This window comes from Trichoderma atroviride, chromosome 2, assembly GCF_020647795.1.
Source record: "Trichoderma atroviride chromosome 2, complete sequence".
NCBI lineage: Eukaryota > Fungi > Ascomycota > Sordariomycetes > Hypocreales > Hypocreaceae > Trichoderma > Trichoderma atroviride.
Window position 1 is genome coordinate 2325018 of NC_089401.1, and position 1037850 is coordinate 3362867.

Genomic DNA, 1037850 nt, shown 5'->3' on the forward strand with positions numbered 1-1037850 from the left:
CCCGCGCAGTGTGATTTCGACTGCACGTACGGGATTCAGACCTGTGCTGGCCTGCAAGGGCATCCGATCTTCCGCCAGCAAACAGGTCTGATCCGAGTTCTTCGGTCGCCCAAATCAGTTCAGACTTGCATTGGCGCTATCTGGGGTCGAGAGGTCTCGCCTCTCAGGCGGTGAGAGCACTGGCCAGGCAGAAAAGCATATCCAGGACTGCTCTTTTCCCTCTTGCCATCACAGCCGGCAAGCTCGGGAGCAAACAACTCCAAAACGTACGTGGAGCCAGAAGCAATTTGATATTGAACAAGTGCATTTCTAGCAGCTTTCACACAGCTGCATTGATTCCAGCGAGTCTCTCATGCGCCTTGACTCGCCTGCAGCTCAAGCCGGCTGCGGGCAACGAAGAGAGCACGGATCAGATGGAGATTATGCCATGTAAGCTGTGCGATGCGCTACTGCTGGTCACATTCTCGTGCAAGCGGTGCAAGAGACGCAGCAGGACTTTGCTATCAATGGGACTTGACAAGTCAACTGTACAGCACTGATGCGTCTGAGGCCATTGCTCCTCCGGCCTCCCTCGTCAGATAAGGAACCATGGAACCATTGGAATACGACTGCTCCTGGACGACTCCCTAGTGCCTGTACAGTCCCTGGCTCTGTACAGACTGGAAAATGCTCAAGTCTCTCTCCATCTCGGCCGTGCTCATTTCCACCATGTACACCCCTGGCATGAGAAGTAAAGCTGTTATACGACCACCTACTGCGGTTACTACCATCACTACCATCTGGTGAAAGCTGATTTGAGTGCAAACTTTGTTGCTCATGTGCTACTTTTAGACCGAATGACTTGCGTTTACAGAGTACCCATACCTCAGCCGCATCTCGCTCGCTTGCTCGCCTATTCCTCTCCTTGCATCGGGGCTCCTCCATGGCGCCGTCAGACCCCATGGGAACGTCCCCACCAGGCAAAAAGAACTTTGTTCTTCATTCAAAAAAAAAGAAACGGCGGAGAAGAAAAAAAGACACCGAGAAGACCGAGGGCTGAACACCTAAACGATGGCCTTTGCGTCTCGCCGTCGTCTTGGCGATCCGTGCTAAGCACTCATTCCTCGTGCCTAGATCGATAGCCACGCTCCGCCACCTCTTCTGCTTCGGCGCAATAGCTCTAGCTTCCATATTCGCAGATCCAGCCTTTCCTTTCAAAGCAGTAGAGAGCAGCCGGTTCGTCTGCTGTCGTATCCATTCAAAAAGTCCTCCCCAGCAATTTGAGAACAACACAAAAGCCACAGCATCAATGGCGGCCATCACCGCAACCACCGTTCAGGGCTAAGCTGCTCCCGGGTCCTGGCGCGTCTGTATCCGTTATCCAAGTGCTAGTGAGCTGGCAATTCATTACAAACTACTCCGCACAAGCGCAATCCTACTGCTTGTACTCCGTAATGGTGGTGTTATAGCCACTGCTGCTAGTAGGTATTATTAGCAGCTATCCCCAATATTTGTGAGCGCTATAGCTGATATTCCCGGCGATCGGTTCAAGATACCCTCCAGAGAAAACTATTCATCAGGGCAGGGAGCACTAGCTGATACTAACTCTGCTCTTACCTACTGAGGCTACCACACAGCTGCGATGGAAAGGCTCGGCGCGCTCAAAACCCATCTCTAGTGCTGGACTAGAGTGCCTCGTCTCTCGTATACAGGTGTATGAGTAAGTTCCAACAAGCATTCATCTCCGAGTGTGATTACATCGGTCGAAATGCCAACTTATGCTCGCCACGTCCAGTCCAAGATTGGGAAATCGACCGCCTGCCTGGGCACGTTTTCGACGGGCTCAACAGAGCATTTAGACACAGTCCTCTCTTGCTGTAAAAGTAGATGACTGCCACTGGACACCCGGCTTGCTTCGGGCTTCCTTGATACATATCTGCTCTGTATTACTTAGTCTTATACAGCAGCCGATATGTGTGTCTTGCAGGCGATGATCATCGTGTCCAGGAGGCGAGATGCTGCGCTTGCAGAGAGATAAGGGATAGTATCCGGCTCATCTGGCTGCGACTCTGGCCTCCCATTCCGCGTGGAGCTGGCTCATCACGGGAGAGGCCGTCCATCGCCAAGTGGCTTGAGCGATCGAAACTAGGCGAGACTTTGCTGAACAAGGGGAGACTCCGCTTCTCCACTGGACCATGGCCAGGAACCCTCTTTTAGCGTCTTCGTCGACCCCTGCTCCTTGGGATCATGTGCCACGCTTGCCGCGACTGGCACTGTTTCGTTTCACCTTCTGTCGACCCTCTTTGTGTCTTCTTTTCTGTCCAGGGGCCTACATCATTGTGTGGAGAAGCGTTGACACTGACGGGGACAGTGAATAATTCGCAAACGAGAGAGATGACAAAAAGAAAAAAGTGAAAAGGGGGGGCGCGATAAAACGCATGAATGGAAGAGTCAAAAGCAATCTTGCGTCGCTCACCGCTCATTCTAGCGAGATTCCATCTTGTTTCTTTTCATTTACTCTCCCTTGCTTTGATTTGCAACGCTTCCCGATGTCGTCACGATGGTGAAGATTAGTGCAAGGACAAGTAGGGCTCGCACGCAGCACCTTACGCACACTCCTCAACATTTTCGCGCGCCATGGTCTGCAAGGGACGCCTAGTTGATCCTTGCTTCAACACGCAACCTATCGAAGAACTAATTCCATCAGGCGAAGGGATGGGTCAAGCCACAGCTAGCTCGTGCCATTGCCTCCTCCCGCTTCTTAGGCTTGCAGAGCTGAAAGAGAGTTTTGGACAAGAGATGATATGCATGAGTACGTAGCACTCGGCGCTGCTACCCACCTCAACTTGACATTCTGTGGCTAAATGGTCAGTTGATCCATCTCTTTGAATCGGCAGCCACAGTGCAGCCTGATAAGCCAAGACTCGGCTTTGCGTGTGTGCTGGGAGTTTAATTAAACTGCTTCCTCCTGTCCCGCACCATCCACACCTGCTACGCCGTGTTGCTCTTACACGTCCAATCAGATCTGCGGGGAGGCGGGAAAAACAGAATAGCAATGCCACTAAATCAGCGGATGGAGCGGTTAAACAGAGAGAAGAGAGATCTGCCGAGTGGCATTCCGTTTATTAGTAACAATGCTCGCAGCAGCTCCGATGTTTTGAAACCAAGATTACGGGGCATACATACAGTTCTTGCTGCTACTGCTACTATGCTGATACTGTAGCAAGTACATGTGTGTCCATGAGTATGGACAGCCCAGCAAGACATTGATGGATTAAGCTGGATCAGATTCGACTTTACCAATAAGAGGTATTTGCCGCTCGTGAGCTAAAGACGCTCCATCAGCACTACGACCGAGTCTGTACAGTGCAGGCATTGAATCTATTTTTATTCTCCGTTGTTCCTTGAGCACGTAGAAAAAAAAAACACTAGGGAGGGCATACAAGTACAGTCTCATGTTGATAGACTCACTCGCTACTAACGCCCGCATAATGCCTGCCCCCACGGCTGCGTCGGGAGACTTGCTAAAAGAGCTCAAGGTGAAACTCTCTGTCTCGTCATCGATTTCGCTCCCTCTTGACCTTGGCTGGTGACCCGAAGTGCCGTGTATAGACGGCATAAGAAGCAATATTACTGATTACTGCTACGTACCTACGGATGATACTGGAGTAGTCCTCCATCTGCAAGTACTGTACGAATGAGCAGTCCTGCTGTGAAAATGAAAAGTCAGAGCTGCGCGGATTATTATATCTGCGGGGCATGATTATTGTATCTGTTGCGCCCGTCAACTTGACGTATGGGACGGTGCGACGCGGCCGTTTCCATCGGGCTTGGCTCACGCTGATGACGATGTGTACATTATGTACATACATGTACACACCGCGATGAGCATATTGTCTCATGAGCACAGCACATGCTACAGCTCAAGAGGTATGCCAGGACCGGCTATTCTCTTCTAATCTACTTGCTGCTGTTGTGTGACGCTCCTCCATGGGCTCCAGTCAGGGTTGTGTGCCTTGGACTCAGAATGATGACTGGCAGATGAATTTGTGCTATATAACGGCCGACAAGGCTAGCTGTAAGAATGCAGACGCCAAGAAGAAGACTCGGCCGACATGAAGCACGCCTTCTCCGCCAGCTAATGATCCTTCGGGGCTCCGAAAGGACAAGAGGGGGACTGTGCTGATGCAGTAATGCTATTCGACGCCCAAACACTTGCTTGGCTTTGAATCCAAGCGTACATGGGCCAGAACCCAATCAGAGCGCTCTTATGCATCGTCGGCAACGCGGGAAGATGAAGCAGCCCCAGTGCAGCTCTGCAAAGTGTGTGCGTGCAACAGCCGTGTTGACGGAACCTGGGAGGCTGCAATTGATCTTGCCATTGGCTGGCGATGGCGAGGGACCATGCACGTACAAGTAGATAATACTGTAAGCACTGAGCTCCAGCAGGTTTGTTTCATACCTGGAAGGAATCTGACGCTTGTGAAGGAATTGCCACGTTGGCACCACTAACATGCTGGTCCGTATGCACGATCGCGGGCTAGTGTTTTGGAGGACGTGGAAGAGGGCGGTTTACTTGTGTGATTGATCGCCTTGCGCTTCCTTGTAAGGCTAGGCTGTCGAAGCGAAACGAAGATGCTGACAGGAATTGCTAGACGGTATATACTACAAGTACAAGTATGCACGAGAGGCATGCTTTGTCAACTTGCGTGGGGATCCAATGCCGACAAACGGACGCACGTATAGCCCGTTCAGGCTGGAGTCACATCACGGCATTTAGCACGGAACGGCAATAGGCTACGCTCTAATCGACCTCTGCCCGGCGGGATTCAAAGCTCCGAGCCTCTCTCTCTCTCTCTCTCTCTTATTCTGCTCACGCTAATACCTATTACCAATCCCATTGATGTCTGTGTACAGTATGGCGAACGGCCTTGACAGCGGTGCCAACAGTCGACTAACACGACCTGGTCTGGGCAATCTGCATTTCAGCTCGCGCACCAGCCACAGCTGATCGGACTCGGGCCTGCGTATGCCCCTCCGTTGGACTCGGATGATCACTTGAAGAAGCGCAAAATAAAGCAGCTATTGAGTAGTCATCGCCGACCAAGCAAGGCGCACCAGCTCTTCAGCGGTCCTTGTGTAAGCCATCTCCGAAGCCAAGGCGTGTTAGTGTCTGGAGATGGTCCGGCAGCCAGAGGTGTATGCATTATGCGCATCTCTACAGCGCGAATGAGCAGAGCGTCCCCGGACCAGGCTGCAGGCTACCTAAGCTAGAGAAGAACAAGGAAGATGGGGGGGCGCTTGTGTAAAGGTGCATTTCTCTTTGTCTTGGGACGTAATGCAGATAATGGGTGGTGGGCACTTTGTCCATGCCTTTCTGGAGAGGAGAGAAGCTGTGAGAGGCTCTGAGTGAGATGCTTTGCGTCATTGATCAAGAATTCAAGCCCAAATGATGATGCTCGCCGTTAAATAGCCTGAACCCAGGAGGGCAAAGATCCTTTCGTTGCTTCATACTTACTGATTGTTCGATCCCTCCGTGGTCTTGGTGAGTCTGCTTGCCGTCGTCATCGTCAACAGAATAAGAATCTGAATACCTCCAGTCTTCGTCAACAAACGCGATTGGTTCCGTGGTCTAGTTGGTTATGACATTTCGTTAACATATGCTTAACGCCACCGAAAAGGTCCCCGGTTCGAGCCCGGGCGGAATCACCACTTTCTTTTTTTGCGCCATCTTACCATAAGCACGTTAGTGCTTCCCTCCCTCTCTTCCTTTTTGTTTCGGGTTCTATCGACAAGTATAGAGTTTGGCAGGGTTTGTTTACTGTGAGGAGCATGCGTCAATGAAGCGGGCGCCTCAGCCGTGCCCGAGTTGCAAATGTGGAACTGGTGTCGTGGCTGTGATACTGCCGGACGGGAGAGGTTTAATAATAGCAGCTTCTTCTCCGACGCACGATGACGAGGGCGCTTGACAAGAGATGAAGATTGGATGCAATTGCAAGGCCTAGTGTGTTTGACACGGTCAGATGATGTTCAAAACTGCAAAATTGACTTTCTGGTTATCAACCCCCTTGCGTGCCTTGTCCCGGCAGAAGAATTACGATCCCGAGGGAACACTTGGTATAGACGTGCTTCATAGGCTTTAGAAGGACAGGAAAGAAAAAAAAGTATAATTAATTAAATTGTATCATTGGGTAGCATCCCACCTCCTGAGCCAGACCAGCTCACCTCATGCTTTCGATTTCAAGGTCATAAGATCACGCGCTCCTTGCAAGGAAATTACAGCCAATCATCCCCCCTAATCTCATCCCACGAAGAATTATAGCAGCACGCCTTTTCATGCGTACAGTGTTTATTTCCAATTGGTGTTTTCAAGGCGAATTCTGGTTGAGCTTGCAAGCAATCGACCGAGCGCGTGTATCCGGGAGTTGGGAATTGTTGAATAATGCCGTGGCGTAATAGATGACGGAGGCTGCTGGGTCTTGGCAGTAGTCGTTTCTTTTGCGATGATGAGAAAGTCAGAAGGCGTCAATCATGGTTATCAGCAGGAGGCTTAACTCACGAGTAAAGAGCGCAGGCTACGTAGAAGGGCTGGGGGAATTGCTGCAGCCTCACTGAGCCCACATGGCCGACGCTGCGAACTCCATTAGCTTTCTATTGTTTAAAAAATGTGTTTGGGCTTCTTGGTTGATGGAGGGAGGGGTGAGAGCATACATGTCGTTAGGAAGCTGTACACATTGGCCGACTGTGCCTACGCTGAAATGGCGTCCCTCGAAGTTTGCGTGCGCATAGACTGTTGCCTTGTTGTTTCGTACTTTGTTAGCAAGTATTCACTACTGAAATCCACGTCTTCATTGGAAGGCAGAGAGAACTCACAATTGGCCCAACGGGAATCAGTTCGGCAACTGCAGCAGTGGCAGAGACCAGGATGTAAGGGAGGATTTGATTGAAGTGCATATTTGCGGCTGCAAGGTATCAAGACGTGAAATATGTATTTGCTTGAATAAAAAAGTATACGCAAAGTTCCAGAGTAGAGCAGGTGTCCTCAAAAATGGCAGTGGGTGAGATATATATATGTACATGTACTCTGTCTGTGATTTTCCATCTGTTGCATGAGACGTTGCACGGAGACGCAATCAGGAAAGGCTACATCGAGATTCAAATTGGTCTCAGAGACATGTCATTTGACTGCCCGTGCCATGGGTATCTTTCAGGAATGCGTCGTATATACACTTGGCGCTTCGCCATTTTGTGAATTGGCTTGCATCTTTCTCGATTGAACCGTTTTTTCCATCTCGCCAGTTCCTTCAAGTGACGTCTCTTCGCGGTCAATCACGAACTCAGCAACGATGCCGAGAATATTTTCTTGAATTGGAACGGAGGGCTTCAAACGCCAAACCATGAGATTTATGCAAAGCTGTTTGATAGATGCGACTACAGACATATGACATGAATGTCTAACATACTGTATCATGTTACCGGTATTTGACTCGGATGACTTCACCTGACAGACTTTCCCCATGCCTACCAAGGGGTGTGAGAAAAAAGAGGGACTGCAAAATAAAAATACACACAAAGGTTTGAGACATTAACACTATTTTATTAAAGAAAAATCGATTCAGTATCCTAAAATTGTTATTCAATACTGGATCTTGGATACAGCTTGGTACTATATAATATATGTAGTAAAAGTAGCAGCAACAGCAAGTATTAAATTGTAGTGTGTAAAATTAAGAAATATGTGCTAATTGTTTAAGAATTCCCTCTTCTTCTTCACACCCCTTACCTACTAACCACACCCAGTTTTATCAGTGCGACCTTGTGAACAGCTTCTCTAAACGAGAGCTACGTGATGATATTAATAGTTGTGATATTTTCTTTAGGTAGGAATGAGTACGGGTTCCCTTAAAAAGGGCATGGCATCGCTACTCGCTTAGGAGTAGATCGGCTTGTTGGCAGAAAAAAAAAATCAGTGGCTCTAATTTCATGGAGGGAAAAATAAACAGATTTCCTCATTTTTTTAAAGTAAAACTCCGTTTTGCTACAAGGAAGCAGATCGTGATGCGGACTGGGAGGATGACTAACACCAGTACGCATACATGTACATACTGGCAAAGGTACTATGAGTCCGTCTTTGAGTCAAACATGTATTCCATCCTGAGTTATCAACCACTCAGTATCGTAAATCTCGGGTGGATTCTTGCTTTTTTTACAACTCTTGGTAAGAATTCAACGTCTATCAAGCAACTACCTGTAAATCCCCGATCCTAGCTCCAGGCACGGCCCGTTCCCCTTTTTTAAAAAACATCGTGTGGGAACGGCGCTGGGACTATAAAGAAACCGGTAAACATGGCATTGATGATGCTAGCTAGAAAACAATATTCCAGCCTAGGAAAAATGAAGATAAACATAACGGGTGGCTGTGAGAAAGGTATGGAAGGCGCAAGAGACAATGTCTGTTGAACAGGAATGCGAGCTTTGCATACCTTGGCTACTATATATCTTGGCGGTCAATGGTGGTATTGTATCCCGCACAGAGTAATCGAGATCAACAGTTCTATACAGAGTAATTCTTGTTATTCAAGTTGCCACACCACTCTGTTTGATCGGGGGGGCATTCACTCAGGGCGCCCGTGAGTGTTGGGGATTGACAGGTACTTGAGACAAAACAGGCGAGAGCCAGTATAGCCAATTCCAAAGGTCATCGCTATCCTAATGTAGTCTTATTTTCAGTTTTTAAACATTCATTCGAGTGCAGGCTACATGTAATACGCGATGAAGCTCCTTGTAACGCTTACAGCACTACTCTATTCGATGGGCTACCATAGACCATTTTACATCAAGAGTCAAAACTTTGGGCCATATCAAGTCTAGCATGTATTTCTTTGTATATAATCAAGCAGTACGCCAATTATCCAACCGTCATTCATAATCATGTCTTCATTTCTCATAAACACGAAGCCCCAAGTGCATGGTCATAACGCTCTTGGTGAAATATCGCAGTTTCTTCTCTTCTTCTTCAAAAGCGTACATATGTCCGTTGTGCTCCTGCAGTGTAAAACAGTTTAGCTCTCTGAAACATTCATAAACGGCATGTCGAGCACTTCTTACCTAAACAATACACTGATCGAACATTATCGTTGTGTCGGATGTTGACCTTGCTGTTCCCAGCCTTGATGAAAATTACTTCTGTACCAGGTCTGCAGTCATCAGATCTGGAAGCATGCAATGTTAGCTTTTAAATGGACAAAACTCATCATTTTTTCGAGAGGACAACTTACTCAAAGAGAGCGCAAAGCCTAGATGGAGGAGAATTCGGCCATAATTTTGCGGATTTCACGTGTCCATGCCTTGGTTCTCTCCGTCAGTATAAAATACTCTCAAGATATTGGTAAGGAGACGGTATAGATTAAGAAAAAACATACAGCGGGCCAACGACTTTCACACAAGTCTTCAAGCTGCGTACATCAAACTGCTGTCCAGTCCAATCGGAGTCGTGATATAAAGTGACCTTTTGATTCCAGTGTCTTAGCAAGATGCAGCCCAATGAATGCCAAGCTTATTGTTCATAGATGGAAAAAAAAAACTCACAAGCGGAGCTACAGGAATCGTCTCGGCTGGTGCAGCAGCCGCAAATGGAATCAGAACGCAGGGGAGAAGTTTGGAGAAATGCATGGTTACGAATGAAGGTCTAATTCAATTGAGTGTGAGAGTATATCAAGTCCAGAGGGAGCCTCCTTAAGCTGGGGGGAGAAGAAGAAGAAGGAACCCGTCTACACATGTTCCGGAAGAGATATACGTCGTACTGCAGTCATCTATTATAATGTGGCAATGGAGAGGACAAGATCAGCATCTGCCAAGTCTGTGCACGTGTACAAGCATGTACGGCACCGCTCTAGAACCTTTTCATTCGCTGCCTAGCATTGCTGCTACTATTTACTAAATGCGTTTTCCAGGTGCGGAGTATGCACGATGCATTCGTCAAAGGCCAATGGGGTTGGACGCAAACTGTAGCTTCTCCGCAAATGTGTTTCACATGAAGCCGAATCCTCTCGGACATATCGACCAAAGGACCGGTGGCGGATGCTACACCGCGCGAGTCCCGAGACATTCTTTGGTACGAATTCGTCTCCCTGCTTTTAAAAAAACGTAACGGCTGCCTTATTTCCCTTTCATACCAGACACGAGGTAGCGGTCAAGCTGGAATAAAACCTGCATTCCTCATTGGCGTTATGTTGCTAGTATAGGTGCCTTGGCAAGCGTGTATTGAACGCGGAGCTATATAGTATATCTCTCTCATCAAAGGTTTTGAAAGCTGGACGCGTTGTTTTGTGTCATTATTTCTCTCTTGTCCATGTAGCAGCTCTCACAGGATTTAGGTATGCATAGCAACAAGCGTACCTAGGCAGATTAGTGAGTGTATTAAGCATCCGGTTTGTTATTCGTGCTGCTGTCATACTAAACGGACTATGCGGTGGGGTTTCAAAGCTAGTGATCATAAATTCGATGTTGTCACATATTCATCAATCTGTTTCCTCGGCACTGAATCAGTAGATAATAGAAGAAGAAAAAATAGAGAAGCAAAAAAGCCCTATAATCCATCCTGCCGCCTGTAACGCCAATAGTATGCAGAATCAAGGCTATATCTACTAAATATAGTATTGCCTGGCGTGATATATATATTACTCAGTCATTGAATCGTCAGTCAAAAATTGTATCTGGTTGGATGGATCATCTGCCGTCATGAGATTTTGCGTATACTCGCTTGCCAGGCTATTTCCTTCTGTGTGCTCATTGCGCCGCCTGTGAATCTCATTCATCCCTTGGCACGCCATCTCCGCAATGTGATGCAGTTCGTCCAGGGTGCTCGGGTTGCAGTTTGTAAAGACGCCATCAAGGCTTTTTTGCCATACTGACGTGGTGTTTTCCACAGCAGTCTGGTACGCATTGGTATCATAATCTGTGACGCCTATATAGCCAGGTCGTTCTCCGAGCCGTTGGAGGAGGTAGTCTTCTCGGGAGTCTTGCGGCAGGTACTCGACGAGCTCGCCCGATGGCGTACAAGGCTGGCGAATACCCATGACGACTTCGACGAAGCGCTGAGATAAGCTGCGAGCAAGGCCACATGGGTCGATGAGGTCGAATTCCGGGCTAGTATTAAGATCTTCTCTGAGGTAGAGATCATAACCCAGGAACGACGCTCGGCAAATTCGCAGATTAGGCATGGTGCAGCGCAGCATCATGGCTATCCAACAATCGTCTTCCTCGGGACGCTGGTTAGCGATGCCAACCCACAGAACCTTTTTAGAGTCCTCGTTCCAGTCGCGTGACCGCTCCGTCTTCAGATACACTTCATTGAGATATAGCTCTTCGAGCAGAGCTCCAAACTCTTCTGTAAACCGCTTGAACACTTCTGGGGAAATCTCTACTCGCTTCAGTTCAAGGCATGTCAAGTTGTCGAGCATTATCCGGGGAGGAGGTATCACACGTGCTCTCCACTCGTCGACGGGTGTATGATAGAACTTGGTCTGCTTCAGTCCTCGGGGTGGTCTATCGTCATGCTCCATGCCTACTATGCACAATGTTTCGAGGAGCTGTGCGTGCTCGACGATGTTCCAAAAGCACGACCCAAAGAGGCTCACTCGGGGCGGATCTGTCTCGTGGCGGCGGAGGGTAATCACCAGGTGCTTGAGTACGGCTACGGTGGTCATGATATTCATCACATCGCTAGGGTTCATCCACAAGTGGCATATGGCGACATCCGTGACGTTTTCCAGCACGAGAACTTCCATTGATGCTGAATCTTCTTCCGGGCGTGAGGCCAGTGCTTTGAAAGTGTTGGCGAGGATAATGGTAGCAGCGTTGCAGTTACGGCCTACCAATTGGAAAGGCAGACTTAGTCTCATTCGGTCAACGTCTCGGCAGTTGAAAAAGAGGGCCTCGACAGTCTGGTAGTATTCTTGCTCGGTAAAGGAGGACTCGCTCATGCAGTAGAGGTTTTGGAGGGACTGGCAGAACTCGGCCATCCAAGGCACGCGAGCAAAGACTGTGTTTAAGAAATCGACTTCCACTATCGGCGCTGAGTTAGTCCACTTGGGTTCTCTCTTTTAGGCTATGGTAGGAGAGAAAGTCTGGAGAGAAAGTCTCACTTTCGTCCCGAACAACCATCAGGTCGATATAGAGGCTCTTGCAGTGGTAGCCAATGGTCTGTAGAGCATCGATCTGTGGCCGGGTTTGGCGGCTGGTCCTGCTAAGGCGAGAGAACTCGAGCCCTAGAGTACGGCAGACGAAGGGTTTGAGGATCCGGTTGAAGGCTCGACACACGAGGCGGAGGCCAAGAATGGCGTTCTTGGGACCGGATGCGACGCATTGCAGCAGGATGGCATCAATGAGCTCTGGCGGAAGCCGATTCATCGCGTCGTCTGGTAAGCTGGCGGCGGGGCGTGGTGCAAGGCAAAGCCGCCGGGATGCATCTGGGTGGGATCGAGTCTGGATGAGAGAAGAAGGCTGAGCTTCTGGGCGTGTGGACGAGGCGAGGTGGATGGCGATTGGACTTGCAAAGGGAGAAGCGAGGTGCTAATTAAACAGCGTGCGAGAGCGTGCTGGTTGCGATGACATGACCTGCTGTAGCTCGGGAGCTTTAGCGGCGATGGCGTTAGTGGTAGGCACTCTACGGTATCTTATCAGCGCCGTTTCATGGCATGAGCACCCGATGGCTACCCTGTAGCAAAGCGTGCATTCGGCATTCGGGGGCTCTTTGACGATGGAAGGGGGAAATGTCAGAAGCTTGGTGGAAAGAAAGATGTGCATGTGAAGTATAAGTGTGTTGCAGCTGATAGCTGTAGTGCGGATACAGATGAGGATTAATCAGAGATCGTCTCATGGGCTGGCGATGCTGACCTGACGATCATTCTGACAGCGTACCAAGAAGCGACTTGAAGAAAAGACAACAAATAAGGCACCTAACCAAGTATCACTCATTGTGTGATCTTGATTGAACATGAAACTCCTACCAGAAACGGAACACGGAAAGCATCCTGTACATTGCATACAATACCGACCTTACTCCTACCAGACGCCGAACCAACACCACGAACGAAGCCCCAAGCCAAGCTGCAGCTCGGGTGTGGCCGTCGTTTGTACACAGTGGGTCTGTGGCGGCTGGCGCCCGAGGCTAGTGGCATCTTGCAGCACGATGGAAGTTTGGAAGAGATTTGGAGACTTGAAGTCTTGTCCAGATCAGAGGCAATATGGAGTGCCAGCTAGTTTCCGAGTAGGTGGTCAATTTCTGGGGATTTGGAGTAATATGCACGGAAATTCACCATTTGTACGTAGCAAGCGGCTATAGCTACCAAAATGTAGGGCTGCGAGTCAAAACACGCAATTTCTGTACATGCCACGCATCTGCCTGACGTGCCTGGATATGGTATCATCCAGCAGTATAAGAAAGTACCTTACCCAGTATACATGGCAAAGTCGGAAATTAGCAGATGACAAATGTTCTAGAATTTCAGAGTAAGCTTTCGAGAGGTATGATAGGAAAGGGTCGGCGTCGACTATTGACCCCGTGACCGTCAGTCGGAAAAGGGAGAGCGGAGGCCAGCAGCAGTTCGACGATAAAAGCCCAAGGAAAAGGAGCTCTTTAATGAGATTTCGGTTCCAAGACTGTAAAAACGAGATTTCAATGTCCCCTCCCGTACCTGAGACCTCGTACTGGTGAACAGAGCCCGCCAAGTCGGGTCGTGGAAAGGCAGGCCCGTTTATCGGCTTTGACGTGCCGGGATGAGCGACGCTTGCATGGCACGAAACCGCAGTCATGGCAGCAAATTTGCGACTGTTGAGTAGGGTCCGGCACGAGAAGCCGAAACCACCGCTGGCTGCTCACGGGTAGATATATAGCTGTGAGGTGGGGGCAAGTAGGGATGGAAAAGAAGGAGACGAAGAAAAGGGCAAGCTGTGATGGTCTGCAGTTGGTGTTGAGGCGCACGGCCACAGCCAACGCTCTAGCAACCGTCCCAGCCACACAAGATGCAGAACTGACATCCGATGCGACTGGCCGCGTGCATGCAGCAGGCTAGGGGGGAGATCTCACCGCGCTGTTTGATGGTGTCTGGAGCTATGATGGTGGCCATGGAGCATGGGCCGTGGGTGGCCTCGCCGCCTTGTCTGAATCGAGGAGGTCTCATCGGCTGGCCTGCGAGAAGTGGCCCATCAATCCATATTTTGAAAAAATGTCTAGGTACTGCGCGCCGACAGAATGTATCTTGTTGGCTGTCCGGAAGTATCTTTTGCCCCTGTCACGTACCGCCAAGTCTCTGCAAGCGTGGTCCAGGGGAAGTCGGCACGAGTTGCGGGGCGCAATTGGCGTTTCTGATTGGCGAGCTCGTCGGAGCTTCACAGGCTGTGGCGGGAGCTTCCACTTTCTTCTGCCAAGGAGGGAAGTCTTTTTCCCTTCTTTTTCTTTGGCGCGGCAACTCGGCCTCCACGAAATAAAGCTATCACGGGAAAATGATGCAAATTGAATGAATGTCAGCAGCTCATATTAAAGAAATTGTACTTGCTACGCTCTCAATTACGCGGCACAAAGACGGATAGAGGGCATCATGTGTAACTGGTACCTAGTATACAACCACGGTACCGATGTAGCAGAGGAAGGGTCGCGCTGAAACGCCCCCTTTGGTATTAAAATGGTGACATGTTGTCGCAAGTCATCATGTTCCCTCTCTGCGATGACACACTGGTGGTGTTGAGAAGAGAAATAACTAGGTACAGTATGACGACAGCGAGAGAGAAACAAAATAATAAGCAGCCGTGACTCCGTCGAGAGCAGGGAGGGCGAGACAGAATGCGCTGAGCTCTCTGGCCAAGGGAGCCGAGCAACAGATTTAAGGTCTCAGTGCTCACCCAATGGTTACATGTGCCGCAGCTGGTATGCCCGCAACAGAGTACGAGGTGGTTAACCTTCTTTTTCGCCGTGTTGCAGCGCCGCATGTACGCACATACGGCAGCATCATGTGTTGCTGTAGCCGAGGCGGTGGCTGACGGCGGCTTCTGCATCGCCAAAGCATCGCGGACACTGACGCTGCTGTACGAGCCGGGCTACGCCATACTGGGCATGGTCAGCATGAGACGGTACTTTGGTGCCAATAATCGTCCCCGTTTGCCTCTTCCCTTCCAGATCCTTCATTCTTATCATGCCATGCGTCCCCTGACCCAAGAAGCGCAATTCTCTCGCACCAAGAGCATAGGCTAAAAGGTGCGCCGTACTCCTTTAGGCCGCGGGACTTCTCCGTACAGACTCCCGGCACCTTGGCGCGCGGTCTGGATGTGGCATAGGCTGTCGCGACGACCAGCTCCATTACGACATCGTGCTTTGGGCCAAGAGGAGCGGGGTGGGTTCACGATCATCTTCCATTGTTGCCCAAGTCCAAGACACCGGGCAGGTCGCTCTGCCGTTGCCGCCATGGCAACGCCGGACGCGTCTCTCCCAGAAAAGGGCAGCATGGCAGAGCACAGAGGGACCGCCTGACCAGAGCCCAGAATTCGCCGTGAAACCGCGCAGATGTTGGCGTGCAAGTCCAAATAAGCACCACCGGCCCAGAGCCTACTGGCATCGCCATGACATCAAGATGCGCGCAGCCACTGCCTATTTGCTGCGCGGAGCAGGAGCTTCAGCCACGCGAGGCCGTTAGTGCCAGCTTCGTGTAGGATATCCAAATGCCACTTTCGTATAAGCGGCCATCGCAGCGCAGAAGCCAGCGGTCTCGCCCTCTGCGCGCTGCCTGTACGAAAAAGAAGCCCACACCACCATCGCAAAACCCCCCCGCCCTCTGCAGGTCCTTCAGTAGCCCACCCCTGGCCTCAATCTTTAGTCGATACGGACAACTCGGCGCTGGTGGTGCCGTCGCCGCCTGTGATTGGCCTGGCCCTGGACATTTCTGCCCTGGCCTATCTCGCGGCCTATCAGACGCCGCGCTGGCATCGCAGGTACTTGCGGTACTTGCGGTACCTGCGTGCTAGCGGTGGTACTTTGGACGCGGCAGACGCAAACAAAGGAATAGAAGAGAAAAAAAAAGTCCACGTTCACCCCATGTCCTTGGCGGTAATGAAAAACCGTCGCCGCTTTCCCATGGGCTGTCGTCGGCCTCGCCCTTGCTTCTTTCTTATTTAGGTGACGGCCCTGACAGCTGGCACGCCTTAGGCCCTTCTTTCTCTTTCCCTCCCGCCCTTGACCCGAAGAGAAAAAAAAACATCCTTGACCGGACCTCCCAATTCCTCTTCTCGCAACTCCATCACCGCATTTGCATCAGCATCAGCATAATAGCCCGTCTTCTTTCTGAAGCCATCGCCAGCCCCCGTTCTTGGAGTTTGCTCAGCCGTGGTCTTTGTGCCCTTTTTCATCTCTTAATCATTTTTCGTGATACCCTTGTGAATTTGTTTGTCAGCCAAAACAACTTCGAAAATGCGATCCTCCGCCATCTTCGTCGCCATCGCCGCCACTGCGGTCTCGGCCCAGGGAACTGTTCCGACCTACAAGAGCTCTCTGAACATGACCATTGACCCCAACACTGTTGCCCAGCAGCAGCGAGGTAAGGCATTCTGCTTTTTGTTTTTTCCTACTTTTTTTTTCCTGCCGTTTTTTTTGGCGGTGGAATGCTTCCCATTGCAGGCTTGTGCGAGGCGCTGTTTGCCCTCTCAGTTTGCTCGCTGCGATTTTGACGATAATTTCGGTGGCTAATTTTGCTCTTGTTTCTAGCTGTTTGGTGCCAGGGCCAGACCAACACTTGCCAGGTCCTTTGCGACAATAACACTGACCAAAATGACTGCAACCAGGTGGGTTCATCCGCAATCGCTGATCGATCGTTGTCTGGGGAATAAGCGCTGATCAATACTCGTCTTGTCACAGGCTCAACTGACCTTTGACTGCACATGCGCTTCCAACAACTCGGCCCCTGGTCTCCAGTACTACACCCAGACCCTGCCCACCTTCATCTGCCAGCAGCTCTTCTCCAGCTGCATCCAGTCCAACGCTGGCAACGCGGATGGCCAGGACGAGTGCAAGAGCAAGATCCAGAAGCTTTGCGCCACCCAAAACCCTCCCACCATCGCTGAGATCAGCAAACAGGCCGAGGCTTCCACTGCTGCTGCCACGACCGCTTCCACCTCTTCTGCTGGCCACGCCTCCACCACCTCTGCCGAGCAGTCTGCTAGCAGCTCTGCCTCGTCGACGTCCTCAAAGGGCGCCGCTGCCGCCACCATGGCCCCTGCAGGAGCTGGTGTTTTTGCCATGGCCGCCGCTGGTCTGGCCGCTTACGCCCTCTAGATGAGCTGAGCGATTCAGTCTGAGCTGCTGGTAATGTCTGGCGACCCAGCCCGTGGTAATGGTGCGTGCTCTAGGAAGGGAAGAAAAGGGGCACTGGGTCAATGCTTGGACGAGGGGCCTCGCTTCTCCATAAACCACTTTGTTATCTAGTACACTTTGTTTGTTTGATATCACCACCCCCCCTTTAACGAAACCCAAGACGACGAATATGATCGAGGGCATAATGATGGTTGCGTGTTTTTTTTTCACCCCTTCGAGTTCTACTTTTCGCGTTTACCAAGGTCATATGTCGTGGTTATGCCTGCCACTCGGCCGACTTTACATTTAATCTGTTGAAGGCGCAGTTAGGGTAGTAGCCGCGCCGACTCGGAGGGGAGGAGTCTTTTTTGAGCTTTATTCACATGGCAGAGGCGAAGGGGAGTAGGACAGTTGTTTTAAGGCATACAAAATGCAAAAAGTCGTTTGACAAAAGATGAAATGTGCACACTTAATGATTATCTCGTCATATCGTATGGTTCAACGCCATTGAAAGCTGATTGTCTAGGTCCATCGAATCTTTCAAGTAGCTGATAGGACACTACCCAGTCGAGTTTTTGAGGTGCTTGCAGGCTCGACTGCTGCACAAGTTCTGCTTTAGACAGCATTCTGACCAGAGTAAAATACATGCTGAGGCAGACTCCCAATGAGTACTGGGAAATCAGCTGCATCGCTCATGGGTTGCGCACTTCTTCCCTTGGTCCATTTTCTTTATGTCATAGAACTGACGAGGGACCAAATCGAGCCCTGGTAGTGAAGCAACCCGATTTAAGACTTTGCATTCTGGATGCGAGTACCTACTAGTACGCAGTTCACCTCAACAAGTCTGGACTTTTATCAGCCTGGTCAAGCAGTACGAGGAAGAGATCCAACGTAGATGGATATCTATGCGGATTCATCTATAAACTCATAGCACATTTGAGGGAGAAAAGGCACATTCAAGTATGGCAGACATTCGGATTATTATTCAATCATTGCTCTTCAGCTGAATTGTGTATACACACCTCCAGTGCCTAGACAGCAGGTAAAGTAAACAAAAACCCTCAAGTTTCCAATAAGAAAAAGAGATTAGCCCGGTAAATTGTTGGGAAAATCACAATTCACACGCCGTTTCATGCCACAGCCTGATATTACCTTGACCTCCCTAGAATGAATAGGTCGGCTCAGAGGACTGTTTCCTCCTCCTCTCCTCCTTCCCTCGTAACAGTTTGCTTTTGTTCAGATTCGTAAATCTGTTCCACGCTTCCTATCATTGTCTATAATCGTTGTAAAAAATCAAATGCTCATGACACATATCTAAAAGATATAAAGAAAAAAAAAACTGAATGCAGGAGAAATCACAAGATGACGGATTTAGACGCCGTTGGTGCCGTTGGCGCCCTTGGTGAAGGAGACGGCAGCCTCCAACGCCTGGAGAACATCGTTCTTCAGGTCCTCAGCATCCTCAACACCGCAGCTCAGTCTGACCAGGTCGTCAAAAACACCGACAGCCTCACGCTGATCACGGGGAATACCGGCGTGGGTCATGCTGCTAGGGACCTCGCACAAACTCTCAACTCCTCCCAGAGACTCGGCGAGGGTGAAGATCTTGGTGACCTGGCAGAATCGCTCGGCGGCAGCGTGGCCACCGCGGATGCGGAAAGACAGCATACCACCGCCCATGCCGTCGCGGTGCTGCTTGAGGGCAATTGCGCGGTGAGGGTGGGAGTCAAGGCCGGGGTAGTTGACGGCAATGACGTGAGGAGAAGCCTCGAGGGCGTGGGCAACGGTGGTGGCGTTGGTAGTGGCCTCACGAGCACGGAGGTGGAGCGTCTTGAGACCACGGTGAGCCAGCCATGAGTCAAAGGCCGAGGGCACGGCGCCAATGGCGTTCTGGAGGAAGCTCAGGCGGGTCTTGAGGTTGTCGCTGTTGAAGGCGGCAACGCCCATGACGACATCGCTGTGGCCGTTGATGTACTTTGTGACGGAGTGCACGACAATGTCGGCGCCCAGCTCCAGGGGGTTCTGGACGTAGGGGGACATGAAGGTGTTGTCCACGACAACGAGGACGCCGTGCTTGTGGGCAGCGGTGACGACGGCGCGGATGTCGACCAGGCGGAGGGTCGGGTTGCTGGGCGTCTCGATCCAGATCAACCGCGTGTCGGGGGTGATGTGCTCGGCAATGTCGACCTCGATCTCGGGCGTGAAGGTGACCTTGACGCCGTGGGCCTTGGCGACCTGCGTGAAGTAGCGGTGGGTGCCGCCGTAGACGTCCGAGACGGAGATGACATGGCTGCCGGCGGCCAAGCTCTGCAGAATGATGGCCGTGGTGGCGCTGCCGGAGGAGAAGGCCAGGGCGTAGCGGGCGTGCTCGAGGGCCGCAACGGCAGTCTCGAAGTTGTCGCGGTTGGGGTTGGAAGAGCGCGAGTACTCGTAGATGCCCACGGGCTTGCCGACGGCCGACTGGGCAAAGGTTGTGGACAGAGAGATGGCCTCAATGACGGCGCCGGTGGCAGGGTCGATGGGAGAGCCGGCGTGGACGGCCAGAGTGCCAAAGGCGTGGACCGGGGTCGGGGGCCGCACAGGCGTGGTGACGGGGTCAGAAGTCACGGGAGGAGACATTGTGGAAGTTTTGATTGTGATTTTTGAAAAAAGAGGTGGAATGTAGAAGAGAAGTTGGGTCGTGGTGTCGAGGCAGATTCGATCTGGACTCAACCGCTCTCTTTGTGCTGAAGCTTTTTGGAGGGGCAACTTTTTTTATGCAGGGTCTGCTTTATCTTATCGGACGCTGAGGAAAAAGAACCCTGATGTCGTCTTCGGTAGAGGAAATGTCGGAGCGATTGCGTCGATCAACACACAAATCAATGATTTTCGTTTTCACGATTAAGGAAAAAGAAGAAGATTAGGAGGTGGAGGCGAGAAGACCCTTAGAAATAGAAAATTCTGGCTTCACGCGAAGAAAAAAAATTGTAAAAAAAAAAAGGGAAACTCCACTTCAGGGACGAGAGCAGAACAACTCTAAAAATGGTGTCATCCAGCCGAGCTGTGGGTAATGGGTGTAGTAGCGGCGATAGCACGTCACCGGCTCGTTTTGGGCAGTTTCTACTGCAGGAATGGGGGGGATGGATTATGGATTATGGATTACAGGTACCAATTTCTTTTTTCCGCAGGTGGGAAGCTCGACGCCCTTTTTATGCCAAAAGGCGGCTACAAAAGGACTGCCTGAAACTGTTTCGTGGCACGCAACGCAATTGCAAATCACATCATTTGCGTCCAAACAGAAGCCCTTTCTTTGTAATACGACCGCGCTGCCCTGCAGTATGTAAGCCACCTGCTCTGCCGTATTGCTAATGTTGGCGCGGTCCTTCGAGATACTTCTGTGTCATGGCGGCATGCAGAGGCGCATCACCCCAAAAGCCCGACCGACAGCCGCACCTCCATTACGACGAGTATCGGCGGGTAATTCTACCTGTTGCTTTTGTGCTTTTGGGGGGTAGCAGTGCGTCTTATCGCGGCAGGTGGGAAGCGATGCCGTGCGGAGGGCTGGAGTACTGCGACCTGGCGATACTTGGGCCATCGGATACGCTGCTGTTTTGCGTTCTCGATCTGTCACCAGCTGAATCTCACCGCCCCTTCCTAGCAGTTATCAATTACTGTAGATCATCGATGGCCTCGGGGCCAGAGCCCGTCCATAGCTTCAACGGGCGATCTACGCAGTGCTGGATAACTATCCGCTATCCGATGAACCCACTCCTAGTGCCATGCGACACGGCGTTTTTCCCACACGGCGGTTTCGCAGCGCATGGCAGAAAAGCCATCTACGAGGCATTACGGACTTTATGATGCGGATATTCTGGTGTTTTGGAGGGACGATGGAAAACTCCTTCGGTGGTGAACGAGGCCGAGCAATGCTTATCCATCTTCCTCTTTCGGCAATGGCCTTGGGTCGCATTAAAAGGACAATCTCGGACCAAGCTACATTAGCTACATGGACTATGGAGAGCATTAGTCGGAGCAGATGGATTCCAGCACCGGCCAGCACCGGCTCAGACTACACACGTAGTGGAATCTCTTATAAATCATTTCTCGACCAAAGAGAAGAAAAACAGCTTGTCAAACAACCATGCCATGCGGATGTCCACCGGGACTGGGATCCCCGTCGATGGTTCTACAGTAGTGTTACAAGCACTTTCGTTAGCTGTAGGAGGTATTCACGTGGCCTCTTTTGTGGCGGTTTCTTACTAACATGCATTGTGTGAGACAACGCCTTTTTGATGGCGTTAGTGTACATGGACTTTTTGTTGGTTGGTAGGTTTTGTGTAAGAGATGCAGCAGGGTATCATAAGACCGGGTGCACATAATGATGGCAATTTTCTTTGATACCCATCTAAAGCTTTTTATGTCTTTTATTTTACTCTTCATTAACCAATTCATGTTCTATTTAAAGCAAGGAGACGTCGGGTAAGGTACCCCGCAAAAAAAATGCCATACGTCACCTCGCTCTGAGAGCTAAATACCATATTCATCTTGTTGAGAATGCCTTCTTACCTTCCAACTGACTGCCAATGCTACCTATCATCGTTTATCAGGTACCAATGATACACAATGGCAGCAACAACAGAAACAGTTACAGTGCCTCTTGATGCACTCCCCAGACTTGAATATGGCAATGCCGTTGCCGCGCCTTCAATCAGACTGGAATCAGTCTCATCGCGAGCAAGGTCCAGCCAGAGTCACACAGGCTCCGAGACCGCAGAACACACTGCCAATGCTGTATTGACGGCAGAAACTACAGCCCCCGAGCAAGAGGAATACCCTGTAGGCGCAAAGTTCTGGTTTACGGTGCTGAGCCTCGTCATTTTGCTCATTCTCGGCGGCCTGGATGGCAATATCGTCGCCACGGCAGTCCCGAACATCACCGACTACTTTCACACCGTCGCTGACGTTGGCTGGTACTTGTCTGCGTACAAGCTCTGCGTCTGCTCTTTTCAGTTTCTGTTCGGCAAGCTGTATAACATCTTTCCCATCAAAGTGGTGCTGCTGACTGCCATTGCCACCTTTCTTGTTGGCTCTGTGCTCAGCTCTACAGCAAGGAGCTCCTCCATGTTCATTGTTGGTCGAGCTGTGACGGGGCTCGGCGCGGCTGGCATATTCGCTGGAGCTTTCACGGCTGCCGTCCATATCATGCCTTTGCGATGGCGTCCTGTGTTCAACGCTACTCTGGCAGGTATTGAGAGCGTGGCCGTCATTTCCGCGCCTCTGCTTGGTGGTGTCTTGGTACAAACCCTTTCATGGCGCTGGTGTTTCTATGTCAATTTGCCAATTGGTGGCCTTGCACTCGTCGTCACGCTGTTATTTTTTCCGGATCTAAAGGCTCACGGCGGCGACTCGGCGGCATCATGGCGGACCAAACTTGGCCAACTGGATCTCTTGAGCACCGTGGTCTTTGTACCTGCTCTGACTTGTCTCTTTATTGCATTATCTTGGGCTGGTCTGAGGTACCCTTGGAGTGATGCTAGGGTCATAGTCTTATTTGCTCTCTTTGGTCTGCTCTTTACCGCCTTTGGTTATATGCAGTATCGGAAAGGCGACGATGCTCTGCTGCCTCTTCGCATCATGAAACAGCGAAGCATCATGGCCGGGTTGATTTTCAGTTTGTGTACGAATGGGGCGTTGAATGTGCTAGAGTTCTATCTGCCTACATACTACCAGGCCGTTCGCGAATACCCGCCTGCCAAGAGCGGTTATATGATGGCGCCTATCCTGGCTGGCTTCATGATTGCCATGATCTTGAACGGCGCAGGGACCACGATATGGGGATATTACGTGCCTTCTATGGTACTTGCGTCTACGCTCATGCCGTTGGCGGCGGGACTCATGACAACTTGGCAGGTTAGCACCAGCTTTGCTCAGCTCATCGTCTACTCGGCTCTCACTGGGTTCGCAGGCGGCATTGGTTTCCAGGCTCCCCAAAGTGCCGTGCAGACTGTCTTACCCGCGTCTGATGTGCCACTGGGCTTGTCCGTGATCCTTTTTGCACAAAACTTTGGGCCAGCCCTCTTCGTAGCCGTTGCACAGACAATCTTCACTAATCAGCTGTCTACGAATCTGAAAGGGCTGGGTATTGCATTGAGTCCTGGAGAGATTGAAAAGCTGGGCTTGACAGACTTGAAAAAGGTGACATCTCCAGCGCTGTGGAAGGATACATTGGACAGCATTGACAAGAGCCTCGTGCAGACTTGGTATCTCGTCATTGGACTGACCTGCGTCACCATGATAGGGAGTCTGTCCATGGAGTGGCGATCTGTCAAGGAGAAGAGGCAATGATTCTAATGTACTTCTACCTTTATGTTGCCATGCTTGGGTACCGCGCTTTTGCTCTAATCTTGTTACCTAATACGCTGCCAAAGTTGTAAATGCTGGCTGATAGCACATGCTTGTGCGTCATTTGACAAGATGCTCATTTGCCTGTGGCCGTGAGTTGTGATCCTGCAAGTCATTATCTCTGAGCTGGCAACCTGAACTGCCCATCTTGTTGGACCGGATGTCGGTGCAGCTCCGCACAAATGTTCGGTTGGCTTGATCCTGCATCTGGTGCCGCACCTATTCCATAAATAGGCAGATAGACACAGTAAGATGGCCCAAACTAGAAGCTCACATTGGAGTTTCTGATACTACTGCTTTGCTAGCATGCTACCCGCATACATGTACATGAAGCTTACGAAGAGAGACTTGTCACGTTCAAAGATAAGGTAAATCATCTTGCACTTTTGCGTCAAGATGGCCCCACCGACCAACAGCGAGATGGATGAAAAACGGGAAAAGCATTGTAGAATTGGTATCTCACCCGAGAGAAAGAACTTCCGGGTCGGCAGCACCTTTGTTAAGCGAAGCCTTCGGCTTTGCGAATGGCAAAAGCAAAATGGTTACATCATGTTCCTTTATTCAATACGGAGCGTGTCCTTAATGAGGGTGCATGTCTTTTATTTCTTGCTAACACTGGTATCCCGCTCCCAAAATTACTTGGTTGCTTCAAGGACGACGGCGCAGTATACCTGGTTACTGGATATATGGATGGAGTTGGAATAAATGATGTTAATGCTAAGAGCCAAGTCGTAGTTGCTGAAGAGCTACAACGCCATGCACTCACGTTCAAGAAACTTACCTGACACCTGGGGGCGACCATGGAGAATGCGTCGGCGGAAGCAGCAAGATCTTGTGTTTTGTCACAATAATCTCTCCATGAACAATGTCATTGTTGATCTAGGCACGCTCAAGATCAAGGCCATCGTTGATTGGGAATATGCAGGTTTCTATCCACCTGAATTCGAGTTTCCGTTCTACCAGAGACCAGGGTCATCTGTCGCGCTGGATGGCGAGGTGGACGATTTTGATTTATTAACGCGGATGATTTCTGATGATGAGGACTGCGGAACGCGCAGTCTTTAGATACTTCTGATGTCGTCACGTTAAGGATAAGATAGATGATCTTACAATGAGCACCAACTTATTATGCAATACGCAGAGTGGTGCTCTAGCGGCCGATCCTTGCAAGAGGCTTTCGCAGGCCTATCGTAGCGACTACTAAGAAGGATGCGAATGCAAACTGATCTGTTAGACAGCCGTCCAAGTATGGCCTTTGATGTTCCAAAGGCATTACATTGACGCAAATAGTATACCCCGGATATAAATCAATAAGACGTTTTGACTTTCTCATGTGAGAGTATCTGGGTCACATCAATTTGACCGGGATACTCCGTACTACTCCATCTGCTCTTGACTCCTTATACGGGGTTCGCCAACGGACCCTTCGCCTGGCACTGCTATTCCGAACGATAAAGCTGCACAAACTCAAAAGGCAATCTCGCTAATCGCTCACCATCATCGTTGCCGGGAACAACTGTAAAGCTTTCCATCGATGCGTCATCCATCTGATGCCGTCCTCAGACGCAATGATCTCTGAGCCAGCTGAGGCTTGGACGGATGACGCGGGCGTGTTGGCCCAGCGCCTTCGGAGAAACGAGCATCCGAGCTCTTTTGGGGCGTGGCTGCGCCTCTGCAAGCTGGCTTATTAACCAAAAAGAGGCTTCATCAAGGCACCGCTCGTACTCGTAAACATCAAATCGCCAATCCAGCCGGCCTTTGATCGCCCCTCCAGACGGCTCTTTGTTAGTATCGAACCCATACTAGAAGTTTTGCCTGTCCGCCGTCAATTCCTGGCCACGGCACTCCAGCTCTAGCCGTTCAACATCGCTGGACGCTGCGCAGTTGCATCGTTCGACAGACTCGGAGCCGACCGTCGGATTTCGCGACTTGCCCCTGCAAAGCGCCTGCAGCATCACCAAAAGGCGCCTTTCCCACGGCCCGCGTGGCGATGCCACCAGTGCGTGGCGCATCTAGAATCGTCGCTGCACGCACTCTGCAATCTCACCAGCGAATCCGGGACTCTCCTTATGCCTCCTAGACGGTCGCACAAAAAGTCGCGCGCGGGGTGCCGGCGGTGCAAAAATCGCAAGATCAAGGTGAGAAAAAAAAAGATTTATAAAAAAACTTGAAGCGGAAAGGAAATGGACAAAGCACCCATGTCTTTTCGTCCGGGAACTCCTAGCCAACATCTTGTATGCCCTGAGATACATGAAGCTGATGCGATCCATCGTCTTGTTGTATAGTGCGATGAAGTCCATCCGCGTTGCGGAAATTGCTCCAAACATGGTGTCATGTGCGACTTCGAGAGCCGCCAAGTGCTCGACGAACTGCATACACTTCCCACCCCGGTCACCAGGAGCCCTCAAGCCCCAGTATCCGCGCCGACATCATCAGGCTCGATAACGATGACATCGACGACGGCGCCATCCACAGCAGGGATCCCTGCGTACGACGACCATCGAATATCTCCTTCACGGCTCTCGCCCCCTTCCACGTCCTCAACGCCCTCACTCACGCTACCCTCCGTCCCCATCATCACATCCATGACGAGACAAGGAGACAGACTTCTGGAATTTCAGCTATGGCACCAGTACATTAGCAGCACGTCCAAAACTCTGGTTATGAACTCTCCTGCTAGTACGGACATTTGGCAAAAGGACGTCCCACGCTTCGCTCTGGAGGGGAGAACGTATTTGATCGACGCGGTTCTCTCTGTGGCTGCATTACACTTGCGCTTCAAGAATCCCGAAGACAGGGTCATGATTGAGGCATCCCATGCCTACTCTGCCTCTACCTTGGCGGAATATTGCCGCTCACTCAACAAGGGTATAACCGCAGAAAATGCCGACGCCTTGTTCCTCACTTCATGCCTTATTGCGTTCCAGGCCACAGCCTCTCGTCTGTTCATCAAGGAGGATAGCGATCTGACGGATCCAAGCGAATCGCACCGCCGATATGCATTGCCTCTTTCTTGGTTTCATGCTTTCCAAGGCGTCAAAACCATCGTCGCCACATCTTGGCAATGGATCCGAAACAGCGCCACACTGAAGGTGGTTATCGACTCTCAGCCTGGCTCCATGTTGGATCTGAATCCGCTCGGGCCAGAATCCTTTTTTGGCCACCTTCTCGATGATCTAGACGAAGAGCTGGAGCAGGAAGATGAGAGTAACAGAGCCGCAACCAACCAGGGCTACTTCCATGCTGTCTGTGTTTTAAATTGGGCCCATAAGAATCAGTACGCTCCTTCTGCATTGGCACTTCCCTCAACTGTATCACGTCGTTATGTTGAGCTTGTTGAGGCTAAGAGACCTCGTGCGCTCGCCATTCTCGCCTGCTTCTTTGCATTGCTCAAGCGTATGGATAACGTATGGTGGCTAGACGATGTGGCTCGTCGAGAGGTTATGGGCCTTGTGAGTCTATTCGAGACTGGCTCGAAATGGTGGAGGCATCTTGAATGGCCGATCCGGATCGCCCTATGGGACGGAGAAGCTGATGCTATCCCGGCCGATATATGGGGTGTGGAGCGGAAGGAGAACCCTCCCGCAGACGGAGGCGTGCTATCCGCAGAGACGATATTGAACCATATCGATCTTATGGCCAAGATGATGGACAGTACCCAAGGGCCGCAGTCAATAGAGTCCATCCCCGTGGTGGGAGACTTGGATGGCTTGGTTCCACCGCCACTCGACTAGAAATCTTGAGTGACCATTCTTGGGACATGCGCCAACGCCTGGCACAGCCTCTCAGAAGTGTATTATTTGCTGTTGATGTTGCAGCTGCTCAACATCATTCGGATAATTCGGCCTTGTTCAGAAGAGGAGACACTGATGTATAGATAACCACGGAAAGATGTACGAGCGTGGGAGTTTTTTTTTTATTCCTTTTTTTTCTGCCCCTTCTTACCTTCTTATTGGGAGATGGGTTGTCTCTTATTTTTATTCCCCCCTTTTTATCGAAGCTGCAATGCAGTTATCACTCTTGCATGTTTTATTTTCTAATTTCTTTCACGAGCGATTCGTAACTGGGCGTTTGGAACGGGGTCTATGGTCAAAGACGATCTGATGATAGCAGGGCTCGTGGATTCTAGCACTTCGGAGTCACTTTGTTTCATACTGATATGGAGGACGACATGACACATAATTCTACGGGGTTCACAAGGAGTCAAGATGATATTGGGTATGGTACAATTGCATCTAGGAGTTGTGCTGCTAGAGTTGTGCCGTGAATGCGAATACAATGGTTAAAACGTTACTTGATCGTGCGAGACAACGGATGTGAACTGAAATATGTGAATGCTTATGAATCTAGATCCATCAATTCATCTCATTATGATGTCTTGATAGTAGAAAACAAAATCTCAGGACACTATATAGCAGTGATCGATAGAAGCCGACTATAAAGCCGCCCAAGACGCCAAACTCCAATTCCCAGAATTTAAGCACGCCAGACATCTTTTTCCCCTCCTCCTTCCCTCCATTCTATTAGATTCTTGTTACTTTTGCTCCTTTATTTCTTTGCTCGCTTTGAATCGTCAACTTCGACAATGTCGTCCGCTTCAGCGGCATCGTCGCGAGATCTCTTCAATCCCTTCATCTTTCTTGTCTGCATCTGGCTCAGGTCCTGCTTGCCCAAGTGGACACGACCAAGCTTGTCACCCATTGAGTCCATGGAGACGTTCTTCTTCGTCTTCTCCTCCGTGCCGCGGGCCTTCCTCATCGCCTCCTTGAGCATCGCCTCGTCTGCCTCCCTCATGCGTCCGACCCGCAGGTCCATGCGGGGACCAATCTCTTCAACTTCTACGCGGGGCAGCTTCTGGCCGCTGCGCTTGGTGCTGATGAGGTACACCCGCAGGTGGATGGCGGGCTTGGCGTCGCCTTCGCCGGCGGTGTCCTCGGCGGCGATGGAGACGATGTACTGCAGGCCCTCGACGTCGATCTTGTCCGCGGTATCTCCCCGGAAGAAGTCCATGAAGAAGCTCTTTGCGAGCGTGTATTCGTTCGGCACGGGGCTCTCAAAGGCGCTGCCCGCGAAGAGCACCATGGGTCGCATGCCAATGGCAAACTTCTTGGTCTTGAACTGCGTAATGGAGCGGTAGCTCTCCTGGTCGAGGTACAGCTCCAACATGTCCAGCACCTTGTGGCCAAACGTGCGGATAAATGTCAGCGCATGGGGGCGCTTCTTTTGTGTGCTGCCAAAGACGAAAAGGCTGGCGTCGTTCTTCTCCGAGAAGAACTCGATGGATGCGGCGTCCTCAAAGGGGTGGATGGGGTTCTTCTTGGTGAATTTCTTGGAGAGGGGCTGGCGCATGGAGAAGAAGTCGTTCATGGCATCTTGGACAACCTGGGAGCAGTTGTTGCCGCGGAGGAAGAGGCATGTTTTGGGGTTCTCGATGGCTTTGGGCTCGCGCTTCTCGAGGGCTCTCTTGGAGCGAGCGTTACGAGGTTTTCTGGAAGCAAGTTTTGCGTTGGGTTTTAACTCGAGGCCTGGAAATTTTCCTAATGAAGCACTGGGGGGGACGTTGGAGACTTACACTTGGCGAAGCATGGTGATAATTGGCAATGGGATTTTGTTAATCACTGTTTCATGCAGTTATGCCAATCGCCGTGATGCCTTCTTGACGGGTCAGCCAAAAACTCAGAAAAAAAAAAAAAGTCTTATCGATAGCATCAACGGCAACGAGCAGCTACAAGGCACCGCCACAGGCCAAGCGCGGAGTAAAGCCACAGCGCTTCTATTTCCGACCCCACAGTCACGTGTAGCCCCTGATGAGCGACGACATCTAGTATTCTAAAGCTTACCAACCCGGACGGACCGGCGACAGCCTCGGTAGGCCGATTTCCCCACACAGCATCAAAACAAACCCGTCCTTTGGCCTGCAGGTGACGTGCCTGGAAGTCGCCCTCTTTGCATCTTATTGCCTAAGCCGGAGCCGCTCTACCGTCCTAGCCCTTGCTTCTTCCCGTCTAAGCGCGTGCCGTTTCGTATCCGCTAGCCAACGCTCGAGCAACCCAGCCGCGGCTGAGTCCATCTTCGACTTGTTTTCATCTTTCTGGCTGCCTCTCTGTTCAGCTTCTTCTATACCTTGTGTCCTTTTTCTTTCTTTCTCGTTACTAGAGCAGCAACAGACGCGATCGATATACCCCGTGCGCATTTCATTACAAACCATACAGCCAAGATGTCGTTTATGGGAGGCGCAGAGTGCTCCACGGCTGGCAACCCCTTAAGCCAGTTCCAGAAGCACGTTCAAGATGATAAAACACTCCAGCGAGACCGCCTCGTTGGCAGAGGGCCAGGCGGTCAACTGGGCGGCTTCCGTAGCTCGGCTGCCAACGCTCCCCAGGATGAGGTACGTTGTTTTTGATCGATATATGCGTGTTTGTTTATTCCGCCTCGAGGACGCGCATTACTAATACGCGATATGTATATGGTTTTGTAGATGATGAACGGTTTCCTCAATGCTGGCCCTGGCCTTCAACAAGAGTTTCCCACTTTACCAGGCGGGCCTGCTGGCCAGCTTGCCCCTGCGCCGCCGCGAGCGCAGTCAGTGTCGCCATCATGGGCCCAAGACTTCAACGCCCAGCAGCCCAGCATGGATCAATTCGCACCACTCAGGCCTCTGTTCAGCCCCGAAGAATTTGCTCGCTTTCAACAGTCAAACCCGGCTGCCGCCGCCGCAATGGCGCCTCAGATGATTGGTGACTTGTCTTCCGCGATGGCTCAACCCACGATGGCTCAGCGACCGATGATGGGCATGGGCATGGGCATGAACATGGGTATGGGATATGGCCAGCCCATGATGCAGCCGATGTACCAGCAACAGCAACCTATGCAGCAGCAACAACAGGACCTGAAAGGCAAGGGTAAGATGGTTGAACTGGATGACAGCAAGTGGGAAGAGCACTTTGCCCAGCTCGAACTCCAAGACAAGGAAGAGGCCAAGGAAGCCGAGAAGCAGGCAAAGGCTGCCGAGGGAGAGTTGGAGCAGATGGACAACCATCTCCAATCGGAAACTAATGAGTTTGGTGACTTCGAATCTATTTGGAAAGGAATTCAGGCTGAAACTGCTGATGCTAGATCGATGGTCAACGACCAACAGTACTTTGACCAATTTGATACCGAATGGGGCCAGGATCTCATGCCTGACTTCAATGGCCCGAATGATTGGGGACGATTCGCCGACCCGATTGTCGAGAAATACATGTTTGAGCAAGAGAACATCTTCCGCGAGCAGAAGAATGCCTTTGCCGAAGGTGTTCGTGTCATGAAGGAGGGAGGTAACCTGTCCCTGGCAGCCCTGGCGTTTGAGGCTGCTGTTCAGCAAAACCCAGACCATGTCGAGGCTTGGGTATACTTGGGCTCTGCTCAGGCCCAGAACGAAAAGGAGACGGCGGCTATTCGTGCCTTGGAGCAAGCCTTGAAGCTCGATCCCAACAACCTCGATGCCATGATGGGTCTGGCTGTTTCATATACCAACGAGGGCTACGACAGCACAGCATACCGCACACTCGAGAGGTGGCTGTCTGTTAAATATCCCAACGTTCTCAGTCCTGTAGATCTCCACCCTGCCGCTGATATGGGATTCACCGATCGACAGCAGCTGCATGATAAAGTGACCAGCCACTTTATCAAGGCCGCCCAGCTTAGCCCTGATGGCGAGCACATGGATCCCGATGTCCAAGTCGGACTTGGTGTACTGTTTTACGGAGCTGAAGAATACGAAAAGGCAGTGGACTGCTTCCAATCAGCCCTTCACTCTTCGGAGTTGGGCACCACAAACCAACAAGAGCAACTTCACTTGCTTTGGAACAGGCTTGGTGCTACCCTCGCCAACAGTGGAAAGTCAGAAGAGGCCATTGCTGCTTATGAACAAGCTCTGTCTCTGGCGCCCAACTTTGTCCGCGCTCGTTACAACTTGGGTGTGAGCTGTATTAACATCAACTGCCACCAGGAAGCAGCATCTCACTTCCTTGCCGCTCTTGACATGCACAAGACGATTGAGAAGTCTGGCCGCAGCAAGGCATACGAGATCCTGGGTGACGGTGCCTCTGGCCAAATCGACCAGGCTCTCGACAGAATGTCTGCTCAGAACCGCAGCAGCACTTTGTACGATACCCTGAGGAGGGTGTTTACGCAGATGGGCAGGAAGGACCTTGCAGACAAGACGATTCCTGGCGTTGACCCTGACATTTTCCGACCCGAGTTTGACTTTTAGAGACTCTTTGTTGAGCAGTCCGTTGAGCATTAAGATATTTTAGCGCATCAATGAGTCGAAACGGCCTCATTGCACTCGAGTTACGTTTTTGGTCCATCTCATGAAATTGGATCTACGATGAACATTTATTTATTTTTTCCTCGTTGGAAAGAAAGAAGAAGAAGGAAACAAAGGGGGGAGGTCTTATGAGAAACATTTTTTTGTCTTTGCCCCTTGGGAGTATAATAATTTGCTGGGATGCAGCGTGGGTATTGGGCTTGGATTTATCAAGAATATATATGCAAAAAACAGAAGGAAATACAATTGATGCTTGGATTAGATGAATATATTACGAGTCATATATGGTAGATTCAATTGATGTTGTCTTCTACATTGTGTAAAAGCTTTGTATTTCATGCTGGATCCCAACGTGGTGACTATGTTTTCTTCTGTTGTATATCATTATGTATGAGTTGACATCTACATTTCTGTAATTGGTGATGTATTTCAACCCCAAAGTACATAGTTCTGCCGTCTTAGGGCCTACTACGTGCTGCTGAAGCTCGCTTCGACTTGGTGCTCAATCTCGCTTACAAGTGCTATATCTGTCCTTTTCATTCTTCCTATCGCAAACATGTCCTATGACCACATCTCAGTCTCACTCCAAGGATTTGTCCTGGTTCTCCTAGTAATGTGTGACGCGTTCATCTGTCTTTGTTCTCTTTTTCTTTGTTTTTTCCCTACTCCATTTCTCTTAAAAGGTACATTTAGTGACTTGTTGCTCTTCGTATTTGCCCCATAAATTAAATATGAAATTAGTATCGTGTCTCTGTACCTAGGTGATCTGAAAAGACATATCTACCAAGTGTCACGATGTCCCAACGATTTGGGCATTTTCAGCTAGCCGCATTCTTCTCGGATGCAGTAAAGTCGATTTATTCAGCTCCACAAAGACAGCAAATACGAGAGGCTGATTAAAAATGTAGCTAGTGTAGATCATTATACAAATCTTATTAGCCTTTGGGGGTTTGTACAACCTCACTAGACAAGCCTCACCGTGGAAAATAAAAGAAAGGGCGTCTCAGTTCAGGGCTCTCTCTTCCGCTTGCGTCTTTTTCATTATGCAATTTCGTCCCCATTGTCGTACAGAATAGCCTTTACACCTTCCGCAGGATCGGCAAGCCTTGTCAGTTCAGTCCCCAGTTCTCGGGACTTTGGGGGGTAGCATCCGCCATCTGGCGAGGCAAATACACACACGCCCCTTTGGCCCCTCCAAGCTTACTTTTTCCCTCCAAGTTGTTTGATACGGCGGTGGCACGAGTGTTCAGCTCGTTGCTTCAATATCCACTGTCTCATGTCGCTTCCGGTTCAAATATACCTCTTATAAGGGCGTGTAGTGGCTAGTTACATGGCACAGCTGTAGCCGTCAAGGTACTAATTAAAGTTTTGAATTTGATTAAACATTAAACGTTATTCTGAAAGTTGGTTGTTGAAATTGCTGTCCTTGTATCTGGAGCGTTGTGGCTGGCGATCCAAAACTGAAGACGGCGACTTGGTCATGTGGTTCTATTTTTTCGAAGCATGAGGGTGAGGACGTCAGGATGAAGCAAGAACGGACTCTAGCATGCACAGTTTATTTGATTTTCAGGTACCAGGAGGCCACTGCGGACCGTATGTCATGATTATTGCCTACTTGTGACGTCTTTGCTTTGGCCTGCGTGTCAAGAGTGTGGAAAGGCCACGTTGTCGTTTCTTTGTATATTTACCTACCCACAAAACTGTTTATGCATATCATCATGTATATGAAAACGTAGGGCATATAAAAGTATCTCCGCATTTACAGGGAAAACCTCATGGAGGACCCGCATTAAGATAATGATATCATACAAGCTGTACTTTGGCTACCAAATTTAATCGCTAATTTCGTCGTAAATTACTGCTAATAAGCAAGGCCTACTAGCCAATTTCTGATATTAATCCAATAGAACGAACATATCTGTACTTTGTAAATACCGTAACATAAAAATGCAGAAAGTGTATCTACTTAAACATATCCTGAAAGACATGTCCACAATAGACTCGGCCGAGATGGCAGGCGATTCCGAGTACCGTAGAGGCCATTGCACAAATAACAAGCAAAGTCAATCCAGATGACATTGAAGGGTGTGTGATAGCGTCAAGTAAACATGTCAAGTTTGAATCGAAAGAAAGGCTATATGGACACACTCAGCTTCTATCGTCGCAACGCGAGCCCTTTTTATAATTCAACATTGCGATTTCTGCTCTACTAAGCGTAGTAAATCATTATTTCCCGTCCAAATATGTCGTTAATCAAGACACACACGTACCGCAATTGACATTCGCTTCCAACCGACTTATTGCCCTTCCATCAACTGGATCGAGCAAGCGCCGGTATAGAGGAGACAAGAACAGATCGAGATGCTCGCTTTTGGAGGAATATTTACCCATATCTTAAATAGCAGACACATCAGAGCTTGAGTTCAAAAGTCCTCGCTTCTAACGGAAGACCTTGTGGAGTTGAAATGCTAAACGTGATTTTGAAAGACCAAGTAACGAGATTGTGGCTCCTGAAAACTGATAATACAGAGTGACAAAAACAGTCGCACGGCGAGATTTGTAGCAACGGTTCACTAAAACTAACACACACACACTAATTTCTTGACACTGCTCATAGACAACCTCCTCGCAATTGCTACTTCTGATTAGGACTAAGAAGATGGCATTGTAGGTAGTATACAACATGAACCTGGTGACTCTCGCCTGCTGAGCCCCCAACTCCAATTCGACGCATCTCACATTTACCAAATATACACGCTCTAGTATAAAAGAAGGAAATCCAGATGCTGTGGGCGGCCGGGACGAACCATTCTATTGACCTTCCAGATTCTGCCAACGGACATCTCCACCAAAGACGCTCATCAAACGGCCATCTTCTGCAATACGAGCCAGTGTTCTAATCGCGTTTACCCATGCCATCAAACTTATTCTGAATGGAGCGGCAGGCACACTTGAAAACGAATGCAGTGCGCCGTATGATCTAACCCTTGTTCCTGGCCAGCGTACGCCCCCCATCCCAACAGATGTAGACATTTACGCTTTGGATATGCCGTCTGGGGCGTTCATCTCTGGCCAGAAAGTACTCGATACCTACATGAAAGGTTTTTTTTTTCTCCCGTTAATCACCGTTTAGGGGAAAAAAACATAAAAAAGGTTAGATTGAAGAGCTTCTGCGTTCAGATGCAAAGAGTGCTTTCTTTAATCCGGATGGAACAACCGTATATGTGTAGGCATGGTGGAGAGAACTTTTTCGCAAATAAACTTAACTTTCTGGTCAAAGGCGAGAAGGAGCCAGTGGATTTACAAGGCGAGATATATCGCGCACGGTAATTTAAGATGAGATAGATATTGGGATTGGCTGAGAAAAGCTTCAGTTACGTTTATTGTTCTTTATAGCCTCCACGGTCATCAAGATTCTACATTTGCATATTCTTCCATTCTTATGGCCAATGCTTCATCTACAGATGCCTCTCACTTTCAGGAGAAAAAAGCCAAGATAAAGTATGCTATATAGAGACAGACGAGCCGGCGGCTGCTTCTCTCCACCGCATGACACACATAATGTGTTACTGCAGCCACAATAAAACTTGATTAGGGGAAGAGACATTTGTTAGATCCGTCATATGAACAGGACCTGCGATCATGACTGATCCCGCACTGTCTCAGCCACAAGTCTCACTTTGTAGGCCGTCAAGGTTCCATATCAAGTGATCAAATGTAGAGAGACATTTGCCAACACTCCCACGAGACCTTTTTTACACGGGAAGACGGGAACCTACTGGTTGTTTTAGCGATGGGGGTCACATGGAGAGCCAAGAATCAAGGTTGGCGGCGTTCCCATTTACGGCGTAGTAGTAGTAATTTAAGAAACTTCGATTGCTCCTTTAAACTTCCGCCACCAGCAATCTGGATCGAAGAGGGCGATCTGACAGCCAACACCAAAGACCCATACGCGGGCCAACAGCACGGGATCTGTTCTAGATGGAATTACTTCTGAGACTTCACGGCTGGTACCGCTATTAGCAGGAGTAATTGCATCAAGCGTTCTTGCTCCCCCTGGGCTCTATGCAGGGTCTCCTCGGATTGTTCACATCCTTTGCCAGTTAAGACATGCAAAAGAGGCTGCCGTTAACTGGACCCCCCTAAAACGACGAAAAATGTATGGCATGAATTGGGACATTCCCTCTCTCTGGGGGCAAAGAATATGTGGTAACAAGTGTACTTGCGTACGATAATCAAACATCTTTCATAATGACAAATACCTACTTTGAGCCGTGTGCTTGTACAGCAGGAGATTCACTTTGTTCATTTCAGGCGCCAGATGAAAGATGCCATCTCCTTGGACTGCCAACTATTCCACAAAGCAAAACGCCTTATTACAGCACGCAGATCGCTCATTTCCATCCACGTACTAACAAATCCGAATATTCTTGTGTTCCATGAGGCGCGGTGAGGCGGCGCCACCGAGAGAAGCAAAGGGCGCCTCGAGGCTTGTGGGCCATGGCGTACCAGGATCTCCGGCTCTTTCCTTTTCCTCGGACCGGGGAGCTGTTTATGTTTGATATCGTCACACTCTCCGAGGTATGTGTGTGTGCGCCACGCCACGTCGCACCAACGTGCAATATTGTCCAAATTTCGGTTCCATAGTCTGTGCCTGCATGGCAGGGGCACTTGCGATGATGATAGGACACCGTCAACCACAGGGAGCACTCGCTAGAGCAAGTGGCTGGCTGGGTGGCAAAGGGGGAGGGGAAAAAAAAAAAGCAACCCTTGTTCTGCGTGTAACGCACAACGCAGCTGAGAGGGGTGGAAATGACGTCCCTGCTTTTGGGGATAGCAAACACTTGCCAGCAAGTGTCCCAAGCTCTTGGCTCATCCAAGTGGCACGAACCCTTCAAACTAGCTCTTTAGATTTATCGGAGCCGGTCGATCGTTCATCTGACGGTGGCCTAGGCCTGGGGCATGAGCCAACGTGGCTGGTTTAAGTTTTCTCTGCCTTATACATCGAGGCGCTTGGTGCAGAGTTGAAAAAAGGATCCGCATCGTGGGTCCTCCTCCCTTGGCCAACGGGCTTCATTTGGAGAACTATCATGCTTGTTCATTGTAGCGGTTTTTTGAACAAACCACCACTAAATCAATATGTCAGCAAGCTCGTTGCTGGAAAGCCCTTTATTTCATGACAAGTATACAAGGCAGACCTAGGCAGTCTCTTGCCACACCGTTGTTCCATGTGTTTTTGCGTGGGAATGCCACATGTAAGACGTTGCCTGCCGTTTGAGAAGTCAAATGCATTACAGACGGTGGGTATCGGCTAAACGTGCGATCATGCACTCCCTTGAGACACCCAACCAGTTCCGACCATGCTGCTGATTCCTATCGCGGAATACCAGAGAATTGGCACCCAACATGGCCCGCCCTCAAATGTCTCGAGCTGTGCTCATGCATACGGCGTGTTGCACGAAAGCTTACCGCGGCCAATGAGAACAGAGCTGAGCGTGTTGATTCAGCCGCAAACCAGGTAGCGCTGGCTCTTTTGTCAAGCGGCTCATGTTTTGTAATTACCAGTACCATGCCGTGATATCTGGACAAGTAGCTGGTTTGTCGCTATGCCTGTATGTTGTATGGCTGCTAAATATCCGCGGAGTTATTTAGGGCTGCCTTGGTCGGAAGTATAGCGTTACATAGTATCGAGAGATGCACGCATGGGTCCCTGTATATCTTGCTATACTCAGTATCATTGCCAAGTTTCGGGACCACATGTATAGTAGCAGCGAAACCGCTCTGGACTTTGCAGCACGAGGCAACGATGCAATGTCACCTTGGACTCCCTGGAAGAAGGAGAAAAATTGAGCCAGACAACGTGGCGCTGCAGGATGTGATGTTGATAAGCTACAGGGCCTGTTGCGTCCCGTTCTGCCCGGATAGTGGCATGAGGATGGTGCGGGAGCAGTTGACGACTCTTACTTGCATCTGCATTAGCATCTACTTGTAGGATGCAAGCTAAGCCGATGCTGACGACGTTTTGAAACTTCGATTCGGTCTCTACATCCTCTTTAGCCTTATTGCCAAGCGTGAACTCTGTGGCAAAACTCGCGGCGACGTTTGAAGTGCGTTTGGTTGAGGTGGTTTAGAGCTCCCCTGCCCTCATAACCCTGTGCATCAAGATATCAGGCTCCATAGTAGCAGTGCTAGCAGCGGTATAAAAACACAGCTCTCCACAATTGCGTTTTCCTATCGTCGAAACACAGACAAGCGGGCACGAGGCAAAACATGGGATGAACACAATGGCAAGGTCTTGGATCTGCTGGGAGCCACTTTGGCCAGTGGGCTTCCGTGCTCGGCAAATGGCCGAGGGTTAGGCACGATCAGAGAATGGCACCCGCAGCTCAGAGCTAATACGAGTGTTACCCATACTGGGCACTTGTAGAGTCGAGAGGCAAGGTAGAGAGAGAGGCATGCTATGTACAAGCAGCCATATAACAGCGCATGGATGGACGGGCCACCCCTTTGTTAGTGCGCAGGAGCATCGGGGTTGCTTTTGCGGTCAGAGTGCAGCGCTCCCGCATGCCAACCATCGATCTTCTAGTTTCCCAATCTGGCCGAGAAATTCATGCAACAAGAGCACCAATATGCTCCATAAATCTCGCATTCGTCAAGTACTGCTACGTACTTGTCCGGAGATCTGAGTACATGAGATCGTTATGGGAGGTACTTTGCATGCAGGTCTTTCAAGAGGCGACTTTTGCGAAAAAGTTCCAGATTGCGGAGCTTATGGGTTGGAGGGTAGCCCATTGCGCAGTGGACATCAAGTCGTTAGCTCTGATCGAGCCAATCGATATTCAACAGAATGTCTGCCCCAGGGAGTTGACAGGTAAACCAAGTTTGCAACAAGGAAGCCGTCTCGCTGCTCTGTTATTCTCCATGATAACGTTAGCCTTGCCAGGACATATACAGATTCCTCGCAACGAGTACTCGGCCACATCTCGTTTCAGATGCCTCCTGCATAAGATCCCACGTGGAATTCAATCGCTGCTGCCGGCATTTTGGACGACGGCAAGGCGCACAGAGGCTCGTCAAAGTGAAGGGTGCTCACCGATTTTTCAAATCGGTTGGTAATACAGGTAATCCATGAAACGTAATTATACAAGTATGCATACTCTTCTCATCCTCAACAAGTTAGTGTTTGTGCCCCTCACCTTTGCCAACAGCAAGAGCCATTGGGTGACCAGCTGCGATGCATGCCCATTGAGTGTAGACATCGGGTTAGGTCGTGTACAGTACATGTAGTACTAGGTAGTATTGGCGAGTTTGATTTGCAATTGGAACAAAAGAAGAAGACGACATACATGTATTCTGTTGGCAGTAAAGAGCTCGTGCCAACCCGGTAGTTGTGGCTATCATCAACTCTGGTCCAACATTAGCCTTCGACAGGCTACTAGACCACTGCCTGCCCAGATTTGTTAGCCATGTCCAAGTCACTTATTTCTCAGGATGGTTGTTGGAGACCACGCAGGTATGGGCCACAGCTGCCGCTCATCAATAGCCAGTCGGTTTGGAGGGACTGCTTTTGCCCGCGCACATCGTATCCAAGTGCGATCCTTGTCTCAGTAAGGGGTGGTGGGCTGTGGATGAATACCACGTGGGGAGCTTCCAATAACTTCTGCATCTGGGTTGAAGAGGCAGATGCCATCTCCATACGGGCATCGGTATGTTCGCCACATTGCCGTTGTACAAGCCATCCGAAAACCATACGGTGAAATCTTGTCAGACCAGGTTTAAGCTGTTTGTGTGTGATTGCGTCCTCTGCACGGGCAAAAAGTCTGTGGGTTAGGCGTATTCGCCGACACGTAAACCACCTCAACTCAATGGCTCGTTGGAATGACCTGCAGGGAGTAGCACCTGGTCCAGTAAAGCAGATGTTTGATAATAAGCCGTCCTTTTCTCTTAATTGGAGAGGCGTCGGATATGCCCTCCTGCCCTCATAGCCGTGTCGATAGAGAATCGCCATTGTTGCAGGCTGTGAGGCACGATACTGGTAATAGGTACTACAAGTACGGAGTACCTATCTAATAGGCGGTAGAGGTGTAGGATGAATCGGCAGAAACGCCAACAACTCGCAAGGATACCCTTCTAACATACTTTACACTCTCTACTAGGTGGGACTGTGCTTGATGAGCTATCGAGTGGACCTTGGGAGTTGAGCAAAAAGTAACTGTATCGCACGGACCATGAACAGGTGGAAGACTCAACGCAAAAGGAGAATGAGACGGCAGGGCATATGTGGCCTTGCTTAACCTCAAGCTATACACTCCTCTTGAACCACGCAGGCCCTGTTTTCAATAAGAGGGTGCTCGGGACAAGCTTTTGCTCTGCCTTTGGTCCATTTCGGCCATCTTGTTCATCACGACGGTCGAGGTGCTCAGTATGCTTCTTTCCGGATTTTTCCCACTCCTTGCGAGTCCGCTTCTGATGGTAAGGCAGGGCTGGGTTGTGTTGAAAGCCACGGTTCGACCGATGCTTAAACGACACTGACACCGGCTGAGCCGAACGACGATAGTGCGGTGCCTGAGTAAGTCGTGCAGGGCCTGCTAGACTGCCGAGCCACGAGGTTTTTGACTCTTGTTGGCATGGTGTGGCACACAGCTCCATAGACATTAAGCTTCTGCCACCCCATAAGCGCCGCTATGCGGTACTGTGGACGAATGGCCGAGAGGCGCGCCGTTTCATCACTTGAAGACCGCATGCATTCCCCTTCCGTTTTTCTGGTACGGAGCGTTGTTACTAGCACCACCCAGAGGGGGCGACGTAAGCGTCTAAGAACATTCCAGCGAGCCTCTGGTTCTTCTGGCGCACCATGGCACTGTAAGCCATTGAAACGAACCCATCACGCTACATCCCTTATTGTGCTGCCTTGTTTCCTCCATCTTGATGACTTGCATCGTCTGGGCTTATGTTTCAATGCGTAAATACGAACTTGTGCTAGTTGCAAGTATGCGCGATGCACCAGTATGCAGATACCACTTGTGGCCAATGTGTCAGCAATGAAGCGGCTTGTGCTGATATTTGACGATCCTGTGGCACGTTGAAGCTGGCGTCGATAAACCACCGAGATTCCCCATTTTGCCTGTTGGTCAGCGTAACTATCCCCCAAAGTTTGCTATCTCCGGCCCCGACGTAATATGGCCGATATCCTTCACGCCCAATGAGAGCGGCGGCCGAACGAGTCTCACGTGGCGGCGGAAGATCGCGCATATGCACCCTGCGGTGGACCTGTGGGCACACCAAGTCAATCCCATCCACAGCGGCACGAGGAGCCCTGGCTCGGTTGCCCCAAGGGCTGTCATCCAGGCAATCTACTAGTCAATCAACCCGGCGGGTTTTCCACCCCTTCTCGTCCAAGTCTGGTTGGGTCGCTGAGAGCGCAACCAAACTATGGGCTGTCAAAGATGGCGTTTGAATGGTTGAATCGACCGTCACAACGGACATTGCAGGGTACCTTGTGGTCTTGCATAGCATGTAGGTACTTGTGTGAAGTCTGCGTAATCGCAAAGTACAGTACGGAGTAATACCAAGTAACTCCAGGCTGTATTGGGCAATCTGTGCCGTCATCAGGGTATCTGTAGGCACGTTCGTTGCAACTTTACCCAAAGATAGAACAGTTTTGTTTCTGGCCTCGGTGTCCATTCCGATTCTGCATTGTAGGGCTCACTCTGGCATACAAATTGGGTTTGCCACTGGGATTGGAATCACGTTCTCGCAGCTTGACGGACGGGTGAGGAACGTGTTTGCGCCCGCACAACGGTCTGGACGCCCAAGGGGCGTGTCGATAGTTGGTTTGGTATGCTCGGTAGCAGGCGACGAATTGCTATATTACGTCTTCTGTCGTTCGCTTCCTATACTTGTACCCCTATCCGGCTTGTACATGAAGGAAATCAATAGCAGATCCTTGGAAGATAGGTACCTAGTTAGACTATTAGTAAATGTGCTCCCGCTAGCTGTTTTCCATGTGATGAAGCTAGAATAGCAAGGCTTGATTGGTACCAAATGCCGGTGGCATACATACTTGCTATCCTCTCTCTGTTTCCATGGGCTCGAGATATGGAGGGAGCGGTGCTGTGCAGCGAAAAATCGAAAAGCGGATGGCAATCTCTCTACAGTATGCCCATTGTGCCTAGCTGATGGGGCCTTTGGAGCTGCCCTGCGATTTCTCTTCTCCCCGTACAGTAAGCATGGAGACGGAGGGAGATGGCCAGGAACTGAACGGAAGCAGCCTTGCCTCCTCTCCAAGCAGAAGTGTGCCCAAATACCCGCAGTGCTCAATGGGATGAGACAAGATGAAGTCGACCAAGTGGAAGAAAAAGAATAAAGACGCAGCTCAAAGGTGACTTGCCGTGCTGCACCTGCCAAATGGAAGACGCTGCAATTACAGGCATTGTGGGGAGCAGCTACCAGATTTTGCAAGGGTCAAATAGAGTACAGGGCGAAGTTGCTGTATCCACGCCTCAGGCAAACGCTGACACCACGCCATGTCTATCAGACTCCAAGACCCGTTGGCGTTGGCGAGCAAATGCGTATCTGGACACTGACACTTGCAAAGAACAATTGGCGCCTCTCCCGTGCGTGGCATCAAAGAGACTCTCGCCTGCTTCCAGCCTCTCTGGCATGCTGATATGTACCGTTACTGTCTGATGTGCTCACTTCCACTCAGGCTTCGTCTCGATGATTCTGGCTTGGCTTGGCTCGGCTGCTAGCACGATTTAGCACGGAGGAGGGCAATTTTTTCTTTTTTTGGAGTGGAGCTGGCCCTTTTTGCCTTGCTCCAAGCGCAAGTGCCGTCCAGGGCGAAACGTGTCGCAGATGTAACTTGCGGTTGCTACCTCCATCGGCGATTATAGCCAGACCCCCGTCCTCCCGATCCACGTCCCGTATTTGATCCTCGACGGAACTCGAGGCACTGGCATTAAACACGTGTTTTGCAGTTGGCGGTGGCAATCGAGGACGGAGCAGTTCCAGTTCCCCATACATGCCGCTCAGTTCTGGCTAGCCGCGAACAGGAGGCTCTGCCTTTGGCAAGAGACCACAAGACGTAAGAAACTGGGCGTTGCGTCGTCTTTGGGCAGCGACCTGGGCGGCAGTCAGTGCGACGCCGCCTGCAGAAGAACATCTCCAGCATCTCCTCGCACATGGCACACAGGCAGGTTCGTCCGCAGCCCGGGCCAATCGTCTTCACATGCACGGATTGCCTGTGCCTGTGCGAAACCCTCGTGCGCCGGAGATGCATCGAGCCTAGCGCTGCCATCCATCGACACGGACGGAGGAGCACATTCTACAGGTATCGGGGAACTTAGCCCTACGGCCTGACATGGGACGGATGTCGAATCTGGAGTGTGGTAGAGCCTGCGGGTGGAACTCGAGGATCATGTCGAAGCCACTGACCGCCATGCTGCCGTTTCGATGCCCGTCTAGCCAGTACAGAGACGCCGTGGCGGTGACAGAGGGCTGCCAGGGAGATGCGAGGCTTTCAGCTCGTGGCTCAATAGGGTCTAATAGCATTGTGGGCGCCATCTTGCGCGCCGCCACTTGCATTATGGTTCATGCCACAGTCTGGCCACAAACTGCCCCTTTGCTAGACGTACGGGTATTGGATTGCTAAAAGGCACAGCGATCTTGGCCTGGACCCCTCGCCACAACGAGGCGCCTTGCAGCGACCCATCATGGTCCTCCAGTCCAGCCACGGGCAGGCTCTGCTTGAAAGGCGAATCCTCCCGCAAGCAGCCTTCCCGGAAGTACCGCGAGCTGGCAAAGGGCCTCGAGGGCTTGCCGTTGCAACAGAAGACGCCCCCTCCTGTGCTCACAATCAGCTGCTGTGCCTGCTGCCGGGTCTGCTTTGGTGGCACTGAGCGCAACGGCAAGCTCCCAGTGGTGCTCCAAAGAGTATACACATCCGTGTCAGCCTCCAGGGAGAACAAGGAAGGCCCTTCGAGCATGTCTACCTACTTGTAAGCACAGGCACAAGCACAGGCACGAATCTCTACCACACGTACCTAGGGTGGTAGGCAAGTAGGGTACCACTCTGGGGGGCAGGGATGCAGTACCTAGAGGGCGTGTGTATAAAATCGCTGCCGCTACTCGAGCTAAGGTAGAACGACTACACTCGAACTTGTACTCTTCAGGTATGGATGGCTTCCGTGCGCACGAGTTGCTGCTTGTAGTTGCAGCTGCTAGTCCCTGGTTGCCTGCATTTGTTTGCATTGACTTCCACTCTCAGTCTGGAGTAGCATGAGCGAGCGAGTCGAGTGGCCGACTCCATACTTGCCTGCGGTACCTACATGGTAATTCCACGGCGCGCCATGCCTTTGATTTTGGCCTCCCCAAGAACCAGCTGGCGCATCCCATCTGCGGCCTGTGGTCTGTGTGTCTTTGTGGCTCCCCCTCCTCCCAATATTTTTCGGTGGTATTAGCCTCAAGCCTGTTTTCTGTGGTGGTGGCAGCAGCCGCGGCCACCTCTCTCGACTTGTGTAACGGCACAGTGGACGCCAAGGTAGCAGCCCCAGTGCTGTGGGCAGAGCATCAGTGCTGGATGGGCCTTGATCTCTGTGAGATGCAGACCATGGCTGCCGCTGGTACTTGTAGTTGAAGTTGTATGTAGTTTTGTAGCACCACGAATATCATTGGATCATTGGATATCATCCTGGCAGGCGGTACAGGCAGGCCAAGTACTGCTACCCCGGGCAGACTTGGGGCCAAGACACGCGTGTACGCTGCACCTCCTGCTACTGGCAGTAGCACCGCAAGTAGCTGCAGGCCTGTCCTGTCCTGGTCTGCTTGCTCCGTTGTTGCACGCTCTCGTACAAGGTACCCGCTGTGGATGTCCCCTGGATCCCAGCCAAGGTCTTGCTGGACCCAGTCTCCAATTCCCTCCCCCGTTCCCCCCCCCGTGCTGCGACTGTGTGGATGCAAAAGTATCTCGTTGCTGATTGCAATGCGCTCGTGGCTGTTCTACCAACATACTTGTATATCCTGCAAGTGGCTCTGAGGAACAAAAGGTACCTTCGAGGCTGGCTCCTCTCCTGTCAGTGGCACTCTTGCAGGTACAGGTACTTTCCACGCCCTGAGCCCTGCGAGTTGGTACCAGAGCTCCTCTAGCCTTGCCCCTACACTGGCTGAGCGCCTCGCCTACACTATCCGCCTTTCGTTCGATCCCCAAAATTCTAGTTCCAAATCTCACATCCCAACTTTATCCTCTCTTCACTTTTCTCCTCGTCTTCCTCTCTCCCACCAGCATTCAAGCCGAGCTTTTTTACTTTATACCCTTTAGAACGTCTACTGCACCGCTCTATTCCTTTTCTTGCTATTCAGTACACTTCTTTATGATTAGCGACGGCTGCTTCTAGCCCCCTTCGAGTTCGGATTTGCTGAGTGTGCTGCTCGCGCCTCTTCCTGAGCGAGAGGTTCGCTTCGCGCTCGCTTGCCCAAAGAACCCGCACTTCGCCAATTCTCTACCCGTGTTTGTCTATCACCGTGAGGAACCAAACATTGGTCTTCTCATCGACTCGATCGTACGCCACAGCATCAGCTGTGACCACATCGCGGAGTCACCCACTCAAACCGGCGCAGCCACTCTGCCTTTTGCCCTGGACCTCGTTCCCGAGTTGCTGGCGATATTCACGCTTCCTCCCTTGCACTCCCGACTTCGCGATAGTCTCCATCGCATTGTATGGCTAGGATGGAAGCGCAGGCACCGCAGCGAACGCTGCCCTCCAAGTCGGCTGGCCTCACCAACATTCTTAACAGAGACGATCGAGCACCTGCCCATACCGCGGCCGCTCCTCAGCTTCGCGATTCTGGATTTTACTCGACCCACGACAACTCTAGCAAGCGTAAGTCTGCTTGTTTGAAATTTCAAAATGCTTCCCTCCTTTGTTTTGCTCACAATTTGCTGAATAGATACCTCAGCAGCATCCTTCACGGTTCCTGGACTCAGCCCTGCCGGATCTGGCTATTCTTCAGTTGACAAGACGCCTTCCCCTGTAGCCACCAATATGCTGCCCCAATCGGTTGTTTCCCCCTCTGCTAGTAACATGAGCGTGGCCTCGATGGTGTCTCCTAGCAATGTTCCCATTATTCACAACGGCACCGACCAGCGAAGATTCGACCGACCAACCTCGCTAGACACAGTCAATGTTTCAGGCCCAATGCTGGGAGAGGGACTCTCTAATAATATGGCAAGCCGACGTGAAAGCGTGGACAGCAGAATCAACCAGGGTATTAGTGATATGCGCCTGGGAGGTTCTCCGTACACTAGCAACAATCAATCTTCGTCGTCGATCCAAAACACACTCCATGCGCAGCGGAACCCCAGGCCCGGTCTGGAGGCTCTTGCCCACCATCGAATTTCAAATGGCTACCAGCCTAGTGCTGAGCGAAACCCAGAGACAAAGGTGATTAGGACTGCCCCTACAATTACTGGACCAACGACTGGCCATATCGCCCGTGCTGCCGAGCCGACTAAGGGTCAGGCGTGGGCTTTCCCGGAGGACGATGTTAGAGCCAATAACCAATCTTCATACGATGTATCGCGCCGCAGTAGCATTACGGAGTCCATTGCGAGCAGCCAGTTCACCACTGAGTCTAGGCTGCCGCCGGGCCAGCGCAGACTTGAAGATGGGGCTGAGTTTTCCCGCATGAACTCATCCGAGTTCCCGCCTGTGCACCACCATAGCATGCAGCACAAGCAGCTTGCCGATCTTCAAGCTGAGGAGAGTAACGGAGCCACGGGATCACAGCCCTATAGCCGAACCCCTGAGCTCAGAGTAAGCCACAAACTGGCTGAACGCAAGCGAAGAACTGAGATGAAGGAGCTGTTTGATCAGCTACGCGATTTGATGCCGCAGGAGCGTGGCTCAAAGGCTTCGAAGTGGGAAATTCTCACAAAAGGTGAACATTTATCCTCCCCTGCCACCCCCTTCTTTTTGTGTAGACCCTTCTCTCTTATGAATATTGCCCAAACTAACAGGCTACTAGCCATTGCGGAGCATCAAAGACATATTGATCACGTTCGGGTACTTCAATCTCACTACAACACGGCCATGACCGAGAACGATATGCTCCGGCGAGAGATATCAGGACTGCGAATGGAGAACTCCCAGCTTGTTGGAGAGCTGAATCGCCAGTCAGCGCCGCCTCCTGCGTCCATTAGCCAGCCTAGTTACTCGTCCGATCACTATGCAAGTGCTCCCCGGACTGAGCTGCCACCTCTCCGGTCTCTTAACAACGGCATCCAGAATGGCCCTGACTCCATGACGGGAGTGCAGTATGAGGCGCCACGATCTAATGGTTACGGACCAGCTCGTTACTAGCAAAGACGTTATTGACCGACCCTGCGGATTGCGTCATTGTCACGAGGATCTATGCTTTCTATGCCTTTCACCGTGCTCGCATGATTGAATGAACATGTGCAGACAAGACACGCGATATGAACCGTATAGCCACTCTGCGACTAGACGAATGCCCGGATGCCAGACGAAGAAAAACAAAAAAAAGACAAAAAAAAACACCAAAAAAATTACATCCTCTGCCGATCGGCGTTCGAAGCCTTGGCTTTAATCTGTGTTATTAGAACTTTGATTTTCTTTTCGATTCTTTCTCTGGTTGTTTATGCCTTCTAGATTATGATCTTGGAGGCGGTTGTATAATTGCGACAGAGACCGGCAGCTTTTTTCAAAAGCAGCCATACTGGCCGCTTTATCTTTGGCCTGACACTTTGTTTATCTCCTTTCTTATTTTCTCCCGTCTCTTTCTTTTTCTTTTCTTTCCTTTTCTTTTCTTCTCTTTTCTTCTCTTCTCTTCTCTTTTCGGTTATTTTCGGTTATTTTTTCTGTCTTCTTTCTCCTTCTCTTTTCTTTCTTCTCTCTTTCTTTTCAACTTTTTGTCATAAGAACCACTGGAAATTGTGTGGTTTTCGTACCAGATTCGAACTGGTCAGGGAGGCGTTTAATTTGTCTTTCGAGTTTCGCCACAATTTATGGCAGTGGATAATCAAAAGCTAATCTCAGCCGGGCTGCCAAGAACTGGTGGAAGGGGAGGAAAGGGGAAACTGGAGAGGCATGCTCAGGGATTTTCTATAAAAGGGAGAGATAGGCTTTGATTCTTAAAGACGCGAGGGCCATGATAGTGGTATATACCCATTTGCTAAGAAAGCTTGGGAGGGAATTGGGAGGCATGCCATTCGATGGCAACCTGGTATTTTGCGTTTCCGGTGGCATATACGAGAGCAACACCTTTGCGTGTTGCTGGTTAGGTCACTGTATGTCGGTTTTCTGTATGAGATGATTCTAAACCTGTTTATTCGTTCGATATTTGACGTGATGTAATGTAATGGGCCATGGTGACTGATGCTGACTGATGGTGAGATTTGGCAAAGTGCGGGCGTGGTTTTCGCTAATGGCTGTATGGTGATTCATCAGTTGCAGATATACCAGACCCTTTGACTCGTAAATGGAAAGAACTGTGTCCTAGCAAAATTAGCCTCTCTCCAATTTGTCAAAATCCGCAAGACGCGTCACTCGATAAATAATAGGATGATGCAGATGCTAAAGAGAGATTGCATAGAGCAAAAGTGTGGGGTGAGTTGGTCATTGTTGCATTGCAGCTAAAAAACGTCGACGCTAATACTGACTCTGTACCTGTAGGCTGTGAGACACGCAGCACATGGCTTCCACGACTTTGCAAAGGAAACTAATGGTTCTTGGCTCCTTTCTTTCTTTCTTCCTTTCTAGCCGTCCTTGGTAAAATGCCGTCAGCAAAGGGAAGAAAGAAAGAAAGAGTTTCGGATTGCGGCCCGTCTCCTGCCACGCCCTTCTAAGCCTCCTCCGGAATCAAATATACAAATTGAGGCTTGGATTGTAAGAAAAGGCGGCGGACTTGCGGAGCTGGCTTTTGGCGGACTTGCGGACTTGGGCGTTGTATCTCGGGTGCGGATTCAGCTTCAGTTACCGGGGAATTTGCGTTTTGACACACGCCGGACCCTGGTTTCCTCTTTTAGTTTTGCTTTTTTGTCTTTGTAAGTAGCATGATGGCATAGAGTTTCTCTCTTTGGGAGTTCAATTGGATTGGAAGGTTTTCTCTTTCACTTTCCTCTTCTTTTTTTCTTGTTACTCTAGGATCTACCAAGTTTTTTTGGGATTATTTTTCTCTCTATTTTCCTCCATCTTGCAGCTAATACCAACTAAAAGGCTACCGCTGCCGAATGAGCGCGCCGCAGTATTAGAGTTTCCGCGACTACGGCGTCCTCTTAGATCTTATCGTCCCGCCGGCGATAATCCGTTCCCTAACTCCTTCCCATCATTCTGTTTCTTGAACCAGCTACCTACTCACTCACCCAAACTTTCTTTCATTATTCTCATCCATCTCTCATATTCTTCATTCACATCTTTTTCATCATCCAGTGCTTTTTATTCTGCACAATTGGTCTCTTTGTCGCTTGCTGGCGTAGCGCGGAGATTTGGTAGTGCCGTCCATGGTCTCGCTTGATAGGCCTCAGCAGCAACAGCAACAGCAACAGCATATCCGCAGCTCCTCCTTCACCTCCTCCCCTCCTTGGCCAATGGATTCTTTCACTGGCGGCACGGACAGCAACTCGCTGAGCAGCATCGGCTCGGGGCTGCGCAAGATGGACCGCATCAACGCCGACGGCGGCTCTGCGGCCTCGCGCCAGAAGAGCTGCAATGCCTGCGTCCGCGGCAAGAGACGCTGCGATAAGCGCACGCCGCGATGCACTCGATGCGCAGCCAAGGGACTCGATTGCGTCTATCAGCGCCAGCCACAGCAGCAACCACAGCAATCACAGCAACAGCATCCGCAGCAACTCCAGCATCAGCATCAGCAACAGTCTCCAGCCGGGGCCTCCGCCGCCACAACGATCCCCTCATGTGCCTCAGTATCAACCGTCGAGGGCAGCTGCGCCACGCCAGAGATGCCTCCCGAATTCGACATGAGCTTTGATATCGAGAGCCTCAGCACCACAACCGGCACCAACACCAGCCCGGAGAGCCTCCAGCAGGACGCCGGGATGGGTCTCGGCTGCGATCCTCATTCACATCACCCTCACGCAGACCTGGGCTTCTCCATTGTCGACCTGATGAACGGGACCGGCACAGGCGACGGCGGCTTGTGGGATCTGAGCGGCTTTGGAGACAGTGATAAGATGGACCTCCCCCCCCGTTCCCATCGCGCCGTCACTACAGACAGAACAGCCGCAATCGTCACAGTCGCAACACTTGCAACCACCACAGCCTATTCGTGATCTTTCTATCCTCCAGAACGAGGACCAGTGCATTACAGCCGACGTCTGCCAGGTTCACGACCCCCGCAGCAAGATTGGCTTCATCGTCAAGGCCATTTCCGACATGTACAGAGACTTTGCTCAGCGTCGTGAGGCGCCCTTCTTGCACCCTCGCCTCTGGTCCTCACAGCTGCCCAAGACAATCTTGACGGCATTTTCCGCTGCCACGGCATACTCTTCTCAGACCCCACAGACCAAGGGGTGGACGCTAAAGGTGTTGCTGGATGCCGTGCGCGAAGTCCATCGTGACGGCGAGAGAGCGACGACGCACGCGGATCGGTTGGCGAGAGTGCAGGCGCTCTTGGTGCTGAACTCGATGCGCATCTTTGATGGTGATTTGGGCATGAGGGCGGCGGCGGAGAGAGAGATGAGCGTATTTTTGTCGTGGGTGAAGGACTTGATAGCAGTCAAGAATGAGCTGGAAGAAGGCTTGCCAGCATCAGCGCATATGTTGAGAGACAAGCCGCCAAAGAGCTGGGATGTGAGTTTAGCATCACTGAAAACCGACCATGTCGTTCTCTTGGCCCATATACTGACTTTTCTTGTCTCATCTCTAGAGCTGGATCATGGTAGAATGCACAAGGCGGACCATCATGATTTCCTTTGCCATAATGTGTCTTGTCTTCGTCCTCAAGTCAGAAGAAGGTTCGTATTCCCATTATATTTTGCGTGTAAGCCAGGAAGTTGACGAGTATGGTTTAATAACAGCCCCTCCAGAGTTCTGGGAAGACGGCCACAGCTTCACGGCCTCACGGCATCTCTGGGAGGCCACCTCCTCGGTGGATTTTTTCCGCGCGTGGCGCGAGAAGCCGCAGTACTGCGTTACGGACATGAGCTTCAAGGAGTTTTGGATGTATGCTCGGCCGGATGACATGGATGAGTTTACGAGGCTGATGCTGACGACGTGAGTTGCCCTGAAACTTGATCTGCTAAATGCTCCTCTCCGTTTCTTTCTTGATTGAAATTTGGCATCGGCTTTTAAAAGGTTTCTAGAGGCTAACAATTTCTTGCAGGCAAGTTGGCATTGATGCCGTCGAGCACTTCATGGCAGGCGAAACAAATATACCGGTACCGCCATGAACAGGAACACGGTGACATTGCATGAGAATCTCAACTGAGAAGCAAAGTGCTCATCATATAATGATCATCTCCCATCTATTAAGAATTCAACACATACGGAAAGAAACAAGGAGAACGCTCCGAGAGCCTAATCGGACAGCAGACAGCAAATACACAGAGTTGTAGTGAGGGTTATATTTTTTTTGGAGACTTTAATGGCACCTGGCGTTGGGAAACAAGCTTGACTTGATCAACTGTACTTTTTCTCTTTTTACATTATTTTATCAGGCGGGATTGACGGCGGTGCGTTGAACTGGGCACCAGGCAATATATCTGGGAAGGCTCTTTATTTGGGTATATTCAAGGATTCATAAAATCGCGGCGCTGGACTACGCTGGGGTTTTTCTATTCACAGGGAGGATGGGAATGGACTATTTACGGTTGTGGGATTCGGGCAAGCATTCGGGCATTCTATCTTGGTTACATTACAGATACAGCTACTACGTTTATGGGCACTTGAGATCATGACAGATGCTCAGAAGGATGGATTGGATAGCCAGGTATATTTACATGCGGCATTTCCTACCAATTCCAAGGTTATTGCATGTGAAACCAAGCAGGTCAAGCGCCTCACGTTCATTCACACTGCTTTTCTCATTTCAAAGAGAGAATCAAGTAAGAAGAGAATAAACAATAGCCATGGCGCTCACCAACTAAAACTTTCAAAGACATACATAAAGAGTAAAATAATAACATAAACCCAAGCGATCCATCAGAGACAAGAACAAAACGCCGAGACCCTTTTTTCAGATTTCATTTCCATCATGATAATTTTCTTTGTCCAGATACAGCGCTGCAATGCAATGCAACGGTATTTGCCCCATCGAGCCAATGGACAGACAGGCAGATATTACCAGCCAGCCACAAGACGCACAAGTATCCATCTAAATCTTGCCTGGCCTCATCATGGGTTCGCCTATCATGCCGCCCAATGGAGCATGGTTAAGCGTCTCTTTGCCGTCCTTGGCATCTTGTCGCGCAGTGGGTGGGTTGCCCATGTCGTGCACCATGTCGCGAGCCTTTTGGCGCAGGCCCCTCTTGGCTTTTCTCTCGTGGATGTCGAGGAGCGGCTGGCCTTCCTTGGTATAAGAGTAAGTGGTGTAGGCGGTGGAGGCGGTTGAGGCCGAGGAGAGGGAGGACGTCTCGGAGCTGGTGGAGGGACGCCGTAAGGCAGAGGTAGTATTGGCGGGAGCGTCAGACATGTTGTATATGAGGGGAGTGTCTGTCTATGCGTATGAGCGAGAGGAAGGGCAATATATCCCAGCGCTGGGATGCGTAGTATTTCTTCAAGGATTCAAAGAGGCTGTAGCGAAAGCCCAATTGACGCAAGGTTGCAGCTTGATGATGCGACTCGGAACGAGAGCGCCGGTCGGTGAGCCACCGTCTCTTGACCGAACAGGCACAGCGGACGGAATAGTGCCGCGGAGTGTGTCAATATCGAGAAAAGGATAAGAGGCAGCTGCTGTATGGCCACTTGTGCGGCGCTAGACGGGGGACCTTTTGTAAATAATATTCCCCAGACAACTAAGCAAAATGGAAAAAGCCCAGGAAGCGCCGGGAAAAAAAAGAATGAATGTTTTTCAAGCCCGGCTGTGGCAGTTGGATTGAAACTGGCAATTGGAGAGAAGAGAAGGAGAGGGAAACGTGAGGGGGTGGCGCGCCCAGGCTCTTCTTATTGCGCTGAGATGCCCAACTGGCCTGCTAACGACTAATAGCAGGCTAGAGGGCGAGAGATACAGATAATACTCGGAGCACTTTGTACTGTAGGCTCAGCTCGCGGTTGATGGTGTGGTCACTGTGGTCACTGTGGTCGCCAATCCTAGTCTGGGCCGGGGCTGTTTTGGGCATGGCCTCAGCTGTTCCAAGCAGCCCGCAGGCGGCTTACCGGCCATCCCCACGCTTTTTCGCTTTTTCCCCTTCGTCTTCTCCATTCTCCGGTGCTTGCTTGTATGGGGTGCACACACGAGACACACTGCCGCTTCCTGCCATTGCCCTGCTGACCGTCCATCTGTCTGTGTTGGCTCTCTCTTGCACAGCAGCCGTATCTCGCCCGTGACGACTGGCGTATTCGCAACCTCGTTCAGGGCATTGGCTCTTCCGTCATCGTACAAGTACTAGTAGGTAGCACCCTGATCCTGATCTCGCCCGCCAGATGCGCCGCTGCACCTGCTGCCACCGCTGCCACCTGGAGGATCCGGCAGCTAAACAACATGAACCTGGCCTAACCCCCAGCCGTTGATAAACGCAACGGCGCCGTCCATTCAGGCGCCTCGAACATGAAGTGCTGCAGCGGATCCCTGCAGCTGGTGGGGGACCATTTCTCGTGCTGGCTGATAACAGATAGCGCCGGCGGGGCTGGGGACGAGACCGCGCTGTAGCGGACTTGGTGGCGTTTTGGCGGACAGGCGCCAGCGACTGGGCTTGTCTGGGTAAATAGGTAAGAGAATGGTCAGCGGTGCTCGCCTTGGCCTGAAGCCCAGGGACTGAGACGGGAGCGATGCCGTGCTGCTGCCGCTGCCATTGCTGTTGCTGTTGCTGGAGAGAAACGGACGATGGGAAAATGAATCAAGAAGAGAAAGGAGAAGAGAAAAGGGAAAAGGAGAGAAAAAGAACGAGTTTGGTGCGCGATTTAGAGGGCTGGGCTCGTCGAGAAGACAAGGCACGCTGATGCTTTGCCCTTTGCTATATTAACCGCCATGATGCTTCACTAGTAGATGCAAGAGATGACGCTATCTGGGACGAGACCGCATCCTCGCCCACGGCTTATCTCGACATGTTTTCTTTGCCGAATGCAAGTACATACGCATGGCTGATTTAGAGGCTACGCTGTTGAATACATTACAGAATTTCAATTACACCAGCTGAAACACTCAGCCAACAATCTTGACCCAGCTTTCCTCCCCGGTTTCCCATCTTTTCCCTCTTTAAACGCAAGCAAGCAAATGAATAAACACGTTGAATTTAAAATCCCCATTCCCTGCCGTTGAATAGTAGTGTACTGTCATGACAGATTATGACTCGTACTTGTACGCGGCTGTGAAACGCCAGAAACTCCAGTTATGCGCGCTTGACAATCTGCATTGATGCCCCTGCCCTGCTGGCTTGCCCAATGCATACATGTATTATCAAACCCCGATATTAGTTGTAGCTGCAGACTTTCAGCTTTGATCCAAACAAGACAAAAAAAAAAAAGAATCGCCTTCTTTTGTTACTACCAGTCTGCACATCTTACTGATGCGCGCCAGTAGTAAAGCGTTCGGAAATCTCTACGCGTGCCTGGCCCAGGTCGCGGAACTTGGCCACAAGCTTGTCCTCGTTGTCGAGCGCAACAATGTCGTCGGAGCCGCCAATGCTGACGCCATTGATCAAGATGTTTGGCACCGTTCTGCGGCCCGTCTTCTTCTGGAGGTAGTCTTGAAGATGGGGGCCGAGCGGGTGCTCGTCAATCTCGACGACAAACGGCTCGGGAGTGATGGCGTACTTTTCGAGGAGGATGCCCTTGGCACGCTTCGAGTACGGACAGTAGGTCTTTGAGAAGATGATGACTGAAACGGGCGCACGCATGCAAAGGTTAGCATAAGAGGTGGTTTATGCACAGAACGGCATTAGGATAGCTGCTTACCCGGTGATTTCTTCAGGATGCTGTTGATCTCGACTTCGGCTTCGTGCTCTTCCTTTGTCTCCTCCCTTGTCGTCTCGGGCTTGACTCTCTCCCCAATGTCACCGCCACCACCGCCACTACCGCTGCCAACCTTGACCTGGCCCTTCTTCGCCTGCCCCTCGGCCGAGCTTCCCACGCCGATAATCTTGCTGGGAAAGTCGGGCTTGGGGCTCTTCTCGTTGGCCTTGTCCTTTGCCTCTTGCGCAACGGCCTGCAGCCGCTCCTGGAGCTCTTGCGCCGCCACCTTGTCGTCGTTGTCAATGTCGCCGTCGCCGTCCTTGTCGGCAGGTATGTGGCCCGCCTTCTCTCCCGTCTTGGAGTTGATCACTGCCTGCCCTCGCGCCGCCCCTCGCTCCATGGCGTCTTTTGTTTTCTCGTAGAAGCCCTTGAGGCTGGCGTCGGCTTCGGGCTGCATGCCGGAGCTGTAGAAGAGGACGAAGACGACGGTGATGACCACCGCCACCATGAGGAGGCGCATCCGTCGTGGGGATGGCATCTTGTCGCAGTTTTTTGTTGTAAGTGATGGTGTGTGTGTGCGCGCGTCGGTAGTTGGAGAAGAAAGGACTGCGCTGCACAACAAGTTGGAGATTGCGAGCTTCTAGAGCAGCATTCAGAGATGTCGTCTGGTCGCAAGCGAGCTCGATAATCGGGGGAGGGTAGCTCGAAATAAGCTTCCTCGTATTAGGTACTGGCGAAGGCGAAAAAGAGAAGAAAGAGGAGGGAGGAAGATTGAGCCTAAATTGACACTCCAATGACCCTGAGATTCTCTTTTTTTTTTTTTCTTCTTTGCTACGTCAGAAGCTGTATCGTGACACAAAGCTTGGACTTTTGAGCAGTTGCAGAAGCTTCAAGGAAAGGAGAAACGCGTGACCTCAATCGAATTCTATTAAAACAGGACCCCGACCCATTCAATAGATTGGAGCGCAGCGCTGTGCCAAGTGCGATTGGGAGTAGGCGCCAGGCCGTGCGATGTTTTTGAATCGGCAACTGTCTCACGACTGCTGCGAGGAGGATTTCTAATGGGCTCGGGGGCTACGCATTGCCCGCGTTTCTTGGCTCTGGCGAAAATGTTTCCGGCGAAATTAGGTAACAAAGCACAGTATGAATAGCAAACTGCTTTAGGGAGGCTTGCACATGCGATTGATCAGATTGCAAACCAAGGAGCTCAAATAGTTCGTATTGAGGTTGATGTCTGTCCTTTTTTTTTTTCTTGTAAGAGAGAAAAAATATTAATTGCATGCCATGCCTGGGGAATTACAAAAAGAGTGATATGGTTTTCAAACCTGAACCAATAAATAATGAAGATTACACAAAACATTCAATAGGTATTCCCCAAGTCTTAGACACCTGAGCATCTAGAATGAGTCCGAGATTTCGTCATACAACGTATATAATCCCATATCGTCTTCCAGAAAGTTTTCTTCAGCAACATACGCATTTGTGTATGTTAAGCCTTCTTCTAGTCGACTGTTTGCCCAGCTGTTTGGGCTCTGCGCGTCGTTCGTCTTGGACCATCGGGGTAGGCGTAGGCTGGGAACTGGAATTCGAGAGTAGAGATAGCCGTGTCTCCGCAGGTAATGGCCTTCCATTGGCATAGCTTGTACGCCGAATATTGAGCAAGCCAAGAGGTAAAAGAATACCAAGATTAAAGACATCATTTTGGAAAGAAATTCTTTAACCGAGTTTTTTCTCTAACTAGGGGGGAAAAAGAATGACTTTGTAATGCAGGGAGGGAGAGATATTGCAGTAAAGTGTAAGACGAGATATTCCGAAGATTCCCGAGTGAGGAGACTTGATTTATATCATCAACTGTAGCCACAAACCAGCCATCGCTGTGAATTTACGACGGAAACGACGAGACCACCAGCATCACAGCTTTCTCTGAATTCAGACTTTGGCAATGGTACACCGCAGGTGGTTGGAAAATGTGAGACACGAGGCCATTCCCAACCCCTTTGGACTATGTATGGGACAAGGCCTTGTTTCCGAAAACGTGACAGCATCCAAATGGACAATAAGCACACCGTGCTTCAATCATCGCATTTTTATTTTCCCCCAAGACTACACAATGAATAAAAGTTCATAGATGGCAATAACACGTAGAGAACCTACAAACTAAGTGAGTGGCAATAAGCCATTTTCTTCGAGTTTCTAGAGTAGGCTGCTGAGTCATGCGTTCATCCAATTGGATGCCGCCAAGATTCAGAAGCCAGATTTCGCCTCTGCGCAGTGACAGTTTTTGCTCGTTTCTTACAACTTTTGAGGTCCACCTAACCCAATCTTCTGAAGTGTCCTTTTCCAAGCGTTGACTCATTTATAGACTGCTTGTTCGTTTGTTTAATGAAATAGATTTGTAAACTGTTTTTTTCTCTTCTTCTTTTTTTCAAAACCACACTTTTTTTCTGCATACTTTTCGAGGCGTCTGGCGTCAACACAGCTACCAGTGTATAAGGGACAGGCTGCCATTGCAACTCATCATCAGCTTACCACGGCTTCATACACGACAAAGTGGAAAAGCTTTCCAGCAAATTTTCTCAGAGCTAGGTAACACTGCATATTCACACTTTCACAATATTGCCGGACATGCCTTCTATTCGGTCTAAACGCAAGTCATTACCAATCATCTTTGCATTGGTTCTGGGCATCTTGCTTCTCATAGCGGCTCCAGTTGCGGCATCATCATCACAGCCTTCGCCCCAGGCAGGGTCAGGAAATTCGGATCTAATCTGCCACACTTCCAATCCCGAAGAGTGTTATCCTCGAGTCTTTCAACCGACAGATGAATTCCAAACAGTCCGTGATGACCAAGAACTACCGAGTGGACTCCATGTTCGCTTGAACATCTGGACAGGAGTCAAAGAGGCCAAGATCAACGTACCCGACGAAACGAATCCTGATCTGGAAGGCCTACCCATTGATCAGGCCGTGGTGCTTGTCGACCAGGAGCAGCCCGAGACAGTCCAAGTGCCCAAGGGAGCACCAAAATACGATGCTGTTGGCAAGGTGAAGGAGCCGGCTCAAGGAGAAGGGGCACAGGTGGAGGCTATTGCCTTTGCAGAGACGTTCAAAATGCTCAAAAGTGGCATTATTCCAAGTGACGAAGAGTTTGACCATGGTCTTGAAGGGCTAGAAGAACTATCCCACGACATCTACTACGGACTCAAAATCACCGAAGATGCAGACGTGGTAAAGGCACTGTTTTGCTTGATGGGATCTCGTGACGGCGAGACTCCCAAACAAGTCACTCCGCGAAGCCAACAAGCGGCTGCTATTCTCGCCGGTGCCCTTTCCAACAATCCTTCGGCGCTGAAAGAAGTGGCCAACATCTGGGAACCGCTCATGGAACAATCGTGCCCTCGCGATGGCACCCGCACCCACGACCTCTTCTACTACCCCATTGCCTCGGTTGGCGATTCCCCCGGAAAAGTCAAGGCTGTAGTTTCAGCCATCAACGGCCTCATCAAAGACGACAAGATCAGGAAGGATTTCCTCGCAAATGACGGCATGACGCAACTCCTGGGTGTCCTCGTTCCAGAAGGCGAGGAATGGGCAGGGGCACAGAGAAAAGTCGGGCAGCTGGTGCTGGATACCTTCTTGGACGAGGATATGGGCGCTCAGCTTGGCCAGTGGCCAAAGGGCCAGGCGTCGAGCAACGCAGTGTGTGAAACAGCAAAGACAGCCCTAGATGACGGGTGCTGGGATTACAACGTCGAGAGGATGGTCAAGTTAAACAGGGGACCTTGGAGCAAAGAGCTGCGAACGAGGCTGTCCACAGCGCGCAAATCGGCGGGCAAGGCGCCAAACCATGGCGAACTGTAGATTTCCACCTTGGTGTTGCATATATTAGACTTGTTAGTACATGTAGTTGTAAATAGAGATACCCTTGAATTTTCAATCATACGTGAAATGTCTTTTCCCCCTTCTGATATCAGATAAATAGAGAAACCTGGTTTTCTTTGAATTTCTTTGCATGTGAAAATGCGGTCCTATTGTTCGTTCTGACCTATTGCTATGCTGCGACCTCAAGCCATTTGCCCCTCCAAGTTCCAACCTCTGCAAACCCACCCAAAAATTACTAGGCTCGCCAGTCTACATCGAAAATCTATTCTCTTGCCAAACATCTCAAGATTCCTGTAACTGCCATAAAAAATCAAAGAGAAGAATTCAGAAACAAAATGTCTTCTTCTCCCTCTCCATCTTCGCCTCTCCAAATACGGCCACATCCCACCAAAGGCCGCGGCCTCTACGCAACCCAATCCTTCTCTCCCGGCCAAGTCATACTTCCCTTCACTCCTCTTCTCCTCCTCCCCACCGTCTCGTATCTCAACATTGTCTGCTCATACTGTCTCCGTCCGGGAAACCCTCGTGCCTGTTCGCGCTGCCACGCGGCCTCGTACTGCGACGCGACATGCCAAGCGGCGGCCTGGAAAGCAGTCCATTCGCGGGAGTGCAAGGTGTTGCGGCAGGGCATCAAAGATGAAGATCGGAGGAGGCGGCTGCCGACGCCGACAAGGGCGCTGATCCAGGCTGTGCTGCGGAAAGAGATTGGAGATGGATTGGAAGGCCTAGAGGGCCATGTCTTGGAGAAGAAGGCGGCAGAAGGCGATGAGTGGAAGGATATCGAAATCATGGCCATGGCGGCTTGTGCGTTTTCTGGCAAGGGCACAGCAGAGGAGGACATTCGGAAAGCAGCTGAGATGCTGTGCAAGGTAAAGTGATGAATGGCAAATGATTAAAAGGGAGAAGAATATCTGCTGACTTTTCATTTTCCATTTATTGCTAGATTCAAAACAATTCGTTTCAGAGATTTGACTCCGATTTGGGTGTTATTGGCTTGTTTCTCGAGCCCACGCTGGCCATGGCAAACCACTCCTGCATTCCCAATGCTGCAGTCCAGTTTATCGGACGGAACGCTCTCCTCATTGCCGAGAATCCCATTCGCGCCGGGGATGAGATGGAGTTGGCATATACCTGTACGGAAGATGCTCTACCCATGTCAATGTCTCTTCTTTCTCTTTCAACTACTAGGTATAAGCTAACCATTATGTGAATGCGCATTGCACAGTTTATACGGATCCTTTACCCAAACGAAAAGAAGCACTGGCTCACTACAAGTTTGTTTGCCAATGCCTTCGTTGTCGAGATAATCTCAATGTCTACCAAGTCGCAGCCGTCTCCCCCACCGTCAATCTCAACAGCCAGAGTCTCGTACCAGATGTCTCAAGATTCCGCCACCATCCTGCAACCAGCAACTACAGCAAACAGTCCATGATCAATCAATATGGCGAGTCAGCTGACTCCATTGTTAATGCTTTAGGAGACATCGAGTCGCCATCAGAGCGTCGTAAACTCCTCAAGAGCGAGTATAGAAAGCACAAGGGTCTGGTTGATGAGCAGCTCTGGGCCGTCATGCCACTACCAGACATCCTTTTTAGGATATCCATGCTATACGGCGAGGAAGAAAGTTTTGCTCTCGCTCTGCCGGTAGCGTGCCTCATTGCCACGGCTTGCGATCCGTACCAGTATACCTCGCCTTTCCATCCAATTCGACTGTCTGGCCTTTTCACCATGGCAAATTTCCTCACGCATACCGCTGCAACAACGGCTTTCTTGGAGAAGTCAAATACACCAGTCTCAAGAACAGCAGTGCTGGAGCAGAAAATCGAGCAAACCCTGCGAGAAATCGATCAAGTCTCGCTATGCCAAATGCTGCTCATCACGATCCTAAAAGGTTTGCCAGACAAGTATGGCGCTAAGATGGATCTTGCCGTCAAAGCGCGGGCGCTTTTGGATGATATTGAGAAATTAGCCGGCAGGGAGCAGGAAGCGTCTCTAATTAATGAATGGCGGCGAGATCCCAACAGCGAAAAGTCCCAGGCTTTCTTTGAGTTTGCTGTTGTGAAGCCAGTAGATGCCTTGGCTAGCCTTGGAAAAGAGGTCTTGGAGCGAGACTTTGGGGCTGCCGCTGCTTAAATCGAGTTTTAGCCTAGCCTTGCCCCAAGCTGTAAATCCAAAGAGAGTCAAGGGGCTGACAACGATATCAACACAAATATCTCTCTCACATGAGAGAGAACAAGTCTAATAGATAATCCACAACAATATACTCCTTTTCATGTCTTGGCGCCCCATCTTCCTCGTCTTACAGTACTTTTGTTTGCTGTGGCTGTAGTTCGCCGCTGGACAGGAGTTTCTACCAATGCCATAGCCCCAGGCGAGGATTGCTGCTGTTCTCCATTGCTAATATAGCTAGCATTGGCAAGGCTTGGGTAATCAGACGAGAGTGCCACTCTCTTCGCAGACGTAGTGTTCATAATGTGGCTATCATCTCTACTCATCGTTGATCGCTTCTGTCGCGAGGCCGTTCCATAATGAGGCTGGCTGCCCTGCTCAGTTACGGAGCCGTATTCCCGAACATCCTTTCTGCCAGGGTTAGGCGTACCGTTTGCCATTCGAGTTTCTAGCCGCTGTATCCGAGTTCTAAAGAGGTCAAACTCCATCTGCAGGGATTCTACTTGGCTTGCTCGATTTCCAATCTTGGATATGTTGCTAGCGAGGATGTCCAGCTGATGGGATGAGATTGAGGGATCTTCACCCGCCGACGAGTGATGATGGTCGCTCTCTTGTGCAAAATCAGACTGCAGTTGTGCAATCTCTCTCCTTAAAGATGCTACTTCAGACGCATATAGCTTGGACGTAGCTATGCCTTCCTGTGCTACCTCTTTCGCCTCGTCGACTTCTTGCTTGAGACGGGCGTTTGCCTTTTTCACGTCTGTTATTTCCTTTTGTGCGGCTTTCAGCTCACCACGGAGGCCAGTGGTCTCTGATTTGGATTTTTGGATCATTTGCCGAAGTTCTGTCACCACTCTGTCCGTAGTCTGAAGCTGCTGGTCCAAGCGAGCAACAACGCCGTCATCATTCTGGCCACTCCTTTTGGCGTCGCTCATCTGGGTCTTGAGAGACTTAATGTCTGCCTGCTGCCCTTCTCCTTCTCTGCGAACGCTTGCAATGGACTCGCTGAGTTGCCGCATCTGTTTTTCAAGGCGCGCAACAGTATTGTCAAAATTGGACATGACTTGAAATCCAGCAACGCCAATCCGCTGAATCTCATCCTGCTGAACTTCCAAGTCTGCTTGAATCTGCATGATGTCGAATCTGTCTCGACTGGGAGTTGCTTCATTTTGAGGAGCTGCCTTGCCGCTCGCAGTGGAGAGCTTCGCTTGAGCCGCAGCTGACTGGCCTCTAAGCTGGAGAGTGCGTTGTATCTTGGGTTCAGCCTTACGCCTGAGGTCTTTGGCTATTTTAAGATTTATGGATGTGATACGATATATGATTTGCCCACTATTCTACGTTTAGCATCATATTGAATGAAAAAAAAATTATGGCCAGATGACACTCACTTGGCAAAGATATGATTCGGAGGGCTTGTTATGCACTTTTGTCCAATGTTTGTATGGCATGTTGAACATTCAGCATCTCGGAGCTCACTATGCCGGACAATCGTTGATTAGCAATCGTAGCCTACAAGAGGGTTTTATGTTATACGAATATAGTGAATAATGTTCATACCAGCCCTCAACTAGAGTGTCTGCATCGCCAATCCGAACAGCGCCCGTTGCCGAGATCTTGTCCGCATCGGCCTTTTCCTCAGCGTGTGCCACTGGTGTTATGTATTTTTTGCCTATCTGTGTCCATAAATTGGTGAGATTGCCCAATTTGGAATCGCATTTGGCACATCTAACGGCAACCAGGTCCATAATTATCTGGCCTTGTGAGATCTCGGATGAGATGAAAAACTGTAGGAGACGGCGAGGTTTTTACGAGACGCGGCGCATTGGTTCTGAGTCTATTTATACAGAGAATGGAGGTAGCTCAATACGAAAACTAGGAAAATAAAACGGTTGGTTTAAGAATGATAATTGTCGCGCCTCAATTGCAAGATGAGACAGATTGGGCACTTGCTGATGAGTCGCGTTAAGGAGCCGCGAGGCTACAGTGAGAATGTTGATCTTTAGCACCATTGGTCGCTTGTGATTGGCCTAAAACAAGAGTCCTGTCCACTAATAAGTTGCGATAAGATAAGGACTGGAAGGCTGCATTTTGAAACCCCTGCCAAAAGTTCAGCCGCTAAGGTTGGTTACGCAGACTTCAAAAAGCATCATCATCATTGATTTGGTATTTTTGCTGCTGCTTTCTCGTTCTTCTGACGTTGAGCGGTCACTACATCTCTTACGCCTTGAATTTCAGTTCTACGAATAAATTGGTATATTCTTCTGGACTTGTATCTCTGTCGACCTCTCCATCCTAGTATGAGCTGAGGACCCTTCTCAACTATTTCTTCTTCTTCGTCCTCTCAACTGCCGGAAAAAGCCAGTTCAGATTACTATCTGGCCTTTCTTGGGTATTTCACTAGTTGAGGAAATCGATTATCAACCTATATACAGGCCCCCAACATGGCCGACGCCGTCAATAACGATGACACTGCCGCCGAAACGGCCTCTCTGAACCACAGTGAAAGCAGCAGTCTTAAGAGGTCCAGCCCCCACGATGCAGAGGAGCAGGCGGATGACAAAGGCGAGTGGCAAACCGTCACAAGGCCGAATAAGAAGGCGAAGAAGGTGCCTCGCCCCGGCAAGGGAGGATACCCAGCTCTGACGTTCTCACCCAAGGCTCGTCTGCAGTCCATGCTTAATCTTAGCAGTCTGCGCGATCTCGTCACCTACATCTTTGCAGACGGCGCTGGCCCCCAATGGATTGGCGTCACTCATAGACCCCAGTTCAGGAAGATTGTTGCCATCATGATACCCGGCTTGGAGGAGGCGCTCTTCAAGGAGGGCGTCAACTACGCCACATTCAACAGCCTTAGAGATGCGGGTGTGGAAGCGGCCAGAGATGGAGATGCAAACGACTATATTGCCACTTCCCCTGATGATTATTATCCCCGAAGCCTCGACAAGGATAAGCTGCCGGAGCCTCTGAAAGCATTTGCGGACATGTTCCCCCATCTCTGGCCTGTCAAGACGCCTGGCGATGACAAGCACGGAAAGATGCACTCTCCAATGGCCGCTTTCCTCACGGCACCAGCCCCAAAGGAGAAGACATCACAGAAAGGTGGTGTGAAGCCTGCTAAAGAGCCAAATGGGTGGAAGAATGAGCGGACACGCATCACAGAGTTTCTAGCCACTACTGAAGAAATGGCAGACAATGGCTTCGTCATCCACCCAGCTCTTCTCCCAGAAGGAGAGCAGCGAGACAATTTCGTTGCCCCAGAAGGATACGTTGTCACAAAGGTAGACAAACTCGAGGACGGCGATGTCCCCGAGGCAGAAATCGAACAAGGCAGCATTACCGCCGGCAGGGATATCCTGGCGCTGGATTGTGAAATGTGCATGACGGGCGAGAGCGAGTTCTCCTTGACCCGCATCAGTCTTGTCAACTGGGATGGCGACGTTGTGCTGGACGAGCTTGTCAAACCTGACAAGCCCATCACCGACTATGTTACGCGGTTTTCTGGCATCACAGAGGAGATGTTGGCACCTGTTACAACTACCCTTCGGGACATACAGGAGAAACTGCTTGACATCTTGCATCCCCGCACCATTCTCCTAGGCCACTCGTTGGAATCAGACACCAAGGCCCTTCGAATTGCTCATCCCTTCATCGTCGATACTTCCATCATATACCCCCACCCGCGCGGCCCTCCATTAAAGTCCTCGCTCAAGTGGCTCGCCCAGAAATACCTCTCCAAAGAAATCCAAAAGAGCGATGTCCTGGGCCATAACAGCATTGAAGACGCCAAGACCTGCCTTGATCTCGCCAAGCAGAAATGCGAAAAGGGCAAGCTTTGGGGCGCATCGGATGCCCAAGGAGAGAACCTCTTCCGCAGGCTGGCACGCGCTGGTACAGCTTATAAAGCTCAGGGTGGTGACGCCGCCATTGGTGGTATTGAAGTTGGCAAGACGAGCGCCGCTGTCGATTGGGGTAACCCAAGCAAAGGTCCCGGGGCAGGAGCCACATATCAGCTCGGTTGCAAGTCCGACGAAGAAGTAACGACAAACATTATCCGAGCAGTCCTCGGCGATGAAGACGGAGCCGTGATCAGGGGTGGCGGGGTTGACTTTGTCTGGGGCCGGATGCGAGAGTTGGAAGCTCTGCAAGGGTGGTGGAATAAAAACCGCGTTGATAACTCCAGCAGCGATGGCGGACCCCCCTGGAGCAGACGCAGACGTCGAGATGGACACGGACACTGACGCCATCGGCACCACGGCCGCATCTGGCGCGTCCTCTCCTTTGGGACATGCCCTCACCCAGCTTACTGAACGCCTTGTCCGCATCCACGCTGCCCTCCCACCATGCACAGGCTTCATCATCTACAGCGGCTCCGGCGACCCGCGGAAGATGGCCCAGCTGCAGCAGATGCATGCCAAGTGGCGCAAAGAGTACAACACGCCCGGCAAGAAATGGGACGAGCTGAGCGTCAAGTGGACTGATGTGGAAGAACAAGCATTGAAGCGGGCTGTTCGGAAGGCCAGAACGGGACTTGGTTTTGTGAGCGTCAAATAAGGGGGGAGGTGGGTGGCTTTGTAAACTGTGTGCTATTACTGCAAGAAATGTTCTGAATGTCGTTGAATAGAGTAAAAGAAATAGAGAGTTGGGTGATAAATAAACCACCATAGTGGTTCCCTCCTGCCCTTCTGTATACCTAAACCAGTGCTTTTGGAGATTACCAGCAGATTGGTGGAATACTACCACATGTATTTATTCATTTATTCCTGCCAATTCATTATTTATATTTAATCTTCTCTCGTCAATGATACGTCTACGTCCATTCACGTCACAAGTAGATCAAAAACACATAGATTATGGCTATTGCATCCATTGCATCAGGGCTTACTATTAATTACATGCCCAATATTCATCCCATCCTCTCCTCAGGCCATTGGAAGAAAACGGCCTCTCAACAAGAAAAAAAAAACACAACTCATAATCTTTCTTATACACACATAGGGCATGTCCGCTCTAGAAGCTTAGTATGCTTCATTGTCCTAGCCTTGGACAAAAGACAAAAGAAAACCTCCCGCTCGAAATGTACCGAGTTATAAAAACAAAGAAGGAAAAAAAAAAAAAAAAAAACGCCTGCTACCGCAAAACCCCCCATGATCAGAATCCTGAAATTTTTTCTGTATCAACCTTTTGACCGATGACCAAAGAACAAAAAAAAGGAAATAACCAACCTCCCATGACGCTTCGTGTATCTCGCTGGGGGGGCACAACGTCTGTACGACTCTATACAGAAAAAGGAGAGTAAACAAGGAAAAATTAAATAATCAAAGAGAGTAAAGATAAACAGAAAGCAGAAGCCACCATATGCGCCGAAGCTTGCTAAAAAAGGAACATATCGCTGCTCGTTGTCGTTGATGGCTTTGCAAGCGAGTTAGATCAATCTTTTATCTTCTTCTTCTTTTTCTTTTGGTTTATGGCGTCAGTTGTAGTGTGGGTAAACATCGATCGGTTGCAATCTAAGCATCCTTTCCGGAATGCGCGTCTTCTACAAGAGACGCAGCAGTGCTCAGATGCCCATCATCTTCATGCCGAGGATCGATCCTGTTAATGCTGTGTTGCGAAACAGTTCCAAAGCCGGCAGGATCATCCTCCTGAGTTGCAAAGTCTATGCTTCTCATATCTGGAAAGTCGAGCGACGATTTTGAGGATGGCCGCTGGTGGTCTGACCGTCGATCGGAACCTCTCCGCTCAAATGGGAGACGCGGCAGCAACGATACGCCACCATTGCCACCATTGTGTATACTAGGCACGGTTTGCTGGGTGCGATCAGATCCCCGGCTTCCAGGTGGACTGACTTCGGACTCTACCATGACAACAGGCGTAATCTGAATGGTTTCGTCCAGTAAGGCCGACTGTCTCTTGGAACTCTTTCGTGGGATATCAGGCACGCCGAGCTCAACGTCAGATAGGTCTTCTGAGCTGACACCGTTGCTATCGCCATCGTCGTCAGAAACTTCAGCTCTTTTTGATTGCAAAGCTGTGGCTGATTGAGATATTCGTCCCCTAGGAAGTCTATCTGTGATGATGCTGTCTGGCTCATCATCGTCCGCGTCGGAGTCTGACTGCGGATCACCATTATCAGTTAGCAGCTCGCCTTCGCGACGCTTGGGCCGATGAACTCGAGGCTCATCATCATCATCGGAGTCGATGGGTCCATTTCGAATGACACCCATGGCGACAGGAATACCTTCAGGCGGCGTCTCATCGCCGAAGCCTCCATTCCGAACCATGTTTGGCGGCATTCTGGCACTTCTGACGACCTCGAATCCTTTGCCCTTCTCCTTGGTCTTGCCGCCAAATATCAGCCTGCGAACCCATCCGGACGCTGTCGCAACGGGCCCAGTAGGATCTGCCGGACCAGTTGTAAGCTTCCTGCCTGGTCCTTCAGAGTTAAGCGCAGGGCCGCGGACACCGTAATAAAAGTCAACCTCACGGGTCGCGTAGTCAGGTCTGTTTGCCGGGAAGCTTATAGCCAGATTGCTAGGTCCTGGAGTGCCTCCTCGCAAGATTTCCGCGGACGCGTCAGGGGGTTCAATTGTTCCTCCAGGCAGAGGGACAGGTTCAATGATGAGCGAGTCGCGCTGGTCTTCGGTTTGTCCAGAATCACCAGTCATCTCACGGCGCCTCCGTGGGGGGCGGTAATAGGGATCAGTAGATTCCAAGGCAATGCCTGGCGGCCCCTGGCGGGCAGCAGAAGGTGATGCAAGAAATGAAAAGGTGCTGGCCTCACCCGGCGTTGTTGGTACGTACGAACTGGCAGTATCGATGTTGCGGGGCAGTGCCGAGTACATACTATCGAGAGCAGAGCTGCTCCGATGTCTATGGTGCGTAATGACTCCGCTAAGGCTGGCCACGGAGCCGCTTCGGACTCTACCACTTGGCATTGCATAGCCAGATTTGCCGCTGTCATCAGCATCCAGCATGGCCGCCGTAGACAGCTGACTAGCTCGGGATGGTCCGTGACGATGGTTCACTCTCCTGGAGAGCTGCCTCATGCCAAAGATCTTGGAGAGGCCGCCGCGAGTCAATCCAGACAAATCATCTCCGCCGGCACCGAGCATTCTTGCGGCGACTTCGATGATGGTCTGTATAGCTCCGAGGAAGAAGCCAAGCGCAAGCACGCAAGCATGGAGGAACAAGATTACGTAGCCAATCCAGCCCCTTGGCCCTTCCGTTACACCCAAGCTGGGTACAAAAGTAACCATGAGCATGATGATGATCAATCGCAGGAGCGCAAAAAGGCTGTGGTAGATATTCATCGAGGTGGCTCTCTGATAGGGCCGAAATGCATAGATCATGAGGATCTGAATGACCTCGCAAATAGCCAGGAGCACAACCTGGGCAACACCACTGGGCTGAACAGCGCCAATAGCAACGCCCCTGATGATGTTGATCAGAATGGGGATAAGGGCAAATGCAGCAACCTCGTCTGCATATGTATTGTACAAGGGTCCATATCGCAGGACGGTGGGTAAATCATCAAACAGGACCGACTTCGGGCGCGTAATGATGACCAGATAGAGAAGATAGGATGCAAAGCCAATCACCAGTGCCAGGGTCAGCGCAGCCAAGCCAACGGTGTAGCCCGGCGACTGGCCGGAGACGACAAACTGGAAGCATGACAATGCCACAATAGGAGTCAGCATGTAATTGAAGACAATGCGCACCACGTTGCCAATGACAAAGGGGAGGTTTTTTGCCTGCAGATCTTCTTCTGTGGTCTTCTTCACTTTTCGGAAGACCCATTGGATAGCAAAGCCAACCTGGATGAGCACAATAACGGCAGCGATGATGACGAGGAGCCATACCATCATGCCAGGCCATATATCCTCCGCCTCAGACATGCCGATGAGCTGTGCCGTCTTCTGTAGCCCGTATGTTGTGCCTGGTTTAGTCACGTATACTCCATCCACCACATTCTGCCATTGCTTGGTATTGCCAAAAAAGCTCTCATTGAACATGAGGGTAGACCATCCAACTTGGCTCACGACAGGCTGGAAGAAGCCAGGGTAAGAAAGAGTGAGCGAGCCAGTAAGAATGATGAATTGAATATACTGCAGACAGTCGCCGAATCCAGGGGTCACGAGCCTTAGTAAATCAGCGTCCCGTCCATAGTTGGATGTCCAGTGGAAGATGTTGGTGGTGCCCCAAGGGCTCCATATTCCAGCGAATGGGACTGCGAGGCCAGCAAATATCAACACTATAAGTGGCATGAATTTGAGCACCCAGGAGATGCTGCCCAAGTCAGGGGTAATGGTGGCGGAAACACAGCCGATATTGGTGGCTGCCTTGTCGCCATTGATGAGGAGAAAGGTGAGAGAGAAGGAGCTGAAAGCGTAAGAAGAGAGGAAGTCATGGCTCAGATTGACCGAGGGAAGCACGTATGGAAGAGAGCTGGACAGCAAGATTTACGTTAGCTCGTTGGCACAGTATAATAACATGGTGAAAACACACGTCATTCATAGAGCGTCAGATTATGGAGAAGAGAAGAGACATAAGGATGCGAATAAAAACATTTGGGTAACAGATGACTTACCTATTAGTATAGTCAAACACAGGCGCCAAAGGACATGTTCCGTTGACAAGACTATCTGCGCAAAAGTTGGAGCGGTCATTATAAGGCTCGTACGTCAAGACATTGACTCTCTTGACCAGCGTCGTCGCAAGTGTATCCTCGTAGGGCGTCTCGTCGATTTTGCCATTCGTCTCATTGGCGTCCTTCCAATACGGATCGCCCGGGGGAGGAAGCGCGCCAACATTCTGCGAGCCCGTCACGTTTCCCCAGGCAATGACCCGAAGGTTGTTGTTTGGCGACTTTGTGTCGAAGACGGCATCGAGGTAGAGCGGCACCCACTGCAGCAGAGGCGGCTTGTTCAAAACGTACGAGTCGGGGAGGCAGTTGTCGAACTCGAGCAGAACGGCAGCGGCGGGCGTTGCGACGGCGAGGACGAGCAGAACCAGGGCGAGCAACGATGATCTCGCGGTCAATGCGAGGATGCGGCTGGGGTGGCACCATCTCGTTCGCGCTCGGATGACGCATCCCTCTTGGGCGCTGTTGCTGGTGCACCCCTCCATCGACGCATAAGCCTGGGAAGAGTCCAGCTCTGAGGCTGAATGGGAGTCCATCACGGCCTGTGGCGGCGAGGCTGGGCGAGGCTGGCCCTCGGTCGAGGCCATGGGAGATATTCGAGGATCATGCCGGTGGTGGCTGCTGTGGTTGTTGTCGCAACTACAGCGACTGGGTCGACGCATCGTGGGCATCGACAGCCAGGGGGGCCAACTCTGCAGGCTTGCATTCAGAGGTCGCGCATCTTTAGCGGATCAGCCAAAAGTGTGTCAACGAGCGTACAGAGGGCGGGCGCAAAAGATTTAAAGAGAAAACGAGGGACTGTAGGTTAGAAACGAAGAGCTGGTGAAGGGTTCAATGTGACAAAAAGTGCAAGAGGAAAGAAAAAAAAGTCTGGAAGATGTTGGCTGGCGCAGACGATGGCCTGGGAGCTGGGCCAGAAGCTAGGGTGGAGTGGGAAGAGTGGCAGTGTTGGCGCCGTATTGAGCAGCGGCGGGAGCTTTTAGGTGAAGTAGCGCCTACAGGAGCTGCTCCAGAGCGGTTGCGGCGCGGGATGGCCTCGCCAAATCACTGCTGAGGCCCGGTACGAGGTACAAGAGTCAAGGTGTTCGGGTAGAGTAGCCAGCCCGCCATTCAGCAGCGCACGCTGTAACATTCGAGTGGAACTGAAACCTGTTTCTTCTTAATGTAAGTGTCCCCCTCCTGTTTTTTTTTTTCTTCTCTTTCCTTCTTCTATATTTCCTCTGCTCTGTTTCATCTCCTCAGGAATAACTCCTCCAACTCTGGAATATTTCCAACAGGCCGCAATGGACAGACAACAGACACGGCGCACGTAATCCTCCCAACCATTACAGCTCCCAGTCCCCATTAGTAACCCCGATAACCTGCTGGCTGTCAACATGGGTTTCCGTCCAAAAAGAGGCGCGCCGGCCGGAGCAAAGCTGTGGCAGTGCAGCCGCCGCAATCCACTAAGACAGGCCGGCCGTTAGCGCCAAAAGCACCCCATGGCGCCCTCTTTTTCGAGGCCTGAAACACAAACAAACTCGTTCCATCATCGATACGCCCGCGTTACACACGAATGGCTTCATCCGATTTACACGTACATATTCAGCGGTAGCTGTGCAGCATGTTACTCATCAGACTCCTCTATCTCGATCTCTTTGATTCTCCGCTAATTGTTCAAAGGCATCAGAGTGTACGGAGTACTACATAACGCTCCTAGATGGGAGTATAATAAGATAAAACGTTCCCCAGCACCCCAACTGCCTATAGTTCTACAAGACAGAGAGTCTACATGCATGCATAAAAGAAGCCATTTGAACCAATCAATGTCATATACACCAGACTTGGAAGTATTAGCAGCGGTAGCAGCAGTAAAAACTGTAGCACTGCCATCACCCACTCCTCTACTCTCGCTCTTCGTATCTCTGTACGTATCCCTTGTATGCCCACGCCGCACTCCCCAGAAATACTTTATGCAAAGAAACATTGCATACAAGCTTATTACCATACAGAAGTGCTAATTCTAGAAGCTTACGTTATTACCAGCTCAGCACGCACATGCACTTTGACTCCCGTGCATTAGCACCCGCTGGCTGATATCAGTAGATACCCAGTAAGAATGTGACTCCCTCATCATCACAATACCCTCCTCTACCTCTCTCTCATGGTCTCACTCATCCAATAGGCCGTCCCGTCCTCAGATCTACTTATAGCAGCAGATAATGCCAAAACACGAGCTTCAATGCATGTATGTGATATTTGCTAGACAGGCAGGAAAACATGTTCCAAGCTGTTTACAAACTAACACCATGTGGATCTCCCAACGTTGACGTACTTCAAATGGGCCGTGAGCTCCATATCAGGGTAGGCAGAAAAGAACAGAAGCAAAAGCTCGTTTTGTCTCGCATTACCACCACAGTAAGCAGCCATGGAACCATTACGATCCAAACAGAAAGAAAGAAAGAAAAAAAGCAAGAGGCTTCTATCGTGGCGTCGATCCTCACGCCCATCAATCAGCAGATACGAAGTGCCCTTGGCCAACTCTGGCTCCATCTACCAGGGGTTGCGCCTAGTCAACATCCATCCTAGCCCTTTTGTGCCTATTTTTAAACCCGATGCCAGGCCACAGGGCCGGGGTCCCTGTCGTGGGACCCCCTTTTGGCGCTGGCGATTGGACATTGCAGCGTGGTATTCTGCATCAAGCAGCGCATATTGTGGCTTTTATATGCACCCATCACTCGTATGAGGTGCCTTTACATCACCTGTAATGCCATCTTTTGTGGTACTGCTTCTTCGTACCCATCAAATACAGGTATCAATTGAAGACACTAATCCCATTTGCTATACACGACATTGGGCTTCCAGCGCACAAAACAGTCACGATGGTTTCTCCCCTTCCTCTGATAGCACCACGTCACAAGCGTCCGTTCATCTAACCCACCATTTACGCAACCGCGTATACGAGCTGCGTGTACAGAAACGCCTCGCCTACCAGCCGACCCAGTACGTTAGTGCCCGGGGCCACTACCTGGCGAGAGATCTCCATCAAGATTTGAACCCCCAATTCTCGTACCTGTCTTAATACGAAGTTTTCAAGGCCAAAGAATCCTCCTTCCAGCTCGTCTCTATCCGCAGGTTATGCCCCAATCAAGCCAGTTCCCTCCGCAAAATAACTAAAAGTGTTTCAGAAAAGAAGTAAACGTCGTCTTTCTGCTGTGAACAGCTCTTGCTGGGCATGGATTAAGTTGCTTGATCATATTCCTGCAGGCCACTTTTCCAGGCTCAACTGGCCCCCCCTGGCCCTGCTGCTTAAAAACGCAGGACATTTCGGAAGTCCAGACGTCCAGCCCCAGCGACCTACTGCTTGCATTACCGGTCCGGCATCACCGCCTTGTATATCCACTTTTTACCACCAGATGCCAAATCTTCCATGACGTTTACCTGCTACCTTGCGTGTAGTGCTCCGTAATCCGCTCTGTTCAAACATCATCCGGATCTCTCGGCCACATCGCCTTCAAAGCCTCGGATATAAAGTGAACTCGGCAGATGAGTTGTAGTTACTATTGAGTGAGAAGCCGTTGCTGCATGGTGAGCATGCCCAGTTGCGTGCTCGCTTTTTTCCTGTCTCTTCAGATACGCAGTAAAAGGACTTTCACAATAAACCTCACCACCCAACATATCTTCGAGGAAGTAGTTATTGGTCAGTAAGTGCGGTCTTCTTACCTTTGACGACCGATCGTGGCTTGTGTTCCACTTCAGTCGCCTGATTCTGTGTCTGCTTCCACGAGTCAACTGCATCCTGAAGACGGGATGCTATCTTGCCAGCTTCCTCCATGTTTTCAAAAGCTCTTACGTTACCCCTGTCGTCTGATATAATATCGTAGCCCTGGAAACAAGTTTGTTTTGCCAAAGTTTTGACCTTTTTCAGAGAGATCTTACGAGAGATTGAGGTATTATACATAGCCAGGTAATTTGGTGTCACTGAGAGGGGAAGTCGGCGAGATGACAGTCGCCTCGCAATGCCATGGCTTGCTTGTGAACGCCGCCTCTTGATAAGATAGAATCTCGGATCTTCAAGCTCGTCATCAGTATCTCTAAGAGGTGCTCTTTTTGGGGCATTATCGCAAACAGGAGCCTTGATTGGTGGGCGAATATCTCGCTGAGGAGTTGCTGGGAGACTATCGCGCCCATTTGACTCATCTCGGGCCGCCTTGGGCCGTGATATGGTTCCAAGAGATCGACTATCCGGCAAAGGCGCTTGCATAACATGAGAGCGATGACTTGGTCCATGTGAGAGGAAATTCGGCTGTGAAGCATTTTGCCGGCTGGTATCCGGTTGCGATGCTAGTTCAAAAGCATTAGTCGTGCTGTCTTCCCGACGATTCAGCCCTTGAACTCCTTGGAAGTATGTCTGAGGTCGGTTATCTCTCAGGTTGGCTCTCGACATGTCTAGTTCTCGGTCCGTCGCCTGGTTATGTGTCGCTCGCCGCCGGTTGCGATTCTCTCCTGGCAGTGTAAAAGCTATTACTCTGCTGGTTGGCGGAGCTCTGGGCCGAGGTCGCACTGCGGTATTTCCTGTAGGGCTTTCTCTCTCAGAAGGTCTCCCCGGAGGTCTGAACGGAGGGTTGGAGGATCTCTCGTTTCGTAAAAAGCTAGACGGAGGGGTTGGCCATTCCGCAATATTTCCTGGCTGGCGTGGAGAGTGAAACGCCGAGGTTTCTTGATCCAGCAAAGGCAGAGTAGGAACGAGTGAGATTTGCTGGGCTCTCTCTTCTCTGGTATTGACGTTGTTTGTCCTCTCTATATCATCATCCAATGTTGCTGTCTCGAGCTCTGTACTAGACACATCTGATTCCGACTCTGGTTGACCATTCATCGCATTTAACATGGATCTAGTCAAAGGCTGCAAAGGCATACGGTCAGCTGTACCGGGAGGTGATTCTGGGAGATTTCTCTGCAAGGGGTTTCCCTCGGTCGCCGTCTCATCAGTTGCAATCCGAAAATCGTCATTCTTCCGCGGGAGTAGATATCGTTCAATGTTCTCTGACGCAGAAATTTTGGGGACTTGTGGCTTCTGTCTAGGTGGGATTTGAGCTGCAGTGATGAGTGAACAAGGCACTTGTATATTAACGCTGTTGATTGTGCTGTCTTCGTCGGTAGAATTGCTGCTGGTACGAGACATATTGACAATCTTTGATGTCCTCATCCTAGTTAGTAATGCTTCACTTTGTGACTCCGGCTCACGAGGTAAAGGCAGTGATGTAGTGGTTTGAGCGGCTGCATGGTCTCCTTGTGATGTACTCTGAAATGAGTCCAAATCTTCCACAGCGTATATATCCTCACTATCCTCAAAATGCCCTACTGAGTTCCGCATCCCCTCTTCGGGCTTCGAACGCTTTGGGGCTGAAAAAGGGTGTTCCACGTATCGCTCGGCATATACTCGCTGGCATAATCCCGTAAAACTAGCAATGATTTTATTTTCGTCTCCAAATAAAACTTCGTCTTTCAGCGGCGCAACGTTCGCATCGTAACTATAGGCTGGACAGCGAATATTGAGCCGTAAAAAAGGGTTGGGTATGCTGATACCAGATTTTGTGCCATCTGTGGCTCTGTTTAAATGGTTTTTGAAAATGGCTGTGATTGTCTTGGCTATGCCACAAGTAGCTGAGAGTGGCCTTGAGTCGACTGATAAGTAGAGGCCTTTGCCTTTGACGGCATGGACGTCAAAACCGGGCTTTGGCATGAAAGCTTCCAGTATAAAATCTTCGGCTACCTGTTGGCTGGCCTGGGGGAGTTCGGCTTGATCGCATGCGGAATTACGAGACACATGGATACAGCTGCTGGCCAAAGGCTTTCCGAATATCTGTAGAGCGGCCTCGTTGATATCTGCCGCACAAGCTGGAGCATATGACCAGCTGCCTGTAGCCTCGCCGAGTACTTTAAATGATAACCTGAGAACAGGCCGAGCTAACACATATGCTTTCAAGAGATCCCTGGTAGATTTGATGTACTTGGCGCTGTTCTTCAAAGAATATTGCTTTCTAGGGGGCAACGTATCAAAGAGCTTCGTAACTTGGACGGTTGTACCAACGGGAGCTGATGCAGGGGATCTATTCTCCGCTCCTCCAACAGCGCGCTTGAGCTGTAAACGAGTCGCCACCACATCATTTGGTGTCCGAGTGGTGATGGAGACGGCAGCGAAAGTGTTCATTGCTGCAAGTGCTTCGCCGCGAAAGCCGAATGTTTCCCTAGCTCTTGATCCAAGCTCATCAAATGCTCTCAACTTGCTAGTATGAGCTCGCCGGCCCAGGGCATCAAAGTCGTCGATGTCGATTCCATGGCCATCGTCTCGGACTCGGATCGTATCAAGATGGTTGGAAGAGACTGCAACTTCAATATAGCTGGCTCCAGCGTCAATGGCATTGTCAATGAGCTCCTTGACCACGCCGCAAGGAGTGGTGATGGTAATTGAGGAGCCTAGAGTTCGAACAGTGGACTGGGGAAGAGCTGATATGGGCATACTGGTAGAGGTTGAGATATGTGACACTTTGGAAAAGTTACAATGAAAATATGTGACACTTGGGGAAAAGTAACAGCATCGCAACAAAGATCAAGGCTATCGAAACGAGAGGAATCATTGAAGATGTTTGAACGTCAAGCCTACCATTATTTCTACCTACGTCTAATTATTTGCCTAGGCGGTGACTCTTGACCCATCTCTCCTTCCCAAGTTGACTCGACGAAAACTGAGCAAAGGAAGCTGCAGTCCACTATCATGTCAGCCAGGTACCTTGGCACAGCAAAATCAAGCCAAGAGATACTACTAGTAGGTACCTGAGACAAATCCACGGAAGGCACGCCCTGTAGCTGCCTCGTAATCACGCAGCCCACGAATGACCTGCTCCCCGAGTCACCTGCCATCCAGTTCCTGCACCAGCAAAATGACGTTTCCGCTCCAAATAGCTCAGAAAGGTACTTTCGTACCGCCCGCCTCTACCCCGCCGTCTCAGGCTTCTGCCCCGCCGGAAATCATCAGTCAGCGTCAGCTAACCAAAGCTCTAAGCTTCATGAAGGATCGCCATTGCAATAGCTTTTGGTCCAACTAATTTACTCAGCTGCATATTCCTTCTTTTATTTCCTCTTTTTTTTTTTTTTTTGGACCATTCAAACTCGAGCTTAACAACACTCACTTCAGCATCTTCACCACCAGCCAAAGTCACCATGTCTTCCATCAAGGGCCCCGCTCCTCAGCACCACGACGGCTCCAGCCTGCGCATCGGCATCGTCCACGCGCGCTGGAACATCGCCATCATCGAGCCCCTCGTCGCCGGCGCAAAGGCCAAGCTCCTGGAAGCCGGTGTCAAGGAGTCCAACATTGTCGTCCAGTCTTGCCCCGGCGCATGGGAGCTTCCCATTGCTGTCCAGCGGTAAAATTGCCTTTCCTCTGCCTCCTCTCCCACCCGAGGACCCCTCCGTTGCGATTATTCCTCGAAAATAACTGACATCTTTTCCTCAGGCTATACTCTGCTTCTCAGATCCAGTCCAATGCTTCCGGCGCCCCCTCCGCGACCGATCTCCTCGGCGCTTCCACCCACGACCTAACCGCCCTCTCCGGCAGCGACTCCAGCAGCGGGCCCTTTGACGCAATCATTGCCATTGGCGTGCTCATCAAGGGCGAGACCATGCACTTTGAGTACATTGCCGACTCTGCCTCGCAGGGCCTCATGCGCGTCCAGCTCGACATTGGCATCCCCGTCATTTTCGGCATCTTGACCGTGCTCAACGACGAGCAGGCAAAGTCCCGCGCGGGTATTAGCACAAGCGCCGAAGGCAAGGGCCACAATCACGGAGAAGACTGGGGCTTGGCGGCTGTCGAGATGGGCGTCAAGAAGAACGAGCTGGCTGCGGGCAAGATTCTTGGCTAGGATTGTAAAATAGTCCGAAATAGAAAAGAGTTGTAAAAAAAAAAAAAGAAAAAGAAAAAGAATGAAACAAGAGCAAAAAAATATCACAAAAACTCATTACCAAGAAATAGGCACGCTGGCAGAACACTGGCAAAGTATCTATAGAGTCAGATACCGACTCCATGGGTTCAGCTAGGTATTACGAAACATCTCACGAGTAGGACAATATCCAATAGTAGCAGTGAACTATAAAGTTTGACAGAATATAAAAAATAATAAAGACGCGCTTTGGATACATTTGCTTTGATTCCCGTATATCAATCCTATGCTTTTTATCTTTTCTCTCTTCATTCTCCAGCGCTTGTAGTGTACTAGTAGTCATGACCATCCCTCTTGCCAGACAAAGGAAATAGGAGAACAACTCGTTGCAGACAAATTATTCAATTACGGCGTAGAGCCATTTCTATCATGCGTGACGCGACCCCGTCCCAGATAAATGTTCCCACCAAAAATTTGACGCCCGAGGGGACGTCCAAAAAAAAAAAAAACATCTAGCTTGCCAATTAATATTTTTTTTCTCTTTTTATCGAGTCGCACCGCATAACATGACGGACCATGGTATCCAAGCATAGCATTAGAGGAGGTCTCAGTTAAATATCCCAAAAAAAATTATCAACCTTGTGTTCGCCCATATCCAAAACAAGGCACAACACACTCACACGTACTCACAAATTCACACATTGTTCCACAGAGAGAGAGAGAGAGAGAGAGTGCACACCCATGTTATCCATACACATCTGTTTGTTTGTTTGTTTTTTCGCCCAGAAGATGAGACAAAGGAGACGGGGAAAACAGACACGAACAGGATCGATACGACACTCGCTCAGATCACTGAGCTCAGATTCTTCTTGCTTCTCCACAGAGATCTCTTCTTGTCTCTCTTGTCCTTCATCGCCTCCCAGCCTTCCTCGTCGTCCTCGTCATCAGAAGCTGACTTGTTCACAATCCTCATCGAGGTCTTGTTCTTGCTGTCATAAGCGGACAGAGCGCCTGAGAACGATTGAGACTGCATATGACCAAGTCCGGCCGGGTTCACGGCCTGGGAGACAGGTCTATAACGGTTGGGAAGACCAATGGTGCTTCGCTCTGATGGCGCAATCGAAGGAGCATATCCTTGATGAGATGACCGGATGGAGCCGGCGTATCCGGGGTGAGGCATAGGTGAAGCCATAGGTGCCGAGTTTGGCTGCACCATACTCATTGTTCGCATGCTACCATAGTCACCACGACGAGGCTCAAGAGTCTGCTCGCCCATCATGGAGTGTTGTGAAGAAATGTCCACCATGGAATGATTACCCATGAGGCCACCATAGGGCTGTTGATACGGTGACTGCAGCTGCGGTGGTGCCTGCTGTGGCCCGCCGGTTTGGTTTGAAGCCATCATCTGCATGAATTGCATCTGCATCTGCATAAACTGCGACATTTGCTGCGTCATCTGGAGCTGAGCCTGGTCGCCCACAGTAAGCATCGGTGGCGGTGTCATCATGTGAGGAGCCATCATGCCCGGCATTCCACCTCCCATCTGCTGCTGGGCATACATCATATGCGCGGGGATACCAGCAATAGGATCAATTGCAGTGCCTCCGGGTGTGTTGTAGCCGCTGCCCATGAGTCTTGAGGGGTCGACACTTGGGCTTCCGCGCCGCATCGCTCGCTGGCGTTCCTCACTAGCAATTACACCAACAAGGCCTCCAGGAGGAAGCGGTGACGGGGGCTTGGGGCCCATACCCATTTCATTGAAGGATAGAGATTCTCTGATAGCAGGTTGGGCAATGCTTGCTCCGACAAAGGGATCCTGAGGCAAATTGCGTGCAAATGCTGGAAGGGTTGAGTGGCGTCGGGCAGCAGCAGATTCTCCCATTGATGACGTCGGACGCCCCGGCATGAGCATAGCTGAGGCTCGAATGTTGGGGTTTGATCCCACGGTGCTGAGCCTAGTGGGAGGTCGGTTCTTGTTGGGGAATCCATGCGCCTGCAAGATGGCAAGAGGAACCTCCTCGTCATCGTCGGCCTCATCCTCCGCTCCAGGCACGCCGGACATGGCAGACGCTGCCGCCGGGTCAAGGGAAGGATGCTTTACATGGCTGAGCTGCGGTGCGCTCATTGAAGCCGGGATGCCAAGCCCGTTTGTTGGATTCGTTTCACCAGTTACCTTCATCATCTGCTGGCGATACACAGCCATGTGAGCTTCCTGCTTTCTTCTCTGCTTCACCTGTTGCTTAGACTTTTCAGCCTCGTCTTCGTCATCGTCGTAGTTGATGTCGTCTTCGTCATCATCCTTGGCAGTGCTGTTTGTCCTATCATGACGGATTTTATCTTCTCGATATTTTTCGAATTCCGCAGGGGTCATGACTTTGTTTCGAGGTGCGCCATCAGGAGGAGGGATGTATCGGGTGTAGGAGGGGACAGGGGGGCCGGGCTCCGTCTCCCCCGTTGTTAGAATTGGGTGCGGGCTTGGCTCGCGGAACTACGGTAAAATTATCCTCCTCTCGCCGGTATCGCCCCTGCTGGGGGTTTTCATCAAATTCGTCATCTTCAGCCGACAGGAGCTGGATGGCAGTGTAAGTTTCCTGGAGGAGCTTTGCATCCTCATCGTCTTGTGCTTCTTCGGGCTGCGCATGCTCTTGAATTGGCGACTGCCTCTGCGGTGGTGGCGGAGGCTGGTGAGTGGGCGCCTGGCGAGCTGGGGGTTGCTCAGGTGGTGATACTTTCCTGACAGGCGCTTGTCGAGCGGGAGACTGGTACCGAGAAGCTGAATGGTTCGGAACAGGCGGGGGGTCTTCATCGTCTGATGGATAATCATCGCCAATGTCGTCGTCTTTGGGCGAGTTCCATGCGCCGAGCAGCGGTTGGGCCGGCGTCGCGGTGTCCGGGCTGTATGGCACCTGGTGGTGGGTTTGCGGGTTGCCAGTGAGGAACCGGGGAGAAGCCAAGTCGTCGTTCTTTACCGTAGCCATGCTGGCCCTCTTATCGAAACCTGATCCTGAAAACATTGATCCAAAGTCACCACCCATGTCTATAATAACGCTGGTATCGCGGGGAGCTGGCTTGCGGGGAATGATTGGGGCCTGCGTGTATGTAGTCGTACCTCTAGATCCAGTGCGTCCTGGTTCAGCCATGATGGGCATGGGCGGCGGCAAATCCGGCATGGGGGGGGTCTTCCAGCGGCGGAGGAATGCTGTACTTTTTCTGTCCACCAAACGAAAAGGTCCGGCCAGCTCGGTCTAAGAACTTGGATCCGATGGATTTGTTTCCGCGGCCGTGTATATCCGACGATGAGCTCTTGGGTGGCCCATTTCGATGGTCGTCGTGGAACAGGTTGCCTGCGCTAAAGTCCGCCGAGGAGGGTGCCGTCGAGGCATTGCTATGGCGCGAAGAGGTATCAGTGGACGTGGTATGCGTGGTATTGGACAAGCCGCTCCCACTTTGCAATAGAGTCAGCATATATATAATACGCCAAACATCATCAATGAGTTACATGGCTGAGTGTCTCGGGTATCGCTATAAACTCCTCCCCCCTTTTCTTCTCTCCACCTCCAGGAAAATAAAAAATGAAAAGATTCAGAAATGCAACAAAGGAAGCAACTCACCGGTTCGCCTTCATATCAGAAAACATGTTGTCGTCTGCCTGGAAATCAGGCTTGGCAAGCATAGCTCCGCTGGCTCTGGCCATCTTGACGCCACCGTCAAACGATTTGACGCCAGAGTAGTCGTGGCGTTCCAAGACCCTGAATGTTCCTTGTCCTGGGGGCGTCACCTCAGCATTTTCGAGTTCGTCTGCGTTGCTTTTCCGCCTAGCAAAGGCAACCGAAAATCTAGGCATGAAGGCCGCGAGATTGGGAACCTTGGGTCGAGATTTTGACTATACCTCCCTATTCGCAGCTCGGCGGCGATCTTTTTTTTTTTTTTTCCGACGCTGCCTAACAATTTTCCGTCTGCCGAAAGGCGGGAACCGGTCAGCAGGCTTAGGACCCTAGCGATACGAGGTCCGGTGATGGACAAAGGCGACGTCTGAGTCGAAGTGGCTGTCACCAGTGATTCGCGTCAGGCTCGTTGGGCGACACAAAATCCAGTTGGGTGGCTGCATAAAGCAATAATCAATATTAGCAAATGGTCAGCTGATGCATCTCTTTGTTTTGTTTTCTTGGGTTTGATGGTTTCCTCCGTCGGCCAGTGTCGAAACAGATGAAGGTTGAAAACACAGCACGGATACAGCAGAGATTGATTGCGCCGGTTGACTTGCAAAGGAGAAATCAATAATGCTCCTTGTTGGTAAGCTGGCAGTGGGCAGGTATTTCTGGCTGAGACACGACCAGGTGGTTGGCCGGGAGCGTCCGGCATGCGCGAAGCTAAGCAAAGAAAGGTGTAGGACTCACATTAATCTCGGAAGTACAACGCGCGCAAGAGCACAGGCTCTTGGTACTTGGTTCCAAAAGGACCCGATGAAGAGGGGGAAAGGATGCAAAAGGATGCAAAAAGGTGATGAGTAAACGAGGGTGGAAAAATTAAATAGATGGATGGGCACGATGCAAGAAATGTTATAGTACTCGGTAGTGAAAGGGGGAGAGTCAAAGAATACAATAGAATAAAATGCCCAAAAAGTTACAAGTAGCGATAGATGATGCCAGAAGAAGCGCAAGCAAAAGCCAAGAGACGGCGCGGAGAGCGAAAGGTATGTCGATGAAGAAAAGCCCAGAGAGAAGGTCAAGAAGATTCAAGTCGAACGAGTGAGCAGCCGAGGCAGCTATCAAAGAGAGGGGGAAATGAGCCAAACGGATCAAGTCGTGGGCTATACGAGGCAGTACAATAAAACGCAACTTGTCGCTGAGAAAGACACACCCCGATCCTCGATTTCGACGTCGACGGGCGATGAAAAGAGAGCGGCGGGAACAAGACAGCGTACAGAGTACGGCAAGAAGGGGTTGAAAGAAGAACAAGAAAAAAAAAAAGGGATGTCAACTTCAGGAGAGCGACGGGAGGAGGCCAGGCGTTAAGATGCGTGCCGGCTATTGACTGGCTAGCTCGTCCATCCATCCCATCCCATCAACCATCCATCAGAATTGGTCCCCTGTCGGCCGGTCTGCGTTCTGCTAGGCCGATCTCGTAAGCCATGGGTAGAGGCCGGAGTTCACTTCTCAGGTAGCCCGCCAACCCGCCCCTATCCCTGCTTTGCGCTGCCGTCCCCTTCTGGCGTCCCTGGCCGCACACGGAGAATCCAGCGCCTCTTGTCGCTAGCCATTGCGGTGGAGGGCAGGGAAGACTGGATGCGAATCAGGTGGTGTGGTTGGCTTTCCGGCTGCGACAGGCGTGCTGGGAAATTGCCCGGGCCTCTGACGGCGGTGGAACGGGTTCTGGCCACTGGGCGGGCACAAGCACAGCGCAGCAACAGCAACGACAGCAACGACAGCAACGGCACGGGACAGCAGCAATCGGCGACGCTCGCTCCAGCACAGCACCAAGAATGCTTGTGCCGCGCCGTAGCTGCTGCTGCTCGCTGCCCTCAACGCTCCTCAGATACGAGTGCCTGGAGCATCAGCCCGGGCGGCAACCGTGTGGAGGCTGGGGCTTAGTCCAGTTAGCGGGCGGTTATCACGGGTGGAGCTGGTGGGCTGGCTTTCAGTTGATGCACCGTGAGGTACGAGCCCGTCAAGTACATGAGCAGCACGAGTGGGATCCATTCCACTGGAACCCATCGCCGGAGCTGGTGGTTTATTTTGGTCCGGCATACTGTAAGCCTGCGTGCCTTGCCAAGAGCAGCAGGGCCACGGGCTCGTGCTACGGCGAGCAGCGTGGAGAGCATCTCGTGCTCACGCAGACATCAGACAAGTTGCCTCTAGAGACTGGCCTGCATCGACACAGCCCTTGCCGGACAAGGCCGCCAGCGACACGTTCATGATCTCGCGGATTACGACCTGATCAGCGAGGTGCGTGCATACTGTAGGCAGCTTGGAGCGTATGCACATGCATCGCAAGCATGTACCGTCGCACGGGGTAGCATTTAACTGGAGCCTTCGTACATGCATGCATAGGCGCAAGAGATTTGACTTTGGGTGCTGGCGTTAGGGGTGCACCGTCCTGTTGCTTGGCATGCTTCCGAAAAGCTTCAAGGGCTGATTGCAGTCAGCGAGCATGGTGCGCTTGAGTACAGGCACGCCTGCTTATACGGAGTATTCCGGAGAGCTTCTGCTCGTACAGCAGCAATTCAGCTTGGGCGGGCGAAAGCTGCGCTGTTGGCACCTTGTCCGAGCTGGAATGTTGGCACCATGGGTATGGTCCCTAGTAAGTATGGGAAAAAATAGAAAGACCCAATCTGGAGAGCCCTGTCCATATCATTTGGCTTCGTTTCTTCGCCTCTCTTTTTTGAAATTTTCCCCCCCGAGAGGGGACATCGTGTTCTCGGCCTCTGCCAGGATAGCCATGGCAGCGAATAACTGGGGCGCCAAAGCCGCGCAGCCAACGGCGAGTAAACGTGCGGCTGCTGCCCAAGCCGACCTGTCGATGAGCTTTGCTCGATGCGTGGTATGGCGTGTCAAAGTCTCAGCTGTCTGGCTCCAGGGGTAAATGGTCGCCACTGGCTAGCGCGGCTCTTGGCTGAGGTGAAAGCAAAATCCTCGGGTTTTTAGATGGAGCAGCAGCCAGTTCTTCAGCTGTGCAGGCGTCGAGCACAACATGTCCCAGACGCCTAATCATCGAGCCCGCCACTTCCGAATTGGCGCGACGGAACACCACAGACTCGGAATAGTCGAATACTTTTCTCTCCTTGTCTCATTGCCTCTCTGCCGAGTGCTACGCCAGGTACTCGCACAGGTCTGGTATCTCGCGCTGTAACTCTCCACTGCAGTAGTCGCCTTTTATTTTTCCTCTGTGTGACGGGCGCTGCCAGAAACCTTTTTCCAGGACAATCAGACGTGTGATGCAATACGGAAGCACAAGGCTCTATTCCAGCTTGGAAAAGGCCCATTGTCGATCCTAGAGCTTTGGCCGGCTGCGTCAACTCCAGGTTGATGGCAGGCGTAGCAAAGGAATCCATGGCCCTCGGCGTCACGGCTGTAGGGCCTGGCAATCGGCACTGTTGATCTTCAGGGTGAGCAGAGATCACCGCGCTTCTGGAGAGCGATCGGCGCCAACAAGCTTTTCTCGAGCAATCGAGACTGCGTAGATACGTGCAAGAGTGTTGTGGAATGTGGACGGGGTTCCACCTCCACAGTCGCCGTCGAACAAGAGCCATGGGCTGATTGCGGGCGATGACATGCGCTGTCTGGGCCAGTCTCTCGCCGTCTGGACGTCTGGACAGGCCCACTGGAGACGCCGGCGATGCAATTTTTTCTTCCAAGACTCGCACAATGGCTCCATCCAAAGTCCACCCTGCTGCTCTGCCTTGCCTGCCATCGCAACGTAACCCCGTGAGCCAGCAGTCGCTTCCTCGTACACGCCGGACGGCTATTCGTTCATGCTGGATGGCATCAGACAAGCACATGCTAGTGCACGCTTCGTCCTGGAGCGCATAAAGCTGGATGAGGCATAGTCGGCCGTAGATTTCGGTGGGCCTCTCGATCCTTGATGGACGAATGCATGCGGGGGGGAGAACCAAGGCAAGGCGCCCTAAACTTTTTCCCATGGGCTGTATCAGGCAGGTACATGGCAGCAGCGCAGGAACGGTGCCTGCGATCGGTACTCGGGCTCTTGCCAGGAACAGGCTACCCGGGATCTAGGAACAAAAGTCTACAGCATCAAGATTTTTGAGAAAGCTTAACGGCAGGAAGAAGAAATGTCCAGTGGTTGTCTATATTATCTGTCTCTTTATGATATGCAATTAGATACCTGTCTAGGTTGGTAAAAGGTGATGAACGTGAATGAACTGGTAGGGATTATCAATGCTATGGCGCTACTCTTCCCTACCTTTGACGCAAGACAGCATGCATATAAAGATTCCAGCTGCTCCTGCCCAGCCCTGTAAAGGAGTGCTTGCAGATTTCATCTAGTAAACCGTGCCATCGGAGATTTGAAAAAGAAAAGAAATTGACTTTTTTTTCTCTCATTTTTTTTTTTTTTTCATAAAAGACATGAAGCCAATTCCCAGGCGCCTCTGCCACCAAGCTTCACAGGCATAAAGCAACTCCAGCACGGAGACTGAGTTGCTCTGCTATTCGCCAATTCCCATACGACGAGATTACAAGTTTACTTTTCTTCTCCAGCTGCCAAAGTCTCTATTCTCCCTCGACCACGCACCGCGCCAATCAAGCAGCACGGCTCGACATTTCACCCAGGCATCTTCAGTGGATCGCCTTCAAGTTCAGACTTTTGTCGCAGCTTACGGCACCTGCTACGCCGTTCTGCGACATTTATGCATTCTTGGCGGAGCTGAGTAGAATTTGCCTCTGTTCATCAAGCCATCCAAAGCCAGTGGCAACGTACTTGTATACGAGCGCATTGCCAGTGCCGCCCACAGGGCCTCGTATCAGCCGGATCGGGGCCGAATCCTACTCGCCGGATCGGTGGAAGCGGGCACTTGGAATCGAAGACCAAGCATGGGTGTTTATGCCTGCGCTAAGCTGGCGTCCGGCTGGTACATGCTTGTAATAGTACGCCTCATCGCTGGAGCTGCTGCGGCACCGCACGCTTATGCGCAGGTATTCCCCGACGAGCCGCCTCTTTCCAGCAGAGCCTCGGCGCCGTTCTAGACCGGCCATATCGATCAGAGTTTGTCCACAGCTCGTGGAGATGCAGCCCTTGCCCTGAGCCACTACCGGTAGTATAGGCATAGCAGTCGATTCGTGCCGTCAACTGGACGCATGGGCCAATGACGTTGAGCCATCAGGTCCAGAAACGGGAGGCTTACTTTGGCGGCCTCAAGCTTATAGCCTAACGGCTGGCTAGTACCTCGTATGAATGGGCAATCTAAAACGCTGGGTCGGCGGCCTATCGCCTAGGACAAACAAAGGCAAGGCGCTATTATCCTTTGTCTACGCTTTGCTTGCAGGATTTTCGCGCCTGCCTACGTCATCAAAAGCATTGTGCTACTCCGGCCTCAGCTTCTCGTTATCAACCGCTTCTTCACTTGTGCTCAATTGGCCCTGAAGATCCCGTTGTAGCGCTGGTCCTCGCACAAGTCCCGGAACATGAGCTCACCAACCCGGCCTTGGCTTAGCCACGACGATGGTTTCCACTCTTCTCCTCTGCATACGCGAACAAGCACCCTGACAACATTGATCCGGTCCCGTTCCCAGCAGAGCCTATCGAGCCCTCGGCAGTCGTCTCCGGTGCCGCGCCATCTCGTGGAGGATGAAGAGACGGGGCCTATACGGGCCTCGAGGATGCGCCTTGAAGATGAGGCCATGATTGAGAGGCTCTTGCGGGACGAGCGGCGGCTGTCGCAGATTCTGCACGGTCCGCAGGCGCGGAGCTTGAGGCTCATCGGGAGAAGCAACCCGCGGTATCGCTGGGAGCAGTACTGGAAGACGGAAGAAGAACTCGGCACGATGAGGAAACCGATGTAAGGCCAGCCTCAACAAACCCTTTAAGCATCTGTAGATAGCTGTCCCATCTGCGGCGAGCAAAGTGCATACTCGGAGAGCTGACTTGTTGTTCGCCTTGAAAGACGCGACTTCTACCAGAGGACAAACTCGCTTATTCAACAGTACATGTATATCGACTGTCTTCTTGATTCTTCCATTCCCCATGAGCTCCTGAACGAATATGCGGATGAGCTCGAGGCCTCGGCCTTTAGATCCGTTGACGTTCCAGATACCATTGCCGAAGAAACCCCCCAGGCCTCGTACAAGTCCCAGTCACATCTAGATCAGGCCAATGGAACATATGGCTCCATCAGTAACACCGCCACCGTGCACAATAGCAGCTCATCGTCAACTCTCAAGGGGTCACAGCCCCAGAGACGAACTCCAAAGGACATTTTCCGCTCTTCTGAGAACCTGCCTCTGTTACAGCACCAAGACGACGAGGGCGTCGACAGCGAGCCGCCCTCGCGACCGCAGTCCCCTCAGCCGGCTACACCCAAAGAAGCTGGCCCTCGCCCAAATCTTCCGTGGCTGGAGGATGCTGACTTGGATCACGACGACCCCATTGTGACTTTTGCGATTTGGATCAACCTCATTGCAAATATCATTCTCCTGGCAGGTAAAATTGCCGTCATCATCTCGGTGCCTTCCATGTCTGTCCTTGCAGCCCTGGTCGACGCTGTCCTTGATTTGCTGAGTACTGCCATCGTCTGGACGACAACACGGCTGATCTCCTCAAGCCAGCGGGACCAGCACAATTATCCTGTTGGACGGTCGCGGTAAGTCTTCTACGGCGTTGTAAATTTTGGGGCCTGTTGTTTTGTCCTCTTGTCATTCTAACTTGACTGCCGTAGATTGGAGCCTCTCGGCGTGCTGGTTTTCTCGGTCATCATGGTGACCTCCTTTTTCCAAGTCAGCCTTGAATGTGTTCAGCGACTTGCTGGCCCTGATCACCAGGTCCTCCAGCTGGGAATGCCGGCCATCATCATCATGATAACGACTATTGTAATCAAAGGTGGCTGCTGGCTATGGTGCCGTCTTGTTAAAAATTCAAGTGTCCGAGCCTTGTAAGTTATTTTTTGCGTGTTCGTTGTGGATTCTATCAAACTGACCCGTGCCCTTTGACAGAGCGGACGATGCCATCACTGATGTCGTGTTTAATATCGGCTCCATTCTGTTTCCACTGGGTATGTTCTATTAATCTTCACCCCCTCCACAGATGGCTTCTAGATTTTCTGACTCCTCTCTAGTTGGCTTCTATGGCCGAATCTGGTGGCTTGACGCTTCCGGCGGTCTCCTCCTCTCCCTCGTTGTGATTCTCATCTGGAGCCGCACCTCCGCCCAGCATATCCGCAATCTGACTGGATTCTCTGCCCAGCCTGATGAGCGAAACCTGCTGCTCTACCTCACCATGCGCTTTGCCACCGCCATCCGCCAGATCCAGAACCTGCGTGCCTATCACGCGGGCGACAAGCTTTTTGTGGAGGTGGACATTGTGCTCTCTGCTATTACGCCACTCAAAGACAGCCACGACCTGAGTGAAGTGCTCACCTATTTCCTCGAATCCGTTCCCATTGTGGACAGGGCGTTTGTTCACGTAGATTACTTGAGTTACAACGCGCCGACACACATGCTCAAGCAACCTGCTACATGATGGGGTCAGGTTGATTTAAATTAATTTTACTACAAGAAAGGCAGCTTTGTACGATATTTCCTATTACGGATACCTCGAGATGGCTACGAGGTCCTTGTTTTGGTATTTTTAGATTGGAGAGTTGCTTAATTAGCTGCGCTGGCCGCTGTTTAGATATAGATGATGTTTTGATGTTCCAGGATTATAAGCGACAAAATCAAGACAAGCGAAATAACACTCGTATTTTAATATTGGTTATTAAGAATAGAAACTATCTAGGCGCATATTGTATGCGAAAATATTAACGTCTTTTCCTCTAATGCCTTTTCTCTCATGTTTGAAGCCATAAAGAATAAAAATGTAAACCACAAACAGGCAGGCAGGCTGAATGAAAAGTAGAAAAAAGAAGAAGAAGAAGAATAGCTAGCTTAATAAGGAATGCCGTTGGTAAGCAGCTGGAACTGGTCGTAAATACCAGTACTGTAGCTCGAATAACTCTTCTTGATAAGGTCCCTCATAAAGTCCGCCGCCTCCCGCTCCGTCTTATCCATGACGAAGCGATCCTTGAAGTTCTGCACACTCTCGGGCTTGAAGCACGGCAGCCCACTGTCCATCATGAGCTGGACAATCTGGCTGAGCTTCTCGCAGTACTGGCGACTGGCGAGGAAGGCCTTTATGCAGAGCTGCTCAAAGGCCTTGAAGCTCTGGTGGTCGGTCGAGCCGCCCATGACGGCCATCATCTCGCTGGTGAGCTTGAACGGCGCGCGCTCAAACTTGATGCCGCCGGGGGCGATGTCGAAGCAGAAGCCAAAGTCGATGTGGAGGATGTGGCCGGCGTCGTCAATCATGATGTTGCCGTTGTGACGGTCTTTGAATTGCAGCAGGAAGGAGATGATGGAGTAGGCGGCCATGGACTTGACAAAGTTGCTGCGGGCCTGCTGGAAGCGGAGGGAGTCTTCGTTGCCGTATTTGGAGACGAAGTAGTCGTAGAGCCCGTTGACGGCTTCGCGGCCGAGCATGTCGCGGGAGATTGAGTTTGGCAACACTTCAATGACACCGCAGCCCGGGGCCGTCGCAGTGACGTGGTAGGGGAAGACGAATACGTCGAGGCCGACATTGTGGAAGATGCCGCGGAAAGCAGCAATCATCTGCAATGCTAGCACGTCCTGTCTGCAGTCGTCTCCAACCTTGAAGATGCAGGATTGCCAAATCTCGACCGTGTTGTCTTCGGGTTCTTTGCCTTCTTCTTCTACTCTAGTCCCTTCTAGCAGCTGGTTCTCTTGCTCGAACCCACTCTTGTGCTTCTTGATACGGAAAGTGGCCATGTACGGAGCTTTGGCGTGACTCTGCAGGGGCTTTCCAGACTTGCGATCGATACCGATGACGATGCCGTCTGAATCAATGGGAAGATAGACGCCGACGTCGACCTGAATCTTTCGAAGCTCTTCTTCAATCTTTTGCTTCTTCTCCGGCTTGGGCCGTTTAATGTATGGCTTTAGCTTTCCTGAAATACTGGTGACTTCGTCAAAGAAGGCAAACTCTCTTTGGTAAAATTCTCGGTCTTCAGGAGCAAAGCCGTCAATCATCTTGGTCATGACAGAGTCGAGGGTGGGTTTGATGGCATCGGGAATTTGGGCGTCGTCATCCTTGTACGCATTGGCCTTCATGTTCCAAATGATTTGGTGAGCAAAGTGTTGAGAGAACTGTGCCGTCTCGAGAATGTATCGCTCTACATATCCGAGATTGTCATAACGCATCGACTGGACAATTTGAGGTACGTAGAAGAAAGTAATGTCTACAGGGTGGCTTTCTAGAGCTCGCATGGCGTATTGGATGAGGAAGGGGTGGTCTCTATATGCGGGCAGGAAGAAAGTCACTGCTGTGAGAGGATTAACCGGTTCCCAGAACAGGAGATACTAAGATACATGGGTTAGAGTCTTTCGGGAAAAAAGGGTTAAAGGCGGGAATAAATTGAATTACCTTGAGCTGCGAGCTGACGTCGTCAGGCAAATGTCCACCAAGAATGAGGGGAAGAGCCTCAGGTTCAGATATAGCCCTTTCAGGCATCGCAAGGAGAAGCAGTCTAATCTCGCGAATCAGCCGGGGGTAATGGAATCTCGTTCCTAGCTCAATGGCAATGGCAGGATCCTGTCCCCAGGCAGTTCGAACAAGAGGCAATAGGGCGGCCTCTGTTGCAGCCTTTGACGAGCTGTGGAGAAGCGGCAAATGAGCATGGTGCTGGCCGAGAGGGCTGATCCAAACTGTCAACCGCGACTGCTCATTCTCCAGAAGCAGCTGCAGCAGCTGTTCCTTTGAATGGAGCGAGTTAATACCAGTTGTATTGGCGCCAATAAAGGAGACGACCTTCATAGCAGAAAGGACGTCGGAAATGAGGCGGAACTCAGTCTTTAGCTGTACAAGATTGCTACCAAACGACCACTTTGGCGAGTTTCTAAACCACGAAAGACCTGCTGATAGAATCTTCTCCTTGAGACGGTGCTGGGCAGTTGAGCCGATTATGGTGCTCCAGCGTAGAACTTGGAGACCAAAGAGGACAATCTGAAAGCGCAATTCTCTTGCCAGCGGATGAGACGTACAATCCCTAACAGCGTCAAGAGTCAAGTCTAGCATACGAATAAAAATCCTCTGGATGTCGGGGCAGCCGAGCCTGGTGGCGTTGAAGTGGCTGCTGAAGAATTGCAGCAAACGAGCATGAGGAGACAGGATGTCGTGCACCAACTGCCGTCTCTTTGCCAGCATTTCTAGCTCACTTGGTGCAAACTCTTCCTTGAGGAAGAAGGGATCGGGGTGGCTGAGAGCGGGATGGAACAGCCCAACTTTGCGAGAGATGGACAACTCCCACTGCTGAGCAATAGAATTCAGCAGCTTGGGCTCCAGTCGCGGATTCTCGTTCATCACGCCAAGCCATAGCGAGACGCCCAGCTTGATTGATTGTTTTGTGAACAAAGCGAAAGGGATATTCACCAAGTAGCGAGCAACCGATGATTCATCCTTTCCGCCACGGCACAAGAGGGCAGCAGCTCGCCTCAGGATCTCTCGAACCTCATTCAAGGAGGTGGACTTTTTGCTCAGAATTCGAGCTTCGATGTGAGCCAGAGCAGTAGCGGCATTAGCGCTCTCTATAACAGTGGACTGCACAAACGACGACCGGCGGTTCAAATTCATAAACGATATCAATTCGGATCCACGGTCTGGCAGTATTTCGCCGTAGCGGTACTCTTGCCGAGTAGTGTACTGGGCAATGAGATCAGACGCCGTATTGAGGGCAGTGTCACCAACCCGGTCAAGGGATTGCAGTCTGTTGTCCGTTGATGGAATGATTGATCCAACTTCCAAGGCGAAAGACCGGCCGAGTGAAACATGGCCGTATGCGCCATCGTCCTCGAATTCTGACAGATACGTCTGGAGGAGGCCCTTTACGTCCAACGGCGCCAAATTGATAGCTGCGGTGACCCAGGCTTTTGCCTTGCGGTTAAGGACATCAAGAGTCCATCGTCGGAAATCGTAGTCGTCAGACAGCTCTAGGACCACATTGCCAAGCTTTGAACTGAATATCGACCTTGGGGTGTAGATGTCAGTCTCTGCCTCGAGACAACTCGTCCACAAGAGTGAAAGAAGCTCCAACAAGGCAAAGAGAGACGTCCTATGACATAACGCTGAAGGAACGTCCTTGATAATGCGGTCTGCACAAGCAAATGCAGCCTGCTGGACTCGTTCGATGCGATGACAGCAATTGCAGAAAATGGAAACAAGCTGAGTTGCGGCATACTGGGAAGAGAAACTCGGGTCAAGGCCGATAAGTGTCTTTCTCAAGTATTTGTCGACAACACTCGCGGCAATTCCCTCCATGGTGCTGCTCACATCGCCCTTTCGCATGGCCGGCTCCAAAAAGTACGTCAACGCTTTGGTACAATCGCCAGCGTCGGCACGAAGACTCTCAACCATGTATGCGGCTTGGAGGAAGATGACCTTTCGGTAGCTTAGGCTCTTAATGTCGGCTGCCTTTGTTGGGACAAGCTCGCTGAGGAACTTCTTCTGCATCGCCTCTCGCTCGTTGCTATGTCCCCGTCTGAGAACAGTATTGAGCTCGATGTCACTCTCAACTTGTTCACTGCGCTGGCTGGCCACCAGAGCAGGCGAGTGCACGGCAATCAGGCGAAGCTCCTTGATGTACTTTTTACCACGATCAGTGGTTGTCATGAAGCCATGTACCACAATGTTGAACCACGCATCTCTGAGAAGAGCGTACGAATCGTCGTTTGCTAGTGGCTCCGAGGCGAGATCGTTGCTGGCCATGAACACAGCTAGAGGGTGGAGCAGTTCAGCAATCTCTAGAGCAGCGAGCTGTACGTCTGACTCTTTGGTGGTTTGCCCAGACGCGTGGGCATCTCCCAGAGCAATGATGCTATCCAACAGATGCTCCCAATAGATGTCGAACAAGGGAGAATCGCGACGCAAGCGAGCAGAGATGTGCGCACGGGCTCTTCTGACAGAGCCCAAAAGGAAGTCCTTTTTCTCTACAACGCCGATATGGCAGATCCTCGAGTACAGCCTGAGGAGAGAGCGGAACTCTAGTTGGCCGCCACTCAGAGCCAATGTAGCTGCGCCAGCGATGACTTGGGTATCCACGCTGACGTTGACCTTGTCAAGTTTCTGCAGAAGCATGGACTGGGCAAGAGCAGTAATCTTCTCATCATCGCACGCTGCTGCAATACCGCATATCGCCTGAACAACATTTCCATAGATGATGGCTGTTTCTTCCTCGCCGTTCATCTGGAGAGAAATGGCACTTCCTGTAGAATGTCTATTAACATAAACAGGGGCCAAGCCTGCGTCGCCAGCGGTGCCATTTGCTTGTGGGCCCGTAATCGTTGCGTCGGAGCCTGGGCTCAGCACATTGCCGAGGGTGTAAAGAGTGCTGATGACTGCATCTTTGGAGAGCAGCTTCAGAACATAGGCCAAGCTCTTTGATGCCACTCCCACAGTATTGCCTTGTGGTGCAGTTTGGACCAGGAATCGCGGAAGCACGCGGCTGACAGTCGAAGAAAACGACGGCGCAATGCGGCAGCTGAGAGCTAGGCATTGAAGAACTGTGGACGCCAGAGTTTCATCAGTCATCTGAAGAGGGTCTTCCAGTGCCTCCTGAAGCCAAGTGGTGAGAACATCTGCATCTGCAACCTCTTCATTCAGAAGAGAACAGTTCAAATATGTGATCATGGCAGCAGATTTGACTGCATAGGCAAGCTGTTGCTGAGAGTGCGCCCCAAGACGTACAAAGTCGGCACCAGCTTCAATATAGTTCATCTGCTCCACTGCAAGATTGGCATAGGCCTCAATGGAGCTAACATCAGGTTCTGAGCCTGGCTTTGATACGCCGTTCAGGCTTCCGTCCTTGGACATGAGAATATCCAAGATGTGGGTTGTCCGAAGGCGTGGCCCGTCCGCAACCATCAGAGAACTGCTCGCCAAGACTAGCCACATGAAGCTGCGTTGCAGCAGCATTGCCCCAAGGGGCCTCCCCGAGGCGGCATAATGGCGTAGGTGTCTCTTCCATTCCTTGACCTCTCGGTCTTGGCTGAGAGAGTTGCGGATGGTGGAGAATGCCGTCTCGACCGCAACTAAGAACGGCTCGGAGAGAAGCTGGCGGAATTTTTGTATGAGAAATAGTCGGCCATCAATTCCCCAGAAGTCGACTTGGGCGGATACGGCATCGAGGAAGCCAACAAGAGCAAGGGCAATGGTAGCAGTACGAATTGCATCGTCTAGATGGGGGTTTTCCGGATCTCCAACGTGCGGCGACAGCACATTTTCGGCAACCTTATTACAGTCGTTGGTGAAGTGCCAGATTCCATTGGAAATCTCTTCGTGCAGCTCGTGATAGTTGTTGCCAAGTGACAGCAGCGCGGCCGTAACGTGGAAGGCCAGCGACTCGGTTGGCGAGGGCTCGATCTTGCGGAAGAAGGGCGAAGAAACAAAGACTTGGGTATGGATATCGAGGATGTAGGGGATCAGTCGGTACGAGAGCTTCTGAGCGCTCTGGCTGGACTGGATATTCGGCGCGGTCTTGCACAAAGCGAGTAGGACTTCGAATTCGCGAATAGACTAACAAAGTTGATTGGTTAGCTCCTGGGGACCCTTTCACATGTAAGCTAAAGATGCGAGAAAGTTTGAGCTGACCATGGGGACTCGTCCAATGGAGCCGATTGGCTTCGAATTATGGTTTGCCTGCGCATATTCGGCTGCTTTCCCTCCAGAATTGCACGCTCTGCTGAGGCGTTCGAGATCTGATTTCTCAAACGAGGTCGCGGGTCCGATAGCTGATAGCGAAGCTATCTTCTCCAGCGCTTTGGCGCGGATGTCGCGCATGGTGTCTCCGATCGATGTTTACTGCTTTGATTAAATATAGTTGGAAAAGCAAAAAAAACAAAAAGTAAGCTCCCGTAGAGCTGCGCAGACGACTTTCTGCGACAAAGAATGCAAAAGCCGTCGAGCAGCGCGAAAACACGGAGTTAATTCCAACACCTTGAAAGGGGTGGTCACTGTTAATTGCGACAACCAACACCGAGGCTTAGTCATCCAAGCTACCCCCCAATCCCAGCCTAGCAAGGCTCCCACTTGACGCGTGCATGCTGTAGCGATATAGCATCAGAGCTGACGACAGGGCATAGCTTGCCATCATCAACCACCTCTACTGCCGCCGAAGCTGTCAACCGCCACCAAGCAAACGCCGCAGACATGGCCGCAATGTTCAGCCAGAACCCGCTCATGAACGGGCCCAACTATTCTTTCTCAGACGCTCCCAAGACCCGGGGCGAGCCTCGAGAGCATGCCTTCAACCCGTAGGTGCCCCAGCTCTGAAGATTCATCAACCGCAGCTTATTAACTGTTTGCAATAGCTACACCGACAATGGCGGCTCTACTCTGGCCATCTCGGGCGCCGATTTCACCATCATGGCCGGTGACACTCGCCACACCAGCGGCTACAGCATCAACTCCCGGATGTCCCCGAAAGTCTTCAAGATCGGAGGCACCACTGCCAGCCAGGACGACGCTACCATAGTTTTATCTGTCTGCGGATTTGCCGCCGATGGCGAGGCTCTGCGCGATCGTCTGGATACCATCTGCAAGATCTACCGCTACCGACACGGCAAGCCAATGTCCCTCAACGCATGTGCCAAGCGCCTCTCCACCATTCTCTACCAGAAGCGATTCTTCCCATACTACACGCACGCCATGCTTGGTGGCCTTGACGAGGAGGGCACGGGTGCTGTGTACTCCTACGACCCGGTTGGAAGCTACGAGAGGGAGCAATGCCGAGCTGGAGGAGCTGCGGGCAGCTTGATTATGCCCTTCCTGGACAACCAGGTCAACTTCAAGAACCAGTACATTCCCGGCAGCGGAGAGGGCCACGACCTGAAGGAGAGGGAGCGTCGTCCATTGTCGCGGCCGCAGGTCGAGACTATTGTTAAAGATGCTTTTGATGGTGCTGTGGAGCGTCACATCGAGGTCGGTGACACTCTGCAGATGTTGATCATCACAAAGGACGGTATCGAAGAGGCGTTTTTGCCTCTAAAGAAGGACTAGACTTGTGACTTTTTGTTGTTTATTGAAATGCATAACGATGAAATAATACTTAGCCGTTCAGAATGAACGCCCGAAGAAGGCTTGATTTTGGACGCACCTCCGGACTCTTCTCCCGCGTGATCATAAATTCTCTTATCAATCTCCGCTTCAGAACATATTGACATGCAGCCCGCGATGACACCACCCACGCAGCTAGATCCAAAGCCGAAGGCGGTGTACAGAGCAAAAAAAATCGTTTGTAGGATTTCGGCAGTACTACTACCGACCTACCAATGTGTAGTCTATTCCGTACACACGTACTTTGTAACAAATTGCAAATTGCCTCCACACCCACCACCAAATTCTGCACTGGTTGCGAGCTCTGAGTGGCGGCGAATTGCTCGCAGCTCCACCGGGACAAGTCTGATCAGCAAGAGGAGGCGGAGACAAAGGGCAGCGTTTTACTGGTAGGCAGCTCGAACGGTTTATTTCATCTCGGTCTGAAAAAAAAAAAAGCTCCTGAGAACTCTGGTTGGACGACGAACCCTGCCGGCAGAGCCAATCCCCATGGAGCTCTGCCGCAGCTGAGCTGATTTCAGCGTCCCTCAACCGGCGTCTACTCGCTAGCCACACCCAAAAGGGACTGATGGGATTTACAAATTCAATTGTCGGGCAGATGGGCTTGATTACAGATGGAAGAGTCTTTTTGTAATGACCAGAAGGAATCAAAATGGCGCCTTTATGGCCTGTTGTGTCTTAAAATCCGTAGGAAAAGAATATACACTTTATTGAATTATAGGGGAACGTAGCAAGTATTCGATACAACGTAGTGGCCAGTCATTCAAGATAATGAAGTGCTTGTTGGTTATCTACGATACTTGGAAAGATACCGACTGTCTTGAGTTTTGACGTGGCATTACCTGTAGATCTATAGCGCTTAGAAGGCCGTTCAGTCCGAGATTGGTAGATCAATAGACCTTCCATGTTCATAGTCGGATATCAAAAGGCTTCCTTTTCTGGGCAGTCGTCATTGTCGTCATTGTGGTGCCTGTTCTGCAGTAGATGCAATTGGTGCGGCTGCGTACTATCCGATATTGATTGAATTCCAAAGTACCTAGTGGTGGTGGTGATGTGTACATGTACCTATTCCGGTAACATCGGGACTAATGACTGGACACACACACAACATCTCGCTCCTCGTAGCCAACAGCCTAAGAGAAGCATACTTGCAGACAGAGTTACTGTCCTACATTCACCCTTTGTTGTTCACGATGCTGGAAGTGTAGTATCGGCACTCTATTGCCTAATCTCGAAGCGCAGTATAATGGTGTGGAGGCAATCTTACTATTATGCGAATGGGGATAAAGGTGTTGCTTGGTCCCCCGCGCGCATATGACGACTTCCCTGCTACGTACTCCTCATCAGTATCATCACTCAGATTCAAACAAGTTAGCATCGTGGTAAAACATAAACACATATAGCGCACGCCAGTGGAGCTCCGCATGATTGCCCGCAGCAGCTTTCAGGGGTTCGAAGCGTTTCGCCGTGCTAAAACAGACTCGCCGCAATTCGTAACGACTGCCAATAGGGGACAGCATCATGTCTAAAGTCCGTTTCGCTGCCTGGCTCTCTTGCATTAGGGCCTGCTGGCCAAGCGCAAGGATCCAAACCTTACAGCGCATACGTGGCAAGCAGTACAGGTTGGCCCTCGTCCACGTGGTGAGGCCTCTCTCGTTTTACGAGTGCCCGTCGTATAACGGCCGATCAATGCCCCGCGCGCACGGCGGCCGATCCAATTCCATATGATTCTGAGTGCTGGTAGGACGGATTGTTAAAATCATGAGGGCAGGGGTGCCCTCCTCTTTGAATGCAAACGGTACCATTGACCCTCTTTTGGTGCAAGGCACTCAAGAGACCGATGCTCCCCCAAAGTACTAGAGGTATTCACCCTCGTATTCTGTATGTATCTTGTTATAGAATTGCGGCTTATGCGTCAAGCTGTCTCGGTGAAATAGCCGCATAATGCTTGTCCAATAAGGGAGAGTCGTGTGAGTCGTCCGAACTAATCCATCACTTGGATTGGCACTGGGGTCCTGGAAGTAGGGATGAACAGTCGGGAAAGCAGCGACGAATGATTTTGCCGTCTTTGGCTTTGATCGGGGCGGATGTACACTGAGAGTCCCGACAAGCTGAGGTGGCAATGCGGCCATCGTGGCGAGAGAGACGGTTATCGCTTCTCACGTCTCCTTCTGGCGATCCATATGGTGCGCTCATTCGGGACGTTCCTGGAAAATCGTCGCTTGGCCGTTGATGATTTGGCAGGACGATCCACCGTTCATGCTGTGCTGCCAATAGCATATCTCGGGCCGCGTGTTTGCCTGTTGATCGGAGCCGCGACGGGGCGTGAACTGCAGACGCTTTCGCCACCGAGACGACGAACTGGGATGCGAGCTGGAGGGCGGTGACATGGGCCGAGGCTGAAGTCGACAGACGTCGTCGGGCACGGGGTCAATGACGGATCTGCATGTAATCGATAGACGCAAAACAGACAGTATGAAGGAATTATGAACAGAATGAGGAGTTAGCACCGCTTCAATGGCCCAGTTCGCGGTGACAGACGCCTACATGTACGTTCGAGCACGCTGTCCCACTCCGGCCGAGACGTAGTGTCTTGGAGACCCCAGCGATGCGGAGTAATAGAGATGTGCCTTGGAATCGGACTTGGATCTCGCAAATGGCGTCATTTGGAGCGCTTCAGCCCTCTGCAGCACGATCCTGATCTCGCGGCATTGACGCAGATTGTGTACAGTTGGATGAAGACGCAGGGAGCAGAGGCGGCGAGAGATGCAGAAACAACAACGCTGCGTCTGCACCCGGCTACGTCACAGCGCGAAGAATGCGGGGAATCATGTGTAAATGCAATGGGCAATCTGTTCATCAGCATCTGATATGTATCGCAAAAACCCTTGATCGCAAGCAGGTTTGCCATGGCCATGTCGTCATGACAAGGAGCCCGAGCCCAACGTCGACGCGCCGTTATGCCCAAGCCAGGCAAGATCGGCACCCGTGCAGCTCGAAGCCCTGAACAGGCGTCGACGATGGCCGTTGGCACGTCTCCAGCCTCAGCCCAGCCACTCGCAATTCGTTGCGTCTCCAGCTGGACATGCAACTCTGGAGCTGCCTGCTGTAACCTACTGTACTTGTACATGACATGACATGCTGAGATGCCGCCGCAACTCATCCGCTAATGCAGACGGGCTGGCAATTTGGCACATGTGCTGCGTAACTTTGCACCCAATGCCCTCCCTGCCTATGGCAGTCCGCGCCATGCAACATGGCATACGATTGTGGCATCTGTAGCCCTTTTTTGCTTTCTTCTCTGCGATAACTGCCGAGCACCTTCTCCCCGGAGCATACGGTCCGGATTTCGTCCATAGAATTCGAAGAATGGATATTGTTTATTGCCTAGTTCGTAACAAGATGAGGGTGAAATACCGTTTAGGGAGCTAGCGTTTGCGAGCCATTGCGCAGGTACGCCGCGGTGCTCGAGCAAGCAGGTACCGTCTCGTACTAACGCGGCGTGCGAATTACCGCGCGATGGCGCTGCCCCAAGTACCAGCTCTATCCGCACGTTCCTGATTATGGACGTGTAAGTGCATGTGTGGCTGTACCGCCTACGTCGATGGGCGTGGGTGCATGTGCGTGTGGCGCTCGCGGGCTCGAGTCGACACGAGGGGTCAAGGTTTGGCCAGAACCTGCTTTCTGGCCTCAGTCCACTTTTGTGCCTCTGACTTCATCGTTCCCACCAGGGTCCAAGTCAAGGGTCCAGGCCAGGGTGGTGGCGGTGTTCGCGGGGAAGCGCCTCATGGGAACCTTCTGGATGGCCGGGCTGGCCTCGGAGTCGCAGCCGATGAGCATGTCCTCGATTCGAGGCCTAGGCGACGGAGATCATGGCATGATTGGAGCAGCGAGATAGGGCTGCCTGCAATGGATCGGCCTGCAGTGGTTTTTGGACCGACTACGCGTTACGAAGGACAAGGCCGTGGGCGGGCATCGTGAGACAGACCCAATTGCCCGTATATGGGGAATTGGGCGGAATCCGATGGCTGCATTATCGGGAAAGTGGCATTCCCCATGCCGGCCTGCCATCAATTGAAGCATAGGCCATGGGCAAATGCCATGGTGTGTGTGCGACAGTAGTCGATTAAAGCATTTTTAGGTCGCGGGATGGGCTTCGAACCCTTGCGTTGAGGAGGCTTGGCTACTAAGGATGTGGTGGGTGGGCCGGCATGGCAGAGATGGGAAGTGATCGACACGATGCCATGGGCCGTCGCTCAACGACGTGATATCTGGCAGCTGCACACATGCCTTGACCGAGTCTCGATATCCCAAGCTCCGTCGCCAGCTGTGCGCTTCTGGGCAGCAGAGCTTCCGGCGCCGATCATGCTGGGCTCGAGCTAGGAACTCGGTGCCCTCCCGGTGGACTTGGCGGATGCACGACGCCGCCGCTACGAGTGTCGAAGCAACATTGACGGGCTTTGATTAGAGCCCAGCGGGCGGTCCGCAGCTCGGCCTCGCGCTTGCATACATGTACATGCATCTGTCTGTGGCCCGTGATCAGTGAGGCAGATGGTCCCTGTGTGCGGCGTTGCATTCTGCAGTCGTGAAATCTCTGTATCTGGGCCCTCGACTAATAAGCGACCGACGTGCGAGACTCCGTCCAGGAGGCATGGCCTTGCCGATCAGAGCCACAATCACCTTATGGGCACAGCTGGAAATCCGAGCAGTGGATGCCGCCAAGGCCGTCGTTTCAAGCCGTGGACGCCGTGTCCATCTCGCTGGGTTCTGTGGCTTGACGGCTGGTATAAGCCATGGCCTAAGTGGCGCGCCATCTGGAAAAGCAAATCGAAGCAAACCGAAACAAAGAACAAAGAGGCCACATGGAGCCTCGGGTCCCACGCATCAGCCTCTGCTTGTGACAAGTCCACGATTTTGGAAATTAGGCTCGCGGAAGCCATCTCTTAGTCTCGGTGAAGCCGCGGCCGCAAGCCAGGCGCCCGCGTGAAGCTGCCTCCCCCCATGGGTGGCTTTTGCTTGATTCTGCTGGCTTCGAGAGACAAAATGCTCAGCACGTAGCTGTTCGTTGCGGGTGGTGTGAAGATGCTGACGACGGCTGAACCGGTGGCATTGCGTTGGCAGGTCCCATTGTGGATTGGGAGCAAGCTGCGGCCCAGTGTTGTCGGTGATGAGGCTGGCCGAGCTGTGATGCTTTTCGTCCTGAGCTGTTACTATGGCTAGCAGCGGATCGTGGCATTTTCGGCGTGGTGGCGAACCGGCAACAGCCACATACGAGTTCCCGGATTCCGGTTTTGTTTAAACTCGTGTGACTGATGCAACTTGGCTCCGCGATGGCTGCCCATCCACCCGCCACATTTGCAGATGTTAGTTCCAGGGCTCAGCTAGCAGCTGACTTGTCAACTCGCATGCCACTCTGATTCGTCCCTTTTTTTCCCTGGCTGCTGCCCTATAATTCTTTTGGTTATCCTTTGTGGCGACTTGTCTTGCTTGTGGTAGTACTATTTTTTGCTCCCCTGCTTGTCTCTTTCGGAGGGGGGGGGGGGGGGGGGGGGCTCCATCATCCCTGGCCAGCCCCCAAACCCTTGTCCACACGCCCCCAGGGCGCCCTCCATAATAGTCCCATCACAGCTATGACATTTCACCTGCTGCCCTGCTTGGGAACACGGTGGACTACATCAGTTATCAGTTGTCAAGACAGTATAGCTCGAGGAGCAGCAAAAAGCTTAGTACCCAGTCTTTTGCCAAGTATACACCCGTGATGGCGCTCGTCAAGCCCGGCGCCACCTCACCTCTCCTCTGAGACTCCACCCCCATCACAAGGAAATTCATGCACAACAAGCCACCTGGGGCTGCTCATCCGTGGCCCTGTTGATGGAACCGCAAAGATTTGCACCTGTAATGTTGGCAGCCATGCGGCCTTGGCTATGTTTAGTACAAGTATGACCAGGGGCTAAGCAAGTCTCCGCTTCTACTCTCGTTCCGGCCCAGAACAAAAGGGTAGGGATTTCCAAGCCGGTACCTTGGGTGCGTCTGAAAGCCCAGAAATATCCTGCTCTTGGTTCGTGCTCAGCTTGTACTTGCTGCTCGGCCACACTGTGCCCGGACCCTGAGATACTGACAAGCTAACCATAGCGGCATTGCCCTTTTAGCTGTAAAGCTTCATTCAGGTTTTGGGCATTTGGATCAGACAAACAAGTATTTTCCGATCCAGCCACAGTGTAATCATTAAACGTCCTTGCCCGGAGAGACATTTCCTCCAGGTACTCTTTGGACTAGTTTGATCTTCCTCGAGGAGATAAATGGGGTAGGACAGCTGTAGCTCCCGAGACCCAAAACGCGATTTCTCCTTCCTCGATTCGCCAGTCCCAGGCATAATCGGGAGCAGCGTCATCGACTATTCGATTCAGCTCTGCAGCGATTGTCCAAGATCTTTGCCATCTTTGGCAACTTGCAGAATTTACCCAAGAGCCACCACACGCCCCCTTCTCTCAAAAGAAAGTCGACGGTGAACTTGCAAGCAAGGCTGCAGATCTAGAACGGCCTCGCCTGCTTACCTACTTACCGAGTGGCCCATAGTTTCCTCTCTACTCAAGCTTTGACACTTGTGAGTATGGCACCTATTGGATCGTGGAGTTTCGGCCGTGGCTTACCGACAAGGTTAACACGATTGATTAACTTGTTTACTGATTTATTATGAAACGTTTTTTTGGCAGGTGTGGGAAACAAAGGGCGTGAAACCAGTAGCTCAGCCATCTTTTTTTTTCCAACTTAATAATTATTACCTCCTACTACCTGCCCTGGGTAGCTGAGCCGCCTGAGAAAATCTTTTGTACCAGGTATGTCGATACGACCCAATCCTCTGCCTCGGTCTGATGTGGCTAGTGGCCGTTGATATCCTTTGGGTCTCGGCCGTCATAGACTCTCTCTTCTTCTCATCAAGCCTGTTCATCCTTTGGAAAGAACCTGTTATACAGGCGTTCCAGAAGGCTCGCTCCCCCCCCGTCTAGTGTGTAGGAGAACTGCTGCCAGTCATCACCAGATTTCCACCAGAGAAGTGGGCTCTCTGGCGAGGAACTGCCGGCCTTGTAGCTCTCCCGGCCTTGGGGCCTGTCCAGCTTGTGCATTGCCTCGCCAAAAAACTCCTCTCCCCCCCCCCATAGGGTATTATCACCCCTGCTACGGGCACACTTCTCTATTCCAGCAGCATAGCGCGCCATTATCCGAACACTGTTTTCCCCAGAAAGGGATTGGCTGTTCCTTGTCGCTCCGCTCTGGAGGCAAATAGTAGTGTCTGCTGCACCCCTGAGGGCAAGTACCTTTTTGGCTCACGTCACCTGAATGGTTACCAAGTCCTATTATCATCAAACGGAATACTCTCACTCTGCTATTCGACGAAAATTTGGCATTGCCACCGTCTCGAGGCTCAGAGTAGAGTAAAGTTATAGCAACGTTCCCTAGTGGACGCGTTGCTTCGTGGGCATTTTTGATTTGTGGCAAGCGCCAGGGCGTATCATCCCCAGAGTATGCAAGGATACACTTCGCTGGACGTGGGCGACTCTCAGGCTTTATCAACACTTGCAATCTAACTAGATAATCAGAGGCCAATATCCATTATTCAGCTTTCTCTCTTTTACTTACTACACGATCTTTTCCTTCCAAAAGCCCCCTTGTAGTCGGCTACACATAAGATTCAGTCTGCTCCGGCGGATCAAGGATCTAGCGCATCGACCAGTTTTTATCTATTTCCGCCCTTTTCAATGGGCGACCGGCCTGCCCCTCCCGATTCTGGGACGGAGAGTGTTGGCCTGATCATGCCTGAACCAACTACCAAAGATTCTGTAGTGTCTCAAAAGCAAGATCACGATCAGACGACCTCGGGGCACGATAATCACCACCAAGTTGTTCCAAGTATCCTCGCAACTTCACAGCAAACGCCATCTGTTCAGCCAGCATTGGCTCCCGCTTCCAACTTTGTCAATCGCCATGGCCCCTACAACATGACGACCATGGCCAACGCCCTGCCTCTGGACAACAACTATCATCGCGGTCCGTTCCAGAGAGGGGTTCAACAGAGATATCACAACGGACCGCCACCGCCACCGCCCATGGGCCCTCCCATGCCACAGATGCCTCAGTATACTGGTCCTTCGCCGATGAACATGGTTCCCCAGGGCTACTATGTTCCTCAGACCCATCAGATGGCGCCATATTATGGCGGTAACCACTTGCCCATCAACCAGATCAACACGACGATGCTGCAGAGCCAAAACATGGCATACTACCCGAACCCGATGGACATGGGGCGCGCTCATACGCAGTATTACTACCCCCAGGCGGCTCAGTATCCTGTCCAGAACCCGAATATCCAACACGCTGTCGCTCAAAACCAGCCTCCTCGCGCGGGAATCCTTCAGCCCGCAGCGACAGAGGCCCTGGCTCGTAGTCAGCCCCTGGGTGGGCTGCAAGTACCATTTGTTACCCGGAAACCTATCCATGGTGATTCTTTCTACAACCCTTTTCGAATGCTCCCATAATAACCAAAATCTTGACAATTACCTTAGATGAACAAAGAGGTTCCGCTCGAGGTTCTTCACGCAAACCACGACAAACTGGTATGTTTCCTGTACCCCCTTGCCTGTTCCATCATCTCTTTCCTGTATGTTTTTTCCTTTGGAAAAATTTTGTCGTTAACCGCGCTATTGCTCCAGGTAACGCCGTTTGGATCGGAAATCTTCCACCTCAAACCGATTTGATGAGTCTCGTACACCACGTTTCGAAGGAGACAGGAGGACTCGAATCTCTGTTTTTGATTGCCAAAAGCAACTGCGCCTTTGCTAATTTCAAAGATGAGGATTCCTGTATCACTGCTCAACTCAAACTGCATGAATCGAGATTCCAGTCGGTTCGACTCGTCAGTAGACTACGAAAGAACGAAGTAGACGGACCAATCCCAAGTACGACCAACGCTTCTAAACCGATCAGCCAAGCAAGGAGTAAATCCTCGGCAAAACTTGATAACTCGAGCCCACCCAGTGCTCTTGGTAGTGGAGAGTACCCGACAGTTGTTTCGTCAGGGGGCCCGGCAACGAAACATGATAGGTTCTTTATATTAAAAAGTTTAACAGTTGATGACCTTGAACTTAGTTTTCGAACGGGAATTTGGGCAACACAATCTCATAACGAAGAAACGCTGACAAATGCGTTCAAGGTAAGCAAAGCAAACACGTTCAATAATCTGAAGAGGAATTTTGTTTCGTTGGCTAACAGCATCACAGCAATGTAATAATGTGTATCTGATCTTTTCAGCTAATAAATCTGGAGAGTACTTTGGGTATGCACGGATGGCTTCCGAGTTTAGCCCATCTCTAGACTCGACAAAGAAAACTACGCCCGTACCTCGAACGACGACCGAAGTAGATTTACCGAAAACAATCATCACGGAGGCGACTGAATACGTTCCCAAAGGCAGCATCATCGATGATCCAACGAGAGGGACCGTATTCTGGGAAAAATATCAAGAAGAGACTGAAAAGGGTGTCGATGCGGAAAACAATGGCCTGGATGGCAACGATGTTATTTCGAACGAAGAGGAGGACGAAAAGTCATGGGGAAAGCCATTCAGAGTCGAGTGGTTGTCTACATCTCGTCTCCCCTTTCATCGGATTCGTGGGTTACGAAACCCTTGGAATTCGAATCGAGAGGTCAAGATTGCCCGAGATGGAACCGAGATCGAGCCTTCTATCGGCCAGAGACTTATTGGCCTTTTCAACACTGCACAAGGTGCTGGGTCATCGGCAGCCGCAAGGCAATCTATTGGCGCGGGGACCAGGTATCAACAAATAGGGCCTTACAACCAATAGGCCCGGCTTTGTCAACTACATCACATTTGTTGGTCATCTGTTACGACAATCTTCTTCTTTTGATCCTTTTCAGCGACTTTGTGTCTCCCAGGGAGATCCCATGGGAGCCATACTTTGTTCTGTAGATACATATATAAGATTCCTGGACTGGTGATTATATGATCATGGAGGCGATGCTACAAACATCACGGTACAAAATTGGACGGGTAGCTATGATCACATATAGGTGTTTCTCGCACTGCAGTATAGTTGGTTCGACGCTGCGCTTCTAATGGCATTCTATTTTTTTTTATATCTGATGGGCGGTGAATTATACATTTTTGATAACGAGATTGACCAAACTAGTACGAGCGCGAGAGTCGGCAACAAGCCTGCAGATGCCTCGGATAGAAACACCGGGTCTCGCTCATCACTACGAGGGTGCCAACGATGATCGCTGCCACTTACGGGGGATGATGTTTGATTTACAGACTCCAATGTCAGTTGAATATTTCCATCAAAGCTAAAAATCGAGTGGATATTTGTAAGGGTAGAGCGGGCATGATAACTTTAGCACATGTGGCTGTTTTGCGGGAAATAATTTGCTAACTGCAAGCAAAGTGCAGTAGTTGTAGGCGATACACAATCTCGTACGATTCAATGGCTAGAGGTCCGTTGACGACAAAACAAATTACGACAGAGGCTGCATACGAAAAGAGCTTAATCAGCTGACGAATTACTATAAATAGCAAACTCTACAAATCAAGATATGTTATTGGCAACATCTTATAGAAAAGAGCAACAATGAATTCATTTCTTGCCACTTCAGTGCCTAACCTGTAAAGAGCTGTTATTCGATGTGGCTGGTTTCGGTTTGTGGCGTTTGCGCCACTTACGGCCTGCTCAGCAACTTGACCTAAGCTTCACAATTGAGCCACAGTGAGGCTTGAAGAAGTTCGTCATAGATTGGATTACAGTAGCAAGCAATTAGGACTGTGTAATTGGGCTTCATGTGACAGTTGCAATTGTTGACACATTTCCAAACCAAATCATGCTGAAGATTGTGCCTTTTCTTGCTGCCAACGGAAGTTGCGTGATGTGCAGCTCTCAGAGTGATTACGTAGGCTGCTTGGTGGAATCTTCTAGTGCCTGCCAGAAGAACCTCGCAGCCGCCACCAATAGCCTGAAACAGTGACAGGTGCAGCTTGTTCAGCAGCATTAACAAGCAAACGCATTGCGCAACAGAAACAAATGGTAGATGCCAGTAGATTCGCGTGTTCACTTGGAAATAGCTTTCGTCAGCTGCCTGCCTGACCATGTAGTCAATTGAAGGGATGCTATTCACTATAAAGTGCGCTGTGAAGTCATGCAGAAGTGAATTTTGTTTGTCCTCATCAGAACATCACTCAGATACTCAGCAAACGCAAACACTCAAACAACTACCAAACAAAGCAGAGCTCTCCAACAAATCTCCACGCTATCTAGCAATCTCAGTTCATCAACCTGACTATTCTTCAAATTCAACAACAAACCAATTAAACACAATGGCCTTCTTCCCTCGCGCTTTCTGCCAGCCCTCTGAGGCCTCTCTCACTCCTCTCTTCCGCCTCCTCGATGACTTCGACAGCTACAACAGACAGACTGGCAGAAGCAGCAATGTGCGCCGAACTGCTCCCCAGTGGCAGCCCAAGTTTGACATCCGCGAGACTACACACGCCTACGAGCTCTATGGCGAGCTCCCTGGCATAAGCAAGGAGAATGTGTTGATCGAGTTCGCTGATCCTCAGACCCTGGTTGTCCGCGGCAAGACTGAGCGATCATACGCTGCCAGCACATCTCCATCAGCTTCTGTTGTAAACACTCCATCCACCGAGACTGCCACTGAGAAGGAGGAACCTGTGCGCCGAAACTCCAACAGCTCTCACCAGGCCACCGTCGAAGATGAGGACGAGGCCAGCGAGCGCGAATCGGGCTTTGAAGTCGTCACCTCTGAGGAAGAGAAGAAGATTGAGGAGAAGAAGACGACTCCACAGAAGCCCGTCGACAAGGCTAGATACTGGCTCACTGAGCGCAGCATTGGAGAGTTCTCTCGCAGCTTCCACTTCCCGACATTTGTCGATCACGAGGCTGTGAGTGCCGGTTTCCAGGACGGCATTCTGAACATTAGTGTTCCCAAGGCGAAGAAGCTTGAGACTCGCCGCATCACTGTTTTCTAAACCAACAACTTTACAAACAAGGAAAGATAACTATCATCATCCCATAGCTGATAATGTCTGCCTCTCTGCGATTGCATTAGATGGAGTTGGAAAGGGTAATTGGGATTAACGGATCACTTTTTTATTTTTTTTTCGTTTTCGTCTGGACTTTCATTTGGAACTGGCTTGGCCTTTTTTTTGGTAGCATATTAGAGCAATACATGCAAATGCGAATAATACACTCTTGTTTTCATGAATACGAAACTCTGTTTTCGCTGTATTACCAATGTGAAATGTGTGATAGATGCCTGTTTCTATGGTGAACGATCCCAGCTTCAATTAGAAATCAAGTAGAGCATCACGTGATCTGGCGTCAAATTATCCTTTGCTAACCTGACTCGACGCGTTGGGTCGCGCCTTGTTCGTCAACATACCAAGCTCGTATCGCCCCGATTCTGCCTAATTTTGGCCACTGAGTCGTTGAAATTCTTCGTGCAGAGTGCATTTTCTTCGTTTTCTTCTTTACATATACAGATTTTTTCGTTTGCGGTGACCTAAAATGGCTGATGAATATGATGGGAGCCAGATGGGCGACGAGAGTGCCACTGGCCCTGGTGCGCCCACACCACTCTCAGCTTTGGAGGTATGTTGGCGATGCTCTTGGTTGAATATTTTTTGCTGATGGATTGATGCTTAGGGAGTAGCTGGAATAACCAAGCGTGAAATCCAAAGCATTGTTGAAGGTGGTTTCAACACCGTCGAGTCTGTGGCTTATACCCCGCGCAGGGTTCTTGAGCAGATCAAGGGCATCTCAGAGCAGAAGGCGACCAAAATTCTTGCTGAAGGTGTGTGAAGTTACCAAAATCTTTGAAGCTGAGACCCTGACCTTTTTTTTCAAGCGTCAAAACTTGTACCTATGGGTTTTACGACGGCCACTGAAATGCACCAGCGGCGCAGTGAACTTATTTCTATCACGACTGGATCTAAGAACTTGGATACGCTTCTGGCTGGAGGCATCGAGACTGGATCCGTTACTGAGTTATTTGGAGAATTCAGAACAGGAAAGAGTCAAATTTGTCACACTCTAGCTGTGACGTGTCAGCTGCCTTTCGACATGGGTGGTGGTGAAGGCAAATGTCTGTATATTGATACAGAGGGCACTTTCCGACCCGTTCGATTATTGGCGGTTGCCAATCGATTTGGCCTTTCTGGAGAAGAAGTGTTGGACAATGTTGCATATGCGAGAGCATACAACTCAGATCACCAGCTTCAGCTTCTGAACCAGGCTGCGGCAATGATGTGCGAGACAAGATTCTCTCTTCTCATTGTCGACAGCGCCACATCACTCTATCGTACAGACTTTACTGGCCGAGGCGAGCTCTCAAATCGTCAGACACATTTGGCCAGATTCATGAGAACGTTGCAACGGCTTGCGGACGAGTTCGGCATTGCAGTAGTCATCACAAACCAGGTGGTCGCGCAAGTCGATGGTGGACCCAGCGCCATGTTCAACCCCGATCCGAAGAAGCCTATTGGCGGCAATATCATTGCCCATGCCAGTACGACGCGGATCAGCTTGAAGAAGGGCCGCGCTGAGACTCGAATTGCCAAGATCTACGACAGCCCTTGCTTGCCAGAGAGCGATACGCTGTTCGCTATTGCTGAGGATGGCATCACTGATCCTGCACCAAAGGACACGGACAAGGACAAGGATTAATAGTTGGTAAAAAGAAACAAAAATATTGCATTGAAAGAGGCATGAAAAATATTCGGAGTCATATGGGGGAGGTGTTTCGATTTTTGGCGTTTTATGGTTGCTTGTTTATCTCTTCATGTCTACTTTGCGGAGAGGAGCCAATGGATGAATAGATGCATGAATCATGGGTGCATGGATATACATGATGGATTGAAGCATTAATACTTGAATCTAGACTTAATAAATCTTGTTAAATGTAGATTTTTACATCATATAATTGATTGCTTGAAGAGACAAATGATGCTGTAATTGACTGAATTCGTAGCAAGCAATTGCCCACCAAGCTCGTTTCCAAATCGGGCTAGCGCAGCGCGACGCTCAAGGCGAAACAGAAATTCTGCCCTGCAACGCGACCGACCTTGAGCATCACTAAAACGACCGACTTTGCGCCAACTTCTTCGCCGCCACCGTTTCAATTCCCAAAGAGCAAGACGTATGCGCTTCGGGGAGGCGCGATGGATTCGGGTGAGATTCAGTATCTCTTCAAAGAGACCCGCTTGAACCTCGAACCTCCCTCCCAATCGTCCTTTGTCACCATTCGAGTGCCGTCTGGGTCTGGCAGCCGAGGCCGCTCCAAGCCGTCCCACGATGTCGAGGACGAGACGACGTTTCGATTGAAGAACTTGGCGACTGCGGCTTCAATATACCGACGGAGATGGCACGACTCGCCGCGGAGCTTCCTCTGGAGGGTGCTGGAGGACGGTACGCTGCTGAGCATTCGGGCGGTGGATGTTGGCAAAAAGGACAAGGCTGCGGATGCGTCTCTGATTATCAACTTTCATTTCACCGTGCCTATTCAGCAGGGATGCGTGGTGTTCTCGGACCCGGAAGAGCACGATGCACTGTGTGTACATGTGTTGGACCAGTCATGCTATCTCTACACGTTTACTCTCCGACCGGATCTATTCAAGAGGAAGGGCGCGGTGGATGCTGGGCTGCCCGAGATTTGCAAAGTGCAGGCTCCAGCGGGTCTAAGCTTCAAATACCCTCACCGGATGGTGGCTATATCGGCGAATACCCTTATTGTTACGGTCAATGATGGTGGCATGATACGCTTCGACAAGCAAAAGGGAGATGACGGTAAGTTAGAGAGCGCCTGGAAGGAAGGGCTAAAAGCTCCTTTCTCAATCTTTCTTTGCCTAGGTATCTAATCAATGTCTATCTAGCATCTGCTGCGCTATGGAAAGAAACCTTTTTCAATGTTCAAGGATGGACACAGAGTCTACGAGGTCTCCTTCCATTCCAGGGCAAGAACCTCATCAAATACGGAAACGCCAACATGGAGTATAGCGCCGCAACATCCATTGAGATTTCTGATTTCGGACTCGAGAAGTGTCTATTTGCGGTTACCGTCTGCCTTGACCACCGAATCCGTATCTGGAATGCGAATGATGGGCAGATTCTGCAGTCACTGGACATGTTGAATGTCGAGAGGCCGCCGCAGGAGATGGGCAAGTGGTCGATTGATCCAGCCCAGTCAAATCTTACCCGGATCGTTGGCCGAACCCAAGGACAGAGAATCTGTGCAACTTACTCGCCAATTGGCCCTGGAGAATTCAAGTTTTGGAAGATTGTTGCCAAAGGTAGCCACAATGTTGTTATCGAGGATCTGTTTCCGAAATGCACATTGATTCCCGCTACTCCATCCTCTTCGGACATTTGGACACTGGCGGACTTTGTGCTAGGATCAACCGAGGAAGGACAGATTAACCTATGGACTTTGTGGAAGAACAACATGACATACCGAGTGCAGCGTCTGGAGCTTGACCGAAAAAATATGGCTCAATCATGGGAGGATGGCTGGGACGGCGTATTTTCCGAACCACGAAGTCTCGCAGTACAGACGTCCGGTCCTTGCGATCCTTCCGATGTGACGGAGAAGTGGCTACAGATGATTTTGCAGCCTGGGAAATTTACCAAGACGACGTTGGAAGCGGCGCTTGCTATATATGAGCGCGGGCTTGGCTCTTCAAAAGAGAACAACAAGGGGCGCGGATTAGCCGAGTCTATTTGCTCAGTCCTTGGCTCCACTGCTTCTCTGGATCGTGGATCATCAGGAGAAATGGATTATGAGCAGTTTAGGGCATCAAGCGAGACACAATGGAGGAGATTCTACCGACTGTTGAATGAGCTTGACAAGCAGCGAGGAGAGGCCATTGGCATCACTCTTGATGCTGATGCTGACATGGTCTGGGTTGTCTGTGCAGATCTTGTCTCTGTCGTTCGAGAATGCAGCCACTTGGAACGGCTCTACCATAATCTAGCCGCACCAGATCAAGGATCGTCGCGGCAGGCAGATTTAATCGGCGCCGGACTGACTCTTGTAGAAGGTTTCCCAGACAACTTGGTGCAGCTTTGCAATGCTACATTGAGGCCTGAGTTATTTGGAGAATCTTCCAAGACGGATCTCGAACGAATACAGTACTTCTCAGACAAGGCTGGTTTCTGGCGAGGCATCACAGACGACGATGCCCAGCAAGTTGTGGACACACTAGACACCAACTTCTCAGTTGTGACAAATGAACTCTACCGAAAGGTGCTGGGTCTCATGGTTACGCCGCTAGACGACAAAGTTCGAAGCCCTAGCCATCCTCTGACAGAGTTTGGCAGAAAACTCGTCATGACAGCGGCGCAGGAGCACATGGCTTTACAGTGGAAAATATGCTTCAGTCAGCTCATCCTTCTAGTCCATATGGAGTTTGAGTTTGACAACGAAGAGGATGCTCTACACAACAGAGTAGATGTTGGTACCGTATTCCGGCAACTCATCGCAACGTTGAAGAGACTGGAGCTTCTAAAGTGGCTGTCAACGACCGAACTGGCAATCCCGCTACCAGAACACAGCCTATCCCCCGTATCAAAAAGGGGAGAAGACGTTCAGATTGTGACTGCTTTGGAAGCCAATGTTGGCCATCTGCTGGGCTTTTCGGGGCTTGCGGAAGAGCCGCTTGCCGTTAGCATCACCGACCTTGTTACCAATCTTTGCTCTCCCAATGGAGATATCGAGGTATCACCGTCACTTATCCAGTGCTCCCTTATCAAGCGTGACAGAGCAGACCTAGCACTCGAGCTTGAGCCATTCTGTGACCAAAATCCCTTTTCGATTTATATCCATGGTAGAGTCTTCTTAGCGCTCAAAGATTTCGAATCTGCTTCTCTGAATTTCAGAAAGGCGGCTATTGGAATGGGTAAGATTTGTGAATAGTAGTCTTCGAAAACGAATATGCGCTAACCCCAGTTGCAGGCAGCGAATCAGTTGAGCTCGAACGTCATAGCAGCGGCCTCCTTGACGATACAGAATGGAATCTGTTAAACAGCGGACTAGCTCAGTACTATTCACACCTTGTAGCCTTGTTCGAGAAACAGAAGGCCTACTCATACGTGGTTGAATTTGCTCGGTTATCAATTCAGTTCACCGGCAGCACAGCAGAGAATGTCAATATCAAGACAGATATGCTCAGCCGTCTTTTCAACGCCGCTCTGGCTACATCTCAGTTTGAGCTGGCTCACACCACATTGCTGTCGATGAAGGACCAGGCTTTGAGGCAGTACAACTTGCGAAAGCTCGTGGATAAGATGTGCGAGACGTACCACAACTCTGAGTTAGTGACCTTGACCTTTCCTGGAATGCAGCAAGAGGTCGATGATATTCTGTCGCTAAGATGCAAGTCTATCATGGACGTTATGCACGCATTCCCCTACCACCAGGTTCTTTACTCCTGGAGAATCAAGCACAACAATTTCCGGGGCGCCGCGTCCGTCATTCTCGACAAGATTCAGAAGCTGAGGCTGGCTGGAGAAGGAGACCAGATTTCGGGCGAAGACGTGCTTGATACTCCAGTCACAAAGCAGTACCTGCTGCTCATCAACGCGCTCAGCTGCGTGGATGCCAAGCAGGCGTGGATTTTCGACGAGGGCATTCCAACAGGAGATAAAGATGCGCCTGCGAAGCGTAAAGTCGTTTCGCTGGCCGACATTAGGAAGCAGTACCAGGATGAACTGGACCGGATTGCGGCGATTCAGAATAATCAGTTTGGATTCGAGGCGGGAGATGTAATGGATATTGCATGAGGTGTATACGGCAAATAGCACTGTTTGTTTTAGGTCAAGGAAAGAGAGGAGAAAGGAAGAGGGACTGTGATGGATGGTGAATGAATTTTGGACGAAAACAAACTGCAGCCAGGAAAAAAAATCTTTTTGTATGTAGATTTTAATGCCTGTATCCTCCCCAGGATTGAAAGGAAAGGGATGAAATGGGTTTAGATACCTTTTGGGGAAAATAAGCACGGAATAACTTTTTGGTTTTTTTTTTTCTAATATCGGAACTCGAGTCAAATTTATGTGTTTTGCCCCTTTTCTCTCTTCATCTTTTGTGTTTCGATTCATCTTTTGATCGTTGTTATATACATGTACATATATATATCATCTACGAACAGCACACTTCCGTGAAACAATAACATTACTACTTATCTTCCCGTAACGCCGCTAGTTTTAACAAACCCTTCCCCTATGCTAGAAAATGACACAAGACAAAAAAAACGAATTATAGAATTGAAGCATGTGCTGCCGCTGCGTTGTGAAAAGGCTCAAAGAGAGGAGAAGAGAGGCTCGTATATATCTGCTTTTAGGAGAGTATAAAGCAATGAGCACCTTTGTTTTCTTTTAATTTTCATCTTCATGCCTGAACCGCAGCAGGGGCAACTCTGTTTTCAGGGGCAGGGGGTAGGCTTTGGAGGGCTGCGCCTTGGACGGCGGGGGCGTCGGGGGCTTGACGGTAGAGGATGATTTCCGACTGCTTGAAATACCGTCGGGCGTCTAATGTAGGGGGGGAATCCTAGTTAGCATAGGGTTACTTGCAGAGGTGGTTGAAAACTTGCCTTCGTCAATGAGGACGAGACTGAGGTAGTATCGTGTGGAAAACTTCTTGTTCACGTCGCGAAAGGTGGGTGTCAGGTCAAAGCCTCCGAGGAACAGTCTGATGGGAATCGTTTCTCCTCTTGAGGGAGAGCCATCCATAATCTCAAACCGCACCAGGGTCTCGCTCTCATTATATTGGTTCGGAGCCGCACCGGTTGTTTCTCTCCTGATGATGGATAGTTCCATGTGCTTAATCTTGAGCCGGACCAGCAAAAAGTAAATGCGCCCAACAATGACGTCCTTGAGGTGGTACTTGCTCTTGCTGTACTCAAACTCAATGTGCAGGCAGTCCTCGATGCCAACGTCCATCTTGATGCTGCTGTTCATCTCCGGGGGGATGCGGTAGCTGTAGACCCAAATGTCCTTTTCGCGGATCACGTCGGCCATGCGGCGCGAGACGGTGACGCGGACAAAGTAGCGCAGCTTGACGTTGATGCCGTTGTACGACTCGTACTGCTTCTCGACGTTTTTGAAGTTGAAGTCGAACGTCTGCGGGTGCTGCAGCTCCCCCGGCGCGGCGAGCTCCTGGTTCAGCGAGAGGAACTCGTAGTGGTTGCCGCGGTCAAAGAACATTTCTACCAGCCCGTCAGTAACCTGTCGTTGGCGCTGCTGCAGGCCGAGGCGGATGGAGGGCAGGGTCCATTGGGGCGTCAGGAGGCTGAGGGCGCCCGAGACAAGGGAGGAGGAGGAGGATGAGGAGGAGTAGTAGTAGTAGGGAGAAGAAGGTGATGATGTAGATGAGCGGCGGCGGCGGCGGAAGATGCTGCTCTGCTGCTGGTCATAGTGGTCTAGCTGCGTACCTATCGTGCCGATGAACTGGACCTTGATGCCCGTGTGCTCGAGGCGTTTGCCGTCCTTGGGCCGCACGGTGACGGCGCCCTTGACCGACTCGCCGTCCATGTACAGGGGCGCCTTTTCGCGGCGGTTCTTGTCGAGCTTGACATCGACCATGGTGCGGTCGTCGGGCTCGTCGAGGACGATGTCGATGTCGACGGGGGTTGAGAAGAAGTACGACATGGTGGAGGGAGATGGCAGCGGCTATTCCTCTGTGTATCGGATGTATTTGTATTCGAGAGGTTCGGCGGTATTTGAAGAGTCTCTCTCCTCTCTGATTTACTTTTCCTTCTTCGTTTTCGTCTCAAGTCTTGGACTTCTATCTCTCACACCCTATCCTTGTTGTTGTCGATAGACGCCGTATATGTCTCGCAGTTCGGATCCGGGTTCGGGGGGACGGGGCAACAGAATCGCAAGTCGAAGGCCAAGTACCTCGTTTCGGCTCTTGATACGCAATTGGACTCGGGAACAGGCAAAGCCGCAAAAGAACAAAATGCGCCGCTGCGGCAAAGGTTGTCGCGTTGAGGTTACGAGGCGGCGCTGACGTACGTTTATGGCTAGTGGGGGACCATGCTGGCTGGACTCTCGCACGAGGACAGAGCTTTGGTGGAGAGCTCGCTGGGGAAGTCGTTCAGGCGGGGAGGTACAGAGTACGGCGGTGGTCATAGCGTGGTGGGAGGCCGGCGGGTAGCCTGTACCAGCAGAGCGCAGGGGGGCTTGGTCAGAGGTGAAGATGTGAATCAAGCATATTCAAGGATGAAGCACTGATTTGGTTTGTTTCTTTTTCATCTTCAAATTCAAGGCGACTTGCTCTCATTTTGGTTCTGAATGATTGATTACTTTGGGCTGGGAAGAAACTTGTTTTATCAGGTTTGCTGCCTCATTTATGCCGTCCATCTAAAGTACGTCCACCGTATGCCGTGTTATTGGCTGTGGCTGAGACCCGTCAACTTGCCAGCTGGACCGTTGATAAGTCAGCAAATTTCTCAAATTCAACATCACGTGCCGTATCACGCCTCGTCGAATCTTTCGCCAGACCCCACCTCTAGCACCCACTCCGGCTCAAGCTCGGCTGCACAAGAACTTTGCACTCACGTGGAGCGAGCCCTAGAACTTTTCCTGCCCACACGATTTCGACAAACAATTCGTGACCGCGGACGGACGACTCCAGATACCCTCAACGCCCCGACAACCCCCAAGTCACCGCAGCCATGAGGTACATTCACTCCCAGGAGATTCTGGAAATCCCAGAGGGCGGTAAGTTTTTCTTTTTTCCCCGACTTCATTTGAATTGCAGATCCGATCGATTACGCCGGAGGAATTGTGTCTTTGCTGGGCTGGGAAAAAGAAAGAGGTGGGATATCTTCACGATGTCTTGGAGATGTGCATACGGCAATGGGGAATCAAGCGGCCAGAATGGGAATGGAAGGGAAACTCGGATGAATCGATCGGAAGCGCTGCACTTGGATTCCAAGTATTATGAGGCTGACATGGAATTTTTTTCTGCGAATAGTCAAGGTCAGCATCAAGACCCGTATCGTCACTGTCGAGGGTCCCCGAGGTACGAAACACCATCCATCCGCCAATCGCTCTTCAAGACGAACTCTTGAACGGCAGATTCGACGACAACTCCATCAAGAAAGCTAGTTTCTAACATGGGAGGCTTATAGGCAAGCTCACCAAGAACCTCGGTCACTTGGCTGTCAACTTCGGTCACCCCAAGAAGAACACCATCTCCATCGAGATCCACCACGGCAACCGTAAAAATGTTGCCACCCTCCGCACCGTCCGCTCCATCATCGAGAACCTGATCACCGGTGTCACCAAGGGCTTCAAGTACAAGATGCGATACGTCTATGCCCATTTCCCCATCAACGTCAACCTGGACAAGAACAAGGAGTCTGGCCTGTTCGAGGTCGAGATCCGAAACTTCATTGGCGAGAAGATTGTCCGACGAGTTACCATGCACGAGGGTGTCGATGTCGAGATCTCCAAGGCCCAGAAGGATGAGCTCATCCTGAGCGGCAACTCACTCGAGAACGTCTCCCAGAGCGCCGCAGATATCCAGCAGATCTGCCGGGTGCGCAACAAGGATATCAGAAAGGTACGGATTTCTACTCACCACGATTCTGGTGCACTCGACAACGAGGAGCTGTTATGGTTGAATGGACAATATTCTCCATTCTCTATTCGCCCTGAATACTGCACTCTCATTTCAAATCACAATTATGAATCAATAATGCTAACTTTTACTCAACTCCAGTTCTTGGACGGTCTGTACGTCTCCGAGAAGGGCAACGTCGTGGAGGAGAACTAAGTGTACCAAACAAGGATCTTTGTTTCTTTTGCGTTTCTGGGTCTCCGGAGTGGCGAAGGTTCATCATTGCATGTCACGTAGCAACGGGGCTACTTTTTAAAACAAAAAAATTAAAAGTAAAGTGAAAGCGATGTGACCACTTCTTTTTTTGTTCAATCTCTCTTCACACTAGTGTTTCTACTATAACATGCATAATGCGCCCTATTGCCGCGCGTATGGACTGGGAATGAGATATTGTCGTGGCTGGAGCAGAGGGATACAGTCGTTGAGAAAAGTGATTTTAGCAGATGAACCATGGCACCGGTGTTTCACACTGATGAAGCCTCGAGTTAGCCCTAATGATAGAAATGAAGTCGTATATTTCTGGATCTTACTTGAATGGAGTCACGATAACTTCTGCATCTCGCTTGAAAGAAGCCACAATCAAACCCTGTATAGCTGAGTTTTCATTCCATTCCATTTCATCTTGTATCATTTCATTCCGATTCATTTTATCTATACTGATATTCCTGTGGGCTTCATACATAATCATTACATGCACATCAAAATCAAGCACGCAGCAAGTTTGAGTGTCAGAGTCATCTTATATTCATTTCGTCTTGGTCTTTCATAGTATGTACTTTTCATGCTTCATCATCATCACCACCATTTGCACCAATTCCTTGTTTTTTCTTGTCTCCTTATTTCTCTCATGCCTTCTTCTCAAAGCATACCTATATTCCACGCAGAATAAAAAAGCAAAAACTCGTAAATTAGCAAAAGAAAACGGACAAATATATATGAGCAAAAGGATGCTCATAACATGTCGCCTTCCTGCGCCGCAAACGCCATATATATGACCATTGTAGATAAGGAAATGAGGGAAGAATCAATTAGGGGAGGCCATCAAAAAGGAGCAAGGCCTGATTCCAGACGGTATAGTCGTTTGCCTGATTAATATGTTCACGTCGAACAAGCAACAAGATGAATACAAACAGGCGTCGTAAGGCTCATGTACAAAACGTCGCAGCCAGAAGAGCGGCAAGACTATGGCCGCTTGGCGTATCGCTGTGATTGTGATCGTCCGCCCCGACTAGATCTGCTGCGGCGGCTGCGCGATCTTTGCTGACCGGTGCTGGAGCTGGCAGCTAAGTTAAAATCAATCAGTAAAATGTTCCGTTTTCACAAAAAAAGGGAGGCAATTAACGTACTGTTGCTCTGGGTATAGTCGGAATAGCTGTAGTAAGAATTGCTGTACCGCGAGGGCGACTTGCGAGAGTTTGGCCGCTTATCCTTCTTGAGGTTAAGCAGCGTAAAGAGAGTCGCAGCCACGGCTCCAATTCCAAGCCACTTCCAGCAACCTCCGCTGCTGCTCTTCCGCTTCTCACGACGATCCGTGACGACGGTCGACGTGGCCGGACGGCTGCTGCCGCCAAACCAGCCGCCGTGGCGATCGCGGCGAGAGTAGGCCGAGGCAGAGGCTGCACGGCTGCCGCCCTTGGAGTAGCGCTCCTCGATGATTTCCTCCTCGCGGACGCTGCTGTCGTTGGAGCGTCGCTTGCCGAAGATGGCAGCCCAGAGGCCGCGCGCGATGCAGCAGAAGCAGAGAAGCAGCAGCAGGGCCACGCCGACCAGCGTTCCAATCACAATGCCGGCAATGGCACCGGGGCTGAGGCCGTTGCCGTTGGTGGTCTTGCTGCCGGCGCCAATGGCCTCTCCGTCGCCGGTGGCCGTGGCAGAGGCCCCCGTGTTAGTGCCCGTCTGAACACTAGTAATGGTCGTGGTTCCGGTGACTCGGTAGGGAGCAGAGAACTGCGTCGTGGTGTGGCCGTCGGTGACGATGACGACGGGCGTCGGCTCGGCGTAGCCAGGCTTGGCCGAGCACTGGCCCTGGAAGGCGCACGTCTGCCATCCGGCGCAGCAAATGGGCCCGCAGGCCGCCTGCTGGGAGTCCTGCGGCACGCAATTGACGCCGGCGGTGGGCGTGGGCACGGGCGCCCAGTGAGTGAAGTAGGTGGTGGTGAAGGTCCTCGTCTCGGTCCAGGTGCTCGTGTATGCGCCGTAGCCGCCCAGGCATGTGGCGACGTTTCCGCTCAGCGTGGTGCAGAGCTCGGTGCTGTCGCAGCAGTACTGGCTGTCGGAGCCGCAGGGCGTGCCGTCGCAGCCATCGCGCTGGAAGAGAAAGGCGTAGCCCAGGTCGCTCTGGTCGTCTCTGGGGAATGGGCCGGCAGACACGAGGGCCGCCGCGGCCAGCAGCGCAATGAGGGAGCGCATGGTGAGGCGCGGAGTCGCTCCCCAGAAGCGATTCGAGTGTCTCAGAAAAGGAAAAGAGAAGCAGCTGGAATGTGAAAAAAGGTCGGGACACTCAAAAAGCAGTGTGTAAGATCGGCCCAATGAATTAGCGGTGTTGAGTTCGCTGAGATAGAGGCGTTGATTGATCTGCGCAGCGATGAAGAAGATAGAAAAAAAAGGCACCGTTACACTGACGATGGCGTTTTTTTTTTCTATCGACCTTGCATGAGATCAAAGTCAAAAAAAGGGAGACCCGAGAGAAGGAAGAATGGGAGCTGCAGCTGGCGGTCTCGGCGCTGCACGATGACTTTTATCGGCTGTAAAAGTTGTCAATCCCCAACCTCCCACTTACACCCACACACCACGCAGCAAATCCCAGCCCCTCTATTTTGACCGACTCGACAAAGGCCCTCGACTTGGGCCATATCATGGATCCGTCATGCAGACTGGATGAGGTACTTGTCGCACATACCCACCACACCTTCTGCTAGCTATCATCTCTAGTTGCTGTCATGAGCTGGGGACACACGAGTTTTGGCTGCCTTTACAAGCTACGGGCATGTCACTCTCTCACACACATTTTCTGCTTCTGACAGGCACCGTTTGGACGGGCTGCAAGCCGCGGTGAAGCAGAAAGCAAGTGCGGGCAGATTGAGCATTACGTGCTAGCAGTGCTACCTTGAGGTGGGAAGGGTACCTGACACGAGAAAAAGTGCAGGCAAAATGTGTGTTGTGTTGGATTGCGGGAGCGAGGCTAATGCGCTCTACTGGGTACTAAGTTGGTGGCACTTGTGTGTGGGAGGCAAGACAAGTTCCACCCCCAAAAGAAAGAACAAAGGGAAAAGAAGATTTTTGAGCCCCTGACTAGAGCTGGGAAAAGATGCAAGATGCAGCAAGGGCCGCTCGGACCGAAATCTGACTTTTGAGTCTCTGCTGCTGCTAGTGTTGGTGGTGTCTGACTGTCTGCTGCCTCGAGAGCTGATAAGGCGGTCACTAAGAAAATGAAAGAAAAGCCAAGACAAAATCTTAACGAGGTGCCGGGAGTAGCCAAGCCGGACACTCAAATGGCCAAGTTGATACGAGCGAGTCAACATCTCTGTGCCTAGGTAGACAAGGTAATACGCCAATACGCTTAGCTCACAGACAGGTTACACGGAGTGGCAGATGCCCGCCCCGAGGCGATGGATGAGCTGGCAGTCTGTCGGTTTCCATCAAACTGCCTCATTGGGTCGCCGCACGATTTGGCAGCCTCTGATGGGCTGGAGCAGGCGAAGCGAGGAATCTGGGACCAGGGCTGGGCTGACCTTGTTCCGCCTGAGCCGTTGCTGTGACTGAGATGATGGATCGATCACCGTTGGTTTCCCACAATTTGTTTCCATCTTTGATCCATGGCAGCTGCTGCATGTCGACCGCCTCGTCTGCTGGTGCGGTTCTACAGTAGACTGCATAATTACATGACGCATGCGTGTGTGAGAATGTGCGTATGCAGCCTCGATAGAAATACCAGATATACCCTAGTATGCAGATATTTAGTGCTACAATGAGAAGAAGAGCAAACCTGTGTTACAAGATTTTCATGTGAGGTGACCGGAAAAGCTTCTTTCTTGCGCTTCCAAAGAGTGTAGGGTGGCCATTTCCAAAGAGCATCTCGGAGCCTACAAAGTGCTCCGGAGAAGCATATTGGAAAGATGGCAGTCCATCGGGCTCAACTTGCCGTAAGTGGGCTTTTCCAATTAACTGCTATTCATAAATTTTCATTCATCAATTCTTGATGCTTGCCATCAATTGATGAGCAAGTAACTGTACGCGCAGGATAATATCATGGACGGGATCAAGGAAGGCAGTCATCAACAAGACTCTAAATTGTGCCCCTCAGCTGGGAAGACGAAGAGAAAAGTGGCTGGTGGGGTGGCTTGTTTAGCTGAGAAGCTGCGGCTTGGAGCTCTGCGGTCCCTGATCTATGGCCGAACGCCGGATAAACTATGCCCAAGAAAGGTGGGGTGCAAACATCATGGGAGCTTCCACTGCAGAGCAGAGCTGCGCCGTACAGTGACACTCTCCATCTCCAGCTTCACCTAATTCTGCATCTTCAGCCTCGCTCAGCCTGCTGGATGCTGGTGGGCTGCTATCGCCTCTTCAATTGACTTCGCCTTTCTCTCTTCCACCTCTCTTAGCTTCTCTATATCGTTTCATTCATTGTTTAATATTCTCCCTTTGTCGCCCATCCCATATTCCGCGCGTTGCAGCCTTGCTCCATCGTCATCTCGCATCCATACTACCCCCCGAGCATACATCGCCGCCATGTCTCTCGATCCACCAACCTACCTGGCCTCGCTGCAGAGCAACATTCGCCAGCGGCCGATTCCCTGGGACGGCGCCGTCCGAGCGGGCAGCCTTACGGAAGACCAGTTATCCAAGATCCGCGCCGTCGACAAGGCGAAGAAGCCCGAGCAGAGGAAGGAGATTGTCACGGCAGACCTCGACGGATATCGACTGCTGTTTGTTGGCGGCAATGGCAGCCCCAGCGTGTTGGAAAAGGCAGGAAAGAATGCCAACCTTGTCCAGTATATATTGGTTCTGCTAGCCGACCTGCTCGATGGTAAGTCAAACTCTCGACTCCACGCGGCATCAAACAGTGTTCGATGGTCGATAAGTAGCATCATCACAGTCGCATGCACCAAACAGAAGTTTTTAATTTTTGATGCACTTCTTATCTTTCATCATTTCTTTTCTTTCCATCTTTAGAGTTTTCGCTGACGGCCTCCGTTGTCGCAAATAGCCGTACCGTCGCTCGCCAAGGCACTCTTAAAATCTCCTGAGCCATACCAGCATTTCTTACCACTGTTCCGCGCCCACTCCAACGAAGACCCAATCCCGCTGCTTACTGCACACGCCTTGTCGAATCTCATGGCTCTCGCGCAGGATGATTCTAGAGCCACCGTCCTCTCGCTTCCCCTGATCTTTACCTACCTGTCCGGCCTGGCTCAGAGCTCCGATGCTGGCTTGCAGGATTTTGCTGTGCAAGAGTATTCGTCCTTGCTGTTCGGTCACGTTCCCCGGGAACACTTTTGGAAGCAGCACACCGAGACCGTTGCGCCACTCGTCAGCATCCTCCGAGCTGCTGCCGGCGTTGGCAATGGAGGCGACTCATCAGCTAGTCTCTGGAGCGGCACTACTAGCATGCGCGGCTTTGAGGGCTCATTGAGTGGAGGCGTTGGTCTGCAGCTTCTATACCACGTTCTCATGGTCTTATGGCAGCTGAGTTTTGAATCCGAGGAGATTGGAGATGAGCTGAATGAGTAAGTATTTGGCGATTTATAAGCCTGAATCTGAGGTGTTCATGTTTTGTCACTTTTTACTGACCATGATGATAGCGAATACGATATTATTCTTTTGTACACTCACCTTCTCCGACTATCGCCCAAGGAAAAGACAACTCGGTTGATTCTGTCCACTCTATACCATCTGCTCGAGAAGAACCAGAAGACCCTTCTCCCCACTGCCGTTCTCGCCCGCCTGCCTGCACTGCTGGAGAATCTCAGTGGCCGTCATCTCACTGACCCTGACTTGCTTGAGGACCTTCAGAGCCTGAAAGAGCTGCTCGATGAATACACCAAGACAAAGACTACCTTTGACGAGTACGTGGCTGAAGTCCAGTCTGGCCACCTCCGCTGGTCACCACCTCACCGCAGCACCGTCTTCTGGGCTGAAAACGCAAGAAAAATTCTCGAGTATCAGAACGGCGAGGTTCCTCGCAAGCTAGCCGAAATCATGCAAAAGCCCTGGGATAACGATAAGCAAGTTCTGGCTATTGCATGCAACGATATCGGCTGCCTTGTGAAGGAGGTCCCCGAGAAGCGATCACAGCTAGAAAAGGTCGGCCTGAAGAGACGGATCATGGAGCTCATGGCATCCGACGATGAGAATATTCGATGGGAAAGTCTGCGTGCGTTGGGAGGATGGCTAAAGTACAGCTTTGAATCGAACTAATGGATGGGCCATCATTATTGACCGGACCCTGCTAATTTTTTATTGAGTCCGTCTTGGCGGCAGAAGCGACTGTATTCACCTAGAACTGGGGAGGAGCTCGACTTGTTCTTTATTCTTGTTATTTGTTATTTTATTTGGATGCCTCTGTAGATGCAGTATCACTTGGGGCATCGCTTGCGTTTGGCATAACTCTGTACCTACCGCCGAGCTTGGGGATTAGTTAGACCCTGGCTCTGACTGTGTATGATGACAATAAAGACGCAAAATTCTTGAATACATCTTGTCCCGGCTACTTTTAATGAGAGCAAGCAATATTGTCACGAAGCGGTGGTCGTTTGCAATCGGTTAAACGTTATAGCGACTATAGAACCCCGGATGGAAGGTTTTTGCTTCGATATCGGAGAGCGGATCTGCATTGGCGCTGCAATCCGCCACTACCCGAATCAGCCCCACCATCACAATCAAAGTTGTTACCCAATTGATCAATACTTATCGACGCTCAACGCTCCGGCTGTTTTAGCATTTGGTTTCTTTTCTCTTCTCCCATCTCCAGTCGTCATTCCAATTTACTATTTCCCTCAATCTCCACTCTTGCTTTCCTTTCTTTCATCTCTTCTTCTACTCATATTCAGTTTTCAGCGGCCAATTGATTCATCATGAAGAGCTTCACCAGACTTGCCCAGGCCACGCCCCGCGTCAAGACCTCACTCTCTGCTGGCCGACTTACGGCTGCTGGAAGCATCCGATGCGCCTCTAATGCTTCCAGCGGAGAGGAGCTCAAGAAGACGCCTCTTTACGACTTCCACGTTGCCAATGGCGCCAAGATGGTGCCTTTTGCGGGATACTCTATGCCTGTGCAGTACTCATCCCTGTCTCTGGCGGACTCTCACCACTTTACACGGAACCACGCCTCCATCTTCGATGTCAGCCACATGGTTCAGCACATCTTCAAGGGCCCTGATGCTGTGGCCTTTTTGGAGAAGGTTACTCCCTCGGCGTGGGGAAATGTTGCCCCCATGAGCGGCAAGCTGACTACTTTCCTGTGGCCTGGCACAGGAGGCATTGTGGATGACACGATTGTGACCAGAATCGGCGAGGATGAGTTTTACGTGGTGACCAATGGAGCATGTCTCGAAAAGGACACCAAGTATATTGATGAGCAGCTGGGCAAGTTTGGCGGCAACGTTCAGTGGACGAGGCTGGATGGATCAGGGCTGATTGCCCTGCAGGGTCCTCAGGCTGCTGAAATTCTGAGCGAGGTTCTTGCTACTGATGTCAACCTGAAGGAGTTTTACTTTGGAAACACTGTCAAGGCGGAGCTCAAGCTTGCGGATGGCAGCAAGACTCACCCTGTCCTGATTAGCCGTGGTGGCTATACCGGAGAGGACGGTTTCGAGATTTCTTTCAACGGCAAGCTGTACCCTGCTTTGGAGAGCACTGTCAAGGCCGTTGAGTCTCTCATGAAGACTGGTGGCCCTGAGCGTCTGCAGATGGCTGGTCTGGGAGCCCGTGATTCGCTTCGTCTCGAGGCGGGCATGTGCCTTTACGGCCACGATCTGGATGACACTACTACCCCCGTTGAAGCTGGTCTCAGCTGGATCATCTCTCCGGAGCGCCGCAAGGCAGGCGGATTCCATGGCGCGGAAGTTATTCTCCCTCAGCTTACACCAAAGTCCAAGGGCGGCTCTGGTGTTAACAGACGACGAGTTGGCTTTGTCGTCCAGGGAGCGCCTGCTCGAGAGGGCGCGGAGATTCAGAAGGATGGAGAGACTATTGGTACGATTACCAGTGGTGTGCCTTCCCCGACGCTCGGAAAGAATATTGCCATGGGATACATCAAGGATGGCCAGCACAAGTCTGGCACAGAGGTGGATATTGTTGTGCGAGGCCGTAAGAGGGCTGGTGTTGTGACCAAGATGCCGTTTACTCCTGCCAAGTACTGGAAGGCTCCTGCTTAAGCTAGTGGTTTCTTTTGTTGTGTGTGGTTTCGTTTTGTTCTATGGGTATGGTGTATTTTCGGAGCGGTTCATTTCGGGCTGGATTACTTAACGTTTGTGCATTGGGAGAAGGGATATGGAAACTTCAACGTGTTTCATGGTCGGATCTATAAAAAAGAAAGTAAAGACATCATTTTAGGGAGAGAAAAAAAATACCAGACACTGAACTTTTCATATCTGATACTGGATTTTTGTTAAATCTGGTGGGTAATATTGTAAGATTATGAAGAACACATTTCCTTTTTATTTTCTTGAAGAAAGAAAAACCGCTGTTTCCATGCAATTGAGATTTTAGGTTGAGAACCTCTTACTCAATACGTACGTCTTACCTGGTTATGTAACTTCGTTCCGAGGAAGCGTGTAGAATTGTTGCTGGAATCGGCCTCGGCTGGATGGTATGATTCACATTACATGTAGTGCTTTATTGGAAGCTTTGGCGTCGGCAGGGGCTAGTTACACGCCTTTTGTCTGAAGTTATAGCAGCGGATGAAGAAGGCCGTGATGGAAGTACCGCGGACAAAAGCAAACAAGGTCTTGACGCCCAAATAAACAACCTTGGAATATTGAGTCTATGTAGATTAGTGCTTAGATGAGTGGCGTTTTTGTTGGCCTATTATCCAAGGGGGACTATACTTACCTAACTCTTCCCCTTCTTTCTTCCTTTCATTTTTTTCTTTCAATTTTATTTTATTTTTTTTTTTAAAAAAAAAAAGGAGGCCTTACGAAAGGAATAAAAGCTAGCTTTACTGGTTATCTATCGACCTGGATGTCATGTGGTTGACAGATAATACCGGTCTGCTACTATAATTCGTATGTATTATGCGGTGGTGATGCATCGTATCATGTAGAGGGGAGGGGCAGGTTGTGAAAGGGGAAAAAAAAGGTGACACGCTCAATAGGTAGTAGGTAAGGTAGGTACTAATCTACTCTACATACAAAAGTTGGGCCGCCTGCATAGGTACATACATCAGCGCATCATTTTTGTCGCTGTGATCGCTTCAAGGAGGTGCCATCTAATTTGACAATGTGTGCAAAAAAGCAGGTGGGGAGGGAACTGGGTCTTCATTCCTACATACCTAGGTACCTAGGTAGGTAATTTATCTGCCCTGGGAGAGCCTAAGAACTGTCAGGTACAAAGCGAAAGTACCAAGGTGGATAGAATCAGGAAAAAGCTGGTGAGACGCATTCTGTATGATGAAATATGCCTTAGATATAGGGGGGGCAGCAGCAAAAAAAAAAAAAAAAAAAACCTCCCCCGCGCTGATTGGAGGCGATGGCTGCAGCTGCACAGCCCGGTTTCGATCATGGTGGGTGGTACTCCGTACATCTCTGGGATCCGATCCAACCAAGGCACCGCCGCCTCCACCTACTAGTACTTGCTAACTCACAAGAAATCCATATCTTTTGAGCACCACTCAGCAACCATCTATCAGCGCGCAACCAAAATCGTTCGAATATCTTTGTAAGGTACTAATATAAAGAAGGCGTCTTTGCCGCATCATACCCCTATTGAAACGTCATTTTATTCCAAAAGGACTCTATAAATCCAGATACTTTTTATTTGCTGTGCACTGGATTCATTGTTTTATCTGGTACCTACCTATCTACCTAGGTACCTACGTAGGTAGGTACTAGTAGTTAGGTATGGATGCTGCAGGCACTACAGCTACCAGCATACTTTACGCCACATACCTTTTTCTTGTCCGCGCAAAAAAGTCCAGAGAGTTCGAAGATGAATTCGAACGACATCAACTGAAGCTCGACACTCTCGAAATGCGCCTCGATGCCGTAAGAGCGATCCTCGAAGAAAGGCCTGAAGGACAGACGATATCATTGGCACCGATTTTCGACAGTGCACAGCGCACCCTGCTCAGAGCTCAGCAGGACACTGCAGAAATTGGTGCTCATACAGCCACACCACTCAGCAGAATGCAGTGGGTCATCTACCGGAGAGATCGCTGTGACAGAAGCATCGCAGATATTAGTGCAGTTGTCACTGGTCTGGAAGGTCTAGTCAGCAATAGTCGACGTTGGCAAGGGCTATGAGGTTTCAATTGTTTTAAGAAGCTTATTCTGCTGCATCTATCAACGTCATTATGGATTGGGCATGGGCCAACAGCGAGGCGTTTATAAATGAAGGATTAGGTCTAGGGCATTTTGGGTACAATTAGGATCAAGGGCATGCATAGCGATAAGATGGTTTCTTTTTTATAGAGTTCGAGCTTTTGTTTTCAATGATTTTCTAATGCATCTTAGCATGCCTTATATGTAGAAGCAAAAGCATTCTAGGTACTACTCTATATGATAAATTGCCCTTAACAGTCATTGATATAGTAACTTTATTATTACAAAATGAAAAGCGCTATTGCTTTGCGTGTATGTAGGTCCCTTGATTTCAACTTGCTCTGTTTAAACGCCTTGCTGCTGGTACTGAAAAAAATTTCTAGTTTGCCTTAAGTAAAAAGCCCGGCATAGCTGCCTTTAACTTCGACGACGAGCAGCTCTTGTGAGATTGGTCGAGTTTCTAGTTGACAAATAACCATCCGAGACACTGAAGGAGGCGCGGTAAATGATTCGTCCGCTCCTGGTGCTGGTCCGGGTTCCAGGACGAGTAGACTTCAACGTGTTTTAAGGTCAGATTTATAAAACAAAGAAGGCAAAGACGTCATTTTTGGGAAAGGCAAAGCAAACGGATGCTAAAGTCTTGATACTTAGTATTGACATTTGCTGAGTCTTATGTAGAACTGTGAGAGAAACAAGGGTAAAAGTTATCCAGCGCCTTAGTTCTGTTATTCAGCACTCCAGCTATAGTGGAGTAGACTACTGCTGCTACTGCTGCTACTACATGTCAACTGGTATGTTGGATAAGGTACCTATGGAATCCACTGATACATGTACCACATACCTACCTAAGTACTTACTACTAGTATATACTACAGGTACCTACTGGTAGGTATAGACCAACTGCTTTGTTAAGCTGTAGCTAGAGCGCCGTAATGCACCGGAGGTGCTAGATAATAGAATTGGGATGCTGGATAATATTTTTTTTTAAAAATTGCTATGCAAACATAATTATAACAGAAGCCCCTATTGCTTAAGAAAGAAAAGAAAGAAAAAAATTGCAATAGATACCAGTTCCATCTAGTGTACTTTGTTTCCAATTATGTAACGCCTCGCTACCCTTAATCCGAAATTTCTAGTATGTTGCTGAATGCGGCAGACCAAATCCTTTCAACCACACAGTATCGCTTGTAGCCTTAGCTACTGGCTAACCTCTCCAACTCAACAATCAGCGCAGTAATAGCTGCAAGATTCCTTTCACAGCGTTCTCTCCTGTAAACAGCCCATTGAATTCTGCCAATTGCCCTCGCCTTTTGGGCCCTGCACTTATCAAGGAAAGCTTGGAGGCTGCCATCAACACTAGCTCCCCCAGCGACATTGGCTCTAAGCCTTTCAGCGTCTTGCTGAGCATAGGAAAGGATATGCTGAACATCAGCGAGAATTTCCGCCAGCTGTCTTTGTTGTTCTTGAGATGTCTGCGAATTGTGTTGTATAGCTTCTGTATTGTTGATTGTGCTGAAAGCTTCGACTTGGCGAGAGAGGCGGATTTGGAGAATGTCGAGCTCTAGCCGATGTAATTCGACTTCAAACGTTCCGGCTTTTATGGTGCGGATTAGAGAACGGATTATGGCCGTAGTAGCTGCACTAACTACAGGCTCCATGGATGGATGCGATCAATAAAGTGTCGGAAATATAGAGCTCAGCTTGAGAACAAGAAGACTTGAGAGGACAAAAAGGTATAAGTGTGAGTTTACGTTTTGAAACGCTTTCTTCACTAAGCTGAGGGATTCGCAGTACCGGACCTCATCAATTCAATGATGTTAACGTTTGCATGTAATGTAAATAGATGGTTAGTATTTGTTTTATAGATCGCACCCCGCTAACAGAGAAATTTGGCAGTCAAGAACGAGGCGCCGCCGCCTTGGAGGCGCCGCCGCCCGCTGTAAGCCGCCAAGCCCACGCCAAGCCAGACCACCTCATTCTGGCAGCCAAATTTCTCTGTTAGCTCCAATTTCCCAAACGGTCTGTGACCTTTCTCCTTTTGGAATCTTCACACCATTTTTAACACCACTCTAACGTCTTAAGCACTCACTATGCCCTTAGTTATATGGAAGCGAAAGCATTTTACTTCTTTTCTATAAAGAATCCGCGCTTATCGATTAAGCACAGCAGCTCTATTTGTTACAATTAAAAAACGCCGTTGCTATGCGTGCATGCATATACCTCAATCCAAATCCTATCGCTAAATGCCTTGGTACCCAATTCCTTGTGATACTGATGAACGCCTAAATAAAAGCCCATAGCCCTTCTTACGCTTGCTTTTTGGCTAATTTCTCCAGATCAGCAACTAGCGCAGCGATATCTGCAATGCTTCTATCAAAGCGCTCTCTCTTGTAGATGGCCCATTGCATTCTGCCAATTGCTTTCGCTGTCTGAAGTCTGCGCTTGTCGAGGAATGCCAGGCCTCGGAGCCGCGCCGGTTGTTCGTCTAGTGGGGGGCCGGCGACGAGATCGGTTTTCATCTTGGTAGTGTCTCGCTGAGCTTTAGAGAGGGTATGCTGAACAGCGGCAACAATCTCTGCCAACGACTCTTCTTTTTCTGCGATTTCCAGTGGGCTGGATGGGTTTTCGTCGGCCTTTATGGTTAAAAAGCTGCTGCCGCTTTTCACATTGTCGATATTTCTCAAAGACTCAATCTGACGGGAGAGGCGTACTTGGAGAATGTTGAGTCTCAGCTGGTGTCTTTCGAATTCATCCTCAAACTCTCTGGCTTTTTGTGCATGGACCAGGAATTGGAATATGGCGTGAGATATGTTGGCAGTATTGCTTACCGCCTCCATTATAGAATGTGAACAATGAAGCCCTGAAAATACAGAGCTCAGCTAACGACAAACCGCTCTACTATGCGAATGAACGTAAGTATGAATATACAATTTTATGGGTGCCTTGTGATTTATAGAAGGCTTCAATGTCTTTGGTCACAACATGAACCATTGGCGGCCCTACCCACGCAATTGCCTCCTAGCAGTACATGTACCTGGTAGGTAACTAGATACCGGGTAGGTTGAACAGGATACATGCAGATACGCACCTTTGGTAAATGGCATACTATGACAGCTCTATCACCAACAGCTTCTATGACCGGATGCAAGGAATAAATGAATCTATTACGCAGAAGTCGACCAACGAACGTTGCTCTATTGTAAAATAAGCACAAGTCCATCATGTGGGAGGGGGTGCATTAGAATGTGACAAACACCATGTAACTTACTTTTCACCCTCAAGGGTCGGTGGTGGGGCAGCTTCAGTATTCGCCCCGTAGGTAGCTATTATGTATAGGAATACAGAGCGAGAAGCCAATCAAAATGAAGACGTAGAAAATCGCCCCGTGCTCTATAGGTAGGTAGCGGCTAGTATTAAAGGTAGGCAAGGGCTGGGTCGTGATTTGGACAAGGTCGAATGGGCCACGAGAAGCAATTGCAGTACAAAGGCAAGAGGCGTCAGCAGCACCGGCGAGGAGAGACTGGGGGACCCTTTTACAGGCTCAGACTCAATCTCAAGCAAGAAGCCAGTATGCGGAAACTGTGATTCGAATCTGAACGGCCAAAGACGCAGAACTGATTGCCAAGCAGGGCAAGTTGATCATGTCTACACTCTGTGGTCTGCCATGTGGACAAACGCTTTGCTTTATATCATCAAGGGGACCAGCGCGAAGTTGCCAGAGGGGCGTGTATCGTAGTAGCAGAACTGTTAGTGCCTACAGATCCCTGCTAGTAGTCAACCTGCTCCAGTAGGCACCTACTTGTAGGGGCACGTATATATCCTGGCCAATTGTCTGCTCCTCCCGTTTCGTCATGCAATCTGGGTCTGCCACGCTGCGCAATTGCTAGGGACGGTTCTATACCTATAAGATATCTCGCCATTGGCCATTGGCGATTTCGGCTCCACACCTGTTGCTACCTTGCATGATACTGTACGGCCAGCTGCATCCCCCAGCGCGCGGCCTGGCGTCCTCTTCCTCTATGCCCTTGCACTGCTTCCGAGTGCTGGGGTGTAGCTGGATGCATGTCAGTATTTCTCGAGGCTGTACAACTACTGTGAAGAGTGCAACAGCTAGACAGCCATAGTACCAACCTTGGTCGCTCCGGCGTAACCAATAGAAGGATGATGGTTGTGAGGACATTTCTATGCCAAGAGCAAAGGCGTTGAGCGTCAACGCTAAGAAATAATCAACGAGATTGTAGAAGACCGCTCATGTCAGATAAAATCTTTGAATGAGCATTAAAAACTGTAATTGTTCAACGCAGGAGATGGCTGCTTACAGCGCTGCGAGCGCGTCTTATATGATTGCGCAGCCTGTAAGTTGTTTATCATGAAGCACTTCTCCAAATCGGTCCCTTTTCAGCACACCTTGATAGTGTTCGGCCTCAATTATGCGGTGCAGCTACATGTACATACCTACATGTAGGCAAAGTTAGTAGTTTCCCAGCGTTGCCCTATGGTCTAGAATGCGTCACATACAATTGATGCCTTCAATTGTAACGCATTATGCCGAACGATTGGCTAGCAACATTGCATCGTCAACGTTTCAAATCCAGGGGCTTGAACTACATGCAGTATACCAATGATAAGTCTAGCACTCGTCGCCTAATCCAGCTGCAAAGTAGTCGGATTTTTCCTCTGGTCTCTTGCGTTTATCATGGCATCTTGGAATTGTGGTACATGAGGGGCTGAGTTACCTATCGTTTCCCTTTGGGTCTGGGCATGCGAGCCTCTACATGTAGGTGCACGTCGGATTCCGGGTTACTTCTAGTTAGCCATAAATTCTGACGCCGCCTCCTTGTTGATACAGCGACTGCCTTCCAACAAAGCGTCCGTGTATGCATACCTGGTAGCCAAGTATAGGTGCTCAAATCGAAATTGCACCAGCAGTTACTACTAGCGGCAAAGGCAGTGGTAGCCGGAGGGCTTGTGCCATGGATCGTGAGCAAGGGGCAACTTGTGCTTTGATGGCGGTGGGCTATCTGGATATGAATCCCCGTACTGCAGCAAGAGCAGCGGCGCCGGACGAAAAGAAGGTCAGCGGGACTGGCACATGAAGAGAGACTAGCCAGGCCGGGATTACATCTCCACAGGGTTCGAAAGGGGGGGGTGGGTGCAGGAACGACCACCCTGGCTCAGGCGCTCAGGCAAGTGCCAAAGAGGATGGACCCCCCCCTCTTTGCTTCCCAAAATGACGTGCCCCTCTTTAACATTCTTCAGAACATCACAGCCCCGGGCATCAATTTTGGCTGTTACCAATGCCATTGATCATACTGCATGCCAGCTGGATCCTCTTATACTGTAGTAGCAGGATTTCCTCTCTGCGGACCGTCGGGCCATCAGCCCGGCCCCTACTCGGTGAGGAGGGATTTAAGATTTATTGCGCCAAAGACTATGATATGTGATGGTATAATCCCCAAAACCATATTGTTATTCTTTTTGAGGCATGGTCAAAGTATCTACTACGAACTTAATCATGCAGTATGGCTCAAGATGCTGGCCATTGCTCGACAACTCCCCAGCCACTGACCTCTTCTCCCTTCCAAGCAAACCCAGCCCCAAAAGCAGCCTCTCCAAAGTGGCGAGTGGTAACGTCTGGCGATGCAGCCTTGATCACACTATTGTACTCGTCTAGAAATGAGACTTCAAAAGACCCAAACCAGGTGCGGTTCGTGTTGGAAGAAACCCACGGATCGCTGGGCTTTATATCTGGGTTCACGCTAACCACTTCTTGCCGGCCATTTGGATACAAAGCTGTGGCAAATGCTCTGATGGGTGAACCTTTATCGGTTGGAAGAACCCATGCGGAGATGCGAATTCCGTTGTCGAGCTGGATTGGGAACCAGTGCCAGCCTTGCGTTGGAGTTGCATCACCCCATTGGCGATCATACCATGTTGTCGAACGTCTTGAATCAATTTTATGGGTTGTTCCGTTGATAGTGAATGTTCCGGTGGTATAGGCTGCAAGACTAGCCCATCCTTGATTGAAGTCTGAGCCCCAGAAGAAGCTTCCGCTACCACCATTGAACAAGAGAGAGCCCCGAGGTTGAAATGTTGTGTTGAGGTGTTGAGGCTAAAGTTGCTCTCGGTATAATTTGCGACGACGTTGATGGCAGATATGTTATCATCTGTCAAGCCCTACAGCTCGTACTGCTCGCCAAATTGGATTTTGAGGCGCTCCTGGCCAATTGTAGTTGGCGTGTCCGATATATATGACGAGCTGGAACCACCCGTTTCCAACGAGTAAATGAGACAACCATTGGCACCACGACCGCCCACGACATCAGTGAATGTAATCAAAATGAAATGAAGATGCTCAGTAGTGGTAATCCAGTGTCCGACCCAATGTGAGTTGAGGCCTGTAGCCGACTCTAGGCGGACTACTTGGTTTGAGGAAACATCATATGTAGGTCCCGATGCCTGAAAATCGTCAAACACTGTATCTACGAAGAGGGAAAACGGGAACATGGAGAACATCTTCAATACTTACAACGAAAGGGTTGTTTATGGCTGGCTCTGTGGATGGTGTTGAGAGCCAGAGGTCGCCATGTAAAGCAGTTAAAGTGCTCGACAGAGATGCAGCTTGTGCATAAGAACATAGGAACCAGAGGGCCCCCAAGATCTTTGCACTGTACTCAGGCATTGTTAAACGAAGCGGTAAGATATTAATAGGGAGATGTTGCCAGCACCCTAATTTGATTATCCAACATCCCAACTATAGCACAATAGGGCAGCCAGTTTATATATTACATACACAGCTGCCAAATACTTATTACAATAGCAGCAGTAGCAGCAGTAGCAGCAGTAGCAGCAACTGCTCTCTTTATTTGTGGGGTGTTAGATAACAGAACTGAGGTGCTGGATAATAGCTCCCTATTAATATTGGTAAGCCTAAATACTCCCAACACTTGAATCCTATTTTCAATGCCGTCCAGAGGTGATAGCCTTCTCATAGTTTTGGCAATCCCTTTCCAGGGTGTCGATATAACTTGGAAAGGGAATGACACTAACAAAAGAGAGTCCTAATATGGCAATACATGGCTTGATGCTTATGGAGATCCAAAGTGGATCTCCCGTTTTAGGGGCAATCGAGGGCGCGCTCGGCAGCTGCCGGTGAGGGTGAGTTGAGATTCAACTCGGGGATTTCGAAACCGGAACTAAAAGACTTTAGAATAGCCAACATGATGATAGCTAAAAGAGCTCTTCAATCCAACTAAGCGATCCATCTGGAGCTTGAGTAGGAACCTGAGCATGGGTTTGAATGAAAGCGTTCTTCGGCGAAGGAAGGAGTCGGTATCATATCTTCAGACAGAGCTTAGTTTGCCTTCTCTGTTGACATGCACTTCTCGATATGGGCTCGTATCATCAATGCCGCCTCTCTTGGTGCCAAGTTTGTTGTATCGATATGAAACTCTTCATATGGATCCCCAAATTGAAAAAGCTTGCATTTCGTCCTCAAGTCTTTTATTGTGTCCGGGCATGTCAATTTTGTTGTAGTTCCCTGAGCGCGTTCGGCACTAGTGGCTCTCATGATGTTGGCCTCAATCTCGCACGATAAATATACAGGAATAAAAGGCCGACCGGCTTTCTGCGCAGCGTCACGGTATTCTTGTGCTGTATCTGTGCCAAGCTCATTGTCTGACTGGAAATCTATGTAATAGATCAGTCACATGTATACATGGACGAATGAGTTTGAGAGTATACCTGTGAATATAACTGCTGATAATCGAGTAGGTTCCCAGACAAAGTTCTCAAACGCCCATTCTCGCCGGCGTTTTCGCTCTATTTGGTATTGAGGATGGTCTCGAGAGTACCTTGCTGCGACTGGGTCTATCAGTTGATGGTTGTCGATTAGAATGCTCGGTATGTAGATACGAGCCAATTCTCTGGCTATCGTTAGTTTCCCAGTTCCAGGGAATCCGTTGATCCATAGAACAGGGCTGGGACCAGGCTTGGCCATGCTGATGAGTATAGGTGTTATTTTTGTTGATTTGGAGAAAGGCTGGTGCCTTTGCTGCTGCTGGCTACACCTTATAAATGGGAGCGAAAATGACATATGAGTCACAAGCTGGGTAGTTTGACTCATAAAAAGGATTTCAAGAAGGAACATTTAATTTTGGTAGAAAAAAGCTCTCAAGAAGAGAATTGATACCGAATCATCTCTACCCGTATTTGCCTTCACTTTTTTTTTTTAATTCGTTTGCATGAAAAGCCTCATGAAATACTAAGCTTTTCAACACCGTGACAAACGTTAATCTTAGAACATTATTTTAGCCGCCATTTTTGCTCCACGATGAATTACGGATACTTGGTCTTATCTTCTACAAATATTATTAGTTATTTTGCATTTTATAATGTGAGGTATAATGGACATGATAGCTGTCGGCCGTCTTTAACAATGAAATTTAGTGCATGCACCCGGGCGAACTCTAGTGAACCATACTTTTCTCTCCTGAAACTCAGGCATCTACGTAGCGAAGTTCGCTGTCACCCGCAAGAGATTTTCGACATTGTGTTTTACACGCTTTAAAATCATTCGGCTGCTTTTGATGTTGAAGATGGTAAGCTTCCTATCAATCGAACGCATGGACGCTAGTGCAGCGAAGGGCCTTGAGGTGTTCGTACTTTTGCTGACGTTGGCTGTGATGAGAATGCCAGAGTCAATGTAACTGAGTGCTGAGTTGATTTTGCGATCAACTTCATTGCATGAAAAGAACCGCTGCTTCTTAGGTTCGCAAGGTTGCCTTGTGAGATTATAAAGTCTACGATGATATAGTAGACGCTGTAATCGAGAACATGGATTATTAACAGGAATTCCCTGTACAAGACTAGTGCGCGCGTATAGAATAAGCACAGGACTAGCGCGCGCGCAAGATAAAGATAATAATAATAATAGAAGGAGGGTTAGTTTTCCAAAGGTTATAAAGCCGGTTATACTTGGGTTTATATTTAGCGGGCGATCAGGTCGGTTGAAAGGCAATAGGATAACTATCTTATTTGCCTATTATGGAGAGTATTGTAATAAAGTATAGCTAATCGGTAAGATATTAAGTGAAAATACTTAGCGAGGTCAACAAGATTAGCGAAAGATTCCATAGCATGCTTATATGGTCGCCCTTAATCCGCGAATTTAAGTTGATAAAGTTTCTGCAGGAGGAAAGAGGCTATTCCTATTTTAGCCCTGAGACCTCTGAATTTAACAGAACCCAAGGGCATCTGTTTGGCAAGCAACGCTCCTAGGATTTGACCAATTCTATCGTGCACAAGAAATAGGCTACAGAGTTATGCATATTCCAAAAGATGATACATTTTATCTCCCATGATCATTTAGGGCTGAAATACTGCTATATTAATATTTACATTACGCAACCTAGAATCTTACATTAGACTAGTGAATACAAATATAACAAGCATACTAACATGAATCTGCGCTATAGTCCTTTGTAATATATACTCCGCTCAAGTGGTAGTTTTAGCCCATGCTGATTACCCTCTCTGCGTTGTTATGGAAGAGTCGAAATGTGTGTCTACGCTTATTCTGTGTTAGCTTCCCGTATTTACGTTAAGGCTCGGGTATAGGTCCTCATCAGTATCGTATTAGCAGTTACTTGCTCTATACCGAAAGGTGAGACTTCTCATGATTCCATTCACATGAGGGCCAAGGCTAATTTCACAAAATCTCATTCCCTAATCTAGGAATTATAAATATCGTCGAGTGCCGGCCTTTCTCCAAGTCAAGCTGACCGCGTTTACGCATCAATCTCAATCAATCCCAAGCCACTATCAATCTATAACAATCTCTTAAACCATCCACGATGAAGACCACAACTTTCTTCTCCGCCACAGTCGCTGCCCTCTCAGTGCTCATCGCTCCCGCTGTTGCTGATTCGCACGCTGACTTTGTCCTCTTTCGCGGCGAAGGCTGCACCGGAAGCACCCTCACGCTCGATGAATATCTCGGCGATAATAGTGTCTCGTCCCCCTTGGGCGAAGGTTTCTCCTCGGCTAGACTCCAGAATCCGGACAGCGGCCATGCGTTCGGAGTCTGCGGTCAGGGCTTTTCATGCGGCGGAGCTCACGTCATCCTCGACACTACCAACTGCTTCCAGATCGAGCAGTCGAATGGAAACTTAATCCACCTCGACAAGACTTGCGTTGACGCTGGTTGCTTCTCCTAAGCGCATATTGTTAGAATGGCGCTGAGACTTATAGCGCACCGGCACGAGGGGGTCATCTCTTAACCACAAGTTATGGGGAAGATATGAGGGTTTCGCAAAAGTAGATAGAAATCAATGCAATGATCTCTTTGTATGAAGTCACTGGCTCGTCATGTTGAAAAGGTACCTCTGCACGCACACATATGCATAGCATAGGACTGCACTTAGAATCCTGATGCAGCCTTATTCGTTTGACTCTCTAGACTGGTATGCAGCGTGTTGTAATCTTTCGAATTCCGTGATGTAACCGAGACTTGGTAGGGTAGTTTGTAAAAAATACCTTGACTTGCCATTAGAATAGTCGTCGAATTGACGGTGTTCATAACGAGGTCAGCCGTTGCGGTGTCCTGTTCACACTTACCTTTTCTCTTCCTTGCTTAATCACAGACATCGGAAATTGTATTACAGATTCAAATCATTAAATGAATACAGTAGTAACTTTCCACCTAGCGTCAGCATTTCAACTATCATAATGCACAGAAGGGTTAGCCGTTGTGAATAATTTGTAGTAGTATTCTTAAGTCTTGTAATAAATGCCTGCGTCTGTTGCGAAACCGGAAAGCAGAAACCAGTGCTATAATCGATCAAACTTATCGATCTGAGGGTCAGGATCATTAAGATTTGATCAATAAGCTTATTGATCGATATTATGTGAATGTATGTAGGTATAGTGTACCTTATAGCTAAGTCTCTACCTAGCTGCTAAAGCCGTTTCAAACAGCGGCACGCGCCAGCCAAATTAAAAAGAGAGCAGGCAATGTAGTAAATTTAAGGAAAAGTTATTCAGCACTCGATTTCATTATCTAACACTTTAGGTGTAGCTTAAAAAAGCACCTGGTCCACGTATTAGTAGCATCAGTAGCATCAGTAGCACACGCTATAGCTGGAGAGTGCTGGATAATAGAATTGGGGTGTTGGATAATTTTCTTTAAATTTAAAGTAATTTTAATGCAGAACTAGACGGTAAAGTAATGTTATGACCTCCGTCTTTTGCCTGCAGAGATATTGATGTGGAGCATAGCTTTCTAGAACATGGATTAGCTGGATTCATGTGCTCTGATTCTCCGACGCTGGCAGTAATCTAATCGAAAGCTGAAGCGCATAGTCTCTCTGATTCAGAATGAATTTCCAAAGGTGGACTGACTCGAAATATCTAAATCTTATACAGACGCAGTAGCAGAATAGTATATAGCACCGCCGAACCGCCAAGCTGAGTCTATTCAAGGATTGGCGCCACAAGTGCGATTACGGCTTCGGAGTAATATTTAGGTAAGGCTTAGCAGAAGTGAGGGTGCGAAAAAAACGAAAGAAAGCTTATTTCAGCCTGAAGAGGATATGCTGGCCTACGCCACATGGCTGTACTCCCTTCTTTAGAACAGAGATGGTCGAAGTAGGTTGTCCAACTTCTCTTTGGTGCCTGTGAATGAAGGTTTAACAGACTTAGGCCTCTCGAGTCCTTGAGGATCACATATAAATCGACTGTAGCATATGTTGCCGGTGAAATGAACTATTGCAATGGGCGCACGACATGGCATTATGATTCCATCTATATCGCCGAATATTCGGCCATGTCATTATTCATGCTAGATCTCCGGTATGGACTGGCCGACACCGACAACCGAATGTTCTATTCACACGAATGATGTCATGTGAAATGATATCTTCAGCTCTATTAAGAACCCACACCTAACCGCTTGTTCCCAAAGAAATGAGAGTCAAGATGTTCGGACTTCGGCATCTATAAGTATTCCCCGCCCCGCAGTAGAATACGTGTACTCGTCTACATCAATGTTCGCGACTCTTTTCACATGTAGCTCGCAAGGCTTTGTTCTAGTGCATCGAAAGCTAAATTTATTTTCGCGCCATGATTATAATTCATGAAATGCAAAATAAACATTGTCTATGTGTGGCCTTATGAGAATGGCTCGGATTGCGACTAGACAATCTCGCAACTTATCCACAATCCAAGCATTACAATCAATTTCTCTAGATGATCAGATGTTCAAGTTGTGACAGCAAGAGCATTATCTTTCATTTTTTATTTCAAGTATTATACATCCGCCTAAGCTATTCATTAATTCATGAGCAACAATAGGTACATTAATATTTCGTTGTGGTTTAGAAGCGAGCAAAGTCGAGCCTAGAATACGTTAGCAGAGTCGCTAAACCGCGCGAATCTTCAACTCACCATTTGCCTCTCAGCGTGATGACAGCCCACTTGGCACCGGTCTCATCAACCTCTGCCTCAACCTTGGTAGTGAAGTTGACTCCGCTCATGATGCCGTCGCCAAACTTCTCATTGAGGACTGCCTTGAAGGCGTAGCCGTAGTTTTGGATGATTTCATAGAGGCGGTAAATGAGGGGTTCTGTGGGCGGCATGGGTCCCGCCTGGCCACGGTTGGGGAAGCCCAATAGCTGCTGCGCCAGGACTTCGCGGGGAATATCGAGAGCAGCGCTAAGCTTGTCAACGTCCTCGGGCGTGGCCGTTGTCTGTCCGTAGAAGAGCGCAGCAATGGCAACCTCGGTGCGGCCGGTCAGCTGGGCGAGCTTCTCAAAGGTCACGGCCTTGGCTGTCTTGGCCTCGAACAGAAGCTTGCCGTAGGAGGGCAGACGGCCCTCGTTGGCAGTCTTGAGAGCATGTTAGTTTGAGAGCGCTCATAAAGAGGGGTCATGATACTTGCGTCATATGTAGCCAGACGACCAGACATTGTTTCTTTGAGGCTTGGAGTTGGGATGGAAAAAAGGAGGATTTTGATATGATGTTAATATTGGGGAAGAGAGTATAGTTTAGAATGCAGAAGTAATAATTTCACTGGCGATAGGCGAGACTTGATGCTTCTTATATAGAGATGCGATGCCGACTTACCACCAGCGATGCCGATTTACGACCAGTCACATATCTTAGCCTAAGTCATTGTAGAGTATGCATCTAATTGCAATTTGAAATCTTTTGCGGGGTGCGGAATTTTCTATTGATCACTATACCCTCGAGCCTCAGCTTGGAATAGGCAATACTACATTGGACACAGCAGTTCGAGTTCTGCTCATAAGCACTATACGAACACGGCATGGACAATGCACCTCGCAGGAAGCATGAGGGATAATTTGTAAACCAGACTTGAGACACACGATGAGCCGCTGGTTAGTGCCGAGAGCCTATATAAAGCGGAATTATGCATGGTCAAGTTGCAGCACCGAAACCCGTACAAAGTCTGCGGCAATATTGTGATTGGAGTCATCATGGCAGACAGCTCATGCTGTACTGCTCCACTCCTGTGCCCTACGAGTATGAGGTAATTCCGCGTCAGAGGGCCTTTGCCACTAGTTGCGTAGAGACTATACGTTTATAAGCCGTTCTCTATGCAGCACAGAACTTCTATAGCTGAAAGTAAAGTAATGGACTCTAGCGTTCTAAGCGGCTGCGTAGCGGGAAAAGGATCATTACATTTGGAAGTTGTATGCTCGGCCTTTGATTGGTTTAACTAACCAGAGTCGCCCTATAAGGCTTCAAGGCAGTCAAGGGTCCAATTGAGTTTCTCCACGTACAAGCTCTGCACTCTCTCAGCCTCTGCAGCCACAGGATGGCAATTGGCTTGATTGACGCCAAGGCATATCGGGCGTCAAGTTTAGTTTCAAAGTCAGAACTCTTCATGTGAATCAGCTCATTTCCTACACAAGTACGCTTTTGGATAGCGTAGAATGTTTCTGAAAGCGATTGAAGCCCAAGTCTATACCTACCCAATTACGTGTATCGTGCCACAGTATTAAGCATATATACATCGCGCCGCATAGACGCAGATCTTGATGTTTGACAACAACGAATGAAATGGCGTTTTAATTGAAGATTACTCTTCCCTATGTTGCTTTTCATATTGTGTGCTTAACATGCACAGGCGTCTAATTTACCTGACGTCTCAGCGCGCACCCTCTTGACCAAAACTCATTTTAATAATGTGCAGAATGTGGCTTTCAACGACCGATACACCGGTTGGGGCTGATTCTTGGCTGGCTGCGCCATGGCACGCATCAATAGTATGAACGTTAGAATGTAATGTGAAAAGGTGGAAAATTAACTTCATGGCAGCGAGGCAGCGGATATACCGGCAAGGTTTAATCGAAGCATTCCTCCGAACATTACAAGCAATTTGATCCATCCGTGCTGAAAATCTAGAATTTTATTGTAGGTATAAATTAGTTGAAAAGGGATCAAGAGAACAATTACGTGATTGCAACTCCTTTTTTTCCACCTACTCGTTGAGTATTCAACTATCGACCAAGATACCAACATGATTCGGTTCATCAAATTCCTCCTACTTGGCCTCCCAGCCTTTTCATCTGTCGTACAGGCAGCTGACTGCAAGAGTAATGCGATCCAGCACAAGGATGTGCTCGGCTGCACTTGCCAAGATCACAAAGATTTCTGCTCAACCGCCAGCCCCTTGTGTAAAACCTGCAAGTTGGAAATAAAAGAGAGAAAGACTACAAGTCCGTACCCGGCTTGCGTCCCTGGATGTACGGACAATGACGCACCGTGTAAGAGTTGTGGCATCTGGTTTTCTACTCTTTGCATCCATATAAAAGACTGCCTCAATGGGAAAGCATGCGATGCCTCCGGCCCAGTCAAACAAAATGGCCCCATGGTATGGGTATATCTGCCAGGGGGCGATGAGCCACTCATTACGACTACGGACCCCCTTCCTGGAATCTTGGAAATGGCCGAGCATCCGACAATTTACAAGGATGCGTTCAACTTTGCTCAAGACCCAAAGCATTTTGATCCCAACAGCAGAGCTTTGGTGCTGAATTCAGTTCGGTCGAGGACCATGGAGCAGTTTCACATCCACAAGTGTTACAGGCCTACTACTGGAAGCCCCCGAGCTTTGGCGAGACTCGACCATGCAAAACTTGTTACGGGCAACAAACTGCAGGAAATCCTGCCCAGAAAGCCAAGTGAGCCCAGAATTTGGTGCATGGGCGTCGCAAAAAACCAGGGCCCAGTCACAGACTTTGTGCAAGCTATAGAAGAATTATTGCACCGGGGTGGGAAGGATTACATTTGCCCAGGACTTGCTGGCGCAGCTGTCATACAAGACAATAATGGAAGGAGGTGGGGATGTGTTACCAACAACCAGCAGGGGCCATTGCCGTATTTCTGTGCTGGACATAACCACTGAAGATGGAACGAGTTCAGAAGATGAGGTTGATCCAAAGAGGCAGGGGAGAAAGTACAGCAAGTTCTTGGGATTGGCCCGTGGATGCGAACTCTGTCCTTGAACAATGCAGCAATCAATGTCACTTATTTCCCCAAAGGCTTTATAAAAAGGTTGAAATGTCAATCAACTGAGCTATCTAATCAATTATTGAATAAACAAGTCTTGTTCTGGAAAGCGGTTCGCTGAGTCCTTATAGGAGAGTCGTAGACCCAACGTTGCAAAAACACTAATCTTTCGCAACTCTATGGAAATGTTAATGAAGAAAATTTCCATGATAGAGAGCCATAGTTCATCTGCTTAATCTGTTTGTCCAAATTTTCTGCTCCTCAAAAATTGAAGACTACCTCATCATGACAAGGCTCTCAGGGGAGCATTCCAATTGCTTAGGGATCCACCCTACCGGCTTCAAGTTACAAACCAATTGGAAAAGTATACAAGCTTCAAGCTACAAGACCGTAAGGCTGCGAGGCCACTAGAGCGACTGCGAATCTACATTCCAATCTAGAGAACTCCAAGGGATCTATTCATCTGTATCTCTCGCTGCTTTACACGCCATTCCTTTGTGGGGTTGAGACGCCAACAGGGCCCCGCTTCGGAATGGTCGCCCGGAACTCGTCTCCGGGATCGATGGAGTCGCCTAATATCTCCCCGGGCTTGGCATATTGGGGTATTGCACTACTGATGAAGCTAGCATTGGCAGCCGTAGCACATGTATTATCTAGTAATAGGCCCTCGGTCGAATTCAGCATTCTCTTGGACAAGATGTGGCTGTCGTCACTCCGTTTCTTACTTCCCGAGTACGTCTTTGACTACCTAAGAAAGCATCTAGAACTGTCTTGCCCATAAAGGTGCTTCTTGCTTATTTACTGCTGCGTTTGGTAACTACACCTAGCTGAGCCTGTGGATTATACGACGAGACAGTTTGTGTAATAGCGTGCCATCTGCAAATATGGCAGTGGACAACGGTTCAAGAGCCATTGGCTTACCTGACGATGAACTCATACGGAAATATGTCCACGGATGCCACATCTTGCACTACTACAACATCGTGGATGCCTACGGCCACATTTCAGTTCGTCTCAGCGAGTCCGTCTTCATGATGTCGCGGTACATGGCCCCGGCGCTTGTGTCATCTGCGCAAGACATGGTGTTGTACGACGTTGAGAGCGGCGAAGCTCTGAAGAAAGATGCGCCAAAAGGTTTGCCCCCTTGTACCATCGAATTTCTTCGTCTGCGCAATTTTCAGCTGACTAGAAGCCATCTTTAGGCTTCTCAGAACGCTATATCCATTCAGAAGTATACAAGGCATATCCAAACGTCCAAGCGGTCGTGCACTCGCATTCACTCGAAGTGATCCCCTTCTCCATATCGTCGACGCCTTTACGAGCTTGTTTCCACATCGCCGGGTTCCTAGGCACCGGAGTCCCCGTATGGGACGCGGCAACGGTATATAAAGAGAATCCTCAAGCGAGCAACGATATGTTGGTCCGCAGCACGGAGATGGGAGCATCACTGGCCAAAGCACTGGGCCCGGCCGACGATGAAGGACTGCCCAAATATCCAGTGGCGCTGATGCGTGGCCATGGCTTTGTTGCCACTGCAAACAGCTTGGAGATGGTCATCGCCAAGAGCATCTACACCATCCATAATGCACGTGTTCAGAGATCTGCAATGGCGATTTCGGGAGGCATGGAGGGGGTGCATTTCTTCAGCGAGCGAGAGGCCCACGACACGGCGTTGACGGCCATGGCGGGGGCAGCCAAGCCGTGGCCGCTGTGGGTGGCCGAGGTTGAGTGTCACCCGCTGTATAAGAACAATGTGTAGCGAATATTGGATAGATAATCAAGCACGTCCGCGTTTGTGATCTCAAGCGGTACAAGTGAAAAAGACGACCTCGTCTTGGCGTAATACGCAGTGACAGCTCAGCTCGTGTTGGAATTGCTCCGTCGAGGCCAGGGCTTAGCGCTAACCACCGCTGAAGATGCAACTATTACGCCGCTAGCGAGGCACATGTAGCGCATTTCCCCGCATCGGCAGTGGAGCGTGGGGGATCCGTCCAGCGGGTGGCCACTTCTGAACTTCTGATGATTTATAACCGCCGCGATCCCGTAGTCCGAGTTCCCCATCCAGTGTCCGGATCGCTTGTCCGCTCACCATCCGCAGTTGTGTGATACAGCGCAGAGTGGAGAGATTCTCATCAGCTCATTGCCCAATGGCCGCATCACTTGCTGCTGCCTCGTTTCCCACGCCATCCATGTCCGCCAGCTCTGGGGACACTGGACGGGGGTCTCACGTATACACGCAGCCACAGCCATATCAGCCACAGCCGTCCTCGCGCCACGCAGAGCCCCTTTCTTCTTCTACTCACGAGCCTCAACAGAAGCACAAGCAACAACAGTCACAGCAACAGTCTCAGCAACAGTCTCAACAACAGCAACGGCCCGCCAAACGTCGTCGAATTGGCTATGCTTGTAATCTCTGCCGGACCAAGAAGAACCGGTGCGATGGCGAGAGACCGTCTTGCGGGCCGTGCAAGGAGCGGCGTCAGGAGTGCGTCTACAGCCCCCAACGCACAAAGATTTCGGTGACACAAGAGTAAGTCTTCTCTAATAGAGCGAGGATGACAGCATTCTCTTACATGTATGGTGCCAATCACTATTGTTTCATGGCACGCCTTCTTCAGCTCTTCGATATCACCGCAACCCTCTAGTGTGGTCTTACTCACTTTTTTGCTTCTAGATATATTGAGAATCTGAGAGCACGGAATCGTATGCTTGAAGATCACATAGCTGCCAGTCAGCATGGTCAAAACCCCCAGTCACCGTAAGTTGTTTAATCGCCTAGCGTTCCTATTGAAGCACACCATGAAGCTAAGCTACGCTTTACTAGTGGTCATGAAAGCACATACTCCAAGGAATCGCCTCTTGGGACAACCAGACCAGCTTCATATCAGACTTCCAGAGATAGTTTACCATCTCAACAACACGAAAATCCTCCTTCACCTACATTAACAGTGGAAGAACGACCAGAACGGCAGCGTCAGCACCACCAAACCGGCAGCCAACACCGTCCTGATCGGCCGAGGAGCAGCCACTCTGCTTTGCCGGGAGAGTACTTTGGAGAGTCCTCGGCTTTTGATTTTATTACCAAAGTGACATCACCAAATAATAATGACCATACATCGGGCAACTCTAGAGCGACTGCCACAACTCCTACAGCAGGCGTAGGCGGTGGCACTGCAACCGGAAAAGCTTCAGCATCGACAGGAAGAATACCAAAAGCTCTGGCTGCGAGAAGAAGCATCGTAGAGGCATCCGGGGTTGGTGGCGAGTCACTAGCCGAGTCGTCGCCTTCAACAGTCGTATTTGAGGAGCTCCTTGGTATTGGAGCAGGAATAGGGGACGGCAGCGGAAGCAGTGACTTATTCGAACTGCCCCAGCGCTCATTAGCCGACCGTTTGGTAACATCGTACTTTAAGCACCGACATCCACTGAATCCATATCTACACGAGGGGACATTTCGCCAGCGGTATGCACGACTATGGCTTAGCAAGGATGTGGGCGGCGAAGAGGCAGCACCCAACAACTTAGCCTGGCTGGGCCTGGTGAATATGGTGTTTGCATTTGGCAGTGAGCATGCACAGACTCGTCATCCACATCACGGAAGCCCAAGCAATTCAGCATCAGCGAAACCAGACCGCGCCCGCTTCTTCAAACGGGCAAAGATGTTGGCATTCTCGAGCATCCTACAAGCCAAGATTGAGCTCGTACAGGCGTTATTGCTGATGAGCCATTACCTGCATGGTTCTTTGGAGCTCAACCACTGCTGGACCGTCATTGGGTTAGCTATTCGCACAGCTCAAGAGCTGGGCCTTTACCTCGATTCCACTGACTTCACAAACGATATCGTCGAGCAGGAGATCCGTAAGCGCGTGTGGTGGGGTTGCTTCGTCATCGACCGTCTCGTTAGCATCAAAGTTGGCCGTCCGCCTACCATCCACGACATACCTGCCATCCGTGTCGGTCTTCCACTTGCAGTCGACGATGAGTTTCTCGATGAGGCGTCTAATTACACTCAACCTAGCAATATTCCATCCAAAATTGTCTTCTTTAACCATATTGTGACTCAGTGTCGCCTATTGGCCAAGGTGCTGGATACTCTATACGACAACACGCCAAGTAGCAGCGGTAGTGGTGCTGGTAGCAGCAGCTCGTCGTCAGCAGGCCGCGAGGCCAGAGTTCGCATCAAGGTCGACTTACCAGATCTTCTGGCCATGTCGATTCAACTAGATGGTGAGCTGGTTGCATGGCAAAATTTGCTGCCTCCGCACCTCCGCACTGATTCGGACGTGCCGGGCTGGCATTTTGAGCGGCAACGAAGCGTCTTGCTTATGCGGTATGAATATTTCACACAACTGTTTCGGGACCAATTCATAACTTACACTTGCTTTAGATTGCTCCACATCAGGCTCCTTATACATCGACAAACGCTGCTCTACTATATTCTACGCCGCATCCCTGATCCTTTCCAGGCTGATCTGGCCCATTTGTGCATTAGAAGATGTGTCATGGCAGCATATGATGCTATTGCTGAAGTGCATCTCCTCACCCAAAAGAACTTACTTTCTTCGTCTTGGCATAACTCACACTGTAAGCCTCTCTCCATTCAATGCAGCTACTCTGAGCTAATGCGTGATAGATGTTTTCACTGCTCTGAGCGTTTTGTTAGTCTACCAACACCTCGACCCTCATTCTCGCTCAAAAGTCGACATACCACAATCGTCAGATATTGACAACATTATCGGCCACGGGCTGGAACACCTTCAACGAGTTGGTGGCGATATCCATCCCCTGGCCTCTCGCTATGTCCGCTCCTTTCAGCAGCTGCAGACGCGGTTACAAGCGATTGGCACATTATCCGCCAATGCGCCGCTTTTGGCAGTGCGTGGGAAGCAGCAGCTGTCGATGAGGGAGGACGGCGTAGCGAACTTGCGCCAAGCCCACATAACAAACTCTACTACTGACTCGGACCAGAGTAGCAGTGCAGGACACCAAGCGGGCTCAGCAACTAGCGGAAGCTCAGGCAAAGACCCGGTGAATATGCCGGACCAGAGCCAGGAAAACAATGAAGTAAGCTACTACGGAGATGCTTACCAGGAACAATACAATGACCGTAATGTCGAATATGGAGATGATGGTTTCATGTGGGCTGGATTTGATGACGAGTTTGCGGTCATACAGAGCGCTTTGTTGGATAGCAGCGGGTGGGGGTCTGGATTCTTGGATCCTTGGGCACAGTGATGAATGTATTCTTATAGCGCTTTTTGCTTTTTGGTGTCATCTTGGGAGTTTGGATGCATGGTGAATGCGGAATATTGGGTTTGTAGTGTGTAACTGAGCTGAGAGGAGGTTTTCATATAGTCTCAACGCCTCTTCATCTACTTGAACTGGAGTTGTTGAAATAATAATGATAATCAATAATATTGAGTTGTGTAGCATCAGCCTATTGGCTTCAAAAGAGTAGCATGTATTTTGATCTATTTATTATGATGTTATATAACGATGCGTAACAACAGTACACTGAAATGATATCGTATGCATTCGTACAAGACAGTAAAAGAATTCAGCCCAAACCTGCCACTCATCTCTATAGACCAAGGCGAGTCCTCGTAGCATTAAAGTCCGCCTCCAGATCATGCCCCCAAACCCAAGTCATGCGGTCCTTGAACTTGTCATGAATGACCTGCAAACGCTGCTCAAAGACCAGGCCGGCGAACTCGGGGCCCTGCATCTCGTAGACGTCGCCTGCTTGACGGGACGTCAGCTGAGCCCTCTGGGCCCTCGGCAGTCTTGTTTCCTGGTAGAGCTTCATGTATGTTTCTAGGCCGACGGAAGGGTTCTCGAAAAAGGCCTTAATGGCTTGGCCCATGACGAATGAGTCTTCGATTGCGTGGCCGGCGCCCGAGCCTGTAAAGCAAATGTCAGTAAGAACTGCATGTTGTATGAGATTGAGACTGGTTGTGTGTTTGTTATTCACCTTGATGAGGAAGCATGGCGTGAGCAGCATCGCCGCCAAGCACTACCTTTCCTCCTAGATACACCCATTGGTCGAGCAGCTCGCGGTCATTCAGCTTCCACTTGCCAGGCCGGGGCTCCATGGCACGAACCACCTTCTGGACCGTCTCATCCCAGCCGGAAAACTCAGCCTCGACTTCAGAACGGGGCGCGGTACTTGACCAGCTCTCTTTCAAATCACCGAGCTCGGCCTCGGTTTTTGACACAAACGCGACGACATTGAGTGTCTTGTTTTGAGAGATGGGGAAGACGAGAAAGTGTCTGCTGGGGCCGAGCCACGAAACCGCAAAGGAGTCGTATGGCCAGTCTTGTTCGACAGCCGACATGGGAAGAAGACCGCGGTAGCAGACACGGCCTGAATAGCGCGGCATCAAATCGCTGCCTTTGGAAAACTGTCGTCGCACGTTGGAGTGGATGCCATCGCAGGCAATGACGAGATCAGCTGCGACGTGAGTGTCGTCTGCGAAATGAATCACCGCCTTGCCGCCCTTTTGGTCCTCGACGATCTCGACGGCTCTCTTGTCCGTCTCCAACTTGGCGCAGGCAGTGTCTCTGATATGCTCATACAGCACTTGAAGGAACTCGGCGCGATGAACGCTCAGCTGGCGCACGCCGCCGTTGCCCGCCTCCTCGTCCATGGCGCCGACAGACACAATCTCGTCGCCATTGTCCCATCGCCTCAAGCTGCGGTGGATGCCGTTGCGGTCGCCCGAGATGGCATTGGCTGCTTCGTAGACGCCGTAGCGCTTGAGGATGCGGCTCGCGTTGACGCCAATGCCGATGCCTGCTCCGATTTCCTTGTATGCCGGTGCTTGTTCGTAGACGGTGATGTTCTTGAGAGAAGGGACTTGCGTGGCTAGGGATAGGGCCATGGCCAGACCACCGATTCCGCCGCCGAGAATGGCGACTGAAAAAGTGTCTGGCGATGCTGCTGGTCTGCTCCCAATGGCCATGTTGTGTTTTTGTCTTGATCTTTCTGTCTAAGTGGTGAAAGAAGGATAGTGTATGCCAAGAAAGGATGGAAGTAGGAAAGCGCGAGACCTTCCTAGTCTATATAATATTGAAAAAAGAGCTCTAAATTGCTGTAGAAAGAGAGAAAGCAAGAGTGAGAAAGAGATTGGGTGATCCGACGAGGGGAGAAAATGGGAAAGGAGATGAGTTCCGAGAATAGAGGGTCAGACTCTAAGCAAGTCCATCTTCCCGGATCTCGTTATCATCGTTCGATACGACCCAGAATTTCGGCATTAGCGGCAAACGGGTAGTCAGAGATAAGTTTTGGAGTCTTTGAATGTGACTGCATCTTCGATTTACGCCGCCCTCTGTCTCCATGGCGTTTGCTCAGATCGCTGAGGCGTGACATGGGCTGCGGTTCCGGAGATGGTGGGGCGTCTCGGCTTAGACGGGGAACCGCGCCGGAGAAGCTTTCCGGTGCGGGGGAAAAGATGGCGGCGTGTTATTGGCTCGGGAATTATGCCATGCAGGCTCGAGATGAAGTGCCTCGGGGAGATAAAAGTTCAGATTTCGCGCTAGCTGCGGTGACATTCCACTTGTTGCTGCTAGAGAGCTCTTGAGCCTTGTCTGACCACCTGGTCGATTTGGACATGTCGCGGGTTTAATGGCTAGTCCAATGGCTAGCAGAGGCAGACGTCTTTCTTCATAGAAGAGAGAAGGTAGCAAGAGCAGTGGTACGATGGATGGTCTGATTTATTCATCTGTGGCCTGATACATGATATGATCTAAAAAGGCTTTATAGAATATAACACAGCGTGCACCATTATATTAAGCTTGCCCGCAAGGCACATACCTACGTGATAGTATATGTAGAATCATCTGTATACCCAATCCCATCTCAGACAAGAACAACTACAGATCCTGGTGCATCTTGGGCACGCCCTGAGCCTCGCGAATCGCCTGCCCCTTCCAGATTAACAAAAGCAGCGGACACCATGCGCAAAAGTTGATGATGGCAAATACGCCCCACGCAACGCCAAAACCGGCGCTCTGCCCAAACGGCAAAGCGTAGAATCCAATTGTAAAGGCAAACGTTTGCCGGAACAAGTTGATAATCGTCGATACCTCTGCGGCTTGCGGCTTATAACAATCGGCAATGTACGAATAAGTGAGAGTGGTGCCGGCCTGGACGCCGATGGACGCCACGGTCATGCCGACGGCGAGAGCAATCCACGGGGCATGATTGGAGACGGACACGCCGTGGATAATGAGACCCGCAGGCAGGAATAAACAGAGAGGAGCCAGGTGTAGACGCGCCTCGGGCTTGCGGTAACCATCGTGACGACGGGCATATCGGTTGATCAGCCAATCAGAGATCCAACCCGTGCAAGACTCGCCAATCAAACAGCCAAGAGTCAATGGAATACCAAGCAGCAGGCCGTTTTGCTCAGTGTCGAAATGGTACAGCCTCTCCGTGATGCTCGAAGCCGTCAACACAAAGACGATGGAGCCGTACGTGTTGGCCGTCATGTAATACACGCACGGCACCACCACGGCGACGTACCGGAGCATCTTGAAGTTGTGCAGGAAATCGGATGGGCGAAGCTTGCGGTCGATGACCTTGCCGTGGAAGGCGAAGCGTTGCCAGTAGCTGCGGTTCTCGAGCGTGCTGAACTGAGTACGCGAGAAGAGCGTCTCGGGGAAGAAGACTATGAAGCAGCCCAGGACGATGCCCAGCATGATGGCGTTCCACTTGAAGATCCAGCGGAATCCTTGGTTCTGGGCGATGAAGCCGCCGGCAATGGGACCAAAGTGCGGCTGTTGAGCTCTCGAGTCAGCAAGTGCGCGCTTATAATGGATTGTCTGGTGGAGTCTACGAGTTTGGGATTGACAAGACTTACACCGTTAGTAAGGGCGAGTGCGTAGAATCCAATATACTTTCCACGCTCTCCCTGGAAGAACATGTCGGTAATCTAGTACGCACACAAAACTATTAGTTTTCATCTGCACTGACATCTTTCGAACAGAAAGAAAGAAGCGAGACTTACCGTGGCACCACCAATAGCGAGAGCAACACTGGCACCGATACCGACAATGCATCGAGTGAGGATCTGGGTCCCGTACGATGGCGCGTATGCCGAACCAATGTTGGCACCTATGGCAATGGCCGTGAAGATGAGGTACGCCGGGCGTCTACCGTACAAGTTGACAAATGGGGTAACCACCAATGGCGTGACGCCCCCGAAAAGCGTGTACGTCGTCGTGAGATAGCTGGCGGCTTGATGCGAAACTCCATAGGCCAGAGCAATGGGGCCAAATGCAGCGGGAACCATGCCGGCGCCGACTAGAGTTGAAATCAGTTTCGAGTTTCGAGTTGGAGCTGAGTGGGATATACTTACACTGCACGATAAACGCGAGCAGGCAGAGCAAGGCAAGGACAAAGCACTTGTACCAGTACGGCCAATTCTACAAAAGCAGAGAAGAAGCTGTATCAGCACATCGTTGTTCAAGTTCATGAGTAACACAATAACATGGACACAACATACCAACGGATCATCCTTGTGGTCGCTGGGCTGCGGCACCAGAGGCAAACCATGGGAATCGAGCTTGAGATCCGAGACGGGCTCCTTGCTATCCTTGCTGCTTGTCTCAAAGGGAGACGCGCTCTCCACATGCGCTGCATTGGGCACCGCGGGCTTTATCGAGCCACTGGCCTTGGCTTCAGGGTCTTTGTCCATGGAGAGAGACGATACAATATCGTGGAAGTTGTAGTGTATATCTTTTGGAAGATGAGACCCGAAGAGTAGGCGTCGAGATGAGGAAAGAAGACGGGGGGGAAAAGGAGAGATGGTTGAAAATTGAGGTTATAAAGAAATGTTATACATCAACAATCGGTGAAGCTGCTTCGCGCCCATCGCGTTTACTCGGGAGCGGGATGGGCTGCCATACAGGGGAGAGGCGTTTATTATAAGTCCCGGGCTTTATTGCCCCGCGAGCGGCGGGGACTTTGGGATTCCGGGGTAGCAGCAGATTCTATCTTGAGCATCTACTGCTGGGATGGGCATATCTGGAAAATAGCCTAAGAGGAAAAAAGCTGGGGCTTGGTGCAGGAAATGCGATAAGGACGTGCCATCCGAGAGCGTTTCTGGCAATGGAAGAGGGAGGGGAGCCACGTGCGATCTCATGGTTTGTTTCTTCCGCTGGGCTGTGACAGATGACCCCGAGTCTATTGATTGCCTTTTCCTGGGGTAAGAAGTAAGACTAGATTTTGGAATTAATTGAGTCTGGCGGCAAGTTTAGTTGCTAGTCGAGCCCGGATAGAGTCTCCGAGGGGCACTAATTCGAACGATGTCGAAGGGTTCCGGGAATACGGTTTTGGAGGTACGGGAGTACACGTATTTGCCTTTTCAGGCCATGTCTGTTCTGGACTCTGGACCCCCGCAGTTTTTGGAGTCGAAGATTGCGGGGTGCAGTTGTCTAGCTTGAAGGGCGAAGATGGAGTTTGTTGTCCGGAATGAAGATCCGGAGTGAGCAAAGTTGGGGGCTGATGCTGGAACAGAGCTTTTATGGGTTGAGAAGTTTGGATATTTTGGAGTACAAGATTTCACTTTGAACGAGATTTACCGTTTATGAGACGTCGTAAAATAGTTTGTGTTGGATATTATATAGCTTAGTCTACATGTACTTCATAACAGCAGCATCGCAACTCATGTTGAAATTCTCGCTGAACCCATCACAAACAAACAAATTCATCAACATCATCACCTCATTCCCATTATCCAATGCGAAAGTTGATGCGTCTCACAGGAGCAAACAGCTCCTCAATCGGTACCGTCCGCTCAATCATGTTCTGCTCATACAAAAACTGCACCACCGCCTCCAACGTCTTGCGGTTCTCTTCCAAGCCATACGGCCAGCAGTCTCCCCCAAAAGTCTCCTGAATCTCGTCCAAGTCCCGACCCAGCCAAGGCAGCATGTATCTGAGCGCGCCGAGCGACTCCATCCGCTTGCGCGCAATCTCCTTGCTGTCCTCGAGAGCGTTGAACAGCGCCGAGGCGACAAACTTGTTTGCCTCGTAGAACTCGCGGCGAAAAGCAACCAAGTGCATGATGGGGAAGATGCCCGTCCGCTTGTAGTAATCACTCTCGACGTCCTTGAAGTTGGGGAACAATCTCTGTACATGCGGGACCTTGTTGAGGCACGCAGGAATATCAGCGCCAATCGTAGCAGCGACTTCGCCAGACTCCAACATATCCGAAAGCGACTTGTTCGGATCCGTGTTGTTCGTGATCTTCACCGGCTTCAGCAGCGGCAGCACCGACGGCTGGCCATGCGACCCCGGCGTCTCCATCTTGCCCTGCACCCACTCAATCGTCGACAAGTCCACGCCGTACTCGTGCTGCAGGATGCCGCGGATGTACACCGCCGCCGTCATGTGGTACAGCTGCACGCCAATGCGCTTGCCGTTGAGGTCCTCGGGCTTCTTGACGATGTTTGTGTTGACGCAGATGAAGGAGTGGCGGAACACGCGCGACGCAAAGACGGGGATGGCGACGAAGCTGCGGTCGCCGGCGACGTGGCGCGTGATGTACTCGGAGGCGGACAGTTCGGAGACGTCGAATTCCTTGTTGGCGACCATGCGGTCGAAGATGTCGCGCGGGTGCTGCACCTCGACGAAGTTGACGTTGAGGCCGGGCGTGGGCACTTCGCCGGTGGAGAGGGGCACCATGCGGTCGTAGAGGGCGCAGGCGAAGTTGACGTTGAGGGGGGGCATGTTGAAGATTTAGCAAGCTTGCTGTAACTGTCAAATATGTTGCGTATGAAGCTGCAGCTGGAGCTGGAGCCGAGTCTATCTTCAATCTTCTTTACTCTATATAGCTCCGTGGATTGATGTATAAGCAGAGTCGAGCCCATCTACGGTGCAAGATGTCCAAAGCTACAAGACACAAGCTCAGCTACGAGCTGCATCATTCCCGGCATTGGACTCCGGCCATCACAATCTCATTTCAAGCAATCCCATCTGTGAAAATGAAATTCCATCGAAGAGTGCTCCGGATGTCGACTCCGGAGCTAGCTGAAGGCGGGGCCGCCAAAGAGTCCTAAAAGCGGCAGCACTTTGTACAGGAACAGCTAAAGAGTGCATTAGCAGCAAGTCGTTGGTATTAGACAGCAGCAGTTGTGAATAGGGCATTTACAAAGTGTTTGTAGAAAAGTCTAGATGTTGGTAGAAAGAGAAGGAGTCTGATGGAGCGAACATTGACCCGAACATCGACCCGAATACCCCATTTCGCTGTTCTAGACCGCTGAGCGCCCCTCGACAGCGGCTAAATAGGTACCCACACCCTGTATCTTCCACTCACCCAACGATATACCCTCATTCTATGTGATCCAGCGAATGATAATGGACATTGGCCTCGCTCGACGATGGAATGATGCAGTTCGAGGCGAGATGAGATCATGTGATGCCGCACCCTCGGATCAAAACACCAAAGCAGCAACTCGCTGACTTGTATGATGCGCCTGCTTGCCTCTCTGGGCGTCTGAATCCCTGATTTGCTTACTTTACCAACTGCCAGACCCAAGCTGTCATTCGCCTACAAATAACAAGGAGCATCAAGAGGCGAATAGATTGACCATCTGCAAAGTCTGCCAATGTCTTGGTATTTAGCAAAATCTGGCGGTAAACACACCACAAGCGCTGATGTCCTCATTCCATCATTTCTTTCATGCCTCTCCAATCGCACGCAGCCAACCTTCACATTTCATCCCATTTTACCCATCCCAATCTATTTGCATAACACTGCTCCTTTGATAAGGGTTTAGGCCCATGCAGCTCCAAAAAGGAGGGTCGTACCATGCAATCTTGGCCATGACGTCACGAGATTTACAGTAGCTGCTTCAATTGTTTTTTTTTTTTTTTTGATTTCTTTTTTCCCATTTTTTTTTCTCTTGCAGAAAGAGATCTTCGATCGCATCGAAGCGTACCGTGCGAAAAGGGAAAAAGAAGTCTCCACGTTTGTTTTTTTGCGTAATGCCAAATGCCAGAATGTCGATCAACTGTGTTTTTCGGTCGCAGCCAAGGACCCGACGATTGTTTTGTTCATCCGATCGCATGGGTTCCCGCATCCGTTTTGATTAATTTTTTTTCTTCTCTTTTCCAATGTTTCTTTTCATTCTCCGTTTCAATTTTGAGACATGGGGTGACACAATGTGATTCATGTGCAGCGCCGGGAAGAGATAAGATGCCATCATATGTCTCGCCTTTCCATCTCAATTACTAGCATGTGCTAATCTTCTCATCTCACCCAGCCTGTTTCAGCTCCGTCATCCCCTTCCAGCGATCTCTGATCCCCAAAAGCCCAGACCACGTTCCCCTCCACCGCCCAATAACCAATCCCCGAATCCTTGCCCGGTGAAGTCACCATTTTTCTTGCTTCCCATCCTTTCTGCCGTTCAATTCTTTTCCCTCTCCGGCAAATGTGCCGTGAGCTGCCTTGCCTAGACCCAATCCAATCCATTTTTTTTGCCTTGTACGTCACGCCACACTTTACTTGGCGAAGCTCCCTAACCCGCTTCAACCGCTTAAGCCACAATTTCTCTTCCAATGGATTGACTTTTTCAGCCCGGGCAGATCCTCATGAAACCACCCTATGCCATTAATTGTGGGGTTGCTCTTTTTATTTTCTGAGGGGAAAGAAGGGAAAGGATGATGGATTGGGCATGTAACAAGAGATGGGCCTCGATCAACTCGGGCCTCCTCTCGGATAGAATTTTTTTCTTTTTCTGCTTAGTGCTCGGGATAGATTAGATTTAAACAGAAAAAGGCACCCGTTTTCCTGCCCTTGCATTTAATCATTTTTTTCTCGTTTTAATTGCTGTCTTACCGCCCCTTATCCAACTTCCTGCTTGCTCTTTATCTATTAAGCAATTCCGCTCTTGTTCCGTCTTGCACAAGCTGAACATGCTGTAACACCAACCCATGCTGCAGCTCGTATCCATATAGAAGCCCTGAGATCCTACATGACCAGCAGCCATCCATCCATATTACTCCCATCTCTTCAAACAACATCAAGGCCTCCACAATGAACGCCGCCGTCACTCCAGCCACAACCACAACCTCCACCACCATGCTCTCCGTGCCATCGGCAACCGGCACCGCCTCACATCCAGCCCGTCCCACCTTCAACTCCCAGCGAACCCAAGACCGCCTCCGCGAAGGCGAGGGTCTCTACTCCATGATCTTTCGCACCGACAGCAACCTGCAGCGAGGCCGGAAATCCATCTTCAAAGAGACGGGCTTGGACGACGACAGTGCCAGCGACTTTACCGACGCCTCAATCTCAATCCGGTCGCCGTCCATCACGTCTCCTTCGTCACAGGAGCTGTCGCCCTTTCTATCGCATGAAGGTCATCCTCAGGTTTGACCTCTAACATCATGGTATGTTTAGACTATTTTCTCATGCTTTGGTCCGTGCGATAACTGACAATTTCTAAAGACAATATCACGATTATTTCGATCAACTACACATGACCCTCCACAGTCGCTTTCAAGCCTAAATTGTCTGGCTATGATGCCACGGCGTTCACATGTCTTTCACTAAATACCCAATATATTTACTTCATAATTTCATAATTTATTATACATCTGCTCCACTGAATAAAATTGAATTCAGCTGCAACACCATCGTTTACGTGGCATCTGCGTTTCACGGGTACTCCATCTACAAGGGAAATGAAACAAAAGTGATCGTCAAGACTACGAGGATGAAGATGACGTCACAATATATCGCAAACATTTGAATATGTCTCAAATCATGAATAAATCAATATTGTACATATAATTCTTTCGATAAGAAATGCCATATCCAGAATACATTTCCGTGATACTAGTACACAAACAGGGGTATAAATAATTGTATAGCCTCGTAGGCCCGACGAAAAGAAAGGTACTCCAGTACGATACCACAAAGCTAATGGCGTGATATGTGTGTAAAAACAAGAAGCCGCTTCAAAGCCGTTTCCTAATCCACCACAAAGCCTGTCTGGCAGGCAATGCTAAACTCGTCCACCCGATGATAAAATCCACGTAAATGTCAAACGCCGATGCCGTGCAACTCATCTGCTCTAAATGTCATCGACGATGACGATTAGAGGGAAAGAGTATGTAAAAAGAAAAAAGACAAAGGAAACAGAGCGGTATGTAGAGCTTTCATATCACATCTTCTGCAGCTCCTCTTTTGGAACCGTACCAACAAAAGCACGGCTCAAAAACGTCAGCCAAGTCTTGTTCTTTTCCTTCTTTTCCTTCTTGTTCTTCCCCTTCTCCTTCTTGCCCATCGATTCCAGAGCACCATCTGCAACTTCGTCTGTGCCCGACTCCTCGTCCTCGTCCTCATCATATGCGTCCAATGCTTCGCTTTTGCCGCCGACATCTTTCTGGCCCATCTTATAGGCCAACCTTAGGAAGCTCTTTACTGTCAAATCAGGCAGCTTATAGGCCTTGTCGGTAAACGTGCTGTACTCGACTTCGTACTCAAAGTCGCGAGGGTTCGGCTTTCCATGCTTGGGCTCCTTGTGGTCATGCTTGCCCTTGCGCCACTTGCTGATGCCCAAAAAGCCACCAACATCGTCATCAGGGATGTCGTCGTTGATGTGGGTGAGATTGGCATAGTACTGAGTATATCCAGTCAGGGTAAGCACTTGAGGAGCATAGGCAGGTCCAGGAAGCGAGCTCTTAGGCGGGTCAAGAGGAACTATCAGATCGTGGTCCTTGGGTGGCCTACGAGGGCCCTTGGAATTCTTGCCCTTCTTCTTCTTAACAATCTCGACCAGTATCTCTTCCAAGTCTCCGTAATCGGGTGTGTCTTCTTCTGGCAGACCCAGTGGTGAAGAGGAATTGGCCAAGTCATATGCATCTCGCCACACAGGCGTGTCTTCGATTCCGGTAATATTGTACTCGACAATGCGAAGCGTGGGGAAATAATTCGGCACAACGCTTGGGCTAATCAAAGAAAGCTGAAACCGCTCGGCGTATTTACCGCCAATCTTGCGGAGCTGCTTCTTCTTCCTGTGCTTTTTGCCCTTCTTTTTTCTGTTCTTCTTATCCGACTCTGCTCCTTCATCATCACCAACGCTTGTCTCTTCGTCTAGTTCTCGAGCAACAGACTTGGGCAAGCCTGCCCACACATCTCGCAGTTCCTGGAGATAATCTTCCTTGGACGAGATTGATAGACCCTCATCTGGAGATCCGCGTGGGTTCAACTTGTCCAGACCCAATTCAGGGGTCAACTCCTTGACATCCTGAAGTAGGAAATGGTCGATATTCATGTGCCCGTATAGAGAGCCAACAACCACGTCACGATACTGTTTCAGCCACAGCGTATACTTTTGCCAGCAAGTTTCGTCCCAGTTTTGCTTGCTCTCCGTCCGCGCAGGCGGTACATGGCCCATGAGAATGGCCTTGACGCCCCGCTCTCTCAGGATTTGCAACTGCACGCGCAGCCACTCGAGATGCTTGTATCCAGGCTCCGAGGGATGGGCACAGCCATCAACACCAGCGTTTCGGTCGAAAAAGTACATTGTATTCAAGCTGAAAACAGCCAGGCGATTGGGAATGACCTCGACATAGAACCAGCCGCCAAAGGTAAATGAATGGCGCTGCTCTTCGGGAATGAATCGGGTCCAAATATCACTGTAAGCCGCAAACCACTTGTTGGGTCCTGGCAGCATGATATTGTGGGGGAGGAAGTCATTATTGCCAAATGTGGGCACGATGGGAATGCTCAGCCCATGCTGAGGTGTTGAGAAAGTTTCGATAAACTTGTCGGCAATGATTCGGTTTGTCCGCAGAATCTCAGGCTCGTGGCGCGGGTTCTGCTCGTCGCTGTCGTGCCTGGCCGAGTCGCCGGTCCAGATGACAAAGTCGATGTCGTCCTTGAGGTTCTCTTTGATCCAGGCAAAAGTCGCATTGACGAGCGAAAAGGGTGAGTCGCAGTCGGTTTTTTCGGCGCCGTACGATCCAGCCAGTCCCTTGCCGCGGTGGCAGGCGACGCTCTCCTCGGTGGAGGTGTGCACTCGATAGAGCTCGTCGGGATGGAAATCTGCATCAGGTATCAAAGTCAGCCCAGGATACCGCCAATCATGGCAGACCGATGCGATGTTGCATCTGGTGGATTGCAGAGATAAGGTCGATTGGTGGGCGGCAGAGCTGCAAAGTGCCTGATACAGCAGCGCCGCATAGATAACGCAGACAGAAGCAAAAGAAGCTTTTTGTGTGCCGTGTGTGTGCCAATGACATGCGCAAAAATCCTAGTTAGACGCACCTGAAATATGCAGGAACCGGCCGTTCAATTTCCGTGACGCAGCCTCAGTCCCGATCGGGCTCAAGACTTTTTGGTCGTCCAGGCCAGATGCTGCAGGCAAGGCAAGGACACCCGCATTCCACGATGCGAGGGCCAGCAGCATCAGCCGGCATTTCGTTTGATGGCGAAGGCCGCCGCCGCCGTATTGGCGAGGCATCGTAGGAAAGAAATAGTAGTGCGAAGCCAAAGGAGGATTTTTTTTTCTTGGCGCAGAATCTAGGTAGGTAGAAATAGGGTATCGTAGGGATGCGGTTTGTGGTTTGTTGAGTGCGCACAGGGTATTGCGAAGCGGAGACGGTAATAATGAAGAATGGGTGGTGGTAAAAAAGTGAAGAAATATACCAGAAAGCAAATAAACAAGGAAAAATAAAACAAGAACTGAGAAACGCCGAGCTTAAAGATGCATGACTCTGGAGAGGCTGCCCAGCCAAATTTTTAAGGGTCCAGGGGCTGAGGAGAGTTTTTGACAGGCGGGAGGCAAGTTGGTGTACAGGCTCAGCCTATGAGGTCATCGGGCAACGCCAGCTGGATGGCCCAAACTTTTTTCTTCGCCTTGGCCGCGTCTGCCCGCTGAGACAGTCCAGGCTCAGATGATTAAATAGTAGGCAGTAACGAGCACAAATTGGAAACAGAGAAAGATGATGAATGAACAGCCGTAACTAGACGTTCACCAGGGAAAGAAGAGGAGGGATAAGAGAGCAGACAAGAGCGAGACTGCGTTCAAGATCGTGTGCGCAACTCTATTAATACCACGAATATCGTATGCCCCTCATCGGCAGTCGTCTATTACACCCCATGTTACCTCTCCAGTTCTTCATTTAAATCGCTCTCGTCTGTGATCCATTCTTCCCGTCTTCTGCAGGAAAAGGGCCTTGATGGCCCAGCCCAGGGTCCTGCTGATCCAATATATTTGTCCGAGATGCGATCCATCCGTCTCCACCGACAGACAGCCTAGCGGTTCAACGCTCGCGGCCATGGACCAACCAGAGAGACGCATCTGCAAAACCTCGTCGCCATCGGCTGGCTGCAAGGGAGGGCAGACGCTCTGGACTGGCGCAGATGAACCGCTCTGGCTGACTGCTTGACTCTTCGTCTCAATCTCACGCTCTCCCCACCAACCGCCATGGCTTGCTGTCTGTGTCTAGCTCCCGCCTAGCATTCCGAACAACCGGACCCGTCGTCGTCGCCCAGAGCCAATGTCGACGCCGGTGCGCCTCCACGTGCGGCGACGAGACGCCCTCAGGCAAAGCCCAGCGTGCCACCAGGCGCAGCGAACAAGCTGCTAGAGCGTGAGCACGCGACTCTGCCTCTGCGTGTGAGGGGATGGAGAAGTGGAAAAAAGCCACCTATATCTCTCCTCATGCAAATGATTTCTGGCTGCCTTTTCTCCACTCTATTCTTGCCGTGTTGCTCGATCTATTTCTCTATTCGAGCTGGGGCTGGTGTGTGTCACTCACCCCATGCTGTGATACAGAAAAAAAAGAGGACTGGACATCGTGGCTGCGCATCCATCTGGGCTCACCTGAGCACTTTTAGAGCAGTGGGCGGATGACGCGCGACATGCGGCGGTTGGATGTACCTCAAGTCTGCGGTCGCGTGCACCAATGGATTTGCATCCAGACCTGCGGAAATGGCATCCAGAGCCATGGGGGTTGCGATGCTGGACGTTGGCTACTGCAGAGCTGATGTCACTTTGCGGGAGCGTGCATGTGCTCTTACCACATAGAAATATCCTGCGGCTCTGATACTGCGTCTACTGAACTGATGCTTGGATCAACAGTCAAAATCCCCAATATCTGCTGGCTTATTTGACCACTTTGCAGATCACAACACCGCCAGATGGTATGACGCTTTTAGTCTCAACCTCCATGCATGTATAAGACTTTTTGGCGTTGATGTCTCACCACTCAGCAGCCACCGCTGCTTTGGTTGGAGTCGTGCAACAAGCACCAGCATGTGTCCTATCATGAGCACGCATCTATATATCTGCTGTCACCCCCACCACCAACCACTCCATTGTCGATCCCCCGGCTCACGGGTTTTGCCACTGTATCACCTCTCAGCTTTCAGCTGTCTCGTACCGACTGCAGTCGGTCCAGTCATAGAGCTTGGCGAGACCCCCAGACGTCCGATAATCCCCAAGACAACTATGGCTGCAGGGCCAAGGTAAATCCCTCTTGGCTGGCGCACAGTGATATCATCTTGCCTAGTGGATGAAGACCGCCATTTTCTATCCAAAACAACATGACGATGCCAGAATAAACCGCCTCTCATGAATTCCCCGGCAATTTGGCTCTGTGCCCCGCTGCAAATACGGCACAATTGCCATCTCAAGATCACCGCCTACGCTAGTCCCAAATTGGATCCCATTCTCAACCCTCCACTTTTCATCAGTTTTTTTTTTCGCTTCCCTTTTCTTTCCTTTCTCATCATCACGCAACACACTCAACATGAGCACCTGATTCAGGTGTGAGGCCTTCTCGTCATAACAGATACGTCGCAGTTTGGGTTTATCGTTGCTAGACGAAATATTTGCCGCTCGTTTGAGGGGAGCCATAGCTTTATTTTCCGTGATGGCTCCCCATGGTTTTTCGTGGCTACATGATTTGTGTTTCCGAGATAGTTTTGCAGCGACTGCGCGTAGCCAAGTGTGCCTAGTGTAAACTTCCCATGCGATTATATTTCTACCATATAATCCTCACTACTCCCCATGCGCTCTTCGTAGCTAAGTTGCACTCTAAAAGGCCCGAGTCTCAAAAGGAACCCGAGCCTCGACAGGAGCCTGAACCTCAGCAGCGATCTATACCCCAGCAAGGACTTGGATCTGGGCAACGACCCGAGTCTCAACAGTAACCAGGATCTGAGCAACGGTTTATATTTCAGCAGCGATCTATATCTCAGCAGTAAATGGGCCCGCAATCTGCAGATGGCCTCCAACCCAACGAGTCCTCTGTATATGAGCCGGCCTTTTTGGGGCTTGAGGTCAGAATGTTTACCCTTTTCATGTATATCCATGTCAATATCAGGCTGCCTAATTATGCACTGTACAGTAGACCAAGGGAAATTCTTGTCGAAAATCCACCCACAGGGTGTCGTTTCTCGCAGCATGTCTTTCTGCAACAAAGGCATCTTGAGCTTCTTTGACCAGCCCTGTAGTCACTCCCTTAGTGCAAAAATTGAAAAGTTTCCGGAAATCCAGGGCGCGGCACCAAGTGTTCTTCAGTATGTAAGCATCTTTGCTTGAACAACTGCTTATACAAGACCGAGCTGGGGATTTCTGCAGGGAAACTGCCAACGCTCATGCTCGCGTTCTAAGGGGCATCCCTCTTCGCCATCTTCTTTCATGAAAGATCTTTTGAGAATATCCCTTGAATCTCCAATATTAGACTTGGATTTGGAAGACTTTCCTATCTGTATACAATCCCACGCTATCCGACACTCTGGCCTCCAGAGACCAACAGTAAAACCTTAAATAGTCTCTATTAACTCATAGGCGTCCAAATATTCATGTTGGCACACATCTTCTGATGAGTTTCCCAAGATTTCATTGATTGATACCTCAGTTTTATGAAGAATATCGGCTCCTAGCCTTAGTAGGCATACGAGTATCGCGAAAGCACCAAATAGCGTCTCTCCATCAATACCTGACGCTCCCAAATGGTATGACAAGACTATTGTTAAATGAATGGCCCCAAGTGCCAGTTTGGTGCCACACTTGCCGCAATGCTGGATAAATAATCCACTGGGCTGGTGAATGTGTGGATTATAACTGCCAGGAAGAAAAATGGCCATAAGATTATGACAAACAGCTTGAACAGAGCTATGGCAAAATAGATGCTTTCAACCCATCGGGATACGACAGTTGCCGCTTTGAAAGAGCTGACGAATTATTGGAGAATCTGCATCCCATCGACCACATATGTCTTTTTCTTCTCCGGGAAATTTCTCATATTGACAAAGCCAGAACTGACAATCCTAGGCATGACATTGGTATGAGAGCGCAAGACAGATATTATCAGACAATCGAAGATAGTATGGCCCATGCTATCTTCGTTATTGCTAGAGACGGGGTATTGACCGCCTAGGCGGTTCATGAATGTAGCGAGTATTAGGCAGCATGTATTGCCGCCATCCAAATAGGTAGCCGCAAGATGATAGGAATTAATCTCAGTAAACTGTTCATGAACGCCTCGACCCTCTTTTAGAATTGATTCTACAAGTTCCAAGTTGCCGGCGATTATCGCAAACTTCAAAGGTTCCAGCCGTAGCGATCTTGAGTCTTTGATCAACGATTCGCTGATATATGAGCAGGAAACTAGCAAGCTGTCAAGAGGTAAAGATGTAAAAGTGCTCTCAGCCAGCGACTCTTGCATCAATTTCGTAAAAAGGTGGTCTGCCTGGTGTTCTGGTGGCCACACAGCTGGCAGCAATGGATCCTCACTAAGATGAAGCGGTGATCGAAGACCATCTTGTGGAGAGTTAAATTCCGCCTCCTCATTGCTAATATGGACGACCCATCGACAATATTGTGCGGGCCTGAGAGGTGGCTCATCATGAGAAGCTGAAGCTGAAGGAGTGGGATGTTCTGCAAAGGATTTAAAGATTGAAGTAGGTGCCATCAACGATGTAATTGCCCCCCGTGGATATCATGTCTTTCGTCCATAGCCGAGAATTTTGCGTTGTCCAGTGCTTGGCTGTTACAACCGTATGGATCCAAAATTCGTATAAATAATTGACTAACGCTCTACTACGAGTTAGCGCTATCCTAGAGGCAGAAAGAGCACCCAAAGGCCTACATCCGATGATCTCTCTCGCAATTGAGAAAAAGTTCCCCGAAGCGACCTTGTAAAAACAAATTCAATTGATCTTGTATCTATTTTTGCCGAATTAGCTGCATGGACTGTGAGTGTACAGCGGTAGGATCCTCTAAGCTGTTGCCTGTTATGTAGTTTGGTGCAACAGGTCTGTCTTCAAAGGCGAGGGTTCATTTGGCAATCTGGCTATCGATCTAATAAGTGCGGTATAAGGATGACTCCAAGCACTTAGCCTACTGGGTAGAAAACACGTTTAGCGACTGATAACTTTTTGGACCCATTCTGATCTTACACTCCCGGCGCCATCGGTTCCACGATGTGACGACGAATTTTATCTCGCACATGTCTCTTGAGCTGTTTCGCGTCCACAGGTTTACCTTCTTAAAGTGTTACGTCTAAAATGCTTGCTCCCGTGCGGGCTCTTTTACCAAGGGCATTAATAACAGCGTCTTTCTCGCTACTTAGTACGCGCCTACGAACATTCCATTTACGGAGTTTATGCTCGAGTTCGTTCCCACTAAGAACATAGAATTATCGCAGTAGCAAAAAATACGACGCGCCAAGGCTATTGCAGGATAAATGCATAACTAACGCCATATGAAAAGCATATTTATCTTTCATGAACTCGGTAATTTGGCGTAGTGTCATACGCTTACCACCAGAGCCGTAGTTTCCCATGTATAGCTGGATAATGATTGGCTTGAGCTTTTCTAGTCTCTCTAGATTTCTCAAGCCGAGAAATTTCTCGTCGTTTGAGTGAGGAAGCAAATGTATGAGGTCCATGCTGAGTGAAATATCTTTATAATTGTGAGCTAAGAAAATACCCCTTGCGGAAATGATGCTTGGAGAGAAATTGTTCGAATGCCTAGGAATGAAGAGTTCAAAGTGTGCGAGAGTGTAGTCATACATGTTTCATTCACTTCACTTCTAGGAAAAACTGGGCTGATCCAATCCTTTCGAGTCGGGCTCGAGTCGGGCTCGAGTAGTACTAGAAATGAGCGGGCAACCAAGCCTCCAGCCTGATTGCGACACCCATATACAAAACCTCGCGGGTAAATCAACTTGGGCCGTTTTAAAGCAGTACGGCTAGAAATAGATTAATCCGACTAGGTCAACTAGCAGTAGGATACGTTTAGGTGTGTCCGGTAATCGTTCGGTGAGGTGGTGGAGAACCTTCACTTCCTCTTTCGGATATAGTCCCGGGATCTGATAGTATGCGACAAATCTAGGCTCCAGACTTTTGGGTTGATCCTGCGGCAGTTATCAAATACAGAACCTCGTTGAATAACAAGACCTCGTCGAATAACAAACCTCGTTGACCAACCTTAGTCTATCAAATTTTGTATCAAGGTGGATTTGGCAATGCTACAAAACCTCGCCAGCCAATCGGACTAGATTTATAGACAGCGGTGGAGCCTCTGCTCTATGTCCAGCGCATCTCTGAATCGCTCCGACACGTTATTGTCAAGTTTCCCACCCATGGCTCTGATGTGGCAGGTTCGACATTCATTCCAAAGGATGCAAAACGGGGCTGTCTTCTATTCATTTGTCCGCGGTGATTTCTAACTTGCCTTGATTTACCGTTGCCAGCTTAGTCACATTGCCAACCGAACTAGAACAAGAACAGCTTTGTTGCCTTTTCCAACAGACCATGTGCTGCTCTTTATATACTGCCTCTCCTTCTCTATGTATAAATTCCTTGAGCCATCTTCTCATCCAACACTCCATGTTCAATTCCTTTTAAGTTCGACTAAAAGGATTACATTATCTTGAAGAACGTTGGCTTTCTACTACATCTATTCCATTCATCTTATTCCGAATGGAACATCTGAGCCACCATTCTCTGACATCACATTGTAGAATGGCTGACCAGAATTCTGCGACCAAGCCATCTATGTAAGTTATAGAAAACGTTCTGGTGTTTAAATTGCATTCAGTCTCTTTTTCATTCTATACGTCTATATAAATTCTATTGAGAGTTTTTCTCTCAATCAATTTTTTTTTTACATCCACCTCCACTATCTTCTTCAAGCTACTAGCTGCAGTCTTTCAGCTGAGATATATTAGCCTTACATATATGGCTTTTCATATCTAACTCCAATTCTGTCTTTTTTCAGTACCGCGTCGGACACATGGAGCATCGCAGCAAGGAGCGGTTCTCCTCCCCCCGTTCCCCAAACGAATCACCACATAGCTGCGCAGCGAAATAGTGCCAGAGTTCCACATACATCACAGAATGGCAATAAAGATAAATCTCAGGATCATCTTCTATATGGCGTTGGCTCGCAGTTCTCTATTGCTGGTTTGTCATGCCATCTATGGATCGTTTTCTTATATTCATAATAGGAGCTAATAAACAATTTCTCTCTCAGAAGACAGGCCTAGTATTTCAATTTAGCCTTTGAGACTGCTACGCTCTCCGTCCTGTAAAGTCAGGCATTACATACGGGCGCCTAAGAAGACAAGGTGTCATTATAGCCAATGCTATACCATTAGGAGATTGATGCGTTGTTGTCGTTGTTGATTGAGCGTCACCAGGGTATACACACGTTTTAGGTGGCATCTCGGTACCCCATCCATCAATGATGTATACGATGAGGTTAAACTGTCGGATACCCAAGAGAACATTGTTCAGAGAACAATTATATATTTGATGGCAGTTTGTATTTCTTCTGTTAGTCACCTGAATGAATGAACTCTCTTAAGGAAAGAAATATCCCGCATCCCAATTCTGTTATCTAGGAGCCCAGCTGTAGTAGTGGCAGTAGTAGCAGTACCTAGCAGCAGTAGTAGCCTACCTTATGTTATCCATCACTCCAGCTGGTTAAGAGAACTGGGATGCTGGATAAATTTCCACTTTATTTACACCAATTCTTTTGTGTATAATATTATGTGTAAAGCCGCTTCAAACTTTCAAACACCTGGAGTTAGAATAAGATTAGTACTAGCACACAAGGGCCGCTCTTAGTGAACTTTTTATCAGCTAACAGGGTGGATGTTCTAGCTGAGTGGGGACAGCAGCAGTCGAGGGAGCCCACGAAAGAAACGTAAAGAGAGTGCATGCAATCGATTCAATAAATCATTTACCAAAAATGTCATATATAGCAAGGAGCCATGATAGATAGCACTTAAAATCGCATCAGCACGCAATTAGAATAAAGGAAGTAAACATGAGAACTGTAAACGAGGCACAAGGTTGTCTTGATAAATGGCGACAGGACGTGACCACTTGGAACCTAGTTCGAGGTACGACTCTCCTTACGATTAAGAGACTGAAATGAAATTGAACATATAATTTTTACCATTAATTCAACCCTAGAATGCCCAAGTAGTTTTTGTTCGTGTTCAGAAATGTGAAATAATTTACACTGTGCAGCCCTGTACGGGTACCCCTCGCTCTCTAATTGGCCCATGCAACTTCACTAGCACCGTCATGCATTCAGCGGACTCCATTAAATCCAACGGCGTGAAGATTCATGCAGAAATCTCATCCAGCCAGCCAGAAGCTTCCCGTTCAAATGCACAGAGCGTAGTCACATATCGGTACAGATCTCCAAGATCAAATCACGATGGTTATTATAGCGATGGATAGAGATATCTTCTCCTTTTCATCTACTTATCGATAAAATCGTCATCCATCACCATCTGCGATGCAGAGGCCGTTAACCGGAGCAGTGCGATGGCTGCTTCTCAGCGACCTCCACTTCAAGCATCACGACCTCGACCGGATCTGGCAGACGGCGCAATGGATTGTTTCCGAAGCGAAGCAAAATCAGGTCAAGCGGGTGGTGATTTGCGGCGACCTGCTCACCAGCCGCACGATGCAGTCAACGCATGTGCTGTCTGCGTGCTACCGCTTCATCAGCCTCCTCAGCGATATCGTGCCGCGGGTGCACGTCTTGCTGGGCAATCATGACCTCGCCTATCGCCGCGATTACCAGACTACAGCTCTTGATGCTCTCAACATCAACCGATTAGCCCCCTTTATATCGCTGCATAGCAGCATTGACCGCCATGAATGGGACGGCCGGAGCGTCTTGCTGCTGCCGTTTCGCGAAGAGCAGGATGAGCTGACTGAGGCTGTGGCCTCTCTTCGCCCCAGTGAGGCGAGCAGTACGGTTGCTTTCGCTCATCTCGCCATCAATAGGGCTATCACGCAGCGACATGTAGTAAATATCGACATCAACAAGCCCCACGCAGCAAGCTCCATCACACATCGCGGCTTGACAGGCCCAGATCGGTTTGCCTCTCTGGCTCGAACATTCACGGGGCATTTTCATAGTCATCAGACCATTGTCCAGAAACAGCCCCGCCACAACAGCCCGGCCGATATGAGAGGAAGCATCACGTATCTCGGCTCACCCTTGCAACTGAGTTGGGCCGATCTCAACGACGAGCAGCGAGGTGTCGTCTTGTTCAATCCAGAAACGCTCGAGCACGAATTGCTCATCAATCCGCATGCGGTCAACTACATAACAGCCGACATACGCCAAATTCTCGATGGCCAGGTCGATAAAGGTGCTGTTGAGGGCAAACATGTCATGCTCCTTGGCGAGCTTACCCATCTCAACTACGTCACGGCTCGCGAAAAGCTTCTTTCCCTAGGAGTAAGAAGCGTACGGGACTGGTCTCCCGTGGCTTTTGCTTTGCGGGCTGGCTTTGGTGCATCGGTGCCAGCGAGTGATGCCGCCGTCCAGCTCTCGGAGGAGCCTGCCAAGGATGAGACGGACCCAGACCTCACAAGTTACGCAGTTTCAGATTCTGGCCTTGAGTCTGAGCCAGGAGCCGAAAAACTCGACTTCTCTAAGGAAATTCGCAAATATATCGACTCATTGAGCCTAGACATGTCTCTCCTCCCGCGGAAAGATGAGTTGGTGCGGGTTGGCCAGCGAATAATCCACGCCTCCCGTGGGATCGATCAAGATAGCAAGGCTGTGGTTAATTACCGTGACTTCCTCGACGGGTCAACTCGAACTACCAATACAAGGACCGCCACTGAGCCATCGACCGACGTCTTTGTAGCCGAGCCGCGTAGGCTCACAATCACCAACTTCCTTGGCGTGCAGACAACCACCACCATCGACTTTGAACAGGATCTTCCACGAGGATTGACCTTCTTGGTCGGAACAAACGGGTCCGGCAAGAGCACACTCGTCGACGCGATAGCATGGTGTCAGTTTGGCTTGTGCGTTCGCAGTGGATTGAAAGTCGACGAGGTCGTCAATGACCGTGTGGGCAAGAACTGCTCTGTTGTGCTCGAGTTCGCCAATGGATACACCATCGCGCGATATCGCAAGCACAAGACTTTTGGCAACCGCATCGTCGTTTCGTTGCACGGTGAACCGCAGCCACAATTCGAGCATCCACTCAACCGTACGACGCAAGAGGCTATCAATGACCTGCTTGGCACCGACTACAAGACATATGTCAAGACGGTTGTTTTGAGCCAGGAGAGCGCAACAAGTTTTCTGAACTCGGGGCCAAAGGATCGGGGCATCTTCATCGAGGCGTCACTCGGACTATCAATATTGGATCAGTGCTTTGAGGTATCCAAGCTGCCCCTTGAGGACATCAACAGCGATGTGAACAAGTTAGAGATGAAGCTAGACGGCTTGATCGAAAAGAAAGGATATATCGAAGAACGGATCAAAAAACTGGGTCAGACACAACAGCATCTCGAAAAAGAGGTCGAGAAGGTAACCACATCTCTAAACACAGCAATCCAAAAACATACAGATGCCATATCAAAATTCAATGAATTAAAGCCCTCTGATGAAGAATGCGTACGGTTTAAACATGAACAATCCGTAGCCGCCACAGACCTCGGAGATCGCAGGCTGCACATGGCGGCCGCCGACAGGAGCGCTCAGAGTTTTCCGAGACTAAGCCAGCCCGCTGAGCTTAACATGAAGTTTGACGGTGAAATTCCACTGTTACAAGATCAAATATATGGTGAACGGGAAATTTTAAATCGAATGGAGAGATCGCTTGCCCGGATACGGGAACAAAACATCGCCAGACCGGCGTCATGGCTTGAACAGCTAAAAGAGCAAACAGTTCATAGACTCAAGACTATGACAGCAACTCACCCCGTAGGTGTGCACAAGATCTTACACGCCGCGAAGATTTACATACTCTACTTTCGATTGATAGCCATTGGGGGACTCTCACGCATAACCCGGATCTCAAGCGCCTCTCAAGTAACCAGCGCCCAACACTACAGCCAAACGGCAGCCATCAACAATCTCCTTGGAGATGTCAAAGACAGCTCATCACGACTGCAAAGCCTGATGCGCAAAACAGACCAAATTATTGCTTTGGAAACCGGCGCCATTAAGTATGCTCTCATGATCAAGGAACAACTCGCGCAAATCATCAAGGATCAAAAGGCATGCGAAGCACTGGAGCAACAAGTGACGCTTAAAAAGAGCGAGATGGACACCTTCAACGGCTTGTTACAAAAAGACCAGTCGGAATTGCACTCACTATGCGCACACTGTGACGCGCTGGGTACCAAACTTGACAAGCTCAAAGCTGATCGCGAGATTTTTGTTTTTTGGTCATCTGCCCTGGCGAAGCGCGCCCGCCGCGCCTCTTCCTCTTCATCTCCATCAACCAATTTCCGCGAATTTATCCTCGCAAAGTCGCTGTCGGAGCTCAACGCGCGTCTTGTACAGGTCCTCACAGTGCTGTATGAGGATACCCAGCGCGGGCGCGTCATGGCAGCGGGAATGCTGCGTTTGCTGTTCGACGCTGATTCTGTCGACACAATGATGGATACATTCGCCTCGTCCCCAAAAGGCGCCCAAGATTCGGTCGCCTACGGCAAACAGTCCGGTGGCGAGCGCAAACGAGTCGACCTGGCGCTCTATTTCGCAGTGTTGCAGCTTACATGGTCCAGGAGCGCGCACCGCGCACACTATGTGTTTATTGACGAGGTATTCGATAACCTGGACGAGGCGGGTCAAGCGGCTGTGGTGAAGTGGTGCGGGCTCATATCGCAGACGGTGGCCGACTGGGTCGTGATGATTACGCACAGCAGGTTCTTGTCGGAGCAAGATCCAGGGGAGTATGCGGGCAAAGTTTCGGTTGTAAAGGCGCAGAAAGGACAGAGGGGGGCGGAACTGTATACTGATGGGCGGAGAATTGGTATTGAAGATGGCGTTTCATAAGTTCAGGGAAGATTGACCTATCGTTGGTTTGAGCCGGGAGGCCCGCATACTCTTCTCAAGTACCTGGATCTGTGCCCCAAGTTAAAGGTGTGGTGCTATCGCTCCTGGTCAGTGCGTTATGTAATGCACACACCATCCATTAAATTCCCAGCCGCATCCACTTCACGGCCTTCTGCTACAAGGGAGAGGAGGAGAGTGAGATAGGAAAGAGCGATAAAGGAGGAGAGCGGAAGAAGACCCCTCGATCTGCTATATTAAAAATAGGTGGATATACTCGAAAACATCTGCAACAATTCAATGAAACAAGCTTCAAGCAAAAGAAGCAATTTCTTACGAGCGTTCTTGTTTAAAAAACTGGTATTGTTTAGTTTTCCTGGTTATTGATCTGGTGGAAGAGGCGTTGCTTAGGAGTGATGCTGGCGCTTTCATGGGCTGAGCCGCTTCGTGATGTTGCTGTCTCTCATCGCAGCATTTTATCAGCTTCTCTCGCATCCGCAGGCAACGCGGTCTGAAGGCATCTGCGGATTGCCCGGGACCTTTGAGGTAAAGGCGCCAAGGGCGTGCCTTTGCCTTCTTTTTCCATTTGTGCACCACCTAATCGTCTACCCCTTCTCCACCCACCTCAACGCTCAATCAGGACATGCATGGACCATTGGACCGTGTGTTCGCTGCGAACAGACTGACTCCCTATCGGCTATCGGGTCGCCCCGTCTCCGACTATGTCGAGAGCCTCATAGCTTGCACGCGTCTCTTGCCACCACGAGGGAAACAAAAAAAAAAAGAGCTTGAAACACAAACAGTGCTCTATACCAGTTGTTAAGCTAAAGTAAGGTAAAGGTATTGAGAACAGCGCATACCTACTACACATGATAGTATACAAAAGCACAAGTACTCGCTACTTGGCAAAACCAGAAGTAGGGTGGTGAGCAAGGGAAAGGCAAATCACAGAATGAAGCTTTGGAGCATTACCATCATGGACGTGTCTGCTGAAGGTTGCCTGTGTACACAACTGCGCATTAAGGGGACTCGAAGCCTGGCCTACCTACATGACGCTTCTGCCTGCTAGCTACCTACTGTAGCAAGGACCTCGCTCGTAAGAGCTGTGCCGAATAGGCACGAGCCGGTAAGGCCCACGGAGCTATGTACCGTTATGGTGCAAGCTACTCCCAATCTCGTCCAGTCTAGAAGTTTATCACAACCTGTTTCGCAATGGTCTTGTCGCAGCTAGCCTTACCAGCATCAGCTCCTGAAGAACAATCCCTTTTCCGGCTACAGGCAGTGAAAGCAAATGATTTCTTTGCAAATCAGCGATGGACAGGCTCTTGAAAAGATTAACCATGGCTTAAAAAAACTGACTGTGGGAATAAGGTTTCTTCTTCTTCTTCAAGACTCTTCGCTGCGAAACGCTCATCTGCAGATCTGCGCATCCCCCCCCCGGCAGAGAGAGGGTGTACAAGCAAGGCCCGCTACGAGCCCGCCATAGCAGACCCTTATAGCAGACCCCCACCCCTCCCGGCACCGGCATCCCCAGTCCAGCTGGCGTTAAGGCGTTTAACACGAGGCGAATCAATTTTCTAGGTGACCATTCAGAAATCAAAACGACCAACAGGAAAGTGGGCTCCCTGCCAGGCCATCTGATGTTTTGATAGCTCGATGGAACTGGCTCCCCCCCGGTAATTTCTTAGCGATTCTCCATCTCTAGCGTAACCCGCCTCGATTTTGACCGGAACTTTGGCCTCTCTTTTTTTTTTACAAGGTACTTGTAATGCCTTTTTTAAGATCAATCGTCGAAGGAGCGCCGAGCAAGAGGCTCGCATCGTGCAAATATCCGCTATAATGGGATGGCGCAACTGAGCACCAGCCACGAGAGGAAGAAGAAAGGAGAGGGCGTATGTCAGGGCGCGATGGATAAACAGTCCTCGGAATCAACTGAGGTGCAGCCAATTGAGCTAATCTGAATGATGCCCTCGCCTTCAGGGGCTTGGCTTTATCCAGGAACCCGCAGACGTCAGTGTGCGGCTCGAGCTCCCGGCCATGGCTGCTGGATGCTACATGTCCTGCAGAAGACGTGGTTCATTTGCCGGCAGGCATACAACGCCTATGCATGCAGCATCGCGGCCTCGCGCCTAATGGGCCAAACGGCTCCTTTCTTCTTCACGATGTGGTTGTTTCAGACGCAAGTCCCCACAAGTACCGTTTTATTTTTGGGTTTTTGTTTCCCATCCATGTTGTCAAAGCCCGGCAATCTCTTTTATGATCCTGGCACTCGAGATACCCAGACAACGATACCACGTTGACGTATACAAAGTACATGGACTCCCTTATAAATAGCCCATACAAACCTCCTCTTCGCCCAGTCAATCTTTAGAGGATCAGACTCGGTTGTCAAGACTCCTAAACATCGATTTCGCCCTTTGCTCTTCCAGAAGTCTCTGCTGCTTCCATCTCAAACTCGTCTGATCTACCACAAACCACATTCCGTCGATATGGAGGACTCGACCATGACCGCTACGACTTCTACGTAAGCTATGCCCTTTTTCTTTGTTCGCCGTTATTGTCAACTACTCAGCATCCGAGGTTTCGGTTTTCTTCTCTACTGAAAGCCCCGTTTGCGAAAGCTCCATCCCTATTCCACATTCACTACCCAGCCTTGTCTTCATTGTTCATTGAGCCAGGTTTCAAGAGCAAGAGGCGGTTCATCCTCTCTTTACCTTCATTTCACTGCAACTCATCTGACTGAATTCTCTTCTCTTCAATCTAGAGATGTATCGGATACATGGAGCCATAAAGCAACGCGTAGCTCCCCTCCTCCAACACTTCAACCGGAGCAAGGTGAAGCCATCCATAGTGGCAGTCCTCTTCCGACCAAAGAATCACCAAAGAAAAACGATAAAAATGCCCAAGGCAATGCTCTTCGTGGAGTAGGCTCTCAGTTTCCTCCGATTGGTATGAATCTCTGGTACTGCGCTCATACATTCATCAGCCGTAGCAAGTTGGCTAACACTCATTGGCATGTTTCAGATGACCAAGTTATGAACAAGGAACTCGATCCAGACCTTTAATTTTGTTTCCATACTTTTGTTTTAATTTTTTCCCCATCATTTTGTCTATACCATGTGCGTGGAAACTCTTGGATATATACGCAAGAATAAGAAGAAAAAAAGCGAGGGCCATGTAATGAGGAGGATACTTTGGCCGCACAGGGAGGTGATGGGCGTCGACGGATGTATGCAGTATTCCTTTGTAGCGCAGCGATGTATAGCGTAGGGGAGCCGATGCGCGAATGCAAAGCCCCTTTTCTTTTGCAAAAACTCTTCCAATGTGCCCGAAAGGTTTGAAATGCCATCATAGAGAGCCCCAAATGCCACTTGCATGGAGTTGCGGAGTTGCAGTGGAGTTGCGGCTCCGTTGCAGCTGCGCACCCAGTAGTACCTGTAGCAAATTTTTCGTCCCTTGTACGGCGCGACTTTTTGCGTCCCCGTACCTTGCAGGCCTAAGGCGCTGGGCAAGCTAGCGGTGGGTGGGCCAAGGCGGCACGGCCAGGGGACAGGGTTCAGCTCCAAGATCTGCTGTAGCGGCCTTCAACGGATCGGTGACTACTAGGTCGGTAGTAGTATACATGTATACTTAGACGAATTTGAAGCGTGAGAAAACGCCCATCGAAACTCTGCGCAGCCCCTGCATGAGATTGCACTTTAAATGACAGGCACATACAGGCGGCGGAGTCTTTTGTGCTCATGGATATACTGCGGATCAAGAGGCCAACAAGAAGATGACAGGTGAAGCAGCAAGGCATTCCATAGATGACTGTGCTGAGATGGTGAGCCACTCGGAACGACTTACTGTAAAAGACTTTTTATTTCGCTCAGTAGATGTCGCTTTTAGAGAGTCAGTCGTCTACACAGCGTTCACACGACACTTGATTGATCATGGGAGACGTTATCCAGCACCCCAATTTCACTATCCAAACCCCCCCAGCTATAGCGCAACAAGGCGGCCAGTTCACGTGGCAAGATACACAACTGCCGAATACGTGCCCCGTATACAGACACAATAGTAGCAGTAGCACTATCTTAGTAGTGCTTGGTACCTACTTTACACGTACTCGGGTTCAAACGACGCAATCTGCCGGTTACGTTACCCGCCGGGTAGAGGCCTGCAGGCGTGGCGCTATTTTAAGTCAGGCACATCGGTACCTAGGTAGGTAGTTAGTTACCTACAGTATACGAGCATGGAAACCAGTATTTTCTTGCAAGTGCAGGCCACAGTAGAGCGGCTTTCCCGCCTTTTTCTCTTTTGACAGCTCATTTCTAGACCCTGCCTGGTGGCCAAAGAAGATAACCGAGCGCCACAAGAACAACGCCGCACACGCAAGTGCCCGTCCGCGCACCGATGCCGCTACAACCAGCCAATGGAAACTTGAGTTGGTGGCCTGCGGCTCCTAGTTTTTGGCTCTTGGGGAAACGTGTTTGGGGCCGTTGATGCTGTTCACTGTCGACACTCAACGGCTACAAGATTGTAATTCACCCAAAGATCTTGCTTGTCCGACATACACAGATCGTCCCTGGAGCGGCTTCTCGCATATGCTGTGAGAAAGTGTTGCAGCAATCGGTGGGGCGGAATGTTGCGCGGCTGAGCAAGAGGGGCGTGCTGGATATAGGGTAGGTAGGTATGCAAGACAAGGGCTTGATACCGATGGACGGAGACAAAGGTGGCCTGTAAGTAAGAAGGCAAATTATCGGCATGTTGGTGAAAAAAAAAACAGCATCTATTATTATAGCAGATTCTCCAAGTCATAGCTCAGCTACCATCTCATCTGGCCTGACATCTACCTCACACTGACTACCTACATGTATATATAAGCTAAGCAATTCTCACTAGATTGAGATATAAAGCAAAATTAAGACTCTACATATCCAGTCCCTTTTAAACACAGCGATCCTCAGAGCAAATAAGCATCAAATCCAGACATCCGTAGCAATTTTGTACTTCATATAGCTTGAAATGTACCCTCACTCCATCCATACGTCCTCGTCAGACGTCGCGCGAATATGGGGATTAGATAACCCTCAATGCGACATCTATGAGGTCTGTGAATCGTGAAACATTTCTTCACATTCATGCTCTCGGGCGGCGAAAACGTGTAAGCAGAGCCATACTTTGGCGTGACGGAAAATCCCAGCTCGGCCATGGCACCTTCGAACGCGGCCCAGTTGATCGAGCCTCGGGCCTCAGACTTGTTGAAGAGCGTCGAGAATACTTGGCTCACCGGCTGGCTGACCTTGAATACCTGCGTTGACTAGATGGGTTCTTCTTCGGCCGCCTCGGGAGGTTGTAACATGTCAAGTATTGTTGACTGACAAGGACGAGTCTTTTCCTTGACTTTTCGTTGCTCCATTCTTTCATCCGCAGACTGAGGAGCTGCTGCTGGAAGTGGCACGTAGTCGACGTTTTTCAGCTTTGCCTTTGTCGCCTGGTACTGATGTTCAAGATCCGCCAAACAATCTTCCATGAGATCTTGGTACAAGAACCTCATCTTGGAGCCAGTCTTGCCAATCACAAACTGATCAAGCTCGGCCAAAATTTCGCTCGCCATTTCGGGGCCTAGGAGGTCTTGCTTCGGTTTCCATATTACGTTTAAATTGACTTCGTTCCGGAGCTTGTTTAATTCGACGTCTAGCTCCTGAAACCTCAAAACAAACGTCTGTGCTTTTTTCCGAGAGAAAGCTGGCATCGATATGACGGGCGCCAAATCTTGGATAAATGTTGAGACTGCAGTCAAGTACTCGAGCGAATCAACCTCTCTTCCTGCCAATGCTTCCCGTTCAATAGGATGAGACTGATACAGGTTGCTCAGCCTCTTGATCCATTCCACCGCTTTGCTCGCGTTCGTCTGCGACTGACACAATCGTAGAATGTAGTGCAAGTGAGGGTCAGCCCTGGTCAGCTCTTGGGGCTGAATCTTCATCTTGGTCTTTGCATTACCCGCACTGTCATACGAGTTGGCAATTCGCTTAAAGTATTTCGCGCCCACGCCTGTCTGTACGTGCCTGGTGAATTGAGCTTGGGCACGGCTGTACTCTAGATGGCAAAGATTCGAAGTCTCTTGAAGAATAAACGATCGGTACATCTTATCAGTAGTCGAATCTTTCAAGAGGTGAAGGAGACGACACATGTAGTTCCAAACAGTAGCGCCTTTGATCGTGTGGTGAACTGAATCGAATATTGCACCATTTATATTGTTGTTTGAAAAGGCTGGCAGATGACCACATGTATCATCCATGATGGTTTCCGGTCTGCTGACAAACCAGATACTCATAGCGTGAGCGAGCATATCTTGATCAGCAGAAAGGAGCCTCAAAAACTCTTCAAAAGTATCTTTCTGATCTTGAGCACTCGAGACCAAATCCGAGAGTGCAAGTTTCTTCGGTCGCTCTTGGATACTCAGCTTCGAGAGCGCGGCTGATGGTGCTTGTTCGTATCTCTTGGGTCGCTCTATTTCCTGTCTCAATTGCGAACTTGAGTATAAAATATTGTAAAGTAAGATGTTTAGTTTCTGAATGATCAGGAGCTGTCTTTTCAAGATCATTTCTCCAATCGACCGAGGAACACAGAAGCCTGCCAGCATTACAGGTTTGAAAACAGCCAGCTGCTCATTGAAGTTGGATGTAGGTTCAAAATCAATAAAGTGGCCGTACGGCATGTCGCCAAACAGAGCAAGGCTAAGTTTGAGCGGATCGACGTGGCGATCCTGGCTATCGCGTGCCATCTCTATAATCACATTCCGATCTCCAAGTTGCCCATGAGCACCATGGCGATACTGGTGAAAGAGCGATGTTGTGCCACGGTGCTTGAGGTGACCTAATAGAAACTCCGGCTTGTTTGAGATATCCTGCAACTTGAACTCTGGGACAATGTTGTACACAATGCCCAGGGACGCGTCCAAAAACTGCTTGGACGCTTCATCGTCCGTAGCGCCATTCTGAAAGAATGCCACGCGTTGGTCTTTGCTTAAAGATTTCCAAATAGCCTCAATTTCCGACACATGGGTTGTGTACTTGGAGGCGAGGTCGCTATGGAGCGCTTTCAGAGTTGTGACGCTTTGACTAGGATTCATGACGCTGGCCGTGAGGTTTCTGGATATATATCAGTATCTTGCTGACACACAAGCTTTGTGAAGAATGAGAATGGATCCATATTGATGATGGGAAACGCGAAATCGTGGCTAGTGGATTTATAGCAGAATTATCAAGATGGAAGTGTTTTTGTTTGTCGCCAGCTGGTGCCTATTGAGCGCGTTGTGCGCTGATCACGTGGAAGAGTTGTGTGTTATGGCGCCACCAGGGAGATGAACAGATGATGGAAACCCCATGGCCCCGTATATCTAAAGCAGGCTCGATAACTTGCAGTGGTAAAATATCTGCTCATTGCATTTCAGGTGAACTCAAACCTAGAATGATATGCCATCTACATGGAGACCTGATGTTCCAGTCGTGTGGAGACCCCTGTCACTTGCAAACTATGAAACACACACTTCATGGCCAATAGAGCTGTAATGTCATAATTCATCATACCAAATCCATATAACAATCTCATAAACCCAAAAGACATGTCAAATATACATGTAATTGTAATTCTCCCCCCATGCTCATAGAAGGAAGACCACCAAAGAACATGGCAATCGTCGACGGATCCATATAAGCAGGCTCCCGCGGTATGTTCTCCCTCTCAGTCTTCAACCTCAACGCCTTCCGCATATCCATATCACTCAAGCTAGGCCCTTCAAGGTGCGCCATGCTAAAAAGCGTCATCCATTCGGGCCCCAGCAAGGCCCCCAGATGCTTCTGCTCAAAGGTGCCCAGCTGCTTGGTTGCTTCGTCCCGCCGTTCTTTCCACGCCGTACGAGCCCGCGCAAGCATCTTTTTTCGGGACTTTGTCAAAACCAACTTCTCTTTCTGAGGCTTTCCCTCAACCTTCTTGTGTTCGGTGTATATATCGGTGTCCTCTTTGGAAGTGATCTTGACTATATGACTGCACCGCTTCTTACTCGCAGTAAAGTGCCCGGTTTTCAGTGAAGCATCGGCCAGGAAAACATTGAGCCCCTTGCAGTCGGCACAATCGCACCCAACCCCTTTCTGCGCGAGACGAGGTCGCCGAGGCCACTTGCCCACATAATTGTCGAGATAGGCTTTGATCAGCGTATAAATGTTTTTGCGCCAAAGCAGCGTGTTGGGATCCTTGGCCCTCTCAAGACTGAGACGCCCCATCTTGGGAGCTATCGCCCTCAAGACAGGGAACCACAAAGTGTGATAATCAGCGCTGGGTATCTGTGGCGCCACCTCGCCCATCTTGAAAAGAGCCAATGAAAATATGTCGTCGTATTTTGAGCTCGTGTTCATGACTTGCTGTAGCCAAAGGCCGAGAGTCGCCGACTGGATTTGACTTTCCACAATCTCAGTCTCCGGTTTGCCGCCGTTCAGTTCGAATTCTTGATATGCTTTGTATGCTTTGTAGTCGCGGTGGTTATGGTTATGGCTATGCGCCTCGTATCCAAACGGATCCAAGTCAGGCTCATCCAGGTCCATGTCAGAGTCTCCATCTGGCATATAATTTCGGGCACCTGGCATGTAATCATCCAACAAGACATTGTCGGAATCCATCATCAACTCATTCACGATTTCATCATCAGAACCACTTTCATCGTGTTCCATTGGGTTATTGGGCCCATTTCCGCCAAAAACAAAGTCGCCAAACCGACTGAAGAAGTCCGCTTCATTACTCTCTTCTTTTCCTTTACCATGCATCTGTGTAAAGGCTGTTGACGTTATAAAGGCTCTTGAAGCCTTCCGGTAGAGCTCCCGTGACTTTTCGTACGAGATGTAGTCGTAGCGGCCGAAAAGGTCTATTTCGTTGATGAACCCAAGGAACGCGTCGGGCTTACTCCCGGGATCGATTTCATCTCCTCTAGATGATCATTCAAGTCAGCTCAAAGCGCGCCAAAGAAGGTAGAAATGGACTAATCAGTAGTCTCACGTACACTTGTGATATAACAGCAATCGGATCGTCAAAGTACAAAGAAAGCTTGACTAATGCTTCCCCATCTTTTCTATCGAGCTTTTTAGATGCGCAAGATTTGATACACTCTTGTAGAACTTGGCGAGCCCAGCGAATGAGGCATTCGGGGGGGGCAGGGGACCAGTCGGCCCGTGTCTGCCATGATGATGGGGAAAAGAGTCTCTACCGCCCTGACCTGCTGTTTGGCTCGAGGATATGAGAGAACTGCGGCGGATAACCCCTTCTCAAGAGGCCCAAACCATTTGTCAATTTTGATAGTGCTTTTGTGAAAATACTCTGGCACCCAGCCGAAGAATGATGTTGATAAGGATCCTTGGTGGGCAGCAGCTATCTTCTCAAACCAGGAGTACCATTTCAAGTGAATCGTGGCCTTGAGCACGTCAATGAGGTCATTGTTCTGGAATTCTGGCTTCTGCTTTGCAAAAAGGCTTTGCGTGCCTCCTTCAGATGGATTCCGTGGGGGGGTCCCACATAAGCTCGCATAGTTCTTGGAACACGGGGAGCGTATTCTTCGGGCATGGACTCTTTACGGACATTCTGGCATACTCGCCAAGTACTTTTGGGATTCCCTCCATCGCCGAAAGATCATTGTCGCTGCCGCCACGCTGGACGAAAAATGGTACAATCGCATCGCAAGGGACAACGACAAAAAACTAACCAAATTTGTAAACTTATCCATTGGACACGCGGAGAGGAGAGAACCTACTTTCATATGGCCTTTTCGTGTCAACGACGGAGGCTGGAAGGAGAGTTAGCAAACATAGTCTGGTCAAGGATCATTTGACATTGGAGTTTAGGTCTGCAATATGAACATACCCGGCGCCAGTGAGATTCCCAATTAATGCAATTGAAGAAGCCTTCAGGGACGTGAGCCTCATCAAGGCGGAGATTTTCAGTCACCAAGCGCCCATCCAAGTCTAGCAGTTTTGTGATGCGAGTGCTTCCTTTTATGTCTTCATAACCGCCATCACCTTCAAGCTTCTTCTGGTCACGTTCAATATGCCCGAGGTACAATTTGAATCCGAAATTGTCGGATATTCTTTTAAGCATCTGAACTCGGCCAACATCCGCCATCATGAGCTCTTTTAAACAGAGCCTGCGGCTTGTCATATAGTTGCCTTGAATCGGGTGATAGAGTGCAATCCTCTCGCGGGATTTGACATCTTTGGAAAGCCATCGCTTGAGGGTATGGCGGATTGCTCGCGTCTCATTCCGCCAGAAGAGGGCAGATCCATTGATGGTACCCTTTATCGGAAAGAAGGTGAAGAGTACCGCCAGAGCGTAACCTGATTTGACGCGCTGTGGCTTATAATTCGGATACCAAGAAGCCAAATGCTCTTCCGTCTTGTTGGGATTGAAAACAGTCTTTTCTTTGCGGCCAAACCTGTTTACAATCTCGCCGCCCTGGAGGTCTGCGGTGGGCAGGTATACCATGATGTATCCCGTCCCGTCCTGTTGATCACCGCTGATATATCGTCAAGCTTTGGTTACATCAAAATACATTCCTTTTTGGGGGAGTCTACTCACAGACTGAAATTGGGAATGGCTCCCTTTTCCATGAGCAGTACTGCGCTGGGCTCTGCGCGGACCGAGTCTATCCAGTCCTGATCATGGCCAAGGCCTGGAGCAAGGTGCCTGTATAAAGCTTTGAGACGGCCTTCCCACACGCCGTAGTCCAATTTAAACTGTGTGGGATTCAGCTCCCACGGAGTAATGCCATAGTCGGGCCGCTTCGCTTGGCCCATCATCTGGCGCGCTTGAATCTCTCCCAGGGGCAGAGCAATATCGCCGACGTGATATACAGAAAGGCCGCTGTGGGCGTGTTCGGGCAGTGTAAAGTACGACTTGAGGTAGCCGGGCGTCTCGATGGTTTGCAGGGCGTTGCAGAAATCCGAATCCAGCGCGGACGCCTCGCTGCTGCGCCCGTTGACGAGGCTCGCCGCATCGTCGCTGCTGCCGGGCTTCGGCCCCGAGACCGCGTTAAGCGGCTGTGAGAGGCTGCCAGACATTGATCTCGCCGTGTCGCCGCACTCTATTGAAGAGAGGCAGGCGGCATTTGATGCGGCGGACACGAGTTGGACGGCAAAGGACAGCGTTGATCGGGTACAAGACACAAGAGGGGCAGCGTGTTTTATAGGGCAGCCGTGCTCGGTGTATGCATGTTCTTGCAGTAGCATATGCACTGACGGCGTGACTTTTCTGGGATGGGGGCTACGTGCCTACAACAAGTACTAGGTACAATGTGAGGTGGTGTTTGTGTCGGTTTCTGCCCAAGGGCTCAGGTAGCGCCCAGCACCTCTGCCAATTGGCATTGGACGCTGCAGGCACTAATGTGTTGATATAAAAGCGACGCCCAACAGCACCGATGTATGTATGTGTAGGTACTGGCAAAGTGTCTGAAGGACGGTGAAGCGGTGTGGAGCGATTACCCCTGGAAGTACGGATACCTGTCTAGGTTATAACGTGCACTCGCTCTATCAGCTTTGGGGAGGATTTTCTCCTCATGCCCATTTCTACCGAATCACGTCGACAATGCGAAGCTTGAAATAGGCCATGCAGAGGAAAGAAATCGAGTCAACTGTATCCGATGAATAGGCGCAAGGAGTGTAATTAGCATTTCAGCGCCGCTATAAGTCGCAATCAAAGTGACAATCCTAGTATACACAACGTTCTTCCATTCAATCAAATGTCAAGCTCAAGCTACCTTTTCCCCGCGTCTTGTGCACCCAAGTTTGATATATACTTTGAACATGTACCCCGACACAGGCTCATCCACTGTAATATTTGTCTCATTCAAAGCCGGGTATCTGGCGCTCAGTCTTTTGAACCGTCAACCATCGCGTCTCAATCACGCTCTCCACTAATAACCATCCCAAGACAAGTCGCTAAAATGAGCTTAGATCCCACGAGTAGCCGAATCGGTGCTCAGGCCCTTCCGTAACCCAGATCCGGATCCACAAAGACAAGGCGCGATCGTGAAAACGACAAAGTTTAGATGCAAATATGCAGTGCCGTGGCTTACGTTATAAAGCTGTCAAGTTCGACATGAGGCAGTAGGTTTACTAGAAAAGTCGACAGACTAATCATGTGCAATTTGTTAGTACAAACAATTTGGTTGCTTAATACTCATCAACCTGATGTCAAACGAAACAAGTCTTTGGTAGAATTCATCAACTCTCCTTCTCCGTATTCAATTTGATGCCATTCAGATTATTACCCGATTCCCAATCTCAAACTGTCAGAGCCATCAATACCCAGCCTCACACGCAAAACTCCATCAAGGCCACAGCAGCCACAAGCCAGAAAATCAATTCCTCTTTTTCACAACAAGCCACCACGCGTCAGCCCGCCGCTCAAACTAGCAACCGATCGTCAATGACGCCCAAGTCGTGTCATTAAAGGTGGGGAAGTCCCCCGGCCATGTAAAAGGGCACTATATTTCCAGGTTTTTAGTAACTGGCATGCAGCACTAAAGCAACTTGCTATAGCCCATCCAACCAAACGTCTATGCTGTTCAATTCCACGAGCCACAGCGCATCGTCAGCCCCAATGAACAGGAGGCTTAAATTAAAAATTAATTTAAATAAGACGAGACGGAGCACATGCTAATCGATAGAGGCTTAGATCCTTGTTGAAAAGTATTGCAACGTCATTGTTCCATGTTATAGCCGTGACGTCATGAGATGACATCTTGCTGCGTGGAAGCTTCAATAAAGAAGTAATAATCTCGTGATAACCTCTTCTTCTTCTTCTTCTTTGTTTTGTCTCATACATATTTGTCTAATATCCCTTAATCAATAGCAGTAATAGCTTAATCAGTCGCGATCCATCCCTCACCCAAACCAGTGAGTGCTGTACAGTCCTTCTCTTACATCAACAACACCATCAAAGCCTCTAACACAGACTCAATCTCAGCTCATCAGACCCAACCACCACCACCCATCATGCCTGCTATGAACGACTGGCTCCGCGACGACCTCTTCGGCAAGGAGCGCGACCTCTGCACCGCCATCACCTCCGCTAACTCCGCCCCTGCCGTCCTCAAGCTCTGCGCCCCCCGACGCCGCCCTCATGTTCCCCAAGACGGAGATCCTCTCGCCCGAGGACGAGGACGCCCTCAAGGACGCCATGCGCCCGCCCTTTCACCGCTTCGACGACTTCGAGACCGAGGACATGAAGGCCCACTTCATCGGCCTCATGGGCGGCGTCGTCACCTACAAGATCAAGGCGTCCAAGGGCAAGGAAAAGTACAATGCGACGGCCTCGTCGACTTGGAACCAGGGCGCGGATGGAGAGTGGCTGCTTGTTGCTCATTCTGAGACGCAGCTGTGAGGGAATTTCTAGTTGAAACCAGTCCTTTGGTCGTTTGGTGGCGCAATTGTGTATCTAACTGAATTAATATGACATTTACGACTTTAATGCTCTTTTCATCTCATTCTAATAACCCGACTTTGTATACCTAGGAGATGGCTTCAATAAGTAGCCTGCAATCTCATTCGTATATACTCCATCGCATTCACCGGCTCATACTTCTTCGGCCTCCCCGGCCCCCAGCAACCAGGCACACAACCCACCGTCTTTTCCAAGTCCGCACCAACAAAGTACACCACCGAGTGTCTTGCCTTGGCCATTCTATTCTTCGTCATCACAGCCTCGTCCCCTTCTGCCGCCAGAGATGGCGGGGCCTTGACCCGGTGCATCGTCGACTTCAGCTCGTCGTTGCTCCAGCGCATCAAGAAATCTGCAATATTCACCACGGCCGTGTTGGGTATATACGGCGCAGGGATGAATCTCCCCTTCTCGTTGACACTCTCCACCTCCAGCCCTCCCACATCGTCCTGGAACAGCATCGTGATGGTGCCGTAATCCGTGTGTGCAGCGATTCTCTCTGCTTTACCTTGTCGAAGAATGCTTTCCTCAATGGGGGGATAATGAAGCAGTCGAATCTGGTTATCCCTATTCTTGTGAAAGCGAATGAAATACTCCTCTTCAAGCCCCATTCCCAGCGCAACAAGTCTCAGAATCTCCAGCTCAGCGGCATAGCACACTTCATAAAATTTGTTGAAAAACTCGCGAAATCCCGGGAGAATATCTTGAGGCGGCCAAATATTCGGCAGAGATGCCTCCTCATCGTCGCGACCAATCTCATACGACTCCTTCACATCAGGAACGCTTCGCGCGGCTGAAATGGACGCTTCATCAAAAATCATCTGAGACACTTTCTCGCGGCCAACGCTCGAGTAGCCGCGGTGGTGCCACGACGCTGATGGGCGAGGTGCCTTGTCTTTGTCAGTCCGCGGCATGCTGAAGAATTTATGGTTCTTTAAATTACCAGAATCAGCAAGTTTCTCATCTCCCATTCAATACACACCCCAGCCAGAAATTCCGAGAAGCAGGCCATTCAATGGATAAGGGTCGCGACATACCCATGCGAAGGCCTCATCAACAACTTCCTGAGGCACGCCATGATTCTTCACATACGCAAACCCAACATTCTTGAAAGCCTCGTACAGCTCCTTTGCAACCCTTCGCCTATTCTCTTCAGAGTCCGTGCGAGCAAGGGCAAAGTTAACTACCGGGATATTCAAATGCTGATAAACGCTAATCGCCATGTCGTGCTCGTTACAATAGATGGATGTTGGGCTTTTGGAAGAAGAGGTCCAAAAAAGCTCTTTTGATTTGTTTAAAGTTCGCTCCCTTGTATGTGAAAAGTGGAAACGCTGAGACAGAGAGGGGGGGGGGGACCCTGAAACTCAAAAGGTCCGACCATATTGCCGTGAGGTAACACTTGTGCCGCCTTGGTCGAGGAGAACAACATGTCAGCTTGACACTTCAGCCTCAAATTCAACACAATCTTCGGTCAGGCTGAATAAAGAAAGTGGCGTCAACACTCCAGTAGATTGACATGTGGCCTTTTATTTGTTAAACCAGCCAGTTCTATTGACGCCTTTGGTAAGCTTTTCCTTGGTATCTAAAACACAAAATCAAGTAAATCTAGCAAATTCAAGACACACCCTACTGCCGTTCTAGCAACAGCTTTCATGGAAACGGCGATTCTGTCTGTAGGCATTTCGGCTAAAGAATCAGATAATGCGCCGTGCTACAACCCTCCATGCTCTCCAAAGGGTATCCGTGCCTCCTGCGGCAGAGTCAATTTAGTCGAGTAGGTATTCAGCCCCTGTCGTACTCCTAATTCTCGGCCTATGTAGAAGAGGTATTCCTCTGCGGCAAGTTTCTGTTCCGATCGACAAATGTCTATGACATATACGCATATGAGAGGCCATAATGTCCTCACGGCATCGAACACAGTCTTGGGAGACTTGTCTTTTCCTTTTGCCGCGAGGGGTCCAAGAATACGCGGAACGCTCTCTAGAATTCCCTGTGCTGCTGTCTGAGCAATCTCGATGCAATAGTCTCGATCAGCCATGAGCTGTTGGAGAGGAATTGGGCACGGGGGGTAGTGTGTGAGGAAGTTGATGAGAAGCTTTACGGCGTTAAATCCTTTGACAATAGCCGACTGGTAAAGGCTTATCACGTAAATTTCCAACATGTGGTTGTCCATAGGATTCGATTCCATCCAATCTTCAAGCTCATGTGTGGCTGTCTTCATCTGGGCAAAGAGATCTTTATAATCCCGGGACGCGCCGCTAAAGTCTCGCCGCCGAAAGAAGCTGAAGATTTTAGCCTGAACACTGCAGACCTTGGTTATGAATAGAGACACTTGTAGCCCGAGGCCCTCTCCTGGAAATAGTGATTGTGCTATAATATCGAACCATTCTCGTGATTCCGGAGGACACTCTGTATTATTAATTAGAGACTGAATTTGCTGCACACATTCCAAGTCAGCAAAAATTGACAGTCATTCGTATTCAAAGTATCACTAATACCCACCACCATACTATAGGCAGGCCAGAATGACATGCGCCCTTTCGCCGTATATAGCGGCGCGACTCCTCTTATTTTTAGGATACTGTATAACCCTCGAGCGTGCAAATGCCATGGACTTAGAGTTTCTGTGCGGTTGAGAGAGCCAATAAGAAGCTATCTACTAGTGAGCACTTGATCCAGGGATTCTCCAACTCACATCGCGCTGCCTTGGGAAAACCTCACCTCATAGTTGCTGAGGAGCCATATAGTAGCAAGAACGTCGTCTCTAAAAGCCCCGTCGGGCGTATTGAGGGCCTTATTGACCGAGTTCAGGGTCTTGCCCAGGTAAGTACCCAGCTCGCGCTCAGTTTCTGCGTGGGCGTCCCTGGTTATGGCAGTCGGGTAACGGAGGTTGGTCACATAGGTGCGGGAAAAGAGATGAGCTGCCCAAATGAGAGGTCCATCAACGTTGCAGCTGCTGTATATATCCTGGATGAAATCGAAATTGGAATAGACATTGAGGACGATGGGAACCGAGTGTGATGTCCAGTGTTGAAACACCGGCCGCGTGAGAGGAGCAACGGCGTTGCAATTGACGCCGTTGGCCAAGACGACGTCTGTCGAAGATGTAAACATAAAGTCTCCATTTGGGCTGAGAGCCGGCGTCGAAAAGCCCGTATCCGATGCTGAAGACGGCGACTCATCAACCCCAGGAGATTGCGCCGTGCGCTTCTTGCGCTTCTTGACGGCAGTGGGATCTGCGTTACGGAAGACCAGCTCTTGCTGATCCCGGTATCCCGGGCACTCGGCGCCGTATTTGATACATCTCTGGCAGGCGGGACGGGCGAGATCACACTATTTCATGGAAGCATGTAAGTACAGGTACTGGGACATGAAGCAGGTCAAGAGTGGGGAATGAGTTGTAAGAAAGGAAAGACACGAGCAACTGTTAAGACATGGCACGTATAGACAGCTGTAGACCCACCCCCGGATGAGATGGGTAGCAGATGCATCATCCCGCGTATTCAGATGCCAAGGATGCTGTGTAATAGGTAGGTTGTGTATATAAATAGCCAAGGTAGGTGGCATAAGACGGGAGCAATTAGTAACTGCAATTGAATGTCACCAACCTTGACACGCCGTTTGCGGCACAGATGACAATCCCGACTAGGTCTGCCTATGTTGGGCATGGCGGGAGAGTCCAAACAGCACGAATAATAAAAAAGCGGCACCAATGCAAGCTGCGAATAGCCGTGTTTTGCCTCCCAAATCGCGTGCAAACCTCACAGATCAAGGCCAAGGCGGGAGCGTTTTAGGCATCTTGGCCGGGAGGCCTCGTCTGGAGTTTTTGGGTGGCAGAAGCGATGATGGGAGAGGAAATGCCATTCGAGGTGGGGGCGGGTCGCGGCGCTGACGAAATAGCGAGCCGCTGGGCCAATGGGCGCTGGGCGGACACGTGCAGTGAGCTGCCTGGTGGCTGAGCCTCTGGGACACGCAGCCACGGGTACGCCATCCTCGATTTCGGTATAAGAAGCTCCAGGCCCCCGTAGGGAGATGGAAATAAGAACGTTGAACCCAAAGCAAAGCCACAGTGGTGATGTTTGATGCTCTGTATACACAGCCTCATGGGTCAATCTCCCTAGTTGTAGCGAGAGTCCATGTCACTCACGGCGCCGGCCTCGGCAAAGTAGCTCCTCATCTGGCCCTCGGCAGAATAGACGTAGGCGGTGCACTGTCTTCTAATCAAGTCAACGTTAACCCCGCCACTGAACTCCGGGAGGCTTAAATGCTAAAGCCAAGTGTGCAAAGGCTTTTTCATCCATCAGCCGAAACCCCCAAAAGTAAAGTATATCCCCGCATTCTTCAAAACACACAACAGAACAAATAAAAGCCACAATTAGCCAAAATCAATATACTATTCCCCCGTCCGGCCAAAAAGCCCTCAGTAAGCCAACAACCTGAGACCACAAAAAAGAGGTCCTCACCTTTCCTGATTCCACAGTCAATTGCCCGTTTGGGCCACCAAGTCGCATCTGAATGGCTGCAAGTGAACATCCCCACACCTCGTTGGGTTTTCACTTGCAAAGCCTTTGGGCAGAGAAAATTATCTCCTCCTTCTCCCCTTTCTTGCACTTACACGCTTACACTTTTTTTTGTGATTCTTTGTATTGTACAGCGTGATATTCTCATCTCCTCGCTGTGATTTGTGAGAACCATCGTTCTTCATCCTTCATCATCCCTCATCATCAATAACCATCATCATCATCATCACCATGTCCCACTACGCCGAGAGAAAAAAATCTCTTCCCCCCTACAAGGCGGCTGCCCCTGCGGCCACATCCGCTACCAAATCAACCTCCCTCCCCTCCTCGTCCAAACCTGCCACTGCACCCTCTGCCAGCGCCAAATGGGCAGCGCCTTTGCCATCAACGCCATCATCGAATCCTCCGCCGTCTCCCTCCTCCCCTCTGCTCCGCTCACCACGCCGCTCAGCAAAGCCGAACAGCAATCATCTCCATCATCTGGCTCGGTGTGCGGCGTTCTCCCCGCCTTCGCCGACCTCACAAACGCCGCCACCACCGCAACAGTCACTCTTCCCACAGACAACAACGATGCTGCCAACAACAACAAGATAAACAACCCCATCCTCGTCGCCCTCCCTACCCAGTCCAAAGTCGGCCAAACCGTCGCCCAGTGCCCCCTCTGCCGCGGCAACCTCTGGAGCTACTACGCCGACGCCGGCACGCTGGTCACGTACCTCATCGCCAGCACTCTCGACCGCCCGTGGGAGCTCGAGCCCGACGTGCACATTTACACCCGCAGCCGCAGGGAGTTTGTCTCGCTCAACGACGGGAAGCCCCAGTTTGAAGAAAATTACCCCGACAGAGCAGTGTTTTACAGGCCTGAGACGAAGGAGAGGGTTGATGCGTTGACGGAACTGCAGGGGACGTGGAGGAAGCAGATCAGAGCTGCTTACAAGGCTCAATTTGCCAAGATTTGAAAGGCCAGTCATTGGATGATGCATTTTGTCATGCGTCTCATTTCATATCAAGTAGCATACGGGGTATAGTTTTATGAAATTCACGCTGCAATTCATGCTTCTACGCTACAATATCTTTTTTTTGGTGATTGTTTTATTAACTTTGAATTGCGCTGCTTCACCGCGCTCGGCTTCGAATCAGGGGTATTTATCCATCTCCTCCACTTTTCCTCCAAACCACCTCCTCAAATAGAGGTCCCACAAGCGAAATGAACATGAAATAGATCTTGCTTGCAAGATGAAAGGAACAAATAATAAGACTTAAGAAAGCCTTGACATAAAAAAGAAACAAGTACCACGTAGCCACGGCACCAGTACCATATCTCGCAATAGAAGGGTATTAGCCAGTGCCTTTGCCTTCATCCAAACCGACATTTCATAATTATCCATTAATCTGGCCTCTCGCTATTGAGTCAACAAGACTCGCCCCTGCAGAAGAGGATGTGCATCCGCAAAACATCGCATCCAATCGAAACGCCTGGTTACTCTTGCCAAAAGACCAATGATTTAATTAGTCGAACCACCGTAGTTGTTTGAGAGGTTGGATACCGAATGACTAGACGCTAACGAGTGTGTTTTGTTGGTTGTTTATTTTGCTGTGAAGCCAGTTGGTATAATATAAAGTGTGCCAAAAATAACTGCTGCTACCTTTCTTCTTTTTCTGATTCATATGCCATCTCGAAATTCGACCATTTGGACCAGTGCCAGAGTATCATATCCAAAAATATCATGCTAATTAACCCCAAGAATGTATAGAACAAAAATATGCTGTATCGGGAAAAAAAGACTGAAAATCGCCAACGCCAGCTGAAATAAGGCCATAGAGAGCATATGTAACACGCCATGTATATCGCTCGTGAAGATCCAAGAAGAAAAAAGCTAAATGACTGAAAAAGAAAAGAAAAAATTGCGGATAGAAATCCAAGTGTGTTGTGTTTTGCTGTAGCGTAACTGCAAATCAAGTTACGCATATTTTTATAGGTCGTACCACGTCGATGATATCATGTAATTAGCCAGCCATTTTGCGGAATCCCTCGACGCCGAGCAGTGGTACTTCAATCTCGCTGAGGGCGATGATGCCTTCATCGCGGCGCCTCTCGATAAAATTGTTGCACTCCGCCACGACGAGGCTCCACTCCGACAACGCACGCCCCGAATAAGACAAATTCTTGAGGAACGCTCCGGCAGGTTTGACGGGTCCTACTCTGCCCTCACTAGGCCGTTGCTGACTCGAGCTGGGCTGAATAGTGGGAGAAGACGGGGAAATGGTTTCGTTGGGGGTCGTATCGCCACTGCTCGTCTCAGACCCAGTCGTGGTAGGCTCTTCCGGAATTCCTTCGGTGGCTATGGCAAGCGACAACTTTCGACGAGGTTCAGCAACTGGTGAATCAAGAGGGCTTGCGTTCTTTGCAGCTTGCACCAGACCACCTTGAGAGCTTCCAGAAAACCTTCGCGTCGGAATCATCAACGGAGGGAGAACTGGACCACCTCCACGCTTCGCTTGAAAGCCAAGTTTTGCTTGAGCCGGTGTAGGTAGCTTCGGGCTCACGAGCATTCGTTCTAACGGAGGCAACTGCTGGTGCGGCTGTGGCCAGCCAAGGACAAATTTGAAGTTGAATTTGGGCTCTTCGAAGACCGGATTTGATCCGTCAGAGTCGTCACTCTTGTCAGATTTGGCTGTCTTGGGAGGGTTGGCTGAAGTGTTTTGCCGCGATCGGGAGTTTGCAACCTCTCGGCGCGCATTCTGAAGTCCAGCGTCCGAAGATTTGACAGGCGACGTATCTGGAGTTTCCTGAGTTGGAGAATTGGCCGCACTGAAGGATAATAGCTTTAGAAAAGACCACTTCTTCTTGGGGTCATTCTTGGCAAGCAGCCCGGTTTCAGCGCTCTTCTCGCTGGAGGGCAAATCTATGATACTTGATGCCTTGGTAAAAGTATCAAACGTCACAAAGAGGCCTGGCTGCGGAACATTAATCTCCTGTCGAATGATGATGAATCGCTTTCCCAAGGTAGGTGACATTGGCGCCGTGGCAGGGCCCATCCGGCCGGCTTCGTCTGCAGCCTGCTTAAGGTAGAGATAGTGCGACCAGACAGACCTGAGTCTCTTAGAAGCCAGAGCAAAAATCTCCCTATTATCAATGATTAGAATTTCCTTCCCATCACAATAAACAATTTCAGCGGGGTTTGTGAACTTACATATCTACCTCATCCTGGCTGCCCACTTCGCGACAGACTCGCCAGCAGAGCAGACGCATATAGTAGGCTCGCACCATTGGGCACCAGTTGTTGAAAAAGGCGTTGAACGTCTCTTCCGACAACAGCCAGTCGCGGCACACCATTAATTTTTGCTTGGGGTCTTTGGCAATGGCATCCCACATCGTGTAGATGAAGGAGATTATTCGAATTTCTGACAGCGTATTCAGCGAGGTCAAGGCAAGTTTACAGACATCAGTCCAAAAGGACCAATCGATATAGCTTGTCGGGTTTTCAACCGTCTCAGCCCGGTGGTAAACGAATAGAACCTCTTCCAATAGGTCACACAGCGTTGAGCATGCGGTGCTGTTATACCTGGATGTCCTGCTTGCGGCGGCTTTCAACAGCGCCGAGAAAGATTCGGCAAATGTGTGTCTTGCTCCCGCAAATGTTGGCGTATCATCAGCGAGAATGTCCTTGAGCAAAATTACAAGTCTATTCTCTGACATGCTCTTCATCAAGTTGCTTGGCGGCATAGGCATTTGTAGAGCCGCCGCTTCAGCTCCTCGAGCCGAGGTTGCTAACTGTGAAGGCTCAAGCGCAGCCTGGCGATGAACGGTGCTATCGAGAATCGACAAAAGCTGTGCATGAACAAGAACAAACGCCGGTGACGTTGCTTTTTCAGTTAAAGAAAGGCTCGCTGGCATGAACTCGTTGGATAAAAGGTGAAAGTATTTGGCAAAGATGAAAATGAGGTCGGTATCGCGGCCTTTCCAACGCATAACCCACGGGCCCGTCCATGGTACCCTCGCCACAAGCAGAGGCATCTTTGGGATCCGCTTCAGAGTGTTCCACAAAGCTCGGGGCGAGGACCAGGCCAGGTTGCTCAGCTTCGGCGGGAATGACGCCGCTGTTTCCATATCAACTTCGCCGTTGTTTTTGCGAGTGAGGCCCATGTTTTCAGAGACGCGACGGATCAAGTCTGGGGTTAGACCCCAAAGTCGTACTAAGATATCAGCTACACCGGGCGCAAAAAAGAAGGCATATGCGCAAGTCTTGCCAGCAAACTCAATCAAGCTCGGAGGCACGTGGCGGAGAGACATTTTTTCGACCACAAACGCCATCTGCCTCACCAAGTTGGACACAAACATGGTTCTGATGTTGTGCTCAGCCGACTCTGCCAACAGCGCAGATTGATCCGAGCTCGATGAGTCAGATGAGCTGGTGGATGATCTCGCGCGAGCACGATCCTGAGGAGACCGGTCTGCCAACGGCAAGAAATAAGGCGTCGTCTGGCGCCACTCGAGGCGCATCATGATAACAGTCGCCGCCTCGAAGAGCAGTTGGCGATCCAGTCCCGGCACGGGCTGTTGGTGCTGAGCCTCGAGCATTTCCAGGACAGCGCCCCACCATTTGTTTAAGACACCGGCCCTGCAGTCAACATCCTCAGGTCGCAAGCCGCTAAGAGATGCCTGGCTGGTGGCACTCTTGAGGAAAGGCAAAAGTAGCGTCTGGATCAGCGCGCATTTCTGGGCCACAGGCTTGGAGGCGAGCCCACGGAACTCTAGATCCAAGTTCTTGAACTGCGACCAGAGGGGATCGGGCATGCGCGGTGGCATTTCGACCGACGACTCATCTGTGGTGAGCGCCGTGGAGTTTGTCTCGCCGGAAGTGGTGGATTGCGAGACATGCGAGTCGATGCTATTGGAGCCTGGGTGAGCCAAACTGGCGGCAGAGGAGGCGCAGCTAAAATCGGAGTCGATGCTGTCAGTTGTTTTAGACAACGAGGACGCGGGCTTTTGTTTGATCCTGGAGAAATAGCTAGTTGCACGAGCGAATCCCTTTGTCGCGGGCTTAGCAGCTGGGTCAACTGGACGGTTTTGGCCCGTCTGATTGGTCGTAATTTCCTGGATACTGGCTGCGACAGCCCGTTTCAGCTTGTCGCCGCGGCTGGGCTTGGCCTCGGGCTTGTCGCTCGTCTCGGCCGGGGTCTCTGGCTGCATCTTGAGCAGCGAGCGCGACGACGGCTTCCACGACCTCTTGGTGAAGTTGGCGATGCTTGCAGATGTCGAGTGGGAGCGATCCCGGGATGGTCGAGGAGGCACCGCCTCGACCTCGACGTTGCTCAGGGGGCTTTCAGTTGCTGTGGCGGGCCGTTTTTCTTCGCTAAGCGGAGGAAGGGGGGGCGATGGGCTCAGCATCAGCGTCGTCGTACTGGGCATCTCGAATGGTTGTCAAGCTGCGCAGCCATTGTCGGGGCCCATCGCTAAGCGAGGCTGCTGATTTAGTCCGCAGGTGGTCGTAGAGTTTTGATGGTGGAGGAGGGGGTTCCAGGTCGACATAATCGGCATTGGGGGATGATGATTCGCTCTCAGGAACGCTTGGAAGAGAGATGTCGAGTTTAAGGTCTATGTCAGTGTTGAACGAGGGTATTTCAAAGGCCGATACCTCAGCCGAGTCCTTTGTAGAGCGGCCAAAGGGCGACTTGGTCCGCGATGGTAACGAGGGTAAGTTTGGAGATGAGTGGGATCGTTGGGAGAAGGAGGATGTCGAGGGCAGTTCCACAGCCGAGGCCATGATTGCTGTTCCGCTCATTGCATGGCCAGCAGCGGCGGTTTCTGGCTGATTGGTAGATATGCTGGCTGTTCCGGCAGGGTCCGGGAGATGCTATGGCCGTCGTCGAAATGCGCCTGTGTCAACCCGTCACGCCGTCCAAACTAATTCAACATGGCCTGCTGGTAACGACAGTGTGTGCTCGGTCTGTGATGGCCCGGAGGTGAGTGAGTGAGTGAGTGAGTGAGTGAGTGCCAGACTCAATGCAATGCCGCACAAGAGTAGAGAGTATGGCGATGTGATGGGCTCGCGAGAGAGAAAAAGCTTTCCCGGCCACGATAACGATAGTGATCAGAGGCAGAAACGCAGGGCTTTCCGGGAACGGTGAAGCAGCCTCCGCATCGAGAGAGAGAATCGCCACGGCAGCCCGGCTGCTAGAGACTGGCAATCGTCGCTACAGCGCTACATGCACAGGCTCAGTCAGGCACAGGAGGCTGCTCTGCACAAAAATGGCCTGCCGATTGCGCCCAGGAGAGCGGAATGACGGAGATGGGCAAATTGGATGCGGTTGCTGGTGGCGTAGGCTAGTGCAGATGAGGGCCAGCAAATCCCTACAAGCCTCCATGCGCGCTGCCAATTGGTGTGGCAGCCTGGCCAGGGAGCTTTGCTTCTTCAGGGCTCCTGTGATTTTTTACTCTCCGGCATAGAATTGCATGTAATTAATTACAGGCGACTCCGTCCCGGTGCATGCGCGAGGCACCGCTACTCCATTCAGGGGCTGTTCGTTGCCTTGCACTAGAGCCCTTCGGTCTCTGTTCAGCATCAGCGCCAGCGCTAACAGGCCAACATTGACAACATTCGCAGCACGTTCACATATAAACTGCCATTGACGCCACAGCTAAAAGAGCTTTGGATGCGGTTGCGTTGCTCTAAAGGTGCCGCTGCAGTGCTACAACCGTTCGCGCTCAGCCTCGCTTCCAAAGATAGATAGACGACGAATCCGGACGCACGACGTAGTGCGAGACAAGGCCTCCCCCCTCTTCTTGTTCCCTTTTTTTACTTTGCACAATTCGAAGAACAAAAGGGCAAAGGAAAAGAAAGAAAGGGACTGCAGTGCAAGGGCTTTCTCCATTTCTCTCGGGACTTTCCCAAACGGTACCTTCAGCAGTTCCTAGCGCTTCCTAGCTGCCGCCCGCCATGTCCAGTCCTCTACGCCATCAAATTTAAGGTCGCATCACGGCGTGGCCAATGGACGGGCTGTGGCGCGGTGGCTGCCCTATCCACGCATTTACAGCTGCAGCACGCGGTCTTGGTGGGAAACGCCCTTTCCGCGGGCCCTTCCGATAAGCGCCAACATGTCCATGGAGGTTTTGGCTTGGGGGCACAGAATGCGCGACAATGTCTCTGGCCAATTTTCCGCCTCATGCTGAGACAGACATCAAAGGCCGTTCTGTCAAGGAACATCGCACAACAAGACGCCCGTCCCCGCAAAAAAGTGGCGCAACTCTACGCATCACCGCAGTTTCGTCTGCAGTACAGAAGACATCATCCAGTCGGTAGATGTGCAGGACGTGCTCGGACGGAAACGCCTCCAACAGCTTAGGACTGCAGCCGTCCAGTCGGTCAATGCAGATCTTGACCCCGTGTCTCTCCGCAGCTTCAGTCGCCACTACCATCAGCGGAGGCGCAGATCGGCTCCAGCGCTTTTGTTGTTTGCTAGTCCTAGTCACCTGGTTGAGTTGTTCTTTGGGAGGCCTATGATGAAAGTGATTGCCGCTGCGGCTTGTATGCTTGTACCTTGAGGCGAACAATCAGACTTCCGTCGCCACGACAAAGTGCTTACCGGCCTGCCTTCTTTATATGAGACGTCGGGAAATACTTGGCAGGTGAGTCGAAAGAAGGGAAGATTGGAAAAAAGGGTTCCACAGCCGTCGTGCCATAGCTACGGATTATTGGATGCAATTTAAATGCCCCATTAAAGGTACAGGTGGTGAGATGTACATGTGTGTGTGTGTGTGCATGTGCCGCCCTGCAGTCGTCATTATGCCGGATGATTTGTCGATGTAACCAAGCAATGGCGAAAGTGATTTTGGTAGAGTACAACTAAGTATGTACCGTTGTCACGTACCTAATAACTCCAAAAACAGAAAAACGTGCTGTAAGCATGAATTGAATTTTGCGGCACGTGTGGAAAGCTCGGTGCAATCTTCAAAGGATCACACCGTAGTCCGGGCTCAGCAGCCAAATTCATGCAGCGAGAGGCATGAGCCCTTACATGTAAATCAACCGCTTATGTTTTGCTCTTTGAGCGGTGTGTGCTCTGTGGAACTCTGGTACTCCCTGTATCAGTCACAATTGAGCTGCATGCAAGCCCAGTTTCAGATCTCTGTTGTCTCACAGCTTCCTAGAAGCGTCTCCCTTTTACCAGCCATGATGCACGGGCAAAGCAGTTCATCAGCCAACGCAAACAAGGGCAGGCGAGCAGACAAGAAGCCCATACTTCAGAGTCATATTATGGGGTTCAGAACAAGTCTAACAAGCTGAATCATACGAGGAGGCTTGGCCACAATAGCTGGCTCTCTTGGCGAGGCACGGGCGCGCCGTCGAAGAGGATCTAGCTGTAGTAGCGATGGAGTAATGCAAACACCGCGGCGCCGCTACGTCGTGGCTTTCGGCTTGTCATCATAGCCCCAGTCTTGGGACCAGCTGAAGTTCGATGGCGGCTCGCTGTCCCGCAATAAGTTCCATTATTATGGCTTCTAGAGAAATTCGGCCTTGTTCCTTTCTCGATGAGAGCCAGCATTATTGCTACTGCTAACAATAGTCCAGTAGGTGAAACCCGAGCGGAATATGGATAACTACATCATCGAATTGCACAAAATATGCATTGAGCAACGCGAAAGGGGTCGTCAGCCAAGACTCAAAGAGGCGAAAGGGCGAAAGGGCGACAGGGGAACAGCGATCTCCCTTCTTGGCAGCCCTCGCACAAATGAATCACCGGTGTATGAAATCTGCAGACACCAACTCTAGCACTACAGCATAAATGGGGCAAGAATGATTTTCTTTGAAAAGAAAAGAAGCAAAGGAAAAAAAAAAAAAAAAAAAAAAAGAAAAAGAAAAAAAGAAATGCATGCATGGAGGTGTTTCCCTATCTTCATGCACCATGTCCTTGGGATTATCAAGACATCAGTGTTTGGTAATAGTAGGGAAAGATTTGATCTTGGCACGTAGAAAAATCCTTCAGCAATCGAGCACTGGAAAAGCTCGGTGCTGTACACACATATGCCGTTCAACAAAAAGACTTCACATTGTTCGTTTTCACCTACCGGTTGGAGGCCTGTTGCTTTGCGCATCTGCGTCAGGAGTCTTCCTCCCTGAGCAAAAGCTAAGACAGCAGAGATCTGTGACGGATGCGCAAGGGTGATTTGCATTACGCACCACAGTCCTCTGGTGCCCCTGAGAATGATATTGTCATCGTCGGCTACGACGGTAGGCCACCGCTGTTCTCAGCTTCATCTCAACTGGATTCGCCTGCGGGATGCATGTCGAGCTGAAAACAAGACGAGGTTTGAGCCGGCGAGAAAAAAATTTCTCCTCGAGAATAGAATATAGAGGGGCATGGATTACATAATCCAGATATGCCGAGCTAGTGGACCTGAGCCATTGGGTAGGTAAAAACCCCAGCACTCTTATCATTATTGAAAGAATACGCAGAATATTTCTCTGAGCTTATAAAATTGACAGCGGTGTCTGTATTTGAGTCCAAGAACTATTCTATGACGGCCTTTACAAAAACGAACCCACTAATATATACCTGCGACGCTATATACGCATCTGAATATCATCCAGTCTTTTCACGATGGCGCTGATCGGCTCTACGTAGTTCCGATTACCTCAGCAGATCAGCTTCTGCAACTCGATCTGCAAACCATGGCGCCCCACCGCAATCTCACTAGAGCTTGTCCACTGTCTTAATTTCCAGCTCGCTGCGCAACGCCGTCTTCGTCGCGACAGCTGGGATGCCTCTTACAGCGCAACACGACTGCATGCATCCATCGGGTTTCACGAATGCGTTCAATCAACAGCCCAGATTCCCGCAAAAGTGCAGGGCGGACTCCAGGCCGGCTCGCCGAGTCCCGGCAGTTGCGCCCATCCAATCAGCTCCCCACGACTCGGGGCGTTTTCTTTGTCTGTCTTACCCCTGATCACCTGTTCAATTCACGGCCGTTTGCTCCGTCCAAGCGGTGCCGGCATGCGTGCGTGCGTGACTTGAGTGCGTGAGAGGCTTGAGGGGTCGCTCTGGCAACCTTGGAGGACCTTGGCGGCTCTCTTGGCATAATCGTATCATCCCATCCCACTGCAATATCTGACGCTCCCTGCTGTGGAGTGGTCCGTACTGCGCCAACGGCATTGGAGTGGTAGTGCTGTCAAGAGAGTTCTTACGCGTAGAGAGAGGCACTGCTAGTAGATGATACCAACAGCAATCGCAAGAAACAGCAGCCAGCCACGCAGTCATCTCGGCCGTCATCCGTGCCAGATTCACGCTGCACGCCTTCATGTACAGCATCCCACGATCAGCGAGAAATCTTTGAGCGGCCAGTGGCCCTGTCGTCATTGGCGAGGACCCGGCCCACACTAGCTGCCCCTTTAGCTCCCTTCCAGGCCTGTTTGTGTCTCTGGCGCTGCTGCGATCCCTGTAAGCAGGTCGCCAGATCCTGGTCCCAGCACGCGCCACAGCGATAGAGTAGCTCCCCAAGCTCCCGTAGTGCTCCACTGGGCGATTATTCTCAGTTCGAAGCCCTCTTGTCTGTCGTAACGCCAAAGCTTGTTGGGAGCCCAATTCTCCCAGACAAAGGCGAACTTGCATCTGTCAAAGGAAAAGTCGGAAATCTCGTCTGCGGCCCGTTCATCGCATTGGAGCCGCCAAAGTGCGCGACGGGAGAATCTATAAAATCATCGTGGGTAAGCTGATCGCAGAGGCCGCCAACTGGGGGGAATCTCGGAGTCGCATCTGCACTGCATCCGAACAGCATCTTTCGCCGACTGCCGACAATTGCTCAGCCAAAAGTTGTATTTAAACGGTCAAAGTTACCGGCACAAGAGTCGCCGTAGAATCTCGCCATGGATTCACACGTCAACGGCGAGCGAGTCGCAGAGATCGACCCCCAAAACCCATACGCGTCCAGCAGCAAATGGCGCCATCAAGAGTCGACTAAATATGCCCGCCACGAGGCGCAGTTCCAGGCGCGCGATCCCACGACTGCCGGCACAACCGACGAGCTGGCGAACTATCTCAACCAAACTCGAATTGAACCCCAGGTGAACGGACACGGACACGGACAAGCAGCGGGAAACTACCAGCCCATCTCGCTGGCTCATGGCCAAGGACAGCCTGCCGAAGATGTTGTCGCTAGCCATTCAGACGAGGAGGAGACGGATGGCAAAGACATCGTGTGTGGTCCTCTTCTCAACTATCGCCGCATGGAACAGGGCTACTGGTACGGAAGTGTCCTTGTCGTCACAAAGGGCGGCGGCAAAGATGCGCTCTTTGAGCCGCTGCTGGTCTTGCGACGGGCTATGGGACAGGGTGACGAGAAGACGAGGCACGTCCAGGACGCGCAGGTCTACGGCGAACGCCTCTATTCAGACAAACGAAACACATTCTGGGCCTTTGGCCTCAGCGTGCCGCTCGAAGCTGGGGAGACTCGATACGACTATGAAGTCCTGGGTCTGCGATATTCCACCACTCATAAGCCGCGAGTCAACAGCTTCTACATCCCTGCCGCAAACGAATCCATGCGCATGATGTTCTACTCTTGCAACGGCTTCAGCGTCGGCACCGACGAAGATGCATGGAGCGGCCCGTGTCTGTGGAAGGACGTTATGCGGAAACATGCGGCGGCGCCAATCCACGTCATGATTGGTGGTGGTGACCAAATCTACAACGATGGCATCAGGGTCAACGGCCCTTTGCGTACCTGGACTGACATCGGCAACCCCAAGAAGCGACAGGATTATCCCTTCCCCGAGAAGCTTCGCGCCGAGTGCGACGACTACTATCTGAAGAACTATATCCGATGGTATAATACGGAGCCTTTCTCAACAGCAAACGGCCAAATCCCACAAATCAATATCTGGGATGACCATGATGTCAGTATAGTCTTATGATATCTGAGCACAGAACTCCATGCTGATATTTGCACAGATCATTGACGGCTTTGGATCATATGTCGATAAATTCATGCAGTGTGACGTTTTCCGTGGCATCGGTGGTACCGCCCACAAGTACTACATGCTCTTCCAGCACCATCTCCCTCCGCCACCGTCTACATACACATCCGGTAGGATTCCACTCATAGTATCAAGGACACATTTGAGGGGAATATATGGGTGCTGATACGTTATTAGATTTTGCCACTCACGACGTTGATGGCACTCAGGGCATTGACCCCAATCAACTGATTGATACCTACGTTGCACCGGGGAAAACGGAGCCGCAGTATATCGTTGGCCAGAAACCTGGACCTTATGTTGCGGAGCACTCGTTTAACATCTACACGCGATTGGGTGCTCGTATTGCTCTGCTTGGTATCGATGCCAGGACTGAGGTAAGCCACTGCATGATTTCTATGCCCATTAGTTCAATATCTAAGATGACAGCGCACTCGACACCAAGTCAACTATCCTGAGACCTATGAACTCATCTTCCAGAGACTACGGAATGAGCTACAGGCCGCCGCCAGGTCCGGCCAGCCCATCAAGCACTTGATCCTGTTACTCGGCATTCCCATTGCTTACCCAGTACGTTTGTTATTTCTCACGCTGGTCCGTTCCCGGGAGTAAAAGTACTAATGAAAAATCATCACAGCGCTTGACTTGGTTAGAGAATATCCTTCGAAGCCCTCTTATCGGCCCCGTCAAACTCCTGAACCGACGATTTGGCGTTGGCGGTGGCTTCTTCAACCACTTCGATGGAAGTGTAGATCTTCTCGACGATCTTGATGATCACTACACGGCCAAGACCCATAAAATCGAGCGCGCGCAAATGATTGTAGAACTACAAAAGATTTCCGCCGAGTTTTCAGTACGAACCACGATTCTCGGAGGCGATGTCCACTTGGCAGCTCTAGGCCGCTTCTACTCCAACCCCAACCTCAAGATTCCCACCGAAGAGGATAGCAGATACATGGTCAACGTAGTCTCGTCAGCCATCGTCAACAAGCCTCCGCCACAGGCTGTCGCCAACCTCTTGGCACGGCGAAACAAGATCCACCATCTCAACTCCAAGACGGATGAAACTCTGCTGGATCTGTTTGACAAGGACCCCGGCAACTCCACCAGGACGGCCAACCACAATAGCTGCACGATGCCCAGCCGCAACTTTGCTCTCCTAACTGAGAATTCTCCCACAAGAAGTCCCGATGGCTTTGTGCCAGGGCACGGCGCCGATGCACCTTCGCATTCATTCTTGGGTTCTGATGGCCACTCACCCCTGCATCATGGCGAGGTTGGGGCTGGCACGAAGCACAAGGCAGCTGCAGACGCAGAACATGGCCAAGGCCACGACGGCAGCTTGGATATTCGCATCAACGTCGAGATTGACCAGCACGATCCAGAGGGCCTGACAGAGAGCTACGGCTTGACCGTACCGACGTTGACATATCGTCCAAGGACTCAAGCGTCCTCAAGGGCCATATCCACTGCCACTAGCCAGTCGGAGCGGCAGCAACGATGAATGTCTGGTTTTTGGTGAACGGTCCGACGATTGTGGAATGAGTCTCGATCTTCATGATCAGATACCCCAAGGATGTTTGCAGAGGAGCAGGGCTGATGCGTTGGACGTTGTGGCAACTGACCAAATGCCAGCATAGTTAAGAGATGGGAGATACCAATGATGCGAGGCAGGGGACGGAGCACGTCTGGAGTGTTGTAATAGATACCTAATAACTTTCCTTCTTCGGAGTGTATAGTCATTCGCTAGAATTGGACGGCTTGGTGTGCAGTGTATTCAGTGTATTTCTAGTACGCAACTAAAAGAATCAAAATCGTTTGAACCATGATTAAGTGCAGCTGAGGAAAAAAAAAAAAGAAGGAAAAATATCCATTCTCCTTCGCCCATGTGGCGTGCGATGTTCTTAGTGCCAGGTACACATTCGCCATACAAACTCCACCATTCTACAAGCCTCCAACCACCGGCGCCCGATATCTCCATTGCTTCACGGCTCTCGACGGAGCCGCTGGCCGACGTCGGTGCCCCAATTGGCCAATCCCCAGACGCTTAATCGCCTCGCATCTGGGGATTTCTAGGGTCGAGGCCTGCTAACGTCATGGTGGTGGCCCCCACTGCCCCTCATCTCCAATCGCCTTTAACCCGCGATAAGCCGAGACAGCTTTTGGCAACACACGATGATGGCAGGATAAAAAGATAAGAAATTGGGGTAAGAGCCTCTCTTTTCCAGGTTTTCTTCTCTCTTCTCTTCTCTGTAGATCTTTTCTTGCTTGTGATACCACATTTGACGAATTAGGAGAAGAAGAAGCAGAGCGTTTTCCATTTCACATTCCATACACAATGCAGTCTGCTATGCTGAGAAGAGCTGGCGCAAAGGGCCTGCGCAACTGCGGGTGCAGAACCGCAAGAGCTTCCGTGGCGACACTCGCGGCGTTTAGGCCTCCGACCATCACAAACGAGCCTAACGTGAGTAAAGATCAAAGAGAAGCAAGCAATCATGGCATTGATGCTAACGTCGAGTCCGTGTAACAGCAACACTATGCCAAGGGCAGCCAGCAGCGAGAGGGCTTGACGGCGGCCGTGGAGAAGCTCCAGCAGAAGCTTCCTCTGGAAGTCCCCGTTGTCGTGGGAGGCCAACAGGTGCGTTGAATCTTAATGACGAGATAGTAATGTCTTGTACAAGGACATATGGAACTCTCAGTACCAAGACGTGGGAACCAAAGCTGACAACTGCCCTCTAGGTCAAAACCTCTTCTCTCTCCAAACAGCTCAACCCTTCAGACCACTCCAAAACCGTCGCCTCCTACCACACTGCCACTCCCGCCGACGTCTCCAAGGCTATCGACGCCGCCCTCGCCGCAAAGCCGGCCTGGGAATCTCTCCCCTTTTGCCGACCGCGCCGCCGTCTTCCTCAAGGCCGCCGACCTCATCTCCGGCAAGTACCGCTACGACATCATGGCCGCCACGATGCTCGGCCAGGGCAAGAACGCCTGGCAGGCCGAAATCGACGCCGCCGCCGAGCTGGCTGACTTCTTCCGCTTCAACGTAAAGTACGCCGAGGAACTGTACAGCCAGCAGCCCGAGCACCACTCGCCGGGCGTGTGGAACAGGCTCGAGTACCGCCCGCTTGAGGGCTTCGTCTACGCCGTCAGCCCCTTCAACTTCACGGCCATTGCTGGCAACCTGCCTGGAGCCCCTGCGCTGATGGGCAACGTGGTTGTCTGGAAGCCCAGTGACTATGCCATTGCGTCCAACTGGCTTGTCTACAACATCCTGCTGGAGGCTGGTCTCCCCAAGGACGTCATCCAGTTTGTGCCTGGTAACCCCGTGGAGATTACCAAGACGGTCTTGGAGCACAAGCAGTTTGCGGCCCTGCACTACACTGGCAGCACGGCCGTGTTCCGAAAGCTGTACGGCGCCATTGGCCAGGGTGTTGCCGAGGGCAGATATGGATCGTACCCCAGGATCGTGGGCGAGACGGGCGGCAAGAACTTCCACTTGATCCACCCATCAGCCGACGTCGAGAACGCCGCTGTGCAGACCGTCCGCGGTGCCTTTGAGTACCAGGGACAAAAGTGCAGTGCCACATCTCGTGCTTACATCCCCAAGTCTCTCTGGCCCGAGTTCAAGGAGCGCCTCGTCGCTGAGACGAAGAGCCTCAAGCAGGGCGTCCCCTGGGATCACGCCAACTTTGTCGGCCCCGTCATCCACGAGGCATCCTTCAAGAAGCTCTCTGGCGCCATCGATGAGGCCAAGAGCGACAAGGACCTCGAGCTCGTCGTCGGCGGTACCTACGACTCGTCCAAGGGCTACTTCGTCCAGCCCACAATCTACCGCGCCTCCAGCCCTTCCCACAAGTTCCTCTCCACCGAGTTCTTTGGCCCCGTCCTCACCACATACGTCTACGATGACGCCGCGCCCGACGCCTTCTCCAAGGCCTGCGAGCTCGTCGACTCTACCTCCGAGTACGGCCTGACGGGATCCGTCTTCGCCAGCGACCGGGAGGCACTGCGCTTCGCAGAGGAGAAGCTACGCAACGCCGCGGGCAACTTTTACATCAACTGCAAAAGCACCGGCGCGGTGGTTGGCCAGCAGCCCTTTGGCGGAGCCCGAGCCAGCGGCACCGACGACAAGGCCGGTAGCGCGAACCTATTGACGAGATTTGTCAACATCCGGTCGATCAAGGAGGAGTTTGCGACTACGACAAAGGTACTGTATCCTAGCAATGAGGTCTAAGTAGGGGTTACCCAAACTCTACTTGATATATACTGTATATAATAGGGGTTAAACTTGATGGATGGCGTTGTCTCTTTTTAGTATTGTTACTTATGTTATTGGCATTAGATGAAAGGGAGGATGTTTAGCATCAAGTATGGACTTGAATTTCACTGCTTTATTCAGCCAAGCGTATGCTGAGATGGAGGTCATACTTTCTCCCTTTCATTTACCCCAATTGGGCCACATAAAACCTCCAGTAGATGGAGAGTGCACCTTACGTAGCCTTTTGAAAAAAAAGCCAATTGAATATGGCTTGATTGTATTCGAGCTGCGCCTTGTTGTGAAAATCTTATTTCGTGTATAATGCTCAGCCGCGTGGCTGCCGATATCACACGAGTAATTACTAGGCCTAGCAGGTGGTGGTTTTGTAAATTTCAATAGTACGGCGTATGACTCAAAGAAGCTAAACAAGATTGTGTAAGAATAATACGGTTCATAAGATTAAAACAACTTAGAATCTTAGTAAAAAGCTTGGCATTGCGGATCGGCCACAAGGCAAAATCATAAAAATAAGGTACGCGTCTCGTCTCCTCCAAAGTGTGCCATCCTCTTCGTATAAACGAGGCTTGCTCCGAGCTGGACAGACCCATCCAGACAAGGGCCTCACAGCAGAGTACGGGCGCCATGTTGGCTATTCCAAACGTCCGGATGATCCGAGCTGCTGCTACAGCAGATAAATCCGAGACGAGAAGAGCCATTTAGCCATGAATTACATGTTACTGACGATTCGTTTGAGGCGCAGCTCTCAGGGAGAAGTATAAGTCAACGCTGAGTGGTCCTCGTCTTCTCCCCCAAAATCATCCCACTTAATATTCCGCACAGTCCGGGGGGAATCTAGGCTTGCCGAGTTGCCGTTGTGGAGAGGGTTGCACCTTATATGCCGGTACCTTGACAGTACCGACTTTAATTCACGGCGGTGTTGGGGGCGAGAGCACATGCTGAGCTTTGATGCAGCTTTTCTCTCTGTTCAACCAAGTCATGACAGGCTGTGAGACTTACAACGTGAGACACACTAAGCGATGGTGTTAAAAGATTTGTTCAAACTGTGACGTGACATTCCTGCAAGCCACAACTCCCAGCTCAATGGGCTGCTCTGGCTTAGTATAGCTGGAATCCCACGCAGATTTCTAGAACTCGCTTGCTTATCTCCCTTGTCTTCTCTAGCGCAAACGCCGGTACTGAGTGGCGCGAACCCACCACCCTCCCATTTACATACAGAGAGGGGACCTGACGATGCAGCCGAAATAGCGGCCCCTTGGAGAGAACAAGTTTTTTTGCCACTGGACACGCGAGCTCGTCCAACGTGGGTTGCTCAAACCCCGGAGAAGCTATGGGGAAAAAGTGGATGGCAACAGAGAGGGTCTGTTGGTCTGTGCAGATGTCATCAAAGCCTTGCTCTGTGAGGCTTTTGGCGAAGAGACAAAGAAGGTACACGATACGAAAAGACACACAAGCATGTGCCATGTAATGTAAACTGCCAGGACTGGACGCAAACAGCCACGGAGAGCGCCATGGCGTTGGGGACACCAGTCAATGCCACGCCCAGCACGGGCAATGGCCAGCCATGGCAAACGGCTTTTTGTGTACGAGCACATGTAATTTGGCTCCCCCCATGGTCCCTTAGCCGCTTATACATGGTCGGAAGGGCACGAGGGCACGAGACTCACCGGCGAGGTCTAACAGGATGAAACGGCCCCAGCGAGGGATAAAAGGCAGTAAAACAGGCTGGAGACGGAGAAGGAGACAGACAAGAGGCCAAGATTTGCGGCACAGAGAGCTTGCATTGGCGTCTGCTCCCAGGGTCGAGGCTCACCACATGGGCCCGTCCGCGCCGCTGATTCGTCGGCTCGGCGGCGACACCATGGGGAGCACGCGACCATTTTCTCGATGATGCTTGGTCAATTGGCAGAGGCACGTTTTCGTCGACTTTGTTGTCTTGGGAGCCCTTGAGCGCGGGTTTGCCTGGGGGGAAATGGCGTCTGCTCGCTTCTCTGGTTCTCAGTGATTTCTGTAGTGTAGCGCTTCGGGTAGGGGACATGGCCTTATCAGGAGAGAGAAAGGCCGCCTTAGTGAAATAGTGAGAGGCTGCCATGAGCAAAGCGGATTTCCCATCCTCCCTTTTCTTACGCTCGCCTGTTTCTCTCTTCCTTCTTTTCCATCTCTCTTGCTTGGAGTCTTCTTCTTCCCATCTTCCGTATCCCGCGGACAATTGCTTCTGGCCCTTGCTGTCGCTCTTCCAGGGTGCGTAAGTGGTCTCGTGCCGCCGACTTTGCCTTGTGAATCGACCGTGATACAAGCCAAAATCGACCACCAAATATCCAACCCCTATACATAATAAAACGGGCTTTCCTTTTACACAGCATCCTCGATCGGGAAAAGGAGATAGACGCACACAAAAAACCTTTCTTAATTCTCACACGACCGCAGTCCCGCTAGAAAAAAAAAATACGCCCGCGAGACAAGCAGACGCAGCCAAGGCCGGTCTGCAACACCACCAAAGGCTCCAGCCATAGCTTATCTTGCCAAACCACCCAGCTGCATCAAACCCTTGCATCGACCGCACCCCGAATTCTCGGTCTTAGCTGCCGTTCCCTCCTGTCCACGCACACGGCGCCCGCGGACTCGGTGCGCTGTTTCTAAACCCATCTTGTTTTTTTTCTTCTCCATATTGGTGGGTAGTGTGCCGCTGTCGTCACCATCTAGGCTTCGACTTACAGCAAAAGACTTAGTGCCGGAAAAAAGGCCTTCTGGCTGCGCCTCACCAGGTGCCGCGTACCACTCCGGCAAAGCAGCTTGCCATACGGCCCTGCCGTGGGCTTCAGGTTCGCGTGTTAGTGGGTTGCGAGCAAATCAGCCTGAGACCACTACGGAACCGTGCGATTGCGGATCGCGGAGTGTGACCGATAGCCTGAGGACTAATCCCAGATACCGATTGTGCATGCAAGCTTGGCTTTCCCAGGCCCGGCATTGTTGGTAGTCTGCATCAAAGCAGGTCCTGCTTACACAGAGCACTTGTCGTTGAGGGCAGGCAGTACCTCGAGGGTACTTAATCCCAAGTGGTTGCCATGCCTCGTCCAACACTTCCCCCTACTCCTGGCTCGTCGTCCGATATCAGGGGCAAGGATGGCATCCAGCAGCTCTCCTCTCTCCAACTAGCCTTTGAGCTGCCCCCGCCGGCCATTCACGATGCCGATGCCTCACGCATCTCACCAGTCGACTCCAAGCGCTCGCCCACAAGCCTAGGCCTGGACACTGCCACATCGCCCAAGACGCGTTATCCCATGCAGGCGGCCGAGACGGTCAAGTCCCGAAGACGCTCGTCCGCCGCAACAAATAAAGAGGCCAAGGAGACCACGTTTGCCCTGCCCCCTCCCCCCACGCGCTCCAGGAAGATTATCCAGATGAAGCCCCGAAGCCAGGAATCCAGCGGGAGCTCGGCTTCCACAAAGGAAACGGCCAAGGCGGGCGGCAAGGCGGCGGCCAGCAGCGCCAAGAACTCGGCTCCCGGCTCCGAATCCGGGGCCGGCGCCGGGAGTGCCTCGGCCAGGAGCGAATCGAAGAAGAAGCAGCCCAGCGCAACCAGCGCTGCCGGGCGCAAAATCGCAAGAAAGACTGCCCATAGCCTGATTGAGAGGCGAAGACGGAGCAAGATGAATGAGGAGTTTGCACTGCTGAAGAGCATGATCCCGGCGTGCACCGGCGAGATGCACAAGCTGGCCATTTTACAGGTTCGCTATTCCCATGCCCGCCCCCCAATATATATCGGCAGTCCGCAAAACTTGCCCACGAATAGCGAGTCGTACGATACGCAGCGTAATTGGGTACATCCAACTGACAAATTATCAGGCTTCGATCGAGTATGTCCGCTACCTAGAGGACTGCGTCGCCAAGTTAAAGGCCCAGCAAGAACAGTCTCTGCAGAACCAGCCAGAGGCTTCACATAGCCCCCCTACCTCCTATTCGCGAATTCCACCCAACCTTCCGGGAAGATCCGTCCGCAGATGTCGAAATGACTGATTCCGAGGCTCCATCTCCCATCTTTGCTCCCCAACGGCCTTCAGTCTCACCTGCGCTCTACGCTCAGGACTCTCGGCATCGCCAGCACTCATACTCGTCGGTTTCCACCGACCAGAGACACTACAGCTACAGTGGGTCAACCACAACATCTCCCGCCTTTGGGCCTCAGACGTTTGTCAACAACAACATTGCGTCTTACACGCACAGCAGCACTTCTGCTTCTGGGTCAACGTTGACGAGTCCCGCGTTACTTCCGCAGAGTGACCTCGACCAAGAGGCTACTGCGGCGTTGTTGATGCTCAATAGCGACAGGCGGGGGACGACGAGTAGCAACAATAACGGACGAGCACTGTCTGTGCGAGATTTGTTAAGCTCATAGTTGCTTGCCGTCCCTCAGCTGTCATGAGCGATGACACTATTAATCTCTTTTCTTCTTTACTCCTTGATTTCCCTTGATTTCTTCTTATACCTTATCAATTTTCATGTCAGAAGCAAACCCCTGTACGGGTAAACTTAAAAAATGGAGTCTGTGATGGGTTTGTGGAGTTTAGAGGCTTATAATTCAGGCAAATGATGACAATTTAGAGGAATTTCATCATTGATTGTTTCATCTTTTATTGCATTTCATTATTTTATTTATACATGGACTGGATATACGAATAACAAAACGTGCGACGGGAACACAAACGCACTGGATTTTCGGCTCTGGGAAGAGATACCACTCAGGGAAGCTATTGTAGGGTATATTGCTATTTTAATTTTCAAGCAAGTGTGAAGTAAAAGTTACAATTCAAATTATGATTCTCCCGAAATTGAACGCCTCTGAAAAGTTTTTTTATGTATTGTCCTCTTTATACTGTATGCGTTAGTATTGGATTTTTCGTCTCTTTCTCTTTCTTCGGCATGCCTACCTATTAAGCTTTTAATCTCTCGCTTCCGGCAAGATCATCGTTTGCATCCTTGACGAGGAAACTGTTGGGTGAATTGAGTTAGCAACGTATTTCGTACTACAGAATAAAGAGTGCACTGCTACGTAGCTCAAAACTTACTTGTACCACAGAACAGTCGGCCCAATCGTCATTAGGTGCCACAAGCTGTGGGCATCGATGCAGCCCAACCAGGGCGGGAAATCAAACAGTTCCATGCTCATGGAAAACATGACCCATGCCACTGCGATGCTTGGCCACATGGCCCAAGTGCGGCCCAGCTTGCGGTAGCGGTGGAAACTGAACCAGCTCCAGAGGGCATTGTGGATGATGCCGACGACGACGTTTGCGGCCATGTTGTAGGTGTAGTCCCAGCGGAAGAGCTTCAAGTATCCGACATGGCAGGCGTACAGCAAGACGCAGAGCAGCGTCCACACGCGCAGCACCGAGCGCCGGCGCGGCGTCTTGCGGTCGAGCCGGAAGATGCGCACGACGGTGTAGTACGTCCCGTACAGGACGCTGGCGCCGGCGGCGAAGTAGTCGAGCTGCTCGGTGGCGGCAAAGTCGCGGGTGTGGAAGATGGAGCTGAAGGTCCAGGCGGCGAGGCCAAAGTAGGAGAAGACCTCGTAGTAGGGGCGCATGGAGTAGTGGGCCGGGATCTGGTCGCGGATCTTCTTGAGGCCCTGCCAGTGCGCCCAGAAGTTGCCGAGGGAGAAGAGCACGGAGAAGGGCTCCTGCATGCCGATGAAGCGGTAAAAGGGCCATTTGCCGTGGAACTGGACGACGTTGAGGTCGGAGGCGACGCGCGAGGTGGTGATGATGTGTTGGCAGGTGTAGTCGCATTCGGCGGGGCAGTCCCAGAGGAGGAGGCGGCGGGAGAGGGCTATTGGTCGTCTAATTAGCTGAGGGTTCTTGTTTTGGCTTTCCTTTTCGTTGTTTGGCGAATATCGAGCTCGAGAGAGGAGGGAGAGTTACGAATTGGGGTTTCAGCCTTGCCAGGGCCGCAGTTTTCGATCTTGCAGACCTGTTATTCAGAGACTGGTTAGCAAAAGACTCGTCGCCAATTGCGCGGAATGTGGACATACGTCAAGACATCGTTTGAAGTCCTCCAGCTGGTCACCGACAGACGCAAGGCTGACGCCAGCAAAGAATGCCACGAGAAGCAAGATTAGGGAGATGGCGCGAGAGCTTGGTCTCCCGCCTCGTAGAGCCGCCATGTCGCCAGCATTGACGGATGAGAGTATTCTGGAAGAAGTAAGAAGAAAAAGTAAGAAAGAGCAAAAAATATAGACACGTTAAGAAGAGGATCAACAAGACGTTTGCGCAATGTGCGCCAAGAAGGAGGGGACGTGGATCAAAAAAAGGCCACGGTATAATTAGTGGAGGTTGAATCCAGGATACGGAGAGATGCCACAGCGACTTGGAGGTTTGTAAGGAAGTGCACAGAGAACGGCGGAGTTTGGGACCCAATTGGGTGCGGGTACTCGGAGGCGCTCGGAGCGGCGCTGGTAATCAAAGTACAGGTACGAACGTACACATTACGGCTTACACGGGCAAGTAGGTATATAAGATGTGAATCGCTTTCGAATCAGCTTGGAATTTCTCTTACCGAGATGCAAAAAGATGTGATTGTCTGATTGAGGAGCAGCGCATAATACGTCAATGTCCTTGGCACTCTTCTGCCTCAAATGCCAACAAATACCTACCATGAACAGCTCATAGCTGCATTTAGGCTCAAATACCAAGCAGCGCGTACCGGTACATGCTAGCTCCATGTCATGCGGCATCGCCACAACCACACATAAATCTGCAAAGACAGGCAAAGATCCCATCTTGCAGCCTCATCATCACCGCCAACTATTTATTGATGCACAGCCGGCCCAACATCACCATGAACCAGCGCCATTTCAACTTGTCGCACTTAAAAGCCACCCTTGCAGACTAGCGCGGGTGCCGCCGCCGGGGCCGTTCCTGGAATTGCACGTTGCCCACAGCAACCGGGCGGGCGCTGATTGGCCAGCGTTGTTTCGCAAACATCACCCAGGCAAAAATAAATCTTTTGGCTCTAGTTAGCTCTCTCCGCTCTCTTCATCCTTGAACATGCACCCCTACGCAATAGAGCTTCCAGTTTCTTGATTGCTTTTTTGTCCTCCGGACCATGAGGAAGCGGCACACATAAAGTATACTTAATCTAATTTGCGAGCAGCCTACTGTGAATTGCGCACCGAATACCATTTTTTTCTATCCCCGCTTGACCGCCGGCACGCATATCCCGACCATGGCGACGGCTGCATCGCCGACCCCAATGGCCGCCGGCCCTGTCCGGAGGGTCTCGCAGCGACAACAGGCTCTACGCCAGCCTCCCCTACGATCAGCCATGACCAGGAGCGAGAGCCAGCAGGCTCAAGCGATGCAATCCCAAAGCAACGCCAACCAGTACAACGATGACAGCTCCGAGGATGAGATTCCTGTGCCTATGAAGCTGAGCGCTCTCACCAAAGCGCTTCTCAACGATGGCCGATCTGAGGCTGCCGCCCAGGCTATGGAGCGTCCACCTTCACCACCACGAACTCGACGACGGACCAGCCAATTGGGGGCGTCAATATCATCCACGTCTGAGCGCGGAAGACACCGAGCCTCCATTGGCGGGCAAGCTCCCGAGGGCAAAACATCGAGGACCTCGAGTCCTGCCAGAGAACATGGCACAAGTCCCGTGCAAAGGAAAAGAGTAGTAAGGCTCAGCAACACACCACAGACCCTGAGTCAGATCCAGCCTTCGAAACGGCGCTCAAGCTCCTTCTCTCGATCAACACAGCGACACCAGCAGGCTAGCCGGCCAGCCAGTAGGGATAAGTCTTCCGACGAGAAGCCAGAGCCGCCAGCAGACATCAACACACCTGCAAATGGGAATCGTGTCGTGAGGATCTCCACCAACTCTTCCGGCAGCCGTAGTAAACCAGGCTCAGCCGGTGTATCATCGGGGCGATCATTTGATCGCTCTGCCGTTGATAGGTCTGCTATAGAGGTGGATGATTACGAGCACTACGACGTTCCCGAGACTGTCGCACGTAACACGGCGGCATCTGCAGCTTACGGTAGTGTCTCACGACTTGCTTCAGCCAAAGGTCGGCTGGATGATAATGGCAACCCGCAGAGTTCGATGCGCATCAAGCGTGCCGGCAAGATCGCCGGAACATTTCTGAGCGGCCCTGCACGACGTGGAAGGCGGCGACAGAGCGAAGAGGATGCCGAGGGCGAAGGAGAAATGGATCAGTACAATCCTCACCAGGAGCAAGATCAAGACCAAGACCAACCGATGGAGGATGTCCCAGAAGTTAATTACTACCCGGATGGGAACCGAGATTTCAACTCTGGAAGCCCTGTTAGTGCAAGTGCTTCGGCTAGAGCGCTTCACAGGAGACATTACTCGAGCATGGAGTCCCGTCCGGGATCTGGGCGGCCCTCGCCACGTGGATTTGACCCTGAACCAGAGCCGCAGCGATATCCACCCCTAGAAAGAGAGAGAGAGGATGCAGAAGAGGAGGAAATACCATACAGAAAATCGGTGCTTTATCATAATATACCCTCCAATATACCCTCGACAAGCGAAAAGGAAAACGACATCCGCTCCGCTTACAAGCGCTCGAAATCTTCCTTTGATGATCCGATGGACAAGGCCCCAGCGCGACCAATGAGCATTGATCCCGTTTTCGCCAGGCCAGCTTCACCAGAACGGAAACCACTGGCGCCAGTCGCAAACAATACTCCGCAACGACCTGCTCCCCCTCCTCCTCCCAAGATGTCTGTTATGGAGGCGGCTACTTCAGCTACTGGCGCAGCAGCAACATCAACATCAACCAAACAGCGGAGAAACGTGCTAAGAGTCAATGGAAAAACTTACACAAGACTGGACTGCCTGGGCCGTGGCGGCAGTGCCAAGGTGTATCGAGTAACTGCAGAGAATGGGCAAATGTTTGCTTTGAAGCGCGTGGCTTTGGAAAATGCCGATGAAATGACTATCAAGGGATACAAGGGTGAAATTGATCTCCTCGGGAGGCTCGAGGGAGTAGATCGGGTTATTAACCTCTTCGCCTACGAGATGAACTTGGAGAAGCAGGTACTCAGCTTGGTGAGTAATTCCTATCATTGCTATATTATAACACATGTGGATTTACTAACGCATTGGCACTCATGTAGGTTATGGAAATGGGAGAGCGAGACTTGAACGCTCTCTTGGCAAGTCGTCAGAACCCTGAAGCTTCCAGATTTGACCCCGTATTCGTGCGGTTTTACTGGAAAGAGATGCTGGAGTGCCTGCACGCCGTTCATCAATATGACATTGTTCACTCAGATCTGAAGCCCGCCAATTTTGTCCTTGTCAAAGGCAGGCTCAAGCTTATCGATTTCGGCATCGCCAATGCCATTCAGACCGACGAGACAGTCAATGTCCATCGCGAAACTCAGATAGGCACACCCAATTACATGTCTCCCGAGTCACTGCTAGACTCCAACAACCCGCGCGGAGGTCGCTTCCCTGGTCGCCCTAAGCTCATGAAGCTTGGCAAGCCCAGCGATGTGTGGTCTCTGGGCTGCATCCTCTACCAGATGGTCTATGGTTTACCACCCTTTGGCCATATTGCCAACCAGATGGCGAGATGTCAGGCCATCATTAACTGGGATCACCACGTCGAATTTCCCTCTCGTGGCATGGGCGGCGCCCCCCGTTCCCCCTTCGCTGATTAGAACTCTGAAGCGTTGCCTCAACCGAGACCAGCATATGCGCCCGACATGCGAAGAACTCCTTCACGACACTGACCCATTCCTGTATCCTGCAGAACTTAGCGACAAGGCTCTCCCCATCGACGAAGAGCTGCTAGGAAGAATCATTCAGAGCGTTGTCACGAGATGCCGAGAACGCATGCCTACAGAGTCAGAAGGGGCAAGCGTCTGGCCACAAGCATATTGGAGCAGTCTAAGAAAAGCAGTAGGGAATAGGCCTCATTAATATTAATAATCTGGATCAGAGCGCCAATGACAAGGATACGAGCAGCTACGAACAAGAAGATCAAAGTCTATGAACTTTTAGGTCATCCTTATTTCAGGAAAAAACTTATGACAAGGGGAAGGAAAGGTGTCGGCCAAGTTCAAAAGGAACACATTTTCTATTACGACGTTCACGATGGCATCACCAGCTTGGTGTTGAGGAGTTTTACATCTTTTTTTGCAACTCTTTTGTCTTTCTTTCTTTGGTGTACATACACGCTACTTTGAACTAGAGCGGGCTTTTTATTATGAATTGGATGGGCTTGGATGACAGAAGGCTCTGCCTGTATAGAGTACTTTGTATTGGAGACGCTGCTTTGCGATATGGCGTGGAATTGAATGTCACATATCATGACTGTTTTGGCTTTTTATTTTTGGTACCTGGTTCTTGATTGGTATTGTGTTGTAATATTTTGTTTCCTTCTCTCTTATCTTTGCGCCCTCTTGTTATTGTACAGCCAGCAATATCCATATATGCTGAACGCTAGATGATACACATTTGCCTTGCAACGTCGTGACATCGTTTATCAAATTTCCACATCAATCTTTTCCTCTTTGCCACTTTTTCACCCAATTCACACCATTATTTTTTTCTCTCGCGAGCTCATCAACAATCTTCATGATGAAGCGTCTTCAACCTCTTCCACATTCTTAATGTTCAGCTCTGAGATCCGCAGGATGGTATATCGATGTTTGCTCTTGGCCTGGCGCTTTCTCCTCTGCCTCCTCTTCGTCTTGACCTTGATTCGCAGCGGCTCTGACTCTGTACCCAAGACCGTAGCACGGCACTCAAACGCCCTCTCGTCGATGTGGGGTGCACCCTTCATGGTATAATCTCTGCTGCCGATGACACTAGCCCGGTTCAGGCGGAGGACATCCCCAGGAACGACGCCGGGCATCTTGAACGGCAGGCGAATCTGGTCGCCCTCTTGGACAAGGTAGGGGAAGCCATGGATGTGGACAGTGATGTAGTGGCCTGGCTGAGCGGCGAGGAGGGGCAGAAGAGTCTTGACAGAGTCGTCAATTGGCTTGGGAGGCTCGGCGGGGTGGCTCTTCTTGAAGGCCAAGGGACGGACTTGGTCTTCGGTAGGATTTGGGGCATTGTTGACGTGCGGCTGGGCAACGGGCTCGACGATTGGCGCAGTGGTGTTGAAGCTTCGAGGCAGCATGTGACGGATTGGCTGTGCGAATAGAGGGGCGAGGCGAGAGCTCGGGGCCCTAAGCTCCAGCACGGAGCGAAGGAGTGCTCTGCTCATTGTTTTTGCTTTGAGCGACCGGCTGGAAGACGTTCCCTTTGTTTTTCGGTCCCTCTGCAGCTTTTACAGCCTTTCCCCGGTCTGGTGTTTTCAATCGCACGATTGGATACGAAGCTTTGCGCTTTGCGACTTTCTGCGGCCGGCCCGGATTAGTGTGGCGCCGGGGCCCGATGAAATCTTGGCGCCAACATTTTTTTTCCTCTTTTCGAGCTGGGAATTTTGCACCGTACCTGGCTCTTAGTCTCCACTACTGCATAGAAGCAAAGTCCAGGACAAAGGACAAACAACACCGCCAACATGGTATGTTTTGAGAGCAGAAGACAGTTATAGAATGACGATAGAAATGGCAATTCTAACTCCCTGCAGCCTCAGAACGAGTATATGGAGAGATGGCGCAAGCTGCACGGCCGCCGTCTCGACCACGAAGAGCGAACCCGAAAGCGCATCGCCCGTGAAGGCCACAAGGCCTCGCAAGACGCCCAGAACCTGCGCGGCCTCAAGGCCAAGCTGTACCAGAAGAAGCGCCACAATGAAAAGATCCAGATGAAGAAGGCCATCAAGGCCCACGAGGAGCGCAACGTCAAGACCGCGGACGAGAAGGAGCCCACGCAGCCTCTGCCCTCGTACCTGCTCGACCGATCGAACCCGTCCACGGCAAAGGCCCTCAGCAGCGCCATCAAGAACAAGCGTGCGGAGAAGGCTGCCAAGTTTAGCGTGCCGCTGCCCAAGGTGCGAGGCATCAGCGAGGAGGAGATGTTCAAGGTTGTCAAGACAGGCAAGAAGACGCACAAGAGGGCGTGGAAGCGTGTCATTACGAAGCCTACCTTTGTTGGGCCCGACTTCACCAGACGGAATCCCAAGTACGAGCGCTTCATTCGCCCCATGGGTCTGCGTTACAAGAAGGCCAATGTTACACACCCGGAGCTTGGCGTTACTGTGCAGCTGCCCATTATCAGCGTTAAGAAGAACCCGCAGAACCCGCTGTACACTCAGCTGGGTGTTTTGACCAAGGGTACCATTCTCGAAGTCAATGTTAGCGAGTTGGGTCTGGTTACTGCTGGAGGAAAGGTTGTCTGGGGCCGATACGCTCAGGTGACAAACAACCCTGAGAACGAGGGATGCATCAACAGTGTGCTGCTGGTCTAAGTCATTGGGAAATCGTGTGGTTTCAGTATTGTTTGTTGAGAGCCACGGCTGTCAAGTGCATGTATTGGCGTTTTGGCGTTGGGTACTACCTTGGGAGGTATGGGTGCTTGATGTAGGAGGAAAGAGAAAAAAAGACATATAAAAGAAGCAAGGGCTAGATGAGATCTATTAGGGAGATGTTAGACTTCCGAGGATATCAGGGTCCTCGTCCTCGATGCTCAAAGAAATCAAGGTCTACGAGTAATACAAGAAAGATGAAAGATGTTTGTCAATCTAATATTGTAATATCCCTCTATAAAATCCATATGCTTCGATGCATAAAAGGAATACCAATGTATTCAACCACGTCCAATCTTCTATATCTTGTATTTAGAGCTTAATAATGGTCTGCTATTAAGCATATGTCGAATTCAGCGATTTATCAAAGTCTGCTAGCTCTATCAGTCCCTCTATCGCCTCTATCAACGCCTCCATCGCAATTTTTTTTTTTTAGCACCAACAGCCACCGACCGCCAGACTAGCAAAACTCGGTCGTCCAAAAGTGGATAGCGGGGACCCTGCCAAAGGCGGTGACAAGGATAATTTAATTTTCTGCCCAACCAAGCCTGCCTTTCTTGTCTTTGTTTTGCCGCCGCAACGATTCAAGTCTTTCCAGCCGCAGGCCAAAAGAGCATAAACCAGAACAGAGAAAAAAGGCGTCTTGTTTTTTTTTCTTCTTCCCTTTGCAAAACGAATTTTTCTCTGCATCGATTTGTGCCGCCTCGAAGAAAGGATCGATAATAGACTTTTCTTTTTTTGTTGAATAGACGAGCCGGGTTTCTTTTTCTTTTTCATTTCCCCTCCATTTCTAATTCGAAAATGTCTGGCGATAAGATGGAAGTTGAGCTCGCTGAGCAGAAGCTCAAGACTATGGAGCACAGCGAGCAGCATTACTTTAAGAGGTACGTTTTTCCAATCAGCTGAGAGTGGTTCCCTGCAAAAGGAAAGCCTTGCGCGGAGACTTTTGAAGGCGACTATTACGGCTTTGAAGACGGCGACGCTGACTTATGCTTGCGTCCAGTTACGATCATCATGGTACGAATACACGAGAAAGAAAAAATGAGTCTTCCTAGGAGAATTGTTATCTAACTTTGAGTGTTGTTACAATGCGCAGGCATCCACGAGGAAATGCTGGTGAGCACATCCCCTCTTATTTCATGCAGCTGCTGCCCCTCCTTCAGCCTCGCGTCGCGAAATCTGATGCGACAGCGCTACTGTTGGCTGCATCTGGCTGCGCAGCATCAGTGGATATGCAAAGGGAAAAAGAAGATGAAAGAGTACACAACTGACAGTTGGTGAAACTACAGAAAGATGAGGTGCGCACGAGGTCGTACATGAACGCCATTGTCCAGAACAAGCACATTTTTAAGGACAAGGTTGTTCTCGATGTTGGATGCGGTACCGCCATCCTTTCCATGTATGTGCTTCCGAATTTTCTCCTTTAGCGATTCCGCTCCGTCGAGCTTTTTTCTTTGCGACATGTCGTCGAAACGAATAGAAGACCGGTGAAAAGAGAGCAATGGGGAAAAAACACATATTCACATGATTTCTTTGCTAGGTTTGCCGCCAAGGCCGGCGCCAAGCATGTCATTGGTGTGGACATGTCCACCATCATCTTCAAGGCCCGAGAGATCGTCAAGACCAACGGCCTGTCAGACAAGATCACCCTGATCCAGGGCAAGATGGAGGAGATCGAGCTCCCTTTCCCCCAGGTCGACATCATCATCTCCGAGTGGATGGGCTACTTCCTCCTCTACGAAAGCATGCTGGACACCGTCCTGTACGCCCGTGACAAGTACCTGGTCAAGGACGGTCTCATCTTCCCCGACAAGGCCACCATCTTCTTCGCCGGTATTGAGGATGGCGACTACAAGGAGGAGAAGATTGGATGTAAGTTGCTCCTTATTCTATGGCCATATTTCACTAGTCTAACAGCTATATAAGTCTGGGATAACGTGTACGGCTTTGACTACACTCCCCTGAAGGAGACCGCTCTCTCAGAACCCTTGGTCGATACTGTCGATCTCAAGGCTGTCGTTACCGACCCCGTCCCCGTTCTGACCCTCGATCTCTACACCTGCACCACCGCCGACCTCGCCTTCAACACAAGCTTTACTCTGACCGCCAAGCGAGACGACTTCGTCCACGCTCTCGTTTCTTGGTTCGATATTGACTTCACTGCCTGCCACAAGCCCATCCGCTTCTCTACCGGCCCTCACACCAAGTACACCCACTGGAAACAGACCGTTTTCTACATCAAGGATGTCCTGACCACACAAGACGGAGAGGAGATTCACTGCAAACTTGATGTCAAGCCCAACAACAAGAACCGCCGTGATTTGGACATTGAGATTGAGTACAACTTCCAGACCTCCGATGCAAACAGAGTTGCTTCCGGCGGCAGCGAGTACAAGATGTGCTAAGCGTATGTTATTCTGTTCTTGATCGGAGTATTTTTGGAGGATTCAAAACAAAGACCTGTGTGAGGGGTTAATCAGAGGTCTGGGAAGACGACAGCGGACAATGGAGTATGGAAGAATGATGAGACAAGGCTATTCTAGTGGCGTACATATGTGATATTTTTTTATGTGTGCAGATGGGTTTAAAAGTAGGTAGATAGACCAACGCAGCGAGTGCTAAGACTCGAAAAGAAAGAAGCATTAAAAGATGATTCTCTTGCGGAGTGTAGCCCATGGTTTTTTTTTTTTTTTTTTTGAGTCTACATCTTTATCTCCATGTAACTGAACACGCCAATGTGTTGAAACATGCAGAAATGCTGCGCAAAAGTCACTACTCTCAGTAATATGCAACGGCCTACTCTTTGTAGACGATGATGGAAGTATTTCATATGACAGCCCCAGTACAGCTAATTTTGCACTACATTATCTCTTTCTCCTTTGTTTTGTGCTGGACTACACCTTGTGTTCATAATCGTATACTGGTGGCGCGGCTTTGGCTGTAAATTGCACAGGATATTTCTTTGTTGGGAAGTCATCCTCTTGAGAGCTTTGTAGCCGATCTTTGTATAGGAAAGTTTCTCAACCATTTAAAGTAACTTGAGTGACCGCAAATCACGAAATCTTCCAGAAAATAGCCAACCAGATGATTCTTCAAAAATTGCATTCATTAGAATACGTATACCAGCATCAAAAGTCTGCAAACATCCCCAAAGAGGCCACGGCAGAACATTCAGCTGAAGCATTACTAGAATAAACTGCAGTTTCTTTTATAATCGAAATTGTCCAGTCAAATATAGCAGGCGTAATCAGATCAGTCTCATACAGAGCAAAAAGGTCCAGGTCCAGCGATTTTCGACATGCCACCCAAATCTAATAGGAAAGACGATCTGGAAGAGATTCTGATTTACATTGAAGAGTGCTTGGAGGCCTGCAAAAGAGGCCTGTATGAACACCCATGGAACTTCAAAAAAGCCTTGTCCGAAGCCAATGAAGCCAGTAATTTTGCAATGGCATACGGCATGAAGGATATCGAACGCAGCATCCGATACTACCAAGCAGAGTGCTGCAGGAAACTAAAGTGGTGGGAGGAGGCTTATGAGTTATACGAAAGGTGTACTGTTGTCACAGAGGAGGATAAGCAGTGGGTTCGGGAGATGCAATTACATTGCAGAGCTGAGGCTGAGAGGCTACGCGGAGATGATACCGAGGGAATAAGCAGAGATAATGCTGGGACCTCGAAGCCACGCAAGAGATTGCGGCCCAGCCATCAAGAAGGTCGTGGAAATGTGAAGGAGCATAGGGGGGGTGGAAATAGAGATAGTCGTCACGTTCTAGTCATTTGATGTAGCCTGTGGTATTTTTTAAGTCTACATCTTTATCTTTATGTAACTGAACGCGCCAATATGTTTGAACATGCGGAAATTGGTTGAAATGCTGCGCAAAAATGGGCGAAACGTCCTCTCTTACGTAGACGGTTATGGGGTTCTGTTTTGTGGAGGAACGTTTACTGTTCAACACGCATGACAGCACCAGTACAGCTGGATTTGTACTACATTAATCTTTCTCCTTTAATTTTTCCTGGATTACACCTTGTGTTCATAATCGTATACTGGTGGCGAGTCTGTGGCTGTGAATTGAACAGGATATGTCGTTGGGAAGTGACCCGCTGGTCTTTGCGTAACTACCCAGTGAAAAAAGGTTTCTAGACACTTTAAAACGACTGAGTAGCCACAAATCTCAAAGGTTTTCAGGAAATAGCCAAAAGGATTCTAAAATTTGCATTTCATGAAGAACGCGTATACGAGCCCCATAAACCCATAAACACCTCGAAGAAGTCGCAGTGGTGGATTCAGCTCAGGGGCTCTTAAACAAAATCGCGATCTTCTTTTCCAATCAAAAGTATCCAGCCAAATATAGGAGGCGTAATCAGACCAGCCTCCTTCAGAGCAGACAGATCCAGCTCCAGGGATTTCCGATATGCCACCCAAATCTGATGAAGACGATCTGAAAGGGATTCCGAGTCCCATCAAAGAGCATTTGGAAGCCTGCAAATGGAATCTGGGTGCATACTCTTTTAGGGTCAATAAAGCCTTGGAACACGCCAAAATAGCCAGTGAACTTGCGATGGATATCGAACGCAGGATCAGGTTTTACAAGGCGGAGTGCTACATGAGACTAGGCATGTTGGAGCAGGCTTATGGGCTGTACAAACGGTGCAATGTCGTTACAAAGGATGATGAGGAGTGGCTTTTAAGGATGGAAATATTATGCGAAGACAAGGTCTCGAAGTTATGTAAAGATAAAGCCGAGGCCTGGAGGCTACGCAGGAATTTGCGGGCCCAGCCATTAAGAAGGTTGTGAAATGGTGAATGAGCATGGGGGGGGGAAGAAGAGGGATAGTATCATGTTGCGCTGATGCAGCCTGTGGTGTTTTTGAGTTTATATCTTCCTAACAATACATGACGAGTGTTTGAGAGTTGATTGAGCCATGAAGTCTATTTCCATTTATACATATAATCACAGTAGAGGCTCTTGGCACGCCCCTCCCTCAGAAACGCAGAGGTTTGTCACGCCCAGAACTTGTGCCCGAATAAATGTAGAGATACTACGCAGAAAATACTGCTCACGTTCAATGCGAAACAGCCTATGCAAACAATGATAGACGTTCTCCATAACAACGTTGGTCGGTCAAAGAAAATGACAGCTCCAGCGCTGCTATTTTCGTACCATCTCTTCCTTGTTTGCTTTGTACTGTGCCTACACTAATAATTTGTGATTGTCTGCTGCTGGCGATACTGTGGCTATAAATTGAACAGGACATTTCTTTGAGGAAAAATTCCCTTGAGAGCTTTGCGGAAGGTCTTTGTTTGGTAAAGTTTGTAAATCCATCACTCAAAGAGTTTAGGAGTTGCCATAAATAACAAATTATCAAGACAAATTGCAGACAAGGTAATTATTCAAAGACTGCATTCTTTACCAGGTAGGAGTACATATACGAGACTTATAAGCTTACAAACATACATAAACAAGCGGCAGCAAAGGATTCAGCTCAAGAGCTGCTAGAAGAAACAGCGATTTTTCTCTTCTCATCGAATTTGCCCAGTCAAATACAGAAGGCATATCACACTAGCCGATGAATCCATCTCCGGAGATTTTCGATAGGCTATTCAAGCCTGGTGAAGACGACATCGAATGGATTCGTGCTCGCATCGAAAAGCACTTGAACGCTTGCAAGAGATACTTGAACATGCATCCGTCCAAGGTAGAAAAGGCTTTAGATGAAGCTAATGACGCCAGTTCGCTTGCAGTGGCAGAAGGAATGGTGAAAATTGACCGCAAGATTAAATTCTACCGGGCCGAATGTCACAGGAGACTAGAAGAGTGGAGAGAGGCGGGCAAACTGTATGAAGAATGTGTTGTTGATGCACGGGATGAGAAGTACCTTGCGGGGATGCGAAGATTGTGTAGGGATAAGTTGTCGGGGCCACGCAACGATTCACGGCTTAGACATAAAGAAGGCTGTGGGAACTTGAGACAGATGTCGAGGTCGCACAATGATAAGGTTGAGGTCTAGGGGCCTCACACAGAGTCGCGGCTTAGACATAAAGAAGGTTGTGGAAATTTGAGAGAGTACTATAGGAAATAGAAGTAATAGACGACAAGGTTCTGTTTAGGCTTGATTGATGAAGATTTGAAACTTCAACATGTCCTTTGGATAAAGCTAAGACATTCCCTAACACCAATCTCGTCACGTTTAGTGGGATTGAGTTCTACGTAGTCTTGAGAGGTCAACAAACGGTGCAATGGAGATGTTTCTCCATGGTGCAATTAAAATTTGGAGAAATAGTTTCTGTAGTCCAGTAGGAGATTTTCGTTTTCAGGAGATTGAAAGGAGACTGAACAGTTAAAAATAGATTCGGAGTTGACCGTTCACCAGCCTAGTAAGCGATTGCATAGATACTCCCGGATTGGGGGATTATGTTGGAAGAGTGGATATATACAAGCACATGGACAAATTGACAACTATAATGGAAAATATATTCCTCCGTATGATTATATAAACAACTTGTAAATCATCATGCGCCGCACAAATGGCATCAGAGGATGAGCACTTACTAGTATTTATAGGGTAGCTGAATAATACCTTTAAGCTTTTAAAGACTTGTGCATATGCGAGCGGCTGCGCTCCACCAGGCGGGAGAAATAACACCTTCCACATGCAAACAAGGGAAAAATATAAATAAATTGATGCTAATCGAACACGGTTATCTCTCGCGACCTCATGCCCACTCGCCTTGCATTCTGCGTGGTTACACACGACATATGCGGCAGGAGAAAGGGGATGGATCCTTGCACATGGAACCGTCAGTTCGGAGCAGAGTGGAAAAGGGTCAAGGAGATGTTTACAGCTGCGCGTTGTTATCTTGTCTGCACTACGTAGCATCGATGTATACCAACCTTGGGTACTAGGTAAGAAGAGAGCAAGTGTTTGGTTGCAGAACGGAATGACTCGACGGAAAATTATCTTCTTCCTAATGAGAAAGGAGCCCTGGAAATGGGTAACGAATAGTAAGCTGGCTCAGCTTAACAAGACCACCGCATTTCAGCTAGATAGCAGCCGAATCACTTGGCGAAACACAAGAAACCGAGGAAAATGAGAACATCATTTCCTCATCAAGGCAATAGGATCAATAAGCGCCCGTTGTAGGTAGTAGTAAAACTAACAACAATGGGGTAAAAAACGGCCCCTGCCGGACTCGAACCAACATTAGAAGTTTTAGACACGTTCTCGCACAGCAACTTGTTAGTGATCTCGCTGACACAAAGCCCCCGTGGCCTAAGGGCTAAGGCGCAAGACTTCTAATCTTGAGATTGCGGGTTCGATCCCCGCCGGGGGGTTATTCTTCTTTTTTGCCCTTTTTATCCTGCTGTGCGTTCAGCGCGTTTCTCTCTACTTTCTTTCTCCTCTTCCTTTTCCTTCCTCTTGAGGGCAAATGGCAGCAATATTACTTTTTCTCTTCAGAGCCCTCAACAATCGCATCATGAAACCAGACGATTGGAATCAAAGATGGTAGTAGTATTGGCGTCCATCACCAAAGAGAGCACGCCCTGAAGCACATAGTCAGGCCCGAATTGTTCCAAATATAAGGTATACTCGAACCACAAAGATTACCACCTGTCTAGGACTTGATATACTGGTACCTTGGCGGTACCACTATTTCGTCGCAATGTAACCCTCTTTGCCTCTATGCATTGCCCAGATGCAGTAAGCGCGATTGATAAGGCGCAAGTAGCTGGCCGGTACTGCGCGAGTTCTGGCAAGACACTGCGAGAAACGCTGGTGATTGGTAGAACTGGCGACAAGAGTGGGAGGTAAGAAGGGCAGGCCTGCACCTGCAATTCTGATTCTAGCGGGACTGCGTTGTATTACTACTATTTATTACTATTTCGCCACGGATGGAGCAGCATGTGGGATATTGCTGGTCAAGAAGTCCCAACTGACTGCTATACTGTAAGCCCAGTCAGCAGCACCCATCAGGCCTATTAGGCATCTACGTGTACTCAGCACTCACTTGTCTCGTGCACGGGACATGGATACCTGTTTCGAGGTAATTCTCCGTTGTATACGTGTATACGGCCGTGCTCGCACTCTTCTCGCTGTAAAACACCTGCACTTATGCAGCACCGCCCACCCATTTCTCGACAGGGCCGAATCCAATGCAACCCACGGCGGCGGACGAGGCCTTGATTGGCGAGGCGCTCCGCCTGTCAAACGCTCGTGAGTCTTGGCTCGGGCATTCACTTTTACCCGTTGCGCAGAGGGTGGCCGACGACATCATCGAGCAGCAAGTCTGGGGAAGAATACGCGGGGAGAAGAGGGAGAAGAGCCGATGCCCCGAGACAGCAGGACTCGAGCGCTGCTGGCTTCGCGGCATGTCGCTCAGTCGAAAGCAGTCGTATTGCTGGCCTGAGCAGGTGCCAACGGGGCGTATCGCCAGTCACGGAATATTTCGCTGCGCTTACGACTTGGCCATCCAGGGATGTTCGCACGTGTTGATGCTACCTGGGCAGAGATCGCGTGCTAGGACCAAAACCGCCGCGAGATACGATGCGATACTACGCCGACACCACGTCCCAACGTCTACCATCTGCGGAGCACGGCGCAAGTATGTCGCCTAAGCTGCGTCAAGGCCGTGTCATGAGCGTCTCGGTAGGGCTGCGGCACAGTTGTCCCGACCACCACAGGCCGTGCCGGTGAGACACAACGTCCAATCTCGATTCGCAGCTGCTTGGCTCTCGACGCTGCCGAACAGCCTATATTTGGGTACAACGCCTGGGGACTAGCCCTGTTCCTGTCAGATCTGCATCTACTGCCGACGGGCCTCTTACTCAGTTGGGCTGCTGCAGTGCCGTTGATTCTGCCGGGATGCCCACGCAGTCAGCGCCAAGTGGTCGCATGGACCGGCGACTGCGAGCATCAGTTCATCCGACGAATGGCAGGCCGTCCTCTGTGGACTATCGTGGCAGTGGTGGTATTTGAAATCTTCGCCGCATTGCTGGGGGCCGGTACGTACATCCCTTGCCTGTATCATGTATGCCGAGGCTATACTGTACTACTGAGATGCTTATCTGATTCATGAGCCAACTAACCATGTAGTCCATGGACTAGTCAAGTACACACAGTTCCAAGAAGAGACACAAGGTCGGGCCCCCCGGTCAAGAGGGCGTTTGGTATAAGTCATCGGCACGTTAGTTTCAGCCGACGCCGCACACACGGTAAAAGCCGACGTGAGATACCAACAAGTGTACCTCTAGCTCTAGGCTTCACATACGCAATATTAGCCAGTGCCAGCTTTGCACGGCAGATTTCGACATGGCAGCTCGCCAAGCTTTTCCGTCAAAATAGGTGCCGGCCCGAGGCTAAATTCGAATCATGACGCCTCGCGGGAGCTTGTTCTCGGGTACACGGATGGCTTTAGACCAATGAGACTCGGACCATCAACAAAGTCAATTTATGTCGAGAGTCATAACTGACAAAACAACTGAACAATACACCCTCTTAATGTTTTGGAAACTTGCAAAGTTGGTGGCAGCATTTCGTTTCCATCAGTATTGCAAGCTAGCAAGATGGGGCTTCTGGCCTGCCTCTTTAGGCATAAGAGATGAGCAAGTTAATGCGGCGTCTAAAATTTCTTTCTTCTTCTCTTCTTTTCACGTTGGGGCAAACCTTGTCACAATCTTTGCGATAGGCAGAGCAAGCTAATGACGGCTCTTGACCAAAAGGGGGGGTAAGGATTGTCGTGCAGCGTCTCGACTTTCTTCCCAACCCTGCCCACTTTGCCGTTTTGGCTGGATGAACTGATTCGGCGCACGCATTACATAAAAAACCCTCCGAACGGCCTTATTCTGGTCGTTTTGTATTAGTCGGCCCGTTCCCCAGGTCCTCAATAGACGACTCAACGATGCATCGCAATAAAAATGATTGAGTCAACATTTCCCCCCGCATTCCTCTTCATCGACATGCAGTTCTGTGGCTGTGGAGTACTGTCGATGGAGGCTGGTGTCCGTGGAACAAAAATAGAGAAATTCCATGGAAGGTGGAAGTAAGCAGGGCATGTTACACGTATTATACCAAGTTTCAGTCGTCTTACTAATAGACGGGTACTGTGGGATATGGTCTATTATTGTGTAACCTCTTGCCTCTTTCTCGCAAGAGATGACATTACACTGAACTAAAGGCCACAGAGATCTTGTGATTATCAGTAAGTGACATTGGAAGTGGCTTCGCCGGACCTTGATACTAGTAAGGGCAGAGGAGATTAAACTTATCTGGGAGGATTGTTGGACGGTTTGTCGTGGATGCCTGACGACAGGAGTGGAGGGATTTTCGATGTCGACATTCTCCACGGTATCATTTTATCCAAAAAAGCGGAGGGAGGCCATCCGTTTGTAGTCGTAGTGGCATCAAACTTGCTTAGAACTACCGGGGCTCTGGACCCAACGTCTCGATGTATTCGAGCCAAAGGATCTTCGGATGGCCGTCCCTGTTTGGGTCGTCTTCACACGCGACTTGCATGGATTTGTCCCCGAGGCTTCCCAACGTCTTGTCGAAGAAGAAGGTGGGTGTATGAGAAAGCCTAAAACTAAAACACAGGGGGGGAAAGACGAGGAGAAGAATGGTTACTCGACGAAGGAGAAACATAAAGGCGGAATATGCCCTCACTCCCCCCTATGCTTTCTCCTGGTTTCCCCCTGATCAAAGGCTTTATGAAATCTCAGTTTCAAACGTTGAGAAAAGTATAAATTATACTTGTCTCTCAGAAAAAGGAAAGGAAAAAAACAGTAGGTAATCAACTTATTTGCCCGCGCCGTCGGGGCCGGGGTAACACATGTCTGACAGGCATTATCAAAGCAGGAACCACCAGGGCATCAGAAAGTCGTCGAAAAAATAACACGACGTCGACGGCGGAACGAATGACAAATTACCTTCCCGTTTGAAACGGCTGATATTACCATCCAAAGTCGCAATCTCTATCCCCCAAGATTCTGCCTCAGCCTTGGAACCGTGCTTTTTCTTGTCTTCTTGTTTGCATGGGTGGGCGATCTTTTTCGATATCTTTTTGCAAGGCTAAGAACAAGAACAAGGCTTGCATGGTCTGATTTTTTTTGCGAATTATCCACACCTCGGAGGGTAAAAATAGAAAATCTAGAATTTCGGGAAGATCCTTATTCACCTGCATGCTTGGTGTAGATAAGACGTTTGGACGGTAAGCGGGCTGATGCCTCTTCTTGGGTTCCCTGTTGCTGATAAGATTGTCTTGTTGTTTGTCAGAAAGGACATATAGAAGACGTCCCCTGGACTGTTCCATCGAAAACTCTTTTGCATCTGCACTCACCCACTTATTCACAGCAAGATTCCAATCTTTGCTTGCCTCATCACTAGTCATCCATCATCTTCATCTTTTCTCTTCTTCCTTCTCTCTTCTTCCTTCTCTCTTCTCATCACATCCTTGCCGTTAATCACTGTCGGTTTCAAGTGATTTATAGAAGCAAAGACATTGTCTTCGATCTTGCGGCAATACCCTGAACTGTCTTCGACTCTATCCTTTAGCCGAATCGATTTTGCTTCACATCAACAAAACCGTCGAAAAAAATGTCCAGCCACGCCGCAGCTCTCATGCGGAGCGAGGACATCAACCATGAGCGGATGTACACATTTGTCGGTGCTGTGGGAGGCCTCGCCTTGATACCCATCGTCTTTCATCTTGGACGACGACTTGCGCAGAAGACCAATATTGGGAAGAAAGGAGTATCGGCACTTGCTGCATTGTCTCGGTAAGAAGAAATTTCATCAAACCTTTGGGGTGGTATCAACTCACTTCGTAGTAAAAAGAGGCTAAGACAAGAGGATAGGAAACCGCGACATGTTCTTCTTCACACAGCACCCGGCTTGCCTTCTCGAGGACACGCCATCCTAGTTTCGCTTTATGTTGTCATCAACATTGCCCTCGCCTTTACAAACATTAACAATCCCGTCATTGGCCTCACCGGTACCATGGGTGGGCGAGCCGCATGGTAAGATAGAAATGCCTCCTCGAAGCCCTTTAGAGGACTTGCCGTCTTGTGTTCTTCGTTCAACAAGCTGACGATGTATATCAACAAAAAATAGGATGGCCCTTGCGAATTTAACCTTGCTCATCTTTCTCGCCTTGAAAAACACCCCCCTGGCATTCCTCACAGCCTGGTCTTACGAACGTCTCAACATCTTGCATCAAATCGCCGGCTACATGTGCATTAGCTTTGTCATCATCCACGCCTCTTGCTACACCAAATACTTCACGGCCATGGGAAGAGCCTCCATCCTTCGGGAAGAGAGCGTGATTTATGGCGAGATTGCCGGCTTGTCCTTTGTCATTGTTGGATTCGCAGGTGCCGTCATTCGTCGGTGGTGGTACGAACTCTTCTACTATGTCCACATGAGCTGCTGGATCATCGCCATTGTCATGGTAGGCCTTCATCAGCCAATGTTCGGCAAGAGGATCGTCTTTGTTGTCATTGCTGTCGCTAGCGTCTGGGTGCTTGACCGACTTGTTCGCGTAACTCGCCTGTTGGTATACAGCGTCAACAACACTGCTACCCTTACGCCTCTGCCAAACGGCGCCACTCGAGTGACGCTCAAAAAGGCTCCCTTGGGCGCCGTTTCTGGACAACACTGCTTCCTTTGGATCCCGTCCGTCCGACTCAGCGAGACCCACCCCTTCACAATTGCAAACATGGAGCCCATGGAGTTTGTTGTCAACTCCCATGATGGTTTCACTCAGGATCTGTATCGATACGCCGTCAAGAACCCTGGTGTGACCGTCAAGGCCTCAGTTGAAGGAGCCTATGGTACCCTGCCTGATGCCTCCGAGTACGAGAGAGTTGTCTTGGTTGCAGGTGGAAGTGGCTCGACCTTTACTTTTGGAATGGCGCTCAACATGCTCAAGAACATGTCCCCTGAGCAACAAGACAAGAAGATTGTCTTCATCTTGATGGTCAAACATAGGAGTGAGTCAACATATCTTTGCCCTAAAAGATAAAATCACAATGAGCTAACAAAGACATGAACAGGCCACCTTAATTGGTTTGCTACTCACCTCGAAACCCTTGCCAAAGATCCCCGCGTGCAGCTCGAAGTCTACGTTACCCGATCGTCGGCAGAAAAGACAGACGGAGAAATTCGCATAGGATCAGTACCCACCACAGCATCCTCCGAAACCGATGCCGAAAAGGCGACCCCTGCCGTAACAGCTCAGCCCTTGACATCTGCCGGTTCAGCATCTTCGGGAGAGTCGACTGCAGAAGAAGCAGAATCAGTACCGTCAAACGCCTATGACAATTCCGTCAAGAGTGGCAAGCCAGATATCCCTGCTTTGATCCGAGCTGAGATTGAGCAGACTCCAGTAGAGCAGCGTGTCCTGGTTCTGGGATGCGGACCTGAGGGCCTCATGACACAAGTCCGTAACACCACCGCGGCGTGCATACGATCTGACGGTCCTGGAGTAGAACTCCACTGTGAACAATTTGGTTGGTAAATGTTTTCGATATAATGCTCTTCTTTTTTCTTTTCTGTTTTATTGCATTGTTTGCTTTTTAAGGTTATGGGTTTCCAGATGTCTCTCGATCTGAGTTGTTTTAAAAAAAGTGCATTTTTGGTTTCGACATGTCTGCAAGCATTTTTCTTATTATAAAAATGGGTTTCGAAACTGGCTCATTTTTCTTTTTCCTTTTTCTTGTATTGGAGGGCGAGTTGCATTTTCACACTCACCTTTCTTCTTTTCCTCAAAGACATATATATTGTACCCCGATCCTATATCCACCTGTATATAATTTCTTCTTTTTTTCTTCTTCTTGATGAACGAACAAGGCCTGTATGTATGACGATAAACATTAGCATTCTCTAACCCTTTTTTTTGCTGTTCGCCGCGTGATGGTGTAGATGGTTCAAGAGTAACCTTTTTTTCCCTGTGTTTCGCATCTTTGCTTCTTGAGACTCAAGGATCGGGTTATAGTTGAACCGCTTTGTTGAGATTGAAGTATGATTTGGAACATGAGTAGCTAATATCGTCGAGCGTATAGAATAGAACTCGTCAGTTGTAAAGTTAAGACAATAGTGTGATAGAAAACGCAGTGAAACACATAGAAAAAGCAAAAACTTTCAATAAGAGCAAAACCAGTGAGGGGAACAAGGTCATTCATATGCAAAAAAACCAGTCTCTATGCCGAGGGAGGAGAGAGAGACTAGAGGGGAAAATTAGCCTTCAATATCCGTTCCTTCCATCCGCCACGCATTATGTAAAAATCGGGGGGGGTATAAATTTTGTCTCGCTCGCTTAAAAAGAAAAGCATACTAATTAGTAGTAAAGCATACTAGTTAGTAGTTACATGAAGATTATAAATGCTTACTTTACACTCACACATCTCAACTAACTGCCCACTACACTACGGGGGGAGGGTACAACCTGCCTCAAAGAACCTGCCCCTCTTGGAAACCGCTTCCGACTGCGGGGGAAAAAAAACCTCAGGCTTCTAGTTCTTATAATGTGTGGGGTAGAGGTGAAGCAAACCAAGATGTGAAGAGCTGTTTAATGCCCCCTTTGTCTTGAGTCACCAGATTGCTTCGCAAAAGCGGTACGTTAGTACAAAGTACAGTACATACATATACATTACTCGGATGCTTTCCTATTTGAACAACGTTCTTCGGTTCGCTTACGCGGGACGGACCGTTTTATTAATGTGGGGCGTATCTTCTCGGGAAGTTTTCCCATCCCCACGTTTTTGTTCTTTTTTTGTCTCATTATATCGCATCGCACAAGAAATCCTTCGAGCGAACTTTCCACTTGCCGAAAACAGAAATATATAAGCTGTACTCAGCAAACAAAGAACATTCAAATAATCACCTGTTCAAAAAAAAAAAAAAAAAAAAAAAATGCCACCAAACCTCTCCTTCCACCCACCCCTCCTCAACACCGCCTCCCCCTGGGCCACCACCGAGTCCCACCTCCACGACCTCCTCCTCTGCCCCTCCACCGGCGCCGTCACTACCCGGACGAGCCTCATCGACGGGTTCCCGCACGCCGCCGATTCGCACCGCTACGCCTTCTTCGACCCGGCAACGGGAAAGGCTACTCCGGGAACCTTTTCCGGGCCGCCAGAGGACTCCGAGTCCGATGTCAAAGACAACGCAGCAAATGTGCCACCGGTTGCTACGCTCAACACACTCGGCTATAGCCCTCTACCCCTATCGCAATACCTTTCCATCATCTCCTCCTTGGCATCTACCGTGACAACTTCTTCTTCCCCTCCCAAAACAATCATCATCAGCGTCACCGGCTCCCCCGCCGAAATATCAACCTGCCACAATCTCATCCAAACATTCTCCACCTCACCATCCTGCCTCTTCCCCCCTAGCCATGGAAATCAACCTCTCCTGTCCAAACATCCCGAACCTCCCCCCACCAGCATACTCCCCCACCTCATTAACCTCCTACTTCGACGCCCTCCCTTCCGATACATCCATACCCATCGGTATTAAGATCCCGCCTTACACTCACGCCGGCCAATTCGACTCCCTCATTTCCTCTCTTCTTAGCACCACCTCCACCTCCAACACCATCTCAGCCTCCAAACTTAGCTTCCTCACCGCGACAAACACTCTCGGATCGTGCATTCTGCTCGATTCTCTTGAGACTTCTGGCGATTATCAAAAGATTCTTCCGGGAGAAGGCATTGGCGGTATGGCCGGGCCTCCTCTTCACCCTCTTGCTCTGGGTAACGTGGCAACCCTTCGACGCAGATTCGACCAAGATCCTCGGCTAGCTCACTTGGAAATCATTGGGGTTGGGGGAGTGCATAATGGTGAAGGGTATAAGAGAATGCGCCATGTAGGGGCTCGGGCAGTAGGGATCGCAACGGCGCTGGGAAGGCGAGGAGTCCAAGTCTTTGCATCAATTGAGGACGAAATCAAGTCCGTCTGGTGATTAGGATATGATGCAACTCTCATATACCCCAGTCAATTTGCTTTGGAAGGAGAGGCGAGATATCACGCCATCATAAGTAGTTTTCATTTGAAATGGATGAATATGTGTGCAATAATTACACTATCTACACTGTCCTCATCTGATGAGCACGCCGAGCTAAAGTATAAAACCGGTCCCTTTTTTTTATAAATGCTACTAGTCTGTATTCCCACAGACGATATCCAAAACCAGCCTCCGTTTGAAATGGGTATAATGTAAAACCAAGCCAGCCATCGCCAAACACCAGACAAAACCAACCAGTACTGAAAAACTTTAGGACCTCAGCAAACATATTCGCGATATATGCGTCCCAAGAATAATATCCAAGAAAAGACAAAAGGGAAAGGAGAAACCGAGAACATCACTTCTAGTCATCCAAACTGCCCTCGCTATGTTCTACTTCGAGAGTTGGTGAAGATTTGCGCCGAGAGCCATGCAACTTTGCGCCCAGACCTTTAGATACCATGCCAATGAATCCGCGCTGGGGCTTTTCTACCTTTTCCACAGCTCCGGGTTCTCTATAAAAATCAGTTGTTATAGTAACAGAGTCTGTACCGCGAGGTTCTGCGTTGACGTCAGCAAGCACCTCATCTGTGGGGCGCTCGCCTCTATTCATCGGTGCGCGGCGGGGTGGACGTGGATCAACCATCAGTCGGGCATCCTTTACGTAGGTCAGGAAAACTGGCAGGGCCATCATGACCACTTGCATCGCCACGAGGAGTATAAATGCCTGCTGCACCGAACCGCCGCGTAGGATGATACCATACATGATGAATGGGAAAAACAGAGGACCAGATCCTCCCATCGTGATGAAAGCGGCCGCTCGCTTCGTTCTTCTTCCCTGGCCACGCATGCCGATGGCGAAAATAAGAGGCCATATTGGGCCCTCAGCAAAGAAAAACAAGCAAGCAGGGATAAACAATAAATTGGTATTAGAAGGTCGTAAAACAACACAAAGGAGAGCGGATATGAAGCAGATGATGATGCTGAAGCTGAGAATGGTTCGTGGCTGAGGAAGCCGAGGATTCTTGACAGATAAGTAAATGAGATATGTGGTGGCAAATCGTGAAATGGCAAATGCCGTGTGCCCAACCGTCAAATAGTCCGAAAGAGAGAGATTGAGCCCGGGAGGTTGGTCTGGATCAGCAGCATTGATTCCAATAGCCTTGCCGCCGGCGGCAATCATGCCGGACCTGGGCTGGCCGGGCAAGATGGAGATGATGAGACTGTTGAAGAAAGTGCTGTTGCTCTCTTGGGCCCCAACGTATAAATACTGGGCTAGAACGGCCAAGATGAGACTGACGGTTCGCAGCTGCAGGCCACCGATACTCTTCTTACACGGGTCCACAGGCAGCTGCTTGGTTGACTCCTCAAGTTCGCTGTCACTAACCTCGGGTAACGGCATGTAATAGAAAAACAGTCCGAGCACAACGCAAAGCAGGGTAATGCCAAGGTACGTCCACTGAACATTAAGGAGCGTAGTGCTGTTGCTCTGGCTGCTCGATTGGACGCCATTGAGAGAAGTGAAGAAGACCTTTTGGGCTAGGAGGCCACTGAGTACGCTGCCCACGGCCTGCACCGCTTGTGCCAGCATTAGGCGAGCTTCTCCATACTGCGGGGGCCCGCAGAGCACCATGAAGGAATTGGCGGCAACTTCGAGGACTGAAAGCCCAAAACCAACGACAAAGCTACTGATCATGAACCCGCCAAAGGAATTGGTTACAGCTGACGGCCAAAAGATGATGGTGCCCGTGCCGTAAATGCACAAGCCGGTGATGAACGTCGCCTTGTAACCCCCAATACTTTCGTCGTTATTTTCTCGATGACGCTTGAATCGACTATGTTCGTCTCGCCGCAGAATCCATTCGCCAACAAGAAGAGGACCAAAGAAGTAGCCTCCGCCAAAATACGCGCTCGTTAGGCCAATCGTCTGAGCTGTACTCATATCGTTTACTGTGGCAATTGCATTATTAAGCGTGTTAAGCAAACCATACGAAATCCCCCACAAAAAGAAGAGGATAGCCACTATTGTGCAGTATTTCCATGATTCTCGTTTATTAGCTCGGAGCATGCTCTTAGGCTTGGTCATGTTGACGAAGCCAAAATAGATGCCGTTTTCATAAGAGTGGTCTGTCGAGACCGTGTTAGTAGTGCGGGAGCGGTTGGCAGAAGCATTGGCCGTTCCTCCAAAGGAGGCCATATCGGGGGTGGTCAAGAATTCCATGGCACTCATGGGTGCATCCGGACCAGGGCAATCGTAGTATCGACCTCCAAGGGCGCCCCTAGCAACTGGCTCTGGTTTGGCAACTCCTGGTGAGGTATTGTTATTGTTATTGCTGTTGTTGTTGCCTGGCGTCGGGTTTTCAGAGGCTTGTCGGCTCTTTTCGCTGCTTGTATGGGGGTTATTATGCCTGGTCCCGTGGCCGCTAGGTTTGTAAAGCATGGAAGGCAGAAGCCGAAGGACCAGGGGCTTCAGAGTCGGGATGCAAGCGCAGGTGGTGCCGACATTGACCTCGACAGCACTCCACATCAGCGCCAGCGAGGCGTTGTAGGCAAAGTCGGCTTGGCCGCCAAATCTCGAGCTGGGATCGGTGATGGATCCGGTAGGAGCGTCGGCAATGGCCTGCTGAAGGTAGTAGATTCGGACGACATCCACAACAGCAACGAAGATACCAAGAGTAAAAGTAATGACAAGAATAGTCTTTTGCCGCGAGGGTAGCCGCATGCCGGTGAGGACAGGAATAGGAAGTGCGAGAATGGCAAGATCCGTAACGATGTTGACGGGAGAGGAGCAGATGAATTCGGTAAGCAGAGGAATACACTTTGTTGGACCGTTGTAATTTGCGTTCCAAGCAGCTTGTACCGGTGTACACTGAAAGATATTCATAAACGTAAGGACAACGCCAGCAATATTTACAATGACGAGGATGAGCCAGGAGGCAAATCGGAGAACCATTTGGGTGTTTTGAGTCAGGCGCAGATAGAATATGAGAATACTCGTTTTCGTAGCCATCAACGCCGGATTCTAGTATAATCAGCAAGCCCATTCTCTCAAGCAGACGACACGAAGCAGACGACAAACAGGGGGGGAGGACACGTACATAAAGGATAGAGAAGACATATTCACAGCGACGGAGTGTAGGGATCTGCTCTGGAGGGATATCGATGTCGTGTTTGCCGAGTCCTTTGGAAACGCCAAAGCAGATGGTAAAAGACAAAAAGAAAGAAATGAGCCACGACAGGAGAATGATCCTATCATCCCAGGTAAACCGTTTGACAATAAAGTACCGAGATATCATGCGAGCGAAGACGAAAATCGAGGCAAGAACCAGTGTAGCTGCTGTGACGGCCAAGACGGCAGGTCCACGATTCGCCATCGAACCACCAGGTTCTGAGTCTGAATCCGGGTCCATGGCGACAATGTCGAGGGCATTGGGTAGTATTCGGATGAGTGAGATGTAGTCGAAAGCCCAGATCGCAGTCCGAATCAGGCAAAGCAAAGAGAAGGTTGGCAGAGGAGGAGCCCTCTTGGATGTGGGCAAAAGGCCAACGATAGTCAAACATCCGACAAAGCCAAGAAAGGAGAGGAAGTCGCAAGAAGCTAGCTATCCGGCTCTGATGCGGAGTTTGCCATTGCCTCGCGCCGCCGGGGGGCTTGAATCTAGATCTCGGGTGTCGTCTGGCTTGGAGATGCTGCAGGACGGCCGCAAGAGGAGCTTACAGTATGGAGCAGCGGCGAGCAAGATGAGGGATCTTGCAAGGCCAAGAGTCTCCAAGCCTGAGCGGTGCCGCGGCAGCAGGCCGGGAGTTGCACGAGGATATACGCGAGGCCAGTCGGCAAGGGCCGTGCTCGTGGTGTCCGACCAGGCCAGCCCGAGGTGGCGGCTGACTCCCTGGCCCGGTAGAAAGGAGACTGTGATTATCCCAGGTGGTGAGATTGGGTCTTTTGGGGAGGAGGGCACCCTGGACGAGTGTTTTGGCTGCTGATGCAGGCACTATTGGCAGAAACGTTGCTTCTGCAGCCTCAAGGGCATCGCCGTCAGTAGTCAGTCCACCGCCCAATCTGCGCAGTTTTGGAAGACGAAGATGCGAGGAGGAGAAGTTCTATATGTCTCAGCAGAAGAGAGGTTTAGAGGTGAGGTAGAATTCGAGGGCAAGGCTAAACTTCAATGGCTCCTGCAAGTTGAGTCGTGCTTTGCACATCTGATTCGCACTTGCAGCCAAAGCCAAAAAAAAAAAATTGCTCCAGATGCGGTCGACGATTCCCCAGCTCTGAAGGTGGCGGGCTTGCGCTTGCCCTCGAACCTGCGCCTGCGACCTGCCGAGAGCTACCAGCGCTACCAGCAGGGTACCTGGGTCCAGGGCTTGTACAGTACATGGACCGGCTAGCGGCTGGCCAGTACAAGCCCGGCACCGCAGATGCGCCCGCGCCGGGCTGCGCTTGGAGGTACATGGAAGTATTGCAGCCCAGCCGTTTTGGCGAGGTGGATGGTCCATGTACTCCAGTGGCATCGTCACTCTGGCGGCGCGGGTTCCGGTAGGCAACTGACACGGCGGTTATTATTTGATTTAGTGTTGCTTAGATTTGTCTGTTCCGGGCTGTGTGCGCTGACATGGTGTTGGCAAAGCAGCATGGCCATTGTGTTTCACTTCAATTTTGTTCCCCAAGACTGACCAAAATGTGCGAGGGCTTCCCCAATTGGTGCATCCACATCCAGTTTGGACACCGAGCTGATGACGCTACAAGTACGCACACCTGCCCTTACTGCTCCCACAACTTTACATTCCCTGCAGGGTCTAATAGAGCAACAGAGGGAAGAGATTTCAACAGTGCAGAGCGTGTTAGTGGACTCCATGACCTGTGCAATTCCTAGCAGCTGCTCCGCCAGTTCAACCACTTCTGTCACCCAATCCTGCATCGATATATGGCAAAAGAGCGGCGGCAGCAAAGAGGGGTCCTGGTGGCGGTATGCGAGATGCCCCTGCGAGGCGCATCCAGACGCCGGCCTTCATTTCCAGCGGCATCCGGGCCCTTCTGAGGCCATCGCAGCTTGGCGAGCATCTGTCGTCTCTCCCGTGTGCCTACTCTACAAGGAGCAAGTGGATTAGCAGCGGGCAATTGGACAAGCCAGCAAGGAGATTGAGCAGCGCTACTGTGTCCTGTGCAAGTATAAGCCCATCCGCGCATACGGCCTGGAGGCACATGACGATGATGAAACGGTGGGCGTACAAGCAAATTGTGTCGACGGGGGGTTCATGGCAAGCAGCCGCGCAGCAGCAGAGCCCCGTCAATGCGGGCTGCGAACACATCACACAATGGCGAGCATTGCATTGCTGGTTTCTACATGTACCCATTGCCAGAGCATCCCACTTACACCAACAGAGTGGCGGTAGAGGAGCCCGTGCCGCATCGTGCCAATGTAAGGCGCCGCCTTGCATGCATAGTTGACTCGCCCTGATGCCCCAAAAGGACAATGAGAGAAAAGAAACCTACGCGCGGATAGCGGGCAAATGGCAAGACGGCTACGAAAGGCCCAATGGCGCTGAAATGTCAGACTGAAACTGACAGCTGAGTGTGGTGATACTGAGGCTGTTGCTGGCGGCACTGTACCTGTACCTGACTTCTGTGTCTGAGACAACTGTACATGTACACCACAAGTCGCGGAGTACCCGCACGTCAGAACCAAAGCAGCGGTGATGACGGAATCGACAGCCCGGACATGATGCACCCTCTTCGCTCCAGGAGCTGAAGGAGGGCTCAGAAAAGGGCTGTCAGAGGTGCTGCTGCATTGCCAGGGCCAGGGCACCGAAGCAGCACCGGCTGGCTCGCTCCTATTAGGCACAGATTTGCAATGGTAGCATCCACGTACTCCGTACATGCTGCATCTCGGCTGGCGTAGCGAGCAAATGCACGGGGCTCGTCCCGCTCTTAGACACGCAGGTGGAGTTGGGCGCCGAAATGGCGGGTGGCTCGTGTATCTGCTACCTGGCGAGTACCTGCACTGCTCCCACCTTGCAGTCGGGGACTTTCTTCCAACCGCACAGGCTGAAGATGAGGAACGAGGAATAGGAAGACGAGGAGACGAGAGGATGTGAGGATGAAGATGATCTCACCGGTTGGAGGACAGTGTGAGTGCAGCCAACAGCCCGTCATGTCTGCCAATCGCAGAGGCCTAGAGACATTGTATACGAGCATAATGGTCTTGGCTACAGGGCCTGGGTGCATTGCAATCATTCGTTGCTCGTTTCAACCGGTAGCAGTAGGCAGCCAAGCAGTAGGTAGTGCGTGGATTGATCGGCTCATGTGTCTCATGAAGAGATGACAGCCGGATTACACGTAAAAAAGGTCCTGTCAATCAGGGCAACACAGTATTCGATGATTTGAATGTGCTGCATCTACACCGCACCTATTGCTTGTAAATCTCCTAGCACCCTGTGAGCCATCAGTCTACTTGTACTTGTATAAGTGCACGAGGAGCAATACAGGTACTAGTACTAGTTACGTGTAAAGAAAAACAGCTCATACATGCACGAAACTGACGTCCTAGCCCAGCGGTGAGAGAGTTGTTTCTGCGCATAAAAGCGCTGCATGTCCACTCTTTGCCGGTACATGTACATACACGAGACTGCGTGCTTTTTCGATGGCTGATCCAGGGATCTACACGCAAAGTGTTACCGCCATCGACTCTAAACATGGATGCCTAGCATGCCGTGTAGGAAGCCTTGCCCGACGGAAGATTTGAAGCATGGCCCTGCCCTGCCCTGCCAAACGTTCCACTGGAGAGCCAGCTGCGGGAGGGCTGCATTTTGGCGATATTGCTTGTATCCTATAAAGTTTAGGGGTCTCCTACCTTGCTGGGTATATCGATCAATGATAAATCAGTCCATATACAAGTCCTTGTACGTGTATTTAATTAGGGCATGGTGGTTCCTGGTAGTCCCTGGTAGCTCGTAAGAAATTGAAAACTAAATCACCGCCTAGCCAAAAGGTCTTTGCGTCCATCCTATAAACGCGAGCCTATGTCGTGGTGGCGCAACGCCGGACCGACGGCAACTCGTTTTGGGAGCATCTCCTTTCTCCTTGCTTGGGGTGGCCTCGGGTGCATAGATTGATTGCCTTGTACGAACAATGCGTATGCACGATGATATGCAAATGGCGTGTGTGCGTGTGAAGGCGGCAAGAAAAGAGACAAGTGAGTGTAGCGAAGAGAGAAGAGCGCTGCTTGTACAGAAAAGGTACGAGTACATGTGCCTCGTTGCCCCATCTGCGAACAATCGGTAAGCGCAGACGAGACGTGGTTACCGCCTGCCTCTGCAGATGCTGCAGCCCAAAAAACGGTCAAGGCGCTGCCGCTTCTTTCTGCCTCCACCCACTTCTCTTCTCACTTTTTTTCGTTTTTGTTTCCATACAGTGTGATGGTGCAATGCAGCAACCGTACCCTCATTCTTCAGCGCAGCAGCGAACCAAATCAGACCAAATGGCTAGCCTCCTCCACAAAGCCCGCGGCTGAAGCTGCCGAGCCCCGCTGCTGTAGGCCAAGTGCTGGAAAGTGGCCGATGGCGTTGGGACCCCAGATGGAGGAGACGCTCGGGATGCGTAATTAATTCGAATTATGACGGGCTAAAGACAACGTCGGACAACTTCTTGACGGCCGGGAGCATTTCGCAGACAAATTACGGGAAACGGAGGATTCTGGCGCTGGCCCATTCTCATACTAGCAGTTCCGCAGACCCCTTCCCAATCCCGCCGTCTTGGGACCAATCGTGGCCCTTGTTCGCTTACCAAAAGCGCAGCGCCGTGCAGCCGCCGGTCGGGCGAGATCCAGGCGTCGATGTCAGGGTTGCCAGGGCATCAAGATGGTATGCAGTGCTGCTATTCGTGGCGCCAGCCTCGACCAGATGGCATACTGTAGCACTATGCTTGGCCGAGTAATGGGATGACGGCCCGTGCAGATTGGGCGTGTTTGAGACCCTTGTAGCCGACAGCCAGATACTCCTTTGCCAAGAGACCTCTGCTCCCAGAGGACTCATCCTACTTATGCACATGTATATGTTGCAAGTCGGCCAGCTGCTCTCATGTTTCAACTCGGTGGCCTGTCCGGTCCGCCGCTTTGGGTCTGACAAACATCGGATCTTGGCTGCCGATATTACCCCCAGAAGCAGTATATTCGGCTGGCAAAAGGCGCGGCAGAGGAGAGCCCAAGGAGAGGCCCTAAAGCGAGACGATATAGATCGTTGCACATGGTGACACACAGATCCATCATCACAATAGCTGCTGGGGTGTTTCTACCTGAGACTTGGTAATGCTCTCTCGTATGCACTGCGACTCACAGCTGTTGCTACTATACAAGCACTCATATTACCGCTGCTGCCGCTGCTACTACTGTTACGGTTACAACGGCTACAGCCTGGTTCAACATTCAGCAGTCGCAGCAAATCATCGTGGGCTTCAGCTGGACCCTGACCACCACCAGAGCGCCACCAGCGCGCAGAACGGCGGGCAGACGATGAGAGCAACCATAAGGAATATGGCTGCCTGGACATGGGGGCACACACCTCTGGTTGCGCCGACCTATGGAGAGTGCTTTGTAACCAATGGCCATGGCCTCCCTTTTTCTCGCATTGCCCATCATTCATTTCCATCAGTATACCTCCCCGGGGGATATGAAGACGTTGGCCCTTCTTGATCTGGGACGGGATCAGAGCTTGGATCACTTGGAGGACCTGGAGATGTCATTGCGGCCAATTCCAGGTTTCCGGGTAAATCTCCGTCCGGAATCGTTGTCAACGGGGCCGCAAAGGTATCCCAGCGTCAGGCGGTTCGCCCATCTTTATGCGCTACTACGTACGAGGCGCGCGCCGATGTCTTTAGGGTGCTGAACCATGCTCTCGTAACAGCCCCCTTTCGAATGTGGCTCTCGCAGGTACCGGTACATGAGCGCCATACTTGTTCGTGCAATCGGGAATAAAGCCGGTCCAGTAAGAGCTGCGATGGCTAATAGGACAAAGGCCAACCGGTTGCGAATAGGAGCCAGCCATTGTTTGCCAAGAATGTTCACGCACAAACTTGCATTTGGCATTGCCCGCCGCTGCTGTATGCGGTCAGGCCTCAATCCACAGTCCATGATGCGGCTCACATCACTCTGAGACATGCATTTTAGGGGGATATGAGCACTCCTGGTGCGTGCTAGTTGTACGTCTTCGAGTATGATATTGATGTCCACTACATTCACAAAGCTGGACCAAAAAGGCAAATACTTGACTCGGAGTTGAGCTCCACTATTCTTTTTCGCAATTCTATTTCCCCGCAAACTACAGAGCGCCTAACCATTAGCTTGCTCCATATCTTCAGCAGCACATCGTCACCGGAATCCTCGTGTTGCTGTTGATTGAGCTGAGCGGCCAGCTATCGTGAACTCTGTCGATCCTGCGGCGCATCTCATCTGCCGCACTGGGACTCCAGGGCCTGTCCGTATTAGACTAGCCATGGTGATATTATTAGCCTCCCCAAACAAGACCGTCAATGTCGGATCGGCGCCCAAAGTGGACTCTCCTGCCGTTAGCAGCAGCACGAAGCGCAAATCATGTTTCTCCTGAGGCAGGCATTGGGACTAAAATATTACTGGTCGGTGACCACGCCAGTTGTGAGATGAGCTGAAGAAGGTAGCGGTGCTATGTACAAGTATGTTTGGTCCAAGGATGTGCTGCCAATACGACTCTCCATATTGGGTAGAGCTGCCAAGGCAAAGTGTCGAGCTTTTCACTGGTATCCAAAGGGTCTTGCTGTACAAGTATGCCTAGCGACAACAGGTATGCCTCAGCGACACACATGAATCAGTATATACAATGTACGTATGTGCTGTTTTGTGTAAACTATTATGCAGTAGTTTACGTTGACGAATACAACCTTGCAGCTGGAATCGTGATATCCTAGAGATGCGATCTCATCACATATCGATTTCTTTCACCCAAATTATTTCATGATTTCTTTCTTCTCTAAAGAATTCCTTGGGCTGCTTCAACACCGTTGTATCACATGTATTCTGCCTAGCACAACTACTGCTTACGGGATTCATTGTGGCTTGCGACTCTCACGCTAGCATCGCCCGCTATGCTGCAAAGACATTGCCCTGGCACCTGATGTAGATAAATAGGCGAATTGATGAAGACGGACTTGTGCTCACTTTTGGGACGCTACCGGCAGACATACATAATCTGGTTTAAATCGCAAGTACCCCTTGGTCAGGGGAATGCGCAAAACACGTGGTGACGGCCTCTAAAAAACGCCACGGAAGCTCTCCTTCTTTCACGGGGCGTTTGGATTCCGCATGGCCTGTGTCTAGGAGATTGGAGCATTAAAGATGGCGCCGACTATTGCTCCCTGTGCAGTTGTGCTTGGATTGATTCAGTATAGTTTTGTGTTTGGTGTATACTGTAGTAACCTCTACGAAGCTGGTGGGAAATCAGACTCTTTGTTCGTTTACGCCGTAACTGAGTCATGTTCAATACTGATAATTTAAAATGACGTACAAAAATTAAAAGAACTGTTTTGGGTAACTGTAGTTTTCCATATTCAGCATTATCACGCCACTCTGTGTAGGTTCGGTGAATAAAGCAGCACTTGCAGTGTCGATTCATGAATACTCGTTGCCGTTCTTGCAAGAAGAATGAGAACGTTGCAGCTACAATGATTGAGAATCATCTCCCATATATTTTAAAAAAGGCCAAATATACTACTTAAAACTACATAATATTTAGGCTAGTCTAAGTGGCATCTAAATCTGCAAGGTACCCGTTGAAGAAAGCGGACACTTTGCACTCCTTCGATTTGGAGTAGTAGCAGCTGGGTGGATGATTGTGACACTAAGATGCCTCTCACATGTATCTCGAGATGGAAAGGGGAAACGTTTTTTAAGGAGAGGCTTGGTTAGTATTAATTTTGAGGATATGGATTTTATTTGTATTTGTGGTGAATATATTGTCTTTTAATTGTATTTTGATGAGGTAGAAGGAAAAAACGAGGCTTGGTCATGGCGCTATTACATGGCTGCAAACCAGCCTGTTGGATTCTCATGTATGCTGCATTAACCTGGTTGGCCCAACCTACACACCTAGAATTTTCATAGTTTAAAATCTGCTTATAACAAAATAAAATAATAAATAATTGATATTTTACTCACAATCAATTGTAGATGAATAGCCAGTCGTCGAGTCCAGAATGGCCTTTGTCTCAGTCGGCACAGACCCCCGCATTATGTAACTCCCCCAGTGAGCACACCATCGTGTGAAGAAAAAAAAAACACAAACACCATCGCGACAACTCATCTCACAAGCAGCCAAGAATTTCCCTCAAGACATCTGTTGAGAAGCAAGACATAGATACAGAGCCCTCGTATCATGGCCAACTCCCACGGCGTCACGGCCGCCAACCCATCGGAGGAAACGGCTCTGCTATCCGGCCTATCAGACATCACCGCCATCAACGGCTACGCAGCATCACCATCATCGCAGCCGCAAGCCGCGACAGCAACACAGGATGGATCCCCAGAGGACGGGCCAAATCACACCATCAGCTTTGCTCGAAGCATGTCCATTGCCATGAGCCTCTTTGTGCTCATCTTCTTCCACAGTGAGTATCTAACCCACTATATATATAATCATCATCATCACTGACACAGCCATCAGCAACAAACATGTCCGGCCTCGCCATGATCCAAGGCTCCCTCGCCGCAGACCTCCACTCCCCCTCCCAGACAATGTGGTTCACCACCAGCTACCTCATCGCCAGCTCCTCCCTGACGCCCCTCGCCGGCAGCCTCGCCACCACCTTCTCCCCGCGCGCCATCGTCCTGCCCACCGCGGTGCTCTTCTCGCTCGGCAGCCTGCTGGCTTCTCGCGCGCATTCCTTTGCCGCTTTCATGGCGGGCAGGGTCGTCATGGGCTGCGGCGGCGCGGGCGTCGTCGTCATGTCGGTGGTGTTTGTGATTGAGCTGGCGGGCAAGAGGAGGAGGGGCGTCATGATTGGGGTTGTCAACACGGCGTATACGATGGGCGTTTCGGTGGGGGCGGCGGTTTATGGCGTGTTGCAGCCGGTGATTGGATGGGTGAGTTTTTTTTTTTTCGTTGGTCTTCGATTTTGTTCGTGAGATGCAAATTTTGCTAATTTCATGACTGACAGAGACCGCTCTTCTGGCTGCAATCTGTGATGCTCCTCCTGGCCGGCTTGGGACTCTATCTCAGCTTGCCAACGTCCATGTCCTCTGCCTCTGAACAGAATGGACAGAAACCCATCTCCATAAGACAGAAGCTCGCCAACATAGACTACCTCGGCGCAGTCCTCCTCGTAAGTTGCCCCCCCTTTCCCGAAGATACAATGCTAAAACACCATCTAGATCACCACCATCGTCCTCTTCCTCTCCTCCCTCGCAGGCGACATCCACCTCACCCCCCTCCTCCTCTCCCTGCTCTCCCTCCTCGCCTTCATCCTTGTCGAATTCACCCTCACGTCCCACCCCATCATCCCCCTCTCCGTCCTCTCCTCGCGCGGCATCCTCCTCTCCTGCCTCTCCCAGCTGGGCCTCCTCACCGGCCGCATGAGCATCATCTTCTACACGCCAATCTTCATGCTCGCCGTGCGCGGCAGCTCCGCCGCCACCGCGGGCTCCGTCCTCATCGCCAGCAACGTCGCGCTCTCCCTCGGCGGCCTGCTCATCGGCTGGCTGCACATTCGGCGCGCGGGGTCCTACTACGCCTCGCTGCTCGTGTCCATCTTGTGCCTCGACGTGACGTTTTACGCGCTGGCCGAGCTGTCGCGCCCATATACGCCGTCGTACGTCTTTGTCGCCACCGTCTGCTTCAGCGGCTTCGTGACGGGCATCGTCATCAACTACGCGCTCGTGCACATCCTGCATCTAAGCCACGCAAACACAGAGTACGTCACCACCAGCCTTTTCGCCACCTTTCGCGGCTTCGGCGCCAGTTTCGGCACGTCCCTCGGTGGAGGCATCTTCTACCGCATCCTGCGGTCCGATCTCGTCGCGGGGTTTCTCGCCCTCGACGGGACGGCTGAGCTTGGCCCGGCGAGGAGGCGGCTCGTGGATAGACTGCTCGAGTCTCCGGAACTTGTCTGGCACGGCGGCGAGCTGTTGAGGCTGGAGCCGCAGGAGAGACAGATTGCCGTGGAGGGATACGCAGATGCCATCAGGGGCGTGTGGCGAGCTGCCGCGGTGTTGGGAGTGTTTGTTGTTGCGGTGCAGGCTGCGGCTGGATGGACGTCTCCTAGAGAGGAGGGAGCTGGAAAGTTGCAACATGAGCATGAGCATGAGCACGAGGCATGATGTGAGTTATATCGACATGATGTGCTGCTTATGATGTTATTTTTATTCGAGTGATTTAAGCATGCATGTTATACGCGCGTACTACCTGCATATAGATCACACAAGTTTTTGTACAGGGCTATATCATTATTTCTTTTAACATTAAGTAACTAACTGGCCAATCACTGCATGGCATTAATGTCTTCAAGCCGTTCAACATGCGTGCTATGCAAACCCCTAACCCTCGTCATATATATACATCAACTCCTTCCTGCTCCCCAATCATCATATAAATACATACAGCAGCCCACGTAACATCATTTTTTTTGTACAAATGTTTCATTGGAATCGGTGTGAAGAATCCCTTTCTTATAAAACTTGTCAACGTATCCTCTTTGCGGCTGGTAAATATTATTCTTGCCCCTTTTACCCAGCAGAGAGAGAGCTTGCTATTCATGTACATGTGCCTCAATATCATCACATCGTGGAAATCAAATCCGAGAGGAGAAATCAGAAAGGACATGATCAAAGATCAAGGATAAAACATGTGGAAAGTAGTCCCTTATTTTCGGCCATCAAGTTATGAGGAACCGGCTGTGCCCGACAAGAAGAAATCGAGCTCGCTCTTCAGCCCACTGTTCTGCCTCTGCTCGTCATTGGCAAGTTGTTCCAACAAGCTCATAAAAGGATCCTTCTCGTCGCCCGTCGTGCCAGTGCTGCCCGTGTGGCTCTTATTGCTCGGGCTAGGAGCCGTCGCGCCCGGAGTGGCCTGGCCAACTCCCGCTTGCCATGTCGCAGGACTGCCATAGGCACTGGCAGGTATTGTTCCAAACATGATGTCGAATCCGCCGCTGGTATCGTTGATGGCTGGCTGCTGAGGAATGTTGGATGGGTTCTGGGAAGATGCGAGGTTGTAAGTGAATGTGGGACTAAATGCCATGCCGCCCATGGCAGCCATGCCTCCTGGGCCCGGATGAGCAGGATGTGAAAGGCCAAAGCCGCCCATGGCTGGATGAGAGTCGACAGAGCTGCGCATGGCGCTCATGTGATGTTGCTGTTGCTGTTGAGGATCCAGGTGCGTGGGCATCATCTCGGCCATGGCAGCAACTGCAGGATTTGACGGAGCGGCCATCAACCCTGACTGCATTGGCATAGTTTGGCGGGGATAGCTCGTCACCGACATGGTAGGAGTGAGGGGTAGAGGAATGCCCTGGAGGGAAGGTTGCGGCGTATTCTTGCGTTTATGGCTCGGCCTGTTTTCCGTGGGCCACGGAGATTGCACGTCAGACAAGGGAGTCGGTTCATTGGAGTAGTCAACCAGCTCATCCGCCAAACTAAGATTGGCCGTGTCGAAATGGAAAGTTGGTCCGCCGGGCCCTCCAATGTTGGAATATCTGTCGAAAAAGTCTTCGAGCTGGAAGCCGGGGGTATATCGCATTGCGCTTGCGGTAAGCGTCTTGACCAGCTCTCGATGAGCCTCGTACAGCCGTCGCAGCATATCTCGCTGGTGCTGAACAATGGCCCACGTAAACCGCAGGTCGCTCAGGAACTGCATCTCGCGTGATAAGAAATCTGAGGAGGCGGAGAAGGCGCTCATCTCGCCGCTGGTGCCTTGCTTGCCGTAATGTGCGCCGTGGATATGAACGGTACCGGCGGTGCAGATGCAGTAGCCGACGAATGACGGCCACTCAATGGTCTGCATCTGCCTACCCATTTCTGCCAGCTCCGTAATGGCATTTGCGTGGAAGAAGCACATGTTGGTGGCCTCAATCTGCCATGACTGGTGCTGTCCGTTTCCGGCTAACTCGGCGAGGCTGATGGGGAGGAAAGGTCTGTAGATCAAGCAGTGAATGAGATGGTAGATTAGTTTGCACAAGACGAGTACGGTTGAGTCGGGTTGACCAAACAGAACATCTGTCGTGGCGAAAACGCCATCTGTGCCCGACGCCCAAACGTCCAAGTCTTGTCTGATCTTGGATAGATTTGACAGCGAGTGCCAAGGGAAATGTGAGTCGCCCTTGACACCTCCGGCTGCAAGGTATCGATTCGTTACACCTAGGATGCGCGTTATGTCAATGAGCATGCCCGAAGTGCCCTGGGACTTTTTGCCGCTGCCCTGGAAATACTGCAGGTTGGATCCGCAAAGGAAGAAATCGCCGTCCACGGGCATTCCAGAGACCACTGGAGACCATGAGGGAAGTCTGAGAGCAATACAGTCGTCGCCGATGAGCGATGGACGCTTAGAACCAGAGGCTGAGAAGCGGTCTAATAGGTAGCATGACCAGAAGAGCTGCCTTCGAGTTTCTCGCTCCAAGGGTGTAATTTGTGCCTGCGGGTCCATCTCCCGATGTAGCTCGAGCGCCATGATCATGCCAATAGCATTGGCTGTATTCAAGGTTAGATGTGCCATTCTTTTTGATGTGTTATGGAAGCCTAACTGGCAGGGGGGGATATGTACGTACTGATTAGCATAAAGGCCTTCCTCCCCTTTCCAGAGGCGGTATATGCAATCGCCAACAAGACAATTGCTTGGAGATTGTCAATGGAAGGCTCATCAATGTCGATGGCGCTCCTAGCGCGAGAGGCGTAGTCATCGCCCAGTTTGACGGCTGCCCGAAACCCATTGGGATGTGGCGTATGCCTATATAAGAGGTAAGAAAGCTGGTCACAGTAACGAGTATGAAGCCTAGAAAACGGCTGAAGATGCGTTGAGTGTGATGACAAAGGCATACCTAGCGGCAACGGCAGCAATGGCGTTGAACAGAAAGGGCGGGAGCTGATTGAGCTGGATGCGTTTCCGGATGAGCGTTTCATCCACGATGTGGAAAGGCTTGTTGTGGAAGCGGTTGAAATAGGTGTCAAGAAGAGCATCTGTCTGTACGGAGGGTGTGGCGGGGTCTCTATTGTCGTGATTAGTATTCTATTAGTATTCACTAAAGCAGATGCCAATACTATATAAAGGCAAGGCGCAACCCACCCAGTCGTCGATGTCTGTGGAGAAAAAAGCGGTAGCTCTGTGACATTAGGAGTCGTTGTCGTCGTCGTCTTGTCCTCGGTCGCCCGTCGCTTAGCAACAGGTTCTGCAGCATCTCGCTCGGCTGGCTGCCTCTTTGTCGCTGATTCCGCTGCTTGGGGCTCTTGCGTCGTCGATTCTGACGAAGATGGCTGTTCGCTTTCGGCGTTCTTCTCCTTCAGCTTGGCTTCCAACCCGTCCACTCTCTTCAGGAGAGCCTCCAAGACATCAGTCTTTGGCCCTCGCTTCTTGGGCACGGCATCTATAAGGGACCAATTGGCATGAGTACTTGTACCAAAGTTTAAAAACCGGGTTGCCGCGACGCGGATGTCTCCAAGAGCTCGTTCGTGGCTCTCGGAAGGAATCCCCCCATTTCTCCCCCCTCCACCCCACCATAAGGAGGCGGAAGCAGAACTTACCGTATACACACGGGCATTGAAACACCAGACACGCTTCGCAAGATGGGCGAAGACGATTACACTTGATCTAATGCATAAATTGAAGGTTAGATACACGCCGTGTCAGAAAAGAGGCTTTGCGCACAGTATTTTATAATCACGGTGGATATCAAATAGGGGAGCAGGAGGGGAAGCGCTGCAATGCCAGGCAGACTCACCTTTCGCTTCCGGCACGACTTGCAATTCATCGACTCGCGAGGCTCCGAATTGACGTTGCGCGCAGGCAGGCGCTCAATGCCAACCTGAGGCCGCTGCGGCGGAAGAGCGACGGGCTGGGCCGCAGGGCGATGCGGAGCGTTCATTGCGGTTGGAGCTGCAACTGCAGAACGCGCGGGCCGAGGCTGCGGTGCGAGGCCGGCGCGGCGGTTGGCGATGTCTCCGGCCGGGGAACAGAGTCACGGGCGGACAAGACTGGTTGACGGAGAAAATGCAGCAAAAAGGGTCCAGACGGGCGACGTGAGGCCGTGAGGCTGAGGTTGCGGGCGGACGAGGATTGGCGGCGGGAAGAGGGACAGGAGACGTTTGGCGGAAAGATGCGACGGGACAAGTGGTTTCCGCCTTGGGAGCCCTAGCGGTTTGCGGGCTACGAGGATGTCACTGGCCGGATCTGCGACTCGTTCATGACCACGTTTCGTCGTGCCTGGGCGGTCGCGTACAGTAATGGCAATATTGAAGAGGCCAGATGCTGCTGCTGCAAGATTGGACGGACGGCGGTTTTGTCTGGTCTCGAGACGGGACTCGCACTCAACCCCAGACCCACTGCCAGTCGTCAAAGTCGGGATGCAGGAATTGGAAGACACGACGCCGCAGATATAGCTCGGCGACGATCGCTACTCGGAGTCTGGGATCAATCTTAAACGGTGCAGTGCAGTGCAGAATAGGCTGCGTGCAGTTCCAGGCTCGGCCTCTCTTTGGGAAGCAAAAGGGCTGCAGGTGTCGAGAACTCCATCAATGAATCCGGTCCCTTGCTCGGCGTCCTTTCCCCAGCGGGCACCCACCACAAACAGCTGCGGGTGTGGCTGCTACCGACGCCTCTCGGCAACCCGCCCATGCTTCCAGTGCTGGCGCCCTATGAACAAGTAGCTTCAGAGCAAAGGGACCGGCCTGGGATGGCCGTCGAGGCTAAGCAGCGTCTAGTGGGCAGCCACCCCCATTCCGGAGCACATCGTGGATTACATGTACCTTGCCGTGCCTTGCCTTGCCTATTCCTTGCCCTGTCCGCCGGCCGGCCTTACAGAGCGGTGCTCCGCCAGTCTGAGCTCCCTGGAGACTACAAGTAAGTAGTACTGCCAACTTACACACCAGACATTGAAAGCCGGTTCTGCACGGTGACTCGCCATCCCCACTTGTTCCGAAACCCTTGCCCAAGTGGTGGCATGAGAGAAATAGTAGTTGTCTATTTTGGTCCATGCAGTTGTCAGAGACTGCCAGACATTGCGCGGAATAGATACGCATCGGAATAGGACTTGTCGTCAGGCTCTGCAGATGACAGGCAGCCAGTGGCTGTTTGACGCCCAGCAAGCATGTGAATCAGAAACCAAGGACGGCGTTTGGCCAAAGGTATTTCGGCGTTAGCACTGGCACCGCCCTCGCAAAAGGCTCCTCTCGTGTGCTGCTGCGGGCGACGTTCCAAGCAAAGCGTGACATCGTGGCCGTTCTATCCAGTCTCTTCATGCAGTGAGAGCGGCGCACCATCCCGCGTTGTCGGGTCTCGTGAGGCAAGCAAAGGCCCGACATGACATGATGTGACGATTTGATGCGTTGTGGAAGACGAGCAAGGGGCCAATTAGCAACGGGTTCTTCTCGGGCCCTCGCCGAACGAACTGAAGCCTGGCACAAGCCGTGTTGCATCCAACAGGCGATGCAATGCGATAGTCTTCAGCCCTATCGTCAAACCCGGCTCGAGTATGTGCACATGCACCTACTTAACATTATTACCTTGCCCAATCACACCGGGCATACCGTCGATATCTCGAGGCTACATGTACCCTGCCAACCTGCCAAAGCGGGATACAGGTACAGCAGACTAGACTGGCAGCATACACATACTTCGAACCCAGTATGGACAAACAATGAGGCCGGTCTTTTCTTCGCACCGCACGCCTGCACAGCTGCGTATTGCCGCATCAAGCCCGCTGGCGGTCTCATCTCACCCAAACGAACCGGGGTCTGCCTTCTCCATGCATGCTAGTGCTACGCTGCAGTCGCACCGGCTCAAACTTGGCCCCAGGCACGCGCAGGGCTCTTCTCCTTTTTGATGACAGCCCCGTCCAACTGCCGAGCAGAAATCCAGCCCGCCTCTCGCACTTTGCTGTCGTTTTCTGTCTCTCCAACGAATCCGCGACGTCGGGATTCCGATTCCTTGATTTTCGAGTGTGATGTGATGCCCATCAGCCGCATTGCATCTTGGGCTAGGCCTTCGCTCATCCCGCGCCTCTCGCTTACTCACCCTCTTTGATACAGGCAACTAACTAGTATAACGACTCCGTACTACCTACAGTACCCCCCAGCCGTGCTATTTGACACGCCCATTTCCCACTGGGTGGTATCTTGTGGGGGTGGCTGGGGTTCGTGCCGCCTTCATCGACTGGGCATGCCATGCCCTGCAGCAAAAGTTACTCCATCTTAGCCCAGCGAAGAGGGTTTCCCATCCCAGCAAAGAGGGCTAACTTTGTAAAAAGCTCCTCTTTATTTCTTAATGTTCCTCTTTTTTTCTTTTTTGTTCGTTTAACAGGGGTCGCCTGGCCTTGTCTGGAACCACGTTGGAATAAACCCGACTAGAGCCGCTGGTCCATATACTATCTATCTGCCACAACGTTAACTGATACTGGGCCTGCCATATTACAGGACCAGTTAAAAATAAATAAAGGAGTTAAAAAAAAAAAGAAGACAACACTCAGAACTCGGAACAAAAGAAACGCCTCCCGCAAAACTAAGCTCGGATCCCTCAAAACTGAGTCAGCCAAAACATCTAGGCTGGCACGCACTGAATCTGATCGATCGAAACAGGCCTCGGCCGTGCACGACACAGGGGTTGGTTTAGGTACATCGGGGCAGGAAAGCAAACAAGTCTGTCCGCTTCCTCTCTTCCGGTTGCCTCCTTTACAAATTCCTAAAACAGACAGAAACCAGCAAATGGAAAACAAGTTCTTTGTTTAAACGAGATGCCTCCACTTTATGAATTGTTTTCTTTTTTTTCCCAAGTTTGAAACCAGCTCATCTGTTATCTCGCGCGGAAATAATTCCAGAAGCCATATACTATACTAGCCGTCCGCCCCTTCCCTCTTCAAGATCGAGGGGCATATCGTATATGATTGAATAGATTGCAAGGTTTGTTCAAAATAGTGGCGTGTCGGGCCAAAAACCTGGACTTTTTGTTTGTTTTTTTGTTCAGGGACTCGGCTAGGCCGCCGCCGAGCTGAAGAGCTAACTCGGGGAAATCAAGCTCCTTCCTAGCTGGTTCATAGCAGCATCGTATATCTCACCACTGGCCCCATTGGATACCCAAAAATAAAAAGATGACAACAGGGAGAAAGGAAAAAAAAAAAAAAACGGACAGATGCCGCTGCAAATGACTCGCATCTGTAGAGGATTCGATGTGCCCGGAGCAACAGTAATACTTGCCAATATGAAAATTCGCAAAAAAAGAGGAAGACGAGTCGAATTTCCAAGGTTAATAGGAGCATCATCACGGAAGAGATTCGACTGCCATGAATAGCAGGAATTAATATCAAAAAGACGCCATGCAGCTTCATAGCCTAGTTGAATTCCACTTTCAACTCGTCTTCACAATTAACCAACAATCTCAGCATATACTATGTACAAGACATGACAAATACCCAACTCTCCCCACCGCGCGCTTAATGCTGCCAAGATAGTATTGTAGCGGTAAGAATAGGTACAAGCTCGGTTGGCAAATCGCATAGCCCAGCAGGGCCGTTACACTCGGCATAGTGATAATGCATGCTTCCATGCTTGCTGATTCAAGGAAACGGGGAGTGTCCGCCGCCCCCCCTCCCCTTGTCAGCTACCAAAACTAACTCCCCAGCTTGCGAAACGCGCTTCCAAACATCAAGCTATACTTGGGGTACTAGGGAGTGTGAAGCCCTTTGCACTTGTAAGCACGATTTATAGGATGAAGCAGAAAAGAAGCGCAAGCGAGTGCATGAGCATGAGGCAATCCAGAGACGGTATTAGACAAAAGAGAGTACCTAGCCGCAAGAGAAGAAAACAAGAGTCATGCGAAGCTCGCTTCAGTCAGCGCTTATTCCAAAGCGCATGCAGATCTGATGCTAATTGATGAGCTCTTTGGCGCCATGCCGTTTCGTCCAACCGTCGGCAATGGGACCTCGGAACATTTCCTCTTTAAGCTGTTATCCAAAGCCAACCCTATCTCGATTCCTGATGCTACCAGGTACAGCAGGTACTATAAGTACTTGTACAGAGCAGGCACTGTCCCTAGCAGTTCGTGAATACGAGCACGGTCACTTTACCTACTCCAGGTAGAAGTCTGCGTCGTCTGCATCATAGCTCGCAAGGATATAAGCGAACGAGCGATAGGTAGTAATCCCAGAAGCAACAGTCGAGGGGCAAAAACCACTTCTCAGGTCCATCCAAGGCAAGCAAATCTTTCATTATTCAGTCTCCCCCTCAACAAAAAGGCAATAAATATCTGTAATCGGAAGTTTTTGGTCAGCAGCTCCCTCTTTCGCCGTAGCACAAAGCAACCTACTCATTCGTCCGGCCGCATCCGTTCCCTCTTCTCGCTATTCGCCCTTTTTTGCCCCTCCCAAAATCCCTACTGCCCTAAAGTTCTTGCCCATCGCCCCGATGCAATGTACGAGGTGTGTAAGCTGACCGTTCAGGCCCGCTTACGGCACCGACCGGGGGGACCACCATGCACAAGATTCACTTCCGAGGACCACGTTGTTGATTTTGGTCTAGACTTGTGTGTTGTGTCGTATATCAAGGGTACATTCAGGCAGGCTTCCGTCGTAATAACGATGATGATGATGCCGGATATATTTCCGCTCTCGACTGTACTGTAGATCCTCCACGTTCTTTGCAGGTGCGTATACAAGCCGCAATCTCCGATATCAACCCGAAACCTCTCCTTCCCTTTCATCGATTATATACAGCGTGTATGTCTCCCGTATACAATGGTATATGTATATATATAAGAATCAGAACAGATAGCATAAAAAGAAAAGAGAGAAAAAAAAAAAAAACATCCACCCCCTCCCGCAGCAATACGCCATGTATCAATGCATACCCTCTGCTCTGGCCACTGGTTTCGCTTCCAACGCCACAGATGCAAATACACCAAACAACATTGAAGAAAGAAGACACCAACCGTCTTCCATGTCGGCCTTGTCCGAAAAAAAAGAGTAAAATTACAGGCAAGAAAACAGCTCAGTAGACAAAAAAATCCCTCTCTTTTCTCAGCGCTGGCCCCCATTAAAACGAGGACTAGACCATTTCTCAGTGGGTATTATAATATCAGCCAGATCCTTTCGAAAATCGAAATCGTTTTAGCTTCTCAGAACAAGTTCCTACCGCTAGCCAGTCGTACGAAGCTGTATGGTACGTTTTGGCCAACAAGCAGCCGCAGGCTCTCGACCGTCGTAAAGGCCGCAACGTCAGCCGCATCGTATGCGGTAAACCCGCTCTGTTCGGCAACTGCAACGGGATCGTTCTTCTGGTGCGATGCCGCCTCGGCCAGGTTCAAAAAGACCTTTTTCGTGTTCGATGACGCTTCGGGATCGGCCTCTCCAAAAACTCGCAGCAACATGCCGACAATGTTGCTCTTGCCTCGGCCAAGGGCCGATATGATAACGAATGGCGCTCGGTTGTCTGCCACGGATCGGGCACGCTGAAGGCTTTCCATGCTGATGAATTGTTCGATCGGGGGCGCGTTTCGGGCCAATGTCGATGGCGTCCTGAAGCCAACGGTGTATATCTTTGACATCTTGAGGGCTTTCAGCGCAAAGAAGACTGGCGCGGCGTCGTCGGCAGTCAATGCTAGCACTACTGCTGTGCGGTCAAAGTATGCAGAGGGGGCTAGATCACGGGTTAGTGTAGACAGGATGCCTCTCCAACTGGCATTGTCAAAGACTAATGAGGTGTTCGAGGTCAAGCCCGGCTGCCCTCCCGGCGGTAATGCGCCGTCATATTGAGAAGGCGGTGTCGCGTTCAATCCGGAAGCCGCAGGCTTCACAACGATTGTGTCAATGATACCGATCCCCTGTGCCGCCTCGGACAGGATTGGCCCTTTGCCGTTCTGCAGCGTCGCAAACCAAGGATTGTGCCTCATGATGGTCTGGTACGACAATCCCGGGTCGAGATAGGCACCTCCAAAGTCTCTCTGGTTGCACCATGCCTGGATACCTGCCGGGTTGTTGTGCTGGCGCTCTACCACAGCAAATTGGTGCGGTAGCCCCAGCTCGTTGAAGCATTTCTCGTAAAAGGGCGCTCGCGGGGCAATATTCCGAGCAGCAGCGCTGCTGATGCCGTAGAAGTACTTCTTTGGAAGCTGGCCGAGCAGTGCCAGGGCGCCGTTGATCTCGGCCGTGCTCATCTGGCCGGGAGCCGCGATGATGGGTAGGAGGGGATGCGTGATGGGTGAGAATACCGTGTTTAGTGTTCTTGAAAACTGGCCAATTTCGCCCATATTGACAGCCGAGAGTGGTGGCGCGTCTGGATACTCGGCCTTGATCTTTGAGCGGAAGTACTCAAGCTCAAAGTTCTCGTTGTGGTCGTTGATTATGGCAATCATCTTGACGATATCGGCATACTGCTTGGATTTTACGAAGACGTCCTGTGCGTATTGCGACGGCCACTTGAACGTGCCCGAGAAGTCGTGGAATGCAGACATGATGCGAGAGTTCCCCCTCTTTTCGTATAGCTTCTTTCGAATATGCTCGGGCAGCCACAACTCAACATCGATATACTCGACGCCCCACTGGACGGCCCGGTAGAGGTATTCATAGTACAAGTCGGGCTTGTCCATGGGAAACTTTCCATTTTCATTTGTGCATCTGGTGGTGAAGATGATGGGAAGCTCTGTTCTCTGGCGCAGTAGCATGACCTGTTGTCCGACGTAGCTCAGGCTCGGGATATCAGAAAAGGCGCCGTCGCCCTTGGGCTCGCGCAGAAGATCCACACGGATCTCGACCGCATCAGCCCCAACGGTGAGAATATCCAAGTTGGGAAGAGCCGCATGAACGTCTGGAAATGTGGTGGAGATGAAGAAGGTCCTCGATTTGGCCATCAGCTGACTGTGCGGGCTAGTCTGGCCCAGTGTGAATGAGATGAATCGTGCGAGGTCGCGTCTGGAAAAGGGCGTTTCGGTATACAGAAACTCATAGTCGCAGTGGATGGAGAGATGCAGGTCGGGAGGCATGCCGAGGTCGACGCAGTGGGCATTAATCGCCACGAGGAGCTGCTGGTCCCTCTCCTCCACGTCGTGTTTGGCGTCTCCAAGCGGCAGGCCAATGACGAAGCCCTCGTCCTCACGATCAACATCTTTAAAGTGCTGCTTCAGCTTGACCGGCTTGCCCAGAACCTCTGCGAAAACAGAGACGACGCTGTCCTGCCCCTGCCCATACACGATGACGACGATCCGAGCATCGCCCGTCTGCGGCGCGCCCTTCATCAGTCCGCTGTCAATCATAACCGGGTCATTGCCGGCGCTGCCATCAACGTCCATGCTGCCAGACTCTGCGCTTTGGCTGGTGATTCGCTGTGAAGGCACAGATGCTGGCGCGGGCGATGGGCTTACCAGCAGTTGCTGGACAGCGGCCATTGTACTGTCGAGTTGTGCCGGGCTAGCTTGGCCCGAGCGATGAAAACTGACAGATGCCTCGAGCTCCAGGCGGTCGGCCGTCCCGGTAAAATGCAAGACGCCGCCTGCAGAAGGCTTCAATGTTGTGTGTCTTTTAGCGGCCCTGCAAACTCCACGTTACACGAGCCCAGGGGAGGCGGGGAATAGATGGCCCTAGCAATCGAGCTCAAGTGTGAAGAGACGCACTCACTCTCTTGCAATCCCGCAGCGCCAAAGGCCAAGGGGCGGTGGTTTAGTGAGTGTTGCGGGCGACGAAAGCGCTTCGACTCTTGGCCACCTGCCGTATGATAGGCACAGCGAGCCTGGTAACTGAATCCGCAAGATCGGCTAAACTCCGAGTTTCACTAGGCAGCAGCTATTCGCGAAGAATGGCGTCTAGTTGCGCTACGAATGAAGGTCTCAGACGGCCCCTGAAGAATTGAGACGAAACCCCGGTTCGGGCAGGTCGCAAGCAGCAGAAGGATTGCGATGCGGGCGGTGTTCGTCTATCGACAAAATAGTGGCTCATGCAGCCAGCCGCTCCAATAAGCCAGTAGGAGCACCGACTGGCAACCGATGGACCGGATAGTCTCCGACCGCTGTGACACGAGAAGAGAGGGAATGGTTGTGGAAAATTCTAGCGTCAGTGGCGAGGGCAGGCTCGGTGTCGCCAGAGACGGCAGATGGCAGGCCTTAATAAGAGGCAGCCCAGAGGATTCGACTCTGCGCGATACGCAGCAGGATACGCAGGTTAGAGGCCAACCAAGATTAAAGAGGATCCCTTTGTTCGCCTGGAAAAAGCAGCAGGTCCCTGGCACCTCCTTGGACCAAAGACTTACATGAAGCGGAGGCGTTAGTGAATCTTGATCCTTCCTATAGGCCAGGAGCAAGACCGAGCTCGGTGGTGTGCCGCTCGTGTGTGTCGGATACGCAAATCGGTGCGTGTCGTCGTAGTCGTAAGATGTTAATCGGTCCAGAATCTGGGCTTAATGGTCGGTGGCTTATGATGGAAGCGAGAGCAGATTGGTTATCATAATTTCCCTCAAAAGCCGAAGTATCCCTTTCCCTTTTCCTTTTTTTTCCCCCTTCTTTATTTTCCCTCTTTCTGTTCTTCCGCAGCAGACTTTGCTTGTTCCCGGGTTAGATATCCACGGGCTGCGCCCTTAGGATGAAGTCGCAAACCTGTTTCTGCAACCCACCAGACCCTGAGTGATCGACTGATGACAAGAAAAAGGGGGGGAGGTAAAAATCTAGAGCAGGGAAATAACTTGAAGGCCCTAAATAGAGGCAAAAAGGTGCAGCCGCGATGATGGAGAAGGACAAAGTGACGGGATGCGCCCAGAACAACGCTCAAGGCTCTTGGCGCTGCTTGGCGACTTTTGTGTGATGGCTCCAGGTCACAGGATCGCAGCGACTCGCAACGCAGCTTTACAACGCACCCGGTGCCGTTAGACGAGAGGCCGAGCCCGATGCGCCAGGAATCCGCGAGGAGGATTTGGTTGATGTTGAAAAAGAGCCTGTACACGGCCTGGCTAGGCATGGAAGCCAGCGCAGCGTGGGGTTTTGCGCGCCAGTCATTCTTCTCCGTCCCAGGGCCCAGCTTTGGTGGGGTGCGCCGCAAATCGCCAACCCCAGCGCGGGAGCCGCTGGAGCTATTGCTGGAGCAGGGCCCTGAAGAACGGCGCTGGCTGGCAGTGGGCCGGAAGCGATTCGCAGCGGGCAAGGCTGACCTCGCTAAGGCCGCAAAAGGACAGGCCCAGCAGCGCGCTAGCCAGGCCTCTGTGCAGCGCCGGAGAGCAGAAATTCTCCCTATTTGCCGGCGCCGTTTGGGACGCAGCAATTCTCCGCCAATCACGGCGCGAACCCCCCCGCATACCTGGCCGAGATTACCCCCCCAATGAGACGTCAACTTGTTTAAACTTGCATCGACCTCCAGGTCTATCTCTGCGGAGGTACTGGATCCAGCCGGATTTCCCTTCATCTCCGTACATGTCAGCGGGCGTTGCTCCTTGGCTTGGGGCTCAAATTGAGCCATGGAATAGATGATACGGGGCGTAGGAAGCACGAAGGATGCGAAGCGTATCATGGTACTACGACAACTACTACTAGGACTGGCAGCTAAAAGTACAAAGTACTATAACGCTACTGTACCACGATCTGATAATTCCAATACATGAGCAACAGTACATGTCCTCTCCTGTCAGCAGGAGCTTTGCTTCAAACAAAAAAACCGCCCGTTATTGCCATTAGTGAACGCCGCGGAACCCCAAGCCGGAGGAATTCTCTACCACGGATCGAGTCCCCACGGAACATAGATGTGACTTCACTTACAGCCTCCTATACTGCGAATGGAACACCTGTCGCGGAATGCCGCCATCCCTTATCCCCTATCCTTCTGCCCGTCCGTTTGCGGGCAAACTCCATCAAGGAAAATACAAGTCCTTCCTATCACGTCTGGTGGAAAAAACGATGCCAGGGCTGTGCTTCAGACTCTAGTCGGTAGGTACTGCAATTTTTGCAACACTAGCGGCGTCGACGCGGAGTTAATCTGTTCTTTTTTGGCAAATGTCATCTCAGCTATATGTAATCTGCCAGTTGGTACATACGATCCCCCTGTTTGTTCTGTACATGTATGTAAGATTCTATGTGCCTGTCAGCAGGATACCCGTCTATCGGTAGACTAGCCAAATTCACGACTAATCCATGGGATATCAGAATCTACAGCTGCTAGAATACATTGGCCTCGTGTCTACTGCATATAGTATCAGGCCACACATTGTTCTCCAGCATATATTCCATCCTTTGAGCTAGGAAAAGGCTCAAAACACCAAGCTGCGTGTAGGAGCATCTCGCGTTTGCCCCTCTCAACCGGCTAGCAGAATAAGACCGAACTGGCTCCAGATTTCGTGGGGGGACAGAAATGCCGGAGTGTAACTTTCCATACCTAGGTAGGTACCACGGGTACTTTAAGTCCAGCTCCTTGTTTGAGATCAGCAGCATGGACGAGTTCACTGCTCAGTCATCAAACGGGTTGAGTACACGTATTATCATCGTCTTGACCCCCGCGGAATATACATGTAATTACATGTAGAGTATTAATCATAGATCCATTGCGCACGGGCGTACATTGTCAAAGGCGTAAAATATCGAGTTCCCATAGAAAGCAGTATCTGGTGTAGGTATGTGATTCTTGACCGATTAGGTAGTGTTGCACTTCCTTCTTTCGAACATGAGACAAGCGCTGGCAGTTTACTAAACAACACGATTTTGGTCTTTTTCGCACGGCTTTTGATATGCGATCGGTACTGCCTTATACCATGATCTTGGATGGTCCATACATGATGTGAACAATGAACACATTCGCCTATCTCGTTATCGTGGAGGCGTTCCAAAATATGATGAAGCTAGAATAAAATTCCACGAATAGGCAGCCAGGCTCTTGGCAGTCCAGTATCGCAAGAACTCACGCATAGCGTGCCAAGATAAGGATTTCTCAGACCCAAATACATGTGCTACGAGCTGTCATGTAATGGTATATCAAGATTGTGGTTCTCTCGACCCGTGGCTTGGTCAGCGGAGGCTTCGCCCGCTTTCAAACCTTGTTAGATATTCTTTGCCCGGCACTTACGAAAAGCCTACCGTTTTGAGTAGGGAGGGTTACATGTACATGTATCCAGCACCTCGTTTTATTATCCAGTACTCTGGTTATAGCATACTAAGCTACTGCTGCTTTTGCCCTTTCTACTACTATTACTGTTACCACCGTTAATACTGCCATCACTGCTACCACTGCGATTTCCAAGTCTATATAGTAACTAATGTTTCTTACATGTATTGAGACTCATTACATGTATCTTGTTGAGCTACAGCCAAAGTGTTGGGTAATAGAACTGGGGCGTCGGATCACCGTTCCCTTCAAGTCTCTATCGTACAGATGAATACCAATGTCAAACGGGTAACTGCCAGGTACTTTACCTTACACAATGATACAACCTACCAAAAGCAGCAATCTAAAGCGAACGCATGTACAACTCGTAGATAGGCTTCTAGACTAGGTAACTACATGTACCCAGTAGTACGGCCCGGCAACGGTCCGCAGTGCCGTATGAGGCTTCTCCGGCGCGGCTTCTCGCATCGGTATCTCTTGGTTTTTTCAATTAACAGTATGTGTACATTTTACATATAGATGCAACGTGGGATAAGGTTGGGAGGCATCGGGCCGTGGAGAATCTGAGCACTTGGGGGGGATACGGCGGCCGTCAAGCTGCAGACCGAGGATCCCACTCTCTCATACCCGCCCCCTGCTTGTCCGGGCCATCTCAACGATATTCGGAATCCGGCAAAGCAGCAATAAAAGCATCTTCGCCTAGCAGACACCCGTGTAGTGTAGGCCCCTGGTCAGTATGAGCCGCGGCATAGCATGTAATTACAAAGTGTACGGAGCTGGATTCTACATGTACTTTGTATGCCCAAACACCATGCTTGAGAAACGCACAACGAGCCGGAATATCTTTCAACAAAATGCTCTCATTATTAATGTATTTCCATAAGCAAGCATAAAACACGCAATATTTCTTCCGTCGAATTACTACCAGCAGCAGCAGTCCACCGGCAGACTAGTTGCATGAACCATGTGCTAGTAGGTAGCTGAAGACAATGGAGCTGTCAATTATTTATCCGAGTCAGCTTTTGGACCAGATTCCGATCAAGTTGCCCTCAGTATCGATAAATCGAGCATAATGGCCCATATCCCCACCAATCTCCGTCTTGTGCCTTGAAGATAGTCAGCGAGCTTTACTTGTACTATTTCCGTCTTTATCCTTGTTCCTTCCAAGAAGAGAATAGAGAGAAAGAAAGAAGAAGCAGGGAGCGATTCAACGTACAGGTGCTTCTGACCACCGAGCCTTTCGACCTCTTCGAGTGTATCCTTGCAGTTCTTCACGTAAAAGCTCGGGTGAACGGAAATGGCATCTGTTGAGCCCATCGATTGGTTGATGACGTGATATCCGTCTTCCATCACGGTAAATGCCCCCTGCAGCGTTTTTCCGCGATTGAAGTGGTGGAGCTCCTTGACGCCGGGCCGATCGCTGGGGATGGCTTCGGGGCTGATGTCCCAGTTGAATATCTCGGCATAAAAGGCCTTGGCCCGGTCGATGTTTACAACGGGGACGGTGAGCCAGCACATCTGGCCGTATGATTCCTGTTACAGCGTGGGTAAGTTTCAGGAGCATGGTAGTAAACGGCATCTCGACTGGCTAGAACATGGGCAACTCATGGTTACCTCGATGGGCACCTCGGTATGGTTAGACGACGACATGACTTGGGGTGCTGGCGATATTCAAGAGCTGGTATTAGATGTGTTTATATAGGCAAGACTATGGAAGCAAATTTCTGGATGTTAGTGGTGAGCGAGTTGTGGTTTGACGTAGATTGGCGACTGGGTTCACGCGATATTTATAAGAGGGCAAATCAATGCCTCTTTGGAGTCTGGGCTGCCAAGTTGGCTGCATAATGACAGCGATGAGCGCATGCTTCAGCAGTGGCTTCACGGGTGGCGCAAAACTTGGCACAGGACCTAAGCCTTCATGACAAAGTGTGAAGATGAATTGCCTGTTTCTACGGGCCAAGTCACAGCTTGTAACTGCTTTAAGCTCAGCTCGTTGGGGCCGGTTCTCGTTGCTGCTTTGCGCCTAGGCTGAAATAGCAGAGTGCTTCTTTCAAGTATAAGATGCTGCTTCAAACTAGCTGTGACTGCTACAGACTCTTTTCACTTGGATCTGAACGATGCCCAATTTCGAGATCAACTAAACACAGCAAGCTATTTGTCATGGACGCCGTGCCAGCTCGTCAAAAGGCAGCTAATCGCCAGATGGCCAAAACTGTAAATCGATGGGCGGCTTGTAGGGTAGCAAGCGTCGCAGCAATCCAAGTCCAAGTACAAGTAAGCGCTGATCAAAGCTGGAGAAGCTCTGGAATCGACTCTTCTTCGCCTTCCAGCCCCACCCAGCCACCGCAAAGTGCCGACTCCATTGTCCGTCTCTCGGCCAATCACACGCGAGCAAGCTGAACGCACGTCACGGCTGCAGCAACTTCCAATCGGCCTAAAGATCAGCTGTTTGCGCTCGACGGCAGCTGCTCTTCTCTGCTTCTGCAATTGCCATCTATCTCTGTGGCTTCGAAACCGGGTCGCGCATCATCAATTCATCGCAGTCGAGCTTGTCTGATTGGCATTTTTGACATTGGAAGAGGACACCGTCTTTTTTGTTCTTCTCACTTCACTAAGTCGCCTTCTGTCGCGTGTGTCTGATAGCTGCGAAGCTGCCAAGCAAGCTCTTCACCATGGCGGATCCCGTTGCCGAGACGCGACCAGCTGACGAGGCTGCGCCTGTCGCAGAGGCAATTGCCGAAGAGACGAGCAAGACTGACGTTGCTGGACAAGTTGAGGCCGAGGCAGAGGCAAACGACGATGCGGCGGCACCCGCAGAGGCAGGGCTAGAGTCCGAGGTGGACGATGACATCAAGTCGAAAAAGGTCACCCTCGCCGACCTGAGTGCCAAGGGCACCGCGCTCTACGCCCACAAGAAATACGAGGGCGCCGCCGACATCTTTTCGAGAGCGAGCATCCTCCAGGCCGAAATCAATGGCGAGACCGCACCGGAGAACGCCGAGATCCTGTTCCACTACGGCCGCAGCTTGTTCAAGGTCGGCCAGAGCAAGAGCGACGTCCTCGGCGGCTCTGCGCCCGTCGAGAAGAAAAAGGCAAACGGCGGTGCTTCCTCCAAGAAGGCTGCCAAACCGGACGAGGAAAAGGCTGCCAATACTGCGGGCCAGCCAGCAGAGGGGAAAGAGAACAAGGGCGATGACAAGAGCGATGTTCCAGAGGGCAAGAAGCTCTTCTTCCAGTTCACGGGCGACGAGAACTTTGACGACGAGTCTGACGAAGACGAGGTGGGTAATATGCCAGCATTTTGTGTTCGCTGTCTAATTACCCATCGTTTGAACCAATCTAGGGCCAGGAAGAGGGAGACCAAGACGAGGAAGAAGACGACGACCTTGCCACTGCCTTTGAGATTCTCGATCTCGCCCGCGTCTGTTACCACAAGCAGCTGGAGAAGCTGAGAGAAGAAGAAGAGGCAGAGGGCAAGGGCAAGGAAGCCGCCAAGGAAGACTCTTCAGCCGTCAGACACATCAAAGAGCGCCTGGCAGAGACCCACGACTGCCTCGCCGAGATTTCGCTTGAGAACGAGCGGTACGTTTAACCGAACTGATATCCTCTTTTTCTCTTGCGGCGCCCATGACGATGCGAGACGCAGCTAATCGGATGGTCCTGTATAGATACCCCAACGCCATTGAGGATGGGCGCACGTCTCTCAACTACAAGATCGATCTGTACCCCGAAGAGTCTGAAATCATCGCCGAGGCGCATTACAAGCTCTCTCTTGCGCTAGAGTTTGCCTCCCTTACCGTTGCTGATGATGAGGGCAAGAACACCAAGCGCGAGGAGATTGACCAGACCCTGCGCGACGAAGCTGTTGTCGAGATGGAGGCTGCCATCAAGAGCTTCAAGCTCAAGATGCAGACTATCGAAGTCGAAATTGCTAGCTCAGCATCTCCAGAAGACAACGAGCTATCGCGCAAGGCCGTTGAGGAGATGAAGGAGGTCATTGCTGACTTGGAGCAAAGAGTATGTTGCAGACTTTCGGAAGGACCTGGTCTCGATTCCATGTATGCCCAGCGCGCTTCTTGCTAACATAAAATCACAGCTTGTCGACCTTAAAAAAGATCCTCTCAGCGCCAGCGACCTACTGAGCGAAGGAGTCAACCCTCTAGGCGGCCTTCTCGGCGCTGCTCTCGGCGGATCTGCTGCTGAAGTGCAAGCCCGCGTTGAAGAGGCCACCAAGAACGCCGTGGACCTTTCAAGCCTTGTGCGAAAAAAGAAGCCCAAGGATGACGAGGCTACCACTCCTACGAATGGTAGTAAGCGCAAGGCCGACGAGGAATCTACCGAGCTTGAATCGAAAAAGGCCAAGGTGGTGGAAGAGCAGCCTGCTGAGGCCGAGGAATAAGCCCTTCTACTCACTACCGATTTTTTTTTCTTATGCCGCTGGTAAGAATTCAGGAAGAGAATGCTATGTTTAGTTTTTGCTCTATAATTGGCCGTATTCACTAGTCCTTTTCGTTGGGATGAGGGACTCTTGGGAGTCTAGGAGTGGACGAGGGATAACGAGGACTGAATGGAGAGAGAGAGAAGATTCGAATAATGATCCAGAAAACCACTTTGCAGTTGTTTTGGCCATTGGAGCTTATGAGTTGGCGCACACACAACGGGTAATGAATTGACACGGTCAGGTTCAACAATGCTTGCACCTTTTTTTATTTTGCTTTTTGGTTGTATAATGAGATTAGTCCACCTATGCCGGCTTGGAATATGACGGGAAGCGAAGGAAAGCATTTATAAAATGAATTAAAAAAAAAGTTTAAAAAGTCCTCTTCCTGCTGAGTAAATGACCAAATGCTCACTCTCTCTTTCTCTTTCTCTTTGCGCCCCTTTTCTCGTGCTATATAATGCAGCTTTTCAACTTGTTGAACTTTTTAAAAGAAACAAAACATTAACAGCAGCTGATAATGATGGAGAAACAAAAAAAGTGTTCTAGAAAGAATGGCTCTTTCAAAAAGCTCATATAAATATACAGAGATGCAAAATAATTATCCATGCTCCCCTCCCTCTTAAAATCCCCTCGCTATTTCATTTTTTCAACTTCGATTTCATAACCCCGACTACAGCTTGAAGCTTCCTCCCGAGGCAATCTTGGCCGTCACCTTTGTCTTCTTGCCCTCCACGTCCGTAATCTCGCCCTTGCGATTAATCACCTTGACGCCGCCCTTCTTCAGATCCGCAATCGTCTCGCGCTGCATCTTGGCCTTTGCAGACAGCGGCTTCTTCTTCGCACCACCGCTGCCGTTGGTAGAACCAGCAGCAGCAGCAGCGGCATCCGCGCCGCCCGCCTTGCGCATGCGCTCCTTTTCGCGACGGCGGCGGCGCAGCTTGTCCTCGCGGGACATTTCCTGGCGCGCGAGGGGCAGGCCGCCGCTGGTGACAACCTCGCCCTGCTCGGCGGTGGCGGCGCCGGCCTTGTAGACCTCCTGAGGAGCCATGCGGCTGGACTCGCCGGTGATGGCGGAGGCGGTTGTCGGCTGGGCGTCCTCCATGGCGACGGCGGCGACGTCGGAAACGACGGAGACGGTGGGCGCGCTGGGCTTGGGTCTGTATTGCCAGCTGCTGAGGGCGTCGAGCTTGCTGGAGAGATCGCCCCACATTGCCTGGATCTCCTTTTCTTCGCGCTGCAGTTTCTCGTCGGACTGGCTGACGTAGGCATCCGGGTTGGCGTTCTTGACGTGCTCCTCCTCGTACACCTCCGCAAGGCTCTTGTTGGGCTTGCTGTCGTCGAGCTCAATCATGCCACGGCGGGTTCCGTTGGGCACGCCATCGACATCCGGCCGTCGGCGCAGGACCTCGTCAAACTGCTGGGCCAAGATTCGTCGCTTGATCATGTCCTCAATGCCCTCAGTCACTTCCGGCGTGATGACGGGAACGGGCTTGCCGACGTGCTCGAATTCGAGATCCTCTTCCAGGAGGGAGTTGACCGGCCGGTCCACGGCGGCGGCTTCACCAGAGAGCGTCCACTCGCGCTTTGCGACGGAGGCGGCCTCGAGCTTGCGAATCTCCTCGGCCAGCTTGGCTTGCCTTCGCTCGTGCGCGGATCGTCGGGACTTGGGATCGCCCGCTGAGACGTCGGACAGGGCGTCTTCTGAGTCGTTGTCGGACTCGTCGTCGAAGAGATCTCGGCGCACATCGGCCATGGCTCTGTCGACATCCTCATCGGCAGGTTGTATCGGCTTGAAGTGAACGCTCTTCTTTGGCTTGCCAGGCCTGCCCTTCTTGGCGGGTGGCGCAAAGAAATCTCTGTAGAAGACCCCGTTTGCGTTCATATCCATGCCTTCGTCATCCATGGCCTCATCGTCCATAGCTTCATCCTCACTGTCGCCTTCCGGTGCGTCGAGAGCCATATCACCAAATGTTGGACCATCCTCGTCATCGTCATCTTCCTCATCCTCATCTTGTAGCGGGTTTTCGTCATCATCTTCCAAGTTGTGATTGGATGATTTCTTGGACCCAGGCTTTGACTGTAATGTTGGGTCTGCATCCCAGTCTATATCTTCGTCATCGCTGTTCCGATCGGTATTGGGGTCTCCTTTTGCGTCCTGCTCTTCAAAGTATTGTGACTGTCGGTTGAACTCATCAATGTTAAAGAAGCCGTCGTTGAGGCCATCTGGATCTTCGACAAGCTCCTGGCCATCCTCCTCATCCTCCTCATCCTCATCCTCATCCTCTTCCTCGTCTAGTTCATCGTCGAGACCATTCTCCAATTCTTCTTCAAGATCTTCTTCGAGCTCGTCTTCGTCTTCCAGATCTTCTTCTAATTGATCCTCAGACAATTCCGCGTCGAGATCCTCCTCTGATCCTTCCTCCTCCTCGTCCTCTTCTTCGTCCTCCAACTCCTCATCCTCAGCATCATCTTGCTTTGCGCCTACTACCTCGCCCTCTTCTTCCAATTCATCCAACAACCCTCCCGAAAACTTCAGCACACTTCCAATTATTCTTCTCGCCTGCTGCCACACTTGATCCGTCTCGAATCCATCGACATACACCTTTCGCAGCTTCAGCACATCAATCTCCTCCTTCCTCGGCCACCCTTCTCTTTTCCTCTTCCGGGTCTCTTTCAGTCTGATTTCCTGCTCCTCGCCAACCTCCGTAGCGAATCCTTCCAGGGTGTCCTTGACCACATTCAATGACCCCGTCGGCAGCGCATCGCTCGGCTGCAAGAATACGTGCCGCTGTTCCGGCCGCAGGCTCTCTAGCAAAGACAGCAGCAGCTTGTTGTTTTCGCTGCCATTGATGCCCGTGGGCGAGATTGACGGCACCGACGTGAGCGGTAGGCCAGTCATTGTGTGCGACGAAGACGTCAGAGCTGGCGATGTGTTTGCTGCCATGCTCTATAAAAAGAAAGTTTTTTTTTTCCTTTTGCCTTCTGATAGCAGAGGCTAGTTGCGATAACGCGACGCTGGCTATGGTAGCGGAAAAAAATTTCAGTTGATTGACCAAAAGTTGCTGGCCCCGCAGCAGGATACCTTATCGCGATAAGAGCCGATAAGCAATCAATGATGAAGATCCAGAGCCCAGCTTCACATATGAACGTTTTTGAGACTGAAATTGAGATTGAATGTTATTATATATGAATAAGCATGAGTATGAATTTCTTATCTGAAGGTTAATAACTAGATCAAACAACGCTTGTGTTATGCTACGCAATCTAGCATAGTGAGTGAATGACCTTGTAAGTCGTACTAACAACGAAATCTCGTTGTAAGTCGTCATTGCCCATTGCTAAACCACTCAATAGGCTATGATAGATGGGTGAGTGTCTTAAATATTTATATATAAAAACTTCTTCAATCACATCACTCCCCTTGGAGCCCAAGACAACTCCAACCCAGCCTGAACATGCAATCCCTTGGAAAACTATATTAAAAAATAAAAAAATCATGTTTGGTATCGATCTATCGGACCTCTTAGATGCCACGGCGCCCACCAGTGCTCATGAGCGTAATCTTCTGTTTCTTCTTCTTCTTACCACCACCTCCTCCACCTCCTCCGCCGCTGGTTCGAGAATTGCTGCTTTGTCCATTCTCGTCCTTATCGAGGGTGTTCAAGGCCTCCATTTGCCTAGCAAGCTCGCTTGGGCTGAGAAATAACTCTTCATCCTTGAGCCACCCGTCATCAGCGTTGGTAGGTGGAGGGATGTCTTCCATTCCAGGAGTATTTGAGAGCGCGGGAGTGCCCCAGACCGTCCTTTGAGTAGACGGGCTGGTTGACATTGAAGCCAGAGTGGAGAATCCCGGTCTCGGCTCTGGAGGCGTTGTACCAGATGGTGCCGCCAAAGGCTGAAACTCCGACATGTCCATGAATGGAGGCGTATCAAGTTCAATAGGCGGGGATTGCGGCCGTCGAGACCCAGTCAGGCTTCGAAGGGCAGCCGCCTCTATCCTCTCGGACTGAAGGCGTTCTCGCTCTTCCTGTGCAGCCTTATCACGATTACGACTTCGCCTCTTCTCAATATCTGGCATGAAGGACTCTAGCGTTTCAGCAGGGACAATATCTGTCCAGTCGCATTCCAGGAAGCTAATGACGCAGCCATAAGGAAGATGCCCCAAATACTTTGCCCGTTTTCGTACCGCATCATCGACGACATGCCCGGTTGAGATGTGCTCAATTCTAGGTAACAATGTGGAAGGAAAGGCCTCAAAGGATCCATATGTGGTTTTCAAGATCCGGATATCCAGAGGAGAAAGATACAGGTGAGGCAGGGCGCTGTAAAAATAAAAATCGGCATCTGATGACGGTCTCACCGGATTAGAGAGCGATGCTGTATTTGACCCATCGGCCATACCAAGAGTAACAATCTTTTCCTTTGCTGCATTGACAGCTTTGACGGCTTTTTGAGTCCATTCATTGTCTTGCCCAAACAACGCTTCATCTTCCATGGCTTGCTGTAGCATCGTCTCAATCTCCTCATCATACTGGCCTGCCATGTATTCGCCCGTGCCCTTCATGACACGAGCATAATCCAAGACATTGGCAGCGAAGTGCCACGGGATGCTATCACCGGAGCTGAGCACTTCTGCTCCACTTTCCCGCGGGAGAGCAAGCGTAGAGTCGGCGTTCCTCGCCATAAGCCTCAGGACAACGTCATCCCCAACTCGGGGAAGGGGGCTCTCCTGGCCGACGTAAAATCGCACCGGTCGTACTTCAGGAAGATAGATGCTGTCTTCGCAGATGGGGCATTTCCTCCATTTGGCACCCTTGCCCGGTTTCGCCTCTTCATCGTTCAACACCGAGTTCATGAAGCGAAGCAAGCACGGGAGGCAGAAGATATGCCCACATTTAGCCATTCTGGGAGCCACTGGTTCCGACAAACAGATGGGACATGAGGCCGCCTGTGACTCCGATGAAGCAATCACCTGCAGGACGTTGGACCAGTCCAAGAAAAGGTCGGCATCGGCGGCATTCTTGGAGTAGTCTCCCTCCGGAGAGACGACGAAGCGGTAGTTGGCATGGACGTATCTGGATTTATCAACAGCATGGTATCCCGAGCCCGGACCCCAAGTTGGATTTCGCCGATATGACCTGGGGTTCGAGTGGTGGTGATGGCCGTGGTCGTGGTGATGATGATGCAACGGTGCTGAGTAATTCAAAAGATGCGTAATGGATGTCTGTCCACGCCGGCTGGTCGGGTTTCTGAGTGCTCGAAGCTCCGCCATGGCGTCGTACTGGTCGACCATTCTCTCCCCCCAAGTGATGCCGGCGCTGGGGCCGGTGTTGGTTTCGAGAGCCCTGTCCCTTTCGGGGCGTGGGTTGCGGTAAAGAACCCCCGGCTGCTGGGTTCGCGCGGCGAGACGTCTCGAAACTCGGCAGTGCCGGTGCTGCTTGAGCGGCCGGAGGATAATTTGACTGGACTTGAAGGGACTTGCCCGCGCTCGGGTTCGAAGGATTCATTGTGAGAAGATCGAGCAGACGATGGAAGCAGTCAGGGCCGATGGTTTGCTGATTGACTGCTCAGCCTCCCAGGTCATCGGAAGCGGAGGGCGCCAAGTCCAGCATGCCCACGAACTGCACGGCGATGGTCGCAGTTCGTCTTGCCGTCAAACTATCCGTAGTAGCCAGGCAAGAAGAGGGTGGCGAGAAGCGAAGGGTATGGATGGTTTGATGAGCAATGGAGGAAAAAAGAAGGAAAAGTGATGCAAAGAGAAAAGAAAAGGAAAAGATGGCCACTGGAGCTTCTCCAAAAGGGACCCGGCTGGCCCCGGTCTTGGAGGATAGTGTCAGAGAGAGAGGTTCGGACGACAAATGATGGGCGGGGCTGAAGGCACGCTGCTTGAACCGCGAGCTCGTAAGCTCCGGCGTGGCAAGCCACTACACGTGATGATGCATGTGACTTTATCAATGCCTATCAATTCAGCCAAAATGTCGTCACAGTTAGTAATGATGGCCTGCTTGCGCACATGAAAGCGCATGATTAAGGCCTTCAAAGTTGCGTCTCATTTGCCATCAGCGATTGCTTCTGCTTGGAGCTCGTAGCAGGCCGTGTACCCTTGTACAAGGTACATGCTCTCTACCTATCTTACGAAAAAAATGGGCAAATATTCCGGACAATGAGTCACAACAGGGATCGAGCCATCCCCGCAGAAGAACTCTGGGAAAGGTATGGACCAAACTAGCAATTCTCCTCACCCAGTTACCATTGGAGCCTCCTATGCAGACATGGATCCATTGGGAGCAAAGAGTATCTGAAGAATGAAGAAAAAGTAATGATAGACATTAAAGCAGGCAGAAATATCTACATGGGGGGTTTGCCATCCCATGCCACATGATAAAAACGAACTAGGTAGTAGTAGTAGTAATAGTAGTAGTAGTAGAAATTGCCAAGCCTTACGCCATAGCAGCACAATGAGAGACGCAACAATAGCTACAAGCTGTCTAAGGCCCATCTCGAGTATCCATCTGCAGGCAAAATAAGATGTGACTGGCCGATTTTCCTTCTCAGAAAACACACACAAGGACACAGGTTACACACATAGCATATCCAACAAGAGTAAGCATCATATGAAAGAGCCAGCGACACAAAGCAAGACTGTGAGGGGAACGAGCGCAAGAATGGAAGAGGAAAAGAAACGGAATGAATTTAGGTATATGAAATGGTGATCCAGGTATCCGACGTTATTCGACCCAAGTCACACTTCTCTGCCAAAGTGGGGAATCATAGACATATAAACAAAGCCACTCCAGCAGCCAAAGAAAAACTGACACCGTAAAAACCGTAAACCAGGCGTTTCAACATGACGACGCGCGGTCTCTATCATCCACTCATGACTCTTAGTTGGAGACCTTGTGTCTGAATCGGCTGAAGAAGGCGCTGAATCGATTCTTTTTCTTCTCAGACGTCTTATCATCGTGAGAGCCGGTCGAGCCGTTGGCCTTGGAGGGTGCCTCAGTGGTAGCCTCGGTGGGAGGGACCTCTGTCTTGTCGGTCTCGGTTACAGGAGTATCAACGGCAGCGTCGGCCTTGGCAGGCTCGGAAGCAACCGTTGTATCAATGACGGGGACTGTGGTGGCTGGTGCCTCGGTCTTGGCCACCTCAGCTTGGGGCTCCACGACCTTGGGCTCCTCAGCCTTGGGCTCTTCAACCACGGGGACAGCCTTCTGGGCCTCCTCGAGGGGAACCTCGGTCTTGGTCACCTGGACGTTGCTAACTTCAGTGACGGGGCTGTCGATTGCCTGCACATCGGTGATGGTAGCAGAGGTAACAGGCGCGACAACAGGCTCGACAACAGGCGCAGCCTCCACAACCTTGGCTTCTTCGGCCTTGGTCTCTTCGGCCTTGGTCTCGTCAACGGCAGGGACCGCCTTGACCTCCTTCAGCAGCTCAGCCTCAACCTCCTTCTTCTCCTCGACGGCGGCGGTGTTGGCGGCAGCCTCGGGGCTCTTGCCAGCCTCAGTGATCGACTCCTTGACCTCGGCGGGCACCTCGGGAGAGACCTCCTCTCGTGTCTCTTCCTTGACAGCAGCCTCATGCGAAGCCAAAGTCTCCTGAATAGGTGCAGGAAGGTTCTCCTTGACGGAGTCGGGAAGGTTCTTGTTGGCAGCATCGGCAGCGGCCGCAACAGTATCGTTTACAACAGGGGTCGCGGCCTCGACAGCGCTATCCGAAGCAGCAACGACAGCAGCGACGACAGCGGCGCCAGTGGTGGCGGCGGCAGCGGCAACAGCAGCAAGGGTGTCGGTGTTGTCGGCTTCCGATTTCTCGGTACCGACACCAGCAGTGCCCTCGGAGGTGGATGGGGCTTCAGTGACCTTCTCCTTGAGCTCCTCCTCAACCTGAGCCTTCTCCACGACCTCCTTGGGGTCAGCAGCGGCTTCGGGCTCGACGCCTGCCTTCTCCTGGCTCTCCTTGACGACCTCTGGGACCTTGGCGGCCTCGAGAGGAACCTGGGCAGCCAGGCCGACGGTTGTGGCACCAGGGTTGATGGTGCTGATGTGGGCATCCTGAGCGGCAACGACGGGGAGGCTGGACTCGGGAATCATGTTGCTGGTGACAGGAGGCAGCTCGGTGGCGTCGACACCGGGGAGAGCATCGCTCTTCTCATAAGACTCCTTGTCCAGCTTGACGTGCTCATTGGTGCTCTCAATGCCGACGGCAGGAACCTCCTCACCAGGCGCAAGCTTGATGGGGTTGATGGCACCAGCGGCAGCGGGCAGAGGGTTGACGCTGATGGGCTTATCCAGCTCAGTGCTGGGGGTGATCGGGAAGCCTCCAGGGACGTCGGAGGGGGTGGCAGTTCCCTCAGGCTTGTCAATGGGCTGCTCGCTCGCCATCTTAGCGGTGGTGGACTGAGGAGTAACGGTGCTGATGAAAGCAGCTGCGGGGTCGGATGAGAGAATGTCCGCGGGTGTGATGAAGTTGTTGACGTTGCCCTCGAGATCAGCCTCCTTGGGGGAAGACTCGTTTACGGTCCAGTCTCCGTCAACGACGTACTAGAAGCGGGAGCGAAGAAAGAAGAAGAAGTCAGCAAAAAAAGATTCGACAGGCAGAAATAGCCTCGTGTTGCTGGAGAGGACGGGCAAGAAATATATATGTACTATGATGCAGTGCGTAACAGGCTGAATCCACTATCTAGGTGCGTGTGACGTGATATATGCACGACAACAGCCTTGGAAGGGGGTTGGCCAGGCCGGAGCGGGGGCTTTTGGTACGAAGACAAGGGGGGCTTGGCCCAATCCCCCCAATTAAGCGGCTGCTTAGTGGGAATCATGGACGAGATGGATTAGGTAGGTAGAATTAAGTAGATTAAGTCCCCTTGATCAGCAGCGGACTTTGGCAGCGCGCCAATCAGGCCAACCGACGACTTTGGGGAGATCACCACTGTCATTGCGGCTGTGGCGCAAAGCAAAGGCCGCGGAATCTCACCGCTACACCGGGCTGTGGTCGCAGTCGACGAGCGCTAGGCGGCGGAAGAGGAGGAAGGATTGGCGAGTCGGATGACCAGCGCTGTTATCAGCACCAACCGTCCAACCCCGCGAGCCGTTGCGTTGCGCTGCGCTGCGTCACAGCCCCCCGTGCCGAACGACTGCGACAGCGCCGTGGGGGGGGGGGATCCGGCAAGTTGCGCAAACCGCTGCAGAGCCTGCGAACACGCCGCGATGAGAGCCACAGCCAGCACCAGCCCAGCGACAGGCCTCCCATCGCCGAGCGGCCATCAGGGGACGCAATCCGATCCAGCTAGGCTCTGGCTGGCCGATTCGTCTCCAATGGTTTGCGCCGCGGCTGGAATCGCATCTCGCGGGATCGTGTGCGTAGACGGCAACGGGCGGCTTGATTGGGCGGGCGTCTACTGCGACATTGCGAACAAGGGAGGCACTAGCCCCCAGTGGATCAGATCGAGAGATGGGATAGACGGCGCATTGAAGCTGGCAAAGCAAGCTCGGCGACGGTCGCCGGTGCAGCATGAAATGGGGAGAAGAGGGATTGGTACATGTCGTAACGCAAATCAGGAGAGAGAGAAAAGGGAAAGAAGAGCGCCGCAAAACGTGGCTCAGAGACAGCAAACGGACGGAATCAGGGCAGCGGCGGCTACACGAGGACAGCATCTCAACCCACCTTGTAGTATATTTTCTGCGAGGCATCCTTCAGAAAGACAGTCTTCTGGAAGACGTCGCCCTCCTTGGGCAACTGCTCGCTCTTCGTCCAGTTGTCGAAAGTGCCTGTGACGAACACTTCTTCGGCGGGATGCTCCCTAGATCAGAACAACAGCCCAAACGTCAGCTCAGCTCAGCGTCTCATAGCGTAAATCCATAGCGGCGTCGTTTCGATTCCGCGCCAAGCCGGTGGAGGCTCATCTCTTTTTCGTCTGATCTCGTGGTCTCGCAAAAAATCGTGGCCATTGGTGCGAGCAGTACCGGAATTTTTTTTTTTTTTTTTTTTTCTTTCTTTGTTCTTGGATCGGAGATGCTTTCGCGGCGCAAAACTTGTGTCGCAAAAAAGGAAAGCGCAAAACTCACCACTTGAACGTATAGCTACCCATGGTCGTGATTAAGAATTAGGAATATTAATGAGGTCGACAACGTGGCCGGAGGGGGGAGGTAAAATAAGGTGGAGGGGGGGAATATGGGAATCGAAGCAATCGAGGAACAAAAGAATCGAAAAGACGATGACCACGAGATGATGACGAAAAAGAAGCTCGAGGGTCGCCACAGCCCGGGATGGAAGAACCAGCGGCGTCAAGGACAGTATGAGTTTCGAAGGTACGAGGTCTTGCTAGTTTGAAATCGTGCGAAATTAAATGTGGCCGGTGAGCCTTTGGGCGGTGGGGGCGTTATTGCAGCTCTGCTCTGGGACCAGATAAGCGTCGGATAGTGCCTCCAGTAGCATGGCCGGGTACTCTGTACCTCTGTTCTCTTGACTGCGTGCAAGAAGCAGGGCGCGGCCTTGGTGGCCAATGGGCCAGGCCACTGACCGCAAGCAGCCACGGCCTGCGAGACACTGCGACGCGTTTGCTGGAAGCCGTCGAACCAGCGCAATCGTGCGATTCTCGCGAGGCTGCACAGCTTGCGCCGGGCCCATCCAGCTGCATGCCTTGGAACAGCGCTGGGGGGGCCTATCGTGCTCGCTGCAGTGCCCACCGTGGGCGGTCGAGCCCATCGGACAGGCCACTAGACAGCGCTGAAGGGTCGCTAAGTGCCCCCTGCCTGCTGCAGCGTTGCATCAGCGCCGCATTGCATGGCACTATCTCGCATGCGGCCTGCATAATCAAGGCACGCCAGACAGGGCCTCAGATTGGACAAGCCCAAGGCGATGAATTTTTTCTTTTCTTTTCCTTTTCCCTTTCTTCTGTTCGCCTCTCTCGCCTTGCTGGGGTTCTATTCGTTTCTGAGCACCAGGGATCAGTAGACTCCATATGCTGGTCCGGTGCCTGCCGAAGCAAGGGGGGAGCAGAAGACCGATTTCCGGCCAATGCGATATCGACAGATGGGCAGGGCTTGCAGGTACCGAGTACAAGACACAAGCACACATGTACAACGCAGACAAATCACATGGGAAATGCCGGGGTTGTTTCAACCACACGCGGCCTGGCGGACGTTTTATCGCCGCTTCTGTCAGAGTACGCACCCTCCTGCAGCATGTACCGGCTACCTGCGACCGACCCTTACAAAAGCCACTTCTACACAAAACTCGAGATGGAATTAATTTTCGACACGCTACGAGCCTCGTACTCGGTACAGAATGGACCCCCTGTCAACCTGTTTCTTGCACAATTGCTGCCAATCTCTATTTTAAGTAGTGGGTCCCCTATGACGCTCCTCTTGCTTCTTCCTGCCTAGCCGGTGTTGTCTGACAAGTGGTCCGCTCAAACTCTGCTCTGAGCGCCTAGAACTGCTGTGGCGCTGAGCTACTCAGAACTACAGACTCCTGAGCCACAGTGAGGACGCTTCTAGCCCCTGCTGCGCCGCATCCTCCTTTTCGATACATGAAACCATCGCGACTGCGACTCTGGGCATGAAGTTGCGGCCCTAGAAGAGTTAAAAAACGTAAATTATGTAGCTAAAAGCTTTAAAGGAACGGCTTCCCAGTTGAACTGCGCTATAGAGGCAGGATTTCTCGGCGAGTTTCCGCAGCGGCGGTATATCATGTAGAGATAAATATCAAGACACTGTCTCGCAATTCATCATCGATCTGGGGGTCACAACAGATAATAGTCGTCGAATAGCATCTACTGTACAACATGGGACTCATCGGATCAAGCAAGGGCCAGCAGCCGTGGATGCGCTGGAAGGTCCTCGCCATTGCGGGCGCGTTTCTCTTCGTCCCTGCTGTTGGTCTCGGCGTCGGCCTGGGCGTCGGCTTGACGCAGCGAGGCGGTCACGGGGACCCTTCCGACAGCGACAGCTCGAGCTCATCCTCTTCAAACGACCCCAACAGCCTCCCGAGCGGTTCCAGTCGCACGTCTACGTGGCAGCCCGGCGTCAATGCGACATGGCAGATTGTGCTCCAAGGCGCCATCAAGCTCGACAACAAGACGGCCCCAGATCCGGACGTCGGCATCTTCGACCTGGACCTCTTCACCAACGACGCGGCAACATTCAAGACGCTGCAGAACGACGGCAAGAAGGTCATCTGCTACTTCAGCGCGGGCTCTTATGAAAACTATCGGCCCGACAAAGACCGCTTCCAACCGTCGGACCTGGGCAAGACTCTCGACGGATGGCCCGATGAGAAATGGTTGAACCTGAGCAGCCCCAATGTTCGCAGCATCATGAGTGACCGCATCAAGCTTGCGTCGTCCAAGGGCTGTGATGCAATCGACCCCGACAACGTCGATGGTTATGTAAGCCGCCTCCTTTTTATTTTAAAGTTAAGAATTCATAGAAGCTGACGTGTGTCTCATATGATTAGCAAAACGACAATGGGCTCAATCTGACTCAACAGGATTCCATCGACTTTCTCAAGTTTCTCCAAGGCGTGGCTAGCTCGTACAACATGTCCATTGGCCTGAAGAACGCCGGCGACATCATCCCCAAGGTGATTAGCTTCATCAACTTCTCCGTCAACGAGCAGTGCGCCGAGTACTCCGAGTGCGAGACCTTTGAGCCCTTTATCAAGGCCGGCAAGCCCGTCTTCCACATTGAGTACCCCTCGGGCGCGCCCAACATTGACGCCTCGCGGGCTACTGCTCTCTGCTCGGATTCCGGCATCGGGGCCGGGTCTGTCAAGTTCAGCACGGTGCTGAAGAAGATGGACCTGGATGGGTTTGTGCAATACTGTGATGGGAAGCAGTACACCACCCCGCTGTTGTGAGATTGTAAAGGCGGTATATATTGAAATCGCGAGTGGCCAATTTATGCACATCTGTATATAGTTGGGAGTTGGATGTTTAGCTCTTGATGTTGTTTACTCTTCTTGATATCATTATTAGTTGTATTATTCATACTTGGCTAAATATCATTCAAAGCCACATGTATAAAAATCAAATCACACATGTTTCCATTCTCTTTCTGTGTACAATTGCATTGTCTCAATATCAAAATCTCTAAACGCAGCTCCATCTAAAAACAGCCGTCCCCACGAATTGAACCCCGCCATACAGCCTTCCGACCCCACCTGAAAGAGCAAACCGAACCGCAAGCCATAAGAAAAGCTTCCATCAATCATCATCTATCAAAGAAAAGACCAGCATCTCCAGCCGCCGCAATGGGTCGCGAAGATCAGGTCGAGGAGCGCGAAGTGCTCGAGTCCATCTTTCCCGAAGAAATCACAGGTATGCCTGCAAACCTGTCTTGGCCTTGACATCCCGTCTCTTTCAACACCAGAACAGAACAGAAAAAAGCGACAAGCCAGAACAGGAAGAGAAAAAAAACAAGCAGCTCTCCTCCATATACAGTTGCCAACTAATCGTCTTCTCCCACAGACATCTCCGAGACCGAGTTCCGAATAAACATCATCCTCGACGTCCCCGGCGAAGAGCCCGCCGACGACACAGACAATGAACCGCCCAGCTTCCTCCTCGCCGTGCGCTACCCCGACGAATACCCCGACGTCGCGCCTCGCCTCGACATCATCGCTCCGCCCAACGCCCCCGCGCACCTGCACTTCAACGTCGGCGACGACCGTGACGCGCTGCTCGCCAACCTCGCCGACACCATCCAGGAGAACCTCGGCATGGCCATGATCTTCACGCTCTACTCCACCCTCAAGGAAGCCGCCGAGCAGCTCATCCAGGACCGCCGCGACGCAGAGGCCAAGGTGGCCGAGGAGGCCGCCCTCGCCGCCGAGCGCGAGGAGAACAAAAAGTTCCACGGCACGGCCGTCACGCCCGAGACGTTCCTCAAGTGGCGCGAGGGGTTCTTGCGCGAGATGGAGGAGCAGCGCCTGCGCGAGGAGCAGGAGAGGCTGGCGGAGCTGAAAAAGGCCAAGGTCAAGGAGCCCGTCAAGTTGACGGGGCGGCAGCTTTGGGAGAGAGGCTTGGCGGGCAAGGTTGAGGAGGATGATGTTGCTGCTGATGAGGAGGAGGGGTTGGCGGATGGTGTTGAGCAGCTCAAGGTGGAGGCTGCTTGAATTGAAAAAAAAAAAAAAAAAAAAAAAAAAAAAAAAAAAAAAAAAGATTATGGTGCATTTTTAACTTTGGGGTTTTCTGTTCTTTTAAAACGTGTATGGAGTTTATTATTTTGTTCGGTGGAGTTATAAAACGTCCTTATTCTTTGGGAATCTTGTACAATCTGCAAAGAAGAGAGAAGCAACAGAACAGACGCCATGTCTATCAGAAAAAAAGAAAGAAAAAGAAGTAAAAATCATTGCAATGCTTGGCTGATCCATTCAAAAGTCGTTTTGTTTGGCACAAAAACGTCTCATGCTGAGAGATAATGGTCATGTCATAAAAAATTTAGATTGTCGTATCTAGTGATGGCCTTCTCACTTCGTCCAAACCGATCCTTTTTTTCTTCTTCGTAATCTGAACCCTTTTTTGTCTAAACGCCATTCATCCAAATTTCACTATTAATCCCTCCCCATTTTAATATTCCTTCTAACCCTGCATCTCCTCATCACCATCCTCTTCATCATCGCTAATCCCAGACCACTCCTCCTCGTCCTCCCCTTCCGGAGGCTCGCCCAGCTCCTTATTAATACTCTGCAGCAGCTCCGACGCATGCTCGCCAAGCCTCTCGTCCTCATACTCCTCCTGCTCATACAGCTTCAGAGACTGCGTCAGCCACTTCCTCGAGTAACCCCACGTCGCCTTCCACTCCTCGCTGGCGTCATCCTCGGCGCCGTTGGGCTGCTTCGCATCGCGCAGCTTCTCGCCCGCAACGTACAGGCACCATCCTCCCAGATACCACACCTCGACGCTGGAATCGTCGTCTGTGACCAGTCGCTCCAGCACCATGAGGGCCTGCTCCTCCATCTCCGTCTCCATGAGTAGTCGCGCCAGGGCGACTCTGGTGGGGAATTCTGGCACCGAAGGGTGTTCGGGGGGCAGATCCTGCCAGAGCTCCAGGCTTCGTTTCAGCGCTGTGCGAGCCTCGTCGACTCGTTCTTGTGAGATGCGCACGTTGGCCACGGTCTGCCAGGTCTCGGCGTAGTTGGGCGCAATGAGCATGGCTTCGGTGATGAGCGCCTCGCACCGCTGCTCGGCGTCCGCTTCCCACGACAGGTCCGTCATGTATACCTCGGCGACTGCGCACAGGACGCCGCCCAGCTTGCTCTGCATTTCGTCGAGAGCAGCCTGCTGCTCACGTGTCCGGTTGGTGATGTCGTTCAGTGTCTGAATCTGTTTCCGCAGAGCAGAGGCGCCGCGCTCGAACCACTGGACGCTGTCCTGTCCGCCCTCGTCACTCAGCTGAGCCAGGAACAAAAACTTCTCGGGGCCGCCACCAATCTTTTCCTCCAGAACTCCCTCCTCGTCCAGCTTGACGGCTCGTAAGAAGTATTCGCGAGCCTCTTCCACCTCACCGTCCTCCACGTTCAAAACGCCCAGCAAGTTCAGGGCCTTGAGTTCAAAGTCGCCGCCTTCTCCCGTCTGTTCCAGGGCCTTTGACGCGAGGGCAATGGCCTCGTCGAGATTTCCCACTTCATACTGAGTCTCTGCATCAGCAAGAAGTTTGTTTAGATTGGGGGCGTCCTTCTTGGCGCCGGCACGGCCTGGTGCCATGGTTGATAAAAATTAATTAGAAATAGGTAGAATGTGATGAGATGCGAGAAATGACAGTTCAAATATTGCTGATAGATGTATGCAGAAAAGGGTTTTTAAAAAAATGGGTTGCAAAAGTTGGTGAGAAATGGTATAAGGAGAATGAATTCCAACACAAAAGCTGTGACGGCTCAGTCGCATCGCACTCACAAATTCCACTTTGAAAACTTGAGATTTTTTGGCGGGGCCGTTATCGATAAGCTTGACTGCGAACGAACAATTACATGCGGGGGCTCTGCTGCTTTGGCATCAACTAGACTTGTCGAGCTGAGAGATTGGTAAGACTAGCCTCATGCTTAGTTGGCTGAGAAGCGAAGCGAGTTGAAGCTAACAATCAGTCAATTTAGCATCTTAATCTCTGTTTCATACTGGGTTGCTTCTCGATAATTTTTTTTGATATTGTTACAGAGCATATAACAAGTTGCCTGGTCTCAAAAGCGATCCATCCCACATCGTTGCACACCGTATTCCGTAGTCTCGGCTTATTCACGGCTTTGCTGAGCGGGCTTTCACTTATCGTGTGAGTAACCTTTCTAAAGGATTCCAAGACTTGACTTGACGTCAAACTAAGACTCAAACCCAGATTCAATTCCATTCGCATCAGACACCATGTTCACCGGTATTGTCGAAGAGATTGGCAGTAAGACAGCATTTATCATATCGCTATAATGGCACTCGTCAACTAACATCAAAGCCAAGCCATCTCTCGCATCGAGAATGATGCCGCCACCGGTAGCTCGGTCATGACCGTCACCATCTCCCCCGGATCCAGCCTCCTCGCAGACTGCCACGAGGGCGACTCCATCGCCGTCAACGGCGTCTGCCTGACCGTGACGTCCTTTTCCAAGGACACCTTCACCATCGGCGTCGCGCCCGAGACGCTGCGCATCACCAACCTCGGCACGCTCGTAGAGTCCGGCAAGGTGAACCTGGAACGCGCCGTCAGGGCCGACACCCGCATGGGCGGCCACTTTGTCCAGGGCCACGTCGACACAACCGCCGAGATCCTCTCAGTAACGCCGGATGGCAATGCTCTCACTTTCCGGTTCCAGCCAAAGAAGAGGGAGTTTCTGCGGTATATTGTGTACAAGGGATACATTGGCATTGATGGAACCAGCTTGACTGTCACACAAGTCAATGATGCTGAGGGGTGGTGGGAGATTATGTTGATTACATACTCTCAGGAGAGAGTTGTCCTGGCAAACAAGGTCAAGGGCGATACCGTCAACATCGAGGTTGACATGATGGCCAAGTACGCTGAAAAGTCCCTGGGCGGTATTCTTGGCGACGGCAACGCTTCTTCGATCCCTCTTCTTGAGAAGATTGTTGAGCGTGTCATTGCAAAGAGCCAGGGTGCAAAGCCATAATAATGCAGCGTTAGCAATAGTTGAAAAGGGGGGGGGGGGGGGGGGGGGCGGGTATTTATATAGAAGCTAAAAAAAATCTGAAGCGTCAAATGTTCTAAGCGTCTCCCCAGACTTCCGCAATCTTGTAACTCAGGGGTCTGGATATCTTTTTACGTCCAATCAAGTGACTCAGCTCGCTGCATACAAGCTCTCTCTTGCGCTTTTTGCCTTGCTCATCTGATCCACACGCGTGAAACGCCTTGACAAAGTCATATGGCGTCTTCCATCTGCGCTGGATTTCGAGCGCGCGCTCTCCGGTAAGCCCCTTTGTTGTCATGAGCATCTTGAGAAACATGTCCCTGAGGGTCATTGTCTCCGATTTGGAAGCCAAAGACGCAAAAGCCGGATACGTGACATAATATCCAACCGGGGGCTGCTTCTCACAAAGGTGCTGGATCAAGCGCGGGTAATTCTGCGCAGTGATGACCTTTGTTGGGATGACGTGCAGCTGCTTCTGCTCGTACGTGCGCTTGAGCATTGCCGTCAGCTTGGCTAGATATTTGATGGTGTCGTCAATCTTTTGAGTCCGTTTCACAAAATAGCCATTGACTACTTGCGTTGACGCAATGGCTGACTGCACTGCCTCCTCGTATCTCTGATATGCGGCGGAATCCATGGAGATTTCTTCAATGAGATAGACAACTTTTTTCACGCCAGCCCGGTTGAGTCGAAATTTTTGTTCGTGGAACCGACCGTCCTTGATACTTCCAATCAAGTCATCCAGACGCTTTCTCTCGACGATCCAGTCCAAGACAATCTCGTCTCCTTCTGCTCCGTGTCTTGATAAGAGCGCTGCATCATGGCATTTGGCAATCCACTGGACGTCGCCGACTTCTAGGCTTCTCATAATTGGCTTTACCCCTTGCTTGACCAGCTCCTCCTGCATATAGTCTCGATCCGTTTTGGCTCTGACCTCTCGAACGTCGAGTAGCAGGTGCACGGTAAAAGACCCAGGAGGGAGAATGATGGGAGTAAAGGTGGGTAAATCTTCATCTTCCAAAACAACCGGGCCATCTGAGACGATGTTCCTATAAAACAAAGGCTCATCGGCTGTTGTTGTTACGGCTTCATTGGCAATGGGCATAAAGTCTTCATCTTCTACTGGTATAGACGGTGGCTGCGGGCGCTGACTTGGCCCTTGTTGCACGCTGGACATGTTTTCATCTCGCCACTGCGCCGTCTCCCTGATTCGTTTAGCTACCGCCCAGCCCTCGTCCGTCAATGCATATCGGCGTAGGGGCCGTCCTCTTTCGTACACCAGCTCCTTCTGAACCAGCGTCTTCATCGAGTTCCAAGCAGTGTAGAACTTTGTCGTGTCAACTGGCGTAGTGAATGAGGCGTCACAGTGTGGTTGTGCGGCCTCTATCAGTTCTGTCTTGGTCAGGCTGGAGGATACATCTTCAGGCAGGTGAGAAAGGCCGAGTATCAGGGCATAGGCTCCCGATCGAAACGCAGGGACGTATGCCTTGGGCTGCCTTGTCTTCCTCTTGGGCCCGGTCTCCGCATCGCCTCCCTCTTGCTGGGCCCTTTCGTTGGCTTTCCTGACTTGAGGATGCTCCGGCATGGGCAGTCCGTTTTGCTGGCAGTGCTGCTTCAGCTTGTCTTCAAGCCGCTCGCAGAGCTTTGGCCCGAATCCCTTGAGCTGCTGCAGCGATGCGGGATGCTCGAATGCAATGGGACATGCTTTGAGAGATTCATAGGCGTTTCTGTATGCGGTGACGCCCTTGGAGTTGCGTTCTCTGGCAACATCTAGCCATTCCTTGACCCAGGCCAGGAACTGGGCGTTGGCACATTCAGAGTCTTCCATGCTGCCGAGGGCTGCACGGAACAGCCATCCCAGAATACAGCCAAAATAGAATTGTGGATTGCACAAGAGATTAGGATAAAGAGAGCAAGTGGTCTGGAAGATCTAAAAGTGAATAATGAAGATGGAAGAAGGGGAAGAAGGAGCGAATTGAATGTGAACTGTTTAAACGTGAATTCAAAGCACATCAAACAGTGCAAGTATTAAGTGCACGCGTCAAGTAAAAAGGCACGCGTCTAGTGGGCACGGCCGGCATCAGTCATCAAGACATTCGTCTGGCCATCGCAGCTTTAAAGAAACAAAAAAAAAACATTAGAAAAATAAACAAAACTTAATGAATAGACTTTACTATCGAAAGACCAAGCATCTTCTAGAGTTGTAAATATTTGCACTTTTCTCAGCCACTCCTAATTTACTAGTAGGCATTCTCCCCAAAACTGGTAAACTACCTAGGCCATATGGACATCTATGTCAGCGTTGCGCGAATTCTATCAATCGCCCTTTTTATTTTTTGTAAAATCTTGCAAATTCTCTACTCCAGCAATGCCGTCCCAGTAACTCGTAACCATCATTCAAATTCGTCAACTGCTTTTTTTCTCCTGTGTAGTTTGCCAGTCGTGATAGTAGTAGCTCAAAACAACTGATACGGCTCCTTGCTCTCAGATCCTCATAATTTTTTTTGGTATATTGTTTTTTGTCTTTTACTTGTTTTCTCCCTTGCGTATTTACTCAATTTTCATACGAAAACTATGAGCCAAACTGCTTGATGATGTTGGCCACCTTGTTGGCCAGCTCATCAGCCTCGTGTCGAGTAGCAGCCTCGGCATACACACGGCAGGCGTTTTCAGTGCCGCTGGCACGAGCAAAGGAGCGAGCCGTAGTGTATTTCCTAACGCACTGGTCAATCTCGTCCTGGGCACCAGGAGGGTGGCTAAGGCGTCGCTCAGCGTCGGTGGCCTCGAAGATGTCCTTGTTGGCGACCTCGACGCGGACAAGGCGGTTGGGCAGGTCGGTGTAAGTAGTGGCCCAGTCCTGAAGGGACCATCCCTTGTGGGCAAGAATGACCTCCACCATGAGCATGTCTGAGATGGCATCGCCGACGGTCTGGTTAATGAGATCGCCGACAGCAGCCAGCGTCTCAAGAGCATCCTTCTGAGCCGGTGACTGGGGCTCCTTCTCCCGGAAAACACGAAGAGCCTCCTGGGAGAAGACAACGGTGCCATGGCCGTTGGCCTCGAAATAGACACCAATGTCGAACTGGCAGGCGGCATGGTGCAGGTGCTTGACACCAGTAGGGGTGAAGACAACAGGGAGCTGCAGGTTCTTTTCAATGTATGTAGTGCTTGCGCCGTTGGCGTAGGCGGTCTGGACGACTCCAATCCGGATATCATCCTCCAGGCCAGCAGAGCGGACAAGGTCGCCGATGAAGGAGGCGTTGAGGGACGAGATGCGGTCTCCGTCAAGCATAAAGAAGCCGGCCTCAGGGTCGGCCATGTAGTAGATCAGACGGTCTGCGTCGCCATCGAGGGAGCAGTATCGGGTGTCGGCGGCAGGCTTGACGTTTGGGGGAGCTCGCTGCTTCGTCTTGACAAAGTCGGCACCACACTAAAGATAAGAACATTAGCTTTGAATTTTATTGAGGGTAGATAGTGTCGGTGAGGACTTGTACTCACATCAAGGTTGAGGACCTCGGGACGCAGCACATCGTCGTTGGCAACCTTTGCGTTGAAGCCAGTCTTGTCCTTGGGAATGACCTTGAGGAGCTCGGAGAGCTTGGGGCCGCCCACGCCGTTGGCACAGTCGACAACCAGGTGGCCCTGGATCTGTCTGCCCCGCAGCGCGCGGACAAAGGCCTCTGACAACTTGTTGTAGTAGCCGGCCTCGCTGACCTCGCCGTAGGCCTTGGGGGTGCCCTCGGTGTTGACGCAGCGGGTCAGGTAGTGCAGCTGGGGCGTGGTGAGGATCTTGAAGTCGGTGTACTCGGTGTTGGTGGCCTCGAGGGCGGCGGCCAGGGCGGCGGCGAGGCTGTGGCCAGAGGGGCGAGTATCACGGCCGTAGACGACGCGGCCGGGCGAGGCCAGGTCGATCTTGAGCTGCGAGGCCAGGTTCTTGTACGTCTCGAGCAGCTCCTCGTGCGTGGGCGCATTGACCAGCAGCGTGGCGTGCGACTCCCAGTCCTGCTCCAGCATCTCGCCCATGGGGTCGACAATCTTGACGCCATTGTCGGCGGCCGGGTTGTGGCTGGCGGTGATCATGACGCCAATTGCCTGGCCGTTGAGCTTGCGGCTGCGCAGCCCGGCAATGAGGCCGACGCGGAACGAGACGCCGGGCAGCAGGTCGGCCTTCATGCGGAAGCCCGCAGTGCCATATTTGTAGACGTGGTTGTCGACGATGGGGTGTTTGGCCGAGGCCTCGAGAAACTTGCTGTCATCCATGGTGGGGGTTTGGCGAGACGGTGAGGATAGAGGGACGGTGGATGTTTGCCGTGACGATGGGCGAGTGCTTGTCCCGCAGCAAGATCAGAACAAGGAGCGCAAACTGCGTGCAAGAGGAGAATTAAAGAGGAGAGAATAGGAGAGCAGAGAGGAAGAATCACGGACAGAGGCCTGATATAGCACAGCTGGCGGCCAGAGAAGGCGGTGCGCGGGCTTAGTGAGAGAAGAGAGGCCTTTATTTGGACGGGTGGAGTCGCTAAGACTGTCCACAGTGACCTGACCCCCGTGGCCCAGCTGCTCGCTTTGAGCGTTTCGCTTCTCCACGCCGCAGTTTCTGGCTTCTCTTCCTGGCCTCTCCTTCTGGCTTCTCTTTTCGGCTTCTAGCTCCCAGCCACTGCATCTGCGCTGCAACGGCTGCTACTGAGTGGCGGTGGCTTCAGCGGGATCGACAAAGCATGGCGGTATACTTCTCCATGGCGACTCGTCATCTGCAGCCTGTCCGCCTTTGACAAGTCGCTTTTCAGCGTGAATGAGCGATTTGCTTGGCGAATCATTGCTGGTACAGTTGTGATAACCATCTTGCTCAGAGATGTCAGCATCAGGAGTTGGATTTCTCTTAATGTGATGTACTGTCCCATCTGCTGCCGAGTACTATCCAGGTAGCTTGCATGGCAACAGCGTTTAGCCACTTTGCTCCGTTTCAAGTCGCGATGGTTACCATTCCTCGCATAAATGAGCGATTTGCTTTGCAAAGTATTGCCGCCACAACTCTACAAGATGCATTCATCAAAGATACCGCAACCAGGAGTCCTACTAAATCTAGTATGCTACTCCATCTACTACCAAGTACTACGAGGCCGCTTGATAAATGCAATGGCGTTTAGCCACCTTGTTCTGTTGCAAGGCTACGATGGAAGCGAGCGTCGTAGACAACGGGTCATCCAGCCATTTTTACTCCATCGTGAGGCTCAAAGATACCCCAGCTGGGAGTTGTATCACCTACTAATCTACTATACAATCCCTTCTGCTGCCAAGTACTGCGTAGGTAGTTTGATACATGCAATGGCGTTTAGCCACCTTGTTCTGTTGCAAGGCTACGATATAGCCACACGTCGTCGCCTCACCAATTTAACTTTATCGTAAGGCCCAGGCTCTTCCAGACTCATCTGTCGTTTTTCCCGTCTCTTTTTTTCTATTTAACGGTGGAATATGCCAGCAATTATGCCCTACTCCAACCACAGACCGTAACCTTGTAGCACTTACACCCGCACCGCATTCTCGACTCGAGACATGACATCCATCACGGCTCTCTTACAGTATTTGTACGCCTGGTACAACTGGCTCTTCCCCAGCCCGGCCCCGGCAGCCACAAAATGTCCGATTCTCGAGCTGCCAGACGAGCTCGTCCTCTGCATTACGGACCACCTCGCCGCCCACGACCAGTTTCTCCTCTCGCAAACTTGCCGGACCATGCAAAGGCTGGCATCTCGCGACTGGAACGAGTACGTGCGTTCCCGGTCCCCTCCCGAGAGGAACGAATTCCTCATAGGCGTGGCCTTTGGCGCTCCATATCACTGGGCCTGTGAAAACTGCGGCCGGCTTCACGTCGTCGATCCGCACGATTTGCCTTCGGAGAGGAGGCTGCGTCCTTGCGTGCGGCCAACGGATTACGGGGCACGTACATGGGCCCGATATTATCTCGAGCATCATCACATCCAGCTTGCTCTGAAGCTTTCTGGCCGAGAATCCAATAGAGACCATCTCGAAAGACTACTGACTACTCATCATTATGCGACCAGCTCTAGGATGCCCATGACATATAGTGCGAGCCCCCGGATTGTCGAAGGGCACTTTCTCTTGTATGAGAAGATAGTGGTCGGAGACTGCGACAGGCGAGCCACATACTCGAGCATGCAGCAAAGCCTGGTCACCATCTGCCCACATCTGGCCATGGTAGACAGCCCGTTGGACTATCGCCGGATGATGGCGTGGCTTCACCAAACAGCAGAGTTCCACCAAGCCGTGGCCCACGCGGTCATCAATCCAGGGCAAGAGGTACATCGCCATTGCAGGTGGTGCCCGACCGATTACACAGCCGTTTATTACCAGCTCAGCGGGCAGCTCATCTTCAGTGCCTGGCATGACTTTGGTGCGTATGGCTCTGTTTCGAATCGACACTGGAGCTCTCAGGCGCGGCGCCAGAGCGGCCTTGGTCCCCAACTGCCTCCTCGGTTTAATCGAATGCCAGGGGCATGCCGTGCTGCATATACGAATAAACGTTTATGGAGGCTATGAGGAGTTAAGCAATGCGGCAAAAGGTCATTTCACGGAGCAAATCGGGCGGTATAACAAACAGACTGTATAAAGCGAACATCAAAGTAACGTACATCGCAAGTCATTCATATAAAAGCACGATAGGTAGTCAAAGACACGGATATCATAAACATCTCTCAAAGAACCAAGATCCCTGCGCCAAAAATGTCAAACAAATCCTCCCGCAGCCATCTCTTTTGAAAAGAGCACAAAGTAAAATGAAATTCCCTTCCAGTCATGTGGCCCCTTTCAGGGAGAGCTACGGATCGGCACCATCACTCTTCTTCTCCAGCATAACCTGCGTCATTCCCAGATCCTCCAGTTCTTGCAAGTCCTTCACCCGAGTTCCCAAAACTCCATCTTTATCAACGGAGTGATACAGCACCGCCAGAGCCGAGCCCTTCCACAGCGGCACGTCTTTGGTCTGCCTTCTCTCAACCAGCGCCCCAATCAGCGCCAGCACGCCAAACACCTGCAATGCTATCGGCAGGATGAGCCACAGCCACTGCACGCGCATGTACACGACGGCCTGGCTCGTTAGGCCTTGCGCGACCTGTACAGCGCCCTTTTCCCGTATCATGTCCGTCAAGCTCTGTGCAATGTTGTCGAGCACGCCGGATACGGATTCCAGACTTCCGTTGCCAAAGGCCGTCGTGCTACCTACGGACTGGCTACCCAGGCCGACGCTACCGGAGAAGGCCTGCGATCTAAAGAGGCGAGCCACGATGGATAGGTCCGTCCCGGAGATGGAAATATGTGGGATTTCCGGGCTGGTATTGTTCCACCAAAGCAGCGTATCTGCCCAGAAGCAATTGTTGGAAACACATTCCGGCGGGAGCATCGTTGTTGTACCAGATACCTTTCCAAGGGGCGTCTTCTCGGATGCGCCAATGTTGAGGTTGTTTGAGATGAATGAGATGTTGGAGTATTTGTATACTACAATGCTGGATGTGCACTCCACGACTGTCGAATTCTGCAGCATCGGCTTTAGATGAAGACTCATACTGATCAGGTCAATGTCGTTTCGGTTCCAAGACCAAAAGGCACTTTTGGAAAGGCTTCTGCCATCCAAATTCTCGGTTGAATTTGTCCCAAGATCCCAGCCGATGGAGGTTATAGCCATGGCAGAGCCCCCAGAGTTGGGCACAAACGGAAAGTGTAAGCCTTGCGGTGTAGTCAGATTGCAAGGAGCAGGATTATCATAAGGCAGGGTGATGGTGCGGTTGTCGGAGCACTGGAGACTCGCCAAAGTCTCCTTTGTGACATCGGCACAGGTGTTGCTGAAGCCTATCGTGTAGTAGGACTGGTCCCAGGTGCAGTTGGAAGTGCAGTTCACCCCAGACGGCCAACTGGTCTGCCAAATGCCCCGGAAGAAGGCAGATTCCAGGTCAGGGTTGGTGGCTATTAATTCTCGTGTTAGGTTACAGCTTCAACCAATATAGCAGGTAGGTAGGTGGGTAGGTATTCAATACTGACCATCATTTTCATTCAAGGAAATAATACCGTCGTGCACAGAGCGTCCCCAGTTGAAGTTTAGGCCACTGCTATAGCTGACTGCGTGACCGAAAGTTGCTGACCCATCTTGATGGGCATATATATTCCCAGGCTGGAAAGAGACTACCTGCTGCACGAACGAATCGGTGAGGAGAGACAAAATCATGACTACCGCGCTCACTGTTGCCACTCCCCACGAGACACTGAAGAGCATTTGTATGGAGCCCAACGGTCCACGGCTGGCTCTATCGATGATATTCAGGTCCTGGAGGCGACGAGCTCTGTTGTTGAAATGATTCCACTTCTCCTGGCTGAGGCATACCGACACGGTGGCGAGGAGAGTTGCCCGCGCTGCAGTGATGACAATGGCAACAACGGCGTTGATGCTGATGAAGAACGTCCACTCCGTTGTAAGCCGGTTCTGGAAGCTGGCGAGGATGGCAAGCAGACCAATCATGAAGCCGGTGCTGATGAATATGGTGAGGACTTCCATCCACCACGTTGTGGACAGCCTGGTCCAAGCAGATTGTGGTTTCTTTGGCTTGACGATGGACGGAGTTGTGGTTGAGGCGTGGTAGATGTCCTGATCCGGCGCGTTAAGAGTATCGCTGTCGGACTGAGTAGTGACATGGTCGACATAACCGAGACCATCTTGTTCCAGCGTATTGGTGTCGCTCTGCAACTGAATTGGGGTGTATTCAGTGTCATCCCATTCTGGTCTGTTGGTGTCCCTTTCGGGCCTAATATCATGAGGCAATGGAGGTGTTTGTAAATCATTTCTCATATCCAAGACCCATTGCTGCCGTGAGTATTGGTCGTCCATGATGGCGGTTAGGTTTATGCCTACAAACACATTTAATGAGAGATGGATGGCAGGTCAAGGAGAAGAACAATGCAGCGATCTTATATAGTCGTGGACAACAGGGTTCCAACTTTGGACGAACGCAGCCTACTCCCGTACAGCCTTGCAGCCTTCATAGGCTGTTGGTTGTACGACAAAGATGCTGCCAACACACGGTTTTCATATCCATTAACCTGGTCGAGCCTCAGACTATATGCCCATCTGCCGCTTCGGTCTGCAGGGTATATCGGCATAGTCTCTACACGGCCCCTTTCCCGTCGCAATAGGATTCGCCAGCCAGGGTCGCACATGTGCTTGTTCGACCGGAAACGATCCAATTTTAGTTACAAACTCATTGTGTCTTGCGGATCTTCCAACGCAATGGCATTTTAGGCGACTATTAATAGTGGCAGAGGCCTTTATGCAGGGCGCCTTGTGAAACCTCGACTGATCCTTCAGCTGTATGTGGGGAACACAGATGGAGTAACGCAGCATCAACAGCAAGGCAGATAGTGGCGAGGCTGGATGGCAAGCAAGACTATGAGATGAGATGAAGCAAAAGAATAGGTATGAGTTCTTGAAAGCAGCGTGGTTTTGTAGCCTTGTTGAGGATGTTGAACACAGACTTCCAAGCCACCCGAGAGGTAACCACGGCGCAGCACTTGCACAATTCTTTTCGCTGCTTGTCAGAATGATGGCAACATTTCATTCTCATCTTCTTTTACCTATCGCTATCATACAGTATTTAACAACATAACACAGGTACGTAGTAGCCAGTGTTGTCGAGACTCTGTAGTTTCGCAGTAATACGGATGCAATTTTAACTGAAGCGGCTGATGAATGTCTGCGCAACTCACAGATGCCATTGCTTGCCTAGGTAGTTAACTAACGGCTACACAACATGATTGCCCAAGACTTCACAGCCCCGGCAGTGGGATTTTCGTCTCAAGTGCAGCCGAAAAAGGACTCACACTCGTACCACCATTGAGGATTGCTGTGGAGTGAAGAGAAGAGGCTGCGGCGGGAACAACTGTTTCACGCGTTTTTTAGCCCCCATGTAGTACCTTGAGCTATGTACTAAAAGCTACATCCAGCACAAGAGCAGTGGTCGGCGCTCCTCTTTATTTTTTTGATCCAGTTTCGGATGTTAGATGAACGCTAAAGTACTCTCAGGTTCTCACAAGTGTCTCCACATCAAACGTTGGCCTTTTATGGACTCGGAGAGCTGTGTACCAACAGCGTGGTCAAATCCCAGCCTCGACGAGAGCAAAACGTGTGAATGACAATGTCACTAACAAAACAGCAATTATGCTTTGAAATCAAAAATATGAAGCAGTATGTGCCGGACCAAGAGCTCAAAGTCCAGCATTGCAAGTGAAGTAGCCAAAAGTTATAGGCCGAGAAAGTAAGTCCTCTGGGATCATTGCTGGAAAGGCTTCAACAAGGATAATGGCAGGAAAAGGCCATCACAGCACAGATAGCTGACGGGTATCCTCGTTATTTTGCCACTAAACTATAGTAGGAAATATTTGAGCAAAAAATACCTGGCTCCACACCACGGTCGAGTTTTTCGAGAGAACTCGTCAGTTCACCGCCTCTGCTTAGCCAGAGTCCAGAAACTGCTTTCTGTCCAGTGGAAATCATAAACTCTCACACCCCCCTTCCACACCCCCCTGCTCCTGTGAAAAGAGAAAAGAAAAAGAGAAAAGAAAAAAGACGCAAGACACACCCCACCCGTTCGCACACCCCTCTTTCCCCATTATAGAAGGGCAAATTCTGGCTTTTGAGGAAGAAATGAGCTTGTACAAAGTACCTAGGTGGGCACACCGGCCAGGTTATGGACGTTGGATACTTTTGCCGTTATGACCGTTTGTTATCTGACTGGCTGTCTCTTTTGAAACTTGGCGTAGAAAATATCAACCACACTGTAGTGATTGTACTCATGGAAATATGGTTTTCTCATAGTAAAATCATTACTTGCTTTTACTCCATGTACTTTATATCCCATCCTTACTTGGCGTAAAAGCATGGAGGCTACATGTACCTAGTCTGGTTATTGAGGAGATGACTTACACCACAAACCATCTCTGTCTAGAAGCTGCTTTTACAAAACCTGCCTCTATTCAAACCCAGGTTTATCCAGAGTTTTATTCATCTCGTAATTACGTCTTTTTAGAAGTTACATTGTCATATAAACGCATCTATCAAAAATCAGCCTCTATTCCAAGCCAAAATCGCTTTTGTCCAAAAACTGCCATCCAAAAGCGCGTCTGTCCAGGAACCGCCGTCCAAATTCGTTCGTCCAGAAACTGCCATTGAAGCGCGTTCGTCCAAAAACGCGTCTGTCGAGGAGAAGAATGCCTCGTCAGTCCCGAAATTACAAAGCGAAAGAAGGCCATGGAAACGGGTATTTAAAAGATGGATGAAGCCTGAACTTTTCCTGCGACATCTTCACTCCTGCATCATCAGCTTGAGATATCTCACCTTCTCGATTCCCATACACCACTCAACATAACATCCAATCATCTCATTACAAACGAAACCATGGTGTCATCTTACTCAACGCACACTCGAAGCACTAATTTCCCCGGCCCCCAATTTGGTTGTCTTGACGCAATTCCTGTGGTTGGAAAAACATATATAATTCGGAGACACAATTCCACAGCGGCACTTTGTATTCGCAATGAAAAGCTCGTTTGGGCGAAATCCCACATATGGGATCTCCGTTCACCCCCGCCAAACTTGACAACTTGGCTTGTCGTTGAATTTAGAAATTGGTTGGGGTTCTTCAATGAAAGCACCGGCATGTACCTAGGGTACAACGACGACATACTCCTGCCAGTCAACAAGTTCAACAGCAATGCATACTTTGGAACAAGGCATGGGGAATATGGAGGGTATGCGTTGCAAGCTAAAGGCAGGAAGAAATCAACTATGGAGGTGTTGATTAACGCTCCTAGTGCTGGTGGCAGACTTGAATTGACGGCCCATAGAGGATCCTTCATCAAATTTGTCTCTGTGCGGAGGCAAATCTGAGAGTTCCGTATTGAATGGTTTTATTGGCATTTGGATGCAACAACCTGTCCACTATGTATCCCAGATGAGCATAATGGCTCTCTATGTGGTGGCTCGTTCTGCTATCCTATTAGCTTTCTAAATAGGGTTATCCTAGGCCATTTACAAAGGCAACACAAGCATCAGAGCATAATAATATACGACATTAGTACTTTATATTCAAATATAGTCTCGGCCATGTAATATTCGCCGTAAGTGTAGCTTGCGACACTGCTAACATGTAAAAGTATACACACAGTTGCGTACATACTAATCGAAAGCAAATACACGTAGGAGCTAAAATTCCGCTTTTTTGCTCAAAACACTGCGGGAGAGGCTTCATAAGTTTTTATGCTGAGCTGAACTAAATGAAACGAAGTCTTCTGCTACAGTATACCCTTCTCACACAACACTCCTTCCAATCCACCCAAATTTATTCAGGGGAAACGAACAAAGCAGAACGCATCCAAGATAGATTACCCGACCAGCCCACCAACTCTGTCTAACAGTCATCTACCTCAGCCGTGTACCCCGACATTGTTCTGATGATGACTTCAGCACCCTCCATCTGTCAAGTATGGAAAACATTATAAGATCCCTCGACAATTGAACAATTCCGGCGTGCAAAAGGAGTACCTAGCAATGATCAAATCGAAAGCATACATCATCTCCTAGCAGTGGTCGGCAATCTCAGCAACCATAGGGTCTTCAAGCAATGCAAAAAGCCCCCGTCCTGGGCCAAATGCATCTTCGCTCGATTCCTCTATCGAGACGTGTCGTCCTTCCACAAGCTATGCCTACACGTACCCAAGAAGGGAGAAGGGTTATCCACGCTCTACCTGCTGCTGCTACTACTGCGTTCAAGTATAAATGATGATTAAATTAGTAGGTACTTAATATATTGACCGTCTGCCTTGTTGAGCTACAGCTGATATGCTAGATAGCCTTTTCTGGAAAAGCTATGCTACTCCAAGTAATGCTTCACCGGACCAGCTTGTCAAACTGCGTGATGGTGGTTGGTCCCAGCCAGTAACTCTGCTTGGGCCATTCGCGCCTGGAGGAATCCTTGGCGTCTGGCTCTTGATAGGAACCAGCTAGTCTGGCTACACGGGAGCGCATTCTGAAGAGATTTGACATGTCAAACTGTAAAGGAAGGGATACACCACTTGACACCGGTACATTCTACTCACACACCGTTACCCAGGCTCATACCTGCCATGCTGAAACAACCAAAAAGTCCGCTCCATCCACCTGTCACTCCCGCGGCATTGCTGCCCAAAAAAGTGAATGAAAAGCGTTGGTCCCTCGTAAAGACACGGAATCAACAACAGGCCTCACAATCCTCCGCGGACAATCCTTCTGCCAAAGTGCCCAACGCAACGCAAGAAGAAACTAAAACAGACGCGAGCCGAGCGCAGATCCAGAATGTGGAGAATTGCCAATGACAGACGCCCCAAGCGAGGTTGTTTCGATCAACACTATTGTTTCGATCCGATCAAACAAAATGCCATGTCTTGTTTCCCAAAATCTCACGAGTCAACTCTCCGGCCCCGCCGGGACGGTTCCGGGCGCTTGACAGTTCAAAGTAGCAAATCGCAACTCTCAATCATCACACAATGTCCATATGCTTGATTACATGGGAGAGCTTCGTATTCCAACCCCCTTGCAATCACTTCACAGCCCCGTCCCCATAGCTCAAAGCATCTTGGCTTCTCCATCTCGCAAAAAAGTTCCAACTCTTCACAAGCATCCAAGCTGTATAATTCCCGTAGACACGCGGCTCCATGGGTCCCTCGGATGGTTCGTGCAGGGATATAAGTGCCCGCTCGCCCAGAATTCTGCTAAGCGGCGGTTAAGCGGCGAATCACAGTCACAGCCGCCGTGATGGAGATGGCAGCACTAACATATCACACTACAGCTACAGCCGCCGTCCAAGGGGAGAAAAACGCGCAAAGCAAAGAAACGCGGGAAGCGAGAACTGCCGAGAAAGAGCTACAGGATGCTCTTTATCCGCGCGCCCGCTGCGGAAAAGAGGTTCGTGTGGAACCGTAAGCGAACTAGCCGCGCCTTTCATGAACAACATGAACGAAGAGCAAAGAGGTCCAATGGCAGTTGAACAATTTGAATCAATTTCTTCAATCTCATAGGCTCATTTTCCCTTTGCAGGGTTTTGAACCACTTCGGCCCGTACATTTTACCTAATAAGGCATGTCGGGTTGAACGCAGTTCTTGCTGTCTAGATACATGTACATGAAGAGGAAAACCATTCATCCCCGTAAACACAAAGGCACTGATAGTGGAGCAATATCTTTGCAGACGCTGTCAGATGCCGTTGGATCCAACTCCTCCACACCCTTGGCCCGGCTACCATAGCTCGTCACTGTCAACCAACTCCGGGGGCACTACCCACCTCTCCAATCGTTCACTCAGATTCTCTGGGTTTACCGCTCGGGCCGATATTGGTGACAAGATGATCGGGCTCGGTGGCTTGTTCAATGGCCGTGGAGATGAGGGTAAACCGTAGGAGCCGTACGTGGGCGGGGGCTTAGTCTCCCGAAGTGGCCGTTGAGTAGAAGGAGAAAATTGTTGGCGGATATTAGGATCGTAGCGGTGATGGACAGCGTGGCTAAACGACGTTTGTAGTGGCGGCAGAGAAGGCCCACGACGCTTGCATTTCCGAGAGGATGTTGAAGCCCATGACGATCCAAACGCGGCACCTGGATGGGCCACCGTTAAGAGGACACAAGCGAGAAATGGAACAAGTGCGTCCATGATTATGAAAGCTGGCTCGCTCTGAAACAGAGTGCCATCTATACCTCCAATCATTTCGAAAATCCGATATATCGTGTGCCCGAGAAGAAGAAAGGTTGCTATTTCCATGCCTTTGTTGTGTTAGAGGTGTATTCTGCCCAGGTCGGGGCTCACTTGGAAGCACTCACAACGAAGGAACCGAGAAAAGCGACTGGAATAATAGATATCTGAGTGTACTGGACTTGGAGCCTCGGCTTCGGGCCTCAAACCAACGATAAAGCTAGTATACACTGCAGAGATGACTAGCAATAAGAAAGCTTGAGCACCCAGGCCTCCGGCAATGATATCGGCACTTCGATCACGCTTTGGACGTTGTTAGCAGATGGTCTACGCAAGGCGTAGGGATGGGTTTTTATAACATACGCTTACTCCCTCATACCCATAAGCAACAAAAACAATGCCGATTATGTTGAGTATAAGGCTCACCATGAGCAGAGCACTCAGGAGGAAAGCTGTAAAGAGTGACTGGCATGGTGCGTGCCGATCTCCAAAGAGGGCAAGTATATGAGGCAGTATAATCGACATGGCACTGCATATGAATGTTGCTCCTAGAATGCTTCCCAAGAGGGCGAGGGCAAAGTAGCCTTGGTGGTCTCGGCCTTTTTGCAAGAGTATTCTCCCCAGAAATCCCAAGACCTCAAAAGACAGTCCAGTTGCCAGCAAGGCAGAAAAACCCGGAGTGCGGAACCGATACCCCTGGTAGAAGGTGACGGGTGTCAAGAAGGCGTAGAGAGCGAGGAAGACTGCACTGCCCCCGATACTAAGATCATTTGTGAAGAATCCGTTCTCAGTAGGGCATGTTGAGCCACAGTTAGCTGCCATGGTGAAAAGATGGTCCAGTGTAGTAGCCTCGGATGCTCTCTAGCCATGGGCAGGAAATCCCACAAGGGGAGACGCATCAGGGAATCGGTAGCTATTTAACAGATATCCACGGATGGCATATTGCTAGCTCTTGCTCAAAGAATGGCAGGCAGATGGGTAGCCACAGCCCGATGGAGTAGCTCCCTGGTCATCGTTGATCGAGTGCATCCAAGCTAAGGCTGCAGAAGTCACTGCCGTTGGCGTGTCACTCGAACAGGGGTCGTGATAGTTTCCTCTCCACGGACGAGTTCTCTTTTCAGACGGAAGAGAATCTTGATGACGGGATGGGGGCCAGCAACAGAGCCCGTTCGGGGATAATACCGTGCCGTGCCGTAGTACTGATGGTTTCTGCTGTTGGTAGACACCCCTGCACACTAGCCTCTCATGTCCACAATACGTGCGTTGGTCCGCAACGTGGATATTGGATATAACCCAACTCAAGAGGCAGACAGGTTGACACAAAGAGAGGAAAGGACTGGATCCGGCAGTTTGGCTCTATCAACCGAGTTCTGGTCATTTGTGCTTGGCAGCTTCCTGATTTCGGTTGGTGACACCGGCTGTCATGCCAATACGAATTGCAAGGCCAATTTTGTGATTTCCGCGGTAGACTCTTGTCAGAGAGAAGCCCATACCGTTTGACGCTCGTTTCCAAGTTCGATTTGTACCAATTAGCAAGATTCTACTGCCTCTTTGCGACATACTTGGCTTAGAAAGAGCTCTCCCACGCAAGTTTTCGTGGGCATCGAGTCTCGGGTCAGAGGGAATCAGCGACAGCCGGTTGACAAATCCAAGCAGCTATGCAGTTGGTTCTTCACAGCCAGAGGCTAGTACTACTCGTACACTTATCACGACGTTGCAATGAAGCCAGAAGGGTGCACTGAAGAAGCGAACGAGAGCCAACAGCGGATCCACCGCAGGTTGACGAGCCTGCCGCTGGAGAATCTGGGGACTGAAAATGGCGCCATGGCAGAGGTGAAATATGCAGCTGAAGTGCCTGGAACCAACAGCTGTAGAACAACGGCCCCGGTTTTCTCACGAACAAAGCAGGCGATGCACAGCGCGTCAAACACGGCTTGTGGGTTTGCAGAGCAAGGTCGATGTCGTTGTCGTTGAACGGGGCTCGACGTGGAAAGCCGGGAAACGGCGCATCCAACAGATGGTTTTCACTTTGAAATGCAATTCATCTGGCCATCACATGATGCGTCGCAGAGAGCGAGGCGAGGCGAGGCGAGGCGGAGCGATGAGGGCGGCGTGGATGCCGATAGGCGGGAACTGCGAGGTGAAGTTGCAGTGAAGAGCGCCTCGGCGCCAATGCAACATTAGCTAACTGCTTTGGTCGTGTAGACAGCATCAACCTGAGCAGATATGCAGATATGCAGAGCAACAGCTCCCGGATCGTGGCCTACTCGCGGCAACAGAGCACGGGCGAGGGAAACTTTGCCATGGCCGCGCTTTGGCTCTGCATATCTCACGTCTCGAGAAGGCATCATGTTAAGCGATTGGTCTGCAGATGATAGTAATCAATCCAGCCTGGCTAGAGCCTTTTGACATCTCCAACACCGCGTGCTATGTCTTGGCCTCTGTCGTTGTCGTGATGAGATTTCTGTTTGCCGTCTTGTCGCAGCCAAGTAACTCTCTCTCAGCGCCGGCTCTCAGTGTCGAGCATAGCGCTTCCGCGGCAGCAGAAACCAGCCACAGCCGGACAAAGCATTGATTCTTTTTTTTTTTTTTTTTTCTTTCTTTCCTTTTTCTTTCATACCAAAACTCAGAAAAAAAGAAAGAAAGAAAGCAGTCAATGCTCAAGCATGATCAAAGCATCCGCTCCCACTTGTCGCAGCGCAAGAGCCTCCGAGCTTCAGACAAAAGCCACGGCGGTCGGATCCAGCGGCCTTTGCGCCTCAGCACGTCGTCAGTGTCTCGCGCGGCAAGCCACACAGGCGCTGGACTAATAAGCAGGAACGCCTAGCCAAGCATTTTACGGGCATGACATCAATCCCAGAATTCAGCACCCCATGAGCTCAAGGCGTGCCTCAAGAGCTGCGCCCCCATCGCCAAACACTTGACGCGTAGCCCTCGCCTCAGCCCTGCGACCCCTGCTTGGTCTTTTTTTTATCAAGTATCTCGGGTTCTGTATCCGGCTCGACGACTCTGTGCACCGTTACTGGTCTCGCAGGTCTCAGACAATGACACTGCGCCGGATTCAGCCCCTCGCCTGATCAATTGCCGAGCGTCGTCCGGCCTACCTTCTCGTCTACTACCTTGGTACTTACCCAATTGCGCGGAGCTAACAGCAAAACAAACAATTTCTCTTCTTCTTTATTTTTTCTCTGTCGTCGCCATTGCATTCCATAGCCGTGCGGGCAGGCTCTGCTCGCCAACGGAGCGGCTAAATCACCAAAATGTCCATCATCATTTCGCTGGATAACCAGCCAGAGTTCTACACCAATCTCGATGCAGTCTCGGGCAAAGTCATTCTGAATCTCCCTCGGAGCGAGCAAATCGGCTCCATTGTCGTCAAGCTCGAGGGAGAGTCAGGCACAGCTCTGCAGGTCCCCAAAAACTACGGCTACGATCCCATCACTGCGCGCGCCGGTCCGCCACCGGGGCCTCCGGGCAGCTTCGTCAGCGAGAACCACAAGATCCTTTACAAGCTGGTCAAGGTTTTTCCAGACGACTACTACGAAAGCTCCTCCAGCCCCTACGGGTCGTATCCCCTCGATGCCGGCCAGCACCAGTTTCCCTTCAAGTTCAAGCTGCCCATCAACAATGCCTGCAGCAACCCTCAAGCCATGGCAAGAATCGGCGGCCTGGCCGGCATAGGAGGCTATGGAGCCAGCGGTGGCCTCTTTGGATTGAGCGGTGTCAGGGTCATGGACGGCTCCAAGCAACTGTATCTGCGGCATGCTACAGCAACGCTGCCACCATCACTGACTGGCTTTCCTATGGCGGCGGAGATCCGGTATTATATCAAGGTTACGGTCCAACGGCCCGGACTTTTGAAAGAAAACTGGCGCTATCAGCTCGGCTTCAAGTTCCTGCCCATTGAACCGCCTCGGCCTCCCATCACCGGCCAAGAAGCCTTCGCTCGACGGCCCTTTACCTTCCAGCCGCGGACACCAGGACAGAAGAAGCGCAGTTCAATATTTAGCAGCAGAAAGAATGACTATTTGGCGAGTCCTACCCCCGACTCCCCAACGCCGCCATCAATAGAGATTTCAGCCCGGTTACCGCATCCTTCCATTCTCACGTGTAATCAGCCAATTCCCCTCCGGCTCATTGCAAAGAAGCTCGTAGACAGCCCCGAGCAAGTCTACCTGACATCATTTCAGTTGGAGCTGTTTAGCTTGACGGAAATCAGGGCACATGGATTGGCCAGTCCCAAAGGCAACCGCTGGATTGTTGCCTCCTATACCGACCTCGAAATCCCCCCTATGCGCTCCGGACGACAAAGTCGGGGAAGAACTGATACTGTCGGATGAGCTCTGGAGGAATAGGCCGCTGCCCAATACTGTCGCCCCTTCTTTCAATACCTGCAACCTTTCTCGAAAATACGAATTGGATCTTAAGCTAGGCGTGAGCTGGGGGACGCCCAGGACGGCCAAAGACTCTCCGCCCCAAGCTCTGTTTCTGCCTCTTCATTTTGCAAACGTCAGCGTCTTTTCCGGCATCACGCCGCCTCCTGAGCTGCTGGAAGCTGCTAAGAACACACGCCCAGGAGAGGTTACTATTTCTCGACCTCCTCGGCTGCCTCCCCGGAGCTCAGTCTCTGAAGCCAGCGGCCCAGGGGGTCTTGGAGCTCCTCAGAGGATTCCCCGACGGCCAAGCGCGCCTGCTGCACCCGTCATGCCTCCCAGGCCTCCGCAAGATCCGTTATACCCTCCGCAGCTCCCACCAGGCGATATTCCGGCTTATGAAGACGTGCCGCCTCCGAGCTACGACGAAGCGATGGCAGAGAACCTGTCTGGGCCGTTTGACGGTTTACGGCCCCGGCCGGCCTATAGTGGCATAACAAATGAGAATGCGCCTAGCGAGATGCCCATGGGCCCGGTTAAAAGCTAGGAGCAGAGGCTGCGTCGTCGTCGGAGAGCCGGTATCCTCCTCTGATATCGCGTTACATGGAGTTGTTTGAAAAACGTTTTTTGTGCATAAAGAATTGGAACAAGCATAGATTTGGGAGATGGGGTCATGCGTATGGCATGTCTATGGTCTACCTGTTTATATAGTATTTTATGAGGATTGGTATGGTAAATAACGAGCAGCATTTTTTAGCAGCTCGTGACAGCGATTTTGAAAGTTAGTTTGGCCACAATAGCATGTGGAGAGCGAGTAATGGAATAAAAATCAAGGCATTGACACGCGTTGTCTAGAGATGAGTGACCCAAATAGAAAGGAATTTACTGACCCTGATTGCCATCACCAACTTATCGTAGAAGGCCGCCATCCTAAACATGCGACTTGCGACAGTGACGTCAGCAATCTTTGCGACACTAAACAGCTTCTAGCTTCACCAAGGCGCAGAAATCACCAGCAACACATTCACTCCCTCTCACCACCCAATTGCTAATTGTCCCAAAGTATGCTTCATCTATAGCCTTGAAAACAAAAAAGCCATGAGAAAATGGCTTCTTCATCATCGTGGCCCTCGCCTCTCTCGTCCCCTACCAAATCTACGCTCTATTCCTTGGCATCACTTCTTCAGCACCGCAAAGGCGCATCTCAAGGACAGCCACGATCCTCGCATTCGGGACTTTGGGAGACGCATACATGACGATTACGCTACTATTCGAGAGAATTACGGTATGATGCTCAATGATGTTCGGAAGGGATAAAGGCATGTTGACACAACTGCAGCAACGCCGAAACATCCCATCGTCCTAGCCCACGGCCTCCTCGGCTTCTCCGAGCTCAGAGTCTCGGCCCTCCTCCCGCCCATCGAGTACTGGCACGGCATCAAGCAGGCCCTCAGGCAGAACAACTGCGCCGTCATCACCGCGTCCGTCCCGCCGACGGGGTCCATCGAGGAGCGCGCCGCCAAGCTCGCCGCCGACATTCTCGCGCAAACCAGCAGGGACGAACGTGACGCGCCGCCGACGGTGAACATCATCGCCCACAGCATGGGCGGGCTCGACGCGCGCTACATGATTTCGCGGCTGAAGCCCGTGTTGAAAAACGTGCGCGTGGCCTCGCTCGTGACAATCGCCACGCCGCACCGCGGCAGCCCGTTTGCGGACTACCTCGTCGAGCGCGGCGCCGGGCCGCTCCACCTGCCCCGGCTGTACAGCATCATCCGGCGCGCGGGGCTGGGGACCTCTGCGTTTGGCCAGCTGACGACGCGGTACATGCGCGACGAGTTCAATCCGCGGGTGCGTGACGATGAGGCCGTCAGGTACTTTTCGTACGGGGCGGCGATTGACGAGCCTTCGCTGCTGGGGGCCTTTCGGCTGCCGCACGGCGTGGTGGGCAGGGCCGAGGGGGGAGAATGACGGGCTGGTGAGCGTGGAGAGCAGTCGATGGGGAGTGTATCGGGGGACATTGATGGGGGTGAGTCACTTGGATTTGATCAATTGGTCGAACCGGGCGGCGTGGACGGTGAGGGAGTGGATGGGGATGAAGAGGACGTTTAATGCGGTTGCGTTTTACCTTGATGTGGCTGATATGCTGGCCAAGGAGGGATTATAACTTTGTACTGTTATATTTGTATGTGTTTCGAAAGGGAGACTTACTTATTATATGTATTTCGAAAAGGGAACTTTGCAATCGTTAGTACTGGGTCTTGGGCAAATCACTGATAGAAATAGATGGCGCAAGGAGAGCGAGTATGATTGAACAATAGGAAAACTTTATATCTTTATAATAACTAGATTGTTGTATGAGGTATCAGGAGTATTAGATAATAGAGAATACAGCTTCCTGTGGCCACGAGCACGAGCGCGCCGTTCAAAATATCCGACACCAATAGATAGCTTAAGCCCACCGGATCATAGAGCGATGGCGGGCTTGAGTTGCGAGCAGATAACGCATGCGTATATACATTAGTTGGCCAATATCGCGCATGCTGTAGTTGTTGTTGACAAACTTTGACGACAAGATGACGACTTGGCTGGTGTTGCTCGTGGTCGGGTGGATAAAAAAATATTATACTTTGGGCGGCTTGCTTTTGTGTTTTTTCTTCTTTTGACGCGCGCAAACGTGTCGCTGTTTTATAACCACGCTGAAATGTCGCGCGCAACACCATTTCGCCATTTAACAATCACGGTCCATTAATGCGTCCCCTCTCCGTCGACACCTTCAAGTCCAACCCCCCTCTTTCCCCTAGCCTCAGACTTGTCGTCTAGATCTGAGACTTGGTGGCAGCTTTTCTCCTCTGGATCCACTTGTGGATGAGGAGACCAAGCACACCAACACCGACTGTAGATGTATCATTAGAACAATTGCTTCTCTCATGGATGTGTGTGTGTATGAGTGGCGGCGACTTACCGATGAAGACGATGCAGAAGACGACAATGACACCAGGCTCTCTAGCAGCGAAGTTCTTTCGCTTCATGAGCTGGGAGGCAACATCCCGGGCGGCAATGAGTTGCTTGTCGATGGCGGCCATTGTGTCTGAGGGGAGAGTTTGCTTTGTCTGGATGAAGAAGGCGAGTTAGTGACGGGGTGCTTGAGTGGTATTTATGTCTCCATTGAACAATGCAATGAGCAGGGCCGAGGATCGTGCCAGGGGGGGGTGAGAGGAAGCGGTAAGGGACAGGGGCAGGGCGATGTGGAAACTCCATCAAATGCCTCAAAAAAACCGACAGTTGCAATTCCCATCTCATTGAATCAATCTCGCGGTGCACCTCGTGGCAGGCCATGCCAAACAGACGTGTCAAACGTTGGCTTTTCCCCCCGCCAAGTCCCCAGCCAACGTGGCAGCCCTTGGCGGAGTATAACAAGGTTTTGACATCTGGAGCAGCGGTGGCTCAGATTGCGCCCGAGACCAGGATCCAATGAGACAGAAAAAGAACCGACGTCGAGAGCATTCGCAGCTGATGCTTCCACTGCATATGCAGTGCATTGGAGTTCGACATAGGAAGAAGAAATGAACCAATTGGGGGCGGGTTGTCTGTACCTGTTGGGTGAGACGTGAGACGTGCAGAGGATGAAGGCAGAAAGGGTCTGGAAAAAAAAAAGGTCGCGTAAGTGGACTGCGCTGAGGTTTTGTTATAAGGCGCGGGAGCTCGGTAGGGGAAAAGTGGGGGAGGCACGTCACGGACCACCCGCTGGCAATTGAGAGCGAAAAAAGATGCGAGGCGAGGCCAAGGGGGAGGGAAAAATGCCCAGGGGGGAGGGCCGGAAAACTTGGCTTTTTGGGGGGGGGATTGAATTGGCGCTTTGACCTTTTTTTTGTCTTGTTGCTTAGCGAAAAGGTTGGAAGAGGGAAAAAAAAGACGGGGTAGCCTGGATTGTCGATGGCGAGATTGACGATTGGCGAGAGAGACACGCAGAAACTGCTCTGGAGAGACGAGACGAACCAAGGCACGGACGACGAGAGGGTTGGAGGAAAGAAAAAAAGAAAAGAGAAAAGAGGAAAAGAGGAGGGCGAAAATAAAAAGAATTGGCGACTGGAAGCCAGAAAAAGGATTCGCGCCTGGCACGGCATGTCATGAGCTGGGAGCCCGTTGAGGGCGAAGGGGGAGGTACTCGCTACACCGCGGCCGGCTCGCGCGAAAAAGCTTGTAGTCGTTGATCGGAACACGGCATGCGCCTGACCCTGGCCGCCTTAGCGCCCATCCTCGGCCGGTACGTGCGGCGACTTCTTGTTCGAAGTAGGTGCCGCCAAGTTTTTTTTTTTTTTTTTTTTTTTCTCGCTCTTTTCTTTTTCCCTCTCTCTGCCCTCCCATGGACGGTTAGTAGGTACCAAAGTATCTTACACCGAATGCGCACTAGCACTGCAGCATTGCCTCTTCCGGCTAGGTCTGCTGGCTGCCATTATTCGCTCTCCCAGCCTCTTTTGCCCAGGTTACCCGGGCGCCCCATGTGGGGAAATCATGACGGCGCCATACCAGGTGGATTTTTTTCTTCTTTTTGCCTGCGCGAATTTTGCTAATCGCGCCGGCCGACTTGGTCCCTGTTGAAGGAAAAAGAGGAAAGAAAAAAGAGACTACGGAGCGCACGTACCAGGTCTCGTGTACCGTGTACCTGCAAAGACCTGGACCTGGACCTTGGTCCCCGATGAAAGTGATATTTCCGCGAGCGCCCATTGAGTCGGAACTGGACATGCATCATTCAGGTACTTTTACCAAGGTAAGCATCCGAATCAATGCAATTGCGTCTGTTGCATGAAGCATTCGCAAGTACCGCTACATGGGTACGGTAGCACCAGGCAGTCGGAGGCACATACGAGCTGCAACCTCATCAGCACGCTTTACCTCCGCGGCATTGACATCGGGATACAAGTACCACCTCTATCTGGCCGCAGCTGTCTGGTCCCGTATGACGCACCCTCCAGGAGGCAAACAATCATCTCCAGGGTCCATTCGTCTGTTTCTGCTCTCTTCGCGTCTTCTTCACGAGGCAAGGAGTCTGTTGTCTACTTTTTGCTGCGCTGGCCGCCTGCGCGCTCCAGCTCCAGCTCCAGCTGCTACTGCAAGTACCCCGTACATTCGCCCCGGCAAGCCATAACAACGGGGCACACCACACCACACCTTCTGACACCCGGCCCTCGCGCGCGTATCAAAAGCTGCGTGGCTTATTTGAGTGATATTCTGGAAACCGAACGAGCTGGCTGCGCGAATGAGATTGGGGGTTGTGCGCAGGTCCTCCAGAATTCTAGCTCTGCCTAGTGACCAACGGCTTCGGCTGCAACGGATATCGCGCGTCGGCAGAGCCCATCGTTCAATCAGACGGCGAGCATTTCATGCCAGCAGCCAGCGGTGCGGTTGTACTGGGTACCAACGGCGACTCGTTACTTGTCTACACTACTCCCTACCTGCACATACTTGTACATACTTGTACACACGGCTCCATCATTCAGCACCAAGCCAAGGCCTGGCCGATATATGCCGCTACTTTTCTTTCTCCATGTGGTTTTAAAGTAGGAGAGGCAGAGAGAAAAGGGACGCCAGGCTTCGCAGCTAATCTGCTGCTAGCTGATACGGAGTCATTGTTATCACGACTAGCAGTCACACCATGGAGGCATTATGCAGATTCTGTGCTGAGTGCGAATTATTTGTGGCTCTGCGTATTACCCCATACAGACCCTTTCATTAACACCGAGAAGGGAAATCAATTGAAAGGGACGATGCGTGCTTCGTTGTACCGATACCGTACTTCTCTTACCGATCCCGTCAGCTGGAAGCTCGGCTCGATGGAGAGAGCAGGTATCTACTTGTATGTGCTTGCAGAGAGCATCACATCACCCTGGAAGCGGCCCTACTATCAGGCCGCGCCAGACAAACACGAACCACGACCAAACCTGCTTTGCCTTACATGTCCATGGCCTCCCGTGCTCCCGATTGAGTACGAGTTCAGGGCTCTGCCGATTGTCCAATCGTCAGCCGCCGCAAGCAGCAATCAATGCTACCTGCTGTTCCGTGCCGCCGCTCCCCAGTCGGCATAGCGAGACGCCCCCAGTCATCCCATCCCATCCCATCAGCATCATGCTCTCGCTCGTCTTGGTGCAAAAAGGCAGCACAGACGCACACACCGCCAGCGGCGGCAACGGCACCGGCAGCGCAAATCCAGGCAAGCCCAGTTCCAGCCTAGGACCAGAGTGACAACGAATTGTGCCCTTTGCTGCTTGCGGCAGACCCTACGGGCTAAACAGAACAAACTCCACACCTAAATTCGCTACCCGGCAAGCCCGACATGCTGGCGGCTTGGGCTGCAAAATAAAAGCCGCTCCGTGGACTCCGGACAAAGCTCGCTGCTCGGTGGATCCGGCAAAATCTCGGACGTTGGCCGCCCTTCCTATTCTGTGCATTTTTCTTCCCTGGGCTCTGCTCGACTCAGGGCACCGCAAAGATGGGGCCCTTCAGCTACGCGCAAAAGAAGAGGAAAAGGTGCAGCCTAGCTCCGTCAGCCGTTGTTGGCCTTGCTCCAGCGAGGATCCCACCCCCCCTACCAGTGATCAGCTACAGTATACGCGCTGATTGGAATCCAGTCGTGTGCTTCTAGATTGTTTTTGGCGTCGCCTTTATCGCGTTGAAAACGGGGGTCGTTGGCGGCGGTCGGCCAATGACCTCATCCTGCTTCTGGTACCCCGGCCTTGGCACCCAGTTCTACAGGAGAGTCGAGTTCATTCCTGTGCGAACAGCCGTTGTACTTGTAGATACCGCCTGTGCTAGCGGCAACTGCTGGTATGCGAAAAAGTAGCCATCGCCATGCCACTAGCGCATCGTCCGGTCTCCATCTGCATTGGGGCGCTTCATTAAACATAAATTCTGAGCGTCAATGTCGAGCATGCACTGACTCTTCCGTGCGCCTCTTTCTGCCTTGCACTTACAAGAGGTACGTATGTATACTCTACAAGTCTTTCGTACTACGATGCATGTAAGTCCTTTATCAGATCAATGATGGGACTGCAGAGGATAAACCAGCTTCTACAGCAGAAGCGAGTGCTACCAAACAAAGAACACGGCATAATCATGTCCAGGATAAGAGCAAAAAGCACCGCAGTCCCCCCCAGGCGGTCAGCCCTTTTTTCGCCCTCTGCGACTTCTAGACTGCTGTCCTATTCCTCTTCACTCACCGCGGCGGGCCCCATCGTGGAGAACACCGGATATCGATTTCCGCGCATCGGAGAAAACTGCTGCAGGTACTCCGTACGCGCACCGCCACTAGCACCTGGTGCTAAGTCCTTGGTGCCATTCACTGCTGGGCCTAGCACGCTGCCGTATCTCCAGTCTCCAGTCTCCAGTCTCCTCCAGTCCAGATGCTGCGTTTCCACGGCACGCGCCAAATCCGGTACAGGCGGTTCCTCCGGTAATGAGCTCTCCTGCCTAAAAGTACGGGGCCGATGTTTAATAATAATCGGAGCGGCCCAGAGCGATTTTCGTGCCAACTACCTCGGTGGAACTCCGTTGATAGTGAAAAAGAGGACGCTTCCAATTCTTTTTTGGGGACCTGCATTTGGGTATTTGATGGAACGGCACTACGAATACATAAGCTGACCAGTAGTTATCTTTCTTTACCCCCTTCCTTGCGTATCTCTCCTGTTTGAGACGGGCGCCTGTTCCTGCAGAGAAAGCGTCGCTTGGGACCGGTACGGAGACCTGATGACCAGGGCGCTCATTTTTCGCCCATTTCGCGATACTGCTGCACCGGCAGCATCACCGAGATACGCGCGGATCGAATCATGCCCTCGTACTCCGATCGCTGTGAGCGCAGTCTCTGCCTTTGAACCGACCGGTCCGTCTTACGAGTCACGTGACACGACATCCTCGTCGACGGCCCTGCCGACAACGTGCTTGGCGAAACACGCTTGATCGAGCTGAAGCGTAGCTACATGCACGGCAAAGGCAAGAAAAGCATAACAGACTTTTTTTTTTTCCGCGAGGCTGCTGTGGCAAAGACAAGATGCGATTTTCTCGGACTTCACCAAGCGGTGATATTTGGCAGCTCTCCGGATAAAGCAACTGGGCAACCGGCCCGTACGTCATCTCAGCTCCTCTACCCGACGCTAGGGCGCGCTGCGGGAAGAGGCGTTGCGGGCGAGACATTCTGCCTGGAGGAGCTGACGAGCTCATGATCGCCCAGCTGGCCAAGCACTCTTTTGGGGGCATTTCAGCACCAGTAGAATGTGATCATTTCCTCCATCTTTTATTCCTTTCCCGTGTCACACCCACCCCTCGAGAAAGGGAGACCGGCTTCTCCAATAAAAACCGCGGAGATAGTGTCGATAGTATCGCTCATGTCTTGGAGATGGCACCACGTGAGACCAGCTGTTTGAATCCGCCGACGTAATCCATCCCACGTGAGTCCACCATGGCGGCCCGCGCCTAAGGTTTGAAGGTTTGAGTAAGTGCTCAAGCTTCCTTTGTAAAAGAAAAAAAAAACACCAAGCTACCATTCATATGCCACATTGAAGAAGTGGAAGTAGGAGAGAGAAGGAAGAAGAAGATAGTCTCAAGCATGTTGGTGTCTTGAGACTCACTCTCTCCCCCTTTTTACCTATGATTCTATAACACCTCATACATATTTCATCATCACCCTTATCTACCTACGTATTATCTTACGCTCTATCGACCACCTAACCTACCCATCATACGAGTCGTAAAGCAAAAAACAATAAGAGGCAAATAAACATGGCAACCGCCTGGCTGGCCCGACTGCGGCGCCGCAACGCCCACAACCTCAGCACCTTTCGAGATGCGCCCCTGGCCGAGATATCCGGCTCTCTGGGCGACCTGGGCACGCTGCTTCCCCTGATGATCGCTCTCGCCGCCAAGGGGTACATCGACCTGGGCTCGACGCTTGTCTTTTCCGGCGTCTTCAATGTGCTCACCGGCCTTGTCTTTGGCATACCCTTGCCGGTGCAGCCCATGAAGGTATGTTGGCATCATGATGCCGCTTCCCTTTGTATATGTGTACATGAGTGGAGCATATAACCGTTTCTTTGTTTTTTTGTATCTTGTTTGCCCCTGGAGCTAGAGACAGACCTCGGCATATCCCTTTGCTGCTTGCTTCTTTATTACCTCGTTGGGATGAAGAAGCGTCCTTCAGTCCTTTGTCTGTTGAAAAGCCTCATTGCTAACATGCGGCAAACCTAGGCCATCGCCGCCGCCGCCATCTCCGCGCGCGAAGACCCCTCCATGGGCGTCGTCGTCGCCGCGGGCCAATGGGTTGGCGCAGCAGTCTTTCTCATGAGCATCACGGGCCTCCTCCGCGCCGCCGTGGCCTTTGTGCCCATCCCCGTCGTCAAAGGCATCCAGCTCGGCGCAGGCCTCTCCCTCATCATCGGCGCGGGCTCGTCCCTCCTGCAGCCGCTTCACTGGCTGCATCCCGCGCTGGACAACCGCCTCTGGGCCCTGGCGGCCTTTCTCGTCCTCATCTTCACGCAGGACAAGCCGCGGTTCCCCTATGCGCTGGGCTTCTTCCTGCTGGCCCTCGTGCTGGCCCTCGTCCAGGTGCTGGCTTCCGACGACCAGAGCAGCTTGCCTTGGTTCCAGGTGTGGCGGCCGCGCTTTGTGCTTCCGTCGTGGATTGGCGCGGGGGACGCCCCGGCTCTGTGGATGGCGGTTGGGCAGCTTCCCCTGACGACGCTGAATTCCATCATCGCGGTGAGTGCGCTGGCCAGCGACTTGCTGCCGGATATACCCTCTCCGTCCGTCACGTCTATAGGTTTCAGCGTGGCGCTCATGAACCTCTCGGGAACCTGGTTTGGAGCCATGCCCGTGTGCCACGGCGCCGGAGGCCTGGCAGCTCAATATCGCTTCGGAGCGCGCAGCGGCGCCAGCGTAATCATCTTGGGTCTTTTCAAAGTCGCCTTGGGACTATTATTTGGCCAGACGCTCGTCAATCTACTGACGGAGATCCCACATGGCCTTCTCGGCGTCATGGTCGTGGCGGCCGGCTTGGAGCTGGCAAAGGTTGGGCACACGCTGAACCAAGGCGCCCCTGATTTGTGGCACGAATCTGCTCGGCAGGGCGGCCTTGTCAGCCCGAGATTACATCGACAGCTATCGGATGAGGAACGTCTAGAACGATGGACCATTATGCTGGTGACGACGGCTGGTATCTTGGCCTTTAAGAATGACGCAGTTGGCTTCCTGGCTGGCATGCTTTGCCATTTCTCGTATAGGCTCTCGGAACGATTCATGGGCTGGAAGAACAGTCACTCCATCATCTCGAGCGAACGAGCGCCTTTACTACGATGAGAATTGTGTAGGTATTGAGGGAGTGCAGCAAGCAGATTGATCTAATTAATGTACGAAGCGATTAATACATAGTGTCTATCCTGTCCCAATCCACCCTAAAAAAAAAAAAAAGAAAAGAAAAGAAAGCTCATTCAGTCTTACGTCTTCGCCAGCGAAGTAAGCTTGTGGTATCATTACATCCAGCTCTCAGTTTCGTTTCAGGTTTCACTATGCTCTCTGAGGGAACAGTTGCTTTGAGTACCGCTGCTGGCCAGGGCAACCACCATAATGCTCTCCATGCCTGGCTTTGATTTGTTTCAAGAACGCCAGCCGGTATAAGAGAACAAGGCTCAGACATACGAAAAGCGAGGCTCCCTCAACCATGGCGGTGATTTTGGCGGTGATGCTCCATGTGCCGTGTTGCTGAGAGTACACGCCGATGAGAGTCGACACCAAGCCGGCCAGAGAGTTGGTCATGCCCGGCTTAAACAGCTTGTTCACGAGCCAGACGTAGTTTCTAGCGTGTCTGAAGGCGAGATACAGCATGCCAAAAACGGATATGCCGCACATTATCGCGGCCATGTACAGCAGTGGGATGTTTTTGATGCTCCTTACGATGAGCTTGGCAGCTTGGTCGCCTAGTGTGTTGGAGTCATGGCCTTCGACGGACTTTTGCAGGCTGGTAAACGTTCCGGGGAAGACGAGGAAGCCCGCCAGCAGAAGCCAGACGAGTACAGCGGCGAGAATGTTGTGTAGCAGGGGAATTTCATCTTGATGGAGGAGCATTTGGACATAGCGCGAGTGTTCAGAGCCGGCCTTTTGAGAGTCGGGGCTCTGAGAGTCGAGGCTCTGAGAGTCGGAGCTCTGAGGATTGGAGCTCTGAGAGTAAGAGCTCTGAGAGTAAGAGTTCTGAGAGCTGGGGCTCCGGGGGTTGGAGCGCTGGAGGTGTACCTCGATTTCAAACCTTGGCATCTTGGCGTCTCGCGTATCTAGATTAAAAATGTGTATATAAAAATTCTGAAAAGAAACGGCTGATACCGCGCCAGAGAAAAAAAAAATGGAGAGGGAGAGAAAAGAGAGGATGGTAGGCATCGAAGCGGTTAGCCTTGACATTTATGATTTGCCTACCCTCGAATACAAACGAAGCGCAGCCTCAATCCTTTGCTTGTTGTTCTGAGACAGTCCATTGTGCTATTGGCAGCCAATTAAACACACTTGCAACATTCCCGGCCCCCTGTCTCTGCGCCGCTCGCCGTTCAGAAGTGAACAGCATTCTTTGAACAATGTCGTGATACGAACTCTTGAGTGGTTGTGGTCCTCCCACTGTTGTTACAGTCGGTAGCCGCGCACAGGCTATGGGAACACTAGCGGCAATCGAGTGAGACATGGCTTTGAGGCATGGCTTTGAGCTGTTCAACAGAGGGTATATTAGAGTGTCGTGAGAGGGACGACAGAAAGTGGATTCAGTTGGAAAAGACAAAGCGGCAGCAATATTAGTCAATCTGTTGTAATCGAGGCGAATTGAGACTTTCAATCCCCAAGGCGAGAGGTACGGCCAAGGCAGGTACAGGCAGTAGAACCAAGGCGGAGTGATCGGCGAAAGAGGCTTAGCCATGTACTTGAGCTGCAAGTACTTTGGCCTTATTTAAGCCAAGCCGAGCGATCATTTGGACGCCATGGAGCCATCCTAACGCTTCAATCCGCCGGCATTGGTCGTATGATGTGCATAACGCGGATTTGCACTCGACGCACGCGCATGAGATCGACTGTGACTGCCAGTGCGGTATGCATGGAAGACTGGGGGAAGTCCAGCATTACTTATTATCGGTGCTGAACAGCTATTAAAGACAAGAAGAGAAAAGCTGGTCGCTTTTGGCAAAAGTCGAAATCCATCACAGGGTACTCGCGAAAGGTACTCATGAGGCGGCATGCAGAATGCTACGCAAAGCAACGGCACGATTAAAAAAAAACCGCTCATCAGTCGCCAGCTTTGACATTGAACGCCAATCAAAGCATCAATGACAATACAAAGCAATCCCCCATCGTCAACCTGCATGAGCCATCAATCACTGCCCAAACGGAAGCCAAAACAAACAAAACAAACACAAACAAAACAAAAGGCGGCAAGAGCAACGCTGGCAAGAGGCGAACGCGGGGGAGAGCCAGCAAACGCCTCTTTCCTGCAGATGCCCAAGGCCTGCTGGGCTCCAGCATCTTTTTTTTTCCGCCGATTGCTGCTAGCGGCTAGAGCGACCCGGACCAGGTGAGGAGGCTCCAAACTGCCGCCAGGCTGGCCAATCACAGCGCCGGATCGCGCCTGTGACCCTCCGGCAATCGCGCCAGAAAGTTCAAGGCAAGAGCGAAGAGGCTGCAAAGGGAATCGGGATCGCAATTTCTCGTTTCGCCCGAGGCTGCTGCTGCTGCTGCTGCTGCTCGACCAGCGCCAAACAAAAGCAAACACGGTCAGACGGCAGCCGTGGAAGGGAGATTCACCACGAAGCGATTCCGCGGCGAACGAGCTGGACGCTGCACGAGCGAGCGAGCGAGCAGCGATGACTTCGTCCAGCGCCGGGCACGACGGCCTCCGCGACCACAACCACCACAACCACCAGAACCACGATGCCCATCCCGAAGTCGAAGCTCAAGCAAACGCCCCGGCTGCGGTCGCCACAGCCCCTGCAGCTGCCATGGCCCCTCTGGCAGTGACAGCCCCTGCAGCTGCCATGGCCCCTCTGGCAGTGACAGCCGCGGCGCAGCAGGAAGCAGCGCCGCCCGACAGGCCAGAAGCTGCCGCCGTCTCGATGGAGACCGAAGCCGCGCAAGAGCCGGCGCAAGAGCCTGGGACTTTACAGGTAGAAGTACCTGCGACGGTGGTGGAACAGAAAACATTGTCCGATGCGCAGCCCAACTCCAAGGGCGGTGACGTCCCCGTTCCAGTTGCGGCTGTTGCTGCCGAGGCTGCTCCTCCTCCAACAACATCATCGCCTTCATCAAATTCCGCTCCGGCGCAACAGCAAACGGCCGCGACCACCTCTGCTCCTCCAGCCGCTACAGAGGCTTCGGCAGGCTCATCTTCCGCAAATCCCACCACCACCCAGTTTTCAACTTCACAGCCACCTTCCAAACCTGACGCAAGTGCCGAGACCGACAATACAACCCAACATCTGCCCGCTTCATCAACAGCAAACGCCTCTGGCGAATCTGGCGAATCAAGAGACAAGCCTGCATCTGGAGATATTAAGACGGAGGATGTTACGATGATGGATGCTCCTGATGTCAATGCGACGACTGCTGCTGCTGTGGCCGAGACCCTATCACATGCATCTGCCATGCCGGCCCCTCAGATGTCTTCAACCGAGCAGTTCCAACCCTCAACGCCCTACGCACCACAGGCCCCCATAGACCATCGACATGCGTACATGATGATGGCTCTGGCTTCCATGTCTGCGGCACCGCCCGCCATGTCACCACCACCAACTGTAACCCCATCACAAGTGACTCTACCTAACATAATGGGAGACGGGTATTTTGGCATGGGTTCGGCCAATAACAACAACCTGCGACAGCCCGGGCCTGGCACAGACATGGGCCTCGAGTCGTTTGCTCGTGTTGAGTTTGCCGACAGTGTCTTCCAGATGACCACCTACGCCGTCATTATTGGTCGAGATCAGCGAGCTCTGGAACAAGCCAGGCGTGACGAAAAACGTGCTGATGATTATAAACGGCGAACTGAGGAGAATGCCAGCAAAGGGCTTCCGCCGCCATCTCCCATTGTCCAGGACCGCCACAAGTTTAGTAAATCATATGTCAGCGAGGAGGGCGGCATGCTGGGTCCCGAATCAGATAGCGAAGAAAACGGACGTCCGACAAAACGGCGCAAGACCAGTACTACAGGATCGTCCCATGAAGAAGTTGAAAATTCCCAAGATAACGTTATATCAAATCGCCAATACGTCTCTCATACCCCTGGGGCAGCTGCTGTCGACCTAACCTCGTTGAGGCCATCTCCTTGGCACGTTCCCTTCATTGGTATTCACTCCCCTGGTCCGAATATCGCAAGCAAGACCAAGGCCATTTCCCGGGAACATCTCAAGATTGCGTATAATCAAGCCGAGGGTGTATTCGAGGCCATTCCTTTGCACAAGAATGGCTTTTTCTGCGAAGATGTGCATTACAAGAGCGAAAAGGTTGTGCTGAGGTGTGGCGACCGATTACAGATCAAGGACATTGACTTCAGATTTATTATTAATGGAGTCGAAAAGGGGCGAACGGGCGCAGAAGAGTATCAAGAAGAAGACGCTGCTAAGAAACGGCATTCCCATGGTGGAAAGAGCATGAGCTTCGACTTTGAACAGTCTCACGGTAATGGCCAGATCCAAGATACAAGCGATGAGCTATCAGATGTGGAAGTCAGCCCGGTCGAACTGTCCGATTTTGGCGAAGATGATGAGGAAGAAGGGGATGAAGAGGAGGTAGCTGAAGAAGAAGGAGAAGGAGAGGGCGAGGGCGAAGGAGACGCAGATGCAGACGCAGACGGAGACGCAGACGGAGACGGAGAAGACGGAGAAGATGGAGATTTGGATGCGCTCGAAGCATCCATCGAAGGAGATTCTGAAATCAAAGATGAAGGAGACGCTCACAATGACCCTTCAATGCCACAGATGGCTAGAAAGCGAGGCCCTGGTAGGCCTCCCAAGAACGGTATCATGTCAAAGAGGGAACAACGCTTGCTTAAGAAGCAGCAGCAAGAGATGGCCAAGAAGACATTACCTCAAGCGCCACCAGTTGAACCGCCCCTCAAGCGCAAGGTCGGCCGGCCTAGGAAACACCCACTACCCGAAGACGGAACTGACCGCCCAGAGAAGCGCAAGTATAAGCCGCGGAAACCCAAGAATGAAGATGGTGTCGAAGGCTCTGATGCGGAGCGACGAGCGAGAGAGAAGAAGGAGAAGAAGTCACGGCCCAAGTCACCTCCTCTGGAGCTCAAGATTGAGGATTATACAGAAGAGCAACTTCAGAAGCCAAACAAGAACTACGGAGTTCTTATTGACGAAACATTGACGGCAGCAGGTCCTGACGGTCTCACATTGAAGCAAATTTACAAGAGGATTTGCCAAAGATACCCGTGGTTCTATTTCCACACCGAGACCAAGGGATGGGAAAGTAGCGTTCGCCATAATCTGATTGGGAACGAAGCGTTTAAGAAAGATGAGACGACAAATCTGTGGTCCCGAGTGCCTGGCGTGGAGTTGGATGCTGGCAAGAAGCGAAAGGCAGCCTCTCCTGACCGAGGATTGGTGGCTGCACAGGCATATGGGCACTACTCTTACCCATATGCTGCACAGCATATGGCTCCCGGCGCGCATCATGGTTACCCTCCTAGCCAGACACCTGCTCCTGGATACCAAGCGCCTGCATATGCTGGACAACCGGCTCATGCGGCGCGCCCTGTGCAGTACGGTGCCTCTCAATCACCTCCTATACACCAACCTGTCCAGCCTGCACAGCCGGTACCAGTGCAACCGGTCCAACCGGTCCAACAAATCGTAGGTGCGCCACCTCCGGCCCCTATTCAGCTGTCAGGATACGGCCCTCCTGCAGCCCCAGCTCGCCCTCAGCTTGGCGTGGCTCAGCCAGGAGCCTACAGCTCGCCTTATGCCTCACGGCCGCCTCCCTTGACAACCCCACCTGTAAAGGCCGAGGATGCCGGTGCCAGTGTACCATCTGCTGCTGTGCCTGGCCAGCGACCTATTTCGGCCGCCTCCGCAGAGTCGAAGCCAGTCATTGCGTCGACATCGCATCAGGCGGCCACCCAAGCTGGAACCGGCCACCCAACCACAGCTCGGCCGTCAGCAACGCCTGCTAGGCCCATTATCGAACCTCGACTTCTCACTGCGGTTGTGGGCCTCAAGAATGGCCTGGTAGAAAATCTCAAGAAGGCTGGCAACCCCAAAGCCGAGGCTATCGTCATGTCAGCTCTGAACCGGTGCATCGGGCTCAAGAAGGAAGCCACTGAAAATGATAAGATGGAAACAATCTGCATCAAGGGTATTCGTCAAGTCATTGATGGCTTCACCAAAGGCAAAAGCCCTACCCCTAGCGGCTCTACTCCGCTACCAACAGACACACCACCTGTTTTCGAGCCCAAGGTGCTAGCGGCTTTGAATGGCCTCAAGGACGCCTCTGTCAATGCGATCAAGGCGGGCCTGGGCGCAGCCAAGGCTGAAGCTGTAACTCTATCGGCTATTGATCGTGTTATTGGCCTTGCAGATGCAAGTATAATGCCCAAGGCTGCAGAGGGCGAGCCAGCCAGCAACTTTGAGGGTGTAGAGCAGCACCTTATGAAGTCAATCCGCCAGCTTCTACAGGGCATGAATCAGAAGCTACAAGGCGACTCATAAGAGCATTGGGAAATCTGGGAGGAGTGAACAGTGATGATTATAATAATACTAGAGGACCTATATGTTATTTTGACGAATGAACATGACTTGACAATTTTTACAATGACTGCACTGTCTGTCGTATGGATAGTAGTGGGACTAGGACGCAAAAAGGAACTGTTGGAGGCGTTGCTGACCACTAGATAAAAAAGACGGACAGGGGAACACAAGTTTTTTGTTGCTTTATGATAGCGTCTCTGTTTCCCATCTCTGCCATTCAGGGAACGAATATAATATTTGATAGTTTGTAAAGACATTTCCATCTCCCCGCTGTGTGAAGGTGATTTCTATCTATTATCAAAGGTCCTTCTCTTTCTGTTGTTGAGCAAGTTCCCATCTACACCTCATCAACATGGCATCTCATCTATAAATGAATTGAAGAGAAAACGCTTCCTCTCAAAGTACTCCTTCTCCCCCCCTTTCCTCTATATACAGCCCATGTCAATCTCACTTCTTTTCTTTAAAACAGAACCAAGGAGAAAAGAAACGAGAGAATAGGAAAAGAAAGGAAAAAAACGTAGATGAGAAATTTGAATTAGGAAAAAGATAATATATAGATATATATGTGTTGGCACTTTATCTAGCCTCCTAATTCCGCAAAAAAAATCATCAATGTCAATTTTTTTGGCATCTTCTTTCTTTTCTTGCTTTTCTTTTTTAAGAAACAGCCCATTAGATTATGTTTGATCCATGACAACGCCGAAACAAATAGCCACTTTGAAGAGCCTGTAGAAAAAAAGGAAAAGCAATCGAAGAAAATATGACACGCTTCCCCTTGGTGATTAATTGGCGCAAGGAAAAAAAAAAGAAAGAGAGAAAAGGGAAAAAGAAAAAGCAAGCCGTAGCTAGCAAACACATAGCCTAGTCGTCCTTCCAACAAATGGTCCATGCGGGCCAAAGGTGGACAAAGAAGAGACAAAGACATGCTATTATATAAGGGAAAGGGAAAAGCAAGGGTTTCGTGCTGCATAGTCTTCATCATCGATTGAGTCTCTCAAAGTCTTTCTCATTTGGCCATGAGGCCAATTCTTCTTATATGTCAAATTACTTCTCTCAGCATAGCCTCTCGTGACACATGTGATTCATTCCCGCCATTCAACAAGTCTTCCTCCATCGCAGCGCGCTCTATGCGCTCAACGGCGAACTATCCTTGTCACCAAAATTAACATTTAATCGAGCACCGTCGATCTGAAGGGCTGCCATGCCCGCCATGCCGCCATTTGCCTCCTCGGCTGCTCTGGCTGCGGCAGATTCCTCGGCATTCATGAGCGCAGGAGGACGGTGGCGCATTTGCTTCGCTTTGGCCAGGGATATTGTCTTTTGTTGGTACGTTGTCGTGACTGCTTGTGTGTCATCTCGTTCAATTGTCGACTTCATCAAGGCAGCCATCCACAAACGGCCTTGCTTTAGATTAGGCACCGCAAAGTAGTGGACTGTCGGCTTTGTAAAGCTGACGCCCTTGGATAGGCCCGCTCGAGGTGGCACCAGCTTGAAGATGAACATGCTGTCGTCGCCCTTCTCCATGGCTCCATCGTCGCTTGCAGGCGGTATGCTGTGGCTACCTGGCATGCTCCCCCCACCGGCTGCACCGGTCAGAGTAGCGTGCAATCCAGTCAATCTTTCGTTATCGGCAGGAAGAACGCGGTGGAATGAGATGTCGATGAGGCCCTTTTCTTGGTCGTCGTCTTCAGAGTAGTAATATGCCAGCCGTCGTCCCTTGAGAACAAAGAATCGGGGCTTCCATGTGGTCATTAGGTTTGAGCTCTTCTTTTTCATCCAGCCGTAGTAATCTGCATCCTTCATGGCGACCTGGGGGGGGTATCTTTAACAAGCCTTGTGTATAAGCACTTGTGTCCTTTTTGCCCTTCTTTCCCCTGGTCTTGCTGGAAGGGGCCGTCGCTGTGACGGGGCTTTTGAGCGCATCGTGAGAGTCGAGATCAAGGCTTTGTCCAGCTGAGGGGGTACTAGACCCTGTTCTTACGGGAGAAGGCATGGAAGACGGATCGTTGGCTGATAGATCAGTTGATCCCTTGGATCTATCAAAAGTGAGCTTATCTGAGATGGCTCGCATAGCCGGTCGAGCAGCTTTGCCGACTGGTTTGGCCATTGATGTGAGCCAATCGGTGCTGAGGCCTTGGGGCCTGCCGGAGACTGGCGATGCTTCTGCTTGAGCTGAACCCATGGCGGTATCCAGCTTGGTAACGGCGGGAGCTGGGCTGTCTTTAGCTGGAGGTGGCGGCCGAGCAGAATCCGTCGTGTTTGCTGAAGCAGTTCGTTTGTGGGGAGTTGGCGAGATGCCGTAGTATTTCTGAGCAGCGTTTGGCGCCCCATCCCGGAAAGAATCGACGCTACCGTATCTTGAGTGCCGGGAGAGCGCCGTGGCGCTGCGCACCCTCTGCTCGTCTGCGTAACTCTGTTGTCGCCCATGGTTAGCGCTGCCACGTTTCCGCAAAACATTGCGCTTCTTTCCAAATACCTCAGTGCCAGAAAAGTAGCCTCGGTCTAGCTCAACGGCTGAGTCCTGGAGATCCGGCTCAGATGTGCCCAGCATTTCTTGCAGTCCCGTTGAGGAAAGCGGCCTTTGAGAGGTCTGCGAGACAGCGCCGCCAAGGGTCCAGTTTCGATCAAAGGAAGGTTGTTTCTTATGCACGCCATCACCAGCAGATAGGTTCGCGTTTGTCGATGCCGAATGTCGTCGTGACTGGTTCAGGTCTCGGATGGATGCCGCCGACGGCCGTTTGAAGTGCGTGCGTGATGGGCTCTCCTGAGTGCCGTTTGTTGGGGTTATATGAGCAGTTGGAGAAGCCTTGTTAGATGACTGAGCCAGGGACAGGCGTCTAGCCTGGACAGAGGTGGGTCGTGATGCAGAGTTCCCTGTCAGGGTGCTGGTTCGACTTCTCGTTCGTTTCGTCGCGTCCTCGGATCCGCCATCGCTACCGCGGGTATGTGTGGCTCGCCTTGCATCTGGTTCCTCGCCGCTAACCTCATCCTGGAGATTCTTAATCTTCTGCCATGTCTTGAGGCGCCGGCCCACGGAGCCTAAATCAAAATCCTTGATGAACAGGGAGCTCTGATCCATGCCCAGTAGCACTTCTCCAGAAATTTCTTGGTCCCTGAAAACTTCGCAGTGGTGCTTCTCAACACCCTCAGTGAAGAGGTACTCGGCCACGTCATCCGGTGACCAAGCCACAACTTCGGCACGACTATGTACAGCTTCCTCTTCTTCGTCCGTCTCTTCACCCTGGATATACGACATTCGGTGGTCAATAGCAACACTATACTCGCTTCCAGAGTCTGTAGCAGCAGCATTGATAGTACCGGTGCCAGGCGGCGACTGCAAGCGAGTGATGTGCTCGTCGATGACGTTGAGAGTTTCGCTGAGAACTTCATCTTGCCCCGAAAGTGCGGCTCCTCTGCCCGGCGCGGATACTGGGGAGCCTATGCCACCCAAGCCAGACGCAGGGGCTGATTCAGCTTTGGGCAAAGGGGTCGACAGGATAGAGGGTGTTTCGGTCGACGCTAAAGGTACAGTAGACGTGCTGGCCGATGCAGGAGCATTCGCAATGCCCTGGAGAGCGGTTTCTTGTGTGACCTCCACCAATGGAGAAAGTGGCTGCGAAGCAATGAAAGCAGGAGTTGATGTTGGGTTCGAAACGGCTCTTGGGGTTGGTCGGGTATAAACTACCGAGATAGAGTCAGTTGAAGCTCGTAACAGTTGAGAGATTCGACAAAAAGGAGAATTACTAACCTTCGGGAAAAAGACCAGTGTTGCTGTTGGCGAAGTGGCGGCCGAGGAACCAGCCGTCGCCAAATTCATCGTCTCGTTCTAGTAACTCGACTCGATCCCCCTTCTTGAGGCTCAGTTCGTCTGAGCTGCGGGCGTGAAAGTCGTCTGCATAGCGGAGCGGGAATGGTCAGAATCTTGGCGCAATGGCCTTTGAAAGAAGCTGGGAAGAGGAGTGAAGACGTACGAATCACCATTAGAACATCGCCCACATCGGGTCGGAGTGACCCGTCGGCCGGTGCTCGAGAAGCCATTGTTTCGATGGCGGGGGCTGATGCGGCGTAGACCAGCAGCAAACAAAGAACAATGTAGCCCGCAAAGGTGAAAACTCGAAAGTGGTTCCGAGATGCGGAATGGTTGATGCGGGAGGGCGGGCGGGACGGATCTCGATGCCGCGTGCGGATGCGGATGCTATTTGCTCGAAGATGGGCTAGTGGTGAAGATGCTGCTTCATGAATGGCGATGGGCGATAGCGGCCATCAGATTGTTTGTCGACGGCCCTGCTTCGAGTCTGCGTTGGACCGAGAGAGAGGAGACGGCGCCAGCAGCAGAGCGTTTGCGGTCTCTGGCCGGGTGCTGCGCCGCGCTTTGCTTGTCGTCTCAGATGGCGTCTCGTACGGTCTGGCAGCGCGGCCGCGTGGAGGCGTTGCAGCTGTCGACGCCCCTTTGAGCCTGGCGAAGGCTTCGGGATTGGGGACAGGGGAGTTGGGAGCTGGGAGCTGGGAGCTGGTGAGACGTGGGCGCCACAGAGGAAGGTCGTGGCTCGCCGGTGGCCCGCGGTGGCTGCGCTGCGCTGCAATACGATGCGATGCGATGCTGTGCGGTGCTGAGAGGCGCTGCGCCGAGTCCAGCAGAGCAACCAGGACTAAGCAGAAGCCAAGAGGGCTGTGCGGTCGAATGAAGCGCTCGTCGGACCAGGGGATGATTGGACGGCTTGTGCGATGTGGAAGTCGGGATGGTTGAAAGAGCCCTTTAGCGTGCCGCGGTGCGATTGGGCGGGCTGCTGGCAGGCGGGAGGGCGGCAGCCAATGGCAGGGGCGAGCGAGATCTAGCCGGCAGCCCAGCGCCTTGTCAGTGTCGGCGGCTAGCTGGTACCTCGTACCTGGAATGTGAAGTGCAAAGTGCCCTAAACAGCTGAGCGAGTGCAGCGCTGCAGGAATGGACCCGGGGAGACATTGGCACTGTTGGGCTCCACTGGGTGCCTAACACGAGCACGAGGCCCAGAACGTGCCGCTCGCTTGTAGGTACTGCATACTCCCTACTTGCGACCTGATACAATGGGAGCTCAAGAGGAGGCGGGAAACAGGCCGATGGAGGGACTAATGCGAGTAATGCCGTATTTCGTATGTCCAACGCAGTATTTAAAAAAATTCAGATGGCCAACATCACTATATCAGGGCACCGATTGCCTGCATTTCTACCCAGGTACCCATCCGTGAATCTGTACAGAGGCAAGCACCTGCTGCACAGCACACTTTTTTGAGATTCTCTCCTCTGCTCTTCGCCGCACCGGCCTTCTTTTGCTTTCATGTGCCTCGCAAGCAATTCCTTTCCATCGACAGCCTCCCTGCATGCCCCGAGTCCAACCATCAGGCGTCACGTCAGAGCTGTTGCAGGGGGCTGGCCAGAGTCGTAGAGCTACTGCGACTCGAGCTCCATACGGGGCAGCGTGTGTGGCTTGCAAGCACAGGTACTAGTGGCGGTAGCTGCATGCAGTCCATTAATGGCCCCGTCTTGGTGCCGCCCATATTTCGCAAGGCTCTGGCCCTGCCCACTACAGCTGCGTTCAACGCTCGTTTCTGCTGCCATTAGGTGCAACGGTTAGCATGGATGCGGCGATGGACCCTCCAGTCCGCTTTGGCCCAGGCTGGATTGCTTGTTTGGACCCAGCTCGCCGTGTGCTTTTCGCCTTTGCGTGGCTACTGGCCAAGGACTGCACATGTACTCTCGAGAAAGCTTCCGAAGCGCATGCGGCGCAGGTGGAGCGACATACAGTACATACATGGACACACGCAGTACACGCACCCTGGCGACCAGAGTGTTCACATTTGCTTGTTCATGTTTGCTTTTTGCAGCAGGATCACTAGCGGCTCCAAGAGCAAGCAAACAAATATTGACCTAATAATACTGCGACAAAGGGGATGGAATAAGAAAAGACAGACAGGGCTCTCCCTTTCAAAGGCACTACCTAGTAGGTTGCCAATGTCTCTTTTTACTTCCCTTTCTCTCTCGCCCTGTATTGGCTCATCTACAGCTACTATCAGCAGGCACCCAGCGGTTACGACATGCAGATGACCGTCTGTGCTGCTGCCCAGTACATGGCCGGGGTCTCAGTGTCGAGGAGGAGCTTCCCAGGCTGCGTTTAATGCCGCCGGTGCATAGATGTTTCTCATTGCAGCATGGTAACCCGATCTATCCAAATGTATAGGCAGATAGTTTATATCGTAGACAGTCCAGCTTGTTGATACGCACGTGCGGATAGCATAGCATACAGAGTACTCTAGACGGTTGTGAGAGTCACGCTTTGGAACTAATACATGCCCAAACACTCATGCATACAAACAGCAGCAGCCGGGAATCCTTCCATGCAGGCTGTACCTATGATTGCTCGCAACTTGGTTCAAAGCCTGCTCTCACCGCTCAACGAGCCATGGCGCTGGATGCATGCACCTGGTCCTCGGGAGCATAGTCCCGCATGTTTGTGTTACCTCACCGACGCTGGCTGCATGGGAAAAAGAAACGAGATGAGTGTGACAAACAGTACATGGACTGACATCCCCGCAATCTTGCGTCTACTCTCAGCTCTTGTCTCGGTCAACAGGCGGGTATTGGCTGCGATGCCATCTCTCACAGGACTGCATTGCGTCGAGGCTCCATTGCCAGTCTTGCTAGCTCTCTGCCCGTGAATGATGATGGCTACAAGGCAGAGTAAAACATGCATGTAGGTACCTGTAGGATATCCTACCAGACGGTTTATTGGAAGGCAGGCAGGTAGGTACTTGGTATACATATAAATAGGCGCACATGCGTATCGTTCTCCTTCTGTTGTTTGCATCCTCTCTCGCTTCCTTCCTCATCACACATTTCCTATTTTTCAACCTATCCATTTCTCTTTCGTTTAGCATCAAGCCTCCCGCATTGAGATACTGCTACTACAAGATTCTCGACTTCCAGCTACCTACCCAAGCATTTGCCCGAGTCATTACAAGGATCAATCAATAGCATTGACGTTTGCCTGGTCAGTAGCACGGCTCCATATGCACATCTACCCGTCCAAGTCCCGGTACACTAACAGATCCTTCCCGCCAACAGACCAGCAACGATGCCCAGAGGCATTCCTCGCAGCGGTGGGCAGCCTCGTACAAAGAAGCGCAAGCGTGACGACCAGAACCCGCAGAATCCACAGAATCCACAGCCAACAGACGATGCAAACAACACTCAAAATACGCCCTGGCCGCATGTCCCGCCGGTCTTTGATCCCGCACCGACCCCAGACTCGCACATACATGTGATAAACCCATATGTATGGCCGGCCTCATATACTGCCGCCGCTCCATATGCCGGCCCTCAGCAATAGTTGGTCTTCCAATTTCCTTCCACGAACCGCTTCTTCCTACTTGCTCCTAGTATCTCGCCCCTCTTTAGTCTTCTGAAGTGCCTCGGGTTTCTCGAGCCCCTTCAGAAGTTACATCCATCCATCTATGCTCAGCGATACTAACACGGATGCCCTCAGTGCAGTAGCTGAACTGCCTTCTCCGCCTCCTACAAACGAAACAAGTCCAACATCCGCAAGCGAGCACTCTCAAGGCAGAGTAGACGCCAGATCAACTGCTACTGTCGAGGAAACGGCGGTAGCCATTCATGCCGCTCCTGAGGACTTTCCGGGGCAGCCTTTGGGTGGGCAAACTGGCCATGTCGCCCAGCAGATCCAGGCACAACAGCCACACCAACCACACCAACCGCAGCAGCCCAGTGCATGTCGGATACCTTTACAACATGTCATGCTCCATGCTGCCGGGGTAGTGAGGGAGCGAGCTTCGGGAAACGAGCCCATGGCCCCTGAAGAGAAGGCGCGATACAGCACGCTATACGGGGCCTGTGTGAATGCAGACTTGTTTTTTCTTATGCTTCATCGGTACTACAGTTGCTGGTTGATAGACAATTCGACCGTACATGGCCATTTCCGCCTTTCTACCCGCGACATTGATAGGGCCTTTGCCCAGATGAGAGTGATGTTTAAAGACGAAGAGCGGATTTCGCCTCCTCATCGGCAGTGGTTTTCAGGATTCCCCGAGTTGGACGGGAACGCTTACTGTGCCCCTCAGGTGCAGATCCAGATCCAAGACTTTGTCCTTGCGTTTTCTGTCAAGTGGCCAGAGATGATCAAGGCCGCTCAGATCCGAATGATGCCTCTGATGGAATGCCAAATCCGCGAGCAGCTTAAATGCCCGTCGTTGACCTTGGCCAACAAGCTGTTCGTCCACAGCCGCAGAATCATTGGAGTGCCAGATAACCAATTCACAAACGAGGCCACCCTTCTTTTCAACATGGACCAGAAGCTAGAACGCCTGTATGCAGAGCTGAATGAGCCGGCTGCGGACGTGGCCAAGGCTCGCCAATCGATGGTACTGAGCTACCAACAGACTATTGGACGTATTCAACAGCAGATGCATGCTGTCATGCAAGGTGAGTCACTGCCTTTTGATGCTGTGCAGAGACGCTCGCAAGACTGACCGGCCACAGTCGCACGGCCAGCTGACCACCTGAACCAGGAATTTGCAGCACACCCTCCAACCAACTACTACCACAACAGCGTAAATAGCACTACTGGCATACCACCACCACCCCCACAGCAGCAGCAGCAGCAGCAGCAGCATTCTTTCGTTCCATCACAGGGTTCCCCATTCCTACCTCAGCTTCGGCCTCCGCCTCAGCCTCAGCCTCAGCCTCAGCCTCAACCCCAACCTCAGTTCCAAGTTCAAGCACGTGGCCAAGCTCAACCTACGCTTCAAACGCATCCTCGAGCTCAAGCGCTACACACTCAAGCGCCCAATTCTCAGACAAACTTTCCAGTCACTTCGCAGCAAAACTTTCAACAGGTCCCTCAGCACCTTGCCCATCAGCAAGCCCATCTCCAGCAGCAAGCTCCTCATCAGCAAACTCCTCATCAGCAAGCTCTTCCTCATCAACAAACTCTTCATAATCAGCAAGCCCTTCATCATCAGCAAGCCCTTCATCATCAGCAAGCCCTTCATCATCAGCAAGCCCTTCATCATCAGCAAGCCCTTCATCATCAGCAAGCCCTTCATTATCAGCAAATTCCTCCTCATCAGCAGGTATCTTCTCAACAGCAAGTCTCTCCTCAACAGCAAGTCTCTCCTCATCAGCAAGCTCTTCCTCATCAGCAAGCCCTTCATCATCAGCAGGTCCATCATCATCAGCAAGTCTCTCCTCATCAGCAAATCCCTCCTCAACAGCAAGTCTCTCCTCAACAGCAAGTCTCTCCTCAACAGCAAGTCTCTCCTCAACAGCAAATCCCTCAGCAAATCTATGCGCTTCAATCTACTCCTGAATCAGCTTCAGGTCAGCCCAGTTTGCCCGGACCAAGTTCCCCAAACCAACCTTCGTCATCCGGTTTGCAGTACCCAGCGTTAGGTCCAAAGTCACCGACACAGCCTGCTCAGGGGGATCAGACTCTGCTTCCTCCGGCAGATCTGCCTCTTTGTGCTGAGCCACAGCCAGCGATGCCGCAGCAACAGCCGGGGCCATGGCGAATGCAGCCGGATGATGCTCGAAATCCATCACCGCATCTCCAGCGTTCTGCAAACCCGACTTTACTCCGATCGCAAACAACTCCGCAGACTCCCCCATTCCAAATGGAAAGAAATCAACAGCAGGAAAATATGCACCCCCCTAGTATCGCAGCCCAACGATTTGACCCCTCCATCTCCGCAGCCATGTCGGCAGAATCTGCAGCCAGCGCAAGCTCTGCAAGCTCCTTCTCCCGCTTTTCAGACGCCTCAAAGCTCCAATGATTCTCGAGACGTTCAGATGTCATCAGGTCCTCAGGTAGATCGGAGATCCCAACCTAATACGATCCCCCAGACGCCTCAAGAACCTCGGGCTGCCATTGTCCACTTGACGGCTCAGAGACCTCAGGCTGTCCTGGCTTCCCAGGCTCTCGGTATACATCAGTCTCCGGTGCAAATATTGCCAGCATCCCAATCTCAGCAGATACAGTCGCAACAGCAGCCCATCCTTCAAAACTCAGCGCCCCAGGCGTCTCGTACTCCTACACCCAATCCATTTCGCCGACACTTTACGGTTCACCGAACTCCTCCCACGGAATATCCCACTAGTCCGCATAATTGGACATCCATGCAAACGGGCCTCCATTTGACTCATTTGCGTAGCCCTCGAAGGGTTTCCTCCAGCCCCGGCCCAAGCCCAGGGAAGAACCGTTACTACCAATTCCTCTCCAGATTCCTGGTGGAACCAACAGAGGTGAAGATACATATGGGAATCAGTGAATTGGAGTTCTTTATCGACCAACAAGACCTGAGTAGACGCCCTATTACCAGCCAGCCATCTGAGTTGCCTGCGGGTGAGTTACCGATGGATATGCCTGTGAGCCGACACTTCAACCATTCTCAACGATACCGTCTCCGCATGTGCGGACGCGGTAAGCTGAGCAATGATGGAGAAACAGCTTTTGACACTGCAAAATGGGCTATAAGCCGTACCCACTGGCCGTCACACATTACTATATCGTTCAATGGCGAAATCATCTCTCCTCTTTTCAGGCAGCATTTTCATAAGGATCTGCCCATAGAGCTTACCGATTCTTTGGTTAAAGGGGTGAATACAATAAAAGTGCATGTGCCGAGTTTCCCTCAGAATATTAAAGAAAATGTTGCCTATTTTATGGCTGTAGAGCTCATTGTCACTCTAGATCATGACTCTACCCGCGCTTTGGTGACTTCTGCGCCTCATATCAGCGTCGATCAGACAAAGGCCGAGATTAAGAGGCGACTGCAGCTGGATATAGATGAAATCATTATACAGAGCGACACGTTGACGGTTTCAGTTGCAGACTCTTTTAGTTCCAAACTATTTGATGTTCCGGTTCGAGGCCGCAATTGTCGGCATCTTGAGTGTATCGACTTGGAAAACTGGCTGAATTCACGCCCATGCAAACCTTCATCGGAGGCGGGCGAGCCAACAATGGTCGATACTTGGGGCTGCCCTATATGTGGCCAAGATGCTCGGCCTAGCAACCTCCAAGTAGACGACTATTTCGTTCACATAAGGGACAGGCTTTTAGAGGAGCGTATGAGCAAGGTCAAGAAGATTCAAATAAATGTTGATGGCACCTGGAAAGCCGTGGAAGTGGCAGATGAACACACGACGTCAGATAAGGACGGCGTCAAGTGATACTCATCGGTTTGAGACACTTTGATGTATCGCCAGGGTGATATTGACAACAAAGGTGCGAACTCATGTACGCCCAGGTAAATGATATAATTCAGCTAATATATGGTGTCTAGATTCATAAATTTACAAAGAGAGGCAGCAAGGATGGAATAGTGCGGCTGTTGTTCAATGATACTAGATACTATTTATGGAGAATCGCTCTGGATACGAGGGTGTATGTTTTTCTGCGTTTTGTATGCTGGCGGTTGCATGCATCTTGGATACTTGGATGCATTTATGAGAATGACAGAATGCCCACGGTATGTACGTATGGAAATCACAGTAACTACTATGCAACCAAATACATTTCTATCTTAATACATCTATTCAAATCATTTCCGCGCGTAAAGTACTCCAGATGCGCCCTTCATTCTCATCGCTGTTATTAGCATATTACCGTCGTCATATCTTGGCTCGCGGCTCGCGGTATTTCGGCTCGATGGGTATCTTTGGATGCGGCCCCTCAAGCGACAACCCCGTAATCTTCTCCAACTCCTCGACAGCTTCGTACGTTCTGCCTAGAGGGACTTTGATGGTATTGAGCCCTTGCTTGCGTGCTTCTTTCAGATTCTCGCCAATGTCATCTAAGAAAACAATGTCCTTTGGTGAAATGCCAGTCTCCCAGCCCTTTCCTCGATGCTTCGGGTCGCTTGCGTTCTCCCTAACAAAGCTATTAAGCCTTTCCAATGCGAGCTGGTACATTTTTGGGTCTGGCTTCCTGACACCAACGTGGGCTGACGAGATGAAAACGTCGAATATCCGGCGGACGGGCTCATCGTAGAAATTCTCCTTGTGCAGCTTGTGGCCGGGTGGGAAGATGACCGTGTTGCTCAGCGCTGCTAGGATGTACTTGCCGCTGGATCTGAGTTTTTCTAGCGCTGGAAACATCCAAGGATCGTACGAATCTGGGCCTGAGCCAGACATCATCTCGTTGAATAGCCATTTACCGTCAATCTTGGGTAGCGGAGGGGTTTCCTCAGCTAGGCGTGGGTTCTTTGCTTGCTGTGTCCTGTAGAACTCTTCCCATAAGCTCTGAACATGCAGGTCCTTGTTGAATCCGTCAAAGAAGGCGTCATCCAGGGGAATATCCCCTCTCTCTATCCGCTGCCAGGATCCGGTTGGGCCAGATTTTGATATGGAGTAGTTTACCCAGCCGGGAGGAATTCCTAAGCCAAGCTCGTAGTCTAGAATGACTTGGAAAGGTGAGTTAACCTATTGGTATCAATGTTAGATTTTTTACCCAAAGTTTTAAAAAAAAAAAAAAAAAAAAAAAAAAAAAAAAAAAAAAAAAAAAAAAAAAAAAAAAAAAAAAGCGATGCATAAGTTTTGGTTTCTTCATTGAAGGCAACGCGTGGCGCTACAGACGCGAGAACCAATTTCCTAGATGGGCGACTTACACAAACACCGCCAATGTCAAATAAAAGGACCTTTGGTTTCGGATTTTCCATTTCGGCGTCAATTGCTTCCAGTATTTGATCAACAGAGTAGCTTTCAGGGTCCATGCCAAGAAACAAATTCACTCAGTGCAAAGAAGAAACGGTTCACAGCGCATTCAAGCCGAAATGGCGGCAACGATGCAGCGTCCCCAGATTCCAGACAGTTTGCCGGTGCCTCGGTCCGCGCTCCACATGTACCCATGTACATATGTATCGAGGCCAAGCTAGCGATAAGATAAGAAGACCTTCTAGCCGCTTAGTAAGAATCCAGTATTCCAGCAAGAGCATCAGAGCAGGTCAGGTGATTCGTCCCCGACCTGGCCAGGCGATTCGTCCCCAACCCGGCTTCAACTGTGAGGCGCTAGGCGAGGCGGTAGCGCACGAGAAATTTTAGGGCTTCAAAAATAAGCCCACCAAGATTTCCTCCTCTATCCTCATCATCAAATTTCCAAGTTTGAGGAGCACATCAGCCATCTCCAGGCATCACCATCAAAATGGTAAGTTGAGGCCTATCGGGAAGATTCCAGTGAATGGAATCTCTTCCACAATTACAAAATGGCAGAAATGCCATCAATTGCTCGTAATTGAGAGTCGTCGCAAGTTGCTTCGGATAAAGGACGAGCAGTCTGAAGCGCAAATTGCTGACTCGGGGATTATCTTGACAGGGTTTCCGCAAGGTCATCAAGAGCAACGCGTACTACAGGTGAGTTTTGTTTTTATGGCAATGAATGCAATCTATCCAAGATGTATCAAAAAAACTGCCGGATGAGAATACAGCTAACAATTTCGATATAGTCGCTTCCAGACTAAGTACAAGAGAAGACGCGAAGGCAAGACCGACTACTATGCCCGTAAGCGCCTCATCACCCAGGCCAAGAACAAGTACAATGCTCCCAAGTACCGCCTGGTTGTCCGCTTCACCAACAAGGACATCATCATGCAGATCGTCAGCTCTGAGATCTCTGGTGACAAGGTCCTCGCCGCCGCCTACGCCCACGAGCTCAAGGCCTACGGCATCACCAACGGTCTGACCAACTGGTCCGCCGCCTACGCCACCGGTCTCCTGATCGCCCGCCGTGTCCTCAGCAAGCTCGGCCTCGACAAGACCTTTGTCGGTGTTGAGGAGGCCGACGGTGAGTTCACCCTCACCGAGTCCGCCGAGACCGACGATGGCGAGCGCCGCCCCTTCAAGGCCTTCCTCGACGTTGGTCTTGCCCGTACCTCCACCGGTGCCCGTGTCTTCGGTGCCCTCAAGGGTGCTTCCGACGGTGGTATCCTCATCCCCCACTCCGAGAAGCGATTCCCTGGCTACGACATCGAGTCCAAGGAGCTGGACGCCGAGACCCTCCGCAAGTACATCTACGGTGGCCACGTTGCCGAGTACATGGAGACTCTGGCCGACGACGATGAGGAGCGCTACAACGGCCAGTTCGTCAAGTACATTGAGAACGACATTGAGGCCGACGGTCTCGAGGACCTCTACACCGAGGCCCACAAGGCCATCCGTGAGGACCCCTTCAAGAAGCCCGAGGGTGAGAAGAAGACCAAGGAGGAGTGGAAGGCCATCTCCAAGCAGCACAAGGTTGCCAGAATCTCCAAGGCGGAGAAGGCTGCCAACGTCCAGGCCAAGATCCAGAAGATCCTGGCTGAGGAGTAAAAATGGGGCATATAGGCAGGTTGCAAATTTGATTCTCGATATATTGGGTCCGGAGTTACAGGAATGAAAGGGTCGGTCATGGTAAAATAAATGAAAAGATACCTTCGATTCCGGATCTTACGATCCATTGCTTCGTGCATCATTTTTCTCTAGCATCCAGTACGAGTAAAAATCATATGTCAATCAAAGTGATACCCAATCAAGCGACAGGTGGATACACCTAAATCCTTCTCCGAGCCAGCGTCAGTTATAAATTGAAAATGAAGTATGCCGGTTCTGTGCTGCCCAATCTTGTTTAATACAGGGCTGGTCTCTTTGACTAAACTCGATTGTTGGAGAGCACTTTGATTTGTTTGCTCCATGCATCTTTGTGAATTACCAAGTTCCATGGAATCTGACTAATTTCTCGACTCATGCCTCACTCCACTGCTACCAACTTCGCAGCTGCCCTACCCTGAAGTTTTTTTTTTCTTGTTCTTGGCCATTCCTTTGCCGAACAATACCGAAAGAAAGCATCGAAAAAATATCGCAGCTCCAGTTTCTTCTTTTCGAAACAGCTAGCACTCTAGGAGAAAAAAATATGCTATTCTTTTGACTTTACACGTTTTATTCTGTGGGTTTCTGGCTTTACGCTAATTTTCTATCAAGAGTACTATATACCCGTTTGAGCGAACATATACACGTCCTCATGCAGACTATTCGTCAGTGACGGAAATAGGGACTCTATTTCTGATAGATCATGCTTGGCAATTGAACAAGTATACTACGAGAATAAGGAGTAAACTCTGTAGAGTAATTCGTAGACCGGCGTCATTTCCATGGAATTACACAAGCTGCATGATACACGTATTCGCTTACCAAGAGTGGAATCCATGTTCCAAAGCCAGAAGCAAATCAAACTTTTTCCATTCTCCATGGAGACTAACAAGCAAATAAATGCCGCTTCCACCGATCTCGAACCTCTTGCCAAAGCTGCAATACCCGCGGCAAAGGTGCACATTTCCGGCATCGTTCTCGTCGAGTCCAAATCTGGGCACTGGTCTGTTTAAGCAGTCGCCCCTCCCCTTTTCTGGCGTGCATCGGGAATTCCCGAGCTCAGGATCGGAGACATTTTAACGTACGAGTGCATGTATGTACCAGATTCGGCGCGTGTTCCGTGTTGCGTGTAAAATCACCCAATAGGTCCGCGGCGTCATTGTTGTTGACGGAACTAATATCAATACTACCATTGTGCATTCATCGAGGATACTAGTACTTTTTGCGATGGCGGCGAATTCATCAAGCTAGATGTAGTACACATACGTACCTATGAGGCCACCGGCAGGAATACAATCTCATTTGAACTGAAAGTCGATATCTGGGAATGGCTCTCTACATACATCAGAGCCTATGTCATAAGTCAATAGAGTTCCTGACAAGTAAGCAGGTACTTGGGGTTGCACAGCGGCAGATCCGTGGCTACGCCTGACCCGAAATGACGTACAGCTGAGTATTGAAGGCAACAAGGAAAGAAGTGAGAGAAGATCTTCATTTGGCTGAGTCGGTTCCTTGCGCTAGACTCGGATGTCCAGGGCTCACGTGCTGGGAGTTTTGCCAGCGGCGAGGCTCTCGTGATTTTGAGCCATTATCCCGGTTCTTGTAGCCGAAAAAGGACCCTTCATATCGACCCATTGACGAAAGCTGGCAAGCTTGATTGAGCTGTTATTTTCCCTTTTTGAGCTCAGGAGACACCGATACGTGTATGTACCTATAGTAGCTTGAAGGGTTATGAGATTGCGCTTGGTCCCGGCGGGCTTTTCGGCACTCTCGGAGCTCGGTAGACAAGCCATGAAATTGCACGAAGCAAGCAAGAGCTTCTACAGTACGGTGACACGAACACTGTACGGACTGTCGCCTGCGGATTACACCTTGCTGAGCTCTTGACGCAGTAGTTCCAAACTATCCGTGGCGGCTGCAGCATGGCGATACGTGTACCCGTAGCGAGTGCCTGGTATATGCTTTCTGCGAAGCATCACATCACGGCTGCGCATCCGGGATCGGTCCCATGGCACTAGCAGAAAGCGCCAATCCGATGGGCGGACAAAGAGACTTTTCGAGGCCGCAGGGACCTGTCAGCGCCGGGCTGGTAGCTAGACGGCAAGTGCTTAGAAACTGGGGCCACGTTAAAAGAGTTCAGTCCACAAAAAGGCTCGAATAAAATTTTCGCGTGCCGTATTGCTGGTAGCGGTGGAATCAGAGATCGAAATAAGGTCTTGTGGCTTGCGAGCGCAGTCAGCTATGCTCCGCGCACAAAACTTGGCTGGCACGCAAATCGTCACGCGCGGGTGTCGACTACGTAAAAAATCCGGGCAGCAGCAAAATCGCCTCTCATCCTTTGTTTCTTACTTGATCGCATGCCAGTGATCTCCACGGCTCCAGGGGGGGGTTGTCTCTTGTGGCGAATATAATCCAGAATGGCCAAGTTATTCGGCCAATTGCACCGTGCTGTGCTCAGTGAGACAAACAAAAAGCACTCAACGGGGAGGGGGCTCGTGATTAAAAAGTTACCGGGGGCCTAGCCGAGTGGGAAGCGTCCCGCGCGCTGGCAGGTTGCGGTACTTGGCCGTGCCGGGAGCACTAACACTCAGCGTGGCGGCGGCTGCGGCGGACTTGTTAGGGGGATACATTCCGCTGTACTGCTCCAAGATTGACGCGCCCGGGCTCAAAGCAGAGCACAAGCTTAGAAGGGCCGGCTGGACTGTCGAGCGGCTGCACAGAGGGTCTGGCACTGGATCTACCCCGCTATTGGCCTGCCAGGTCTCTCGCTACAGTGGATGCTGCTAAGTGATAGCACTGCTCCAGCAGGCTTAGTTGACGTCTTTTTTTCGCGCTCCCCCCATCTTTTTCGCCTTACCCCAGCCTAGATCGCTCGCAGCTGGAGCAGCCACGGGGCTTCCGTCGAGTCGAGGCTGATATTGTACAGTAATCCAAACCTTGAACACATCTTATAGGCCCTTTTCGCCGCCTCTCATTTCTCCCTCCTTTCGCTCATTTCCACCACAACGCTGCATCATTCGTTGTCGCTCACCACCCCTTGAACCGCGAGCGAGCGTCGCGTACACCCTCCAACATGGAACAGGTCCATGGCGTCGACGTCAGTTGGATGACGCAGGGCTCGCCCAAAGGCATGTCGCTTTGCCACCTCTCGCTGCCCGCATGTGCTCAGATTCTGTCGGCGCGATGGTGGTCGCTTGATGGATGAATGATGTTGGATATTGGAGACTAACAATTCGCATAGATAAATTCAACAAGGCAGTCTTCGCGCCCGCGAAATCCCCCGTTGCCACTGTGCAACCACGAAGCGTCCCCAGCAATTCCCCGCCCAAGCTGAGCCCTTCCTCAACCGCAGAAAAGGCCGAGGCCAAGCCTGAGGTCAATGGAAAGCCTGAAGCCAACGGGAAACCCACCGGCCAAACGCAGCCAATTCCCGTCAATGGCTCAAGCAACGCCAGACGTCTCTCTCGATCGGGCTCAATTGAAAAGAACGGCTCCAGCGCGACACCACCTCACCGACGTAACTCATGGTTCTCCAACATCTCAGCTAAATTCTCAAGCTCAGCAGCTCCCCAAGCAAATGGAAATGGCAATGTACTTGGCCATACTCAGTATCAACTGCCCCAGCAGCCGCCGCCTCCGCAGCAACAACAACCGGCACCTTCAACAAGTCCGGATCCTCCCGTTCCAAAGATTACGCCAACCAAGAACGCTGTTCTCCAACATGGGCTCAAGCCAGAAGGAGATGAACCGTACACGCCAGCCCCACCGAAATCCGGCCAGGCTGGATTGCTCGGCGTATTTCGCCGCCTGTCCTCTTCATCAGGAGGCGGTCCCCTTGGCCCCACCGGCAAGATCAACCACGGGTTGGTGGAACGCCGCGTTTTGAATGTGGATCGCGGCCGAGATAGGTGTCCTATTTCGGAGCTGAAGGACAACAAGCTGAGGCGGGTGTCCTTTCTCGTTGATGTCGAGATTGCACCGATGCCAAAATATGCGGATGCCGAGGCAGAGCCTAAACCAATGGCTGACATTGCTCAAAAGAAAAAATTGAGCGAAAAGGGGGAAGGGGAGGCATTGAAACATCCCAAAACTGCCGAAGCGCAGAAAGAAGCATCTTCTTCCTCAGCAGAGAGCGTCACACCCGATGCTAAACCTCGTGAAACGGCCGAGACCAAGGAAGCCAAACCGACGGCCAATGGCGCAAAGGAGACGGACAGTCCAGACGACTCAAATGCCGCTCCAAAAGACACAACAAGAAAGAAGGAAAAGAAGAAGCGAAGCGAAGAGGAACGCAAAGCCAGAAAAGAAAAGAGGCGACGGCTTGCCGAGGAAAGCGGAAGCATTCCCATAGAGATTCATTATGACAGGGCGGGCTCTCTAGAGTTGCTCAATGGCAAGTATCCGTCGACATGCCCGGTCAGAGTTTATCGCAGATGCTGTCAACTTCGCGAAACGCCCATTCTTAAGAAAATCACTGAGCAACTGAGCGATGCCAACAATGTTTTACCCAACGGTTGTGTGAACAAAATTGATCTAACAGGCTACTTCATGCAGCTGCAAGATCTCATTACACTAGGCGATTATCTTGCTGTTATACCTGTTAAAGAAATCATTCTGCAAAACAGCGGGCTTAGCGATGAAGGCGTTCGAGTCATTCTTGCTGGCCTCTTGGCAGCGAAAAACGCAGAACCGTCGAAGCGCAGGAAGTCGAAATTTCTGCCTCAGGAGATGGGTGGAGTGGTCGAGAGACTTGTCCTGAAAGAAAACAAGCTGGGCCCGGACGGCTGGAAGCACATTTCGCTCTTCATCTACAAGTGCCGGTCGCTCAAGTATCTCGATCTCTCTTGCATCCCCTTCCCGCGCCAAGCGCCCGCCAACGCCAACGCCGCTCTTCAGAATGGCGTCCACCTCCCTCTTACAATAGGAGACATCTTTTCCAAGGCCCTCGCAAATCGCCCAACAGGATCGACGCTCGAGATGCTTAGTATCGGTGAGACTGAACCCAGCATGGAGCAACTTGGCAAGGTCATCGATGGTGTGATTAAATGTGGCATCAAGCGGCTCGGAATGGCTCGCAACCCGCTCGATGCGGAGGGTGCCCAGCATGTGGTAAGATATCTGGAGTCTGGGAACTGCGAAGGGCTTGATCTAGGCGGGATCGATCTCAAGGAGCACATGGACGTTATTGCCTCGTCAATCAAGGAGACCGATCCGCTATGGGCGTTGAGCATGTCTGACTGCAACATCAATCCCTCGACTCTGTGCAAGATCTTGCCCACTTTGGCCAAGCTAGAACATCTCGTCTTCATTGACCTTTCGCACAACCATGATCTGTTCCAATCAACACCCAACGCCGTTGGTCTGCTTAGAAGGTAAGAGAATTCGTGCTAATTGAATTGTCTATGAGAATGGCGAATAAAGAGCTAACACACTTGCAGATATCTACCCAAAATGCACGCTCTCAAACGACTACACCTGTCTGATGTCGGCATGACCTCTGAGCAGGCCATTGCAATCGTCGAAGTTGTACCAGAGGCTCTTCACCTCTGCCACCTCAGTCTTCTTGGAAATACCGAAATTATGGCTCTGGCCAACGCCAAGACCGAGGAAGCGCAAGAGGAAGCCTGCGCGTTGTATGCATCGTTGATGGCTGCTGCAAGGCTGTCCAAGAGCATGATATGCGTGGATATCGAAGTCCCTAGTGAAGACTCTGGCGAAATTGTCAAGGCCATGGCAAAGCAAGTTGTGGCTTACTGCTTGCAGAACATTGAGCATCTGCATGATGCCGAGATTAACAAGGCAGTGACCGCGGCGCTCGCTGAGGCAAAAGGAGAGCCTGTCGATGCCAAACTCGCCTCCTATCCTGATGTGCTCGCACATATTGTCGGCCAAGATGTCCTCTTCCAAGATGATCTGGAAGACGACGGTTCAGGACCGGACGAAGACTACGTCATTGGCGGTACGGGCGTGGTCAAAGCACTTGCCTGCTGCCTCAAGAACCGCGGCGATGAATCCCGCCGGGCGTCTGGTGAATTCCTGCGAGAGCTCAGCTCTACGGACGAAGAACCCTTTATTGGGCCCAAATTTAGGACTGGTGGCAAGGCCAAGGATTTCTCGAAACACCTGCTGGCCGGCGCTCGCAAGATCCGTCTTCGTCTCCAGCCGGCATTGAACAAAGCTAGAGCCAACCCGAGTGACGAGTTGAACCTGCGCAAGCTGACATTCCTGGACGATACGCTGCAAGGTATCATCAAACGATTCGAAGATGAGTATCCCGACACTCGCGAGCATCCAGAGGACGTAGTCGCCCATGTACCGATAGCTCAAGGGGAGAAGGAGGTGCTATCGTCGTCGCCACCTGCTGGGGACGATGCGGTGGCAGTTGGCTCAGACGTCGAGGAAGAGGGCGAACTCCGTGAGCCTAGGCCCCTCTCGCGTAGCAACTCAATACTGGGCAGGAAGCTGGCCGAGGAAGAAGGTCGCGTGCACCGTGTCGGCCACAGATTCCGATCCGGTATTACCGACCATGTCAACCTTCTCTCCACCCTTGATGACGTGGAAAACGATCCCAACCACGTCCGTGTGCTGGCCGATCTTGCAGACGATGTTGGTGGTGAGTTCTTGGAATTAGCCAAGCAGAAGGGTGCCGTTCAGGCATTCAAGGACCACAAGGAGATGCTGTTTGCGGCCTTGAAAGAGAGCGACCCCGAATACTGGGACAGATTTGTGGAGGCGCAAGGCAAGGCTCGAGCCAACATCAACCTGCCAGGCACCGAAAAGAATAGAGAGAGGCCACAGCTAGCTCAAGATAACGACAGCGCCATTGCAGACTAAGATGAAGTCGCACAGGTTCGCACCTGGCGACTCTCCTCCCCCTTCTCCCTTATTTGTTTCTTATGAAAGGGGGTTTTACATGATTTACCTATGTTGTTGAATTTTCTTTTCCTGCTTCTTTTTATCTCTCATCTGTCTTTACCTGAAGATATGAAGAGTTGCGTTTTGAAATTTTTGGATATTGCTACTAGCGACAAAAATGCATGGCAACGGCGCTCTTTTCTTATCCCTCCTCAGAGGAAGGGTTTCTTGTTCTTGTTTTCTATAGTGGGCTATCAATCAATAGTTATGACTGGGTTTGTTAGGCGTGTGTGTGTACTTGGTAGGGAGGGAGGAATTTGAATGGGTATAAGAGCTTATTACTATGGAATTATCTTTATCACTATTTTTATCTTCTCCTTTTCCTGCGTCTTTGCCTTTCTTACTGTTCTGCTTGGTGAGATGGGCATTCATTTCTGGTCCGTTGCCTCATACAAAAGCATACGAAAAGTTGGCATTCTTTTTTTTATTTTTATTTGCTCTCGTGTCATTTGGAACAACAGAGTATACGTAAAGGGTAGGAATAGCTGATGGGGTTGAAAACAGTTGGAAGGAGTACAGCTATCGTGTATGAGTAGTGGTTATCAATAAAGCATACATACCTATGTTGGCAAATGTTATGAGCACAGCTGGATCGATGACTTTTGTTAACTTGTTGAATTCAATGGAGGAATAAACCTCGGTAAAGAGCTTCCATGAACCATGGCTGCCTGCTTTGGTCATTTTGTCCTTGATGCGTCATACAGCAAAGTGCTTGCAAAGCAGCTTCTCAGCCGTGACTTGGACATATCAGTCATGTGTCAGCATACAAGTCACCAGCACCAAACTATGCTTACTGAACAATTCTATTCCCATTGCCTCCACTTCCGTAATCTCCGTTATTTCCCACTCCCAACAGGTCAGTCATTGGCACAGAAGCTGGAAAGGAAGAGCCTTTACCCAGCCAGCCCGAGTGGCTGAGGCCCCCAGGTCCTCTTCGCGCCACCCACCCCCAAGGGAAACGGAAACAAGGTCAGCAGAATTAGAGAGGCGGTGATTGGACAGCAAACTCGCGAATTCGACGGGGGGGCGTTGCATCATTTTAGGGGGGATCGTGTGATATGTTTTAGCACTATTGGGTGGCACTCTATTGGGATTGGCGACATGAATGATATTCTACGGTACTCCTATAATTCCCGTTGGGGAAAAAAAAAAGGTACATACTTGGAGTGAATATCAATGTTACAATGGGCTCGGTGGAAGATCCCCCCCTTATCACCGACTACGAGTACGAAAAGTAACATCCCACACCGTCTGTCTAAGCGAGCTTGGCGAGGTCACTGTGTAAGATGGTGATGCACAATGCAAATCCTACAAGGCAGAAATGTATAAAAAATACAATGGCACACGAAATAGGTACCAAGGGGGGGGGGGTCAGCTCGGGAAAATAATACCTATAACGAACACGGTCCACAGGATGGCCCTGCTTACGTGACTCGCAAAAAAAAAAAAAAAAAGAGGGAGTTGAGTGAATTGGGCTTACACCAAAACCAGTAGTTTTCTGGATCCCAAATAGGCAGTCCCGCCTCACGCCGAGCACCCGATTGGCCACTCATTATTCTTATTCTTGTTGATTCTCCCAGACCCCTGGCGGTGGAACGACTTTTAACGCAACCATGATGTGATGTGACTCTGCTCGTGTGCTTGGGTTTTTTTCTTTTTTCTTTTGTTCTTTTTTTTTTTTTTCCCTTTTTGGCGGGTTTCATGGTCATGCCTGCTTGCCCGAATCGGTCCAAAAGGTACAAGGCAGGGTACCTGCGTAGATCGACCGCAGGGCCTTCTGTTCTGGGCCAATTTGTATGCGTGGAGGATGTAGACGATCAAGTAGTACTTTGTATATTTTTCCTTGTTTTTTCTGGGTTTTGTTTATGCTGCCTAATGCTACCACTGTGTGTCGTGTACATCCATCAAGGTAGACGGACTGTGCTTGGTATTTGTCTCTGTTCTCTCTCTGGCTTTGTCACTGCAAATCCCTAAACAAAAAAATGAAGCAATAGGGGGAAAAAAAAAGGGCGGAATTATATTTCCAAATAAAAGAAAATGTACTACAAAAAATATAGTCCATGTGCTGGCAAAAAAAAACAGCAGCCCACAGTACACGAATCCGACACAAAGTCCTTGCCGCTCAGCGCATGGGGTGCGAAAAAAAACGGAGTACTCCGTATTACACTTTATTAATAATGACTAGGCGGCCTGGCTGATGGGCTCATCCAGCTTTCTTCAACCAGCTTCCCCTTCACATTTCTATTCTATTCCTCTTTTCTAACCTTCCTTTTTTTTTCCTCTTCTAATATTTCTACTGCTCTTCTTGCTCTATTTTTGCCGTCTTCTTTCCGATCTGGGAATATCTCGCCAAAAAAGAAACTCTGCAAAGTACACTGCAAAAGACAAATAGGACTACTGCACACCAACAAAACAGTCTTACACATCTGAACATACGATAAAATCTCACACTGAAAAAGGGCCCCCCCCTTTTTTCAACACACATATCTATCCTCTCAGCAAGCCTCTTTCTCTCTCAACAAACTCACCCTCACACAACAACAACAAAATGTCTCCCACATACACAATGTCCGCACACCTGTGCCGTCAATTCTACACATCATGGAACCAATCCCGTCGCCAAAACGCCACCACAGAAGCAGTCAAGACGGCCGCTCCCTCAGCCTCAGCTTCACCATCCATGCTGCTACCATCCCGCTCTCCCACGCCTGAAAAGATTCCCGAGCGGAGAGGAAGCACATCTTCAAACTCGTCAAGTTCATCGTCTCTATCTTCTTCGCCTTCTAGGCATTGATATTGATGGGACCGTTCCAATCACGACTTGAAGAGAGTTTGTCATGTGTCCTTTTTTCTTTTTCCTTTGTTGTCTTCTCCAAGTGTCTTGGCGATATCCTTGTTTCAAAGGGGTCCGGGGATAAATTGTTTTTGCTTGCATCATCATCATATTTCTATCTCGTATTAATCAACATACCCGGCATTTCATCACGATGGAAATCTCACTACCAGGAGTCAACCGTTGTTGACCCCGCCTAGTAGACGGGCATCATCGTGCAACTGCCATCCTACTTTACATACTATTTTCAATCCGACTCGGTTTCGCTTACTTGGGAAAGGGCATCGTCCCCTACGGTTAGGGAGTTTTAGCAATCGAGAAATAAATTCATGTTTCAAAACAAAACACACACATATATATGCTGCTGAGGCGCCACGTTATAATCTGCTAGTAAACATGCTAATATCCCATAATCCTCAAGTTTCCATGCAAGTTGTATCCAATGACAGCAATCATCTCTCAACCTTAATGTACGATAGCCGTTACAAAACTAACCAGGCACAATGATGGTGTGTCCTCGCCGTCTCTTGCTACAGGGCTGATGCTGCCATCGTGTTGACAGTGGGTGGCATGGACATTCTCTTCTTGGCCCGACCATCATCGCCACTGTCTCCGGGCGACTCCTCTTCCATCGCCGCGCTGCCCTGGATTCGTCGCTTCGCATCCTGCTTGTCTGCCTCTGTGATGTCCTTCTCATTCTTCCGCATGTCTGGAGCCCACTGTACTTGGTTAGGCGAGTGACCAACTGACATGCCGACTCGAATCTGCATAAAAAAAAAAAAAACAATGTAAGCAATCTGTCTGCAAATTTCCAATAAGTATAAAATAAACTCACCAATGTCTCGAGAGCTCCGTTAGAATTATCCACGAGATCATCGTCGAATCGCATTTTGCCGGGTTCAAATAGCACCAGCAATGTGCTGCCGCCAAATGCAAAGTAGCCAAGCTCCTCAGCGCGACGCACACGCTCACCTTCATTGCGTGTGATGACTGTGCTACCCACCATCATGGCGCCGACACAGATCACCATGACCCGCCCGTGGACTTCGCTGTCAATCGGCACCAGCACTCTCACATTCTCACCGTAAACATCCAATGCTGAACGAATCGCCATCGGGTTCACTGTGTAATACTCGCCGGCAATGGTCTTAGGCTTACCCATGACACCATCCACAGGGATATGGAATCTGTGGTAATCTTGAGGGGCCAGTCGGAAGATGCCCAGAGCACCATTCTCAAATCGCGAGACGTCGTCCGGGTAAGCATCTCCAAGTAGCCTCTTCATGTTGAATTCGCGGCCCTTGACCCAAATCTTGGTCGCTTGTGTGAGTTGGTTGAAGACAACGCTTCGACAATCTGCCGGCGAGACGATAATGTGAGGGTTGTCTGGCGCTGAACACGGCCTGGCGCCAGGCTTAAGAGCACGATAGAAGAATTCGTTGAAGTTCTTGAATTCTTCAATCGGCAGCAACACCTCAGACATGTCCAGACGATGAAACTCAATGAATTTTTCAATTTCATCTCGCGAAGCAGGATCGTCAAACTTCTTGCCCTGCTTGATGCTCAAATTCTTGAGCATTCTCCGAACTGGAAATCATACCGTTAGTCAAATCCTTGAACCCTCTTTCTTTTCTGCCTTGCTAAAAAATTAATCAATGGGTCACTTACTGCGTTTATTCTCCATATCTCGAGATTTCAGGCCCTTGTAAAGCAGTCGAATGCCCAGTCGCACATAAACGCTCATCTTCTCCTCGTTAATCTGCCCAGTGAGGCGATCCTGAACCAGAATATTTGCCGAGTTGGCACCAAGCTTGTATCCACCGTAGGATATTTTGGTGATGACCTTTGAGTACCATTTCCTCTGCGCTTGGCTGGCCGTGACGAAACCTCCCACGAGGACGGTGTTGACCTGGCGCCAGTCTTGACTTGCACACGTAGCAATGTGTGTAATGATATCGCCGTCACTGCGCTTGTTGAGACGGGGTTGGTGGCAGATGGGGCATTCCCGAATCTCCACAACATGCTCTTCCTTGCTGTCTTCGGTGTCAAAATACCCCTCTTCCCCTTCGTCGTTTGGCGTGGTGGCCTCGGCTGGTGGCTCAACCATAATCTGAGGCGTCGAATCTCCCGAGCCCTCGGAGCGTGGCTGTCCGACCGAATCATCAGACCTGCTGGAAAGGCTGAGGTTCTTGACATCCAGAGTAGGAGTCTTGGATCCAGATCGGGTCTTGGCTTGCAGTTGATCCTCGAGACAGAGGACGGCTTCGTCAAAGGTCAGCTCCCATGAGTCTTCGTTATCAGCAGCCTTGTGAGGGAAGCGTGAAAAGAAGCTGTCGATTGTGGAATCTTTCAAGGTGGAACCCAGAGTATCAAGCATCGTGCTTAGCTCAATCCTGCTAATGAGGCCACTTTCGTCTGTATCATACTGTTTTAACAGCGCCCGCCAAAACTGCTGGCGGAGAGCTGGATATGGCACATACTTGGCCTTGAGATAGATGATTGGGTTGTGCTTGCTTTCCCACTTGTCCAAGTTCTTCATCTTCAGTGGTATAGAGTACTCTGAAAAATCGGGGTCCTCTGAATCCATCTCTGGTGACGCTTCAACGACAGAGTTATTGAGAGCATCCGCGGGTGACAATGATGAACTGCTAGATTGTGGAGCGACCCCGTCGCCATTTGAAGGAACAGATCGAGGAGGTGGCCCCTGTGACCGCATCATCTTGCTTAGGCTCGACGTCGACGAAGAACGAGACACTCCAAGACGTTGGAGGCGAGATTTTGTGGCAACTGGGGCGGGTGTCTCTGGCTCTGGAGTTCGGACCTCGTACAGCCCTGTTTCCGGGTCTGCCTGTGGCGCTTTTTCTATAAGAGTCTGGATAGGCAGGTTGCAAGAGGCGATGAAGTCGTTGCCAGAGTATTTATCATGATCAATGACTGTGAAAGCGAATGAATATTGCTTCTCGTGGCCCTGGACGGGGAAAATCATCTTCTCGTTGAAAATTGGGTTGAGGTTGTGTCGAACCCGCCTCGTGCGGTATGTCTTCTTGCCAAGAGATGCCACAACGAACGGGTCCATATCGAAGCCTGTCCGGGTCAAGTTGGACTCGGGTGGAAGATCTGTGATCTTACAGATTTCAAGATAGATGATTCCCACAACATCAGAGTCGCCGTTGGTAAAAGCATATGGATTCTGCCGTCTCTTCTTTTTCAGGCCCTTGATGCGGAGTCGCCGCCGACGCTTCTCGGCAGTCTCTGGTTTGGAGGGGTCTTCAGCATCGTCGCCAATCTCTTCCTCGAGCTCAGTAAGGTCGTCCTCATCGTCATCCTCATCGGGGGACGATGCGACTCCCAATCGCGTTGTCCCGCTCGGAGATAGTAGTGGGGTCTCGGTTGGTGTGACATTTCGGGACGAGCCGACAGGGACCGAGCCAACAAGAGTAGAGAACTTTTCAAACAACTGCTGGGGAGAGATGGTAGGGTCTGTGGCGTCAAACAGAGTGAACTGGAGCTGCACCTCGCCGGAAACGATGCTCGTCTTCTTGCCGGGACGCTTGCTCTTGAGGGGAAACCAGCGCGGCTCCTGCTCGGGTTGCTCGTTCTGGAAGATCTCCTCGAGCGCCAAATCAAACTCGCCGAGGTAGTCTTTGCCAAAACGGTCCTTGTCCCAGCAAATGACGTCGAGCACCAGATTTTGTACAGAGCTGATGGGCAGCTCTTCGATAACGTTCCATTCGGGATTCAGCGTTTTGGGGACGGAGTGGGTGACAACCCGAGAGTCACCAAGTGTGACCACGAGATACTATAAGACAGGCAAGTTTGCTTGTAAGCTGTTGTTCATGACTGAAATATGTCGAGTGTTGGCCATGTAAAGGCCAAGCATTGGGAGAAAGGGGGTGGTTGTTGGCAAATTGCGGTGATTATCGCCTCAGCTATGCCCGTTGGACCAGCTCGTGATCAAGTCGCAATGGTGAAGGTATTCCTGCCACTTGTACTTACCGGATCCGAGGTCCCGCTACGGTCCTTGGCTGCCAGATTCCTTGCCTATGAAGCCTCACGTCTTAGCACAGTACCACTCTCGATGAAGCTGCAAAGCCATGGCCATACCCGCATGATGACCACCTTGAGGGCCAGTCCAGAGGCTGGACTGCCCGTGAGGCCGGAGCCGTCGTTCTTGGGTCGCATTGGGCTCTCGCTTCGTGAATTCGCACCGATGGATGGGGATGGAGAGGAGGAGAGCAGGCGGTTCGGGAGGATACGCATTGCGAAGGCGAAGCTTGTGCAAGCTTAAGTGGGTGCAGAGCTACACACACTCAAGTCGCTACTGTATGTTGTGGTCGATCGTTTGTAGGGAGGAGAGGGCCCCGAAGCAAGCGCTATGGGAGCTGGTTGGCGGCGGGCGGTGCTGGCGATGGCGACAACAGTTGGAGGCGCACTGTGCAAAAGCTCCGAGTCGTGGACTCAGCTAGGGGCGCTTTAGTGAGGACAGCTGGCGATTCCCTTTTAATAGCAACGGCTGAGAGGCCACTGCTCGTGAAATTAGCAAAAGAACATCAGCGTCCGGATGGCCTCCGTTTATTACTCGATACCGCCCTGGGGTCCCGCCTCCACTTTATCAAGAAGCGAGAAGGCCATGGCAGCGGCGCATGTTGGCAGACGCCAAAATATCCATCTGGATGGATCCAAGGCGGCTCAAAGGGCCGGGCCTCGGTATTACTCTGGCTAGATGCAACAACCCTAGCAGGGGAAAAAAGGCTGCACTGACGATAACTCTGTTGAAGAATTCCTTTGACTGTGCTCATGCCAGTCCATAGTAGTCAGGCGCGGCCAAGCGCAATAATTCGCAGACTTCGAGGCCTCTGACGGCGCGGCGAGGACAGCCCGGGTTTCATAGCGACGTCATTGCGTGTCTCTAAACCACAGTGCTTGCTTGCTCCAGCTTGTACTGTCGGAGCTACTGCTCAGCTTCTGGGGTTGGCCATACCCTTCTGACGTGATCTACGTAAATAGCTACGGTGTCTCGGTCGCACCACAGCTGTAGCCAACAGCACTCTCCTTACTCGCCAGCGGAGGGACATACTCAAACATGCAGATACGGAAAACCTTGGGTGGCGTCACTGCGGACTTTTAATGATTGACGGCCCGAGCCAATAGCACCCACCGGATTGCGCGAGACAGAAGGCATATGAAGGCGCCCTGTTTCACCAACCACGCAATATATCTCTCATTTCATGCAGCTCTTGCTAGTAGTACTAGCAGTAGTAGCAGCAGCGGTAGCAACAACAGTAGAAGCAGTATAGCAGTAGTAGCAGTAGGTAGTAGGCCTACCTAAGAGCATAGTAATAGTAATAGTAGTAGTAGGCTGTAATGCGCCGTCTTCGAGAGGCAGAGGATTCGCTCGCACTCGCACTCGCTTGTGAGAGGGCCACGAGAAAGGGCTTGCAGACAGCATGCAGCGTCTAAGACAGATCCCACTTTGCCTTCGTGGCAGCCATGCTTTGGTCCTATCAGGTTGGCTTGCTGACGCAAGAATCTGCAGCACATTGGTCTAGGGTAGGCAGGTGGTACTGCGCAGAAGACCGTCATAGCGTGCGAATGAAGATTTGTATGCACCCAATTACTGTTATGGAGGGGATATTACTTGGTGCTTGGTTTATAATGCTGAAACGACGACCTGGTAAGAAAATCATCCTCAGCAATGTTTGCAGAATAACTGCTTTATTACTCCCCGCCAGCAACTCGTACGGAACGGAATCCGCACGTCTACGACAGAAATAGAAACACCCAAGATCCAAGACAAGGCGATAAGAACAAACATGTCGTCAACGATATGACGTAGCGCCCATCGTCAATGCCAAGACCAGCGAATAACTCTACATCGTAGGTAATATTTAAGTTTCCCAGCCACCCGTCGATGCTCACTCGATGCTCATCTTACCCTGAATTGATCTCTGGGCTCAAAGCAGCTCGCCACAGCCTTGTGAAACTCCTGACCAAGGATGAAGCGGAGCGGCGTAGAAACTATCTCGTACTAGCATCTTTTTTTGATCCCTGGTGAAAGGGATATCCCACTAAATCCCCCTATTGCAACGCCGTCTCGTATGTATCCGCAGTATTGCTCCATGGTCTGTGCAGCAGTGATGGGGAAATGAAATAACGACTCTCCGTGCTTTTGTTGGGGCAGAACCTGGTCCAAAACAAGCAATGGATGCGTCTTGCTAGCGGGAGAAGAAAAAAGGAAGATCGAGATCTTTGTATCACTGACACGTGATAGCCACTGCGGCAGCATCATCTACTAATTTTTCCCTTGTTTTTTTTTTGGTGGTTGAATCAATGACAGGGCAATGGATCAAAGGATCTTCTTTCCTTCTCTACAGCCAATTAATTGATATGTCACAGCACATTGTCATCCCAATTGCAAGTAAATAAGTCTACCACGCACGTGTTAAAAGATAGCACGGTGTCTTGGAATTCAGAGAGCTGCGAGCGCCAAGTCCGCCCCAACAACTGAGCTAAGCAATCGCCTAGGTACTCCATTCCAGACCCAGGACTGCGGGAAAAACCAGGATGATAGCACCGGATAGTGCCTCATGCCCATTGTCAAGGTAGCATTTTTGCAGCGTAGAATAGAAAGTACACATAAAGATGAGAAATTAACCGCTGGGACCCGAATACGGCGTTGCCTACTTTGGCATTAATTCACAACCCCTTTTCAGTATGGTCACGCCACCTGTCATTATGGAGTGCGGGCAGCTCGCTGGGCTGTGGGAAATTTGATTTTTGGTGCCGACCTCAAAGGTGGGTAAAATCACAAGCTCCCCGGTTAGAATTCTAAACTTTCAGCGTCAAATCCCGGGGCCTTCTCTCCACACATTGCGCACGCGAGCGTCACGAGTGAAGCCAAGCCAGACACCAGCGTGTTTTTTTTTTGTGCTTTGCAGGTCCATGTGCGTCTAGGATAAGGAGCTTCACATCTGCTGGAGAAGCTATCGCGAGCTGTTTTACTCGCTGCGGAACAGACGAGAGAGGCACGCAAAAAAGTTGGACCACCTACGTCAGATACGTCAGGCTGCATCGAGGCCCGACCCAGCATCGTCAACATGTCATCGCCATCAGGATCCTCCCACAGCGGCAAGCGCAAGAGAACCGCTGCCGCCGTCGCCGACCGCAACCTACAGGACGGCGCTCTGCAGACATCCTCGCGAGATGCCTCGGGCGAGGATGGTGATACTACCGCACCAGAGTCGTCGCGACAGACCAGACGGAGCGCCAACGGCACGAGCTTGAACCCTAACAAGAGACAACGGGCCAATTCAGAGCGAGTTCTGGACAATGGCAACAGCAACAATGTGCTCGATCCCGGTGAGCCCAGTGACACCACTGAAGCCAGCGTCGACATTGCTGAGAGGGTTGGCCGAAAAGCGCGGAAGAGCGTATCCAAGGATGTCGAGGAGGAGAAGAAGAAGGCGATGGCTCCGCCGCCCATTGGCGAACTCACGCACCCCGTGGGTTTCAAGACAAACGCCCCTCCAGTTGGCCGCACCGTGAGGGTATACGCAGACGGAGTCTTTGACCTGTTCCACCTTGGGTAAGTGCCGCATTTGACGAGACATGCACTTGGTTGCTGCGTTCAAAGCTAGAGTTTGGCGACGTAACTGACCGGATCGCTAGACACATGCGCCAGCTTGAGCAAGCGAAGAAGGCCTTCCCCGACACAACCCTCGTCGTAGGCGTCACTGGCGACGGTGAGACCCACAAGCGCAAGGGGTTGACGGTCATGTCTGCAAAGGAGCGTGCCGAGTCCGTGCGACACTGCAAATGGGTAGACGAAGTGATTGAAGACTGCCCATGGATCGTCAGCCCAGAGTTCCTCGAAGAGCACCGCCTCGACTATGTCGCCCACGATGACATCCCGTACGGCGCAGACGAGGGAGACGACATCTATCAACCCATAAAGAAAGCCGGCAAGTTTCTCGTTACGCAGCGAACGGAGGGTGTCAGCACCACTGGCATCATTACAAGGTAAGCTGGCTGCTCGCAAATCACTACATATCCATGATTGTTGCTTTATTCAATGGCTGACTTTGACGTCTACGCAGGGTCGTCCGTGATTACGAAAAATACATCAGTCGACAGTTTAAGCGTGGCACTTCTCGCCAAGAGCTCAATGTCAGCTGGCTGAAGAAGAACGAGATAGATCTCAAGCGCCACGTACAAGACCTCCGTGACAATATTACCAACAACTGGGCTACCACCGGCCAGGAGCTCAGCCGAGAACTGAAGCAGTTCTGGCCCACCAGCCGACCACAGAGCCCAGCCCGGTTCAACAGCTCAGGAAGCGACATTGCACGATCCCCTACCACGCCTGGAGAGCGAAACTCGAAGGAGTTTATTACCGGCTATGCGCTTGGATTGGTTGGTGGTGTGAAATCATGGGTTCGTTGACTTCTCAAAGCTCTCTCTCCCGCTATGCTCATCTTTACCATACTGACATGACGCCCTCCCCGGCCATTGCAGATGTCAAAGAACCGAAGAACAGTCACGGATAGCCACCCCGCAAGCGATGACGACTCTGAAGAGAGCGACGGCAACGGAAGGCCGGCAGAGCAGAACAACCATGAGGTGGCCGCTTCAAGCCGCGCGTAGATTTAAGCATCAAGGAAGTGCTCCAAATGTCAAAAAGGAACTGTGCGCGGCCGTATTGTATTGCTTCCCGAACCGAGAGAATGAGAATGAGAACCTGAAAGTTATGGTGTCAAAACACGTGACAAAGAAGAAAACGTGAAGGCCAATTTGTGATAATAGATGGATTTGTGGTACTAGTATTGGCGTGTTGGGCTTTTGTTTTAGGGGTTCCGAAAATGATTAGTTTCTTAAGTTTTTTTTTTTTTTAATGCTCTGATATTAAGATCTACTCTGGAGCGCTGTACCAATCTTCGCGTTCCGTAGTATTGGGCAACTGTATAATGGAAGCTATTTTTGTCATATGAAACACTTGAATGTCTGCAAGGCTACGTATATGCAACGATTGTATCATGGCTCACTCGGCGTATTCTTCTTTTGGTTACAGAGTGTTGGTTTTGCTACTGACTCAGATGACACTTACATATACGAAGAGACGCAAGGAGGAAGGAGATGACCGAAGATGAGCTGAATGTACGCGTGTGATAGGGCTGTTTGTGACGGGAGGTTTACAATTACGACTCTGTGGTAGCCCCAAAAAAACGGATGAAGGACAGATCAGCCTTGATGACGGGCATGAGGGGGTTCACAAACATGTCCGATACGACTGCTACCATGCAGCCTTATCCGCGACAGGCCATGTCATGTCATGCCATTGTATTGCTTCTCCTTTGTCCGATGTCTTTTCGTTTCGTCTGATGTGGGAAGGCTACCTAAGTAAGAATGAATCGAGATGCACGCCGCCGGTTGCTAATATTAGAAACTGGGTTTCGTTTCTTTCATCCTACAATGTGTAGCTTGGGGTTCCGACAATCCGGGTTGCCAGCCTGGTGTTGCTTCTTGCGGCTATTGAGCACCTGTGAGGGTGTGAAGGTTTTGGTATTTGCATTTACGGCGGCTAATAGGCGACGTTGTAGGATGGGGATGCGTTACATCGCAAAGGCTACAGTCATTGTAAATGGGCAGATGTGTGAGCAAGACATGTGCGTGTAAGTCCATGTCGTATGCGTGTGCAGTCATACAGCAGCAGCAGCCAGCCCTACGAGAACGGGCCGGCTGAGTGATTACAAAAACAGACTGCCATGTTTCGAAAGAGGGGAGGGGCCGGCCCTACGGCGTTAAGCGACGGGATGCAACACTCTGTCGTGCCATTTCCAGAAAGTATTGTGTGCGTTGTTTCTTTGAATCGGGCTCAGACGGGACATCCACATTTCCGCTGCTCGTCAAGGATGACTTGAGCAAATAGGCGGCGCGTATAAACGACGAATAGGACGATTTTTGATGGGGTTGATGTGGTAGCAGTCTGGGCGCTTGTGAGCGGTTGCACTGGTGGACTGGTTGGTTAGATGCTTTCGCAGCTGGGGCTGTGCTATTAATTCCAATTCATGCTCTCCATCTCTGTAGTATACGGGAGATTCGCAGTGTGGGTTAAAGAGAGAGCGGTTTGGATGGATGGCCCTATAGGCGAAACAAGCGCGCTTCCGCGTGGCCATAGCCTCATATGCAAGGTTTCGTTCTATATTTCTCCTTCTGATGCAAGCATGCTGGGGGTCAGTCTGGTTCGATGTGCCGCACCGGCATTGCATGAGCGGTGCATTACATTATACATTTTGCTTGCCAAAAAGTCGTCGTGTGATGGGGGGGACATGTCGCCAGCCAGCCCTCTTTGCCGGAAACGGTGTGGGTGAAATCTTTTCTAAAAATATCCCTGCCTTCTCATAGGCTAAGGCCTAATTGGGGATGCAGCAACGTTTTTTCTTCTCCAATTCTGTCGCTGTACTGGAATTACGTGCAGCATTGTAAGCGCCGAGACGAGGTATGGGATGAAAAAGAGGGTGGGCATTTGATGGAAACAAAAATGTTGAGGTAGTAATGGTACTGATTTTTGCTTTTTCATCTATTGCTTTCAAATCCCTAATTAGCATTCTGGCTCGCTTAGGTGCCTGGTATGAGGTAAGGATGTCATGCTGTATGTAATAATCACAGTGCTACCTAAGCTGGATGGGCCTATCCTTTTTTTTTTTTTTCCCTCTCACATCGTCGATCGTCTGATATGGAGGGACAGCTTCGCCACACCCACTCCCGGCACAGCAACCAGCGACCCAGCCAGTGCCCCATGGACGAGACGCTTGATTACCCTCACTCTCTATGCATCTCTACATACGACTTCGGAGCAACTGGCAGTGAGATAAGCGCCGGCGGGCAAGATTGACAAGGTTGGAGTAAGACCTGCAGCAAAAAAACGTGGGACTGAATACCGCTACGTGCCGCTGCCACAAGGGAACATGTTATTGTTCCCAGCACGCACTCGTACCACTGCGACTTGTCTCGTGTAACTGCGCGTCAGGGCTCATGATGTTGTCTGAGACAGGCGGTTTTAAGATGAGTGCTGCGGTCGCATTGGCGGTGGCTCTGTGCTCGGGTTCCTGAGAGGTGTCAAAGGGCAGATGAGGTACTGGGTACTGGGCACTTGTGTGGTATAAGCGTGAGGGCATCGCGTACATGTTACGTTGAAGCCACCACCAGCTTGCGTATATGCAATCCCTCTGGATACGGAACGCTTCCGGTGGTGCCCCAATCCAAGCTATACGGAGTACATGGAATGTCCAAGAAAGATGAAACGAGCGTGTTGATCCCACATCCTTCGCCGAAACCCCTGCAACACATGACTTGCGGGGGGAGTGGCTGTCGGCACTGATGGACTTGTAGTAACATCCGGAAATGTTTAGTGATGCTGCCAAGCTGCCTCTGCACGCACTACAGGTACTGTCTGATGAGCACCCATTACTGCTCCTGGTCGGCAGCGAGTAATGAGATGGGTAATCCAAGCCGTCGGTAATCATCCAAACGGCAGGTGAAGAGACGCTTGATGGAATCCTGGCGGCACATCGCCCACAAGTAATACTCGCAGCGGGCGCTGACCGCAGTTCCCAAATGTCTTGTTCCCAGCAGCATCTTGTTGTGTCCTGCTGCTCTCATTTCCGAATCCAGGCAAGGGGAGCTGCTGCCGCCAGCCGTACCCAGTACTTTGTACATGGCGATGCACTAGCGAGGCACTAGCTGGATTTGCAGCTCATCTGGCCCCCAACTCTGGCCCGTTGGCCCGCAAATCTTTAGCGACCACCAGCTTGGGTCCCTCATCTCATGTCCTTGGGCTTTCGGAGGAGGAAAATACACATGCGAGCAGAGAGCGTGGGTTGGCATGTCTTTTCCTCGAGTGGCTGAGATGAGATGAGATTTGGAAGGTGGCCAGATCTACCAGGATGCGGCCATGCACGACGACTGTTCTGGCGACGGAAATCCAGGGACAGAGAGCGAGAGAGAGAGACGGAATCAGAACCTGGAAGGCAGACAGAGAAGAGGCAGTGACTTGGAGACGACAAGGTTCCTGGCCACGGTGCATGTACGGGGACCCAGACGGCTGGTATTCCTCGTCCTTCTGCTCATCCACCCTTCCGGGGCCCCCTCCGCGATGTGGACATTCCGGTAGTCGCTACTAGTAATGGCTCTTGGTACGCAAAAGAACCGCTTCCAAGGACGCCATCAGCAGCATCACCGCCGATAGTTCTGACCACGGCGGACTGGATTCTGCGGTCGCTGCAAGCACGGCACTCCCGCGTTTGGCAGCAGCAGCAGCAGCTTCCAGTCACCAATTCACATCACCATACAGCGGGCTAGTCGAGCACCAAGGCGGGCACTCGGGCTCCACGGGAGCGGGCCATGGCCTCGTGGACGCGGAGACTACAGGCACTCTGTCCATGATTGACGTCTCTGTCTCTTGGGATTGCACTAACGCGAATGGCGTGCGCATGTTAAACAAACCCCTGGCCCACCGGGACGTCAGCTCTGCGCACCACGGACGCTCGCAAGACGGGGACCTTTTTTTCAGCTCTGGGCCATCCTTACATGATCATTTGCAGACGCTCCGCCAGCTGAGGTGCGCGAGGTGGCCGCCACTGCGTCGTGACCAAAGCCGCTGTCCTTGCTGAAACCAGAGGCCGGCCGTGATTCGTCGCTTCGGGGCCGTTCAAGGCAGGGAGCAGGCGCTCATTGGCAGCTTGGCCGATGTTCGCAGCAGGAAATATTGAGCCGTGTTTGGAGGGGCTTCCAATTTCCTGCCTTTTCTCGCGCGGAGGTGGCCGATGTCTGGCAGAGAGGAATGCCTTCTCAGCCGCATGGCCCCTTTTGCGCAAGGAGAAGGCAGCCGTTCTTCGGTGCGATGCAGGAGGCGGCATGAGGACACTTGCATATAGCACCGCGCATGCGCATTGACGGGATATACGAACATCACGCATCATCACCTGCAGCTCGAGGAGGCGTGAAACCAACCTGTGTCAGTATTACTGCAGGATCCTTTCTAGAACGGACGCATAGAAGAGTGCGATGGCCTCCTACCAAGGCACTGTACAAGGTACTGCAGGAGATCCTTCGAGGGTACATGTACAAGTAAGGTAGTAGTAGTAGGTATGTAGTACAGTAAGCGTCTGGAGAGGTGGTCCTCTGGCCAGTGGCTCCGGTGGGCTGGAAACACCAAGAGCTTGTCCAGAGACACGGACGGGGAAACCTTCTTCGCCCACCCTGGTCTCCCAGACTAGCCGCCGATGCGCCAAAAGGGGAGCTTTTGTTTACGGGCGAAGCAGCCACCCCGGCTGATGATCATGAACCACTGCGCAGACCGCGCTGCCGTTTCTGGCCAAACGGTGACGCACAGTATTTGCATTTGCTGTCCAACCCGTGGCTCTAGTCTCGTCGTTTACGTGATGCGCGCTCCGGAAGAGACGACTCGCAGCGCCGGCCTATGGGCGCACAGCTCGCTCGGTGGCAAACCAAAAGACACGCCTCTGTTCTCGTCCAGGCCAGAAAATCCCGGTTTCACTCACGCGATGCCCTGGGCGCCAACCACCGCTCAGCGAGACTTGCTTTTTGTGGCGGTTGGTCTGTCGGGGAGACAAGAGACGCCCCACTGCCGTCGGATTTCGCTTCAGCAGAGGAGCCCACCCGCGCTCACTCTTGTATTACTGCTGCTGTTAGTCTGGGTATTGTGCAAAGGAATCGAGTACTTTTCTAGTACGAGCAGGCCAGGTCTCGAGGTATCATTGCTTGTACTCTTGTGCTACGAGATCTCCTGTCAGCAGTGGTTCTCGCCGGAAAAAAAGAACGAGCCCTGCCCCTGTCCTCTGTCGCCAAGCGCGCACTTGACGAGAAGCAACGGCCATGTCTCAGCAAGCCTCAGCAGCCGGAATCAACACGAACTGCCTCTATACAGTATCCGTATACGCAAGAAGCAGCCTCCGGCCAAGGGACCCGGCGAGCGACAGCCATTCGCATCTGCCAACCCCGCTGGAGCCGCGGGACTGGGACCTTGACGCCATACCCGCGCGTCCTTGGGATCCCCCCTTGCTGGCGTTGTCTGCCGTCGGGACCGATGCGCTGCCCTATCTTTGCAAAGTCAGCATAGCATAGTATGTGCCAGACCTCATCAATTCCGTGCACAGGCCTGTCGGTGGTCGCACCAGCCCACGGCAAAAACTGGGACAACCGTCCTCTTCCAGCCTGTCGCGCATCTTGTCGCCCAAACAGGCGATCAGCAGAGGCGGACGCCCTGGCCTGGCCTGCATGTCGATAAGGAGCAGCGTTCTAATTATATCCAGAGTCTAGCCACGGCCTTCCCCTACGACCGGTACGACGCACATTGTACCGGATGGAGTTGTGTCTGGCATGGCAGCGCAGGAATCCTGGTGTGCCCAACTTTGGCGCGGCCGCAACACCCATCAATCATGGCGCTGCTTATGACAGGCAGGCCTTTTCTGACCCTCCACCGCGCGCCACCCTCGCTGCCGTGCTGCGCCCAATGAAGAGACCGCAGCCGGCATGCGATTCGCAGCGCCCATCTGGACGGAGCATTTTAGTCTCTACCCCAGTCATGGCCCGTTCGCTCCCGCGGACAGGGCTGGCTCAACCACGCGGCGGCGTCTCCACCACGTCTCTCCCCCCGACATGGTTCTGTCAGCCTCGGACCGGGTCTGGCTGCGCTGTGGGAGCTCTGGTTGGAGCTCTGGCTGGCCGGGGCGTGCGCCAGAGGGATTGGAGGCACGTCCTGGCGCATGTACCCAGTACGAGCGGCGCGCGAGCTGATGCTGTCGACACCGCTTGGAGAGCGACTCGGGCTCGTCCCATGCCGTCTTGTCTGGCTCTACATGCACCCCATAGCTCAGCTGCCAGCCCACGGCTCGTCATGGAACCGGGATCATGAATCCAAGGGCTTCACCATGGAATCCGGCCATGTCTGGCCCGCCGGGGTCCCGTCTGCTCCCACACACGGACATACATGTAGACTACTTGCGCGCTCTCTCTCTCCTTCTCTGCCGCTGCCGTCACGACCGCCATACTCCATGCTCCAGCACCCGCGGGGAATGCGCTGTCCTGTTTCCTATATTTGTCCCTCAAAAGGCGTCCGACGTCGTATCGTATCTGGAGAACGGCGTTTGTGAACCAGCGAGGCTGAGGCTGGGACGATCGCCGACTCGCCCACCCCAACCCGCCGCGGGTTGACTTGCTGTCGACCACTCTTGTCTCTTCTTACACCACCAACATACCCTTGCTCTCCCTTATCCGTGCTTTTTTCTTCTCCCAGAGTCTCGGCATCTTAATCCATGATCTCTACTACAGCTTCACCTTCACGCACGTCACGGCACTAGCAGTACCTCCTCGCAGCCGGCTGGGCTGTGTGTATACTAAGATAGCCTCTTGTGCTCCACGACTCCCTGGTACCTGCTTCCTTCATCTTTATTAAACCTGCATCTCGTCTCTGGATCTGGGTCTTGGTTTTATCCACAATGGGGAGCCTCAGGAACATTATGAATGTCGAAGACGACCACGCCGATCCTCACTCCATAAGAAGGGACCGAAGGCCGACTTCAAGAACTGTTGCCATCGATCAAGATCTCTCCGTCCCCATGCCCAGATATAACATCCCTGTGGATCTGTCCGGCCAAACATCTCTTCCTCACATTCTTCACCCCGCAGCACAACCCCTGGGATATAATAACCATCCTGGAGGCCGTCGACGCAGCAACACGAGCACTGACTCCATGGACTCTTCCTATGGGCAGGGTCAGAACCATTCATCAGCATACTACACCGGAGCAAACATGAGGCCCATCATACCAGGAGGCTCTTCAGGGGAGCACCCTGTCAAGCTGACGCCCATTACTGGAAGAGTCAGTCGGGCCAAGAAGGGGGTTCCTGTTCATACGTGTGATACCTGTCGACCACCAAAGGTATATTCACTCATCATCATCATCATCATCATCACCATCATCTCTTACATCTTGTTGTTTGTCAAGGGCTTGTGCTAACATGGGATCTTCTCTCCTCACTTGGAAGACATTCACAAGAGCAGAACACCTAAGGTATGTCGTTGCTCAACACACACACACACACACACACACACTCTCTCTCTCTCTCTCTCTCTCTCTCTCTCTCTCTCTCTCTCTCTCTCTCTCTCATTCTCATCTCATCTTTTCATCATCGAATTGTAACTCACTCTCATCTCTACAGACGACATCAGCTAGGCCATCAGCCACCTGAGCTATCTTGCACCGTCTCTGGCTGTAAAAAGGTATTCCACCGCAAAGATCTACTGGACCGACATCTACAAAGACAGTAAGTCTCCTCGTCTGCCCCAACATCATCTCAACGATTCGAACGAGTACTGAACATAGGCATCAGTGGCGAACAAGAAGGTAGACTGAAACGAGACTCATCCCGGCGGCGTCGATCTGGCAGCAGCCCAGCTCGACCCTACAGCAGTTCACCACCGGCACCCTCGATGCAAGCAGCCTCACCTTACATCGCCGCTGCCACAACGCCTGCCTCTAGCATGGGAGTGGTCCCTGGCCACTGGTCATCAGTCAACAGATCGACACCTCAGGGAAGCGTAATGCAATCGCCGCACATGCAATCGCCACACATACGAGATACACAGAGCACATACCAGATGGCGGATATCGGCGTGGTCGACCCCGGTATGGCTGTACAGATGCCAGATTCTAGAGTCGTCTCTAGCTACAACGAAGCTCGTCCTGCTGGGCTGAGCGCGTTGAACCCCCCCGTCCCCGAGCTCTGTATGCCTGAAACCACCTCCCCAAGCATGACCTGGACGGATAGCTCAGGCATTCCATCAACTGCTTCAGGAAGTGCTTACTCGACCCCTGCACCTGGCAGCTCCAAGTTTCAACATTCGTCGGGTCGAGCCCACAACACCGAATGGACAGCGCAGATTCCATCATATGCCACATCCCCAAGCCCCGTCATTACCGATGGCAGCTACGCCATGTCTTTTCCCTACGCTACTACCCCCCGCAAGTCTATTCCTCAGTCTATGGGGATAACATAGGGACTCCCTTTCCTACCTACGAACATGCCCCGAATCTTTACAGCCCGCACCAAATGCTTGACACTTCAGTCCGCAGCATAACTCCGCCCCAAATGATCGTGGGTCAGTCAAGCGAGACTCTGATTGCGGCACCGCATGCGCTGCCGATGGACCGCATGATGTATCCTCGCAATGGCGGTCGCGAGCCTGTAGATGCTCTGGGCCTATACACTCTGATGCCCGCGCCTGCAATTCTAAGCCAGCAAACCCGAGACATGATCCCCAATTACATCGAGGTATACTGGGATAAGGTGCATTCTCAGCACCCAATAATCCACAGACCAACATTTGAGAACCCTACGAATATACCCGAAGATCAACTCGAGATACTCAAGTGCGCCATGGCGGCTGTCGCCACCCAATTCCTCGAGCATGTAGAACATCGCGCCAATGGACACCAGCTGCATACCTATGCGATGGACAAGGCAAAGATGGTAAGAGAAATACAAACACCATATCAATTGCAATAGACGAGTAACAGCTAACATTGGTAATCCAGTACACCGACTCTGGAGCCCCAGAATGGCCGATTGTGCAAGCTACAATTCTAGGCGAATACTATGCCGTCTTCCGAGGAAGAAACAAGAAGGCATATCAGAAATCGCCTCGCTTTGAGGCACTTTTCCAAATGGTTAGTCCTCACTAGATTTATTGGTTCTCGTTCATGAACCGACGGTTTTTTTTTTCTGCCCTCACGTGAAGCGTTTTTTTGGTTTTGTCTTTGTTTTCTTTTGTCTTCTTTTCTTTTCTACTATGCTGTTTATGGGATTTTTATGTCTTTTTCTCTCTTCTTGTTGCATGATTACGAACATCTCATGGTACCCCTTCAAATCTATGTTTTCAAAATTTCATTTGAATTTTCTCGCTCAATATCATTTGGTTTTTTTCTCTACTGCATTACTTTTTTTTTTCCTTCTCTTCTTTTCTCTTTCTTATCTTTTACTTTCTTTTCTACCAAATCTTTTCTTTTCTTTTCTTTTCTTTTTTTTCCATTCAAAGTCTGGTAAAACGAAAAGCATCATCTTATCTCTTACTCATTTATACCTTGAATGCAGGTCATCAACGCACAAACCGCCTACCCATCGAACATGGAGTCGTGCGACGCTTCCCAGCAATGGAACATTTGGGTCCATGTGGAATCAAGGAGGCGCCTCTTAGCTGCCTGTTTCCTGCTTGATGTCCATGCATCGTCGTATCTGGAACAACCTCGTGCCGCAGTTATTGGCCTGGACTATACAGACCCTGCGACTCTTCCGGTGCCGCTGTCAATGGGCACGCTACATCTATGGGACGCACAAGACTATGAAGAATGGAGTCGCATGAGCCAAGCAGCTATGCCAGAGACTATTGGAGCGACGAGTCTTGAGCATATTTCTGCTGCTAACATTGCATCGATTCCTGCCTTTGACGCATCGCTGTTTTTGCTCGCATTCGTTCTTCAGCTTCCCCAGCGACAAACTCTTACAAAAGTTGATCTTTTAGACAATGCTTCAAGTATTAGCATGAGTCACTTTAGAATTATGAATCTGTTCCCGGATTCACCAGTCGCCATGTCACATCTTGCCCTCCATTATACCCCGCTGCATACCCTCTTGTCAGTCTCAGGCGATAGCTGGGTTTTCAACAAAAAGGTGCTCCAAGCCACCGAGTTCATGGAGCATCAGAGAGAGCTCGAAAAATGGCGAGACTCTGGCAGTGCCGCCGTCGCAGCCGCCTTTGCCGCTCGAGCTCTCAACCTATTCCTCGGAATCTCAAGATATGCGAGCAAGGACGGAAACGCCTCCTCCATATCTCCACGTTTCCAGCGCGCTCAGAAAAAGGACATTTCCGACTTTTGGGGCATCTACGTCTGCGCCCTCATCTGCTGGGCCTTTGGACACATTGGCATCAGCCGCTCCGAGACAAAGGCGCCGACTCGGAAAGCCGCCATACAGTGGCTGCTTGACGTGTCGAGCATGGAGCCCGGCCAGATTGAGGAGATGACTGTGCGGTATAAGCAAGTTGGCTCCGGCGCGGTGAGCCTTGCGCGCGCGACGCTCGAGAAGGAGTGTCTGGGCGGGCGAAATATCTTGCTTGCTGATGCTGTTGGTGTTTTGAAGAAACTAGAAGAGGGTGATAACTATAGACGATTTTAGGGAAGTTTTCTTTATTTCTTTTTTTATTTCTGCTTGTTTTCTTTTCTTGCTTTCAATTTATTTCTTGTTTTTCTCGTTTGTCTTCTTTTGTTCTTCTCTATGATACACATGAATGTGGCATTTGTTTTCTTCTTCTTCTCTTTTTTCCCCCCAGCATGCTTTGGATATAACGGCCGGCAAATGGTTTTTACTTAGTTTAGCTAAAGAGCGGGATGCATAAAGTTTATTCTTTCTTAAAGGCGCATGAAGCGTTTATTTGGGATTTTTGTGAGGAGCTCATTAGGAGCAGGGAAAGCAGGGCATGGGATAAAACATATACCAAACCGGATTGGAACGCATGAGATAGCAAAGAGCCTTTATGTTTTCTTTTTTTCCAAATATATTTTTTGATTCCTATTACAACGTATTTTGGTGCAGATTGAGATCCGATGAGTTGTAAGAGAAGAAAGCAAATCCCCACATATACTCTCTCCTTTGTGCCTCCGAGCATAGCTACTTGTCTAAATTGTATTTTTGACGTTTTCTCTTTGCACAAGTTGCAACATCACAATGCCAGGTTTGAGTTTTAATACCATATATTATACCATTCTGATAGTAGTAAACGACCCATGTTTTTTTTGTTCTTGTCCCCGAGTCCACAAACTGACCCTGTTTCTCGATAAAAGCAATAATAGTAAATAAGTGCAAGCGTCTTCCCTTTCCCCCTCTCATAGCTAAACAAAAAGAAAAAGGAAAAAAAAGAAAAAGAAAAAAAAACCTTTGAACAAAATCAAATCAGTCCACAAGGAAGAGAAAAACCTCCCCCTTTCCCCCTCATTCACTCAAGTATCTTTATCCTCCATCCTTCCATCCTCTTCTAGATGCTCAGCCCAGTAGATCGTGCTGGTTCCCTCAATCTGGATATTCAGTAAGTAGTATTAATACAAGTCCCATCATTCCGAAGAAGAAAAAAGGAGTGACGGCGAAAAGGCCCATCTGCAGCGGGTAGCAGTTTGAGCGGTCCCTTAACTCTTCGAGCAGTCAAAAATGTCAAACTGGGTTTCATCCTGATCGGACGTAAGAATCCCTTGCCATTTCGTTCATCGAGCGTAAGGATGGAAGCCTCTGCTTCCACCACGTCCACCGCCACGGTAGTTTGCGCCAGGCTTTCCGGCGTTCTTTGGTCCTGTTGGGGCGTTGGCCGGCGGTGAGTGTTGAGGATCGGGGGTTCCTCCCTGACCGACGCTTCCACCCCGTCGAGATGATCCCTGGTTGGCATTTGGTTGCGGCACATCGTCGTACATGCCCTCCCAGGATGTGGGAGCTCCTCCACCTCCACCCATGTTGTTGTATCCGCCGCCACCATAGCCTCCACGGCCACCTCGCCTGCCGCTACCATGAGGACCCTGAGAGCCTTGCTGCTGATACTGGTCATAGCCATTGTAGCTACCATCACCACCGCCCTGAACACCGCCCTGTTGTTGCTGCATCATCTGTTGTTGCATCTGCTGCATCTGCTGCATCATTTGGGGGTTCATATTGTTCATCATATTTTGGCCAGGACCACCGCCACGTCCCATCATCTGCTGCATCTGTTGCATCTGCTGCATTTGCTGCCACATGGCCGGGTTCATGGGCATGCCTCGAGACATGGCCATTTGTGACTGCATCATGGCAAAGTATTGCTGCATTCGCTGAAAGTATTGGGCCATGACCTGTGGTGTCATACCTGAATTGTTACCACCCATTTGCTGGCCCATTCCGACTTGGCCGGACTGGTCATCACCCTTTCTGAATTTTCCACGTTTCGACGCCTCCTCTTCCTCTCGTAGGTTGCCCCTCGGCTGGGCCTTTTTAACTTCAATGGGCTTTCCATGTATTTCAAGTGGCACATTGATGCAGGCATCCACGCCGGCTTCGCTTTCGAAAGTAACGAACCCAAACCCTCGAGGCCTGCCTGTGTCTTTATCCATCATCAGCGTGGCATCAACAACCCGACCAAACTGAGCAAAATATTCCCGAAATTCTTGGTCTGTAGTATCTTGGCTGACTCCACCAACAAAAATCTTGCTGGTCTTTTCTTGTTCATCCCGAGGAATTGCTCTCTTGGGATCGATCTTGACATCAAAGTTAGAACATACAACAGCACTTCTCAAATATCGGGGTATCGACAGGGAAGAGGACCCACAATTTTACCATCCAGGAAATGTTCCTTGACCATGACAATATTGACAGTTTTGGCGTCCTTGAAGGTTAAGAAACCAAACCCTCGGGATCGGCCGGAGCTGCTGTCTCGCATCACAGTGCACTCGACGACTTCGCCGAATTGGGAAAAGTAGTCTCGCAGAGATTCTGTCGACTATTAGCATTTCTGAGAATCACTTCGCGGGACGAATCGGGACATACGGTCAGTCGTCTCCCAGTTTAATCCACCAATGAACATTTTTCTATAAATTGGCAAACGTTAGCAATTGCATATTGAACACTATGGGCTCCTTGTAAATAAATAGCATGTGAATGAAAGCCAAATCAAATCAAAAAAAAAGTATCAAAATTCATGCAGTATGCAGTATGCAGATTTGCGACTGAGAATTCATCGGGCGGTGACATGAGAGATGTGGCAGTTGCCAGCTTTCTTTGAGGCATAAATGGGATCCATGGTGAAAGTCCATCGCAATACGTTGTTGCTGTCACCTGGTCGAGTGGCCTTGGAGGGGTTGCCAACTGAGGAAACATGCATATATCTCAAGTCAAGGCTGTGTGCTTGCCCCTGCCGCCTGTCGTATAAGGAAGGACTTATTTAGGTGTGAATATATGCGCATGACCTCAGGCGGCACGTATCTGGCTGTCGGCTTTCCCAAAATCCGATGCGATACATGTCCAAAGCATTCCCTCTTACTTGTCGGAATTGAAGCAGAGATTATAACAGCAGATGTCATTGACGGCGTTTAATGGGCTCCACTGCGACGCGATGCTTGAGAGATATCCAATGGCATGACAGCGACTGCAAGGGACGCAATGTGCCAGAAATATGTCGAATTTTGTTTTCCTTTCTTTTCTGTCTTTCGTCTTTTGTGCTATCGTTTTGACTCTGTCTCTGACTGTCTGTTGCTAGGTACGAGTTGACCCTAAGCGCTACCCGCTGTCAATCTTGCTACAGCCTCCCGAGAAGTGCATGCGCTCTCGTCGGGCTATTTTAAGACTCTGCGACTGAGAGCTATAATAGACAAGAAGGGATTCCATAGTGGAATTGAAAAGAGTTGGTCGGTAGGTCATCTTGTTTGTCCTCAACTTTATCAAAGTTTGAACCCCCACCAGCATCTAGACGGGCAAAGGCCATTGCCTCCTCTTCTTATTTCCCTTTGGATATCTCTCACTTGGGATGGCGTCTTATTGTACTCTTCCCCGGTAATATCAGGATAAAACCCAGCCGACAATTCTCATGATCGTTGATACTGTGCTCCCTGGTAGACCAGGCCATTCCACCGCTGAACCTGAGCTGAACCTGATTGCTTTCCCATCGTATCAAGCCAGTCACTTTGCTCTAAGCAAATGTATGCCGTCATATGGTTGCAGGATGCAGGATTACGCGCTGGCTGATAGCTCTTATCACATTGCAACACCGCTGCTGACACTTGTCGCAGGTAGTATGGGAAAAGGGGATTATACGCGGAGAACTGTGGCGTCACATAACAAGAGAACTCACCCATCTTCCTTCGCACTAGCTTTATGAACAGTCCCGTATGGGGGAGTTGACGGCATATCGTCTTGTGGCATCATGTGGTTGTTGGTGGAGGCTCCTCCTCCTCCTCCTCCCAGGTTGAAGTCAACGTCGTCGTCATCGTCGTCGTCTACATCCTGGTTCATCGCATCGTGGCCGCCATCGTCCAGGTCACCAGCAGGAGCAGGAGCAGACACTGGCTCGGGCTGCTCAGGAGCTTTGGCTTCGGTACTATGAACAGCACTCGCAATCGGCGCGGCGGGCCTTGCGTCGGTATCTTCGTACCTATGAACGCGCGAGGTTAGTACATCGATGAAGAGGAAATCTAGAGGAATCGAACAGCCTTACAGGTCGGCGAAGAGATCGTCCTCGAAGTTCTCAGCTTCTGTCATGACGGAAGTTTGCAGAGTGAGGTGAATTTAGAATTGACGTAAGGCGAAAATACCGGCTGCCACGATAATAAATCGCTAGCAAGGCCAAACTATCACGAATCGAACGCCAGAAAAGTATCTAGATTAGTAAAACCCCTTTGCTGTAAAGAAAGCAACGGATGGTTTTGATGACGGCGTGGAGAGAAGAAGGTGGAGAGATTGAAAAGATTGGCGACGTGTTGTGGTGTTGGGTGTAAGGATAAGGATGAAGTTGCTCCTTAGCAAAGCTTAAAAGCAGGCCGCGCTTTGCTGTGCCTAGTTGCTGACTAAGGCAGCAATCCGTGGGTACGGAGAACACCGTGATTGAACGTGCTTGTGCAACACAAGCTCTGTTTATCGCCAAGAATGTGGTGAGTGGTCAAGAGCATCTTGTACAGAATACACGCCTTGCATACGGCCAAGGCTCGGAATCGACCTTATTGGCGTTCCTGCACCCTGATATCTCCCCGTGAAACAAGGCTGGGCTTTGCATTTATTGTAGAATGTACTCATCAGTACTAACTAACTATCTGAAGAGGGTAGAATCTACGCGTATTTCTGTTAGCGCACATGTGTCCTTGGGTAGAGTACGCCGTCGGGGGTGTCTCCGCAGGTGGCCAGGAGGTGCCAGCCTTGTCGACGCGAGGCAAAGTACAGCCGCTAGCGTTGGCAGTCGCCATAGCAGTGCGCTCAGTGGCCGTTCAGGGCAATTACCCCGCCTTAGCATCGGCACTTCAGCGCAGTGCCTGCTGTACTCGACTTTGTACAGTACATGCATCGTCCCAGCGTGGCCTAAATGGAGCTCGGCTGAGACCAAGTGGACAAGACACGGACAGGCAACATCAGCGATTACAACTTGCTTGGCACGGTCACTAATTGAACTCGTTCGCCCAACACCCCGCATAATGAGGCCTCCCCTTTGCGCTTTCGACGACCATTCGTGAACATGTGGTCGTCCTCTGGGAGCGGCAAGAAGCCGGTCAATTCAGTGAGTGCCTGCATGCAGACCCCCTCCTCCCCTGGGCCGGTGTCACAACCGGCGACGAACGAGGATGCTAACAGCTGATGTCCACAGCCACAGGAGATGGTGCAGGTCGGTATGTTATCTGAACGCCTTGCGTCGCGGTCGACTGCGAGGGACAATGCGCCCTGAGCGGCGAACAATGGGACATGTTGCTGACCGAAGCTCGATTCCGTTTGCGCGTTAGATCGGTCTGAGTATGCCGCATCACCCCATCCCGTTGCCAACTCCAGCGCCGCCTTTGCTAACGTCACTCCTTGCTACAGATCAGCCTCTCCATTCTGGAGACCACCGTTGCGAGACAGCACAGCTAGACGAAGTGCCACGAACCCGGCTGGCCGAGATGGTTCCAATCTGGTTGTTGGAGCCGCATACTCCCACGCGGATGTCCTCAAATTCGACACTCTGTACGATGCCGCCGCAAATCGCCCCATCCTGCCCGTTCGATATCGCTAACATTGAATGATGAAGAAACCTCTCCAACTCTTCTCTGCCTCGTCCCAGAACTCCTCCCTCAACGTCGTCCTCCAGAAATCGCATCAATGACGCCACTCCGCCGCCACCACGTGGTTCTGCGACCTCTACCTCGCCACCCTTTAAAAGTTATATCAACTTCCTCTCAAAAACCAACGATGATTGGAAAGCGGACGAAGACGAAATGCTAGGGTACGAGGACGACGACGGGGACGACTTTGGGCTCCCTAGCCTCTCAAACATGAAGAGAAGGTCAAAACGAATAGCCACTCAGAACAGGTCTGATTTGAGCCAAGAACCCTCGATATACGCAAATGATGGTTCATTTGGCGGCATCCGGGCCCGGCGATACTCAAACAGCGCAGATATTTCGGCTGAGCGCCCGGCACCAACCTATCCCATGCCAAAGAAGAGCGAAGGAAAGATCCTTCGGCCGCAATACAAGGACATATTAAAAGGTTAGACTTGGTTACCCGTTGACACTCTGACGAGCATTTCACAGTGCAATTTAAACATGTGCTAACTTTTGTATAGACCCGGCAAATGCGCTTCATTTGATAAACTATCCCTCAATTCCTAGTAATGCACCGCAGAAAGAAGCCGACGCAATTAATTCTCGAATTACCCGTATTAATAAATTTAAACGACTCCTCCAAGCATCGTCAATATCACTTCCCGACCTTCGCTCATTAGCATGGTCAGGTGTACCGCATGAAGTTCGTGCCATGACCTGGCAACTACTTCTCAGCTACCTCCCCACGAACAGCGAGCGGCGAGTCGCTACCTTGGAGAGAAAGAGGAAAGAGTACCTCGATGGAGTCAAGCAAGCATTTGAAAGAAGCGGAACAACAGCCGGCAGCTCTTCAGCTGGAAAAGCGAGGGGCCTAGATGAGGCTATTTGGCACCAAATCAGCATCGACATACCCAGGACAAACCCTCATATTGAGCTGTATAGCTACGAGGCAACGCAGAGGTCGCTGGAACGCATCCTCTACGTCTGGGCCGTCAGACATCCTGCCAGCGGATACGTTCAAGGCATCAATGACCTAGCCACTCCGTTTTGGGAGGTTTTCCTGGGACTCTACATGACAGACTCTGATATTGAGACTGGCATGGATCCAGGCCAGCTGCCCAAGTCGGTCTTGGACGCTGTGGAAGCAGACTCATTCTGGTGTCTTACCAAACTCCTCGACGGCATTCAAGACCACTATATCGTTGCTCAACCTGGCATTCAGAGACAGGTGACAGCCTTGCGTGACCTGACTGCCAGGATTGATTCCAAATTATCCAAACACCTCGAGCAAGAGGGCGTTGAATTTATACAATTTAGCTTTCGATGGATGAATTGTCTCCTTATGCGCGAAATCAGCGTGAAGAACACGATTCGCATGTGGGATACATATCTTGTAAGTAAAGCCTCCATCTACTCGTCTATAATCGGCCAACAGCCAGCTAATCAGAAGATTAGGCCGAAGAACAGGGCTTTTCGGAATTTCATCTCTACGTCTGTGCAGCACTTCTTGTAAAGTGGTCTGACAAACTGGTCAAGATGGATTTCCAGGAGATTATGATGTTTTTGCAAAGCCTTCCTACGAAGGCATGGGCCGAAAAGGATATCGAGTTGCTTTTGAGCGAAGCATTCATCTGGCAGAGTCTGTACAAAGGCTCAGCAGCGCACTTGAAGGGCCAGCCGCAGCGTCCTGTGCTAGCGAATCTACAGTTATAGCGTGAAATGGCATACACTTGAGGAGCTGTTAATGCGGGAATAATATATATATACCATTGATAATTTTTGCATCCATCTTGTATCCAAAGGGCGATGAGTGCAGTATGAGCTCTCGAACGTAGAGATCACGTGCTGGCGCGCCAGTTGGGCGTCTAACCGCGTTTGTAGTCGTTAATACTGTGCCAACTATCACCAGTCAAAGCGTCCTAACTGAGCTTGCAAGTAAAGCAGCAGCGTTGGCATTTGGGAGCTGGTTGTTTTTCTCTTTTTTTTTTTTTTTTTTTCTTCTCGCCTTTGTTACTCATCAGCATGGGCCCTATAACCATTGCAGATTCTGATGATGAAAGTGACTCAAACGGGCAGGTTGTCGCCCCTTCTCTTGTGACAGCCCAGGCACAAACGCGGTCTTCTGAGCAGGGGAGTCTTGCAACCGCTTCGACAGACTCAGCTTTGTTCCAGCAAATCTTTAATGAGCAGAATGCCGCTGCTTGTGAGAGAGCACTGCAACTTCAGCTGCAGCAAGAGCTGGAAGATGCGCCACACCAAAGCTCGGCCATGACAATCCCTGATGTTCCCTTTCAGCGGACTACCAAAGGGTTCTATCATTCGTCCCTGACATCAGTGACGGATCCCCGTTCAGAAATAGCTCGTAGTTTCCCAACAATAAGGTCTTCGGAAAAGACGTTGGAGAGGACGCAGGAGAGGACGCAGAGCGCAGTAGACCCTTGGGAGGTACCAAGCAGTCCGGGAGCGCCTAAATCACTGGAAGAACAAGCAAAGGATCATGGAGGCCATGTGCCGGATCAATCATATGGGAGAGGTAAATCTCTTCTGTGTGTGGACACGCCACTTGAAAATCGCTGGGACGATCTTGAAAGTATGGGAGGTCGAGACAAAAAACGGAGACGCCTGGACCAGTCCGAAGCAGCTCTGTCTCAAAGCAATGATGTTGATTTGATCATGCCTCCTAATGAAAGCAGACTTATCAGCACTGATAATGAGCAGGAGACGGCAGCAGCATCCAGCACCTCCCTCCCTGCCATGCCCATTGACGACACCAGCTCGGCATGCCAACTCAAACACTCGTCTCCGGTGGAACGTGGGCCTGGGAATGCCCTGAGTGCCACATCTAGTGCTATCCCAAAATACAATAATCTGCTTCTAAAACAGCAAACTCAGTATGCAGTTGGATCAAGTGGGTCGGCTACCAACATCAACACACCGCGGAATGAAATGTTCTCGATCCAGAGCTTTGGTAGTAAGGCTCCTGAGGAGCAGGAGAGCACCACCACTACCAAGAAAGTAGAATATCGAAATTTTGTCTCACGAAGAGGCTCCTCTCCTGACATCATATCCGCACCAGCACCTGATCTGGATGAAGTTGCTGTAAGTGGGCACTGTTCGAGCATGATACAATCAGAGAGCTAATGAAGTTTTACAGCCTGTGCCAGAGTATTTACCTGGTCTAGATTCTGAGCCGAAGATCGATCAGGAATACCGTGACGACAGGGATCCTTTGGCTGACCAGCCTCGGCCGCCAGATGAGCTGCCGCCGGAGGAGCTACCGCCGGAGGAGAGTGATGCCGAGTTCGTGGCACGTCCTACGCCAGCTGTCAAGTCAAAGAAGAAGAGAGGCCGCCCGAAGAAGTCTCTGGAAACTGACGAGCCGCCACCGGTAAAGCCGGCTGAAAGTCCTACTCCGGCGACTGATGCAATATCGCCAGTTCCAACGACGCAGAAGAAGAAACGAGGGAGGCCTAAGAAGCAGTCAGACGAACCCCCTGTCGAGAGCGTTCTGCTTGCTGCCGCCACTCCCACCCCTAATGTTAGTGGTGAAAAGAAGGCCCGTGGGAAGAAGAAAGCCACCAAGGGACGAAAGAAACTTGTTGTGTTGAGCGACTCAGAGGGTGACCATTGTGCCACAGAGGACCTCACAGCGGAGGAGGCAAGGGAGCAGAATGTTGTTGAAGAAGCACTCAAAGCAGAAACTACGAAAGACGATCAGAAAAGAGCAGCCTCGAGCAAGAAGAGTAAAACTAAAGCTTCCCTTGACGACCAGATCATTCCAGATAATAAATCGGAAGATGAAAATGAGCCCCAAGAGATAAAGCAACATGCTACACGAGAGAAGGAAGAGAAATCAGGGGACAAGAAGGGGCTTTCAGCGCTAGGACTGGCCAAACCTATTTACAGGGTTGGGCTGAGCAAACGATCCAGAATCGCTCCGCTGCTAAAGTCGGTACGGAAGACATGATGAAAAGCAGATGGGGTGAAATAGAAAAAAGGCATTTGATAATGCTATTGCTACAAGAAGATTTAGGATGTTGACTCAAGTTGGTGGCAAAGAGTCCAACTAATCGGACTCAACCTGGCTGCCATTTGATGGAGTGTGAGCTCTTTGAGATGATTACCTCTCCCTACAAAGAAATAGGTGAGATGGTTGATACTGCCCGCTAAGCCTATGCCACCCGACTAATCATCAGAAGTAGAATTCGGTATTCAGGCATGGCCAGCGTCGCTATACTTGTTGGACGTACGTTGAAAGGCATCCTCAACCCCGTCTCGAACATGTGGTATTAGATCAAGTTATTTGAACTTGACTTGAGACATAAAGGGTCAGCTTGGCTTGGCTCAGCTTATATCACACAATGAGCAAAAATCACGTTTATATATATGTAGATATATATAATCCATCTCTCACATTGAGACCAGAAAATTAACCACGGATTCTCAGACATATGGGGACCTTCTAGAGAAACAGGCATTCACAAAAAACCCCAATACGCTACAACCAAAGTATTTCAGCACAGCTGTCTAATCAAAACACACCCAGTGGAAACTTTCTATAGTAACCCTGGCTCTCCTGAGACATAACCTTGGCTCCGACACCATCACACTTCTCGTCCCAGGGACCGCAGTCAGCTTCACAAACAGCCTCGCCATCAGGCACAACCCCCGTGTCAAAGTAATCAGCAATATGCTTATGCAAGCAGGCACTGTCACCATTACCCATGGCACAATGCCCAAGAGCCTCCGCAATGAGAAGGCCCGCGCCGGGATGCTGAGCGGCCATGGCACGAGCCGCAGCAAGAGGCGTCACCGGATCCAGACGGTTGGACACGAAGAGGATAGGAGCGGCGGGATGGCCAGGAAGCGGCTTCTGCTTCTTCCCCGAGCCGTCGGAAGAAGACGCAGCCGGCGGCGTAGTAAAGGGGCCCTTGAAGACCCAGTTGGGGCGGAAGTTGAAGTTCCACGCATTGCACGCCATACGGACGTTGGCCCAGTAGGCGCCGTAGACGGCCGACGTGCCGACCTGGCGACGGACGTAGCGCTTCCACCAGGGCAAATCATGGCCCGAGATGTCATCGCCATCGGCGCAGAGCACGCCGGCGCCGGCTTCCTGCAAGAAACGCTCCGGACCGCCGTCAGCGGCACAGGCGTCCCTGAGCCTGGGGATCTGGCGGCTGAAAAGCCTCTCGACAATGGCAGATGAGTTGCCCCTCATGGCGTCGTCGACGGCCTTTGCGTAGCCCCTGAACGAGTCGCGCGGCCTGTAGAGGGCCTGGCCGAGCAGCTCGCGGATGTCCTGGCTGCTGATGACGACGGCGGCGCCGGAAGGACTGACTGCGGAGATTGGCTCTTCGTCGAGCTTCGCCAGCCATTGGTAGAAGCGGCCCTTGACTGCCGTGTCGTTTTCGCGGGCGAGGGCGCAGTTCTTGGGACCGGCCAAGTGGCAGCCGCTGAAGAAGCCATCGGCCAGCTCATCGGTGTCCTCGAGGTTGGTCAACCAGCCCTATCATACAAAATGAATGAAGAGACAAAACATTAGCGAAATCTCTCAAGAAAAAACATGATGGCCATCATTACGTACGGGTCCCGAGGAGTAATCCTTTGCATTCACAACCCCGTCAAGCAGCAGCCTCCCAACACGGCCGGGGAACATGGACGCAAAGTAATTGCCCAGAACCGTGCCGTACGAGTAGCCAATGTACTGCACCCTCGGAACATCATCATCGGTATCCTCCTGTGAACTCCTCCGCTTCAGCTCCAAGCGACCATCGCGCTCACCAGCCTCCCGCGCACGCAGCTCCGCAACCTTGTCCACCATCTGCACCAAGTCGCGCGCAACATTCGGCGTGCCCATGTACCCCAGAATCTGCCCGCCATTGACGCCGCTCTCGTCCGCCTCCTCGCACCGCTGCCCAATCGCCCGCTGCAGCGCAAGCACATACGGCAGCGCACCGTCGCCGGCGAGCGATCCGCGGCCCCGCAGCTCCAGCAGCGCGGCATCGCGGCCGAGCATGTCGCGCGCAAAGCAATTGGCGCGAGGCCAGCTGCTGCCGATGCCGCGCGGGTCAAACGACACGACCTCGTAGTGGCGCCGGCCGGGCTTGTCCAGCACGTCGCGCAGGCCTCGGCCGTCCTGGAGCAGGAGGTCGACGCCCGAGGCTCCAGGCCCGCCCGGGTTGGTGAAGACGGAGCCCGCAAAGGAGGCGTCGTCGTCTGGCACCGCGGCGGGCAGCTTGATCATGGCAATGGCGATTGTTCGCGGGTCGCTCTCGTTCCTGTAGTCCAGGGGGGCTGTCAAGCGCGCGCACTGGAAGCCATCGAAGCAGTCGTGGTACTCGAGATGCTCCGACGGGGTGATGCTTGTCCAGTCGAATTCGCTGCTCGCATTGCTGGCTGCGGCCAGGCCGACGAGGCCGTTCAAGGCGATTCCTACAGTGGCCCGCATTGTGAATCTAGAGAGCCATGTCAAATGAGAATAAAAATTCCAAGACGGCAGTGGCGGTTTATATACTGCATGCATGTATACAAGGGGTCGCGGCCTGGAAAGATGGATGCATGTGATTAATAACAAGCCGTGTACTATAAGAACGAAGGGATCGCGGGGCATCCCTACGAGACACTTACATACTTACACACCCAGTTACCTTCAATCACCAACCAAAAATCTCGCTTTACGAAATAATCTTTAATCGATCCATCCAATGCTTTTCCAAGACTCAGAATTCAGACCCAATGTTAGGAGTGCAAATATTGCCACTGCGCTATACACATACATACATAGGTAGAAGCCGCTTCATCGATACGTGACAAAAGTACCCGATAGGAATCGCTCCCCAGTCTGCTTTTGGTGGCGAACAAGGGGGGCTGGTGGTTGTTGTAGCCAACAGCAGAACTTTTGTATCAAGCTACGAATTGGGCCTAGAGAGCCCATAATTGGCCTGATTTGCACACAGCTGCGAGCCAAAGGGTCCAGTTCAGATAAGAAGGCCTCGGACAGAATAAAGTCGGGAATTAAACATGTACCAAGGCAGCCGTGTACTTCAATATCCATCACTTCTAACCAGACCTCAAGGTTGTCATTAAAAAGGTAGGTTTCACACAAACATTGATAAAATAGATATGCACATCGTTTTTTATTGATTGTCTTCCCCAATTGTAGCTACTAAAAAAAAACCTACATGGCAATAGACCTTATGCCCGTACACTCTTCCTCTCTTCTGACCTTTCCCTCCACTGCCTTGATGCTAAACCAAATCATAATATAATAGAGCCGACGATGTGATGCCAGTAGCTTCAGACAGCAGTAAATCCATCTGCAATTGCCTGTCTCGGATGCCAGAAAGAATGAAAACGCAAGCCTAAAGGGGAAAAAAGAAACGAGAAATAAAGGATTGGGGAGGAATGCCGTGACGGGCCGCGAAACACTCCCCATTTATGAAACAGAAAAGAAGAGAAACGAGAAACGAGAAAATGCGCAAGAGAAACGAGGCATCACGCCCGGCTTTGGCCAAGTAGATTGGCATGTAAAAGTACAAGAAGAAGAACAAAACAATACTTTAACCATTACCCTCATTGTTATACCACTCCGCGTAGGTAGGTAGTCGGTGCAACAATGTCAGGCACAGCGTGCACAACTCTCACAAAAGTTTCAGGCCTTGGGTTCATCATCGAGGTGCTTGATGCGTTTTTTAATTATTTCAAAAGATGAGAAGAAAATGGCGTTGACGGCACACGACCGAATCATGGAGACGCCCAAACCGCGATACATATGACGCTTGAAGAATTCGATTTTCGGCGCTGGTTCGACCGTTTCGCCGCGTGAGTAAAGAAGAGCGTTCCTCTGGTATATGCTCTTTGCTGAGTCGATGGGATCTACAAAAGAGAGTTTATAGGGTTAGCAAAGTATTTCGAGAGAACAATTGTGGAGTTTGAACTCACAGATCATAGCCCATGATACCAGCCCGCAAAGGCCTCCAGATGCAACGACAGCCAGCTTGTTGTTGTTTGGGCTATCGCCAGCAAATGTAGTTCCAAGCTGTTTCCCGCTTTCATATACCATAAAGTAGATGGCTGTGCCCAAAGTATCTCGCACTATTCAGACGAATGAGTTAGACACAGTTCAAATCCAGTTGAAGCAAAGTGACCGATAAGCTAATTCTACATTTGAGGGGCAGTGCTTACAGAGATGTAACTGGAAACCGGTATAAAGTCCCAGAACTCCTCGATGTTTAATGATGTTAGCCATGGTCTTTAGTGTGCCCTTGTTCTGGTAGCTCTTAGCCACCTCGCGACTTCGCTTGCAGTTTGTAGTACGCTCCGCCAACAGCACGGAAACCTGAGCGCTGAGCTTTGTGAGTTCAAATGGACAGGCCAAAAAGGTGATTGCGGAGCCTGCGGTTGCGCCAGCGGCACCAAAGCAGGCCACTGAATAAAAGGTGGGATATGTTCCAGGAGTGTTTGCATGGCGGTGAATATCGAATCCAGTGTGTTTCTTGACCCAGTCGGAGTAGACATGCTTTGCTCTCCGGTAAATCGAGAAAGAGACGGTGCGGACGAGTGTGATGCTCGCCATGGGAGCAGTGACACCTGCAGAGGGTTAGCTGGCGGCGCTCTCGGTCATGATAGATGAAACTGCGTCTAGACGGGACAATGGTTGAAAGATGAAATGGTTCGTCACAAGCCTACCTCGAAAGAATCCCCCCAGAGCTTCTGTGCGGTAGGTATGTTTGACACAGTCCAAGAAGCCTCGATACTGATACGTCTGCATGCGTGTCTTGACGCTATCGAGGGGGGAAGGCCGCGAGCGTGGAGAAGACGCTGGATGTGCTGGCGGCGACCTCGATGCGGTAGCGTTTTATGAGTGCGTTGGGCCATTCCCGCTCACGGTCTCGTCCCCCAGAATGAGGCATGACGACGGCTGATGCGGAGCGACCTGTGACATCTTGGTAACCACGCTTGGCCTCAGCGCTCATGCTTCTGGCAATTTGGCGTCCGGTCACAACGCGTTCAGACGGCGATCTCGTATGAGACCAGAGTCTGGAGCGCGGATCGCAGCACGGCCAGCAGCCAGCAGCCTCTTGTCCATCAAGAGCCCGCGAACGCAGAGTCCGGGGAGACGGCTCGCCGAAGATGGACGAAGCGGTTTTGTCGGTTTTTTTTTTATCTTTTTTGGTTTATGAGATTCGATCTGGAGAACAATGGATTGAACGTGGATTGAACGTGGGGTAGACCTGGAGTCGGATACGGGGTTTGGTCGATGACGATCAGAAGGGGGACACCGACGAGCTCTTCAGCGCGGAGTTGAGCTGGAGGCGAATGGAACTCAAGAGAGACAAGGTTGAATGACGGAGTCGAGTGGTGGTTGCAGATGGAATTGAGGCGACAGGCCAATCGAAAGACGCTTTGTGACAATGAGAGACGACGATGATTCGAGTGCCAGACGGGCGCTTGTTGCAAAGTGCTGGTTGAACCGCCGCCAAGTGCCGATGCCGATGCCGCCGCCTGGCCTGTGGCGTGAAACGCTGCTTGGGCCACTGCCTGTCGATGCTATTGATTGCCTGTATATATGGCGGCGTGAAGAAGAGGAAAAAGGAAAAAGGAAAGAGAAAAGGCCCTGAGCGCCCCGAGAAGAAAGCTGCAGACAGGACGACGAGACGGAACTGTGTTCGGTGAGGGGTGTCTTCCAGGGCTAAGCTCGAACCGCAGCCCCTCGGATTGAGCCCATGCCTTTTTGTTTCTTTCGTTGGAGTTGATCAGATCCCGAACTGGGGGAGCGCCGGTGTGGGGAAGCCCGCGGCAGTGGGAGCTGATAGGGCATGAGGTCACTGCGCGGCACTGTGCTGCCATTGGGTCCCCGCCTTGCAGTTGCAGTTGCAGTACTTGGCCTGCTATCTCGCCCTGCTGCGCTCCCTGTAGCTGCCGCCACTACAGCACGGCCAGCGATGAAACTGTCGTCACATGTCCGTCTTTTTGTCTCGTAGGCTACTACTACTACCGACTTATACCTGATAGCTGCCTAGGCAGATGCGTTTAAAGGCAATGGGCAGAAGCAAGCCCCAATCGTCAAAAGTCACTTTCCCCATGCACCTCAATTGGCTGTTTTTGGGCGGATGAGACGGCCATCTTGAAGGGGGGTTTTCCTCAATGACATTTTTGCCCATGTGGCCGGGGCATCTGCTTGAGGACGTCATCAGCGGGAGGCAGCTTATCATGAGGGGTCCCTTTTTTGGGCGGCGACCGGGCCAAGGAAAAAATAAAAAAAAAAACAGACTGAAACCTTGCGTTGCAGCGAAGCAAGCGAAGCAGGGCCAAGGCAACAACTAAACAGCAGCAGGCATGGGCTGCGTCGAATGAAAATACCGCAGGCGTCACTTTTCATCTGCATCTGCCCGGGTAATTTATTTGAGTTGCTGCGTCATATGTGAGATGCTGTTGCCGGTTTTGACGGCCTGGGCAGGGCCGGCCGTGCGCAACACAAGGCAATCCTTCCACGCGAGCGACGAGTACACAGCCCAAAAGAAGAAACGCCATACTAATTAGATGCGCAAATATCAATGCAGCTGTATTGTTCTTCAGCTTTTAGACGTCTAACAAAACATCAAGAAGTGAACTAGCAGTTTCCTTGACTTTTTTTATGTCTTCTTTTTCGTTTTGATCGACAGTGCAATAAAGTAAATATCAAGCCGCTTGTTGAGTGTATTCAGTCTACTCTTGGGGTGACTATTGGTTCCAGCTGTACCTCTTCTTCCCGTCTTTGTTTTGCGTCTTAGCCTTTCCCACTCTTGGGGGCTGTCAGGTGCAATACTAATCTCCCCCCTTTCTCTCCCTACTCATTTCGAGTCCCTTCTCATCAAGATCATTTCTAATGGGAAGCTGATGCGGTGCCAGTCTAATACAAGACACGTAAACTAGCGGTATGAGGTAAGTGTGCGGCCACCGCCACAGCCATCCACCTATCCAAGGCAAGAAGCTTTCTTTTACGAATAGCAAATCACCGCGGCCCTCCTGGAAACCATTGGCCATTTCTGGCTCCAGCAGGTGCTCGGAATTCCCTCACGCAGTGTTTCGCAGAGATGGGAAGCTTGGAATCGCCTCAGCTTTGAGTGCTATTCCGCAGCCATTCAAGCAGCAGGTACTTCTTGGCCTACCTGTGCGGCCGAAGAAGCCTCTCCAGTAACATCGCCTGCACTCTCACCCGCCTCGCCAGCGCTGTTGTCGTCATCTGCTCCTTCTGGCGTGTTGTCAACCACAGCTGGCAGCAATCCTCCATCAGCCAGAACCTTGAGGCGCTCCTCTTCCTTCTTCTGCCGTAGAGCCTCAGTCTCGCGACGCAGCTTCTCCAAGTTCCAAGGGTCGTCTTCATCTTCACTCTCTGCCTCGGACTCATCATCTCTCCACTTGCCGCTCTCAAAGAGGGCACGACCGGTGGAATCCTTGGCCTTGCGAGCTTGTTCCTCGGCGGCCTTCTTGTCCATACGCTCCTTCTTCCACTTGGCGAAAGTCTCAGGCGTAACAGGTGTCAGCGTTCCGGTAAGCTTGTGACGCTCCGACTCCAGGAAATCTTCAAGGGTCAGAGTCTTGAGCGGTGATTTATCGAGAAGGGCCTTTTCAGCCGCTCTCTGTTCCTTTGTCTTGAGAATAAATCTTACGTACACATTAGTATGATTCAGTAATACCGTAATGAGTAGGCTCCATTCAACATACCCAGGCGGGAGAGCATGCTTATACATGCACTTATCGCCACCATTTGGACAAATCCAAAACCAACCATACTTGCCGTCCTCGATGGCCTGGATAAAAAACTTGCACACCTTGTCGGTCGAGGTCTTCTGGTTACCCTTCTTGGACAAGACAACCTTGCGCAGTTGCTCTTCATCCCAGTCTGCAGAAGTCTCCACCTTCTTCTTGTCATCCTCCTCTTGTCTAACATCCGTGTATAGGTTCTTCTTTTCCGTCTTTCGCTCGATACTCAAATCGTGAGCAAACTTGCACTTCTTTCCCTTTTCGCAGTCACCCTTCTTGTAGAAAATGCAGACGACCGTTTTGGGGTCGACACCGAACGGGACTTTCTGAATCTGCGCTGGCTTGTTTAACAGCGCTTCTGTTTCTCTTTTGGCATCTTCAGCCGCCTTCTTCTCCTTCTCACGCTGCGCCTTCTCGGCGGCCTTCTTTCTCTCTTCCGCGCTTCCACTGCCCTTCAAGTTGGCCGTCATCTGCTGGATTTGCCTCTGTGCTTGAGCTCCCTTCTTGTTCTTCATTCCAAATGTCCTGTCCTCCACCATTTTCGCGGCAGATGGCTTCTTGCCACCACCGACTTTCTGCTCCTTCTTCGGCGGCATGATGGGCAATCGATCGTTGATGGACGCTTTTGGTGGGGTAAGAAAAGAGCTCGGTATACGGCAAAAATGCGAAATGAGGTCCCAGAATTGGAGATTTGATGAGTATCTGATCTCCTAAACTCCCCTCTCCTCCTGTTCCCGAAAATGCCTTTCCAGAGGAGAGCCAACGAGAAAGGACGTCGTGGTAGATTTTTTTTTAAAACTGTGGCGGCGATTCTTCGCGGGACACAAAGTTGGGTCCAAGTTTGGTGGGTTTGCCAAAGACCGGTGGACGGATGAAGTCACTGTAGTCACGTGAGAGGTCCGTATTTTCCATCTTTTAAGGCAGGCCGCTCGACATTATCCATGCGCCCATACTCCGCGGTGAGCTAAGCTGCATTTGGAACCAGAGACTGGCCAATGTAACACGTCGCAAGCCAGAGCTACAGGTGTCCTTCTAACGGAATTGCTTGCAAGATTGTCACATCCAGCGCTCGTTATCACGACCATACCAGAGTACCCGGTGAGCTTGGAAATCATAAGCTGAACTGCTGCGCATTTTCGTGAATCTTGGCTAACCAATTGGCATCGATACAGTCCGACAGCGGTATTGCGACTAGCTCAGACCAAGCTCCGGTTCCAGCGCGGCGTCTTCAAGATGATCTCCGACGACGACCTTTACAAGCTTGCCATTTTCCTCGGCTCCATTTCTATGATACTCATTGTGGTATATCATTTCCTGGAAGTCAACACAGAAACAAAGCCAGTTGCCGTGCCGAAAAAGTCATGATAAAGCGCCGAGGGGAAGAAACGCAATAACAGTACAATGTTGGCGCGCTGGGGCACCATAGAGAGCAGAATCAAAGAACCGCATGGCCAGCTCAATCATATTTTGGAGGTATGAACCTGGCAAGGCGATTGACCGAGGACGGAACAAAGCCTTTGAGTAGGTGGTGGCGTGACATTGAGAGGAGGAATTCCCAGCTTCTGATACCACCTAAAATGGGAAGTGTGCAAAGAGACGATACAAGGGTGAATCGCCTGAAATAAATGTACCAAAAATTACACCGATCTTGTAAAGTGCGTCATATTCAAGAAGTTAATAGCACATGCTTTAATTGCCTGCCAAATTCACCCGCCTATAGCCCACCTAGCATATGCACCTTCCTTTGGATACTAACATTGATATCTTTGCATTAACGCTATATCTTATCCTAGATGGATATATCGATTTGCCATTAATCAAAAATGCAATTTCTAGCCAGCAGCGGTCATTCGCCGCATTAAAGGACATTTACAACAAATACTTCAATACACCTCCCTCTTCTCTTTACTAATGAGCAAGCACAAGCCGGGGCAGCACATGCATCGAGTAGTTGATGAAGTCGCGCCTTTGTCACGTTTTGCTAGGAACAAAGACGTATCTTTCGCTTACATGTGCCGATGACGGAAACCGAAATAGACATTGCCAACATCTCTTCACCGTTTAGATTCATAAGATGAGGCCATCATACAAAGACCTTTCTCTTTGTCACCCACTTCCCAAATCAGCAACCAAGTACTCGGCCTATAAGCCAGGGGTAAGGAACGATAGTAAGACCTCCATAGAATGAATGCCCCAATACTGGCATATCGGCGCAAAGATGTGTGGCAAATGTATTTCTATCAACGGGACCCATGTACGTATCGCCATTAGCAGAGCCCAGCTATCGTAGCTCTTATGCCAGAATCTGGAATTGCTTATTGCATTAGTGAGCTTGGCTGACTTTGTCTCACCTCGACTGACTCCAGGCTATTACTACGCCAAATGGCTGGCTGACTACATGCCCTTGGAGCGAGAAAGACTGAGCTGAGGGAGCCAACGCAAGGTACAAGCTGTTTGGCGGGGCGGCACATGCTGCGGCAGGTACCTCCTCCTGCTAGCGCTCGCCTTAGTGAAGGGCCCCTTTGTTTTTTCTCAGGCACTAACAGCAGGCGCTACAGCAGGTGCTGAGCCTCTGGCCGGCACGCGTTCCTGCGCCCGCGTTGCCGCCCATTTATCTGCTGCGGTGACTCCCCTCCTCGCAACCTCGCCTCTTCTTCTTCGCATCTCCATTCCACGCCCGGCTTCGCTTCTTCACACGCAGCCGCAACCACAGACTCTCTCATTCTTCGTCTTTGACACCCACGCCGAGCCAGACTCCAGCCAGGCGTTTTCCTTCTTTTTCTCACCAGCCTCTTCCAGTCCGTCGGATCGCTGAACAAACGCGCGCTTGCCGAATCTTCCCTTGCCGGCAAAGCTGTTATGATCTGAGCCATTCACAAACCCCAGCACGCGCATTCTCTCGGTTAAGCCTGATTCGAGCCGCTTCTCGCGATCTAATCCTTGACCACTCATCCTTGATTGACTGTCGCTTTTGTCAATCGTGACCACCCGCTGTCGACGCCGCTTCTCGACAGAATTTTCCACCTTCTCATACAAACCTCTACCAGCTACCAAACCTATCATCATGTCTACCAAGCTCGACAAGCCTCTTGACGAGATCGTCACCGCCCAGCGCCGCAACTCTGTCCGCCGCCGCTCTCTGCGACGCACGACCGCTGGCCGCCCTACTGCTACCGCCCCTGCCGGTGGTGTTCAAAAGACTGCCGCAAGGGCTAACCGTGGCAATGCCGCAAAGGCCACTCCCGCCAAAGCTGCTATTGCCCATGGCGATAGCAAGGTCATCGTCAGCAATTTGGTACGCTGTTCTCAATTTCCATCAATTGGGTCAAAAAAAAAAAAAGGCAATCTGCTAACATTTCCCAGCCCAAGGACGTGACGGAGAAGCAGATCAAGGTATGTTTCCGTTGAGACCTTTTTTGTCTCCGGACTTTGTTCGACGTTTTCTTCCTCGCCGTACTTGCTTCGTCAAGACGGTCATCCCTCTGAGAGGCATTCGAATGCCAATTTGGCCCAAGCCACTATAAACCGCTCAAGCCTCCTTCAATTGCTGCCGTTCGGGTAACGCCACACACAGCACAGGCAAGTCGAGGCTGTCCTCATTTTCGCACAGAATGCCCACAAATGCCTGGTCAGTATTTGGTCGAAGCATGGCGATATATCTATGAGGACTGCAGCAACTCTGCTGATGAACGCTGAAGCGTACTCGTCATGAGAAGCTGCGCTTGAGCGAAAGATATTGCTGGCATAAAGTTGGCTAAGTGAGCAAAGCAGCGTGTATGTGTATCCAGGAAACCCGTATTCAAGATCAACCAGCTTGTCTACTTGGCGCGCAATCTATGCCTGGAGGTCTTGGCCAAACAAGTGCTGGTTAGCGGGCATTATTTGTGGTTTTCATTCCGTCATTCATGACTCCCACCAGACTTAATCTTGCGGGACGATTATTTCTACTCCTTGGCTCCTTTGGTGTTTCCTGTCACTGGTGTGGCTCCGGGGGGGGTGTACACATTCTAAACCTGTCTATTGTCTATCCTGGGTTGCTGCTCGCTGCTATGCTCGCTGGTCTTCTTGTAACACTTCTTCTTACATCGAAATGATGCGATACTCTGGGACTGGATCGACGAAATTCGAAGTCGGAAACAATATGTTTGTGCAACCATTTGCTTCCGTTTAACTGACACACATTGCCACCTAGGAATACTTTGTCCAGTCTGTCGGCCCCATCAAGAGGGTTGAGCTGTCCTACGGCCCCAACTCCCAGAGCCGAGGAATCGCCAATGTTACCTTCAGCAAGCCTGAGGGTGCCTCAAGGGCGCTGCAATCTCTCAACGGATTGTTAGTAGATGGCCGCCCCATCAAGGTAATTCGGCCCTTATGTATGGGAACGTGACGGGATTCAAGCTTACTTTTGAATGTGTAGATCGAAATTGTTGTTGGTGCTGCTCAAGCCGATAAGGTCATTCCTCCGGTCAAGAGTCTGGCTGAGCGTGCAACGTTTGTCCCACCCACTCCAGTTTGTCAGAGAGATGAGCTAACCCTCAATGCAGTCAACCCAAGGCTCAGCCCAGATCTGCCGCTGGCAAGAAGCAGAACATTGCTGCATCCAAGGCCACTGGTCCCAAGGGAGCTGCTGCTGCTAATGCCAACAAGAAGCGACGCGGCCGCAATGCTCGCCCGGCCAAGAAGACGGCCGAAGAGCTCGACTCAGAGATGGCTGATTACTTTGTCAATGCCAACAACAACGAGGCTGCCGGTGGCGCTCCTGCCGCTGCTCCTGCCAACGGAGATGCTGCTATGGAGGATGAAATTATGGTAAGTTCTGCTCTCCATTGATGGATTGGTACAGCGACTAATGCAAATTACAGTAATGGTATTCTTGTTTTCCAATACTAGGTGTGATGGCGTTCCAAGGGACCTCATGGTTTAGATATCAGTGCATAAATGAGAAAAAAAATTGAAAACTAGCTCAGCGCACGACAGGTTGACAAGGCGCCATATAATGTCGCTAATGGAGATGGTGCCACCAGATCAGATTGTCCGGGTTGTGGTCTTGGAGGCTTTGGAGTATAAACTCCTTTCGACACGAGATTTGCTTTTATCTTTTTTTTAATTCATCGTTTCTCCTGGACTGGGGCAGGCAAAAGGGTGCAGTGAAGTATGTAGCAAAATACGATTAATTAGCGAAATATCAAACGCAGCGAATAAGCAACTAGTTATGACCATATTCGGGTTATAAATCCCGGTCGTATATATTTCAAGTGACAAGCTAAGAAACTTTGGCGTTGAACAAGTCGTAAGATAGGTAGGCATTCAAGTGCATAGACCTAATTTCTATACAGAAGCGACATTGAAGTTGAGAGTTGAGTGCTTCTGGTGAAATGTCTTCCACTTAGACTGGCCATACTAGGGGTGTCTGCTTTTTCAAACCATTACTCAAGAGGCTTCTTGATAGCCTCTCAAGCCCACATACACAGAGTTAAGCAACAGGCATATACTCAGAACCAAAGACGCTTTTTTTTTTTTTTAACTTGAGATTTTTTTTTTTCTTTAAATGTAAGAATCCGTACTCCTAAGTACTTGCCGTCGGGGTCCCGTTAAAACAATGAGGCACTCGCCAAGATTCCATTTCCAGTGTGCAGTAGTATCTCGTCATTAGAACGAAAACTAGAAAACTTCTTTACGCCTTTGGTGCGGCCTCGCCCTCCTTCTTCTCCTCGCCCTCAAGGTCGGGGATGTCCTCGTCATCGTCGTCGGAGTCAGAGTCTGGGACGCCAGAGCTGCTGAGGTCTGGCATACCCTCCAGGCCCATGGCGCTCATGTCGGGCATGCCGCCAGCGCCGCCTCCCAGCTTTGAGAAATCGATGCCGCCGAAGTCGCCGCCTAGAAGAGAGAGCAGATTGTTAGTTTCGTGTGATTGATCCCTTGGCGCGTTTTCAAGATTCAAAGAGGGGGGGGCAAAGAGGTGGTTCAATGTTACGTACCCATTCCGGGCATGCCACCTATTTCACCAAGATGTTAGCAAAGAGCCGTAACTGTCACATAGAAGCCAGTAGAAGCTACTTACCCATATCACCAAACTTGGACATGTCGTCATCAGCAGCCTCGTTCTGCTCATCCTCGTCGACCCACTTGTCGAAGTCGGTCTTGAGGAAGTGCAGCTTCTTGTTTTCCTTGAGCAACCGCGGCCAGTACTCCTCCTTGAGCTCCTTCTTCTGCAGCTTCATCTCAACGTTCTTGGCAGTGTGGTTAATCTTGCTCTCGGCGGGGTCGATCTCGGCAAACAGCTCCAGCTCAACGTGGTAGGTGTTCTTGAGGGTGGCTGATTTTCCAGTAAAGGTCACCTTGGTGGGCTGAACGTCGAGCTTCAGGTCATCCTTGGCGACATCGGGAACGGAAATCGTGAGGTAGACAAAGTTCTTCGTGGCATCGGCAACGGAAGAGCGCTGGGCCCAGAGAACTAGAGCGTGGAATCAACTAGGTTAGATGACTATGTTCCAACCAACAACAGCGATAACGGGCGCCACTCTAGCAGTTGGGGCGAATTGGGGGCAAGCTTGAAGCAGAGCAGACGCGGCTGCTGCAACGCATCATAAGGCCGTGATGGGGAGAGAATCCTGCGTGGCGTGGCGGGACATCCAGGCAGCCTGGCAATTACACACCTTCGGGGGTCAATGTCTGAGCCATGATGTATGTGAGGATAGAGTATCGCGGGAAAGAATTGATTGGCGAAACTGGTGGGAAGGTCAGTCGAGCGCGGAGGAGGTGGTGGGTTGAGGTGTAATTAGCGGGATGCTGGGTCGAGTTTCGAAGAGCTTACGTTAATAAGGCTGTGGACGCAGAAAGCAAGCACGGGTGAAACGATCAGAAGGCAGGGAATGGAAAGCGTCAGAAGCCAAAAGATTTGGCGGGCAGGGCTGATGAGGGGCACGATGCGGCAGTACCCCTCTGCAGCGCAGTGGCTGATGCAAACAGCAGGTACTCCGCTAACGCTGCTCTGCTCTCTTCCGCATCTGAGGGGCTGGGCGCACCGCCGCAGCTGCGACAGCTTAGACGCCTGATGCAGCCCCAGAGCAGCGATAGGGCTCTGCGATAAGGCTCCAGGCGCGGCTGTTAGGGGGGTTTGAGCCTTCTGGAGAGGGGTAACAGGAGAAGATGCAGCCAGCCCAGCTGTCAGCTGTCCGTGCTACGGGATCTAAAGGTACATGCAGATGCTCAACTACCCAAGTTGACAAGCCTTATACTCTCAGGCCGTGCCATTGGCATTACTTTGGGCTGTGGCCAGCCTGCCGTAGGATATATTCCCTTTCGCGGCGGCTTCAGCGGCCAAGCAGAGCCGCAGCGGGGTAAAATACAGGGCGTTGCAGAACATGAGGTTCTAAGAGACGCCTAGCCACTGCAAAAGCCACACTGTGGCTGTCACCAGCCCCCCATTACGACGAGCCAACCGTCCAACCCAGTGACAATTCAACTCAGCCTTGGACCTTTTCGCCGCGATAGACAATCCTCTCCAAACCCTCGCATATCCCGCCACAGCCTCGGCTCCACCAGCGCCGTCTTTGTGCTTCGCCCTACGGCTCGGCGCAGGCTTTCGAATGAGGTAGACCACCGGTTTTTCGTCGTCGTCGTTCAGCATTGGGCCACGAGCCCTCGCACTCAGCCATCCTGCCTCGTCATCGTCTTTTGGTCCCATCTTTGGAAAGTGATTGGCGCCGACAATGGATACTTTCAAAGCCCTTTTCGCAAAGCCGGATCCCCAGCAGCAGGTAAGGCATTCCGGCACTGTTGATGATGCTCATCTGGCTGTTAGGCTTACCGAGTTACTGACCATTGATACAGATGCGAAAATGTAATCAGCTGATCCGTTCCAACGTCCGAAAGCTCGATCGCGATATCGCTCAACTCAAGCAAGTCGAGATCAGAACCAAGAACCTAATCATACAAGCGGATAAGCGTGCTCAGCGGGACCCCTCAAGGGCCAAGCAGGCGCAACAGGAGGTTCGGATTTTTGCGGGCGAGCTTGTGCGCACGCGGAAGGCGTCGCAGCGGCTGGTCACGACCAAGGCGACGCTCAACTCGGTACAGATGCAGGTCAGCGAGGCTTTTGCTGTTCGTAAGATCGAGGGGTCCATCCGAGCCAGTGTTGGTATCATGAAAGATGTCAATTCGCTCATCCGATTGCCCGTGCTCACTGGGACGATGCGCGAGCTGAGCGTCGAGTTGATGAAGGCGGGCATCATCGAGGAGATGATTGACGAAACACTACCTGAGGACATGGATATGCTAGAGGATGAAGAGGGAGAGGGCGAGATCGAAAAGGTCTTGGGAGAGGTTCTCAAGGAAAAGAAAGAGCCTGCTCTGCCCACCACACCGCTCCCCGAACCGGAGAAGCCGGTTGCGGAGGAAGAGGAGGACGAGGAAGACGCCGAGGCAATGATGGACCAGATGAGGAATCGATTAGATGCTTTGCGCAGCTAGAGCGGGAACAAGTCGTTTCCCATCCCGCAAACTTTGGATTAAAGGCAGCGGTGTTTTGGCGTCTGGTTTTCTGGGGAAGTGTTTGACGTGTGTACATAGAGAATTGTCCGGGAAGGGGGGGGAACCGTTTTGCCCCATTCTTCATTTTCATATACACTTCTGAGCGACATGGTATCAAGTCTGTTCATTCTAGGGTAGAGAGCCATGTGACTCCCTTTACTGCTTCAATCTATCTAGATCTCTCTCTTTGTCTCCATCTGCACAAACCCCCCTGTGTTTTGACGCCATCCGTCACGAGAGAGCCCATGCTCTTTGTGGGTTTACACGCATGACAGCTCTACATGTGGACCGCCGGCGTCCAACTTGGCTAACTGAAGCATGGGCTGCTGGTCCAAGGCTGACTTACATACAGACGGTGGAGTTTTTGCTCCGCTGCGGTGGTCCTGCAGTGATGCCTTGAGGAGACTCCAGATCGGCTTAGGAAAAGTGGGTGTTGAGGCCGATTTGCGTCGGACCTTGGCGAGAGGAGTCCCGTATCCGGCTGTTTCATACGCGGAAAGATGTTGTCTTGCATTAATACAACGGTTGAATTGTGGTCTTCACAAGGGGTAGCCAAAGTAGCTATAATGGGGATCTGCTAATCCAAGGTCCCTATCTGGGTTGACGACTTATCATTACCTGGTTATCACTACGTATCAGCGGCATTTTAAACACTCTCGTAAGCTATCCATTCTCTCTATATACTATCACATATCCAGTATAGATATCCAGATATGGCATAGAGGCTTACAGTATTCTAAGCTCCGAGTCTTCTCTTGATGCTAGAATGACAAGCCTTTGACTATGGACTTGATCTCGCTGTTGACAACCACCTTTGAATATAGCCACTCCAAGCCCATCATTTCCCAACAACCTTGCAATCTTTTAAATATAGGCAGAACAATATTAATACATCTAATATGTCATGCCAGGCAACCCAGCTCCGTTAGACTGTTTAGTTTTTCCAATGATCCTACATAGAATAGCATTTTCCCGGGTAAGCATAGAGGTAATTCTCCGTCGGCGATACTTGCTGAGCAAGGCAATGAATAGATTTCGCGCCCAACAGAATATAGGGTATAGAAAAGAAACAAAAAGAAATCAATGGGAAAATTGCATCATGTGTTATATTATGGAGACGAGGAACAAAAAAAAATAGAAATTGGCACGGCACTCAAAAAATGCGTCATCCGGAACTCGAATCCGGGCCTCAACTTTTCAATCGTGACAATGGAAGAGTTGAATCCTAACCCCTAGACCAATGACGCTTTGGGTTATTAGTGAGCATCGAAAAAAGCGACTAAGGATCTAACCCGGCCTCTCCGCGTTTTTCTTACCCTTCTCTGATCCTTTGTAATCCTGCCGCGGGAAGCACATGCCCTCCTCCCCGAAGCACGGTTCCATGCGCGACCAAATTCTTGGAGCACTTTTGTGGAGCCTTCACTTTAAACACGGCGCGGAAGATCCGTGTGCTGGGGGGGGGGGGGGGGGGGGGGAGCCTCTTCTTCATGTCAAGTCCCTTGTCAATCAAGGTCCAAGCTTCTTCCCCAGTTGGGATAACAAAGCGCCGAGGTGAATGAATCGCATGAAGGAGAAGGGGGGGGTGGCGGAACTACTTTGGGTGCCTGGCAATTTATAACAACACACGGACCGACCCAGGAACATGGGCGAAGCAGGACTCATGTCAAAACAAGGGACCTTGTCTGGAGAGGGGGGGATTGCTACTGTAGAACCTTTGGGCACTGCTACCCTTTGGAAATTTGATCTCTGGTGTCATTTTCCGCGCCGTCGGGTCGGGTCAGGTGTATGGATTTTCAATCGTTTCTTTTTTGTTTTCGGTCTCTCTTAACTTGGTTGCCTGTCTTTTCCCTTTCATCTCCCCTTCCCAAGGATTCGGTTCCATGGCTGGTCAGGCCGGCGTTCCAAGATTCTGGGAAGGCTTTTTTTGTTTTGTTTTCAGCTGCAGGGGCCCCTTTTCACTTGAATCGCGATATATAGTCTATAAAATAGTGATACTTACTAACGTATGCAGGAACATGACTTGTTTGTGACAGGTACGCTTTTTCAGCCGCAGGTCGGCGATATCACGGGCAAGAAAGCCTCTTTCAGGTAACGACGACAAACACTAAACCAACAAACTATAAGTCCGAAAAAGGAAAAAAGAGGGCGCTCCTATGCCAAACAGCCACGCGGAAGCGATCCGGAAGCCCGGACCGGAAAGCAAGAGGGCTTCACGTGCAGGGCAGGGGAGCAGTTGAGCTCGGAGAGGTTCCATGGCGTTGGTTTGGCCGTCGCTATTCCTTTCCCTCTCAGGGATTGACAAAGAAGCAAGGGGACGGTGAGTTTGGAAACCAGTAACATCTCGCTCCGCGCTCTTTGAACCGGTTCCTAAAGGGGAAAACTTCACGATCCATGTCGAGATTTGACAACCCAGGCTGCCTCTTGAAAAGAGGAGACAGGGGCTGTCGTTGGACGGTAGCGAGAGACCGCGGTCGGGGAAGCGCTTCCGAGAAATTGCGGACTGGGGCCGCCGCCACAAAAACGTGCCGGGGAAGCTTTGCCAGCCACACCTGTTTAGCTCACCCATATAATCTGCGGTTTCATTTGTCATATTGTGGCTTGAGACACACAGTTAGTTGGGTTTCTGAACCCGGAACAAGCTAGGGGCGTGCGGCTCTTTGTCCGGCAAACAAGACGCCAACGCCAAAGCTGGGCGGCTCGGGATAGTAGCGACGTTGCCGACAGAGCAAGCAAGCAAGCATCTGAAAGCCACACACACACACCCCCCCTAGGCCAAATCTCCTCCTTCATTTTGACGCCATCTTGCTTTCTTAATTTTAGTTTACCCGAGAGAAATCCGAACTTTTTGTTTTCCCTTCTGAAGTACGGGGTAAACCTGGGATATGCTGGCTAGCATGTGCCAAAAATCCCAAGAAGCCGGAGAGCCGAGAGAGCTCATTTACCGAGCTCGGGCAACCCTTGGTTTCTTCCCGCGGGTAAGTAAGCCAAAGGATTCACAACCCAAGGTAGAAAGAACAAGCAGAGAAATGTAGGTGCCTAATTCTCAAGTTTGCTTGCCCGGTCCGTCGCCCGGTTGTCGCGATCCTGTCATCCATCCAACGCGACGAGCCCTTGGATCCTTTTGGCCATTGTGGCTTTTCGCGAGTCATCCTTCCTTTTTGTTTGATTGAGGTTTATAATGCTTGGACGGGTTTGCCGGTTTCGCGGCATAGCAGGAAAATAGCAAGGGAGCGTTGGTATAATGAAGGATGCTAGGCATAAGGATAGTTGCTTAAAGCAGCTATAGTCGCGCCCATGTCGCGGCGTTTGACGAGCGAGTCCCGAGTTTTCTCCCCAAAAAGACAAGACGTCACCAATTAGACATGAAGCAAAAAGAAAGTTGACGAGGACAATTATTCGGAGTCACTTTGGTAATGGCGCAAAAGCAAGCAAAAGAAAGAAAAAACAAAAAGTAGACCGAACACACCGCGACCACACCGCATCGGGTTTCTCTCCCTGCGCACACACAGACAAACAACCTAAAGTTCACGATAGGGTCGCTCGTAAAAAGGAACTCTTTTGCAACGTTGCCATTTAGCCGTTCGGTCAACCACCGCTTCAACCGCTGCCACAGCTTGTTTGGCGATGCCGAGCCATTTTGCCGACGGGGCATGGGAAATTTGGGGCCAGGGCAAAAAAGGGTTCTTGCTCCACATTTTGGAATGTTCGAAGAAGAAATTCTGCAGCGGAGCGAGGTGCGCTTCGGAATCGGACCTCGTGGGGCCAGTGGGGTTTTTGGGCGCAAGATTCCGAAATGCTGGGTTTGGAAAGTTATGACAGCGGTCACTAAATGAGGACCGTTCGGAAACGGACCGTAATGGTAGTGTGCGAAATGACTAGTGTAGTGCGCAATAGGCTGTAGCAGTGCTGTCAAGGATTGTTTCTAATTTTCTTGGGGGTGCAGGTTCTGTCAAAGATGTGTGTTTTGACAAGGGCTTTTTGTCCTGAGCTATGCATCGTGAGGTTAGGAGCCCACACGCATTTTGACATCTGAGTTGTCTTTTTTTTGGTGTGTGTGGTTGATCGCCGGCCTCCATCTCCGAGAGGGCAAAAGTGTGGGTTTGGGTTGGTGCCCGACATCTGTAATGCTCCACGCGGTGTAGTGACAATGGGCCATGTTCACCTTGATCGCGATGCTACAATGGGATTTTCGCATTTGGGAATCTACAAGGTTGCTTATGGCTGAAAAGAGAAGGCATCGAAGCGAATTGCGAGAGCGAGGCATACGAATAGCTGTATCTGGTAGTAGTTGCCTTTGTCATCCTCACAACCCCGAATGGGGGTTACTGTCCAAAACGGAGAAATTATTTCCAGGAGTCAGCTACAGCAAAAAGAAGCATCTGTAGGTAAGCAAAAGAGAAGAAAATTTTTCATAGCCTATTTGATTATACGTGTATTGCTTAGCACTAGTGACTAGAGTTGGAAACGGCAGCTGTCAAGCCGACGCCTTGGATAGGGTTAGCTGGTCTGGCTGGAAGAAGAAAGCAGAGGAATCGGTGCTACTTGTACTATTAGCTTTCTGGCTATTCTAATCCCTCCCGCCGGGGCACAGCGTGGACGATCCCGGATGCAAGGGAGGGCAGCATTGACACGAGCAAGGCAAGGATAGCAGGTAGTCATCAACAATCCCTGGCCTGAGGAAACCCATAAGATTAGGCTCTATCTGAAACGAAAAGGCACCGAAGAAGGAAGCAAAAAAAAAAAAAAAAATCTCTGGGAACCCGCCTTCAGGGTCCAAAGCGCTTTGACCAACGAAGCAAAGAATTAGTGCAGAGAAGAAAGAGAGTGCGAGCGGTTTGCTTCTTAGTCTCTACCGGCCCGGGCCCTGGCTCTACCTCCTACCCAAGGAAGTGGAGATTCGGGGGAGAACAAGGACGATGTCCGGACCGTGGATTTGGTTTTGGCTTTCGTTTTGCTTGATGGGCGATATCCGCAGAGCTGGTAAATTAAGCTACTGGGTAAGGCATTTTAATCAAGGTAAAACAAGAGGAAATCACAAATTTCTGATTTGCTGGTTCCTCCTATTCCAGAGGGGTGTCATTCCCGTTTAGGAAGAGAACACGCGCGGAAAACAATCTAGAAGGTCTCCCGAGTCAGGGAAGAGAAGATTTCGAGCGCTTCGATTTGCCGGCTGTGGCATTTTTATTTTATTTTCCTGCGGTGTGAGCACTCTACATACATAATCGCAGGGCCCCCGTCATACGCTAGGAGATATGATATGAGTCTATCTCTTGGCTGCGTGTTTGTTGTCGCGTAAGTCAGAGGTGCATGTTGCAGGAGCGGTCAGAGGAGAGATGGCTGCGTGCCGTATCGCGGTGATGCATGTCGCATGTTGCATGTTGCATGCATGCTGCACGCTGCAAGATGCAGTGACTCCGTCTGATAACAGTAGATGCCACAAGTCAGAATCCATGCAGTGGTAAAACACACCCCCCCTTTCCCAACATGCTTCTAAGGTGAAGGGGCCCGATATATGGAGATGGCTGGGCGACAAGCGAGATGCCGGGAGCCCACTATGCATGGCCAACATGGCAGACTGGGGGTTTAAAAAAAGATGAGAGGGCTGGACTCTTTTTTTTTTTTTTTTTTCACCGGCAAGTGGATTTTTGTAAAATTTGTGTGAAAATTTTTCTACTTGTAGTTTAATTGAAATCTTCTTTTTTGCATCTGATCGCGGTGGACAAAATGTGGGCTCGCAGACCCTACCTCTTGTCATCATCACCGTTGCAATGCTCACTGAAGGAGGCGACCCTTGAAGCAAGGAGCAGCCCTTTTCCCTCCCCCCCGGCAAGGGATCTCCCGCTCCCTGGCGATAAAATAGGTCTGTTTACACATTGGGAAAGCATTTGGAATGCTTGATTACCGCTGCCTTGATAATTTTCTCTTCGGTAGCACGGTAGTATTTGCAATTCCGGCGGTCGGGGCGAGAAAAGATCTGGTACCCTATACCAAATACCACCAGCACGGGCATGCATCACGTCAACCACGGTGGCATGACTCTTCCGTACTCACTGACGTCACAGCAAGCAGCTGTGGAATATGTCATCTTTTTCCAAATGGAAGAATCGAGACTGCTGGGGGGGAGGGGGAGACGATAGATGTGGCCTGCGGCAGTTACGGGTCGAGTGCATGAGTACGTGCATTGTGCTGCTTTTTAGTTCCGGACGGCATCGCTGCCTATATCGTGGGGGGTTTTGACGGTTCTAATGCTGGCAGATTCCGTAATAGGTGGGTTTTGCAAGTGGGAGCGTTTACAGCACCACTCTCTTCTTACTCAACTCTCGCCCTTACAAATACTGGTAGGGCAAACACGGGCAGACAAGCCTTAGTAATCGTGATATCAATACGCAAGAACCGCGGGAATGCTACGTAGCACAAGGGTCCCGGAATGCTGGGATGCCAGATTAATGAATCTGACTGTGCAAATCCATCGCATTCCCTATCCATTTCCGAACAGTAAGCGGCAAAATCCTCAGTCTCAGAATAGAAAGCAGTGTGTACCGTAAGGATTGTCGATTGCAACCTCCGATGTCAGGCTCTCTCTCTCGTTGTCTCTTATACACTTGAGTCCGGGGGGTGTGTCAGATGTGCTGGTGCTGTCATCGCACAGCCCTTGGCGGGGACTTTCGCGATACGCTGCGGCTGCTCCTCTTCCCCCAGGAATAGCACAAGCCCGCCGGTTCGCTCGTCTCCTGCTCAACTGTTCTCTCCAGATTATTCTCGTGGCTTGTTTCGTCCTTCTGTGCTCCGTTATTGGTCCAGCGAGTCGATTGGAGAAGAGGAGCCGAAATGGCGGTGCGCAAAGACCTGACTCACCCCCCCGAGCATTTGAAGAGCGCCGATGAGGGGAACAAGCCGCCAGCTGGCCGTTTTCCCTCGTTCCCCTCCCCTCCCTCGCGAAAGCACGGTGAGCTGGCTGTCCAGGCGCCTAGGAAAATGGATGCTGGGTACCTCCAAAGAGCCTGGTCGGTACTAGCAGGACCGCCGTGGACACCGCACCGCCGCAGCAGGCCGCCAGCCTAGCAGCATGTACCCGGCCATGTATAGGCTGGCGCTAAAAGGAACAGCGTGTTACGGTATCGCGAGGGTGCCTTATCATGTATCTGCTGCGATCAGAAGGACACTTATCGGGCTGCGACACAGCACGCCGCTGCTTGACCGCCTGGCGGGCCGCGGCCAATGGCAGGGCGCGCACGCAGCCGGTGGGAGGGCAGCCGTCCAGAAAGGCCACCACGGCGAGAGAATCACGTCGCAGAGCTGGAATCTTGCGGCCGTGGTTGGCTGGGCGTGGGATTCCAGGCTCCGTATCCCGCCGTCATACTTGTACACACTGGACATGCTGCCTGCCAGGCAGGTACCTACGTGGACGGGCTACGCGCAGCTGCGACTCGTGTACCACTCGACCGCTTCGTATGCCCGTAGTATACTAATCTACCCATCTATACGCGCGCCGACCAGATGGTGGTGGCCGTCTGGCTGCTCTACAGAAGACGGTTGGGCTTGGAGGGCTAGGGGAGTGTCGGGACCGGCTATCGCCCACCCCCAGCGCCAGCACAGCAGGAATAGGCAGACTTTGAGAGCACGAGCTTGTCATGCCCCCCCTCGCTCGCAAAGTCACTCCGTCAGCCGTTTTGCTGTTCATCCTGTCTGGTCTCATTACGGTATCACCTACCCAGATACGCTTCCGTGACCCAACCAGTGTGTGATGCTGGGGCACGGGTGCTGTGCAATCCGTTACCGCGCACCTGGGGCTCTCCTCAGATCATACCCCCGAATAGAATACTGGAAGACCGTCAAACTTGGGTCCCATGCTTCTTTGGTGCTGATGATGCCATTCAAACTAATCGCTGGGCAGGCAGGCCGTTGAGACGGAGAGCGTGGGATTACTCCGTAATTAGCAGTAGGTGGTATGGATTGATCTTATTCTCTTCCCAGGTTGCTGGTCGTTTGTGTGCGTCTTTTCGGGGTGGCACCAGCGACGGCTATTCTCCGTTGCGGCCCGTTTCCTCTAGCATTTTTCTTATCTCACTTCTTCCACGGTAATCTTTTCTCGGGGAGAGCGCGGCCGAGCTTCGTTCTGGCCACTAAGATCTGTCCGTTTCGGGCATGTGTCTTTCTGGGGGTTCTTGTGCACATTGATCTTTTGGGGTCCTTGTTACAACGGTTGCTTTTTTCGGCCATACTTTGCTTTGATAAGCACTACAAGCCAAGCAGCGAAAAAAAAAAAACTCTAGCACTAAGCTTTCTTTCCTTCTTGTTTTGTCTGCTCGTCAAAAAGAGATTGGGTAGCGTACGGGTCCTGGAGTGCGGAGAGAGTTTTTGACTACACGTCGGCGGATATGCCTTTGACCTCCGCCGATAGCAGCGGCTCTACTACGCGGTGTTAGACTCGTAGCTAGACTTTGCGATATATCAGATTGCACATATCCCTTTTGAAGGGGGCACCTATTAGCTAGCAACTATACTAGCAAATAGGCGAAAAAGCAAAACAAAAAAAAGGCCAACCCGCGAGATGGCTTTTTGCCAGATTCCCCAGACCGAGGGCGGGACGTGCGCTGAGACGGCGGTGGCAGATCCAGCAAGACGGAATGCCGGGGAAGGCCATCCGCCGGGAAAACTTGGCTGCTGTGTCGCAGGGCCTGGGGGGGGTTGCTGGTGCCAGGTCTCCCTGCTTGGGCTGGCTGACCGGAAAGCTGGGGCGGTGTGCCGCGGTGCCCAACCATGCGCGCGACCAGGGCAAGCAGAATGGATGCTTTTTTTTTGTCTTTTTTTTTTTGTCTTTTCTTTTTGATGACTACCTAGGTACATTAGGTACGTAGCAACGAGAGAAGAAGGAAAAAGCAAAAGCAAAGCTGGGGCGTAAACTTGAATGGAGCGACCGGTCAAACAAAGCGCATAGTCATCCCCAGATGCAACATGACCTCCCCAAGCTGGAGCTTGCTTTTAGGGCACGCCCGGCGGAGCCGTTTGGTTGGTTTGCCCGTCTATACCTATACTACAAGTGCTTGTACAAGTATATTCCAACGAGACACGCACTTCTCGCGGCCGTTTCCCGGGCTGGCTGGTTGAGTGAATCCTGCTTTTCTCTTTGTCTTGGGTCGTGTCTCTCAGTTGGCGGGCAGATGCCGTTCCGGAGAGCTAGTAGCTGCTCGAGTTGCTCGTGTGCCACTTGATACGAAATCGCTCCGTATCTTCCCTCTTCCCCCCCCGTGCGCCGCCCGATAACCTGCTTGGCCAGCCCAATCAGCGCCAGCGCACACGCAGAGCACAGGCAGTGGCGGTCAGAATTCCCGAACACCGCCATTTGTGTGTGACGGTGCGTGTCCGGCTCGTCTCCGTTTTGGATGCGCGCACGCATAGGGCTGGGCTGGGCTGGGCTGCTGCACTGGCTGGCTGGCTGGCGCCTCAAACGTGTCGTGTCGGTGTCGTGGCGTCGGGTCTTGCTGTCTCTCATCTCAAGTTGCAAAGCCGAAGCAGCATAGCCGGTCGGAGCTCCAGGACCAGCACAAGGGCCAGGGGGGGGGGCGTCGACGCAATGGCTGCAACCTCTTTGATTGCCCTTTTGCCCTTGTGCTTTGATAAAACCCCCCAGCCCGGCGCCGCAATGCCAAATCCCTTGCTGCCACGCCCCTCCCTGGCCCTTGTGCTTCCAAACGGCGCCCCCATTTTCCCCCATCTCGCCCATCGGCCCCCTTCGCGCACGCCCCCGGCCCAGCTCCCAGATGATTCACTCGTGCCCGCCCGTGATGGGCGATATAAGTGCCACGGGCTTCCCTCTCTCCAGCTTCCTCGGCCATAGCAAACATTCGTCTCGACGATCCATCTCACCGTGCCATCCGTGGTCAGCAACATATATCATCTGCAATCCTCTCTTCCATCATCATTCCATAGCCACCATCCTCTTGGGCCATCTTGCTTGCAGCCACCCACCCACGCACCAACACCAACACCCCACGCTTCCGCCGCCATCAATAGCTAGAAGCCGAGCCAACTCCTATTGTCTACCGAGCCGGCTTTTATCAACACGCACAACACTTAAAAACCATCTCAACCCCAGATTCGGGCCATCCTGATCTGCAAACCACTTCCACCACTCTCCACACATCAACCACATCAACCACATTTCACAATGTTCGGTTCATACAGCTCATACAGCTCGGCGAGCGCAATGTCCGCCGCCATCGACATCAGCCCCTCCAACCTGCGCAGCACCCGCGATGCCTCCTGCGCATTCCCCTCGTGGCCCCGACGCGAGTCTCTGTCCGAGTTTGGCCGCGAGGAGCGCGCCACTTCTTTCCTCTCCGACGACGACCTTCTCCTGTCTGACCCCTTCGACGACGACAGCCACAGCATCGCCAGCTCCAGCGCCTCGTCTTCCCCCATCATGATGCAGTCGCCTCCTCGCATGACCGACTTCGAGGTCCTCGAGGCCCAGCGCGAGAAGCTGGCTGCTGTCCAGCGCGAGGCTGTCCGCCAGGTCATGCTCGAGAAGGAGCGCCGCAAGCTGGCCGCCAAGAAGAAGAGCCGAGCTCACGTTAGCTCCAAGAAGAGCCCCAAGTCCAAGCTTTCCTCCATGACTCCCATCTCCGAGTAAATCTACGCCACTACTCTCGGGTCATGCGCGGGCGTATGGGCTCTTCTCTCTTCTAATTCACGGCTTTATTACTCAAAAAGCCTCCTAATAGACTGACAGCATCTGCACTGTCTCACGACTTTACGACACTTTTTCTATGACTGTTTTTAGCACAGCCACTGCAATATCATTTTTTGGCGCTATCAAAGGATTTACAGCGCTTGAAGGAAGAAATCGGGGCACCGGCGGGAGTTACCAGCGGTCCGAACACAATCTGACTCATCCTCACCCCTCCCCCACAGCCGGGGCACTTTTACCTGCTTTTTTTTCCTCTTTCCATCACAGTTCAACCGAACTCTGCCAATTACCGCGGCCAAATCGGTTAAACAAAAGATATCGGCCTAATCCGGCTTTTCTTTTCTCTTCCCTTCTATTCCGGCGCCAACAGCGCATTTCAGCAAACCTTCACTTGATACCCCCGGAACACACTTTATCCCTTTCTTTTGTGCTCTTCTTCTTCTTATTACTCCGATTTAATACTTATGACGGCATTATCTGGGAGTTTATTTGTTTTTTCTTTTATCAGCGATCATAGCGTGGGATTTCATTTTTATTAGGGATACCCTCTTCTGACGAGGAAGAGCGATCAGGGCTACTTGGGAACAATATCACACACACAACAGTGTTTTTTCTTACTTGGCGTTGGGAACATTAGCATTACTCCTCCGTTACGACGGACTGGGAACACAGGGCATAACATGGCGATTACTTTTAGCATAGTTTAGATAGCTTTTCTTTTGACAAGATACCCCCATTTTTGATGAATACTATCACTAGTTCTATTCAAAACAAGCAATTTGATTCCATCTCTCCGCGTCTCCTCTTATTGAAACTGTGCAACTGCCATGTGGTTTACCCGCTCTTCCAGGTGGGCGCCACGCGGTCTGCAGCCTCTATTTTTTGAGTTTCAACCACAGTGCCCAGCGCCACATGCGTGAATGAATGAATGGCTGAATGGGCTGAATGAGTTCTGAAGGAAAATGCCGACATTGATGCCTACTCTAATTTCCCACACCTGGTAATTTAGGCCCGGCGCTTCCTGTTCCGAACCAAAGGGAAGCAAACAGCGACAAACGAAGCTTGCAGCCACCCGGATTTTGGTCCGCCCAAAATCCCGATCCCAACGAAAAGCCCCCCAGCTGGGGAGCTGAAAAGAAGCAAAGCAACACACGGGCTGTCTGTCACCGACTTTCTCTCTTTTTCAGCATGAATGAGAAAAAAGCGCCACACTGCAGGGTTGCGCTCACCGACCCTATGCGGTGCGACACTTGTGGCGTTCTCCCTCGCTCCCAATTTTCGCTTCAAATTGTTTGCCAAGGGAAGCGCCCCCCCCCCGGATGAGAGAGGGCTGAATTTCACATGGAAGTTTTGTGCGAGTTTAGCTGAAGCTAACGCGCTCTGGCGGTCGGCATCTTGTGTGTTGTTTTTGTTGATATTATTTCCCTTTTCGGGATTGTTTTCCGATATTGCTTTTCGTGGAGGGGAGTGTTGTTTACCCTTGGGTTTCTTTTCTTTTTACATAGCATATTATTGGTGCGAAACACGAGCAATAATTCATGCAGTGGTAAAAAAAAAGTAAAGAGTGTTACTTCGTGCGCTACAGTGTTTCTGGGCGGCCGCTGGGATTACGTTTTGTTTTGTTTTTTTCCCCTTTTACTTTGGTCATTCTTACATTTTCAATACAGGTATTTTCTTTTTTTGTTTCAATGCGACGTGTTATATGAGTAATTGATTGCGAAAGGATTCGCTCTTGTGGCTGACTGTCAATCTTGGTTGGATCGCTAAATAGTATACTTTTTCATTAGCGGGCTGAGAAAGCTTGGTTTTTACAGCTATCAAGTGTACCTGTAGCTGCCTGACCTTACAAGTGCCAATCTATGCAGGGCGTCTATAAACCTTTTTTTTTCCTGCCTTGTTTTGATTTTTATCACCAGTCACTTTTTTCCCTTTCAATCCCTTTTTGCTTTTCTAGCTGAATTGGTGTGTTGTACACTTTGTGAGCTTTCACACGCAGGGAGAGAGAGCTCTCAGAAAGTAAATAAATTAGGTTCCCCCCTTCATGCAGGGCGATATTAACAAAAACACAACTTGCCTTACAGCAGGCGGCTCGCCGGAATGCGCTGCCCGTGATAGCCAAGTTTTGCTTTGCTGTAAGTGGTCCCAACCCCTCCCTCCCATATGCTTGTCTCATGTACGATGTAGGCACGATCGATGCAGCCAAGGCTTTTGCGCTGGTGCTGGTACGAGGCACACTATTTACTCTTGCACGCACTGCACCTTATCTCGCTAAATTGCGTGCGTCGCACACACTCGACGTGGTATTTTCATTTGCTGTGCCTTTTTTTTTCTTCCTTCTTCCTCGTGCATGAATATCCTTGCACACCGAGTGGGTTCTAGCTGTGCTGGCATACATGTGCTGTTACAGCTGAGATGGTCGGTGTGGAAGAAGAGTTGCGGTCTGCTGAGAGAGAGCTGATTACCAAGGGAACACTAGACGCTTGCTATTCTTGTCTCAATGCTGCTGCGGTGCTTCTGATTATTTTCTGGCCCCAAAAGAGCAAGACGGAATAATATTGGCCGTCAGCCCTTTGTAGCGGGCTTACTTGGTTGGTCTTGCGCAACTCGCTCAGCCCAGCTTACTTGCAAGTATGTACAGAAGTAGGTTTGTATTACTCCGCCTGCTTTGGAGTGGTTGCTGGACAGGAACAAGCCGGCCATCGGGCTTGGTCGGCACTAGCTGGGTGACGAGGTTCGGGGCATGCATAATAATCCTCCTGTGGTGTGTGAGTGTGAGTGTGCTGTGAAGGGGGGCTGAACTGCATGCATGCAGCTTCTCTTTTCACTTTCTTACTGCGCTCCGAACATTAGAGTGTGTACCTGAATGTGATGTGTTACTGGGGTGTGTCGCTGATGCTACCATTTGGGCATCCGACTTTTTTTTTTTTTGCTTTGGTTCTTTTTGTCTGACTGTCAAGATTGGTTGGTATCCGTCTTATTTTCTTTTGCGAGTTTCTTTCTTTGGACGCCTTCCCAGCTTGGTAACTGGTTCCCTCACTGTGGGGTTGAACCCCGACATTTTCCTCTTTATTTAAAGATGTGACAGCAACGTTGTACTCCATCTATGGGGTGTATAGGTACATTGTACTTGGCCATCGCTGGCTGCTGGTTCGTTCCCTCGGGATTTCCATCTGTCCACTCAGCGATGGCACGTGAAGGTTTCCCAAACGGACAGTGAAAGAAGTTCTGCCTGTTGAAGGGTTCAATCTTCTTCCCCGCTGATCTTCTGCCCTATTAAGTGGATTGGGGGGGGCTGTCAAAGCGGGCTTTACTGGGTGTTCGGCTTTCGTGTGGCCAATGGGCTTGTAGCACTGCGTTACTGCCGCCTTATTCGCTGCAGATAGTCGCCGGATGTTACGGTGGCAAATGCATCTGGTTGGCTGTAAATCAGCCAACCACGTGGAGAGGAGATGCGATGGAGATTTGACGAATCATGTGCCTTTGTAGCTTATTTGAAGCTTTGATCACTTGAGCTCGCTGTCATGCCCAATACAAAGAGCTCATTGAGGCATTATAATTAGCATCTCTGACTCAACAATGGGGGGCTTTTCAAACCGACCGCGTTATGCGAGGTAAACATGGTCTTGGTCTTTTAGCTAGATAGCTAGTGCTCTCTTCTTCTCTTCGTATCGTCCGATAGGTAAGTTGTGACTGTTTTTGAGCGCCGTCTAATTTATACGCCCCATGTGATGCCGCGCGTGAATGGCTGTGATTGCTCTTAAGCGGCGGCAACTTTTGCTGCTGCGAGAGGACCCAAAGGCCCAGGGTCCCCGTCACATCTCCAGGTGTCGTGATCTGAGCTTCATGTCCGTGGCGCTTCTCTTGTCACAGCTTGGCCCGTGATTGCGACGCTGGGGGATCCTTTGGGAGAAGCTGAGACTGGGCTGTGGCCTATGATACATGGTTGATACGGGCTGAGTGTGATTTACGCCCTGAGAATCTGATGCATGTGCTTTTGATGTTGGGCGTTCGAGATGTGGTGTGTGCGGGAGGGGAGAGGGGTTGCGCTATATGATGTCTGATATCACAGCGCCTTCTTCCAAGCGCCGTTATATCTGTATTTGATGGTGCCTAGATTGATAGTGAGTGGGTGTGATGGCACTATTTTATTTGGTTGAGATGGGAAGCGAAATTGTTTGAATGGAGCGTCTTTTTGTCATCTCGTTTGGCCAAGAGAATACAAACTTGATCCGTCGCCGATGGAAGGGGTGTTTTTATCTTGATTTGACATGTTGCAATCTGTATTTTCGCTTTTAGCACCTGTAATGTCTGGAGTGTGATTCGTGGCTTCTGAAAGGTGATGTATTGTACAAACGTCTTTGGACGTAGCGTTTATTACGGTCAAGTTCTATTTGGATGCCTGTAGGATCCTCATGAGGATGGAGGATTCTCGCTTGTACTGAGAATATCTTATAGCTTGCATATCCTTGTTCTAAACATAATGTCGAACTGCCTTTACCATTCCGATGATCTCTCTGTATTGTGACGAGGAGTTCACACGAGACGACTCATACGATTCACGCTCATCGGCATACGAGTTCCTTCAAGTAGTGAAGAATGTCATGACGAGGTTGCCACAGATAGAGCAAGGAGAACTAGCTACCTGGATTGCCAAGTGTGTTGCTATTGTGAAGGCGTAAAAGTAATGTTAAAGTAATATATGTTGCTTTGACTTGTCTTTTTTTCTTCTTTAGCCAAGAGGGCCAAGCTCCTTCACGCGAATAAAAGTACATATCCTTCATACGAGTAAACGCTTCTAGTTGCAACGACATGAGGTTTGATTCACCAACTATTCTGCTTCTTGCTCATCAGACCGAGGTTTTCGTCTTCCATACAAGGAAGTGGAGGCAATGTTACAGCCAGAGAAGACATTTGTTCCAACATACCCACGGAGTCAGGTCGATTTAGTGGGTGTGGCGATTGAGAAAGGGTTCTTATAGACCTTCCAGTATCTATCTTGAATGTTAATGGCCCCCTTATAGCTAAATACACTCGAAGAATGCCTGTGGTTAGTTTTGGAGGTAGCAGTGGCATAGCATGTTGCATCCTACTTGACAGGTACTTCATACGAAACATAAATTAATCCTTCTTTGCCGTAGCCGAGCTTCTCTTCTCCCATTTTCTTGGCATCCTCTAGTGAAATACCTCCTTTCTTGCTCTGATTAGCGAGGGATTCGGCCAAGCATTCTCATAAATTGAGTCCGGCAAACACTTACAAGGACTTGGATTGTTACAATGTGGGATCGCCATGAGAAGCCTTACCAACCGCAAGATATGGAAGGAGGGTAGAAGAAGGATACTTGAGAAAGGATTCTCTCCAAATTGTTTCTAGAGAGGCTCAATCTATCAACACATGATAAGGGCCATCGCCAAGTGGACACGAAAAAGAATGTGCATGTGAAAGATGAGCCTCGATTTCACAAACTTCCAGAGATTGTATTAGAAAAAGACATCTATTGCACAATAAACATTTGATGAGTGTTTTGCAGTGTTCAGCAATCATACAGAGCATGAAAATCTTGTTTCCTTGTCCTTTTTTTTTTTTTTTTTTTGTGTGACTTCGACATGTTTGGGTTGGCGAGAAATCCGACGGATCAAGGAGAACAAAGTCGTTTCCTTTTGCTGCAGCAGAGGCGAGATGTCTCGGGACTTGATATTTTGCAGTGTAAATGATGGTTCAGTCATCAATACTGGTCCTCTACTGGAGATCACTTTTAGGTTTGGGAATAAGACTCTCAAAAGTATCGATTTTGCATATTTCTTCTGCCAAGTAGCAAAGGGTAACTGATGCTTCAAACCAATAGGCTCTTAGAATGACCTCAGAGTTGGTAGGGAGATTCACCCAACAGAATCCTACATATTTATCTACGAAATGTTTGGTTAAAAAATCTCTCCAAGCTCGGGCCTGTTGGCCTGAACGTCGGCTGAAAAAGCTGGCTGGATGTAACAGCTGAAAGCACGGCTGGAACATTAGATGAATGTCACCGAAAGTTTCCATGTATAGTCCTAGATGAAGTAAATGTGCACAAATTAGACAGTCTTACAAAGCAAGGCACGATATCACGGCGAGAATTAGATCTGGAGCCCGAAGCTGGACTGCGTAGTCGGAAGCTGAGTGATACCGACTCGCAGACGTCCTGGCTAGTCGATTGTGTTTCTCGACGGCCGAAGCGAGACCGGATATGCCAACAGCCGCAGCAAGTTGCCACACAAGGCATGTTGTCTGGCAAGGGTGGCTCGGACGCTCCCCACGTCATGGTTGTCTTGGCTCCTGATGTCGTCTGCTTCACCGTATTTCAAGACTCTCCGCTCTGATGTGACACCGACGATAACAGTTGCCCGTAGGCCCTGCATCAACGTTCAACAGTATCTCGGAAGAGATTCCGCTACCCGACAGTAAAAGGAAGCGTCTTATTTGAGGACTGGCTCATGGATGTAAGTCGGTACAGCTGGGAGGGAAAATTGTCATCAATTATGACCCTCCATTATGCCGCGTCTTCGAGCATGTGGTCCTCGCGTTTTGGGCTCCCTGTCTTGTCTCGGAGTAGAAAACGTGGTCGTGCCGTGCTTGGCAGCAATTTAATTAATCCCTTCCACGGAGTGGCGCTCCGAGCACGAGACTTTTGGACGTTGAGTGTGACGAGAACGCAAAGAGGCAAGGCCAGAAGCTGCGTCACAAGGTCACAGTCCGACAGGGTGCGGCAAGAAAGCGAGATAGTCTTCCGTATAAGTCAGCGGATATGTCGTCGTTGGGCCTCAATGGATTCCCAATTTAGTAAACTTGTCGTTGGTCGCTGAGACCAGCATCGATGGCGCCTACTTGTATGTCTCAAGTGGCCATCACCCACTTGGGCTGGGATCGATTTTTGCTGCCTAACAGTGTGATATCTGCTTGTCTTGAATCCTTCCCGTCGTGGCGTTGCGTAAGATGGAAGTAATTTACTATAACAATAGTTTAGTCTACTGGCAATTGTGGTGGTTGACCTGGAATGCGTAGCACGCATGTGAAGAGAGCGCGATCCCACGTATAGCGGATGGCTGGATGACTGCGCATACGGAGCTTGCTTTGGTAAAGAGTCTAAGACATTGCAAAGCATGTCGCACGTGTGTTTTCGGCATTTTGTTACCGCGCAAGAGTAAGATACGAGCAACAGAGTCTCCATTGCCAGACTGAACCGGGCATGTCGCTTTGCTAGGATAGTCTTGTAAAGAGAGATTCCCTGCCGCGGCAGGATCACCAGGGGTTTGCTTTGCGAAGCAAATGAGAAGAGAGGCAGATGCTACAAGAGCAGCCGGAGAGATGTGATTGCGGAGACGGCGGACAAGCTTGCTGGAGAAATGTGTTAGCGCGCTGATTCAAGGAGAGGCTAGCAAGAAACAGAACTCGGGGAAAGGTGATAAATAAGAGAAACCGGATGCAAGCTGAAATCCATCTGTCTCAGCAATCATCTGATACAAGCCGGCAAACAGGTGCAGCCGCGATAGAGGCAGGAGGGACAAGGATGTGCGAGCCTGGTGGTTTGTGATTCGAGCATGTCGCGATATGGCGGCAGGCGTTTGATTGCTGGATGCCGCAGTTATGCGCACCGAGACTGCTGTTGACTGGATTGCAACCTGGAAGTCATGCTGCCAGGACAAGTAAGAAGTACAGTACAGTATAGACGACGACTGGAGTTTTGGTGGTGCACCCCTGATCCCTGCGGCGCAGCTTAGCGGGCCGGGATACAGCGATTGGACCCCTGCGGCCAGGCGTGATCGAGCCGCCGATTGGCCAGGCTGCGGCGCGCACCTGCATTTGGCGCGTCCAATCAGCGGCCGCGACACACCTCGGCGCTTCGACGGCTGCTGCCATTGAGCCACAGGCCCTCGCCGCCCCGCTCTCGACCGCAGCCCCAAAATCGCTGCTCCAGCCATGCATCTGCGCTTGACCCTCTCTGGCTCCAACAACCACCGCGATATGGATGGCTGGCCACGGCGAGACGGACGATCAGTTGCGAGCGCTGCGGCGAGGCGAGATGAGGCAATGCAGAGCAGCGCAGACGCGCGAATGAGACCAAAGGGGCCGCTCGCGTCGATGCGTGCCCCAGCGCCCATTGTGGAGGACAATCGCCGGCCCAGGACAAGACACGATGCTGTACGGCGCCGGTGCTCGCTGCAGGTCTCACCACGCAGGCTGCACCGTTTCCTCCCCTGCAAGGCACCGCTCAATCACTCAGAAATGCTCGCACAGAGGCCAGATCGCCGGCGGTGGAACGGTCAATGGCGCCGCAAGTCGGGGTAAGGAGAGGAGCCGAGGGCACTCGCTTCTCGTGGTAGGTTCAGTAGCACTCGTGTACCTGTATGGCAGGAGATGGATGCATAGACACCGAGTCTAAGATTCTGCAGATACAAGCACTTGTCACCAACGCCGTCCTTTCGTGCATCCGCGCGGGAACATGGGATACGGAGTGCATATACACACTTGCATGTATAAGCAGCATCACCATTACTGCTGTAGCAAGACTACTAGCAAGACTACTAGCAAGCAATACTGTACAAACACGAACAAGAATGCAACTGCAATCAGACGCCAGCTATTCGCCCAAGTCCTCGCTGCTCTCAGAGGCCCTGATAGGTTGATATCGAATGTCTTGCCCGGGGTGCGAGGCTAAGCAAGGGCCTCAACAAGGGCACCTTTACTCCAGCGGTACGCAGCCCGCTAGCGCCTGTACATCACCTGTCGTCAATTTGTCCGTCTGAGGATCTGAGCCCATGATGCCTAGTTGGCTCGCAATCGCCATTTGCCTCGCCAGACTATTTTCGCCTCGTCAATGCTTAGCTGGGTCCACTGCGGACGTACGCGCGTAGGAGGCGACTATCTGGGCGGCTCGCCGGGGCCAAAAAGAGGATGAAGAGAGGTCGAGGAAAAAGAGTGTCTGGCCCCGGACTGGAATGACGACAATGGCAGCGTTGCAGCGTGGTTGGCAGCCCGACTCGGTACCGGTGCTCGGTAGCGAGGGAGGTACAGTTGCAGTTGCAGTTGCAGCTACTGTAAGGTTCTGGACGTTTGCGAGCCGTGATGCTGCAGATAGTCGAAACATGGGCGCCATGCATGAGCATCTGTAGGCACAAGCGTTTTGCAGCCTCGACGCGCATTGGTCGCCGTGGCCTGTCTCTGGCTGCCGGACCGGCTCCGCTCCATTCCAAAGACGGCCGCCGTTAGCAGCTTTTGCACTCTAATTTTATATGGCAGCCAACCCCGTCCATTGACAGGCCTCGTCAAGGCCGCATAGGCGCCATGCTCGTCTGGCTCTCCATCGGACCCATCACACCAGACCCCGGCCAGGTCTTGTTACTTGGGCCTTGGTGCGACTGCTGCGAGAACCGTTCGTACCTCCAGTTTCTCATCCTGCTCGCCAACCTGTCCAGATACTGCTAAGCAGCTACCTGCCTCACCGCGTGTGAGTGGTGTGTGTCTTGCGCCTAATCCTGGACTAGAATCTGGACCAGGGCCACACCTCTCCTCTCTACCAGCTCCGTATTTCTCTCTTTTTTATCTTCATTTTTTTTTTTACGCTTGCTTCTCCTCCTCCTCCTCTTCTCTTTTACGTCCTGATCTTGGCCGTCTCACCAGGCTTGGGAACAGTAGCAGAAGAGGAAACAAGCAAGCCTGAGCGGACAAAGAGAAGCTCTCCTCGCTTGCAGACTTCCTAACCGGGTGACCACCATTCTGCATCCTGCCAAACCTCTCCTGCATCCGCCTGCATCATCCGCAACTCCTAATCCTCGAACAGGAGCATCCCTAGGCGGCTCGAACAAGCGCCGAGCTAATCAGATCAGCCCCTCCCCTAACATTCTCCGGCATATCACAGAAACATTCGTTCCTTTTGCCTACAAGTGCTCTCTTATATGCAAAGCTGTGACGCCGCCCTCTTCCGTTAAGGCTGCCTGACCTTTTCTTGTCCGTTTTGCCTTGTCGCAGCCTTCTGTGGCTAAGCCTTGCATCTTCAAACCCTCTTCGACGACATACTTGATACCTTGATTCCTTACCAACAATCGACCAATTCGACAATCATTCTTACCGAGTCCAATACCCTCTTGATAACTTGCTTCCCATCTGTCGACGGCCCGAGAGAAAGACATATATCTGGTTGATTGCATCGCTGCTGAAGCTTGTGTGTCCGGGAGCGGGCAGTAGCTGGGTTCCATGTGATGGTTGATACCTAAAACACGCGCAGCTTGCCGCCCAGAGAGCGCTCCTCGAGAGTCGGACTTTTGGACTGGCAATAGGATTGTGACACCGGATCTGGTACTGTCTCACGAGCTTAGTGTGCTTTGCATTTTTTTGGGGCAAGACTGTCCCTGCAGACGCAGAGGTGCCAGGCCGACTAGATCGGTCAATATAATTTCGGGCCCGATACTGCTGGCCATCGTGGACGATTTGACAGCACCATCGCAGCCATGTCGTCCGCATCACATAACCACACCGTTTCCAACCGGTCCGGTAAATCATCGACCGCACGAGGCCGTCCATCACCACCGGAAGCCCCCAAAATGCCAACGGCAAAGGACCTCAAATACTTCATCCCCTCGGCCGCCACGGCATCCGTCTTCCTCTACGCCCAAGGACCGTCAATAGTGTGCTGCCACCACGATACTCTCACCATTGAGCGAAGATTCTCTCGCCATGTGGACGATATCCAACTGATTGCAGTGGACAACCAGAGTGAAATCGGCGCTGGCCGCTTTGTCGTGAGCTATGACGCTGGGCAGACGGCTATTGTGTGGGATTTGATGACTGGTGATGAGATTTCTCGTTTCGTTTCGTACGAGACGCTCACGGTTGCCGCTTGGATGCGAAATGGAAACGTAGCATTTGGTAAGAGACGGCTCACGAATACCGCACCATCTGGCAGGCATCAACTAATACATTGGCTGTATAGGCAATACCCAAGGAAATATCATCCTCTTTGAGCCTACCACGTCCGAGCACATCTCAGCTAGGACGATAGATCAGATTGCAGTGACGGCACTGGCTCCGTCGTCTGACTGCCGAACCTTTGCCATTGGGTATGTAATCGAATGCCAGCATCTAAAGTCCATTACTTACTGAGTCGACATCTAGCTATCAAAATGGGTCACTTTTAATCGCGACATTACAGCCTCGCTTCACCATCTTACACAACCTGACCACCTCGAGAGGACCATCGCCCATTGTCACGCTTGCCTGGCACGCATCATCCTCAAAGCAAAAGTCAGACATGCTGGCTGTCCAGATGCACGACGGCGACCTGCGGGTCTGGAGCGTGGCCAAGTCGTACAACGCAGAGGAACCCAAGGTAGTCAGGGCGCTTCGGAGAAATGAAAACTATCAAGCCGGCCCCAATTGGATGGGATGGTCCAAGAACGGTCGTGTGATCCAGTTCTCAGACTCGTATGTGTCCCCCTTCACCCAGCCTGCCACAGCCTACGCGCGCGGCCTCTTGCTTTTGGTGGCGGTTCTTGTGCTAACGTGATAATCAGAGAGACGTTTTCGTGGGACGTAAGAACAAGGCATGTTACTAGGGACTCTATCCCAACCCTGGAGCATGTAAAAGGCGTGGCTCTCTATGGCCCCGGAGCGAGCCTCTTTACCCTCGGGCCGAATAACACTGTACAGCAGTTCGATCTCAACTCTCCAGCCATCATGGTAGCCAATGTACAGCATCCCGCAGGCGTACTTCCGCCATCTCCTCCCACTTCTGAAGAAACAGGAGGCAGATCAGTACACTCTGCTACGACAATTCATACGTCAGAGTCCGAGTCAAGCTCCATACCCCTGGAGATGGGCGTCTCCGAAAGCGACGATGATCATCTATCTCCTTTCCAACGCCTAGTAAAGCACAATGCCCCCGAGATACCTAGCAATGAAGTTTATGAGACGGGTAGCCCAGCCTCTAGCCGCAGCGGCATGTCATCCTTGTCAAAGTCTTCGGCAGGTTCACGCACGCCCGGTAGGCCGGCGGGATCACTAAGATCGCGGGCCAAGACGGAGGGAACATACATCTCTGCCGGATCGTCCTTGAAAACTTCCACCGTGGGACGGCAGGGGCAGGGGCAGGAGCTGGACAACTACTCGATGGGATACTCGCTCCCTACCACAAGCGCTCCGTCGTTGGCCTCATCCAAATCTAAACTTCGACCCTCTCGTCTGAGAAATGAGGTGCCGAGGAGTCCTGCCGATGACACCAAGGTGCAGGATCTGTTCAAGTATACTCGTTCGCGCTTGAGCGACCTTCCGTACAAACACCCCATACCATCAAACTACCCTCATCTCACCAATGACGATTTGCGCCGACAGATGCTCAACACCATCTTCGGATGGAACAAAGAAGTGGACGACCTTATTCGCGACGAAATGAGCCGCTATCCCGCCGGATCAGCAAACCGCATATTACTTGCCAAGTGGTTAGGTGATTTCGACTCAGGCATTGTAGCCGCCAGCTCCCAGAATATGACCTCATCAGACTGGATGCTGTTGGCGCTGAGTTCCATTGGCGGACACGCGTCTCAGCAAAAGCTCGGTCGCGTCTATGTCCAGCGTCTCCTGGAGAACGGCGATGTCCACGTTGCGGTGACGATTATGCTTGGCATGGGCGACTTTAATGATGCCATTGAAATCTACATCTCGCACAAGATGTATATGGAGGCTCTCATTCTCACTTGCGTAGCTTTCCCCAGCGTCTGGGAGCGCCAAGTTGCCATTGTCAAGAAATGGGGTGAATGGGCGATTAAGCATGGCCAGCAACAGTTGGCGATTCGCTGCTTTGCATGTACCGACCAGGAATCTTCAGAGCCTTGGACCTCACCGTCAGCTGCGCAACTTAGCTTCCAAAACGTCACGCCGAGTATCCCTGAGGTGCTGAGCCCTCCATTGTCACCCCCAGGAATCCAGTTGGGTCCTCAGCGTAGCGTCGCTAAAGCATCAGCGCTGAAGCTGGTTACGTCGTTTGGCGATCAGAGCAAAAAGGCCAAGTTTTACTCGCAGGCTGATGGAGGCCAAACCCCCATTGCAGCTGGAGTTACGCCGATTGCGGAGTCGGCCATCTCTCCAAGTGGTGCTTATGACCCTGCGACTGCGTTTCTTCGCCCGTCGAACAATAGCCGGTTCAATACGCCAACATCAGCTCGCGCTGGCGGCGGCCAAACGTTCAATCGTGGCCGCTTGCCCTCGATTGGAGAGTCTGCCTTTGACAGGAATAGTCTGAAGAATATCGGAGCTGTCATCCAGCCCGTTAACACGCCCCAGGAGCAGCAGCGAGCAAGCCACTCTCGCAAGTCCTCTGCAGCCCAAGACAACATGACGACGGGACTTGCGATGCAGCGTGCTGCTACAGCTAGTCCGATGATGATGAGAGAAAAGTTCCCGTCTGTCGTTCAGGGATATGCGGGCGAATATACAAACGAGCGGCCTCCGTCTCCCGACCGCTCGATTATGAGCAGACTACAGGAAGTCCACTCAGCACAGCGAAACGGCTCCCGGGACCGGATTCCCGCGCATTTGCATCTGCAACTGCAGCCCATGGCACAATTGGATGATACGATGTCTCCTGAACAATCAAACGCTGCATCTAGCCGCTACCACTGGCCAACTCGTCGCCGTGGCACTGGTCCCAGTACTGCGCCTCTCGGAGGTTCTGTGGCGGGTTCCATCACATCCAACTCAAGCGCTGGCCGTAGTCACCGATCTAACCCTCGCCACAAGGATGATTACATCCACAGCCTGGAAGCGGCCCAGTATTACTCCAGAGGAACTGGAAGTAGAAATGGGAGCAAGGACCGGAAAAGGGATCCATCCACTGGCCGTCATACCAGCCGAGAGCGACGAGCCAAATCGCGCGACCCATCTGAAGAACGTGGTAGAGGCTCGGCTAGATCTTGGACCAAACCAAAAAGGTCTCCCACATCCCCTGTCCCAATGTCTCCGGAAGATTTGGCTATCCTCAGCACTCGTAATTTCGAGAATACGGTTGAGCCCTTGACGATTCGAAAGGCGAGCGTGTCAAAGAGCGGAAAGACGACCTTGCCACCTTTGGATACTCGTGGACGAAGCCATGGGCGAAGCAGATCGGCTCCGCGGTCACCAACGTCACCAGTGCCACTGTCGGCCACGGCCTTGCATTACCAGGGGTCGGAAGACGAAGAAGACTTTAGGAAGGCTATGCAAGCCCAGGAAGACTTTAGAGCCAAGCACAGTCGGAGCGTTGGCCTCATTGGTAGTTCTCCTGCCATGAGTCGACGTGAAAACCCAGAAAGCCGCCGAAAGGAAGCGGCAATTAGTGACGATCGCGGCCCAGCCCCGCTGTTGCCTCATATCCGAGCTGCATCTACAGAGCACGCCGGCGATTTGCGAAAGATGAAGGATGAACGACAGCGGAAGAAGGAACAAGCCGCGCGAGAGCTCGAGGAACGACGAAAATCTCTTGCAAAGCGACAACTGGGCCCTCAAATCCCCCATCCTAGCGACATAGTATCCCCTAGGAAGCCTCCTCCTCTGGTAGAAGCTGATGATGAGCCTGATGATCTCCCTCCTCGCTCGGCAACAGAGCCTCCGAGGAGCATGTATGCTAGAAATGGGCCACAGATTGGTCTGCCTGCTACGCCAAAGGCGATGAGACTCATTCTCCAGACAGATGAGGAGGAGGATGAAGAGCTGCCGCCACCTCCAGTTCCTACAACGTTCTCCCAAAAGTATTCCCCACAGAGTTCGCCTAAATACTCTCCGCAATACATTTTGGAAAAGAAGAAGGCGGCACAAAGGGAAGAAGAGGAAGAGCAGCAGCTACAGCAACAGCAGCAACAGCCGCCGCAGCCGCCGCCGCCGCCGCCACTGACATTGTTACCATCAACAGTCTACCAGCTGCCCTCGACGGTTTACCAACCACCAACTCGACCTATGATCCCGCGAAGCATGTCTGCGCCAATCCCTGATGAACCATCGCAAAACCCCCGCTTCATGAGAAAGGGAAGTGCCAATGAGGGCAGGGGCCTCGATGATATTGTTGAGACGGAATGGCGCCGACAGAGGAGCGATCTGGTGCCTCCGCCGCCGCCGCCACCTCCTTCGGCGCCCCTTACTTTTCTGAAAGAGTTGCAGCATCTGGCAGTCCCTCCTCCTCCCCCACCACCCCCCCTTGCCACATGTCCGACGACAGCCTCCCGTCGCCGGGACAGTGGCCTCGGGCATGATTGAGATTGTCATGGATGACGACGAGATGGAGGAGCCCATGGCAGTTGCCCCCAACGATGGCATGGTGCCCGTGCTTTCTCCCCCCGAGCCACCTGTCAAGGGACACAACCGAGGCCGCAGTCTGGGAGAGGGCAGTCTCTCTGGTCGCATGAGCAAAGCTACCGAACGCCTCCGCTCGGGCAGCCGCAGCCGCAAGGATGGAGCTATTAGCATCATCAGGTCACCGCTCGAGGCTTTCGGCGATGCGACCGGCATGGGCCATCTTCGATCTCCCGTGGCGGGCTTGCCGCCTCCTGTCTTGTATGATCGAGATGTCGTTCGATCCCCAATTGAGGGGCATGGTAGGAAGCTGTCTAGCGGGATGTTTTAATGAATGGATCGCACCATGGCTAAACGACGCCCTTTTTCGCCACACAGCGACTTTTATATCTTTGTTATTCTTTCATCTTTCTGTTTATTAGCTTTCTTTACTTTTTTTTTCGGGATGCGAGTGCCTATTAGCAGCATGTTGCAAGCAAAAAATCCTGGTGTGATATGGAAGGACTTGGTTTCTGGAATAGTGTGACGACTATCTCTATATTTGTTTCGTTTCTCTTACTCCTCTTTCTCTTTCTCTTCTTCTTCTTCTTCCTCTCTGTTTGCTCTATGTCGACTGTCTTTATTGCATCCGTGCAATTCTAAGCAGATAATTTCCTTTCCTCCGTTTCTCGGTTAAGACGTTGAGTTTTTGTGATATATGCATCGGAGGGCTTCTCTTCTTTTTCTCTTCTTGGATAGATGGCCATGCGAGGGGTTTAGACTCTTACATGTGCTCACGGGGCAATGTATATCCTGGCTTGGAGACTTTTCTTTTTCCCTTTTTTCAAACTTGGTACTTTATTTCTTCATGACTGATGACGGATTGATTCGGAACAAAACAAAAACATGTGAAAGGGTGGAAGACGGCGACGTCTAAGAGAAAGGGGAAAAAAGAAAAAAGAGGAGAAAAAACGTGCGCTCACACGCACACATGCGAGACAGATTGCATAAAGTGCTACACGAGATGCGGCTGTGCCGAACAGACTGAGCGTTCTATATAATGCTGCCTCGCGGCAATACTATGTATTTGCGTTTGCATTCTTCTTTTTGTATTGAGTGAGGTAGCTGCAGCAAAATAACAGATGTATCTTTTATTTTGCACATTTGGATCCTTTTTCAATGATGCGTGATGTGATGATGCTTCATGCGCGAGAGCAAAGCTTTTGTATTTGATTAGGTAACTCTATAGGCGGTGGTGATGGCTTCATGTAAGTGGTGCGTGGGAGAAGATGCTGTGGAGGGTGGGGTTCAACTGCCGCGATTTGACTGCATTGCAGTGTTTTTTGCGCTTTGTGATTGATTTCAAATGAAAAATGAATAGTCTCTTGATGCAACTATGATTTTTTTAGATACTGTTTAAAAGTAATACAGGTCAAAAAAAAAAGTAAACGAAAAAAAAAAGATCAAAAAAATGATGTCGGCATTCTCCGTCTCGCCCATCCAACCCACGCCCTCCGCGATCGTAATCCAGCCCGCCACGCGACGGGGGAGAGTCCTCTGCAGAGTGAAACCTCCCTCAAGTGTCATCTCCATTGCTTAGGGCAGCGCGGCAAATCGCAGGTTACCCATGCGAGCGCGCAGCCACCGCGGCGTTCGGGCTGGGCGTCGAACGGAGGGGATCTGACGGGGGGTGGGTGTGGGAAAGGTGAGTGTTGAGTGAGAGCCTTCACCGTTTGACCATTACAGCCGGTAACAGGGGAGCATTTTTGGGCTTATAAAGGGTTTGATGGGGGGGCGGGGAATCGTTTGGCCGGGGAGCTGTGCTGGAGCTTGGAATGACATGTGCTACCACTAACAATAGAGCTTCAACTTCATGCCATCCATCACCACGGGAAAATGGAATTGACACTGCGATAGCACAGCACATTGATTTGATGCTGTATATGCGTCAACTCATGCCGTATGCGAATGCTCAAGGCCATTGAATCCGGCCGTCTCTCTTTATAGAATGGTTGCAGTCTTTCCTCCTCCATTCATTACGCCCGAAACGAATAAAAGCGAAGCGAAACGAATGAAACAATACATGGATTGCTCATTTGCAAGAATATAACCAAAACTGCCCATACAACTCAGACATAACCTTCGGCCATGCTCACCACCGCCCCTCGTCTGCGCATCCGCCGCCCTTCTCCCACAACCGCCGAATACACCGTCACCACTCTCCCACCTCAAACGCTGCCTCTGCGCCTCCTATGGCTGCTCCTCCTCTTCCTGCGCATCTTCCTCTCCCTCGTCACGCTGCTCATCATCTATGCGCGATGGGTCCAAGAGCGCAGCTCCTTTGGCGCAGCACCAACGCCCTTTTCACCCTTGTCTCTTCCGCCGCTGCTCTCCCTCGACCGCATAATATTCCTCCTCGATACGTTCCAGGATACCCCCAGCGGCAAGCTCCTCGCTAGCATTGCCGCCTCGGTAACCCTGCCTGTGCTTGTCCCTGTCGCGGGGGCGGTCTTTTACGCGCTCAGCTTGCGGGTGCACAAGGAGGAGAGTTTGCTGGTGCTGCGCGGGCTGGGCGTGCAGACGAGCGAGAGCCCGGCAACGTATCTGGCCAGCGCGGCGACGCGGTTTATTCCGACGGAGAAGATTCAGGACATCTTGGTGAATGAGGCGTTTCGGGGCTTCGAGGTGCGGTATTACCTCGTTGTGGTGGTGGAGGGAGAGGAGGATGTTGTGGTGGTGTTTCCGGGCTTGTTGCCCAAGAGGAAGATTGTCGAGACGGTGTGGAGGGGTGTGAGGGAGTGTTTGTATGAGGGGAGGGGAGAGGATAACAGAGTGATGGCCAATGAGAAATGAAATGATTGTATCCCAAGAAGAGATGCACAGGACATGCCAGTTTTGTTTTGAGAGATGTGTATCCTAGAATTAGTTAGAATCTATATATACCCCATACAACGCACTCTTGTTTTTTTCTTTTCTACCTCTACTCATCAGCCATGACGGCATCACCCTCTTCCGTCTTGTTCGACTTCATCCCCTTCTTCGCCCTCATGTCCTCTGCGTCCGCATACCCCTTTCGCTTCGCATACTTGTCATTCTGCTCGTCTGCCGACTCCAGCAGCTTCATGTTCATCACGCCGGGATACTTGCCGCTCAGCCTTCCATTGTTTCCTCCCTCAAAGACCTTTGTGCTATTGGCGATGCCGGGTGCGGCTTTGCCCACCGCAGCGGCAGTGGTGCCGTTGTTTCCTTGCTGCGAAATGTGCTGCAGCAGCTGGCCCGCGAGGATCTCGTCCATCTTTCGTCCACGCCACATTTGCCATGCGTCGTCCATGATGCCGAACTGGCCAAAGCGGCCGCTGGGTCCATCCTCGCCGACATAGATCCATTTCAGGGCGTCGTCTTTTCGTTGCGGCGCTATGGAGTCGTTGAGATCGCTCGGGAAGATGCAGTCCCAGAGCACGAGGGGCACTTCGTCGGCCATGACGTAGTTTGGTCTGCGCGGGTTCTTCTCGATGTCGAGCAGCTCGCTGATGAGCGAGGGCTTTTCAAGGCCTTGACCGACGAGGAAGAGCACGGCCACCATGTGGCGGATTTGGTGCCATAGAAAGGCTGAGCCGCGGACGTGGAAGTAATAGACTTTGGGGAATGCCTCGCCGGAAGAGAGATCCAAGTTCTCCGGGGCGAAACCAGCGGCTTTGAGATATGGCAAAGCTGATGCTGCGTCCTTGACCTCGACAATGTCCGACTCGAACATGCGCCTCTTGAAGTTTGTGATTTGCTTCGCTGGGTCGACCTTGCAGAGGTTGCGGAAGTCGTGCTCGCCTTCGTACCGCTTTGCCGCGTCGCGCATGGCTTCAATGTCCAGCCAGCCCGGCTTCATGAGCTTCTCGTCTTGATCCCCTTTCTTTGCGGCGGCTGAGTCTTCGATGAGAGATGGCATAGGGGCAAAGGCGGGCTGTGTGAAAAAGTATCGATACTGGCGCTCTCGACATGAGAAGCGGGCGGAGAAGTCGGGAGGCGGTGCTGGACACCAGGCCAGGATGCGGATTTCCTTGGGCAGCAGGCGGTTGAGAACATGGGGGTAAGGGATCTCATCGCGGATATCGTCAAATGGCTTTGGTGGTGCTTTTGGCTTGCTCTGCTTTTTAGTTTGGCCATCCCCAGCAGCCTCATGCCCTTCCTCCTCCTTTGCCAAATCTGCCTCCTCGTCCATCTCTGGCTGCTTCTTAGGCAACGGCCTGTTACTCCGTACTCTCAGCCCAATGACTTGTCCAAAGGCACTGACGCCGCGATCTGTCCGTCCACACTTGGAGTACTCGCAGCAATCAAAGTTGACCACATTCTCGTCTTCCGGGAAGATGAGGCATGCCTTGGTGAGGGCGTTCCACAACTCCTCCTCAATGGCCGGCTGGTTGCCCTGAGCCTGGAACTCGAAGCCGCCAAAGTTTTTGCCCAGGTATGCTAGTTTCAGGGCGATGAAGCGGGTGGAATACTTGGATGGGTCCATCTTTTTCTTGCCTTTGGGCTTTTTGGCCGGCTGGACTAATTCTCCATCTGCTGCTTGCTGCTGATGCTGTTCTTCAGGCGCCGCTTGAGGAATTTCATTGTTTGATGCCGCTCTCAACTCCTTCTCTAGTTCTTTTACTCGCTGGATTAAACCAGCTTTGGTCCAGTTGTTGTAGTTCCCCTGATCCGCCATCTTGGCTCTCCTCTCACGAATCAGTTCCAAATTGTTGACGGTTGAGAAGCGGCAGTGAAATCCTTCTCTGGCCGTACCAGGCCAGCTTTTTGGGGCACCTCCACAAATTTTGCGGCCTAGACTCCCTAGATGGAAAGGTCGCATGTAGTGAGTGAGTATAAGAGTCTATGATATTTCCATATCAAAATAGGGACTCTTTCTTTTTCCCTTTTAATTACTGATTGGGGAGTTTTTCTTTGTCGACCCAATGAAGTGTGGGCTACTTACTTTTTTGGGTCAATGAAGGTGTGGCTTGACAGCATGAAAATTGTGGCTTAGCGCGATAAGAAGCGCCACTTGGGATGTCAACGCTATTACTGAGCGCATCTGCGTCTCCGTCTATCTGCTTCATTGCAACCTCTCCCGATGCCGTCTCTTTTCTTCTTCTCCCTTCAGCTGAATCATAATTTCTTCCTCAAACAGGATGGAAGATTCAGTTGTCAGACTGCTTCTCGTGGGAGATGAAAAATGCGGCAAAACAACGTTTCTCTCGTGCGTACAGGTGTTTTTCATAGGGTAACGAACATTTCACTGACGGAACTGCATGATGCAGGAGAGTGAAGGCTGGAGACGAGATCAATCCGATACCGCTCCTGCGTGACATTGACCAGCCATACACATTTACAGTGAACATGTCATCAAACAGATATCGTTTTGAGTTTTACGACACTTCCAGCCCGGAAAACTGGCGGCTGCTGGATCCGGATGTCATCATCATCTGCTACGATATCAGCCAGCGCCTGAGCCTCATCAACATGAAACGATATGTTAGTGTTGCGTTATCTTTATTTTTTTTTGTCTCATTGATTCCCTATCTATCCACCTAGAGAGTATTTAACAAATCGTGTAATCGCTATTAGTGGATCAACGAAGTCAAGCAAGCCTTTTCGCGCAGAGATTTCTTGCCAGTGGTAATAATGGGGCTGAAGAGAGACTTGCGGTCTGAAGATGACCCAAATGGCATTATATATCCGCAAGACGCCTATCGGATGGCCCAGGAGATGAGGGCAGATCGTTATGTCGAATGCTCGGCCGTAACGGGAGAGTTGATAAGGCCGTCCTTTGAGGACATCTGCAAGACGGCCATTGCGACGACGACAGAGGGAGGAGGACAGAGTGAGGGTGGTTGTACGATAATGTGAGGCGTGTCGGTTCAGCGTTGTCTTTGGCGTGATTTTAGATAGCAAAGCCAATTATTGTTTGCTCATGTACCCCCAAAAAATAGAACCTCGTGCTGGTAGCTGTAATCGTAAAAGGTCTCATCAAGCATTTGCATCTTCCGCAGCGTCGTCTGCATTGCCATTTGCATTGGCTGATGGCTCGAACTGGCCCAAGACCTCCAGGATGATGTTGACCATTTCCTCCTGCTGCTCATCGCTGAAGCGCTCCGCCATCTCTTCAATGACGGTGTTTAGCGCTGCCACCGAAGCCGGCCGTAGGTTGAGGATCATGACGACTTCGCCCTTGGAGAGCTCATATGGGCTCAGGCGTTCAAGTAACTGAGAGATGCAGTTGGGAGTGTATGCGCTGGGCTTCTGACTTAGAGGGTTGGGATAGGATTGTAGATATTGAATGAGCTATGAATCATCAGTCACAAAGGGCCTTGATTACTGAAATCTCATCTTGACTAACCTCTCTCACGACCGTCTCTAGATTAGGAGGGCCACGCCGTTTCCTCAGCTTGTAGAGGTTCTTTTGCTGGGACAGATGCTGAAGTACTTCATAATTACTGAGTACAGCATTCTGAGCCTCGATGACCTTCATTTTGCCGGCGAGTATATGTTGCAGAAAAGAGACGACAAGCCGAGAAGTCACAGCCCCGAAGAGCCGATGGCCGTTTTCGAGACGATAATAATCCTTGTATAAGATGATGTATGTTTTCCTTTTTCAGTTTCAAGTAAAGAAGAGACGTCTCAGCACAGATATCGCCAATACGCTGGTCGAATCGCCATGTGATTCAAGAAAAGCTTGGAAGCCAGCATTTTTTGCTAGAAAACAGGCAGCCCAATCAGAGCAGCGCTAATTGCCCCTCATACGTTTTGGCTCTAGCTGACCGCCAGACACGCGCCGCTAGAAATTTCCTGCGTTGCTGGAGCATTAGCGGTGGTCGTACAGTACAGTGTGAGTTTCTGCACAGCCCTCCAATAATAGGTACATGCATCCAATATGCAGGGCTTGAAAAGTTGGGGATCCAAGACGTTGTTTGCCTTGGACATGGATTATCACATGCAGGAGTGAAAACCAGCGGTGATGGAGAATTAATTGAAGATAGATGAGACAACTCATCGCCACGGAGTGAAATACTCAAGCCAGATGCTGTGAAGTACGTTGAACTGAGTACTTGATAGCTTTGTGCCCAGGTTCCAACATCCCAAATATGTTGCTGGGAATCTGTATCTCAGCATCAGTTTAGCCAGAGTACGGCTGGTAAGGCTTGTACATGGCAGACCCTTGGAAAGAACAGGACGGCAAATGCCTCACGAGCTTGACTTATGTGCTAAACCCGTACTGTATTGTCCATCTTAATTACTTCCTCTTGGGGAATGGTGTACCTGTCCAACCCAGCCGCTATCAAATAAGTGCGTGTCAAAGCACTCTTTGGTTCCGGTGCATATCGGATTCTCTTGGTGCTCAGCCAACAGCAGAGTCTGTTGCACACCGATGAGACGAACGGCTCTGATGACGGGAGCAGCAATTGCGCAATTCTCAACCTTGATGGCTCTAGTACCGTCACGACTAGGCACAGGTAGGTAGGAATCTACAAACTCTACAAGCTGTACTTGTGAGCAGCGACTCGAACCTTTCCGTGGCGGCCGAGAAAGTCTCCCAGCCGCAATTCCAACGTCGCCTAGTAATCGGGTTCTTTCCCGCCTTTCGGCTACTCGGCCAGTGAGGACTATTATTTCGACTCCGTAGCTCGGCCACAGGTTATTGTAGCTGTCGAAGTACTCTGTGGTTACGCCAAATTACACCAAAATCTTTGCTATTTAATCATGTTCCTCGAAATTCACTTAAATTATCATGTATGTCTTGGAATTTGAAGCCTTTTCATTTGCTGCATCAAGTTATAAAGCGGTTGGAGTAAAGTACAACAGCCGCTGAACCCTTATACGAATCGCCCAGATGGCGTTTTCAACTTTCAGGCCGCCTCAGCGTTTGAGCCGCTAACTGTACTACTACTAGTAGTACTACTCTGAGGACCCTTCCCCAAGTTCCTCTCTCGTACTCTGTACTTTCACATGTATGAATTTTTCACAGTGTCTCCCGTAGCAGGTACCTTTTTCAGCTGTGTTGGACGGCTGTCCGTACAGTATCGCATACAGTGCGCCGCTGAACAGCAAGTACCAAGTGGAGGGGTCCCCAAGCAGCGGCAGCGGGGAAAGGCGCTGGCACTGTTTCATTTACAGCACGTTTAGCCCTGTAACGGCCCTGCAGCCTGCCCTGGACGAACTGCATCTCGCTGAAGCAGACCCCACTCATGCACGTTTCGGCAGCGGAGATGCAGCTAAGGATTTTTTTTTGCCAATGCGCAATAGAAATTTTTCTTTTTTTGAGTTCCGCCCTCCTGCCAGTTGTCGAATCGGCGTCCTGACTCAGAGCCTCTCTCCTCACCTCCAGTTTTTATTCTTCTTCTCTTCCTCTTCTCTTTTGGTTCCTTCTTCTCTCTTGTTTATCTCGTCACCATGCTGCTCTAGCATTACTCCCCGGCCCCTTTGCTGCTGCTGCCTTTGTGGCCTCACCGTCATCGCCGTTGCTGATTTGTGCGCTCTTTTGAGATCCCGCCCCGTGCATCTCCAACTTCGGCCGCAATCGGCAAAGGACCACGGCTCTGGCTCTCTGACGTCGCCTTCTTCTTGCTCCCCACTTGCCAGCCAGCGGGTCTAGCAGGAAAAAACGAGTTGCTGCTCAAGCCCTCACGCGACACCTCCAAATTACAGGATCTGCGGCTCATTGCGCAATCCTCAATTGGAGACTCCTCCTCCTCCTCCTCCTCCTCTCCGACAATTCGCTTTTGACTGCTTGTCTTCGACACCGCCGCCATGGTTCGAAACATTGTCGTCTTGGGAGGCAACTCCCACCCTCAAATGACAGAGAATGTCTGCAACTTCCTGGGCATCCCGGCCTGTGATCGCATTCTCTCCAAGTTCTCTGGTGGCGAGAGCCGATGCGAGATCAAGGACTCTGTCCGTGGCAAGGACGTCTACATTATCCAGTCTGGCTCTGGCAATGTCAACGACAACCTCATCGACCTTTGCATCATGATTTCGGCTTGCAAAATTGGCTCCGCCAAGCGGGTGACCGCCGTGGTGCCTCTCTTCCCTTACTCGAGGCAGCCTGACTGGCCATATAACAAAGCCGGCGCCCCTCTATCCAGGTCGTTCGAATCATCCAAGAAGGACTACACCTTTGAAAGCGTCCCTCCTACACCGCGGCCGGGCGGCCCACGAAGTGCCGGACTCACAAACGGCGTCAACGGCCTTACAGAAAAGCTCTCCAAGAGCTCCATCGCTGAGAACAGCCCTCGAGAAGTTAACGGCGACTCATTGCCAAAGCGATCGGATACCATTTCGAGCGTCGGCTCCTCCAATGGCCATGGAGTATACCCCGACATCTCACAACGAAGCTTTACGACTCACGATTACGAGAACCCTACCAATATCAAGGGGTTCCAACCCAAACCGGGGTACAAGCAATGGGTTGCCCAGGCTGGCACTCTTGTTGCTGATCTTCTTACTTGCGCTGGCGCTGATCACATCATTACCATGGACCTCCACGATCCTCAATACCAAGGATTTTTCGACATTCCCGTCGATAATCTTTACGGTAAATTCCTTATCCAAAACTATATCCAGACCCATATATCCGACTACAAAGAGGCCGTCATCGTCTCGCCCGACGCCGGTGGTGCAAAGCGAGCTACTGCCATTGCAGACAGCCTCAACATGGACTTTGCACTGATTCACAAGGTAATACAACCCCACAACCTGCTTGATCGAAACTCATGTTTTATACCATTTAGGAACGTCGTCCCATCAAGTTTACAAACCATCGCAATGCCAGCATGATGCTTGTTGGTGACATTGCCAACCGTGTCTGTATCTTGGTCGACGATCTTGCCGATACGGCCAATACCATTACTCGCGCTGCTAAGCTGCTGAAGCGAGAGGGCGCAACTAGAGTTTACGCTCTCATCACCCACGGCGTCTTCAGTGGGGATGCCATTGCCCGCGTCAATGCCTCTGCGATTGATAGCATCATCGTAACCAACTCGGTCCCGCAGGAGGAGCATCGTCGTCTGTGCCCCAAATTGGAAGTGCTTGATATTTCGCCAGTGTTTGCTGAGGCTATCCGCCGCGTCCACCATGGAGAATCTATTAGCGCGCTGTTCCAATACGTCTAGGCGTGGGCCTTGACGGAGAGCTGCTAATTGGTTTTTACTGGATCAGCCATGAATCACTGCAATATCGTCATTCCAAGTGCTGATAAAGGGAGTAAACAGAAACGGGCAAATCTGCTGGGGCAGTTGAGATTTTATGGTCATTTGGTCTGGGTTGATTTATTTTTCTTTCTACATTCTCTCCCTCCCTCTCTTTACTCCCCTTTTTGCTTCATGAACACACCCGTTGTCTCTTGAGCTGTCAATTTACATTTGTTTTGACCACGAGACTTACTTCCATTTGGAGTTTACTTCATGGGAAAAGGTGTAGCCATTTTCTTCATCTTGCACCCCCTGTTTACCAAATATATACTCTCCCGCATTTCCTTGATCGACCCTACTGAGCTATCTATCCCTGCTCGACCCATGCGACTGATCTCATAAGATCTTGGTGGTTAGGATCTGAAACTGGGAGATTTCACTATTCATTTGCGGGCCATGCCACGCATACCGAGCTACGCAGCCAGGCCTCGCGGCACTGTGCTTTGCTCTGGTCTTTTCTTATTTCACTTTACGCATAGCAAACGTTGACATTTTTGTCAAACGAAGCAGCAGCAGCTGGCAAACCATCCATCCCACGGCGCTCTCTTCGGAAAATCAGGGAAGTTACGAAGGAAAGAAAAGCCAAAAAAAATCGTGCATAACATGTAAAAAAGAGAATTATACATAGAAAGTAAAATGGATCGTAGACTTTGGATGGGTTTCCCGAGATGTCTGTGCTTGCGCGCCCATTTGTGCTGGTATCATTTATTCGACGTCGAGTGGGAAGATCTCATGTATGGACCTGATCTATCCATGTAAGCGAAATGCTGATTCAATTAGAAAAAAAAAAGTTCAAATATAGAGAAAAGAAGTAATGAATAAAAACATGGGTAAAAGCTATGTCGCCGGAAATTTGTCTCATCTTGTTGACTGTTGAGTGCTTTTACGTGTCTAGCTTTGTAGCCTTCTGTCACATACAGCCATGTCTTAGCCTCTTGAGGTCCAATCAAATCCTTGAACACAGTACTTGGCCATTGATATTTAATAGCTGATTGCTAAGTAGCTAGCTTAGTTAGAAAATCTAGAATCTAGATATCCAGCTTCTCATTCCGATCTTGGCATTGAAACTGCCCATGCCCAGCTTTTGCAAGGTTACGCCAAATAGTAGGTCACTAAGAATGAACCAAGAGAAAAGTGTACAAGCCTACCTTCTCAATGTACTTTCGCACAGAGAAGGGAAAAAAACAAGTTAATTGCCTTTGCCCATTGGTTTCACTTTGAGTGACCAACGGGGATATATGAAAAACTTCAAAGAGATTTCTATCGTACCAACTCCTGCGCTTTGCCTGGGTATAAATATATCATCATCATAAAAAATAGCAAAAAGAAAAGGGAGAAAACAACACAGTACCATATGAAAGGAGCTTTATACTTGAGCCCTTTAAAGACTTCGCCGCTGCCTCCAGCCCTGCCGGATTAACGACCATGCCTTTAAAACCTCTTTACCTTGTGATGCCAGACCTAAAATCTACCTTTAGACTGCGCCGCTGCCTCCGACCCTGTCAGATTAGCGACCATGTCTAGATAGGTGTCATGTAAGTGGCATCAAACAAAGGCCTAAAGAGGTAGTCAGTTCATGTTAGAGGAATGAAAGCTGCCCGCTGCCCCCGGCCCTGCCAGGTTAACGGGTATGCCCTCCTCTAACCCAACTGGTACTCAAGTCTTCAAGTCTCCCTCAACATATGCTTGTCATGTTGAAGATACTGCTGCTTCGCAAGCCTTGCCCCTGTCATCTAAGAACCATAACTGGGCTTGAGCATTTCTCCTCGATGACCGTCTTAAGGCAGCTGACTCTTCAGCTGCGGTTGTGGTCTCTCGTTTCCGGTTCCGAGGCTGTTGCTGGACAGTCTTATCTTTTTTCCCTTTGCCTGTCTTGTCTTTTTTCCCTTTGCCTATCTTGTCTTTGTTCTTCCTGCGTGTTTCGCGTCGCGGGGTTGACTTTTTCACGTTGCGTTGACGCGAGACTCGGCCAAGGTCCACCGTAGGTGTGACGATGAGCGAAGTGTTGGGGGAAACATCTGGTATTTCTGCAACAACGGGTACTTGCAAGTCTGGTGTAGTCGAAGATCCCCGCGAAGTAGAGACATTGATTGGCGCAGAAATGGATTGACTGTTGCCAGCATTAATCTCATTGTCGGAAAGCTCTGGGCTGAGTAACGGCTGTCGGCCTCGGCTTCGGTATACAGATGCAGAGCTTTGTTGTGCGTATGCTTGGTCTGCTTCTGGAAATGGTTCGTCTGGCTCATCATCTAGTTCTGGTTCTTGACCTGGGTAATGCCACGATTTCCGACCAATAGCCATGTGCATTTTCCCACATGAGCAGCCACCCACATAGCCCTGCGAGTACAGTGTGGTAATTTCCCTATACCGCCTCGCCTCCTCGGTCAAGTCCGTCTCCTCCCAGTAAATGTGCGCTTGTAATTCTGGGTAATCGTCATGTAACAGAATGTCCCCGTAATTGGAATTAGGCGATGGCTCTCTCGGACTCTCAGTCCTGGTCCGTTTCGTGCTGATGCTTGTATCCGATTCATCTTGGCTGTCAATCGGGTTGCTCTCTGATCTCTTGCGTTTTAGGGCTCGTTGCAGAGTTGACGGAGACGGTGAAGAAGAAGAGGCAGCCGTTGCATCGGTATCGAGAGTTTGAAGACTTGGTGTTTCGGTCGGCTGGTCCAGCTTCGTCCTCTTGCGTGGCAAAGCTGGACTTGCGGTAGATTTTCTCTTGGCCATTTTCCCAGAAAAGTAGAGAGTTGCGTAGTTAAATCAAATTTTACGGCTTCTATTCTGATAATAGTGGCCTGTTGTTCTGTCAGAGTAGAGGCGCATTAGAGGCCAGGGAGGCTGCCTGGTGCGGAGTTGCGCACGTGACCACGTGACCAACCCGCGTTGACGTGTCTGAGGATTACGCATTTAGTATTTGAGATGTATTATCGGCGGATGCCCAAAAGGCAAGGCTACTCTGTATAGGAGGTACCTCTATAAGATTATATGTCCTCATAATAGAAACTGCACAATGGCAGTCAATGCCAATGTCTCGGCAGTTGACATCCCCTTTATCACTTTCTCTGCTGCCAACGACGCCGCCACTCTCCTGTTTGAGCTCATCCAGGCGAAGGCGTCACCGCCACATCTCGCCAGTGATGAAGACTCCATCGGATATCAACTATCACTGCCGCTATTAGCCGATGATCCTGATTCCGACGACGCTGGCTTGGATTTGAATCATTTTGGATGGGAGATTGGTGCAGGCACACCGCCGGCTATGCTGGACAAAGGCCTGCGGCGTGACGATCCACCCTTGCTTCTTTGCCCTCCCGGCGCAACACCAGCTTCAAAGGCTGTTCGTAAATACATCAAAGACTTCCATGCCAGTATTTCCTTTCACACGAATACAGGCGTACTCATGCTCAAGACACTCTGTGATCGACCAATCATATACGAGCAAGGCGATATCTACGATAATGACCTGGAACTTCGCCTAGATGAATGGGGCAACAGCACAACGTGTGTTTTGCGAAGAGAGCGCAACTACATTCGTATTGGCCCGTACCGCTTTCTTTTGAAATTCAACGCACAAAGTCCGGAGACTAACTATCGGTTTATCACGCATATGAATAAACAAATAAAGAGTATATACCACGGTCTAGTCCCTTCGCGTCTGTTTAACTTTATCCCAAAGGGTTCTTCGTACACTAGAACCAGATGGAATATATGGCTACACCAGCAAATTCCGACAACTGAGATTATTACCGGCGTCAATATTTACACTGGACAACCTGTTGCTATCGGGAAACTGCGCAATAAAGACACAATCATGACTCAACTGCAAATGGCTCTCCAGATCAAAGACACGCAAAAGAGCGGCATACTTGGCGTTATTGATGTCTGGTGCGATCACCAGGCCTCTCCTCCTTGCCTTTTTTATTCGCAGGGTTCTAATGTACGCACGGAGTGTCACTATACCTATTATTCGATGCCGCTGGCCTCATACAACTTCCTGGACCTCCCTTGGTCCAAGTTGGGCGTTGATAAGCGCCTTCTATATCTCCATCAGACGTTATTAGCCCTTGCCGAACTGCATGACCAACAACTTGTTCATGGGAATATTCAGCCCCGGTCCCTGCTCATTATGGGTGACAATTTACGCCTGGATTCTGAAACTCTTTCGACACAAAAAGTCGTTCTATCCCTCTCCATGAGGCGGGTAGAGAAAATGATGTCTAGTGGGGCAAATATTTGTGTCGCACCTGAAGTATGGCAGAACGGGGGGGGCAACAACAGACCTGGACGGGATAAAACTCGACATCTGGGCAATAGCTTCTTCGTGGATATATGCGTTTGGAACACCACCTAATCGGAAAATCGCCACAAAAGATGACCACGAGTGGCTTCAGAGTCAAGTGACTAGGCTTTCTAAGCTAACCCCGTTCATTGATCTTTTGCAAAAAATGTTGGCTTGGGAGCCACGAGATAGACCAACCGTGGCCGAAGCTCTTGCAAGCGACGCCTGGCATCTAGTCCAGACAATGAAACAAGAGAGGGAGGATGAGAAGCAGCAGAAGCGAAAGGCCGAGATGCAATCAGACGGGGTCAAGAGAGTTAGGGTGCTCTCACCTAGTGAGAGAGATTACAAGATTTTTGAGCCGTGACCGGTTAATTCAAGAAAATCCCTCGTCATTGAAGAAACTTGCTTGTATATAAAGCATGTAGTCTGTTGTCATTTCCCCCTCGCTAATATGCAATTATACAATCCTAGCAATATTTATTGCGCTGATTATCGCAGGTAAGAACTCTATAAACCGAAAAAGCAACGCCAGAGGACAAGAGAAATTGTAAGTCATGTGCCAATACAGCCCCCATGACAACCAAATCTCTAGTGACTAATGTATTGGTTCCCCTGCAAAGGGAATGAGTTCCATCCAATTTCCCGACTGGCTACGTAATAGCACATGCTGTATCATGTTGTAAAAGTTTAGAATACTACGACACTGCCATAGCGGCATTAATTAGGAAACTCATTGCAGTGGTGTACATGACTTGCTTTCTCTTGTTTATAAACAACTACTGAAGCATACTTGGCTGCTAAAAGTCAGACCATTGTATAATTAAACGTCTGATGCGTTGTAACATGAATTCGTTGTTTTGCCTATATATTGCAATCAACTCTCTTACTAGCTAAGAACCGTATACAACGAAATAGAGATGGAGATTACATTGGATCTATAGGTATGCTTGTGCCATATTGAGTAGGCCTATATTAACTCGGGTATAGGAGCTCTATCTGGCTTCTATCTGGTGTTGGTGGACGTGCTTTCAGATCTTTTCAAGAAAGGGGAGGAAGACACATGTGACTCTCTCGCCGATGATGTTGCTTTGGAGACCAGCGATCAGCGATGGCTTGGGTCATGACTTACAGCTACGTTTCACCCGTTGTTAAGAGTAAATGCATGCCTAACATTTCTCATTATCAACTAAATTAGAACGATCCAGTACCTAGTTTCCAAATCCATCAAGCAGACGCAATACCATTTGCACCTACGCAGCTTGACTTGGTCTTAAAAACGTCACTCATCAATAAATGTCAAGACGTAAAGTTTCTAAATATCCATCAGCTATTCGCTTATCATGATACGCCCTAGTTCTGTTGAACCATGGGAGTCGATGCCATATGTGGTATTGTATTTGTTTTCTCATAAAGCATGGTGCAATCTCTCTCTAATGCCACTTACTTGGAGGATCTTGGATACTTGAAAATGTACCCGAAGAAAATCGGGATCTGGCACGGGAACTGACACATCTGATTGCCGGAACATAACCTCTGCTGGAACCTTTTCCATTATGAATGTAAAAACACCCAGACAATGGGTACGATATCGATGAATCTGAGTTCACAGCGAAGGTCGATAAAAGACTCTATTCTATTGGAAATAGCGAAGGGGATAAGGAGAGAGATGAGAGAAAACTCACTTCGCTTGTAGGCTCGAGAGCTAGAGTGTACTGGCCAAATTCGCAATGGACTGACGTGTCTAGCGTTATGGCATTCTAAGGCTGGTCGATTATTTCGGCTTTGATTTGATCGCGGATGCATGGGAAGCATTTATAAATAGATGACCAAATCATGGCCTCAGTCTCGGTCTCAATTATTATTAGCATTTCCAAATAAAGTACATAAGTAGCAGCAGTAGCAGCAGTAGCAGCAGTAGCAGCAGTAGCAGCAGTAGCAGCAGTAGCAGCAGTAGCAGCAGTAGCAGCAGTAGCAGACGTAGCAGCAGTAGCAGACGTAGCAGACGTAGCAGACGTAGCAGACGTAGCAGACGTAGCAGACGTAGCAGACGTAGCAGACGTAGCAGACGTAGCAGACGTAGCAGACGTAGCAGATGTAGCAGATGTAGCAGATGTAGCACTCAATAGCCTATATTCATGTATGGATGTTAGCTAGACTGCTGGATCATAGAATTGGGACGCTCGATAAGTCTTCCCTATTTCTATAGATACGCTTCTGCTATATAAGTGCAAGGTTACATTAGTAAGGAACATCATCTCCATACAGTCATAACACTCAGGCACATAGACAACATACAGTATTCCCTGTTTATGACTCTCATCTTTTCATTGAGCACGATGACAACTCAGCCGGCGAAGACTTCCTTTTCCGCGGCGCTATAAGCCACGCTCCTCCACATCCTCAAGCGGGCTTCACCACACATAGAAGTAATTTGGCATACGAAGCTGCGGCAGCTGCGGCATATTCTTGCCAAATGTCGTTCTTCTGGGAGTTTGCATAGTCAGAAATTCCTCGAATCACTAGACACGGCAACACATTCATAACACCTGCTGCCTCCATCTCAAAACAAATCGCGCCGTACTCGCTTGCCAGTCGATCTCTGGTAAGCATGTCTTTAATGACGAGGTTACCAGATGCGATGAGCCCGTAATGTATCACTGGGTGATTTGGTCTAAGCCGAATTCCCGTTTCGTTACTGACCTCATTAAGAGATGCTTTCTTCGCTGTGGAGTCTCCAGATGTCGTCCCAAAACAATGACCCTGATCTTGAATAGGGCGGCGATACTCCTTTCTGCGCTTCTCAATGTCCTTCAGATACTTGATAAGAGATCCATCAGGTTTTGGATTTGATTTTAGGTGACTAATGGCACTCAGTAAGACCTGCGGAGGCGGCCGTAATGTACCAGTCAACTCGAAAACGTTGTTCTGAAGCGCCTTGCCAAGATCATACTGGATCACCCCTGGCAAGCTGCGTTCTGGATGGCTGACAACAACGTCCCCCAAACGTACATCGTTCTTATCAGAAGACACGCCGCCCCCAATGCCTACTAAAAGGCAGAACCTGACTTTTGGAAAGCTGGATTTCATACACGACGCTGTAACAGCAGCAGAATTCGTTCCATATATTCCAGACGGAAGACAGGTTGCCACAACATTGTGGCATCCTATTCGACCCAGGGTATAGTGGTTGGTGTCTTCTTTTGCAGTATTTACGTCTTTGTGGTATTCGTCGAACAATATCCGGACAGCCATAAGCTCTTTGGGCATGGGGCAGATTATGCCAACGGTGTACTGCTTTTGGACGCAAGTTTTTGTTGCTCTTCTATTTGTCTGAGACGGCAGAAATGTTTTGGAGAGGTGAACTGACGGATTTTTCATTATCGATACTTTCGTTGACGGTGTCGACTTTGTCCTTGTATCGTCGTTATTAACCGCTTGCTTAAGAGGTTGTAGAGACACTGAACTTCCCGTCTCCTGAGGATCGCCCGTGTCCCCCCAAACCCAATCGAAAAGAGGATTGTATCCGAAGATAAAAGCACCATGGTTTTTCAAAGGTAGAGAATCCCTAGGCAGTAATATGGCCGCCAGTTTGGCGGGGAAAAGCGTCTGTACCGGATCGCAATGGTCTTTTGTTAGTGAGGTTTTGCATTGGCAAGATGGAAAAAGCTCTCCAGGGCTGTGCCATATAATTTCTTCGGCGATCTCAACACTTCTGTCGTTATCTTTGCCATGGATTTCTAGTATTCTTCTCAATCGGGGATGGCGACTGCAAGGTAGTATTTATTTTCAGGAAGGCGAGACCAGTACTTGCAATTCTTTGTTGGAGTGGTCTGAATTAAATCACCAAAACCGCTTCCAAACAGTGTTATTGTATGTGTAGCTCTGACGAAGTCAACCCATCCTTTGCCTTCAGGGGCTAGCATCGTTACGCGAGAATGAAGGGGATCGTGATTTGTCGCCAGGTCTCTAAAGTCCCATCCTTCCAAGTTTCGCCGCGGGTGGCTTCTAAATTCTTTCAAGTCTCCACTTACACATTTTTGGTAGTTGATGAGTCGTTCAAGGACGCTATGCATGTGTTCGACGCGATCCTCGAATTGAATGTATCCGTCTCGGTTCCTGTATATAGGAAGTTTTCTATTAACTTCATTGATGAGGACATGTGTAGCTGAATGTGTTTTGAAAGGATCTTCTGATTCCTGGATGAGCTCTTTTTTGAAAAGGAATGCAGAGCTAAATTCGTCTTTACTATCGTGATCAAGTGATGCACGAACAAGGTGAAGTAACGCGGTGGTGCCGTTAACTAGCCATCCGCGCTTATTGGCTTCATCCCACAGCAACACAAACTTTTTGGAAATCCACTTCAGTTTTGGAATATAGCCATCTTCTGATATATGGATAGGTATGTCTTTAACTCCCAGCATATAAGGAGAGCCACCCGTAATGTATCTTCCCATAGATACAGACATACTGGAGAAAAGACCACCAGACTGGGGTTTGGGCAAATCTGAGCAGTTGACGGGGTTAGCCTTTGAAGATCCTATAGACAAGCACATATTAGCATAGGTTTGTCCTTCATTGTCGCAGGCTATCAGACCTACCAGCATAAATCTCTGCCTCCATACACCACCCAACAACATGCCGGCTCGTCTCAACATCGGTGTTGGTAACTTGTTCCTCATGGGCTCCAGAGTTATCCAAGAATGAAATATAGCTTCCATCCTGTTTGTAAACATAGTGCCAAATGATGGTATCGCTTGATCGTTTTTTGGGTACCAACATTGCAGAAAAGCCCTTGATAAAGTCCTTTCCATTAAACTGCTCAATCCTCTTGGTTCGAACCAGGCCTGCCATGATGTTGAGTGGGATCTCAAGACCAGCGCGCGCCTCAGATTTCCGTCGAATGGGAAACCCTTTAGCTATAACTGCATTTTTAAACATGCGATGCCAGCATTGGCCATTGGAAACAACGGTCTGCTGTGGGACTTCTTCAACCATGAAATCAATGCTGCAGTTGGACGTATCGAGCCAAGTGATAACTGGGCTGCAGTATGCCAGTCTATCATTGTAAGGAGATGCCCGCAACGCTGCGCCAATCCAAGCAAGTACTTCTCCTGCTTCTACAATAAGACTTATATCAGAATTTACCTCGAGCTTAAATTTTTGTTGTCTGATAGAGGCGGATAACGCCGCCACCCCAGGAACATCATCTAGTAGGAAGAAGAGAAAGGTTAGCGACTTCACTTTGTGGTATTGTCATTAAAAATTACACATTTGCACATTGTAGGTCCCGATGGCGATGACGTTCTTAACCATCTTTAGAATGACTGCTCCTATTGATGGCCAAGTCTGCTTCAAGTATTGCGCCAATGTCAGAGCCTGTCCGTCGTCGCAAGTTCCAGTTATATTTATCACCCAATCCACCGAGTCTGGGTGACTTATTGAATACTTTTGTTCCTCCAGAAACAATAATATGTCCCAATCCATAGTAAATATCATTTTAGAGGGGGCCATGAAGATATAATCCTCTTCCTTACAATTCATCAAGACATGGCCGATGATATCTTGTCTGATGGCATCGAGCACCTTGTCTCCGGGTGATGCCAACAGGATTTCGCTGCGTAGCTTCATAAGAAGCCATTTATATGACTCTGTCTCAAGGACAGAAAAAGATACGGGAAGTGCCTTAGATTTAGTCGCCGTCAGGCTCGAATAAGCTCTTGAGCTTGTCGAATCATGTTGAGCTTCTTCTGTAGGCTGGTGTAGCTGCAGTCTAGACAACTGGGCGACCAAACCAGGTGCGTGATCATCTCCTTCGCATTCTCTAGTGATTGACCAACGGCATCTTGACTTTCTTGTGTACGCTGCGCCCTAATCTGGAATATGTAATGGTCAATTGAAGCCATAGATGATTGGGCATTCGGGATACTTTCTCGTGCCAACAATTTGTGCTTGACTGAGTCGTTTATATGCCTGTCATTTATTTTACATTAAAATTCTTCTCTCGAAGTGAATATATTTTCATGGTAAACTTACTGGCGATTTTTCTCTACAAAAAGCCACAAATCAACCTCGGCGGGGATTTTCGCCTGGGAATGTCCTCTCATTGCAAAGAGCAAGAGAAATTGCGGAAGAAGCGTCAAAGTTGTCTCACATGTTTGATCATCGGGCTGTAGGTGAATTATATTATTCACCAGATCGTCAACCAGATATGATAGATGCAGCTCCTTTTCTGGGTCAGGCTTAGTTTGGACATCTTTGAAACCCCGTATTTTCGCTTCCCTTGCGTTAGACCGAGTGTTAAACCGAGTGTTAAACAGAGGGTTAAGCTGAGTGTCAGACTAAGTGCCAAACTGAGTGTTAGCCCGAGTGTCAAACAGAGTGTTAAATTCCCGGACAAATGCCTGAACTCTAGATTCCCGATCCCGAACTTCCTCCTTTTTGTCATTACCAGATGAAGCACCTAGAAATCTTCTCATGTTATATGCTGTGTCTTCTGGTACATGAGCCAAATGGTGTGGTGTTATTCCATAAGGACTTTTCGTCTCCCATCTGGACATCTGCTCTGAAGATTTTAAGGGAGACATGACGTTCTACATCAGTGAGGATGTTTTAAAAGGTGGTAGTGCGCTATTGCAATATTACTTTAATCTAGCAGGAGGCTGCGAAACTATGGCCGAGGAAATGTAAATTGACGCTTCCAAGATATTGGGCTTATTTGGACAAGTATTAGGTTGGGTGTTGCGACTGATCAAAAGAAAACAGATTTGCTCTTACCCCGCGGCCATTCACTGGAATATGCAGCGAAGATTCTGTATGATGACTGCTATTGGCTATATGCGATCAGTAGAGGGGAAGCAATCTGCCCAGTTGATTGGCTACAGGCATCTGAGAAACAGCCTCATGGATGCATAAAGCCTCATTTCCTCCTCTCCTTCTACAGCCAATCATACATGGAATATTCACACAGCCTATCATTGTGTAACGTCGCATATCTACTCTATAAGCATAGTGTCTTGACATCTCTCTTAGACGGTGCTTATTTCTACTCGTGCCAAAAAGAACGGACGATTACGCAAAAGCCAATATGGCAACTCGTGAGGTGGCATGCCCAACAAGTCGCGAAGACTTCGAAATCGCAATCGTTTGCACCAAAGATGTTGAATACAATGATGTTTGCCTTGTACTCGATGGTTTCTAGGATGATGATGGAGATCCCCTCAGCCGGGCTATCAAAGGTCTCAATACATACCCGACGGGCTATATGGAAGCGTTTAATATTGTTATCACGCTTCTATGCAACTCAGGTAAAACCACAGCGGCAAGCACTCCGCTCTAGCCACCCGCGCATCAAACTTCTATCGCTTACGGGAATCTGTGACGGTGTCCCAAATGCCATGGACAAAGAATTACTGTTGGGAGACATAACCATTAGCGATACCGTTATCCAGTACGATTTAGGCCGTCGTTATGCTGATGGATTCCGTGAGAAGGACACCCTCGAAGAGAGCCTTGGTCGGCCAAATAAGAACGTTCGGAGTCCAATCACTGTATTTAAAACAGATATTGGATTACAGCACCTGGAGGAAAAAAAAACATCATCTTGTTTACAAAAGATGCAGAGCCGGGCATTCGAAAAGCAATAGTAGCGAAAAACACAAGGCCGCTTTATCAGTATCCTGGCCCGATTTTTCCTGTGGCTTAATACTGGAACTTTTACAGCATGCATGGCATCTTCAAATCTGGATCATCTGCGATAACGTCGTCTGTTGATTTGGCGCGGTTGGCGATTATAATATCGTCCGTTTCGCCAAAATGTTTCTCGTTTAGTATCCTTATATCATCGACCTTATCGTCTGTTGTCGTCTGTTGTCGTCTGTTATCATCTGTTATTATCTATTATTATCTGTTATCATCTATTGTCATCTATTATCATCTGTTATCGTCTGTTGTCGTCTGTTGTCGTCTGTTGTCGTCTGTTGTCGTCTATTGTCGTCTATTGTCGTCTATTGTCGTCTGTTGTTATCTGTTATTATCTATTATCGTCTGTTGTTGTCTGTTGTCGTCTGTTGTCGTCTGTTATTATCTGTTGTTATCTGTTGTTGTCTGTTGTCGTCTGTTGTCATCTGTTGTCGTCTGTTGTCATCTGTTGTCGTCTGTTGTTATCTGTTGTCGTCTGTTGTCGGATGGCTGGTAGTTCTGGTTTCGTTGATTGTTTGTGCTTTGTGATCTGTATGGTCGAAACTGGCTTGTACCCCCATTGACGTTTCTGCCCATGTTTGGTTGATAAGGTCGTCTCTGCTGCTGTCTGTCATTTTGTGCATAGGATGCCATTGATTCATCAGCTCGTTCCCTTTCGGCAAATGAAGCTGTGTGTGGATGTCAATGACGACAAAGCCACAGAGGTCGAGGCTGAACTCGAAGCGCAAGGATATCAAGTCACTGAAGAATTTGAAGAACCGAAGTAGCCCGAAACCAACAAGATACAACCAACGCACTGAAGAAACCAGAGAAGAAATTGGAGACTAAGACACACGAAATGGACAGAATGTTTGAGACAATGAAACATGTCACAGGCTAGAAAAACACGACAAGGCTGGATGCCACAACGGAAGAAATTATTGAGGAACCCGACCGAGCCACCGTTCAACCACGAAAGCGAGGCAGGGGAAGGCCACGCAAGCGACCAACTGAGCAAATTGATGACTGAATGGATGAAAAGGACTTGGATCAATTCGGGACGAATTGGCTTTTCTTGAAAGGGGGGGCTTGGACGTTTTTCCGAGGGTCCAGCTTGAATCCGCCTCAGCCAAGGTAGACAGGGTTGTAGACACATCCACAAGCCCAGTTACGTCTCCAAATGTTACCGCATACGAGACATTCCCTTTGGGCTGAAGCCGATTTGTAAACATCACCACAATGGTAACTTCTATTCAAAAAGGAGACAAGATTGGTGTCAGCTAAATTATCAGTTTAGATGATCTCTGCTCCCAGCCACACCAAGTTGCTTACAAATAGATCAGCTGAAATTAGACTTGGAGGCATTGCTTATGTGGACGCATCGTATCAACACTTATAGAGCTAAGATGTGCACTTTCCTAAAGCGATTAGCATACAAATAACTGTCAATTGCCGATTTCTTGGAGATTACGTTAAAATCGTCTATAGAGAGATGCTAAGAAAATCTAGCTCTCAACCGCAAATAATTCTGAAGCATTACTAACATGCCAAAGCTTCTAGACTTCATTACAAATAGCAACATGATGAAAGCCATTGGCGTATAGACATCGTCTTGATATAAGCTGCAGCTTCCCAATGCTTCTAATTGTAAAACACCTACATCATTTCATCATCTACTCAACATGCCGGTCTTCCAAACTCTCAATAGCATTGTCCTCTACCTCTCCATGGCCCAAATCTGGCACAGCTTGGTAGGAGCCCAGATCCTCAAACAGTCATGCATCAACGATTCCTGCAGCGCCAAGCGCATCACAATCTCCAACCCCCCCATCAATCTATGGGACGCCAACGTCATCACCGCATTCAACGCCTTCATGCTCAGCCTACAAGATCAAAACGACACCAAAGTCGTAGTTTTCGACAGCGACAGCCCCGACTTCTGGGCCTCTACTCTTGACTTCAACCTCTTTTCGCCGAATGGCATCCCAGGACGCAATGTCTCTGCTCTCGTGGACACATACTTTGCAAATCTGGACCTCCTCTTGACAACGCCCGTCATCTTCATCGGCGAGACAAACGGCCGAGCCTGGGGCGCCGGAGACGAGCATCTGCTCAGAATGGACATGCGATTTGCCGGTCCACAGGCACAATTCGGCGCCCCTGAAGCAGCCGTCGGAGTGATCCACGTCGGAGGTCTCCAACAGCTAGTAAGGCTCATTGGTCCTGGACGTGCTTCGGAATATCTGCTTGCCGCCGCTCAAGTCAGTGCTTCTGAAGCAGCCCGCGTAGGCTGGGTCAACTCTGTGTATCCCACAGTCAAGGCTCTTCATCAGCATGTCGACAGCGTGGCGACGAGAATTGCACTCTTTCCCATCGAGGCACTTCAGGCCACCAAGGCTAGCATTGCAGAGCAAGCTCCACCTAAGACGGCCTTTGAAAACGATCTTGCTCGGTTCAATCAGTTGGCATCGTTGCCACAGGCGTTGGAAAACTTGGCCAGCGTTCTCCGGCTATCTCATAACCAATCCAGATCATGGGAAGAGAATCTCAACAATAATATTGTCCAGCAGCTTTATTAATTGCTGAGACTTATCCATGATATTAGTTTACTAGCTAGGCCACTGGCCTTTAGCAAGATGATCAGCGATGTATCTATAGTTAGAGAAACTCTACGAATGAGCGACTTGTGTACAAGCAGAGCCTTCATAGCTTGTGAAGAATGACAGCACGCTATTATTCCATCTGTTCTATATATATTTAGTTTCATCAAATCTTAACCCTCGTAGATTAACGAGAGAAGCTGTGCACTGAAATTTCCATCTTGAGAACGGAAGGTCCTCTCTTGCATCATACCCCTTGCTGCCATTAGCCATAAAGATACAATTTAGAAGAAAGAAAATGTTGTTCTTCAGTATTTGACTTCTTGGCCGGTTCATAGGAGATAAGTCTTAATCTCCAAGTGATATCCTTCACTATCTACTCAGGTTCCTGGAGATGGGTAGCCACCGTAGCCAAGCATGTGCTAAGAGACATATAAACATTGGCACACATTTCTATTATTTTTGTTCCTTCTACCGCTTCAACATTCTATTACTGAACTAGTACTACCGCTATCAATATGTAATATTCAACCTGTTTGTTAAGCACCACTGGTTACATCTAGACCTTTACAACTCCCTCTAATCATTCTTCGCTACCCAAAGTTGTCCAATTTGTTGCAAATCTTCCGGAATACTCCAACCATGTGATCTTGCAGCTCGTTGGTACGCATCGACTGCCTCACCGATGGAGTAATCTCTCGTGTCACTCCTCACGTTCGTCATTTCCAATCTAGCAGGAGGATCTGACTCCGTCAAGCCCAGACGAATCTGTATGAGCACCTTCTCAATCGACATAACAGCCGACCATCCCGAGTTAGTGAGAATCTCGGAACAAATGGCTCCTCCGGCCGTAATATGACCGCCGCCCCCTTGTGCAAAAGGTAAAAATCTTGGACGCACAACTCGAACAAATGGAGGAGAGAACGGGAAGCTGGTACCAAATCGGAATTCAAGCACGATACTGGTGAAACCCGTTTTCTCCATGTCTTGAGCAAGAGGAAGATCCAAATCAAAGCTGTGTAGCTCTACAATCCAGTGAAAAACATTGTTCAGGTTATTGAAATCGATATACCACCCGAGACACGCAATGTCTTCACTGCTTTGTATCTGATGCATCTCTTTGATGGCATGGTTCAAGTTCCTGAGTGCTGATGGGGAAGTTGAAGCCCAGGTTGGCTCTGGAAGTTTTGGGAGGGTTTGTAGATCTAGGCTACCGGACGTAAATTTGGTCTTTAGTCGGATTAAATCACCTTCACCACCTGGAACTTCAGAATCTGCAGATTTTAGTCTCGTGCTTCGCCTATCAGACGAACCTATTGATGAATTCCGGCGCTTACGCCTGTTGCCAATGATTTCGTCGTCAGAGTCCAAAAGGAGCTCGTGATCTGTCTCACCATGGTCATCAAGCGGCATAATCGGCGCTTCCTTGGTTTTAGATTGTAAAAGATCATCCAAATGAAAACGCTGACGATTCGACGGAACTGCCGATAATGGAATCTTAACTGGTTTGTCCCTAGGTGCGAGGAGCTGATTTGATGGGCATTGAGTTATGTATCCGACACAGGCTTCTTTAGGCTTCGTTGGAAAGGGTTGCTGCGTGGCTCGTGGCTGCGGATCTACAGCAACGAATAGATATCTGCATTGAATCCATTCGATCTTGTTGACCACATAGTGAGGCGAAATGCTTACAAATTCCTTGGTTCGATTAACTACTTCGCAAATAGAAATAGCAGAACTCGGCCTGAGAACCGAATTGGGCCAGTAATTTTCCTGTGACAGAAAAATTATCAGCAATTGTTCCGAGAAGAGAGTAGAATGAGTAGAGCAAGCATAAATATGAAGAGAATAAACTTACAGCATGCAGACCAGATGGATTCCGGGGGTTTGGTATTCTACTGCTGTACCCTATGCTCACCTCGAAGCTTTTGCTCATGTACACTCCATTTCCATATGCGCGTCCACATGCAATAGTCGCGAAATCAAGCCCTGTTCGTATGATGCTATGCCAATTGCAAAGGGGACTGCCATGCCAAGTAAATATCGATGGATACCACTTTTCAGGGCTTTTAGATTGCGACACAGTAGTCAACTCTTTCATAAAAAGTCGTTCTCGTTCTGGAGTCCCCTGTAGGAATCGAAATTGCATCCAATGGCTTGGCATACCCTGCACTTTGTTGGGATTTACAGCTTCAGCTTTCTCGAGGTTATCTGACTCCTCTGATGAGTCGGCTAGATTCGGCACTGCATCGTCTTGAAGGATCAGAGACCTATTGGACGATATGATCCACTGGAGAAGGGTAAGCGCATTTTTGTCGATACGGCTCCAAGACGCAAGGCCTTTGCTGGGATTGCTTAATATATAAGCCCTCATATCCAACACAGGTGGGATTCCGCGAAGTATTAAACTTAGGGCAGCTGTTCGTTCGGACTCATCGAGATCATCAACGTCTTTGGAATACCGAAAAATCAAGACTTTTACCCATTCTTTTACAGGATTCGAGGCTTGCGTAGGGTTTTCTTCTTCTGGTAAGGAGAGAACGTTGGCAGGGCCTGTCATGGTTGTCACGATCTCAATGGAGCAGATGTTGGCAGTAGTGTTCGTCACCTTACAAACATGTCTCTCGAGATCTGTAAAAAAAAAAAAAAGAAAAGTTAGAAGAGACTAGCTGGATACGATTCAAGGGGATGGGGGTCGGTGCCTAGGAAGGGAGCGGAGAATACAAAAAAGAAAGTAAAGGGGGAGGGAGGCTAGCTACTTACTTCCATTGAGTATTGGCATGTTTGGGCTCGGTTCCACGCCATCAATGACTACTAAGATTGTATCTCCTACTTTGATACTGCAATGGTTGGAATAATCGGTTGGATTGAGACGGATTGATCTTTCAAGGAAGCAAGCTTCAGCAACAGAATGCTGCAATGGCTTGGCCCTCGATCCGGTGCTCACAGATTTTAAATTGAGACCAGTGGGGTATTGCCGCAAAGAAGTGGGATGTGCGAGGGCCGAAGCGAAAAAACTGATCAAGATGTCGACAACGTAAGGATTGTGGATAATTTCATGTTCAGTGCTTGCTCCGAGCCCAAGCGAAACAAATTGATAGATGCAGAGAGGGTTACTGCAGACGTAGGGTTTGAGAGCTTCAAACTCATCTTCCAATCTTTGGTGACAAACCATGCAATACTTGGTACAACGAACGAGGCGCCGCAAGGCAAATTGCATAGCAATCATGGGGAGGCTGAGTTTTTCCGCGTCGTCCAAGGCGTAATCGTGGCGTAAAGATGGCATCGAACTTTCGAATACCAAGTTGTCAGATGTGTCATCTTGAGAAAGATCTTTTAAACCGTCATGCCCTCCCTTAGTGAGCAACTTTTGACGGCGAATAGCCCCGTCCCACGATAATCCATCTTTACGTCTCATACGCAACAGCTTGAGAAAATCGGCGTTCATCAGCATGTTGATTGAATTTGACATGTAAAGAGGAGTAAATCCTCCGCCGGCAACTTCATCACCGCTCTTTTTGTTGGTCTTGTCAGCTTCTCGGTTGTCCTTGGTCCCATCAGCTGTCGTTAAAAAGGCGAGACGGGAAGTCTCAGTGGATGGTTTGGGCCTTGAACATTTCCCAAAGCGAAACTGTGGCTTCCAGTCTTCGAAAGTCGCATTACAAATCTCTGAAACAGTCGGATAACGTGACGGAAGTCGGCACAGGAGAACTAAATATTCGTCATCTTCAAGGCCCCAAGCCTCAAGAGCATGCTCTGGGATGCCAAGCTTCACCACCCGAAGAGACAGAGAAAAGAACTCGGCATTCCGAAGCTGTCTTCTTGGAAAGACTCCTACCGAGATGCCAGCCGATTGGGCAGCCCGTAAATCTCTCTTTAATCGTCTGATAGAGATTGCAGCTTCAATAGGTCGATCTGGTAATGCGATGGAGGAAGCTGGAAGTAAGGAAGCTTCATGCAAGTCGTCTTCGTCGCCGTCGCCGTCGTCGTCGCCATCGTATTCTGACTCCGATTCTTCGTAGTCGTCTGAATCAGGCACGCTGTCCGAATCGGTGTCTCCACGCGCATCATTGGCGAGCTCTAACTTGGCAGATAGTTTCTCCGCAACAGCTTTGATGATTGTCTCAATGTTCTTGTTCGCAAGAGAGGACGATAGGCGTTCAAGTAGAGAAGAGACATTTACGGTGGAGTGATCTGATTCTGTGAATATCATGACGCTCGAACCTTTAGGATATGAGTCGACATCTGCGCACCATTAGCTTTTAGTTGTCTCCGTAGTAGAAGCCAGAGATGGTTGTGCTCACCGAGAACAAGAATCTGAACATCAAGAGATGTTGCGACGTCATTGGACGACGACCAGGTGAAGACGGCCTCGCCATCAGAATCCCCTCGTCGAATGTTTGACACGGCGGCGTTGATCGAGATTTCTTTGGATGCGGCTAGATCTTGGTTAAACTGCTTCAAGCCCATGATTGAAGGCTTGATCGAAGGATCCGGCGGCTGTCAAATGTGAGTAAGATGCATAACTCGCTACTCCTCGCTGTTCGTCCGGCGTTGGTTCGAGAAGATGACGTTGGTAAAATCTGTTCTTTAATAGAGTGATCGGAAGAGATAGAAAGGGAAAACAAGAGGAAGTAGAAGAAGAAGCGCTCCAGAGCCCAAAAAGAGATATGCTGGATGGTAGATGCCGCTGGTGGCAAGTGTGGAGGAGGTCGGCAGTATTGGGGAGGCGTGGAGGGCTTTTTATCGATAAATTCAGAGGACGAAGTACCTACGAAGAGAAGACAGAATTCACCAGCTCAGGCGGCTGCAAATAAGCTAGCGCACCTGTTCGTACATTCAGCACCTCGGTCTGAGCCCGGTAAATGCCAGAGGCTCGTCAGAATGACTATGCTGTCCTGGCATAGCAGGGGACTTGCCAATCAAGAAGAGAAACTCTCTCGGTAAGGCGGATTTCCTCGTCAAGTCTGGCGTGCGACTTTACATGTGTTCCGGTCGACGATATGCGCACGCACCTATATATAGTTGTGAATGAGCGCTGGCTGTCCCAGTCTATGCGACGGCCGGCAAGGAATGCTGCATGTTGGATACGCCAGGTGTGTATCCAGAAGCGCGAAGACGCAGTAAAATAGGTATGGGCAGATGTCTAGATGCGAGCCAAGAGATATTCGGCTTGGGTAGGATAATCGCCCGGAAACAAAAGAGACGATTCAGCCTGGTGGGGGATTGGCGCTGCTGCCTGCTACATGCGAAAGAAAGTCTAGTGCTGGCCGACTGGGCGTTTATATGCACAAACAAGTACGGGCACTGCCAAGCTATGCGGTCATGATTGATCGCTGGGCCTCTGATTTGGCGGCTCTTACATCTTACAAAGAAACGCTGGCCACTGAGACGTGGGTCGGCATTAGCGTGTGATTTGCACAGGCGCTTCCAATAGTATGAAGCGGAAGCTGTCAAGGCAAAGCGGTTTTTTGTCTGATTCTAGCGAGATGGTAGCTGTGAAGCTGCTGATGCCGGGAGGCTCTTAGAATAGACGGGGCACCGAGCACTTGATAGCTCTCCGCTCCTTGCGTTAGGCGCGGGAGAAGAAGCCGCTAGCATCGTATTGATGCCTCGGTACCTCGCCATTATAAGCAGTTCTTGTGCAAGCCCAGGTACAGACTCAACGCCACGGCAATGCGCCACTTTCCACCGCCCTCGCCACAGGAAATCAAGACTCCACGCGACTCGAAACCGCCAAGCATCGGATTCACGCGTTGCGCATTCTCCCTACAGATGGGCAATGCCATCCATGCTGCTCCATATCGAAGTTTCCAACAAGGCTCCGGTCTAGGCGGGGCGTGCCGCTGCTGCCGATCTCGCTACTGTTAGCTGCGCATGGCTTGCATGGGACTTGTTGACTGTATCGTGCAAGCTACAAGCACCAGATTATGCGCAGCCAGTCTTGGGCGTGGGGCAAGCCAATCCCTCGACTTGCCCCCCGTCGACTTCCTGTGATATTAGTTCTCTCGGCTATTCTTGCGATCCTTTTGCTTGGCAACTTGTCGTCGACAGCCCCAGCTTTGCCAAGCTTCTCCGAATCTGAATCCAAGTTACAAGAACCCCCTCCTCATATCAACGATGAGCCTCCCGAGCAATTCGTCGCACCGTCTCATCAACCACCACCTCTTCATCTGCAACAAAAGATTATCAATCATAATGGCTCATCATGGCTAGAAGATGAGCGGTCTCTTTCGACCTCGTTTTCAAGCTCAATTACGCTCGATGCTGAGTGGATACTACTCCCTCCTCAAAAGACTCGACAGCCCATCTATTGTTATCATGACACGGACAAGCAGACGACGGTGGATGAGAGGGATGCTGAAAACGAGCTGCTCTTGACATGGCGCCGTGCCTGGTGGGCAAAAGGATTCCGGCCGGTTGTGCTAAGTGCTGCCGATGCTATGAGCAATTCCTTCTATGACCAAGTACAACGGATGCCATTAACCTCGAAGCTGAGAGGAGATGTCATGCGATGGCTCGCCTGGGATGCTATGGGTGGAGGCATACTATCAGAATTCACAGTGTTCCCAATCGTTTCTCAGCAAGATCAACTGCTACCGTTTTTGAGCACCGGAGTATTTCCACGCTTGACGAGATGGAAAGACCTCGACAATTCATTCATCGTTGGCCAAAAAGCTGATGTGCATTCAGCATTGCAGTCTGTTTTACAGATGGAGCACATACAAGAAACTACGAGTGCCACGACGGCTCTTTTAGACACTGCAGTAGCAGTAAATAATACAAGCACACCGCTTGCTTATTATAGCCCCAACATTATCGAAACCAAATATGCCAAGGTCATCAAAAAGGATGATAGGGCTGATACTCTCCACAATCTCAACAAACTAATCAACTACCATCTTCTAGTCATTTGGCAGAATAGCTTCCCTGAGGGTATCGAAGTCATGAAGCCCCATCCAGAGCACGCCACAGCCATGCTAGCCAGTGCTTCAAAGCTGGCCGAGTCTCTGGCGTCCTGCCCTGAAAGCCCTATGCTATCGTCTTGTCCTCCGAATTTACCCAAATGCTATCCATGCGTGGCATCCCCCATGGCCGTCACTACGCTTCCCCGCCTCCGCTTCCGCAACTCGCCTGACGTTTTTACAATCGGGGCAGTTCCGCATCCATGGTCTTTTGCATTGGTGAATAATCTCCGGGAGTCCATCAATGTCACTTGGATTCTTGAATCGCCTCGAGATACGTGGCTCAGCGCCGTTACCCAAGCTTATCTCGGCTCCGGCGTAACGTCAAGTCGCAGAGTGGTACGATTTAAAGAGCTGGTAGCTGGTGAGGCCGACTCTGCGCATTTTCTGTGGCTTCTTGCAGATGATGAAATACCCAGTGATCTGGACTGGCACTTTGGATTTACCATTCCCGACAAGGGCATGGATGACGGAAAGTCTCGAAGCCCAGTGCCGGCTATACGCTTGCTCAAAGACGAAGAAGAACCAGACAGGGCCAAAACAGTCGCTCATGAACAGGCTCTTCTCTATCGCGCCAAGCAAGTCGTCATGATGAGCAAGTCATTCATCAATGGGACTGAGATGCGCACTTCACTTGAAGCCTGGAATATGGCCGATACAGAGGCATGGCGGTTCACACGAGCTTTCAACGTACGCCGCTTTTTGGAACGCGAAGAATGGGAAAAGACATATCACCAAAAGTGAGGTATGAACCAGAGATTGTTGAAAAATTTGTATTATATAGTTTCTTGCCTTTCTCTCTCTTTTTTTCTTTTTCTTCTGCCCTTCCATAGATAGATTTTAGATAACATTTCCTCCTTCAGCGAGCAATCCAATTTTTTTCTCCTCCAATTTTCTGAAAATGTCCTGGCAAATAAAATGAATGATGAAAATAAAATAAGTTGGTAGCCTTTTGGATGTTGAATCCTTATGAGCTACCAGACCTCCACTTCAATGATGCAATCAGTCTTGAACGTAGAGGCCATTACCATTAAACCCTGACGGTAGTATCGCCGCCCATCTCGCCGCTCATCTCCCGTGAAGTTACTCCGCGTCGCAATAATCCAAGGCCCTGAGTATCGACATTGGCATCCGTACCGTTGAGCTTCTCTGCCCGACCATTCAAGACAGCTTCTGGCAGCTGGGCGGAACGCACGCCACCATCATTCCCAGGCACTGAGCCAAGCTGGTATTGCTGAGAAGAAGCTTGCTCTTCAAGAAGGTCGTGGATGTGGTCGTTGAGCCAGAGGCCTTTGAGCAGCTCAAAGGGCATATCCTTGGCGCCGGAGATGACCCTTTTGCAAGTGGGCTTGCCACAGAAGCAGTCGAATGGCTGAGCCATGTCCCATTCAGTTGAGGGGTAAAAAAACTATAACAAGTAGAACAATCAGGATAAACAATTCCGAATCCGTATCATGATGGTGGTGGAGCAATGATGAATATGGCGTTACTAACTGTAAGTTCATCTCCAGGACGGAGGCCCTTGGGGCCAGCCACAATCCTCATGCTCCCCATATCAAAGTGCTGCAAGTAAACATTAACAGCCAAACTTGTTATTAGATCTCGTGACAGGTCTTGTTCACTATCCCAATGATTGGCTCAACTGACAAGAGATGGCTCGCAAGAGTGGTTAATGTAGAGCAAGTCGCTGTTGAGATTCAGGTGCTCATCCTTCCCCATCTGCACCGTAGCGTAGGTCGCCTTGTCGGCCACATCGCAAGGAGGAAACTCAAATTTGGCGAACAGGCCAAATGGCGGCACAGTCACTTTTGAAAGGCTCTTGGTCATGAAGTCGGCTCCGCTGACGACGACATCTTGGACGTCGGGGTGGGAGGGCTGTTTCCAGTACGGCTTGAGAGGCGCCATTGCGGGAGTATCGTAAGTTTGGGGCTAATTACACAGAAAGGAGAGTGCCAAACGGAGATAGTATGTAAGGAGAAGAGATACAACGAGAATGACTTTTGGGGTCAAGAAACAATGGCGGTGTCGGATACGGGTGGGTTTATGGCTGAGTGATTAAGCAGTCAGCTAACCTTGTATCATCTAGCAGTCTAGCCAAAAGTCAATTTCCGTCTCGCAACTTGGCGGACCACCAAAGTATTTATAAACCAGATTTCCCCTGTCTATGATGTATTTAGCCCCGAGTGATCCATCCGCTCTCAGCTTCAGCTCCCGGGCAATCCTACGCAGCTGTCAATCTACCGCGGGCCGTAGAACTGGCTCGGTTCCTCCCTCCAACGTCTTGGTTGCCGAGGACAAAGTCAGCGGCTCCACGCGGAGGTTCCACAAGCACCATCTTCGTACAGTAGCTTCACAACGTCTCCAGCACTAGGGCAGCTAATGACAGGTAACGGCGGGGTAGCATCAGGCGAAGGAGGCTTTTTCGCGATCCATTTGTCCTTTGGAGGTGCGGGGACCTCTTACATGCTCGGCTGTCGACAAGAGCCTATCAAAAGCTAGTGTGTAACCTAAATTGGTAACGGAAAGAGATGTCTGGTGGCACAAGGGATTTGGCAATGGCGGGATTAGGACATGTAGCATTAATTGATCTCTTTAAACCAGTGCTGCACACCTCTCTCTATAGCACAAAGCAGCCTACCTAGGTACTGTCTAAGCCCCCCCGGGTTCAATTCTTTTCTCCAGTGGGGTATCTAACACGCAGTTATTGGGTACTAGTAGTTGTGATTACAGCTATGGTATAAATTAGCGCATCTAATCTGTATTGGTATGGATCTTTGGCATGTGAAACTGTCCAATCCAAAATAGCAGCTATGGCAGCCATGGCAGCAATTTGCACCTGAACTCACGAGATACTGTGAAATGGCTCTAGATGCATGGACGGCAATCTACAAACTTCAATACAATGGCAATTATGCTACCAATTACTCACTTCTTTACGTAAATTCCTCAACTACCCAAGAATTCTTCAGTTTCCAGCTGCTACGACTAACAAATACCATACACGCTCCAGAGTTCGCTCCCTGAGCTATATAGCAAAGCCGCGAATTTGAAGAGCAATTTCGCGACCACTACAATTTTTTTTCCACATATTTCTCAAAGTCAAAAAGCTTGATGCTACATCCTTAAAATAGAAGCAGAGAAGAAATTTGAATGCTTCATTGATTTGAGACGGCTGATAGCCATTTCGGTAAAGTGTGACAGCCGGCGCACACTTGACAATAGCAAGGGCTTTTTACCTAAATTGCTATTGAATGCAGGTATTTTTTCACTTTATTTTTCTTTGCTTTCTCACTCGATCAAATTTTTCGCCCACTCCATTGACCTCTTTGCCTAAAATCTTTTTCGTGTCTGCACATCTTGCAGCAAAATCGCCTCAAAGTTTTTTTTTTTTTTTTTTTTTTGTGGATGCCTTGGTAGCCGTCAAGTAGGCTTGAACGATCTTTAGTATCATCAACGAGTAATGAGAATGTGTATGACTCGAGCGTATCTGGTTCTCTTGTTCTCGTTTGTTAACAGTACGGTCATAGGTGATAGAATTAGTGAGAGCAACACTCTGTGGTTACAAATGCGACTGGTTGGCTCTGGGGCATCTAGATATTGAGTACATGTGCTTTAGGCTTGACAGATTCAAGCATTCTTCCAGAAGACTTTTATCACCAATAGATCGCAAGGTGTGTTTATGGCATAGTCTACCTGGCTTGACCGGTGGAATGAGGAATTGATGTTGAATCTCAAGCTTTTAGAGCGGTGACTGGGAGCTTGATCTAGTTTCTTGGCTTTTTTTTTTTTTTTGTCGCAGAATGGCATATGAAGCATATTATTGGACTTGACAATATACTTTAGCTTCCATCTCAATCATGACTACAGTCATATAGTGTCTCGCTAGGTAATTTCTCATCTGCTACAAACACAAAGTCTGACATGTCTTTTCTGGAATAGCTAGGCCTGCCTTAGAATTAATTGGGGGGGACCTTTCCTACTAACGAATATCCTAAAATGATGGCAGCTATCGTGGGTTAATATATGGAGAATGTCGGCGTATAAATATGAACACTGACTGAGCGGCTACTATATTTGCGACCATGCACTGTTTTCTCGACTTGACGAGTATCTTGCATATGGACATTGCTTTAGGAACAATAGCTCCTCTACTAAGTTTCGGCAAGGCAGTAATGGGAAAGCTAGGCCACATAAGAGTGGCCGAGTGCTTGTGCTTTGAAAATCACCTCACTGGCAGCTTTCCTCTACGCGATCAAGGGAGTCATTGATAATGAATGGCATTTCGCCTAATTTGCTCATGCAGCTTCAATATTACCTCTACTTTGTATTCAAAAGCTAATGTCTTTATTTAGACTTGATCAAAGTGAGAAGATCGTGATAAATCAGCCCATCACGCGAGTCAATTTAAACTTGCTCATCTGAAGCTATTCATCGACTGTTTCATGTTGGCAAATTATAATCAGCTCACTCCTGCAGAGCCCTTACAGCAATTGGCCCATCAATGTACTCATTGGCTATTTGGGTCGTCAGCTACCGTTCAGAAAGCGTCGCTCGGTACTTCAAAGCCCACCCATTATACATACAAATATGTGGTCCACCAGGACCAGAATATCACGAACATGGAGGCAGCACAACTCAATTGACGTCTAAGAACCAAGTCACTGAATTTAGGTGCACCGGTTTGAGCAAGTTTTCTGAGATTTCCTTCAATTGCTTTTCCACGGGCAATCAATTCACAGCATTGTTATGTCTCCGGGGGTTGCAGGTCCGCCGAGCCGGCATGCGTCCAGCAGCCCGTCTCCACGATTGTTGATCAAGTAGGAAAAGCTTTGCTTGTAATATGAAACAAGCTATCACGTCTCCAGGCGTGTATAACGCGCAGCACCGGGGCAACGAGCAAAGACTCGCTTCGTGGTGTTTTTTTTTTCTCGGTAGGATATCAATTGGCCACCCACAGTTCCTTCTCCTCCATGCACTGCACTTCCCGTTCAAGTTCCTCAACCACACTGCGGCCAGATGCACTTTCCAGATATCTTCTGTTCTTCCAACAAGAAAACACTTCTTGTTTAACAACAGAGATTCTCGCTATTCAGCCGAGATTATTTTAATACACGTCATCTTTCTTGATTGACCATCATTTCTTGGTTCCTGCTCGACATCTCCTGCTCCACGTTGGCTCCTGCCCGCCGCCAGGTCCCTGACTTTCCATTTCAGTAGCATCCAAACGCTGATAATCGGCGCATCAGCGCCAAGTTTCTATCTATTTAGTCGGATACTGAGTTTCATGATCTTGATCTCCTTGATATTCTACGCTGACAAATATCAAGCGACGTCACCCGCCTTTCGCTTGAAGAACAGCTCCATGTGCCTCGCAGTTTCCCCGATCGATCGGCGCAGCTTCCTGCTTTAGCTCATCTCATCTCATTGGTAAGTACAGACTGGCTCGGCTATCCTCAAATACGTTCCTTCTCGCATATACTAACTCGGCTTTTGCAGATCTTGGAAGGTACCTGATCCTGGGTACCAAGGTAGGGCAGCTCATCGGTGCTCGTTTCGTGCTCGATTTGCTTTCTTCACACACCATTCCACTTCTACTCAACTTCAACTGCACTCTTTCGATCGCCAGACAGCTTCAGTTTCTTGCCGCTCGATCCCCTTCCTCTCGTTGGACGCCTGCTTTGTAAGGCTTTGTATGCATATTTGTGCTCACTTGGCACTCGTTTGGTAAGGCTATTCTTCCCTTTTTGCTCTGCAACTCTGTATGCACTTGTGGATGGCATTCTATTTCCTCTCTTTCCTACCTGCAGCTGCAGAGTTCTATCTCCTTTTGCCTACGATTTGCTAATCGCATACTCGCCAGAACAGATTCCAGCTACAACTGTGCTTGTTCCGACTTGCACTCATCTGCGACTACTTTCTTCGCGACTTCTACTGTTCCTCATTTCTGTTGCTTCCCTCGCTTGGGAAGATTTTCCTATTTGCATTTTCTGCCGTCGTTTTGAAACCAGCAATGGCCGTCCAAACCTATACGCCTCACGAGCTTCTCCGTCTTAAGAAGGCACCTGTCGGGAGAGGACTATACGGCCAGCTCCAAGCGAAGCTTCGCCAAGATCAAGACCTTGGTAAAATCCTCTCTTGCAGATACTCTAGTGCCTTTGCTAACCGGCTGGAATCACTTTAGGCGAAGTATTACGACTGCCTCTTGAACGCTCACTTCCTCACATCATGGAAGAGCCAACTAAGATCTCTGGCGGTGTGGATAATTCTTCTCCTCGTCGTGGAGAAGGGGCTAGACAGCTAGATGGTACTGAGTCTGAATGGAGATACCGTGGCCGCACTGGTTCAGATGCCGTCGGAGCACAGCCCATCTCTGCGCCGGCTGGCTTAGCTGCTCAGAAAGATGAAGGTTTCCAACGATTCTACCGAGCAGTTGTGTCGCCGACTCATGTTCGAGTTACAGCAGGTGGTCGCATAGTACCAAATACACGAGGTTCTCCATCACCCACAGCTAGGTGGCCCAGAGAAAAATCTCCCATGGAGGCAGCTACCAACAACAGTCACCAACCCAGCCGAGAGTCTCTCCAGCAAGGCCAGTTTGCTATGCCGCAGCCCTTTGGCTTTTTCCCTCCGCATGCTATGATTCCGAGCTTCGCTCCTGGAATGGTACCTATGCCAACAGGACCAGCCCCGTATCCTGTTATGCCCTGGCATGTAGGGTTCAATATTGGCGGAGCCATGGGAATGGCTCCTCACCCCATGAGCCATGTTCCAGGTCTCGTGGCAGTGCCGCCGCCACCGCCGAACTCAGCAAATAATGACCGGCAAAGTGAAACTGGGACTTCGGAGAACGCAACACCAACTCGGGTTGTTGCCTCTGACCATTGCGATCCAACACGGCCTCATATCCACAATGGACAATGGATGGTGCCCTCTGGAAGTTCTTTTCACCCCTATGCCTTGGGACCACATCACGGATTCTTGGGACCCCCAATGTTGTCACCCATGGCAGCTGGCCAGAGGTTTATCCCCAGTCATATTATGTCTCCTTTGTCTCAGAGCAATGGACAGATGCCCCAAGCTCAGGCAGCTGGCGTGCCGCTTCCCATGCAGCCATACCCTACGGCACCGAATTTTGCCCTCTCTGCTGGACAACATCAGTCCTCTATCCGAGCCAGCCAGATAACCAAGAGACAACTTTCGGTGCTTCGAGCTTCTCTCAAGTGGACGGAGGACCAGTTACAATACAACAAGCATCAGATTGATGAGCGAACCATGGAACTTCATGCGCAGTCGTTGCGTCACTCCATCGAGCACTTTGAGAAGATTCAAGATGAACAGGCTGCCAATGAAAACAGAGGCCTTACAAAGGATCAATCGCAGGACGAGTTAAGTGGTTCAGCATCCGCAGACGATGATCAGTCAAAATCTCCAGTGACCAGTAGCAGCGCAAAGCCAGAAAACAGCGCCGACAGCTTTTCCAGTCTCCCTGACGAAGCCTCGATTGTGCGAACTGACAAGGGAAAGCCAAAAAGCCAGAGAATTGTCTTCCCTTCTAACCATGACGGTGCTAGCATTCAAGCTGCCCCTAAAGTACAGTCTTTGGGTGCAGCCGATGAAACTAGTGCCAGCAAGAAATCATCAGCTTTGCCTGTCACTGCGGCGCTGGCTCCTCCATTTCACCCTCGCGCAGTAGAAACTCAATCTGCCAGGGACGAATTGCCTCGTTCTGTCAATATTCGACCCATGTATGAGGAGAGTGTGTCTCCCAAGCCTTATCTTGTGGGAGAGCTGCCCCCTGGGATGAGCGCTGAGCAAGCTCGGGACACAGATTACGTTTACCCTCGACAATTGACTGAGGACGAACTCCGAGCTCGTCACATGTACTGGGGCGACGCTCCTCACCATCTCCAAAGTGGCCTTCCCAAGTTTGATGGCAAGGACTTTTATCCACCTTCGCCAGACAGCAGTCAATCTCCCGACAACGACTCGGGCCTCAGTCGGAAATTTAAATCCGTCATGGCCAAAGTGACTGAGACTGCAAGCTGTGGCAGAAACGGTGAAACCGAGGGTGATCCTTTCCAATCGTCTCGACGTACTCCGCATCCATATGGGCGAGGTGCAATGGGTACCTCAACTGAATCCGGCTCATCTCAGAAATCCACGGCCCCCAGTCGAGATAGCGATATGCTGGTTGTTCATCGTTCCCGTCAAGATACAGGAAAGAAAGTCTATAACGGAAGTCGTCATGAGGTGACTGTAGCTGACAGTCCCAATGCTCGCTCTGAGAGCGACAGTCCCGACGAAAACGATGAGAAAAACATTGTGTTCAAAGGACGTAATTCTTTACGTCAAACTCGGTTCGTACATTACTCTCCTACACCGCGATTCGACTAACACAGAGTATTTATAGCTCAAGACCTCGCAGCTGCATCTGGCATGAGATGATGAAACGCGGTACCTCGAGTGGTAACGCAGTTCCCGGAACAGTTTCGTCTACCACAGCTCAAGGCGTTCTGCCTCACTATAGCGGCCACGCCACTGCATCTCTTGCGCCTACAGCCACCAATATCAACTCTGCTCCCCGAGAGCAAGCCAGTAAATCGGGAAATTCCAATGAAGGCGGATCGGTGAACTCCGTGGTGGAGAGACAGATTGAAAACAGACCTCCTGGAGACGGCAAGCTCAATACATATCTAGGCGTTCAAGGATCGAAAAAGCGGTCTTCGGCGATTTGAGAACACGACAGTACGGCTTCATAGTACTGCAGAGAGCAGCTCAATCAAGATTCAGCAGAATCATCTCTTATAATGAGCACATTTACGGATTGTATGAATACCTATCATGAAGATTACGAGATTTCGGCATTATTTCCTTTCGACTTTGTTACCGCCTTCTTTATCAACGATGAATCACCTGAGAATAATACCATGTCAATCTCGGCATTTATTCGTGGCCAAAAGGAGCGGTAAAATTATTGCTTTTTAACAGACTCAGGGCGCGTCGCTTATTGTTAGAGTTCCTTTGTATGATAGATGTAATACGTTGGCATGTAAATAATCATGAGGCTATGTTCAGCCGTGGGAGGTTTTGTACAGAGTATAGTTTGCTACAGGTAGAAATGGTGTTTTCTTCAGTGGCCGGCCAACTGCTAACACGCAGGTAATTTGGCCTTTGGGGGAATCTCATTTTGCTTATAATCAATAATATTGCTTTTGCTTTCCTAAATATCTTTTGTCTTTTGGCTCCAAATCAAGTATGATCAAGGAAGCAGACCAGTAATGATAAAGAAGATGTCTAACCTAGGTACGTACTCACAGGTGTGTACTAGTGAATTTATCCGCACTGTGTCTTGTTCGACAACCCGAGATGCACGTAGCATCGTCAAGCAACTGCTCCAAACAGCTTGTCTACGATTTGTTCCTTACTATCAAATTTCTAACTTCGTTGCAGAGAAGGCAAGCAGAAATCTTCAGCAAGCGATAGAGACTCGTGGTATGAGTCTCAGTCGGGGTTTATTCTTCGCCAGTCGTATACCTCGAAAACCATCAGTCATTGTGGTCGACGCGGAGATTATCTAGCGGGATTCACATCATACTACGAAGCGAGCAACCGACCTACCTGTTGATATGCCGCATCTTGCTTCACTCTTCAAGAGCTTCAAAAGCCAAGACTCATGGCAGTCTACAAAGGCCGGGTTGTGACAGCCCCTCGACAAGAGTATGTCAAGTTCACAATGTCTCATCGAGACAGTAGCAGAAAGAAAGTAGAGAGGGGACACAAAGCTTCGGGAAACACCTCCCATGGAGCATTTCACACAACAAGTTGGTGAAACGGCCATTGAGAATCGTAAAATTCTCGATTCATCTACCCTGCTGATGAACGCCGGACCTGCAGGGTGGTCTCGGGTATCGCTAAAAAAACGCCGGATCAAATGCCCATTCCCTTGTTCCCGTCATTGTGCCATGGATGCATCACATGGAAGAATTGTGTAAGCTGAAGAAAAAAAATTATTCACCTCCATCGTCCCGTTCCCTTTTTTGGTTTTTTGTTGTCCAAGTGGTTCTGCATTTAAGCAGAGACCTTGTTGGGAGCGCGGAGCTCACGGCCAACCTTGGAGCGGGCCAGGATGCTCTCACGGTCCTTGTCAAGCTTGAGCTTGGTGACGACGACGTTGGAGGGGTGGATGCCCAGAGGGACGCTCTGCCCGCTGGCCTTGTCGCGGGTGACACGCTCGACGTGGATCACGTACTTGAGACGGTAGACGGAGGTGACCTTGCCCTCGCGGCCTTTGTTAGAGCCACGGACGATGGTGACCTCGTCGTCCTTGCGGATGGGGATGCTGCGGACCTATTGGCGCGAAAATGTTAGTTTTTTTTTTTTTCGCGGAAATTTTCTCTTTTGTTTGGTAGGTTCAACATACGTTGTACTTCTCACGGAGCTCCTTGCTGAGAGGGGCGCTCATGATGGTACGGCGCTCGCCAGAGCCAGCCTTGAAGTGAGCACGGCGGCTCTTGCTTCGGGAAGAGTGAAGGTCTGTTGTATTTTTGTTAATTCAAAGTATTCTACCAATTAAGTTTGGATATGAAAGCTAAACTCACTCTTGTTCAGCTTGACCATTTTGGCGGTTGGATTTTTGGCGACGAGGAAATCCTGTTGTCTGGCGTTGGGTGATGAGGAGAGAAGAGAAGAAAAAAAAAATCTCCAGCACAAAATCGGCGTTTGGAAAATTGGTCGTCAAATTGGTGGGCGACGGTTTTGGCGGGCTGTGGATATGCACGTGATTTGGTCTGCCCTATGTGACGCTTAGCCTTTGGAGGCGATAGTCTCTAAAAGAGCGTACTTAGTCATTTTGAGTGTGCTAATGGCAGATCGCCTGCAATTAGAGATGCGAGATAAGCTATTGAGATAGAGTCTGTAAGGGGTCTGCAACTGGCGTTTATGAGCGGAATACGGGTTTGTTTATTTTGTACGCTAGCTATGTATGTTTTTGCTTCCATTTAGTAATAATATACAGTTTTTTTATTTTAAACTCCTCGGTCGTCTATGCATCATATCGTCATAGAGAGGCCGCAACGCCGCCTGGAAAGTATGTGTTATACAAGGCATAGATCTTCAAGGCCATTTAGTTGGAGGCAGGAGGGGTGAATCTGCCATTGTTGTCATATCTCGCTTCTACTTGAAGTCAGTAACCGAAAATGGACGGAGATGGGTCGAGGTGTCGTAAAAACTTACTAAAGAATGTATAGTTCAAGGTTACGGTTTCGACGCCCTTCATGTTGACATCGTTCAACAGGTCGGGATCCAAGTAGAAGAATACAGGCATATCAACCGTCTCGCCAGCGTTTAATCTCTGCTCTTCAAAGCAGAAGCACTGGATCTTGCTAAAGTAGCCTGCACATTGGCCCGGCGTTACGCTGTATGTTGCCACGCCAATGATGTCTTTATCGCCGAGGTTCGTCGCCTTGTAGAATGCCAGGGCCGTCTCGCCGGGCAGGACTCGGACCTCTCGCTGCTGGGGGACAAACTTCCATGGGAGGACGTCAGATACGGCAGCGTTGAAGGTGACTTTGATTCGCTTCGCAGAGGTGACGGGGACAAGGCGAGTGGAGAGGTCTTCGCCTTCGTCGCCGCCCAGGCCATAGGCGCGGATCGGTGTGCCTCCCCAGCCAGTGGTTTGGCATATCTGCAGCCAAATTAGCTCATTGATCCAATTCCATTGATGGCTTGAAATCTTTAACAAACCATTTTGTAGAGGGGCACAGCGCCGTATGCCAGGCCAAGAAAGCCAATTATCGCGCTGAGGGTCCAGTAGCTGCAGAACATATGAGCCTAGTCTTTCTCCACACGAATTGCCCGCTCAGACAAAGAAAAGTCTCCCATACGTTGAGGTCTTATTCTTTTCATTGTACTGCGCCCGAATGTTTTCCATATAGGCGTCATTCGCCTGCTGCCGAGGCGGCGTCTGGGGTTCTCGACGAGGTCTTGAGATGGAGAGATTGCGGCGGAACTCTGCGAAATTGGGTCGACGGCTCTGGGGCCGGGCATTCTGGCAGAAAAAGCAAGCCCATTGTGACGATGAGCTTGCTGTTCGTGGAGGACTGGTGCGCACAAGGCGCAATGCGTTGTTCATTTTTGCTGCGTTGCGATATTTGCAAACGGTTGAAGAGGTAGCAATTCTTCAATGTTACATGTAAGCTTGAATTTGGCGCTAACATCTCTAATCTGATAGCGCTCAGTGGCGTGACATCTCATGGTGGGGCAGCGGTTCGGCACGGGCTGAATTGGCTCCAGGAGTTCGACTCTACCAGGAATGCAATTAACACGTGCCCCATTGCTTTGATGTCTGATGTGGTCGAGTTCAATGATGGTAACGGTAGTCTGGATTAGAATGTCCTATGTTGGCGTTGTGGGCTAGCTAAAGAATTGGTGAAGCAGGCTGATATCGCCGAATGGGGCATCACATGTCAGACTTTCGTGAAATAGCCATATCCATAAACATTCATCTGTCGGTAGTTGAACTCAAGTTTTGGTATTTGTACTAATTACTATCTATTGTTAAATTTTAATGTTTGACTGTCAATCTTGGATCGCAGCATTGCTGGTCGTGTCGTCGTATCAATATGAAGCCCAGGCTAATCCATACGCAATGGGAATATCTCTAAAAAAAAAATAAAGATCAAAAAGAAAGAAGAAGACGCTTTTTCAACATCCATCAAGACTTTATGCCATTTTTTGACGTCCAAATCTCTTTTGGATGCCATTGGCAAGAGGTTTCACCACTTTCTGCCTTCCAGATTGTGCTAGCCTCTCAAGCACCTGGATGACGAACACTTGGATGGCCAGAATGATAAGTCGCAGTAGTTGGTCCAGCAACCCTAGCCTCGGAACCCTTCCACGACTATAGGTAGAGTCTCGCATCTCAAAGGGGAGCTTAGCACCCAGATGATCCTGAGCCACCTGCAAGCCGCTGGTGAAACCATCTTCGTGGAATCCATATCCGGTCCACGCACCGATATAGCTGATTCCTCTCCTGTCCTGTATGTAGCGCAGCATCTTTTGTGCACGCACAGCCGACGGAGTGTATAGAGGATGACTATAGCGAAAAGTCCCCTGGACTTTGCTTGGGTCAGGACGCTGGATGGGATTCAGAGTGACCAAAACGTCCCCAAATGGATTTCTTGGAATGTGCTGCAGGATGTTCATGTTATATGTCAAGCAGACCTTGTCCATCATGGCCTTTTTCGTAGAAGAAGAAGAAATTGTAAGAAAGTTCCAGCTTGACCATGCCTTCTTATTGCGTGGCATCAGCGACACATCTGAATGCAGCACTGCTTCGTTTTGTGATGTTTGAAAGCAAGACAAGATTGAGCGCTCCTGCTCTGTAGCAGAGGTACCGAGGATGGACAGCGCTTGGTCACCATGAGTCGCCAAGATGACATGGTCATATACTTCAGTCTTGCCATTTTCAAGATGTAAAAGAACGCGGCCGTGCGGGTCATTGGAGACGTTCTTGACTGCAGTTTTGAGAAACAGGTGATTAGACGGAAAGCCTTTCATAACCGCATCGATATATGATCGGGAGCCATTTTTCAGTGTAAGCCACTTTGGACGTAAGGCTATTGTTGATAGCAAGTGGTGGTTCCATCTACATCGACTGTCAGCATCAGGCTGGATGGCCAAAAGGGTGTGTTTGACTAACAGGAAGCGGACAAGCGTCGTCGCAGGAAACTCTAATGCGCACTTATCCGGACTGGCACTCCAGATGGCAGCCGTCATGGGTATCAGATAGTCGTCTCGGAAGCCATCCGAATAGCCTTCCCGCTCCAGGTATTCGCCAATGGTCAAGGTCTTGTGGACATGGTTCATCATGTGCTCTCCCCCATATCGCGGCTCATATTCCTCTTCGTCGATGAGCAGGTCTGGTGCAAATTGGCTAAAGCGAACAATGTCAAACAGCGTCCTCCACATCCTGGGAGAGAAGAGGTTTCTCTTTTGGCAGAAGATGCTGCCCAAGCTCGTGCTCGCCCATTCGAAGAGACCCCGATCTCGCGATACGCTAAAGGTCATCTCAGTGGGCTCGGTTGGCACTCCAGTGGCAGGCTTTCCGACCCGGCTGAGAAAATTGAGAAAATTGGCTGGACACAAGGTGAGCGTTTAGATCAAATAAAATACAATCGGTCGTCTCCATTGACTCACGGTATGTCGCGGTGTTCAGGACGATGAAGCCGGTGTCAACGTCCGTCGTGTACTTGCCAGCCTTCCACTGCACAGTGTTGGCGTGGCCGCCCAAGCGGTCTGCGGCCTCGTAGAGGTAGACATCGTGATACGTCCTGTTCAGGGCCCAGAGCGCCGCAATGCCCGAGCAGCCGCTGCCGACAATGGCCACTTTCTTCCTGGAGTATCTGTTAACGGAGTAGCTCATGGGAACGGCTTGTGTGTAAGTGGCGATGGATGAAGGTCAAGGCGAGGAACGGATCTTAAGGCTGGGAGAGGCTTCAGCTGCCCAAAAAAATAACCACCCAAGACCATTTGCACATGTCAGAGACTCGACCTGACAACGAACCAGGACAAGGGGGGAGGACCTGCCGGCGCCACCGATGGAACTCTGCATAAGTGTAGCGGCGCTGATTCGATGACACGGGAGTAGATAGCATGCAGGAGAATCAAACAACTCACACATGCCGCGGTTCTGCTCGCAGGGGCATCGTTACGTGCAGCAGTCTATGCTAGGAGGTACAGGTACAGGCACAGGTACAGGACAGGTACAGGAACTCGTTTCTGCGCCTGTGCTGATACACGCCAACGCAAGGGATCGGATCACCACAGGAACAGACAATCTGGCCACCGGGTCGGGGATTTTACAGGAGGCTCCTCTGCGCTTTATGTACTCCTAATGGGCTGCCGGGGTCCTGGACGATCGAGGACGCAAGCGGCTGAGCTAGCGCCACAGGTGGCTGGAGCTGGACGCTTTCAATTAACCTTGAATCTGCGACATTGCGACACTCTGCTCATGCTACCTCATATCTCGACGTAGGCGCCTACCAACGCTGTCTGGGCGTCTAGGCCAACGAGTTCGGCACAACTTGTCAGGGGCTGAGGAGTGGGTGGCAGATAGCAGCAGCCGGAATTAACAAGCTGGCCTGGCCCGCCAACGAGGCGATTACCATGCACGACTTGGCGCAGCGACCAGGATGCGATAACGCACTCGCATAAGACTCTAGGTACATACAGCAGAACTGTGGTCTGATGTACATACATGTAATTACGTGCCTCGACGTGGAGATCTGTCAGTGGAGCAAAAAATTCTGTTTGCCTCCATAATCACATGCTTTCAGCTGATGGAAATCAAAGGCCAACATCTCTGTCGGTCTGCCCTCGCTGTGGGCGGATCAGTCCACATTGTAACGAGACCGCTATGCGCCTTTGCAATTCTAACAGCAGCCGGTGGCTGGCATGTCGAGCACTCAACGGGATCGGGAAACGTAGGATTCGAATCTCCAATTCTTTAAAGCGCCGTGTAGGAAATCCTGCATCTCATTTACCCGGCATCTCAACTTTGCGCCATTGACAAGTCTAGACGCTTAGCCTTTATATTCTTCAGCCGGGAGAATCAACTTATGGAAGAAAGGAAGAAAAAAGCAAATTCTGCATGCAGCGGTGCAGAGATAATATCGCCTGGAGTGCACGGACCATTTGCTTACTAAGTCCCTCAGCCATGCTTTAGCCGTCATTTTGCGCTGAAATGGGCTCCGCTGCTTGGCAGTACTTTGATATGCGCTAAGACAAGGTACTCCGCTGTAGGCACCAAGCAGGGAGAGTACATGGCTGCCCGCAGCAAGACAGTACCCCCTCATATTGCCCAGCCCGACTTGTCTCGAAATTGGGTGCGTACGTACGATGACGGCGATTTCTACGGTCATCTGAGACGGCCATTTCTCAACAACGTCAAAAGAGCCAAGCAAAGCGCAGCACGCATCGCAAACTTCAACGCCATCGTCCCGAGTCTCCTTTTCTGCGAATCCATAGCGGGTTTTTCTTTTGATAGCCGTTCGTCTCTTCTCCGATTCATCTCCGCTGCTCCCCTTGCCTCGATAAGCAAGATGGCGAACCCTCTCGACACAGATGCTGGCTCGGAACTCTTCAGCTCCTACGAGGCCGAACTCAAGCTTGTACAGGCCGACCTGGCACAAAAGCTAGATCAGATACCTGATCTCACCGGCGAACCGCGCAAGGCTGCTGTCAGCCAAGCTGAGCGCGCCTTGGAGGAAGCAGATGAACTGGTATTATCGCCGTTGTATCAACACATAAACAGGGCTAATATTTCTCTCATGTGAATATAGCTGGGCCAAATGCGACTTGAAAAACAAAATATCCCGACATCTGCACGAGCCAAAGTTAACCAGCGCTTCCGCAACTACGAATCCGACATCGATGCGAGCCGCCGAAAGCTCACAAGTCTCTCCTCCAACCGCGCTGCTCTCTTCGGCTCGCGGTACACTGATGAGCCATCAGGAGACATCAACTTGGAACAACGACAACAGCTGCTGTCAGGAACCGAAAGACTCGACCGAAGCACGCAGCGGCTTTTATCTAGTCAGCGACTCGCCAACGAAACAGAGGCTATTGGAGCAGAAACCTTGGCCGACTTGCACCGTCAAGGTGAAGTCATTCGCCATACACATGATACTCTCTTGGACAGCGAAAATTATGTCGACCGCAGCGTCAAGACCTTGAGGGGGATGGCTCGGAGGTAACGTAATGTCCCACTGGCAATGGCAAAGCACAAGATATTGATGGTAAATAGCATGGCGACGAACCGAGTGATTACAATTTCCATCATTACCATCTTGGTGCTTTTGATCGTTGCCGTCATTTTCAGCAAGTTCCGATAAAGGCAAGGCTTTACCTGGAGTTATACGGGCGATCCGGAGTTTAATTAACTGGACTTACTGCTTGGCTTTCTTTTCTTTGCTTTTTGCACAATACAGACTTGCACATACAGATCATACGAGCACGGGTAGCAGCAGGGCAATAATTACAGTAATAATGGTTGACATAGCGTTGCAACCCTCTCTTCCTCAGCACGCCCTGTCGACGCTATATGATTTATGTCTATTGTGGTTGCACTTTTTTACACTATACAGGTTAAATAGAGCGTTTTCAGTGTCCAAAATCTCTCTTACACGAGCAAATTGTTCTCATTAGTACAGTCGTAAAGTCCTCATCCAATAGACCGGAATTCCAGTCAGTCGACTCCAGCTTTACTGTAGCTGGTGGCTGGGCACAAGTGTGGGGTATGCTGTACATTGCCGAGGCTGATCCGACATATAGCCGGCGTTGATGCGGCCGCTTACGACAGGGTTCCTCCCGAGCTCTCAGTTCTTTCACCCAATCGTTTTTATTAGCCTCACAAAACTTTCCTCCTCCCACAAACTCCAATACTCCCTCTCCGCAACCTCCACCCCCTCCCTCACGCGACAATTTCCTCTTTTACCACCACTATTCCTTAATATTTCTTGTCAGTCTTTGGCGCATTGGCGCACTCTTGTATCTGTTTTCTTTTGATAGCCCCTGGTCGCAGCTAGCTACGTGGTCGACGTGGCCTCAGGCCCACCATGTCTGAATTCTTAGGGTACGCAAATGGTCCTCCTCGCTTGATTGTTCCCCTTGGGCTAACAAAAGACACTCCAGATCCCGCATTTCACTCATTTCCAAGAGCGATATTCGGTGAGAATATATGCATCTCGTTCACAAAGACGGTCACTGACCTCTAGTGAAGCTACGTGGGCACTTTGCACGAGATCAATTCGGACGAGTCAACAGTGTCTCTCGAGAATGTTCGCTCATTCGGCACAGAGGGCCGCAGAGGCGCCCCTCAGGAGGAGATTGCGCCTTCAGACCAAGTCTACGAATACATTGTCTTTCGCGGCAGCGATGTGAAGGATTTGCGTATCGAGGAGCACCCCTCAATCAAGGAGAATAAGCCCCCTCCTGCTATGCCCGATGACCCGGCCATTGTCGGAGTAAGTGATGCCCTTTGATGTTTTCAAGATCATTCTCCCCTTTCATGATGAAATATACCGGATGTAAACTTTTGTCACGTCGGAAAGCGCAAAACCATGTCGAGATTTCCGTTGCCTTCCTTCTGATTTATCAAGGGGATTTTTTTCTTGCTTTGTTGCCAGACTCTCATTTTGAAATATTGTTCTAACTCTTGAATAACAAGGCTCGAGCCCGTCCTGCAGCACAAGGACCCAACCAGAACGCCCCTCCCGGAGCTCCTTCTGGCGGCCCTCCTGGCGGCCCTCCTGGAGCCCCAGGATTTCAGCATCCTTACCCTCCCAACAACTTTTATGGCGGCCCTCCGCCTCCTGGCTCTTGGGGAAGAGGCGGACCCGGTCCTATGGCTGCACCAGCCTTTGGTAACATGCCATACCCTCCACCTCCGGGCTGGCTTCCTCCAGGCCAAGGTTTCCCTCCAAGCCAAGGTTTCCCCCCTGGACCGGGCGGCCCAGGTCCTTGGGGTAATGCGTTCCCCCCCAGGTCCTGGTGGTCCCCCAGTCGCTGAAGCTGGTCAAGGCCAACGAGCACCTGAGAACCCTCCATCAGCTCAAGATCCGTCAAAACCGCCTCCCATTGGACCCGGTGCAGACAAATTCAAGGGTGTGCCCCCACCAGAGCCTAAAGCTCAACCCGTACGACAGCCCACCAACGCGCCAGCTCCTCCAGTGGAGTCCAAGCCGTCAGCTGCAGAGGTCAAGGCCGTGGCTACGAACGTGGCGTCAAATGGAGCCGTCAAGGCAAACGAAGCGCCCAAGGCCATCCCCACTGGACCCAAGGGCAATCGTGTCCAGCCAGCTCTGCCTCTCACTGGATATGCACACAAACCTTTCCAGCCTCCCTTTGCAGCAGAAAAGGCGGCCCAAGCCGCTCAGCCTGCAGCCGCTACTGGACCAAGCAGCGTGCAGGATGCTACTAGCGCAGCGAGAGCAGCTGTGGCACTGGCCATGGCGCAGCTGAGCAACCCTGCCGGTAATGCCATGGACAACTTGACAAATAAGGTCAACGAGATGCGCATCAATGCAGGACGAGGTGGAATTGCCAACCGTGGCCGCGGTCGGGGCGGTCGCCCTGCCAAGGTTGAAGTTCCTGACGCAGATTTCGACTTTGCCCAGTCAAATGCAAAGTTCAACAAGGAAGATGTCGTCAAGGAAGCCATTGCAGGTTCTCCGGCTAGCGAGGCACCTGCTGTTCCCGTGACTGAGGGCTCTGAACCCTTGGAAGGCGCTGTCCCAGTCGCATACAACAAGTCGAGGTCGTTCTTTGACAACATCTCCAGCGAAGCCAGAGAGAGGGCTGAAAACAACGGCCAAAAGCCCGGCGGACGCGAATGGCGAGGCGAAGAGCAGCGCAGGAACATCGAGACCTTTGGCCAGGGAAGTGTTGACGGGGGCTACCGAAACTATCGCGGACGTGGACGTGGTGGTCGCGGAAACCGAGGCAGCCGCGGCGGGTTTAATCGTGGCGGCCGAGGAGGCCCTCGCCCACAATACCAGTCCACTGCCGCTGGCCAGTAAGGTTCATTTAAAGCCAGGCGACTTTTCAATCCCGGTGAAACCAACAGCAACACGAACAACCTCAATTGTCTCAAACTCCAGAGACAGGCACTGGCGTGGTGATACTAAAACACCTCTATATAGGCTCTTACTACGATCTGAGCCTCCGCAATTTTCTTTCCGTAATTCTCTTTTACTAATGTACCAAAATCTCGCGATGTTTGTCTTTCGAAACTGCTCTGTAGCAGCTACGAAGACTTTTAGTCATATTTGATTTGCTTTTAGCTCAGGATGTGAGCTACGGTTTTCAACGGTCACGGAACCCGATGATGATGCCGGAGTTCGGATTGCGTTTCAAAGGAGCACAGGCGGGTATTCCATGAATCATGAGGATACATGATGAACGAAGAACAAATAACCTCACCAGGAGTGGGAAACAAATAAACATGAGTTGAATTTTCTATACTGGTCAATGAAGCTGGGGAAACGCATGCGGATATATGATTCTATATTATTGTCTACGCGAAGCACGGGTCTGATCAAAGCAGTCAGGCAATTAAAAAGCTTAATAAGTTAATAACTCATACTGAGTAATAGCATCCACAGCTCGTTGCCAAATAAAGTGAAAAGGTAAAGGAAAAGCCCCAAACTTTATTGCCTGCCACAGTAAAAAGGCGATTGTAATTCCAACAGAATCGGGCCGCGTAGATCCGTGAATAAGTTCAGCATTCGAAGTTTCTAGCTTTCGGGCAACAGTCATGGCTGAAGTGGGTTTTGCCGCTCAGCCCCACTAAGAACTCGAGGCGGCGTGACGCATATTAAGCTGAGCCCTACCGGTTCTCAATAGCTGCGTAGCCAAATAACCTGGAGCTTGGAACTTGGCCTTGGTTATTGCATGAAGCTCAAGGCTTTCAATCCGAATTGTCTTGTGTAGTTGGCTATAATAGCTTGGAACCGTCCCTGTGCTGCTCGATTACTGCCTCCATTTCAATTGCTTTATTTTCTTTCAGCGTTGAGCTCGTTTCATAGGATCCTTGCTTCGGGTTTTGGCGCAATCACTCGCTTTATGAAGGAGGGGCACCATACACAATAACCAAGTCGGTCCTCACAGAGATCCAAAATGTCGACAAGACAGCTTCGCAAGCTGCAGAAGCAGAGAGAGCTAGAGGCAAAGGCTGTGCAAGAGTCTGAAGGCAGCGATGGCGATGCCAGCAATGACGAAATTGCTCCTGTAGTGGCAAAACCTCGGGCCAATCTGTTTGCTGCGCTCGGAGGCGACGATGGTGACGGTGGTGATGAGAGCGAAGAGGTAGAGCAAGAAGCAAAAGCTCCGGTATCGCCTGTGGAAGAGCCAGCTGCTCCAGCTGCTGCGCGGAAGAGCAAAAAGAAGAAGAAGAAGAGCAAGAAAAATAAGGCGGCGGCTCAGGCCCAGGACGCTGAGCATAGCGAAGATGATGAGATTGACCGAGCAATCAGAGAGTTGAAAATCGAGCCGCGGGTTCAGGATGGGTCATCTCAGGACAATGGTTCAGCGCTCAACAACATTCTGAAAATCAACCCGTATAACCTCAAAGTGGCCAATGAGATGCGAAACCTATTCGGCCGGGACATCATTGAGTCGGCAGCGGTGGATGAGGAGGAGCAGCGCCGCGGGACACGCCGAAGGAATATGCCGCAGCAGATGGACATTGAGACGTTCCTCAAGTGGCCGACGGATGGCCGCAAGCTGCCTGAGAGCTCTCGGAAGCGCAACGTCTTCATTCATGGAAGAGACCACTGGCCGCTGAGGCCGACTGGGGGCCTGTCCATGAAAGAGCTCGGCAAGACTGCCGACGGGACTGGAGTGGAATACACTTACGTGCACAACAAGGACTACGACGACGTCCAGACCATGTTTTTCGTACAGGTGCAGATGGGAGACCCCATGAGGATGGTGTACTTGCTCAAAAGATTTCGTGAGTAGAGCCTTGAACTCTTCATCATTGTTGAACATTTTACTGACACCAGCTGGGCAGCCTACCATGTCTCCACTCTACTCCAAGTGAGCAGCGTTGCAAAGCAGGACCAGAACATGGCCCTCTCTGCAGAGCTTTGTGAGCGCGCCTTGTTCAGCTTTGGCCGAGTGGCGCTCTCGTCATTCAAGCAAAATCTCGAGCATGGAATGGCTCGCTTGGATTTCAGGAGACCGGAGAACCGCCAGTTCTGGCTCGCCGGATACCACTACATAAAAAGCCTCATCAGAAAGGGAACTTATAAGACTGCACTGGAGTGGGCGAAGCTACTCTACTCCCTGGACCGTAGCGATCCTTATGCGATGAGGCATATGATTCACTCTCTGGCTCTCAAGGCACACGAATCAGATTGGCTCCTTGATTTCTTGGGCCAATTAGACACGAAAGGCGAGAGAGAAGACTTAGCATACCTCATGCAGAGTCGAGTATTGGCGAGACTACAGGTTGGCGATGCTGAGAAGGCTAGGCAAGATATTGTCGATGGAATGAAGAAAGTTCCCTGGTTATACTCGGCTTTATTCCAAACATTGAACCTTGACATCCCACAATCCATCTGGGGCGTCAAAGCTGAGGGAGGTGCCCGCCCCTTTTTGACGCAATTATACGTGCATCAAGTAGGAGACTTATGGAACAGCCCCGAAGCAAAGTCGCTCTTGGAAGATGTAGCCAAGGGCATCGATCGGGCAGACATTGACAAAACAGAGGCTACAAGCGACCTGAAAATTGACATGGGCCTCGCCAGATTAATCTTCTTAAATGGGGAGACATCTCTCATGGGGCTCTTGCCATGGGACGTATTTGACCAGCAGCCCAACTACGAATTCGATCCGCTGCCGCCCGCGGAGGAAGACAACATCTTCACGGCTGAAGGATGCAGGCTCCCCTGGCGCGAGCGACAGTCTGCCAGGGGCCACCCCCCGGCGGCTCTCGAGGAGTTCTTTGCTCAGGTGGAGGAACTGATTGGGCAACCAGGCAGAGGGGCAATTGCTGGAGTAGGAGTAGGAGAAGATGAAGATGAAGAAGACCCAGCAGCACGCGAAATGCTAGCATTGCAACGATGGGGCAATGGCGAAGCTGGGGATTTTGGACTCGAGCACGAACAGAATGCTACGGATGAGGGGCTCGAGCAGGATGTCACAAATGAGGCGGCGGAGAGCGCTGAGGATCAAGGGCTCATGCGCAGGTTCATGCAGATGTTTGGATTTGGACGGGGCGCTGGGGCGGATACGACGGAGACGGGGGGCCATGAGGCGGCAAGAGAGGAGGAGGAAGATGACGACGAAACTCGTAGATAGTACATGCTGCTGCAGGGCCATGAGTAAGGGACCTATATAGAACGGATATCCTTTGGCGGTAGCTGCTCTCCTGTTTGGATGGTTGTTGATCATGAGCTTTTCCGCGAATCCGTGCATCCATACCTCTTCCGTGAATGTGCCCCTGGCTGCTTACCCTGTCTGGTCATCAAGCTGGTCATCAAGCCGGTCAGCATGGATCGTGATGGTGTTAGAAACGTTGTTATATCGGACGAAGCACCACTATTCTGCAGGATAGTTGACCGTGGATATTAATTATAGAACCATGGGAGCATTCATCTACTGCCTTAGCTGGTACACTATACGCGCAGGAAGGATTCAAGGATACGCGGGTATAAGCAAGTACCCGCCCTCGCCTTTTCCCGAGCCGTCTGCCGCTCTATCTAGCATGATCCATGACCCCTCGGAGAAGGAAACAAGTTCATAATAGTTGCTACTAATTGGCGATACTGCTAATAGCCAGAGTTCGATCGTGCCAAGCCTGTAATTATATGCATTGGGTAATTCGCTCGATGTTTTTTTTTTTTATCTTGTTGGAAAAATTCTATAAGAGAACTAAATACTGTAACAACAGCTCTCGAGCAAGCAATGACAAACAAACAAGGACTGCTTGCTTTTGTTGACTACGTAATTTATAACGCGATTGTAATAACTGTTACTTGCTGCATGCGGCATAACAAACAGTTGGAGTAGTTACTATGTTGACCGATTTAAACTGCGCTCAAGCTACATGCACCCTGTTGAAGAGCGCGCGATGCCTTGAAAGAGACAATGGGATTTGCCTAGTGCAGCTGGCTCTAGATTTGTTCCTTCAACGACAGAAAAGCGTATCAAAACCAAGTTGGCTAATCTCTCCTCGTTGCCCAATCAGGGGGACTGCAGGCCTTTCCTGCGTATAGGATAATCTGATATTACATGGTAAGCACGCTACATGCTGATTTTGTTTGGGATAGTGCCTATTTTTAACACACTACGGCGTCTCTATTTTCTCACTCTACGGTTTATCGCGTCAAGGCTTCGTAGGGCCAAAAAAAAAAGGCTGAGTGTGGCCGGGGGAGGAGATCCACTCCGTCATCTTTCATCAACCTTGTGTAAAAGGCCCGGAATCTATTTATACGCGCCGGGCTGAAAAAGAGAAAGTGTTAGCTCCCCGGAGAAGAGGATGGTGAGAATGATGATGATGACGATGAGCCACGCCCGCCACGGGAGAAGAAGAACAAAACAAAGAGAAAGGAAGAAGACAAAGGAAAATGCTAAATCCAGCTGGCTGAGCTGGAATTGGTTCACAATGACGATAGGGCGGAGAGCGACCTGTGGAGATGTGGAAAAAGGGCGCGCCTCGCATGGAAAAGACGTCAAGTAGGTATTGGTGTACAGGCTGTACGCTAGCAGTCCTTGGCAAGCGGAATATCTACAAGAATTTCCCGCTTGTGTCAGTATTGGCCGATTTGTCCGTAATTTGGTCTCTATCTTTTGTTTTGGCTTTTTAGCCTGGAGGAGCCGAGAAAGACGGGGAGTTTCTTGCTAGGGGGAGGGGGGGGGGAAACATGGATGTGGTTGGGGGGGGATGCGAGATGCCTGCAATTCCGGAGTCAAATTCCGAGTCGGTAATGGGATTTGTCCCGTACGGACCCATGCTAAGCTGCTCTCACATGGTGGCTGCAAGAATGACGATGAAGCTATTGCTCCAAAGCTGTGGCTGTTGCTGCAGCCAGGGACGGTTGAAGCCATGTATCTTCTAGACCCCTACCTTGACCGCCACCCGTATTTGAACTCTTGTCGCGTTCTGCCGTTATGGGCATGCTGCCCGATGAGAAGAGGAGAGAGAGATAAAAAAGAGAAGCGGGCTGAACTGAACTGCGTCTCAAGGGCTTAACGTCGAGGCCGCAACGGAGAAAAAGAATGAAAGGGGGGGAAGAGAGAGAGACAGCCAGACCAGGTACTTTGTGAGGTTGACGGGGAGCGGATATGTGACTCGGTCTGGCAAAAGGAAGTGGGTTTGTGTCTGCGTCGTGAGCTATGCGAGACCGAGGACTATCTGGAACAAGGAGCGGCATTGCTGCTGTTTGCGAGTGAAGTACGCGTAACCGAGGAGATGGACCGGAGCTTTGCCTGGAGCGGTGATGCTGGCGATGCTGGCGATGCTGAAAAGCTGCTGCCTCAGAGATGCATATGCCGCTGCTCCAAGTTGCCTATTCCACGCTGGCATGCAATGCTATAACGCCTACATGGAGGCACATATACGTCAAATGCCACCAGCAGTCGCAGCCGGCACCGCCTTGGTTGCATCGACGATCCCCCTCCCAGCCTAGATACGTGTCTTGCATAGCAGAGCCACCACTGCTCGGCGTCGTGCGAATAGCTGCATGGCCATTCGTCCGACCCGGCGTGTCGTAGCACTCGGCCGGGAAGAGCGAGGCTCCATAGCGACAAAAGGGCTCAGCTAGGACTCGGCTAGGACTGCTGCTGCTAAAACAGCACTAACAGAGAGCTGCTCCGAGGCTAAGCTGGTGGTGTGTTCGATATTAGTCGTAGCTGATGTGGGCGCTGCAGAGCAGAGACAATCGGAGGTTTGGCTCCTTAGCCCTGTGCTAGGCATTTGGAGACTGTATGTACTGTACTACTACTAAATGAATGTGGAAGAAGGCCACGGTAACTGCCGCTGCGTTGCCATTCTGGAGAGCTTGGGTTGACCTTGTTCTCTTTTGTTGCTGCTCTTGACCATCTCTCAGCCCTTTTTTCTTACTCATACCGAGCAAACCGTGTCAGCAATGGAAAAAAAGAAAAAAAGAAAAAAATTGTGCCTGCTCCCTTTCGACTCTTTGGTGCGTTGACCCAGGAAATGCTGCTCCAAAACGGCCAAGTGCCCCGGCGGCGCTGCAGGCACGGCAATGTTTCCGCTTATATCGATCTCCAGCACTACGGAGCACTACTGCCTACCTCCAGACAGACGACTTTTGACACCCAGACTCGATTTCTTCTGACGTTGCTCCGGCAGCAACCCACCCGCGCACGAGCCGCCGGACCCCCCTTGCTCTTTGCGGCTGCAAGGCGCTGAGCAGCGTTCAGGGATGCGGCGCTGCTAGTGCTGGGGCTAGCGGGATTTCATACTTTTGAGGAACTTGCCGTGCTGCTGACAGGAGAGGACGATCTCGAGCAATTGAGTGATTGGCTTTGGATGCTTGGGGCATGAGACAGCCGTGTACATGTACATGTAGTATATGTACAGTATATGCGTACGGGAGGGCAGAGCTGATTCGAGCTGGGCTAGAACCTGGTAGCGGTCGGTGGTGCTGTCAAGTGGCATTTCCGTGTTAGTGCAGCTCTACCAAGATGCAGTCAATGCTACGACTTGATACTCCGGCTTGCTTTGCTCCAGTACCACCAACCTCTCTGCCACTAGGTACCGGCCCAGAATGCTACCGTGGAGGCATAAAGCTCCATACCTGAAAGCTCCATACCTGTGACAGCTTGCTGGGTCTTGCACAGACCAGATTTGATTTTTCGACCAAAGACCCCAGCCAGACCGGCGATATGCCAGACGGGCCATGGGATAGGTACTCTTTGTGGCTGGTCCCCTTGTCCGTACTCGTATACATGCATTCACCGTTGGGATATCGGTATACAAAGCAGTAAGGTACTATGTTAAGTAGAACTACTGCTGTACCTAGAGGTAGATGATACTGTAGTACGAGCATCTTACTCTGGGCTGGCGCTCCAGATGACTGTGGTACGGCTGCGTGTATAAGCGTCGGAGCAATGGCAACCTTAATTGCCTGATGGAGCCGGCCGAATGCTTGTCTGCCTTGTCCAGCGCAAAAGGCTGTTTCAACCGCCAAGTGTGCTGTCACTGGCAACTGCCGATAGGAGATCTATCTCACCCATCAGACATACAATATTAGGGATTCTTATCGCAGTCCATCAGGGTCAGCGCTGGGACACACGTTGTTGCTGGGAAATTCCGCCGTCACGTGGCCGTGGCGCTGCCTGGGCTGGCCTGAATCCCCAGCGCGGCGTCTGATGATCGGGTCCTGGCCCAACCAAGATCAAAGTCGACTCCTTTTTGACCTTGACTTTGTGCCCGGTCGAAGCCATTCCTGGCCGTCGCGCAGTAGCTCCGGACCTGGGCCCCGCCCACACAGACCGGCGACGCTTGACGTTCTGCAGCAGCAAAAGCAAAAGCAAGGCCAGGGCAGGGCCATGGTTCGGCCGAGCAGCCCAGTCTCGCTAAGACCAGCCCGTGGTGTGCAGTTTGCGTCTGCAAGCTACCGACGGCTCCAGAAAATTCGCTGCTAGGCATGCGCTGGCTCGAGGAAAAATAGAAGCCTGGCTGGGGACCAAAAAAAAGGGCGGAGAATAATAGGTACGGAGTACTCCGAGCGTGCAGCTTAGCTTTGGCTCTGACATGGGGTCCAACCCACGCCGATCACAACCTCACACCCACCGTCCGTCTCATCATACATACATACGTACATACATACATACATACATACATATGGTACACTGACTGACATGCGCCCGAACCGCCAGATCGCAGCTTGTTTGAGAAACGAGATCTTTGCTCTTCTCTTCCCCAATTGGGAGACGCAAGCCCGCGAAGACGCACATTAGCTGCGTGGAGGAATTGCTGAAACGGGCTATTCGTTGACCAATCACTCGCTCGGTCTATGTGAGAGACGAGAGAGAGACAAAGATAGACGAGAGTGTGGTGTGTGAGCACAAGGAAAAAGGAAGAGAGTCAGAACAGTCTCTCTTTTTTCAAGCCACAGCCTCCAATCCTCTCCAATCCCCCTCCCTTCCCTCTGCCTTATCTCACAGCTCCTGTTACTCTCACTGCCTTGTCGCTATGCTCGGCGTGCTACCGGATTTTGATAAGCGACCTGTATCGTCTCCTTGACATCGCAAGGTTTCTCCGCTAGTCGAGAGTCGATACTGCTTTCAATCTTGTCCTCCACCCTCTTCTCCTCCGATTCGGCCGAATCACTCGGCCGTTTGGCCGTTAATATACAATCTCCCATCCCCATATCCCCCCCCCGTCTCTGCGCTATTCTATGCCAGCCGTGCCCGCCAGATGGCTTCAATGCATACGTATCCTTCCATCACGGACGCGGGAGTGGCGCCCTCGCCCGCCGCCGTGGGCGTTGATGCTTCCAACCCGAGTGACGGAGCGAGTCCCTACGACACTTCCTCAATGTCTCAGCAGCCCTCGCCGCGACAGCTGCCGCACCAGCATCTCGGCCTGGTGACACAGTCGTCGCAGCAACAGCTTCACCAACAGGCGCAGAAGCAGCAGCAGCAGCAGCAGCAACAACAGCCTGCCCAGCGCAGCGTCAAGCGACCAAGGCCCGTCAAGTCATGCACCGAGTGTCGCAAGCGCAAGCTTCGCTGCGACCGTGCCTGTCCCTGCTCACAATGCCACAAGGCGAACCGCGAATGCAAGTACGCGCCGGATCAGGAGTCGGGCAACCTGTCCGACGGCTCAGATGCAGAGGCTGCTGAGCCCAGCCGGCCGGCCAAGCGCAACTTTTCGCACAGCACTATCCCTCCCATGGCCAGTAGTCCATACAACGAAGCTCCTTCTGCGGCCAGATCGTCAAGACCTACCGATTCTACGAGCCTGCCGATGCTCGAAGACCTCTCCATACGAATGGAACGACTGGAGAAGCATGTTCTTGTGCGAAGCACGAGCAGATCCGACCTTGGCGGGCCCAGGATAGTTGCGGCAGCTCCAGAGACTATACGGGGGTTGACGGTGAAGCGCGATGCCTTGCGAACGCGATATTTTGGGCAAAACGACCCTCGAGTGCTATTGAATCTGGTAAGTATGGATGGGTGTTTGGATGTAAATCAAATAAGCAGGCGACTAGAGGACGTGCTTTTGATTCATGACCCCCTAGTATAGCGATTAAATGGCTGACTTGACATTTGCTTGTTTAGTTTGACGATGCAAAGGCATATGTAACTCACAACTGCCAGCGAGAGCCTTTCCCCAGCTTTGAAATCCTACATAAGCACATACGAAGCGAGTCGGCCAAGGCGTTGACCCCAATCACCGTCTTTGTGGACTCCATGATGCCAATCCACAAGAGAATGACGGATATCCTGCCGAAAAAGTCCATCTGTGATAGACTGGTGACTGCGTATATCGAAACATCAGAGACCCAGTACAGAATCATTCACGTCCCGACCTTTGCGGAACAGTACAATCAATACTGGGAGGGCAAGCCGCAGCCAGAGCATTTCCTCCCGCAGCTGCTCTCCGTGATAGCAGTTTCGTCTAGATATGAATCCAAATCCAGGGGCCTAGCTACCGAGCGCATAGAAGGCGTGCACATCCCGACCGCATGTGCACTGGTTAGGATTTGGTTGGACAGCTTAAAGGGTAAACAGCTTGTTGAGCTTGCTACGTTGCAGGCCGAGGTGCTTCTGCTGCTCGCACAGAGGATGATCATCACACGCCCGCAGGATTCCTGGAACCACTTGGGGTTCGTGGTCCGCATGGCCATGTCCATGGGCCTTCACAGAGATCCCTCAGAATTCGAGCCGCGAATGACCCCATTCCACGGCGAGATTAGAAGGAGGCTGTGGTTCACGGTCCTAGACATGGACTTGTACATGTCAATTCTCGCAAATATGCCCTGTCTCGTTCGTGAGGGCGACTATACCTGTCGGCCGCCGCGAAATCTGGACGACAGCGAGCTCTTTCCAGAGATGACTGAGCTGCCGCCCTCGAGGCCCTTGGATCAAGTAACAGATAGTCAGATGCAAGTCTATGCGTCCATGACCCTCCCCACTCGGATGAAGGTGGCTCACATGATTAATCGCATCGACACCATCCGTGACTACCAGGAGGTGCTGGATGTGGGCGGGAAGCTGGAGCGATTCATTGAAGATATCAACTACATCTTTCCCCGGCACGCTCTCAATGATATTGGAAAGAGCAGACTCTGGCGGAACCGGGTCATTCTCGATATGCATGTGAGACGGCCGCTGCTGGCGTTGTATCGACCATTTGCCATGGCAGCCCCCGAGGCGCCGACGCTAATCTCACGGGCGTATCTTCGATCATGCATGGTGATATTGAAATACCTCGACGAGCTGGACCCTACCTTGCCGCATTTTGACGACATTTATCAAATGTATATGCAGCTGTTGAAGCGAGACATCATCCAGGCTTCGCTGAGCGTGTGCTATTTTATCAAATCGGCTATTCGTCCTTCTGCCAACAGCAGCATGCTCGCTCAGCAAGGACTCAGGGCTTCGCCGGGGCCCTCGGATGATGTGCCGTCGTATATCCCATTCCCAACCTATGTCCCGGATGACTTGATGCTTTGGTCGCCATCACGGCTCATCAGCACGGTGCAAAAAATAATCGAACTGCTCGTTGGGCAGGTTCGCGGCAGCGACCTCAAGGACATTCTCTGCGTCGCTGTTGTTCTGGAGAGTGTGAGAAAAGCCGATGTTAGAAGCGAGGAGATTACGAATACCATGTTTGACCTGCTGAATGCTTGTTTGAGAGCCACCAATATGACGACGGAGAAACTTCGAAACCCATCATTGGGTAATGTCAATGAATACCAACGCGATGCGTACGCTCATGGCAGGATGCCGTATATACAGCAAGGGTACGGCATGGGAGGCATGTCGGATCACACCCAAGAATTTGGCGGTTGGATCATGTGGGATGGTTGGGATTGATACCAAGTCTCTGCAGAGGCTTTGTGGTATTTTATTTTCCGTGTAAATCTTTCATCTTATCCGCTGTTTTGTGTTATTTACGGCTTGGATGAGGATGAGTGATGAATCTGGTTACTGGTTTCCTTTGCTCCGGAGGGAAATTGCTTGGTACGAGAGATTGGTAAGAATTAGGCTCTTTGAGCAAGGCGACTGTCGAATTTCGGATGGTCGTCGCGAGAAAGAAGAGGGGAGAGAGAGAGAGGAGATACCCATATGCGCGTGACTTTTGGGGGGGGGAGGATTTACTGTTTCAGCTGTTTTTGTACAATACTTGAAGGACGCATGGCTAGGTAAAAGAGGGTTAGCACCCGTACGGCATAGCAATAAGTATGACGGGGGGTTCTTTTTGCTTCTGTCTTTTTGTTGCTTCTTTAACATGTGACTGACTGCCTATTCTGATGTATTGTCTGAGAGATACTATCTATTCTAGGAAAGAAGAGGAGAGAAGAACACAATCCCCTCCACAACAACCTGGCTTGTAACCGCAATCCTTGCATCCTATTTTGTCAGCACCGGGGACTTGCCATCCCACTCGCTCGCCTCAGCTGCCTTGACCATCCACTCAGCCAAGCTAGCCCTACTAATGGCCGCATTCCAGCCTACACCCTGCCCATCATCCGGCCAGACCCGGACAGCCTCAGCAGGACCCTCGGTCAGCCTCGCCGGCCTCGCAAAGACAAACGGAATCCCGCTTTTACGAATCAACTCGTCCATGTTGTTGTGGTCCTTGATGGCAATCTTCATTGTGCTATGAGTCAGCACGGCGCGGAAGAGCCAGCCCATGTTGTCCATGGATTCGCGCGCGCCAAAGAGGGAGTTGATGATGATTTTGGGGGTCTCGGAAAAGGCTGTGTTTGCAATGGCGGAGAGGAGGACCCGCGCGGTGGAGGTGAGCAGGTCCGGGGGCGTGTCGGGGTGCAGTGCCGAGAAGGGGTTGTCGGAGACGCGGCGCTGGTTGAGGGTTGTGAGGATGGCGGACGGGGGGGATGGTGTTGAGAGGGCGGTTTGCACGTCTTGGAGGGAGGTTGGCGTTCCTGCAGTGTGCAAGATTAGCTTTCTTTCTTGCGTAGAATTGAGAATTTCAGAGGAAAATAGTAGAATAAAAAGGGGCATGTTTTTTGTTTGTCACGCACCTTGGATGATTGTGAGATTCGGGTGTGGTGTGAGGGAGGATGGATCGCGGGCGAGGACGGTGACGGTGTGGTTGTGGGAGAGGGCCTCGGCGAGGATGAGGCGGCCGTTGCGGCCGGTGGCTCCGGAGATGAAGATGTGCATTTTTTATTTGATTGCGGTAGGTGTATTCGAGATAAGATGTTGGTGATTAATTTGAGAGTGTAATGAGGACAAGTGAAGGCGTGTAAGTGAATCTTGGAGCAGATGTTATGATAGCTTCAATGAAGGGTGCTCAAGTCGGCTTTTGGGAAAAATGTTTCTTTGCCCGTTATTTGATTTCTACGAATGCTAAAAAAAAAAATTGTTGATTTACCCTCTTTAAATACTTTTTCTCCCTTTTCTATTCATTTCCATTTCATTGCAAAGCCCACACGGGCAAATGTTCTGAATGAGTTTGTCCACTCGGCCGAATACGCGGTCACATTATATGACCCCCCTTCGGAGCCGTGCCACTCGGCCGGTCAGACTCGGGACCATTAATTTTCTCGATGTAAAATTCCATGGCAGAAAAAAAAGGCCCATAACAACTCCGGCTGTGGGTTTAGGGATTACGTCACATGACTTGGAACTTGCTGAAAGAATGTCCATTTATATAAGCAACCTTTTCTTTCTCCTGTTATGGCCTCTTTTTCTTTTGTAAGACATGAGCCTCGTGCAATGAAAGAGTTCAGTAAATGCTCGGTCGGCGACTTATGCCACTCCTGGCCAAAAGCCCCGATTTTGCCGAAAAGATCAAGCAATCAGCTATATTCTTAGCAGCATACACAGTAGGCTACGAGGCATGGCTAATTTGCCTCGCCACACCTCGGCTGGTCTATACGCAAACCCGTAGCAAGTCAAATTTATTTCCTGATTCAGATGGCAGCGAAGAGCTCGCACGTGCTCGGCCTGCAATCATACTGCCCACAAGAGGCACCATGTCTCCAGTATAGGAACTTTTGGCTGAAACGGGTAATACGGACACCACGGGCCGCTCGCCAGACGAACCTCGGCATGGCGTCCCGGAGTAGAGATCAGCGCACCTCCCCGCATTCTCGCCGGTAAAGGATGCATATACTCCGTGTACTCCGCAGGCAATGGCAGCTTGATATATATACAAGGGGCGGTGACACTGCTAAAAGAACGCAGCATCTTTCATTACACGTTTTACGTGAACCATCAATAAACGAAAAAGTAAAAAAAGACGATTCACAGCCATGGCTCCCAAACAAAAGGCGCCCGTCTACATCCTCGGCGTGGGCATGACAAAGTTCATCAAGCCCCGGGGCAAGGTCGACTACACCGAGCTGGGCTTCGAGGCCGGCGTCAAGGCGCTGCTGGACGCGCAAATCAACTACGACGACGTCGAGCAGGGCATCGCCTGCTACTGCTACGGCGACAGCACCGCCGGCCAGCGCGTCTTTTACCAGTTTGGCCTGACCAAGATCCCCGTCTACAACGTCAACAACAACTGCTCGACGGGGTCGACGGGCATGGCCATGGGCCGCCAGTTCATCGCCAGCGGCATGAACGACTGCGTCATGGTGGTGGGCTTTGAGAAGATGAACCCGGGCAGCCTGCAGAGCTTCTGGAAGGACCGCGAGAGCCCGACGGGCACGTTTGTCAAGCAGATGGCCGAGACGCGCGGCATCACCAACGCGCCGGGCACCGCGCAGCTGTTTGGCAACGGCGGCAGGGAGTACATGGAGAAGTACGGCGCCAGGGCCGAGGACTTTGCCGAGATTGCGCGCGTCAACCACGCCCACTCGCCCAACAACCCGTACTCGCAGTTCCAGCAGGTGTACACGCTGGACGAGATCCTGCAGTCGCCCACCATCTACGAGCCCCTGACCAAGCTGCAGTGCTGCCCGACGTCGGACGGCGGCGCGGCGGCGATTCTCGTCTCGCAGGCGTTTCTGGACCAGCGGCCGCACCTCAAGTCGCAGGCGGTGCTGATCGCGGGCCAGTCACTGGCGACGGACGGGCCGAGCCTGTTTTCGCGCAGCGACATCAACCTGCTGGGCTACGAGATGATCCAGCACGCCGTCAGCGAGGCCACGGCCGAGGCGGGCATCACGCCGCGCGACGTGCAGGTGGTGGAGCTGCACGACTGCTTCAGCACCAACGAGCTGATTGTGATTGACGCGCTGGGGCTCAGCGACAAGGGCAAGGCGCACGAGCTGGTGCGCAACGGCGACATCACCTACGGCGGCAAGTATGTCATCAACCCGTCGGGCGGCCTCACCTCCAAGGGCCATCCGCTGGGCGCCACGGGCATTGCGCAGTGCGCCGAGCTGGTCTGGCACCTGCGCGGCTGGGCCAACAACCGCGCCGTGCCCAACACGAGGTTCGCCATGGCGCACAACCTGGGGCTGGGCGGCGCCGTGGTGGTGACGATTCTGAGGCGCGCGGATGGCGAGGCTGCGGCCGTGGTGGACTCGGAGACGGTGGGCAAGGCGAACAAGTTGGGCTACAACCCGGCGGTGGAGGCAAAGGGCTTCACCAAGGAGCAGGCGGATGAGGTGATGAGCAAGACGGCGAGGAACGACTGGGCGCTGCAGGAGACGCGGGACAAGGTCGAGGCGCGGTTCTGAAAAGCAAAGGGGGGGAAATGCGATGATGGGCTATGAATAAGCTTGTTTTTTGCGTGTATTATAGGGCGATTTCTTTTATATAGCAACGACAGCATAGCCTAGGCGTGCATAATGACATGCTTCTTTTTTTTTTCTTGTTAACTTTATTTGCTGTGTTTGAATCTTGCATCACTACGGATTGCTACAGGTTTGTGTAGTTACGAGTGATGTAGATATCAATGGTTACCAATCATTATCGAAGCTGACACAAGCGTTGCGCTCTTTGTGCCGAACATGGCATCCCTTGTTCTCGTCTGTGATTCTATTGGCGTGTAATCCTCCGCGAATATGCATCCGGCACAAATACCGCAGCACTTGTATCAGAATTGGGCGAGAACAATATTCGACATCAGTAACACAGTGGGAAAAGGGGAAGCGAGGAACCAAACAAAACAATAGTTTCTCTCCTTGTGATGTGAGCAAGTTTTAGAAAAAGTAAAGGAATGCAGAGATGATTGACTACTCTTATCCGTATTGACAAACGCTGCCTCCTTATTGTCGATTCTGTCCTCCTCGAGTCGCCTCCTGCTGCGTTTCACGTCTCGGCAGCAGCCGGTGCTCGTCACAGAAGCGCAGATTGCGCCACGGGCCTCGCTGTAACTGTTTGTGTCCCAAGGGGGAGATGCAAGTACCAGCTACTTTTATCTCGAGACAACGCTTGCGCTGGTTCAAGCGTAAAGCCAACGCTACATCTCCCGCCTAGGTAGGTACCGGGTACGCAGAATCTGGCTACCCCGCTAAGAAGGAGTCAGCCGCGGCGTGAAACTTGCTCACTTGTTTTGGACCTTCCCTTGTTTCTGGTGGGGTTTTTGTTGGGCGGCTGCGATAGCAGCGCGAAAAAGGATCAATTATTAATCTGATTTAATCCGGCGGGTGGTCAGCGGTGCAATCTTTATAAGAACAAGTGTTGGACCTCGCAACTTTTCTTCCCAAACAGACAGATAATCAATCAAGCCACATCTACAACAACGAACCTCTTTCACCAACTTAAAACTTCAACCTTTACAAAACTCCCCATCTGCAAAAATGGCCTCCCCTCACACCTACCAGTTCGATGTCACCATGACCTGCGGCGGCTGCTCTGGCGCCATTGACCGTGTCCTCAAGAAGCTCGACGGTATGTTACCCTCTGGCATCATTTTCTCCCTCTTCGTTGTTGCAACAGCAGCAGTAGCTGACAGTTTCACTTTTCCAGGCGTCGATAGCTACGAGGTTTCCCTCGAGAAACAGACCGCAGTCGTCACCACCAGCCTGCCCTACGAGACCGTCTTGGAGAAGATCTACAAGACCGGCAAGAAGATCAACTCTGCCACTGCCGACGGCGTCCCTCAGTCAGTCGAGGTTGCTGCTACTGCGTAAATAAAGGAAAAAGATGCAGAGGAGGAAACGAAATAAGATGTTGCGAGGCAACTAGGCACACATGACGGGATATTTCGAGCGTCTGTTCTTTAATGAAATAATGAATCTTTCAAGTTCCAATTATAAGCTTCCACGCGGGCTGTGAAGTCGATACTCTAATGGGATCTAATCGTCGAGGTGTCAGCTTGCCTTTCCACAGTGATTAGTATGCGGGATTGAGCAGACAAAAGAACTTTCTCGTCGTGAACGGCAGGGCGAGGAGAGTAGAGCAAGGCCGGTTGTAGATGTAAACGTGTTGAGGGAATCAAGGAGGATATCGTATAGCAGTTCTAACAAGAGATTCCAGTTGGATGACTGCGGGAATGCATGGACGGGCAGATGGACGGCACCATTAATCTGGCGCAACCACCGCTGAGAAGGGCAATATGCCGAGAGATTGAATTGCAGATTTAATAGATGCTGGCCCTTGGTTACTGGGAGATATATCGCAGACACGCCGGAACCACCGATACGCCTTCCAACATAATATGGATGCCTTGTGACCAGCATTACTCGACACAGGCCAGCTCTATGGAGCCCATTACGACGACAAACCTCAACAAAACATTTTCTTTGCGAGGCAAATCCCTACCAAACCAAAAATTGATAGAGCTGACACCTCATGCTCTAAGCTCAAGGGCTCCGTTTTCCCCGCATCTAACGAATCTTTCATCCGCATCGCCGGACTGACGCCTCCCCCCCATGAAACACAGCTTGGCGCCCTTCTATCAATAGCAGGCAATCTAATCAATGCACCCCAGATTGTTTTCTTACAAGGTGAGATGGCAGTAGGAAAGCTGGGGTAAAACAGATAGCATAGATATGGAGAAGATTAGGTGCATAACTTTAACTAGTAAAAGAGGCCTAGCGGAGAGGAGAGGCTCTTGAGAGGATTCCGTTCGAGCGAGCGAAAAAAGAGGCGTATCGGGTCCCGCATCTATCGGCGGAACGGGCTGGGCTTGCGGTCCGTTTTCTATAATTGTATGGGGTAGAATGCCCGTGGCTTGTTGGTTCTTTTTTTGGTGCTAGGATGTATTTGTAGGCATGGTTTGGGCTATGAAATCGATCAAAGGACGAGAAGAATCTGTTGGTTGAGCAAGAAGGATGTTTGTGGGGGAAAGGGAGGATAACATGGGGTAATGGGGGACGCTAATATGAACACGGCAGGCTTTGTAAGAGGACGAGAGGAAAAAGAATGGAGTTGGCGATCTTTGGAGATGGCTGTGGTCTTGCTGGAATAGGAACTCAACGGCGTTCCGTGTTGTTCTCGAGTCAGGTACGTGCCCGACTGGCTCTTCTCTGTCTTTTCTTTGGCTGTGGTGTATCTTGTGCATCTACACTACGGCATCTCCCGCTACGGCACTCCCCGGGCCACTTGGTCACCAGGACAGCGCAGCATAAACAATGAAGCCCCAGCTTATGTGTATAAGCTAGACGAATACCCAGTGGCTGTCAAGGATCTCCGTCTTCATCTCCGTTTCCATCTGGCCATCCATCAGATTACCCCACGCCATCACTCGCCCTCTTCCCCGGACTCGCGTAAGTGTCACGGCAATTGGATGCCCTAGTCTAGGCCGTTTGCCTCTTATCCTCTCATTGATTCCCCTTCCCTTGGCCCCGTATTGAGTGATGATATGAATTAATGGTTAAAAATTCTGTAAAACGCTACAATGCATCTGGAGCTTCATCCCCTCATCTTGCCGTTTCACTTCGCGGGACACTGTGGCGCAAAGCCCACTTTTGCCCGTGATTGCCGCTCAGCATCCAATCTCTTCTGTAGCTGTGTATCGGGCACTTGAACTTGTAGTCGAAAGTGTAAAGCTGCTAGCGGAGAGCTAGGCGGAGGAGAAGAGGGCGGAGCTTGTAGGTCTATTCCTTGCTTTAAACGATTGGATGTGGCAGCTATAGGAAGGATCCTGAAGGTGGACACCAAGGCCGTGCCTACATTCTCTGAATCAATTCCGTTACGCCTAGCGCTGCTTCTTGGCGCTCTTCAGCTATTTTGTGGAAACTTGTGTATGCACCGTCAAGAGGCAGCTCGGGAGGTGAAGCCTCGTATAAGCCGCGGACGGAGAAGCAGAAAACGTGCGAATGATACACCCACGCCTTGCACAATCTAGCTGAATAGCGAGATAAAACGTAGTGACGTATCAATTCCGAACGGCGTTTCTCTATCATCGTAGTGAAATAGAAGCATCAGAAACGCCGCCCAACGGCAGACCAAGACAACATTCGACAGTGCCAAAACAGCTCAGGATTGTCCGATGAGGCCGTCCCCGAGAGTGGGGGTCCCATCAACAAAGCTGCATCGTCCACGGAAAAAAAGAAACCAGAATGCCCTAAACAAAGGGCCAGCGGGGGCGAAAAAGCATTCAATCGATTTGGCCACGGGCATGAGGATGTGGCTTGCTTTTTTTTTCCCTCTCTGGCTACAGGCTGCATGAGTTGGTGGGCATCTGATATCAATGGCTTGATGGCATGATGTCGGCATGGCATGATGGGCGAATCCGCTCCACTCCACCTTGAGCCCTTTCCCCCTCCGCCCCAGTTATCCGGGCCCCGGCGTCGCTCGACCGAGAAAATCCCAGAACTAGCAACCGGCTGCCGCGTGGTTTATACTATCGCGACCTGTATAGCTGCTATTCTTTCGTGAAATGCTGTGACTCTTCACACTAACAAGATTGTGTCTGGCCGAATAGCCACTCCACCATCGGCCTAGCGATGAAGCTGCCCCTGCTTGCCATTTGATTGCTACCCAATCATGGATCGGTCCGTCCAGCCGAGAACGGGCAGAGACGAAGACGAAAGAAGAGAGTGACATACAGGCCAAGTTGGAATGAGATGATATCACTCCTCTTGGGCTGTACTGCATCTTTAGCTATAGCTGAGCTAGGCTAATGGAAAAAAAGGTTTATATAAATCACATCTGCTCGTCATCTCCATCCAGCTGTTCCTGTCTACATCTCCTTTTCATCATCAACAACTCTCCATTCACTCAATTGACTCGTTTCCACATTATAGACTCATACACAAAAGTCAATTCCCTAATACACACACCTCCATCCATCATGGGCAGCCTCAATCTTCCAACCGAGCAATGGGCACAAGTCGTCGAAAAAGTCGGCGGACGTACGTCTTCTCAAAACAACCCCCAATTTCATAAACTACCTCGCTAACTTTCCCAGCCGCCACCTACAAGCGAATCCCCGTCCAGCAGCCCGGCCCCGATGAGGTCCTCATCAACGTAAAGTACTCGGGCGTCTGCCACACCGACCTCCACGCCATGATGGGCGACTGGCCCCTCGACACAAAACCCTTGCCCCTCGTTGGCGGCCACGAGGGCGCCGGCGTCGTCGTCGCCCGCGGCAGCCTCGTCACCGACATTGAGCTCGGCGACCTCGCCGGCATCAAGTGGCTCAACGGCTCGTGCCTCAGCTGCTCCTACTGCCAGAACAGCGACGAGTCGCTCTGCAAAAAGGCCCTGCTGTCGGGCTACACCGTCGACGGCACGTTCCAGGAGTACGCCATTGCCAAAGCCGCCCACGTTGCGCGCATCCCCAAGGGCACCAACCTCGAGGCCGTTGCGCCCATCCTCTGCGCGGGCATCACCGTCTACAAGGGCATCAAGGAGTCGCTCGTGCGGCCCGGCCAGACAATCGCCATTGTCGGTGCCGGCGGCGGCCTCGGCAGCATCGCCATCCAGTACGCCAAGGCCATGGGCATCCACGCCATCGCCATTGACGCCGGCGACGAGAAGCGCGACCTGTGCCTCAAGCTCGGCGCCACCACCTTCATCGACTTCACAAAGAGCAAGGACATCGTCGCCGACGTAAAGGCCGCTACGCCCGACGGCGAGGGCCCCTACGGCGCGCTGCTCGTCGCCGTGCAGGAGAAGCCCTTCCAGCAGGCCACATGCTATCTGCGTTCAAAGGGCGTCCTGGTCTGCATTGGTCTCCCCGCAAACGCCAACCTCTCTGCCCCCGTCTTCGATACTGTCGTGCGCATGATCAACATCAAGGGCAGCTACGTCGGCAACCGAGCGGACACGGCCGAGGCGCTGGACTTTTTCGCACGAGGGCTGATCAACGTTCCTTACAAGTCCATTGGCCTTAGCCAGCTTCAGAGTGTCTACGATTTGATGCACGAGGCCAAGATTGCTGGCCGCTATGTTGTTGACACCTCCAAATAGATGTTGTGTGCTTGAAAAAAAGTGTTCAAAAGCTCAACAAACAAGAGAGTTAAAAGGCAAGAAAAGATAATGATTCAGATACAAATCTAGGAGTATGGGCTAGCGGTTTGGTGTGGGCGTGGGCGTGGGCATGGGCATGGAAGAGTTTGTTGTTTGTTGGGCAAGGATTGACTTTCCATTTGATATGTACTTATAAGTGATGGCGGGGTGTAAAGGTAACGAGATTACGGCAGCTGTTTGTATGCGATTAATGATATGAAATATGAAATATGAAATCTATTTGATCAACTTGTTTTTTCGAAACTGTAAAGCCGTAAACGTTTAAATGCATTTCAACCAAATCAAGGGCCCATCATCAGCGCCAAAATGCAGTGACTACATCGTACTTACGAATGATGGCTAACGCTGCCTTGACTCAGCTGAGGCGAAGCATGCTTCATGGTGATTTTGATCTTCATGGTGACTTTGATCAGACCGGACATGCTAGAGAATTGTATATGTAGTATATTGTGCATATATCCTCTTTCACTAAAGTAAAAACGCATCTTCCGCAAATCTAAGACCCCGCCTTCCCTTGACCACTTACAACACCACCTTTTATGAACCGCCAGGGCCACCGAGGAGAGCAAATCTTCGCACAATGCTAGGTCCGTATTCTTGATACTAAGCGAATGTTAGCCATGTTTCAAAGCACAATCAAAAAGGTGGTATGACGTACCTCCGCCTTGGTGTGGCAGTAGGATCGGAACTCGGGAGTCTGGCCGAGCAGACTGCCGCCGAACCAGGGTCCATGTCGCTGTCTCTTGTGAGTAATGACCTGGACATCCACTCCACCACTACGGGCACCGCCGCTGCGCTGCTCGCTGGCCTGGATTCTAGCATCCACAAGCAGCTTAATGTCTCGCTGTAAACGTCTTCCAAAGTCCTTGTAGAGGGTGCTTCCACCGGACAGCACAATGTTCTTGTATAGGCCTCGTCGAACATCAATTGGGGACTGCTGGATGACGCCGTCCACAACCGTTGGCAGCGGGGTCAGGAAATCTGACGTGTAGATTTCAGGGTTGAAGAAGATTTCGGGAGCCAGGAAACGCTCGTAGCCGACGTCGACGGTGACCTGGCGACCGCCGGGCTGGGTCACGACGTGCTTGGCAAAGCGGCTGCGGTCACGGTCGTAGCGGGCAAACTCCTTGACAATGTCGGGGCAGACGTAGCAGTACTCTTCCTTGATCTCCTGGGCCGTCTTCAGAGAGGAATCGGGCTCGCCACGGTCTCGCAGAAGAGACTGGACAAAGTATGTAATGTCTCGTCCGGCAACGGGGATCGACTTGATGGAGGATCCGATAACGTATCCTTCGGCGACGGGGATGACGTGGGTGACACCATCACCAGAATCAATAACGGTACCGGTCAAGGAGCGATCCGAGACCTTGGAAGAGGTCCAAGAGGCCGCGAGAGCAAGAACAGCTTGCACCGCAATGTACATGCCGGCACAGTTGAACGACTCGAAGAAGATCTCGGCAGTGTTTTCTCGGTTCTCGGGGGGGGTTCAGCGGCTATACCACATGTTAGCAACCTCCAAACATCAAGATACATCATGGAAACCTACAGGCTCGGTGAGAAGGAAGTAGTGGTCTTCGGGCTCGACTCGCAGGTACTTGAAGATGGAGTTTGACCAGAATCGCTCCATGTGGTCCTAATTGTTTTGTTAACAAGACCATGTATCTCTCCCAAACACCACAATTGCTCATCTCATACCCAGTTCTCAATCTGGCCATGGCGGATGGGGTAGTGGAGGCCGTATCCAGGACCAGCCGCGGCGTTAATGGCCTCGTCACCGATGTAAAAGTCCAAGTCCTCGGTTCCGCGCTTCGAGTTCAGGTGGCCGCTGGGGCCAGCTCCTCCGGTGAGGAACGAAGGCTTATTGGCAACGCCCGGACGACCCGATCCTGATCCTCCGGCACCTCCACTGGCAGCCTTGGTCGCGATGGCGGTAGGGAAGACGAATGAAGGGGAATCGTTGCCGGCAAAACCTAGCAGAGCGAGCTCAAGTCAGTCGACCGCAGTTTCGTAGACGACAAGCACAGTTGGCGGCGAGGACGGGCGAGATAGTACCTAGCTTGGAGAAACCCGTGCCGCTGGACGAGTGTCGAGTTAGCACCTTGCGAGCTGTTGATCTGGAGCCATCCAGGAGAGAGGAGAGAGGGGCGGCATGTCTGATGCGTCCGCGGCGGGAATCAAGACTTACTTGTCCATGACAACGGCGGGAGTTTGGTTCGCCATGATTGCAGAGGGTGGGCAGCACAGGCACAAGCTCCCAGAGTCGTGACGGTGAAGCTTGGATTGTTGGAGGCGGAGGAGCGCAGCAATGGCCCGTTGACAGCTGGACTCGAGTCTAGGGACAGGTGGGGAGATGCGGATGTCGAGACGGAGTACGTAACGTGCCTGGAGTTGGCTTAGGTACTAGTAGGCAAGGTAGGCTCCGGCTACAGAGGCAGGACCGCTAAAGATAGAGGGGGGCGGAGGGCCTGCGAGGCGCCAGCTCTACTCCAGTCCAGTTGCTCTGACGAATCTCACCGTGCTGGCCCCGCCAAGTCGCCTGGCTAGCTGTTTACTGGGAATATGTGGCAAAGGGGGCGCTGCTGTGGGGAGCTGCGAGCTGCGAGCTGCCCATGTCTTTTGCCCATGTTTTTTGCCCGACGTCATGCTGCCGCGAATAGCTTCACAGATTCATAGTGGATTGCACACAGGTAGGTCAGTGTATTTGCCTGGGCACTCATACAGCGATGCATGCTAAAATTACACAAAATCTATTTCTGGCATTAGTCACTCATACTTCCTTTGGAAAGCATTCATGGTTCATTGTTGGTTAATGAATGAATGAATTGGGTCTTCTATAAACGGCATCTATAACAACAAAAGACCTTCTGCAGAAAGAGAAATGCAGCCCGACCAACAGCAAATCAAAGCCAGATCCAGAAAAGAAGCATCCAAAATCGGCCGATAACATCTTCAACCAGTCCATTGATAGCAAGGAAGTCGTTACCTGCTAAGAATCATGCTCACCGCTGCAACTCTTCATGGCCCGATTTCTCAAACTTAATCTCGACCCGCCTCTTGACTTTGCCTGCCATATCCGCCGCTCCTCTTATAGGCACTTACAGCAGCTCTAGCCTTTGGAAGTTCAAAGACTCACTGTAGCGGCCTTCTTTACTCGCCGCTTGCGTGTCTGCTGCCAATTCTTTGCCTGTCTGCAGTGAAAGGCGGCTGCGCACTGCCGGCTGGTAGAACAAAAGGCGGTGGCATTGACTCTTACCATTCTCGAAAGAAGCGAAAAAAATCAAAGCCTCCTGGACATAATCTTTGTCTTACTCTTCTCTTCTCTTTGTCCCTCTTGTGGGATCAATCCGCTCGCCCTACCGCCTCCTTGTCCCCGCCTCTTGTCGCGTATGTGTATATGTATATCGCCTCTCATCGTCGAAAGTTGTCCGACATCGCCGTTATATATTTTCAGTACATACTATTTTGCAACCAAAACTTGAGCAAAGCATGAGCCGTGGCTATGACGATGAAGGAGATTCCCCCGTAATGGACGACAGCACTTGTGGTACCGACGGTGCACTCGACCGGGTTCTTGGCTTTGGTCAGAAGCAGCTCAAATGCGTTCCGGCAATCTTCATCCATGCCGGAGCTGGCTTCCACAGCCACCAAAACGAACATGTCCATCTTCAAGCCTGCGTTGCGTAAGGCTGCTCCTTGTGCCAGTTCCCAGCCTGCTGTTATGCGATGCATATTCTAACTCAGTCGTTTACAGGGCCTGCGAGATGGGCATGAAATTCCTAAAAGCCGGTGCCACTGCTACCGAGGCAGTTGAAGCTGCCCTGGTGATCCTCGAGAACAAAGAGATCACCAACGCCGGCTATGGCTCCAATTTATCAATCGACGGCACCGTCGAGTGTGATGCGACAATTGTTGATCATTTGGGCCGTAGCGGTGCCTGTGGCGCCGTTCCAAGTCAGTCGGCTCTCTTGTCCTTATCCTGCCGAGTATCATCTGCCTACTAACAAGACTGCCGTTGCTGCTAGACGTTCGGAATCCCATATCACTGGCCAAGCTCATCTTGGACACAAGTAACGAACCCCTGAGCCTCCGCCGTGTCCCCCCCAAATGCCCTCGTCGGCGAAGGAGCGAGAAGTTTTGCTGAAGAACACGGAATGGCAACGTATGGCAACGAGTATCTCGTTTCCAGAAATTCCAGGGATCGTTTCCTGAAATGGCAAGAAGACTTGAAGAGAGCCGAGGTTGGCCCCAAAGACAACAAGGTCAGCTCTGCATCTAACAAGGTGAATACGGGCAGTGCTCCGCACCTATATGACGCAGTGGCAGTGACGGATCCTCGTAAAATATTTCCTAGGGATCACACCGCGGCAATTTTGGCGGGGACATGGAATGAAGGTCAGCTTGATTCGCCCTATGTCGGCACACCCAACCTAGAGTTGAATGCTACTGTTGAGCCTCCAGTATATCCGGCAACATATGCGCGTGCTCTAGCTTCTACTCCAACGAATATCGCTCGATCTCCCTCGCGACAAACACCAGGAATTTCGATTCATACGATGCCCATGGCCCCACCGAGCAACGTGAGCCGGAATTCTTCATCTAGTCGCCTGAAACGCCACTCCAAAAACATCAATCAAGCCACTCGTGGAAACGGCGTAAGCGCAGACGCTGCTCCAGATGACACCGAGCTGGCGGAGAACTTGAAAGCGCCGCCTTTCGATGGAGCGAGACTTGCCGGTGAAAATTCCGGCGAGCTCCAAGAGAGTTTAGAGCTTGGCAAGGATCAAAGTCAAGGAAGGGATACCTCCGTGATGAGCATTCGCGGTCTTAAGCGTCCGCTTGACACATCAAAAGAAAACGAGGATTCCGGCTCACAAACCGCAAAGCGCCAGTTCCAACTTGATAGTGCCAATGAGGATTGGGTCACAGACACTATTGGTGCTATTGCAATTGATGATAACGGCCATATCGCAGCAGGATCTTCGTCTGGTGGCATCGGAATGAAACATCGAGGCCGCCTGGGGCCGGCTGCTCTAGTTGGCATTGGAACAGCTGTTGTACCTTGTGCCGAGGATGACAGCGACAGGATCACTGTTGCAGCCGTGACAAGCGGCACCGGAGAACACATGGCTACCACGATGGCGTCACAGAGATGTGCTGAGCGTCTCTATCATGGGACACGCCGTGGCCCTGCTGGGATTGATGTTCAGGACGACGACGAGGACGCCATCATGGAATCATTCATAGCTAAAGACTTTATGGACCACCCCGGGGTGAAAAACTGCCATTCCGCAGGCGCCATCGGTATCATGGCCGTGAAAAAGACTAGTAGAGGCTACTATCTATACTTTGCTCACAACACGGACTCCTTTGCACTCGCATCGATGGGTGGCTTGGAAAAGGAGCCGCGATGCGTCATGTCACGACTCCCCGATGGTGCTAAGATTGCCAAGGGTGGCCGCAAAGTCCAGCTGGATTAATACATCAGCAAAAGACGGCATAAAAGGAGGACCTTTTCCACTTTGCATTTCAAGGACTAGACCAAGGTAGAGGGCATGGGAGCGAGTTGCACTTTGCGCGTGGGGGGGATACTGGTGTCGTGCTCTATGATCTGGATTTTCTCTTTTTTTTCCTCCTCCTCTGTGTCACCCGCTGCAGCGTTTCCCTCGTTACTCTTTTTGTATGATAGTATGATATTCATATAGTGTTACCCCCTGTATTCCTATAGACATACCGTTTTCCAGAACTCCTTTATCTTACGCCCAAGACAGATCCTGCAGACCGTTTGGGCGGATTTCCACCTCTATACTACCTTGGGTATCGGTACATAAATTGATTAGAATGTTTTGCTCTCCTTGTTAACTTGTGACTTGGACTTCCAGGCAAGGCGTCAAAAAGCCTTTTCAATAAGCCCGTGTGAAATATGTATCATGACCTCTGCTATGGCTCTATTATCTTCAAAAACGGTAATTAAATCAAGGCTTTGGCGTCCCTGTAGCACTCCCTGTCTCCTCACGTCCGCTACCGTTGGCAATCTTCTTCTTCTTCTTCTTCCTTCGAGGTACAACAGCGGGTTTAGCACCGTAGTTACCAAGTGCCAGCACAGTACCGCACGTGAGACATTCAGCGTTTTCTGGAGGTTCGCAGAATATACTCAGACAGACGGAGCAGACAAATCCGGTATCGACGACCCTGCCGTGGCAAAAGCAGGCCGTTCGAAAATCGACAGTGTCATGGGCAGGCGTAATGATGGACTCGCGAGCTTCTGTATCGGGGATGAGACCAAACATTAGGTAGGTCAGCAGGCCTTGAGGGTTGGACGCCTTGAGGAAGATGCCGTTGGTGTTGAAACATGCTTGTTGGAGAAAGGTTGAGTCGCCGGCTAGAGCAATGGTGTCAATGGCGACTTGATTGTGAGCGGCCGCAAAGACGGCATTCATGGTGGGGATATATTGCGACGGTTCGGAATCTGAGACGGAGATGACGACGATTCGGCTTTTGACGGGAGGAGGGGCGGCGGAATTGACGGGCGCAGCGTTGGAGAGGGTGGTGTCTGACGCGCTGAGAGCTTGGGAGGCCTTGTTGATGCGGCAGAGGGCGAGGGTCAGCGCTCCGGAGAGTTGTGTCGTTACTTGGTCGAGGTCTTGCACCGTAGTCTCCGCCATGAGGCTCTGGATAGACGAGAAGACGGAGGACTCGATCTGCGCAAACTGCGGGTACTTGTTGGCCGACGGGGAAGAAGAAGAATTGTTTGTTTCAGCCGACACATCCTGCATCTGGACGTCCCCCGAGTAGTCCCTTGCTGCCGCCGGTGGCTTCTGAGCAGCAGCAGCGGGATACAGCCATACGGCGCGGTTGACGTGTGCGGCTATGACGGCGACCTGGTTGGTGTTGCTGAAGGCGAGGTGGGCGTTGACAAAGACGAGGGTGTTGGAGATTGCCTGGGAGAGGGAGAGGCGGGATTCGAGGGCGGCCCAGGCGCGTGGGTTGGTGTCGATGACGATGGAGAGGAGCGAGGGGGGGGCTGTCGACGGAGGTGACCTCGTAGTGCTCCGAGACGTCGACGGCATCCATGGCGGGCGGTGGGTGGTTGTGGCTGGTTTGTTCGGTGAGTGGATGGATGGAGTGGACGTATGCTGGCGGAGACAGCTACGAGGTCAGAGGAGCTGCTTCGATGTGAATTTGTGAGATTGATGATGCGATGCTGGGTTTCCACGATTTGGTGTTGTCGAGCAAGAGATGGATGCGTCTCAATCAAACAGCTAGAATTCGGATGGCCTAAGAAGAATATGATGTGTCAAGACATGTCTAAGACGGCGTGGCTTCATCTAACAGCTGGGATTCTGTAGATTAGCCACTGTCGAGTGTGACAAGCTCCGTTGCCCTGCTCTGCTGCAAGGCTGACTTGGGATCGCGAGATGAAAAGAGGCTTGGAGGGGAGCAAACGCCAAAGCACGTGACTGTCATTCATCAGTCTGTATCCTTCTACCAGCTGAATTACTCTGCCTCCCGATTAGTAGAACCTACGCAATAATAGGCTCGCTAAGCAAATAATGCCTCGACCCGGCATGACGGGATTCCATCCAAAGTCAATTGGCTGATGGCGCCAGCAAAGGCGTCGACTATCTGCGCCTCTAGCAGCCTAGCACTCCAGGCGCTCCAGCGACGATGCCCAGAATTTAACGTGGCAGCGTGGTGGCTCTGGCGATATCACTGGCTGCTGTCCGGATGGCGGAAACCCAACGCTAAAATACGCTGGTGACGCAGTGGGGGGTGGGGTTCGAAGCTTCTACTGCTATCAGGGTGGGACAGACACCTGGTGGGATCTGCAGAGCTTCTTTTTGTTTCATCTGGTCTTGGGGAAGCTGGCCTGTGACGTCGCCATAACTTCAACGTTACAAGACGACTTCAGCGCATCGAGTCTTTTGCTGCTCAACACTTTTGCCTACCGCCAGGCCTGCAAGAAGCCGTAATAGAGCAGCAGCAAACGTCATCACTCTCACGACTCGCTCATTACCATTGATAGCATTGCTTGTGACATTGCAAATGCAGCCTTGAGCCTGAGCCTGTTCCAACCAAAACCCGAAACAAGCTCAAGATGGCAGCCGTAGCTGAGACGCTCCAGAATTCCGGTCCGGCTGCCTCGCTCGAGGACCAGACGCTTCTCATCTTCGCGCGGCTGATGGAAGGCGGCCAGGAAGATGAAGAGACGTGCAAAGACCTGAATGAGCTGACCAAACTGCTCAACGATGACGCTGAGGCGCAGGAGAAGAACAAGGATCACAACTCCATCACCGCTCTCATTGACGGTGACTGCGTAGATACGATTCTGTGCTATCTCGACATGCGGCAGCCCGACGTTGTCCGGGGCCATGCCACTCTCGTCACCTCCGCATACCTGAGGGCCGCAGGCGAGAATGGCAAGCAGAAGCTGTCTACCTTCTTCTTCGATCGTGTCAAGAGAGGCACGTACGATGACTACATTGTCGCCTTTTGCGTCGCGGCGGCCATCTTCCCCATTGTTCCCGATCTCTCCGCCGAGCTCTTCCTAAACGAAGGGTTTCTCGTTGCACTAGGCCCGCTAATGAGGAGAAAGTGGAAGAGCCGAAAAGTCGAAACGGCGTGTTTGGAAATGCTAAACGCTTCCTGTATGAATGCGGCGTGCCGAGAGGCCATACAAAAGTACTGCGTGGAGTGGCTCGAGGAGGTGGTTGACCAGGACCTGGACGGGGAGGTTCGCAGTATGAATGCGGACCCCAACGTGCACAGCGAGGGTGGCTCCATCAACATGAGAAGGCATTCTGAGCAAGTTCAACACTTGGCCGCTGTGATTTTGGCCAAGCTAAGGGTAAGGAGACATAACCTACTTGAAGAGCTACATGTGCATTCTGATTATGGCTGACTGACTCAGAATGAAGGTAGTACCCTCGAACCCATCAACGAATGACCCAAACCAATCTAGAGTCGAGGCCGCGGTCACTAGCATTGAAGATTTATCCGGCATGTTCACCAAGATGATTCTGCGCGACGAGGATCACGGAAGACAGCATTCTATAGAGGGCCTGGCCTATTCATCACTGCAGCCAAAGATTAAGGAAACAATCGTCAACAATCCCCAACTACTCAAGAAGCTTGTGGCAATGCTCAAGGACGCACCCCCTCGCTCACCATCGACATATGGCCTTCTTAGCATTTTTCTCAACTTGACTCGCTATCGACCTGCTCTCTCTGAAGAGGACAAAAAGATGTCTCAGCTCAAGGCGTACGCAGACGCAGCTGGAAAACTGGCTGCTCCAGACACTTTGGACGATGATGATCATGTTGCCAAGAGGTGCAAGGTTGTCTTTGAAGCTGGTCTCACACCTGTTCTTGTTGCACACAGCAAGAACGCATCGCCCGCATCCATGGCCATCACCATATCCATCATTCACTCATTCGCCAGGACCAAGGCATTTCGTGGTTCATTAGCTCAGCAGGGTGTTATTAATCTCTTGTTAGCTGCATGGACGAGCTTTCCCGAAAGAGAAGAGACAGGTCGTCGGATGGCCGCCCATGCCCTCGCACAGATCCTCATTAGCACAAATCCCAATCTCGTCTTTGGAGGAAATCGATCGGTCCCGGCCAGTGCCGCTATTCGACCTCTGGCCTCAATCCTCCCACCAGATCCTGCAGCCGAGAGACGAGACTTGCTCCCAACGTTTGAGGGACTCATGGCCCTGACTAACCTAGCTTCGATGGAAGATGAAGGAATCCCTCGCGCCATCATAAGCAATGCCTGGACTCAGATCGAAGAGCAGATGCTCTCTTCCAACAACCTCGTCTCCAAAGCTGCTGTCGAACTAGTCTGCAATCTAATGCAAGCTCCTGAGGGTATAGCCCTGTACGCAGATGGCAACCCTCAAGCTAAGAATCGAATCCACATAATGTTGGCCCTGGCCGACGCCGAAGATGAAGGTACCCGCAGCGCAGCGGGCGGAGCCTTGGCTTCCTTGACAGGTTACGAGAGCGTTGCGAAGCTAGTGCTGCAGCGAGAAAAGGGCATCGAAGTGATCCTGGGCATGTGTACGGATGCGGACGAGGGTTTGAGGCATCGAGGAGTAGTTACTCTCTACAACATGGTTGCGGGAGATGCCGAGGTCTGCAAACTCGCGCGAGAAAAGGTCACCAAGGAGGGCGGCGTGGAGGCACTGAAGGACTCTCTGAAGCTTACTAGGAGGCCAGAGGTTCTGGAGATTACTGTGCAAACGCTAAAGGCACTTTTGGGACAGGAGTAAGAAGACGAACGAGGACACATCTTGTCTCATATTGTTTTCTCCTTTGTTGATTGAAATCATATCTGAACGCTTGCTTTTTAGTGACCCTACTGCGAGCAAAAACTTTGGCATCAAAAATTATGGCGGATCCCTTTTTGTTATGTATCTCTCAAGGCATATATATGCATTCATGATTGTTTTACGTATTCAATGAACAAAATTGCATCACAGGAGTAGCTTTATCATTGCCAAAGGCGAAGTCTAGTATCATTAAATCTATAAAATGCTTCCCGCCCCCTTTTCTCCATTTCAGCTTTCCACCCTGTTTAGAACAGCAACTCCCTCAACATGCCCCGTCTGAGGGAAGAAATCAAACCCTCTCAGGCTCTCAATCTCATATCTCTTACCCTCTCCCTCACCCCTCACCAGGACCCCCACGTCGCGAGCCTGGGTATGCACATTGCAGCTCACATAGACAACCCTCTTGGGTCCAAAGCGCCTCAGCTGAGCCAGGAAATCGGCGTCGCAGCCTTTGCGCGGGGGGGTCCAGGATGACAGTCGTCTCGTCGGCGTCGTAGGAGACGTTCTTGAAGAGCTCGCCGGCGTCGGCGGCGATGAACTTGCAGCGGTCCTCGCCGAGGCCGTTGAGCTGGGCGTTGTGGCGCGCGGAGGCGATGGAGTCGGCGGCGATGTCGATGCCCGTGGAGTGCTGGAAGACGGAGGCTAGGGTGATTGTGAAGAGGCCCGAGCCGGAGTAGGCGTCGATGAGGTACTTGATGGATGAGGGGGAAGAAGGGGGGAGGACGTGCTCCTTGACGTAGTCTGTGAAGACGGGCAGGATGGAGTTGTTGTTCTGGAAGAAGGAGCCGGCGGGGTTGGTGAAGTGGTGGTTGCGGATGTATTCGTGGGTGGTGGCCTTGGAGTCAGTCTCGCAGGTTTTGATGTCGATGCCGAACTCGCTGTCGTTGCGGACGGTGTAGGGGGCGAGGTCTTGCTGCTTGGGGGGAGCAGCAGCGTCATCCGAGGCATCGGTGGGATAACGCTGTGTATTTTCGCGGAGCAGAATGGTGGCGCCTCGCTGGTAGTCTCCAAACTCGTTTTGCATCCTCTCTCGCTCGCGCTTCATGCCCTGCCTGACGACGTCGGTGCCAATGGGGCAGTCTTCAATGTCCATGACTTTGCGCTGGCCCTTGCGCATGAAGCCAATGTCCGGGCAGCTCGCAAACTTGGGCTTGGGGCCGCCCTTGTTCCTCCTGCTGTGGAAGCCCGGCGGGCCGTCAAAGTGCGGCGTCAGCTTGGTGCGGTAGCCGTACTGCAGGGGGCTGCCGATGGTGTCGAGGATGGCGGGAACCAGCTCGGCGGGCAGGTTGGCAAAGTTGCGGAAGGCCTTGTCGACGATGCGCCTCTTGCGGCGGAGCTGCTCGGCGTAGTCGAGCATCTGGAACTGGCAGCCGCCGCAGGTGGCAAAGTACTTGCACTGGATGCGGGCGTCGTCGCGCAGCGGGGAGGGCTTCACGATGGAGACGAAGTCGGCGACGGTCTGGTTCTCGCGGCGCAGGTGGCGGAAGACTTTGACTCGGGCGACGTCGCCGGGCACGGTGAAGGGCACGACGTAGACCTGGTTAGAGCCGGGCTTCATGGCGAGGCCGTCGCCGGTGGACGAGAGCTCGAGGACCTCGACGTCGGTCTCGGATCCCTCAGCGGGCAGGTCTTGCTGCGCCTCGGCGGTCTCAGCACCCTCTGCTGGTGTGTCGGTCTCGGATCTGCGAGATTCTAGGAGCGCCTCGATGTCGTACCGCAGGACTTCTTCGGAGGACCCTTCGGTGATGTTCTTCTCTCGCTTGGTCTTCTTCTGCTTCCAGCTGCGATTGCTGCCGCTGGGGTTGGGCCGCTTGGGTCTGTTGCCATTGGCGCCATTGCTGCTTGTCTGGGGAGCTGCAGCTGGGGCAGCCACGGGGGCTGAAGCAGCCGGAGAGGTCTGGGCGGTCGCCATGTGTGCCAATGGACGGAGGAGATGGAAGGGCTGAGGTCTCAGTCGATGGGGCTGAAGGAATGGAGTGGTGATGCTGAGATACGACGAGGGCCGTATCAGCGCTCTCATAGACGACGCAGCAGTCCGTAGCAAGTTTGAAGAAAGTAGATGTAGCAAAAGATGCTCCGATGGTCTAGGGCTATGATCTCTCGTCGCTGAATAATTCACACTCTCACCTTATATTGAGTCTTCATAGGTAGTTTGCGTCCACCATGGAATAAGAAAAAATGTCTTATCTTATCGAGAGATTGTATGCTCAATGTTACCTATTGGCCGGCGCTGATTGGCTGCGCGACAGGAACATGCGCCGTGGCCGCGATTGGCTCCAGCACGGTTTAGCGACCGGGGCGGACTCTCCGATTTCCATTTTTGTTTTGTCACTGAAAATGGGGTCCTGGCACTAAGACACAACTCGCTGTCCGTCACGAGGGCTGGTTGGCAGGCAAAAACGCAGAGTCCGGCTGCTGGGACTGGCGTCCTTGATCCAGCTGACTGGCCGAAGCGGAGCTGGCCGAGGGGCATCCACATGGCCTGGTGTGGAGCGTGTCGTGTGTTCGTGCTTCGGGGTCTGGCTGAGGTGATGCTGCGGCGGGCATCAAATTGCGGTTTTGAACATCTGTTGAATGTGTTGCTACTTATAGCAATCTCCCCAGAAGATGCAGGGGCCTGGGATTGTATCTTGTTACACAGGATAGTACGTACATACAAGTACTGCATATCATCTCCCTGTCCCCTCTCTCTTCCTCTTATCTGCTCGTATCTGAACCCTTCCTGGCTGCAGTCGCGGATCTAACTCGGATGAGCTGAACAAGTGCCCCGAGGCTAGGCCCCAGATCTGTCACCAGAGATAACGCACTACAAGCAGAAGCGGTTCTGTCCCGTCTCCTGAATACCATTTGGTAACAACTTCTCGGGGGGGGGGGGGGTCCATTAATAATTGCAAGAGCCAGCCGACGTCCCGACGCCGATGCCGACCGTCCATGGGCATTTGTCTCGATCAAAAATGAGTGAGTCCTCTCAACCTTTTTTCTCTTCACTAGAACATCGTCTGTAATATCCGTATCACATATCTCGTCTCCTTACTCTGATATACCGTGGTATTTCTTGCATCTCTCACAGCCTGTTGACATGTGGATAGAGTCAACGTTTCTTCAGGGTCCTCGCTTCCTGGGGTCGCTGCTCCTGGCTCTCACTCTCCCGCAAGCCATCCCCATCGATGCGGCTGCCATACAAGAAGTCTTCCAGAAATCCACGCCGGGCCATGTCGGTGGCGTCGCCAGTGAGAGCAGAGAATGCAGCGCCATAGGGAGAGACTTGCTGGCGCGAGGGGTACGTCCGTGTGCTAAAACTGCTAAGATCTCACCCGAAGCACAATCAGCGTCATTATCCACTTTGATCTACGATTTCATGAACTTGTACTCATCTCGGTTTTTTGTATTAGGGCAATGCCGTTGACGCCTTGGTTGGGACGACGTTTTGCGTCGGCGTTGTTGGCATGTACCACTCGGGCATTGGCGGCGGAGGCTTTGCCGTGCTTCGCGATGCCAACGGCGAGTATGAGGCCATCGACTTCAGAGAGGCTGCGCCGGCCGCGGCCTTTGAGGACATGTACAAGAACAACGTCAGCGCAAGCGTTCGCGGCGGACTCGCGGTGGGCGTTCCCAGCGAAATCAAAGGCCTTGAGTACATGCACTCCAAGTATGGCGTCCTGCCGTGGAAGACGGTCATGCAAGGAGCTATTCACGTAGCCCGCAATGGATTCCGAGGTAAGTCTGTTGAGTTAATATGAGTTGAAAATCTTATTGGGAGTTTTCGTATATCTGACTAGTAGCGCAGTTTCAAAGGATCTCATACGTTACATGGGCAATACTTTCAAAGCCGACGGAGAGACCTTTCTTACCAAGGATCCCAACTGGGCTACGGACTTTGCCCCTGATGGTTTGTCTGAGGATGCTTTAAACGTGAATGAATTATATGCTAATCTGTTGCACCAGGTGACTTGGTCAAAGAAGGTTCTTGGATGACGCGGAAACGCTATGCAGAGTAAGCACTCTCTTCAGCTCTCGAGCTCCAGAATGACATGCTTATGACTTTGGGCAGTACTCTTGAAAAGATTTCCGAACACGGCGGAGAAGTCTTTTATTCTGGGAAAATGGGTTAGTTTATTCTTGGCTGGCTATCAACATTGAAGCCTGCAAATTGCTAATGTATCATACCCAGCCAAAACCATAGTTAACTTCATCCAAAGCACCGGTGGAACAATGACCCTGGAGGACATGGCAAATTACAAGGTCATCTCTCGACCCGTCCACAACGTCACATATCGAGGCCTCGTGCTCCACGGCATTGGAGCTCCCGCCGGCGGGACAGTCAGTCTCCAGATTCTCAAGATCATGGAGCGTTACAACGCGCAAGACTGGTCCGATCAAGATCTGTCCCGCCACCGCCTTACCGAAGCCATGCGTTTTGCCTATGCTGCTCGAATCAGCCTCGGCGACCCAGAATACGTAGACGACGATGTGGAGGGCTTTGAAAGGGAAATGCTCGACTCCAAGAACATTGATGCTATCCATGAGAGAATCTGGGACAACCAGACACACGCAGCCAAGTACTACAACCCGAAGAAGTTTTATGTACCCGAGAACCATGGCACTTCGCACATTGCAGCCGCCGACAAGTCTGGCATGGCCGTATCCCTAACGACAACCGTTAACCTCCTTTTCGGAGCCGAGATTGTTGAGCCTGAAACCGGCATCATTTTGTACGAAATCAATTCTTGCAGTCCTTGTCATCTGCTTCACAGCTAACCCAAATCTGTCACAGGAACAACGAAATGAACGACTTCTCCATTCCCGGCGTCAGCAACGAATTCGGCTTTGCCCCCTCCGTCGCAAACTACATCCGCCCCAACAAGCGCCCTCTCTCCTCCATCACCCCCATCATCGCTGCCTTCCCCAACGGCACTCTCTACGCCGTCATCGGCGCTGCCGGCGGCTCCCGCATCATCTCCGCCACCGCCCAAGTCCTGTGGCACATTCTCGACGAGCACGATGACACTCTGGCGGGAGCTCTAGAGCGACCTCGTCTACACGACCAGCTCATGCCGAACAAGGTTTTGCTCGAGGAAATGTTTGACGACGAGGTAGCCGCGGGGCTGGAGAAGAGAGGCCATAATGTGAGCTGGGTGCGGCCAACGCTGAGCTCTGTACAGGCTGTGAGGCGGTTCACGGATGGTTTGTTCGAGGCGGCGAGCGAGCCTAGGCAGAAGAACAGCGCGGGATATACCCTGTAGTTGGAGTAAAAGGAATTTTTATTAGAGATGAAGGGTTATGATGGATATTTTATGAATTAGAGTTAGACATAGCAGTGATACCCATTAGCATTAGCATAAAGCTGGGATTACTTTCTTCTTGTTTATAGTTTCATGCTGCGCTCTCCGGTGTGAAAGAAGGATACGGGTATATACAACAATGGTTATTTCATGTCTGCTTCAGCGTCTTTATGCTCAACGCTTTATCCTATATATACAATTGTACGCTAAAAGTCTCTACTTATCTTTCTTTGACCGGCATCTCTCCGTCTCGCTCTCTCTATCTCTTCTTCAACGGCCCTCGACGCTGCATCGCCCTCCTAGCAATGTCTATTAGTATATACCCTCCGCCAACCAGTCTATCAATAAACGAAAAGGGGGTATCTCCTAGTTCTATGTTCCTAGTATCTCTGCAATGAAACTCAACAGGCCAAAAAAAAAAAAAAAATTCTTCTACTTCTACTTTCTCTTTCCAAGCGCCACCAGACGACCCATCTGCGACAGCCACTGCGCTTCAAATACCTCCTCGGAAAATCGCTTTGCTGATTTCCTCGCACGCAGGCGCATGGCAAGAGGGTCGGGAAGTGAAAGTGCTGCTTCGTATCCTGCCGCAAACTCGGCTGCATTCGACGCATGAAAACCTAGATGGGGAATCCTGTCAGTTTTATGTGTGTTGAGCATTATTAAGGGGGCTTTACCTGTTGGCTCGCCGTCAACTTTTGTGACAATGTCCAGCTTGGGACCGCCACTGTCGTGAACCACTGATATCAAACCGGCGGCTTGGTACTCCACAACGCCAATTCCGAAATGCTCATTCCACATACCGTTAACACCCACAGATGCTTTCCTTGACCACTCGAGAATTTCTGACCAAGACGCATTGATGTGAAACTGTACATGGTCCTTGATTCCCAGCTCGTTCACCATCAGACGCAGCCTATACACCCTTTTGGAATCTGAATCATCTCGGACGCTTCCAATGAGAACCAGCTGTGCCTTTTCTGCGGCGGGTGTCTTTGTCTTGACGAAATCAGCAAAGGATTGGATAATAAGCGGGTGGTTCTTTTCAGGGCGGAACTGCGCAATGTAGATGAGGACCGGCTCTCGTTGCTTTTCGCTCGCCGCGGACACTTCGACCTCGTGTTCGAATTCGCTGACGGCCACGGGAGGATAGACAACTGCGATGGGATGTTCCCGGTCCTTTTCGAGACGGTATGGGCCCCATAGGCTCTTCACATGGGCTTGAGTCCACGTGGAATTTGTCATGACAACATCGATGGAGGACCCAACCCAAGAGTACAGTGCCGCAAAAAGTCGCCAGTATATCTTCTTCACAGCTCCTCTGGCTCCGGTGCCTTTGCCAGCATTGACTCCTTGAGAGCCCAGGGAAGACGTGGGGTCCAGAGACTCCAGCATATCGGTAGAAATCGTCGGATAATGCACATAGGCGCCGGTGGGCACACTTCGGAACAGGAACTTTGAAAGGCTAAGTGCAAATGCGTAGCCCATGGTATCAATAAAGATGTCGGGTACCATCAGCGAAAAGGCATCCCAGGCCAGGACTATTGAGCCCAGAGACTGTCCCAAAAGCGTAAAGACGGGCCATCTCGAGGCCAGAACCCAGTTTCTCTTGGAGAGGTAGAGGAATTGGACCGTCGGAGCGTGCAGTTGGATATTGAATCGGTTCTATACATCAGTTGAATCAGAAACTGCTTCTTTGCGGTTTGTCGGGGAGTCGGTTGCTGAGGCTCGTTCTCACCTTGACTCTCGCAATGATTGCATCTTTAGGAACATCGTGGTCTCCAGTATACACAAAGCACTTGGCTCTTGGCCATCGATCCTGCGTCGCCCGGATGGCAGCCCATAAAACACGCTCTCCGCCACCTCCAGCATTGCTGACGTGATGTTAATGGAATGCAACGGGGGTATTATCAAGGGACGACAGCAAGTGGGAGGGGTGAACGGCCGCCCGGAGAGAGAATTCATACCAGAAGGGGTGGAAGAAACCAACAACGCCCTGCCAGTCTTGGGTGGCCTGAAGTTCACCATTGGCGTCCAGTTTATCGGGAGTCGTGCTGTCAGAGCCCTGGTGTTGATGCAAGTATTTCCTGTGCTCTTCCTCCATCAAGTTGATCAGATGTATGCGTCGGCCATCCGTCTTCCTCCGCAGCAGCCATCCAATCCCCGAGCCGATGAAAGGAACAACGAGGAGTAAAAACAACGGCGAAGTAACGAGGATCGTGGCGAAAAGAGCCATCGAGGAGGAATTAAGCCCCCAGAAAGAGGACGGCTGGCTGCATGTCGCCGCCTCTGCCGAGCATTTGTCCGCCATGCAAGTATCCGCCCACTTCGAATCGGCACCGTCTGCTATAAGGGTTCTTTTTTCTCGTGTCTTTGGTGTCTTCTGTCTGGCTGGGAATTCGGTTCGAAAATACTGCGTGCTAGGTTATTTAAATGCCCGCAATGCCACATGCCAGGATGGAACAGCTGGTGGCATCGCCAGTGTTGAGAGAGGTGAAGAAAGCATGTGGGGGAGCCTGCCTGTATGACTTGCTACGTCTGGACAGCTCAGCGCTACGTAGCCACTACAGGCACTGAGCGACCCTGTGGCGCCAGCTATGGAGCGATGTGGCTCGGGCGCTGAATTTGCCAAGGCCCCACTCACGGGACTCCGTCACATTCAAGCGGCTCTTGTTCTCATGACGATGCTCACTCACTCGCCAAATCGAGCCTTGTGCTGGTTTGGAGCAATTGCACCAGCGTGTCGATCTGCCTCGTTCGGAGCTCCCAAGCTATGATTGGTCATGGCGTCCTTCAGCAGATCAGCCAGGGGCTTTACGGTGCCCGGTAGCAGGGCATCGCCATCTCGTCTTATCCAAACGGCCTATAACACATCGCGAAGTCATCCCAGCTCTGTCCCAGGACGGCGCAGCTTTCATCTCAGCGCCGTGGGAGATGCCGTCTTATGGACAGCTGACAACATCACCTTTATCCACCACGCCGGACTGCCCTGGTACATTTCCATCCCCCTCGTAGCCGTGGGCGTCAACTTCTCGTTTCGACTCCCGATTCAGTACTACACACGGCGCCTCGTTGTCACCAGAAACAGATTGACTCCGCTGGTTACGGCCTGGAGCTCGCGACATGCCATGACGGTGAAGCACGGCCAGGGCGAGGATGCAGAGCGGCTATGGAGATTGCGAGTGTCTGGCCTGACGGAGAGATCTCGGTCAAGGATATATAAGAGCTGGGGCGTGCAGAGATGGAAGTCATTTGCTCCCTTCCTGAGCATGGCGCCCTTTATCATCGTATCAGAAGCTCTACGACGGCTCTGTGGCGCCCCCACGGGATGGCTTAGCCATTCGTTCGGACTTGTGGATATCCAGGCCGTTTCATCAGCCCTGGAGCTATCTCGCCGCTATCTTGACGAATCCTTGGTGGACGGTGGTTGCCTCTGGTTCACAAATCTCACAGCCATGGACCCTTACTATGCGCTTCCCGTCATCTGCTCGGCACTGCTTGCGCGGACGTCATGGGGCAGGCTACCAAAGGACCAGCTGAAGGCTTTGCTAAGCGTCAATCCATCCCAGATGCCACAAACCCCTATTATGAGAATTCGAACGGCAGTAGGCCGGACGCTTCTCTTAGTCCCCCTCTTTCCCATCCTCTTTGCCGACCTGCCAAGCGCAATCTTCTTATACTGGGCATCCACGTTTGCTCTCAACGACCTCAACGAGGCCATCCTAGGAAGATGGCTTCCAAAGGAGACGCAGAAACTATCAAAACCCACTCAGAAGCCACTGGCAGCATTACCATATCTACGAGGGACAGTAGATTCCAAACAACAACCAGATGCGAATAGATGAATAGAATTTGATTCAACGCGCTAAAGAAAAAAAGTCCACAAATGCCAAGTGATCCGAATCCTACCTCAGTACTATATACATCTTTTAATAGTGGTGCTAGGGCAGAGTATAACCGTACTATAAACTCCATTCAAAAGAGAGAAACGAAATAAAGAACTCCGTATAGCAAGAAAAAAAAGTTGCTCTGGTTCGGTGTATCGTTTGCGCAAATCAAGTTTAGCCAACAACAATCGCTAGAATAACGATGGTCAAAATGACGGCCAGGATTAGCAGCAAACAACAGCCCTTGTTGCGAGCGGCCTTTTGGTATCGAGCTGCTTGGCGAGTCTCTACGTCGGCGCCGCGGGTGCTTTCATGAACATTCTCCACGTTGTCGGAGATTGTAATGAGCTGCTGGCCCTGCTCGGTAACAATCTGTGCCACCTGCTTGAATAGCACGTTCAAGTCGCCGACGCCCTGCTCGATGTTTCGAATCTCCTCTTCTCGCTCGATGATTAAAGCTTCTTGGAAATCCACCTCATCTTGCGGGGCTAGTTGCGAAACCTGCTGTTGTTGTTGCAGCTGCAGCTGTTCCTCACCCCCGTCGCCGGTAATTTCGGATGCCTGCGCTTCGCGAGCTGCAGTTACGGATGCGCGCTCCTTTTCCAGCGCCCTTCTTTGCAAGCTCTGGAACTCTTGGAGCGCAGTCTGGAAATCGCTCGAGACCTTTGTCTGTTCGTATTTTTGTTGTTTCTAGCAATGTGAGTCAGCTCATGCTCCGGATCGCATCGCAAGGAAACAGGATATTTGTAGGCGTACAGTTAAATCATCCCACGTCTGTAATTTCTTCACTCCATCGCCAATATCCTTGCAGATTTCCCGAGACTTTTCCATTGTGTTGTGAACCCGCTCCCGCAGGCGAGGGGTATCTTTCTTCGTCCCCAGGACGTTGACATCGTTGGCGAGTTTGCGGTTATTGCTCAGCAGCGACTGTAGTTTGTTTTTCAGCTCGTATTGGAGGTCTTGGAACGCAGGGTCGTCGGTGTAGCCGGCACCGCTTTGGCCGGCCTCGAGACTGGAGAGTCGATCATACGCCATTGTCGTTGTGACTTGAAAGGAAGGGCAGAGCGCAAAGAAACGAGCGCAAAGGCGGAATGGGGAGGCTGATGTCCGTGCGGGTCGATAGATGTGCTGCGTAAAGAGAGACGCAAACGAGAAGTAATACGATGCGATGCGATGCGATGCGATTCTAGCGCTTGTAAACAACGAACGGCGAATACAGGCCCTTGTTTCTGGAAGAAGGATGGATGAAGCTGGCTGGGCCCTACGTAACGGACGGCGGTCTTGCGACGCCGAGTTACGCCATGCAAGTCACTGGGACGGCAGCGCTCCAATCAGAGGCGCCACTCGCCATTCCGCCTTTGCTTATCGCCACGTGATGCTGTCGATAGACCCTGGCCTGGGCGCGTCGGTAGCGCAGCTCTGCCCAGCTCTGGTTGCTGAGCCGGCGATTTTTATTTTATTTACTCCATCGCCGACCTGGTCCATCCACCTCATTATCTCTTATCCTGCCGGCCACGTCCGTTCTCGACCCGCGATTCGAGTTGTCAGAGGGAATGCGACGCGATCATGGCAGGCACACCGACGCGGAGAGCCCCTTACAAGGACACTCTGCAGCCTGCTTTGCATCGACGCTTCTCCTCCACAGCTAGCCTGTTGTTGGCCGTGTCGTACATTGAAGCGATTCTCTTGGGCGGCTGGGACTCGTGTAAGAAGCCAATTCTCCTCCCGAGCAGCTTGGTAGTCTGTCTCTAACAAAAACCGCTTTGAATCGCCACAGATTTCTGGTCCTGGTTCCCTCTTGGCCCCGTGGGCTTTCGAACGCTGCTAGTCTTCTCCTGTGGCCTTGCCATCCTCATTCTCCGAATTGCGAGCTACCATGTCGGCGTTAAAACGACAGGGTCCGGGCTGCATACATTGGTGTCTTCGCTCGCCGCCCTCAGAACATACGAGACGGCTTTCTGGTACATTGCTTCGGGCCTGCTCTATTGCAGCATCTACCTAGGGACAAAAGATGAAGAGACGAATCTCCAATGGATCAATTACTTCAGCGGGGGTCGCGCCAGGTTGAACGAGCGACCTCTCTTCCTCACTTGCTACATGTTTACTTTTGCCCTGGTTCAGACCGTTGAACACTACAGACGTGATATCGACCGTCTGGATCTTGGTTCGCTGGAGAGAAAGCAGGCGGGTGAGCAAAAGAGCTTGGGTATCGTGTCGGGCTCCCTTCAAACCCTCCTATTAGAGCTGCCCCAGGCTATGGTCGAGAGCTCCAAAGTAGCTCTCTTGACCTTTCCTGCGACAGTCGTCATATACTATTTCTTCTTGAGATCGTTTGCCTGGTCATGGGCCATGATGTTCCTGCGGCCATTCTACAATATGCCCAGATCCAACATGCTTCCGTCTTCCTGGCCCCTAGATATCTACCTTATTAACCGATGTATCCTAGCAGGAGTCGGCCTAGGATTTCTATGGGCGGCAGGCAATCAGGCTTTCTCAGTCTTTATGGTTAAGAAGCCTTTAAAGAACGAGAATCCCCTAACATCCGACTCCAAGGATCCCAACGGCAGCCTTCTGAATGGCCTAAAAAGCAAGAAGCTCTCCATCAAGGTAAGCATATCCAACCACCGGTATCGTCTTCATTACTAACAAAAGAATGATGCACAGGCCTTTGCCATGTGGGAGTTGGCCCTTCTTGCTGAAAGCTGCGAAGCACGGAGGCGGAGTATTTTCAACGATATAGATCGCAAGGATGGGCCCATGTGGTCTCAACTGTACTCAATTTGCATGGAAACTTTGAAAAGCGTCGAAGACCACGTTGATGCTTATGGAAAGCCCGCGCCACAAGCCGCCCCTCAGACTGGAGAAGTTGAAGAAAGGCACCGCTCATCGGCTCCGTTGAGAGAAGACCCCATATTCACAAGTCAAGCCAAGCACACCAATCTGCGAACGGGTCTTGAACAGGCTCTGGAGAGACTTGCACGAAAGCCTGGCTCAACCCCCGCTTCAGAGCTTAGCCCCATAGCTCGCAAAACATGGCAGAGTGCCAGAGACCGAGTGCTCAGCAAAGAACAACAAGAGGCAGTTTCTCCTGATCATTTGAAGGATCAAGCCTGGCAATTCGCCACTCGGTTGATGTCGATTGGATGGATCGGTGATCTAATTCGACATGATTTCCGTACACAGTTCACCGCTGCAGTTTTGGGCGGTCCCTATGCTGAGCCTACATTGCCCGCCAACGCAGCCATCGCTCTCTGCCAACTGGCTGTGCACAGTTTAGCGGAAGACTCGTATGGCAATGTCCACAGAGATGTCCCGAATATTATCCGGACTTTGACAGCGGTCATCAAGAAGGTGGAGGGATTGAGAGCACAATTCCCTCTGCATTGGACCGACTACAATGGGCTAAAGAAGTGCCCCGAGGTGGACGAGCTGGTGCAGAAATTGAAGACGGGCTTGGAGCAAGTGGTTGCCAAGTTTGAACCCTACAGCACTGACTTGAGGCTTACGCTTACGGACCTGCGGTTTGCAAAAGAAGCCATTGGCAAGCCAGAGGCGAAGAAGGAAAAGGCGAAAGAGTTGAAGATGGTCAAAGCTAAGGAAGTGGCCTTTGACACGAGGCCCAGCGATGACTGGGCACAGAGGAAAGCAGCACTGCGAAGAGAATTCAGACGGCCAGAGATGGAACAGGTCCGATATTAAACCGAAGATTTCATGAGATGGGGACGAGCTGAGGCCACGCCATGTACTTATTAGAACAGGATATCCCTTGAGGGAGATTATGTATGGATGTCGCATATCGCACGGGACGATACCGGAGTTTGATGGCTTGCAACAATCGTAAAACAAGAGAATAATATCTATATATGAAGACGAAAATGCTAAACAAACAATAAATGACAATGACCATCTCTTTGTGCAGCTGCATAATAACAATGACTGAATGAATGGCACTAAGACCACGAGGTCTCAGCCACAGAGTTTGCCCGAGAAACCTGGCAGAGCGTCAGGTACTGGGCCAAGGTACCCATTAATAGTGGACCAGGTCTCGCGTACCTTGCATTGCATGCGCCAGATGCCTGCTCGTTCCGTACCTGTACATCACTGCTCATTTCGCTCCTACGAGGCGGTACCCCGTTCCAAGCTCCTGGCGAGGTACCTGGAATTAATTACCAGCAGCAACCTTGGCCATTGTCCTCCTGATCGCATCCGGCCCACCCTCTTTTCTTCCTCCTCGCCATGGCATGACGATAGCATCACCTTTTCTTGCCCTCCCCAGCAGCACTTACGGCGTCCCGGATGCGTCACCAGCAGCTCTACCAGCAGTAGCCATGCGACCGCGATTGTACTCCTTATCCGAATCAGCAGGGCGGCGACGAATCAGTTGAGCAGCCTCTCGGCGCGTCGCCATGGCGCACCACAGCCTCTTCCTGCGCATCCTCTACCGGTCCATCTACTTCGTGCTCTACATCATCCTCTGCGGCCTGTTGCTCATCACCCCGGGCGACGCCATCCAGCGGTCCGTCGTCAACGCGCAGTGGTACAACATCTGGATCATCGCGTCGGCGTACGTCATCACCGTGGTCATTGTCAGCTTCGTCTACATTGTGCGTCTGTACGTCAACCGGACGGTGCTGGCGTCGATTCCCAAGTCGTGGGTGCCCATCGAAAAGGGCGACATCAAGAAGGCGGTTTACAAGATTATAGTGGCCGGGCTGAGCAGGAGCTCGGCCATTGCGTATGCGGCGAGGCCGAGGGTTGAGACGCACGATGAGATGATGCGGGACGAAATGCTGGAGGACGACGAGGATGAGGCGCGCATGAGGGACAAGCTGGTTGAATGGAATGAAGGGGCTCTGGATAGAGATACGCCGATCCCAATGCCTCCGCATCGCCCGGTATGGGGCACCATTGAGCATTGCGGCTGGGCTTCTCCAAACTCGCCGGATCTGCCCAACTTGCAATACGGCACCGTCATATCGGAGATTCCGAATCTAATAGAGGCGCAAGCACTGCGACTTGCGCCGCCAGATCCAACGTCTCAGGCTAATCCACCGATGCTGGATCCAGAAGCCGCCGAGCTGCTGCAGAGATCGCTCAACATGAGTCTCCGAGATTACTTTGGGCATCTCGCTAGCTTGGGGGTCGTCGTCTTGGATGAGACCGTGGCCGACTTTCTTGGGAGATACGAAGCAGCTCGCTTCTCGACAAGACCAGTCTGCGACGGGAGATTTCGCGAGCTGATGCACCTCTTTGCGGAAATATTACGATCAATACAGCCTTTGGACCCTACAGTCTTGGATCAAATGTATGAGGATGAAGAGGAGGAAGAGGAGGATAGAAGGAGAGGAGGGGGAATGAATGAGGGAGCGGCAATGGAGAGCGATATTGATAACGACGCTCCAGCGGAAACGATTCCATCTACCCCAAGAACTATATCACGACCGTCTACTGCCAGCACTCAGCGCTCATTTCAGCGGCAGATGAAACGACGCACTATGAATACGTATCGCACCGCGCCGAGCACACCCGGTAGCAGAAGGAACGTGCCAATGACGCCACGCAGCGTTGGCAGCAATGGCGGCTTCTCGCAAATGCAGCGTTATTATACCTCGAGCCAGCATTCATCAGCCGCCAGCTTCCGATCCAGGTCCTCGAATGGCTCGGGCTCTGTCATCCGCCTAGCAGACCACGGGGACCCTAACGACTTGCCGTATGTCCTCACGTTGACTGAATCAACAGCAACGAGATACTAAAGACTCGAGCCGAACCAAAAGGAGGGAAAAGCAAATCAAAATTTCATGACTTTATCAAGATGTTTTATACCAACAATAGAATGTAACTTTATGGCGGCTCCAAAGGCCCTTGGGAAGGATACCAGAGAAGGCGAAATACATGGGGGTGTTTTTTTTTTTTTTTTTAAATCTGATTTTAGATGAAATAACTATAATATATAATATTCTTGGCTCCTTGGCCACTTCATCTTATTCCATCTTACTTTCTGTTTCCTCAAAGCTTTATCAAGACCATCTTCTAGAAGGATGCAGCTGATTTCCCAAAGCAGCAACCCACGCCAAGGGACTCCACCAGAGCTAAAGCCCGTCTATAGTGACGCTACAACTTTTTTTTTTCTTAAGCACCTCCAAAAAAAGAGCACCTTGATGTTTTTTCAACGCACTTTTTTTGCTTTCCACCAATTGTTCATTGCATGGGAGGTCTAGGTCGTTATTTTTTGGCCCTGAGTTTATGACAGTGATATTAAAGCATAATCTTTCCAATTACTTATTCATTCATCCAAAGCTCTACTTTCTCCATAACTTCTAATCCGTCTATACTATTCTTTCGACATATTTCACAACATCACATATAAAACCAACATTTACTCGAACCAATCAACGGAATCAATCTCAATCATGCCGCCCTCTTCATCCTCCAAACCTCCCCCCCTCCCCCCTCGCCCCCGACCGCGCCGCCATCTCCAACAAAATCTCCCTCCTCCTCTCCAGCCGGACATCCCTCCTCAAGACGCTCAATCCGCCCTCATCAACAGCATCCCAGTCAACAACCGCCCCGCGCCGCCACCACCAAGCCATCAGCTCAGACGACATCGAGCAGCTCTTCTCCGGCCCGCGGCCAAACGAAGGCGTCGGGTACGTGCCGGACGCAAAGGCCGCGGGCAAGGACGCCGCTTCAAAGGAGGACCGCATGCTGCGCGGACGGCTGTTGGGCAAGGGCAAGGGAGGCAGGAATCAAAAAGGTGGAAAGGCATTTGCTGTGGAGAGCGAGAGTGATGAGGAGCCTGGGAGGAGTGGACTGGGCAAGAGGAAGAGGCCGAGGAGGGAGGAAGTTGTTGTTGAGGAAGAGGAGGTGGTGGATAGAGTGGAGGATGATGGGAGAGAGGATGAGGAGAAGCTTGGAGATGTGGAAATGGGCAATGACAAGAGAGAAGATGCTGCTGTGGTGGAAGATGAGGATGGCGGCGGAAGCGGTGGTAATGATGATGATGAGAGAGAAAGGAACAAGAAGGAAAAGAAGAGAAAGAAGAGACAAAGAGAGAAGCAGAAACAGAAACAGAAACAAACAAACCCTGGGTCTTGAATATAACGGACTGAAAAACATAAATACAAAAAAAAGAGAAAAAGAAATGCATCATCATGCCAGGTTTATATACGCGAGGACATGCAGCATCTTTAAACCAGAATAACGACAGCAAATCTCAACCAATGCGTCATCACTTCTACCATACAGATCAAAAGCCCACGCAAAATTGATAGGCTTGAATGATTGAAGACAGCTCATAGTATACGCCATCCGCAGACACTTCCATGCATATCTGGATCAATGACAATTGATAAATAAAACCCATCGGAACTTTTTCTTCTCCAAACTACCCAATTCCGCGGTTTCACGTTGCCCATCATCCGTATCTGTCAAAAAAGAAAAAAGGGTAGCCATATATATCACAGCACAGCCCTATACAAGGGTCGGCTATGTAAATATATGTATATATATATATATACTTTATTTGCAGCAGATTGCTGATATTCATAGATACCTTATATCCCAATCTCCCCCCATGTCAACCGATACCAGAACAGCAAACACCGACGAGGCCTCATCCATCCTTCCCGCCACTTCTCCTTTTTTGCTTCTTTTTTCCCGCAATCCTCACCATGTCCTTTTCATCTCAAGCCAGTCCACCTCTTATAACGACATGTAACATCAACCAGTAGTGTCCAATTTACACACAAAAAAAAGTTTTCAAGATACTTTTTTCATTTAGCGCTTCAAACCAAAGATGGGCAGATGAGAGTGGTGTAGCCCCAGACGCGGTAGGAAGCTTCCAGTAACAAGTGTTTCCCCAGAGATGGCCCAGGGTGTTTTTGTTATGCAATAGATAGGGAATGCGGGTGTGCCATCTCGAGAACAGCAATTATCTTTAGATCATGGTGGAAAAGAGTTTTGATGGGCTGGTGTTGCCGTGTCCCAAATATCCAATCTGGTGTCCAATGAAAATGAAGAAAAGAGTAACGAAATCGAAAATAAATGCAAAGAATTGGTGGATTCTTTTTTTTTTAAAAAAAACGCCAGCTTTGGAGAGCGACCCCTTGTTGTCGTAAGCAACAGTGCTAGATCATACGCCATGGTCATGAACCATTTTCCCCATCATCCAAACGTAATGTCAGAGACTTTCGGCATTGTATTATAGTCTTCGTTTTCGCTTCCTGTCATCGTCACCCCGCGGGTCTTCGTCTTCGTCTGATCGCTCGGCTGTATCGCTAGGGTTAAGAATGTGCGCCATGCTACCTCTTCTAGTAGGAGGCGCCGACGATTCCTTCAGTGCCCCAATTGTTTTACTTTCACGGTTCGACGCCGAGTTCCATGACCAGCTGCCGAATGTATCTGATCCAGGGCCGTTGCCGTTTGAAAAAGGGGCGTGTGGCGGCGTTGTTGGCCTTGAGAGTGGGTGGGCGTGGGGGGGGGCGCAGGCTGTAGGGAGAAGGAAGAGAGTGAGTCTCTCAACCTCTGGTCCTCTGGCACAAGCCTGTTGGGAGATTGCGGCCACACGGGCGGTGGCACGGCCTGGGGGAACGGAGGAGCATTCGGCTGCCACCCATGTGCCCGAATATCTGCGGCAGTATGACGTCTAGCCAGATTGTTCGCAGATTCCACATTGGAAAGAGGATGGGGTCCCGGAGGAGGGGCTGGCGCGGCATTGCGCAGAGGCGAAGACCCAGCGCCACCGCTGATGGATCCGTAAGGTCGCCGCGTACCGATGGAAAGGTTTGAGGGAACAGCAGGCCGGTAAGATGGTTGGTTTCGCGCCTGCGGAACGTTGAGTGTCACTCGTCGGGTGTCGTCCTGCGGCATCTGTCTAGGTGAGACGGGCGCATTATCAACGGTGCCAAAGAATTGTTGTCTGGCAGGGTATACGGGCTCATGATGCTCCTCCAGTGAGCGTAACATTTCTGCTTGCCTCTGCATTTCGCCTTGGATTGTCAAGACTATAAAACTCTCGAGTCAGCATCACAGTCTCTGTTTCAATTCTCCTTTTGTGTTGATTCCGCATAACGCACCATCTCGATGAACAGGATTGTCCGGGGATACAATCGAGAGCATTCCCTTGGACAATTCCTGGTTAAAAAATAATAGTCGGTTCAAGGTCTCCATCACGGCCTGGTTCTTAACGTGCATATAGTGGGCGGCCTCTTCGCTTCTCTGTAGTCTCGATGCTGTATCGTATAGCGAGTGCTCTAGGTTGGCCAGTCTAGCTTCAATGCTATCCGCTGGTACCTGAACAGGCTCGACGGGCGTCCCAGGTTGGGACGTAGAAGCTTTAGGGAAGTTGTTTTCCCGATTGACTAAAGCATGTCGGCTGGCACGACGTTTGATCTCACGAAGGCCAACAAGATCGCCGCGCTTGAAGTTTCCGTTGCCGTGCTTGAATTCCCAGAGGGTTGTTTCTGGGCTGCCAGTGTGGAACACGTCTCGTTCTATTTCAGAGTGAGCCATGTTTATAGGTCAATTGATTAAAGAGAGTGAATGCGGGTGGAATGTACCTTTGTGAAAACCGTACATGTTGAGCTGACGCACAAACGAAGAAACATTCGTGTGTTTAAAGTATTGTCTAGAGATCCAAAGGTAAGCATATCGGTTATACCCAGGGGCTGGACGGTCAAGGGAAAAGCTTACGATAGCACCTTGGAAAAGTCGGCCGAAGGCGACATGACGAAGCTTTCGGCAGATGAAGACCACGAAATAAGATGTTGTATGCTGGAGTCTTCCAGCATGCTGCTTCCATCATCAGTAACCGTTGCCCCATTCCAGGGACACCCTCCACAGCCGAACGGTGGCCGGGCAGGGCAATCAGAAATCCTCACTTGTATAGCTTGTGAATAAAGGCGGTTTGGACTATTTTGGGCTGGTGAACGGCGGCAGCGGCGGCGGCGGCAGCGGCCGGAGGAGGCGCGGGCATGTTGTTTGAGGTCGCGACGGCGGACTGATCCTGCGGCGACGCATTGCCAGGCCGGCCGGGGGGTTGACTTGCCATTGGCACCGGGGTCGGCGTCGGGGGCCTGGCCAGGAGGGGAGTTGTCCTCTGGCGATGTGCCCTCCATCGGATGGTCAACGGGACTAGGTGGAGACATGCTGATGGTAGGCGGCGGCACGGACACGGAGATGGGCACGGGAACGATTCGGGCACCGTTGGAGTCTTCAAGTCTATCGATTGCCGGGCTCGAAGTCTGAGAGGTCTCGGTCCTGTGGGCCATCTGTACTGTGCCCATTGCGGTCAGCCAGCTGCGAATGGGTTGTGCAGAGTGAATTGGGAAGAATGAGGGGGGTGGGGGGGGAGAGAAGAAAGGCGATGGTCGAGGATTTGTAGCGGCGGCCAGGAGAAGCGGCCTGTATGTGGCGAGGAGGAAAAAGCAGCGAGGCGGGCAGCGAGCGTGGAGGCGCAAAGAAGAGCTCGGAGCTGCGACAGGCCGCATTGGCAGGCCAGCTAGCTCAGCGAGGCTCTGGGGACCTTGGCTACTCACCTCACCTCATATCTACACGTCGGTCTGGTCGCAGGATGAGGCGGACAGGGCGGAGTTTGCCGCGTCGTGGCAGTTGTGGTGGAGTGGAAGCAGAGCACGCAGTGGCAGTGGCAGCCAAGATGGCAAAAAGTTGCTGGAGAATTGTCGTCGCTGGGACGTGCCCGCACAGCACGCGCACCGCACACGCAGAGACGCACAGGCTCGGACTCGGACAGGCGTCGATATCAGCCTCGCATTGGCGACGGCAGCCCCTCGTGGACGAAAAGGGCCCTTGTTGAAGCTGCTTCTGGAAGCGGCAGCTGCAGTACCTGAGCCTGGGCCTGGCGCGAGGGCGCACCACGCAAGGTAGCAGTATGTGTGTGGAATGTAGCGGATGTAGCTGTATGCACGATGCTAGTGTAGGCGATGGATGCTTCGCTCTCGGCCACTAGGGACGCCCGAGGAGCTCGACGATGCAGCTGCTTGGCCCAGCCGGGAGAGTCGACCGGAGCTGTTGGCGAGGCGAGGGGAGGCGGCAGACGCGAGGCGAGGCGGTGACGGGCCTCGGGCAGCACGGCGATGGCAGGACACGGAATGCCTCAGGATGCTGCTGACGATGCAGATGCACAGACAAGAGCGCAGATGCGGTGGTGTATGCAGGTCTGCTTGGGACAGAGAAGGCGGGAGGCCAAGCCGTTACGGAGGTGGGAATGACGGGGGGGGATAAGAGATGGAGATGGTGTTAGTGCGCATCGGTCGAGGCAGCAAGTACCGGCTACTTGCGCTGCGACTTGTGGGACGGGGCGGCGCGAGTGTCTAGACGTACCGGGTACTTGCTCTCCCCAAGGTAAGCTACCACGCAAGCTACGGTACGGAGTAATACTCCCTCCTAGGGGTCGGTAAACGGGTCTGGGAGCTGAGTGGGCGTGTACCGGTACCGGTACCGGGCGCTGTTTGAGACGTCTAGCTCGAGAAACGCCGACCGTTGTAGATGGAGTTGGATGGAGGGCACAGCTTTTCAATTGCATGCCTAATGGGCCTCATCTACATACGTGGACTGAAAATATGGAACATGAGCATGGATATGGGAAGCAGTTGCAGGTCCTACTGTAGCAATACCGGGCCCTTGGCCTTGGGGGCCTACTTTGCGCTGGGTAGAGCTCCAGAGTACCTCTACAGTTATCGGTACTGTACTTGCCAGAAGCTCCTCTCAATGGAAGGCTTCACCAATGTGCTCTTTGCAATTATCTGGCAGTATCACAGAGGATTGGGGGGTATTACTACGACATAGGTACGCGTATCGGTGTTTGATGTGGCTGACGGTACGATATCAAAGCTGCAAGGTTTTGCCTGCCCTGTAGCTTGCATCCCTACTAGACATGTTTACTTACATGATGCCAGCTGACGACAGTTTCTGTGTTGCTGTGTTGGCGGGAGTAGGTACAAGCAGTAGGGAGCAGAGCTTTCACAAGCCGTTGGAAAGAATCCAGACTCCAGTCAACGACTAATATGGAGCCGCCTTGTACGTAATAAAACGGGGTCCTGTACGAAGACAGAATAAATGGATCAGGTAGACCTGTCTGCAGGAGAAGCAGCCGCGCCGTCCCAAGCGAGAGCAGGAACAAAAGGAGCAATAGTACTCGAAATTAGAAGAAGAAGAAATAAAAAAAAACACTCATTCAACTGTTGATCGGATGCAGCTTCAAATGACAGACGAGGTTCCCCATCATTAATCACCAGGGATGTTGCTTGACCGTCGCCAGGGTGCTCCAGATTCTACTACCGTAGCAGACGGCCAGGGATCAGTTAATGCGACCGATGCTCCCCGTCAGGGTGCTTGTCCGGGACAAGGAGAGGGCTTGCATTGACGGCATGCCTTTTCGCTCTGTTTTACAACGCTTTTGATACATGAAATGCTACCAGACTCGTTGGATCTTGTCCCTCTTTTCCTTGTCCAGGCACCGAAGCCAGACCTCGAGTAGGTAGCTATACCTGCCGGGCGCCTACTACCCTGGGTCACACCGGGTTCTGGGTACGTCCCATCAACTGATGCTGCTACCTCCTTGGCACGCCGTCTCTACCAAGGCACTTGAGACAAACTGCCTAATACAACGTAGCACTATTACTAAGTTGGCCAATTCAGGTTTTTCTTGAGCGAGCATATTCCGATCTTACTCGGGGAGCTGAGACGAACGAGCTCCCCCACCACGCCGCGACTGACAAGCTGGACTGGGTGGCTTGCTGACAGGCATCGACTATTGAGGCCCTTGTTGCAAGCCACCTCCCGGCGATACGGTGATGCTCGATTTCGACTAGCACGGCCGCAGAACATGGGACAGTACAGCCCAATCGAAAATGCTGAGCCTGGGCTAATCTAATAATAAGGAGGAGGAAAAGAAACCGCAAAGGCAAGAAAGAAACAAGTCATTTCTCGTTATGCGCTCAGTCTACATCTTGTTCCAACGAGTGAAGAGGTAGCGAGCTAGCAGCACGAGTACCTCTACCAAGGTTGGCCGTCTTAATTCCCCGGGCGCTTTCACATGCATTCCTTATCTACTAGCAGCTCTCCTCTCAGTGCCAGTCTTACGTCGGCGGCGTCAAATCTCAAGAGGAGTAAGAAGCGCCTTCCGGTCGTCCTTTTTTTCCCTCTCGTCTAGTCTAATAATAGACAGTTGTTCCATTGGAAAAAGAGAAGAAAGAGGAGAAAAAGGTTGTGAATGACTAGGTAGTCAGCCAACTTCTAGTCAGTCGCAGTGCCTACGTAGATAATGCTAGCGCCACCACAACAATGCAAATGGTGACACGACTGGGATTAGCTCAGGTAGAGCTTGTTAAATTGTTCCATGATCGCCGAGACGTCCCTTGCTATCTGCCGCTGTAACACTGTGGTAGATATGGAGTATCCTCTGTATATACATTATGTGTATATATCAAGTTCTCCATGTGCCAATTGTAGCCATTGCCCATTTGATTGTACCGTAGCAAACAATGAATGGCGTCGGGGGCACAACAGACGGAATTATCCGCACTCTCTTCTCGGCAATGAAGCAATAATACAGGAGCAATACGGCTCAACCTCGCTATCGAGTCGGTAAAGCCATCGGTAAAGCGCCAATAAGCCCGAGTTATCGTCCGTCGCACAGGCACAGGCCGATGCGGGTTACGAGTAATTTACTGGCTGCATGTCCCGTCCGTCCGTGCATATGTACGTACGACACAGCTTGCAGGCCAAGGGCTCACCGGTGAGCAAAGGGGGAATGAGGTCACAAAAATCTCGCCAGTCAACTACAGGTATGATGCCCCCCCTTTTCCGAGTTTCTAATCTCCCCATCTCGGCACCAACAGCGTGAAGCTCATGTTTTCGGTGTCGTGCAAGGCAGGAGCATAGAGGAACCAGCCAATAATAGTTTAGACGACCTGTTACATTCTTTGCTTTCTTTACAACTCCCGTAATGGTGCTGGAAGGAGTAGCCATTTTGGTTCCAGATGCCAGGATGCTGCCACGCTAAGAGATGCTGATCTCGGGATATGGGCAAATTATATTAAATATTGCCTGTCAGATCGACGCGGCACATCAACATATGATCAGTCTCTTTTTTCTTTTTCCGTTTCTCTTTTCCAACTAGGCTTGGGCAATAAGATGCTGCCCTCCAACGGCTGCCTAGAGCTTTGCACCTCTTTCCATGGGAAGCTAACAGAACTACTGCCTTCTTTCGAGCGATCCCGTCGGATGCAGCCGAGACGGTTGGACCTGAGTAGGAAAGGATATCCTGCAGTCCTGCAGAACAAGTGTCATTGACAAGTCTCTCTGCCAGGGCATTGCCGGAGGTGGCATGTAGCATCTGGCCTGTGGCAGCAGCACTAATACGACATTGGCAATACTGGTCGGAAAGGAACCGATGCATCTCGACATGGGTCCTGCTCGGGGTGCGCGAAAGACGAGTTCGACATGGAGACTGGCAAATTCTGTACTCCGCTGCTACCTTCATACATATGGCGGAGGATGTCTGATTCCACCATCCTTTAGAGGCCGCGGCTCCGAGCCTTGGGGTGAGAATGCGGCGATGAGCCTCGTTGCAGCAGTCATGTCCGTCGGCATCCTTTGCACAGAATGCCTCGCTATTATTCTCATTATGGCGACAGCCGAGAGAGCCATGCAATACCGAGTACATGTACGGAGCAGACAACACGGCCGGGAGCTAGTAAATAAGCAGTTGGCAGATCTGCCCATCTACAGTTATTTCTCCGTAGCTCTACCACCTTTGCAGTGACGACGATGACACTGTCAAACCGTCTGATGATTAAAATCCCCCAAAAAATTGATCTGGAATCGTCTTCATTGCCAGCTTTTTTTGCTCATCTAGAAACCGTCATCCACCCTGACAATACCCCTCGGGCAAACCAACCCACAAAAACCACGGATCAAAGAACTCCATGCAGGCCTCTCCTAGAAGAAGACATTCATTCACGGCTGCCTGGTTCTAGCTTCGGACGCACAATGCAAGAAGAAAAAAAGGGACCTTGTTCGTGTCGTCAAACCGTTTACCCGATAGACAACTGACCCGATAGACAACTGTGACGGAAATATTACATGCCTACCTGCAGCTAGCTGTCATGCATCGGGACGGCCGATGTTGGCTGCTTTTGGCCGATGCTGGAAGTAAAACCACGTTTCATCCTTGCCATGGAAGAAAAAAAAGTGTAAAAAAAAAAAAGCATTTACTACAGAAATGTGTGGATTTCTTCCTAGTTCCTTGCTTCTCGGGCCTTTTTCCTTTCTCTCCTGCTTCTTTCTTTTCTTCTCCCGAAGCCCATTCGGGAGAATGAAAATGGAAAAACAAAATACCCCCTGTCTCTAGAACCTCCCCACGGAAAAAAAAACTTGGGGCATTTTTACCACTCGTGCCAAAAGTCCCAAGCGTATTAGTTACTGGACTCGGGCTAGAGTAATGCATGCTTTGAGGTTCAGTTAGGAAGTCATGTCCGTATGAGAGCTTTTTCATCAAGTTCTCTAGATATTTTCAAAGTGCTAAAAGATGATTCATGGCTCTTTGCCGGGTAGACTGTCCCACGTAGCATTCTTCACATGCTTGACGAATGAACCCCTGAAGAAATTTGCATCTACTTGTGATGAAACATCAAGGATTGAGATGGAGCTTCACGGATCGTCTTGTCGCGAGCTTTCTCGGCATCCAAAGCCGTTCGGACCATTGATTGCCATGAAGAAAAGCTTCTTAGGCTTTACCTTTCCAAACAGATGTTCGATAAAGTTGAATATGTGAATAAACACATCTTCTTCGCTGAGTCAGGAAGTGAACGGAGAGAAGCAGAGACCTCCCAAGCCTCATCTAAAATGATCAAGAGATTATTTGCCAAGCTCATGTACGAAATCCATGGATAAGCCAAAATACCATCATTCTGTCTCCAAGTATACTGCTTGAAGACTTGCCAACCTATATTATACCATACTTTTCCCCATAATGCCCCAAACCAATATACACGCCGCGCCGTAAATCATCCCATCACCACGTCAGCCCTCAGAAATCATCATCCTCCATCATCCCACTAGCCCGATTCTCGCCAATCTCCCGAATCTTCTCTCCCAGAATCGTCCGCCCATACCGATCAGCAATCTTGAACGCCGCCTCCATCATCTGGCCGGTGCGATCCCGCATCAGCTGGACCATTTCAAGCGCGCGCATGCCCCTGTCTTCGCCCTCGCGACACTCCACCGCCAGGAGCTGCAAAAGCGTCTTGTCGATTTCTAGCTCCATTCGTGATAATAGTGAGCGCTGAGTATGGCTGCTAGAGGTGGCGTCGATTAAGTCGCGGAGCTGAGCCGTTTGGACACCCTTGAGCATAAACTGCTGCTCTAATTTTCTCGTCTCAGTACCTCCCTCCTCTTGCTCTTCATCGTCGTCATCGCCCATTGCTTCATCTTCTCCGTCATCCCGCGTCTTCTTTTTCTTGGGCACTTGCGGTGAATGCAGTGGAATAGAAAAGTCAAACTCTGAGAGCAGAGGCCGCGGGAAGTATGGGTATTCGTCACCGCCCTTGAGGATAATGCAGTGAAATTTATCTTCTGCCACGGCGATTGGGAAATACGTTTCGTGCTTCCGCCCAGACGCCAGACGAGACAGAAGTTTCGTATCTAATAGAGGCACCCAAGAGGCCCGTGATGGCTGACGCCAATGTAGCAGAGTTAACAGTGTGCCTGTCGAGTCGTAGATGCAAGGGTCCTAAAAGCTAAATGTTAGTACCTAAACAAGCAACAGATGTTCATTATCGGTCATGACTTACGCCATTGTCAGAAAAGAAGGCGCTCTTTAATGTTGCGCCTTCAGGGAGTGCCACGGTATCTTCATTCTGGCAAATCTCGTCTCTCTTGACATTCTCAATCGTGTACAGGAGGCGCGTGTTTCCGTCAGCGGCGACGGGGCCGTTACCAATGGTGAGCACATAGTCTCTCCAGCTTGCGCATGTAACCATGGGCGTGCTCTTGGGACGATAGACTCGGTAAGGCATGCCAAACAAGGTAAAAATGCGCACGTAGTTGGCACTCGTTACGACAGTAACGAAAGAATCGCTCAGTGACATGGCAATAACAGCCTCTCCCTTGGGAAGCTGGGTCCGCCAGTCTGATCTCTGTGTCCAAGTTTCATGAGGGCGATAGAAAATGGTCGCCGGCTGCTCATCTTTAGGGGGGCATGAAAACAGAGTTCCATGCTCATTGAGGCATGCCTTGTCGTACAGGAAGGTGTCTGTGAAGTGAAAATCTCTCTGAAATTCGTGGTCGTAGAATTCAACGGTAACGGTGTGGTGCCCATCTTGATCTACTGTCCAGACAAATCCAATGAGATTTAGACAGAGATACTTTCGATTGCCTCTCCACGGAGTCGATCCAGGCTGGAAGGCCTCGTGGTACTGAGGTTCTGCTGCGAGATGCATCCTCTTACTGGCGTAATCACCAACATCGTCGCCGACGCGACCTCTCTTTTGGCCAATTGTATACCCAGCACCATCATCGTCAACGACAAACCCGTCATCATCACCGTCCGCATAATTTTCATCATCCAGGTATGAGTCAAGACTGCCCAAAGAATCTCGTCGAAGGCGTGTGGGAATGTCGCGTCTCTGGCCATTGGCCGCGGGAGCTCTTCTATTGGCGGATATCTCTAAAAGCGGATCGTGGATGAAGGGAGCTGGTTGCACGGGAAGCTTCAGCATAGGGGAGTATTGATCAGAGAGAAAGTCGGGGTATATGTAGACCTCTCCTTCTGAAGTCGTAAAAGACAGGATATTCTTGGTCGGGTGCCACGCTAGATCAATGACATTGGAAAAGTCGTATCGCTGAATCACATTTTGGGTGCTGGTCTCCCAGATCAAGATCTTTCCACCTTTGCAGGCCGATGCGAGCATGACGCCGTTTGGTGACCAAGCGAGGGCAGTGATGTCGGCCGAGTGTCCGTTGGTAAAGGTGCGCTGCTTCTCCCAGTCGTTCTTCGATATAACCTGAATGTCTCGCGTAGGTGTCGGCACGGCAAACGCCCTGCCATCTGGATGCCAAACAGCCTTGACCGACGCCTCAGACTCTGCGTCGCCAGAGCCAATGACTCCATCCACCTTGTGTATCAGCTCGGGCTGATCCGCAGTCAAAGAATAGACGTATATGATGCCGTCGACGCAAGACAAGGTCGCAATGCGGCCATTGGGATCCAAGCTGATGTGTCGAGCAGCTCGGGTATGCTCGTTGAGATATCGCAGCTGCTTGATGTCTTGCGTATTCACAACCTTGACTGTCAATTCGTCGCTGGCCACGGCGCACCACTGCGAGTCGCCAGAAAGCGCCACATCTCGGACAGGCAGCGAGGTTCGGACGAGGAAGCGCTCGAAGTTGGACGTTGCCAGGGAGTAGAGGCTGACGGTGCCGTCCTCAGAGCCGGCAACGAAGAAATCCTGAGAGGCAGCCACCGCAACATTCTGCTCCTGGCAGTCGTCAATGTTGATGGGCTCGCCGTCCGAACCCGTCTTGTACAGGCGGATGGTGTTGTTGGACCCCACGGTGACCAGCCGGCTGCCGTCCTTGGTGTAGGCGCATCGCGTCGTGCCCTGGGTGTGCGCAGGCCTCGGTCGGGGACGGGGCGCAACGGTCGAGTCCATGATTGTTGCCTGTGCTCGTCGGATTGGAGTGTGCAGGTGAAGCTGCTGGGATTTCGTGGCGGGCTGGACACTGAAGCTGGAGCTGGAGCTGGCGCTGGCGCTGCTGTCGTGGGAGACGCGTCTAAGCGCGTATCAATTAAAGTCGTGGTAGGCGGTGTCGCGGCCCCGCGGTTGAATTTTAGCAGCTCTGGCTGTCAGTAGCAATTGAGCCCCGCCATTGGGGCTCGAAATCTACCTACGTTTGGCGGGAGCCTGGCAGGCACCGTATTATTGATCTCATCCCCTTTTTTTGCCTCTGATCTTGATATCACATAAGCTCTGCGAAGGAATTGGTGCTCGCGATTTATTTTTAATTATACGGCAGCCTGGACTTGAAGATCTGCAATTCAACGACGTATAAATTGCATCGGATTTCCTGTCCTCAATTTCCTCCCGCCCAGATAAGACATCCAATCTCATTCAGACCCGAGCAGCACATCCCACCGCCATGGAGACCTCAAATCGTGACGCCTTCTTTCAGACTGAGTAAGTGCGAAGTGACTTGATGAAAATGTCTTATAAAACTCATATTCTAATCATCATTATAGTGCTTCCAATGCTGAGAGGGAGCGCAAAGCTCTCAAAGCCAGCAACAAAAATGGAGACCCAATCGTCATGAAGTCCAAGATTTTGGCAGCCGTCCCTGACCCCTTTTCTCCGTCAACGGCCATCTTCATCGCGGAATCAGCAGGATTCGCTCGCAGAATAGATCTTACAGTGAGTTTCGTTCCTAATTGTTGCCCTCTGCTTAGACATGATGCTCACCATCGCCTGTAGTCTGGTGCAACAAAAGCTACATACCGTGGGCCCAAAGCCCCTGTGACATGTGTCGCCGTTGGAGGCAGCGGGAACAAGACTGTGTTTGCCGGCTCGTGGGATAAAGACATTTGGTCTTGGGACGTCGAGACGGGTCAGCCTGGCCGCAAGTTTAGCGGTCATTCAGACTTCCTCAAGGCCGTTGTGTGCACCAGGATAGCCGGCAAGGAGATTCTCATCAGCGGTGGCGCAGACAAGAAGATCTTAGTCTGGGACATTGAAACCGGCAAGCGCCTGCACACCCTCCAAGATCCGACAACGACCATGCTTGCGGTGCAGCACATTGCCATTGATCCCGTATTGAGCACCCCTGATGCGGCGGTGATTGCAAGTGCGAGCAGCGACCCTCACATCCGCAGGTGGAAAATTACAGTGGATGGAGTTGAGCAACTGGCCGAGGCATTCCACGACAGTCCTGATGCTGAGAGGCTCACCCTTGCGGAACATGACACAAGTGTTTACAAGCTGGTTTACGATCTTGAAGGCGACGAAGGCGATCTGTGGACGGCCAGTGCAGACGGTACTGCGAAATGTCTCGTCAGGTCGCGGAATTTCATTGCCGAGGATACCTTTACACACGGAGATTACGTCCGCGCTGTGATTCCAACGGAACACTGGGTAATCACCGCTGGCCGTGACGAGAATGTCAAGGTTTGGGATAAATCATCGGGCAAGCTATACTGCACGCTGGAAGGGCACTACGAAGAGGTGACGGATCTCATCTTGCTGCGAGACTCGCGGGGGTTGCCTGAAAAGGTCTGCAGCGTCAGCATTGACGGGACTATCCGTACATGGCCTTTGAAGAAGACCGATCTGGACGAGGTAGTCAAGAAGATTGAAGAGTCCAAGCAGCCGGTAGAAGAAGAGGATAAGCCGGAGGGAGATAACATGTTGACGGCCGAGGAGGAAGCCGAGCTTGCTGAGCTGATGGACGACTGATTGAGCACTCTCACTCTGTCAGCCAACAAATATAGACATTTGATTAAAAAGAAAAAGAAAAGCCCATCATCCAACAAATTACTATTTCTTGACCGCTATTCATCCATCGGGTACTTACTGCCGAGGGGGGCGTATAGCTGATTCAGGGGCGTCAAACACTGAACTTCTTCGTAACGGCTACCTGCCTTTTCCACCGTCTGGAGTTCCGGCTAGCTATAAGTCGGAATCCGCCACAACCGAATATATTGCACGGTATTGAAACCTGAAACCATCTTCGGTAAACTGCTTTCACCGACTTTTTTCCTCCCCCTCCTTGGTCGAAAGTCGTAGAAAGGCTGCAAAGCGAGCACAGAGTTATTTTCCTGCCTGCGAACTTGCTGCGGAGCCTCGACTGTGACTGATCTCGCCACCCCTTTTCTCTTCTTTTCTTTCTTTGGTTATATTTTGTTAGTCGTATAATCAGGAGAGAAAAAATTAATACAAAATGTTGCTCTGTACTTCATTATTTGTTGATTTAATACGGGGCTAACATGGGAGATACAAAATGTGTGAGTGTGACTGGTATGTGCACCTGGACCAACAGTGTGATGAGATGTAGCTACAAGTACTTCTTCTTCTCTAGTTACATGTATACGGCGTGTTGCTATTAGTGCCAAAGAGTTGCGAGTAAAAAAGGGGGAAGAAGAAAGAGTATATGAGCCCAATTATAGCAAAATTGAAAATGGAGCAATGAAAGCGTTGTTGTTTAGGCAGCGCATTGAGGCGATATTAAGCGAGGACCGGAGCTGAGAGCGACCTGAAGCTGTAACAGACTGCGGTAAGCGATTACTACCTTGTAGACCATGACCTGCTGCTTCCGGTGATGACCCGGTCTCGCTGATCTACGATTGAATCAATTCTCAATGTGATCGGTATGGAGTACATCAATCTACCACCCTGGTATAGAGCTTCTCCCAAGAGACGCCAGTCTAGCAGTAGTTGGCTCTGAATCTCCGGTAAGTCTCCATTACCATCATCTTAGTGTTATGAATGCGTGCCTAAGTAATGGCGAGCCGTCTCCAGCTCAGGTACCCATATATAGGTAAGTTATTAGTTAGGCCGGGCCAGGTCATTCATCATTTGAAGTCATATGTTTGCTATGCAAGCGTTAGTATTGTATTGTACAAGTTTTGAACGTCATGAGATGCATGTATAGACGCATCTGCCACCGTTTGCTCACCACTTGACCCACAATGAGAAAGAAAAATAAAAAATAAAAAATAAAAAACCATCATACGCTTGTACGTAATACTGCTCGACGACGGTACGAATAGTCACTCGCTTACTTCTTCGAGCCGTTCCTCCTGGTCCACAGCACCGCCTCCATTCTTCTCCCATGGGCTAGAGAATTTTGCTGCAAAGCCCAGAGCCCGTCAGTTCGGCTTTCTTGCGAGAACCCCTGTATTTGTGGAGCGATGGGGTCCTGGGCATCTCCAAGGTGGCCCGGGTCATCTGCCGTTGGCCGATTAGCTGCCGATCGGGGCAAAGAAGCTTCACCTGCAAGCTCTGGAATGAAAAAAACCTGGAAGACAAGTGCCAGCAACAAGAGAATGGGTTATCAGCCGCTACCGCTAGGATCTGTGCACCCCTCGAGTGGAGAAATCGTCACGGAGACACAGCTACTCGATGCTAGCCATAGTAGCTGCAGCTTGAATAGACACAGAGTGGCTACTGAAGAACTTCTCCATCTATCCTGAAACAGCTAGAAAACTGCGCATTAGTCCAGTAATTATCTGTCTCGTCTTATTTCCAAGCACTTTTGCAATAGTGAGAGGGATTTGTTCAAGCGAGCATGATAATTAGACCTCGAGGCGAGTTGTGTGAAGAGGATACCCCACCTCGAGGCAAATCTCCCGGAAAGCTGCTGAGATTGATGTGCAGGGCACAGGCCTTATTTGGAAATCACCAGCGTTTAACAGTGTCGGGGTTTTCTTCCACGCCGGACGGTATCGGAGACCTGAGCTCTTGGGTCTAGGATTGTGGATTTGCTTTAATGGGCTAGTATTTCCAGCGCATGCTCGGCGAAAGAGGCACCCAAGCGCCGACTCCATATGCTGGAGCTGCTAGTGTTGTGGAGGAGTATGGAGTATATCGTCCAACTAAAGTAAGTGTGAAGAATGAGATTTCTGATCGACTTCAAATCCTTCTGCGTGGACGACGGGAGATGGGTGGCAAAGTTTGGCGTATTCGTTGGACGCCAGTAGGGAAGTTTTGCCTATATGGCTTCACGAGTAGAGGCTCAGCGTCGTGACATCAACATGAAGCTCTCGCTACAAATGATTGAACGATTTAAATGTCACAATCGTGGTGGAGTCAACTTATTAGTTCAGTTTCGACACAAGCCACCGAGTCTTCTCCTGAGGTTTGCGTGTGTAGGTATTTGCCGACTCAAGCCCATCAGCTGCTGAAGGTAGAAGAGACGGTTATTGCAGTAAGACAACAGCGCAGAAACATGTCGACTAAGCTTGTTTCCAGTATTTAGTACCCGAAATTTGTCTAGGTTAGTATTCAACCCAAGCTGAAGTAGCATATGAGTAGTGTGCTCTTGGCTGTATATCCCCTTGCAAGCATAGGAGCCAGAAGCTGATCTGAGCGTCGTTCATACAGCATTCCACTGCCAGTAAATAGGAAGAAGAAGTTGTTCGAACGTCCTACCTATGCAGTATTTGGTTAATGAAATACTGGTGGGTAGCACGTTGGCGGTTTGCTAGATATTGGAATACCGTGCGCGTGTGGGTTTACGGAGACCTGCTGGCAGCTGGTATTGGCCTGGCTGTTTCTCCAATAGCTTGTTTATAGGTGCACTGAGTCACGTTGTTTAGCTTTTACGAGAGCACTCGCAAGTTGAAACAAGCCGTCCACTGCAGTCCGGTGGTACTGCTAGGATTGTGTGGTTGCAGAGCTGAAGTTCATCTTAGAGAAACATTCGAGAACGCTGTGTTTAGGATAAAGCTGTCAATTAGAAGGTGAAATGCAGCGAGAAAATGTTCAATCGACAATTGTCAGGACAGAAATACCTGTGTTAACATCACTTGACATCAACTGCGCTTGAAGCCACAGGTGGGCGGCGGTCAAATCAGAGAATCGATACAAGACATACTGAGCACAGTCTGCTCTTCAGGTCGAACACTGAACGCGTAACTGCGTGGCGAAGAACGCATACGATGTCCCTTATCTCGCTTCCTCATATTAGGCTGATACTGTCTCTTCGTGGGATTCATAAAGGTACTTAGACTTCATTACCCGGTGAACTAAGCCACGCTGCGGAAAGAGGGCTCTCACTATCTGGCGCTGCGTTGTGGATTCTGTGTAACCACGAGACATGGTGTCCAAGACAGATTGCGAGAACAAGATTTGTGTCGTTAACGTGTCAAGTGGACTCTCCTTGAAAGTCGTATCCGACGGCATTGACAGCTGTTGGGTACACCAATGGACACCGGACTGTTGGACAAATAAAGAGCCCAGGATGAACGGTCACACTGCTTCATATGGCAAAGGTTTGACCGCTTCATATGTGCATGAACTGCAGTTTCTGAATGAGCAGCCGTCGCATTCGAAGTGTGCCTGTACACGTACACGCTCGCGCCAGCGAGTAATGAGTGGTCACACGCAAGGCTGTGATTGGTGTCACACTCTCTGGTTCAGGTAGACTGTTTGAGGACCGCAGGCGCTGGAACATACAGGAATTGAAGCGCCGGGAATTGTGCGACTAGAACCTGTTGTAAAGACATATCCTCAAGGCCTGGCCAATGAAAGCTGGTGGAGCTGTGACAGCAACGAGATAGCGGGCGATGGTTGCCAAGTCGAGGTCAGCTGTGTTCCCCATCAGCTCATCCCGGCGCCCGGGTGGTGGTAGGACGAGTAGCGCACTAGAAAACGACGAGCATGCACAGCAGCATTGATGTCTCTCATTTATACCTAGCACAAGTAGTACAGAGAGCATGAAGAAGGCCGGTGCAGGGGTCTGTGGCCTTGGTAGCCATCCTCTGTTGTGTCTGACACCGCCCTGCATGCCGCAGTAGCAGAGCCGTTTCTTGACGAATAAGTCTTAGACATGCGCATCTCGTATGCTATAGAATCAGCGTCGGCCGTCCCCACCGGCGGCATTCTGGAGCACCTCTCCAATGGCCGCGGGCGAGAATGTCTTTGGTTGCCGCTCCGTTGTGTGGGGACCCCGGCTTCAATGGCGTGTGGGTGAGCTGGCTGAAGGAGGAGGTGTTGCTTCAACAAGACGCTTGGATGCTAGTGGTCGCTTCGTGAGAGCTCGGAGATGAGCCCTTCCATGGCGATAAAGCGGTCGCACTATCTACGAAGAGCATGTGGTATTAGCAGTAGCATCGTGTAGCAGGATCAGGATGAACTGGCGGCAGGCTCTACATTCGCCGTAGGACATGCCTGAATCTAGCCAGACGTGGAAGTTTTTGGCTGCTGTTGGCACCCTGGTTCGTTCGTTGGCAACAGGGGTTCGTGTGCAATTGGCCAATTCCCATCTTGCATTGCCCCTGTCAGCCACTTCTCGCGTCTCCCGTCCCAAGCCTGAAGGAGGCAAGTCTCTTGCGTCGTCCTCCACTAAGATCAAAGGAGAGCTCCGTGTCAGATTTGGAGAGGCTCTCGAATGTCTCGGCGATGCTGCTTCTTCTTCTCACTCGAGATTGGCATCTTGGTCTGCCAAGCAAGAACACCAAAGGCCAATGTCTGGAGCAGCTCGACGTCACCACGCTGAGGCTTCAACTTGCTGCAGACAGCCCGCCCGCATCAAAACAGCCGCTGGTCCCCCACGCCCCCTTTTCTCGATGCCGTTGAGTTGGTCGAGGCTTCGTGGCACCGCGCGAGGCATCTCGTAGCCGTGTTGCTCTGCTGTGCGAGCTCGAGTTAACACCAAAACTGGCAACCCGTAATATTGCTGCGTAACCATGACTGCCCCCCTAATACTGTACACGGCAGCAGCACGCAGTCGCAACGAAGAGACAGAAGAGACTGAGCACAGAGGCGAGCTCGAATCCACCCAGCAGGAGCTGCGTTCCGGTTGGCTCTCCGCGAAGCCCAGGGCTCACGTCGCCGGCGCCGTTGCTCGGGCGCTTTTTGTGATGAGAGTGACAAGGTCTGGCTGCGGGCACCAACCGAGCTCCCAGCGGCTGTATTCCACGCTTGTGGTACCAGCAGACACTTGGACCTGGCAGATGAAGCTGTTACTTGTGCACTAATTTGTGGCTGCTGCCCTGTTTCCTGGGCGGGGCAGTGATCAACTCCCGGCCTGCTCCAAGCGCCGCTGCTGCACCTACACCTACACCTGCGCCTGCTGGTACGACTTGTACAGCACGTCTGTACGACGAGTACTGCGCGGCGCCCTCGCATGTAGCCCGTACGCGGATGCGGCGTATCCACCTGTGCGCATCCCCGTACCCGGTACTAAGGCAGGTACGGCGCGCTACAGAGAGCACGTACAGCAGGTACCGGGTGTCATGCACACACAGCACCTGCTGTGCTGCTGGATGAAGCTTCTCGTCTGCCAGGCCGTTGCAAGTAAAAGCGCCGCAGCTCGAGTCTTACGCGCATGTGCCGGCGCTTTGCCTGCTCGACTTCACTGGCCTCCCATCTTCATATCTACATGGCCATCCCCTCGCCTCTCGCTTCGCCTCGCCTCTCCTTCTCATCTCCTTCCATCATCCTTCTCTGCTCCCCATCTTCTCCCCATCGTACTCGGTAGTTCTGGTCCTGCCCACTCCCTTGCTGCTGGTCATCCAGGCCCTGCAAGTCAACCCTTTCTTTTTCCTATCCCTGCTGACGTCTCGAACCGTCATCTGTCACATTCTAGAACCTGTTCCGCCGATAGAAAAACGCAGCTATAGCTCCCAGCAGCTTGTCGGATCCTCGCAGGTTGGCTCTCTCCAGCGAATCAGACACCCTCGCTGCGTCATCGCGGGCATGGTTTTGTCGAGCTTCTAAAGGGTCAACAGAGGTAGAGGCAGAAGCGAGTCACTCGCCCACCGCCACTCTTGCACGGTTCCTTCTCCATCACTGCCTCCGCCGTGGCCCTGGGCCCTTTGCGCAGTCAATCAGCTGAGGCCTTCTCACCGACGCCCCTTGGCTAGCTCCGCTCATACTTCTGGGCGCCTCCGGACCTGATTCAAACCACCTTCACCTTCATCTGGACGCCGGCTGAAGGATTCTGACCGCAATGGCAGAGACCAAGATGGAGGCAAGCGGCAACATCGTTGCCTTTGAAGGCCACCCCGACGTCGTATCGACTCAGCTCCGACTGCTGCCAACCTCACCTCAGATCCTCATTCTTCCTTCCGTCCAGTCCTACATTGCCAATGATGATTCTGAGCGGGCCTTTGAAGTGCGGTCGTATATTCGAAGTGTCCATGATGCCCTCGCCAAGCGCCATGAAGCGGCACGCTGCTTTCTTCAAGAGGCGACTCCAGTGAACAAGCGACTGGCATTCCTCAACGGCGGGACACCGAGCGCTCAGGCATTGTGTATCAAAGCGATTATGAAGCACGAGACTGGTGGAGATAGAGTTGAAGCGGAAGCCATCTACGCCCAATTAGCGAGAGATGGATTGGCTGGGCTTGAGGCTAAGAGCCGAATTGACAGCCGCGTGGGCTCTGTCGGTGACGAAACCATGTTCGATGAAGAGCTCCACGATCCCATAACACGGGCCATGAGAGCTGCCGATGCTTTGGATCGTCAGACTGCCAATCTGCAGCCCGGTGATATGCTCGATCTCGCTTCGTCTACTCGACCACGAAGCTTGAGCTTGCCGCTATATGGCTATTCGGATGGCTTTGGCGACGCAACTCCGTTTTTTCTCTTCGGCGCGCACATTGAAGACGATGAAGTCATAGAGGACGATCCCCCTCTGGCTCCTGGAGCTCCAACCTTTGCATTGGTTGATTATAACCAACCATCGAAACAAATCTTGCTCGGCCCTGCAGAACTGCCTTCAGCTTCACCAAGCACCGCTGTCAAATCACAAACTCGGTCGACCTTGGGAGTAAGTCACAACACCGAGATGCTTTCCCCAACAACCGAGACTTTCAATATTCGCACAGACGATCACGCCGCCTACGGAGAGCCCATCAAACCCAATAGAAGTAAATCGGTCTCGAGCTTCAAGGGTTCACTTCCAAGAGTGAAGTCGTTAGATAGAATCTACCCGCTTAGTGCAAAGTTGAGAGATCTCTGTATTCCGGAGACGTCTTCAGAAATGAGTACAGACTTGTCTGCTCCTCGCCGCTCACACTCTTTCATGGTTGCTAGCGACCCTAAGCCTACAGTTATTCGGAAACTAAGTTACATCGACCGAAGATCGGTAGCATCCAAAGGCCGTCGGCCAACGGCTACTATCGATCTCCCTGTTGATAAGAAGCTGAACGCAAGGCAAAGCAATGCAGGGCTGTTTCACACCCATCTTGGAACTGACGTTGCTACTTCGGCTGAGATGCCATTCCAGCCAATACTACCATGGGTGGAAGATCTGCTAGTCTATTTCAAAGACGAGACGCCCAATGTGTTGCTTTCTCTAACAATCAAAGCTTTCAAAGCTGGCAATTACCCTATACTGTCAAGTTCTACTCTTACCTTCTCTAATGCCATCCCTACATCGACAGCCTCTCTCTACCAGCCGACTGCCATTGACAGCTCCATGATCAATAGGTCTCACGAAACCTCTGTGCTGAGTATGACGGATGATGACCATGATCCTTTTGCCGATACACAGCCTCACCAGCCGCTTGGGAGAGAACAGGTCGGCCCAATTGTCGACGTCATTCGGCCTCCAACGCCGGCACAAACACCACCACCCTGCAAAGCAAAGGAGAATGAAATTTACGAATTCGAAGTTGTTTCTGGCCAAACTGCTGTCGCCATCCAGAACTCGCTGCGGTCAATTCTTAGCACATACTTTCCTCCTGAAGCCGAGGGCTATCGACAATTCCAATTCTCACTCCTTCCAGAGTTCGATGGACTCTGGAAACCTGTATTTAGAGAATCCGAGTCGAAAGGCTCCCCAAGAGAAACTAACCGAAGAGTTGACCACATCCTTGCAATAGGGTCTCAACAAGGTGTGGACAAGGTGTATTCGTCAAAAATTATCAAGCAGTTGGAGACAATCGGGACCAGATCCAGCGATCGCCAGGGCCGCAGCGGCCGGGTAGATTTCCGGTAAGTTTTCTATGCTCAAGAACTCATTTACGTTATACGGCAGACTAAATGTTTGGTAGATATTTGCTTGCCAATGCGATGCAAGCATTCACTGCCCTGCCCTTGACGAACCAGACTTCGGATAATCCCTTTACCAATTCGTATCTTTTGGCGACACTTTTAATTCCCCATCTTGAAACGTATTTGGCACTCCACTCTGAAATTCGCTATCTTTTGTTAGAATATCCTCCAGAACACCTGCCCACGGTACTGGCTCTGCAAAAGTTAGTAGGCATGGATCTGATCAAGGTGGCGCAAATAGTCGATTCTACCAACAAAGGCCGTTTGCCTTTTACTCAGATTGGAGGCCCCAGCGCTGGAACCAAAACGGAAGCCAAATCACCTAAACTATCTCCGCGATCGTCAAACTCAGAGTTCACAGTCTCGAACGCGAATTTCTTGCTGACATCCACGGCTACCGCCAAGGATATTGCAAAATTCGTGTCTACTGTCTGGAATATTCAACCTGAGACTGAGGACTCCGAGCCTTCATCACAAGAGAAGAGACCAGTTGGCAAGAGGCCGAGGCCAGCACCACTGGACGCTTCCTTTACCAAATACCCTCATTCTTCAGGCTCTTTTTACAGCAAACCGTCGCCTATTTCTGCCGTTGAATCTTCTAGCCCTGGATCACTGACGTCGTCCTCCCGGCCTCAATCACTCATGGACGTCAAAACGCCCAAGTCTGATACCATGCCTACCGGGCCCTTCTCTCGACGGCGGCTGTTTCGCAGCGACTCAGCATCAATGACTACTTTTGATCATGGCAGTGACGATAGTGAATTGGACTTGGAAGAGCGGAGACTTATGCCAATGTTTATGAAATCGACAGAGCGTCAGGGTAACACCCGAAAGGCTCTCAAATTTCTCGGCTTGGCGTAATGGAGGGTCTCTTATTCTAGGCGTTGTGCTGCTATTTTGGAAGCTGTTTCTTTCTTTTTCTTTTTCCCACTCCAATTGAATCACCAAGTTGTGATTTTTTATAAAGCATAGTCAGGCTGAGTCCTGGACTGCTTTTGCTGCTCGGACGAATTATGACTTTACCCTTTTTTTCTCCCTTATACTAACGTGTGGTTTTTCACTGCTCTCCTATTTTCTACTTTTTAATCTTGTTTTTCTTCCATCTTTTCCTTTTAAAGTCATTATCATAGACGGATATTTGCAGCGACTTGGGTTGTACTAGAGTACAAAATGAAAACACGGAGATAGATATGTGTACTGCAAGGTAGAGTAGTTGGCAGCCAGAGGAAATTAGAACACAACTCTGCTCGATTCGATGGCAATGTACTCAACGAAATGGCGCTAGGCTTATCAAAATAATATAGAAAGACAATGTTGATCAAAATTGGAACTAAATGTATATGACTGGCTTTGTACTCTGCGCATATTAACAACGAATAATTGATGAGTGCATATTGTGCGAACATGTGTTGCTAAATGACTACAGCGATTTGGGACTTGGATTTAAGTAATCTATTAATGATGGCATGGAAAGCCAGCCATTCTATAAGTAGAAGTATTTTGCCAACGAGATAATATCCTACAGGCCATCCGGAATGCTTGCCGTGAAGGCATACCAGGGCAGGGATTGGCCAAGTCCTCCCTATTGATTCCCCGAACTTACCGTACCCCTGTTGTTCAGTATATCAATCCTTGCTTCGTAATACTGAGTATAATAGAAACAGTAATAGAAGCAGTAGAACTTTGTTGCCCCCTATTGATGAGTTCGTAGACCCCGAGACCCTTGTCGTGGTGGGTTGAGCTTACTTGTCTCGCGGCCCGGTTACCGAGAACCGGGTGCTGTATACGAAGATACAACGTAAGGAAATACACCCTTGTATTGTTACTTCGGCGTCTTACACGCTATTTTGTTTTCATTAACTGATAGTAGTATACTATTTGTGTATACCTAGGCAGATAATATACTCAAAACAGTCACTTTCACCGACCAAGGGACATGGAGATGGCAATAAAAACCGGTAATTACGTAGCAGCAGCACAATAACGGTAACCTAGAATAATACGCAATTCCCCTGTGTATTAATGGTACCCCCATCCTCGTGAAAGATTGGGTTTGAAAAGACGAAAAAGAGGCACCGGAAAGCCTTCCGGAATTTAGCACCATAGAAAAAAAGCAGAAAGCGACGAAAATAGCGAGCAAATAATACCAACAAAAAAAAAAAGCCAAAGCTTGCTGCAAAAAAGGGCCATAATTTCCATAAACGTCCATTATTCTCCCAAATCGTAATCTCCATGGAAGGGAAGTCATTTATGGGGGGGACAAGGGAAGGCGTGAAAGTACAGCTCAGCGCACCCATAAGATCCTCATTTCTCGTGAATTTTGCGCCCTGATCCCAATTGTGTATCACGTCCTTCCTCTCGTATGACCGTCTCTCCCATTCCCATCCGACCCTCATGTGTCCTAAAAAGCAAGCGAGAATGCCACGTTGTGTGTGCGTGTCTGAAGGGGCGAGATCCAACAAGACATGATGTAATCTATGCGCAGAAATGGGGCAAACTGAAAACCCTAGAATAGCGGAGGAAAAAGGTCATAATAAACATTGATCAGTCGGTTCCCAACGGACATCACACTGCTCTAAGCATCCTGTCACCGGACTCGGCCACGACAAAGCGAAAACACACGAAACCATAGCGGTTAAGTCGTTTAACAGCAGCTGCTGCTGGACGAGTTGCCGACACCCTGGCCCTGGCCAACGTGCACGCTGGGTTTCGTGTTGTTGGCAGTCGTGGTGCCCATGCGCTCCTTGATCTGGCGAGCCATGGTCAGGAAAGCCTGCTCAACGTTGCTGGCGTTCTTGGCGGAGGTCTCGAGGAAAGGGATGCCCAGGCTGTCAGCGAATTCCTAGAGGAGGGGTGTCAGCTTCAGGCTTTCACATGGCACTTGCTGGTTTGAGGAGCGGCAGCCTAGAGCAGCATCGGAAGGCTTTCCGCTGCAGGTGACCTGCGGTGGCTCCAGGCTGCAACTGAGACGCTAACTTACCTTGGCGACGGAGTACTCAACAACCTTCTTATCCGACATATCGCTCTTGTTGCCTACGAGCAGCTTGTTGACGCCCTCGGTGGCATACCGATCAATCTCCTGGAGCCACTGCTTAACATTGTTGAAAGAGTCCATGTCGGTGACATCGTAGACAACGCAGATGCCGTGGGCACCGCGGTAGTACGATGAAGTGATGGTTCGGAAACGCTCCTGGCCGGCAGTATCCCACTAGAAAACAAAGAGTTTCAGCACCCGCCATGTCGATAATTTGGAATACTATAGCATGTGTTACTTACGATTTGCAGCTTCACGGTCTTGCCATCGAGCTCTATCGTTCGGATCTTCTGCTCAGGGTGTTAGAAATTGATAAGCTCGTGAAAGTGGGGGTACGGGTCAACGTACGAAGTCGACACCGATGGTGGAAATGTAAGACTCAGTGTAGGTATCGTCGGCGAATCGCAGCAGCAAGCAAGACTTTCCAACACCGGAGTCACCGATGAGGAGGAGCTTGAAGAGGTAGTCGTATCTAGAGATTGGAAATAAGAGGGTCGGGTCAGCGATCGCTTCTCCTTTGCAAAGAACAAAATGGCGCCGCCGTCATGCCGTCCCATCGCTACTCCATCGCGGGGACGGATAGGAGGATGGATATGCGGCTTCCAAGGGATGCGGGCTGCGTTGGACTCTGTTCGGCGGACATGTTAGCAAGGATAAGACAGACAAGTTTCAGGAGAATATCGCCGTCAAAGGGCAACAAGGGCCGCGTACCACTCAGGGTTCATGATGGCGGTTTGCGTGGGCTGGGCGGGATGCTGGTAGAAGCAGGACAGAGAGACGAGACGAGAATCAGTGGTGAAGGCTTCAGGTTGCGATCGAAACGGATGGTTGGCTCGAGGTCAAAGGAGCGCAGTCTCGAGTACGTCAGGGAAAGATGACGGCTCGTTGGCTGGGCTGGGGATGGACGGGCAATGGGATGGGCGGTGGGCGCGCTGGTCACGTGCAGGGGCCACCTGTCACAGCGCAGCGAGGCTCAGAGGCTCATCTCATTTCCAGGCTTATTCTTAGCGCTGGATTGGTGATGGCACGGGGGGGCTTGCGTTAGCACCAGTGATTGTGTGCCTCGGATGCAATGCGTACCTGTACTTTTGCACCGGCGAAGAGGGCATTTGCCATCATTTGAGGGCACGTTACTGGGTGCAATGCATCGGAATCAGCCGGACCCCTCGACTTTCTACATCATTGCCAAGTACAAGTACAGAAGTGCTTGGCTGTAGCTGCAGCGGGTTTAGTGCCTTATCTTATCTGAGGCTACATTGTCAAGTGGCTCCAGGCATGTTCATGACTTCACCTTTGCGCTTCCACTGCATCATTCTCAACTAAAACAAAGAATGTTCTCATTTCAGTATAATCATGTTGATTTAATCAAATTGTCTAAGACTCCTTCTCCACAGAATGACCTGTGGTGTGATGATACTTGTAGGAATACGAAGCGCTTGCCGCTGGCCACGGGCAGCGATTAAGCCCTGTGCACGTTTAGGTCAGGCGCATGTGATTCGAACCTTTCCAGCTGCTCTCTAAAAGTCCTGCGTCACCTGAAGAGCCGCTCATGACTTGAATTCGGATCAGCAATTGTCATGTTTTCGGTAAATGAGATTACTGGTCACTCTGAAACAGTTTTTATTCCAAATGCAAACTGGCATGACACTACCCAATCCTGAACAAGAGACAATGAAGAAGAGTAAAATTCAAGTAAACATCAGGTAGCAGGCTACTTATCAAAAACATCCCGCATCTACCCGTATCCCACGTTTCTCAGAAGCCTGGAGCCTCACTGTGGGTATTTGGACTTTGTCCACCCGTATCAGCAAACGAACAGCCCCGGAACAATTCGAAAAAAAAAAAAAAAAAAAAAAAAATCTTCTACTAGTCCATCTCGTCTTTGTTCATCCATGCTCGTTTTACCCTTCCCGTAACACCAAGCCAGCAAACCCCAAACATCGTGCCCCGGAATAGCGGAACGGCCCCGCAATGGATGGTCCCCCAAGAACAGCCCACTGTAGCGCACCTACCTAGCCCTGGGAGGCGAAACTAGGTATGTACCTACTGTATGGGAAGAGCACTGAGAGGAACTGCCGTTCAATGCCGATGGAGATCGGAGCCATACGATTTTCTTGTCTTTCGTTGGGAAAATTTTCTCGTTTCTTGCTCTAAAACAGAAAAAGCTGCTTCTTCGAGAAGTTTGACGCAAAATCCTTGTCTCCTGGCCCTCATGCTGCTCCTCCCCAGGAGCGCCCCCAGCACCCAATGGCCGCGCCCCTGCGCAACTCGCTGACGAGCCCTGCCGGCCGCTCATGCTCATGTTTCCGATCTTGGCCCGGCGCCTCAGTCCGTGGCATCGCCAGCTTCGGCCCGGCCAATGCTCCCGTGCAGGCGCCGGCGTTGACAGAGAGCCTTTCAACAGAACAATCACAACCAGATGACAATGCTTTGCTGCTGCTACAGCTGCGGCAGCAGGAAAAAGTGCCGGGAGTAGCATCTGCGCCGCGGGGCAGCTTGTCGCGGACGACGCACTTTGAGAGCTCTGGAGCTGTGTGGATGGGAGGCCGGGGAGAGACGCCGCCGGATCCCAACAAAGCAAAGCTCGGCAAGAGTATGTTCAAACCTTTTTATATTTTCAAAAGAGAATCTTTATGAAAGGGCAGTCTGGCTAATTACATACAAAACACTGCTAGCTCTGCGAATCCTCCAAGAACGCCTTCCAACGCTGCTCCAATCTCCCCTCCCGCAAGACATCCTCGCCCCCAACATCTCGCTCCAGCTATTCCCCTCCACGCATCCTCACCTGCCCGTCGTCTCCGGCCGAGTCGCCTACGCCGCCGCCCTCTGGACCTCGCCCATTGCCTGGAACCGCGTGCCCATCATCGGCAACGTGAAGCTCGAGATCCTGGCCGAGCGCATGACGTCAGAGCCGCTGACTTTCCTGCCCAGACGGGCCGGCGCCACGTCAGAACAGCTCGTTGTGCGCTGGTGCGAGAAGCGCAAGACCAAGGAGAGCAAATCTGGTGGTGGTGGGAGCTCGTTGCCGTGGCTGAGGCTGGCGAGGGGCGTGGATCCGAACAAGGCCTTTACGGGGCTGTTCATCTTCGACTTTGATGCCGAGGGAAGGATCTTGACGCATACCATTGAGCAGGCGCAGGAGGGTGGCGACTGGGAGAAGGGCGTGGGCGCCAAGTTTGTGGGCCTGACGGATTGGCTGCTTGGTGGCATGACGAGGGATCCTGGCGCTCCGATACCAATGTTTGAGAGGAAACGAGGTTGTGGTTTCCAGTGATGAGGGAGAGGGTATTCTGGAGCCGTGTAAGAACAAAAAAGAGAGAAAAGGGGGGACGATGCTCTGACTTTCATGGCGTTGGTGGCATGGCGCCTGTATTACTATTTGGTTTCTTCACCTTGCCTGGTGTTGTGGTGGATGTGTTTGTAACGATTAAGCTGCGTTGCTTAGATGGCGCGTGTATAACTCTTGTATTCCTAGCAACTCTCTACTGCTAATGAAGCTCTTCACGACTGATCCAAGATATCACTTGAGATATTCGCTCCTCCGTGGAGCCAACATGGTTATCAATCAACTGCTGTATTTAACTAGATATATGTGACAAAAACCTGGCGCTGACGTTGTTCCCAACGCCTCTAGTTTATTCAAGCACACAGAACGTGTATGAAGACTACTACTTTCCTTCTCTAACCCGCCAACTCATCTCTCGACCCGGGGCATTTCACAATATTCTGCCGCCGAAATCGTCTCTGCCGCAGCGCACACAAACAAAAAAAAAAAAAAAAAAACGGAAAACAAAAAAGAATTCCCTTGCTGCCGGCTTCTAAATCCCTCTTTCCCCTTCTTCCCCTTCTCATCTCTCCTTTTTACCTCCTTTCTCAGTTTCGTATCTCTCTCTCTCTCTCTCATGCGTACACGTGCCCACATCTTGTTGTGTTTCTTAAAAGAAAATGTCACCCAGGTTCTCGCCCTCAAAGCCAATCTTAACAAGCTTCTTCAGTCGAGCCTTCTCCTTGGCCTTATCCGCCGCCTTCTTCGCCTCGGCGAGCTTCTTCACAGCGTCCACCTCGGCCAGTTCATAGCCCGGAGGCGCATCGTCGTCCTTGTCGAGGTCGATTTCGCCCAGCAGAAGCACGTTCTCGCCTCTCACCAGAAAGATGCCGTGCGGAATGTCCGCGTAGTAGCCGTAGGGTTGCTGGGCGTCGTGGTTGTCGGCTCTGGGGGCGAATATCCTCTCTGTGGTTGACTGGAGCACAATGTTGGCGAACTGGTCCCAGCTTCTTAATACGCCAATCAGTTTCCTTCCGTCGCGTAAAACCACCATTAGTTTTTCTACAAACAGCACTTGTTAGCACAGTCTCTCTCCCTTGCCCGCTTTCTTTTTCGACTCCCCGGGGGGGGGAATGAAGCAAGCCCGTACTGTCTGTGAGATCTAAAAGCTGCGCGGCCGTCGTGAACATCTGTGGCGGCAGCTGGGAGAATGGCTGACCCGGCCCGGCAGGCGGGGGGGGCATCGGCAATGGATAGGTTTTCCATTATAATGGCATGAGGCGGGAAAAAGCGCCGTATATGAGCGAAGAAGCAAAAAGCGTAGGTTAAATCTGAATCGTAATGTCGGGCTCAAGGGTCCATGGAGACGTGTGGCTTTGTTTTGTGATTTCGTTTTTTTGAATTCTTTCCCTTGTCTATAAGAACATGGCCAACATGAGGTTTTGGGAGAGCGACGAGGCTTGTACGGAGCAGATACAATTAGCAGTCTAGTCGAGAGATGGAGTAGGTTGCGATCGTCTACGGCTGTGGCCCGGGATGCGGCGTGCAGGGCTTATCGATAAACGGATATCACGTGTCAAAGCCTCTTGGCGGTTCAAGTACAGGTACGCAGCGCAACTACGTCAGTGTGAACGTCGGTGGAATGAATTGGCAAAAGACCAAAAGGGCCTCATGCGTTAAATAACACCTGTTGCAGGCTTTTCAAGCCAAAGTAGATACCTTGATGAAGCAGGGAAGAGTACAGATGGTTGCAGTCGTACATTGGGTCGATGGCGGGGCAGTGGTGATTAGATTTGGATGGTGGTTTGAACTGAGGGGCAGGGAAAAGCAAAATGGCTGCCGATATGGCTGAGCTGGATGACAATTGTTGGGAAGGGTGCCTGTACTTGCTCGTACACAGTTGAACGTGCTGCTACTCATGCCTCATTAGAGTATAGTAGATTCCTTTCGCCAAGACGCAGCTTCTTGGCTCTGTGCCCGTACTCTACGGGTAACTGCTGAGCTTCATCTAGGAGTAGATACCTGCAGGCTTACATATAAGCGGCCAAATCCATTAGGCCGTCGGCTGAAGCTGCACATTGAATCAATGCGGAAACCCCCAGCAAGGTTGGCTGATCCCGGCGTTTAACTCAATGGTTGAGTCATAAGGTAACTCTAGAGTCCCATGTACTCGGTTCCTACTTGTCAACAAATGAGGGGTGTCTGGGGCACAGAGCTAAGGCAGGTACTTAGCTTGTGCAGCACACGACAAGTTGCCCTCGTCATGCCTATGGCATATCAATTAATTCTATACTCTAAAAATCAAGTCTTCAATTCTAGATGGAGAGAGACGGAGAGAAAAGGAAAAGGAAAAGGATAATAGAAAAAAAAAAGGAAACTGTGAGACTGGCCATCTCCCTTTCTCTCCGTTGACCGTGGAAAGCGGTCCATTGTGGGAAACAATTAATTTTTGTGTGTATCCTATTTCAAGAGCAGCTTGTGCCTTGCTGTACACCAATATTATGCCCGCGCGCCTTGTCTTTGAAATCTCTTTTTCTGAGTGGATGCTCTATGGTAAAACGAAGAAAGAAAAGAAAAAAATTAGATAAAACCTGTCGACAACGCCTGAGCCGAATTCAAAGGCATCCTACCCTAAATGGTTAGCAGTTCCTGTATGTTAGAAAAGCCGGTGATGCAGGCATAGTTGTCGGATAGACAGCCACCATCAGCCAGAGAAGCAAATAAGCTTCCATCATCACCGCCTTCTTCCTCTCCTTTGTCTCTTGCTCTTGGACCATCTCCTTCTGTTCCGAGCTGTCTGCTGTGTATGGTGCTGCTTCCAATGGCCAAAGGCGGCAATGGCCGTTGCAGGGACACCTGTAGAGGCCAGGAGAGGGAATAAAAATGTACAAGGAGAAATAAAAGGGTGCAGTTTCGTTGCGAAAAGAAATTTGACAGAGACGAGTTGCCCTGGCTCATGTTCTGTTCATCGAAGATCGATTCAAGGCTTCTTGGAGCTCCGGTCTGTTTTGGAGAACCTCGATTGCCTTTGTATAGGTGAACCATTCGCGCTCGCGCTTGTCCTTCTCCGGCCACTCTTCCAGCTGCTCTACCACGGTGCCCTGGTAAAAGTAGTAGCGGGAGCGGTCCTTGGACGTCTTGGGCGGTCGCTTCTCCTCAAAGTTGCCCAAGTCATAGTCAATGTTGAGCGTGATGCCAGCTTCCTCCCAGGCCTCTCGCATGGCAGACTCCTGGCACGACTCATCCGACTCCCACCCTCCCTTGGGCAGGACCCAGCCCTTGCGCCGGGTAGACTGAATGAGGATGACGTAGTTGCGGTCTGCGCTGAGTGGTACGACGCCGGCGACAAGTCGTTCTCCTTGCGAGTTGTACCCTGAAGGAGGGAGATGGGTCAGTGGGATCCCGAGCTGCGGGCGTCGGCGGAGGCGAGGCAGGCAAGCAAGCAAGCAGAAAGCAAGACAAAGCAGCGACTGGCAAAGGCAAGGAACAAACGAGGCGGCGCGCACGACACCGGAGATGGTATTGGGGGACAGAGGGAGAAGAGCAGAAGAAGTCGGTGGAAATAGGGGTTTGCGAGGTGACAAAGGGGGAACTGCGCTCTTGGGAGTATCAAGATGCAGTTCTGCGCTCAAGAGGGAACTTACGTTGTTTGCTCCGCCCGGTCCGCGACTGCATTGGCAAATTGTTGGAGCCCTCGACACTAGACGCCGAGCCTGACATGTTGGCAGCTGTTGTCGCCAGCGTTCTCTCCGGCTGTCTGCTGAAAGCTGAAAGCTGAAAAAGTCTTGCGATGATTGGCCGGCCCGCGTATCGGCCGCGGGAAGGGGGAAAAAAAAGTAACGAGGGAGAGAGAGAGGTTGCCGGAAACGGGAGACTTTCACCGGCAAGTCGCGAGCTTCGTCTGGCGGAGAGGCTGGGGGGTAAAAATCACAGTGACATGCGCTGCATTGTCATCTAAAGAGAAGCAGAAAAGAATAGAGTAAAAAGGTGTTGTTTGTTTCTCGTCTGTTTCCCCCGAGTTGCGAGATGGTGGTGAATAATAACCAGGACCAAGAGTCGTGGGGGTTGGACAACGGATGCAGGTCTAGGCGGTGCCTGGCTCTTTTTTTTTTTTCCAATTTTTTTTTTCCCTGCTGCACGGGTTCGCGGAACGAGATGGCGTTCTAGACAGGGTCCGGAAGCGATGCGTATGTAACTCGGCGCCGAGTCGGGGAACCGCGAGCTGGACACGGATGGGAGAAAAAAGGATAAGCAGGATTAGCCGCAGTGGCAATGGACCGCGCAAAGACTGGACGCAGCAGGGCTGGAGAGTTACGGAGGATGGAGCACGCCGTGGCCGTTGAGCTACAGCATGGAGGTACCTGGAGTCGGTATAAGCGCGCGCCGGTGCGGTGAGTTGAGCTGCGATGAATGCTGGCGGTACCTGGAGTGGAGCGGAACTAACAGCAAGGGCTTGTGCAAGGTTGGGGCCAAACGCGGAGACGGGCCAAGAGAGAGTTTAGTTTGTCGCGCACTCTGGCCTGGGTACTTGGACTTGACGTGCTGCTTCTGGCCGTGGCAAAGTGCCGGGCTTGCCTGGGCTTCAGGGCTTGAAGTCAAAGAGTCAGCAGGCTGCCTGTACATATCGGAGGTGCAGTACCGACAGCGTCAAAGAGTACTCGCGGGTACATGTCCCAGGCCACCCGAGACAACAGGCTTCAGCCGTGCTGGCCGCGCTCTCAACAGCCGTCTGGCCGTGGCTCAATCAATATAGCGCTAGGGGCTCGAAGCCGGAGACGGCCGCATGAACTAAGACTCAGGCGACGGGCAACACACGGGATAATGTCGGTTTTGATACAGGGAAAGAGAGCAGCAGCTATAGGGATTCAGACACTTGATTGGCTGTAATGCATCATGGCAAATAATCAGGACAAGTTTAGTAATTTTCATGACAGTGGGTTCTTTTTTATTCCCTTGGAGGCTGATATTTGGCATGTTTAGCTGGTCATGGAGTTGACAACATCAGGCTCAAAACGGAAACTTGCAACCAAGAAGAGCCTCGCAGCTTAACCGAGAGCTAAATCAGACCACTCTCCAAGGACTTCAAAAACCATATAACAACATATGATGTTCGTCTAATTATTCTTAGAATTTTGTCTATAATACAAGCATCTGCCAGTGATCTAGCCTCCCGACGCCAGGATATATGCCTTTATAGTTGCCTTGTAATTCCAGAGGTGTGGTCCTACGTTACGAGTTTGGTGGGAGAGCACTGCATGCATGTATGTATGTATCAAACCCCCCTGTTTTCCCGCGCAGGCGAGCTGCACCCGATCCCTAGCTGCCGCCCCTTCAATGACGACGGCTAGGACTGTGGTATTCTGTACAAAGAAAAGATGGCCGCTGAGATGGGCAGCGGATGATATATACGAGGCTGAGATCCCGTGGTGAATGCGTCGCGACAGACAGGTGATTAAGCTTACAGGCAGCAGCTTATGAATTATGACTCAATACAAGTAGATCATGGCTCCAGCGGTAATCTGTACCTTATCGACATGTCTCTTTGAGATTTGCCGTTTAGGCACAGCTACCTGGGCAAGCTGATCTAGATGAGCGTCGGCAGTGGTGACGTACTTGGAAGTAGATGCTACCAGGCAGTAGAATGTACATGTGTACGTTATACTGTAAGTCCATGTGGTCCAGAAGCTTTCCATCCAATCACCAAGAACCGATATGCCGTCTGATGATACGTACCATGGCCCTATTGAGAAAGGGTTGCAGGAGACTTTCCGCTGCTGAGAGATTCTGGGTATTACCGGGCAAACGCACGCGTGCATGGTACTATTTGCTTCGTGTCAATAGCATTTGCATTACTGGGTGTTGCATAGTAGCTGAGAAATACGGTGAGCAAGGCCCTTGCAGCCAGAGAAAAGGGCATGATCCAACGAGAGGCAAGAGTTCCGCCACGCCTTTTAGGCTTTTCGGGTGAGGCAGTTCTATTTTCGGGATGCGACCTTTCAGGGACCGTGTTATGCATATCAAGAGGACGGCTTTGACGGCATAGAAGAAGCCAGGGAACGACGCAGCCGACTTGTCACCCGTCTCCATCGGTCTACATATTGCAAGGATGCAGTATGTATGCTGCTAGCACAAAGTATTCGTTGGGGATCCAAAGCAAGGAGTGCATATAGCAAAGAAGACAAGAAAAAGGCCGTACAGTGCTCAGCTCTGCAGTATGCCACCTGCAGGAAGGATTTCCACTTGGTCAAGACAAGACATTATCTCGTAGTGGCGTCGATAGCTACTAGACTAGGCGGACCGCTGTAGCTGGCGCCATCCCGGTGGCCTCAGCGCCGCGACCCCTCACTCGCTCCCCGTTTCGCCCCGCCACCAGATGGCAGCTGGACTTGACCTCAACACTGGATTCTTGGAGACGCTCGCTTTTCTTCCTCTGCGAATGCTGTCGGCATCGCATCTACAGCGTCTGGGCTGTCTGTCTGCTTGTCTTTCCACCTCCCATCCATCATGAGCTCCTCTGGCCGGCAGCAGTGAAGATACCTACTGGGCATTCCCTCGGGCGATTACAGACCAGGCGTCTCCACGCTCGTGTGTTTGAACCCGCTGCTACGACCAGGCTATTTCTCGTGTGCCGCTCGTCTGCTGGCATCAGGACAGTTTAGATCGCATACATACGCCCCACAAAGTTAAATCTTTGCTTGCGACAGCAGCCAGGCGTATCGTCCGTCATAGCCGCTGCGTGCAGGCGCTGAGAGCTTCGCCAACCTCGACTGCAATCCGTCATTTCCCCTCCATTCTATAAGCTATTGCCTATCAAACACTCCATCGTATCAGCCCGTCTGTCGGCCTTGAGAGAGCGACAGGACACATCACTTCTTGTCAAATACACACAAAATCCTCGCCCTCACTTGTCTCACGCACCAACTTGCCTCTTCAGGACGACCCGAGGTGCCAAGCGCAGCCATGGAGGAAAACGGTGGTGGGCAGACCCCTGAAGACGCCTCCGTCGCTGACGAGCTTATTTCTCCAATTGGTGAGTCAGAACCAGCCAGAGCTGTTGGTCTCTTTTTCTCTCTGCTGTTCTTCCCGCTGCCCTGATGCCTGCACACGTGCTGCTTCCAGTGCCTGTCGTTGGCCCGGAGCTTTGCAGTCGTTTTTGGCAAGGCCTCTTCCTTGATGCGAACCCCTGTCGGCCTCTTTTTTCTTCTCGCGCTATTGTGTGACTTCGTCCATGGGCATCGCGATTGTCGTGGCCACACACTTCTATGCCACTCACTCCAGATGCCGTTGGTCAGTGCGGCCTGGGTGTTTGGCTCCGAACTGTGTGATTCCTTGTCATCCCCATTTCATCGTCTGTTGTCCCCCCACCGTCTCATCTCTCACTCACAACTCATGTATCCCGTCTCAACATTACTTTCTGCCTCTCATTTCTCGCTGCAGGTCAGCATGTATATGCCACTCTGATGATAGCATCGTCGGAAGCTGGTTACTTTGTGTATACTACCATTTAGCTTCTACTCCATTTGTTGAAACAGCATATTGGATGCTCTCTTGTATTTCCATACTTTTCATTAGCATTGCAGTCTTGCATTACGTGACGTTTTGATCACTGTTTGGCGTTCTTTATACGAAATATTTTTTCCATTGCGCACAGGTTGATGTCTGTTATCTGTACTAACTAGCTGCACAGGGTATACAAATTCATCAAAATGTGGCTACTGCGGCGTCACTGGACATAGTCAGTTCTCACCGGCCCTGAGTTTCTTTCTGGTGAACTCAATCATTTGTTTGCTCACAAAAGCTAACCCTGTTTGCTGTATGCAGGCTTTTCGTATTATGCCAATGCTGCCTCTCTTAGCCCAGAGTTGTATCTCACTCTACTCGATCGCTGCTGGAGACGATCAGGAAAACTATTGTACCGTCCAAACCAGCGCGTTTCATGCTGTCCTCATTACACCATTCGCTTAGACTCAGATCAGTTTCATCCAACAAGGGGTCAGCGCCAGACCATTAACCGTTTCAATAAACATGTACTGGGCGACCAATACATTAAGCAAGCTGCTCGTCTCCATCCAAGGTCGCGCGAAGAGACAAAGAAGCGTGACAATGAGTTTTTGCTCACAGAACGCATTCATGAGGCTGAGATTGGCCAAATCAAAACACCGCTTGAGCCAGCTCATAGGTGGACTGTAACGCTTGAAGAAGACACTTTTACCAAGGAAAAGTATGAAGTCTACGAAAATTACCAGCGAGTTGTCCACGGAGATGAGCCCTATGACAGGTCACACGAGTCTTTTCGACGATTCCTCTGCGGCTCTCCTCTGCAACGTCGGACCATGGTTGGACCTGATGGGCGAAAGCGCCGCTTGGGCTCCTACCATCAGTGCTACCGCCTAGACGGCGTTCTGGTCGCTATAGGAGTGCTTGACTTACTGCCACAGTGCGTCAGCTCTGTTTATTTTCTTTACCACGAAAGCATTCACAAGTTCGCCCCTGGCAAGCTGGGGGCTCTCTATGAAATCTCGCTCGCGATTGAAGACGGTTACCAGTGGTGGTACCCTGGATTTTACATCCACAGCTGCCCTAAGATGAGATACAAAATAGACTACGGTCCACAGTATATCCTTGACCCAGATACCCTGGAATGGCGATTTTTGGATAAGAGCATTTTGGATATTCTGGCTAGGGATACTTATACTAGCCTCTCGGCAGCCGACAATCCTAGAGGATCTGAGCTGCATTCTGCCGACACTATGAGCATAGATGCCTCTGCTGGAAAAGATCAGAAACCTGCATCTTCGGGCGAAAACTCGGAGAATTCCGATTCGGATGAAGACAGTGGCATGACCTATAAATCCCTCTTCCAATCTGGAATGCCAGGTATTCTTTCTGTCAAGGACATGGAAAAATACGATCTGGACCACATTGTTCTGAGGATTTTTCCTACAGGCCCCCTGTTTGAGACGTCAGACCTGGTCGGCTGGAGGCATAGTAAGCTGGCAGAGCCGTCAAACGTAAAGCATAGCATTGCGCAGTTGATTGCTGCCGTGGGGCCTGATCTGATGAATCGCATCTGTTTGGATCTGGTACGTCGTCGAACCTAATTTTTTTTTTTTTTTTTTTTTTTTGGAAGGAGATTGGTTATTTTACTATTTTATAAAGCGCTTCATACGCGTTTTTTTACATCTGGGTCGGTTATTGGTTACACTGCAAGGAGATGCATAGGATATTTAGGATAAGCGTGCTCTTGCAAATGAATAATGATTATTTCTTTTACTTATATATTATGGTGCTTACAACTTGTCTTTTAATCTCATAAGCTCTGTGAAATACTAGCAGTAGATCCAACATGGTCCTGCTCACGTAGACTTTACGAACTGCGTTCGGGTTACAGCCATCTAGATACACAGACACGCCAGACAATGGAGTTCACACACAGGTACGAGCTGTTATGGAATGAAACTGTCGAGAGCTTAACATGACCAGAATTGACCGAGAAACCCAAACTAGTAGTTGTCAAGTTCTTGTTTTACATCAAGCTACACTGCAGTCGAGCAGCCTCTCGTATCTGATGGACTTTTATGCATCCATTTTAATCTTCAAGAAACTGTACAGCCTGCTTTGCAAACTTTTCAGCATACTGGTAATGGGATGCATGGCCGCTGTTTGGGTAGACAAGTAGCGTAGCATTAGGCAGCTTCTGCTGAATGTTGAACGAGTTGACAGTCGGAATCATGAAATCGTCCTGAAAGGTTTCCTAATTAGTTCTTGTTGCGAGCTTATTATCGAGTAGATGCTTATTTGAGAAGCATGTTTACTCACAGAGCCATTGGCAATCAACACGGGAATATCAATCTGCTCCAGTCTGTCATACGAGCCCTCCTCACCGCGGCTTGTTTCCGGATTGAACCACTTCTCCAGGGCATCCGCCTGCGCTTTCAATCCCGCTCCTCCATCCTTGTACCCGAGAGAAAGCCACTCGCTGGGGACTTCTCCGCTCGTGGACTCGTTTCGCTCATGGATCCGGGCATACCATTCCTCGGCCGCCTTTTCACCCACGGCGTTGTGCGGGAAGAAGAGCATTCTCAGGGAAGACAGCTCAGCATCTGCGGCAGCGGCATAGGGGACGTAGTCGTTTGTAGTCTTCTCAACGCCAGGGCCGACACTTGCGCCGGTTCCAACGAGGATGAGTTTTCGGATCTTGAGCTTGTTGGGGTCGGCGTTGAGCGTCATCATCTCGGCCACGAAGCCTCCGAGGGAGAAGCCAAGGATGTCGACTTGCTTGACGTCGATGAGGGAGAGGAACTCGAGCATGTCGTCTGCCCATTCTCGGAAGTTGTTGGCGACGATGCCGGTGCTTTGGCCAACTCCGCAGTAGTCGACGAGGATGACTGGTCTGGATGCTGCAATGTTGTTTACGAGAAGAGGATCCCACTTGTCCATGGTGCCGCGGAAGTGGATGAGGAAGAGCAGTGGAACGCCGCTGGGGGCTCCGAATCGGCGGTAGGCTATTTTGCCATCGCGGTAGGGAACGTAGTTTGTTTTGGCAGTTTGATGAGTCGTCATTGTCAATGATATTTAAGTGTGTAGATTATAAAAGAAGGTTGATTAGAGATGCAAGATATGGTAGGAACTTGATGTTGTTTCTAGGGGAGAAGGTACTGCTTTTATAATTCTTGTAGCACACTTATAAACTGCTTGAAGCATTTACGGAAATGGATAAGAAATAACAGCGGAGCTCCGCTAGTAACTCTAAACCAAGGGTAGGTTATTTTGCTATTGCATTAGAGAATGCCCTGATTGAACAGTTAAGTCTGTCATTATTTTCAAATATGGAAGGTATATTTATATTCATCAAGGAAAGCTAGGGTGTTATGGGAAGTAGATGTGCGTCTAGGGAAAAGCCGTAGCTTCACAAATTCCTCTGTGGCCATGACATTGCCTGAAGAATATTGATTTATTCAGCACATCCTGAGAATACTTTCCAATTGTGAGTACCCCAGCGTTGGGCGATCTGCTGATTTCAAACCAAGATACATCAAAACAGGCTAAATGAATACGATAGGCGAGCCGTCTCAGAATGTCATAGCCTCGACTTATGAGTGCGGAGATATATATATATATAGTAACACTTTCGGTATTTCGAACGAATAGCAAAGCAACATATGTCCACCATTTCCCCCCCGAAATACCGCAATTACCGCAGCAACAGTAGATAGAAATCCTTTTACCGTTCAGTTTAGCAAGCTGCGAGGGTATTCCTGCTTTGTTGCATTACTCGTCAACACTAGCCCAAGTGGGACAATTTCGGAAGCATTGTAACGACTCAACCGACACACCCAGCTTTAATTTTCGCAAAGCTTCCGAGGGTGATTTTCGAAAAGCTTCCGGATGCTAACTTGACTAGCGGCTTTGAGTCCTAATATTGCCTGCGTGTATGGCGTTTTAAGTTGAGCTGGGGTTACAGTTCTGCACTGATACATCACTTCAAGGTAGTGAATCATTGGCAGTATTAAACGAGCTCGTAACGATTAAAGTACAACAAAATTCTGACTCAGCACTAAAATATGACTTCAAGAAATATAATGATTATGGGAATTTGTTTTAAGAGGAGCTGTTTTTGACTTGATAGATGGACCGGCAATGTCATTGCAGGAGTATCTCGTTTAACAAAAGGGCAGAGGCTGATTATTAATCTTTGTAAACTTTGAGTACCTATCATTACTCAAAATAGGCAATCTCGTAGGAACTTTGTGCTTCTCCAGCTATTACGCTAGATGAACAATTGCATTTCTATAATGGATTACTGATCTTGAATTGTACGCTGTGGGATTACTGATATTTCAGCTCTACACTGAGGGATTACTGATCTTGAACTAGTGGAATACGTTCGAGAGCAGGGCTGAAGTTGCGGCTCATGTAAAAGAAAAAGACAAAGGTATGTCATTGCATAAGCACAGCCATTATGGCTTTGTAATGTATGACGTCGGACTTCGCTTGCAGAGGTAGTATATACGCGTACAAACAGCGAAGATAACCTGGTATGCTGATATCATTGCGAAGAGTGCAGAAGAGCACAGTGTGACATAGGTAGAAGTAGAATCACATGTACATTTGACAGAGTGGTAGCTAGCTTCTGTTATATTATGTCAAAAGTGAATACGGGCTTTGCATTTTAACTTAGAGCTGTTTTCAAGTAAATAACCTCCAGCGCCCGTTGAATTGATTGCTTCTTCGCGGCTATCGATGGTCGAAATTCGCCGCTTAGAAACTTGGCTTATAATAGGTATATGTAGTACGCATGCAAACTGCGTAAACCAACAGTTGGTACCGTCTATAAGTGCGGGCGTCAGTTGGTCATGGCAATAGGTAATCAATTACGCAAACAATCATGTCAAATTTCACATACTGATATGACAGCATAAAGTTTCAAGGTTAAGATACATATGATCGAGACGACAAGTACAGCCAAGGCTGACTGTTTCGCAGACGGCCCCACCCCCGCATCATATCCTATCTTATCGCTCACCTAGGTGAGCTACCCGCTACAACTTTTTTTGTTCACGTCCAGAAACCACTTCCCCCAAGATCTCGATACCCAGCTCTGCGATTCCGCGCCACGGCCACAACAATCAACTTTCCACCGCACCTTCAATCTCAACATCCCCATGGAAGCGCGGTGAACAATGGCCAACCAGCAAACCCTCCTGTCCCCCGCCGAGCTCGCCTACCTCCACACCTCCCTCTCCCTCAGCCCGCCCATCCGCCCCGACGGCAGAACATCCAAGCAGTTCCGGCCGCTGACCGCCGAGACGGGCATCCTGCCCGGCACAAATGGCAGCGCGCGCGTCTGCCTGTCCGACGGCACAGAAGCCATCGTGGGCGTAAAGGCCGAAATCGAGAAGACGGTGGATCTGCTGGGCGGAGAGCATTACCAGGAGTACGTCAAGAGCGCGAGCGGCGCGGGAGGCGGCGATGCGGAGGAGGACAGGCGACAGGCAAGGGGCGAGTGGCTGGAGATGACGGTGGAGATTCCGGGACTGAGAGATGATGATGCCGGGACGGTGTTTTTGGCGGAGCTGCTGAGGGAGGCGCTTCTTGCGGATGGGGAGTTTGCGAAGAAGCTGTGGATCAATAGACGGTTTCACTGGAGGCTGTATCTTGATGTGAGTTTGCGAAGCCAAGAAGAAGCGCGTGTCTTGGAAAAAAGGGCCTTTACTAATATGCTCGCAGATCATTCTGATATCACCGCCGCTATCATACCCCCCTGCCCCTCCTCTCCCTCACAACACATCTCGCCCTCCTCTCAACAAGACTACCGCGCCTCAAGTCAGAAGGTGACGAAGACCCCATGTTTGACGACGACTGGGAAGCCTCGCCGTTCCTGTACCCCCGCCAAGGCGCAGCCGCGGGCTCAAGGCCGCCCATTACGCTGCTGGTCGTTGCAGTGGGAGACAGCATCTTGTTCGACCCGTCCAAAGAGGAGCTTGCCGTTGCGGATTCCGCACTGGCGGTGTCGTTGTGTGAGGTCCGGACGCAAAAGGCGGATGAGGGCATGGAGGTGGACTCTGGGCGCGAGCTGAGGCTGGTGTCCATGCGGACTGTCGATCCTCCGTCGAGGCTGACACCGCCCGGGGTGCCTAGTACGGGCAATTTGGCGGCCAGCGGGACGTTTGATCCGACGTCACAGAAGCAGCAGCAACAGCAAAAAATGGAAGAATACCCTCAGGAGGGAGTTTGGAAGGCACCGCTAGGCGGAACCAGGTTTGCCGTCCTAGATAGCATCATACAGGCAGTCTTGGAAAAGGGAGGCGTTGCAGACGAGGTTTTGGATGGTTTGGAAGGAGTAGACTTGTCATAGAAGGAATGTTTTACGGATCTTGCTTGGGTTGGGATATTTGTTCATATAATGGTACATCATATTGTGGTCTCACTATTTTGAGGTCTCACTGCTGTGAGAGAGAGAATACCTAATGCCTAATGTGATGGGGCACAAAAAAATCTTAAAAGTTACAATAGCAACGGGAAGGACAAGCACATATATCTGGCTTTCCTGCCCATTCAGTCAATGCACATAGAATGATCTTGATGGATGATCAATCAAAAAAAGCCCAGCCACTTCTTCTTCTGCTCCGCTGGGGCTTCAGTCTCGGGCTTTGGCGGCACTTCATGTCCCATGGCAGCAGCCTCGAGTTCCTCCGCAGACTTTTCCTCGTTCTTGCCGAAAACCACGGCCACAGGGTCCATGGGCTCGATGCCGTGCATCTTCATAAAGTACCTCCGCTTGGCAACGTCGTCGATGTGGCGGTTCCGGTGCTCGGCAGCCTTGCGAGCCTTGTCCTTTTCGTGCATGAGGATGACGTTCTTCCACTGGGAGAAGAAGTAGGTGGGCTGTTGCCACAGGTCTGAGATTGGGGGCACGAGATCCTTGAAGGGGGAGTTGTAGGCGTAGTTCATGAAGAAGGTGTACACGCCCATGGCCAGCAGCGCGCCCTACGCGGTCACGAAAATGTCAGTCAACGCACCCACCCGTGAGTGAAAGTTTTGCACAAGTCCCTACCATGGTGATGAACGTATGCAGCAGCCGGCTGTGCCAGAACCAGTGTGTCCACGATCCCTGGGGCGCCATCAGCCCGGGGTAGCTCTTCTTGTTTTGGGCAGCAACCTCGTCCTCGGTCAGCGGCGGGCCGTAGTGCTTCGGCATCGAGTTCCTCTTGAGCCGGGACCCATGCGAGGGCGGGTTGAACTTGGCCGGCTTCTCCAGCACGATGGGCTTGTCGGTCGACACGAAGCGGATGTGGACGTTCTGCGAGAGGGGGATCCTGATGCCTCGCCAGAGCGGCCCCTGCAGCGGCAGCAGGAAGCGCGGGATGACGGCCCTCGTCACCATTGCGGCGGATGCAGAAGAGGAAGATGTGCTGTAGTAAATATCTCGATCAAAAAAAATGGCTAAGAGAGGAAGAATAACAACAACAACAAAAACAGCCGCCAAAAAGCTTTGGCACTTTTTTTTTCTCGGGCAGCCTCTGCTATGAAGCTGGCTCTCTTCAAAGTTCCCACCAAAAAAAAATAGCGGGATGTCAGGCCAAAAAAATGGAGACCTTTGCGAACCCCACCCCAGAACTGGAAGAAAAAAAAGAAAGTCGAGGGCGGCAGAGCAGCCTGCTTCAGCCGACTTTTCTCCGGCCAGAAAACGCGGATGGAAGGAAAATCCGGTGGAGCCGGGAAGCCAGCGACAGAGAAGACCAGAACAACGGAAAAAAGAGAGAGTCCCCTAGTCAGGAGCTGTGGCGCCGCCCGAAATTCTCTCGCCCTGGTGGCCCGACTTTACCCGGGAACAATCGCCCGACGAGTGAGCCTGACTGTGTAATTGCTGGGGTCTGATTGGCCGGGCGCGCGCCACATCTGTGGCTGATCACCGCCGGTTTGCTGTGCAGCCGGGCATTGTGTCATAAACTTTTTTTTTCCTTGAAATTCTTGGCTCTCCTTCTTTTTTTCCTTCTCATACCTTCTCACTTTTCCCCTTTTCCTTCACCTTTCAAGAAAGTTTTGTTTCCAAAGTAGCCTTTCGGTTCTTCTTTGGATTTACCTCTGTTCATATTTATTTCCCTAACGACTCCTTTGTCTTTTCACATACCCATACTTCAAAATGGCTGGTGGTAAGTTGCCGCGCACCCTCAATCCGGTTTGCCGAGACCTGTCCGAAGAAGAAGGCGAGAAGCCATTGAGCCGGGCCACGATAGTCGACGACTGAGACGATTGGTGTTTTGGACTTTTTCGAAGCATGAGAACGCTCGGAAGACTTCTTTTTTTGTAAATCGAGGCTTCACATCGAGCAAAAACGCTGCTTGATGCAGTGCGTCATTTTCACTTGCCACCTGCGGATGGTGACGCCCGCCACTACGATGCTTCACTCAAGTCCAAATATGCCTCGTTCTTTGGCCGTCGACTCTGCGCCATATCGCTGAATGGAAACCGCTCTACTTCTTCGCTGTCTCACCGCCACCGAATCTCTTCACTACAGGAAAACACCCCGTACTAAATCGGCTCTCTCCAGGTGACGCTAAGAAGGGTGCCAACCTCTTCAAGACCCGTTGTGCTCAGTGCCACACCGTCGAGAAGGACGGCGGCCACAAGATCGGCCCCAACCTGCACGGCCTCTTTGGCCGCAAGTCTGGTACCACCGCCGGCTACAGCTTCACCGATGCCAACAAGAACAAGGGCGTTGTCTGGGACGACACCACCCTGTTCGAGTACATTGAGAACCCCAAGAAGTACATTCCCGGCACCAAGATGGCCTTTGGTGGCCTCAAGAAGGAGAAGGATCGCCATGACCTCAACGCGTAAGTTGCCATTGACGGTGTTTGAAGAAGAAGATGCAAACGCTAACAACTTGCGCAGCTACCTCAAGCAGGCTACCGCTTAAGCGATGAATGACCAACCAAAAACAGTATTGTAATGACAGAGATATCAATAGACGGGGTGCGGCGATTGTACTATAGACATATTAGAATAGTCAAAGCATCATCACTGTGCTTGTACCAATAATATCCAACTCCGCTTTTATAGGCGACCAGACACTTTGCGCCATCTTTTTCTCACGAGACGGTTTGAATTTTCGAGCAAATGTGCGAGTGGTGGGGTGTTTTGGGCAAACAAGTTTTTGATAGACAGGCCGCCCGGCGGCACTCGGCATTGGCGGGAATCCATCCTAGCGGTTTGCCGGTCGCATTGAGTTAAAAATCCCTGGGTTGTCATGCGGCCAAGGTGGTATTGCATTCGATCGAATGATGCACGCAGGAGAAAGGGCTGTATCCGTACTACTACCCCAAAAGGAAGACAAGACCAAATAGGAAGACAGGAAGACCAGATGCTGTACGCAGTACCCTCTACGCAAATCTGTACTGTGTCTATATGCGTGCGCTTGGTATTATCTACATGTTGTAAATCCAAAAAAAACTCCCTTTTTTCCCAGGCTGTCGACTTGGCAGCTTTACTTCTACTACTCCCCCTTTCCAAGTTTTCTATCCAGCTTCCTATACGAGTCCGGGTTCAGCACGCTGCACCGCGTATTCTCCAGCGCATACTCCCAGTCCTCTTCGTCAATCTCCCGCGCCGTCTTCTTGCCCAGCATGAATTTCCTCAGCGCACACTCCGCGGCCTTGATGTGCAGCCCGCCGAGATCTGCGCCGCTAAAGTCCTTACAACGCGGATCCAGGGCCACGGCGGCGAGCCTGGCCAGCTCGGCCTCGCTGGCGTTGGCGTGGGCCGTCTTGTAGATGGCGCGGAGGATGTCTGCGCGCTCTTCAGGGGTAGGGAGATCGACAAAGAGGCGGACGCTGAGGCGGCCCGGCCGGAGCATTGCGGCGTCGATCATGTCGGGCCTGTTTGTCGTGCCCATGACGTAGATTCCTGAGCGATCTTGGGCGCCGTCGAGCTCTGTGAGCAGAGCGTTGACGACGCGGACGCCAGCGTCGGTGGAGGCGTTGTCTCGACGGGGCACGAGGGAGTCGATTTCGTCAAAGAAGAGGATGCAGGGCGTTGAGGAGCGAGCCCGCTGGAAGAGCTCTCGCACGGCCCGCTCGGACTCGCCGACGTATTTGTTCAGCAGTTCGGGGCCGTTGATGAGGATGAAGGAGGCCTGTGCCTCGTTGGCGACGGCCTGCGCAACGAGTGTTTTACCACAGCCGGGGGGGCCCCAGAGGAGTGCGCCGGCAGGACGCCTGAGACCGAATTCCTGGTAGAGCTCTGGGTTCTTGATGGGACCAATGATGGACATGTGTAGCTGCTCGCGTACGTTTTCCAGGGCGCCGACCTGGTCCCAGGTGACGCTTGGAATCACGGTGAAGCCTTCTCTCCGGAGAGAAGGCGTGAAGCCCTTGATGGCAAGGCGGAAGTCGTCGAGCGTCAAAGGCTCTATAGGTAGTGTTGTAAATGCGGGCTGTCTCAGATCTAATGAGATGGTGTCTGACACATCCATGTCGTCTCTGCGGGGAGGTCGGGTAAGGAGCTCTAGCTGTCGCCCCTCTGGATCCTCCGCGTTGAAGATTCGCTCCTGAGCTGCCTGCTCCGCCAAGGTTGTGAGGATGACCATGTCTGCACCGACGAAGCCGTGTGTCATCTTTGCTACCTCTGCGAGATCCAGGCTACCAGATAGTTGTTTGTCTCGCGTTACCACTCTGAGAATGTCATGCCGAGCCTCCTGATCTGGCACTCTCATCTGGATTGATCTTTCGAATAAGCCGGCTTCAAGCGCAACGGGATCGACGTCGGTTAGCCTTGATGTTGTCGCCATAGCAAGAACATTGGCTTGTTCCTGTTGGACCCTCTGCATCTGTCGCGTGATTTGGTTGAGCACCTTTCTACCGTGCTCGTTGTGGTTGGTGCCTCCCGGCTTCGGAATATGCCAATCTAGATCCTCTATCAAGACGATGCTGGGCGCCAGGCCAATGGCTGTATCAAAGGCCTCGGCCAAGCTCTTCTCTACGCGCTCCGGATCTTCGAGACAGCCGTTTAATGTGATTATCGGCACATCGAGATTCGCCGCGACGGTACGGATAAGCGATCTTTTGCCTGTCCCTGGAGGTCCAAATAAGAGCATTCCAGGCACTCTTCTCCAGCCATTTCCTTCGTAGAGCTCTGGGCACTTGAGTAGGTATCTTGTTTGGCGAAGCAAATGGCGGTGAATTTCGCCAACACCTCCCAGCGGCAGCGGCTCTTCCAATTGCTCAACCTTGAAGCGGCTAGACTTGGGCGACTTCTTTTGTACCGTCTTCTCTTGTCTATCGGCTCTCGCTGTATCTTTGACTGCGTCGCCGTTGATTACTGCTTCGGTAGCAGTATCAACACCGCTCGTTGCGCCGTCCTTGTCTTCGCCGTCGATCTGGATCCGTCGCTTCTTGGTCGCAGGTTGTTCATTGGTGGCTTGGGGCGCAGACTCGACATGCCAGTGTTTTGTCAATTGGCGGTTCAGCAAAAATCGATCGTCGTCCACTTTCTTCGACTCCATTTCCTCAATGACTGCTTCTGAATCCTCCGAATCTTCCAGCTCCTCCTTACGGAATTGCAAAACTCGGTCTATCGAGTCTTCGAGCGGGCGTTTCTTCTGCCTGCTAAGGCTGGAGTTTGATTTCTTGATGGCATCGTACGCGGCGCTGACGGTCTTGAACGGCTTGCCGTCGTTGTTGTCTTCCATCTTCTTGATGATCTGATATACATCTCGGTCAAGGCCTTGGCGAAGGTTCAGCCGAGACTTGAAACTGGGTGCCATGTTGCCTGCCGGCGGCGTTGTCGCCTTTCTGATGATGAGGATGAATGTCGATCGACTGCTGGCGCAGAAAAATAAAAAATGCGCCGTCAATTCCGCACGTAAAAATGTAGAGATTTGACACTAAAGCTAACCGTATTTGGATACTGGCCAGCTCGTACTTCGATTCCAGCGCGATAACACCTGAATATATACATTCAGAACTAAAACTGGTGAAATAGAAGAGGCAGAATAGAAACAAGATAATCTAAAGTTGAAACGAGCAAAAACCGTTATTCCCATCACTAAAGAGTACTACATCGTTTATCTTTATGTCAACTCATCACGGCTTACTCAATTCGGATCAGAGCCTGTGCAACTATGTGCCTGTGTGAGATTCCCTATCATAATCCCTGTCTATCGATAAAGCTTTCGGCGCCACATGATACAGTGAGACAATGACGACAAGGACCCTCGTCATCCGCCGACTTCGTCCCTTGCTGCTTTTCTACTATTACTATTACTTCACTCCTCGTCTACGGACTCGCGGTCGATCAACAAAGAAACGCACGGCCGAGTTCGTAGCACAGAAGGCGCTTCACAATGGGCGGCAAACAGAGCAAGATTACCGAGCAGGACAAGTAAACGAAACCCTCCATCACGCGCCCGCCATTTGCCGACCTCGCACGCTAACTGAGAGAACCTCGCAGGGCGATTCTGGACATGAAGATCCAGCGCGACAGGCTACACCAGTACCAGCGCCGCATCACCGTCCTGACGAACAAGGAGACCGAAATCGCCAAGCAGCTGCTCGCAAAGGGCGACAAAAAGCGCGCGCTGCTTGCGCTGCGGCGGAAGAAGTACCAAGAGTCGCTGCTGTCCAAGACGGATGCGCAGCTGGAGCAGCTGGAGAAGCTCACGGCCAGCGTGGAGTTTGCGCAAATCCAAAAGGACGTCGTATTTGGCCTGCAGCAGGGAACAAAAGTGCTTTCGGAGATTCACGCGGAGATGGGGGGGCATTGAGCACGTGGAGAAGTTGATGGAGGAGAATGCGGAGGCGATTGCATATCAAAATGTATTTTTCCATTTCCGATTTTTGGGGGCCTCTTTATTTTCCATGCTAACTGTGTTTTCATAGGAAATTAGCGAAATGCTCGGCACTCGTATCACGGCGCAAGACGAAGAAGAGGTCGAAGACGAGCTCGCCGCGCTAGAAGCGGAGATGTCTGGCGTCAACCAGAAACTTCCTACAGTCCCGAATGCACAGCTTCCTGTTTCGGAGAGGCCGACTGAGCAAAAGCAGGCGCAGGAGAGCAAACCGGAGAGACAGGCGATGCTGGCGTCTTGATTTGATCTAGATGAGATGAGATTTTGCTATGTCTGGTATTGGAGCATGGTGATTATTTAGACAATTTGGGCGAGGTGGTTATGCTTGATGATAGATGGCAACAATGACACCATAGCGAGCACGGGGAAGGCGTTTTGATGTTTCTTTTCTTTCTTTCTTCTCATCTCTCTTTGTACACTGATACATATACTTGTTGCTTTACTTATTATTTTTCTCTGTTATATATGGATGGGTCTCTTTAACGGAGGATTTATACACTTTATACCTTTAGCCACCGTATTTGGATATGAGCTTCTTCATGATTGACATGGCCCCTCCACGGTACCCAGACCCAAAAATCGCATAGTGGTTTAAATGATGGTATCTACAAGACGTCTTTAGCATCCTTACCTGCCCATCTTTATGTCTGTTCTGGAGAGCTGCATCCGGAAACACTTACAGTTCATAGAGCGAGACCCGGTCATCCCATTCCTCTACAGGCTCTGCTTTTGGCACCAACTTCTCGTACTCTCTCCAAAAGGAACTGCCAAAGCCTCCAAACATGTTCATGATGCCGAGCTCGTACTCTGAGTGGCCATAGACACAAGAAGGATCAAAGACAACCTCTTCGCGACCGCCCTTTCCGGCAATCTGGCCTGCTGAATGGTTTCCACTCCAGAGATCACCGTGTATCACCACCGGCGTGATGCTCATCCACTCATCTCCAACGAGTTGCGGGACGACATTGCTAGCAACCTTTTCCACCATGTCGGCTGCTTCGCCATCCGGCCCATGGTTCTTTATAATCTTCTTCATGATGCAGCGCAGTCTGTTCTCGGCGTAAAAGTCTGCCCATGATGACTTCCAGGAGTTGTCCTGCTCCGTATCCCCGCAGCATGTCGGGACGGGGAAGCCAAACATGGGAGTGTCAAAGCCCTCTGGGATGGGCGCGGGTGTTGTATGGAGCTTGGCTAGCTTTGCCGCGAAGGAGATGCCGGAGCCTTTTGAGTCGGAGTAGCCTAGCTGAAGGAAATCCGTGGCGAGGAAATACTTGTTGGATTGCTGCATGGGGCCATGGCAGTATGACTGGGGGCAGAAATTGGGGACGGCGTTGTGGATGGCGTTGAGGGAGGCATGTTCGCCTGTAAGTGAGATGGCGAGTGTGAGCACTTGTTTGAGCTAGAAGCTTGAGGGAGATGAGAGTTGAAAGACTAATAAAAGTGATTATCAAGCAAAGCTGCGAAGCCCGTAGAGGGTAAAAATGTATTACACCTATGAAAAGGGGGGGAAAAGGTAAAGAAGAAAAGGAAAAGGAAGAAGAAGAAAGGAAAGGAAAAAGCCCGCTCTCTCTTCCGAGAAGCTTTGCTAGCCCCTATGGACGCTTCTAGCGGGCATCACACTTGTATTACCTTGAAACATTATTCTAGCTCCCTCGCCGGAACCTGTTTTGACAAAGTAATCAAAGGGCTGGCCATCTTTTGTGGTTGAGAGCTTAAAGGTGGATGAGAAGCCTGATCCGCCGGCAGAGGATATAGTGGTTTGATTCTCGTCCAAGTTCAGTGCAGTGAGGATGGCGCTGTCAATAGAGGGCGGCATAATAGCACAATGAGTAGAGAGTGTATAATCTGTAGATGCCAATAACAATGAAATGCTAGTTAATTAATGACTACATCTTTGTGAAATTTGAGTCGTCATTTTGGTGCAGATTGAAATGAGATGCATTTGCGCTATGCGTGACGTCAACGTGCCTCTGCATGACTTCAGTGTAAGTCACACCCCAGGCTTCTGCGCGATGCGGATACGCCGAAGACAGGCAAATGCGACACCACAAATGTATCACAAAACATGACAAAATAAGACGCAAATAAATATGAATGCTCAAAGAGTAATTGTATAAAAAAGTGTATCTATAGGAAATGCTATTAAATTCTCAAAAAGGGGGTATTCCTAAATTCCATCGCTAACCAAATCGCATCCAATAGGTATTATCCGTGTACTGCCCATTAATTACTGTTCCATCCAAATCTTGTCCCCTATTTTTCTTCCCTCCCATGTGTGGCGTGTGATTTTGCAGTTTTTGCCTGGGTCTGGAGCGCCCAAAAGTGGGGCCGGGCGCCGACCCCGATTGATCGGCGAGATGTGCCGGTTTTTTTTTTTTCATTATTTGTGTGTGTGTGTGTGTTGGTGTTTTGCATTCGGCTGGTTGAGTGATGGAAAACAAAACAAAACGCTTTTCAGATGTATCTTCCATGATCCATGTAGACGAAATCCAGATCTATCGGGCGTTCGAAAGAGAGTCTTGTGCGTGTGCGTGTGTTTTTACTGCTTGCCGTGGACAGACGAAGTCGAGCCCCGGGGGCTGACTGGTCGAGACGGGGCAGGCGTAGCGGCGGCAGAGCTGTCGGACGATTTGGGATAGTCGAGCTCTTCGGCGGGCTTGTTGTAGCAGTAGTGGCAGGTGCAGACGACGACGGGGTTGATGGGAGGGCGAGGAGTGCAGTGGCGAGCCCACCAGCTTTGACCTTGAGAAGGCATGGTGATTGTTGGTTGTGGTTGTGGTTGTGAGTTTGAGATGTCGAGTAGTTGAGTGAGAGTTTGTGAGGTTCGTCGAGTAAACCTCTTAGTTGTGTTTCTTGCTTCTTCGTTTGAAGTGTATAAGAATGAGAGTGTTTGATGCTTAAAGGGAAAGCTTGTTTGGTTGCCAGTGGGTTCCTGTCGATGAGTTCAAAAGTAAAAAACCCACAAGGGGGGGAGATGAACAAGTTATATATCCTGGACAACAAGAGTCATATGGCATAATTATAGATAAAACTATCAAAATTCTCTTTCGCTTCTTCTTACACGCTCACAATACCCGAGCTCTGCCGACAGGGCCAGCACGCACGCCTCGCGCACACCCCCCCTGCTGCAGCTCACTGACACGGCACGAGTGGCCACCCAGATCTGAGCCTCTCGGCGCTGCGTCGGTATTTCGCAATTGCGAGACCAGTAAATCTCGGGGTTAGCATGGCCTTAGCATCACGCCGTCGTCGCAAGAGGTACATTGCAAAAGGAACGGCAAAATTGCACCAAAATCAAGAAGAAAGAGGAAGAAACAGCCAGTACTGATAGTTAGAGCTGTACTTTCATTCACTTGAAGCCTTGCAAGGGCTCCGATTCTATTTTTTTCTTATCCGTGCTCGTCCGAATCCACTGCGGCAGCTAGGGCTGAAGACGGCCAATGCCAAAACGGGTCAATGCTGCCCAATCTGGCCTTGCTGTGGCGCTGCGTGACTAAGCGTTGGTGACTAAGACTACCGAGTTTTCCAACCGGCTATCCAAGTTGCTATGAAGTAATTGTGCAGTTGCCCGCATCCGAAGTTCCAGGATTCCATAATAGCCCCCTTTCGTCATTCCAAATCAACAGAAATGTTGATTAATTACTTAATTCGCAGCGTCACATGGAACAAGAAAGAAAAGAAGAAGCTGGCGGCTTCCCCGTTCTTCTTTTGATGCACGCAATAGGCAACTCTCTCTCCAAACTCGGCACTGGCCACACGCCCCCCCTGCACGCACTGCCATTCATCCGAACCAGCGCCAAAAGTAATAACCGAACGACTTCCGAACGCCGGGCTCAATGAAAATCGCGACCCACGCCGTGATAACTCCAAGACGGTGGCATTCTAGACTCCATCGTCCCAGATTGTTGGCCGCGCATCTTGAAAAACGCGCTCTCCTTTTGAGAGTCATTCCACAATCACCCGATTTTATGGTTATTCTTGGAGCCATCTGTGCTGTGCTCTCCGTTATTCCCCGTAGATATGGGCACATATAATCGACGGGTGCCTGCCAAATGATTCTGCGGTCCTTGCAAAGACCCAAATCTCAATCTCGTTATCGGCGTGAAACTCCACTGGTTGCTGACATGGCGTCTCACTTCTCCCTACAGGATAGCGAGTACCTGAACCAAGATACGAAAGCTCCGCTCTAATCAAATCAGATCATCCTCGTCTCATCGACTAGAACCTTACGGACCAACTCCCCAACAGACTCGATCGATGCCCGGATTCTCAGCTCAACACGCCCTTGGCTCCAGCTTGGCAGAATTAAAAAGGGTTTCTTTTTTCGTTTCTTTTACTTCATCTACAACGTACAATACGTCGACATATGCTATTGAAAAAGCAACAAAATGCCTTGACCGCCGCACCATTTCCGGGTCCCCCCCCCTTGCCTATTGGCTGATTTGCTTCCATCGGCCCCTCCTTCAAAAACAGACATTACAAGGAATCCATGCCTCCAGTCTTACGACTCTGTTACCGTCTAGATACCCAGGGTGAACTCAACACCAACATCAATATCGCGAGCTAAAATCCAAATACTTCCGTCAGCAGGTGATTCTCTTTCTTTGAAGCTAATATTTTCTTTCTTTTTTTCTTCTTCTTCGTTTCAAGCTTCGTCATAGTATTGGGCCGTAAACTTACCCAACTTGACAACCTTGGACAGCTGCACAGCCTTCTCGGCGGCGCTCTGCAGGTCATCAATAGAGAAAATCTTCAGACCAGACTCGTTGATGATCTGATGGGCAAGCTCGACGTTGGTGCCCTGAAGACGGGCAATGATGGGAATCTTCAGGTTGAGGGTCTCGACAGTCTTGATGAGACCGTTGGCGATGGCGTCGCAGCGGACAATACCGCCAAAGATGTTGACGAAGACGGCGGTGACCTTGGAGTCGCTGGTGATGAGCTCAAAGGCCTCCTTGATGGCGGCGGGAGTGGCACCACCACCGACGTCGAGGAAGTTGGCGGGCTGGCCGCCGTTCAGCTTGATAATGTCCATGGTGGCCATGGCCAGACCGGCACCGTTGACGAGGCAGCCAATGTCACCATCCAGCTTGATGAAGTTGAGGTTAGACTGAGCGGCACGGACCTCATCAGGGTCCTCCTGGGTGGTGTCGCGCCACTCGAAAATCTCCTTCTGGCGGTAGTCGGCGTTGTCATCGAAGCCAAACTTGGCATCCATGCAGAGGACCTGGTGGTCTGAGGTCTCGGACAGGGGGTTGATCTCGATCTGGGTAGCGTCCCGCTCGAGGAAGATCTTGTAGAGCTTCTGGATGGTGTCCTTGGCATCCTCGATGCACTGCTCGCTGAAGCCCAGGCCGGTGGCGATGCCGCGGGCAATCTCGTCGGTAACGCCCGTCTTGATGTCGATGTAGGTCGTAGTGATGGCATCGGGCTGCTCCTTGGCAACAGTCTCGATATCGACACCTCCCTGAGAGGAGGAGACGATGACGGGGGTCTGGGAGGCTCGGTCCATCAGGATAGCCAGATAGAACTCGCGACGAGCAAACTTGCGCTCGCAAATGTAGACAGCATTGCACAGACGGCCGTCGGCGCCGGTCTGCTTGGTGATGAGCTTGTGGCCAATCATCTGCTGGGCAAACATCTCGGCCTCGTGAGGAGAGTAGATGACGCGGACACCGCCCTTGAGGCCGTTGTCAAAGGTTCCCTTGCCTCGTCCACCAGCAAGGACCTGGGCCTTGATGACGAGATCGCCAGTGCCAATGTCCTTGGCCACAGCCTTGGCTTCTGCGGCGGTCTTGGCAACGGCGCCCTGGGGAACACCAACGCCATACTGTAGTCGTGGGAATCGGAATGCCGTGTCAGCCGGATGCTGCGCGGGAAAGATGCCATCAAGCATGTGAACAGGGTGAGGTGATTACCTTTCTCAGCAGGTCGGCGGACAGGTACTCGTGGATGCTGAGAGCTCTTCGCTGCTGGGCGACGCCAGGCAGTCGAACGGAGGGGGTGACGTGCAGCTGCAGAAAGGACCGTGAGCTCGGGTTAGATTCGTCTGACGTTGTATTGTATTTTTCGCATCTAATCGAGGGGTTGAAAAAATGGGGAGCAGCTTTTGCGCCGTTTGCGTACCTTTGCGGCGCTGAGGGCCGACGCCGCCGCGCGGCTGCGGCCAATGTTGAACATTGTGATGGGAAAGGGGGATTGAGTGGAGAGAGATGCGAGGGGAGGAAAGAAGGGCGAGGCTCGTCGGGATCGACTCGACGAGACGGTTTTTGGAGGTTTTTTTTCGGGCGGTTTGATGCTCAAGACGCACAGCTCTCAATGCGGAAACCGACTGCTGGCTGGCTCGGCCTAGGCTGGCAGGCGACGGGGGTACCCGAGTTTCGCCGACTGGTGGAGCGGAACATTGTTGGCCCGGCGCGGCGGCGTGCCGAAGAGCCCTGTCAAGCTGCCAACTGCCGGGTTCCTGGATAGCTGTCCGCTGCTAACCTGGACAATGTTGCATTGGAGGATGCTTTGCATGCGAGTTGAGTACAAGTCGGACAAGCCAGCTGATGGACATGGCTATATTCATCAGTTCCAAAATCAGCTCTGAAATCAGCTCAAGCCGCTATAATCTACTGCTCTTTGGACGGAGCTGTCCTGGATTTGAGCAAGACTCTGTAAGTGTAGTAGCCGCTGAAAGAATAGCCAGAACTCGGAAGTCTAGCTTGGCCCGGGCGTCTCGTGCCAGTCTCTCCCGTCATGTGTCATTACCAATGATGATTTGTATCTCACTCATCAATAGCACTGAGGTAATTTGTCTGCTGTGAAGAAGACGAAAAAGAAGGAGTAATAGTTGCTTCTGCCTCTTTTCATCCTGTGTACCTAATAGAGACGAAGACACCTGCACCACGCAAATACCCAAGCTTATGCAAGGGCTGTATCCGATCCGACAGATCTTGATCTCATCCGATGCCTCATATATGCTTAACACCGCATGTAAAAACCACCTAAAATGTCCAAAACCGCACATTTATCCGTGCATCGTCACAATCCTGCCACTGCATCACCAACACAGCGCTACGGCAACTCCCTTACCTGACTGCTCGTATATCCGCCATTCGCAGTCCAGCCTCAAACTACTAGCTGCAGCCTTCTGAGCTGAAGCTGCAGCCAACCGCAAATCCGCCTCCCCTCAGCTCATAGCCTGCAGCCGTCGCATTTATCCGAATCATGGCTCACCGTGTAGTGCCTGTACTAATTTGTTGATGGATTCTCCCTACATCTATTTTCGTTTTCTTCCTACATCTATTTTCGTTTTCTTCAAGTACACTGACTGGAGACACAGTGGTGCCGCTGGAGTACTTGTAGATGCTAGCTCTAGTATCCCATGTCGTTCAATCCGCATGGGGCAATTCGTGACAAGGCTCTAGGAATACATGCATGTATTTACATGCTGTGATCTGCATGCAGCTTAAATTTCATGCTCGAGGGAGCAACCGAAATACGGAATGCCCGATTGTGTTTGCCATGGCCAGTAGCTGAGCTGACCCTTCAACTCCTCCTTTCGCAGCAACAAGCCGTAGGATTCTGCGCTGTTGTGTTTGCTTCATATTTGTGTTGATGTGTTAGGCACCCGTTTTACCCCCTGTCTGGGACCTTGACCCTTGAGCTGGAAGGGACTTCGTATTCTCTCCAATAAGAAGCTTGATATTTAGCTTCTTCCTAGTCTTTACGGTCTAGCTCGAGAGATCTTTCATGGTACAGTTGGCGCGCTCTGGTCGCGATATTGGCCGCATGTTCTCTTTAGTGTCGAGTGATTTGTGTAACCTCAACGCTTCTTCCTGATCGAGCGGTCAGTCACGTAGATTGTTGTATCGTATATCTTCTTCACGTCCTCTCCAAGTCTCGTCTGCTTCCGTGTGTCCTGTCATTCTCATGCATCTTCTTTTTCCTTGGTCATGGCTCTCTACTTTATCGGTCTCATACCGATCATCACTGTCCTAGTATGGCTTCGCCATCGTGTCTCAGATATCATAATTAGGAGAGCTGGCGGTGCTCGGGCACCTCTCTTGGCAGGCAATCTGCTATCGGGTAAGCTAACCCATCCTTTTCTCCTTTCCATTGGTAAATGTCGTCTAATCCTCCCCAATCATATCACAGCTTCCAAGCTATACTATGAGATTGGCAAGAATCAGTATCACAACAGACTTGTCGATTGGTGTACTGGCCAGTTGGACAGTCTACCTCCCGGAAAAAGGACATTTGCCGAGTTCAGCCTTACAGGTTCCAAGAGAGTCCTCATCACCCGAGACCCGGAACAGATCAAGGCGATCCTGGCAACAAAATTCCCAGACTTTGGACATGGGCCCATGTGGCATAAACTATGGTATCCCTTTCTTGGAGACGGCATCTTTGGCGTGGATGGCCAGCTTTGGCACGATAGCCGTAGCATGATCAGACCCATGTTCTCCAGGGACAGATTGCGCGATTTGGCCATCTTTGATGCTTGCTCCGACAAACTCGTCTCAAAGATTCCCCCTTCAGGAGCCACTGTTGACTTGAAAGATTTGTTCTACCGCTGGTCGTTGGACACAACGACTGAGTTTTTGCTTGGAGAGAATGCGGGCAGTTTAGATTTGTAAGGATTTCCACTCCAGTGCAATTTACTCTTCGGACAGTTACAATCTACTAACACTTGACTTCTAGTCCAGACAATGAAGTCTTCAGTGCGATACATACAGTTCAGCGTTTGCAAATGTATATATTTGTCCTCAAGTGAGTATACCTGCCCTTGCCTCACCACAATGACCGGGATGCATACTCAACTCACTCCCAACAGTCCCATTGCGCCATTGATCCCCAAAGGTGAATACTACCGAGCAATCAAAAGAATAGAGCAGTTTATTGAACCGATTATCGCACGAACCTTGGCCATCTGTCCGACACGACTCCAGGAACTGTCCAAATCGGACTTGGAGTTCTCATTCCTACATAGCATCGCCCTCTACACCAGAGATCCAAAGTTAATCCGAGATCAAATCATGTCTGTGCTATTTGCCGGGAGGGACACTTCAGCAGCAACCCTATCATGGGCAATGTACGAATTGTCAAATTATCCCCAGATGTGGGCCAAGCTGCGCAAAGAGGTCTTGAACAAACTAGGGCCCCAGGCGACGCCAACTTACGAGATACTCAAAAACCTCACATACCTTAAAAACGTCCTCAACGAGACCCTTCGGCTTCATCCGGCTGTCCCTCTTAATATGCGCCAGGTTCTGGAGACCACAACGATCCCCGGTAGGCCCGGAGAAGCTGAAGTCGTTCTTCTCAAAGGAGATTCAGTGACGATAAATGTGCTTGGTATGCACACTTGTGCCGACTTGTATCCACCGACTTCTGAGCAGTTTGCAGACTTGAAGATATTCAGCCCTGAAAGATGGGAGCATTGGACGCCCAAGCCTTGGACGTACATTCCATTCTCGGGAGGCCCTAGGATCTGCATTGGACAGAACTTTGCCCTGACCGAAATGGCATTTTGCTGTAAGTTGAGATACAATCCAATACTCCACCCCGGATGCAAATGAGTCAGCTAACAGAAGCTCGTCTTTTCTCTCTAGTGGTCCGTCTAGCACAGCGGTATGAAAGGATCGAGTATCGTGGTGATTGGGCAGCACAGAAGCTGCAGGTCGATCTCATTGGGACACCTGCTCTGGGAGTTCCCATGGCACTCTACAAGCCTGGGGAGGAATAAGATCCTTTGTTCAAGTATCATGTCAATTAGAATGTTGTAATTTAAATAGCTGTGATCCCACCTAAATCGTAAAGCAATACCAGTAAACGCCATACAATTCTCTCATCATATCGTCACAGTCTCTTCATCCCATGCGTCTGTTACTCGAAACTGGACCAAACTGTTCCCAGCACCCTCCCCTTGTCATCCAACTTGACCCCCTCTCCCCTCAACAACGTCTTCTTTTCCGTAATCGTAATTCCCTCTCCGTCCTTAGGCCAACTGCCCTTGAAGCCGCCCAAAGTCCCTCCCGTCGCCACAACACGATGGCACGGCACATCAGGCGCAAACGGATTCCGCCGAAGCGCGTTGCCCACGGCTCGCGGCGATGTCCCCAGATATGCAGAGAGCAAGCCATATGTGGTGACTCGTCCGCGAGGAATCTGGCAGAGTGCTGTCCACACGCGTTTCTCAAAATCTGTGCGCTGGCTTTCGGCTATACGAAGCAGCTGTGGTTGCATGTCTGCGGGAATGGATGCTGACTTCTTGTTGATGGCGGTTGCACTGCTGAGAACTCTGGGTCTAGGCTTTGTAATTTTTTGGATTCTGGAGTTTGGTGATACCTTTGTGGCAGTTGCCATTGCCAAGTTGCGTTTCTGGATGGTCGGTGCCATGCTTGATGCTGGAGAGAGGATATTGCTGGTTGTAGTGTAAATGGTTGGGACTGGGATGAATGGTACTGAACAAGTGTGAGTGGTTGCTTAGATACAATTCAACTTTTCGAATGTTTGATGCTGGGGTAATTTTTTTTATTCAGGTGAAATACAATGGTCTCAAGTTGGGCTACAGGTGCACACATGCAAATATATATTTCACAGGCATAGGCGACATGCCTTGCTACGCGTCGAGATTACACGCAACAATTGACGGCGGCGGCCATATTGATAGCAACGCCCAGCTTGCGCCGGGTCACGTGATATTGCTATGGAATTGCGGTGACATCAGCGCCACTGGATGGATGGCGTTGCTCCCGATATAGCGCAGGATAACTCTATAATGACAGGCGCCGAAATGTGTAAGATATCATAGCTTCAAGGTACCTCGGCAATAAGCTGCTCTGTGACTCAAACCGTTGCTGCCATTCCGCGCGCTGTTGCAACACACAAAATGACTCTTGTCATAATATCAATCGTGGACAGCTTAGATAGGTACATCTCACTTTGTACTTCATTCCAGCTAGACTGCTCATAAAAATGTATTTGAGATGTATTTGATCAAGGACATCTTGTACCTCTAACCTAACGCCGGTATCAATGCCCCATAATACTATTGCCCAATTACTCCCGTGCTCGTAACATTCTTGTATCAACACTATTATATGAAACCCTTGTGCGGGCTGGCTGAGCAGATCTCTCTCACGAGGATCCTGCTCCGTAACTTTCTTTTCTCTAATATCGCCATCGTACAATTCCTCTGTATGTCTGTCTCGGTATCCGCTTCGGCACCTGGTCGTTGGCATCGTCATTTGGAGTTTCCCACTTTTTCTCAGACCATAAATGACTCTCCGCAGCCACATTGCTCCTCTGTTACCAGTTAGTCATCGATTCCAAAAGACAATCAATCAATGCAAAATGTGCGCAGCAGATCACATACTGATGTTGGGATTCTTGAACACAAACTTCTGACTCAGTTTGTCCTCTGCCCAATCCATCTCGGTACCAATAATGCTGAACAGCGCCTTGCTATCGATCAGAACCTTGACACCATCTTGCTCCACCGTTTCATCGAAAGCGCCAGGCTTATCAACGTATTCCAGGTGGTATGCCAGCCCGCTGCAGCCCCGGTTCCGTACACCGACCTTGATGAGCTTTGGGTCAGGTTGGTTGAGCAGTGCGCGAAGCTGATCAACAGCAGCGGGGGTGAGCTTCATAGCCGCTTTGCGAGGTCGGAGCTTGGAACGGGGCCGTGTAGCGGGCTTTGCGCTTTGCGCAGTGGCTTCGCTGGTCTTGGGGGTTGTAGGAGCTGATGATGTTGCCGGAGAAGGCGTTGACTGAGATTGGACCTGAGGCGGGGCTGTTGGCTTGGCTGCGGCGTCGTGTTGTAAAGGCGGCCGTGTCTCGTGGACTCGAGGTAAAGCTTCTGGCTGGGCGATGGATGCTTTGGAGATATCGTCGCTCCTGGGAGGCTCAGGGATCTTGGATGGCAAAGGATACGAGTGGTAGGCAAAGCCGGCGACTCTGGAGCCGCACAAGTGGCGGAAAGAAGAGCGGCTTAGGCGCAGCGCAGCGCGGCCGGTAGAGTAAGAGACGTTCATCATTGTATCATAAAAATGCAGCGCGGACGCAGTGCATGCTGGTGTACAGCGTCGAAAGGATTGGGGCTTCAAGCTCTGGGGGCTCAAGGTGGGGAGGGTAGATGCGGATGTTAGAAATCAATTTCTCGGCTCAGCTCCAGGAACCGCGGAAAACGATCATGTCATGGTCGTTCTACGAGAGGTACCCAAGTACCTATTGTCCCCGGATTCAGCCGAGCCAATGAGCGCTCGAGAATTAGTCAGTGGCTGAAGGAAAGCAGCGGAATAGCCATTTTCGGGCCGTAGATGACTAAGGCGGGTTTCTCCCAGCACAAGCCCTGTCTTAGCAGCTACCAAGGTGCTGGTCTAGCAAGCGATATCAATGAAGAATTCGTTGGTGTTTAAAGAATCTCTCTCAAATGAAAACACGGAAGAAAGAAAAAAACCATCTGCAGATTTCACAGTTAACGATACAACTGAGTTTCACCATTAATCATGATATAGCCGTGCTAATTACTAGACGGGGCTTTATACTTGACTTTGTGGATTGGCTCATGCCACGCCGGTTATCGAGCTGTCTAAAAATTGGAGGCGACCCGTTGAAGTCCTGCCATTCTATTTGGATAGTTTATTAAGAAAGACTCACATATTACTTGCGAACATGGCGCTATGAGTGACTAGACGGCACTAAATGGGAAGTGAGAGCCAACTATGGCACTGCTCCTAGCTGTGGTGACGACAAACAAAGAGCACCGCGTGTCATCGTGTATCGTAACCTGTAAAGAAAAGTTATACACACCATTAGCGAAGTTTCAGTTCTTGGAACTCTCTGAGCCACCAAGCTGAATACTTGCCTTCAGCTTATGGCGGAAGCTTTTAAGATTCGTATACGTCGGAGGATGATGAGATATGCCTAGGTATATATCCAGTAAGATAGCAACGTTTGGCATGATCAACTTGAACTACAAGCATGCCACACATAATTTAAAGAGTACGAGCATAGTAAACCATTGGTTGCATGTCTGATAAACTGGTTTGCTTCCAAACTCAATCACATACGACCATAGGTAGTGGAGAATTCTGGGTCCCGTCTGCTCCCCGATAGACAACCCACTAACCGGCAGATTAGTAGTCAGGTGGGTGACCACTGGCGAACACCGGCTGTTGTATGTCTTTTCTTTTGCTTTTTTTTACAGTATCTATGTCATTTTCTCTTATAAGCTCGAATCAGCCGACCTTATAGCACATATGACCATATCCATTGGAAAATACGGGATACCAGGATTATATGAACGCATTAACTTAGAAGAGGTTACGTGTGCGGCCTGTCACATACAACCATATCCATTAGAATATACAGGATCCCGTCGAGTTCTATAACGCGGTTCAAAGTCTTTTATATTCGGCGCCTTTGGCTTCTAAAATTAAAAGTACACGACTGTTAAATCTGTGCAGCGTTGAAATCATGGTATATAATTGTACGTAGATATTTTTTCAAGAGTCGATCTATTAGACGAAGCCCGCATCTTATGGTAATTCAAGTGTCTTTGAAGCTCTACCCCCTAGGGGGCACGCTTATATGAGTGCCTGTCATGACACTCTTCGAATTCATATGTCGCACAATACAAATGTCTTGCCCGCCCGTTCATCAAACTTCTCAGTCCCGCGAGTCTAGCTGGTATAGGGTCTCCAGGCTTTATCTGAACAGAGTTATAGTGTTGGTACGGCTGCCCAGCGTATACAGCATCCTGCTCTACGGAGCCCCTTCTTTGACATTGGTAGAATAGGTGTGGAACCTTAGTAGGAGCGTCAACTGCATTAACAAATTCCCAAGCGCGAATACTAGAGGAAATAACATGTAAGTGACGTTTTAAGATAATATGGTACGCAGGGCATAAGCTCCAATCACTTACCTAGTCACACTATCATGAGAGACCAAGTCTAGAAAGTTTTTAGTCCTCTCCATCCATGTTTTATCAGTGGCCCAAATATAAACTATAACAAGCCAGTCTCCAATTAAGCTGCGATTATAATCCTTCTGATATTGGGAGAAGACTGCTCGTCTCCCGCACGTTATCTCAGGAGGCGCGCTGTCAAGCTCTGTGCGGTTATACAGTTGGCCTAGATGTCTTGGATAGTTTTTCCATAAATACACAGACTTATAACTGATGTCTCCTGCAACCAATTGCCTAGGGAGATCCGCAATATAGGACCGTATAAGCATGCGCCATGGCGCTTGTCCAACATCTTCATATCCCCGGGGAGTAAGATCAGCTGATATCAGCCATTGGAATGATCGTACTTTGGGTGGTGTTAATGGACGACCAATCTTGTTAGCTAACCGCGCATCGTGCCAGGCGGCCGCTATCCGGCGATAATTCGAGCTTTGCGTACGCTCGATTATAGTCTTGTTATGGTCTTCGTCTTCGTGAGGTTTTCGCAGCCACAATGGAGACGATTCATCTCCCAGCGGCGGAGAAGCGTGCTTGGGAAGCGAGGGACAGTGGCAGGGGATATAGTGCGTGCAGCGAGGTTTGTCTACAGGCGTAGATGTAGCTGATGATTCTGCGCCCGTGGTTAAGGATTCTGCACTCGAAAGTGATGATGTTGCACTCATGGTTGATGATTGTGCAAGTGTCTTGTCCATCAAATGGCTGACTTTGGCGAATTGAAACTTTGCAACATGTGGTTATACGTTTGCTTTATATATCCAGAGAAATCGGCCCGACGCAAAAGTAAATCTTCTCTTGTGGGAATGGCCGGCTTGATAGTTTTGGCGTTTCTCTCATTATGACGATGTACCTATGGAGAGAAGACAGCGACGTCGCCAAAATCCACCACATATGGGATAGTGTTTACGTACCCTTGGCCTTGGGGTAGGAGCCACGTTGGATCGTCTTTATCCTGCCTCCTGAAATAGGCAAGTACTACTGGCATATACCTTGGCTCGCCTGCCTTATCTTCTGTGACCGTGACCGCGACAGCCTAGGTACAGACGGAAAGCGACAATGGGATGATAATGGAAAGTCAAATTAATGGAAAGCCATGTCCGGCCTTGGAATTATTTAGAATCCATCCAACTCTCAGCAATCTTACTTTGTTTCTTCTTCTTCTTCTTCTTCTTCTTCTTCGGTAGCAGCAGCAATGGCGTATGTAGCCTCTCACCATCTTACAATCCAAGTATCCGTACGCTGTTGCTAACTTGTATTCACATAAAGCGAACAAATCCTAATGGGGCCTCAGGACAGAGGCATCATCACCCCCTTCTACCTCGAACACCCCGTCCCCGACACCACCACCCCCACCCCCTCTGAGTGAGTCTAGAATTGCTATTGCTGCTACTGCTGGATCTGAATAGAGTTGTTTAACTGACGTTATCAGTCTTGAGAGAGGGGTTTCCCCTTCAGCTTCCACCGCCCCGGCCATCGCCACCACCACCGCCGCCGTCACCACCACCGTCACCGACGTCATCACCACGGCCTATGCCGCCATCACTGCCCCCGCCACCGAACGCTAGGCGTCGTCGGTGTAAGTGTTGTTCCTATGATATACTCTAGTAGCCAGCTATTTTACTGACTATAACTGTAGGGCTGGCATAGTGTACAAGGGGACATTGTGGGTCGCGGCCGTTATGGCCATTATCATGATGTCACGTAATTTTTTTTCGTCCAAATAGCTACTAGATGTTTAATGCGATGATTGGTTGACTCAATGTATTGACTGTTATTGTGACCGTGCGCCATCCCGTCCCGTTCCGCAGCGGACATTTCCGTCGTTGCGTTACGCTCTACTTTGCCCTGTATTCACAACACCAAGGTAATCGGATGATCTGCAGTGGTCTAGAGTGCATATCGGTCTGATATTTGTTCGCGCGTGCGTGCGTCGTGTTCTCACCGTTATGCTGGCGGATCACGTCCGGCGTTGATCTTTTATATTATATGACCTGTACTATGGTCCGCGGCCTCTGTGGCCCAACTTGGAGCTATCATGGTGGTGAGATGAGCGCGGTTTAGGCTGCGCTTCACATGTTGAGGATAGATATGGAGAGACACCACTATCGTGGGCGGTGGGGAACGAGCATGAGGCGGTTATTCAGCCGCTGCAAAGGGGCCTTCAACCATCTGCCACATGTTTCTTATATACCTACTATTTACAAGTGGCAAATAGACAACTATAGAAGGTAGGAGTTGCTCTTATTTCGCCATAAAAATAAAGGAATATTAAGCAGGAGCAGGACCTCGAGGCTTACCATTGACAAGTTTGCGATGTCATTACCTTCAGACGTCTGTCACGCCACAGAAATGTAAACAGACAACAGAGGAATATCCAAGATGGCTGCAGCAACAGTATAGTAATGTCACTAAGGGCCCTAGACAACCATCATCATCAAACGGAGCCGAAACCAGTGGCCACTAACTAGACTTGATGAGTCTTATAAACTGCAGTATCTATGCAAGAAGGCCATGTTTGCTAAGATTCCTTGCCGCAGTAAATGTGCTTGCAAGCCCGGCTGTATTTGGCGAGACTTAGATACTTGCATTCATCTAAACGTGACGAGGTATTTTACTACTAAGCAAGCAATACCTTTGGCCTGGCTTGGATCAAAACACTTGAACTGGGAGACTGGCGGACCACAACTCGAACCCTCGGGTATTAACCCCGCCCTGCTGCATGGTAGGTATAGTATTCAGACTGAGATACTTCCAACGACCAGACGAACTTGTACTCGTATCTTGGGTTCCAAAGTCTAAATAAAGACAGCCAGTCAAGGTCCATTTCAGGGTTGCATGCCTTGTTAGATAGTATTACTAATTATTCTTGTATTATATTTATATATAAAGCAATTTTGCTATAATTTAAGCATATATGACCATAGGTAGTGGAGAATTCGGGGTCCCGTCTGCTCTCCCAGAGTCAAGCCAATGAGAGGCAGATTAGTAGTTGAGTGACTGACCATCAGTGAACACCGGCTGTTGTATGTTTTTACTTTTTTTTTGTTTTGTTTTCTTTTTGTGTTTCTTGAAGGTTTCGCGATAGCGTGTGTAGTTGCGAGCTTGATACGAGGTAGACTAGTTACCAAGCGGTCGTATTTGCAAATCCAACTAAGCTTAACCGATTGTACAACTCGGCTGAATCGTACAGTTTTGACCAAACTTGTCTAGCTGGGTTAATATCATTTCGATGGATTAATGTCGTCTAGATGGATGCAGGTGAGCCTTGGCAGGCTGGTTTTAGTGCAAACTTGGACCGCCAGTGCGACCCGGGTGTGTCCATCTTCCGGCAATATAGTTTGCATCGTTCAGGTATAGAACGAGTGTATATTGACTCGTAAGTATGCCTATATCTCTTTTTGCTCTTGTGGAATGCTACATGTAAACTCAGCACAGGTGCGGCTCATAGGGCTGAGTGCGAGAGCAGCCATTGTTAACGTGGCTGGATGCTAATCCTAGCTACATCAATTCTCTTGGCGAGGACTACAAGTTGATTTGGAGATTTGGAAGTTTTGGACCCCTGAAGTTGTCTGCGCAGGCGAGCAAAGGCATGGCAATCAAAGGGCTACTCGAGTCTGACTCTATCTGTAGCGGCCATGGAAGCTTCAAATGAGCAACCACTAGTGCTGTAAAATGAAAGAAAGCGTCATAGATTCTACTTTTGCGGAAAAGAGCTGTTATAAGCTTAGAGTGATACATTTGGAATGGGGTGCTCAAATGAGGCGATTACGAGTGAGTGAAGTTCTATCAGGGGAGAAGCTTTTTTTCATTTTCAGAAAAAGCAAAGATAAGGAGATTGGTAATTGAATAGATTGAATTCTTCATGGAGCACAATAATATACCAAATTTTTGCTTCTTGTAGAGGGAGCAAGGCACTCCAACATCCCTCTTTGTTGAGTCTCTGTTGGGTGGTTTCGCTGCAAAGTCGCCGTATGGACCACATTAGAACACCAACCGTCAATCAAATCTCAAGGCACTTTGGCCGAGTGGTCTAAGGCGCCGTGTTCAGGTGTTGCTGTCCAACAGCTCTCCAGATTCGCGGTCTAGAAATAGGCGAGGGTTCGAATCCCTCAGGTGTCATTACTTTTTTCTCTTTTTTATTACTTATACAAACTTTATATTCTTTCTTTTTTAGCTTCTCTCTATGAATCAGACTAGTCTCTAGCTGCGTTAGTAGGACATTTTACCCCTTTCTCCCGTTCTTCGTCTTCTTCTCACATGCACAGTAATTCCCACAACGGCGCATCTCATCTGCCAAGAACTGCCAAGCGCCGTCCATCGTCATAAGAGGCCAATGCCGATGGAAATATTGCCGGCCACATTGCCGGCCAAGGCGGCCCAGCCCGGCATCGTGGTTTTTTTCTCTTTCCCTCGGCAGAGACGCCGCGCTTCTTGGCCAAACGTGGTTTTACCTTGGCGGAACACCACCGCTTACTTCTGGGCGCTAACAATACGCGTTCGGACAATTTGCCACGTAGCGCGCTACGGAGATAAAAAGACTGGCAAGCTTGGCCGTGCTAGGAACTACCAATATGGAGCGACCTTTAGCGTCTTATAGTGCAGTCGGCCTCGGCAGTGTGGGACCAGGGGCTTTGGCGCTTTACGAGGGACTGGCGCGGAGCTATTTTATCCGTACTAGAGAAATTTTTTTTATGCATAGAAATGTTCGAGAAGCTAAGCTGAGCAGCAGCTTTTTTGCTGTGAGGGTGTTTCCACATCGCTCCATTTCGAGGTGGCAACGGGAAGCAAGAGTCAGGCCATGGAAAGTTTCTTATCAGTGGGTGGGGGTCAAATTGATGCTTGCTGTACAATGCTAATTTTGCTTGATAATTCATTATATACTAATACTACAAAATACACTTTGGTATCTACATCCACTTCATTACACAACTCCACCCTCGCTCCATTAGTTAGCTTCCTCGTACTCAACCTCCTTTGTCGGAGCAACAGTAGGCTGCTCGCGGTCCAGCTCAAATGACTCATCCTCCATCTTGTCGTAGTGGTTGAAGAGGAAGAAGAAGACAATGGCAACAATGAAACTGGCGGCAGAGACACCAGTGTACATCCAGACGAACTCGGGGTCCTTGGACACGGAGACGAGGGCCTCGGAGATGGCAGAGCCGAAGGCGTTGGTGAAGAGGTACAGACTCTGGACGAAAGACTTCATGGTGGGAGGGGCCTTGGTGTAGGCGTACTCGAGACCAGTGACGGAAATGAAGATTTCGGCAAGACCAACAAAGACGTAAGCGGGCGCCTGAACAGCAATGTGGATGTTGTTGGGCACGGTCTGGCCGTCAACGGTGCCAGCAGGGCAGTTGAGGGGGTCCTTGTAGCAAGGTCCAGAGTTGTAGATGAGGTGCTGGACGATGGCGGCATAGCCCAGGCAGAGGGAGGTGAAGATGAAACCCAGGGTGATTCGGGCAATGGGGCGGATGTTGATGCCAGCCTTGCGGAGCGCGGGGTAGACGAGAAGGTCAAGGATGGGGGTGAAGATGAGAATGGAGATGGGATCAAAGTTCTGCATGAAATCGTTGGGCATGCCGTGGCCGCTCATCTGACCAGCCTGGGTGACGAAGTTGGTGGAGAACTGGCCATAACCAACCCAGAAGACGGGGTCTAATCATCATGTTAGTTTGGGGATATCAGATGTAGTCATTATCAATCAAGACTTACAGAAGACAAAGACCTTGCAAGCACGGATAGCACGCTTGAGCTCATCAACAAAGTGGTCGTTCCAGTTGACCGGCCTGGTCTTGCCGTTGGCCTCACGCCATGAAGGCTTGGCGGCGTCCATGTTGCGAGCCACAATCATCAAACCAAGGGCCTTGAGAGCATCGGTGATGATGGAGCCCTGCGGCGGGTGGATGATGTATGACTTGCGGCGGATGACGAGAATGGCGATGGAAAAGTTGAACATGATGAAGCACATGAGGAAGGCAGTCCAGAAGCCGCAGTACTTCTCCATGAAGGGAGTGGCAATCAGAGACAGGGAACCCAGGTTGATGCACCAGTAGAAGATCATGTAGATGCGCTGGTAGGTGATGGCAGGGTCAATGATGATTCGCTCGCCGTTTGGTTCGGTCCTGATGGCCATGGTTCGGCGCTGGTACTGGTCGGCAATCAGGGGGGGCAATGTTGGACTTGATGCCACCCGTGCCGGCACCGATGATGATGATGGAAACAATGTAGCCAGGCAGACCGGCTCCGTGGGCGATGGAAACGGGCAGAGAGGTAGTCCACAGGATAACAAGACCAACCCAGTAGACGCAGCAGAAGAGCATAATGGTCTTGTACTTGCCGAGATACTGATCAGAGATGATGGCACCGAGAATAGGAGTAACTGTGTACCAAGAAATCATGAAATTAGCCAAACATTGCTCTCTTCGAAACCAGTCACGCGACCGGCGTATAAGCAGAGCAGAGCCAGTATCACATACCATAGCAGAACCATTGGAAAAACAGGTTCAGACCAGTGGCGGCCTGGCCACCCATGCCCAGTCCAGGAGAGTCGGTGGTGATGTGAGAACCATTGCTGATGTAGTTTTGGAAAAGACCAGAGGCACCATAGTAAGTGAAACGCTCTGTCAGCTCGACAATGGCGATGAGAAAGGCGGAGGCGGGCAGGTTCTCGCCAATACGGCGCAGAGTCCGCCTCTCATAGTCGCTGGGCTCCTCGCCGTCAGGAGTGGGACCAGACTCAGCACCATCTGCTGAGAGAGTGGTGAAGTCCTTCTTCTCGTCAGCGGCAATGAAGCCGCCGGCGAGATCGTGAACCTCGTTGCCGTGGTGGGCACGCTCGTTGAACTCCTCGTGGAGCCTAATTGGGCGGGATATGTAAGCATATGACGATCGGCACACAGCAGAGAGGAAGAAAATTCTTCAGCTCCCCTTTCGAGACTTACTCAGCAGCGGTGTCTTCGTGGTTGTTGGCCATGTTTGCGATCCGACTGTGGTTTACTCCTCAGCCAGCTATTATTACAGACCCAAGGCAAGCCCCTTCAGAGAACGAGCAGACGAGCCGAGAAGTGAATGAAGGAGGAACAGGAGAGAAGAGAGAAAAGCAAGAAACGCATGCGGCGGGATGCTAATGATTTAAGGAAATCGGGCTACGCAGGATAGTCCAGTCTGAGTCTCCATCGCCAGTCTCCATTGCAACGTTGTCCACCAGCGGCTGCTATCAGGATGGGGACATGTGAGTTTGCCCCAGGACCCAGGAGCTTGTGCACTAGCCACGCTGTGTGGCCTCGCTTGTCGCCTCTTCCCCACGGGATCAGTTCCAGAAGTTACACCACGCGGCGAGTTCGCTGTCTTGGGTGCTGAGCCGATGGTGTCGCTCGTCATAGAGAGCCTCGCTGAGCCGCGATTCGTGCGCTGAGATCCGGCCCCTCGCTCGCTGGCCCCGTCCACGGTACATGCCTGGCTGCGATGGCTGAGCTAGGCCCCAAAACAGCCGGCTGGTGGCCAGGGGGCCCCTGTTCTGGAACTTTTTGCTGCCGCTCGCACTCTCGAGGCTTGTCGCGCTGTGAGATCCAGCCCGCTCCAAAGGCCCGAAACGAATTAGGACCGCGAGACGGCGTCTGCCAAGAAAACATGGCAACTCCGTCCTCCAAGCCACCGGCATGCGGCGTGCCGATTGCGAGCGGGTCGGCAAATCGACGCAGCGCAATTTACTAGCCGCAGCCTGGTTCGTCGAGGCTGGAAATTGCCCGGAGATGGTCGCGCGCGCGGCGAGGGCAAAGTGTGGCGTTGGCCCAGGGGGCATTTTCGCCGCTCTAGGGCCTCATGCACCAGACATGAACGCACCGAGGCTTGCAGACGGCGCAGGGGACTGCCTAGCGCCTCCGCCCGCAGTGTCTGGGGCGAATCACGGCGAGGATGCGGCGCCCAGATGCGCGTTTTTGGCAGTTTTTGGCAGTGACTAGCCACGGGCTTAGAAGGAGGGAAAAAGAAGCATGCACAAAACTCAATCCCCAATAAGCGTATTCGCCGTGCCGCGGGCGTAAAGCTGCGCGACGAAAATTCTGCTGATTCGTGGGTTTAGGCCGATCACGTGTTGGCCGCCACAGACCTGCTTTTTACCTGCTCTTACAGGCAGGACATTCTGACTCTGTGCGTGATGCCCGCGGTGGATTGCCGGTCGCATCGCCAAGACGCTTTGCCGTAGAGGGCGCGCGTAGTGATCGATCCTGACACATCAGAGGCATGGAAACAAGAGCCCAGTTGCCCAGCTATGCCGTTCAGGGCCGCAGCAGTACCCGTTCTGAGCCTGGCCCGACGGGGATTAATCAAACCAGCTCCAGGCGCGGTGCACCTCCAAGATGCCATGATGGCTGCGACAATATCCCGGCGGCGCTGCAGCATAACTGCGTCGAAATGAAGCTTAAGATAAGGACGTGCCCAACGCCCCGGAATACGACTCTGTCGCAGCAAGGCATTGGAACGGCTGATGGTGCGCTTTGACGCTCTGACGCTCTAACGCTCTATCGCAGACCGCCCAAGCAGCGAGTCATTCATCCGTCGAGATGCATCGGGCGATAATTGCCCGAGCAGGTATACGGTACCCGGTACCTCGCGTACTCTTGGCACGGCATCCGCGTACCGTCTACGGCTCGAGGCAGACAGACTGTCAGGTCAGTCAGTCTCTCGCGTTGAGATGTGACAGTGGCCTTCCTCACCATCCAGCCGCACCACCGTTCAACATTAATCGCTCAAACAACAGGTGCTAGCACGAGCACTACTGGCGATGCTAATGATACCTAATCCTCTCGGGCTGACCTGACCTGCCCTTGGTGCGGATCTATGCCAGGCACCATTGTTGCATGCAGAACAGAGTGGTATCTAACCCAGCACCTCGCCCGTACATGGCCAGACACATACATACAACTGCTCACATAGGCAAGTATCAGCAGCCGTTTCCAACCATTGGCAACAAAAGGCCCTTGGTTGGTGGAATGCTACAGTGGTCTAAACACCACTAAATCGTCTCGTATTCTGCGTATATGTAGCATTATGACAGCGCTCTGCTACGGTTGGCCTCGACGGCTAACCGGCGCTCTCGGCGTCCAGGGGCTGCGGAGAGCTTGGGGGACTTTTTGTTTTGCTCCTCCATCTGTGCGCAACCTTCGTCACGGCCTCCACACGCGTGCGAGATAATGGAGATAATGCGGAGGGCTGGAATTAAGGGTTCTGGGGTTGAATCGCATTATGTACGAGAAACTCTGGAAAACCACGGTTGATGATCTGACGGCGCGGCATTGGTCGGTTTGCGCGCAGCTTTTGTGGGACGGTTACATGGCTTGATGCTGGTGAAGAAAACGCAGCTGATTAAGCCGGATCTGGTAAGGCTGCGCAGATGGCATGAACATGAGCGAGCTCTCCTATTCAATGTTGCTACACACGCCAGGGCCATCTCATTTTAACACAGTCACATCGTTTGGCCGCCATGAACTGTGTTGGTCGGTGGTGTCCTGTTTGAGCAAGTCCCCTTGTTTCATCGAATCGAAGCCATCTATAGTAGTAGGCTGAAGAAAATCATGCAGCTAGATCAGGTACGACTCGCTAGGGAAAAAAAATCATGTCCATATCTGCCTATGCTAAAATTAACCGAACCACCTAGATGAAGACTCGGCATGTTTGACCCGAGCTACCTGTTCTGCCTGAGCAAAGCTATCTCGCTTAGCAGAGACGATTCGAGTTGATGAGTATCACTTTGTTCAGACAAATTCGCCAGACTCGATCAAGGTCACTTACTTGCATATGAATCGTTCTGTCAGGAGCAAGAGAATGCACGTCTATTTATATCGAGATCAGCTAATCACCAGCTCAGAGCCAGCTAGCCTTACTCCTTGCAGCTAGAGTCTCCCCTAGACGCTTCTAGATTGTTGACGGTAGACCTTGCGCTTGAGAGAAGTCAATCAATACTACTTCCTTTATCTTCTGACAGCAAGTAGGTGACATCTGTCGCTGGTGCTTTTCGAGTAATGGCGAAACTCAGCGCCATGTTTGCTGAAATTGATGCTGTTAGACCAGAGACTCATGAATACGGAGACAGGACAAGCAAGAGAGGAGGTAGTCTACACCAATCACTCCGACTTTCGTCTTGCCTGACCACCCAACTCTTGTTTCACCTCCCGTATTATCCACCTCGAAGCGTTGCTGCGCATGTCTACCCTAAGATATTTCTTCTCGCAGTTTCATTGCACATCCCATCAGACCTATAAGTGCGATATTTGATGTTTTGCACTGCGTAAATGCGCTCGAATGTTCTTTGCTTATTATCTGGGGTTGATGGCATCATGTCAACCTGCCTATTATGTTTAGAGCATGGCGCTTTTAAGTAGATGTGATTGGAGAAAGTCTCAAATCATACGCAGGGACTGTGTTGGATAGTCACTCCATCTTTTTTCAAGATGCCAGGTGCTATGTAAGTCCAAGCAAAGTATACAACCTCTATCTTCTCATGGCTCCTGTGCTGGTGAATTGACTTGACTGAAAATCTAAGGGGGTTGCTAGGGGTCGTTTATAGACACGTGATGATATATCTACGTTATCCATGCGCACTGCCTGAATTTTACCCCAGATGGCGTTCATAACCACTGATATCATCATGCAGGACATCATACTCATACTGCAAAGAATCTGTGCTGTAGCCTATAGTGAATTAATCCCACATGGGTTCTATCCCTTGCCGATGTCTTCTATGCTGTCATCAAACTCATCAATCCTAATTTTTCTTTAGGATAACAACTGTTAATAAGCGATATCACTATCGAGGCCATAGCGAAGGATGCTCACAATATCTCAGAGTGAGAGCCTTGAATTAAATATTCTACTCAAGATACATCTCTAACAAATGCTGTCGAAATAAAAGTGCCTAGCAAGTAGTACCGACGCAATCCACATGTCATTCTCCGGCAAGACACGTCATGGCTTAGAGACAGCTTCATCATTTGGGCTATGCTCTGTGATATGACGGACCATATCAGTCGCTCATATCGCGGTAGGAGAGCGGAGAATGCAGTCTGGTGAGATGAAGTTCTAAGATTATGCTGCTAATGCTTGACTACGGCTTCACTCGACCTACATTAATCATATGGCCGTATATGTCTGCTTAGTGACTTGTTACGGGCGTATGTATAAACATTTTGGTTACACATTTCTCGAATGATGAGGCAATAGAGCTCACAATGAAAGAAATCTACAGATTTAATAAGTCCAGAGTATGATCTTGCCAAGGTAAGGAACAAGAAGATTATGCTTATTATGTGGGCCCCATATACCACGACTGCGTGTCTAGATCTATGAGCTGAACCATGTTGTATTGAGATATGAAAAGATGTACTGATTCAACTCCAAAGAGATGCTGTATCAACCTGAATTCAGATGAGAGTACGTAGAACCGGTCCCAGGAATATGGAGATTACTAAGACTCCAACTCCCCAGCTGATGAGAGATGTTGGTGGCACCACTCGGCGGAGGCCAACACTAACGTCCACTCCAGCAGCTTTCAATCTCAGCAAGCCTGGTAGATTAGATTGAAAATAGCACACTCTGCTACTGCGACGATGCGTCAGCTATCATGTCACCTCCGCATTTTGCTCTTGAGCCGGCGGATCAACTGCAAACAATAGCCGGGACGGAATCGGGAGTCCACTTTTAAGAGCCGAAGCGGCTTCCATCTAGTGAAGGTGTCTCAGCCAATCATTTCATCAAAAGCCCCGAATCTCCGCTCAATCTACTCCACCCAAACCCGCTTTCCGCTAGACTAGCCGAGATATTTGCCTAAACAGGATAATTGGTGTCTCGTTGCCAACTTTAAAAGAGCAATTGACAAGATGATTTAAAGGACAGATGCTGCTGCTGGAGAAGATAAGTTGAAGTCTATTTTTTGGAACGAAGACATTTACGCCCGGAGGCTTACCTGAAGATACAGCAACTGCTTGTGCGTGGACTTCTCGTTTGAGCAAACCTGTATAGAAGGCTAACACAACAGCCTGACGCTGCATTAGTTGGCGGCTGTTCTCTTCTCTGTTACCGCGCCTATAGGCCTTTGGCGGCTAAACCAACGTAAATCCGCCACAAGCCCATGCGTTGTGAATGTCTTTATATGCAACTTGTCGCCGTTGCTATTGGTCCATTAGACTATATGTCGATTAAATGCGAAGCTCGCTAGCCTTATACAGCTCGGAAGGGCTCTTCCGTCCCAGCAATGGCCTGATTCTCGCCAGATTAACACCTTCTTCTTTAAATCTGCCAGAGATATTACTCAAGTCTGGGGAAGGTTGTAATTACGACGCCTTCGCCTGGTCTAGAACTGGCACGGAAGATGGACAGCCGAGCCCTCAGCGGGCAAGCCTCACCTGTGTGAATACGGCGCTATTACCTGATCTTTGAGTAAAAAACATGGAAGATATCAAGTATCCTGCAATAGTGACATACTATTATCACTCATTGCTGCTCTAGATTGAACGCGGAAGCTGGCATCCGAGCTCTTGTAGGTAAGCACTCTCTGTGCTGATGTGATACTCTCGTTGACTGTTAAAGCAAACGGCATGGAAAGTACCTACAGCTGCTCTATTTCTCCACTCTTTCCACATCGTCAAAGTACTCTTTGCAGTCATCAATATGGCTACTATATAAATGGAGCGAGCTCCCTCCATAGTCATCACTATACTTTCGAGTACATCCTTAGCATTGTCTGATGCTCATCTTTGCAGCATGAAGTTTCTAAAGAGCCAGGCCCTAGCCCTGTTGGCTGCAACTTCGGTGCTGGCTACACCGTTGCAATCCGTATCGCCACGCGCCAGCAGCTATGTGACAGTATCGGGCCTCCAATTCAACATTGATGGTAAAACAGGTTACTTTGCAGGCACCAACTGCTACTGGTGTTCATTCCTCACCAACCATGCCGATATCGATACAACTTTTGGCCACATGGCTTCTTCTGGCCTTAAAATTGTCCGTATATGGGGATTTAACGATGTTAACCAACAGCCTGGGACTGGAAATATTTGGTTCCAGCTGCTATCAGCATCAGGTTCGACAATTAATACCGGGTCCACTGGACTGGGAAATCTTGACTACGTCGTTCAGTCGGCTGAAACAAATGGTCTTAAGCTCATTATTAACTTTGTCAACAACTGGAATGACTATGGAGGAATCAACGCCTATGTAAACGCTTTTGGAGGCAATGCGACTTCCTGGTATACTAATACCGCTGCGCAAGCTCAATACCGCAAGTATATCCAAGCAGTGGTTAGTCGCTATACCAACTCGACTGCTATTTTTGCTTGGGAGTTGGCCAACGAGCCTCGCTGCAACGGTTGTGCCACCAGTGTTGTCTGGAACTGGGCTTCAAGTGTCTCTCAGTACATTAAGAGCCTCGATTCAAACCATCTGGTAACACTTGGAGACGAAGGACTGGGCCTCGCTACTGGATCAGATGGTTCTTACCCATATACATACGGCGAAGGCACAGACTTTGCTAGCTACATGAACATTACTACGCTCGACTTTAGCACTCTTCACCTGTATCCGAATTCTTGTGAGTTTCTGACGAAAAGATAAGAGACAAAACTGTTACTAATATCCTTTCTAGGGGGTGAAGCTTACGATTGGGGTAGTAGCTGGATTGAAACCCATGCTCAAGCATGCGTGGCATCAGGCAAGCCATGCATGTTGGAAGAATGTAAGTTATTCTCTACCCGTTCCTACAGCTATACAAAACAAAAACGAAGGAGACGGTGGTATGAACCACTAGCTGACCCAATGCCTGACGACTAGACGGCGCAACAACTAATCACTGTGCTATCGAGTCTCCGTGGCAACAGACTGCTCTGGCGAGCAAAGGCATGGCTGCCGATCTATTGTGGCAGTGGGGTGATACCCTTTCCAACGGCCAGTCATCTGACGATGGAAATACTGTCTACTATGGCACTTCAGACTTCACATGCTTGGTTACAGACCATGTGGCGGCCATCAATGGCGGAACTCCACCTCCTCCAGCTTCAAGCACGACCACGAGCAAGGCCACGAGCACATCGAAGCCCCCATCTGGTCCTACTGGCAGCTGCTCTCCTCTGTATGGACAATGCGGCGGCACCGGTTGGAGCGGTGCTACGTGCTGTTCATCAGGCACCTGCAAATACTCGAATCCGTACTACTCTCAGTGTCTGTCCAGCTAGATATCGTGTAGCAAATCTAGGATTAGTGATGAGTGAACAGGAAGAGCTAGACACAAAATGAACGTTATGTAAAGTCTAGGCTTTTATTTAGTTGAAAGATGTAGAAATATTGAATCGTTCTTGAACTCTCCTTTGTTATCCAACAATTTTGCTCAAAATAGAATTACAACATTGAGTATGGTCCTGAGCCCGGCACCCTCATTATCACTACTCTTCCAGAAAGAGATCCTAGAGCAATGACCACGTCCTTCATTGGTGATTGTGTTGATGTAGAAGTCGATAAAGGCCGCACAATGGTTTTGAGAGACCGGTATTCATGCGGAAGCCGCAGTATAGCATGGCCGTTCCAGGTAATCCAGCGTGTATCAAGACTTAGGCCGTAGCCTACATCATTTCCATTCTTAGTGATATTAACAACACGCCGATTTTTGCATTCATCTTTGGCCGAACTGGTAGCTGGAGATATAACTCGAGACGTAACTGTAGAAAGACAATCCATGTCGAGATATATAGAATCTGTTTCAGTACGCAGACATGAAGCTGCAACATCAAATGATATGGTGCGTATCAAAGTCTCTTTCTTAGTTATTTGCAACACTGCACCCGTTCTTATATTCCAAACGTTGATAGTCCCATCTGTTGACCCTGAGGCGAGATATCGATTATCTGGTGAGAAAGCAATTGCGGTAACCGATTTGCTATGGCCCTGGAGGATATACTGTTCTTTTCCAGTTTCTATTTCCCAGATTCTTATAGCCATATCATCGGATTCATGGGCATGAGGATTGGTACCATCTGCCGCTGAGGCAAGGTAGCGGCCATCAGCTGAGAAGGTAAGCAAGCTGGAATCACTCCCACCGGTTTTAATTGTTTGGTAGAGTTTGCCCGTTTCTACATCCCAGATGGCTATATTGCGAATCAAGCCTAAAGCAAGATAGCAGCCATCCTGGGAAAAAGAAATAGAGCAATGGAAAGGAGGAGAAATGTTCCCAATTGATCGCTGTCTTTTACCTGTTATTGCATCCCATATTTGTATGGTATTATCCCATGATACTGAGGCTAGGTATCGACCGTCCACGGAGAAAGCAACTGATAGAATTAATCCACTGTGGCCCTTGAGCGTTTGACGCTCTTTGCCTGTTGTTGTGTCCCATATTCGTATAACCCTATTGTTACCCCCAGAGGCGAGATAATTGCCATCTGCTGAGAGGACAACCGAGTTAATTTTATAGTTATCGGATATATGCCTTTCTTTGCCCCCTGTCATTTCCCAGATCGTTACTGAATGATCATTTTGCCCTGCAGCTAGATAATAGCAATTTGTCGAGAAGGCAATCGACCAGAAGACACTTCTGCCTTGGAGTGTTTGGTGCTCTTTGCCCGTTGTCATGTTCCAGATTTTGATGGTCTCATGGCTTGCAAAGGCGAGATATTGACAATCGGTTGAAAAGGTCATGGAAATTCGACCTTTGTCATTAATGTTAATTTTAACGGTTCGCTTCTCTTTGCCTGTTATTGCATCCCATATTTTGATCACATCAGCTGATCCAGAGGCCAGGTATTGGCCATCCGCTGAGAAAGCAACTGATCGAACTGAATACTTATGGCCCTTGAGTGTATGATGTTCTTTGCCTGTTACATCCCATATTTTTACAGTCCCATCATATGATCCTGAAGCGAGGTGATGGCGTGTTGAAAAGGCGACTGAATTAATGCAGCCCCTATGACCCTCGAGTATTTGCTTTTCTTCGCTTGAAATAACATCCCAGATCCTTATGAACCCATCAGTCGCCCCCCAAGCGAGATAACGGCCGTCTATTGAAAAGGCAACTGAAACGACCCAACCACGATAGTCTTCATCTGTTTGCTTCTCGCTTTGAAAAGTTTGCTGTTTCTTGCCTGTTGTAACATCCCAGATATTTATAGATAGAGTTCCAAAGCCAGCTGCGAGGTATCGGCCATCTGCTGAAAAAGCGATGCAGCGGGTGTCATAGCCGTTATCAACTGTGTACCGTTCGCTGCCTGTTGTCGCATTCAAGAACCTTAGTTTTCCATCCCATGACGCTGAAGCAAGATAGTCCTTTGCAAAGAAAGCAACAGAGTCAACCGTCATGTTACGGTGAGAAATTGTTCGCAAACAATTAGTCCAATTGCGATCCACATTAGGCTTAACTTTTAGCCACTTTGGTTCTTCAGTTTCAAATAATTTGCGTATTATGCTATTCGATGGACTGAATATAAGCGCTGATGCATAAACCTGGAGAGGGTTATATGCAATTATTGAACTGTTCTGCTGGACAAATCGCTGTGCATCTTGTACAAGCTTAAATAACTGGAAGTTGGGCAGTAGATGATCCAACGATTTTTGGGTTGATACTTGACGGCTTGGCGACAGACGGGCCTGCGATTTTCCATTTATTGGTCCGACTTATCTTTTATCGTTTTTGTTTTAACATACTCACTTTGATAGCATCCTTTAATTTCCTTAAAGTCCGAGGACCTCCCATCAACGACGTTAACTCCGTAAGTAAGTTGCGTGCTGGCATTTTCTATTGAAATCAGCTCTGGCTCAATCAACGCAGGATATATGCATACATGATTTATACTTACACGTGGTAAATTCTCCAGTCTTAGTATCGAGGTGACCCCGTCTTCTATGCATTCAATGAGGCCCAAAGCTTCGAGCCAATATAGAAAATACTTTCGAAGGAAGCTGAGAGCTATCTGATGCTGTTGATTGTGTTTCTCATAATAAAGATTACCATTACTGCGATGCATATCGCAAAAATGGTTGGCCCAATGTGTACAAGAATAATGTATGGGTTCCAAAGGATCAGGATCTGGCCGCTTAATCTGAGATGTTGGAAGTCCAAGGGGGTCCGAATTATACATGTTCCGTTTTAGTATAACGGACATGGCTTTGATCGACTGTTCAAAGATAATATTGTGGATATCGGCATAGCTAAGTTGGGAGCCAGTAGAAGCAGCAGCAATTAAATAGTCTTTCGCCGATTGATGTATAATATAGACCTTTCCTTCTCGTATAGTTAGGAACGAGCCGCAAAGTGCTATCATATTGGAAATCAATTCAGCAGTTGCAGGATTACCGTCGTTACGCTTGAAAAGGCAGCCGAGCTCGACCAATGTAATAGGCCGATATACAAGCAATATGATGCCAAGGGTCTGAAAGCAGTACTTTGTGTTAATGCCGCCTAAATCATTTATTTGCTTTATCATCCTCTCGTATACCGAATCAAGCCCAGGTGGAAATTCATCTAGCTTTTCAAGGATATCAAGCGAGTTGGGCTTTTCCAGATTCTGACAGACCAGGGAAACCCAAAGGAAGGTGTTGTTAGATTTGGTGGATAATTCGTGTAAGAGAGTGCGCTGTATTTCTTTTGAAATTTTTTTCCTAAGCTTCAACCGTTCAACTTGATGCTTGATGTATATATCAACAGCCGTAGTGATAGACTTGTCATTGAGTTCTAGGCATAGCCTTGTTTGCTGATTTGCAGAAGAATTGAAACTTTCTTCAATCTCTGGCCAATTGCGGCTCGATACGACCCACTTTACTTGAGGAAATAGAGTGGATTTTGTGTTGATGAAGTCAAGGAGCTTCCATAAATCTGTTGCGCATTCATCGAGTGCGTCAATAATAACAAAGCTCTGGTCTAAGCTTGTGTCATTAAGTATAGCTGAGAAGATTTTAGACAATGCAGTCCAAGCATTGATGTCTTCAAAAATGGTCTTCTTTCCGTGCCTGTATTGGCTTTGTATATGGGAGATGAGCTGTGGCTGCTCGTCTATGGCCAAATAGATCAAACGTCGAAGCACCGCAGTCGCGCTATTGGTGTCCGAATCGTCAGCCTGGCAGAAAGAATAGGTGATTAATGTCTTGGGACTGCGTTGCTTGGACAACTGGTTGATAATTCCACAGAGGAGCATCGTCTTGCCCTTGCCGGGGTCGCCCTTTATCCAGAGCAGAGGGCGGTCTTTGTTGTCGTGCCATTGTTGGAAATCACTGTGTTCGAAGATCCAGCTGTATGAACCTTCAAGTAAACCGCCCTTTGTACTCTCTATGCGAAGTTTATCGTCGCGGGGATCTGTTATTCGCAAGTCCGATAGACACTGGGCCTTTGCGTCTTCTTGCTCTCTGGACCAGTGGTTATGAACAACATCGCCTTGGTGGATTGTATTGTTATCGTGAAAATGGTTATTGTGAAGATGGTTATCGTGAAGATGGTTACCGGAAAGGTGGCGCCCCTGCTGTTGTTCCATTGCAAAATGAACTGAATCATGAATGTGCTAATGATTTGGTTATATCATTTGGTGTCACCAAAAAGTATTGCATCAAGTGGCATCTTCTAGGATGAAGAAACTAACTGCGCATCAGCTTCTCTGGATCGTGTGCGGGGTAGCTTTGCAGGTCTAAGGATGCATCGATAGTCGGGGATTTGTCGGGAGCATCAACAGCCAAGTAAATCCATCCGCTGCCTGCTTGTCTCTGACGTTCTTATTGGCCCGAGACTTGGCATAAACGCGTTGGCCTGAGCCAGTTTCCGTGCGTTTAGACATGGGTATGTACCAGCCGGTGGCCGCTTACCTGTACATAGTACTCGACTGCTACAGATTGCCAGTCTCCGAAAAATGATGAGAAAGGTGAGGTCTAAAGTATAGAAGCTGGATTTGCGATAAGATGGCATGATTTTTGGGTTCTCAATTGTTGTTGCTTCTCAATGTACTGTATTTCGTCAACTAGTACATGTACACCACTCATCTGAAGCAGAACACTCAGGATTCTGCCAGCCTCTTTCTTCAGTTTTCTCTTCCATTATTTGAGCCACAGCAGCGTGTCATAGCTTCGGTGAAAATACATTGAAGCAACATAGAAGAAAGTCAAAAGATCAATTTCATCTATCGGTATTTATATGACGCAAATATGCATACGCATACAAGTATAAACGAAGCTGATAAATTGAAAGACTATTTATTTGCTATATACAAGATTGTATCATCGAGCAAGGCAAAGCGATACCAAAGGCTGATCAGTCCAGCTGCCATCTGCATTCTGGACCGGCGTCTCTGCCAATGGGTAGCCGGGATCAAACGAACCGGCAGCCCAGCCAACGTATCCCATGTAAACATCGGCATTCTGGTTGAGGTACTGGATCTGCTGGCAAAGATACTGTTCACACGATGGAGTATTGCCGCCGCCGGTCTCAGTCAAAATGGCCTTGCGGTTATTCGAACGAAGCCAGGTAGCCAGTGGCGCAAATGCGGAATCGACATTGTCCGTAACACACACCGAGTTGGTGCCAGAGTTGTCGGAATCCAAGTACTTGTGCACATCGAAAATGAGGTTGGTCTTTGAGCCATCAGGGTTGGTGATGGCACCCAGAGCCGCGACACCACCATCAGTAATGATGCTTCCAGCAGACTGCCAGTCAGTACCAGGAAGTGAGATGTACTGTGAGGTAGCACCCGCATTGCGGATTGCGGTAACAACAAGCTGCACGGTGGCGGCCCAGGTGGTGATGTTGACATCGTGGGGCTCATTCATGACGCCGAACCAAATCTTTGGCTCTGAGGCGTACTTGGTGGCTATTTGGGTCCAAAGGTTAACAAACTGGGCGTTTGTAGGACCGCCTTGGCCAATGATTCCAGTGTTCCAGCGGGCATAGTTGTGAATGTCAATGATGCAGTATGCACCCGTATCCAGGCATCCCTGGACAAGTTGATCATAGTAACCCAGATTGGTAGGGTTGAGAGTGGCGCCAAGAGTAGCATTGACTAGATACTGCCAGCCGACGGGAAGACGGAAGATGTTGAATCCGTCGTCTTTGACGAAATGCTGCATCTGCCCAACGCCATCTGGATAGTTGTTTGCGCCGTCGTAGTTCTTCAGCGGTGGGTAGGCACCGCTCACATTGCAAGTTCCGTCAGTGGAGCAACTAAAGTCGAATCCTGCAATGTTGATACCGGCAAACTGGGTGCCTGAGCCATTGGACGGCGGAGGCGTACTTGATGCCGAGGCTGTGGTTGATTTTAGTGTTGATGTAGCTGATGTAGCTCTGGTGGTGGTGCTGGTGATTATGCCGGTAGCAGGTATACACTGGGCATAGTAAGGATTAATTGTTGAGCAGGCCGCTCCAGAAACACAACTTGTCGGGCCTGAATAGCCTTGTCCTCCACATTGTCCCCAGGTGGTCTGCTGCTGTGCCGCAACACCACTCACTCCAGCATAGGCTGCAAACAGCAGCGCCGCCTTGTTGTTAATCATGACGGCTATGCAAATGGGAACAATGTGAGTAGCAACTGGTCGTTGGTGCAGTGAATGAACTGAAGTAATGGAAAAGAACAAGTGTCTACCCAAAGCTAAAGGATACTGTAACAGCACTGCTGTGGTTGAGAAATATCGGACTGCAAGGTAGCTTTATACCCATAGCATCAGTGTGATATATATTTGTTTAGGCTATTACTCTTCGAGTATGCGTGATGGGAGAGTTTCGAATGCTTAAATCCCTCAACTAAATAGCCATATGAAGTTGTAGTGCCAAGCGGAAAGTCCGAACCTTTTGGCTATCTGTACTCATGAAGCATCAATTACAGTGTCCCTCAGAATACTGGCGCTTTCCACATAGCCTCCACGATGCTACAATCTTTGAAGCACATATATCATGCCCTCTTCGTTTGCATAGTAAACTCTTATTTTTCTTCACGTAGCCTTTACAAGCTAAACGTCGAAATTGCGATCAACAAGCTCATATCTCATACATATGCATAGATGCAAGGGCGAAATTAGAGATGTGGCGTGTAGCAGGGGTTGATTATGCCTGAATTCGACTTATTCAGCCATTGAGCCTCGGACAGGGAGCTGCCCATGTTACATCGGCCCTGAGGCCGCGCGCATTATACTGCTAGTACTATTGCCAAAATTGAGTTGTCTTATTGCGGAAGTTAGACGGGATCTGGAGGAAAATGGCAAAAAAGAATCGCTCAATGTTAATTAACCCTGCCACTATGCACGGCCGGCAAAAGTGTTGATGCGACTCTACTCTACCCTCGAGATTTAAATGGAGACTAGCTGTCTAAGAGATGGTTAATTCAGCCAAATTGAATACATGACTGGTTAATGCTCACTCTTCTATCTTTTACTGCCTGGGCACTTTTAATATGCCGCTCGAAGTCGGCCATAATTTAAGTGTGAATAAGCAGCCAGCAAATGTACGTAATATTTTGGCTATATAACCCCAAGAAGTGCTGGCTATAAAGAAAACTTGCTCATCAATCTATTTCTTGTTCCAAATGCGAATGAACTAAGCAGATGCTATTTAATAAACCCATGCCGACCGAAACTATGTAATTATAATTAGTGTATGCCTGCATCTTGCAGCTGCAAGTGAAGATCATGCGTATGATCACTGTTGATACAAGAAGGGAAATCTGGTTGCGCCAGCGCTCTTAATAGTAATGGAAGCGTTGTGAAAAGAACGTAGGCGCTGCTGATGTGCACAGATTCGCAATGAAGGACTGGAGTTGTAGGTATATTCGCCGGGCGGCGCTAGAGGAATCACAGGTTCTAACTTGATCATATACAAATAAAATTAATAAAAAAAGAATAACAGCAATGTTTACGCGTTCTGCTTTTGGTGGACCAAGCGTAGAGACTTGACTTCATATAGATGGAAACGCTAGCTATTCAACCCTGCGTTCGTTGTTACATGCACCTCCTTGCATTTTGACAATGGCATGAACAAGAAAACATTCTACCAACTTCAATACTGCTTTTAACATCGAATTACTGCTTCGCGGATTGCCTCATTCTGATGCCACTTCGCTTTTGTTCCTTTGTGGGATTTGGGTAGATGAAGGCTTGTAAAATGAGAGGATAATGTTACCCGCTTGTATGTAGTTGTTTTCAAGTTCCGATTCATAAACGAGTCTTTAGTTTTAGCGGTAGACTATTGACCTAGAAGGACCTAATGTATGACGATTATATCCGTATTATACACGACGCCAAGGTTCTCTCATTTCGTATTATGGAACTGCTAGCTTTCAACTTGTGTTTCTATTGGGCTACTTGAAGCCACCACGGACGGCGATTGGCTCGGCAGCCTAGTAGCTTTAGCATTGAGCAATATTGTCTCTATAGTTAGAGTAAAGAAACAAGTCTTCATAAGCACATAGCTTATTCGTCCTCATAACCCAAATGTCCTCATAACCCAAATGCCACTCATCTCTTGCCTCATTCTTTTGTATGTCGAAGATGGCAACTGTTGATCACTTTGTCAAACTGCTACAAATAGAAAAGGCGATTAACATGTTATCGCATCCGAAACCTGAGAAGATATTGCCATGTTTAACTGCGGCCTGAGTGTCATGGAATAACATTTGGCTGCTAAACTACTTTGGATTAGGGCGACACGGGTAGAAGCTCTAGAGATTAACTTTTTCTTTGAGGCGCCACGTCCGAAGCTGCCGATATATTTGGCGAATGCAACACCTCACGTTTAGACCATATTATGCTTCAGCCATGTTCTTATAGTGACTTATAACTACTAGAATTCCAACCGAGTCCCTATGAATCTCCCACTTCATCTTCTTTCTTCACACTCAAACAAACCGCCACTACTCTACTTCATCTTCATCTGAGCCTACATCGTATTGTGTCAATATGGCTGCCTATCTCACACAGCGCATCGCACACCCGCACATCTGCCATCCCCATCACGGAATTACAGTCTCGCGCGCTGGAACACCGGCGCCGGAGAAGCAAGCCAAATGTGCAGGACCCATCTCCAATGCTGCCGCCAAAGGCGTTTCCTTCTACACGCCTGAGCAGGATCCTGTGCCCGGAAGCGCTGTTCAGCCTCAGCCATCCGGTAAACCCGTGCCTAAGCTGTTTACTCCTCTGAAGATACGCGATATAGAGCTGCCAAATCGCATTTGGGTGAGTCCCATGTGCCAGTACAGCGCACATGAAGGGTTTCATACGCCTTGGCACATCACTCACTATGGCGGCATGGCTCAGCGTGGTGTAAGTCTCTGGCGTTCTGGCTATGTTCTCGCCTCTTCATCTATTCCATGAATTGGATGTTTACAAATGCTGATACGTATAATAATAGCCTGGACTTATGATGATTGAGGCCACTGCTGTGCAGGCTAATGGCCGCATCACACCCGAAGATTCAGGCATATGGCTTGATGCGCACATCGATACTCTAAAGAAGCATGTAGATTTCGCCCACAGTCAGAATGGACACATTGGCATTCAGCTGGCTCATGCTGGACGCAAGGCTTCCACCGTTGCACCTTGGCTCAGCTCCGGCGCAACAGCAACCGAAGCAGTTGGTGGCTGGCCGGATGATGTCGTTGGACCAAGCAACGAGGCCTTCAACGAGCATTACCCAAAGCCGCGTGCCATGAGCCTCGCTGAGATTGCTCGCTTCAAGCATGACTTCCTCTCCGGCGTTCGCCGTGCCCTTCGCGCCGGCTTCGATGTCATTGAGCTGCACTTTGCGCACGGCTATCTTGTTTCCAGCTTTCTGTCTCCGGCTGTCAACAAGCGAACGGACCAGTACGGTGGAAGCTTTGAGAATCGTGCTCGCCTAGCACTGGAACTTGTTGAAGCTACGCGGATGATTCTACCAAAGGGAATGCCATTGTTTGTGCGCATCAGCGCCACTGACTGGCTTGATACGAACCCAGAGTGGAGAGGCGGGCCAAGCTGGACCATTGATGAGAGCGTCAAGCTCGCCAAACTCTTCGCCGAACGTGGTGTTGATGTGCTGGATGTATCAACTGGCGGCAATCATGTGCAGCAGAAGGTCATCGGCGGTCCTGGCTACCAAGCACCGTTTGCCAAAAAGATAAAGGCCGCAGTACAATCTTCCATGCTGGTCAGCTCTGTGGGAAGTATCAAGACAGGAGAGGTAGCGCAGAAGCTTATAAGCGGCAGTGAAGATCCCGATGATACTCCCCTGGACTTGATTGCCGCAGGTCGCATGTTCCAAAAGAATCCGGGGTTAGTATGGGCGTGGGCAGATGAATTGGAAGTATCCATTACTATTGCGCACCAGATAGGATGGGGCTTTGGAGGAAGAGCTTCTAGAAAGTCGACCAAGTTGACAGTTCCCTGATGGCATTTGGTTAACTTGGTTCGGTTGGATTTGCCGAATGACCAACATAAAAAAGTTCTTTCTAATGTTGTATCTCTTGCTCATTGCGAAATTCAGTGATTGTAGTCGATACACGTTACTTTGATAGAGAAATGATATCGTTATGTGGCCAACGCACTTGTACACATATAAATAAATAAAAAAAGAATTATAAATATATATATATAAAAGCGCGTGCTGATTCAAGGCATCCTTGGATATTATACGAGACGCCAATATACACAGATTTAACATTGAACTAATGAAAAATGGAATGTAGGATCAGAATAATATGTAATCCATGTTCATTTTCCTCAACACATCCTCCCCTGACTCGTTGAATGCTATCCTTGGCCTAAAATATCCTGGAAGTATCTTAGTAAGCCCTCCGATATTATTTCTGTGAAGAGTAATCCAGTCTTCTATACATCTCTCAAAATCTTCCTCTGCAGTGTCTGGAAGAAAGGACACCATGGACTCCCGCCTATGTTCAATCCGTACTATATGGTTTTCTATGCCCAAGAATTCTTCTGACTCTGATAGTAATTTTCAACCAAGATTTTATTCCTTTTAGAGTGAGATACGGATTGGCTCTCCTTAAATTATCCTCCAGCTTTCCGTCGTTGTAAGATGTCGCGGATGATATCCGAGGGCATGCACCGAGTTCTTTTGCTCTTCTATTTGTAATCGCATCGTGATCCCTAATTATATTTACAGTACTAATTTCTAGGCGAGGTAATCCTTACTTCTATATGTGTAGGTAGTAGAATACAAAGAGATGATAATGCATACGTAATGTAGTAGTGTAAATCTATAGTAATAGATAGATAATAGAATAGAGAGTGGTGGATACACAACACAATGTATTGTTTTTTTGTTTTTTTGTTAACGTCCACTAAGTAAGTTACTTACATGAAGCCCGTCTGGGCAATAGGAGGGTAGGAGTTGCAGATTCAAAGTCAGCGTTCACTACGTGTCATACGAAACAAAGGAAAGTGTTTGTATCCATCCGGTCCTAGAAGATAGGTGAGGGGGGTGATACCCATCCGGAAGGGTTGTGCCGTTCTGCACTCGAAAAAATGTCCTTGGCTCGCCAACACACAACATGATGTATAGTGGTGGGCAGATAATATAGTTCAAACATAGAACAGTAAATAGTTGAAGCTTATGACGTACTTTCAGTAACAATTTCAAGCGGGGTAGTTTTAATATCTAAGCATAATCTTGTTCTTTTGTACTTTGTAAAATTATTTAAATTCAAGGACAGCTGCTCTCCTGGCTCAACTCTCAAAGATCTCAGACTTTCCATTGCCGACTATAACCATATCTTTAAAGCCAACGAAAAGGCCTATATCTCGAACGTTATTGTTTCTTAAAGTCCAGAAGTGTTGATAACCAACCTCACAAGTAAGTTATTGTGCATGTGGCCATACGTGTGTATACTAATATATATATAATATATTAGACAAAATGGGTATCATTACAGTTGTCAACAACACCGCAGGAGACATTTATGTCAGCATTACTAAAACCGGTGGAAATGTTGATCAAAAAGGGACCGAGACATTCTTTACTCTTGCAGCAAATGGAGGAAAAGAGACTTGGCAGAGGAGCCAACTGCAGATAATTAGATTTGCAAGAAGCCAAATTCCTGGAGTTACAGTGGAGACTGTACTCGGTGTACCAGATGCCACTGTCAATATCTATTAAGTCAATAGGTACAACAAGTTGACTTTATCAAGTCTCTTCAAATATTACTATAATAATAAAATTAATAGTAAGTGTATATGGATTGAGTACTAGAAGGTAGTAATAGTATTACGTAAGACCGGCTTTGAGAAATCCAGTGACAAATCATATGAATACACGAAGCATTGACGTATCATGACTTTCAAGTTAAAATTAAGATAGGTCGGTGCAGTATCCCAATGCAGTTTAAGCTGCAGCTGGAGTTGTACAAAGGAATAAGGGTTGCTCGGTTAGCATTCGGCCACGTAACTTTGCCAAGACGGATATGAGCAGTGCCGACGAGAATTATGAATGCCAGCGTTACCATGACGTCTCAATATACAAAGGTATCAATTAAGAACTCCGCGGATATATGCTTCTACGCTGAATGATACCTTTTCCCAAGCAACATAAAGAGTGTACCTCACTAGCCAGCAGACTGTAAGATACATTGCTTGGCAGTCTCTATGACAGAATACGCACATTACCTTATAACTGGCTATAACTATGAAACAAATCCAAATAATATAAAAGTTATTGGTGTTTATTATATGGGTTGGGCCAATTTTTATGGTTAGAGTTTTAGAAAGGCAGTTTCTTACATGGAACCTCATTCGGAGAAAAGTGAACAGCTATATTCAGTGAGGTGTAGTTATGTTCAGATTAATCCAGTAGCGCGGTTGGGATGATTTTGATACTGTAAGGTATATCAGAAGTAATACATGCATGCGTATATATTAGCTATCCAGCCGTTCGGCTTTTTTGTATTACGATGGTCGGTCAAAGCAACCTATTTCGCAGGTCGTCATGAATCTCATAAACCTCTCTACTTGGAGATTATTCTACCATACTGGTAACTGGTTCCATAACATCTTTTCGTTAAACGATATGGAGTTTAGCCCTGACCCTGCTGCTTCTGCCAATGGTGCAGGCTGCAAATACTCTTATCGTCAGTAAAGTAAAAGCAACTGCCACAAGCACAAATATCCAGACATCAGGTGAGACTGTTCTCGTGTCGCCGCTCTGTCCACTCCATTGGAAGAAACCCATAGAAAAGAATGTCTACAGATCGGCCATCAGTAAATGTTGAGAGATGCAAAATGATTATGCAAGACATAAATAAATTGGGCGACGTACACAAACGAATGTTGCTGGCAAATAGATCATTCCGAGAACCGCAATTGACATCATTAGACTTCCGTCTCGTTGAGCCGTCTCTGCGACAGCCAGGCTGCTTCTTGATATGTTTTCATTAAGCCGTGCGTCTTTACGGCCGATATTGTTTAGGTCCTGCAGCGACAAATGTTAGCAATCAACGATATAGGATAGCGAAAGAGAGACAGGAAGGCATAAAATAGGGAAGATATTGACCAGCTGCATTGCAAGCGACATTCCAGCCATAATATGATCACATTCTCTTATAAAATTGTCGTATTCGTCAATCAAATCGCGGAGCCTTTCTCCAATTCGTTTGCCGCATTCCACCAGTGCGTCTCGCCGTCCTCTCAAAGCTGCCATGTTTCTATAATCTATACCAAAGTCTATATCTTCAAGCTCCTGTACGTGATCAATCATTTTGACCAATTGCGTTTTCCAGTTTTCCAAGCCGTTCTTAAGGTGGCTAATTTTAATCCAGAGCATTGCGCAAGATCCGTCATCTTCAGCCGCAGTGAAGTCGCTTTCGCTTTCGACTTGTGTTGTATCAGATCCAACTGAGCTATTAAAAGTTGCTAAAGAATTTAAAGTTAGATGAGCACTTTGTAATATGTGTCAAATTATCTCTTACATGATGTTGATAGAGTCTTTCCTAACAGGAAGCTGCCGACTCTTCCCTTCATATCGGTAAGACGTGAGTTAGTTCTGGACGGTTGAAAATCATTTTCTATCGTCTGCTAAGTCTCTCGATGAATTTGGTGTAATCCGTAAAATGCATCGCTTCTTTGTTCGATATCGAGAATTCTTTGCACAAATTGCGTATTACTTTCGCGTACAAGTTTAGCATGCCTCCCTCGCTCGAATTCCGCAAATATGGTAGGCAGCATCATTGGATGAAAGGCTTATCCATCGAAATTACGCAACTTGCCAGTAATAATGGCAGAGTCTGTCAGTAAATGCCCGTGGACATCCCGCTCCTTCAAATTGCAGCCAAACCAGAGCGCATTAGTTGTCATCGTCTCTGGAAGAAACGTTACAGTTAACGCCATATCGTCGTCCCAGCTTTCAGCCGTTCTGCATGTATATACTATTACTGGGTAAGCAGATTTTACTTGCTTGGTGACTTAAGAGAGCATACCTATTGCCTCAGTACTAGACGTCTTACTCTCCAGAACACGCGTCGTCTTCGCAAATGTACAGCTTGTGTTTCTATTAATTGCTCGTGTAACTGACTTGTGCAATTTTAAGCCGCTGATTATTTTTCGGAATGTCCCTTCCGAAAATGGCACCTTCGACAATGAAGACGATTTCCCGCTCATAATCAAATTAATAGCACTGGAAACTTCCGTACTGCGGCTGACAGAACCATTCCCGTCACCTTTCTCATTTGGAAGTCCGGCTGACTCGCCATCAAACTGCTGCAGCCAGTGCTCCCACTCATGTTCACTGGATAGATGCAATGGCTGACTGTATCGTTCTCCAGCGATATACACTTCAGTATCGCACCCATCTTCATCTTTTCTAATACTGAATGCTTCGCTTTGTCCCTGAGAAAACTTGAGCAGACCTCTGTCGCTGGCATCAGGCTCGGGATTGCGGCAAAGCCAAGACATCTGTAGCAAATGCGGTGTTTCGCGGCGGATAACAGGTTGCGTCGGAATGACCAAATACGCTCGCAGAATTCGAAGTCGGTGGAAGATCAAGGTGATTGCTGCATAAAGCCTAAGGCTTGCGACAATCTTGTTGAGACATCCTATAATATATAATCGCTCCATTGAGGTGGCGGAGTTGTGAACCAATTCGGCATCACTGCATTAGCTTTTAATATGGTCAGGCAGACTTCGTCATACAGCTGCTTGATTTGGCCACTGAGAGGAGCTTGTAATATCTCAATATTGCCGCTCCGCGCTCGACAGCCTCAAGGCAGAATAAAGGGGGAGTTCAACTTATTATAAACGAGTCCGTCGTCTCGTCAAACTGCGATGCTGCCTACGAATTTGTGCACTTCATATTATTGTAGGGACTTGGTCTTTTCAAACACTACATGCTGGTCCGACGAGGCAGCCTTCCACGGCTTTGGCCGACGAGGGCCGGATCGGGTGGTGGGCAGAGGGTGGTCAGCCTGGCCACCTCCTTTTGACGCACACGAGTCAAGCTATTTGTGCTGTGCAACGCCAACACAGCCCATTGCGACCAGATAGGCTACATGCATATATTAATGGTGCCACACGTATTCTGTTAGTGAGCCCAAACCCTAGCATCTGGTGCCCAAAGGAAGAGAAATAAATGATCGCCTGAAACATTCGGGGGATGCCTCAACATCTTCCAGTGTACGCCTTGCCGCCGCGGCTCATTCCATCACGCCTTACTACTTGGAAGCGATGTTGACACCAGTTATTGCCATTGATTATGGCTCGAGAGATAGGCTGCATGAAATTCTTGGAGGCATACTTGGCGAAGAGAACTTCAAGCTTGTACAGGTAAGGCTCCCTAATATTTCTGCATAGCTGAGCACAGTTGCCTAATCTGCTCGCGCAGCGCATATCGAATCAATGACAAATCAAGCTAGTAAGACAATTGACCAACGTACTTGTATGATACAAGTACGGAATTCTCGTCTTGAGGGAATGCATTACGATGCTAACTACATATCGCGAGCAGGAAGAAATTGGCTAGGTTAAAATGCATATGATGAACTACTATCTTTTGACTATCTAGTGTGAAGTTGGTCGGCGAGAGTTGCAAGGGCATCGGGCTCAAGAAGACAGCAGCCTGAATGCAATTGGATCGATGTACCTACTATTGATGGAGTATCCACTGCTACTTGATGCCCAACTGGAGCGCGCACAGTGAGACTTGAAATTTGCATGCTTTAATAGCAAAATGAAGTTAATGTCTATTTGACTTAGTCGTAGCAAGCTGCCTTTGATGCATATCAGTCTTGTTGAAAACGAGTGCGACATTGACCCCTACACGCTTTCCAGAAGCGAGTATTGTCTCTAAACCCAAGACACAGTCCGTGAGATTTATAGGTATGTACAAACGTGATAGAGAACGGCAAGTGACGGAAATTCTTCTCTGTAATCTCAGGAAGAATAAACGACTGATATTTTCAGTAGAACCACGACCAACATGTGCTGATTTGCTCATCGGTAAGTCTACCCGGCGCTCGGATGCGATATATATTTGAGCGCATCTCCACATGGTCAACATACATCAAATAGATATCACTGTTTAACTTACTTCAACAACATATTGATTTGGCCATTTTTCTTTCAGGGTTGTCTCCAACCTTCGAGGCACGATGTATCCCCCAGGGATGCACTGTGGCTCGCTGAATTCCCACTCTTCGTTGGATCAGCTTTGGCCATAGGTCCAAAACCTGGACATAATTGTTGTTGAGAGTGAATGTTTCAGATCCCATATTACTGTCCAATTTTGATAAATTTAGCTGTCAGAGGCGAGAATCGTTCAACTAAAAAAATTGTTTGTTGGGCGGAATTTGAGAGAACAGCCAGCCTGTTTTCCATGTGGCAATAGGTAAAATTGAAGGCCGGTGCCCAACATTGCCTAACCAATATCAGACAGCACTGAGTGCCCGAGGTCTATAAGGCATCTGGGCTGTAAGGCGTCTAGGCCCACCAGGCCACTTTTTTCAAGAAACGCCTTTAATATGCGGCTTTGTGCTTTGTGCTTTGTGCCTCGAAGGAAAATAAATCTGTAAGCTCTGCTGCTCAAAGTTTATGATACCAAAGTCTTCACCTGTATCATGTCAAGCCAGCCAGTTCCTAAATACCATATCGCCCCCAATTTCTCTATACCACCAATTGAAGCAGGAGGTATCCTACAGCTAGGCTCAATTATCGCCAATGTGGAAAGTGCAGACGACGAGCCGATTAACAAGAGCTGCCATGTACGTATTCCGCAAGCTGAGCTATTCTGCGGTCATCAAAAAAGGTTCACGGCAAAAAGGTCGTGGATGGAGAGAGGTGACTACGGCGTGTGGGCGAAATTTATCGGCATAGGTGGCATAGGAGGCGAACTGAACTGGGCGCCTGAAAGATCTACTGAGGATGTCTACCACTTTCGGAGTCTGGATACTATATATTTCAACCCAGCATATACATACATGGAGGAAAGCATGCAACAACAAGATGTGAAGGATTACTTCGTCGGCTCTGGTAATAATCACGTCTATATGGTCACTGGCCTTAAAACTGCCAGAGGTCCATCAGTGAGGATGCATAATAGCTTCAAGTTCAAAGCTTCGGGAGAGTTAAGTTTGAATGGGTCAGCAAACTTGCCTGTTGAATTCGGACCCAGGTTCAATACCTCCAAAGATACAAGATGGGATCATGGCTTTGAGGGCTCTACCGATTTTATTATTGGCATCCGCGTCAGGAAGCTCATGTACAAAAAGCATTGGCTGACTCGTATACAAAACACATTGCTCGCTAAAGAGCACAACAAGGGTGCAACAATGGTCGACGATGATATGGAGAAACGTGTTGATAAAATTATCGATTTCGATGACGATGCAGGCAGCCAGTTTGAAAGGAGAACAGAATGTATTGACGGCGACGTAAATGAAATACTATGGGTAATTGGTTAAGTGCGCTCACTATATATAAATACACAGAATTAGAGTTGATTTTGTGTGCTTTGTCATCTCCTAAACAGCGGGAGGACAAATTTTTATTGTTCGTCTAATATACTTTGGATTTTCCTAGCTATATTATCATCATCATCATCCCATAAGTACTCGGGTTGCAGATAGTTGTAATTGTCTCGAGGTATTGACATAGCACGAAACACTGCCTGCATTCCGTCTTGCCTATAAAGTAGTTTTTTATCTTCCTCTCCAAGTTTACATTTGAAGTTTGCAAATTCCAAAATATTTGCGGCAAAGGCTGCCGCTATAGGTGTAGCAAATGAAGTGCCAGATTTATAAACGAGTTTTTTCTTCCAAATTGATGGGACGGCAACACCAAGAGCACTAAAATTGTACTTATCCCTTTCTGGATTAGGATTCATGGCTCCTTTGTTCCCCTTGCCGTCACAGGCATGTATGCAAATAACTTTTTGGCTTAGGCCAGGACGAGAGCGAGTCTTTTTATTGCCTCCTTCATTAGAGGCCGCCGCAAACATCAAAATGTCAGCCTGGGAAGCTCTTCCAATGGCTGCTTCGATAGCTTGATTCTTCTTCTCGAAGCCGAAAGACATTGATATGATGTGCACTTTCCATTCCTTCACTGCACAGTCAATAGCCTGTAGAATAAATGTCAGTGGCTCTACCACACGAGAGCGGAAGAACTTACCTCAGCAATCCTCTCCATGTCTTTCACGTCTACTGTCTTATTGGTCGTAATTTTGGCAACGAAAATTTCTGCAGCCGGGGCCATCTTAAGCAAGAGGCGGGTAACATGTGTTCCATGGCCATATTCGTCTTCAAAATTATTATTTGATCCAACCCAACTTCTCTTGCCCTTAATTCTAGATCCACTAGCGGATCTAATCATCATGTCGGTGGTATCAATTCCTGTGTCAAGCACCGCAATTCGAATACGCTCAGGAATTTTAATTCCTTCCAAAGCTCTTGCGAGACTGACTGATTCAGGATTTTCTCGGAGGATTTTGATTCTTCCAAGAAAGCTAGTTTCTAATTTGTCTATTAATTCCTTAGCGTATTGGGACCTATCACATCAATTATTAGACACATCAGGTATCAACGTACGGTAGTGTTTCCCATTACTCACTTGAAGTCAGGCTCAGATGATTCCGAGTCATCATACAACACAACGGAACTCGAAGTTGCGGCCTTCTGCTCTCTGGCCGGAATAGCAAGACCAGAGGTACCTTCGAAAAGATTTGCGGCGACGGGAAAGTCGGACACGAGCTTTTGAAAGAGTGGATTTACAATGCACTTGTACAAAATTGTAAATTTCTTTAACTCTTTATCGATGTCAGGATGCTCAAAATTCTCGACAAGGCTGTCGAAAGACAAGCAAGCCAAGCCAATTTCATAGTAGGAATTAGTAACGTCGCCCTTCCATTGCTTCAGAATTCGAGACAAACGAGCTCTATTAGACTTAGTTTCTGTTTCATAATCTTCGTCATCATCAGTCCAACCTGCTGGGCGATTGGCCTCAAGCTCAAGGATCAGGACTCCAAGGGCAGCGACCTCCTCCGAGAGTGATGTTGGACTGGTAAGAGGACCCAAGTTGCAAGAAATATGCGGACACCAATGACGTAATATGCTGTTAGGAGATGGATGCGGAAAGAGATATATACTTTCTCTTTCAAATCCGTGTTGAATCCAAGGGCTGCCGCATAGTCTAAACAACGAACACGCAAGAAGAAGCCCAACTACCTTTCGACTGACCAGATCAAGTCTGATTATAGGATTTCGACTTATAGGATGATGTTTTTGCTGATGTTCAAGGTGGTGATCTAGCGTCATTGATGACATATGTTCGATAGATAGGCCGTACGGCTCAAATCTAGCGGTGTAGTCTTTGCGAATTGTAGTTTCGTTGAAGCAGCTACGTTTCACTTGACTGCAAGATTCGACGCTCGCCAAATGCGCACGCACCCTGTGCTTTGGTCTTTTTTCCGATAACATGGTCGTCGATGAGCTGATCCGTGACTCCTTAGCTGTACTGAGCAATACTAAAAGTGCTCGACTTGACAAGAGTGTTATACTTCGGGGGGATCAGAAAGGGGACAGTGTTGTTTCCCCCTTGAGCTTGAGAACGAAACAAGACGCAGTAGCCCAGAGCGTGAATAACTGAAGAAGGATGAGATGAAACAAAAATGAGAAGAAATCATAAATAATAAATAATAACTTACCAAACGAAACTTGTATGTATCCAATCATCATCGCAGGTCCCGAGGAGCATCTCTAATTGGGCTGTTTGGAAGCCAGAAAGGTGAAGTCTTGCCGTATGGGTGGCGTCACAGGTGATGCAGCCAACTAGCTGTTGGAATAGTGAAGAGGATTCTATACTGAATTGATGCGCTTTTTGAATAGAGGTCACCTCATCTTTGGTGACCTCTTGCAAAGACTTTCAACATTCCACTGCCTCACTCCGCCTGTAAATATATCATCGATTGCTTGGCCAAAGCTCTCAACAACTCTTTGGCATGCTATTACTGTCTTTTGAGGTGGTGGAAAGTTGATATACGAGCCTGGGTTATTCAGGCTGGGCACCGGTTGTTGAGCACCTGCAGCAGAAGTATCGCCAAATGCCGCAAATTCAGCATCAGTTTTTGTTTTGGGGATGTCGGAATCCTCTCGAGATATGTCAAATTGTGGTCGCAAACTTCGAAGAGAGATGAGCTTTGGGAAAGACTCTATACCCTAATAATTTCTAATGATTAGCCAAGGACATTACGAGTGAATCTATACAGATACAACAGGACAATCTCTAGCTTAACCCTCTCGATTATCCACAAAGACATGTGAAGCTTTGAAAATTTGGCTCACCTGCTGTAATGTGACGTTTTCATCTGACTTCTCTTCAATTTGCACTGACTCTTCAAACAAAGCCAGCAAAGGGTCAAAAGCGCTGATCAGCCGGTCGATGTTATTATCCCTCGCGGCTTGCTCAATGTTAATATACTGGAGCGTGATGGGTAGGTACTTGATATCCGTTCGTAGAAGGGTGATAGCGTCTAGGTTACCCAAAGTGTCCCCGGATGACACACTAAATCGCCCATTTTTTATGTCTTCAAGCGTGGGAAGGCAGCAGGTAAAATAAGAGTGTATACTCTCCAAAAGATCTAAACGCTCTTCTGCTTCATTAATGCGTGGTTCCGGGACAGGCATATTAGAAATGTTCGCAGCGTTAGGGCTCCCTCCTAAGCGATTAAATTAGCTTTATATACCAGGACGAAGAATACCTCGCTTCCAGATTCACTCTAGCTGTTGTTATAGATACCTTTGCGTTGCTCTGCACTAACGATTGGCCTGAAGGAAGATTTGATAACTCCCTTTATAATATCAGGGCAAGACAATTCAAGAGAATAAAGCTAAAGATACTGTTGATTTTTTATATTATTTCTCTTTTGGCCTCTTCTTTTTGAAGCGAAAAACGAGAGAGAAGCGAAATTCTGTTGTATAAGTTCCAATTACCGTGATCTTTGGATGTTGACCGCACAATACGACAGGTGTAAGGCAACCCCGCATTCCTTTTACCAATCTTCGATATGCTAATATGCGAATATGCTAATCCACCTGTATTATAGATATATATATATGATATGATATGTAACATCTTAATTCTAGTAGCGGATACACAAGTAGCAGTTCCCGCATGTTAAATATGGAAAAATACTTTGGGTATTAGTGCCAAGACTTCGAATATAATACACTAATCTCAGGTGATGTATATCCCTCATTTTTCTTATAACGTTATTCAACTCTAGACATGTTCATTTACCCCTCTGTGACAAAGAATCATACTGCGCTGTTAAGTCAATTCTCGCAATGCAGAGTGACATAGGTAGCAGCGCTCAATTGACAGGAATCGAGGATGACGAATACGAGAAGGCAGCTGCCTCCATATATCACGTCGCTGATGTCTGCTTTGAGTACTTTGAGCGCCTTACATCAGTAGGCGATGTGGATCCTCTCGTTCAGCAGATGCATAGCACCATATCTGATACAGAGAACAAAGATATGCCTCGAGATATCAGGGGCATTCGGAATAGTTTTGCTTTCTGGGTTGATTACACTGGGGCTTTAGCCTCTACTGGTGCCTGTTTGGACGATAGGCTCCAAGATCATGAGGAAATCAAAGAGATGGTACTAGAATTACTAGAGATGATATTAAGAAATCTCTACCACTGTGAGTACTCTATTTGAACTATCTATACAATAATATAATGCTCATAATTATGGAATTAGTGGACGAAAATTGTGACAAAAACTTGGCATTCTTCGATGAAGAGTCTCAGAAAAGGCTAGCTGCTGTCGATTCAGCCCTCGATAGGCTAAAAATATTAGCCAGGGCCATAAGAACAGCTTCAATTAAAAAGCAAGAGCAAGACCTCATTAGATTTACCAGCGAAGAGGACAAGAATTTTCACAGAATAATGATCACGTATATCAAGCGGAAATACAAAAATGCAAGACCAAGTCTCAGAGAACATATGGGAGCCTACATTGCTGCTCAACGCCGCGCATTGATGCTGAAGAACCGACATGCAAATAAGTTGAAAGCATCAAGGACATACAGACCATCACATACTCATAAGCAACAATCCAAGGCTATTCAAGAGACCGAGGACACCAACTTATCACCCTGGAAGCTCAAGCTGCGAAGACCTCTTCTAGCAACAGGCAGCAAAGCGACACAAGCATCTAAGATGAACAAAGGAGTATTTTTACGGAAATTTCCTGAACGACAATCACAGTCGACATTTTCTATTCGTAGCTCAGGCTCTTTATGGAATGAAGACTCCGTGGAAGTCAAATACCCGGAAATGCCACATGCGAAGCCTGGTGAGAAGCATACTCAATGTCCATATTGCTTGGCACCACTGGAAGTGGCTGAGCTGGAGAAGGAAAACGGCGCGTACTGGAGGTAAGACTGTATATCATTTTCAATTTGCACGAAAATCTTGCTAATGGCCATTATGATCAAGGCGCCACATCAATCAAGATCTTCACCCTTACATATGTCTTTTCCCGCGCTGTACAAATTCTTCGTTCGCTCATCAGTCCGAATGGAGCAATCATATGACGAAGTTTCATTCCAAAGAATGGCCCAGAAAAGTGCATTCTACGGTATGGTACTGCGACCTTGGACATGCGACACCATTTGAGTTTGACAATGAAGCGGACTGGAAAACGCATATGCGGGATCTCTCGCTTCACCCAAGCCGTTCAAAACCACCGACTGATGCACAGCTTGATACGCTTGTCATTAAAAAACAGCAATCAGCTCTCCGTGATCCGTTTGTTTGCCCATTCTGCGAAAATAAACCCAGCTCGATTGCTGTCCTTGGAGATCGTGGAAACACAGCAGATATGGAAGAGTATTTGATAGATCACATTGCAAGCCATATCAAATCACTTTTACTTAAAGCACTACCAGACTTTGATTGCGAAGCCACAGACACCAGCAAGATGTCTATCAATTTTACAAGCTTACCGCAAAATCGTTTACAGAATTCTGATCCATCTCCACGACCTTTGAGCGGAGCAGAGTTTGTGGAAGACATTTCACTCACGTTCGATGATTATGACAATGAAACCGAGTATAGATCCCAAATTTTGATCCGAACTCCCACTGTCCCAATTGAACCGGAGTATCTGGTCTCGCAGTCAGAACAGGATGAATTTATTGCTAGTGGAATTGAAGTCGACCGTTTCTTCGCCCTTGTCCCTGACAAAGACATTAACTTCGCCTGGGAGTCTATCCTACCCGAAAGCTGGCGCTGGGATAAATCCTGCTTCACTATGCCTACTATGGAAGATGACGAATTATTACAAAGCCTGTGGCTGAAAAACAAGCCTGATGTTACCTTGTTTACCTTGTCCGACATATACCAAGAAGAGCCATCTGAGCGTTTGAGAAAAGTATTGAGAGCATCTTTGGTGACCTCTGCACGCAATAACCAGAAGCGTTTTATACCACGTGGACAGCTGGAAATAAAATGCAATATAAGGGCAGTAGCGCAAGAATTAAAAAGGGTATATCCTAGTAGCGACCCTGAGGTTCGCGAACAACTCGCATCCCTGATATGTCACGGCCAAACTCGAAACTCATCCGCTATTTCTCAATCATATTTCGACATATTCGCCATTCTTACTCTTATTGATAAAGCTGGGCTTATAAACTTCTTTTGGGAGCATTCGTTATGCGACGACGACCTTCCGTTTCACTGCACTTCTGATTTTAAAAAGATGTGGTCAAATAACAAGAAAGAGAAAGACCATATACAGTTTCCTGATGGAGTCGATGATGAATTCATTGAGGCCTTTGCTAGAGGGCAATGGTCGGTTCTGGTGCCATCCTTCGAGTCTCCGAGATCGAGCTCTTTGCGCTGTAACTTCTATGAGTTCGATGATAAGACTATACTACCTATCATCAACGTCTCAAAGAATAAGCACACGGGTGGCTTTGGGGTCGTTGAAAGGGTACAGTTACACGAGGAACATCATGAGTTTGTAAGTTCAATCGTATGCTTCTAATCCTCAATCACGCTAACTAACAGCCACAGAAACACCCGCATTTTGCTCTCAAAACTATCCATTCCATGATGCGGTTCGATCTGAAGAAAGCATTGTTCGAGCAAGAACTAAAGGCTTTTCAACAAGCTAAACCAGGAAGTCATCTTATAGATATCTGTGCCGCGTTTAAAAAGGGAGAGAACTATAGCTTTCTGTTTCCGTGGGCAGATGGAGGCCCCCTCAATCATTTGTGGACCAAAGATCCACAAACAATTGTTTCAAAGAAACAAGTGCAATGGCCAGAATTTAGTCAGTGGATTTGCAGGCAATGCCATGGAATTATTCGAGATCTCCGAGCTATCCATGACCCGCACGACACGTCCCAAACAAAAGATGAAGCTGATGATGATGAACTCTATGGAATTCACAGCGACATCAAGCCGGACAACATCTTACACTTTACTGACGATGGTACGCCATTGGGGATTCTCAAGGTTTCAGACTTGGGCCTTATGAAATTCCACAGACTCGTCTCTCGAACAGTGCAGTCGAAGTCTATGGGTGCCGCCTATCAGACATACAGATCACCTGAACACGACACAGGTATGATGCGATCAAGGAAAGTTGACATATGGGCATTTGGTTGTCTTTTTGCCGAGTTCATTACGTGGGCGATTGCGGGCCAGGGCGGGATTGACCATTTCAAAAACATGCGAATAGAAGAAGACAAACACTCCCCTGATCCAAACAAGGGTGAGTGGTCTGAAGACCACTTCTTCACAATGAGGACCGGACAACCGAAACAAAAAGACTCTGTCGCAGAGGTATGTACAATACAGACTAATTGTGCCACCTCCTCGTTGGTTCCCTAGGTTTCTATGGAGGCTGACCCTTATTGTGATTGAAGTGGTTTACAGACCTCACTAGGGGCTTTGGCGAAAATACATTCTTCCCACAATTCCTAAGTTTTATCCAAAACTCAATGCTTCATCCCGATAGAAATGCTCGAGTGGACGCCAAAGATGTTGAACAGTTCTTGTGGAGATGCTTAGAAAATGACGTCAATAGCTCATATTGGTTCTTTGACGGGAGATTGACGGCACAATACGTCCTCAGTAGGAGCTCAACAGAGCCAAGCTCTTGGTCGCAAGACTAAGTGGCTCTTTGATCCTCAATCTTTGCTATATAGTTTCTCATTCGGGGTTTGGAAAGGATATCTTATAATTATTATACTAACGGGCGGAAATTCTGAAAATTAGACCAGAAGGCACTGGTATCTGTGTACTATTACTATTGTTACTTCTTCTATGTATTATTACCATGTAACTGTTGGATAGATTTTAGCGTTCTTATTTTTTTTATATATATCTACTTTCAGTTGTCTTTCCACTCTTCTTGGCCATCAACGCACATCGTTGACGAAGCTCTCTAAAGCTGACAATTTAGGGAAATTTTTATCCAGCGCCCAAGTTCTATTATCCAGCACTCCAGCTATAGCATGGGCTACTGCTGCTAATAGTAGATATATATAATACCGTGTGGCTAAAAACTGGACTTTATATACAGTCTAACTGCTTTATTTAGCTATAGCTGGAGTGTTGTATCGCAACTGGGGTGTTGGGTAAATTTCCCATAATCTATGAACAGTCTTCCCTTTTTACTCCTTCTTCCACACATCCTTCCACCACTCCTTAAACCCATACGGCTGCGCCCTCGTATCATAAATCTTCACACTATCCCTCCCCGTCAACCCACTCATAATCCCCTCTCCCGAATACGGAGACGGCTTAGACGTCAACTTCGTAGTAGCCCGCGGCGCCGTAGCCCTTTCCTTAATCTCCTTGGAGACCAAAGGCGCAACGTCTGCAAAACAAGCATCTAATTCTCGCTGCAGAGAATAATACGGCTTCTTGGCCAGCTCGGGAGCCATCAGATTGTAACTCCTCGTGATGCTGTTCAGTTGCTCAATCGATAGGTTCAAATACGCATGTTCCGCCTTTTCCCAGTCCGGGTCGCGAAACGGTCTCGGCAATGGCCTCAAATCCAACCCATCAGTGTTCTCTGCAGAGTCCTGCTTTGGCTTACTCGCTACTGCTGCTCCAGCCCCTTGTCTAGGATTATGCAGCCTCTCCGCCGCAGCATAATCATCTGCCCTAGCCATCTTCTCCTCCAACGAACCCCCCTTCGAAGCAATCATCCTCGCAACATGACGCAACCAATCAGTCCTCAGCCTCGAGCGAAGCGTATGCGCCGTCTTGGCAAGCTCCTGCTGCTTCTCGATCCACGGCGGCACAATCTCCTGCCGCTGAATGATCCTATTCAAGAGATACTCCGTCGTGTCGACAAAGGGGTTACTCCTCGCTAGATCAATTTCTATGCCCTTACCGCGGGCAATGTTCTTGAACTGACCCCTCGCAATGGCATTCTCAATCTGCTCATTCGCCAGCGCAGCCAAACCTGACGGCGTCGCCGGCATGACACGCGCAGTTGGCTCAAACCTCGATCGAAACTCTTTTCTCATTTCCTCCTTCTCTTTATCGCTAAGTCCTTTATCCGCCTTCATACCCATGCCGGTGTAAACAGACGCCCTCTCCCGAGCATTCACTACCCTCTGGCGAGGATGCACCACAGGAGCCCGTCTAACCCGCGGATCAACAACAGGCGGCTGGAAAGTGCCCCTAAACTCCGGCTTCAGGGGCTTCTTCGCATCATCCAGCATCCTCAACACTGTATCCGCCGCATCTTCTTCTCCCGTCCACGGCGCAGCAGCGGCAATATGCCTCGTCCCTTCGCCCGCCGCAGACGAGAGATCCTTTGCAGCCAAAACACTCGAATGGTCGTGTTGAAACTTTGCGTCCGCAATTTTGCTCAGCAGCTTTTCCTTCAAGTCTTCAGAGAATCCCGCATCCTGCACGGCACGTCTACCGGCTGAGCCGCCGCTGAACAGCGCCTCTTCAGTTGCCTCTTGAAGCCTCCGGGTCATTGCCCCGGGTTCCGCTTCAGAAGCATGACCATCTCCAGTGGGTTGAGATTCGTCGTTTTCTTGGCGTGAACTTTGCTGGGTGTCTTGGTGCTGCGTTGTCGAAGGCTTTGCCTGTGAAGTGTATCGGCGCGCCACTTGCGGGCCAAACCGAGCCGGAATGCACAGGCAATGTTTACACAAGGGCGCTGAAACTTTGGATATCATTTCAAACGAGAAGCTCATTTGGATTCCAAAAGCTATGTATTGGAAATGCTCGTTATCTGATGGTTTGCGATGAAAACGGATGCGACATTGATGCCTTAAAATCGTGGATATGAGCACAAGTCTATGATAACATCTTAGTCAGCCAATTATGACATGCGATGCAGCATTGTAAATTTGCACTGCGCAAGCTCCTTTCTACGTATCCTTTCAGCATTTTCAGCCAAATCTTACGTAAAATAACATATATATTTATTTATTATTGGGTATCACTATATCTATAACTTTTTTCATTATACGATGCTCCACTCTCCTCCTTCGCAACGCTCTATGACAAAAAAAGACTGAGCTGGGGCTGCTATATTGTTGAAATAGAGCTCACCAGCCTCATTTGAGGGACCTCATGAGCTCCGACGCCCATATGGTTCGTAGGGAAATATGACTGCGACGCCAGCAGCAACGACGAAGAGAGCTGCACAAATATATATGGGCGCCGAGGTTTGAGTGTTTGCAAAAGTTGCGACAATTGCGGATACAATACCCATTATGCGGTTGAATGCAACGGCAACTCCGTTGCCAGTGCCACGATGAGCGCTGGGCAAGACCTCGGGAGTATAAGCATACAGCGTGCCGTAGTAAATGTTCAGGAAGCATCCGATCAAACAGGTAAAGGCCGTATCTTGGGCAGCGGTCTTGACGGCCGTGTAAGCGAAGAAGAAGACACAGGTGATCAGGGCACCAATCGCCATGGTGTATTTGCGGCCAAGCAGTTTCGTGTTGCACATGAAACCAGCGATAATGGGACCGGGAATACCGCAGATGTTGGTAAGGCAGTAGTTGCGCCAGGTCTCGAAGACGGTACGGTGGAAGACTGCGCCGTGGTTTGCAAGATATGTACTGTGAATCATAGTTAGCAAAACTGCTGTTGTCATCATGTCTTGGGTAAACGACGTACGGGAGGAAAACATAGAACAGCGGATAGCAGAGACCAATCAACATCCAGCTGAACCAGACCAAAAGAGTGGAAATGGCCATCTTCCTGTTGCTAAAGAGCCCGGCAAAGTGAATTCGGGTCTCGGAAAGGGAAAATCGGTTCTTGCTATGCGCCGTTCGAACCTCTCCACAGGCCTCGAGCTTCTCAACGGTCAAGGAGCATGGACGGTTGTATTTGGTAGCCAGGTACTGGAAAGTCTCGACCACCTGGGCATCGTCGCCGAGGCCGAGCAGATACTTGGGCGTCTCGCGCAGTCTAACGACCGTGATTCGGAGAATCGACATGACAAAGACGATGGCGCCTCCGGTGAAGAGCACATATCGCCAGCCCCAGTTGTTCGCCTTGGTGCAGGTCTCAACGTCCACGCAGTTCCACTTCTCGGGCACCATGAATCCCCAAGCAATGAAACCGGTAATGGCTTGTCCAAAACCCCACCAAGCAGCCAGGAAAGTGAGGAGCCATTGCTTGTTGCCCGGAAGATACTCAAGGAAGACGGTTGTATCCAAGATGAGATTGCCGCCTCCACCAAAGCCGAGGAGAGCGATGAAGAGCGAGAGCGTAGGCCAGCTGGGCATGGCACCAGCAATAATGCAGCTTCCGGAGCAGATGAAGAGGGTGATGTTAAACGCCCACTTGCGGCCAATGACATCGGCGCTGAAGCCCCAAAAAAGGGCGCCTGTCAGCATACCGACGTACACGGCAATGGTGAGGGCATTGGCGTAGCCGTGTTGGCCAAATTCGCGGTAGGCCTGGGTGGCAACAATGGATTGGAAGAGGAGGATCATGGAATCCACAGCATAACTACGAGACGAGCCAGATTAGCACATAAACACATTTCTCACGTCTCATGTTGCATTATACGGGCTTAGGAAGGGTGTCTGCTCGAAAAGGATGTTGGAATCGAATATTAACGGAGTAGTGGTGGTGGTGGTGATTGTAAAGGTGATGGCGCAGAGGAGCAACTGACCCGAATCCGTTGAGGAAGAAGAGCTTCCAGTGGTAGCCAGTCCACCCAATCTCATCAATTGCCTTTTAAAAATCCAGTGTCAGTGCTGAGATACTGCAGAAGAGAATGGGATTTTTGGGATTTTTGAGGTTAGATTAGACTGGTGTTCTCGTCGCTCACAGCATTGATCACATGAAAGCCTCTCTATTTCCCGTCACTCACGTTGTTCACAAGATGCATCTTCATATTCAGGGCCGGGTCGAGATCCTGCAGGGCGAGGATATCTTCGCCGCTGCGCAGTGACGAGCCATCGGCGTTTCTGACATCGCCAAAGATGCCTTCCTGAGCCTGAGCGTGGCCGCTCTCGAGGTTCTTCTCCATTGAGCTGGCGTCAATGGCTGACTTTTCCGGGCTTGCAGCGTGAGCCATGGCTGCGGACTGAGGATCAAACACGAATTGAGGCTGGGACGTGAAAACGTATGCGCTAGCTTATCACACGGAAGAGCAAGAAAATTCCTGGCCTCGCAGGAGAGCACAAGAAAAAAGAACTTGGCTGACGATGTATAGTCGAGCACGCCTCTATCCAAAAAAGGTGGATATTTTCAGCTGAGCCAAACCCCGCGAAAAGAAGCTGGAGGGGCAGACAGCGTATAGAATCTGAACCTGAACCTAGAGCAATGAGAGCCGCCTTGAGCAAAAGCAGCGACTACCTAGCGAGAGCAGCAAACTCCCGTAGCAAAATTGAATTGGACAGAGCGTCACGCGCAAAAGCGAATTGAGCCTTTTCCGGCCAGTTTCACCCAGAAGCGGAGCGCTGCCGCCGAGGGGATATAAATAGGACGAGCGAAGGGAGTAGGAGGGGCTTGTAGGTGATCGATTGCGGTCTCTGAGCGACAGTCTAGACCTCGACAAGGCAGAGGACGACGTAGAAAGAAGAAACCGGTAGAAGAAAGGCTATGGTTGCCAGAGGAACCACAACAGAGGAAGATAAAACAAAAAGTAGAAATAATGCGGCTGTCCTGCGCAGATACAGTAGGACCGACAAGAGAAGAAGAAGAAGAAGGAATCAGGAAAAGTGCGGGCGACGAGGCCGTATTAAGAAGGAAACCTCAGCAGAAACGGCCACGCGACGCAGCAATCAACAGGCACACGACCAAGGCTAGGGAACCGCAGCCAATGCAGGGACCCTAAGTTGGTAAAAGACCACGCGAAGATCCCATCTTCAGCATGTGTTGCCTCGTGCTCTGCTTGTCATTGAAGACGCAGCCCGGGACACCAATCAGCGTCACGGCCGGTCTCTGCTGTGGTGGAGTCTGCGCCAGGCCAGGCTGGGGGGTGTCACCTCTTGTTTTAGCTCTCTTTTTTTCTCTCTGTGCTTCTTCCTCAATCAACTGGCATTTCGAGTCAATCAGCGGAGCAAAAGAGTTGAGAGACTCCAAACGTGTGGGGGCAATCGGTCTTGTAGCGCTCAGCATGCGGCAAAGCGTCTCCCCCCGTGCTCTCAACGACCGACGCTGATAGGCGCAGCTCTCATCGCGAGCCTTTAAACCGGACCCGGGGCTTGGAGGGGCATGGCGCAGTGGGGTTGGTGAAGCTTCGGCCAGACTCGAGCAGAGCAGCTCTGGAGCAGTCGCGAGCATCCGTGGCATCGCGGGCTCGCTTCGTTGGCTGGACGAGGGCCCTTTGCGAGATATATTTCACCAAAATGCTGGGCTCACATGGCTGCGCAGAGCAAGGGCAATCAACCATTGACTGGGTCCAAGTCCGTCCCGATTGCAAAAAAAGATCCAGGTCTAGATTTTCCATCTTTTCTCTTGCATTCAGCACATCAGCCATCTCTTTCTCTCCTCTCCCACTCTCCCACTCTCTCGTATCATCTCGATCCCCGTTTCTCCTTCACATCACATCGCATTCGGTAGGTGCCATCACCTTCTCCAAACCCGCCATGCCATCGACATGGATTCCCGTCGGTCAATTGTCTAGCTCTACACGGCAAAGGCACCTTTTGCGGCGCGCCTTTGTGCGACACCAAGCCCTGATTGGCCAGCCTGTAAACCGAAAGCTGAACGACAGCACTGCGTCATGTATGGTTCACAGTTTGGGGCGCCTTTATTACCCGGCAAGAAAAACCATCCATGGAATGCGACTCGTGCTGCTTAGCTCGAGTTCCAGTCAGTTTTCCAATTGCGGAGAAGCTGCTGTGTGCGCCGAGATGACATACATGATAGCGCGGCAATTACCTAAAGCATGCATCATATCGATTATGCACAGCGGGCGTCTTGTCTTTGTCTTTCCTAGACATCTCAGCCTCCTCCACGCTGCAACGCTGCTATGCATGTATACACTCTGCTGTTGTTGCTGGGGTGTCATCATTTATACACAGAGCACATTCCTGCCTTTGCCTTTTTCATCCTTCTGCAACCACAAACGGGTTTCTCATATGAGACACTACTTGGACCCTCTCTCCCAAGATCTCAAGACTCGCTCTCTCTCACTCTCTCAAAAGTTCTTTTACCCGTAACCTTGGAAATAGATTGACAGCCCCGTACTCGTAAATACAGACTAATACAGACTACAGTAGCCAGTAAAACCAACACCGGGCCAGAAGCCAAGTAAATCTCCCGCCCCCACTTGAAGCCAACAGAACAAAACGGCCGTTCTCATAGGCTGCAATCCCCATTTCCCCCACGCTATGACGAGGGGCTCTGTATCCCATGTTCTCGGTCTTGGCCCTCGTCATCGGACACAGGGCACCATAGAGGTTAAGCTCGCATGCAAGGCTGCTGTGAGTTTTTTCACCAATATCCCATCAGTTATCTTATTCGCTCTTTTGATTGCCTTCTTCTTTTCCCAACAAAAAAACAAATTAATCACTAGCCGGCTATCATCGGGGCTCACCGCCTTGGCCCTGGGGACATGGGCAAGGGGCATTATTTACTCCATGCCACTAGCTGTATTAGCCCGTTTTCTTAGCACGCATCATCTTGATTATCATGTGATTCTGCCGCCGGGACGAAGGCGGTATGCCTGATAACTGCTTCTTACCATCTGCCTACCTCACGGTCCATATTTCGTACAAGCAATGCAGTGCTTAGATTGTCGTTTTCAGAATGGTTGTTGACATGGAAAGAAGTATTGAAGTATAGAAGCCAAAGTGCTTCTATCATTCACTTCGTAGCAGCACTAAGCTCGTGGGAACTGTTCTTACTTCGGAGCACCAAATCACGGATTAAGACAACTCAAGCAATGAAAGTAAATGTTTATTCCAGAGCGGTTTTTTTTTTTTTTTTTTTTTTCCATAGAAGCCCACCTTCGTCAACCCGATCCGTAGAAAAGAAAAAGAAAAATAGGGGTATCCCAAGCTTCAAATCTCCTTACATCTCCCCAGCATGTAGCAATCAGAAACAGAAGCTCAAGTAAACACCACAGCTGAAGCATCCATCTTGTCTCAGCTCATCGTGTGGTATGGCAAAACAATCTTGCAGAACCATATATGAGCCGCCGTTCCTCGTGCGTAGCAGTTCTAGAATGTAGTGCATTAAAAACGCTCCCTCCAGTGCGCCGTGTTCTCTCTGCCCATGTGATATTTTTCAAGATCGCCTATCGCCTGTAAAAGCCCTTTGATTATTGGAAAAGCCCGCCGTAGCCATCTCCGGGGGACTCCTAAACACCATTACCATCTGCTACCCAAATAACCCAGCTCCAAAACTTCTTTATATACATCCAAAATAAATTTAGGCAATTTCTTTTCTTTCTCGCGTAGCAGACCTCGCGCTCCAAAGCCACCCTAAGCCTCCAATATTATATATACCTTCCAGTCCGCTTGAATCGCTTTCATTACCATCGTCGTCGATATGCGAGTCACTTCTGCGTTCGCTCAAGCCGGCCACCGAATTGACGTATTCCTATATCCGTCCTCCTTCGACAACTTCTCGCTCCAAAATCTCCACCTGTCCAAACTCTCCCGTTCGCCGGCGTTCCATGACCCACCGCGTCTCTCCACTCTCTTCCTCCATCATATATGATACACTATCAGTCGAACCCTTCTGTCGTCGGTGGCCTTTTTCTGGGCTTGAAGCTCCTTGATTATTGCTCATCGCATGCGGATGTACACCACAGGGCATTGTAAAAGTAGGAGGCGGGCATTGAGGATCGCTAAGCGGGGAAACACCCTCTTGGAAAAAATTCGATCCCATTTGCACGGGCGACACTGAGGCCGCTCCCCAGCCTGCTGGCAGGTCTGCTTCGCGGTTGATGAAAGTAGCATCAGCTGACGATCTGTGGTTGAGAAACGACATTGGCATTGTAAGTGTAGGACTGGCAGGGGCACTGCCAGTGTCCGACTCGCGGCTTACAACGGAGAATGCCGAATTCTTGCGTGTATGACCAACAGTAGGAGGGAAACCGGGAATAAAGACAGACCCTCGTGGCGAGCTTGGAATATCTCCTCTCTCGGATCGTGGGGAGCCACCATTACTAGAAGCCAAGCTTGCCTGTGACCCTCCCCACGCCCTAGACCTTAGTCGAAGGAGAGCTGACAAATTCATCTCGTCTCCTCGGTCTGCCATCATGGCTAGCTGAGCTAGTCCAGGGCTCTGGATGATGGGTGTACCGCTGATTGGCGGCATGCCGAGACTCATGAGAGAGTTTCTATTGGAATATTCAGATCGCTCGGTGATGGGTGTCAGATTGGGTTCTCTTGATATTACCCGGCCGCTAACGCTGCGATTCAAACTGTTTGCGCCCTTGGGACCAAAAAACCCACCAGCAGCGTATCCATAACTTTCCAAGTTGGCAGCTGCGTTGTTGCCAGCCGGGGCAGCATAAAAGCCGAATTCTTGGCCATACCATCCTTCGGCATCGTTTGCAAGCGCGCTGGCATTTGCTTCCGCGATAATGGCATCATCATCCATCTCGAAATCATCCATATCGTCATAAGCATATCCGTAATCGTCGTATGGGTCATCGTGATAAGTCGCGTCCAGCTCGTCGAGGTCTGCAGAGGGCTGCTGGCCTTGGGCATCTGCGCCGGTGGGGGACTGAGGCATCACGCGTTCAAACATGCCAGCCTCGGCGGCTTTCTGGGCGGCTGCAGCCAGAGCAGCCTGGTAGGCAACAATAGGATTCGCATTGTAAGTCGTAGGTTGGGGCGCAACGATGTTAGTCCCAGAAATAGGAGGCAAGTCGCTTAGAGCGTCAGCGTCAGTGTCAGGAACAGCAGTCTCATCCAACTGCTCTTCATCGATGCTTGATGGCGTTTGCGTCTCTGGTTGAAAAGTATGCAATGATTCCGAGATTTGAGATGGTACTTCTGGTACTTCTGGTATGTCTGGCTCTTGCTCCGCCGTCTTTTGATCTGGTGTCTTCTGACCTGGTGTCCCTTGATCCGGTGTCCCTTGTTTGCTTTTCTTTTCACGCTGAGATTTCGCCAATGCAAAAGCTCCAGCCAGAGGCCGACCAAACTGATCAGTGTCATCATTGTCAAATAACGACTCGTCAAAAGGCACGTCATCTTCTATAGGGCCCCCGGCTAAATCTTCGGCGAATACACCTCCGAAACCCGCCATTTCTCCATCAAAATATAGCTCGTCTTCACTGATACTACGGCGTATACCGGCTGCCGGTGGCACAGCCATAGGGTCCGAGCTCGAGTCGCCTGGTGTTTGGAAAGGAGCATCAACATCAACGCCTTGGATCCCCAGACCAGACACCTCAGCATCGGTCTCCTGATTGGGAACCAAACCAGACTCGGGCAACAAAGAGTCCATCGGCAACTCTGTCGCATCTTTAGTCATTGTATAACCAATGTCTTCGCCGTCAATGTCTCTAGGTGTTGCCATCATCCCTCCGCTCTGTGGAGTTGCTACGGAGGAATCCACGTCAGATCGCTGAAAAGCAAAGCCAGCAAAATTCTCTTGATCATTGTCTGGATCCAACTCATCTTCGATGTACTGGGCCTCTTGTTCATAATATTGATCATCGAAATAAGGTTCTTCTTCCTCATCATAATCGGCGTTGACTCCTGGTATCCTTTCTTCCAGTCCATCGTCATCCATCATAGCGTCGTAATCAAATGAGTCTTCGTCAAAGTCGTCGAAGCGAGAATCCCTCGTCTCAGTCTGTGCTGCCTTCTGTTCCAGCTCTCGCTGTCGATGTCGTTCTTCCAAGAGCTTTTCCTGCTTGGCGGCCCCGATCATGTCAAAGCTGAATCGTGAAGATGTGCTCTTCATGTGTCTCGGTATGGATGAAAGAGATACGTTTCTGGATCGGGTAGTTCGTATAGAACCAGCCACCGTCCTGGAGCCGTCGGTATCCTGGGCGGGCATCTGAGAGGTTATTGAGGGATTTGCTTGGAGAGCCGAATCATTCTTCTTCATAGTCATATAGTCATCATACGGGAAGGCTTGCTCTGCAGTAGAAGAGCCGGTCCTAGCGGAAGATACGCTGGATGATTGAGCAATAGTGTGCGAATTCGTACTCCCAGATTCAGGGCGGGCTGGGTCTGACGCGCTGCTCAGCATGCGACGCTGTTGCTGTCCATCCAATACTACAGGTCCCCGGCTATCTGCTCCGTCGCGAGGGCCAACACCTGATTCGAGCGCAATGTTGGCCAAGGAAGCAGAGCGAATGGCAACGGTATCGTTGGCAGGAGCGTTTGTTTTGCGCCTTGGCGCACTAAAGTCATGCACCCGAGTGCCCTTGATACGAGGATCATAGGTGAATTCCTCCGATCGCCCGCTTAGGGGGGAGGAAGGGCATTCTGAAGGCTTTGGTTGTTCTTTCTCCTCAGTAACAGCGTAGACATTGGGTTCTTGAGAAATGGCAGCCCTTTCTTTCCCTTTTGAGGCTCAATATTTAATACACTACTTGAATGTGTAGATCCGGGGAGTCGCTGGTTGGATGAAGAGGAGTAAGGTACGCTGCTGGTACTATGCGAAGCTGTAGCCTTTGAACCGCCCAGCGTCTGCGGCGATGGCCTTGTTGGCAGATCGACGTTGTTCAGGGCGGGCGCCTGATGCGAAGTTTGGGCATGGCCGTCAAACTTGGAGCTGTCGCCAGCTTGTTGTGCCGCCACGTTCCGCTGGTAGTTCCGCAAAGCGACACCACCAATGAATCCCGATCCAGTGCTGCTGTATCCAGGCCTCTGGGATTGTGGCGGGCGGTTGGCGGGCGGCTGCGCTGGCTTCTCGACATCCCGCCTCTCTTCGACCCGGGGAGCATCTAGGTTGAGTTCGTTTGACGTCACGCGGGCTATTGGCGGCAGAGTCGGCGGCAGGGAGGTTGAGGCGGGAGCAGAGGCGGCAGAGGCAGAAGCAGACGCCGCCAGCTGCGCGTCAAGAGGAGACGGCGAGTCGGCGTTGAGAGGAGATTGAGACGAAGGTGAGGGCTGATCTGGTGCCGGCGAGGTCGGGGTTGAGGGCCCTCGCCGGTGGAAGCGCAAATGGGACAGCATGTCGTCGAGCGACGGAGCCGCAGCGGCCCTCGTCAGCGATGACTAGAGGCGGTTGCACAAGATATCCTAGACTCGGAGAGCGATGGACGCAGCAGGCGCATTCATAGCTCGCGGCGCACCCTGTACATTGTTGAATGGATCTGGGAGGGGTTTGAGGCGTCAATCGGCGGTGGCTGCCACGAGATTGCCAGGCGCCGCGCACGTTGGCCAAGAAGCCTGAAGCTGTCGCCGTCGCCGTCGAAGATCTGGCGCTATCTCGAGTAAGCAAAGCGGGCGCTCGACGATGGATGCCTCTGCAATCGAGCCGTCCGGACAATTCAACGCGAAGAAGCTGGTGTGTGTGCGACGCCGTTCTAGGCGCGATCGACCGAACGATGGGAGGTCCCATAAATAACTGCAGACGGCCCGGGTAAGCAGGCAGGGGCGCCACTAACAACAAGCACTAACAGGGCGGTGTTGACAGCTGCTAGGCACAGATACAGCAGGTAGCGGTAGCGAGCAGGCAGCATTCCTTGGGTTCAGGCATCATGTTCTAGGCCGTCTCAACAATACCAGATGCCAGTCGAGCCACGTGCGCTTCGCCTGGTTGCCCAAGGGAGCGGTCCGTGAGCATGAAACCGACGGGGCAACCGAGATTGAGTGAGGAAGATGAGGTCAGCCGCCTTGGCTGAGATTTGGTGAAGAATTTGGCTCCAAGAGGCTGACTAGACGCAGGGCTATGCTATGCTAGGGAGGAGATTGCCGGCGCATCTGAGATGCACAGCGCCCTGCCCGCTGTACTACTAATTTGGGCAACGACTGAAGAAAAAGGGACTCGGCCTGGCAAAAGAGGGTTTGCGCTTGGGAGTTTGCGGTGCTCCTTCAATAGTAGCAACTTTTGTGTGTTCAGCAGCTCTACAAAAGGCTGTCAATTTTAACGTCAACTGTGGCTGGTTGTCAACCACGAGCCTACCACGAGCCATTCGGTACTATTAACAGAGCTTGAAGCTTCAATGTTGAAAAAATCGCCCGCAGTCCTAGCGGCAAAACGCCCAAAACGTTCCAAAGCGTTTTTTCTCCACTCTGGATCCTAGGCTCGGGCTGGCTCAGTGATGATCCATCTGAAGCTCTTCGCAAAAAGAAGTAGCGAAAATTAGAATTGTGTAAATGAGGCGTAGTAAAACAAATGCTAGCATCAACTAATACGTGCGGGATACTAAAGAATTGCTCACCTGTTCCTTGCTCAATGATGGAGAGTAGCAAGGTGTAAGATTCCAGCTTATCTGAGCTAATCCGGCTACGCCGCTATTCTCATGTTCAGTCAGTATATGCATTTCTGAGATGCCCTGAGAATTATTCAATATTACTTTATAATTCGTTTTCATTCATTCTCATATGTAATATGCGCTGAAACAGCTCTTCTCGCTGCTCTAGTTGCGTTAATTGTCCTACTTCTTTAAGTTTTCAGTTTGTTTATTTCCTACGGAATATATACAAATTGCTCACAATTATATTACTAGCTGCCTATTAATTCGTCAATTGGCACGAAGCGTGTAATTTCCGCCCAGAATTTACAGATTCGCAAAAAAATATTCCAAATGAGCAATTCATGTTCGTTTCGTTTCACGTCTTACGAGGCTCCTTATACAACGCACTATCTAGAGCCCAGCCAGAACTTTCAGCAAGCGCCTATATTCTATCACTAGTAGAATTATTAGGTAGGTATGGGAAAAGAATGCATCCCTACGCTGCTATTGAATGCGCATCCAGAGACACTGTTCACACAAACTTATAACTCGTATAAAAGTCATCCTCAAGTCCACTGGGCAGGGTTCGGCGATTTATGTACACAGCTGACTGGCGCAGCCTTATCGGAAGAGGCTTCCGACGGGACGCTGGGACCAAATCTGGGTCTCGGAGAGATCTGAGCCCGTTCTGTTGCAGGCTAGACATGCAGAAACAATAAGACGGCTGCGAGTGTTACTTCGTATTCTGCTGGAGAAAAAAAATGCTGGCTTGACCAGGGCAGCATCTAAAGTATGGGGTAGGCCCAGCCGCGGTCTTTACGTGACTTGGGCTTCTCCAAGCCTCACGACACTTGATCTTGCTAACGGGACACTAATTGATGGTATCAACACGATGAAAGATCTTTGATCAGATCTGGATGTCACCAGAAGAACATGGCGTTGAAGGCCAGGATGAAAGCAGCCAAGCTTCTTCTGCCAACAAACCGGGCTGATTGCATCCCAGTAAAACATCGTGACACTTGACAGCTCGCGCGTAGCATTCAATTTGGCGTACCTATGAGCAGTGGCTCTCATACCGGCGTCGTTATTCCCCAAGTTGCAGCATTATTCAATGCCTTGCCCACTCCTCTTTTTGTCTCATGCTCTGCAGTATTTCGCCTTGCTTAACCTGCCACTGAGCTGCCAAGAGCACCCTTTTTGCAGCGGAGATGCAACGGGCATATGGACGGATACCCGGGAACTGATACGGGCGGGTGGAGCTCAGTCTAAGACCACGAGCGCAGGTACATGTACTTTGGACTCCAGATGAAACATGCCAGGCATCGAAGTAGAAATTGGCCGTTTAAGCCTCTTTCCACCGTCATTTCCTAGTGCAGCGTTTAGTATTAACCTTTTATTGGAATTCTACAGCACTTCCCCACACTCTGGTATTGCAAGCTGAGAGCTTCTCTCTTTAGTGTATTCTAGGGGATGCTGCGCGACCCTGCTGTCGATTTGCGCTGGATCGAGTCACCGACGATGGCACGCAAAGTCGACAGTACTTGACCAAGTCGGGGGGGGGGGGGGTCGCGCCAAAAGTCTTGGCACACTCTAAACGTGCTGTCTGTCGCGTGCCCCTTTTCCAGATGGAGGGATCATGAGACGGCCGCCGCAGAGAGCAAAGTCGCTGCGTCCATCGGATTGGTGGTGCTTGGCTGCCTCGCACGTAAGCCAAGACTTGGATGAGGCTCGTATTACTTGTACATGTTATGCGTCTTGGAACTCTGTATCTGTGCACTTGCCTTAGTGCTCTCGCGCGCCCAGCATTGTCTACCCCTCTACCAACATGCATGTCTTGTTTCCTCTCCAATTGTCGGATAAATCCCACAAGCACATACCTAGCACTGCAGCAGAACTCGTAAGTGCTGTCCATCCCTTCTTCGGCTCCTGCTTTGGGGCTAGCTGCCCACGATCATCCGTGGCCGACCTTCTGGATTACATCTAGCAGCATCTGCAATCGTGTTTCCAGAGGCGTCCCCACTCCCCGAAAGCGGCGTCATCAAAGCGCCCACCAGCACGGCAACACGGCAAAGATGAAGCCTCTGTGCCCTCAAAGCAGCGTTTCAGTTGCTTTCTGGCCGCCCGGGTAATCAAGCGCGGTGCGCAAAATGGCACACTGGCAGCACGGAAGAGCTCTTCTGCCTGGAGAGGGATGCACATTTGTCGGATTTGCCTACCTATAGATCTGCCTATAACACAAAGAACAGACACTCTGAATCCACCCCTTCGTATGTGGCGCTATATTAGAGCACGGAGTAATATCTGCAATAGCTTCTTAGTGGATAACAGCACAATCCGTTACTACACATTGACGTGATTACGGCGGCGAGCAAAGTACACGGTACGTCGGCCGCAGCAATGGCGACTTACGTGTTGGCGTACGTACCATTGCGTTAAGCTCGAGGCTTGGGGGCAAGGATCAAGTGCTGCCGTCACCCCAAATTCGGCACCTAGTCCAGTCTACTTTTCTACCTAGCCGTTTGGTCGTGTGCCCGTGCTCCAGACTTGGCACAAAGGCAGGGTCGCCAGTCCATTCAAGAGAAAATATCCCCCGTATTGTTACCTGCATCCTCCACTCTTCCCCTGGACCTCCGACTTCTTCTCCTCCGCAGCTCGACTATCAGCCGTGACTCTCGCTTCTTCATTCTTGTTCCTTTTCCTCTCAACTATTGGTACATCCAACTTTCCTCCTGCCGCTAATAACATCTCCTTATTTCTTGGCCCGTGGTTTTGCATCTCCACGGTCCGTCCCATAGGGTTCGCATTGGCCTCTTTGCATAGACCCAAGGAAAAAACCATATCCTCTGCGCCGTTGCATTTCTATAATTCCCAGGCTGCTTCAATCTACCGCCATAGAGCTTTTTGCGCCAGCTCTTCGCCTGAACCTCGTCTTATGTTCGCTCTGTGAAGCCGCCATCTCCTTTCGCCTCCTCCACGCACCACCTCCCAGGCTCCTCAGCCTCGCCAAACCCGGGAGCTTGTGGCAGCATGAGCGGGTTCATCAAGCCGTCGGATTTCCAGCTGCCGAGCGACGGGTCGTCAAGATGGAGTCAGCAGGCAAAGGCCTTTCTGGTCGTGTGCTCGCATCGCATGTGGCGGGGCGGGCCGCGGTCCATCCTGCAGATCACCGCCGTTGCCTTTGCGCTGCTCATGCTCTTCTTCTTCGTGCCGCTGCAGTTCAACGACAACTACCAGCAGATTCTCAATTGGTCTGCGCCCGAGTCGGCTGCCTCTAGCGACCTGCGCATCGTGGTTTTCGGCTCGCAGGATTTGCTGGGCAGCGCGCCCGATGCCGAGCATACACAGACATCGTGGCCGGAGCATCTCTGCAAACAGGTGAGTGCGCTGTCATTACAGCTATTCATATAGCCCTTCTGGACATAGAGAATTGCTAACATGCTTCCCCTAGCTCAACTGTCGTTCCGTGCTATCCTTTGTCCCTCCGATCGATCTGCAGCCCGGCCTGGCTTCCAACAGCCTCTATGGCACCGAGATTCGAGCATTAGAGATGGTTACCGAGCAGGTCAACCTTACGGAAAAGCCCGCGCTTGACAATTTATACATCTCGGAACAATATCCCGTGCCCAAGAAGACGCCCGATCTAGTGGCGCAGGTCCAAAGATTTCTCACAATGGCCCCTCCCAAGCTCCCGCCGCGTGAGACACTGTGGGTTTTCTCGTTTGGTACATGGGAGACATGGAACCTGGCTTCGCTTCCACGGGCCTCGGGCGAAAGACTCATCGATGAATCGGTTGCCAACATCTTTTCTCAGATCGAGCTGCTGTATCGCAAATCGCTAAACCCAAAGTCTCCTGCCTTTTCTGATTTCTGGTCCAATGTTACCAAGGCCGAGGTCCAGGCTCTCACTCACCCAGAGCCCGACAAAAAGCCCGACGAGCGCAGGATGGAGAGCTTCCGAATCATCATTCCGCAACTCTTCGACATCACTCTGGCCCCAGGCTGGCAGAATCGTCCCATCCCTTCTCAACCGCAATCGAGAGGTGTCCAGATGCGCAACGCTGCATATCTCACCCAGAGGTGGAACTCTCAAGTCGCCAAGCAGATTGAGCAGTGGAGAAAGAAGGCCGACTCCAAGCCCGAGGGCATCGAAGATGAAGGCATTGAAACAGCCATGGCAGTCCCGACAATGACATCTCTGCTGCGCTATCTCCCAGGAGCACTTCAGCCTAAAGACGCGGATAATAAAGAGGGAACTGCCGATGAGGACATCATTTATGCGCCATATCCACGACGACTGGGACTGCAATCCACTTTGGTCGCGAACGTCCTGGATGCCATGACGGAAGAAGAAATGCAGCGATCAGGCCTCAAAGATAGCAGAGGCCGAGGCTCCATGCCCGCAGATGGCGCCATGCGCTTTTTTGACGTCTGGACGCCTTGTATTGCCGATAACCGAGCCATTACTGGCGTTGCCGCATCTCACACCGGCCGCGAATGCGACGTTCCCAACGACCACCTTTTCTACGATGGATTTACTTTCGGAGAGCGCGCCAAGGAAGAATTGGCGAAAAAGACGGCTCAACAAATCAAAGACCAGCTTTTCGCATGATAGAATTGGCTACCTGTTTCTTTTTTCTCGTGGCTAAAGGAAGAGTTTAAATGGCTACTCTTTTCTTGGACGACGGGGTTTATGCACGGAGAAGGGAATAATATAATATAAGTTTGGTTGGGCGTGATATACTGCATACAGGATTGGCGAAAGGCGTTTTTTCAGCAGGGCTTTTTTTAATGTTACATAAAAACAAAAGGGAACACGATAGGCCAGGGATTGTCAGCGTTAGGTGCCTGGATGAGTCATGCCTGGGAATTCTCTACAGAATCTTGGATAAGGGAATGATGTTCTCTTTTAGTATGAGGGGAGAAGGAAGCAGTTATAGGATTATTGTGTATTCGTACATGTAATATTTACTTAGATATGCGGTATACCTACTAAGTAATAGGGAGAAGTTGGCCCTAGATGTGAGATTGAGATATCTATAACTTGGTACAGCCTCGAATCAATCTCAAACCGTAGACACGTGCCTAAAGTGCGTAAAATCAAATCGCTACTATAAATGAAAAGGAGAGAGACATGTGAAATGAACAAACAAATAGCTAAACATCTGATCCACCTCTTATGAATTTCTCTTGACCGCAGCCTTGACAAGATCCAAACACTCATCAGGATTCTCAAAGACGTGCCAGGCCTCCCGGGGGATGCCCGTAAATGCCTTTTCGAATCTTTTTGGCTCATTCTTTTCCTCGAGCCCCACGGCGAAAGAATTGGTGTCTTTGCGGATGAAGATCATTCTGATCCAACCCGGGAACGCTCGATAACTGCCAAAGGGTTAGAATTAGCATGACTCAAGGGAGAAAGGGAGGCATCATCTTACATCTCGCCGTAGGCCTCGGGATCCGACTGTGTAGAATCTCCAAAGACGATGAGTTTCCTCTTGGGAAGCCACGAGTTGATCTTCTTCATACGGTCTACCTTGTACTCCTCCGTGCCCACCGTTAGAGAAGAGAGCAGTCCGGACACGGTCTTCCAGCTAGAGTCTCGAAGAATAAAAGTCCCTTGCGGGTAGTAGGCATCCCGGAATTCTTTCAGGAAAGGATACAAGTTGTAGGGCGATGCGGAGAGGTAGAAAAATGGCGTGTCATGCGGAAGGAAGGATTTGATGCCTGCGTAGAGCTCGGGCATTCCGGGGACGGGAGATGGAGAGTTGATGAAAGTCTCTTTGAGAATGCTGACGGGGTCGCTGGTTGTTGTGACTTTGATTGTGTCGTCAATATCTATGATCAAAGTCAGTTTCATAACGGAAAGTATATATTTAGTTGTCCAGACATACCAGAGATGATCCCCCAGCCTTCAGGCAGTGCAAAATGCGTCTGCATGCTCAAAACACCATCCACGCCTTCAACGTCAAGGGTGGTTTTCTTGGTGGTAAACGACCCCTTGCTATGATGCAAAAGCTTGCAGACATTCGTTGCAATTCCATTAAAACCACTCGGCCCCAGCTTCAGAGACAAATCTCCCTGAGCCACAGTCGTCGTTCTCGCAGTCCGAATGTCCCACAGGAACGGCATCAGCCTCTGCTCAATCGTCTTGCGCTCATCGGCATCGTCAGCCAGGCCGACAGCACCAGCAATGCTGGAAACTATGTCGGCGACCTTGCACTTTGCCTCGTTCTCAAACACGGCCATGATAAACTCTGCCTGCCATTCCTCGTTCTCAGCCTCTTTAAAGGCGGTGTTGTCGAACAGCCACACAATGTCGCCCTTGACGATTGCCTTGGCAAAGGGGTTCCACAGGCTTAATTCATTGAGGACGCCGCTGATGGAGAGCTGGTATGCAGCGGAGTCTTTTGGGTCGACGAGTTGGCCTTCGACCTTGTCGAAATTTCGGTGCTGTCTGGTGCGGATCTGCATGTCGTTGGCGATCTGAGAGGGCACAAAATCCAATTTTTGAGTGTCCATCTTGAAAGCGCGGGAGCACTGCTGCCAATAGCGTATATATATATATGAATAATTCTCTTCAGAAAAAGGTGGCTGCCAGTCTAGGTGAGGCGTTCAAACAATATGGTATCGTGTACTATATTCGGATCTCGTTGTAGTAAGGTCGTAGGTGTCAGCAGGTACAGGTACAAGAGGCCTCGTGCACAGCCCTCGATATCGTCAGATGCAAAAGAGAAAAGGAAGAAAAAGAGGCGGCACAAGATTCGATGACAAGAAAGAAGCAGATGGAAGATATAAATAAGGCAAGAGAGAGAGAGGAAAAAGGGCTGTTCAAGTATCTATTGCGTAGTCGTTGTGGATTGATTACAACAGCCAAGATCCTTGAGGGGCGATTTGTTTTTAAATAGAAACGGCTCTCGATGCAACTACGGCTAACAAGGCACTGAGGAAGCAGGGGGTGGCCAATAGGAGCATCACCCGCAGCCAGCAGAATCCCATGCAGATGCGATTTGGAAACGCAGGATGGAGTGAGATGAGACGCAAGGGGGGATGATTAAACAAAAAGGTCGCCGCGAGCAACGCAGATTCCGGGGAGGGTTCAGCTCCGTTTTGCCCTCGATAGTCCCGCGGCCCCTTGTCTAGGGCGCTATCGCGAGATTCTTATGACCTAAACGGAGAGGCTGATGGTGGGCGGTGGGGTAGCTGAGCGCTGCGGACGATTCTCCGCAGTGATCAGAACCACAGCCAGACCCAGAGACAAGCAGATCCTTTAGAAGGTCTCCATTGCGACATGGAAAAGTCGTGGGCGAGTGGCGAGAACATCATTGGTGCGTAATGCCACGAGTGCCTTGCATAAGCCCTTCCCGTGGCCGCGGTGCCTCATCGACGTCGTCCCGTGCCGCTTATAGACTCGGTCAGCTGGCCTCGCTGGCGCCTCCATGGCAGCGTTAATAGCTGGGTGCGGAGGTGGGAAAGTGTTGGTTCAATGTTGGTTAATATTAGCCTTTCATCTCATCAGCAGATTCCCGGCAGCTCGGTTGCCTCAGCAGGGCGAATCCAGGACTGGCTGGGTTGCTTAATATGGGTAAACAAGCCGTGTTATAGAGACCATCCATTGGGTCAAAGCTTGCACCGCCTGAAATTTGTTATATATGTTGTTACGATTTTTTTTTTCATCCCTTCAAGAAAGGATGAATTTGTTGGCCTTATTTTACATATTCCCAATTATTTCAAGCTGATGCCGTGCCCTTGGATTTGCTTTTCGCTCAGCGCTGCCTCAATCACCTGAATCTGCTCTAACGTCGGCTGACCTCCTCTCCATGCTCGTCTTAGACAAACGCCTTGGCAATATCCTCTTTGAAGCAGCCATCAATTGCCTGGAGCTGTTCAAAAGGGGGCTCATTCATGGGGATGCCAGTCTCTTCAGACTTGGCGACGAGATGTGGTGCGTCACTCGGAAGGGAGCTCCCTTGCGGACAAGGTACTTGGCAACATCTGTAGCCAGCATGGAAAGATCCAAACCGGCCTTCATCTTTGCAGCGTCTACGTTCAAGGTGGACAGGACACCGTTGGCAATCTGGATGCTGCCAGATACAGTTTTGACGTGATCGAGCACCGGCTTAATGATCTTTGGAGGTCCTTGTTATATGTGCTAGGTAGAACCTTTTGTGTGCCATGTGACCAAAGGCACGGCCACTCTTTTCTCATAATAGCTCAAGACTGCCAGGGCCTGAGGCATCAGGGAGCTGCCGGCAGAGTAAGCATCCGAGAGACGGACGAGTCCAAACTCAGCGGTAGAGTAGATGATCAAATCCTCAGCCAGCGAGAACTGTGCTGCATGAATATTGCGCCCCCACTGAAGGGTCTCTGACACAAAGTCACAGTCAGAAACACCAGCCATGGAGTTTCAATCTAGGCCGTTGAAACCAAGCTCCTTGGTAATTACATCACGGCCGATTCTAAAGGGGATAGCGGCAAGAATGCCACAGTCCAGTCCTGTTGATGCGCTTAATAGCCTCCCCAAGCCTCTCCAAATCGCTGGTAAAAGCTAATCCGTGTGAGAGCGTCCAATGGTCTCATCAGATGGGCTGAGCGCGCTGAAATGGGTGTATCTAGGCATGATATAGTCAATTTCCTGCTAAACACGGGCTGCAATGACGTTGAGGAAGCTGACTAGGTGCTCCTCAATCTTTCGAAGCTTATCACGGAGCGATATCCGATCCATGTACCATTTAAAACCTGCTTATTGCGGTTGCGACCAGCGTGAAGCTTGCCAGCAATATTCTTTCCCATGATCTCACCGAGCCCGCGCTCGTTGGCAGTAGAGATATCTTCATCAACACTGGGGACAATGGTAATGTGCCGGACTCTCACTCTTTCTCGATCTCACGGAGGCCTTGCTCAAGATTATCTTGCTCTTCTTGTGTGATGATGCCAGAAATTGCATTTGCCGGACAAAAGCGATGCTTCTCGCGACATCTTGCGTATAAAGGAGTCAGTCAAAGTAGAAACATTTGTTGTATTTGACCATCAAGGGTTCAGGCCGCCTGTATTACGCCATTTTATGCGCAGAGTGAGGCAGAATCGACCCAATTGGGGATATCTGGGCAGATAGAGCCGGGATTGATGTGGTACAATTAAAAGGACAAGATGAAGCTCGAGATGCAGCAGCTTGAGATTATCTCCCAATTGCTCTCGTTAATTCAGGTGCTTGCTGTGGAGCCCCAACTCTTAACAGTGACTGAATGGCTCCGATCGGCCATGGAGGGGCATTTTGCTGTTGGCAAGACCCCGCGAAAAAAAAATCTTTGAGCTGATAAGTGGTTTGCTGCCGTTGGGTGGATATGGCGAATCATGTCAGTTATGTACCGGTCCTGCAGCTTTACTAGGCGAGTCTCAAGCAAATTGGCGGCGCCGGTACTTTGAGTAATAGTGGCCGATAATCCGTTATCGTAGCGCGCTGATCAATGCCCCGCCTCCACCCCACCTCGACGTGCAATCCAAAGAAAAATAATTAGCTGCTCGACACAATCGACGGCCCTTATTGGCTGCTATTAAGAGAGATAAAATAGCAGCCGTTCGAGCTCAAAATTTTTTTCCTCTCGGGTGGCTTCTAACATTGGCCCCTCCAAGTGCTGGACGGACCTCTGTTCGCATCCTGAATCTCGAAACGGAGATATCTCGACTTGATATCATTGGAGGAACCGTCAGACTTCGTCACTTCCCACAATGGCCGGCCTTCGAATCCTCCTCATCGGAAACGGTGGCCGCGAGCACGCTTTGGCTTGGAAACTGAGCCAATCGCCTCGAGTCGACGCTATCTTTGCGGTCCCTGGCAACGGCGGCACTGCGACTTGCCCCAAGGTCACCAACGTCTCGTCTGTTTCTGCCGAGGACTTCGCCGGCCTCGTCCAGTTCGCTCAGGCCAACGGCGTCAATCTCGCCGTCCCCGGCCCCGAGGCCCCCCCTCGTCGACGGTGTCGAGGGCTTCTTTCGCAATGCCGGCATTCCTTGCTTCGGACCCTCCAAGGAGGCTGCTCGTCTCGAGGGCAGCAAGACCTACTCCAAAGACTTCATGAAGAAATACAACATCCCTACCGCTGCCTACGAAAACTTTTCCGACTACAACCAAGCGATTGCCTATATTGACAGCATCAACCACGACGTTGTCATCAAGGCCACCGGTCTGGCTGCTGGCAAGGGTGTCATCATCCCGCAGACCAAGCAAGAGGCCAAGGACGCGCTGAAGGAAATCATGATTGACAAGGCCTTTGGCGATGCTGGAGACGAAGTTGTCATTGAGGAGTTCCTTCAGGGTGATGAGCTCAGCGTCCTCACTTTCTGCGACGGCTACTCCATCAAGTCTCTCCCCCTGGCTCAAGACCACAAGAGGATATTCGATGGCGATCAGGGCCCAAACACTGGCGGCATGGGTTGCTATGCGCCTACAAACATTGCTACTGCTGAGTTGGTCCAGCAGGTCGATAGAGACATCCTGGTACCTACCATCACCGGAATGAGACAGGAGAAGCAGCCATTCCGCGGCGTGCTCTTCACGGGTCTCATGATCACCCCCGCTGGACCAAAGGTGCTCGAGTACAACGTGCGATTTGGCGACCCCGAAACCCAGACCGTGCTGCCTCTGCTCTCCGCCGACACCGATTTGGCCGAGATCATGCTGGCCTGTACAGGCGGTTATCTAGACAACGTCCACATCACCATTGAGAACAAGTTTAGTGCTACAGTAGTGCTTGCTGCTGGCGGCTATCCTGGCTCTTACGCCAAGGGCACCCCAATGACCGTTCAGACGCCTCCTGCGGGAAGCACAATCTTCCATGCCGGCACAAAGCTTGATGGAAATCAGCTCAAGACATCAGGTGGTCGCGTGATTGCCATCAACTCTGTCGGAGATTCACTCAGAGCCGCAGTCGATGCCTCATATGCTGCTCTGGCGTCGAATGTCATTGACTTTGAGGGCAAGTTTTTCCGCAAGGATATTGCCCACCGTGCTTTCAGAGACACGAGCAAGGTTTCCATGACATATGCTCAGGCTGGTGTGGATATCCAGGCCGGCAATGACTTTGTGGAGAAGATCAAGAAGGCTGTTGCCAGCACCAAAAGAGCCGGAGCCAGCGCCGAGATTGGTGGCTTTGGAGGCGAAGTCGATCTTTCGCAGTGCGGATATCCGAACGCGCCCATCTTGGTTGGCGCCATTGACGGTGTTGGAACCAAGCTGATGATTGCGCAAGCCATGAAGAAGCACGACACTGTGGGTATCGACCTCGTTGCCATGAACGTCAACGACCTGGTTGTCCAGGGTGCTACCCCCTTGATGTTCCTCGACTACTACGGCTGCAGCAAGCTGGACCTTGCTTCCGCTGCTGACTTTGTGGAGGGCGTCGCCAACGGCTGCATCCAGGCCGGCTGTGCTTTGGTAGGCGGTGAGACCGCCGAAATGCCCGGCATGTACAAGGACGAGGATTACGACGCGGCTGGCTGCGCAGTGGGTGCTGTCACCGCCGGCAGCATGCTTCCCCGGAAGGATGCCATGGCCGAGGGTGACATTCTCTTGGGTCTCGGATCCAACGGTGTCCACTCCAACGGCTTCTCCCTCGTGCGAAGAATTGTGCAGGCTGCTGGCTTAGACTATTCCTCCCCTGCTCCTTGGGATTCTTCCAAGACCGTTGGAGAGTCCCTCTTGACACCCACCAAGATCTACGTCAAGAGCCTGCTGCCCGTTCTCGGCCAAATCAAGGGTCTCGCTCACATCACCGGAGGTGGACTGCTCGAGAACGTACCTCGCATGCTCCCCGATTCATTGGCAGCGGAGATTGCGTATGGCACTTGGGAAATGCCTCCCGTTTTCCAGTGGCTCAAGGCAGCTGGTAATGTCGCCCCGGCAGAGATGTGCCGAACATTCAACTCAGGTATCGGCATGGTGGTAGCCGTCGAGGCGAGTCAAGTTGACGCTGTGGTGTCGGCTCTGCGCAGTGGCGACGAGCGCGTGTACACAATTGGTAGACTGGTTCGTAGACAAGATGGCCAGGCAGGATGTGTTGTCCAGAATCTTGAGTCGTGGGCATAGAAGAGTTGGGGCTGGGGCAAGTTTTTTTGCGGGGAAGATGCATGATTCACCATCATGATTCACTCACCAATCGAAGAAGAAAACGGATTAAAGCATATATATAAAATACCAGGATAAGTGGCACAGCGAGAGTGTTATTACAAAACGGATGGGACAGGAGGGTAGGGCGGGACGTTGATGTTAATCGCTGCACGCTTTGATTTGCTCTCAATTGATTTACAAAGACTATAAAATATTATATGAAGCATCAAGAAGTTATGCTTTGATGACCAGCACCCGTCAATCATGAGAATCAGAGATGCCAGAGATGTCAGAGCATTGGCATCCATGGGTAAGCTTATAGCTCTGGTGCATGCACAAACAATGTCACTATTCACGGCGCAATAAGATCAGTGGCCGGCTATTGCGCCATCACATACCCGGGGACCGATCGGTTATCGGCGATGCGTCCGGCGACGCAGTAAGATTCTTATAAAGCAGTAATGCAATAAGCAGACAGAAGCGCATATGTTGGCATTGATGTGACGTTGACGTTGAGATAGGCATTATTACACACTGCATAGTTGACCAGGATATAGTGGCGAACACGATACCGGCGCAGCCGTCAAATCGGCAGACCGAGACAAGCTTTTGAACGGCAGGTACCGCGATTCGTGGCGTGAATTCTAGAAGAATTGGAGTTTCTTTTGCTCTCTTGGCTCACTTACAGTAATAACGCTGGACTATACGAAAAAGGGAAATTTGTTGAAACGGTCCACGGTGGCTTGGCTGCCCGGTTGGCGATTAGTCAAGGTGGCCTGATTGGGTAACTGAGCGCGAACAAGGCATTGCGACGACAAGGCACATGTCATTTCTGTCGCATCTGTCAGATCTGTAAGCGCTCATTCCTATGCTTACGAGTACTATCACCTATTCCTAGGTTTTGCCAATAACAGTAACAAGTTGAGTCGTCTCATTCCTGGTGGGAGTATTTGTTAGACATCTTAGTCGTCACACCTCTGTGCTTGTAAGCGCTTGAGCAAAGAAGCATCATCTCGAGGCACATGAAAAATTAATCAATATTATTAAGAAAACAATACCGCGGGGTTTCACGCTCAGCAGCCGATAGGCCAGGGCTGACGGCTATTAGCACTGCGACATGCGGAGGTGGGGAAGCCCGTTTCGTTACGAACATGCATGCCTGCATGAGTATGCATGGCGACAGACCAGGATCAGATTCCGATAACAAAGACTCCGAACTATGGGGGGAAACGCCGAGATGATCGTGATTGAGGCGATTGCGTGGCCCGAACCTCGACACAAAGGCTGTATTCCACCAGCAGAGCTTGGCCTGGATCAGCAGACGAGGATTGTATGATTCAAGTAACTACACATATAGTAAACGCAAGTTGAGTACGGAATAGTACTATATTAGACCATCTCGCTAGTAAGTAGAGTTGGTGGTTGAAGCTCCGATTCTCTCCGTTAGACCCTCCTGTATATCCGCTTCCAAAGCATCATCCACGGCCTATTTCTGGTGGCGCACTCGTTGCTTTGAAGTGCTGAGCTGTGGAAGACGCGCCCTATTTACAGGAGCACTGCCAAGTATGTAGGATCCATGACCCGGTCTCAAGATTACACGGCATTAGACGGCACGAGTCTCCAGATTATGCCTTTGGCTCGTCCAAAAACAAAGAAAACATGGGGAAGAGGAGTATTCGGACTTCCACTCTGGAGCCTCCGCGAGCGATTCCGCTGCTACTTCCCGCCGATCAGGAGATGCGTGGGACGATTTCTTACCTGGCGCCTGGAGAGATAAGACGGGGGCGCAACGGTGCGAGTGGATTCTCTTCGCTTCAGTGCAGTGTTGCTTCAGACTGCGTAATAGAAAGGCGTGAGACTGCAAGCTTGTGAGGCCGCGGTGGATTCCGAGATCCCGAATTCGGACATGGGCGCGCTAACAGGTTGTTCCCGGCCTGGCAAACTGGCAGCCTAACGCCTGCAAAAGCCCTGGACGAGCGGGCTTTCCCAAAAGAGCTATGAGGTGGGATAGCGCTCATTACGCACGTTTTTTAATAATTTTTGATTTTTTTTTCCTCTTCGCGACCAGCTACGTGCTAGTAAAAGCCCCCATCCGAGACTCCGGCCGACTGTTTTATTAATTCGAGAGAACCTCCACTTTCGCGCCGCGCGAATCTCGACATCGCTTGCTTTCTAATTGACAACCTGCAGCTCCTCTTATAGCCGTTTGCCCGCTGCCTGTTGGAAGTTGAACTTGAATCTCCAATATATCCTTCCAAGTTTTGTGAACAGCGTCTACCACTATAACACACTTCGACGACAACCCCGCCATCGTATCCTCGGCATCTAGCTTTTCGCTACTCTACTCTGCTCTCCTCTAGACACATAATCAACTCATCCAAACCAACCATGTATGCCACAAGAGTTCTTCGACAGGCTGCGGTCCACGCCGAGCGCACGCCTCTGATTCGATTCCTTGGACCCCGAACCATCCCTTGTAAGTGCATGCAACTCCATCGCCTTGTCTTGTTTCCATGTGAAAAATGAGGGACATTGCGTACTGACACCCCCTTCAGCTTCAATCGACCACACTCCCCAGCCTCACCCCGCCTCCCCCTCAGGCAAGCTCCCCGAGGACTTCACAGCCTACGGCCGCGGCGATGCTGCTTCCACTCACTCTTCCTTCGGCGCCTACCGTGACCACGCTCAGCAGCACGGCCCTCTCCAGAGGACCATTGGCTCTGATGCTGGCATCGGCGGCTCCTCTGGCCACAAGCTGGGCTCTGTTCTGGCCCCCAAGGGCGTTGCTTTCGACGTCTCCGAGCTCCCTGCCCGCTTCCGTCGCCAGCCTATCGACCTGAGCGAGATTGAGGCCATCGAGTCTGGCGGCGCTGCCATCCTTGGTTAAATGAAGCTGTGTGGCAGGTGGCCCAATGAGAACAAGACGAGAGTCCCAAGCGTATGATGTGATGGGACGAGAGGAGAAAAGAACTTTCTACATTGTTTTAATAACGACTTTCTACGACAAAACGGCGTAACTCGGCACTGATGCATGATTCAGAAGCGAGGTGTTGTGTACGATGATACTGAATATTGGGGAGATGACGTGTTTGGCAAGGGCCAGAGGGAACTGTCTGCTACTTTGAAGAAGTTATCAAAGATCAGGCTGAGACGAGGAGGAGATTGCTGCTTCACGTGTGGTGGCTGCTGGGCTCGATTTGCGCTGCAACTTATGTAGCTGACTGACTGTTTCTTCTTGTATCTGGGCTTCACGATTTTACAGCAAGGGGTTATCTACGCCAAGTAGATGCGACTGGTATCGCATCAGGCACCTCTTACTGGTTTCCTAAGCCAAAAAGCCTTGTTTTATCACCTTTTATCCCTCAACAACACGGTCGTCACAAAAAGCTGCTTCACTAGAGAGGTGGGCTAAGTGCCACAAGGCACGAATAGTTAGCCTTGTATTTACGCAAAAAGCCCCTTGATTAAATTTCAAAACTTGTACAAAAATCCACTGGAGACTGCTCAACTCTGTTTTAATCTGACATTGTATGTGTATCTGCGCGCGTGAATAATGCTTATTGAGAGATATTACGTACTATCGTAATTAGACCAGACGCTATCTCCTGGGCAGCAAATGTGGGACGTGAAACGACAACCATTTCTCTGCCTAGCTTTATTTGGTATGTTGACGAGAAGCCAGATTCGGGCTTTCTACTTTGGGGAGATTCCGAAGTGCATGCATGCCCTATGTACACCATATATACGGAGTATTACTTACTACTAGTAGCTGAGCACATCCGTATAGGAGCGATATCGTGAAAGTTCTAATTAAAGATTGTGATTGGCCTGGGGCTACAGTCCGGGGTGCATACAGTGCTTAACCCGAGACATTACTGTCAGACGCTCGACCATATCGCAGTGTTTATACAGTGCTAAGAGCACCCAACTGTCTAGCGCTGTGCTCTCTTTATCGGCTGCCCCACCTCACGATAATGACATCCACGTCGTCTCCATCGCCTCAATGACAGGAGCAGCTGAAGCTCTCTTCTTCGCCAACTTCGCATTCCCATGGAGGCGTCACCGCTGACTCGCCAGCCTCAGCCAGAGGTCTTTGTCCCCAAGATTGTCGAGCTCTACTCAACCCTTTTCAAGGTTTGCCCAGCGCCCCCCCTTTTATTCTGGCCGTCGTGTCAAAGCAAGACCATCTTAGCTAAATCAGCCTGTCGCCAAAGGTATTCTACTTTTCCGGCTCTGCAATGCGCCCGCGCTGATTCGAAGACGAACGCACTAGGACGATGACGACGGCGACAAATCGGAAGGCTTCTGGCGGGAGTTTTTCCTGCTGCGACCCGATCGGCCGACGCTGAGGAAGATATTAAACGATATCCACCCGGCCGACCTGCTGCTCTTGGAGGGGCGCACGAGGGAGCTCTTCAGCAAGGCGATTGCGGCGGTCAAGGATGGCAAGGGCTCAGCTCCGTTGTATGCTCTTGATGTACGCTGCGCCACGGCATTTGATTCGAGATCCGATTCCCCAGACAAGGACGAACCGCTAACATCACACGTTGGACTGGATAGACCCTGAGCGTCTTCCTCGCATGCGTATTGACCAAGAAACACGCGCATCCGAGCTCCGACATCATAACTATACTGGCCGGCCTCGATCACGTTGACACGGTATTTACGGATTTTGTGAGCACTCTCGACGGGATTATACGGAATGGGACAAACTGTGTGTACACCTGTCAACAAGCTTGTGTTACAAGTGCTGTAAGCTGACGGATGGTGCGATGGAGTGGATCTGCGCCACAAGGCTATCGAGGTGCTGCTGGCCGTCTCGGCGGGAGCATATCAGACGACGCTCTTGACGTACATGATACAGAGGGACTTGTTCCCGTCAATTATGAAGGTGCGTAGGGCGGCAACATTGAAAGCCAGGCGCCTGAGACTAGGAGTACCAACTAAATCTTCATATGCTTCTCATTCTAGTTTATCCAAAGCTCGGAGCAACCTGATCAAGACCTGGAACCTTTTATTCTGCTGGGGATACTTGCCAACTACAACAAGTTTGAATTCCAAAATCCGTACCAGCTACGGCTAAACGACTTTGTCAATGAAGCCGTCATTCAAAAGGTTGTTCGCTGCATCGGAAACGCATGCCAGACACTGCGATCTGATTATGTCGACATCCAAGAGGATCTCCCCGAGGGCTGGACGTTGAGCAGCACTTTGAACATGATTGGCTTGGGAGTCATTTCGCCTGGGCCAAAGCCCGAGAAGAAGCCAGTGTATGATGCTACAACGGCAAAGCAACTGTTTACAAAACTGTAAGTGATGACTAGCCCTCATTGGAGGCAGACTTCAACCAATATTGCGTCAGAAGTCTAACATTAACTTACCCCCAAGGCCCGGCCAAACTGCTGCTGTTCTCCTAGCAACATATGATTTCTCCCACGCAAATAAGCTGTTTTGCTTCCATCTCGTGACCCTGCCCAGCGAAAAAGACAAAGAGCGCCCAATATCTAGCTTCCTATCACTCACCTCCTATCTTCTGCAACACTCTCACCTGTCGTCTCGAGCAACGTACTATTCGCATCTGAATCTGATGGTGCTCCGTCTTCTTATTGAAGACCCGGCCATTTGCAAGAAGATTTGTAGCGACGAATCCAAGACGCATGTACGGCTTTGTCGACAACGGCCACCGCACTTGCCCTTGGTAAAGGGAGATCGTGTTCTTGCAACGTGCGTCCTCGATACGATGCTAGATGGTATCAACCACAATTTGAAAAGACGGCTGGACGTCAGTCTATACGTTCTCTGCTTGGGTATCATGCTCCGAATCATTTCCTATCTTTCGCGGTCACGAACACGATTGGATTACCATTGGTCAGAGTTTTTCCGGTCTTTGCTATCGCTCATACGTTTCCTTAACACGTATGCCTCGGATTTGAAAGACTTGCAGCACATCGAAACCGTCCTCGACCACGTCGTCAATCTAGTCGCACTGTCATTATCCGCTGGTGAAGCCTTCCTACCGACTCCTGCCGCATACGACGATCTCTTCTACAAGGTGTTCGAATCAGGCGAAGTCCTCACATCCTTTAAAGAAAATTATCGTCTGGGGAACCGCAACAGCAACTCAATCGATACGCTCATCAACGTCAGCGCTCACTACAAACAGATATTGACCGAGAGAGGCTCTTCGGAGAAGAAGCTGCCGGCCAACCTGACGACGCACCAGGTGGCTGAGGTCATCAAGCAGGGCTACGAGACGCTGAGCATCCAGGCAAAGGAAGGTCTGGATGGATGGGAGCGATACCGAGAGGCGGACGAGAAGATTTTGTTGAAAAAGCTAGGGAGGACGGCTGTTGGCGATGTGATGAGTATGGTGGAGCGACAAAATTACTAAGCCTGACTTTTGCTTCCTGATTAGTATATAAAACATTTTCTTTGCCCCTTTTGTTCTTGAGCTACTAGTTGTTTTAATCTTCTACTAGCGGTTTTTAATCTTTAATCATGGCCATGTTTCTCTTTTGCGGTGTGTTGACAACCTTTTGCTGACGGACGTTGATCATGTCTCAGACAAGCAGCAGTGCTCGTAGTATAAAGCGTCAACCTGCACTCCCCACAAGCACTTATTCACACACATTTCCTCTCCTCTCCTCTCTTTCGTGCTTCTCCATCATCTGCCAAAAAGTACCAAGACTAGTCATAGTCAAAACCACGCCCTAAACTTTCAAGACTCAAAATCCAGTCCTCCTGACACGTTTTTGTTTACTCAGCGCCCGCCAAAAGTCTCCACCACAAAAAGGCCCTCTCGTGTTGTGTTCCGATCTAGATTACGGAATATAAAAAGAACAGATTATGTATGCGAAATACATACGTACATATATCCATCGTAGCAAGCCCCTGCTGTAGCTTATTCCTGTTCATATCGTTTTTTTTTTTTTTTTTTTGCGGCTGTCGTCCTAGACTTCCTCATTTGCGATGCGTCCGCGTGGAGAGGCTAGTGGATTCCCCCTTGTAGGTAAGTTTGCCTATAAGAAATTCCCAATGTTGAGAAATGAAATCAGCAGCTCAATCGTTTCAGCCTCTTTGGCCCTCAACTCCTTTCACACAATCTATTTTCTCTCCATGTCTATATCTATACTACTTTTTGCATTTCCCCTAATTTTTCCAACCTCCCTTTCTTCATCATCTTTTCTTCTTCACTCTCTCCCCAGCTCGTATATTCCCCCCGGCTCGATTCCCAGCTCTCTCCACACCGACCAAGACCCCACGCCACTCCGATTACAACCCGCGGTCCGCCCATAGGGCGCAGGTTACGTCGTCCCGCTATTGCCGCTTCCATGCCACTGCGGTTGCGGTGTGTCATGGGGGAAACGATCCATCCAAACAAGTCCATGTCAAAAAAGTTTAGGGCGCGCGCCTTAACGACATGTTAAATATTTTCGCAGGCCCCCCCGTTCCCGCCGTCCATCGGGGTTTTCGATGAGATGAAAATAAAACAAGAAAAAGATAGGTAGATTGTCTGTACCCATATATTTTCTTCTGCTTTTTTTCAGACCTTAATCTTTGCAAGAAATGAGAAGAGGTAAGAGAAAAAAAGTAAGAAAACATGCACACAATCCTTGCCGCTCTCCTAGTCTCTCTCATTCTCAAAAAATGCAAACGAAAAGGGACAAGAAGGAAATGAAGACTTCTTTCTTCATTTCGCCATCATATTCAACTCCCTTCTCAAAACTTCTAGTCTTTCTCTCGTCTTACGTTGCATTCTTTCTGCAGCTCCTCTTACCTGATCCAAACTGTCAACAGATTTCCATATGCCATGTCAATAACATTCTCACGATTCTCATGTCCCGATGAGACCGCTACGAACTCGACATCGATACAGCACCGTTGTTCGTCTCAAACTTTCCAGCTCTTTTTCGTCCTGACTCTGGCGACTTCATTCGTTGCCAACAAGCAGCAGACATTTGACCAAGATGCACCGCGAAATGTCAGCAACCAAAAACATCGAGACGTCGTCGAGCAATAGTCACAGTGCTGTTGCTGAACCAGTTTATGTCGATATCGATCATCACAGAAACATATCATGGATCAATAGTTGATTGTATGAACAGGTATATATTGATTTGATTCCCATCCCCGTTAGAGGCTTGCTTACAGCCGCCGTGGTATCATGTTGCATAATAGAAATAAAGCTAATTGTTTACAGGAAGAAGTCGCCCACAGCATCGTAGGCGTGGTTGCATATACAGCGTTACATCATCGTCATCCGAATTCACTCCGCCTCATTAACTCCAGTCTGCATCCAACATGATGCCATACTGTATCGACGGAGGAACAACACATGTGTTGAATAAAAAAAAAAAGAAATGGATAAAGAAATTATCGTCGAGCTTGGGCTCTTAGAAGGTGTGGTGGATGATGCGTCTCCAGGCAGGCAGGGCAGCAATTCTTGTGCGCTCTGCGTTGATCTCGTCCCAGTCAAACTCACGGAGACCAGTGTCAACGTCAATGTTCTTGGTTCTCAAGAAAGGCTGGCGCTTCCACAGCCATCCAACGATCCAGAAACCGAGGACGACGGGAGCAGCCAGGTACTGCTTGAAGAAGTCCTCTGCGGTACCAACGCCTGGTGATCCGGGAGGGGCTGCAATAGCGGTATAGAACTAAAGCCACAGAGGTTAGTAAAATGTCGTCTTCTTGTATCAGATTTTTAGAAAAGCATATTCTTACCTGAGCCATCAGGACAATGACGCAAATGAAAAGGCCGAGGTATGAGCCGTAGACACCGCCAGCAGCCTTGAATGGAATCTCATCCAGAGTGTGGCCGTGGTACTTCCAGGCCTTGCGGAATCGAATGTGGGCAAGGCAGACAGAGCCCCAGGTGAAGAGAGCGGCCAAGCCGGAAATGGCAAGAAGCCAGTCAAAGACAACGGGACCGGTGGCATCCAAGCTGACATAGGCGATGAAGCCGAACAGGATGAGGAAGATGACAGAGGGCAGGGGACGGCCAGACTTGTCAATGTAGGTGAAGAGCTTGGGAGCATAGCCCTGCTGAGCCAGAGCGGTCAGGGTTCGAGATCCACCATACACACCAGAGACACCGATGGACAAGACGGAGGCGAGAATGACGAGGTTCATGAAGTGGTCGAAACCCTTCAAGCCAGCGTACTTGCCGACAAGCACAAAGGGAGAGGCCTTGGAGTCAGCGTAGGCGGCAGAGGAGAGCAAAGCGGGATCATCGCTGTTGATCAGCAGGCCGACAAAGAAGAGACCGAGGATGTAAAAGATGGTGATACGCCAGAAGACCTGCTTGATAGCACCGGGCATGTTCTTGGTGGGGTTAGTAGACTCGGCAGCGGCAAGACCGACCAGCTCAGTACCGGAGAAGGAGAAGGCAGCGGTGACGAAGACGGAGCAGAAGCCCTTGAAGCCGTTCTTGAACGCGCCCGGGTCGTACCAGTAGCGGGCACCCCAGTACTCGTGGTATCGGCCATCCTTGGGACCACCACCGAGGACAAGGACAAAAGCGATGATCATGAAGATGACGGTGGCAGCCAGCTTGAAGCACGATGCCCAAAACTCCTCTTCAGCATAGCCGAGAGCGCCAAACAGGTTGATGATGATGATGACGCCGAGGAAGAGAGAGATCCAAGCGGCTGTGGTGATTTCCGAGTTCCAGTACGATATCGTAATACCACAAACTGTCAATTCAAGCGGAAGAACGGCAGCCCACTGAAGAACATAGTTCCAGCCCATGGCGAAACCCCAGGCAGGGTCGATGAAACGAGCAGAGTATGTGTAGAAAGAACCAGAGACGGGGTACATGATGGCGAGTTCACCGAGAGCGTACACTAATGAAGCCTTGTCAGATCACAGTCATACCAGGGACAGATTGCGCAACGAATAGCACTTACCGACGTTGAACATCATGATACCGATAATGAGGAAGTCGACAAAGAGAGAACCAGGGCCCTATAAGTTTGCAAGACATGATGAGCAAAACCGTTCACATCTTTGCGCCAAAAAGAGACCAGAAGGACGAAGCATCGGGAGAGACAGAAAAACTTACACCTTTGGCCAGAGCACCGCCCGAGCCGACGAAGAAACCAGCACCAATGGAACCACCAATGGCAATCATGTGAAGATGGCGAGCCTTCATGGGACGCTCAAGCTCGACCATGCCCGGGCCATAGTGCTTCTTCTTGAAGGAGTCGGCGTTGAGGCCATTGCGCGTGAACCAGTTGGCGTCGCGCTCAGGGCCCTCGCTGGGGAGGACTGTCGTGCTGGCCTGATAGTCGACGACATTGTCGCCCTTCTCGGGAGTGACATGGCCACTCTCCTCTTTCGACATGATGAAGGCCTTGGTGTTGCTCTTCTTGTGTCTTGTGTCTTTGAGGATGAAGGGAAAGGAAAAGGTAGAAGAGAGAGAGGAAGGAGGTGAGGAGAAGAAGAGATGGGACGAGAGATGAGGGGGACAATTGGTCTAAATAAAGAAAAGATGCAGATGCAGTCGGGGACCAGTCAACAACCCTCTGGACCGAGTGAGGCAGGGATACCGATTGAGAGGGCGGTGTCGACAAGGAGGGCCGGGAAGCGACAATTTATGCATGGAAGCATTCGCAGGAACCCAAAGGACCCCAAAGGACGTTGCACCAGAAAGTCGTGGCTCTGGATCTGGCTGCTGGCGCTGGCGCTGGTGCGATTGCTGGTGCTGGCGCTATGGCCGGGGTGGCAGAGGGGCGATTTTGGAGGCTTGCTTGGTGTGTGAGGCTAACGGAGTTCGAGGCTTTTAGCTTCGCAGCTCTTTTTCTGGGTTGAAGCGTCGAGTTGCCGGGGGGTGAGGCGAGCGAAAAGTCCCAGAGGGTGCGCAGAGCAGAAGAGAAGGAGGGGACGGAGGGATCCTGCCTGAATCAAGCGAGGCGGAAGGTACCTGGACCCGGGCCCGGACCTGGAGATTCGAGCAGCCCAAGGTATCGATGCTTGTATCGCATCGCCCGCGGTCCTTTTTCCCCAAGTGAGGTGAGTGAGCACCAGCCAGCCAGCACCGCACCAGCATCGGCACATGCATATGCAGAGCCAAGAGCAAAAGGCCCGTTCTCCCGTTTCTGTCTTGTTCTGCCTGCCTGTGCCGGCCTGTCTTTGTCCTGCCTTGTCCTGCCTCCTATATGATACAGGCTGCTGCTGTACGTCCAGCGTATCGTGCACCGCCGGCATGAGAGCGATGGATTGGTCAACCGGCGCGCAAGGTACCGGTACCAGTGTTTTGCCTGCTGCCATCGGCTCGACCATGGCTCTGGTACCACTGCCACACCAATACGCAAAGAAACAAGAGCCAAGGCGGAAGCAACCCCTGTCTCTCTTCTGAGACTACTGCACAGGGACCTCGTACATGTGCTGTAGCGCAGAGACTGCTGCAGCCATAAAGTACAGATACTACATTCAACGGAACAACGGCTGGGTTCATTTCATTCCATCAGCTGCTGGTACCGTACGTAGCACCAGAGCTCACTGCAGTGCGTGGTGCAGGCAGGCTCATAGACACAGTACGAGCGCTACACCATCCAGTATGGCGCATATCATATCTCCAGCGCCGTCACTTGGGCAAATCTGTAGCCCAGTCTATTACGCGCGTGCTGCATCCTGGTCCCGGTCGAGGAAAGGCCCCGCACCCCCTTGCCTCTGGACTGTTTCCCCCAATGATCGCTGCATTGAGCGTCTGGTGGTGCAGATCTTGGCCCTGGTGTTTGCCCGAAACCAGGCGGCAGTCCCAGCGATGGTGCTAGCAGCGTCTACTTGGGCACTACCTGTATTTCGGGGGTTTAGCACGAGTGCCTATTTCCTCTCCACAGTGCTTATCGCCTTCAGCATTGCAGGTCGAGCGCTTGGCTGCAAAGCAAGAGAGGGATTCAACCTGATGGGGACCATGACTCTGCAGCCCGTGCACCATATATTGGCGAGCCACGTTCCCTGGGCATGTTTATCAATGTCCCCCGCACCATGCATCGATTATGATTATCAAATCGTTTTGCTGCCGCTATCTGTGGATGCCGCGTGACGCTAGCAGCGAACCAGATAGCGTTCGGAGCCCGCTGTCTCTACGGGGAAGTTGGGGGTTGGTGGCTGCTGGCCTTCTTTCAGTGGTCTCCGGTGCCGCGCTAGGGCGTAGAGATGCTAGCGCGACGGGGCAGTGGCGCAAGCGACATTTACTCCAAGCCCCAGGTTGCGAATAAGGCTAGCCCGCCAATTGGGTCGTCGGACAACCCCTGCGCGCGCCTCTTGCAGAGTTGCAGAGACTCGAGTAGAGTTGCAGCGCAACATCTGGCGATGCTCCGGGCGTCTGGTTGCTAGAGCGTACGGGAGAGCGCTGTTGTTCGACTCTAATTCTGTAGCGCACGCAGCCTCGTGGCGACGATGCGCATGGCTACGCTGATCACTGCTACGTACATCAGCACCTGCATGTCCAGCACAATGCATATCTGAATCGGGGTGTCATTTGCCTGGGTCTCTGCCTGGATCTCGGCGAGACCCTGATATGGTGCCTGGCCCTTCAGCGTCTGTTGCTGCTACCTGACGGTACAACGAGTGCGAATTACTCCGCACACCGCTTGCTGTTTGCTGTCAGCCAAGTGCCATGGCGATCGGAGCGCATGTAGGCTCTTGTACCTGGTACATGGCCTTCGCACGAATTCGCAGGCCAGATGGCAGCCATCACTACCAGAGACAGCTGCTTGGCCTCGTGGAGGGCACGTTTGATACGCAGGCACATGTTTTTCGCTGCAGCCGTCCAGAATCCTGCCTGCTCTACTCCATATTACTCGACTCACGCTCGACTCATGCATCGATGATTTCCATGATATCAAGTCCATTCCATATCGCCATCTGCCATCAGACGCCAGAAACGTCTCACGCCATCTGCTGGGCTGCAATAAATCAACTTACTCGTGTTAACCTGCGTTCAGCTCTCTCTCCGGCCTCTCCAGCACTCCGCAGCACCCAGATCGCTCACGCATCTGTCCAGAAATCACCAGACTCGTCTCCGCAATGGTTCCATTTCCATCCAGCTGGCCTGGCTGCCATCTTGTCACACTCCCTCTCTTCCAAGCTGTTTGCCCACGCCACATGGCTCGATTTCGCCTCCATGATACCGTCCGCTGCAGTACGTACTCGTATACAGCCTCGCTGCCGACAGCCATGCCATCAAGCGATAAGCGTGTGATCGATCCACAATCCCATCAGCTCGTTCACGGCTCGGCCGATAGAAGCCAGCTTTGCCTCGCCTCGTGTCTCATACCGATACAGCAAAGACGGTGGCACATACATGTACACCGATCACATACCGGCTGCTGGCGTCATTTTGAAAGCCTCGCCTCGTACAACCTCAGCGCCGTCTGTCTGCAGCAAAGCCAAGACACCGACACCCTGGCTCCCTGGGCCTCCACCCACCATGATAGGTCAACAGCGTGTGGTTGGTGGTTGCATCCCCGCGCAGCCGGTTTATCTACTCTGTTCAAGCTTAGCACTATTCGCGGCTCGCCCATTGGATCTGATGCCCTCCCGGTGGCGATGTGGGCTTCCATGAAGCATTCTAGCAAGCTTCTGCCCTGCTGACCTGCCATTCCTGGCCCAAAGCTGTCGTCTTGGCCCGAAGCGACGGCGGGTCGCATCTTGTCTCCTCTGCACGCTCTGCTCCCTTCTGGTATCATCGCCGATCATCCAATTTCACAAGTCGCCGGGCAAACACGAGTCGTGAGCCAACAGAGGCCCGCTGCTTCAAGGACAGGAAGAGGATCGGCTGCTCATCTTTTCACAGCTTACAGTACCTGCTCTGATGAACAAAGCAAATGCTGCTTATCTGCCTAGGGCAAGGAAGAGGCCAATAATCTATATCTGACCGAACAGGCTGACCCAGTCTTTCCAGGGGTCTTTGCTCTCTTTGGTGTCATTGCTCCGGAGGGAAGGGCTACTGTACTATCCGGTAAGCTCGCAATTGTCAAGTGCTTTTTAACATCCTGGTCGTTATCCGAGCATGTCGCCCGCAGGCTTCAAATTCTTTACACCCCTACAAGCAGCCCAATTTCTCGCACATGGTATACCTGCCCCCAAACCTTGCAGCGCTTCTTCCTCGCCTGTATTGGGGAAATGTACAAAGCACGATCAGGGTTACGCGCTAGCGACGTGAAATCAGCCTCAGCAAGGCTATTGGGAGATACAATGGCCATTTTTGCCTCTCGTGACAGGTGGGTGAAGTCTAGCTTGACGCTACCACCAGGATCTGGCGATGCTTGTTTCTTGACTCGCCCAGCACCCCAATCCAGGTCAGCGTCCCTAGATTGCAGGTACAAGCGGCGCAGAGTACTAAGTTCTGTCTGCTGTATCACTAGTGATGCTAGTAGACTCACCACTCATGGCTACCTATAGTAGCCCTTTGGGTATCTGCAAACTGGCCATGCCGCTAGTACAACTATGCAGGTCTCGATAACAATCTTGCGTTGACCGTTGGCTCTGCTAAAAGAGGTCGATTCACCTGAATTGCAACTCCCGTTAGTCTCCATATGGAAACCAGAACCTTGAATGATTTAGAATGTTTTTAGCGTTCTCCAACCGTCGTAGCTTGTGGCGCCATGCCTTCTGCCTCCTTTGGCTAAAACGACCCCTCCCTCATGATAGCCGAGGGCACTTGAGGCATCCAATACCAGAGGGCTGTCCGCCACAACACCGAATGCCAGCACTAGAATGCGACATTTTTTCTAGAAGCTGATTAAACACCCAGATGGCGCTCTTAGCAGGAAGGTTTTTTTCCTCCTTGGTGACACCACATACGGGCAAGAAGGGCTGCTAACCCAGGGGCTCTGATTGGCTGGAGGATTTGGTGTTCGTTTGCCCCCCTCTACGCCATGCTTCGAGCAGATGACTGACTGTTCCTGCTTATTAGCGTCGTTTTCATATCTCTTCTCCGCCACGATATCAATCTAAATGCTGCGTATTTGGATACTACTGTCACTAGATACGAAACTTGGCGGTACACACGGACCACGAACAGCTCATATGCGACTCGACTAGTCTGGGGTGAAGTGGCTCGCAACTCGTTAGTAAGAAGGAAGAGCCACAGCTGGGCGATAACACATGCCAAGTGGAGAGACGATGAATCTCGGCATCGCAGAGGCATCAATGCACGTGCGCTCTACCCACTTGCGCTGGCACGGCTCGGATCACGTCTCGACCTCGAATATGGAGCAGCAGCAGCTCTTTCAACGGTTTTTCGTTGCATGGATATCGGGAGGATAGCCTTGATGCTACATCGCCGAGCACATGTCAGAAGAGCGGATCACATCTGCGGCGCCTCACTTAACCTACCGGCCTAGTCAGCACTGCCTTGCCGCCCGCAGGAACACCCTTTGGTAGCTTGCAGGACGTGCCTTGCCTAGCTGGCCTTCTGCCGCTTCTTCTCTGTATCCAAGGCGATTCCAATCACCCCGCAAAGCACCAAATTCTCCGTAGGGTAAGGCGGCACGGAGGGCGCATCTTAGGACGGGCTAAAACTGTCAACGAGGAGTGACCGTAAGCCCTTTGTCTTGTTCTAGAATCGTGACAAGAGGCTAAACAGCACCGAACGCAGAGCTGATGCCTCAAGCTGCCTCAAGCCAAGCACGGATTGCTTCAGGTGTCATCGGCCAGACACGCACTAATGCCTCTTGATACGGTCCCCGTATTTCCCGGAAGACGACACCGCAGAATGCTACCGTACTCTGGCACATACTTGTATTTTTGTACCATGGTCCATTGGAGGCCCTTGCAATCTTCATGCCACCTCCCCCGACGCTATTGGGATGCTGGACTAATGCTCGCCTCACTTACTTGCTCCGGCCAGTGTTAGCCTCATCTGGCTAGGTCTCCTCTGCTAGCGTGGTAGATGGACGAATGGCATCGTTGCTCAAGGATCGGCGACGCCGCTCCCTCTGCTAGCGCTTCGTACAAAATATACGCGATTCGGCATGTCTATGTGCACCTAGAATGACGGTGCTAATACCAAAGCAGACCGAGCTGATAAGCTCAATAGGTGCCCTCGTGCCCAATAATCATCAGCTGGCGGCGTCTAATACGGGGCAGCCGCGTCTTGACTCGACTGAGTTAGAGAGATGGGCGAGCAAGCTATTTGCCCTTCGTTAAAGTGATGACAGTCATCGCTAGGCAAGGCAGGAAAAGGCAGAAGTTAGCCATGATCAACAAATCGCTCCCGTCTCGAGAAGGCTATGTGTCAACTCCATATCTCGAGACCCTGTTCCGCTTTGGTGGGTTCCTGTCTTCCCTTTTAGAGGATCCGCCGCGCTTCGACCGAAAGATTAGACAGGGAAGCAGCGACACGTTTGATTGTTGGTCAAATCTTTACGAGTCAGTGTCAAGTAACGTCAGTTTATCTTCCCTTGCCTGGTCTATTACATAGTAGGTATTACTATGACAGCTACTCCGCAATCTCGAGCATTAAGCGCTCAAAGCTGAAGGAGATGGCGCGTTTGGTTTCCCCCTCATTGGAATCATCGACTCAATATCGCTCCACCAGCATCCATCGCTTATTGCAGCTGAGAGGAAACCCCTCATGACGTTCAACCGTCAGCAGCAGTATGCTCCTGGTCCAGACAGGATCGAGCTCCGGGATGTCTGTGCGCCACGCATTGGCACCCAATCTTACAGCTTGGAAAGAATTCGTGCATTTGCGTAGCATCAACCGCTATGCCAAGGAGCGGATTGGTCATTTGAAACGCAACCGCTGAACGACAATCCTCTCCTCTTTACGACGCAGATGATACCTATAATGGAACTGTATCCATTCTAAACGCATCACCTTGATTCAAGCTTAATCCGATCAATGCGACGGTAAGAAATCAGAGCTAATTGGGCAGCGTGCTCTTTGTTCTTCACAAGCTGAGCTGTTCCTAGTTGGCCTCCCTTCCACCGCGACCATTCGATAGCGCCTCCCCTCCGCCTCTTCGTCTCTAAGCTCAGGGAAAATCGGCATTGACGACTTCAACTTTTGCGGAGTAATCGTTTACTAGAGTTGCCAGACTTGACAAACTCGCGATGGGATCATTCTGCGTCTCTCGGCTCACCCCCTCCCCATGGTGGAGTTTCAATTACGTACAAACTTGCAACTTCCTGGAGCAAAGGCGAGATCCTGGAATCTGGGCAACTCCATTTTGCCCCATCGACTAAACACATGCTCCAAGATGCAAGAGATGCAAATATCTCTTTGTCATGGCAAATCCGGGGCCCCAGGTTTTGGCAGATGAATCTGGTGGCAAGCAGTCGGGAAGAGGACCCAATGGGTCCAGCCCGTGCCCATGTGGAAACTTGGTCGACATCATCGCCACCAGTTTGGACTTTGAGGCCTCGCCGAGATGCTTTTATTTTCTGTTTAAAACGAGGCTGAACTCAATTAACGAGGAATCCAAGGCCGTGCGATCGTAGCGCGACTACCATATACGGGCTTTCGCGACGCCTTGGGGCTCGGCAATTCGCGGCTGAGCCCTCGTGCACGGATTCCGCGCGGAATCACGAATTTTGCGTTTTCAGCTGCACCGTTATTGTCTTGCATTTGCGTGCTGATTGGGCGCGTAGTGGGCTCTCGCTCTTGATGTGATTAGCCAATGGCAAGATTTTTAATTACAGCTCCCCTGTATTTGTTCTCTTGGTGTGGCTTTTGCCACTGATTCATGGGGCGAGCCTTGTTTTTGGGTCGCTGACACTGCTCTGTTGCTGTGGCTTCAAGCCACTCCGACAGCCATGCTCTGGAAAATTGAGACGAGAACGGCTGTTGGGTGCAATGCGACAGCTCAATTTCACTACTGCATGCAGCTTCCGAAGACATCCGGTCAGAATATTCAGGGGGCTGGAGTTACGCGAATGACAATGCGACACGACTCCAATGTCAAGAGAGACGTTTTCAGCCAAGCAGAAAACAAAAAACTAGAGCGAGGAATACACAATCAACCTGGTTTACGAGCCATCCAACCATTTATTCTCGATTTGTTCGAAACCTTCTAGCCTGGGTTTTTAACTTTCTTCTTCCCCAGACGGTTAACCAGGCCCCCAAGCGAAGGAGGCGCCGCGCTTGGGCGAAGAGAGTTTTTCTCTAATTGCTTCTAATTGCCTATTGAGGGAATTTGAGCGTGAACGTGGCTTGGTCGAACAAGTGGTTGGCTGTCGCTTCTCATCGGGGCAGTTGCTCTTTTTTAACAAGGCCTGGTTTCCGCGCGGCTGGTGGCAAATGGAAAGGTTTCCGCCTTTTGCATCTCGATCTTTGCTGGCGTGTCATTTTGGATGCGACTTATTCGTCCATTTGTCTTTCTATGCTTTCTACGCTTGTTTGTTCAGAGTTTACTAACTGCTTTTGCTCTTTTTGCCTCGTGTTCGAGATCTTGGCTTTCTTGGCTTTTTTGACGGTCTTGAACGGGTTTTCAATGGCCTTGAAAGTAAGTTTGGGGTATCTGTCTTTGCTGGAGTTACATGCCCTCTTGTATTGCTGTGGCTTGGTTCATATGTTGTTCATGTGAAGAACTGGGAGACGGAGTTTTTTCCCCACTGAAATGGCTACGGCGAAGAGGTAAGTGAACTATTTGTCTAGCATGCTAACAATGGTGCATAGCTGTGTATGGCGTCCGTAGGATGTTTCGTAGACTTTGACTCCTAGTCTTCTAACTGATCTTGTGACGGCCTTTCTGATCATACACAGAATCTCAGGAAATATTATTTCTTTCATGTCTTATAAACGGGGTTTATGGCTTTGTAGATTTCGTCCCCTTTTACAACAATGGTCATCGTGGCCAAGTGAGTTAACCAGCTCATCTGCATGACATGGCCAAGATCCATCTCTTTTGCTTCAATCCAAAACACAGTTTGCTTCTGCTCCTGTGATAAGTAGGCAGTATACAGAGTATGGGCCAGTACTACGAATCTTTCACTGGGGAGACAAGTTCGGCATGGACAAATTGGCGTTTTTCTCTTATTGCAAAGGGTGATGGCTTATCTGCTAGCTATATATATATAATTGCTCAATTCATTTACGTCGATGAACTATTTGTTAAAGAAGGACGCGACGTATTAAATGCTACAAATGAATAGCAATTTTAGAAATAAAGAGTCAAGTATCGTATGGATGAACTGCAAGAGTGGCCGGTTGCACTTCTACTTTATCCAATGACTTTTGAAAAGAGGAAAATGAAGCCCGCTGGTCAATCGAATCAGGAAATTGTCTTTTTATAATGATACTAGTGATTGCAAAGACGTATGAACATCGGGTGGGATTCGACTGACAATGGTCAAACTGACTCTTAGATATCTTGGCCCCCTTTCTATAATTACGAACTAGTCTGCTTTTGTAGCTCCTCGTGAATAAATTAGCTACTAGTCTTGATTGATAGCAGGAGAAATAGTACATTCCCGCTTTGTATGGTCTGTTCTATAAACTAGTTGTTTACCCTACAATTTCGTGCCTCGTATCGTAGGATATATCTACCCTAGGAACCGAAATATTGTCCATTCTTTATATGGTTTCAGTTTGGATTTATTGGCAGTGGAGTATCTTGATCCTTTTACTTAACTAATGAAGCGCTTTATGTCTTATTCATTGACTTGTAGAACATAAAAATGCGAGGGCGTAATATCCTCATGAATGAGAAGCCTATTCATTACTCTTCTTCTTCTTCTTTCGTGTATGTTGTCAAGCATATTGATCTCGTTTCATTTACTGTAGTAAGGAAATGATGGATGAATACTTCTTAGAGCTCAGGGGATTTCGTCGATTATATACTGCCATTTATTAGGGAACAGTTATCCGCCACCTATTTTCATGATCCAGCACCCCGGCTGTAGCTTAATAACATGAAGACGGTTAGTCTGCGTATTAAAATATGCAACTAGTAGATACATGAAGAAGTTATAGCGTCAGGAGCGTCAGGAGCATCAGGAGCATCAGGAGCATCAGGAGCATCAGGAGCATCAGGAGCAGTACCAGCAGTGGTAGTAAAGATAGTAAAGGTGCATGTAGTAGAGATAGTAGATGCAATAGATGAATAGCAGTAGTAGCAGTAGTAGCCCACGCTATAGCTAATTGCTAGATAACAGAATGATGGTACTGAATAAGTTTCCCTTTTATCATTCTTTCTTGATATTTGGGTCATCTTTTCTTTATATTATTGGAAAAATGTAATGGCCTGTGTCCCTTTCCCCATCGTCCATGAACCCCGCACTAACGCCATGCTATTTGGAACCGCGCAAAATTACCCGCTGTCCACTATCAGAGGCTACCAGCCACTACGCCCATGGCGAAATGTATTTCAGATTACCACATCCACATCAGATTACCACATCATTGAGAAACCGCAAAAAGTAACTGCCAAGACAGGGGTTCGAACCCTGGAATCTCTCGATAATGGTGTCAAATATTTATACTTAAAACCATCGCCTTAACCACTCGGCCATCTTGGCTACAGGCACTAACTAGCGCTAACGCGAGTCTGCGGGTTGTTATATAGAAGCGTCGTCCACGCGATGTGCCATTCATTGCACATATTTTTACGTGAAGGTGCGGATAAGAGTTTCTTATTTGGTTATTCAGATTCATGTTATAGCCGTTGTTGCGTATTTCGGATTATCAAGCAAGAAATGAAGCTTGGTGGTAGGTGAAATACGACATATAATATAGCATGTAGGGAATATATAGATAGCAGACGTAATCTGGTGTGAGCAATGAATCCTAGGAAAAGGTCCGATGTCTCTATCATCAGTACTTCGTCTAAAGAGCATTTGAGTCTTGACAGCTTTTATTTCATTACCCAAAAGTCGCATTGAATCCTCCGAATATTTAAGCACATACGCCTGTTTAGAAGGAATGGGTGAATCGCAACGCTCTTTTCATGTCCCGCAGCTACAAACTGCAGAAGGCAAATAATCTCGTAAGACAACGCGTTTACCAATGGCTGAAATGAAATTGACATTAGGACATGACGAAGCATGCTATACATGACCAAGTAAGCAGCGTGGGACGATATCGCAAAGACCCAACAATCCATATGCGACATACTAGCGGATCAGCATTCTACGTATGAGACTTCGAGGCCGCTTTCATGTCCTCGATCATCCGCATTGGCATAGTATGTAGTAAATATTAGTAAATATTAGTAAATATTAGTAAATATTAGTAAATATTAGTAAATATTAGTAAATATTAGTAAATATTAGTAAATATTTGCTAATTCCGTAGTCGTATTCAAGTTTTTGGGATATAGGTGTTAAACACTCTTCAACATCCGCCTTGCTAAATTTGCGCAATCTGTATGCCCTTTATGACGGGAATATACGAGAACGACAGAACATATGATGAGTTTTATATTTATAATAGTCATATCTGTAATATCCAAGTTTTACAATGCTCCATCCTCTATTCAAGCTTATCCGGGCAAGTGTTGCTTCAAGGCCACCGGGCGGCCAATTAATACGAAGATGAAAGCTACGTCTCTTACACAACGCTTCAGAGATTAAGCTTTTAAATTATTTCTTAGGGATTTATATGAGTTTTTTAGACTTTAGAACTATCCATTGATGTTCAGCGATGCCATCATTCCATGCGATTGCGCGCAATCTCAACTAGCTATAGTGTTTCTTGCGCTGTAAAATGATTGACTGTGTAAGAGTTTAAGAACAGGGAGTGAGTTGATAGCCTATGTAGTTCTAGAGATGGGACGAACATTAAGGCGTTGAAATCGTGAGACGTGCTTGTACATCCATTTACAGACGATAGAGGTCTAGTTTGCCGACACAGCACTGATATGCGACGATTGAACTTGTGCATACAGCAACCGTAACGCAGGCGTATTAAATCCAGAAAAGTAACAATAGTTCTTTACTAGAGATTACAGTCAGTGGATGCATAACAGCAACCTAGACTTCATAATTAGTGAGAGACAATATCTGCGCGAGTTTTATAGAGGGCATGTGTAGTAAGTTCACCATCAATGAGCTCATAGCTTAGAGGGTGGAACATCCATGATTTGCTGCACTTTTTTGATACCTTTATGTTTACAAGCTCTTCTTATATCAGCTTGCTAACATTTAGTAGTGTTGTGTTCAGATAATAGGTAAAAAGCCTCTACTGATTCGCTGCGCATGGCCATGTATGTAGTGCTTCATCAGCTGAACTATGACATCGGAGACATTTAAATGGCCTACAGCTAGAGTAACATAGGTATTCAGTGTTTTTTAAAGGATGTACTTAGTTTTCATAGTGTAGTTGATCGAAATCTTCTCAAGCACACCATCAGGTCTCCCTCCGCTCTAGGACGCATTTCTTAAACTTCATCAAACACTACTTAGGAAAATATAGATAACGCAGCTCTTAATAGCAAAAGTTATGAAATTGTTCATAGTGTATCAGAATATATAGATATGCCTCACAGTATCCTCCAATGCGACTTATTGAGATGAGAAGGGCAATTTTGTCACCCCAGACCTGGATAACACATCATCCTGGTACTCAACGGAAATATGTGCAATGAAACTATAGGAAGGCATACATCTTAATAAAAACAAACCTCTGGAGTTTGGTACGTTTGCTCCCAACCCTGTACTTTATCTCAAAGACTTCTCGTCTCTCTAGGAAGGTACAATGGGAATCCATATTGCATTGTCTAAAAAAAGACTCTATTAACAAATCAGCCACAGTTTAGCATGCCATAAATGTTTTTGAGCTGAATAAACGTTACTCAAGAATGCTTGGAAGAAGAGATGAAAAAAAGTCCTGTATGGGTGCTAATACGTGTAAGTCATATGCAATATGTAACTAGTTAAATATCTATATTCATCTAATGCCACTAATAGCGACTACGTCAGACATTCGACGGGCAGTTTAAACAGTATAGTTACTTTTTATTGCTGTAAATAGGAAAAAAAGGCGAGAATACTCGCCATGCGGAATCTTCAGCAGTTATGTTTCATACCCTGGTGCATAGTATATCGCAGCCTACTACGACTAATTCCTTGAGCCAATATATTCAAACGTTTCAATGAATCACAATCATAAATGACAGCTGTCATTTATTTCTCAGACTCCAAGGTCCCCCACATGTCGGGCTACTATCTCGCTAACACGTCAATGTAATTCTCTCCCTGGATAAGGGATTCACAGGATCAAAAGGGAGTGTCAGAGACGTCTGAAGTGCACATCGTGAGTCACAGTGGAGGATATTCTCCACAAGCAAAACTACTGTCTCAATGAGCCCCTTCGCTCAGCAGAGTCCAGATTTGCCTCTGTCTCGGAGTACCTACTCCGCAAGTGTAAATTTTGAGAGAGCATGAACGATCAGCTGGTCCCACAGTGACGGATAAAGTACAGATCAATGCCCGCCCGGTTTACAACTCCGACGGAAAGTCTCCGAGTTCATGGGCTGCCATTCGCATAGATAGGCAAGGAGCTCCCGTTACCAACATGACAGGTGACAAATGACAGACTGGGGAAAGGCAAAGCTGGGATTACGTACTACTACAAGTACTATTAGTAGTAGCAATAGTCCGAGGCCAGGAAATGTTGGGATTGAAACCAAAAGCCCTCTCCTCAGCTGAGTCGTACTCCATATTGTTGCTGCCAATCACGGAACACTGCGGTCTCGGACAAGACATCTGGCTGCATTTCGTGGCATGGAGCACAGACCGTAGCTGAGAGACCGGTGAGGCCACTGCGGCACGAGATTGGGGGCCGCTGACAAGTCGAAACGCCATGTAGTATTCACATACGTGTACAACGCTGCTATCTCAGAAGCCGAGAGTAAGAGGCGTTTTTCAGGACAGCGCTTTGTTTTGAGGCAACGCCACTCTCTGGCCGGTGAGCAGCGGTCCCCTGCTCACCTCATGCAGATGTTGTGCAAGTGGCAGACGTGGAAGAGACAAGTTGTACCGCTCACATGCAAATTCACGGGCCGACAACAGCGGCGTAACATCCATTTCGGGGCAATTATATCGTGCATCCGTCCCTGTCGCAGCACATGCGGCTGTTGGTTCGTGCCGTTGGGGCTCATCGCTAGGGCCACTGGGCAGCCTTTGCGCTTTGGACTCTGTACGAACCGCTGCTCATTTTCTAGCTTCCTTGCCTCCTCACACGAAAAATTCTCCCAACAGCTTACAGTCGCGTCTTGAGAAATTGGTACAAGTGTCTCATAATCGGCGGCAGTAGTGGCGCGATTCTGGCGTGGAGATTGTGTAAGTGACGCTAATCGGCCTCTTCCGACAGCCATCTGTCATCGCTTTCGGTATGGGTGTATCCGGTTTCACTAACACGCCCACCTGTCTGTCAACTCTGGCCGGATCCCAGTTCCGTCGATCGGAAAGGGGCCGGGTCTCCATGGTCAAGCTGCACGTTGAATCCACGTAAATTTCATCACGCTTTCCAAGAACTTGGCCTGGGGAAGAAAAAAGAAGCGTCGGCGCAGCGTTGGCTATGCCCAGAGGGAATGCCCTGGCTTGCACTGCGAGCGAATATCAACATGGTTCATTCGAAATAGTGTTAATGATTAGCCCTCAGCCTCAGGCAAGCTGAAGATGCGGCTGAAGTGACGAGTGAAAAGCTGGTCGGACTTTGATAAATTTGGAATCGAGTTTCCATAGGCGAAATAAAGCCCGGCCCTGGTTCGCCTGTTGGAAAAAAAAGCTCCCTCGTCCGCCAAGCCGTGGCTTCAGAATCTGAGATGGATCCCAGTTTAAGATCTGTACAAGCAAGCATGTCAAAAAAGATCTGATTTCGAATGACATGTCTTGGTGGCTGGTCGATAACAGGCTCCATTCTCTAGGCACTGATCCGCTCGCTCGTATTTCTCATTCAATATCAGGTCACATTTCGTTAATATCAACAGCTATTCCGCCCCCAGGATGCATTCAATCCCGCGTTGACTCAGACGAGTCTCGAGCTGTGGTACGGCAGACAAGCAGGGTAGCAACGCCAGACCCTCAACTTCGACAGCACTAAACAACGCCACCTGAAGGCGCCAGTCCAAGCTTGTCGCTTAATATCTTGGACGGAACGCAATCCGTATGGCCCGTTATGGTCCGCGGTCTCCTATTTCCCATATTACTGCAGGCATCATTTCAAAATTCAGCTTCTTATCCCGCGTGGTTCGAATCTAGCGTTTGAGAGACGTTGCCTCAATCGACTAGACTAATGTCGCAAGTTAGCATACAGCCGGGTATAACAGGTAGCAGATAATTATTGTTGGCCGAATGAATATAAATCAATTCTAGCCCGGTATTGAGTGTGTCATAATAAAGACGTAGGTACCGCAAGTCAATCTTGCAAGCACATCGGAGGTTGTCTGGCTGGGCTCAGCTTTCGTAGTCCACTCAATTTCGCTGCCCTGTGGATGCTTCCCAGCCATTCATTGTCTCTGTCGCTTCTGATAACTTCTCATATGTAGCATGCAATGCTACTTAGAAGAATGAGCCTCGAATGTAGAATGAACTGGTAGATGTACATACATAGTATGCCATCGAGGATTGATCTAGTGCGTTGAACTGTTGATCCTAGCTTCACATGACTATCCGGCGCAATGCCCTGGACCTGATCGTCATAATCTACAGTTAGCATTGCGACCAGAGCTTCTCGGCCCTTCCTCAGGCTCAGGATGTCTACCATGTTTCACTTTATTCTTCAGGACTTGCTGCCTGATGTGCAGTGTTGATCCTCTATACCCAGCATATACCAATGCTAGAAGCATGCAAGCTCACAGTACCTATTCTAAATTAGAGCTGCCCGCTAATATCAACTGCCCGCTAATTCTTACCCGTAATCCAAGGCGCAATAACGTCAATGTGACATTGGTCATATTAGCGATGGCTTACCATAACCACAACTGCTTAATGTTGGTGGTGCTTGAGAGATTGAAGCTGGGTGAAGCTAGAGAAGCATTCTTGGGCGGCTTCGTTATGTCCGATGCCGCTCTCACGCGCTACGCCATAGACGTGATAGTAACAATAGTGCCTGGAGCTCTCGCCTATGAGCTCCGCACTTGAGCGGCGGCTCAGCAGCGGACCTGGCAGCCTGGCTCTCCGTAGATCTGGGACGGGAGTTGGCTGACATTCATGTACTGCCGGTAGCTCGTGGGATCAGTCCACAGTCGAGACGGATATTTCCGGTCAATCGTAAACCAAAGCCGGCGCTTGACGTTCGGAATGCCAATGGCAAAGACAGCGTTGTCGGTTGCCATGATTCGTATAGGCAGGCTGTGATTATTTGGTCAGTCCATGGTCTAGTCTGGAAATAGCGTATGGTGTCCGCCAAACTAGCTGGCTCTTACGGTAGGCAATCGTGTACGCCTTCTATGTAGTAGCAGCTGTAAGATGACGATAAGCTGCCAAATGTCATTGATGCATCATTCACGCCGCCTCATTTAGCAGATATTGGGGCATCCTAGCCCATGGTACGCACGTGTAGTCCTATGCAAATGATATCCCGTACCCCACGAGTATAGAATACGGGGCATGTCATCTTAACACGGGAAGCTGCATGGTATACCTACCTTCCTTGCCTGCCTATTTATGGACTACGGGGAAGGAAGAAGGAGAGCCTTATTGGGAATTTGGGTGAGGACTGAGCTTTGGTGACAACTGCGCTATGGTATACTGCTGTCCGATTGGGTGGCGATAGTTTATGCCAAAGACACTGACTCATTCATCAGATTAGTATAGACGTATGTTGCGTTCAAGGGGAAAAAGTTATCAACAAACTGATTCTCGTTGCTTCCACGAGTCCGGCACGTGGATGAGATTGGGGAGCGCTACTAGGCGCCATAGTACTGTAGCATAGGAAAATGCTGAGACGTTAGTGCTTCTGATTTGACCCTTGAACTGCTCGCTTCTGAACGATGGGTCTGACCCGCCAAGAAGCAGGGGGTCGTGAATTCAAGCAGGGTGGCTGTTGACTCTGTGACTCTGAATGGCCACAATGGGTTAAGGCAAACCCAAGGCCGGAAATGGCCTTGATAGAGAAATCGGAATAGGAAAGGGGAGCGCACAGGGACATTTGACCCTGAGAGCCAGCTAGCCTACTAGCCCACCAAGTAAAGCATGTCATAAGGTTATGGAGCCAGAGCTATCGCGAACGAATAGGTAAGTGGGAAGGCTGAGGCGATGCCGTCACCTCCAAGAGATCTACCAATAGGCCAAACAAGAGACGAGCGCGGAGTGGTAAATGTTTGGTATCGACCCCATGCCATAATTTGCCCTAATCGGACTCCCTCCAGCATGGATGTTTCGTATTGTGTGTCAAAGATAAGCCGTGGATCATGAGGATAATGACCATTTCGAAAGTTTTCTAGAGGTGCTGCTAGGCGTGGTATAAAAATGAGATTCTGGCAGAACTGACGTATTTGTACATACAGCTTGCACTCGTAGTATGAAGCTGGTAGAACCATCATGATATGTGTCAGAGCAGAGCAACACTACTGAACCTAGAATAATGGGGATGCGGCACACTTGTCAGAAATCGATAAATCACAAATCAGAGCTGTGGGCTGACAGATGGATCAGGTGTCTTGTAATCCAATTACTAACAGTACATGCTCTTTTGTCTTTGAAAATTGTATGCCTTCTCCCTTTTCGCCACGATATGGAAAAAGCGAGACAGCTGTAAGACATATCGTATAGATCTCAGTCTGCCTTGGGCGTCATGGCTCGAAGTAAACCCGCACTAACGGGGATGCTTCTAGGTGCCTGTACCAGATAATATTAGCTGAAAGAATTCTTAAGGGTAATTTTTAAAGGCCTGCCTCGTGCGTTTGAGAATAGAATGGCTCGCAAGGCAAGACTTTTGGTGAACTAAATGTCTTCTAGCAACTTGCTGCTATCCGCAATTGCTGTAGCCCAGCGGTGGCTGACATCTGATGGTTATTAACTGTTATTAACGCAAGGGCTTTCTGCTAGTGGTTTGTAATTGTAGTACAAGTGGTTGGACGCAGCTGCTGCTCATAGCAACATTGTCAATGAACGAACCTTTTTTTTTTTCCTTCCTTTCTTTTCTGAAAAAGACGATATCAGCTACATCCCACAGGGTCCCGGTCTGCCAGCCTATGGCTAGTGGTTGTTGGTAGGTCAGCAATTTGAAATACGATACGAAATCGCACTCCTTAGTTTGAGGAGGAGAGCACCCCGTACAGGAGCTGCAACTTCCGAATGACAGCGTCTTTCTTTCTCTAATTGGTTAGAAAACTGATTGATCGTAAAGGGAGGAAGGCTGTTTTCAACGAAAAGTTGAAGTAAGAGCACTAAAAGATTTACAATGGTGGTCAATACCTAGGGGCTTGACCGATGTCTCCCTGCAGCATAGCAATTGACTCCATGGTTTGACACCACCATTGGATTTATTGTGGCGCAATTCAGAGTAAGGTTCCTTAGGTGGTCATCTGTGTCTATGATTGCGCCCTGGAGTCGGGGCGCTCGTGTGGAGTAGGGAGCATAATAAGGCGAACTCTAAAAGCTCTCGTAGCCAGCTGCCTGAGCGTTCATCTGACATCAAACATGATGCAAAACGAGATACACTCAGAGCTGCGAGAGCAGCGTTTCCCATGATGCGGCGGCGGCGCATTGCCATGTTTCCACTGGCCAATTTGCGTCTCAGCTTGACCGTTGCTCCCGTCGCCTCGGGAGACGCCACTGCACAATGACATGCTGCTGCTGGTGCTATGCCAGACAGCTTGAGAGCATGGACCAAGAGTGGGCAGGGGCCACTTTGTGATGCTGGAGGAGACCTCTGCAAAACCCCTGCATGTATCCCTGCTCATGTCCTTGGCAGTCCATCAAAACCCCTGCGGATTGACCTCTTAGCGCAGGCGCTTGGTGTGCTTCTGGCGGTTCTCCTTGTCCCCGAGCCATCTAGTGCAAGTCTGCTGCTGCTGCCCGTCCTGCTGTCACTCTGAGACCCTGGGCAAGGGACATTAGCCTCTGGTGACGAAGACAGCATCAAACATGTACAGCATCTAGGGGCGTGGATACGAGTTGGGCAGCACACGCCTTTGGAGGTGACGAACTGGCCAAAGGGGCCGAGTGATTGGTGGCGAGGCGGAACATGCTGGGTGGGTAGAACAAAGTAGTAGCTGCTCGGATGGACACGCACCGATCCAGCTTTTCCAAGCAATAAACAGCTGCCTCCCCGGAGCTGCCAGACTCAGAGACGGCTGTCTGAGCTTTTCTTTCTTCTCGATTCCCTCACCCATGTGTGGACTTGGACATACTTGTACGAATATTGTTCGCCGCCCACTGGTTGGAAAGGACGCTGCTTTGTGGCTTTGAGCTTGAGCACGAAAGACGAAACGAACATTGGCTTGGAGCTGCGGCAACCATCAGCGTTCAGCAATCAGCAAAATCAAACCGACAGACGGACGGACGGACGGACGCACGACGACAAATTTGAGAGAAGCGATCCAAGGGTGGGAAACGCCAAAAGGGCTGAGCTCACAAGAGGCTGCTGTATCAAGCTACGGAGTGGCCGCCAGACTTTGATTAAGAAAAAGCAACCCACCGCAGGCCTCTCGTCGTCGCCTGGAGCAAAAACGTGGGAGCAGTTCGTTCCCAGGTACGAAGTACACCGGGAAGCGCCTGGGCCACGGGGCCAAGACACTGAATTGCGCCCACTGCACGAACCCTGCGCAACGGCCAACCCTGCTCGTGCGCACCCGACGCGGATCGCCGCAGTGCATGGCGAGTCCTGCATTCCGATTCTCCCCAAAGTCTGGCCTCTGATCTCGATTCTGCCTGCATCGAACCGCTCGAGTCAGCGGCTCATCGGTTCGCGGACAGACGCACTGGCTCTCATCGCAATATCGCTTGGGGCCTGTCCATGCCTGGCTGCAGCCATCAATTGAGTCTGTGAGTACATGTACCGCGTATTCTTTACTGCCAGTGGTATAGCACCTGCCCTGCGCTAGCTCCCCAGCACTCCCATCTCCAGCACGAGCCCCCCCAGAAGAACAAAGAACAAAAAAAAAAACACCTAAACATACACGGCTGCATTGCTGTGTAAGGCGGCGTCACGATCGCTCTGTGGCCCTGGAGCTGCTGGTCGCCTCCGCCATTCCCGCCATCGCCAGCATCGTGTTGTCACGGAAGCTGCCGGGCGAATGAAGTGTTGTTCATTCCTGCTTGGCTCCGCTCCCCGCCTCCCATCACGACCTCCTTTCATTCCAGCCACGGCCAGGCTCTGCCTGCCACAACATAGCATCGCCGAGGCATGGTGCACTTTGCTGATGACGCAGTTCAGTTCGATCCATCACGTTCGGATACCACAGTAAAGGCCACTTCAGGAGCTCCCCTGCGCCACCAGCTCGTCGCTCCTGAGCCTCGTCACGACCACGTCTCTTTCCAGCTTCTTCTCAGCACAGCCTTGCATCAAACACCAAACCAACGACATCTACAAGGCGACTAGTCTGGACCATTTCCAAATCTGCAATTTGCAATCTTCTAATTCTCTCGGCACACAACCCAGACAGCTCCACCACCTACTTCCCTACTATTGGATATCCGCTGTGATTTTCCCCAGAACCCGATATTAACCGGCTTTTGTTTACATCTTCATCTGATACCGGCCGTTGAGCGCTGGGTCTTAGACAGAGAGACTGTTATCCGATGACCTGATCAACAACCAGTGTCCTTGGCCCTCCCAATGCTGAGCGACAATCGTATGCGAGCGAGCCTTCAGGTGGCTCCTCTGGATCTCACAAAACCTCGACCTGAAGAGGCCGGCGATGGATCGTCCTCAAACAACCAAACTCCCAAAGGCGAATCAAGTTTGGAAATCTCACATCTTCGCTCTCAAATGACGCCACCAGTCACCCCCAATGGCTCGCAAGAGGACCTCTCCTCCGTACCGGCGCCCCATATGCCGCCCGTTTTCCACAACTTCCTCCGCGCCTTTTATCCTTTTCACCCGAGTCTCGCAATGGCCGATTCTAGCGTTACTCTACCACTAGACGAAGGAGACGTCGTTCTGGTGCACTCAATCCACACAAACGGGTGGGCAGACGGAACGCTCTTAACATCAGGCGCCAGGGGCTGGCTTCCAACCAACTACTGTGAGGCGTACGAGCCGGAGGAAATGCGCAGCCTCCTCAAGGCGCTACTTAATTTCTGGGACCTGCTACGAATAACAACAATCGACGAGGACCACATGTTTCAGAGCCAAGAGTTTATGAAGGGCCTCATCGGTGGAGTGCGCTATCTGCTGGTAAGTCATCCTGTTAGTCAACTGGCTACAAAAAGAAAATCCTAACACATGCCGTATAGGAGCGCACTCGGTGCCTAACTCGTGAATCAATGCTCATCAAGCGATGCGATCCTCTGCGCAGATGCCGCAAATCGCTGCTATCAGAACTTTCATCACTTGTGAAAACGGCGAAGCAGCTCCAAGACCTTCAAACAGTGGCATTCGAGTTCCCCGATGAGGTGAACGACGTCGTGGACCAAATGATATTAAAGGCATTCAAAGTCGTCACCAAGGGAGTACGATTCCTCGATGTTCTAGATGATGATAAGCGAGCCCACTCATCCTCACACATCATTAATACAATGCCTCCCGTAATCGAAGAGCCGTGTGTTCCCCCCTACACCCCCTGCAGACCGAGGCGCGTTTGTCGAACAGACGCAGGCAGTTCCGGATGACCGTGTTTCTGCTGCTGCCACAGCTGGCGACGAGGCTTCTCTTGCTTCCGAAGAGACCAATGCTGTTGTTGCGCATCCGGTTCAGCCCAACCGCTGGAGCAAGCGATTATCGTCCTTGAACGCACCAGCTGGCACCCATTCAAATCGACATTCCCAAACAAGCATGACACACGTGAATCGCCTTTCCGCAAACATGGCCCATCGACTATCACTGGCTGGTCCATCTCCGCTATCTCGTCCTCACCATCTAGTGTCAGAGCGTCTTAGCAAAAGTCACGATAAATTTCTTTCGCACCTTGGATCTTTCATCGGCCGCCTGCATCTACAGTCACAATCGCGCAATGAGCTTGCAATAGCCATTAAGCAGTCTGCGATTTCTGGAGGAGAGCTTATGGCTATTGTTGATGCAGTTAGTACGCAAAGCAGTTCTATGATCAAAGCCTTGATTTCATCAAGGGATGCTCTCCTGGATCGTATTCAAGACCTGGTGTGCGCCGCGCGGGATACTTTGGCGAATGCGGAAACGGAAGGGGCAGACATCATTATGCCCCAGGATAATACCATCATGCTAAATTCCGCCACAAGCTGTGTGAGAGCGGCCGGAGAGTGCGTCGCCTTGACAAAAGGTGTCATCGAGAGGTCCGGAGATTTCGAACTCGAGTCTGTTGGAAATGCCCTGCCTTTGGATTTAATTGTTTTAGATGTCACTGCAACTAGATCAAGGACGCCATCAGTGGCAGAGAGATCTGAAGCTGCCAGTGTCGTCACATCGGCAAGCTCCCCTGCCAGGCGGCCAAGTGTCGTGGCTCTTGACAAGCCTCTACCTCGTGTCCCCGGAAGCCAGCCTGACGAAGAGTCTACGCCACCTGCTACTACTCCCAAAACCTCTCGGCCATCATCAGTAGTGAGAGAAGCCGTATCAAGTCCAGCCTCCTCCGCTACATCAGTTGGTCGAACACTCCCGCCTCTTCCGAAACTTACCACCACCTCAATACCCCCAGAGACGACCGACAATAGCTCTGCTCGCGAACAGGACCTTCATTCGTCCTTTGATAGCATGGCTGGCTCCAGCGCTGGAAGCAGCACAACATATCTGAGTAGAGACTCGGAAGTCAGCATCGTATCTCAGAGCTCAACGCGAGCCACTACCCCTGACCAGACGCTGGTTCCCCGTAACCAGCCCTCTTTATCCGAGCTGAGCGCTGCTGGAAGCTCCACTCATACCGAAGAAGTTGACGATGTCGAATCCAAGTTGCTGATGAAGACATTCGCACATGAACTAGTATTCAACAAAGAAGGCCAGGTGACTGGTGGCTCACTTGCAGCATTGGTTGAGCGTTTGACCACTCACGAAGCTACTCCCGATGCTACCTTTGTCTCAACGTTTTACCTGACGTTTAGACTGTTTGCCACCCCCATACAGTTGACAGAGGCACTCATAGACCGATATGAATACGCGGAAGAATCGCCACAAACCTCGGGCCCAATTCGCTTGCGGGTATATAATGCTTTCAAGGGCTGGCTTGAGTCTCACTGGCGAGACCAGACCGACCGGGATGCATTGAAGCTCATTATCCCCTTTGCTGAGACCCGACTTAACGCTACATTACCGTCTGCGGGATCTCGGCTGCTGGAACTGACGACTCGTGTGTCTAATGAAGGAGCGCTGGTGCCTCGGCTTGTCTCTTCTATGGGCAAGACCAACACGGCCATTGGCCAATACGTGCCGGCGGATCTTCCTCTTCCCTCTTCCATCATCTCCAAGGGCCAACAGAGCGCACTGCAGTCCTTCAAAGCCGGCGGCGCCTCACCTACAATACTAGACTTTGACCCGCTAGAACTTGCCCGCCAACTGACCGTCAAGCAGATGAACATCTTTTGTTCCATCTTGCCCGAAGAGCTTCTGGCCTCCCAGTGGATGAAGAAGGGCGGAGCAGATGCCCCAAACGTCAAGGCCATGTCTGCTCTATCGACCGACCTATCGAATATGGTTGCTGAAACAATACTTCAGCATTCAGAGCTCAAAAAGCGCGCCGCCGTCATCAAGCAGTGGATCAAAATTGCATTGTCATTCTTGGAGCTCCACAACTACGATGGCCTGATGGCTATCATCTGCTCCCTTAACAGCAGCACCATCACTCGTCTGCGTAAGACTTGGGACGCAATATCACAGAAGCGTAAAGAAGCGCTCCGCAACCTGCAGGAGATTGTTGAGCCAGCGCAAAACAACAAAGTTCTTCGCACAAAAGTACACGACCACGTCCCTCCCTGCCTGCCTTTCCTTGGCATGTATCTTACCGATTTGACTTTTGTTGATATCGGCAACCCGTCAACGAAGCGTGTATCTCTGGGAAGCGAATCTGAAGTAGATGGCGCAGGCGGCTTGACAGTCGTCAACTTCGACAAGCATACAAAGACGGCCAAGATCATTGGCGAACTCCAACGTTTCCAAATACCATACAGGCTAACGGAGCTGCCTGATATGCAGGACTGGTTATCAGCACAGTTCCAGCAAATCCGTGAAACAAGCCAGGGGAACGTCCAAGTAGCATACTATCGGAAGAGTCTCTTGCTTGAACCTCGCGAATCCATGACGAAGCGAGAGACTGCTGAGTCGCCGGCAACGGCAACGGCGTCAGCGGCAGGCCGACCGGATATTTTCGGTTGGATTACGCGTGATCGAGTTGGACAAAACTCAACACCACAAGCTTAAAGACAGCTAAATTTGTGCTGTTTTCATATCTCCCTTTCCACCCGCAGATGAAACTCTTGGAATTCTACGTACTGGCATCCACATACACATTGCTATCTACTTTTGATTTCGATACCCCGGCATTGTTTTCTGGTTACCTTTTTATGTCGAAGCGTGAAACGCGAGGCACCATACCGTTACATCGAGACGGTACTGAGAGCGCCGCGGATCAGAATGATGGCATTTTCCTTGCAGATTGGCATTGGAGAAAGACTCTTGTGATGCTAACAAGAGCGTCGTTTCAAGTTTTCTGCAATGAGACTGCCCACGTTATTTTTCAAACACCTCTAGGAAAGAGGTTTGTTGAATATAAGAGAGCTCAGGGGATGCGTTGCTTCGTTTTGATGCCTCACCACATGATATTTCTTTCATTTTCTTTCTTATTCATTCGTTCGTTCGTCAGGAGGTGGAAGGTAACGGCGTTGGTAACTCTGGTTTTTAGTCTTCTTTCGGGTACATGGGCGTTGGAACACAAAAGGGCCTAATTTTGGAGCAAATCCGATTGAATGAGATGATACATGATCTGTCCTTTTTTTTTTTTTATCAATTTGCTGGGAAGAAGTGCAAAACGCGAACATGCTTAAGCGGATCTGGAACGGCGTCATGATCGGATGAGATGGGTTGGAGGGCATAGCAAAAGAGGAGTTTGTGTATTACATGGAGTTAAAATCTGTATCAGATGGCAAATTAAACCAGGTAGAAGGAGAAGAAGGAAAATTTGAATTGACTCAATTTCCATTAAAACGAAAGGAGAAAAATGCAGTTGGCAGAAGCGTACAGTAAGAGATGTTCTCATGGTTCGCGTTTAAACTTGAAAACTACTAGCTCGATAATCATCGGCGCCTAGTCATGGCTGAGATGGGCCGAGATGGCGATGCGTATGAAAGATGTAACCCCGTACACGTGGCAGACGCGGAAAATCTATACTGACACATGCCTAGCCATGTATGTTGAAGATGGAGGGATGGAACGGAGATGCACTACAAGTAGATGGAGATGAAGATGGAGGCATGCCAGATGGCTTGGCTAGCTACCTAGGTAGGCTCAAGCATGGGCTGTAGGTACAGTAAGTAGACGCCGGGGAAATGGAATCCAACGTTGTGAGATGAGCTCCTTTAGATTTGGACTATTGGGAGGTGGGTAGGTAACATGCTCGATTGGTTGGTGGAACCTGGGATTGTTGCTTTGCGAGAGGACTTGATAAGTACAGTAGAACGGACGGGGAGTGTGGATATGCTATTGATATGGAGATGATTTTTAGGAAACTGCCGAGGTTTGATAAGGTGAGTTGAGCTGGAATAACTCGGTACTACCTAAAGAATGCTTATTGAATGGGTAAGTTTTGAACTTTGTGTACGGAGATGTCTGCAGTTTCTCTGAATAGGATGATGTAGGTCTCTATAATACCAAACAAAAGCATGAAGACACAGCTAGCTACAAATGGTGGAAATGGCTTTTTGGAGATTGGCTGGTAGCATGCGGTACCTATTAGCGCGTACGTAATGAGCGTACCGATAATACGCCTCGCGACTCCGTTTTAGTTTCTTTGCCAGGCGAATGTAACATTTCTTTTCTGGAGCGATAGGACGGGCTGTGTACCGTTTTGATGTATGTACTAGAGTACGGGAACCGAGGACTCCGTTATGAGAGCGAGTGACTACTTTTGTTTTCGCCTATCTCGCTGTGTTTTGGGCTTTGGTGCTCTTCTACTGGTTGACGGCATGGGGAGAGGAGGGTGTGGACTTCATACAGTAGTGCTAGCCAATATATTAAGCCGTGAACCACACCACGACATTGATAACGGATAGCGCGTGCAGTTTGAAGCTTGTATGGCCTCGTAGGATGCAGCTCCCTGGCTCTCGCTCGGGGATGCAGCGCTTTTTGGTGAGGGGGTAGCACAAGAAAGAAAGATTAAAGGGATCGCCGGTGTAGGGGACTTGGCTGGGGACTGCAGCAGAGCATCTCACGGCTAGTCGGATAAGGGAACTCGTTAACGCATGATGGGAGGCGAGAGTGCTTACGAGAGGAACGGGCAAGAGAATAGTGTTGATGAACTATTTCTGGAGCACATATAGAGCATTGTTGTGCAAAAAGAAGTCGCTGTGTTTCTTGTTGCCCTTCACTGTGCGCACCATATAATTGGTTACCTACTTGTACTAATTGCCCTTATGTGCAACAAGTGCATCTGGGGAGAATATAGCTGGGGCCCCGCGATAGGCATTGGAGTGTGGAGGCCCGCGCATCCTTTTGACGGCCCCAGGCCTCGGGTTAGCATTTGGATCAATGTCACGAGCCAGTGCAGCGATGCCCAACGGCCATCAGCTAATAATTGAAGTGATTGGCATGTATCCTCTCTTGGCAGAATGCCCTGGACTACGGCTCCTGATACTATACTGCTGGCGTGAATGTTAGCGTCAGTATCAAGGCCAGCTTCTAGCGTCCTGATTGATGGCCGAGCTGAAAAATATGAGTCGATTCCCAAGATCTCAAAATGCTAAAATTACGGGATCATGGGGGAAGAGGTCGAGATAAGTTACGGTCATAGTTAGTCAGCCGCCCATGACTCTCTCTCTGTGCCTTTGTGGCTTGAGGGAAATCGATAGGTACCGAAAAGGACGGGACGAGGGAACGTTACATGGGTGGCCTAGGCCTAACGCGGAACTTTTAAAGAAATGGAAACGATCTCCCTTTTTTCCTGGAGCCAGAGGAGCTGTGGCGCTTCGGCTTCTCGCAGGCGGGTGACCCGTTTTATGGCTTGGCCCCAGAGCCGGCGTTTGTTGGTGCGATCGAGAAGCGCCCAGGGAAGGATTTGGCTCTGGTGCAGTTTTGGCAGTGGCTCGTATCGTATCGTATCGCGTGCATGGTGCTCGTACATGGCTGTGGGATGCTGTGTGTGCTGTTGTGTAGGTATGCTGTTGTGTGCGCTGTTGTGGCGTCTATCCTGCTGCGTCCGGGTGTACCACGTCATGCGCTGTCCTCGTATGTGCCCAAACACGAGCCTCGTGCTCCATACAACTACCGGATCCTGCTGGACGGAATCAGTCAATCAATGCTTGCCATCATCCATACACAAAGCCCGATAACCGAAGATGAAGCGGCCGTGCATCTTGTTGTTCCATGAATCAGCCTGCAGCCTCTTATCCTCATCATGTGGCTACCGCAATTTGTGCTAGCACCGCTCGCTACTTTCTAGCTGGCCCCCATGCCGAAGCGCGCCCCGCCCCGGACCTTTTTCCCTCCTCATGGAGCGGCGCAGAGTCGCGGCATCGGCTGCTGATTAGGCCATTGCGAACATCGCCCAGGGGTTGCAGGCGGCCAGTCAGCGCGTTGCTCTGCTGAAGGCTAATGCTCGTTTTTGCATTTGCGAGGGGCGGTGGCGGCGCGCCTCGATCTGGACCAAATCCCTAAAGGCGGCCAACCAGCAGCAGGGCCATTCGGGCCTTCATCCGCGAGCTGACAGGTTCGTTTTGGTGATGAGGCAGGGGGGGAGAGGATAGCAGGTAAGAGTTACAGCGCTCTTCTTCGCTAAACATCAGCGTCTTCATTTCCCCCAGCTCAGCTTACGATGGCAGGTGAGATACGAGGACCCAGCCTTGTCCGATACGGGTAGGAGGGAAGGGTGATGTAGCGTGGCCGGCCTGTGAGATGGCCAGGGATGGCCTCTTCGCTGTCGATTCCTTTTCTTTTTCTCACAAGTACATGATGCTTGGCAGAAGCCAAAGGTGAGAATTGACAAGCGAGTAGTAGTAAAAAGGCAGAGGAAAAGCAGCTGCTAATTGGACATGGGGAAGAATCTGGGGGACGGGCAGAGCGACTCAAGCAGCAGCGGGCTTTACTCCAGCCGAAACTGGAACGCCACCACACCCATTCGCAAAAAGACAAATGGAAATATAAAACCAAAAAAAAAAAATTAAATACCAAAAGGGTAGTTACTCCAAATCCCAAGGGGACAAGCCACGCCGCGGGGCAAAGACGGTGGACGGCGCAGACAAGTTGAGGTTGTTCCCTCGTTCAGACCCTGCCTTTCTGCATCTACTGCACCTGCTAGTGCAGGAAAAGCAATATTGGATGCGACATGGGTTCAGTTACATTTTGCCTCTGGACCAATGTGCGTGCTGCTGCTTCATGCTGGCTGGCGGTTGAAACCAACAGAGCCGTCCAATCTCTCACTGGTACATAGACGCTTGCTAGGTATCATGGCCACGAGCACCTACAGATGATGCCGATCCTATCTACCACCCAGCATCTTTCATCTCACTGCTGCCTTCAGCTATCTCATGTACTTCGTACCTATCAGTATCCATTCGTTGATATTCACTGCGATCTCGACTCTGGCATTTCATCAGTCGCGTGCTGTGGCGGCCTAGCCGAGTGGCGCTGCTCCACCAGACGGCTCCTCGCTCATCAAAAAAAGAATATCCAAAGCCCGAACCCTGGTCTCATTGTCTGTTTTTCTCTCTCTAATCTGTAATTCTTTACGTACTGTTTCAATTCGTCACTAGCTGGTTTTTTTGTCTTGTGACGGTGTAAACTTTTTTATTTGTTTGTTTGCTGTATCTGCCGCCTGAGATACGAGGGCAGACGCCAATCTTGCCGTGTTGGAGCATGCTACTTGCTCCCTATCAGTGCATGGTATCATGCCATTTCATCTGCTGTCAAGGCCTGATAGATAATGCTCTATCTTGATATCTCGTTATCACTTCCGACGTCGGGAAATGGTATTCTATAATTAGTGAATGACAGAAAGATACCGGTATGTGTCAGCCAAGAGCAGAAGACACATGCCAGTCCAGTAATTGTCACTCCACGCCTTGCATCTGGCAGGAGGGATGTCTCGTTGGTTGCTCTGGCAATTGTTGGCTGCCATGGCAGGTGCGCACATACCTGTGACCGCCAGCTGCAAAACATCACGGAACCTCTCTTCTCTGTTCCCTAAAAAGCCACCGCCGCCGCCATCATATCATGGCTCTCGACCCAAGCAGCCGCTCCTCTGCCGCTGCGAATGCTATCTCGTCTCCTCTGCAACGAGCAGGACTAGCACGGCCGGTACGAGCACTAGTCAGCGCCCTTCCCACATGCCCGATTGTCACGTAGCCTGTTGATGCAACCTTTCTTCCTGATCCACCCCGTTACTCTCAGCCTGCGCTGGGCCAACAGCAACCCCTGCCCAGCCTCCAAGGTCGCATTGCCGTTCTCATTAACATTTAGCTTGGCCAACTAGGCCCTCGCTCGTCCGGCGCAGGCTTTGGCGCATTGCTCTTGGCTGCTACCAACGCCCCGGGATCCACGTTGTATGCACTCTGCTTGCACGAGGCTAGGCACCGTTTGGCGGCATCCTTCTCGACTCCTTTCTCGTACAGCAATCGCCTCCAACGTCGAGGTACCGCTGCGCATGCTGATGATTGTGGTGTGACTTTGCGGTCCATCGTCCAGTCGGCCCCCCCCCAGCTCAGTCTCCGCACCGATACCTGGTCCCCTCGCCGCTCATCCGTCCATCCACAGCACCATAATAGAAAGTGGTTGCTGGAGAGCTAGTCTGGTGCTAAAAGTCAAGCAACCTTGACCGTGGCCCTTTGGTCGTTCCATCCCCTGGAAGCAATTGCGGGATGGGGTAGCCCTGCCGATACTACCCTCCAAAAGCGCTGGACCCGTCAGATCTGCGCCACGACAATTCATATATCATCAGGTCCCCCAGATTCCTCTCTGGATCCTCTCTTGAGCTTTTCTTTTTTTCACTGTCCGCTCCCCAATCTTGTTCCACGGCTTCGGCTACTTCCCGTTGGAACTTGCGTGCGCAGCTCCGCCAACCCAAGACAGATACGCTCTGCTTACTGCCGAGCGTTGATATCCTCGACAGAGAAACCGTCCCTTCAGGCTTATAAGCAACCAGAAAAGGCCTGCGCCTCTCTTCTTCGCCATGGCTGATGAGGAGAAGCACGCCGTGGAAGCCACCCCCCAGGTGGCTCCCGTCGACGAATACGCCTCTGCCCAGAACGAGTTCGTTGACCGACCCAATGGATGGATCTACAAGGGCTACAAGCTCTTTGGCCGTGAGGTCTACTACGCCTCACCCAGAGTCCAGCTGTTGCTGGTTGCCCTGGTGTGTTTCCTCTGCCCCGGCATGTACAACTCTCTGAGCGGTCTGGGAGGTGGTGGTCAAGTCGACCCCAAGGCCCAGGACCACTCTTCCGTCGCTCTGTACTCTACCTTTGCCGTCGTTGGTTTCTTCTCTGGCACCTTTGCCAACCGTCTCGGTCTCCGTCTCACCATTGGAATCGGTGGTCTTGGTTACTGCATCTACAGCGCCTCTTTCCTCAGCTACAACCACAACAAGAACATTGGCTTCGTCATCTTTGCTGGTGCTTTCCTTGGTGTGTGCGCCGGTCTGCTCTGGACTGCTCAGGGTGCTGTCATGATGGCCTATCCTCCCGAGAACAAGAAGGGTCGATACATTTCTACCTTCTGGATTATTTTCAATCTGGGTGCCGTCATCGGCTCTCTGGTACGTTTTCTTTTTTTTCTTTTCTCTCATAATGGGCCTCAGACTTTGAATTTGAACGCTCATTTTCACACATGACTGATTGCTGACTTTTCCCGATTATAGATTCCCCTGGCTCAGAACATTCAGAACCACACCGGTACTGTCAGCGATGGCACCTATGCTGCCTTCATTGTTCTCATGTTCCTCGGTTTGATTGTTGCCTTCTTCTTGCTGGATGCCGACAAGGTCATTCGTGAGGATGGCACCAAGGTTGTCCTGATGAAGAACCCTTCGTGGCAGTCTGAGTTCCTTGGTCTGTGGCAGACTATCTCCGGCTCTCCCTGGGTTCTTCTTCTGTTCCCCATGTTCTTCGCCTCCAACATCTTCTACACCTACCAGAACAACGACATGAACGCTGCTGCTTTCAACATCCGTACTCGATCCCTCAACAACCTGCTGTACTGGCTCGCCCAGATCATCGGCGCTGTCATCAACGGCTACGCTCTGGATTACACTGGTATTGGCCGTGCCATGCGCGCCAAGCTGTCCTTCGCCTTCCTCTTCTTCCTCACCTTTGTCATCTGGGGCGGTGGTTATGCTTGGCAGAAGATGCAGCCCACTCGTGACGTGGTGTCGCAGGCCAACTACGAGCCAAACAAGGTTGACTGGACCGATGGTGGCCACCTCTTCATTGGACCCATGTTCCTGTACTTCTTCTATGGATTCTACGATGCCATCTGGCAGACCAACATCTACTGGTGGATGGGATCATTGTCCAACTCTGGCCGCAGGGCTGCCAACTTGGCTGGTAAGTTTTGTTCTCTAATACACCCTCATTGAACACTTTGGTCGATCCATTTACTGACAAAATCTGGATAGGTTTCTACAAGGGTTTCCAATCCGCTGGTGCTGCCATCTTCTGGCGTCTCGACGCTATCAACACTCCTTACAACACCATGTTTGGCGCCACCTGGGGTGTACTCGCCGGATCCCTGATCCTGGCCGCACCCGTTGTCTTCTTGAAGATCAAGGACCACGTTTCGATTGAAGAGGATCTGAAGTTCAGTGACGAGACAATCGAGGATGTCGTCGTTGGTGCCAACAAGCACGTGGATGTATAAACAAACATGTGTATGTACATAGGCAAAAGGGTGTTTAATGATTTTACTGCTATAGTCGGGCGGTTAGGGGGATTCTGGCTTTGGGTTTGGATGATTGTGAAGCGTTTTCGAACGTCGATGCTCCTGATTTTAAATGATTTAATGCATGGCTTTCAAGCAAGCCTCTTATTCCCATATATTTAAATTCAATACCAAGGACACGTTATTACTGTGGAGTAATCTTTTGTTTTCCATTGACGTATTCAATTGCTCGTGATCACTTTGAACAAAGAACCATTTTCTTAGGAGATGGATACGTAGGTAGGTATGCCGTTAATAATATCCGCACTAACATGAATTGTCGTTGCTCACAATTTTCCAGTCGCTCTCTCATTAGGCATATGGTATATCCCAACGAACTCAAGTGAGTAGAATAAAGATGCCACACACTCCTATGAATTGAGTCTATTTCGCCGCAAAATGCCACCTTATTATTCAATGGCTTGCCTGAGTCTGATCCAGGTTTTCCGTTGACAGAAGCAAAGAACAGTATTCATGACAAGAATGAATAATGGAATATTTTCTCAAAAGATAGATTATAGGTAGCCATGTTGTATCATACGTACTAGTTGTCGCGGCTACTCATAGTTATCCAGTCACCCTCTCGGAGAATATATGGGAAATACCTACAGACCAAATTGACTAGTATGATGATGCCAACTAAAAACTCTCCATAGGCTGATAAAAAGGCTATTACAACACACAAAATGCTCAAATCGGATGTTCCGCAAAATGTTACCATGTCAGTCAATGGCTTGAACTTATCTTCAGGAACCGTGATAAAACGAATAAGGTCGATAAAGCTCGGCTGCGAATTATGCTCGCTTCTTTTAGAAGGGGTCTGTCACCGTCTCGATGACTTCAAAGCCCCGGCTCATGAAAGTAAAGTTTGCGGTGATGTAGACAACCCTTGGGTCCGAATCACCGTAGATGGAAACTATCGAAAACGGCCAAAGTCGCTGCTCGTCAGAATTCGCCGCCGCAGTTAAGAGCTGGATGGATAATTGCATCACAAATCACAATTGAAGATGCTGCGTGACAGTTTCTGGAGTAGAGAGTCTGGATCTTTACAATGAGCAGCTCCCAAGCCGCTGTATTGACGTTGGCATAAACGGTCCTGCTCACCTTGCGGAGTGCTCTGGTACGCGTGGCAGCTACATGATTCTAAGCCATCGTTGGACTCCTGAGACAGAAAGGCTCTTTTTACATTTTCAAATAAAAAGAGAGGACCAAGACTCAGTATTTGGATGAAGTCGACCAGAGCGAGCTTTTATCACGTGCATGGGTGTTCCAGGAATGATTTCTCAGCGCAAGAACCATTCATCTGACTCCCAGCAATACATTCCTCGAATGCCGCACTCAAGCTCCTCGTACCATTGGAAATCAAGACGTTGAAGCTCCGGATACGACTCCAAACATGCTAGATATTTGTAATCCCCGGAAATGGCAAGCTCATAGATTTGGGTCCAAAAGCCAGCTGTCCGCACGCTCTGAATTGGACATGGATCTTTGGTATGAGCTGGCTCAATCTTACTCGCGTTTGAGTCTAACTAATGAGGGTGACCATCTGAATGCAATTGCTGGGATTACAACCGAGTTCTCCAAAGCCATGAGCAGATCATCGTTTTCAGAGTCGGCAGTGGCATTGCTTGAGAGCACTTGGCACGATCCGTACGCATCGGGACTCTGGTTGCCGGACATTCACCATGGACTTTTATGCCGTGGCGCTTCCGAGATGCTCAAAGCATGCGATTGCGGTGCCCCGTCGTGGTCGTAGCTGGTATTTAAAGGGCAGGTCGTATAGCCTTAGAGATATGATTCTGGCAATATTATCAATCATTACGAAATCATCTCAATTATCTGAGGCATGGAGCAGAACTCGGCTTTATATTTAATCACAATGGCAGACGTGCTTTATATTAAGGGCAAGATTCAACCCGTCATTAGTTGTGGGCTATTGACAGCTGCGCTGACAAAAACCTCGCCATTCTGACCGGAGATGGACTCTACGACAGAGAAGTTGAAAATAGGGCCAGGGAGATTTCTACTGATAAAGCAGCGGCAGAACCTGGATTCCAAGGGCATCAAGTGCGGCAGCTCATATGCCCCATCACGGCGGCGACGGCGGCCGCAGGATGGGGCACATTTGAGAGACCAGACTTGCTCCGGCCGTGAGCAGATGGGGAAAGCTACCTTGTGGACGCGCTTCAGATAATATATTGTTAGTATAGCGGGGAAGTTCCTTGTAGCTGTCTGTCTGGGCATAGGAAATATATTGGTTACGAAAAGTAGTAGGTATTACGAAGGCGCGTGATTGTTCACTTACATGATGGCAGACGCCGAGCTTTTGCTCTAGCTAACGGCCGTAAAACAAGGGCCCACGATACATGTCTGTATATTCGTTGAAACTTCAAGGCATTTAGCTTAGCCTTTTACTCACATGGTATGATATCACTCTGCCATTGAGAAACATGTCCCGTACCAGCTCATGCCGAAACGCCTCTCTGGACTACCCGGTAAACGTTACCGATAGGCGCTTTGGTGGCGCGTTTTTGAGCGGCTGAGCTTGAACTGCGTCTAAATCATCCAAATTACGCTGACAAGTGCTCATTTCAGATATTACAAGGAGCGCTTGTAACGCCCATCGAAACGCCATAGATGAAACTTCTTTGAGGCTGGTGCTGCCATCTCCAAGCTATTCTTTCGACGAGCACGGTATTACATAAGCGCTGGTCAACTGTGCGCGGCTATTGATTGGACCAGAGCATCCCAGCCACTGCAACAGCTCTTCCACTTGATTGCACCCTGATAATTACATTTAAATCTTCTGCTGCTGCAACTGTCTTCACTTGCTCTGTATCCCCATTGCCAGGATGTCCGCGTGACCCCGGTGAATACGATTCTGTCTCTCGTGACGTGCCGCCCAGCATGTGGCTGCGAATCTGACCACGGCCATGTCCCACGCTCATTTCTCATGAGCGGATCACGGCCCCGTTTGTCAAGATTCACGCATGGCCAATCGATCTCGTTTCTCTTCGGGCTGGTCCGTGCCGTCTCTGCTGGTCTTTGTCCTCGTACGTCATTGATGCCGCAGCTCGAGGTGGTGTTTCGCCTGCTCTCTGGTCTGGCTGGCAGCAGCGCTTCTGGTGTCCCACATGCCGGCGTTTGCGTCCAGCTGCCATCGAGGCCCCGGTTGGTGGTCGGTGAGCCAGCCAGTGAATAACCGCTGCAGAGTGCCGGCAGCACAGCGGCTTCTGGCATGGATATGCCAATTGTTTCGTTCTCATGGTGGGTTTGAGGTTCTACCCGTTGCGGTCTGCTGGTTCGCTCTCACTGGCTGGCGCTGGCTGACTGGCGCTTAGACTGAGATCCACATCCAGCGTCGGTGCTGCCATGCCTGTCTGAGTCTCTCTTGTCGAATCGACGGCCTCCGGGATACTATTTTGAATCTTGTCTATTATCGAGAGGCCAAAAAAAAAAGTGTTTGAAAGACCCTGTGCGATATGCGCTCGGCTGGATCGACCTCCGTTTGCGCCATGGCGTTCAGTTTGTGTTCACAGGCCGGGGCCCCTCGTGGCAGTGATTCTATTCTTGTTATTATGGTGCTTGCGCGCTATTGTTCTTGACCCTTTGTTGCTCATTTCTGATTCACTCATTTCTCCTGCTTCTGTTCAGACAATAGACGCTTATAATGGGCAAATAGGCATTTTTGCATTTCAATTTCCTTTCTCTTTTCTTTTGTGGCTTTTCCTTTTCTTCTCTCTGTCCTTGCGACTTTTCTCATCTTCTCACCCTCATTTTGCCCTTCTATTCGATACATCTTCTTATATCTTCAGCGGCCGGCCGTGAAAACTATCATTTCGGCAACTATTACCACTTTCGAGCGACTTAGCTCATTGATATCTATTTTCACCGCTCATTCTGCTTTCTTTATACACTCATTGCGTAAGAATGGTATCTTCTCGCACAGGCGACAACTTGTCGCAGTTTCCAGATGTCCCAAACACACTTCGAACCGATTCGTCCATCCCATCAGCACCTCAACCATCTATCGAGTCGCGTGCAGATACCGCCCCCTACATTACGCCATATCTCAGCCTTCCAGCTCGTCTTTCCCAGATATGGATCAACCGATGGACGGTCCTCTTAATTATTCTCCTCGCTCGTCTCATTATCCTGATAGCTCAGCTACGAGACAACATTGCCGTTGCCGAAACGCAGGCTCTTTCTGCCTGTACCAAAGTCGAAGATGTGGGCAGTGCCATGGCGTCAATGCCCCATTATCTCTCCCAGGGAGTGAATGAACTCGTTGGCATGGGGGTTGAAAAGGCTGTCCATGGCATGGTTGAGATGCTCGACCTTGTCATCAGCGGCGTTGAAAACATCATCATCTTCTACATCAACTTCTTGACGGCCACATACACCTGTCTAATCACTGCTCTCATACACGGTAGTATCGAGATAATCGCCAACATCACCGCGGATGCCACAAAGACCTATAACAAGCTCATCAACGGGACGGTGGGCGAGATGAACACAATCGCCACTTCTTTGCAAAACGGCATCTCCAATCTGACGTCTGGCATTGAAGGCAGTATATTTGGCGACTTGATCCCAGATATTCCCAAAGTCAACTTTTCCAAGCCCTTCAATAAGCTTCTGGATTTCCAGCTGAACACGACCAGCTTTGTCAGTGGCCTTCAACTCTTGGACAAAGATCTCCCCACATTTGAAGACGTTCAAAACTTTACCGAATCTGCCATCTCACTTCCCTTTGAAGCCCTACGCCATATTTTGGACGACAGTTATGGCAACTACACGTTCAACAAGAGCGCCTTTCCTCTTGCCGAGAAACAGCAGATGACATTCTGCTCCGATAACAATTCGCTCAACGATATCTTTGACCACTTGTTTAAGCTGGTGGCAAAAGCTAGAGTTGCCTTTATTGTTGTCATTTCTTTAGCGGCTGCAGGCGTCATGGCTCCCATGGCATGGCTGGAGATTCGCCGATGGCGGCGGCAAAGGAACCACGCAAAGCTTGTCACCCAAAACGACCAAGATCCCATGGATGTCGTCTACATTGTTTCTCGGCCGTTTACCGCCACCTACGGTCTCCGGTTTACGAGCAAGCTGACTGGGAAGCAACGCATCCTTGCCCGTTGGTGCATTGCGTATGCTACCTCGCCAGCTGCCTTATTCGTCCTATCACTCGCGCTCTCTGGGTTCCTTGCATGCATCTGTCAATACATTCTTTTAAGAGCAGTTCAAAAGGAGACTCCTAAGCTGGCTCAAGAAGTTGGACAATTTGCTGAAAATGTTGTGGAAACTCTGCAGAATGTCTCTCAGTCGTGGGCCGATGGCGCCAATGGAGTCATTGGGGGTCTCAACGACGACATTAACCATGACCTTCTCGACTACGTCAGCAACGCAACAGAGGCGGTCAACAACACCATCAACGTTTTCATGGACAAGATGGAGGAGGGCTTGGAATTCGTTTTCAATGACACCATTCTTTTGGGACCCATCAAGTCGGTCTTACACTGTGTTATTGGACTCAAGATTGAGAGCGTTCAAAAGGGCCTTACCTTTGTCCACGACCACGCCCACGTTGAGTTTCCTCTATTTCCCAACGATACGTTTAGCGGAGGAGCAAACAGTTCTGTGGCTGGTGATTCGGGCATTGATAGTTTCCTTGCCTCTCCGTCTGATGTCACAACCAATGAAATAAGCGAGGCTGTCGGTCATGTTACCAAGTGGCTCCATAGCAACCTGGTACAGGAGGCCCTCATGTCTACCGGCATCTTTCTCACTTATGTCATCATCGTCTTGATCGGTGTGATCCAGACCCTTATAGGGATGGCCACAAGCGAACGAGGCCGAGCGGAGGGAGGCATCCGCTACCCAAGCATGGACGACGGCGGCGGCCAAATGCGCTCTGACGCGCCTGCAGAGCGTTCCTGGGCGCAGGACCCGCCACCGCCATGGGAGCCGTCAGCCTCCTCTTCCAGCAGTTCCGTTGGAAGTAGCGGATCAGCACGGGACTCATTTCATGAGAAATTCGTCTACGGTGCGGCGAGCCCAACAAGACCAAAGATGACTAACAATCCATACGACTATCCGGATGAAAAGACTGGGTTCTAATGCAGTTTGCTCGAGTAACACAGAGCGATGGAGATCAAGAAGTATGATAAGGAGGATAGTGTGAGAGTGGGCGAGACGTTGTAATAACAGGACTTGCTCGAGCTGGCTGGACCAACTGAAAAGCAGAACAATACTAGCAAAAGGGCATAAATTTCAAGGGGAGGCAATAGAGGTTGGCGGCGTTAGGGTATTCATTCATCTTGGTTGGTGGCTTGACTTTTGATTTTTTTTGGCAAATTGGTTTACTCCGCACAGGTGATTACTACCATATAATTCACATCTATCTAGAAATAGGACAGCTGCAACAAGCTTAATCAAGCACTTCCGTATGTATTTGATATTGAAAATAAGAAAAGGAAAGTTGGGGTGAAAAGACCATAAACTCCGTTTCCGACTCCTCCACTATTGACTCATACTTGAATTGGATGTAAGACGCATGTAGTTGTCAGCAGTGATGGGGTGAACTCTGTTCCTAGTTGAGTGTTTGGAGGTGGCGACGCCGGCAGATTGAGTATGAGCCAACGTGGTATGAAGCATGCCGTATCGTACCTGTATGTCAGCCGCATGTAATGTACAAGCATGTAGCTTCCCATACCTTGCATTGCATTGCATTACCTACTAGCACATCCAGATATTGCGGAGAAGCCGAGCGGGCTGAGTGAAAGGCTGGCCGCCGTCGTGGATCGGATCATGGCAGGCATGGCCATCTCGCATGACGCCTGCTGAGCATTGCCGGATTGGGCAAGTCCGGGCCTGTGGGGCTGGGCTGCAGCTGCGGGAGGCGGGGCTCATGCAGGTGCTAGCAGTGGCAGGAGCCATCTGGAGGGGCGGACCGCATTGATCCGGAATCGGGTGCCAGAACGTCCAAATCTTTAAAAAACGCCAGAGCGACGCTCGACTTTGTGTTCGCCACTGATCTCGACATCGACGCATAATTCCCTTCATCTTGGTGAATTGCACCTTTCCTTTTGAAGTGAGATAACACAGAGAGAGACGGACAATCATGGAGGCTATCAAGCAGACTTTTGCCCGCTGCAAGGCGCAGAAACGAGTGAGTTGCCCCTCCATTGACGGCATCCGCGGGGTAGCAATTGGTAGAAAGAAGAAGGGCATTTCACTGACTGCGAAAAAAAATTATAGCCGGCGCTGGTTACATATGTGACTGCGGGATACCCACGACCGGAGGATACTCCTGGCATCTTGCTGGCTATGGAGAAGGGAGGAGCTGGTTAGTTTGCACTGTATAAGAGACATGGAGGAAATTGGGAGTCATACTAACTTTTGGGGCGAAAAGATGTCCTTGAACTCGGAGCTCCTTTTACCGATCCCATTGCCGACGGACCGACTATCCAAACCGCGAACACGGTACGAACATCTATACCGAGCAGGAAATCAATCGACTTGTATTGCTGACTTTGACGTGGTACACAGATTGCTCTGAATAATGGCGTTAGCATCGAGTCTACCTTGGCCATGGTCAAGGAGGCCAGGTCCCGCGGCTTGAAGGCCCCAGTCATGCTCATGGGATACTACAACCCCCTTCTTAGCTACGGCGAGGAGCGTCTGCTGCAAGATTGCCAGACCTCCGGCGTCAATGGCTTCATTGTCGTCGACTTGCCCCCGGAAGAGGCGATCTCATTCCGTAAGCTCTGCTCCAAGGGCGGGTAAGTGCCGACTGTGATACAATCTATCAGCGGGGAAATATACTAATCAGTGTTTAACGCATTAGCCTTTCATACGTCCCCTTGATCGCCCCTGCAACCTCAGATACTCGTATGAAGATTCTGTGCCAGCTCGCAGACTCATTCATCTACGTTGTCTCCAGGCAAGGTGTTACCGGTGCCACTGGAAGCCTCAGCACAAACCTCCCCGACCTCCTCGGCCGCGTCAAGAAGTACAGTGGCAACAAGCCCGCTGCTGTCGGCTTTGGTGTCAGCACCCACGAGCACTTCCAGAGCGTCGCCGAAATCGCCGACGGTGTCGTTGTAGGCAGCCAACTCATCACCACAATCCAGAAAGCCGCCTCTGGCCAAATCGACGCCGACGTTGAAAACTACTGCGCCTATCTCTGCGGCCGTGATTCTCGACCAGTGCTTACTGACGAAATTCCGTTGGTTCAAGATGCACCCGACAACCAGGGTGCCCCCGCAGATTCAGTATCTGTCAACGCAGTTGTCACGGATAGTAACCGACTCACAGCGGAGCAGGACAGCGATTTGGTAGCCCAGCTGGCAGCTCTTCACGGCAAAATTCCTGAACGGTTCGGAGAGTTTGGTGGTCAGTACGTTCCAGAGAGCTTGATGGACTGCCTGTCCGAGCTTGAGGAGGGTTTCAACCAGATTAAGGACGACCCTGCGTTCTGGGAGGAATACCGATCATACTACGACTACATGGGACGACCATCTCGTCTTCACTTGGCGGACCGTCTTACCGAGCACTGCGGTGGCGCTAATATCTGGCTCAAGCGAGAGGACCTGAACCACACCGGTAGCCACAAGATCAACAACGCCCTGGGACAGCTGCTTCTAGCTAAGCGCCTTGGAAAGACCAAGATCATTGCCGAGACTGGAGCCGGCCAGCACGGTGTTGCCACTGCTACTGTTTGTGCCAAATTTGGCATGGAATGTACAGTTTACATGGGAGCTGTAAGTGCCATTCTTTGATGTTGCTGCCCAACTTACAAAGAATCTATGCTGACTATGTGTAACAGGAGGATGTTCGTCGACAGGCCCTCAACGTGTTCAGAATGAGACTGCTTGGCGCCAAGGTCGTGGCTGTCGAGGCCGGTAGCAAGACTCTTCGAGATGCCGTCAACGAAGCTCTCCGCGCCTGGGTTGTTGACCTCGAAACCACCCACTACATCATCGGATCTGCCATCGGACCTCACCCCTATCCCACTATTGTCAGGACGTTCCAGTCCGTCATTGGTGATGAGACCAAGAAGCAGATGCAGCAGATGCGCGGCAAGCTTCCCGATGCAGTTGTTGCCTGCGTTGGAGGAGGTAGCAACGCCGTCGGCATGTTCTACCCCTTCGCCAATGACCCTTCAGTGAAGCTTCTGGGTGTTGAGGCTGGCGGTGATGGTGTCGACACGGAAAGGCACAGTGCAACCCTCAGCGGTGGATCCAAGGGTGTTCTTCATGGAGTCCGAACATACGTGCTCCAGGATAAGAACGGCCAGATCATTGAGACACACTCCGTTTCTGCTGGTCTTGACTACCCTGGTGTCGGACCTGAGCTGAGCTCTTGGAAGGACAGTGAGCGAGCCAAGTTCATTGCTGCGACTGACGCCGAAGCCTTTTTGGGCTTCAGACTGATTAGCCAGATGGAGGGTATCATTCCTGCTCTGGAGTCAGCTCACGGCATTTATGGAGCCATTGAGCTGGCCAAGACGATGAAGAAGGGCGAGGACCTGGTCATCTGCTTGAGTGGCAGAGGAGACAAGGATGTGCAGAGCGTGGCGGAGGAACTGCCTCGCCTTGGACCCAAGATTGGCTGGGACCTTCGATTTTAAGAAAAGTTTGGGGTTGGAGATTTCATTAGCATGTAAGAGATTGTGGTGGCATAAAAAAGCTTCTTTCGTCTGCAATACTGCACTCAGGATATCCGGCATTTCAATAGTTTGTTTTTGTGCTAGTTTGTGTCATATAGTTGGGTTTATTTTACAAGAGTACATACAATGATATACAAAAAAAATCTCTATCAGATTGAATCATTACACTTCAAGATTTTGCTTTTCCTTTTCCACCTTGATTTGACTAGTCCTTGCTGCCTCATCCGCACGGTCTATTTGCTGCATCAACAACGCTTCCTCTTCGTCAGACAGCTCTTGGATTCCCTCCAGATCTGCCAAGTCCTCGTCGCCCAGCACAAAGGTCTGGTCCAAAGCAGCCCTCATCTCAGCCAACGTAGCCTTACTCCTCAGACTCAGCGGTCCCGGAGTAGCGTAATCGAGCGCATACTGGATGATGTCGTCCCTGTCCTCCAGCTCCCTCGGCTCCAAGCCCAGCGTAACCCTCTCATCGTTGAAGCGCTGCTGCACGGCGCGGCTCTGCATCAGCAGCCAGCGCAGGTTCCATCCACCGGGGCCCAGCTCCTTGAGGCGCGCGGGCTTGCTCTTAAGCAGGTAGTTCTCGATGCCGCCTTCGCGGCGGATGGTCTTGAGGACGCGCAGGGTGAGGCGGGTCTTGATGCGAGCGCCGAGGGAGGGGATGAGGAACGTCTTGACGTGGACGTTGGGGCGCCAGAGGCGGCGGGCCTTGTTGTTGTGCTTGGGGGCGACGGTGTTGCCGAAGCGGATGCGGGCGGAGCCGTAGAGGCCGGCGTTGGATTGCTTGTAGACGAGGCGCTGGCCGTAGGGGTACGGGGGGGATGAGGTCGCTGGGGAGGCGGTGCGGTTTGACGGTTTTGGTGAGGTGGGGGGAGGTGGTTGAGAAGGATCGGGTCGCTGATGACGATGTTGTTGATGTTGTTGACGTTAATGATGATTGTCGAAGTGAGCAAGTGGTTGCTGTTGTAGAGGAGAGGCGAGAGGCGAGGGCCATGAGAGGCCGGGCCGATGATGAGGGTAATAATGTTGGGGGCATGATGCTCGTTGTGTGGCGTTACACGCTATAAATACAGATTTTTAGAAAAGATTGAAAACAAAGAATCTCGAGGGTCCTATGAAAAGACCATTGACGAGGTGTAGAGAAGCAATGCCAGTTTCAATTGGCGGATGTTGAGCTTTTAGAAGAAGAAAACGACCCCACGATCCCACTAGCTTTTTGAGAATTTTGGCATGGCCTGTTGTTTGGAGTTTTCGTACAAGTTCTCTGATTGAGCGCGCAAAATGAGATGATCCGCTCCGAGAAGCTTGGGCGGGGTGAAGCTGGCAGGTACGTACAAGGTCACGAGACCCCGCGGTCCTTTCGCGAGCTCTCGTCTGAAAAGCTAGGCGCTTCTTGTTTGGGCATCTTTGGTTGCTACCCCACTACGTTGATAGGCTGGGCAGCCTTTTCGTGGGGTGTATTGATCTCCTTGGCGAATTATGCTGCGAGTTTGATTTTTCCTTTTCCATTGACCTGTTTTTTGTATTTGTATACTTGATAGAATCTCAATCGCCCTGTGAATCGGACTCTTCAACTGATGGAGAAAGCATGTTCCCCCCCCGTTGAGCAAAAGATCTTGCAAAGTAACCCGGAATTCGCAAAGCTCTATCGCGTCATCACCACTGCCATCCTGAACCCGGATGGCTCTACCAAGGATGATGACGAGGCCAAGGATCGGGCTGTAGTGCAAAAGGTGAGCTTCCAGAGATATTGCCCCCCCTCCCCCTTTTCTTCTCCTCTTTCTGTAAATATTGTTTAGTATTGACCCAGCTCCATCCTAGAGTCTCGACAAACATCGCCAGAAAGCGGCAAAGCACTACCTCCTAGAACGCGCCATTGCAACCGCCACGCCTCCAGAGCCAAAGCCCTCGTCTTCATCAACAGCCTCCACCAGACTCTCCCGAGCCAGCGAGCGTCTCCAACAGAAACAGTCACAGTCTTCCGCCGAAGCCACGCCCGAGGCGCTCCTCGAGCTGATCCTCATCTTGCCCTCGTTCCTCGATACCGTCGATACGCTGCCTCACGACTCAATTGCGTTGCTTCTTTCCGGTCCGCCGCTGTCCGACTTTGAAGCTCTGTTACCCGATCTGGCGGATTTGATATCATCCAACCTTCATGCCTCTGCGCTGGGCCTCGCTCGTCTTGCCCATCCCGCCACAAACCCGTCTTATCTACATCGCTATGTCGCCTCTCTGCCGAAAGATTTTGCGAATCTCAATGCCGGTCTGGCTGCCGCCGAAGAGACTCTAAAAGCAGCCCGCATACGCACAATCACGTCTCTCACCAACCTCCTTCAACTCTTCTCAGAATGCCTCACTTGTCTCGTTCGTACATTAGAAGCCAAGCACGGCGTCATTGCTCGTAGCTTGGAGCTCCGCTCCTCGGATATATCCCTCGATGCGCAGCGCGCAGAGAAGCAGGCCGAGCAGACAATGCTCAAGCTCAGAAAGGAGGTGTATACCGCGGAGAGCATATCCGCTCTGCAGCACTACGTCACGCATCTTAAGGATGCCAACACACGGGTTGCTGAAAAAGTGCGGGATCTACAGGTTGACCTGGAAGCTTACGATGACGAAGACTCTCTGGATGAAATGGACGAGAGCCTGGAGGAAGAAGGAGGGGGGCTGTCAGAAGTTGAGCATGGAGGAGACCACCAAGATGAAGGACAGCACGTGGAGGATACGGAACGAGACATGGACCGATTACGACTGTCATGATTTCAACGATAAATGAAGCGCTTCTATCTTTGTCCAATTTGTATATAGCGAGCATATGGTTTTTTCCCCTCTTTTTTCTTATTTTGAATGGAGATTTGCAAAAGCTTAGACGCGGATGGGTACACATAATACAATCATCAGGCATTTCGTCATGATTATTGTTACACTGGCTATTATAGATCAGCCATCTGGCAATTAGGCAATGCAAAAAGTGTTCTTTTTTCCTTTTTAGATCGCCTAATAACCTGAATCGAAAATCTTTCTTCTAAATTTCCTGTCCAGCCCTCCCCCCTTCCGTTCTAACTTGTAAATATTTTTTATTTCCCTTCTTAACCCTTGACCTTGAAGATAGCTTCGGCCAGACGGCCGACGTTGTCGCTGGTGATACCGGCAACGGAGATACGGCCGTCCTTGGTGGCGTAGACGGAGTACTCCTTGGCCAGCTTGTTCATCTCCTCGGCGTTCAGGCCAGTGTAGGCGAACATGCCAATCTGGCTGGTGATGTGGGACCAGTCGTGCTTGGAGCCGAGCTTCTCGAGGTTCTCCTTGAGGAGGGCACGCATGGTGATGATTCGGTCGGCCATGCCCTTGACCTCACCCAGCCACTGCTCGTACAGCTTGGGGTTGCTGAGGACCTCGGCGGCAATGCGGGCGCCGTGGATGGGAGGGTTGGAGTACAGAGGGCGGATGAGGATCTTCAGCTGAGAGTCGACACGCTTCTTCTCCTCAGCGTCGGCAGTGGTGACGGAGAAGGCTCCGACACGCTCTCCGTAGAGACCCTGTTTTAGGAGAAGCGATTAGCAGAGGTTTTACACATCATCCAGAACTCGACCGCTCTGATATTCGCATATACACTGGCAGAAATATGCTTACCATGTTCTTGGCGAATGACTGGCAGAGAGCAATGTCGTGGCCCTGCTCGACAAAGTAGCGGACAGCAAAGGCGTCCTTGTCGGTGTCACCGCTGGCAAAGCCCTGGTAGGCCATGTCGAAGAAGGCAAAGTGGTTCTGCTCCTTGACAACCTTGGAGATCTCCTTCCACTGCTCAGGGGTGGGGTCGACGCCGGTAGGGTTGTGGGCGCAGGCGTGGAACAGGAAGACGCTGCCCAGGGGAGCGGCCTTGAGGTCGGCAACCAGGCCGTCAAAGTCGAGGCCGATGGTGTCCTTGTTGTAGTAGCGGTAGGTCTCGACCTTGAGGCCGGCATCGCTGAAGACGGCCTTGTGGTTGGCCCATGAAGGGTTGGGGATGAAGATCTTCTTGTCGCCAGAGTACCAGCGCTGGAGGAAGGCAGCGCCCAGTCGCAGGGCACCGGTTCCGGAGATGGTCTGGGAGATGGCAACGCGGTCGAGGACGGAAGCGTTGGGGCCGTAGGCGAGCTTGGCGGCCAGGGGAGGGAACTCGGGGACACCAGTGATGCCGGCGTACTCCTTGTTCAGCTTGTTGTTGACAAGCTTCTCCTCGGCCTCGCGGACGGAGGGGAGGACGTAGGGCTTTCCGGCATCGTCACGGTATGCACCGACACCTAAACGGACGAAACAATTGTATGTTTAGCAGGTGTTGTTGGCGCAGATTAGGGGGCGCTCGAAAGGGCGGAAAGGTATCGTACCAAGGTTGATCTTCTTCTCGAACTTGTCGGCCTTGAAAGCCTCAGTAATGCCTAATGGAGGAGTTAGTCACACGACAAGAGATGGGACTCAATGGAGGGTAAACGTACCAAGAATAGCCTATACAGCACGAAAAAAGTACTCTGTTAGCCGATCTAGTACACGTAGCTGAAGCTCTCGTTTCATATATCGAGCCTCGCATGGTCCAATGGCCCAATGGTCGAAGAGCCGGGGAATCCGCTGATTACGGAGTCAACTTACATCCTACAAGCCAATTGTCAGCAACAGGCAAACATGGAAAATGCCAGTTTTGTATTTTCGTATGAAAACTCACAGGAGGGCCCTGGGGCACGTTGATCCAGGTGGACAGAAGAGCGCGGCTGGAGAGGTTGAGGGTCGCAGGTCGCAGGGCAGTTCGCCTGCTGGCAACTCGGAGAGCGGACAGCATCGTGGCTTCTGTGGAGGTGAGGCAGTTTAAAGAGCCGGAAGAGCGGCGGGGTTAGGGGGGAGACGAGGGAATTGCGCCTCTGAGGTCTGCGAGAAGAGCAGAAATGACAGTGGCAGAAGGGCAATTGAGGTTCCAGACAAAGGTCGGGAGCTTGTCTGTGGCTGAAGGAGTATTGAGTCGGGCACACGAAAAAGGAACAGGCACAGTCACAGCTCCGGAGCGGGATGGTTCGATGGCGTTGACACTGAGCAAAAACCAGGTGGGTCTAGTCTGGGGACTTCGGAGGAAAGGCGGCATAAAAAAAATCAACTGGAATTCATGAGAGTAATATTAACATTCTCAGTGTTACAGGAGCGGTGTCTTTTTTCCTTTTAGTTATTTTTGTATCCTAAGCAATCTGTGTAAATATTTATTGATGCATCTTGTTGTCGTCTTACATGTGTTGAACATGACTGCACTTTAATTGAGTTTTTCGTCCCCCGCCTGAGTTTTCTTAGTAGCTGCGTTAGCATCACATGGAGCTCAAAGTGCTGGAGGTGGATGCAAATCCTTGCGGGGAGAATCGGGAGAGCTTCAAAGCTCCGACTCTTCTCCGAAGTGAAAGAAAAGATCCTGGAGAGAGGTACCGGGAAAACTTATTCCCGGAGCTGCGGTGTTGCTTGAGCAGAGAGATGCAGAATGTTGCAGTAGAGTCGATATAAGGTCTGTTGGCAGCTGGAGAACGGCAGGGAATTATGTAATGACAGTTGGGCTATGCGATGGTTGCCGACATACAGATAAGCTCAGCCTTCTAGAAGCAAGGCGCCCTTCTATAGGGAGTGGCGTGCATATGCACCACACGGACCCTGAGAAGGCTCGCTGAAGATTGCTCAAGTCTTATCGAAGCTGCAGGAGAAGAGGCACAACTCAGGTTGCTCATATCAACCGATGGATAAGATATTACAACTCATATAGAAATAGTCCTAGTAGTCAGTCAAGCAGGTTGAGGACGATGTAAATGAACGAATCTGCTCACCTGTCCTTCTGCGCCCTCTCACGCCCTTTTATGAGACGACAGACGGCATCTTGCACGTCATGGAGCACATCTATCCATCCAGACGTACTTACTATTCATCTACACGACACCCATCGCAGTCATGCATATAAACTCCACGCTATCGAGTTATTGGTCTTCATCGGCAAATGGTCAATAGCCGCAGATGCTTATTCCCCCGCATCGAGATTGTCTAGCTCATCTAGCTAATGAGCAACTATTCATCAAAATCCGGGGAGAGCTGAGCAATCGCAGATGCTGTCCAACCCATGCGAGGGTTCGTGATAGATGGTATGGAGTATGGTAAAATACAGTAATTCAGGAAACAGGCATAACCAGGCGGATATTACCATTTTAGGACAATTATAAATGGCGCCCTCTTCACCGTGGTCCACTCAGAAATCAGAAAAATTATAATTGCCTAAAACAGAAAGTTCCCGCCGGCAGAGGCCTGTGAAATTTACCCGTCTCAGCTAGCGCCGCCGGAAAGCCAGTGGACACAGCTCCCTTTTTCTGTGGCCCACGACACCAAAAATGTCGGATGGCCTGGCCATCGCCAAACGAGCCGCAGAGCGAAACCAAGGCGCACGTCAATTCCCCAGCATGCCAGATTCGAATAAGCATATGGGGCTGAAGGGCTGCGATCTAGCGTCTCGTTTCCCCCCCGCATCGCGATCCTTCCCCGTGGGGTTTGCGTCTCCCCAAATGACGACAAGCTGCCTCGTGTGTAGAATCGCGGTGCCTGTCATTGGCTGGAAGGCTGTAGATGGCTGAGAGAAGCGAGTGAACGCCTCAGCTCCCGCGTGTCTTCCCCCTGTGGCGGCTTATAGAGATGATATACTATTATTGACTATTGCTTGCTACAAACATGTTGCTGTGATTGATGGGATAATTGTTATTCTAATCACCAAAGACAAACGCCTCAAGAGGGGAAGCTGCCTACAGATGCCTTCTACGATGAGCTACTGAATACTAACTAACAGAGCATCAATGCTGTATCTAACTAGGTAGAGAGATATACCAAGATATCTCACCGGCTTGATCATCTACGCTACAACCCAAGGTCAAGACATCTCTCCCCCTCTCTCTCTGCCGTCATGCAATCTGCTCCATAAGCGCTGATAAGAGCTGCTACATAAAACTCGCAATTCCAGCCTCTCCAAAGTGGCGGTGGCAGGCCCTCTGCGACAAGGGAGTGAAAATTTTCTGGCCGAAGAAACCAGGGGCATATTCCCATGAAAAAGTCTCCAACTCAATTGCCCCATTATTACGGCTCTGTTTGCAGCCTTTCTACTTGCTGGACCACGGCTGGACCTGGGCATTTTAGCAGCTTGAGCGGGCTTCTCCGCCGCCACGAGCCACTCCCGGCTTTGCATTTCATCACTAGTTCGTCTGCTAAACTGAACATGTCATGTCCCCTCTTCTTCGCTGGGGGCAGGAGAGCAGAAAAAAAAGAGAAGTGGTTTTTTGGAGTAGGAACCTAATGAGAGCTAAAGAAATCTTTTTTTCCCCTCCTCCTTTTTCTTTTTGAATCTGGCCGTTCCTTTTCTGCAGAAGGCCTTGCATTAGACATAGCCGGCATTAGCCAAGGCGTCAGACGGCGGGAATCCTAATTCGCGACCATCTTTCTTCGGGTTTTGACCCTAGCTGCATATCTAGTTGATATTGTGTCTAGGGACGAAAAAAAGGAACCCACCACCTCCTCCTCCATCGACGGCTCCAGAACAACAGGCGGGCGTCATTGGATCAACCGAGCAGAAGGAAACGACCTCCAACACCGTACAGGTGCTAGGGCTCGGCTTAGTTACAATCACACCCCCGGCATCGCTTCCAGCAAGCATCTCTCCTCATCTCCAAACATCGTGCCCACTCCGCTTTCTTCATTTACCTATATATGGTGGTGTCTGATCCCGCCCACCCTCTTTCCTCGATCCTTGTTTTTCCTGTCTCTGTCACTATTTCTTCATTCCCTTTCACACACTTTGCTGCTGTGAAGAGTGTTGATACATCAGGCCGTCTCATGTTCTTGTAACATCCTCGTCGGCTTGTATCACTACACAACACCATGGCTTCTGAAAAGGAAATCTCCCCTCACCTCGATGGTGATGGTGGCGACATCCAGGCGTCCAAAGATGCCACCACCGGCGGCGTCATCAATGTCGATGGCGATGAAGAGTTCTCCAAAAGAGATCGTACCGTCATCGAGCACGCCAGATCGGCTGCTGCCAAGGAGCAGAAGATGACGTTGCTGCAAGGCATCAAGCTGTATCCCAAGGCCATTGCGTGGAGCATGCTCATCTCTACCTGCATTGTCATGGAGGGCTACGATGTCAGCTTGGTAAACAATTTCTGTACGTCCCCTTTAGGGAGTTTTGAATCTTGCGTGTAATTAGACTAACCAGTTGTCAGATGCGTTCCCTCAGTTCAATAGGAAATATGGTGAATTGTTTCCAGACGGTAAATATCAGGTACCGGCCAGATGGCAGTCAGGCTTGAGTAACGTGAGTTTTCTACATCTCTCCACGACATATATGTATATATATATATTTGTCAATTTCAAATATCTCGACCACGGCCGGGCTAACAGTCATCGAAACCAGGGCGCTGCTGTCGGCGAAATCATTGGTCTCTTCATCAACGGCTTCGTCTCCGAGAGATTCGGCTACCGCAAAACCGTCATGGCCTGCCTCGTCCTCATCGCCGCCTTCACAGCCATCTTCTTCACCGCGCCCAACGTACAGGCCCTGCTGGTCGCCGAGATCCTGTGCGGAATCCCGTGGGGCATCTTCCAGACCCTCACCGTCACCTATGCCTCCGAAGTCTGTCCTGTCGCCCTACGAGGCTACCTCACCACCTACGTCAATTTCTGCTGGGGTCTCGGTCAGGAGATTGGCATCGGAGTCATCTTTGCCATGCTGAAGCGCGACGATCAGTGGGCGTACCGCATCCCCTATGGGCTTCAGTGGATGTGGCCGCTGCCTCTCTTCATCGGCATCTACTTTGCTCCCGAATCCCCCCTGGTGGCTTGTCCGCCGTGGCAAGGCCCAGGAGGCCAAGCATGCACTGCTCCGCCTGACCAGCCTAGAGCGCGAGACCGACTTTGACGCCGACGAGACCGTGGCAATGATGATCCACACGACCGCCTTGGAGGAAAAGGTCACAGCCGGCGCCTCTTACTGGGACTGCTTCAAGGGAGTCGACCTGCGCCGCACCGAGATTGTCTGCATGGTCTGGGCCATCCAGAACCTCAGTGGAAATGCCTTCTCCAACTACTCCACCTACTTCCTTCAGCAGGCTGGCCTTTCCAACCACGACTCTTACTCGTTTGCCCTGGGCCAGTACGCCATCAACATGGTGGGAGTCTTTGGCGCATGGGGCCTGATGGCTCTGGGCGTCGGACGCCGCACCCTGTATCTGTATGGTCTCTGCGGCCTGTGCAGCATGCTCTTCATCCTCGGTTTCCTGGGCCTAGTCCCCGAGTCGCACAGGAGACAAGGCTCCCTCGCCACCGGCAGCATCATGGTTGTCTGGGCCCTCTTCTACCAGCTCACCGTCGGCACTGTCTGCTACTCTCTCGTCGGTGAACTTTCATCCCGTCGTCTGCAGATTAAGACGGTTGTCCTTGCCCGAAATCTCTAGTAAGTCCAGATTTATATTCATCTAATATACTTGAGCCTAGATCACTAACCTCTCGTGCAGCAACATTGTCGGCATAATCACAAACGTTCTGACTCCCTACATGCTGAATCCCACCGCTTGGAACTGGAGCAACTACACCGGATTCTTTTGGGGCGGAATCTGCTTCTGCTGCATCATCTACACCTACTTCCGACTCCCCGAGCCTCGCGGCCGAACTTTTGCTGAAATTGACGTGCTCTTCGAGAAGGGCGTCAGCGCGCGAAACTTTGCTTCCACAAAGGTGGACGTATTCCACGAATCCATCGACGAGAAGGTTATGAACCAATACGATGGAATTCTCGAAACTCACATTGAGAAAGTTTGATGTTTTGTCTCTCGGTTTTTCTTTTTCTCATGTTGGTTTTTGGATATTTATGATGATTAATATTAATGGAGGGAAGGGAAGCAAGCCATCTACCACGAGATTGACGTGATTTGGTTGGACGTATATACCACTACAAACGATATATAATGCTCGTTTACGCATATAAATAAAACAATAGTATCTCATTTTACTTTTACTCTCCCTTCTACGACGTATCATGAGAGCAAGGTAGAGTGAAGAATTGACGTCTTGGAGGGACAACACTATTATTAATCTCTGTTTCGCTACCGACTATGAGGCAGAAAACAAGTAAATAGATAGGCGCAAGGGCAAAAGTAGGAGCAGCAGTCACACGCTGGAGGGGCTGAAACATTAAAAAGTGAACAGCCGCATGTAGCCACATGTCATTGAATGAAGCCTCCTTCGCCATGCCACCAAATAATTCCCCTCTAAGGTCAAGGCTCGTGACAAAGGTAGCATAGAGATGAGATGCCTTGGGCATCTATTTTATCTCGGCTCGTCTGTTTAGTAAAAAAGTATCCGCAATATAACAAAGCTCCCGATATCCCCTAACGGAAAAAGAGTAAAAGCCCAACTACCAGAACGCCTGCATCAGCCATATTCGGCTTGGAAAGTTCCCTGTATCGCCTCGGTGTTTATGCGGTACCAAAGGTGTTCTCGCCAGAGTAGGTGATGTATAGGAAGCTAGAAACAGTCAAAAGGTTAGCCTCTTTCTCGATGAGGGATCACACAAAGTGATGCGGATTGGACCAAGAATATTGTACGTACCCGTCCTCGTCCTTGTGCTCTTCATAGATGCTGCTCATGAGAGCAGCGGTAGGGGGTAAAACCTCATCTACGAAGATGAAGATGGCCTTCTCGGGAGAAAGCTTGATCCTCTTGCGGATGACGTAGACAAATTGGCCTACTGTCAGGTCGGCGGGGACCAGGTACTTCTTCTTGTCGATCGTAGCGATGTCGCTCTTTTCGACCTTTTCGCAGATAACCTGTTGAAACAGAGAATGTCAGCCATCGAGCTGGAGAGATGGAAGATGCGGAAGAAGTGTATTGACGATGGTGATGGATGGTGATGATGTTAGGCAGCCACAAAGTTATGTACGGATGCGTGTATTCATAGCGGAGACAAGGGCAAGCGACGATGAAGCGAGGTAGAGAGCAGAGCGTGAAGCGATCAACTTACAGGAATACGGTCAGAGTACTTCTGACGAATGCGCTCGGCCTCAGCCTTGCGCTTCTCGAAGGGGTGCTCGTCCTTGAACTTGCTGCGCATGATGGCGGTTGGAAAGGATGAAGTTGGGTCGAGATGGCGTTAGGGGGAGCTGTTGATGACGAGATGGCAGTGCACTTAGGTGGTGGTTTGTACGGTGTTATCGCTCGAACTCGCAGCTGTTCTTAAAGAAAGCAGTGCAAGTCTGGTTGGGGTTTGGCGGAGAGATGATGAAAAGGGGAAGAAAGAGGAAGGAAACAAGGGATGCAAGCGATGATGCAGCCGGTAGAAGTAGGGCGAGCCTCTTTGGAGGTGACGGAGTGGAGGAGAGGGGTGCCGTCGCGGGAGTGACCCAGTGACTTCCGGGGGGCGGCTGATGACTGGATGACACACGCAAGAGGGCGGTAGGCAGAACAGCGGCGAACACTACAGCGAGGGCTAGGCAGTGACGCTCGCCATCAGCAGCGCGCATTGGGTGGCGCGGGGCGGTGGCGCCAGCTTGATGCGGGAATGCGGTGTGTGAATCACCAGCCCGTGACTTGCGCTCTTCGTACTGCGGTACAGGCGCGGTACGGCTGCGCGCAGAGCAGCAGGAGAAAAGGGGGGGTTCAGCCGCTGTACATGCATAACACGGACCCCCCCGGGGCAGGTACCCGCGTGCGGCTGGGTGCTCAGAGGCCACATGATCAGCTTGTCCGGATCCTGGGTGCTGTGCTCAGCAATCAAACATCACCAGGGAGGCAGTCAGTCGGTCGCTGCTTAGAAAGTCCCTTGTACCCCGGAATGCTGCCGTGCAAGCTGCCGCTGTCACTGGTACCGGGAACCGCCCCAAGGGAGTAGATAGCGCTCTCGCAGCTGAGCTACTGCCCCGTACCTCAGGCAGTGACTTGTAAGGCTGACCGGCCGTGCCGTATTCGCTTTCATCTGCAGGGGAAATGGGAGCATCCGTAATCCGGCTGCACGCTCTATTGAATGAAGCAGTAATACACAAGGGGTGATCTTTATCCTTCACAGCTTATTAAGTGCGGCATTCTTACATAACGCCAGAATACCTATCATCTCTGCTCCTCTGAACAGAGTGCTTGTAAGCAGCCAGTAATCCCATAGAGATGGACGTTGTGACTGGCATCTGTATGCTTCTAGTATTCAGTACCTGTCATGTCAAGTTCCATCTTATCGTAAGGCTGATAAGATAGACATCGACGTTTCGTTTTGTGCCTAGGAATGGACGAGGACCAAAGCAACAATGACTTCATAACGCACAAGCCACTTTGCGCATTCTCACGGCATAGCTACAGCCTACGGACCTCTCACGATACAGGTCCGTTACCGCTACGCTAACCAGAACGCTATCAGGGTCCCCTCTGCGATGCTGCGACCGCCACGTTGAATCCCGAGCCGAGCTTGTGCCGACAAGCATCAGCCTTAGCCAGGCATGGTCTACTATGTGGGAAGATATCAACTACTGAACACGCCACCGGGAAGTCGGTGGCTCGATCAGTGGAGGGGCCAATTGTCCAATTGAATTGGACAAGAAAAGACGAGACGACGAGAAGAAGAAAATCTCCAAAAAATCTCTTCTCCGGCTTATCCTCTCGTCGCGCCCGCGTTCTGCTATTAAAACCGGGCTGCGCCCACCTCGTCTCTGTCCATTCCGTCTTCCTCAGCCGCTCTCGTCTCATCTCTCCATTGCCATCTTCACCCCGCCATGGCTTCGCCCGCGGCGGCTTCTCGCCATGTTCAGCGCGTGGTCTCGCAAGCCCGCCTGCGCTCAGCACGGCCTTTGAGAAGCCAATTGACTCTCAATCGATGGGCTTCCTCCTCCTCAGGCGCTCGGCGGTCTCCCGCCAGCTTTGGAGCTTCTTCCTCATCCTCCTCCGCAGCCATTTGGCTTGCAGCAGCCGCTATTAGCATCACTGCTCCCTTGGCTTACAGCTTAGTGAGTTTTACCTAATGGGACAGCTAAAGCTTCTTTTGACTGACGCGTCTTTTTTGCTTCTAGTCAACGGCAGAGTCCGCCAAGCTAGATGCATCGTCACTTGCTGAGAAAGATGAGCAGAAGAAGAGAGAGGCCAGCATCACCGACGAATCTCCGATGCGCCTGCGGATGGAGAAGTTCATCAAGGAGCAGCAACAAATCATCGTCAAAGAACTCGAGCGCATCGACGGAAAGAAGTTTCGCAGAGACGAGTGGACACGGCCAAATGGCGGCGGCGGCATAACTTGCGTGCTGCAGGAGGGCAACGTCTTCGAAAAGGCCGGTGTCGGTGTCAGCGTCGTTTACGGAGCGCTGCCCAAGCCGGCCATTGCAAAGATGCGAGAAAACCACAAGAACCTCGATCCCAACGTCGAGTCTTTGGAGTTCTTCGCCGCTGGCCTGAGCATGGTGCTTCACCCGTCCAACCCCATGGCCCCCACCGTGCACCTGAATTACCGATACTTTGAGACGGCCAATCCCGATGGTTCATCTCAGGCCTGGTGGTTTGGCGGCGGCAGCGACTTGACGCCCTCCTACCTCTTTGACGAGGACGCCATCCACTTCCACAAGACGATCAAGGCCGCCTGCGACAACCACGACAAGACTTACTATCCTCGATTCAAGAAATGGTGCGACAAGTACTTTTACAACAAGCATCGCGGCGAGTGCCGAGGCATAGGCGGTATCTTCTTTGATGATCTGGATGAGAGTGAGCGTGACCAGGAAAACACTTTTGCCTTCATCCAGGACTGCTTAAAGTCTTTCCTGCCGTCGTACGTCCCCATTCTAGAGAAGCGAAAGGACATGCCCTTTGATGAAAAGGAGAAGGCGTGGCAGCAGATTCGCAGGGGCAAGTATGTCGAGTTCAACCTGGTCCACGACCGAGGAACTGCCTTTGGCTTGAACACGCCTGGATCACGGGTGGAGAGCATTCTCATGAGCCTGCCGTTGACGGCAAGCTGGAAATACATGTATGAGCCAGAGCCCAAGAGCCGGGAGCAGCGGCTAGTGGACGTTTTGAAGGAGCCCAAGGAGTGGGTTTGAAATAAATAGTACGACTCTTTTCTGTAATTGCGTAGGGTTATAGTTACCAGTATATACTTTGTATAGTATAGAGGAAATAGATAAAAAAAATATTGGCACTTGTTATCTACCTTGTAACCGTCATGATGAGATTTATCCATCTATACCTTATGGATGCGGTTGGGTTGGTAGTAAATAACAACAATGTTGTTCGCAAATTCAGATCCACCAGTTCCCAAAATGGGATAATGTGCACTTTAACTGGATCTGCCTAAGCTCAGTATACCATACCAAATCTCATATTACATCTAATCGTCGCCATTCGCCTTATAGACTATATTTCCATTCTCGCATTGTCAAACCCGAGCACCTATAATCGCATGCCATCAATACCCCTTCATCGATGCCGCGCATAGTAGCTCTCGGCAAGGAGCCGTTATACCCAAAGACTCCACAAAAACGATGAGCAGAAACCATCTCCCATCTCATCATCAGCTGTACACAGCCCTAATTCCATCATCGCCTCCAAGCGACGATTCAAATTGGCGTCAACAGTTACTCACTCTCCATGTCGTTTTCCCAAGTCTTCTTTTGCCAGCCCTGGACCTGCTGGATCGCGGACTAGTCAGCCGTCTCATAGTAGCCAACCCGGCGCAAGCTGCGGCTTCTCACCCAAGTCACGTCCCTCAAGATAGTGAAACCGAGCCTGTGCAAGGTCAGCTTACAGATCGAGACCTCGTCGGCCAAGAAGCAACAAGCTTCAGCAAAGATCAGATATGCATGTACAGTGTCCAATCTGCTGCTTCGGCCACATCCCGGGGCAGACGGCGACACATTCCGCAGGCGTCGAAATCATACGCAGTGCATATTGATGCGTGGAGCTGCAATTGCGGTAGTTTCGCCCTGGATGCATATTCTAACTATGATGTAACGAGCATTACTGAGCAGCTCCAAGAGTCTGGTATATCATCTGGAGGCTTTGGCAGCCTGGGGATGGACGCCTGGCTGGGTTTGCAGGAGGATTTTCCTTGCTGTAAGCACCTTCTCGCGTGCTTGCTGGCCGAGAAATGGAGAGGAGCTCCGAGAGGCCATGTCGAGGATAGATATATAACAAAAGAAGAGTTGGCTGCCATAATCGGAGGTCTCTAGCACCCCCATCAGATAGCTGTCACGGCTAAGACACGATGGAAATGCAAAATATCTATTTCAGTTGATTTTTTTCCCCTAGCGGTTCGCTATCCACCACATATAGAAACCGCTATTTGACTTTATTACTCTAAGCACTCAGACGCCTTCTTTCTGATTCTGAGGCGGCCCCATGTGCGCTGTCTCTTTAATTATTTCTTCTTGGGCTTTTCTTTCTCACCACCTTCCTTGGCCTCTCCGTTCGCGGCAGTGGCGGTGCCATCCTTCTTCTCATCCTTGGTATTAGACTCCTCCTTCTTAGTCTCCTTCTCGTCTTGCTGCTGTCGGTTTTGGATCTTGTTCTCTATTAAATCGTGGAATGCCGTAATGGCACGTATCAGACTGCTTAGATAGATGGCCATCAGCTGGTCGTTGGTCTTGATGCTCATGGCATGTGATAATTCGTGGCTTCCCAATTTGCTATCATCATCGGGTGTGGAGAGGTTGGGGAGAAGGTTGAAGACGTCTTGAAGGTTCCCGAGGATCGCATGGTTGACCGGGAGTTGGCCGTCGAGAACTTTCTGGAGGTAGGCTCCGATGTCTCGTAACCGGAGATGCAGTCCTTGAAGAGACTGGAGCTGGTTAGTCACGCGAGTGGACAGGGTGCCCACAGCAACGTCGCGGATATCCCTTAGTAGGTGCTCGACACCAATCTCCTCAGCCTCTTCGGCTTCGATAATCGAAGGTGTATGGACAAATGTTCGAGAAGTGGTGGTGCCATCCTATATAGAGAAGGGAAGAGTCAGCTTAGTTTTCTCTGTTCAAGATGCTGGAATATGAACGACTTACATCCTTGATTTCCTCGACCGCAAAATACGCGTCAGTAGGGACACCGGATTCCTTCGGCTGAACATCAATGATGACTAGTAGGGGGTTGGGTGTGTATCGTTTGAAGAGCTCGTTGATCTCAAGATCAGAAGCACGAAGCTTGGGTCCGGTATGGTACCAGCCCACCAGCTTCTCGCGCGCATTCACTTTCTTGAACATGTCATTCATCGACTCGACGTAGTTGTGGTCCAGGAACCACACTGAAGGGTCCTTTTCATCCTCCTCAAAGGGAACTGAGTGGCGAAGTAAGCTATTAGAGGGCGTGGCCTCTCTAGGTTGGAGAATCTCTTGGGATTCCTTGCGCAGTCTACGACGTACCTGCAAAACTGTTTGACACCCTCACGTTCTTTCCATCGTTCTGGCCGAGAAGAACACCGACAACCCGCCTCTTGGTCTTGTTCTGGACTGTTCGGTTGTAATGGTCGACCGCGGAGAGGAGGACTAGCGGAGCTACGGAGACGTTTCTCGTGACCAGCGAGAGTGTTTCCGCGGTGGTTGTAGGCATTGTAGCTGATGGTAGGAACTGGACCTTTTTAAGCAGCGGATTGAAGGGCTCAGCGCCTGAGAGAGCGAAAAAGGTCTCAGTAATTGAGGAAGTCGGCGATGGTTTGTGGTCAGCGGCAGCTCTCGAAAAGGACGCCGATTGGTTTGGAGGCTATGGCTGGTATCGTTGGTGTTTGTGGTGGTTTAGAATCACCAAAGAAGCAATTAGGTACCTATCCGACTTACGTCGCAGCACACTCCGTCATGCTGGTCGTACCCCTCCACCGAACTACCTAAGCGCGCTAAGCCGCAAAGGGCCAGGAACGTTTGATAGAGGTAGGAGACGAATTAACACTTTGAGAAATAGTAGAAATATTATATAAAAAATTATTCAGATTAAACATTTGATACTATAGTAATATATTTTTGATATAAAAGTTATATCGAAATATACTAAATTGTATATTTGTTGGTTCTTTTGTTCGTTTGATAAAAATTACTTATTTCTAATCCCTGGCAGCTAGGCTAATACTAATAGGTGCAAAGTACCATATCCCGAATTCATACCTGGCAATTGATTACCTGTCCACGGCAGTCTCAATTCCTCGACACGACATGACCTACATTTCGCAATCGGAGCCGTAATGGAACCTCTACCGAAACTGACACCGGCCAAGGGTGCTCAGTCGATATCCAACAAGGCATCTCCATCACCCACCTTGGCAAATGTTGTCCGCCATTTCGCCGTGGACAGCGGCTCAACTCTGTTTGCTACGGCGGTAATGACGGTGCTGATCTTCGGTGGATGCTGCTCCAACGTACGTGCTGCATCTTGATACCTACATCTGCCTCTTCTCTGGTGAACTAACTCTCTGGTCCGTAGGTATACGCCCTAGAAGCAATCATCAAGTAAGCCTCTTCACCCATGCCTGTTACCAGTACCAAAATTTAACTTGCATAGCTTCGAGCCCACGAATGGTATAAATACACGCCCGGTTCCTTACAAGACTGATCACGTCCATATACTTATCCGCGCCACATAGGAACGCTTATAACCTTTGTTCAATTTCTGTTCATCGCCATCACTGGCTATGTAGCGCAGTTCGATAAAACGCGTCCACCATTCTTCTTTGCGCCCAACGTCGTCCCGCTTCGCCGATGGCTCGTCAACATCCTGCTGTTCTTTACCATCAATGTGTTGAACAATCATGCATTTAGCTACAACATATCCGTGCCGGTCCATATCATTTTACGATCCGGGGGTAGCATAACAACTATGGCTGCAGGCTATTTTTGCGGAAAGACATATTCACGGATCCAAGTGTTTGCAGTATTTCTGCTGAGCATCGGCGTCAGTTTGGCCGCCTGGTCAGATTCCAAGGACAAGGTAAATGCTTTCAAAGAAAATCACTATATTTCTTATTCGTCCCTAACTAGTCAAACAGAAAACGAGCGAAGGCAGTGCTGAGCCAGTCTTTAACGTCGGATTCTTGATTATCTTTGTAGCTCAAGTTCTCTCGTCTGTTATGGGCCTGTATACCGAAGCAACATATCGCAAGTATGGGCCGCAGTGGAAGGAAAACCTCTTTTATGCCCATATTTTGGCGCTACCACTCTTCTTGCCCTTTATGCCCTCCATGCGACGCAATTTAGCCGAGCTCAGCAAGAGCACTCCTCTTGAGCTAAACATACCATTTGCTTCATCACTGCCACTTACACGAGTTCCATCTCAGCTAGCCTATCTGGCAGTCAATGTGTTGACCCAATATGCCTGTATTCGTGGCGTAAATCTTCTTGCAGCAAACGCATCGGCGCTCACTGTTACAATAATACTAAGCATTCGAAAACTCATCAGCCTCTTGTTAAGTATCTGGCTCTTTGGCAATACCCTCTCAGTCAATACCTTACTTAGCGCAATTGTGGTATTTGGAGCCGCAGGGATCTACAGCGTGGCCCCAAAACCTACCGCAAAGCCTGTCGTGGTTGAGGAAAAGAAGAAAGTTTGACACTGGCTATTAGAATTGCTTACTGTTGAGTTGAGTCTTTTGGTGTACATTGTGCATATTTCGTCTAGACACAAGAGATGGTATATAGACGAACGAGCCGTTGACATGGAATGGCATCTTAGACCGAGTCTATATAAAACATAAAATTAGTCTTTCATAAGCTCTGCAGGACCAAGGAGTCAACCTACAGCATAAGTTATGACTGCGAATCGGTGCAAAGCACATTGACACTGCTGGTCAACGCAGGCAACTTTCACATCATCTTTATCGGTACTGAATGCGGAGCTTATGTAGTTCATATTTCAACAACTCTATTCATTATCTCATCTACCTATTCCCTGGGACCATTAAATCTTAGTACCATTGATTGCAAAGAAATGCCTAGACACTGGTTGGAGAACATCTTGCAAGCCATGGCCTGTCGCCCATCGCATGCTTAAAGCAAGTATCGATGCGCTAGACCCAATCTGCACGGTCTAATACCCGGAATAGGTTTAACCCAACTAACGCTTTGTTTGTGCCTGAAAATACCTTGCTGCGGTTCCGCGCTCTAATCCTTTCCGTGTAACCTTAATATAATCAGTATCGGACTCTTGATTCTGATTGAGCCTCTTTGGGCATTCTGATTCTCCCACCATTGCCTGAGAGTTTATGTACTATGATAATACACTGAAGCCATGACTGGTAAGTATTTACCAGGGATGTGCGCTTGGAATGTCTGGCGAGCTTGGCTGGAATCCATCCATTAGGCTGTATTCTTATCCCACCTAACAAAGCGGGCGTCACATCAGATCTTTTCCCCTCTTATTTTGACGATTAATGGTCCTCGCTTTGCTTGCTTAAACTCCAATAATCGCTGTTCCTAATCGCTCTCCTTTAGACCACGCATTATACAGTGGCAGCATGTCACTCCCAGTACGTACTAGGGATGAAGGCGACGACGAAGCTATACAGAGCCCGGCTACTACCGGCTTGATCGACCCTGAAGAGCATGAAGAGCATGAAGAGCCACTCGCGAACCACGAGGAATCTCTCCAAGATGGAATGCTGCTGCGCGATCTCCCAGAGCGCACGACCTTTTATGATCCAGTTGCAGAGCTCCAGATGACCCAAACGGATGCAAAACTATTCTATCAGAGAAGCAAGATTGATACGCGGAGTGGAAATTCTCCATGGCCGCAGTCAACTCCCTTTGGAAGTCCACAAATTCCTTCAGGCTCATACCCGGCCACCGAGTACGGGCTCGATTCCCTAGTCCTCGACACCGATGGTGATTAGTCAATCCGCCCACGAAATATACCAAAAGCGGATTGCTAACTAAAGTGCTAGACAAGCCAGAAATCGTAGACACCCCTGCCAGTCTCTTTGGGTCGACAGGCCCGTCTAATGTGTCGTATACTAAGCCCAGTGACCCCACCAGTCAGGCCTTCAACGACGCAAGACTTGCCAATGAGCCTTCTGTTGGCTTGCCGGGGAATGGTCTATTTGATACTGAGCCTCACATAACAGCTGAGCTCAGTGCTATTGCCAAGCAAATACATGGAATACTTGACGTGAGACGCAAGTATATCGCTCTTTCGGCTCAAGGACCAAATGACAATCCTAGAGATGACCCTAGCTGGGACATATATCCGCCTCCTCCCGATCCTGCATGGATTCAAAGTCATGGCCATGGTCATGGCCATGGCACTGAAGGCTCTTCTGCCAATGCTCAGGAACGAAAAAGGCCAACTCGGAAGAGAAAGCCCGGTCAAGATGTTGGAGATGACTTCTGCTTGGAAGATTTGCTACCCTTGCCAGAAAGTGGCGACATGACTTTTGAGCTCGACAGTGAAGGCATTTATCAGGTTTTTGACAATTCGACCAGCAAAGCCCCTGCTATAAGAGTACCTACTATCAGAGAATTCTACATGGACTTGGAAGAAATTCTCGCAGTTTCGTCTGATGGTCCAAGCAAAAGCTTTGCTTTCCGGCGGCTTCAGTATCTGGAAGGAAAATTCAATCTCTATGTTCTCCTTAATGAATACCAAGAGACTGCGGACAGCAAAAAGGTACCACATCGAGACTTCTACAATGTCAGAAAGGTGGATACGCACGTTCACCACTCTGCTTGTATGAACCAGAAGCATCTCTTGCGATTTATCAAGAGTAAAATGAAGAAATACCCAAACGAAGTTGTGCTCTTCAGAGATGGAAAGCATCTCACTTTGGCAGAGGTATTTGCCAGTATCAACCTAACAGCGTATGATTTGAGTATAGACACGCTTGACATGCATGTAAGTTGCGGCTCATGTAACCCACACAGACTCCCTAGCACAACAGAATGCTAACCAAACAGGCGCATACCGACTCGTTTCATCGTTTTGATAAATTCAATCTCAAATACAACCCTATCGGCGAGTCGCGCCTCAGGACAATATTTCTTAAGACGGACAATTTCATCCATGGACGCTACTTGGCTGAGATTACCAAAGAAGTCATCTCTGACCTGGAGTCCAGCAAATATCAGATGGTGGAGTGGCGCATATCCATCTACGGCAAGTCTATAGACGAATGGGATAAGCTCGCGGCATGGGTCGTGGATAACAAGCTCTTTTCCCACAATGTTCGCTGGCTGGTCCAGATCCCTCGCCTCTACGACATCTACAAGGCCAGCGGTTTAATGGATACGTTTGAGCAAGTCATCAAAAATGTGTTTCAACCTCTGTTCGAAGTCACAAGAGATCCAGCTTCTCATCCCAAGCTACACATATTTCTTCAGCGAGTCATTGGCTTCGACAGCGTGGACGACGAAAGCAAAACCGAAAGACGGCTCTTCAGGAAGTTTCCGGTTCCCAGAGCCTGGGATACGAAGCAGAACCCTCCGTATAGCTACTGGATCTACTTCTTGTTTGCTAATATGACCTCTTTGAATCACTTCCGAAAGAGTCGCGGTTACAATACGTTCGTCTTGCGACCTCATTGCGGAGAGGCGGGCGATAGCGAGCACTTGGCTGTGGCGGCACTGTGCTGCCACAGTATTAGTCACGGGTTGTTGCTGCGGAAAGTTCCCCTGCTACAATATATCTTCTATTTGGATCAAATTGGTATCGCAATGTCGCCGCTGAGTAATAACGCCTTGTTCTTGGCCTACGAACGAAACCCTTTCCACCAGTATTTCAGACGGGGCCTAAATGTCTCGTTATCCACGGATGATCCGCTGCAATTTGCGTTTACCAAGGAGCCTTTGATAGAGGAATATGCCGTGGCTGCGCAGATTTACAAGTTGAGCCCCGTCGATATGTGCGAGTTGGCAAAGAATTCGGTGAAGCAGAGCGGTTATGAGAAGGCCATCAAGCAGCAGTGGCTGGGTCAAGATTTTGAAAAGCCTGGCAAAGAGGGAAACAAGATGGTAAAGACAAACGTGCCCGATCGCAGAGAAGAGTTCCGATACCATACGCTCGTGCAGGAAAGAGACGTGTAAGCAATCATTATCCCCTATGCCCTTATTTCCTGCCGTCTTATTTTTTCACTTATGCATATATACTAACTCGAAATTCAGTTTGACCCGGTATCTCGCATTCAATGAAATGGTATCAAACAGCATGGCAGCAAGCGTTCAGGGACTAGAGGCTCAGGAAAACAAGAAGCCTACTTCTTCAGTGGCGCATTCAGTGGCCGAGCATATGGATGCAATCCCAGAAAATGCGCCATCTATCGAGGCTCATACCGGGGAGCCACTTCTGCCTGATAGCCACGTATCTGGGAACGATCCCATGATGTTTCCCGGAATCCTTGCCAGAGAGCACCGTAATAACAGTTCAAGAAACTTGGCTCAAAGTGGATAGCTAGACTTAATCGCGTTTCAAGCATTCAAGCATAGGATAGATTAATGAAGCCATAAAAGAATAGCAAAAAGGCTACCTATACAGTAAATACCCACAGTGCTGGAATAGCACACCATTTCATGGTTCCTCATGAGTGTGCGTGGCAGTTTCTTTAAAAGATTTCAATGATATCTTTTGTTGTTTATTGGCGTTTTATCTCACTTCAAATTATGGGAGATCTAAAAAGATTCCAAATCGCTTACATTGAACGAGCTTCATGCCACTCGTAGCAAAAACAATCTCAGCATCACCAGCTTCCCCACAGCGCTAGTTGAGCTTCCACCACTCACTGTTACGATCGCTGTACCTCCTCCAAGGCTCAAAAAAAACTCTACTCTCAACCAACAGTACCCAAACTGCCCTTGTTCCACGCAGCACAAAAGCAACAGAAAATGAATCCTCAAACCACCCGCCGCCCGATCCAGAAAGTCTCAACGGCCGTTGCTCAATGCGCTGTAGAGGTGCGTTTAGAAAAGTTGATTTGTATTTTGCCGATGTTGGCTGATACTAACTAAAGACATTTGCTCTCAATAGGCGACGGCATACGGGAAATGCATCGTAGCAGATTATAACGACGTGACCAAGGACAAGTGTGCTCGGGAATTTCTGAGATTAAAAGATTGCTATCTGGTTAGATATTATCCAGTCTTCTTCACCCTATAGCTTTTTTTTCCCCTCTTCTTGAGCCTATGAGACTAACAAGACTTCTTCACAAATAATAGGCAGCAATGAAAAAAGTGTAATCATGATAGTAATATTTTCCTTTTAATTAATTGATTGCGTACAGTTGTATTTGGCAAGAATTTTTTATTAATTTATTGTTTATTTGTTTAAATCTCACTCTAATTTTGAGTACAATGAGCTCTAAATCTCAGCCTCTCTTTTACAATTTTACAAGACGAAGCAACAGAATGGCCTGTTGAATCTCTTGCTCTTCTTCCGCAATGAGCTCGCCAGTAGCCCCCTCCTCGCGCTTCTCCACAGGTCGTCGAAGCACCTTCTCAAAAGTAGCTGTCTGTGATACCATCACATCTGCCAGTCCAAGGTTCTCAGGGTCAGACACAACCTGGTACTCCATCTTGACATCATCAGTGGGTTGCAGGCCTGCCTTCTTGCGCAGACGCTGCACTCGGTTGACAATCTCTCTGGCCAATCCTTCTTGGGCCAGCTCCGGGTATATCTCAGAATCCAAAATGGTTAATAATGCGCCGTCCGTGTTGATTTCCAGCTTCTTGGAGGCCTCATCCTCCTTTACACTTCTGCGCACAACAAGGTCGCCTTCTTCCAAGGGGATGCCATCAACAAGGATCTTCTTGTCATTGAGATAGCTCTGGGCTTGCTCGCTAGTCAAGGTAGGCAAGGCCTTCTTGACTCGAGCCATGTCCTTCTTGAGCTTCTTACCAAGAACGGGCCAATCAGCGGTCACGCTATACTGGACATTGTACTTGGCCTCATCCGAAGAGAGCACCAAATCTCGAACATTCAATTCTTCAGTGATGTAGGATTCAAGTGACTTGATATCCTCAAGGTACTGGTTGTCATGGTGAATGACAACCAAGGTTCGAAGTGGTGTCTTGAGACCAATGGTTCTGCGCTCACGGGAGACACGAGCCAGCTCGATGACCCGCTGCATTCTTGATACACGTCGCTCAACTTCGGCGTCGAATAGCTCTTCCTTGACTTCCGGGAAAGGCAGGAAGTGAACACTTCGAGGGTCCTCGGCCTGCAACTCCTTCGGAATATGTGGGAGGAGCTTCTGGTAGATGGTATCGGACAGGAAAGGGGTGAAGGGAGCCAGTCCTCTGCACAAAGTGAAGAGAACATCAAACAAAGCGTTGAGCGCATGCAGGGTATCATTCAGTCCATTCTCTCCCTTCAACCTACGTCGGTTGAATCTGATGTACCAGTTGGTCGTGTTATCAATGAGCTCAAGAAGTCGAGGCACCACAGTGTACAATCGGTATCCTTGAATGGGTGTTAGCCCTGGCTTTATAACACTGGAAGTAATAGGGGATATAAGCCTCGTAGCATTCAATCACGTACCTTTCATCTCTTCGTTGACAAATTGCAGCAGACTCTGGCAGCTGGCCAGGATCCACTTGTCCATCACATTTGTGTTTGTAGTCTCCAATCCAACGTTCCACATGTAGTCAACGCCCTCAACCTTCTTCAAAAGTGCAACTTGGCCTTCAAAGAACTTGTAGCTGTTCCAAAGTGGCAGAAGTACCTTTTGGACAACTTCTCTCACTCCACTCTCCTTGAATCGCAGTGGCTCTGCTCGCACGACAGGGGAGTTGATAAGGTAGAGCCGCAGGGCATCCGATCCGAACTTCTGCATCACCAGACCTGGGTCTGGGTAGTTCTTCAGTCTTTTTGACATCTTCTTTCCGTCCTCTGCCAGAACGATACCATTCACCACACAGTTCTTGAAAGGCGAAGTACCGAACAAGTGTGTTCCCAGAACCAATAGAGTATAGAACCAGCCTCGTGTCTGATCTAGACCCTCAGCAATGAAGTCACCAGGGAACGAGTTCTTGAATTTCTCAACATTCTCAAAAGGATAGTGTTGGCTAGCATAGGGCATGCTGCCAGACTCGAACCAACAGTCAAAGACCTCTGTAACACGCTTCAGGGTACCCTTACCCTTCTTGCTGGGAATAGTGATGTGGTCAATCTTGTCTCGGTGAATATCGGACAGGTCTCCGGTGTAGCCACTGAGCTCTCGAAGTTCCTCGATGCTTCCCACACAGACGCGCTCCTCCATATCATCGGAAACCCAGAGCGGAATGGGAGTTCCCCAGTATCGGTTTCTCCCAACATTCCAATCTCTAGCATTTTGAATCCAGCTGGCAAAACGACGCTCCTTGACAAATGATGGAACCCAGTGAGAGTCTTCAATGTTCTTAAGCATGCTTGGGATGATTTCTGGAATACGAATGAACCAGGAAGGCACGGCTCTGTAGATAAGGGGAGTATCAGAACGGGGGCACATGGGGTAAGAGTGGCGAAGTTGAGATTCAACAACCAATCGCCCGGTCTTCTTGAGGTGCTTGATAATGTGCTTGTCGGCCTCCTTGACGTGCATGCCAGCGAATTCGGGAACCCGATCAGTAAAGTGTCCAGTTTCGTTGACCGGATCAGGAGGAGGGCGGTTTTCGTTGATGATGCCGTTCTCTATAGCCACATTGTAATCGTCCTCACCGAAAGCTGGGGCTTGGTGAACAACTCCCACACCGCTGTCCGAGGTGACGTAGGTTGCATTCAGGACTCTGAATCCAACATCTTTGAATTCTTCATAGAAGTAGTCAAACAATGGCTCATATTTCCACCCGAGCATTTCCGATCCCTTGACTGTACCAATTTTCTTGAAGTCGGCCTTCTTGGGGTCCTTGTACAGAGTTCCGAGCAAATTCTCGAGGATGATGTAGGTCTTTCCAGACTTGCCATCCTTGATCTTGAGATATTCAAAGTCGGGATGCGCTGCCAGGCCAAGGTGCATTGGCAGTGTCCAGGGGGTGGTTGTCCATGCCAAGAGATGAGTGTCCGGGTCATCTAGCAGTGGGAATGACACGACAACCGCGGGATCCGTAACGTCTTGGTAATTTTGGTTGGCTTCGAAGTTACTCAGGGCAGTCGTCAACACCGTAGAGTAAGGCATAACTCGGGCACCCTGATACACCTGCTCTTTGTCGTGGAGCTGCTTGAATACCCACCACAGCGATTCCATGAATTTCGGGTCCATGGTCTGTAACAGTACATTAGTAATAGTCCTCGTAGACTACAAAATCAGAGAGGGATAGAGTTTAAAGATCGCCTGACCTTGTAATCATTGTCAAAGTCAATCCAACGTCCGAGGCGCTCAATCGTAGTCCTCCATTCCGCAGCGTAGCGCATGACAATGGCGCGGCACTCCTCGTTGTACTTTGCAATTCCAAACTTCTCCACAGCGGCTTTTCCGGAGATACCCAGCTTCTTGTCGATCTCATGTTCAATAGGGAGTCCATGGGTATCCCATCCAAATCTTCGCTCGACGTGGTAGCCCTTCATGGACCAGTATCGAGGGATGATGTCCTTGATGGTGGACGCCAGCAGATGGCCATAATGAGGAAGGCCTGTAGCGAATGGAGGGCCGTCATAAAAGGTGTAAGGTTGGCGACCAGCAGACAATTCGAGCTTTAGGATTTGTCAGTCACAATGCGCCTCAAGCAGCAGAAAACAAATTCTACATTGACATACCTGACGATGGAAGGCGTTGATGGAGCGCCATCGCTCGAGGACAATCTCCTCTTCCTTGGGAAAATCGATAGACATGATGCTCGTGTCTCTCTCTCTCGCCAATAGACAAACTGGATGGATGAGGGAGAGAACCCGAAATTTGTCAAACGGAAGGGAAGATTATCAACAACCCAAGACTCACAAGGTTTGAATTTCGGCCCGGGTGAGTCAAAAGTTCAAATGGAGGGGCTTTGTAACAGCCCCTCATTATTCCTCAGAGGGTAAGTGGGGTGAGTGGTCACTAAAATGCCCTTCCAGAGGCCATAAAGTCTGAGCACTAATACGAGAACAGCAGCATAAGCTGCGGAGTCTAAGCCTTGTAGAGCACCACTGTGCACTGTGCTCGATGCACCTGATAGGCCGAAATCCGGTGCATGTACTTCGTATACGCAGAGCAGAGGCGCGCTGACGCATCTCAGTTGGCATCCCTATTCACAGCTTGTCACCTTGGGCGGAGCGCCCTGGAAACAGAGCAAGCGGATCACGAATCGCGCCTCCGGCAGGGCTTCTAGGCGGCCGATGTGAGACGGAGGGTTATGTCTAGAGGCAACTGTTTAGACAAATAGAGAGAGAGACGACCAGACCCTCGCCAGTTCACAGCCGTACCACCCCAACCATGTCTTTCTTGTTCGGGAGAGGCAGATCGCGGGCTGCGGCCGATCTCCCTAGGCAAGCCCGAGAGCATATCCTCAAGCTTGAAAGCCCTAACGGGGTCTCCAAGGTACGCAGCAGATTTCCCACGACGGCCGAGGCGCTGCTTCTAACGCGACCGCGACCAGGCCGAAGAGCTTGCTCGCGTGCTCAACCAGATGAAGGTCGCTCTCCAAGGCACTCAAGGTACTCGCTCCCTGGAATTGATGACCCCCTCTCTTCCATCCCACTTGTCCTCAGCCTAGCCATCTGGGTGCATTAACACTAGCTTAAGAAACTGAGAGCTCACCCGAGCAGATCTATCAGCTCGTCACCGCTTTGATAGACGAGGACCTGCTCCTCCTCCTCGCCACCAACCTCTATCGCCTACCGTTTGAATCGCGAAAGGATACCCAAGTCATCTTCTCCTATGTGTTTCGCTTCCGGCCCGCGGCGGCAGCTCCAAAAAGCGACCCCATCGCTCTATCATACGTGGTGTGCAACAGGCCACAAGTTCTAGTCGAGCTCTGTCGCGCCTACGACCACAAAGAGAGCGCCACTCCCGCGGGATCGGTCCTTCGAGAGCTTCTCAAAAACGAAGCTGCGGCGGCCATCATCCTATACGACGACGGCGATGAACCGGGATCCAGCTGCAAGGGACTCGCCGCTATTGACCGCAACCGACCCCAGAGCGGCCGCGGCGTCTTCTGGAGATTTTTCGACTGGATCAACAAGAGCTCCTTTGAAGTTGCTGCGGATGCCTTTACGACCTTTCGGGTGGGGAATATTCATGCTACAACATACATGAACAACAGAATGATCTAACTATGGAATAGGAGCTCTTGACGCGGCACAAGGACTTGATTCCGAAATATCTCTCCACCAACTTCGACCTCTTCTTTGATAAATACAACAACACCCTAGTGCAGTCGAACAGCTATGTCACCAAACGACAGTCTATCAAACTCCTTGGCGAACTCCTGCTGGACCGGTCCAACTACAGCGTCATGACGGCGTACGTCGACAGCGGCGAGCACCTGAAAATATGCATGAACCTTCTCCGAGACGACAGGAAAATGGTCCAGTACGAAGGATTCCACGTGTTCAAGGTGTTCGTTGCGAATCCTCATAAATCCATCGCCGTTCAAAAGATATTGCTCATGAACCGCGAGAAACTTTTGACCTTCCTAGCGCATTTCCTCGAGGATCGAACTGATGACGAACAATTTATTGATGAACGAGAATTTTTGATTAAGCAAATTCGTAATATGCCATCGACCCCTGTGGTCTCTCAACGCTCCGTTAGCGCATCATAGATCATCGCGTTTCGTTGAAAGAGCGCGCATAGTTAGAAGTGTCGTCATTGCGCGTCTTGCTGGCCATCCTTTTAACTTTTTTTTTTTTTTTTTTTTTTTAAAAATTCTGCTCTCAGTCCTCATTTTGTATTGGAGTTTATTAATACCGTGGAGTTAAGGGCCACATCAAATCATCTGCGGGTCAAGGCATGCCATTATGAAAGATAATATTACAAATTGATTCAGAGTGCAGGCAATAAGTTCGCTGGATAAATTCCACACGCCAGGTGGCCCCTTTATCTAAATCGTAGCAACAGATCATGACTTGCTGCTGTGATGACTTTCACTTCCCCCTCCCCTCCTTTCTCTTCTTTCTCTCCTTTCCTTTTCTCATTTCTCATCCCACGCATCTACGATGACGTCCATTTCCATCTTGAATCATTACACAACGTTGAAGAAGGAGCGTCTCATCGTTGCCTGGAGAGTAAAACGTTGACACTCTCCCTGGCGTTCTGGCTGTTCCACACACTGTTGTTCCCGCCCCGCCGCCATTCATCCCCAGCAACGTTTTCAGCATCGCTTGCTGCTTCTCCCATGATGATCTCAAGGTCTCGTTTTTGTGAGCTGAGCCAGCTCTTAACAAAGTTAGCTGGGTCTTCGCTCAGCGATGTGAAGAATGAATGCTTGGCTTTGGACATGGAAATTGCTTGCACAAGCCTTGCCAGCTGCTCATCTAGCGCGGTAACCTGCTTCAATGTGGATGCGTATTGGGGGTTATTCAATATCGGGCGCAAGTTGGACTTGGCTGGATCCTCCACCAATACCTGGACGTCATAGACAGTAGGCTGGGGATTTCTGTGAAACTCCTCGTCCACTCGAATTGTGTATTGGAGAGATATTGGAGGCAAGGGGCGAAGGTGTGGCATAACGTATTCACTGAGCATTGGTATAATACCAGAATCTCGTCCAATGACCTAAGATCATTTAGTAAACGCAAAAAGGAATGTTAGAAGAAGGCGCAAATACTAACCTTTTTCAAATAGGGGTCGCATCGAAAGTTGCGTCTTTCTTCATCCTCTTGCAGCCCTGAGAGCCTTATATATTCCCATAGGGCCATAACAGCCTCGTGTTGCGTCGCTTCGGTCATATCAACGACTTGCGCCAGCTCAGGGCTTAGCTGGTATCGCTCGGGCGACTCGTGTCTCTGTAGCTTGACCGTGATGTTGATATTCTCGTCGCCATTACGCTTAAAAGTAAATTCGTCAAAGTCGCCATCGGCTGACGCAGCAGAGGCTGCTTGGTTTTGCGAGCCTTCTGGTCTCCTCCATTCTACCGTGTGTTCAGCACCATTCCGGAACCGGGAGTGGTCAAAATCTATAGAAATGGATTGGAAGAAGTGCGAAAATCGGTGCTTCTTTTGATTCGTCTCTGTGCCGGCGGGTTTGTCCTCTGGCCGATCGCTCTTCGGTTGGTCGACCGTGCTATCGTCTTCATCTAAAAGGTAACCCTCGATCTTCACGCGGTAGGATGCCTCCATAGCCGGAGTGAAGTCAAAGGAATCCGCATTGAGACTCTCTCCCTGCCAGATCTGATCTTCGGTAGTGTTGCTAATCCAGATTCGCAGCGTTTTCCGCAACTAAGAAAGTGTCAGTTAGACTGCACAACGTTCGAAACAAACAGCGAAGATCGGGAAAAATGGCGACCTTTGAGCTTCGCTTTGCATCATCAAGCACATCCAGTCTCTTTCGCGTTATTGTAGCGTCAATCAACCTCTCAATCTCTCTCAACTCGACATATCGCTTGACACCATCGGGATCGATGATACAATCCTCCACGCCATCGGGAATATTCTTGTCTGTCGGCTTGCGGCTCCTTCGCTTCGCCAATTCGCTAGCGTGGGCCTGTGCTTGTTGTTGTTGCGCAATCTGCGCCTGTGTCAGAGGAACAGAAGGATGCGGTCCAGACGACATCATGGGTCCTGGGCTGGTTAGACGAAATGCGATTTTGGCGTCTGGGCTTGGAAAATCATACCAATCCCTCCCCGCCGCTGGTTTGGAGGATGCGGCGACCGCTGTGGTGCCTGCTGGGCATACGCGCGGTATTGTGACTGCATTTTGGGCTGAAGTCGCAGTGTGACGGGCACCCTTGGGCCAAAAGCAATTGAGACTCGCTCACGTTGGCGCAAAGTGATACCGCGTCGTGACTGTTGCAATGCGAGTCACGTGCAAGCGCTAATCATGCTGGCAAACAACCCATTGCTAGCGCGACAAAAAGTGCTCGGTACCTTGTCTCACCACCTGTAACTTGGGCAATTGTAAGTACTAGGAACAACCACGACACATCAAAATTCAAGTCACAGCAAAGCTAGAAACCATCAGATACATGAAGTCGACAAAGCCCCTGTATCAGGCTTTTTTTTTTTTTTTCGGTCTTTTTTCTTTATACGAAGATTTAATGATTGGGGTAAATTCAAGTGCAAAGATACTACCATCGTCAGCTTTTGAAAATGACATCGCTTCCATTGCTTTACTGCCTACCTAGGTATAGTAACGATTTCCTACATACTGTAAACACCTAACAGAAAACAAACTACGATTTTTCAATTTCAAAGACAGCACTAAATTCCACTGCTTTGCATGTTAAAGATATTTCGGGAAATCATGACTGAGGAAAGCATGGAAGTCAATTCTAGAGATCCTGCATGTCTCCTTATATACTGCTAGTAGTTCTTTATGTACAGGTTCATATATCTCAAAGGGCAACTATTTACTAAAAAATAACGCTCCCTGCATAATCGTTTCGCATAACGTGTGTGAAATGTTGGTACAACCATAGGGGAAGTAAAAGAAAAAGATAAGAAGAAGAAAGATCTCTAGTTGAGACCGCTTCGGATGTTATCATACTGGGAGTTGGGGTAGCTCAGCAAGTTCTGAGTGGAGTCTAGGCTTCCCAAAGCTCTGTGGCTTGTTCCGATCAAGGAGTCAGAGCCAGTCTTGTCAGCAGAAGCTTCCCAGAACATGCTGCCTCCCAGGCCGAGGTTCTTGAGGTAAGAGACCTTGGTGTTGATCATGTCAGGGGTATCGAAAGAGATGAGCTCCTTGCTGCTGGGGTCATAGCTGTAGTATGCCTGTGCGACAGAGTCATACTGGACTGTGGCGCCGGCCTTGGGAAGAACCTTGTAGTCCCAAATACCGTTCTCCCAGCTTCCAGATCCAATTCCACTGTAGGTCTGGCCAATGCCACCGGTGCTCTCAAAAGCTCGTCCGTAGATGGGCATGCCAAGAACGATCTTGCTTGCGGGAACACCTCCCTTGATATAGTCCTTGATAGCTTGATCGGTGTTGTATGGTGAAGAGTTGGGGTTGGACGGGTTGGCAAACAAGTTGGCATCGTGTCCGGAGTAGCTGCTCCAAGAACCAGCATAGTCGTAGGCCATGAGGTTGACATAGTCGAGAACTTGGCCAAGGTCGGACATGTGCAGGAAAGAGTAGTGCTCTGGGCCAGCGGGGGCAGCAATGGAAAGAAGGAAGTGGTAGCCCGGAGCGTATTGCGCAGCATAGGCATCTAGCTGAGATCGGATCTCCTTGAGCAGAAGAACCATGTTGGTGGCCTGGGTATCATCGGCGGGGTACTCCCAATCGACGTCAATACCATCGAAACCCCAGTCCTTCATGAAGGTGATGGCAGTCTTGGCAAAGTTCTTGCGGTTGGCATCGGTGCTTGCTGCAGAAGGAAAGTTGGTGGACCAGGTCCAGCCACCGATGGAAAGCATAACCTTCAAGTTGCGGTTGGCCTTCTTCAGCTTGAACAGCTGCTTCACACAGCCGTACGCATTGTTACCGACGTCGTTCCAAGCTGTTGTAGACGTTAGTATACCTGAAGAGCTCAAAAACAGGAGAGAACAAAGGGAGTAGGGCTAGCATACAATCGTCGTCATAGTGCTTCTGATAATCGGCGTAGGCATCTCCAGAGACGCTATAAGTGAAAAGATTAGTCACTGGATATGGAAATTAGAATATCTTGACTCTTGTCTTCAAAACTTACACAGTGCCGTCTGCTTGGAAGTTCATGAACGAGTAGATGACATGAGTGATGTCCGACGCGACCAGGTTCTGAGGCTGGAAGTTGCGGCCGTAAATACCCCTTTAATCACCAATGGTTAGTCCTGATTTTCATGACTCTGAAGCAGCTTCACTTACCAGTTGGTGAAGTAGACGGCGTTTGCGTATCCACTGGCTCTCTTCTCAACAGAGACGTCGTTTGCAGTTACAGGAGATGCAGAAATGAGAGTGGCCTGCAGCGCAGCAAGCAGGGCCACGGATTTTCCGAGGAAGCCCAACATGGTGAAGTGTTTGAGATTCAGCAAAGGTTGTCAAGAGATGCTTTGAAAGGAAGAAGTTGCTGCTGAAAAGAGCTCTCCAAGTTGCTGCTGCTGGATGGAATTTTCATCCGAAGTGCTGGAAGGATATGCAGCATATTTATAAGTGATTGTGGAGCCTCCTATTGTTCAGCGAAATCTGAAGTCAACTTATGAAGCTTCCCTTTCGGGGTTCTTAGCACGAGTAGGTATGTAACCCATGCTTTGCCAACATGGTCAATCGCAACGTTATGCTCACTTCTGCTCTAGAATAGTGCCATCGTGCAAGAGCTTGTGGCCCCTGTCCCGTGCCCAGGGCTCGGCGGCTGTCGACTCGTAGAATTCCCAAGTTCCCCAGATTCAGAAGATAAGCATATCCAGGGGATGCCCCGGCGCAATATCACTGAACTATGCCGCACCTCGCCAAGTCTAGCAACGTTGCTGGTGGTGGCATTTCTCCGATATGCTTATACTGTAGTTGTAGTAGAGGACACCCGACTTCCGGGGGAAAGGGAATGTCTCAGGGGCCCAGATCCCAGCGCCAGCCCATTCCAAGAAGTCACAGCTTGCGAGAGGCTGCCCATGCGCCTGATCTGCTGCCAGCTGCAGATGCCGATTGCCTTGCCTTGCCTGTGCATCTGATGATGCGCCTTGCAGCCGCCATGATGTGCATCTTCACATAGGACTCATCGCGATTCGCGAGCGCAGCGAGAATCCCCAAGATTGACTCGCCTACAACGTGGTATTGTGACCTCTGATACTCGCCGCTGCCCCTTCCGCCGCTCCGTTATCCTCTCAAGCGTGAGCGTGAGCGTGATCCATCAGCCATGGGTCCACCGCCGCCATACTGCAAGTACAAGTAGATGAGGTTCGTTCAAGCCGCGCCAGGGCGCCGCCAGTTTTCCCTTTTCGGCAGGAGATAAAAGGGCACTCGAGACCTGCCTGGATAAGGCCCCGAGGCTAAGGAACCAGACCCCTGCCGCAGGTTCCCATCTTGTATAGAGGCAGTCTATAGGCTTACGTTAGTAGCCTTATCAAAGGTGCTCAAGTGCTGTTTCTGCTATACCCCGGAGAGGAAGCAGCCGATGCAGCTACGTGGGGGAGAAATCTGAGCGGGCGCCTGCGAAGAAGGAGGAAGGACTTTAGGTCGCAGTCAACGTGATTTCCTCACAGTAGCTCCATGGGGAGCTCTGCAGGAAGGTAGAGACAGCGCCTGGAGCATCTCTGTGAATAGCTATGGGAATAGGCGCCTTAACAAAAGACCTATGTGGGGGAATTTCACGACATGTGCCGGACCCAGATGCGGCACTATAGGTTGGCATTACTAGGTACCTATATGCCTAAACCGCTTAGACGTTCCACTACAGCTGCTGCTGCCGCTGCTGCCGCTGCTGCTAGGCGCGTAGGTGCTTGTTTTCATGCCGATTTAATGCCTTGCAACAAGCTTGGTGGCCCTGGAAGGCATCAATACTCAGGATGGCCTCTGGCTTTTACAGGGAGCCCAGCAAACGTATTACTGTATGGTGGGGGAAGTGAAACAGCACCTGGTCCTTTTTAGCTATCAAGTCCTGGCAAGCGCTTGTATGGGAATGGGGGAGCACAGAGGATGACCCAGCCTAAAGGGGCCGATTGAGCTACGTGATTTAATAACTGACAGGCGGTAGTCTGGCTAAATTGCTGTTACCTACCAAATGGGGAATCGTCGTCGTCAAAGGAGTTGCTTGCCTGCGTCAGGCGGAAGTACAAGTGGCGGCCGGCGCGAATTAAAATGCGATATAAGCTAGTAATTAAGGTAAACATTATGCTCTTACACATTAATATAGCCCTCAAGTGGTGAGCTAAATAGCCGTTATGCAACCCTGCAATCACCACATGGGCCTAGCATTTAACCCATTGCTGAGAAACTGGCAACCTACCTACCTGGGTAGGTACCTATACAGCCTACATATTATTAGTAGGTAGTAGCAATGATGATGGTGGTGGTGATGGCAGTGGTGGCGGTGGCACTATCGCTACTACTATACCACCTGTTGCTATCTATTCTCTATACCTAAGTAGATAATCATATTGGGTACATGTAGTTGATGGAATCACGTCCACTCTGTTCATAGAGTCTACGTTCTTCTGATGACGGACTACACCACCGTCCGAGCAGTAAATGGTGGAATTGAGTACTAGTGACGAGCACGTATCAGCCTGCCAAAGTTGCCAAGGTGCCTACCTGGATATCTTGGTAGCAGTACTGTAAGAGGTAATAGTCCAGGTAGTAAGCACCAGACATCTCTGCTCTCACGCGTGCCCAGATCCTAATGCTACATACCTACCTACCTACTGGCCCTAGAACCTTATACATGTGCTTGTATCCATCTGCAACCACTTACCTTCCCGTTCTCAGCTAGCATAAAACACCAGACACTAACATTACAAGCGTATACCTACGACTCTGAGATGATATCTCAAAGGGAAAGCGCTTGTGCGGCAGTCGTCAACGACAGAATTGAGCAACAGCACATGTGATGCAACATTGGTTGTCGAAGCGGGCAAGAAGAGCATACAGTATGCCTACCTCTATCTTGCCAGCAACAACCATGTTTCTCCTTGGCTGTAAGGCTTCTCTCCCCTCTCCCTATAACCATTCCCCCACCAAGTATCAAGGTAAGGTATTTGTAGCTCTCGTGGCTGCAATGCTGAATTAACTGGTGGTCGACTGGGCGATCAGAGCATCACACAGTCTTGTATTATTACGGAATTAACTGCTAGGTATTCAGTGAGCTAGTTCCTTGCTGCCGAGGGCATTCGCAACAATCACTCCCATGTGTCGTCAATTAGGCAACAGCATTTGCACAAGCCCGCCTACGCCTATCTGGAGCGATTCAAGGACCGCAGTGAGTGGGCCAATCGGCAGTGCTTGGCTCAGGCAATGACTTCTTCACCGGCCCTCGAGTTAAGGACGAATAATGCGGTCTATACTCGGCATGAAGGACAGAATCCAACAAATGTCACCTGCCTATTTCCCAGATCTGACTCTGGATATGGGTCAATAGACGGAGGTTCTGCAGACTCGCCAATCTCGCCACCTCACTCCAGGGACAGTTTTGTTTCGCATAATGATGAGCATGAAATTGGATCACATCATGGCCCGGGAACATCAGCTGAGAGATCCGAGGAAGAGGCTACATGCGCTACACCAGAACAACTGCCGAAACTATCTCAGGCCTCGCATTCGGGCCTAGCACTTCATCGCCCATCTCTTGCATGGAAGCCGCAGCAGTTGAATCTGGTGCCCAGTAGCAAAGATGCCACGAGCACGCTCCCCTTTCGACAGAAATGTGGCGGTGGAGGCCTTCGTACGCCAGACAGATTTGTCCCTCGGCGTGACAGCGATGAGCCCAGCAGGCAGGTGTATCAGACAACGAAGTCTTTGCAAGACCTCTCGCCGACCGAGAAGTTGCTGAGAAGGAAGAGGGCCCCTTTGAATCCATTCTCAACGCCTCCACGCCCTCAGCGCCCTCAGCGCCCTCAGGCACGTGTCTCCGACGAAACTCGCGCACCATTGGCTGGTCAGCCCCAGGGCCGAGGTCTGTCCAACTCCCTAAAAGGAGGGTGGAGGTAGAGCTATGGAGGCTGGTTTGCTGATCGAGATTAATAGCGAGGAGCCCTTCTTCAAGCATCTACTCGACCACGAGACTGCCAAGCCAAGGCAATGTATGGATAGTAGGCGGCCTGGCTCCTGGGACAGAGACGGCGGAAATAGATCGTAACCATCGTCGACCGGCACGAAGTAGCACATCGGCTCGTCTCTTCACCATGTCTGTGAATACAACGAGACCCAGCCGCCGTGATGATGATTCGCATTTTTACCACGGCCGCGTTGCATCTGCGCTAAGGATTGACCGCATTCGCCGAGTACTGGACTTTACCTGCCGCCAGCCTGCTGCCCCTGATTTTCCCATTCGCACAATGTCAATGTTAGCAGACCTGGAGCATGCTTCTTGGACAGGCGCTGATAATGACAACGATCCATATGAATCTCCCCGTGAGGCCATACTTGCAGTGTTCATACCAAGCAAGATAGAAATTACTAACTGTTGGTACCCAGGAAACTACAGCCCGTTGCCCCGTCGGTCTCTCCCTGCGGCTCCTTTCCGGTATTTGATATCCCGCGATAGCTCATAGGTTAATCGGCTTAAGCTAATGCATGAAAGGGTACTCGATGCTCCGGACCTGCGCGATGATTTTTACTGCTCCGTTTTGGCCTATTCACCAGTCTGCCAAAAGCTCGCAGTCGGCCTCGGAAATGTATTATATGTCTGGTCTGAAGGGACTGGACCTCGGCCCATGCATGGATCTCCTTCACACAACGTATGGCTGACATCGGTATCCTTCTCCTCTATTCAAGGAGGTAAATGCATCCTAGCTATTGGACGTTCAGACGGATCCTTGGTGCTCAAGTCCATCTATGATGGTCTCCCTCGCTTCCAGGTACAACAGCCTTTTCCAATATCTTGCGTGAGCTGGCGTCCGACAAACACCATGAGGCCTTCTAGAAACCCGTTCAATCCCGGTATTGCCGTGCAGACTGAAGATCTGATTGTCGGCGATGATACCGGCGTGATATACTACTATGTAGTAGAGTGGCCGATGGGCTGGGAGGTGACGCGAGACACCTGGCCTGGGACAATCTATCTCATTGCCAAGGTTTCACTTCATAACCAGCAGATATGCGGTCTGGCCTGGTCACCAAACGGGAAGCTTTTTGCCTCTGGAGGAAACGATAACTTATGCTGTCTTTTTGATACAGACAGCGTGCTTGTCGAAAAGCAGGAGTCAGTCCCAAACAGCTCGCGTTGGTTGGGATGGCATTTGGCAACTGAAGGCACCAAAGCGGGCTATGTTGACCAGACTAGAGGCTGTACATCATCTCCAGAACAACCGTTCAAGCGAGATCATGCTATTGACTAGGAGGATACAGTCGACGTACGCCCTGCAAGACCATTGTCGACCCCGATTCGGAGGCTGGGCCCCGGATCAGAGAAGCATCGTTGGATACACAAAGCTGCAGTCAAGGCCATTGCATTTTGCCCTTGGCGCGAAGGACTGGTTGCAACGGGTGGTGGGTCTAATAATAAATGCATCCACTTCTTCCATACAACTTCAGGCTCAGCTTTAGCTTCCATTGCAGTTTCAGCTCAGGTGACGGCTCTTATCTGGTCATCGACGAGGCGCGAGATCGCTGCCACCTTTGGATATACAGAGCCAGAGCATCCATACCGCATTGCCATTTTCAGCTGGCCAGAATGCAAGCAGGTTGCAGCGATCCCATGGGAGGGAGAACTTCGCGCCTTATACGCCATCTCTTACCCCAGATGCTTGGTAAAGTCAAACACAGTACACCCCGATCGAAAATCTCGCGAGGGATGCATAGTTGTCGCTTCAAGCGACAAGAGTGTGAAATTCCATGAAATCTGGTGTAATGAAGGGAAGATCGTGGGGAGGGGAAGAGGGATGCTGGGGGGGCAGTGATATTCTCGAAAGTCTCGAGGGTATTGACAAAGAAGGAGATGTAATCCGGTGATATGCCTTTGGTTTGCTACATGGTAAATGCAAAACAGGCTCACCGTGAAGCGAATTCTAGATTGCAAGAACAAGAACCACTATCATACCTATTTATATAGTGCTAGTGTGAAAAATAAATTCCTCTCTGAATGGGAAGCAAGAAACCTGATAATGGTGATTATTATGTGAGTAATCTATGGGATTAGTTTGTGTACCATAGCAAAAGCAACCCGAATGTCACACCAGAGTATGTAACGATTCAGGACCAACTGATTTCTTCAACGCCGAGCCAACGCCAACGCCAATATTGTATGATACTCCAGCAGTGACACATGGCAGTAAGATCATTTCAAAATAGCGATTAGCAGCACAAGAATAACGATGAGAGCGAAAATAATCGCTAATTGCTTGTTATCCGAAGCACTTTTCGCAACTCTTCCTAGAGCCTTCTTAGCTCGATCTAATCGGCTAGAGTGGCGATCAGTAGCTTCGTCAACCTCTTCCAAAATGGCCATGTGACTTTCTAGTTCATCGCCAATTCGCATACTGAGTTCTCGCTGCCGCCCTATGGACTCTCCTAGGCGGTCAAGGTGATCATCTTGCTCTTGTAATATTTGTGAATGATATGCGTGTATTTGTTGGTTGGATAATCCAGCGGCATTGTCACTGTATCCGAGAGATTCGGAAGAGGCGTTCGGGTCATCGCGGTAGCGGCCGAATAGTTCCTGAGTTGGTGATGGAGGGTTTTCGCTGAATCGTACGGATTTGGGTTTACGAGCAGATCGATTGGCGGATGACGAGAGCTCATCTGCTTCTTCGCCGGGCTCTTGAGACGATGAGCCGGCAAGCGAATGGTACTGAGATATTAACTCGTCAAACTGTTTATGCAGTCCCGGAAGAGATTCAGTAATGGCTTGGGAGGCCCTGGTGAGGATTAGTAAGAAAGAGAAGATAAGCGGCAAGTATTGCAATCATGCAAATGGGTATTTATGCAGCTAAGAGGGAAAGACAAACACTTCATCGCCGGCTTCCTGGAGGCGAGCGCTCTCTTGTTCTAGCGAAGCAATACCATTACGCAGCTGATCGAACGAGCGCGAGACGTCGCTGTTATGGGAGTTGTCGTCGGGATCGAGATTTTGAGCACGCTGCCACTCGAGCAGCGATAGCTTTATATGATCAGCCAGTAAGAAGAGCTGCGACGGGTTAGACATTTTGCGAATGTTCCAGAGGGCTGTACAATAGGAATTGAGCAGAACCCTTTGAGGTGTGTACTGCACTCCTCACAGAGTGTCGCTGCTGGGCGGTACAAAAGTACTTGCGACGTCCGTTTTGAGGCTAGCCCAGCCTCGGTCCGGGGACGCAGAGGTGCGCTAAATGAGCGTGTACAGAAGACGCAGTTGCGCCTTGCTCATAGGTAGCTAAGTGCGCTAAGCTCCGCTGCCAATTTCCATACCACAACGTCATTTGGCCGTGCTCACTTACAAGCTTCAACATTATCATGCTTGTCGCTATTTCATCCCTCGAGCTTCAATCTGGACAACCTTCCGCAGGCCTGCTGGACCTCCCTCTTCCAGTAGCATGAGCGTCGTCCTGCCGGGTAAGCCGCAGTCAAGACTTCAAGGTCTGGCTATTGGTTATTGGAACAACCTACACTTGAATGTATGGCCAACGAAGCTTGACCTTGGACGAGCTCTACCAGACGCTGACGTGACGACGTAGGCATACATTACTGGAAATGCATTTACCATCCTTGACGGACTACAAACCATTATTCAAACCATATACGATGAAAATGATGAACCACTACAGGCAATAGCCATCGACGAGTTGACGGGCAAGATAGCCACGAGCACGGCAACGCAAGTTCGAGTCTATAAACCACTTGGAGGGCTACAGGAGGATGCTTTAAAGGTCACTTCGCCTTGGTAGTTCCCAGCTTTTGTGATTATTTGAGCTCACATGTTAGCAGTGGGCCCTACAACTTACCTTTGACATCCCTCGCGACGACTCAGAAACAGCATGCGCATTATCTTGGGGTAGTTCGGAGGAGCTCTTAGTTGCTGGCAACTATTTGTCTCTGTTCTCCACAGGGGAGCACCCAGGCCGATCCTGGGAACAATTGCTTCCCAGCCCTGCCAAGATAGCGACGCTGTCATACGACTCGGGTTACATTGCATCCGTCGGTCATCATGATTACTTGGCCAAGGTCTGGCGCCGTTTAACTTATGGCTCCGACGATGTTCGATTCGACGTAGCCTACCTTCCTCACCCGGATGTCGTTACAAGCATCCGATGGCGCAAACCGTTTCACGTCGAGCAAGCAACGGGCAATGTTTTGTATACGAGCTGCCTAGATGGTTACATGCGCGTGTGGGTTCCAACAGACACACTACAAGGCTGGCAATGGCACCTCTGGGGTAAAATCAACATTGCAGAGTCAATACCGAACGGTTCCCCTCAGCAGGAACCATGGTTAGCCTGTATCATCGACGGGCGAGATTTCACTGCTTCCGTGGAGAGAGCTATCGAGCAACGGATGGCAGATGATAGCAGTACCGACGACGTGGCACTAGACCATTTGGTAGCTATTGCAAATCGGAGCCCCGAGATATGCCTCGCCATGAACCGATCCGGGTTTTTGACGGCTTGGGCTCTAGAAAATGTCGGTAGCACCTCGACCGACGACCGCCAAATTTTCAACATTGCTCAAACAATATCACCAGGGTTAGAGGATCTATCTAGCCTTTTACACCCGGATGACGTCTCGCATGTACAAATCGAGACGTACTGCAATCGGAAAACTGGACAGCTGCGGATACTGCTGCACATTTTCGACGGCAGGATAGCTATTTTTGAATGCAGTGCAGCAGATTTATTTGATCCCACGGCCAATGATAAGCGATTGCTACTCCATTCAGTGTGGTCCGGACATTCTGCTTCGATCAGGAAAATAGTGCGCAATTTTAGTGGTCGAGCTGTGGTATCGAGAACAAGTGATGGCGAGACCATTGTCTGGGAACATTCGCCCGCGAATCCAGTTGGGTCCTCACACGGCCCTCTTGATTTCAGTCGCCGGAGCATCATCCCGGAGACTGAACATATCCATCGCATTTGCGTCCTTCGTAAAGGCCGATTTGTTGTCTTTCTCAGAAAAACTGTCATCTCACTCTGGGACTGCCGACGTGAAAGGGGGGTCAGCCTTGCTCACAGTACGTATGAGGCACCGGGAGTTCCTCTTTGTCTCATCATTTTGCCCAAGCCACAAGATACAGATTACAGGACCGCGCATATCGCCATGATAACGTCCAAAGGACGTGGGATTGTCTGGGAACTTAGTTTTCCCAACTACGCCAAGGATTCAGCAAGTACTTTGGACGTCGGTATCACAGAATTCAGCCAGGTTAACCTCAAGTCTGATGATGATTTGAAGTATGTCCTTCCTGTTGACCCTGCTGGTTCTGGTCCTGTATCGTCTGGCTTCCTGGATATTTTTGCCCGTGATATCGCCATGTCCTGTACGCAAACCGGCCGAATTGACCTCTGGACAGCTCGCGTCGATCTAGAACGCAGAAAAGTTGATTGGCTATCAACATGTAGTACTGAGACAGGATTTTCAGATCCATCACTAGCTAGTGGTAGCATGCTCAAAAAGGCTGCAATAGTAAGGTCAGATGGGTCGAGGCTTGCCATATGGGATGTTGGCGGAGCTCGTCTTGAGTTTGACCAAGACTATCAGCTACAAGATTCCATTCAAGACCTAGATTGGACGTCAACCCCCGATGCTCAATCCATATTAGCAGTTGGTTTCCAATATCGTGTCCTCCTCCTGTCACAAATGAGATTCGATTACTTAAACAAGGGCGCTGCCTGGATACCAATTCGCGAGATTAGCATCCGTGAGCTGACACCTCATCCAATCGGAGATTCAACTTGGCTAGATAATGGCTATCTGCTTATTGGGGCCGGCAATCAGCTGTTTGTCCACGACCGACGGGTTAGTGCCGTAGAATCCCTTACTACTGACCTTCGACTGCCTCACCTTCAAGACGGCACATGGGATCTCTTTGAAGCAGTACAGAGATTCAACGGCCCCCTCCCCGTCTTCCACCCTCAGTTTCTAAGTCAATGCATCCTCGCAGGAAGGAATGAACTTGTGCGACGAATCCTCGTGGAACTTCATAAAACATTAAAATTCCTCGTGCCGGGAGAATCTGTGGATAACTATCTTGGTATAGAGTTGGGGGAATTGTATCAACCAACTGCTGTATGAAAACCCGCCCTTCAATCTAGAAAGCCCCATTTGCTAACCGAATACCTAGGAAAATACCAATCGAGCACTTCACACAGGTTTTGATTTTTCGGACAAAGGCGTCGACGGAGAAGAAACTGAAGTCTTCACTGAAGAAATTGCTACATCCATTAACGAGAAGCTTACTCGGCTAGGCGTCCCCCAACTTTCTGGTCATGAGCAGATTCAGCTCGTAGATATGATCGAATGCGTAGCATTGGTTGAGCGAGAGCGCCGATCTATAGACGAGAACGGGGCTCGTTTTATGCTTTTCTTTCGACAACACGCACTTCGCAAAGGACGCACAAATGAGATACAGCTTTCTTGGAGAGAGATCAACTGGGCATACCACTCTCAAAGTCAAGATATTCTCGCTGATTTTGTGACTCGACAGAACCACAATGTCATGCTATGGGAGCACGCGCGCGAGAGCGGGATTTTTATGTGGCTTACTGACACACAACACTTGGTTTGTAAACCGACTCGAAGAGAGTGGGCAGAACAAAGTTATTAACCTTTGGATAGCAACGACAATTCGAAGCGGTTGCCAGAAACGAATATACCAAGGATGGAAATAGAAGCCCAGTGAACTGTAGCTTGTTCTACATTGCGCTTCGCAAGAAAGCAGTGCTTCAGGGGCTTTGGCGTATGGCCGGCGGTGACAAAGAGCAAATCACCACTCAGCGGTTCTTGGCCCATGACTTTGAGGAGCCAAGATGGCGTACAGCGGCATTGAAAAATGCATATGCTCTTCTTAGCAAGCGACGATTTAGTACGTTGAAGTTATTGAAATCTTACTATAACACAATGGTTTTGATACTAATTTTGGCAAATGATAGAGTACGCAGCTGCTTTCTTTCTATTAGCTGACCGGCTGGAAGACGCTGTCGAAGTCTGTCTCCGCCAGTTGAAAGATTTACAACTCGCCATTGCAATCACTCGCGTTTATGAGGGCAGTGACGGCCCTGTACTGCGAAAAGTGCTACGGGAAGAAGTCCTCACTGTGGCGTCGCATGAGGGCAATCGCTGGCTTGCATCTTGGGCCTTCTGGATGCTGGGCAGAAAAGATATGGCTGTGAGGGCGCTAGCTGTGAGTATCACCGGCTTTGGATTTTCTCCCTTGAAAACCACAAGATGATCAGCCCATGAAAATAATGCTAATGGATAGACCAGACTCCTATATACACTCTCCTTGAAACGCCTTCTTCACCAGACCTGAAGTCTCGATCGTTCTTGGCCGACGATCCTGCTCTGGTCGTCCTCTATTCCCAGCTACGGCAGCAAACACTACAGACGCTGCGAGGCGCATCCAAAGTGTCGCCCAAAGTCGAATGGGAATTTGTTCTTCACAGCGCGAAGCTCTATGACCGCATGGGCTGCGATCTCCTTGGCCTTAGCTTAGGTACACACCCTCGAATCTTTCTTCAAATGAACCTGGAAGCTAACACGACTCCTATTCATAGTTCGTACATGGGAATTCCAAAAACAGACGCCGCCTAGAATAGGGGGTGATATGAACCCATTGACGCTCCTGAGGCGAAGAAGCTCGCTCGTTGTCAACGACCTTCACACGTCGGAGCTACACGCCACGCTATTGGCCGAGCGTGAACAGGTTAAGCACCCTGTGGCGCCACCTTCGACTTTTCACGAACCAGATGCCGCGTCATTGCTTGATAGTTTTGGCTTATAGAGTAGTGAACCGCATGTATATTTAATAAACGTTCTGACGCAAAGATTTGTTTCTGCGTGATAAAGTCACGACCTGTGTCTAATTTGCGCTTTATTGTCACCAAAATATGTCACCAAAATAAGAAAAATCTAGTATGCTAGATATATGGTCAGTATTCATAGGTCCTATCCTAAGCTGGTCTTTTCCCATTCATCCCTCTCATGTTAAACATTCTGCATTGCCACCATCGCATTTAGTTATGATAACAGTATTAATGAAGCCAACAGGCCTCTTTATAGCATAAATGCAAGCCTAGTCGCCGTAGTCGTCTTCTCCATCTCCTCCCTTGAGATTCGCATCTTTTCTGATCGGTATTTTAATTCCTTGCGCAGCAAAAGCCTTGCTCAACGGCGTACTCTCGCAAACCCCAGGAAATTTCTTGGCAGAATAAACATTAAACACCTCGCTGAAGCAGGACGCCAATATGGGAGCCCTTCCAGTGTTTACTCTTGAGCCATTCTGTGGCATTCCCCCGCGTGCGGCAACGTTGACAAAAGAGAATCTTAAGCTGCCCAGACAGTTAGCATCTCTACTTGTATGGATGGATTCGAATTGACTCACCGAAATGGGCCTTCTGTTCGGACACTGAGATCTTGCAAGACAAACCAGATGCCTATACGCTCCTCTGTGTCAGCTAATCGAAAAGCGCTTGCGGCTAAGCTTCCGATGAGGTTTCGTGTGAACATGCCCTGAGGCTGCCCACCCACCACAGCCATTCTCGTCAAGGAGGTCGAATCTGGCAGATATCCTCTAAAAGATGTAACGCTCGCCTGTGCCCCTGCGTCTGAGCGGAAAGTCTGGGACTGGTGCTGTGGGAAATACTGCTGTGGTGGGCCATATGACCCGCCAGGGGGGTATGTTGAAGAGGCTATGATTTCCAACGAGATTGATTAACCTTGAATACTTCATGGAAGATATTTAGTGATGGTATTATTACCTTGTGTGTAGTTCGGCTGCGGCTGATAATCCGAGGCGTAGCCCCCATTCTGTGGCGGAGGGTAAGCCGCGTCCCGGCTCGGAGGAAGGCTGCTTTGTCCATAGGCTGACTGGGGACTCTCGCCGATATATGCATATGGTGCTGTGGAGGATATTGACGGGCTGTTGGTGGACGAGCGAACAAGATTGACTTCTCGTGTGCCGTCTTCGCTCCAGAGATCGACATTGAGCACAAACATTGAAAAATCAATGTCACTGTTAGCGGATTAGCATTGTTGACCCAATATAGGAGCAAGATAATTCAGTCGCGTCAAGCCACACGTACTTGCTGTCTATCTCTTTTCCCGTGGCTATGTCGGTGATGACAAGCCGCACACAGGGAGGTGGTGTTATTGGTCGTCGGTCCTGCAGAGCCATTAGTGGTCTGTAAACAGTGCATTCTGCTTTTTTTGGAAGGGGGAATGCTACTTTGTCTCCAAAGCCGCACATGCGGGCTCGTCGAGGTTGTTGGGCAACATCAAGGCTTAAAGACTATGTTAGCTTGATCCAGTCACTGAGGATGATGACAGTATAGAGGCAACCAACTGATATCTGCGGCCTGTCGCCTCGTCTACTTTTGAGAAGGGAATCAGCATGTTCGCCGTCCCCATTTGTTGCGCTTCGGAATGAATCAAGGTGCTGGCCGGCATGCTTGTGTATAATTCATGAGGTCTATGCGGATGATCAAGGAGACGCTGAGGTTGATCCTTGTGTTCGCCAACATAATGTTGTTGATTCGAGTGGCTGGGTTCGGATGGATCTGGCCGTGGCGGCAAGGCATTGTGCTGGACATGCTGTGAGTGAGGCGGCGGCGGCAGATGCGTGTCGTAGGGAGCTTGCAGAGGAGGCAGCTGCTGTTCTCGGTCTAGATGCGGCGGCTGGTGATACGGGTAGTGGTGAGGCTGAGGATGAAGGTGTGGTGGAGGAGCCTGGCTCTGGATGGGAGAATGGGCAGCACTGTGTGGATGGCGTAGTGACGGCTGCGGCTGGTGATGATGATAGAGGTGGTCTAGAGCCGCCGAGTTGGAGGCCGAGCTTGGCGGAGCAATGGGAGGCATTGCCAGTGTCGGACCATGGCCGCCGATGGGCACCTGCCGGGGCGCATCAGAGCCATAAGCGGAATTCATGATTTCACGACGTCCAAGTCCAAGTCGGATGGTCCAGCATCGGTGGAGATCGCTGGATGAAGTGACAGACAGAGCCTCCAAGTCTGGTAGGGGTGCCGGACTCTAGTGTGCCGCCTAAGCTATAAGCGGGATAGCGAGCCCGACGGAGATGATCCCCAGGTGGCCTCGCTATGATGGATGTGATAGAGATGGGAAAAAGCTTTAGTGGGAACTTGGCCCGCTGGGTCTTATAAAGGTGCCGCTAGCGGTGATGATGCTGCGAGGGAGTAGTATTATGTATTACATAAGACCGCGCTGCCATCTGAATAATACTAGGCGGGCTTATATAAGACAGCAATATATATAACCAGCCTACTAGTACAAAGAAGTAGCATTTCTACTTATTTATTTGAAGGATCTGCCAAGTAGCACAGATACCCGCTATAATTTAGAGATTGGGTTTGGCCAGACCAACTCCTATCTGTACGAGATATTGCCGGTCTCCTACCTGTAGCCCGTGTTACCCACCATGTAATTGAAAGAATAGGTTGTACATTAAAGGTCCAAATCCAATATGCTCCCGTAGGAAAAATTCAAGTCGTTTATATTCATACATGACCGTGAAACAGTTAAACAGTAATAAGTCATGTCCTGTATAGCAGTTAAACCCCGATACTAAAATAAACCCCGCAAATAGCACTAGCAAAGCATTATACCCGGCAACCTCCTAGGTCGCCTGACTGTTGCGCCGCGTAGCCCAATCATAAGCTCTATATCCTTCTAAATGACAACATCATGAGACCCATGGGTTAACCAAGGCAGATCATCATCCATCTCAAACTTCAGGACGTTGCCTGTTTCCGGTGTTGCGCCCCCTTGCCCACAGACACGCCAGAAGCAATCAAAGACAGGTCGACTTCGACCCCTTCGACCTCGGTAGCGCTAGAATGCTCTTCATTTGGCTTAAATCGCTTGAGAACAGCCCGTATCATCATGATAAACCAGTAGAAGTTTAGGGTGTTGAGAGTGATGTTTGACGCCAGATATGATACTGCAAGCCAAGTCGGGACAGTGGACTCCGACGTCGCGTATTGCATGACGAGCGATTGCGAGAATGTCTTTGTAGGGTGGGCATTGACGGCGGCCCACATGTCGCTGAAGACGCAAAAGGACTGGTAGGTGCCGTAAATAAGTCGGGCAGAGAAGAAGGTGAAGAGCAGGAGAATGCCGTTGTAAAGCTGTGCGCTAGAGCCCGTCATGTTGACCTTGTCAAAGAACCAGTGAATGTTGAGGAAGGGCGTGGATAGCTCCCATAGAATGAAGACGCATCCATAGTAGTTCACAAGAGGTCGCTACAGAGAAAGTTAGCAGTGGGGTCAGATAAATCACCCCGTCACTGAGGGCAAAACGCACAAAACCAAGTGTGTAGACAAGCAGAGCTGCGATCGCGTGCGCCAAAGTCCCGAGCCCGAAGACATCCAAATTAGTGCTAGTCACGTATAGATCCCATACGAAATAACCAGCTGCCAATGCCTGGACCATGCCTGCAGCGCCAGTATAGCCCCATATCCTCTCCTCAGAATTCATGCTCTTTCTCTCTTGATCTACTACCATGACCCAAATGGCGATGACGTTGATCAGCGTGCTCTGGATGAACGACACAACATGTGCATCCCAGTTCAGTCGTCTTCTTCGGGACAGCTTCGAGTAGTGCTGAGGGGCTATTAATTTCGACAGCAGCGGTGAAATCGGCCAGAAGATGAGCGAGTAGAAGACGGCGGACAGGAGGACTTCGTGGATGTGGTCTGGCAGCGAGGGGAGGTCGAAGCGGTCACACCAGGGCCGCACCAGCTCAGACAGCCATGGTATCGGCGGAATAAAGAAAGGGTCCTTCATTCTGTAAGAGTATTCTCGAATTCGACTTCGTTGCAAAATCACACAAGGTAGGGCGTCCGTATTGAAGAGAAACCCGTGAAGATGGCGTTCGCAAAAGTAGGGAAGCGAATCTTTAGGGGCAGAAGGCAGCAATGTTATAGGGAGGGGTCTGGTCCCTTTGTTCTCAACAATTTATTCAGATAAGCGATAGCACAAGTCATGTTCGTCATACGGCGGTCTACAGACAAATTAGGTTCTATAATAGTGCCGAGGTACACTGTACTTGCCAAGTGGTATTGTTAGTGGGTGTCGAGTCTCATTTGACGGGATCACTTGGCGGTAGCAGCAGCACGCTCGCTGCAGGCATGGACGCGCATGCTAGCTAACAACGTGTAGATTGATTGATAGACTCGAGCTACTGGGCAAATGCGCAAATGGAATCCATGCGGCCTTGCATATTGGAGAGGAAACCTACCAATCTCAATTCCTTCCATCTATCCATATCTACTAGTAGGTTTTCTAACAAAATAATACCAGACATGCCCCGGGTGCTGCGTACCTACTATGTATTTATGTACTTCGTATTTGTCGGGCTTGCATGCTACAGTACCTATTAATCTGCTCGTTAATTTGGAGTGCCTAGGTATTTTTACGCGTCAGTCGCCTCGCTGACTTTACACAAGGCATCGGGGCGGGCTGCTAGTATAATGTGTGTACCGTGCCGTACCTGAAGTACAGGGGGGGCATCCCTTACTCGCTCAAGACGCTGGCCAATACCGGCTAGGTACCTCGTACCTGCTCAGAGTACCTGTGATGCGCCAGATGAAGGGAGGCTTGAGCCCACTCCATTATTATAGGACCCAGCAGCTGGAAGTGAGTTAGCACACGGCCGTCCGTGCTGGCTGCGGCTACTTGTTTATCGTCACCCTGTTTCATAGGGAGTCCGCCCGCCATCCCCAAGGAGCATCTTGTGCTCCTTGACCGTCAAGATGAATGGGGACCTGAGCCTCTCCCAGGCGCTCGGAGGGCTACGAATTGCCAACCCGGACGACTCTGATTCCGCTGATGCTGTCAATGCTCCCGCCGCCCAAGACGACTCGAGACCGGCCGCACCACCAACGTTTGTCGTGCCCGGCGCTGGCCCTGTTGAGCCAACTCCAGCACCCGCTCCAGCTGCCCATGGTCAGCTGGACGTTCCTCATGCCCAGCCTCCGCGCATTCTACACTCCTCGGACGGCCTGAGGCTAGACGGCCCGGATGCAGCAGCGGCGGCGGCAGCAGCAGGGCCTGGCTTTGCGTCCTCTGGTCCAGCATCACAATATCCCCGCCGCATTCCAAGCCAAAGGTCGAACCCTCACTTCCATCAAGAACCACAGTCCGTGATTTCTCGACAGCCCTCTCAGCGAGATGTCTCCTCTACCATGCCCCAGGGCTTTGCGGGAGATACCCCTGTTCCGACAACCAGCGAAGAGTGGAAAGACCGCGGAGCTGCCGTCAGCGTACGCCGGGAGCTCGACAAGAGCGGCCGTCCTGTCGTTCGGCAGGTCAAAAAAGGAGTTCGAGATTTTTCCTTTGGCCGAATTCTTGGGGAGGGCTCATACAGTACCGTATATTTCGCAACCGACCGCCAAACACTCAAAGAATACGCCATCAAGGTTTTGGAAAAGAGACACATCATCAAGGAGAAGAAGATCAAGTATGTTAATATCGAAAAGAACACATTAAACCGCCTAACAGAGCATCCGGGCATTGTCCGTCTCTACTACACGTTTCAAGACGAGACATCGCTCTACTATGTGCTCGATTTATGCAACGGCGGCGAGCTGCTAGGCGTGCTGAAGAGAACCGGCACCTTTGATGTCGAATGCACACGATACTACGGGGCTCAGATCCTCGACGCAATAGACTACATGCACTCCCGAGGCGTTATACATCGAGACTTGAAGCCAGAGAACGTGCTGCTTGACCACCAAATGCACGTCAAGATCACAGATTTCGGCACTGCTAGGCTTCTTCCCGACCCTCGAACCGCTCAGGATACAAAAGCCGATGGGGGCGACGGGCTGGATTCGGATAGTCGGAACGGCGATGATGGCCGCGCCGCTTCTTTCGTCGGAACGGCCGAGTATGTAAGCCCTGAATTGCTCACGCACAAGAATGCTTGCAAGGCTAGTGACCTGTGGGCTTTTGGTTGTATCATCTACCAGTTACTGGCTGGGCGGCCGCCTTTCAAGGCTGGAAGCGAATACTTGACTTTCCAGAAGATTGTCAATCTAGAATATGAGTTTCCGCAGGGGTTTCCTCCTCTGGCACGAGACTTGGTCGAGCGATTGCTCGTGCTTGACCCTGCTAGGAGACTGACTATAGAGCACATCAAGAACCATGAGTTCTTCAGTGGCCAGCAGTTTGGGAGATTTCTATGGAGGTCCAAGGCTCCACGACTGAGGCCCTACGTCCCTCCAACCCCAGAGCCAAACATCATCCAACTCAACAACTTCTCGGCAAACGCTGGCTCAAATACTCGAGCGCAGCCATCAAACAATACGCCCGGTGGTACATCAAATGGTAATAGCCGACCTGCCCGTATCATTACAGAATTACCACCCCCGACACAGCTAGACATTGAATGGTCACCTGTGCTTACAAAATCGAACGAACGGATTTTGAAGCTTGGGGATTTGATGGTGGTTTCTACGCCAATACCCAACGGATCTCATGGCAAAGGATCCGATGAGGGTCATAGGAAATTAGCTCGGTTCTTTGGCGGAAGTACAACAAAGAAACGACAGAGACTTGTAATGGTCACGTCAAGCGGCCGCATTTTACTAGCTCCAGCCGGAGGTGAAGAAAAGAGAGCAAAGCAGGAGCTGTCACTTTTGGCTCCTGACACCACGTGGAAAACCCATCAAGATGCTAAAGGCCAGCATGTATGGTGTCTCGATACGGTAAGTTTGCCCAGACATTTCTTTTTCTTTCCGCATTTTGAATATGTACACACATATATATATGAATACATGAGTACCCATATATCTACTCGTCACGATACTTACAACCTTTATAGGGTGGTCAACATTTTACCTTTGAGGAAACCAAATCATCATCCAACTCAACAGGCGATCTAGCGTTTGCTGAGGAGTGGATCGAAAGCCTAGAGAGAGCCAGGGACATGGCACTGTCCCAGACTTTAACAGCCGATAACTCATTTGGCGAGATATCCTCAACAGTGTCGACGCCCTCCAGCACTTTAGTCGGCAGAGGGAATGGCTCTGACGGCTTCTCAACCAGCGATCGATCTGCACGTGGGCATTTGACCAAAGGCCAGGCGAGCATCGAGGATCCCACGCCGGCAAAAAGAAATCGTTTCAGCAAGAGGCAATCGCGCAATGGTTTGGGACCTGCATTTTAAGTACACGCAAAGGATGCTAGGGAAAGCTAACCCCAATAGAAGAGTTGTCGATTTCTTGAGCAATCACTTCACTTTGGGCATTCTGACTTGGGTATAGTTTTATCATGCTATACTGTGTAGAATGTCAACCTGAAGCACGCGGCGTGCCATATAAATATTCATTTTCGTCTTTCAGAGCGAAACCAGTCGCAGCGCATCTGTCTTTTCTTATTTGTTTTGTTTTCTCTCTTGAACATTGGATGGTAGAATGGGTATGGCGAAGAGCTCGCTGCGCTGCAGCAAAAATGTTATAGCTGGGACTTCCCGGTATTGTTTGTTTTATTGCCTTTTTTTTCTCGTCATTAATAGCTTGGGAGGCTCTCTAATTCCAGGTCAAGTTAACCGAGGTCGCCGTTTCATCTGTATGGCGTCTTGTTTTTTATTTTTATTTTTATTTTTTAAAATCAAAATATGTAGACCTGGCATAGTAGACGGCGCGATATTCCTGGGGAGGGGGCACAATATACATAAACACTAAGCGAGGATAAATCGAGGTATGTTCGCCTGCGGTATATAGGCTTTAATACTGATTTCAAATACAAAGTAATACACGTTGCACGTTGAGGTGGTTGAATGATTAGTGTTGTTGTTACTATTAATCGCATGGCCGTCTACTACTCGCCCTGTTCGAGCATCCATATCGATTGTAGTTTCCAGCAGCACCTGACCAATGGCACTTGACGGCCACGTCTCGTGTCGCCTTGTGCTAAAATAGCCTGCCAATAGCCTAAATACCGCTAACAGATGTCATCAGACTCAGCGGAATGCAGCCAATGCCAGTGCCGGCACGAAACACATCAGGCTATCAAGGCTGCCTACCTACCTCATTTAGGCTCACTAACCAGGACCTACCTGTACTGCTAAGACGACTTAGTAAGTGTAGTATTGCACCAGCATCAGCAGCTTTTCCTTTGTCACTCACTGCGAGGTTTAAAAAAAGAGAAAAAAAAAAAAAACCTAATTCGCGCCGCAACCGGAGGCTTAAAATCCAACGTTCGTCATATCTGCAGAAAATACTCCTAGCGCTTTTGGGTAGTAGGAAAAAAAAAGAATATGATAGCTGCTAAATGAGAGACTTGGGCCCTTATGACTCGGACGTAGCTTTGAGAGTCCCACCTTGGCTCTACGACTACTTTTGCAACTTCGTTCTCCGATATTCAAGTGTCGATTGACGATATTGTTTCTTTCGATTTGCACCTGTGTAGTCAACTTTCGTCGCAACCATGGATCTCGTCAACAGGTAAGCCAACGCCAGCCATTGTAACCCGTTTTCTTCTTCTTTTGTTCTTCTATTTTGTCCTTTCTTCTTTCTTCTACTGCTTGTATTTGAAAGTGACGTGAAGCAATTCGCTAATTCTACTGCCTGCCGCAGTCTCGAAGGACGCCTGCTCTTTGCGGTACCAAAAAGTTAGTCTTTGGCTGCGCGCACAACCCTGCCAACCGTGTCTGAATCCAATCAACCCGCAAACAAGTGTAATTGTCGCTGACCAGCCCGCTCGTCTTTCCTACCGTAGAGGGCCGATTGAACGCAGCTGCGTTGAATCTTCTAGAGGGCGCCGATATCCAGTTCCGCCGCGAGAACCGCCTTGACATCGCCCTTGTCAAGAACCTCCCCATCGCCCTCATTTTCCTGCCCGCGGCGGACATCCCCACGTTTGTCGGCCAGGGCCGCGTCGACCTTGGCATTACGGGATGGGACCAGGTCAAGGAGCACGATGCTGCCGTCAAGGCCGCCGCCAGCGAGGATCCTTCGTCGCCGGTCTCGGGCAGCGAGATGGTCATGGACCTCGAGTTTGGCGCGTGCAAGCTGCAGGTTCAGGTCCCCGAGAAGGGACAATACGCCACCGGCACAGACCTGATTGGCCGCACAATTGGCACGAGTTTCGTCAGCCTGACTGAAGAGTACTTTGCCCAGCTGGAGGCACAGGCAGGCGGAGCTGCGCCTCAGAAGCTGCGGACCAAGATCATTGAGCTGAGCGGCAGTGTTGAGGCAGCTTGTGCGCTGGGCGTCGCCGACGGCATCGTGGATCTTGTTGGTAAGTTGCTTCTTCTTTTTCCTCTTCCTTTGGTGCCTGCACTTGTCTCTATAGTGTCAAGAAGAAGCATGAACATGGCAACTGACTCTGCGCAGAATCAGGAGAGACCATGAGGGCTGCGGGCCTCAAGGCCATCGACACCGTTGTCGAGTCGGTGGCTGTCCTCATCAAGTCGCGCTCACCGTCCAACACCGACTTGGTAGACCTCATTGCGGCACGTATCCGCGGCGTCATCACTGCCCAGCGATATGTTCTGTGCCAATACAACATTGAGCGGTCAAGCATCGCTGCGGCCACGCAGATCACACCAGGAAAGCGTGCTCCCACAGTCACATCACTGGATGATGGCTGGGTTGCTGTGAGCTCAATGGTTGAGAAGAAGAAGATTGCGCTCGTCATGGATGACTTGAAGCGAGTGGGTGCTCAGGATATCCTTGTCCTGGACATCCACAACACACGATAAATGCGTAATGGGAAATGGGAAATGAGAACTGCATAAAGAAGAAAGATATAAAAAAGCGTTACGGTAAAAAGGAAAAGGAGGAGGAGTACCCAAAAGGCGTCATGGCATTAGATTCATACCAACTGGCCAAAACTAAATACATACACTTGCAGATATATTTTGTGCCCCAACCATATTCTTTGATATTTCATTCAATTCGTTCAATATATAATTAGCAGACAAAATCTAACCGGTCTAAATCTAGGGTAAGTCGTCATAGCGATAGGAGCTTCTGTCCGTAGCGCGTAAAGTCGTGCTGCGTCGAATGCTATCAATCCATACCGAGCCGTCCAGCATGTCCTGAACCGAGGCCAGGTTGCTACTATCTGCCGGGCGTTCAAGCTCTGCTGCTGTCGTTTCCTGGATATCAGGTGTCTCAAGTTCGAAGCTGAAAGTTGAAGAGCCCCTGGGTTCCTCATTTGCCGAAAGTGACGAGCGCGGCAACCCAAGGGGGTGGCTTTGGGAAGTGGTGCCTGATGCCGTATTGCCATGCCAGCTTAGCTTTCTTTGCTCGTCCGCGTCAGCATCAACACCAAGCTGGCGCATCTTCACTTCGGCATCTCCGGGCATGAGGCCTTCGTCATCCTCCACGAAGATATCCGGGATTCTGAGCTGCGGGATTGTTGTCATGCGAGATGCTCTCTTTCGCTCCATGTGTTCTTTAAACTTGCGCGAGTAATATCTAAGCCAATCTAGTCAGCTCACTGCTGTGGACATCAAGTATGTTTATACTAAATAGTCGCTGCGGCCACTTACAGCGTATCAAAGAAGCCCTGTACGATTCGCCGTCGTATCCCTTCATCAACGCGTTGCAGGCGCGCACGGCGCCGCAAAAATTCTTCGAGTCTATTATTCGTTAGTAAATTGAACCTCTTCGAATGTATCAAGGGTTAATGGTAAGAATCACTTTAGACTCTTGCTATCGTTTATAATGTTGTAGTGAGCAAGTATCATTAAAACATCGGTAAAGGCAATTCCCTTGTCGGGGTCGGCGCTTACGAGGACTTCCTCGTAGAATATATTAAATCGATGGCGCCGTTTGCGGACTTTCTCAACGTCCAGCTGGGACAGTCTTTCGTTCAGCCGATTAATGTCAACGTCGTTGAGCGCAGCCACCGAAACGATGGAAGTATGGCGAGAAATTCTTGTATCTTCCCGCACATCCTCCAAGATTTGCCGAACAGAATCATCTGCTTCGTATATCCGCATTTGGAAAACTCCCGAAAGCTCACCGAGGAGGCGTGGAAAGGCCTCTTTTGTGATGTAGCCAGTCCCGGCGGGGTCTACGCTCCGCCAGGCCTCCTTGAAGCGTCGAATCTCATCGCGATCCACAACGGCCATGCCAGACGAGCGCTGGTAAACATAGCTGAAACTCTCGAAAATGAGTGAAACAAACAGATTCACAAAGATGTACATGCTGACAATATTCCAAGCGATAAATAAGAATCTGGCCCATGGCTTGCTGCCGCAATCGCTGTCGAAGAAGTTGTCAGTCTCAACGCAGAGTGGTGATTCAATCCCCGCGTAATCTTCCATGATTTGATTCCATCCTTCTCCTAGACTCATTCTGAATAAGAATATCAGAGCCATTGGAACTGTCCTAAAGTTGATGTAACTTCCCTCATTATCACCGAAGCGAGTTAAGCTAAAGGTCTGCGTCATTGCGATGGCAAAGACAAGGAAAAAAACAAACCAAGTAGCCAAGAGGTTGCTGATGACCGGCAGACTTGCTGCTGCCGTCTTGAATAGTTGATCCAGCGCATCGTTCCTTGGAATCAGCAAGAGAACGATGGCAACCAAAAATATCTTGTGAAGCTGCACATACGTATCGGCTCCACTGTCTGCAATTAGTAGTGCAAGAGTAGCAATAAAGGCACCCGATACAGCTACTAGAGAGTAGAGATCCCAAGAGCTCCGCCTAAAACGCGTCCACCCCAGACCTACTATCCTAATCGTGATGTTGGTAATGTAAATCAGAATGAAGAGCAAGAATATGTATTCTCGGGTTGTCGTCCACCACGATGGCTCATTGTTGAATTCTGCCACCAGCAAGAGCAGATGCAAAACCAGAACAACCGTAACCGCCTGGTACCATTTCCCTCTTTTTTCAATGGCCCTCTTGTGGCACCATTTTTTCCATTTATTCTCTGAATCGTCGTATGAGCTTTTTGATGGGGAGATATGACGCAAGAGCTTTCGCAGCTCAAGCCATGATCGCTGCTCTGCCGTGAGGAACGCAACTCCCGTCTGCTCTGTATAATTTCTCATGAACACGGAGATGAAGAGCGTAAGAATGAAGACAGTGGCTAAGAGGTTGAAAACGACAAAGAACATTGCGTTTCCCTGGTTTGCTAGGTCTTGTGGCTGCATGCCAAGGCCTGTAATCGCCTGAGCTGCGAATGAAACGTCCACCCACCCTTCTTGGCTGACAATTTGGAACAGCGTGAAAAGTGACGAGCCAAAGTCATCAAAGCCAAAGTATGGATTTGATGCCACTCTGGGTGCTAACATCGGCCAGTCGTTGGAATAAGGGGTGCTGTTGAATTCGCCAAAACACTGAGTTAGGGTAGAGATGTTATCGCCAGAATCATTGCAAGATACCAGTAATCCATTAAATAGGTTGAGGCCGTAGATAGCAAACGGGATCAAGAGAGATATAGACACAAACGCAGCCTAGAATCATGTTAGCAGTCTTGCAACAAAAGTAACCGGATATAAAATATGTACGTACGCCTAAAAGTTTCCACCATCCGACGATAATCAGTGAGTGGAATGTATCACGCGTGCTGTCGCTCACATTCAGTAGCCGCAGCGCTCGAAGTGCTTTGAAAGCACCCAACGCTCTCGAGATGCCACCGTCGTCAATCAACAATGTTACGACATTGATCCACAGGGTTATTAACACAACTGCGTCAATTATGCCCCACGAGCTGCGTAGAAATGCATTGGGCGTCCATAAAAGACCATCTGCAATTATCTTGATGGCTGCTTCGAGGGTAAAGATCACAGCAAAGGCCAGGTCTGTCCAGATGTACCATTGAGTCACGGTGGATGGATGCTGCTCTCGATATTCCTTCTGATAGAGCGGAGTTGTAACGCAAGCTATAACAACCATTGCAAACACGGACGCGTAAATGAAGCCGGATATCGAGTACCACGCGATCCTGTTGGGTTCAACCCCGTCGAAGCGTTCGAGGCCCCTGGCTGGGCCTACAAGACTTTGGCAAAGGCGTCGGACGCGGCTGTTGGGGGGGAAGACGTATAGCGATGTATTGTATCGAGGATTCTGAGCGAGATAATCTCGCTGAGCTTTCCGGCGAGCCGACGTTGCCGATACTGCCTGTCGGGCCATTTGCCGAGGATCCAAAGTGCCATTGGGGCCGTCGAAGCGAAGATTTGAGTAGAAAGGATTAGGTCCGCTCTTATTAAACCGAGCCCATATCTTTTTCAAGAAACCCGGCTTGCCGTCTCCCATCAGATTTGTGGTACTCCGTTGTGGTCGATTTCTGTGCTCTGGGTGAAGACGGAGAGGGTCGGCCACTTCATCGTCTAAGAACTCCTGCACCACAGTGTCTTTAAGAAGCATTTCCATCATGCCTGGGCCATAGTCTAACGGATCCTTGCGTCGGCGAGATTTTCCAAAGCTGAAAATCGTAGAAAGCGTAAGGTTGTTGGACGTACGCCCGAGTTCCTTCCTCTGAAGAAAAGCCTTTACTTGCTCTAAACGTTTCTCGTCTTCCGACACGTCAAAATTCTCTTGAATAACAGCAATAAACATGTTAATCAAGATAAAGAATGCCAAGATAAACCACCCTATCAGGAATATCGCTCCGATCCAAGCGGTTTTCAGCGCTTTTGTATAAGAAGTGACAGAGTATAGAATGGCGGTCCAGTTCTCGCTGGAGAGTATCTGATACATGCCGAGAAAAGAGTTGAACATGGTGTTGAATGAGATGCGATTTAGTTCTCCATCGTCATAAACAGGTATTTGTCCTCTGAACAGCTGTGCGGCCAAGATTGCGACCAAAAAGGTCATTAAAAATACAAATAGCATAAGATTGCCAATACCGGCCGCACTGCCAAGCACCAAAAGTATGAGCTTTCGCGTCACAGGTATTGCCAAAACAAGTCGGTACGCTCGAAGAACTTGAAAGACAGTCAGCCAGGCATACACGCGGGAGTTGTGGATTGCTGGTATGAGGATAACGGAATCGATTATAGCCAAAGCCAGGTCAAAGATATTCTGCCAACTTCGATGGAACACGCTCCAATAGGCCACAATTCGTATGATGATTTCAATATCAAGTAGTATAGTGGCAACAATCTCAGCCGCATCGATATATCTTCTCCGGGAATCGGACATGGATGCGCTACGGCACGCCTCACTAAGTAAAGCGAAAGCCACCACAAGCAACCAAAACAGCGATGTCTTCTTATACAGGTGCTGAGCAGGTGAATCTTTTCGTTTACGCTCATCTGTATGTGGCTGGGCGGACGGTTCCGCTTCGACAGTAAAGGCACTCGATTTGCTTTCTTCACGAATGACCTGAAATGACGAGGTGATGACAGCTATAAGCAGGTTGGTCAACCACAACATCATAATCATGATGGCAGCACCAAAGAATAAAGCCGCCTGAGGATAATCTGAGTTCATAGTATAGTACATTAGGTCGGAAAATGTGTTGGCACTCATTAGGACGAATACCAGCTCGAGAGACTGGACGATGTTGTCAAAGTTCACTGTCCCATTATAAGGGTTGTCTTGTTGTAGACATATTGAGCCTCTGGGGCACAAATATCCCTTTCCTTCGGTAGTGCCCTTGACTAGGTTTTCTAGAGATCCTGCAGCACTGAATTTCACCCAAGGTAGTGTGGCTCCAGTCGCGTTATCCAAGTAGCCACCACAAAATTGCATGTTGTTGGTGAAAGAGGCCGTTAGATTGCTCGGATCCAATGGATCCAACCAAACGCACTGCCGACTCAAACTTGATTTAAAACTCTGTATACCGATAATGGCAAAAAGGAGCCAGAAGAAGCTGATGAGAAACGCTACACGGACAAGGAGAGGGGCTGCCTTTTTCAAGCTTCTTAGGATAATCTAGGTGGTATAAGCTTGGCATCACACCAGGTCAACGTAAAGATGTTAGTACTTACAGCAGTGCCGTGAGTAAGAGCCAGTAATCTCAGAATACGGAGACAACTAAGCATTTGGAAGAGATAGAAGTGGTGTCGGTTCTCAGTGCCAGTCATAGCCAGCACAAAGGTAATCCAAAAAGAGACCACAGCAACAAAATCTAGACGATTGAATGAATGCCGCAAAAAGGCTCGGCGTGCTAATTGGAACCGTTGCTGGTCCTCAACCGTCTTGGGGCCAGTTTGCTGCCCCTGCATCAAAGTCGTGAATGAACGGGCGAATGCTGGGGCCTGAGGCTGGGCAGACCGAACTCTCTTAGTAGACCTTTGCCTCTGTGGTTGAAAAATAGATCTATATCGATCGGCAACCGCTGCTCGGATGCCCCTCTTGCGATCAATGGTGCTATACTCCTCTGCATTCAATATGAAGCCAGATACCACAATCCTAGCCATGATCTCGAGTGTGAATATAATGAAGAGCGCCAGCATTGTCCAATCTATTGGTCTGTTACCCCATTGCTCGGGGCGCGCATTTCCCGGGCTGAAAACATCTGGCCAGGATTCTACGGCAAGTAGAATCGTTTGGGAAACAATAAGGATAAGGATAAAAGGCTCCGTGTAGGGATTGACAAGTAAATCACACATCCATAATCTAAATCGACTTTCTGGAGAGAATATCCCCAGTGACTTTCCTCTCAGGGGGTTGGGAGCCTTTGGACGAGCTGGTGAAGGTAATCGAGTTGGGATTTCAGTGGTTAAGAAGGTATTTTGAGCGGCTTTCTCTGCCGGAGATGTAGTTGCTCGAGAATAATACGGCTCATCGGCATACGTTGATAGTGTTGGATTGAGCGGCCTTTCACTTGACGAGTCGCGAGACCGGGAGTGATAGCGAGAGGACCGCTGGTCAGCAACATCCGACTCTCCACTTAGATTCACAACTCTTTGTGACATGGCCCTCACAATTGATCCGGCGCGCTGGAAAGCTCCAGCTGTTGAAGCTGACCGCGATAAGCGAAAATCGCCAGGATCTAGCGTCAGGCCATAGCTTTGGTGACCACCAGGTGAATAGCCAAGATTAGAACGGTGTCCAAGGCCCTTTCCTTCATGGTCCCGGATTGGATTGCTATCGAGGTCGCGGACAGTTTGAAAACTCTCCCTGCCATGGTCGTCTCCAAGGTGAGAGCCAGAAATCGGTTGCACTCCCGCTGTGAGTGGAACTCTATCGGAATCTGCGTAATAGGGATTCGTCGACTCTTCGACATATTGTGACCCTCCATCGAACGAGTGATAGGAGTCTGGAGGGAAGCGTGGAGATTGTGTCAATGGTGGAGGAATATCAGGAGGTAGCGCTGCCTGCAGTGCCGTAGGGTCTATATGAGACTCGAAACTAATGCGATCATGGGGAGAGCTGTACGAAGTATGCCAGTAGGACGACAGTCCAGATTCGCCAGTTGTTTGGGTCGTGGATTCATCGCCGGGTCGTTGCTGGGAGCCGCCAACCCCATACTGGTTATCCCGAGAACTGGTGGCGTGTAGACCTATCGGCGACGGGCGCGCGCTGCCGTCGTCTGGCAGCTCGGGGGACATTGTTACAGCCTTCCTAGCTTTCAAGGCAATATACCTAGGTAATAATCGTAGCAAGGACTAGACATCACGGATAGAGCTTCACAGCTAACATCCTCGCGGGGGTGAGCTTGAATAGCAGTCACTATAGACACCGATATCAGATAAGAATTAAAGGAGACGCAACTCGGTTTTCAATTGAAAGGGTCTTCTTACCTATAGAATTTATTAATAGCAACCTATATTGAATAGTCATACGTCAACTTGTCAAATGTTATATGGAGATGGAGGTACGCTTAGTGTCGCGACAGTTTCATCTTCACAGCCACAAAGGTACATAGTACCTAGTACTAATACTTAATAGAAAAATACATTACGTGTTTTCTTTACTTAATAAGATTAGAAAAATGAATATTGAATATAATAGATGTTTTTATTATGATTTAACTTAACATATGTTAATAAAGTATGTTAATATTAATTAATATATTATATTTTAAATATATTACTAATTTAATAATTTACTTACTTATTTAAATATATAAGTAATTCCTTATATTATATTTATAAAAACATTATACTATTTACACTATTTATTTACCCTATATTTAGTATTAATATTTTGATTTAGGTACTTTTTGTGTTTTTTAATATATACATCTTAATAGGAATGTACCAATTGGCAGACTAGTGAAACACACCTAGGCGCATACGGGACGGTAGCCACTGTACAAGGGGTCCAGCAGCCAGTCGCCACTTATCTCGGTAGTTGACCCGCAGAGGAGACCCATTCCCAACGTCAACCAATACAACATCCAGCTCCAACATTCATTCGCTGTCTCCTATTGCTGCAAGAACTGCAAGAACTGCAAGAACTACTTTCCACGACAATATGAGGTGCCTGTTGTTTATCGCGGCTTTAAGTCTTTTTCAGTTAGGCTCTGCTGTTGATCAGAAGAAGTCAGCCATCATTTGGTTCGATAACCCAGCTACTCCAGCCTCTTTCATGGACCAGGTGAAGGACAGTATCTTGAAAGCTGGAGGTAAAATCACACATACATACACTATCATCAAGTACGTCTCCTTGGTTCGCGGAGTTTGAATTTGCCGTTGACTTTACCATAGTGGGTTTGCCGTAATCGCACCAGCGAATGCGCTTGCCTCCGTCCAAGCATTAGGCGTAGAGCACTCGATTCGTGTGGAAGAAGACGAGACAGTATCAACTCTTAAATGATGACGGCAGTATTTTCAGCCAAATGCACCACATATGATAGCGATGGATAGACGTAAGTCTTATTAAAGGCTTGTTTTCGTTTAATACGATAATTTGATTAATTACATACTATAATATATATCAATTTAATATATGTCAATGGCTTTATATCTGGGCAATACAGCCTAGGTACTATCTGATAACTGGTATATCGACAAGCGAAACGGGGAAGGTGCCATTATCCCTACTTCGTTTCTTCCACCACTAGTAACCTGCACCCAAGCTTTCCACTTTACGCATCTACAGCTCTCCAACTCTAGGACAACCGCCGCCAACAAGGTATTCCAACATGGATGCCACAGAAGGTGCTACGTCTGATCAAGAAACTGGGCTCCCTCCTTTCAGCGAGTCGATCCTAGCCATCGATGTCAAAGATCGGAGCACCCTAGGATGCAGCCTCTTCTCCACTGCAGACGGCACCTTGAAGATAGGTACTGACATGTCTATGGCGGGCGAAGATGTGGTCGAGCAATTTCTCAGCTACGCGCAACCAACCACTATTCTGGTCTCACGACGAGTCCCAGAATCAATCTTTGCCTTTATTGAGAAGCATGCTGAAAAGAGTGACAAAGGTGAGTATTTCTTGGCATAGTCCATATCCCGTATGGCCAGTCCGTTCCCATTTCTTCGTATTAACGTGACCTAGAAATTCGTTCCCGCCTGGTGTCTCCCTCTGACTTCTCACACACATTGGCCTGTGAAGAATTAATGTCACTCGATACATCATCTGCCAACGTGGAGAGGCATTATACTGAGAGCAGTATCCAGGCTCTACAGGAATGCGACCGCCAAGACTCTCAGTGCATGAAGTTGGTCCGTTGCAGCTCTTCAACTGACCTTGACAACGTCACATCCGTAAGTATCTAGCCTTTTGGTATCCAGTGCCCAGTTGAGTGCTCAAATAAAAAAACAGATGGGCTGCGCAAGTGCTATTCTCATATACCTACGCCGACGGCGATCACTCGTATCCCCGTCTAGCAATACCAACACGGGATATATGTTTGATGTGAGATATATTACGCTATTCAATTTGGCAGACTATGTTTTCGTCAGTGAAGAGTCCAGACTCTCCCTACAAATCATCAGCCACGAATCACATCCAAATAGACCCGCTTGGAGTGTCGATTCCAAAAGTTCAGCTGAAAAGGAGAATCTCTCTGTTTATGGTTTATTCCATCCGCTGGTCTCTACACCGCAAGGTCGGACTCACTTGCGTCACATGTTCCTTAGACCAGTGTCGAATCTTAACATCCTCTCCCAGAGGCAGCGAACGATTGCACTACTCCTCCATCCCAGTAATGAGGAAACGACAAAACGTGCTATTGCTATACTACGGAAAATGAAAAATGTAGCGCATGCAATCGCTCATCTCCATAAGGGAATCAGCTCTCCGTCTCCCCACAAGGCGTTCAGTATTAGTGTATAGGGTACGCTAAGAAGATTCGTATCTCAATCGCTTGAATTGAGAGAAGTGGTGATTGCGTTCTCTTCCAATGCAGACCAGAATGATATTATCAATAAGGTAAGAATCTTGATTTATCTTGCGCGCCGGTTCTAATAGCCCTCTAGATAATCGGCGGAATCGACCCAGTATCTCTAGCTCTGGTAGGCGACATGATCAACAGATTCATCAACTTTGACGACGCCAAGTCCCAGAAGTATTGTTCAGTTAGACCTGGCGTGGATACCGAATTGGACGCGTTAAAACGACAATACGACGGCATGAATAGCTTATTGACAGCAGTAGTCGAGCGTGTTGCTAAAGGCTTGCCAGATTGGGCGCGTCAATACATCCAGTCATGCGTTTTCTTTCCCCAGCTTGGATTTTTAACCATAGTTGGGCAGGAGTCTCAACTAGAAAACGACATTTTTAATGGCGAAAGTATAAATGACAACTCATGGAAGAAATCTTTCACTCATAAAGGGACGACCTATTATAAAAATCGCCATATGGAAGATCTAGACAGATATTACGGGGATATGTATTCTAAGATAAGCGGTAAGTTCCATAACGCTTCGTGTAATCACGTCTTTGCTAATATTCAACCAGATAAGGAAGTCGAGGTCATGCAAAAGCTGGCTTCAGATGTCATTGTTCACGAGAAAGCACTCTTGGAAGCTGCAGACTTATGTGGAGAATTTGATGCACTTCTAGCTCTTGCCATCGGCGCTGCAAAATATAACTGGCAACCCCCCAAGATGACGGACGCCAATGTCATTCATATCAAGGGTGGGTGGCACCCACTTCAAGAGCTACTGGTGCCATCGTTTGTGCGAAATGACTGTTTCATTGGGGAAGAGAGTTTGACCCATGGACAAGCGACCCAAGCCCTAGTTCTGACTGGTCCTAATCAATCGGGGAAAAGCGTCTATATCAAGCAGGTTGCCATAATTGTTTACCTGGCGCACATCGGGAGCTATGTGCCAGCCAAAGAAGCTGTGATCGGCACTGTGGATAAAATATTGACTCGGATGCCGTCACAAGAAAGCGTTTCCCGTGTCGGGAGTGCATTTGCTCTAGACCTCAAACAAGTCTTCCAAGCCATGAAATACTCTACGTCGCGGAGCCTGGTTCTTATGGATGAATTCGGAAATAGGACCGCGGCCGATGGCGGTGCTGGATTGTTTACAGCGATGCTGGACTATTTCCTTTCTCCCGCAACGGCAATACCAAAACTAGTGGTTGCTACACACTTTTATGAAGTGTTTTTAAACGGTTATCTACATGATCATAGCCAACTCTCGTTAATGCACATGGATGTGATGATCAACATTGATGCTACTAACGCAGAGGATAAAGTTACCTACTTGTTCCACCTAGCTACTGGGTATAGCTCAACAGGTTTAGGAGGCCAGTGTGCAATATTAAATGGAATACCTAAGGATATAACTGACCGAGCTGAAATAATAGGGGAACTAATAAAACAAGGTAAAAACCTAACTGATAATAAAATATATTTTCCTAGTAGTATAGAAAGCCTAGGAAAGATTCAAGATATTATAAAGGTTTTTATAAACCTAGATTTAAGTTTATATAATACTTTTATAAATAGTTTTATTAATAATTTAAAATAAACTTTATTTATTTATTTATTTATTTATTTATTTATTTATTTATTTATTTATTTATTTATTTATTTATTTATTTATTTATTTATTTATTTATTTATTTATTTATTTATTTATTTATTTATTTATTTATTTATTTATTTATTTATTTATTTATTTATTTATTTATTTATTTATTTATTTATTTATTTATTTATATAAATATATACTTTTAATAAAAGAAATTATATATTTACTTTAATTTTAATTATAATTAATTATATAATTATTAAGAAAATTTTAAAATAATAAATAAATTTATAATATTAAAAAACTTACTTATTTAAATAAATTTAAAGTTAAAGTAAATAAAAAATATTTAAGAAATTTATTAATTATAAGTAATAATAAAAAATACTAGTAAAATATTATAATATAATTATATAATAAATATATAATATATATTATATTATTATTAGTTTTTATAAATTTATTTATTTATTTATAATAAAAAAAATTTTTTTTTATTTATTTAGTATTTTATTAACTAGTAGTAATTATATTGAAAAATTAATACTTATAATATTTTTTTATTATTAATTTACTTTAAACTAATAAAATAAATAACTAAAGTTATTTCTTTTATAAATTTTTTTATTTTTATTTAATTTATATATTTAAAATTTAATAATTTTATAATAACTTATATAAATTATATAATAAATATTTTTATTTTATAAAATTAGATATTTATAATAATTAAATTCCTAGATCCTAAGTTATTATTATAAAATAAGAAAATTCCTAAGAAATAAATATATATATTTATATTAGTAAATAAAATAAAATATTCTATTAAGTATATTATATAATTACTTAATTAATAAATAAAATATAACTTATATTTAATATTATTATATTATTAATAATTAATTATTTAAGTTATTTAATAAGAATATTTTATATTAAATTATATAATAAGTTATTTTATAAAAGTAATTATAAATAATATTACTTTTAATTACTTTTTTTTATAAAATAATTAAAAAATAATAATACTTATTATTACTTTTTATATAATTAACTTATTAGCTTATATTTAATTTATAATATATATTATTATATTTATTAAGTTATAATATAATATGTTTTTTAAAAACTTTATTTTAAAAGCTTATTATAATATTTTTTATTTTATATATTAATATAATATAACTTTTTTCTTTTTTTATATATAAATTTTATAACTTATTTTTTTATATAAGTATTTTCTTTTTTTTATATTATTTTTTTTTATAATTATAAAAATACTTTTAATAAAATATATTATTTATAAAACTTATATTATATTATATTTTATTAAAAATAAAAAATATATTAATTTAAATAAAAAAAAGTTAATTTTTTAAAATAAAGTAATAAGTATTTTTATTATATTATATAATTATTATTTAAATATAAATATTAAAAATATATATTATTATAATAATTATTTTTTTTATTATTAAAGGTATATTTAATTATATAAATTATATAATAATAAAATAATAGTTATTTTTTATAAGGTTTTATATTTTTTAAATATAAGATTTTTAATAATTATAATATTTTAATTATATATTTATAAAAAAAATATATTAAATATAATAAAAAAAAGTATAAAACTAAAGCTAATTTATTAAAAATATTAAATTAGCTTTAATAAGTTTATTAATTAAAATAAAATATTAAGGAATATAATAATAAAATATTTTATTATAATATAAAAGTATTAAATATATATAATAAAATTAATTAATAAAATATAAAAGTTATTTTTTTAAATAGCTTTTTTACTTTTAAGTTTTTTAACCTAAGGGTAATTAATTTTAACTTAATAATATTAAATTCTTTAAATTTTAATAAATCTTTTTTATTAATATTTAAAAGTTTTTTAAATACTTAATAAGTTTTTAATTATTTATATTATTATTATAGTTTTTTTTATTTTATTAAATATTTATATAATTTATTTTAATTAAATTTAAATTTAAGAATTTTTTTTAATTTTATATTTTTTTTTTAATTATAATTTTATTATAAATAACTTTACTTATATTTTTATTTATTAAGGTTTTTTTTAATAATAAAATATAAAAAATTAAATAAAATTTTATTATTTTTTTTTTTAATATTTAAAATATTAAGCTTATAATTAACTTTTTTAATTTTTTTTATAATTTTATATAATTTTATTTTTTTATAATTTAACTTATTATTTAACTAATTAATTTTAATATTAGCTTATTTACTTTTTTATATATATTTATAAAAATAAATTATATTTTTTTTTAAAAAAATTAAATTTTTAAATTTTATTTTATTAATATATTTTTATATTTATTAATATATAAGTTTAAATTATACTTATAGTTTTTTATATAATTTAATTATATTTTTTATTTTAATTATAATTTTTTTTATATTTTTATTAATATATAATAATTTATATATTTTTAATTTAAAATTATAATTAAAAAAAATTAATAATTTTCTTATAAATTTTAATAATATATTATTATATAAAAATTAAATAATTAATAATTTTTTTATTTAATTATTTTATTATAAGTTAATATAATATTATAATTATATTTTAATAATTTAATTAATTTTTTTAATTTATTTATTTATTTAAAAGTAATATATTATATTAGCTTTATAATTTATTTTTAATTTAATTATAAATTTTTTTTAAAATTTAAAAATAAATTTTTTTTTATTAAAAATAATATTTTTTTAATAATTTATAATTTATATTAATAAATTTTATAAATATATATATATATAATTTTTAATATTTATTATTTTTTTATAAAAAATAAAATAAGTTATTTTTATTAATTAATTAATAATAATAAAAATATTATTATATTTTATTTTTATTATTAATTTTTTTAATAATAATAATTTTATAATATAATTAAATAAAATTAATTTTTATAATTTTATAAGTATTAATAATAATTAAATTTTATTATAAAATAAATATTTAATATTTTTATTTTATTAGTAAATATTATAATAAATTATAATATATTAAATTACTTTTTTTATTTTATTAATATAATAATATTATTATATTAATTTTTTTTTATATATTTTTATAATTATATAATAAGTATTTATATATTATTTATATTACTTTTTTATATAATTTTTTTAATATTTAAATTTTATTATTATAAGTAAATATTTTTTTTATTAAAAGTTATTTTATTTAAAATATTATTTATTTTTTATTAAATAATATATTTTTTAATTTTTATAATTATAAAATTATTTTTTTTTAATTTAAAATATTATAATTAATAATTATTATTTTAAGTTTTTTAAATTATTATAATATAATATTTATATTAAGTAATTAAAAATTTTTTAAAAAAGTTTTAATTTATAATTAAATATATATATTTTTTTTTTTAATATAAATAAGTTTATAATTAAATTATATTAATTTTTTAAAGTATTTAATTTATTATTTAATTAATTTTTATATTATAATAAAATAAATAATATTATTATAATTAATTTAAATTTTAATTTTATATAAGTTTTTATATAAATAATATTTTTATTTTTTAAATATTTTTATTATTATTATAAATCTTTTATTATAAATAAAATATTATAATATTAATTTATAAAAATTTTTTTAAAAAAAATATAATAAATTATAATTTTTTATTTAAGTTTTATTATTTAATTTATTTTCTTATAATATAATTTAAAATATTTATTTTTATTTAAATTAATTTTATTTTATTAAATATAATTAAAATTAATTTAGTAATAATAATATTTTTAAATTATTAAAATATTATAATTTTTAAATTTTTTTATTTAAACTTATTTTTTTTTATAAAATTTATAAATAATATAATAATTTTTATAAAGTTTTTAATAAATTTTTAATAATAATTTATTAATTTTAAAAAGTTTTATATTTTTTTAATATTTTTAAAAAAAGAATTATTTTAAATTATATTAATTTTAATAAAATTTATTTATATATTTTTAAATATAATAATATATTTTATAAATATTATTTTTTATATTTTAAATTAATATTTTTTAAATTTTATAAGAGAATTAATATTTTTTAATATTTATAATATTTTATAAATATATTTTTTATATTTTTTATATTTTTTTAAAAAACTTAAAATATTATTTAAATAAATAATAATAAATTAATTAATATATTTCTTAAGTATAAAATTAATTATTTTTTAAAATATTATTAAAATATTAATAAATTTAAAAAATATAATTAAATATTTAAATAACTTATATTATATTTAAAATATAATTTTAAGTTTATTATTTTTTTTAATTTATATAAAATTATAAGCTTTTTTAAAATTAAAAGCTATAAATTAATTTACTTTTATTAATTTATTTTTAATTTTTAAAATTAATAATAATAATATTTAATTTTTTTTTATTATTTTATTAAATTATTAATAATTTATTATTAATTATAACTTATTATTTTTCTTAAATATAAATATAATAAAATATTTTATTAATAATAAAAATATTTATATATATTTTAATTTTAATTATTTTTTTAATTATTTTTATAAAATAATAAATTTAATTTTATTAAAATTATAAATTTTATAAAACTTAAGTATTATTTTATTTTTTAATTTAATAATATAATTTTATTTAATATAAATTAATTTTTTAATTTTTATAATTTTAATATAAAGTTTTTTATATTATTAAAACTTTTATAAAATAAATTATAAATATTTTTTAAAATTATTATTTTTTTTATTTTTATTTTAAACTTATATTTTTATTTTTATAAGTTTAATATTAATAAATACTAGTTTTTATTATATAAATATAATTTTTTTTTATATTTATATAACTTTTAATTTATTTTATTTATTATAATATTATAAAAATATTATTATAAGTATTTTATTATATTTAATTATTTTTATTAAAAAATTTTTTTTTTATTATTTTTTATTTTTTAATAATAATATAAAAACTTTTAATTTAATTAATAATATTTATTTTTTATAACTTTTTTTAATTAAATTATAATTTTATTTTAATAAGTAAACTTAAGTTATTATTTTAACTTAATTAACTTATTTCTTAATTAATAATAAAATTATATTTTTATAATTATATAAATTTTAAAATTATATTAAATTTATTAATTAATAAAAAATTAAATTATAATAATATAATTTAATTTTAAATTATAACTTTAAAATAATTAAATTTTTTATTAATAATATTATTATTATAAAAGAATTTTTTTTTTTAATATTATAAAGTTTAATAAGTATAATTTTTATTTTATATAAAACTTATATAAAGTTTATAAAATTTAATAAAATATAATTAATAATTATTTTAATATTTATTTATATTATAATTTTATAATTTATAATTATAAATTTAATTTTATTTTTTTATTACATTATTTTAAATATAACTTAATTAATATATATTTTAATTTAGTTTTTTTTATTAATTTATTAATTATATTTTATATATTAATAATATTTAATTTATAAAATATTTTATATAATATTTTATATAATAAATTTATAATATTATTTAATATAATTTTAACTTTATTTTTATTTTTTATTTTATTATATATTTTTAATATAAATTTTAAAGTTATATTTTTAAATTTTTAAATTATAAATAATATAATTAAAGGTTTTTTATTAATAATAATATTTATAATATAATTTATTATAATATTAAATAAAGTCTTTTTATTTATATTATAAAATATTAAAATATTTATATTAATTAATTATTTTTAAAATTATATAATTTATATAAAATAACTTAATATAATTATATTATTTTTATTATTTATAATATTTTAAAAATAAGTTTTTTTAATTTAATTATATTTATTTTTATTTTAAAAATTAATTTTTAATTATAATTAAATAATAAATATATTATTTAATTAGCTTATTTTAAATAAGTTTATATAATAATATAACTTATATTAATATAATAATTTTAATTATTTTTAATAAAGTAAATATTATAATTTTATTAATAATAATATTTTTTTTTATTTAAATATTTAATATATATTAAAATATTATTAATTATATTATTAATTTAATAAAGTTTTATTATTACTTTAAATATAAAAATTTTTTAATTAATAATATTATTATTTTTTATTTTTTATTTTTTAATAATATAATTTACTTTTATTTAAAATAATATTTATTATTTTTTTTATTTTTATATATATAATATTAATTATTATAATAAGTAATTTAATATATTAAATTATAATTAATAAACTTTTTATAAATTTTTATATAATTTTATTATTATTTTATTATTATTTTATTATTATCTTATTATTATTTTATTATTATTTTATTATTATTTTATTATTATTTTATTATTATTTTATTATTATTTTATTATTATTTTATTATTATTTTATTATTATTTTATTATTATTTTATTATTATTTTATTATTATTTTATTATTATTTTATTATTATTTTATTATTATTTTATTATTATTCTTTTAATTTATATAATAATTTTTATTATATTATTTTTATATTTTTTTATTATTTTTATTATTTTTTTTTAAATAAAGTTTATATAATAAATTATTAATATTAATAGCTTATTATTAAAATTATCTTAAGTTTTTTTTTTTTTTATATTTATAAATTTATTTTTAATTTTATATTTTAATTTATTATAAAGAATTTTCTTAAATAAATTTTTTTTTATTTAAATTAAATAATTATTTTATTAAACTTAATAATATAAGTAATATATTTATTTTATTACTTAAGTTTAATTATTTTATTTTTTAAAGTTTTTTATTTTTTTAAGTTTAAGAATATTTTAATAAATTAATTTTTAAATATTTAATAACTTAAGTATATTTTAATTATTTTTTTTTTATATTTATAAGCTTATTAATTTTATAGTTTTTTAAAATAAGTTAAAATTAAATTTATATAATTTTTATAAAATAAATTATTATAAAAATTACTTTTATTTTTTTTTCTAAGGATTTTAAAAAAATATATAAGTAATATTATATATTTATAATAAAAAAGTAAAGTTTTTTAAATTTACTTATATAAGATTTTAAGTATTTAAGTTTTAGGATTTTTTTTTATTATAATATTTTTTTTTATAAGTTAAGTAAAATATTAATTTTATTTATATATTTTTTTTAAAATACTTTATAAAATTATTACTATTAAAACTATTTTAATTAAGTTTTTTTATTAAAATATTTTTATTTATATTAAAAAAGTTATTTTTTAAAATATTTATTTTAAAACTAAATAAAAATCTTATTTTATTAATTATTTTTATTATTATTTAATTATAAAATATAATATTTATTTAAATAAAAGTTATTAATATATAATAATTTAATTTTTAAATTTTAAATTATTATTATAAAATAAAAAAATTCCTAAGGAATAAATATATATATTTATCTTAATAAATAAAATAAAATATTTTATTAAGTATATTATATAATTATTTAATTAATAAATAAAATATAACTTATATTTAATATTATTATATTATTAATAATTAATTATTTAAGTTATTTAATAAGTATATTTTATATTAATTTATATAATAAATTATTTTATAAAATAATTAAAAGTAATAATACTTATTATTACTTTTTATATAATTAGCTTATTAGCTTATATTTAATTTATAATATATATTATTATATTTATTAAGTTATAATAATATATTTTAATTAAATTATTAATTATAATAAACTTAATAATAATAAATAATATTTTTAATAATTTATATTAAAATAATTTATTAAGAACTATTATATAATATTTTTAAAATAAGTAAATAAATAAATAAAATAAGTAAACTTTTAAAATTTTATAAACTATTAGTATTTATAAAAATTATTTAAGATAATAGTAAAGTAAAAATAATAAAAAAAGTATATTTTTTCTAGGTTTTATAAAAACTAATTAAATTTATAAATATTATATTAAAATAGTATAAATATTTTTAATTATAAGATTTTAAAAAAGCTTGCTACTTAAAAATTTAATAAAAATAAAAAAGTTTTATTAGCTAAAATACTAAATAATAATTTTATTAGTAAAATCCTTTATATTTTATTATATTAAAAACCTTTTTAATAAGCTAATAAGTTTTTTTTTATATTTATTAAAAATATTTTTTTTATATATTATTATTATATTCTAGTATTAGTAAATTATTTTAATTTATTAAAATTTCTTTTTTTATTATTTTATAAAAAATTATTATTTTATTATATTAATAATAATAATAAGTTTTAATTATTATTTTTATATAAAATAAATAAGTTATATTTTATAATTTACTTAATTAAGTAATATAATTATATTACTTTATTTAATAATATATAAATAAGTTATTTTACTTATATTTTATTATAAAAGTTATATTTTATATTACTTATATAAATTAAATTAAATATACTAGGATTTTATAATAGCTTTAAGTTATAAAAAAGTTTTAAAAAGCTTTTTTTAAAAAAAAGAAAATAATATAAAAAAAAACCTTTTATTTATATATAATTTATATTATAATTACTTAATATATTAAAAAAAAAATATTATTTTATTATAAGGAATTTTTAAATATATTATTATTATTATTTAAATATAATTTTTACTTAAAAATCCTAAGGGGTTTTTAAATATTTTTAATTTATTTTTAAAGTTTTAATATTATTTTTAATATATTAATACTATAGTATTTTAAAAAATTACTAATATTTTTTTAATATAATATTAAAAAGTTAAAATATATTTTTTTTATTTTTTATTTTTTTTTTAAAAAAAATAATATAATTATTATTTTTAAAATTATTTAATAATATAAAATCTTTTTTTATAATTCAATAATCTTATATATTTTTAAATATTTTTTTTATATTTATTAAATTTTATATTATATTAAGTTTAAATTTTAAAATTAAAAGTAATAAAACTAGTTTTTTTTTCTTATATTTATTATATTAATTTTTTTATTTTTAAAATATATAATTTTTTATTTAATTTTTTACTAGCTTAATAAAATATTTTTATATAATATAAATTTTTTTAAATTTTTTATAATTATTAAAAATATATTTATTAAAAATAATAAATTAATAATATTTTTAATTTTTTTAATAAATAATATTTTTTATTTATAAAAAGTATATAAAAAACTATAAGATTTATTTATAATAATTAAGTAATTTATAATATAATTTATATTTAAAGCTTTAGTTTAAAATAAAAATTTTAATATTTAAAAATATAATATATTTTAAATTACTTTTTTATTTATATTTTAAACTTAAAGTAAACTTAGTAATTTTTTTAATAAAATTAAAAATATTTATTTTAAATTTTATTATAATAATTAAAAATATATTATTAATAAATCTTTTAAAATATAATATATTAAAATAGTTTTTAATATATTATTTATATTCTTTAATATATAAGTTTATAATATTAAGTAAGTATATTACTTTTATTATAAAAATTTCTTTTAATAAAAATATTTTTAATTATTATATTTATTAATATACTTAAATATTAAAAATTTATTTATAATTTTATATAATTTTTTAATAAAAAATATTAAAATATATTTTTTATATATTTTTAATAATAATTTTAATAATATATTTATATAATATAAAATAATATTTATTATTAATAAATAAGTTATTTTTTTATATAATATTTATAAAAATAAAAGTATTTTATATATTTATTTATTTAAAATAAAAATTTATAAAAATATATTAATTATATATTTAAGTAACTTAAATAATATTTTAATAATAAGTTTATATATAATTAAATAATATAATATAATTAGCTAAAATATATAAATTTTTTTATAAATTTTTAATAATTTTATAAAAATAAGAAATTTTTTTTATATTATTTAATTAATTATAAATATATTTATTTTTATTTTATAAAATTATAAAAATTATATAAGCTTTTTAAGTTTATTTTTAAAAAAGCTTTTATATTAATTTATATTAAAATATTAATTACTAATATATTAAAATAAAATATTTATTTATATAATATATTATTTATATAAAATACTTTTTTTACTTTAATATAATACTAAAATAAAAATATTATTATTATTTCTAGGTTTTTATTAAATATTATAATAAATAATTTATTATTTATTAAAGAATTTTAAATATATTATATTATAATTTTATTTTTAATAAGTTTTAAGTAAATTTTAATTAATTAAAAAAATTATATTTTTTTTATTTAAAATTATATTTAATATAATATAATACTTTAAAAAATTTATTATTTAATATATTTCCTAAAGTAAAAATAAATATTTTAAATTATATTATAAAAAAATAAATTAAATAATAAAACTTAAATAAAAAACTATAACTTATTATATTTTTTTTAAAAAAACTTTATAAATTAATATTATAATATTTTATTTATAATAAAGAATTTATAATAATAATAAAAATATATAAAAAAAAAATATTATTTATATAAAAGCTTATATAAAATTAAAATATAAATTAATTATAATAATATTACTTATTTTATTATAATATAAAAACTAATTAAATAATAAATTAAATATTTTAAAAAATTAATATAATTTAATTATAAACTTATTTATATTAAAAAAAAGAAAAATAAATAAATAAATATATTTAATTATAAACTAAAACTTTTTTAAAAAGTTATTAATTACTTAATATAAATATTATATTATAATAATTAAGAAAACTTAAAATAGTAATTTTTAATTATAATATTTTAAATTAAAAAAAAAATTTTATAATTATAAAAATTAAAAAAATATATTATTTAATAAAAAATAAATAATATTTAAATAAAATAATTTTTAATAAAAAAATATTAACTTATAATAATAAAATTTAAATATTAAAGAAATTATATAAAAAAATAATATAAATAATATATAAATATTTATTATATAATTATAAAAATATATAAAAAATAAAAAAATAAATATAATAATATTATTATATTAATAAAATAAAAAAAATAATTTAATATATTATAATTTATTATAATATTTATTAATAAAGTAAAAGTATTAAATACTTATTTTATAATAAAATTTAACTATTATTAATATTTATAAAATTATATTATAAAACTATTATTATTAGAAAAACTAGTAATAAAAATAAAATATAATAATATTTTTATTATTATTAATTAATTAATAAAAATAACTTATTTTATTTTTTATAAAAAAAGTAATAAATATTAAAAATTTTATATATATATTTATAAGATTTATTAATATAAATTATAAATTATTAAAAAATATTATTTTTAATAAAAAAAAATATTTATTTTTAAATTTTAAAAAATATTTATAATTAAATTAAAAATAAATTATAAAGCTAATATAATATATTATTTTTAAATAAATAAAAAAATTAAAAAAATTAATTAAATTATTAAAATATAATTATAATATTATATTAACTTATAATAAAATAATTAAATAAAAAAGTTATTAATTACTTAACTTTTATATAATAATATATTATTAAAATTTATAAGAAATTTTTTTTTAATTATAACTTTAAATTAAAAATATATAAATTATTATATATTAATAAAAATATAAAAAAAGTTATAATTAAAATAAAAAATATAATTAAGTTATATAAAAAACTATAAGTATAACTTAAACTTATATATTAATAAAATAAAACTTAAAAGTTTAATTTTTTTTAAAAAAAAATTTATTTTTATAAATATATATAAAAAAATAAATAAATTAATATTAAAATTAATTAGTTAAATAATAAGCTAAATTATAAAAAAGTAAAATTATATAAAATTATAAAAGAAATTAAAAAAAGTTAATTATAAGCTTAATATTTTAAATATTAAAAGAAAATAAAAAGTAAAATTTTACTTAATTTTTTATATTTTATTATTAAAAAAAGCTTTAATAAATAAAAATATAAGTAAAGTTATTTATAATAAAATTATAATTAAAAAAAATTATAAAATTAAAAAAATTCTTAAATTTAAATTTAATTAAAATAAATTATATAAATACTTAATAATATAAAAAAACTATAATAGTAATATAAATAATTAAAAACTTATTAAATATTTAAAAACTTATTAAATATTTAAAAACCTTTTAAATATTAGTAAAAAAAATTTATTAAAATTTAAAAAATTTAATATTATTAAATTAAAATTAATTACTTTTAAGTTAAAAAACTTAAAATAAAAAAATTACTTAAGAAAATAACTTTTATATTTTATTAATTAATTTTATTATATATATTTAATACTTTTATATTATAATAAAATATTTTATTATTATATTTTTTAATATTTTATTTTAATTAATAAACTTACTAAAGCTAATTTAATACTTTTAATAAAATAACCTTAATTTTATATTTTTTCTTATTATATTTAATATATTTTTTTTATAAATATATAATAAAAATATTATAATTAATAAAAATCTTATATTTAAAAAATATAAAAACTTATAAAAAATAATTATTATTTTATTATTATATAATTTATATAATTAAATATATTTTTAATAATAAAAAAAATAATTATTATAATAATATATATTTTTAATACTTATATTTAAATAATAATTATATAATATAATAAAATTATTTATTATTTTAATTTAAAAAATTAATTTTTTTTATTTAAATTAATATATTTTTTATTTTTAATAAAATATAATATAATATAAGTTTTATAAATAATATATTTTATTAAAAATATTTTTATAATTATAAAAAAAAAATATAAAAAAAAATATTTATATAAGAAAATAAGTTATTAAATTTATATATATAAAAAAAAATATTATATTATATTAATATATAAAATAAAAAATATTATAATAAGCTTTAAAAATAAAACTTTTAAAAAAAAATATTATATTATAACTTAATAAATATAATAATATATATTATAAATTAAATATAAGTTAATAAGCTAATTATATAAAAAATAATAAAAAGTATTATTACTTTTAATTATTTTATAAAAAAAAAGTAATTAAAAATAATATTACTTATAATTACTTTTATAAAATAACTTATTATATAAGTTAATATAAAATATACTTATTAAATAACTTAAATAATTAATTATTAATAATATAATAATATTAAATATAAATTATATTTTATTTATTAATTAAGTAATTATATAATATATTTAATAAAATATTTTATTTTATTTACTAATATAAATATATATATTTATTTCTTAGGAATTTCCTTACTTTATAATAATAACTTAAGGTCTAGGAATTAAATTATTATATTAAGTTTATAAGTTAGGAATTATATAATAAATTTATATAAGTTTTATAAACTTATAAGTTTAATTAATACTAGAAAGTATTAAAAAAAGATTAGTTAATTATATAATAACTTTAGGAATTATATATTAAATTTATATAATTTTTATAAATTTACTAAAAATATAAACTTTAGTTTAATTAATTATAAAAGTTAAAAATTAAATATTAAATTTATATAAGTTTTATAAACTTATAAAATTAATAAAGTTAAAAAATTAAGTATTAAGTTTATATAAGTTTTATAAACTTAATAAAATTTAAAAACTTTTTTTTATTAGCTTAAAAAATAAAAAATTATTTATTAAATTTATATAAATTTTATAAACTTATAAATTTTAAAATTATTTTATAAAATTAAATAATTTATATAAAACTTATAAAATTATAATATTTATATAAAACTTATAAAATTATAATATTTAAAAACTTTTATTAATTTAAAAAGTTATAAATTATTTATTATATTTATATAAACTTTATAAATTTATAAGTTTTAAAATTACTTAAAAAAGTTAAATAATTTATATAAAACTTATAAAATTATAATATTTAAAAACTTTTATTAACTTAAAAAGTTAAGAATTATTTATTAAATTTATATAAATTTTATAAACTTATAAATTTTAGAATTACTTAAAAAAGTTAAAGAATATTTATATAAATTTTATAAATTTATAAGTTTTAATTATTAGAAAATATTAAAAAAAAGTTATATTATATTTATAAATATTTTTTATACTTAAAAACTTAAAAAAATAATATATTTTAATTTTTATAAGTATATATATATATATAATTATATATATATTTAAAAGTAAATAAATAATATTTATAAGTATTTATAATAAAATTAAGTTAATAAAAAACTTATAATTTATAAACTTATTTTTATTATAATTACTTAAGTTTATATTATAAAATATTATATTAATTATATAAAAAATATTATTAAAAATATAATTTTAATTAAATTAATAATTAAGTTATTACTAATATTAATAAAAGTATATTAAGTTAAATAAAATATAATATTAAAAATAATTATATTATTATAACTTAATAACTTAATCTTTTAAGGAATATAATATAATATATACTTTAAGATAACCTTAAAGTATATTACTAATTAAAAAAAGAATTAATAACTAGCTAATAGTTTTATATACTAAACTAATATATATAAATAGTTCTTAAGATATTAAATTAATAAATTATATTAGTTTTTATAAAATAATTTATTATATAAGTTAATAATATATATACTTATTAAATAACTTAAATAATTAGTTATTAATAATATAATAGTATTAAATATAAATTACTTTTATTTACTAATTATATAATTATATAATATACTTAATAAATAAATATTTTATTTTATTTACTAATATAAATATATATATTTATTTCTTAGGAATTTTCTTTTATTTTATAATAATAATCTAAGATTTAAGAATTAAATTATTATATATTAATAACTTTTATTTAAATAAATATTATATTTTATAATTAAGTAATAATAAAAATAATTAATAAAATAAAATTTTTATTAACTTTTAAAATAAATATTTTAAAAAATAACTTTTTTAATATAAATAAAAATATTCTTATAAAAAAACCTAATTAAAATAAACTTAATAATAATAATTTTATAAAATATTTTAAAAAAAATATATAAATAAAATTAATATTTTATTTAATTTATTAAAAATAAAATAAAAAAATATTATAATAAAAAAAAAATCCTAAAACTTAAATAACTAAAACTTTATATAAGTAAACTTAAGGAATTTTACTTTTTTATTATAAATATATAATATTATTTATATTATTTTTTAATAATTTTAAAAAAAGAAAAAATAAAAGTTACTTTTATAATAACTTATTTTAAAGAAATTATATAAAACTAGTTTTAACTTATATTAAAGAATTATAAAATTAATAAGCTTATAAATATTAAAAAATATTAATTAAAATATACTTAAGCTATTAAATATTTAAAAATAAACTTATTAAAATATTTTTAAATTTAAAAAAATAAAAAATTTTAAAAAATAAAATAATTAAACTTAAAAAATAAAATAAATATATTATATATATTATTAAATTTTATAAAATAGTTATTTAACTTAAATAAAAAAAAACCCCCTTAAGAAAAATTTTTATAATAAATTAAAATATAAAATTAAAAAAAAAGTTTATAAATATTAAAAAAAGAAAATTATCTTAAGCTAATTTTAATAATAAGTTATTAATATTAATAACTTATTATATAAATTTTATTTAAAAAATAATAATAAAAATAAAAAAAAATATAAAAATAATATAATAAAAATTATTATATAAATTAAAAAAAAGTAATAATAAAATAATAATATATAATTTAAAAACTTAATTTACTTTAAATTAATAAACTTAAATATTATTAAATAATATAAAATTAAGTACTTTAATTATAATAAAATAAGTAATTATATTTTAAAAAATTATCTTAAGTTATATTAATTATAAAAAAATATTTAATAATAAAATTATATAAAAATTTATAAAAGAATTATTAATTATAACTTTATATATTAAATTACTTATTATAATAATTTATATTATATATATAAAAATAAAAAAAATAATAAATATTATTTTAAATATAAAAAAGTTATATTAGTTATTATTAAAAAATAAAAAATAAAAAATAATAATATTATTAATTAAAATCTTTTTATATTTAAAATAATAATAAAGCTTTATTAAATTAATATTATAATTAATAATATTTTAATATATATTAAATATTTAAATAAAAAAAATAATAATAATATTATTAATAAAAATATAATACTTATTTTATTAAAAATAATTAAAATTATTATACTAGTATAAGTTATATTATTATATAAACTTACTTAAAATAAGCTAGCTAAATAATATAATTATTATTATTATAACCTAACTTTTAAGAACTATAATATAATATATACCCTAGGATAACCTTAGAATAAATAACTAATTAAAAGAAAATTAACTTATAAAAGTAGTTTTATATATTAAATTAATATATATAAGTAGTTTTTATAATAAAAAACTAATAGGTTATAATAGTTCTTATAAAATAACTTATTATATAAGTTAATAATAGTTATATTTTTTAAATAACTTAAATAATTAGTTATTAATAATATAAAAATATTAAATATAAGTTATATTTATTAATTATATAACTTATATAATATACTTAATACTAGATATTTTATTTTATTTATTAATATAAATATATATATTTATCTCTTAGGAATTCTTTTACCTTATAATAATAATCTAAAATCTAGGAATTAAATTATTATATATTAATAACTTTTATTTAAATAAATATTATATTTAATAATTAAGTAATAATAAAAATAATTAATAAAATAAGATTTTTATTAACCCTTAAGATTACTTTAAAAAATAACTTTTTTAATATAAATAAAAATATTCTTATAAAAAACCCTAATTAAGAAAAACTTAATAATAATAACCTTAAGGAATATTTTAAAAAAATATATAAATAAAATTAATATTTTACTTAACTTATAAAAAATAAAAAAAAGTATTATAATAAAAAAAAAATCCTAAAGCTTAAATACCTAGGCCTTTATATAAGTAAACTTAAAAAGCTTTATTTTCTTATTATAAATATATAATATTACTTTTATTACTTTTTATAAACCTTAGAAAAAAAAAGTTTTTTTTATAATAATTTACTTTAAAGAAATTATATAAAATTAGTTTTAACTTATTTTAAAAGATTATAAAACTAATAAGCTTATAAGTATAAAAAAAAGAAAAATAATTAAAATATACTTAACTTATTAAATATTTAAAAAAAAACTTATTAAAATATTTTTAAACTTAAAAAAATAAAAACTTTTAAAAAATAAAATAATTAAATTTAAATAATAAAATAAATATATTATATATATTATTAAGTTTAATAAAATAATTACTTAACTTAAATAAAAAAAAAATTTTCTTAAAAAAAATCTTTTATAATAAACTTAAATATAAAATTAAAAAAAAAGTTTATAAATATAAAAAAAAATAACTTTAAGTTAACTTTAATAATAAGCTATTAATATTAATAACTTATTATATAAACTTTACTTAAAAAAAAATATAAGTAATAATAAGAAAATATAAAAATAATATAATAAGAATTATTATATAAATTAGAAAAAGTAATAATAAAATAATAATACTTAATTTAAAAACTTAATTTACCTAGGATTAATAAACTTAAATATTATTATATAATATAAAATTAAGTGTTTTAATTATAATAAAATAAGTAATTATATTTTAAAAAATTATTTTAAGTTATATTAATTATAAAAGAATATTTAATAATAAAATTATATAAGAATTTATAAAAAAATTATTAATTATAATTTTATATATTAAATTACTTATTATAATAATTAATATTATATATATAAGAATAAGAAAAATAATAAATATTACTTTAAATATAAGAAAATTATATTAGTTATTATTAAAAAATAAAAAATAAAAAATAATAGTATTATTAACTAAAACCTTCTTATATTTAAAATAATAATAAAGCTTTATTAAATTAATAATATAATTAATAATATTTTAATATATATTAAATACTTAAATAAAAAAAATAATAATATTATTATTAATAAAATTATAATATTTACTTTATTAAAAACTACTAAAACTATTATACTTATATAAGTTATATTATTATATAAACTTACTTAAAATAAATTAATAAAATAATATATTTATTATTTAATTATAATTAAAAATTAATTTTTAAAATAAAAATAAATATAATTAAATTAAAAGAATTTATTTTTAAAATATTATAATTAATAAAAATAATATAATTATAATAAATTATTTTACTTTAATTATATAATACTAAAGCTAATTAATTAATATAAATATTTTAATATTTTATAATATAAATAAAAAAACTTTATATAATATTATAATAAGTTATATTATAAATACTATTATTAATAAAAAACCTTTAATTATATTATTTATAACTTAAAAACTTAAGAGTATAACTTTAAGACTTATATTAAAAGTATATAATAAAATAAGAAAAATAAAATAAGCTAAAAATATATTAAATAATATTATAAGCTTATAATATAAGATATTTTATAAGCTAAATACTATTAGTATATAAAATATAATTAATAAAGCTATAAAAATATTTAAATTAAAATATATATTAATTAAATTATATTTAAAATAATATAATAAAAAAATAAAATTAAGTTTATAATTAAAATTATAATTATAAATTATAAAATTATAATATAAATAAATATTAAAGTAATTATTAATTATATTTTATTAAACTTTATAAACTTTATATAAGTTTTATATAAAATAAAAACTATATTTATTAAATTTTATAATATTAAAAAAAAAATTCTTTTATAATAATAATATTATTAATAAAAAAATTAATTATTTTAAAGTTATAATTTAAAAATAAATTATATTATTATAATTTAATTTTTTATTAATTAATAAGTTTAATATAATTCTAGGACTTATATAATTATAAAAATATAGTTTTATTATTAACTAAGAAATAAGCTAATTAAGTTAAGGTAATAACTTAAGTTTATTAATTAAAATAAAATTATAACTTAATTAAAAAAAACTAAAAAAGAAATAAATATTACTAAGAAAATTAAAAGCCCTTAAGTTATTATTAAAAAAATAAAAAATAATAAAATAAAATATTTTTAATAAAAATAATTAAAAATAATAAAATACTTTTAAATATTTTTTTATAATATTATAATAAATAAAATAAATTAAAAGTTATATAAATATAAAAAAAATTATATTTATATAATAAAAACTAGCTTTTATTAATATTAAACTTATAAAAGTAAAAGTATAAGCTTAAAATAAAAATAAAAAAAATAATAATCTTATAAAATATTTATAATTTATTTTATATAAGTTTTAATAATATAAGAAATTATATATTAAAATAATATAAATTAAAATACTAGTTTATCTTAAATAGGATTATATTATTAAGTTAAAAAATAAAATTATACTTAAGTTTTATAAGATTTATAACTTAAATTAAATTAAACTTATAATCTTATAAAAATAATTAAAAAAATAACTTAAGCTAAAATATATATAAATATTTTTATTATTAATAAAATATTTAATTATATTTATATTTAAAAAAAATAATAAGTTATAATTAGTAATAAATTATTAATAATTTAATAAAATTATAAAAAAAGATTATATATTATTACTTTTAATTTTAAAAATTAAAAATAAACTTATTATTATAACCTAATATATTATAATAGTATATACTATAAATTAAGTATAAACTAATAAACTAATTATATAAGAGTTAATATAAGCTACTATTAACCTTAGTTAACTTATAAAGAAAGTTAATAAAAGCTAATATTAACCTTAGTTAACCTTATAAAAATAACTTATTATATAAGAATATTTAATTTATATTTATTAAATAGCTTAAATAGTTAATTATTAATATAATAATAATACTAAATATAAGTTATATTATATTTATTAATTATATAATTATATAATATACTTAATATTAAATATTTTATTTTATTTATTAATATAAATATATATATTTATTCTTTAGAAACCTTTTATTTTATAATAAATAACCTAGGATCTAAGGAATAAATTATTATATATTAATAACTCTTATTTAAATAAATATTATATTTAATAATTAAGTAATAATAAAAATAATTAATAAAATAAGAATTTTATTAACTTTTAAAACTACTTTAAAAAATAACTTTTTTAATATAAATAAAAATATTTTTATAAAAAAACCTAATTAAGAAAAAACTTAATAATAATAACCTTAAGAAATATTTTAAAAAAATATATAAATAAAATTAATATTTTACTTAACTTATAAAAAATAAAAAAAATATTATAATAAAAAAGAAAAAGAAATTCTAAAGCTTAAATATTTAAGCTTTTATATAAGTAAACTTAAAAAGCTTTATTTTTTTATTATAAATATATAATATTATCTTTATTACTATTTATAAACTTTAAAAAAAAAAAGTAAAAGTTTTTTTTATAATAATTTACCTTAAAGAAATTATATAAAATTAATTTTAACTTATTTTAAAAGATTATAAAATTAATAAGCTTATAAATATAAAAAAAAATAAAATAATTAAAATATACTTAGCTTATTAAATATTTAAAAAAAAAACTTATAAAATATTTTTAAACTTAAAAAAAATAAAAAATTTTAAAAAATAAAATAATTAAATTTAAATAATAAAATAAATATATTATATATATTATTAAATTTAATAAAATAATTATTTAACTTAAATAAAAAAAAAACCTTTTAAAAAAAATCTTTTATAATAAACTTAAATATAAAATTAAGGAAAAAGTTTATAAATATAAAAAAAAAAATCTTAAGCTAATTCTAATAATAAGCTATTAATATTAATAATTTATTATATAAACTTTACTTAAAAAAAGTTATAAAAAATAATAAAAAAATATAAAAATAATATAATAAAAATTATTATATAAATTAAAAAAAGTAATAATAAAATAATAATATATAATTTAAAAATTTAATTTACCTAAAATTAATAAACTTAAATATTATTAAATAATATAAAATTAAGTATTTTAATTATAATAAAATAAGTAATTATATTTTAAAAAATTATTTTAAGTTATATTAATTATAAAAAAATATTTAATAATAAAATTATATAAAAATTTATAAAAGATCTATTAACTATAATTTTATATATTAAACTATTTATTATAATAATTAATATTATATATATAAAAATAAAAAAAAATAATAAATATTATTTTAAATATAAAAAAATTATATTAGCTATTATTAAAAAATAAGAAATTAAAAATAATAATTTTATTAATTAAAACTTTCTTATATTTAAAGTAATAATAAAATTTTATTAAATTAATAATATAATTAATAATATTTTAATATATATTAAATACTTAAATTAAAAAAATAATAATATTATTATTAATAAAATTATAATACTTATTTTATTAAAAATTATTAAAATTATTATACTTATATAAGTTATATTATTATATAAACTTATTTAAAATAAATTAGTTAAATAATATATTTATTACTTAATTATAACTAAGAATTAGTTTTTAAAATAAAAGTAAATATAATTAAATTAAAAAAACTTATTTTTAAAATATTATAAATAATAAAAATAATATAATTATAATAAATTATTTTATTTTAATTATATAATATTAAAATTAATAAATTAATATAAATACCTTAATATTTTATAATATAAATAAAAAAACTTTATATAATATTATAATAAGTTATATTATAAATATTATTATTAATAAAAAACCCTTAATTATATTATTTATAATTTAAAAACTTAAAAATATAACTTTAAAACTTATATTAAAAATATATAATAAAATAAAAAATATAAAGTAAGTTAAAAGTATATTAAATAATATTATAAACTTATTATATAAAATATTTTATAAATTAAATATTATTAATATATAAAATATAATTAATAAATTAATAAAAAAAACTAAATTAAAATATATATAAATTAAATTATACTTAAAGTAATATAATATAAAAATAAAATTAAACTTATAATTAAAACTATAATTATAAGTTATAAAATTATAATATAAATAAATATTAAAGTAATTATTAATTATATTTTACTTAACTTTATAAACTTTATATAAGTTTTATATAAAATAAAAATTATACTTATTAAACTTTATAATATTAAAAAAAAAAATTCTTATATAATAATAATATTATTAATAAAAAGATTAATTACCTTAAAGTTATAATTTAAAAATAAATTATATTATTATAATTTAACCTTAAATTAATTAATAAATTTAATATAATTTTAAAATTTATATAATTATAAAAATATAATTTTATTATTAACTAAGAAATAAGCTAATTAAGTTAAAGTAATAACTTAAGTTTATTTATTAAAATAAAGTTATAACTTAATTAAAAAAAGTTATAAAAAAAGTAAATATTATTAACTAAGTTAAAAGCTTTTATATTATTATTAAAAAGTAAAAAATAATAAAAAAAAATATTTTTAATAAAAATAATTAAACTTAATAAAATATTTATAATAATTTCTTTATAATATTATAATAAATAAAATAAATTAAAAGTTATATAAATATAAAAGAAAATTATATTTATATAATAAAAACTAGTATTTATTAATATTAAATTTATAAAAGTAAATATATAAACTTAAAATAAAAATAAAAAAAATAATAACCTTAAGAAATATTTATAACTTATTTTATAAAAATTTTAATAATATAAGAAATTATATATTAAAATAATATAAACTAAAATACTAGTTTATATTAAATAAGATTATATTATTAAGTTAAAAAATAAAACTATACTTAAGTTTTATAAAATTTAACTTAAGTAAAATTAAATTTATAATTTTATAAAAATAATTAAAAAAATAACTTAAGCTAAAATATATATAAATATTTTTATTATTAGTAAAATACTTTATTATATTTATATTTAAGAAAAATAATAAGCTATAATTAGTAATAAATTATTAATAGCTTAATAAAATTATAAAAAAAAGAAATACTATTATTATTAATTTTAAAAATTAAAAATAAATTAATAAGTATAAATTAATTTATAGCCCTTAATTTAAAAAAAGCTTATAACTTTATATAAATTAAAAAAAATAATAAATAAAAAATTATATTTTAAATATAATATAAATTATTTAAATATTTAATTATATTTTTTAAATTTATTAATATATTTATTATATTTTAAAAAATAATTAATTTTATACTTAAGAAAAATATTAATTAATTTATTATTATTTACTTAAATAATATTTTAATTTTTTTAAAAACTTATAAAAAATATAAAAAATATATTTATAAAATATTATAAGTACTAAAAAATACTAATCTTTTTATAAAATTTAAAAAATATTAATTTAAAATATAAGAAGTAATATTTCTAGAATATATTATTATATTTAAAAATATATAAATAAATTTTATTAAAATTTATATAATTTAAAATTAAAAAAACCTTAAAAATATTAAAAAAGTCTAAAGCTTTTTAAAATTAATAAATTATTATTAAAAGTTTATTAAAAACTTTATAAAAATTATTATATTACTTATAAACTTTATAAAAAAAAAAAAATTTAAATAAAAAAACCTAGAAATTATAATATTTTAATAACTTAAGAATATTATTATTAATAAATTAGTTTTAGTTATATTTAATAAAATAAAACTAATTAAAATAAAAATAAATATTTTAAATTATATTATAAAAAAATAAATTAAATAATAAAACTTAAATAAAAAACTATAATTTATTATATTTTTTTTAAAAAAACTTTATAAACTAATATTATAATATTTTATTTATAATAAAAAATTTATAATAATTATAAAAGTATTTAAAAAATAAAAATATTATTTATATAAAAGTTTATATAAAATTAAGATTTAAATTAACTATAATAATATTACTTACTTTATTATAATATAAAAATTAATTAAATAATAAATTAAATACTTTAAAAAATTAATATAATTTAATTATAAACTTATTTATATTAAAAAAAAGGAAAATAAATAAATAAATATACTTAATTATAAATTAAAACTATTTTAAAAAATCTTAAATTATTTAATATAAATATTATATTATAATAATAAAAAAAACCTAAAGTAATAATCCTTAGCTATAATATTTTAAATTAAAAAAAATAATCTTATAATTATAAAAATTAAAAAATATATTACTTAATAAAAAATAAATAATATTTTAAATAAAGTAACCCTTAATAAAGGAATATTAACTTATAATAATAAGGTTTAAGTACTTAAGGAATTATATAAAAAAGTAATATAATTAATATATAAATATTTATTATATAATTATAAAAGTATATAAAAAATAAAAAAATAAATATAATATTATTATTATATTAATAAAATAAAAAAAAGTAATATAATATATTATATTTTATTATAATACTTATTAATAAAGTAAAAGTATTAAATACTTATTTTATAATAAAATTTAACTACTACTAATATTTATAAGACTATAAGAATTAATTTTATTTAATTATATTATAAAATTACTTATATTTAAGAAATTAGTAATAAAAATAAAATATAATAATATTTTTATTATTATTAATTAATTAATAAAAATAGCTTATTTTATTTCTTATAAAAAAGTAATAAATATTAAAAACCTTATATATATTTTTATAAGATTTATTAGTATAAATTATAAATTATTAAAAGAAATTATTTTTAATAAAAAAAAATATTTATTTTTAAATTTTAAAATAAACTTATAATTAAATTAAAAATAAATTATAAAAGTAATATAATATATTACTTTTAAATAAATAAATAAATTAAAAAAATTAATTAAATTATTAAAATATAATTATAATATTATATTAACTTATAATAAAATAATTAAGTAAAAAAATTACTAATTACTTAACTTTTATATAATAATATATTATTAAAATTTATAAAAAAATTATTATTTTTCCTTAATAATAGCTTTAAATTAAAAGTATATAAATTATTATATATTAGTAAAAATATAAAAAAAGCTAAGATTAAAGTAAAAAATATAATTAAATTATATAAAAAATTATAAATATAACTTAAACTTATATATTAATAAATATAAAAGTATATTAATAAAATAAAGCTTAAAGGTTTAATTTTTTAAAAAAGAAATATAATTTACTTTTATTAATATATATAAGAAAGTAAATAAGCTAATATTAAAATAAATTAACTTAATAATAAACTAAACTATAAGAAAATAAAATTATATAAAATTATAAAAAAAATTAAAAAAGTTAATTATAAGCTTAATATTTTAAATATTAAAAAAAAATAAAAAATAAAACTTTACTTAATATTTTATATTTTACTATTAAAAAAAGCTTTAATAAATAAAAATATAAGTAAAATTATTTATAATAAAATTATAATTAAAAAAAAAAAGAAATATAAAGTTAAAAGAATTCTTAAATTTAAACTTAACTAAAATAATTAGTAACTTATTTAAAAGACTATTTAATAGCTATTATTATATTTTTTTTAATAATTTTATAATAAAATAACCTTTTACTTTACTTTTTTATTTTTTTTTATATTTTATAAATATATAATAAATAACTTAACTTTTTTATAAGCTTAAACTATAAGTCTAGTATTTAAGTATTAAAAGACTTTATATATTTACTAGTTTTTTTCTTTTTATACTTTAATACTTTTTTTTATATAAATACTTTTTTAACTAAGAAATAAATTAATTATTATTTAATAATATAAGGAAAATAAAATTTATAAAAACTTACTATTAAAATTCTATTATATAATTTTGTAATTTTTATATAATTCTTATAATAAAAAAAATTACTAAAAATAATATATAATAATTTTAAATAATAATAATAAATATATAATATATTAGTAATTATATTTATAACTAAAATATATTTAACTAAGGAAAAAGCCTTATAGTACTTTCTTATAAAAGCTATAGGACTAAATATATTATATATATAAGAAAGAAAAATTACTTACTTAGGAAATATATTACTATAATATATAATAATAAATATTATAATAGGCCTTAAGAATAAGACCTTTAAGAAAAAAGTATTATATTATAACTTAACTTTTAAGAACTATAATATAATATATACCTTAAGATAACCTTAGAATAAATAATTAATTAAAAAAGAATTAACTTATAAAAGTAATCTTATATACTAGATTAATATATATAAGTAGTTTTTATAATAAAAAACTAATAAGCTATAGTAATTCTTATAAAATAACTTATTATATAAGTTAATAATAGTTATACTTTTTAAAAAGCTTAAATAGTTAATTATTAATAATATAATAATATTAAATATAAGTTATATTTATTAATTATATAACTTATATAATATACTTAATACTAGATATCTTATTTTATTTATTAATATAAATATATATATTTATCTCTTAGGAATTCCCTTACCCTATAATAATAATCTAGGATCTAGGGACTAGATTATTATAATTATTTAATTATAATTAAAAACTAATTCCTAAAATAAAAGTAAATATAATTAAATTAAAAAAACTTATTTTTAAAATATTATAAATAATAAAAATAATATAATTATATTAAACTATTTTACTTTAATTATATAATATTAAAATTAGCTAATTAATATAAATATTTTAGTATTTTATAATATAAATAAAAAAACTTTATATAATATTATAATAAGCTATATTATAAATATTATTATTAATAAAAAACCTTTAATTATATTATTTATAATTTAAAAACTTAAAAATATAACTTTAAAACTTATATTAAAAATATATAATAAAATAAAAAATATAAAATAAATTAAAAATATATTAAATAATATTATAAACTTATAATATAAAATATTTTATAAATTAAATATTATTAATATATAAAATATAATTAATAAATAAATAATAAAATTTAAATTAAAATATATACTAATTAAATTATATTTAAAATAATATAATAAAAAAATAAAATTAAGTTTATAATTAAAGTAATAATTATAAGTTATAAAATTATAATATAAATAAATACTAAAGTAATTATTAATTATATTTTATTAAACTTTATAAATTTTATATAAGTTTTATATAAAATAAAAACTATATTTATTAAACTTTATAATATTAAAAAAAAAGATTTTTTTTATAATAATAATATTATTAATAAAAAAACTAATTACTTTAAAATTATAATTTAAAAATAAATTATACTATTATAATTTAATCTTTTATTAATTAATAAGTTTAATATAATTTTAGAACTTATATAACTATAAAAATATAATCTTATTATTAATTAAAAAATAAGCTAATTAAGTTAAAATAATAACTTAAGTTTATTTATTAAAATAAAGTTATAACTTAATTAAAAAAAGCTATAAAAAAAGTAAATATTATTAACTAAGTTAAAAGCTTTTATATTACTATTAAAAAATAAAAAATAATAAAAAAAAATACTTTTAATAAAAATAATTAAACTTAATAAAATACTTATAATAATTTCTTTATAATATTATAATAAATAAAATAAATTAAAAATTATATAAATATAAAAGAAAGTTATATTTATATAATAAGAATTAATAATTATTAATATTAAGTTTATAAAAATAAAAGTATAAATTTAAAATAAAAATAAAAAAAATAATAACTTTAAGAAATATTTATAACTTATTTTATAAAAGTTTTAATAATATAAAAAACTTTATATTAAAATTATAAAAACTAAAATATTAATTTATATTAAATAAAATTATATTATTAAGCTAAAAAATAAAATTATATTTTAAGTTTTATAAAATTTATAACTTAAGTAAAATTAAACTTATAATTTTATAAAAATAATTAAAAAAATAACTTAAGCTAAAATATATATATATATACTTATTATTAATAAAATACTTAATTATATTTATACTTAAGAAAAATAATAAATTATAATTAATAATAAATTACTAATAGCTTAATAAAATAATAAAAAAAATTAAATATTATTATTATTAATTTTAAAAATTAAAAATAAATTAATAAATATAAACTAATTTATAACTTTAAACTTAAAAAAAGCTTATAATTTTATATAAATTAAAAAAAGTAATAAATAAAAAATTATATTTTAAATATAATATAAATTATTTAAATATTTAATTATATTTTTTAAACTTATTAATATTAATAATATTTTAAAAAATAATTAATTTTATATTTAAAAAATATATTAACTAATTTATTATTATTTACTTAAATAATATTATAATTTTTTTAAAAATTTATAAAAAAATATAAAAAATATATTTATAAAGTATTATAAGTATTAGAAAATATTAATTTTTTTATAAAACTGAAAAAAATATTAGTTTAAAATATAAAAAGTAATATTTTTAAAATATATTATTATATTTAAAAATATATAAATAAACTTTATTAAAATTAATATAATTTAAAATTAAAAAACCTTAAAAATATTAAAAAAATATAAAGCTTTTTAAAATTAGTAAATTATTATTAAAGATTTATTAAAAACTTTATAAAAATTATTATATTACTTATAAATCTTATAAAAAAAAAATTTAAATAAGAAAATTTAAAAATTATAGTATTTTAATAATTTAAAAATATTATTATTAGTAAACTAGTTTTAATTATATTTAATAAAATAAAACTAATTAAAATAAAAATAAATACCTTAAATTATATTATAAAAAAATAAATTAAATAATAAAATTTAAAAATTAATAAACTATAATTTATTATATTTTTTTTAAAGAAATTTTATAAACTAATATTATAATATGTTATTTATAATAAGAAATTTATAATAATTATAAAAATATTTAAAAAATAAAAATATTACTTATATAAAAGCTTATATAAAATTAAAGTTTAAATTAATTATAATAATATTACTTACTTTATTATAATATAAAAACTAATTATATAATAAATTAAATATTTTAAAAAACTAATATAATTTAATTATAAATTTATTTATATTAAAAAAAAAAATTAAGTAAATATATTTAATTATAAACTAAAACTTTTTTAAAAAATCCCTAATTACTTAATATAAATATTATAATATAATAATAAAAGAAATTTAAAATAATAATTTTTAATTATAATATTTTAAATTAAAAAAAATAATCTTATAATTATATAAATTAAAAAATATATTATTTAATAAAAAATAAATAATATTTTAAATAAAATAACTTTTAATAAAAAAATATTAACTTATAATAATAAAATTTAAATACTTAAGGAATTATATAAAAAAGTAATATAATTAATATATAAATACTTATTATATAATTATAAAAATATATAAAAAATAAAAAAATAAATATAATAATATTATTATATTAGTAAAATAAAAAAAGTAATTTAATATATTATATTTTATTATAATATTTAATAGTAAAATAAAATTATAAAATATTTATTTTATAATAAAATTTAATTATTATTAATACTTATAAAATTATAAAAATTAATTTTATTTAATTATATTATAAAATTACTTATATTAAAAAAACTAATAATAAAAATAAAATATAATAATATTATTATTATTATTAATTAATTAATAAAAATAACTTATTTTATTTTTTATAAAAAAATAATAAATATTAAAAATATTATATATATTTTTATAAAATTTATTAATATAAGTTATAAATTACTTAAAAATATTATTTTTAATAAAAAAAATATTTATTTTTAAGTTTTAAAAAAAATTTATAATTAAATTAAAAATAAATTATAAAATTAATATAATATATTATTTTTAAATAAATAAATAAATTAAAAAAATTAATTAAATTATTAAAATATAATTATAATATTATATTAATTTATAATAAAATAATTAAATAAAAAAGTTATTAATTACTTAACTTTTATATAATAATATATTATTAAAATTTATAAGAAAATTATTATTTTTTTTTAATTATAACTTTAAATTAAAAATATATAAATTATTATATATTAATAAAAATATAAAAAAAAAGCTATAATTAAAATAAAAAATATAATTAAGTTATATAAAAAACTATAAGTATAACTTAAACTTATATATTAATAAATATAAAAGTATATTAATAAAATAAAAATTAAAAATTTAACTTTTTAAAAAAAAAATATAATTTACTTTTATTAATATATATAAAAAAATAAATAAGCTAATATAAAAATAAATTAATTAAGTAATAAACTAAATTATAAGAAAATAAAATTATATAAAATTATAAAAAAAATTAAAAAAGTTAATTATAAGCTTAATATTTTTAATATTTAAAAAAAATAATAATAAAACTTTACTTAATTTTTTATATTTTACTTTTAAAAAAAAGCTTTAGTTAATAAAAATATAAGTAAAATTATTTATAATAAAATTATAATTAAAAAAAAATATATAAAATTAAGAAAATTCTTAAATTTAAACTTAATTAAAATAAATTATATAAATACCTAGTAAAATAAAAAAATTATAATAATAATATAAATAATTAAAAACTTATTAAGTATTTAAAAAATATATAAATAATAATAAATAAAATTTATTAAAATTTAAAAGCTTAAATAATACTAAATTAATTATATTAAAATTAACTTACTTAAAGAAAATTAAATTATTTAAAATAAAACTAAGCCCTAGATATAAATTAGTAACTTATTTAAAAAATTATTTAATAACTATTATTATATTTTTCTTAATTATTTTATAATAAAATAACTTTTTACTTTACTTTTTTTACTTTCTTTTATATTTTATAAATATATAATAAATAATTTAACTTTTTTATAAGTTTAAATTATAACTTTAATATTTAAGTATTAAAAAACTTAATATATTTACTAGTTTTTTTTTTTATATTTTAATATACTTTTCTAAATAAACACTTTTTTTATTAAAGAAAATAATTAGTTATTACTTAGTAAATACTATAAGAAATTATAAAACTTATAAGATTTTACTATAATAATTCTATTATATAACTTTTTTAACTATATATAATTAATATAATAATTAAATATATTAAATATAATATAAGTTAATAATATATATATTTATTAAATAGCTTAAATAATTAGTTATTAATAATACAATAGTATTAAATATAAGTTACTTTTATTTATTAACTATATAATTATATAATATACTTAATAAATAAATATCTTATTTTATTTATTAATATAAATATATTTATTTATTCCTTAGGAATTTTCTTTTATTTTATAATAATAACCTAGGATCTAAGGACTAGATTATTATATATATAAATAATATAATTTAAAAAAAAATAAATATAAAGTTTATATAAAAGTTTATAAAAAAAATTTTTTTTTAAAGCTTTTTTATTATATAAATTAAAAAAATTATAAATAAATAAAAGTAAATTTTATATAAAATCTTATAATAAATATATAATTTTTATTAGTATTTAATTTTTATATTAAATAAAATAATTATAATTAAATTATTTAAGCTTATAATATATATATTTTTTTTTTAATTTTATTTTTTTTAAATAAAAAAGTTATATATAAAATTATATATACTTATAATATTTATTATATTTTTTTAGTTTTATATTTATATTAAATAAAAAAATTAAAAAATAAATAAAAAAAAGTTTTATATAAAAGCTTATAATTTAACTTTTAAATATTATTTTTATATTAAATAAAATATATAATTAATAAAATTATTAAAAAGCTTAATTAAATAAATACTTTTAAAATATTTATGAAAATTTATATTATTTTTTTAAGTATAATATATAAGTAATAAAATTAAAAAATAATTTAATAATATATTAAAAGCTATTAGTATTATATATAAAAAAAATATTTTATTTTAATTATTTATATTTATTTTTTTATTTTTTTATTTACTTATTAACTTATTATTTTATTAACTTAATTTATATTTTTTTTATTTTTATATATATTTACTAACTTAATTAACTTAATTAATTTAAATAATATAATTACTTATTAAAATTTATTTTTAATATAATTTCATAAGTTTAAAAAACTTATAATAGCTAGTATAATAAAAGATTATACCTAGCCCTTAGTTTAATAACTAAGTAAATAAAAATATTTTAAAAAAAAATATTATATTTAGTTTTAATAGGTTTAATAATACTAATAATATTAGATTATTAAGATTACTTATAAGATTTAAAATAAGGTTTTTATACTAAAAATAAAGTTTCTTACTAATAACTTAATATAATATAATAAAAAAATTACTTATATAAAAGCTAGCCTTAAGTTTTATAAGTATAAAAGGCCTTAATAGTTCCTTAGAAAATAAAAGAAATTAACTACTAAGTACTATTATAATATATAAGACTTTAATATTAATACTATACTATTTAATATAGTAAGGTAACTTTATAGTAGCCTAGGATAATCTTATAACTAATTATAATTATATATAAATAATAAATAATAAAGGGAAATAATAAAAAAATAATAATAATTATTAAATTAAACTAATTATAAAAGTAAACTATTAACTAGGCTAAAATTAATAAATTTAAAAAAGAAAAGTAATAGTATAATAAGTAAAAAAGTAAAAAAAGTAATACTAAAGGGCCTTATATACCTAGGAGAATTAAAAAAAATATTAAATAAAATAAATATATAATAAAAGAAAATAATAATAATAATAAAATACTAAAAGAAAAGTCTAATAATAAGTTATAATAATAGGTAGTTTATTTTTTTAAACCTAGAAGAAAATATAATTACTTATAATATTATTAATATATTACTTAAGTAACATTAGTAAATTTATATTTAATATAATTAAACTTAAAAAACTAAAATCTAAAAGTAATATAATTATATAATAAACTTTTATATTATTAAACTATAATATATATATTATTTTTAAGTAATAATATTAACTAATATTATAGTTTTATAAAATATTAATAATTTTTTATTAATTATAATTAATAGTTTTTTTTTAACTTAATTATATTATTTTATAAAATAATAACTTAATTAAATAATTAAATTAGCTTTTTAAATAAATCTTATAATAAAAAATATATTAATATTATTAAAGTATTAAAAATAAGTAATATTTTATTATTTATTTATATATATAATAAAAAAATATAATTTATAATTATATTAAATAACTTATAAATTACTTTTAATTAACTTAATAAAATATATAAAATAATATATAAGATTATTAAAATAAAAATAAATAAATAAAATAATAAAAATTATTATTAAAAGCTTATTATTTACTAGTAAACTTTAGCTTTATAATAATATTTTTACTTTAATATATTAATTTTTTTAATAATAAATAATATTATATAAGTTATAATATAAAAGTTTAATAAATTAATATTAATATATTATATAACTTATAATAAGTAAATATTAAATATAAGCTTAAATTAAAAGCTAAGAAGTTATTTAGTAATTTAATAATTAAAATAAATATTATTATTTCTTTTAATTTTTTTTTAAAAATAAAAAATATATAAACTAGTAAATTATATTTAATATAATAATAAAAATACTTTATAATATAATAATAAATAAAGTTTATATTAAAAATAAACTTAAAAATATACTTAATTTTATTTTTTATAATAATAATAAAATATAAAAAAATAATTAAGTTAAAGTAAATAATATAATAAAAGAATATTATTTTATATATTATAATAAAATAAATTTTTATTTAGTTTTTTATATTTTAATATAAATTTTTTTTATTTACTTATAAAAACCTAATTTATATATATTTATTTTTTTTATTTTTTTTATTTTTATAAAAGCTTTTTATAATAACTTTATAAATATTTAATACTTTTATAATTATATATTATTAACTTAAAATTATTTAATATAAAATATAATAATATATAACTTTTTAATAATTAAAATATAAATTATTATTATATAATTAAATAATTTATAAAAGTAATAGTTTTTAATTTATAATATTATATATATATATATTTATTATTATATATAAAATAATTAATAAAAAGGCTTAAGTAATAATATATTTTATAATTAATATATATATATTTAATAATTAATTATAATATAAGCTTAAGTACTTAAAGTTAATAAATTTAGTTTAGTTTTATATAAAAGTAATTATATATATATTTTTTATAAAATAATAACTTTAATTATATTATATATATTATTTATATATATTTATATATTTTATATATTAATTATTTAATAAATATATTAAAAATAATTTATTAATAAATATAATAAATAAGTAATAATAAAAAATATTTAAAAAGTTATATATTTAATTTATATTAATTATTATTATTATATTATTTTTTATAATAATTTTAAAATATATTAAGTTAATTTTTTTTATTTAAAATAATTATTTATAATTATAAAAATATAATATATAAGTAATAAACTTAAATTAATTAATAAATAAAATACTTTTTATTTTATATTTTTTTTAATAAATTTAATTATAATAGCTAATAGCTTTAAAATATTACTTAAGTATTATATTATAGTAATATTTATATTATACTTTAAGTAAAAATAAAAAAATATTATAATAAAATTTATTTTATACTTTAAGTAAAAGTATAAAAGTATTATAATAAAATTTATTTTATATTTTAAATAAAAGTATAAAAGTATTATAATAAAATTTATTTTATATATTAAGTAAAAGTATAAAGAATTATATTAATTCTTAATATAAATTTAATATTTATTAATTATATTAAATATAAGATTATTATAACTAATATTAAAATATAAAATATTTAATTACTTTTATTTTTTTTTATTAATATTTTATAATAAAGCCTTAAAGATTTTATTATATATAAAATAATAAACCTAAAACTTAATAAAATATAAAAAAAGTAAGCTTATTAAATTTAAATTAGTTAATAAATTAAAAAAGATTTAAAAAATCTAGTAAATTTAATAAATATAGTAAATTTAATAAATATAGTAAATTTAATAAATATAGTAAATTTAATAAATATAGTAAATTTAATAAATATAGTAAATTTAATAAATCTAGTAAATTTAAAATATAAATTAAATAATAAGTTTTTACTTTAGTAATTATAAATTTATTAGCTAATTATTAAATAAGAAAATTTATATTATTATTATAAAATAAATAAAAGAAAATATATAAATAAAAGCCTTAAGATTTTTATTAATTAAAAAATATAAGTAAATATAATAAATAAGTTATATTTATAAGTAAATAACTTACTTAAAATAATAAAAAATATTATAAAAGTAAAAATTAAAAGCTAATATAACTTCTACTTAAAAATTACTTAAATAAAAAAAAGTATTAAATATAATACTTTAAAGTATTTTTATATATAAAATAATAATATATAATAAGTTAACTTAAAAATTTTAGCTATTAATATTTATTATAATATACTTAAGTATAAACTCTTATAATTTATATTAGAGTTATAAATTTATTATTAATTTTATTATTAAAAATAAATTCTTTAATAATAAAACTAGTTTTTATTTTTTTTTTATTTAAATAAATTTTATTTTTTATTAATAATAACTTATTTTATTAGAATGAAAAGCTTATATAATAAAATAAAATAATAAAAAATTTATATTATATAATATTATTATATTATTATTATATAAGCTTTTTATTTTTTATTATTTAATTTTTTTATTATTATTATATAGTTTTTTATTTTTTTTTTAATTACTAAATTTATTTTTTTTATATTAATAGAAAATAAATTTAGTAATAAAATTAGTAATAAAATTAATTTTATTTTTTGTAAATATATTTTTAATAATTAAAAACTAAATTATTTTTTAATTATAAAATAAAAAATAAAAAATAAAAAAACTAGTTTTATAACCTTAATTTATATATTATATTAATATAAGTAATTATAAAAGAAAATTATATTTAATAATAAAAAATATAATTATTAATAAACTTATATATTAACTAATATATAAGAATAATAATAATAAAATTTAAATTATTAAAATAAACTAAGTTATTATACTTATTAAAATAAATAAATAAAATATTAAAAAAGTTTTTTATAAAATTAAAAATATTAAAATTTTATAAAATATTATATATAATACTAATATTATTATTTATTAAGTTAACTATAATTTAAATATTTTTAATTAATATTATTTAAATACTTATATATAAAAATAACTTATTATAAAAATTACTTATATTAATATATTTTATATTAATAACCTTAGGGCTAATATTTATAATATAAACTTAAATATAAAATATATTAAAACCTTTTATATATATATATTTATACTTATTAATTTAATTATTAATAAAATATATTTAAATAATATTATTAAAATAAAATATTTTATTAAATAATAAATTAAATTAAATATAAGTATAAAAAAGCTTTTAGTTAATAAAAGTAAATTTATTATATTTAAAAAATTATAAAATAGCTTAAAAAATAACTTAATTTTCTTTTTATTATTAAATAACTTATTAAAATATAATTATTTACTTAAATATTTTATATATATTATAATCTTATTATTTTTATAAATTAATAAAAGAAATTATAATAAATAAAAGCTTTTTAAAATAAAAGGTAATTAATAAAAGTTACTTATTAATAAAAAATTATACTTTTTAAAAATTTTATTTTAATATTTAAGGAAAGTTTATTATAAGTAATTATTAATTTAATTAGAAATATATAATTTTATTATAAACTTTTTATTAATAATAATATAATAAATAAGCTAAAGTTTTATTTAAAAGAATAATAAATTTAATAATACTAGTAAATTAATATTACTTAATATTTTAAAAATAAAAAAATATAAAAAAAAGTATAATATTATATTATTAATAATATTAATAATAACTTTTATAAAAGTAACTTTAATAAGTATATTAAATATAAACTAAAATATTTAAAAAAAATATTATATAAATAAAAAATAATTTATTAATATTACTTTTATTATTAATATTTAATAATAACTAAGGTAATATTATAATAATAAAATTAATTACTTACTTAAAATAATTAATAATAAAATTAAAAGTAAGCTATTAATAAAGCTTTAAATTATTAAAAATATTATTAAATAAAATATTTTTTAATTATAAATATAATAATTTTAATATATATTTTAATAATTTATTTTTTATAATAAATTAAAATATTTACTAATAAAAAGTAATTAATTAAAAAAAGGTTAATATTTTAGTTTTTAAATAGCTTAATATTTTTTATATTAATATTATATTAAAATAGTTATATTATAAGCTACTTTTAGTTTTATAATTTTATTTTCTTTTAATAATATATAAGCTTAAAAACATTTTTAATTAAAAAAGTAAATTATAATAATAATTACTTAAGTAATTATTTTTATAAGTTTTTAAATAAAAAATATATATATTTAAATATATATTAAATTAAATATTTTTAATAATTTTAATATTATTAAAAGAATATAAATAATATAAAGTTAATTTAATATAATAAAAGTTCTTAAAATTAAAATAGTTTTTAAAAAAATAATAATATAAAAAGTAATTTAAAATTCAATTAATTATTTTCTTATAAAATTAAAATAAACTTTAAGCTAAGTTAACTTTTATCAAAAACTTAAAATAACTTATTCTAGTTTATTTAAAATTATAACTAAAGTATTTTTAATATATATTTTACTTAAAGTAAATTTTATTATTTATAATTTTATTATATTATTATTATTATTATAAAAGCTTATAATTAATATTTTATATAATTTAAAAACTTTTTTATAATAATTATTAAGTAATAAATAATTAATTTTTATAATTAATTAATTATATTTAAAAACTAGCTTATTTATAAAATAAATTATAATATTAATTAAGTTATATTTATTAATAATATAAAAAAGTATTTTTTTTATAATATTATAATAACTTTAAGTTTTAAGCTTAATTTTATTATAATATTTAATAATATAACTAATTATAATATATATTAATATATATAAAAAAAAATATTATAATTTATTAATTATTTAAAAGTAATAAATTAATTATAATTATTAAAAAATATATTATTATAAATATTATTAAAATTTAAATATTAAAGGTTAATTATATATATAATATAAAACTTATTATAATTAATATAAGGAAAATAAAAATAATAAGATTTATTTTTAAATATTTATTTATTAAAAAAGTAATATTAATAAAAGTAATATATTTTTAAATATTTATAATATTAAACTTAATTAATAATTTTTAATAATATTTAAAAAGTTTAATAGTATTTATTATAAGATTTTAAAAGGTTTTTATTATTATAAGAATTAATATAATTAAACTTAAGGTTAAATATTATGAAATATTTTTTTAATATTATATAAATTTTTATTTTACTTTTTTTATATTAAAATTTAGTTATAAAAAATTTAAAATTTAAAATAATATAATAATTTATTCCCTAGATCCTAGGTTATTATTATAAGGTAAGGAAAATTCCTAAGGAATAAATATATATATTTATATTAGTAAAAAAAATAAAATATCTAGTGTTAAGTATATTATATAAGTTATATAATTAGTAAATAAAATATAACTTATATTTAATATTATTATATTATTAATAACTAATTATTTAAGCTATTTAATAAATATATTTATTATAAGTAATATTACTTTTTATTACTTTTCTTTTATAAAGTAATTAAAAGTAATAGCACTTATAGTTACTTTTTATATAATTAGCTTATTAATTTATACCTAATTTATAATATATACTATTATATTTTATTAGGTTATAATATAATACTTTCTTTTTAAAGGTTTTATTCTTAAGGCCTATTATAATATTTTTTATTTTATATATTAATATAATATAATATTTTTCCTTTTTTATATATAAACCTTATAACTTATTTTTTTATGTAAGTGTTTTCTTTTTTTATATTACTTTTTTTTTATAATTATAAAAATACCTTTAATAAAAAATATAATTTATAAGGCTTATATTATACTATATTTTATTAAGAATAAAAAGTATATTAATTTAAATAAAAAAAGAATTAGTTTCTTAAACTAAGGTAATAGGTATTTTTATTATATTATATAATTATTATTTAAGCGCAAGTGTTAAAGGTATATATTATTATAGTAACTATTTCTTTTATTACTAAAGATATATTTAATTATATAAGTTATATAATAATAAAATAATAGCTATTTTTTATAAGTTTATATTATTTTTTTAAGTATAAGGTTTTTTATTAATTATAATATTTTTAATTATATATTTATAAAAAAAGTATATTAAATATAATAAAAAAAATATAAAGCTAAAGCTATTTTATTAAAAGTATTAAACTAGCTTTAGTAAGTTTATTAATTAAAATAAAATACTAATAAGTATAATAATAAAGTATTTTATTATAATATAAAAGTATTAGATATATATAATAAAGTTAATTAATAAAATATAAAAGTTACTTTTTTTAAATAGCTCTTTTACCTTTAAGTCTTTTAACCTAAGAGTAATTAATTTTAACCTAATAATATTAAATTCTTTAAATTTTAATAAATCTTTTTTATTAATATTTAAGAGTTTTTTAAATACTTAATAAGTTTCTAGTTATTTATATTATTATTATAGTTTTTTTACTTTATTAGGTATTTATATAACTTATTTTAATTAAGTTTAAATTTAAGGATTTTTTTAATTTTATATTTTTTTTTTTTTTAATTATAATTTTATTATAAATAATTTTACTTATATTTTTATTTATTAAGGCTTTTTTTAATAGTAAAATATAAAAAATTAAGTAAAGTTTTATTTTTTATTTCTTTTTAATATTTAAGATATTAAGCTTATAATTAACTTTTTTAATTTTCTTTATAATTTTATATAATTTTATTTTTTTATAATTTAATTTATTATTTAGCTAATTAGTTTTAATATTAGCTTATTTATTTTCTTATATATATTTATAAAAATAAATTATATTTTTTTCCTAAAGGGTTAATTTTTTAAGTTTTATTTTATTAATATATTTTTATATTTATTAGTATATAAGTTTAAGTTATACTTATAATTCTTTATATAATTTAATTATATTATTTATTTTAATTATTATTTTTTTATATTTTTATTATTATATAATAATTAATATACTTTAGGTTTAAAATTATAATTTAAAAAAAAATAATAATTTTCTTATAAATTTTAATAATATATTATTATATAAAAGTTAAGTAATAAGTAATTTTTTTATTTAATTATTTTATTATAAGTTAATATAATATTATAATTATATTTTAATAATTTAATTAATTTTTTTTATTTATTTATTTATTTAAAAGTAATATATTATATTAGCTTTATAATTTATTTTTAATTTAATTATAAGTATTTTTTTAAAATTTAAAAATAAATATTATTTTTTAATTAAAAATAATATTTTTTAATAATTTATAATTTATATTAATAAATCTTATAAAAATATATATAAAATCTTTAATATTTATTATTTTCTTATAAAAAATAAAATAAGTTATTTTTATTAGTTAATTAATAATAATAAAAATATTATTATATTTTATTTTTATTATTAGTTTTTTTAATAATAATAATTTTATAATATAATTAAATAAAACTAATTTTTATAATTTTATAAATATTAATAATAATTAAATTTTATTATAAAATAAATATTTAATATTTTTATTTTATTAATAAGTATTATAATAAAATATAATATATTATATTACTTTTTTTATTTTACTAATATAATAATAATATTATATTTATTTTTTTATTTTTTATATATTTTTATAATTATATAATAAGTATTTATATATTAATTATATTACTTTTTTTATATAATTTCTTAAGTATTTAAATATTATTATTATAAGTTAATATTTTTTTATTAAAGATTACTTTATTTAAAATATTATTTATTTTTTATTAAATAATATATTTTTTAATTTTTATAATTATAAAGTTATTTTCTTTAATTTAAAATATTATAGCTAAGGATTATTATTTTAAGTTTTTTTTATTATTATAATATAATATTTATATTAAATAATTTAAGATTTCTTAAAATAATTTTAATTTATAATTAAGTATATTTACTTATTTATTTATTTTTTCTTTAATATAAATAAGTTTATAATTAAATTATATTAATTTTTTAAAGTATTTAATTTATTATTTAACTAGTTTTTATATTATAATAAAGTAAATAATATTATTATAATTAATTTAAATTTTAATCTTATATAAACTTTTATATAAGTAATATTTTTATTTTTTAAATATTTTTATAATTATTATAAACTTTTTATTATAAATAAAATATTATAATATTAGTTTATAAAGTTTTTTTAAAAAAAAATTATTAATAAATTATAATTTTTTATTTAAGTTTTATTATTTAATTTATTTTTTTATAATATAATTTAAAATATTTATTTTTACTTTAATTAATTTTATTTTATTAAATATAACTAAAATTAGTTTACTAGTAATAATATTCTTAAATTATTAAAATATTATAATTTTTAAATTTTCTTATTTAAATTTTTTTTTATAAAATTTATAAGTAATATAATATTTTTATAAAGTTTTTAATAAATTTTTAATAATACTTTATTAGTTTTAAAAAGCTTTAGATTTTTTTAATATTTTTAAAGTTTTTTTAATTTTAAATTATATTAATTTTAATAAAATTTATTTATATATTTTTAAGTATAATAATATATTCTAAGAATATTACTTTTTATATTTTAAATTAATATTTTTTAAGTTTTATAAAAAGGTTAATATTTTTTAATATTTATAATATTTTATAAATATATTTTTTATATTTTTTATAAGTTTTTAAAAAAATTAAAATATTATTTAAGTAAATAATAATAAATTAATTAATATATTCCTTAAATATAAAATTAATTATCTTTTAAAATATTATAAGTATATTAATAAATTTAAAAAATATAATTAAATATTTAAATAATTTATATTATATTTAAAATACTATTTTTTATTTATTACTTTTTTTTAATTTATATAAAATTATAAGCTTTTTTTAAGTTAAGAGTTATAAACTAATTTACTTATATTAATTTATTTTTAATTTTTAAAATTAATAATAATAATATTTAATTTTTTTTATAATTTTATTAAGTTATTAGTAATTTATTATTAATTATAGTTTATTATTTTTCTTAAATATAAATATAATTAGGTATTTTATTAATAATAAGTATATTTATATATATTTTAGCTTAAGTTATTTTTTTAATTATTTTTATAAAATTATAAGTTTAATTTTACTTAAGTTATAAATTTTATAAAACTTAAGTATAATTTTTTTTTAACTTAATAATATAATTTTATTTAATATAAATTAATATTTTAATTTATATTATTTTAATATATAATTTTATATATTATTAAAACTTTTATAAAATAAGTTATAAATATTTCTTAAGGTTATTATTTTTTTTATTTTTATTTTAAGTTTATACTTTTACTTTTATAAGCTTAATATTAATAAATACTAATTTTTATTATATAAATATAACTTTTTTTTATATTTATATAATTTTTAATTTATTTTATTTATTATAATATTATAAAGAAATTATTATAAGTATTTTATTAAGTTTAATTATTTTTATTAAGGGTATTTTTTTTATTATTTCTTATTTTTTAATAGTAATATAAAAGCTTTTAACTTAATTAATAATATTTACTTTTTTTATAGCTTTTTTTAATTAAGTTATAACTTTATTTTAATAAATAAACTTAAGTTATTATTTTAACTTAATTAGCTTATTTTTTAATTAATAATAAAATTATATTTTTATAATTATATAAGTTTTAAAATTATATTAAATTTATTAATTAATAAAAAATTAAATTATAATAATATAGTTTATTTTTAAATTATAACTTTAAGGTAATTAATCTTTTTATTAATAATATTATTATTATAAAAGAATTTTTTTTTAATATTATAAAGTTTAATAAGTATAATTTTTATTTTATATAAAACTTATATAAAGTTTATAAAGTTTAATAAAATATAATTAATAATTACTTTAATATTTATTTATATTATAGCTTTATAATTTATAATTATAACTTTAATTATAAATTTAATTTTATTTTTTTATTATATTATTTTAAATATAATTTAATTAATATATATTTTAATTTAAATATTTTTATAGCTTTATTAATTATATTTTATATATTAATAATATTTAGCTTATAAAATATTTTATATAATAAATTTATAATATTATGTAATATATTTTTAGCTTATTTTATATTTTTTATTTTATTATATACCTTTAATATAAGTTTTAAAATTATATTTTTAAGTTTTTAAATTATAAATAATATAATTAAGGGCTTTTTATTAGTAATAATATTTATAATATAACTTATTATAATATTATATAAAATCCTTTTATTTATATTATAAAATACTAAAGTATTTATATTAATTTATTAGTTTTAGTATTATATAATTAAAATAAAATAATTTATTATATTTATATTATTTTTATTATTTATAATATTTTAAAAATAAATTTTCTTAATTTAATTATATTTACTTTTATTTTAAAAATTATTTTTTAATTATAATTAAATAATAAGTATATTATTTAATTAACTTATTTTAAATAAGTTTATAAAATAATTTAACTTATATAAGTATAATAATTTTAATAGTTTTTAATAAAATAAGTATTATAATTTTATTAGTAATAATAATATTATTTTTTTTATTTAAGTATTTAATATATATTAAAATATTATTAATTATATTATTAATTTAGTAAAGTTTTATTATTATTTTAAATATAAGAAAGTTTTAATTAATAATATTATTATTTTTTATTTTTTATTTCTTAATAATAGCTAATATAACTTATTTTTATTTAAAGTAATATTTATTATTATTTTTATTTTTATATATATAATATTAATTATAATAATAAGTAATTTAATATATAAAATTATAATTAATAGTTTTTTTATAAATTCTTATATAATTTTATTATTAAATATTTTTTTATAATTAATATAATTTAAAATAGTTTTTTAAAATATAATTACTTATTTTATTATAATTAAAATATTTAATTTTATATTATTTAATAGTATTTAAGTTTATTAGTCTTAGGTAAATTAAGTTTTTAAATTATATATTATTATTTTATTATTACTTTTTTTAATTTATATAATAATTTTTATTATATTTTTCTTATATTTTTTTATTACTTTTAGTATTTTTTTTAAGTAAAATTTATATAATAAATTATTAATATTAATAGCTTATTACTAGAATTAGCCTAAGGTTATTTTTTTTTAATATTTATAAACTTTTTCCTTAACTTTATATTTAAGTTTATTATAAAAGATTTTCTTAAGGGGTTTTTTTTTTATTTAAATTAAATAATTATTTTATTAAACTTAATAATATATATAATATATTTACTTTATTATTTAAATTTAATTATTTTATTTTTTAAAATTTTTTATTTTTTTAAATTTAAGAATATTTTAATAAGTTTTTTCTTAAATATTTAATAAGTTAAGTATATTTTAATTATTATTTTTTTTTATATATTTATAAGCTTATTAGTTTTATAATCTTTTAAAATAAATTAAAACTAGTTTTATATAATTTTTTTAAAATAAGTTATTATAAAAAAAACTTTTATTTTTTTCTTTTTTTAAAATTTATAAAAAGTAATAAAAGTAATATTATATATTTATAATAAAAAAATAAAGTTTTTTAAGTTTACTTATATAAAAGCTTAAGTATTTAAGCTTTAGGATTTTTTTTTTTTATTATAATAATCTTTTTTATTTTTTATAAGTTAAATAAAGTATTAATTTTATTTATATATTTTTTTAAAATACTCCTTAAGGTTTTTACTATTAACTTCTTCTTAATTAAGTTCTTTTATAAGAATATTTTTATTTATTTATATTAAAGAAATTATTTTCTAAAGTAGCTTTAAGAGTTAATAAAAATCCTATTTTATTAGTTATTTTTATTATTACTTAATTATTAAATATAGTATTTATTTAAATAAAAGTTATTAATATATAATAATTTATTTCCTAAATCCTAGGTTATTATTATAAAATAAGGAAAATTCCTAAGGGATAAATATATATATTTATATTAGTAAATAAAATAAAATATCTAGTGTTAAGTATATTATATTAAATTATATAGTTAATAAATAAAATATAACTTATATTTAATATTATTATATTATTAATAATTAATAATTTAAGTTATTTAATAAGTATAATAATCTAGTCCCTAGATCTTAGATTATTATTATAGGGTAAGGGGAGGTTCCTAAGGAATAAATATATAAATTTATATTAGCAGATAAAATAGGATATCTGGTATTAAGTATATTATATAGTTATATAATTAGTAAATAAAATATAACTTATATCTAGTACTATTATTATATTAATAATTAACTATTTAAGCTATTTAATAAGTGTAAATTAAATATTCTTATATAATAAGTTATTTTTATAAGGTTAACTAAGGTTAATATTAGCTTTTATTAACTTCCTTTATAAGTTAACTAAGGTTAATAGTAATTTATATTAACTTTTATATAATTAGTTTATTAATTTATACTTATTAACTAGTTTTTATATTATAGTAAAGTAAGTAATATTATTATAGTTAATTTAAACCTTAATTTTATATAAACTTTTATATAAGTAATATTTTTATTTTTTAAATACTTTTACTATTATTATAAATTCCTTATTATAAATAGGATATTATAGTATTAGTTTATAAAGTTTTTTTTAAAAAGAATATAATAAGTTATAGTTTTTTATTTAGGTTTTATTATTTAATTTATTCTCTTATAATATAATTTAAGGTATTTATTTTTATTTTAATTAATTTTATTTTATTAAATATAACTAAAACTAGTTTATTAGTAATAATATTCTTAAGTTATTAAAATACTATAATTTCTAGATCTTTTTATTTAAATTTATTTTTTTTCTTTATAAGGTTTATAAAAGGTATAGTAATTTTTATAAAGTCCTTAATAAACCTTTAGTAGTAATTTACTAGCCTTAAAAAGCTTTAAACTTTCTTAATATTCTTAGGGTTTTTTTAGTCTTAGATTATATTAATTTTAATAAGGTTTATTTATATATTTCTAGGTATAATAATATATTTAAGGAATATTACTTTTTATATTTTAAATTAATATTTCTTAGGTTTTATAAGAAAGTTAATATCTTTTAGCGCTTATAATATCTTATAAATATATTTCTTATATTTTTTATAAGTTTTTAAGAAAATTAAAATATTATTTAAGTAAATAAGTATATTAATAAATTTAAAGGGTATAATTAAATATTTAAATAATTTATATTATATTTAAAATATAATTTTCTATTTATTACTTTCTTTAATTTATATAAGATTATAAGCTTTTTTTTAAGTTAAAAGCTATAAACTAGTTTACTTTTATAAGCTTATTTTTAATTTTTAAAATTAAAAGTAATAATATATAATCTTTTTTTTATAATTTTATTAAATTATTAGTAATTTATTACTAGTTATAGCTTATTATTTTTCTAAGGTATAAATATAATTAAATATTTTATTAATAATAAGAATATTTATATATACCTTAGCTTAAGTTATTTTTTTAATTATTCTTATAAGGTTATATATTTAATTTTACTTAAGTTATAAATTTTATAAAACTTAAGTATAGCTTTATTTTTTAACTTAATAATATAATCTTATTTAATATAAACTAGTATTTTAGTTTATATTATTTTAATATATAGTTTTTTATATTATTAAAACTTATATAAAATAAGTTATAAATATTTTTTAATATTATTATTTTTTTTATTTTTATTTTAAGTTTATACTTTTATTTTTATAAGTTTAGTGTTAATAAAGGCTAGTTTTTATTATATAAATATAATTTTTTTTATATTTATATAACTTTTAATTTATTTTATTTATTATAATATTATAAAGGAATATTTAAAAGTATTTTATTATTTTTAATTATTTTTATTAAAAATATTTCTTTCTTTTATTATTTTTTACTTTTTAATAGTAGCTTAAGGGCTTTTAATTTTTTTAATAATATTTACTTTTTTTTTAGCTTCTTTTAATTAAGTTATAATTTTATTTTAATTAGTAAACTTAAGTTATTACTTTAACTTAATTAGCTTATTCTTTAGTTAATAATAAAATTATATTCCTATAGTTATATAAGTCCTAGAATTATATTAAACTTATTAATTAATAAAAGGTTAAATTATAGTAATATAGTTTATTTTTAAATTATAACTTTAAAATAATTAATTTTTTTATTAATAATATTATTATTATAAAGAAATTTCTTTCCTTTAATATTATATAATTTAATAAATATAGTTTTTATTTTATATAAGACTTATATAAAGTTTATAAAGTTAAGTAAAATATAGTTAATAATTACTTTAATATTTATTTATATTATAGCTTTATAGCTTATAATTATAACTTTAATTATAAGTTTAATCTTATTTTTATATTATATTATTTTAAATGTAATTTAATTAATATATATTTTAATTTAGTTTTTTTTATTAATTTATTAGTTATATTTTATATATTAATAATATTTAATTTATAAGATATTTTATATAATAAACTTATAATATTATTTAATATATTTCTAGCTTACTTTATATTTCCTATTTTATTATATACCTTTAGTATAATTTTTAAAGTTATATTCTTAAGTTTTTAAGTTATAGGTAGTATAATTAAGGGTTTTTTATTAATAATAGTATTTATAATATAACTTATTATAATATTATATAAAGTTTTTTTATTTATATTATAAGGTGCTAAAATATTTATATTATTTTACTAATTTTAATATTATATAATTAAAGTAAAATAATTTATTATAGTTATATTATTCTTATTAACTATAATACTTTAAAAATAAGTTTTCTTAGTTTAATTATATTTATTCTTATTTTAGAAATTAGTTCTTAATTATAACTAAGTAATAAATATATTATTTAACTAGTTTATCTTAAGTAAGTTTATATAATAGTATAACTTATATAAGTATAATAGTTTTAGTAGTTTTTAATAAGATAAGTATTATAATTTTATTAGTAATAATATTATTATCTTTTTTATTTAAGTATTTAATATATATTAAAATATTATTAATTATATTATTAATTTAATAAAGTTTTATTATTACTTTAAATATAAGAAAATCTTAATTAGTAATATTATTATTTCTAATTTCTTATTTCTTAATAATAGCTAATATAGCTTTTTTATATTTAAGGTAATATTTATTATCTTTTTTATTCTTATATATATAATACTAATTATTATAATAAGTAGTTTAATATATAAAGTTATAGTTAATAGATTTTTTATAAATCCTTATATAGTTTTATTATTAAATATTTTTTTTATAGTTAATATAGCTTAAGATAGTTCCTTAAAATATAATTACTTATTTTATTATAGTTAAAGTACTTAATCTTACACTATTTAATAGCATTTAAGTTTATTAGTTTTAAGTAAATTAAGTTTTTAAATTAAGTATTATTATTTTATTATTACTTTTTTCTAGTTTATATAATAATTCTTATTATATTATTTTTATATTTTTCTATTACTTTTAATATTCTTTTTTTAAGTAAAATTTATATAATAAATTATTAGTATTAATAGCTTATTATTAAAATTAGCTTAAAGTTATTTTTTTTTTTATATTTATAAACCTTTTCCTTAACTTTATATTTAAGTTTATTATAAAAGATTTTCTTAAGGGGTTTTTTTTCTTATTTAAGTTAAATAGCTATTTTATTAAACTTAATAATATATATAATATATTTACCTTATTATTTAAGTTTAATTATTTTATTTTCTAAGATTTTTTATTTTTTTAAGTTTAAGAATATTTTAATAAATTTATTTTTAAATATTTAATAAGTTAAGTATATTTTAATTATTTTATTTTTCTTTATATTTATAAGCTTATTAGTTTTATAGTTTTTTAAAATAAGTTAAAACTAATTTTATATAGTTCCTTTAAGGTAAGTTATTATAAAAAAAACTTTTACTTTTTTTTTTCTAAGGTTTATAAAAAGTAATATAAGTAGTATTATATATTAGTAATAAAAAGGTAAAGTTCCTTAGGTTTACTTATATAAGATCCTAGGTGTTTAAGTTTTAGGATTTCTTTTTTTTCCTTATTATAATATTTCTTTTTCTTTTTTATAAGCTAAGTAAGGTATTAATTTTATTTATATATTTTTTTAAGATATTTTATAAGGTTATTACTATTAAGGTTATCTTAATTAAGTTTCTTTATTAGGATATTTTTATTTATATTAAAGAAGTTATTCTTTAAGGTGTTTACCTTAAGGTTAAATAAAAATTTTATTTTATTAGTTATTTTTATTATTACTTAATTATTAAATATAATATTTATTTAAATAAAAGTTATTAATATATAATAATCTAATTCCTAAATCTTAGATTATTATTATAAGGTAAGGGAAGGTTCCTAAGGGATAAATATATAAATTTATATTAGTAAATAAAATAAGATATCTAGTATTAAGTATATTATATAGTTATATAGTTAGTAAATAAGATATAACTTATATCTAGTACTATTATTATATTAATAACTAACTATTTAAGCTATTTAATAAATATAAATTAAATATTCTTATATAATAAGTTATTCTTATAAGGTTAACTAAGGTTAATATTAGCTTTTATTAACTTCCTTTATAGGTTAACTAAGGTTAATAGTAGTTTATATTAACTTTTATGTAATTAGTTTATTAGTTTATACCTAATCTATAGTATATATTATTATAATATATTAGGTTATAATAATAAGTATATTTTATTTAACTTATATAATAAGTTATTTTATAAAAGTAATTATAAGTAATATTACCTTTTATTACTTTTCTTTTATAAAGTAATTAAAAGTAATAGTACTTATAGTTACTTTTTATATAATTAGCTTATTAGTTTATACTTAATTTATAGTATATACTATTATATTTTATTAGGTTATAATAAATAATTTATAAATATATATATTTTTATATACTTACTATTTATAATAAAACTAATATTTTATAATATTAAACTTTTTTATAAGAAATTAATTAAAAAAAGTTATAAAATATTAATAAAAGTAATATATTATAATATAAAAGTTATATTAAAAATTATTAAAAAATATTATAAGCTTTATTTTAATATTAATAATAAACTATTTATTATATTTTAAAAAATATTTTTATAAACTTTATTATTATATATTAGTAATAAAAAAATATTATAAAAGTACTAAGGTAACTTAAATTATAAATATAAGCTTTTAATTAATTTTAGTAATTATTTTAAAAAACTTAATTAAGTAAAATATAAAACTATAATATATTATTATTAAAAACTACCTAAAGTTATTATATTTTTACTAATATAATTTATTTATTACTTTTTTTAATAAAGAAAATACTTTTTAAATTAACTTATATTTATATTAAAATATTAAATATAATATAATAAAAGTAAAAGTAATAAGTAAAGTAATTATTATATTATTTTAATATAAGTTTAATATATTAGTTATAAATTATTAATTACTATTTTAATATTATAAAATTAGGTTTTTTTTTAAATAAAAAATTAAAAATATAAGTAAAAGTAATACTTATAAGTAATTAAATTTATTAAAAAATATTAAATAAATATTAGGTATTTTTAAATAAAATTATTATATATTTTATATTATAAAACTTTACTTATATTAAAATTATATTTAATTATAAATAAAAAAGTAAAATATTTTAAAATTTTATTATTTAATAATAATATTTAATATAATAGCTTATTTAATATTATTTTTATTAGTAATTTTTTTATTAAGTTTATTTTTAATATTAATATTATTAATTAATTCAATTAAAAGCTAAATATTAATATTAATATTATATAATAATTACTTAAGTTACTTTTTTTTAATAATTATATTAAAGTACTTAAGATAATACTATTATAAAAATATTAGTTATATATAAATATACTTTTTTTAAATTTTAAATTATTTTTAAAATTACTTAATTATATATAATTAATTTAATAAGTTTTAAAAATAAAATATAATAATATTAAGCTTTTATAATAATAAAAGTAATTATATATAAATATTATTAATATTATATATAAAGTTAATAAATTTAATATTTAAATTATTACCTTTTATATTTAAAAACTTAAATATAAATATAAATATAAATAATAAGTATTTTTTTTACTTAAAATAACTTAAAAAAAATAATACTTATTTAAAATTAAAGTAATTTTTCTTAAAGAAAAAGAAAGCTTTTTAAGTAACTTTTTTATATTAATATTATAATAAAACTAGTAAATTCCTTTAATAAAATATATATTAAATTAATATTATTATAATAATTCTAGTTAATAAGAAATATTTTACTAGGGGTCTAGTAAAATAAAATACTATTATAATATATTTCTTTATAAAATAAAATAAAATAAAATATTTATTATTAAATATATAATATAAGTTATATAGTTAATAAATATAATATAACTTATATTTAATACTATTATATATTAATAATTAATTATTTAAGCTATTTAATAAGTATATATATTATTAACTTATATATTAAGTTATTTTATAAAAAGTACTATTATTTATTATTTCTTATAAGTTATAAAGTATTAATTTATATTACTTTTATAAAGGGAATACTCTTAGGTATTACTTTTTTTATTATAAATTATTTATTTTATAGTTCTTTTAGGGTATATATTATTTATTAAAGCCTTAAGAAATTAAGTTATAATATAATATTTTCTTTTTAAAAGTTTTATTCTTAAAGCTTATTATATATTATATAATATTTTTTTATTACTTATATATTATAATAATACTTTTTTTCTTATAAGTAATTTTTTTTCCTATATATATAATATAATTAACTTTATATTTTTTATTGAAAAGTACTATAAAAATATTTCCTTAGCTAAATATATTTTAATTATAAGTTTTTTAACTAATATATTATATACTTATTATTATTATTATAAGCTTACTTATATATTATTAAAATTATTTTCTTATTATAAAAATTATATAAAAGCTAAAAAGTTTTATAATAATATTTTAGTTATAAGTTTTTATAAGTTTTTATTTCTTATTATAAAAATAACTAGCTAATTTTTTTTTAATTAAAAAAGTATTTATATAAGAAAGTATATTAAAATATATAAAAAAAAATATTTTAACTTTTTAAATATTTAATTATTAATACTTTAATTTAAATTAACTAAAGTAATAAATTATTTTTTATATATTTATAAATATAAAAGAAAGTAAAAAAGTAAAGTAAAAAGTTATTTTATTATAAAAAAAATAAAAAAAATATAATAGTAATTATTAAATAGTTTTTTAAATAAATTATTAACTTTTATCTAAGGCCTAATTTTATTTTAAATAGCTTAGTTTTCTTTAAGTAAGTTAATTTTAATATAATTAATCTAGTATTATTTAAGCTTTTAAATCCTAATAAATTTTATTTACTATTATTTATATATTTTTTAAATACTTAATAAATTCTTAATTATTTATATTATTATTATAATCTTTTTTATTTTATTAGGTATTTATATAACTTATTTTAAGTAAACTTAAATTTAAGAATTTTTTTAATTTTATATTTTCTTTTTAATTATTATTTTATTATAAATAATTTTACTTATATTTTTATTAACTAAAGCTTTTTTAATAGTAAAATATAAAAAATTAAATAAAATTTAGTTTTTTATTTTCTTTTAATTTTAAAAATATTAAGCTTATAATTAACTTTTTTAATTTTTTTTATAATTTTATATAATTTTACTTTTTTATAATTTAATTTATTATTTAATTAATTAATTTTAATATTAACTTATTTACTTTTTTATATATATTTATAAAAGTAAATTATATTTTTTTTAAAAAAAATTAACCTTTTAAATTTTATTTTATTAATATACTTTTATATTTATTAATATATAAGTTTAAGTTATATTTATAGTTTTTTATATAATTTAATTATATTTTTTATTTTAATTATAAATTTTTTTATATTTTTATTAATATATAATAATTTATATACTTTTAATTTAAAGTTATAATTAAGAAAAAATAATAATTTTTTTATAAATTTTAATAATATATTATTATATAAAAGTTAAATAATTAATAACTTTTTTATTTAATTATTTTATTATAAGTTAATATAATATTATAATTATATTTTAATAATTTAATTAATTTTTTTAATTTATTTATTTATTTAAAAGTAATATATTATATTAACTTTATAATTAATTTTTAATTTAATTATAAGTTTTTTTTTTAAAATTTAAAATAAATATTTTTTTATTAAAAATAATATTTTTTAATAATTTATAATTTATATTAATAAATTTTATAAAAATATATATAAGATTTTTAATATTTATTATTTTTTATAAAAAATAAAATAAATTATTTTTATTAATTAATTAATAATAATAAAAATATTATTATATTTTATTTTTATTATTAGTTTTTTTAATAATAATAATTTTATAATATAATTAAAAAAAAAATTCTTATAATCTTATAAATATTAATAATAATTAAATTTTATTATAAAGTAAGTATTTAATAATTTTACTTTATTAATAAATATTATAATAAAATATAATATATTAAATTATTTTTTTAATTTTATTAATATAATAATATTATTATACTTATTTTTTAATTTTTTATATATTTTTATACTTATATAATAAGTATTTATATATTAATTATATTACTTTTTTTATATAATTTCTTAAATACTTAAATATTATTATTATAAGTTAATATATTTTTATTAAGAATTACTTTATTTAAAATATTATTTATTTTTTATTAATTAATATATTTTTTAATTTTTATAATTATAAAATTATTATTTTTTAATTTAAAATATTATTACTAAGAATTATTATTTTAAGTTTTTTTTATTATTATAATATAATATTTATATAAAATAATTAAAAATTTCTTAAAATAACTTTAGTTTATAATTAAATATATTTATTTATTTATTTTTTTTTTTAATATAAATAAATTTATAATTAAATTATATATAATAATTTAGTTCCTAGATCTTAAGTTATTATTATAAAATAAAGAAATTCCTAAGGGATAAATATATATATTTATATTAATAAATAAAATAAAATATTTTATTAAATATATTATATAATTACTTAGTTAATAAATAAAATATAACTTATATTTAATATTATTATATTATTAATAATTAATTATTTAAATTATTTAATAAATATATTTTATATTACCTTATATAATAAGGTATTTTATAAAAGTAATTATAAATAATATTACCTTTAATTACTTTTCTTTTATAAAGTAATTTATATAATAAATTTTAATATTTTTAAATTATCTTATATTTTTATTAAAAATTAAGCTTTAAAAACCTATTTAAACTTAATATAAGATTTTTTTATTTATTTCTTAATAAAAAAAAGTATATTAATAATATTTATAATATTTAAATATATAAGATTTTATTTATTTAAAAAGTTACTTAATTAGTAAAATACTAAATAGTAAAAAAGGCTTAATTATTTTAAGTTTAAGTAAGCTAAATAAACTAATATATTTCTATAGTGTAAATATAAATAATATACTATCTAGTTATACTATAGTATTATATTACTAATTTTCTTAATATTTTTATAAGAAATTACTAGGTAAAAATTACTATAGTTTTTAATAATTATATAAATTTATATAAATTTAATAAAAATAAAAATAAAAATTATTTAGCTAATTTTACTAATACATAATTTATTAATAATTTTTAAAATATTTTTTTTAATTTAATTTTAAAACTTTTTTACTAAAAGAAAATATAACATTTTTAGTAATTTTTTAAAAGTATTTTAAATACTACTTAAATAGTAAAAAAGTATTACTTAAATAATAATATATATAATATTTTCTTATACTTATAAGTAATTTAGCTTATTACTTACTTATTATATAAACTATACTTATAAGAATTAATATTATATTTTATAAGTTTTTTTTTTTACTTAAGTTAAATAATATATATTTTTTAACTTTAATTTTTTAAATTACTAATAGTTTTTTAAAAAGTAATCACTTAGCTTAATAATTAGGTTAACTTATTAATAATATAATAAATTAACTAAAACCTTACTAATAATATTCTTAAAGCTAGTAATAATATAGCTTTTATTTTTACTTATATTTAAAAAAAAGCTTTTATAAGTTTAATAATAAATTTATATATTATATTTAATTATTTAAAAAAAATATATTATAAGATTTACTAATTAAATAATATAACTCTTATAGTAAAAAAGTAGCTAAAAGTAAAATATAAAAAACTTATAATTAGTTACTAGGCTATAATTAAATATTAGCTTTATTAATATCTTAGTTTTTTTTTAAAAAATTAAAGTTATATTCCTTAGTAAATTATATTATAAGGTATTTTTATAATACTTAAAAACCTATTAAATACTAATATTAATACTAATATTACTATAATTAAAATTTATAATTATATAATATTATTCCCTTATTAAGGTATTAATATATAAGAATTATAGCTTTTATTAAAATAAGTTTTTATTTATTTAAGATTTTAAATAAAATTAGTTTTTTTATATTTTACTTAGCTAAGATTTTTATTTATTTAATATATTTAAATAAAATTAATTATTATAATTACTATAAGTATATATATATAAGCACTTTAAATTAACTTTTTTAAAACTTAATTTAACTTATTTATATATTTCTTTTTAAATATAATTATAATTATTATAAGTATTACTATTTAGGTAATATATTTTTACTATTTAGGTAGTATTTTTATTATATTAAACTTATTTAAAATAGCTTTAGTAGATTTTATATTAATTTACTAAAATATAATATAATATACTAGGATATATAAAATTAGTTTAAAATAAATAATATATTTTTATAGTTATAATATTATAACTTTAAGTTAATTATAAAATTTATTACTTCCCTTAGACTTATACTTAGGGTTGTAAATTTGTTACTAATTTTGTTACTAAAAACAAATTCTTTAGTAATAAAACTAGTTTTTATTTTCTATAATTAGTAATAAAATGAATTTTATTTTCTATAATTAGTAATAAAATGAATTTTATTTTATTTCTTTTTGTTTAAATGAATTTTATTTTTTATTAGTAGTAACTTATTTTATTAAAATAAAAGGCTTATATAATAATAATAAATAATAAAAAATTTATATTATATAATATTATTATATTATTATTATATAAGCTTTTTATTTCTTATTATATAACCTTTTTACTATTATTATATAGCTTTTTATTTTTTCTTAGTTACTAAATTTGTTTTTTTTATACTAATAGAAAATGAATTTAGTAATAAATTTAGTAATAAAATTAGTAATAAATTTAGTAATAAAATTAGTAATAAAATTAGTAATAAAATTAGTAATAAAATTAGTAATAAAACTAATTTTATTTTTTATAAATTTGTTTTTAGTAACTAAAAACTAGATTATTCTTTAGTAATAAAATAAAAAACAAAAAATGAAAAATTAGTTTTATAACCCTACCTATACTTATAAGATTACCCTAAAATAGTAAAGTTCCTATTAATTATATTTTATAGTTAATAATACCCTTTTTATTAACCTTAAGTATATAATATACTTAAATAGCTATAGAAATTAAAGCTTTTAGTTAACTATTCTTATAAATAAGGCTAAAGAAATTATAAGTAGCAGAAGGTAATAAAAAATAAGAAAGTTAAAAAGAAAAAGGCTAGGCCTTAGGTACCTAAGGCACTTAAGGCACTATTATAACCTAACCTTTATAGTTATAACTAGGGGCCTCTTGGGTAGGTTATTCTAGATAAACTAAGAACTAACTAAACTAATAAGGAATAAATTTAGTAACTATTACTAAATCCTTAGTAAATCTAGGAAATTTCTTTAGATTTAATAATAAATTTAAAAACCTTTTATAAATCTTATTTAAATTAATTAAATATATAAGTTTACTTTTTTATACTTATTTAAATAACTTAAATAGCTAGTTATTAATATAAAATTAAAATTATAACACACTCTATATTACTTATTATCCAGTAATATTTATTACTATTATTTATATTACCTAAAAATCCCTTAATTACTTTACTAATATAAACCTAAAATTAAACTCTAGGTTTATCCCTTAGGAAGCCCTTATATTATTAACTATTTAATATATAATTTATTATATATTAATAGCTTTTATTTAAATAATTACTAAACCTTATAAGTAATATAAAAATAAGAATATAAATATTAACCTTTAATATCCTAAATAATAATATTAATTATAAGAGTTAAGCTTTAAGTAATTACTAGTTAAATAATATTATTAAGTTTAAAAATATATTAGAAAAAATAGCTTAAAATTAGTAAAATATCTTAGTAAAAGCTCTTAAATAAGAATATAAATAATATAAGTAATAAAAATAAAGTACTAAAGCTTATATAAAAAATATAAAAAATATAATTTAAAATTTATATACTTAATACTAAATAAACTAATAAATTATTCTCTAGTATATATAAACTATTAATAACTTATAGTAATAACTTAACAACCTACTAGTAGTAATACCCTAGGTGGCCCCTGCTATAGCACCTACTATAGCACCTATAGTAATATTAATAATCCCTATAAATAATAAACTAAAACTAGGAAAAGTCTTAAAAATTAAATAATTAGAAAAGTTTAATAAAAATACTATTAAGCTTTATTAGTTTCTTAATAATTTATAAATATACTTTAAATACTATTACTTAAAAATATTCCTAGAAGATAATTTTAAAAAAAAATCTAATATATAAAAATATATATTAAAAATATAATAGTTAATTAATTTAAAATACTTTTTAAAAATAAGAAGAATAACTTAGCTAAATAAAATAACCTAATAAAGGAAGTCTTTAAGGGATATAAAAACCTTAAGGAATAATTAAAAAAATCCTTTAAAATTACTAATAAAGCTTAAAAAGTAGAAAAGAAACTTAAAAACCTTAAGTAAAAGGGACTATATTATAAGTATACTTTAACCTTTATTTAGCTACTTAGTAAAATTAATTAAACTAAAGACTTAAAAAAGGAAATATATTACTATAGCCTAAAGTTAAAAGTTAAAAATAAAATCTATAAAATAAACTAATAAAAAGTCACCTTTATTATACTTACCTAGGAAGCTATTATAATTAATAACTAGCAGGGTTGTAAATTCGTTACTAAATTCGTTACTAAAAACGAATTCTTTAGTAACAAAACTAGTTTTCGTTTTCTAGATTTAGTAACAAAACGAATTTCATTTCGTTTCTTTTCATTTAAATGAAATTCGTTTTTTATTAGCAGTAACTTATTTTATTAAAAAAAAACCCTTATATAATAAAATAAATAGTAAAAAAATAATATTATATAATATTATTATATAATATTTTTTATTATTATTATATAAGCTTTTTACTATTATTATATATCTTTTTATTTTTTCTTAGTTATTAAATTTATTTCTTTTATGCTAATAGAAAACGAATTTAGTAACAAATTTAGTAATAAAACTAATTTTATTTTTTATAAATTTATTTTTAGTAACTAAAAACTAGATTATTCTTTAGTAACAAAATGAAAAACGAAAAACAAAAAACTAGTTTTATAACCCTGATAACTAGTAATAAAAATAAAAGTAAAAAATAAAAAATAAAAAAAGCAGCTAAACTACTAAGCATTAGCCTTAAGCTAATTAAAAAAAAAAACTATATTACCTAAGATAATAAAACTTAACTAGAAAGAATAAATATTAACACCCTAAACTATAAAAAGTTTAATAAAACTTATAACACTTATAATAAAAAAAGCTATAAGAAAGTAAATTATTAATTTAAGATAACCTATGGATTTTATAGTAAAAAAAGGCTATAATAAAAGCTATTATTATATTAAAAAAAATAAAAAAAAAACTTAAGATTATTAAAAATAAAGTTTAAATAAATACTATTATAAAAGTATTATATAATTACTTTAGCTAAATAGCTACTATAATAATTTATATTTTATATATAAAAGTAGTAAAAATAAATTAAGCTATTACTTAAAAAAACTATAAGCTAAAAAAACTTATAAGATAATAAGAATTAATACTTTTAATTTCTATAATTAAGTTTTAAGTAAAAAGAAAAACTTAAACTAGGATAAGGATTATAAGTATTATAAAGCTTATAAGCTATAATACTAATATAAGGCTAAAACCCTTAAACTAAGGGATATTTATAACTATAATAATTATTATTTATAAGACCTTAACTATAAATATGAAGAATACCTAAATTATAAATGTATAAAAAAATTCTAATATATTTATAAAAGTAAATAGTAATAAAATATAAAAGCTATATATAAACTCTTTAAAAAAAAATAAACTTATTAAAGAATATTTTAAAAAATAAGAAAAATATAAGTAAAATAAGCTAATTAACTAATAAAGCTATATTTATTAATATAAACTTTATAAATCTAAGAACCTTAATTATAATTATTATAAATATAACACCTGCGGCTTATAGAATATTTACTATAACTATAGTAAAGTTTTAAATACCTTAGTTAAAGAATACTACTAATAAAAAAAAATAATAGTACTTAAAGAAATACCCTTTAGTATAAAAATATTTTACTAATTATAACTTATTATATATTACTTTATTAAAATCCTATTATTTAATAATTAATAAATATATAAAAAACTTAAAATTTAATAAGAATTATAAAAAAACTAATTAAATATTATATAATAATTTCTATTATAAAATACATATTCTTAATAAACTTAAAAACTAATATAAAAAATAAAATTATTATTTATAAAACTTATAATACTAAAAAAATTACTTTTTTACCTATAATATATAAGATTACTTAAAATATTAGTAAAAGAAAAACTAATTTTATTAAATAACCTAAAGGCTAATATAAAAAAGCTATAACCTTAGGACTTATATTAATAATAAATAAAAAAATAAAGCCTTAATTAAAAAATACTATTATATAATTTAAAATTAAAACTAAAATTTAAAATACTAATAATATATAAAATATTAAAATATTATATAAAATTAAACTTATTTAAATAATATTTAAATTAATTTAATTAAAAAATAAAATAAGAAACTACTAATTAAAGAATATATTAAATAGTAATTAGTTATAATTTATATAAATAGTAATATAAATTATAATCTTATTACTTTTAACTTAGTAGCTAATCTTTAGTTATTAAGTATTATTAAAAAGCTATTATTTTATATTTTAAGTATTATATATTTAAAATATAAGGTAATTATTAAATATAAGATTAATTACTTTTTCTTAATAATTACTAAATGCCTTAAGGATATTAAATATAATATTATATGCCTTAATATTTATAATATTATACTAAAACACCTATAATTAAAATAAAGTAACCTACTAATTAATTAAAAAATAAAGTAAATACTCTAGGAAAAAAACATTACCTAAAAGCTATAACTAAGCTATAAAAAAAGCAAGAAAAGTAAAGACATGCCTTTAGGCCTAAAAATAAAATCTCTTATATAATAAAATAAAAAAAATATAAAAGAAAAAAATAAAACCTAAGAGAAAGATTAAATTTAATATAAAGAAAATACTAATATTATTATAATATAACTATAAAAAAGTTAAAGGAAAATAAGTATATATTAACTAAGTTATTATATAAGTTAAAATAAAATTATAAGCTTTAAATAAAGTATTATTAAAAGTAAAAAAAAAAATTAAAAATTAAAAATTAAAAGATATTTTTTAAAAAGTATTTTAATAATACTAAAGGAAATATAAGAAACTATTTAATTTAATATTAGAAATAATATAATTACTTTATTTATAATAGAATTACTATATAAATTTTATAAATAAAAAAATAATAAAAAAATTTTTAATTTATAACTTTAATAAAATAAAACTTAAAATACTTTAAAAATAAATATAAGAATAGCTAAAAAAAGAATATATTATATTATTTATCTTATAAGCTAAATATCTTATATTTATATTAAAGAAAAATAAAAAACTTAAATTAGTTATTAATTATAAATAGATAAATAAGATTATTATTAAAAATTAAACCCTATTACTATTAATTATAGAAATTTAAGACTGCTTAATTAATATAAATTAATTTACTACCTTAAATCTTAAGGGAGTATATAACCTAATTTATATTTATAAAAGGGATAAATAAAAAATAATATTTAAAATATATTATAAATTATTTAAATACCTAGTAATATTATTTAAGCTAATTAATATATTAATAATATTTTAGTAAATAATTAATTATATATTATAAGTATATATTAATAATTATATAATTATTTACTTTAATAATATTTATATTTTTTTAAAAACCCTTAAAAAAAATAAAAAATATATTTATTAAGTATTATAAATATTATAAAATAATAATCTATTAGTAAAACTTAAGAAATATAGCTTTTATATTTAAAAAGTTAAATACCTAAAATACTTAATTTTATTAGGATAAGTTTAAATAAACCTAGATAAGCTTAAAGTAATATAAGACTAGTAATTATTAAATATAAGAAAAAAAATATAAAGTTTCTTAGGCCTAGTAAACTATTATTAAAGGTTTATTAAGAATTATAATAAGATTATTAAGCTATTTACTAATACTATTTAACTTAAAAAAAATAAAAAAAATAAAAAAAAATAAAAAAATATAAAACTTATATATAAATTAAAAATAAAAAAAGTATTTAAGTAACTTAAAAATATATTCCTTAGTAAACTTATACTTATTATATATAATTTTAATAAACTACTAGAAATTAAAATTAACTTATTAGATTTTACTATTAAAAAAGTACTAATATAAAAAAATAAAAATAGGAAAAATTATTTAATAGTATTTTTCTTATAAAAGTTATATAAACTAGAACTAAGATACTTTATTTATAATAAAGAATTTATAGTAATTCTTAAAGTATTTAAGGAATAGTAATACTATTACCTAGGAAGTAAATATAAGATTAAAGTATATATAAATTATTATAATATTATATATTTTACTAAGACTTAAAAGCTTTTTATACACTAGACTTTTTACTTTAAGATATTATTATATTTTAATTATAAACTTACTTACTATAAAAGCACTATTAATAAATAAGTAAATATATTATATAAAAAAAAAGAATATTTTAAAGAAATCTTAGAAATTAAAGCTTAAATTTTAAGAAAGAATTATAAGAGAAACTATAAATAAATATAAATTAACAGCTTATTTATTATAAAAAAATATAATCTTATTTTAAATAAAATAAGAGAATATATAGTAAATATAAAACTAAATAAACTTTTAAAAAAAAGTAATTATTAAAAAAGGCTTACTAAAAAAAAAAAAAAATCTAAGTATTACTAAAATTATAATTAAAAGTAATCTAGGACTTATATTATAGTATAATTATAGTAATATATTATAATATTAAAATAATATAAAACTATATAATATATTACTATAAGTTTCTAAAAATAAAAAATAAAATCTTAAAAGTTATTAAAAAATATAATATATATAAGAAAATAAAAAATAAATAGTATTAGCTATATAAAATATTATAATTAATTCTAGTTCCTAAAAGAAACTAATATACTATTATATTTAACTATATTATTAACTTACTTAAGTTAAAAGACTTATTAATAAGAAAACACTTTAATAGTATTTTTATTATTATAAATAAACTCTTAAGGTAAGTATACTTCTTATTATATAAAAACATATATAATATTAAAAACCTAGTGTATTTTTATATAAGATATATACAGGGTTGTAAATTCGTTACTAAATTCGTTACTAAAAACGAATTCTTTAGTAACGAAACTATTTTTCGTCTTTTAAATTAGTAACGAAACTAATTTCGTTTCGTTTTCTTTCGTTTAAACGAAATTCGTTTTTTATTAGTAGTTTTTTATTTTATTAAAAAAAAGGGCCTTATATAATAAAATAAAATAATAAAAATAATATATTATATTTAATTATTATATTACTATTATATAAGTATTTTTATTCCTATTATATAAGCTTTTTATTATTATTAAATAAGCTTTTATTTTTCTTTAGTTACTAAATTCGTTTTTCCTATGCTAATAAAAAACGAAATTAGTAACGAAAATAGTAACGAAATTAGTAACGAAACTAATTTTCGTTTTTTTCAAATTCGTTTTTAGTAACTAAAAACTATAATAGTTTTTAGTAACGAAACGAAAAACGAAAAACGAAAAACTACTTTTACAACCCTGGATATATATTTATTAAATATAAAATACTAAAACAAATTATATTAAATAAAAAAAATACCTTTATATTTAAATTTTAATAAGAACTAATAGTTAAACTTAAAACCTATTATAAGCTAAGTATTATATTTTATTTATAAATAAATAAATAAATAAAATAAATAAATTAAGTTATTAAAGTATATTTATAATATTATATTAACCTTTAGTAAAATAACTAGGTTAAAATATTATTAATTACTTAAATATAATATAATAGCTTTATTATAAAAATAATAAAAGTTATACTATTTTATACTAACTATAGGTTTATACTAGAAGCTTATAAACTATCTTATAATAGCCTTAATATAAATAATATATATATACTTATAAAAAATATAATTTAATTATAAAAGGAACTTAAAGTTTAATTTAAATTCTTTAAATAATATTTAAAAAAATATATAAATTATATAAGAATTAAAGAACTAACCCTTTAGGAGGGAGATATAATTTATTTATTATAATATTTATATAATAAAAAATTACTAAATATTAAAATAAATAAGCTAAATAATAAATTAAATTTTAAAAAACTTAAATTATTTAAAATTTTAAAGAAAATTAGTAAAGTTAATTATAAGTTAAACTTACCTAATAATATAAGGCTAAAAATAGTTATCTTTTATATATTACTACTTAAAAAAGCATTAGTAAATAAAAAAATAAGTAAGTTAATTATAAATAAAATTATTAAGATATTAAAAAAAATATAAAATTAAAAAACTAACTTATATATAAATAAATAAAATAATAGGCAAAAAAAGAGTACCTTATTAAATAAAAAGGATATAATAATAATAAAAACTCTTAAGTCCTAAAGTAAGAACTTAAGAGGAACACTTAAATAATTCTATAGGAATTTTATTAATCTCTAGGGGTAAAAATAATAATAGGTCTAGTTTAAATTTAAATTAATTAATAGTGTTAATAAACTAGAATAGGCTAGTAATAGAATTAGGCGCTAGTTAAGTAACTTAATAAGCAGCCTTTACCTTCTTATATTTAACCCAGGGTTGTAAAATTAGTTTTTCATTTTTTGTTTTTAGTTTTATTACTAATAACTAATATAGTTTTTAATTACTAATAATAAAAATAAATTAGTTTTATTACTAATATTAGTAATTAAAAAAAACTAATAAAACTAAAATTTATTTTTAATATATAAGAAATTAGTAATAAAATTAAATTTATTTTTAGTATATAAGAAATTAGTAATAAAATTAAATTTATTTTTAATATATAATAAATTAGTAATAAAACTAAATTTATTTTTAATATATAATAAATTCATAATAAAACTAAATTCGTTTTTAATATATAATAAATTAATAATAAAACTAAATTTATTTTTAGTATATTAGTATATAATAAAAATAATAATAAATTTAATTTTACTACTATTAAATTAAATTAAATTAATTTATAAGCAGCTAATTTAAATTAATTTATAAGTAACTAATTTAATTTTATTTATAAGTAATTAATTTAATTTAATTTATAAGTAATTAATTTAATTTAATTTATAAGTAGTAATTTAATTTAATTTATAAGTAATAATTATTACTTAATAAAAATTCTATATATACTATTATTATTTCTTTAGTTTTTTTTAGTTTTTTATTAGTTTATTTACTATTATAGTTTTTTTTATTAAAATAAATTCTAATTACTTTAATTCTAAAGCTTCTAAAGCTACAGAGGTTATTTCTTTTATTTAATTTCTTATAAATACTAAAATAAGCTTTATAAATAATTCTTCTTTTATAATAAATAACACTAGTGTTAGTGCTATTAATTTTATTTATAATAAGGAGGATTATAAATTAAAGCTTAATAAGGATTCTAGAATTTATATTTTTTAATAGAATTTATTTACTAGAATCTTATTACTTATTAATTTAAATAAGAAGCGTAAAATTAAATTATAATATATTATATAAGTTAAAAATTCTTATTTTTTAATTTAAAAAGCATATAAAATATATTATTTTTTATAAATAATATATTTAAAAAGCATTTTATTTTTTTTTTAATAATATTTTTATTTTATTAATAATATTTTTTTTTAGATTTTTTAAGTGCACTTATAAGTTAATAGTTTAATTAAAGAATTTTAATTTATTTAATTTTACTTAATATTATTAAGCTTTACACTCCTAAATAGCTTATAATAAAAGCTTTAAAAGGCTTAGAAAATGCAATAAGTTATTTATTTTACTATTTTACTTTTGATTTATTTATTATATATGTTTTTTTTACTAATAATTTAATTAAAAGCTAATATTATTCCTTTAACACTTAATAATTTATTAAGTTTAAATTTATAATATAAAAAAGTAAATATAATATTATTATTTAATAATAATAAAGCTATAGAATTAATATTATTGTTTCTAATAGAAAATAATATTTCTTTTAATATAATTACTTTAGATTCTTTTAATAAATTATTATCTTATTATAATAAGTAAGTTATTTATTTTATTTATTTTTATTTTTATTTTATTTATTTTTATTTTATTTATCTTTATTTTATTTATTTTTATTTTATTTTACTAATTTTTATTAAGGATTATAAAAAGGTTAATAGGGTTAATATTAAAAAAGCCTTAAAAAAAACTTATAAAAAGGTTTTATTAGATTTAAATTTACTTTTAAAAGTAAATATAAAATCTTATAATTCTTTTTCTATAACCTTTAATATTTAGACTTTAAATATATAAAATTCCTATTTAGGGATTATTTTAATTTATATTAATTTAAATTTTAAATTAAAATATAAATTAATAAGTATATTTTTTTATTTTTATTTTTTATAACTTAATTATTAATTTTATTATAGGTTTTTCTAAACTTCTTAAAAGCTATACTAGAATTTATATATTTTAATAATTTAATAAAGCTTTAAAAGCTTATTTTTATTTATTAAATTATAATAATTTAATAAGATATATTTTTTTTATTATATAACCTTTTTATTACTAATTATATTTTTTTTAATATTATAAAAGATAATATTATAAATAATAATATATTTATAAATTCCTTTAAAAAAGCTTATAAAAAGGACTTTATAAATAATATTAAATATATAATATATATTATTAATTTAATTACCTAAGATATATTAAAAGATTATATATTTAATTTAGCTTTTAATTTATTATTATTAAATTATATAAATAATAATTTATATAATAATAATAAATTAAAGGCTAATAAATATAAAAAATATTATATTTAATAATAAGTTTTTTATTTTATTTTATTTTATCTTCTTTTATTTTATATTAAATAACTAATAAAAAATAAATATAATAAATTAAATAAGGCAGCTTATATTACTTATAAAATACACTTAAGAATTAAGTTCTTTATTAAGTAAAGGGATTTTAAAAACTAGAAAAAAGAATAAAATCTATTTTAATTTTAATAAGGAAAGAATCCCTTTAGGTATATTATTTTATTTATATATCTTTTTTTTATTATTTTATCTTAATAACTAATTTTAAAATAAATAATATAATATATTAGAATTTAACTTATTATATACTTAATACTTTTATTAATTTAAAAAAAGCTTTATATTTTTATTATAAATTTTATAATAATAATAAATTTAAAAAAGTATATTATTTATTTATTTCCTTTTTTTTTTTTTATAAATAACTAATTTTTTTTATAGTTATATTTAAATAATATTAAATAATAAGTTTTAGAAGAACTAAGAAATATATTTCTTCTTTTTTTATAGCCTTTTATTAAATTATAAGGCTAGTTTTATATAATAATTTTAATTACTTTATTATATATTTATAAAATATATAATAAATTAAAATTCTTATATAAAAAATATACTTTTAATCCTCTTATTAGTAAATTAATAAGTTATTTATTTTATTTTATTTTTTTTTCTATTTATTATTTTTTTAATAGACTTCTTAAAGTTATTTTTAAATACTATAAAATTAGGATTATTTAAATTAGAGAAGTATTTTCCTAGGAAATTAACTTCTTTTAATTTAATTAATTATAAAGTATTTTTATTTAACTTATTTTTAAATCCTTAATTTAAAAATATTTATTTTAAAAAAAAGATTTATTATATTTTTATTTAAGCTTAAATAATAATATAATAAGCTTAATTAAAATTAAATATAATAAGTAAGTTATTATTTCCTTTATATTTCTTTTTTTATTATATTTTATTTTATTAATTTAATTATAAGCTAAATAAGGAAATAAATAGCCCTATTATAACTAATAACTTAATTAATTTATCTTTTAATAAATTAGCTAAGGATTTTAATTATAATAATAATACTAATTATAAAAATCCTAATTATAATTTAAATTTATTAAATTTTAATAAAGAATTTTATTTAAGTAATAAAAATAATAATATCAAAAATAAAATATTATTATATTTAAAGGAAAGTCTTTTAAAAGAAAATATAAGTGTTTTCTTATTTATTTATTTTATTTATTTATTCCTTTTTTATTTTTTTATTTATTTATTTATTAATTTTTTATAGGAAAATCCTCTTAAATACTAGAAATTAAATAAAACTTAATTTCCTATTTTATTTATTTTAGTAAGGTATTATTTAGCTATTTCTACTACTTCTGCTGTAATAAAGAGTATTTTTTTTATTTTTAATAATATTATAACTAAATCTAGAAATAGGCTTAAGCTTAGTTTAGTTAAGGAAATAATATTATTAAAAAGCTGGATTAAGGATTTTAAAGAGCTTGAAAATAAGTATTTAAATAATACTAGTAATATAAACAAAATAAAATAAAGGTTATTTTTTTAAAAAATAAAGCTTTTATTTTTACTTTTAATATATATTTTTATTTTATTAATAAATTAGTAATTAAATTAGTAATTAAATTAATAACTAAAATTAGTTTTATTTTATTTTTTATTTTTTATTATTAATTTATATATAAAAAACAAATACTAATTAAAAACTAAAAATTAAAAACGAAATTAGTTTTATTACTAATTTAAAAGAATAAAATTAGTTTTATTACTAATTAATTCATTTTTAGTAACAAAATTAGTAACGAATTTACAACCCTGATTTAACCTAATTTAACTCCTTTAAATTATTAATTCCCTGTGTAATAGCATAAGTTATTTTCTTCATCTATTAATGCTTCTTCTTGTAAAAATGCGCAATTTTAGCATTTATAGCTTAATACTCTTCCTCTACTATCTTAAGGGCATTTTCTAAATAAGCATAAAGCAAAGCTATATAATAAAGTTATTAAGGTATTAAAGAATATATATTATATTACAGCTAATTATTAATTATACACTTAGTATATTAAAAAGAATTTATTTTAAATATTTAATATTTAGAGAAATTTTATTTTTTCTTATTAAGATAATAAGTATAATATGCTATTATAATAAGATAAGATAAGATAACCTTTAATAGAATATTATAACACTTAGTTTTTAAATAATACTGTTTTTTTTAAACACCTATTATAATTAGTAATTACAATAAAATAAGAAAGAAAAAAAACTATTTATAGGAACTAAAAAGAATAAAGGGTAAGTATTTATATACCCTAGATAAATATAAGGCCTTAAGGATAAGACTAATAGGAGGGGGATATTATATTATAACTTAATCTTTATAGTTATAACTAGGGGCCTCCTGGGTAGGTTAATTTAGATAAACTAAGGACTAACTAAACTAATAAAAAACAGATCTAGTAATTATTACTAGATCCCAGGGTTGTAAATTCGTTACTAAATTTGTTACTAAAAACGAATTCTTTAGTAACGAAACTATTTTTCGTCTTTTAAATTAGTAACGAAACTAATTTCGTTTCGTTTTCTTTCGTTTAAACGAAATTCGTTTTTTATTAGTAGTTTTTTATTTTATTAAAAAAAAGGGTTTTATATAATAAAATAAAATAATAAAAATAATATATTATATTTAATTATTATATTACTATTATATAAGTATTTTTATTCCTATTATATAAGCTTTTTATTATTATTAAATAAGCTTTTATTTTTCTTTAGTTACTAAATTCGTTTTTCCTATGCTAATAAAAAACGAAATTAGTAACGAAAATAGTAACGAAATTAGTAACGAAACTAATTTTCGTTTTTTCAAATTCGTTTTTAGTAACTAAAAACTATAATAGTTTTTAATAACGAAACGAAAAACGAAAAACGAAAAACTACTTTTACAACCCTGCTAGATCCTTAGTAAATCTAGGAAATTTCTTTAAATTTAATAATAAATCTAGAAACCTTTTATAAATCCTACCTAAACTAACTAAATATATAAGTTTATTTTTCTATACTTATTTAAATAACTTAAATAACTAGTTATTAATATAAAATTAAAATTATAATATGCTTTATATTACTTATTATTTAATAATATTTATTACTACTATTTATATTACTTAAAGACAGGGTTGCAAATTAGTAACGATTCGTTTCTTCAATAGGTTGAAGAAAACGAAACGAATTTAATTTGTTATTCGTTAACGAATATTCGTTTCGTTAATAAATTAAAGAAAATAAAACGAATTTATTTATTATTCGTTAACAAATTTCTAAAGAAAACAAATAACAAAATTAGTAATAATTTGTTACTAATTTTATTAATTACTAATAACTAAAAAACTTAAATAATTTATTAAATAAGCTAGCTAAAATAAATTAGTTATATAAATAATTATAAGTTAATAATATATTTATTAAATGGTATTTTTTTTTAATTTTAACTAGCTTATTAAAAAAGATATTTAAGTTATTAAATTTTAAGCCTTATTATCCCTTTTATTTTAAAATTTTAAAGCTCTTAATTTAATAAAGGCTATATTTCCTTTAATAAGCTAACTAAAAAAGGCTAGTAAGCTTTATATTATTAAAACTATAATATATTAATAAAATAAGATTATTTTATAATTTTAGCTAGCTTATTAAAAAAGATATTTTAGTTATTAAATTTTAAAGCTTATTATCTTTTTTATTTTAAGATTTTAAAGCTTTTAATTTAATATAAGCTATACTTTTATAAATAAAATAACTAAAAAAGATTTATAAGGTAAATAATAATAATAATAAAATATATTTATTAATTAAAATTATTTAATTATTTTATTTAACTTATTAAAAATAATATTTAATTTATTAACTTTTTAAGCTTATAGTAATTAAATAGCATATATTAATTAAATAGTATATATTAATTAAATAGCATATATTAATTAAATAGCGCATATTAATTAAAAGCAGCTTATAAATTAAAATATAGCTTATAAATTATAATAAAAAATAACTATATATATATCTTCTTTTATTCCTTTTATTTTTTATTTTTTTATTATTATTAATCTTTTTATTAAAGAAATATCTATACTTTTTATCTTTTATTATGGATTCTAACTATGAATATGAAGAAGAAGAAGCTTATAAGGCTACTATTCTTAATTTAACCCCACCTAGGGTTATTAACCTTATTTCTTCTTATTATAATTTAAATTTGTCTATTATTTAAGATAAAGAAGCTAGTATTACTAGTTTTTCTATTTTTAATAATCCGGATTTTAAATTAGAAGAAAATAAAGACTTAAAAATCTATATTTTTTTAAAATAACCTATTTACTAGGGAATTACTACCTATTAAATTAGGAAATGAATGTTAAATGGATGTCAAATGCATAATATAAGTTATTTATTTATTTATTCTATTATTTTATTATTATTAGCTTACTAATTAATTAATTAATTTTAGAGTTGTAATTTTAAAGCTAAATATTAATTAAAAGGCTTTAAATTATCTAATTTAGCTTACTATTATTAAATAAAGCATTCTTTAATAGCTTATAATAAGTAATCTAAGTAAATAAGAAAAAAAAGTAAGTTATTTTATTATATATTTATTTTATTTCTTTTTTAATAATGAAAATGAATTAAAAATATAATTATAATCTTATTTTCTAGAAATAATGGTTATAATTATAATTATTTTATCTGTAATTTAACCTATTAGCTTATTATAATTTATAAGCTAATTAACCCTTAATTATTATTATTATTATTATTATTTATAATAGGATGTTTACTAACCTTTTTTTTTATATCTAGAATCTAAAGTTATTCCTTTAACATAGGATTCTTTATTTAATTTAAACCTTTAAAATAAAAAAATAAAGGTTATAATTAATAAATTTAATAAAGATAAAGTATTAAATAAGATATTAGTGTTTCTTATTAAAAATAATATCTCTTTTAATATAATTTCTTTAAATTCATTTAATAATTTATTATCTTATTATAATAAGTAAGTTATTTTATATATTTTTTATAACCCTTTTTTATTAATAAAATAACTAATAATAATTTTATAATAATTATACTATAATTAATTAAACTAATATTCTTAAAATATTAAAAAATAATTATAATAAGGCCTTATTAAATTTAAATTTGCATATTAAAGCTAATTTAAAAACTAATAGCTCTTTTTTATAACCTTTAATATTTAGACTGCAAATAATTAAACTTCCTATTTAGAAATAATCCTTATTTTTATTAATCTAGATTATAAATTAAAATATAAGCTAATAGGTATTTATTTTATTATATTTTTATTTATTAAAGTTTAATACTAATATAAGTTATAATAGGATTTAAAAAGCTATTAGAAAGTTATACTAGAATTTATATTTATAAATAATTTAATAAAATACTAAAACTTTATTTATTAAATATAAATAATATATTTAGGTATTTATTTATTAGCGCTTTTTATTAATAAAAAGCTAATTTAATTATTTATTTAGTATTATATAAGATAATACTATAAATAATAATACATTTATAAAATCCTTTAAAAAAGCTTATAAAAATACTATTAAAAAGAAATTTATAAATAATATTAAATATATAGCATATATTATTAATTTAATTATATAAGATATATTAAAAGATTATATATCTTTTTTTTTTTAATATATTATTATTAAATTATATAAATTTAAATTTATATAATAATAATAATTATATAAAAAAGGAAGAGAATAATAAATTTTCTAATAGTAAGTTATTTATTTATTTATTTATTTATTAATTATATTTTATATAATTTAATTTTTTTATTTTTTAATAGATTTAATTTATTAGCTAAGGTAAATTATTTCCTTAGTTAAATATACTTAAGAGCTTAATAGCTTATTAAGTAAAGGAATATTAAAAGTAAAAAAAGATAAAAAAATTCTTATTTTTTATAATAAGGAAAAAATTCCTTTAGGTATTTATTTATTTATATATTTTTTTTTATTTATTTTTATAAAGCTAATTAATTAAAATAAATAATATAACCTAATGGAATTTAACCTATTATATACTTAAAACCTTTATTAATTTAAAAGAAGCTTTATTATATTATAATAATAATACTTTTAATAGAGAATTTAAAAAGGTATTATTTTTATTTTATTAATACTAATTATTTTATTTACTAATTAATTAATATAGTTATATTTTAATTCTTTTAAATAAAAGGCTTTAGAAGAATTAAGAAATATATTTCTTATTTTTTTAAAGCCTTTTATTAAATTATAAGACTAGCTTTATATTATAATTTTAATTACTTTATTATATATATATAAAATATATAATAAGCTTAAATTATTATATTTAAAATATAATAATAAAGCTAAAAAATTAAAATTAGTAAGTTTTAAATATCTTATTTATTTATTTATTTTAATTAACTTATTTTATTAGGCTTCTTATTATAAGATTTATATTAAATTTATTTAGTCTAAAATTAATAAATTAGAAAAGTATTTCCCTAAGAGGATTAATACTTTTAATTTAATTAATTATAAGCCCTTTTTTTTAGTATATTTTTAAATCCTTAATTTAAAGATATTTATTTTAAAGAAAAAGGTTTATTATATTTTTTTATAAATATTAATTCTGCTATTTTAAATTTAATTAAAATAGATTATAAAAGGTTAGTTTTTTTATATATTTATTTATTTATTATTTATTTATTATATTTATACTAATTTAAATAAGCTAAATAAAGAGGTTAATGGACCTATTATAATTAATAATAATTTTATTAATTTATCTTTTAATGAATTAGCTAATAATTTTAATTATAATAAAGAAATTAAAGAACCTAATAATAATTTATATAATTATTCTTTAGATTTTAATAAAGACCTTTATTTAGGTACTAATAATATTATTAAAGATAAAATATTTTTATATTTAGAAGAAGGACTTATTAAAAAAGATATAAGTTATTTATTTTATTATTTTATTATTTTTTATTATTTACTAATTAATAAAAATATAATATTTACCTTTAAATTAGTAGAAATCTAATAATAATAGATTTCCTATTTTATTTATTTTAGTACAATGTTATTTAGCTATTCCTGCTACTTCTGCTTCTATAGAAAGTTAATTTTCTATTAGTAATAATATTATTATAAAAACTAGAAATAAGTTAAGCCCTAATTTAGTTTCTAAAATAATTTTATTAAAAAGCTAGTTAAAGGATTTTAAAGAGCTAGAAAATAAATACTTAAAGAAAAATAGCTTAGTATAAATTATATATAAATTATATAGCCTTTTTTTAATAAAATATAAGTTATTTTCTATTATTTACTTTATAAGTCTTTTTTTACTATTTTATTTATAAAAATATAGCTTATTTTTAATTAAAGCTTTAAAAGCTTTAAAAAGATAAATAAATAAGCTTATAAAATTAAGAAATTAAATATTTTTTTTATAAGCTAATTAAAATTATATAATAACTAAATTAATAAAATATATTATTTAATTAATATAATTTACTTTTCTAGCTTATTTTAGCTAGTTTATTAAAAAAAATATAACTTATTTTAAATTAAAAGCTTTAAAAAAGGAAATAATATACTTATAAATTTAAGAAATTAAATATCTTTTTTAAAAAGCTAGTTAAAATAAGCTAATAAAGTAAATTATATTAATTAAATAGTATATTTTATTAATTTAGTTATTATATAATTTCTATAAGCTTATTTAAAAAGATATTTAATTTTTTAATTTTATAAGCTTATTTATTTATCTTTTTAAAGCTTTTAAAGCTTTTAATTTAAAATAAGCTATATTTTTCTTAATAAGCTAGCTAAAATAAGCTAATAAGTTAAATTAATATAATTTAATAATATATTTAATTAATATAGTTTTTATATAATTTTAACTAGCTTATTAAAAAAAGTATTTAATTTTTTAATTTTATAAGCTTAGTATTTTTCTTTTTAAATACTTTTAAAACTTTTAACTTATAATAAGCTATATATTTATAAATAAATAAGCTAATATAAGTTAATTAAAATATATATATTATAATATTATATATTAATTAATTTATTAAGTTATTTTATATTTTAAAATAGCTATTATTTTATTAAAAGCTATTAACTAATTTTATTAATAAAAAAAAGATTCGTTATTCATTTTATTAATAAATTATTATTTGTTATTAATAAATTAATAACAAATTCATTTTTGTTTTGTTAGTGCCTTAAAGAAAACTAATGAAATTTGTTATTTGTTAACAAAGACAAAAACGAATAACGAAGGATTAATATGGCAACCCTGCTTAAAGATCCCCTAATTACTTTATTAATATAAACCTGGAACTAAACTCTAGGTTTATCCCTTGGGAAGCCCTTATATTACTAACCATCTAGTGTATAGTTTATTATAGGCACTTAACACTTAGTAGTTATAAAGGAAAGTAATATTATAAAGGTTAAGGAAGTTATCCTAGTAATATAAATAAAACCTTAAGAAAATGCAGTTATAATAGCTTTATTTTAATACTATTAATTAACTATTAAATAACCTTTATATAATATATTAACTATTATAATTTTATATTATATTTTAATATAAAATCCTAGTATATATAAACCTAGGCTTAATAAGGCTTAGTAAGGTGGAAATACCACTTAAATAATAAAAATATTTTACCTGAATAATAATACTTATTATTATAAGTATATATATATATATATATAAATTAGTATAAGTAAATTAATATAAGTAAAAGCATTTTAAATTAACCTTTTTAAAGCTTAATTTAACTTTTTTATATATTCCTTTTTAAATATAATTATAATTATTATAAGTGTATATATGTAAGTAAATTAAGTAAATTAGTATTATGCTATTTATATAATTTATATAAGATTTTATGTAAATTAAATATATAAGATCCCATGGACCTATTAGGCGCCTAATAGAAGGCCTAGCTTATAATAGCTATATTTACTAAAATATAATAATAAAGCTTAAACTTTATTTATAAGTTATATATTAGTTTTTATAATACTAGTATATTACTTATAATATATTAAAATATATTTTTAATTTAATTTATTATTAATTAAGCTTATAAATTAACTTTTATAATAATTTATATATAATTAAATACTTTAACTTAAATTTTAAAGCTTATTAAAATTATATTTTACTATTTATAATAAATATAATACTTTAATAACTTATTTTAGGAGGTTATTTAAGGAAATAAAATAATAATAATAATAATAATAATAATAATAATAATAATAATAATAATAATAATAATAAATCTAAGGAAGAAAATAATATTAAAGGTTTTTTAATTATAAAAGTAAAACTTAATTAAATTAATAACTAAGACTAACTATATTATAAGCTATAAGGGGTTTATTATATATTATAATTTAAAAGTAAATTAATTACTTATAAGAATAAAAAATAATTAATAATTTTTTAAAAGGGTAAAGCTTTAGTAATAATATAAAATAACTCTTTAAGGCTATTTTTTTTATTATATATATTTATAAAAGGTTATAGCTAATTAATAATAAAAAAGTATTAAGTAAAGCTATAAAAATATTAATAAAATATGTCTTTTATAGTAATATAATAAGGAATTTAACTAACTTATAATTTATAAGTAATAAAATAAAATAAAATTAAATAATAGTAAAATATAAAAAAATTAGATTATAAAAGTGGAAAAATACCTAGGATATATAATAGTAATAGTAAAATTAACTAGAAAAAGAAATAAATATAAGTATTTAAAAGAAAAAAAAGCTATATATAATTATTCCACTAGAAAAGCATTTCTAATATATAATTAAAGTAAAAAAATAAATAATAAAAAATTAATAATTATAGCTATTTTTAAGTTTTTAATATTATATTAACTTCTAATAATTTATTTTATATTATATAACTTAAAAACATATTAATTAAATATTAACTAATTAAAAATTACTATTTTAAGTATAGTTAGTAATTATAGTAACTTAGCTTTTTTAAGGTTTATAAGTAGTTATACTAAAGCTAATACCTATACTATTATATATTAGCTATACTAATAAGAAAAATAAATACTAATTAAAAACTAAAAATTAAAAATAAAATTAGTTTTATTACTAATGTAAAAGAATAAAATTAGTTTTATTACTAATGTAAAAGAATAAAATTAGTTTTATTACTAATTTAAAAAAAATAAAATTAGTTTTATTACTAATTTAAAAAAAATAAAATTAGTTTTATTACTAATAAATTTATTTTTAGTAATAAAATTAGTAAAAAATTTATAACTCTAGTGTATTATAAATACCTTATATAATAAGTTATTTTATAAAGCTAATAAAAGTTTATATTAGCTTTTATTAACTTTTATTATAAGTTAATTAAGGTTAATAGTAGTATATATTAACTTTTATATAATTAGTTTTTTAGTTTATACTTAATTTATAATATATACTATTATAATATATTAGGTTATAATAAAAAAGTTACTTAAAAAATAACTTTAATTATAAAAAAGTATTATATATAAAAGTAATAAATATAATAAAATAACTTAGCTTATTTAAGAAAATATTATTATTAAAAAAAACTAATACTTTTAAAAATTATTACTTATAATTATTTTTTATTACTTATATTAGCTAAAATAAAATTAAAATTATTAAAATTAGTAACTTAAGATATTATAATACTTTTAATAATAAAAGTTAGCTTATAAGTTATTAAGTTTTATAATATATATATATTTACTATAAAAATATAAAAGTTATATTAATATATAAAATAATATTTAAAAAATTATAATAATAAGTATATTAATAATATTAATATTAAATTTAAAAATAAAATAAATTAAGTATTAAAAAAAGTTAAATAATTCCCTTAAGCCAGGGTTGTAAATTTGTTACTAAATTTGTTACTAAAAACGAATTCTTTAGTAACGAAACTAGTTTTTGTTTTCTAGATTTAGTAACGAAACGAATTTCGTTTTGTTTCTTTTCGTTTAAACGAAATTCGTTTTTTATTAGCAGTAACTTATATTATTAAAAAGAACCCCTTATATAATAAAATAAATAGTAAAAAAAATAATATTATATAATATTATTATAATATTATTATATAACATTTTTTATTATTATTATATAAGCTTTTTACTATTATTATATACCTTTTTATTTTTTCTTAGTTACTAAATTCGTTTCTTTTATGCTAATAGAAAACGAATTTAGTAACTAGTTTAGTAACAAAACAAAAAACGAAAAACGAAAAACTAGTTTTACAACCCTGTTTAAGGGTATAGTTAAAAGAAGTTTTAGGTATATTAATAGGTTAAGTATAGTATACTTTACTAAGTACCTTTTAGTTTACCTTTATATTAACCTCTTATAACTAGTAGTAGTAATAGTAGTATTCTTTAGCTATTAGTAAAAAGTTAGTTTATTATTAGTGCTAGGGCTAATAAAAAGAAGGCTTAGTAATACTATTATTTAAATTTAGTAAAGTAATAAGGCCTTTAGGTATAAGCTTCTTATAAGTATTAAATATAAGGTTAAATTTTTAAGTATACCCTATTTTAGGTAAAGTATAGTTTATTATATAAAAGGTAATATTCCTTTAGGGCAGGGTATTATTTATTTATATATGCTTTAGTATTATAATAATTATATTTTAGGGCTATAATATAAAATTTTATAATATATTTAATTTAAAAGTAGTTATAGTACTACTTTAGCTTAATATTATTTATATATAACTTAACTTTAAATATTTAAAAGTTAAGAATAAGGCTATAGTTATATACTTAGTTTACTTATTATACTTTTTTTATACTAATTATAAGGGTAGTATTTTTATTTATTTTATAGTAGTTCTAGTATATTATTACCCTAGTTATAGTAATTTTATTTATATTACTAATATTATAAATAAGGGCTTTATTTATATATTTATTTAAGGTAGCTAAGGGCACTTTTTTTACTATAACTACTTATACTTATTAAAATAGCTTTATATTAAAACTAAAGGTATCTTAAGTTTAATTAGTTTTTATTTTATATTTAATTATAAAGCCTTAGAAGGTAATTATAATATCCCTGCTAAGTAATTATTATATTATAATAACTATATTAAAGCTAGTAGCTATATTAATAGTCTGGATTACTTTTATAGGGCTATAGCCTTAAAGGCCTTTAGTAATTATATTACTTATTACTTTAACCTTTCTTTTATAATATATTAGAATAACTTTTAAAAAGTAATTATAAGCGCTTTTTCTTAGTATAAGGGTAATTATTATAATTATAACTTATATTACTTTTATACTTATTTTCTTTTTAATAAGTATATTTTTAATAACTATTTTAAGATTAGCCTTAGTAATAGTAACTAGGTTATCCTATAGGATAAGCAAGGTAATAGTAAGGGCAGCCTAGATAATATCTTAGATATATTAAAAAGTATTACCTAAAATAATTTCTGTAATTTTTTAATAAGCTAAGTATATAAGTATTTTTATTATATCTATTTTAACTATTATACTAATATTACTATACCTTTTAGGGTTAAATTCTTTAATGCCTATATTTAAGTAAAAGATACTTTAGGCAAGTCTAGCTTAACTATAATTAATTACTATTAGAATACTATTTTCCTTTACACTACCCCTAGGGCTAGTCTAAGGTAAACCTAATATTAGGGCAAGGGGTAAATAACCCTAGAAAATTTAAAAATTACACTAGTTTTTATTTTATTACAAGTGCGCAAGTAGTAGGTAGTAATTTAAATATTACCTTATGGTTTTAATATTTATAATATTATATAAAAGTATTATTAAAAGAAATTAGCTAAGTATATAAAAATAAAATAGTTTTATAATTAGTTATAAAACTAAAATACTTATTACTACTATTAAAATTAAAAGAATTAGGAAAATTAACTTATAATATTATTTATTACTTTATTACTTTAAGGTTTAGTATTAACTTTTATTATTACTTTCTTATAGTTTTATTTATAAATTATACTAAAAAATAAATAAATTTAATATATTTTTATTTAATATTACTAGTATTATATTTTTTAAGAAAATCTTTTAAGTTACTATTATATTTTTAATAAAAGAAACTTAAAGCTATTATACTTAAGACTTGGTATTTTTTATAATTTATTAAATTAATATGAAATTTCTTATTTAATAGTTATAATAATAAACTAAGAAATTATTATAAAAACTTTAAACTTATACTTTATTATAATAGTATATTTATTATACTATTAGTATATTTATTATACTATTAGTATATTAATATAAATATATTAATAAAAATAAAAGAATTTTTCCCTAAGGTAATTTAAAAAAAAAAGCTATATTAAATAGGTATTATAATTTTAAGCTTTTTATAAAAATTAAAATAATTTTATTACTTTTTTTATTATTAAAATAAAAGATTACTCTAAAAGTAGGTTTAGTAATAAAAGAATATTATATATAAAAGTTATAAATATAATAAGAAATTTTAGTTTTTTTAAATATATTTTATTATAAAAAAAAGCTAAAGTTTTTAAAAATAATTATTTATAATTATTACTTTTATTTATATTAGCTAAAATAATAATAAAATTATTAACTTAAAATATTATAATAGTTTTAATTATAATAATTAGCTTATAAGTTATTAAGCTTTATAATATATATATACCTAAAATAAAAATATAAAAGTTATATTAATATATAAAATAGTAGCTTAAAAATTATAAGAAAAATAATAAGTAAAATAATAAAAACAATATTAAATTTAAAAATTAAATAAATTATTAATATAAAAAGCTAAATAATTAGCTTAAGCTAATTAGAAAAAACTAAAAAAATACCTAAGATTATATTATTATAGTAAATTTTTAGTTTTATAATTATAATATTTATTTTTATAAAAATTTTATTTTTTTACTTTTAGCTAATTTTATATAAAAGTACTAGAATTAGTATTTTAGGTATTTAAGTTATATATTTTACTTTTTTTATAGTTTTAAATATAATTTACTTATTAAAAAATACTAAATATATAGTTTCTTATTATAATATATAAGACTTTAATATTAATAATATAAGAAAAGCTATTATTTAATATAATAAAATAATTTTATAATAATAAGATAATTTTATAATTAATTATAATTTTTAAATAATAAATAATAAAGGAAAATAATAGAAAAATAATAATAATTATTAAATTAAACTAGTTATAAAAGTAAATTATTAATTAAACTAAAATTAATAAATTTAAAAAAAGAAAATAATAATATAATAAATAAAAAAGTAAAAAAAAATAATATTATATAAAAAACTTTTATTTATATTATAAAATATTAAAACATTTATATTAATTAATTATTTAAAAAATTATATAATTAATATAAAATAATTTAATATAATTATATTATTTTTATTATTTATAATATTTTAAAAATAAGTTTTTTTAATTTAATTATATTTATTTTTATTTTAAAAATTAGTTTTTAATTATAATTAAATAATAAATATATTATTTAATTAATTTATTTTAAATAAGTTTATATAATAACTTAACTTATATAAATATAATAATTTTAATTATTTTTAATAAAGTAAATATTATAATTTTATTAATAATAATAATATTATTATTTTTATTTAAGTATTTAATATATATTAAAATATTATTAATTTAATAAAATTTTATTATTATTTTAAATATAAAAAAGTTTTAATTAATAATATTATTATTTTTTAATTTTTAATTTTTTAATAATAGCTAATATAATATACTTTTATTTAAAATAATATTTATTATTTTTTTTATTTTTATATATATAATATTAATTATTATAATAAAGAATTTAATATATTAAATTATAATTAATAAACTTTTTATAAATTCTTATATAATTTTATTATTAAATAGTTTTTTATAATTAATATAACTTAAAATAATCTTTTAAAATATAATTACTTAATTTATTATAATTAAAGTATTTAATTTTATATTATTTAATAATATTTAAGTTTATTAATTTAAAATAAATTAAATTTTTAAATTATATATTACTATTTTATTATTATTTTTTTTAACTTATATAATAATTTTTATTATATTATTTTTATATTTTTATAATAATATAGTTCCTAGATCCTAGGTTATTATTTATAAGGTAAAGGTTTCCTAAGGGATAAATATATATATATATTTATATTAATAAATAAAATAAGATATTTATTATTAAATATATTATATAATTACTTAGTAAGTAAATAAAGTATATCTTATATTTAATATTATTATATTATTAATAATTAACTATTTAAGCTATTTAATAAATATAATTATTATTAACTTATATAATAAGTTATTTTATAAGAACTACTATAGTTTATTAGTTTTTTATTATAAGAATTACTTATATATATTAGTTTAATATATAAAACTACTTTTATAAGTTAGTTTTTTTTTAAATTAGTTATTTATTATAAAGTTATTTTAAAGTATATATTATATTATAGTTTTTAAGAGTTAGGTTATAATATAATATTCTTTTTTTTAAAGCTTTTATTCTTATAGATTATTATATAATATTTATTATTATATATTATAATAGTATATTTCCTAGGTAAATAATTTTTCTTTTTTATATATATAATATATTTAATTTTATAGCTTTTATAAGAAAGTATTATAAGGCTTTTTCTTTAGCTAAGTATATTTTAGTTATAAGTATAACTACTAATATATTATATACTTATTATTATTATTTAAAATTATTATATATTATTTCTAGTAATTTCTTTTACTATAAAAATTATATAAAAACTAAAAAGTTATATAATAAAATTTTAATAATAAGTTTTTATAAGTTTTTATTCTTTTTATATTATTAAATAATAACTAGTTTTATTTTTTAATTAAAAAAGTATTTATATAAAAAGAAGTATTAAAGTATAAAAAGGAAAAAACTAGTAAATATATAAAGTTTTTTAATACTTATATATTAAACTTATAATTTAAATTTATAAAAAAGTTAAATTATTTATTATATATTTATAAAATATAAAAAAAAGTAAAAAAGTAAAATAAAAAGTTATTTTATTATAAGATAATTAAGAAAAATATAATAATAATTATTAAATAATCTTTTAAATAAGTTACTAATTTATATCTAGGGCCTAGTTTTATTTTAAATAATCTAATTTTTTTTAATTAAGTTAATTTTAATATAATTAATTTAGTATTATTTAAGCTTTTAAATCTTAATAAATCTTATTTACTATTATTTATATATTTTTTAAATATTTAATAAGTTTTTAGCTATTTATATTATTATTATAGTTTTTTTATTTTATTAAATATTTATATAAACTTAGTTTTATTTATAATATACTAACTAATACTTAACTAAGCTACCTTAACCTAAGTGTACTACTAGGTAGAAAAACCCTTAACCCTTGGGTTAAAAAAACCACCTAGGAATAGTAACTCTTTACTAGTCCTAATTAGGAATTAACCCTAACCACATTAACTAACTATTATAAATAGTAATACTTTTATTAAAAAATTTATAACTTTAATAAAAGGGTTAAAATTTATAAGGTATATAGGATTTAAACCTATAACCTATTAGAACAATAAGTATACCAAGTAGTAAATAACTAACTGTATTACTTTACCTTTTAAATATTTATATAACTTATTTTAATTAAGTTTAAATTTAAGAATTTTTTTAACTTTATATTTTTCTTTTTCTTTTTTAATTATTATTTTATTATAAATAATTTTACTTATATTTTTATTAATTAAAGCTTTTTTTTTAAAAATAAAATATAAAAAATTAAGTAAAGTTTTACTTTTTTTTCTTTTAAATATTAAAAATATTAAGCTTATAATTAATTTTTTTAATTTTTTTTTATAATTTTATATAATTTTATTTTTTTATAATTTAATTTATTTTTTAATTAATTTATTTTAATATTAGCTTATTTACTTTTTTATATATATTAATAAAAGTAAATTATATTTTTTTTTAAAAAAATTAAACCTTTAAGTTTTATTTTATTAATATACTTTTATATTTATTAATATATAAGTTTAAGTTATATTTATAATTTTTTATATAACTTAATTATATTTTTTATTTTAATTATAGTTTTTTTTATATTTTTATTAATATATAATAGTTTATATACTTTTAATTTAAAGCTATAATTAAAAAAAAATAATAATTTTCTTATAAATTTTAATAATATATTATTATATAAAAGTTAAGTAATTAATAATTTTTTTACTTAATTATTTTATTATATATTAATATAATATTATAATTATACTTTAATAATTTAATTAATTTTTTTAATTTATTTATTTATTTAAAAGTAATATATTATATTAGTTTTATAATTTATTTTTAATTTAATTATAAGTTTTTTTTAAAATTTAAAAATAAATTTTTTTTTATTAAAAATAATATTTTTAAGTAATTTATAATTTATATTAATAAATCTTATAAAAATATATATAAGATTTTTAATATTTATTACTTTTTTATAAAAAATAAAAAAAATTATTTTTATTAGTTAATTAATTATAATAAAAATATTATTATATTTTATTTTTATTATTAATTTTTTTAATAATAATAGTTTTATAATATAATTAAATAAAATTAATTTTTATAACTTTATAAATATTAATAATAATTAAATTTTATTATAAAATAAGTATTTAATATTTATATTTTATTAGTAAGTATTATAATAAAATATAATATATTATATTACTTTTTTTATTTTATTAATATAATAATACTATTATACTTATTTTTTTATTTTATATATACTTTTATAATTATATAATAAGTATTTATATATTAATTTTACTATTTTATTATATAATTTCTTTAATACTTATATTTTATTTTTATAAGTTAATATTTTATTATTAAAAATTACTTTTTTTAAAGTATTATTTATTTTTTATTAAGTAATATAATTTTTAATTTTTATAATTATAAAGTTATTTTTTTTAATTTAAAATACTATAACTAATTCTTATTATATTAAGTTTTTTTTATTATTATAATATAATATTTATATTAAGTATTTTAAGATTTTTTAAAATAACTTAAGTTTTTTATTAAGTATATTTACTTAATTATTTTTTTTTTAATATAAATTAGTTTATAATTAAATTATATTAATACTTTAAAGTATTTAATTTATTATTTAAATAACTTTTAAGTTATTATAAAATAAGTAATATTATTATAATTAATTTAAATAAATATACTTTATATATTTTTTATAAGTTTCTAAGAAAATTAAAATATTATTTAAGTATATAATAATAAATTAATTAATATATTTCTTAAGTGTAAAATTAATTATTTTTTAAAATATAATAAGTATATTAATAAGTTTAAAAAATATAATAAAATATTTAAATAAGTTATATTATATTTAAAATATTATTTTTTATTTATTATTTTTTTTAATTTATATAAGATTATAAGTTTTTTTAAAGTTAAAAGCTATAAACTAATTTACTTTAATAAGCTTATTTTTAATTTTTAAAATAAAAAGTATTATTATATATTTTTTTTTATTATTTTATTAAGTTATTAATAATTTATTATTAATTATAATTTACTATTTTTCTTAAATATAAATATAATAAAGTATTTTATTAATAATAAAAATATTTATATATATTTTAACTTTAATTATTTTTTTAATTATTTTTATAAAATTATAAGTTTAATTTTATTAAAATTATAAATTTTATAAAATTTAAGTATTATTTTATTTTTTAATTTAATAATATAATTTTATTTAATATAAATTAATATTTTAATTTTTATAATTTTAATATAAAATTTCTTATATTATTAAAACTTTTATAAAATAAATTATAAATATTTTTTAAAAATTTTATTTTTTTTATTTTTATTTTAAGTTTATACTTTTACTTTTATAAATTTAATATTAATAAATACTAGTTTTTATTATATAAATATAATTTTTTTTATATTTATATAATTTTTAATTTATTTTATTTATTATAATATTATAAAAAAAATATTTAAAAATATTTTATTAATTTTAATTATTTTTATTAAAAATATTTTCTTTTTTTATTATTTTTTACTTTTTAATAATAACTTAAGGGCTTTTAACTTTTTTAATAATATTTACTTTTTATTTAGCTTTTTTTAATTAAATTATAATTTTATTTTAATAAGTAAATTTAAACTATTATTTTAACTTAATTAGCTTATTTCTTAATTAATAATAAATTATATTTTTATAATTATATAAATTTTAAAATTATATTAAATTTATTAATTAATAAAAAATTAAATTATAACTTTAAAATAATTAATTTTTTTATTAATAATAATATTATTATAAAAGAATTTTTTTTTTAATATTATAAAATTTAATAAATATAATTTTTATTTTATATAAAACTTATATAAAGTTTATAAAATTTAGTAAAATATAATTAATAATTACTTTAATATTTATTTATATTATAACTTTATAGCTTATAATTATAGCTTTAATTATAAGTTTAATTTTATTTTTTTATTTTTTTATTATATTACTTTAAATATAATTTAGTTAATATATATTTTAATTTAGCTTTTTTTATTAATTTATTAATTATATTTTATATATTAATAATATTTAACTTATAAAATATTTTAAATTATAAGTTTATAATATTATTTAATATATTTTTAATTTATTTTATATTTTATATTTTATTATATACTTTTAATATAAGTTTTAAAGTTATACTTTTAAGTTTTTAAGTTATAAATAATATATTTAAAAGCTTTTTATTAATAATAATATTTATAATATAATTTATTATAATATTATATAAAGTTTTTTATTTATATTATAAAATATTAAAATATTTATATTAATTAATATATTTTAATATTATATAATTAAAGTAAAATAATTTATTATAATTATATTATTTTTATTATTTATAATATTTTAAAAATAAGTTTTTTTAATTTAATTATATTTATTTTTATTTTAAAAATTAATTTTTAATTATAATTAAGTAATAAATATATTATTTAATTAGCTTATTTTAAGTAAGCTTATATAATAATATAACTTATATTAATATAATAGTTTTAGTTATTTTTAATAAGGTAAATATTATAATTTTATTAATAATAATATTATTATTTTTCTTATTTAAATATTTAATATATATTAAAATATTATTAATTATATTATTAATTTAATAAAGCTTTATTATTACTTTAAATATAAAAAAATTTTAATTAGTAATATTATTATTTTTAATTTTTTATTTCTTAATAATAGTTAATATAACTTTCTTATACCTTAAATAATATTTATTATTCTTATTATTCTTTTATATATAATATTAATTATTATAATAAATAATTTAATATATAAAATTATAATTAATAATTTTATAAATTCTTATATAATTTTATTATTAAATATTCTTTTATAATTAATATAACTTAAAATAATTTTTTTAAAATATAATTACTTATTTTATTATAATTAAAATACTTAATCTTATATTATTTAATAATATTTAAGTTTATTAGTTTAAAGTAAATTAAACTTTTAAATTATATATTATTATTTTATTATTATTTTTTTTAATTTATATAATAATTTTTATTATATTATTTTTATATTTTTTTATTATTTTTATATTTTTTTATTATTTTTAATATTTTTTTTAAGTAAAATTTATATAATAAGTTATTAATATTAATAACTTATTATTAAAATTAGCTTAAAGTAATTTCCTTTTTTTATATTTATAAATATTTTCTTTAATTTTATATTTTAATTTATTATAAAAGATTTTCTTAAAAGGGTTTTTTTTTATTTAAATTAAGTAATTATTTTATTAAACTTTATAATATATATAATATATTTATTTTATTATTTAAATTTAAAATTTTTTTTAAAAATATTTTATTTTCTTAAGTTTAAGAATATTTTAATAAATTTATTTTTAAATATTTAATAACTTAAGTATATTTTAATTTTTTTTTTTTTATACTTATAAGCTTATTAATTTTATTATTATTTAAAATAAGTTAAAACTAGTTTTATATAATTCTTTTAAAATAAGTTATATAAAAATAACTTTTACTTTTTTTTTTTAAGATTTATTAAAAATAATAAAAATAATATTATATATTTATAATAAAGAAATAAAGCTTTTTAAATTTATTTATATAAGCTTTTAGTTACTTAAGCCTTAGGATTTTTTTTTTTTATTATAATATTTTTTTTATTTTTTATAAGTTAAGTAAAATATTAATTTTACTTATATATTTTTTTAAAATACTTTATAAAACTATTATTATTAAATTTATTTTAATTAAGGTTTTTTATTAAAATATTTTTATTTATATTAAAGAAATTATTCTTTAAAATATTTATTTTAAAAGTTAATAAAAATCTTATTTTATTAATTATTTTTTATTATTATTTAATTATTAAATATAATATTTATTTAAATAAAAGTTATTAATATATAATAATTTAATTTTTAAATCTTAAGTTATTATTTATAAAGTAAAAGATTTTTAAGAAATATATATATATATATTTATATTAATAAATAAAATAAAATATTTATTATTAAGTATATTATATAATTACTTAATAAATAAATAAAATATATTTTATATTTAATATTATTATATTATTAATAATTAATTATTTAAGTTATTTAATAAGTATAATTATTATTAACTTATATAATAAGTTATTTTATAAAAACTATTATAGCTTATTAGTTTTTTATTATAAGAATTACTTATATATATTAATTTAGTATATAAGATTATTTTTATAAATTAGTTTTTTTTTAATTAGTTATTTATTCTAAGGTTATTCTAGGGTATATACTATATTATAGTTTTTAAAAGTTAGGTTATAATAATTATTTTATTATTTTTATTACTTTTATTATTTTTTTTAAATAAAATTTATATAATAAGTTATTAATATTAATAATTTATTATTAAAATTAATTTAAGATTATTTTTTTTTTATATTTATAAATTTTTTTTAATTTTATATTTTAATTAATTATAAAAAAGTTTCTTAAAAAAGTTTTTTTTTATTTAACTTAAGTTATTATTTTATTAAATTTAATAATATATATAATATATTTACTTTATTATTTATATTTAATTATTTTATTTTTTAAAAGTTTTTATTTTTTTAAGTTTAAAAATATTTTAAAAAGTTTATTTTTAAATATTTAATAACTTAAATATATTTTAATTATTTTATTATTTTTATTTTTATAAACTTATAAATTTTATAATTTTTTAAAATAAATTAAAATTAATTTTATATACTTTCTTTAAAGTAAGTTATTATAAAAGTAACTTTTTTTTTTTCTAAGGTTTTTAAAAAATAATATAAAATATATTATATATTTATAATAAAAAAGTAAAGCTTTTTAAGTTTACTTATATAAAGTTTTAATTATTTTAGCTTTAGGAATTTTTTTTTATTATAAAAATTTTTTTTATAAGCTAAATAAAATATTAATTTTATTTATATTTTTTTTTTAAAATACTTTATAAGATTATTATTATTAAAATTATTTTAATTAAATTCCTTTATTAAAATATTTTTATTTATATTAAAAAAGTTATTTTTTAAGGTATTTATTTTAAAGCTAAATAAAGCTTTTATTTTATTAATTATTTTTATTATTTTTAATTATAAAATATAATATTTATTTAAATAAAAGTTATTAATATATAATAATTTAATTCTTAGGTTTTAGATTATTATTATAAAGTAAAAGATTTTTAAAAAATAAATATATATATTTATATTAGTAAATAAAATAAAATATTTATTATTAAGTATATTATATAATTATATAATTAATAAATAAAAAATAACTTATAGTTAATATTATTATATTATTAATAATTAACTTTTTAAAGCTATTTTAAAAATATAATTATTATTAACTTATATAATAAGTTATTTCCTAAGGATTACTATAACTTATTAGTTTTTTATTATAAAAATTACTTATATATATTAATTTAATATATAAGGTTATTTTAATAAGTTAATTTTTTTTAATTAATTATTTATTCTAAGGTTATTTTAGGGTATATTATATTATAGTTTTTAAAAGTTAGGTTATAATAAATAAAAAAAATTAATTAATAAAATTATTTATTATTTTAAAAACTAGTATTAAGTTTTTTAGTTTTTATTTTTTTATTTTATTTATAAATTATACTTATAAAATAAATAAGTTTAATATACTTTTATTTAATATTACTAGGGTTATTATAATAAGGAAATTCTTTTAAGTTACTATTATATTTTTTAAAAAGAAAACTTAAGGTTATTATAACTAAGTAATTTAATAATTTTAATATTTTATAAAAAATATTAAATTTAATATTTAATAGTTATAATAATAAATTAAAAGTTTACTTTAATAAAAGCTTTAAATTTAAATTTATTTATTAATAAAACTATATATATTTTATACTAATAGTATATTAATATAAATATACTAATAAAAATAAAATACTTTTCTCTTAAAGCTAAGTTTAATATTATTATTAAATATATAAAAAAAGTATTATAATTTTAGGTATTTCTAAATAATTAAAATAGCTTTATTTTTTTTTAATAAAAAAAAATATAACTATTAGTTACTAATTCTTTAGCTTTTTTAATATAATTATAACTTTTATTCTAAAAGTATTATTAATTATATTATATTAACTTAGCTTATATTATAAAAGTATAAAATAATATATTACTAAGTTAATTAATATTAGTATTTTAGTTATATTATAATATTAATTATAAAGTTAATATACTTAAGAATAAAAAAATATATTTTTAATAATAATAGTAATTTTATAATTATTTTTTCTTAGCTTAAAAACTTTTAGTATTAATAATATTATAATCTTTAAAATCTTTAAGTTTAAAAAATAAATACAATATTAAATTTAACCTAATAGTATTTTTTTAAATAATTTATAAGTAAGTTATATTAATAATATTACTTATACTTATTAAAAAAATACTTATTTATTATTAATTAAATAAGTAATTCAGTAATATTTATAAAATATAACTTATATATTTTTAATATTATTTATAAGTTTTCTTATTAATATAAAATTCTAAAAAAAATATAAAAGAAAAAATTAATTTTTTTTATAATATATATTAATTTTAGTATTATTTAATAGAAATTAATAATATAAATACTATTTTAGTTTTAAATAACTTAATAATTATTTATTTAAAAAAGTACTTAAAAAAAAGTTTTAACTTAAAGAAAATAATTACTTTAAAAAAGTTTTTAATAACTTTCTAGTAAATTTAAATATATTATTAACTTAAAAATTAAAAAAAGTTATTAAAATTATTTTTAATAGCTATTACTATTAATAGTAATAACTAAAATAATATTAAATATAATAAGAAATATAATTATAATATTTTTAATAATAGTAGCTAAGTAAAAAGTTATTAAACTTATTAATACTTATTAGCTTAGTACTTAAATATAATAAGTATATTAATAAGTTATATAATAACTTAAAAATAAAAATTTATAAGTTAATAAAATTAATACTAGCTTTAAAAATTAAATAAATAAAAAGTAAAAAGCTTTTAAAAAAAGTTATAGTATTAGCTAAGGAATTAGGTTTTAAATAATATATAAAATACTAAAAATAAATAACTTTATTATTATTTATAACTTTAAATTTAATATTTAAATAAAAGTTTAATTTTTAGTTATTTTTTTATAAAAATAAAATACTTTTATTTATAATAAAATTTATATATAAGTAATAGTTTTAGTATTTTATATTATAAAATTATAAAGCTTAGTTTATTTAATTATTAATTAAAGTATACTAGTAACTTATTAAAAAATTCTTATTATTAACATTAAATATTAAACTTAAATATTATAAATATTTATTTTATTTTTTTAATAAGTTTACTTATAATTTTTATTATTTAACTTTATTTTAAAGTTTTTTTTTAATTTTTTTAGTTTTTAATTTTTTAATTTTTTTTATTTTTTATATATTAGTTAATTTAAGTTATTAAATTACTTATAAATTTTATTTATATAATATTTTTATTAAAATATATATAAAATTTAACTTATATTAATATATAAAAAAATTAAATATATATTAAAAATAAAAAATAAAATTTTTTAATAATTAATTATATTTTATTTTATATATTATATATATAATTATATTTATTTTCTTACTTATTAATAACTTAAGTATTTATTATATTTATTATTAGTTTTTTATAAAATTAAAAAACTAGTTTTTATTTTATATTTTTTATTTTATTATCAAAATATAATTTAGTTTTTAATTACTAATAATAAAAATAAATTAGTTTTTAATAATTAAAAACTAATTAAAATTAGTTTAATTATTAATATTAGTAATTAAAAAAAACTAATAAAATTAAAATTTATTTTTAATATATAATAAATTAATAATAAAACTAAATTTATATTTAATATATAATAAAAATAATAAAAAAATTAATTTATTTTAATTATTTTTAAATTAATTTAATTTAATTTATAAGTATTAATTTAATTTTATTTATAAGTATTAATTTAATTTTATTTATAAATAATAAATATAACTTAATAAAAGTTTTATATATATTATTATTATTATTTTAACTTTTTTAAGTTTTTTATTAATTTATTTTTTATTATAGTTTTATTTATTATAATAAATTTTAATTACTTTAATTTTAAAGCTTTTAAAATTATAAAAGTTATTTTTTTTTATTAAATATTTTATAAATATTAAAATAAACTTTATAAATAAAAATTTTAACTTATATAATATATTATTAATTTTATTTATAATAAAAAAAATTATAAATTAAAAACTAATAAAAGTTTTAAAATTTATATTTTTTTAATATAAATTATTTACTAAAACTTTATTATTATTAATTTAAATAAAAAATATAAAATTAAATTATAATATATTATATAAGTTAAAACTTTCTATTTTTTAATTTATAAAATATATAAAATATATTATTATTTATAAATAATATATTTAAAAAGTATTTTATTTACTTTTTTTAATAATATTTTTATTTTATTAATAATATTTTTTTTAAATTTTTTAAATATATTTATAAGTTAATAACTTAATTAAAAAAATTTTAATTATTTAATTTTATTTAATATTATTAAGTTTTTTACTTATAAATAATTTATAATAAAAGTTTTAAAAAACTTAAAAAATATTATAAGTTATTTATTTTATTATTTTTTTTTAATTTATTATATATATATTTTTATTAATAATTTAATTAAAAATTAATATTATTTTTTTAATATATAATAATTTATTAAGTTTAAATTTATAATATAAAAAAAGTAAAAATAATATTTTTATTTAATAATAATAAAATTATAAAAATAATATTATTATTTAATAATAATAAAATTATAAAAATAATATTATTATTTAATAATAATAAAATTATAAAATTAATATTATTTTTTTAATATAATTATTTTAAATTTTTTTAATAAATTATTATTTTATTATAATAAATAAATTATTATTTTATTATAATAAATAAATTATTATTTTATTATAATAAATAAATTATTATTTTATTATAATAAATAAATTATTATTTTATTATAATAAATAAATTATTTATTTATTTTATTTATTTTTATTTTATTTATTTTTATTTTATTTACTTTTATTTTATTTATTTTTATTTTATTTACTTTTATTTTATTTATTTTTATTTATTTTTATTTTATTTTATTTATTTTTATTTTATTTTATTTATTTAAAAGCTTATTTTTTTTATTAAATTATAATAATTTAATAAAAAAATATTTTTTTATTATATAATATTTTTATTATTAATTATATTTTTTTAATATTATAAAAAATAATATATTTATAAATTTTTTAAAAAAAGCTTATAAAAAATCTTATAAAAAAAACTTTATAAATAATATTAAATATATATTATATATTATTAATTTAATTATTTAAAATATATTAGAAAATTATATATTTAATTTAATTTTTAATTTATTATTATTAAATTATATAAATAATAATTTATATAAGAAATTAAATAAAATAACTTATATTATTTATAAAATATATTTAAAAATTAAGTTTTTTATTAAATAAAAAGATTTTAAAAATTAAAAAAAAATTAAAAAAAAATTTTTAATTATAATAAAAAATTTTTTTAAGTATATTATTTTATATATATATATATTTTTATTTTTTTTATTTTTTTTTAATAATTAATTTTAAAATAAATAATATAATATATTAAAATTTAATTTATTATATATTTAATATTTTTATTAATTTAAAAAAAACTTTATATTTTTATTATAAATTTTATAATAATAATAAATTTAAAAAAAATATATTATTTATTTATTTTTTTATTTTTTTATTTTTATTTTATAAATAATTAATTTTTTTTATAATTATATTTAAATAATATTAAATAATAAATTTAAAAAAATTAAAAAAATATATTTTTTATTTTTTTAAAGTTTTTTATTAAATTATAAAACTAATTTTATATAATAATTTTAATTATTTTATTATATATTTATAAAATATATAATAAATTTATAATAATTTAATTCCTAGATCCTAGGTTATTATTATAAAATAAAAAGATTCCTAAGGGATAAATATATATATTTATATTAGTAAATAAAATAAAATATTTATTATTAAGTATATTATATAATTACTTAATAGGTAAATAAAGTATAACTTATATTTAGTAATAATTAATTTATTTTTAGTTAAAAAAATTATTTACTTAAGAAAATATATTAAAGTATAAGAAAAAAAAGATTAATAAATATATAAAATTTTTAAATACTTAAATATTAAAATTATAATTTAAATTTATAAAAAAATTAAGTTATTTATTATATATTTATAAAATATAAAAAAAATAAAAAAATAAAAATAAAAAGTTATTTTATTATAAAATTATTAAAAAGAATATAATAGTAGTTATTAAATAGTTTTTTAAATAAATTACTAATCTAAGGCCTAGTTTTATTTCTAATAGCTTAATTTCCTTTAAGTAAATTAATTTTAATATAATAAATTTAATATTATTTAAGCTTTTAAATTTTAATAAATTTTATTTATTATTATTTATATATTTTTTTAAATATTTAATAAGTTCTTAGTTATTTATATTATTATTATAGTTTTTTTATTTTATTAAGTATTTATATAACTTATTTTAATTAAGTTTAATTTTAAGAATTTTTTTAATTTTATATATTTTTTTTTAATTATAATTTTATTATAAATAATTTTACTTATATTTTTATTAAATAAAGCTTTTTTTAATAAAAAAAATATAAAAAATTAAATAAAGTTTTATTTTTTATTTTTTTTTAATATTAAAAGTATTAAGCTTATAATTAATTTTTTTAATTTTTTTTATAATTTTATATAATTTTACTTTTTTATAATTTAACTTATTATTTAATTAATTTATTTTAATATTAGCTTATTTACTTTCTTATATATATTTATAAAAGTAAATTATATTTCTTTTTTAAAAAATTAATTTTTTAAGTTTTATTTAATTAATATATTTTTATATATTTTAATATATTAGTTTAAGTTATACTTATAATTTTTTATATGACTTAATTATATTTTTTACTTTAATTATAGCTTTTTTTATATTTTTACTAATATATAATAATTTATATATTTTTAATTTAAAGCTATAATTAATAAAAATAATATTTTTTTTATAAATTTTAATAATATAATATTATATAAAAGTTAAGTAATTAATAGCTTTTTTATTTAATTATTTTATTATAAGTTAATATAATATTATAATTATATTTTAATAATTTAATTAATTTTTTTAATTTATTTATTTATTTAAAAATAATATATTATATTAACTTTATAATTTATTTTTAATTTAATTATAAGTTTTTTTTAAAATTTAAAAATAATATTTTTTAATAATTTATAATTTATATTAATAAATCTTATAAAAATATATATAAGGTTTTTAATATTTATTATTTTTTTATAAAAAATAAAATAAGTTATTTTTATTAATTAATTAATAATAATAAAAATATTATTATATTTTATTTTTATTATTAGTTTTTTTAATAATAATAATTTTATAATATAATTAAATAAAATTAATTTTTATAATTTTATAAATATTTATAATAATTAAATTTTATTATAAAATAAATATCTAATACTTTTATTTTATTAATAAGTATTATAATAAAATATAATATATTATATTATTTTTTTTATTTTACTAATATAATAATATTATTATATTTATTTTTTTATTTTTTATATATTTTTATAATTATATAATAAATATTTATATATTAATTATATTACTTTTTTATATAATTTTTTAAGTACTTAAATTTTATTATTATAAGTTAATATTCCTTTATTAAAAATTATTTTATTTAAAATATTATTTATTTTTTATTAAATAATATATTTTTTAATTTTTATAATTATAGAATTCTTTTTTTTAATTTAAAATATTATAATTAGTAATTATTATTTTAAATTTCTTTTATTATTATATTATAATATTTATATAAAATATTTTAAAATTTCTTAAAATAATTTAAGTTTTTTATTAAATATATTTATTTAATTATTTTCTTTTTTTTTAATATAAATTAATTTATAATTAAATTATATTAATTTTTTAAAATATTTAACTTATTATTTAAATAACTTTTATATTATAATAAATAAATAATATTATTATAATTAATTTAAACTTTAATTTTATATAAACTTTTATATAAATAATATTTTTATTTTTTAAATATTTTTATAATTATTATAAATTTTTTATTATATATAAAATATTATAATATTAATTTATAAAGTTTTTTTTAAAAAAAATATAATAAATTATAATTTTTTATTTAAGTTTTATTATTTAATTTATTTTTTTAAAATATAATTTAAAATATTTATTTTTACTTTACTTAATTTTATTTTATTAAATATAATTAAAATTAATTTATTAATAATAATATTTTTAAATTATTAAAATATTATAATTTTTAAATTTTTTTATTTAAATTTTTTTTTTTATAAAATTTATAAATATTATAATAATTTTTATAAAGTTTTTAATAAATTTTTAATAATAATTTATTAATTTTAAAAAATTTTATATTTTTTTAATATTTTTAAAAAAATTCTTAATTTTAAATTATATTAATTTTAATAAAGTTTATATATATATTTTTAAGTATAATAATATATTTTAAAAATATTATTTTTTATATTTTAAATTAATATTTTTTAATATTTATAATATTTTATAAATATATTTTTTATATTTTTTATAAATTTTTAAAAAAATTAAAATATTATTTAAGTAAATAATAATAAATTAATTAATATATTTTTTAAATATAAATTTAATTATTTTTTAAAATATTATTAATATATTAATAAATTTAAAAAATATAATTAAATATTTAAATAATTTATATTATATTTAAAATATAATTTTAAGTTTATTATTTTTTTTAATTTATATAAAATTATAAGCTTTTAAAATTAAAAGTTAAAAATTAATTTACTTTTATTAATTTATTTTTAATTTTTAAAATTAATAATAATAATATTTAATTTTTTTTTTATTTTATTAAGTTATTAATAATTTATTATTAATTATAGCTTATTATTCTTCTTAAATTAAAATATAATAAAATATTTTATTAATAATAAAAATATTTATATATATTTTAATTTAAGTTATTTTTTTAATTATTTTTATAAAATTATAAGTTTAATTTTACTTAAGTTATAAATTTTATAAAATTTAAATATTATTTTATTTTTTAATTTAATAATATAATTTTATTTAATATAAATTAATATTTTAATTTTTATAATTTTAATATAAAATTTCTTATATTATTAAAACTTTTATAAAATAAATTATAAATATTTTTTAAAATTATTATTTTTTTTATTTTTATTTTAAATTTATATTTTTATTTTTATAAGTTTAATATTAATAAATATTAATTTTTATTATATAAATATAACTTTTTTTTATATTTATATAATTTTTAATTTATTTTATTTATTATAATATTATAAAAAAATTATTATAAGTATTTTATTAAATTTAATTATTTTTATTAAAAATATTTTTTTTTTATTATTTTTTACTTTTTAATAATAACTTAAGAGCTTTTAATTTTTTTAATAATATTTACTTTTTATTTAGCTTTTTTTAATTAAATTATAATTTTATTTTAATAAGTAAACTTAAGTTATTACTTTAATTTAATTAATTTATTTTTTAATTAATAATAAAATTATATTTTTATAATTATATAAAATTTATAATTATATTAAATTTATTAATTAATAAAAAATTAAATTATAATAATATAATTTAGCTTTAAATTATAATTTTAAAATAATTAATTTTTTTATTAATAATATTATTATTATAAAAGAATTTCTTTTTTTTAATATTATAAAACTTAATAAATATAATTTTTATTTTATATAAAACTTATATAAAATTTATAAAATTTAATAAAATATAATTAATAATTATTTTAATATTTATTTATATTATAGTTTTATAACTTATAATTATTACTTTAATTATAAGCTTAATTTTATTTTTTTATTATATTATTTTAAGTATAAATTAATTAATATATATTTTAATTTAAATTTTATTATTTATTTATTAATTATATTTTATATATTAATAATATTTAATTTATAAAATATTTTATATTATAAGCTTATAATATTATTTAATATATTTTTAATTTATTTTATATTTTTTATTTTATTATATACTTTTAATATAAATTTTAAAATTATATTTTTAAATTTTTAAATTTTAAATAATATAATTAAAGGTTTTTTATTAATAATAATATTTATAATATAATTTATTATAATATTATATAAAGTTTTTTTATTTATATTATAAAATATTAAAATATTTATATTAATTAATTAATTTTAATATAATATAAATAAAATAAAATAATTTAATATAATTATATTATTTTTCTTATTTATAATATTTTAAAAAAAAATTTTTAATTTAATTATATTTATTTTTATTTTAAAAATTAATTTTTAATTATAATTAAATAATAAATATATTATTTAATTAATTTATATTAAGTAAATTTATATAATAGCTTAATTTATATAAGTATAATAATTTTAATTATTTTTAATAAAGTAAATATTATAATTTTATTAATAATAATATTATTATTTTTCTTATTTAAATATTTAATATATATTAAAATATTATTAATTATATTATTAATTTAATAAAACTTTATTATTATTTTAAATATAAAAAAGATTTTAATTAATAATATTATTATTTTTAATTTTTTATTTTTTAATAATAATTAATATAATTTATTTTTATTTAAAATAATATTTATTTTTATTTTTATTTTTATATATATAATATTAATTATTATAATAAGTAATTTAATATATTAAATATTCTTTTATAGTTAATATAACTTAAAATAATTTTTTAAAATATAATTACTTAATTTATTATAATTAAAATATTTAATTTTATATTATTTAATAATATTTAAATTTATTAATTTAAAATAAATTAAGTTTTTAAATTATATATTATTATTTTATTATTATTTTTTTTTAATTTATATAATAATTTTTATTATATTATTTTTAAATTTTTTTTATTATTTTTATTATTATTTTTAAATAATATTTATATAATAAATTATTAATATTAATAGCTTATTATTAAAATTAGCTTAAGGTTATTTTTTTTTTTATATTTATAAATTTGTTTTTTAATTTTATATTTTAATTTATTATAAAAAAAATCTTTTAAAAAAGTTTTTTTTTATTTAAGTTAAATAATTATCTTATTAAATTTAATAATATAAATAATATATTTATTTTATTATTTAAGTTTAATTATTTTATTTTTTAAAATTTTTTATTTTCTTAAGTTTAAGAATATTTTAATAAATTTATTTTTAAATATTTAATAACTTAAGTATATTTTAATTTTTTTTTTTATATATTTATAAGCTTATTAATTTTATAATTTTTTAAAATAAATTAAAATAAATTTTATATAATTTCTTTAAAATAAATTATTATAAAAGTAAATTTTTTTTTAAAGTTTTTAAAAAATAATATAAGTAATATTATATATTTATAATAAAAAAATAAAGCTTTTTAAGTTTATTTATATAAAGTCTTAAGTATTTAAGCTTTAGGATTTTTTTTTATTATAATATTTTTTTTTTTATAAGCTAGGTAAAGTATTAATTTTATTTATATATTTTTTTAAAATATTTTATAAAATTATTATTATTAAGGTTATTTTAATTAAGTTTTTTTATTAAAATATTTTTATTTATATTAAAAAAGTTATTTTTTAAAATATTTATCTTAAAGTTAAATAAAAATTTTATTTTATTAGTTATTTTTATTATTATTTAAATATAAAATATAATATTTATTTAAATAAAAGTTATTAATATATAATAATTTAATTCTTAAATCTTAAGTTATTATTATAAAATAAAAAGGTTTTTAAAAAATAAATATATATATTTATATTAATAAATAAAATAAAATATTTATTATTAAATATATTATATAATTACTTAATAAGTAAATAAAATATAATTTATATTTAATATTATTATATTATTAATAATTAATTATTTAAGTTATTTAAAAAGTATAATTATTATTAACTTATATAATAAATTATCTTATAAGAATTATTTTAACTTATTAGTTTTTTATTATAAAAATTACTTATATATATTAGTTTAATATATAAAATTACTTTTATAAGTTAATTTTTTTTTAATTAGTTATTTATTCTAAGGTTATCCTAGGGTATATATTATATTATAGTTTTTAAAAATTAAATTATAATAAAATTAAAATTATTATATAAAAAATATATTTTTAATATTTTTATTAATAAATTAGTAAATTATTTATTTTATTATATTTTATTATTTATTAATTTTTTAATAAACTTTTTATTATAAGTTATTTTTAAATATTATAAAATTAAAATTAATTAAATTAAAAAAATATTTTTCTAAAAAATTAATTTTTTTTAATTTAATTAATTATAAAATATTTTTATTTAATTTATTTTTAAATTTTTAATTTAAAAATATTTATTTTTAAAAAAAAAAGTTTATTATATTTTTATTTAAATAATAATAATAATATAATAAGCTTAATTAAAATTAAATATAATAAATATATTATTATTTTTTTTATATTTTTTATATTTTATTTTTTTAATTTAATTATAAATTAAATAAGTAAATAAATAACTTTATTATAATTAATAAATAATTTAATTTAATTTTTTAATAAATTAGCTAAGAATTTTAATTATAATAATAATATTAGTTATAAAAATTATAATTATAATTTAAATTTATTAAAGTTTAAGAAATAATTTTATTTAAGTAATAAAGTTTTTTAAAAGAAAATATAAGTGTTTTTTTATTTATTTATTTTATTTATTTTATTTATTTTATTTATTTTATTTATTTTATTTATTTTATTTATTTTATTTATTTTATTTATTTTATTTATTTTATTTATTTTAATAAAATATTATTTAGTTATTTTTATTATAATAAAAAATATTTTTTTTAATAATATTATAATTAAATTTAAAAATAAGCTTAAGCTTAGTTTAATTAAAGAAATAATATTATTAAAAAACTAAATTAAAATTTTTAAAAAGCTAGAAAGTAAATATTTAAATAATATTAATAATATTAATAATATAAAAAAAATAAAATAAAAGTTATTTTTTAAATAAAACTTTTATTTTTATTTTTAATTTATATTTTTATTTATAAATATAATTATTAAATTAATTAATAAATTTATAACTAAATTAATAATTAAAATTTATTTTATTTTATTTTTTATTTTTACTATTAATTTATATATAAAAAATAAATATTAATAAAAAACTAAAAACTAAAAATAAAATTAATTTTATTATTAATTTAAAAAAATAAAATTAGTTTAATTATTAATAAATTTATTTTTAATAATAAATTTAATAATAAATTTATAACTTTAATTAAATAAATACTTTTAAAATATTTATTAAATTTATATTATTTTTTAAGTATAATATATATAATAAAATTAAAAAATAATTTAATAATATATTAAAAACTATTAGTATTATATATAAGAAAAAAATTTATTTTAATTATTTATAATTTATTTTATTTTATTTTTTTATTTACTTATTAATTTATTACTTTATTAACTTAATTTATATTTTTTATTTTTATATATATTTATTAATTTAATTTACTTAATTTATTTAAATAATATATTTACTTATAATATTATTAATATATTACTTAAGTAACTTTAGTAAATTTATATTTAATATAATTAAATTTAAAAAATTAAAATTTAAAAATAATATAATTATATAATAAACTTTTATATTACTTAATTATAATATATATATTATTATTAAGTAATAATATTAATAGTAAAATATTATAATATAATTATATTATATATAAAAGATATTTATATTATTTTAGTATAATATTTATAAATTTAATTAATTTTTATAAAACTTAAAAAAAAATATTTTTCTTATTATTATTATTTTACTAATTAATTAATATTATAACTTTATAAAATATTAATAAGTTTTTACTAATTATAATAATATTTATATAATATAATTAATATAACTTTAATTTAAAATATTATTTTTTATATTTTTATAATAATAATAATTATAATTAATATATATTATATTTATAATTATAATACTTTTTAATTTTAACTAATAGCTTTCTCTTAAGTTAATTAAATTATTTTATAAAGTAATAACTTAATTAAATAATTAAATTAGCTTTTTAAATAAACTTTATAATAAAAAGTATATTAATATTATTAAAATATTAAAAATAAGTAATATTATATTATTTACTTATATATATAATAAAAGAATATAATTTATAATTATATTAAATAACTTATAAATTACTTTTAATTAACTTAATAAAATATATAAAATAATATATAAAATTATTAAAATAAAAATAAATAAATAAAATAATAAAGATTATTATTAAAAACTTATTATTTATTAATAAGCTTTAGTTTTATAATAATATTTTTATTTTAATATATTAATTTTTTTAATAGTAAATAATATTATATAAAATTATAATATAAAAGTCTAATATATTAATATTAATATATTATATAACTTATAATAAGTAAATATTAAATATAAACTTAAATTAAAAACTAAAAAATTATTTAATAATTTAATAATTAAAATAAATATTATTATTTTTTTTAATTTTTTTTTAAAAATAAAAAATATATAAGCTAGTAAACTATATTTAATATAATAATAAAAATACTTTATAATATAATAATAAATAAAGTTTATATTAAAAATAAATTTAAAAATATAATTAAATTAAAGTAAATAATATAATAAAAAATATTATTTTATATATTATAATAAAATAAATTTTTATTTAACTTTTTATATTTTAATATAAATTTCTTTTTTTATTTACTTATAAAAGCTTAATTTATATTTTAATTTTTTTTTTTTTTTATACTTTTATAAAAGCTTTTTATAATAACTTTATAAGTATTTAATATTTTTATAATTATATATTATTAGCTTAAAATTATTTAATATAAAATATAATAATATACAATTTTTTAATAACTAGAATTATTATAATTTAAACTATAAGCTAAACCTAAGGGAATATACTAAGAAAAATATAAAATTAATAAACTAATTAAAACTAAAAAGTAATAAAGTATAATACTTTTAAGAATAAAATAACTTATATAAGCGCTTTATATTATAATAAAGTAATAGGTAATAGCACTTTTAAAAAAATAACTTATTATATAAGAATATTTATTATATTTATTAAGTAAAACTTAAATAATTAATTATTAATATAATACTTTTATATAATAATTAAATTAATTATTTATAATCTTATTAATTATATAATTATATTATTTATTAAATCTTTTATATTTTTTTACTAATATAAATTAATACTTTAGTTTATAAATTAAAAACTTATTTTATACTTAAGTATAATAATATAAGTTAAAATATTATATATTAATAACTTTTATTTAAAAAAATACTTTAAATTTTTAAGTAATTTAAATTATTATACTTAAAGTAATTAAATTAACTAATACCTTTATTAACTTAACCTTTAGGATTACTTTTATTTTTATTTAAAATACTAATAAAAATATTATTATAAAAAAAGCTTTTAATTAAAATAATATATTTAAGAATTAAATTAAAGCTTTTTTTTTAAATATATTTACTTTTAATAAGTTTTTTATAAAAGTAATTAAAATTAAAAAATTTATAAATAAAAATATAAAAAGTTTTATTAAATATTAACTATTTCTTATATTTAATAAAAAAATTAATAAACTTTATAACTTTTAAACTTAACTTAAAGTTTACTTTATTAATTTTAAAAATATTATTAATATTAAAACTAAGAAAGTTTCTTTTATAATTATTTATCTTAAAGAAATTATATTTAAATAGTTTTATTTTATTTAAAATATATATTTTAATAACTTTATTAAACTATAACTTACTTATATTAATAAAATTTTTATTAATTTTTTAAAATTTAAAAAAAAACTTATTAAAGCTTTTAAAAATATTAAAAAAGTATAAATAACTAAAAATAAACTTTTAAAAATTTATTAAAAAGAAAAATACTTTAATTATATTATAAAATTTAAAAATTTAATTTTTAAAATTACTTAAAAATAATTTATATTTATTACAAAATTCTATAATAAACTTAATATAAAAGTTAAAAAAAAGTTTATAATATTAATTAAATTAAGTATAATTTTATTTTTTTATAAAAAAATATATTAAAGTAAATAACTTTTTTTATAAACTTAATATAAAAAATTATAATATATAAAAAAATTAATTAAATAAAAGTAAAAATTAAAATAAATAAGTTATTAAAAATAATAATAATACTTTAGAACTTATAAATATTAATATAATATAAAAAGAAAATAATAAAAAGAAAAACTTTAAATATTATAATTATAAAAAACTTAATTATATAATATATAATTATAAGTTACTTAAAAAAAAATCCTTAAATTAAAAAATAATTATATTATAAAAATAAATAATAAAAATATTTACTTTATAAAATATTTATATTTACTTAAAAATAATAATAATTATAAATTTTATTAATTTAAACTTAAGCTTTTAAATAATTTTAAAATCTTATAAAAAAAAATATTTAACTAATAACTTATTTTTTAAAATAATTTTTAATAATTTATATAAGTAATAAAAAAAATAATTAAAAATAAAAATAATAAATAATATAATTATAAATATTATAATAAAAAAAATAAAAATATTTAAAAAATATATAAAAATTATATTTTTAAAATAAAAAAAACTTAATAAATTTTATTATAATATTATAAAAGTAAAAGAACTTATTAATTATAATATTTTATTTTTTTATATAATTAATTAAATAAGAAAAAATAATAAAAGTTTAAAATATAATATATTATTTATATTATAACTTTTAATAAAACCTTATAATAAAATTTTAATTATTATACTTATATAAAAGATTATAAGTATATTAACTTAATTTACCTTATATATTATAAAATTAACTTAAAAATATTAATCTCTTAAAATTATTATATTAAAACTAGTTAAATATACTTATAATAAGGGAAATATTTATAAATATAAATTAATTTTTTATAAATATTATTAATTTTTTATAAATATTATTAATTTTTTATAAATATTATTAATTTTTTATAAATATTATTAATTTTTTATAAATATTATTAATTTTTTATAAATATTATTAATTTTTTATAAATATTATTAATTTTTTATAAATATTATTAATTTTTTATAAATATTATTAATTTTTTATAAATATTATTAATTTTTTATAAATATTATTAATTTTTTATAAATATTATTAATTTTTTATAAATATTATTAATTTTTTATAAATATTATTAATTTTTTATAAATATTATTAATTTTTTAAAATTATAAAATAATAAAATAAATATAATTAAGAAATTATATTAAATTATAATTAAAAATAATTTTAAAATTACTTAAATAAAAGTTATATTTAATATATAAAATATAAAATTAAATATTAATATTATTTAAAAAACTTTAATAATCTTTTATAAAAAAATAATAAAAAAACTTAAGATATATAATATTTTTTTTAAAAAAAAATATAATAATAATAATAAAAATAATAAAATATTTAAAAAATTAACTTATAAAATATTATTAAATAAAAATTTACTTATAGTTTTAATAAATAATAAGTTAAAATATAATTATATATTTATATTAATTATAATATATTTATAATTATTAACTTATAAAAAAAAATTATATTAACTTTAATATATTAAAAGCTAATATTTTTAATATAATAATAAATAAATTAAATAATAAATTAATTACTTATTAATAAATTTTAAAAATTATATTATAAAAACTATATATAATATAATTAATATTTTAAAATATAATTTTATTTTAAAAATACCTTAGTTATATAAATATATACTTAATATAAATTAAAAAATTAGCTAAATTTATTAATAATATAATAAAAAAAAAACAAAAAAGAAAAATAAAAAGCTAAAAACTTAAGATTTTTCTATTACTTATTAATATACTTTTTTAATATATTAAAAAAAAAGAATTTTAAAATAATAAATATAAAAATATATTATAATTTTATAAAAAGAATTAATAATATTTAATAAAAAAACTTTAAAAAATTAAATACTTAAAAAACTTATTAATATATATTTTAAGATAATATTAAAAATATAGTTTATATAAAAATTAATTAAATAAAAGTTTATTATTATATTTAAAATAAAAGTTTACTATTATATTTAAAATAAAATTATAAAATTATTTTAAAAAATAAATTATTTTTAAAATTTTATAAAATTTATAATTTTAGTAAAATAAAACTTAAAATACTTAAAAAAATAAATTAAAATATAACTTAAAAAAAAATATATTTAAATTTTAAAATTACTTATTAAATATTTTATTATTTTTATATTAAAAAAAAATAATAAGCTTTAGTTAATTATTAATTATAAAAAGTTAAATAAAATAATTATTAAAAAAATAAAACCTTATTACTTTTAATTTTATAAATTAAAAATATATTATATATTATATAATAAAAAATAATTTATAACTTTTAATTTTATAAAAGCTTATAAATTTATTAAAATAAAATAAAAATATAAATAAATAATAGTTTTTATTATAAAATATAAATTATATAAATATATTATTATATTATAAAAGCTTATAAATATACTTATATTTTTTTAAAAATAAATAAATTATATATTTAAACTATACTTAAATAATTTTATAATAATATATATTAATAATATTTTTATTTTCTTAAATACTTTTAAAAAATATAAAAAATATATTTATTTTATATTATAAAAACTTAAGAAAAATAAACTTTTTATTAACCTTAAGAAATATATATTTTATTTATAAAAAATTAATTTTTTTAAATATATTATTATACTTAAAGAAATTTATATAAACTTAAATAAATTAAAATAATTAAAAAATAATTAATATTAATTATATTTAAAAAACTATAAGTATTTCTTAAGTTAATAAATTATTATTAAAAGTTTATTAAAGATTTTTTACTTAAAGTTATTTTTTTAATTAATATAATAAAAAAAAAAACTAGCTTTTTAAATAAAAAAAAAATAAGAAAAAGCTTTTAAAAAACTTAAATAAGCTATAACTTTAAAACTAGTTTTTATTATATTTAACCTAAAGAAACCTATTATAATTAAAATTAATATATTAAATTTTATAATTAATAAAATTTTAAGTTAATTTAATAATAATAATAAGCTTAAATTTATTACTTTTTTTTATATAAATTTAATAAATTAATATTATAATACTTAATATATAATAAAAAAATATATATAATATTATAAGTATTTAAAAAATAAAAATATTATTATTATAAAAATAAATATAAAATTATAATATATATAAATTATAAAAATATTATATATTTTACTATTATTAAAGAATTTTTTAATTAATAAGTTAAATATTTTAAATTTTTATTATAATTTAATTATAAACTTATTTATTATAAAAAAAATAAAAAATAAATAAGCTAATATATTAAGTAAAAAAATAAATTATAAATAAAAAATACTTAAGTTTATAATATAAATACTTTAATATAATAATAATAAAAATATTAAATAAATTTATATTAATATAATATTTAAAATATTAAAAATTAATTTAATATTTAAAAAAATTAAAAAAAATATAAAAATATATTTAAATAAAAAATACTTAAAAAATACTATTATAAAATAAAAATACCTTAAGTAAAATAATAAAATTTAAATACTTAAAAAATTATAAAAAAAAATAATTAAATATATTTATAAATATTTACTTTATAAATATAAAATTATATAAAAAATACTTTAATAAATCCTAATATATTATAAAATTAATAAACTTAAATTATATATATAATATATTATATTATATTATTATATATATTAATAAATAAAAAATAAAAAATATAAATTATATAAAAAACTATAATTACTATTAATATTAAAATAATTATAAAAATTAATTATTTTTAATTATATTATTAATTTACTTTTATTTATTAAACTTTTTATAAAAGTTAAATAAAATAATATATTTATAATTATTTATTATTTATTAAAGTAAGTTTACTTTTTATTATATAATAAGTTATATTTTATAAAAAACCTTATATATACTTATATAAAAATAATTATTATAAATTATAAATTATAAAAAGAAATAATATTAAATAAAAAATAAATATTTACTTTTAAATTTTAATAAAAACTTATAATTAAATTAAAAATAAATTATAAATTTAATATTACTTATTATTTTTAAATAAGTAAATAAATAAAATATATTAATTAAATTATTAAAGCTTACTTATATTATTATATTAATTTTATATAAAATAATTAAGTAAAAAAGTTATTAGTAATATAATTATATTATAATAATATATTATTAAAATTTATAAAACTTATATTTTTTTATAGCTTTTATAAATTTATATTAAAAGTATATAAACTATTATAAAATAAACTTAATATAAAAAAAGTAAAATTTTAAGTAAAACTAATAATTAATTTATATTAAAAAATATATACTTAATTTAAATTTATTTATAAAAAAATAAAAAAAATATATAAATTAAAATAAAATTATAAAATTAATTTTTTAAGAAAAAAATATAATTTACTTATTATAATATTTATAAGGTTATAAACTATTAAATATTAAAATAAATAAGTTAAATAATAAACTTAATATTAAAAAAATAAAATCTTATAAAATTTTTAAATAAATTAAATAAGTTAATTATAAGCTAGTTTTATTAAATATAATAAACCTTTAAAATTTAATTTTTTATATATTATAGTTAAAAAAAGTATAAGTAAATAAAAATATTAAAAAACTTATTTTAAATAAAATTATTATTAAAAATAAAAAATAAAAATATAAAATTAAAAATATATTTATTATATATTAAAACTTTAATATTAATAAAGTTAAGTATTTTATTAAATAAAAAAAATATTTTAACTTAAAAAACTTATAAAAACTAGTAAAATATTTTAACTTTTAAAAGCTAATATAAAAGTTTTTTTATTTAATAAAATTAATAAACTAAGGTTTTTAAAATTTAAATTAATATTAAAAAAGAATTAATTAATATTATTAAAAACCTTTAATTATTATAAATCTTATATAATAAATTATTTAGCTATTACCTTAGTATTAGCTTTAGCTACCCCTTAATAAAATAATTCCTTACTTTACTCTTTAGCTTTCTTTAATATATTATAAATATATAATAAATAATTAGCTATTTTAGTTAATTACTTTTATAATTTAAAAAGCTAAGTATTTAAAGAATTAAAATATTTATTAGCTTTTTTTTTTATATTTTAAAAAATATTTTTAAAATATTACTTTTTTAACTATAATTAAATTAGTTATTATTAATATAATATAAAAAAAATACTTATAAGAACTTATAATAAGAATATTATTATATATTTTCTTAGTTTTTATATAATTTTTATAATAAAAAAAAAGCTTTTAAAATAATATAAGATAATTTAAGGTAATAATAATAAATATATAATATATTTATTATTATTTTTAAAACTAATATATATTTAATTAAAGAAAAAGTCTTATATTTCTTATAAAGTATTATAAAAGAATTAAAGAATTAAATATATTATAATAATAAAAGAAAAAAGATTATATTTACTTAAAGAAAATAATATTATATAATTAAGTATAAACTCTTATTTAGCTTTAAGAATAAAACTAATAGAAAAAAAATATTATATTATAACTTAAACTATAAGCTAAACCTAAGGGAATATATTAAAAAAAGTATAAAACTAATAAACTAATTAAATTTAAAAAGTAATAAAATATAATACTTTTAAAAATAAAATAACTTATATAAGCACTTTATATTATAATAAAGTAATAAGTAATAGTACTTTTAAAAAAATAACTTATTATATAAGAATATTTATTATATTTATTAAGTAAAACTTAAATAATTAATTATTAATATAATACTTTTAAATAATAATTAAATTAGTTATTTATAATTTTATTAATTATATAATTATATTACTTATTAAATCTTTTATATTTTTTTTACTAATATAAACTAATACCTTAGTTTATAAATTAAGAATTTATTTTATACTTAAGTATAATAATATAAGTTAGAATATTATAAGAATATAAATTATTATTATATAATTATATATTTTATAAAAGTAATAGTTTTTAATTTATAATATTATATATATATATATTTATTATTATATATAAAATAATTAATAAAAAAGCTTAAATAATAATACTTTTTATAATTAGCTTATATATATTTAATAGTTAATTATAATATAAGCTTAAGTACTTAAGGTTAATAAATTTAATTTAATTTTATATAAAAGTAATTATATATATTATTAATATATATTTATATATTTTATATATTAATTATTTAATAAAAATAATAAAAATAATTTATTAATAAATATAATAAATAAGTAATAAAATAAATATTTAAAAAGTTATATATTTAATTTATATTAATTATTATTATTATATTATTTTTTTATAATATAATTAAAATATATTTAATTAACTTTTTTTATTTAAAATAGTTATTTATAATTATAAAAATATAATATATAAATAATAAATTTAAATTAATTAATAAATAAAATACTTTTTATTTTATATTTCTTTTTTAATAAATTTAATTATAATAACTAATAGCTTTAAAATATTACTTAAATACTAATATTATAATAATATTTATATTATATTTTAAATAAAAATATAAAAATATAATAATAAAATTTATTTTATATTTTAAATAAAAGTATAAAAGTATTATAATAAAATTTATTTTTTACTTTAAGTAAAAATATAAACAATAATATTAATTTTTAATATAAATTTAATATTTATTAATTATATTAAATATAAAACTATTATAATTAAACTTAAAATATATAAATATTTAATAACTTTTACTTTTTTTTTATTTATATTTTATAATATAATTTTAAAAGTTTTATTATATATAAAATAATAAACTTAAGATTTAATAAAATATTAAAAAATATAAGTAAATATAATAAATAAGTTATATTTATAAGTAAATAATTTACTTAAAGTAATAAAAAATATTATAAAAGTAAAAATTAAAAGTTAATATAACTTTTATTTAAAAATTATTTAAATTAAAAAAAATATTAAATATAATATTTTAAAATATTTTTATATATAAAATAATAATATATAATAAGTTAACTTAAAAATCTTAATTATTAATATTTATTATAATATACTTAAGTATAAACTTTTATATTTTATATATTATAATAATATAAATAATTATAAAAAAATTATATTTAATAATAATAAAATTTAAATTATTAAAATAAGTTATATTATTATATTTATTAAAATAAATAAATAAAATATAAAAAAACTTTTTTATAAAATTAAAAATATTAAAATTTTATAAAATATTATATATAATATTAATAATATTATTTATTAAATTAATTATAATTTAAATATTTTTAATTAATATTACTTAAATATTTATATATAAAAGTAATTTATTATAAAAATTACTTATATTAGTATATTTTATATTTATAACCTTAGGGCTAATATTTAAAATATAAACTTAAATATAAAATATATTAAAGCTTTTTATATATATATAATTATATTTATTAATTTAATTATTAATAAAATATATTTAAATAATATTATTAAAATAAAATACTTTATTAAGTAATAAGTTAAATTAAATATAAGTATAAAAAAGCTTTTAGTTAATAAAAGTAAATTTATTATACTTAAGAAATTATAAAATAATTTAAAAAATAACTTAATTTTTATTATTATTAAATAACTTATTAAAATATAATTATTTATTTAAATATTTTATATATATTATAGCTTTTTTATTTTTATAAATTAATAAAAAAAATATAATAAATAAAAGCTTTTTTAAAATAAAAAGTAATTAATATAAGTTATTTATTAATAAAATATTATATTTTTTAAAAATCTTATTTTAATATTTAAAAAAAAACTTTATTATAAATAATTATTAATTTAACTAAAAGTATATAATTTTATTATAAACTTTTTATTAATAATTAAAATAATATTATAATAATAAAATTAATTACTTATTTAAAATAATTAATAATAAAATTAAAAGTAAATTATTAATAAAAGTTTAAATTATTAAAAATATTATTAAATAAAATACTTTTTTAATTATAAATATAATAATATTAATATATATTTTAATAATTTATTTTTTATAATAAATTAAAATATTTATTAATAAAAATTAATTAATTAAAAAAAATTAATATTTTAATTTTTAAATAACTTAATATTTTTTATATTAATATTATATTAAAGTAATTATATTATAAATAATTTTTAATTTTATAATTTTTTTTTATAATACTTAAGCTTAAAAAAGTTTTTAATTAAAAAAAATAAATTATAATAATAATTACTTAAGTAATTATTTTTATAACTTTTTTAAAAAAATATATATATTTTAATATATATTAAATTAAATATTTTTAATATTTTAAATATTATTAATAAAAAAAATATAAATAATATAAAATTAATTTAATATAATAAAAGTTTTTAAAATTAAAATATTTTTTAAAAAGCTTATAATATAAAAAATAATTTAAAATTTAATTAATTACTTTTTTTATAAAATTAAAATAAACTTTAAGCTAAATTAATTTTTATTAAAAACTTAAAATAATTAATTTTAATTTATTTAAAAATATAATTAAAATATTTTTAATATATATTTTATTTTGAATAAAATTTATTATTTATACTTTTATTATATTATTATTATTATTATAAAAGCTTATAATTAATATTTTATATAACTTAAGAATTCTTTTTTAATAATAAATTAAATAATAAGTAATTAAATTTTATAATTAATTAATTATATTTAAAAATTAATTTATTTATAAAATAAATTATAAAGTAATTAAATTATATTTATTAATAATATAAAAAAGTATTTTTTTTATAATATTATAATAGTTTTAAGTTTTAAGTTTAATTTTATTATAATATTTAATAATATAATTAATTATAATATATATTAATATATAAAAATAAATATTATAATATATTAATTATTTAAAAGTAATAAATTAATTATAATTATTAAAAAATATATTATTATAAGTATTATTAAAAATTAAATATTAAAAGTTAATTATATATATAATATAAAACTTATTATAATTAATATAAAAAAAATAAAATTTTTTTTTAATATTTATTTATTAAAAAAGTAATATTAATAAAAATAATATATTTTTAAATATTTATAATATTAAACTAAATTAATAACTTTTAATAATATTTAAAATATTTAAAAGTATTTATTATAAAATTTTAAAAAGTTTTTATTGTTATAAAAACTAATATAATTAAGCTTAAAGTTAAATATTATAAAATATTTTTTTTAATATTATATAAATTTTTATTTTATTTTTTTTTAAATTAAAATTTATTTATAAAAAATTTAAAATCTAAAATAATTTATAAATATATATATTTTTATATATTTATTATTTATAATAAAACTAATATTTTATAATATTAAACTTTTTTATAAAAAATTAATTAAAAAAAGTTATAAAATATTAATAAAAGTAATATATTATAATATAAAAATTATTAAAAAATATTATAAGTTTTATTTTAATATTAATAATAAATTATTTATTATATTTTAAAAAATACTTTTATAAGTTTTATTAATATATATTAATAATAAAAAATGTTATAAATATATTAAAATAACTTAAGTTATAAATATAAGCTTTTAATTAATTTTAATAATTATTTTAAAAAACTTTTTATAATTTATTATAAAAACTAATATAATTAAGCTTAAAGTTAAATATTATAAAATATTTTTTTTAATATTATATAAATTTTTATTTTATTTTTTTTTAAATTAAAATTTATTTATAAAAAATCTAAAATTTAAAATAATTTATAAATATATATATTTTTATATATTTATTATTTATAATAAAACTAATATTTTATAATATTAAGCTTTTTTATAAAAAATTAATTAAAAAAAGTTATAAAATATTAATAAAAGTAATATATTATAATATAAAAATTATTAAAAAATATTATAAGTTTTATTTTAATATTAATAATAAGTTATTTATTATATTTTAAAAAATACTTTTATAAGTTTTATAAATATATTAAAATAACTTAAGTTATAAATATAAGCTTTTAATTAATTTTAATAATTATTTTAAAAAACTTTTATATTATAAAAAGTTTTTAAATAATAAATAATTTAATTAAATAAAATATAAAATTATAATATATTATTATTAAAAATTACTTAAAGTTATTATATTTTTATTAATATAATTTATTTATTACTTATTTTAATAAAAATAATATTTTTTAAATTAATTTATATTTTTATTAAAATATTAAAAATAATATAATAAAAGTAAAAATAATAAATAAAATAATTATTATATTATTTTAATATAATTTTAATATATTAATTATAAGTTATTAATTATTATTTTAATATTATAAAATTAAGTTTTTTTTTAAATAAAAAATTAAAAATAAAAATAAAAATAATACTTATAAATAATTAAACTTATTAAAAAATATTAAATAAATATTAAATATTTTTAAGTAAAATTATTATATATTTTATATTATAAAACTTTACTTATATTAAAATTATATTTAATTTATTATAACCTAACCTCTTAAGGAATATAATATAATATATACCCTAGGATAACCTTAAAGTATATTACTAATTAAAAAAAACTAATAATTAAATAATAGTTTTATATACTAGACTAATATATATAAGTAATTCTTAGGATACTAAATTAATAAGTTATATTAGTTTTTATAAAATAATTTACTATATAAGTTAATAATATATATACTTATTAAATAACTTAAATAATTAGTTATTAATAATATAATAATATTAGATATAAGTTATATTTTATTTATTAATTATATAATTATATAATATACTTAATAATAAATATTTTATTTCTTTTACTAATATAAATATATATATTTATTCTTTAGGAACCTTTTACCTTATAATAATAACTTAGGATCTAGGGACTAGATTATTATATAATTATAAATAAAAAAATAAATTATTTTAAAATTTTATTATTTAATAATAATAAAAAATATAATAACTTATTTAATATTATTTTTATTAATAATTTTTTTATTAAGCTTATTTTTAATATTAATATTATTAATTAATTTAATTAAAAGTTAATTATTAATATTAATATTATATAATAATTAATTAAATTTTTTTTAATAATTATATTAAAGTATTTAAAATAATATTATTATAAAAATATTAATTATATATAAAAATATTTTTATTAAATTAAAAACTATTTTTAAAATTACTTAATTATATATAATTAATTTAATAAATTTTAAAAATAAAATATAATAATATTAAGCTTTTATAATAATAAAAATAATTAAATATAAATATTATTAATATTATATATAAAGTTAATAATATAATTTTAATATTTAAATTATTATTTTTTATATTAAAAAACTTAAATATAAATATAAATATAAATAATAAAAATTTTTTTTATTTAAAATAACTTAAGAAAAAAAATACTTATTTAAAATTAAAAAAAAAAATTTAAAAAAAAAGCTTTTTAAATAATTTTTTTATATTAATATTATAATAAAACTAATAAATTCTTTTAATAAAATATATATTAAACTAATATTATTAATAATAAAAGTATTTTTTTATTTAATATTAATTTAAAGTATTTTATTAATTATTAAAAAACTATTAATTAATATTTAAAATAATAATAATAAAAGAATTATTAATAAATTAAATTATAATAAATAATAAGAAATTACTTTTTTTATTTAAAATTAAAAAAGTTTTTTAAAAAAATATAATTTTAATATTATTTTCTTATAAAAAATAATAATAAAATATTTAATTAAAATTTATTTTTAATATAATTATATAAGTTTAAAAAACTTATAATAGCTAGTATAATAAAAAACTATACCTAGCCCTTAGTTTAATAACTAAGTAAATAAAAATATTTAAAAAAAAATAAAAAAAAATAAAAAAAAATATTATATTTAGTTTTATTATAATAATATTAATAATATTAGATTATTAAAATTACTTATAAGATTTAAAATAAGATTTTTATATTAAAAATAAAATTTTTTACTAATAATTTAATATAGTATTAAAGTAATAAAAAAGCTACTTATATAAAAGCTAGTAAATATAAAAGGCTTTAATAGTTTCTTAGAAAATAAAAGAAATTAATTATTAAATACTATTATAATATATAAGACTTTAATATTAATATTATATTATTTTTTTTTAATATAATAAGGTAATCTTATAGTAACCTAAGATAATCTTACAGCTAACTATAATTATATATAAATAATAAATAATAAAGAAAGATAATAAAAAAAATAATAATAATTATTAAATTAAACTAATTATAAAAGTAAACTATTAATTAAGCTAAAATTAATAAATTTAAAAAAGGAAAGTAATAGTATAATAAGTAAAAAAGTAAGAAAAGTAATACTAAAGGGCCTTATATATTTAAAAAAATTAGAAAAATATTAAATAAAACTTTAATAAGTTAATATAAAAAGTAATTATAATAAGTAATATAATTAAATATATAATAAAAGAAAATAATAATAATAATAAAATACTAAAAAAAAGGTTTAATAATAAGTTATAATAATAAGTAGTTTATTTTTTAATACCTAGAAGAAAATAAAATATTTAATAATAATAAAACTAATAATAAAAGTTTTATAAATAATAATATATAATAAAATAAATAATTTAATTATTTTTAATTATTTAATAAAATAAATATAAAATAATTAAAAATATTAAAATATTTTAAGTAAATTTATTATATATAAATATTAATATTTTTATTATTAATTAATTTAATATTATAATAAATATAAAACTTTTAAGTATATTAATTAGCTAATAATTTAATAATATTATATTTTTTATAAATAAAATAAAATAAAATTTTATTTATAAAAAAAAGTAAAAAAATATTAAAAAATAAACTTAAGCTTAACTAAAAGTAAAATAATTAAAATAATAAATTATTAATTAATAATATAAAAAAAAATTTTTTATTAATATATTATTTTATATAATATTTCTATTTAATAATAATTTATTAAGTATATATAATAATATAACTTAAGTTATTTTATAATTAAATATTATATAAATAAAAATTTAAAGCTTAAGTTAATAATTAAAAAAAATTAAATAATAAAAATAATAATTTTAAATTTTTTAAAATAATAAAAAACTTAATTTATAATAATTATATTTACTAAAATATAATAATAAAACTTAAATTTTATTTATAAATTATATATTAATTTTTATAATATTAATATATTATTTATAATATATTAAAATATATTTTTAATTTAATTTATTATTAATTAAGCTTATAAATTAACTTTTATAATAATTTATATATAATTAAATACTTTAATTTAAATTTTAAAGTTTATTAAAATTATATTTTAATTTTTATTACTTATAATAAATATAATATTTTAATAATTTATTTTAAAATTGTTTTTAAAACTTATATAAATAAAATAATAATAATAATTAAAATTTATTTTTAATATAATTATATAAATTTAAAAAACTTATAATAACTAGTATAATAAAAAACTATACCTAGCCTTTAGTTTAATAATTAAGTAAATAAAAATATTTAAAAATTTTTTTTTATTATATTTAGCTTTATTAGGTCTAATAATATTAATAATATTAAATTATTAAAATTACTTATAAAATTTAAAATAAGATTTTTATATTAAAAATAAAATTTCTTACTAATAACTTAATATAATATTAAAGTAATAAAAAAATTACTTATATAAAAGCTAGTAAATATAAAAAGCCCTAATAATTCCTTAGAAAATAAAAGAAATTTTTCTTAATAAAACTTATTAACTACTAAGTATAATTTAAAGCACTAGGTACTATTATAATATATAAGACTTGAATATTAATATTATACTATTTAATATAATAAAATAATCTTATAATAGTAAAATAATCTTATAATTAATTATAATCTTTTATATATAAATAATAATTAAAGAAAACTAGAAAGAAATAATAATAACTATTAAACTTAAATTATTATAATAAATAGCTAAAGCTTAACTTAATAACTAAGCTAAAATTAAAAAAGCTAGAATACTTATAAATAAATATAATAGGTAAAAAGGGAAAAAAAGTAATAAAAAAAGCTTTTGCTTTTTTAAAAGGGAATAAAAGTAACTAAATTTAATAAATATATAATAAAAGGAAATAATAATAATAATAAAATACTAAAAAAAAGGTTTAATAATAAGTTATAATAATAAATAGTTTATTTTTTTATATCTAGGAGGAATTAAAATATATAATATTAGTAATAAAATTAATTAAAAAGAAAATAAATATAAGTATTTAAAAAAAAATTATATATAATTATTTTATTAAATAAGTATTTTTAATATATAATTAAAGTAAAAAAATAAATAATAAAAAATTAATAATTATATTTATTTTTAAGTTTTTAATATTATATTAATTTTTAATAATTTATTTTATATTATATAACTTAAAAAAACATTAGTTAAATATTAATTAATTAAAAATTATTATTTTAAATATAACTAATAATTATAATAGCTTAGCTTTTTAAAGTTTATAAGTAATTATATTAAAGTTAATACTTATATTATTAGTATATTAGTTATATTAATAAATATTTAATTTAAATTAACTAAAATAAATTAATATTATTATTAATTACTAATTTACTTTTATTAAGTTAAATATTAATATAAATATATATTTTATAATATTTTTTATTATTATATAATTTATAAGAATTTTTATTAAAGTAATATATAATTAAATTATAATTTTAAACTTATAATATAATTATATAAAATATATTATTTTTAATTTAATTAATTTATATTTTTTTTTACTTTTAATAATAATTAACTTAAAAATATTATTAATTATATTTTTTAAATTAATATATTTAATAGTTTTTACTTATTATATTTTAAGTAAAATATAAATAATTTTATTTTTTAATTACTTATATTAAGTTTAAAATAAATTAATTTTAATAAGTTATAATAATATAATTATAATTTATTTAAAAAAATAATAAAAATAATAAAAAAATATTAAAATAATATTAAAATAAGATAATAAATATTATTATATAAATTAAAAGAATTTAATAAAATAATAATATATAATTTAAAAATTTAATATATTTTATATTAATAAACTTAAATATTATTAAATAATATAAAATTAAGTATTTTAATTATAATAAATTAAATAATTATATTTTAAAAAATTATTTTAAATTATATTAATTATAAAAAATATTTAATAATAAATTTATATAAGAATTTATAAAAGAATTATTAATTATAATTTAATATATTAAATTATTTATTATAATAATTAATATTATATATATAAAAATAAAAGAAATAATAAATATTATTTTAAATAAAAATAAATTATTTTAATTATTAAAATTTATTTTTAATATAATTATATAAGTTTAAAAAACTTATAATAACTAATATAATAAAAATTATATTTAGCTTTCAGTTTAGTAATTAAATAAATAAAAATATTTAAAAAAATATTATATTTAGATTTATTAAGTTTAATAATATTAATAATATTAAATTATTAAAATTACTTATAAGATTTAAAATAAGGTTTTTATATTAAAAATAATTTTTTTTTTAATAACTTAATATAATACTAAAGTTAAATAAGAAAAAAGTTATTTATATAAAAGCTAATAAATATAAAAAACTTTAATAATTCCTTAGAAAATAAAAGAAATTAACTATTAAATATAATTTAAAATACTAAATATTATTATAATATATAAAACTTTAATATTAATAAAAAAAAGCTATTATTTCTTTTATAAAAAAAAGTAATATATTTTACTTAAAATATTAAAACTAGTATTACTAAAAAAATAAAAGTAATTAAATTTAATTATTTTAAACTAAAAATTTAATTTTAATAAGTTAATAAAAAAATAATTATAATAAGTTATATAATTATAATAAGTAATATAATTATAATAAATTATATAATTATAATAAGTAATATAATTATAATAAATTATATAATTATAATAAGTAATATAATTATAATAAGTAATATAATTATATTAAATATATAATAAAAGAAAATAATAATAATAATAATAAAATACTAAAAAAAAGTTTAATAATAAATTATATTAATAAGTAATTTATTTTTTTTATATTTAAAAGAAATTAATTATAATTAATTAATTTAATTTATTTTTTATTTAAATAAATAATAAATATATTAATAAATTATTAAAATATAATAAAATATTTTAATTATTTATATTATATTTTAAATAATTTCTTTTTATATAAAATTATAAGTTTTTTTAAAATAAAAAATAAAAATATATAATATTTTTTTATTTCTCTTAAGTATATAAAAATAAACTACCTATTATTATAATTTATTATTAAACCTTTTTTTTAATATTTTAATATTATTATTATTTCCTTTTATTATATATTTATAATTTTATTTAATATTTTTTTTAATTCCCTTAGGTATATAAAGCTTTTTAATATTACTTTTTTTACTTTTTTACTTATTATACTATTACTTTTCTTTTTCTAAATTTATTAATTTTGGCTTAATTAATAGTTTACTTTTATAACTAGTTTAATTTAATAGTTATTACTATTTTTTTATTATTTCCTTTTACTATTTATTATTTAAAAATTATAGTTAGTTATAAAATTATTTTATTACTATAAGATTATTTTATTATATTTATAGTATTAATATTAAAGTCTTATATATTATAATAATATTTAATAATTAATTTCTTTTATTTTTTAAGGAACTATTAAAGCTTTTTATATTTATAAAACTTAAGACTAGCTTTTATATAAGTAGCTTTTTTATTATATTATATTAAGTTATTAGTAAAAAATATTATTTTTAGTATAAAAACCTTATTTTAAACCTTATAAGTAATTTTAATAATCTAGTATTATTAATATTATTAAACCTAATAAAGTTAAATATAATATATTTTTTTTTAAATATTTTTATTTATTTAGTTATTAAACTAAAAACTAAATATAATTATTTATTATATTAGCTATTATAAGTTTTTTATAAATATATAATTATATTAAAAATAAATTTTAATAATATTTTTTTAATAATTTTATTAAATTATTTATAAATTATTTATAAATTATTATTAATTTTATAAATTATTATTAATTATAATTTAATATTAATTATAATTTCTTATTTTTTAAATATAAATATAATAAAATATTTTATTAATAATAATAAAAAATTATATATATTTTTTAATTATTTTTTAATTATATTTATAAAATAATAAATTTTATAAAATTTTAATATTATTTTAATTTATAAAAATATAATAATAAATATATTTAAATTATAAAAAATCTTATAAATTAATTAAAATATTTATTTAAAATAATAATTATAAAAGAAATTAATACTAAAATTTAAATTTAAAAATATTAAAATAAAACTTTTTTAATTAATTTAAATAAACTAAGAAATTTTTTAATAAACTTTTAATTAAATAAAATAAACTTTTACTTAAGAATTATTTTTAATTTTTTTTAAATTTTTATATATAATTTCTTTTTTTAAATTTTAATTTAAATATAATATTATTAATTTCTTTATTATTTATTATTATAAAAATTAAAAAAAATATTTAATATATTTTATTAATAATATTATATAATATTATATATTATTATATATTATATTTATTATAAATAAGTAAAATTACAACTTCTAATTATAATACCTTTACTTTTAATTATAATATATTATTACTTTTTTAACTATCCTAAACAAACATACTATTTTACTACCAATATTACAACCTAATAGTACTTCTTTCCCTTATGGCTACTACTATTAAGACTTCACTTATCCAGCAGCTGGTGGTATGTATTATACTTATTTCTCTTCTTTAGTACTAGTAGTTTCGTTCTATAGTACCTATGTCTCTTCCAACTGGTTAACCTCTCGCCTTTTCCTCCACCAGCACAATCTAAATTGCGTCTTCTCCCTTAGGATTTATTTGACTCAGTTCTTGACGAGTCCCTGGTCATTGCTATCGCAAATGACTACGATGTATCTACCGCTGCTGGCTATAGTACTGCCTGCACGGTCTTGGAAAGTCTCGCGCAAGATGCCAACACAGAAGAATCTAGTGGTTTCGACCCAAGTGCCGTACACCGGCATCTGGAAGACGAAGATAGATGGGTAGTAGACATTGAGCACTCAGCCAGCACGAGCAGTCCCAATAGGAAACATGCTAATGGCCAAGGATCGATCGACGCGGAAAATGCGACATCTTCACTCCCTCTCTCTGCAGAGTTGGTGCTTCCAGACAGTGAATTCCCAAATTCTGGGCTGCTGGAAACAGACATTCTGCAGCTCCAGGAATTGTTTCCTGATTTACAAAGTTGGGCTATTAGGCATGCACTACTCGAATCAAACGGCGTCGTTGCAATTGCGTTGGATACCCTCCTTAGTGTTCAATATCTACAATCCGCCACTGCTCAAGGGACTGCGCCAGATGCACTTTCCAGCGCTGGTGACACCAAAATCGAGGCTCTCAGTGGGAACCGTAGTGTATACGGATATGACGCAGCAAGAATGACCGATGGCGAGGCCAGTATGAATAATGCAAAGACGCTGAAAAGTGGGTTGATCCTGGTGTCTACCACCCAGTCCGTGAGTTGCTAAACAGTGTTGCGTTATCACAGCTCCCACTGCCATCGTCTACATATCCAAGCGCTTGAACATGTCTCCTGAAGAAGTTTCTATAATATATGCCGAAAACGGTAACTCTAAAGTGGCTACCATCCTCGGAATCCTGGATCAGTTCCTCATACAGAGAGAGGCTGAGTCCCCATCAATTGTAGAGAAAAAAGCCATAGACGATCTCAAACAGAAGTACCGCAATACCCCGGACGAGTACTTGCAAGTTATCATCCGGATAACTGGGCCGGATTCTGCATATGCTGCGGAACTCGCAGCACAAGTGAACGCATACTTCAGCAAAAGATCGATGAACCAGAAGCTCAAACTGAATTATAGGCTAACACCGCTGCCACACGAAGATCTCGAAGGATCAACAGAGACGGTCACTGATACCCGGGCTGAAGGAAGGAGTTCTCGTCGAGCTACCTCGATATCAACTTCTAGTGCCGGAGAAAATCTCAACAAGGCTCTGCAAACATCAAACAATCTACATAGGCAGAAACAAGATGCGATTGCATCTGCTGCAAGCCTCCATCGGCGTGGGGCTTCAAACCCGCTGTATCGACAGGCAGCAGGCTACTATGCGCAACAGGCTCGCGAACACGCAAAGCACGCCCAAGAAGCTACATCCACTGCGGCAGACATATTAGTTGACCAACAAAGCACCGATAGGACAGTTGATTTGCACGGCGTGTCCGTCCAAGATGGAGTGCGAATTGCTCGTCAGCGAGTTTTGAGTTGGTGGAAAGATATACGTGCTCGAGAAGGGCCAGTCTTAGACAAAAGTCTCACTATTGTTACTGGCTTAGGCCGTCATAATGCAAGTGGAATTTCACCACTTCGACAGGCTGTGGCTGCTGCGCTTGCGCGGGACGGGTGGAAGTATACAGTGGAAACAGGGAGGTTTGTTGTTTCAGGGCGAGGCAAGTACTGAAATTGAGAGTAGATTTAGGATTCATAGTTGAAGTAAAATAAAATAAAAGTTATAAAAAAAAAACAAAATCATTCAAGTACCGTTAGGTATGCTGAATGCTTATGAAATTTTTAAGTTAATTAATTTTAGTTATTATTGTGCTTGATATTTAACATTTATAATGTTAAAAAGAAAGTACTTTATTTTAAGTTTATATAATGTATAAATGTATAAATACATGAATGATGACGTTATGAAAATCTTGGTATTATTACTAGTACGTTAGTAGATTTCCTTTTAGTACGCTACTAAACTTATTGCCATTAGCACATTTTTGCGTGCCTCAGAACCATCCTAACGTCTACATCCGCTGACGATTGCGCACCCGGATATCTAATTTTCTTCAATTGCTCCAATACACTCCAATACTGACTTTCTTTTCCTTCACATTTCGAAATGTCTCGCGGCGGCACTACTTTATATGTCACAGGCTTTAGCCACGGCACCCGCGCGCGCGATCTCGCCTACGAATTCGAACGGTACGTCAACCACGCCACGCTCACGCTCACGCTTTCGCTCTCGTCCTCGCCCTCGCCCTCGCCCGCGTCCTGTCTTGTACCGCCACGAGGAACTCCTTTCGGTCGACAGATTTGATACACCGTCGATGTCGATGTCCGATGCCCTCGCAACCCTCCCCCCCCCGTTGACGCCTGAACCTACCTCTCCCTTTTCCTGCCGTGTCGGTCGATGCGTTTCATTTATCGCCCGAAGTTGTTCTATGCGAACCGATAGTTAGATTGCACCTCCTTTCGTGTGCATACAGTCAATGAAAATGCCCGAGAAACGGCTGCCCCGTCGACTGCACCCTCCGTGTCTGCATTGTGATGGCATGGCTAATGAAGAGTGTCGAATAGATATGGGCGCCTGGTCCGCTGTGACATTCCTGCGCCGCGATCTACTTCCAGCAGACTGTGGGTAACTTGATACTTTTGAGAAGTAATCGCTTTGCTAACGGCTTCTAATAAGGTTTGCTTTCGTGGAATACGAAGACAGGCGCGATGCCGATGACGCATACCATGAAATGCACAACAAACGTATTGGCCGAGATGATCTATTGAAGATTGAGGTGCGTGTGCAATGATCCAATCATTTGCCACTACTAACGTGCTTCTAGTGGGCTAGAACACCTCCTTCAGCCTCATGGCGCTTCGAATCTGGGCGTGATCGTGATCGTCGTGGACCGCGATCTCCTCGCCGTGGCCGATCACCCTCCCCCCGTCGCAGCACTCGCGACTATTCTCCGCGCAAAGAAGAACGTCGGGATCGCGACAGAGACTATGATCGCGATAGTCGAAGGGACCGGGATCGCTCTAGAAGCCCTGAACACCGGTAAGCTCTTCGAACTATCAATGGCGGTTCCGAAGTTGACATTTTTATTTGTGTAGCGACCGAGACCGCGATACTAAAGATGAGCGTGATGATCGCGACCGAAAGGAAAACGGAACTAATGGCGACGAAAGAAAAGGTAGCGCGGCATTTCCCGGATCTGTCTCTTCCAATTGTGAACACAATACTGACATTTACCAGCTGAGAGTCCTCTTCCCGCTCATGACGATCTTGATGTTGCTGAGTAGTAGAAGCCACCAATGTCGAAGTGTAATTACGGTAGTAGACCGGTTGCCTGGAATCTTTAACCGTACTACTCTCTTTTCTGTCCACATTTTCCTCTCATTTGTACAATGTTCGGGTCTCCAGGTATTTTCTACATTCAAACACATGAAAGATATTTTTCATGAGATGCGAGATACTTGGTAACAAGACCAAAATTTGTGCTGGTTATAATGGTGTTCGAAAACGCGCCTTTAACGGTTTGCGATACTGAAGTATTGTAACTAATACCTATCTAGTAATAAAACAGTTATTTTTTTTTTTTAAAAGTATGCCACTAGAATAACTGGACTTACTTATGCTCAATAGCACGTAAGTATTGTATTAGTCTAACGATCAAATCACCTTTGTCGACAAAATACCTTATTCAGCATATAAAATAGGATAGTCTATAGCTTTAATACAGGGGGTGCTATCTTTTCTACTAACATTACGTGTATGCCTAGCAGGCAACTACGTAATTTAGCTATGGATAGCTAGGCTGCCTTGGATAGAGGGGAACGTGGCTGTGTGGGGTTCAACCACTGGCGTCAATTGTCTGACCCCCCCTCACTACTAGCTGGCTAGCCATTACTTCGAGCAGATTACGCAGCTCCTTTGTTCTGAACATTGACTCGACATTGACTCGAAGAAAGATCACCGAGATTTCCAGTATGAATGTCCTTAAGCTTCAGAGGTACGTTGAATGTTGATCGGCTATGGCCTCACTCGGCCTTGATCTAATGCGCTTGATAGGAAGTTTCCTCAGTTTCCTCAGAATGAGATATTCCAGCTTTCCGACGCCTTCCAGCGGCTGGACGTAGAAGACCGGGGATACCTCGATGAAGCAACGGCCATTAAAGCCACCCAGCAAAGCGAAAATCAGCCGTATGATGTTGTCAGACAAGCTCTGAAGGAAGTAGACCTCGACTCTTCACGGCGAGTAGAGCTCGAAGACTATGTCGGAGTCAGTCAATCTATTTCTTGCCTCGCAACTCCTCTAACATTTGCCAGCTTATCGCTAAATTGCGCGCCGGATCAACCGCACAAAAACGTCTCTCTACTGGTCCTGGGCCAGCACCTTCTGGAGCTGGCGCCGCCCAAGGCCATGCCTCAAAGGGCAGCGTAAGCGGCAAAATCCAAGTCCAGGGATCAAATGCGAATACTACGCATACAATCAATGAAGATGAGAGAACAGAGTTTACACGCCACATCAACGCGGTTTTGGCTGGTGATCGGGATATTGGTAGCCGACTTCCGTTCCCTACCGACACGTTTGAGATGTTCGACGAATGTAAAGATGGATTGGTTCTTGCGAAACTCATTAACGACAGCGTTCCGGATACTATCGATGAGCGAGTTATGAATATACCCGGCCGGAAAACCAAAACTCTAAATGCTTTCCAAATGAGTGAGAACAACAACATCGTCATTGAGTCATGCAAGGGTATTGGGTGCTCTGTTGTCAATATCGGAGCGGGAGATATCATTGAAGTGCGCGAGCATCTTATTCTTGGTCTCATTTGGCAAATTATTCGACGAGGCTTGCTGGGAAAAATTGATATCAAACTGCACCCTGAACTGTACCGACTCCTGGAAGAGGATGAGACTCTGGAGCAGTTCTTGAGACTGCCTCCCGAGCAGATTCTGCTTCGTTGGTTCAACTACCACCTAAAAGCCGCCAATTGGCCCAGAAGGTATGTGCACAATTGTTTTCCTATGGGACTATCACTAACTCTTTGGCCTCGTTTAGAGTGGCAAACTTCTCTAGCGATGTGAAGGACAGTGAAAACTACACCGTCCTCCTCGCGCAAATAGGAGGAGAGTACGGCTGCACACGAGCTGCTTTGCAAACCAGAGATTTAACGCAGAGGGCTGAAGAGGTGTTGCAAGAAGCCGATAAGCTTGGATGCCGCAAATTTTTGACTCCGTCATCATTGGTAGCGGGCAACCCGAAACTGAACTTGGCATTCGTCGCTAACCTCTTCAACACCCATCCTGCACTTGACCCTATTACCGAAGAGGAGAAGCTGCAGGTCGAAGATTTCGACGCAGAGGGAGAACGCGAGGCGAGAGTCTTTACTCTGTGGCTAAACAGCTTGGACGTGCAGCCAGCTGTAGTCTCGTTTTTCGATGATTTGAGAGACGGCTCGGCTCTTCTACAGGCATACGACAAGGTCATTAAAGGATCTGTTAACTGGCGCCACGTTAACAAAGCTCCCGCTCATGGAGGGGAAATGCTCAGATTCAAAGCTGTCGAAAACACCAACTATGCTATAGAGTTGGGCAAGCAGAATGGATTTTCGCTCGTAGGCATTCAAGGAGCAGATATTACAGATGGCCAAAGAACATTGACACTTGGACTTGTGTGGCAACTCATGCGAAAAGACATTACGCTGACACTATCCTCTCTGGCACAAAATCTCGGCAAGAAAGAGATAACTGACGCCGAAATGGTCAGATGGGCCAACGATATGTCAAAGAAGGGTGGCCGTAACTCATCTATTAGGTCGTTCAAGGACCCTGCGATTGGCTCTGGTGTTTTCCTTCTGGACGTCCTCAACGGCATGAAGAGCAGCTATGTGGACTATGACCTGGTGACTCCCGGCCAAACGGAAGAAGATGCATATATGAATGCGAAGTTGAGCATTAGTATTGCTCGTAAGCTTGGCGCGACCATATGGCTTGTCCCCGAGGATATTTGCCAGGTCCGTAGTCGCCTGGTGACGACGTTCATTGGTAAGTTCAATACCATCAAAGGCTATGCAGCTTTTATTTTTCCGTGTTTCATTGCTAACATAAGGTGATAGGATCTCTGATGGCAACTCACGGTAAAGCGTAAATCATCTTTCAGGTTCCATTTAAATTCATCAATTTTAAATGGCACTAATTACCACTAAATATTAATCAAATCATATAAATAACGTTAATAAAAAAAGTTTCTAAGATGACAGCTTCACATCTGTAATTGAGTTGAGGAGCCTATATTGTAAAAACAAATTAGTATTTTATTTCTATTTTGGCCGTAATGTTAGTACGATGAGCCTGCTTACTGTAAGTTACGATCTCTCATCTCTCGGTCGAGAGAGTCAACTTGCTTGGCAGTCAATCTAACTTTGCTGAGCTACTTCAAACGGTTAGTCAAATCGAAATATCAACCTGCGCATGAAAAATGGTTGCAGGATTGGCGGCAGTTTACAGGGGCTCTCGTACCAAAGCTAGTGCCGTTGAAGAGTGATCGATTTCTTCGCCGTCGGCTGCATTGCCTGCCGCATCTAGACTACCAGTCCCGCCGCTGGTGGACTTGAACAGAGCGGCCTGAGCCTGATGCGTTGTTAGTCAGGGAGCGTCTTCAGGTATAAAGAAGGCGTGAGAACTTACCTCTGCCTCCGCTAGCTCAGCGTCCTTGATTTTTAGCTGACCTTGCAGCTGATCATTCTCAAGGTCTGCTTCAGTGAGCTTCTTCATGAGCTGCTCAACATTCATCTCCCATTCCTTCACCTTCTTGTTGGCTTCTTCCACTAGTGTGGTCATGCTATCATTCAAGTCGCTATAATCTGCGTGAGCCGTCTTCTCCTTCAATTCCGACGTTATCCGCAGCTCCTCCAAGTCCTTGGACGTCAGAATCAAGCTTTCTCGGGTAGCGGTATATTTGTCTTCCATGTCGGCAAGGTTATCTTTGGTAGACTTCAGCTCAGCTTTAGTAACAGTCAAGGCCTCCTGGAACGTCTTGGTAGTTGCCATAAGTTCAGCCTTCAGGGTGTTGATGGCTGTCATATCAGGTTTGGCGGTCTGAACGGCGTCTAGCTCAGCAAGTGCGGTCATTCGCTCTACTTTTTCTAGAGCAAGCTGCTGGCCGACGTCATCTGCTTCTGCTTGGACAACGACTAGCTGCTCCTGTGCCGTTTTCAGTGAAGCTTGGAGAGTGGCATTGGTGGAAGCCTGAAGTGATAGCTGTTTCTCTGTTGCTTTCAACGAGGCTTGGAGAGTCGCATTGGCGGAAGCCTGAAGGGAAAGTTGCTCTTCCGCAGTTTTCAGTGAGGCTTGGAGAGTTGCATTGGTGGAAGCCTGAAGTGAAAGTTGCTCTTCCGCAGTTTTCAATGAGGCTTGGAGAGTTGCGTTTGTGGAAGTCTGATGTGACAATTGCTCCTCCAGGCTCGCACTCTGAGCTTTAGCTTCATCCAGAGTAGCCCTGGAGCTCGCGTTTTGAGCCTTGGCTTCGCTTAAGCTGGTCTCCATTTGCGCATAAGCGACTGTTAGCTCTTCTAGCTTCTGGGTTACTTGGAGTCCCTCTTCTTTCAATGCAGCCAGGGCATCTGCATGAGCAGTGGTGAGTTTCTCGATTTCGGCAGCGTGTAGGCTAAGCAATTCCTGCTTTGAGGCTTGATACTCCTCCGCACTCGTGGATTTCGCATTTTCAAGCTGTGCTGCCACCTCTTCAAGCTTCGTATGCAGCGCAGCTAATTCTTCTGCATGTTGACTAGATGTTGCTGTTAGAGTAGATTGGTGTGCAGCAAGCAAGCCTTGCTTTTCTTCTTCGTGAAGCTTCTTAAGGTCATTCAGCACCTTCTCGTGAAGCCCACTTTGTTCTACCGATGTAGCTTCTCCATCTGCAAGTGCGAGCCGCAGTTGTTCGTCGTATCGAGCTTTAATAGACTCTAGTTCTTTGGCGTGAACATCCAATGTTTCCAAAGCTTGGTTTTTGGCAGCTGCCAACTCTTCATCATGACGACGTCTCAAACTGGCCAGCTGCTCTTCATATTCTTGTCCTTTGGACTCGAGTGAGTTAAGCGCTGATAACCGGCGCTCTTCCGACTCTGCCAGAGCGTTTGTATGCTTCTCTGATTCTCCGGTCAGGGTGGCCTGCAGATCGTTATGCAGCTTTTCCAGTTCTTCAAACTTGCGTTTAAAGAAAGCATCGCCGCGAAGGCTTTCGATTTCATTCTCGTAATCTTGAGAAATTTGCTTCAAACGCTCATCGTGCATTGTTTTCAAGCTGGAAATCTCCTCATCCCTGCCAGTTAGTGTGGCTTTCATGTCGCTAATTGTGTTTTGCAGCTCAGTTTCAACTTTGCGGGCAGATTCTAGCTCCGTCTCTCGGTTGGTTAATTCGCTCTGAATCTTCGCTACCAGAGACTTATCATCGTCTTTACTTGCTTCAGCACTCTTCGCAGCTGTCTCAGATATGGCGAGCCTAGATTTAACATCTGAAATCTCATTTTCAAGATCAGATAATCTGCTGGTCAACGCATCGCGCTCGGATGTGATGGCGTTAATAGTCGATTCCAAGTCGGCTTTTGAAGCAGTCAGTTCATCCACCTGGTTCTGAAGCTTTTGAATGTCTGCTTCGAATGCCAATCTCAAGTCTGTGTCTGTTTTGTCTGAGTCTGCTTTATCAGAGATGGAGGCTTGCAGCTTCTCAACTTGAGCAGCATAGTCTTGTTTTGTCTGCTCAAGTTGAGTCTCGGTTGCTTTAAGCTTCTCCTCATTCTCAGCCTTTAGATTTTCAAGCTCTTTTTTCAGTGCCTCTAGAGCTTCTCCTCCTTCGTCTTTGATGCGAGCAGCCTCGATAAGCTCGTCATCAACAGTAAGAAGTTTCTCGGCTTTCTCTTGTAGTTGAGCTTCCAGGTCACGTATGACGGCATCGTAATCAGTTTTCGGGCCATCTGGCGTGGCCTTGGGCTCGCTTGGAGATTCGCCCTCGTCTGCTTGCTGGCCGCTGCCCTCTAGCTGCTGGCGGAGTTCAGTTACGGTGCTTTCGAAGGTGCCCAATTCCACCTTGAGGGATTCGATTTCTTTATCTCTCTCGGCTAGCTTGAATGTGAGCTCGTCGAGGATTTTAGGGCTGTCTGGATGCGCCTCAGATCGAACAGATGTTCTTGTTGATGGACGTGAAGCTCCAGTCACTATACCAGGTGCAGGTGTTCGTTTCCTCGCATCCGCAGCGGCATTCGACGAAACAGTACTCCGGGTCAATCCTGCTCGAATCGCTGCTACTGAGTCGGATGCTCCCGTTCTAGTGCGCGGAACAGGAGGTTTGGGGCTTGCAGCACCAACACCCACAGTAGATCGACGGCTCGCTACAGTGCTGCCAGCGGCCCCGGTTTTTCTCTCTCCTGCGGCTCCCGCTGAGTTTGAGACTACTGTGCTCTCTCTTCGCGACGCAGGCTTGGGTTTCTGTTCATCTTCACTTGCACCGACACTGGGGGCACTTCGATGACCTATCGTCGACGTGGAGGCGGTAGATCGGTGTGCCGAAGTGGACGCGCGAGTCGGCTGTTTGTTCAGAGTAGCCGCAGATCGCGCCGAGGCAGTTGTCCGAGCCACAGTCGAAGTAGCGGTTGCGCTGGCATAGCGGGGGGTGGCTCTTGCTGCTGGCGCAGAGGCAGAGCCAACTTTATCGCTAGCGGGCGGTTCAGCCCCCTCAGCAGCTCGGTCTTTAGCTGGAGCACTGTTCTCGTCGCTAGGCTGAGCAACAACAGTTGACATCTCGCTCTCTGGCATTTTGAGACGGTTTAATATGCGTTACGACGTGCTGGCGGTACCATAGGCCTTGTCAATACCGCTTCGTCGAGACACAGCGAGCTAGAGCAGACATACCTCGTGGAAAATGCGATTTTCGTTAATCAATGGGTTCTCTATATGGTCATGATATGTAGTCGTGGGTCGCGTAAAGCGTGGTTCAAAAAAAGAAAAGAAACGGTCGTCCCTAGTCTGAAAGGACAACAAGAGCTTAGCGAACTTGAAGTCTTGAGTCTGGGAGGAGAAGAAAAATGAAAGAAGAAAAGAATGTTCTGCCGGCGGTCTATAAGATATCAACTTTGGAGCAGAGCAGTAAAAGGGGCATGAACTACGGAGTAGCCCCACCGTCTCCCCCGCCGACCCCTCCAGGGTAAACTGCACTTACACCGATTTTATGCTGCAGGCAGCTGACGAGCAGTGTATAGCATGGAGTGTTTGAGCACCGGGGTAGTACTGTGAGGCTTTGTCGTGTTCCACGTGAAGTTTTAGAAAAATTGCTAGCAGTAATAAAAAAGGGAGAGAAAAGGGGGAGAGGAGGGGCGGCTATCAACCGCGCGTGCCTGATTCTCTTGCTTCCTTCTTCCAGATGTAATACGCGGGTGAGAGCCTGCGCACATGTATACCGCTGTAGAAGCAGCTGACCCGATAGTGTGAGTAGGTAGGTAGCTGCTAAATATACGCCGAAGAAACAGCTGCCTCGCATGTACATTTTGATGCTCACGCGGAACCACCTCATTGGTAGGTGCCTCGATAGGAAATACTACCTGGTCCTGCCATTAAATAGTACATATTCAACTCAAGCAAACCACGGCTTGTTCTCAGCCATCCTGATGCTGCTGGTGCACCCAAGCTACCTAGCGGCTGAGGTATTACTAGACGTTTCCAGCGGGATGCATATTGTACCCATGCGCTTATCGTAAGCGCCTCTAAATTAGTCAGAGCTCCACCGCCGAACTAAGCGTAGCAGGCAAGAGGCACGAGTGACGCTGCAAGCAAACTCGGATCCAATACACACTTCCTACCAACCTATCTACGGCGCTTAGTCTTGGCTCAACTCCCACGGCGACATCCTGAGTGGACGGACGTGATCAACCGTCGCTGACTTTCTAACTCTCCTTGCCAGCTCCCAAGGCTGCCCGGCCTGCCCCCGTTTCCACACTCAGATGCGGGAGTGACACCGTGCATCGCCAACAAGCGGCGCAAGAAGCGACGTGCGCCTGCTTGCTCTGCTGGATCCAAGGACCTCAACTGCCTCAACTGCCTCAACTACATACGCTCCGTCTCCATCGCTCCTGCCTAGCTCGTGCTTGCCCTCCTGATGGCGTAGTTCGGGCATGGCAGAACAAACACCGGCAACCGACCACGAAGTGCGACTTCCCGCGTCCTCTCCAACGCCCACTGCCCCGACTGCAGCGTCCGCCACTGCAAGGCCTGTACCGGCCACCGTCCAAAGCCAAAGGTATGAAGCTCTGAAGGCTGCCATAAGCTTTCGTCTACGGCGCACCGACAACCTCAACACCTCAACGCTTTTCCTTTCACACACTCCATCTGCGACAGCCTTGCCAGTTGAACTCCCACTTGCCCTCTGGTGTCCTTCTACGTCTCCATCTTCCGCACACCAGTAGTGCTGCGGTTGATGAGGCACTTCCTCTACATGCTGGGCCGTGCTATATATCCCAACCCACTGCCAGCCCTCTTAGCATAGACATCATCCTGTGTGCCTCATTCACCCGAATCCGAGGTCTGGCACTGCCGTTTACTCCATTCATCACGAGCAGCCCCTCTGCATAGCTTATACACGCACGCACCTGCCCTGGCACTGCCGCCGCCGAACGCCTGACAACACCAACCCAGCTACTTTATCCACAGCCATCACGAACTGCTGCAGCAAGGATTTCTACTCTTCTCCCCGCTTTCCTCTCCCTCATTTCCCTTCTACCCCAGGCACGAGCAAGCGAGCAGTTTCTTGGCCAGTTTCTCATGTCTCCCAGAATAACCAGGTCCTCTGCCCGCCAAGCAGCGAGCCAGGCGGCTCGAGCTTCTGCTGCATCATCTGCTTCTACCAACACGCTGCCAGAGACTTCGCCCTCTACTGCTCCATCGCTATCGTTATCCCGGAAGCGAAAAGTTTCGAGCGCTGAGAAAAGCCCTGCGACTGGATCACAATCCAGCTCTTCGGTTCGACGGTCCAAGAGACAGAAGATTCCTGAAGCTGCTGTTCCACCATTGGAATCTGCAAATAATCTACCTCACCCAACCTCGCCGCGGAAAGGGAAAGTCTTAGTGGATATGGACGGCACCGAGTTAGTTGGAAAGACCGTGTTTGTTGGAAATGGTGTTAATATTCAAAATAGGATGCCTGATATCCCCGTCGCTATGGACACATCACCTAGTTCTAATGTTGCCAGTCGAAGATCGGCTCGGACCAAAAGGAGTTCTACACAGTCCCAAGGTCAGTCCTTGATTCATCTGATAGACGTCTTCTCCATGGGATGTAATTACTGACTGTTATATGCAGCTACTACCTCCTCAATGCCGCTTAATCAGGACCTCCAGCATTCCACAGGCAATAGCTCTGACCAAGATACTACCATGGGTGGCACGGGCGAACCCAGAGTTCAAGCCTCTTCGTCTTCACCCCAGAAGGGAGATACAGTCGCTAGAAATAGCACAGGTGACAACCCGAGAGATGACGATTTGGGCAGAGGTGGCGGCGCAAATCGCATTGAACACCCCCCGTACAATGACGGGAACGAGGACGAAGACGACGAAGACGAAGACGAGGACGACGAGGACGACGAGGACGACGATGATCCCTTCGGAGCATACGGCGGCCCAGGAGATCATGATTCCGGTCTTTCCAGTACTTTGCGAGCACTCACCGGCATCATGACTGGGCTATCAAGTCGGTTACGAGAACTTCTCGGCGGCCTGCGGAGTGACGATTCGTCTGTCCAAGTGATTGCCTTACAGGAGCTGTCCGAAATTTTCCTGGTATCTAATGAAGATAACTTGTCGGGCCATTTTTCACCTGATGCGTTTGTTAAGGAACTTGTTCAACTCATGGGCAAGGAAGAGAGCCCCGAGATCATGCTCCTAGCCTGCCGTTGTCTTGCGAACCTTATGGAGGCCCTACCCGCTAGCATTGCCAATGTTGTGTATGGAAATGCCGTTCCTGTTCTCTGTCAGAAGCTGCTCGAGATTTCGTTCATCGACCTGGCAGAACAGGCTCTTAGTACGCTTGAGAAGATATCCACCGAGTACCCGTCTAGCATTGTCCGAGAAGGGGGGGCTCACGGCATGCTTATCATACCTCGACTTCTTTGCAACGAGCACTCAGCGAACAGCGGTGACTACAGCGGCCAATTGCTGTCGGAATATTCCCGATGACTCATTCCCTGTAGTCAAGGATGTCATGCCAACCCTGCTCAATGTCCTCAACAGCAATGACCAACGAGTTGTGGAGCAGGCTTCCTTGTGTGTCTCAGGAATCGTCGAAAGCTTCAAATATCACCCGTCGAAGCTCGAAGAATTAATCAGTGTTGACCTACTGCGCGCGATATTACGTCTCCTTGTCCCAGGGACTACGAATCTCATTGGCCCCAACATTCATACTCAGTTTCTCCGCGTATTAGCATTCACTGCAAGGGCAAGCGCCCGACTCTCCTCTGAGCTCTTCAAGTTAAATGTTGTCGAGACACTCTATCAAATTTTGACGGGAGTTTCTCCTCCTACGGGCACTGAGGATGTAGCATCTAAGCTGGACAGTGTCATCATTATGCAGGCGCTTATCCACCGGCCCCGCGAGCAAATTGTGGAAGCCCTCAATGTCATATGTGAGCTGCTTCCAGACTTGCCTCGTAATGCAGGAATTGCCGTGGGTGACTTTATGGAGCTGCATGATGCGATTGAGCCAATTGCACCGTCATCTTTGGGCAGTAGATGCGATCCGGGCCCCAACGACCGCCGGCTTGAACTTTTGGAAGACTGCAAAGACCAAGTTCGCCGTTTCGTGCTCATCATTTTCCCAACATTAACAGATGCTTTCTCCAGCACAATCAACCTGAGTGTACGCCAGAAAGTATTGACTGCTCAGATAAAGATGCTTTCCAATTTGGACCAAAATCTTCTGGCTGAGGCACTAGCACCAGTGCCTTATGCATCCTTTCTAGCTTCTATTTTATCACAGCAAGATCACCCCTCCCTAGTTATTCTAGGCCTCCAAGCAACGGAATTACTCCTTACCCGCCTTGGTAGCGTTTATCGATACCAACTTTATCGCGAAGGCGTAATTCTTGAGATTCAAAAACTTGCAGTCGACGACAGCCAGCCTGGCACCAAGGAAGATTCAAAGTTGAGGAACACGTCCCGACGACGCAGTCTGCCCGATGCTGGCGATAGTAGCACGCCATCATCAGACCATGAGTCGGAAGACAATGATAACGAAGACGAAGAAGCAGAGGACGAGGGCGAAGGTGCTGCTCATGAACACCACTCTTCTGGCGGCGACGAAGAAGACGTTGATAATGAGCTTAATGCTAGTGACGTATCACCTGCTAGTTCTCGCGGATCTTCGATGTCGCTGGATGCCACGTCTCTTCCCTATGTTTCCAATATCCAACTAATGAAGTCCCGTATTATCACCATTGCAAAGAAATTTCTAGAAGTCCACGAAAAAGACGGCCACGGCCAGGTCATGCGAACGCAAACTACGCAGATACTGCAAACTTTATCCCAGCTAGCAGAAGAACTCGAGGCCTTTTACTTAGCCACGTCAAAACATTCATCTCCAGAAACTGGACGGACACTCTTCTCCAAGCTCTCAAGCTACTTTGATACCGACATCCTGGAAAGCATTACCAGTGCAGAACTTCTAGCGTCTGGTATAGTGAGAGTGCTTCTTGCAATTTTCAGCAATCCTGACGAATCGCTGGCGCACGCTGCCCAAGCAAGCTTTTTGGAAGTGTTCATGAATCCCGCGGTGAAGCCCAAGCCCGGAACTGGCGTCACGGAATCACAAGCAACACCATTCGGCGTATTAATTCATAAATTACAAGATTTGCTCAGTAGGTCAGAGCATTTTGAAGTCATTACCGTTCATCAAAACAGCTTTGATGGTAATCGCAGCAGCCCCGCGTCAATGTTGGGTAAGCAGATCAAACTCAGGCTGGTTGCAGATGATGAGCTATCGATTCCCCGATCTTACCGAAACATTATGGTTTCCATTCACGCAATCGCCACCTTCAAGTCCCTTGATGATTATCTTCGTCCACGAATTAGTCTGGCGGAGCGGCCAAGGATCTCCCGGAGAGATGGACTCTCTAGAGCCCTTGCGGCTATAGCTAATTCTAGCATGTCGCAAAATTTTGCTGCAGGCGCCAGTTTAACTGGATCTACCACGCAGCCTCCTTTGCCTCTAATGTCAGGGTCCTCGGCTTCACGGTTTTCCGGCGGAGCCAACAGCAAGCTATCATCTCATCAGGGAGAGACAGCCAACTCGCAGCCTGCCGGGCCATCTACCGATAAGGGGTCACTACGTCGCTCTTCACGGCTCTTTCGGTCATCCGCAGAAATACCAAATCCTTCGACTCGTCCTCCTGATGAAGACAAGGCTCCACAGCCTACTTTGGAGTGTGCAGATGAGAAACAGCTCACTGACGATGACGATGACGACGACGAAGCTGGCGACAGTACTGCTCTTGATGCTATTGTCGGCGAGCTTGATGAAGATATGGAAGGAAGAGGAGATCCGGATCCATCGGCCGTAAATCTCGAAGTTGCCTCTGGAAACATCATCACTCGAAAAGAGGACGGCACGAGAGTCCCCACACCGACTGGATCAAGATTCAAGGACTATGGCTCGTATAAGCATAGCAGCCCGGCAGCATCTCATTCTTCATCGCGACAGCCCTCATACTCCTCCATACTCCAGTCTGCCCCTCAGGATTGGTATATTGAGTTCACGCTGGATGATAAAGTTATTCCAAATGAGACGACCATTTATCGTGCTGTTCATATGTCGACACCCTCGTCAGGTGACCACAACAATAAAAACATTTGGTCATCCACACACCCCATCAAGTTTCGAAGAGTCTCTGGACAGCCTCCAGCAGAGTCTAGACCGACCAACTTCAATATCGAGACTGATGGAGAAGTGGAGAATGGGATTTCGGCATCACTAGCGAAGCACCCAATAACCGCCTCTATCCTGCAGCTTCTCAACATCCTTCACGACCTCAATGCTAACATAGAAGACGTTTTAATTGAAAATAGGAATAGTATGGTTGGCCTCCGGGTTGAGCAATTGTCTCAGTTCGTGAATACAAAGCTTACGGCTAAGCTTAATCGCCAATTAGAGGAGCCATTAATCGTTGCGAGCAGCTGCTTGCCGAGTTGGTCTGAAGATTTAGCACGCCTCTACCCTTTTCTGTTCCCCTTCGAGACTCGGCATCTCTTTCTCCAGTCAACATCATTCGGATATGCCCGGTCAATGGCTCGTTGGCAGAACGCACAGTCGACGGATGATAATCGACGAGATCGCTCCAATGAGCGGCCGTTCTTGGGCCGACTTCAGAGGCAGAAAGTCCGCATCTCCCGACTCAAGATCCTCGAGTCAGCGTTGAAAGTGATGGAGCTATACGGCGCCTCCCAAAGTATATTGGAAGTCGAATATTTTGAAGAAGTTGGCACTGGCTTAGGCCCGACGCTCGAATTCTACTCTACCGTATCGAAAGAGTTTTGCAAAAAGAAACTCAAACTTTGGCGAGAAGTCGACTCTGCCGGGTCAGATGAGTTTGTAATGGGCCAGACGGGGCTATTTCCCCGGCCTCTCAGCCCCGAAGAGGCAACAACGCCAAATGGAGAGCGCATTCTTCATTTATTCAAGGCTCTCGGCAAATTTGTGGCCCGATCAATGATCGATTCTCGTATAGTTGATATCCACTTCAATCCGATATTTTTCAGAATTGGAGATCCCTCCCTGACTGGTGTCAAGCCCTCTTTGGGAGCGGTAAAGCTTGTTGACCCAGGTCTTGCTCGCTCTCTGAAAACAATCAAGAAATTTGTGCTGGCTAAGAAAGAGATTGATGAAAACCCAAATCTCACACCAGCACAAAAAGTGGCTGATACAGAGGCAATCATGATCGACAATGCGAGGTTAGAGGATTTCTGTCTCGACTTTACGTTGCCTGGCTACCCCGAAATTGAACTTGAGGAGCATGGTTCTTCGAAGCGAGTTACTATGGAAAACGTTGATACCTACTTGGAAAAAGTCATTGATATGACTCTGGGGACTGGTGTTAAACGCCAAATTGATGCTTTTCGTACTGGTTTCTCGCAGGTGTTCCCATATACTGCACTGAGAGCTTTCACTCCCGACGAATTAGTATCGCTGTTTGGACAAGTAGAAGAAGACTGGAGCCTTGAGAGTGAGTGCCTGCATATGTTAGACATACTGAGAGGAGAATAACTGACACGAGATGTTTAGCTCTTATGGATTCTATCAAGGCGGACCATGGCTTCAACATGGACAGTCGAAGCGTGAAGAACCTACTGCAGGCGATGAGCGAGCTGGATCTCAAACAGCGACGAGATTTCCTACAATTCACCACTGGTAGCCCAAAGCTTCCTATTGGCGGTAAGTATTTTACATCCCAGTCCGGATTTTTGAACAGGAGGCTTATAGTGTACCAGGCTTTAAAAGTTTAACTCCGATGTTTACCGTTGTTTGTAAACCAAGCGAGCCTCCGTACACCTCTGACGCTTATCTACCAAGTGTCATGACGTGCGTGAATTATCTGAAACTTCCAGATTATACGACGATGGACATCCTGAAGAAACAGCTGTATACTGCAATCAGGGAAGGACAGGGAGCTTTCCATTTGTCATGAGTTGCTGAAATCAGGACCATTACATCAGTGGCAGTATGGCATGCCCCCAAAGGGGAAAAAAAGGAGCTAGATAAAAGATTCTATTAATCTTAATTAGTATATATTCGATGGAGAATGATAGATTTAGCACACCACTTGGGTGAACATATTTTACACTGAAGACGAATTTACGCTGCGGCACGGTTATCTTTAGATTTATAAGCCAAGTGAACTGTATAATCGGCATCCTCAGCGTGTTATCCTCCCTTTATGAGACGAGACATGGAAGTATTGAGGATAATTGAGCTCACCGCTGGATGAATACTAGAGCATTTACTAATTACATTTAAGAACCTTTCACGGCCTCATGAGGACACAGAGCTGGCTTTGCCGCTACCAAGTCTTCATAATAAGCCTTCATGCTAAGACTGTATATATATATCAATCATAGTGGCTTCTATGGAAAGGCCGTCAAGATGCTAACGATAATGAAGCAAGGGGCATCCACATATTGGTAAGCGTGATAATTCAAGCAGAGATGATAGCTAGCTTAAGTCCATCTTTTTGACCATTATTTTCTTCTTTCAACGCTCCAATGGTATTATAGTTTATCGCTTATCAAACTGTCAGAGAGCATTTGGCTCTTTGTCAAAAGCGGAGATGAGCCAAAGACAGCATTAGCCGGGAGAGTAGCTGTAGAGCTCCCATAGTCTTGTAAGATTAAGCTGCTTGGCTGGCCAGCAGTATCGTGGTCACGGATGTAAGCAGTACTAGTTTTGGCTGACTGTAGAGTGGTAGCTGAACTAGTCGGGTCCTTATGGCTGGATGTCGGGTGATTTGATGATATTTCAATCTTATCGTCTTTTTGTGATCTATCTTGGCCAAACGTGGCGCATCTCAAATTCCACAGAAGCTGGCCCGCTATTGCCGGAGGAAGGTAAATGTATCGTCGGACCTCGCCATTTACCCATCCTTCTTCTTGCATATCACGCTCTTCCAATGCGTTATTGAGCTGATAAACTTGGTCAATCTGGTAATCCCAGCCACGACCGTGAGGCCTGCCAGGCTGTATACAGGCCATGTAGCGTAATAAACCGTGGCTGAATAGCCAGAACCGCTGGACTTCTTCGGGCACTCGATAAGCAAGATGGACAAATGCCTCGGAGCCGCTAATGATGGGATCAAGTACTTCGGATGGCGTGGGAATGAGGATATCCGTGCGCGCGGATACTGGGGCGAGAGACTGGAGAATTTGAAGTGGCACGCGCTGAGACTCAAAGATCTGACCCTGACTGGGCAATTGTGTATGTGTTGGAGCGTGGTGATTATTATGCCCTTGGCTGAAACCAGTTTGGTCATCGGGGCCGACTTGCGTCGTTTGTGATGATGGTAATGAGAAGGCAGGAGTTTGTGGTATTGCAGTAGGCTGGCTCTGAGTATCTTCCATCAGAAAGTCATGTTTGCCATCCGCAATTCCATCCGATGGCGTCAAGGCGAGCGAATTATGAGACGCCGTCGGCTGTCTTCTGTTTGGTGAATTCTCAGGGGTTAGTACCGGGTCCTCCAAAGAAGCCATTTCCTGCATAATAAGTTGAGTCTCGTGGCCGGCGTAGAGCGTTTCTTGGTGTATCAGCCTGCTGAAATCTCTCAGCTGCAGCTCCTCATTGTCTTCCTCGTCCGAGTCTGGAATTTCCCGGTCATCCGCTTCCACAGCTGCAAAATGGACATGTGCCGATAACGATGCGCCGTCTTCTTGAGAGCTCTGGGTGCTTTCCAATTCCTCCAGATTTCTGCTCAGATGCGCACGGCGCCGTGGAGAATCTCTAACTATATCCAACGAACCGGCCCATGCCACAGATCGGGGAGGCATCGCAGCAGCTTCCTGTACATGTTCAGGCCATTGTGGAGGAGAGATGTTGACACCGGCTGGTGCATCGTCATCGTCAGAGCCGTCGTAAGTTGAACCACAGGAATCTTGAATAATGATGGCATCTTCTCTTGTCGCCAACTCTAGTGGCTCCTTTGTTAACAGAGTTTCAGATTCCCGTTGAGGAACCGTCAAGCCACTCTTGTCACAAGCTGTCCCGTCTTCATCTGAGGCATCGTCATCCGTCAAGGCCAAGGTAACTTCTTCACCGAATGACGAGACGAAACTCATCTGTGTCAATGTCTGCTGCTTCAACGACGGGCCTTTTCGCTCCAACGATGAATTTCCTCGCTTCAACGACGAGTTCTCTCGTTTCTGGACCCCATTGCTCTGGCCCCGAACTCTCCTGCGCCGCGTAGGGAAACGGACCTGCTTGGTAGAGCCCGTCGAGCGACATTCCCGACTTTTTCGGGTAGTACCACTAGAGTGAGGTTCTGGGGGCATAATTATCGCCAAAAGAGGACAAAACGGGGGGGGGGGGGGGGGGGGGGGGGGGGGGAAAGTAGTGCTAAGCAATGTAAAAATTGAGATGGAGAGAGCAGTGAGAGCAGTCAGTCGCAACTCATGCATGTATCCGCCAGACACAGACGCTTTGTGGCCAGGTTTCCTGCGGAGAGACTGTAGCCAAAGCAGCACCTAAAACTGGCCCTCTGATGCTTCAAACTAATTAGCAGCGTCATTAGAGATGATTGAAATGGTAGGCGTCTGTGAAATGGATGCAGCGTGGCTCCCACCCAAGTCTCATCCACCGGCTGCGTATGCTATAATGCCATGAATTCCAAGATTTTGGTGTTGATAGAAGTGGGAAGAAGGTGCAAGAGAGAAAGAGAGAATGAGATTATCATAAAGTCGTCATGGCAAGCGTTTGTCACTTTGTTTGTCCCTCGAATCTTGGTAAATTGTATTTCAGCGATTATGTCGGTGCACGGCACGCTTAGACGTATCAGATCGATTCTGAGTGAGCAAACGGCGTTTTCGTGTTGATTGATGCCCCGCTAATTTTCAGGGAGCTCACGCACTCAGACCCACCATCAAAATGGGTTAGACGTCTCATGCAAGGTACAGAGTGCTACAGTGCTGTATGTGCTCGATTTTTGACCTTTGTTTTAGCAGTTGTTACTTTTTGGTTAGAAATCTACCATATGCAATTCTTTTCAGTATTAAAAATTATATCGAGCCCTATCTTATCCCACAAAGCAAGCCATTACCTACTTTTTTTTTTGGTGCCTCATGTCCCTTGATGCAGCGCGAGCTCTTCATATTCATGCCATCTATAACCACTTATTTTCTTACGCCATCTATGTAGACCCATTTGCTTCGTACCTATTTACTTACACACCACATGCCAAAACAACCCAAGTGAAGAAAAGTAACAACGCACTAGTTTAGCCTGTTGCTTTCTTTATAAACGTTCAGTATCATCGGTTCTTTTTAAATCTGTGAGGAAATCCCGTGTAACTTCGAAGCTCAACCAGCTCGACGCCATGCTGGGAGCTACTTTGAGGAGATTGGGCACGATGCCCTTGTACAATCCTTTAACGCCCTCTTGACGGATAATGACACGGACTGCATCGGTGATGGATTTGTACTGGTACCCCATGCCTGACATGGTATTGATCTGGAAACGTCGCCGTAGTACGTCACTATGCAATTGTTCAGTATGAGATCGGGCATCTAGCAAGAGGCAGAAAGGACAACTGGGGCTACTTACAATGGATACGTGCAGGTTTGGGCAACTGCGCCAGAAATGGCACCTGCCAAAAGCTTGCGCAATGCACTAGGGTTCTTATCGCCTTCAGGCGTAAATGCTTGGCGGATTGACTCATACACCATGAAGTTCAGGCCGACCTATAATGATTAAAAGTCAGCATTTCGTCACATAACCGGGGGTTGTTGAGTGATAGTCAACGGAACATACATAAGGGGCCACGCCAGCAACGGTTGGGACAATGCCACGGTATAAAGCAGATACACCTCCTTCTGTCTTGTACATGGAAACCAGAGTTGCCCACATTCCTGGTAGTTTATCCGGCTTCGCTCCTAATTCTGCAAAGCTGGCTGACTGAATGGATAACCGTGTTCGGACGATGTCGAGAGGATAAGTTAGGAAGACCGACGTTATTCCCGCCAATCCACCGCAAACTAGGCGGGCAACGGGAGTAAGGTCAGTTCTTAGATACGGTTCGAACAAATTCTGAATCTACAGTTAGCACCGCTGATATTCCATTTGGGGGCACGGATCGCTGGCGCTGGCGCTGACGCTGATCATGGCATATGGTTGAAATACCTTTTTGTAAAAGTTGTAACTGCTGAATTGCACAGCGGAATAAGGAACAATGCGTATACAGTTTGTTCCGTTGCCTCGCATGAAGCCCCTCCAACCCTCTTCTCTCCACATTTTCCCAAGCGCTTGACCAACTGATAACTTGTATGCATCTCGTCCAGCACTTTGAATCTGCATCAGGATTTTGAGTCTTTCTAGTGGCGATACCACCGTTCGGGATACAGCGCCGGCTACGCCTCCGCCGCAAAAGGCGGCGACTATCGGTTGGGATATCGTATCTCGAAACTGCATCGACCAATCGCTGCGAGCAGATGGTTTCATCGCGTCGGGGACTGACTATACAAGTGAATTAGTTGCTGGACATGTACGCATGGCGGCAGTCTGTAAAGTGTTGCGTACGGTTGACATGATGGCGACAGAGGTAATTGGGCCAACGTTTGATTCAAATCTTCGACCGAGTTTCAAGTTGAGGATCCAGAAGCAGGCGATTTCGCTCTATGGCGGCAGCATTGGTCCACGACCACTCAGCGCTGCCCGTCAATGTATATGTCTTAGAAAATCGTAATTGTTGCAAAGAAAGTTGTATTAATGAGCGACTCGCGAATCGAAAATGCATGTAGCATGCTCGTGAAATTAAGCGCCTCGGAACGGGTACGGGTTTCTATTGACGATGCATTCGCGAGGGCATTTGGCCGCAGAAACGCTTGGCTAGCTGTCGCCTTTTCGTCGATCTCGAGGGATTCGGTAGCACCAAGAGTATTAATATAATATACAGAAGCAAGTTTTAAGAATGGTATCTCTAGGCGACAGCAACGACCCCTGTCAAAGCCCTAGCTGAACGAAATTCCGAATTGAAGCAAACAAAAGTGTAAATGCAAAGGTCCGTCAACTCTGACTATGCGTTGGCGCTTGTGTGCCTCTGTGCTTTGACTTCGGGTTATCATCGGCGCCTGTTCTGATGGTTTTTAGTGGCTTTGGAATAGGAGTACTCCATACCTAGGTATGGAGTACTCCGTATTGTACCCAATCGTAATATTACTGGGTACTAATTACTACTAGTAGCAGCAAGGAGGCTAGACCAGATGCTCAGAAGATGACGGTGGAAATGCCAATGAGACCCCACCAATCTGTTGGCTTACCTAAAAAACTTAGTCATTCTTTACAGCTTACCTGTAGTAGTAGTCTAGAGAAAAGCAAGAGTATTTTTGCCATGCAAGTTCAGCAGAAAGCAATTAAAGACATGGTTAATTAGAATGCTGTGAATGTGGTAGGTCATTATAAAGTCGTCGTTCAGTGCATTGTATTGTGGCTCAAGGTAGATTGTGAGAAACTCCCTTAGCTTGCAGCTTGGACTGCTATATAAACGTGCGTAGCTGCGGATTATACACCACCATAGCGTGTGCGCCAGGCGCGTTGGCCAGCTCTCTATTTTCTTCATACCACGACCGACCGCATTGGCAACCACACATCGCGGCTATAATCCCGAATCTGCCTCTATTATCTACTCGCCTCGATCATCTTATCTGTTGCCAATGTCGCGCAAGCGCAGCGCATCCGTCATTTCCGTTGATTCGGACACAAAACGGCCTAAGCATGCGACCCCAGAAGACGAGCCTTCCAGCGGACAGCAACTTGAAACGACCCAAAACGGAGCGGAGCGAGATTCCTCTTCGGAATGGGCAGATGAAGAGTCCTTTTCAGCAGTGCCTTCTCTATCCCCAACCCTACATCACATTGCTCGCCGCGGTATCCAGCGTTCTATTGCCATGGTCCTGGCGCATGATGGATTTCAATCGGCCAGTCCTGAGGCGCTTGAGAGCTTCACAGGCGCAGTTGAGACGTGTAGGCAAACATTGTGTTTCTATCGTCGTTTCTATCTTTGAAGCTAATGTCTCTATTTCAATAGACTTAAGCTCCATTATCGAGGAAGTCAAGCGATTCGCAATATCATCACGTCGCGAGGCTCCCATCCCGTCAGATTTTGAACTCATGCTCAGACACCATAACTTGACAATTTCCTCTCTAAAACCGCACATCAAGGGCCGGCTCAGCAACCAAGATGTGACGAATCGCAGTGAAAACCTCATAACCATCGATGACACATTCAACTCCCTCCCTCTTCTCGGCGAAGAGCTCAGTGGCCAACCAGACAAAGAGAGCAAGGCCTTTATACCGGCTTCTTTTCCCGGTTTTCCGAGCACACACACCTACAGATTTACTCCACAGGAAGACAGAAGGACGCGCGATTCCAAACAAATCAGAGAGGACGCGGCCAAGAGCGCACAGCTCGGCGAAGATGCGCTGCGCAGGTTGGTTCGGGCCTCGAAAATGCGCAAGCAAAAAGAAGTCAAGTCATTGGTCGAGCGCGATAGCCAGGGCAAAGAGCGTTTCCGATTATGGGAGTCTACGATGAAACGATTCATGGGGGGCGATCGGTTCAGAGAGCACGCTGATAAGGTGGAAATTGCAGATCACAGCATGCTTGTAAATGCTGATGCCAAATTCTCGCGAAGAGAGGTATCTCGCCTGGGCAAGAAGTCCAATGCATTGTAATGCAGATTTAAATGCCAGCGGCTAAGCCACTATATCGCTCTGTCCATTGCTAAACGAATGGCTGAACACCTTGAAACTTCATATTTGCGCATCGCTTGTTTTAGCACTTATCATTATACTTATACCCGAAGCATCGTTCCAGCTTAGCTTCACATGGCAAGATACACAATGGAATGAAGACAAATAGAGAATGGATACAGATACAAGAGTGAAAATTATTTCACGATACATTCATTCAATAAATAACATGGCTTGAACAGTATGAAAGTGTAGTATTCCTTTTTCCCTTAGTACTTAGTAGAAACAGCAGTTAAGAACCATCTTCTATATTAGAAGCGAATTTTGTGTCCAGTACCTTTTTTTAGTATTTCTGTCACACACACTGTTGCCCTAATCTCAGTTACAGTTTGAGGAAGAAGCTAACTATGTGATGCCCTATATTCCACCACGTCCCAGCCAAGCTTCCCCATCTCTCCTTACCTATCCCGGCAACATTTATGCTCGGGACATGACGCCCCAAGCACGGATAATGTTGTCAGTGTAACCAGCGAACAGGGTCTGGCCGTCAGCGGACCAGGCCAAGCTGATACACTCGGGCTCCCGGCTCTTCTTGCCGACAGAGGTGAACTCAGGCTTCAGCTCATCAACCTTGCTCTTCTTCTCAAGGTCGAAGATGATGATGCTGCTGGCGGTGGCGGCGCACAGCCAGTATCGGTTAGGAGAGAAGACGAGGGCGTGGATCTCGTCGTTGGCGTTGAGGGAGTACAGGTGCTTGGATTCGTTCAGGTCCCAGAGCATGGTGGTACCGTCCTTGCCACCGGAGGCGCAAAGAGAGCCATCAGGAGAGATGGTGACGGTGTTGATGTAACCGGTGTGGCCGATGTGGTCGGTCTGCAGCTTGCAGGTAGAGAGCTCCCAAACCTGGAAATTTTGTTAAAATCCGAATCTCACATATAGTTGGAGAGAAGAATCAGGGGGGCATGTTGAAAAAAAAGAAAAGGAAACCAAAGTTCAGGGCAATAGGTTATGTTTGTCTCATTGCCATTTCTGGCTCTGAAGTAGCAAATACTTGAATGTTGCAATACATCATGAAGTGGTGCGCATCGTAAGATGGAGAGATATAGGGCAAAATCGACAAGAATTCGTACCTTGACCAGCTTGTCCCAACCAGAGGAGACAATGACGGGGTTCTGAGGGTTGGGGCTGAATCGGACGCAAGAAGCCCACTCAGTGTGGCCCTTGTCGGTGATGGTGTACTTGCAGTCACCGAGGGTGTTCCACAGCTTGATGGTGCGGTCACGAGAGCCAGAGACGATCTGTCGGTTGTCGGCGGAGAAGGATACGGAGAGAACGTCGTTGGTGTGGCCGACGAATCTTCGGGTGGTGGTGCCGGTAGCGAGCTCCCACAGACGGAGAGTCTTGTCCCAAGAGGCAGACAGGGCGTAAGCACCGTCAGAGGAGATAACCTAACCAATCAACTTCAATCAGTCCCGAGAACTCTTTTCTTCGTAGTATCATCAACGGAATCCGAGTGGACGTACACAGTCGGACACAATGTGGGAGTGACCGTGGAGAGATCGCTTGGGGTAGCCGTACTGGGTCTCGTCGCGGGTGAGGTTCCAGATGATCAGGGTCTTGTCTCGGCTGCTGGACAGGAGCATGTTGGGGCTGTTTTCTTGTTAGTTTTCAAGGTCGATTGCGTTCGCGATAGGTGAAATCCCAGCATACTTCTCCATTGAAGTGGCCAAGCTGGTAACCCAGCCATTCTGCATCACATCAAATGTCAGCCTCGCTCCGAACCATGAGAAAGGGTAGCGATGGGGAGGAGCAATCGTACGTGGCCCTCGAGGGTACCCTTCAGGATCAGTTGTTCAGCCATTTTGGTACAGCCTCGCCCGCAAAGAATTCAGAGAGATGGGTGAGAAGAGAGAGAAATTTAGCTGAGAAGACCACTTCTCTTCTGCAAAAGGTCAGCACCGGATGTTAAGCTCTCTAAGTTGGGGCTGAACGAAATTGTGAATTTTTTGTGTGGGCGAAAAATTAGGGCCGAGCAATGCGATTGGCCAGTACGGCTGACTAAGATCAGAATTTGGCAATCAGTTCGTTATCAAACTAGCACCATAGGCTAGCATGGGCGGGCTCCAAAAAAGTTACAGCATTGGCATAGCGGGGTGAGTAAGAGAGAAGAGATGGACACTAATATGGAGAGTGCCTAAGCGCAGATGGCCTGTTTGGACAGATGTAGACTGCCAGTGACTTTGGTTTGAGCTTGAGCTCTTCTCTCTTCTCCTTTGTCTCTTGCTTTCCGTGTTTGATTGGCACACGGACGCAATCGATTTCGTGCGATCTAATACCTACTAGTACTTAGTACAACTAACTCTTTCTAAGACTTCGCTTTCCCATATCAGAGCATCAACTATCAAAGATTGACTGACATAGCAAGGGACTGCCCGCTGCCTTAGACTTCATCATAGCCTCAGCGCTCAGGAGAGGTCTCAGAAACTCTTAAACGCTGTTTGATGCCACATATCTATTAATACAGAACGTAGCCGGGTTAGATACTAGACGCTGGCATCTAGCTACCTAATGCATAACTCTACAGGAGTTTATCTAGTCAATCAACTCTCTAACGCCGGTTGACTTTATGATCTATCTGGACATGGCTTAATATATGATGTAATGAGGAAGATGAAAGAATGCTGTCCGCCGTCATTGGACTTTTGGGTGACCATCTCACTCACGCAGTTCCTAATGTAAATCTCTTCATAGGTGGTACGAATCACTTGCCTTATGGATACATAACAAGGTACTCAAACCAAAAAGCTTGCGTTCATCCCTCGCTTATGCCGCTTAAGAGGCGAAAATGGTTTCGAGGCGGTTCCCGAGCTGAAGGCACTTCCCACGGCTGACTTTAGTTTCCTGGCCCGGCCAGGTTGGGCCTCTGTGGGCTGGGCCGCCTCACCAGTTTCATCTTCTTCTATTATGGTATTAGCCTTGTTTATCAGCTTTCTCCTCCTCTTCTTTTGCTCCAAATCAACACCACGATCAGTAGTAGTAGTAGTAGACTCGTGAAGCTTAATTCTTTTGTGAAGAGCTGTTTCTTTTGAGTCGGCTGCTTTCGATACTCCTTCGCCCGTTGCATCTTCGGGCTTCTCGTCTTCCGTGCCCTGACTGGGAGCGCTGGACTTGGGTGCGGGCACTTTGCCTGATGTTGCTTCTGTTGCTTTCGGCTGGGATTGCGTTTCAGAAGATTTGGAACCCAATTTTTCCCGAGGTCTTAAAGGTGTAGAAGCTACCAGTCCCGTAGCCGGTGCTGCTGCTGTAGATCGAGCCTCAGGTTTCTTTGCTGCTCGGAGTGGTGATGGATCGTCGCCCTCTTGTAAAAGTATGTCGTCAAATGTTAAGCTAGGGCGCCCAGTAGTTCCACCAGTACCCTTTATTTTATTGAGTAGTGGTGTGATTGAAAATGTTGATTTTTCTCCAATCTTCGCTTGCTCTGTCGTACGCTTCCTGGCCACTCTCTTGCGGGGCACCTTATCTTTTTCAGCAGGCGGAGATTGATCTCTATCATGGGATTTCGTCGCGGCATCTTGGGTAGAATCAAGACCATCGCCTGGTCTATCTTTCAAGCCAGAATGTGACGCCTGCCGGAACTCTCGCAGCTCTGTTTGTGCGTCTTTCAGTTTCTTCTCCAGTGCCAATACTTTTCCCTCCAGCTTATTGTTTTGGCGCTCGGATTCGTAAAGTTGCTTCTGATGGTTCAATTTCATCCTTTCGCGATGCCGTTCTTCCTCCGTTATTCGTTCGGTTGATTTGTCTAGCATCGATTGCAGTCTAATCACTTCTTCGTTTGTATCGTTTGAGTTGTTTGAGTTTGACTGTGATTTACTCGCAGGCTCTTGTGCCAAGTACTCTTGCTGATGCGATTTCGATTCCGATTTCTCGTCGTCCGCCGCCCGTAGCCGCAAAAGCTTAACTTCTGATCGCAAGTCTTGGAGCTCCTTTGCAAGTGCAGCATTCTCTTCTATCGAGCTATCTGCAGTCGCCGCAATCGGTTCTGTCCTCGTCTTTGGCCTCTTAGTAAATGTGTTGTGGTATTTCTTGGAGTTTAGAAATAACCTACGGCCTCAATTGGATTCTCCTTCATCTGCTCATCTTCGGATGTATTCTGCGATTTGGCCTCGTCAAGCTTGACGCGTAGTTTATCGTTCCTCCTTGACAGAGTTTTTATTTCGTCATCCTTGGCGGCGCATCTGTCCTGCAGCTGGGTATTTTCATCCTGAAGCAGGAATACTCGTAGCTGTAATCGGCGAGATTCTTCGTCTCGGTTTATGAGGTCGGTTTCGTGGAGGCTTTTCTGATATTGCAGATCAAGTTCATGGAGACGCGTCGTCCGCTAGATGCATAACATAAGCACAATGCCAAAGTCAAGGTAGCGCTGGCTTAGAAGGGGATGGTTACCTCAATTGAGAGGTCACTCATGGCCGTCGTATCATCCAAATGCTTATGGAACTGAGGCTATGCGGAGAAAAACCGATGTTAATAGAGAAAAAGGCTACAAAGTAAATCTGTCGATTAATGCGTACTCCTAGATGGTATGGCGTTCGATGTTCTAGGTATTTGCCCAAGGCGTCTGACATAGAATGGAAGTGTTGATAATCGACGCCGGACTAGAACTTTTAGCGCCTAGCGTACTAGCATGCGCTCGAGCGAGATCTGGGAGGTATTGAGTACTTAAAGGTCAGCCAGATTCTACGATCGATACGCCAACATCGGAGTAGCTTGACAGGCAGTTGAATCAACTTGCAAATGCTGCGCTAGCCGTTTATAGTCAAGCCCCGCGCCATGCTTGTAGCTTGAATTATGTAATCGCGAAACAAGAACACCTTGATGACAGCACAGGAACACCTGGCAGCTTAGTTGGCAGCTTAGGCTAGTAGTTGCAGCAACATCAGCTGCGTCTATACGGACAGCTACAAACCACCGCGAAGATGCGTATCTTCCAGTCAATTCTTCCTCTGTGCCTGCTGTTCGCTGGGGGCTTCGCGAAAAAAGACTCATATGAGGAATTTCGTCAGCTATCCCAGCGCTCTTCGCCTTTGAAGCTGAATGATGCCACATATTCTTCTTTAACAGCCGCTCCAAGAAACCATAGCGTGGCTGTCCTCCTCACTGCTTTGGAAACCAGGTTCGGCTGCCAGCTTTGCCAAGAATTCGCGCCTGAGTGGGAGGTTCTCGGACGCAGTTGGACTCGAGGCGACAAAGCCGGCGAGTCACGACTCATCTTTGGTACGCTGGATTTCGCTGATGGTCGAGAGACTTTTATTTCGGTACGTGGTGAACATCTCAATTTAGAAAGAGTAATTGTTCCATGGAAAAGCTAATGTATCAATTCATCACAGCTTGGCCTCCAAACCGCCCCGGTGCTCCTTCTCTTTAACCCGACTATTGGACCCCATGCCGCTGCCTCTCCAGAGCCTGTTCGATACGATTTCACGGCAGGGTAAGCCATGATGCGAACCTCTCTGTTGTTGCATACCTGCGTTCGATACTGATCAATTCCAGGCCTTCCGCAGCTGAGCAAGTTCATTCCTGGATCTCTCGGCAGCTTCCCAATAGACCACACCCGCCTGTGCAACGACCCTTCAACTGGCTTCGATGGGCCTCCACCGTGACCATTGTCCTCGGCGTCGGTACTGCGTTGGCCAGTGCGTCTGCTTATGTGCTGCCTATCATCCAAAACCGCAACATCTGGGCTTCCATCAGCCTGATTGCTATTCTCCTCTTCATTAGCGGTCATATGTTCAACCACATTCGGAAAGTTCCATACATTGTTGGAGATGGCCATGGTGGCGTCAGCTATATCGCAGGAGGCTTCCAGAACCAGCTTGGATTGGAAACCCAAATCGTGGCGGCTATCTGTAAGACAAAGTCCTTTCACGCCAATTTCATAGGCGACACTAACGCATTTGATAGACGGTGTGCTCTCATTCTGTGCCATCACCTTGGCTGTCAAGGTTCCTCGCATGGCCGATGCCAAAACCCAGCAGGTCGCGGTTGTCGTTTGGAGCGTTATACTATTCCTGGTATACAGCTTTCTCCTAAGCGTCTTCCGCGTCAAGAACTCTGGCTACCCATTCTCCTTGCCTCCCTTCATGTAAGTGGAGTGTGACAAGACATATCAAGGTGAACATTTATACAATTAGCAAGGCCCTAATTGATACATTACTGCGCTTGCTGCGCAGATACCAATGTCTGAAAGGATGGATCGTCGACATCATAGTAACTAGTTAGTAGATGAGGGCGCTGCATTGGGTGTAACTACTGGCGGTATAAGCTACGACCGACATTCGCAATCTAGCTCTACTGATGCAGTGGAAGAGGTCTTTAGCCGGTGTCGTTGTAAATATGACTGAATTGGGATGAGGAAGTTCTCATCGAGACGCCGCAATTGTAAAAAAAGATACAAACTTTGTCGAGCAATACCAACCAACGTGTGAGTGCTGTAGGAGATATCGATCGACCCGTGGGTCCAAATGTATGTAGCATCCATCTGCTTCACATGCACTCAATCGTTGCCCCGTTGGCGCATTGTCACGCAAATAGTCTAGCGCCGAATTTTCGCATGCAGTTCTCTCAGCGAAGCGCTCTGTCGCGTTTCAATGTAACAAACTGCTAGCGAAGCTTGACCTGATTGAAACTAGCGGGAATTTAGCAGGCATTTTCATAGTGGGCTGGTTGAGTCATCAGAGTGTACCCTAATTGCCACGGCTGACCGCTCTGCCACTAGTCCAACTGCTGGCCAATCAGAGCGCTACTCGAGATCGAAAGCCCTGAAATTTTTGGTTGGAAAGTTCGCCTGTATTCCCAGACATTTTCGACCTCGACTTTCAAGCCCATCATCAAGCTTTTCAGCACCAGTCGTCGCCATGGGTACGTGAAAGAACTGATATGCATAGCCTGCGTATGCGAGTGGTGATGATACCTTGTGTATCGTCTCTGCGATCTGGATGCTCTCTTCCGAGAAGATGAGCAGCCACATTTGAGCATGAACCATCTGGCTGATACGGTTTTCCAATTTCCAGGTATCGATCTCGACCGCCACCACGTCAAGGGCACTCACCGCAAGGCCCCCAAGAGCGACAATGTCTACTTGAAGCTCTTGGTCAAGCTTTACCGCTTCCTGGCCCGTAAGTTCTCATTCTAAAAGGAAAAAGAAAAAAAAAAGGAAATTAGCGGTTTCGCGGTGGTTGTGTTGAGCGACTAACATATGTGCCCCAGGCCGAACCGATGCCGCCTTCAACAAGGTTATCCTTCGACGACTCTTCATGTCCAAGATTAACCGCCCTCCCGTTTCCCTGTCCCGAATTGTTTCCAACATCAACAAGGAGGGCGAGAAGCGCACCGTCGTCATTGTCGGCACCGTCACCGATGACAACAGACTTCTGTCTTTCCCCAAGACTACCGTCGCCGCTCTTCGATTCACCGCCACTGCTCGTGCCCGAATTGCCGCTGCCGGTGGTGAGGCTATCACCCTTGATCAGCTCGCTCTCCGCGCCCCTACCGGAAGCAACACCCTGATCCTCCGTGGACCCAAGAACAGCCGTGAGGCCGTCAAGCACTTCGGCATGGGCCCCCACAAGCACAAGGTTGGTTACGAAAAGATCCTACGGTGGCCCAGTGATGCTAATCCATGTCACAGAAACCCTTCGTCGAGTCCAAGGGACGCAAGTTCGAGCGCGCTCGTGGTCGCAGACGCTCACGTGGTTTCAAGGTCTAAATTATGCTGGGAAAATTGGGCGAGCATCGGGATGGAGGTGTTATTTATCTCCAGTTTGGTTTTATTTACGGGACCTAAAGGGATGGCGTGACTTGATATTATTCAAAGTTAAAAAATTTCGTGCCTACAAATGGCCAATTGACGACCAGCTTGACCAATTTATCGTAGCGCTAAATGTGATGGTTAAATGCGTCCATATTAATTGTGATCGCCTTGTAAGCTAACACTTGCTGTGGATTTTCTACGTAGTGCAACGAAGAACGCCTCTCTGCTTTCCTGTTGCGGGTAGGTAGGTGGTTAGTTGTGATGACCCTTGGGGTGTACTCTGTCGAAACTTACAGATCTCGAAGATTCTGGCTTCTCTCTGTGCACCTCTGCGAATAGTAGCCTGAGTTGTTTCTCCAATTCTTTATCCCTTGCTCCCATGTAGAATTTGCATACGAGGTGGCCACCAGGTTTAAGTGTATCGCTGGCGAACTGCAGTGCAGCTTCGCAAAGGTCCTAGTAGCCATTATGGTCATCCTTAGTCCTCGTTAATCTATGCAAGCTCGGGTTTGATCCTTACCATGCTGCCAGCATGATCCCGAGACGCAATTCCGCTCGTATTCATGAGCCTGTCATAAGGGTTACTCAAAGTCTTGGAACCAAATCCAGAAGTCTGTTCCCATGGTGCTGACATATCACTTAACACGATCTATATCGATGTTAGCACAACCAAAATATCAGTGTTGGTGGTAGTAGCGGGTGCTGTCTGACGAACATCCACAAGATTTTTTGACGTCGACTTTGTCGGTATGCTACCGGGAGGTGACTTTGAGGCCTCTGTTGAGTGTCTCTCTAAGTCAATGTAGCTTGGTTGTTCGATGAGAGTGCGGTCAGATTTCAAGTCATCCTCGCCATTGTCATCAAATTGTGCTGCTCTAGACTGTCGATCATGGTGTGCTTGAGCTATGAACTCTTTCAAAAGTTGTTGGACGACGGGAGACAGGAAATCTCCCTGGAATGTTGCGACACCTTTGGGAGGTTGAGCGGGTATGAGGTCGATACCGATGACTTGACCGTACGGTCTAGTGCGCTCAACAGCAACCTACTCAGGCATGTGAATATCCCAAGTTTTTAGAGACTCTGGCGAATGCTAGTATGGATACAACGTACTTGAGACCAGCTGCCTGGCGCATATCCCTGGTGTAAAGGTCAAGTTTTAGAGATGTGCAGCAATACCAGGATTTGGCATATGCATGCTCAAGCTAACTTACTAGATCAACTACAGTTTGGTTCTTCTTGAAGAGCTTGTATTTTGCGTCTATCTTTTGGGAAAATTAATATCACGAAAAGGCCATAAGTAGCTGACGATGGGCGAATCTTGCCTCTAACAGTTTAAAAGCTGCCCTGCTTTTAAGTCCTTGGACTTTGGCATGGCGGACAAAATGGTCGCGGCCCTGGCGTTGCTTCCATTGACTTCCAGAGGAAGCAAACCTTATCAATCCGGGTACGTTGAAGAGACAGTTAGTATGCGGTACAAAGGCCGAGCGCGGCGCGATTTGTAGAAGGCCTCGTGTCCAGCCTGTCCATTGATGTGACATGATTCCATTTGTGGAAGTGTGAAAGAGTAGCTATCAAAGAGCTTTGAGTGGAGGCCATCTAGTAGAGAACAGTTGGTGGAGCTCTATAGACACCCTTAATATGAAATAGGATTACAATAACTTATAGCTTATACTTAATATGGAACTATATAAGAAATTAATAGCTATTTATCTTTACATAATATTCCATTTATTCTATTCAAAAGCAAAAGAGCTATTTTTTAATAAATTGATATATAATAAAACCACTATGAATTCATTGTAAAATTTTCCCTGGAAGTCCCACCTCTTAATGGCCTAGCTTAAAACAACCTCTCAAGCAAGGCTACCAATCAGTGCAGCGGGTGGCCACCACTACCCAACTTTGTGGAACAACTGTGCTCTTGCTCGCTGAGCCAGCCAAATTCACCTTCACTTGCGGCTCGCCGTCCGTCTACCATCTCATTTGATAGCCGCCATCCTTTTCCCGGAGAGAATTATCTGTCGAACGAACCCTTCACACCGAGCGACTTGTTTCCGATTACGAATTTAATATACTCTACTGGCTGATAGGATGGCTGTCGTAAGTGCACCTTGTTCTCTTCCTGGCCCTTCGTCAACCCTGGCTCTCGTGGCAGATTGGGGAGCTGCGCGTTCGGGATCTCTCCACGTTTGTACACTACAGAAGCATCCGGCCTTGCCTTCTTCTTCATGGCCGTTTGTTTTATCTGCTCGCAAGCCCTGCAATCTTGGCATTGGGAATTCGAGGCGTAATCTGGTCTTGACCACCGCTTGACCCCTCCTCTGATGCCTGCTGGGTTCCGCAGCCGGATTTCCATCTGTGACGTGCGGTTTAGCTAACGAGTGCAGCCGCGAGCATATGCCCCTGGCTACATACAAAATGGTGCAACGAGCCTCCCATCGCCTGGCGCAGCGCCTCTCCTGCCCAACCAAGGCCGTATCATCCAGACCGGACCCATACGGATTCTTTGCGTTGCAGACGTTCGAGGTATGCTGCGAGCATCTCAGCTGTCCGTGGCACGTGCTAACAACTGACACAGGAAACCTGCGATCGCTCAACGAACTTGCAAGACAGGCCCGGGCTGACCACATCATTCACACTGGCGACTTCGGATTCTACGACCATACGTCCCTGGAACGAATTGTGGAGAAGACATTGAAGCATGTGGCACAGTATTCGCCCCTGATTTCTGAACCGGTCAAGAAGGCTATTCAGCAGGGCGGATCTGGCCCCGTGAAATCTAGATTCTCTCCGAGCGAGCTCCCCCTCTCCGAACTTCCTCTGCTCCTTAATGGAGAGCTGAAACTGGATGTGCCAGTATACACCGTCTGGGGCGCCTGTGAAGATGTCCGCGTTCTTGAAAAGTTCAGATCATCCGAGTACAAAGTCCACAACCTTCACATCATCGACGAAGCTCGTTCCATGTTACTCGAAGTTGGTGGTGTAAAACTGAGACTCCTGGGCCTGGGTGGCGCTGTGGTAATGCACAAACTGTTTGACAATGGAGAGGGCCGTACTACCATAGCGGGAGGACAGGGTACGATGTGGACAACTCTATTGCAAATGGGAGAGCTAGTTGACACTGCTCATCGTGTCTATGACCCCACCGAGACTCGAGTCTTTATCACGCACGCCTCTCCGGCTCGCGAGGGTATATTGAACCAGCTCTCTGTTACCTTGAAAGCGGACTTTTCCATCTCAGCCGGACTCCACTTCAGATATGGAAGTTCCTACAACGAATTCAGTGTCAACCCTACGCTAGACCATTATCGTGGCAAGCTTGCTGCCTCAAAGGCTTCCTTCAATGACGTCTGGGAAACTGTCAGGGGAGAAGTTGAACCTGCCATCCAGCAGAACGAGGCGCAGCAAAATCTCCTGAAGAATGCTCTGCAAATTGTGGAAAAGATGCCCTCGACGGCTGCTGGTGGAAATCCTTTTGGGGGTCCGGTCCCGGGCTCGGGTGGTCTTGGTGCAGTTGACGAAAGTGCTTTTAAAAATATGTGGAATTTCAACCTTGCTGACGCTGCTTTTGGCTATTTGGTACTTGAAATTCAAGATGGAAGAATTGGAACTGAGATGCGCGCCCAGGGATTTAACTTCTCCCACCGAGGAGCTAAACAGCAGTCGTCTACGGCACCCCCAGGAACTGCCGCCGCTGCCGCCGTTCCTCCAGCAAGCGCAGCCTCTTCTGCTACCCCTACTGCACCCCCGGCCGCCAAACAATCTCCACCAACTCAACAACCAAAGGCTACCCCAGCTGCCCCTATTCCCACGATACCGAACCGATCAACCCCACAGCCCACCGCAGGCAACGCTGCTAACAAAGAGGCTGAGAAGACAGCCGCTCCGACAAATGGATCGGCACATGTCCCTGAACCAGCCACCTCGCCAGCCCCAAAGACGTCGGCATCTGATATCATTGGTCTGTTTATTATGAATGTCAACACGGAAGATCAGTGCCGCGATCTATTTGACGAGGCTGACAAGCCTAAAATTCTCAAGATTGAGAAATGGGGTGGCTCAAACAAGGTTGTTCAATTCAAAACAGTTGAAGACCGCGATGGGGCCATGGGAAGGCTGCCAGAAGCGGTCAAGACACGAACTCAGGAAGATCGATCAAAGCCACTTGTCAAGATCTTCCTTCATCGAGAGAGCAAGCCTTTCAACAGCCGCGGCAATGCTGGAACCTGGGGAGGTAGCGGGCGAGGCGGGTCTACCACCAGTGGCTATCGCAGCGCTGGTGGGACTAGCGACTCGGAAAGCAACCGACGAGGTGGCCGTGGGGGTCGAGGAGCTCGGGGTGGTGAGCGAGGACGTGGTTCTCGTGGACGAGGAGGCATAAAGGGAGATGCTGGTGTATCTCCCGCAGCAGCACCTTCTACCCCTAGTGCTGATTAAACCCAGTCATCAAACGTCAAACATCATGTTCTCTGATTATCTTAGCCACTGTAATGGCATTCTTCTTGTTTTATTTCGGGCGCGCACAGCCTTGAGAACTCTATCTCATTTCGCGTGGTTTTCCTTTTGGGGCAAACTGGCGTTAGGCTCTGGAAGGTTTGAGAGCAAGGTCCAGAAAAATTCATGTGTACATACGTATTTCATGAGCTTCCAGGAGGTTTCGGTGTCGGCTTGAGAGTATTATTAGCCTTCGTCTTTCATTGGTTCCTCGATTAGTTCAGTACAGAAAAGAAAAAAAATGCAACAGCTTTTGATTAAAAGTGCGAGCTATAGGTAGATGGCTGTACTGGTGTCACGTCATGTGAAATAAAGGGTGAATCGCCTTGAACAAAGAAAGTGATTGATTGTAATATCATATGACTTCTTATTAAAGCAACCTTTGTGGGCGTCTTTACTGAATACTAATATACAAACTAGACATATAAGTCTAAAGAAGTCTTCATAGGGGTTTGATGCCTTTATGGATAGCCGCGACGCCACCAGTCAAATCTTCATAACCTTTTCCCACAATGGCAAACCCTGCGCCAGCAATCATGTCTCGGAACTCCTCTTGGGACGGAAACCGTTCAATGCTTTCAACGAGATATTGATAGCTGTCACGGTCTCCTGCAACCAGCTGGCCAATCAATGGGATCGCGCTGAAGGACCACTGCTTGTAAATTGCATTGAAGATGGGATACTTGTCCACTTTGGAAAACTCCATACAAGCAAAGATGCCGCCAGGTTTGAGGACTCTATATGCCTCTCTCAGGGCTGCGGGCATATTAGAGAAGTTGCGTATGCCAAAGGCAACTGTGTACAAGTCAAGGGAATTGTCTTTGAGTGATGATGGCAGAACTTCAGCGTTTGCCTCTAGGAAGGAAAGAGAAGACTGATGAGAGGCTGGAAGAGATAGGGAGCGCTGTTTGCCAACACTAAGCATTGCTGGGTTGATGTCTGATATCGTAACGTGCACGTTTGGGTTGCCGTTGTTGACATGGGCGTGCTGCAGCATGCGAAAGGCGATGTCGCCAGTTCCTCCGGCGACATCAAGGATGCGCTGTGGCATGCCTGTAGGGTTTGTGGCCCCTGGGTTCAGCGAGGAAACGAAATGATCTCTACAGGGGCATTAGCTACCGGCCTAGTAATGTTGCAGAATCGCATTAAAGGTAAAAACTCACTTCCACAGACGGTGAACACCCATCGACATCAAGTCGTTCATCTTATCGTATGATTCTGCCACGCTGGTAAAGACTTCGGCAACTCGCTCCTGCTTCACAGACTCGGTAACCGTCTCATATCCAAAGTGGGTAGGACGGTTTGAGGTAGGTGTTGATTTTGATTCGCGAAGCTGGCGGCTGGTAGAGAAGAAGCGGGTTGTGCGAGAGATGCATGAAGAAGGCCGGAATAGCCCGGCGCGGCCTCTTACCACTGAAGAAGCAGACATGTTTTACTTTTTTCCTGTTGGTCTTTAAGAAAAGAGCGTTGGCGGTAATTTGCTAATTGCGTTTATGATGATGGAGTTGAGGCGTAGAGATGGCTCCGGAACGTGTTGCTTTGCTTGTCACTCTCAAACAAGGATTCTTATGAAGATCTGGTTAATGGATTAAATTTCTCTTTCGGCAAGCCACAGATATTGCAGACTTGGCAAAGAGAATTCTCCGCCAATTGCCAATGAGAAGAACGTAAATAAAGAAGATTGAATGACTCTTAACGAATTGAAATCTGCCGTAGGGCAACAAGACTTGTCTCTATAGACTTTCCGCCCCTTCAGCGTCCTGAAGGCTAGATTGAGGTTGAGCTTCTGGACGGCGATAGGCGAGAAGTGCCTGGATAAATTTGTGGATACTTTGCTGGAAGAACCAGCCAATCAGCGCGATGAAGCCGAAGATGCTGAGAATGAGTATCACCAGATTAGCTGCTGGAGGGGCCATTTCGGACGATGTGAAGGAGATATTTTTGAAAAAAATGCAATATATTCACAACAAGAACAAGATGGAATTTGAAAATTCACTAATCGTGGGTGTCGGATTTATTCTTTGCCATCAACCGAATCTGTCAGGCCTGCTGCCACCTGGCCGCCAGCCATCATATCGTGCTACTCTAGGGCTTCATTTAGGACAGCAGACATAATATATAACGTGCACAATGCAATTGAACAAATATTTCAAAGAATATGATGAGAGATGAAAGAATAAGGATTGAAGAAGGACTCGAGATCATTGGCTAAGACTATCCCTGTTGAGGCAGCTTTCGGTAATGCGGTACGTGCTGTGACCAGACCACAGACAATTGGGCAGTCTCGTTACACCTGACACTCTTCCACGGTATATATATCAGCATTACCACTCAATGATCCAAAGGTGTCAATTGCAATTGATTTGATTTGTTTCATCAGCACTCTGCACATAGGTACTACTACTAGCAGCAGCATCTCCCCCAAGGCCAGGGCGTGCTGCGGCTTAGTGGTGTTAGCGCTGGCGGATTCTGTCGGCTCAATTGCGACCGCTCTCTATCGGCATCCTGGCTCCTTGTCCCGAGATCAAGCTGCCTTCCCCGGATTTCCATTTTCCATATTAAAAGTAACAGTGCCTGCATCTTGACGTGACTCAAACACTCCGCACTTCTGCAAAAGATTCAACCCTTTTGTCTAATCCCAGCTGTGATCCAGATGAGCTCTCGCGTCATTCCGAGGGCCTCCATGCGGAGGCTGGCCGCCGGCACGAAGCCATGCGTCTCTGTCATCTCCAACTCTATCCGGAGTGCTGGGAGCCTTTCTCAGCGGCCCAATTCTAATTTCGTCTCGTTTCCTGGAGCCCTGAAGAGCTCTTTCACCAGTTCTCTCAAATTCGAGACTCCCGACTCATACACAGCCCTTCAGACCTATCGAGTCGTGGATCAGGATGGCCAGATCGTCGACCCCTCCTTCAGCCCTGACATTTCCGATGAGGCAGTCATCAAGCTCTACAAGGACATGCTGTTCATCTCCATCATGGATCTCATCATGTTCGATGCCCAAAGACAAGGTCGCTTAAGCTTTTACATGGTAAGCGCAGGCGAGGAAGCTGTGAGCGTGGGTAGCTCCAGCGTACTAGACAGGGAAGATGTCGTCTTCTGCCAGTATCGAGAGCAGGGCTTCTTCAAGGAGAGGGGATTTACCACTGAACAATTCATGTCACAACTGTTTGCCAACAAGAAAGACTCTGGTCGGGGAAGAAACATGCCGGTCCACTACGGATCCAAGGAATTGAACATGGTGAGTAACCAACCTTGAACGCGCAATATCGCAACCTATTGGCTAACGCTCCCGGCAAAGCACACTGTTTCTTCACCATTAGCAACACAGCTTCCGCAGGCTTCGGGAGCAGCATATGCGTTAAAGCTACAGAAGCTTCAAGATCCCAGCTCAAAGCCGCGAGTAGCGGTAGTATTTTTCGGTGAGGGAGCTGCCAGCGAGGGCGATTTCCATGCAGCGCTGAATATCGCCGCCACGCGCTCATGTCCCATTGTTTTCATTTGCCGTAACAACGGATTTGCCATCTCCACACCCACTCTTGACCAGTACCGAGGGGATGGCATTGCAAGCAGAGGAATTGGCTACGGCATTGACACAATTCGAGTGGACGGAAATGACATCTGGGCCGTCAGAGAGGCTACAAAGAAGGCACGAGCAATGGCTCTTGAGGGCGGTGGCAAGCCAGTTCTCATCGAAGCAATGACCTATCGCGTCTCTCATCACAGCACTTCTGACGACTCCTTTGCATACCGAGCCCGCGTTGAAGTCGAGGATTGGAAGCGACGAGATAACCCTCTCACTCGACTGAGGAAATGGATGGAGGCAAAGGGATGCTGGGATGAGACCAAGGAGAAGGATGCCAGAACCGACCTGAGAAAGGAAATCCTAAAGGCGTTTGGCGAAGCAGAGAGGGAGAAGAAGCCACCGATTGCCACTATGTTCGAGGACATTTATGAGGAGCTGACGGAAGACCTCAAGGACCAAAAGGAGCAGCTGAGAACAATGCTAGAAAAGTATCCAGAGGAGTATGATGTTGGATCTTTCGATGGAGGTATAGACAGCCTGAAGGCTAAATAAGGCAACGAATTGTTAATAGATGTAAATTTTCATGTCCATCTCGAATGAGTTTGTGTTGCAAGCTGTCCAACCAATAGAGCCAGCACCGTCTAATAAGATGCAAACAAAGTGCAGATCAATCAAACATTGTAGTGGTTTCTGTGTAAATACCGCGGTATCGAATAGATGGCAATATCTTTATAGGCGAAGTACAAAGGTACTCGCATGAAATTTGACCGTTTCTCCTAGTACCCAGACAACCAGACTTGAGATGACGAGAACTGAGTCCAAATTGCTCAGCCGCCAGACCTCCTGATTCGGCATAGTAGTAGTGCTGCCAACTCCAGTGCCTGGTACCTGTAAGCTAGTACGAAACGGCACTAGATCAGCCTCTGAAGTTCCGAGCATCTGAAGCTCTCCACCAATTGTCACTTGTCGGCGTTTTTTGTACCTCTTCCTCCAAGCTCTACCATCATGTCGTCCAAGAGGCACTCCGTCCTCCCGGCCGTTGACCGCAGCGGCCCGAAACCGCCTGTCAACTTTTCTACGTCGCTTACCATTTCCGATAATGCCGTTCTGCAGGGCACACACTCGATCACGATGCAGGCAGAGACGGTAGTGCACCCCCGATCACGCATCGAGTCCAGCGTCGGCAGCGTTCTTGTTGGGCGACGATGTATCATCCAAGAGCGCGTGCACCTCGGAGCTGCTTCAGAGAACCTGGACAAGGGCATGGGTGGTGTTAGCCTTGGGGACTACGTGCTCATCGAAGCGGGCTCAGTTATCGAGGCTGGAGGCACGGAAATCGGCGAGGGCAGCATCATCCAGGTGGGAAGCAAAATTGGAAGCGGTGCGAAGATTGGCAAGGTAAGGACTTGAGATTTACTGGCCTTTTACATGGAGAGGCTAACACGAGTGGGAAAAAAAAATAGAATTGTACGGTATCACACTTGTCTGTTATTGCTAATGGCGATGTGCTACCTGACAACACGGTCGTCTATTCAAATGGTACACGGCGAACCGACAAGCGCGGAACCCCAGAGCTTCGAAAGCTTAGCATCGTGAAACAGATTGCTATGCTGAGAAAGATGATCCCAAGTAACCCAGACAAATTCCGATAGACCATCCAATACCATGCTAGATTAATGAGTCATGGCGTCTTCAAAAAGCGCACGTAGCTGGTCCTTTTCAGCTTGCAGCTCAGAGGCAAGGCCGGGGGCGAGCATCAATACTCGAGCTTGAGGAATAGTGCCTTCAACGAGTCCATCGATATGCTCGCTGCCGAAGCCCAGCGCCTTGAGGCCCTTTGGCTGATCACCCAAGTCCTCAAGGAATTTGGTCAGTGCCTCGGCCAAGACTTCTCCAGCACTCTCCTTCTTTACGTTGGAGATGTCAACGCCAAATGCCTCGGCTGCGAGGAGATGCCTTTCCGGGTTGGAAGGTGCAGTGAATCTAAAGACAGCAGGGGCAGAGACTGCTACCGAAACACCGTGGGGAATGAGAGGGTTTGGAATCTCATAGCCAGCGTGCGTGTAACCTGGATTCTGGCCAGAGATGGGATACGACATGCCTATGAAACAATCAACTTTGAACAAACCACACACATATAAAAGGGACCCGGGTTACGTACCATGGCACAAATGAACTCCAGCGTTTCCAAAGCCAACTCCCGCCAGCGTTGCTGCCAAGAGCATCTCGCTCTGAGCTTCAAAATCCTCAGGGTCTTTCACAGAACGAGGGAGATACTTCACAGTGGCCTTGAGTGCGTGGAAAGAGAAGACATCCGAAATCGGATTGGCTCCCTGGTACGCTGGCCGCAAAATTGGGTTCGTTGGTCGCGGTGTTCGCTCGGTGTAGGGGATGGCTGTCCAGGACTCCAGGGAGTGGCACAAGACGTCCAGACCAGAGGCAGCCTTGACAGCAGAAGGCATGGTTCGTGTGTTGAGGGGGTCACAAATTCCCAGCGTTGGCTTGAGATTTCGGTGAGCAACACCAGTCTTTGCCTTTTTCGAGACGAGATCGAAGATGGCTGTTCCCGTAGTTTCGCTACCAGTACCCGCCGTAGTTGGGACTGCGATGAGCGGCTTAAGAGGCTTGTCGACTGGACGCCCCTTTCCCAATGGCGCATTGACGAAATCAAGGAAATCAGCATCCGGATATGATGTGTACAGGTTCATTAGCTTGGCCGTGTCTATGACGGACCCTCCACCCACTGCAAGAAATGCATCTGGGTTGTAAGGCCTTGCCCATGCAATTGCCTCCTTGATACTATTTCACCCCCAAGACATGTTAGTAAAGTGAACAATCCGACCAAGAGAGATTGGTATAGGCTAGACAGGAGGGCACTTACGAGCTATCTTTTGGTTCTATCCTCACGTCGGAGAAGACTTTGAAGTTGACGCCTTCGCGAGTAAGGGCCTCTCGCACTTGTCTCATGGCATCCAATTGGTCCACGGTCTTGTCAGTAACAACGCATACTCTCTGTGACCCAAGGTTCTTCAGGTCCATGCCGACTTCCTGGGTCACGCCAGCGCCAAAGCGAATAGATGACGCTGCCATTTCAAAGGCATACTCCTTCAGATTGGCATTCGAAGGCGTGGCGTAGCGTCGGCCTCCCAGGCTCTGTGAGAGCTTGGGCGGGGTACGCTGGTGATAACCCGGGTTTGAGTGGCATGGACATGATGGAGGATGAGTATACTGAATTGTCCGGAGGAGACTCGAAGCCCGCTTGGCGGCCTATGGTTGTGCTTAGTATAGGTATATATCAAGTGAAGCATCAATCAAGTGAAGCATCAATTGGCGAAACAAGCATACATTTGGCACAACTCTGACAGTAGCAGACATGATTCTTTGTTCCTTTTCGTATTCTCAGCGGTAATGATGATAACTTGGAAGTTTGCGGGGTTGAAGTTGAGTGCCGATGTGAAGTGACAGGTTAAATAGCAATAACCGCGGCTATTGCCTAGTAGCCAAGAGCTAGGCGCCGATATTCATCAACGTCGGCTACCAAGAGTTGGAGGAGGCACTTGCTTGACTCGAGTCACGAAAGTAGGCGGGAGACGTACACACGGAGCAGCTAACGAGCAATCTGGTCTTAATATACATATTTCTACAAAGTTCCCTAGGTGCCCAATGAGGACCCAATTGAATTGACTGGGATCAATCTGACTATCCCGAACCCCCGATTTCGTGCTTACGAAGGATTCAGAGGAACAATGTTCTTCCTCGTGCAAAGCTGACAGCTTTGCTGTGTGTCAAGTAATGCAATAACGAGGTGGTGATAATGGAGATGCGCATATGGGGTTGCGGATCCTACCCCAAACGCGGGTAGACGCTTGCAAAGCGCACAGTTTAAGCACTTTAGGCTTGTTTTGGCGAAGTTCTTGCTCTGAGCCCTTTTAGAGTTAGGAGCCCCGATTTTTAACAATCGCGGACCATGGGGGACACCGAGGTCCTTTTAAGTGTTCCACGGAGCCCTAGAACTTCCACGGCGACGTTTTACAGATCTTCTGATTATGATGGATTTGTCTAATTTTAGCATTAATTATCATAAAATGCTCTTTTTTTCATCAATTTTAGTTGCCAAATAGGGTTTAGCGCCCAGAAATGCTGCTTCTAGTACTACTGTTTTGAGGATTCTTTGGTTGCCCCGTACGGAGGATTTGTTATGCCATCGGCTCAGCCGGATGATCTCAGCAGGTGCTGTTGACATCTGAGGGCACAACGTCATCGCCCGTTAAACAGGTTGCCCGACCATGCTTGACCACCCTGCTTCCGTGATCATAATAAAAAATGGCTCCCACGGCATCCAAGTGAGACAATGTTTATCAACAATTAACTTTTTCTTCTTCTTTTGCTCTTTAGACTCGACCTGTATTTCTTTAACGCATCGCGATAGGTCGAACGATGCCGGGCATAGGTCAAGATAACACCGTTAGCCGGTCTTTGTCCGATACACCAAATGAAGCCTCTGGGAGAGCCGCCAGAGCCCTTCCGAACAGCCCTTTGGGGTCTGTACAAGGAACCGCCTCGCTACCGAATATTGTAACCTTTGCACATGCGGATAGCTTCGGAAGCAGAACAAGCCAGCGTGCATTTGGTCCAGAGTCCCCCCGAACAGCAGATGCGGGCCGGCGAAGCCTTTCGTACGCTTTGCGACAAGAAGCAGATGTTTACTACGACTCGCGAGCGGCAACACACGATGAATGGAAACGACGGGACCGAACGCTACAAGACTATTATGGGAATAATCCTCAGCTCTTGCCGCAGCTGCCTTTCACGTGGCATCATGGATGGAAGCGCTGGAGACTCTTTGTTTTTGCGATTCTGGTGTTTATCGATGGTTCTCTAATACCCATCGTGCTGTACTATGCCATGCGATATGCCGGCCATGTCCAAGGCTGGATCATCTTCGCCGTGGTCACGAGTATTTGGGGCGGTCCAACGTACATCGAATTTGGCATCAGAACCTGGCGGCTCATGAAGAAGGAGAGATTCTATCGTCCACTGGGCACGAATAGCCGCTGGTGCTTCGATACACTGAACTGGGCATCGGTGCTTACCATCACCGCCGTTACGGCGCTCTTCATCGTGGGCAGTGCGCCGCATATAGTTTGGCTGAGAGTTCTCTGCATGCCAGCACCAGCCATTCTGTACAGCCTTGGCGGCGTCCTCGGTCTCATCACGCTGTTCAACTATATGAACTGGCCTGCCCCGTTCCGCCTCAGTTCCACTGGGAAAGGCGAAAAGGTATGATTGCAATGACTCTTTCCCTTGCCTCCTTAGTAGTCGGCGTCTTATATTAACATTCTCTTTCTTCTTCAAACAGGTCCTGCCGGGAGTGTACTATTTTATTGAAGATGTCGTTGCCGTCAATGCCGGAGCCGGTAGACCATACCGAGAAGCTTTTGCGGCCCGTTACAATGCCAGCCCCCGCTTCCGGCAAATGCTGTTCAAGCAATCTGTATTCTGGTCCGTGCCTGCGCTTCTGTTGGCCGGCGCCCTCACCGTTATTGCCGTCGTACATGAAGTTCCAGCCACTGTTGCGTACGGAGTATGCTGGGCCGTGCCATTCATATGGTGTGCGGTCTGGGGCTGGATTACAGTCATCTGGTGCAAGCGAGATATGGTCCGCGAGAGAGTGGAGTGGGAAGAGAAATACCCTACTGAGAAACATGAAACTGCAACAAACAATATCCCCTTAGCGACGGTTTAACTGTATTTATGAAGCTTGTTTATTTTTTACACATGAAGTTTGCTTTCCTTCAGCGACTTTGCATCTCTTTGCCGCACCTAACCCATACGTCGTTGGCGGTGATTGCTGTGCTAATAATCATGGCCAGTGCGATCACTGCAGGATGAGTTTCAATCAAGCCAACAGCAGCGGCTGGAAGGAGAATGTCCATGGTGGTTGCTACGAGCTTCAGTATCAGCGAAGGAACAGCCTCCTTGGGTTCTGTCGCTCCGCTCTGCGATGCCACTTGATCCCCAGATCCATCGCCATTCTCCCTTAATGGTCCATCTCCCTTCTGATGTTCGCTGTTCTCACTGGAGATGTTCTCTTTGGAGTTGTGGTTGGATGATGCATGCGGGGCCGGCTGTTTGCCAAGACAGCGCAGCAGTGCGATACTGGAGCGAAACAGCGAGATGCATAAAGCGATGAGCCAAAAGACCTGAGCTTGATAATTCAAGTTATCAGTCTGCTCTGCGCCGAAAATCTTCAGATGGTCTACTTCTAGCAGGTCGAGCAGGGTCACTGATTCGAGCATGCCATACAGCCCCAGGCATGTTTTGCCGAGCACATCGAGTAATGTCTCGAAGTCCAATACCTGGGAAGAGTACAAATCCCATCCCAATTGGAATTGCTCAAGGAACCGAACAAATCGCAGGAGACGCCTGGTTACGTTGATCTTGGCCCGCAGTTCCAGAAATGACGTTGACGGTGGAAACTTGGTTGACGTTAGAGGCAGCAATGCGGCTGCTGCAGAGAAGCGATATGTGGCGAAGAGAGAGACTAAAGCCTGGACGAAGCGTAATGATCGCTCGATTCCGGCTTGGCAGGCGTCAGCATTGTTTGGAGACCTGGTTACATGATTTCCTGTTCAATGTGCTGATTTCCCACGCTAAGTGGCCTGGGGATGCAACACACCATTATCAGTCCCGAAGGCAATAAATTGGCGCAGGAGTGCCATATTCACAGCACTAATATTCACGCAGCAATTGCGTGCGCTGCGACTTAAGGCGAAAGCAAAAATGCCGTATCAAAAAAATGAAATGAAAGAAAAAAAATTAAATAAAAAAAGCAATAGATTTTGAATGAAGATACAGGCAGGGTAGGCGGCTACCCAGTGTTTGAGCGATAATTGAGGAGGAATATTGGTAGTATAATGATTTGATGACGGGTTAATATACCTTAGCAGTATGGAATACAACTACGACTCACTAATTTAGGGGCTTCTGCAAGTTAACAATGAGACTAGAAGCCGTTTTTTGTTCTCCATCTTGTCAGGCACCAAGTGAATATTACCCACACAGTTGGTTCGGTGTGCCAGCTTAGAGGCGTGCATGCCAACCCAATATTTTCTCAACAGCCACCGCCTCAGAGTGTCCCTCCATCTCTTATTGGTATTTGTTTCGGAGATAAAACTAGTCACAGTCAAGACTTCGAAAAACCTAGAAGCTCTCTATTGTAACACCAAAATGATATAGCCAATGCTGCCAAAATCTTCGTTTCTTCTGCACGGTGCAGGGTAGCAAGCAGCCATAGCAAGGCAGAAGCGAGGCCTGATGGACACCCACAATTGCTCGCGCATCATCAACCCATGGGCAAATTCTTAAACTTATGCCATGTTTTCATCGCTGGCCGCTATTCGCCGCCGGTACTACAGCGTGCTAAGATGGCCTCATATTCGAAAGAGCGTGTCTGTACCTTGTGGCTCTGGAGGCTTTGTAGATATCGAGTATGTGAATACAAAATCTCCTTGGGATGCGACTTCAGCGCTAACGCCTACAGCAGTTTGTATAATGTTGACGAATTTTCACCTACAAAATTCCTGGTTCTTCACTTGCCTCCATCATCGGGGAGTGCCAACAGCGCAAAGCAGCTGCCGGAATTCTTGTATGATTGGCCTGTCGCAAGCATCAACTACCGATGGGAGACTGAACGTCGCGATGTCGCAAGTCAAGATGCCGCCAGCGAAGAGCACGAGTTTGCCGGCTCTTTAGATTGGCCTACGCCGATACATGATGTGGCTTTTGCTTACCAGTGGATAACCAGAGCTCTGATGCCTCCAGACAATGGCCGAGGAGGCATTTACGTCTACGGATCTCATCTCGGCGCCGGCCTAGCCATGTCTCTCTCATTGACCGAGTCACGTCCAAATAAAAAGTTTTGTGTGCGTGGCATCGCGGCCTACAATGGCATCTACAACTGGACCATGTTCTTGCCAGGCCACAGAATAAATATGATTAGGTCCATGATGGACGTTGCAAGTCTTTCGCGGCGTACAAACGGCAACTTCAGACTTGATACCCTGCAACAAAAATTGGTATCCCTGTTTCAGACGCCATCCAATCTCTTTGACCCCTTCGCAAGCCCGAGCCTCTTCTTCCACAACCCGGGGCTATCTATACCTGAATCATTCTACACATCTACACGGCTCGCCAGCATTATTCGCAATATGAAAGGGCAGGCGAGCGACGAGTCCAAGGAAAATGTCCTACCCCGTAACTCGTATCTTGGGTTCCCTCCTAGAGACTCAACGATGAAGATACCTGAAACCATCCTCTTACATGACGCACCGTCTGGACCACCGGCACGGCAGCCAAGACCAAAAATGGGACTCAAAGGCAGTAGTGACGGAGACCAAAGGAACACATTTAAGAATCAAACAGATGAAATTGCCAGTTTGATGAGGCGCAGTTTGGCTAGGTTTGAGCTTAAGGAGAAAGCGAGATATGAGGAGGACGTGCATTACCTGGCAGAAGAGCCGAAACGCAGAATTCGGGTCGTCGAGGTAGGGCAAGAAAGAGAAGACTTGGAACTTAATGAATTCGGCCAGCAAGCTGTTTCAAACTGGTTGGATGAGAATCTTGGAACTATTAAATTGAAATAATAATACCAGCATAAGCCAGGTACATGGCATAGATTGCTCGGGCTGCTGACGTCGGTGGTCGCGCAATGCCGGTGTTCCAAGCTTCGCGATGATGCAATTTTTTAAGCATAATGATCCTTATCGACTGTTCACAACAGCAACATTGCGGAATATTATTGGTGCTTGGCATGAGCACCATGCTTATACCTTGTCTTTTAACATGGCACAAAGCACATGCAGCCAGCTCCTCGAGCTCCAGCTCCCTTTGCTCCTCTGCCCATGACCTAATGGATATTACCCCGGCGCTAAGCATGCCCCCCAAGGTGCCCGGAACCTTGCCTAAACCAGGCAAATACGTACCGTCTCAGGCACCACATCTGGCGCCTGTGCCAAGCACTATATCTACCCACTTACCGCTACGCCCGTCGCTCTCCAGATCGTGACGCAATCATACACCTCTGCAGCATCGCATCCAGCCCGCCACTCTTCCTCCCAGACGACTCATCACTGTCGCTCAGCTTCGCATCACCGAGGCGCTGGAAAGCTCGTCTCAGCAAGCCTCTTGAGAGCCGATCGGCTAGGTCGGCGCCATGCGTTCGGCTCTGCTGCAGTCTGGCCTTGCCGCCCTGCTCTTCGGGGCGAGCGTCTCTGCGGAATCATATACGCCAAAGCACGAGCTGGGCCGATGCGCGTTTCGAGGGCAGTGTGGAAAGCAGAGCTTTTTCGGCAAGGAGCTCCCATGCGTCGACAACGGCCTTGCTGAAGACCCGGACGATGACCTTCGAAAGGAGCTTGTTGAGCTTTGCGGCTCCCAGTGGAGCGAGGGACCTGTTTGCTGCAACCTGGATCAAGTAAGCCTTGAATTGTCTTGTAGGAAGCTGTTGATTTGATGCTGATGCCCACCTCAAGGTCAAAGCTTTGAAATCCGAAATGGGCACCCCAAGGACTCTGATTGGATCCTGCCCTGCCTGCAAAGAGAACTTTTTCAACATGTTTTGTAAATTCACGTGTTCTCCCGATCAATCGACCTTTATAAATGTTACAGATGTCGCGAAAAAGGGAAACAAGCTACTCGTCACTGAGCTTGACCAATTGATTTCAGAGGAACACGGCTCAGGGCTCTATGATAGCTGTAAGGAGGTCAAGTTCGGAGGCGCAAACAGCAGGGCAATGGACTTGATCGGCGGCGGAGCCAAGAACTATCACGATATGCTCAAGTTTCTTGGCGACAAGAAGCCGCTGGTTGGTTCGCCCATTCAGATCAACTACCCGGAAAAATACGACCAGCCTGGGATGGCGCCATTGCAGACGAAGCCCAAGAAATGCAACGACGAGGATCCGGCTTATAGATGTGTTTGTGTCGACTGCCCGGAAGTATGCCCTAAACTGCCTGATGTAAAGGAAGCTGGGTCTTGCCGAGTGGGAAAGCTCCCTTGTCTCTCTTTCGCATCCATCTTCACATACGGTGTTCTGCTGCTGGCACTTTTCGTCGCCGTCTTTGGCCATATCTTCTGGGCTAAATACCAGAAACGTCGTGTCGAAAGGACTCGGCTACTCCACGAGTCGTCGCACAGCGATGACGAAGACGAGGGTGGACCTATTCTTACTGATGCTATGCGCGACCAGCCAACAAAACGCTATTGGCTCAACGATAGATGCGACAAGGCTTTCCGCCAGCTAGGAAACATGTCTGCAAGGTTCCCCAGCCTCACCATAGGTGTGAGCTTGGTGGTCGTTGCTATCTTGAGTGCTGGCTGGTTCCGGTTTGATATAGAGCAAGACCCTGCTCGACTCTGGGTCAGCCCGACGTCGGAAGCTGCTCAAGAGAAGGAATATTTCGACTCCAACTTTGGCCCCTTTTTCCGAGCTGAAAAGATTTTCTTGGTCAACGACACCAAGTCATCTGGTCCCAGCCCTGTTCTTAGCTATGAGACGTTGAAGTGGTGGGCGGAAATTGAAAAGAGCGTTGAAGCACTCCAAGGCTCCATGTATGGCAGTACACTTGACGATGTTTGTTTCAAGCCTACCGGCGATGCTTGTGTTATACAATCTGTTACGCAGTATTGGTACTCGAAAGGCGGCATTGACTCCAAGTATTGGAAGGACGACCTTCGCAGCTGCGCAAAATCGCCCGTAGACTGCCGACCTGCATTTGGACAGCCCATTGAGCCAACTATGATCCTTGGCGGCTATGAAGACGATGTCGTTGACTCTCAAGCAATGACAGTCACATGGGTCGTTAGCAACGCCGCTGAGAACTCTGATACGCTTCTTCGCGCTATTGACTGGGAAAATGCACTCCGCGATCGACTCCTCCAAGCACAGGAGGAAGCTAAAAGCCGAGGCCTTCGATTGTCATTCACAACGGAAATCAGCTTGGAGCAGGAGCTCAACAAGTCTACAAATACGGATGCCAAAATCGTCGTCGTGAGCTACATCGTCATGTTCATTTATGCATGCTTGGCGCTCGGCACGCCTTTGAAGCACTTGTTTGGAAATCCGGCACTGTTGTTGGTTGAATCAAAGGTCACTTTGGGCCTTGCTGGCATTGCGATTGTCCTCATGTCTATTTCTGCTTCCATTGGTTTCTTCTCGTGGGTTGGCCTGAAGGCCACCCTCATCATCGTTGAAGTAATCCCGTTCATCGTCTTGGCCGTCGGCGTTGATAACATCTTTCTCATTGTTCACGAGCTGGAAAGAGTCAACATCAACTTCCCTGACCAGATGGTGGAAGAGAGAGTTTCTCGAGCCCTGGGCCGTATGGGACCTTCTATCCTTTTCTCCGCCTTGACTGAAACGTTTGCATTTGCTCTCGGCTCTGCGGTTGGCATGCCTGCTGTCCGAAACTTTGCTGCTTATGCCGCCGGCGCGGTTCTCATCAATGCTGTTCTTCAGATGACCATGTTTGTATCTTTCTTGGCCTTGAACCAGATGAGGGTAGAGGATCATCGATGCGAACTTTGGCCGTGGTGGCAGGTCAAGAAGGCTAGGATCAATCTCAATGGGACCAACGGCTATCCGTCTACCGGTAGGGCGTCTGATGCCGATGAAGAAAGCTATCTGCAAATATTCATTCGAAACACTTATGCTCCCAGCCTCTTACGCAAGCAGACCAAGGTCGCCGTTGTTGCTGTCTTCCTCGGTCTCTTAGCGGCTGCCATTGCCTTGCTGCCAGGTATCCAGCTCGGACTAGACCAGCGCGTCGCTATTCCCGATGGATCTTATTTGATTCCATATTTCAACGACCTCTACGACTACCTTGAGACTGGACCTCCGGTTTATTTTGTTACCCGTGGAGTCGACGCATCCCAGCGCCAAGAGCAGCAAGCGATGTGCTCAAGATTCACCACTTGCCAGCCCTTCTCGTTGACAAATACTCTGGAGCTCGAAAGGCAGCGATCCGACATTTCGTACATCATGTCCCCGGCAGCAAGCTGGATTGATGACTACTTCCTCTGGTTGAACCCCATCTATGATCAATGCTGCATTGAGCACGGTTCGACTTGCTTTGCAGACCGTCAGCCGGCGTGGAATACTTCACTCTATGGAATGCCTGAAGATGACGAATTCATTCACTACCTTCAAAAGTTCCTCGCAGCAAAGACTGATGACGTGTGCCCATTGGGTGGTCAAGCTTCCTACGGAGATGCAGTAGTCTTGGACAGCGAAGCGGCACATGTTAAAGCCAGTCATTTCAGAACCGCTCATACTCGCCTTCGCAGCCAGGAAGACTTTATCAAAGCCTACTCCTCAGCACGCCGCATCGCGTCGGACATTACAAAAGCAACTGGAGCAGACGTTTTCCCCTACAGCGTTTTCTATATCTTCTTTGATCAATACCTTAGCATCATCCCACTGACAGGAGGCCTTTTGGGCGCTGCCGTTGGCGTCATCTTCGTCATTGCGTCGTTCCTGTTGGGTTCCGTACGGACATCAGCTATTGTGACCTTGACAGTCATAATGAGTGTTGTGGATATCATGGGCGCAATGGTGGTGTTCAACGTCTCCTTGAATGCCGTTTCCCTAGTGAATCTCATTATTTGCGTTGGAATTTCGGTGGAGTTTTGTGCGCACATTGCGCGAGCCTTCATGTTCCCCTCACGGACGGTCATGGAGAACAGCTTTAATGCTAATGGACGAGATGCCCGTGCTTGGACAGCATTGGTAAACGTTGGCGGATCGGTGTTCTCGGGTATCACGGTTACAAAATTCTTGGGCGTTGGGGTACTTGCATTCACAAGGTCAAAGATTTTCGAAATCTACTACTTCCGAGTTTGGTTGGCGCTTGTCGTCTTTGCTGCTCTTCACGCTCTGGTGTTTTTGCCAGTTGCGTTGAGCATCGGTGGAGGTGAAGGCTATGTCGACCCTGAGAGCGAGGGCACTGCTGCTCAGGATTTGACTGATAGACGCTGGCGGGCAATTAGGATCCACGATAACAGCGACTCCGAGGATGACTATTAGTCCAAACCTTGTGCTGATATCGTTGACGTTGAACAAATCTTCAGATGACGGTGCTTCACTGTCCTATCTATGACGAAGAATAGGCTGCTAATTTTTTCTTGGCTCGAAAGAAGAAACGTTTCATTAAATTAACTGGAGTATGGTGCGCTGGAAGTCTTGCGATAATCTGCTAGGATGTAATAATGGGAACATACACGGAGTATAACTGGGTGAATCGGAATGTATTCGAAGTTTGCATAACTGAGATTGTTTTCAACTCCTGGGTTTTCTTTTCTTTTTGCTCGTCTTGGTGATTGGTATACAAGTTTGGCTTCATAATTAAACAAATGGCACTAGGTATTGTGCGTTATAAATCTGGTTTTATAGAAATACTATTTGTGCAAACTGTCCCAGCAAGCCCGATTGTTTACTTTTGTATCTAGGGGCTCACGCACAAATCAGAATTTTGACCATTTGCAAACTGAACCTTAATGTCTATCTGTATGTCTATCTGTATCAGTATCTCACAATAGGTATGGAATGTCAGTACTCTATCTCTATCAAGGGCATGTCATCCGCCACCTCAGAACACGTATGAGCAGGGGCCGTTTCATCCCAGCGCCAGCCGGACGGTTCTTCGCGTCGCCAACTCAAAGCCTCCGTCTTGCCAGACTTTGCATGTGAACGCGGGCTAGCCGGAGTTGCCCACGGGGAAGCCGGAGCTGCCTTGGGAGAATCACCGCCACTCTTAGTCTCTTCCAAACCTGAATCCAATACCTCTAGAATCTTGCGCCCGCAGTCTTCGGGATATTCCTGGCCGTCTCTACCGACAAAGACAGGGGCGTGGTCATTAAAGGCATTTTTAAGGTCTCCCAGCGTCCAGAAGGCGGTGCGGCGAGTGTTGAGCCACTCAATGCGGAAGGGGTGGCTGGCTTTCCAGCTGATGTTGCTCATCCATTTGGCTGGGGCGATGTTGGGATCAGGGGCCGTGGTCATGCGAGCCTGCGGAATGTGTTAAAACAGTCAATTAGATTTTGAGGGACGAGGTTTTTGTGGTAAAAAAAACATGAGGGGACTGGATTTACATAGCCTTGGAATGCCTTTGACTTGTTGATGGAGAAGATGAGATAGACGGTTTTGCATTGTTTAAAGGCGAAGCTTAGCATGGGGCCGTTTTCAGCTTTTGTGATCCATAGTCCCTGGTGAAAGTGTTAGTTACGTGTAGACTTGTGGGAGCGAGCGTGATATGCAGGGTACTTACGTCTCGCTGGGCCATTTCAACGTTCATCGAGTTGAAAGACTTGACTAAGAAGAATCGTGCTTCTATTGATTTTGTCAACGAGGGTCGCTTTGAGTCCCTTTGGCATAAATGTTTGAAATACCTTGTGTAGGTGTCGAGGGCTGAGCGGCCTCGTCGGGCCATGCGTCGGTGTCGCTTGCTTCGACGACAATCGACCCCTTTGACGATGATTGCTTATTTTGATTCTCCAAATCAGCATCATCACCACTTCGTTGTCCTTCTTTGACAGAGCAGTCGGGAGCAGGCATATCGTGCTGTTGACTAGACAGCGATCCATTCCCAAATGCCGAATACGCAGACTCTGAGTCGGCTCCTTTATTGACCAAAGAGGGCTCAGAGCCACAGAGCTCTCCGGCGCTTTGGGCACCCGCAACATGATATCCCGCGAGATTCGCATAGTCTCCCAAACGGCCGAGAGCCAATGGACTCGGCTTCTGAGCTGAGTACGGAGATGGCGAGTAGACGCTCTGGCTCTGGCTCTGGCTCTGAGAGAAGACGGGAGTCGATGGAGGCACAACATAAGGCGTGGTGTGGTGAATCTCCGAGATGATCTTCTGGCGCTGTTCATCTAGGGCTTTCAGCTGTCGCAGTGCGCCCAGAACTTTTTGGCGGTGCTCGACATCGAAGAATCCGGTATGCTGGAGCCAGAGCTTCACATCGTTTTCGGCCGCAAGATCTACGCTGGGGGCATCGGGCGTGTCCAGGGCCGTCTTCTCCTGCAAGAGGTTTGTCATGGCCTCTGCAAGTGAGGCTTCATGGTCGCTGTCGGCTGTCATGATTTCTGTTTTGAGATGCGATTCTGCGGGCTTGTTGGGGATACTGTCTCTCTACCTATGGAAAGGCTGATGATGGCTGCCGTGGTTGTAATAGGATGTTGACGTGGCTGGTAACCACGTATAAGTACTAGGTAGTAGTACTCGGAATATTTCCTTTTTTATTTCATTGTTAGAATATACGCAATGGAACAAACGAAATTGTGCTTTGTTCAAACCCAAAAATGGCATAGGTTTCGGGGTGCACGTTGCAACTTGGTTGACAATGAACAAAGCTTATCCGTGCTGTTGTTACACAGACTGGCAGCAACTTACGGCTGGGGATTTAATTAGTCTTGGATTATTAAAATCTTCCGAAACAAGTATTACATGGGCTTGGATCATGTAAACAAAGAAGCATGAGAGCCCCGTGGCCTTTTATATATGTGCACTGGCCAAGAGTTGGACAACTTTGTTGGAGATTAAATGCACAAGCGGTAGCAAAATTTGGCGGTGTATAACTTTCCTAGTATAATTGAAAACAATGAACAGATGGACTGCCCGTTTTGTGGCCAAGGAGTGATGGATGCGGAATAGGCTGCTGGTAACTGGCCCCGAATCACGACAGTAAATGTAGGCATCCGATGTCAACGCGCGAGGCAGCTGTTTGCATGCGTAAGTGATTGATGGTAGCCCAGTAGTGTTATTCACGGTTCACATTGTGACTGTTCAGTAGGCGTTTATCATTAAGAGAAAGCACTTCTGTAACGTGTGTGCAATACTAGGCAGGTGCTTGGAGATCGTTTTCTTGGAGTATAGAAAAGAACGGGGGAAAAAAAAGAAGAAAGATTTAGTTGCAGAGTTATGGCCGCTTGCATGATGACAATGTATATAGGCTGTTGGCAGGCAGATTGTTACACGGATGTGGATAGAAAGAGCTGCATAGAAAAGGTAGACCAATCGAGGTCTCTATGCGGGCGGAAGAAAGGATGCAAATAAGCCACCCTGGATACTGGCATACATAACCATGAATACAACAATCCGTGAGGCGAGCTTTTGAGACCTGTCGCTACTCAGGCTACCTGCCAGCCACCAATACCATATGGGATAGCCAGATGACAGCCGACTGATAATCTGCACGTGGAAGTTGGTAATGGCCAAGGTCGCAATCAACGTTTGGATCATGGCCAATGTAATCACAAACGCGCGAAACGTCTCCGATGGCACCGGCACAGTTCTACCAAGGCCATGGGTTAGGTTAAAACTAAAATCGAGCCCCGACTTGAGCAGAATTGCGAGCATGGGGCTGGCCAGCAGGAAGAGTGGCAGCTGGTTTGGGGTCCAATACTTCAAAAACCCATTATTCCTAAAGAACTAGTGTAAGCCATGGAAACTCCGGACGCGTCTGTGGTTGTACAAGTACAAGCAGCATCATCATCTTACCAGTAGTGTGCCTGTACAAAGGTAAAGATACTGGGTACCAGACGCTGGCACCACGGCCTTGGCTCGGCGTCAATGGAGCCAACATTGCAGTACCTGTACCACGCCACCGTCTGCGGAACCGCACTCCCCGCCGCGATGAAGAGGCCACCAATGATTAAAGAAGCCAGAAGCGTCAGTCTGGAGACGCTCGGGTGGCGGAAAAAGTCGAGCAGAGATTGGACCGCTTGCACCGCGAACAGGAGACCGCTGACCAGGCCGTTGCTCCTAAAGGCAGTGGACAGTCCAAAGGAGACTCCGGCGCCAAGAAAGGCCAGCATCCGTTTCCAAGTCGCAGTGCTGGGCCGCAGACCCATTGCAAAAAGCAAGTTGCCGGCGAAGGACAAGCAGGCAAACGGGCTCTCCGCGTACGGGGCAGAGAGGAAGAGGCCGGCGGGCGAGAGAACGTGCAAGACGGCCGCCACGTAGGCCAGTCTTTTGCTGTTGAAAAGGACGAGAGTGAGCCGGTGGAGAGCCAGCACGGCGGCAAGATGCGCCAAGTTTGCGAAAAGGATGGCCACGACCGGCTCGAGGGCGCCATCGCCAACCAGGTGCAGCCCCCTGAGCGGCCTGAGGATGCCATCGACGGCAACGGGCAGCGCCGCCCCAAACGCCCATTGCTGCTCGTACGTGTAACCTTCATGCGCAGCCTGCATGAAGTACAGCGCATCCCATCGCGTCAGTTTGGTTGCCAGGGCTGATGCGTTGACGCCAGCGCCGTACAGGTGCTCGAAGAAGAGCGACGTTGACGTGTCATAGTCGTGGCTGATGGAGGTTCCGAGGGCGATGGAGAGCAAGAAGGCCTTCCAAGCGGTAAAGACGGTAAATAAAGAGTAAGTGGGCGAGGTTTTATGAGATATAAGGCCCATCTTTGCTGTCGTTGAGGGATGGGCGCTGGATGATGGTGGCTTTTTGGCTTTGATGCTTTAGACTATTTGCTTGAGTGGATTCACATCGACTGGGTGCGTGCAGCTCAGTTTGCTTTGGGTGGTCCCGGAATTGGCATCAGCAGAGCATTTTTGAAGAAAATTGAATCAGGGTAGAGAGAGTGCAGACAAGTTGTAGGTCTGGCATGAAGTGGATGAGGCAGGCATTGAAGGTGAATCGCATGTTGATTCTGAATACGTGAGTGCAGTTGGAGTTTACTGGTCTATGGGCGGCTTAGCGAATATTTAGTACCAGTTGAATGGCTGGGAGCTGTAATCGTGTAACTCTAGTGTTCTTGAGCGGAGATTTCGCCGGGCTGGGCTTTGAAGGTACTTTTACCCCCAGTAAGACTGTTAGACGGGTACATTATTTCTGGTAGCTTCAACACCTCATACCAGCACCAAGATTCTAGATGGGCGCGCAGCATCACATAAAATCACCCTGGCACTAGAAACAGTACATGTAGACTTGTAAAATTTGATCTTGTAGATAAGGGTGCATATAATTTGTATGTTTTATGCGCATCATCCGCTGGCTATTTACTCATCTATGGTGAATTCCTGCCCTGCATGGCCCATCTGCTCTAGGTATAAATGCGAGCTTGCATCTCTAGGGGAGTAGATAAATAAGGTATTAGTACAAGATATTTCTTCTCATTTCGTCGTCATTTCTTCCCTCATCCTCTTAATATTTTTCGCCAGTCAGGATAGGTAGGGCCTCATCAGTCGTCCACCAACTCACTCCCTTCTCACCGGGATATGAGTATCGGTCCATGCTTTCCGGCTTCATCTCGACGCTGTATCCAGCTTCAGTCGGCGTCTGGTAATATCCATCCTTGATGACGGAGGGATGCAAGAAGTGCTCGTGGAGGTGGTCAACAAACTCTAAGACGGAGAGCTTGCCGCTGACGACTACGTAGTCGATTGTGCTCAAGTGCTGAGTATATTCGGGAAGGCCAACACCGCCAGAGTGAGGTACAATGGGCACCTTGAACTTCTTGGCCATGAGCATAACAGCCAGAGCCTCATTCACACCGCCCAGGCGGCAGGCATCGATCTGGCAGATGTCAATGGCGCCGGTCATGAGCAGCTGCTTGAACATGACCCGGTTCTGGCACATTTCACCCGTGGCGACGCCAATGCCGTACGGCTTGAGAGCTTCCCGAACGGCCTTGTGGCCCATGACGTCGTCTGGAGAGGTTGGCTCTTCGATGAACCAGGGCTTGAACTCGCTGAGCTCCTTCATGTACTCGATTGCCTCGGGGACGGACCAGACCTGGTTGGCATCGACCATGAGGACGTTGCCCTTGTCGAAGCCGAGGATTTCTCGTGCGATTCTCAGGCGCCTCTTGTCCTCCTCGACGTTTCCGCCAACCTTGACCTTGAAGTGCCTGTATCCCTCGGCAAGGGTGTCTCTCAGAAGCTGCTTCATCTTCTCTTCTCCGTATCCCAGCCATCCCGCACTTGTTGTGTAAGCAGGCACAGCTCGGTTCTGGAGCGCCTCTTCAATGCGCTTGGCCTTGCCGGGCTCCTGCTCGCGCAGCATCTCGATGGCTTCCTCGGGGGTGATGGCGTCGGTGATGTAGCGGAAATCAATGCATCGGACGTATTCCTCTGGCGTCATGTCGGCGACGATGCGCCAGACGGGCTTGTTGAGCGTCTTTGCCCACAGATCCCAGACTGCGTTGACGACGGCGCCGAGCGCAAGGTGGATGACGCCCTTTTCGGGGCCAATCCACCGCAGCTGGCTGTCGTTGACGAGATACCGCCATGTCTTTCCCCAGTCGGCCACGAGTGATGAGAGTGTCTTGCCCTTGAGGCGATCGGCAACGTGGAGGATAGCGGCGCAGACGATGTCGTTTCCGCGGCCAATGGTGAATGTCTAATCATCAAACAGGCAGGCTATTAGCGATCGCAGAGCGCATGGATGACGGGAGCTAAACTGCTTAAAGAAGCACTCACCATGCCATGGCCGCTGTATTTTGAATCAGTCTCGAGAATGCAGTACGCCGCTGAGTAGTCTCCCGCAGCATTCATTGCATCCGAGCCTGTCTTGTCGAGCGATGTTGGGAATCGCACATCGCGACTCTTGAAGCCGGTGATGGTAACTTCCGACATTTTGGGGTATATGATGTGTGCTTGGAAGTAATAGCTGGAGAAGAGATTGTAGAGTTTGTCAAAGGTATGATGAATGGCCTCACCCACGTCGCGATCGCCAAAGGGTATTTATTGCTCTACTTGCTGCTCTACTACAAAGCCGATTTCGCTGACGCTGACCCTTTAAGGATTCAAATAGTGCCTCTATTAACGAGTCCCCCACGAGTAGCATCATCGTGGATATACGCGACGGAGAATACGTGGCCGCAAATGGTTTACCGTACGCCTCGCCGGCTCTTTATGCCCGATTATTGGTGGAATTCAAACAACCGAACGTCTTCTTCAGCGGTTTTCAACGGGCCATGCACCTCGCTGCAATCTAGACCGAGAGGCAATTGGCTGAGGAGTGGAACCGCGCAAAGCAAATCGTGGAAAAAGACTGGAACTCATGACATAGTTCCTGAGGGGCTGAGTTTTGGGGTAATTTGATTCGCGCGCGTCTGGTTGAATGAGAGTCCTCGTCACGCAACTGACCTCGATATGGATTTAATTTTTTGCTTGCAATGGTTGAGCTAGTTATCTCAGCAGTTGATTGATCACTCAATTTAGTCAATAGAAGTAATCATCTGAGTCCACTCGTTGGCAAAATATTGCTACGAAGCATAGGTACATATACCGCACATATCACGGTATACAGCCTCAATATCTGATATGGAGGGGTTCGGCATTCTATCGGAGAAGCCCCTCATCCCCGCCCCCGCATCGCGATGGCGCTTTTCGTGGTTTGCTCGGCATAAAAGCCCGAGAGCCTTTGCTAAACACGATGATTGCTTGTGTATGTGGAAGAGGAGACATGCATACAGCTCGTGCCTGATTAATTGATGGGTGGCTTGTCATGACCAGGGGAGTAGATGCACACTATCGACTTGGAGATGAGAAAATTTTTGAGCCTCATTATTCTTTCTGCAACTTCTAATAGAACGATTTTTTTTCGTTTCTGATTGTTTCGAACCGTCGGATTTGAGTGGCTTATGGCGTTCAAACTTAGCAGAGGTTCACTCCACTGTAGCTGAAAACGGGGAAAGCGTACATGTATTTTTCCGACGGCTTTTCTGGCTGTGAACTGTTGAGGGTTGAGAACGATAGGATGCCAAGGCGGGAGCAACAGCAATAGGGACTGCATGTCAGAACATCAAACACACAACTTGGGATGAGAGCACAAAAACTATCAAAGAGCCCCGTTGTGTTATAGAGTACATGGTAAAAGCAGAAATTTTTTTTACTAGATGTTAACGCACCCCTGCCAAGCAGATCGAAAAAACATTAAAAGCAATACAAGGAGTTGTACAAGCAACAAATGCGGTAAAAATGCTAGATGTTGTAGAATATTAGCTGCAGTGAAGTATCAGGAGTGCTAGTCGTAGGTAGTAGAAGAAACAGATGTGGTAGTAATTCTAAAACAACATATGCAATAGCACCTGTAGAAAGTTATTTGGATAGTAGAATGTACGGTCCAGGTATAATGTGCGTAATTAGAAAGTCGTGTGATAATATAACATTCCCTATTTTTCATGCTTCCCAGTTAATCCCCTGTTTGCTGTTCCATCTCATATTGCCTTGTGTCTCCCTGATCACCTTGTCTTGTGCCGTGCTTACGAATGTAATTGCTAGCTTAGACCAGACGTTTACAATACATTAGAGTACTTGAAACATTACTGGATAAAATTTTCACCCCAGTCAGTAGAAGAGTATGTACAATGCCTATACTTGTACATTCTCTCATCTCTAACTCGAAACGAGACCCCTAGTGCATGCAGTACTTGGGTTGATGATTGTTGGTGAAAAGCGGTTCTCACCCATTTATCTTCAGATATTTGCAATTACAATTTCTTTCCACATACATCTATCCTTATTTCACATTCCTGTGTCTCTGGATACTATGGGCATTGCTCCACACTGCCCGACTCATTTGGAATACCTTCTGACCTCGTCGTCATCATAAGTAGAAACTCCCCGCTACTGCCCGGAGAATATATTCCATCTCCTTAGCTGAGAATACCACTGTCTTGCTCCCAAGGACTAACCATTCGTCTCCGCACGCAACCCCGCCTTATGGGTTAAGCTTCTCCCAAGCGTTGCAGTCACATGCCTTTTTGAGGAGCGCGTCTCCTCATATTCGCTGCACAGAATCCGCTTTGGCAAGCTGCGACATCCCGGTGAACATCCGTAGATGAGCTAGTGTAGCTCTGAGATGATCACTCGAAACGATTCATTAATCATCCCGTCTTGGCAAACCGATGAGGTGGCGGGACCAGATGCGAAGCCACATCACATGGCCGCTGCAAGGATTCGCAGAGAATTGAGTTGAAGCTAAAACATCTGTTCCTTGCTACTGCTGAAAAGTGGTTGGACTAATGCTACAAGCAGTAAAAGATCGTCTTTGTCTTTGCACATTGCCGTTTCACTGCGTGTACGTTGATATATATATACATGAGATTGTGAAACAAACTCGCAAACATGTCAACGTCAACGTCCACGTCAAGATAGCAAACAAGATGCCAAAATTCGCTCTGTTTCATCATAACGGGTCTTACGAGCTGTTAAACCTCTCAATTGCGGATCAACCGAGCACTCGCCTGCTTATATGGAGCAGATGGAGCAGCCAAAAAGTGGTTTGCGCCTCGGATTGCTAACGCCACCATTTGACTCAGTTAAAACTCTGTACGCCTTTGAAAACTCTTAGCATCTCGACAAAGGCACCCCCCCCCCCCCCCCACTGTGCGCACCTCACAGTCCAATAAATTGCTGAATAGGGCGATTTGACTTTATGGCTGCTTCTGAGGCGCCAATATTATCGTACCACTAAGTAGCGGACCTGAGATCTGTGCCTGTTGGCGAACATCCGGCCTTTGCCACCACCTGAAAGATCGGCTGGCTTCAGGTCAGTTCCTGGGTTTGCTAATTGGCCTGTTGGATACTGTCGATGGGTCGAAACTGGGCAACGCAGTTTCAAGAGCTGATGGGCAGTGGACCATATATGGATACAATGGCTTGGAAGGCGATAGAATTGACTGTTTCCGAGGTGTAGCGCTGTGGAGTTGTTGCCGGTACCGATCCTCCCTCACCACTTTGGATAGAGAATCTTTGAGGATAAAGGAAGGACATTATCCCCTCGTGCAAAACCTGCTCTTCCATGTTTCATTTATGATTAGTCTTTGTCTACAATAGCAGCATCAAGCACCAAATATGCGAGTTTCTTCTCTTCTAGCCTTCCTGCCTCTAGCAATGGCTGCCCCCTCAAGGCGAGCCAGCCCGGCGCCAGTATTGGTTCCCCGCGGTGCTCAGGTCTTGGAGGGCAGATACATTGTCAAGATGAAGACAGAAGCTCAGGTCTCGGCAGTTGAATCTGCTCTTTCTGGGGTCAGCGCTGGCGCATCCCACAGATATTCCCACAGCTTCTCTGGCTTTGCAGCTTCCTTGACGCCTGGGGAGCTTGAGATTCTGCAGAACGATCCTAATGTGAGTCTCCACGTTAGCATGATCCAATATGAGAGTGAAAATTAACGAGTCTCTCAGGTCGACTTCATTGAGCAAGATGCTACTGTCAGTACGAAAGCAATCGTTACTGAGGGCAGTGCCGACTGGGGCCTGTCTCGTATTTCCAACAAAAAGCCGGACACCACCAGGTATTCTTATGATTCCAGTGCCGGAGAGGGCACCTGTGCGTTTGTTATCGACACTGGAATCGACGTTCACCACCCTGAATTCGAAGGCCGAGCAAAGTTTCTGGAAAATTTTGTTGGCGATGGCTCCGACGCAGACTTGTTTGGCCATGGAACTCACGTCTCTGGAATCATTGCGGGCAAGACATTCGGAGTCGCCAAAAAGGCCAGTCTCTTCGCCGTCAAGGTCCTTGATGTCAATGGCCAGGGCAACAAGTATGTATCCTTAATTCCTCAAATCGACATGTTTCATGTGCTAACAATACCTCTTACAATAGCTCTGTTATCATTGCCGGCATGGACTACGTCGCCAAGAACGCATCCAGCCAGCACTGCCCCAAGGGCATTGTGGTCAACATGTCCCTGGGCGGCATCAAGACCGATGCCGTCAACCAAGCCGCCATCTCCATCACAAATGCCGGGCTCTTCCTTGCCGCGGCCGCCGGCAACGATGCCCTCGACGCAGCTGATTTTTCGCCTGCCTGCGTCCCTGCGGTTTGCACGGTTGGTGCCACTGATAGGAACGATACTTTTGCTCTCTACTCCAACAGAGGCTCAGCTGTCGATATCCTTGCTCCCGGCACAAACATTACTTCTTCTTGGCCTGGAAACCTCACCAAGGTCATGTCTGGTACCTCAATGGCCTCTCCGCACGTAGCAGGTCTGGGTGCCTATCTTCTCGGCCTGGGCCAGAAGATTGGCGGCCTTTGTGGTACCATTTCTTCTTCTGCTCTCAAAGGCGCCATCAAAGGCGTACCTGAGAGCACTGTCAACTTGCTTGTTCAGAACGGCGCATAGCGCGTTATCGAGAGACTATATGACGGATGCATGGGACGCTTAATGATGCTCGGTAGAGCGTTGATGAACATAACATTTTTTGCATATAACATTTGCATATAATATTTGCATATCACATATTTTATTGTATTTATATATATCTAAGGAGGAAGCGACTCTACATCACACACAGATGCTGTGTGTATATATATTTTATTTTCACACAATACAGGATATTGTAATACGAAGTTATGTATCATTCATCATACACTTGTATGCACTACAGTGCGCTCCTTTATCCCATCATTAAGCACCTACAGGGCTCGCAATTCCTACAGCCAGTTGCAGTGAGGAACAACCCAGCAGGGATACGGTCCTGTGCATATGGTGATGTTAACCGCCGTTTCCTATAGAGTAGATGGAGCATCTGGAATAACTACGCCGGAGATTATAAAAGAAACGACTGAAGTAATCACAAGACTACTATTAGCCTGCTGATCTTGAGCTGAAGTTATTGTATGCGCGGATTTTCTTCCATTCTGATTCCGCCCAGAGAAAGAGACTCCACAAACAGTAGATGGTCGATTATCAGATATAGAAGGTTCGAGGAGTTTGTAAAGATGGAAGGAGTTTGTAGAGATAAAAGGAATTTGTATTGATGGAAGGAATAACCTCTAGCCGCAATATTTAAGATGAACATCGCTTACCATTTCTCTCTTTGACTTTTTATTCCCACAACAACACAACACTACCACATTAATGGCAGTCATCTTATTATTCTTTGGCTACTAGCCACTTTGCCTCTTTTTAGGATTCCTGGTTCGCTCTGGGGGATGCCATTCTCTGGAGACTCAGCAGTCAATAGGGACCTCTTTGGATCCTTCGGAAGGTACACCTCCCGATAACTGATGATCATCGTTGTCTCCAGTTCGGCCCAAGGTCTACAGTCAAGCTGGTCAGTGCTTGCAGCAGTCGGTTTAGCTTGACACTGGCTTGCATCGTCATATGCTACTATGCCTTTTGTCTGCTAATAAAATTGGACCTAACTAACCCCATGTCTGACTGTACATTTTTGAGTCTGACTTCCTCGGGTGATGTTGCACCCAGTATCCCATAACGCACCGGTAGGCTCAGACGTAAATCATCATCGCCCGTGTCCCCCAGATCTCAATAGCCTTCGTCATATCCCTCTATGAGGCGGCTGCCCATCTTTAGACATGAGCAAGGTAAGGTTAGAGTTCAATAGAAGGGAGCGTTGGGGAGGGAATAAATATTCAGCGTAGCTGGTCAACTTTCAGGTGGGGGCAATTTTGTATGTATTTCGTCACTATTGCTTGGAAAAAGAAAGAAAAGTAAATCTGGAAGCGCATCCCCAGATATGTTGGCTCTTTTTTTTTTTTAATCCCATGAAATCTGCTTGACAGAACCTCAGATTTTCCATTTCCTATGGTCGCATGTGCTTGTTCGATTGCTGAGCCTCCTTGTATAGATAATCACCAAGGAACCATATAAAAGAGCAAAAAAAAAAAAAAAAAAAAAAAAAAAACAATACAACAGCTGGTGTTCGCTGACGGTCACCCACTCAACCGCTATTAATTTTCCCGAGAGGGACATCGGGTGTCTATAATATTGTCTTGTCTAGTTCAAGCAAAAACTTTCTCTATAAAACAGACTCCAACCAATATGCCGTCGTCACCACGCATTTCCTCGTCTCCAGTATCTTCGTTGTCTGGATCAAGATATGTAGGACACGTAATGATAACAGACGTATACTTGTCGCCCATTAGCACGAGAACGTCATATACTAAAAGAAGAAACATGTAAGCGACAAAAGCTCTTGGAGGAGGAGGGTATGGACCAGTGTACATGGAGAAATGTGTTCAAAACAATAAGCAAGAAAAATTAAGAGCCGCAAAGAAGTCAAGAGCTTGGAGTTTAAATACTCAAGAAAACTCGATGGCATAATCATGGTTTCGCACTTGAAAGTAAGAATGCTATCATCCGTGATGACTCCGTGTCGCGATTTCAGCTCTAAGAATCGACTTGGTAGTATGCTCACTGCTTGTGCAATCTTTTGGGTGGCTAGAGCTTGGCGATTCCGTGTTTGTTGCTATGGAATATCATGACATGGGAGACTTACAAAATATCTCACAAAGCTGATACCAGAGCCTGAAGCACGAACTCATACATGTCGACTGTCAAGGTCTAAGCTACACTCTGGCTTTGGCGTAGATGCTCTGTTAGTGTTACGCAGAGAAAGCACATCAAAGTTTCAATGTTGGAAGATTAGCGATTAGACCCATTGACTTATTATAGCATTACGAGACTATGATGCTCTTGAATGTAACACGGCCTTTTAATCGAATTAAAAGACGGAGAGTGCAAAGCATGTGTGCAATGGCTTGATACTTGAATGGCTGCTGTAGACGCTGTTGATCTACAGCAGGCATGTGGAAATATGCCCCACTTTAGCTGCCGTTAATTCTAGAGCTCAGCTTCCCTCCATCCTCAGAATTCACCACCGCCATCACCGGATTCAACCGTCTGGTTCACGCTCAATTGCTGTCACACTCTTGAAAACCATGGACGACGAAGATTACGGCGCAGATGATGCCTTGCTAGAGGCCATGGCGGCCGTGGATTCGGGCCCCTCGGCATCTGCTATCAAGCAGCCCACGCCCCAGATTATCAACAGACCAGCAGCCGGCAGTGGCAGTGGCAGTGGCAGCAAAAGCAGCGCCTCAGCGAATCCGATAGTGCAGCCGACACCGCAGATAATTCAGCAAAAGAACCTCGGGTCGACGATTCTCGTATCGCCCCGCCAACGAGGCAATCCGGTGCTGACGTCTATCCGGTCGATACCCTGGGAATACAGTGACATACCAGCAGACTATGTCGTCGGATTGACCACTTGTGTGCTGTTCTTGAGGTGAGGATATCTCATTGACGGCCATAGAATACTAGATCCCAGTTCATTGAATCTAACCTCGAGTGTCCTTATCTAGTCTGAAATATCATCGTCTACATCCCGAGTACATCTACACGCGCATTCGCAATCTACAAGGCAAATACAATCTGCGTATTCTTCTCACCCTTGTCGATATTCCAAACCACGAGGACTCAATTCGTGAACTATCAAAGACTTCGGTGGTCAACAACGTCACTGTTATACTGTGCTGGTCCGCAGCTGAGGCCGCTCGATATCTCGAGCTCTACAAGTCGTACGAGAACGCTAATTTCTCGGCCATTCGCGGACAGCAATCTACCAATTATGCGGACAAACTGGTGGAATTCGTTACGGTGCCTAGGAGTCTGAATAAGTCAGATGCAGTAGCCCTGGTTGCCAATTTTGGCAGCCTGAAGAATGCGATAAATGCCGAGCCTGAGCAACTGAGTATGATGGGCGGATGGGGCGGGGTGAAAGTGAAGAGATGGACCGCCGCGGTCGAGGAGCCATTCCGAGCGAAGAAAGCGGCCAAAAGAGGCTTTCAATCATCGTCGGCAGCTACTGCTGGGCGTATTTCAAGAACAGCGAGCGCGAATGATACCGGCGGTCGGTCAGAGACGGAAAACCCCATCTCTCGGGCTCCCCCAACAAAGGCAACACCACACAGCTCTTCAAACTATAATTCGCCTGCTGCAGGCACATCAGACCGTCAATCTGGGAGTGCCCAACGTCCCGCGCAGTTTCGCTTCCTCGACGAAGATAGCGATGATGACGAGGACGCATTTGAGATGATTAATCGAGAAGAAAAGCAGGCTCCTCAGCCTACAGGACCACAGCCCAGTAAGGAAAGTGGCCAGCTAAGTGAGGGCGTGGCAGCAGCACTGGCAAAGCTACGACAAAATGGGTGAAGACGTTAACTCTCTCTCACATGATATCACATGTTCCCCCACAGAATCCTACATCCACGACATGTCGGTTCGCGGCCAAGCGCCGCAGAACTGCCGAGAAAGAGGGGGGCTAGCTTTAGTAGCCGATGCGCGGCTCATCAACGCATGAAAATGCGTAACAGTAACACCTTGTACTCCGCATAACGAGACTATCTCTTTTATACCGTTCACAGCCGCGGATGGATTTAGAAGAAGGATATTCTGGGCAAAGAAAAGTCGCCAAGTACATTGCGGGATCAGTCTTGCCCTTACGTACAGACAAGACGCCCGTCGGCCATATTGAAACATGCATTGCATTGTTGAGTCTGGATTGGAGCAGCACTGTGGTAGGAAATGGTGGTGACTAACGGCAAGAGATCGCGCGCTCCAGCGATCGAGTCTTGGCTCTGGCGGCCGCATCAGGACCGTTTGACTCCGCACCTCGGAGCTTCGTCCAACCAACGTTGGGCTTCTCGGGCAAGCTTGTGCCTGGGTTGGAGAGCGGGACCCAGCCACAGCCCGGTTCCTGAAGTGCCGTCGCCAATCTGTGGAGAAGCCAGCTCTTCTGATATCATACGCCGCCTAAATACTCGGAGGTGCTCGAAGCGCTAAGCGGTAAACAGCAGGTTGAGGATGCCGGATTCACAGGCATGTCGACTTTTGCTAGGCATCGATTATACCACTAGTATCCTGTTGGCCGTGTTACCCAGCCAAGCTAGCTTCGCATCCTGGCATACTACGTTGTATACTAAGTAATTATGCATACGAGATACTCAAAAGAACTTGCAACATGCGGTGTCGTGCTTTTACAAATACAGCCTTCAATGGCTTTCGGATCAGACAGATTTTGCTTTAGAATCTTTGTATTAACGAACATGTATAGCAGTAAGCTCTGGCATTCCCGGGATCTGACTTTTCGTGGGGCTGTCCGGACTTTTGGCCTCACCACACACACCACCACCACACACGCTCTTATGCTAGATTCGGATCACAATGATACCTCAGAATAGGGTGTGATCTTCAACTTCCCCTCACGGCCCCTTGCAAGCGTACCCAGCATACCCAGCATACCTATAACAGGGCCAATCAGGCTCCACGAAGCAAAATGTCATAAGGTCCTCGAGACCCATCCGGGAACTTCATCTTGTCCAGCTTGTTGGAGTAACCAAAAGATTCCGTCATGGACAGAGGCTATATGCAAGCTGTGGTTAGTTCCTGGTGTCACCTGCCTGCTGTGGCCTTTTCCACCGGCAAGCTTCGTCCGCTCTGAGGCTACGAGACGCGCCAAGATGCACGAAGCCGGCCGTTTTGTTCAAAAAAACAGCATGCCGGAATGCCGTGCCCGCATCTCTGGGCGGCGCCATGTCTTGAAATAGAGCAAAAGCGTAATTTCGGCCTCATACTAGTAGCATAAACAATCATGGTACCTGTTTACTAGCGCCCCCCTCATTCTCTCGCTATGCAGAAAAGGGAGGATCAAGGAATCAGAAATGATTAAATTGCAGAGCTTTCCCGCCTCCCGGGCTGAAATTCCCAACCCGGGTTTCTGCTGAGCTTGGGTCTCTCCTCTCCCATCTTGCCGGCTATATTATCCAAAAGGCACGAATACAATACACTATGAGATTCATCAGTGGCTCCGTTGTTGCCCTTGGGCTCGTTGCCCCTGCGTTGGCATTTCCACGCCCGGCCGGTGTAAAGCGCGGTTCACCCAATCCTACGAGGGCGGCAGCGGTCAAAGCCGCATTCCAAACGTCATGGAACGCGTACCACCAATATGCTTTCCCCCACGATGATCTTCACCCGGTCAGCAATACTTATGATGATGAGAGGTAAGCTCTGAGCGCCCGCCAGATTTGGAGTCCGCTGTGGTGGCTAACTTTATCTTAGGAATGGATGGGGCTCATCAGCCATTGATGGCCTAGACACGGCCATTCTTATGAGAGACTCCGCCATAGTCAACACGATCCTCAAGCGTGTGCCTCAAATAGACTTTACTACTACTGCGAATGCCAATGAGGGCATCTCTGTGTTTGAGACCAACATTCGATACATTGGTGGCATGCTGGCCAGTAAGTCTCTGTTTTCCCCTCATGACATATGTATTGTTTTGTCGGAGTAGCCGTACTGATTGGATTTATTGTAGGTTATGATCTGCTGAAAGGACCATTCAAGTCTGTTGTGAAAAATCAGACGTTGGTAGACAACCTGTTGACTCAGGCTGAATCACTCGCGAACGGTCTCAAGGTTTCATTCAACACCACAAGTGGTGTGCCGGACCCAACCGTTTACTTCAACCCTACCTACAGGAACAGCGGCACTGGAAACAACAATGTTGCCGAGATTGGAACACTGGTTCTCGAGTGGACGCATCTCAGCGATCTCACTGGCAATCCTCTGTATGGTCAACTTGCCCAAAAGGGTGAATCATACCTCCTCAACCCAACAGGAAGCCCAGAGGCATGGCCGGGCCTCGTAGGCACATATGTCAGCACAAGCAATGGCCAGTTCCAGGACAGCAATGGCAGCTGGTCCGCGCTCTCGGACAGCTTCTACGAGTATCTGATCAAGATGTACCTGTACGACCCTGACACGTTTGGAGAGTACAAAGACCGCTGGGTTCTTGCTGCCGACTCGACGATTGCGCATCTTGCCTCTCACCCGACCTCGCGCAAGGACCTGACTTTCTTGTCTCAGTATTCTGGACAAACTACATCGCCACAGTCAGGGCATTGTAAGTTATTTCAACATGTGCAAAGTATCAGATCAAATGACATGACTCTAATGATTGTTGTTCCCTTTTAGTGGCTAGTTTTGCTGGTGGCAACTTCATTTTGGGAGGTATTCTATTGGGCGAGCAAAAGTACATTGACTTTGGCATCGAGCTCACCAATTCGTACTTTGATACCTACAACCAGACTGCTTCTGGCATTGGCCCCGAAGGCTTCCAATGGGTGGATAGCGCAAACAGCAGCAGCAGCCAGCCTCCCTCCTCTGACGCAGGATTCTACAACACGGCAGGATTCTGGGTGACGGCTCCGTATTACATCTTGAGGCCAGAGACCTTGGAGAGCATCTACTACTCGTACCGAATCACGGGTGATTCTAAATACCAGGATATCGCATGGGAAGCCATCAGTGCCATCCTCAGCAAATGCCGCGCCGGCAGCGCATACTCGTCTCTTAACGATGTGACTCAGGCCAATGGCGGAGGAGCGTCTGACGATATGGAAAGCTTCTGGTTTGCCGAGGTCCTCAAATACGCTTACCTGATCTTTGCTGAAGAGTCGGACGTCCAGCTGCAGAAGAGCAACAACAAGTTTGTCTTTAACACGGAGGCACACCCCTTCAGAATCCGCCAGTAAATGAGTGAGTTGGGGTATTCTATATTGGAAAATATCAAACATGAGCCGCTAGAAATAGACTATTCATGACATCAAGTAATGACCCGCACTTGAAAGTGGTAAATATGGAAAATTCCATGGTGAATGAGTTCTAGTAATACACAATAGGCCTAAGCAAGTTAGCTTGGCCGTAAGCAAAGCAACTGCCACGGTTTAACGAGCGCTCTTTCGTTCTCACAAATTAGGCTCCGAGCTACTCTTTTCTTTCCTTTATCAGTGGTTTCAAAACTCTCGGCTTTGGCCAATGTCGCAAACATCAAACACGCCTTCTTCGGGAATGCCTTTGCGCTTCAGCGCCTCTTTCAGCTTCCGCGGCGGCTCGAGCACTTCCTCCATCGTCAAGGCCCACGTTCCCCAGTGGATGCCCATGGCCTTTTGGCATTTCGTGTCCTGGAAGATTTCGACCGAGTCATACGGATTGGCGTGCATGGCCGAGAAGGCTGCGCGAGGGGCATAGGCGCCAATGGGGATCAGGCCAAGGTCAAAGGGCCCGCGGTGCTCGCCAATCTGCTTGAACTGGGGACATCTCGGGAACGAATCGTACTCGGCGGCATAGTCATCGATGTCGGCCGGGAGATGGGGAACGGCGCGGTAGCCCGTGTCGCCGCCGAACCAGACGGACTTTTCGCCGGAGCGGACGCCCCACGAGCACCACAGCGTCGTGTCCTTGTCAAAGGCCGTCCTGGCCGAGGTGTGCTGGCACGGCAGACACGATATGCGGGCCGAGATGGACTGCTTCTCGCCGCCGACGGGCACCTTGACGGTCAGCTCGGCGTCCTCCCACCAGTCCAGCTCGGTGACGTTTTTCAGGCCGCTGGAGCGGAACCACGACTCCAGGCCCAGCCCGACAAAGAACTGCACGTCCGGGTGGTGTTTCTGGATCTCCAGCACCGAGCCGTGAGACAGGTGGTCGTAGTGGCTGTGGCTGATGACCACGGCATCGACCACGGGAATGTCCTTGAGATCGCACGGCTTTGGCGTGTACCGCTTGGGCCCCATGAAGCTAAACGGCGAGCACCGGTCCTCAAACACGGGATCAAACAGCACTCGCAGCCCCGACGGGAACTCGACATAGTAACACGCATGGCCCAGCCACGTCGCCCGGATCTTGTCCGACGCATCGCGCGCAGGCAGCCACTCGGGCGTCACCACAGTCACCGTCGGCGGCGTCGTGTCCGGCATCTTGATCTCGCCCGTGATGGTCGGCCAGACGACCTTGCCGAGGATGGACAGGAAATTGGGCGGGTTGGACCATGACGGGTAGGGATTCTTGAAGCCGGAGATGGCGCCGCTCTTCTTGACGACGTGGTGCGGGTTGGCGGCGGCCTCTTCCGGGAAGTTGTCGCGGCCGGGGATTTTGGTGACGGATGTGGAGGAGAGGTGCTGAGATGAGATGGTGGACGAGGTTGATTTGCGCGTCATGGCGGCGGCGGCGGTGGCTGTTGCGGCAGCTGCTGAGACGAAGAGGAGGAGAGGGATTCGCTGCGTTTGGGGAGATTTGGTGATGTTTCTGGCTTGGATGCGGGTGTAGTAGAAGTGCCACAGCTTTGGGAAAAGCCGTTGACGGGACTGCGACATGAGGGCAGCAGACGGAGGGGGAGAAGGGGATATATGTTTACATTCAGGATGAGTTTAATTAAAATACATGATAACACTCGTAAAACCAAGGGTGCAATGAGAATAAGCTACATCTAGAGAAAGAAACGTGGACCAGTAAGGCTGAGACGGAGCAGGGGCCTGCGTACGTGTCCACGTATTTGTCCATGCTCCTGTTTATTCACCATCTATCGAGCCATAGACGACGGAGTTAATACAAGCGAATGCGAGAACCGAACGCCCCTCCCAATTCTCCTTGTCCGAGATGGCAGTGGTCTATGCAAGCGGTTTGGGCTGAAGGATTTAGGGCTTTTTTGTGCGGACTTCGGAATCCGATAAAAGCCCATTGGCGGCATTTGCCCAAACTAGGTAGAAGCTGATGACAATGCTTGTATAGTAAGTACTACTCCAAGACGTGTTCTTATAGTCGTCTTTCAAGGATAGTATAATGAGAGACTCTGTGTCAATATGTAAATCCCTTTTTTTATGATTACTGATGCTGCCTCTTGCTCTCTTGCATTTACGGCTTGCCTTCCGCATTAGGCAATTTACATCTTTTCGCTTTACTAGGCTTCCGACCCTGCGGCCCGCTTTCACCAAGGCCGTGGTTTTTAACTCCGCTTACTAACTTTGCGCTGGCGAATAAACGTGGATTGGCCGCTTTTTTGCGGAAAATGCAGATCAAGTGCTGACTGCCGCATTTAGACTATTCTTGCGCTAAACAGAGATCGGTAGATGCTTTGATGCTGTACAGGTATATGTCAGTAAATGAAAGTTATTAGACAGTAGACTATAATATCCTTCATGTACTGCAATGGCAGTAATTGATTAACAACTCCGGGTTTACGCCTTCCGCTGGGAATTTTAGCAAAGAGGACAGAGGCATCATTACAGGAACACCAATTTCATCACGGACAATCACAAGAGGCAAATTATGTAAGCTTTGTTCAAAACACAAGGTTTTACCCAAGTGAAAATGTCATTGGCGCATCAGGACCATCTATCCTGCTAAACTACTGTGCTACAATCGCATGCCCTTGACACATACTACAAGATGTGCAAAAGTACACGTGCGAAAACACAATTCCCCCCTCCCAATGCAACCGCAAGGCTCAGCAGATGCCACACTTAAATGGCAAGTCTCTCGACCTTCTGCTGGAGAGCCTTGATCTGGCCGGAAAGCTCAGACAGCTCGTTGGAGCTGATGCTGGCGGCAATGACGGCACGGCTCACACCGCAGGCACGTCCGAGCAGAGTCTTGCTGGGGACGTAGACATATGAGACGCCCTTGTCTTCGCAGATGAGGGGGATGTGGAGGATGATGGCGAGGGGCTCGGTGTCGGCAGCCAGGACGGCAAGCTCGCAGGTGCCACGGTTGATGGACTTGGTGACTGCAAATCATCAAAGTTAGCCACAATCGCAATGTAAAAAAGAGTTTGGTCAACATACCCTCGTTGGCACCCTTCTTGGCCTGACGGATGTGCATGGCCGACTGGAGGAGATCCAAAATCTCCTGGGTCAGGGCGGCATCGGCCAAGGGCCAAGCTGTAGAGAAGAAAAAGTTAACAAGCAAGATCAAGCAATGGTGCGGATAACTGTCTTCAGAGTGTCCAGAGTGTCCAGAGTCTTCAGGGTCGTCAGAGATGGCTTACCAGCTTCATTGGCGGTAGACATTTTCGAATATGGTAATAAGGGGCTCGCCCGAACAAGGCTCACGGCCGGATGTGTTTTGAGGGGCGGGTAGAAAGGTTGGTGAATGGTTGACGAGATGCGTCTTTCGAGGAAAAAAAAAAAGTTTGGCGATAGCTATGGTGAAAAGCTTATCGGACCATTGGAGCTAATCGCGGCATGGGGAAATGAATATCCGGAATCACGTGATATTATTATATAAGACAACGAATAAATTAGGTATGCAATGATCCCTGCTTTCGAGAAAAACATAGAGCCCTTTTCAACCAATTAGAATTAGTATTTACTTTTTTTGCCCCACAACTTTCTCGACGAATGAACAACGCCATACAGAGGACGTCTTATAGTGATGAAAAGAAACAGCACCATCTACCTATGAAAGATAGAATTGATATCCCTCAAGTCTTTCCCAATAGATTTAGGGTGGAAGCCAACAAGTAGTACTTTACATGTGCCTCAAGGTACCTCTACTAAATAAAATAACATCACAAGGGACAAAGAGTCAATTCTTGCCCATCCCATCTATAGTCTTGTTCAAGTAAAAAAGCTTTCTAAATACATCCTTACTCGAAATTCAACTCAACTACTAAGAAGAGATCATAATACCAGAACGATATATCCCTGCAAGCCTTACTATTAGCATGTCCCCCTCATATATACCTTTCTTAGTAGGCGACAGAATGCAATGTAATGAGTACATGGTGTAATCATGTTTCTCAAAGTCATCATTCATTGAATCAGCAAAATGGCTGCTAGTGGTATCTTCAAAAATTTATGCACAAAACATAGCCGACACACGAACCCGTTTACCAGTCAACACCAGCAACTCCGCCCATCAAACGCTGTTCCAATCATAAAAATACCGTTCAAAGCACGCAAATAGAGTAGCTGCCAGAAATTTAGATATCCGGTAGTGTTCGAGTTTCATCCAGCATCATCTCGTCACCCCCTAGCTCCTTTTCCAACTCGTCTGCTACAAACCCCTCGTAGTCGTCCAAGCTCTTTTGAACGTGAATCTTGAACTTGATTACGTCGTTTAGCATGCGATCAATCTCCGTGTGTAGCTCTTCCCGTAGCGAATTGGCTCGCAATACCAGCTGTTCATACCTGATCAAGACAGTTAGTTATTCTGATTTGCTTAGCGAGGGGGGGGGGGGGTCGGACGTACTCTATAGTGGTGTTGATCTCGCGCTGCTCCAGTAATTGCACCGATTCTGTCAAACCAGCTCGCATTCTGGACAGCTCTTTTTCCATCTTTTCAATCTGCGCATCAGATGCCATCTTCTGCGCCGTAGCAACTTCCTTGGTCTTTTCATATTCCTCTTCCGCCGCCCTGGCTCTGTGGTTCAAAGCCTCAACCTCATTTCGTTTATCTTCGATGGCCTCCTTAATGCCATCCAAGAGGTCGTGATCTTTCATCATGTCATCCATGACAGCCCCGCGTCGATCTGCAATTTCTTTCCGCAGAGATATAAAACTGTTTCGGATTTGTCCTCGAAGATCCAGGTTGAGCACATGCCCCGGTTGATAGCCCGTCACGGCGTCCACTAGCAATCGATCTGTCGCAGGAGTGTGTGTGGTGCTCGAGCTCTTCCAGTTTGACGAACCCATGTTATTATCGTCAAGAGTGACCTGCAGCTCGTATTCTCTGCCTTTGGCGTTGACGGCCGTAGCTGGGATGAGCGCTATTTGATAGGCTATGGTGTTGTACTTGTCTACCACGCGCTCTAGCTCATCGAGCTTTCGGCTGGCTTCGGCTTCCTTCTCCATCACTTTTTTCTTGATTTCATCGAGGCGTTGTCCGGCTGACTCAATACCCTTTTGCAGGCGTTCACGTTCAGAAGTCATGCGGTCGATATCCTGCATGCTGATGCCCTGGTCGTCAACGGCCTTTTGGAGTCCTCGTCGCTCTTCTTCAACCTCTTTCAATTCCTCCCTTAGCTTATCCAGCTCCCCTTGTAGGACTTGGATTCGGGCTTCGTATTTTTCTGAGCGTTGAACTGCGAGCTCGTTGTAGTCTTCAAACTTGACGCGGTCCTCCTCCATGATTTTGAAATGATTATCCAAGACAGCAGGATCCGGGGTCGACTTTTCAAGGTCTTCGATTTCCTTCAACAGTCTCTCGTTTTCGGCTTCTAGCATCTCGAGTTCCGCCGTGTACTTTGAGTTGGACTGTTCAAATGCCCTGGCCATTGCCTCGACGTGCGGAGCCAGTAGTCGTTCCGCATCCTCATCGCCCATATCGTCATCCATAGCGAGCCAGTCTCTGTACGCACTACTAAGAAAGCCAAAGATGATCTGATCGCCACTTACATCGACGCCCGCGTCGAGACAAGCTTCCATGTACTGGTTATTGGCATAGCCATCCAGCATTTGAGACAGCTGCATCATCCAGTGCAAGAGACCAAGAAAAGTACTCCAATTCTGTCCGCCCACCGCGGCAATCTGGCTTTTTGTGATGCTGCGCTCAAAGGGATATCGAAGCTGCTTAAGAATGGGCGGCACTTCTTGATCGATATTCTTCTGGAATCGATGGCTGGGGTCGATTCGGTGATACAGCCACTGGAACATGAAATTGAAATCTTTTTGAGTCGGAGATTTGAGAATGTTTTGCGACAGCGAATGCTTCATCTCCATCTCAAAGTTGTTTTGTACCATGAAATCCATCAGCTCCTGGGCGATTCGGGCTTGAAACGATCGATCTCTCAAGGGCCGCGGGTCGCGTGGAACTCCAGCCGCCTGGGGCGTGGTTTGGAAGAAGCTCTGGTGGCTTATGGGGCCGGCTGTTGATGGTCGCGGTCGGTATACGCTGCTGCGCCTGTCGCTTTCCATCGACGGTCTCGCCAAGCCGGGGGTGAATGCTGAAGGGGTATAAGTCGCTCTGGGTTGTTGAAAGGAAGTTCGCTTGACAGAGGATAGTCCAAGATCAGCCAGGTTGGCGCCCGATGATGCGCGCGGGAACATTGGCGGATTCGGCCGCGTTACAGCCAAGGAGTGTCTAGATCCCGATACTGAACGTCCGTGAGCGCTGCCGTAGCTGGAGCTCGGATTCGAGCGCTTCATACTGCCCGGAGCTGGTATTCCGCTATTCGTATTGATGCCCGCCAGCGTCTGTGGTGTCGGTCAGCGGATGAGAATTGCGCGCCGCAAGCGACGATTGTCCCAGTTTTCCGAACTTCTGCGACAAAACGACTTACCTCTCTTTTCCTGCGGACGCTCCACAGGTTCGTATCTTGAGACATGCTGAATAGCCTTCCCGTGGGGCTGTTGGCTTTGCGACACGATCCGAATTATCAAAAAAAATTTCCTGCAATGTTGGCGGATAAATTCAGAAGCAAAAATCAGAACTTCGCTGTGCTCAACCAAGCGGGTTGGGTGATGGGCTTCGTGGGGCAGTTGGACTTGGGAAAAAGATAAGGTATCCTGGGTTGCTCGGTGAGAAAGTAAACAAATCGCTTATTGGGCAGCGGCGCATCTAGCGCGACAGGGACAAGAGACGTGAGACGATGCTGCACGTGATCTCTTTGAAGAGCCGGCAACAAGCCCAGAAAGGGTACGTACCTGTGATTTTAATTGAGCCCGTTGCCTCGGTCCAGGCGTTTTGGGCGCTTTTCCGGAGACAGCGCTCAGCCATCCAGCTGGTCCACAATTACCGAGCCCAGCATATGCCTGTCGCATCAAGGGCATCTCGTGCTTCGTGCCTCGTTCATCATCAGCTTCTCAATCTACAGCCAAAACTTTCGTCTACTCTGGTGGTGCTGGGAGGCTCAGTCTGGGCATATTTGTCTATCATCATGGCGATACGCGAGGAAATCGTGGCGTCTGCAGTAAGTCGTCTAATACAATCCGGCCTCCTCAAGGCAAAACATTCGCGGGTTCAACTCTTACTGACAAATACTCTTTCTAGGCGCAATGTTGGTTCCCATCACCCGGCCTTTTAACTATACGGCACCCTTACGAGACTCGGTATTGACAATGGCACAGTTTTACAAGACCCTAGCGTTGCGACGTCTTCCATCGACAACAAGATTTCGTTTCTTCGAACCAAGAACCTGACACAGGAGGAGATTGAGGCTGCTCTGGCCAGAGCCGGGGGCAACAGCGCGGTAGCTGCTGCGGCCCCCCTATCCAAGCGCGCCGCCGCCACAGGGTGCTCCTCAGCAATACTATCAGCCTTATCCTCAGTATGCTGCATGGCAACCACCTGCGGCCGCGCCGAAAAGGGATTGGAGAGATTGGTTCATCATGGCTACCGTGGTGGGTGGAGTCAGCTACGGGCTGTTCTCCTTGGGCAAGGTAAGACTAACAAATACACGCGTCTTACTCACAGCTGGACTAACGAGAGAATGATAGCGTTACGTATACCCTCTCGTAGCGCCGCCTACCCCTGAAAAGCTGGAGCAGGACAAGAAGTCGATTGAGGAGCAGTTCGACAAGGCATTTGCCCTGGTTGAACAGCTATCAAAGGATACAGAGGCGCTGAAAGATGCCGAGAAGCAGCGGACAGAGCGGCTGGATATCACACTCGCAGACATTGAGACCATCATGACGGAACTCAAGGCGGCAAATAGGCGCCGGGAAGATGACGCGCAGCGCATTCGCGACGAAGTACAGGGCCTCAAGGACGCCATTCCACGGGCCATGAACAACCAGAAGGAGCAAACCGATAACCGCCTCGTCGAAATCAACACCGAGCTGACCAGTCTCAAGACCCTCGTGTCGCAGAGGATGAATGCCAACTCCAATGCGTCTGCTTCAAGCGGCTATTTCCGAGGCACCAATGGATCCAATGTTAACGGCGCCAGCGCAACCAGTGGAACGACATCACCCCCGGCGGCGGCTGCTTCTCCTTCCACTGAAACCTCTGCAGAACCGAAGCCCGAGGCCCCTAAGAGTGCGTCTCAGAACAGGTTCAGCAGAACCTCTGGCTCTGCGGGTAAGGCGTCTATCCCGGCATGGCAGATGGCCATGGCCGGCCAGAATGCCGGATCTGCTGGCTCTTCCGGCAAAGAAGCTGAGAAGACGACCGCCGATGCCGCGGCAGGCAGCTCGTAAATCATTCGTTAGTTGACATTCGCCATGCATTGTACGGTTTTTGCTCTAAATTGCGGTTACTGTTGCGCTACGGATAAAGAAATGCAGACATCAATTGGATAACGGCTGGAGCGTTGGTTGCAATTTCTATGTATTTAATATCAAATGGACCATACTTTTTTTTTCTTTCATTATTAGTTGCTAGAGGATATAAAATGTCATTGAATAAGCCATAAATAAGCCAAGAAAGGCTTCTATAATATGCATCTCGAATTAAGCTCCAGCGGCTGTCATGTTAGTGCTGAAAGAGACGGGCCGAGGCTCGGCTTCTTCCCTGCCACTGGCATCAGATTCCTAACGCGCCCAATTGTGGTCTAGAAATGGCAGCCCACCACGATGCTCGCAAACTTTACCATAAACAATTGTCTAGTGTAGATAGACTAAACAAACTGACAGGTATCCGCAGCCTCGCAGCTCAATCAAGCCCCGCGAATTATTAGTGCAAACGCCTCGACTCTGTACCTGATGATATGGACCTCTCCACTCAACTCTAGGCTATTTTCCCTTACACCGTCCAACTTTTCCCGCCCCTAAATTTGAAATGATTTCTATGACGCCCTTTACTTTATAAGACATTTTTTTTCTCTCTTCTCCCTTTAATTCTTCGTCTCCCTAATTTTAATTTTCTCTTCTACCAAACCTAAGCAATCTTACATCTACATCGTTTTCGTTCTCACAATGGACGGGCCTCCGTCCCCAACTGTGGCCTCGGCTGCCATTGTGTCTCCCTCGTCACCATCTCATACTGCCCAGCTCACCTCCGGCCTCAGGCTCCTGCTTCTGTTTCTGTCAAAAATCCCCCTTTTAACTCAAGTCGCCATTCTACATGTGCTGCAGATCTCGGAGCCATCAAAATACATCGACCTGAAATCCAATTTGGTGGTATCTCTCATACGCGCTATATTGACGCCTTCAAATCCGCGGCCAATATCCTCTGTCCAGAAATTCACTACGCGCAACGTTCAGATCAAGGGCAAGATATGGGTCAGCTCATACGCCTCTCCTCCTCCGCCCGAGACCGACATCAGAGACTCACTGATACAAGTCGTGGAGAGCATGAGAGACCCGAGCGTGAAAGAGGGCAACGTCAGGATTCCTCCCTTTGCCCACATAGAGGCGGAATGGACAGGATACAGAGCATCAGCCTCGAAAAGAGAGCATTTGCCTAAAATCTCGGAGGTGGCCAAGTATCATGAAATGATGAAAGAAACCCAAAAACCTACAACAGTGCTCTACTTTCACGGCGGCGCATACTACCTTTGCGATCCTGCTACGCACCGTGATACGGTAAAAAGACTGGCCGAGTTGACCAAGGGAAGATGCTATTCGGTGCGATATCGACTGGCGCCCCAGGATCCCTTTCCAAGCGCGCTGCTGGATGCTCTTGTGTCCTACTTTACGCTGCTTTACCCTCCCCCGGATGCCTTTCATGAGGCTGTGAAACCAGAGCACATTGTTTTTGCGGGCGACAGGTATGACTTCTCGGACATATACATCATCACATGCCGTGCTACTTGAACTGTCATTTTAGCTAACGCATCTTTTTCTTGTCCTACAGCGCCGGTGGAAATCTCGCTCTTGCGCTACTGCAGCTGCTTCTCCAGCTGCGCCGCACGAACCCTCAAATTCAGTGGTACGGCGAGCTCCGCGAGGTTCCTCTTCCAGCGGGCGTTGCTTGTGTCTCCCCGTGGGTCGATATCACGCAGAGTACGCCTTCATGGCAAGGCCAGGATCCTCATCCCTTTGACTATTTGCCCAAGCCGCGACCCGAATTCGAGGCCAAGATACCTCCTTGTTCGATCTGGCCAGCAAGTCCTCCGCGGAAGCGCTTCTATGTGGACGACGATCTGGCCACGCACCCGCTGGTGACACTCATCATGAACCGCTCATGGGAAGGGTCGCCGCCCATGTGGATGTGCACGGGCTGGGAGGTGCTCTCCTACGAAGACAAGGCCTTGGCAATGAAGCTCGCCGCCGACGGCGTACCTTTGATATTTGAAGAATACGAAGCCATGTCACACTGCTTCGCGCTATTCCTGGAGCGCCTGCCTGCTTCTCAGCGCTGCCTCGAGAGCTGGGCCAGCTTTATCAGCAGGGCGGTCGAAAGTCCGGCCTCCATTGAGTCCCGCGCAACTACCATCAAAGCCCGGACGCTGGAAGAAGTTCCTTTGAAATTCGAGGGGCTTCTTGATGAGTCGCTCGAAGAGATACAAGCTGTGGTTGTAAGTAAGGTTGGCGAGGCTGAGCATCCGGAGATTGCAGCAAAGCTGTAAATATGCATACCAGAAATTATCAGATATAGCATACACCATGACGAATTATATATATACATACCTATATAACAGCAATACACTTCTATTTTAAATTTGACCTAGTTACATTACTCTTACAATATTTCATGTCAATGCGAATGACATCTGTAAGCCATGTAGCTTAAGCTCATCAATCGGCTCCGCTGTGGCACCGCAGCCCGCTAGAGCCACTGGCGCAGCTATGCGATTTGCACATGCATCTTGGTGACGTGAAACTCCAAACCTCTTCTCCTCATCCCTCTCAACTCACCCAAAACAGGCCAATTGGGCGCCCAGGCCGCTGATCGACAATGGAGCGCCACAAGCAGGCCGTGACCAAGATTGCCGCCGCCGTCCGGGGCTACTTTGAGCGCGGCGAGTCGTACCGCATCTTCCACGGCTCGACAAACAGCACTCGCCCTCGTCCCGGTCCCGGCCACCGCGCCGTCGACATCAGCGCCCTCGGCAACGTCCTGGCCGTCGACCGCGGCGCAAGGACGGCCCTCGTCGAGCCCAACGTGCCCATGGACCGCCTGGTCGAGGCGACGCTGCGCCACGGCCTGGTGCCGCCCGTCGTCATGGAGTTTCCCGGCATCACGGCCGGCGGCGGCTACGCGGGCACCGCCGGCGAGAGCAGCTCGTTCCGCCACGGCTTCTTCGACGAGACGATCAACTACGTCGAGATGGTGCTGGGCAACGGCGAGGTCGTGCAGGCGTCGCCCCGCGAGCGCTCGGATCTGTTCCGCGGCGCGGCGGGCGCTGTGGGCACGCTGGGCGTCACGACGCTCATGGAGCTCAACCTCATTGAGGCGCGCAAGTTTGTCCGGACGACGTACCACCGCACACACAGCGTGGCCGAGGCCGCTGCCCGCGTCCGCGCCGAGACGCAGGACCCCAAGAACGACTACGTCGACGGCATCCTCTTCTCCAAGGACCACGGCGTCGTCATCACCGGCCGCCTGACGGACGACAAGCCCGACGACCGCAAGGTCCAGACCTTTAGCCACGCCCAAGACCCGTGGTACTATCTCCATGTCGAGGACAAGACGCGACACACCTCGGCCGACACGCCGCTCGACGCCGTCACCGACTACATCCCGCTGGCCGAGTACCTCTTCCGCTACGACCGCGCGGGCTTCTGGGTCGGCGCGCAGGGCTTCACCTACTTCAAGTACGTGCCCTTCACCGGCTTCTGGCGCTGGTTCCTCGACGACTTTATGCACACGCGCATGCTCTACCGCGCGCTGCACGCCAGCGGCGAGTCGGCGCGCTTCGTCGTCCAGGACCTGGCCATTCCCTACGACAAGGCCGCCGAGTTCGTCGACTACACCACCGACGAGTTCGGCATCTGGCCGCTCTGGCTGTGCCCCCTCAAGGAGACGCCCAACCCGACCTTTCACCCGACGTGCGAGACGGAGACGTCAGAAAACGGCAACACAGTCGTCCCCAAGCCCATGCTCAACATTGGCGTCTGGGGCTGGGGCCCCGAGAACCACGACGACTTCATCACAAAGAACCGCGCGCTCGAGGACAAGCTTGTCCAGCTTGGCGGCCGCAAGTGGCTCTACGCCCACACGTACTACTCCGAGGACGAGTTCTGGCAGGTCTACGACAAGCCGTGGTACCAGGCCCTGCGGGAGAAATACAGCGCCACGACGCTGCCCTCGGTCTACGACAAGGTCAAGATTGACATTGAGGCGAGCAGGAGGGAGCGGCAGCTGTGGAAGAAGTCGCTCAAGAGCAAGTGGCCTGTGGGCGGATTGTATGGTATCTGGAGGAGTATTCTGACGAGGGACTACAACCTGCATAGACATGCGGAGTGGAAATACAAGGGAGATGAATGATTTATGTATGATATAAAAAGAGAAAGAAGAAGAAAAGGAGCTTGATGTGAACATGACAGGGATTAGATTAGACAAAAAGAAGGCTTGTTTTACAGCTTACTGTTAGACATGCAATACGATGGGCCAAGATGGCCATGTAAAACAATTAGAAACCAATGGATACCTTTAATCTCGTAGAACATATTCATCACATAATCTTATAGAGCAACTTTATTCGCACATCATATCATGTCTATATTTTGAAGGCTCAAGCTCCTGAGAGCAAAGCTCATCTCTAAAATACTTTACACTAATGATACCCGGCACACGAGTGTGCATCATCTCTTTCGCTCCCTCGTCTTTTATTTTTTTACGGCTTTCTCATTACGGGTCTTGAACATGCCCAACCTTTGCCGTCTATATTCAGAAAAAGAAAAATCAAATCATTGCAACAAAATTCCAAGTGTATCATCTGCGTTTTCCCTCAAGCAGATGAGTCTATCGCTGTGCTTTCGTCGTGCCACTAGATAGCGTAGTACTCCCGTAAAAATCGCCCAATAGTGGTTTTTTTTTAAAAAATAGGACGCCGTGTGCTCCATGCCGCACAAATTATTCAAACAGAAAAAATAGGGTTTCTTTTATGTTCAATGGAAAAAAGGTGGTGAAAGAAGAAGATTGACAGTCTAGGCTAACTTAGGCCTGGACCTTGTATTCGCGCTTGAACATGTCGTCAATCTTCTCCAGGTAGTAGGTGCCAGGAGCAATGGTAGAGGCATCACCCTTGGGGGTAAAGTTCTTCTGGAGGTGGGCCTGCTTTCGGAGGTTGCACATCTCATCGTAGGTCTCGGGAGGGACAACCCGGCGGGCCTCCAGACGAGCGGGGATGTCCAGGACCTTGTGGATGTTCTCGACGTTGCCAACGACGCGGAGAGACAAAAAGGTGGCGGCGAGGCCGGAGCCGTAGCTGAAGAGACCAATTCGCTTGTTCTCGAGAGCCTTGGCGTCGTTGAAGGACAGCAGACTGGCCAGACCGCCCCAGACGCTGGCGCAGTACATGTTGCCGCAGAGGGTGGCAACCTGGATGGCGGGGTTGACGCGCTCCTGGAAGCGCTTCTTGGTGAGGCCCATGAAAGTCTTCTCCAGAGCCTTGTCGGTCAGGGACTTTTCATAGTCCATGTCACGCAGCTCAGGGGCGACCTCGGCAAAGGCAGCGGCATCAGCATTGCTCAGGAAGTCGTGGTACAGCAGTCTGGCGTATGACTTCTGGACCAGCTTGCAGGTAGGGGCATGGAAAGCAAGGTAGTCGAAGCGGTCGAGAGGGGTCTTGCTGGCGTCGACACCGTTGGTGGTGCCGTTGGCAAACTTGGCCTCCTTCTTGCAGTAGTCCCGGTAGGCAGCATCGAGAGCCTTAGTGTAGCAAGTGAGGGAGAAGTGGCCGTCGACAACGGGGTACTCGCTGGTCAGGTCAGGCTTGTAGAAGTCGTAGGCGTGCTGCATAAAGGTGCCGCGCAGACCGGGCTCAACAACAAGAGGGGCGTTGGGGCCAACGAGAATGGCCACGGCGCCAGCGCCACCGGTTGGTCGGGCAGCGCCCTTGGCATAGAGGGCAATGTCACCAGCGACCACGATGGCGTCACGGCCGTCCCAGCCTGAGGACTCGACCCAGTTGACGCTGTTGATGAAGGCGTTGGTGCCGCCGTAGCAGGCGTTGAGGGTGTCGACGCCCTCAATGTTTGTGTTTTCACCAAACAGCTGCATCAGGACAGTCTTGACGGACTTGGACTTGTCGAGGATGGTCTCGGTGCCAACCTCGAGACGGCCGATCTCGTTGACGTCGATGTTGTAGTTCTTGATGAGTCTTGAGGTGACGGTGAGAGCCATGGAGTAGATATCTAGAGCCAATGTTAGCCGTGGGCTCAAGAACTCAGGGGTACAGGCACAGAAGAAGAAGAAAAGTGTAGCAAATCATGCGCGGGGAGGAATAGAGAAACGCTCAACTCACCCTCACGGTCGTCACAGAAGGCCATCTTGGTCTGGCCTAGGCCAATGGTGTACTTGCCAGCGGCAGCGCCGTCGAACTTCTCGAGCTCGCTCTGCTCAACATACTGTTGGGAGAAATCACAGTCAGCGGCATGATTCTCAAGCACGGTGGATGGAGGGGCAATTGACGAACCTGGCTGGGGAAGTAGATCTCAATGGCCTTGATGCCAATGTTCTGAGGTCGGGCGGCCATTCTGAAAGGTAGAGCTGTGTGCAATGAAGCTTGTGGGAGCTGTTCGAGGGAGTTGAAAGAGTCGAGGAGTGAAGGAGAGGAAAGCTGCCAGCTCAGGAGGGGATACCGTCGACTTTCTGGCTGGGACGTGGCGGGCTGCAAGTCCATTTAAAGGTTTTCACCGCCCTCGCTGTAGCGCCATAGTCGCAGGGGACTGCATAGCGGCAGCGCTTCTGCCAGGGGTTGCGCTACCAGTGGACACTCCCGCTGTGATTTAACAGGCAGAGGGGCATCCACAGGGGGGATCCAGATGCTGGCCAGGTGGGGATCGGCCGTTGGTGTTTTTTTTCTTTTGGCGCTCTTTTTGATCGCATCTATCTGGCCTTGGAAATTGCATGGAGAGTAGATTGCCGGTAGTGCGAGTACATTGCTCTTAGCGGATCGCGACTACGAGTACGGAGCACCCACGCGAATACAGCCGTGCCTGAGCACAGAGATACGAACAAGTATGTGAGGACGCGCCAGGGAATATCTAGATCTAGATACATGCAGCAGGACACCCGAATCCTGATCTTTTTGGTCTTCAGATTGCCTGATCTGTTCCTCCCTGAGAGCCCCCATCATCCATGCGAGCGTTATCTCTGATTGCTCACAAGCGAGTAAGTTTGTGGGGGAAAGGAAAATCCATCATCATCAAGTGGGCTCTGGCTGCTACTCCTTACTCGACCCAGAAATTCCTCGTAGCAGCAGCAATAAATGCTCTCGTGCCATTGCTACCGTGTCCTCTCTTTACTTCTCGCGGGTCCAATTCGCGCCATATTCCGTAACCAGCAGCCTACCATACCTCTATATGTGGCGTTTCAAGTCGGGCCGCATGTCGTCCCAGATTTTCTGCTGTAAAGTGCCACTGCCAGCTCACCCGCTGCCTCTATTCCCATCGCCCAGATCGCAGCGCATTGTCCAAAGTCTTACCATGCTGCGTTGTCAATCGCCCCACCACCTTTTTTCTCTTCCGCTTCCTATATCGCTGCAATCCTCTTCGTCCCACTATTCCCTCTTCAGCTTAGGCGTCACTTACATGGGACCAACGCCAGCATCATCTCTCTTTCAGCCATCTATGTAGATGGCACTTTTCAGCGCTGCAAGTTGCATGATCGACCCTGGCCTGGACAAGAGTTACACGGTTCTAGGACGAATCCCAGCCGGGCCGGGCACACTTGCGGCTAGTTCCATCACCGAATCTAATGCGCCGAATCCAATGTCGCCGACTACGTATTCTTCCCTTCTCTCCGTAAGCTTGCTCCGAAAACCATCTCTGCATGGCCAACGGCGGAAATGCAAAGTCAGACAGAACACGGTGAGACGGATGTTTTTGGCTTGCATTCACCGACATCTGATACGCAGGGACAGGCTGCTTGGAAAATCTTTGTACTACCTCGTCCTAAGACGTGTCTTTATCCCTCCCCCATTGTCTTTTTCTGGAGTACAAGTAGGTACTTTGTAGTGAACTTTACAGCCTTGGAACGCCAAGCTTGAAGTTTGCGAGGTATAAAGCGTAAATGCCGCAATTTGTTGCCAGAAGCGACCCAAGGCAGTGCCTCATCATGTAGAGGCTATATCCGTAGTCGCTCCGCAACCACGCAGGCAATGGCTTCATTCACGACGTCCGCTCGGATTCCGGGACGGCCCCACTACCGGCCTCGTAACTCGGATCAAGAAGTCGCGACCCAGCTTGGCGAGAATCAAGGGAAGGTGCCTAAGACAAACGGCAGAGCTGAATTACATACACAATCCTTGGCAAGTTGATAAGATTCACCATCGGTGACGTGTCGTATTTTGATGAATTACTACAGCCAACTCTAGATTGCCGTGCATGAAACAGCTCTTGTACAATAAAAATAGATACGAATACGAATGTGACTAGTACCTTGCGAATACGCCCAGTTTTAGAACAAGAATATGTACTTTGACTGCGGTAATTACAGGTATGGGGCCCGCAGCGGCCTAAACCCTATTGGCCAGCGAGCTGCGTACTCGTACCGTCAGTTCTGTACATGATCGCCAACAATTGAGAGGCTGCAACGTCAATGCGTTTATCGCAACGCTGCTTCATTGCGGGGAAGCGGCATCTCCCAGTGCTCGTGCACGATGCCGTGATCTTGAGATTAGCAGAATCCCAGGCAGGTCTTATCGATACAAAGATTTCCGTATACGCGAGAGCGAGCATCTCAGGATAGAGATCCAATATCCTACCTCGTAATCGGCAATAGCCACCAGAAGGAGACTTGAAAAGGATAAAATGCAATAATTCGAGCAAGTAAGAGATACAAGGCAGTAAACAACAGTACGACGAATTAAAAGCATGCCAATATTACACTCCTCCGTATCTGAGTGATAGCTCCTGGATAATCCACGGTCGTAGAGTCGACCATGACAACTTCCAAGCCTCAATGCCACCTTCTGGAGGCGTAGCTTTGTTGTAAAAGCAGCATATCTACATATAATCTGTTCATAAGAATTTTAGAACAGCCCATCAGTATGACATTTTTCAAAAGCCAAAGAAACGGAGCGACTTAAAATTGAGAGTTTCCCTAGGTATTTTTTATTTCACATAGTACTCTATTCATATCGGCTAAAAATACAAACACTACAAATTCCAAAAAACGCCACGCTATGCGATCCGCTGTGTGACATTGTTAGGCCACAATCATACACGCTCATACTCGGAATCCGAGGTCGTGTTCTTCTTATCCTCCTTGGCAGTTCCCGCTGCCTCTGCCGTCTCTACAGCCTCGGGCTTCACTTCATCCTTTCCAGCCTCTTCTCCAGCGGACGGAGACTGTTTAGGAGTATTGTCGGCACTCTTAGCTTCAGTGCTCTCCTTCTTATCCGAAGCCTCCTCAGTCTTTTTCTCAGCCTCCTCACTCTTCTTCTTCTCCTCTTCAGCCTTGAGCTTATTCTTCTCCTCTTCCTCTCGCTCCTTGCGGCGTTTTTCAGCCTCCTGAATCTCCTTTTCCTTCTTATCCTTGCGAGTCTGAATCACCCAGGCATCAGCAGCCTCAATGGCCTCCTCAGGAGAACGCTTGTGTCTAAGAAGCAGTCCCTGAATCTCAGCGGGGCTGAACTCGTGCTCGGGGATCTTGGCTGAAAAGTGCGTGGATAAATCTTCAATGCGCTCAGAGATTTCGGCGTGGTGTCGAGCCCATCTCTCCTTTGCCTCCTCGGAGGGCTCAGCACGCTTAGGAGTACTAGAACCGCCCTTGGCCTTGATGGCAAGCTCGGTTGAGGCGAACTCGCTCTCGAAAGGAGCGTAGATGGCACGAAAGATGGACTCGGACATGGTCTTGTCGGCAAGAGAGAAGGGAACAATCATATCCACACGACCGGGTCGGATCAGCGCCTTGTCCAGCTTCTCGATGTGGTTGGTTGTCATGATGAGCAGACGTCCCTCTTGCGAGGCAACTCCATCAAGGATGTTGAGGAGGCCGGAGAGTGAAAGGCGACCAGTCGATCCACTGCTTGAATTTGCAGAAGATGGAGGAGGAGGGGGTGCTGAAGGATCCATGCCTAGAGCGGGGGTGGGCGTAGCGTCTGGTTCTTCTCGCGTATGAGTCAAGCCAGCAGTGTCGATGTCTTCGAGAAGGACGAGACAACGAGTGGGAAGGCTGCCGAAGAGAGAAGTGAGGCCCTCTTCGGTGGCATTGATGGAGCTGAGGCTGACGATGTAAATCTTCATGCGGAAGTATCCTGCCAGGGCCAAGCTGAGCGAGCTCTTTCCGGTACCTGGAGGACCATATAGGAGGTAGCCGCGTCGATAGGGAATACCACGGTTGGCATACCACCGACGAGTAGCAGGGTTGAGGTAGTCAGCGGTGTCGGCAATCAGATCCTGCTTCAGCTTCTCATCCAGGATGACGGTCGAGAAGGGGCGGTTGGGACGAGACAAGCTGCGCTGCCAGTATGGCTCTCCACCATAGGCAGAGCCGCTGGAGCTTCTGTAGATGAGAGTCTTGCGTTCGTCCTTCTTGAGGTACATCTGGCGAGCCTCGGCAAGGAGCTCCTTTAAAAGGCGAGGGTTACGGCCAAAGCATGAGATGGACAGCTCCTCTCGCTCGCTGGCGCTCTGGAAGTTGATCTGCTGCTGGTTCTGGTGGCGCTCAAAGAAGAAGGGGCGGCTCTTGTACCAGAACAGATGAGAGCCAAAGGACGGGGTATAATGAAGATTCTGCTTTGGCCCCATGAAATCGACAACAGGCACGTCCTCATCGCCCTCATCGTCGCTGTCGTCATCCGAGTTTCCTCCCCAGACGTAGCTGCTGCGAGAGTACAGGTCGGTATTAACGAGGAAGCGGCGCGAGTTTTGCGAAAACTTTTGGCGCGAGATCCAAAGCATGAGCATGTTGTAGATCTCGTCGTCGGTGCGGACCCTGAAGGACGACATGAGATACTCGTCGATCCACGCCCACAGCGAAGTGCTGATGTAGCCCCATGCAAAGTTGAGGCCAAAGATGGCGACTATGAGAGGGATGTAGAAGTTGAGGTCGATGCCGAGGTAGGTGTGCAAGGCGGATGAGAACATGGAGAAGCCGGGGAAGAAGTAGTTGAGGAGGGCGAACTGCGGATTGGGCACGACGCCGCCGCCTGGGAGGGACGACATGTTGATGAAGGGATCCATGGCTGCTGCTTGTTGGATCCGGCCTTGAGAGTGGACGGTATGTTGGGATGTGAGTTGAAGATGTTTGCAACGGACGGGTCCCAGCGGAAGGCAGCACTCAATTCAATGTGAATGCAGTGAATCGAGCTGAACTCGAACAGGCCTCGCCTCCCAGAAATGTCCAAGACGAAGTCCCAACGCTGCTCTGTAGAGAGAACAGGAGTAGGAGTGAGAGTGTCTTGTCTTACATGCAGCCATAAGACGAGCGCCGTCTGCCTTATATATCCTGCTGGATGGTGTTTGACAGCTGAGCTGCGGCCTGGACGGTGGAGACGGGGCCAGGCGATGTGAATGGCCAGCGCCTCCTTGCCGGCAGATCTCGTTGGATGACTCCCGTCCGAGTGGAGCGCTGGCTGCCTGATTGCGCCGGAGCTTGATGGGAGGCCCCTCTTTGGAGCTTTTTGGAGCCGCCACCGGCTTTGACGTACTTGGAGCATGTGCTTTTCAGCAAACGTGTACATCATGTTCATCTTTGTATCGGTATTATTCCAATCATGATTGAACATCAAGTAACCATGGACTATGCGATTTTGTGTCATTAATAATGACAACTTCACAGCGCTTGGCGGCAACGTGGCACAAGGCAATCCTCAATGGCTATTCGTCGCGTGCGCGGAATCCCATGCTGTGGCATCCATCCGTCTCCCTGCATGCATGTTAAAGTGCTTCTCCCAATGCAATCATCTTCCTCTCCATGGCCTCCATACCGGCCATGAGCGATCCAGGGAAAAGACCGTGCACAACAACAGTAAAAAATCATCAAACAAGTCAAACAAGGATCTGACCGCCGATTGAGTCACTGGCGAGAACCATCATGAGCCGCAGTGCTCCAGCTGGCAGCTAAGCCTCACAGCCTCCCAATGAGCCTCACTTCACTGTTCAGCGTCACAGGTGCCTTGTAAGGCTGCCTGGACAGGGGGGAGACGGATCAGCGCGAACCCCAGTTGGGCCAAACGCTGCACGCTAGGCTCGGTGCAAATTCACTGTGCAAATTCACCGTGCATCTGCACTGCAAAGAAAAAATTGTGTTCATCACAGCGGTTCTCGAGAAAAGTGGAGGGGAATGCACCGCCTCTTTGACCCGGCCAAAATGTGCCTCTAGAAATTGTAGAAGCCCAACGGATGTTGCCCGAGTACCTGTGAGCTGCAGCGGGTTATTCTAAACGCTGGATTCTTCAAGCAAGACATGTGTTGACATACAGTGCATATGACATATATACTGTATTGCGCACTGCCAATGGTATATAACACATGAAATCCGCGCCTAGAGATTTTCAGATTCGGATACGATCAGCTACAATCACCCGAATCATGGGTAGCGAAACTCCAAGTCATCTCAAAGTTACCCAAATCCATCTCCTAAAGGAATAGCATACTGGGTTACACCACTGATTTTACCTTCATCTTGAAGGATTTGAATGGTTAGGTCAATACAAATTAGCAAAGTCTGAAGATCTTAAGTCAACATACACATCAACATATACTTATTTCATACCAGGAAATGTATCATTCTACAAGCACCGTGAAACAAATTACACTCCTTCAGCTGATAGATGTTTCATCATCACTATCGGGCAACGACTCCAAGCCTATCCAATAGCCGTTGAATTCCTCAGGACCATGTTCCTCTGTAATTGGAAGAGGGCTGAGTCAAGATTTAGTAAATAGAGCCGAGTATATGTTGCGTGGCACATAGTTTCTGCAAGCTTAAAAGCCACTTCAGGGCCCCGCTAGGAAACTTTGTATAATTAAATAGCAAAGTATGGCATGAGTATAGGGCATTGTGAATTCTCATCTTGAAGCAAGTTTACCTCATCTTTAGCAGCAGATGTAACGAGTTTTGAGACCAGCTCTCGTATGAAGCGTCCTTCACATACGAGGCATTTGCATTCCCTCCTCGCCGTCGTTGACATCAACAAACACCATCTTAGTAGCTGGATCTGTGAATCGGCGGTGGCTTTTGCTACACTCGTTCGAAATGTAGCGCTTCCACTCTGACATGCCATCCTTTTTCACCGCCGTTTTCATGTCCTCGACATATACTCGGCTTCGTGGCCACTCATGTGCGTCAACATGCACTCTGTAACTTGCAGAGAGGGTATAGTCAATCTTTCCACTTCCTTGGACTCTCTCGACGAGAGTTTGCCTTCTCTGAGGCTGAAACAGTGTTTTGTAGACTTGAACCCAGGGAACCAGGCTCATTGCTTCAGTCAGTCAGCCTGCTTCGTCGACGATGACCAGTGATGGTTTTAAAAGTGGCCGTTTGGGTCACATCATCTATACCAGCAGTACTAGTGAAGTTCGCTCCATCAAAGCTAGACTGTGTATATAAAGTCCATAAGCTATTTAATTATTATATACACTTAAAAGTTAAGCAGTAGTAACAGTAGTAACAGTAGTAGCGGTAGTAGTAGTAGCGGTAGTAGTAGAAGTAGACGTAGCAGAAGTAGACGTAGTAGAAGTAGACGTAGTAGAAGTAGATGTAGCACAAGTGGTGGAGGTAGAAGAGGTAGTAGCAGTAGCAGAGACGGACCTACAAGACGCCGAGTATTTCTGCAATTAAGCTCTTATCTACAGAGATTTTAAAGTTCAGCCCGCTTGGCCATATTAAGGCAGATAACTAGAGCTTAATCATCTATCTAGATTGCTTGACAATAAGATTTAAGACAAAGGTTTACGCTCAAGATAAAGTTTGATGCCAACAACTTAATACCGCTGGGGCAGTAATAAATGACTCAATAGTAAAGAAGCTGTTATTTAATAAACCGCCTTCTCGCCCTCGTTTCTACTTCAACTGTCTTCTTCATACCTACCACATCCTTATACCCTTATACCCGAAAGTCATCTGCATCGCCAGTTTTTGCTCAACTCTTCTCTCAGCACTGTTTGAGTTATATTTACCGCCGCTCTCTGCTCCAATCACCGCTATGGCTTCCGAGTTGAGCGTCCGCAAAGGACGGCATGGCCAAAACCACACGCCGAGAGCAATTCTTAAACTGCAGGGTTCAACTACACGAGTTCCTTGAAACCGAAGAAGAAGGCCGTCGGGTTATTAGCCCTAGGACTGAACAGATTGTACAAGGCCTTATTCAACGTTTAGATGATCAAATAGAAAACCCTGACTTCCGGAAGGAGAAAAGGTTTGCTCGCGAGATGACAAAAGAGATATCGGACATGCATAATCGAATAAGCACCGACAAAGCCTATGAACCAGCTTTTAGAAAACTGGAAGAGCTAATGGAGGTGCAATTTCATCTTCGATACGGCGATTATCTGGCTCTATACACAAGCCACATGAGAAGAGCAGCGAGAGACCTCCGAAACAACAACGACCATGTCATCAGAAGCCCCAAGTCTACTCCTGACGAGTCCGACTCTGATCCTGACGAGCGCAGGCCTCATCCGGACGAGCTCAAGCCCGCCGATGACCTTAAGCCTGCGCCTCACGCCATGGAGAAAGAAGCATGGCAATTTTTCTTGCGCGAATCATGGTCAGCGATATACGAGCGTCTACAAGATGAAAATGTATTCAACACCGGTAAGGAATGTCCAAACGACCCACTGGCAAGCGACGTGCCCCTAGTGAGGCTGCTGCAAGTGGTTGCTAGGCTCATAAACCAGGACACGCTGGGTGTTGCAAAGGCCATAGGAGCGTATGTTGATCGCAACAAGGTTGCCCACAGTCAACTACAATTCTATATCCAGAAAAAGGACTCACTTCAAATTGCGGCCTATTTCAGCACGGATCTAGAAGCTCTAGCTACACCACCGAGAAACTGCGCGAAAAATGTGCCCATCATTAAAACTGCGATACTTTTTATTACTCTACTATTCTTCAAGGAATTCAGGTGGGATGATGAGCGACAAAAGGTCACCTTGTGCATACCAGATCCTGCCTTCCTGGAAGACCGATCTTCAACGGCCGAAAAAGCACGTTTAGAAGAATACATGCATTCAAGCAAAGCCTCATAGGATGAGAGACGCGAGGCAAAAGGGCTCAAAAGGGCTCGAAGGAAATATGTTCTTGAACAAAGACGCGTGCAACCCATTCACACTGACATGATGATCGCTACCCACAATCCAGGAACAAGCTTACACCCGTGTTTAAGCCATATTCGCTGAGCTTGAATCATATTGACCTGCTCAACCCTGCTGCTACTACTGCTACTGCTGCTATTACTGCTACTACTATTGATACTGCTACTGCTGCTACTACTGCTACTGCTGCTACTACTGCTACTACTGCTACTGCTGCTACTGCTGCTACTGCTGCTGCTACTGCTGCTACTGCTGGGTGACTGAATAATCGAGCTGGGATGCGGGATAATAGAGCTGGGATGTGGGATAACTTTTCATGTTCCATTAATCCCCTTGATAAACCCATCCGGGAGTTGTATGTATGCATTAGGTCCAGGCAATTGGGTGGAAGCGAGCTTGCTTGCTAGGAGCAAAGAGATTAGCCCTATTACGCGTCAAGCGAGTGTCGTCAGAGATGAAGCCGATCCGGAACGTGGTCTCTACGGTACAGATCGTAGGGGCACGTATATCTGGATCAAAAAGCTTGCATTCGTAGGATCTGGGGCCTAACGCCACTATATATAAGATCTGATGTCCTCGTCCTTCCTTCCCTGGGGACGTCGGGGCAGGTGTCCCCCAACAAGCCCTAATACATTGAATTTCATATCTCATTAATAAAATAAGGGAAGTGGCCTTTGTGTCTCTGTCCTATGAGAATACTTTTTTCTTTCAAAACGAAATGAGTTCCATTTAGAATGAAATCACACTTTGCATACATACTCTATACCCCTAAGCCCCTGAGACCCTATTCTGATAGTTACTAGAGCTGTATGTAATAAGGAATATCTAGGTAGTTGAGATAATTACCGATTGCTAATCAAATTGAGTTGCTGTGGGAAGCGGGACTCGCATCCCGCATCATCCTAGATCTAGATCTAGATTACACATCACACCTCCCACATACGAGGGATCACGAGGATGCGGATCACGAGCGAAACGAGAGCAAGGAGAACAGACACGACAAACAAAGGCACGAGGACTCAAGAGAAGCAAAGAGTGACTGTCACTGAAAACTGTGATGATGACGAAGAAGGAGAACCAAATTACCTAGTGACAAGCTGAGGAGGAGAGAACAACTAAGCGCGACGCAATAGGTCACATAATATCCGCATCATAAAGTGAAACGGAAGAAAAGAAGGTAAAATTAAGAAGAAGAAAGAATATATATAAAAGAAGAAGAAAAAGGAAATATAGTAGTACAATAGTCCAACATCCCATCCAGCGTAATGCATGTCATGGTCTCAATTCCTCCAGCTCCTCCATCCCTTTCCACCCAAAGCTTGTCTCTCGCATCCATTCGTGCGCATCAGCATGTCCCCTGTGGCTCTTAGAAGGTGAAATCGGCGTTGCCCGTCTCCTGAGCTCTCTTGAGGAGGCTCATGCCACGTTGGTCCTGGAATAGCGGTTTGTCCACTGAGTCGAATGCGGCCGGGGTCATTGGACCGAGTTGTTTGCCGTCTCCCAACCAAAGTGTTGGTGTCTCCGGGAACTTGGCCAAAGGCACGAGGGACATGGCTTCCGTGCTCCTGCCAGCTTCGTCGTTGATGATAAGATCAGGGCGCAACGCTTCTGATCTGCTTGATAGGTGGTCGAATAAAATCTTGATTGCGACCGGCGTACCAACAAGAACGTTTGCAGAACGGACGAAATCTTTCATGATCCTTGTAAATCTGGCTGTAATTTCGGAGCAATTGGTTTCGAAAACGACCGGGTCGTTGACTCTCATCTCCCAAACCTCAAACATCAGCCGGTTTGCTTCAGGATCTGCCATCGCTCGTGCTCGCAACTGCGACGAGATGGAGTACGGGTCTGCGGCTGGGCTGTGCTTATTGAACTCCTTCGTGTAAAACGTGTTCAACAATCGGGCGATGGTGCGTTCCGTAGCGGTGGCGTTGGGGCCTGGCTCTATGACCTTTGGGGTACGGACCTCTGCGTCCAGTAAGGCTGCGACTTCTGCTTTCCATGTGTGCACTTTGATGATGATGCCGCCGGGAATTGCCTTGTGCAGGCGGATTGTCGCATCAAGAACTTGCGCGTTCTGAGGTGCAGTCCACACTACCAGGGCCTTGCGCAGAACGTTGGTTTGCTCGTTCAGTCGTCTTTCTAGCTCCACCCATGTCAAACTTGCTGCTGATGGGATTGGGGTAGGTAAAGTGTCGACGACTCCCCCTTCTACAACGGCCTGCGCGATGAGGATTCCAAAAGAGGTCTTTCCGGAGCCGGGACCTCCCGCAATAATGACCTTGCCCTGGTTAGTCTTCTTCAGGATGCGCGCTGCTTCAAGGTGCTGTCCAACAAAACGACCATTGGCAGCGCCGTCCGCGATTCCAGGGAATCTCTCCCACAGGTCTGACTCTTGGGTAATAAGGTCCGGGTTGAAGGCTAGAATGTATTCCCACCATTCCGCAGCAGATGAATTAGTCTCCACGTTGTTCATGAGATTAATTGCGTTTGCCTCGTAACACAATGATTTATCATCAAAATCATACTCGATACGGGCGAGGATCTTCTTTTCACCACGAGTAATAGTTGCGAAATATGCACCAAGGTGAAGCGGGACTTTATGAGGGGCGTCGACGATGAACGGGGGCGGTTTGAAGTTACTTGGCCAATCTGCCTGAACAGGAACTTCTGCATAGAACAAGGCGATATCATTGCGTACTCCGGCTGGTGGATTGACTCGAAAGCCCTTCTAGGGTTCTTCTAGGCGCTGGTTTACCAATGGGCGGATGATGTTCCGTTGCTGGCCTAGCCAGGTCCGGATTCGCTTCATGTGTGCTACCTCGTCTTCTCCCGGCTGAGCGCGGAGTTCTTCGGCGATGAGCTGTGCCTGAATCATTCGACGAACATCGTCTGTTGTATTGGGAGTTCTCAGGGTAATGTGAGCTGATATTCTTGAGATATAACCGTAGACACTGGTGGTGGCATGTTCCATGTAGGTACTGTCATACACTGCTTCGGTGATGGTTCTCTGTTCCTCGATCTCTTCTTCATCTGCTTCGCGCTCCTCGAGTTTGTCGAGCTTCCTTTGAGCTTTTGAGAGTTCTTTGTCGGCCTTGGAAGTGGCTACTGCGAAGTGGTCTTGTAGTTTCCTGGCTACCTCAATGATTTCAGCGGTTGAGAGCCGTGCCTCGAGCACTTTGTGTGGGCGTTGCGCGATGTTAATAAAGATCTCTGCGTGACATCCCACTTGCGGGAGTAGTTCGCGGTTAAAGCCCTCGTCTAGGATAATCGTGAGCATGTAGGCGCGCGGCCGGTTGTTCGCTTCGATGCCGTAAACATCGATGTCGGACGCATGCGGTTTCCACTCGGTGCCGGGGATTGGAAACATTGTTGCTTGAAAGGGAATTTCAGCGCAAGCGATGGCTTGCTTGACTTGCCATATGCCCTCCTCGACCACGCCGACAACAAGAGACAAGGTTCTTTCATCTCGGGAGACGAAAGTTCGTGCCGCGCTGCCTGCAGTGCTCGTTCGGTCCACGCCTTCATAGGTGACATTGTCATAATCAAGGTCATCGAATTTGCCTTTTCGGCAGGCATTGCGTCTGCTGCGTCTTCCGCAATGACCAGCGGACTCCACGACGGGTTGATCAGGGAACTGATCGACGGGGGTCTTGACGGGGGTCTCGGTGGGGACGATCTTGAGATCGATGGTCTTGCTGGTGGATTCCATCGTGCTGTTAACCAGATCTGGTCAAGGTTGATGCCAAGATGCTTTCGACTATGCTTTTCTGGCGGGGCGCTTTGACAAGAAGGGCAAGGTACGATGTGCTCGAGGTACAATGTACACAAGAGGTAGGGTGTGGTGTGAGGTCGTGCGTGATAAAGGTGGCTGATGAGAAAACGAGGATACTTTGTGGGAGCGGGGAATAAATCTGTGCCCAGAGTGGGGCAATCAGGGGTGGGTGGGGTGGTTAGGGCATTATTGCGGGGCGCTCCACCAAAAAAAAGGCAACATGAAATAATACCTACTGGTGACTGCACGACGAGCAGAATTGCAGGTCAGCATAAATTCGTAGACAAAACATGGGTGAAGGTAACAAACCGAAGTTGTAGTCAGGTAGGCACTGGAAGGAGTATATGCTTAACTGAGAAATTGAATGAGCCAGCTGCACTTCGGAAAGGCGTTTCCGTCAGACGTCCTTTATGTGAAGGAGCTAGGAGCTCAAAGTCGGCCAGGAGGCTATACGACGGGCAGAATTGCGGGTCGGCATAAATTCGAGGACGGACTATGGGTGAGGGTAACAAACCGATGCTGTAGTCAGATGGGCACCGGGGGGAGCATACGCTCAACGGCCCTCGTCACAAGGACGAGCAGCTGTTTGGTTTGATGGAATTCAAACGCTGAGGCGGACGATACGCGTGGAACACGCGCCTGACTGTACGAAAAGTGATTGGATGTTCTCAACCTGAGAGCTGCGGACACGAATGAACGCAAGAAACAAGGAGATCAATCCCAATAACCAAATTGGGTGAGCTAATAAACCCGGTGCTGTAGTCAGTTAGGCACCGGGGGTGAGCCTTTGCTCTACAGCCCTCGTCACGAAGACGAGCGGCTGGTTCTTTGACGGAAATCGAACGCCGAGGCGGATGATACGCGTGGAACACGCGCCTGACTATGCTTAAGGCTGTTGGATGTTCTCAACCTGAGGGCTGCGGACACAAATGAGCGCAAGAAACAAGGAGATCAATCTCAACAACCAAAGGCAATGGAGCTCAAAAGAAACAAAAAGTACCTGTATTGGGTAGAACTCAATTCCGACGAGCTTCGAGTGGTATTTACACTCGAAGCTCGTCGGAATTAATTTCTCCCTACTACTTAGGTATAGAATGTGACTGGAAACGAGTAGATAAATGATGGATGATGAAGAAGAAAAAGAGGAACAAAGTGAGAAGCTGAAGAGGAGGGAAGAAGTAGGCGTACGCAGTGGGTCACGTGAGCCCCGTGCCTCCCATAAATATCCAACAATAGGTATTCTCTAATGGTGGGTTTGTTTTCCTTTCCGTATAGGACCCAATCCTCTATTATAATATCTTTGGGGCTTCTCATTGACTCTTATTGTTTAGTCTGCATTAATGTAAGGGAATTTCTATCCAGCAACCCGGTTGTATTACCGCACTCTATCTATAGATTGATGCAGCAGTAGCAGTAGCAGCAGCAGTAGCAGCAGCAGTAGCAGCAGTAGTAGAGCAATAGCACTCATCAAGCACTACACCAGAAAAGCCTACATCTAGGTAGTCAAAAGCATCTCGACCTTGACCTTGACCAAATCCGGTCAACATCACGATGGAATCCACCACCCGAGCATTGCGCTTAAAACTCCTAAGATCTCCCCACCAAGACCCTCGACGATCAGCCCGCCGCTAGCCCATCACTGGCCCGTCAGCTAAACGGATCGAGAAAACTATTGACGAAGCTCCAGACCTACGCGTCGAAATCAGACCTTGATGAGGACCGAACACTAAAAGCATGCTTTCGGTGAAATTCCTGATTCGCAATGTAAACATGGCGTAGCGTTTGCCTTTCATTAGAGGCCATCATCAGAATGAGAAACACCGAGATCTATTCAACGATGTAAAAAAAAAATGTTCCACTTGGTGAAAGATGCTCTGCTTGATAAATACATCAGCACGGCGAACACCTCATTCGTGACCGCCTCAGTCATCGTGGAGGCAGAGCACGTCACCGCCGTGAGCCCCTCTCCATGCTGGACCATCTCTCAACCTTCCTCGAAGAACTCCAAGCCGTTGTCCGAAACGTCAGAGACTACATGTACGTATAGCAGAGTTTACAACCCCATTCAGTCTCCAACCAATTCTACGTCTTCCCCGTGATAGAAGGACGGGAGAGGCGATGGGACTACTTCAAAGTCCCAGACTTCAGATGCAGCCCCAACCAAGAACTTAAGAGAGGATGGCGCGGAGGCAAAATTGATGACAGAATACAGCGAGTAGAAGCGCCTGCTCGAGGAGAAGCTCGCTGGAATTCCCTACGCGAAGATACCTCCCGGCCTCTGGTCCGTCCGGGCTGTTTATGACTCGCCCAGTCACTAAGCAGAAATTGTAATCTGCGACCTAGTATGTTTCAAGAAACTAGGCTTCCTGGTGGAAGATGAACGACTGGCAGTTATGACCACGCGGGCGCAGGCCTTGACTATCTTGGTCAGCAAAGAGACAGTCCTGACGGGTCACAAGTCTCGCACACTGCGCAGCCTCCACCACTACCTTAAATCGCGAGACTGGATCGAAACGGTCATGGGATGGAACGGGGTGTGTGCCTCTAGCCACTTGCCTGGAAATAAGCAAGAGAATTGCCAGACGGAGATCCGGCAGAAGATGCCCTGAGATGGCCAACAAGCCCACGATAGACTTCAAGAATGTAACCACCGTAGGCAACATCGACTGGCACGCCTTCTCGTCAGCTAAATGCGGTAAACTTCCACAGAACCGAAAGGAGAACCGCGAAACAGCGAAGACGAATGCCTACACCGCACATATCAGGCTCGTGAAAGCCCAATACCGACAGTATCTTGATGAAGGGGATAACCTTAGTTCCTTGACGACTCTGTTATCGACCTCAAAAACGCGGACGGTACCACTCCGACTTCCTCGCAAGTTCATGGCGCGCCTACTGTAGCAACCTCCGCCAGGCCTCACCAGGAATAGACTACCGTCGACAAGCCTAAGCGAGAGGCCAGACGTAGTCGCGGAAAGAATGACGGCGCTCGCGCCACGAAATCCACCGATCGCGTGGCCAGCGTAGCCCAAGACTGAAGAGTGTAGCGATCCCCGACCTCAGCAACGCCAAAACTGGCTTGAAGGAAAGACAAACTGAGAATGATACTGCAAGGACTGGAAAGAAGAATGACACTGGGAAAGGTCAAGCTTTGGATGGAAAGGGGATGGAGGAATTGGAGGAACTAAGACCATGCAAGGTCCGCGAAGAAAAAGAGGGAACTCTTATACAATCAGCACACATATCTCAACTTCACAACCACAATAACGCTAGTACCTACTATAGTAGTAACCAAGGGAGCCTATATGTATGTAAGCGCCGCAGTTGTATTACAGCACTCTAGATATAGCCTGGGCTGCTGCTGCTGCTACCGTTGCCACTGCTCTTTTTTAAGTGTTGTATGCATGTTTTATTTAAAACATTGGGAGTAGTTCAACGTTAGAGAAGGCTATAATTTACCTCGCCCACCTAGACAAGAATATCTGCCCGATCTTCAAGCCTTCGCAATCTCACTCGCTCTAGCAATCTATAGAGGAGCAGATACATCTCCGTCATCCGTGATTAACATCAAGCATCTCTTTCAGCTTCTTCAGTGAACAGGTGTTTTCGATCAAGAAAAAGTCGATGCCGAGAACCGTAACCCGGTAACTCGGGAGCAATATCAGCGGTGTGTGGGCTGTGTGATATTATGTTTTAGGACATCAAGTTAAGATAAAACACCCAGGCTTGCCCTCGTTCTCTTCAAGATACAAGTTTATTTAAGTTCTATCCTGATCCGCAAATTTCCTCAATTCAAACCTTTTGAATACCTTACGCCGCAGTTGCTTAGTGTTAGAGTCCCATCACCCGAAAAACGAAAATATGGGAGGGAGACTCGCTCGATAGGCAATAAGAAACATTTTATTTCAGAGGCGGTCATGTTTCATTCTTCTCTCAGTATTTACTCATGCTGTCAATAGCTAAACCGCATCAAAGCTTCCATCTATACTCAGCCCATTCTGTATATATGCAGAGAGGCGTAGAATATGCCATCCGAGGAGAAGATGTGCGTATGCGTGTGACTGAGTGTTTGTCCGTTTCCCAACAAGGGCTCTTCTGAAACTCTCATCAAAAAGAGAGCATCTCGTATAGTCGTTTTCGCGCCATCGTAGATTGGTACAAGAGAACATGGAGTGTACTTGTGTATAAGAAGCTGAGAAGACGTAGAGAAGATGACGTTTTATTCTCACATTTGCTGTGAGAAGTTGGAGCATCCTGATTCGCCTAGCTTTGGCATCAGTAAAGCCTGAATCTAGGTCTCCATGATCTTGGAGCTGGAGCGCTGTCCCTTAACGTCACTTTCAGCGCTGATTTCCTGGGTAGATTGGCGGCCATGTCGAAGGTAACGGACTTTTTCGAATCCTTTCCAGGCACACTCTTCTCATAAAAGGCTTTCTCATGCGCATCCTTCCCATGTATGTCCTCCTCGTGTGTCTCTTCCTCACATGCGACCACCTCATGTGTAGCTATATCGCCAGTTTCCGCCTGTACAGTCTCATTTTCGAGATTATCACTCCTTCTGCGCTTCTTACGGCATTGAGGCTGAACCACCCAAGAGTACTGCGTTGCTTGTCTGGAAGAAACGCAATTGGCGGTGTTTTTTTGATGTTTCGGCGCTCCTCTCGTCACTTTCTTGACTTCCGAGGGAAGCGTGCCACCAGAGGCATACACCATAAATCTGAAGAGTAGGCCTGGATCCTGAGAATCTTGACGGAATTCTCGATAAACCACCTTCTTTGAGTTATTTTCAAGGCTGGTTTTGGAATTGCTGCCTCTGGAGGAACTGTTTTTAAGAGAAGTGGTCGGCTCTTCAGATGGTGGTGAGGGCGGTCGTGGTGGATGTGAGGACCACGGAGGGGGCGAAGAAACATAGGAAAAAAAGGAGTTGATCGTCTCCATGATTGACTTTAAGGCACGCAGAGTATTCATGAACGATATCTGCAATGAGGAGTTGTCGTTTTCCGATAGATGATGCCTTGGACAGGCGCTTCTTCTGTATCGCAGCTGGGATATTGACAAGACTAGTATCAAAGTTCAATGGATGAAAGGAACAAACTAGAATTGTCACCACTATGGGAGCTATCTAACAATGAATCTCTGAGTTCAATCAAGAACTTTATACCAAAAAAAGTTGGGAGCTTAGCCGCTCCGTTTATCTGCCACTGGTTTGCTCATCTTACGAGCTTGTTTGCGGAGCCAGGTTTCCCGTAGGAAAGTCAAGTTTCTTCAATGAAATGGCTGCAAACCACTTGATTCCGGCATTTGAAGCTGTTTGAGTATGCATCACGTCAAAAACAAAACGCAACGGCCGACGAGACAAGTATTCTGTTTGCGCTGGAGTAATCAAAGCGTCAGGGACGTGAACTATCTTATCAATGAGTGTTTTGACTCCTTCACAGCCGCAATAGTGATAATGGCGGGCATCAATCCCCTGCAAGAGAAGAAGTAAATCATGTTTCTGTACCATGTAGTTCATTGTTACACGCAACGGATATGGCACACCTCACGTCACTAGCTGAAGATGTAGTGTGGGTGAAGCTGGTCTGACGGGTAGCACAGCCTCCGAGACAAACAGGCAATATGGCGTCCAAGAGCCACCAGAATAAATGCAAGAAGTCATTCATTTCAAGAATAAAAGTATATACAATTAATAAATAAAACAAAAGACAAAACCGGCAACCTTTGCGCTCTAAAGTACAGTGAATAATGTTATTCGTAATATTGGCCTCTGGGTCCGTTTTCGATGACCTCGCGTCATCTGCCTTTGGGTATCATCATCCCTTTTCATCCCTAGGGTTCTCTATCTGTCCTCATCGTTTCTTTTATCTCAGGCTTGTGGGTTTTTTAATTAAATGTCCAACCTCAGTCCAGCGTAGCGGCATAAATGGCCGAATCGTCATGACCGCTCACATCTTCAGCTCGCCAAGATCGCCAAGATCAACGCCCGTGGAGATGGTGGCGAGATGAATGTCTGAATATCCAATGTCGGAAGAGTTGAAGCAGTTGGTGCGGTTGTGAGGCGGGATGCGTTTGTCGCCCGGCTCGACAAAGGTGATGTCGACGCACTGTTGAATCTCGGCATCAGCCTCACATTCACGGTTCCAAACGATACAACGTTGTTTCATGGCTGAGTACTTACCGAGAACAGCGCGGCGCCGTGCTGTGCCGACATGACAATCTGGATCGTGGCATTGACTCCCGCCTTGACGCCGATGTCAGTCGGCACCGTCACATGGTCCAAACAGATGGTGCCCGGGAAGGGGTTGTTGCTGGGGCCGAGAATGCCAAACTTGGGCACAATCTGGTGCTCCATATGCAGCGGTCCGCCATCGGGGCCGTCGGTGCCCATGCCCAGGTTGACCTGCAGCATCGCCGTCGCATGGCCCACGAACCAGCCGGGCTGGAACGAGATGGGGGCTCCCGTCGTGGGCCAGTAGGTGCGGTTTGTTGTCACGGGGTGGCCACCGCCTGGATGAATGGTTAGCAATCCGCTACAAAGAGAATGATGGTAGGCATCGCATTGATAGATGGATAGTCTTACAGGGATACATCCACTGCATGCCGTATGGGAATGTCGCGTTGGTTATGAGATTGTCGCCGCGCCAGCCGGGATACACGATAACGACATGTGCCCATGAAAGAAGTGGCAGAGCCAAAAGCCATACGGCCATGAGCAGACTTTTCGCAGCCATGATCGAGGCAGATGGTGATGTGGTTAGTTTCGGTTTGATCGGTTTATTCTCTTGTGCGCTTCGCCTTTCTGAAGAGATATGTAATGGGAAATTTCCTGTTTGGGAGAGCTGCTGTTGGTTGTGCTTTAGAAATGTCGATGAATGCAACCGAATAAGTGGAAAGATGCAATCAATCTCGGAGAAATAAAAGACAGCGGTCGCCAGCGCAAGGCGGACCAAAGAATCACTCTGAATCCTCAAATGATGATGATGATGCTATTTGATCATACAAACACACAGAGATACACACCCAAGATGACGAGTGTTTTTGCAAGATGCAAAAGATAAAAAGGCGAGATGCCGCCTGCAATTATGTACAAAAGCCCGCCCGCTTCCTCCACGCGCCCCCGGAAAAGGTTCCCGCAGCCGCTCAGCAAGAGGCGAAAAAAACGGCTGGGCCAATCGCTGGATTTCTTCGCACTGATCCTGGAAGCGCTGCACCAATCAGGCTCACGAAGCGAGACCTCCGCTAAGCCAATGTCCGACTAGGCGCTTAACATGCAATGCAACCCCTCTGGGGGCTATTTTTAGAGGCGGACTCGGAATCCTTGCAGAAGTTTGGCATGGCAAAATGCGACTCACCTCTTTTTTTTTCTCTTTAACTCGGCTTCTTCTTCTTTGGTAACCAGTTTGTTGAAGCTTGTTGATGCAAGGGCCAGATTGAGCATGTTTATCTGTACAAGATAGCTTACGACGCATGCCTTTCGGTGTCCGGACCCCGGCAAGAGTTAATTGTTCCGCCCCTCTTTTGTCTTTCTACGTCTTACACTGGAGACTACTGGCTGGTCTGGTATCCAGTCTCTTTAGCTCCGGCGGCAACTAGCTCTCTAACGAGTTCGGTCGTTGGAGCGATCCACTCGAGTCCAATAATCTCTTCCGTGCGTGAACCCCAGTCGTGATAAAGCGTCTTTTCTGTTTAAAGAAAGTATAATAGTACAATAGATGGATACAAATAAGAAAACGTCTTAAGAATTCACGTTTATTTCATGTTATAATGGCGATTCAAGAAGCAGGCATGACGTTCAACGACACGGCTCATGATGTCGAGGCTGAGGATAAGCATGTGTATTTAAACTACTGAGAACTCAATTGTAGGCTGAGATACCCAACATATGTGCAACTACACTTGCCAAGACGTACTGCCAAGAGAAGAGTGGAGTGGAGTGCGTCTTTTCGTCATCTTCATCGTCTTCATCGCCCTCAGCAAGATCGAGAGACCCCAGATGGGACCTCTTAATCTCCGCCATCCATGGGCATGCGGTGCATTATCACCTTGCATATTGGACAAGATCAGGGCTCTAAAAATAGCATGTCACTAACACGTACAAGTATATGATATTGAAGAACTGGGCAAGTGGTGGCTGCATCATAACGCTGCTCCGCTGCACTAACATGCAGCTACTCACAGGAGCAAGGAGGACCTAGTCCTTTAACGGTACAGAATCCGGGCAGAATGACTTTACCTGCGTATCAATCATGATTGTCGCTGATCTACAAAGTCTATATATGGGAAAAAAGAATTACACTTTACTCCATGCGGTGCTTCGGGTGATTACCGAGTATGTATTCTAAACTCGAGTCACATGGGTGTCGACGAATAGATTTCAGGAGACATTCCACTCAATGGGACAAAATGGCTGAGTTCATAAGCTTGGACATTAAAAAAAAGACGCATTGTGGCAGAGTAAACCCCTCACTTTGGGCATTGATAGGTGGTCTCGAGACGTCGTTTATAGCGAATTGTGGTGGGCACACCGGGGATAGATAGGCTCGTGGAACTTGTGCCAAGGGCGCAGAAACATTGAACCCTGATTTCTTTCAGCACTGATGATTAACTTGGCACAAACCAGCTATTGGGTCGCTTACTGTGATGAAAGTGATGAACATGCATCGGATGGGAGACGGCGCCACAAAAGGTCTTGGGCGATGGCATGGCGGCAGGACTCGCAATCTGTCAAGGACGCCGCAACTACTGGACATGTACTTATATGTAGGTACATGTAGTAGGCATACAGTAGCAATAGCAGCAGTAGTAGTAGTAGTATACGTTTGTGCTAGGTTTTTTAATCTTTAGTCTTATAATACAAGATTTATATTTATTATCTTCTGTTTACAACGGTTATGAGCCCGGCGCTCAGCCGTTTTGCGTTCTTGGTTCCTATGATTCTCTTTTGGTCTTCAAGCATCGTTAACCAACTGACAGAAATTGGCGCACCGAAACGATACGACCGATGAATCTAAACAGACTGATAGAAATCGACGTACTAACCGATACCATCTTTCGAGATCCTACGTTCTTCATCCATTAAGATCCCATGTTCTTCATTTGTTAAGATTCCACGTTCTTCATCCTCCGTCGATATCCTACGTTCTTCATCTTCCGTCGATATCCCATGTTCTTCATCTATTAAGATCCCATGTTCTTTATCCATTAAGATCCCATGTTCTTTATCCATTGAGATCCCATGTTCTATTGGATCGAGAAGCCTCCCCTGCCGTAGCTAGCCCACATGACCAATTTTTGGTCTCTTGTGTGTACGAATATGTCGTCGCCTTGGGCTGTCAATCGGAAGCGGTGGCGTACCTGGCACCAGCTGAAAAGTCTGGTGTTCTTCAGGCCTCGACTGTACAATGCGTCAGTAAAGTTGGTGGCTTTTACGTGATCTTTGTCGTGATCTTGGAGCACGAGGGCTCATAACCTATTGAACGAGGCACAAGAGAGTGAACGTAGTGATTGTATTGTGATGATGATAAGGCTAGGTTGCTACTAGCTAAGAGGCGTGGGGCCCGGCACTATATATGATAGACCGAGGGGTCCTTCCCCCGAAGGGGCCCTAAGGGGCCCGACCTGCCTCGAGGGGCATCGAGCCAGAGGAGTTGCTTCCAATATGTTCTTCATCCTCCGTTAAGATCCCATGTTCTTCATCCTCTGTTGAGATCCCACGTTCTTCATCATCCGTTGGTTATAGCAGCAGTAGTAACTGTAATAGCAGCAGTAGCAGCAGTAGCAGCAGTAGCAGCAGTAGCAGCAGTAGCAGCAGTAGCAGCAGTAGCAGCAGTAGCAGCAGTAGCAGCAGTAGCAGCAGTAGCAGCAGTAGCAGCAGTAGCAGCAGTAGCAGCAGTAGCAGCAGTAGCAGCAGTAGCAGCAGTAGCAGCAGTAGCAGCAGTAGCAGCAGTAGCAGCAGTAGCAGCAGTAGCAGCAGTAGTACATGCAGTACACGTGCATGCAGTACATGTAGCTTAGTATGCTAGGTATACTACTAGGTAGGTAGAGACTGTAGAGCTACTTTTAGAGAGTTCTTCTGAGAACAGAGGCGCGTTGTTTTGATCGGTTCTGGGTGGTCCTGAAAGGTGTGATTTCAGTCTTTCCAGCTGGGAGAGCACCAACGGACGACATGGAGAAACGGGACATCTCGAGACAGATGATGACCGGTGCAGTGAATGGACAAAGGGATTGCTTGCAGTGCTCTGTGCAGGGAATTGCGGTCTGTGGGTGCGAGATACCAGTGCCACGACGTCCGTAGTGCGAGGTTTTGGTTGGCGGATGCTTGATTGACATACCAGATCAAAAAGAAGTCGGAGAGACCAAAAACAAAGAACGGTGGACGGAGCACCGGGCTTATAACCTGTTGAAACAAAACGGGAGAATGGAATGATTGTATTGTTGATAGAATAAAGGTCTAGTTTTCGAGCTCGGAAGTGCGAGCATAGATGAACTAGTAAACACCTAGAAGCCGGGGGAAGGAGATCTCCCCAGGGTCCAAAGAACCCTGCGGAGGGAGAACAACACAGCTGGCCAGCCACGATGAGGAGCGAGCATCTTCGCGCCGAAATCGTGACGGCTCTAGCAACGGATAAAACCTTCCGGCGTATCTACAACTACATCCAACAACGTATAACCGCAGAAGAAACCCCCAGCCTCCAATCTTTGTTCCATCACCTCTATCTGTTGTGTAATAGCCTCGGTGAATCCTTTGAGTAGGTTTTTTATGTCGGAGGTGGCGATTGCTCGTTCTTCCTTTCTCTCTTAGTTCTCCTCGGAGCCTCGTCAAGGAAGTTTGGATGACTTCAACGCTGCTTTTGATTTGTTCCATGCCGTCGGACATTTGTTTAGGCAAACCCACTGAGGCCGTTCTTTCCAACAAAGTTCATATGGCCTTTTGTTGACTCATTCATGTATCTGGTTCAAAGGGAGTACAGCTCGTCAGCTTTCCTCTCCACACACGGCATTAGACCGACACCCTGCGCCAAGGCTTTGTGTTGGCTCGTCCCAAGACATAGTATTGCGTTGTCTACATGTAAGTCTCTTAACAAAGAGATGAGCGCGAATGTAAAACTACACATTCTTTGTCTTGTTGCTCTTTTCTTGCCTCTTTATTCAATAGATAGATTAGCGAGCATCATGTTGACTTGCCCTCCCTACAGCTTTACACACTCGAGAACCGCACCCACCACAACGTTTGTTCTCATCACTTTCAGCCCTCCATCTTGTGTGCACATTGTGAAGAGATCAACAATATTCAATACTATGGCAATCATCGGTGTTAATATACATATTCTAATACATCTATGCAAACAAATCGTAATCCGTCCCAGTCCAAGTACATGTACTCCACTACATCCATCTTCTACTGCATCGCCTTCACACCAGCCTGCATAGCCTTGAAATGACTCCAATCAAGACTGTCTTGTGCTAAAGCCCAGTTCATGACGCCACCAAGCTTCTTGGGTGCAACAATCTTTGTGAATTTTTGGGCCACGAAATGCGCCGTGTCCCATGTCCAAAAGGTTTCTTTTTCGGCATCCCAGTACCATTGTCCTCCTAGCTCCTCGTCCGCGATGCCGTTTTGCATTGCGCGCTGGAAATCGCCATTCATGTTTGCGGCCTCGAAAGTGACGGCACCAGACTTGCCAGTGTCACTTCCGTCGTCGGCTTCGAGCTTTGCCACCGGGCAGCCAACGGGGGTTGTGCAGTTGAATGTCGGGGCAGTTTCAAACCATTTGGCGTAAAAGGCAAAGCCGAGGTTGATCTTGCTGGGGGAGAGACCGCGCTTGATGTAGGTGCTGATGGAATCGCCCGAGTTGGAGACGCCGCTGTGGTGAGTAGTTGCGTTCATCCGGCGCATCATGAGGTCGTAAGTCATGACCTATATATGTCAGTTTGCGTTCATCATTTTCGACCTTGCAAGATACGAAATTTCGCATCCAGTACAGCAGAGAGGGTACTCACGTTGACGTAGTCGACAATGTCGTTGATCTTGGCCACATTTTCAGCCGTGTAAGCAATCATGTCCTCGACTCGTCCTGGAGCAGCAATGGAGAGCTCAATATCTTTTCCAACAGCATCCTTGATGGCCTGCAGGAAAAGAGGGAAAGCGTCAATCTCCCAAACCTTGTCCGAGTTGGGAGTCTGTCTGTAGTCCTGGCCATTGCCGCCAGGAAACTCCCAGTCGATATCTGTAGCCGCCATCCATTAGTATATAGGCACACGTAGACAGCCACTTATCGTGTGTTGTACTCACCAACACAGTCATAGCCCAGTGTCTTGATTGCTGTAGCGACATTCTGAGCATAGGTTTGCCGCGTTTCATTGCTTTTTGCGCCTTCACTGAAACCGATTGTATCGCCCCAGCCGCCGATTGACATGCAGACTTTGACTCCATCGTCGAAAAGAGCTCGAATCTGGTCCAACGGCATAAAGGGCTGATACCAGGTGCCGGAGTTGAAGACTGTTGAGCCGGCAAAGGCAGTGCTCACGTGCGTGACACCCTCAGTAACCGAATGATCGGGCAGATTTGTCGTGTCCCATCTAGTGGCAGAATGTAAGCACATACATGTATCTTTTAAAATCACCGCTGGAGGAGTGGTACGCACGAATCAAAGTACGTGAGGTAGCGAGGCTTTGCCATTGCTCCGGTGGCGGCAACGGCCGCTGCTGCGACGGTGGAAGTGCGCATCTCGGACAGAATCTTGCGTTCAGCTATGAGAAGGAGACGGGAGAGGAAGATTGCGTTGAGAGGCTTGCGTGCAGCATCATGGACAGGCCATTCTCTTTATATAAACGCCACCTCGTGAGCAAAGCCGGGCGCCATCAGCCTCGTGAGCCGCCAACGGGTGCCCAGCTGTTTCATCAACAAGGCAAACAAAGAGACAAAGGCGAATCAGATCAGATGATGGAGCACTGGAATGCCTGCCGTCTGAATAGTAATACGCAGAGCCCGATCCATGGGACAACGGATAACGGACCCAAAACTGTAACGTCGCAATTTTACGCGGCAGCTGGACGATATGCTTTGACGATCTGTTAGGCGTTACAGCCTGATCCGCCCCGCTGGAGTGTTGCCGTGCGGGCTGCCGCTGATGAAGGATCGCATCCCGTCTGCAGAGTCATCTTGATTGTCTTTGATGCATCTCTTGTTTCTTGTTTCTTGTACGACGGTCACCAGCAAACAATCGTCAAAAACACATTGAGCTCGAGCCCCTATGAGCTTGAGACTCCAAAGCAGCGGGACTTTGCCGAGATCCACAGCGGATGCCAGCACAGAGCTAATCTGGAGAGAGCAAGTCACAAGCCGCGGGCGACATCCGGCCCTGGCATATCGTCAGAGATCGTCAACGCTTACCATTTACTAGCAGTGGCAGCAAAACTAACTTGCCCAAACAGGTATCAGGCGCTGCTTGGCGGTTATAAGCTTGAGTAGGAAAAAGGAGATGCGAATGGCGAGCGCCGTTGATCAGTCAACATTAAAAAAGCGGCATTTTACAAGCATAAAAGGGTCTACATGTAGTAAAATATATGGAAGCGAAATAAGCAAGTACAAGTAAAGCAGTAGTAGCAGTAGTAGCAGTAGTAGCAGTAGTAGCAGTAGTAGCAGTAGTAGCAGTAGTAGCAGTAGTAGCAGTAGTAGCAGTAGTAGCAGTAGTAGCAGTAGTAGCAGTAGTAGCAGTAGTAGCAGTAGTAGCAGTAGTAGCAGTAGTAGCAGTAGTAGCAGTAGTAGCAGTAGTAGCAGTAGTAGCAGTAGTAGCAGTAGTAGCAGTAGTAGCAGTAGTAGCAGTAGTAGCAGTAGTAGCAGTAGTAGCAGTAGTAGCAGTAGTAGCAGTAGTAGCAGTAGTAGCAGTAGTAGCAGTAGTAGCAGTAGTAGCAGTAGTAGCAATAGTAGCAGTACCTAGTAGCCCGCGCTATCGCTGGAGTGCTGGATGCTGGATAACAAAATTGGGGGACAATGCCGGACAACTTCAGGATAACACGGAAAATGGTCAGCGGAGCTGCGGGCTCATAACCTGTTAAGATGAGAGATAAAATCGTATGATTGATTGATTAAAGAACTAAGTTCTACAGTCAGAAGAAGAGAAGATACATGTATCTAAGACTAAATACATATAGTACCTAGGTAATCATGATGTATCATGTATCACCGTACCGTTCCTTACAACAGTCTCTACCACCGGCCACATCAGATGTCATGGACAGAAATAATTCCAGCACGACAATTCTGCTTGAACAATAACTACAGTGCCCTGATAAAGCAAAGTCCTAATAAGCTCATTTTGGGTTTTAAACCCATTGGGCTGACAGACGTGCTGAAGCCAGACATACAACTCGACAAGGGTGCGCTTATCACATCGCGTCAGCGGTATAATGAAGATGCAAACACCTCACGGGAAAAGCAGCAAGGACAGCTAAATAGGGATACATCATATCGTTAAATATAAAAGCTAAGCTATAAAGTAAGTCTAGCTTATTACAATTAGTTTTTTTCCCCCTTCATGTCGTCATAAACTGAGTTCATTTGCAGCAAGCCTTGTGTAAACCTCTCCCTCAGGGGGGTTCACGAACACCATGCTATATCATCATGCCGCGAGGCCACCATCTACCATCAAAATCTGGCCAGTGACGTAGCTCGCCTTGGACGAGGCCAGGAAAGCAACAGCCTCTGCAATCTCAGCAGCCGTGCCCCAACGCGCAAGCGGCGTCACCGCAGTCGCGCCCTCGAGGAGGGCCTTCGTCGGGGTGAGCATCATCTTGGGCACCATGCCGGCATCGATGACTCCTGGACCGACAGCATTTGACCGGATGCCGTGAGCAGCCTCCTCGTAGGCAAGTTGGCGCACCATCATACTGACAGCCGCCTTAGGTGTAGCACTGGAAAAATATTTTGTTTAGAATCATGGAACGAGGGTCTACCAGTGGTATATAACCGTGGAGAATATTGCTCACCTCAACGCGTCACACGGCACAGTCCTCGATACCGCACTTGTGATCAAAGCCACGATCGAGGCGCCCTTGGCCTCACGCAGGATCGGCACGCCGGCCTTTGCGATGTTGTAGAAACCATAGACGTCGGTCTCGATCACGCCGCGGAAGGACTCCTCCTTGAAGTCCACCAGCGGGCCGGTCTCGAATGTAAGACCGCCGGCGGAGACGACTGTGTGAACGCGCTTATATGTGTCGACGGCATGCTTAAAGACAGCCTCAACCGCCTTGAGATCAGTGACATCGCAGGCTATCGCGCTCGCCTTGCGCCCAAGCTTGCGCACCTCCTCCACCAGGGACTCAGCATCGGCAGCGTTTGACCGGTAGGTGACGACAATATCAGAGCCACGCTCCGCCATCAGGCCAGCCGAGGCACGTCCGAGACCGCCTGAGCCGCCAAAGACGACGGCGCAGCCCTCGGGATATTCAGGTGTGGTGACGCCAAAAGCCATTGTGTATGTAGTTTCTCCTTGCTGTGGGGGATGGCTATGAAGATTGAGGGATTGAGATGATGAGATATCGTCGATTGGTGTAGATAGTGTCTTGAGCCTTGAAGAACAACAGGCCCTTCATTTTCTCTTATATAAATACCTGAACAAAACATCGGTGTGGACTTATGGACCTAGATGGCTCCTGACAACTTGCATCTCGTAGACTAGACATCTTGCAGACTAGAGAGTCTCCAGACTTACCAGGACCGGCAGTTGTTCCCACCTCTGCATGGCAAGTTGTCTAGCGGATCAACTCAGTCCCCTGAGGCGTTCAACGGTTTTCAACGGTTTTCGAGCTTTACCTAATAAGCTTACACTAGGGCCACGATGGATTCTCAGATCCTCGGGGGGGCATTAATTGTAGAGTTACATTGGAAACGGGGCAACGGAAAAGGGGAGGCTTGGCATGCCGCGGAAGAAAAAACTTGAGACGCACCCCATGCTTATTGCGTGAATATTTCCAACAATAGCAATGATGAAGCGTCCCAGTTTTTGAAACAAGTATACTAGGTATTAGAATCTACAAGTACAAGTATATCCGATGATCTTCATATCCTTTGGGCTCTGTTTTCTCCTGACCTTTTCCTAGCACCGGTGGGTGAGACGCGAGATCATACTTGGCAAGCCTGTGTAGATGGACCCGTGTCTCGTGATTTTCTTCAACGGCGTGCTTGGCTATGCACTCCTCCCCCCTTTTTGCATTGTCTCACCGCTGTTTCTTTATGCTGCATGTGAGCAGATCACTGCCTTTCTGCCCAAATAAGAACGATCAATCCCTGTTAGAGTTGGCGCAACAGGCCACTTCCCGTGCGGCGCGACAGCCGTTCCCACTTCCCAATCTGGGGTTTAGCGAGGTTGATATGTACCCACCGGATAGGCTCTTTGTAGCAACTCCCGTCATACATTTATGGGACAGAGAGGTTTGCAAGCCGGGATACAGCACTCTGAGTCCGGAGAGCAGGCCCATGTACATTGTTAGGGTCTGAATGCTACATTCGTATACCTCAAGGATGTTTATATAAGTCCTTCCCTGTTTCTTCTAGGCACCGTTTGGCAAGCCTGCTAGCCAAGTTGGAGCGTTGCTTTACTTATGCCGCAATGTGACCTTAGATTGAATAAATAAAACTCTTTATAGCGCACTTATATAATACTACTTGCAATATACATTACTCGCGAGAGCTGAAAAGCCTAGTTCATCAGCTTGCTGCCTGTTTTGCGATTAGTACCGGCCGACATCCGCAGCTTGACCAGAGAGCTCTAGAGGCAGACAGGCAAATTCTTCACGATGCCGTTTGTTTTCCCCATCCGAAGGGAACCCCAACGGGCAGTCATCGCTGGTGCAGTGGTTTTCTCACTGCTGCCGTTGCTTGCCGTTACTGGGCGGATATACGCGCGGTTGAGGTTCAACAATGGTCGTCTTGATCTGAGTGACTGGCTCATCATTTTGGCATGCGTAAGTACCCAACTTATCCACTCGAGTCGAATAATCATCCATCTCCATGGAAAACTCCTCTGACCAACATGTAATCCCTTCAGATCGTCGCGGTCGGGTACCAAGGACTTGCAGTCGCCTGCGCGGTGGTTGGGGGGATGGGATACCACACGACTGAGATCCTCGAGATGGCAGGCGAAGATTCGATAATCCTTCTGCTTCAGCTTGTAACCGCCGTCGTCGTCTTCTGGTCGCTCAGTCTCGGGCTGGCGAAAATGTCCATTCTCGCACTATACACCAAGATCTTCTCCGTCAGGAGCTTCATCCTCATCAGCCAAGCCTGTGCCGTATTCGTCCTGCTCTGGGCCATGATCCTCTTCATCGGTGCCTTTGCCATCTGTACGCCGGTTCAGCTAAACTGGGACAAATTCCATTACGTGGGAACCTGTGGCGACGTCAAGATGCTGTGGGCCGTCACCGGAGGGCTCAACATCTTCTCCGATCTGGTCATCATGCTCCTCCCCATGCCGTATCTTTACGGCCTCTCGCTACAGATGTACAAAAAGATTGGTTTGATGGTGACCTTTGGCATCGGGCTTGCGTAAGTGGCCAATCTCCGCCCTCCTTTTCCGTTTCTTCTGACTGCACCCAGCTAACACGTGGAGGTACAGAGTCTGCATTGTCAGCGCCGTCCGACTCGCCGAAATTGTCAAAATCGACATGAACGACTTCCCATTCTTCGGCGGTGTCGCACTCATGTTCAGTGCACTGGAGCCCTGTCTGCTGGTGACTGCATCATGCATCCCGCTCCTCCGCCCGTTGGTATCTCGAAACAAGTCACGAGCCGACAACAGCGGCTACGCCGCAGGCAATGCCAGTGGCAACACCGGAGCTCACTCCGCTTCTCGAAAGGGGGGCTTCTCGGAACTCCAAGACGACGACCGCTCGACGAGACAACTCCGCTCCGAATTTGGTGGCAAGGCATCTGCTGCGGCAGACGGCAGTTCCTTTGATTCCGACGGACAGGACCACCACCACACCGACCTGGAGTTGAAAACCATTACCGTCACAAGGGACTGGAGGGTTGAGGAATCCGCTGTTTAAATTGATTTAGACTCTGATTTAGACAACGTCCGGTTTACACAAGCCAAAAAGTATTGAATGTTTCAATAGCCTGGTTAGAGCGCAGTCCTGGTTGGTGGCGGTACATTTGTTACACAATAATTCCCCCCCTTATTATAGCAGCTACTTTTAGTTTTATTTTTTATTTCCGGCCTGCTGGTAGGTCTACGAATAGTATTGAAAAAGTTTAATATTTTACTAGAATAATAAAAGCACGAGCAAACATGTTTTGAAAGCTGCTGCAGAGGACATTAACATGTATATTTGTATCCTCTTCTTTTCGAACCTGCTAGAGTTGCTGACAAGTTGCAAGCCCCAAGAGACATTGTTCACTCTTCTCTATCTAGTCATAATTCCCTTCTTTTGTCTACGCAGGTACGCGTTTATACAAATGTCACGCGCCATGTGCCTCAGTTCCTTCCTTGCAACGCCTCTGGGTCTTCCCCTGTCCCAAAGTCGGACCAATTTTGAACCGCCCCCTTAATAGCAGGCACCCAAGAAGCTCTATTCCTAGTAAAAATCTCCACCTCCGGCACAAACGACTTTACCAAGTCACCATCGTCAACACAGCCAATCTTGATCGCCATCTTTCCCGGGAACCCGGTCGAAGTCCTGTACAACAGGCTCCCGCATTCTCCACAGCAGTGGTTGGACATGAAATTGCCGCTTTCTACGACGAATCCCCAGGTTTTGAGTTTCCCCTTGACAACCTTTAACGTGTCGGTGGACATGATGAAGTTGAGCGAGAATGGAGCGGCGCCTGTGAGCTTGGGCTCGTCCGCGCAGTGGCATCGGAACTTGAGTTCGGGCTCGCCTGAGTAGGTGATGACGTTGGCGCCACAGAGGCAGGAAGATTGTGTCATGTTGAAATTTTGGGACTGCAGGTTTGTTGACTTTGCTGCTTCTTTGGTTGTTTGACTTGTTGACTGATAAAGATGTGATGAACTTGTTCGATTCCTTGACAATCCCGACACTTGAATCGGCGGCTTTATATAAACATGTCAAACGATAAGTCTCAAAATCATATACATGTCTTGAAGCAATACTATCTTTTTTCGAAACCTCTATGCTGGTTGCTTCATTAGGGGAAATGGCTCAATTAGGCAATTTGTTCCAGATCGGGAAATCAGGAACACGCCGGCTTAACACAACTAAATGACCTCTGAGGTCCACGTATAGGAGCTATCAAGCAGGATAATTCTTAGATTTTAAACGACGGATTTTATTATTTTAACTCCGATTAAATGCGCGTTTGCTGATACAAACGAAAGGCTCTCTCCTGTTGGCACTGTGAGTCAAAATTCACGAGGAGATACAGAATCTAGCTCTAACAACGTCGATGCAGACTCCTACAGAACACGCCAACATCATTAAAAATGTTCGTTTAGCGATACGCTATCTCTGTGATATGTTTGGACTATGCGACGCAGGATGTGATGTAGAGTTCCACGCCAAGATCGTAACACGAGATGTCTAATCATTGAGCTGAAAAGTTCCCAAGTCCAAATTTATTTGTAGAAACAGCTTCAATTCTGGGAGTATCCTTCATCTCTATGTCTGGGGCACTGGATGCGAGAAGTAGTTTGCCCTCCGTAAGTCGTCCGAGGATTCGCACATCTGATGCCCGACGAGGACGCAGAGGCGCATCGCGTTAGGTTTGATCTTGTGGTATTGCATGAATGCGGACAGCCACGGTAATGGACTGTAGTGATGATATAGGTGCACATTCTAAGCCCAGTTCAGACATCAAGTTAGTGTACTAGCTCCAGCAATACTTCTTGAAATAACATACATTTAGGCTTGGCCGCGAGGGACTGAATGAACGTCCAATAGGATGTAGGTAAAATTCCTTGTGATGAGATTGTGAATGGTAAGAGAGATGAGAAGGCAAATATGAAGTGGCGAGTCGAGTCCTTTTATTAGCAGTAAGAGCATTGTAAATTGCTTTACTTGCAAATACCGCATAACCCAACCAACTTGAGATCTATTTGCAGGTTGTATTACTGATATAACAGGGCTTCAGTGGCTCAGAAACCATTAACCTCATGCTTGATACTTGTACAACTCGAGGATTGTTGGGGAAACTCGAAGCCCTTTACTCTGGAGAATCGCATTATTTGTCACCTCTGTACGCCGTATCACCGGTCGAATAAGCATACAGCGTTTAGCCAGCGAATTTTCATGCTTAGTTTAGAGATTGGGAAAAAGGATATGGCTAATACCGTAGAGTTATCATTTTAAAACCCCGATTGTTACGACCTGGTTCACCGTAACTGCAAAACCTTTATAGGCAGCTGGTTCTGTTACAATAATTGCTACAATTGCGATTATTGGCCTAATCTTTTGCCCTGTTTGACTCAACGAACGAAGGATCGTTACACTGATGTGTTACCTTGCTCAACCAAAGCACACGGACATTTTGTTGAGGATGCAGCGATAAGGCTTTGTCCATTATGAAAGGCAGTCACTCGCTACCCCGCTCCATTCCACCTCACTTACCACCCACCAACTTTTGTTTATTTCGCAATGCATTTGTGCCGATAACCAGCATTGAATCAACCGACTAGTATTGGTGCTTCTGTTCCCGAATAGCCGTTATAAAGAAAGACAGTATTGAGTTAGTCGGCCGACTCCATATCAGAAGCAAACTAACATGGAGTAGCCATGTCAACCGATGAGCCGCCCATTCCTGACGATTTCGTTCTGCCTCCCGATACCTGCATCATCCAAGGTAAAGGCGAATTCGTGGCTGCTGGCGTGACCTCACTCGTGGAGCTCTTGCCGAACGGCGATATTATTAAGACACCATGGGATGATCCCACCAGAGGGGATTGTGTGCAAGACATTATCACTGAGGCAAAAATCTATCAAATATTAGGGCAACACCCGCGCCTGGTAAAGCTTCGAAGTTGGGATTCTATGCAACATACAATAACAATGGAGTACATGCCAAATGGCACACTGCAACAGTACATTGAAAACCATTATAAAGATATTTCACGACCACTGCAGCTCCAGTGGGCTCAACAGGCGGCTGAAGGCCTGCAGCTCCTCCATGCAACCAACATTATTCATTGCGACATTGGTCCACATAACTTTCTGTTAGACGAATTACTTGATTTAAAGATTTCTGACTTCAGCGGTTCGTCGGTCAACGGTTCCTGCGCCTCGGTCTGCCCCAGATCCCGCTATCGAGCTCCCGATCCGGAGTGGCACCCAGGCAAGCCGCCAAGCTTCAGCGAAGATTTATTTGCTCTTGGCTCTGTACTTTACTTTATATTCACCGGCAATCCCCCATTCCAAAAGCTAGAGGAGGATCAAGTTGAAAGAAATTACGAAGCTGGAGTTTTCCCTGATTTATCAGAGGTGCTGTGCTCTGATATCATCACGCTGTGCTGGCAGCAGAGCGCTGGTTCTGCTCACCAGATATATGAGATGATTAGCCGACTTTGTGTCTCGGAAAATATATAGCTTCATGTCCTGTAAAATCGGGCTGCTTTGACCAAGCCTGCAGCATGTTGTTAGGAGAGATTAAGGATACAAGTAATAGCCAACGATAACTACAGGCTCCATGCTCCATCATCTGCATAGGAAAGGATAAGCTGTGAATAATTACTACCCTTACTTTAGAGAAGTTTGTCAATAAGAAGCACATTTGATCTGGTAGGACAAACACCAAACATGACAATGAAAACCTAGCTTGTCTGACCCCTATTTGGAACACGTAGAGTATGGTTGATCACAGCTAGTATTCGACAATCAGGTGCCGTGAACAATAAGGCTCGATTCCATATCCAAACTTATAAAGAAACTATAGTTCATTTCACGAAACTATCATTCATTTCACGTCTGACAAGGTTTTTGTTTTCTCCCTTACTGTAGCCTCATGTAGTTTATCTTAAATACACAATATATAGCTTTCTGCCAGATTCTGGTCACGGGACCCCGAATTCTCCATAACCTATGGTCGTATGTGGCAATTTGCTAGTTTTTGGTGTTGAGTTTACTTATAGTATGACCCGCAAATGAGATCAATTCTGTTTTACTTTGTGAAAACACAAACCAGACAGGGTTTATTCATCTTCAACTAACCTTGTTCCAGACAAAGTTGGTCCAAAACTTCTACTTTTTTTCAACTTCATCTTCAATTTCTCCACCACTAAGCAAAGTATATATACCTCAGACTAAAGATATACGAGATAAGAGCGGCCTTTTGCGGAGCTCTCAACTCTAAATCTTTACTCGATAAGTGGAAGACTGCCACTTGCAATTGGCTCAAAAGCTCCTAAACATGCTTCACTTCTTAGAAACGCATACATGCAACACCTAAATTAACAATCACTGACATTGGATTTCACATGACGAATTTCTTCTCTACTCTTTGAAGTTTGCGAATGACTAGACACATAGTGACGACCACACAAATCACATCTTCGCCTTTTGAACAATGTTGAACGGCTCCCCGCCCTTCTCTATCCGAACCAAGTTCTCCAACCAAATCTTATACGCCCGCGCCATGGTCTGCTGCGTAACAGAGCTGATATGCGGCGATATAAAAACATTAGGCAGTCCCCATAACTCACTATCCTCAGGCAGGGGCTCTGGATCAGTGACATCAAGAGCCGCAGCCAGAAGCCCGCCATTGGCAGCGCCCTTTTTCAGCGACGCAATGAGCGCATTCTGATCGATGACCTGGCCGCGGGCGACATTCACAAGAATAGTCGGATTCTTAGCATTGATTAATCTGAGCTCTTCTTCACCAATCAAGTGTTTCGTAGACGCCGTCAGCGGAAGCGAGAGAACCACAATGTCCAGGTCTTGGGAGAGAAAGCTATGCAGCTCCTCCTTGGACTGCCCGTGGAAGTAAGCGCTTGGAATCGAGCCATCTGGATCACCGGCGCCAGCCTCGCACCAGTTTCGATCCTTGCGGTCTTCCGCAGTTGGTCGTGGACGAGAGTTGTAGACGATGACCTCCATGCTGAAAGCTTTTGCCAAACGAGCCACTGTGGTTTGCCACGTTAGAAGAGCCGCCAAGCCATAATTGTATATATAAAGGAGGGGCCATTTCTACCATGTCGTCCAATAGATCCATAGCCAACAATGCCAATCTTTTTCCCATCCAGAGCAAATGGGGGCGGAACCGGCACAGGACTACCCCAACTCTTCGCATTCTGCAACTCCTTGAACTGAAACAGTCGACGGCTCAGTCCCAGAATAGAGCCGAGAACCCACTCTGCAACAGCAATGCTGGGCCCACCAGTAGAAGTCGTGATTGTGATGTTTGGATCCTTAAATGCCGGCTTATGAGCCACATGGTCTGTCCCCGCGACATTGAAGTGAATGTATCGAAGATTAGGAGCGTCCGCGGGATCAGGCACGACTCCCATGGTCATCAACGCAGTAACCTCACGCAAGATTTCTACAACAGCATAAGTGGTTATACGAAGTTAGAAAGAGTTGATCGTCGAGTTTAAACAAGGGATATAAGTGCTGTAGTCTTGGAGACGAACCAGGCGGGATGTGCATATCCTGCTTGTAAAAAGCCTCGGTGGGCTTGACGGCATGATGCAAATACGTGATTTTCCAGTCTGGAAAGACAGCCTGGAGCCGCTGCAGGAAGGGCTCCGGCTTGGGAAAAGGAAGAGTCAATAACAAGTGTTTCGCCATGGTCATTCAAACAAAATTATAATATCTACAGAACAAGTAAAGGATGCCTTGTATAGACTCTGTGAATTATCAACGCACTCTTGAAAGGAAACAGCCAAGCATACTCATAGTTATACCCATCTCTCTTCAATGTGTTGTAAACTGCCATCAATACCAGTAGTCTATTGGCTACCCAAAACCTCTTGCAATTTGTAAGCAGCCATGAGCGGTTAGCTGCGAGACAGCCTTAGTGAACTTCCTCCTCACTTATAAATATAATCAAGTAACCTGTTGAGTAATCAGGCGTCCTCAATACCGAATGCTAGAACATAGCTATTTAGAAATAGGCATAACAACTTATTCTTTGCGGAGGCATACCTCGGCGCCCTCAGTAGCTGAACCACTAGCCGCGGGAATAACGATTCATTGCAAAAACGACAAGCCTCGTTCTAGTAAGCCCTAGCTTTGAATCCGGAAATCAACTGGAAGTTTTGGGAAATCTGATCTACTAAATAACACATCTCGGCTCTAGTTATTCCTAGTCCTTGACCCTTGCCAAATCCCGACGGCCAACTTCTGCCGAAGCGACATCTATGCATGCAAGATAGAACGAGACGGTGACTGCGAGAGCCATTAATTAATAATCGGGCTAGATCTGTATGTATAAATATCAACAAAACATGAACTCGTCACCAAGGTTGCCTACCAGGCTGCTGCGTTGTGGTCATTGTCATTAGCTGGCCTTGAGCCTTTAGCTTCTGGCTTGGACTTGTGACACTGAGCCCACTTGACATTAGACAAACAAGGAATCTATTTCACTTTAAAAAGAGGTAAGAAAGGTGGGGATGCGAGCAAGTGTGCATAAATCTTTTATATTTCATCTTTTTTTTAATCATTGCGTCCTGAAACTCCGATGCTCGCTCAACCTGGGAGTCCAAGACCAAGCACCTGGTATCTGATATCTCTAAAGACAGAAAATTCTTGACATCGTAACCAAGAGCAGCATTCTTTCATCTTTTAACCCTTTTCAGCCTTTCACTGCGCTACTGCCAATCTGTGAGTTCTACTCATCATCGTCGAGTTTCTGCAGCTTGCCCATGTCCCTCTTTGCGCCAGCCTCTCCGATGAGCTTGATGCGGTCAATGCGCACAGCATCCGCTTCGCCGTCTCCTTGCTGAACAAAAATGGTGAGGGTGTTTGTCTTCTGAAACTTGACGAATCGCAGGCTGATGCTTGCCGTGGATTCTGAATTCCAATGCTCAGGCTCCAGTGTAATGGACTGTGTGGGCTCAGCGTCCTCTGCTTCTCCAAAATCCATGTTGGAAGTGCGATTCAGGAAAAGACCAATCTCGACAGGCCTCGAGACGTCGGTATTGCCTTGAGGAATAACGGAAGTGATCTATTCTCGCAGTCAGCCAAGACAATAGTCCAATTGGTCATTTAGAAGAAAAGTAATGACCTGTAATGTGTGGAGCTTGATTGTTGATTGGAAGGGGATAAAGAGCAAGAGCTGGTCGTCGGATCCGCTCTGTACCCAGTCTGTAGCGGTGGATTTGCCCAAGCCCAGGGCACTCGGCTTTGAGCTCTCGAAGAGGACCTTGACAGGGCCCGCGTTGTCATCTGCGTTCAGCAGCTCACAGCCTCTGAGTTCCACCTGGTCCGTAACATCGCCGTAGCCTTTGGGGATCTCAGCACCCTTCCAGGCCTCTGGAGGGCCACCTTCGCCTCCCATGCCCTCTACCAGATGCTCGAGCTCTGATACTATCTTTCCTATGACATTCCTGAGCTCGGCTGAGTTTGCGCCTTGTACGGTGTGCATAAGCGTGCCCTTGCGGAACAAGATGAACGTAGGCAGCACTGTGATGCCATATTCCTGCACGAGGTCTTGACATGTATCATTGTCGACCTTGGCAAAGACAAGAAGTCTGGGTCGGCCGATTTGGGAGGCCAAGGCTTGATACAAAGGTTCGATCTGTCGGCAACTTTCGTCATCATTGGAGTAGACTAAGAGAGAGAGGCAGAGTCAGCACATGTGAAGATGAAGAGGATGGAATTCCAGCCAGGCGACCGAGACATGGCGGGGAGTTTGTCATGGTGGGGGAGGCTCACACTTGACAATGACAATGGGGGAGCTTTTCAGCAGTTCGTCGAGCTGCACCTTGGAGGCTACGTCTTCTACAGCGTCCGCCATTATTGCGTCTGGTGCCAATCGAGACAGCCGTGATGGATGAGGGCGGCAGTGGGATTCGAAGATGTGTAATGGACGAGGATGCCTGCGCCATGTCGGATGCTAGTGCTGGAGTTGGTGGGGAGCTTAGGGACCAGGCGCTTGAAGGGGGCTAAGCCTATTTGGGCAGCATTGAATCTGCCATGGGTTGCAACAGCTTCATATAGATGGATACGAGGTGAGAAAATTGAATCACTTTCGTTAAAATGGTCGTGAGCTATACGAGACGATAGAAGATGTGAGTGCATCCGTTTCAGAGAATAACATGAGCCGGAAGCCGCTGGGTAGGTAGTAACAGACTTTATGGCTAATAGACTGCCTACCCTACTCAACGCTACTACTATACAGCGTGCGTGAATAAGTCTAGGCAATTAACACCACACCACATTACTTCCACATTGCTTCCATCTCTGTTACCACTGCGCAGCTTCATAGGACCGATTTCCTTCTCTTGCGCCGACTAATCAAAAAGCCAGACGATCAGGCTATTCTCCCAATATCGCATTGCCAACGCAGGATGAAGCAAGGTTAAATGAATGGCAGTGGACTGCAGCTATTGGCAATATGGATAATACAGCCAATAGCCTAATAGCGGCCATGGCTCTCTCTTATACATACGCGCCGCCTCACCTTTGCGACTCCTCGGTCGCCAGAGACTGCTGACCGGCCAAGGCTCAGCTGCTGCAACAAGATGGCGTACCCTGCAGAGCTGTATGACAGCGATTTAAATATAGCACACCCCGTGTTCTCGTTGTTGCCAGGCCTCTTTTTCCGCCGCCACCTGGCACTCCTCTTTACTGTCATCCTGCTCCAGCTGGCCATCTCCGTCATCATAAAAAATGGCCTTTTCCGAAGGTAAACAAACCAAAACCCAAAAAGCGATTCATTCACCTGCTTTACTTTTGTCTTGTCCCATGAAAGTCGCGAAATCCGAGATCCGGCCCTTGCAGCGTAGGGAATGCAGCATTGAGAACGGCAAAGGCTGACTACTACCACAAGTTCCAACATTGACACCCGAATCGCGCTTCTCGCAAGGGAGAGACCAATGGCGAAAACGAATCCAACCTCGCTCGATGGTCGGAGTCAAAAGCTGTCGAAGCCGGCATGGAAGCCCAAAGAGCAGCCTGGGCCAAGTCTGAGGCCAGCCTCTCCCCCAAAGCACAATCCATGGCGCCAACGCCAGGCGTCAATTGTGTCCGACCAGGAAAAGCCTGCGAAGCCTCTAGAACTAAAGGCTGAGGAGTTTCCAGTGCTAAATACTCCCGAGAAGGAGGACAAGGAGGAGGAAGAGGAGAAGGAGAACAAGGGGGACCAGCAAGAAAAGCAGGAAAAGCAGGAAAAGCAGGAACAGACTGCCGACACCACTTGTAGCGAACAGCCGAATCCGCTTGAGCCTTGCGACGCATCATCCAAAGCAAGTTCCACCACCAATGAGACACAGTCTGAGGACGCCAGGTCACCTCTATCTCGGCTAAGCACACCGACGAGGTTAATCCTGGAAGAAGCCGCAGATCAAGCAGCCCAGATGTAAGCATCGCATTTGTATTGTCCAGCTCATGAGTAGCTACAGGGGCTGTTTTGGCTTATCAAATTGAAATCTAGCCTTTGGAGGCATCCAATCGGGTCAAACGTCTATGTGTATGCGGAGAGAAGCATATTCCAGCTACATCGAGATATTCTCACACGGCATTCGGGATGGTTTCGCGAAAAACTCCCCCCACCAAACGAGGTATGTGGGAAACGAAAGGGTTGAAGAATACAAGTCTGCAAAGCTAATCAGCGCCTAATCCAGGATGGGTCCCCAGTCGAGATGCATTTGCCTCATGCCGTCGGAGCAGTGCAGCCCTGCCTTTACTTCATATACACCAAGAGTGCGTATCTCGTCTGGTATTGTCTTTTAGTGGAGGATTATAACGACTAATTCCGAGGTCCCCCCATAGATATCGACATCTGCGAGAGAGACCCAGTACAGCCGCTCAACTTTCTACATGTTCCGAGATGTGTTCTGGCCTACTGCGCCGCCGTAAACTTTCAGATCCCTAGCATGGCAGTGCGCATTTTGGCCATCCTTGAAGCAACGGCAAGGCATCTTACGAGCTATCTAAGTGTCCACTACATCTACAACGATATGGATTTCAAAACCAGCAAATCTGTCATGGTTTACTTTGTCAACTCGGTCGATATTCTGTATTCGGAGCCATTATTCGAGCTCATGAAGCCCATCCGACATGCTCTTGCTGGTATCCTGGATGCGTTACTGCCTTATATGCTCCGACAGCCGTCATTTCCCGAGATAATGAATCTGCCTTCGTGGAAAAGATGGTCAGCTGCCATTGCGGCCGACCAGATCGAGTATCGGACGGCACTTGGCCGTTTTCGATCGCCAGAGGAATCTATTTTGCCGAGCGAGGCTGAGCTAGAGGCTCTATTCGACCGCGTACTGGGGCAGTATCACCGAGATCAGGAAGACAGAGAGAGCATGGGGAGTTCCTGTGATGGAGATTTTAATAAAGGAGAGTCTGGAGATGTCGAAGACGATGCGCCAAGTTTAAGAAATCAAAGTCCAAAGAAGAAGAAGAACAAGGCCAAAATACCAGAATTTATTCAGGAAGAACCAGCGTTGGAGTGCCAGTCGCCAAGTATTGCCGGCAGCACAGACAGCGAGACAAGCACATGGAACTCACTCGGGACCGACGACTTCAAGGCAAGACGAAGAGGCAATTCAGCTAGCAGCTCTCTTGCTACTCATGACTTTGCATACGCCAAGAGCAATTCTAGCGCTGGAGAAAGGTCATATAGGAGGAATAAGGAGCGGAGGCCTCGCAGCTAGAGCACGGTGTTTTTACGAGATATTTGGATGAGCGCATTTATAGATTGGCAAGATGTCGAATAACTTGTCTTGGGCTTTAAAAACGCAAACGGAATGGGACTGTAAGACTGCATCTTTTCTTTTTTCTTTTTCCTTTTTTTTCAGGATGTACAATACTAGGGTAGCTGGAACAGAACGTACCTATATAAAGAGGAATGCCAGCAATATTAATCACCTCCAAGAGGTAGGCAGCTTTTGTTATATAGCATTTTAATATCACGACTTATGGAAAGAACCCCAGAATTTCAACATGTCAAAACCGGATATCATAGGTCCATTTCTGGCCAGAACTCGAACTTTGATTTTACCAACTTATACAGGCTAATAACGCCCCCTTGAATCGTATTGAATCTACGCATCTACACAGCAACGACGCCAACAAACATCCACACAATACGTTGATTTCATGGCTCCCTCTTCATCCACATCCATACCCATGCCGTCCTTCCTCTTCTCCCTAAAACAAAAGCGCTCGCATCAACTTCTCCCAGGCACAGCCATCGCAAAGCCACTCCCCTCCCGCCCCCACATTCCAACAAACCACTAATTCCCTGTTTTGGCCCAATGACGTCGGCAAACGGTGGCTTCAACCTTCTTTGTTGCTTCTTCCCGCCCACAAGCTCCCTCCCAGCAGGCCTACAGAGCGCCTTGTCCGCCAGCCCCCATTGGTAGACTAGAAGCTTCACGTCTGGTGCCTGGTGCTAAAAGCTCACCTATTTATGCTTCCTTTCAGCTCATCCCCCTCCCCTCTTTTTTTTTCACCTTTGTTCCAAGTACCTGATCGTCGGTGGTTGGCTTCAAAGCTCGCCTGACTGTTGGCCTTTTTGCACGTGCATTTTTGCATTTCTGACTTGGGCGTGTTTTGCAGCTCACGGGACGGGTTCTTCTGAAGACGTCACACTACCTGCATTCCTAGTAGGCTTAGCAGCAGCCCCTCCTCGAGTCGTCGAGTAGCACAAACACCAACCTCTCAAATCGGGTCATTTCCATCGCTCACCTAGTCTTCATTCATTTTCATCCGAGCAATCGCGCATCTTTTCATCGTCGCATACGATTTGCGCACCTGTCTATTCCGTTTTCTTTTTCTTCCTACTCACTCACTCGCTTCTTCACCATGGGTAAGAAAAGACTCCCATCCTCTCATCCCATCTCACTCACCCGCTCGCTCCAAACCCGGTTCCCAGCGACAAGTATCACAACTAACTCCCATCTCCAGGTCGCAGCGACGTCAAGAAGCGCCTCTACCTCAGCAACCCCGAGGTCGACGTCATCATCAGACGCTCCCACCGCCATCGCCACCACCACTCCTCCCACACTCACAGATCGCGAACGCCATCCCCCCCTCCCGCGGAATACATCTCTGTGCCTCGTCCCGTCTTCCAGCTTCCTCCTCCGCCTCTTCCTCTTCTGCCGCCGCCGCCTCCTTCCACGCTGCCACCCGCGCCGATGCCACCACCGCCTCCGCCCGTGTTTGAGCTCCCGCCCCTGCGCCGCCCGTCGCCGCAGCCGGAATTCATCGAGGTCATCGCCGTCAGCGAGGACGAGAAGCAGGAGAAGAAGAAAAAGAAGAAGAAGAAGAAGAAGGTCAAGAGCCGATCCTCCAGCTCCAGCTCCAGCTCCTCTAGCGACTCCCGCAGCCGCAGCCGCAGCCATCACCGCCACCGCGACGATGAACTGGACCGCTACCACCACGACTACGACCGGGACGTCGAGGAGACCCGCGACAGAGAAGTCTACGTCGAGAGGGAGCGATACATTCCCTACCCTGTGCCGGTTCCCGTCCCCACGGACCCTTACAATACGTACCGCTACATCGACGCTCCGCGCAGCCGCAGCCCTAGACGGCGTGCGCCATCTCTGTCTCCTTCGCCACCGCCGCCACCACAGCGCTATGCCGACGAGGAGAGAGAGCACGACTATATTCGTATAAGGGATCGCGAGTATCGTTACGATTAGAGAGACCTTTCTCCTTTAGTGCCGGCGAATGTCGTTTTTCTCTCTCATTCGAATGAGTCGGGTTTTGGATATGCAGAGTGACCGCTTGGATTGGATTATTTGTCACGAATGCTTGGATGATTTTTGTATTTTGAGTTCTGGAGTTGTATCAAGAGAATAACGCTGTCACGACACTTTTTAACGCCAAATCTTATACCTTATAACGAATGTGCTTTAACGTTCTTGAATTATGTAGCTGTTGTGTTCATCATAGTTCAATATAAATTCATTGTTATTATTCTAGAGAAAAGGTATCCAGTGCCTCAATTCTGTTATCCAGTACTCCAGCTGTAGCGTGGGTTACTGCTGCTGTTGATACTACATGTACTACTGCTACTACCATCACTGCTACTACTGCTGCTACTGCTGCTACTGCTATTTCGATATGTATTCAGCGGTTGTGCATTTTAATATTTGGACTGGCTGCCTTGTTGCGCTACAGCCGAGGCGTTGGATAATGAAATTGGGATGCTGGATAACTTCTCCCTCATCCTAATCCTTGAAAAGCTCTTAAAGCCTGCATGCTAGATCAATTCCTCGGAATATTCCAAACTATATGAAGCACCTTTCATCTCACGAACAAGTTCGCCAATCCTGATTTCCCCTGATGAGACTGACAGTAAGCCACATCAGTACTTGTAAAAAGAATTCCTCCGTCTACGTGACACCGGTACAATTTCGACAGGATCATCAACATCAACCATATCCCGCCTACTTCGGCGCCGATATCGAGCTCGGCGGTACGTAGCAGGTACCTCGTCGCTGGAACGGCCCATCGAGTCATAATCGGCGACGGGTTCGACTGGCCTGGACCTTCCAGCCCCCGAAAGTGATGATTTCCCATACCCCGAGGACCGTTTGCGTCCACCGAAAAGCCAGTCAGTCGCGTTGCCCAGCTCATCCATCCACCAGAGTGCGATGAAAATCATCAAAATCGTCACAGGCAAGGCAATCGCCCAATATAGCCACTGGTCAAAGTCCATGTTTCGAATATCGTTTGTGTTCATGCCAAAAATGCTCGATATCGCGCTCAGTGGAAGGAATATGATGGTGACAAGGGTGAATGCGTAGATGGCATTTTCCTGTCTATCCTTGGTCCATTCCATCTTATAAGTGGTTTCTCGCTCTAGATCCTCGGCATATTCGGTATTTCGTCGAAATTCATACTCTCGTTGCTCAACAAGATTTGCGCAGTCCGCAAGAAAGAGGCTTCGAAACCCGCCTGCGTCAGTAGCAGAGAGCTTAGAGGCCGCATCGAGGTCAGTCAAGAATTGAGCTTGGTCGTATATGCCTGGTTCAATAGTTCGATCTTCGGCGACCCCATAGTATCGATGTCCAGGAGTATAACCTCTCGGCCTAGCATGCTCTGATCGGTTCCCAGTTTCCCAGTCTCTTAGTCTCCTCATATGTGTCGGCATCTCTTCTCCGTATCGCACCATAAAATTACCATCCGTAAAGCTGGTTTTGTTTCTGAGCATGGCGATAATACTTCGTTGCCTTGCCAGATTCCGTTTGATAGCAGTCATTTCCTGTTTCACCAAATCGAGACGATGCTGGTACGTCCGGTCGGAATGTTTTGTAGTGATGTCGGTGTCCTAGTATCATCAGTCAGCCAGGAAACAAATGCTCACGTAAAAAATCAACTGGGTACCGCACCAGAGAATTTAGATAGAGTGAATATGTGTCGCAGATATTGTCGTATTTCCCTACATCATCCTGAAAGAGATTCAGCGTGATGAGTGACATTATTTCTGTTGGCAGCATCACGGCCTTTTCCAGCAGATTTTGGCTAGAGATGCCTTGAATCATTTTTTGCATCCCGTCTTTCATCAGAGATCTGGCTCTTGTCATATGATTGAACCAGTCCACCGTATGACTGCTGTATATCAAGCCGAAAACGATATGAAGCCATGCAGTCACAAGCTCACGGGGTAATTCGATAGTTGCCCGATCCTCTTTCCCTGCAAACGACATGATACTTTGAAACGATTGAATGTCTCGCGTCAACTGCCACAAAGCGTTTTTGACCTCTGCAAGGGGAGTTGAAATTGCATCTTTGCCTCCATCTAGTTCAGGCATCTATTCCAGTTGTGTTTGTGTTAGTCACGGTCTCCTTATCACATTCATGATGTCGAGAGAATCTGGTCTTGCCTTTATCAGCTTGTTAAGAGCCCCCCAATATTTGCCCGTTGTAGGGCCATGGAACGTGAGGGGGAAGAAGAGTTGGAATAACATGTCTGCCATATTGAAGACGTCGATTCTTTCCTCGTATAAGAGGCGGAGAGTATCGTTTGACTTCTCATCGATGCGCGGTGCTAGGTTCGTGAGATACTCGTTCACCCCGTCTCTGGCCATGAGTCCGCATCGTTTATACCCTCGCTGTGCCGAGTAGGACGTTTGCTCTGTTAGAAATTTCTCAGCTGCTGACAGCTGTTCGTGGAGCTCTGCAAGAATGGTGTCGCCAGACGATTCTGCACTTTTTGGCAAGAGCGTGAAAACATGTAGATACTCTGGCAGATCCTCTGCCTGCTCAGGGCACTTTGTAGGTGTTGTCTTGGCCGAAGTATTTGGTTTTAGGAATACTCGTGGTGACTCGGGGGAGTCTCTAGAATTCGGTTAGCCTTTTTAAATATAACAAATCAACCTTCTCTTAGTACGGGTGCTGGGAGGTGCCATACGCCATCTTCAGCCTCAGCTTTACATCGCCCTGTCGCCCCTCAGCCAGTCTTAACACTTTCTCCCAATTTTTTGCTGATATTAGGCGATCCTTGTGCCAAAATTCCAGACAACGGGGCCAAAAAGCACGAAAGTGCGCAATGAAGGTCTCGCCAATAGTTAGCTATCTCGGTTTCGTCAAATTCGAAAGCTGTACTTACAAACCACGTAGGGCATTCCTTTGTCGTTAACGACCACATCACTGCCCCTCCATATGATACGAGGATCTTGCCCGATGCGCCTGCTTGGCTAGGCTCAGTATTGACCCTCAGGGATGCTCCTTGTAAATCGGAGCGCTCCCTTGTACTACACGTAATGAGGACGCCTTGTTCGTGTCAACAAAGGAAAATGCTGGAAAGCAATCCGGATAACTCACTGTTTCCAACAATTAAACACCACAGCTGAGAGATGTGAAAGCAATCCCCTCGTTGAACTTGCCCAAGTTGACAGACTGCCTGTTGCATGTCTCGCTCCTTTCCGCTCCGCGAGTATTGCGATTGGAGCAGAGTTTGATCAGGAAAAATTGCAGGGTTTGAAGTCGACGGGGATTCAGAGTATTGATGTAGAGAGAAATACGGGACGCAGATCCATTTAACTGCATGCGAGCTTTCAGATGGCTTTTTGCCAGTAGACTGAATTGGAACCTGGATACACTTGGGCTCCATATAACCCACCTTTGCACCTTGGGGATCGTATCGAGTCTTGACACATTGCCGCTTCACTTCGGCTCGCAGATTAGCAACGGCAGCTCTTTCAGTATCCGGGAAATGGACATGGCGCGACACCTCGACCTGGGAGAAATCAAAAATTAGCTTTAAACCAATCATAGGCACATTTTGAGCGGTATTACCCAGAAAGCGTCAAAATTCATCACATCCTGACGAACATGTCTGTGTAAAGGTAAGCTTAGAGTTCATCGTATAAGTGACGTATTTGTATTTGGCTGGCCAGGACTTACAACCACCGAAATAAAGGCTGCTTTTGACCCTTGGGATCGTACAAGATCGTCAAATTCACATCATGTTGAGCTCCTAGTTCTGCCGTCCCTGAGTATGTAGACGAATATATCCCAGGGGCAGTCAAAATGTTGGAAAGCGGGCGATCAGGCTTCTGCATAGATTCACTCTCGGTTGTCGGTGTCTCCAGATCTGACAGCTCTGTGTCCTTGGACGGCTCCTCTGTCGGGAATGTAAACTTGAAATCGTCAAATGTATCGACGTCTTCCAAGACAGGGCTCATGGGCCGATAGATGCGATAGTCCTCCTTTTCAGCATCTTCATATACAATGGGGTTGATTATGATTCGATCCCTGTCAATACTGCGAGGGCGAGGCTCGTCGTCCCTGTCAGAAGCCTGGCGATTGAGCCATCTCGATCTACTACGCGCCTTGAAACGTCGGGCGCGACCTTCACTTTCACCATCGCTCTCAACGTCCGATGAGGCTGCATGGAAAACAGCAGTGGGAGGATTTTCAATGATGGCTCTTTCTGCCGGAGGCGCAGGCCCCGAGTTTTCTCTCCTCAGGCTTCGTTGGCGCTGGTACTGAGGAATGTGATCCGATCTTGCGTCTACACGCCGGCGAGTCATTGGCACGTCAGGCCTTGACGCTTCATCTGCATCATCGTCCTGACCCTGACCCTGACGGCCGTGATAATCGCCGCCCCTTGCGGACGGTGCCTCCCGTGACTGCTGCACGCCGATGCTGCCATCAAGGCGGCGACGCCACGGCTCAGCATTTGGATCGAAATGCCGTATATGAGGCTGAGGCTGCTATATTCATCCATACAATAAGCTAAGAGTTCCAATCCGACACTGTACGGCTGCACGAGGATGTCACCAACCGAATGGCCTTCGGAGCCTCTAGGCGGAGGTTCGCGGCGCCTCCTGGGCTCGTTGTGCGCCATGCAAGTAAGGAATAGTGGACTGAGGCGCTGACCTGACTCAGACTTTTGCTAATTCAGGAACATGGAGCGAGAGTTTTGGCTAGTGGACGCTGCACTGGATGTCACGTCGAAGTTGAGAATCGACTTGTCGGGGCAGAGAGCAGAAAGCACAGGACGGGTGAGGTTCCAGCCTCGCTAGCTACTAGTAGTTTCTCATGGCTCACGATGGGTTGATTTCGATTTTCTCACCTACAGCTGAATTGGAGGCTGAGGCTGAGGCTGATCGTTGATCCTGCAATCCTGCAAGAAAGGCGGTCGGCAACACATGACCAACACCTGCCCACTGCTGCTGCTAATGCTGCAGCTGCACAGCCAATGATTTGCATCCCCGCACCAGTAAAATCCATCATTCAGGATGCCAGGGCTGCTGCTCAGCGGCTTTCTTCTGCTCTTGAACATCCATAGAATACTTTACTACCTGTCATCTATTTGCCTCTTGTCATTAATTTCATTTCTTTCTGAAGTGTGAGAAGGAAAAAGCAAAAAAGTGCCCCGAGCACAGGCCACCGGTTGGCACTAAAACACATGAAGAGTATCACCGGCATCTGCTGATCAATCTTGTGCGACCAATGTTGCTGTGCAACATGCCTTTTAGGTCTCCAAGCAGATCAAAAGGGACGGACGAGAGAGCACGAGACCCAGTTCTTAACGGTAGTGCTCCCTTGCTTACCTACTAGTACCTATCTATTCAAAGGCGCGTGCATGCATGACATTTGAAGCTTAAAACAGCTGCTGCTTTAAATTCGCTCCTTACCTACCTAATGCATTGGAGCTTGAGGTTATTTGCCATAAAGACTTTGCGCTACCAGCATTACTACAAGTATTAGCATGCTTAACCCACCGACTCTATGCTGGGACGGAGTGCCAAGATACTTTTCGGAGTACAGTAGGTATTCAAGTAATATAGTGCATCCTGGACAGCAGCGTCCGAGCCATGGATGCCAAGGCAAATTGATTCCAGGCATGTCAAAGCTTCCGTCTATTATTATCACCTCGTGCAACCACCACCTCGTACAAGTCTATACTGCAATATCATGTTGCTGCATACAAGTGCCAGTAGGAACATGTCCCGCAACAGCCCACACCATCTGATAGAACGGCTCAGCTGCAAGAGGTTTAAGGCGGGCGTCTTTGCTCCGAGCGCGCGAGATCATTGGCCATCGTCGACCAGCAGCGACGAGCAGGCTAGCCATCGGTTCCCCACCGTTCCCCTACTTTTAATTTACGAAAGGCGACGTGCAGCAAGCCCAGATGCAGGGGCTGGCAGCCGGGATGGTCCTTGAATGAATTGAATTGAATTGCCGCTGGCCCCAGTCGTTGGACGAGCGCGTCAGCCGCCATGCCCTGCAGAGGGCTATTTGCACGGAGATTGCTGGCGCAATGCAGGAGAGGCTCGAGGCTCCGGCCAGTCATTTGAGCCGCTGTCAACAGCCCAGGCACAGCCCAGGCACAGCACGGGGCCCGGCTGGTTTGGCGGCTAGGCGAACGTCAAATGAAGTTGAGGGGATATGCGTCGGAGTGGCTGCTCCGCGCTTCAGGGGCGATTTCAACCGCCTCAGGTACCCGGTGCTGAAGAGCGCAGCGCCCGTTGACGATGCGTCACTCCAAATCCAGGAAATCCAGGGCAGAATGGACCATCCACGTGGGCTAGCCGTGTCTGTGATTCAGAGCAGCGAGAGCATGGCCCGGACGGAGAATGCAGGCGAAGCTTCCGAGGGGCCCGAGCAGACGGCACGGTCTCGATCCAGCCGGGCAGACGCCAGCTTTGCTTCTCCAGTGCTAGGAACGTGTAGGCGAGCCAGAGTGGAGGTCATGTTAGGACATTCCAGAGGCAAAGTTGTGGGACGGGCTCGGCGGTGCCAGTAAAATCGATGCTGCCAAGCTTACAGCACGATAAGAGATGAGATGAGCGAGCAAGCGCAGCGACGTGGCAACGCCTAGATGACGGGTTAAGGAAAAAAAGGTTTTTTTTTCCCTGCTCCCCATGGATCCATATCAGCGCCCAATATGACATGTGGCATCGTAGACCACGCAGCATGGTTCATTCCTTGACAACTCACTCACTCATCCTCAGTAACAGCGTCGGTGGCACGAGAGCGCCCGTCAGACCAGGCTCTGATCTTCTCTCTGCTGGACAGACTCGAGGTTAAAGAATTGAAATTTCGGCCACGCTTTCTCTCGTCTGTCCGAGCCCACAGACCTCGGTTGACAACTCTCCACCCCAGCTTGGCAATTAATTCCATTTCTTATCTTTTGTTTTCGAATTGGGGCCGATCACCGAGGATTCCCATCTCATACGTGTATCTAATTAGCGATCCGCGGCGCCATCATCTCCATTGTCCACGACCCCTCGCATGGAACAAAAGAAGACCTTTTCAAAGGAAAAAGGGCGACCAAAGGAACAGGAAATACAAAGAAACCCCTTACAAAGCACTACCCAATTGCCAATCCCTCTGACCTCATAACGGAGCACCGTTTTTTTAGTACTGCTACCTACTCTATTTGCTTCTCCGTCTTCCCCTCCCCTGGTGCCTGAGGACCTGGTCTCAGCGCTCTCAACCAGTCTTTTCGTCTCTCTTCGCCTCCACATTTGGCTCATGAAAAAAAGGCCCCGTCACGGTACTTAGACGTGCATGCAGCGCGGATCCAGGGTGAAGCGAAGCAGGCATCCCCAACTCGGCCTGGTTGAGCTCAGACAGCCGCCCCTGCACCTGAAATTGGCCCTCAGTCCCCATTACCTGCCGTTGGGCGCTGGCACGAGCTCAGCGTCGCAGACGCAGCATTCAGCAGTACAGGCACCTGCTGCGGTGCGACTAGTGCAGTGTCGCTATTTTCAACGACTGCAACGCCTTGCCTACCCAGATACTACACAAAACACTCTGGACGAGGCGAGCCCCCCCAGCCTCGACATTGACGCCGCTGGCATTTATTTGCATTGGCGGCTCTTTGTCGTCTGACACTCGATCCGGCGGACAGACGCCCGACGATCCGCCCGTCCGCTGCCTGAACCCTCCCGACTCGACTCGCCAGCAGCCCAGCTGGTGTCCAATATCCGCGCCCATGTCGACGTCGCCGACGAGCTCGATGTTCGCGGGCAGAGCGCCTGTCAAGACCAGGTGAGCAGCAGAATCAAAATCCAAGGACCAGACAAGCGAACCGGGCCCCTGGCTCGCTAGTCGGGGAGAGCCCCGAAGCCGTTGTCTGTGCTTCCTCGCTAGCCCACCTTCTCAGCCTTCATTCAGCCTCCAGCCCGTGGTTAGCACTGCACGTTGGAAGCGCCCTCGCAGACGGCTGGGCAATGCTTCTTTGTTGCTTGGCTGTCTTCAGGCCCTCTGGGAGAGCTAGTGCCGCCAGAGGCAGGCCGCTAATCATGCCGCCGGGAGCACAGCGCGCCGTCTGCCACTGCAGTTCTGCACTCACTTACTGCTTTCATCTCACCTTTCCCCTGACCCCTACCTCCACGGTGAATCGCGGCTGGGCCTGGTGCAAGGTTGCCCCGTCCATGAATGTGGCCCCGGTTTCACGTTGCCGCTCATCAGACCGTCCTTGTTGCGATTTCCCACTACTGCCACCTCAAGACCTCGAAGCCACCCTTCTGCAGGTGCTGCTGTCGTGCATCTGCCTGCCTGTTTCGTTGTTTGGCGATTTTTCCTTTTTTCCTCTTCGCTGATGCCCGTCTCCGACACGACTTACAGATCCTCACGTCCCTCGATACCGAGCCCGCTCTCGACGCCGAGCTATACAGCTTCCTCGCTGGCGAGCAGCGCGAGTCCTTCTTGGCCCGGTGCCGCCACGAGTCAGAAACGCCCGCCGCCCATTGACACGCGATCTCGTGGTAATACAACCCCGTCATCCGCTGGGCATACTACGTTCTTCTCAGACTCGTCCAACCCCTCCAGCCCGGAAGAGGAGAGCCCAAGGTGCGTCCCCAACGATACGGCCGCCCAGAGTCGAATCCTTTGTCCATTCCGTGCCCATCCCTACATCTAGAAAAAGACGAAAGAAAGATGCAAGAAGGAGAGAAGGAGAGCAGGAGAGCAGGAGAGCAGAAAGGAAGAAAAAGAAAAAGAAAAGAAACGCCCCTTACCATCAATGGTGTATTGACACGTTCCTAATACGCGCCGCATTAATAGACCAGATTCTCTCATTGCCCCGAATGATCCTAGAAACGGCCATCAACCAGTGAACCCGAAGCCCGTTGAAGGCTCGTCGACCAAGCCCCCGACTTCACCAATGGCTAGCCCGACGACACATGCCGGGCCTGGCGGTCCTGCGGTGGGCTTGCCTCGCAATTCCTCCATCGACAGTGCCATTTCCGCCATCTCATCAAGCACACAGGCGAATAATCCTACTAATGCCCAGGCAAAGTCGGAAGAAATTGCAAAGCTAATACAGACCGCCGGAAGCCCCGAGGCCGTGATTCAGTATCTTCTTAAAGAGAAGCAGTCCCAGGCGCAGCAAAACAGTCAGCTGTGGCGCTTGGTGGACAAGCAGAGAGCCATGATTCTGGGCCTGAACAAGGACCTGGAGGCTGCGCTTAAAGATAAAGATAAATACCGGAAAAAGCTAAAAGAGGTAATGGCAAATCCCCTGGTGTTGAAGCCAGCAGGTAGTCACGACGATGAAAGGCATTTGAGTGCGCACAACGACGCACTGCAGCTGCGCCAAGAAGTCGAATCCCCGAAAGAAGCCGTGCTTCCATTCCCTAGCTCTCCCAAGCTAGACTCAAGGAGCCGGTTGGACTCGCCGGTCGACATGACCATGGCTCCCTACCCCATCACTCCTCCAGCAGACCGAACACACGCAACCCCATCCGCAGTCGCTGAGCTTTTGAATCCATCTGAGGAGATGCCCAAGGCCGAGGAATATGCCTTGGACCATTTTGATGTGGAAGCAGAAGAGGAGGCCGCAGAAAAGGCACGCCAGGAGAAGAACAAGATGCATTTGAAAGAGATTCCATTCAACGCTTCATTACCACCGTCACGAAGCCTACCCAGTCATCCGCCCAAGAACCCGCCGCCAAAACCTCCCTCCGCCGCCACCAACGCACCTCCAACTGTGACCGTCATGGGACCCACGCCACAGCCAGACGAGGGTCTTGGCAAATTCCCCTCGCCGCCACGGAAGGCTCCTCCAGCGCCGCTGCAGCTCAGGCAAGAGATAAGACGGCAGCTAGATTCTCCCACCATCGAAGACTCCGATTCCGAGTATGAGGACATCTCAGAGGTGGATGAAATTGTTCCCGAGAAGCGTGGCAGGCGACGAACGCGCGAGGAAGACGAACGCGAACGCGAAATCGTAGTTGTCACTGAGGCAGATGTGCGGAGCGTGTCTAAAATGGGCAATCCTGGAGCGGAAGACTCGCCCATATCCCCAACCACTGTGCCTCACAATTTGCACCCTGAGATGCAAACCACGTCACTAGATGCGGTTCTCACGGGAAACAAGCCGAGGGAACTAATTGCTCCTGTCCTCAGCCCTGGTTTGCCCGTTAGCCCCAGGCCTTTTGGCAATCCCAAGATGTCGCTCGGAAACCCTCCAATGTCACCTAGGGGAATGCCTTTGTCACCGCGACCTCCCCGACAGCCGATCCCTATGCCACCTGGTACGCCTTTGGTAGTACCACCCACTGCGTCAATGAGTGATGGAAATCCTCTGAAGAAGGCAATGGAGGCGGATTCAAGGGGGCTGGGAAGCCCAGTAGAACGAACAATGATTTTCAAGGGCTTGGTTACTGACGAATACCCCGATCTACTGCTGTCGCCAAATGCGCTACCCTCTGTTGACGTGAGAGTTGCATCGTCGCGCATGAAGCCCTCCCGGGCAAGTCTCTTGTCATTGACTCAGCTTGAAGAAGATCCTGTATTCACGCTTGCTATTCTTTCGCGGGCCGATGGAGGTGAGCTTTGGCGGGTAGAGAAAGACTCCATATCTCTGGCAAAGCTGGACCAACGGTTAAGGGCGTGTCCTGCTTTTACGGCAAAGTCTCCGGACAGGTCCTTGTTTACTGGACATGCACCCGCAAAGATTGACGCTCGGCGAATTGTGTTGGACAAATACCTGGATGAGCTTTTGAACACTGCCTTTGACACCGCTACTGCCATAGAGCTTTGCAAATATCTCTCAACCAATACTCTTCCGCCTAATGCTGATGAGACTGGACATACTTTCAAGCCCAAGGACGACAGTTCCTCCATCAGATCCGATGGACGACCCACTCGCAATGGCTATCTTACGAAGAAGGGCAAAAATTTTGGTGGCTGGAAGTCGCGCTTCTTTGTCCTCAACGGGCCTTACTTGAAATACTATGAGACTCCCGGCGGAGCTCATCTCGGTACTATCAAGCTTCAGAATGCTCAGATTGGCAAGCAATCCCAGAATCAACCTCAGAATAACGATGCCAACGCTCCGGCAAATCACAACAATGATGAGGAGCTAGATAGCCAATATCGCCATGCCTTTTTAATCCTTGAGCCCAAGAAGAAGGACTCCAGCAACCACGTCAAGCATGTCCTCTGCGCAGAAAACGACCGAGAAAGAGACATCTGGGTAGAAACTCTACTGCAGTGGATCGACTACCGAGATCCCGAGGAGGATCAGCCTGCCACCAGACCACCTATCCACGACCGCCAGACTTCTGCGGAACAAGCCAACGGTAACAAGTCCAGGAAAGGAAGCAAGTCGACGACACACCAGACTTCGGGCTCAGACACGCTGATTGGAGTGAGATATGACTCGACCCACGCTGGCGATGCTCCCCAAGGCGCTCCCGGCGGCCGTCCAAAGACGTCAGGGGGCCAGAGCGATCATCATGCTAACATGGAGTCTCACTCGAAACTCATTTCTGGACCAAAGGACCCTCAAGTGATTTCAGACGCTTCCATGTGGGGTAGCAAAATTGGCCTTACGGCACCGCCCCCAGCGCCTGGCCCGTCGCACGATGAGAAGAAGGCGAGAAAACGGAGTTTCTTTGGCTTTGGCCCCAAGTCACGCACTTCCTCTGATGGGCAAGAGTCCTTGTTTGGAGGCAGCGAAGGTGGCTCTGGAGCCACTCCGCCACAGAATGGCTACCATGGACCGGTACGCCAAGTCTTTGGCGCGCCTTTGGCAGAGGCCGTTCGGTTCAACCCACCGTCAGACATCGACGTTCCTCTTCCTTCTGTTGTTTATCGCTGCATTCAGTACCTGGAGGCTCAAAACGCAATCTTCGAGGAGGGCATCTTCCGACTTAGTGGTTCGAATGTCGTCATCAAACAGCTTCGAGAACGGTTCAATAACGAAGGCGATATCAACTTGGTCACCGACGAAACTTATTACGATATCCACGCTGTGGCGTCTCTCTTGAAGCTGTATCTGCGAGAGCTTCCTACTAGCATACTCACTAGAGATCTTCATTTGGAATTCATGTCAGTTACGACGGAGATTACTGACAAGAACGAAAAAATGGCGGTTCTCAATGAGCTTTCACAACGCTTACCCAAGGCCAACGCAACCCTGCTGAAATACCTTATTGCATTCTTGATTAGAATCATAAACAACTCGGATATAAACAAGATGACAGTACGAAACGTGGGCATCGTCTTCTCGCCAACGCTCAACATTCCTGCACCTGTCTTTGCCACGTTCCTTCAAAACTACGAGGCCATTTTCGGAGTCGATCCTGAAGAGTACGAGCTGCCATCTCCCACTTCTGATTCTGGAAGTCACAGTCGCTCAGACTCAACGGCGCGCTTTGACCCACCACCGGGTCGCCCGTCAACATCCGGAAGTGGATCTCCCCGCCATCAGGCCTGGCCAGAACCCATCCGAGACCCGACCAGATCAACGCCAACGCCTCCTCTATTGATGAACATGAGCGCAGCCCGTGGGTCTCCCACTCCCTCTGGAACATCTCGCCATAGTTATGAGCCTTCGTACCTCCTTCACCAAAGCCCCAGAGCAGTATCCCAACCATTGCACGATACCGGTTCTGGCGCAGATGGTCACGCCTCGCAACCACAGCACCGAGCTGCCCCAGCATACGAACGATCGCTTCTCCCTGTAACTGTAGAAGAACAGAACGGGAATCTGGCGGCATACGACCAGGCGGCACGGCGCCGAGAGAGTACTATCATGATGGGCGGCCAGCATCAACAAGGATCCAAGAGTCGCTTGCGGGAAGAAGCGCACTTTTAAAATTAATATCATTTGCTGATTAAAGTTTCAAAAGGGTCAAACTTTTTTTGGATTGTTATTATTACTATTATTATTATTTCTTACTATTTCCTTTTCCGCATGCGGGGGACATACATACCCTTTCGTTCAATCATAGCGATGATACCATGTCGATTTATTTTCAGCTTCAATTATATTCTCTCAGTATTGGGCGGTGTCACACACTTATACTGTGGCAAATGTTTAAAATCGGAAATGGCAAGCATTGGCTAGAACTGTTTCTGTTCTTCCCTTCTTTTCTCTCTTTGCTTCTCTCCTTACGAGGCATTTTTTTCTTTGGCTTTGCTATTTAGAAATACAACGAAAACCAGCGTTATTTCACGGTCAAGTGGACGACATGAGAGTTTTTTTTTTTTTCTCATCTCCTGCGTTTTTCTATTTCTGTTTCAATCTTTGACACATTTTGCCTTTTATTCTCGGCTATATATTGGCTGATATGTGTACATACGTATGCTATAATTTAATGTTATGGGCATTAGGATTTACGCATGACTTGAGAGTATTTTGCGTTATTATTTTCATCGTTTCCCCGACTTGAAACAGTCAGGTCATAGGAGTTGTGCTGATCTTTTTATTGGGTGGAAGACAAGTGATGCGTTATATCACTCACTTGCAATCGTATTTTTTTTTCCTCAGGGGGGAAGACAAGGAAGGGCTATGTTTGCCCAATTGGAGTTGGAAGCGATTGCATTATTAGTTTTAAGCTACATAATATACGAATGGCGACTATTACTGCATGTTCAAGTATAGGTTCCTCTTTTATTTGTGTTTGCGCAGTGATTGCTTTCCATATCACAGCCCCTAGTTGGCTATGAGTTATCTGGACTAACAATGCGGTAAAGACACGCGAGCAAAATGAAAACCGCTCACACCTTGTATTCTCATTTCTATATATAGCTCGACCAAGTAGCACCCCGTTTTTTGTTTTTGTTTTCTTTCTCTATAAGGAATTGTCGATTCAGCGTCTTACATGCATGAAGCCCCGTGCGTGCCTGCAGGAGAAAGGGACAACTAAAGAATTCTTCTTCAAAACCCCACCCGTGGCTAAACAAAAAGGTCAACTCACACAATAACTCATTTGAATATGTACAACACTTGGAAAAGTAGGGATGGGTAAGAAACTCTAGCTCTCTTGTTCTATGCCAGCTACATCTTTGGGCGTATGACGAGGTGTGTTAAATTAAACCCGCCGCTGTTAATGCTCAAGGCTCCAGGCAAAGCCAACTTTCCCTTGATTGTCAAATTAAAAGTTATACGAATGGGCCAATCAACACGACAATACGCAACGTCAGCCACGATTTGGGGATGCCGGATAACGTAGGCGACACGTTGAATGCCTCGCAGAAAACAACTCTAATAACCCAAACAGGGATACTCTAACAATCCCCCCCCAAAACAGGGATCAACACGATCGGCCGTAATCGGGTGTAGACCTTTCTAGACTATCGGATCTGGAAACCAGGCCCGGCCGGCTGTGTCGGGGCTCGTCCAATTCGAGGCCCCAGAGTGGACGCGGGATTTGATCAGAGGGACGAAAGCCGGTCGACTGATCATGCGAAGTGCGGTTTGTGGAGAGCGAGTCCGCGGAGTTGGGCTCTGCGTTACTGCCATCAGCTTACACCGTAACTGGCGTGTGACTTGCTTTGATGATGTCGATGTTGACAGTCTTTGGACAGGTAGTATCACACTAACTATCAATCTTCCGAGGTATCCAGTTAGTTACCTAGTTCGCCTTACTATTTGCAACTTCGTGGTCGTCAGTGCTACATGGCTGAACTGCGCTTTTTACATGAGGGAACTAGGTACTGGCTTGTTTTCCTGTTTACTCGTTTCTTTCTTCCCAAAGTAGTCCATCCCAAGTCTGCCTGCAGAGTTGCCTTGCATAGTCGTAGCTGAACCACTTTATTTTTTTTTTCGCTCAATCCCTTTTCTCTCTCTTTTCCCTTTTTCCTTGGCAGATGAAGCAAAGCCTCCTTTTTTAGTCCCGGTACTAGACAAGAACCAATTGACTTCCCGAATTAGAAATAAAGAACGTTTCCATTTCTTGTTCCTTTCTTTCCCACTTCCCTTTTCGTCTGCCTGAAGGAAAACTCTCCAATCCAATTGAACCTTTGACGCCCAAGCATCCCGCTTACATAAGGGCCACCAAGAACCAAAAAAAGTCGGCAAGTCGGCCACAGGTCGGACACACGGAGACAAAATCGCCGTTCCCCTTCTCCATCGTCTCACCCGTGAAGCAGCGTTGGCAGCGAGCCAGGACGGCTATTATTTTACCGACTCTTGGCCCTAATTTTTTTCCTTATTTCCTTTTGCCGAGTGCCTGAATTGCCGTTCAAAGAGTCCCCTCTGTGTTTATATGGACCTCGATCCACGGCTGCGACCCGGTGGCGATGGAGGAGAGCTGGGCTCCTCCACCGCGACTAGGGTCGTGAGCAATGCGTCGTCGGCCGTCGACCAGCAGCTCCAAGCAGCGGCGCGCCGTGGCAGCGGTCGAGATAACGCCGACACGCCGTCGACCGTGGGCAGCACGCCGGGCCAGCATCACCAGTTCGACTACGCGGATGCCGGCGGCGGAGGCGGCGGTTCGGTGGCGGCCGGAAGCTCCATCGGCGGCGACGCTGATGGAAACGGCGACGGCAAGAAGTCGCGGGCGTGCGAGGCCTGTCGAGGACTCAAGGTCAAGTGCGAGCCCGATCCCGTCGAGGGCGAGCCGTGCAAGCGGTGCAGAAAGGCCGGCCGGAGCTGCGTCGTCACGGCGCCGACCAGGAAGCGGCAGAAGAAGACGGACAGCCGCGTGTCGGAGCTGGAGAAGAAGATTGACGCCCTGACGGCGAGCTTGCATGCGCGGGCGGGTGCTCCAGGCACGTCTGCCGCTGGACAGCAACAGCACCAACAACAGCACCAGCACCAGCATCAACACCAGGCTGAAGCAGTCGGTAGCGTATATCCTTCAAGCTGGAGCAGTGCAGCAACGGCAGGGACAGCAGCAGCAGGAGGAGGAGGAGCTGGCGTAGCGAGGACGTGGGGAGGCATGGCGGGAGGCATGGCGGCATCACCGATGATGCAGACGGCATCGACTCCGCCAACACGGACGCCCCAGGACGAGTCATCAGCGTTCCAGCCGCCGATTGTCATGGCTGGGCAGAAGAGAAAGGCCACGGATCGAGACAGCGTCAGCGAGGACCCCAAAGCCATGACGCCGTCAGTGAGCTGGTCGGGCTTCTCCAGGCCTACCGAAGGCGACATTGTCGACCGCGGCATCATTACGATGGAACAGGCCGCGGGGCTGTTCAACAAGTACAAGGAGCACATGGTGAGACACCTGCCGGCTGTTGTGTTCCCACATAGTGCGACGGTCATGGAGCTGCGCAAGACGAAGCCAACGCTGTTTCTGGCCATCATGGCCGCCGCCACGGGCGAGAACCACTCGATCCAGCGAGTCTTGCAAAAGGAGCTGATGCAGCTCTTTGCCGAAAAGGTCATTGTCACGGGCGAGAAGAACCTGGAGCTGGTGCAGGCGATCCACGTCGCCGTCATCTGGTACTGGCCGCCGGAGCACTTTGAGGAGCTCAAGTTCTATCAGCTCGTCCACATGGCCGCCGTCATGGCCATTGACATTGGCCTCGGAAGGAAAAACACGTCGAAACGCGGGCCGCCGCCTTTTCGCCGCAATCCGCCTCCCGATCCTTCCAGCATCGAGTGCCGCCGGACGTGGCTGACCTGCTTCTTCCTGGCCTTGAATACGTCCATGTCGTTGCACCGGCCAAACCTGATTCGATGGACGCCCTTTATGACGGAGAGCTTGGAGATACTAGAGTCGTCGCCCGATGCCGCGCCGACGGACAAGTACTTCTCTCACTTGGTGTGGACTCATCGTCTGGCGGAGGAGGTTGGCGAGCAGTTTTCCCTAGATGACCCGTCGAGCTTGGTCAACATTACAGATGCAAGGACGCAGTATGCGTTGAGAGCCCTGGAGCGGGATCTCGACAAGTACATTGCGTCGGTTGCCAAGAACATGATGCAGCGTGAGTTTCCCCCCCCCCCCCTCTTTCCCCCCCTTTTTTGGACCTTAGTCTATGAACGATTTACAGTGTTCTTTTATGGCTAACTATTGGACTGTTGATATATCAGCTACTCTGCGTCTTAATTTCAATGTAGTCAATCTCTATATGCACGAAATGGCTCTCCACTCGGAGACACTGTCTGACCAGTGGCGGCCGCCTTTCAACACAGAAGCCCTTAAAGATGGCATTGTCAATTCCGAGCCCCTTTCGGCCGCACATATCAATGCGCTTTCGGCGTGCCTGACAGCAATTGACGGTATTCTCAACACATTTTTGTCCATGGACGTCCTCAGCATTCGCTGCCTGCCTGTGTTTAATTTCATGCGAGTGGCATACGCTGTCGTCATTTTGATCAAGATGTACTTTTCAGCTTCGAGCCCAGGCTCAGAAATGGGCAGGGTTATCCATAAAGACAACATGCGTGTTGAATACTACCTCGAAACTTTGCTTGACAAGTTTCGAGCTACAGCGGCAGACAACAAGTGTCGCCCTGCGGCCAAGTTCCTCGTTGTGCTGGCTATGCTTCGCAGCTGGTTCTTTAAGCAGGGCAAGGGAGAGGGCATGGCGACTTCTTCTGACGATGGCAGCGGTGCTGCTGCTGCTAATACCAGTACTACCCCCAACACCGCCGCTCTTTCTACTGCTTCGCCGCAACAGAGGCAGTATTCGGCCCAAGGGACACAACAGCAACAACAGTTACAACAGCAACTACAGCAGCAGCAGCAATTACAGCAGCAACACCAACAACCAGCCGCCAACACTCCCCTCCAGCTGCTCTCCGAAGTTGCAACTACAGGAAGAGACGCCAGCAGCGCCACTCACATCTTTGCCAACCTCAGCGGCACCGGCCGGTCGATCCAGCAACCATTCTTCCACGATTCCGTCTCCTCGACCGGCACCCCTCCCACATCATCCACCGCGAATTCCTCCTCCATGCCTCAAATGCCGCCGGGCCCTTCTCCCGCATCCACAGACCTCGACTCCGCCATGGCGCCTGCGTTCCCGCCCTGGATGTCCGTCACGCAGCCCATGGTGCCCAACGAGCTGGACATGGGATCCATGCCTGCGAATTTCGACATTGAGGGCTTGAATCTTGCTGCGGCGGATCTCCAGGACGTATATGAGAGTGGGGCCAAGATTGTCATGAACGAGCCTTGGTTCATGGATGCGTTCCAGGGACTCCCTGATCCCAATCTTTTCCCTTTTTAATATAAGTAAAAAGGCTGACTTCTCTTTTTTTGTCACTTGGAGGATAACTTGAGGGATTTGGAAGTTCTACGCAAAGAGGCATAAAGTGATACCATGTATATTTTCTATCATACTGGCTTGGCATGGCTTAGTCGGTCTTGGATCTCTTTTTCTAAAAAGGTCTTGTTTGGGCTTTTTTTTTTTTTTTTTGGTACTTGCATTGTGGGGTTTTCAACTTATTTATTAGCGATACGTTTGTATTTATTTCTAGGCTGACTGGCGAGTTGGGTATCTCAATCACCATGGAAAGGGGAGCATGTCTTTTGTTGTCAATGATTCAAATACCCGTCTATAATCTGCAGCGGCATCGGATTGCTGACATTAAATAAATGTAAATAAACAGATGCAAGAATAACTTTCATGGAGAATAATTGAGCTTGATGGTTTATTGTGACATGTCCTATATGTACTATATACTTGATCTATACTATCACACTCTTTAATCATCAGATATGACGTCCAATAGACATGAGTATTCTATCCATCTGCCTATGGTTTAGAATCATGAAACAGCAAACGTATAGCAGTAGCAAGCAAATGAAATGGTTTAGGCAAAATCATTTTGTCTCACCCGGAGTGTAGTAGCATGTTGTGATTTCATTTTTTTTATTTAGATTCCCACTCCTGTACAAACTAACATAAAATCAACATGGCCCATGTTCCTTTTGGAAAAAGCAATAAGAGTTGGCCATTTCCCAACGCTCGAAAATCAGCAACGCCAGCGCCAGCACATCGTCATGCCGACGACGTCCAACCTCCTCTGTCCTGCAGATCGTAATTCATTCTTTGGCCCATTTGTCTCCGCCAAGATGCCCCCGCAAAAGAAAACAAGAAAAAAGAAAAATCTGATAATTATACATGCGTGAGAACTAAAGTCCCAAGGCCGCCATTGTGTGTGCCCAGCCTTTCGTCTCCTGTTGGGTCATGGATGGTTTGATCATATGTTTAACACCCACACACATCGCCTGTGGCTCTTCATATAGAAAGAATCCCTCCAAGAATTACCATTCTGCACATTGTCTGTTGGCTTTTTTTTTTCTTCCTGCACCGTAATATGTGCCCATTTTATGTATTTTTTTTTTCTTTGGTGAATCCGGCTGATCCAGGTTCAAGCCAACTGCAGCAGTGCGTAGAGTATACAGCCGCCCAGGAATGTCAGCGGCATCAGTGGCCCTCAAATCGTACAAAAAATAGCATCGTGCGCCAGCAAAGCAGCAAACTTTGGAACGAAATAGTCATGTCGCTAAACACAGAATAAAATTTCAAGTGCAAAAATATGTGACGGTCAAAGGAATAAAACGCAATGCACTCGCATACCATCATGGACTGCAGGTCGACTCGCTGGTCGACAACATCCGTTCTCACGTGGTATGGAGCCAGATGCTGGTAGTGAATAAATGGCAGAAATGAAACAGACATGGAATAGCAAAAAAGTGTCAGCTCCGCGCAAGTGAGCGAAATAGATTGTAGTCGCTTCTCAGTTGTCGTAATAGCAGTAAATGTTGTGATGGCGTGATATACTAGCAGCAGAAATGCCCATACATGGCAGACTCAGTCCATGTAAAAGTCGCCCTTGAGAATTCTCTCTTGGAAAGCATCGGGCTTGGGGCGCTCTGGCTGCTTGGGCTTGACAGTGGACGCCTGTACGGGAGGCTGTGGCATGTCGGAAATGGACTTTGAGCGGTCATGGTTGGGCATGGCTCTCGGAGGAGAATGGGAGCCGGTGCCTTGGAAAGAAAAGGAGGGGCGGGTTCCGGTGACGGAGCTCTCGGCGCGGGATCTAAGCTGTTCGGACCAATTGAAGCCATACTGGTCTGCTCGAGAAGAGGCATTGTCAGAAGAGACTCTTGGATGCTGGATGTTGCTTGCCTGTGGGAGAGAGGACGGCGGCATATGAAGGCTGGATCGGCGTCCAATAGGCGGCCAAGCGGCAGATATGGAAACCTGGCGCTGGTGCGGATGGGACTGGGACAGCGGCGGCATCCACTGATCCCCCCTGACCGCCTCCATGGCTGCGTCCCAGAGATGACGGGGGAGGGGACTTTGGAGATTTACCATTTCCAGGGCTGCTCCCGTTGCGGAAGTTTCGCATGGCAGCATTGCCTCCAAAGCTCATGTGCCGGGCAAAGGGCGTGGTCGGGGCCGTTCTAGGGCCGCCAAACTCTTCATCCTCAATGGCGTTTTCGTTGATGGAGTCCGAATTCGAGTTGGTGGACATGCTGCCGCGTCGCATGAAGGAAGAGGAGGTATCCGTGGGTGACGTGCCGGAGAGTCCAATGGTGGTGATTGACAAGCGGCGTCTCTGCGCATCGGCATTGCCGTTGCCGTTGCCGTTGGGGAACGGGGGACCAGCCGGAGCGTTTGAAGGGCCTCGAGAGAACAGATTGGACAAGGCAGCCTGTGTGATTGAGCTGCGGCGGTGGACGCCGGTGCCGGGTCCGTTGGGAGAAGTATCAGACATGGCTCTAGTTGAGGGGGCGGAGAGTAAAGTGAAGCTTTGAGAGGCGAGCAAAATGAACAGAGAAGGTATAAAAGTAGTAAGGCGAAGAGAAGATGGAGAGAAAGAGACTGCAACTGGCGGTTTGCTGGTTATGGGTGGCCTGGGATGGTGGATCTGCGTGTCGTTGGCGCGTCGCTTGTGTCGTTTCTCCAGGATGGGCGGCTAGACAGACAGTGACGACGTAGGTGGATGCAAGAATTGGATCTTGCAGATTGCGTGAGAGACAAAAGGAAAAAAAAGAGGAGAAGTTGACTGCTGGATGAATTCAGCAAGACACAAGGAGACGATAAAAGGCAGGAGAGGCGAAAAAGAGGGGAGAGGCGGATAGGTGGCACGTGGGGATGATTATATATTGGGAGAGAAGAGCGAGTCCTGCTTTGCAAGCAGAATCGAGACGGTATGATCGGCAGAGAGCGCGAGATGGGGGTTATGGATGGATAGTTGGTCAGGGTGGCTTGTTTCTTTGGTTGGAAGAGCGAGTGCTAGGCAGTTCCTAGTGCAGCGATGAATGGGTATTATTGAAATAGTGAAGCTGGGGGGCATTGGAGGAAATGGAGAGGACAGGAGGACGGAGCCCGCTGTAGCGCAATCAGGATCTGGCTATTAATGGCCAGCGAAGCCCGTGGCGCGGCCGGTGAAAATGGGTGACAGTGGTGTGAGGTGAGGAGGGAGGTGTGAAGCTGCGTAATGCGTGCGGCGTGCGTGGAGTGACGATGGTGCCAGAAGCAGATGGTGATGATTCACGGCACTGGGGCTGCAGGGAGCAGCAGGCAGGTGGGCAAGTATCCGCCAGGTACTGCGTGGTCTGTGCTGCGATACCTGGGGGGGGCACAGCGACGCGAGGGGACTTGCATGCCGTAATCGGCGGAGGTATCTGATGCGTGCAGGCTGCTGGTGGAAGCTACTTCTGCTCAACTCAGTCAGCAGGTACTCCGATGAGGGGCTGCCTTGGCAGTGGGCTGACATGCGCTTTAGCGATACAAGCCCGCGACTGCACCACCGAGAACGGAGATCCGCTCAGCAGCGCCCACCGGAAGCAGCGCCGAGGACCAGCCCCGGTCCAAAGCACATGATGGTGGAGGGAAAGAAAGAAGCAGAGAAAAAGAAGGAGGAGAGGGCGAGAATGGCCGAGAATCACGAGAATCACGAGAGAAATCTCCGAAGCAGGGGACACACGTCGCATCTCTGATACAGATTGGTGTAATTAATCTATTTGCGTGCGTGAACGTTTGGGCATACGGGGTAATAGCACGATGCCTAGTACGACTTGTTCAGTACAGAGTACTGTAGGTAGCAGCGCTGGCAGTCTGATTGAATGGAGCAAGGCCTACGGAGTAATGCTGCATTGCATCCGATGCGACGTCGAGGCGAGGCGGGAGCCGGTTCCATGTCGCTGCAGCATGACGGGGCACCAAACACGGAGCACGGAGCACTCCGTCGAGATAACACGCGACTCTCACGCTGAACTGTGGTGAACAGGCAGAAGCATCAAGTGCAGTATGGCGTGCTGTGATAGTGCTGTAACAGTGCTGTAGCAGTGCTATGGATGCGATGCTGACAAAATGCACGAGGAAAAGGGGGAGCGTCCTCCATGTTCAGTCGATGGACAACATCGCAAATGCGCCGATGGATGGATTGGGGAAAGAGTTGCAAGACAAGTCTCTCCGTCGGGTCTGTCTTGCTTGCCATCTTATCTGCCCCTTGCTTGGATACCAGTTACTAGTGGCATCATAGAGACTAGCATCCAAACGTAGGGATGTTCTCCCAAGACATTTGTGTCTCGGGTGCTGTGTCGTGCCTTTCAACATGTATTGCCAGTTGTAATTATCCGCACGACATGGACGTAGCTTGGTAGCCCCGTTAGGTCCGGGACACCTCACCAAGCCAACAATAAGTACGAGTACGGCCAAAAGACCGGTAAGAGCGCCCAAGAGATGTGGGAGAGCCTTGGTTGCCGTCGTCTGTCAATAGCAGCACTATCCGGCAGCTTCGCTACCGGGCACGCGCACACAGCCCCAAACTGTCGACGTGGAAGATAACCACAGGCGAGATGCTTCCAGGCCTGCATCTTGTCCAACAGTCGTCCGGCGATTAGCCTGCCTTGTGACGTCGAGCCGCTTTGGTGTCAAGCAGTCAGCCAGTCGACCGGCCATTGATCAATTCAATTGAGATCGGTGGAGTCTGCGGGGGACAAGCGGCCTCGATCTGACGGCGTGGGTCTTGTATCTTGTCTTAGGACCCCTAGAAACGCCGCTTGTCTTGCTTCTTGGTCTCGAATCTCTTTTTTGTTCTTGGCTCTGGATGCAGGGACTGCCCTGTTTCGAGTTGTCTATTCAATATTGCCACTCGCAGATTTGAACGTTCCTCGCTAGCCCCCTCTCGTTGGCGTGGATATAACGGATGGCAGAGGTGGCGAAAGAGGTAGTGATGATCTCCAAGCTTCGCTCTTCTCCTGCTAGGTGCGGAGTACTCGGTACGCTCATCACGATCGCCCTCTCTCGCTGCGAACAGCACTCGTTCGTGATCCCATTGTCATACCCACTGCTGTCCCCTGTGCAACCTCTACCTCGCTGCATCACTTCCCATTTTCCGCATCTCTTCCTCTCCCCCATCCCCCCCTGCCAGACCTCTCAACTCGGCATGTCCGCGCCCGCAGCATCAAGGTAGCAAGCACATGGACTAAACGATTCTACGTCCAAAGCAAAATGTTGCTAGTCCGAGTCTCACCTAGTGCAGGCAATGTGGGCTGATTTGTGCCCTGCTGTTGGCTGCCCTGGGCTGGCTAAAAGGCCGTGTACATCGCCTGGAGCTGCAGGAATGTGCTGAAGTCTTGTCGTCGTTGCTTGTCCTGCCAGCGCTTATCCGGAAGAGGGCCAGGCGGGACCCCTACACGTGCGAGAGCAAAAAGGTGAGGTCGAAGTTAAAACACAACGGCCGGCAGTAGTTCAGCCCAGCTGCTGGTCTAGCGCCAGCACGCCGCATCCTGCGTCCGGAGCAGATGCTTGGCTTTTGGCGGTTGGACACGTCCAGTCACCAACCGTCACCAACCCGGATAGCGCAGGCGTGGAGGTATGTGTGCCCAACGCAGCCCCCAGCGAAGCCGTCGTCATGCATGCTACAGTGTGCCCGTCTTCACCGACTGGTGTCTCTTTTGTGGTTTGTGTAGACGGTGTGTGTGTGTGTGTGTGTGAGAATGTATGAGCGCGCGTGCTGCGGCTTGTTCTAGACTTGATGGGAATGGCTGCGTCAACTGAGGACGTGCAGTTTCCTTTACGGTACCTTTGAACTACAGCACATGGCTTGCAGTTTCGATGCTGGACTGTTACTGGTCTGCCGCCACGTATCAATCGTCGCCTGCTAGTCCATTACCGAATCAATTCCAGTAATACGAGTCACTTTAGCAGGTACAGCAGTATCAATCGCGTCGCAGCTCCCAGCGCCAGTTCAGCGGGGCCGTTCGCGGGGGCCAATACCCAATACTTGAGCGCTTCGCCCAATCGAATCGCCGCCCACAGACAATCCGAGCTTTCCTTTCCCTGGCCGCTCCCCTTTCGCTGGACCGCACTTGCCAGTTCCAATCTCCCAGAATCCAGGCGAAAAAGGCGTTCGGCCACTCGCCAATCACAGGCGCTTTAGGGCGAAAGCTCTGAGCTAAAATCTGCCGGCCACGGGCCGCTGCCAATCAGCAGCGCCGGCGGTGCAGCAAGCAGCATGCGGCGGCAGGAGCCACTCAAAATGCCACCCAGCATTTTGCGGGGTAACGCCTTTTGACAGGGAAGCGCACACACCCCGCTCAGAAATAGTACTGGTCGCACCCCTCCTCTTTCATCCTCTTTGCTGTGTTTTGTGTTCGTTGCTGTTTCGATGCTTCAATAGCCTAATAATACGGACAGTGCATACGGAACTAGTACCGCTAATGTCGTCCCAATTGCTAGCATCATCAAGTACCTCCCTAGTTCCGTATAAAGCGCAACGATCATGGCGTAGTCTCGCCGTATCAACTCCGGCTCTGCTGCAGTAATTGTGCGTTAGCAGAGCGGCTAGACTGTATCAGGGAAGCACTAGAGCACAAGTACATTGCAAGTCACCCACCCTCTGAGCGCTTGCTGCCGCTACTATCGTCAACTTGCTTGGAGCATGTTAACAAGAAACAAGCACAATCCTCTCTGTGCATCCATGATGCAAACGAATGCGACCTGGTTATTGGATGCAACAAAGAAAAAAAGGATGAATAATTACCCAACTCTGCGCCATCAATGTCCAATGCAATGCAGATGCAGCACTACTGCATCCAGCAGAAGTTTCGAATCTTGTCCCCCAAACCGACGTTGAGAGTCTAGAACGTCTGCTTCAGCATCACCAGATGGACTCTTCGCGTTCTGCAA

The 1037850-nt window shown here is 45.3% G+C and overlaps 331 protein-coding genes and 4 non-coding genes across 347 annotated transcripts; 172 read left to right on the forward strand and 163 right to left on the reverse strand.

Moving 5' to 3' along the window:
* Positions 1-5600: 5600 nt before the first annotated feature.
* TrAtP1_003552 lies at positions 5601-5688 on the forward strand. The gene has a single exon. It is a non-coding gene; the product is annotated as a tRNA-Val (tRNA).
* Positions 5689-6120: 432 nt separating this feature from the next.
* TrAtP1_003553 (uncharacterized protein) lies at positions 6121-7005 on the reverse strand. The gene is made up of 4 exons (XM_014087995.2): positions 6853-7005; positions 6691-6776; positions 6539-6610; positions 6121-6474 (listed from the first exon to the last, which is right to left on the reverse strand). The coding sequence occupies exons 1-4, from the start codon at positions 6931-6933 to the stop codon at positions 6348-6350; spliced, it is 366 nt and encodes a 121-aa protein (XP_013943470.2). The 5' UTR covers positions 6934-7005; the 3' UTR covers positions 6121-6347.
* Positions 7006-8833: 1828 nt separating this feature from the next.
* Positions 8834-9799, reverse strand: TrAtP1_003554 (uncharacterized protein). The gene is made up of 5 exons (XM_066111935.1): positions 9568-9799; positions 9402-9487; positions 9258-9326; positions 9088-9191; positions 8834-9024 (listed from the first exon to the last, which is right to left on the reverse strand). The coding sequence occupies exons 1-5, from the start codon at positions 9649-9651 to the stop codon at positions 8996-8998; spliced, it is 372 nt and encodes a 123-aa protein (XP_065968015.1). The 5' UTR covers positions 9652-9799; the 3' UTR covers positions 8834-8995.
* Positions 9800-9879: 80 nt separating this feature from the next.
* TrAtP1_003555 (uncharacterized protein) lies at positions 9880-13348 on the reverse strand. The gene is made up of 4 exons (XM_014087431.2): positions 13299-13348; positions 12126-13238; positions 10378-12046; positions 9880-10291 (listed from the first exon to the last, which is right to left on the reverse strand). Exons 2-3 carry the CDS (start codon positions 12388-12390, stop codon positions 10659-10661), a joined length of 1653 nt encoding a protein of 550 aa, XP_013942906.1. The 5' UTR covers positions 12391-13238; positions 13299-13348; the 3' UTR covers positions 9880-10291; positions 10378-10658.
* A 1592-nt stretch (positions 13349-14940) lies between these two features.
* On the forward strand, positions 14941-15704 carry TrAtP1_003556 (uncharacterized protein). The gene has a single exon (XM_066111936.1). The coding sequence runs from the start codon at positions 14966-14968 to the stop codon at positions 15227-15229; it is 264 nt and encodes an 87-aa protein (XP_065968016.1). The 5' UTR covers positions 14941-14965; the 3' UTR covers positions 15230-15704.
* Positions 15705-16001: 297 nt separating this feature from the next.
* TrAtP1_003557 (uncharacterized protein) lies at positions 16002-17766 on the forward strand. Its single transcript, XM_014087997.2, has 3 exons — positions 16002-16565; positions 16733-16809; positions 16883-17766. The coding sequence occupies exons 1-3, from the start codon at positions 16439-16441 to the stop codon at positions 17297-17299; spliced, it is 621 nt and encodes a 206-aa protein (XP_013943472.1). The 5' UTR covers positions 16002-16438; the 3' UTR covers positions 17300-17766.
* Positions 17767-18279: 513 nt separating this feature from the next.
* TrAtP1_003558 (uncharacterized protein) lies at positions 18280-20460 on the reverse strand. Its single transcript, XM_014087998.2, has one exon. The coding sequence runs from the start codon at positions 19934-19936 to the stop codon at positions 18689-18691; it is 1248 nt and encodes a 415-aa protein (XP_013943473.1). The 5' UTR covers positions 19937-20460; the 3' UTR covers positions 18280-18688.
* A 1459-nt stretch (positions 20461-21919) lies between these two features.
* Positions 21920-23641, forward strand: TrAtP1_003559 (uncharacterized protein; the record flags this gene model as incomplete). The annotated part of the gene is made up of 1 exon (XM_066111937.1): positions 21920-23641. One exon carries the CDS (start codon positions 21920-21922, stop codon positions 23639-23641), a length of 1722 nt encoding a protein of 573 aa, XP_065968017.1.
* A 915-nt stretch (positions 23642-24556) lies between these two features.
* TrAtP1_003560 (uncharacterized protein) lies at positions 24557-24763 on the forward strand (the record flags this gene model as incomplete). The annotated part of the gene is made up of 1 exon (XM_014088000.2): positions 24557-24763. One exon carries the CDS (start codon positions 24557-24559, stop codon positions 24761-24763), a length of 207 nt encoding a protein of 68 aa, XP_013943475.2.
* Positions 24764-25332: 569 nt separating this feature from the next.
* Positions 25333-27990, forward strand: TrAtP1_003561 (uncharacterized protein). Its single transcript, XM_014088001.2, has 2 exons — positions 25333-25836; positions 25984-27990. The coding sequence occupies exons 1-2, from the start codon at positions 25768-25770 to the stop codon at positions 27430-27432; spliced, it is 1518 nt and encodes a 505-aa protein (XP_013943476.1). The 5' UTR covers positions 25333-25767; the 3' UTR covers positions 27433-27990.
* A 36-nt stretch (positions 27991-28026) lies between these two features.
* On the reverse strand, positions 28027-29368 carry TrAtP1_003562 (uncharacterized protein). The gene is made up of 2 exons (XM_014088002.2): positions 29271-29368; positions 28027-29186 (listed from the first exon to the last, which is right to left on the reverse strand). The coding sequence occupies exons 1-2, from the start codon at positions 29282-29284 to the stop codon at positions 28247-28249; spliced, it is 954 nt and encodes a 317-aa protein (XP_013943477.2). The 5' UTR covers positions 29285-29368; the 3' UTR covers positions 28027-28246.
* A 201-nt stretch (positions 29369-29569) lies between these two features.
* TrAtP1_003563 (uncharacterized protein) lies at positions 29570-32300 on the forward strand. Its single transcript, XM_066111938.1, has 2 exons — positions 29570-30086; positions 30177-32300. The coding sequence occupies exons 1-2, from the start codon at positions 29916-29918 to the stop codon at positions 31950-31952; spliced, it is 1947 nt and encodes a 648-aa protein (XP_065968018.1). The 5' UTR covers positions 29570-29915; the 3' UTR covers positions 31953-32300.
* Positions 32301-40310: 8010 nt separating this feature from the next.
* Positions 40311-40664, reverse strand: TrAtP1_003564 (uncharacterized protein; the record flags this gene model as incomplete). Its single annotated transcript, XM_014088005.1, has 1 exon — positions 40311-40664. One exon carries the CDS (start codon positions 40662-40664, stop codon positions 40311-40313), a length of 354 nt encoding a protein of 117 aa, XP_013943480.1.
* A 705-nt stretch (positions 40665-41369) lies between these two features.
* TrAtP1_003565 (uncharacterized protein) lies at positions 41370-41693 on the reverse strand (the record flags this gene model as incomplete). Its single annotated transcript, XM_066111939.1, has 1 exon — positions 41370-41693. One exon carries the CDS (start codon positions 41691-41693, stop codon positions 41370-41372), a length of 324 nt encoding a protein of 107 aa, XP_065968019.1.
* Positions 41694-43295: 1602 nt separating this feature from the next.
* On the reverse strand, positions 43296-43562 carry TrAtP1_003566 (uncharacterized protein; the record flags this gene model as incomplete). Its single annotated transcript, XM_014088006.2, has 1 exon — positions 43296-43562. The coding sequence occupies one exon, from the start codon at positions 43560-43562 to the stop codon at positions 43296-43298; it is 267 nt and encodes an 88-aa protein (XP_013943481.2).
* Positions 43563-43594: 32 nt separating this feature from the next.
* Positions 43595-43996, reverse strand: TrAtP1_003567 (uncharacterized protein; the record flags this gene model as incomplete). Its single annotated transcript, XM_066111940.1, has 1 exon — positions 43595-43996. The coding sequence occupies one exon, from the start codon at positions 43994-43996 to the stop codon at positions 43595-43597; it is 402 nt and encodes a 133-aa protein (XP_065968020.1).
* A 1730-nt stretch (positions 43997-45726) lies between these two features.
* Positions 45727-47368, forward strand: TrAtP1_003568 (uncharacterized protein; the record flags this gene model as incomplete). Its single annotated transcript, XM_014088007.2, has 3 exons — positions 45727-45889; positions 45957-46946; positions 47034-47368. The coding sequence occupies 3 exons, from the start codon at positions 45727-45729 to the stop codon at positions 47366-47368; spliced, it is 1488 nt and encodes a 495-aa protein (XP_013943482.2).
* Positions 47369-49527: 2159 nt separating this feature from the next.
* Positions 49528-50313, forward strand: TrAtP1_003569 (uncharacterized protein; the record flags this gene model as incomplete). Its single annotated transcript, XM_066111941.1, has 1 exon — positions 49528-50313. The coding sequence occupies one exon, from the start codon at positions 49528-49530 to the stop codon at positions 50311-50313; it is 786 nt and encodes a 261-aa protein (XP_065968021.1).
* Positions 50314-50416: 103 nt separating this feature from the next.
* On the forward strand, positions 50417-51432 carry TrAtP1_003570 (uncharacterized protein; the record flags this gene model as incomplete). Its single annotated transcript, XM_014088008.2, has 4 exons — positions 50417-50833; positions 50910-50997; positions 51061-51256; positions 51366-51432. 4 exons carry the CDS (start codon positions 50417-50419, stop codon positions 51430-51432), a joined length of 768 nt encoding a protein of 255 aa, XP_013943483.2.
* A 923-nt stretch (positions 51433-52355) lies between these two features.
* On the reverse strand, positions 52356-52673 carry TrAtP1_003571 (uncharacterized protein; the record flags this gene model as incomplete). The annotated part of the gene is made up of 1 exon (XM_066111942.1): positions 52356-52673. One exon carries the CDS (start codon positions 52671-52673, stop codon positions 52356-52358), a length of 318 nt encoding a protein of 105 aa, XP_065968022.1.
* A 1597-nt stretch (positions 52674-54270) lies between these two features.
* TrAtP1_003572 (uncharacterized protein) lies at positions 54271-56201 on the reverse strand. Its single transcript, XM_014088010.2, has 2 exons — positions 55094-56201; positions 54271-55016 (listed from the first exon to the last, which is right to left on the reverse strand). The coding sequence occupies exons 1-2, from the start codon at positions 55626-55628 to the stop codon at positions 54700-54702; spliced, it is 852 nt and encodes a 283-aa protein (XP_013943485.2). The 5' UTR covers positions 55629-56201; the 3' UTR covers positions 54271-54699.
* A 286-nt stretch (positions 56202-56487) lies between these two features.
* On the reverse strand, positions 56488-56790 carry TrAtP1_003573 (uncharacterized protein; the record flags this gene model as incomplete). Its single annotated transcript, XM_066111943.1, has 1 exon — positions 56488-56790. The coding sequence occupies one exon, from the start codon at positions 56788-56790 to the stop codon at positions 56488-56490; it is 303 nt and encodes a 100-aa protein (XP_065968023.1).
* A 619-nt stretch (positions 56791-57409) lies between these two features.
* TrAtP1_003574 (uncharacterized protein) lies at positions 57410-59025 on the forward strand. Its single transcript, XM_014088207.2, has one exon. It carries the CDS (start codon positions 57716-57718, stop codon positions 58949-58951), a length of 1236 nt encoding a protein of 411 aa, XP_013943682.1. The 5' UTR covers positions 57410-57715; the 3' UTR covers positions 58952-59025.
* Positions 59026-59307: 282 nt separating this feature from the next.
* On the forward strand, positions 59308-61105 carry TrAtP1_003575 (uncharacterized protein; the record flags this gene model as incomplete). Its single annotated transcript, XM_014088011.1, has 3 exons — positions 59308-59841; positions 59916-60105; positions 60198-61105. The coding sequence occupies 3 exons, from the start codon at positions 59308-59310 to the stop codon at positions 61103-61105; spliced, it is 1632 nt and encodes a 543-aa protein (XP_013943486.1).
* Positions 61106-61242: 137 nt separating this feature from the next.
* On the reverse strand, positions 61243-62886 carry TrAtP1_003576 (uncharacterized protein; the record flags this gene model as incomplete). Its single annotated transcript, XM_014088012.2, has 3 exons — positions 61243-62470; positions 62530-62616; positions 62699-62886. 3 exons carry the CDS (start codon positions 62884-62886, stop codon positions 61243-61245), a joined length of 1503 nt encoding a protein of 500 aa, XP_013943487.2.
* A 385-nt stretch (positions 62887-63271) lies between these two features.
* TrAtP1_003577 (uncharacterized protein) lies at positions 63272-65924 on the forward strand. The gene has a single exon (XM_014088013.2). It carries the CDS (start codon positions 63583-63585, stop codon positions 65377-65379), a length of 1797 nt encoding a protein of 598 aa, XP_013943488.2. The 5' UTR covers positions 63272-63582; the 3' UTR covers positions 65380-65924.
* A 319-nt stretch (positions 65925-66243) lies between these two features.
* TrAtP1_003578 (uncharacterized protein) lies at positions 66244-70699 on the reverse strand. Its single transcript, XM_014088014.2, has 2 exons — positions 69729-70699; positions 66244-69586 (listed from the first exon to the last, which is right to left on the reverse strand). The coding sequence occupies exons 1-2, from the start codon at positions 70451-70453 to the stop codon at positions 66649-66651; spliced, it is 3663 nt and encodes a 1220-aa protein (XP_013943489.2). The 5' UTR covers positions 70454-70699; the 3' UTR covers positions 66244-66648.
* Positions 70700-72041: 1342 nt separating this feature from the next.
* On the forward strand, positions 72042-72350 carry TrAtP1_003579 (uncharacterized protein; the record flags this gene model as incomplete). The annotated part of the gene is made up of 1 exon (XM_066111944.1): positions 72042-72350. One exon carries the CDS (start codon positions 72042-72044, stop codon positions 72348-72350), a length of 309 nt encoding a protein of 102 aa, XP_065968024.1.
* Positions 72351-73455: 1105 nt separating this feature from the next.
* TrAtP1_003580 (uncharacterized protein) lies at positions 73456-76281 on the reverse strand (the record flags this gene model as incomplete). The annotated part of the gene is made up of 1 exon (XM_014088015.2): positions 73456-76281. One exon carries the CDS (start codon positions 76279-76281, stop codon positions 73456-73458), a length of 2826 nt encoding a protein of 941 aa, XP_013943490.2.
* Positions 76282-76713: 432 nt separating this feature from the next.
* On the forward strand, positions 76714-77963 carry TrAtP1_003581 (uncharacterized protein). Its single transcript, XM_014088016.2, has 2 exons — positions 76714-77188; positions 77278-77963. The coding sequence occupies exons 1-2, from the start codon at positions 76983-76985 to the stop codon at positions 77684-77686; spliced, it is 615 nt and encodes a 204-aa protein (XP_013943491.1). The 5' UTR covers positions 76714-76982; the 3' UTR covers positions 77687-77963.
* A 585-nt stretch (positions 77964-78548) lies between these two features.
* TrAtP1_003582 (uncharacterized protein) lies at positions 78549-80075 on the reverse strand (the record flags this gene model as incomplete). Its single annotated transcript, XM_014088017.2, has 1 exon — positions 78549-80075. The coding sequence occupies one exon, from the start codon at positions 80073-80075 to the stop codon at positions 78549-78551; it is 1527 nt and encodes a 508-aa protein (XP_013943492.1).
* A 22-nt stretch (positions 80076-80097) lies between these two features.
* On the reverse strand, positions 80098-80739 carry TrAtP1_003583 (uncharacterized protein; the record flags this gene model as incomplete). The annotated part of the gene is made up of 1 exon (XM_066111945.1): positions 80098-80739. One exon carries the CDS (start codon positions 80737-80739, stop codon positions 80098-80100), a length of 642 nt encoding a protein of 213 aa, XP_065968025.1.
* Positions 80740-80836: 97 nt separating this feature from the next.
* On the reverse strand, positions 80837-81548 carry TrAtP1_003584 (uncharacterized protein; the record flags this gene model as incomplete). The annotated part of the gene is made up of 2 exons (XM_066111946.1): positions 80837-81149; positions 81316-81548. 2 exons carry the CDS (start codon positions 81546-81548, stop codon positions 80837-80839), a joined length of 546 nt encoding a protein of 181 aa, XP_065968026.1.
* Positions 81549-84407: 2859 nt separating this feature from the next.
* On the reverse strand, positions 84408-85343 carry TrAtP1_003585 (uncharacterized protein; the record flags this gene model as incomplete). Its single annotated transcript, XM_066111947.1, has 1 exon — positions 84408-85343. The coding sequence occupies one exon, from the start codon at positions 85341-85343 to the stop codon at positions 84408-84410; it is 936 nt and encodes a 311-aa protein (XP_065968027.1).
* Positions 85344-85778: 435 nt separating this feature from the next.
* Positions 85779-89112, forward strand: TrAtP1_003586 (uncharacterized protein). 2 transcript variants are annotated; one of them, XM_014088020.2, is made up of 5 exons: positions 85779-87218; positions 87324-88019; positions 88095-88307; positions 88369-88427; positions 88491-89112. In XM_014088020.2, exons 1-5 carry the CDS (start codon positions 86845-86847, stop codon positions 88892-88894), a joined length of 1746 nt encoding a protein of 581 aa, XP_013943495.2. In that variant the 5' UTR covers positions 85779-86844; the 3' UTR covers positions 88895-89112. The 2 variants fall into 2 exon arrangements, with proteins under 2 accessions (XP_013943495.2, XP_065968028.1); XM_066111948.1 differs by having other exon boundaries at positions 85779-88019.
* On the reverse strand, positions 89113-95393 carry TrAtP1_003587 (uncharacterized protein). The gene is made up of 3 exons (XM_066111949.1): positions 95072-95393; positions 90854-94996; positions 89113-90789 (listed from the first exon to the last, which is right to left on the reverse strand). Exons 1-3 carry the CDS (start codon positions 95258-95260, stop codon positions 89302-89304), a joined length of 5820 nt encoding a protein of 1939 aa, XP_065968029.1. The 5' UTR covers positions 95261-95393; the 3' UTR covers positions 89113-89301.
* A 32-nt stretch (positions 95394-95425) lies between these two features.
* On the forward strand, positions 95426-96572 carry TrAtP1_003588 (uncharacterized protein). Its single transcript, XM_014088022.2, has 2 exons — positions 95426-95733; positions 95791-96572. Exons 1-2 carry the CDS (start codon positions 95630-95632, stop codon positions 96476-96478), a joined length of 792 nt encoding a protein of 263 aa, XP_013943497.1. The 5' UTR covers positions 95426-95629; the 3' UTR covers positions 96479-96572.
* Positions 96573-98622: 2050 nt separating this feature from the next.
* On the forward strand, positions 98623-98922 carry TrAtP1_003589 (uncharacterized protein; the record flags this gene model as incomplete). Its single annotated transcript, XM_066111950.1, has 1 exon — positions 98623-98922. The coding sequence occupies one exon, from the start codon at positions 98623-98625 to the stop codon at positions 98920-98922; it is 300 nt and encodes a 99-aa protein (XP_065968030.1).
* A 2264-nt stretch (positions 98923-101186) lies between these two features.
* TrAtP1_003590 (uncharacterized protein) lies at positions 101187-101522 on the forward strand (the record flags this gene model as incomplete). Its single annotated transcript, XM_066111951.1, has 1 exon — positions 101187-101522. One exon carries the CDS (start codon positions 101187-101189, stop codon positions 101520-101522), a length of 336 nt encoding a protein of 111 aa, XP_065968031.1.
* A 582-nt stretch (positions 101523-102104) lies between these two features.
* On the forward strand, positions 102105-106640 carry TrAtP1_003591 (uncharacterized protein). Its single transcript, XM_014088024.2, has 6 exons — positions 102105-102559; positions 102685-103139; positions 103249-105031; positions 105097-105147; positions 105244-105743; positions 105811-106640. Exons 3-6 carry the CDS (start codon positions 104293-104295, stop codon positions 106393-106395), a joined length of 1875 nt encoding a protein of 624 aa, XP_013943499.2. The 5' UTR covers positions 102105-102559; positions 102685-103139; positions 103249-104292; the 3' UTR covers positions 106396-106640.
* A 1066-nt stretch (positions 106641-107706) lies between these two features.
* On the forward strand, positions 107707-108827 carry TrAtP1_003592 (uncharacterized protein). The gene has a single exon (XM_014088025.2). The coding sequence runs from the start codon at positions 107709-107711 to the stop codon at positions 108588-108590; it is 882 nt and encodes a 293-aa protein (XP_013943500.2). The 5' UTR covers positions 107707-107708; the 3' UTR covers positions 108591-108827.
* TrAtP1_003593 (uncharacterized protein) lies at positions 108828-110525 on the forward strand. The gene is made up of 3 exons (XM_066111952.1): positions 108828-109212; positions 109267-109414; positions 109469-110525. Exons 1-3 carry the CDS (start codon positions 109129-109131, stop codon positions 110284-110286), a joined length of 1050 nt encoding a protein of 349 aa, XP_065968032.1. The 5' UTR covers positions 108828-109128; the 3' UTR covers positions 110287-110525.
* Positions 110526-110685: 160 nt separating this feature from the next.
* On the forward strand, positions 110686-114672 carry TrAtP1_003594 (uncharacterized protein). Its single transcript, XM_014088026.2, has 3 exons — positions 110686-111405; positions 111492-113513; positions 113570-114672. The coding sequence occupies exons 1-3, from the start codon at positions 110781-110783 to the stop codon at positions 114394-114396; spliced, it is 3474 nt and encodes a 1157-aa protein (XP_013943501.2). The 5' UTR covers positions 110686-110780; the 3' UTR covers positions 114397-114672.
* Positions 114673-116630, reverse strand: TrAtP1_003595 (uncharacterized protein). The gene is made up of 3 exons (XM_014088027.2): positions 116043-116630; positions 115203-115817; positions 114673-115140 (listed from the first exon to the last, which is right to left on the reverse strand). Exons 1-3 carry the CDS (start codon positions 116257-116259, stop codon positions 115001-115003), a joined length of 972 nt encoding a protein of 323 aa, XP_013943502.1. The 5' UTR covers positions 116260-116630; the 3' UTR covers positions 114673-115000.
* Positions 116631-117202: 572 nt separating this feature from the next.
* TrAtP1_003596 (60S ribosomal protein uL6) lies at positions 117203-118765 on the forward strand. Its single transcript, XM_014088028.2, has 4 exons — positions 117203-117333; positions 117590-117637; positions 117747-118180; positions 118340-118765. The coding sequence occupies exons 1-4, from the start codon at positions 117288-117290 to the stop codon at positions 118391-118393; spliced, it is 582 nt and encodes a 193-aa protein (XP_013943503.1). The 5' UTR covers positions 117203-117287; the 3' UTR covers positions 118394-118765.
* Positions 118766-119419: 654 nt separating this feature from the next.
* Positions 119420-120646, reverse strand: TrAtP1_003597 (uncharacterized protein; the record flags this gene model as incomplete). Its single annotated transcript, XM_014088029.2, has 2 exons — positions 119420-119520; positions 119584-120646. The coding sequence occupies 2 exons, from the start codon at positions 120644-120646 to the stop codon at positions 119420-119422; spliced, it is 1164 nt and encodes a 387-aa protein (XP_013943504.1).
* Positions 120647-122701: 2055 nt separating this feature from the next.
* TrAtP1_003598 (uncharacterized protein) lies at positions 122702-124928 on the forward strand. Its single transcript, XM_014088030.2, has 3 exons — positions 122702-123263; positions 123444-123963; positions 124039-124928. The coding sequence occupies exons 1-3, from the start codon at positions 122966-122968 to the stop codon at positions 124652-124654; spliced, it is 1434 nt and encodes a 477-aa protein (XP_013943505.1). The 5' UTR covers positions 122702-122965; the 3' UTR covers positions 124655-124928.
* Positions 124929-125036: 108 nt separating this feature from the next.
* Positions 125037-126826, forward strand: TrAtP1_003599 (uncharacterized protein). The gene has a single exon (XM_014088031.2). The coding sequence runs from the start codon at positions 125311-125313 to the stop codon at positions 126610-126612; it is 1302 nt and encodes a 433-aa protein (XP_013943506.1). The 5' UTR covers positions 125037-125310; the 3' UTR covers positions 126613-126826.
* Positions 126827-128156: 1330 nt separating this feature from the next.
* TrAtP1_003600 (uncharacterized protein) lies at positions 128157-129160 on the forward strand. Its single transcript, XM_014088032.2, has one exon. The coding sequence runs from the start codon at positions 128296-128298 to the stop codon at positions 128695-128697; it is 402 nt and encodes a 133-aa protein (XP_013943507.1). The 5' UTR covers positions 128157-128295; the 3' UTR covers positions 128698-129160.
* Positions 129161-129908: 748 nt separating this feature from the next.
* On the reverse strand, positions 129909-130373 carry TrAtP1_003601 (uncharacterized protein; the record flags this gene model as incomplete). Its single annotated transcript, XM_066111953.1, has 1 exon — positions 129909-130373. One exon carries the CDS (start codon positions 130371-130373, stop codon positions 129909-129911), a length of 465 nt encoding a protein of 154 aa, XP_065968033.1.
* Positions 130374-130858: 485 nt separating this feature from the next.
* Positions 130859-132353, reverse strand: TrAtP1_003602 (uncharacterized protein). Its single transcript, XM_014088033.2, has 3 exons — positions 131984-132353; positions 131804-131909; positions 130859-131613 (listed from the first exon to the last, which is right to left on the reverse strand). Exon 3 carries the CDS (start codon positions 131550-131552, stop codon positions 131022-131024), a length of 531 nt encoding a protein of 176 aa, XP_013943508.1. The 5' UTR covers positions 131553-131613; positions 131804-131909; positions 131984-132353; the 3' UTR covers positions 130859-131021.
* A 1889-nt stretch (positions 132354-134242) lies between these two features.
* TrAtP1_003603 (uncharacterized protein) lies at positions 134243-135231 on the reverse strand (the record flags this gene model as incomplete). The annotated part of the gene is made up of 2 exons (XM_066111954.1): positions 134243-134723; positions 134897-135231. The coding sequence occupies 2 exons, from the start codon at positions 135229-135231 to the stop codon at positions 134243-134245; spliced, it is 816 nt and encodes a 271-aa protein (XP_065968034.1).
* A 352-nt stretch (positions 135232-135583) lies between these two features.
* On the reverse strand, positions 135584-136731 carry TrAtP1_003604 (uncharacterized protein). Its single transcript, XM_014088035.2, has 2 exons — positions 136459-136731; positions 135584-136404 (listed from the first exon to the last, which is right to left on the reverse strand). The coding sequence occupies exons 1-2, from the start codon at positions 136712-136714 to the stop codon at positions 136070-136072; spliced, it is 591 nt and encodes a 196-aa protein (XP_013943510.1). The 5' UTR covers positions 136715-136731; the 3' UTR covers positions 135584-136069.
* A 1838-nt stretch (positions 136732-138569) lies between these two features.
* On the forward strand, positions 138570-138932 carry TrAtP1_003605 (uncharacterized protein; the record flags this gene model as incomplete). Its single annotated transcript, XM_014088202.1, has 1 exon — positions 138570-138932. The coding sequence occupies one exon, from the start codon at positions 138570-138572 to the stop codon at positions 138930-138932; it is 363 nt and encodes a 120-aa protein (XP_013943677.1).
* Positions 138933-140875: 1943 nt separating this feature from the next.
* TrAtP1_003606 (uncharacterized protein) lies at positions 140876-141898 on the reverse strand. Its single transcript, XM_014088036.2, has 3 exons — positions 141653-141898; positions 141160-141599; positions 140876-141111 (listed from the first exon to the last, which is right to left on the reverse strand). Exons 1-3 carry the CDS (start codon positions 141677-141679, stop codon positions 141090-141092), a joined length of 489 nt encoding a protein of 162 aa, XP_013943511.1. The 5' UTR covers positions 141680-141898; the 3' UTR covers positions 140876-141089.
* A 1710-nt stretch (positions 141899-143608) lies between these two features.
* On the forward strand, positions 143609-144145 carry TrAtP1_003607 (uncharacterized protein; the record flags this gene model as incomplete). Its single annotated transcript, XM_014087332.2, has 1 exon — positions 143609-144145. The coding sequence occupies one exon, from the start codon at positions 143609-143611 to the stop codon at positions 144143-144145; it is 537 nt and encodes a 178-aa protein (XP_013942807.2).
* Positions 144146-145133: 988 nt separating this feature from the next.
* TrAtP1_003608 (uncharacterized protein) lies at positions 145134-146008 on the forward strand (the record flags this gene model as incomplete). The annotated part of the gene is made up of 2 exons (XM_014088037.2): positions 145134-145383; positions 145452-146008. 2 exons carry the CDS (start codon positions 145134-145136, stop codon positions 146006-146008), a joined length of 807 nt encoding a protein of 268 aa, XP_013943512.1.
* Positions 146009-146291: 283 nt separating this feature from the next.
* Positions 146292-149664, forward strand: TrAtP1_003609 (uncharacterized protein). Its single transcript, XM_066111955.1, has 5 exons — positions 146292-146779; positions 146924-147007; positions 147074-148579; positions 148637-148833; positions 148883-149664. The coding sequence occupies exons 1-5, from the start codon at positions 146397-146399 to the stop codon at positions 149482-149484; spliced, it is 2772 nt and encodes a 923-aa protein (XP_065968035.1). The 5' UTR covers positions 146292-146396; the 3' UTR covers positions 149485-149664.
* Positions 149665-149668: 4 nt separating this feature from the next.
* TrAtP1_003610 (uncharacterized protein) lies at positions 149669-151954 on the reverse strand. Its single transcript, XM_014088223.2, has 2 exons — positions 150221-151954; positions 149669-150150 (listed from the first exon to the last, which is right to left on the reverse strand). The coding sequence occupies exons 1-2, from the start codon at positions 151209-151211 to the stop codon at positions 149831-149833; spliced, it is 1311 nt and encodes a 436-aa protein (XP_013943698.1). The 5' UTR covers positions 151212-151954; the 3' UTR covers positions 149669-149830.
* A 167-nt stretch (positions 151955-152121) lies between these two features.
* Positions 152122-152949, reverse strand: TrAtP1_003611 (uncharacterized protein; the record flags this gene model as incomplete). The annotated part of the gene is made up of 1 exon (XM_066111956.1): positions 152122-152949. The coding sequence occupies one exon, from the start codon at positions 152947-152949 to the stop codon at positions 152122-152124; it is 828 nt and encodes a 275-aa protein (XP_065968036.1).
* Positions 152950-153209: 260 nt separating this feature from the next.
* On the reverse strand, positions 153210-153947 carry TrAtP1_003612 (uncharacterized protein; the record flags this gene model as incomplete). Its single annotated transcript, XM_066111957.1, has 1 exon — positions 153210-153947. The coding sequence occupies one exon, from the start codon at positions 153945-153947 to the stop codon at positions 153210-153212; it is 738 nt and encodes a 245-aa protein (XP_065968037.1).
* Positions 153948-154984: 1037 nt separating this feature from the next.
* TrAtP1_003613 (uncharacterized protein) lies at positions 154985-155983 on the reverse strand (the record flags this gene model as incomplete). The annotated part of the gene is made up of 1 exon (XM_014088040.2): positions 154985-155983. One exon carries the CDS (start codon positions 155981-155983, stop codon positions 154985-154987), a length of 999 nt encoding a protein of 332 aa, XP_013943515.1.
* A 2308-nt stretch (positions 155984-158291) lies between these two features.
* TrAtP1_003614 (uncharacterized protein) lies at positions 158292-158633 on the forward strand (the record flags this gene model as incomplete). Its single annotated transcript, XM_014088041.2, has 1 exon — positions 158292-158633. One exon carries the CDS (start codon positions 158292-158294, stop codon positions 158631-158633), a length of 342 nt encoding a protein of 113 aa, XP_013943516.2.
* A 790-nt stretch (positions 158634-159423) lies between these two features.
* On the reverse strand, positions 159424-161727 carry TrAtP1_003615 (uncharacterized protein; the record flags this gene model as incomplete). Its single annotated transcript, XM_014088042.2, has 2 exons — positions 159424-161309; positions 161532-161727. The coding sequence occupies 2 exons, from the start codon at positions 161725-161727 to the stop codon at positions 159424-159426; spliced, it is 2082 nt and encodes a 693-aa protein (XP_013943517.2).
* Positions 161728-169773: 8046 nt separating this feature from the next.
* TrAtP1_003616 (uncharacterized protein) lies at positions 169774-175122 on the forward strand. Its single transcript, XM_014088043.2, has one exon. It carries the CDS (start codon positions 170035-170037, stop codon positions 173554-173556), a length of 3522 nt encoding a protein of 1173 aa, XP_013943518.1. The 5' UTR covers positions 169774-170034; the 3' UTR covers positions 173557-175122.
* Positions 175123-176042: 920 nt separating this feature from the next.
* TrAtP1_003617 (uncharacterized protein) lies at positions 176043-176618 on the forward strand (the record flags this gene model as incomplete). The annotated part of the gene is made up of 3 exons (XM_066111958.1): positions 176043-176077; positions 176318-176502; positions 176578-176618. The coding sequence occupies 3 exons, from the start codon at positions 176043-176045 to the stop codon at positions 176616-176618; spliced, it is 261 nt and encodes an 86-aa protein (XP_065968038.1).
* A 1689-nt stretch (positions 176619-178307) lies between these two features.
* On the reverse strand, positions 178308-180842 carry TrAtP1_003618 (uncharacterized protein). Its single transcript, XM_066111959.1, has one exon. It carries the CDS (start codon positions 180671-180673, stop codon positions 178856-178858), a length of 1818 nt encoding a protein of 605 aa, XP_065968039.1. The 5' UTR covers positions 180674-180842; the 3' UTR covers positions 178308-178855.
* A 306-nt stretch (positions 180843-181148) lies between these two features.
* TrAtP1_003619 (uncharacterized protein) lies at positions 181149-182360 on the reverse strand (the record flags this gene model as incomplete). The annotated part of the gene is made up of 1 exon (XM_066111960.1): positions 181149-182360. The coding sequence occupies one exon, from the start codon at positions 182358-182360 to the stop codon at positions 181149-181151; it is 1212 nt and encodes a 403-aa protein (XP_065968040.1).
* Positions 182361-183074: 714 nt separating this feature from the next.
* On the reverse strand, positions 183075-185009 carry TrAtP1_003620 (uncharacterized protein; the record flags this gene model as incomplete). Its single annotated transcript, XM_014088045.2, has 4 exons — positions 184159-185009; positions 183448-184096; positions 183338-183370; positions 183075-183284 (listed from the first exon to the last, which is right to left on the reverse strand). Exons 1-4 carry the CDS (start codon positions 184806-184808, stop codon positions 183075-183077), a joined length of 1542 nt encoding a protein of 513 aa, XP_013943520.2. The 5' UTR covers positions 184809-185009.
* A 1693-nt stretch (positions 185010-186702) lies between these two features.
* TrAtP1_003621 (uncharacterized protein) lies at positions 186703-186963 on the forward strand (the record flags this gene model as incomplete). The annotated part of the gene is made up of 1 exon (XM_014087334.2): positions 186703-186963. The coding sequence occupies one exon, from the start codon at positions 186703-186705 to the stop codon at positions 186961-186963; it is 261 nt and encodes an 86-aa protein (XP_013942809.2).
* Positions 186964-187103: 140 nt separating this feature from the next.
* Positions 187104-188243, reverse strand: TrAtP1_003622 (uncharacterized protein; the record flags this gene model as incomplete). Its single annotated transcript, XM_014087400.1, has 2 exons — positions 187104-187952; positions 188058-188243. 2 exons carry the CDS (start codon positions 188241-188243, stop codon positions 187104-187106), a joined length of 1035 nt encoding a protein of 344 aa, XP_013942875.1.
* A 488-nt stretch (positions 188244-188731) lies between these two features.
* TrAtP1_003623 (uncharacterized protein) lies at positions 188732-190688 on the reverse strand (the record flags this gene model as incomplete). Its single annotated transcript, XM_066111961.1, has 4 exons — positions 188732-189457; positions 189523-189672; positions 189742-190353; positions 190629-190688. 4 exons carry the CDS (start codon positions 190686-190688, stop codon positions 188732-188734), a joined length of 1548 nt encoding a protein of 515 aa, XP_065968041.1.
* A 122-nt stretch (positions 190689-190810) lies between these two features.
* TrAtP1_003624 (uncharacterized protein) lies at positions 190811-191011 on the reverse strand (the record flags this gene model as incomplete). The annotated part of the gene is made up of 1 exon (XM_066111962.1): positions 190811-191011. One exon carries the CDS (start codon positions 191009-191011, stop codon positions 190811-190813), a length of 201 nt encoding a protein of 66 aa, XP_065968042.1.
* An 894-nt stretch (positions 191012-191905) lies between these two features.
* On the forward strand, positions 191906-192499 carry TrAtP1_003625 (uncharacterized protein; the record flags this gene model as incomplete). The annotated part of the gene is made up of 1 exon (XM_014088047.2): positions 191906-192499. The coding sequence occupies one exon, from the start codon at positions 191906-191908 to the stop codon at positions 192497-192499; it is 594 nt and encodes a 197-aa protein (XP_013943522.2).
* Positions 192500-192622: 123 nt separating this feature from the next.
* On the reverse strand, positions 192623-198036 carry TrAtP1_003626 (uncharacterized protein). Its single transcript, XM_014088048.3, has 2 exons — positions 194735-198036; positions 192623-194667 (listed from the first exon to the last, which is right to left on the reverse strand). The coding sequence occupies exons 1-2, from the start codon at positions 196951-196953 to the stop codon at positions 193548-193550; spliced, it is 3339 nt and encodes a 1112-aa protein (XP_013943523.2). The 5' UTR covers positions 196954-198036; the 3' UTR covers positions 192623-193547.
* Positions 198037-202405: 4369 nt separating this feature from the next.
* On the forward strand, positions 202406-205019 carry TrAtP1_003627 (uncharacterized protein; the record flags this gene model as incomplete). Its single annotated transcript, XM_014087369.2, has 5 exons — positions 202406-203434; positions 203490-203625; positions 203693-203892; positions 203945-204085; positions 204153-205019. The coding sequence occupies 5 exons, from the start codon at positions 202406-202408 to the stop codon at positions 205017-205019; spliced, it is 2373 nt and encodes a 790-aa protein (XP_013942844.2).
* Positions 205020-205853: 834 nt separating this feature from the next.
* On the forward strand, positions 205854-206162 carry TrAtP1_003628 (uncharacterized protein; the record flags this gene model as incomplete). Its single annotated transcript, XM_014087335.2, has 2 exons — positions 205854-205979; positions 206046-206162. 2 exons carry the CDS (start codon positions 205854-205856, stop codon positions 206160-206162), a joined length of 243 nt encoding a protein of 80 aa, XP_013942810.2.
* Positions 206163-206468: 306 nt separating this feature from the next.
* Positions 206469-207749, forward strand: TrAtP1_003629 (uncharacterized protein; the record flags this gene model as incomplete). The annotated part of the gene is made up of 1 exon (XM_066111963.1): positions 206469-207749. The coding sequence occupies one exon, from the start codon at positions 206469-206471 to the stop codon at positions 207747-207749; it is 1281 nt and encodes a 426-aa protein (XP_065968043.1).
* A 1138-nt stretch (positions 207750-208887) lies between these two features.
* TrAtP1_013333 (uncharacterized protein) lies at positions 208888-209578 on the reverse strand. The gene is made up of 2 exons (XM_066115872.1): positions 209459-209578; positions 208888-209395 (listed from the first exon to the last, which is right to left on the reverse strand). The coding sequence occupies exon 2, from the start codon at positions 209253-209255 to the stop codon at positions 208890-208892; it is 366 nt and encodes a 121-aa protein (XP_065968044.1). The 5' UTR covers positions 209256-209395; positions 209459-209578; the 3' UTR covers positions 208888-208889.
* A 1278-nt stretch (positions 209579-210856) lies between these two features.
* Positions 210857-211735, forward strand: TrAtP1_003630 (uncharacterized protein; the record flags this gene model as incomplete). The annotated part of the gene is made up of 1 exon (XM_066111964.1): positions 210857-211735. The coding sequence occupies one exon, from the start codon at positions 210857-210859 to the stop codon at positions 211733-211735; it is 879 nt and encodes a 292-aa protein (XP_065968045.1).
* A 65-nt stretch (positions 211736-211800) lies between these two features.
* TrAtP1_003631 (uncharacterized protein) lies at positions 211801-212187 on the forward strand (the record flags this gene model as incomplete). Its single annotated transcript, XM_066111965.1, has 1 exon — positions 211801-212187. One exon carries the CDS (start codon positions 211801-211803, stop codon positions 212185-212187), a length of 387 nt encoding a protein of 128 aa, XP_065968046.1.
* A 535-nt stretch (positions 212188-212722) lies between these two features.
* TrAtP1_003632 (uncharacterized protein) lies at positions 212723-213951 on the reverse strand (the record flags this gene model as incomplete). Its single annotated transcript, XM_014088050.2, has 4 exons — positions 212723-212780; positions 212858-213617; positions 213710-213758; positions 213820-213951. 4 exons carry the CDS (start codon positions 213949-213951, stop codon positions 212723-212725), a joined length of 999 nt encoding a protein of 332 aa, XP_013943525.1.
* Positions 213952-214579: 628 nt separating this feature from the next.
* TrAtP1_003633 (uncharacterized protein) lies at positions 214580-219157 on the forward strand. The gene is made up of 2 exons (XM_066111966.1): positions 214580-216863; positions 216932-219157. The coding sequence occupies exons 1-2, from the start codon at positions 215013-215015 to the stop codon at positions 217475-217477; spliced, it is 2397 nt and encodes a 798-aa protein (XP_065968047.1). The 5' UTR covers positions 214580-215012; the 3' UTR covers positions 217478-219157.
* TrAtP1_003634 (mitochondrial 54S ribosomal protein bL21m) lies at positions 218395-219033 on the reverse strand (the record flags this gene model as incomplete). Its single annotated transcript, XM_014088052.2, has 1 exon — positions 218395-219033. One exon carries the CDS (start codon positions 219031-219033, stop codon positions 218395-218397), a length of 639 nt encoding a protein of 212 aa, XP_013943527.1.
* Positions 219158-220470, forward strand: TrAtP1_003635 (uncharacterized protein). The gene is made up of 2 exons (XM_014088053.2): positions 219158-219333; positions 219400-220470. Exons 1-2 carry the CDS (start codon positions 219331-219333, stop codon positions 220177-220179), a joined length of 783 nt encoding a protein of 260 aa, XP_013943528.1. The 5' UTR covers positions 219158-219330; the 3' UTR covers positions 220180-220470.
* Positions 220471-220816: 346 nt separating this feature from the next.
* TrAtP1_003636 (uncharacterized protein) lies at positions 220817-222899 on the forward strand. Its single transcript, XM_066111967.1, has 6 exons — positions 220817-221120; positions 221240-221253; positions 221333-221352; positions 221526-221635; positions 221777-222108; positions 222163-222899. Exons 1-6 carry the CDS (start codon positions 221038-221040, stop codon positions 222639-222641), a joined length of 1038 nt encoding a protein of 345 aa, XP_065968048.1. The 5' UTR covers positions 220817-221037; the 3' UTR covers positions 222642-222899.
* Positions 222900-227503: 4604 nt separating this feature from the next.
* On the forward strand, positions 227504-227576 carry TrAtP1_003637. Its single transcript has one exon. It is a non-coding gene; the product is annotated as a tRNA-Arg (tRNA).
* Positions 227577-228395: 819 nt separating this feature from the next.
* On the forward strand, positions 228396-228857 carry TrAtP1_003638 (uncharacterized protein; the record flags this gene model as incomplete). The annotated part of the gene is made up of 1 exon (XM_066111968.1): positions 228396-228857. One exon carries the CDS (start codon positions 228396-228398, stop codon positions 228855-228857), a length of 462 nt encoding a protein of 153 aa, XP_065968049.1.
* Positions 228858-231831: 2974 nt separating this feature from the next.
* Positions 231832-233752, forward strand: TrAtP1_003639 (uncharacterized protein; the record flags this gene model as incomplete). Its single annotated transcript, XM_014088057.2, has 4 exons — positions 231832-232013; positions 232092-232253; positions 232348-233225; positions 233289-233752. The coding sequence occupies 4 exons, from the start codon at positions 231832-231834 to the stop codon at positions 233750-233752; spliced, it is 1686 nt and encodes a 561-aa protein (XP_013943532.1).
* Positions 233753-235028: 1276 nt separating this feature from the next.
* On the forward strand, positions 235029-236263 carry TrAtP1_003640 (uncharacterized protein). Its single transcript, XM_014088058.2, has one exon. It carries the CDS (start codon positions 235147-235149, stop codon positions 235750-235752), a length of 606 nt encoding a protein of 201 aa, XP_013943533.2. The 5' UTR covers positions 235029-235146; the 3' UTR covers positions 235753-236263.
* A 23-nt stretch (positions 236264-236286) lies between these two features.
* TrAtP1_003641 (uncharacterized protein) lies at positions 236287-240464 on the reverse strand. The gene is made up of 2 exons (XM_014088201.2): positions 239338-240464; positions 236287-239261 (listed from the first exon to the last, which is right to left on the reverse strand). The coding sequence occupies exons 1-2, from the start codon at positions 239647-239649 to the stop codon at positions 236604-236606; spliced, it is 2970 nt and encodes a 989-aa protein (XP_013943676.1). The 5' UTR covers positions 239650-240464; the 3' UTR covers positions 236287-236603.
* TrAtP1_003642 (uncharacterized protein) lies at positions 239927-240223 on the forward strand (the record flags this gene model as incomplete). The annotated part of the gene is made up of 1 exon (XM_066111969.1): positions 239927-240223. One exon carries the CDS (start codon positions 239927-239929, stop codon positions 240221-240223), a length of 297 nt encoding a protein of 98 aa, XP_065968050.1.
* Positions 240465-247633: 7169 nt separating the features above from the next.
* Positions 247634-249573, forward strand: TrAtP1_003643 (uncharacterized protein; the record flags this gene model as incomplete). Its single annotated transcript, XM_014088059.2, has 4 exons — positions 247634-247865; positions 247922-248340; positions 248415-248579; positions 248629-249573. The coding sequence occupies 4 exons, from the start codon at positions 247634-247636 to the stop codon at positions 249571-249573; spliced, it is 1761 nt and encodes a 586-aa protein (XP_013943534.2).
* Positions 249574-250132: 559 nt separating this feature from the next.
* TrAtP1_003644 (uncharacterized protein) lies at positions 250133-253325 on the reverse strand (the record flags this gene model as incomplete). The annotated part of the gene is made up of 6 exons (XM_066111970.1): positions 250133-251937; positions 252015-252193; positions 252285-252452; positions 252530-252827; positions 252985-253051; positions 253182-253325. 6 exons carry the CDS (start codon positions 253323-253325, stop codon positions 250133-250135), a joined length of 2661 nt encoding a protein of 886 aa, XP_065968051.1.
* Positions 253326-254773: 1448 nt separating this feature from the next.
* Positions 254774-256156, reverse strand: TrAtP1_003645 (uncharacterized protein). Its single transcript, XM_066111971.1, has one exon. The coding sequence runs from the start codon at positions 255448-255450 to the stop codon at positions 255238-255240; it is 213 nt and encodes a 70-aa protein (XP_065968052.1). The 5' UTR covers positions 255451-256156; the 3' UTR covers positions 254774-255237.
* Positions 256157-258562: 2406 nt separating this feature from the next.
* TrAtP1_003646 (uncharacterized protein) lies at positions 258563-260827 on the reverse strand (the record flags this gene model as incomplete). The annotated part of the gene is made up of 1 exon (XM_066111972.1): positions 258563-260827. One exon carries the CDS (start codon positions 260825-260827, stop codon positions 258563-258565), a length of 2265 nt encoding a protein of 754 aa, XP_065968053.1.
* A 4527-nt stretch (positions 260828-265354) lies between these two features.
* TrAtP1_003647 (uncharacterized protein) lies at positions 265355-266397 on the reverse strand. Its single transcript, XM_014088062.2, has 3 exons — positions 266127-266397; positions 265729-266045; positions 265355-265618 (listed from the first exon to the last, which is right to left on the reverse strand). Exons 1-3 carry the CDS (start codon positions 266160-266162, stop codon positions 265528-265530), a joined length of 444 nt encoding a protein of 147 aa, XP_013943537.2. The 5' UTR covers positions 266163-266397; the 3' UTR covers positions 265355-265527.
* A 460-nt stretch (positions 266398-266857) lies between these two features.
* Positions 266858-269296, forward strand: TrAtP1_003648 (uncharacterized protein). The gene is made up of 4 exons (XM_014088063.2): positions 266858-267793; positions 267856-268094; positions 268181-268529; positions 268609-269296. The coding sequence occupies exons 1-4, from the start codon at positions 267185-267187 to the stop codon at positions 268909-268911; spliced, it is 1500 nt and encodes a 499-aa protein (XP_013943538.2). The 5' UTR covers positions 266858-267184; the 3' UTR covers positions 268912-269296.
* Positions 269297-269623: 327 nt separating this feature from the next.
* Positions 269624-271897, reverse strand: TrAtP1_003649 (uncharacterized protein; the record flags this gene model as incomplete). Its single annotated transcript, XM_014088064.2, has 1 exon — positions 269624-271897. One exon carries the CDS (start codon positions 271895-271897, stop codon positions 269624-269626), a length of 2274 nt encoding a protein of 757 aa, XP_013943539.2.
* A 579-nt stretch (positions 271898-272476) lies between these two features.
* Positions 272477-274246, reverse strand: TrAtP1_003650 (uncharacterized protein; the record flags this gene model as incomplete). The annotated part of the gene is made up of 1 exon (XM_014088065.2): positions 272477-274246. The coding sequence occupies one exon, from the start codon at positions 274244-274246 to the stop codon at positions 272477-272479; it is 1770 nt and encodes a 589-aa protein (XP_013943540.2).
* A 1591-nt stretch (positions 274247-275837) lies between these two features.
* Positions 275838-279043, reverse strand: TrAtP1_003651 (uncharacterized protein; the record flags this gene model as incomplete). The annotated part of the gene is made up of 3 exons (XM_014088066.2): positions 275838-277496; positions 278620-278755; positions 279021-279043. 3 exons carry the CDS (start codon positions 279041-279043, stop codon positions 275838-275840), a joined length of 1818 nt encoding a protein of 605 aa, XP_013943541.1.
* A 1698-nt stretch (positions 279044-280741) lies between these two features.
* On the forward strand, positions 280742-281814 carry TrAtP1_003652 (uncharacterized protein; the record flags this gene model as incomplete). Its single annotated transcript, XM_014088067.2, has 2 exons — positions 280742-281344; positions 281413-281814. 2 exons carry the CDS (start codon positions 280742-280744, stop codon positions 281812-281814), a joined length of 1005 nt encoding a protein of 334 aa, XP_013943542.2.
* Positions 281815-282078: 264 nt separating this feature from the next.
* TrAtP1_003653 (uncharacterized protein) lies at positions 282079-283071 on the forward strand (the record flags this gene model as incomplete). The annotated part of the gene is made up of 2 exons (XM_014088068.2): positions 282079-282274; positions 282425-283071. Exons 1-2 carry the CDS (start codon positions 282208-282210, stop codon positions 283069-283071), a joined length of 714 nt encoding a protein of 237 aa, XP_013943543.2. The 5' UTR covers positions 282079-282207.
* Positions 283072-283092: 21 nt separating this feature from the next.
* TrAtP1_003654 (uncharacterized protein) lies at positions 283093-284849 on the reverse strand. Its single transcript, XM_014087439.2, has one exon. It carries the CDS (start codon positions 284660-284662, stop codon positions 283538-283540), a length of 1125 nt encoding a protein of 374 aa, XP_013942914.1. The 5' UTR covers positions 284663-284849; the 3' UTR covers positions 283093-283537.
* On the forward strand, positions 284850-286100 carry TrAtP1_003655 (uncharacterized protein). The gene is made up of 3 exons (XM_014088069.2): positions 284850-285221; positions 285285-285341; positions 285401-286100. The coding sequence occupies exons 2-3, from the start codon at positions 285311-285313 to the stop codon at positions 286066-286068; spliced, it is 699 nt and encodes a 232-aa protein (XP_013943544.1). The 5' UTR covers positions 284850-285221; positions 285285-285310; the 3' UTR covers positions 286069-286100.
* Positions 286101-286162: 62 nt separating this feature from the next.
* TrAtP1_003656 (uncharacterized protein) lies at positions 286163-287914 on the reverse strand (the record flags this gene model as incomplete). Its single annotated transcript, XM_014088070.2, has 1 exon — positions 286163-287914. The coding sequence occupies one exon, from the start codon at positions 287912-287914 to the stop codon at positions 286163-286165; it is 1752 nt and encodes a 583-aa protein (XP_013943545.2).
* A 309-nt stretch (positions 287915-288223) lies between these two features.
* TrAtP1_003657 (uncharacterized protein) lies at positions 288224-290556 on the reverse strand. The gene is made up of 2 exons (XM_014088071.2): positions 289585-290556; positions 288224-289516 (listed from the first exon to the last, which is right to left on the reverse strand). Exons 1-2 carry the CDS (start codon positions 290344-290346, stop codon positions 288659-288661), a joined length of 1620 nt encoding a protein of 539 aa, XP_013943546.1. The 5' UTR covers positions 290347-290556; the 3' UTR covers positions 288224-288658.
* Positions 290557-291451: 895 nt separating this feature from the next.
* TrAtP1_003659 (uncharacterized protein) lies at positions 291452-295364 on the reverse strand. Its single transcript, XM_066111973.1, has 2 exons — positions 294136-295364; positions 291452-294060 (listed from the first exon to the last, which is right to left on the reverse strand). Exons 1-2 carry the CDS (start codon positions 294974-294976, stop codon positions 292919-292921), a joined length of 1983 nt encoding a protein of 660 aa, XP_065968054.1. The 5' UTR covers positions 294977-295364; the 3' UTR covers positions 291452-292918.
* TrAtP1_003658 (uncharacterized protein) lies at positions 291637-292641 on the forward strand (the record flags this gene model as incomplete). Its single annotated transcript, XM_014088072.2, has 1 exon — positions 291637-292641. One exon carries the CDS (start codon positions 291637-291639, stop codon positions 292639-292641), a length of 1005 nt encoding a protein of 334 aa, XP_013943547.2.
* A 2174-nt stretch (positions 295365-297538) lies between the features above and the next one.
* Positions 297539-298030, forward strand: TrAtP1_003660 (uncharacterized protein; the record flags this gene model as incomplete). Its single annotated transcript, XM_066111974.1, has 1 exon — positions 297539-298030. One exon carries the CDS (start codon positions 297539-297541, stop codon positions 298028-298030), a length of 492 nt encoding a protein of 163 aa, XP_065968055.1.
* A 2382-nt stretch (positions 298031-300412) lies between these two features.
* Positions 300413-301681, reverse strand: TrAtP1_003661 (uncharacterized protein; the record flags this gene model as incomplete). Its single annotated transcript, XM_014088074.2, has 3 exons — positions 300413-300930; positions 300988-301162; positions 301223-301681. The coding sequence occupies 3 exons, from the start codon at positions 301679-301681 to the stop codon at positions 300413-300415; spliced, it is 1152 nt and encodes a 383-aa protein (XP_013943549.2).
* Positions 301682-304119: 2438 nt separating this feature from the next.
* On the forward strand, positions 304120-305199 carry TrAtP1_003662 (uncharacterized protein; the record flags this gene model as incomplete). The annotated part of the gene is made up of 1 exon (XM_014088075.2): positions 304120-305199. The coding sequence occupies one exon, from the start codon at positions 304120-304122 to the stop codon at positions 305197-305199; it is 1080 nt and encodes a 359-aa protein (XP_013943550.2).
* A 364-nt stretch (positions 305200-305563) lies between these two features.
* TrAtP1_003663 (uncharacterized protein) lies at positions 305564-305779 on the forward strand (the record flags this gene model as incomplete). The annotated part of the gene is made up of 1 exon (XM_066111975.1): positions 305564-305779. The coding sequence occupies one exon, from the start codon at positions 305564-305566 to the stop codon at positions 305777-305779; it is 216 nt and encodes a 71-aa protein (XP_065968056.1).
* Positions 305780-306206: 427 nt separating this feature from the next.
* TrAtP1_003664 (uncharacterized protein) lies at positions 306207-307537 on the forward strand. Its single transcript, XM_014088076.2, has 2 exons — positions 306207-306517; positions 306572-307537. Exons 1-2 carry the CDS (start codon positions 306331-306333, stop codon positions 307201-307203), a joined length of 819 nt encoding a protein of 272 aa, XP_013943551.2. The 5' UTR covers positions 306207-306330; the 3' UTR covers positions 307204-307537.
* A 7-nt stretch (positions 307538-307544) lies between these two features.
* On the reverse strand, positions 307545-309386 carry TrAtP1_003665 (uncharacterized protein). Its single transcript, XM_066111976.1, has 3 exons — positions 308829-309386; positions 308198-308345; positions 307545-308128 (listed from the first exon to the last, which is right to left on the reverse strand). The coding sequence occupies exons 1-3, from the start codon at positions 309357-309359 to the stop codon at positions 308052-308054; spliced, it is 756 nt and encodes a 251-aa protein (XP_065968057.1). The 5' UTR covers positions 309360-309386; the 3' UTR covers positions 307545-308051.
* A 1705-nt stretch (positions 309387-311091) lies between these two features.
* On the forward strand, positions 311092-311475 carry TrAtP1_003666 (uncharacterized protein; the record flags this gene model as incomplete). Its single annotated transcript, XM_066111977.1, has 1 exon — positions 311092-311475. The coding sequence occupies one exon, from the start codon at positions 311092-311094 to the stop codon at positions 311473-311475; it is 384 nt and encodes a 127-aa protein (XP_065968058.1).
* A 2529-nt stretch (positions 311476-314004) lies between these two features.
* TrAtP1_003667 (uncharacterized protein) lies at positions 314005-315576 on the forward strand (the record flags this gene model as incomplete). The annotated part of the gene is made up of 2 exons (XM_014088078.2): positions 314005-314247; positions 314470-315576. The coding sequence occupies 2 exons, from the start codon at positions 314005-314007 to the stop codon at positions 315574-315576; spliced, it is 1350 nt and encodes a 449-aa protein (XP_013943553.2).
* A 207-nt stretch (positions 315577-315783) lies between these two features.
* On the reverse strand, positions 315784-316527 carry TrAtP1_003668 (uncharacterized protein; the record flags this gene model as incomplete). The annotated part of the gene is made up of 1 exon (XM_066111978.1): positions 315784-316527. One exon carries the CDS (start codon positions 316525-316527, stop codon positions 315784-315786), a length of 744 nt encoding a protein of 247 aa, XP_065968059.1.
* Positions 316528-318107: 1580 nt separating this feature from the next.
* On the forward strand, positions 318108-321956 carry TrAtP1_003669 (uncharacterized protein; the record flags this gene model as incomplete). Its single annotated transcript, XM_066111979.1, has 1 exon — positions 318108-321956. The coding sequence occupies one exon, from the start codon at positions 318108-318110 to the stop codon at positions 321954-321956; it is 3849 nt and encodes a 1282-aa protein (XP_065968060.1).
* A 1164-nt stretch (positions 321957-323120) lies between these two features.
* On the reverse strand, positions 323121-323519 carry TrAtP1_003670 (uncharacterized protein; the record flags this gene model as incomplete). Its single annotated transcript, XM_066111980.1, has 1 exon — positions 323121-323519. One exon carries the CDS (start codon positions 323517-323519, stop codon positions 323121-323123), a length of 399 nt encoding a protein of 132 aa, XP_065968061.1.
* A 163-nt stretch (positions 323520-323682) lies between these two features.
* Positions 323683-326033, reverse strand: TrAtP1_003671 (uncharacterized protein; the record flags this gene model as incomplete). The annotated part of the gene is made up of 4 exons (XM_066111981.1): positions 323683-324408; positions 324472-325676; positions 325744-325887; positions 325967-326033. 4 exons carry the CDS (start codon positions 326031-326033, stop codon positions 323683-323685), a joined length of 2142 nt encoding a protein of 713 aa, XP_065968062.1.
* Positions 326034-328295: 2262 nt separating this feature from the next.
* Positions 328296-328860, forward strand: TrAtP1_013334 (uncharacterized protein). Its single transcript, XM_066115873.1, has one exon. The coding sequence runs from the start codon at positions 328317-328319 to the stop codon at positions 328683-328685; it is 369 nt and encodes a 122-aa protein (XP_065968063.1). The 5' UTR covers positions 328296-328316; the 3' UTR covers positions 328686-328860.
* Positions 328861-328868: 8 nt separating this feature from the next.
* TrAtP1_003672 (uncharacterized protein) lies at positions 328869-331434 on the forward strand (the record flags this gene model as incomplete). Its single annotated transcript, XM_066111982.1, has 4 exons — positions 328869-329017; positions 329092-329355; positions 329513-330465; positions 330602-331434. The coding sequence occupies exons 2-4, from the start codon at positions 329102-329104 to the stop codon at positions 331432-331434; spliced, it is 2040 nt and encodes a 679-aa protein (XP_065968064.1). The 5' UTR covers positions 328869-329017; positions 329092-329101.
* A 129-nt stretch (positions 331435-331563) lies between these two features.
* On the forward strand, positions 331564-333213 carry TrAtP1_003673 (uncharacterized protein; the record flags this gene model as incomplete). The annotated part of the gene is made up of 1 exon (XM_066111983.1): positions 331564-333213. The coding sequence occupies one exon, from the start codon at positions 331564-331566 to the stop codon at positions 333211-333213; it is 1650 nt and encodes a 549-aa protein (XP_065968065.1).
* Positions 333214-333654: 441 nt separating this feature from the next.
* On the reverse strand, positions 333655-334700 carry TrAtP1_003674 (uncharacterized protein; the record flags this gene model as incomplete). The annotated part of the gene is made up of 2 exons (XM_014087424.2): positions 333655-334464; positions 334650-334700. 2 exons carry the CDS (start codon positions 334698-334700, stop codon positions 333655-333657), a joined length of 861 nt encoding a protein of 286 aa, XP_013942899.2.
* Positions 334701-335071: 371 nt separating this feature from the next.
* TrAtP1_003675 (60S ribosomal protein uL18) lies at positions 335072-336645 on the forward strand. Its single transcript, XM_014088083.2, has 3 exons — positions 335072-335185; positions 335354-335391; positions 335484-336645. Exons 1-3 carry the CDS (start codon positions 335183-335185, stop codon positions 336343-336345), a joined length of 903 nt encoding a protein of 300 aa, XP_013943558.1. The 5' UTR covers positions 335072-335182; the 3' UTR covers positions 336346-336645.
* Positions 336646-337199: 554 nt separating this feature from the next.
* On the reverse strand, positions 337200-337876 carry TrAtP1_003676 (uncharacterized protein; the record flags this gene model as incomplete). The annotated part of the gene is made up of 4 exons (XM_066111984.1): positions 337200-337381; positions 337467-337555; positions 337725-337732; positions 337829-337876. 4 exons carry the CDS (start codon positions 337874-337876, stop codon positions 337200-337202), a joined length of 327 nt encoding a protein of 108 aa, XP_065968066.1.
* A 972-nt stretch (positions 337877-338848) lies between these two features.
* On the forward strand, positions 338849-344164 carry TrAtP1_003677 (uncharacterized protein). Its single transcript, XM_066111985.1, has 3 exons — positions 338849-339509; positions 339623-341753; positions 341820-344164. Exons 1-3 carry the CDS (start codon positions 339455-339457, stop codon positions 343213-343215), a joined length of 3582 nt encoding a protein of 1193 aa, XP_065968067.1. The 5' UTR covers positions 338849-339454; the 3' UTR covers positions 343216-344164.
* Positions 344165-346659: 2495 nt separating this feature from the next.
* Positions 346660-350389, reverse strand: TrAtP1_003678 (uncharacterized protein; the record flags this gene model as incomplete). The annotated part of the gene is made up of 5 exons (XM_066111986.1): positions 346660-346893; positions 346965-347716; positions 347798-349928; positions 350126-350170; positions 350234-350389. 5 exons carry the CDS (start codon positions 350387-350389, stop codon positions 346660-346662), a joined length of 3318 nt encoding a protein of 1105 aa, XP_065968068.1.
* Positions 350390-352893: 2504 nt separating this feature from the next.
* TrAtP1_003679 (uncharacterized protein) lies at positions 352894-355099 on the forward strand. The gene is made up of 4 exons (XM_014088086.2): positions 352894-353714; positions 353798-354148; positions 354226-354562; positions 354644-355099. The coding sequence occupies exons 1-4, from the start codon at positions 353227-353229 to the stop codon at positions 354770-354772; spliced, it is 1305 nt and encodes a 434-aa protein (XP_013943561.1). The 5' UTR covers positions 352894-353226; the 3' UTR covers positions 354773-355099.
* Positions 355100-357544: 2445 nt separating this feature from the next.
* Positions 357545-357844, reverse strand: TrAtP1_003680 (uncharacterized protein; the record flags this gene model as incomplete). Its single annotated transcript, XM_066111987.1, has 1 exon — positions 357545-357844. One exon carries the CDS (start codon positions 357842-357844, stop codon positions 357593-357595), a length of 252 nt encoding a protein of 83 aa, XP_065968069.1. The 3' UTR covers positions 357545-357592.
* Positions 357845-358710: 866 nt separating this feature from the next.
* On the reverse strand, positions 358711-359106 carry TrAtP1_003681 (uncharacterized protein; the record flags this gene model as incomplete). The annotated part of the gene is made up of 1 exon (XM_014088087.2): positions 358711-359106. One exon carries the CDS (start codon positions 359104-359106, stop codon positions 358711-358713), a length of 396 nt encoding a protein of 131 aa, XP_013943562.2.
* A 1403-nt stretch (positions 359107-360509) lies between these two features.
* On the forward strand, positions 360510-361061 carry TrAtP1_003682 (uncharacterized protein; the record flags this gene model as incomplete). The annotated part of the gene is made up of 1 exon (XM_066111988.1): positions 360510-361061. The coding sequence occupies one exon, from the start codon at positions 360510-360512 to the stop codon at positions 361059-361061; it is 552 nt and encodes a 183-aa protein (XP_065968070.1).
* Positions 361062-361644: 583 nt separating this feature from the next.
* Positions 361645-363206, forward strand: TrAtP1_003683 (uncharacterized protein; the record flags this gene model as incomplete). The annotated part of the gene is made up of 4 exons (XM_066111989.1): positions 361645-362088; positions 362195-362220; positions 362369-362473; positions 362540-363206. 4 exons carry the CDS (start codon positions 361645-361647, stop codon positions 363204-363206), a joined length of 1242 nt encoding a protein of 413 aa, XP_065968071.1.
* A 92-nt stretch (positions 363207-363298) lies between these two features.
* TrAtP1_003684 (uncharacterized protein) lies at positions 363299-365380 on the forward strand (the record flags this gene model as incomplete). Its single annotated transcript, XM_066111990.1, has 3 exons — positions 363299-363679; positions 363745-363876; positions 364301-365380. 3 exons carry the CDS (start codon positions 363299-363301, stop codon positions 365378-365380), a joined length of 1593 nt encoding a protein of 530 aa, XP_065968072.1.
* Positions 365381-365940: 560 nt separating this feature from the next.
* Positions 365941-369960, reverse strand: TrAtP1_003685 (uncharacterized protein). Its single transcript, XM_066111991.1, has 5 exons — positions 369429-369960; positions 369066-369365; positions 367766-367806; positions 367548-367711; positions 365941-367476 (listed from the first exon to the last, which is right to left on the reverse strand). The coding sequence occupies exons 1-5, from the start codon at positions 369470-369472 to the stop codon at positions 366460-366462; spliced, it is 1566 nt and encodes a 521-aa protein (XP_065968073.1). The 5' UTR covers positions 369473-369960; the 3' UTR covers positions 365941-366459.
* TrAtP1_003686 (uncharacterized protein) lies at positions 369955-372786 on the forward strand. 2 transcript variants are annotated; one of them, XM_014088219.2, is made up of 7 exons: positions 369955-370478; positions 370566-370587; positions 370699-370708; positions 370778-370918; positions 370983-371443; positions 371520-372391; positions 372454-372786. In XM_014088219.2, the coding sequence occupies exons 1-7, from the start codon at positions 370437-370439 to the stop codon at positions 372709-372711; spliced, it is 1806 nt and encodes a 601-aa protein (XP_013943694.1). In that variant the 5' UTR covers positions 369955-370436; the 3' UTR covers positions 372712-372786. The 2 variants fall into 2 exon arrangements, with proteins under 2 accessions (XP_013943694.1, XP_065968074.1); XM_066111992.1 differs by lacking the exon at positions 369955-370478 and having other exon boundaries at positions 370479-370708.
* Positions 372787-372998: 212 nt separating this feature from the next.
* On the forward strand, positions 372999-375207 carry TrAtP1_003687 (uncharacterized protein). The gene is made up of 2 exons (XM_014088092.2): positions 372999-374097; positions 374153-375207. The coding sequence occupies exons 1-2, from the start codon at positions 373021-373023 to the stop codon at positions 374963-374965; spliced, it is 1890 nt and encodes a 629-aa protein (XP_013943567.2). The 5' UTR covers positions 372999-373020; the 3' UTR covers positions 374966-375207.
* A 154-nt stretch (positions 375208-375361) lies between these two features.
* TrAtP1_003688 (uncharacterized protein) lies at positions 375362-378099 on the reverse strand. Its single transcript, XM_014088093.2, has 2 exons — positions 376583-378099; positions 375362-376504 (listed from the first exon to the last, which is right to left on the reverse strand). Exons 1-2 carry the CDS (start codon positions 377606-377608, stop codon positions 375530-375532), a joined length of 2001 nt encoding a protein of 666 aa, XP_013943568.2. The 5' UTR covers positions 377609-378099; the 3' UTR covers positions 375362-375529.
* Positions 378100-378649: 550 nt separating this feature from the next.
* On the reverse strand, positions 378650-379768 carry TrAtP1_003689 (uncharacterized protein; the record flags this gene model as incomplete). The annotated part of the gene is made up of 4 exons (XM_014088094.2): positions 378650-378873; positions 378940-379092; positions 379183-379587; positions 379687-379768. The coding sequence occupies 4 exons, from the start codon at positions 379766-379768 to the stop codon at positions 378650-378652; spliced, it is 864 nt and encodes a 287-aa protein (XP_013943569.2).
* Positions 379769-379781: 13 nt separating this feature from the next.
* Positions 379782-379973, reverse strand: TrAtP1_003690 (uncharacterized protein; the record flags this gene model as incomplete). Its single annotated transcript, XM_066111993.1, has 1 exon — positions 379782-379973. One exon carries the CDS (start codon positions 379971-379973, stop codon positions 379782-379784), a length of 192 nt encoding a protein of 63 aa, XP_065968075.1.
* A 1634-nt stretch (positions 379974-381607) lies between these two features.
* On the reverse strand, positions 381608-383576 carry TrAtP1_003691 (uncharacterized protein). Its single transcript, XM_014088095.2, has 2 exons — positions 382705-383576; positions 381608-382644 (listed from the first exon to the last, which is right to left on the reverse strand). The coding sequence occupies exons 1-2, from the start codon at positions 383337-383339 to the stop codon at positions 382122-382124; spliced, it is 1158 nt and encodes a 385-aa protein (XP_013943570.1). The 5' UTR covers positions 383340-383576; the 3' UTR covers positions 381608-382121.
* Positions 383577-385414: 1838 nt separating this feature from the next.
* TrAtP1_003693 (uncharacterized protein) lies at positions 385415-387962 on the forward strand. The gene is made up of 6 exons (XM_014088096.2): positions 385415-386038; positions 386107-386136; positions 386936-387100; positions 387161-387234; positions 387288-387552; positions 387606-387962. Exons 1-6 carry the CDS (start codon positions 385808-385810, stop codon positions 387606-387608), a joined length of 768 nt encoding a protein of 255 aa, XP_013943571.1. The 5' UTR covers positions 385415-385807; the 3' UTR covers positions 387609-387962.
* On the reverse strand, positions 385435-385638 carry TrAtP1_003692 (uncharacterized protein; the record flags this gene model as incomplete). The annotated part of the gene is made up of 1 exon (XM_066111994.1): positions 385435-385638. The coding sequence occupies one exon, from the start codon at positions 385636-385638 to the stop codon at positions 385435-385437; it is 204 nt and encodes a 67-aa protein (XP_065968076.1).
* A 7-nt stretch (positions 387963-387969) lies between the features above and the next one.
* On the reverse strand, positions 387970-389556 carry TrAtP1_003694 (uncharacterized protein). The gene is made up of 4 exons (XM_066111995.1): positions 389400-389556; positions 388805-389197; positions 388722-388739; positions 387970-388620 (listed from the first exon to the last, which is right to left on the reverse strand). Exons 1-4 carry the CDS (start codon positions 389422-389424, stop codon positions 388418-388420), a joined length of 639 nt encoding a protein of 212 aa, XP_065968077.1. The 5' UTR covers positions 389425-389556; the 3' UTR covers positions 387970-388417.
* A 559-nt stretch (positions 389557-390115) lies between these two features.
* On the reverse strand, positions 390116-390430 carry TrAtP1_003695 (uncharacterized protein; the record flags this gene model as incomplete). Its single annotated transcript, XM_066111996.1, has 1 exon — positions 390116-390430. The coding sequence occupies one exon, from the start codon at positions 390428-390430 to the stop codon at positions 390116-390118; it is 315 nt and encodes a 104-aa protein (XP_065968078.1).
* TrAtP1_003696 (uncharacterized protein) lies at positions 390177-392481 on the forward strand. Its single transcript, XM_014088098.2, has 3 exons — positions 390177-390503; positions 390577-391933; positions 392017-392481. Exons 1-2 carry the CDS (start codon positions 390456-390458, stop codon positions 391213-391215), a joined length of 687 nt encoding a protein of 228 aa, XP_013943573.1. The 5' UTR covers positions 390177-390455; the 3' UTR covers positions 391216-391933; positions 392017-392481.
* Positions 392482-397933: 5452 nt separating this feature from the next.
* Positions 397934-398487, forward strand: TrAtP1_003698 (uncharacterized protein). The gene has a single exon (XM_066111997.1). The coding sequence runs from the start codon at positions 398104-398106 to the stop codon at positions 398335-398337; it is 234 nt and encodes a 77-aa protein (XP_065968079.1). The 5' UTR covers positions 397934-398103; the 3' UTR covers positions 398338-398487.
* A 2956-nt stretch (positions 398488-401443) lies between these two features.
* Positions 401444-401908, forward strand: TrAtP1_003699 (uncharacterized protein; the record flags this gene model as incomplete). Its single annotated transcript, XM_066111998.1, has 1 exon — positions 401444-401908. One exon carries the CDS (start codon positions 401444-401446, stop codon positions 401906-401908), a length of 465 nt encoding a protein of 154 aa, XP_065968080.1.
* A 5794-nt stretch (positions 401909-407702) lies between these two features.
* Positions 407703-408002, reverse strand: TrAtP1_003700 (uncharacterized protein; the record flags this gene model as incomplete). Its single annotated transcript, XM_066111999.1, has 1 exon — positions 407703-408002. One exon carries the CDS (start codon positions 408000-408002, stop codon positions 407703-407705), a length of 300 nt encoding a protein of 99 aa, XP_065968081.1.
* A 1358-nt stretch (positions 408003-409360) lies between these two features.
* TrAtP1_003701 (uncharacterized protein) lies at positions 409361-410098 on the reverse strand (the record flags this gene model as incomplete). The annotated part of the gene is made up of 1 exon (XM_014088102.2): positions 409361-410098. The coding sequence occupies one exon, from the start codon at positions 410096-410098 to the stop codon at positions 409361-409363; it is 738 nt and encodes a 245-aa protein (XP_013943577.1).
* A 2346-nt stretch (positions 410099-412444) lies between these two features.
* Positions 412445-417215, forward strand: TrAtP1_003702 (uncharacterized protein; the record flags this gene model as incomplete). Its single annotated transcript, XM_066112000.1, has 4 exons — positions 412445-412862; positions 412927-413053; positions 413109-413417; positions 413507-417215. The coding sequence occupies 4 exons, from the start codon at positions 412445-412447 to the stop codon at positions 417213-417215; spliced, it is 4563 nt and encodes a 1520-aa protein (XP_065968082.1).
* Positions 417216-417237: 22 nt separating this feature from the next.
* TrAtP1_003703 (uncharacterized protein) lies at positions 417238-417582 on the forward strand (the record flags this gene model as incomplete). Its single annotated transcript, XM_066112001.1, has 1 exon — positions 417238-417582. The coding sequence occupies one exon, from the start codon at positions 417238-417240 to the stop codon at positions 417580-417582; it is 345 nt and encodes a 114-aa protein (XP_065968083.1).
* Positions 417583-419378: 1796 nt separating this feature from the next.
* TrAtP1_003704 (uncharacterized protein) lies at positions 419379-420083 on the forward strand (the record flags this gene model as incomplete). The annotated part of the gene is made up of 1 exon (XM_014088104.2): positions 419379-420083. One exon carries the CDS (start codon positions 419379-419381, stop codon positions 420081-420083), a length of 705 nt encoding a protein of 234 aa, XP_013943579.1.
* Positions 420084-420210: 127 nt separating this feature from the next.
* Positions 420211-422073, reverse strand: TrAtP1_003705 (uncharacterized protein; the record flags this gene model as incomplete). The annotated part of the gene is made up of 1 exon (XM_014088105.2): positions 420211-422073. One exon carries the CDS (start codon positions 422071-422073, stop codon positions 420211-420213), a length of 1863 nt encoding a protein of 620 aa, XP_013943580.2.
* Positions 422074-422392: 319 nt separating this feature from the next.
* TrAtP1_003706 (uncharacterized protein) lies at positions 422393-423110 on the forward strand (the record flags this gene model as incomplete). The annotated part of the gene is made up of 3 exons (XM_014088106.2): positions 422393-422460; positions 422522-422735; positions 422829-423110. 3 exons carry the CDS (start codon positions 422393-422395, stop codon positions 423108-423110), a joined length of 564 nt encoding a protein of 187 aa, XP_013943581.2.
* Positions 423111-423230: 120 nt separating this feature from the next.
* TrAtP1_003707 (uncharacterized protein) lies at positions 423231-423732 on the reverse strand (the record flags this gene model as incomplete). Its single annotated transcript, XM_014087417.2, has 2 exons — positions 423231-423545; positions 423601-423732. 2 exons carry the CDS (start codon positions 423730-423732, stop codon positions 423231-423233), a joined length of 447 nt encoding a protein of 148 aa, XP_013942892.2.
* A 1718-nt stretch (positions 423733-425450) lies between these two features.
* Positions 425451-428390, forward strand: TrAtP1_003708 (uncharacterized protein). Its single transcript, XM_014088107.2, has 2 exons — positions 425451-426935; positions 426989-428390. The coding sequence occupies exons 1-2, from the start codon at positions 426009-426011 to the stop codon at positions 427367-427369; spliced, it is 1308 nt and encodes a 435-aa protein (XP_013943582.2). The 5' UTR covers positions 425451-426008; the 3' UTR covers positions 427370-428390.
* Positions 428391-429136: 746 nt separating this feature from the next.
* On the reverse strand, positions 429137-430174 carry TrAtP1_003709 (uncharacterized protein; the record flags this gene model as incomplete). Its single annotated transcript, XM_014088108.2, has 1 exon — positions 429137-430174. The coding sequence occupies one exon, from the start codon at positions 430172-430174 to the stop codon at positions 429137-429139; it is 1038 nt and encodes a 345-aa protein (XP_013943583.1).
* Positions 430175-430457: 283 nt separating this feature from the next.
* TrAtP1_003710 (uncharacterized protein) lies at positions 430458-431798 on the forward strand (the record flags this gene model as incomplete). Its single annotated transcript, XM_066112002.1, has 1 exon — positions 430458-431798. The coding sequence occupies one exon, from the start codon at positions 430458-430460 to the stop codon at positions 431796-431798; it is 1341 nt and encodes a 446-aa protein (XP_065968084.1).
* A 94-nt stretch (positions 431799-431892) lies between these two features.
* Positions 431893-432093, forward strand: TrAtP1_003711 (uncharacterized protein; the record flags this gene model as incomplete). Its single annotated transcript, XM_014088109.2, has 1 exon — positions 431893-432093. The coding sequence occupies one exon, from the start codon at positions 431893-431895 to the stop codon at positions 432091-432093; it is 201 nt and encodes a 66-aa protein (XP_013943584.1).
* A 2036-nt stretch (positions 432094-434129) lies between these two features.
* TrAtP1_003712 (uncharacterized protein) lies at positions 434130-434996 on the reverse strand (the record flags this gene model as incomplete). The annotated part of the gene is made up of 1 exon (XM_014088110.2): positions 434130-434996. The coding sequence occupies one exon, from the start codon at positions 434994-434996 to the stop codon at positions 434130-434132; it is 867 nt and encodes a 288-aa protein (XP_013943585.2).
* A 482-nt stretch (positions 434997-435478) lies between these two features.
* TrAtP1_003713 (uncharacterized protein) lies at positions 435479-437042 on the reverse strand (the record flags this gene model as incomplete). Its single annotated transcript, XM_066112003.1, has 3 exons — positions 435479-436266; positions 436328-436936; positions 436997-437042. 3 exons carry the CDS (start codon positions 437040-437042, stop codon positions 435479-435481), a joined length of 1443 nt encoding a protein of 480 aa, XP_065968085.1.
* A 2081-nt stretch (positions 437043-439123) lies between these two features.
* On the forward strand, positions 439124-440194 carry TrAtP1_003714 (uncharacterized protein; the record flags this gene model as incomplete). The annotated part of the gene is made up of 2 exons (XM_066112004.1): positions 439124-439276; positions 440072-440194. 2 exons carry the CDS (start codon positions 439124-439126, stop codon positions 440192-440194), a joined length of 276 nt encoding a protein of 91 aa, XP_065968086.1.
* Positions 440195-441088: 894 nt separating this feature from the next.
* Positions 441089-441985, forward strand: TrAtP1_003715 (uncharacterized protein; the record flags this gene model as incomplete). The annotated part of the gene is made up of 1 exon (XM_066112005.1): positions 441089-441985. The coding sequence occupies one exon, from the start codon at positions 441089-441091 to the stop codon at positions 441983-441985; it is 897 nt and encodes a 298-aa protein (XP_065968087.1).
* A 490-nt stretch (positions 441986-442475) lies between these two features.
* On the reverse strand, positions 442476-447272 carry TrAtP1_003716 (uncharacterized protein). The gene is made up of 5 exons (XM_066112006.1): positions 446779-447272; positions 446308-446503; positions 444767-446248; positions 443862-444634; positions 442476-443776 (listed from the first exon to the last, which is right to left on the reverse strand). Exons 2-5 carry the CDS (start codon positions 446471-446473, stop codon positions 442586-442588), a joined length of 3612 nt encoding a protein of 1203 aa, XP_065968088.1. The 5' UTR covers positions 446474-446503; positions 446779-447272; the 3' UTR covers positions 442476-442585.
* A 661-nt stretch (positions 447273-447933) lies between these two features.
* Positions 447934-449712, forward strand: TrAtP1_003717 (uncharacterized protein; the record flags this gene model as incomplete). Its single annotated transcript, XM_014088113.2, has 1 exon — positions 447934-449712. The coding sequence occupies one exon, from the start codon at positions 447934-447936 to the stop codon at positions 449710-449712; it is 1779 nt and encodes a 592-aa protein (XP_013943588.2).
* A 286-nt stretch (positions 449713-449998) lies between these two features.
* TrAtP1_003718 (uncharacterized protein) lies at positions 449999-450873 on the reverse strand (the record flags this gene model as incomplete). Its single annotated transcript, XM_014088114.2, has 3 exons — positions 449999-450376; positions 450463-450531; positions 450616-450873. The coding sequence occupies 3 exons, from the start codon at positions 450871-450873 to the stop codon at positions 449999-450001; spliced, it is 705 nt and encodes a 234-aa protein (XP_013943589.1).
* Positions 450874-453452: 2579 nt separating this feature from the next.
* TrAtP1_003719 (uncharacterized protein) lies at positions 453453-458152 on the forward strand. The gene is made up of 5 exons (XM_014087360.2): positions 453453-454395; positions 454465-454692; positions 454834-455090; positions 455150-457325; positions 457379-458152. The coding sequence occupies exons 3-5, from the start codon at positions 454979-454981 to the stop codon at positions 457701-457703; spliced, it is 2613 nt and encodes an 870-aa protein (XP_013942835.2). The 5' UTR covers positions 453453-454395; positions 454465-454692; positions 454834-454978; the 3' UTR covers positions 457704-458152.
* TrAtP1_003720 (60S ribosomal protein uL24) lies at positions 458153-459676 on the reverse strand. The gene is made up of 3 exons (XM_014088115.2): positions 459567-459676; positions 459389-459501; positions 458153-459315 (listed from the first exon to the last, which is right to left on the reverse strand). The coding sequence occupies exons 1-3, from the start codon at positions 459583-459585 to the stop codon at positions 459037-459039; spliced, it is 411 nt and encodes a 136-aa protein (XP_013943590.1). The 5' UTR covers positions 459586-459676; the 3' UTR covers positions 458153-459036.
* Positions 459677-459906: 230 nt separating this feature from the next.
* On the reverse strand, positions 459907-461144 carry TrAtP1_003721 (uncharacterized protein). Its single transcript, XM_014088116.2, has 4 exons — positions 460851-461144; positions 460711-460780; positions 460201-460651; positions 459907-460140 (listed from the first exon to the last, which is right to left on the reverse strand). Exons 1-4 carry the CDS (start codon positions 461096-461098, stop codon positions 460091-460093), a joined length of 819 nt encoding a protein of 272 aa, XP_013943591.1. The 5' UTR covers positions 461099-461144; the 3' UTR covers positions 459907-460090.
* A 328-nt stretch (positions 461145-461472) lies between these two features.
* On the reverse strand, positions 461473-463814 carry TrAtP1_003722 (uncharacterized protein). 2 transcript variants are annotated; one of them, XM_066112007.1, is made up of 4 exons: positions 463645-463814; positions 463165-463361; positions 462668-463103; positions 461473-462613 (listed from the first exon to the last, which is right to left on the reverse strand). In XM_066112007.1, the coding sequence occupies exons 1-4, from the start codon at positions 463671-463673 to the stop codon at positions 461689-461691; spliced, it is 1587 nt and encodes a 528-aa protein (XP_065968089.1). In that variant the 5' UTR covers positions 463674-463814; the 3' UTR covers positions 461473-461688. The 2 variants fall into 2 exon arrangements, with proteins under 2 accessions (XP_065968089.1, XP_013943592.2); XM_014088117.2 differs by having other exon boundaries at positions 463165-463814.
* Positions 463815-464515: 701 nt separating this feature from the next.
* On the forward strand, positions 464516-466182 carry TrAtP1_003723 (uncharacterized protein). 2 transcript variants are annotated; one of them, XM_014088216.2, is made up of 3 exons: positions 464516-465248; positions 465309-465718; positions 465773-466182. In XM_014088216.2, exons 1-3 carry the CDS (start codon positions 464790-464792, stop codon positions 465858-465860), a joined length of 957 nt encoding a protein of 318 aa, XP_013943691.2. In that variant the 5' UTR covers positions 464516-464789; the 3' UTR covers positions 465861-466182. The 2 variants fall into 2 exon arrangements, with proteins under 2 accessions (XP_013943691.2, XP_065968090.1); XM_066112008.1 differs by having other exon boundaries at positions 465309-466182.
* Positions 466183-466311: 129 nt separating this feature from the next.
* TrAtP1_003724 (uncharacterized protein) lies at positions 466312-469236 on the forward strand. Its single transcript, XM_066112009.1, has 3 exons — positions 466312-466600; positions 466660-466991; positions 467195-469236. The coding sequence occupies exons 2-3, from the start codon at positions 466972-466974 to the stop codon at positions 468543-468545; spliced, it is 1371 nt and encodes a 456-aa protein (XP_065968091.1). The 5' UTR covers positions 466312-466600; positions 466660-466971; the 3' UTR covers positions 468546-469236.
* A 117-nt stretch (positions 469237-469353) lies between these two features.
* Positions 469354-473363, forward strand: TrAtP1_003725 (uncharacterized protein). The gene is made up of 2 exons (XM_014088118.2): positions 469354-470479; positions 470540-473363. Exons 1-2 carry the CDS (start codon positions 469645-469647, stop codon positions 471829-471831), a joined length of 2127 nt encoding a protein of 708 aa, XP_013943593.2. The 5' UTR covers positions 469354-469644; the 3' UTR covers positions 471832-473363.
* A 2306-nt stretch (positions 473364-475669) lies between these two features.
* TrAtP1_003726 (uncharacterized protein) lies at positions 475670-479941 on the forward strand. The gene is made up of 2 exons (XM_014088121.2): positions 475670-477667; positions 477787-479941. Exons 1-2 carry the CDS (start codon positions 476921-476923, stop codon positions 479545-479547), a joined length of 2508 nt encoding a protein of 835 aa, XP_013943596.2. The 5' UTR covers positions 475670-476920; the 3' UTR covers positions 479548-479941.
* Positions 479942-481033, reverse strand: TrAtP1_003727 (uncharacterized protein). The gene is made up of 2 exons (XM_014087339.2): positions 480720-481033; positions 479942-480620 (listed from the first exon to the last, which is right to left on the reverse strand). The coding sequence occupies exons 1-2, from the start codon at positions 480859-480861 to the stop codon at positions 480085-480087; spliced, it is 678 nt and encodes a 225-aa protein (XP_013942814.2). The 5' UTR covers positions 480862-481033; the 3' UTR covers positions 479942-480084.
* A 311-nt stretch (positions 481034-481344) lies between these two features.
* On the forward strand, positions 481345-483471 carry TrAtP1_003728 (uncharacterized protein). The gene has a single exon (XM_014088122.2). It carries the CDS (start codon positions 481956-481958, stop codon positions 483330-483332), a length of 1377 nt encoding a protein of 458 aa, XP_013943597.2. The 5' UTR covers positions 481345-481955; the 3' UTR covers positions 483333-483471.
* Positions 483472-484397: 926 nt separating this feature from the next.
* TrAtP1_003729 (uncharacterized protein) lies at positions 484398-484730 on the forward strand (the record flags this gene model as incomplete). The annotated part of the gene is made up of 2 exons (XM_014088123.2): positions 484398-484488; positions 484567-484730. 2 exons carry the CDS (start codon positions 484398-484400, stop codon positions 484728-484730), a joined length of 255 nt encoding a protein of 84 aa, XP_013943598.1.
* Positions 484731-484850: 120 nt separating this feature from the next.
* Positions 484851-485279, reverse strand: TrAtP1_003730 (uncharacterized protein; the record flags this gene model as incomplete). Its single annotated transcript, XM_066112010.1, has 2 exons — positions 484851-484895; positions 484956-485279. 2 exons carry the CDS (start codon positions 485277-485279, stop codon positions 484851-484853), a joined length of 369 nt encoding a protein of 122 aa, XP_065968092.1.
* Positions 485280-487722: 2443 nt separating this feature from the next.
* TrAtP1_003731 (uncharacterized protein) lies at positions 487723-489244 on the forward strand. Its single transcript, XM_014088124.2, has 2 exons — positions 487723-487898; positions 487955-489244. The coding sequence occupies exons 1-2, from the start codon at positions 487838-487840 to the stop codon at positions 488956-488958; spliced, it is 1065 nt and encodes a 354-aa protein (XP_013943599.1). The 5' UTR covers positions 487723-487837; the 3' UTR covers positions 488959-489244.
* Positions 489245-489555: 311 nt separating this feature from the next.
* TrAtP1_003732 (uncharacterized protein) lies at positions 489556-490441 on the reverse strand (the record flags this gene model as incomplete). Its single annotated transcript, XM_066112011.1, has 2 exons — positions 489556-489621; positions 489677-490441. 2 exons carry the CDS (start codon positions 490439-490441, stop codon positions 489556-489558), a joined length of 831 nt encoding a protein of 276 aa, XP_065968093.1.
* Positions 490442-490540: 99 nt separating this feature from the next.
* On the reverse strand, positions 490541-491238 carry TrAtP1_003733 (uncharacterized protein; the record flags this gene model as incomplete). Its single annotated transcript, XM_066112012.1, has 4 exons — positions 490541-490651; positions 490714-490988; positions 491071-491093; positions 491204-491238. The coding sequence occupies 4 exons, from the start codon at positions 491236-491238 to the stop codon at positions 490541-490543; spliced, it is 444 nt and encodes a 147-aa protein (XP_065968094.1).
* Positions 491239-492504: 1266 nt separating this feature from the next.
* On the forward strand, positions 492505-493159 carry TrAtP1_003734 (uncharacterized protein; the record flags this gene model as incomplete). Its single annotated transcript, XM_014088126.2, has 3 exons — positions 492505-492698; positions 492770-492969; positions 493041-493159. The coding sequence occupies 3 exons, from the start codon at positions 492505-492507 to the stop codon at positions 493157-493159; spliced, it is 513 nt and encodes a 170-aa protein (XP_013943601.2).
* Positions 493160-493169: 10 nt separating this feature from the next.
* On the forward strand, positions 493170-494495 carry TrAtP1_003735 (uncharacterized protein; the record flags this gene model as incomplete). Its single annotated transcript, XM_066112013.1, has 1 exon — positions 493170-494495. One exon carries the CDS (start codon positions 493170-493172, stop codon positions 494493-494495), a length of 1326 nt encoding a protein of 441 aa, XP_065968095.1.
* A 495-nt stretch (positions 494496-494990) lies between these two features.
* On the reverse strand, positions 494991-496085 carry TrAtP1_003736 (uncharacterized protein; the record flags this gene model as incomplete). The annotated part of the gene is made up of 1 exon (XM_014088127.2): positions 494991-496085. The coding sequence occupies one exon, from the start codon at positions 496083-496085 to the stop codon at positions 494991-494993; it is 1095 nt and encodes a 364-aa protein (XP_013943602.2).
* Positions 496086-497113: 1028 nt separating this feature from the next.
* TrAtP1_003737 (uncharacterized protein) lies at positions 497114-499289 on the forward strand (the record flags this gene model as incomplete). Its single annotated transcript, XM_014088128.2, has 2 exons — positions 497114-497863; positions 497934-499289. 2 exons carry the CDS (start codon positions 497114-497116, stop codon positions 499287-499289), a joined length of 2106 nt encoding a protein of 701 aa, XP_013943603.1.
* A 394-nt stretch (positions 499290-499683) lies between these two features.
* Positions 499684-501369, reverse strand: TrAtP1_003738 (uncharacterized protein; the record flags this gene model as incomplete). The annotated part of the gene is made up of 1 exon (XM_014088129.2): positions 499684-501369. One exon carries the CDS (start codon positions 501367-501369, stop codon positions 499684-499686), a length of 1686 nt encoding a protein of 561 aa, XP_013943604.2.
* An 855-nt stretch (positions 501370-502224) lies between these two features.
* Positions 502225-504740, forward strand: TrAtP1_003739 (uncharacterized protein). 3 transcript variants are annotated; one of them, XM_066112014.1, is made up of 8 exons: positions 502225-502307; positions 502439-502629; positions 502742-503066; positions 503137-503238; positions 503295-503343; positions 503401-503456; positions 503521-504061; positions 504124-504740. In XM_066112014.1, exons 1-8 carry the CDS (start codon positions 502268-502270, stop codon positions 504590-504592), a joined length of 1773 nt encoding a protein of 590 aa, XP_065968096.1. In that variant the 5' UTR covers positions 502225-502267; the 3' UTR covers positions 504593-504740. The 3 variants fall into 3 exon arrangements, with proteins under 3 accessions (XP_065968096.1, XP_013943605.2, XP_065968097.1); XM_014088130.2 differs by having other exon boundaries at positions 502225-502629; XM_066112015.1 differs by having other exon boundaries at positions 502225-503066.
* On the reverse strand, positions 504741-507224 carry TrAtP1_003740 (uncharacterized protein). Its single transcript, XM_014087415.2, has 4 exons — positions 506599-507224; positions 506370-506505; positions 505309-506296; positions 504741-505251 (listed from the first exon to the last, which is right to left on the reverse strand). The coding sequence occupies exons 1-4, from the start codon at positions 506940-506942 to the stop codon at positions 505070-505072; spliced, it is 1650 nt and encodes a 549-aa protein (XP_013942890.2). The 5' UTR covers positions 506943-507224; the 3' UTR covers positions 504741-505069.
* Positions 507225-507320: 96 nt separating this feature from the next.
* TrAtP1_003741 (uncharacterized protein) lies at positions 507321-508476 on the forward strand (the record flags this gene model as incomplete). The annotated part of the gene is made up of 1 exon (XM_066112016.1): positions 507321-508476. The coding sequence occupies exon 1, from the start codon at positions 507415-507417 to the stop codon at positions 508474-508476; it is 1062 nt and encodes a 353-aa protein (XP_065968098.1). The 5' UTR covers positions 507321-507414.
* Positions 508469-509804, reverse strand: TrAtP1_003742 (uncharacterized protein). The gene is made up of 2 exons (XM_014088132.2): positions 509275-509804; positions 508469-509208 (listed from the first exon to the last, which is right to left on the reverse strand). The coding sequence occupies exons 1-2, from the start codon at positions 509551-509553 to the stop codon at positions 508693-508695; spliced, it is 795 nt and encodes a 264-aa protein (XP_013943607.1). The 5' UTR covers positions 509554-509804; the 3' UTR covers positions 508469-508692.
* Positions 509805-509861: 57 nt separating this feature from the next.
* Positions 509862-512423, forward strand: TrAtP1_003743 (uncharacterized protein). The gene is made up of 3 exons (XM_014088133.2): positions 509862-510223; positions 510296-511125; positions 511183-512423. The coding sequence occupies exons 1-3, from the start codon at positions 510085-510087 to the stop codon at positions 512215-512217; spliced, it is 2004 nt and encodes a 667-aa protein (XP_013943608.2). The 5' UTR covers positions 509862-510084; the 3' UTR covers positions 512218-512423.
* Positions 512424-512736: 313 nt separating this feature from the next.
* On the forward strand, positions 512737-514497 carry TrAtP1_003744 (uncharacterized protein). The gene has a single exon (XM_014088134.2). The coding sequence runs from the start codon at positions 512925-512927 to the stop codon at positions 514269-514271; it is 1347 nt and encodes a 448-aa protein (XP_013943609.2). The 5' UTR covers positions 512737-512924; the 3' UTR covers positions 514272-514497.
* A 723-nt stretch (positions 514498-515220) lies between these two features.
* Positions 515221-515613, forward strand: TrAtP1_003745 (uncharacterized protein; the record flags this gene model as incomplete). The annotated part of the gene is made up of 1 exon (XM_014088135.2): positions 515221-515613. One exon carries the CDS (start codon positions 515221-515223, stop codon positions 515611-515613), a length of 393 nt encoding a protein of 130 aa, XP_013943610.2.
* A 269-nt stretch (positions 515614-515882) lies between these two features.
* Positions 515883-519728, reverse strand: TrAtP1_003746 (uncharacterized protein). 2 transcript variants are annotated; one of them, XM_014088136.2, is made up of 5 exons: positions 518397-519728; positions 518209-518307; positions 518076-518143; positions 517593-518009; positions 515883-517520 (listed from the first exon to the last, which is right to left on the reverse strand). In XM_014088136.2, exons 1-5 carry the CDS (start codon positions 518564-518566, stop codon positions 516853-516855), a joined length of 1422 nt encoding a protein of 473 aa, XP_013943611.2. In that variant the 5' UTR covers positions 518567-519728; the 3' UTR covers positions 515883-516852. The 2 variants fall into 2 exon arrangements, with proteins under 2 accessions (XP_013943611.2, XP_065968099.1); XM_066112017.1 differs by having other exon boundaries at positions 518209-519728.
* A 1046-nt stretch (positions 519729-520774) lies between these two features.
* Positions 520775-521277, forward strand: TrAtP1_003747 (uncharacterized protein; the record flags this gene model as incomplete). The annotated part of the gene is made up of 3 exons (XM_066112018.1): positions 520775-520859; positions 520991-521064; positions 521176-521277. 3 exons carry the CDS (start codon positions 520775-520777, stop codon positions 521275-521277), a joined length of 261 nt encoding a protein of 86 aa, XP_065968100.1.
* Positions 521278-524387: 3110 nt separating this feature from the next.
* TrAtP1_003748 (uncharacterized protein) lies at positions 524388-527314 on the reverse strand. Its single transcript, XM_014087346.2, has 2 exons — positions 525333-527314; positions 524388-525271 (listed from the first exon to the last, which is right to left on the reverse strand). The coding sequence occupies exons 1-2, from the start codon at positions 527190-527192 to the stop codon at positions 524570-524572; spliced, it is 2562 nt and encodes an 853-aa protein (XP_013942821.2). The 5' UTR covers positions 527193-527314; the 3' UTR covers positions 524388-524569.
* Positions 527315-527418: 104 nt separating this feature from the next.
* On the forward strand, positions 527419-529396 carry TrAtP1_003749 (uncharacterized protein). The gene is made up of 3 exons (XM_014088139.2): positions 527419-527717; positions 527780-527948; positions 528009-529396. The coding sequence occupies exons 1-3, from the start codon at positions 527680-527682 to the stop codon at positions 528984-528986; spliced, it is 1185 nt and encodes a 394-aa protein (XP_013943614.1). The 5' UTR covers positions 527419-527679; the 3' UTR covers positions 528987-529396.
* A 4728-nt stretch (positions 529397-534124) lies between these two features.
* TrAtP1_003750 (uncharacterized protein) lies at positions 534125-538564 on the forward strand. Its single transcript, XM_014088140.2, has 2 exons — positions 534125-537194; positions 537254-538564. Exons 1-2 carry the CDS (start codon positions 535204-535206, stop codon positions 538113-538115), a joined length of 2853 nt encoding a protein of 950 aa, XP_013943615.2. The 5' UTR covers positions 534125-535203; the 3' UTR covers positions 538116-538564.
* Positions 538565-539198: 634 nt separating this feature from the next.
* TrAtP1_003751 (uncharacterized protein) lies at positions 539199-541163 on the reverse strand. Its single transcript, XM_014088218.2, has 5 exons — positions 541003-541163; positions 540637-540760; positions 540531-540578; positions 540235-540462; positions 539199-540096 (listed from the first exon to the last, which is right to left on the reverse strand). Exons 1-5 carry the CDS (start codon positions 541011-541013, stop codon positions 539899-539901), a joined length of 609 nt encoding a protein of 202 aa, XP_013943693.1. The 5' UTR covers positions 541014-541163; the 3' UTR covers positions 539199-539898.
* Positions 541164-542535: 1372 nt separating this feature from the next.
* Positions 542536-543562, forward strand: TrAtP1_003752 (uncharacterized protein; the record flags this gene model as incomplete). The annotated part of the gene is made up of 2 exons (XM_014088141.2): positions 542536-542881; positions 542964-543562. The coding sequence occupies 2 exons, from the start codon at positions 542536-542538 to the stop codon at positions 543560-543562; spliced, it is 945 nt and encodes a 314-aa protein (XP_013943616.2).
* Positions 543563-544223: 661 nt separating this feature from the next.
* Positions 544224-544797, reverse strand: TrAtP1_003753 (uncharacterized protein; the record flags this gene model as incomplete). Its single annotated transcript, XM_014088142.2, has 2 exons — positions 544224-544615; positions 544704-544797. 2 exons carry the CDS (start codon positions 544795-544797, stop codon positions 544224-544226), a joined length of 486 nt encoding a protein of 161 aa, XP_013943617.2.
* A 1710-nt stretch (positions 544798-546507) lies between these two features.
* Positions 546508-547273, reverse strand: TrAtP1_003754 (uncharacterized protein; the record flags this gene model as incomplete). Its single annotated transcript, XM_014088143.2, has 2 exons — positions 546508-546926; positions 547198-547273. The coding sequence occupies 2 exons, from the start codon at positions 547271-547273 to the stop codon at positions 546508-546510; spliced, it is 495 nt and encodes a 164-aa protein (XP_013943618.1).
* A 552-nt stretch (positions 547274-547825) lies between these two features.
* TrAtP1_003755 (uncharacterized protein) lies at positions 547826-548613 on the forward strand (the record flags this gene model as incomplete). Its single annotated transcript, XM_066112019.1, has 3 exons — positions 547826-547944; positions 548462-548466; positions 548534-548613. 3 exons carry the CDS (start codon positions 547826-547828, stop codon positions 548611-548613), a joined length of 204 nt encoding a protein of 67 aa, XP_065968101.1.
* A 1345-nt stretch (positions 548614-549958) lies between these two features.
* Positions 549959-552830, forward strand: TrAtP1_003756 (uncharacterized protein). The gene is made up of 3 exons (XM_066112020.1): positions 549959-550583; positions 551241-551288; positions 551375-552830. The coding sequence occupies exons 1-3, from the start codon at positions 550514-550516 to the stop codon at positions 552652-552654; spliced, it is 1398 nt and encodes a 465-aa protein (XP_065968102.1). The 5' UTR covers positions 549959-550513; the 3' UTR covers positions 552655-552830.
* Positions 552831-553095: 265 nt separating this feature from the next.
* On the reverse strand, positions 553096-554116 carry TrAtP1_003757 (uncharacterized protein; the record flags this gene model as incomplete). The annotated part of the gene is made up of 2 exons (XM_066112021.1): positions 553096-553295; positions 553373-554116. The coding sequence occupies 2 exons, from the start codon at positions 554114-554116 to the stop codon at positions 553143-553145; spliced, it is 897 nt and encodes a 298-aa protein (XP_065968103.1). The 3' UTR covers positions 553096-553142.
* A 2120-nt stretch (positions 554117-556236) lies between these two features.
* TrAtP1_003758 (uncharacterized protein) lies at positions 556237-556891 on the forward strand (the record flags this gene model as incomplete). The annotated part of the gene is made up of 2 exons (XM_014088146.2): positions 556237-556716; positions 556784-556891. 2 exons carry the CDS (start codon positions 556237-556239, stop codon positions 556889-556891), a joined length of 588 nt encoding a protein of 195 aa, XP_013943621.2.
* A 10-nt stretch (positions 556892-556901) lies between these two features.
* Positions 556902-557411, forward strand: TrAtP1_003759 (uncharacterized protein; the record flags this gene model as incomplete). Its single annotated transcript, XM_066112022.1, has 1 exon — positions 556902-557411. One exon carries the CDS (start codon positions 556902-556904, stop codon positions 557409-557411), a length of 510 nt encoding a protein of 169 aa, XP_065968104.1.
* A 49-nt stretch (positions 557412-557460) lies between these two features.
* TrAtP1_003760 (uncharacterized protein) lies at positions 557461-559037 on the reverse strand. The gene is made up of 2 exons (XM_014088147.2): positions 558111-559037; positions 557461-558043 (listed from the first exon to the last, which is right to left on the reverse strand). Exons 1-2 carry the CDS (start codon positions 558438-558440, stop codon positions 557651-557653), a joined length of 723 nt encoding a protein of 240 aa, XP_013943622.2. The 5' UTR covers positions 558441-559037; the 3' UTR covers positions 557461-557650.
* A 162-nt stretch (positions 559038-559199) lies between these two features.
* TrAtP1_003761 (uncharacterized protein) lies at positions 559200-559976 on the forward strand (the record flags this gene model as incomplete). The annotated part of the gene is made up of 3 exons (XM_014088148.2): positions 559200-559209; positions 559608-559893; positions 559952-559976. The coding sequence occupies 3 exons, from the start codon at positions 559200-559202 to the stop codon at positions 559974-559976; spliced, it is 321 nt and encodes a 106-aa protein (XP_013943623.1).
* A 576-nt stretch (positions 559977-560552) lies between these two features.
* Positions 560553-562820, reverse strand: TrAtP1_003762 (uncharacterized protein; the record flags this gene model as incomplete). The annotated part of the gene is made up of 1 exon (XM_014088149.2): positions 560553-562820. The coding sequence occupies one exon, from the start codon at positions 562818-562820 to the stop codon at positions 560553-560555; it is 2268 nt and encodes a 755-aa protein (XP_013943624.2).
* A 579-nt stretch (positions 562821-563399) lies between these two features.
* TrAtP1_003763 (uncharacterized protein) lies at positions 563400-563819 on the forward strand (the record flags this gene model as incomplete). The annotated part of the gene is made up of 2 exons (XM_014088150.2): positions 563400-563437; positions 563507-563819. 2 exons carry the CDS (start codon positions 563400-563402, stop codon positions 563817-563819), a joined length of 351 nt encoding a protein of 116 aa, XP_013943625.2.
* A 16-nt stretch (positions 563820-563835) lies between these two features.
* On the forward strand, positions 563836-564144 carry TrAtP1_003764 (uncharacterized protein; the record flags this gene model as incomplete). The annotated part of the gene is made up of 2 exons (XM_066112023.1): positions 563836-563871; positions 563935-564144. The coding sequence occupies 2 exons, from the start codon at positions 563836-563838 to the stop codon at positions 564142-564144; spliced, it is 246 nt and encodes an 81-aa protein (XP_065968105.1).
* A 267-nt stretch (positions 564145-564411) lies between these two features.
* Positions 564412-565719, reverse strand: TrAtP1_003765 (uncharacterized protein; the record flags this gene model as incomplete). The annotated part of the gene is made up of 3 exons (XM_014087423.2): positions 564412-564508; positions 564584-565265; positions 565533-565719. 3 exons carry the CDS (start codon positions 565717-565719, stop codon positions 564412-564414), a joined length of 966 nt encoding a protein of 321 aa, XP_013942898.2.
* A 723-nt stretch (positions 565720-566442) lies between these two features.
* TrAtP1_003766 (uncharacterized protein) lies at positions 566443-566658 on the reverse strand (the record flags this gene model as incomplete). Its single annotated transcript, XM_066112024.1, has 1 exon — positions 566443-566658. The coding sequence occupies one exon, from the start codon at positions 566656-566658 to the stop codon at positions 566443-566445; it is 216 nt and encodes a 71-aa protein (XP_065968106.1).
* Positions 566659-568422: 1764 nt separating this feature from the next.
* On the reverse strand, positions 568423-570083 carry TrAtP1_003767 (uncharacterized protein; the record flags this gene model as incomplete). Its single annotated transcript, XM_014088152.2, has 4 exons — positions 568423-568466; positions 568584-569733; positions 569822-569917; positions 570030-570083. 4 exons carry the CDS (start codon positions 570081-570083, stop codon positions 568423-568425), a joined length of 1344 nt encoding a protein of 447 aa, XP_013943627.2.
* A 1760-nt stretch (positions 570084-571843) lies between these two features.
* TrAtP1_003768 (uncharacterized protein) lies at positions 571844-573636 on the forward strand (the record flags this gene model as incomplete). The annotated part of the gene is made up of 5 exons (XM_014088153.2): positions 571844-571976; positions 572046-572523; positions 572592-572660; positions 572725-573425; positions 573503-573636. 5 exons carry the CDS (start codon positions 571844-571846, stop codon positions 573634-573636), a joined length of 1515 nt encoding a protein of 504 aa, XP_013943628.2.
* Positions 573637-573776: 140 nt separating this feature from the next.
* TrAtP1_003769 (uncharacterized protein) lies at positions 573777-574289 on the reverse strand (the record flags this gene model as incomplete). Its single annotated transcript, XM_014088154.2, has 1 exon — positions 573777-574289. The coding sequence occupies one exon, from the start codon at positions 574287-574289 to the stop codon at positions 573777-573779; it is 513 nt and encodes a 170-aa protein (XP_013943629.2).
* A 401-nt stretch (positions 574290-574690) lies between these two features.
* On the reverse strand, positions 574691-576041 carry TrAtP1_003770 (uncharacterized protein). Its single transcript, XM_014088217.2, has 2 exons — positions 575269-576041; positions 574691-575198 (listed from the first exon to the last, which is right to left on the reverse strand). The coding sequence occupies exons 1-2, from the start codon at positions 575930-575932 to the stop codon at positions 575161-575163; spliced, it is 702 nt and encodes a 233-aa protein (XP_013943692.2). The 5' UTR covers positions 575933-576041; the 3' UTR covers positions 574691-575160.
* Positions 576042-579052: 3011 nt separating this feature from the next.
* On the forward strand, positions 579053-579425 carry TrAtP1_003771 (uncharacterized protein; the record flags this gene model as incomplete). The annotated part of the gene is made up of 3 exons (XM_066112025.1): positions 579053-579057; positions 579127-579222; positions 579290-579425. The coding sequence occupies 3 exons, from the start codon at positions 579053-579055 to the stop codon at positions 579423-579425; spliced, it is 237 nt and encodes a 78-aa protein (XP_065968107.1).
* A 2446-nt stretch (positions 579426-581871) lies between these two features.
* Positions 581872-581979, forward strand: TrAtP1_003772. Its single transcript has one exon. It is a non-coding gene; the product is annotated as a tRNA-Leu (tRNA).
* Positions 581980-582805: 826 nt separating this feature from the next.
* On the reverse strand, positions 582806-583816 carry TrAtP1_003773 (uncharacterized protein; the record flags this gene model as incomplete). The annotated part of the gene is made up of 2 exons (XM_066112026.1): positions 582806-583515; positions 583573-583816. The coding sequence occupies 2 exons, from the start codon at positions 583814-583816 to the stop codon at positions 582806-582808; spliced, it is 954 nt and encodes a 317-aa protein (XP_065968108.1).
* A 133-nt stretch (positions 583817-583949) lies between these two features.
* TrAtP1_003774 (uncharacterized protein) lies at positions 583950-584833 on the reverse strand (the record flags this gene model as incomplete). Its single annotated transcript, XM_014087422.2, has 3 exons — positions 583950-584239; positions 584337-584716; positions 584802-584833. The coding sequence occupies 3 exons, from the start codon at positions 584831-584833 to the stop codon at positions 583950-583952; spliced, it is 702 nt and encodes a 233-aa protein (XP_013942897.2).
* A 336-nt stretch (positions 584834-585169) lies between these two features.
* On the reverse strand, positions 585170-585661 carry TrAtP1_003775 (uncharacterized protein; the record flags this gene model as incomplete). Its single annotated transcript, XM_066112027.1, has 1 exon — positions 585170-585661. One exon carries the CDS (start codon positions 585659-585661, stop codon positions 585170-585172), a length of 492 nt encoding a protein of 163 aa, XP_065968109.1.
* A 4955-nt stretch (positions 585662-590616) lies between these two features.
* Positions 590617-592082, forward strand: TrAtP1_003776 (uncharacterized protein; the record flags this gene model as incomplete). The annotated part of the gene is made up of 3 exons (XM_014088157.3): positions 590617-591442; positions 591497-591586; positions 591682-592082. The coding sequence occupies 3 exons, from the start codon at positions 590617-590619 to the stop codon at positions 592080-592082; spliced, it is 1317 nt and encodes a 438-aa protein (XP_013943632.1).
* Positions 592083-592173: 91 nt separating this feature from the next.
* On the reverse strand, positions 592174-596495 carry TrAtP1_003777 (uncharacterized protein). The gene is made up of 3 exons (XM_066112028.1): positions 594693-596495; positions 594545-594631; positions 592174-594483 (listed from the first exon to the last, which is right to left on the reverse strand). The coding sequence occupies exons 1-3, from the start codon at positions 596358-596360 to the stop codon at positions 592246-592248; spliced, it is 3993 nt and encodes a 1330-aa protein (XP_065968110.1). The 5' UTR covers positions 596361-596495; the 3' UTR covers positions 592174-592245.
* Positions 596496-597093: 598 nt separating this feature from the next.
* TrAtP1_003778 (uncharacterized protein) lies at positions 597094-598362 on the reverse strand (the record flags this gene model as incomplete). The annotated part of the gene is made up of 1 exon (XM_014088159.2): positions 597094-598362. One exon carries the CDS (start codon positions 598360-598362, stop codon positions 597094-597096), a length of 1269 nt encoding a protein of 422 aa, XP_013943634.2.
* A 2207-nt stretch (positions 598363-600569) lies between these two features.
* On the forward strand, positions 600570-602378 carry TrAtP1_003779 (uncharacterized protein). Its single transcript, XM_014088160.2, has 2 exons — positions 600570-601119; positions 601208-602378. The coding sequence occupies exons 1-2, from the start codon at positions 600757-600759 to the stop codon at positions 602219-602221; spliced, it is 1377 nt and encodes a 458-aa protein (XP_013943635.2). The 5' UTR covers positions 600570-600756; the 3' UTR covers positions 602222-602378.
* Positions 602379-606024: 3646 nt separating this feature from the next.
* TrAtP1_003780 (uncharacterized protein) lies at positions 606025-606897 on the reverse strand (the record flags this gene model as incomplete). Its single annotated transcript, XM_066112029.1, has 3 exons — positions 606025-606209; positions 606261-606306; positions 606616-606897. 3 exons carry the CDS (start codon positions 606895-606897, stop codon positions 606025-606027), a joined length of 513 nt encoding a protein of 170 aa, XP_065968111.1.
* A 1932-nt stretch (positions 606898-608829) lies between these two features.
* TrAtP1_003781 (uncharacterized protein) lies at positions 608830-609741 on the forward strand. Its single transcript, XM_066112030.1, has one exon. The coding sequence runs from the start codon at positions 608892-608894 to the stop codon at positions 609732-609734; it is 843 nt and encodes a 280-aa protein (XP_065968112.1). The 5' UTR covers positions 608830-608891; the 3' UTR covers positions 609735-609741.
* Positions 609742-609817: 76 nt separating this feature from the next.
* On the reverse strand, positions 609818-612021 carry TrAtP1_003782 (uncharacterized protein; the record flags this gene model as incomplete). Its single annotated transcript, XM_066112031.1, has 4 exons — positions 609818-610390; positions 610441-610816; positions 610879-611757; positions 611972-612021. 4 exons carry the CDS (start codon positions 612019-612021, stop codon positions 609818-609820), a joined length of 1878 nt encoding a protein of 625 aa, XP_065968113.1.
* A 134-nt stretch (positions 612022-612155) lies between these two features.
* Positions 612156-612950, reverse strand: TrAtP1_003783 (uncharacterized protein; the record flags this gene model as incomplete). Its single annotated transcript, XM_066112032.1, has 2 exons — positions 612156-612482; positions 612609-612950. The coding sequence occupies 2 exons, from the start codon at positions 612948-612950 to the stop codon at positions 612156-612158; spliced, it is 669 nt and encodes a 222-aa protein (XP_065968114.1).
* A 558-nt stretch (positions 612951-613508) lies between these two features.
* TrAtP1_003784 (uncharacterized protein) lies at positions 613509-617645 on the forward strand. The gene is made up of 5 exons (XM_066112033.1): positions 613509-613971; positions 614031-614709; positions 614771-616298; positions 616352-617125; positions 617209-617645. The coding sequence occupies exons 1-5, from the start codon at positions 613611-613613 to the stop codon at positions 617455-617457; spliced, it is 3591 nt and encodes a 1196-aa protein (XP_065968115.1). The 5' UTR covers positions 613509-613610; the 3' UTR covers positions 617458-617645.
* Positions 617646-617759: 114 nt separating this feature from the next.
* TrAtP1_003785 (uncharacterized protein) lies at positions 617760-619558 on the reverse strand. The gene has a single exon (XM_014088165.2). The coding sequence runs from the start codon at positions 619504-619506 to the stop codon at positions 617959-617961; it is 1548 nt and encodes a 515-aa protein (XP_013943640.2). The 5' UTR covers positions 619507-619558; the 3' UTR covers positions 617760-617958.
* Positions 619559-619886: 328 nt separating this feature from the next.
* TrAtP1_003786 (uncharacterized protein) lies at positions 619887-621854 on the reverse strand (the record flags this gene model as incomplete). The annotated part of the gene is made up of 4 exons (XM_014088166.2): positions 619887-620382; positions 620441-621280; positions 621447-621508; positions 621648-621854. The coding sequence occupies 4 exons, from the start codon at positions 621852-621854 to the stop codon at positions 619887-619889; spliced, it is 1605 nt and encodes a 534-aa protein (XP_013943641.2).
* Positions 621855-622612: 758 nt separating this feature from the next.
* TrAtP1_003787 (uncharacterized protein) lies at positions 622613-623074 on the reverse strand (the record flags this gene model as incomplete). Its single annotated transcript, XM_066112034.1, has 1 exon — positions 622613-623074. The coding sequence occupies one exon, from the start codon at positions 623072-623074 to the stop codon at positions 622613-622615; it is 462 nt and encodes a 153-aa protein (XP_065968116.1).
* Positions 623075-625330: 2256 nt separating this feature from the next.
* TrAtP1_003788 (uncharacterized protein) lies at positions 625331-627946 on the reverse strand (the record flags this gene model as incomplete). Its single annotated transcript, XM_014088167.2, has 1 exon — positions 625331-627946. The coding sequence occupies one exon, from the start codon at positions 627944-627946 to the stop codon at positions 625331-625333; it is 2616 nt and encodes an 871-aa protein (XP_013943642.2).
* Positions 627947-633131: 5185 nt separating this feature from the next.
* Positions 633132-634713, forward strand: TrAtP1_003789 (uncharacterized protein; the record flags this gene model as incomplete). Its single annotated transcript, XM_014087390.1, has 2 exons — positions 633132-633479; positions 633553-634713. The coding sequence occupies 2 exons, from the start codon at positions 633132-633134 to the stop codon at positions 634711-634713; spliced, it is 1509 nt and encodes a 502-aa protein (XP_013942865.1).
* Positions 634714-635278: 565 nt separating this feature from the next.
* Positions 635279-636620, reverse strand: TrAtP1_003790 (uncharacterized protein; the record flags this gene model as incomplete). Its single annotated transcript, XM_014088168.1, has 3 exons — positions 635279-635480; positions 635537-635936; positions 635993-636620. The coding sequence occupies 3 exons, from the start codon at positions 636618-636620 to the stop codon at positions 635279-635281; spliced, it is 1230 nt and encodes a 409-aa protein (XP_013943643.1).
* A 3195-nt stretch (positions 636621-639815) lies between these two features.
* On the reverse strand, positions 639816-640106 carry TrAtP1_003791 (uncharacterized protein; the record flags this gene model as incomplete). Its single annotated transcript, XM_066112035.1, has 1 exon — positions 639816-640106. One exon carries the CDS (start codon positions 640104-640106, stop codon positions 639816-639818), a length of 291 nt encoding a protein of 96 aa, XP_065968117.1.
* A 67-nt stretch (positions 640107-640173) lies between these two features.
* TrAtP1_003792 (uncharacterized protein) lies at positions 640174-642183 on the forward strand (the record flags this gene model as incomplete). Its single annotated transcript, XM_014088169.2, has 1 exon — positions 640174-642183. One exon carries the CDS (start codon positions 640174-640176, stop codon positions 642181-642183), a length of 2010 nt encoding a protein of 669 aa, XP_013943644.2.
* A 2409-nt stretch (positions 642184-644592) lies between these two features.
* On the forward strand, positions 644593-645091 carry TrAtP1_003793 (uncharacterized protein; the record flags this gene model as incomplete). The annotated part of the gene is made up of 2 exons (XM_014088170.2): positions 644593-644680; positions 644760-645091. The coding sequence occupies 2 exons, from the start codon at positions 644593-644595 to the stop codon at positions 645089-645091; spliced, it is 420 nt and encodes a 139-aa protein (XP_013943645.1).
* An 898-nt stretch (positions 645092-645989) lies between these two features.
* TrAtP1_003794 (uncharacterized protein) lies at positions 645990-648966 on the forward strand. 2 transcript variants are annotated; one of them, XM_066112036.1, is made up of 6 exons: positions 645990-646338; positions 646478-646681; positions 646765-646918; positions 646983-647095; positions 647176-647513; positions 647593-648966. In XM_066112036.1, exons 1-6 carry the CDS (start codon positions 646255-646257, stop codon positions 648593-648595), a joined length of 1896 nt encoding a protein of 631 aa, XP_065968118.1. In that variant the 5' UTR covers positions 645990-646254; the 3' UTR covers positions 648596-648966. The 2 variants fall into 2 exon arrangements, with proteins under 2 accessions (XP_065968118.1, XP_065968119.1); XM_066112037.1 differs by lacking the exons at positions 645990-646338; positions 646478-646681; positions 646765-646918; positions 646983-647095 and having other exon boundaries at positions 647104-647513.
* A 176-nt stretch (positions 648967-649142) lies between these two features.
* TrAtP1_003795 (uncharacterized protein) lies at positions 649143-649584 on the forward strand. The gene has a single exon (XM_066112038.1). It carries the CDS (start codon positions 649174-649176, stop codon positions 649498-649500), a length of 327 nt encoding a protein of 108 aa, XP_065968120.1. The 5' UTR covers positions 649143-649173; the 3' UTR covers positions 649501-649584.
* A 1013-nt stretch (positions 649585-650597) lies between these two features.
* TrAtP1_003796 (uncharacterized protein) lies at positions 650598-652546 on the reverse strand (the record flags this gene model as incomplete). Its single annotated transcript, XM_014088172.2, has 4 exons — positions 650598-650858; positions 650926-652046; positions 652110-652167; positions 652265-652546. The coding sequence occupies 4 exons, from the start codon at positions 652544-652546 to the stop codon at positions 650598-650600; spliced, it is 1722 nt and encodes a 573-aa protein (XP_013943647.2).
* A 10036-nt stretch (positions 652547-662582) lies between these two features.
* Positions 662583-662676, reverse strand: TrAtP1_003797. Its single transcript has one exon. It is a non-coding gene; the product is annotated as a tRNA-Leu (tRNA).
* Positions 662677-668249: 5573 nt separating this feature from the next.
* On the reverse strand, positions 668250-668593 carry TrAtP1_003798 (uncharacterized protein; the record flags this gene model as incomplete). The annotated part of the gene is made up of 2 exons (XM_066112039.1): positions 668250-668451; positions 668526-668593. 2 exons carry the CDS (start codon positions 668591-668593, stop codon positions 668250-668252), a joined length of 270 nt encoding a protein of 89 aa, XP_065968121.1.
* A 4290-nt stretch (positions 668594-672883) lies between these two features.
* Positions 672884-673878, forward strand: TrAtP1_003799 (uncharacterized protein; the record flags this gene model as incomplete). Its single annotated transcript, XM_014088175.2, has 2 exons — positions 672884-673444; positions 673504-673878. The coding sequence occupies 2 exons, from the start codon at positions 672884-672886 to the stop codon at positions 673876-673878; spliced, it is 936 nt and encodes a 311-aa protein (XP_013943650.2).
* Positions 673879-674041: 163 nt separating this feature from the next.
* TrAtP1_003800 (uncharacterized protein) lies at positions 674042-676591 on the forward strand (the record flags this gene model as incomplete). The annotated part of the gene is made up of 1 exon (XM_066112040.1): positions 674042-676591. One exon carries the CDS (start codon positions 674042-674044, stop codon positions 676589-676591), a length of 2550 nt encoding a protein of 849 aa, XP_065968122.1.
* Positions 676592-681610: 5019 nt separating this feature from the next.
* On the forward strand, positions 681611-684998 carry TrAtP1_003801 (uncharacterized protein). The gene is made up of 4 exons (XM_014088177.2): positions 681611-683132; positions 683235-683919; positions 683991-684532; positions 684594-684998. The coding sequence occupies exons 1-3, from the start codon at positions 682548-682550 to the stop codon at positions 684230-684232; spliced, it is 1512 nt and encodes a 503-aa protein (XP_013943652.1). The 5' UTR covers positions 681611-682547; the 3' UTR covers positions 684233-684532; positions 684594-684998.
* A 1817-nt stretch (positions 684999-686815) lies between these two features.
* TrAtP1_003802 (uncharacterized protein) lies at positions 686816-690974 on the forward strand. The gene has a single exon (XM_014088179.2). The coding sequence runs from the start codon at positions 688223-688225 to the stop codon at positions 690410-690412; it is 2190 nt and encodes a 729-aa protein (XP_013943654.1). The 5' UTR covers positions 686816-688222; the 3' UTR covers positions 690413-690974.
* A 342-nt stretch (positions 690975-691316) lies between these two features.
* On the forward strand, positions 691317-694024 carry TrAtP1_003803 (uncharacterized protein). The gene is made up of 6 exons (XM_014088180.2): positions 691317-691463; positions 691553-691640; positions 691707-691777; positions 691844-692076; positions 692142-693057; positions 693123-694024. Exons 1-6 carry the CDS (start codon positions 691416-691418, stop codon positions 693924-693926), a joined length of 2160 nt encoding a protein of 719 aa, XP_013943655.2. The 5' UTR covers positions 691317-691415; the 3' UTR covers positions 693927-694024.
* Positions 694025-694127: 103 nt separating this feature from the next.
* Positions 694128-695367, reverse strand: TrAtP1_003804 (uncharacterized protein; the record flags this gene model as incomplete). Its single annotated transcript, XM_066112041.1, has 2 exons — positions 694128-694859; positions 695311-695367. 2 exons carry the CDS (start codon positions 695365-695367, stop codon positions 694128-694130), a joined length of 789 nt encoding a protein of 262 aa, XP_065968123.1.
* Positions 695368-695539: 172 nt separating this feature from the next.
* On the forward strand, positions 695540-696719 carry TrAtP1_003805 (uncharacterized protein; the record flags this gene model as incomplete). The annotated part of the gene is made up of 2 exons (XM_014088183.2): positions 695540-695695; positions 695784-696719. 2 exons carry the CDS (start codon positions 695540-695542, stop codon positions 696717-696719), a joined length of 1092 nt encoding a protein of 363 aa, XP_013943658.2.
* A 329-nt stretch (positions 696720-697048) lies between these two features.
* TrAtP1_003806 (uncharacterized protein) lies at positions 697049-698772 on the reverse strand (the record flags this gene model as incomplete). The annotated part of the gene is made up of 5 exons (XM_014088182.2): positions 697049-697498; positions 697593-698242; positions 698327-698377; positions 698435-698444; positions 698659-698772. 5 exons carry the CDS (start codon positions 698770-698772, stop codon positions 697049-697051), a joined length of 1275 nt encoding a protein of 424 aa, XP_013943657.1.
* Positions 698773-701870: 3098 nt separating this feature from the next.
* Positions 701871-702909, forward strand: TrAtP1_003807 (uncharacterized protein; the record flags this gene model as incomplete). Its single annotated transcript, XM_014088184.2, has 3 exons — positions 701871-702156; positions 702215-702306; positions 702406-702909. The coding sequence occupies 3 exons, from the start codon at positions 701871-701873 to the stop codon at positions 702907-702909; spliced, it is 882 nt and encodes a 293-aa protein (XP_013943659.2).
* Positions 702910-703030: 121 nt separating this feature from the next.
* On the forward strand, positions 703031-703808 carry TrAtP1_003808 (uncharacterized protein; the record flags this gene model as incomplete). Its single annotated transcript, XM_066112042.1, has 2 exons — positions 703031-703443; positions 703505-703808. The coding sequence occupies 2 exons, from the start codon at positions 703031-703033 to the stop codon at positions 703806-703808; spliced, it is 717 nt and encodes a 238-aa protein (XP_065968124.1).
* Positions 703809-704464: 656 nt separating this feature from the next.
* On the reverse strand, positions 704465-705099 carry TrAtP1_003809 (uncharacterized protein; the record flags this gene model as incomplete). Its single annotated transcript, XM_014088185.2, has 3 exons — positions 704465-704513; positions 704598-704815; positions 705010-705099. The coding sequence occupies 3 exons, from the start codon at positions 705097-705099 to the stop codon at positions 704465-704467; spliced, it is 357 nt and encodes a 118-aa protein (XP_013943660.1).
* Positions 705100-706580: 1481 nt separating this feature from the next.
* On the forward strand, positions 706581-708162 carry TrAtP1_003810 (uncharacterized protein). Its single transcript, XM_014088186.2, has 2 exons — positions 706581-706975; positions 707039-708162. Exons 1-2 carry the CDS (start codon positions 706745-706747, stop codon positions 708056-708058), a joined length of 1251 nt encoding a protein of 416 aa, XP_013943661.2. The 5' UTR covers positions 706581-706744; the 3' UTR covers positions 708059-708162.
* A 189-nt stretch (positions 708163-708351) lies between these two features.
* Positions 708352-709252, forward strand: TrAtP1_003811 (uncharacterized protein). Its single transcript, XM_066112043.1, has one exon. The coding sequence runs from the start codon at positions 708500-708502 to the stop codon at positions 709184-709186; it is 687 nt and encodes a 228-aa protein (XP_065968125.1). The 5' UTR covers positions 708352-708499; the 3' UTR covers positions 709187-709252.
* TrAtP1_003812 (uncharacterized protein) lies at positions 709229-710766 on the reverse strand. The gene is made up of 3 exons (XM_014088187.2): positions 710369-710766; positions 710012-710283; positions 709229-709944 (listed from the first exon to the last, which is right to left on the reverse strand). Exons 1-3 carry the CDS (start codon positions 710553-710555, stop codon positions 709375-709377), a joined length of 1029 nt encoding a protein of 342 aa, XP_013943662.1. The 5' UTR covers positions 710556-710766; the 3' UTR covers positions 709229-709374.
* A 212-nt stretch (positions 710767-710978) lies between these two features.
* TrAtP1_003813 (uncharacterized protein) lies at positions 710979-712881 on the forward strand. Its single transcript, XM_014088213.2, has 5 exons — positions 710979-711351; positions 711417-711442; positions 711495-711511; positions 711577-711920; positions 711979-712881. The coding sequence occupies exons 1-5, from the start codon at positions 711178-711180 to the stop codon at positions 712537-712539; spliced, it is 1122 nt and encodes a 373-aa protein (XP_013943688.1). The 5' UTR covers positions 710979-711177; the 3' UTR covers positions 712540-712881.
* Positions 712882-713107: 226 nt separating this feature from the next.
* TrAtP1_003814 (uncharacterized protein) lies at positions 713108-716506 on the forward strand. Of its 2 annotated transcripts, XM_066112044.1 has the most exons (5): positions 713108-713223; positions 713420-713809; positions 713869-714815; positions 714878-715998; positions 716081-716506. In XM_066112044.1, the coding sequence occupies exons 1-5, from the start codon at positions 713217-713219 to the stop codon at positions 716364-716366; spliced, it is 2751 nt and encodes a 916-aa protein (XP_065968126.1). In that variant the 5' UTR covers positions 713108-713216; the 3' UTR covers positions 716367-716506. The 2 variants fall into 2 exon arrangements, with proteins under 2 accessions (XP_065968126.1, XP_065968127.1); XM_066112045.1 differs by having other exon boundaries at positions 713108-713809.
* A 158-nt stretch (positions 716507-716664) lies between these two features.
* Positions 716665-717192, forward strand: TrAtP1_013335 (uncharacterized protein). 2 transcript variants are annotated; one of them, XM_066115874.1, is made up of 3 exons: positions 716665-716866; positions 716940-717035; positions 717128-717192. In XM_066115874.1, the coding sequence occupies exons 1-3, from the start codon at positions 716798-716800 to the stop codon at positions 717146-717148; spliced, it is 186 nt and encodes a 61-aa protein (XP_065968128.1). In that variant the 5' UTR covers positions 716665-716797; the 3' UTR covers positions 717149-717192. The 2 variants fall into 2 exon arrangements, with proteins under 2 accessions (XP_065968128.1, XP_013942833.1); XM_014087358.2 differs by lacking the exon at positions 717128-717192 and having other exon boundaries at positions 716940-717123.
* TrAtP1_003815 (uncharacterized protein) lies at positions 717193-720836 on the reverse strand. Its single transcript, XM_014088189.2, has 4 exons — positions 720642-720836; positions 720225-720578; positions 718449-720150; positions 717193-718370 (listed from the first exon to the last, which is right to left on the reverse strand). The coding sequence occupies exons 1-4, from the start codon at positions 720714-720716 to the stop codon at positions 717289-717291; spliced, it is 3213 nt and encodes a 1070-aa protein (XP_013943664.1). The 5' UTR covers positions 720717-720836; the 3' UTR covers positions 717193-717288.
* A 460-nt stretch (positions 720837-721296) lies between these two features.
* TrAtP1_003816 (uncharacterized protein) lies at positions 721297-722626 on the forward strand (the record flags this gene model as incomplete). Its single annotated transcript, XM_014087354.1, has 4 exons — positions 721297-721401; positions 721460-721517; positions 721606-722087; positions 722147-722626. The coding sequence occupies 4 exons, from the start codon at positions 721297-721299 to the stop codon at positions 722624-722626; spliced, it is 1125 nt and encodes a 374-aa protein (XP_013942829.1).
* A 446-nt stretch (positions 722627-723072) lies between these two features.
* Positions 723073-724718, reverse strand: TrAtP1_003817 (uncharacterized protein; the record flags this gene model as incomplete). Its single annotated transcript, XM_014088190.2, has 4 exons — positions 723073-723579; positions 723636-724241; positions 724309-724583; positions 724637-724718. 4 exons carry the CDS (start codon positions 724716-724718, stop codon positions 723073-723075), a joined length of 1470 nt encoding a protein of 489 aa, XP_013943665.2.
* A 568-nt stretch (positions 724719-725286) lies between these two features.
* On the reverse strand, positions 725287-728249 carry TrAtP1_003818 (uncharacterized protein). Its single transcript, XM_014088210.2, has 4 exons — positions 726805-728249; positions 726650-726748; positions 726531-726580; positions 725287-726460 (listed from the first exon to the last, which is right to left on the reverse strand). The coding sequence occupies exons 1-4, from the start codon at positions 726945-726947 to the stop codon at positions 725478-725480; spliced, it is 1275 nt and encodes a 424-aa protein (XP_013943685.1). The 5' UTR covers positions 726948-728249; the 3' UTR covers positions 725287-725477.
* Positions 728250-729882: 1633 nt separating this feature from the next.
* On the forward strand, positions 729883-731924 carry TrAtP1_003819 (uncharacterized protein; the record flags this gene model as incomplete). Its single annotated transcript, XM_014087313.3, has 4 exons — positions 729883-730540; positions 730612-730998; positions 731062-731110; positions 731168-731924. The coding sequence occupies 4 exons, from the start codon at positions 729883-729885 to the stop codon at positions 731922-731924; spliced, it is 1851 nt and encodes a 616-aa protein (XP_013942788.2).
* Positions 731925-732862: 938 nt separating this feature from the next.
* Positions 732863-733729, reverse strand: TrAtP1_003820 (uncharacterized protein; the record flags this gene model as incomplete). The annotated part of the gene is made up of 2 exons (XM_014088191.2): positions 732863-733442; positions 733533-733729. The coding sequence occupies 2 exons, from the start codon at positions 733727-733729 to the stop codon at positions 732863-732865; spliced, it is 777 nt and encodes a 258-aa protein (XP_013943666.1).
* Positions 733730-733935: 206 nt separating this feature from the next.
* TrAtP1_003821 (uncharacterized protein) lies at positions 733936-738585 on the forward strand. The gene is made up of 8 exons (XM_014088192.2): positions 733936-734177; positions 734238-734429; positions 734488-736782; positions 736838-737275; positions 737332-737578; positions 737646-737896; positions 737980-738208; positions 738270-738585. The coding sequence occupies exons 1-8, from the start codon at positions 734097-734099 to the stop codon at positions 738494-738496; spliced, it is 3960 nt and encodes a 1319-aa protein (XP_013943667.2). The 5' UTR covers positions 733936-734096; the 3' UTR covers positions 738497-738585.
* Positions 738586-738631: 46 nt separating this feature from the next.
* TrAtP1_003822 (uncharacterized protein) lies at positions 738632-740816 on the reverse strand. The gene is made up of 6 exons (XM_014088193.3): positions 740057-740816; positions 739940-739994; positions 739797-739876; positions 739473-739726; positions 739097-739403; positions 738632-739043 (listed from the first exon to the last, which is right to left on the reverse strand). Exons 1-6 carry the CDS (start codon positions 740635-740637, stop codon positions 738788-738790), a joined length of 1533 nt encoding a protein of 510 aa, XP_013943668.2. The 5' UTR covers positions 740638-740816; the 3' UTR covers positions 738632-738787.
* A 377-nt stretch (positions 740817-741193) lies between these two features.
* On the reverse strand, positions 741194-742810 carry TrAtP1_003823 (uncharacterized protein). The gene is made up of 2 exons (XM_014088194.2): positions 742030-742810; positions 741194-741968 (listed from the first exon to the last, which is right to left on the reverse strand). Exons 1-2 carry the CDS (start codon positions 742510-742512, stop codon positions 741459-741461), a joined length of 993 nt encoding a protein of 330 aa, XP_013943669.1. The 5' UTR covers positions 742513-742810; the 3' UTR covers positions 741194-741458.
* A 445-nt stretch (positions 742811-743255) lies between these two features.
* TrAtP1_003824 (uncharacterized protein) lies at positions 743256-746493 on the forward strand. Its single transcript, XM_014088195.2, has 2 exons — positions 743256-745436; positions 745553-746493. The coding sequence occupies exons 1-2, from the start codon at positions 743481-743483 to the stop codon at positions 745895-745897; spliced, it is 2301 nt and encodes a 766-aa protein (XP_013943670.2). The 5' UTR covers positions 743256-743480; the 3' UTR covers positions 745898-746493.
* Positions 746494-746838: 345 nt separating this feature from the next.
* Positions 746839-748609, forward strand: TrAtP1_003825 (uncharacterized protein). Its single transcript, XM_014088197.2, has 4 exons — positions 746839-747176; positions 747309-747343; positions 747451-747972; positions 748068-748609. Exons 1-4 carry the CDS (start codon positions 747160-747162, stop codon positions 748433-748435), a joined length of 942 nt encoding a protein of 313 aa, XP_013943672.2. The 5' UTR covers positions 746839-747159; the 3' UTR covers positions 748436-748609.
* On the reverse strand, positions 748610-755446 carry TrAtP1_003826 (uncharacterized protein). Its single transcript, XM_014088198.2, has 6 exons — positions 755387-755446; positions 753629-755315; positions 751206-753572; positions 749382-751147; positions 749231-749320; positions 748610-749156 (listed from the first exon to the last, which is right to left on the reverse strand). The coding sequence occupies exons 2-6, from the start codon at positions 755192-755194 to the stop codon at positions 748676-748678; spliced, it is 6270 nt and encodes a 2089-aa protein (XP_013943673.1). The 5' UTR covers positions 755195-755315; positions 755387-755446; the 3' UTR covers positions 748610-748675.
* A 529-nt stretch (positions 755447-755975) lies between these two features.
* On the forward strand, positions 755976-756551 carry TrAtP1_003827 (uncharacterized protein). The gene is made up of 2 exons (XM_014088199.2): positions 755976-756244; positions 756296-756551. Exons 1-2 carry the CDS (start codon positions 756063-756065, stop codon positions 756402-756404), a joined length of 291 nt encoding a protein of 96 aa, XP_013943674.1. The 5' UTR covers positions 755976-756062; the 3' UTR covers positions 756405-756551.
* Positions 756552-756732: 181 nt separating this feature from the next.
* Positions 756733-757310, forward strand: TrAtP1_003828 (uncharacterized protein; the record flags this gene model as incomplete). Its single annotated transcript, XM_014088200.2, has 2 exons — positions 756733-757015; positions 757090-757310. The coding sequence occupies 2 exons, from the start codon at positions 756733-756735 to the stop codon at positions 757308-757310; spliced, it is 504 nt and encodes a 167-aa protein (XP_013943675.2).
* Positions 757311-882865: 125555 nt separating this feature from the next.
* TrAtP1_003829 (uncharacterized protein) lies at positions 882866-884764 on the forward strand. Its single transcript, XM_014083523.2, has 3 exons — positions 882866-882970; positions 883101-883734; positions 883799-884764. The coding sequence occupies exons 1-3, from the start codon at positions 882929-882931 to the stop codon at positions 884728-884730; spliced, it is 1608 nt and encodes a 535-aa protein (XP_013938998.1). The 5' UTR covers positions 882866-882928; the 3' UTR covers positions 884731-884764.
* Positions 884765-884997: 233 nt separating this feature from the next.
* Positions 884998-886646, forward strand: TrAtP1_003830 (uncharacterized protein). Its single transcript, XM_014083524.2, has 6 exons — positions 884998-885248; positions 885624-885680; positions 885736-885835; positions 885884-886098; positions 886155-886234; positions 886297-886646. Exons 1-6 carry the CDS (start codon positions 885166-885168, stop codon positions 886341-886343), a joined length of 582 nt encoding a protein of 193 aa, XP_013938999.1. The 5' UTR covers positions 884998-885165; the 3' UTR covers positions 886344-886646.
* Positions 886647-887030: 384 nt separating this feature from the next.
* TrAtP1_003831 (uncharacterized protein) lies at positions 887031-889198 on the forward strand (the record flags this gene model as incomplete). Its single annotated transcript, XM_014083525.2, has 5 exons — positions 887031-887053; positions 887113-887323; positions 887371-888053; positions 888110-889095; positions 889167-889198. The coding sequence occupies 5 exons, from the start codon at positions 887031-887033 to the stop codon at positions 889196-889198; spliced, it is 1935 nt and encodes a 644-aa protein (XP_013939000.1).
* A 100-nt stretch (positions 889199-889298) lies between these two features.
* TrAtP1_003832 (uncharacterized protein) lies at positions 889299-893157 on the reverse strand (the record flags this gene model as incomplete). Its single annotated transcript, XM_066112046.1, has 5 exons — positions 892957-893157; positions 889738-892891; positions 889570-889680; positions 889410-889480; positions 889299-889338 (listed from the first exon to the last, which is right to left on the reverse strand). The coding sequence occupies exons 2-5, from the start codon at positions 892858-892860 to the stop codon at positions 889299-889301; spliced, it is 3345 nt and encodes a 1114-aa protein (XP_065968129.1). The 5' UTR covers positions 892861-892891; positions 892957-893157.
* A 703-nt stretch (positions 893158-893860) lies between these two features.
* On the forward strand, positions 893861-900950 carry TrAtP1_003833 (uncharacterized protein). Its single transcript, XM_066112047.1, has 4 exons — positions 893861-895330; positions 895397-900305; positions 900365-900514; positions 900571-900950. The coding sequence occupies exons 2-4, from the start codon at positions 896030-896032 to the stop codon at positions 900765-900767; spliced, it is 4623 nt and encodes a 1540-aa protein (XP_065968130.1). The 5' UTR covers positions 893861-895330; positions 895397-896029; the 3' UTR covers positions 900768-900950.
* Positions 900951-900968: 18 nt separating this feature from the next.
* On the reverse strand, positions 900969-903142 carry TrAtP1_003834 (uncharacterized protein). The gene has a single exon (XM_014083528.2). The coding sequence runs from the start codon at positions 903115-903117 to the stop codon at positions 901348-901350; it is 1770 nt and encodes a 589-aa protein (XP_013939003.2). The 5' UTR covers positions 903118-903142; the 3' UTR covers positions 900969-901347.
* A 675-nt stretch (positions 903143-903817) lies between these two features.
* On the reverse strand, positions 903818-905967 carry TrAtP1_003835 (uncharacterized protein). Its single transcript, XM_014083305.2, has 5 exons — positions 905357-905967; positions 904961-905293; positions 904592-904867; positions 904385-904521; positions 903818-904316 (listed from the first exon to the last, which is right to left on the reverse strand). Exons 1-5 carry the CDS (start codon positions 905363-905365, stop codon positions 904076-904078), a joined length of 996 nt encoding a protein of 331 aa, XP_013938780.2. The 5' UTR covers positions 905366-905967; the 3' UTR covers positions 903818-904075.
* Positions 905968-906283: 316 nt separating this feature from the next.
* TrAtP1_003836 (uncharacterized protein) lies at positions 906284-907760 on the forward strand. The gene is made up of 2 exons (XM_014083529.2): positions 906284-906799; positions 906864-907760. Exons 1-2 carry the CDS (start codon positions 906490-906492, stop codon positions 907508-907510), a joined length of 957 nt encoding a protein of 318 aa, XP_013939004.1. The 5' UTR covers positions 906284-906489; the 3' UTR covers positions 907511-907760.
* On the reverse strand, positions 907761-909490 carry TrAtP1_003837 (40S ribosomal protein RACK1). Its single transcript, XM_014085006.2, has 5 exons — positions 909348-909490; positions 909239-909276; positions 909052-909178; positions 908659-908976; positions 907761-908431 (listed from the first exon to the last, which is right to left on the reverse strand). The coding sequence occupies exons 1-5, from the start codon at positions 909387-909389 to the stop codon at positions 908006-908008; spliced, it is 951 nt and encodes a 316-aa protein (XP_013940481.1). The 5' UTR covers positions 909390-909490; the 3' UTR covers positions 907761-908005.
* A 464-nt stretch (positions 909491-909954) lies between these two features.
* TrAtP1_003838 (uncharacterized protein) lies at positions 909955-912276 on the reverse strand. Of its 2 annotated transcripts, XM_066112049.1 has the most exons (4): positions 912097-912276; positions 911972-912028; positions 911634-911906; positions 909955-911577 (listed from the first exon to the last, which is right to left on the reverse strand). In XM_066112049.1, the coding sequence occupies exons 1-4, from the start codon at positions 912148-912150 to the stop codon at positions 910321-910323; spliced, it is 1641 nt and encodes a 546-aa protein (XP_065968131.1). In that variant the 5' UTR covers positions 912151-912276; the 3' UTR covers positions 909955-910320. The 2 variants fall into 2 exon arrangements, with proteins under 2 accessions (XP_065968131.1, XP_065968132.1); XM_066112048.1 differs by having other exon boundaries at positions 911972-912276.
* A 225-nt stretch (positions 912277-912501) lies between these two features.
* TrAtP1_003839 (60S ribosomal protein eL18) lies at positions 912502-915458 on the forward strand (the record flags this gene model as incomplete). The annotated part of the gene is made up of 8 exons (XM_014083532.2): positions 912502-912840; positions 912913-913013; positions 913076-913431; positions 913487-913667; positions 914301-914443; positions 914596-914700; positions 914792-915159; positions 915213-915458. The coding sequence occupies 8 exons, from the start codon at positions 912502-912504 to the stop codon at positions 915288-915290; spliced, it is 1671 nt and encodes a 556-aa protein (XP_013939007.2). The 3' UTR covers positions 915291-915458.
* TrAtP1_003840 (uncharacterized protein) lies at positions 915459-916987 on the reverse strand. The gene is made up of 7 exons (XM_066112050.1): positions 916658-916987; positions 916547-916597; positions 916446-916472; positions 916051-916377; positions 915856-915984; positions 915630-915791; positions 915459-915566 (listed from the first exon to the last, which is right to left on the reverse strand). The coding sequence occupies exons 1-7, from the start codon at positions 916871-916873 to the stop codon at positions 915489-915491; spliced, it is 990 nt and encodes a 329-aa protein (XP_065968133.1). The 5' UTR covers positions 916874-916987; the 3' UTR covers positions 915459-915488.
* Positions 916988-917271: 284 nt separating this feature from the next.
* On the forward strand, positions 917272-920088 carry TrAtP1_003841 (uncharacterized protein). The gene is made up of 3 exons (XM_014083533.2): positions 917272-917435; positions 917723-917861; positions 917914-920088. The coding sequence occupies exons 1-3, from the start codon at positions 917427-917429 to the stop codon at positions 919770-919772; spliced, it is 2007 nt and encodes a 668-aa protein (XP_013939008.2). The 5' UTR covers positions 917272-917426; the 3' UTR covers positions 919773-920088.
* An 84-nt stretch (positions 920089-920172) lies between these two features.
* On the reverse strand, positions 920173-921617 carry TrAtP1_003842 (uncharacterized protein). Its single transcript, XM_014083534.2, has 2 exons — positions 920993-921617; positions 920173-920929 (listed from the first exon to the last, which is right to left on the reverse strand). The coding sequence occupies exons 1-2, from the start codon at positions 921256-921258 to the stop codon at positions 920272-920274; spliced, it is 924 nt and encodes a 307-aa protein (XP_013939009.2). The 5' UTR covers positions 921259-921617; the 3' UTR covers positions 920173-920271.
* Positions 921618-922249: 632 nt separating this feature from the next.
* TrAtP1_003843 (uncharacterized protein) lies at positions 922250-924145 on the forward strand. The gene is made up of 2 exons (XM_014083535.2): positions 922250-923067; positions 923128-924145. Exons 1-2 carry the CDS (start codon positions 922483-922485, stop codon positions 923902-923904), a joined length of 1362 nt encoding a protein of 453 aa, XP_013939010.2. The 5' UTR covers positions 922250-922482; the 3' UTR covers positions 923905-924145.
* A 212-nt stretch (positions 924146-924357) lies between these two features.
* Positions 924358-925004, forward strand: TrAtP1_003844 (uncharacterized protein; the record flags this gene model as incomplete). The annotated part of the gene is made up of 2 exons (XM_014083536.2): positions 924358-924750; positions 924816-925004. The coding sequence occupies 2 exons, from the start codon at positions 924358-924360 to the stop codon at positions 925002-925004; spliced, it is 582 nt and encodes a 193-aa protein (XP_013939011.1).
* A 21-nt stretch (positions 925005-925025) lies between these two features.
* On the reverse strand, positions 925026-926727 carry TrAtP1_003845 (uncharacterized protein; the record flags this gene model as incomplete). Its single annotated transcript, XM_014083537.2, has 4 exons — positions 925026-925453; positions 925514-926151; positions 926234-926619; positions 926698-926727. The coding sequence occupies 4 exons, from the start codon at positions 926725-926727 to the stop codon at positions 925026-925028; spliced, it is 1482 nt and encodes a 493-aa protein (XP_013939012.1).
* Positions 926728-927789: 1062 nt separating this feature from the next.
* On the forward strand, positions 927790-929098 carry TrAtP1_003846 (uncharacterized protein; the record flags this gene model as incomplete). Its single annotated transcript, XM_014083538.2, has 2 exons — positions 927790-928632; positions 928712-929098. The coding sequence occupies 2 exons, from the start codon at positions 927790-927792 to the stop codon at positions 929096-929098; spliced, it is 1230 nt and encodes a 409-aa protein (XP_013939013.1).
* Positions 929099-929147: 49 nt separating this feature from the next.
* TrAtP1_003847 (uncharacterized protein) lies at positions 929148-930074 on the reverse strand (the record flags this gene model as incomplete). Its single annotated transcript, XM_014083539.2, has 2 exons — positions 929148-929935; positions 930032-930074. The coding sequence occupies 2 exons, from the start codon at positions 930072-930074 to the stop codon at positions 929148-929150; spliced, it is 831 nt and encodes a 276-aa protein (XP_013939014.1).
* A 655-nt stretch (positions 930075-930729) lies between these two features.
* TrAtP1_003848 (uncharacterized protein) lies at positions 930730-931997 on the forward strand (the record flags this gene model as incomplete). The annotated part of the gene is made up of 2 exons (XM_066112051.1): positions 930730-930842; positions 930899-931997. 2 exons carry the CDS (start codon positions 930730-930732, stop codon positions 931995-931997), a joined length of 1212 nt encoding a protein of 403 aa, XP_065968134.1.
* Positions 931998-932422: 425 nt separating this feature from the next.
* Positions 932423-936887, forward strand: TrAtP1_003849 (uncharacterized protein). The gene is made up of 2 exons (XM_014083541.2): positions 932423-932827; positions 932886-936887. Exons 1-2 carry the CDS (start codon positions 932567-932569, stop codon positions 936435-936437), a joined length of 3813 nt encoding a protein of 1270 aa, XP_013939016.2. The 5' UTR covers positions 932423-932566; the 3' UTR covers positions 936438-936887.
* Positions 936888-936920: 33 nt separating this feature from the next.
* TrAtP1_003850 (uncharacterized protein) lies at positions 936921-937704 on the reverse strand (the record flags this gene model as incomplete). Its single annotated transcript, XM_014083542.2, has 3 exons — positions 936921-937418; positions 937502-937615; positions 937678-937704. 3 exons carry the CDS (start codon positions 937702-937704, stop codon positions 936960-936962), a joined length of 600 nt encoding a protein of 199 aa, XP_013939017.2. The 3' UTR covers positions 936921-936959.
* Positions 937705-938002: 298 nt separating this feature from the next.
* On the reverse strand, positions 938003-938880 carry TrAtP1_003851 (uncharacterized protein; the record flags this gene model as incomplete). The annotated part of the gene is made up of 2 exons (XM_066112052.1): positions 938805-938880; positions 938003-938645 (listed from the first exon to the last, which is right to left on the reverse strand). A coding segment is annotated over exon 2 (490 nt), but the record flags the coding sequence as incomplete, so codon positions are not given.
* An 88-nt stretch (positions 938881-938968) lies between these two features.
* On the reverse strand, positions 938969-941082 carry TrAtP1_003852 (uncharacterized protein). The gene is made up of 2 exons (XM_014083543.2): positions 939912-941082; positions 938969-939834 (listed from the first exon to the last, which is right to left on the reverse strand). Exons 1-2 carry the CDS (start codon positions 940814-940816, stop codon positions 939438-939440), a joined length of 1302 nt encoding a protein of 433 aa, XP_013939018.2. The 5' UTR covers positions 940817-941082; the 3' UTR covers positions 938969-939437.
* A 277-nt stretch (positions 941083-941359) lies between these two features.
* Positions 941360-943605, reverse strand: TrAtP1_003853 (uncharacterized protein). Its single transcript, XM_014083490.2, has 2 exons — positions 942836-943605; positions 941360-942755 (listed from the first exon to the last, which is right to left on the reverse strand). The coding sequence occupies exons 1-2, from the start codon at positions 942989-942991 to the stop codon at positions 941559-941561; spliced, it is 1353 nt and encodes a 450-aa protein (XP_013938965.1). The 5' UTR covers positions 942992-943605; the 3' UTR covers positions 941360-941558.
* A 2334-nt stretch (positions 943606-945939) lies between these two features.
* On the forward strand, positions 945940-947490 carry TrAtP1_003854 (uncharacterized protein; the record flags this gene model as incomplete). Its single annotated transcript, XM_014083544.2, has 3 exons — positions 945940-946489; positions 946547-946908; positions 946971-947490. Exons 1-3 carry the CDS (start codon positions 946217-946219, stop codon positions 947488-947490), a joined length of 1155 nt encoding a protein of 384 aa, XP_013939019.2. The 5' UTR covers positions 945940-946216.
* A 2561-nt stretch (positions 947491-950051) lies between these two features.
* Positions 950052-951324, forward strand: TrAtP1_003855 (uncharacterized protein; the record flags this gene model as incomplete). The annotated part of the gene is made up of 2 exons (XM_014083545.2): positions 950052-950398; positions 950475-951324. 2 exons carry the CDS (start codon positions 950052-950054, stop codon positions 951322-951324), a joined length of 1197 nt encoding a protein of 398 aa, XP_013939020.1.
* Positions 951325-952959: 1635 nt separating this feature from the next.
* Positions 952960-954704, forward strand: TrAtP1_003856 (uncharacterized protein; the record flags this gene model as incomplete). Its single annotated transcript, XM_014083546.2, has 4 exons — positions 952960-953171; positions 953230-953411; positions 953486-954073; positions 954145-954704. The coding sequence occupies 4 exons, from the start codon at positions 952960-952962 to the stop codon at positions 954702-954704; spliced, it is 1542 nt and encodes a 513-aa protein (XP_013939021.1).
* A 261-nt stretch (positions 954705-954965) lies between these two features.
* Positions 954966-956321, reverse strand: TrAtP1_003857 (uncharacterized protein; the record flags this gene model as incomplete). The annotated part of the gene is made up of 1 exon (XM_014083547.2): positions 954966-956321. The coding sequence occupies one exon, from the start codon at positions 956319-956321 to the stop codon at positions 954966-954968; it is 1356 nt and encodes a 451-aa protein (XP_013939022.2).
* A 966-nt stretch (positions 956322-957287) lies between these two features.
* TrAtP1_003858 (uncharacterized protein) lies at positions 957288-958122 on the reverse strand. Its single transcript, XM_014083548.2, has 3 exons — positions 957992-958122; positions 957789-957884; positions 957288-957730 (listed from the first exon to the last, which is right to left on the reverse strand). Exons 1-3 carry the CDS (start codon positions 958011-958013, stop codon positions 957468-957470), a joined length of 381 nt encoding a protein of 126 aa, XP_013939023.1. The 5' UTR covers positions 958014-958122; the 3' UTR covers positions 957288-957467.
* An 805-nt stretch (positions 958123-958927) lies between these two features.
* On the reverse strand, positions 958928-961270 carry TrAtP1_003859 (uncharacterized protein; the record flags this gene model as incomplete). Its single annotated transcript, XM_014083549.2, has 3 exons — positions 958928-959135; positions 959197-961139; positions 961226-961270. The coding sequence occupies 3 exons, from the start codon at positions 961268-961270 to the stop codon at positions 958928-958930; spliced, it is 2196 nt and encodes a 731-aa protein (XP_013939024.1).
* Positions 961271-961527: 257 nt separating this feature from the next.
* Positions 961528-963294, forward strand: TrAtP1_003860 (uncharacterized protein). The gene is made up of 3 exons (XM_066112053.1): positions 961528-961855; positions 961936-962324; positions 962382-963294. The coding sequence occupies exons 2-3, from the start codon at positions 962274-962276 to the stop codon at positions 963081-963083; spliced, it is 753 nt and encodes a 250-aa protein (XP_065968136.1). The 5' UTR covers positions 961528-961855; positions 961936-962273; the 3' UTR covers positions 963084-963294.
* Positions 963295-963478: 184 nt separating this feature from the next.
* TrAtP1_003861 (uncharacterized protein) lies at positions 963479-965491 on the forward strand. The gene is made up of 2 exons (XM_066112054.1): positions 963479-964594; positions 964681-965491. Exons 1-2 carry the CDS (start codon positions 963801-963803, stop codon positions 965393-965395), a joined length of 1509 nt encoding a protein of 502 aa, XP_065968137.1. The 5' UTR covers positions 963479-963800; the 3' UTR covers positions 965396-965491.
* A 153-nt stretch (positions 965492-965644) lies between these two features.
* TrAtP1_003862 (uncharacterized protein) lies at positions 965645-967446 on the forward strand. The gene has a single exon (XM_014083551.2). The coding sequence runs from the start codon at positions 965725-965727 to the stop codon at positions 967255-967257; it is 1533 nt and encodes a 510-aa protein (XP_013939026.2). The 5' UTR covers positions 965645-965724; the 3' UTR covers positions 967258-967446.
* A 26-nt stretch (positions 967447-967472) lies between these two features.
* TrAtP1_003863 (uncharacterized protein) lies at positions 967473-969592 on the reverse strand. The gene is made up of 3 exons (XM_014083552.2): positions 969410-969592; positions 969239-969341; positions 967473-969128 (listed from the first exon to the last, which is right to left on the reverse strand). Exons 1-3 carry the CDS (start codon positions 969467-969469, stop codon positions 967930-967932), a joined length of 1362 nt encoding a protein of 453 aa, XP_013939027.1. The 5' UTR covers positions 969470-969592; the 3' UTR covers positions 967473-967929.
* A 2563-nt stretch (positions 969593-972155) lies between these two features.
* TrAtP1_003864 (uncharacterized protein) lies at positions 972156-974123 on the reverse strand (the record flags this gene model as incomplete). Its single annotated transcript, XM_014083553.2, has 1 exon — positions 972156-974123. The coding sequence occupies one exon, from the start codon at positions 974121-974123 to the stop codon at positions 972156-972158; it is 1968 nt and encodes a 655-aa protein (XP_013939028.1).
* A 1908-nt stretch (positions 974124-976031) lies between these two features.
* TrAtP1_003865 (uncharacterized protein) lies at positions 976032-976364 on the reverse strand (the record flags this gene model as incomplete). The annotated part of the gene is made up of 1 exon (XM_014083554.2): positions 976032-976364. The coding sequence occupies one exon, from the start codon at positions 976362-976364 to the stop codon at positions 976032-976034; it is 333 nt and encodes a 110-aa protein (XP_013939029.2).
* Positions 976365-977315: 951 nt separating this feature from the next.
* Positions 977316-978134, forward strand: TrAtP1_003866 (uncharacterized protein; the record flags this gene model as incomplete). Its single annotated transcript, XM_066112055.1, has 1 exon — positions 977316-978134. The coding sequence occupies one exon, from the start codon at positions 977316-977318 to the stop codon at positions 978132-978134; it is 819 nt and encodes a 272-aa protein (XP_065968138.1).
* A 1432-nt stretch (positions 978135-979566) lies between these two features.
* Positions 979567-980676, reverse strand: TrAtP1_003867 (uncharacterized protein; the record flags this gene model as incomplete). Its single annotated transcript, XM_066112056.1, has 1 exon — positions 979567-980676. One exon carries the CDS (start codon positions 980674-980676, stop codon positions 979567-979569), a length of 1110 nt encoding a protein of 369 aa, XP_065968139.1.
* A 255-nt stretch (positions 980677-980931) lies between these two features.
* Positions 980932-981912, reverse strand: TrAtP1_003868 (uncharacterized protein; the record flags this gene model as incomplete). Its single annotated transcript, XM_066112057.1, has 1 exon — positions 980932-981912. The coding sequence occupies one exon, from the start codon at positions 981910-981912 to the stop codon at positions 980932-980934; it is 981 nt and encodes a 326-aa protein (XP_065968140.1).
* Positions 981913-984585: 2673 nt separating this feature from the next.
* TrAtP1_003869 (uncharacterized protein) lies at positions 984586-984876 on the forward strand (the record flags this gene model as incomplete). The annotated part of the gene is made up of 1 exon (XM_014083557.2): positions 984586-984876. One exon carries the CDS (start codon positions 984586-984588, stop codon positions 984874-984876), a length of 291 nt encoding a protein of 96 aa, XP_013939032.2.
* Positions 984877-986250: 1374 nt separating this feature from the next.
* TrAtP1_003870 (uncharacterized protein) lies at positions 986251-986913 on the reverse strand (the record flags this gene model as incomplete). Its single annotated transcript, XM_014083497.1, has 1 exon — positions 986251-986913. One exon carries the CDS (start codon positions 986911-986913, stop codon positions 986251-986253), a length of 663 nt encoding a protein of 220 aa, XP_013938972.1.
* Positions 986914-987618: 705 nt separating this feature from the next.
* Positions 987619-989010, reverse strand: TrAtP1_003871 (uncharacterized protein). The gene is made up of 3 exons (XM_014083558.2): positions 988556-989010; positions 988154-988482; positions 987619-988079 (listed from the first exon to the last, which is right to left on the reverse strand). The coding sequence occupies exons 1-3, from the start codon at positions 988704-988706 to the stop codon at positions 987921-987923; spliced, it is 639 nt and encodes a 212-aa protein (XP_013939033.1). The 5' UTR covers positions 988707-989010; the 3' UTR covers positions 987619-987920.
* A 4237-nt stretch (positions 989011-993247) lies between these two features.
* Positions 993248-995258, reverse strand: TrAtP1_003872 (uncharacterized protein). Its single transcript, XM_014083559.2, has 4 exons — positions 994620-995258; positions 994268-994554; positions 993976-994202; positions 993248-993892 (listed from the first exon to the last, which is right to left on the reverse strand). Exons 1-4 carry the CDS (start codon positions 994700-994702, stop codon positions 993374-993376), a joined length of 1116 nt encoding a protein of 371 aa, XP_013939034.1. The 5' UTR covers positions 994703-995258; the 3' UTR covers positions 993248-993373.
* A 1174-nt stretch (positions 995259-996432) lies between these two features.
* TrAtP1_003873 (uncharacterized protein) lies at positions 996433-997768 on the reverse strand. The gene is made up of 2 exons (XM_014083560.2): positions 996964-997768; positions 996433-996888 (listed from the first exon to the last, which is right to left on the reverse strand). Exons 1-2 carry the CDS (start codon positions 997449-997451, stop codon positions 996597-996599), a joined length of 780 nt encoding a protein of 259 aa, XP_013939035.1. The 5' UTR covers positions 997452-997768; the 3' UTR covers positions 996433-996596.
* A 1007-nt stretch (positions 997769-998775) lies between these two features.
* Positions 998776-1000026, forward strand: TrAtP1_003874 (uncharacterized protein; the record flags this gene model as incomplete). Its single annotated transcript, XM_014083561.2, has 3 exons — positions 998776-998943; positions 999027-999523; positions 999594-1000026. 3 exons carry the CDS (start codon positions 998776-998778, stop codon positions 1000024-1000026), a joined length of 1098 nt encoding a protein of 365 aa, XP_013939036.1.
* Positions 1000027-1000454: 428 nt separating this feature from the next.
* Positions 1000455-1000907, reverse strand: TrAtP1_003875 (uncharacterized protein; the record flags this gene model as incomplete). Its single annotated transcript, XM_014083333.2, has 1 exon — positions 1000455-1000907. The coding sequence occupies one exon, from the start codon at positions 1000905-1000907 to the stop codon at positions 1000455-1000457; it is 453 nt and encodes a 150-aa protein (XP_013938808.1).
* A 1663-nt stretch (positions 1000908-1002570) lies between these two features.
* On the forward strand, positions 1002571-1003709 carry TrAtP1_003876 (uncharacterized protein). The gene is made up of 2 exons (XM_014083562.2): positions 1002571-1002661; positions 1002707-1003709. The coding sequence occupies exon 2, from the start codon at positions 1002709-1002711 to the stop codon at positions 1003513-1003515; it is 807 nt and encodes a 268-aa protein (XP_013939037.1). The 5' UTR covers positions 1002571-1002661; positions 1002707-1002708; the 3' UTR covers positions 1003516-1003709.
* A 760-nt stretch (positions 1003710-1004469) lies between these two features.
* Positions 1004470-1006092, reverse strand: TrAtP1_003877 (uncharacterized protein; the record flags this gene model as incomplete). Its single annotated transcript, XM_014083563.2, has 4 exons — positions 1006069-1006092; positions 1005555-1006012; positions 1005116-1005463; positions 1004470-1005047 (listed from the first exon to the last, which is right to left on the reverse strand). Exons 2-4 carry the CDS (start codon positions 1005715-1005717, stop codon positions 1004470-1004472), a joined length of 1089 nt encoding a protein of 362 aa, XP_013939038.2. The 5' UTR covers positions 1005718-1006012; positions 1006069-1006092.
* Positions 1006093-1006547: 455 nt separating this feature from the next.
* TrAtP1_003878 (uncharacterized protein) lies at positions 1006548-1007966 on the reverse strand. Its single transcript, XM_014083564.2, has 3 exons — positions 1007800-1007966; positions 1007150-1007694; positions 1006548-1007089 (listed from the first exon to the last, which is right to left on the reverse strand). Exons 1-3 carry the CDS (start codon positions 1007879-1007881, stop codon positions 1006754-1006756), a joined length of 963 nt encoding a protein of 320 aa, XP_013939039.1. The 5' UTR covers positions 1007882-1007966; the 3' UTR covers positions 1006548-1006753.
* A 182-nt stretch (positions 1007967-1008148) lies between these two features.
* Positions 1008149-1010937, forward strand: TrAtP1_003879 (uncharacterized protein). The gene is made up of 5 exons (XM_014083565.2): positions 1008149-1008772; positions 1008917-1009444; positions 1009520-1009646; positions 1009710-1009788; positions 1009858-1010937. The coding sequence occupies exons 1-5, from the start codon at positions 1008609-1008611 to the stop codon at positions 1010745-1010747; spliced, it is 1788 nt and encodes a 595-aa protein (XP_013939040.2). The 5' UTR covers positions 1008149-1008608; the 3' UTR covers positions 1010748-1010937.
* A 556-nt stretch (positions 1010938-1011493) lies between these two features.
* On the forward strand, positions 1011494-1013012 carry TrAtP1_003880 (uncharacterized protein). Its single transcript, XM_014083566.2, has 2 exons — positions 1011494-1011904; positions 1012003-1013012. The coding sequence occupies exons 1-2, from the start codon at positions 1011901-1011903 to the stop codon at positions 1012740-1012742; spliced, it is 744 nt and encodes a 247-aa protein (XP_013939041.1). The 5' UTR covers positions 1011494-1011900; the 3' UTR covers positions 1012743-1013012.
* A 35-nt stretch (positions 1013013-1013047) lies between these two features.
* Positions 1013048-1017645, reverse strand: TrAtP1_003881 (uncharacterized protein). 2 transcript variants are annotated; one of them, XM_066112058.1, is made up of 9 exons: positions 1017338-1017645; positions 1016455-1017266; positions 1016347-1016386; positions 1015873-1016287; positions 1015658-1015821; positions 1015460-1015605; positions 1014933-1015386; positions 1014438-1014860; positions 1013048-1014376 (listed from the first exon to the last, which is right to left on the reverse strand). In XM_066112058.1, exons 1-9 carry the CDS (start codon positions 1017398-1017400, stop codon positions 1013411-1013413), a joined length of 3483 nt encoding a protein of 1160 aa, XP_065968141.1. In that variant the 5' UTR covers positions 1017401-1017645; the 3' UTR covers positions 1013048-1013410. The 2 variants fall into 2 exon arrangements, with proteins under 2 accessions (XP_065968141.1, XP_065968142.1); XM_066112059.1 differs by having other exon boundaries at positions 1016455-1017645.
* A 3236-nt stretch (positions 1017646-1020881) lies between these two features.
* Positions 1020882-1026388, forward strand: TrAtP1_003882 (uncharacterized protein). The gene is made up of 2 exons (XM_014083569.2): positions 1020882-1021359; positions 1021573-1026388. The coding sequence occupies exons 1-2, from the start codon at positions 1021109-1021111 to the stop codon at positions 1025612-1025614; spliced, it is 4293 nt and encodes a 1430-aa protein (XP_013939044.1). The 5' UTR covers positions 1020882-1021108; the 3' UTR covers positions 1025615-1026388.
* Positions 1026389-1027363: 975 nt separating this feature from the next.
* On the forward strand, positions 1027364-1031333 carry TrAtP1_003883 (uncharacterized protein). The gene is made up of 2 exons (XM_014083572.2): positions 1027364-1029678; positions 1029785-1031333. Exons 1-2 carry the CDS (start codon positions 1028010-1028012, stop codon positions 1030924-1030926), a joined length of 2811 nt encoding a protein of 936 aa, XP_013939047.1. The 5' UTR covers positions 1027364-1028009; the 3' UTR covers positions 1030927-1031333.
* A 1183-nt stretch (positions 1031334-1032516) lies between these two features.
* On the reverse strand, positions 1032517-1033426 carry TrAtP1_003884 (uncharacterized protein; the record flags this gene model as incomplete). The annotated part of the gene is made up of 2 exons (XM_066112060.1): positions 1032517-1032779; positions 1033021-1033426. 2 exons carry the CDS (start codon positions 1033424-1033426, stop codon positions 1032517-1032519), a joined length of 669 nt encoding a protein of 222 aa, XP_065968143.1.
* Between the last annotated feature and the right edge of the window lie 4424 nt (positions 1033427-1037850).

Bases quoted from the DNA above. Each gene is read 5' to 3' on its own strand.
- TrAtP1_003779 (XM_014088160.2), top strand. From the start codon at position 600,757: ATGGCTGCCTATCTCACACAGCGCATCGCACACCCGCACATCTGCCAT. The intron at 601,120-601,207 runs GTAAGTCTCTGG...GTATAATAATAG, and splicing joins GCGGCATGGCTCAGCGTGGT to CCTGGACTTATGATGATTGA.
- TrAtP1_003863 (XM_014083552.2), bottom strand. From the start codon at position 969,469: ATGGCCGCCCGACCTCAGAACATTGGCATCAAGGCCATTGAGATCTAC. The intron at 969,342-969,409 runs GTTCGTCAATTG...TTCTCCCAACAG, and splicing joins AGATCTACTTCCCCAGCCAG to TATGTTGAGCAGAGCGAGCT. The intron at 969,129-969,238 runs GTGAGTTGAGCG...CATTGGCTCTAG, and splicing joins CTTCTGTGACGACCGTGAGG to ATATCTACTCCATGGCTCTC.
- TrAtP1_003826 (XM_014088198.2), bottom strand. From the start codon at position 755,194: ATGTCCCCCGAGCTGCCAGACGACGGCAGCGCGCGCCCGTCGCCGATA. The intron at 751,148-751,205 runs GTACGTACATAT...ACATGATTCTAG, and splicing joins GATGGTGGAAACTTTTAGGC to GCTGCGTTTGTGTCTATATC. The intron at 749,157-749,230 runs GTAAGTGGCCGC...AGATTGGCTTAG, and splicing joins CAGGGCTTCTTTGATACGCT to ATATTACTCGCGCAAGTTTA.
- TrAtP1_003853 (XM_014083490.2), bottom strand. From the start codon at position 942,991: ATGTCGGAAGTTACCATCACCGGCTTCAAGAGTCGCGATGTGCGATTC. The intron at 942,756-942,835 runs GTGAGTGCTTCT...TTTGATGATTAG, and splicing joins AATACAGCGGCCATGGCATG to ACATTCACCATTGGCCGCGG.
- TrAtP1_003556 (XM_066111936.1), top strand. From the start codon at position 14,966: ATGTACGCACATACGGCAGCATCATGTGTTGCTGTAGCCGAGGCGGTG.
- TrAtP1_003739 (XM_066112014.1), top strand. From the start codon at position 502,268: ATGCCGACCGTCCATGGGCATTTGTCTCGATCAAAAATGA. The intron at 502,308-502,438 runs GTGAGTCCTCTC...ACATGTGGATAG, and splicing joins TTTGTCTCGATCAAAAATGA to AGTCAACGTTTCTTCAGGGT. The intron at 504,062-504,123 runs GTACGAAATCAA...AATCTGTCACAG, and splicing joins CCTGAAACCGGCATCATTTT to GAACAACGAAATGAACGACT.
- TrAtP1_003723 (XM_014088216.2), top strand. From the start codon at position 464,790: ATGGCTGCCCGCAGCAAGACAGTACCCCCTCATATTGCCCAGCCCGAC. The intron at 465,249-465,308 runs GTATTATCGCCG...ATGTGAATATAG, and splicing joins TGGAGGAAGCAGATGAACTG to CTGGGCCAAATGCGACTTGA. The intron at 465,719-465,772 runs GTAACGTAATGT...GATGGTAAATAG, and splicing joins TTGAGGGGGATGGCTCGGAG to CATGGCGACGAACCGAGTGA.
- TrAtP1_013333 (XM_066115872.1), bottom strand. From the start codon at position 209,255: ATGGCACATGCTTGTGTGTCTTTTCGTATCGTGTACCTTCTTTGTCTC.
- TrAtP1_003818 (XM_014088210.2), bottom strand. From the start codon at position 726,947: ATGTTGGGCTTCCTCGGAAAATCCGTGGCCCTGCTTGCTGCGCTGCAG. The intron at 726,749-726,804 runs GTAAGTGAAGCT...TGGTGATTAAAG, and splicing joins GCCGTCTACTTCACCAACTG to GGGTATTTACGGCCGCAACT. The intron at 726,581-726,649 runs GTAAGTTTTGAA...TTTCACTTATAG, and splicing joins TTCCAAGCAGACGGCACTGT to CGTCTCTGGAGATGCCTACG.
- TrAtP1_003687 (XM_014088092.2), top strand. From the start codon at position 373,021: ATGGGCCCTATAACCATTGCAGATTCTGATGATGAAAGTGACTCAAAC. The intron at 374,098-374,152 runs GTAAGTGGGCAC...GAAGTTTTACAG, and splicing joins CTGATCTGGATGAAGTTGCT to CCTGTGCCAGAGTATTTACC.
- TrAtP1_003647 (XM_014088062.2), bottom strand. From the start codon at position 266,162: ATGTCGTCGTCTAACCATACCGAGGTGCCCATCGAG. The intron at 266,046-266,126 runs GTAACCATGAGT...ACGCTGTAACAG, and splicing joins ATACCGAGGTGCCCATCGAG to GAATCATACGGCCAGATGTG. The intron at 265,619-265,728 runs GTACGTTGAATC...ACTATCTTCAAG, and splicing joins CTCGGTGGTCAGAAGCACCT to GCACAAGACGGAGATTGGTG.
- TrAtP1_003883 (XM_014083572.2), top strand. From the start codon at position 1,028,010: ATGGACCTCGATCCACGGCTGCGACCCGGTGGCGATGGAGGAGAGCTG. The intron at 1,029,679-1,029,784 runs GTGAGTTTCCCC...TTGATATATCAG, and splicing joins TGCCAAGAACATGATGCAGC to CTACTCTGCGTCTTAATTTC.
- TrAtP1_003553 (XM_014087995.2), bottom strand. From the start codon at position 6,933: ATGCACTTCAATCAAATCCTCCCTTACATCCTGGTCTCTGCCACTGCT. The intron at 6,777-6,852 runs GTGAGTTCTCTC...CGAAACAACAAG, and splicing joins TGATTCCCGTTGGGCCAATT to GCAACAGTCTATGCGCACGC. The intron at 6,611-6,690 runs GTATGCTCTCAC...TGGAGTTCGCAG, and splicing joins GTACAGCTTCCTAACGACAT to CGTCGGCCATGTGGGCTCAG.
- TrAtP1_003829 (XM_014083523.2), top strand. From the start codon at position 882,929: ATGGCTACTACTATTAAGACTTCACTTATCCAGCAGCTGGTG. The intron at 882,971-883,100 runs GTATGTATTATA...CTTCTCCCTTAG, and splicing joins CACTTATCCAGCAGCTGGTG to GATTTATTTGACTCAGTTCT. The intron at 883,735-883,798 runs GTGGGTTGATCC...GCGTTATCACAG, and splicing joins TAATGCAAAGACGCTGAAAA to CTCCCACTGCCATCGTCTAC.
- TrAtP1_003822 (XM_014088193.3), bottom strand. From the start codon at position 740,637: ATGAATTCCGCTTATGGCTCTGATGCGCCCCGGCAGGTGCCCATCGGC. The intron at 739,877-739,939 runs GTAGCATTCCCC...ATGGCTCTGCAG, and splicing joins TGTGCGGCTTTGGAGACAAA to GACCGACGACCAATAACACC. The intron at 739,727-739,796 runs GTACGTGTGGCT...ATCCGCTAACAG, and splicing joins GGAAAAGAGATAGACAGCAA to TGACATTGATTTTTCAATGT.
- TrAtP1_003750 (XM_014088140.2), top strand. From the start codon at position 535,204: ATGGCAGAGACCAAGATGGAGGCAAGCGGCAACATCGTTGCCTTTGAA. The intron at 537,195-537,253 runs GTAAGTTTTCTA...AATGTTTGGTAG, and splicing joins AGCGGCCGGGTAGATTTCCG to ATATTTGCTTGCCAATGCGA.
- TrAtP1_003640 (XM_014088058.2), top strand. From the start codon at position 235,147: ATGCCACCAAACCTCTCCTTCCACCCACCCCTCCTCAACACCGCCTCC.
- TrAtP1_003648 (XM_014088063.2), top strand. From the start codon at position 267,185: ATGGCGGATCCCGTTGCCGAGACGCGACCAGCTGACGAGGCTGCGCCT. The intron at 267,794-267,855 runs GTGGGTAATATG...GAACCAATCTAG, and splicing joins ACGAGTCTGACGAAGACGAG to GGCCAGGAAGAGGGAGACCA. The intron at 268,095-268,180 runs GTACGTTTAACC...GGTCCTGTATAG, and splicing joins ATTTCGCTTGAGAACGAGCG to ATACCCCAACGCCATTGAGG.
- TrAtP1_003592 (XM_014088025.2), top strand. From the start codon at position 107,709: ATGCTATTCACTATAAAGTGCGCTGTGAAGTCATGCAGAAGTGAATTT.
- TrAtP1_003588 (XM_014088022.2), top strand. From the start codon at position 95,630: ATGGCCGCAATGTTCAGCCAGAACCCGCTCATGAACGGGCCCAACTAT. The intron at 95,734-95,790 runs GTAGGTGCCCCA...TGTTTGCAATAG, and splicing joins CGAGAGCATGCCTTCAACCC to CTACACCGACAATGGCGGCT.
- TrAtP1_003876 (XM_014083562.2), top strand. From the start codon at position 1,002,709: ATGTCAACCGATGAGCCGCCCATTCCTGACGATTTCGTTCTGCCTCCC.
- TrAtP1_003557 (XM_014087997.2), top strand. From the start codon at position 16,439: ATGCGATCCTCCGCCATCTTCGTCGCCATCGCCGCCACTGCGGTCTCG. The intron at 16,566-16,732 runs GTAAGGCATTCT...TCTTGTTTCTAG, and splicing joins TGTTGCCCAGCAGCAGCGAG to CTGTTTGGTGCCAGGGCCAG. The intron at 16,810-16,882 runs GTGGGTTCATCC...GTCTTGTCACAG, and splicing joins ACCAAAATGACTGCAACCAG to GCTCAACTGACCTTTGACTG.
- TrAtP1_003842 (XM_014083534.2), bottom strand. From the start codon at position 921,258: ATGTCTGCTTCTTCAGTGGTAAGAGGCCGCGCCGGGCTATTCCGGCCT. The intron at 920,930-920,992 runs GTGAGTTTTTAC...ATGCCCCTGTAG, and splicing joins GGTGTTCACCGTCTGTGGAA to AGATCATTTCGTTTCCTCGC.
- TrAtP1_003740 (XM_014087415.2), bottom strand. From the start codon at position 506,942: ATGGCGGACAAATGCTCGGCAGAGGCGGCGACATGCAGCCAGCCGTCC. The intron at 506,297-506,369 runs GTGAGAACGAGC...ACTGATGTATAG, and splicing joins CAATCATTGCGAGAGTCAAG to AACCGATTCAATATCCAACT. The intron at 505,252-505,308 runs GTAAAGCCCCCT...TTCCCCATCTAG, and splicing joins AGTTGACGGCGAGCCAACAG to GTTTTCATGCGTCGAATGCA.
- TrAtP1_003691 (XM_014088095.2), bottom strand. From the start codon at position 383,339: ATGCCGCCGAAGAAGGAGCAGAAAGTCGGTGGTGGCAAGAAGCCATCT. The intron at 382,645-382,704 runs GTATGTTGAATG...TGTGTACGTAAG, and splicing joins AAGCATGCTCTCCCGCCTGG to ATTTATTCTCAAGACAAAGG.
- TrAtP1_003836 (XM_014083529.2), top strand. From the start codon at position 906,490: ATGTCGCGCAAGCGCAGCGCATCCGTCATTTCCGTTGATTCGGACACA. The intron at 906,800-906,863 runs GTAGGCAAACAT...CTATTTCAATAG, and splicing joins CACAGGCGCAGTTGAGACGT to ACTTAAGCTCCATTATCGAG.
- TrAtP1_003835 (XM_014083305.2), bottom strand. The intron at 904,868-904,960 runs GTATTTCAACCA...CTGTAGATTCAG, and splicing joins GTTACAACTTTTACAAAAAG to AATTTGTTCGAACCGTATCT. The intron at 904,317-904,384 runs GTAAGTAGCCCC...ACAATTGCATAG, and splicing joins CAAACCTGCACGTATCCATT to TGACGTACTACGGCGACGTT.
- TrAtP1_003861 (XM_066112054.1), top strand. From the start codon at position 963,801: ATGGACGGGCCTCCGTCCCCAACTGTGGCCTCGGCTGCCATTGTGTCT. The intron at 964,595-964,680 runs GTATGACTTCTC...CTTGTCCTACAG, and splicing joins ATTGTTTTTGCGGGCGACAG to CGCCGGTGGAAATCTCGCTC.
- TrAtP1_003633 (XM_066111966.1), top strand. From the start codon at position 215,013: ATGGCGACGGCTGCATCGCCGACCCCAATGGCCGCCGGCCCTGTCCGG. The intron at 216,864-216,931 runs GTGAGTAATTCC...GCACTCATGTAG, and splicing joins AGAAGCAGGTACTCAGCTTG to GTTATGGAAATGGGAGAGCG.
- TrAtP1_003862 (XM_014083551.2), top strand. From the start codon at position 965,725: ATGGAGCGCCACAAGCAGGCCGTGACCAAGATTGCCGCCGCCGTCCGG.
- TrAtP1_003871 (XM_014083558.2), bottom strand. From the start codon at position 988,706: ATGGCTGCGAAAAGTCTGCTCATGGCCGTATGGCTTTTGGCTCTGCCA. The intron at 988,483-988,555 runs GTAAGACTATCC...CCATTCATCCAG, and splicing joins CATGCAGTGGATGTATCCCT to GCGGTGGCCACCCCGTGACA. The intron at 988,080-988,153 runs GTAAGTACTCAG...GAGATTCAACAG, and splicing joins ACGGCGCCGCGCTGTTCTCG to TGCGTCGACATCACCTTTGT.
- TrAtP1_003657 (XM_014088071.2), bottom strand. From the start codon at position 290,346: ATGGATGACAGCAAGTTTCTCGAGGCCTCGGCCAAACACCCCATCGTC. The intron at 289,517-289,584 runs GTGAGTACAAGT...TCTTATCTTTAG, and splicing joins CCGAGGTCCTCAACCTTGAT to TGTGGTGCCGACTTTGTCAA.
- TrAtP1_003860 (XM_066112053.1), top strand. From the start codon at position 962,274: ATGGCTACCGTGGTGGGTGGAGTCAGCTACGGGCTGTTCTCCTTGGGC. The intron at 962,325-962,381 runs GTAAGACTAACA...AGAGAATGATAG, and splicing joins GGCTGTTCTCCTTGGGCAAG to CGTTACGTATACCCTCTCGT.
- TrAtP1_003598 (XM_014088030.2), top strand. From the start codon at position 122,966: ATGTCTCTCGATCCACCAACCTACCTGGCCTCGCTGCAGAGCAACATT. The intron at 123,264-123,443 runs GTAAGTCAAACT...TGTCGCAAATAG, and splicing joins GCTAGCCGACCTGCTCGATG to CCGTACCGTCGCTCGCCAAG. The intron at 123,964-124,038 runs GTAAGTATTTGG...CCATGATGATAG, and splicing joins ATTGGAGATGAGCTGAATGA to CGAATACGATATTATTCTTT.
- TrAtP1_003781 (XM_066112030.1), top strand. From the start codon at position 608,892: ATGTCAAGCCAGCCAGTTCCTAAATACCATATCGCCCCCAATTTCTCT.
- TrAtP1_003821 (XM_014088192.2), top strand. From the start codon at position 734,097: ATGAGCGTCGTCCTGCCGGGTAAGCCGCAGTCAAGACTTCAAGGTCTG. The intron at 737,579-737,645 runs GTACGTTGAAGT...GGCAAATGATAG, and splicing joins TCTTAGCAAGCGACGATTTA to AGTACGCAGCTGCTTTCTTT. The intron at 738,209-738,269 runs GTACACACCCTC...TCCTATTCATAG, and splicing joins TCTCCTTGGCCTTAGCTTAG to TTCGTACATGGGAATTCCAA.
- TrAtP1_003708 (XM_014088107.2), top strand. From the start codon at position 426,009: ATGGTTCGAAACATTGTCGTCTTGGGAGGCAACTCCCACCCTCAAATG. The intron at 426,936-426,988 runs GTAATACAACCC...TATACCATTTAG, and splicing joins ACTTTGCACTGATTCACAAG to GAACGTCGTCCCATCAAGTT.
- TrAtP1_003751 (XM_014088218.2), bottom strand. The intron at 540,579-540,636 runs GTACGTTGACCC...CACCCTGAGCAG, and splicing joins CCACCATCGGTGTCGACTTC to AAGATCCGAACGATAGAGCT. The intron at 540,463-540,530 runs GTAAGTAACACA...TTTGTTTTCTAG, and splicing joins AGACCGTGAAGCTGCAAATC to TGGGATACTGCCGGCCAGGA.
- TrAtP1_003743 (XM_014088133.2), top strand. From the start codon at position 510,085: ATGGCAGGCACACCGACGCGGAGAGCCCCTTACAAGGACACTCTGCAG. The intron at 510,224-510,295 runs GTAAGAAGCCAA...GAATCGCCACAG, and splicing joins CTTGGGCGGCTGGGACTCGT to ATTTCTGGTCCTGGTTCCCT. The intron at 511,126-511,182 runs GTAAGCATATCC...AATGATGCACAG, and splicing joins GCAAGAAGCTCTCCATCAAG to GCCTTTGCCATGTGGGAGTT.
- TrAtP1_003878 (XM_014083564.2), bottom strand. From the start codon at position 1,007,881: ATGGCGGACGCTGTAGAAGACGTAGCCTCCAAGGTGCAGCTCGACGAA. The intron at 1,007,695-1,007,799 runs GTGAGCCTCCCC...TCTCTCTCTTAG, and splicing joins CCCCATTGTCATTGTCAAGT to TCTACTCCAATGATGACGAA. The intron at 1,007,090-1,007,149 runs GTCATTACTTTT...CTGCGAGAATAG, and splicing joins TCAAGCTCCACACATTACAG to ATCACTTCCGTTATTCCTCA.
- TrAtP1_003596 (XM_014088028.2), top strand. From the start codon at position 117,288: ATGAGGTACATTCACTCCCAGGAGATTCTGGAAATCCCAGAGGGCG. The intron at 117,334-117,589 runs GTAAGTTTTTCT...TTCTGCGAATAG, and splicing joins TCTGGAAATCCCAGAGGGCG to TCAAGGTCAGCATCAAGACC. The intron at 117,638-117,746 runs GTACGAAACACC...GGAGGCTTATAG, and splicing joins CACTGTCGAGGGTCCCCGAG to GCAAGCTCACCAAGAACCTC.
- TrAtP1_003794 (XM_066112036.1), top strand. From the start codon at position 646,255: ATGGAGGCGTCACCGCTGACTCGCCAGCCTCAGCCAGAGGTCTTTGTC. The intron at 646,339-646,477 runs GTTTGCCCAGCG...CGAACGCACTAG, and splicing joins TCTACTCAACCCTTTTCAAG to GACGATGACGACGGCGACAA. The intron at 646,682-646,764 runs GTACGCTGCGCC...TGGACTGGATAG, and splicing joins CTCCGTTGTATGCTCTTGAT to ACCCTGAGCGTCTTCCTCGC.
- TrAtP1_003577 (XM_014088013.2), top strand. From the start codon at position 63,583: ATGGCCGACGCCGTCAATAACGATGACACTGCCGCCGAAACGGCCTCT.
- TrAtP1_003824 (XM_014088195.2), top strand. From the start codon at position 743,481: ATGAATGGGGACCTGAGCCTCTCCCAGGCGCTCGGAGGGCTACGAATT. The intron at 745,437-745,552 runs GTAAGTTTGCCC...CAACCTTTATAG, and splicing joins ATGTATGGTGTCTCGATACG to GGTGGTCAACATTTTACCTT.
- TrAtP1_003555 (XM_014087431.2), bottom strand. From the start codon at position 12,390: ATGAATCGGCTTCCGCCAGAGCTCATTGATGCCATCCTGCTGCAATGC. The intron at 12,047-12,125 runs GTGAGACTTTCT...CAGCGCCGATAG, and splicing joins GATGGTTGTTCGGGACGAAA to TGGAAGTCGATTTCTTAAAC.
- TrAtP1_003641 (XM_014088201.2), bottom strand. From the start codon at position 239,649: ATGGACCCGGATTCAGACTCAGAACCTGGTGGTTCGATGGCGAATCGT. The intron at 239,262-239,337 runs GTACGTGTCCTC...TGATTATACTAG, and splicing joins ATGTCTTCTCTATCCTTTAT to AATCCGGCGTTGATGGCTAC.
- TrAtP1_003593 (XM_066111952.1), top strand. From the start codon at position 109,129: ATGGCTGATGAATATGATGGGAGCCAGATGGGCGACGAGAGTGCCACT. The intron at 109,213-109,266 runs GTATGTTGGCGA...ATTGATGCTTAG, and splicing joins CACCACTCTCAGCTTTGGAG to GGAGTAGCTGGAATAACCAA. The intron at 109,415-109,468 runs GTGTGTGAAGTT...TTTTTTTTCAAG, and splicing joins GACCAAAATTCTTGCTGAAG to CGTCAAAACTTGTACCTATG.
- TrAtP1_003725 (XM_014088118.2), top strand. From the start codon at position 469,645: ATGTCGACAAGACAGCTTCGCAAGCTGCAGAAGCAGAGAGAGCTAGAG. The intron at 470,480-470,539 runs GTGAGTAGAGCC...CCAGCTGGGCAG, and splicing joins GTACTTGCTCAAAAGATTTC to CCTACCATGTCTCCACTCTA.
- TrAtP1_003665 (XM_066111976.1), bottom strand. From the start codon at position 309,359: ATGCCGTGCCAGGCGCGAATCCTTTTTCTGGCTTCCAGTCGCCAATTC. The intron at 308,346-308,828 runs GTACAGACAACC...TTCTTCATCCAG, and splicing joins TCTCACGTCTCACCCAACAG to ACAAAGCAAACTCTCCCCTC. The intron at 308,129-308,197 runs GTAAGTCGCCGC...ATACATCTACAG, and splicing joins CTTCTGCATCGTCTTCATCG to TCGGTGTTGGTGTGCTTGGT.
- TrAtP1_003748 (XM_014087346.2), bottom strand. From the start codon at position 527,192: ATGGACTCGACCGTTGCGCCCCGTCCCCGACCGAGGCCTGCGCACACC. The intron at 525,272-525,332 runs GTAAGTCATGAC...TTTAGCTTTTAG, and splicing joins CCTTCTTTTCTGACAATGGC to GACCCTTGCATCTACGACTC.
- TrAtP1_013335 (XM_014087358.2), top strand. From the start codon at position 716,798: ATGAATCCTCAAACCACCCGCCGCCCGATCCAGAAAGTCTCAACGGCC. The intron at 716,867-716,939 runs GTGCGTTTAGAA...TGCTCTCAATAG, and splicing joins TTGCTCAATGCGCTGTAGAG to GCGACGGCATACGGGAAATG.
- TrAtP1_003581 (XM_014088016.2), top strand. From the start codon at position 76,983: ATGTCTTCCATCAAGGGCCCCGCTCCTCAGCACCACGACGGCTCCAGC. The intron at 77,189-77,277 runs GTAAAATTGCCT...TCTTTTCCTCAG, and splicing joins CTTCCCATTGCTGTCCAGCG to GCTATACTCTGCTTCTCAGA.
- TrAtP1_003655 (XM_014088069.2), top strand. From the start codon at position 285,311: ATGTTCACCGGTATTGTCGAAGAGATTGGCA. The intron at 285,342-285,400 runs GTAAGACAGCAT...ATCAAAGCCAAG, and splicing joins TATTGTCGAAGAGATTGGCA to CCATCTCTCGCATCGAGAAT.
- TrAtP1_003626 (XM_014088048.3), bottom strand. From the start codon at position 196,953: ATGCCCAGTACGACGACGCTGATGCTGAGCCCATCGCCCCCCCTTCCT. The intron at 194,668-194,734 runs GTAAGTTCACAA...CATTGATAATAG, and splicing joins AGCCAGGATGAGGTAGATAT to GGAGATTTTTGCTCTGGCTT.
- TrAtP1_003731 (XM_014088124.2), top strand. From the start codon at position 487,838: ATGGGCAGCCTCAATCTTCCAACCGAGCAATGGGCACAAGTCGTCGAA. The intron at 487,899-487,954 runs GTACGTCTTCTC...TAACTTTCCCAG, and splicing joins CGTCGAAAAAGTCGGCGGAC to CCGCCACCTACAAGCGAATC.
- TrAtP1_003594 (XM_014088026.2), top strand. From the start codon at position 110,781: ATGGATTCGGGTGAGATTCAGTATCTCTTCAAAGAGACCCGCTTGAAC. The intron at 111,406-111,491 runs GTAAGTTAGAGA...ATGTCTATCTAG, and splicing joins CAAGCAAAAGGGAGATGACG to CATCTGCTGCGCTATGGAAA. The intron at 113,514-113,569 runs GTAAGATTTGTG...CCCCAGTTGCAG, and splicing joins AAAGGCGGCTATTGGAATGG to GCAGCGAATCAGTTGAGCTC.
- TrAtP1_003698 (XM_066111997.1), top strand. From the start codon at position 398,104: ATGGCGGTGCGCAAAGACCTGACTCACCCCCCCGAGCATTTGAAGAGC.
- TrAtP1_003728 (XM_014088122.2), top strand. From the start codon at position 481,956: ATGGCTCCCAAACAAAAGGCGCCCGTCTACATCCTCGGCGTGGGCATG.
- TrAtP1_003719 (XM_014087360.2), top strand. From the start codon at position 454,979: ATGGCCGTCCAAACCTATACGCCTCACGAGCTTCTCCGTCTTAAGAAG. The intron at 455,091-455,149 runs GTAAAATCCTCT...GAATCACTTTAG, and splicing joins TCGCCAAGATCAAGACCTTG to GCGAAGTATTACGACTGCCT. The intron at 457,326-457,378 runs GTTCGTACATTA...GAGTATTTATAG, and splicing joins AATTCTTTACGTCAAACTCG to CTCAAGACCTCGCAGCTGCA.
- TrAtP1_003843 (XM_014083535.2), top strand. From the start codon at position 922,483: ATGAGCTCTCGCGTCATTCCGAGGGCCTCCATGCGGAGGCTGGCCGCC. The intron at 923,068-923,127 runs GTGAGTAACCAA...CTCCCGGCAAAG, and splicing joins GATCCAAGGAATTGAACATG to CACACTGTTTCTTCACCATT.
- TrAtP1_003720 (XM_014088115.2), bottom strand. The intron at 459,316-459,388 runs GTATGTTGAACC...TCGCGCCAATAG, and splicing joins AGCTCCGTGAGAAGTACAAC to GTCCGCAGCATCCCCATCCG.
- TrAtP1_003784 (XM_066112033.1), top strand. From the start codon at position 613,611: ATGCAGAGTGACATAGGTAGCAGCGCTCAATTGACAGGAATCGAGGAT. The intron at 613,972-614,030 runs GTGAGTACTCTA...TTATGGAATTAG, and splicing joins ATTAAGAAATCTCTACCACT to TGGACGAAAATTGTGACAAA. The intron at 617,126-617,208 runs GTATGTACAATA...TTGTGATTGAAG, and splicing joins AAAAAGACTCTGTCGCAGAG to TGGTTTACAGACCTCACTAG.
- TrAtP1_003688 (XM_014088093.2), bottom strand. From the start codon at position 377,608: ATGCCCCGCGATCCCTTCGTTCTTATAGTACACGGCTTGTTATTAATC. The intron at 376,505-376,582 runs GTACGTAATGAT...TTTGTATGATAG, and splicing joins AGGATTACTCCTCGGGACCC to GGCTGGTTGACCAACCTCGA.
- TrAtP1_003558 (XM_014087998.2), bottom strand. From the start codon at position 19,936: ATGTCTCCTCCCGTGACTTCTGACCCCGTCACCACGCCTGTGCGGCCC.
- TrAtP1_003679 (XM_014088086.2), top strand. From the start codon at position 353,227: ATGTCATCGCCATCAGGATCCTCCCACAGCGGCAAGCGCAAGAGAACC. The intron at 353,715-353,797 runs GTAAGTGCCGCA...CCGGATCGCTAG, and splicing joins TTTGACCTGTTCCACCTTGG to ACACATGCGCCAGCTTGAGC. The intron at 354,563-354,643 runs GTTCGTTGACTT...CGGCCATTGCAG, and splicing joins TTGGTGGTGTGAAATCATGG to ATGTCAAAGAACCGAAGAAC.
- TrAtP1_003587 (XM_066111949.1), bottom strand. From the start codon at position 95,260: ATGCGCGACATCCGCGCCAAAGCGCTGGAGAAGATAGCTTCGCTATCA. The intron at 94,997-95,071 runs GTCAGCTCAAAC...CAACTTTGTTAG, and splicing joins CCATTGGACGAGTCCCCATG to TCTATTCGCGAATTCGAAGT. The intron at 90,790-90,853 runs GTAATTCAATTT...CATGTATCTTAG, and splicing joins ACGTCAGCTCGCAGCTCAAG to TATCTCCTGTTCTGGGAACC.
- TrAtP1_003618 (XM_066111959.1), bottom strand. From the start codon at position 180,673: ATGAATCCTAGTCAAAGCGTCACAACTCTGAAAGCGCTCCATAGCGAC.
- TrAtP1_003636 (XM_066111967.1), top strand. From the start codon at position 221,038: ATGTCTGGCGATAAGATGGAAGTTGAGCTCGCTGAGCAGAAGCTCAAG. The intron at 221,636-221,776 runs GTATGTGCTTCC...TTTCTTTGCTAG, and splicing joins GGTACCGCCATCCTTTCCAT to GTTTGCCGCCAAGGCCGGCG. The intron at 222,109-222,162 runs GTAAGTTGCTCC...CAGCTATATAAG, and splicing joins CAAGGAGGAGAAGATTGGAT to TCTGGGATAACGTGTACGGC.
- TrAtP1_003872 (XM_014083559.2), bottom strand. From the start codon at position 994,702: ATGCGCACTTCCACCGTCGCAGCAGCGGCCGTTGCCGCCACCGGAGCA. The intron at 994,203-994,267 runs GTGAGTACAACA...TGGCGGCTACAG, and splicing joins ACTGGGCTATGACTGTGTTG to ATATCGACTGGGAGTTTCCT. The intron at 993,893-993,975 runs GTGAGTACCCTC...TGACATATATAG, and splicing joins ACATTGTCGACTACGTCAAC to GTCATGACTTACGACCTCAT.
- TrAtP1_003811 (XM_066112043.1), top strand. From the start codon at position 708,500: ATGAGCAGAAACCATCTCCCATCTCATCATCAGCTGTACACAGCCCTA.
- TrAtP1_003659 (XM_066111973.1), bottom strand. From the start codon at position 294,976: ATGGACGACCAATACTCACGGCAGCAATGGGTCTTGGATATGAGAAAT. The intron at 294,061-294,135 runs GTCAGTATTGAA...GAGAATTAATAG, and splicing joins TTCCTTGAATGAAAATGATG to CCACCAACCCTGACCTGGAA.
- TrAtP1_003645 (XM_066111971.1), bottom strand. From the start codon at position 255,450: ATGAGCGAAGGCCTAGCCCAAGATGCAATGCGGCTGATGGGCATCACA.
- TrAtP1_003756 (XM_066112020.1), top strand. From the start codon at position 550,514: ATGGAGGAAAACGGTGGTGGGCAGACCCCTGAAGACGCCTCCGTCGCT. The intron at 550,584-551,240 runs GTGAGTCAGAAC...CTAGCTGCACAG, and splicing joins CGAGCTTATTTCTCCAATTG to GGTATACAAATTCATCAAAA. The intron at 551,289-551,374 runs GTCAGTTCTCAC...TGCTGTATGCAG, and splicing joins CTGCGGCGTCACTGGACATA to GCTTTTCGTATTATGCCAAT.
- TrAtP1_003586 (XM_014088020.2), top strand. From the start codon at position 86,845: ATGAGCTCACCAACCCGGCCTTGGCTTAGCCACGACGATGGTTTCCAC. The intron at 88,020-88,094 runs GTAAGTCTTCTA...TGACTGCCGTAG, and splicing joins TATCCTGTTGGACGGTCGCG to ATTGGAGCCTCTCGGCGTGC. The intron at 88,428-88,490 runs GTATGTTCTATT...ACTCCTCTCTAG, and splicing joins CTCCATTCTGTTTCCACTGG to TTGGCTTCTATGGCCGAATC.
- TrAtP1_003604 (XM_014088035.2), bottom strand. From the start codon at position 136,714: ATGGCCAAGCCTGGTCCCAGCCCTGTTCTATGGATCAACGGATTCCCT. The intron at 136,405-136,458 runs GTATACTCTCAA...TCTATTACATAG, and splicing joins ATCAGCAGTTATATTCACAG to ATTTCCAGTCAGACAATGAG.
- TrAtP1_003838 (XM_066112049.1), bottom strand. From the start codon at position 912,150: ATGTCAGACGCCTTGGGCAAATACCTAGAACATCGAACGCCATACCAT. The intron at 912,029-912,096 runs GTACGCATTAAT...TTCTCCGCATAG, and splicing joins GAACGCCATACCATCTAGGA to CCTCAGTTCCATAAGCATTT. The intron at 911,907-911,971 runs GTAACCATCCCC...TTATGCATCTAG, and splicing joins TGAGTGACCTCTCAATTGAG to CGGACGACGCGTCTCCATGA.
- TrAtP1_003879 (XM_014083565.2), top strand. From the start codon at position 1,008,609: ATGGCGTACCCTGCAGAGCTGTATGACAGCGATTTAAATATAGCACAC. The intron at 1,009,445-1,009,519 runs GTAAGCATCGCA...ATTGAAATCTAG, and splicing joins GCAGATCAAGCAGCCCAGAT to CCTTTGGAGGCATCCAATCG. The intron at 1,009,789-1,009,857 runs GTGCGTATCTCG...GTCCCCCCATAG, and splicing joins TTACTTCATATACACCAAGA to ATATCGACATCTGCGAGAGA.
- TrAtP1_003760 (XM_014088147.2), bottom strand. From the start codon at position 558,440: ATGGTGACGAGGGCCGTCATCCCGCGCTTCCTGCTGCCGCTGCAGGGG. The intron at 558,044-558,110 runs GTAGGGACTTGT...GTGACCGCGTAG, and splicing joins TGCATACGTTCATCACCATG to GGCGCGCTGCTGGCCATGGG.
- TrAtP1_003795 (XM_066112038.1), top strand. From the start codon at position 649,174: ATGCGTCCGCGTGGAGAGGCTAGTGGATTCCCCCTTGTAGGTAAGTTT.
- TrAtP1_003721 (XM_014088116.2), bottom strand. From the start codon at position 461,098: ATGAACAACGCATTGCGCCTTGTGCGCACCAGTCCTCCACGAACAGCA. The intron at 460,781-460,850 runs GTATGGGAGACT...TATGTTCTGCAG, and splicing joins GAAAAGAATAAGACCTCAAC to CTACTGGACCCTCAGCGCGA. The intron at 460,652-460,710 runs GTTTGTTAAAGA...ATTTGGCTGCAG, and splicing joins CTGTGCCCCTCTACAAAATG to ATATGCCAAACCACTGGCTG.
- TrAtP1_003616 (XM_014088043.2), top strand. From the start codon at position 170,035: ATGCAGAGGCCGTTAACCGGAGCAGTGCGATGGCTGCTTCTCAGCGAC.
- TrAtP1_003726 (XM_014088121.2), top strand. From the start codon at position 476,921: ATGGCTTCAATGCATACGTATCCTTCCATCACGGACGCGGGAGTGGCG. The intron at 477,668-477,786 runs GTAAGTATGGAT...TTGCTTGTTTAG, and splicing joins CTCGAGTGCTATTGAATCTG to TTTGACGATGCAAAGGCATA.
- TrAtP1_003694 (XM_066111995.1), bottom strand. From the start codon at position 389,424: ATGGCTCAGACATTGACCCCCGAAG. The intron at 389,198-389,399 runs GTGTGTAATTGC...TCCACGCTCTAG, and splicing joins TCAGACATTGACCCCCGAAG to TTCTCTGGGCCCAGCGCTCT.
- TrAtP1_003882 (XM_014083569.2), top strand. From the start codon at position 1,021,109: ATGCCCGTCTCCGACACGACTTACAGATCCTCACGTCCCTCGATACCG. The intron at 1,021,360-1,021,572 runs GTGCGTCCCCAA...CCGCATTAATAG, and splicing joins CCGGAAGAGGAGAGCCCAAG to ACCAGATTCTCTCATTGCCC.
- TrAtP1_003813 (XM_014088213.2), top strand. From the start codon at position 711,178: ATGGAACCTCTACCGAAACTGACACCGGCCAAGGGTGCTCAGTCGATA. The intron at 711,352-711,416 runs GTACGTGCTGCA...TCTGGTCCGTAG, and splicing joins TCGGTGGATGCTGCTCCAAC to GTATACGCCCTAGAAGCAAT. The intron at 711,921-711,978 runs GTAAATGCTTTC...CTAGTCAAACAG, and splicing joins GGTCAGATTCCAAGGACAAG to AAAACGAGCGAAGGCAGTGC.
- TrAtP1_003606 (XM_014088036.2), bottom strand. From the start codon at position 141,679: ATGTCTGGTCGTCTGGCTACATATGAC. The intron at 141,600-141,652 runs GCAAGTATCATG...CATGCTCTCAAG, and splicing joins GTCGTCTGGCTACATATGAC to ACTGCCAACGAGGGCCGTCT. The intron at 141,112-141,159 runs GTGAGTTGAAGA...AACGTATTCTAG, and splicing joins ATCACGCTGAGAGGCAAATG to GCTCGACTTTGCTCGCTTCT.
- TrAtP1_003677 (XM_066111985.1), top strand. From the start codon at position 339,455: ATGGAACAGGTCCATGGCGTCGACGTCAGTTGGATGACGCAGGGCTCG. The intron at 339,510-339,622 runs GCATGTCGCTTT...CAATTCGCATAG, and splicing joins GACGCAGGGCTCGCCCAAAG to ATAAATTCAACAAGGCAGTC. The intron at 341,754-341,819 runs GTAAGAGAATTC...ACACACTTGCAG, and splicing joins GCCGTTGGTCTGCTTAGAAG to ATATCTACCCAAAATGCACG.
- TrAtP1_003693 (XM_014088096.2), top strand. From the start codon at position 385,808: ATGTCTACCAAGCTCGACAAGCCTCTTGACGAGATCGTCACCGCCCAG. The intron at 386,039-386,106 runs GTACGCTGTTCT...AACATTTCCCAG, and splicing joins AGGTCATCGTCAGCAATTTG to CCCAAGGACGTGACGGAGAA. The intron at 386,137-386,935 runs GTATGTTTCCGT...ATTGCCACCTAG, and splicing joins TGACGGAGAAGCAGATCAAG to GAATACTTTGTCCAGTCTGT.
- TrAtP1_003686 (XM_014088219.2), top strand. From the start codon at position 370,437: ATGTGGTCGTCCTCTGGGAGCGGCAAGAAGCCGGTCAATTCA. The intron at 371,444-371,519 runs GTTAGACTTGGT...ACTTTTGTATAG, and splicing joins ATACAAGGACATATTAAAAG to ACCCGGCAAATGCGCTTCAT. The intron at 372,392-372,453 runs GTAAGTAAAGCC...TCAGAAGATTAG, and splicing joins GCATGTGGGATACATATCTT to GCCGAAGAACAGGGCTTTTC.
- TrAtP1_003803 (XM_014088180.2), top strand. From the start codon at position 691,416: ATGGAGGCTATCAAGCAGACTTTTGCCCGCTGCAAGGCGCAGAAACGA. The intron at 691,641-691,706 runs GTTAGTTTGCAC...TGGGGCGAAAAG, and splicing joins TATGGAGAAGGGAGGAGCTG to ATGTCCTTGAACTCGGAGCT. The intron at 691,778-691,843 runs GTACGAACATCT...CGTGGTACACAG, and splicing joins CTATCCAAACCGCGAACACG to ATTGCTCTGAATAATGGCGT.
- TrAtP1_003852 (XM_014083543.2), bottom strand. From the start codon at position 940,816: ATGGGCCTTATATCTCATAAAACCTCGCCCACTTACTCTTTATTTACC. The intron at 939,835-939,911 runs GTAAGATGATGA...CTAGTTCTTTAG, and splicing joins TTTGTACAGGCACACTACTG to GAATAATGGGTTTTTGAAGT.
- TrAtP1_003578 (XM_014088014.2), bottom strand. From the start codon at position 70,453: ATGCCCACGATGCGTCGACCCAGTCGCTGTAGTTGCGACAACAACCAC. The intron at 69,587-69,728 runs GTAAGTCATCTG...CTTGCTGTCCAG, and splicing joins GTGTTTGACTATACTAATAG to CTCTCTTCCATACGTGCTTC.
- TrAtP1_003664 (XM_014088076.2), top strand. From the start codon at position 306,331: ATGAGAAAATGGCTTCTTCATCATCGTGGCCCTCGCCTCTCTCGTCCC. The intron at 306,518-306,571 runs GTATGATGCTCA...ACACAACTGCAG, and splicing joins TACTATTCGAGAGAATTACG to CAACGCCGAAACATCCCATC.
- TrAtP1_003825 (XM_014088197.2), top strand. The intron at 747,344-747,450 runs GTTAGTCTTTGG...TTCCTACCGTAG, and splicing joins GCTCTTTGCGGTACCAAAAA to AGGGCCGATTGAACGCAGCT. The intron at 747,973-748,067 runs GTAAGTTGCTTC...GACTCTGCGCAG, and splicing joins CGGCATCGTGGATCTTGTTG to AATCAGGAGAGACCATGAGG.
- TrAtP1_003823 (XM_014088194.2), bottom strand. From the start codon at position 742,512: ATGAAGGACCCTTTCTTTATTCCGCCGATACCATGGCTGTCTGAGCTG. The intron at 741,969-742,029 runs GTGCGTTTTGCC...CTTTCTCTGTAG, and splicing joins TTGTCTACACACTTGGTTTT to CGACCTCTTGTGAACTACTA.
- TrAtP1_003749 (XM_014088139.2), top strand. From the start codon at position 527,680: ATGGAGACCTCAAATCGTGACGCCTTCTTTCAGACTGA. The intron at 527,718-527,779 runs GTAAGTGCGAAG...TCATCATTATAG, and splicing joins GACGCCTTCTTTCAGACTGA to TGCTTCCAATGCTGAGAGGG. The intron at 527,949-528,008 runs GTGAGTTTCGTT...CATCGCCTGTAG, and splicing joins CTCGCAGAATAGATCTTACA to TCTGGTGCAACAAAAGCTAC.
- TrAtP1_003746 (XM_066112017.1), bottom strand. From the start codon at position 519,005: ATGCGGCCTGTCGCAGCTCCGAGCTCTTCTTTGCGCCTCCACGCTCGC. The intron at 518,144-518,208 runs GTAAGCTTTTCC...TTGGATCTCTAG, and splicing joins GACTTTTCCAAGGTGCTATC to ACAATACTTTAAACACACGA. The intron at 518,010-518,075 runs GTACATTCCACC...ACTCTGAAATAG, and splicing joins CATGTACGGTTTTCACAAAG to AACGAGACGTGTTCCACACT.
- TrAtP1_003602 (XM_014088033.2), bottom strand. From the start codon at position 131,552: ATGGAGGCGGTAAGCAATACTGCCAACATATCTCACGCCATATTCCAA.
- TrAtP1_003675 (XM_014088083.2), top strand. The intron at 335,392-335,483 runs GTGAGTTTTGTT...ATTTCGATATAG, and splicing joins AAGAGCAACGCGTACTACAG to TCGCTTCCAGACTAAGTACA.
- TrAtP1_003572 (XM_014088010.2), bottom strand. From the start codon at position 55,628: ATGCCATCCCCACGACGGATGCGCCTCCTCATGGTGGCGGTGGTCATC. The intron at 55,017-55,093 runs GTAAGCAGCTAT...CGCCCGTTTCAG, and splicing joins CATCCTGAAGAAATCACCGG to TCATCATCTTCTCAAAGACC.
- TrAtP1_003563 (XM_066111938.1), top strand. From the start codon at position 29,916: ATGTCGTTTATGGGAGGCGCAGAGTGCTCCACGGCTGGCAACCCCTTA. The intron at 30,087-30,176 runs GTACGTTGTTTT...ATGGTTTTGTAG, and splicing joins CCAACGCTCCCCAGGATGAG to ATGATGAACGGTTTCCTCAA.
- TrAtP1_003777 (XM_066112028.1), bottom strand. From the start codon at position 596,360: ATGGAACAACAGCAGGGGCGCCACCTTTCCGGTAACCATCTTCACGAT. The intron at 594,632-594,692 runs GTAAGTATAAAT...TGATTTCAATAG, and splicing joins GACTGGAGAATTTACCACGT to AAAATGCCAGCACGCAACTT. The intron at 594,484-594,544 runs GTGAGTATGTTA...GGAAAATCGCAG, and splicing joins AATTAAAGGATGCTATCAAA to GCCCGTCTGTCGCCAAGCCG.
- TrAtP1_003830 (XM_014083524.2), top strand. From the start codon at position 885,166: ATGTCTCGCGGCGGCACTACTTTATATGTCACAGGCTTTAGCCACGGC. The intron at 886,099-886,154 runs GTAAGCTCTTCG...TTATTTGTGTAG, and splicing joins TCTAGAAGCCCTGAACACCG to CGACCGAGACCGCGATACTA. The intron at 886,235-886,296 runs GTAGCGCGGCAT...GACATTTACCAG, and splicing joins TAATGGCGACGAAAGAAAAG to CTGAGAGTCCTCTTCCCGCT.
- TrAtP1_003561 (XM_014088001.2), top strand. From the start codon at position 25,768: ATGCCTCCTAGACGGTCGCACAAAAAGTCGCGCGCGGGGTGCCGGCGG. The intron at 25,837-25,983 runs GTGAGAAAAAAA...CTTGTTGTATAG, and splicing joins GCAAAAATCGCAAGATCAAG to TGCGATGAAGTCCATCCGCG.
- TrAtP1_003742 (XM_014088132.2), bottom strand. From the start codon at position 509,553: ATGGCGTATGATCGACTCTCCAGTCTCGAGGCCGGCCAAAGCGGTGCC. The intron at 509,209-509,274 runs GTACGCCTACAA...TCACATTGCTAG, and splicing joins AGACGTGGGATGATTTAACT to AAACAACAAAAATACGAACA.
- TrAtP1_003554 (XM_066111935.1), bottom strand. From the start codon at position 9,651: ATGCATTTCTCCAAACTTCTCCCCTGCGTTCTGATTCCATTTGCGGCT. The intron at 9,488-9,567 runs GTGAGTTTTTTT...TGGAATCAAAAG, and splicing joins CGATTCCTGTAGCTCCGCTT to GTCACTTTATATCACGACTC. The intron at 9,192-9,257 runs GTAAGTTGTCCT...GCATGCTTCCAG, and splicing joins AGGCTTTGCGCTCTCTTTGA to ATCTGATGACTGCAGACCTG.
- TrAtP1_003858 (XM_014083548.2), bottom strand. From the start codon at position 958,013: ATGTCTACCGCCAATGAAGCTG. The intron at 957,885-957,991 runs GTAAGCCATCTC...TCTTCTCTACAG, and splicing joins GTCTACCGCCAATGAAGCTG to CTTGGCCCTTGGCCGATGCC. The intron at 957,731-957,788 runs GTATGTTGACCA...GATGATTTGCAG, and splicing joins CAAGAAGGGTGCCAACGAGG to TCACCAAGTCCATCAACCGT.
- TrAtP1_003716 (XM_066112006.1), bottom strand. From the start codon at position 446,473: ATGGGCTTGAAGCAGTTTAACCAAGATCTAGCCGCATCCAAAGAAATC. The intron at 446,249-446,307 runs GTGAGCACAACC...AATGGTGCGCAG, and splicing joins TGTTCAGATTCTTGTTCTCG to ATGTCGACTCATATCCTAAA. The intron at 443,777-443,861 runs GTAAGTTTATTC...TTTCTGTCACAG, and splicing joins ATCCATCTGGTCTGCATGCT to GAAAATTACTGGCCCAATTC.
- TrAtP1_003724 (XM_066112009.1), top strand. From the start codon at position 466,972: ATGACCCGGCCATTGTCGGA. The intron at 466,992-467,194 runs GTAAGTGATGCC...TTGAATAACAAG, and splicing joins ATGACCCGGCCATTGTCGGA to GCTCGAGCCCGTCCTGCAGC.
- TrAtP1_003595 (XM_014088027.2), bottom strand. From the start codon at position 116,259: ATGTCGTACTTCTTCTCAACCCCCGTCGACATCGACATCGTCCTCGAC. The intron at 115,818-116,042 runs GTACGCAGCTAG...ACGGGCTGGTAG, and splicing joins CCAGTTCATCGGCACGATAG to AAATGTTCTTTGACCGCGGC. The intron at 115,141-115,202 runs GCAAGTTTTCAA...CCCCTACATTAG, and splicing joins TCTCGTCCTCATTGACGAAG to ACGCCCGACGGTATTTCAAG.
- TrAtP1_003834 (XM_014083528.2), bottom strand. From the start codon at position 903,117: ATGCCCCCAGAACCTCACTCTAGTGGTACTACCCGAAAAAGTCGGGAA.
- TrAtP1_003814 (XM_066112044.1), top strand. The intron at 714,816-714,877 runs GTAAGTTGCGGC...CTAACCAAACAG, and splicing joins TAGACACGCTTGACATGCAT to GCGCATACCGACTCGTTTCA. The intron at 715,999-716,080 runs GTAAGCAATCAT...CTCGAAATTCAG, and splicing joins CTCGTGCAGGAAAGAGACGT to TTTGACCCGGTATCTCGCAT.
- TrAtP1_003849 (XM_014083541.2), top strand. From the start codon at position 932,567: ATGCGTTCGGCTCTGCTGCAGTCTGGCCTTGCCGCCCTGCTCTTCGGG. The intron at 932,828-932,885 runs GTAAGCCTTGAA...GCCCACCTCAAG, and splicing joins TTTGCTGCAACCTGGATCAA to GTCAAAGCTTTGAAATCCGA.
- TrAtP1_003881 (XM_066112058.1), bottom strand. From the start codon at position 1,017,400: ATGGCGCACAACGAGCCCAGGAGGCGCCGCGAACCTCCGCCTAGAGGC. The intron at 1,016,387-1,016,454 runs GTAAGTCCTGGC...ACCTTTACACAG, and splicing joins CAGCCTTTATTTCGGTGGTT to ACATGTTCGTCAGGATGTGA. The intron at 1,015,606-1,015,657 runs GTAAGTACAGCT...ACTATTGGCGAG, and splicing joins AGGAATGCCCTACGTGGTTT to ACCTTCATTGCGCACTTTCG.
- TrAtP1_003837 (XM_014085006.2), bottom strand. From the start codon at position 909,389: ATGGCTGAACAACTGATCCTGAAGGGTACCCTCGAGGGCCAC. The intron at 909,277-909,347 runs GTACGATTGCTC...GATGTGATGCAG, and splicing joins AGGGTACCCTCGAGGGCCAC to AATGGCTGGGTTACCAGCTT. The intron at 908,977-909,051 runs GTACGTCCACTC...TTGATTGGTTAG, and splicing joins CCCACATTGTGTCCGACTGT to GTTATCTCCTCTGACGGTGC.
- TrAtP1_003801 (XM_014088177.2), top strand. From the start codon at position 682,548: ATGGCTGATGAGGAGAAGCACGCCGTGGAAGCCACCCCCCAGGTGGCT. The intron at 683,133-683,234 runs GTACGTTTTCTT...TCCCGATTATAG, and splicing joins GTGCCGTCATCGGCTCTCTG to ATTCCCCTGGCTCAGAACAT. The intron at 683,920-683,990 runs GTAAGTTTTGTT...AAATCTGGATAG, and splicing joins CAGGGCTGCCAACTTGGCTG to GTTTCTACAAGGGTTTCCAA.
- TrAtP1_003722 (XM_066112007.1), bottom strand. From the start codon at position 463,673: ATGCCCCTGCGAGCAGAACCGCGGCATGT. The intron at 463,362-463,644 runs GTGAGTTGTTTG...CAGATACTCCAG, and splicing joins CGAGCAGAACCGCGGCATGT to GAAGAAAGTGGCCATTGTCG. The intron at 463,104-463,164 runs GTGAGTCAATGG...CCTTGTGTCCAG, and splicing joins CCTGAACACCGCGACATACC to CCAATTTTCTCAATTTTCTC.
- TrAtP1_003609 (XM_066111955.1), top strand. From the start codon at position 146,397: ATGGCCGCATCACTTGCTGCTGCCTCGTTTCCCACGCCATCCATGTCC. The intron at 146,780-146,923 runs GTAAGTCTTCTC...TTTTGCTTCTAG, and splicing joins AAGATTTCGGTGACACAAGA to ATATATTGAGAATCTGAGAG. The intron at 148,834-148,882 runs GTAAGCCTCTCT...AATGCGTGATAG, and splicing joins GTCTTGGCATAACTCACACT to ATGTTTTCACTGCTCTGAGC.
- TrAtP1_003812 (XM_014088187.2), bottom strand. From the start codon at position 710,555: ATGCCTACAACCACCGCGGAAACACTCTCGCTGGTCACGAGAAACGTC. The intron at 710,284-710,368 runs GTACGTCGTAGA...TTCGCCACTCAG, and splicing joins GGTGTCAAACAGTTTTGCAG to TTCCCTTTGAGGAGGATGAA. The intron at 709,945-710,011 runs GTAAGTCGTTCA...TTCTCTATATAG, and splicing joins CGGTCGAGGAAATCAAGGAT to GATGGCACCACCACTTCTCG.
- TrAtP1_003727 (XM_014087339.2), bottom strand. From the start codon at position 480,861: ATGCACATCTTCATCTCCGGAGCCACCGGCCGCAACGGCCGCCTCATC. The intron at 480,621-480,719 runs GTGCGTGACAAA...TGCACACTGCAG, and splicing joins GAATCTCACAATCATCCAAG to GAACGCCAACCTCCCTCCAA.
- TrAtP1_003785 (XM_014088165.2), bottom strand. From the start codon at position 619,506: ATGAGCTTCTCGTTTGAAATGATATCCAAAGTTTCAGCGCCCTTGTGT.
- TrAtP1_003685 (XM_066111991.1), bottom strand. From the start codon at position 369,472: ATGACAGAAGCTGAGAACTTCGAGGACGATCTCTTCGCCGACCT. The intron at 367,807-369,065 runs GTGAGTTCTCTT...GCCAATTTATAG, and splicing joins GCTAGTGCGAAGGAAGATGG to AAAAATGTTCATTGGTGGAT. The intron at 367,712-367,765 runs GTATGTCCCGAT...AATAGTCGACAG, and splicing joins AAACTGGGAGACGACTGACC to AATCTCTGCGAGACTACTTT.
- TrAtP1_003827 (XM_014088199.2), top strand. From the start codon at position 756,063: ATGAGGTGCCTGTTGTTTATCGCGGCTTTAAGTCTTTTTCAGTTAGGC. The intron at 756,245-756,295 runs GTACGTCTCCTT...ACTTTACCATAG, and splicing joins CATACATACACTATCATCAA to TGGGTTTGCCGTAATCGCAC.
- TrAtP1_003591 (XM_014088024.2), top strand. From the start codon at position 104,293: ATGGGCGACCGGCCTGCCCCTCCCGATTCTGGGACGGAGAGTGTTGGC. The intron at 105,032-105,096 runs GTGATTCTTTCT...CAATTACCTTAG, and splicing joins TACCCGGAAACCTATCCATG to ATGAACAAAGAGGTTCCGCT. The intron at 105,744-105,810 runs GTAAGCAAAGCA...ACAGCATCACAG, and splicing joins CGCTGACAAATGCGTTCAAG to CAATGTAATAATGTGTATCT.
- TrAtP1_003654 (XM_014087439.2), bottom strand. From the start codon at position 284,662: ATGGCACCAGGCCGTGCCGGCGCCAAGAAGGACGCCCCCAATCTAAAC.
- TrAtP1_003873 (XM_014083560.2), bottom strand. From the start codon at position 997,451: ATGGCTTTTGGCGTCACCACACCTGAATATCCCGAGGGCTGCGCCGTC. The intron at 996,889-996,963 runs GTGAGCAATATT...ATATTTTTCCAG, and splicing joins GTGCCGTGTGACGCGTTGAG to TGCTACACCTAAGGCGGCTG.
- TrAtP1_003840 (XM_066112050.1), bottom strand. From the start codon at position 916,873: ATGTCACATCAATGGACAGGCTGGACACGAGGCCTTCTACAAATCGCG. The intron at 916,378-916,445 runs GTACGTTGTATC...ATGCCTGAGTAG, and splicing joins CGCCAGGCAGCTGGTCTCAA to GTTGCTGTTGAGCGCACTAG. The intron at 915,567-915,629 runs GTAAGTTTCGAC...TACCCGCAACAG, and splicing joins AGCCAGAATCTTCGAGATCT to GAAAGCAGAGAGGCGTTCTT.
- TrAtP1_003802 (XM_014088179.2), top strand. From the start codon at position 688,223: ATGGTATCTTCTCGCACAGGCGACAACTTGTCGCAGTTTCCAGATGTC.
- TrAtP1_003696 (XM_014088098.2), top strand. From the start codon at position 390,456: ATGGATACTTTCAAAGCCCTTTTCGCAAAGCCGGATCCCCAGCAGCAG. The intron at 390,504-390,576 runs GTAAGGCATTCC...CCATTGATACAG, and splicing joins AGCCGGATCCCCAGCAGCAG to ATGCGAAAATGTAATCAGCT.
- TrAtP1_003600 (XM_014088032.2), top strand. From the start codon at position 128,296: ATGGATGCTGCAGGCACTACAGCTACCAGCATACTTTACGCCACATAC.
- TrAtP1_003599 (XM_014088031.2), top strand. From the start codon at position 125,311: ATGAAGAGCTTCACCAGACTTGCCCAGGCCACGCCCCGCGTCAAGACC.
- TrAtP1_003833 (XM_066112047.1), top strand. From the start codon at position 896,030: ATGTTGTGTATGGAAATGCCGTTCCTGTTCTCTGTCAGAAGCTGCTCG. The intron at 900,306-900,364 runs GTGAGTGCCTGC...CGAGATGTTTAG, and splicing joins AGAAGACTGGAGCCTTGAGA to CTCTTATGGATTCTATCAAG. The intron at 900,515-900,570 runs GTAAGTATTTTA...ATAGTGTACCAG, and splicing joins CCCAAAGCTTCCTATTGGCG to GCTTTAAAAGTTTAACTCCG.
- TrAtP1_013334 (XM_066115873.1), top strand. From the start codon at position 328,317: ATGCCCAAACACTCATGCATACAAACAGCAGCAGCCGGGAATCCTTCC.
- TrAtP1_003841 (XM_014083533.2), top strand. The intron at 917,862-917,913 runs GTATGCTGCGAG...CAACTGACACAG, and splicing joins TTGCGTTGCAGACGTTCGAG to GAAACCTGCGATCGCTCAAC.
- TrAtP1_003810 (XM_014088186.2), top strand. From the start codon at position 706,745: ATGGCTTCGCCCGCGGCGGCTTCTCGCCATGTTCAGCGCGTGGTCTCG. The intron at 706,976-707,038 runs GTGAGTTTTACC...TTTTGCTTCTAG, and splicing joins CTCCCTTGGCTTACAGCTTA to TCAACGGCAGAGTCCGCCAA.
- TrAtP1_003610 (XM_014088223.2), bottom strand. From the start codon at position 151,211: ATGGCCATTGGGAGCAGACCAGCAGCATCGCCAGACACTTTTTCAGTC. The intron at 150,151-150,220 runs GTGAATAACAAA...TTTGCTTTACAG, and splicing joins CGCCATGCTTCCTCATCAAG to GCTCGGGCGCCGGCCACGCA.
- TrAtP1_003574 (XM_014088207.2), top strand. From the start codon at position 57,716: ATGCCTTCTATTCGGTCTAAACGCAAGTCATTACCAATCATCTTTGCA.
- TrAtP1_003744 (XM_014088134.2), top strand. From the start codon at position 512,925: ATGGCGCACCACAGCCTCTTCCTGCGCATCCTCTACCGGTCCATCTAC.
- TrAtP1_003815 (XM_014088189.2), bottom strand. From the start codon at position 720,716: ATGTCTATCGATTTTCCCAAGGAAGAGGAGATTGTCCTCGAGCGATGG. The intron at 720,579-720,641 runs GTATGTCAATGT...CAAATCCTAAAG, and splicing joins TCAACGCCTTCCATCGTCAG to CTCGAATTGTCTGCTGGTCG. The intron at 720,151-720,224 runs GTCAGGCGATCT...GTACTGTTACAG, and splicing joins ACTTTGACAATGATTACAAG to ACCATGGACCCGAAATTCAT.
- TrAtP1_003770 (XM_014088217.2), bottom strand. From the start codon at position 575,932: ATGATGAACGTCTCTTACTCTACCGGCCGCGCTGCGCTGCGCCTAAGC. The intron at 575,199-575,268 runs GTATGTGATCTG...AACTGGTAACAG, and splicing joins GTTCAAGAATCCCAACATCA to AGGAGCAATGTGGCTGCGGA.